The 1,048,201-nt window shown below is 36.6% G+C and overlaps 18 protein-coding genes, 3 long non-coding RNA genes and 6 pseudogenes across 61 annotated transcripts; 14 read left to right on the top strand and 13 right to left on the bottom strand.

Annotated features, from left to right (window-relative positions):
• Positions 1–34,570: 34,570 nt before the first annotated feature.
• On the bottom strand, positions 34,571–41,945 carry LOC125779330 (uncharacterized). Its single transcript, XM_049460611.1, has 5 exons — positions 39,473–41,945; positions 35,930–39,417; positions 35,661–35,869; positions 35,216–35,599; positions 34,571–35,149 (listed from the first exon to the last, which is right to left on the bottom strand). The coding sequence occupies exons 2-5, from the start codon at positions 35,964–35,966 to the stop codon at positions 34,616–34,618; spliced, it is 1,164 nt and encodes a 387-aa protein (XP_049316568.1). The 5' UTR covers positions 35,967–39,417; positions 39,473–41,945; the 3' UTR covers positions 34,571–34,615.
• Positions 41,946–120,758: 78,813 nt separating this feature from the next.
• Positions 120,759–122,992, bottom strand: LOC125779585 (uncharacterized). 2 transcript variants are annotated; one of them, XR_007423361.1, is made up of 5 exons: positions 121,705–122,992; positions 121,480–121,620; positions 121,262–121,421; positions 121,073–121,208; positions 120,759–121,007 (listed from the first exon to the last, which is right to left on the bottom strand). It is a non-coding gene; the product is annotated as an uncharacterized LOC125779585 (long non-coding RNA). The 2 variants fall into 2 exon arrangements; XR_007423360.1 differs by having other exon boundaries at positions 121,480–122,992.
• Positions 122,992–124,085, top strand: LOC125779641 (uncharacterized). The gene is made up of 2 exons (XR_007423428.1): positions 122,992–123,355; positions 123,418–124,085. It is a non-coding gene; the product is annotated as an uncharacterized LOC125779641 (long non-coding RNA).
• A 15,452-nt stretch (positions 124,086–139,537) lies between these two features.
• On the bottom strand, positions 139,538–668,922 carry LOC105226621 (plasma membrane calcium-transporting ATPase 3). 24 transcript variants are annotated; one of them, XM_049460164.1, is made up of 19 exons: positions 640,996–641,340; positions 588,718–588,887; positions 588,455–588,649; positions 588,000–588,286; positions 586,065–586,275; positions 584,456–584,494; positions 572,279–572,664; positions 571,976–572,218; positions 571,681–571,922; positions 571,172–571,616; positions 571,017–571,104; positions 570,632–570,945; positions 570,372–570,570; positions 570,098–570,309; positions 569,892–570,043; positions 567,069–567,207; positions 540,409–540,420; positions 430,266–430,334; positions 419,492–421,065 (listed from the first exon to the last, which is right to left on the bottom strand). In XM_049460164.1, the coding sequence occupies exons 2-19, from the start codon at positions 588,872–588,874 to the stop codon at positions 420,844–420,846; spliced, it is 3,612 nt and encodes a 1,203-aa protein (XP_049316121.1). In that variant the 5' UTR covers positions 588,875–588,887; positions 640,996–641,340; the 3' UTR covers positions 419,492–420,843. The 24 variants fall into 24 exon arrangements, 22 of the variants coding, with proteins under 22 accessions (XP_049316112.1, XP_049316111.1, XP_049316116.1 ...); XM_049460155.1 differs by lacking the exons at positions 419,492–421,065; positions 430,266–430,334; positions 540,409–540,420; positions 640,996–641,340 and adding exons at positions 139,538–140,781; positions 140,881–141,376; positions 668,766–668,922; XM_049460154.1 differs by lacking the exons at positions 419,492–421,065; positions 430,266–430,334; positions 540,409–540,420 and adding exons at positions 139,538–140,781; positions 140,881–141,376 and having other exon boundaries at positions 640,996–641,346.
• Positions 155,897–156,024, top strand: LOC125779827 (small nucleolar RNA U3; annotated as a pseudogene).
• Positions 275,381–275,583, bottom strand: LOC125779890 (small nucleolar RNA U3; annotated as a pseudogene).
• LOC125779237 (uncharacterized) lies at positions 290,306–291,502 on the top strand (the record flags this gene model as incomplete). The annotated part of the gene is made up of 1 exon (XM_049459875.1): positions 290,306–291,502. A coding segment is annotated over one exon (1,056 nt), but the record flags the coding sequence as incomplete, so codon positions are not given.
• Positions 342,678–342,880, top strand: LOC125779891 (small nucleolar RNA U3; annotated as a pseudogene).
• LOC125779365 (uncharacterized) lies at positions 348,609–516,730 on the top strand. Of its 2 annotated transcripts, none has more exons than XM_049460696.1 (2): positions 348,609–349,857; positions 516,602–516,730. In XM_049460696.1, the coding sequence occupies exon 1, from the start codon at positions 348,693–348,695 to the stop codon at positions 349,776–349,778; it is 1,086 nt and encodes a 361-aa protein (XP_049316653.1). In that variant the 5' UTR covers positions 348,609–348,692; the 3' UTR covers positions 349,779–349,857; positions 516,602–516,730. The 2 variants fall into 2 exon arrangements, 1 of the variants encoding a protein (XP_049316653.1); XR_007423266.1 differs by lacking the exon at positions 348,609–349,857 and adding an exon at positions 478,717–478,817 and having other exon boundaries at positions 516,602–516,727.
• On the bottom strand, positions 353,855–399,409 carry LOC125779304 (piggyBac transposable element-derived protein 3-like). 4 transcript variants are annotated; one of them, XM_049460576.1, is made up of 3 exons: positions 395,933–399,409; positions 383,715–383,922; positions 353,855–383,621 (listed from the first exon to the last, which is right to left on the bottom strand). In XM_049460576.1, exon 3 carries the CDS (start codon positions 371,645–371,647, stop codon positions 370,181–370,183), a length of 1,467 nt encoding a protein of 488 aa, XP_049316533.1. In that variant the 5' UTR covers positions 371,648–383,621; positions 383,715–383,922; positions 395,933–399,409; the 3' UTR covers positions 353,855–370,180. The 4 variants fall into 4 exon arrangements, with proteins under 4 accessions (XP_049316533.1, XP_049316535.1, XP_049316532.1 ...); XM_049460578.1 differs by having other exon boundaries at positions 353,855–383,922; positions 395,933–396,249; positions 396,496–399,409; XM_049460575.1 differs by having other exon boundaries at positions 353,855–383,922.
• A 5,945-nt stretch (positions 668,923–674,867) lies between the features above and the next one.
• Positions 674,868–676,778, bottom strand: LOC125779762 (uncharacterized). Its single transcript, XM_049461034.1, has 2 exons — positions 676,755–676,778; positions 674,868–676,267 (listed from the first exon to the last, which is right to left on the bottom strand). The coding sequence occupies exons 1-2, from the start codon at positions 676,776–676,778 to the stop codon at positions 675,332–675,334; spliced, it is 960 nt and encodes a 319-aa protein (XP_049316991.1). The 3' UTR covers positions 674,868–675,331.
• Positions 676,779–678,429: 1,651 nt separating this feature from the next.
• On the bottom strand, positions 678,430–680,158 carry LOC109579499 (uncharacterized). Its single transcript, XR_007423393.1, has 3 exons — positions 679,288–680,158; positions 679,059–679,221; positions 678,430–678,970 (listed from the first exon to the last, which is right to left on the bottom strand). It is a non-coding gene; the product is annotated as an uncharacterized LOC109579499 (long non-coding RNA).
• Positions 680,159–708,924: 28,766 nt separating this feature from the next.
• LOC125779339 (uncharacterized) lies at positions 708,925–711,604 on the top strand. Its single transcript, XM_049460632.1, has one exon. It carries the CDS (start codon positions 709,822–709,824, stop codon positions 711,010–711,012), a length of 1,191 nt encoding a protein of 396 aa, XP_049316589.1. The 5' UTR covers positions 708,925–709,821; the 3' UTR covers positions 711,013–711,604.
• A 4,318-nt stretch (positions 711,605–715,922) lies between these two features.
• Positions 715,923–1,047,609, bottom strand: LOC125779336 (uncharacterized). Its single transcript, XM_049460629.1, has 4 exons — positions 1,047,082–1,047,609; positions 1,046,653–1,047,020; positions 1,042,978–1,046,581; positions 715,923–716,811 (listed from the first exon to the last, which is right to left on the bottom strand). Exons 1-3 carry the CDS (start codon positions 1,047,510–1,047,512, stop codon positions 1,046,187–1,046,189), a joined length of 1,194 nt encoding a protein of 397 aa, XP_049316586.1. The 5' UTR covers positions 1,047,513–1,047,609; the 3' UTR covers positions 715,923–716,811; positions 1,042,978–1,046,186.
• On the top strand, positions 745,842–748,176 carry LOC125779465 (uncharacterized; annotated as a pseudogene).
• LOC125779294 (uncharacterized) lies at positions 781,463–784,583 on the bottom strand. The gene has a single exon (XM_049460559.1). The coding sequence runs from the start codon at positions 783,022–783,024 to the stop codon at positions 781,465–781,467; it is 1,560 nt and encodes a 519-aa protein (XP_049316516.1). The 5' UTR covers positions 783,025–784,583; the 3' UTR covers positions 781,463–781,464.
• Positions 827,514–829,273, top strand: LOC125779422 (putative nuclease HARBI1). The gene is made up of 3 exons (XM_049460785.1): positions 827,514–827,999; positions 828,080–828,447; positions 828,503–829,273. The coding sequence occupies exons 1-3, from the start codon at positions 827,686–827,688 to the stop codon at positions 828,661–828,663; spliced, it is 843 nt and encodes a 280-aa protein (XP_049316742.1). The 5' UTR covers positions 827,514–827,685; the 3' UTR covers positions 828,664–829,273.
• LOC125779461 (uncharacterized) lies at positions 829,312–830,791 on the bottom strand. Of its 2 annotated transcripts, XM_049460823.1 has the most exons (3): positions 830,490–830,791; positions 829,881–830,375; positions 829,312–829,816 (listed from the first exon to the last, which is right to left on the bottom strand). In XM_049460823.1, exons 2-3 carry the CDS (start codon positions 830,081–830,083, stop codon positions 829,312–829,314), a joined length of 708 nt encoding a protein of 235 aa, XP_049316780.1. In that variant the 5' UTR covers positions 830,084–830,375; positions 830,490–830,791. The 2 variants fall into 2 exon arrangements, with proteins under 2 accessions (XP_049316780.1, XP_049316779.1); XM_049460822.1 differs by having other exon boundaries at positions 829,881–830,791.
• On the top strand, positions 834,999–835,128 carry LOC125779866 (small nucleolar RNA U3; annotated as a pseudogene).
• LOC125779296 (uncharacterized) lies at positions 875,452–877,209 on the bottom strand. Its single transcript, XM_049460561.1, has one exon. It carries the CDS (start codon positions 877,042–877,044, stop codon positions 875,503–875,505), a length of 1,542 nt encoding a protein of 513 aa, XP_049316518.1. The 5' UTR covers positions 877,045–877,209; the 3' UTR covers positions 875,452–875,502.
• On the top strand, positions 888,033–889,026 carry LOC125779543 (uncharacterized; the record flags this gene model as incomplete). Its single annotated transcript, XM_049460910.1, has 1 exon — positions 888,033–889,026. A coding segment is annotated over one exon (885 nt), but the record flags the coding sequence as incomplete, so codon positions are not given.
• On the top strand, positions 929,745–929,874 carry LOC125779848 (small nucleolar RNA U3; annotated as a pseudogene).
• LOC105225322 (host cell factor) lies at positions 957,873–1,020,671 on the top strand. 12 transcript variants are annotated; one of them, XR_007423225.1, is made up of 10 exons: positions 957,873–958,023; positions 988,361–988,648; positions 988,714–988,887; positions 988,956–989,265; positions 989,323–989,534; positions 994,623–994,811; positions 994,866–995,011; positions 995,157–997,747; positions 1,019,555–1,019,686; positions 1,019,991–1,020,671. XR_007423225.1 is itself a non-coding variant. In XM_049460198.1 (9 exons), the coding sequence occupies exons 2-8, from the start codon at positions 988,489–988,491 to the stop codon at positions 997,707–997,709; spliced, it is 3,750 nt and encodes a 1,249-aa protein (XP_049316155.1). In that variant the 5' UTR covers positions 957,873–958,023; positions 988,361–988,488; the 3' UTR covers positions 997,710–997,747; positions 1,019,991–1,020,647. The 12 variants fall into 12 exon arrangements, 9 of the variants coding, with proteins under 9 accessions (XP_049316155.1, XP_049316157.1, XP_049316159.1 ...); XR_007423224.1 differs by having other exon boundaries at positions 994,866–995,017; positions 1,019,991–1,020,649; XR_007423226.1 differs by lacking the exons at positions 957,873–958,023; positions 1,019,555–1,019,686 and adding an exon at positions 958,031–958,181 and having other exon boundaries at positions 1,019,991–1,020,116; positions 1,020,206–1,020,668.
• On the bottom strand, positions 984,129–984,816 carry LOC125779515 (putative nuclease HARBI1). The gene is made up of 2 exons (XM_049460873.1): positions 984,598–984,816; positions 984,129–984,528 (listed from the first exon to the last, which is right to left on the bottom strand). Exons 1-2 carry the CDS (start codon positions 984,722–984,724, stop codon positions 984,146–984,148), a joined length of 510 nt encoding a protein of 169 aa, XP_049316830.1. The 5' UTR covers positions 984,725–984,816; the 3' UTR covers positions 984,129–984,145.
• On the top strand, positions 1,010,907–1,011,731 carry LOC125779761 (uncharacterized). Its single transcript, XM_049461032.1, has one exon. The coding sequence runs from the start codon at positions 1,010,907–1,010,909 to the stop codon at positions 1,011,729–1,011,731; it is 825 nt and encodes a 274-aa protein (XP_049316989.1).
• LOC125779498 (uncharacterized) lies at positions 1,028,186–1,030,033 on the bottom strand. The gene has a single exon (XM_049460856.1). The coding sequence runs from the start codon at positions 1,029,995–1,029,997 to the stop codon at positions 1,029,404–1,029,406; it is 594 nt and encodes a 197-aa protein (XP_049316813.1). The 5' UTR covers positions 1,029,998–1,030,033; the 3' UTR covers positions 1,028,186–1,029,403.
• On the top strand, positions 1,045,150–1,045,653 carry LOC125779534 (uncharacterized). Its single transcript, XM_049460897.1, has 2 exons — positions 1,045,150–1,045,269; positions 1,045,335–1,045,653. The coding sequence occupies exons 1-2, from the start codon at positions 1,045,199–1,045,201 to the stop codon at positions 1,045,651–1,045,653; spliced, it is 390 nt and encodes a 129-aa protein (XP_049316854.1). The 5' UTR covers positions 1,045,150–1,045,198.
• Positions 1,047,610–1,048,201: the final 592 nt, after the last annotated feature.

Raw genomic sequence — 1,048,201 nt, 5'->3', positions numbered from 1 at the left:
GAAATACAGCAAGATATAAAAACAGCATTATTTATAGAAGCAACAATTACGATTAAAAAGTAATGACGTAGTCAGAAAAATAAGGTGGAATATTAATAATATAATATAAGGCGATTATTATGAGGCATAGTAAATAAAAAATAAGCTAAAAGAATAGGACGCTCCAGTTGCGTTCATTCAAACGTCATTGAGCAATCCCCTATCCCATAAATAAATGTGCAATGTACTTGTATTATTAATCATTATATAAACAAAAAAGATGATTCATCAAAAAATTGCTATTGAAAGTCTAAGTTTTTACTACTTGTAATATTTAGTTGTCGCATTGTTTCATTTATTATTATTACTTTCATTTTTGGTTTGACAATAGTATTTTTAAACGTACTTATTTTAATCGTATTGTATACTATATACTTATTTATTGTCATTGTTTTGTATTGAATGAGAAGGTCCTTAATCATGCATCGTTTTTGAAATATATATACTATATTTGAAGAAATATTGAGCATGAAAAATAACGTTATACGAATGTATAGTAAAAATTTTTAGATTTTACTATTCCATAAGCAAATTTGTATTAAGAAATTAAGCATAAGCACAAAATTAGTGGTGAATAGATTTTAATAAACAAGATTTAAATGAAATTGAGTTAAATATAAAATAATTATATATTTGTGCATACATTTTGGAGTATTGTGTGACAGAAAAAGTGAAAAAACATTAATTACCATAAGCGCGAAACCAGCCGAAAAAAATACATAAAAAATATAACAGAAACTGAAACTGAACAATGGTATTTTAATCTATAACATTCAAAATCAGTTTTATAACAGCATTGTATAGTAGAACTTTGTGGTTTTGTTTAGAATGTTTGTGGTAAGTTTAGAATATTATTTTCATGTTAGTTATTTTGATGGATAAATGTTTTCTTCATGTGAGCCTTCTAGCCAACAAAATGTCAAGATAGGATAAGTAAATGATGTAACTTGCGGTACTAAAATTATATTCATTTTAATCGGTTGACACATTTTTAGAGAAAATGTAACATGCTTCCACTTTTGTTTATTTACATTTAATCGCTAGTTGGCTAGCCATTCTTCGACCGTCGATTTCAATACATCATTAACGGTTGGAATATCTACTGTCTATAACATATTGTATATAGAGTAGAGTTGGGCCTATCACACTCCCCTGAGGTACACCAGTCCTTATCAGGCGTTCATCTGAGATGAAATTAGCTACTATAATTGTAAATTCGCTATTTCTTAAATGATATTTTTGTACAATCCACCTTTAGTACACTTGTCTGATGGGACATTTATTATATCTTACTAGGCCAAAGTCCATGTCAACACATTATTCTCGGTTGAAATATCTGATGTATATAACACACATACTTCATCTGAGTGAAATTAATTACTTTTAGGGATGACAAAATTAATCAAAATAACAGAATTTATCGATTTTTTTCAGAAAGCGGTTTAATTGAATCAAATGTCCTGTTTTGATTAAACGAGCCATTAATCGATGAATTACTAAATTAATCTCGAAATGGTCTTCATATCACAATCAATTATTAACAAGTAAGGAAGAGCTAAGTTCGTGTTCAACCGAAAATTTTATAATATTGCAACTTGCAAGAACCAAACACGGAGAAATATCTTAAGATGTAAAACGTCAACCTCGATCATAATCTAAGCAATTTTATACATGCATATACTATATATAACTTATACAATGTGTGCTCCAAAGTAAACAGGAATCTAGCCCCCTGGGGGCCATCTATATGTCAACTGGTGCGTTAGAATCTGCTATCTTTATCGATCATCCAGTGAGAATTTCATGACATTTCATCTATTGGAAGTGAAGTTATTGTGTTTTCAGTGTCAGCATGTTTGTGTTATCGGTGCGAAAATGAGCCTCGAACAAAGAGCCAACATTAAATTTTGTTTTAAAATTGGTAAAACTTTTATCGAAACGTTTCAATTGATGAAACAAGATTATGGTGATGATTGCCTATCCCGTAGCAGAGTGTACGAGTGGAATTGAACATCTCCAAAACATCGATTTATCGCATTTTGACCGAACATTTGGGCTTATGAAAGGTGTGTACACGGTTTGTTCCGCAAAAATTGACTGACGACCAAAAATTGCTCTCATCGGTCGACATTTGTGACCGATTATTTTACCAAAAATCAAATTTTAACCATTAACCCCTTCCCGTATTCACCTGATATGGCACCGTGCGATTTCTTCCTTTTCGGAAAATGAATTGGCCCATGAAAGAAAAGCGTTATGCAGACGTAGAAACCATTCAAAAGGTTTGCACCGGCATATTAGTGGCCTAAAACAGTCGTTCGACATGCTTTTGGACCGTGGCGAAAGCTGCACTGAAGCGGAAGGAGACTATTTTGAATAAAATAAATTCTTTTTTCCGAAAAGACCATTTGTTCTGTTTTTTTTTTAAGTCCTGTTTACTTTGGAACACACCTTGTACACTGACCGACATATTCAACATAAAGTTTGTTAGAAAAACAAAAAGCATTATATGGGAGTTGGGGTTGTATCGACCCGATTTTATCTATTAACTATTATCAAGTCCCATACTAAAAAAATGTTCTCTCACATACAATCATCAATCATATGGATTAAATTCAGCCAAATATTCGGAAATCACGAATTTGCACTGTTATCAGTAAAATACGTGCTATAAATTTCATTGAGATAACTCAAATATTGGCCGATATAAGTTAACACATTAGTCTGCTAGTCTGCCCACTGTAGGGTTCTTAGGACTACTCCACACCAGCCAGTAAGCGCGGGAATAGTCCGCGTCAGCATTTTCCCATCAACTGGCAATTTCTTTGGTACAAAAACAACAGCGCTGTAGCAGCGATTCACCTGTTGTCTAAACAACAACAGCAGGTACAGTTAAGCAACAACATCAGGTACAGTAGCAGCAGTAACGCAAAATTGTGCCAAGTGTAGGGAAAGTTTCAGTTGTAATTCAGACTTTAACAACAGCACATAGTGCTGAATAAATAGTTCACATTATAAAAGTTTAACTTGGTTTTGCTAATGAACAAACCCTAAACAGCAGCACGTAGGATAGGATTAATTTATATGCAGTATAAAGTCACTAGGAAGTTTGAAAAATTTTATGTTAGGATATACCTCAGAGGTGTATTGTATAATTTGATCTGAATTTGTGTACTGGAAATGCGTCCGTACTAAATTTAGTCGAAATCAGTCGTTTCGGTCCCGAGATATATAATTTCACCAAAAAATGGACGGTGTCACTCCCATTAAGTTTTCGCACCGCTCCCATAAAACCTTATCACACCGTCTCGGTAAAGTTTAATGCCTATGACGTATTCAGCTGTTGATTTACATAATGTACTTGTATTACGCTTTTAGTAGTTTTTTACAGTACCAATGTGGGGAGTGAGCAGAGTTATTTTCCGATTTCATCTTATAATATTTGTGCTTGTCAAATTTGGTTATTGTAGCTTTAATGGTAAAAGAGATTTGTACGTTTAACTTTTTTGGACACGGACGAGAAGATAGACAGTCACCCGGGATTCAACTTTTCTTGCCATACTGATCATTTATACATATACTCGTATAACCCTTTATCTATCTCCCTTAGTTTTATAGCGCAATTATGTAAGCAGTCTCTAGTCACTATTTGAGACATTTTTAAATAAAGTCTTAATTTGTGACTAGTTACTACGAGTATTCACAACACATTCTCCAGCCTTTAGTTACAAAATATAGTCCCAAATTTGTGACCTGATAGTTAGCAGGTCACAAAACTAAAAAGAACTCTTGTTTGCCAATTGAATGAATATACTGAATAGAGATTATTGGATATTTTAATCGATTGTTATTTTCTTATATTTTGTAAGCACCTCAAACATGATAAAGTTAAAAATAAATAATTTTGACATAAATTTCGTAAATATTTTGAAACAAATTCAACATTTATGTACTTTTATTTTTATTGGAAATTATACTTTTTGACTATGTTATAGAAAATTTAATATTTGTTACCCATATATTTATTTTCATTCATGTATAAATAACGGGTGATTTTTTTGAGGTTAGGATTTTCATGCATTAGTATTTGACAGATCACGTGGGATTTCAGACATGGTGTCAAAGAGAAAGATGCTCAGTATGCTTTGACATTTCATCATGAATAGACTTACTAACGAGCAACGCTTGCAAATCATTGAATTTTATTACCAAAATCAGTGTTCGGTTTTTTTTTTTTTTTCGGACAAATTTTGTTCAGCGATGAGGCTCATTTCTGGTTGAATGGCTACGTAAATAAGCAAAATTGCCGCATTTGGGGTGAAGAGCAACCAGAAGCCGTTCAAGAACTGCCCATGCATCCCGAAAAATGCACTGTTTGGTGTGGTTTGTACGCTGGTGGAATCATTGGACCGTATTTTTTCAAAGATGCTGTTGGACGCAACGTTACGGTGAATGGCGATCGCTATCGTTCGATGCTAACAAACTTTTTGTTGCCAAAAATGGAAGAACTGAACTTGGTTGACATGTGGTTTCAACAAGATGGCGCTACATGCCACACAGCTCGCGATTCTATGGCCATTTTGAGGGAAAACTTCGGACAACAATTCATCTCAAGAAATGGACCCGTAAGTTGGCCACCAAGATCATGCGATTTAACGCCTTTAGACTATTTTTTGTGGGGCTACGTCAAGTCTAAAGTCTACAGAAATAAGCCAGCAACTATTCCAGCTTTGGAAGACAACATTTCCGAAGAAATTCGGGCTATTCCGGCCGAAATGCTCGAAAAAGTTGCCCAAAATTGGACTTTCCGAATGGACCACCTAAGACGCAGCCGCGGTCAACATTTAAATGAAATTATCTTCAAAAAGTAAATGTCATGAACCAATCTAACGTTTCAAATAAAGAACCGATGAGATTTTGCAAATTTTATGCGTTTTTTTTTTTTAAAAAGTTATCAAGCTCTTAAAAAATCACCCTTTACATCTTTAAGTAATGAAATATAAGAGCTCATTAGACCTGTTCGTTTTCAATTGAGAAATATTTGTGACTGTCACTTATTGAATTGCAAAATCGTCTCAAGCCGTAAAAATTGTCTCTAATTTAAAATCTCAATTATAGAGACTAGTGAATGGTACTTGAATTAAAAGGAGTTTTGCTGAAGCAATTTGATCGCGCTTTGGGACAAATTAACCCTTCTTTTTGGAAACGGCTTCAATTATAGTCGGCCAAAGGTTTAAAAAAATATCTTTTGCAGAACTCTAACCTCAAAAATTAGTTTTTTTTAGAAATGAAATGGAGGATGTAGACGAAACTAAAAGTGGAGGCGAAATATCAAAGGAATCTTTGGAAAATGATTTTGATTAATGGGCCCTCCATAAATCATGAGTTCATAGCAAAAGGCAAAGGCTATGATAAATTTCCTTAAAGAGAGATCACTTTCAATTTCCAAACTTTAGATTTGAAAGGAAACACTGTGAAAGCATGGGATTAATTTAATGTTTATCCTAAACTTTATCCTCCTTTCAACAAATATATGCACTTATGTCTATTTTCTAAAAATGAGGCAAAGGATTTGAAAATCCAAAACAGATCAGGAACCAAAAAGCTTTCAAAACTACTGTTTTATTTAACTTGAAGAATAATTGTTAGTGAATTATTTTATATGAAGGATGGAGTAATGTGTAGAATTTTAGGAGGAATCACAACAATAAAGTAAGTCGGACGGCGTTTCAATGTACAGCTGCAACCGAAACCATTGGTTTTCGGAAAATGCAAAATGTACGCAGCGGAGAGAAAACAGACTGCTTACCTAGCAGCGTTGCAATTGACCAACACATGTGAGGGATGTGATAGATATTTAGCTTTGAAGGGGGAAGCGAGACGCATTTGCAGACCAAAAAAGAGAGAGGCCGAAATGCGTGAGTGTAAAAACCTTAACAAGCTGACCGACGGGGTAAGGCTTTAAAATTCTACGAAAAAATGCGACGACTAACAGAAGATTTTAAGAAAGGAGCATACTCTTGTAAAACCCTCAGAGGTTATTTGGTTATCGATTCCCAGAGATTGGAATTTATGTGTGCTCTACCCAATCCACAAAAATGGAAACCCCACAATCTGCGCCACTTACCGTGTAATAAGTCTCCTGAACAACGCATATATGGTTCTATAGAGCGTACTCGTATTATGTGAAACATTAAAGTCCACCGTCAACATACTGACTGGACTTTATCAGTGTAGTTTTAGACCTGGAAAATCAACAAAGGACCAAATATTCACAACACGCACAATCTTGAAAAGGACCCGTGTGAAGAGAACCGCCATACACCACCTCTTCGTCGATTTCAAAGCTGCTTTTTACAGCACGGAAAGGAACTTTCTATATGCCGCGATGTCCGAATTTGGTATCCCCGTAAAATTAATACGGCTGTGTAAACTGACGTTGCGCAATACCAAAATCTCCGTCAGAATCGGGAAGGACCTTCGAGCCTCTCGATACCAAACGAGGTTTCAAACGACAGTATCATCTTCGAAATCCCACGCAGAATAACTCTTGGCGTAGATACCACTTATGCGATTGTTGCCCAGTTAACAACAGCGCGACAATCGTTTTTTTGACGACAATTCTAAATTCCAAGCAAAGCCAGGTCCTTCTCCATTTGGTCTTTCCAACGGAGTGAAGGTCTCCCTCTTCCTCTGCTCCCCCGCATGGTATTGCGTCGATTGTCGATGTTTATACTGGTTCCAAGGTAGACGAAATTATCTACGACTTCAAAGTTATGATTGTCAGCAGTGACGTAAGAACCTAGTCACGAGTGTGACGACTCTTTGTTTGATTGCAGAAAATATTTCATCTTTCCCTCGTTCACGGCCAGACCTATTTGCTTTGCTTCCATATCCAGTCTGGACAGTGGTGGATTTATCAGCAGGCTGAGTAGGCTGGAGCCTAGAGCGGCAGATTTTAGGGGGCGGCAAATTTGGCCCAAACATTTTATTTTGTCTTACAGAAATTAAATAAAATTGTATACCTACACAAAGAGATTTGACCCATTTATTAAATTAAATACGTATATTATATTTAACGTGTAATATGTTTCAAAATTTAAATAACTATTTACTACTAGGTATGAATGTATTTGGGTACTTAGTTGTTTTTGCATTGCTGCGCGGGAACGAATGATATGACCGTTCGCTAAGTGTGTCTGGCTGGCTGAACGAATTGACAGCACGAACCACAAGCGAGCGCACTCGGTTCGCGTCGCGATCGTGTTGCCGCGTGCGGGCGGATCTGTTTTCTGAGCTGGCAACAAAACACAATCAGGGTGCTGTCAACCAGCTGTTAGTGAAAAAGATGGGATGCCAGAAGAACAGCGTTATAATTACTTGACGAAATTAGGGTGAAATGAACTGTGCGAACATATTTTGGCAAAATAAATGTTTATGTAAATTAATTAATGATTTTGCATTGTAGAATTTATATATGTATGCATTTTCAAAGTGTTTAATTTAGTGTGTTGTATAATTTATTAAATTCCCAAGCTAATATTTTTCAGCAGTGGCATCATTGACAAATGTTATGAAAGTTTTGACAGCTCTCTCTCGAACCCAAGAGTTTCGTATCAAGTTATCTATGGCGGCATAGGCATTGAGTTCGAGAACGAGAGAGATAGATATAGAGCGGCAATACAAACGGGGATTTTCTTCAAAACAAAAGCAAAACAAAAGTGACATTGGTCGATTGCGTCCTGCAGTTTCTAATAACTTCTTACGTATTAACCGTTATTCACCGGCACATTTTTCTGTGGTTGTGTGCTTTCATTTTTCAGACTGTTTAGTGGATTGTATGAATAGATAATTTTTAAAACATCACATCACCAGTGCAGTAAGGTAAGAAATTCTAATGTATTACAATAAATCTTCAGCAACGAATCAGTAATTCAACATGATTCTGTTTTGGAAGGTTTGCATGGAAATTCACATTTTTTGTTTTATTATACTTAAATGTCGATGGTTAAGTACCAAACACTGCTATCTACGAAACAAAACGGTTTTTTTTGTAGATAGCAGTGTTTGGTACTTAACCGTCGATATACCTATTTCCTTTGCTTATAATATTAGGTAAGTAGTCGTGGTCTGAAATCCGAACAAAGGACTTTATTTACGCACAAGAAATAAAACTCCCAATGTTTTTTTTTTGTTTCAGTTCTTGAAGAAAAAATTGTTAGAATGAGTGATGGAAGAAAGCGACTTAGTGGAGCTGAGTATAAAAAAAGGCCAAAATTAAAAAAAAAGAACAAGAACGGATTATCTGTAAAACCATAAAAATTGACAGTTTTCTTACAAGTGACAGTAAAAGCAGTGTTGTTAGACCAGGAAATTCAACCACATGCATTGATACAATCCAATCTGAAAAAAATGAAACGGATTTGAGCTCTGTGGCCCAACAACAACTGTCGCCTGTTGAACAATCTGCTTTCGAAAAAACGGATAATTATGTTTTTGATAAGGAGGCGGTAGATGAATCATCAATAAGTATTACAGTTGAAGATGCGTCCCCAAATCAGACGTCAAGTGCAAGAAATGACCAAGTGCTAACAACGGTAAATGTAAACAAGGATCCAGCTTTATGGGAAATTAACGATACTTTAAGGGAGAATATCGCAAGGTCCGGCTTCGATCAAAACAAATATTGTGACTTCTCTCAAAGTGAAAAAATATATGCCGATCAACGTCGTTTCTTGCCAGTGGGTATCTTCCAAAGAAAAATGAAAAATCATGAAGTGAAAGACCGAAATTGGCTTGTTTATTCTGAAACAAAAAGATCTATATATCCCTGTTTAGCATTCGGTCCATTGGAGTATAAGACCCAGTTCGAGAACGAAGGATTTAATGACTGGAAAAACGCAGAACACCGAGTAGCTCAGCATGAAAACTCTGCACGTCATAAATCTAGTATTCTTAGTTTGAAAGCTAGGAGTGCGATTGATGGCCGACTCGACAATTTGCTACAGGTCCAAATTGATGAAGAAATTATATATTGGAGAAATGTTCTGAAGAGAGTTGTTGCGGTAGTGAAGCGACTGTGTTCAAGAGGCCTTGCTTTCAGAGGCAAAAATGAAAAGTTCGGCGATCCACATAACGGTAATTACTGTATGATTTTGGAACTGTTAGCGGAATTCGATCCTTTTTGGCCAGTCATATTGAACGATTTGGGAATCAAGGATCAGGCAGTACCAGTTATTTATCAAAGACCGTTTGCGATGAGTTTATCCTCTTGATGGGTCATAAAGTCTCAAAACAGATTGGAGACGAGATGCGAAGGGCGAAATATTTTTCTCTAATCATAGATTCAACACCAGATATAGCACACCTAGATCAACTTACTCTTGTTATTAGATACGTTTTAGAATCAGGCGAACCGTGTGAAAGATTTGTTAAGTTTTTGCCGTCGGTGGGACATAAAGCTGAAGAAATGTTTTCTGTCATTATTTCGGAGCTCGAAACACTGGGCATAAATATTGAAGACTGTCGTGGGCAGTCATATGATAATGCCGCGAACATGTCTGGCATGTACAATGGCTTCCAGGCAAAAATTCGAAATCAAGCACCTTTCGCATTTTACGTGCCTTGCTCTGCCCATTCTTTGAATTTAGTGGCAACTGCCGCTGCTGAATCGTGTATAGAAGCATGTCGCTTTTTTATGACGCTACAGGAAATTTATGTTTTTTTTGTAAGCTCGACACAACGCTGGCTTAAATTAATGAGTGAAATCGGGAAAGGCAAAACCCTGAAAAGAGTGAATCTGACACGTTGGTCAGCGAGGGAGGACGCGTGTAAAAGCTTGAGAGATTCTTGGCACGAAGTTCTTAAGACTTTGGAATCAATCAAAGACGATTGTACCGAAAAGCCTGAAACGCGACAAGAAGCGGCGGGAATACTCTTGAATTTGGAGAAACTGGAAACGGCGGTAATGGTTGTTGTGTGGAATGTTTTTTTGGAAAGAATAAACAAAGTGAATGTTCAAATTCAGGCTTCCGCCGTAGATTTGATCACCGTTGCCGATCTTTACGAATCACTTCGTAAGTTTTTCGTAGCTGAACGAGATAATTTCAAGTATTTCGAAGAAAAGGCGATGGAGATAAACGTAACGAAACAGTACACAACAGAAATCGGAAAAAGGCAACCGAAAAGAAAAAAAAGATTTGATGAAACATCAGAAGAAGTTATTAAAATGACTGCGAGTGAAAGTTTCAGAGTTAACACGTTTCTCGTCCTCGTAGATAGACTGGTGACCGAGTTAGAAAAACGGCAAAACGCCTACAACGATTTTAACGAGAAGTTTTCATTTCTAACCAAAATGAGTGAGTTGACACCCACGACCCTGACGGAAAAAACTCTTTCCTTGGAAAAAATATATCCCAATGATTTAGAAACTGATTTAGTTCAGGAATGCGTACACTTTCAATGTCACATTTCTTCTGAAAGAATTTTGATAAAACCAGATTCTGGATCATTGAAAAGTCTATCTTTGTTTCTACGAAAACAGAATTTGGAGAACATTTATCCAAACTTGGATATAGCACTTCGTATGGCTCTATGTACACCAGTGACAAATTGTTCAGGTGAGAGAAGCTTTTCTTGCTTAAAGCGAGTAAAAAACTATCTACGATCTACTTTAAGTCAAGAAAAGCTTAACGCCTTATCTCTTTTGTGCATAGAGTCAGAACTAATGAACAAGATCTCATACGACGATATAATTAATAATTTTGCGAATTTAAAATCTCGCAAAAAGTTAATGTAAAACTTAATTGATCTCATTGTCACTATTAACAGATTATTTAATAGATATTGTTCGTGTTGTTTTTATATTGTAAGTGGAATAAAAAATATTTAACAATTAAACGTTTACCGACTACACATTATTTTATATAAGCTGTGCTTTTATATAGTGTTGTAGCTCAACACTAAACACTCTTCACTAAATCGTGGGTTGTAAAAATAATCTAGAAACTGACACAACTATTCCCTAGTTCCAAAATCATCCTAATAACGAAAAAAAAACGATGTAATGAGGACGATAGAGGACAAATCATAATGTTGCAATTTCATTAACACAATAAATGTAATTAATAATGATTGTGAACTAAACTAGCGCATGAGGTCAATAGGGGCGGCAAAAATTGAATAGCCTACTGGCGGCAAATTTCTAAATCCGCCACTGAGTCTGGAGAAAGCAGAACTAGCGGCGCGGGTGTTCAGGCGAAAGATATCAATATCATCGGCTTACGCCAACAGCTGTACAATCTAATAGAAGTTCGTACCTGTTCGATTGAATTCTGCAATCGAAGTCGAATTATTTTATCCAGCTGCAGATTAACGAAGCCGCATAAGCCGAAGAGGTGATGCGTGTCGATCCTCTTTTCACGGGTATTATATAAGATTCGGTTTTCCAAGATTGGCTTGTTGACAGTCGCACAATACGCTCGACATAACCTTATATGCGATGTTGAAGAGGCTTATCCCACGGTAGTTGGCGCTAATTGTGAGCTGTTTTTTTTACATTTTTCGAAAATCAATGATTTTGGTTGCAGCTGTACGTTGAAATGTCGTACCACAGTTCACTTATACCGAGTTGTTGACGAGTGCTCTCAGAGAGCACGAGTGCAAGTCGAGTAGAAAATTGTTCGGCTATCTTTTATGATTGCAGCTTCCCGACTTCGAACATTCCTTGTGTTTGTTGACGAGCGTTTTTTGTTGCACAGAGGTCTGTGCGTGTCTTAGCACAGAATAGTGGTCCGAGTCGATGTTAGCACCCCAGAGCATATTCATGTGTAAAACACTGGAGACGTGTTCTCCGTCTATCACAACATGATCGATTTGGTTGGTGGTTTTTCAATCCGGAGACAGCCGGGTATTTCGGAATTGTACTATGCTGGAATCTGTTACTACAGATGACTATGGTTCGGGACTCGTCGAAGTCGATCAGCCTGAACTCATTTGGGTATGTTTCATCATGGAAACTGAATTGACCGACCCTTGTACAAAAAATACTTTATTTGCTCACTCTGGTGTTAAAGTCGCCAAGCACGATTTTGGCATCGTGGGGGGGCAGCTCTTTTCGGTGCGCTCCAAGCGCTCATAGAATGCATCTTTGGTCACCTCGTCGTTCTCTTCCGTGGGGGTGGGCGCAAAACAGCGATATGTTGAAGAACTTTGCTTGGATGCGGATTGTGGTTAGACGTTCATCCACTCGGCGACGCAGACTTATTGCTATTTCCTTCGTTTTTATGGCTACTGTAGTAAATGTCACAAAGACCTACTCGCCTCAGTCCTTGTTCCGTCCATAGCATTTCTTGGACGGTGGTAATGTCAGCGTTCACTTTAACGAGGACATCAACCAGCTGGGCAGCGGCACCTTCCCCATTGAGGGACCGGACATTCCAGGATCATGCTTTTAAATAGTTATCCTTAATTTTTTTGGCATGGTCGTTAAAAAAAGTGGGGTCTATCATCCGAGGCTGTTGGGAATTTTTCTTTTGAGGCGTTTTTTTATGTGGTGGGTCCTGAACCCAGCGCACAAGCCTGTGGAGCGGATGTTTCGCTTTCTAACGGATTCTCTATGGAAGATACTTGGTCTAGGACCGGAAGTCGTGAGCTGCTTGAGCTATATGTAAAATAATTGTTTCTGGCCACTCCCAAGTGAATTGCAAGCAGAGAACTTTCCTCACTTACGAGAACTTCTACACATGACTCCGTCTTCCCGGAAATGATTCGATGAAATTGTCCGATTAGTATGTAAGAAGACGAATGGGTTAAGTGTTTCCGTGGTATATCTATTATGATGATCTGCGTCTCTTGCAGGAATTGTAAAAAAATTTGAAATAAAAATGAAAATTGCATTACAAGCAAGGAAAACAGTACTACAGAAATCCTTAATAGCTGCATTAGAATTTTTAGAGTTATTTTATCATGTCCCAGTGCCTTTTTTGAACTTATTTCTTCTTTTATGGTTTTTTTAATTTCAAAACTAGAAGTCTTTATTGACAAGAGCTTTTAGGTAGATCCTCTCTCTCGGAAACTCGTAACGTCGACTCATTAAATGCTGTCATTGTCAATGATTCTGAATCATATAGCAGGACGGAAATAATGAGAGACCTATTTGGTTTGGTCTTTGTTCGTCAAGATAGAACTTTGCTACACAATTGCTGTCGGGGTATGTCGACATATGGGGCCGATTACGAATAATTAAAAGATGATTAATTTAACCCTAGAACACACACCCGGGTACAAATGTATCCACTTTCAACTTTGAAGTGTTGTAACTTTTGAACCGTTATACCTCTATACCACTAACGGATCTTCTCTTCGGATCTAGGAAGATTATTTAGTTTTGAGTTCAAATTCAAAATTTGAACCAGATCGGACCATTGGTTCAGGAGCTACAGCCTTCCAAACACATTATATACGTAAACGCACACCCGGGATACGTTTGTACCCCAATAGTAAAAATCCTCATAATAATCAAAAAAAAACATTTTTTATAGTATTTTTTTATTTGAAAAATTAAAAATATTCAATTCAGACCTTACATTATTGACTTTTATTATAAAAATTATAAAAATGCATCTTATATCTAAGGAAAATCATGGCAATTAGAGCAATTTGTTGATGTGACCGAATGTTCAAGACACATTGGCTTCTTACATTTGGCGCACAGCTTTCTGGTTTTTCTACGGCGTTTTTCCTCTTGTGCGTAACATAAATAGCAAGATCCGGACACAGGTTTTGGCGTGCGCGCTGCGGCAGATGTTGATGCTGCTGTTGACACCATTGATTCCACCGGTCGGTTGAAATATGCTTCAATAGCAATTTTAGTCGAAAAATTTCGCGTCACTTGACGATTTATGGCTCTGGCTTCAATAATGGGCATACACAATGCTTCAGCCAAGCTGCGCAGAATCTGCTTACGCATGTTGTTTGTTCTCCAAGGCAACATAGGGTTATTCAAATCGTTGACAATGTAGGTTGCAAGAGCTGTAATGTCCAACATGTTGAAGAACATCGCTAGTGGCCATCGTTTTGTTTGTCTTTGTGTTGGATATTCCGCAAACATTTGGTCCATTCGATCAACACCACCTTTGGTACGATTATAACATTCAATTATTTCAGGTTTCCCACTGTCAGCTATTTCAGCATCATTATGCATGGTCAAAAGCAAAATTACTGCTTCATTTTTTTTGGGAACATAACAGCACATTGCCACATTATTTTTGAAGACAAATGTCGTTGAACCAATTGTCCTGTTTTTGTTTGCTTCATTTCTTGAGGAATATATGATTTGTTTTTGCGCAAAGTACCAACGATCGTGAGTTTTCAGGTGAGAAGCAGTTCTGCAACTGGCAAGGTCGTAAACAAATTGTCCATTGTAATGTTTCGGCCACTTCCTTGGTATTTGGCAGACAAATCCTTCACCACTCGTTCCCCTTGGTTCGTTTCCCTACCAGTTTCTGCTTGGCCAGTATATATTTGTCCATGCAGTGGATATGCATTTGTGGCATCGCAAATCCACCAAACCTTGACACCATATTTAGCAGGTTTTGACGGTATGTATTGCGTAAACCGTGTGCGTCCACGGTAAGGAAATAATTGTTCATCAATCGTCAAGCATGAGCTGGGCTTGTAATGTGCAGCAAGATTATTGTTCATCATCGTCCACAACTCACCGATCGGTGCTGCTTTATCAGTTAGTAAGCGAGTGTTTTTATCGTCAAATCTTAGGAACCGCAATATCGAACAGAAACGGTTGACTCCCATTGTGGCGCGATATAAAGGATAGTTTTTGACGCTCCATAAATCTCGAACATGTTTGTTCTCCATTGCTATGGTTCGCACCAGTCATAATAAGTATGCCAAAAAAATGCATACAGCTCTGTTATTGACACAGGCGTCCATAACTTAGGAGTTGTGTTTGGATGCGCATTGTTGTAAGCATTATAAGTTTCTTTTGCTAACTTATTTGTGTGGCGCATAATTATATCAGCCATTTCAACGCTCATGAAACATTTGAATGTTTGGTCTATTGACAACATTTCAGTGCATCTAGCTGGCCCAGAACGTTCTCTTATAATATTTTGTCTGAGTACCTCTCGACTTACATTTGGTTCTTTCATCCACTCAGTACCATCACGTGCAACAAATTTTTCGGCACTAGCAGGTAATTCATTATTTTCTTCTACTTCTTCTTCTTCATCATCCTCATAGTCCGCATAATCAGGTAATACTTCTGCGGCACTTTGCGAAACTTCAGCATCGTCATCAGCAATTTCAATGTCATTGATTTGAATTTCTTCTTCATCTTCTGAGTCAAAGTCATAGGGAGCGTCATCGTCACAAATTTCATCAAATAAAGATTGTATATATGATTCTCGCTGTTCCTCAGTTAGCCTGCATAATAAAAGAAATTAGTATATGTTTAGATTATTGCTTATTTTACATGTTTTACCTTCTATATGCTGCACTTGATAAATACTCGTTTCTTCTTGAAGTCATTTCGTATCCAGTTATTTATAGTTTCAGTTATATTTATTTTCACTTCTTACACTTTTGCGCACCAAAACAATAATGAAAATATCAACAGGCAGCATTTATAACAGTGAAGCGCTTTACCTAGCCCGCGGGCGGCCGACTTTATTGCTCTCTCACAGATTCGCTCACACGTATTAGTCAAGCGCTCTCTATACATTGTGGAAAATTAATGTGCATTTGAAAATTACTTGATCAACGACTGTTGACTGCTACGCATGTAATTTGTATGTACGCGCTGATTAACAATTTTACTATGTTTAATATTGAGTGGGAAAACAAGTTTTTGTTTGAAAACTCTTTTCAATGTTTGGAACTATGTACTTATTGTTGCCAAGTTTCGTTTTCCACTTTGAAATTAATAAAATCAAATACTGGAAATAAAATTAGCGATCGGCACCTTGAAGACTTACTTCGTATAAAGTTTTGCGGGTCCGAACTAGATTTAGATAAGTTGGTTCAAAACCATGAAAATGTTGATTTTTAGTTTTTTGATGAAAACTTCAACATAAATTCAATATTAAAAATTTTTGGAGTTTTAATTTCTTTTTGACACGTGAATTGTCTTTATTTTTGTAATTGATAAAAAATTAATAAGGAATTTTATTAAATTCACAATTTTATAAAAGTTGTCGAATCACTTTCAAATTTTTTTATATTAATTAATATTAAAGTTTTGTATTTTTTTTTGGGTGTAGCAGCAAGCTCTCTCATACTCCAACACAAGCACACAGTTTGGTAGTGTGCGTTTGGGCATCACTGATTTATAACAACACCTCGTGTGAAAACAACCCTTGCAGCTGCATGTAAAATACAAAAACCAGTTATACCAGTGTATTTGCTACCTACGTACCCATACCTTGTGCGACCTTTTTGCACATATCTTTTGAACCAGGTAGAACATTTCAATGAAATAAAAACCAAAATGTGTATTCGTTGTTACTCTACAAGTATATTATTATAAATTATATTATTTTGTTTTGCATTTATCAGGACAACAACAAAAACAAAAATCCACTGTTGCATGTCCTGACTTTATTTGCTCATATCGCTGGAACCAGTAGGAATATTCGAATGAAACAAAAGACAAAATAATTGTTATATAATAAAATATACATTTCAAAAAACAAATCATAGAAATCGGTTGAATAAGCATTAAAAAAACCGCAAAATAAGTTCCCGGGTACAAACATACCCCGGGTGTGTGTTTACGTGGTATTTTCTGGGTGTGTGTTCTAGGGTTAAATTCAAACGTTTTAATTTACGAATTTAATACTTCATTGGGTTTATGCAACTATGAGTGTGTGTGTTTCCAATATTGATTAAGTGCGCTTAATTTCTTATTAGCTAGTGTTAAATTTCAATGTTAATATACATACATGTTCTTGTAATTATGTACAAATATTTTAATCCGTTTTGTGTGTTGGGTTTATTCCCTCGCAACTTCACTTGTTATATGTATTTGAGAAAAAGATAAAAAATGTTTTTTTTTATAGTGGGATGGCGCACTGTTGTTTTCCGTATTCACTGCCTTCCACTAGTGTGTTGGCGGGAGGAGAATACCAAAATGAGACTCCTGACTAACAGAGTCACTAAATGAAGATTGTGACAATTAGAGACATGAGACAATCGTCTGACGCAGAATACCGATATTAATATGCCTTTTGGTAAAAAGTGCGTGAAAATCGTCTTCTTTTGTTTTCGCCTGTTGCGTGAAGTTGGGGCGGTTGATGTTCCTCTGCAATACGCCTCTATTACTTTATGTAATTTGTGGGAGTAATGCAGAGGAGTATTTGTTTGGATTAAACAATTGCCTACTCAGTCCGAAGAATGACTGTCAACACTGAATTGGAAGCCAAATTTCGAGTGCAACGACTGCTCGTTTGATCACAGGAGATATTTCGCCTTGTCCTCATTCACAACCAGGTTCATACGTTTCGCTTTCTTATACATTTTGGAGAGCAGAGCTATCGGGGCGGATATTGAGGGCAATGATATTATTATCATCGGTGTATGTCAGAAGCTGTATACTCTTATAAAAGATTGAGCCTTTTCTATTTAGCTCTACAGCTCGAATTATTTTCTCCAAGATTTGATTGAAAAAGCTGCACGAAAGCCTTGTCTAAAACGGTGCTCAACGTCAGTTTACTCAGTCGTATTAGTTTTACGGGGATACCAAATTCAGACATAACGGCATAAAGGAAGCTCCTTTTCGTGCTGTCCAAATAAGCTTTAAAATTGATGAAGAGGTGGTGTGTTTGGATTCTCTTTTCAAGATTTGGCGTATGGTGAATATCTGGTCAGTTGTTGATTTTCCAAGTCTTACGCCACAATGATAAGGTTCAATCAGTTTGTTGACGGTGGGTTTTAATCTTTCACAAAATACGTTCGATAGAACCTTATTTGCGGTGTTGAGGAGGCTTATCCGACGGTAGTTGGCGCAGACTGTAAGATCTGCCTTTTTGTGGTTTGTGCGGAGCATACATAAATTCAAACATCGGGCATGCTTTTGTCAGGGCATATTCTATGGAGACTATATTCTGTAAAAATGTGTTCCGCGCGCTTCGCTCAATTTATGGTCTACATAACCGGCCTCCTGAACGTACTATTCCTAATACTATCACTCACCTTGGGACGTAATATTCATTATTGGGTAATATTCGACCGAGTACAGTATTCATTGAAGAAAATATAGTAGCCGTAGCTGAGAGTGTACATACCAGAATGCGGAGTGTTTATTAGGCGCCATTCGCAGCAACTCGGACTGACGTATCGAACGACTTGTCCCGTTTTACGTCGAGATATTAAATTATAAGCGTACAAAATACAGAGTGTGCAAGCCGTCCAACCTTCCCAAGTGACATTATTTATATATTTCCAATATATTTCCAATAAATTTGAAATTTCTGTGTTTTTTCTTAAAAAAATTAGGGTACTTCGAAATGGATCACCTTATATAACATAACTTTAAATTCCTTCTGATTCTTTCACTTTCCGGTATACAAATCAAGAAGCAATTAATAAACTCTGCACGAATATTGATTTTGAAATATGCCACCTTATGGCAAAAATTGTGGGAATCGACTGTTCAAGCCCCTACGTAACGATTATGCGGGCCCCAATATTTTAGTAAACTTTTGACAGAAAATATCTGTCAATATGTGAAATATATAATTGAAATTCAGAAAGAGTGCTTTACTAATAAAAGTATGTCTGTCTGTCAGAAATTGGTTGAATTGGGTCAGTATTTCCCGTAACCCCACTTAATATAAATTTGAGTAATAATCGATTCGTCTGGAATAGGTAAAATGTATTCTACAGTCAATCCTCAACGATACCAACAGCATATAGTGCTTTTTGAAAAGTTTGACTTTGGACATAAATTAGTAGTTTCCTAGATAGTAGGCGATCGATCAGCGTTTAAAATAAAACTCCGAAAATTGATCGAGCTAACCACGTATGACTTATGATGCAGCAAGCATCGTTATCACGATATACCGTGTAGAATACTTAAACAATGGACATTTTGCACTGTATGTATATGTGGCCGTTATATCTCAAATTGATTTTGTTGACGCCGCCCCCGCCCAATTTCTTTTGCCACGTCTGTATCGGCAGAGCAATCTTTTCTTCTTTTTCGAAGTTTTAATTCGAACGCAACTAAACACTAACTAAAAAAAGGTTGCGCGCTCTCTTCTTCTGCGACCGCTTAGCGATACAGACGTGGTAAGTGTTTGTCCAATTTGTTATTTTGAAAATATATGTATTATAGAAACTTTTTGGTTTTTTATTTAATTTCTGTGGAATAAATTTGCGCCGACCTTTTCCCCACGGCCAACCACAATTACGGAAAGAGCCACACCGTGCTCCACCACCCCAACAAGTTGATTTTTTATTTAAAGTGAAAGTGCATAATTTGCCCAATTCAGCAACACGTAAGTTACAGCCAAACATATTTTGGACTTGTGCTCTGCAAGCTATAAGGCAATAGATTCGTTAATTTGTGCATAATTTATGTACAAAACCCATTGCGCTGTGTGAAGTGGAGACCAAACTTATTTTTGGCACTCTACCCAGAAAATCAACGCACAAGACTGCAGGTAGTATTGTACTTCATTTAAGTACAACAATAAATACACTTGGAAAATGCACTGATTATTTCACTTTGCATACAAAAAAAACCACAAACTGTTTTTCGAAAAAATTTATAAATTTCTTGGACGCACAAACATCGTCTGGAGCGTCAACAATCTCTCTCGGTTTTTTCTTTTTTTCTTGTGGTTAATTTGAGTCTAGTCCAGTGGTCGGCATTTTTTAGCACAATTGTGCAAACTAACTTCACACGTACACTTACGCTCTATCGTTCAGTCGTTGTCGAGCCAGCAACGAATTAACATCACGTAAGACTATAGCGCAAAACCAAATATGCCCTGCGAGAAATATTTTATGATTCTAATGCCTTTTATGTTCCAAGTCTTTTAAAGATAATAGGGAATAAATCCTTAAAGACATTTTGTTAATTTTCATTATACTAAAAAAAAGAGTGTGCTTATGACCGCACGACTTAAGTAAAACTTCTTTCTCTCTATCTATATGTATATATATGAATGTGTGTGTGCAATATATACATGTATGCACATATACATATATTTATTTCCTACAAAAAGTTTCTATTTAAGTTCAACCACTGTATGTATGATGTTCTCTGATACATACCAGGAACTGCAAAACTCACTTTTTCCTTGAATCAGCTCATACGCAAAAGTTTCTATTTAAGACCAATCACTGTGCGTGCCGAAACTCAAAGAGTCACGCCCGGAACACATAGAGCGGGGCAGGCTGCAAGCGACATCTGTCAAATATTAAAATACACACGTTCTTATGGACACAGTTATGTAGTTGTGCAGCTGTCTAAATAACTGTGTCCTTAAGAATGTGTGTATTTCAATATCAGATTCAGATGGCGCTTGCAGTCTGTCGCGTTCTATGTGTTCAGCACACCAATCTGTCGAAGCATTGACGCGACCAGACGCGAAAGAAACTAACAAACGATCGCCGATTGTTACCGCTTCCCTTGCCGCTGTAACAGCTTCGCCTTCCAACGTGCGTAAATATGTATTCATATGTATGCACTTGCATAAGGAGCATGCTGCAAATTAACTTCCCTTGTGTGGGAAGTATTAAAAAAATATATTCCGTACCGCTACGCGCGGTAGATATTAAACACAAGTGTTGGTTTTGAGTGCGATAATATATGGTGCGCTTCGATCATCAAGATGATCTCTCAATACGCTTGCCGATTATCCACTGATCTTTATTAGTAAAAGCACTTATATTTATATTCTTATAATTCTATGCTTATTACTAAAGATGCTTTGGCATTACATTAAGTGATGAAATGCCAGAGCATTGGATTTCCAATTATTCTCATTATCAAAACAAATAATGGAATATTGGATTTTGCTTACTTATCAAAACAAGTGATATATTGATTTCTTATTAATTAAAGTATTCTGCTGACCAAGCAGTAATACTGTGAGAAGATACAATTTGTTTACATTTATCGTTAAGTATCTGTGTGGCTGTTGCCGTTAACTCCCCCCTCTCTAAGATGAATCGTCCCCGATTCAATATCATTTTTTGATATATTGTAGATTCTTTCTAAAATAGCGTTATATGATAATTCTTGGAATTTTATTTTTTTACTTTGCTTATTAGTTTTACATGATTTTTTTAACTTTAAAATCTTATAGATTATGTATATTATTATTAACAGTACAATTATTACAATCATGTACCAGAAAAGTGAATGATTTTTAAATTCTTTAATTCTTTCACTCAAAATATTTATGTTTTCAAATTCAAATTCTTTATTTTTTGTTTCTATGTATTCTATAATTTCATAATTATTAATATGATTATTTTTTAAATAATTCCAAATTTTACAATCAATATTTTCGTAAGTTATATTATCAATATTTGTATAATTTTCAAATGTTACAAGGTAAACTCCATTTATGGCAGAGTCATCTATAGTATGATTTCCAGAGACTAATATTGCTCCTTCTTTAATTATATCTATGTCTTTATGTTTTTCTTTAATTTTTTTACATTTCCCTTTTTTATTGGACAAAATATCTGATAGGCAAGTATTTTTATTATTAATTTTACAATAAGTATTTATCATTTCTCTTTTGCAATTTTTAATATTTATATATTCTTTTTTGCATTTCGCAATTTCATTATTAATTATTAATTTACCATCTTTTTGTGGAATTGCTCTTACTTCATAATATTTGCAATCATATATAATTTTTGGGTATTTAATATATATAACTATTACATCTTTATTTTGTACTATTTTAAAATTTGAAATATCTATTACATCAGTTATTGTCAATCGTCCATGTTCATTCTTAATTATACTTTTAATCTCGTCTATATTTAAAATTGTCGGGTTCAAAATTCCCATTTTTCCTATAGCTATTGTATTAATCATATTTTGTAATTCAGTTATTAGGAATTGATTTTTCCGTTTCATTAGAATTTTAATATTTGAGTTTTCATTGATATTATTAATTGTTTCAGTTAATTGATTAATAATTCCAAAAATTTTAGAATTTGTTGTGTATTGTTTATTATTATTTTCAATTAATTCGTTTAATTTATTATTTACTAACACTAGGTCGTCATGGTCTGGTGTTCCTGCTATCCACTTCCATAATGTACCTATTTCATTTATTCCTCTCCTACATCTTGTGTCTTTAATTTGTAGTTGTTCTAATAAAGTTTCTATGAGTTCTATTTCTGGATCTGTGTCTAAAGAGTTAATATATGCCTTGTCTTGTTCATTATTTTGTTCTAAATTTTTATATCTGAGTTTTTTATTATAATAATTTGTGTCTGAACTTATAAGTTCTCTAAAGTATGTTAAATTAGTGATGTGAAAAATATTTCCGTAGTCATTATACAGGGCTACATCTCCGTTTTCTAATAATACGTAATCTTCTCTCGTGTAGTCCACAATGTCTGTCATTGTATTGGTAATTAATGTTAGAATAATTAGGGGTATCATCCTCTAAAAATATATGATTAAGATTTAATATTATCTTTATGTACTATTCTATTCCTGTAGTTAATACTAACTTTATTCCCTAAGTCTTCTTTTACTACCTGTTTCTTGTATCTAGGATTTAGTTTATTTCTCTCTCCTGTAATCTTTTCATATATAACATCTCCGCATAAATATGTTTTATTAATTCTATTTTTATCGTGTCTTTCTAGCATCTTAGTTTGTGCTGATAAAAGTTTGTCTGGTAAAATATCATGAGAGACTTTATTATAAAGTACTTCAAATGGTTTCTCATTAGTTACCGAATGTATAGTTTTATTATATTGTTGGGCAGCTCTAAATATTGATTCTGAAAAGCTTATTAAATTATATTCTTGTTTAATACATCGTGAAATTTCAATTATTATTGAATGTACCCTCTCAATTTGACCATTCGTGGTACTATGATTTGGGTTACAAAAAAATATTTCTATTTGAAGTCTCTGCATCAAGGACTTAAATTGTACCGTAGTGAATCCTGGTTCATTATCAATTGTTAACTTCTTTATATTAGGGAAGCTTTGTAATATTTCTAACACTTTATCTTCTAAATTAATCTTATCTTCGATTTGCTTAATAACCAAAAATTTGGAATAGCTATCTATACACGTAATAAATTTTAAAGATTGCGCATAGAATATATCCATGTGTATCTGTACTCCTTCCTCTGTAGGTATTGGGACCACTCCAATTGGTATTTTTATAGGGTGTCTATCATATTTGTTTTTATTACATATGTCACAATTCCTTACATATTCTTTGAATTGTTTTCTCATTTCAGGCCAATAATATTTTTTGCAAATTTGATTCAAATTTTCTTGGTAACTTCTATGTGCTCGTGTATGAGTTTGTTCAATTATAATTCCTTGGTCTTCTCTGTTCGTTATGTCAATTGCAAAATTTTTATTAGTAAATGTTTCTCTTATTTTCGCTTGTATTTCGTACAGATCCTCTATTGAGCAATGTATTGCCGTAACTATATTTTGTTTGATGTATTCCTTTAATATTGTGATTAAATTATTCAATTAAATGTCTAATTTTCCCAAATTCTTGAATTTGCTCATGTATTGTAAATCTATTTTTACTTAGTAAAATTTGTTGTTTAAATTGGTTTAATGGTTTTTTTGTCTCGGGTATCTGAGTATGATCACTACTTTCAGCTGAATGTTGGATTACTGTGGTTGACGATTCGTCGGATAAATTATTAAGAAATTGTCGTGATAGAGCATCTGCTACCACATTTGTTTTACCTGGTTTATATATAATTTTTGCTCCATATTCTCCAATTAAAGCATGCCATCTTTTCATTTTGGCATTTGGATTTCTAGGTGAGACTGCAAATGTTAGTGGTTGGTGATCAGTATGAATTTCCAAATCTGAAACTCCGTATAAATAATTTCTTAGATTTTTTAATGCCCATACGATAGCGTATAGCTCCTTTTCATTAGTCGCGTAATTTCTTTCTGTTGAATTTAATGTTTTAGATATAAATGTAATAGGTCAGGTAGCCAAGGGGGCAAGGCTTAAGACTCCACCAATAGCTTCATTTGATGCGTCTGTCGTTAATATAAATGTTTCGTTAAAATTTGGTTGAATTAATTCGACTTGATCTACTAATATAGACTTCATTTTTCTTTCTTCTTGTTCCAATCTAATTTTAATTTTTTTGGACATATGTTGTGAAACTCTTCCGTTTTCACCTGATAAATGTATTGTTAATGGTTTTGCTATTTTAGCATAATTTTTAATAAACTTCCTGTAATATCCAATCATTCCTAGGAAACTTCGTAACTGTCGTAAAGTTGTTGGAACCGGAAAATTTAAAATTGTTAACTTTGTTAACTTTTTTTGGATCTGTCTTTATAACATTCTTTGCAACAATATATCCCAAAAATTCTACTTCTTCTTGGTAGAATTTAGATTTTTGTAATGAAATTTTCATATTTGCGTTTTTTAGAACTTCTATTATTATACTTAAATGTTTTTTATGTTCCTCGAAGCTTTTTGAAAATACGATTATATCGTCAATATAAACGTGACAAAATTTTCCAATAAAGTCCCTTAAAACATTATCCATCGCCCTTTGAAATATACTAGGCGCGTTTTTTAAACCAAATGGCATTCTTAAAAATTCGTATTTTCCGTTATTTACTGAAAATGCAGTTTTTTCAATATCGTGTTCTTTAATAAGGATCTGGTGAAAACCCGATTCCAGATCAATTGTGGAAAAATATTTCGAACTTCCTAAATTTGAAAGTATTATATTGCTATCCGGAATTGGATATTTATCCGATTTTGTTACTTCATTTAATTTTTTATAATCGATTACCATTCGCAATTTCGGCGTACCGTCTTCATTTACACCTTTTTTTGGTACAACCCAAATTGGTGAATTATATGCGCTCTTACTTGGCCTTATTATTTTATCTTCCATCATTTTTTTTACCTCTTCGTTTATGAAGGAATTAGCAGAAAGAGGATATGGGTATTGTTTACTCCATATAGGAGTTTCAACAATTGTCGTTATTTCCGCTTTTATATCCGTTCGAAACGGTAAATTCATATTTATTGAAGAATGTATTTTATATATTTCATTTCTAATTTCCTCTCTTAAATTTTCAATTTCATCTTCGTTTATGTCGGTATTTCCTTCGACTGGCGCTATAGAGAACTTTTCCTCTAAAATAATTTTGTTTACATAGTTTTCCTCTTCTATATTGCCGGTATTATCATCGGCTGGCGTTGTAGAACTTCTTTGTTCCACAATATATTTTTTATTTAATTTGCCGGTATTATCATCGGCTGGCGTTGTAGAACTTTTGCGCTCCACAATATATTTTTTATTTAATTTGCCGGTATTATCATCGGCTGGCGTTGTAGAACTTTTGCGTTCCACAATATATTTTTTATTTAATTTGCCGGTATTATCATCGGCTGGCGTTGTAGAACTTTTTCGTTCCACAATATTTTTTGGATAATTATTACTTCTACTCTGCTGGTATAAATCTTCAGCTGGCGTTGTAGAGCTTTCCTGCTCCACAGTATTTATTTTTTTATATTTGCCGGTATTTCCATCGGCTGGCGCTTTAGAAGTCTTTGCTTCCAAAGTATTTTCGTCCTCCTTAACAATCTTTAAATCATCCTTACTTTCTTGATGTTCATATTCGCATCCTAAGCTAAATATATCCTCCTCTTTTTCATTATTTATTATTAATTTCTTTTTTTCCAAGTTAATCACTGCATTAATGTCCTTCAAAAATTTGTATCCTATTAATAGGTCTGCTTCCAAATTTTCGATTTCGTAGAATATTTGTTTTTTACCGAATAATGTGATAATGTGATAATAGCGTATTATCGAAAATCCATTAATTGTTTTTACTCTCTTTTGTATATCCAATTTATTTTTATTTTTGTATATTCCTGATTTAATATAGCAACTAGTTGCTCCTGTATCTATTAATATTTTAAAGTTTTGACCAGTAACCCTGTCATCTAGAAATATATATGGCAGAGTTAATTTTGGCCTAAAAAATGATCCTCCTTAATATTATTAATGCGCTGTGTCTTAGTCGGTGGCTGCACATTCTGTTGTGTACTTCCATGTGGCCTTTTTTCCAAATTGTTTTGATTAAATGTTGTTGGCTTTTGCAACATACGGTTGCGTGTAGGTCGTGGTTGGTTATTCTGGTATCCCATTCTTTGGTTATAATTTCTTTGTGGTTGGACTTGTGGGAATCGTAAATTATTATTAAAATTACCATTATTGAATCTGTTGTTAGAAGTATGTTGCCTGTTATTATTGTTGGGATTTGAATAGTTTTTTCCAAATTGTAATGCGAATGCTGCTCGCATATTGTTGGATTCTAATTCTTGTGCTTTTGCTAAAGCATTTGGTAAGTCGCTTGGCGATAGTGAAAATAAAATGTTTGCTAAGTTTCCGTTTAGCCCCGTTATAAATGTGCGTAAGGCATCCCGCCTATTTTTAGCATTAAATTCTTTAGTTACGGCGCTATCTGATCCGTAAGTCATTATGGTTTTATTTATTAGCAAGGTTAATTTCTCATTAACCTTATTATAATATTCAATTATAGAGTAATTGCCTTGACGCAGAATACTCATTTCTTGCTCGATTATATGAGCTGGTCGCTTATCGGCGTAAGCGAAATCTAATCGTGCTAATATAGCATCAAAATTTAGGACTGTTCCGTGGTTGGACAAGATGTCATTAGCATCGTGAGTGATTTTATTTCTTAATATAGTTAATGCAGCAAAATACCTACGGCTGCCTCTTATGTATAAGCTCATTGCGTTGTTAGCCGATTCCCTCCAGCTAACATATTTATTTTGCTTTCCCCCAAATTCTGGTAAAGATTTTATTACTTCTAGGGATTCGTCACAGCGAATCTCTGAATTTATTTCTTCAGGTTGGTAATCTGTTATTGTTGTAGACTTCGTTAAGTCTTCTATTTGCCTGCGCATTTCAGATATTTCTAATCTGAGTGATGCGTTCGTTGCCGCAATTAGTCTTGCGACTAAAGTCTCATTTTCGCTACTTAAAGGCATTTTTGATAAATTAATTTTTCTTTAAATATGGGCAATTTTAATCCTATCGACTTCTACAAATCTTTCAAGATTTCTAACTATTTTGTCTATTTTGTTATAGTCCAAGTCAGTTGTTTTATTTTTTTTATTTTTATTTTTTGATCCTTTCTAGGAAAGGAGACTCTTTTATTCTGGAGGGTCTGTAGTTCAGAATCGCAGAATTGAGTTTTATTATAAACCGGAGGGTCCCCCTTGCTGTGGTGAATCGCGGCTTTAAAAATATTTTATTATTTGGCTGGTCGAGCCTTTATTTAAAATTTTTAAGATTTAATTTTGTACTTTTTTATTTTTGATCCTTTCTAGGAAAGGAGACTCTTTTATTCTGGAGGGTCTGAAGTTCAGAATCGCAAAATTGAGTTTTTGTTATAAACCGGAGGGTCCCCCTTGCGGTGGTGAATCGCGGTTTCAAAATATTTTATTATTTGGCTGGTCGAGCCTTCAATGATTCTTAATAGTTTAAACTTAATTGCTAAAATTGTTTGTCTTATATATTAATGTACTAATATATTTGATAAATGTGGATAATAAAATCTTACTCCTTCTTCTCCTCGTCTTTTGTGGTGTGTTGTAATTTCCTTAGTCCTTGGTTTCCCTCGATGGCTACGCCGCTGCTTGACGTGCAATGCCTAATGATGTTTTTTTGTTTTTTAAATATTTGTATTTTGTGATTTAAGTCACTCTTTACTTTTTTATTCACTGTTCATTTTTAAAAATTTATTTAAAAAAAAAAATTTTGTTCTTATTTATTCTGCGATTGTCACAACACAACAAGCAATGAAGTTTTTGCTCACTTTACTTCAAGTTTGGTTTGGCTTTTCTCCCTATTCTTGGGATACTTGTTTTTTCTTTTTAATTTTTTTTGTTTTTTTTTCTTTTACTTTTCTCCCTCTTTTTGGGATACTTGTTTTTTCTTTTTAATTTTTTTTTTAAAGCGTACTACCTCTCGCACGAGGTTTATGTACGTTTAAGGTTCCGGCACCGGTGTTCATTAAGCGCGACCGTTATGGTTCTAGGGATACATTTCTCTCCCTTTATACGACGAACACGTGCCTTAACGTTGGGCGCCAATTAACTTCCCTTGTGTGGGAAGTATTAAAAAAATATATTCCGTACCGCTACGCGCGGTAGAAATTAAACACAAGTGTTGGTTTTGAGTGCGATAATATATGGTGCGCTTCGATCATCAAGATGATCTCTCAATACGCTTGCCGATTATCCACTGATCTTTTTTAATAAAAGCACTTATATTTATATTCTTATAATTCTATGCTTATTACTAAAGATGCTTTGGCATTACATGAAATGCCAGAACATTGGATTTCCAATTATTCTCATTATCAAAACAAATAATGGAATATTGGATTTTGCTTACTTATCAAAACAAGTGATATATTGATTTCTTATTAATTAAAGTATTCTGCTGACCAAGCAGTAATACTGTGAGAAGATACAATTTGTTTACATTTATCGTTAAGTATCTGTGTGGCTGCTGCCGTTAACTTGCATGCGTTTATGTCTTCATATTCATATTCATTAGAGCTCCCACTCCCGGGCTGCCGAAATCCCGGGATCCCGGACTTAAAACTCCTCCCGGGATTTAAAATTAATTTCCCGGGATATTCGGGATTTTTGTCCTTTTTTTTAAACACTGTTAATTATTATTTTTTCATAAACAAAGTTGTATTTACAATAGATGAACATTGCCAAAAAACAATTAGTAAGAATTTAGTACTTTACAACACTGTTTGATCAAAGTTACAGCACTTTGATCAGCTGTTAATTGGCAAGCTGTAGCATGTGCCAAGCATACGATCAACCGCACTGCATTTTACAAACTTACACTCGTGCTTATTGTAGAAATTGTCAAAAAGTACAATACTAATGATGTAGAGAATCGCGATATCGATTTAAAAATAATCGAAAATGAAAAGGAAAAAACGTTGAAGGAAAGGTTGCAAGAAACTGTCAAAGAATCTCGCGTTTTAAAAAGAGATGTCTCATTATCAGTAGAGGAAGCGATACCAAAGGAAATAAATTTACTTCTTGGGGGTGGGGGGCTTGGCAGCACTTTGGAGGTTGCTTGTAATTTTTTAAAGATAATACCACCAACTAGTGTCGAATGCGAGCGTTGTTTTTCAGTGTCTGGCCGCATTTGCACTAAAATCAGATCTAGTTTAAACGATGAAACAATGGATGCGATTGTATTTTTAAGATACTATTTAAAATTAGTTCCTACAGAAATCAATCTGTGATTTTTATTATTTGTTTTTTGACAAAATAATATATATATAATACCAAATATATATTTTTTTCAATTTATAAGAAATAATAATTATTATTAAATAATAATTTTTTTATTATAAAGAACCCAAGAACATGGGCATACTTAATTGAATCTATGTAACTGATTGGAAATAAAAAATTAATTTAATTTTTTTAAATTTATAAGCAATAATTAAGAATTTTTATTTTCTCCCGTTTTCCCGGAAATCCCGGGAAATGAAATTTCGATATCCCGAAATCCCGGGAATTCGAAAACACTCCGGGAGTGGGAGCTCTAATATTCATGCATACATATATTTATGTCTCTTCATATTCTTGCGTATGTGAGACAGAGACATAATGTATTTTGTACACATTTTCGGTGTCAAAATGAAACAAAATATAAACAAGCAAAACGAAATTCTTCGTTGGGAGTCTCTTCATATTCTCTACTTCGGCATATATGCCTTGTCATCATATGCCGTAAATACATATACATATTTCTGTCTCTTCATATTCTCGGTTAGAATAAGTGAGAGAATTGTAAACAATGTTAAAATTGCGAGGCGAATTCCGACCTTACATACAATGTTAACAAATTTTATGTTCTCTTTCTATACTTTTAAGTTCTCTGGTTCTTGCAAATTTGTTTACATGCACACAAAATTACATATGTATGTACGTGAATATGCGCGACCGCTTGGTCTTTTAATATGTACATGTGAAAATGTTCAATATTCCTCTTATTCATGTGTACAGTCAATCCCGGTTAAGTAGTACTCCGCTTAAATGAAAGTCATCCCTCTTAACTGCCTATATCTTGCTGCATCTCACGGTTTGTTTTTTGAAATACATTCAAACTATTGTTTTAAGTACGTACGACACGGTTAAGTATCCGCAGTCGCTTATGTACCATATTATATTTTTATTTTTGACAAACCACAAAAATCTGTATCTTTGATTGTGCCACATAACCGGGATTGACTGTATTTTACGCGGCTTGCAAAAATCTGCGTCGATATGTATGCAAGCTCATTTATATAAGTTAACACAGTGGTTCACACCGTCAGCTAATTCCCACCGTTGGTCAATAGCTGGAAACTTTAAACCACCCAATTGCTGACACTGCATCAGCAATATCAGTTAGTGACTCCACACGCGCGTCCGTTCAATTGCTGACGCCGCAACTGTTGGCAACGTGACCAGGTACAGGCTTAGGTTTAATTTAGACTTAAGAAATAATTTGTAATTAGTTTTTAGACAGCATTTAATAAATAAAGACCGCGGACGCGAGTCCGCTAGTTTTTAAAAATTAAAACAATAAAATAAAAATTTAACTTATATACTCATACATATTTACGCAAGTTTGTTGGCGAAGCTGTTAGCGCGGCAAGGGAAGCGGTAACAATAGACAATCGTTCGCTTATTGTTTCGGCACAGCTAGGATTTTCTACCAACAACACAATGCTGTGTCGACAGATTGACTCGTTGACATGGAAGCAAAAAACGCGAGCTTCGCCATTGGTTGTCCGTCTCAACGGAGATTTCGCATGAAGCATTGAGTGTACATACATATCAGAGACCTGCATTGGGTATGATCGATCCGGTTTGATCAGCCACGCTCAAAACGGTCACAACTCAGCACAGCGGTTCGCAACAAAATTGTTCGATCGAGTTTCGTGCTCAAAACGAAGGAGTTCGATCAGTTGATTGGATTGCTCTGCTTACTGATTGAAACTGATTGGTTGGTTCCGGTATGATGATTGGAAGTGATTGTACAGAAAAAGACGATCAAGTCCAACGATGCACGAAAACTCAGACATCGATCAAGTTGCGTTTGAATTGATTGTGATTATACCAATCAGATCGATAATTGCCTTGCAAATATGTATATACATAGTTTGTATGTACATATTTGTGTGTTTTAACGGAAACAAGTTGCGATGCATAAAATTAACCAAAACATTACTGCATATATTTCTTCATTTTTAACGCTTAAAACTAAAATTCAATTAATGCTTAAAATTAATAAACAAAGGTAATGCTTAAAATATTAGGGAACAGAAATTTCAAATTTTTATCACTTCTTCATTGAGATCAACAAAAACTTAAAATTAAAAGAAGGTAATAAACTTGGTTTCTTAGTCGCTAAAGCTTTAAAAAAATGAATTTAAAAACAATAAATTATGAACTGAACATGGTCCGAGCCTATTTCTTTTTTAAGTTATAATATTTCCAGCTAAAGAAAAAGAACGCTCAGCGACTGCGCTGCTGGCAGGAACCAACCGGTATGATCAAACGGTATGATTGTGATCGATCGGAATGCAAGCAGCATTCTCGAACATTCTTTGATGCTCACACAAGGCTTTCGATCGAGAAAAATCATGCCGAAACAAGCAACAGTGATTGAAACTGATTGTTCGCTTCGAGCACGCTCGCTTACGATCATTCATTTTTGTTGAAGCAAAGTTTTCCGTCACAAAAAATCTGAGTCAATGATCGGGTATGATTGAAAAAATTGTGATCGTTGCAGCTCTCTGATACATATGTACTGCATCTAGACAAATTTACAAACATTATCCCTATGGTCTAGCATATTTGTTTACATGCACACATAATTATAAATGAGCACATGTGCGACCGCTTGGTCTTTTAACATGATATCGAAACTTTTAATAATTAAAGGAAATATATGTATGTACATATACATATTTTTGTATATAGTAAATACATATATGACCTGTCAAACCCATATAAAATGTATATTTAGGTAGTAATACTTGCAACGATTTTATGGTATACAAATACATAGGTCAAATTCAAAATAAACACTTATGTGTTTTCATAACGATTATACATATGTATGTATACTGATCTATAAATTATAAGCAGAGTCGTTTGAGCATAGTAAATAAGCGAATCTGTACGCATACATTACTTTACATTGGAATTCGCATTATTTTTCTCATTTAACAGTGAAAATGCTCAATTCTGCTAAATTCGTGGTGAAACACGCTTATAATTTGTCTGTGGTAAAACTGGACTATCTCGACCGAGTTAGCCAAAAATATTTTTACGATCTCCGCGCCGTGAACCTTCTCTATATTAAACGTTCTCTGTCTATATTATACGTTCTCTGCGTTCACCTCGCCTGATTACACTTAGGCGAATCACACTTAGGCGAATCACACTTTTCACCAGTTTACTCCCCAAGCCAAGCGCGCCTGAAGAAGTTTTACTTCAATAATTATTTAGATGAAAAAGAACGAAAATGTCTTTGTTTTATAATTTTGCTCATAAAATTTGCTTAATTTTAATTCCAATTTCTCACTGGGCTACTTTTTTTTAGAGCTCACCAACACAGTAACAGATCCTCTCATGCCGACCACTGGTCTAGTCGCTCAACTCGGCCTTTCCATATATTGCTCGAATAAAGGCAAGCAGCAATAACGCAGCAGCAGTTTGGCGAGTGCAAACAAAAAAAATATAAAATTAGAAAAGTGAAGTGAGCGACGGCAAGAAAGCCAAACAGCTAAGGCAAGCAGCAAAGTGAGAGCAGCACAGACATGGATAAATTGATACGAAACTCTTGATTCGAGAGAGCGCTGTCAAAGTCCACATTTTTTATAACATTTGCCAATGATGCCACTATGGAAGAAATGTGTTAGGGAATTTTTAGTAAATGTTTTGGGAGTTTGTAATTTCCACACCACCGCTGAGGTATACAAAAGGCGCGTTACCGAAGTTAGTTTTGGGTGCTCGGTTCCCCTATAGGCCTATATCACCTATATAGGTACAAAATAAATAAATTTTTTATCATGCAATAAATTGCATCTAAAACAATATCAAAATAGCCACAATTTATGAAAAAATATTTCTAAATTTCACTAAATAACTATATTTTTCTACTAATTAAAATTATTTACGAACCTGGATCCATCCTTCTCCTTGTTGGGGAAATTGAAAAACCGTCGCGCTCCTACGCATCCAGCCACACACTTATTTTTAGGTCTCGGCATTTTCCTATAATACGTTAGGAAAACATAGGGGATGTTCGAGTCTCAATCACTGCGGCAATATTGCAGAGCATCATATTCGACGCAAAAATGTGGCAACTTTTGCAAATCTCAAGCGTTCGAACAACTCAAATATTGACATTTCATACGCGCAAAAGTGACAAAATCGGCATCAACAAAATTCGTGATGGAGGAAATGAGGTAAGCGAAATCGCTCTTTATTTTTGTTTATAACTAATTATTATTATTAATTATGTGTACTAATGAATAATATTATATTATTTTTTATTTTAAATATCATTTCCAGCCCGAAGCTAAGTCACAATTTTACCAAGCTCCTCGTGAGATGCCGGCTCGAAATGGAGCACGAATTTTCTGCGGGGAAACGTAAAAAGTCGGTATTATGGGCAAAAGTGGTCAACAAAATGAGCTTGGTCAATATGGATGTTCCGCAATCAAAGGACCTTATGCAAAGAAAGTTTTTAAATTTATTTGCGACATACAAACGAATAAAGAAACGAAATGGGCAGACTGGGAGAGAGGCAACAACCTGGGTTCTTTGAAGAGTTCGACGAGGTGTACGGTAGGCGGCATTCCATACAACCGCCAGCCAAAAACCTTCAAGGCTCCATAGTGGATAGCGCCGAAGTATGTGAATGGAGTGGGGACGAGAAGACTGACGACTCTTACGAGGGTCAACTCGTAAACGAACGACGAAAGCGTCCAAAGACTGCCGCCAATGAAGCATTGGAATTTTTAAAGAATGAGGCTCTAAAAAGAAAAATTGAATTTTGAAAAAGAAAAAATAAACGTAATGATGAAGCTGCGGGAAACTTTAGAAAAGTTAACCGAAAAGTAAAAAAAAAAAACAATTTAATGTAAACCTGATCTCTAATTATAATTTTTTATTACTGTTGTGACCTGTACTTGAAGTAGTTGAAATGAAATAAAATATCACATGTACATATATTTATTTACTAACATTTTTATTTAAAAAATAAAAAATTTAAGAAACAAACAACATTTTTAAATTATTTCTTTTGATAATACCTTCGTTAGTATCATTTATGTTTTCATGCATTTCAGCATCGTTTTCATTAAATATTTCGAAATTTTCCAATGGATAATTGATTTCAGAATCATTAAAATTGTTCCGCATTATTAAATTATGAAAAATTACACAAGCTAATACTACTTTTGATACCTCTTCCATATTTTGAATATCATTATGATTTAAAATTTTGAACTTTCCCCTCAAAATCCCAAAAGCTTGTTCAATGAATACCCCAGTTGAACTTAAATAATAATTAAATTGTTTCTCCTCTCTCAACAGATGTCCATTATCTCTATAAGGCGCGATCAAATATTTTGAAAGAGGATAAGCTGAGTCAGCTAAAATTATAGCATCTTTTGCAAGTTGTATGTCTCCAGACGTAATTCCTTTGTATATCGGACTATTTTTCCATACGTTGGAGTCATGGCAGCTCCCTGGGTAGCCGATAAAAACATCCAAGAAACGAAATATGCTGTCGCATATGCCCTAAACATTGCAAATGTTTTATGTTTTTAAAATAGTTCTAGCTTAACCATCACCATATGTACATACCTGCATAATAATGGAATAGTTCCCCTTTCGGTCATAGTAGCTAATTGCATCCTTCTTCGGTGTGTTTATTTTAAAATGTGTCCCATCCAAACAGCCGACTACGAAAGGAAATGCATTCGGCCAGCTCGCTTGGAAACGCTCCATTATTGTTTGCTGTTGGGAAATTGATGGCCAACATATTTCATGCTTCAACTTACAAATTGCATTGATCGTTTTAAGAAAAATTTTGTGGGCACTCCCTTTTGAAACATCAAATTTATCTGATAATTCACGATAAGTGACTCTGCTGTTACTAAGCTTCCACAAGGTAATATGCAAGGCCTGATCCATTGAATATTCCCCTCGTGACGTTATCCAAAAAGGCTCCAAGGCGCTCTTTAATTCCTACGAAGTATATACATATATATGTGTTTATTTAGGAGATTATTTAAATCAGAAAACTTACCGCAAATGTTTCACGAGACATCCGAAAATGTGACAAATATATGTCCGGAGGATAAAATGAAATTGTCTTGAAGAAGTTTTGCGATTTCACTATCGTCCTCTTTTTTAAAATTTCAGGCAAAAGCCATTTCTTTTTACGCGCAAAACTTTCTTTCCTTTTTTGTTTGTATTTCAAAAGTAAAGCACTCTCACTCTCCACCATGCTATCAACTGTTAAATTTATTAAAAAACTCATTTTTGAAACTTTTTAACTCCACTTGTTCAATTTACTTGCATGCCGCGCAAAATATTTGCAAAATATATGCATAAGTATCAGCTGAGCATCTGCAAAAAAACATCAGGGTTGCAATATTGCCGCAGTTATTTGCTTGCTCGAACATCACCATAATATATTTATATACATGTATTTACAATAGCTTTAATAATACACTTACCAACTTTATTTTTAGTAAAAACACTTATACACTGTATTTTTAATAAAAAAAAACCTAAACACTATATTTTCACAACACAATTACTTATGTACTCCACAATGAAAAATAACGAACTGATTTTGTCAGTTATTTTTAACGGGATTTTGTCTGGCAGTTCATTGTTTTGCTTGTCACCTGATTCGTAGCCCATGAACTTTCAGTATTGTCATACCAAGCCGTGAGATCATGGGCTCTCTCAGAAAGCGAAGAGAGGAGTTTCGGATCAATTTATCCATGGCACAGGCAAAGCAGTATGCAGGATCCCAAATGCCGGAATTCACCATTCTCGCTGCTATTTAGCAGAAATGAGCACGTTCAAAGACAGAAATATATGTAAAACGACTGAATTCATGCGAGAATGAATAAAGAGAAATGCTTTGAAGAAAAATACATATACAAAGTCATACAGAGAATGTAAAAAAGCATTCTCTGAGTCACATATGCGTGATCTTGTATCAAATGAAAGCCATGTGAAATTACGTCATTCTGCCGTCAAAAAAATGCCCTTACCCTTGAGAGCAACGATGCAAGAGTGTGTAAAGTTCATTAACTTCATAAAATCTCGCCCACTTAACTCAAGATTGTTCTCTGTTTTGTGCAAAGAAATGAGAAGTGATCACGAACATCTTCTTTTACACTGTGAGGTGCGATGGCTGTCAAAAAGGCTTATTGAATTAAAAGAAGAAGTAAAAGTTTTTTTGGAGCAACATCAGAGAACGTATAATATAGAGAAGGTCCAATTGCGGACAAGCGTGTGAACTGTCAAGAGCTAACAAAATCCTATAAGTGGATTTCACCACTTTTGGCTGAGAAGGGGAAAGGTTAACAGTGCTGAGCGAACAGAACTGAGCATTCAATGAAAATTATGCTCAGAAATATACATTGCTATTACAGACGTATCTGTGTTGCTCTTTTGCTTATATTTTTATAGGTTTACATGCAATCATATCAATTGATATGAATATCATTTTGCGAATTTTTGTGAATTCATGCAAAATTGATAATATTGTAATGAAATTATGCTATTTCAAGGTCATATTTGTATTTAAAGGCAAAGCAGTATGCAGGATCTCAAATGCCGGAATTCACCATTCTCGCTGCTATTTAGCAGAAATGAGCACGTTCAAAGACAGAAATATATGTAAAACGACTGAATTCATGCGAGAATGAATAAAGAGAAATGCTTTGAAGAAAAATACATATACAAAGTCATACAGAGAATGTAAAAAAGCATTCTCTGAGTCACATATGCGTGATCTTGTATCAAATGAAAGCCATGTGAAATTACGTCATTCTACCGTCAAAAAAATGCCCTTACCCTTAGCAACGATGCAAGAGTGTGTAAAGTTCATTAACTTCATAAAATCTCGCCCACTTAACTCAAGATTGTTCTCTGTTTTGTGCAAAGAAATGAGAAGTGATCACGAACATCTTCTTTTACACTGTGAGGTGCGATGGCTGTCAAAAAGGCTTATTGAATTAAAAGAAGAAGTAAAAGTTTTTTTGGAGCAACATCAGAGAACGTATAATATAGAGAAGGTCCAATTGCGGACAAGCGTGTGAACTGTCAAGAGCTAACAAAATCCTATAAGTGGATTTCACCACTTTTGGCTGAGAAGGGGAAAGGTTAACAGTGCTGAGCGAACAGAACTGAGCATTCAATGAAAATTATGCTCAGAAATATACATTGCTATTACAGACGTATCTGTGTTGCTCTTTTGCTTATATTTTTATAGGTTTACATGCAATCATATCAATTGATATGAATATCATTTTGCGAATTTTTGTGAATTCATGCAAAATTGATAATATTGTAATGAAATTATGCTATTTCAAGGTCATATTTGTATTTAATGTGTGAATAACAGTTAATTTTTAAATATTTCTTATCTTTGATAATATAATATAATTTCATATTCATGTACATAGTAAAGGGTGATTTTTTAAGAGCTTGATAACTTTAAAAAAAAAAAAACGCATAAAATTTGCAAAATCTCATCGGTTCTTTATTTGAAACGTTAGATTGGTTCATGACATTTACTCTTTGAAGATATTTTCATTTAAATGTTGACCGCGGCTGCGTCTTAGGTGGTCCATTCGGAAAGTTCAATTTTGGGCAACTTTTTCGAGCATTTCGGCCGGAATAGCCCGAATTTCTTCGGAAATGTTGTCTTCCAAAGCTGGAATAGTTGCTGGCTTATTTCTGTAGACTTTAGACTTGACGTAGCCCCACAAAAAATAGTCTAAAGGCGTTAAATCGCATGATCTTGGTGGCCAACTTACGGGTCCATTTCTTGAGATGAATTGTTGTCCGAAGTTTTCCCTCAAAATGGCCATAGAATCGCGAGCTGTGTGGCATGTAGTGCCATCTTGTTGAAACCACATGTCAACCAAGTTCAGTTCTTCCATTTTTGGCAACAAAAAGTTTGTTAGCATCGAACGATAGCGATCGCCATTCACCGTAACGTTGCGTCCAACAGCATCTTTGAAAAAATACGGTCCAATGATTCCACCAGCGTACAAACCACACCAAACAGTGCATTTTTCGGGATGCATGGGCAGTTCTTGAACGGCTTCTGGTTGCTCTTCACCCCAAATGCGGCAATTTTGCTTATTTACGTAGCCATTCAACCAGAAATGAGCCTCATCGCTGAACAAAATTTGTCCGAAAAAAAAAAAAAAACCGAACACTGATTTTGGTAATAAAATTCAATGATTTGCAAGCGTTGCTCGTTAGTAAGTCTATTCATGATGAAATGTCAAAGCATACTGAGCATCTTTCTCTTTGACACCATGTCTGAAATCCCACGTGATCTGTCAAATACTAATGCATGAAAATCCAAACCTCAAAAAAATCACCCGTTATATATGCTATATATGTGATATATTATTGTATATTACAATAATAATATATGTAATCACACCTCTTATCATTTAAAACTTTCATACGCATCTATTCTGCAGATATGTATGCAAGTACAGTAATATAAAAAAGCGCGCGCTTCTCTATATTTACGTACACACATGTATGTATGTATACACAACCAACATACAAATATGTGTACACATGTAAATATGTCACCCGCAAAAAGTAGGGGTATTCTCTTGCTCTTGCAAGATTGCAGATTGCAAAAATACTACACCGAAATATACAAGGGCACGAGAGCACCCATTGCAGAATCTAGTGATATATGAGCGACTGATTCAGTCAATTTATTGTAAATGACTATTGTGCATGGCTATTGTGAATTAGAGCACCTTCTGCATGCATTTTTAACAAAAAAACTGTAACAAAACTTTATAATTTAAATAGAAATTATAAAATCTAATTAAAATTTACCTTTCTTAACAATTTAACGACGTAATATGTCTTTATGTAAAATGGCAACTACAACAGGGTTGCAATTTTATTTTTGCGTGACATTGCACGCTAATATACACGGGTTTTGGTCTGACATATTTCACAGCCCTTGCAAATATTTTTCTGCGTGTGTTTGTTGTTGTGCCGTTGTAAATTTGCAATGCTTGCACCGTGCACCGGGTTTTGCAAGAGCAAGAGAATACCCCTAGTATAAATATTGTTCTACAAAAACAAGAATCGTTCAAATATGTAGCATCATACATACTTATATGCGTACACATGTAAATATGTGCGTATGGCATTCCCTCACAAATAATGCATACACAACATACATACTTATATGCGTTCACATGTAGATATGTCACCCGCAAAAAGTACAAACATTGTTCTACAAAAACAACAATCGTCTAATATAGCATCAGCAACGTCACAAGTCAATATGGCAGCCAAATAGTCGATGCTCAAATTTGTAGAAAAACACACAACAACAATATTTTCATTCATGAACGCAAGCGCACTTTCAACAAGCAAACTCTCTTCATTGACACCATTACATCTCCCCGAGCAGGCCTTTGCCAACAAGCGTCTTTTCGCGACGATGGCAAAAGCTAAAAATCATAAATTGAACATCTTTCTGATGCTTCTTCACAGAAAGAAGCGACAAAAGTGGCAACATAGGAGTTGTCGATTTATAATATTTGTCTAAAATATTTTTCCGTGACTCGCAAAAATCTGCGTCGATATGTATGCAAGCTCATACATATGCATACATATTTACTCACATTTGATGGCAAAGCTGTTACAGCGGCAAGGGAAGCGGTAACAATCGGCGGCCATTCGTTTATTTTTTTCGGCCCAGCTTGGAGTTTCTATCATCACCCAAGTGCTGAACACAATGAGTGCGACAGACTGCAAACGACATCAGTCAAATATTAGAATACACACGTTCTTAGGGACACAGTTATTGAGGCAGCTTCACAACAAAATAACTGTGTCCATAATAACGTGTGTATTTTAATATTTGACATAACAGTCTGTCGCGCTGGACCCCTGGTCAGTGTGGAACTTGAATCCGAACTAAACCTCCTACCGTCCTGTACCGTTCCCCCCGGTACCACCGTCAAGTATTACGTCGGGAGGATGGTTGAGTGACACTCATATGTACGTAATGGTCCAAATGCAGTCAGTTGGAAGTTGCATTTACTTGGCCCCACCTCTGTTGGTCTGATAACCCCCCATGTACATTGTTACATTGTTCGTCGCCAACCCTTCCCGTCACGTCAATGTTAGTGTGTTTGGGTCGTGGTTGTTCGTTTCGTTTAGCCGCTCACTTCTCCGCTGCTGTTCGCTAGCACGTTGGGATTTCATAACCCTGGCTGCCACTTCGCAAGCAGCTTTCCACTTCTCTACTGATTCGACCATTTGGTTTACCAAGTTTTCAGGGGTTGGGTCTACACCGAAAGCATTTTTTAAGTGTTGCCTCTCATGGTTATATTTCGGGCAATAGAAAAATGTGTGTTCTACATTTTCGACGGTATCGCCTCCGCAATAACCGCATGTGTCGTTGTTTTCGTGTCCGAATCGTTTCAAATATGCTTTGAAGCAGCCATGTCCTGTGAGGATTTGAGTTAAGTGGAAATCTACCTCACCGTGTGGTCTGTTTAACCATGGTTCAACGTTGGGGATCAGTCGGTATGTCCACCTCCCATTTTCACTTTCTTGCCAGCGTTTTTGCCAGTGATTCACCGTCTCTGCCCTTGCAATTTCTTTCAGTGTATTATGCGGTAACCTGTCATTTGTAAGACATTGCATTTCTTTCGCCAAGAGGTCTAAAGGGTGTAGGCCCGAGATTATTAGGGCAGCATCTTCCGATACTGTGCGAAACGCAGAGCAAACTCTTAGCGCGCAAGTGGCATATATAGAAAAGAGGCCACGGCGATAAGATTTACTTCGAGGGCATTTCCCCATATCTGGGCGCCGTACAGTGCGACTGACTTTAATACACCAGCTAATAGTCGTCTTCTATTTTGCTTTGGCCCGCGGGTATTTAACATTAATCGGGTCAAGGCTCTGCACACTTTTGTAGCTTTTTCGCATGTGTACGCTACGTGTTCTTTAAAGGACATCCTTGCATCAAGAATGATTCCTAAGTACTTAATTGCGGGTTGAGTAGTGATGCTTACACCTTTTGTGCTGAACGTGGCAACTTCCCGAACTTTTCTGCCAGTAATGAGTACAGCCTCGGTCTTGCTCTCCGCTAGGGTCAGTCCGTTAGTTTCGAGCCAATCGCTTATTAACGTTATTATTCTGTTGGTAGTCGTAACTATATCGTGTATGTGCTTTGCTATGACCACAACCGCGATATCGTCTGCGAACCCAATGATGTGTACGTTTCCCGGTACTTTGAGTCGCAGTACTCCGTCATACATTATATTCCAGAGGAGGGGCCCGAGTACAGATCCCTGTGGCACTCCCCCGGAGATTTTGTATTTTTTGTAGCCCTGGTCTGTGTTATAGCATAGGGTCCTATCGTTGAAGTAACTGACTATCAGGTTGTAGAGATATGCCGGTACAGAGAAGTTCTTTAACGCACTTAGAATACTTGGCCATGATGCTGTATTGAAGGCATTTTTGACATCGAGGGTAGCAACCATACAATATTTGATGGTGCCACCTTTCCATCTTTTACCACTAATGGCCTTTTCCGCCAGTGTCTTCACTAGGGTCACCGCTCCGATTGTTGATCTAGCCTTCCTAAATCCAAATTGGTTTGGGGATAAACCGCCGGCGTCGTCAATGGCCTTACTTAAGCGTTGATAAATGATGCGCTCAAGAATTTTTCCCGCAGAGTCCAACATGCAGAGTGGTCGGTAGTGAGACGGGTCTGTCAGAGGTTTGTTGGGTTTTGGCAGTAATATGAGGTGTTGCCTTTTCCAGATCGTTGGGAAACAGCCATCCTGCATACATAAATTGAAAAGTGCTCTAAATGGGTCTATGTTCCTAGCAATCGCTGTTTTAAGCGCTATATTTGGGATGCCATCTGGTCCTGAGGCTTTACATGGGTCGAGCCGGTCGCATGCCTCTGTGACCTCTTCGTTCGTTACTTCTGGTATCACCTCTCTTTGTTGCACCACCACGATCTCTCGAGGTAGTTGGGGTCGGGTCGGGAAAAGAACTGAAACAATTTTGTCAAGGGTTGCAGAGGAAGTTGGCATTTGACCTCGAATGCGTAGTTTCCCCATTACGGTCTTGTAAGCGAGTCCCCAGGCATTGTTTTCAGCATCGTCACAGAGTTTGAGAAAATATTCCTGTTTACTTTTTTTGATAGTCTGTTTCAAGAGCTTTCTCTTGGCCTTGAAACTTGCTTGTAGAGAGTTGTATTCGTAGGTACCACGAGACCTTTGGTATAGGCGTCTTGCTTTTTGGCATTCTTTCCGCAGTTTAGCAATTGAGTCGTTCCACCAGTAAACGGGGGGACGATGATTGCGTCGTGGAAGCTTCGACATTGATATGTCGCATGCACTCTTAATGCGGCTCATAATCAATGAAGTCGCCTGGTTAACCGAGCGCAAGTTATCAGGTAGAGTAGCGGGTCCAAAGGCTTCTTCGAAGAGGTCTGGGTCGAATGTTTTGGGTCGCCATGAACTTCTTGTTAGGGTCCGTAAGTGGAGCCGTGTCTGTGGAGCATTTATCTCAAATATAATGGCATAGTGATCGCTGAAAGTATACTGATCGCTAATTTGCCATTGCGCTCTACGAACTAGGCTTGAGTTTACGAAAGTAAGGTCTATCACTGATTGTCGGCCGCCTTTGTTGAACGTGCATTGGTTACTTGTATTGAGTAGCTCAAGATCCAGGGAAGCAAAAGCTTCTAGTAAGGCTTTGCCCCTACTGTTAGTTCTTTTGCATCCCCATTCAATAGCCCAGGTATTAAAATCGCCAGCTATAACCAATTTAGTTCTACCTCGGGCATCGGTTACAATGCAGTCGATAATATTCTTAAATTCTTCATCATTGATGCTGGGGGGTAAATAGCAACTATAAATATGTATGTCGCTAACTTTAGCTCGAACAAAGCCGTTGAAAGAGCATGTAGACTCCAGTTGAGGGAAGCAAGGGTTACATTTCCATACAGCAGCCTTATTTTTTGAGTCACTTAACCAATTTACACTCCGCCCGGTTTTGTATGGTTCGCTGAGTAATGCTAAGTCGATCTGCTTTTCAGCGATCGTCTGTTTTAGCAGGTCCTGTGCCGCTTGACAATGGTTAAGGTTGAGTTGTAATAATCTCATGCGACTTGTTGTGCTGCCTTCTTATATACCGGACACCTGACGCTTCCAGTGAAATGTTCAGTTTCTTTGGATCCTGCCTTCAGGCAGAGTAAACATTTCGGCTTATTGGTGCAGTCTTTCGCCTGATGTTCACCTTCACCACATCTTCTGCAGGTCCTAGACCTATCCTCGTTTGTGCAGACTTTCGCTGTGTGTCCATAGTCAAGACACCTGAAGCATCGCTGCGGCTGCCTATGTTCCCGAATACGGCAGATTACCCACCCGACTTTCAGCTTTCTACTTTGTAGAAGCTTCCTAGCTGACTCAACTGGGAGTTTTATGAGCGCAGTTTGAGTGTCTCCGTAAGCCTTTCTTATGCCCTTAATTGCTGAGATCGTCAACTCCTTGTCTCCCAGCTCTCTTTGCAGAGCATAGAGAACCTCTTCTTTACTGGTAATTTCATCCAAGTCTTTACACTCAAGTAAGATCTCCTGGGTCAACAGTTTAACGTTTGCTTGGTCACCAAGGCATTTCTTCATATTTTCGTGCGAGTCTGTTGGTATCACTGTACCACTTAGTTGTAGTAGCATTTCTCCGCCTTGTGTTTTGCGTATTTTGGTTACCATGTTTCCGAATGCGTTCAGATTAGAGTCAGTCTTAATCTTGCGTAGGATTTCAGCATAGGTAAGATTCCCATTTTTAGAGATCAATATGGCCTGGGGCTTTGTCTTCGGCAATTTCGTAGACTTTTGGTTAGCTTTCCTAGCTACCATGTTCCACGGTTCCTCCATTGGTTTCAGAGAGTAGCAGTTAGCCTCTTGTGATGCTTGCGTACCCAGCTGAGTTGCTGGTAGCAACTTTGTAGTGCCTTCTACATTGTTGGTACTGACACTGTCCTTCATCACGATTGATCGTTTAAACTGACCAATCAGATTTGTTCTCGCCCGGGTTTTTGGCGAATTGAAACATGTCCGTTTCGTTTGTTGTTGAGTCTGTTCCTCTGCTATTGGTTCATCAGAGCTCTTTGCGCGGCCTCTCTTCGGCTGGGTAATCGGGAGAGATGCCGCCTCTCTAACTTCTATTGTTGCTTGTTTTTGCAGTTGCGCTATTTGATCTATTAAATTTCGCATGTGCTGGTTGACATGTCTTTGCTTCTGGCTGTGCGTGAGAGAGATTAGCTCATCTATTAGCACTCCCATAGCAGAGAGCGCGTTCTCTCCTTCGCTCATTGTTAGCTTCAAATCACTGCTATTATTTTTGTTTGATGCAGACATTTTCACTACGCTGAGGTCGTTAGTCGAAGCTAAGCCATTGTCTACAGGAGTTACCTCGCAGGCAGATGGTTTAGCAACTTTAATGCTCTGCAGTATGGGCATTATTGGCTGACGGTCCGGCGAACGGGGAGTCTTATTGCTCCGAGTGAATGGGCTAACATCCTCCTTGTTACCAGTAAAGGTATTTGTCTGTTTGGCTTTAGCTGACATTTCCTCAGCTACGCCTACAGCAATCCTTTAGTGCTGGTGATCGCGGAAATTCCTCAGGAATAAATCCCTCGGTAATTTCTTATAGTGTGGAACGTGGGTTGTGGGATGTGTTACTTTGTGGAAGGGAGAGAGAGAATATGCGCTCTTTGCGAATTCTCTTTTCTGTGTACCTTCGCACAAGAAAACAATAGTTATTTAATATATATATTTGATTACTTACTTCTTTGCACAAGAGCACCTGCTCAGTTCTGTGACTTGTCTCAGATGGTGTTGGCACTGTGTTTTTCGCGCACTTGGAAAATAATTTTGGAGTATTTTCACTAGTAGTTGATGCCATAAGCGGAGCACCAGAAAAACACGTCACTTTCACTTCACTTCACTATTGTGTACATATGTACATGCATATGTATGTGGCTCGCATTTGCTTTCGTAAACATACAAATGTGCCAAAGAAATAATATACATACATATGTATGTGTCATAGAAATTCTATTGGTACAAATATGGAAATGATAACGAAATAATGCGAATATGCATATTTCATGAAGGTCATCAATTTTCTTTGAAGAAATGAAGATCATTTTGCACATCTTCACTTTGTAATAGTCGAAATAAATATTAATTTATTTAAAAATTAAAAAATAAAAATAAAGAGAAATAAAATTAAAATAATTTTTTCTAATTTTTCCCGATTTTATTTTTTATAATATGCCAATTCAACCAAAAAGCGCATACATATGTATATTGTAAATACAATTGGCGTCATTTCCCCGTTGTAACATACATACATATATTACCTGCAATTAGAAAAAATCTAACTACTTGCATATTTTATATGTACATACTTATACCGCATATTTCATCGTTGAATTTGGCGCAATTCCTCCATGAAAACATACATACAGCAAATACTCAGCCAAAAAGATCATGCATATGTCTATTGTAAATACATTTTCATAGCTTTTACTTGATTGGCTGTCTCTTATTTGTATTTAAGCATTACTTTTCTCATTTATCACTGAAAATGCTCAATTCTGCTATTTTCGACGCTCCTGTTAAATATTGGTGAATCCGCTTATAGAAAATAGTTCCCCTGATTTTGAGGTGAAATCCACTAATGGAAAATAGTTCCCCTCAAAAAAATGAAATATCGTAAGTTTGGCAACGCCCTTCTTCTCTATATTATACGTTCTCTGGCAACATCTCCCAACACCTAGAGACGCAATATTTGAATTCAAGGACAGATTTCATGATGTCAACTGATTGGTAAAAGTGGCTTACATATCTGATATTTTTGAATTTTTAAATAATCTAAACATGGCATTGTAAGGTAACAATGCAACAATATTTAAAGTGCAAGACAAAGTGGAAGCTGCAAGCAAAAAGCTTATAGTGTGGTTACATCGCGAGGAGACAGGGAACTTTAAAGCATTTAGTAATTTATGTGAAATACAAAAAAAGTACAACATTACTGCATTGCCATAAAACATCTTAATTCAACTTAAAGAGCTGGAGAGGAATCTTCAAAAATATTTTCCTCCAATCGATGGCAACAAAGCTTGAATAAGAAACCCACTTACATTCAAGTTAGATTCAGAAACAAATTTGGCAGATTCAGATGTCGATTCGTTGATTGAACTGTCAACTGATACAGCAGTCAAGGATACATTTGACACAAGATCATTGATTGATGATTAAAAATAAGCGACAGCTCCATACTTCGCACTAAGAAGTGAGTACCAAAGATACGAAAATATTATAATTTAATATTATTAAAACATTTCTCTTACTATTATTAAACGTGTATTATTTAATCTCATGTAACCGTCTTGAATTTAATATTATTAAATGGGTCACGAAAGGACAGTGTGAAAATTACCGGGTCATGGCAAAACTAAGATTGGAAAGCACTGGTGTAGTTTTATATTTGAAAATAACCCCATGTACAAAGTGAAAGTGATTAGTTGATAAATCAAATAAGTGCTTGTGAATTTTTATTTGTTTTTGTATTTGCATTTAAATAAAGCAAGCACACATCCATTTTGTTTGTGTACATAGTCGAAGACTAGGCGTGCAAGTGCATTGGGCCGATTACCCAGCAAGCACATTCTAATTAAATTTGGAAAAAATACTTTGAGAAAATAGTTTACTAAATTTATTAACTTTTTTTTTTTTGTGCTTTCGAAAGTTCACACTTCACTAAGAAACAACGCACTACTAATTTGTAGTTTGTCCGTGATTGGTTCTATAACGTTTGAACTTTTTGCAACATATTTGCAAATACTTTTTTAGATTTTAATTTCAAAAGTTTTAAATCCGATTTTGTGCATCATTTTGCAGGTCCGGTTCAATTTTCGAACACAATGGAAGCCATCAGAGCATTTATCACAGCTGCAGACGCTCTATTGGAGTTTGAGGAGTCTTTTACTCCAACGGCAAACAACCAAGGTGCCTACTCTCTTGAAGTACAACAAACTGAACTGAAATCTCTGTGGGCAGAGGTAAAGTCAGAATACAAATTGTGTTTGCCAAAGGTGGATCCTTCCGACATAAGGTCAGTTGACGACATTAAGCTTAAATATTCAAGCTGTTACCACGCTTATGTGTGTTGTGATGCCTTGATGGGCCAACACATGCACAACCTCACGGCTTTCAACCAAAGCCCTACTTCGAATTCTAAAGTGATTCAATCTGAACGGTTACAACAAACGGTAGAACCCGTGAGTTATTCCATCAATTTACCGCCATGTGATACCGAAATATTTCATGGTGATGTTTTACAATGGCCCTCTTTTAGGGATTTATTTGCCGCCATTTATGGGAATAACCCAAGGCTATCTCCAGTGGAGAAGTTATTCCATCTGATTCAATAAACGCGAGGTGAGGCAAAAGCTATCGTTTCCAAAGCGCCACTGAGGAATGACGGATTAGCATTGGCTTGGAATAATTTGTTGTGTAGATATGGAAACAAGCGAGTGCTTATCAACACACAATTGAATTTATTGTTCAAGCTCCCGCACATTTCAACAGAATCTGAGACCGAACTCAGAAATTTACAGCGGGAGATTAGTAGCTGCATTTCAGCTTTACAAATGCATGGTATCAATGTAGATAGCTGGAACGCCATTTTTACGAATTTGTGTACTATTCGACTACCGGACTATACAAATGAATTATAATGCAAGTTTTTACTTATGGCGATGTTGCTCGCTTTATTGCTGATTACTAATTAAATTTTTACAATTTGGTTTCATTACTCTTAGCCTAAGCTCAGTCTCTTCTCTGCGTTGTTGTTATTTTACTCGTGCCCAGTCGAACTTAGGAGTTGTTGTTAGGTGGAGTAGTTTAAGGCGGCCAAACTCAACTGTTGCTATGGTCGAATCATTGATTGCTTCGCGCAATGACTCGAAATGGTGAGATGTGTTGTTGCTTTGGTAGGACGGCTGTTTTGGCGGGAACATCCGGCTGTTACTAAGAGGCCGTTTTGTTGTATTTTTGTGATGCTGGCTAATTAGTGAATGCCACGCACACAGGTCGCGCATCATTTTATAATTGTTGATTTATAATTTTTTATATTATATCATAACCCTTAGGTAAAACGAAAGATTTGACCTGGTTACTTAAGTTCGTTAACCAGTGTGGTAAACATTATATTTGCCTTGGTTACCTTAACTACTCCCCTTGTTTAGCTCGGAACGTCCACGTTTCGACAAATACTTGATTTGCTTCTCTAAAGTACGTGAGCTGGTACTCTTGAATTAGAGGAACTTTACCAACAATTGTAGTATCTTAAAACTAAGTTTACAAATTAATTTCAAATCAAATGTAATAATTCAAAATCAAAGAAAAATGTTACAGCATAAGTTATTTGTGATTCATTTTAATTAGAACCTATTTGTATTACTTGAACTTGTTTTTAGCTAAATTTCTTCGAAAAACTATCGCAAATTGCTCTTATGGATCTTTTTTCTCTCTATCATAACCGCGGTACCAAGGTCTGCTTCAATAACTTTTTCAGTAAAAATCCTGTCAAATTTGTTTCCTAATCGTTTGTTTCTTCTCAAAAAAACCTTTTCTCCAACTTTATATGTTTTGGGTATTTTTCCGCAATTAAATCTTTTCAGAGTCTTTTCTTCCTTTCCAAATATCATATAATTTCTCAGGAGGGTAGTTATGAAACACATCAATGGGCTTGGCGTTTGTGACCGAATGAATACTGTTATTATATTTGTAGGTTGCTAGTAAAACAAGATCAATAATTTCACATATTTGCTGCTGTTTTTTAATGCAACGTGTTATTTCGAGCAATGTTGAGTGAAACCTTTCGACTTGGCCATTGCTTTCGCTGTGAAGCGTAGGTATGAAGAATTGTTCAATTGAGAAGTGATCTCTTAGCAACGTTTTTATTAGGTTGGATTGAAAAGCTCCTTCGTTATCTGATACAATAATTTTCGTGTAATTAATATAAGCAAAATCTCCATAAGGGCAACCTTAATGTCGGTAGTGAATCTAGACGCAATAGCTTTAACGACAGCAAATTTCGAAAATTTGTCCACGCATGTTAAAAAGTTTGGCAAAGAAAATGTCCATATGGATAATTTCGCCTGGGAGCATTGGAATGGGCGTTTTTCCAATTCCTGGATTAGGTGGTTTACGTTGAAGCAGAATCTTCCAGATTATTAACGAACTGCCTAGAAAGAGCATCGGCTACCTTATTTTCTTTTCCAGGCTTATAGTAAAAGTTTGGGGAAAATTCCTCTACGAATGCGCGCCATCTCTTCATTTTGCTATTCGGATTTTTTTTCTGATATGGAGAAAATGATGGACGGTTGATGGTCAGTGAATATATTAATACTTCTTATTCCATATGGCGAGAAGCTCACGTTCATTCGTGGCATAATTTTGTTCTGTACTTGAAAGGGTTCTCGAAATCATAGTAATGGGGCGGCCTTTTTATGACAAAACAGCGCCTACAGCACTTGACGAAGCATCCGTCGTAAGATCGAAGGGAAGACTGTAGTTGGGATATTGCAGAAGGACATCTTCTGACGCTAAAACTCGTTTTACGTTCTCGAAGGAACGTAATGCGTCGCTATCAAGTACAATTTATTACATTATCACCGCAAAGGTATTTAGTCAATGGCTTTACCATATCGGCATAATTTTTTATGAAACGGCCGAGAAATGACCGCAACGCACGTAGCGTTGTTGGAAGTTCATAATTCAAAATGGCATTGACCTTATCTGGACTTGTTTTAATACCATCTGCTGAAACTATAAAGCCCAAAAACTCAACTTCGGCTTGGAAAAATTTCGATTTTTCTGTAGACACTCTGATTCCCGCTTTTTCTAGCTTGCTTAAGATTTTATCAATACTATTTAAGTGCAAATATTCATTCTTTAATCCAAATGGTAGCCTACTAAATTCGTATTTTCCGTTGTTAATGCTAAACGCGGTTTTTTTCCTATCTTCCTCGCACAAAACGATTTGATGGAAACCAGATTTTAAATCTATGGTGGTAAAGTACTTTGATTTTCCTAGGTTGGCTAAAATTACAGTTGAATCTGGTATTTTGTAACGCTCGGAAATGGTTTTTTCATTAATTTTTCTGTAGTCAATAACTAGGCGCAGTTTTGATTTCCACTTTCGTCTAAACCTTTCTTAGATACTACGTGAACTGGTGAATTATATGGAGAACAAGATTCTCTTATTATACCATCTCTGAGGAGAGCTTTAATTTCACTATTGATAAACGGCGCTACCGAAATCGGATACAGGTAGCTTTTGGTATAAATTGGGTCGTTTGTTTGAGTACGAATGTTTGCCTTGACTTTAGTAGTATTAAACGGCAATTTTCTATTTGAATCTGTGAAAGTTAATATGAGTTAATATGAGATGGAACAGAGTTTTCTTCAATTGTTATTAAATTTCTCTGGTTGCATGAGAGGTGTTTAAGTTTGGTTTGACCATTACGGTAAAAGAAATATTCTCTTTCCGTATCGATATTTACTTCAATTTCCTTGAGGAAGGCATATCCGATGACACCATCAAACGTACTTAGATTTGGAAGTAAGTAAAACGTCGAGGTATGGTCAAGAACGTTCAAAAGACATTTTTTATTTATTAAATTTATACCATTGATTGATCTTAATTTGAAAGGTTTGACGACATTTTTGCTACCCTGGAGAAAGGGAAGATTTTTAATATATGTAGTTCTTAGAAGTGCCTGTATCGATTAGCATGCGCAGCTCCTGACCACTCTTAGAAGTTTTAGATATAAAGGGCAGGAGCGATTTTAGTTTAACCCTCGTCGAGACCAGCGGGTCTGGCCAGGCATATTTTGTTTTTAAATGTTATTTAAATATATTTAGAGTGCAGCAAACGACTTGCGCTTCCAGGTAGCTTCCTAGAATTTTATTGTCTATAGAATTCAGAAAAAAAAATTCAAGGATATAGTATCGAAAAGGACGAAAAAAGGATATTATAATATTACACCTTAGTCGAGACCAATGGTGCTTGGCTAGACCCCATATGTTTTGTATGAAAATATATGAACTTTGGAATGTTTCTATCACTTCGCACAGTTAATTTATTTGTTTTCATATTCATTACATGTCCAAATTGGTTTGTATGTTTATCTAGGTCAAATACTTTAGCCGCTAGAGCGTTTTAAAGGTCAAGAAAAAATGTATTTTTTCTCAAAATGTTACATTTTTTGTGAACGCTATTGCGACGCCCCTGGTAGAGATAGAGGGAAGGTTGAGGGCTTCCCTGAAAGCCCCAAGGGCGAACTAACTCGCAAAATGGTTTTGATCTCCCCCGGCCCCATACCTCCCCAACTGTAGTGAAACAAAGGAGGGGACATGGTGAAAACCCATTTTCGCTTATTGCCACGCCCCCGGTGGGGCCTTGGGGGCAATTGGGCTTGGAATTATACATTTCCTGAAAGCTCTTTAAATTACCCAACCGGTGCAATTTATTTGACCAACCTAAGTCAAATACTTTAGCCGCTAGAGCGCTTTAAAAGGTTAAGAAAAAATGTATTTTTTCTCAAAATGTTACATTTTTTGTGAACGCTTTTGCTACGCCAAGCGTGAACAAAGCGGTCAATTTGATTTCAATCAAATTGAGAGGTAAGAAATTTCAAAAATCTATATATATTGTATATATATGAGCGTAAATACAACACGTATTTCCATACAAATGTATGTAAACACATAGGGGCCTAGCCAAGCACCATTGGTCTCGACTAAGTGTATCAGACCGTTGGTCTCGACGAGGGTTAAATAGTTGACTTCTTCAGTTTGTTCAATTGGAGTATCAGATTGGAAATAATTATAGGTATCCTGATTGTTTTGATAGTCTTCGTCATAATTTCTAGAATTGTAATCTTGGGGATAATCATCGTCGTATGTTTCACATTCTGGTTCATCATTGAAATTCACCTTTTGAGACATATAGTTAATTCGGTGCATTTTCTTAAACGGAGTTTTATTAGAAGCGGATTGTTCGCGTGATCGCTTAAATACTACAGGTTGATTAGGGGGAGGATATTGTTGCTGAATGTTTTTCTTAGGTTATGAAATTGATTACCGCGTTGTTCTTCCCTTTGGTTGAAGTTATATGAATTTTGAGGTGAAAAACGTTTTTGATAATATGAGGTCGTGTGGTCGATTTCCATAGGTGATGGTCTGTCATTTTGGGAATTGAGCATACCTGATTGACCCTGTCGCTGACTCGACTGAAAATGAGGCATTACTTTCATCGAGCTGCCTGCAGCGAAAGCTCGAGCGAAATCTTGTCGCAAGTGGCTGATTTGTAGCTCTTGAGCTATTGCAGTGCAGATGGGAGGTCACGTGGCCTCGCCGAAAATAATATCTCACACATTGGACGCCGAAGTCCAGAAATGAAAACCCGTGATGCATTTTCTCTTGCTCTTTCGTTCATAGCAGCAATGGTTTCGCTATTACCGCTATAACACATAATTTCTTATTTATTATAAGCGTTAATTGTTTATCGACTCTGTCATAATAGTCAGAAATAGAAAGATTTCCTTGTAGTATTCCATTGCGAAATGTGCAGCGGTCCGCCAAGCTGGATATGAAGCAGAATCTCCCTTGAATTCAGGTAGGGATTTTATTAAATCCTAACTTACGCCATTATCCAAAATAAGGGGATTGATAGATACTGGCGTGTAAGTCTGAGTAGTGGGAGGAGCTAATCGATTTAACGCTAAAGTGATGTGGGCTATCTGCTCAGCAAATGCTTGTCTAGTGCTCTCAGTAGCCACATTTACTATTTCAAGCACCTGCTCCCTACTTATACTCATATTGGTATTAAAGCAAATGGATTTTTCGTATGAAAAATATTTAATTATTAATTTCTAAACAAAATTACTTGCGAAATATTGTAGTTTTTAGTAAAAATATGTAGTTATTTTTTTTTATTTTTTTTTTCTTTGCGGTTGGAGAAAGCGGCCGTTTCAAAGAAAAAAACGATTCACTGGATTGGAAAATAAAGAAAAGACTTAAAAAAAATGACACAATTTTAACTAAAAACGGCCTTCCACCACGTGCAATTTATCATACAAAAGAGGTTATCTCAGAACAAAAATCAAATTTAATAAACAGGTTTTTCTTTTTATTATTTTATATCGAAATATTTATTTTTAAGGAGGCAATATTCTCTTTTCTCAAATTTATTTCACGTAGAATGTGGTTTTTAATAAGTGAACATTTCACTGCACAAATAATTTGACTTTACAATTTTTTCACTTTTTTATGATTTTGAATTATTACTTACAGAACAAGTTTTAATTATATCCAAAATTATTAATATTCTTCAGGATCTTCGTTTCATCAGGATGCGGGGTTCTCCTCTATTTTCTTGGATTATCCAGATGCTGGAGGTCCTTTAGAGGCCACACGTTGGGCGCAAATTAATTAGAATGCAAGTTTTTACTTATGGGATGTTGCTCGCTTTATTGCTGATTACTAATTAAATTTTTACAATTTGGTTTCATTACTCTTAGCCTAAGCTCAGTCTCTTCTCTGCGTTGTTGTTATTTTACTCGTCGCCCAGTCGAATTTAGGAGTTGTTGTTAGGTGGAGTTGTTTAAGGCGACCAAACTCAACTGTTGATATGGTCGAATCATTGATTGCTTCGCGCAATGACTCGAAATGGTGAGGTGTGTTGTTGCTTTGGTAGGACGCCTGTTTTGGCGGGAACATCCGGCTGTTACTAAGAGGCCGTTTTGTTGTATTTTTGTGATGCTGGCTAATCAGTGAATGCCACGAACACACAGCGCATCATTTTATAATTGTTGATTTATAATTTTTTATAGGATCTTAACCCTTAGGTAAAACGAAAGATTTGACCTGGTTATTTAAGTTCGTTAACCAGTGTGGTAAACATTATATTTGCCTTGATTATCTTAACTTACACTGTCGCTTTGGGAACAATTTCTGGATTCGGATTCAGAGATCCCAAAATAGGTTGAGTTAGACAAGTTTCTAACCAAACGGGTTAAAACGCTAGAGAGAGTATCAAACCTCAAAGGCGAGTTGAGTACTCAACCTAATATTAAGTCGGCTGATGGTGAAGGTCGGATACCAACCTTGCAGTCAAGGATTGGATCCAAACCCATCAATTCCCATCACACCAGGAAAACAATATTAAATGTAAACTGTGCTCATCTCGATTGAGAAAAAAAAAAGAAAATGCAGCCTAACGCACGGTTAAATGCTGTCAGAAAACTCCACGTCTGCCTAAACTCTTTATCGGACTCACATGAAGTCAAAAATTGTAAAAGTCTGTTTAATTGTAATAAATGTAAGCAGAGGCATCACTCTATGATTCACCGGAATCAGAGTGATATAGCTCAGATATCCGATAGCACAGACACTACTGAGATTTCTACTAAATCTCATGTGGCCTCTATTAAGGCCAATGTTTCAAATGTGCCTACCAGTCGAAGCATGCTCTTAGGTACAGCCATGATGACCATATGTCACAACGAGAGCACCTTCACTGTCAGAGCCCTGATTGATTCGGGATCTGAAGCAACCTTCGTAAGCAATAGTGTGCAAATCGCTTAAATCTGATAAGCAAAAAGGTCAGCACCCGAGTTTCAGGATTGAATAATACCGTGCCAGGACAAGTTCAATCGGTATGCTCGATCACAATTGGCTCGCCCAGTAACAAACGTTTAAAACTAGAGGCGGAAGCGTTGGTACTGTCAAAATTGACTGGGCTGCTTCCATCCAGATCAATAAACCCTTCAATTGTCAAAAGGTTACCCAGTATCCCCTTAGCGGATAATAATTTTTATACGAGTCAAAAGGGTGACTTGTTGATCGGAGCAGATCTTTACACGAAAATTATACTAAATGGGGTAAAATCGAAAATTTTCGGATCCCTCGCTGCACAACGTACAGTGTTCGGTTGGATTATAACAGGTTCCGTTCGCTCCGAAGAAACGAAGATAAATAGCAAAGGCAACAAACAAAATTCAACAATAACTCAACATCTCAAAATCATTTTTGTAGAGAAAATATTACTATCATTCAGAAGTGACATTCTTGACAAGGGGCAGGGGGGTCAAAAGCTTTGTGACATCACATTTCAAAATTTATGATGTACAAACGTAAAATTTATAGGTCAACAAAAAATATTAAACATTTATAAACAAAATCTTTGTTTTTTAATACTTAAGTTGTAACGAAGCTTTTTACTGCCCCTGCTTCTTACAAATATAACTTGCTGAGGTATACTCGCCGTGTCCAGGGTTTCTTACAATACATTTGTAAACATTGGAGCTCTTCTGCGAATCGTACCTTATTTTATTTTATATTATAATTTTAATCAAAGTTACAAAATTGTCTCCCGCGTTATTTACTTTATATTTTACATTAAAGAAGTAAACCAACAACTTTGAAAAAATTATATTCTTGTACAAAATTACTACACATAAATATTTTTTAATTGTGACGAACGTCATCGTTCTCCATTTCCTTTGTGTTTTATTTTACGAGTTGTGTCCAAATTTAAAAAAAGGTGCCAAATACTGAACAATGTCTTCCAAAAATTTAATATATTGAGAACGTAAACTGTTTTTTTTTTTCATTATTTAGTACTGGAATATTGCGAAAAACTGTGTCTGCAAACGACAGTATCATGTTGTAGTTGACGATTTATATCTGACTTTTTCAAAAAAAATTTTACACAGGTGCGCCATGCTGCTGCGTTCCTCTATATCAATTTAAGTTAACGCTTAGTTATGGCATTTTATATGTTTCCGTTGAATGGCGATTTGTGGGCGTGGCAGTGGTCCGATTACTCTCATATAAGATCTCGAAGCTCCTGATACTTTTTGATTTAAGGAACTCAAGTAATATCTCAATTTCTACTGAAGTGACAGCTTGTACGGACGGACGAACGAACGGAAAGACAGACAACTGGATTTCAACTTTTCTCGTCATCCTGATCATTTATACATATTACGTTTTAGTAGATACGTACAAAAGTTAGGTGAACAAAACTATAATACTCTGTAGCAACTGGCTGCTAGAGTATAACAACTCGTACCATGCCAGCCATGGCTAACCAGTTTTCTCAAATATTTCAATACAATTACACAGTTTTTCTCTATGCACTAACATCTACGCACATGTTCAAATTATTATTTTTTCTTACCAAGATGCGATGAAAAAATCATATCTTTGAATGAAAGCGAATGAGAAAACATAATTGTCAATAGTGCCAAAAGAAAATTCCAAAACGGGTAGTAAAAAAACGAACGCAAATATAAATTGTTAACTAACTGTGTTGTTTGAAATTGGCGCAGTCCAATATAATACGCGAAAATAAATACATACAGTTTAACATAATATTTGAAAACAAATGTTTGTATTACATTTTAAATGATCAGATAATATTAATCTTTTCTTTCAGATATTACTAGCTAACCCCGCAGGCATTGATCTGCGTGAAATTATGAGTTTTGAAATGAAAAGAAAGTTGACATTACGTTATGTTGAAAATCATTTATTTGCAATTTTTCTACATTTTTTTCAATGCAGCGCAGCTTGATAAACAACAATTTTTTGGTGTATGTTCTGGTGCGAAATTGTACAGAAAAGATGGTTTTCCAACTCGTGAACACGCCACGTATACCTCGCTGTGTGAAAAACAAAGCATTACCAGATTTATGCAACACACTTCTAGCGACTATCCTTGTGTCCTATTGACTGTCATCTCAAATGCAATTTTCCCTGGAAACTGAATAAGTTTGAACTGAAACGGCAAATCGTTGAAACTCAAAGGAATTATAGTATTAGAATCAAGCATTCTGCCCCTTGTATTCGGATTTCATTACACAGGTTCGGCGCATGAAGGTGGCGAAACATAATAACGGCAGATCCAACTTTGAGACGTAAATGATGCGGTGGCATACCAAGTCTCTACAAAGAATTTAGAAATTCCACTGGATAAATCACGGCGTCGTCTTCATTGTCAAGACGATCGACCGATTTGTATGAGCGCAAGTCTCCCGGAATTCAGTTTGTATGGAATCTATGTATAGTATAGTATTCCGATCTTAACAATTTTTTCGGAGATTATAGAATTTCAAATTTCGTGAAGATACCACGTCAAATGCGAAAGTTTTCCATACAAGGCCTTGATTCCGATCGTTTGGTTTGTATGGCAGGTATATGCTATAGTAAGCCGATCTGAACAATTCCATCGTATATTACATTATCATCTTAGAAAATAACCTGGGCCAGCTTTTGTGAAGATACATTGTCAAATGTGAAAGTTTTCCATACAAGAACTTGATTCCGATCGTTCAGTTTGTATGGCAGCTATATGTTATCGGCAGTTCCGACCAATGAGCTTCTTAAAGAGAAAATGACGTTTGCAAATTTTCAAAACGATATCTTAAAAACTGAGGTACTAATTCGCAATTAATAATACTATCAATAGCAATGAAACCTTAGTCATATATGTACATATATCTTATATCTATATAAATAAAAATGGATCGCCAAACTGTATGTACGCTCATAACTTTCATACGACTGAACCAAATTTGATAATTATTTTTTTAAAATGTTCGTTAAGGTTCAAGGATGGTTTCTACGGAGAGAAAAATTCAAATAATTGCCGGAAACCCCCTAAAAACAGCCTTTTCTTTTCCTCATATAAACGAATGAATATTTGTTGTTTTTGTAGCGGCAGAAATTTGTTCGTTAGTAACGCTAAGAGAACAGCTGAACCAATATTGATGAGATTTTCAGAGGTTGTTCGTTGTGGATCAAGGAAGGTTTAGAAATAAAAATATCTCATACTTTTCATGAATAGTCGGAAAATTGGATAATTCCAAAAAGTAACTTTTTTCCATACAATTTTTGTTTGTTTTGTTTTTCAATATTTTGATTTGTAAATTATTTGAATAATTCAATTTCGGTCGCTTGCTTTTTTATTACGGCTATTCAAAAGAAAAATTATTGAAAATTATTCAGTGAAAACTTTACGTGTGTTTCACACAAAGAGGTCAATTGTAGATTGAAATTTGTTACGAAGCCACCAAGAGGTCGCCCTAATATCGGTCGGTGTTCTTTTTGCCATCAAAGTATGGCAGCCCAAGGCAAGGCAGGGCAAGAATACTCCCAGGATGCGATGACATACGTGAGGTATTATGGATCGCGGTAAATCAGCAAGCGATCGTCACGATATCACAGCTCGACTTTTCAAACAACAGTTACAATGTTTGTGTACTTTACCTTGAAGCAACGTACATGTGGTGCTGTTGGATGCTAAATGTACTCTGTTGAGTGGCAAAAGAGGTTTTCCGCACGCACACATTCTTCTTTGGATGATGGTTACACCAGATCAAATTGATGAAATCATTTCTCTGGAAATTCCTGATGTAGAGAAAGTTCCAGTATTATATGAAGTGGTGGAAACCAATATGGTTCATGGACATTGCGGACACTACAATCCCTTTTCGGTTTGTATGTCTGACAATAAATGCACGAAACACTATCCAAGTGCTTTTCTTTCGGAAACACAAACTGGAAATGATGGATATCAACTCTATCGGCGTCGCTCACCAGATAACAGAACATTTAGCATTTAACTTAGAAGAGTGAATATCGAAGTTGACAACACATGTATCGTACTATATTCGCCACTATTTTCTGATTCACATTCAAAACTCATATCAATTTTGAGTATTGCTCTTTGGTAAAATCGATCAAATGCGTTTGTAAGTACGTCACCAGGGGAAGAAAAATGACGGTTGTTGGTCTTGAACGATACGGTTCATACGTGAACTGCAATAAAGCGCTTTGTGGGATATTTACTTCTGCAATTAACATGGACGAGTTTTTTTCTCAACTTTCGTCAGTGATCCGCTTACGAGAACATTGCCTTTATGGAATGCATCGTCAAAGAAATAGTTACGTAGAAAGCAAGACCAACCAGTAGATGGACATTCAGGTGTGTTTTCAACTAATGAATTTACACAACCCTCCCGAAAAACGATGATTGCTTCTACCTTCGGTTGCTATTGATTAATGTACGCGGTTCAACTTCATTTGAGTCATTGCGTACTGTGAAAGGTACGGTGTGTGAAATTACAATTGCTGGAACACGATATTCAGTGGAAACAAACGTTGAACGATGTGATAGCTACTTCGAATGCAAATGAAGATCCACACTTTTCGCGATAATCATTTGAACATATCAGCCTTCAAATCCGCGTCAATTATGAGATACGAACAAAAATGACATTGCCAAAGACATTTTACATCGTCTTCGCTAAAAATTGGAAATGGGTCAATTCCGGTTGATGCTTCCGGTGGTTCGACATCAATTCCATCTGCCGTTTATCAATTCACGAAAGATGAACTCATCACCAATGTTCGGACATTGGCCAAAAAATACCGATGTTCTTGACTTAAACTGGAAGATTCAAAGTCAAATTCCGAGAGACTTGCGCTCATACAAATCGATCGATCGTCTTGACAATGAAGACGTCGCCGTGAATTATCCAGTGGAGTTTCTAAATTCTTTGGAGAGGCTTGGTATGCCACCGCATCATTTGCGTCTCAAAGTTTGATCTGATCGTTATTATGTTTTGCTATCTGCAAGCGTCGAAACTGTGTAATGGAACCCGACTGATTGTGACGAATACAAAGGACAGAATGCTTGATTCAACGAATTTCTTTGAGTTCCAACGATTTGTGATTTCAGATCAAACATATTCAATTTCCAGAGAAAATTGCATTTGAGATGACACTCAACAGGACACAAGGATAGTCGCATAGTGTGTGTCATAAGTTTGGAAATGCTATGTTTTTCACACGGCCAGATATACGTGGCGTGCTCACGAGTTGGAAAACCATCTTTTCTGTACACCGGAACAGAAACCAAAAAATGTTGTTTATCAAGCTGCGTTACATTGAAAACATTGAAAATGAAATGATAAATTCAACTTTCTTTTCATTTCAAAACACATAATTTCACGCAGAACAACGTCTGCGGGGCCAGTTGGTTGTATATAAAAAAGAATCGCAAAATGTGAAGCTAAGCGCATAACTCAACAACGCCTGGACCAATTTGGTCAATTCCTTTTTCTAAATGTTGAGGTTCAAGGATGGTTTCTACGCCAAAATTTCGAATAATTTCCGGAAAACCCCTAAAAACAGCCCTTTTATTTTTCCCATACAAACGAACGAATGTTTGTTAGTAACGCTAAGATGCTGCCTCAATCTTGATGAAATTTCCAGAGATTGTTCGTTATGGATCGGGGAAGGTTTAAAAATAAAAATATCTTATACTTTTCATGAGGAAAAGTCGGAAAATTGGATAGTTCCAAAAAGTTACTCTTTTCCATACATTTTTTTTTTTAATTTTGGTTTGTTTTGTTTTCCAATATTTTGATTTGTAAATTATTTGAATCGTTCAATATCGGTCGCTTACTTTTTTATTCCGGCAATTCAAAAGAAAAATGATTGAAAATTATTCACTGAAAACTTTACATATGTGTGTTTCACGCAAAGTGATCAATTGTAGATATAAATTTGTTACGAAGCCACGAAGAGGTCGTATGGTAGCACTCCCAGGATGCGATGACATACGTGCGAAATTATGGATCGCGGTCAATCAGCAATCGATTGTCACGATTTCATAGCACGACATTGTTTGATGGTGCTGTTGAATGCTAGATGTACTCTGTTGAGTGGCAAAAGAGAGGTTTGCCACACGCAGATTCAGAATTATACGAAGTGATGAAAACCAATATGGTTCGTAGACCTTGCGGACCATAAATGCACGAAACACTATCCACGTACATCGGCGTCGCTCACCAGACGACAATGGCAGAACATTCAGTATTTAATTTAGAAGAATGAATATCGAAGATGACAACTCATGGATCATACTATATTCACCACTACTGTCTAATTCACATTCAAAACTCATATTAATGTTGAGCATTGCAGTTTGGTGTAATCGATAAAATACGTTTTTCCGACTGTTATGCGTCTCGTAGTTAATTTGGAGAATGGCCAAAGAGTATACATATTTAAACTCAGAGAATACAGTACAGCCAGTAAAAACACCGCCAGCAACAAAATTAACATTTACCAGTTTTTTCTCAACTTTCTTCTTCTTCTTTCTTAATTGGCGTAGACACCGCTTACGCGATTATAGCCGATTTAACAACCGCGCGCCAGTCGTTTCTTCTTTTCGCAACGTGGCGCCAATTGGATATTCCAAGCGAAGCCAGGTCCTTCTCCACTTGGTCCTTCCATCGGAGTGGAGGTCTTCCTCTTCTTCTGCTTCCCCCGGCGGGTACTGCGTCGAATACTTTCAGAGCTGGAGTGTTTTCATCCATCCGGACAACATGACCTAGCCAGCGTAGCCGCTGTCTTTTAATTCGCTGAACTATGTCAATGTCGTCGTATATCCATAACACTCCAATGAAAACTGAACTTTCTTCAGTGTTCATAAATATATGAACATGAAAGTCTTATTACATTAAGATTGAATTATATGTAAAACATTATATTTTTTATACAAATACATTAATACATAAAAATACACATGTAAGCAATAAATTAAATAAAAATATAAGTTAATCAAACACAAACGGTTGATTTAAAAAAATATATTTTCGGAAGCTATGCTCCTTTATTCCTTCAACTCCGACTAAAAACTAAACTTTACATTTTATCATTCTTAATGCTAGCCCTAAAACTGTCACTACTGATACGTGACCAAAAGTGCTGATTCTGTGGTTCCCAACGTTTTGCTAGATTTGTGTTGAGGGCCGTCCGTTCTCATAGTCTGGAGTTACACGTGCCGCAACGTCAGCGACTTTATTAATTGGATGTACGAGTATGTTGGATGCCTATGCCTTCCCAGCCAGCATTTACATATAAAAATAAGCGTTTCGTCAGCGTTCAAATGTAAGCAAAACGCTGCTGTGACCTTTACAAAAGACATCAAAACAAGGGGTTTATAATCGAAAAGGACCCAACTTTATAAGCGTTTAAAAGACAATTGCAAAACATGTTTTTTATGTAACGTAATTACACGTTTTCTAAATGCTTATAAAACACGTATTTTTAATGAAATAAGTAAGCGTTTTAAACATTTACTTTGTTTTGGATATGTTTTTTTATTGAAACATTTAAAAAATCAGTTTTAATATTAAATTTGGTTTCTTCATAGATTAATATTACATTAAAATATAAAAATAGGAACTTCGTTGTTTTTTCATTTAAAACGTCATTACTACTTAGTATTTTAGTTTACTTTTTTTGTTGTTTTAATTTTAATACGATTTTTTGCGTACTGGATATGACTTAGAGGCAAACACAAAGTCCTCTTCCTTGCCTCCATTTTCAGCGAAAGTTTCTGCAATAGAATTTTGTAACTAGAAACCTTTTAAACGTATTTCACTTACAATGAATAGCAGTGGCGACAGTGAAGGCCCTAATGCACTTCTTATCTGCAGTTCCTCACCAGGAAAACCTCTCAGCAACGTTGTCAGTCATAATCTTCTGCCACGCTTTCGTAACAAATTTTCACGAATTGGATGTTGTTGACCATCTTTTTAGATCTGCCTTCTAAAAATATAAAAAAATCGACATCAGTATACAGTCACCGGATATTTCAAATTTAAATTCTTAACAGCAAGGAAAATTTATCTATATCTTCCACAATAGTTTTCTCAAAATTGAGGAAGTCTTCAATATTAGCATACGGCTTGCTTGGTATAATAGTAGCGTTATTATGTGATACCGCTTTTTAAGATCAATGATTTCTTTGCGCATCCCCTCAACGTTTTCTGTTAGGCGCAACAATATTAGCTTATTTTTTTCCTCCACTTTTCAACAGCCTTTTGACATGCGTCGATGATTACTGATTGAATTGCTGCCGAAAAAAAGATAAGACTGTTGAGATGAGCTCCAGTCGCCCGAACTAATTTAACTAAAGGGCATCACTGATCAGTGAATACAACACTCTCCACATCAACATGTTAATTAGAAAAAAAAAGGGCATCACTGACCAGTGAATACAACACTCTCTACATCAACACGTTAATTAGAAAAACAGGGCATCATTGATCATCTCCACACCAAACTGTTTTTGTTCCATTTTTCATCTTATACCAACGAGAAGGTGACGCTGTGCCGTTTTTTGTTCTGCACAGTTCTAGAAGTCACGTTTGCCGCTACACACGCGCCGCACCGTCTATTTAAAAACATTTTTTAACTTTGCATTTTTGGCACCCTCCGGTCATTTTACATAGAGAGCATTCGTTTGGTATTTGGCTTCTACCCGTTGTATATACATTAACTTTTGTGGTAACGTTTAATCCAGGAATAAAGGGATGTTTAACTTATTCCAGTGTGAGAGCGCCTCAAAATAAGCGTTTTTTATAACATTTCCCATTGTAGCCAGATCAGAAAAAAAGATATTTTTTGGGCATTTTAAATAAAATACCCAATTCGCATTTTCCACACCACCTATGAGGTATGCAAAAGGGCGCGTTACCGAAGTCATTTTTGGGTGCTCGGTTCCCCAGTAGGCCTATATCACCCATTAAAAATTTATTTACATAAAAAAACTAAAAAAACAAAACAATAACAATTCATATATAATAGTATAAAAAAATAACAAAAACAATATCACTTCATATCACATATAATAATATAATACTTAAAACTATAAAAATAAACATACATATATACAAATGCCAATATTTAAACCCCAAATTCTAATTTGTTATTAAAAACTTTTTATTAAACGTTCTAACTTTAAAGCCTCTTAATGCGAATCTGCTTAAAAAATCTTATTTTAGTGTAAAATAATTAGCTCATTGCAACCACTAAAAAAGAAGATGAAAACTACAAATGTGAAACACACAAAATTTTATTTTTAAAATTGGGTAAAGATAAATCTCTATTTAAAAATTTCGTCACAAAATAAATTCTAATTCTAATAAATAGAGCAATAACTACCTTTGGGTCACAGTCTTTACAACACAAGAAGGGCCTAATATCTTTTAATTTAGCAAAAAGAATTTCTCCTAATCCTATTTTATGACAATTTCTGTCAAATTCCTCGACAAATTTTATTTCTAAATTATTAATAAATGCAACAAATTCTTGAGGCGGCTTCACTAAGTTGCATTTATCGATCTGGTTTTGATGTGTGAAGATGAATTCATCAGAAGGAATTTCATCTCCTAAATAAGGTAATGGCAGGAGGCATGTGTGCATTTTAAAAATTTTCAAATAAAGGTAGCCGCAAAAATAACTAAAAGCATTTTCCTTTAAAAAGTTAATTTCTAAACTACTATCTAAAGTAATGGATCTAACAATGGAGTGTTCGGGCCGTGGTAAACCCTGGAAATCCTGCCAAGAAAGGTCACTTAAAACGGAATCATTGCACACATTAAGAAGAACATTATGGCTATGTTCTGAAATAACTGTGGCTTCGGGTTCTAAAGGCAGCTCACAGTTACCTTTTGTTACGATATTTACGTAACGTAAACCCCATGATTTCCTAAATAAACTAGAGAACATGAAAGGTGTTACTCTAGTACCTCCCCTACTTCTAATCTGACCAAAAAAATGCTCTAAGCTGTCCTGACGTCTTCAGGTAAGGAAATCCTGAGTGTGACAGCAATCGCCACAATCGTCTTAAACTATTAATATTAATTAACCACCCCTTTATAAAATTGAAATTATTTGTTGTGTCGTTTCCTAACTCATCTACGACCCGAATTGTTTTCAAAACTTTTTCTGCCTCATCTAAAAACTGGTTTTGCTCTGGGGAACTTATAAAAACTTTTTTAGTGGGTACAATGGCCTCAGTGAAACTACTATTGAAGATATCGAATAATTTATTGAAAAAAGAAACGAAATCCGCGGTATTAATGAAGCTCATACTATTTGAGCTTAAGGCTCCCGAGCTGTAAAGAGAAAGCATACCTGAAGCGACCGTATTACTGAAAACTTGAGACGCGAATTTAACTTTCATTTTTTGAAAGGTATTGGGGTAAATATGAGCATCGGTTAATTTATGCGCACACCGATAACTCGACTTAGAGTCCTGTTTATAAAAATGGACTATGTCAGACCAACATACGCGACTATTTTTAAAATCTACTTTATTTTTCATATTTTGTAAGCAGTTTCGACTACATTTTAATAAATGGGGGCTATCGTAAAAAAAACATATTTCCTTACCATTAACGTTGAAAAAAGGCCGTGACATTGAAACACCTAACAAATTAGCTAAATTTTGAAAATTGGTACCCTGGTCACAAACAAAATGGCAAGGAACTAGCCCTATATTTTGAAGTTGGGTAATGGCTTCAAGAATATATTTATTGAGGACATCCCCTTTACATGAGCCTTTAATAAAAAAATAAGCTAACGGGTGGGACCAAGGTTCTCCACCTATACCTTGCACCATTATGGTCATTGCAGTTGTGGCTATTCTAGATGTGCGATTTTCATCGCCATAATCTTCAAGACCTATCACCCTATCAAATTTCCTATCATACTGCAAATGACATTTCAGTGACATTTCATCACAAGAAACTGATATGAACTTTTGTTCGAAAGAAAATCCCTTACTCCTAATTTGTAAAGACTTTATGCTGCTTTGGGTGCAACCTGGGAAACGAGGCCAATCTGCGACAAAATTATGTAACGTAATTTCCGAGGGAAAACTAAGTTGGTGCTTTAGGTAGCGGTAAGCGATTGGTGACAAAAAAAATACACCCAAAGCTAAAGTTTTAAGAAAGGTGTCATATCGCCGACCGTGACTTTGGCGATTACTATTTAAAAAACTACTCCTAATACAAGCACCTAACTGAGGAGGAACTTTGCTGCAAACTATCTCAAGAGGATCTGACTCTTCCCTAAATGAACTACTTCTTAACATTTCCCTACATCTTTCTAATTCAGTTGCCATTTGGACCAACTGAGCTTTTAAACTTCTATTCTCCTGTTCTTTTTCGTCTAATTTTATTTTTAAAATTCTATTTTCTTCTCTCAATTTTTTTTTTCTATCTGTCCCTGCTGTCAGACCCCTACCTGTTTGCGCGGCCTTTTCACTACTCTTTAGTAGTTCCTCCTCAAGAAGTGGCAGAGGCTCTAAAATATTTTCCCGGTCTTCCCTTTCTAAAAGTGGAAGCAGCTGCCTCGATGCACCGGTTGCATTTGAGGCAGTTCCTTCCATTTGGGGAAAAAAATCTTCAACGCCTATTTCAATTATATTTTCAGAATTTGGGGCGTTAAATATTGGCTCATTAATTAAATTTATGTCCGGAACGGCTCTCGGACGCAATTTTTTCGCGTTACGCATTTCATTAGAAAAATGCCGCTCGCACGCAAAAATGTGTTTAGGTGTTTTTTCGCTCAGATCTTCAAAAGCACCTAAACGTTTGAGCCAACATTTACGCCTATTAAAAGAAACAAAATAAAATACAAAAAGGTAAAAATTTAATTATAAAATATGTATAATAAAGTAATAATAATAGTGCAAAAAGTGTATATTTAATGAATATTTAAAGTACCACTTTTTTATAACTATCATAAATATTCAATTATTTACTTTAAAATAATTTATTTAATTAATTAACGGCAATGGCAATAAATTGACAGTTACGCTCTGAACAAGTAGAGCGCGACAGACTGCAAGCGACATTTGTCAAATATTAAAATACACATGTTCTTAAGGACACAGTTATTGAGGTAGCTGCACGACTACATAACTGTGTCCATAAGAACGTGTGTATTTTAATATTTGACAAATGTCGCTTGCAGTCTGTCGCGCTTTACTTGTTCAGCACATCACATTTGAAAAGACACGGGAATTTAATTTCATTATCCAAAATTACTCATTGAACAACCGAAACACTGATTTTATCGAAATTTTTTACAAACACTTTTTGCACTATTTAATGTTTTTCACTCACCGTTCGAGATCCGTTCCACTGTTTGGAAAGCTAAATGTTCTTCCTCCCTCGTTGCAGCCAACAATGCATTTTCTCCAACTGCTGGTTGTCTTCGGCATTTTATCTGTAAAATAAAATAAAAAAGTATTAAATAAATGCAAATTTATTTAATAAAAATTAAAATATACTCACATCTTTCAATCTGCGTGCTGTTTCGCCTTCGGTATTCTTCGAACTAATGGCCGTTACAAATGGAGACAAAATAATGAAAAATCTCTCCATTCGAACAATAATTTGGAGGATTTTAATCTGGTCGTCCCTCTTTTCCAATTGCTAAACGTCAAAACCACCTAAACTTTGACAGTTGCTCGAGTTTAGGTGGTTTTGACGTTTAGCAATTGCTCTCTCACTTCCAGTGAGAGAGGAGTTAAACATCTCTTTATCTCTGGTTTAATCTTTGAGTATCGCTACATGCGAAAGAAATTGGCGTAGTATCCAGTGCTATAACCTAAAAGGAAATTGGCGTAGTATCCAGTGCTGTAACCTAAAAGGAAATATATAATTCATTTTTTAACCATACTATATCATCCATAACATTCGTTTGTAAACCTATTCGAATCATTTTTCAACATATATAATTTATTGAATTCATTGGTGAATATATACAACTTCCTTGTGAAAATATACAAATTATAGTAAGAAAAATAAATACATGTGTTTATATAATATTACTCGCATAAATATGGTCCTTCGAGAGAAAAAGAACGGCACTGTGGCGGAAAATTAAATTAAAAACGGTTAAAAAGTGAATAGTGGAAATTCTTGGCGTGCGGTAAAACAAATTAAAATCAAAACGGTTCAAAAGTGAATAGTGGAAATTCTTGGCGTGCGGTAAAACAAATTAAAATCAAAACGGTTCAAAAGTGAATAGTGGAAATTCTTGGCGTGCGGTAAAACAAATTAAAATCAAAACGGTTAAAAAGTGAATAGTGGAAATTCTTGGCGTGCGGTAAAACAAATAAAAATCAAAACGGTTCAAAAGTGAATAGTGGAAATTCTTGGCGTGCGGCAAAACAAATTAAAATCAAAACGGTTAAAAACTGAATAGTGGAAATTCTTGGCGTGTGGTAAAACAAAAAAGTGAATACATGGATATACATACTTATATATATATATGAATACAGTTACGGCCAATAACACAGAAGCATCCATGTATATATGTATATACAGTGGCAAGCAAAATTACAATTTTTTCGAAAAAGTGCAGTGACAATAAATCAACAATAACATTACAAAAAAAAAATAAAAACTTTTTTAATAAACCAACATATTCACCTAACCCAACCTGCGCACACTGGTCGATTTCATAGGCCAAAAATAAAAAAAAAAGTTTGAAATTTGCCATTGTTTGTATCAACAATATTTCTTAAAATACCAATAAAACTAACTGTAAATATATTTTTTGTCTATCCCATTCGTACGCCCTACGAAAAGCGAGAGAAGTGAGACAATAGAAACACGCGAATGTGCAGTGAAAATAGCTTAAAATTTTTCTCTCATAAAAAAATGAAATTTTAGCATTAAATCGCGTTTAATCACCGTAAATTAAAATGAATATTGAAACAAAAGGTGAAGACTATATAACTAATCGAGTTTTATGTAATAATATATTGACCTATTTTTTTTAAATTATTGTTTTACCAGTGACCTGTTGAGTGGTGTACTTTTCTTTATATATTGATTTTAGCTATAGAAAAAGTAGTGATCCCCGTCTCGCCCTCAAATGAAATATGTTTGGTAATATTAGTTAATGGTTTCTAAGCTCACGTTTTTAATTTTAGCTGCTATCTTTTGCTCCTCTCTGTGTTATTCGTGTTATTCTACCAAGCATTTTTTGTGTTGTTTTGCTTATGCATACGTTCGTGTACGTACTTGCTTACGTGAGTATTTTGTTTTTGTGTTTTGTTCGTTATTTGTTTGAGCTTTAGTTTTAATAATATCATTTTGCTAATTTCATGAAACGTTTGTCTTATTCGTACATATATTCAGGCACATCATATCAATGTCAACTTTCCCGCATTTATATTTTTGAGATGTGGTGTTTAGAAAAAGGTTCATTTGCAGATAAAGCTAAAAAAGTATATGACGTGCTAAAACGAAGATTTGAATCTGATGGTTACGAATATGTTGAAAGTAGTGTTATGAAAAGACTAAATTATATATTTAAAAAATTTGGAGAAATGTGGAAAAAAAACAGAAGGCAAAATCCAAAGTTATCGAAAAAAATTCCGATTGGTTTGCACAACATGAATGTATATTATTAAGTCGACAATCATCTACATTGAGTCAAAATCGAGGACGTCCTAGATTAAGTTTGGTAGAGTGCTCAGGAAGAACCAAGCAGCGACGGATAGCAGATTTAGCAGAACTCGATGTGTCCGCTGCTGATGATTTGCGTTTGGCTTGTAGTCAACCGAATCCGTTGATAACGGGTGATTTTTTTGAGGTTAGGATTTTCATGCATTAGTATTTGACAGATCACGTGGGATTTCAGACATGGTGTCAAAGAGAAAGATGCTCAGTATGCTTTGACATTTCATCATGAATAGACTTACTAACGAGCAACGCTTGCAAATCATTGAATTTTATTACCAAAATCAGTGTTCGGTTCGAAATGTGTTTCGCGCTTTACGTCCGATTTATGGTCTACATAATCGACCAAGTGAGCAAACAATTAATGCGATTGTGACCAAGTTTCGCACTCAGTTTACTTTATTGGACATTAAACCAACCACACGAATGCGTACAGTGCGTACAGAAGAGAATATTGCGTCTGTTTCTGAGAGTGTGGCTGAAGACCGTGAAATGTCGATTCGTCGCCGTTCGCAGCAATTGGGTTTGTGTTATTCGACCACATGGAAGATTTTACGCAAAGATCTTGGTGTAAAACCGTATAAAATACAGCTCGTGCAAGAACTGAAGCCGAACGATCTGCCACAACGTCGAATTTTCAGTAAATGGGCCCTAGAAAAGTTGGCAGAAAATCCGCTTTTTTATCGACAAATTTTGTTCAGCGATGAGGCTCATTTCTGGTTGAATGGCTACGTAAATAAGCAAAATTGCCGCATTTGGGGCAACCAGAAGCCGTTCAAGAACTGCCCATGCATCCCGAAAAATGCACTGTTTGGTGTGGTTTGTACGCTGGTGGAATCATTGGACCGTATTTTTTGAAAGATGCTGTTGGACGCAACGTTACGGTGAATGGCGATCGCTATCGTTCGATGCTAACAAACTTTTTGTTGCCAAAAATGGAAGAACTGAACTTGGTTGACATGTGGTTTCAACAAGATGGCGCTACATGCCACACAGCTCGCGATTCTATGGCCATTTTGAGGGAAAACTTCGGACAACAATTCATCTCAAGAAATGGACCCGTAAGTTGGCCACCAAGATCATGCGATTTAACGCCTTTAGACTATTTTTTGTGGGGCTACGTCAAGTCTAAAGTCTACAGAAATAAGCCAGCAACTATTCCAGCTTTGGAAGACAACATTTCCGAAGAAATTCGGGCTATTCCGGCCGAAATGCTCGAAAAAGTTGCCCAAAATTGGACTTTCTGAATGGACCACCTAAGACGCAGCCGCGGTCAACATTTAAATGAAATTATCTTCAAAAAGTAAATGTCATGAACCAATCTAACGTTTCAAATAAAGAACCGATGAGATTTTGCAAATTTTATGCGTTTTTTTTTAAAAAAAAGTTATCAAGCTCTTAAAAAATCACCCTTTAGACTTGAAATAAGACAATGGCAAATAAGGGACTCAGAAGATAAAGAACGATTTCTGCGAAGGAAACAAAGTATTCAGTGCGAGTTTCGTAAAAAAATGGTTTTAATTGTCGACAAACCTAAAACAGGTGGTAGTGGATCTTCAAATGATGGGAACACGGCAAGAAGATTTTTCAATGATGCCCATATATCTGCTGATATAACTGGCATAGAAAAACACCTAATTGAAAATTGTGCAACATTACTGCAAGCTATATCGTCAGGGTATAAAATTAATGTGGAAAAATGTAGGAAATTTGCGTTAGATGCTGCAAGAGAGCAAACACCCAAGTATTCCTGGTATTATCTTCCTCCCTCAGTGCATAAAATTTTAATTCACGCTCCCGATGTTATTCAGTACGCATTACTTTCAATTGGAGAGCTCTCTGAAGAAGCTGCTGAGGCAAGGAATAAGGACGTTAAATTGTATCGACTCCATCATACACGAAAGAACTCACGGGTCGCTACAAATCAGGACTTGTTTAACCGATTACTTTTAAGCTCAGATCCTCTGATCACTGGTCAACGAAAATTACCAAGCAAAAATACATCAATTTTATTAAAAGCAGTTTTCGATTTAGTTGAATAATACGCAAAATTTTTTTTTTTATTTGTCAACTTTAACTACTTCTAATAAATTAAAATTCGTTATCATCACTATCACATTATTACAATTCTTTTGTCCTAAACTTCATTGCTTTAATAAATTAGTCAAAAGCAAAGCAAAAGATTTTGGCTCTTTTACTAATTATTTTTCAATGGGCGGGAGACGGCGTGGGTAGTGAGAGAGGGGGATCCGAAGCGGTTTATTTATATTATTATTATTATTTTTTACTGATTATAATTTAAAAAACCTAAGATATAAATTTAACTCTGATATAAACAGTGGAAGTATTTTTGGCCGCTGATTTCATACAAGACCGTCCACTGTGCTGCGGAGACACGAGGAGCTGAGCTTATCTGAAAAAGGCAAAACCTGTATGGAGACCCCTACGTCCCCCAGAACATCAATACAAGTGAGTCGTATCGATTCCCATTAGGATCTTCCGGAAAATTTCAAAACCTCGGCTTACTCCAAATATGAAAATTGTCTTGACCAATATGAAGAGACAAAAGCCATGATCTCTGATCAATTCAAATTAACGAGGTCAATCGCACCAAATCCACAACTGAGAGTAGAGCTACCACAAACACAGGCCCAAGAGGCAAGTTCAGGTATTCACCTCAAAGTGCCAGCATGTGACACAGAAATTTTTCATGGGGGTTATGAACAATGGCCGTCCTTCCGGGACATGTTCACTGCCGTTTACATAAACCACCCAAAGTTATCTAATGCACAAAAATTGTATCACCTCCGATACAAAACAAAAGGTCAAGCAGGCGTCATAGTAAAACAGTTCGCTCTTAATGATGGCTTTCGCCAATTATGATACAAGCCAAAATCCTGATACAAGAACTATGGCTAGATGGTACCGACTGGGACGAGCAAGTAAAACCACTTCGTCTAGAAAAGTGGTCCCAGTTCGCGAATAATCTGAACGACATCTCGCAGATACAAATTCCACGGTGGGTAAACTATTCTCCCGAATACAAAGTAGAACTACACGGCTTCTGTGACGCCTCTGAAAAAGCATATTGTGCCACCATATATGTGCGCACACAAAGCGATACCGCAACCACAAGCCACTTATTAGTGGCAAAAGCAAAAGTTGCGCCTCTAAAAACGGTAAGTCTACCACGACTTGAACTCTGCGGCGCCCTGCTACTAGCAAAACTAGTTTCCATGGTGCAGACCCACTTAGACATGGCAAAATACAAGCTATATCTCTGGTCTGATTCCGAAATAGTCCTAGCCTGGTTGGAAAAACCCCCACATGCGTGGAAAACATATATTTCCAACCGAACCTCGCAAATACTTGACATAGTGGGATCCGCAACATGGCGACACGTAGCCAGTGCTGACAATCCTGCCGATCTAGGTACAAGAGGGTGCAAACCCCTGCACCTGGCCACCACCACGCTCTGGTGGAATGGCCCTCGATGGCTAGTAGAATCTTCCGATTCTTGGCCACAATCGCCACTGCGCAACATAATTGCGCCCGAGAGTCGAAAAATCGACACCTACTACACAATATTGGAGGATAATGACATCCTTGAACGATTTTCATCGTTCCCCCGAGCCCTCAGAGTCGTCGCCTATATGCTCCAGTTCATAGAGCGACTTAAACATAAACTGAAAGGAGCAACTCTTCTCCAATGCGATACATTGACGCACCAAGCCTTACAAAAGGCAAAGGTCGCTCTTATCGCATCAACTCAAACGCGCTACTTCAGCCGCGACATAGCATCACTACGAGAGTCGAAGCCGATTGATAAAAAAAGCTCACTCTTAGTGCTAACGCCGTTTCTAGATACGAAAGGGCTGCTTCGGGCCAATGGTCGGCTTGCCAATTCAAGCCTAACATACAACGAGCGCCACCCCATAATAATACCTGAGAAATCTCCATTTGCCACATTATTCCTACATTAAATCCACATATTAATGCTACACGCCGAAAACCGTCTCATGCAGCATGTGGTACGACAGGAATATTACATTCCACGTTTGAAGCCCCAAATCAACAAATGCATTTTCAGGTGCAAAATCTGCACTATGCATAAACAGAAAATGCGAACACAGATTATGGCAGCACTTCCACCGGAACGCTGCAACTTTGCTCCGCCTTTTACCACTACAGGTGTAGATTTTGCTGGTCCTTTTCAGATAAAGGCTTCCATGCTAAGATCTCGTACCCTCATGAAAGGCTATGTGGCTGTTTTTGTCTGTTTCACAACAAAAGCAGTACACCTGGAGCTATGTACTAATCGGACCAGGGAGGCTTTTCTTGCCGCATTTGCTCGCTTCGTCGCAAGACGTGGTTTTCCTTCAAAAATCATGAGCGATAATGGCAAAACATTTATTGGAGCCCAAAGAGCTACCGAGAAACAGTTTGTGGAGTTCATGAAACAAGTCTCACCTGACATTGTTTAAAAATACGCCCCTCAAGGTATAAACTGGCAATTCATCCCCCCAAGCGCTCCTCATATGGGTGGTTTATGGGAATAAATCTCATTTCAAGAAGCTCGCTGGCAACCTCAAATTCAATTATGAAGAATTCACGATATTGTTAACCAGAATCGAAGCCGTTCTCAACTCATGGCCTCTCGCTGTACTCTCGCAAGACCCCTCCGACTTTGCTGCCCTTACCCCAGGGCATTTTCTTAAAGGAGCGCCCATTCTGGCCACACCTGAGCCAATGCTTGGAGATTGTGTCCTAGTTCACGACGATTGTCTCCCCACCACAGAATGGCGGCTTGGCCGCATAGAGGAACTTCACTACGGTTCCGACGGTCACATCCGGGTGGTTGATCTCCGTACGCAAAACGGAACGCTAACCCGGCCGCTTGTCAAATTATGTTTCTTACCAACTGCCGCCACTTACGAAAACGCAAATAATAACCCTTCCTAAACTGATCCGAAAAGACGGGAAAAAGAAAATAAATTAATAATATCATTAAGAACACCCGAAAAAATGATTATAATAAGCTTCAAGCCGTAAGACAAACGTAGACCTACATATATATCGCAACCCCATAGACGGACGATCATTTAGTCATGCCCCCTCACGTGGCATCCTGTTCATGCACGCTTACAGGCAATCAATCATTACGATTTTCTCTTTCCACAGATCGATATGGATACACCGGTGACCCCCACGCCAACTCTCCGTTCGGCTGTTACTGTGCTGCGCTACGGAACTGTTCCAGTAGCAGCGCCCCGAACCATCACGGCAGCAAGGGTGCCAACCGTGGCACGAAGCTCAACACGCGCATCACCGACGCCGGCGCCTCCGAAACCGCAACGCACCAGATGTCCGCTCTGTTGCCGTTCTCATAGGCTGCAGCATTGCTCTATTTTCAAGGGAATGTTACCCGTACAACGTCAGAAGGTGGCACAGGCACATGGCCATTGTTTAAACTGCTGGGCCCAGTCACACGCCACGCTTGAATGCGAATCTGATACCTTGTGCCGGTTGTGTGAAAGACCGCATCATACGTTACTCCACCGGAACGCCGGACATCCTGGCTCACCAACTGCCCTCCGCCGCCGTACGGCCACCCGACGATCGCAGCCTAACCGTGTGGCACGGCATCCAGAAGCTGGATGGTCCTGGCGCCCCCTCAATACGACCTCCACGCGCAACCAAATAAGGCCACAACCTCACCGCCCCACCGGCCTGAGCGGCGTTGTAGCTACGTTACAGGCACTACAGCGTCTACTAGGCTAGTACTCGCCTAGGGGGGCCAGGATGTTGAGATGAGCTCCAGTCGCCCGAATTAATTTAACTAAAGGGCATCACTGATCAGTGAATACAACACTCTCCACATCAACATGTTAATTTGTAAAAAAACAGGGCATCACTGACCAGTGAATACAACACTCTCCACATCAACACGTTAATTAGAAAAACAGGGCATCATTGATCATCTCCACACCAAACTGTTTTTGTTCCATTTTTCATCTTATACCAACGAGAAGGTGACGCTGTGCCGTTTTTTGTTCTGCACAGTTCTAGAAGTCACGTTTGCCGCTACACACGCGCCGCACCGTCTATTTAAAAACATTTTTTAACTTTGCATTTTTGGCACCCTCCGGTCATTTTATATAGAGAGCATTCGTTTGGTATTTGGCTTCTACCGGTTGTAACGGGTGATTTTTTTGAGGTTAGGATTTTCATGCATTAGTATTTGACAGATCACGTGGGATTTCAGACATGGTGTCAAAGAGAAAGATGCTCAGTATGCTTTGACATTTCATCATGAATAGACTTACTAACGAGCAACGCTTGCAAATCATTGAATTTTATTACCAAAATCAGTGTTCGGTTCGAAATGTGTTTCGCGCTTTACGTCCGATTTATGGTCTACATAATCGACCAAGTGAGCAAACAATTAATGCGATTGTGACCAAGTTTCGCACTCAGTTTACTTTATTGGACATTAAACCAACCACACGAATGCGTACAGTGCGTACAGAAGAGAATATTGCGTCTGTTTCTGAGAGTGTGGCTGAAGACCGTGAAATGTCGATTCGTCGCCGTTCGCAGCAATTGGGTTTGTGTTATTCGACCACATGGAAGATTTTACGCAAAGATCTTGGTGTAAAACCGTATAAAATACAGCTCGTGCAAGAACTGAAGCCGAACGATCTGCCACAACGTCGAATTTTCAGTGAATGGGCCCTAGAAAAGTTGGCAGAAAATCCGCTTTTTTATCGACAAATTTTGTTCAGCGATGAGGCTCATTTCTGGTTGAATGGCTACGTAAATAAGCAAAATTGCCGCATTTGGGGCAACCAGAAGCCGTTCAAGAACTGCCCATGCATCCCGAAAAATGCACTGTTTGGTGTGGTTTGTACGCTGGTGGAATCATTGGACCGTATTTTTTCAAAGATGCTGTTGGACGCACCGTTACGGTGAATGGCGATCGCTATCGTTCGATGCTAACAAACTTTTTGTTGCCAAAAATGGAAGAACTGAACTTGGTTGACATGTGGTTTCAACAAGATGGCGCTACATGCCACACAGCTCGCGATTCTATGGCCATTTTGAGGGAAAACTTCGGACAACAATTCATCTCAAGAAATGGACCCGTAAGTTGGCCACCAAGATCATGCGATTTAACGCCTTTAGACTATTTTTTGTGGGGCTACGTCAAGTCTAAAGTCTACAGAAATAAGCCAGCAACTATTCCAGCTTTGGAAGACAACATTTCCGAAGAAATTCGGGCTATTCCGGCCGAAATGCTCGAAAAAGTTGCCCAAAATTGGACTTTCCGAATGGACCACCTAAGACGCAACCGCGGTCAACATTTAAATGAAATTATCTTCAAAAAGTAAATGTCATGAACCAATCTAACGTTTCAAATAAAGAACCGATGAGATTTTGCAAATTTTATGCGTTTTTTTTTTTTAAAAAGTTATCAAGCTCTTAAAAAATCACCCTTTATATACATTAACTTTGGTGGTAACGTTTAATCTTTGAGTATCGCTACATGCAAAAGAAATTGGCGTAGTATCCAGTGCTATAACCTAAAAGGAAATTGGCGTAGTATCCAGTGCTGTAACCTAAAAGGAAATATATAATTCATTTTTTAACCATATATCATCCATATCATCCGTTTGTAAACCTATTCGAATCATTTTTCAACATATAACGGGTGATTTTTTTGAGGTTAGGATTTTCATGCATTAGTATTTGACAGATCACGTGGGATTTCAGACATGGTGTCAAAGAGAAAGATGCTCAGTATGCTTTGACATTTCATCATGAATAGACTTACTAACGAGCAACGCTTGCAAATCATTGAATTTTATTACCAAAATCAGTGTTCGGTTCGAAATGTGTTTTATCGACAAATTTTGTTCAGCGATGAGCCTCATTTCTGGTTGAATGGCTACGTAAATAAGCAAAATTGCCGCATTTGGGGTGAAGAGCAACCAGAAGCCGTTCAAGAACTGCCCATGCATCCCGAAAAATGCACTGTTTGGTGTGGTTTGTACGCTGGTGGAATCATTGGACCGTATTTTTTCAAAGATGCTGTTGGACGCAACGTTACGGTGAATGGCGATCGCTATCGTTCGATGCTAACAAACTTTTTGTTGCCAAAAATGGAAGAACTGAACTTGGTTGACATGTGGTTTCAACAAGATGGCGCTACATGCCACACAGCTCGCGATTCTATGGCCATTTTGAGGGAAAACTTCGGACAACAATTCATCTCAAGAAATGGACCCGTAAGTTGGCCACCAAGATCATGCGATTTAACGCCTTTAGACTATTTTTTGTGGGGCTACGTCAAGTCTAAAGTCTACAGAAATAAGCCAGCAACTATTCCAGCTTTGGAAGACAACATTTCCGAAGAAATTCGGGCTATTCCGGCCGAAATGCTCGAAAAAGTTGCCCAAAATTGGACTTTCCGAATGGACCACCTAAGACGCAGCCGCGGTCAACATTTAAATGAAATTATCTTCAAAAAGTAAATGTCATGAACCAATCTAACGTTTCAAATAAAGAACCGATGAGATTTTGCAAATTTTATGCGTTTTTTTTAAAAAAAAAGTTATCAAGCTCTTAAAAAATCACCCTTTATAATTCATTGGTGAATATATACGATTTCCTTGTGAAAATATACAAATTATAATATCATACGTTTGTAAACCTATTTAAATCAGTTTTAGACATATAGAATTTATTGGTGAATATATACGATTTCCTTGTGAAAATATACAAATTATAATATCATCCGTTTGTAAACCTATTCGAATCATTTTTCAACATATATAATTTATTGAATTCATTGGTGAATATATACAACTTCCTTGTGAAAATATACAAATTATAGTAAGAAAAATAAATACATGTGTTTATATAATATTACTCGCATAAATAAAGACGAATATGAGAAAAGTGTTGCGGTGTTATGTTAAAAGTATCCTTTAAAAATAAATATCTTACCCGACGACGTTGTTGTTGTGCTTGGCCTTGGTTGCATCACATAAATAGTTTGTGAGGATGCGATGTCATCATCAATGGGGTCGATGATGTTATTGAGACTGTTCTGCGACATGATCTGTTATGAGTGGCACAAATATTTAAGACGATCTGGTGTAGAAGCATATAACTTTTGATGTTACTTCGTCAAGCGTATGGTAATTCGGTGTTTTGTTAAAACTGAGATTTTCGGCACGGTAAATATTAAAAAGCGATGATTAAAGTGGCTTATCATATAAGTTATGTATGTCTTGTACCCTTAGCCCGTAATTTTTGTACTAAATAAAAGTTCTCAGGTGCAATAGATGATAAATAAAAGTTTTTAGTTTTAACAAGTTTGTAAGTCCCATCACTTTGTACTGTAGATTTTTTAGAAACAATATTTGTAGGATGATTTCCATGTACGCTCTGCTCAACTAGTCTGTTGTAAATTTGGGACGGAACATTATTTTTTTTCTTAACTAGTTTCTTAACTTTTCCTAATTTATTTTCAAACTTGAATGCACTGGTTGTCTCTAGTGATCCAAAGTGTATGGAATCTCTGGCCAAATGACTCAAACAGTGGCAATTATATGTTAACATTAAATCATCATATAAAACAGGGACTCTGAGTAAGAAATCCTTTATCAGCTCCTCTGCGCATTTGTTATTTTGTACACAATCTTCAGCATTGAGGAGAATTCGCATTGCAAGACTAAGTTGCAAAAAATTAATGTACCTCTATTCGCTCAATATGTCCTTTAGCACAACCTGGCCTATATACAAAAGGAACTGACGGAATTCAGTTGCTTTGAAGCGGTCTATCTCTTTTAAATCCCGTGATTTCCTACAAAAGTCTCTTGGTTTGTAACGCGCAATGGATTGAAATTCTGTGTTTAGTTTTCGTATATCATTTTGTTGCAAAGAATAATTGCGATTTTTAACTTTTATCCAGGATCCAAGCAAAGCCTTCATTACACCCAAACACACCACGTGCATGTAATCTAGAGCGGATACTTGGATCACGTCGATTGGATGTGATGGCTGACATCAGTTCTTTGCCGAAAATTTATATTTGTGCGTAAAGGATGATTTTGATAATGGAATATCATACGGTTCTCTTTCCGTTCGCCCCTCTGAATGCAGCAACTATAGCCTGCGTGTCCTTTGACTCCAAGCAAAAGTGCCCTAGCTGTGCACAAAAAAATAGCAACCACGAAAACTGAATCCGTCCCATTTACATTCACTAAAATAGGCCACACGCTCTTCAGCGAACTTTTCGAAATTGGCAATCCATCGATGTTAAAGTTCACATCTAAAATATTTGTATGCACTTTATATTCCCGCAAAAAATCTGTCAAACAGTCTCTCAAGCCATAATGCGCATATTCTCCACCTGCTAACGAGACAACTGGAGCATCAGTCGACGTACGTTTTAGCGTTCTGATATCTTTTGGTAGACCTTCAACTTTGCCGCTTAATAAGTCCAATAATTTATTAGCATGCACATTGGACACATTGCTCTCTACAAACCATGCAGCTAAACGTTTATTGAAATCAATAACGGCGCCATCGGATGAGTTCTCACTTTCATCAGAAATATAATCATCGTTTGGCAACAAGGAATCTAAATTATTCTGTGCTTCAGGCACAACCTCCTGTTCCACAAATTCACTCTGGGTACTTACAGAACTTGCAACCGCACCGTTCCATAGATGTTCAAAAAATTCTAAGCTGCTGCGCACAACACTTTTCTTCTTTTTTGCTGCAGACATTAAATAAGTAGATTATTACCTTTTTTATTAGCACAATCTTTTGAGGCGAGAACTACACGTTTTGCTTAAATTTATGAAACACTTGCATTTGCAAGCAAATTGTCAACGACGTTCGCAAAACACTTGCACTTGCAAGTAAATTGTCAGCGACGTTCGCAAAACACTTGCATTTGCAAACAAATTGTCAACGACATTCGCAAAACTCTTATTTATGCAAGCTTGCTGCAATCTTAATTTACAAAACGCTTGCCAATATATTTGCTGGGCGTGTTATGTTGCGTTAAAGAAAGTTGGTGTAATGCAGTGTTTCCCAAAGTGGGCGATAACGATCCTTGTGGGCGCTGCAGGTGTCAAAGGGGGCGGTAAGAGATCCAGAAAGAAAATGGGGTCGTTGTGTAGAGGCCTGGGGGGTTATTTGTAATTTTATTTAGCTAGAAGGCCTCTTAGACTCTCGACTCTCAACAACAACTTGTGAACATCAACTAATATGAATTAAAATATTGCTCAAACTCGGTTCTATATTTCTCCCCGCGTCGTTCATATATCTGTCCTATTTTATTGAATATATAAAAAAATGAAAATCATGTCAATCGGTCGCTCCGTTTTATAACGGGGCATCTCGACAGGATAGAATTTATAGAATACTAACTGTCAAACGTATTGCTATTGCCATTGCCAAATCTGTATGTGGGCATTTATCATAATATAATCATTTGCGCAAAGGTGTAGGGTAGGTAGGTTCGAGCAGATGTAGCGCATGCTTTGAGCTCTTGAAAAATGTATTTTATCACTTGCGAAATGACGTCGGATAGGTAGCTGATGTAGCGCACGTTTCGAGCTTTTGAACTCCTTAAATCTTTTATGTGGAAAATAAAAAAAGGATCTTTATCCTTTCTTACAAATGTATTTCTGGGGAAAATAAGATAATACGAAAAGGAGAAAGATCCTTTTTATACAAATGTATTTCTAGGAAAAATAAGAATTCATATTTTTGGACTACTATATAATAATTGTGCTTAAGCATTCCTATATATACAATGTAATATTTATTTTATATTCATTTGTGGTTTTGCACGCAATAGATGAGCATTACTTACGCCTCCTTTACACTACTCGCGAAGTTAAAAAGAAGAGAAGGCAATACTGTGCGGAATACATTAAATTCGGATTCATTGAAAATCCCACAAACCCATCCTCGCCTTTGTGTCTTCTATGTGTAAAAACATTTTCGAATGAAGCAATGAAGCCTTCAAGACTGCAAGATCATTTGAATAAAATGCATCCAGATAAGAGAGACAAGAATGTAGCATATTTTCAAGACCTAGAGAAGAAGCATAATACTCAGCCAAGTGTAGCAAAACTATTTTCGGCGGCTGCTAAGCAAGATGACGACGGACTTCGAGCTTCGTACAATATCTCTTTGTTAATTGCTCAAAAAGGGAAACCACATAACATCGGAGAAGAGTTAATATTGCCAGCAATAATTGAAGTATTAACTACTGTGCTTCATAAACCGGCCGCAGATATTTCCGAAAAATTCCTTTGAGTAATAATTCATCACCTGAGAACAAGCCAATTCTCAATTCAGCTCGATGAGTCCACTTTACCAACTAATGAAGCATTGTTCTTGTCTTACGGTTTATTAAAGATGAGAAAATATGTGAAGAATTATTAAGTATTTGCTAGAAATTTAAAGACCGATACAAAAGGCGAAACCATATTCAATATATTGGAAAAGTTTTGCGATGAGAAAGAGATTCCTTTGAAAAATATTATTTCAATTGCTACGGATGGCGCTCCGGCTATGATAGGGTGCCATAAAGGCTTCATAGCGCACTTAAAAAATAAAATTCCAGATGTCCTTGGTGTACATTGCGTTATTCATAGACAATATTTAGTTGCTAGAAACTAAATTGAAAAACTATTTCAATCACTGCAATATGTCATCAAAGCAGTCAATAAAATCCGGAACAGCTCTTTGAATGATAGATTATTTCAACAGATTTGTGTTACTAAAGACGAGGATTTCATTGTTTGTTGTTTCATACTGAAGATCGTTGGCTATCAAGAGGCAATTGTCTGACTCGATTCTACAACCTGTTTAACTCTGTTATAGAGTTCTTGGAAACTAAAGATACAGAATTTCAAGACAAGCTCATAACATCAAAGAATGATATAGCTTACATGACAGACCTGTATAAATTGTTCAACGACATGAATCTCCAACTTCAAGGCGATAAACTAAATTTAATTAAAACAAAAAACGTCGTTGCTTCTTTCGCAGCCAAACTGCTTCTACACAAAAAGAATCTGGACAGACGTGAGTTTCACAATTTTCCGAATTTGTCAGTATCATGCAGTAACGACGAATTGTTTGCCTACTGCCAACATTTGGAAAACCGCCACATTGACTTCACCGAACGATACCAGAACAATTTGAACTTGGAAATACCAGACTGGTTGTTGGATCCGTTTTCAAATGTCAACACAGCAATGTCACCTCAGCTGGAGGAAGGTTACCAAGAATTTTGGATACAAAAACCGATCTCGCAATTGTACCCTGGATTGTGGTCAATCGTTAAACGATTCTTGATAGCATTCCCATCGTCATATTTGTGTGAACGTGGATTTAGTGCTGTGACAACACTGCTTACTCTAAATAGAAATCGTTTGCATGTTACCGAACGTGGCGACTTGCGACTGTTCTTGAGTAAATTGGAACCTGATATTAACAAACTTATTAAACAGCATCAGATTCATCCTTCAAAATTCTCCGTTAATATACATATTTAGGTCACAATAATTAATTTGAAGTTATAGTGGTTTTTAAATAGGTGAAAAAAAAGGGGGCGCTAAAAAAATATTTATTCTCAAAGTGGGCGGTAGACAAAGTAAGTTTGGGAACCACTGGTGTAATGGTATGCGTGTCTTAACATTTGTTAATATGTGTCGTGCTATAAAATTATGTGAACAACCCATATTCGTTAATCCAAAAGTGGGTCTAACTTCTTATAAAACAAATTGGCTAAAATATAGAAAATACGTCAGTAGCCACATTAATATTGAGTACAAAATAAATACAGGAAGAGATATTGCCGAAAGTATAAGAGAAGTCAATGATATAATAACCAGCGCAGCTGTCTTAGCAACACCAAACAAAAATTATAAGCCGCTTGGTTTCAGAAAAATCTCTAATAGAGAAACAGAAATGCTTGTAAATGTAAAAAGGCGTGCGAGACGTGAATGGCAGATAAATCGTTCCCCTTCCACTCAGCTTCAATTAAAATCTGCTGTACGTAAATTAAAAAACGCGCTTAAACGTGAGGAAGAGTTGAACACCGAAATGTATATAAAGAAGCTGTGTCCGAATTCAAACAAGCAAAATTCCCTTTGGAAAGCCCAAAAGTCCATGAAGCCACCAACTGACTCCAACATGCCTATACGAGACTTGGGAGGAAATTGGGCTCGAAGTGACGAGGAAAAGGCTAATTGCTTTGCAAATCACCTAGAAAAGGTATTTCAACCCAATTTGCCAAAGAACAACTTTAAGCTGTCAATCTTACCCAACACAGCTAAAGAGTCGCTCGAGCCTCTTATGACTTCACCTTCTGAAATCATTGGTGTCATCAAAGAACTTAATCCCAAAAAGTCGCCGGGACATGATAAAATTTCCCCAAAAATGCTAATTGAATTACCAATTATTGCTGTAGAGGTGCTCTCTTTGCTCTTCAATGCCATTTTTAGTTTCGGATACTATCCAATTTCATGGAAAAAGTCGCAGATTATCTTGATAGATAAACCTGGGAAAGACTTAACACAGCCGTCTTCATACAGACCAATCAGTCTTCTACCCTGTCTTTCAAAAGTATTTGAAAAAGTATTACTATCAAAGATGTCTCCTTTCCTCCACGAAAATAACACAATACCATTGCATCAATTCGGATTTCGTGCGAAACATGGCACAATAGAGCAAGTAAATAGAATTACTAACGAGATAAGGAAAGCATTTGAGCACAAGGAGTACTGTTCAGCAATATTTCTAGATGTAGCTCAGGCGTTTGATAAGGTGTGGCACGAAGGCCTTTTATATAAGATTAAAAAAATTCTACCTTTGGAATTGTATAGAACCTTGGAGTCTTATTTAAAAAATAGAAAATTTATGGTAAAAGTGGGAGATTACATATCTGATGAACGTCAGATAAGGGCTGGTGTACCCCAGGGCAGTGTTTTAGGCCCAACACTATACATCACATATACAGCAGATCTTCCAACAGCTAACAATGTATTAACTTCAACTTTTGCGGACGACACAGCAATAGTGAGCCGTAACAAATGCAACATTTTAGCATCAAGAATATTAACGGAGCATTAATTAAATAAATGAGAATAACGCGTGCTATTCGCTCAGTGGTCCATTTTATTCTATTTCTTCTTTTTCAAACTACATCTAATTATACTTATGCTAGTACCGACGCGCAGGTCAGTTGTTTTTCAAATCTTATGTGTACCTATTCTACTTCTAACAAAGGAAAGGAAATATTAATGGTTTTGGGACTATTTGTATTTACTTCTAACAAAGGAATGGAAATATTAATGGTTTTGGGACCATTTGTATTTACATTCTTATTGTTCTTATTTTTACTGATAATGAAAAATATTTGTACACATGTGTGACTATCTACAACTAGTACTTATAACTATACATAAATATTTATGTTGTCTTAGCTGCACTTAGGTTGTAAACGATGTATCTGTAATATACATATGACCAAATACATGTGTACGTATAACTGTCTATAACTATCCCCTCCCTTAAACAGATGCGTCCCGAATCTGCTTTAGGTTGCTTTCGATAGTTTTTATCATCAGGTCAAAATGCTCATTTGTAAAAAGGTTACTTGGCTGCGATGGGTTGGAAAATGTGCTGATTACTGTATCTGATCTTTTACATTTTAGGTACACAATTATGGTTGTTATTAATGTACCTGTTATTGAAATGAGGACATACCAATATATATTTCGTTTTGATGCATCTTCACTAAATTTTTCTATCTTCTGTAGGTTTTGTATGTGTATTTGATGCAGGTAAGGTAGCGTTGGGATAGTGGCATGCTCGGAGATATTCAATTTGAAGCGGTTCGTTATTTCAGGTACCATATATGGACTTTTTTCGCTCACCGGGTACTTTGTATTATTTATTAAAATATCGTTGTCGTACATTATTAAGAATGTCCCCATCAATTCATTCGTTTGGTTTCCTTCCGTTAAGATTATATTCTGGTTGTTGACTAACAGAATGTTTTCGTCGATTTGGATGACCGGAGGTACATGGTATGTTGTATAGGGTGATTTTTTAAGAGCTTGATAACTTTTTTTTAAAAAAAACGCATAAAATTTGCAAAATCTCATCGGTTCTTTATTTGAAACGTTAGATTGGTTCATGACATTTACTTTTTGAAGATAATTTCATTTAAATGTTGACCGCGGCTGCGTCTTAGGTGGTCCATTCGGAAAGTCCAATTTTGGGCAACTTTTTCGAGCATTTCGGCCGGATCAGCCCGAATTTCTTCGGAAATGTTGTCTTCCAAAGCTGGAATAGTTGCTGGCTTATTTCTGTAGACTTTAGACTTGACGTAGCCCCACAAAAAATAGTCTAAAGGCGTTAAATCGCATGATCTTGGTGGCCAACTTACGGGTCCATTTCTTGAGATGAATTGTTGTCCGAAGTTTTCCCTCAAAATGGCCATAGAATCGCGAGCTGTGTGGCATGTAGCGCCATCTTGTTGAAACCACATGTCAACCAAGTTCAGTTCTTCCATTTTTGGCAACAAAAAGTTTGTTAGCATCGAACGATAGCGATCGCCATTCACCGTAACGTTGCGTCCAACAGCATCTTTGAAAAAATACGGTCCAATGATTCCACCAGCGTACAAACCACACCAAACAGTGCATTTTTCGGGATGCATGGGCAGTTCTTGAACGGCTTCTGGTTGCTCTTCACCCCAAATGCGGCAATTTTGCTTATTTACGTAGCCATTCAACCAGAAATGAGCCTCATCGCTGAACAAAACACGCGCGCGAAACACATTTCGAACCGAACACTGATTTTGGTAATAAAATTCAATGATTTGCAAGCGTTGCTCGTTAGTAAGTCTATTCATGATGAAATGTCAAAGCATACTGAGCATCTTTCTCTTTGACACCATGTCTGAAATCCCACGTGATCTGTCAAATACTAATGCATGAAAATCCTAACCTCAAAAAAATCACCCGTTAGTTGTCTTACAGGTTGCCGAAATGTTGTTTAGAATTTGGCATGCAGGAATCAAATGTAACAATTTGACAGAAAGGGATAGTTACAGTTTCCTTGCAGTTATAAAGCGGACTACGGTATTTCCCGTATTTAGCAGCATATTTATTTCTTAAATCTAATATCGTGTAATTGTATACTACCGGAAAAATTTCTATTAATGGGCAAACAGAGTACACTTTTGGTATTCTTACCAAATATTTTAATATATCATTATTAGAGTAGATCTTAACATTTCCAACAGCCATAAGGGCACTTATACCTAGTTGGTAATTTTCTTGATTTAATACTTTCTTAATTTCGTTATCTGATAAAATTACATTATTTACTATATTTAATTTAGCGAGCGTAACTGAATAGACAACATTAGTGAGAAGCGAGATTACTCTTTGATTACGAACAGCTATTATCTGAAATAAGTCAGGATACATTTTATTTTCTACTTTCTCGTAATGATTGTATTTGAGTTTATTAATTTGAGAAGTTAACTCGTTTATCTTATTTACTAAATCAGCATTTATCTCTATCTGTTAAAATCAGATATTTAGCGAATGTTGTCTTTATGTATTTCTTTTCCATCTACTAGGACAGTTGAACCTAAATCCTGTTGTACTGTTCTTTCAACATATCTATTGGTTACTTTAGTACCTCTTCGTTTGTCTATCTTAATATAAATTTTTTGACCTGGGAAGAATTTTCTATCCTTCCGATTTATATTATGAATCTCATTTTGTTGGTTCTGAACTTTTAGTAAAAGCTCTCTAATTCTCTCTTTCTCAGGTGTTGGTAAGGAAAATATAATATCTATCGGCCTTCGTTGGATCGTTGAATGGATTGAGTTGTTATATTTTGTAACTGCTACCTGCATTAACTCTTTTATGTCCGTAAGTCCATTTTCCTGTTTTACTGTTCTAGCAATTTCGCTAAGAGTAGAGTGAAATCTCTCAACTTGGCCATTTGTACTGCTATGCATTGCAGGTGCTGTGAAGTGCGTCATACCAAAATTGTCTCGAATGACTGACTTTATTGTTTGAGAGCAAAATGTTGCTTCATTATCTGTGACTAAAATTTTTGGGCTTTTGAAAAATCCTAATATCCTAATTATTGGTACTTTTAAATCTACAATTGAACGAGAATCTATGGGTTCAATGAATGCAAACTTTGAAAATTTATCCAAGCACGTCAAAAAATATTGGCCATTTGTACTATATATATCTATGTGCAGGATTTCCCCAGGGTAAGTGGGTATTGGGGTTGATTTCATAATCTGCTTTTTAGGGTGTCTAACATATTTACTTTTCGAGCAAATGCTACAATTTTTCGCAAAGTCTGTTATCTTTTTTCTCATTCTAGGAAAAAAATATTCACTAATTAATTAGAGAATATTTTCTCCAGCGGCTCGATGAGCGCGATTATGTTCTGTAGCGATTGCTTCAATTTGATCACTTTCGTTTGGTAAGTCCATAACCAAGTTTTCTGTGTGTTTGAAGCGAACCGATGGAAATAGTTCTACAATCTCATTTTGTATTTTTCCTAGCACAGTGAGTGGGCAATGAATACCATTAACAACATCTGCATTAATAGCATCTTTTAGTAAATGATATAGGGACTGAATGTCGCTAAATTGAATATCGTGACGCTTATATCCAGGAAACGGAGAAGTTACTACACGGTCAGAAGTTTGCGCTTCTGATAAAACAATTTGATTTCTAAAACTATTGATAGTTGTTGGTACGGACTGAATAAACTGGGTAAAAGAAAGCTCGCTGTTTGTGCAGCATTGTGTACTGTACTGATCGTTATTATCGCTTTGATTCATGTGTTGAATGTACTGCCGCGAAAGGGCATCTGCTACCACATTTCCAGTACCTGGTTTGTAATGGAATTTGGGCGCAAATTCTTCTACAAAACTTCTCCAACGTTTTAGTTTTGTATTGGGGTTACGGTCCGAAATGGAAAATCTTAGCGGCTGATGGTCTGTAAATATGTTAAGGTTGTTAACGCCGTACAAATAATTTCGTAAATTCTGCAACGACCAAACAATCGCAAGCATTTCTCTTTCATTAGTAGCATAGTTTTGCTCTGCAGAAGATAGTGTGCGGGATATAAAAGTTATAGGTCTTTTCTCCTGCGATAGTACAGCTCCGATTGCTACAGAAGAAGCGTCGGTGGTTAAATCAAAAGGTTTACTAAAATCTGGAAAGCGAAGAGTAACATCTTCAGATACAAGGATTTCTTTTAGTTTATTAAACGCCTTTTGAGCCTCCTTTGTCAATGTTATTTGTTTACTACTTGAATGCCTCGTGTTTATATGGCCGTTTTCTCCCCTTAATATTTCCGTTAGCGGCTTTGCAATTTTCGCATAATCTCGAATAAATCTCCTATAATATCCTGACAGTCCTAAAAAGGAGCGTAATGCCCGAAGAGTTTTGGGTTCGTCAAATTTTAGTATGGCAAGTGTTTTATCGTCAGCTGTCTTAAGGCCATTCTCGGAAACTACAAAACCAAGGAACTCTACGCTAGTTCTGAAAAATTTGCATTTTTCCAATGCTATTCTCATATTAGCATCCAGCAGTTTTTTAATGATACTCTCTATATCGTATATGTGAGTCTCAATATCGGGAGAGAAAATTATTACGTCATCAATGTAAACATGACAACGTGCCCCGATATCTTCTCTCAATATGTCGTCTATCGCTCTCTGAAAAATACTAGGAGCATTTTTCAACCCAAAAGGTAACCTGCAAAATTCATACTTGCCGTTATTCACGGAGAAGGCTGTTTTCTCTCGATCCTTTTCAGCAAGAAAAATTTGGTGAAATCCCGACTTTAGATCGATCGTTGTAAAATACTTTGATTTTCCAAGATTCGTCAGAATCACATTTGTGTCAGGAATTGGATACCGGTCAGGAATAGTTTTTTCATTTAATTTGCGAAAATCTATTACCATCCGTAGCTTTTTGCTACCTGTCTCATCAATTCCTTTTTTGTCTACAACCCATACTGGGTTGTTATATGGAGAGCGACTTTTGCGTATGATTTTGTTAGCGAGAAGTGACTCGACTTCAGAATTTACAAATTTTGTTGCAGACATTTGATAAGGATAAGATTTCGAATAAATAGGTTCGCTAGTTGTTGTTTTGATTGTCGCCACTACTTTAGTGTTATACGGTAAAGCTTCTTCTGGGTCTGCAAATACTTTTTCATATGATTTCAACATATTTTGGAACTTTAGGTTTGCCCTGGGCGGAACATTTTCGACAATAGGTTGCAATGTATTAATTTGAACTCATTCCAAAAAACTTATCTGTTCCCTGCCATTGTTATAGTTCAAATATCCTGTATCGGTATTTAAAATTCCGCCAATTTGCCTAAGGAAATCAAATCCTATAATTCCATCAAAACTTTCTAGATCCTTTAAAATATAGAATTCTGTTATTGTACCAAATACTTCTATCAAACATTTTTCGAAAATAGTTGTGGTACCATTAATGGATGATAAACTGAAAGGTTTTTCCAGTTTTTTGATTGACGTTAGAAATTCATGGTTAAATACATAATTTTTCGCAGTTCCCGTGTCAATAAGTAATTTAAGTTCTTTCCCATTACGTATTTTAATTAACACATACGGCAATTGAGAATTGTTATTTAAAAATTTAGTGCGACTATCCTTGGAAGTATTCTTCATTCCTTCACTTTCATATATTTGGTAATGATTCACATGCTGACCACAATTATTTTGTCTATTATTATTACTATTATTATTGCTCTGTCTTTGGGGGTTTCCTGATCTTGTTCTATAGTTAGAACGATTGAAATTTATTAAACACGTTTGCTGCCTATTATTATGCGTGTTGTTTAGCCGAGAAAAGCTGGGATCAACATCCATAGGCTCTGGTTGTGGTTGTGACAAGACTGTCCTTTCATGATTATGTGCCGTGCGATATTGAGGATGAGACATTCGGTAAGAACCACTGTTTCTATTTGCGAATGCGTTAGCAAATGTGTAGCGTTGTTGATTCATTTCTAGTTCTTGTGCTAAGGCTAAAGCGGTTGATAAATCTGCCGGGCGACTTGAAAACAAAATATCATTAAAGGGTCGATTTAACCCTGAAATGAAAACACGTAAGGCATCATTTCTATACTTCTCATTTAGAATTTTCAAGGCTTCTCTGTCCCCTTTATATTGCATAACTGCTTTATTTGTAAGAAGTGTCAGATGCTTCTCGACTGAATCGTAATAGTCCGTAATGGATTGTCTTCCCTGTCGTAAAGTGGAGAGTTCTTGCTCTAAAAGATATAGCGGTCTTTTGTCCGAGTATGTTTGGTCAAGCCTTGCTATTATAGCATCAAAATTCAGGGGCGTACTAAATGATGATAACATGGTATCCGCCGCTCCTGTTATTTTATTTCGTATTATAGCTATGGCTTGATAATACCTATTTGAGCCTAAGTATTTTTCATAAGGCTTCATAGCTGCTTTTGCAGACTGTCGCCATGATGGATATCGAACCGACTCACCGGAAAACTCGGGTACAGTCTTCACAACATCGAGTCCAATATCGCATTGGATATTTGTATCTATCTCTATGTCCTCGTACCTCAAAACTTTTGGTGGAGCAACATTTAAATTCAACGCGTCAACATTAGCTTGAACCTGCCTAATCTGTTCAGATACGCGCTGTTCCAGCTGATTCGCTACAGCTGTAGTGATTGGAGTAACCAAATCGGTAATGGCTTCTGCGGTTAACGACATTTTACACCTATTTTTTCGCTTGTCACAAATGTTGTTTATTTTCACAAAATTTGGCAAAATTGGATCTTATTCCTAGCGTACAATTTCAATTCTCTTAGATACTAGTTATGCTTACATTAAATACAGCTTCATGTCCCGTTGTGGAGTTGTTCACTTTTTTTCCTTCCCGATTGTCCTTGGGATTGTTGACCTATGTTTTTCCGATGCACGACTTTTCCTCTTCACTTGATTTTTTTTTTTTTGGGTGTTTTTCTGCTGTTCTATTATCCTGACATAAGGATTTTGGGAACAGACTTACAAAAACTCGTTGGGCGCCAATTAAATAAATGAGAATAACGCGTGCTATTCGCTCAGTGGTCCATTTTATTCTATTTCTTCTTTTTCAAACTACATCTAATTATACTTATGCTAGTACCGACGCGCAGGTCAGTTGTTTTTCAAATCTTATGTGTACCTATTCTACTTCTAACAAAGGAAAGGAAATATTAATGGTTTTGGGACTATTTGTATTTACTTCTAACAAAGGAATGGAAATATTAATGGTTTTGGGATCATTTGTATTTACATTCTTATTGTTCTTATTTTTACTGATAATGAAAAGTATTTGTACACATGTGTGATTATCTACAACTAGTACTTATAACTATACATAAATATTTATGTTGTCTTAGCTGCACTTAGGTTGTAAACGATGTATCTGTAATATACATATGACCAAATACATGTGTACGTATAACTGTCTATAACTCATTTAAGTTCTGTCGAAGAATGGCTAGCGAACTGGCGTATAAATGTAAATGAACAGAAGTGTAAGCACATTACATTCTCGCTGAGACCAAAGATGTGCCCGGCAGTAAAAATAAACAATATCTTAGTACCCCAAGCGAACGAGGTAACATATCTTGGTATTCACCTAGATAGAAGGCTCACGTGGAGAAAACACGTATCTAGTAGAATAACATGTATGAAGATTAGAGCTGCAAATTTAAATTGGCTTTTAAATAAAAACTCCAAACTTAGCCTAGACAACAAAGTGCTCTTATATAATGCGGTCATAAAGCCGATTTGGATGTATGGCATTCAACTGTGGGGTACGACCTGTGCAACTAATATTGGTCTAATACAAAGGTTCCAATCAAAAATGCTTAGAACTATCACGTGTTCACCATGGTACATGCGTAACGAAAATATCCATAAAGATCTTGGTATTCCTATGGTAAAAAAAGAAGTAGAAGACAGCAGAATTAAATATATATCTAAACTCTGAGATCACCCAATCCCTTTGGCTAATGCTTTGGTACATTCCTGCGATCAAACACGACTTAAAAGAAGAGATATGCCTGCGTTTAAGGAGCGACGTAACACCAAAACAGCTCAATCACTTGCTTGAGTCTATCTAGTTTTTAAATAGATTTAAGATTTCATTACTTATTGTTAGGCTTTAAGAAAAAGCAGATACAATAAATAACATAATTTTGAAGAAATAAAAAAAAAAAATTCTGAAAATATTCTTTTCACAGCTAAGAATTGAGTTAAAATTTATTTTATTGATCTTATCATTCCTCTTCACTGCTCTAATATCTACTGTTTTGCAAATTTCTTTTTCTACTGTAGGTAAACTTATAATGTAAATTATTATTTTTCCATCGGTTGCTATTTTTATTTCAAAAAAATCTAAAGCTTCGTCTAAATTTATGAATGGAATATCATCTTTTTCAAAAATTTTCTTGGCGATGCCCGCTTCTTCGCTTGACATGATGTAGGAGTTAATTATGTTGGCTTTTGCCAATGTATTGCGTACGCAAGATTTACGACCTCTTCTTTTATAATTTCTAATTTATACTTTAACTTCAAAAATGATTCCATTTCTTTGCTTTTATCACTTTCCAACTCTTTAATAATATGATTTGTTATGTTTGCTATCTCGTTTACTTTTTCTATCGTTAGCTTGTTAATTAGAACTTGATTATTATTATTTTCTAGAACGTTATTTAATTTGTTTAACACTATTTCGTGGTCTTCGTGGTCTGGACTTCCTGCAATCCATTTCCACGCCCTGCCTAGAAAATTGAATGACCTTTTTGATTTTCTTACAATTTTTAAATTATTGATATGAGCCTTAATCTGGGATATTAGTAGAGCAATGAAAGGATAGTTGGGATTTCTATGAAATGCGTCCGTTTTCGTCGTCATTTCGATATGTTCGAGGACTTCCGTATATTTGTCAATGTCGATTTCATGTATTATTCTAAACGTTCCTGTCTGCAATCTGGTCGATCCTTTTTCTATAGTCACTAATTGGGAATTCGAATAGTCTATGATTTGTACCTCCGCGAGGCATAGTGGTAAGAGAAACCTGAAAAAAAATTCCGGTTTTCATCAGTTACGTATCCTGCTTTTATGTATAATTTGCCCTTTTCCGGTAAGGACTGTACTAATTCTCCTTAACTATTTCCTTACAGTATGGTTTGCTTAACTTAGTTCCTAATCTTCTATTTTTCTTAACGTAAATTACCTGTCCTGGCAAATATCTTTTTGTTGTGTGTCTTTTTTGTTGTGATAATCGATATCCTTTCTCTGCTTTTCCGCTAATTTTTGTAAGTTATCTTGTCTTGTTTTTTCAATATCCCCGGGAGTATGTGTCATATTCCTACCAAAAAATATATCTACTGGCCTTTTCCTCGTCACCGAGTGGAAGGTATGGTTATACTCTGAAACTGCTCTTTCTAACAACTCTTCGAAATTTCTGTGGCCTCCATTATTCTTGATACATCGCATTATTTCGGTTAGGGTGGAGTAAAATCTCTCCACTTGGCCGTTCGCTTGACTTTTGTATGGGGGAGTAGTATAAACATCTATTCCTAGTTCGTCTTTTATCATAAATTTAATTGAGGTGGAATTAAACGCTGGTTCGTTATCCATTACCATTAGCTTTGATACACCGAAAAAGAATATTACGTCTCTTAAGGATCTTCTGACATCCTCTATCGCTCTGCTTTTCAATATTTTTGTTATAGCGTATTTACTAAATTTGTCCAAAGCGGTCACAACTACCTTACCTTCGGTCAAATAAATATCAACGTATACGGTGTGTCCTGGAAATGTGGGTAGCGGTGTTGGTGCTAATATTGGCTGATTAGGATGTCTTTCGTATTTATTCTCCTTACATGTTGTGCAATTGGCTATTATTCGCTTAATTTTGTTCATCATTCCAGGGAAGTAGCCTTTCTCTAGAATTTGTTTTTTGTTTTCGGTTGCATTCCTATGGGCTCTTGAATGTTCTTCTAGTATAATATTTTCCTGTTCCTGGTCGCTGCATATGGCGTCTACTAATTTCTGAGTGTATCTGCATTTATAATTGCTGAAGTTTTGAGGGTAAATATTTTGAATCAAGCCCATCGTTCTTTCGTCTGTGTGTATTCCGTTAATAACGGACGGATTTAAATATCTTCTAAACAACGCAGTAAGGTTCTGTTCATTAAAATTGGGTTCTTTAATTATATGTCGGTGCATGGTCGGAAAAGTTATTTTGAATTGGTATGAGGGTGTTTCGTCTAGTTTAAGGAATATTTGATTTTTGAAAACGTTTATGGGTACCTCTGCACAAGGTATTAAATTGTGACTTGAACTATCGTCGCTATGGATAGTGGGTGTAAGTGAGTTTACTTGGTTCGATATCCTTGATAGTGCGTCTGCCACTACGTTTGATTTTCCGGGTTGGTAAACTAATTCATGATTATATTCCTCTAATATTGATTTCCAACGTTAAATCTTACTGTTAGAATTTTTATGGCTAAGGGCATATGTAAGCGGTTGGTGATCAGTTATTATTTTTATTCTTTTCGAACCATAGAGGTAACTTCGTAATGTGTTGAGTGCCCATATTATGGACAGCATTTCTTTTTCGTTAGTAGCGTAGTGTTCCTCCGTTTTACTAAGGGTTCTTGATATGAAAGCTATCGGTCTGTTATCCTGTGATAACACACCGCCTATGGCATAGTCAGAGGCGTCGGTAGTCAGTTCGAAGTCTTTTTCAAAGTTTGGGTGCGGAAGAACAATGTCTTTTGATATTAATGTGCTTTTAATTTTATTGAATGCTCTTAACGCTTCGTCATCTAGTCTTACTTTCATTTTCCTAGATTTGTTTTTAGGGACGTTACCGGCTTCTCCTCGGAGAAGTGCTGTAAGGGGCTTGGCTAACTTAGAGTAGTCCTTAATAAATCGTCTATAATATCCCGACATTCCTAAAAATGACCTTAACTCTTTTAGGTTGCGCGGAACTGGGAATTGAGCTATTGCTTCTACATTTTTGGGGTTTGTTTTTATTCCTTCAGGGCTGACTACATATCCCAAGAAATCTACTTCCTTCTTTGCAAATTCACATTTATCTAGTTGGATTTTCATGTTGGCTCTTTCCAACGTTTCGAAAACCCTTTCTAAATTTCTTAAATGATCCTCTTCGTCTTTTCCGAATATAATAAGGTCGTCAATGTATACGTAACAGCGAGTTCCAATATGTTCACGGAGGATATCGTCTAGTGCCCTTTGGAATGTGGACAGGGCACTTTTTAAGCCCAAAGGGCAATCGGAGAAATTCGTATTTTCCGTTATTTACGGAAATTGCCGTTTTCTCTATGTCTGTTTCACGGAGGGATATTTGATGAAATCCGCTTTTTAAGTATATAACTGTAAATATTTTGTTATTTCCAAGGTTTGAAAGGACTTCACTGATCTCAGGAATAGGATATCTGTCTGAAATGGTAATTGAGTTGAGTTTCCTGTGGTCGATGACCATGCGATACTTCTTTTCGCCGGAAGCATCCATTTTTTTATCGACTATCCAAACGGGGGAGTTGTATGGGGATTTTGATTGCCTTATAATTCCATTGGCAAGGAGTTCTTCGATTTGACGTTCGATTTCTTCCTTTAAAGCCATTGGGTAAGGATATGGTTTCGAGCAGAGATCTGCAATTGGTACCAATAAAATTAGTGCACTTAAGTCATGAGCCATAAAAATTGGTGCAAATGAGTACTCATAATAATTTAAAAAATGACTAAGAATCATTCCCACCAAAAGAAAAAACACCTTAAAGTATTTCTACACATATGAGTGACAACAATTTATGACTCTCTCAATAGTAGACAAATAATTTGACTTTACTCACTTTTTTGAATGAAAGAATAAAAATAATTTGAATAATTTAAAGAATAAAAGAGTAAATTTCGTATCGTGCGCTGAGAAACTATTTCGTTATTGTCTGTTTTTGTAAGTGTTTTAGTAATAATGGTTTTTTATAAAGGTAAATATACTGATATTTATATATTATAATTTATTTCAAGTTGATCTTACACAGTGGAGTCTACCGAAGACTTAGTGGGGAAAATTGCTTCCGGTATTTATAAGCTCAGCAAAAAACGGAAGTACAGAAGTGCTATTTGGGATATGTTTGCAGAAATAGTTAAAGATGATTTTTCGAAAGTTTTGATGTTATGCAGTGGTGAAAAAATAATAGCAAACGATTCTAAGTTTGCACTTAAAGTTCTTTCCATTCCTGCTAGCAGTGCAGCATCAGAGGGAGTGTTTTCGCTTGCCGGTAATATTATTTCAGAATAGCGCCAAAGACAGTAGACAGCATTCTTTTCCCAAATTCAGTTTACAATTTTTCAAAAACTCAAAACTTATTTGCCTTTATATGTACCTTTGTATTTTTAGTCTTTTTTCAAGTGCACTAATTTTAAAATAAAGATTTATGAATTTTGTTAACTTAGGTTAGTTTTAAAACATGGATGATCTCATTTTCTTATTTTTAAATAAAAACTATTATTAAAAGAATAAAATCGAGCTATTGGTTTCTTAGTAGTAACTTTTAAAGTCATATGAAAAATCTTCATTGTTGCGTATAAAACTGCATGAAAACATTATAAATAAGTAGTGAAAAAAATTACCAACATTGAAATTATAAACGAAATAAAAAAAGCAGCAAACACAATAAATCTAAACTGAAAATACTCAAGTCACTTAAGTCATTCAAAAATACTATTGGTGTTTCTTGGTGCTTTGAATCATTTCACTTTGATGTGATCGAATTATTGAGTCATGAGAGAATGAATACAATACCGGGTCGTATGAAAAAAAACTTACTCATTATTCATACTCTCGCTATGTGTACTTTGCATAAATGTGTTTTTGTGGATATTTGCGTATGTTGAATTTTTATTTATATTCACAAAAACTATTTTTTGTGTTATTCAACCAATAACTTAAAAAATGGAATAATTGCAGATCTCTGGTTTCGAGTATACTGGGGTTTCACTAACTGTCTAAATCTCTCCCTTCACCGTTGTCGTGTAGGTGAGTTTTTCGTCCGGGTCTGCGGAAAGGTTAGGGCATTTCTCAATTATGTTATTTATTTTTCGTCGCTGTTGTTCAGAGAGATGGGGCAACTGCATTTCAGCATTATTGACTTCCTGGAACACTCGTTGTTTTAGACGAATTGCTAGATTGGGAAAAATTGTCACAATGTTTTTATCGGTGTGGATGATGGCTTGTAATTGCCTTAAAGTATCATTGCCAACTATCCCCTGGAATGATTTTAATGTAGGCAAGATGAAGAATTTTATCTTCCCTACGTGGGGTCCAAATATGTCTATAAAGGCGTAATTTCTATGGATCCAGCCACTGAATTGACTTTAAACGATTTTTCATTTGGTATAGGATTCCTGATCCTAGTAGATTGTATATAATTTTTGTTAGATCCTGTATCTATGAGAAAATCTAGAGCGTCTCCACTCCTTGTCACGAATTCGTAATAAGGTAGTGAGGACGGCGTTAGTCTAAAAAATGGATCGTATCGGGTTCGTAATAGTCTTGATCGTCCTGTTGCTGTTCGTTATTATTAATGAAATTAATATTTCTTTCCGTTAGTTGATTTGGTTCGTTTCCTTCTATGTATTCGTTAGGGTAGGTACTGCTTTCAAAAATTTGGTTGGGATCTGCTGGTATTTGGTAGTTGCTAACTGCTGGTTCGGTATCCGCATAAAAATTTCTTTGTATTTTATTCGGTGAGTGGACTTGTTGTGCAGAAAGTTGTCGCTTCTGTACATTGTAATTATTTTGGTTGGTATTGGGGTGGTTTTGGTAATTGACATTTCTGGACTGTATAGATCTATCTACATCCATTGGTATGGGCGGTTTTTGAGGTAGATTGGGTCTATTATTATTATAACAGTTTGGTTGGTTACCAAATCCTGGAGCATTCGGCCGGAACCCTTGGTTATTTTGGGGATGATTATATCTATTATAGTTATAATATCAGCCTGTTGTTGAGGACGGTAATTTTGAGGTGCGATTTGTGGGTAGTGATTCAATGGTCGATTGAAAAAGTTTGTCCCTAGCCCGGGATTCTGCCTAGATCCAGAGAAATATGTAAGCTCGGGATAAAAGGGCCTGTTGTGGTTAAATGTCATGTTCTGTCGAGGAGGTCGCGGTGGTGGATGGCTGGGTTTTTGCACGTTATGTGCATAATGCATTCTGAACGTCATATTTTCTAATTTTTGGCATAAATGCAACGCCTGCGGCAAGGATGTTGGTTCGCGTATGCTAAGGAGGCGGGGAAGGTCTCCATTAAGTCCGCGAATAAATGTATCCAGGGCTTTTTCTCGATAAGTGTGTGTGATAGTTTTGATAGATTCTTCGTTCATATCGAGACAAGCGATTTTATCTAGTATCAGGGAGAGATGCTGATAAACCTTTTGGTAAAAAGTGGGAATATCATCGTGGCGCTAAGCCCGTGTTGTCAGTTGGTACTCGAGGGTACCGATGTCTCGTTTGTCTGAGTAATGAAGCATCAGACATTTTTTAATTTGTGTCCAGTCTAGTGGAGTTCGGTAAGACTCCAGGACCGTATCGGCATCGCCGACAATCATATGCCGTATGGTATGTAGGATTCCGAAGTATCTTGTGGTGTCCTGGAAGTTTTTGTAAACTTCTAGAATTCTGTCTACGGATTTGCGCCAAGAATTGAATTCTCCAGGACGTCCGGAAAATTCCTTAGCATTTGACCATGTCCGGTATTCTGTCAATTTCATTCACGTTAGTGGTATTCACTGTCTTGTGATAGTCCCTATACTCTGAGTCTGGGTTGTTGGTCATGTGGTTCGCGACTTGTTGTGCTATCTCTCGTATAAATGCGTTATTCATAGGTACGGATTGGGAGGTAAAAGGTTCGGTATTTGTGTTTTCATTTAGTCTAATCTGGTTTAACGGTTTAAATAATTCTTCTTTCATTTTTTTTTTATATTATATTTAAATTTTTTTTTTTTTAACTTCACAATTAAGTAAAAATCGGGTTTTACAATTTCCTTAATATTAATGAATTTTCTTTTCGATAAAATTTATAACTAATGTTTTTATTTGTTAAGGCGTTCGATTTACGTTTTGATTACGTTTTTTCTTCTTCACTAGAATTTTTCCCAATAAATATTATCGTCTAGGTAGCCGTTTTCTTTAATATCAATAACTTTGTTTTCAATAAAATTTATAAACAATATTTTCTTTTCGATTTCTAAAAAAAAAAAAATTTTTTTCAATAGAATTTTACAAACAACATTCTCACTGCGGGAAGATTTCCGCTTCCTTTTGTTTTAATAACTTTGTACAATATAAATTTTTAAATAATTAGTATTTTAAAATTTGGAATTATTCCATTAATCAATATTTTACTATATTTTTATGTTGTTACAGTATATTTTTATTTCACAATGTTAAATAATTTTTTTTACGTTATTCTTTTCACAATCATTCACAATTACAAAGAGATATTAAGGATAAACTTACAATAAACTAATCATGCTCAGCGCTGGGGCTCTGAGTTGTTAAACGTTTCCAGATGATCCTTTTCCTGCTGTACTGGGGTCCTTAGACGTTATTATCGGTCAGTCCTCCTTATCGCTAAGTATCCGATCGCCTTTTTCTTATCCCGCGTAGGGTCTTACCTTTGCTGTTCAGACCTTTTTCACTTTTCACAAACTCGCGGAGCCGTACTTTTTGATTTTCGGGCTGTTATATTATTTGTTATGGCATTCGCGGAACCTTACTTCTTGGTTTTCAGGTTATTTACTTTACGACACGCTGGTCCCTGCTCGGGCGCCAGTTAATCAAACACAAACGGTTGATTTAAAAAAATATATTTTCGGGAGCTATGCTCCTTTATTCCTTCAACTCCAACTAAAAACGAAACTTTACATTTTATCATTCTTAACCGTAGATCGAGCTTTAAAAAAACTTCATATTTCTAGCTATGTAGGTATCAATTTTGATACATACTACAGTTCATAGGAAAAAAGTAGTTATTACTTTAAAGTTTTAATTCATTTACTTTTATTGATAAATTTCAGGCAAATATAATTAAAATAATTACATGATTATGTGTTATGAATGCAATCTATGCAAATATTTTTGGCATGTCTGTCGTTGCAGCACGGCTTTTTACATAAGAAGCAGAATGACGATGTCCACTTATTTTTATGTTCTCCAGAATAATAGCATTTTTGACACCTTGCGCGGTTTTTTTTCGGATACTTATCATTCTTTTGTTTTTTTGATGGGCCAACATCATTATCACTAGTGTCAGGAATATTCTGGGATGACAGTTTGGAAAGCAGCGCCAAAGATAATTCGTTCCTTGGGCCTTTTTTTCGTTTTTCCATATAGGGCTTTGCCAATGAAATTGCTAACTCATGCATTAAACATTTACGTTTTGTGTGCTTTTGAGTTTGCTTCCAATTCGGATCAATATCGTTATACAAAATATACGAATTCAAAGCAGAAATATCCATTATGTTGGAATATACCGCCATAGTCCAACGATTATTTTTACGTTTGCAAGAGTAACAACTCAACATTTTGTCAACCGTGTCCACGCCTCCCTTCGTTGAGTTATAAAAAGAGATGATTTCGGGCAACTTTTTCGACTCATTCTCAATATTAGGTGCGTGATGCAATGTGCTCATAACAACTGTACATTTGTTCTTATGACTGATATACGAAACGAGAGTGGATCAGGAGTGAAAGCAAAAGTTGATTCATATCGTGGAACTTTCTTGCAATTCAGTAGCTTTTGAGGAATAGACCTTTTATTTTTGCGCATAGTTCCAACCATTGTCATTTGCTTTTGTAATAATTTTTGGCCAAGGCTGTGAGAGGAAAAAAAGTTGTCCATATAAATATATGTTTCTGATTGGTGCGAATTTTTCATCATTTCTTTGGCCACGTCGGGTGAGCACATCATCAAAAGGAATGATTTTATGGATATATAAAAATGTTCTCTCAGACATTATTGACCGAAATATAGGGCGTCCACAGTATTCCTCAAACAAATCATGCAAAGTTTCATTTTTGGATCTGATAAATATATAGTAAGAAGCATTTAAATTTTTTTTAAAGCTCTTCTATTGCAATACTTACTTATACACACCGGCCAGTAATAATATGCCTAAGTAGGCATGAAATAATTCCTCGTCAATTTCTAGGTGGTTGGATCCATGTAAATACTTTCCGTAGTTGTTCGAATTTTCAATTATAATTTTTGATAGTGAAGATGGAAAAAGTAGCAAAAATGAATGTTATTTACCCGGCTTGATACAAATCTTGTTACACCTAAAAACCAAGTATCATAATTCTACAACAATTTGGTAAACAATTGTTACCAACCTGGGCGCAAATTGATAACAACATTTTCTCTCCCCAACCGACCAGTGGCGTAAGGCTCGCTACGCCAAGTAGTACCATCTTTTGCAATATACAATGGATCATCAACTGAACTACTGACAATAATGTCATCCGGTTTAGATAAACAGCTTTCAGACGAACTACTTTCAATTTCAGTATCAGGATCGGAAGCATCTTCATCTTCTTCACTCTCATCCAGTACCTCATTCACCATTTCTTCAAACGTCAAGAACCGTGGACGAGTCATTTTTTCGAACGCGTACAAGTATTTAACAAAATAACTTAATATTCAAAAAAGAAGCACTTCACCCACACAACACAAAAATCAAAAATAGCGTCACAAATGACGTGCACCGCAGCAAAAAACGTTTGAAATGCTATATGTATCAAATTTGATACTTAGCTCGAATTATGAAGTTTTTTAATTTCTCATGGCCTACTTGCAAAATTTTTTCAAATTATGGCTTTAAATAACGACAATGCGAAAATAAACAAAGTCACAAAGAAGGCGGTATCTAACTTTTTTCTTTCCACAAGTTACGGTACTACAAACATCGAAATGTATCATTTTTGATACAAAGGTCGATTAACGGTTAATGCTAGCCCCCGCTACGTGACCAAAAGCGCTGATTCCGTGGTTCCCACCGTTTTGCTAGATTTGTGTTGCTGGCCGTCCGTTCCCATAGTCTGGAGTTACACGTGCTGCAACGTCAGCGACTTTATTAGTTGGATGTATGTTGGATGCCTATGCCTTAACATAATGAGGTGTTATGTTGCGCTAAAGAATGTTGGTGTAATAGTATGCGTGTCTTAACATTTGTTAATATGTGTCGTGCTAACATATACAGTCCACTAAATGTCAAGTGCAACAAAATTGTAATATGAGATTTACTCACAAAAATATGAAAGTCATTGCATATAAAAGAAAACTCATAAATTAGAGTATACATAATACTAATATTACTATACAAAACATACTTACTCCAAATATTAATGCACACAAGCAACATACTAATCTAATCTAAATAGCTGTAAAATATCAATGCGTTGGTATCTGAAGAATGCAATAAAAATAAAATACATATTTACACTTGAGTATGTACACTAAGCAATACACATATACATATGTACCTAATTAAGAGATTAGAATTAAAAAATGTATTGACGAAACAAATTTAAATAAAGAATTTCAGAGTCAACCGTGAACTCTCACAGTACGGATTAAAAAGAAGTGTTTTTCTGTACAGTCAGTGATGTTTAAATGAGTTAAGCATCCACCCCCTCTACGCGGTAAAACTGGCGCATCCTAATGCTACATCGCAATTCACCACAGCTGATGACTCTATAGCACAACTCAACACATCTAGGCCAACCCACTCAACAAAAAGGATGGGCAAAGAGAAAGCAGGCTCAATTCGTTACACAGATTCGACCGTCAACATTCGTTTTTCATATATACACATTTCCGCTCGGTGAGCAGCTTTCGTCCAGTGTACCAAATTCGCTAAAACTCAACGTCTTTTCTACAACTATTGCGCACTGGAATTATTAAAACCATCACCTCCTTCGATCACTCAGCGGTCCGGTTGACATCCTCCCCGCCGCCGTATACATGTATTCGGATTTCAAATAGAACATTATATTTTTCATAAGTTCTAAAGAAACGTTAAATTATTGTACACTTTAAATACGTGAGCATTTTTATGTAATCATTGTGAAAGTGATTAGTGCTTTTATTTGCAAATTTGGCAGCAAATTAAACAGATTGCGAGAACATTGCTCTATTTAGAATGCTCTATTCAGAAATACCTTGATATTATATGTACATATTATACGTCGAAGAAATAGTTAAGCAGAAAACAAATCCAACCAGTAGATGGACATCCAGGTGTGTTATCAACTAATGCATTAGGACGAATTTGCAAAATCCACCCGTAAAATGACCATTGTTTCTACCTTCGATTAATGTTCGCGGTTCAACTTCATTTGAGTCATTGCGTACTGTGAATGGTACGGTGTGTGCAAGTTTTGGAGAAGTAAGCCAGCGAACAAAAATGACATTGCCGAAGACATTTTACATCATCTTCGCTAAAAATTGGAAATGGGTCAATTCCGGTTGATACTTCCAGTGGTTTGATCAATTCACGAAAGATGAACTCATAACAAATGTTTATCCGAAACGATTTTGTTTGGAAATGATTACTATCTCAATTAAAAAAAAAATTACATTTTATTAAGACCCCGGCTTCACATGGGTATTAAACAATAAGTTCAAAAGTTATAATTTTGTATAGTACACTCTCCCACACAAACTTTCTCGTTTTTGAGTGGGGTCGTTAAAAATTAGTTAAATGAAGGAAATTCGAACATGAAAGTATATTTTTTTTTGTATAGGTATTATTTTTTTCAATACTTGTAAAAAGGCCTTTACTATAGACATACATATTTTACTTTCTCTGCTCCTGAAAAATAATTTATTAAATCAGAGCTTCCCTGTAAACGATATTTGATGTTAATTTATTTTGTGCCAGCAATATAAATTAATTTTCAGGACCTCCGACCTGCGATAGAGCAACATACAGTTGGCCATGAGTAAAATATTCCTTTCGTAGGTCCCTATTAATTTGAAAGTTTGGCCGTGGAACTTGTTCGTAGTTAAAGCGAAAAATGTTTTACTGAAAATTGAAGTCGTTTAAATGGGATTGGCAGATTACTTGGGATCATCGGAGTTCTCGGTATCTGAGCTAGTTGACCAGCTTCTGGACCAGTGATAACGGTTGCTACAATTATATTGCCTTTCAATTCCTTAATAAGTAGCCTCGTCCAGTTGACATGCTTAAAGAACTTAAATTCTTCAAAAGCATAATTGGAATTCCAATTTTTAAAGCCAATTCATGTGGTTGCAGCTCACAATGTTTAAAAACTCCTGGAGATAATGGTTATTTGTATATTTTTATTTCTCCGGGAACTTTTTAAATAATTAGATCGTTTATTTTCTTGACACTATCATTCCTGACTGACACTACTGCCTTAGAACACAACCAATTTTTTTTCGTGTAAGTTCTCGATGTCAGGGTATCCTGCATCCATCTAAACCAGTGGTTCCTAAACTTATTTTGTCTACCGCCCACTTTGAGAATAAATATTTTTTTAGCGCCCCCATTTTTTCACCTATTTAAAACCACTATAACTTCAAATTAATTATTGTGACCTATATATGTACATATATTAACGGAGAATTCTAAACGAAACTTTTACTATAACCAGGAACTTGAAACCTGAGCGCAGTAGGTAACATACAACGGCGCTTCGGTCTTAAGTTAACTCTTACGGGCTCCACCTGCCAATAAGAATGATTATTGAAACACAACTTTATAGTATTAAAACAGAGAATCTTTTATTAAAAATAAAACTAAAATAATCGATCCATATATAAAAACTAATGTGAAGGATGAATCTGATGCTGTTTAATAAGTTTGTTAATATCAGGTTCCAATTTACTCAAGAACAGTCGCAAGTCGCCAGGTTCGGTAACAAGCAAACGATTTCTATTTGGAGTAAGCAGTGTTGTCACAGCACTAAATCCACGTTCACACAAATATGACGATGGGAATGCTATCAAGAATCGTTGAACGTTTGACCACAATCCAGGGTACAATTGCGAGATCGGTTTTTGTATCCAAAATTCTTGGTAACCATTTTTGAACTTGATTTTCATTTCCTCGTTTGTTGTCAATTCTATAAGTTCTTCTTCCAGCTGAGGTGACATTGCTGTGTTGACATTTGAAAACGGATCCAACAACCAGTCTGGTATTTCCAAGTTCAAAATGTTCTGGTATCGTTCGGTGAAGTCAATGTGGAGGTTTTCCAAATGCTGGCAGTAAGCAAACAATTCGTCGTTACTGCATGATACTGATAAATTCGGAAAATTGTGAAACTCACGTCTGCCCAGATTCTTTTTGTGTAGAAGCAGTTTGGCTGCGAAAGCAGCAACGACGTTTTTTTTGTTTTAATTAAATTTAGTTTATCGCCTTGCAGTTGGAGATTCATGTCGTTGAACAATTTATACAGGTCTGTCATGTAAGCTATATCATTCTTTGATGTTATGAGCTTGTCTTGAAATTCTGTATCTTTAGTTTCCAAGAACTCTATAACAGAGTTAAACAGGTTGTAGAATCGAGTCAGACAATTGCCTCTTGATAGCCAACGAACTTCAGTGTGAAACAACAAACGATTGAAATCCTCGTCATTTGTAACACAAAGCTGATGAAATAATCTATCATTCAAAGAGCTGTTGCGGATCTTATTGACTGCTTTGATGACATACATATTGCAGTGATTGAAATAGTTTTTCAATTTAGTTTCTAGCAACTAAATGTTGTCTATGAATAACGCAATGTACACCAAGGACATCTGGAATTTTATTTTTTAAGTGCGCTATGAAGCCTTTATGGCACCCTATCATAGCCGGAGCGCCATCCGTAGCAATTGAAATAATATTTTTCAAAGGAATCTCTTTCTCATCGCAAAACTTTTCCAATATATTGAATATGGTTTCGCCTTTTGTATCGGTCTTTAAATTTCTAGCAAATACTTAATAATTCTTCACATATTTTCTCATCTTTAATAAACCGTAAGACAAGAACAATGCTTCATTAGTTGGTAAAGTGGACTCATCGAGCTGAATTGAGAATTGGCTTGTTCTCAGGTGATGAATTATTACTCAAAGGAATTTTTCGGAAATATCTGCGGCCGGTTTATGAAGCACAGTAGTTAATACTTCAATTATTGCTGGCAATATTAACTCTTCTCCGATGTTATGTGGTTTCCCTTTTTGAGCAATTAACAAAGAGATATTGTACGAAGCTCGAAGTCCGTCGTCATCTTGCTTAGCAGCCGCCGAAAATAGTTTTGCTACACTTGGCTGAGTATTATGCTTCTTCTCTAGGTCTTGAAAATATGCTACATTCTTGTCTCTCTTATCTGGATGCATTTTATTCAAATGATCTTGCAGTCTTGAAGGCTTCATTGCTTCATTCGAAAATGTTTTTACACATAGAAGACACAAAGGCGAGGATGGGTTTGTGGGATTTTCAATGAATCCGAATTTAATGTATTCCGCACAGTATTGCCTTCTCTTCTTTTTAACTTCGCGAGTAGTGTAAAGGAGGCGTAAGTAATGCTCATCTATTGCGCGCAAAACCACAAATGAATATAAAATAAATATTACATTGTTTATACAGGAATGCTTAAGCACAATTATTATATAGTAGTCCAAAAATATGAATTCTTATTTTTCCTAGAAATATATTTGTATAAAAAGGATCTTTCTCCTTTTCTTATTTTCCCCAGAAATACATTTGTAAGAAAGGAGAAAGATCCTTTTTTTATTTTCCACATAAAAGATTTAAGGAGTTCAAAAGCTCGAAACGTGCGCTACATCAGCTACCTATCCGACGTCATTTTTCAAGAACTCAAAGCATGCGCTACATCTGCTCGAACCTACCTACCCTACACCTTTGCGCAAATGATTATATTATGATAAATGCCCACATACAGATTTGGCAATGGCAATAGCAATACGTTTGACAGTTAGTATTCTATAAATTCTATCCTGTCGAGATGCCCCGTTATAAAACGGAGCGACCGATTGACATGATTTTCATTTTTTTATATATTCAATAAAATAGGACAGATATATGAACGACGCGGAGAGAAATATAGAACCGAGTTTGTGCAATCTTTTAGTTCATATTAGTTGATGTTCACAAGTTGTTGTTGAGAGTCGGGAGCTCATGTAGTCGTTTTCTAAGAGTCCTCCTAGCTAAATAAAATTACAAACAACCTTCCAGGCCTCTACACAACCCCCCCATTTTCTTTTGGGTCTCTTACCGCCCCCCTTGACACCTGCAGCGCCCACAAGGGGGCGTTATCGCCCACTTTGGGAAACACTGATCTAAACTATGGAATATTTGGTCTAGAGACTCATCCAAAGCAATAATACAATTACTGCATAAGTTTGGATTGGGGAAAAATTCCTTCCCCAAGTTTAAGCAGTTGCTGTGAATGTGATGAAGATGAGTTCTCACATTCGTCCGTAATTTTATATTTTCAATCGAAGTCCATAAGGGCGACGATATCTGCTCACAGGAAGAGTCTGTCAAAATTCACCAGCAAATACAACAGTTACCCCGCCCATGAGAGCAAAGCAGTTTCAAAAGTCCTTTAATGTTCTGTCCACGGCTTCCATATGTATGTGCTTTATGGCTCATGGTGCATTCAATAGAGGCCCATTTTTGCGGATAGAACATATTGATTGTTGTTCAAGATTTATGGAAAACAAAAGTTTAAAATATGAATGAGCCGGTTTTCAATCTTTTAGAATAATTGCAGCAATTGCTCACGAAGCAACTGCCAACGCTATCTTTTCTGATTGTCTTTTTTAGCATGTATTATATTTGCAAGAAACGCCAATGCCCTTTCGCTTTCAAAAAAAATGTTGTTTTTGTTATTATTTACGCTATAACTCCCGCCCTTATCAGTGTGTTGCAGCTTAGCTCAATGTTAAATAACAATCTCTGTATAAATTTAACATTTTCTGTTATAAGTAAGTAATTCTTTTTTTTTTAATTTTTGCTCGTAAGCCGGTTATAAATTAATATTTCCTGAATTTTTTATTTTTTACAAACCATCCTCATTGGATTACCTTCAAAGTGGTTCAGGCCATTTTTCATTTCAAGCAAGGTTTACTCAGCTATAGCGAACAGACAAAAACCCAACTTATTTTTATATACCAGATTTCCTTCAAGTACAGTTTCTCTATTGTCAAAGTACTGTATTGTTTTAAATGCACTTTTTATTAGGATTACATCGTCATCGATATTTTCGATTATTGTTGCATTATTATATTCAGGTTTACATTGGTTGAATGGTCAAATGTTAATTTCTTTTAGAATTTTTAAATCTCTCCCTTCTGTATATTTATATATTTTATCTCCTATTGTAATTGCATATTTCTCTTCTCTTATAATTTCAAAATGTTGCCTATTAAGTAATGAGGTTATTAGTAATAGACCTGCTTAAATGATTGAATGATGATTGGAAGGATGCGTTATCTTTATACAAAATTGTTCAGTTTTATTTTTTAATTAATAGATTTGTTGAAGTTGTAATTTACTAATGTGCATATATTTGTTGATTTATAGTTTCTTCTTTTACTTACTACTTTTTAATTTAAATTTTACGCGAAAACTCATTCGTCGAAATATCTTTTTTCTAGATTGGTATGACTGTCGGTGACATCTGCGCCAAATGTCACATCAAAGTAACCATTGGTGTTGTCTTTCTGAAGTATATAAAGTGAATCGACGATTTTACGATGAGTGAAATTGTTCAACCAAGAAGTTCGATTAAATTATTGGTGCCGAAGCATTGAGAATATTGGAAAGGGCCTTCGGTGATTATTCAATCAGAACTCGCTGATGACGAACCACGTCAATAAAACAAAAGAATTGGTACTTAAGAATCGATTACTAGCAGTCAGAGATCTTACTGGCATTGTACAAATATCGGAAAGATCAGTAAAAACTTTTTTGAATAAAACTTAAGAAAAGTGAAAGTACGACTGGTTCCAAAATCACTCAATATTTCGTTAACGTTTGTAAAACAATGCTATCCGACTACCTGAACTCCAGGAAAACTGTTTTGAGTCAATTGAAGACATTATACGTGAATTGTTACGCGCATTGAAAGCTATACGTATTCCAGAAATTGACTTTAACAACTGTTTCGAGGATTGGAAAAAACGTTCGCGGAAGTGTATAGGGGCAAAGGGGGACGACACAGATTTTGGAGAATAAATTAAGAAGAATTATTTTAGAATTAGGAGTTGCATTTCATCGATATTTAATAAAAAAACCAATTTTTATAAAAAAAAATATTTTATTAAAAAGAAATAATTTACTGCTGCATTCGGTAGGATCTGCGTAGAGATCCTTAATAAAAAAGAACCTAAGCGAAATCAAAACTCACGTAGTTACTTTGAAACACGTGTTGGGCTGTACCCTTTAATATTTAAAATTTACGCAACCGTGAAAAAGGAATATACAAATATAAAAAACCTTTTTTTTGTATTATCAAACAAAAAAAATGTTTAAAAAATAAATATTATGGAAAACACATTGTATTTTAAAGTTGCTACATAAACTAACAACTAGGTATTAATAATTGTTCAAAAATCTAACCTATAAATCCAAATAAATTATTATGAACAAAGACGGCAATTATCTATAAAGCAAATAAACAGCTGGTAGCTTATAGAAAAAATATAAATTTATGATAAAACAGTTTCTAATTTTAATATATTTTAAATAAAGTTGGTATTCAAGCTAGCAAATGAGAAAAGAAAAACAGTATCGTGAAGGAAAAATTTACATACCATAGAACAGAAAGATCAAATTTAATATCGTGAAAAAAATTGAACATCGTGCAAAGCAAAAAGATGCAAACTTTAACGTCGTAACCCTAAACAACGTGGTTGTGAAGAAACAAATGAATTTACTTACATATGTATGTAAATTTACATACTATAGAACAGCGTTGTCCACGGCCTATGCGCACAATAGCGCACGGACAGTGCCAGACATCTCACACCAACATGTCGCGACAAGTGTCTGTGAAAGCACGATCGTGCATCTGTATTCAACTTCGTAGGCAAGTAAAGCAGAATTTAGCGCTCAGTTGACGCTAGAATAACCAACACAAGCATAACGTGCACACAGTCACGTTGGACAACACTGCTATAGAACAAAAAGATCAAAACCTTTACATCGCACATTCGATAACTCTAAACAACGTGGTGGTGAAAGAACGTGGAAGTGGAAAATGAAAGAAAGCGTTTAATATGCTGTTTACAATGCTTACGACACGACACGACAGTGAACTGAAAATGGCGTCGTGAAGCCTACTACATGAACGCATGTACACAAAACAACACAGCTGTCCATTTTGTATGTACACAGTGTGATAGTTAGTTGTTTTGTACTTTGTCGTTCTGCATAATTTGATAAAACTTCACAATAAATTAAATAAACATGGAAAACGAGGAATGTTTGAGGACAATTATTAATATTTTACGTATTGTCAACACAGTACATAAGGTGTTCCAGGAGGTCAATAGAAACTTCCGAAGGTGGTGGGTTCGTCCTGTCAATATTTCACGCAAAGAGGAAGGATTCTACAAAACTTGCATCAAGCAACTTCAAGAAAAGGATGAGGAGCATTTTTATAAAGCTACGAGATAGAGCGTTGCTAATTACAATTTATTGTTGTCGCTATTAAAAATTTTTTATTTACTAAAAAAAATATATTATTTGACTATTCACAGTTCTTGTATATCACATATTTAAATTAAATAGTTACTTCTAATATCACCATTATATGCATATATGTATACAAAAAAAACATGAAATTCAATTTTGCTTATTAACTACTAAAAAAAATTAACTTTCTATATAAATTGAACAAAAAATAGTTTCAGTCTATCATTATCACATTGTTAATTAATCTACCCGAAATACCCAATATAGAAATTGTTGATTTCTTCAAACACTAAAGCCGACACTTGTTCATACCAAATGAACACATCCCTGCATTGTCCTCCTAACTCGTCTCAATACGAATTAGAGGACAATGCAAAAAACACCCAACAGCGCCAACATAACAGCGAAGTATTCAACAAAACAAAAAGACACAATAAAACGAATCACCAGAGCGGACGGACATTCAGGCGCCAAAGCAGCAGCAATAACAACCACGCAGTAAAACTAGCAGCAACATCAGCAGTTACAACATAACTCAACAGCAGCAGTATTAGCAGCTACCACAACAACACCAGCAGTTAAATCATCATCAACGCGGGAATAAGTCCCCATATCAGGTTTTACATAATCTACTTATATTTATATATATAAATAACCCCTAAATTATATAAACCCACACAATTGTATTTATTAACATATATGTACATATATTACACACTCTAAAATATATATATATATATGAATTGTTGCCCGAAATCTAATAGTTTTTATTTTATTTGGCATACCGGCAAACACACGTCGATCACCCCGACATTTTGGTCCTTCGAGCCGGATTAGCGCCTCATAAAATAAACCCACCCAATTCAACATCATTTGGAATAAAAGGATTTCGGAACATCAAGATTTGTCCATATATTTTCACCAACCCAATCAACTATATTTTGGATCCTCCGGAATAATATTCACCTACCCAACAACCACCATCTTCAGGATATTCACCCACCCAATCATCCACTTTATCATCAAACACATACGTGGAAAAATTGTAAGTACCCAAACTCAAATTTATTTAAAATATTGTGATATTCATAAATTAGGTCAAATCGGAATAAAACGGCAAAGTGAAACAAGAACAAAATTCATATTCTATTCCAAAGTAAATCTTTTGCTTAACCGGTATTAAGCACAAAGTATTTGCTAACTTTGTTATTGCCATATTCCGCATTGCACCTTACCCGTTGACATACATATATACATACGCATATAATTATTGAGAGCCAAGTAGCGTTGCTTTGGCACCCACCCGTACCTACGCGTACATATGTTTTATTGCTTTACCCGCTCAACTAACAACGAGCTAACGTTGACTGCAAGTGCAGTGTGAGCAAGCAAAAAAACAGACCCGGTAGGAAAAATTTCAAAAGACCCAATAGGAAATTTTTCGTTCTTCGGAATTTCACCCATCATAATTTGCGGTTCAAAATTTACACAGCAAACAAAAAATAAAGTCGTTTCTTATTAATTTATTAAAGTTCCAACTTAAATAAAGAAATATTTTTTTCAAATTTATTATTTGTTTTATTTCAATTTAATTCGTCGTCGTAAACCCGGTTAAGTGATTTTTTAATAATAATGGAAGAGTTCGAATTTTGTATTTCCGATTTGTTCGAATACATTAAGGAACATTACGACACCCAACCCGAAGATGAGTCAATTTATACCCTGGAAATAAAAAGGGTTGAACTCAACGCGATATATGACAAGGCAAACAAATCCTACGATGCCTTTCGTAGAACCCCACAAAAACCCGGTGAAACTATTGATTTTGCAAAAATCAAAGAAAAATTTAAAAAGGGTCATCAATTATATTTAAAATGTTTAGGATCCATCAATCAAGCTATTGATGATCTCAAGACCCCAACCCCAGTAATAAAGGAACGAGTTTCAGAGGAATATACATCGCGGGACATAGGACCCTCAATACATATACCCCCTTGTGATACGGACATATTTTATGGAGATTGCGCAACCTGGCCTTCATTCCGAGATATGTTTACGGCTATATACGTAAACAATCACAAAATCAGCAACGTGGAAAAACTGTTCCATTTGATTCAAAAAACCCGAAGAGAAGTAAGAGCAATTGTTAAAAATACAACCTTAACAAATGATGGTTTTCTGATGGCATGGTATCCCAATACGAGAACAAACGAGTTCAGGTCAACGCGCAATTGATTTTATTCAACTTACCCCAAGCAACCCAAGAAAGTGGAAGCGCGATCAAACACCTTCAGAGGACCGTCAACAATTGCCTCACAAATCTACACAACCTGTACATAGACACGAGTAGCTGGGACCCCATCTTAATCTTCTTATGCGGATTGAAATTACCCAAAACCCTACTTCATCAATTCGAGGACACACTAGAAGATAACTCGGAAATACCATCCTGGAAAACTTTCGACGCGTTTCTCACTCATCGATATAAATCTTTGGAAGCTGTCGGAAATCTAACTGAACCCGTTCCAGTGACCCAATCTGACAGTGGATCCTATAGGAAAGGAAAAGACAGGAAGTTCAACACATTTCACGCTAATGTTTCCGGAACTTCGACCCTGGATTTTTCACACGCTAGTGCACACCCAGTTAGAGGCGACAACCTTTCAAAAAAGCCTCAAGACATTGAAAGTTGTAAGCTTTGTAGAACACAACATTCAATTCGAGAATGTCCAAAGTTCTTACAAATGAATGTTGAGACCCGAATAACCACAATAAAAAATAATGGTTATTGCTTTAATTGCCTTGCATTATCTCACAGTTTCAGAGATTGCAAGAGCAAATATTTTTGTGGAATATGAATATGAAACATAACACACTTCTGCATAGGGATACACCCACCCGTTCCCAATCCCCCCCGCAAGGATCAAGAGCCTCAAACCCGCCTCTTGACCCAAACACCAGTAGTACCTCCCAAACCCTTAATACCAATATAAATCCGCAAACCTACACAACCCTCTTACAGTCCACTACAAATAAAACCCAAGACCCGCAAAACTTCAGTGGGAAGCAGATTTTGTTAGGTACTGCTGTAGTCCAAGTTTTATACAAAGGGCAAACATTCACAGCTCGCGCACTAGTCGACTCCGGGTCAGAAGCCACTTTTATTTCAGAGAAATTCCAGAGAAAATTGGACATGCACACGTTCAGGAGAAATGCACAAGTGACTGGATTGAACAACACCATTTCGGCGACACCCTCCAAAATTTGTGAACTCACCCTTCGTTCACCGACAAGAAAGGAGTTCAAGATAACAACACACGCGTTTATCTTAAAATCTTTAACCGATAATTTATCCACTCACTCACTTAGTACGATCATCACTAATACAGATTTCGGTTTTAGTTTAGCTGACCCTCACTTTTATAAACCCAGACCAGTGGACATATTGATCGGAAGTGACCTGTACCCACAAATAATTCTCAGTGGTGTACGGAAAAATGTACTCGGGACCCTTCTAGCCCAAGAAACGGAATTCGGATGGATTTTATCCGGACCTACACCAGAAAAACCCTTATCACCCTCGATAATGTCATTTTTCAATAAGATGACCCCAGACAAGTTGCTCACACAATTTTGGGAAGTTGAAGAAGTTCCAAGGAAGCCTCTACCATCAACTTCAGATATAGTTTGTGAGCAAATTTATAAAAATACGATCCTCAGAAACTCTGATGGGCGCTATGTGGTAACATTACCCTTTAAAACCCCAGACAACATAGAATTGGGCAACTCAAGACACATAGCTCTAGCTCAATTTCTTAGAAAAGAAATGAAAAGTCATTGTCGAGAAAACCCGAAATAAAAGCGGAATACGACAAGGCCATCAACGAGTATTTGGAACTCGGTCATATGACCAAAGTTGAATACGACCCTGCGGATAATACGAAAACGTATTATCTGCCACATCACGCAGTCATTAAATCGGATCGCATAACGACTCAACTGCGAGTGGTATTCAACGCATCATGCCCCACCTCGAACAGGAACAGCCTCAATGATGTACTACATACTGGACCCATTCTACAAGCAGACCTCGTCATCCTAGTAGTAAAATGGCGAATGTTTCGAATCGTATTCAACGCAGATATCCAAAAAATGTATCGCCAAAAACTCGTTGAAAGCAGACACACTCCGTTTCAAAGAGTCTTATTTAGGAAATCCCCTAACGACCCTATAGAAGATTTTGAATTACAAACTGTTACGTTCGGTATTAACTGTGCTCCATTTCTAGCTATCCGTACCCTCCTCAAATTAGCGGATGATGTACAAGGAACCCACCCACTGGCAGCAGAGATACTTCGAAACGGAATGTATGTTGATGATGTACTTGCAGGAGCACATGACGTACCAACAGCGATATTGGCACGAGATGAACTCACTTCATCTTTAAAGTCCGCAGAATTCGCTCTACGCAAATGGACCTCAAATGACCCGAAAGTTTTATCTGGAATCCCACAAGAACATCTATTGGATACCAACTCACTCAGTTTACCAGAATCCAATAACACAAAAACACTAGGACTCAGATGGAATGCAAAAAAAGATGCGTTCTTTTTTCACATCAACCCTATTCAAGATAGAACCTCGTATACTAAAAGAGAAGTACTATCGATTATAGCAAAATTGTTCGACCCAGCTGGTTGGCTCAGCCCCGTTTTAGTCACCGCAAAAATAATAATGCAACAGATCTGGCTGGATAAATCCGATTGGGATGAATGTTTGAAACCCTTAACCCTCCATCGATGGAAAATATTCATAAAGGACTACGATTCCTTAAATCTCATTGAAATTCCTCGATGGACCCACTTTTCGACATCGGCGATCATCAATTTTCATGGATTCTCTGACGCGTCTGAAAAAGCTTACGAAGCAGCCCTATCTATCAGTGTTTCTACAAACGCAAATACCAGGACAACCCTTTTGGTATCCAAGACTCGGGTGGCTCCAATAAAAACCATATCATTACCAAGGCTAGAACTTTGTGGAGCTGTTCTTCTGGCGAATCTAGTGGATGCGACCCTACCCCAACTAAGTATAACCCAATACCGTACTCACCTTTGGACGGATTCCACAATTGTTTTTTCATGGCTTAGCAAACCCCCATGCACATGGACAACCTTTGTATCCCACCGAATTGCCACAATCGCAGAAAAGGTTGGAACAGAAAATTGGACTCACATCGAAATTCAAGAAAATCCGGCAGATCTAGCTACTCGCGGACGCACACCTCTGGAAATGGTTAACAATGACCTCTGGTGGCACGGACCCCAATGGTTAACACTCGACGCGAAACACTGGCCAGTTTCCAAAATATCAAGCGATACAACACTGGAACTCCGGCCAATCAGGACCTTCGTGAACACAACACAAGAAGATATCCTGGATAGATTCTCGTCCTTACCCAAAGCCATTCGAGTTGTAGCATATTTGTTTCGGTTCTGTTCGAATGCGTCAGCCAATGAATCACAACAGTCATACACAACGTTGGAAATAACTCCAAAAGAGTTCAACACTACCCGCACGAAGCTAATTATTTTATCCCAAGAGAAGTATTTCCAGGAAGAGTATGAAGCCTTAACCCAAAAAATCAGCATACCCAAAAAAAGTACAATTTTGACACTAAACCCTTTAATCGATCCCAAAGGAATAATGCGAGTTAATGGTCGGTTGAGCAATTCAGCGGCATTATCATACAACGAGCGTTATCCGATTATACTACCCTATAGCAGTCGATTAGCCAAACTACTCACCCAATTTACCCATTTTATCAGTGCAAAACTTGTGTTTTGCACAAAAAGCGTAACACTACTCAGATAATGGCAGCATTACCCGCAGAACGTACCACCTTAACCCGTCCATTCGCAGCAACAGGAATCGATTTGTCTGATCACAAAAGGTTATGTATGCGTATGTGTTTGTTTTGCAACCAAAGCAATACATCTAGAGCCAGTAAGTGATCTCACCACCAACGCATTCATGGCCGCATTCGCACGTTTCTTTTCCAGGCGCGGATGTCCCGCCGATCTCTATTCGGACAATGGTACTAATTTTGTTGGAGCGTCTAAGCTTTTAGTTAAAGATCGGCGAGAATTCAAGCAACTTTCGATTCGGGTTAAAAGGGTAGCTAGTTTTTCGAAAGTGAATTTCTGGTTCTGAGACACCTTTTTCAAGTGGCTCTTTAAACTTTTCACTCCTGCTTCCCAGAGTCCACCCATGTGTGGAGCTCCTGGAGGGTTAAAGTGCCAGTTGATGTTTTGGTGCGCTTCACTAGTTGTTAATTGAGTTTTCAATGACTTCATGAATTCACGCCGATCTTTAACTAAAAGCTTCGACGCTCCAACAAAATTAGTACCATTGTCCGAATAGAGATCGGCGGGACTGGTCCTTCGAGCAAGGCGAGAATTCATGAAGTCATTGAAAACTCAATTAACAACTAGTGAAGCGCACCAAAACATCAACTGGCACTTTAACCCTCCAGGAGCTCCACACATGGGTGGACTCTGGGAAGCAGGAGTGAAAAGTTTAAAGAGCCACTTGAAAAAGGTGTCTCAGAACCAGAAATTCACTTTCGAAGAACTAGCTACCCTTTTAACCCGAATCGAAAGTTGCTTGAATTCTCGCCCTTTAAGCCCATTAAGTGAAGACCCAACAAATTTAGAACCTTTAACTCCAGGCCATTTCTTAATAGGTACCCCTTTATTAATCCCAGCAGAACCCAACTTAGAAGATGCACATCTAAGCACCGCACAAAGATGGCAAAAACTGAAGGTACTCCATCAACACTTCTGCAAACGATGGAAAGAAGAATATTTGAAAGAACTCCACAAAAGATATAAGTGGAAATACCCTCAACGCAACATAGATGTTAACGATATGGTAGTTATACGTCAAGAAACTCTACCCCCAAATGAGTGGAGACTTGGTCGCATCGAAAAAACATATCTCGGTGCCGACAATAAAGCAAGAGTAGTTGACATACGTACCTCTCAGGGAACAATTACCCGCCCAATAACCAAAATAGTCACTTTACCAAATAATTAATCTTATTTCCTTATAGTGACATGGCCCCTCAAAGCAGTACGAAGTCAATTTGCAGCCGCCAAAGCAGCCCCACACTCACTGTGCGATCGCTCAGCGTGACCCGTAGCATCAGCCCACTCTCCGACGAAGGAACCCTGGCAAGACGCCTGCATCGCTTTAAAGCGACCCTTTCCCCCATTCGAGAGGAGCGTGGAAATACGCATCGCACGGCCCGACGTACCATCAGCCTTTCCCCTCTTCGAGAAGAACGAGGAAGTACCCATCGCACGGCCCGGCGTACTATCAGCCGTTCAACAAAACGAGCACACAAACACGTCGCCTGTGGATTGTGTAAAAAAGATCACAGACTGGTAACATGTTCAAAATTCACTCAAATGAACATCAACGAAAAGTTTGACGCAGTCAACAAACACAAATACTGCGTCAATTGCTTGGCCAGATCACATTCCACCCAAAAGTGCACAAGTAAAAAACGATGTGCCACCTGTAATGGGGAACACCATTCAACCCTACATGGGCACCCCAGGTTGTTATGCAAAGAGCCAACGAAACCATCAAAGAGCGAAGAAAGATTGCATAGACAAAAAGATCTACCCACGTTACTGGCCAAGTCGACCCTCATCCCAACAGTCATGATCAAATTAAAACACGATGGCAAATGAAAAAAAATACGAGCCATAATCAACCCGACCCGAAAGGTGACTGTAATTGCATCAGAACTGGTGCAGAGATTGCGGTTACCAAAAACGTACCTCGACTCGCATCGTATATGCAAAGTCGTCATAGGATCATTAACTGATTCCGACTGGCATGTCGAAGTTAACTGCCTATTGACGCACGATTTACCGACCCGACCCTATAACTGTGACTTAAGTGGCGAAATCATTAAGAAGTTCGACCACTTAGTCCTAGCCGACCCTACATTCTGGAAAGACGACAAAATCATGTTGGAACTGGGAGCTGACATCTACCCAAAATTGATGAAACCCGGCTTATTCAACCCCGATAACAGCACCGTGATCGCACAAAACACCGCACTCGGTTGGACTTTAACCGGTGCTTGTGCGATTTAAACCCAAAGTATACCTCCAACCCGTTTATAACAATACTCATTTGCCCAATTCAAAATAGATCTAAAAATCTTTTTATTCGCAGACACTGCAAGGCGGCCGGGATGTTCATACCAAATGAACACATCCCTGCATTGTCCTCCTAACTCGTCTAAATACGAATTAGAGGACAATGCAAAAAACACCCAACAGCGCCAACATAACAGCGAAGTATTCAACAAAACAAAAAGACACAATAAAACGAATCACCAGAGCGGACGGACATTCAGGCGCCAAAGCAGCAGCAATATCAGCAGCAATAACAACCACAGCAGTAAAACTAGCAGCAACATCAGCAGTTACAACATAACTCAACAGCAGCAGTATTGTGGTAGCTGCACAACAACACCAGCAGTTAAATCATCATCAACGCGGGAATAAGTACCCATATCAGGTTTTACATAATCTACTTATATTTATATATATAAATAACCCCTAAATTATATAAACCCACACAATTGTATTTATTAACATATATGTACATATATTACACACTCTAAAATATATATATATATCTGAATTGTTGCCCGAAATCTAATAGTTTTTATTTTATTTGGCATACCGGCAAACACACGTCGATCACCCCGACAACACTTTTGCCTCGATATGTATCACCATGTCTGGCGGAAGACCGGCTTCCGAAATTTTTGTAGCCAAGGAAGCAAAATGTGCGGTGGAATTGGTTTTACGCGATCGTGATTCGTCAATCATTGTACATATGTATGCTCGCGCCTGCCGTTTCAAAGAATTTGGCGAACGCCTCACCGTTATTTTTCTGCGAAGATGGATTGGAAAATAATGAGCAAAATTTTCAAAGCAAAACAAAGAAACAAAATATACCTTTTGTCCACGTCCATCCGAAGATGTCGGCTGCGACGTCTCCATTGTCGTCGAAGATGTTGATGCCTCCAAAGATGGATCAATAATTCTATTGTCTTGGATACTTTCGACCTCCTCGCTTATGCTGCTAATAGTACTGTAAAATACATTTAAAAAAAAAATTATTTTCGTTACGTAAGCATACCGTACCGCCTTGAATTTGGAATTTTTTCCATAAACGACATCGCCTCCAGACATCGCCATTTTCTTCGGGGAGTTTGTTGGCCACTCCCGGAAGCGATTTGCTCCATCCTTTTACATCGTTTGTAACAGTCACGGAGTCTTTTCCACCTATTTTTGCATTCTATTTCTGCAAATGAAATTAATATTAGAATATAATATATTTTATTTATATTTATTTGCCTTACCGCTCAACCTTGTGTTTGTAGAAATCTGTTTCCACGCCATATCTTTTTTTCTTAGATTCCTATAATCTCTGTGCGAGATATCATAAATCAAGGGCCAATTTCGTACTTCTTCGATTAAAATTTCGTCGTCCATATTTATATCTGAAATATTATATTTTCATTGTATACTAAACCCAATTACATACAAAAAATGTAAAAATATTACACAATTGAAATAATACTTACCGCAAGTAGACCAATTCACTCAAATATCAACATAACAATGGCCGGCATGTACACAAAACAACGCAGCTCTCCATTTTGCATGTACACAATTTCGTTGTGGCCATACTAATACCTTGCACTTCAATGAAATTTTAATATTTTGTTCAAAGTGAAATTTTTTATACAAAAAATAAGTAAATAGCTAAATTTATTTGTTTTAAATTATCAATTGTTATTACAAATGGTAAAATAGAGCTATTTTATGCTTTTATTTGTAAAATAACGTCAAGTTTGTAAGAGCTGTGAATAATTTTACATTTTACATATTAGTGACATCACCACTCTTCCTCATCTCTCTATCTTCCATTCTACTGTCAACTCTACTGTCGTCCTACTGTCATTGGCAAATATAGGAGAATATTTAAGTTAGCGAGAACGACAACTGTCGTTATAGTCGTGTCGTCGTCAAAATAACAGTGTCCATAAGAACGTGTGTATTTTAATATTTGACTGATGTCGTTTGTCGTCTGTCGTCGTATTGTATTCAGCACTTAAATCGTGAAAAAAATGTATATCGTATAAAACAAAAGAATTAAAACTTTAACATCGTAACTCTAAACCAGAGAACGTTTATCATAGAGAAGGTTCACGGCGCGGAGAACGTAAAAATATTTTTGGCTAACTTGGTTGAGATGGAAGAGTTTCACCAGAGAACGTATATTTATAGAGAAGGTTCACGATGTCAAAAATTTAGGGATATTTCAATTTTGGGATATTTACTGTTTTGGATGAGAGCATTTCACCACAGAAAATTATTAGCGCGTTTCACCACTTAACATCAGGGGCATGAAAATAGCAGAATTGAGCATTTTCAGTGTTTAATAAGAAAACTTATGCTATTTCCGATGTTAAGGAGTGTACGCTTACAGATTCGCATATTTACAATGCGCAAACGACTCTGCATACATATACATACATACATATGTATGTATATTTTCTATATATTTTATATCAAAGCAAATAAGCATGTACGTACAAATTAAACTATTTCATGATGAATTGAAATCTATATATATTTATAAAAATAAGTCCGTATATGTACGTCGCCGAACTAATCATAAACACGTCGTACGATTTCAACCAAACTTACACACTACGTAGGCAGTGGTCCATATATGGTTTATATGAAGTTTGGTTGAAATCCGATAACGCATGTGTATGTGGTGCGTAAGTGAAGTAAGTGTGTTTTTGCCGCAGGCTTTTTTTGTACCGCATACAGCATTCATTAGCATTGAATACATTTTGGTCGTTTGTGTATTGGAGACCATTGCACGGAGTGATCATCGTTTTAATTTGAATATTTTGTTAAACAAAATTAAAAAAAAAGAAAAAACAATGATTACAGAGATAAAAATCGATGTTTTGCTAAACAAGTGTTCTGATTGTTACAAGTGACATAATCACAAATTTGATATTTTGTGAAAAAAATTAAAAAATTGAGTGAATTTTTTTTGTTTAATGTCCTATCAGTGAGCTAAAAATTACTTGGATTTTTTGGCCAATTTTAAATTGAATTTTATCACATTTTCAGCAGATTTTCGTGTCTTTTCGTCACTTTTTGGTGCTTTTCGAGTGCAGACGATCTCGAACGTTTCACTTTCGCTTCCGAACGGTAAGACAAAAATTATTTCGATTTTTTGGCCAATTTTTAATTGAATTTTGACACATTTTCAGCTTTTCGAGTCCAGAATTTGCTGGATTTCATCAATTTATTACTGAAGTTCTTTATTATCTTTAGTTTAGTTTCTTCTAAAAATGCCACGAAGAGCAAGAGCTGACATTGGACGTCGGTCGCGTAGAACGCAAAAGAGATCAAACGAAAGGGAAAATCAATCGCAAGAACAGCGAGAACTAGAGATTGCAAATACAAGGGAACGTGTTGCAAGATCGGGTTCAGATCGTAGTCCGACAAGTATTAATCAAAATGTTCAAAGGCGTGCCGCACAAATCTACGTTAATGTTGTTTGTTGTTGTTGGTGCTGGATTTAGATATAATCACGCAATTAATTACAGTTTGCATAAGTTTGTGGTTATGCACATAGAATTATGATGCGACAAAATCAGGAAAATCATATTTTGAAATGTCGGAGACTCATCAATATGTCGCAGAGTGGCATTTCGGCGGAAAAAATTGGATTTTTCCACTTTCCAATTTCAAAACTTTAATGATTTTGTTTTGTAAAGAAATATTTGGATAAGAAAAATTCAACAAGGTTTTTTATAAAAAGTGAAATTTTATATAATTATAATTATATAATCTAACAGAAGTCGACGGAAAGTTATTTAATGAAATCAGATTAAAATTATTGTCCAAATAAAGAATTTTTTTGTGTGTAAGTTTACAGCTATGGCTTTTCTTTTATTTTTTAGTGAAAATATAGCACCTACTTCTTTATAAAAAAAAAGAATTATTAAAATTGGCAAAGTAAGTTAATTTTTATAATTTTTCAAAAATTATACTAAAAAATATCAACTTTTCATTTTTTGATGGAAAAAAACTTTATGTGCTTTGCCTTGCTTAGCCCTCTTACTATAAAAAAATGAAAGTTCCGAGTCTGTACTTTCAATTAAAAAAAAAACCAACCGCCAATTACCGTCCCTTTTAGTAACATCAATTTTAATTTCAAAAGTCACTTCCAATATTTCCTACAAATGGTCATTAAGACAAAAATGTAGTATACTTTCAGGCTCTCATGTAAAGGGCAAGGAAATTAATGTAAAGGGTGATTTTTTAAGAGCTTGATAACTTTAAAAAAAAAAAAAACGCATAAAATTTGCAAAATCTCATCGGTTCTTTATTTGAAACGTTAGATTGGTTCATGACATTTACTTTTTGAAGATAATTTCATTTAAATGTTGACCGCGGCTGCGTCTTAGGTGGTCCAATCGGAAAGTCCAATTTTGGGCAACTTTTTCGAGCATTTCGGCCGGAATAGCCCGAATTTCTTCGGAAATGTTGTCTTCCAAAGCTGGAATAGTTGCTGGCTTATTTCTGTAGACTTTAGACTTGACGTAGCCCCACAAAAAATAGTCTAAAGGCGTTAAATCGCATGATCTTGGTGGCCAACTTACGGGTCCATTTCTTGAGATGAATTGTTGTCCGAAGTTTTCCCTCAAAATGGCCATAGAATCGCGAGCTGTGTGGCATGTAGCGCCATCTTGTTGAAACCACATGTCAACCAAGTTCAGTTCTTCCATTTTTGGCAACAAAAAGTTTGTTAGCATCGAACGATAGCGATCGCCATTCACCGTAACGTTGCGTCCAACAGCATCTTTGAAAAAATACGGTCCAATGATTCCACCAGCGTACAAACCACACCAAACAGTGCATTTTTCGGGATGCATGGGCAGTTCTTGAACGGCTTCTGGTTGCTCTTCACCCCAAATGCGGCAATTTTGCTTATTTACGTAGCCATTCAACCAGAAATGAGCCTCATCGCTGAACAAAATTTGTCGATAAAACACATTTCGAACCGAACACTGATTTTGGTAATAAAATTCAATGATTTGCAAGCGTTGCTCGTTAGTAAGTCTATTCATGATGAAATGTCAAAGCATACTGAGCATCTTTCTCTTTGACACCATGTCTGAAATCCCACGTGATCTGTCAAATACTAATGCATGAAAATCCTAACCTCAAAAAAATCACCCGTTATTACACAAGCTCCTTTTTACAATGCTGGATGGTAAAACCGCTCAGACACATACTACTGCAGCAACAGTATGCTACATTTGTGGAGCGGAACCTACTGAAATGAACAACTTAGAATTAGTTTCCATGAAAACAATTAAACCTGAGGCATGTGAATTGGGAACTTCATCCTTACATGCTAGAAACAAGTTTATGGAATGCATTCTCCATATAGCTTATAATTTACCATTTCAGAAATGGGCTGCAACCTTCCAAAACAAAGAAATTAAAATACAAAATAAATTAAAAATACAAGCGGCCTTTAAAGATAAAATGCGGTTGCGAGTTGATTTTGTTCAAAAAGGTACAGGAACTTCTAACGACGGGAACACGTCAAGGCTTTTTTTTAATCCACAAATAGTTGCGGATATTACTGGCGTCAATGAAGACCTTATCGATCGATTCAGGATTATTCTTCAAATAATTACATGTGGCGGAAAAATTGATAGTGACAAATTTAAATTATATACGTCGGACACTGCGAAACTGTTCGTACAAAATTATAGTTGGTTTTATATGCCTGTTACTGTGCACAAAGTACTAATGCATGGTAAGGATATAATGGATGCTGCCGTATTACCAATAGGAATGCTTTCAGAGGAAGCCGAGGAAGCCAGAAACAAAGACTACAGGAAGTATCGATTGATGTTTTCGAGAAAGTGTGATCGAATTTCCACAAATACTGATGTCTTCAACAGACTTCTTATAACTTCGGATCCTTACATAAGTAGCTTAAGGCGTCATTCGAACAAAATTTCCTTAGAACTAGATCCCATTGTTAAAGATATGGTGCTTGCATAATATTACAAATAAAAACTAACACAATTTTTCGCCTGTTACATATTCAATTAAAACATTGCATATTATATTGGATTTTTATCAAGGTAAAGGTATAAATAACGTCACTTTGCGTTTAAGTTTAATTTTTTTTCATCAGGAGAACTCAATTAAGAAGTGTCCCGAATTTCAAGTCCCTAGATCCAAAAATAAAAATTTTGGCAATTGCAGTTATATGGGAGGTGGGTGTGGCAGTGGGCGGTTTTCCAAGATTTTTTCAAAATTTCTTAATTTAGTCCAGAGAAGTGTTTCTGCAAAGTTTCATTGTTGTACGACCACTCCGTCTATTTTTTTCCAAGAAATGTATGGAGCGGTGCCACTGTGTGTCGTAGACATGTATGCAAAGATAGAAACAACGGAAGTTACGATCAGAAGAGTATATACATCTCCCCGATGCAATCAATAATGATGGAAATGTTGACAATGTTGGACAAGTTGGTATTTTACCAGCAAGTTACACAGGCAGTCCAAGGCACATGCATGAATATGCACAAGATGCCATTTGCTATGTTCGTTTGTATGGTCGACCAGATTTGTTTATTACATTTACATGTAATCCACAATGGGACGAAATCAAGCAATATTTATATGAAGGGCAATCTTCTACAGACCGTCATGACATAACTGGACGAGTATTTAGACAGAAGCTGAAGTCATTGATGGATTTTATTGTTAAACATCAAGTTTTCGGCGAATTCGATGTTGGATGTATTCGGTGGAATGGCAAAAGAGAGGATTACCACATGCCCATATTTTGGTATGGTTAGTCAACAAAATAACAAGCGATCAAATAGATGACATCATCTCAGCAGAAATTCCTGATCAGGAAATCGATCCAGGTTTATTTGATGTTGTTACAAAAAGTATAATTCATAGACCATGTGGTGTTCTAAATATTAATTGGCCATGTATGAAAGGTGGGAAATGCACGAAGCGGTATCCCAGAGATTTGATTTCCGAGACAATTAATGGAAAAAATGGTTACCCATGGTATCGCCGACGCTTAACAGATGATAATGGCAAATCAATAAATCTACGAGTCAATAATCTAGATATTACAGTTCATAATAGGTGGGTTGTCCCCTTTTCGCCAATACTATCAAAAGCATTCAAAGCTCATATCAATGTAGAATATTGCAATTTTGCTAAATCGATTTAATATATCTGCAATTCGAAATGGGAAGGTATATCCGTAGCAATGAGGCAGTTTGGAGAATATTGTCGTTCCCAATTCATGATCGAAATCCGACAGTTATTCATTTGTCAGTACATTTGCAAAAGGGACAACGTGTATATTTCACAGTTGATACTGCACAGCAATTTGTAGAGCGACCACCATCAATTGTTTCGAATTGTGTCAAAATGATCAATTTGCTAAAACATTGCTTTATTCACAAGTACCAACATATTACACTTAGAATGCATCTGGAAAGAAATGGAACAGACGTAAGCAAGGAAGACCAGTTCAAGGTTATGGTGGCATTTTTGAAAGTGATGTCATTGGACGTCTTTACACAGTGCATCCCAGTCATGCTGAATGTTTTTATTTGCGTCTATTATTGATTCATGTTCGTGGTCCTACATCTTTTTTGAGTTTGAAAAGAGGTAACGGTGTCACACTTTTCGTCAAGCATGTCAGGAATTGCATTTAGTGGAAGATGATAATCACTGGGATGCGACACTTAGGGATGCATCAGCAACAGGTTCTCCTCATCAAATACGAACATTATTTGCTATTATTATTGCAACATGTTATCCATCTGATCCAATGCAATTATGGGAAAATTTTAAGGATTTTAAGACCGAAGACATTTTGCACCGAATGCGCCGAATTGCAGGAAAGAACTATTTAATTATTACACTTGAAATGTTTAATGAGGCATTGATTATCATTGAAGATATTTGTTTGGTAATTGCAAATAAAGCATTGAAACAATTGGGTTTGGCAGCTCCAAATCGACCAATGCATGATGCATTCAATCAAGAAATAAACCGTGAAAAACAATATGATTTGAATGAGTTAGCCACATTTATAAACTTGAATTTGCGTAAATTGAATCCAGAATAGAGACACGCATGTGATACCATAATGGAATCAGTACGAAACGAAACTGGAGGAACGTTTTTTTAGACGCCCCAGGAGGAACTGGCAAAACATTTCTGATTTCCTTGCTATTAGCGACTATAAGATCACAGAGTAATGTAGCATTGGCACTTGCATCATCTGGAATAGCAGCGACGTTATTAGATGGTGGTCGGACAGCCCATTCTGCACTTAAATTACCACTGGATATGAATGTAAATGAAAATCCCACCTGTAATGTTTCCAAAAATTCGGGAATGGACAAAGTCTGCAACAATGCAAATTAAATGGCCCATAAAAAATCAGTGGAAGCGTTATACAGGACATTGCAAGACTTGCGTAGTAATAATCAACAGACATTTGGTGGCGCTTTGATTCTGTTGGCTGGTGATTTTCGTCAGACATTGCCTGTGATTCCCCGTTCAACAGCAGCAGATGAATTAAAAGCATGTTTAAAGTCATCTTATTTATGGACAATTTGACTACAAATGTACGAGTACAAATTCAAAACGATCCATCGGCCGACACATTTTCAAGGCAACTGTTGGCAATAGGCAATGGTCAACTGCTGTTTATTTGCCTCTTATGATTTTTTTACATCGGCTTACTTCCTCCATGTGGTCTAAATGGAGGTATTCTTCTAAGACCCCATCATAATCTTGTTTGAGCTCACCTTTTCTAAGTAGGTTTTTTTCCATACTTAAAAACTGCTGTATTGCAGAGGTGCGAGAGTGACCTAAGGCGAGTGTATCTGGAAATTGTTGTTTTAGTGGTAGTCGTACGACATACCGACCATTATCTGATCGAGTAGTTGTGGCTTTGTAAAAGTCTTCACAATACTGATCTTCTGATCTTCTTCCATCAGATTTACCTTTTGAATTCAAAAGACTACAGTTTCCAGTACGTCTTGCATTTGCTATTACAATAAATAAAGCGCAAGGGCAATCGTTAGAATTCTGTGGAATTGATTTAGAATATCCTTGCTTTTCACACGGCCAGTTATATGTTTCGTGCTCACGTGTTGGCAAGCCTTCAGTTCTCTTTATCTACACAACAACTCATGGCAAAACCAAAAATGTTTCTACGAAAGAGCTCTAAGATAGTTTAAGTGATACATACTCTAAGATTGTAAGAAACTAGAATTAAAAGTTGAATAATAGGGAACAAAACCAACTTTATTAAAAACAAGTGTGTTTCTTTTCTTATTTTGTTTTGCCGTGCGAAGCAGGCACCGGGACCGCTAGTATACATATAATAGTCATGTTTATGTTGTTACCTAAATATTTAATTAATGTAGGTTTGATAAGATATATTCTTTGCAGGCCTTTAAAAGTTTTGATAACATACATATGTACATATTAAAAGACCAAGCGGTCGCGCATATTCACGTACATGCATATACCTTGACAAATACAAATTGTGCATATTATAATAGCTACTCGCCAAAATTTCAGAAATTTATCTTGCGCAATTATCTGTTGACAGTCGTTTTTGTGAGTCTATTTCGGTGATTTCTCCAAAATGGAAAAAATGAATATCGAGCTGTAATTAAATATAAATATAAATATATAATTTTGAAAGGCAATACGCCTTCACAAATCAAAGATGAGTTGGACTCTGTGTATGGTGACTCTGCACCATCGTTTACCACCGTAAAATTTTGGGCAGCTAAATTTAAACGTGGTCGCAGGAGCTTGGAAGATGATGAACGTCCTGGGCGTCCTAAAACTGTAACCACTAACGATAACATCGCTAAAGTTCATCAATTGGTACTAGACGACCGCCGGATTAAAGTTAGGGAAAGTTAGATTATGAAGATGTCAAAAGAAACTGTTTGTCACATATTAAACCAAGATTTGGGCATGAGAAAGCTGTCCGCGCGTTGGGTGCCGCGTTTGCTTACGCTAGACCACAAACGTGCGCGCATGAACATTTCCAGCGCTCTGTTGGCTCAGTTTAGAGGCGATAAGACCGAGTTTTGGCGCCGATTGATAACTGTAGACGAAACTTGGATTCATCATTATACGCCCGAAACAAAAAACCAATCTAAACAGTGGATTGAAAAGGGGGAACCAGCCCCAAAAAAACCTAAAGCTGTGTATTCGGCTGGGAAAGTGATGGCGAGTGTTTTTTGGGACAGCCATGGAATTTTTTTTTATCGGCTATCTTGAAAAAGGAAAAACTATAACAGGAGCATACTACGCATCATTATTGGACAAGCTAAAGGAAGAAATTTCGAAAAATCGGCCACATTTGCAAAAAAAGAAAGTCTTGTTCCACCAAGACAACGCACCATCTCACACCTCAACAGTCGCCATGGCGAAAATCCACGAATTGCGGTTCGAACTGCTTGACCATCCACCTTATTCACCGGATCTAGCACCAAGCGACTTTTTTTTGTTTCCTCAACTTAAAACTGCGCTCGGTGGCCAGAGATTTTCGTCAAATGAGGAGGCAATCTCTTTCGTGAACTCGTATTTTGCAGACAAAGACGCCAAGTACTATTTGGAAGGGTTGCAGAGATGGGAGCATCGCTGGGAGAAGTGTGTGGAGTTACAAGAAGACTATGTAAAAAAATAAAAAAAAAATTTGAAAAAGTCGCGTGCATCATGGTTAGGTCGGTTATTTATCGGACAGCCCTCGTATAGTCAATCCCGGTTATGTGCCACAATCAAAGATACAGATGTTTGTGGTTTGTAAAAATAAAAATATAATATGGTACATAAGCGACTGCGGATACTTAACCGAGTCGTACTTAAAACAATAGTTTGAATGGAGGATTTTCATTTGAGCGGAGTACTACTTAACCGGGAATCACTGTACACATAAATCAGAGCAATATTGAAAATTTATTTGCGGGGTTGGCACTTTTTCTTTCTCATACAAATATCAGAAATTGTTCAATTTATGATTTTTGGCTTTTGCCACCGTCGCGAAAAGACGCTTATTGGCAAAAGCATGCTCGGGGAGATGTATTGGTGTTTGTTTTTATTAAATGAAGCAAGTTTGCCTGTTGAAAGGGCGCTTGCGTCCATGAAAGAAAATATTGTTGTCGTGTGTTTTTCTACAAATTTGAGCATCGACTATTTGGCTGCCATACTGACTGGTGACGCTGCTGATGCTATATTAATCGATTGTTGTTTTTGTAGAACAATATTTGTACTTTTTGCGGGTGAAATATCTACATGTGAACGCATATAAGTATGTATGTATGATGCTATTTGAAACAATTCTTGTTTTTGTAAAGCAATGTTTGTAGTTTTTGTGGGTGACATATTTACATGTGTACGCATATTTGTATGTTAGTGTGTATATATGTACATTATTTGTTCGGCAATGTCGTATACATATGCATATGTATGTACATATAGAGCAGTGCGCGCACACTTTTTACTGATAAATGATAATACATATTACGATTTGAATTTGAATTCTACCTACATAAGTATGTATGTAAGTTAACACAGCACTTCAGACAATTCCCACCATCGGTCAGCAACTCAGTACGAAACTCGAAACCCAGCAATAGCTGACGTCGCATCAGCAATATTAGCGGCTTCACACGCGCATCCGATTAACTGCTGACTACAGTGCGCGAATTTTGGTTAGCCGCACTCTTGAATTATAAAGAAAATAACTGTACACGCGACAGTTTTAATATTTTTGTAAACAATAGTTGTTAGGTAATATACATATAAAGTAAGCATGCATATAAAAACAAGAGCATAACGGTACTAAAATAGCAAAACCTGAATATTGTCTGTTAATTGGTGCGAACTTTGGTTAGCCGCAGTCATATTTTTATCGTTTTTGCGGTAAGTTCTCTGTGTTTTTAATATTTGTCTGTGATGTTTTGTTAACACTTACACTTATTCTATTTGATAATATTCAGTTGACAACAGTGTGATTGAAATGGCTAGACAAAAGTTTTTAAATGATGTGGAAAAGGGACAAATTAAAATTTTGAAGGAAAATGGTCTTTCTAACGGAGCAATCAGCCGGCAAATCAAAAGATCAGAGAAAGTCGTGAGAAATTTTCTGAGATTAGGAGATAAATATGGCATATCCAATAAAAATTCAAAGAGGAATACCAAGATAACTCGCCGGCAAGTTAATATTATTAAAGAAGAAGCTACTAAAAATCGCTTGAGTGCCTCTAAAATAGTAGCAAAATTAAATCTCCCAATTGAAAAAAGAAGAGTTCAGAAGATTTTAGCTGCAGACAGATACATAAAGTGGAAAAAGCAATTAAAAAAACCACAACTTACGCAAGCCCATAAAGTAGCCAGACTTAAATTTGCGAAGGAGCATATGAGTTGGACCGATTGCTGGCACGATGTTATTTTTTCTGATGAAAAAAAGTTTAATTTAGACGGACCTGATGGGTGCCGAGCAGGGTGCCCGAGCAGGGACCGCGCGCCAAGGTAGTGAAAGCCTGAAAACTAAAAAGTAAGGGTACGCGAGTGAGTAAAAATTACAATACCGAGTAATACACAAAAGCGGCTACCGGAGCCCTAAAGGATAAAGAATAATAACGTCGAAGGACCAAAGATATCCTGATGGGAAGCTGTCTCCTTACACCGGACTGAAAGCGTTAGGATCCGATAGGAAGGAAACGCACCCTCCACCACGTGCGCAACGAGGGACCCTAGTAGAACAGCAAAGGGGACGACACCCCTTGCGCCAGGAGGATAGATATAAGTAAGCATATAGATTAAGAAATATTAAATTAATTAATTAAAAAATTAAGAAATTTATAAAGCATTTGGAAAAAGTGGAAAGAGATAATTAAAAAAACAGAGAATTATAAACTATAAACAAAATAAGAACGGCTTTTACAGCCAATAAATTATAAGAACGAAAGAGCCGAGATTCAACACCTAACGGGGGACCCTCCGGTTCTTAATAACTACAGTCCAACTCTGCGATTCAGCACCAAAGGGACTCTCCAGAGGATAAGGACATATAACTAGAAACAATAATATCCTCAAAATATCCAATAAAATTATGCCAAATTATGCAATACCCAAACATCCCATCCTGTTCCAAATTCTGGCGAAATGAATCTGGAACAATTAACCAATATTAAAAGTGGTGTGGTCAGAAACATTTTAAGACAAGAAGGACGAAACATAGTCCAAGCTGCGCTTAATCCAAACGTAAACTTTACAAACTTAACTGACGTGACTACAGACCCTACACTGACAAACAACAGCAACGACTTAGACAAAATCCCTGATGTGGTAAGATGTCTTCGTGAATACTCTGGGAATCCAGGAGAATTCAGTTCATTGAAGAAAAGCGTGGACAGAATTTTGGAAATATACGAACCTCAAAGAGGATCGCCAAAAGACTACGGTATCCTTAACGTAGTAAGAACCAAATCGTGGGCAACGCAGACATTGCCCTCGAATCATATAACACACCTTTAGAATGGAAGGCTATTTCAAAATGCCTTACTCTCCATTACGCCGATAAAAGGGACTTAGGTACCTTAGAGTACCAAATGACGTCATTAGTTCAAGGTAGCCATACTATTCAAGAATTTTACCAAAGGGTATATTCGCACCTATATCTCATTCTTAATAAACTTGGTTGCATGGAAATCGGTGCTGAATCCATGCATTTACAGACACGAACTTATCGTGACAATGCCTTTGACACTTTTATTCGAGGACTGAATGGCGATTTGCCAAGGCTCCTTAGCATGAGAGAACCCGTAGACCTCCCTCAAGCTCTTCACTTATGTCTTAAGTTAGAAAACCAGAAATTTCGTTCGCATTACGCGATCAATAATAATTCCCACGTTAGAAAAGCTTAGGACTTTCGCCCACCTCTTCCGCCTAAAAAGGCCACCAACGAATTCTACCCACAATTGGCTTACATTCCTATGCCATATTTATCTAAACCGAACTACGTGCCTTAGCAACGGCAACAACCAAATTTTAACTATAGCAATTCTCCAAACTTTCGGCCAACATATCAACATCCCGCTAGGCCACAACCCCCACGTCCTTTCGGACTTCCGCGTCCAGAGCCAATGGATGTAGACCATTCCCTACATACAAAAGCGGTTAACTATATGAATAGAAATGCACCCAATAACCAAGCTTGGAAACGACCGTCAAATTGCCATCCACAAGTGCCTTTCAAACAACAAAGGAACTTCCATATAGAAACCGGTAGAGAAGATCTATATGACCAACAAGCCACATATGACCACCATGACGAACAAATCTTGATATCGGCAAAGGAAGAATACGAAGCAATGTTAAACAACGAACAAATCGAACAACTAGTTCAAGAGAATAGCCAACCCGACTACATAGACATTAATTTTTTAGGATGAAAAGTTCTTCGTTGCCTTATATAGAATTTAGAAAATTTTTTAAAAATTATTATAGACACGGGATCAAGCAACAATTACATACAACCACAACTTGTAGCAAAATCAATTCCTAATGAAAAAGCTTTTTTTGCAACTTCCATAGCAGTAAAATTGTTCGAAATTTCCAGTTTTTGGATTGCGGCACTCGTTATCGAGTACACTCGTTCGAAATTTGACATTCTGTCATTCGATAACGAGTTATAATTCAAACGAACTTAACGAAATGTCATTCGATTGATAATTTGCAAAAAAAAATCAAATAAAATGTAAGTTAACGTTTATGTTATTGACTATTTTGTAAATAGAATCATTTTTTTAGGACAAATGTTAATAAAATCATCATGAGACAAAAAAATTTAATGCCCGAATACATGCTTCGGCATAAAGATTTGGCCAAAAATATGTTGCCGAATTGTGGTCAGGGCAAAGCTGCTGCCAATAAATTGTGGGGCTCCTTGACGGTCTTGCTTAATGCGGCCGGTCCACCAATGAAGGATGGTAAGTCTTGGCGGAAAGTTCGTAGATCTCCATGCATTTCCTCTTTTGATAAGTGTCTTAACAAATTTACTAACACAAATGTTATTTTCTATATACATACATATACACTTAGGTATTTCCTGATCAAAAGCACAACGTCAAAGAGAAGTTGTCTTTCAACAAAGCGTCGAAGCAGCGAACTGGTGGTGGTCCTTACGAAGAAAAGTACCTAACAACAGCAGAGGAGCAACTGCTTCAGGCTACCGGCATGGATAGGCCTGCAACCCGTACTTTATTATAAAGTATTTTACGTTATTTCAGGTAATTGTACTCTATACTTTATGAGAACAATAAAGTTCACAAAAATACTTTATTTCGCATGATTTGATTTCTTTGAGATTTTGAAAAGTTTAGCCGATGAATTTGTTAAACGAAATTTATAGATTGGTGATTTAGTGCTGAATCGATGTTGCCACTCGTCGGCGCCACATTACTCAAGCACTCGTTTTGTACAATTACGGGGCATCTCGACAGGATAGAATACTAGCTGCATTGCCGTGCCCATTGCCTGTGGAGACTCCACATTGCTCACAGCTTACTAGATATAGAACTGACTAGAAAAATGCAAGGGAATTTTTTTATTATTTAATGACGAATCCCTAGTGTACTTGAATAAATGGTTTGATTTTAATAACACGAACTGGTTGTTTACACTGGGTAATATAAATTTAAAGAGTAATATACAATTTGACAATATTGTAAACATAATTGAAAATTTAAATCTGCAAAAACTTAATGTGGATATGGATAATCTTTATGGAGAAATCGCTTTATTAAACCAAGTTTATAATCAATTATGTACTTCTAAAGGTTTTGCAGAGCTATCAACTGCACAAAAATGGCAGCAGGTATTTAATATGAGAGTTGATAATTTTTTAAACTTGTATAAGGTAATTTCATTTTTATTGTCTATTCCCGCCATGTCAGCATTCACAGAAAGAGTTTTTTCTGTGATGAATAGCAAATGGCGAGACGAAAGAAACAAAGCGTCTCTGAATTTGATAAAAAATGAATTACTTATTTATTTTAATTTAAATATAGAATGTAAAGATGTTGTGCAATTGTTCAGTAAAGATGCTAATTTGATACAAATTGCAAAAAGCAATAAAAAATATGTTTTTAAATATAATAATTAACGAAAAATAAATTATACTTTATTTTGATAGTATGTACTTTTTTTTCTTACCTATAATAACCAATGTACTTTAACTGCAAAAAAAAGGTGGCAACCCTAGGCATGGACGTTGCGGTAGAAGGCCTGGGAGAAGTAAGAACTTTTGGCAACTCCACCCCTGAAAAAGAGACTGTCGAAAAGCTTATGGCAGAGCTTTTATACAGTGACGAAGACGACGTTCCACCGAAACCCTTTATTAGTCACAGCGCTACGAAGAGGATCAAACAGGATGCTGCCGATGAAAAGCTGGCCCTCATTAAAGAAAACATGATCGCGTTTGAAAGCTACCAGCAGAGTATAGACGCAAAACTAGACAAGCTTATAGCTTTGAAGGAGAGGTCGATGGAAATGAAAGAGAAAGCTCGCAAAGCTTATATGGAAGTCAAAGCAATAGAGCTGCAAATTAACCGAATACAATTAGAAGCCTTAAAAGAAATAATACATACACTTGTTTTATTCAAATTGTATTTTCTAGCGCCAACATTATATGGTTTCGAATTTTGTGTCCAATTTTGGTTAAATGAGTTTCGTTTCCCATATCCACTTCTGTGTTAATAGCTTCACTTGCATAATGTCTGCGTCGTATTGCATCTTTGAAATGTATGCAAATGTTATGCAACGCTGCTCATACATTCCCGAATTGTGCCATTTTTTCAGGTTGGTAACCGCTTCTCTTGTCATTGCTGAGAATTTTCCAACGGCCCTTTAGGATACCAATGGTTCTTTCAACCACACAGCGAGCTTCAGAATGAGCCTCATTGAACCGAGCTTGAGTAGACCCTTCTTCAGGGTTCCTGAATGTTAAACACCACGGCTCCAAGGGATAACCCGAATCTCCTATTGATTTACGAAAAATGTATTTTAAATTTAGGTACATATATGCATAACAGTACAATAAAAAGTTATATTACCTAAAAGCCAAACATTTTTGAAGTTATTTTGGTTAAATTGCTCCTCCAAAAACTTTCGTTGTGCCGAATGCTTCCACACAAAGGAATCGTGTGCGGCTCCACCATACTTTGAGTCAATGGCCAAAATGCGGTAATCATGGTCACATATCTGTAATTAAATTAAAGTTTATAAGTATACGTATGTGTATGTGCATACATTTTATATGCAACCTACTATCATTGAGTTGAGGCTATGGTATCCTTTCCTGTTGAAGAACATGTGCTCATTTACTGTTGGTTTTTGCAGCCCAAACGATTTCGTGCATTCCGAAAGATTGTCGGGCACGAATTTAATAAATTGGGGGCACAACTTTGTTTCCATTTCGCTGATTACATTTTTTATTATTTTGCAAATAGTGCTTTGACATATTCCTATCAACACAACTTTGTTTCCATTTCGCTGATTACATTTTTTATTATTTTGCAAATAGTGCTTTGACATATTCCTATCAAAAAGTCATTTCCCACCAAGTGCTGGTAGCCACCACTGGCCAAAAGGGACAAAGTCGCTCCCAGTGGAATCATTGGTGCCACTGCGGTTGACAAATGTCCTTCAAATTTGAGTTCAGCCAATACGTAGTTAAATGCACTTTTAGAGAGTCTGAACCGTTTCCTGAAGCTGTAAATATAAACATGTAGGCAATTGAAATTAATTTGTACACAATTCTAATTCCTTACGCTGCCTCCGGCAATGCCAAGGGATTGCTTTTGTCTCGCATTCGGTTCCTTATGACTTGCTGCACGTTTTCTTCCTCAGATTCCGAAGACGAATATAAAAAAATTATTGGATGCATCACTTTTGAGGAAAACAATAGTATTTCACCTTTATAAAAAAATATAGCACGGCTTCAACAACTTTCTTTGTTTTGATTTCACAATTTGACACTTCGTAAATGCCATTTGTAGAGAGGCCAGGGCTGTTACAGTGAGCTAATTTAGATTCGCTTCGTATCGAATGCGGCGATCCGGCTACTCGAAACGTCACGAAATTTGTTTCGATACTATAGCTCGCTCGATCACGGATGCCGCGATTCGGGCCCAGGAAAGATTCAAATTACCCATCATACAATAATTAATCTAGCTCAAATAGATAACTCGAATTTGAAATTTTTTATCCTACCAGGACTGAAATCTTTTGATGGTATTATCGGAAACGATAGCCTCAAACGCCTCAATGCAACTATAAACATTCGCGATGACATAATTAAATTCGGTAACGGTAAAGAAATAAGAATAAAACAGAAGCTTTCTCCTACAGTAAACAGTATTGACGTAAGGACAGAACATATGACACCTTCTCAGAAATTCCTCATTCAAAAACTTGCAAACAAATATTCTCAGTTATTTTCCGATCCAAATGAAAAACTAACCTACACTACTACCGTAGTGGGCGAAATCAGGACTTCTTCAGGTACAACCGTTTACACCAGATATTATCCATACCCTATTGGCATGAGAGAAAATCCAAACCTTACTCATTCTTGTACTCCATACAACTCACCAGTTTGGGTTGTTCCAAAAAAATTAGACGCTTCCGGCGAAAAGAAATTTAGACTCTTAATTGATTACAGAAAATTAAATAATGTTACCATTTCCGACAAATACCCCATTCCCGAAATAAATGAAATTATTGCGCAATTAGGAAATAATAAATATTTTTCCGTATTGGATTTAAAAAGTGGATTCCATCAAATTCCTTTAAAAGAATCTGACATTGAAAAAACAGCCTTTTCTGTCAATAATGGCAAATATGAGTTTACACGACTCCCATTCGGGCTGAAAAACGCTCCTTCTATATTTCAAAGAGCCTTATATGATATTCTAAGAAACTATATATGTAGGTAAAATCCGCTATGTCTACATTGATGACATAATATATATATATACTAGCTGACCCCGCATACGTTGTCCTGCGTGAAATTATGTGTTTTGAAATGAAAAGAAAGTTGAATTTACGTTGTGTTAAAAATCTTTTATTTTCGATTTTTCTAAATTTTTTCAATGTAACGCAGTTTGATAAACAACATTTTTTGGTTTCTATTCCGGAGCGGAAATGTACAGAGAAGATGGTTTTCCCTGGTCTCGCCATACCTGAGGGAGACTTTACTAATTTTATTAAATGAAAAACAAAATATATATTTTCATAATAGCGTTTATTCCATAGGGTTCCATAATTTCACTTATATTTTTACAAACCACGCGCGCTCTAGAAAGCAACTAATAGCCTCTATACCCTTCACTGCTTCTCTCTATTCTAATGCTTTTTGATAAACTATATTTTTAGTTTTATGTTCTGACGCATAAATAAATAATGTTGATGGTTTTCCGACACGGGAACAGGCGACATATAATTGGCCATGTGCAAAACATGGATTTTCTAGGTTGATGCCGCATACACTTAGCGACTGCCCTTGCGATTTATTTATTGACATTGCAAATGCAAGCCGCACTGGAAACTGTAAACGTTTAAAGCTGAATGGTATGTCGTTCGGTATCATAGGGATGCGTGGGATTAAAACATCTTCGCCTTTGTACTTCACTTTCAAAATTGTGGCTTCGATGACGTTGTTCAATAATTTTTTCACCACAAGCCGGGTACCATTACACTGACGTGGCGGGTTTATGTTCCGTAACATAATAATTACTGATCCGATTTTTAATTGCAGATTATGAGGTCGTAAGCCGGGCAATTCCAGCGAATTTAAAAATTCTGTTGGATAATTGACAACTTCATCTTCATTAGTAATGGAATCAACTGATTTGTAATTCTTCAATTCGCCTGCTATTTTCTCTTGAATATGAAAACTCATTTCGTTCAACATTTTTTGCGGCCAATATAACACGTTCGCTTAACCAAATGTGATTTACGTAATTTTGAGCAATGTTTAGGAAAACCATCTCCATGAGTTCGGTCTTTGATTCATAAAAGTTACAAAAATTGGTAGGGAATGTAATGTATCCAGATCATGTATCAACACCAATAATACCATTACCAATATCGAGCAGTTGTTTGGAAAACACTTCTCCAGACTGGTGTGCAATAATGTCGTACATAGGACATAGCATCTTGAGCATATTCATGCATGTGTCGCGGGCTTCCGACGTATGTTGCTGGGAGAATAGTTGTTCTGCCAACATTCTGTGCATTTCCATCAGCATTAATGGCATCCCGAAGATGAATATATTCCTCGGAACGGAGTTTTGCCTGGTTCAACCTGATAAATGTCAATCGTTCAGTTTCAATTTTCACATACATATCCACAGCATATTGGTGAAATAGACGCCGACACTTTAAGATGTGATTGTCCTCATTTTCCCAAACCATTAGTCTGTATGAATAATAATTCATTGAACTAAATTTTTTGTTCGTTTCAGCACCTATAAACAATTTTTTTTTGTTATTAATTTGATAATATAAATTTTAAGTTAGTAAACATATATTTTAATGTGGTAAACATATATAGTTAATTAATTTACCTGTAACTGGATTTATCATCTTACTTGAAAAATGATAGCCGTCTTCACCTTGCCAAAGTAGGATAGGATATTGTAAGTCACCATATGATCGATGTGTTTCAGACACACGCTGAAATTGATCGTTCCGTCGAAGTAAAACAATGTCTCGGTTTTCTAAATTTTCTCCCACGACGACAATAGCCACTTCATCAATTGTTGGCGTATTAAAACGTCCAGCATGTTGTCCTGCAGGCGCCTTATCGGCTCTGATGACAATTTTATGATTATCTGATGGCATGCGATCTAATGCAGTTGTGAATAATGCAACTAATTCATTGTGTTGATGGAAAAATGTTTGAAGTTGTTCCACAATGGATCTTTTCACTGAGTTGTTGTGTGCGCAACGCTGATCGACTTCTCTTGCTGAATCGCCCATAAAATATATTTGCAAATATTTGTAGTCTTCATCAAGCATTGGCAATAAGGAAGCTGTTCGATGATATATTTGACCCTGAATCTGCAAGAATATAAATACATATGTATTTAGGTAATTGTATAGCAAATTGTTTGTACCACCATGTGGCTCGCAAAATACGCCCAAAATACTTTATAGATCATTTCAAATTAAAACTAAATCTCAACATTGAACAGTGGCCTTCCATGGCAGTTTTAGGTAGTAGGCTTTACCAAGTATTGGAACACTTTGTAAACACATCTACACAACACTGGCTCAACATATTTTGCACCAGCTATATGGTTGTAAAACTAAATAAAGTAGTTTGCCATTATACTTACATATATACCTTGAAAGTAGGCATAAAATTGTCTCCAATAACTTTTGTTGCGCCAAATGATGTCATTTGAAAGCAATTATTGTATTGCTGGATATGAGTCAAAAAATGATTAGAATCTGGCCCATTTCCGGAAACCAATGAATGTAGTGGCTCTGGTGGTGGTACCAATAGCGCCGCTGACGCAACACAATCCAGGGGCTCCATTTTTGAATTTCAATGCATTGCAATGTGGACATACAATATTCATTAGTCCAATAGCAACAATTTGCTCTGAACTGTAATCAGTTGCCACATTATTTTTTTTTATCTAACCCTTTCCAGTTCTACAGCGAACAACTTCTGATTTCATGAAGATTGGTTCCGTCGTTCTCGAGCGTTAGCGTTACTAACAAACAAACAATCATTTTTACTTACATATGTACATACGAGATGTATGTATGTATATACAAAATAAAATGTTTCTATGGGAAAAAGAAAAGGGCTGTTTTTAGGGGTTTTCCGGCAACTTTCGTAATTTTTTCCTACATAAGAACCTTATAATAATAACAAATACAACAAAAAAAATCAGCCATTCACGCGTGATGCCGTGACAACGAAAACGGTTTAATTTTTATATATAAGATATAATAATTCGGCGAAGATGAAGAAAGCCATCTACAAAATATTGAACAAATATTTCTCACTCTCAAAGAAGCAAGAATGAAAGTTCAACCGGACAAGTGCGAATTCTTCCGAAATGAAGTCGAGTTCCTAGGCTTTATTATTTCACCAAGTGGTGTAAAAACCAATCCTTCAAAAGTTGAAGCTATCCAAAATTTCCCACGTCCGAAAACTTTGAAAGACTTAAGATCTTTCCTTGGCCTTTCCGGCTACTACCGCCGCTTCATAAGGGATTATGCCTAATTAGCAAAGCCCCTTACTTCGCTCTTAAGAGGGGAGGATGGACGCATTTCAAAAAATGCATCCTGTAAAAAGCAGATAACTCTCAATAGTGCAGCACTAGAAGCCCTCAATAAAATAAAATCCTCACTCGTTTCAAAGGAAGTAGTTCTAGCATATCCTGACTTTAATAAAGATTTTCACCTCACCACTGATGCTTCTAATTATGCTCTCGGAGCAGTCTTAGAACAATCAGGCAAACCCATAGCATTCATATCCCGTTCACTAAGTAAAGCCGCAGAAAATTACGCCGCAAATGAAAAAGAAATGCTGGCAATAATATGGGCACTTAATAGTTTCAGAAGTTATTTGTATGGTTCACCCAAAGTAATCATTTTCACAGACCATCAACCCCTAACCTATGCATTAAGTAATAAAAATTATAAGGAAAAAATGAAAAGATGGAAATGTATCCTCGAAGAGTACAATTACGAAATAAAATACAAACCAGGAAAGACAAACGTTGTAGCCGACGCACTATCGAGACCTCCACAGACTGACGTTAGCGACGAAAATTCCGCACATCAGCTCATCCCAGCTACTGAAGCACCCATAAATGCCTTCAAAAATCAACTATTCATCTTAATCGGTGACATAGATAACTATACGTTTGAAATACCATTTCGCTGTTTCCATAGACATACAATTACAAAACGAGAATATTCGACACAGGACATTATAGACATATTTAAACAACACCTTGACCCAGCATTACTTAACGGTTTATACACTACAGAAAGCTTAATGGGAAAAATTCAGGAAATTTATCCACTTCACTTTGCAAATATCAAAATTAGATTCACACAAATCCTACAGAAATTTTACTTTCCAAGCATGCATTCTAAAATCGAAAAAACAGTTAAACAATGTTCCATATGTCGCGAGCATAAATATGATAGACATCCTCCAAAACCACGGTTACAAGAGACTCCCATTCCTCAGTTTCCAGGAGAAATCGAACACATTGATATTTACTCGACAGAAAAAAGGCTAATACTCACGGCCATTGATAAATTTTCAAAATACGCACAGGTTAAAATTATACAGTCCAAAGCAATAGAACATATAAAAAACCCAATAAGAGAATTAATGATCTCATTTGGAATACCAAAACAAGTAATAGCAGATAACGAAAAATCCCTCAATTTATCTTCACGGTGATTACATCTTCACTACCAGATGTAAAAATTTTGGACTACAGTAAAGCTCAACTCATTACAATAGACAACGGAAATGCAAAAATACAGGACGGAACACTTAGACTAATACACCTCATTGACCTAGACCGTTACGAACATTTCCTGACAGAAACTTATAATGAAATAACCACTTAAGTCCCTAAAGATAACTTCCTTTACCCTATCCTCAAACATGAAACTACCCAAACTTTTGAAATCCTCAACACCCTTAAACCGGTAGAAAACAAAAAGAAGAGGAGATCAATTGACATATTAGGAACGGCATGGAAATACATCGCCGGATCTCCTGTTCATAATAATCTTAATATTATAAATGACAATTTGAATAATCTGAACCAAAATAGTAATAATCAAATAATTATTAATAATTTATTTGAAAAACGTATAAATAATATAACAAAATTGTCAATAAAATGTTAAATACCATAAAAAAGGATGAAGACACTATAACAGAAATTATGATAAATTTACAAAACAGAATAAGATTGATCAAAGAAGAATTAATAAATATAAAATATGCCATCCAATGGGCAAAACAAAATATAATAAACTCAATACTTTTAAGCATTGATGAAGTTAAATTTTCTATTAATAAACTAAAGGAGGAACAAATGCCTTTTAAAACTGCCGAAGAGGCACTGAAATTCTCAAAGATAAATGTACTAAGCAAAGATATGACGATTTTATATATGATAAAAATTCCGTTAACTTTTTATGAAACATTTAAAAAAAATAATAATAAGACCTGTAAAGAAAGAAAACAATTATGTAATTAAAACGGACTATAAAGAAATTCTTAAAGGAAAAAATAAAATATACGGAATTAAAAATGAATGTGAAAATTTTAACAAAATAGCAATTTGTAAATAAATTAATCTAATAGATCTAAGTAAAGAAGATTGTATAAGTAGAATAGTAAATAGCTTAAATTCCACATGTACCATAACAAACGTCCCATCACGTGCCCACAATCGAAGAAACAAAAACTGGAATAATATTGCTGAATAAATTTAATGGAAAAATAGAAGCCGATGGGGAAACTAAAGAAATAATTGGAACACATGTCATAATATTTTACAACTCAACAATCAAATATTTAGCAATATCGAAGCAAAAACACTTGAAGCCATTCCCGCAATTTTGTAACCAGCCCCAATAGAAAAAGAACGTATTGAATTGCTATCATTGGGAGCTTTAAAAGAATTACACCTCACCAACATCAAGCGGATAAATTCTCTTAAGAAAGCTACACTATCTATTGGCAGCCTGACATCGGTAGCTTTAACTACCACCATAATAATTTTTATCTTGTTACGGAAAAAGAAGATTGAAATAAAATATATAGAAAAGGAGACAATAACACCTAACATGAGTCAAATAGTTACCCTTCCAGAAGAAACTCATAATATTCCAAATTATATAAAATTTAACGATCTACCTTTCTATTGATGATCGAGGACGATCATATTTAAGAGGGGAGCAGTTAACACAGCACTTAAGACAATTCAGTACGAAACTCGAAACCCAGCAATAGCTGACGTCGCATCAGCAATATTAGCGGCTTCACACGCGCATCCGATTAACTGCTGACTATAGGGAACGTGACCCGGTACAAGCGTAGGTTTAATTTAGACTTAAGGTAAAAATTGTATTCAGTCTTAAGACAACATTTTTATAATAAAGACGCGGACGCGAGTCCGCTATCCCTTTTTTAAAAATCAAAACCACAAACTAATGGTTTAATTTGTAACTATGTGCTAATATCTAGATGCATATGAAAATTTAAATGATGAAATGTGATTTACATAATATTGTAAGTGTTTTAGGGTATCTCATATACATATGTACATATGTATATACAACCATATTCATACATATTTATATGAAATTATATAATATTATCAAACATTATAAATATTTAATAAATAACTCTTATTCGCACATTAACTACAAATATAGTTTTGAAAATAGCATAATTTTATTAGAATGTTATCAGTTTTGTATGCATTCAAAAAAAAAAAAGGTGCGTGTGGAGTCCTTACGCGCGGAAGAGGTTATACTTCTTGGTGATATTCAGAAGCAAAATGCGAAACAATCATACATACATATATTATGTCGTTTGCACATTTGTCTGTATGTTTGCGAAAGCAAATGTTTTACAAAAGCATATTTCTATACTTAAACAAAATTATTAGAACCATCGTATGTTTCTTACATGCATAACCAAATCATACTTAAGTCAGTGCAACCTAAGTGTCAATAGTGGTGTTGGTGGTAAGCGCTTGGAAAGTCAAGATGCTACGAGTGCCACAGGTTCAAATCCCGACAGCATAAATTTTTAATTTTTTGCTTTTAACATCGTATACTATACAAATAAATATTTTTCTTACTAATAGAAATTAAATTTATCACAGCAATATTATGTAGTTGGGCTGAAGTAAAAACATATATAAACTTTAAATTTTCTGTTTATTAAAAAAAAAACAATATAAATTCATATACATATTACTTAAATTATTTGTTAGTTATAAGTTAAATAAGTAATATTTTCTTTTCTTCTTGTTTGCCATATCATTAATTACTTCATCTGGATCTATTTTAATATCCCAGTGCACTGCAATAACAGCAAGTGCACTCAGCCGCTCATTGCCCATCACACTGCGTGGTAAAGTTTTTATTCTTTTTAAGGTTGAAGAAGTTCTTTCAAAGGAAGCGGTCGTCACTGGAAGAGTTGCTAAAATTGTAAGCAGGTAGTGAATATTTTTAAAATACGTTGCATCGCAATGTTGCAGTAATTTCAACACTTCTATGGTTGGATCTATTGTTGATAAGCTGGCACACCACAATCGATACTCTGATTTTAATGCTGTCATTGATATTTGCTCCTCGAAGTAAATAGTTAAATTTTTTAATTCTTCGGCATTATCAATTGCAGCAAAACCTGGGAGTAGAATTTGAAATGACGAAAGTATATCCTCATTCACTAATAAACGTTCTGTCATGTTTTCAATCAGAGCATCAACGAATGGAATAAATATTGTAACTCTGAAGTGGCTTTCAGGGGTTGTGCAAGGTGGATTGGCACGAGTAGTTTGACGCGAAGTCACTCTAGGCACTACAAGATCTGTGTCAAAAAGATCTTTAAACATTTGTGATGCTGTTTGGAAAATATCGTTGAAAAAACCATCCGCTGTTTCTCTTATCTGGTGCAGAGTTCTTATTAATTCTTTGGCTCGGTTCATTGCTGATACAAAATCCATAGATTTTTCTTGGAGTTGCACAGACAGTGGCAGCGTTAAGCTGAACAATTGCTCACAGACGAATAGACTAAGCAAAAAATCGCTTTTCTCTACCGCTGCTAAGAAGGCTGATGCTTTAGACGAAACGGACCATGTCTTACTCGAAATTATTTCCAAACTTAGTACAATGAATTTGAAAAGCTCCACAAAGCTTATAATGCTTTCATGCCTTTCTATAAACCTTATTTCACAAAGGCGAACAAGTCGTCTTTTTTTGCTTTCTAGTGCGTGCTTCTGTATAACGTTCTGGAAAGTTGTGTTTGCATTTGATTGGTTTCTAAATAAATTTGCTATTTCATTGACAATACCAAGGCAGTTCCGTATTGAAGGTAATGACATAGTATTAGAAAGCGCAAGGTTCAATCGATGACTAGCACAATGAACATATCGTGCTTTTGGATACAGTTGTCTTATCCTGGTTTGCACTCCACTTAAATGCCCTGACATGTTTGCTGCTCCGTCATATCCTTGTCCAACCAACTTCGCCATATCAAGAGGGAGATCTGTACAACGCTTAAATATGACTTTTGATGAGTTTTCAGTCACCGTCTAGTGTAGTTGCTTACGACTGTTATAGGTTTGAGCTGAGTTGTGTATAAGATGAGTTTGTTTTGATAATGAGAACAATTGGAAATCCAATGCTCTGGCATTTCATCACTTAATGTAATGCCAAAGCATCTTTAGTAATAAGCATAGAATTATAAGAATATAAATATAAGTGATGTTACTAATAAAGACCAGTGGATAATCGGCAAGCGTATTGAGAGATCATCTTGATGATCGAAGCGCACCATATATTATCGCACTCAAACCAACACTTGTGTTTTATTTCTACCGCGCGTAGCGGAACGGAATACATTTTTTTAATACTTCCCACGCAAGAGAAGTTAATTGGCGCCCAACGTGGGGCACGTGTTCGTCGTATAAAGGGAGAGAAATGTATCCCTAGAACCATAACGGTCGCGATTAGTGAACACTAACCGGTAAACGTACATAAACCTCATGCGAGAGGTAGTACATATGTGAATAACGCATTAAAAATTAAAAAGAAAAAACAAGTATCCCAAGAATAGGGAGAAAAGCCAAACCAAACTTGAAGTAAAGTGAGCAAAAACTTCATTGCTTGTTGTGTTGTGACAATCGCAGAATAAATAAGAACAAAATTTTTTTTTAAATAAATTTAAAAAAAAAATGAACAGTGAATAAAAAAGTAAAGAGTGACTTAAATCACAAAATACAAATATTTAAAAAACAAAAAAACATCATTAGGCATTGCACGTCAAGCAGCGGCGTAGCCATCGAGGGAAACCAAGGACTAAGGAAATTACAACACACCACAAAAGACGAGGAGAAGAAGGAGTAAGATTTTACTATCCACATTTATCAAATATATTAGTACATTAATATATAAGACAATCAATTTTAGCAATTAAGTTTAAACTATTAAGAATCATTGAAGGCTCGACCAGCCAAGTAATAAAATATTTTGAAACCGCGATTCACCACCGCAAGGGGGACCCTCCGGTTAATAACAAAAACTCAATTCTGCGATTCTGAACTTCAGACCCTCCAGAATAGAAGAGTCTCCTTTCCTAGAAAGGATCAAAAAATAAAAATTAAAATAAAAATTTGAAAAAAAAATAAATAAAAAAACATAATGACGGATGCTCTACCAAATGACTTGAACCATAACGAAATAGACAGAATAGTTAGAAATCTTGAAGGATTTGTATTAGTCGATAGCATTAACAAAAAAGAAAGGGATGTAAATAAAGATAAAGTTAAAATTAAATGTATGGAGAAAGTTTTTAAATATATAGGAAAAGATAAGAAGGCCACACTTGAGGATTATTATAATCAGGAGACAGTTATGTCTGAGACTATAGAGATGATAGAAGTATCAAAAAAGGAATATTTGTTTTAAATGGGGAGTAATGCAAGTGCTCCAAAATACGAAAGGTTGCATTATTGCGATTATTGTAAAAGCAACCGTAAAATTAAAAATTGCCCATATTTAAAGAAAAGGAAAATTAATAAATAAAAATGGCTTTAACTAGCGAAAATGAGACCTTAGCCGCAAGACTAATTGCCGCAACGAATGCATCACTTAGATAAAAATATCTGAAATGCGCAGACAAATAGAAGACTTAACGAAGTCTACAACAACAACAGATTACAAACCTGAAGTAATAAATTCAGAGATTCGCTGTGACGAATCCCTAGAAGTAATAAAGTCTTTACCAGAATTTGGGGGAAAACAGAATAAATATGTTAGCTGGAGGGAATCGGCTAACAATGCGATAAGTTTATACGTAAGAGGCAGCCGTAGGTATTTAGCTGCATTGACAATATTAAGAAATAAAATTACTCACGATGCTAATGACATTTTGTCCAACCACGGAACGGTTTTAAATTTTGATGCTATTCTAGCACGATTAGATTTCGCTTACGCCGACAAGCGACCAGCTCATATAATTGAGCAAGAAATGAGTATTTTGCGTCAAGGCAATTACTCCATAATCGAATTTTATAATAAGGTTAATGAGAAATTAACATTGCTAATTAACAAAACGATAATGACTTACGGATCAGATAGTGCCGTAACTAAAGAATTTAATGCTAAAAATAGGCGGGATGCCTTACGCACATTTATAACGGGACTAAACGGAAACATTTTATTTTCACTATCGCCAAGCGACTTACCAAATGCTTTAGCAAAAGCACAAGAATTAGAATCCAACAATATGCGAGCAGCATTCGCATTACAATTTGGAAAAATCTATTCAAATCCCAACAATAATAACAGGCAACATACTTCTAACAACAGATTCAATAATGGTAATTTTAATAATAATTTACGGTTCCCACAAGTCCAACCACAAAGAAATTACAACCAAAGAATGGGTTATCAAAATAACCAACCACGACCTACACCAATGGATGTCGATTCAAGCATCCATACGCGCAACGGTATGTTGCAAAAGCCAACAACATTTAATCAAAACAATTTAGAAAAAAGGCCACATGGAAGTACACAACAGAATGTGCAGCCACCGACTAAGACACAGCGCATTAATAATATTAAGGAGGATCATTTTTTAGGCCAAAATTAACTCTGCCATATATATTTCTAGATGACAGGGTTACTGGTCAGAATTTTAAAATATTAATAGATACGGGAGCAACTAGTTGCTATATTAAATCAGGAATATACAAAAATAAAAATAAATTGGATATACAAAAGAGAGTAAAAACAATTAATGGATTTTCGATAATACGCTATTATCACATTATCACATTATTCGGTAAAAAACAAATATTCTACGAAATCGAAAATTTGGAAGCAGACCTATTAATAGGATACAAATTTTTGAAGGACATTTATGCAGTGATTAACTTGGAAAAAAAGAAGTTAATAATAAATAATGAAAAAGAGGAGGATATATTTAGCTTAGGATGCGAATATGAGCATCAAGAAAGTAAGGATGAGTTAAAGATTGTTAAGGAGGACGAAAATACTTTGGAAGCAAAGACTTCTAAAGCGGCAGCCGACGGAAATACCGGCAAATATAAAAAAATAAATACTGTGGAGCAGGAAAGCTCTACAACGCCAGCGGAAGATTTATACCAGCAGAGTAGAAGTAATAATTATGCAAAAAATATTGTGGAACGAAAAAGTTCTACAACGCCAGCCGATGATAATACCGGCAAATTAAATAAAAAATATATTGTGGAACAAAGAAGTTCTACAAAGCCAGCCGAAGTTCTTACCGGCAAAATAAAACAAAAAAATAATGGTGAAAAACCAAATAAAAATATGAAAATACAAAATTTAAACTACTTGGGACAAGAAAATCCTAGGACGTCAGTCGAAGATAATGCCGACAATAAAATCAAAAAATATACTCCAAAAAAGGAAGTATTAATTTTTTAAATATACATAATTTCAATATTACCACTGAAAATAAATTCAAAGAATTAACTGAGCTTCAAACACACGTAAAAGAAAAAATTTCTCAAATGTATTCAGACAATGATACAAGCTTCCCATTTCACCCTGGAGAAATAATTTATGAAAAGATTACAGGAGAGAGAAATAAACTAAGTCCTAGATACAAGAAACAGGTAGTAAAAGAAGACTTAGGGAATAAAGTTAGAATTAACTACAAGAATAGAATAGTACATAAAGATAATATTAAATCTTAATCATATATTTTTAGAGGATGATACCCCTAATTATTCTAACATTAATTACCAATACAATGACAGACATTGTGGACTACACAAGAGAAGATTACGTATTATTAGAAGACGGAGATGTAGCCCTGTATAGTGACTACGGATAATATTTTCCACATCACTAATTTAACATATTTTAGAGAACTTATAAGTTCAGACACAAATTATTATAATAAAAAATTCAGATGTACAAATTTTAAACAAAATAATGAACAAGACAAAGCATATATTAACGATTTAGAAGCAGATCCAGAAATAGAACTAATAGAAACTTTATTAGAACAACTACAAATTAAGGATACAAGATATAGGAGAAGAATAAATGAAATAGGTACACTATGGAAGTGGATAGCAGGAACACCAGACCATGACGACCTAGTGTTAGTAAATAATAAATTAAACGAATTAATTGAAAATAATAATAAACAATACACAACAAATTCTAAAATTTTTGAAATTATTAACCAATTAACAGAAACAATTAATAATATTAATGAAAAATCTGATATTAAAATTCTAACGAAACGAAAAAATCAGTTCCTAATAACCGAATTACAAAATATGATTAATACAATAGCTATAGGAAAAACGGGAATTTTAAACCCGACAATTTTAAATTTAGACGAAATTAAAAACATAATTAAAAATGAACATGGACGATTGACACTAACTGATTTAATAGATATTTCAAAGTTTAAAATTGTACAAAATAAAGATGTAATAGTTATATATATTAAGTACCCAAAAATTATATATGATTGCAAATATTATGAAGTAAGAGCAGTCACACAAGAAGATGGTAAATTAATACGAGTGCTGTCCGATAAATAACCGACCTCAACGTGAAGCTAGCGGCACATCTGAAAAAAAAGTTTCTACTTCAAATTGTGCATATTATAATAACTACTCGTCAAAATTTCAGAAATTTGTCTTGCGCAATTATCTGTTGACAGTCGTTTTTGTGAGTCTATTTCGGTGATTTCCCAAAATGGAAAAATTGAATATCGAGCTGTAATTAAATTTTTATTTTTTAAAGGCAATACGCCTTCACAAATCAAAGATGAGTTGGACTCTGTGTATGGTGACTCTGCACCATCGTTTACCACCATAAAATTTTGGGCAGCTGAATTTAAACGTGGTCGCAGGAGCTTGGAAGATGATGAACGTCCTGGGCGTCCAAAAACTGTAACCACTAACGATAACATCGCTAAAGTTCATCAAATGGTACTAGACGACCGCCGGATTAAAGTTAGGGAAATAGCTGAGATTATGAAGATGTCAAAAGAAACTGTTTGTCACATATTAAACCAAGATTTGGGCATGAGAAAGCTGTCCGCGCGTTGGGTGCCGCGTTTGCTTACGCTAGACCACAAACGTGCGCGCATGAACATTTCCAGCGCTCTGTTGGCTCAGTTTAGAGGCAATAAGACCGAGTTTTGGCGCCGATTGATAACTGTAGACGAAACTTGGATTCATCATTATACGCCCGAAACAAAAATCCAATCTAAACAGTGGATTGAAAAGGGGGAACCAGCCCCAAAAAAACCTAAAGCTGTGTATGCGGCTGGGAAAGTGATGGCGAGTGTTTTTTGGGACAGCCATGGAATTATTTTTATCGACTATCTTGAAAAAGGAAAAACTATAACAGGAGCATACTACGCATCATTATTAGACAAGCTAAAGGAAGAAATTTCGAAAAATCGGCCACATTTGCAAAAAAAGAAAGTCTTGTTCCACCAAGACAACGCACCATCTCACACCTCAACAGTCGCCATGGCGAAAATCCACGAATTGCGGTTCGAACTGCTTGACCATCCACCTTATTCACCGGATCTAGCACCAAGCGACTTTTTTTTGTTTCCTCAACTTAAAACTGCGCTCGGCGGCCAGAGATTTTCGTCAAATGAGGAGGCAATCTTTTTCGTGAACTCGTATTTTGCAGACAAAGACGCCAAGTACTATTTGGAAGGGTTGCAGAGATGGGAGCATCGCTGGGAGAAGTGTGTGGAGTTACAAGAAGACTATGTAGAAAAATAAAAAAAAAAAAAATTTGAAAAAGTCGCGTGCATCATGGTTAGGTCGGTTATTTATCGGACAGCCCTCGTAATTAATAATGAAATTGCAAAATGCAAAAAAGAATATATAAATATAAAAAATTGCAAAAGAGAAATGATAAATACTTATTATAAAATTAATAATAAGAATACTTGCCTATCAGATATTTTGTCCAATAAAAAAGGAAAATGTAAAAAAATTAAAGAAAAACATAAAGACATAGATATAATTAAAGAAGGAGCAATATTAGTCTCTGGAAATCATACTATAGATGACTCTGCCATAAATGGAGTTTACCTTGTAACATTTGAAAATTATACAAATATTGATAATATAACTTACGAAAATATTGATTGTAAAATTTGGAATTATTTAAAAAATAATCATATTAATAATTATGAAATTATAGAATATATGGAAACACAGAATAAAGAATTTAAATTTGAAAACATAAATATTTTGAGTGAACGAATTAAAGAATTTAAAAATCATTCACTTTTCTGGTACATAATTGTAATACTTGTACTATTAATAACAATATACATAATCTATAAGATTTTAAAATTAAAAAAATTATATAAAACCAATAAGCAAAGCAAAAAATTAAAGTTTCAAGAATTGTCATATAATGCTATTTTAGAGAGCATTTACAATATATCAAAAAATGATACTGAATCGGGGACGATTCATCTTAGAGAGGGGGGAGTTAACGGCAGCAGCCACACAGATACTTAATGATAAATGCAAACAATTGTATCTTCTCACAGTATTACTGCTTGGTCAGCAGAATACTTTAATTAATAAGAAATCAATACATCACTTGTTTTGATAAGTAAGCAAAATTAAATATTCCATTATTTGTTTTGATAATGAGAATAATTGGAAATCCAATGCTCTGGCATTTCATCACTTAATGTAATGCCAAAGCATCTTTAGTAATAAGCATAGAATTATAAGAATATAAATATAAGTGATGTTACTAATAAAGACCAGTGGATAATCGGCAAGCGTATTGAGAGATCATCTTGATGATCGAAGCGCACCATATATTATCGCACTCAAACCAACACTTGTGTTTTATTTCTACCGCGCGTAGCGGTACATTTTTTTAATACTTCCCACGCAAGAGAAGTTAATTTGCACACGTATCATGACCATATGACCATATGTGTTTATGTTCGCTTTCGCATTCAATAATAACATGTGCGCGCTGCTCATATGTATGTATGTATGTACGTATGACATTAGCACACAAATAACGCATACACAACATACATACTTATAAGCGTTCACATGTAGATATGTCACCAGCAAAAACTACAAACATTGTTCTACAAAAACAATAATCGTTTCAAGTAGCATCAGCAGCGTCACAAGTCAATATGGCAGCCAAATAGTTAATGCCCAAATTTGTAGAAAAACTCCTAACAACAATATTTTCATTCATGAACGCAAGCGCCCTTTCAACAGGCAAACTTGCTTCATTCATAAAAACAAACACCAATACATCTCCCCGAGCATGCTTTTGCCAATAAGCGTCTTTTCGCGACGGTGCACTATGGTCGGAAATTTCATTTCGTTGGCCAAAAAAAAGTCAAAATGTTCGCAGTCCCGAAATATGTTGTTGTTTCTGAAATCTAGTAGTCAACGCTCCAAAACAACCAAAAATGAATTTTGTTGTTGTAATATGCAATTCACCGTTATTCGGTGAGTCATCGAAGTTGAATTTGTTTGCTTCATTTGTAAAAATAATTGCGTTCGGTGTTTTATAGTGCTTACTTCAATTGCTTGTTAAAGCTGAAAACAAAGCGTGTTAAATAAAAGTTTAAATGGAACACGAAGGTGATAGTAAGTTTATTAATTTTGTTAAATATAATACTCAAAAGTTGGATACTCTAAAAAATAAAATAACTTTTTCCAAAAGTCTTTAACATTTTGGAATTTATTTTATTTTTTAAGTTTGAGTAAGCTTAACACATTTTGTTTAGGAGTGTTAAGCATAAGTTTAAAAACCGAAATTAATTTAAAGTGTTTAGTTTTTGAAAATGTTTATCTCGATTTGCGTTTTTTTGCGGTTTTTGAGTAAATTTTTGAAGTTATACTTCTTATACGACGCCGGAAAAGGTTGCGATAGATTCTGGTTGCGCAACTTTCCATATAAAAGTAACGCAAAGTTGCGCAACCTCGCTCCATCCATATGAATGTAACGCAACCTTGTCTGCGAAGATGTGCGAGCAGCAAGCGAAGCGGTGACAATCGGCGATCGTTTGTTCGTTTCTTTCGGCACAGCTCGGCCGACACTACAACACAACACAATGTTCCAGCTTATGCTGTTGTTGTTTTTGTAGAACAATGTTTCAATTTTTGGTTGGTGACATATTCACATGTGTGCGCATATGTATGTTTGTATGCTTGTGCATTATTGAAGTTATACTTCTTTTTCTTTCGTTTGTCTTTCATTTCTGCGAATTCTCAACTATTTTACGTATGTTTTGGTTGAAATACTCTGCGTTGGCCTTTCAGAATCATTTCTGTGGTTTTTGAAATTGACCCACGAGGACGAGGTATACCGTATTATCTTGGAGCGTGAGATTTAAGAAAATCGCTCGCTTACAAGGGATAAAACGACTTCTGAGTGGCGATCTTAATGAATAAATTCACAGAATCATTTCTGTGCTTTTGGAAATCTATACATAAATATTTTTTTCTTACTAATAGAAAATAAATTTATCACAGCAATATACATAAACATATACATAATATTGCTGTGATAAATTTAATTTCTATTAGTTAGCAAAAAATTAAAAATAAATTTATTAAGACTATACTTCTCAGGGCATCACAGCAATGTTATGTATATGTATATACATATTATGCATATCTACAAAGTATGTATATTTCTATACTTAAACAAAATTATTAGAACCATCGTATTTTTCTTGCATTCATAACCAAATCATACTTAAGTCAGCGCAACCTAATTGTCAATGGTGGTGTTGGTGGTAAGCGCTTGGAAGGTCAAGATGCTAACACAGTCACAATCATACTTAAGTCAGCGCAACTTAATTGTCAATGGTGGTGTTGGTGGTAAGCGCTTGGAAGGTCAAGATGCTAACACAGGTCCTAGGTTCGAATCCCGACAGAATAAATTTTTAATTTTTTGCTTTTAACATCGTATACTATAAAAATAAGTATTTTTCTTTATTTTAATTTCTATTAGTAAGAAAAATATTTATTTGTATAGTATACGATGTTAAAAGGCATACATCTTCTATCCTATCTTGTGTGTCTGTACATGCTCATATGAGTGTATGTATACGCATGTGTGCGCATTGACTTGCATGTTCATACATTCATATATACTTATATGTACATATATTTGCATACATTGCCGAAAAAATAAATCACAAGCATACAAACATACATATGCGTACACATATGAGTATGTCACCAACAAAAAATTGATCTTCACTAGTCAATCCGGCAGCCAAATTGGCGAAGAACAAAAGAGAGATGATTTCGCTGCATATTCTCTTCCGCAACGAAGAGACGGAACTACTTTCTGAGTCAAAATTCATTCATTTAGACTTTGCTTTATTCTTCATTTTATGTGCATAATAAATTTGTAAAATGTGAATTTAAGTTTTCTAGTTTTCTTTCATACAAAACGATATGCATTTCTGAATATCACTAAGAAGTATAACTTTATCCGCGCGTAGGGACTCCACGCACCTTTTTTTTTTTTCAGTCGTCATTTGTTTACAGAATTCAGCAGTTTTTGATATTTGGTTGACCAAGCAGAAGAATGGAAAAAATAAGGACGCACTAATAAATTATTTTATACAAAAATTTGGAGCCGATAACATTTCAGATGAATGCTATAAGTATTCAACAAAAAAAACACGCATGCTTAACAATAATTTGTCTGCAAAGTGGGTAAAGTGTCATAGAAGATTAGATAATTTTAAAATTAAATATTCTGGCTGGCTTTGTTCAGAAACTGTAATAAACAGGCAAATAAATTTAGAAAACACTTCCACAGAGACTCAATGCACAGTAGAACTAAGCCCAGATGAAAAAATTGTATCACTAACTGGACGCCCGCAAGTAAGAGAAGACAAGCAGCAAACCTCTCGATGTCAGAACACAACGAAACAAATCTGTTAGTTCAAGCAGCATCAATTTCGGCTCGAAAAGAAGGACAAGTAGATTTGGCAGTTGTTTTAAAAGAAACCATCGAAAGTCCATCAAGACCATCCAAGATTAGGAAGCTATATGTCGATGATGTAAAAGCACCTATTGTAATGTCTGATGAGGAAGCGTTAGCATTTCTTCTCGAAAACAATTTTTCGAAGAGCCAATACTGTTTCATCCGGACTTCTAGCAAGGAACGTAACGCTAATATTTATCCACCCTATGATAATATATTAGCAACAAAAAGTAAGTGCAGACCCGATGGTGTACTTGTAGATGACAAATGTGCAAAGGTTCCTTTACAAATGCTTTTAAACCATACGGCTAAAAGAATTATAGAGATGCAAAAGGAAGTATTTGCGACAATTACGGGTAACTTCATATCAACGGAAATGATATTTAGCTCCGGTTTTGACAGCAGCTCTGGTCAATCTCAATATAAGTAATCTTTCCTTGATCAAAGTACATCACGAAATGCTGATTCATGTCTTTTGGGCACAACAGTGATTCCCTTGAGACTCTTGAGTAGCGCGGGAGCCCCGATTTGGAATAATTGTTTTCCGCAGTCCACAAGATTTTGTCGGCCTTTAAAATTAGAATACACGAGTGAAACTAAGGAAGTGATAACAAGAGAAGCTGCTGACTTAAATAAACAAATTCAAGAGCTTGAAAACTTACGTGTTGAAATCGAAGCTGGTAAGATAATCGAAATAACGTTCAGAGTGTTTTTAACTGTTATAGATGGAAAAGTTTTGAATGTTTTAACCGATACAAAATCAAATCAAAAATGTCCAATATGCCATGGAACCCAAACTGACTTTGTTAAAGTCACAGATTATAACAGCGTAAAATTTCATCCTATCGATGGAAATCTAAAGTACGGAATTAGTCCACTGCACTCCTGGATTCGATTTTTTGAGTTCGTCCTACATTTAGGATACAAGATGGAACTAAAGAAATGGCAAATTAGATCGGAGGAAGATAAAGATGCAATTAAGATAAGAAAAAAGAATATCCGGAATGAGTTGTGGAAAGAACTAAGTCTTCATGTTGATGTTCCGAAAGCAGGTGGTTGTGGTTCCACAAAAGACGGCAACACGTCGCGAAGAGCATTTACGGAATATGATAAATTTTCGAAAATTTTAGGAGTAGACACTGAATTAATATTTCGAATGAGAATAATATTAATATGTTTATCTTGTCAATTTTCCCTAAATTTGGATAAATTTGAAGAGTATTGCTTTCAAACTGGACAATTATATCAAAGCAAGTACCCCTGGTTGCCAATGACTCCCACAGTACATAAAGTTATAGTTCATTCAAAGCAAATAATGCAGAATACACCACTTCCTGTTGGTTACTTCGGAGAGGATGCAGCTGAGTCACGAAACAAAATATATAAAAGCGACAGACTGCACCATGCACGTAAGACTAGCCGCATTGATAATCTTTTCGATGTATTTCATAGAGCTCTTGACACATCGGATCCATTAATTTCATCTCTTCGCTTAAATACACGTGTGCGCCAAAGGAAGCGTTTAACGCTGCCACTAGAAGTAAAGGAATTATTGTATTGTGAGGATATCGGTGAAACATGTGCGACTGAGAATTTAGAAAATATGGATGACGACGAGGGCGACGAGGACGATTATCCAGAAGAACTTGAACAGGAAAATACATTTTTGGATAATGAATTGTATTTAAATTAAAGAGTTTAATAAAATTTTAATATTTTCGTAAATACGTGTGTAAATTATATTTTCAATTTCCAGAAACAACATATTTACTCGTAAGTATCGTATATTTTCTCATTTAGAACTAAAAAAATAAAAACTCAGAAAGAAAAGAAACAAAAATTTTATGTAAGCATTTTTTTTATTTTAATTCTAAATGTTGATAACTAAAAAAAAAATAATTATTTTATACAAAAACACTTAAATTATACTGCAACTTCAAATTCCAGTTAAAAATTCCGTTATTTTAAGTTTTAATAGTTTTGGCCAAGAAAAGTGATGTTTCCGACCATAGTGCGGTGGCAAAAGCCAAAAATCATAAATTGAACAATTTCTGATATTTGTATGAGAAGGAAAAAGCGACAACCCCGCAAATATAAGTATAGAATAAAATTGACAGCATAATTTGTTTGTCGATTTTCAAGTCAAGAAATTATTGTTTTAAGCATGTCGCATGTAGACAAATTTACAAACATTATGCGTATTGTTCTTTTATATTTGTTTACATGCACACATAATTACATACATAAGTTAATTTCCCCTACGCGGGAAATAATAAAAAAAATGTCCGTCTTTATTCGAGTCTAAAAACGGACTGAAATAATTGCAATTATCAAACTTAAATGTAAGCTTAAACTAGCCTTAACTAATCCGGTCACCTGTCTTGCCTGGTCACCTGTCTTGCCTGGTGATCGGATTCCTAAAACTCCCTTCTTATCGCTGCCAGAACGTTGGCGCGTGTGCTGCATCAGCAGAAGCTAGGGAGCGGAAGTGAAGTCTGGGTGTTGCAAGCAAACGTCGGCGCGTGTGCTGTGTCAGCGAAAGTTTGGGGGTGGAAGTGAGGTGCCTTTGGCACTGTTAACGTATTTGGCGTTAACTCCTCCCCTCTTAAATGCGATCGTCCTCGATCGTTCAAAAATATGGTAGGTCATTGATTCCAAAATTTTTAGGTGGTAGGCCGATGGCCTCAGCAGAGTTTGTTATATGCGTAATATTTACGGTTGGAATTTCAACCTTGGGTATTTCCGCTTTCCTTTGGATTCTAGGGATGAATTTTGAAAATATGAGAAGGATTATTATGATGCTGCTTAGTGACGGCATCGAAGTTTTGCTTATAAAAGCATCTGTTTTTCAGAGCGCGATGCTTTTGGTGTTATTAATATGTAGCTCGTGTAGAGCTTCCATTGACAAAATATCAATGCGTTCGCTTTCGGATGGGGTTGGCTGTAATATAGAGGGTATAGCGATCAGTTGAGAGGCTTCCAAACTATAAAATTTTTGATTATTTATCTTAAGAGATATTTCTTCTACATTGGGTACGTGTTGGTTATTACTAATTTTGCATGAAGAATCTAGGCTTTTAATCAAATTAGGTATACATGTGCTGTTACTTATATTAATTATTTGATTTCTTCTGCATATACTGATTTGATTGGAAAATTTGCATTTTTCTTTAATTCCAAATATTTCTGTTCCATTTGTTATAATTCGATCAAAATTTAAGTTTACAATTCCATTTCAATTTTTACAATTTCGCATTCATATTTAAATATTGGAAAAAGTTTACAATTTGTTTTCGTTCTTACAAGTGATTCTTAAATTATAATATTGGCCTTGGGTAAGTTAATAACATAAGCGTATTCAGGAATTTTTTCTTTTTACAATTTCATTTTTAAATATTTTAATTTTTACTTTTTGATAAACATTTTACTTCTAATGTACGAAAATTTAAAATTTTTTAATTTATAAAGATTAATGAACTCTGTCTTAAGAGAATACATTAATAAAATATGCGTTGTTTATTTAGATGACATTCTCATATTTAGTTCCTCTCTTCAAGAACACAAGGAAAGTATAGAAAAAGTTTTTAAAAAATTAAGAGAACACTGTTTAAAAATTCAAATCGATAAATGCAATTTTTTTGCTAAGACTACTGAATATCTTGGGCACATTCTAACTACAGAAGGATTTAAACCGAATCCTAATAAAATAGAAGCAATTCAAAAATTAAAGCTTCCTGAAACAGTGAAGCAAATTAAATCTTTCTTAGGAGCAACAGGATATTATAGGAAATTCATTAAAGATTACGCTAAAATTGCTATTGGCATGACAAAATATCTTAAAAAGGGAGTTCGTATTAATATTAAAGATCAACAATTTATAGCCGCTTTTTATACACTAAAAAGACTTTTGGTTAACGATCCAATATTAAAATATCCCAATTTCGAAAAGAAATTTAAAGTTGCAACTGATGCTAGCAATTTTGCAATTGGTGCCGTATTAATGCAAGATAGCCATCCCATTTGCTATGCTAGCAGGACACTTAATGAACACGAGAAGAGATATAGCACAACAGTAAAGGAACTCTTAGCCATCGTTTGGGCAGTTAATTATTTTAGACCCTACATTTATGGTAGGCAATTCGATCTTTTAACAGATCATTTACCACTTAAGTGGTTACAAACAAAATATAAAGGAAAAGACATAAATCCTCGATTACAAAGGTGGCTTCTGAAACTTGGAGAATACGATATATGTATTCAATATATAAAAGGCAAAGAAAATACATTGGCCGACTTTCTTAGCAGATTAGATGTAGATTCTGGAGAAATCTGCCTCATAAATCAAACTTCTGAAGAAGATGATAACATGAGTACAGCAGCTACAATTCACTCTCATATAGAAGAATTAAATGACCATACAATGACTACACTTGAATCTGTCATCAATCGTTTTCAGACTCAAATTATTTTGTGTGAACATAAAGTAAGAGACACTGAAAAAATAGGTAAAAATCTTAAGATTTACATAAGCTAAGATGACATTAATAGCGAATACATGGTAGACATCTTAAGGACACATGTTAAAACTAAAAAAGCGGGAATTTTTTCAGAAATAGCTGACTCCGAATACAACAAAGTTCAACTAAAATTAATCGAAATATTTGGCAGTAGCATCAAATTCTTTAAATGTTTATTTCATGCCAAAGACTTGTCAGATGAAACAGAGGCATATCGGTACATTTCAAAGTACCACAGATATGAAACTGGGCATGCTGGCATAAATGAAAATTATAATGGTTTAAAACACCTTATATATATTAAAAAACTAAAAGAGTTAATACAAAAATATATAAACAATTGCGATATATGTAATAAAGTAAAGTATGACAGAAATCCGTTGAAACCTAAGTTTCACATAACACAAACTCCTACTGAAATTAATGATATTGTTCATGTTGATACTTTTACATTCCTAAAGCAAACTTTCATGACAACTATAGATAAATTCTCAAAATTTGCAATGGCATTGCCTTTGGAAAACAGAAATAGTTTGACTCTTGTTGAAAAACTTAGACAATATGTTTCTATTAAAGGAAAGCCAAGAAAAATTATAGCTGATAATGAATTTAATAACGTTAATGTTAAGGATTTTTTTAACATAGAAAATATAGAGGTTCATTTTACCAAGCCAAATAGTCATACAGGGAATTCGGATATAGAACGTTTTCATAATACAATTAGCGAAAAACTTAGAGTTGCTGAATTAGAATATAGGACTCTCTCAGTTCAAGAAAAAATGTTCAGATGTATCGAATTTTATAACAAATCGATTCATTCGGTAACTAAGGAAAAACCAATTTACATAGAAAATGGGAAAGTAGATAAAGAAATAATATTCAAAAAATTAAAAGAAACAAAAGAAAACAATATTAAAAAACTTAATGAAAAAAGAGAAAATGTTGTAATAAATAAAGAAGAAGCATTTGTTAAGAATTATGTGGCAGTACGTCATAAGAACGCACCACGATATAGGAAGCTTAAACTAGATAATGTACATACAACCAATATTAAAAGAGAAAATAAATTCGCAGATCAACTGGACACTAATATTTTTGATACTAATGACAATGGCTCCAACAGCAACGTCCATTTTAACCATCCAACCGATTCATGAAAACAGCGGATATGTGGAAATTAGTACATCCAAAACGGAAATTGTAGTTTCATCAGAATTTATAATACACGCCATAGACCCTTATGAAATTTTATATTTAATTAACAACATGACTATTAATACAAATCTCTTGAGGCCATTACATCGCGATTTACTTAGGAATGAACTCTTAATCTCTAAAATAAAAGTCAAAACCTTAATACCTAAATCTAGTGGGAATAGGCATAAAAGAGGATTATTTAATTTGGTTGGGACAATGAAAAAATATTTATTTGGAACAATGGATGGCATAGATAGAAAGGATATTGAAGATCACTTAAAGTTTATTGATCAAAATATGCACAATTCTATTACAACCTTAAACCAACAAGTTAAAATAAATAAATATTTTGAAAAAACATTTAAATATTTAAAAACAACAATAGAACAAGACAGGGAAAAAATACTAGATTATGAAAGAGGAAATGATAAAATTCTAAAGGATGCTGCATTAAACAACATGTTTAACGAGCAAATCTTAAGAATACATGTCCTTAAAGAAAAAATTGATCATATTCAAGATAGCATTGCAGCCGCCAAACATGGATTATTACATCCAGGAATTTTGACAAGTGAAGAAGTTGATATATACGAAATAGACCTATTTAAGACCAACATTTTAAAATGTGTGCAATTCAGTATGCAGAGAAACTGCTCCTTTTAATAGTAAAGGTACCACGAAATTTTAGCACAGTTCAATTAAAAGTTATTCAGCCCATTTCAAATGAACAAATCAGAGAAATTACTTCCGTTTTAGAAACAGTTTTTAATTACAATAATAAAACTTATACATATGAAAAAGACAAAACACTTAATGAATTAAAAACTTCAAAACATTGTATTTTTACAAAAACATGTCTATTAAGTAAGAACGAAATAACAGAAATAATTGAAATTGACGATGAAACATTAATATTAAAAAATTTTAAAAATACTAAGCTAGTACAAGATTGTGATCACAGGAAAGTAATACTGGAAGGAAATTATTTAATACACTACCAAAATTGTACACTAGAAATTAACAATCAAATTTTCTCTAATAAGGTAAAAATATTCCAACAAAGATTTTACTTTCCTGTAAATGAAGAAACTAATTTTACAAATAAAATTTCATTTGAAGAAATGAGACTGGAACATTTAAAGAACATAGAAAAAATAGAAAAACTTAAGTACCATAAGAAAATTAATTATTCAATTTCATTTGTAAATTTTATTATTACTTTACTTTTAATAAGCCTTCTCTTGTATATGTTAAGAAAACAAAAACAAATGCGAGTAGAAATTGTAAACAAACCTCAGGAGAGTTTTGTATCTAAGGGGGGAGGAGTTACATCCCATGGTAACCCAAGAACAACAGCAAACACAGATGGTGTGAAGATAGTCTGGTAGATAAGAAAATACATTTATTTAAGAAAACCAGAAGATATGTAAAATTAAGATATGAGAAGAAACACTGATCCTAAATAAATATTGAATGCAAATAAAGGATAAGCAGCACTGTGGAATTCTCCCACAGATAAGAATTTTTGTAAATTAGAAGATAAGCATTTTTGTAAAACTATAACATGATAGTAATAAAGGATAAGCAGCACTGTGGAATTTTCCCACAGATAATAATTTTTGTAAATTAGAAGATAAGCATTTTTATAAAACTATAAAAGCAAGAAAATCTTTGAAATAAAGACACACATTTTTCTGACATTCTAAAGAGCCGGTCGTATAAAATTGTTTTCATAATTCGTGTGCTGCATCAGCAAAAGCTTGGGAGCGGAAGTGAAGTCTGGGTGTTGCAAGCAAACGTCGGCGCGTGTGTTCTTCTTTACTGGCGTAGACACCGCTTACGCGATTATAGCCGAGTCAACAACAGCGCGCCAGTCGTTTCTTCTCTTCGCTACGTGGCGCCAATTGGATATTCCAAGCGAGGCCAGGTCCTTCTCCACTTGGTCCTTCCAACGGAGTGGAGGTCTTCCTCTTCCTCTGCTTCCCGCGGCGGGTACTGCGTCGAATACTTTCAGAGCTGGAGTGTTTTCATCCATCCGGACAACATGACCTAGCCAGCGTAGCCGCTGTCTTTTAATTCGCTGAACTATGTCAATGTCGTCGTATATCTCGTACAGCTCATCGTTCCATCGAATGCGATATTCGCCGTGGCCAACGCGCAAAGGACCATAAATCTTTCGCAGAACTTTTCTCTCGAAAACTCGCAACGTCGACTCATCGGTTGTTGTCATCGTCCAAGCCTCTGCACCATATAGCAGGACGGGAATTATGAGCGTCTTATAGAGTTTGTTTTTTTTTCGTCGAGAGAGGACTTTACTTTTCAATTGCCTACTCAGTCCGAAGTAGCACCTGTTGGCAAGAGTAATCCTGCGTTGGATTTCAAGGCTGACATTGTTGGTGGTGTTAACGCTGGTTCCTAAATAGACGAAATTATCTACAACTTCAAAGTTATGACTGTCAACAGTGACGTAGGTGCCAAGTCGCGAGTGCGACGACTGTTTGTTTGATGACAGGAGATATTTCGTCTTGCCCTCGTTCACTGCCAGACCCATTTGTGTTGCTTCCTTGTTCAGTCTGGAGAAAGCAGAACTAACGGCGCGGGTGTTAAGACCGATGATATCAATATCATCGGCATACGCCAGCAGCTGTACACTCTTATAAAAGATTGTACCTGCTCGATTCAGTTCTGCAGCTCGAATAATTTTCTCCAGCAGCAGATTGAAGAAGTCGCACGATAGGGAGTCACCTTGTCTGAAACCTCGTTTGGTATCGAACGGCTCGGAGAGGTCCTTCCCGATTCTGACGGAGCTTTTGGTGTTGCTCAACGTCAGCTTACATAGCCGTATTAGTTTTGCGGGGATACCAAATTCAGACATCGCGGCATAAAGGCAGCTCCTTTTCGTGCTGTCGAAAGCAGCTTTGAAATCGACGAATAGGTGGTGAGTGTCGATTCTCCTTTCACGGGTCTTTTCCAAGATTTGGCGCATGGTGAATATCTGGTCGGTTGTTGATTTACCAGGTCTGAAGCCACACTGATAAGGTCCAATCAGTTTGTTGACGGTGGGCTTTAATCTTTCACACAATACGCTCGATAGAACCTTATATGCAATGTTGAGGAGGCTAATCCCACGGTAGTTGGCGCAGATTGTGGGGTCTCCTTTTTTATGGATTGGGCAGAGCACACTTAGATTCCAATCGTTGGGCATGCTTTCGTCCGACCATATTTTACAAAGAAGCTGATGCATGCTCCTTATCAGCTCTTCGCCGCCGTGTTTGAATAGCTCGGCCGGCAATCCGTCGGCCCCTGCCGCCTTGTTGTTCTTCAGGCGGGCAATTGCTATTCGAACTTCTTCATGGCCGGGTAATGGAACGTCTGCTCCATCGTCATCGATTGGGGTATCGGGTTCGCCTTCTCCTGGTGTTATGCGTTCACTGCCATTCAGCAGGCTGGAGAAGTGTTCCCTCCATAATCTAAGTATGCTCTGGGCATCGGTAACTAGATCACCTTTGGGGGTTCTACAAGAGTATGCTCCGGTCTTGAAACCTTCTGTAAGCCGCCGCATTTTTTCATAGAATTTTCGAGCATTACCCCTGTCGGCCAGCTTATCAAGCTGTTTGTACTCACGCATTTCGGCCTCTTTCTTCTTCTGTCTGCAAATGCGTCTCGCTTCCCTCTTCAACTCTCGGTATCTATCCCATCCCGCACGTGTGTTGCGTCAGCGAAAGTTTGGGGGCGGAAGTGAGGTGCCTTTGGCACTGTTAACGTATTTGGCGTTAACTCATATACATATATGGGCAAATATGCGACCGCTTGGTCTTTTAACATGATATCGAAACGATTAATGACCAAAGCAAATATATACATATTTATGTGTATAAGTTTTCTCCCTACGCACTGGGAGGATTTAAAAAAAAAACAATGTTTGTTTTTATTGGAGACGAGCTCCGTTCTTTATTCGATGCAACGAAATACACAAAAGCTTCTTATAATAATATGTTACTTCTATTTATGCAATATTTTATAAAAAAAAATAAATAACATGTTGTTATAGTTTTGTCACCTGAGCTGCGTTGTCACTTCTTGCTGATAAGCAAAAGGTCGTCAGCGGAAGGTCTTTTCCGCAAGTGCACTAATTTTAGTGGAGTTGGCGATTTCGTAATAAAAGTATGTTTTTGTTTAGTCTGCTTGGGAACGGAATTAATTATATTAAATTTTAGAGTTTAGGGTGTTAACTCCTCCCCTTTTAAGTTCGATCGTCCTCGATCGATTAAAAATAAGGTAAGTTGTTGAGACTGATGGATGAAACTGGTGAATTTTCTGCTTCCAATATGTTTGTCGTCAAATATTTTATATTGACGGGTGCTTCTGTTGTATGTGATATTTCGTGTACAACAACATTTTTTGTGCTTTTCTTCCAAACCAAGAAGAAAATGATGATTGGTATCAAGATTATGCTGAGCCCAAGTAAAGACAATTTATTTATTATTGCATCTGTTTTTAAATAATTGACAGTTTTGGTATTGTTGATATGAAGTTCGTTTAAAGACTCCAAAGAGAGTATATTTAAACGTTTACTTTCTAATGGCGCTGGCTGCATTATTGATGGAACTACTTCTTATGTAGGCGCTTCAATATTCCGAAAATATTGGTTACCTATTTTTAGTGAAGTATTATGGAACTTAATAAGGAAGGTACCAACTATTCTGTGGTTTTCCTTTTTGTTACTAATTGTACCGTTGAAATCGTTTAAAAGTAATAAGCCTGGTTGCATCTCTTCAATCATTGGGATGTGGTGACCATTGCTTATAACGCATGATGAGTTTAAACTACTAATTAATTTAGGTATACAATTATCTTTACTTATATCTACTAATTGATTTTTTTACATATTTTGATAAAATTATATTCTTTGCATTTATTTTTAATGCCATAGATTTTTGTTTCCTTTATCAAAATTTGGTTATATTTTAAATGTACAGCTTGATTGAGCCGTTTCACGGGCCTTACAATAATATTGCTGTAAATTTCTTTTTCAGTTAAAGGAATTTTAATTATATACAATAATGTTGTTGTATTGCTTAAAATATTTATATCAGCATATTCTAATGCCTCTTCTATGGTTACAAATGGCATATTTTCTTCTTGAAGCTTCTCCATAGCGATTTTTGTTTCATTCTTATTTAATAACATAGAGTTTACTATTTTAGTTTTTGCCCATTGAATAGCATATTTAATGTTTACAATTCTTATTCTATTTCCGACACTTAATGCTAACTCGTTTTCAATATGATCATCCTTTTTAATATAATTAGATATTTCATTTGTAATATTTATTAAACTATTAAGTTGTTTATTAAATGCTTCGTTTATGAACATTTGCTTATTGTTATTACTGTTTAATTGATTTATATTTTTACTTATAATTTCAAAATCTTCCTGATCCGGATTACCGGAAATATATTTCCATGCCGTTCCGATTAAGTTAATAGCCCTTTTACTCCGGAAATTTTGTAATGGTTTAATATCTTGAAGGATATCCATAGCTTTAATTAATTCATGGGTTAAAATTGGATAAAAAATGTTCGCGTTTCTTTTTCATTTGTGGCATAGTGCTCTTCCGCTTTGCTTAATGTCCTAGATAAAAATGCTATTGGTCTATCTGAGTGAGACAATACTGCGCCTATGGCGAAGTTGGACGCATCCGTGGTCAGCTCAAATTCTTTGCTGTAATCGGGATACGTGAGGATGATATCCTCTGAGGTGAGGGAATTTTTTATTTTCCTGAAAGCTTCTATGGCTTCCCTATTCAAATTTATTTTTTTTAATTTTGTGGTTGTGGAAAGTTTGAAATGGCTTCAACTTTTTTTCTTATGCCAACCGGTGTGATTACATATCCTAAGAATTTTACTTCTTTTTTGAAAAATTTACATTTTCCTAAGTGCAAATTAATTCCCGTGACGAGGGAATTTAAAAAAAAAATATATATTTTACATCCGCGAACGCGCGGATTAAATAAAAACGCTTGTGGTTACTTTGGATTGTAAGATACAAATCAATCCTTTATTTCTAAGATACTAGTATTTATACAATTTACTTTTGTTTACTTAAGGTTAGAGCTGAAGTGTAAGCATCAGCTTCATTGAGTCCAGAACAAAGTGTTGAATTACATTTTTAGCTGTGACATCAAATTCCAACGGAATGTTAAGTGGTTTATTTATGATTGTTATTGTTATGCCTTCGTGTGAGGGCGAGCGATATGGATTTTTGGATACAGAACGGAAAAAGCGTATCGAATTCTTAAATAATCAGAAAAGTGAATTATGTTTCTAGTTTATGAGGCAGTGTAATTGCGGAGTGCAAAGATTCAATTTTTGTTTACAGTTATTCTAAGGTTTCTATGCGGAGGCTATCGTTAACTCCCCCCTTCCTAAAATGAATCGTCCCCGATTCACTATTATTTTGAGTTAATTTAGATATTTGATTTAAAAGAGCATTGTAAGTGATCTCTTGAAATTGCGCATTTTCGATTGGTTTGGGAATTGCGCGAGATTTTTTTAATTTTAGTATTAAGTAAGTTATGAAAATTATTCCCAAGATTAAAATTATATACCAAAAATATGAATTTACTATTATGTTCTTGTTCCGTTCTGCTAAAATATTTATATTGTCTAATTTTAACATTTTATTGGTTGTTTCAAAATATTCTAATATTTCAAAATTATTAATGTGGTTATTTTTAAAATAATTCCAAATTTTTACTTCAATGTTTTCATAAGATTGATTATTTATTATAGTATAATTTTCAAATGTTATTAAATATGTTCCATTTAATGTTTGGTTATCTACAATGTTTTTTCCTGAAACTAATATCGCTCCTGATTTAATTTTTTCAATTTGTAAATTTTTTTCTTTTATTTTGTTACATTTTCCTTGTTTTTTATTTAAAACTAGCTGACCCCGCAGCCGTTGTCCTGCGTGAAATTATATGGTTTGTAATGAAAAGAAAGTTAAATTTCTCATTTCATTTTAAACAACATTTTTTGGTTTCTGTTCCGGTGTACAGAAAAGATGGTTTTCCAAATCGTGAGCACGCTACGGTCGTGTGAAAAACATAGCATTTCTAAATTTATGCCTCACACTATGCGACTATATTTAGGTCCTGTTGATTGACATCTCAAATTCAATTTTCACTGGAAACGGAATACGTTTGAACTTAAAAGAGAAATCCTTAGACCTCAAAAGAATTCGTAGAATCAAGCATTCTCCTCCTTGTATTCGATAGGTGCGTCACAATCAGTCAGGTTCCATTACACACTTTCGGCGCTTGAAGATTGCGAAATATAATTTAATTTAGTACTACCACTGGATAATTCATGGCGTCGTCTTCATACGACCGATCGATTTGTATGAGCGCAAGTCTCCCGGAATTTGACTTTAAATCTTTCAGTTGAAGTCAAAAACATCGGTATTTTTGGCAGCTAACATTGCATGTGCACTTAAGGAATCGTAATTACGATAATTTGGCCAATGTCCGAACATTTGTGATGAGTTCATCTTTCGTGAATTGATAAAGGGAAGATGGAATTGATATCGAACCACCGGAAGTATCAACCGTTATTGTATCATTTCCAATTTTTAGCGAAGACGATGTAAAATGTCTTTGACAATGTCGATGTTTATATCGAAAAGTATGCGAACGTCATTTTCATTCCAGTGATTAACGTGTTCCAGCATTTGTAATTGCTGGCTTACTTCTCCAAAACTTTCACATATTCCCATATACCATTCACAGTAAACAATGACTCAAATAAAGTTGAACCGCGTACATTAATCAATAGCTACCGAAGATAGAAACAATCGTCGTTTTTCGGGTGGATTGTGTAAATTCGTCCTAATGCATTAGTTGATAAGACACCTGCATGTCAATCTACTGGTTGGCCTTGCTTTCTTCGTAACTATTCGACGATGCATTCCATGTACAATATCAAGGTATTTTCGAATAGAGCAATGTTCTCACAAACGAATCACTGACGAAAGTTGAGAAAAAACTCGACAATGTTAATTTTGTTGCTCTCGATGTTTTCCACTGGCTATACTGTATTCTCTGGGTTGAAATACACTCCTTGGCCATTCTCCAAATTAACTGCGAGACGCACAACAGTCGGAAAACGTTCATGAATTGTAAAAGTAAATATCCTACAAAGCGCTTTATTGCAGTTCACGTATCGACCGTATCGTTCAAGACCAATAATCGCCATGTTGCGTCCTTTGGCGACGTACTTACAAACGTATTTTATCGATTACACCAAACTGCAATACTAAACATTGATATGAGTTTTGAATGTGAATTAGACAACAGTGGAGAATATAGTACGATCCATGTGTTGTCAACTTCGATACTCCTGCCTCTTAATTGAATGCTAAATGTTCTGCCGTTGTCGTCTGGTGAGCGACATCGATAGAGTGGATATCCATCATTTCTAAATTGTGTTTCCGAAAGAAAAGTACGTGGATACTGTTTCGTGCATTTATTGACATGAATCTTATTGGTTTTCATCACTTCGTATAATACTGGATCTTTCTTTGCATCAGGAATTGCCGCATGATTGAATGATTTCATCAATTTGATCTGATGTAATCACCTTCCACCATCCAAAGAAGAATGTGTGCGTGCGGCAAACCTCTCTTTTGCCACTCAACAGGGTACATCTAGCATCTAACAGCACCATAGTATATGCGTTGCTTCAAGATAATGTCCATCGAAGCTGTTGCTTGAAAAGTCTTGCTGTGACATCGTGACGATCGCTTTCTGATTGATCGCGACACATAATACCGTACGAATGTCATCGCATCCTGGGAGCACTCGTTCATGTGCCTTGGGCTGCTAATGTGTTGATGCCAAAAAGAACGCCGACCGATATTAGCGCGACCTCTTCATGGCATCGTGACAAATTTCAATCTATGATTGATCACTTTATGTGAAAAACACATAACATTTTCACTGTATAATTTTAAAAAATTTTTGAAGCAAACGCCAAATTTGAAAGATTTAAATAATTGAAAACCAAAACAAAAAAATTGAATAAAAAATTTGTATGGAAAAAATTAACTTTTTGGAATTGTTCAATTTTCCGACTTTTCCTCATGAATGACATACAGGTTTTTTTATTTCTAAACCTTCCCCAATCCACGCAGAACATTCTCTGCAAATTTCATCAAGATTGGTTCAGCCGTTCCCTTAGCGTTGCTAATAAACAAACATCCATTCGTTTCTATGGGAAAAAGAAAAGGGCCGCTTTTAGGGATTTTCCGGCAATTTTTCGAGTTTTTTTCTCCGCATAAACCATCCCTGAACCTCAACGAACATTTTAAAAAAAGAATTATCAAATTTGGTTCAGTCGTATGAAAGTGATGCGCGTACATACATTTTGGCGATTCATTTTTATTTATATAGATTTCTGACAAACATGTGTTTTTCTTATTTAATTTACAATAGGTTTTTGAAATTTCTGTCTTACAATTTTGAATATTAAAAAACTTATTTTTACAATATATTATGTTCTGGTCAATAATAAGCTTACCATCTAATTGAGCTATGGCTCTTACATCGTAGTACTTACATGTTAGTTGTATTTTAGGATATTTAATATAAATTATAATTATGTCTCCTTTTTGGGCTATTTTAAATTTAGAAATGTCCATTAAATCTGTTATAGTCATAATACCGTGTTGGTAATATGTTATGTTTTTTAATTCATCATAATGTAAAATTGTTGGATTTAAAATTCCAATTTTACCAAAAGTTATTGTATTTATTAGATTTTGCAGTTCATGAATAACATATTGATTTCGTTTTCTTTTTATTTTCCTGTGGGCAGTATCGCCTTTAATATTATTTACTGTTTCAGTTAATTCTGTTATTATTTTAAAAATTTCTGAATTTGTTGTAAACTGCTTATTGTTATTTATTACCAGTTCGTCCAATTTATTATTAATTTTTACAATGTCATCATGGTCTGGTGTACCAGCTATCCATTTCCAAAGCGTTCCTAATTCATTTATACCTCTTTTTGCCGAAAATTGGTTTGTTTTAATTGTTCTATTAAAGTTTTAATTATCAAAATTTCAGATTCAGTTTCTTGTGTAATAATTCCTAGGCTGTCGTGATTTTGTTCGTTAATACTGTAAAAATTTCTATTTTCGTCTGCTATTATATTTTCAAAATAAGATAAATTAGTAATGTGGAATAGGTCCCCGTATTCTTCATAAATGAAAACATCTCCATTTTCGATAAGTACGTAGTCTTGTCGAGTATAGTCTATAACATCAGCGGCTGCTGAGCTGATTAATGCAGTCAAAATTAAAATGATCATATTGGAAACCTATAAAATTATGATTTTATATTATCTTTATGAATAATTCTATTTCTATTATTAATTATTATTTTATTCTCTAAATTTTCCTTAACTTGCTGTTTTTTATATCTAGGTTCTAATTTATTTCTCTCTCCTATTATTTTCTCGTAAATGATTTGGCCGGGATGATATTGCTTATCTGATCTATGTTTATTATGAAACGTTAACATTTTCTCCTGTGCTTGCTTTAAAGTTGTTGGCAAAGTTTCATGGTTTAATTTATGATAAAGTACTTCATTTGGTTTAAAATTTGTTACTGAATGTATTGTTGAATTGTATTTTTGTGCTGCTCTAAGTATTGTTTCTAAATTACTGACAATATTGTATTCCTCTTTAATACATCTGGCTATTTCAATTATTGTTGAATGGACTCTTTCAACTTGTCCGTTAGTTATGCTGTGACGTGGATCACAAAAATAAATTTCAATATTTAACCTTTGCATTAAGGATTTAAATGTTGGTGTGGTAAAGCTTGGTTCATTGTCTAAAGTAATTTGTTTTACATCTGTGAAGCTTTGAAGCAATTCTAAAACCTTTTCTTCAATATTTGATTTATCTTCTATATGTTTTAATACTAAAAATTTTGAATAAGCATCTATACATGTGATAAATTTAAGTTTTTGTGCGTAGAAAATGTCTAAATGAAGTTGTTCCCCTTCTTTTTCTGGGATTGGGGCTTTGCCTATTTGTATTTTCTTGGGATGACGATCATATTTATTTTTATTACATATCATACAATTTCGAACGTATTCTTTCATTCTTTTCCTCATTTCTGGCCAGTAATATAATTTTTCAATTTGTTTAATATTTTCATTATAGCTTCGATGAGCTCTATTATGGGTTTGTTCGATTAATCCGGACTGATCTTCTCTATTAATAATATCCATTGGAAAAAGTTTTGTAAATACGAATTTGTTCTGAAATGTTTGTTTGAGAGTTTCCTGAACTTCATGCAAATCTTCAACGGTGCAGTGAATCCCTGTCACTAACTTTGGCTGAATATATTCTTTCAAAATTGTTACTAAATTTTCTACTGTATCAAATTCTATTAAATGCCTTTTATTTCCAAAAGTTTCAATTAACTCATGGACAGTAAATCTGTTCTTACATAATATTATTTGTTGTTTAAATTGATTTATGGGTTTTTGTGTTTCTTGTATTTGAACGCTTTCACTACTCTGTGCTGAATGTTGAGATTCCTGACTGTGGGAATCATCGGAAATGTTATATAATTCAAGACGCGACAATGCGTCAGCTACAATATTGGATTTACCGGGTTGATATACAAATTTTGGAGAAAATTCTTCTATTAATGCGTGCCATCTTTTCATTTTTGGATTAGGATTACGGGGTGATAAAGCAAATGTTAATGGTTGGTGATCAGTGTGTATTTCCAAATTGGTTACACCATAGAGGTAATTTCGTAGATTTTTTAATGACCAAACAATGGCATAAAGCTCTTTTTCATTAGTTGCATAATTTCTTTCTGTTTTATTAAGAGTTTTTGAAATGAAGGTTATTGGTTTACCCCCTTGTGATAGTACCGCACCCATTGCAACGTTAGATGCATCGGTAGTTAATACAAATGTTTTTGAGTAGTCAGGCTGTATCAATTCCATTTCTGAAGCTAATTGTTTTTTTAGTTTATTAAATGCATTTATTCCTTCTTCATCTAGAGTTATTTCAAATTTTTTTGATTTATTTTTAGAAATCCTACCGTTTTCTCCTGATAGGTATTTTGTCAAAGGTTTGGCTATCGAAGCATAGTCTTTAACAAATTTACGATAATATCCTGCAAGTCCCAAGAATCCTCTTAATGCTCGCAAACTTTTTGGTATTGGATAGTTTAAGATTAGTTTTATTTTATTTGGGTCTGTTTTGATGACATTTTGAGCTACTATATAACCCAAAAACTCTATTTCTTCAGCGAAAAATTTTGATTTTTCTAATGAAATTTTCATATTAGCATTTCTTAGTATTTTTGTAATTGTTTCTAAATCTTTTAAGTGTTGAGTTACGTTTTTCGAAAAAATGATTATGTCATCCATATAAACGTGACAGATTTTTCCTATATGTTCTCGCAATATATCATCCATTGCTCTCTGAAAAATTCTAGGGGCATTTTTTAACCCAAAAGGCATCCTTAAAAATTCATATTTCCCATTATTAACGGACAAAGCTGTTTTCTCGATATCATTTTCTGTCATTAAAATTTGATGAAACCCTGATTCTAAATCAATGGTTGAAAAATATTTTGCTTTACCTAGATTAGACAGTATTACGTTTGTATCCGGAATCGGATAACGATCAGAAATTGTATGCTCATTTATTTTTTTGTAGTCTATTACCATTCTAAGTTTTGGTGTTCCATTGTCATTTGTACCCTTTTTTGGTACCACCCAAATTGGTGAGTTATATGGACTTTTACTAGGTCTTATTATATTATCGTTAATCATTTTATTTATTTCCTCATTTACAAACGAGTTTACAGATAGGGGATATGGATATTGTCTGCTCCATATCGGATCCTCATTTTTCATTCTTATTTCCGCTTTAACATTTGTCATGAAGGGAAAGCTTGTATTAATATTTGAATGCATTTGAGCAATTTTTTCTTTTATTTTGGCTTTAAGCTGAGTTAATCTTTCATCTTGATTTTCAATATCTAACTTTTCGGAATTCTTTTCCGAATAATAATCATTATCATTATTAATTTCTGAGCCTCTTTCACCCAGTAACGAATAGTTATCGTTTATGTTGCCGGCAAATTCATCGGCTGGCGTTGTAGAACGTTTTCGTTCCACAATATTTTCTTTATATAAATTGCCGGTATTATCATCGGCTGGCTTTGTAGAACTTTTTCGTTCCACAATATGTTTTTTATTATTTTTTTCATTTTGCTGGTATAAATCGTCAGCTGGCGTTTTAGGACCTTTTTGTCCCAAAATAAATTTTTTTAATATAATATTGCCGGTAAAATCTTCGGCTGGCGGTGTAGAACTTGCTTGTTCTACAATTTTAATATTTCTTTCATTTTTAATATCACCGATACTTTTCTCGGCTAGTTTTTTGGAAGCTTTTTGTTCCTTAGTTTTGTTTTCAAAATAAATATTCATGCTACTTTTTTTATTTTCTGAGTTATTTTTTACCCTGTAATTAATTTTCCCATTGGACACATCGATGAGTGCCTCAATATTTTTAAGGAAATTGTATCCTAAAAGGAGATCCGATTCTAATCCTTCTATTTCATAGAAGATTTCTTCGACTCCAAATAGGGTAATTAAGTGGTAAAATTTTATTATGGAATAGCCATTCACGGTTTTTATGCGCTTATAAATGGCTAATTCGTTTTTATTATTATAAACCCCAGGCTTAATGTAGCACGAGGTTGCTCCCGTATCAATTAGAGCTTTTAAAGTTTTATTTAATTTTGAGTCATGTAATTTGAGATAGGGGAGTTCGTCCCCTCTTCGCCTAAAAAATGGCTCTCGTTCATATTGTTAATTCGCTGACTTTTTTCTTGCGGGCGAAAGCTATTATTGCTTTCTCTATGCCGCTTTATCCCATGGGTTTCCTGATTTTGCCCCCTATTGGCCTGAAAGTTTGCATTGGTTTGCAAACGTTTTAAATTTTGATTATTATTGGTATTTCTTTGTTGTTGGTAAAAATTATTATTACTTTGTTGTCCCCTCATATTAAAATCTCGATTATAAAGTCTGGATACAGAAGGATCTATATCCATTGGGGTTGGTTTCGGATAATTATAATGTGTATTGGGATTGTTCCTTTGAGGAAATCTTAAGTTATTGTTTGGGTAAGTTGGCTTCATTCTATTTCTGTCAAACATAAAGTTTTGAGCAAATCGAGCTCTTTGATTATTCGATTCAAGTTCCTGTGCTTTTGCTAAAGCGTCAGGTAAATCTTGTGGGCTTAAAGAGAAAATTATGTCTCGTAATGGTGTGTTTAGTCCTGTAATGAAGATCCTTAAGGCATGTTCTCTGTTTTTGTTGTTTAATTCTTTGGTCAAGTCTGCGTTGTTTCCGTGTGTCATAATGGTTTTATTTATTAATAGCGTCAACTTTTTGTTGACGAGATTGTAGTATTCTACAACCGACATTGCACCTTGCCTTAAGATGCTTAATTCTTGTTCAATTATGTGTATTGGACGTTTGTCCGCATATGCAAAGTCTAGACGAGATAGAATTGCATCGAGATTTAGTACTGTTCCGTGATTTGTTAATGCATCATTTGCATCATGCGTTATTTTATTTCTTAGTATTGTGAGTGCGGCAAAGTACTTCCTACTGCCCCTCACGTATAGGCTCATAGCGTTAAGCGCAGCCTCTCTCCAACTAACATATGAATTAATCCTACCAGTAAATTCAGGTACGGATTTAACTACATCTAATGATTCTAGGCAAGCTATATTGTCGTCTATCGTCTGTGTTAAAAAATCAGTTGCACTAGTGGTATTGACTGTTATTTGTGAGCGTAATTGTTCTACTTCCTCACGTAATGCTATGTTGCTGTCAGCAATAAGGCGAGTTATTAAGTCTACGGTCAAAGCGTCACCGTTAGCCATTTTGTCTAATTTTCAATTTCTGGTTTTTCTTTTTAATTAATTTTTTTATTTTATCCCTTCTAGGAAGAGATGCTTTTTTATTCTGGAGGGTCTGGAGTTCAGAATCGCAGAATTAAGCTTTGTTATAAACCGGAGGGTCCCCCTTGCGGTGGTGAATCGCGGTTTCAATATATTTTTATTATATGGCTGATCGAGCCTTTAATTATTGTTTTAATTTAAAAAAATTTTGGTTGAATTAATTTTTTTATAATTCTCTGGAGGGTCCCTTGGGTGGTGAATCGCAGAGAATTTTAATTTGTTATAAGCTGGAGGGTCCCCCTTGCGGTGGTGAATCGCAGCTTTTAATTATTTAATTTATTGGTTGTACAAACCATTAGTTATAGTTTTTGTTTCTTTATTTTCTTAGTTTAGGACATTTCTTAATTTCGTGATCGCCCTTACAAAAATCGCAATATGACAATTTTTTATATTTGATACTTGGGCTATTTCCCATTTCTAATATACAAGAATATTTTAATTTTAACTTACAAATATATTCTGCTGTCTCTTTTAAAGTTTCTGCTGATGATGCTGTTGGTGTTACTGCTGTTTCCTTTATGCCTGCTGCTACTACTGTTGACACGTCCGCTGATGTTGTTACCCCTGTTGCTTGGCTGTTATTCTGTTGCACTTTTAAGTCACTCTTTGACAGTTATTTTTTGAGTGGAAGTTTTTCACTTACACTTTTTTGGTCACTGTTATTTTTCTAATAGATTATTTAAAAAAATTTCTTGTTGTTTTTTTTTTATCTTGCGATTGTCATTTCGTTAAATGTTCTTACTCAAGCAGTTATTTTTTATTGAAAGTTTTTCTTTTACACTTTTTTGGTCACTCTTATTTTTCTAATAGATTATTTTAAAAAAAATTTCTTGTTTTTATTATCTTGCGATTGTCACTTCGTTAAATGTTCTTACTTAAAAATTTTTTAGTGAAAGTTTTTTACTTTTTTGATCACTATTACTTTTTCTCTTATTTTAATAGGCACTTTTTTACTCATTGCAAGTTATTTTTAATAAGACGACTTTTTATAAATTTTTCTTCACAATTTTTAATACCACAACTTTTTATACCTTTTATTTCATAATTTTTAATACCGCAACTTTTTATACTTTTTATTTCACAATTTTTAATAACGTGATTTTTTATACTTTTAATTTCACAGTTTTTAAGAACTTGATTTTTTATACTTTTAATTTTACAATTTTTAATAACGCAATTTTTTTTTTTTTTAATTTCACAATTTTTAATAACGCGATTTTTTATACTTTTAATTTTACAATTTTTCACAGTTTTTAATAACTCGATTTTTTACATTTTCAATAAATTTAAACTTTATTAGGCACTTTTTGATTCGTGCCCCACGTTGGGCGCCAATTAATTCCCGTGACGAGGGAATTTAAAAAAAAAATATATATTTTACATCCGCGAACGCGCGGATTAAATAAAAACGCTTGTGGTTACTTTGGATTGTAAGATACAAATCAATCCTTTATTTCTAAGATACTAGTATTTATACAATTTACTTTTGTTTACTTAAGGTTAGAGCTGAAGTGTAAGCATCAGCTTCATTGAGTCCAGAACAAAGTGTTGAATTACATTTTTAGCTGTGACATCAAATTCCAACGGAATGTTAAGTGGTTTATTTATGATTGTTATTGTTATGCCTTCGTGTGAGGGCGAGCGATATGGATTTTTGGATACAGAACGGAAAAAGCGTATCGAATTCTTAAATAATCAGAAAAGTGAATTATGTTTCTAGTTTATGAGGCAGTGTAATTGCGGAGTGCAAAGATTCAATTTTTGTTTACAGTTATGCTAAGGTTTCTATGCGGAGGCTATCGTTAACTTGCACCTTTATATTAGTGTTTTCTAATGTTTCGAACACCTTATATGTATATATGTTCGTATGTCGTATTGACTGATATCAATTAAATGAATTATTTTAAATGTACCGTCTTGTATCTTTGATTGTTTGTCTTTTATAGTAATAATATGCGATGAAGTGTAGTCCAAAAGTTGTATAAATAAAAAAAAATTTAATGTCGAATGTTTTTCTTATGCACTATTCGTCCTGTTTTAGTTTTGACTGTCGTGTTAAAGTTAGTCGCTACTATTTCCTTTTTATACTTTGAAGGCACTTTATTGCCAATTCTCCTATTTAATTTTTCGTTTATTATTCTTTCCGTTATGTCTTCTCTTTCTTTCTGAATTGAATTTGGTGATGGCATTTTCTGAATTGCCTCAATTTCCGAGGGATTTGCTTCTATTCCATCTTCGCGAATTATAAAACCTATGATTTCCACTGGTTCAGGGAAAAAATTACATTTATCTAGCTGTACTTCCATGTTTACAGCTTCAAGTGTTTCAAAAATGTGTTTAATATGGCGAATGTGTTCGCTCTCGCTTTAGCTAAAGATGATTATATCATCTATGTTTATTTAGCGTATCTTACCGATATGGTCGTGTAATAATTTATTCATATTATTTTCAACGGCCCTTTGAAAAATGAACGGCGCATTTTTCAGACCAAATGGTAGTCGAATAAATTCGTACTTCCCATTGTTGATAGGAAAAGCAGTTTTTTCTATATCAGATTTTTTTTAGTGGAATCTGGTGAAAACCACTTTTAAGGTTGTCTTATTAATATCGGTATAGGCTCTTCGAAACCTAGGTCATAGCCACACTTTCTTCCTCTAACGAATCTTTGTTGTAATAGTCTTCTAACGTGGCTGTTTTATTTTTCTTAATGTAATTAAATACTGCGTTCATGCAGTTTACCTTCTTATCTTCGTCGTGGAAGCAATTTGCTACATATTCTTTTGAAATGTTTTTTTTTACTGGGATTACAAAGCCTTTTAACTACTTCGTCTATTTCGTCGTAGTCCAAATTGTCCGGTAGGGCGTCCGAGTCTGTCATTTTGTTTTGATTTAAGAATTATTTTGGTTGAAAAAAATTTTTTTTTATTTATTTATTTTTATAATTTTCTGTTATAAGAACCGGAGGGCGTATAAACTATTCGGATTTGACATTTTCCTATTTAGATATTGTTTTATTTTCCTTAGAATATAATATATTTTTTTCTTTTGTTTTATTTATGTTATTAATCTCTGGAGGGTCCCTTTTGCAGGGAAATCGCAAAGTTATTTTACTGTTATAAGAACGTTATTGGCTGTACGAGCCCTCGTTTATTTGGCTTTGTGGTTTATAATTCTCTGGAGGGTCCCCCCGAAGGTGGTGAATCGCAGAGAATTTTATTTGTTATAGGCTGGAGGGTCCCCCCAAAGGTGGTGAATCGCAGCTTTTATATTGTTATTTATTATTGGCTGTACAAGCCCGTTATTATGTGTACAAAAAAGGAACTCCTTTGGTATCCTTAAATTTCTTTTTTAAATGTTTTTCCTTTGAACTAAACTGATTGAGTTTTTCTTTTTTATGATTTCTTAACAAAAAAATTTCTATTTTAATTTACAGATTTTCACTTTTAATCTTATCACTGCTTCGTAAATACAGTTTATATACATATACTTAATTCTTAAATGTACTTAATTTACCAGAAAACCATGATGCACCGGCAAAGTCGATTTCTCCTTTTCTGTTTCCGCTTACTCTGGGTCGTCCTTCTGCACGCTATATTATGCACCTCCTCGTCCAAGTGTGGGTTGAGGATAGATGATTTCCGTTTGTCGTAGTAACCGGCTTGTCCCTTCGAAAGGATTTTATTATTCACTCGCGTGTGACTACTTATGGTCACTTACGTTCTTTTGATTTACGCGACCGGTCCCTGCTCGGGCGCCAGTTTTCTCCCTACGCACTGGCAGGATTTAAAAAAAAAACAATGTTTGTTTTTATTGGAGACGAGCTCCGTTCTTTATTCGATGCAACGAAATACACAAAAGCTTCTTATAATAATATGTTACTTCTATTTATACAATATTTTATAACTTAGTTCTATATTACATGTTGTTATAGTTTTGTCACCTGAGCTGCGTTGTCACTTCTTGCTGATAAGCAAAAGGTCGTCAGCGGAAGGTCTTTTCCGCAAGTGCACTAATTTTAGTGGAGTTGGCGATTTCGTAATAAAAGTATGTTTTTGTTTAGTCTGCTTGGGAACGGAATTAATTATATTAAATTTTAGAGTTTAGGGTGTTAACTCCTCCCCTTTTAAGTTCGATCGTCCTCGATCGATTAAAAATAAGGTAAGTTGTTGAGACTGATGGATGAAACTGGTGAATTTTCTGCTTCCAATATGTTTGTCGTCAAATATTTTATATTGACGGGTGCTTCTGTTGTATGTGATATTTCGTGTACAACAACATTTTTTGTGCTTTTCTTCCAAACCAAGAAGAAAATGATGATTGGTATCAAGATTATGCTGAGCCCAAGTAAAGACAATTTATTTATTATTGCATCTGTTTTTAAATAATTGACAGTTTTGGTATTGTTGATATGAAGTTCGTTTAAAGACTCCAAAGAGAGTATATTTAAACGTTTACTTTCTAATGGCGCTGGCTGCATTATTGATGGAACTACTTCTTATGTAGGCGCTTCAATATTCCGAAAATATTGGTTACCTATTTTTAGTGAAGTATTATGGAACTTAATAAGGAAGGTACCAACTATTCTGTGGTTTTCCTTTTTGTTACTAATTGTACCGTTGAAATCGTTTAAAAGTAATAAGCCTGGTTGCATCTCTTCAATCATTGGGATGTGGTGACCATTGCTTATAACGCATGATGAGTTTAAACTACTAATTAATTTAGGTATACAATTATCTTTACTTATATCTACTAATTGATTTTTTTACATATTTTGATAAAATTATATTCTTTGCATTTATTTTTAATGCCATAGATTTTTGTTTCCTTTATCAAAATTTGGTTATATTTTAAATGTACAGCTTGATTGAGCCGTTTCACGGGCCTTACAATAATATTGCTGTAAATTTCTTTTTCAGTTAAAGGAATTTTAATTATATAACATAAAAAATAAAACAATGCGTTTATAAATCAGCACTATGTGCTTCTCTTGAGCTTTATTATAAAACTAACTACACTTAACTTTAAAGCTTATAATCTAACCTATGCTTGAGCCGGCCTACGTGACCAAAGATGCTTGGTCAGCTAAAAGGGTTTGCGCGTGTAGCGCTCACCTGCAGCTATTTGGTTTTGGGGGAGAAGACATGGTTGCGCGTGTTTCGCTCACTTAAGAATTTAGCTGATGCGCGTTTAGCGCAGTTGCACTTTTGGTTGTAATAGGACTCCAAAGTATGCAAACGGTTTATATGTTTCTAGCATATAATGTGGGAATAAAATATTGTGTTAACTTATACAATAATGTTGTTGTATTGCTTAAAATATTTATATCAGCATATTCTAATGCCTCTTCTATGGTTACAAATGGCATATTTTCTTCTTGAAGCTTCTCCATAGCGATTTTTGTTTCATTCTTATTTAATAACATAGAGTTTACTATTTTAGTTTTTGCCCATTGAATAGCATATTTAATGTTTACAATTCTTATTCTATTTCCGACACTTAATGCTAACTCGTTTTCAATATGATCATCCTTTTTAATATAATTAGATATTTCATTTGTAATAATTATTAAACTATTAAGTTGTTTATTAAATGCTTCGTTTATGAACATTTGCTTATTGCTATTACTGTTTAATTGATTTATATTTTTACTTATAATTTCAAAATCTTCCTGATCCGGATTACCGGAAATATATTTCCATGCCGTTCCGATTAAGTTAATAGCCCTTTTACTCCGGAAATTTTGTAATGGTTTAATATCTTGAAGGATATCCATAGCTTTAATTAATTCATGGGTTAAAATTGGATAAAAAATGTTCGCGTTTCTTTTTCATTTGTGGCATAGTGCTCTTCCGCTTTGCTTAATGTCCTAGATAAAAATGCTATTGGTCTATCTGAGTGAGACAATACTGCGCCTATGGCGAGGTTGAACGCATCCGTGATCAGCTCAAATTCTTTGCTGTAATCGGGATACGTGAGGATGATATCCTCTGAGGTGAGGGAATTTTTTATTTTCCTGAAAGCTTCTATGGCTTCCCTATTCAAATTTATTTTTTTTAATTTTGTGGTTGTGGAAAGTTTGAAATGGCTTCAACTTTTTTTCTTATGCCAACCGGTGTGATTACATATCCTAAGAATTTTACTTCTTTTTTGAAAAATTTACATTTTCCTAAGTGCACCTTTATATTAGTGTTTTCTAATGTTTCGAGCACCTTATATGTATATATGTTCGTATTTCGTATTGGCTGATCTCAATTAAATGAATTATTTTAAATGTACCGTCTTGTATCTTTGATTGTTTGTCTTTTATAGTAATAATATGCGATGAAGTGTAGTCCAAAAGTTGTATTTCTGCTATGCAGGAGATTACCCAAAGGAAAATCCTAAAAAATAAAAAAAAATTTACTGTCGAATGTTTTTCTTATGCACTATTCGTCCTGTTTTAGTTTTGACTTTCGTGTTAAAGTTAGTCGCTACTATTTCCTTTTTATACTTTGAAGGCACTTTATTGCCAATTCTAATTTTTCGTTTATTATTCTTTCCGTTATGTCTTCTCTTTCTTTCTGAATTGAATTTGTATTATATCATCTATGTTTATTTAGCATATCTTACCGATATGGTCGTGTAATAATTTATTCATATTATTTTCAACGGCCCTTTGAAAAATGAACGGCGCATTTTTCAGACCAAATGGTAGTCGAATAAATTCGTACTTCCCATTGTTGATAGGAAAAGCAGTTTTTTCTATATCAGATTTTTTTTAGTGGAATCTGGTGAAAACCACTTTTAAGGTTGTCTTATTAATATCGGTATAGGCTCTTCGAAACCTGGGTCATAGCCACACTTTCTTCCTCTAACGAATCTTTGTTGTAATAGTCTTCTAACGTGGCTGTTTTATTAGATATTAGATAGATAGATTAGTTTTCAATTGAGTTTGAGCTTTAATTCGTTGTTGAACTTTTTTGCAGATTTTGGTAAGTAACAGATTTTAGTTTTGTTTGAAAGTATTTTAAAATAGAGTTTTGTATAGGAGAAATGGTGCGACCAAATCCTATTTGGAAATTTTTTGAAAGAAATGTTAGTACAGCCAAGTGCAACACCTGCCAAAAGACAATTTCATTAGGAAATTCCATAAAAAAAACAACAGACGACGGTAAATATAAAAAAACATTTGCAAATTGTTCATCAAGAGCAGTGGGTATTGTATGAAAATGAACAAACAAGTTTTAACGCTTCCAACAAGAAGCAAAAGGAAGATGAGCCAAGTTACAGCTACATTCAGGAAACCATACCAAATCTGTTGAGGAAAAAAATGAATCGTTTTACCCAGATGACCATCCTATAGCGGCGCAAATCGATAAGTCAATCATGGACATGATCATTGTCGACATGCTGCCCTATAATATAGTAGAAGGCAGCGCTTTTAGAAGGTTAAATATAGCAGATCCAAATAATGTAAGCAGATATCGTTTAAAAAGTGGAAAGTTTTTTCGTACAACATTAATGCCGCAAACATATGACAAAGTCAAAGAAAAAGTAGTTCAGCTTGTTGCATCAGCCAAATGGCTAAGCTTCACGACAGACATATGAAGTAATTCCACGAAGACGTGTTCTTTGCTAAGTTTCACAGCTCATTTTGTTCAAGGGCCATGTAGGCTAAAAGTTATTTTAGCAGCCAGCGTATTTGATAAAGATCATACAGCAGAAAATATAATAGCTGGATTAAACAATATACTCGAAGAATATAATATTACAACGAAAATCCATATTGCTGTATCTGACAATGCAGCCAACATGACAGCTGCGATGAGTTTAGGAAAAGTCAAGTGGTTAGGATGCTGCGCACATACGTTACAACTAGTGATTCAAGATAGTATTTTAAAAATGGCGAACATTAAAGAATTAAATCAGAAATGTTGTAAAATTGTGGGCCATTTCAAAAGAAGTGAACAGGCTTGTCGATATTTAAAACAGTTTCAGAACACCATTGGTTTGCCAAACCATACCTTAATCCAGGACATTGTTTGTTGGTGAAACAGCACATATATGATGTTAAATCGTCTATATGAACAGAAAGCTGCCATTAACCTATACATTGCCGAGCGAGGTTTGGTAGATTTTCTAACAGCAAACGAATGGGACACCGTTTGCAATCTAATTTCAATTCTAAAGCCTTTTCATCAGGCAACTCAAGATTTGTCCTATGACTCTACAAGTGTGTCTGTAATAATTCCGTTAATTGCAATGTTGCAAAAAAAGCTAGATCATTCTGATGATGATGAGGCAGAAATTTCAATGCTAAAAGATAAGTTAGCAGCCTCTTTACTACGACGACTTGGGTTTATTAAGACAAATCCTGAGTTGTTTGTTTCTACAGTTCTTGATCCTCGCTTTAAAACCAAATATTTCTCAATTGAAGAAATTAATAGGTGCGAGCCGATATTGAAAGAACAAGCAGGTTCAATAAATGATGGTAATCACAGCAGAACTTTTCCATCAACTTATCACGCTAAAAGTTCCCATAATAATAACCTTTGGGACTCCCACGACTACGATATGCTAACGCAAGAGGGAGAATTGGAAGAGTTCTGCTCACCTTTTAAAAAACAGTTCGATTCATACCTCACCGAACCAATTATTCCTCGCGATAGCAATATTTTCGAATATTGGCACCAAAGTTCGCATGTGTTACTTAAAGAAATTGCCCAAAAATATTTAACTGCACTTGCAACAAGCGTTGCAAGTGAACAGTTGTTTAGTGCTGCAGGACAGCTTTATAGCGATAGGCGTACCAACTTGCTTGGAGAAAACGCAAATAAACTTCTTTTTCTACATTATAACATAAAACTATTTAATTTTGATTATTAAATATCCATATACATAAGTATAGTGACTCTCACCTTTGTTCTTACATATGAACTGATTTTTTTTTTATGTTAACTTAAGTATTGTTCTAATCAATCATCATTATTTCAAAATATATGGTTACTAGATATTAAAGAATTGAAAAAACATATAAATATGTGAATCTAGTCATAGTAGTAACTATGAGTACAAATATACCCAAATTTATATTTATGTTTTACAAAATAAGAAAACTACTATGTATTAATAAGTTAATATGTTTTTGGATAAATAAAAATAAATTTGATTTTGTGATGTTATATGTTTACTAAATACATATCCTTATGAATTAATATTCAGGTATTTTTTTATGGAATTAGAATCGGCATCGGCCGATTCTCTGCTTTCTGGCCGATTAATCGGCATCGGCATCGGCTAAAAATTTGGTATCGGTCGGACACTAAACATTATGTTCTCTGTCTCACACACCCAAGAATATGAAGAGACATAAACATATGCATGCATGCTCCTTATGATCTCCCAACAACAGCATTGTGATATTTTCATGCTTCAATTTTTCAACTTGGGAATCGCAATGTATGCAAATATGTATGCTTTTGCGTTTTGCCGTCGGCAATTGAATGTAGACTTGTAAACATAATTATGATATGAGTATAATTTTGTATGAATGCATGCAAGTTAATACCACCAGTTCATATTACATGAACATATCTTATATTTGTCATTCATATGTAACATGACACTTACGACCCATATGGTCCGTCATAAGTGGATTGGATATTTAGTTTAGAACAAAATATGTAACCCATATGGTACTTTGATAATACTGTCCGCCTTAGGTGGTCCAAAAATATAACTCATAGATTGTAAGATGAATCTTACCACTTGTAACATATGTCCTACATATGTCCTATCTCAAGTGGATTGTAGATATGCTTCCTAGAATGTAAGATTAATATTTGTATCTAGGCTTAAGCAAAATATTGTATTTAAGAAAATGTAATAAAGAAAACGAGGCAGTCGACCACAGGCAGTTGCCCGTAGTTACTCAAAAATCAAACAACTTATTAATTGGCGATCCTGCCAGGAGTATCGCAAAACTCCTGTTGGACCATAATGTGAAAATAAGATTCGGCGGTAACCATTTAAGGGGACAAAAAATCCCCGTGTTACCGTTTGAAAATCAACAAGTATCAGTGAAAACTGAGAAAAGGAAAAACAAAAACGCAAACGCAAACAAGTATCGCGAACTCGCGAGAAAATAAATACAACAGCAATTAGAAACGCGCTACGCAATTAACGGCAAAGTAAAAGGGATTGAAAAAATGCTAAGTCCAAAAAAAGACACATAAGCAAAAAAAAAAAAATCTCAGCGCCACTTAGAAAAATATTGAAAAAAATTTCGAGTGTGTGTTTGTGCCACCAAAAACTGAAAGTGAAAATTTTTGAAAATTTCAAACAAATAGAAGAAAGTGCGTGGATCTATAAACTATCCACATAAAAACAAATAAATAAAAAAAATTCTGTAAATCAGAAATTTCACCAAAAAACTGATTTCATTTAAACCTCGCACATGGCCGCCAACGACGACCATAGAAGCAGCAACATAAAATTAGTTGTCAGTAAGGCTTATACATATGTATTTATTAATTAAATTAAGTATAAAAATTGTTTATTGTGAGTATTAATTTGCTTCATGAAACTCACAAATACATATAGTATATAAAAAAGGGCAAACCCAAAAAATAACGATTATAAAATAGAGGCGATAGGAATAAAGAATTTTTAAGAGATCAAGATAATTTTATAATTTTTCAAAATGGCAGTAAATAATTTTACTGTAGACGATATAGCTAGATTAATAGCTACACAAACCGCAAACTTTAGAACTGAGATAGCTCAGTTGAGTAATAGAATTAAAATTCTAACAGATGCGTCACACGTAACTGAGTATGAAACCCAAGGAATTAATGATTCCATAACATGTGACGAAAATTTAGACATAATAAAGTCTTTGCCAGAATTTTCCGGTAAATCTTATGTCAGCTGGAGAGAAGCTGCAAAGAATTCGATGAGCCTATATATTGAAGGTAGTAGAAGGTATTTTGGAGCACTAACTATTCTCCGAAATAAGATTGTAGGTAATGCTAATGATATGTTAACTAATCATGGCACAGTTTTGAATTTAGAAGCAATATTTGCAAGATTAGATTTTGCTTACGCCGACAGACGACCAATTCACGTAATTGATCAAGAAATGAGCGTTATGAGACAAGGATCGACATCCTTAATTTATTATTATAATGAAGTCAATCAGAAATTGGCATTACTAATAAATAAAACTATAATGACGCATGGTACCAGTTCAGATATTACAAAACAATTAAATATCAAGAATCGGGAAACCGCGTTAAGAACTTTTATAACTGGTTTAAATTACCCTCTAAACCAAAAATTATTTACATTAACACCTACCGATTTGCCAAATGCTCTTGCTAAAGCACAAGAACTTCATTCAAATCAAATACGATCGCAATTTGCTTTGCAATTTACTAAAAACAACCATGAAATTGGTTCACGAAACCAGCCTCAAGCTAACCGAAGATATTCAAATTTTCAGAATAACTTAAGGTACCCCCAAACAAATAATAATTCATACCAAATGTATGCCAATCACCCAGAACCTATGGAAGTGGATCAATCAATCCAATTAATAAATAAACCCAGTCATGTGCAAAGAAACCAACCACATGTTAGGAGTAACAGGTATAATTGGCAGACCAATTATCAGCCAACAAACATACCAAAAAGGTCAATTGAAAGTGCACAAATAAGCGCACAACCTCAACCAAAAATTCAACGAATTAATAATATTGGTGAGAACCATTTTTTAAGGGTAAATTCTGATTTGCCGTATGTTATTAAAACCGATACAAAAACTGGGCAAATCTTTAGAATTCTCATAGATACGGGAGCAACCAGCTCATATATACGGGCCGTAATTTATAATAATAAAAACATTTTAGTAATTAAGAAGAAGGTTAGAACCATTCATGGTTCGACCATAATAAAACATTTTCATAATATCAATCTGTTTGGTATACAGGAACGTTTCTATGAAATTAAAAATTTAGAGAGCGATCTTTTAATTGGAATTAATTTCCTAAATAAAATTGGAGCGACAATTGATAATCCGAATAGAAAATTGATTTATGGGAATAATAAAACAGAGAAAATACATTTTCTCAATGATTTAATTATACTAAACCCCTTGGGACAAAAAGGTCCTGAGGCATCCGTCAATGATAATATTAGCAAAAATGATACTAAGGATAGAAAAATTAATGAAGCAAATGCTCACAATACTTTAAAAATAAATAATGTTGGAATTTCTAACGAGGTTGCTGACGCATTATCAAGACAAGTATTAAATAATTTAACTAGTTCATGTGAGTCGAGTGACTCAAGTGATTCACTAATAGAAACCCAACATTCCGCAGAAAGTAGCGATGAGTACCAAATTCATGAAACAAAAAAACCTTTGAATCATTTTAAGCAGCAGATAGTAATCGATAATGGAGCAAAAATTACTGTCTTAGAGACTATTTCTTCTTTTAATAATAAACGTTTTTTAATTGAATATGACAGACCAGAAAATATAATTGGTATTTTAAAAGAATATATGAATCCAAAAGTAGTTACAGGAATATTTTGCACACCTGAAGTGCTATATGCAATAAAAAACATTTTGAAGGAGACATTTCCCACGATAAAATTCCTATATACTAAACTATTCCCTAATGATATATGCAATAAAGAAGATCAAGGATCGATAATCGAGCAAACACATAATAGAGCACATAGAAGTTATAGGGAAAATTTGGCACAAATTAGGCAGCAATATTATTGGCCTTTAATGATAAAACAATTTAAACAGTACGCAAAAAATTGTAGCATATGTAATAGTAATAAATATGAAAGACATCCGAAACTAATTCCAATAGGGGAAGCACCAATACCAAACAAAGAGGGAGAACAACTCAATATAGATATTTTTTTCGCACAAAAGCTTAAATTTCTTACATGTATAGATTCATATTCCAAATTTCTATTCGTAAAATATATAGAAGACAAATCAAATTTAGAAGAAAAAGTTTTGGAACTGTTACAAACATTTCCAAATGTTAAAAGTATAGTTAATGATAATGAACCAGGCTTAAGTACGATACAGTTCAAGTCTTTAATGGAAAGGATTAATGTGCAAATTTATTATTGTACACCACGCCACAGCACAAGTAATGGCCAAATAGAAAGAGTTCATTCAACACTGATTGAAATCTCCAGATGTTTAAAGCAAGAACACAACTTAATTAGTAATTCTGAATCAATTATGAGAGCAGTTCAACAGTATAATAAAACAATTCATTCTGTAACAGGTAAACAACCTTGCAACATTTTATTTAATAAAGGGCCTCATGATAATATGAAAAATGTGTTACAAAATGCTCAAGAGAAAATGCTAGAGCATCATAACAAGAAAAGGCTTCAGAAAAGTTATAAAAAAGTAGATATTATTTATGAAAAAATTTATGGGGAAAGAAATAAATTAAACCCCAAGTACAAAAAAACAAATAGTATTAGAAGATTTAGGAAATACAGTTAAAATACAAAACCGGAACAGAATAATTCATAAAGATAATATCAAATCTTAAATCTTTTACCTTCAATATACAGAAAAAGAAATGTTTAGTCTAAAAGTTGTCACATGTAAAAAGACTTCCATCAAAAATATAATTAGGAGTAAATTAAGATTTCAAAAATGTACTGTTCAAATTGATAAATTAGTTTATAGCCTCACATACTATATCTATTTGAATCGGGACGCTTCAATTTAGAGGTGGGGGAGTTCATACCACCAGTTCATATTACATGAACATATCTTATATTTGTCATTCATATGTAACATGACACTTACGACCCATATGGTCCGTCATAAGTGGATTGGATATTTAGTTTAGAACAAAATATGTAACCCATATGGTACTTTGATAACACTGTCCGCCTTAGGTGGTCCAAAAATATAACTCATAGATTGTAAGATGAATCTTACCACTTGTAACATATGTCCTACATATGTCCTATCTCAAGTGGATTGTAGATATACTTCCTAGAATGTAAGATTAATATTTGTATCTAGGCTTAAGCAAAATATTGTATTTAAGAAAATGTAATAAAGAAAACGAGGCAGTTGACCACAGGCAGTTGCCCGTAGTTACTCAAAAATCAAACATTTTATTAATTTGCATAGTAATATTTATAGTCAATTTGGACTTGCATATTTAATAATTTTCTTTGATTTTTACATAATATACTATACTAATAATATTTTTGTATTTGATATATTTCCTACTAATAGAAATTAAATTTATCACAACAATATATATGTACATGCATCATATTATCTTATGTCTCTGCACATGCTCATATCATAATCCTATTACCTGCTCATATGATTGCATGTATACGCATGTGCGCGTTTAGAAATTCAAATCATGATTTTATCACTTATCAATGTATTGTTACGAATTTACTCCTTGCTAGTTTTACTTTACTAGGTTCGTATCTCTGAATTGACAAATAAAACTAAAAGACGTTTAATTCACTTCAACAAAATCTCTTTATTTTACAACTCGTCTACACTATATCAGTTTACTCTTAGCACTGGTTGATTACGTTGGCGCTGCCACGGCTTATATAGCCACGCACTTCTCGCTGATGCCGACGTGTCCTTCTAGAATATTGCGTCTGGAAATTACCAGAACATAAGGCTATACGGCGCCAATTGCGGCTATTGCTTAGACAAGCAGACAGCCGTGGCGCCAGATGTCTACAACAAGACAAATGCTATTCCATATACCTACAGCTATTGTTCATAATAAGGGATGCATATAGCAATACAAATAAAACTTAATACTACTTTTGTAACAGTATTAAATGTGCGCACATTGGTCTGCATGTTCATACATTCATATACACTTATATGTACATATGTACATATATTTGTATACCAGGCCTGTCCAACATACGGCCCCCGGGCCACCATCCGGCCCGCATAGGCCATTCACCCGGCCAGCCATCTCTTAGAGTCTTTGGACATCCCAGTTGTATAGGTTTGCTTCTATATGTTTACATGTGTGTGTGTCAATTAAAAAACTTACTTATTGCAAGTAAAACAGTGCTCCCTGTAGTAAATAAAATAAGCAGTTGATAAGAAAGAGTACCTAAAAAGTACTGTACTTTGCAAGTGCCTACAAATTGGTTTAAATCTCATGAGTATATCAAGCAAAACGCGTACATGTACAAAAAGAAAACAAAACAAAAGAAGCGTGTCATATGGCACGAACTGATTCAAATAGCGCAACAACAAATTCATGAGAAATATTTTCGTCACAAACATCAGCACGAGCTAATGGGAAAACTTGTGTATTTGTTTTTTCGCATTCTCGCTCCAAAAAATTTTGTGAAAAAAATAGCAACAACATTCATCATTTTTTCTTACGATCCGTTAACTAGGAAGTAATAGGAAATCCTATGCAAAAAAATGATAATTTGGGAGCGATAAAAAAACAAATTGTTTTTGTTCTCGCACCACAAATTTCATTTTTGGAAAGCCTTTGCATTTGTTTTTGTACAAATTAATATACATAATATTAATTACATACAAATTAATATAATATCAATTACATACAAATTGTTTGAAAAATAAGTAATTAGTAAGTGATGGATAAAGTAGTGCAGACAGCTAATTTTATACGCGCAAGAGGGCTTAACCACAGACAGTTCCAGGCATTTCTGGCTGATGTCGGTTCAGATCACGAAGACATTGTATACTTCAGTCGCGTTCGCTGGCTCAGCAGAGCAGCTACACTAAATTCTATTCCCTGCTGGACGACTTAAAGATTTTTCTTGACAACAAAGACCAAGAAATTACTTTCCTTACTGATGAGCAGTGGTTGGCTGATCTGGCTTTCCTGGTTGATATAACTAAATATCTTTCTGATCTTAACTTGAAACTGCAAGGGAAAGACCAACTATGCACACAGTTATACGAACTCGTTCTAGCTTTCACAAAAAAGCTTTTGTTGTTGGAAAAGCAGCTGAAACAAAAGCAGTTGATTCATTGGGAGACCTTATCTACAAGAAAGCAAGCTACCTTGGATTTTGACAAGTATGTACGTGTTGATGTTACAAAGATTAAGGAACGAGTTTGACGACAGATTCGCAGACTTCAAATCACAAACTCCCTGCATGAAAGTGTTTCAAAAATTGAATTTACAGCTGGAGTTAATAGAATTGCAAAGCAGCTCTCATCTAAAAACAGCATATAATAATTGTCTTCCAAACTTAATTGAATTTTACAAAAAGTATATTACACCCAGTCAATACCAAAACCTTACTAAGCTGGCTATTCAACAAATTTCTTTATTTGGTAGTACATACAGTTTGCGAGCAGCTGTTTTCTCGCATGAAATTTAACAAATCAAAAACCAGATCATCTTTATTAGATAGCCATCTTAAAGGCATTTTGCGCTGTGCAAACAGAAAAAATGTTAGACATCTCATTAATTAGATTTTAAGAATAAGAATATCTTTATATGCTAAGGCCATAGTTACATTAATAATAATATATTAAGATTTATGTGATGTTGCTTTTTATAAATAAATAAATATACCAAAACTGAAGGTCTTTTTATTGTTTTTTTGGCCCGCTACGGTTATGAAAATGCTAAACCTGGCCCTTCACAAAATTATGTTGGACGGGCCTGTTGTATACACTTCCGAACAAATAATGCACAAGCATACAAACATACATATGCATACAAATTATTCAAATATAATGTTTAATTCAAAATTACTTTATTTACCGTCATCTCGGCTTAGTTGTCAAGTATAAAGTGAAACTTATAATTATCCCTAACTTAGCTCAAGCCACCAACCCGCATCGCGTTGTGGCTCCTCTGCTGACGTTTTGCTGACCTTGCGCCTTGTGCATGGTGTTAGTTTACTTTGATGTCTGGCCAATGTTCTCACGCAAAATGTGCTAACTTAGCTCATGTGCAGAGTGGTAGGCTCTTATTACGACGGGAATTAGGGTGTGTCGTTTCCTCGCGATAACTTTAGGGTGTGTCGTTTTCTCGCGATAACTCCTCCCCTTCTAAATGGGGAACGTCCTCAGCCCTCAAAGAAGCGGTTTTAATTGCAGTTTCAACGGACCTGGCTATGATAATCTCTCTCTTGGTCCTCCTTATCCTGGGAGGACGTAAACAGTGAATGCCATGATTAATAAGACACCAAAGGCTGAGAAACCTGTAACGTGGCCATAATGGATTGATCGCTGCAGGTGATTGATCCTTTGAACATTCTCTAGATTCACATGGTGAAGATAAGAAGCGCTTAATATTTTTGTGTGCTGCGTCAAGTTGATTGTAGAAGCCCATGGAGTTTCAGGTTTTAGAGGCAACGTAGAATTTTCGTTATAAAAAGTCGTACCATTAATCTTTACGTTGTTTTTGAAGACCACGAGGTATGTTCCGTTGACCGTAATAGGGACCTCATTATTTTCCTCGATGACAGCCAATTGGTCATTGATGACAACAAGGCGGTCACTTATCGGTGAAATTGGTGTGAGGTTGTTAAATGTTGTACTGCAATTAGCGGTGTTGCGAGTCAGTAGCTGTAGAGCGCATGATGTAGTCGGAGATGGTAAGCAAAACGTTGGTGTTGTGTCGCTGCAGTTCTTTACGGCTACGGTATGGTTATAACACTTGGCTAAGATGGATTTTTCAAGGTGCAGGATTTGGTGGCCATGAGCTACTGGTAAATTAGTAATTTTCTTACATCTAAACATAGGAATTGGATATCTTATTAAAAAGTAAATTATGTTATTATACTGTAATATCTTAATTCTAGCTACTGCCATAACATCGGCCACGGTAAGGTCAGTGAAGTGCTCGTTTCCTGTTATGAAATTTATTTCGTTACTGTCTAAGAGAATGGGACTTAAGACTTATTTTGGCGAAAGTGACAGCTGTTATAATGTTATTTAATTCCGTAATAATTGCTCTGTTTCTAGCCAGTAGTATGTCATAAAGGTGGCCAGTGTTTATTTCTCTTTCTTTTGTTAATTTCAGGATTTTATTTACTGTAATGGTAAGGTTATTGATTTCTTTCTGTACTTGAGTGTTTATGGTAAACTGTCTGTCCTGCGAGTTAATTAGCTGTTCTTCTGTGTTCATTAATCTATTGAAGTCGTCATGGTCAGGAGTTCCGGTAATGTATTTCAGGACTGTCCCTAGGGCATTCAGGCTTCTCGCCTGTCTGTGGTGAGCGTTTATCATTTGTATCAGTCGACTTATCTGGTTTATGTCCGCGTCTAGTAACTTCCTCATATGTGACTGAGGAAAGTGGTCTGTGGCATTAATTGGCTCGTCTCTCAATAATTCGTAAAGTGTCAAGTTGGTAACATGCTTGATGTGTCCTGAATTCTCCCAAATTACAAGGTCCTCACCGACCACCGGAATGTACCTTGCATTGGTATAATCCTTAACCTTCCTGTCGTTGCCGATATTGATATGGCCAAAGTTATGAAAATCCTAAATAATTGTTTATCATTAGAAACACCTAGGTTCTAGATTAAGTTTAACGAAGGTTGTCCTTATGGACCCTCCTCCCTTCTATTAAAACTGTTGTACCCAAGTCCTTTTCCACCTCTCCCTCAGTATAAAGAGTCGTAAGCTTATTGCCTAGTCTCCTGTTATTTTTAACAAGTACTTTTTCTCCCACAGGGAACTCCCTATCCTGCCTGTTCTTATTATGAGTTGTTAGTTCTCTTTCCTGTGCGTTTCTTAAGCGGCATGGTATTTGGTTGTCATCTTTAATTGAACGAAATACGATAAGGGGCTTCATCCCCGTTACTGTGTGAATGGACCTGTTATACTCAATCGTAGCTAAAAGGACAATTTCCTCAACATCATCAAGATTTTTGTCAAGTTTAAGGCATCGTGCTATTTCCATTAGTGTGTTATGGAATCGCTCCACTTGACCATTTGATGTACTATGTAGTGGTGGAGCATTCGCAATGTCGATATTGAAGTGATTCTTTAATGTAGCTTTGATGCTGTGTGAATTCAGCGACTTCTCACTGTCGCAATAAACTATTCGAGTACCGAAAAACATGTTGAGTAACTGAAGGAGCTGTGGTTTGACATCTACTATCGTTCTTGATTTCAACGACTGTACTATCGCAAATTTTGAAAACTTGTCGATGCATGTCAAGAAGAACTTGGACCCGGTAGAAAATATGTCGATGTGAAGAATTTCTCCACAATATGTTGGTAGGGGCGTTTGAGCAATAAGCTGCTTCTTTGGGTGCCGATCATACTTCGCCCGCGAGCAAGTTCGACAATTTCCCACAAATTGTTTAACTTTTTTCTCCATTTTTGGAAAGAAATAATCCTCTAGAATTTGTTTTGTGTTCTCCTGCGCTGCTCGATGCGCTCTGTTATGTTCAGCAGCGATAATTTCCTGCTGCTCATTCGGATTCGTAATGTCGTTAACGAATTTCTCCGTATGTCTGAATTTAACTGTTGGAAACATTTCGACCAGTTCGTGTTGAAACTGTGCAAGTGCATGCAGATCGCAGTGTATTGCGTTTACTGCTGTTGTGATTACGGCCTCCTGTAAAAGTTTTAATAAATCCTTTTTTTCTCGGTAAGAAATGATATGCCTTGTCTTTTTTCCAAAAATTATAAAAGTTTTTCTTTGAGGTTCTGTACCTACCTCCACAATAATCTGGTTGCGGAAGCAAATGACCGGTTTTTCCGATCTTTCAATTGTATGGGTTGATGATTCCTCGCTATGAATTGTCTCGACGCTCGTGTTATCTAAAGCATTTATATGTTGCCTGGATAGAGCGTCTGCCACCACATTTTCCTTTCCTGGTTTGTAGATTAGCTTTGCGTTGCATTCGTCTATGAAGGCTTTCCATCTTTTAATTTTCGAATTAGGATTCCTATCCGAAACCGCAAAGGTCAGCGGTTGGTGGTCAGTATTAACATTAAGTTTTGTTACGCCATATAGGTAGTTTCTAAGAGCTTTCAATGCCCATACAATAGCCCTTTCATTGGTAGCGTAATGCTCCTCGTTCCCGGACAAAGTGCGAGAAATCATGGTAATCGGTTTGCCCTCCTGAGAGAGGACAGCGCCTATAGCATGAGCCGACGCGTCAGTAATTAGGTCAAATGGTTTGTTAAAATCTGGATACGTCAAGGTTACATCCTCTGACGCTAAAATTTCTTTAATTGTTTCGAAGGTCTTTTTCTGTTCATCCGTCAAATCAATTCTGATTTTTTTTGATTGGGACGCAGTAACTCGACCGTTTTCGCCTCTCATGATGCTCGACAATTGTTTTGATATTCTAGCGAAATCCCTTATAAAACATCTATAATAACCCGCTAAACCTAGGAATGACCTGAGTCCCCTTAGAGTGGTGGGCTCAGGGAAACTTCGTATTGTGTCGACTTTGTCTGGACACGTTTTTATTCCTCCTTGTGAAACCAAGAACCCCAGGTATTCGACCTCAGTCCTAAAAAATTTGGATTTTTCAACCGGCACTCTCAAGTTGGCCCTAAATAATTCATTTAAAATTGATTCTATATCTTTCAGATGCTGCTGTTTGTTTTCCGAAAAAATAATAACATCGTCTACATAAACAAAACAGCTTTTCCCAATATGCTCTCTTAAAACGTCGTCTATGGCGCGTTGAAAGATGCTCGGCGCGTTTTTTAATCCAAAAGGTAACCGGCAAAATTCATACTTGCCATTCTTGACAGAGAAAGCTGTTTTTTCCCTATCACGCTTCAATAGTTTAATCTGAGGGAAACCAGATTTTAAGTCCAAAGTGGTGAAGTATTTACTACCACCAAAATTGGAAAGAATTCCTTTTATGTCAGGAATTGGGTATTTATCACCGATAGTTTTTTCATTGAGCTTCCGAAAATCAATAACTAATCTCCGCTTCGCCTGTCCGTTTCCGTCTACCCCCTTTTTCTTTACCACCCATATAGGGTTGTAAAACGGTGATCTTGATGGCCGGATAACTCCATTTGCTAACAAGTCCTTGATTTCTTTGTCCACGAAATCCGCTACACTCAGTGGGTACGGGTATAATCTTGAGTAAACTGGTGTTTCGTCCTCCGTGCGAATTGTTGCTATCACTTTTGTATTGTATGGTAGTGCCTCATTGGGGTCAACAAAACCCCATTCATCCTTTTGATCATCCTAGAAAAATCTTCCCTAACGTCTGTTGGTACTAGATTTGTTTGAAGCCTAAGATGGCTTACGTCATGACTGGAAATGAAGAAGATTTCCTCCTCCAGATGATTAACACGTTGGATCTTTGGTCCTGTGTAACGTCCAGAATTTGCTGAACGTTTTTGTTGATAGCCCTGTTGCGTTCTATTACTGTTTCCTTGATAGGCACCTCGGTCTCTGTCAAACGATTGGTGTTTAAATTTTGATAAGGATGGATCAACGTCCATTGGTTCCGCTCTAACTAGTCTGTCGCTGTCACGTCCGTTATTTAGCCTTTGATTTTCCGTAAAATGAGGTGCATGTCCGGGTTTGTACTGCCTATTACTATAGTAGTTTTTTTTTTTTATAGTAGGGGGAAGCATCGAAAGCCGGAGTGCTGAACTTTAATCCGCTAAACCTAACCTACTCCCACCTCAAGACTCTCCCACGGAACCACCGGTTAAGTATTACTTCGTGGGAGGGACAAGACATTTAAGTCTCCTCTATCGTGCGGACTGACGGACGCCTAAATTGTTCAAAAAGTCTCAGTTTTGTCATTATGGATGCTGACGCTTCGCTGACAGCTTTCCATTTATCGGTCGACTGACACATGAGTGTCGTTAAATTATCGACTGTAAAACTACCACCGAGTGTGGTTTTTAGTTTTTCCCTTCTATTTGAAAATCTAGGGCAATAAAATAGTACATGTTCAGAGTCTTCTATATGCTCTGTACACGTCGGACAGTTCGGACTAATGTCATTGTGGAATCTAAAAAGGTAGCTTCTGAAGCACCCGTGTCCACTAAGTATTTGGGTCAGATGAAAGTCTAGGCCCCATGTCGTCTGTCTATCCACGAATGGATGTCCGGTATAAGTCGGTGGGTCCAACGCCCTTTGGATGAGCCGCTCCTGTCACATTTTAATGCTATTGTTCCTCTCCTCTGTCTTTGCCGATACTGTTTTAGGCGCTGATAGATGATATAAACGCTCGAGTTCATCTCCCTGGATGTCAATGGGCGGCATGCTGGCTAATACTTCAGCAGCGTCGGTTGATATAGTTCGGAAAGCACTTATTACTCGAATTGCAGAAAGCCTATGCTCTGCAATTATTTGTTTATCATACGCTTTTGTATCCATTGCCTGTATCCAAACTGGTGCCGCATATAGTATTACGGAACTCATTGCTTTCGCTATTAAGAATCGCCGGCTGGAACGCACACAGCCTCTATTGGTCATCATTCTCGATAGGGCATTATAGATTTTGTTTGCCTTCGCGGAAGAATACTCCAGGTGTTCTTTAAATTTTAATTTGGAGTCCAATATTACTCCCAGATACTTCAGTTGCGGCTGCGAGGTAATCTCGCACTCTCCTATAGTGAGCTCTATTCGTTCTTCTATCTTCCTAGTACTTATGAGTAAAACTTCTGCTTTTTCCTCCGCCAGTTTCAGACTCACAGAAGAGAACCATTGGCGTAGACCATTTATGCATTCATTACATTTATTTCTCAGGTCGGCTAATTGTTTGGCTACTGCTACCACCATGAGATCATCCGCATAAGCTACTAGTTTAATATCTGTTGGTTGCTGTCTTTTTAGCACCCCATCGTACATAAGATTCCATAATAGTGGGCCTAACACTGAGCCTTGGGGTACACCACTCGAGATAGAGTAGCTCTTGGTGCCTTCGTCCGTCTCAAAAATCAGCCTCCTGTTTATGAGGTATTCAGGGGCCCGTATTTCATCCAGGGCTTTGATTATGTGTGCCCATTTTGCTGAGTTGAACGCATTCTTGACATCCAGGGTAATCAGCGCGCAGTACTTTTTTGTGCCACCTTTCCATCTTTTGCCACTTACTGCACATCTCGCAGTATCGACGACTTCTCGTAGTGTGTCAATAGTGGATCTCTTCTTTATAAAGCCATATTGTCTCTCTGATAATCCGCCGGCTTTCTGGATTGCTAACTCCATGCGGTTTCGTATTATATTTTCGTACACTTTACCCATTGTGTCGAGCACACACAGAGGTCGGTAAGATGAAGGTTCTTCAGGTGCTTTCTTTGGTTTTGGGAGCAGAACCAAACGTTGTACTTTCCAAGAGTCGGGGAATACCTCTTCCTTTAAACAAGCGTTGTACATATTAGCGAAAACTCGGGGTTTTAAGCTTATGGCTTCCTTCAGAGCTCTGTTTGGTATGCCATCCAATCCAAGCGCTTTGGTGTTTTTGATTTTCCTTGATATCGCCAATAGTTCGTCTTCCGTGACTAACGGGGGTGACTCTACAGCTTCGTTCGTCGCTTGGCATATGAAATCCGGTCGTGTTTCGGGAATAGTGTTTCGACGACCTTTCCCATAAAAGAGGCATCTTTAGGTTGCTGCTGCTTGTTTTTAAATCTCGACATGCATATTTTGTATGCAGTGCCCCAAGGGTCAAAGTTTGCTTCCTCACACAGCTTCGCAAAACATGATTTTTTGCTTCGTGTAATTGCCGACTTCAGGAGCTTCTTGTGGCTTTTAAATTCCTCCCTAAGGCGATTTTCGTTCGTTTCGCCCCAGTTACGCTGTAGACGCCGTCTAGCTGAGTGACAAAGCTTTCTCAGCATGGAAATTTCATCATTCCACCAATATACAGGCCGCCGCTTGTGGTTATGTGACGTTCTACGCATTGTTGCGTCGCATGCTGCCACCAGTTCTTTTCGAACTGCTGATACCAAGTGGGTGGCGCTGTCACCAGATGCCTTTGATGCACTCCAGACTAGGTCAAACAGGTCTGGGTCGAAATCTTGTTGTTTCCAACTTCGCTTTCGGGAGGGGTTTCTGCCAAGAAGCTCCTGCTCTCGGAAGTACGAAATTTGTGCTATAATTGCCATGTGATCACTGTTTGTGTATATGTCGGACACTGCCCACTTAATGTGCCTGCTCAGCGAATCGTTTGCAAACATAATGTGAATTATGGATCCTTTATTGCCTTTTTGGTAAGTGTTTCGAGTTCCGGTGTTCATTATTGTTAAGTGAGTTTGACTCAGATATTCATGAATTAGCCGCCCGCGGTGGTTTGTACATCTGCTGCCCCATGCAGTTGACCAAGCTTAAAATCACCCGCTATTATAATAGGTGTTTTGCCTCTGGTTTCTAAAGACAGCCTTAAGAGGAAGTCTTCGAATTCCGTGATTGATGCGCTGGGACGAGCATAGCAGCTTACAAAATAAATCCCCTGAATATTCGCCCATGTGAAAAAATTATGGGCTTCTCTGGGGCAAGTCTTAAAAGGTTACCCTTTACAGGACCATATTGCTGCCTTGCCAGATTTGTCTGCAATCCATGTGCTTTCCGGACGCTGGGAGTATTGTTCACTTAGTATGGCGACATCAATGTTCTCTTCTATGATTATCTGATCTAGCAAATCTTGTGCTGCTGCGCAATGATTTAGATTCAACTGCAGTATCTTCATTTACTTAGAGACTTCTACTATAGTAGTGTGGGCTCTTATGAGCTGAGGGTGGATCGTAAGTGTTTGTCCTATGGTTGTTCTGGCTTGAAATTATATTATTATTTTTTTTAATGTGGTTGCCCTCGACGTTCCTGGCAGCAAAATTGGCTGCGAACGCATACCGCTCATGGTTTGAGTCTACCTCCTGTGCTAAAGCAAGAGCAGACGGAAAATCAGACGGCCGTGAAGCGAAAAGAATATCGCATAAGGGCTTCCTTAAGCCGGAAATGAAAACTCTTAGGGCATCTGCCCTATATTTCTCGTTTATAATTTCTGCCACGCTACTCTCGTAAGACATTATAGTCTTATTAGCTAGTAACGTTAGCTTCTTTTCTACCTCATCGTAGAATTCCAGACAGGACCTAGAACCCTGTCTTAAGGTAGATAATTCGTGCTCCATAAGATATACGGGACATTTGTCCGCGTACGTAAAATCTAAACGTGCTATAATGGCATTAAAATTCAGCACAGTACTAAATGATGAGATGACCGCATCGGCAGCCCCTCTTATTTTGTTCCTCAAAATGGTAACTGCTTGGTAGTGTCGTTCACTGCCATCGTACCTTTTGAACAGTTCATAAGCGTTATGCGCCGCCTCGCGCCATGACACATATGTGCCTATGTGACCATAAAATTCGGGAAGTGATTTGATCGCATCAAGCGTTATGTCACATGTTACCAGTGGATTTACAGATACTTTTAGATATTTTTCTACCTTTGGCCTGCTGCCCGTCACCTGGTTTTGGATTGCTCCTAACTTCCTATCGAACTCCAACCTTTGTGCTGCCAAAGCACTTTTAACTTCCGCCTTAATTAACTCGCTTATTTGTTCTGTGTTCATATTTGCTTTCTGACTTCCTAACTTTAAATTTCTAAAAAGGTCTTCCAGACCTTCACTCATTAATTTTTGTTCTGTCACGTTCTTTTATTTTATTCACAATTATTGCTATATTTATTCCAGGAAACGAGCATCTCACTTACCCTTCCATTGGATTTGAATAGATTAAGATCTTCGTTCAGGTTCTTCCGGTTAGTTGATTGGGCCAAAGGTTGTCTTTTCTTTAAGTCCACGTTGAGTCCAAGTAGTTGATTGTTGTTGATTTTAAGTGAGCCAGCTGTCGTAGTTACACGAGTCGAGTTAAGAACTTTATATTTTTCTATTAAACTTTTCACTCGCGGGCCCCACGTTGGGCGCCAATTATTCAAATATAATGTTTAATTCAAAATTACGTTATTTGCCATCATCTCGGCTTAGTTGTCAAGTATAAAGTGAAACTTATAATTATCCCTAACTTAGCTCAAGCCACCAACCCGCATCGCGTTGTGGCTCCTCTGCTGACGTTTTGCTGACCTTGCGCCTCGTGCATGGTGTTAGTTTACTTTGATGTTTGGCCAATGTTCTCACGCAAAATGTGCCAACTTAGCTCATGTGCAGAGTGGTAGGCTCCTATTACGACGGGAATTAGGGTGTGTCATTTCCTCGCGATAACTTTAGGGTGTGTCGTTTTCTCGCGATAACTTCCACATGTGAATATGTTACCAACAAAAAATTGAAGCATTGTTCTACAAAAACAACAGTTGCTCAAATAGCAGAAGCATCACAAGTCAATATAGCAGCCGAATTGGCGAAGCCCAAATATAGTAAATTTTACAGCAAAAACGATTTCATTCATAAACGCAGGCGCATATGCGACCTCGCTTCATTCGTATAAACAGACGCCGTAACATCTCTCCGAGCATGCCTTTGCCAACAAGCGTCTTTTCGCGACGATGTCAAAACCTAAAAATCATAAATTGAACAACTTTCTGATGATTCTTCACAGAAAGAAGTGAGAAAAGTGGTAATATATGTACATAGCTCTTGTCGATTTACAATTAGGGAGTTCACAAGTCGTACTATTTGTCGTATTTGGTCTATTGCGCCATTGTAATACAACAGTTGTAAAAGTTTTGTTTTTGTTGAAAGGTATGTTTGCCTTGCTATTTGTGGATGCTATTCGATCAGCTGTTTCTATTTACATTCATATTTTGTTAATTTGTCTGCAGGCTAATAGTTAAAATAATTAAAAACAAAAATGGAATCACCCCGAGATAATGACGTAAGCATTCTTGAATTAGAAGAAATATATGTAAACATGTATTACTAAAGAACCTTTTTTTAATTTTTAGGTCAAAGCCAAGCGTATCCGTTGCAACCCAACCCGTAGATGGGCGGCAGCAGAAGAGAAGTCTCTAATTGAGTTTCTGTTGGAAAATCGGCAACTTGAGGTTTGTTTTTATTTCTTGAAATATTAAATTTAATAATATATAATTTACTATAAGCAATTCTGCATGGCAAATAATCTAACCATGGAGTGGAAGCTTGTGCGTTCTAAAGTGCGGAACATGAGAGTGAGCTACAACAAAGCGAAGACATGGGAAGGCTCGACGGGAGTAGGTAGCATGAGTGGTTAAACTATTAAAAGTGGGTATTTTAGATGTTTCAGTTGCCAATTTATTTGAATAACCTATATTTCATTTAAGGTACTCTACTAAAAATGTGCACTTATTTTTACGAGCTCGAAGACATTTCTGGGAGCAGAGTTAGTGAATGTGCCGCAATCGAAGATACGATGACCGCAGAGTATTTGGATTTTGAGGGTGCTGTAGAAACTCAGATAGCAGTACCGATGAAGAACCGGAGAGCTCCCAAGGCCCAGATTGTGTGTTACATTTAAATGGCAACGAAAGTTCTGCCGAAATTAGTTGTACGCCAAGTACGAGCCGTAAGGGCGTATACAGCAGAACGAGGGTTTCGGAAATAATGAAACTCCAAGCCGAAGTCATTAGTTTCAAGAAAGAAAAACTAGAAGCAGTAAGCACTTATGGAACTGTCCACTCTATTTACAAATTGTGTCACTGTTAGTGAGTTATCAGTAGTTGGGTCAAACTCAGGAATTGTCTCTGCAATTTCCTTTACACTGGCACTTCGGCCCACTGTTTGTATTGAACTCTGTGGTGTAGTAACTAAACGTTCTTCATTTGCATTTTCTCGCACTGTATCATTATTTCTTTGCTGCATTTGACCAGCAAAACTTTGCATGGTCGTCATCATATTTTGCATCATTTCACGCAAATCATTTACCTGGCTTTGTAAATTAGATTCTGTTTCGATTTCGATTTCATCACTACCTAAGAAATCATTTAATCGCATTATCAATTCGGCTTTTGAACCCGATGTTAGTAAATTATTATTACGTAGTTGCTCCTTCAGTTCGTCAACTTTCAAAGATGCTACTTTTATTTTCATTTTACGTTTTTTTTTATTAACAAGTATTTTTATTGGATTTTACTTTTCTTTATTTTGCTTCATTCGTCATGCAAACAAAATTTTAGACAATAACAACACATAATTGTCACTGTTTCTCTTCTTTTGTTTTTACACTTTCTGTATGTATCCGTTTCGCAATCTCTCGTCCATTCGTACGCGAGAATGTAATTCAAACACAAACCGTCACATTGTTTTTTATTTATTTCTCTCTCTCGTTTCACCGAACGCTTGTCCGTTTGTACATGCGCAAATGCAAACCTTCGCTTTTCTTACTTTTATGCCTCGCCAACTGCTCGTCCATTCATACGCGCAACAGGCAAATTACAACAACAATTATGTCTACATTTTTAAATGCAAACCGCCGATTTCGTTTCTATGCTTAGCTAATCGCTCGTCCATTCGTACGCTCGATGGGCTAATCGCAACAACAATTCTGTTTGATTTTCAAACGCAAACCGTCACCAACATGATCTTCTTGCCACACTTGGTCTGCTATGTTCAAACGCACGACCACTCGCATGTGCGACTGCTCAAACCGATCACAACAATAACACACACATGTGAGGCTAAGAGAAGCATCCCACTTCTGAACTAAAATATGCTAGATCTTTAGGGGTTGTCAGGATTCTGATTTATTATTTAAAGATTGTATCTCGTACAATATTATTTATTATTACATAGTTCAATTATGTATATTAAATATATTCGTTTTGAAAGTTAAAATAAAATGAAAACTAAATGATTATTCACGAACGATGTTGACGCGACGACCTATCTACTCCGACTACTTTTCTCGGGTTGTTGGTGCGCTCGTTCTTTTGTGTTGCAGGGATGCAATTATGCGGTTGACCTTACACACATAAATCAAAATTTCAAACATTTTACAACATTTATAAAAATCCAACAAACTCCCATATGAACTTTTAAGAAATTTTCGAGTAAGTTACAAATCCGTCAGCAAAAAATGATCTAAAATCAACGGAAATTTTAAGGTCAAGTGCCTCGGCATAATACGAGTAATCTAAAATAAAATTTGTAACTGTGTATTATATAGATATATAGATATATATATCTAACCAAACAATTTAAATGAAATAAAATTTGTCTGATTTAATGAAATTAATCATTTATTTTTGTAACATTTGAAAGCATGGCGTCATACCGAATTCTGTACAGGTAAAGTAGAGGGTAATACTAGTAGGTAAAGTAAATTTTTTTATTTCAATGAATATTTATATAAGTAAAAACGTTAAACTATAGGTTGGTTTTGAATAAAGTTCAGTAGACTATGTCTAAGGTTTGTTGATGGTAATAAATTTACACTGGGTTCCACGCTGCTTTCATGATCTTCGTTGTTGAAATTTATAAAAATGTTGTGCAAAATACAACAGACCATTATCCACTCATTACACTCTCTCTTGTTTTGGATAGTGTGCAATCTGAAGTTGAGTTCTTTTAGACTTGAAAATTTTTCTTTCAAGTCCCCAAAACAATTTTCAATACGTACGCGGTATTTGGAAAAGTATTTATTGAAATTTTCTCTTTCTTCTCTGCTATATTCTGTACTATTTTGCCGAAACGGGGTTACTAAAAATGGCTTTAATGGATATGCACTATCTCCAGCTATCCATTGCGAGGTTGACAAAAATCTATTGGGATGTTTTGAGATCAAACATCCCGAGAACATTTTCGCATCATGAACACTTCCCGGGTAACCAAGTGTAAGTTGTCTTATGCGTAGCCGATGATCACAAATAACTTGAATTTTTACAGAATATTGACGCTTACGGGAAAAAAAAATTTCGTGATTCCTCACAAGTGCCTCGGCCAACTTAATTTCAGACCCATCAATGTATCCAACACACCCAGGCATTTCCTTTTCTGTTGCTGCAATAAGCTTTAATCGTTCCCTTTCATCGGGACAGTAAAAAAACCTTTGTTTCAAGTTAATAATAGCTTTAAAAACTCGCCTGGTTACGATCTGAATGGTACCGCCATCTCCTATACCAAACAAGGATGACACTTTACGAACCGAAAGTCCTTCACCTGATGATCCTTATCGAAAAACGACGATCTTAAGTTGTGTATCGATCGAAAGTTGTGCTGCGTTATAATCATTTCGAAACACATCATCATCTTTTATTAAGTTTAGAAGGTAAGCAAATTCTGTTTGGTTTAAGTGCATCATTTGGCAAAATCTGTTTTCGTCAAAATGCTTTAATACATTCCGCTCCCAATGGTTCGACTTAGGAACTCCTAAGTGAGCACTTTGGCGATTGTTCAATAATATAAGCATATTCACTCTAAATTGTTCATCCACTTCTTCCTTCTCATCGTCATCACCTAAAAGAATTACATTTGCAGAAAATTTTTGGAGGAAATAATGGACAACTTACTTAATTCCAACATGAGTATGTCTTGTAAGTATTTTTCGCAAATTGCAGGTATTAATTTGCTCTTTTCACTTCTCCTAGGCATTTTAATTTTTATGAATTTTTTCTGTTTTGTTTGAATCAGCTGATTAATTGCAGAAATAGCGCATGCAATAGTGCATTAAATAGTACAGGGCGCTCACAAGATTCATTTTACAACTATCATAATTTAATAGGCAATAGACCAAATACGACAAATAGTACGACTTGTGAACTCCCTAAATATTTGTTAATTCTAAAATAAGTATTTTTTCGTGGCTTGCAAAAATCTGCGTCGATATGTATGCAAGCTCATACATATGCATACATATTTACGCTAGTTTGTTGGCGAAGCTGTTCCAGCAGCAAGGAAAGAGGTAACAATCGGCGATTCATTGTACTTATATTTCTTTTATGCATAACCAAACCATAACGCAATGTAGGTGTCAATGGTGGTGCTGGTGGTAAGCGCTTGAAAAGCCAAGATGAGTACACGGGTTCGAATCTCGACAGAATTTATTTTTAATTTTTGCCTTTTATTTTATGGCAAAAGCTAAAAATCATAAATTGAACATCTTCTGGTGTTTGTTCTAAGAAAGAAGTGAGAATAGTGGCAACATAGGAGTTGTCGATTTTTAATATTTGTCTAAAATATTTTTCGTGACAAAAATCTACGTCGATATGTATTCATGCTCATACGTATACATACATACATATTTACGCACGTTGGATGGCGGCTACAGGGGCAAGGGAAGCGGTGACAATCGGCGGCCATTCGTTTATTTTTTTCGGCACAGCTTGGATTTTTTACCAATGGAGATGCGTGCGGCACTTGTTATTATGAGTGTATGTATGTACATATCGCTCATTTGCTGCAAGACCGGCATAAGTCAAAAAAATCGATTCGCCAGAAAACGCGTTTAAAGTTTTCAACTTACTACAACCTTACACGGTGACTCCAACCTTACACCTCTTCTCAAGCGGAGCATATAAGAGGTATTCATATGAATTTTTCACTCAACATGAAGTATGATATAACGAACAATTCTGCAGCATTAACTCCAAAATCACGTTTTTTGAATTATGCCGGTCTTGCAGCAAATGAGCAATATGTATGTGGCTCGCATTTGCTTTCGTAAACATACAAATGCGCCAAAGAAATAGTATAAGTATGTATGTATGTATATGCCATAGAAATTCTATTGATACAAATATGGAAATGATAACGAAATAATGCGAATATGCATATTTCATGAAGGTCATCAATTTTCTTTGAAGAAATGAAGATCATTTTGCACATCTTTACTTTGTAATAGTTGAAATAAATATTAATTTATTTCAAAATTAAAAAATAAAAATAAAGAGAAATAAAATTAAAATAATTTTTCCTAATTTTTCCCGATTTTGTAAAGAAAATTAAAATTTTTACCATTTTTAGGATAAAAATGGTTCATTTGATACAAAATAATCACGCATATGTGACAATGGTTCATATAATACAATAAGTATTTTGCACTAACTCACCTTCTTTACCACCACCAGATTTTGTTTTATCAAGGAAAAAAATGAACTTGGAACTATGCATACGCGTGTATATCTTAATATATAAAAATCACGTGTCACGTTGTTTGTTTGCGATGGACTCCTAAACTACTGAACCGATTTTAATGAAATTTTTAACACTGTGTGCAGTTTGGTCCAACTTGAAAGATAGGATAGTTTATAACTCTCCTTATAGTCGCATTATTTATTTATTTCAAATTATTTGTTTATTATTAGCAAAGAGCTATCCACCAGTTGGTGGCGCTAACAGCGGTATTGAGTAAGTGCGGTATGTTACAGTAGATGGCGCTACAAACATTAAAAACATTAAATGAAAATGCGTTGTTTGAAGTTTATATTATTTGTGGTAAAGCGTGCGGAACATGAGAGTGAGCTACAACAAAGCGAAGACATGGGAAGGCTCGACGGGAGTAGGTAGCATGAGTGGTGAAACTATTAAAAGTGGGTATTTTAGATGTTTCAGTTGCCAATTTATTTGAATAACCTATATTTCATTTAAGGTACTCTACTAAAAATGTGCACTTATTTTTACGAGCTCGAAGACATTTCTGGGAGCAGAGTTAGTGAATGTGCCGCAATCGAAGATACGATGACCGCAGAGTATTTGGATTTTGAGGGTGCTGTAGAAACTCAGATAGCAGTACCGATGAAGAACCGGAGAGCTCCCAAGGCCCAGATTGTGTGTTACATTTAAATGGCAACGAAAGTTCTGCCGAAATTAGTTGTACGCCAAGTACGAGCCGTAAGGGCGTATACAGCAGAACGAGGGTTTCGGAAATAATGAAACTCCAAGCCGAAGTCATTAGTTTCAAGAAAGAAAAACTAGAAGCAGTAAGCACTTATGGAACTGTCCACTCTATTTACAAATTGTGTCACTGTTAGTGAGTTATCAGTAGTTGGGTCAAACTCAGGAATTGTCTCTGCAATTTCCTTTACACTGGCACTTCGGCCCACTGTTTGTATTGAACTCTGTGGTGTAGTAACTAAACGTTCTTCATTTGCATTTTCTCGCACTGTATCATTATTTCTTTGCTGCATTTGACCAGCAAAACTTTGCATGGTCGTCATCATATTTTGCATCATTTCACGCAAATCATTTACCTGGCTTTGTAAATTAGATTCTGTTTCGATTTCGATTTCATCACTACCTAAGAAATCATTTAATCGCATTATCAATTCGGCTTTTGAACCCGATGTTAGTAAATTATTATTACGTAGTTGCTCCTTCAGTTCGTCAACTTTCAAAGATGCTACTTTTATTTTCATTTTACGTTTTTTTTTATTAACAAGTATTCTTATTGGATTTTACTTTTCTTTATTTTGCTTCATTCGTCATGCAAACAAAATTTTAGACAATAACAACACACAATTGTCACTGTTTCTCTTCTTTTGTTTTTACACTTTCTGTATGTATCCGTTTCGCAATCTCTCGTCCATTCGTACGCGAGAATGTAATTCAAACACAAACCGTCACATTGTTTTTTATTTATTTCTCTCTCTCGTTTCACCGAACGCTTGTCCGTTTGTACATGCGCAAATGCAAACCTTCGCTTTTCTTACTTTTATGCCTCGCCAACTGCTCGTCCATTCATACGCGCAACAGGCAAATTACAACAACAATTATGTCTACATTTTTAAATGCAAACCGCCGATTTCGTTTCTATGCTTAGCTAATCGCTCGTCCATTCGTACGCTCGATGGGCTAATCGCAACAACAATTCTGTTTGATTTTCAAACGCAAACCGTCACCAACATGATCTTCTTGCCACACTTGGTCTGCTATGTTCAAACGCACGACCACTCGCATGTGCGACTGCTCAAACCGATCACAACAATAACACACACATGTGAGGCTAAGAGAAGCATCCCACTTCTGAACTAAAAGATGCTAGATCTTTAGGGGTTGTCAGGATTCTGATTTATTATTTAAAGATTGTATCTCGTACAATATTATTTATTATTACATAGTTCAATTATGTATATTAAATATATTCGTTTTGAAAGTTAAAATAAAATGAAAACTAAATGATTATTCACGAACGATGTTGACGCGACGACCTATCTACTCCGACTACTTTTCTCGGGTTGTTGGTGCGCTCGTTCTTTTGTGTTGCAGGGATGCAATTATGCGGTTGACCTTACACACATAAATCAAAATTTCAAACATTTTACAACATTTATAAAAATCCAACAAACTCCCATATGAACTTTTAAGAAATTTTCGAGTAAGTTACAAATCCGTCAGCAAAAAATGATCTAAAATCAACGGAAATTTTAAGGTCAAGTGCCTCGGCATAATACGAGTAATCTAAAATAAAATTTGTAACTGTGTATTATATAGATATATAGATATATATATCTAACCAAACAATTTAAATGAAATAAAATTTGTCTGATTTAATGAAATTAATCATTTATTTTTGTAACATTTGAAAGCATGGCGTCATACCGAATTCTGTACAGGTAAAGTAGAGGGTAATACTAGTAGGTAAAGTAAATTTTTTTATTTCAATGAATATTTATATAAGTAAAAACGTTAAACTATAGGTTGGTTTTGAATAAAGTTCAGTAGACTATGTCTAAGGTTTGTTGATGGTAATAAATTTACACTGGGTTCCACGCTGCTTTCATGATCTTCGTTGTTGAAATTTATAAAAATGTTGTGCAAAATACAACAGACCATTATCCACTCATTACACTCTCTCTTGTTTTGGATAGTGTGCAATCTGAAGTTGAGTTCTTTTAGACTTGAAAATTTTTCTTTCAAGTCCCCAAAACAATTTTCAATACGTACGCGGTATTTGGAAAAGTATTTATTGAAATTTTCTCTTTCTTCTCTGCTATATTCTGTACTATTTTGCCGAAACGGGGTTACTAAAAATGGCTTTAATGGATATGCACTATCTCCAGCTATCCATTGCGAGGTTGACAAAAATCTATTGGGATGTTTTGAGAGCAAACATCCCGAGAACATTTTCGCATCATGAACACTTCCCGGGTAACCAAGTGTAAGTTGTCTTATGCGTAGCCGATGATCACAAATAACTTGAATTTTTACAGAATATTGACGCTTACGGGAAAAAAAAATTTCGTGATTCCTCACAAGTGCCTCGGCCAACTTAATTTCAGACCCATCAATGTATCCAACACACCCAGGCATTTCCTTTTCTGTTGCTGCAATAAGCTTTAATCGTTCCCTTTCATCGGGACAGTAAAAAAACCTTTGTTTCAAGTTAATAATAGCTTTAAAAACTCGCCTGGTTACGATCTGAATGGTACCGCCATCTCCTATACCAAACAAGGATGACACTTTACGAACCGAAAGTCCTTCACCTGATGATCCTTATCGAAAAACGACGATCTTAAGTTGTGTATCGATCGAAAGTTGTGCTGCGTTATAATCATTTCGAAACACATCATCATCTTTTATTAAGTTTAGAAGGTAAGCAAATTCTGTTTGGTTTAAGTGCATCATTTGGCAAAATCTGTTTTCGTCAAAATGCTTTAATACATTCCGCTCCCAATGGTTCGACTTAGGAACTCCTAAGTGAGCACTTCGGCGATTGTTCAATAATATAAGCATATTCACTCTAAATTGTTCATCCACTTCTTCCTTCTCATCGTCATCACCTAAAAGAATTACATTTGCAGAAAATTTTTGGAGGAAATAATGGACAACTTACTTAATTCCAACATGAGTATGTCTTGTAAGTATTTTTCGCAAATTGCAGGTATTAATTTGCTCTTTTCACTTCTCCTAGGCATTTTAATTTTTATGAATTTTTTCTGTTTTGTTTGAATCAGCTGATTAATTGCAGAAATAGCGCATGCAATAGTGCATTAAATAGTACAGGGCGCTCACAAGATTCATTTTACAACTATCATAATTTAATAGGCAATAGACCAAATACGACAAATAGTACGACTTGTGAACTCCCTAAATATTTGTTAATTCTAAAATAAGTATTTTTTCGTGGCTTGCAAAAATCTGCGTCGATATGTATGCAAGCTCATACATATGCATACATATTTACGCTAGTTTGTTGGCGAAGCTGTTCCAGCAGCAAGGAAAGAGGTAACAATCGGCGATCCATTGTACTTATATTTCTTTTATGCATAACCAAACCATAACGCAATGTAGGTGTCAATGGTGGTGCTGGTGGTAAGCGCTTGAAAAGCCAAGATGAGTACACGGGTTCGAATCTCGACAGAATTTATTTTTAATTTTTGCCTTTTATTTTATGGCAAAAGCTAAAAATCATAAATTGAACATCTTCTGGTGTTTGTTCTAAGAAAGAAGTGAGAATAGTGGCAACATAGGAGTTGTCGATTTTTAATATTTGTCTAAAATATTTTTCGTGACAAAAATCTACGTCGATATGTATTCATGCTCATACGTATACATACATACATATTTACGCACGTTGGATGGCGGCTACAGGGGCAAGGGAAGCGGTGACAATCGGCGGCCATTCGTTTATTTTTTTCGGCACAGCTTGGATTTTTTACCAATGGAGATGCGTGCGGCACTTGTTATTATGAGTGTATGTATGTACATATCGCTCATTTGCTGCAAGACCGGCATAAGTCAAAAAAATCGATTCGCCAGAAAACGCGTTTAAAGTTTTCAACTTACTACAACCTTACACGGTGACTCCAACCTTACACCTCTTCTCAAGCGGAGCATATAAGAGGTATTCATATGAATTTTTCACTCAACATGAAGTATGATATAACGAACAATTCTGCAGCATTAACTCCAAAATCACGTTTTTTGAATTATGCCGGTCTTGCAGCAAATGAGCAATATGTATGTGGCTCGCATTTGCTTTCGTAAACATACAAATGCGCCAAAGAAATAGTATAAGTATGTATGTATGTATATGCCATAGAAATTCTATTGATACAAATATGGAAATGATAACGAAATAATGCGAATATGCATATTTCATGAAGGTCATCAATTTTCTTTGAAGAAATGAAGATCATTTTGCACATCTTTACTTTGTAATAGTTGAAATAAATATTAATTTATTTCAAAATTAAAAAATAAAAATAAAGAGAAATAAAATTAAAATAATGTTTCCTAATTTTTCCCGATTTTGTAAAGAAAATTAAAATTTTTACCATTTTTAGGATAAAAATGGTTCATTTGGTACAAAATAATCACGCATATGTGACAATGGTTCATATAATACAATAAGTATTTTGCACTAACTCACCTTCTTTACCACCACCAGATTTTGTTTTATCAAGGAAAAAAATGAACTTGGAACTATGCATACGCGTGTATATCTTAATATATAAAAATCACGTGTCACGTTGTTTGTTTGCGATGGACTCCTAAACTACTGAACCGATTTTAATGAAATTTTTAACACTGTGTGCAGTTTGGTCCAACTTGAAAGATAGGATAGTTTATAACTCTCCTTATAGTCGCATTATTTATTTATTTCAAATTATTTGTTTATTATTAGCAAAGAGCTATCCACCAGTTGGTGGCGCTAACAGCGGTATTGAGTAAGTGCGGTATGTTACAGTAGATGGCGCTACAAACATTAAAAACATTAAATGAAAATGCGTTGTTTGAAGTTTATATTATTTGTGGTAAAGTTATACGAGTCTATGACTTCCAAAAAAAAATAAAAATTGGGCGGGGCGAAGTTCGCCGGGTCAGCTAGTATGAATATATTTATGAATAATGGCTTCCACTTTTAAATGTATAAATGTAAAAAAACTATAGTAGGTAGTTAAATTTGTATCACTCCAAAACTGGATGAAAACGGAACTCTGCATACGCGTGTATATATGAATATATTTATGAACAATGGCTTCCACTTTATAAATGTATAAATGTAAAAAAACTATAGTAGGTAGTTAAATTTGTATCACTCCAAAACTGGATGAAAACGGCGAAACTCGGAAAAACCACTGATGCTGCTTGATGACGAAAACTCGGGAAAAAACGGTGATGTTAAACTTTTTTTATAATTTGGAAACTGGATGACAACGGCGAAGCTCGGAAAAAGCGTTGATGCCGCTCGGTGATGAAAAGCTCGGGGAAAACGGTGATTTTAAATTTCGCATAATTCGGGAACTGGATGACAACGGCTAAACTCGGAATAAGCGCTGATGCCGCTCGGTGATGACAAACTCGGGGAAAACGGTGATTTTAAATCTCGTATAATTCGGGAACTGGATGACAACGGCGAAACTCGGAATAAGCGCTGATGCCGCTCGGTGATGAAAAGCTCGGGGAAAACGGTGATTTTAAATTTCGTATAATTCGGGAACTGGATGACAACGGCTAAACTCGGAATAAGCGCTGATGCCGCTCGGTGATGAAAAAATCGGGGAAAACGGTGATTTTAAATTTCGCATAATTCGGGAACTGGATGAAAACGGCGAAACTCGGAATAAGCGCTGATGTCGCTCGATGATGAAAAACTCAGGAAAAACGGTGATTTTAAATTTTGTATAATTCGGGAACTGGATGAAAACGGCGAAACTCGGAATAAGCGCTGATGCCGCTCAATGATGAAAAACTCAGGAAAAACGGTGATTTTAAATTGTATATAACTCGGGAAAAAAAACGCTGAGGTTGCTTGGTTTGACTGCTCGTACTCGGGGCCGGTACTGCGGTGGAACATCGTACGATGGTGAGTCATACAAACCTGGCACTGATACCCGGTGGTGCATTCGCGCGTTAGGTGGGTAGGCGCCAGATAATTCAAATAATGACCGTGGACCTGGGCGACCTGCTGGCGTTGCTGAGGTGACATCCCCTTGAAGATGCCACAGTGTGGCAGCCGATGTCGTCGTCGACACAGCACGCATTGACGCTGTGGCGGCGCTGGAGCTATTGCTTGCGGCTCACTGGTCTGAGCCGATGGAGTATCTCGGGGAGGTGCGGCCGCGATGGTTGTGCGCGGCGCTGCTACTGGGGTAGCTCTAGGGCGCGGAACCGTGACGGCGGAACGCACAGTGGGCGTAGGCACAATTGGCATCTCGGCGTCCATATTAATCTGTTAAGAAAATAGTATAATTATTATATATATTGTGTATATAATCATATGGGCGTTGGTACCACGTGATGTGGCACGATTGAGTCGTCATGTGGATCGACTTTTTTTTGGTTTTGGCTTTGGTGGCTATTTATTTATAGTGGGTAAGATTATTATTATATTTTTTTGTTAATTTCTTGTTTATTGGTTGCGGTTACGTTTCGATTTTATCTGCGGTTGGCAAAAAGCATAATTTAACGAGCGGTCTACGTTAACTAGACTCCCGATTGTGTACGGAGATCGACTACGCGAATATGACCGTCGGAGCCGTGGTAGAGCTTCTATATGCGGCCAAGCCGCCATTCGGTAGGGGGGAGACAATCGTCATTGATTAAGACACAATCTCCAAGCTTAGGCGCATTTTCTGTGATTTTCCATCGGTACCTTCTGTGGAGGTCCTTTAAATAATCATCTTTCCATCGGCGACTGAAGTCGTGATGGAGAATCTTAATTCTTTCCCAACGGTTTAATAAGGAAAGCGACTCCACGCTTGGCTCAGGTGTGGCCAGAATGGGCGCTCCTTTTAGAAAATGCCCTGGCGTGAGGGCAGTAAAATCTGAGGGATCTTGCGAGAGTGAGGCCGTGAGTTAAGAACGGCTTCAATTCTAGTTAAGAGTGTCGAGAACTCTTCATAATTGAATTTATAGTTGCCAGCTAGCTTCTTAAAATGTGATTTGAAGCTTTTTACAGCTGACTCCCATAAGCCGCCCATGTGAGGGGCGCTTGGGGGGATAAACTGCCAATTGATACCTTGGGGAGCATATTTTTGTACAATGTCCGGTGAGACTTGTTTCATAAAATCCACAAATTGTTTTTCTGTGGCTCTTTGGGCTCCGATAAATGTTTTGCCATTATCGCTCATGACTTTTGATGGAAAGCCTCGTCGTCCGACAAAACGTGCAAAAGCCGCAAGAAAAGCCTCCGTCGTCAGATTCGTACATAGCTCAAGGTGTACTGCTTTTGTCGTGAAACAGACAAAAACAGCCACATAGCCTTTCATGAGGTTAGGAGACCTTAGCATGGATGCCTTTATCATAAAAGGCCCAGCAAAATTTACAGCTGTAGTGGTGAAAGGCGGAGCAAAATTGCAGCGTTCAGGTGGAAGTGCTGCCATAATCTGCGATCGCATTTTCTGCTTATGCATAGTGCAGATTTTGCACATGAAAATGCACTTCTTTATTTGGGGCTTCAGTCGGGGTATGTACAGCTCTTGGCGGACCATATGTTGCATGAGGCGATGTTTGGCATGGAGCATTAGTGTGTGGATATAACTAATAAATAAAGTGGCAAACGGACACCTCTCTGATATGATTATAGGGTGGCGTTCATTGTACGTTAGGCTTCAATTAGCAAGCCGACCATTCGCACGAAGTAAACCCTTGGTATCTAGAAATGGGTTTAGAACTAAGAGTGAGCTCTTTTTATCAATAGGCTTCGATTCTCTTAGTAATTCTATATCGCGGCTGAAGTAGTGCGTTTGGGTTGATGCGATAAGAGCGACCTTTGCTTTTTGTAAGTCTCGGTGCGTCAATTTATCGCAATGTAGATAAGTGGATCCTTTAACTTTAAGTTTGAGCCGCTCTAAAAACTTGAGCATATAGGCAACTACCCGGAGGGCTCGGGAGAACGATGAAAATCGTTCAAGGATGTCAGTGTCATCCAGTGTTGCATGATAAGTTTCGATTTTGCGAGCAAGTATGTTACGCATGGGCGATTGTGGCCAAGAATCGGGAGATTCTGTTAACCATCGGGGGCCATTCCACCAGAGGGTGGAGGTGGCGAGATGCAGAGGTTTGCATCCTCTTGTACCTAGATCAGCAGGATTGTCAGCACTGGCTACGTGACGCCAAGTGACTGATCCTACTAGGTCAAGTATTTCAGATGTTCGGTAAGAAATATAAGTTTTCCACGCATGTGGTGGTTTTTCTAACCAGGCTAGAACTATCTCGGAATCGGAGCATAAATATAATCTGTATTTCGCCATTTTTAAGTGGGTCTGCACCATTGAAGCTAGCTTTGCTAGTAGCAGAGCGCCACAGAGTTCAAGTCGTGGAAGACTTAGCGTTTTTAGAGGCGCAACTTTTGCCTTTGCCGCTAATAAGTGGCTTGTAGTTGCGACATCGGTTTGTGTACGCACATATATAGTGGCACAATATGCCTTTTCAGAGGCGTCGCAGAAGCCGTGTAGTTCCACGTTGTATTCGGGGGAATAGTTTACCCACCGTGGAATATGTATCTTTGAGATGTCGTTCAAGTTATTAGCGAACTGGGACCATCTTTCTAACCGAATAGGTTTCACTTGTTCGTCCCAGTCGGTTCCGTCTAGCCATAATTCTTGGATCAAGATTTTCGCTTGTATCATAATTGGCGAAAGCCATCCTGTGGGTTCAAAAAGTTTTGCCACCGAGGAGAGAGTTTGGCGTTTTGTAATGGCGGATAATGCGGATATGGACTCAGGCGTGTATGAAAACTGGTCCGATATCGCATTCCATTGGATGCCTAGTGTTTTTGTTGTACTATCCTTTTCAAATATAAGGAAATTAGTATCCAATAAATGGTCTTTAGGAATATTTTTTAAAATATTTGGGTGATTGGCAGTAATCTTTTTTAAAGGAAACCCTGCGGTATTGAGGAATAAATGCCCTGTGATAAGGTCTCGTATGCTTGTGGAAGACTGTGGCTTCCAGACAGGATATCGTCTACATACGTTTGCGTTTTTAAGACTTGTGTTGCCAGTGGAAATTCTGGCTTTGTGTCTTCTGCCAGTTCGTGTAGTGTACAAATGGCTAGATAAGGGGCACAGTTTACGCCAAAGGTAACTGTTTTCAATTTAAAGTCGCGCAGTGGACTATTGGCAGATTTTTGGAAAATAATCCGCTGAAAATCTTGATCATCTTTATGAACCAGTATTTGCCGATACATCTTTTCGACATCCCCATTGAATACGTATTTGTATATACGCCAGTTCAATATGAGGAGCATTAAATCTGGTTGGAGTGTGGGTCCCGTAAATAGAATATCATTTAGGGAATTACCTGAGCTCGTGGATCGTGATGCATTGAAGACCACTCGAACTGTTGTTGTTTTCTTCTCAGGCTTCACTACTGCATGATGTGGCAAGTAGAAAGAGTAATATTTGCCTCTTATGATTTTTTCACATGGGCTTATTTCCTCCATGTGATCTAAATGAAGGTATTCTTCCACGACACCATCATAAATTTGTTTAAGCTCACCTTTTCTAAGTAGGTTTTTTTCCATACTTAGAAACTGCTGAATTGCAGAGGTGCGAGAGTGACCTAAGGCGAGTGTGTCTGGAAACTGTTGTTTTATTGGTAGTCGTACGACATACCGACCATTATCTAATCGAGTAGTTGTGGCTTTGTAAAAGTCTTCACAATACTGATCTTCAGGTGTTGTAATTGGAATGAGGGGGAGTTCTTCTACCTCCCAAAATCTTCTCAATTGTGAATTGAGATACTCGTTTGAGATTTCCTCAACTTGAGTTGTCATAGCTGTGACTGGTTCCGCAACTAGTCCACTTAGGACCCATCCGAAAATGGTATTTTGCGCCAGTAGTGTTTTCGAAATTTTTTCAACACCTTCTAATATGATTTGCGGTATAAGGTCGCTGCCTATTAGGATGTCTATTTGAGCTGGCGTGTTGCAGTTGGGATCTGCCAAGGTCAGGTGTGAAATTTTATCCCAATGCTTGCTATTTATTTGATAGCTTGGAAGCATGTTTGTTAGTTGCGGTAAGACAATGGCATTTGCTTGTATGTGCTTATCCGCTTTGGGGGAAATTAGGGTAATGGGGCAGATTTTACTTGAGCTTTGTACTACTCGTCCGCCCATTCCCGTAATTTCATAGTTGGCATGTTTTGTTGGCAGTTTTAGCCTATTTTGTGCCCTATACGCTATGAATGATCGTCGCGATCCTTCGATGGAGACAACTGCTGTTGGTAGTAGTACTCTACTATGATTTTCGCTGTGTAGCGTTTGAGTTTTTAGTGCCTTTGAACAGCATGGTGTTTCTTGGCAATTTTCTTGAGGTTTTGTTTCGTTAGTTGCTGTTGCAACTAAACCCGTGGCTTTTTTTGAAAAAGCGCTGCTATGAGATGTGTTGGGAAAGTTATTGAGATGTAACATAGAGTGATGCCTTTTGTGGCAATATACGCAATTAAATTTGCTTTCGCAAGTATTAAGATTGTGTGAGTGGGACAAGCAGTTTGTACAGAGTCTTTTTGACCTGACAAAGTTGTTCCTTTCAGTGACATTCATTTTTTTAAATTTCTCGCAAGCTTTTAACTTATGCCCTCCAGAACATAGTTCGCATGACGTGAATTTATTTTGTTCAGATGTGAACGATTTTGCTTTGAAAAAGCTTCTGTTTAAACTATTGTTGCTTCCGGCTTGGGGTCTATTGAAGCTTCGATTTAAGTCTTGTTGAACGGTTTTAGTTCTGACTACTTTTTTGTCTACCCTTTCCGCAATTTCGTATTGGGTAGTTAAGAAATCTTTCATCCGCTGCCACGTTGGGCATTTTCTTCTTGATGAGAGCGATTGCTCCCACAAAAGTAATGATTTTTCTGGTAATGCGGCGGTACAAATGTTTACCAGAATAGGATCCCAATTGTGAGTGGGAATATTTTGTGTCGATAGAACCGACAAACAATTTGACACAGTGGATTCTAGTTTGATGAATTCTTCACTGGTTTCTCTTTGAATTTTAGGCAAGTTCATAAGTATCGTTACTTGCTTGTCAACTAATATTCTCTCATTTTCATATCTTTGTCTTAAAGCTTCCCAAGCTAATTTAAAATTGTCGTCATTCAATGCGAACTGCTTGACTATTATGCCTGCTTGACCTTTAGTTTTGTATCGGAGGTGATACAGTTTTTGCGCCTGTGATAATTGTGTATGGTTTATGTACACGGCTGTAAACATGTCCCGGAAGGACGGCCATTGTTCATAACCTCCATGAAATATTTCCGTATCACACGCTGGCACTTTGAGATGAATGCCTAATCTTGCCTCTTAGGCTTGCAATTGTGGTACCTCTACTCTACTGTGGGGAGTAGGTGCAATTGCCTTCATAAGCTTTAATTGTTCTGATATCATTGCTTTTGTGTCTTCATAGCGGTCTAAGCAATTTTCGTATTTGGCGTAAGCCGAGGATTTGAAATTTTCAGGTAGATCTGAATCATCAGTTTCTACTACTGCGTCGTATGCCGCTTGAAGGCGTGTCCAAAAATTGTCAAAAGATTTATTTTTAATTTCTAGTACCGATTCAGAGTTGTCCTGAATCGGTGAAGATGCAAATCGAGTGCAGTATTTAATTAAGCTGTCACTCTCGGAAATGAATTTAATATACGAAATGTCTTTCCCCCTTTTTTGCTTTGTAACACCTTGCTTTGAGCGTGTAGCTTCTGCAGCTGTACATGGACTTTTGTCATCATTAATCATTTTGGGAATTCTTAAGAATTCTGCTTTGATTCTTTTGAATCTGTCTTCATTCAGAACATTTGATTTAATAAAATATATATGTATATTTTATTATAATAGAAAAATGTGTCACCGAAAACTCTTTTTAATCAATAAGAGTTGTTAAGTTCCGCAAAATTGGATTATTACAATATGTATGCAACCGGTAGCTCTTTTCAATAAATAAGAGCTGTTACTTTCGACAAAGTATTTAATAACGCGTTTATCGTTTATATTTATCTCGTTTGTCGAGCTTCTTTTTTTCGTTTATTTATTTATTTTCGAAAAATTATTTTTATTTTATTTTATTTTTTTTTTTCGGATTTATTCGGATGCCCTTGTATCAGTGCGCACTGAAACTAGGTCAATATCCTTTGTACATACTTGTGGATTTTATGTGCATATGGTATGCGTTAAATAAAATGTGTGCAGTTATGCTTGTTCTTGTGTGACAAGAAACAAGATAAATGCTAGGAATCGCCAAAATTGGACTTTCAATATATGTATGTGTGTATGTATGTACAAAAGTATATAGCATATAAAATATTTACTGTGGTTACCCAATGTTGTTTTTGGTTCACCGCACCGTTTCTGTTTTTTTTTTTTTTTTTTGTGTTGTATCCTATGTTTATTGGTATACAAGCATTGAAATAAACGGCAATCTATATAATTCGCGTCTATGTATTCGCGGTTGTGTACTCGCGTTTAGAAATGTATATTATATGTACATATATATATATTATGTATGTATGCATATATATTATATGCGCTAAAGCGCTAATAAATATATTATTATGTATTTACACGGCTATGTTTGTATATTTTGTAAATGTATAATATGTATAAGTATAAATCAGTTTGCCTTTTGTTCTTTATATTCATCCGCTGGAGGGTGTGTATATATGTATGTATGTTTGTATTCTCTTTTAGTTATTTTCTTCTTGCTATTTTTTGCTTACTTTTTTGGAAGCAATTCCTCTCACCGCTTAATAAGCTGAAGAGGTATTGTTCGTATAGTTTGCAAGTATGCCTCTCACAGTAAATGAACTGGAGCGGTATTGCCAGAATAGATTGCAATTAAATTTTTATTGAATTTTTTGTGGATTGTGTCTATTGTATACACGAAGGTAAGCTTATAATGCAAGGAATAGTAATTCACTTAGTTAAATTTATTAAAATATATATACATATTGTTACGAATTTACTCTTTGCTAGTTTTACTTTACTAGGTTCGTATCTCTGGATTGACAAATAAAATCAACACTGTTTAATTTAATTCAACAACTCTTTATTTCACAACTCGTCTACACTATAGCAGTTTACTCTTAGCACTGATTGATTACGTTGGCGCTGCCACGGCTTATATAGCCACGCACTTCTCGCTGATGCCGACGTGTCCTTCTAGAATATCGCGTCTGGAAATTACCAGAACATACGGCTATACGGCGCCAGACGCAAGCAGACAGTCGCGGCGCCAGACTCAGCAATTGTTTAAGTCGACACGCAGACAGTGCGGCGCCAGATGTCTATTGTTTCGACAAGCAGACAGCCGCGGTGCCAGATGTCTACAACAAGACAAATGCTATTCCATATACCTACAGCTATAATAAGGGATGCATATAGCAATACAAATACAACTTAATACTACTTCTGTAACACTGCCCTCCACTAAAGCCTAATCGTCCCGATTAGGCACAAATCCTCTTGAACCAAATGGGGCGAGCCTCTCCAAATGTACTACTTTCATTTTACATCGTGCTTTTCCATTTCTTTGTATGCGGTATACCACGTCATTAAGTCGTTTCATCACCATATAGGGTTCTTCCCAGGCTGTCTGCAGTTTCGGGGACAAGCCTTTCTTTCGGAGTGGATTGTACAACAGGACCAGATCACCTTCTTCGAAACCTTTTGAATTTGCCGCTTGATCGAACCGGTCCTTCATCTTATTGCTCATCAGATGCGTATGCTGTCTTACCATTAGATGCAATTCATTCATTTCTTCCTTTAAGGCAGAACAATAATCTCCATCATTTCTTACAGCTGTAGGATTCGTTCCAAACTTAAGATCAGCAGGGAGTCGCAGATCAGATCCGAAAATAATTTTTGCTGGCGTGTAACCAGTTGTCTCGTGCTTCGCTGAACGATACGCCAGCAGGAACATCTGGATGCACTTGTCCCAATTCCGTTGATCTTTATCAACGATTTTCCGCAGATGTTCTTCGAGCGTTCGGTTGAATCTCTCCACCATTCCATCTGATTGTGGGTGTAACGCTGTTGTCCGTGTCTTGTGGATGCCCAATAATGTACAGACTTCTTGGAAAATGGAAGATTCGAAATTCCTGCCTTGATCTGTGTGTAATTCGACGGGCACTCCGAACCTTGTTATCCATTTTTCTACAAACGCTTCGGCTACTGTCTTCGCTTCTTGGTTTGGTAAGGCATATACTTCTGGCCATTTACTGAAATAGTCCATGACAACCAGTAGATATTTGTTTCCGGTCGTACTGGTTGGGAACGGACCTGCAATATCCATTTCGACTCGTTCAAATGGTGATCCCACGTTGTACTGTTGTAGCCTACCGCGACTTTTGGCTTTAGGACCTTTAGCTGCCATGCACTCTACGCAATTACTTATCCATTCTGCTATGGAATCTCGACAACCGATCCAGTAGAACCGTTGTTTAATCTTCTCTATAGTTTTTGTAATCCCAAGGTGCCCTCCACTAGGTTCATTGTGATATTCTTTCAATACTTTCGGGATCATGGACTTCGGTACTATGATCAGCAGACGAGACTGTTTGCCATCTTCGCTTTCCCAGGTACGATGAAGGTATCCATTAATGAGGTTTATGCTGTTCCATTGGGCCCAATATGCTTTTGCAGTTGGACTCTCGCTACTTATTTGTTCCTTTGGTGGTCGCACCCCATTTTCTTTGGCTATTATCAGCTTTGCAAGATCAGGGTCCTCCAGCTGATTGATTCTGATGCGGTGAGGAGTCCAATCATCTTCAGGTTCTATATTCAGTAATCGCACGTCGATTATACCTTCTTTTCCTTCTGATTTGGAGCAATGTTTACATTCCAGTGGACAAGGGCGACGTGATAATGCATCCGCATTTTTGTGGTGAATCCCCTTTCGATGTTCCGTTTCGAAGTCGTAATTCTGTAATCTTTCGATCCATCGTGCAATTTGGCCTTCCGGATTCTTAAACTGTAATAACCATTTTAATGCTGCATGATCAGTCCTCAGCAAGAACCGTTGTCCATACAAATACTTGTGGAAATGTTTTACACATTCCACCACAGCTAGTAGTTCTTTTCGCGTCACACAGTAGTTTTTCTCTGGTTTCCCGAGCACTCTGCTGTAATACCCAATTACTCTTTCTTGTCCGTCGATGAACTGAGACAGGACACCTCCAATTCCATAAGCGCTCGCATCTGTATCCAGGATGAATTTCTTTCCAGGTATTGGATAAGCTAACATCGGCGCCGTACAAAGTAGTTCTTTCAGCTGCTCAAACGCTTTTTCTTGTTCTAACTGCCATACAAACGGGCGATTCTTCTTTGTTAAATCATGTAAACTTCTAGCCACGTTCGCAAATCCAGGTACAAAACGGCGGTAATACGTGCATAAGCCAAGGAAGCTGCGGAGTTCATGTATGTTGGTGGGTCGAGGCCAATCTTTGACTGCTTTTATTTTTTCTTCCTCGGTGTGAATCCCCTCAGTTGACACTTTATGTCCGAGATATGTGACCTGCTTCTTCCATAATGAACACTTTTTGGGATTCAAGCGTAATCCGGCTGATGCTATTCGCTGAAAGACTTCTTTTTCAGATGATCATCAAAACTTTTTTCCATGATGATATTGTCATCAAGATACACCAAACATGTCTTCCAGTTGAGTCCTTTTAACACATGTTCCATCAGTCGCTCGAACGTTGCAGGCCAAATGGCATCACAGAGAATTCCCATAACCCGTCGCCCATACTGAAAGCGGTCTTTTCACGGTCACGTTCATCAATCTCGACTTGCCAATATCCACTTTGTAGATCTAATGTAGAAAACCATTTCGCTCCAGACAAGGTGTCTAAGGTATCGTCGATTCTCGGTAGAGGATAACTGTCTTTCTTTGTGACATCATTCAACTTCCTATAATCTACGCAGAAACGGGTGCTACCATCTTTCTTTTTAACTAAGACGATAGGTGAGCTCCATGGACTTATTGAAGGTTCGATTACACCGTTTTTGTGCATGTCTTCAATAATTTTGTTAGCATCTTCACGTTTTGCTAGTGGAACCCTACGCGGAGCTTGCCGGATTGGTTTAGCGTCTCCAGTATTTATGCGATGTTTGACAATGCCGGAATGGTGGCGTCTTCTCTAGTTTTCACAAGCGTTCTTCCTACCAATATGGGTGTATCTATTTTTGTTGGTTCCACAATCCACAACTCTTCAGTCCCACCTCCTCCATTCACTTTAGCCCATACAATCGCCTCAGATTTTGGTGGAATACTCTGATTATCATCAACAATCACCCTCTTACTTTCAACGTTGGTCACATATCCGGTGTTTATAGGCATCTCCATGTTCTGGCAAAACAGCATTTGCTTGTTTAAATCCAAAGTAACCCCGTGATCAATCATGAAATCTACTCCCATTATAATTTCGTCCGTGATTTCTGCTACGATGAAGGTGTGATTAACTTCCAGGGTACCAATCATCACTTCGCAAAACACTTTTCCCGCGACAGCTGCTTCCTCTCCGGTGGCCGTTCGAAGCTTGCAACCGACTAATGGTTCAACCGTTCCTCTTACCACATCCGGTCGGATAATTGAATGTGTGGCACCAGTATCCAAAGTAAGCGTTGACAGTCGTCCATTTACGATACCGTTGATAGTAAGATTGTTGTCATGGCGACCTATTTGTGATATCGAGATGGCGGGGCAAATAGTTGTGGGAACCAGCTCACGCCCCTTTGAACTGTTCCGTTTTAGTTTAACGACTTGTGAGATGTGGATGCTCCGTCCTCGTTATCTGTTGGTTGTTTCCGTTTTGATGGGTTTACTTTTATATTGCAATTTCGGGCAAAGTGACCCGCTTTTCCACAGTTGAAACATCTGCCTGTTGTATTTACTCGCGGTGCAGCAATTGTCTTAGAGTCTTCAATATTTCTTCCATCAGCGCCGGTTGTTCCATTTCAACCCTTTGTACTTTGTGTGCTGGTTTACTTAGTAGGGAAGCTGTTTCCTGTGTGAGGGCGTGTGAAACCGTTTCAGCAAACGTTCTTTTTGGCAATGCATATGTGGCGCGTTTGGTGTCCACATCACGAATTCCATTTATGAAACATTGAATTTTTACCCTCTCAATGTAATCCACAGGTGCATCTGCATTTGCCAAATGAGCCAGTCGTTCTATTTCAGTTGCAAACTCTTGCAATGACTCGTTCATCTTCTGACCCCTATTTTGCAGTTCGATCTGGTATATTTGTTTCCGGTGCTCACTGCCATATCGTCTTTCTATCGCACTCATCAATGCCTCATAGTTGTCCCGTTCACAGTATGGAATAGTCTGAAGGATTTCTGCCGCAGGTCCTTTCAATGATACAAACAAGGACGCCACTTTGTCCGCTGTATTCCAGTTATTGGCCATCGCTGTCTTTTCAAACTGAAGTTTGAAAATTTGAAATGGAATACTTCCATCGAATGTGGGTGCCTTCAATCTTTGATTATTTGTTGATGGTGCAGGGCCATGTAGTTGCAATTCTCGCACACGATTACTTAATTGCAGAACTTCTGATTTTAAATTTTCTTCGCCATTTTTTAAAGTGCTTAATTCGTCTTCAAATTTTGAAAATTTCTCTTGCACTTGTTTTTGTAGTTGTGTAGTATTTTCCGTAATCTGTTGTGTAAGGCGAGACTCTAACTGTGATGTATTTTCAGCTATTTGCGTCATTTGCTGTGCCAAACGATTTTCTGTTTGCACTACATTTTCTGTTATTTGTGATATATTTTCAGCTATTTGCTGTGCCAGACGATTTTCTGTTTGCACTGCATTTTCTGCTATTTGTGATGTATTTTCAGCTATTATTTGCTTAATAGCCACTAACAGCATGTTCGTGTCTGCACTTGATGATGTTCGTTGTTCTTCTACTTTTTCTTCTACCTTTGTAGAAGTTTCTGGCCCATTAAATTCGAACTCGTCCACATTAATTCCATCCGCTTCCATTGCTTCACGTAATCGTGCCTGCAGATCCGCCTTTTGCCCGCTTATCGGCAAATTACGCTCCTCCAGTTCTTTTTTTAATTGCTGAATTCTCAATTCTCCGAATTTAACCATCTTGAATTTGGATTATTTGACAATCCCACTTCTGACACCAATTGTTACGAATTTACTCTTTGCTAGTTTTACTTTACTAGGTTCGTATCTCTGGATTGACAAATAAAATCAACACTGTTTAATTTAATTCAACAACTCTTTATTTCACAACTCGTCTACACTATAGCAGTTTACTCTTAGCACTGATTGATTACGTTGGCGCTGCCACGGCTTATATAGCCACGCACTTCTCGCTGATGCCGACGTGTCCTTCTAGAATATCGCGTCTGGAAATTACCAGAACATACGGCTATACGGCGCCAGACGCAAGCAGACAGTCGCGGCGCCAGACTCAGCAATTGTTTAAGTCGACACGCAGACAGTGCGGCGCCAGATGTCTACAACAAGACAAATGCTATTCCATATACCTACAGCTATTGTTCATAATAAGGGATGCATATAGCAATACAAATACAACTTAATACTACTTTTGTAACAATATATATATATATATATATACTGTGGATATATATATACATATATATTATTTACCGTATTGGTTTGTATCGGTACTGAAATTTCCCGCCGATTTAGAACTTTTATTAACCGTTTTTATTAAACGGGTTTGATTTCCATCGGCTTTATCAAATTGACCGTTTGTGCAACGTTACATACATACATAGATACATATAATAAATAAATCAAAAGTGAAATGGATACACTCACTCTGATTTTCCTCAGGGACTTTGGGAATTAATTTGGGTTGCAAAGGTTGTGTGTTTCCTTTCTTCTCTCGATGGGAATTCCCTCCAACGCCGGCGTTCCGCTTGTTGTGCTGCTGTTTCTCTTTTTTTCCACTTTTGTTTTATTTGTATTTTGTTGTTATTTATTTGATTGTTATAAGTTCGCGCCCGTATTTTATTTATAGGTTTTAATGTCCGCGCCCGGATTTTATTTAGTTTTAGTTTGCACCCACTTTTAACTTTTATTATTATTATTATTTATTAATTAGGGTATCACCTTTTTGTGCACTTTTACTTTTAGTTTGTACATACTCGTATGTATTGTTACAAAAAGTAGTATTAAGTTGTATTTGTATTACTATATGCATCCCTGATTATGAACAATAGCTGTAGGTACATGGAATAGCATTTGTCTTGTTGTAGACATCTGGCGCCACACTGTCTGCTCGTCTAGTTAAACAATTGCTGAGTCTGGCGCCGCGACTGTCTGCTTGCGTCTGGCGCCGTATAGCCGTATGTTCTGGTAATTTCCAGACGCGATATTCTAGAAGGACACGTCGGCATCAGCGAGAAGTGCGTGGCTATAGCCGTATGTTCTGGTAATTTCCAGACGCGATATTCTAGAAGGACACGTCGGCATCAGCGAGAAGTGCGTGGCTATATAAGCCGTGGCAGCGCCAACGTAATCAATCAGTGCTAAGAGTAAACTGCTATAGTGTAGACGAGTTGTGATATAAAGAGTTGTTGAATTAAATTAAACAGTGTTGATTTTATTTGTCAATCCAGAGATACGAACCTAGCAAAGTAAACTAGCAAGAGTAAATTCGTAACAATTGGTGTCAGAAGTGGGATTGTCAAATAATCCAAATTCAAGATGGTTAAATTCGGAGAATTGAGAATTCAGCAATTAAAAAAAGAACTGGAGGAGCGTAATTTGCCGATAAGCGGGCAAAAGGCGGATCTGCAGGCACGATTACGTGAAGCAATGGAAGCGGATGGAATTAATGTGGACGAGTTCGAATTTAATGGGCCAGAAACTTCTACAAAGGTAGAAGAAAAAGTAGAAGAACAACGAACATCATCAAGTGCAGACACGAACATGCTGTTAGTGGCTATTAAGCAAATAATAGCTGAAAATACATCACAAATAGCAGAAAATGCAGTGCAAACAGAAAATCGTCTGGCACAGCAAATAGCTGAAAATATATCACAAATAACAGAAAATGTAGTGCAAACAGAAAATCGTTTGGCACAGCAAATGACGCAAATAGCTGAAAATACATCACAGTTAGAGTCTCGCCTTACACAACAGATTACGGAAAATACTACACAACTACAAAAACAAGTGCAAGAGAAATTTTCAAAATTTGAAGACGAATTAAGCACTTTAAAAAATGGCGAAGAAAATTTAAAATCAGAAGTTCTGCAATTAAGTAATCGTGTGCGAGAACTGCAACTACATGGCCCTGCACCATCAACAAATAATCAAAGATTGAAGGCACCCACATTCGATGGAAGTATTCCATTTCAAATTTTCAAACTTCAGTTTGAAAAGACAGCAACGGCCAATAACTGGAATGCAGCGGACAAAGTGGCGTCCTTATTTGTATCATTGAAAGGACCGGCAGCAGAAATCCTTCAGACTATTCCAGACTGTGAACGGGACAACTATGAGGCATTGATGAGTGCGATAGAAAGACGTTATGGTAGTGAGCACCGGAAACAAATATACCAGATCGAACTGCAAAATAGGGGTCAGAAGATGAACGAGTCATTGCAAGAGTTCGCAACTGAAATAAAGGGTGATTTTTTAAGAGCTTGATAACTTTAAAAAAAAAAAAACGCATAAAATTTGCAAAATCTCATCGGTTCTTTATTTGAAACGTTAGATTGGTTCATGACATTTACTTTTTGAAGATAATTTCATTTAAATGTTGACCGCGGCTGCGTCTTAGGTGGTCCATTCGGAAAGTCCAATTTTGGGCAACTTTTTCGAGCATTTCGGCCGGAATAGCCCGAATTTCTTCGGAAATGTTGTCTTCCAAAGCTGGAATAGTTGCTGGCTTATTTCTGTAGACTTTAGACTTGACGTAGCCCCACAAAAAATAGTCTAAAGGCGTTAAATCGCATGATCTTGGTGGCCAACTTACGGGTCCATTTCTTGAGATGAATTGTTGTCCGAAGTTTTCCCTCAAAATGGTCATAGAATCGCGAGCTGTGTGGCATGTAGCGCCATCTTGTTGAAACCACATGTCAACCAAGTTCAGTTCTTCCATTTTTGGCAACAAAAAGTTTGTTAGCATCGAGCGATAGCGATCGCCATTCACCGTAACGTTGCGTCCAACAGCATCTTTGAAAAAATACGGTCCAATGATTCCACCAGCGTACAAACCACACCAAACAGTGCATTTTTCGGGATGCATGGGCAGTTCTTGAACGGCTTCTGGTTGCTCTTCACCCCAAATGCGGCAATTTTGCTTATTTACGTAGCCATTCAACCAGAAATGAGCCTCATCGCTGAACAAAATTTGTCGCGAAACACATTTCGAACCGAACACTGATTTTGGTAATAAAATTCAATGATTTGCAAGCGTTGCTCGTTAGTAAGTCTATTCATGATGAAATGTCAAAGCATACTGAGCATCTTTCTCTTTGACACCATGTCTGAAATCCCACGTGATCTGTCAAATACTAATGCATGAAAATCCTAACCTCAAAAAAATCACCCGTTAGAACGACTGGCTCATTTGGCAAATGCAGATGCACCTGTGGATTACATTGAGAGGGTAAAAATTCAATGTTTCATAAATGGAATTCGTGATGTGGACACCAAACGCGCCACATATGCAATGCCAAAAAGAACGTTTGCTGAAACGGTTTCGCACGCCCTCACACAGGAAACAGCTTCCCTACTAAGTAAACCAGCACCCAAAGTACAAAGGGTTGAAATGGAACAACCGGCGCTGATGGAGGAAATATTGAAGACTCTGAAGACAATTGCTGCACCGCGAGTAAATACAACAGGCAGATGTTTCAACTGTGGAAAAGCGGGTCACTTTGCCCGAAATTGCAATATAAAAGTAAACCCATCAAAACGGAAACAACCAACAGATAACGAGGACGGAGCATCCACATCTCACAAGTCGTTAAACTAAAACGGAACAGTTCAAAGGGGCGTGAGCTGGTTCCCACAACTATTTGCCCCACCATCTCGATATCACAAATAGGTCGCCATGACAACAATCTTACTATCAACGGTATCGTAAATGGACGACTGTCAACGCTTACTTTGGATACTGGTGCCACACATTCAATTATCCGACCGGATGTGGTAAGAGGAACGGTTGAACCATTAGTCGGTTGCAAGCTTCGAACGGCCACCGGAGAGGAAGCAGCTGTCGCGGGAAAAGTGTTTTGCGAAGTGATGATCGGTACCCTGGAAGTTAATCACACCTTCATCGTAGCAGAAATCACGGATGAAATTATAATGGGAGTAGATTTCATGATTGATCACGGGGTTACTTTGGATTTAAACAAGCAAATGCTGTTTTGCCAGAACATGGAGATGCCTATAAACACCGGATATGTGACCAACGTTGAAAGTAAGAGGGTGATTGTTGATGATAATCAGAGTATTCCACCAAAATCTGAGGCGATTGTATGGGCTAAAGTGAATGGAGGAGGTGGGACTGAAGAGTTGTGGATTGTGGAACCAACAAAAATAGATACACCCATATTGGTAGGAAGAACGCTTGTGAAAACTAGAGAAGACGCCACCATTCCGGTCAGAGTAGTGAATGAATTCAACACGCCTATAAGGCTGAAGAAAGGAGCAGTAATTGGACAGTGCCAGAATATAAGTGCAATAGCACGATGCGAACGGTCAGAACAAAAGCCTACTATTGAGCCACAGCAGATAAGTCCTACATTCTTAAATAATTTACTGAACGAACTGCATGGAAATGAAAAATTAAAAGCAGAAAAACTATTAGAAAAATACGCATCCATATTTGCAAACGAAGGAAACACAGGAAGAACCGGCATTGTCAAACATCGCATAAATACTGGAGACGCTAAACCAATCCGACAAGCTCCGCGTAGGGTTCCACTAGCAAAACGTGAGGATGCTAACAAAATTATTGAAGACATGCACAAAAACGGTGTAATCGAACCTTCAATAAGTCCATGGAGCTCACCTATCGTCTTAGTTAAAAAGAAAGATGGTAGCACCCGTTTCTGCGTAGATTATAGGAAGTTGAATGATGTCACAAAGAAAGACAGTTATCCTCTACCAAGAATCGACGATACATTAGACACCTTGTCTGGAGCGAAATGGTTTTCTACATTAGATCTACAAAGTGGATATTGGCAAGTCGAGATTGATGAATGTGACCGTGAAAAGACCGCTTTCAGTATGGGCGACGGGTTATGGGAATTCTCTGTGATGCCATTTGGGTTATGTAATGCGCCTGCAACGTTCGAGCGACTGATGGAACATGTGTTAAAAGGACTCAACTGGAAGACATGTTTGGTGTACCTTGATGACATTATCATCATGGGAAAAAGTTTTGATGATCATCTGAAAAATCTAGAGGAAGTCTTTCAGCGAATAGCATCAGCCGGATTACGCTTGAATCCCAAAAAGTGTTCATTATGGAAGAAGCAGGTCACATATCTCGGACATAAAGTGTCAACTGAGGGAATTCACACCGAGGAAGGAAAAATAAAAGCAGTGAAAGATTGGCCTCGACCCACCAACATTCATGAACTCCGCAGCTTCCTCGGCTTATGCACGTATTACCGCCGTTTTGTACCTGGATTTGCGAACGTGGCTAGAAGTTTACATGATTTAACAAAGAAGAATCGCCCGTTTGTATGGCAGTTAGAACAAGAAAAAGCGTTTGAGCAGCTGAAAGAACTACTTTGTACGGCGCCGATGTTAGCTTATCCAATACCTGGAAAGAAATTCATCCTGGATACAGATGCGAGCGCTTATGGAATTGGAGGTGTCCTGTCTCAGTTCATCGACGGACAAGAAAGAGTAATTGGGTATTACAGCAGAGTGCTCGGGAAACCAGAGAAAAACTACTGTGTGACGCGAAAAGAACTACTAGCTGTGGTGGAATGTGTAAAACATTTCCACAAGTATTTGTATGGACAACGGTTCTTGCTGAGGACTGATCATGCAGCATTAAAATGGTTATTACAGTTTAAGAATCCGGAAGGCCAAATTGCACGATGGATCGAAAGATTACAGAATTACGACTTCGAAACGGAACATCGAAAGGGGATTCACCACAAAAATGCGGATGCATTATCACGTCGCCCTTGTCCACTGGAATGTAAACATTGCTCCAAATCAGAAGGAAAAGAAGGTATAATCGACGTGCGATTACTGAATATAGAACCTGAAGATGATTGGACTCCTCACCGCATCAGAATCAATCAGCTGGAGGACCCTGATCTTGCAAAGCTGATAATAGCCAAAGAAAATGGGGTGCGACCACCAAAGGAACAAATAAGTAGCGAGAGTCCAACTGCAAAAGCATATTGGGCCCAATGGAACAGCATAAACCTCATTAATGGATACCTTCATCGTACCTGGGAAAGCGAAGATGGCAAACAGTCTCGTCTGCTGATCATAGTACCGAAGTCCATGATCCCGAAAGTATTGAAAGAATATCACAATGAACCTAGTGGAGGGCACCTTGGGATTACAAAAACTATAGAGAAGATTAAACAACGGTTCTACTGGATCGGTTGTCGAGATTCCATAGCAGAATGGATAAGTAATTGCGTAGAGTGCATGGCAGCTAAAGGTCCTAAAGCCAAAAGTCGCGGTAGGCTACAACAGTACAACGTGGGATCACCATTTGAACGAGTCGCAATGGATATTGCAGGTCCGTTCCCAACCAGTACGGCCGGAAACAAATATCTACTGGTTGTCATGGACTATTTCAGTAAATGGCCAGAAGTATATGCCTTACCAAACCAGGAAGCGAAGACAGTAGCCGAAGCGTTTGTAGAAAATTGGATAACAAGGTTCGGAGTGCCCGTCGAATTACACTCAGATCAAGGCAGAAATTTCGAATCTTCCATTTTCCAAGAAGTCTGTACATTATTGGGCATCCACAAGACACGGACAACAGCGTTACACCCACAATCAGATGGGATGGTAGAGAGATTCAACCGAACGCTCGAAGAACATCTGCGGAAAATCGTTGATAAAGACCAACGGAATTGGGACAAGTGCATCCAGATGTTCCTGCTGGCGTATCGTTCAGCGAAGCACGAGACAACTGGTTACACGCCAGCAAAGATTATTTTCGGATCTGATCTGCGACTCCCTGCTGATCTTAAGTTTGGAACGAATCCTACAGCTGTAAGAAATGATGGAGATTATTGTTCTGCCTTAAAGGAAGAAATGAATGAATTGCATCTAATGGTAAGACAGCATACGCATCTGATGAGCAATAAGATGAAGGACCGGTTCGATCAAGCGGCAAATTCAAAAGGTTTTGAAGAAGGTGATCTGGTCCTGTTGTACAATCCACTTCGAAAGAAAGGCTTGTCCCCGAAATTGCAGACAGCCTGGGAAGGACCCTATATGGTGATGAAACGACTTAATGACGTGGTATACCGCATACAAAGAAATGGGAAAGCACGATGTAAAATGAAAGTAGTACATTTGGAGAGGCTTGCCCCATTTGGTTCAAGAGGATTTGTGCCTAATCGGGACGATTAGGCTTTAGTGGAGGGCAGTGTTACAAAAAGTAGTATTAAGTTGTATTTGTATTACTATATGCATCCCTGATTATGAACAATAGCTGTAGGTACATGGAATAGCATTTGTCTTGTTGTAGACATCTGGCGCCACACTGTCTGCTCGTCTAGTTAAACAATTGCTGAGTCTGGCGCCGCGACTGTCTGCTTGCGTCTGGCGCCGTATAGCCGTATGTTCTGGTAATTTCCAGACGCGATATTCTAGAAGGACACGTCGGCATCAGCGAGAAGTGCGTGGCTATAGCCGTATGTTCTGGTAATTTCCAGACGCGATATTCTAGAAGGACACGTCGGCATCAGCGAGAAGTGCGTGGCTATATAAGCCGTGGCAGCGCCAACGTAATCAATCAGTGCTAAGAGTAAACTGCTATAGTGTAGACGAGTTGTGATATAAAGAGTTGTTGAATTAAATTAAACAGTGTTGATTTTATTTGTCAATCCAGAGATACGAACCTAGCAAAGTAAACTAGCAAGAGTAAATTCGTAACAGTATGTATGTGGGATGAGAATTAAGGTCAGTGTGGCAACCACTTACCCAAATGTCAAACAGTGGCTGGCATTTGTGGATTAAGTAGAAGTTTTGGGCGGTAAGGCTAGTGTCCATCATAGCGTAAGTTAATATTGTCGTTCCATATTGTAACGCCGTCAGTAACGCATCATAAGCGCAACTTGAAGTTTTCAGTGACATTACCAAGTAATTGATATACGTGTTAGGGATGTCGGAAATGGAATAAAGTATCGATATATATTGTATCGGTCATTTTTGAATATATCAATATCGACATTGATATTTTTATTTCAAAATATCGATATATCGGTATGATATGAAAAAAAATATTTGGCCTAATCTACTTTAATCATCTTACCTTACTAGATAAATACTAACCAATTCACATAATTTTTAATAAATAAGAACAACAATTAAAACATTAGTTATTTATTAATCAAACCAATATTTATCTGATACAGGCATAAGAAAAACTCTTTGATTTACGTGCTCGGTTGTAAGCCGGCTTCTGTTATTGGGTACTGCGAGATTCACAGCAGATGCCACTCTCTCCGAGGAAACCGAGGACGCAGGCGATATCAAATACTTTAGAGCTATGTCGGAAAGGACTGGGGTAATATGACGACAATCAAACCAGAATTTTGTTGGATTCTCTTTTCTGGGTATTATAGGCTGATCTAGATATAGCTTTATTTCGTTAGGCATACCATCACTGGTTGAAGTTGAAAGTAAAGAGTTTGCTGAAGCTGCAGCAATATCTATCATAATTTTTTCATGTCCGGACCACAACGACGGCGAAGATTTTTCGGAATTTGGAATTATGGTAGTGCGAGTGGGTCTGAGTTCAGGCGAAAGTTGTCCTCTACGCCTATGTTCTAAATGTATTTCTTTTGACAGTTCGGTTATTGCAGTGGAAACAGCTAGCGCTGAACTAAAATGAATACGCTTAAAGCGTGGGTCTAAAATTGTTGCTTTGGCCAGATGTAAATGTCGCTCTAGTGGTTCTAGTTTTGCAATAACTAAATTTAGCAAACTCTTCTGAACAGCAATACCAAATTCGTTGAAAAGCTTCACTTATTCAAGGCCTCTCTGAAGTAAGTTTGCAATGGGAATCACCAAACTTGAAGTCACGTACTGATCGCCGCTAATTTCTTCAGTAGCTTGCTTAAATGGGGTAAGCAATACAGTATACTCTCGAAAAGTAAATCGATTGGTATTTTGAGTAATTTACTTTTTCGAATAATTTACTTTTCCAAATATATACATAAATTATCTGTTTTTATAATATTAAATGCATTTTTAAACTTAAAAAATTCATTCATTTATTTGCTTCAATAAAACATATGGATTTACATGAAAAACATATTTACATTTACATACATACAGCTGTGTTCACGAAAAGAGTAGTGCCGGTGGCTATTAACTATTTAACAGTCAAATCACATGATAAGAAGAATATTCGTTTAGAAAGTTATAAAAAACCTAATTTTTAATTAATGTATGATATATTTACAGTTTTATCTACCATAATTTTTTTAGTTTACATACAGTTATTAAATTAAAATAAAATTAATTAAAATAAAATTGAAAAAAAGACGATAAAACTAAGAGTATGAAAGTAACAGAAAATATTTCATATTTAATATGTTTCCTAAGGTCTAATATTTTGTTGTAAATCCATTGTTGTTTATAACAGCTAGGCATCGGCGTGACATGGAATCAATAAGGTCCTTACAACGCTTCACAGAGATTTGAGCCCATGCTTCCTTAAACACTTGCCAAAGCTCTGTGTTTTTCGATGGTTTTGCTGTTGCTACACTTCTCTTGACATCGGCTCATAAGTTTTCGATTCGGTTTAGATCCGGAGATTGTGCTGGCCATGGTATCACGTAGATGTTTTCAAATGCAAACCACTGATTAGCTAGTTTGCTCGTATGTTTAGGTTCATTATCCTGCTGAAATGTCCATTTTAACGACATTTTCCAACTAGCATACGGTAGCATTACATCTTTCAATGTATTAATGTACACTGCTTGTTCCATAATGCCACTGATCAAAGAGATTGGACCATCGCCAACATACGACAAACAAGCCCACACCATAGTCTTTAGCCCACCATATTTTACAGTCTTTGTGATGTACCTTGGGTGGTATTCTGTGTTTGGGGGACAACGAACACACTACCTGGAGCCTATACCACCAAAAAAAAAAACAATTTTTATCTCATCCGTAAATAAAATATTGTGCTACTTTTGGACGGGCCAATACATATGGTCTTTCGCAATCTTTTATTCTTGCATTAACGTGCTCCTTCGTCAAAAGGGGTACTTCTCTCGGACTCTTTGCATGTATATTAGCTTCTATTAGCCTTCGGCTAACTGTGACAGCACTGACCAATAGATTCAATTCATTTTTAATTATTTTTGACGACGCCTAAGGCTTTGCTTTGCTGTATCGCACAATTCGTCGGTCCTCCAGAAATGTAGTCTTGCGCTTACCACCACGAGTTTCCGGCTTAATAGTATGATGAATAGCATTAAATATCATCGGAGCAGTGCAACCAATCATTTTTTCCATTTATTTATATGTTTTGCCCTGATCTCTCAAGTTACCAATTAACTCTCGCTTTTTGATTGAGCAATGCTTTTTTCAACCCACTAAACCCACTAAATAAAAAACGGTTTCAATAAATTTATATCACACAATTACTATATTATTTTAATACCCCTTCTGATGTCAGTTAAAATTAAAAATAAAGATGTTTTTAATTTTTTTCAACTATTTCCGTCAAGCACTACTATTTTAATGAACAAGAGATTTTTGGTGCATATATTGAAATATATCATAAAGATAACAAATCAAAATAAAAATAACGGCATTTTGGTGTTTTTTTGTTAACAATATTCTGTTCTATGAAAGTATTGTAGAAATGTTCAATTTGCAAGATAGAACATGTCAGCAATAAGATTGGAGTGTTATGTGCTGTCGCACTACTATTTTCGTGAACACAACTGTACATATGTATGTATAAAAGAAAAAATCTTGAATATTCTTTTGTTTTTTTTCTTTTGCAATATATTTTCTGACCATTTTTGTACGACAATTCAAAAAGTCTGACACCTGATTTGCATCGTTTTCATTTTTAAACCAGTGGATCAAGTCAATTTCTATTTCATCAGCAGTTTCTTTGTTTACTAAAAAGACGCGATAAACAAGAGAGTAAGTGTTTTTGCAACATCGTAAAAAACGCTGCTTGCTTCGTTTCGAATTTTTTATCACACTCTCTGAAAAGTAAATTAAAAAATTTACTTATTCGAGGTGCATGTGTAATCTTAAAGGTGATTTACTTTTCCGCGATTATTTACTTTCTGAGAATTTACTTTTCGAGAGTATACTCTATTATCAGATCTCGTATGACACCTAACTCTGAAGAACAGTGTGCCCACAATCCTTTAGTAAAAAACGCGGGAAAAGATCTTTTCTTTTTCTCCTCTTTCGCCTGTTGAGTGAAGTTGGGACGGTTGATATTTCTCTGCATTACGCTTTTATTACTATACGTAATTTGTGGGAGTAATGCAGAGGAGTATTTGTTTGGATTAAATAGTTAGTATAAAAAAGGATTTAGAAATTGTTGATCATAAAAATATCGTTTTTATACCTTTTCAATACTTATAAAATTATATCGATACCTCGATATATCGAAATAATAAATATCGCTCAAAAATATTGTTACATTGAAAAAATTATATCGATATATCGATGTATCGATATTTTTTCGACAACCCTAATACGTGTGCAGTCAAATTATTTCATTTCCTACTTATATTAAATAAACGTTGTTGAATACCAATTGAAAGTGTCGAGTTTTCTTATTTCTACAAGTTGGGGGCTCGTCCGGGATCGCCCGTATGCGATTACCCCGGGAAAAGTGTACAGAACAGTGAGTGCCTGTGGTTGTTACTTTTGGTCGCACAAAGCGTTTTAAAAACTAAAATAAATATTTTCTCTATGAGTGAAACTTTCGGTACATACATTAAGCAAAGACAGTGAACTATTAATTTCGTTTAATCCACGTGAAAGTGCTCGGTCAAATCTATTGCTAATTAAAGTAAAAAGTGCTGCAGTAATCACAGGCTATAAGGCGGCAGAACTGCAAAGTATCTTGTTTGTCGTTCTAGTATCAGTGAGCGGAATACAGTTGAATAAGTGCCGGAATCTGTAAAAGTTCAACGAAAGTGGTGGCACATAAAGACCACCGAGGTACTGTACCTGTACCGACAGTCCACGGAGCGTTAGAGCGTTAGGCGATTCCGTTAGAACGCCAATGACTAACGGCTCGATCACAGTAATAGCAGTACGGCTACTTGGTGAAACATTTGCACCAATAAGAAGACGGCATCGGCGATAGTGTGGAATCGATACACACGAAGCAAGCGGTAGCGGTATATAAGTATATACAGCGGGGCACATAAGCACACGTATACTTTGAATAAGCAGACAGCGGCAGCGACGAGTGTGTAAGTGCGCAGCAAACACCAAGCGCATCAGCAGACACGAGAGCAGAGATATACAACGGTGGTTCAGCGGCGGCGGCGTCGGCATTCACGCCAACAGAGTTTAACGGATGTTGAATGTGACGCGGAGTAGCAGGCGTAGCAGAGAGTGAGCGGCGGGAGCAGAACAAATAAGATAAGGCTTTGAATATTGTAGTAGTTAGAAGTATAAACACTAAAGGGCTGCATGAATACGCAAAAAACAAACTTTGAGTCACTGTCCAAAAATTTCAACTTGCACTCACTCACACAACGTAAAAATGAATTCTCATGTTTGGGTAAAATAAGGACCGAGTCTCATTAGTGAGAACAACAACGAGTTCGCTCAACTCATAGCACTCTCACAAGTAACGACCCACTCTTTGTAGAATTGGTCTACCAAAGCATTTCATTCTGTTGGTGTGAATTAATTCTGTGCAAGAAGGATGTTGGATGAGTGAATGATGTTCGTGTGAATTAACAACTGTTAATTCGAGTTATTCTAGTTGCACGACTAGAAAGAAGTATGTATGTAAATACGCATAGACAATTGCATATGAATGTGGATAAAAAAATGTTTCCAATATTCAATTTTATTGCAATTTTTCATGAAGTTTATTTAGGGATTAATAGATTCAACAAAATATTATAAAAAATAAAAATATTTTAGAACTAAAACCTGTCCTTTGGAACAATTGAAAAAAAACTCTTTTTAAGTCACAAAATACATACAACATTTAGTTCCAAAGTATCACATTTTTATTAGTTACATTCGCGTTCATTTCCAGTCACAGTATACACAAAACAAATGACGAATTTAAATATTTAATAAACTGTCTCGGTTAAGCGTCTACGGCCAGTACAATGCAGGCAAACATGTTCTGGGGAAAACCCTTCCGTTTATCTTCTCTATTTGCTTGCTTAGCTGAACACTATGGGTGCACAGTGTTCTGTTAAAAGAATGAGAGAAACAATGAATTCACATAACAATAAGTGACGATCACACACTATTCCACTACTAAGCGAACGCTAACGCTTTGCATTCACTGCTGGTTGATGATATGAGTGTGAGTTGGGTTTGTTTATGAGATGAATGAGCTGAGTCTACCTGCTAGCGATAAACAGCAACTCACAATGTCTTCTCTGTATCTGCATTCACATAATTCCAACTCAGCGTCGGCGCTTAACTCGAGTTATGAGATGAATTCATAAATTCTCTGTTGCATTCATAGCGTGAATTAATTCTTGCAACCCTTTAATAAACACACATACATACATATATCGATATATTCAGAAAAGTATTTAGAAGTAGTACAACATCAAATGTATTATTTAAACGCTATTGTATTCTTTTGTATTTAACGTTTGTATGTGTGTATTGTAGTAAGACGATACAATTACGTATAGGTGTAAGAAGTAGCAGTGTTTTGAATTCCTTTCAGTTTATAAAGGGTGATTTTTTAAGAGCTTGATAACTTTTTTTTAAAAAAAAACGCATAAAATTTGCAAAATCTCATCGGTTCTTTATTTGAAACGTTAGATTGGTTCATGACATTTACTTTTTGAAGATAATTTCATTTAAATGTTGACCGCGGCTGCGTCTTAGGTGGTCCATTCGGAAAGTCCAATTTTGGGCAACTTTTTCGAGCATTTCGGCCGGAATAGCCCGAATTTCTTCGGAAATGTTGTCTTCCAAAGCTGGAATAGTTGCTGGCTTATTTCTGTAGACTTTAGACTTGACGTAGCCCCACAAAAAATAGTCTAAAGGCGTTAAATCGCATGATCTTGGTGGCCAACTTACGGGTCCATTTCTTGAGATGAATTGTTGTCCGAAGTTTTCCCTCAAAATGGCCATAGAATCGCGAGCTGTGTGGCATGTAGCGCCATCTTGTTGAAACCACATGTCAACCAAGTTCAGTTCTTCCATTTTTGGCAACAAAAAGTTTGTTAGCATCGAACGATAGCGATCGCCATTCACCGTAACGTTGCGTCCAACAGCATCTTTGAAAAAATACGGTCCAATGATTCCACCAGCGTACAAACCACACCAAACAGTGCATTTTTCGGGATGCATGGGCAGTTCTTGAACGGCTTCTGGTTGCTCTTCACCCCAAATGCGGCAATTTTGCTTATTTACGTAGCCATTCAACCAGAAATGAGCCTCATCGCTGAACAAAACACGCGCGCGAAACACATTTCGAACCGAACACTGATTTTGGTAATAAAATTCAATGATTTGCAAGCGTTGCTCGTTAGTAAGTCTATTCATGATGAAATGTCAAAGCATACTGAGCATCTTTCTCTTTGACACCATGTCTGAAATCCCACGTGATCTGTCAAATACTAATGCATGAAAATCCTAACCTCAAAAAAATCACCCGTTAATTACATACATACGTTTATAAAATTCACTTTGTAAGATGGATGCAGCCACAATAAAGGGTATGACCGTGGACATGTTGAGGGAAAAACTTAGAGAGCTAAATTTAAGTACAGCCGGTAGGAAGAAGGACTTACAGTTAAGACTGTTACAACACATGGTTTTTGGAGACGAAGTGGATGAGGGGGGAAGTGATAATGAGTCAGCAAATTCATTATACACTACCGAGGATAGGAGTGTAGTTAGGGTGCTATTTACGTTGCGCAATGTCGAAGATAGCATATCCAGTTTTTATGGAGACGGTACTTATAACGTGTACCACTGGGTTGATGAGTTCAACGAAGTTGCGGAAACAGTAGGGTGGAACGATTTACAGAAGTTCATATATGGAAAGCAGTTGCTGAGGGGAGCAGCCAAGCTATTTGTTCGAGGAACGGTAGGGATCAGGAATTGGAATAGTTTGAAAACCGCGTTGGTGGAGGAGTTCGGAGAAAAGTTGAGTGCCGCAGAGGTACATCGTATGTTGAGGAATAGGCGTAAGCAACCTAAAGAAAGTCTGCAGGAATACTTGTACTCTATCATCGAAAGTGGTAAGCCAATATCACTCGATGAAAAGAGTATAATCGAGTATTTCGTGGAGGGTATACCGGATAGTCGCGAAAATAAAAGTATGTTATATCAAACGCACAGTGTGAAGGAATTGAAGGAGCAAATCCGCGTATATGAGAGAATTAAGGGTGCATCCGTCGCGAGTCGTGGAGCTTTCTCCCAGTCGTCAAACGCAAGTGGAGGTACTGAAGATCAGGTTAAGAGGAGATGCTATCGTTGTAATCAGGAAGGTCATTTAGCTAGAGATTGCTCACGCGGGGAAGCGAACAACGTAATTTGTTTTAAATGCAAGGGAAAGGGCCATTATGCCCACAATTGCAAGGGCTCACAACCAGTTAGTGTGGCGAAAAATGGACGTATTAACACAGTAGGTGATGAAGAAGGTGATGGGAAAGGCAAGTATGTTTTCGTGAACGCGGTAATAAACAGGATCACGTTTAGCGCATTGGTAGATACGGGATGCTTCACGAGTATCTTGAGGTACGATACGTTTAGGAGGCTAGGAGGAATAAGTCTCAGAGAAGAGAAACAACGGCTTTGTGGAATAGGAAACGTGAGGTTACAACGATGGGTAACTTTATAGCAGAAATCTCCGTGGAAGGTGTGACAATGAAAGTCAAGTTCGAGGTAGTAAGAGTGCAAGATATACCCTACGAGGCAATCTTGGGAAACAATATACTTAAGAAAGTGGATTTGGTGTTTAGCAAAGGCAGAGTGGTATTTAGAAAACCCAATAGGGGTGGAGAAATGCCGGTTGACACGGGTGCCAATGAGTTGGCGGTTAAAAGTAAATGTGTTCAAAGGAGCGATGAAACTGAAATCTCAGTGAGTGAGAGGGTTTCGGCCGAGCAAGTGTGCGAAGATCAGGGAAAAGAGGTTAAAAGTGAAGTGGGCGATGGAACTGAAATCTCAGGGAATGAGAGGGTTTCTGCCGAGCAAGTGTGCGTAGATAAGGTTAGTCCGGAAGTGCCGGGAAAAGAGGTTAAAAGTGAAGTGGGCGATGGAACTGAAATCTCAGTGAGTGAGAGGGTTTCTGCCGAGCAAATGTGCAAAGATAATGTTAGTCCGGAAGTGCCGGGAAAAGAGGTTAGAGGTAAATTTGTTCAGGTGGGCTATGGAACTGAAATCTCAGCGAGTGAGAGGGTTTCGGCCGAGCAAGTGGGCGAATATATGGTTAGTTCGGAAGAGCAGCGAAAAGAGGTCGATGTAAAGGGACAGGACAGGGTACGTCGTGGCAAAGGATGCAATGATAAGAGTGAATCTAGGTTTTTGGGTGGAAAAGAGATGCAAATGGATGATGCATCGGATAAGGTAGACTTGTCACATATAGAAGATTCTGACGCAGCGTTCCTCAAAACGTTGATAAACAAATATCAGCTTCAGAAACCGATGAATGTGCCAGTTCAAATGAAATTAATTTTGATAAATGGGAGACCAAGGTATCAACGACCTCGTCGAGTGTCGTATGAAGATCAAAGATACGTAGATGATCAAGTTGGGAAAATGACTAAAGATAGGATTATTCCAAGTAGCACGACGGAGTACCATGGTGTAGTCGAGCATAGATCCGGAACGCGGATGAGATATGTAGACGCATTAAGTCGCGTACACTGTTTAACCCTCCATTACTAACCTTAGGGTCGAATCGACCCACACACGCAAACTTTTTAAATTAACAAAAAATAAAGAATATTTTTTAACGCAAGATATATGTGTAATCTAAATTTGTACATATTTAAACGTTTATAAACAATAAGAATAAGAAACATGTAAAATATTATGCATAAAAAATTGTTTTAAAAAATACCCTTTGTCGATTAGATTACATAATTGAAAAATTTTTGCATTAGTCATTCCAATTTTTCTTTTTACCATTTTACTTTTATATTTCAGGTTTCAAATGCACTTTATTTGAAGTCAATATCTTTAAAACTTATCATTTTATGCGGAATCTGGCTGGATAACTTTTTTTTCGCTTTTTTAGCTATGTTGTAATGAATACAAACTTAATTTCAATTTAAGTATATAAATTAATTTTTTAGCACATCATTTTATAAATTTAACAATAAAATACTACAATATACTAAAAGACGTATACGTTTTAGCAATTTATAAGTTTAAACGATTTTAATAGATAATACAAATGAGGGTCGATAAGACCCATGGTTAGTAACCATGCGACATGATTTGAGGTTAGTAATGCAGGGTTAATAATTGAAGACTCGTTAAAGTTTAAATTGAAGGCAGCTAAATTGCAAGACGATTGGGTTAGAGCAGTAAGGAAAGGGTTAAAGAATGGACCCTATGAGAAGTTTTACATAAGAAATGAGCTAGTATATTACGATCCCATCAAGGAGTTGTTGGTTGTACCCGCGGGCAAGGAAGAGGAGATTATAAAGTTTGCATACAGGCAAGGATATTTTGCGGTTAGGAAAACGGAAGAGATTGTAATTACGAATTTTTATATACCAGACGCAAATGAAAAGGTGGACTTAGTTATTCGAGGGCGAATAGCTTGTCAGGACGGCCGATTGTGGGATGAGAATTAAGGTCAGTGTGGCAACCACTTACCCAAATGTCAAACAGTGGATGGCATTTGTGGATTAAGTAGAAGTTGTGGGCGGTAAGACTAGTGTCCATCATAGCGTAAGTTAATATTGTCATTCCATATTGTAACGCCGTCAGTAACGCATCGTAAGCGCAACTTGAAGTTTTCAGTGACATTACCAAGTAATTGATATACGTGTGCAGTCAAATTATTTCATTTTCTACTTATATTAAATAAACGTTGTTGAATACCAATTGAAAGTGTCGAGTTTTCTTATTTCTACATGTATATACAGTCACCGAAAGAAGTATAGTGTACAAACTAAAAAAAGGAATTTAGGGATGTATACAAGCATTTTTTTGAAAATGATTGCATGTAAGCAATTGCGACCTATTTGTTCATTGTTGATCAGAACTTATTAGTGGCACCGGTACTTTTGTAGTACCGTTACTTTCTGTTTAATTTGCGCACTTGTACATTCATAGCGAAATAATTATAGCGTACAATAAGGAAAAGTATTCCGTATCTACAAGACGTTACATTTACTCTGTATTTTTAAGGATTTCTGAAGTGAGTTTGTTTTAAATAAATGATTAAAACAATATTTATCCATCCTAACGAGCTTAATTTAATAACTTATTTAGAAATGCCTCGCAGAACCCATTCATCGCTTGTTGAGCGCACCAAAATTCAAACGATGCGGAAGTGTGGAGCCACAATAAGGGATATAGCTGAAAAATTTCATCACAACAAGAAAACAATATGTTCCGTTTTAAAAAATCCCGAATTTTATAGTACAACAAAAAGAAATGGACGTCCTCCAAAGGTTGATAAACGGTTGAAACGGCAAATAAAGCATTTGGCAGTCAGTAAAAACATTTCTCCAGAAAAAATTAGGCTGCAACTAAATCTTGAAGTGTCCACCCGTCGAGTTCAGTAGATTTGAAAAGAGAATAGTAACATCCAGTATGCTAAACGAGCGCCTCAGCCTAAGTTGCTAGAGAAGAGATATTCGACGACCACTATAAACAAGGCATTCGAGAAATTTCAAGGGGGGATCTCTTATGGTATTGGGGGCTTTCGGATACAATGGTGTAACCCCAATTTGTTTTGTAACGTATAAAATGAATTCTCTGAATTTTATTGAACTGTTAGACAACGTCTTAATAGATTTTTTCGAACGATTTTGTGAGGAACCATGGATTTTTCAGCAAGATAACGCCGCGATACACATTGCGGCTGCATTAAAACGTTTCTTTATGGACAGATATATAGCATTAATGGACTGGCCCGCTATAAGTCCCGACTTACACCCCATGGAAAATCTCCTGGGGAATACTTTCGCAGCAAGTTTATTCCGGTGGTCGACAATTTGATACTGTTAGAGATCTAAGGAAGTGCATTGAAGCCGAATTGAAGAAAATACCCATTTCCACCCTTCGCTCTCTAATTGAATCCATTCCGAGGCGCATAAACACCGTTATTTTGGCTAACGGTAACCATATAAGTTATTAACACTTCGAATACGTTTGATTTAATATGAAATATTTGTTTGTACGCTATACTTTTTTCGTACCAAGTGAATTAAATTTTTGAATTATTTTATTAATAAGTAGTAATTTTTGTTTTTAAATATTGTGTAAATAATCCTCGATGTTGATTCCATTAATAAATAACATAAAAAATAATCATATGAAATTTAAAGATGAATAAAAGAGATTTTTAGCTTGTACACTATACTTATTTCGTAGACTGTATTATTTCACATTTCACTACACTTGTGCACCCTTTTTTTTTTTTTATCGGTTCACCAAAGTGCCGTTCGTTTTGCTCGAAGGACCATGTATTTTGCACTAACTCACCTTCTTTACCACCAGCAGATTTTGTTTTCACCCCTATCACGCATTTCGACTTGGATTGAAATTTTCTCCGTTTGGCGACTTTGGTATCATGAGTTCCGTTCCCGTTCAGTTCAACTTCGAAATTTACAATTCTGCCTATCATGCATTTCGATCGTAGCTCCGTTTTGCTAAGTTGCAATTTTGTTGGCGGAGAACTTTTTGTGTTTTTATTTTGCTGAGAAAATTTTATTATTTGCGTGATTTTTTTTTAATTTTCTAAAAATGTAAGTAAAACTTGTATTTAAGAGTTGTAAAACACACGATATTTCCAGTTTTAGTGATGTTTTTTGATATGCTTTCAGGTCAAAAACAACAACACCAGAGCAATATGGAAAATTGGCAGATATGATGGAGAGTAAGCTAGATATACATAGCCAACGGTTTCCACCAGCGTCCTAAGGAAGATGTGCAGGCTTTTTGGAAAGAGGTAGCATCAAATTTACTTGCCGTCGTTTCTTCCGCAAACGTATCTAGGACATGCGTCCTTATTCAGACGAAAGTTTTTCTGAATCTAAATAAGTAAACAAATTGTAAGAAAAATATCTACTTTCACGTGCAATTACTTACAGCCCGTCATTCATCTGGAAGGGATCGCACATATCTCGTAATCTCTCCTTTCAATTCTCACCCCAGCATTCTGAGATGCGCTGCTCTCCTCCTCAACCAGTAATATCGCCGCGGATAAAGATTCCATAGTTACGTTTAATAAAAATAATAACAATATAAAAATTTTACTTTTATTTATTTTCTTTGAACAGCAGTAATTTGTGTATTTTTGCTTTGTTATGTTCCAGTTTCACATATTTCAAAGCAAACAGCTGATTTCGAAAGAGTTATAGCTCTTCCTCTTCTTCTTTCAATCCAATCGTAACGCATGATACCTAATTTCGACTCCGGCGGAGCGTAGAGCGGGAACGTAATCGAAATGCATGATAGGGGTGTTTATCAAGGAAAAAAAATGAACTTGGAACTATGCATATGCGTGTATATGTATATGAATATATTTATGAATGTATAAATGTAAAAAAACTATAGTAGGTAGTTAAATTTGTATCGCTCCAAAACTGGATGAAAACGGAACTGTGCATACGCGTGTATATATGAATATATTTATGAACAATGGCTTCCACTTTATAAATGTATAAATGTAAAAAAACTATAGTAGGTAGTTAAATTTGTATCACTCCAAAACTGGATGAAAACGACGAAACTCGGAAAAACCACTGATGCTGCTTGATGACGAAAACTCGGGAAAAAACGGTGATGTTAAACTTTTTTTATAATTCGGAAACTGGATGACAACGGCGAAGCTCGGAAAAAGCGCTGATGCCGCTCGATGATGAAAACTCGGGAAAAACGGTGATTTTAAAATTCGTATAATTCGGGAACTGGATGACAACGGCTAAACTCGGAATAAGCGCTGATGCCGCTCGATGATGAAAAACTCAGGAAAAACGGTGATTATAAATTTTGTACAACTCGGGGAAAAAAACGCTGAGGTTGCTTGGTTTGACTGCTTGTACACACGCGCTCGCTGCTAAGATCCAAAGCGAAGTGAGTTGCAGTTCCTTTTTTTTCCTTTTTTATGTCTTATGTGGAATCAGCTGGGGTGATGTGTTTGGCTGGTATGTAGTGCGGAATGTGGGTTGTAAGCTCTGCTGACTTGTAAAGGGAGTATGGTGAAGGTGCGTGTCCGTGATATGAAGTTGGGTTGATGTGGTGTGATAGTGTGGTGTGTGTGTGCGTATGTACGGGGGAGGATGCTCATTTATACACAATATAAGTATGCAAATTAACTTATATGGTGCGCTTTGATCATCAAGATGATCTCTCAATACGCTTGCCGATTATACTCTGACTTTTATTAGTAAAAGCACTTATATTTATATTCTTATAATTCTATGCTTATTAGGGTGTCCCTTAAATTTCGAAGTGTTTAATTTTTTATGCATACCTTCTTAAAAGTTTTGTTTTAGCATAATACTATTTAAAAAAAATATTAGCTCGTTTTATCAACGATAACCCGTGCCGACTTGCGATTGAAACTTGTTCATAGAAGAACTGCGCAACTGAGCGCTGCAACTTGTAGCGACGGGTTGCAATTGCCATTTCGTATTTATGTTTCAGGTCATTAGAGTGCAATTGTTTAATGCATAAAGATGTCGGTTGAATTACGAAATGATAAACAAAATATTTTCCTTATCGGTTTGCCTAGCCATCAAATTAGTGGTGCAAAATAACCATCAAATCGACAAGTTCTCGCTGTATTGTTTTATAATGTTCGAGAAGTAAAATTGAAGAAAATTGTAAAAAGTGCAAATTTAGTGATTATGGAGTGTATCATATATTGGGAAAAGGCAAGAATTCCCACAAAAGCATTTCCCAACTGCGTAAAGAAACTATTAGACCTATATCATTCATGGAGAGAACTGCAAAAATATATCAAAAAATCTCAAGTTACGTTTAAAAATCGTGAAAATGATTTTAAGAATAATCTTGATAACTTATTTGATATCGCACATGCTAATGCTTTTGATATGATAAGAATAGAGGAAGACAAACTATTTCTGATGAAACAACGGGAGCCAGGTCGACCAAGATGTCTTGGTGGTGTGGACAGAAAGTTAGCGGATAAAGAAGAAAGAGCTAAACAAAGACAGATAGGAGAAGAGGAAAGAAGTGTCAGACATAGGGAGTTATTGGCAGTCCCATCAACTTCAACAGCCATTAATGTAATAAACTCAGATGATTCAGGGGAAGAAGAGATTTTGGATACACAACACGCAGTACCAGAAGAAGCTCCATGCACTAAAAAAAGAGGTCGAAAAAATATTGTAACACCTAAACTTGTTGCGACATTGGATCGATGTCAACTCAGCATAAGAGCCTCTGTTTACATTCTTCATGCAGTCGTAGAGGCACTTGGTCTAAGTAGCGATGATTTCACCATCAACAAGTCCTCAATTCAGCGAATTCGTACTCAGACTAGTAAATCCAGAGCAGAAACAATAAAACTGACTTTCAGAACAATATACCTGATGTAGTAACAGTTCTTTGGGATGGAAAACTTTTACCTGGATTGGACGTGCGAAGCTCAAAAGAAGAACGTTTACCAATTATTGCTTCATTTGATAATAGAGAACAGCTTCTCGCAGTACCAAAACTTGACAGTTCTTCCGGTAAGGATCAAGCCAATACCGTTTCAATCGCCCTCTCCGATTGGAATCTTAATGAAAAAGTACAGATAATGTGCTGCGATACAACTGCTTCTAATACCGGCCGTTTCAGTGGAGCTTGTGTTCTTCTAAAGCAGATTTTAGAGAGAGAGTTGCTGCAATTTGCTTGTCGCCATCATATTTATGGGCTGGTCCTAAAATCTGTTTTGAAATCAAACTGAAACAAGTAACTAATAGTCCTGACATTTCCTTCTTCAAAAAGTTTCGAGACAATTGGAAAAACATCGATTCTAATAATGTTGAACTCTGCCTTGATTTCATACAGAATTATACTGCTGAGACTGATATTACATCCTTGTTGATGTATCATAAGGCAGAACTAGACAAATCTTTTGTAAGAGATGACTATCGGGAATTGGTAGAGCTATGTGTAGTATTTTTGGGAGGAGATAAAGAACGTAAAATAAAAATTAGACCTCGTGGAGCTATGCACCAGGCAAGATGGATGTCAAGAGCAATATATTCATTGAAAATATGTTTACTGCAGTCTCAATTTCGTATGAACGCTAATGATAAAAAGGCTCTGCAAGATGTTTGTTTGTTTATTGTAACATTGTATGTTAAACCATGGCTTCAATGCTCGGTGGCGACTAAAGCACCAAACCAAGATTTGTGCTTTTTGAAAGCATTGAAAGCGTATGAAAAAGTTGATGCAGCTATATCTAAAGCTTCCATAAGCAAGTTTAGTCAGCATTTATGGTACCTTTGTAAAGAAACTGTTAGTTTATCACTTTTTGATAATAAAGTTGAGACTAAAAGGAAAATTATTGCCAACTTAAACAGAGAGGAAAGTCCGAATATTGGAAAGCGCTACATTCCATCAACGCTAGAAATGTTTAATACGTTGTTTGGTAAGTCTAATTTTTATAGATCTTATGTATATTATTTTTGTTATTTAAAATTTAATATATTTTTGTTTTGTTTCAGGTAAAACTCTGGATAATTTTGTTTCTATTCGGAGCATCAATTTTTTTTCAAGATTTCAAATAGATGCAAGCTTTCTCCACGTCGATGTATCTGCTTGGGAAGGCAATGCTGCCTTTCAGGATGCTTTACGAAAAGTAAGCCAGTTAAAAGTCGTAAATGACACTGCTGAAAGGGCTGTTAAATTAATGCAAGACTTTAAGGGACTAATCACAGCCGAAGAAGAGCAAAAACAATTTTTATTACGATGTGTCCAGGAACATAGGCACTTATATCCAGATTGTAAAAAAATACTCTAAAAAGAAGTTATCCTGCTTAATTTTAAGGTTCTTTTAATAAATATTTGTCTAACCTAACCACTTTTTTTATTTAATAGCGTTTTAATCAATTTTACAGTAACACAAATAATAGATAGGCTATATCTCAGAATAATGGCTATACACTAAGACAAAGAAAACTTTGGGGGGTTGGTCGGCACGAGTTGCACTCGTCGTAGAAAGATGAAAATTTATATTTGAGTATATATTTACACTTATAAAAAACAAATAGGGCATGTGTTTTGAATTTCTAAAAAAAAAAATTTTCGTCATATAAGGGACACCCTAATGCTTATTACTAAAGATGCTTTGGCATTACATTAAGTGATGAAATGCCAGAGCATTGGATTTCCAATTATTCTCATTATCAAAACAAATAATGGAATATTGAATTTTGCTTACTTATCAAAACAAGTGATGTATTGATTTCTTATTAATTAAAGTATTCTGCTGACCAAGCAGTAATACTGTGAGAAGATACAATTTGTTTACATTTATCATTAGGTCTCTGTGTGGCTGCTGCCGTTAACTCCCCCCTCTCTAAGATAAATCGTCCTCGATTCAATATCATTTTTTGATATATTGTAGATTCTTTCTAAAATAGCTTTATATGATAATTCTTGGAATTTTATTTTTTTACTTTGCTTATTAGTTTTATATGATTTTTTTAATTTTAAAATCTTATAGATTATGTATATTATTATTAATAGTACAATTATTAAATCATGTACCAGAAAACTGAATGATTTTTAAATTCTTTAATTCTTTCACTCAAAATATTTATGTTTTCAAATTCAAATTCTTTATTTTTTGCTTCCATGTATTCTATAATTTCAAAGTTATTAATATGATTATTTTTTAAATAATTCCAAATTTTACAATCAATATTTTCGTAAGTTATATTATCAATATTTGTATAATTTTCAAATGTTACGAGGTAAATTCCATTTCTTTTTTGCAGTTTTTTATATTTATATATTCTTTTTTGCATTTCGCAATTTCATTATCAATTATTAATTTGCCATCTTTTTGTGTAATTGCTCTTACTTCATAATATTTACAATCATATATAATTTTTGGGTATTTAATATATATAAATATTACATCTTTATTTTGTACTATTTTAAAATTTGAAATATCTATTAAATCAGTTATTGTCAATCGTCCATGTTCATTTTTAATTACACTTTTAATCTCGTCTAAATTTAAAATTGTCGGGTTTAAAATTCCCATTTTTCCTATAGCTATTGTATTAATCATATTTTGTAATTCAGTTATTTGGAATTGATTTTTCCGTTTCGTTTGAATTTTAATATTTGAGTTTTCATTAATATTATTAATTGGTTAATAACACTAGTTTACAGTACATTTGTTGCCAAAGAAATTTTAGCTGTTGCTGACTACATATAATATGCTATTTCCAAAAATACAATTTAAATGTTTTTATCAGCTCTAGTTTCAGAGTTTCAGATATGTAGGTATTACCCAGAAATAAACATGTTTTTATTAAGAAAAATAATTAATCATTATGTTCTAAAAAACTTCGTTTTAAAGCTCTTCTCCGATGTGTAGATGATGTGGGAAATGACGTATTAGAGACCAACAATAGTCAGACATCATATTTGTATCCCAGAAACCCTGATAGCGGTCTTCCATGACGCGTAAGTCTTGATGCATACGCTCTCCCTGCTTTTCGCTCATATCTCCTAAATTTTCCGGAAACCTCTCTAGGTGACTATGGAGGAAGCGAAGTTTTATACTCACATTGCATCCCATATTTTTTAATTGTAGCAGAAGGTCTTCTACAAGTTCAATATAATTTTCGGATTTTTTATTTCCGAGAAAATTCTGCATCACAGGCACGAATGCTGTCCAAGCCTTTAGTTCTGACTCAGTCATAGAATTTCTAATTCTTTCGTAAGTTGTCTAATTTGGGGGCCATCAAAAATTCCGGCTTTAATCTTTTCCATAGTGAGCTGAGGAAATTTTTGGCAAATGTAAGAAAAGCAGTTCCCATCTTTATCTAGTGATTTTACAAACTGTTTCATGATGCCCAGTTTTATATGCAATGGTGGAAGGATAATTTTGTTACGAGCTACTAATGAGTTGTGGACTATATTGTGCTTTCCAGGCTCCATTTTTTCTCTCAAGGGCCAGTTTTTTCTGACCCAATGCTCTTATTTAGCTCTACTGTCCCAAAGATATATATAGTAAAACAGGGAAACTTGGTATAACCACTTTGTTGATCGAGAAGAATGTTGACCATTTTTAAATCGACACAAATTTGCCACTCATGGTCATTGTATTTTATTTTGTTTAAGACTAGCGAACTGTTACAATATTCCTCCTTTAACTTTGTACTGTGGGCAATAGGTACCCCAGCGTATTTATTTCCATTATGTAATAGAATACATTTAAGGCTGCGTTTTGAGCTGTCAATGCATAAACGCCAGTCGTTTGGTTCGTATCGCTTCAAGCTCATTTTTATCAATCACTTTTTGATATCTGAACAAAAGGTAATGCCGCTTTCTTCGGAAAAATAACGCCGTAATTCTGCATCTCTTTCACGATAAAAACTTATTTTAGTATCCGAGGATAGCAAGTTTTTTTGGTTTAGTCTTGATGCTAACAATTCTGAAGCTTGTTTAGAAAGATTTAAATCTCTAACAAGATCATTCAACTCATTTTGGGAAAAGCGTTTTGGCTCATTAGACATACCTTCAAAATCAGCATCATTTTGTGGTGAGCTTGGTCCATTAGAGCAATGGTTCAGATATATTTTTGGCTCTGAAGAGTTAGGTGAACGCTCCACTGGACGTTGAACATAACTAGTACTTGGGTACTGCCATTTAGCTCAATTTTTAGTGTTTAAACCGTTTATGTTCATACTACAAAAATAACAGTCCACGAGATGATTTCGTTGTTCTCGCCAAATAGTCGGTGTTCCAAATTTAAAGGCACTTCTTTTACCACTTTTCCATAATCTTAAATATTCCATACAAGATTTACAAACACAACTGGGAGCCCAAGAATTCTTATTTTTATCCAAGATCACTCCAAAATACTCAAAATAGGTATTTTTCACGAACTCTGATATAACTTGTCTACAACTTTTTAAACACATATTCCCCGCATATGTAGCAAAAATGATCTGGTTTATTTAAACAACGTCTTCTTGAACTACTCAGAAACTAATCTTAACACAGTAAAACACGCCTGTTTTCGATTAATATATGCTTAAACGATAAAAATCAAAGACAATCGCAGAATTCGCAGCAACAGACAAAAAGTTCAATACTGTAAACTAGTGTAATTCCAAAAATTTTAGAATTTGTTGTGTATTGTTTATTATTATTGTCAATTAATTCGTTTAATTTATTATTTACTAACACTAGGTCTTCATGGTCTGGTGTTCCTGCTATCCACTTCCATAATGTACCTATTTCATTTATTCCTCTCCTATATCTTGTATCTTTAATTTGTAGTTGTTCTAATAAAGTTTCTATGAGTTCTATTTCTGGATCTGTGTCTAAATCATTAATATATGCCTTGTCTTGTTCATTATTTTGTTCAAAATTTTTATATCTGAGTTTTTTATTATAATAATTTGTGTCTGAACTTATAAGTTCTCTAAAGTATGTTAAATTAGTGATGTGAAAAATATTTCCGTAGTCATTATACAGGGCTACATCTCCGTCTTCTAATAATACGTAATCTTCTCTTGTGTAGTCCACAATGTCTGTCATTGTATTGGTAATTAATATTAGAATAATTAGGGGTATCATCCTCTAAAAATATTTAATTAAGATTTAATATTATCTTTATGTACTATTCTATTCCTGTAGTTAATTCTAACTTTATTCCCTAAGTCTTCTTTTACTACCTGTTTCTTGTATCTAGGATTTAGTTTATTTCTCTCTCCTGTAATCTTTTCATATATAACATCTCCGCATAAATATGTTTTATTAATTCTATTTTTATTGTGTCTTTCTAGCATTTTAGTTTGTGCCGATAAAAGTTTGTCTGGTAAAATATCATGAGAGACTTTATTATAAAGTACTTCAAATGGTTTCTCATTAGTTACCGAATGTATAGTTTTATTATATTGTGGGGCAGCTCTAAATATTGATTCTGAAAAGCTTATTAAATTATATTCTTGTTTAATACATCGCGAAATTTCAATTATTGTTGAATGTACTCTCTCGATTTGACCATTCGTGGTACTATGATTTGGGTTACAAAAAAACATTTCTATTTGAAGTCTCTGCATCAAGGACTTAAATTGTACGGTAGTGAATCCTGGTTCATTATCAATTGTTAACTTCTTTATAAAGGGTGATTTTTTAAGAGCTTGATAACTTTTTTTTTAAAAAAAACGCATAAAATTTGCAAAATCTCATCGGTTCTTTATTTGAAACGTTAGATTGGTTCATGACATTTACTTTTTGAAGATAATTTCATTTAAATGTTGACCGCGGCTGCGTCTTAGGTGGTCCATTCGGAAAGTCCAATTTTGGGCAACTTTTTCGAGCATTTCGGCCGGAATAGCCCGAATTTCTTCGGAAATGTTGTCTTCCAAAGCTGGAATAGTTGCTGGCTTATTTCTGTAGACTTTAGACTTGACGTAGCCCCACAAAAAATAGTCTAAAGGCGTTAAATCGCATGATCTTGGTGGCCAACTTACGGGTCCATTTCTTGAGATGAATTGTTGTCCGAAGTTTTCCCTCAAAATGGCCATAGAATCGCGAGCTGTGTGGCATGTAGCGCCATCTTGTTGAAACCACATGTCAACCAAGTTCAGTTCTTCCATTTTTGGCAACAAAAAGTTTGTTAGCATCGAACGATAGCGATCGCCATTCACCGTAACGTTGCGTCCAACAGCATCTTTGAAAAAATACGGTCCAATGATTCCACCAGCGTACAAACCACACCAAACAGTGCATTTTTCGGGATGCATGGGCAGTTCTTGAACGGCTTCTGGTTGCTCTTCACCCCAAATGCGGCAATTTTGCTTATTTACGTAGCCATTCAACCAGAAATGAGCCTCATCGCTGAACAAAATTTGTCGATAAAAAAGCGGATTTTCTGCCAACTTTTCTAGGGCCCATTCACTGAAAATTCGACGTTGTGGCAGATCGTTCGGCTTCAGTTCTTGCACGAGCTGTATTTTATACGGTTTTACACCAAGATCTTTGCGTAAAATCTTCCATGTGGTCGAATAACACAAACCCAATTGCTGCGAACGGCGACGAATCGACATTTCACGGTCTTCAGCCACACTCTCAGAAACAGACGCAATATTCTCTTCTGTACGCACTGTACGCATTCGTGTGGTTGGTTTAATGTCCAATAAAGTAAACTGAGTGCGAAACTTGGTCACAATCGCATTAATTGTTTTCTCACTTGGTCGATTATGTAGACCATAAATCGGACGTAAAGCGCGAAACACATTTCGAACCGAACACTGATTTTGGTAATAAAATTCAATGATTTGCAAGCGTTGCTCGTTAGTAAGTCTATTCATGATGAAATGTCAAAGCATACTGAGCATCTTTCTCTTTGACACCATGTCTGAAATCCCACGTGATCTGTCAAATACTAATGCATGAAAATCCTAACCTCAAAAAAATCACCCGTTATTAGGGAAGCTTTGTAATATTTCTAACACTTTATCTTTTAAATTAATCTTATCTTCGATTTGCTTAATAACCAAAAATTTGGAATAGCTATCTATACACGTAATGAATTTTAAAGATTGCGCATAGAATATATCCATGTGTATCTGTACTCCTTCCTCTGTAGGTATTGGGACCTCTCCAATAGGTATTTTTATAGGATGTCTATCATATTTGTTTTTATTACATATGTCGCAATCCTTACATATTCTTTGAATTGTTTTCTCATTTCAGGCCAATAATATTTTTTGCAAATTTGATCCAAATTTTCTTGGTAACTTCTATGTGATCGTGTATGCGCTTGTTCAATTATAATTCCTCGGTCTTCTCTGTTTGTTATGTCAATTGAAAAATTTTTCGTATATATGAATTTATTAGTAAATGTTTCTCTTATTTTCGCTTGTATTTCGTACAGATCCTCTATTGAGCAATGTATTGCCGTAACTATATTTGGTTTGATGTATTCCTTTAATATTGTGATTAAATTATCAACAGTATCATATTCAATTAAATGTCTAATTTTTCCAAATTCTTGAATTTGCTCATGTATTGTAAATCTATTTCTACTTAGTAAAATTTGTTGTTTAAATTGGTTTAATGGTTTTTTTGTCTCGAGTATCTGAGTATGATCACTACTTTCAGCTGAATGTTGAGTTACTGTGGTTAACGATTCGTCGGATAAATTGTTAAGAAATTGTCGTGATAGAGCATCTGCTACCACATTTGTTTTACCTGGTTTATATATAATTTTTGCTCCATATTCTCCAATTAAAGCATGCCATCTTTTCATTTTGGCATTTGGATTTCGAGATGAGACTGCAAATGTTAGTGGTTGGTGATCGGTATGAATTTCTAAATCTGAAACTCCGTATAAATAATTTCTTAGATTTTTTAATGCCCATACGATTGCGTATAGTTCTTTTTCATTAGTCGCGTAATTTTTTTCTGTTGAATTTAATGTTTTAGATATAAATGTAATAGGTTTGCCCCCTTGGCTTAAGACTCCACCAATAGCTTCATTTGAAGCGTCTGTCGTTAATATAAATGTTTCGTTAAAATTTGGTTGAATTAATTCGACGTGATCTACTAATATAGACTTCAATTTCTCAATTGCCAAAAGTCCTTCTTGTTCCAATCTAATTTTAATTTTTTTAGACATATGTTGTGAAACTCTTCCGTTTTCACCTGATAAATGTATTGTTAATGGTTTTGCTATTTTAGCATAATTTTTAATAAACTTCCTGTAATATCCAATCATTCCTAGGAAACTACGTAACTGTCGTAGAATTGTCGAAACTGGAAAATTTAAAATTGTTTCAACTTTTTTTGGATCTGTCTTTATAATATTATTTGCAACAATATATCCCAAAAATTCTACTTCTTCTTGGTAAAATTTAGATTTTTGTAATGAAATTTTCATATTTGCGTTTTTTAGTACTTCTATTATTATACTTAAATGTTTTTTATGTTCCTCGAAGCTTTTTGAAAATACGATTATATCGTTAATATAAACGTGACAAAATTTTCCAATAAAGTCCCTTAAAACATTGTCCATCGCCCTTTGAAATATACTAGGCGCGTTTTTTAAACCAAATGGCATTCTTAAAAATTCGTATTTTCCGTTATTTACTGAAAATGCAGTTTTTTCAATATCGTGTTCTTTAATAAGGATCTGGTGAAAACCTGATTCCAGATCTATTGTGGAAAAATATTTTGAACTTCCTAAATTTGAAAGTATTATATTGCTATCCGTAATTGGATATTTATCTGATTTTGTTACTTCATTAAATTTTTTGTAATCGATTACCATTCGCAATTTCGGCGAACCGTCTTCATTTACACCTTTTTTTGGTACAACCCAAATTGGCTAATTATATGCGCTCTTACTTGGCCTTATTATTTTATCTTCCATCATTTACCTCTTCGTTTATGAAGGAATTAGCAGAAAGAGGATATGGGTATTGTTTACTCCATATAGGAGTTTCAACAATTGTCGTTATTTCCGTTTTTATATCCGTTCGAAACGGTAATTTCATATTTATTGCAGAATGTATTTGATATAGTTCATTTCTAATTTCCTCTCTTAAATTTTCATTTTCATCTTCGTTTATGTCGGTATTTCCTTCGACTGGCACTTTAGAGAACTTTTCCTCTAAAGTAATTTTGTTTACGTAGTTTTCCTCTTCTATATTGCCGGTATTATCATCAGCTGGCGTTGTAGAACTTCTTTGTCCACAATATATTTTTTATTTAATTTGCCGGTATTATCATCGGCTGGCGTTGTAGAACTTCTTTGTTCCACAATATATTTTTTATTTAATTTTCCGGTATTATCATCGGCTGGCGTTGTAGAACTTCTTTGTTCCACAATATATTTTTTATTTAATTTGCCGGTATTTCCATCGGCTGGCGCTTTAGAAGTCTTTGCTTCCAAAGTAATTTCGTCCTCTTTAACGATCTTTAAATTATCCTGACTTTTCTGATGCTCATATTCGCATCCTAAGCTAAATATATCCTCCTCTTTTTCGTTATTTATTATTAATTTCTTTTTTCCAAGTTAATCACCGCATTAATGTCGTTCAAAAATTTGTATTCTATTAATAGGTCTGCTTCAAAATTTTCGATTTCGTAGAATATTTGTTTTTTACCGAATAATGTAATAATGTGATAGTAGCGTATTATCGAAAATCCATTAATTGTTTTTACTCTCTTTTGTATGTCCAATTTATTTTTATTTTTGTATATTCCCGATTTAATATAGCAACTAGTTGCTCCCGTATCTATTAATATTTTAAAGTTTTGACCATTAACCCTGTCATTTAGAAATATATATGGCAAAGTTAATTTTGGCCTAAAAAATGATCCTCCTTAATATTATTAATGCGCTGTGTCTTAGTCGGTGGCTGCACATTCTGTTGTGTACTTCCATGTGGCCTTTTTTCTAAATTGTTTTGGTTAAATGTTGTTGGCTTTTGCAACATACGGTTGCGTGTATGGATGCTTGAGTCGACATCCATTGGTGTAGGTCGTGGTTGGTTATTCTGGTATCCCATTCTTTGGTTATAATTCCTTTGTGGCTGGACTTGTGGGAACCGTAAATTATTATTGAAATTACCGTTATTGAATCTGTTGTTATTAAAAGTATGTTGCCTGTTACTGTTGTTAGGATTTGAATAGTTTTGATTTTTTCCAAATTGTAATGCGAAGGACGCTCGCATATTGTTAGATTCTAATTCTTGTGCTTTTACTAAAGCATTTGGTAAATCGCTTGGCGATAGTGAAAATAAAATGTTTGCTAAGTTTCCGTTTAGTCCCGTTATGAATGTGCGTAAGGCATCCCGCCTATTTTTAGCATTAAATTCTTTAGTTACGGCACTATCTGATCCGTAAGTCATTATGGTTTTGTTTATTAGCAAGGTTAATTTCTCATTAACCTTATTATAATATTCAATTATGGAGTAATTGCCTTGACGCAGGATACTCATTTCTTGCTCAATTATATGAGCTGGTCGCTTATCGACGTAAGCGAAATCTAATCGTGCTAAAATAGCATCAAAATTTAAAACTGTTCCGTGATTGGACAAAATGTCATTAGCAGTGCGTAACTAGGGTGGTGCAGGTGGTGCCCCCGCACCAGGGCGCAGCCCTGGGGGGGCGCAATCACAAGGAAATATTTCTTTTATTTTGCAACACAAACTCAACATAATTTAATATCGATATCACCGAACACCGAACACTACATAAAATATTAAAATCGCACATCCCTAATTTTATAGGCGTTTTCCAGTGACAAAATACTCTGTTAATGTGTCACTTGACAAAAATATACTTCACTTTGAAAACAAACAACAATCGGTTCGCTTTTCGCAACAAAAGTTAAAGTACAAATTTATTATAAATTTTTTTAACGCATTTAATCGCTGGTATAGCCACAACAGAGCTCAATGGGAGGTATTGTCTGATTAGCTTTAAAATATCAAGTTAAAATCCTTTTTTATTTGGGGAATCAGAATCAGAGGGGTTAGTGTTTGGAAGTTAAATTTGTTAAATTTAGTTGAAAATTACAAAATACCAGCTCTGTATAAGTTGGTAAGTACTACATCATTGTTTCTTATTTTTAATAGAAATAAGTATTATTAAATTAATGAAACTTATCTAAATTCGCATTAAAAAAGGCGAATTTTTACATTGTTCGCGTTTAGTTAACCGATTTCACAGATTTATTAAGAAAAGTTTATCGTTAAGTTACTGTTATTTGCGTGGAACTTCAATACAACTTTTATTATTTGACGGTAAAATTTTTGTTGAAATAGATATTTTATCGAAGTCAGAATATCCCTAATTTATTTTAATTTCGAATATAAGGTAGTTAGTTTATTTTTATGCGGTGCAAAGTAGGTAAAAAAATGCGTTCTTGCTTTATTATAAATAAATACGAAGACGTTTTTTTACGTTTTTCCACGAGCAGAATAAAAAAAAATGTCACTCTTTTTGGCCGCACTCGCGGTGCTATAATATACAATACCAATCTTCAAATCTAAGTTCACCATCAGAAATGCAGGGATTTTCTTGTTTTGTTTTAGATTTAAGAACCAAGGTTTTGTCAAAAATGGCATCAAAAAGACCATCTGGCGCGGAGTTTCGGAAACGAAAAAGAATAAAAGAAGCCAATAGTAAAAAAATGACCGACACATTACTTAAATGGACTAAAACTAGTGACCATCTGACATCTAATAGCGAAGAGAAAACAGATACTGACTATACAAATATTCCATCTACGTCGCAGGAAGTATCGGAAGCATTTAATCTATGTCTGGATGATAACCGAAATAATCCGATTGTTCAGGATGACGACAATGAAGCCTCAAATACTTCCCATGGAAATGATGAGCCCGATGTTCAAGATGCTATGGATCTAGATACCGTAGTTGCCAGTACAGCCGTCACCCTCGATAGAAATGATCCTGTTACTTGGTACCCAATCACTGATCAAAGTCGTTGTTTTTTGGTCGAACAGGGCCCTGATCAGGGTAAACATTTTGATTTTTCTTCTACGGATATGACCGATATGACCTCCAATGATACTGCCAAAAGGACGTTTTCTCGAGACTGGTTTAAAAGAAAATTATCCAATGGACTATATACGGAGAGGACCTGGATAATTTATAGTGGCAAAAGGCAAGCGGTATTTAGTTTTCCGTGCATTCTTTTTAATGAAAATCTTTCAACAAATCCAAATACACCGCCTATAGCTAATCCAGAAAAAGGATTTACCAACTGGCGTCATTTAAGTCCTAAAATTCCAGATCACGAACATTCATCGCGCCATTTACAAAATGTGATACGGTGGCAAACATTAGAAAAGAGCATTAACTAAATCTCCTTTTTCCATAGATAATGCACTCCAAACAGCTATACAACGGGAAAAAATGAAGTGGAGACATATTTTAAATATACATACTAGTATTGTTCTTTTTTGCGCTGAAAACAATTTAGCATTGAGGGGACACAATGAAAAATTGGAAGAGTCCGGTTCAGGAGTTTTTTTAAGTGCTCTTAATATGATTTCCAAATACGATCCAGAGTTAAAATATCACATAGAAACACACAAAAAGGGACAGTTATCATATATTTCTCCGCTGATACAGAATGAAATTATTAGTTTAATGAGTGGTGCTGTTAAAAAACATATTATTGCGGAAGTAAAAGCAGCCAAATATTATTCAATTCTTTTTGACTGCACTCCGGACCTTGCACATAACGAGCAGATGTCTCAAATTATAAGATATGTAAAAATTACTAAAGGAGTAGTTACTATTGAAGAACGATTTATTGAATTTATACATTCATACCAGAAAACCGGCGAGGGTTTATCAAAAGATATTCTGGACAAGATAGAAGCGGATGAATTAGATATATCCAATATTCGAAGACAAGGCTATGATAACGGTAGCAATATGAGCGGGAAATACAACGGCGTATAAGCAAAAATTAAAGAAGTTAATAAATATGCTCGATTTGTGCCATGTGCAGCACATAGTCTACACTTGGGAGGAGTACATGCTGCCAGCGTTACACCGGACATAATAACTTTGGGACCGTTCAGAAAATATTTACTTTATTTTCTGGGCCAACAATACGTTGGAATATTTCATTGGAGAAGATTCAAATAACTTTAAAATGTCATGCGGATACTAGGTGGTTTTCCAAAGCCAATGCGGTAAATGCTTTCTATCACCAGCTTAAAGGAGTAATGCGTGCTCTTCATACATTGACGTCTAACAATTTTAACGCTGGTGCACAAAGTTTGATCAACGGCATTGATTTCAAACTTCTTTGTTTCTTGCAAAATTGGTCCAGAATTTTAACTGCTATAGATCGAATAAATAAAACCCTCCAAAGCAAGGATATTACACTGGATACTGCTTCAAAAATAATTGAAGGTTTAACAAAACAGGTCCAAGAAATACGAAATGAATCTTTTGAAAAATATTTCAATGATGCCCCAGATCTTGCACAAGAAATAGATATTGACGACCACTTTCCGGAAAAAAGAAAAAGATCTGGATGAGAGCACTGAAAGAGCTTTCAGTAAGCTAAAACTGATAAAAACATATTTAAGATCGTCAATGGGCCAACAAAGGCTCAGTGGGTTAGGAATTTTATCAATTGAAAATTCTATTGCGAAACAATTGAATTTCGATTTACTCATTGATGAGTTTGCATCTCGCAAATCTCGCAAAATTATTTTATAAATTAGTTTTAGTTCGTAGGTAGCTTAAGTGTTCACTGGCTTGATTCCTTATTTTTAGAGTTCCTATTTCACCAAAAATGTAGTGTATAAGATGTTACTTTATAGATCTATAGGTATTGTTAAAATTCATTATCAGCACCAGGCGCAACGTAGGCTAGTTATGCCACTGGTCATTAGCAGGGTTGGGCATTTTTGCACTACCACTAATTTGCACTACCACTAAATATTTAGTGATAGTGAAAAACAAATTGCACTACCACTAAACCTTTAGTGATAGTGAAAAACAAATTGCACTACCACTAAACCTTTAGTGATAGTGAAAAACAAATTGCACTACCACGTAATATTTAGTGATAGTGAAAAACAAATTGCAATACCACTAAACCTTTAGTGATAGTGAAAAACAAATTGCACTATCACTAAACCTTTACTTTACAGCCATCCATAAGTGCTAGTACATCATTTCTCGAATTCGATGACGAGTCCACAGGTATTCGATTTAAAGAAACCAACCTGCGAAATTTTTGTAAATAACTTCCTTTTTCAGATGAAAATCAATGTATACAAGGCGGAGCTGTAGCAACCGAAGTAACTTTGTACTTGAATGACGCTGATAGAAGCATTGATGCTTTGCACCGCTTTCTTATTATAAAAAAAAAAATTTTTAAATACAACACACCTCTTCCTTCCTCTGCGCCAGTGGAAAGACTTTTTTCCTTTGCTGGAATTGTCAATCGATCCACAAGGCAAAATCTCACCGACCGTAATTTTCAAATGTTGGTATTAAAAAAAGCACATAAAAAATGAATTATGTTTTCCTAATTTTGGTGCGGCATAATTAGAAGTCTCTACTCAAATATATGGTTTATTTTGAATACATTGTCTCATACTGCTTCAGCTTATACATATATGTACATACATAATCTTATTTTTATTCTTCAAGAAACAGTGTTATGTTACTGAAAAATGTTTATTATCACTAAGGGTTTTCACTATCACTAAAGATTTTCACTATCACTAAATATTTAGTGGTAGTGCAATTTGTTTTTCACTATCACTAAAGGTTTAGTGGTAGTGCATTTTTTTTTCACTATCACTAAAGGTTTAGTGATAGTGCAATTTGTTTTTCACTATCACTAAAGGTTTAGTGGTAGTGCATTTTTTTTTCAATATCACTAAATTTTCAGTGATAGTGAATTTTGCTGTTTAACTACCACTGAAGAAGTAGTGCTAGTGAAACCTTATTGCATTTATTTTTTAGTGCACTATGCCCAACCCTGGTCATTAGCATCGTGAGTAATTTTATTTCTAGTCAGTCTATGCAGCAAAATACCTACGGCTGCCTCTTACGTATAAACTCATTGCATTGTTAGCCGGTTCCCTCCAGCTAACATATTTGTTCTGTTTTCCCCCAAATTCTGGTAAAGACTTTACTACTTCCAGGGATTCGTCACAGCGAATCTCTGAATTTATTACTTCAGGTTTGTAATCGGTTATTGTTGTAGACTTCGTTAAGTCTTCTATTTGCCTGCGCATTTCAGATATTTCTAATCTAAGTGATACGTTCGTTGCGGCAATTAGTCTTGCGACTAAGGTCTCATTTTCGCTACTTAAAGCCATTTTTTGATTAATTAATTTTTTCCTTTCTTTTCCTTTAAATATGGACAATTTTCAAATTTATGGTTGCCTTTACAGTAATCGCAATAATGCAACCTTTCGTATTTTGGAGCACTTATATTACATCCCATTTAAAACAAATCTTCCTTTTTTGATACTTGTATCATCTCTATAGTCTCAGACATAATTGTCTCCTGATTATAATAATCCTCAAGTGTGCCCTTTTTCTCTTTTTCTATATATCGAAAAACTTTCTCCATACATTTAATTTTAAGTTTATCTTTATTTACATCCCTTTCTTTTTTCTTAATCCTATTGACTTCTACGAATCCTTCAAGATTTCTAACTATTTTGTCGATTTCGTTATAGTCCAAGTCAGTTGGTAAAGCATTTGTCATTTTGTTGTTTTTTATATTATACTTTTTATTTTTGATCCCTTCTAGGAAAGGATACTCTTCTTTTCTGGAGGGTCTGAAGTTCAGAATCGCAGAATTGAGGTTTTATTATAAACCGGAGGGTCCCCCTTGCGGTGGTGAATCGCGGTTTTTAAAATATTTTATTATTTGGCTGGTCGAGCCTTCATTTAAAATTTTTAAGATTTAATTTTGTACTTTTTATTTTTGATCCTTTCTAGGAAAGGAGACTCTTTTATTCTGGAGGGTCTGAAGTTCAGAATCGCAGAATTGAGTTTTTGTTATAAACCGGAGGGTCCCCCTTGCGGTGGTGAATCGCGGTTTTAAAAATATTTTATTATTTGGCTGGTCGAGCCTTCAATTATTCTTAATGGTTTAAACTTAATTGCTTAAATTTATTGGCTTAAATATATATGTACATATATGTATATTTAATATGATTGGGTTTATTTCTCATTTAATTAATAAATATGGTCTTACTTACAACTAATTTTATGTTGTTGCTGCTAATGCTGCTGTTGCGCTGTTGCGGTTATTGTTGCCTTTTGACTATTGAATTTTGTGTTGTTGTTGTTTTAAAAAATTTGCTAATCTCTTTAATTAATTCTGCTGATAAAGCTGCTGCGCTCACACCTTCGTATCACAAATTGTTGTAAATTTCTTTACTTTTACTTCGCAATTTACTTATATGTGAGTATGTTTGTTTGCGTTTCTGCTTGCTCTTCTGCTTCTTCTTCTTCTGGTATTTTTTTGCAATTAACCGCCGCTTATGGTTTTATTAAATTGTCCATTAGTTATTGAGTAATATCACTTAAGCGTGTTGTTGTTTTTATTTTCATTTTTCTCCCTATTTTTGGGATATTTGTTTGTTTTTTAAAAAAAATTTAAAGTGTACTACCTCTCGCACGAGGTTTATTGTACGTTTTTCAGTTCCGGCACCGGTGTTCATTAATCGCGACTGTTGCGAACACGTGCCCTTAACGTTGGGCGCCAATTAACTTCTCTTGCGTGGGAAGTATTAAAAAAATGTATTCCGTTCCGCTACGCGCGGTAGAAATAAAACGCAAGTGTTGGTTTGAGTGCGATAATAAGTATATGGTGCGCTTTGATCATCAAGATGATCTCTCAATACGCTTGCCGATTATACACTGACTTTTATTAGTAAAAGCACTTATATTTATATTCTTATAATTCTATGCTTATTACTAAAGATGCTTTGGCATTACATTAAGTGATGAAATGCCAGAGCATTGGATTTCCAATTATTCTCATTATCAAAACAAATAATGGAATATTGAATTTTGCTTACTTATCAAAACAAGTGATGTATTGATTTCTTATTAATTAAAGTATTCTGCTGACCAAGCAGTAATACTGTGAGAAGATACAATTTATTTACATTTATCATTAGGTCTCTGTGTGGCTGCTGCCGTTAACTTGCATATGTGACACAGAGAATGCTTTGTTACATTCTCTGTGTGACTTTGTATATTTTTTCTCAAAACAGTTCTCTTTATATATTCTCGCATGTATTTAGTCATTTTACATATATTTCTGCCAGAGAACCGGCTCATTTCTGTTAAATAGCAGCGAGAATGGTGAATTCCCTATCGCAATCTTATAAGTTCTGTTAGCCGTCATACATCATACAGAATTCAATTTGCACCTTCTCTATGTTTTACGTTCTCTGGTATAGATGCCATTATGCACAGTCACCCGTAATGTCGGAAGAAACTACAACATTCTATCTGCATTGTGTTATAAGAACACTAAGAGGAGTTGCAGTAGATATGGTAAGGCGAGAACAATCACAGGATTGGACGACGTTAAGGCAGAGAACATAAAAGTATAGAGAAGGTGCAAATCGAAATCTGTATGATGGTTCGATTGCGCGGCTAACAGAGCTGATAGAATCATAGTAGGGAATTCACCATATTCACTACTATTTAGCAGAATTGAGCCCGTTCTCTGACATCTATGGATCTTTTGGCATCTATGTTGTCACGGGCAACCAAGGCCGAAGCGTACAACAAGTGTCACAGCGTTTGCTGGTAGAAAATCGGAGTTGTGCCGAAAAAATAAAATAATGGCCGCCGATTGTCACCCCTTGCCGCTGTAGCAGCTTCGCCTACAAACATGCGTAAATATGTATGTATACGTATGATCGTGAATACATATCGACGCAGATTTTTGCGAGAAGCATCAGAAAGTTGTTCAATTTATGATTTTTAGCTTTTGCCATCGTCTCGAAAAGACGACTTGTTGGCAAAGGCATGGTCGGGGAGATGTTACAGCACCTGTTTTTATGAATGAAGCGAGATCGCTTGTGCAATTTGCGCCTGCCTTTATGAATGAAAATTGTAAAGATCAATTTTTTGTGGTGACATATTCATATGTGTACGCATATGTATGTTTGTATGCCTGTGCAGGTCAATGCGATACGATGGTTCAAATAATTTTGTTTAAGTACATATAGAAATATGCTTTTGTAGAGCATTTGCTTTCGCAAACATACAGACAAATGTGCAAACGACTTAATATATGTATGTAGGCCGGTCAAATCTCTATACAAAAATCGCCTGAAATGTGTGAGAAAATAAAATGGACAACTAGGGCAAATAATTTTTAAAAAATTTATTGATAATTAAATATAAATGAAAATACATGTAAATTTACTTAAATTTATTTAAATTTATTAAAAAACTTATTTAAATTTATTAAGAAACTTATTTAAATTTATTGAAAACTGCAAGGAAAAATAAAAAGAAAATTCAGTTTATTAGAAAAATACATATATAAGGTTATTAAGAAAATATAATTTTAGTAAAACACGACTTTCAGAATTCGTCTACCTTCAACCAAAAATTCTCACGCAACCTAATCAATAAAGATTAGGTATTTTTCACCAGCTTTTTTCAAAGCTTGGCTCGTGTACTACGTAACTACTACTAAAACTAACTACAAACTAACAATAACTAATACTAAAACTACTACTACAAACTATTTACAACTTAATTCTACCCTGAAAGAAAAAAAAGAACATTATTAGTTTTTGAAGAAGCTGAAATGAGAGAAAAAAGAAGGAAAAAAGGTGTGTGGAGTCCCTACGCGCGGAAGAAGTTATACTTCTTAGTGATATTGAGAAGCAAAATGCGAAACAATCATACATACATATATTATGTCGTTTGCACATTTGTCTGTATGTTTGCAAAAGCAAATGCTCTACAAAAGCATATTTCTATACTTAACCAAAATTATTAGAACCATGTTTCTTACATGCATAACCAAACCATATTTAAGTCAGCGCAAGCTAAGTGTCAATGGTGGTGTTGGTGGTAAGCGCTGGCAAAGTCAAGATGCTAACACAAGTTCCAATCTCGTCAGAATACATTTTTAGTTTTTTGCTTTTAACATCGTATACTATACAAATAAATATTACTAATAGAAATTAAATTTATCACAGCACTATACATAATAATAATATACATATATATAATATTGCTGTGATAAATTTAATTTCTATTAGTAAGAAAAATATTTATTTGTATAGTATACGATGTTAAAAGGCATACATCTTCTATCCTATCTTGTGTATCTGCACATGCTCATATGAGTGTATTAGGCCGGGTCGATTTGTGGGGAGGCAAAAAAATCGCCCATTGCTCCATGAAAATCATATTCTAGGGATCAAAATAAGAAACTTTGCCGAAGGAACCATACCTCTGAAACGAATTCTGAAGTCCCCCAATTTGGGTCGAACTTTTGGGTAGGGGCAAATTTTGAAATAGAATTGAAATTACCATTTCATTCTTATTACCTCTGAAAGTGAGGAGAACTAAAGCAATAACTACTATGGTATTGCAAAAAAAATATTAAGTGAAGTGACCATTCCAAATTAAAAAGTTTACAATGAATCCACCATCCTCTACACCGCAAGATGAAGCAATTACATCAACAACTATCGAAAACCCAATGAGTCATATACCCAAGCATGATGTTACTGTTTTTGGTCTGTCTACTGATTTGACTGATCTTAATTTACCAACCCATCTGGATATCTTGAGATATTATTTTTACATAAGCGAACGTGCTAAAACAGAACAAAGAAAGTTTTCCCATAAATCATTCACTTTTCAAGTACAAGATAAGTTGATTGGAATTTGGGAAAAACTTGGTATGGAAATAATGCTGAAAAAAGTGTATGTAATAAATTGAATAAATTGCTTGACAAGTATTAAGAGCAAATCAAGAGAAGAAACAACACCCAACAATTTACAGAGTATGTAAAATCTCTGGAAACAATTTTTTACATTGGAACATGTAAATGCGATTTGAAGGCAGCTCCATGTGCATGCGGCTGGGTTCCCGAACGCCTCAAAGAGTTCATGCACGATCAACATAATCAGAGAAGACTAACAATGAATGCATTTATGATGGAAACTGAAGAGCAAGGAGCAACGTCTATGTCATCAATGCCAACATACCAATATCCCGATGATTCAACATACGCACCGCCACCGGTTCAAGAAGATATGGATAGAAGCACAAGTTCACAATACACAGAGAGATACGATTGTTTTAACTTTGCCTTGGTATCAGAATTGGGAACCGCTCTTTTGCAAGATTTTAAAATTAAAGATAAGCATGGGAAACCTCTCATCATGGATAAATCGAAAGTTCGCAGAGAAAAAGAGAAATGCAGACAAGAAGTGCTTCGCAAACGGTTAGATGATACCAATTTGTTAGCGTTTTCATTCGATGGCAGAAAAGATGATACTTTAACGATAGATAAAATTGATGAGAAGTATCATACTAGGATGGTAAAAGAACCTCATCTTGTTATTTTGAGAGAACCCAATTATGAATTGATTGGTTACGTAAGACTGGAACATGAAACCACTGAATACATAACAACCAAATGAAATGGTTTTTTCAACGATAAAAATATATCACTGGATACATTAATTGGAATATGCACTGACGGTGAGCCAACAAACACTGGGACACACGGTGGAATTATACGACGATTCGAATTGCTGTTAAAAAGAAACTTCCGTTTCGGCATTTGTTTGAAGCTTTGGATAAATCAACCAGCACTGGACCAAGATCGGCAACCGGAAAACTGAGCCGTCAAATCAAAACTTGTGAAACTCTTCCGGTAAGTTATTGCTATCACTCATTTATTATAATTGTCAACCATTTTTAATTATTTTATTATTATATATTTTTAAGTGGTGGATGGCTTCCAGAAAATTGAGTTGCAAAATATGCCCCCTGCTCCAGAAAAAAAAGATTCGATACGACATGGCCCATGCAATTTCTAGCGGCGTGGTTCCGGTGGATCTGGTTAACATCAAACCAGGGAAAATTGTACATTCTCGGTGGCTCACCAAGGCCGCTAGATTATTGCGATTATATGTGACAACGGAAAATCCAGATGCAAATTTAAGAATTATGGTTGAATTTACGAGTATAATTAAATGTTATGTGCCAATGTACTTCAATATCAAGTATTACAGCTCTGTCGTGTACGGCAGTGCATTATTTTTCAAGTTCATTGGTTGGTCACGATTTCTAGAACCTCGTTTACGCAAAATTGTCAATCAAGTAACTAAAGATAATTCGTATTATGCGCATTCGGAAAATACGAGTATCTTGTTATCAATGTTGTTTGATGATAGGAAAGAAAAGCGCGACTGTGCCATCAAGAAAATTCTACGCTATCGAACCGATGTTGACGAGCCAATGGCACTTAGAGTTTAAAAAAAACCAGATATAAACTTTAATTGCACAAGTTATACGGAAATGATCAATTTGAATGATATAAATATCGTATTTGAACCACCATTCACGCGAAGCATTCCGTACGATACATTGAAAGAATATTTAAATCAAGATGATCCACCGTTTAATGATCCAAAAATTCCTTCACACATACAAGGAACGGAACAACATGTTCAATTGCTAGCTAGCGTTTCCAAACGGGCACAAACGTTATGGCAACGACATTAGAGAGCCGTGCGAAATTGCCCAGAATTGAAAGTAAAAAAGACTTCAAACAATAATTTTTTTAGTTTCTTTTCTATAACTCACTTAAATTAATTTTTTCATTTACATATGTTCTGACTAAATAAATTTCTTAAGAGAAAAAATAGATATTAATATAAATAAATAAATAAAAATAAAGAAAAAACATAGCCATTTAGCTGATTTTTTCATGTAAAGGCCAAAAATGGTGATTTTTTGAAATGATTGTATGGGGAACCCCCCCAGAGGAGTTCCAGGGGGTGTGCCACTGGCAAGGGTGGATCGGCCGTTCAAAGTTAGTGGGGGTCGGTCATATATTTGGACTCGATTGAAGCACTCTAAATGGGTCAAAGTGGGATTTTTCAAAATTTGCCCCTACCCAAAAGTTCGACCCAAATTTGGGGGACATCAAAATTCGTTTTAGAGGTATGGTTCCTTCGGCAAAGTTTCTTATTTCTAGAATACGATTTTCACAGAGCAATGAGCGATTTTTAAATCGACCCGCCCTAGAGTGTATGTATGTATACGCATGTCCGCGTTCAGAAATTGAAATCATATTTTCATCACTTTTCAATGTACTTATTACATATGCGCGCATTGTCTTGCATGTTCATACATTCAAATATACTTATATGTACATATATTTGCATACATTGCCAAACAAATAATGCACAAGCATACAAACAGACATATGGGTACACATATGAATATGTCACCAACAAAAAATTTATCTTCACAAGTCAATATGGCAGCCAAATTGGCGAAGAACAAGTGTAGTACATTTTACAACAAAAACGATTTCATTCATGAACGCAGGCGCAAATTCTAAAAATGGCAAAAGCTAAAAATCATAAATTGCACAACTTTCTGGTGCTTTTCGCAAAAATCTGCGTCGATATGTATTTACGATCATACGTATACATACATACATATTTACGTATGTTTGTAGGCGAAGCTGCTACAGCGGCAAGGGGTGACAATCGGAGGCCTTTACTTTACTTATGCCATAGGAATTCTATTGCTACGAATATGGAAATGACAACGAAATAATGCAAATATGCATATTTCTAAAGGTCATTAATTTTTTTTAAGAAATGAAGGGAATAAATGATCCTGAGAAGTATAGTCTTACTTTTCAACGGCCAACGCAGAGTATTTCAACCAAAAGGAATTTATTCATTAAAATCACCACTCAGAAGACGTTTTATCCCTTGTAAGCGAACGATTTTCGAAGAAACTTCATTTCTTATACGCCTCAAGACAAAATTAGAAATGAAGTTCTTAAACCTCACGCTGTCAGATAAAACGATATACCTCGTCATCGCGGGTCGATTTCCAAAAAATGTAAATGAAGACTAACTACAGAAATGATCCTGTAAAGTATAGACTTAATTTTTCAACGGCCAACGCAGAGTATTTCAACCATAAGATACGCAAAATAGTTGAGAGGTCGCAGAAATGAAAGACAAACGAAAGAAAAAGAAGTATAACTTCAATAATGCACAAGCATACAAATATACATATGCGCACACATGTGAATATGTCACCAACCAAAAATTGAAACATTGTTCTACAAAAACAACAACAGCATAAGCATGGCAACATTGTGTTGTTGGTAGAAAAGCCGAGTTGTGCCGAAAGAAACGATCGCCGATTGTCACCGCTTCCGTTGCTACTCGAACATCTTCGCAGACAAGGTTGCGTTAGATTCATATTGAGCAAGGTTGCGCAACCTGAATATATCGCAACCTTTTCCGAACTCGTATAAGAAGTATAACTTCAAAAATGTGTTTTAGTTATTTGAATAATATACACTATGCATTGTATGTATTTCTTTTACCTTTTATCCAACGGAAGTTACTAGAAAAATCCAATATGGCCTGCAATCTAAGTTACCAGTTTCTTTAATTTTTTGTTTCTTCCAACTCTTCCTGCTGGTGTGCCAGCCATTTTACATTCTTAAACAGTAAAACTGTTATCAAAAAATCCAAAAATTGGTGCCTATGTTCGAGGCAATCTCCTGCCTCGCTATACCACTCTGGGTATTTCTGTTTTGTAATTGCAGTTATCTGGGCTAAAATCGTAGATTTTATACCCACTCTGCAAGAATTTGCTATAAAGAGTTCTTTATAACAGCTCATTTGGAGGCGGCTTATTTCGAAAACTCTATCGTCGGGATTAACCAGTCTTAGGTCATTGTCTCGTTTGTAATTTTTTGACCCTATAAGGCCTTCCGATGAGTCTTGTAAAGAGATATCCCTCTTTCGCATTAATAGTGCACATTTCTCGCACTTTAATCGACAAAAAACCTTCTGGTATATCGTATATCCAGTATAATAGCGACGAACCTGTTTTTCTGCTACTTTTTCGGTCTTAGCAAATTGCTCATCTGGAATACATATTTGTTCCACGGCAAGTTGCTCAGACGGTTTTAAATTTTCTTTCAGGTCGTCTTTCTGGCCAATATTCCAATCAAGGTTGATGTCGTCGTCTTTTTCGCAATTGCTGCCTGTTTGCGAGAAGTTGCGTCGCAATACTCGCATATGCATAGACAAAAGCCTTGCAACAATATATTGCATTTCGTGTGCGGATGGATGATTATTCGCTCCCAAATTTGCGCGAATTCTATAAAGTGCATCCTGGTTCATTCTCCCTAAGAGTATAAATGATATATTCGAATATTCATCGAATATATCGCCGCTCAATGCAATCATTGCATTTATTGTAAATACAAAAGAATCCAGGCTGTTAGGCTTTTTATATTTTTTAAGTATTGAATGTGCTCTGTTTATTTTATCCATACAATTTCTTTGCGGATTTGGATTGTAAAGCGTCTTACAATCCAATTCGTCGAACAGGTCATTCATCCTTTTGACCAGGAGCTGGGTTGCTTTGGCGCATTTTTTCAAATGCTCATCGGAGCCCAATAAATTTTGCTTTGCTGCCATGTCTACTGCCGCGGCGACCGAATTGCTGAATATTTGTGTAGCTCTAGACACCGACATCTTTTCCAAATTTGAGGGGTACACATGCGAATACGTTAATTTAGGGCACATTTTAAAATTAACGTTCGCTTGGTCGATGGCAAATATTTTTGGGACTACTTTGAACGACGCTAGTCCATCTTGCGTCTCGGTGTCGTACTTCATGATCATGTTGCGCATGCATTTTATTAAGTGGCAATAGTCGAACATAAAATAAATTTTGTTTTGGTTATGGTAAAAATAAGGTTTTTCTGGCGATGTGTCCAATACTAGCCTCAATTTGGCATTGTGGGGACCCTGATCGCATATAATTGTTTTAATTCTAAGTCCGATTTCTTCGGAGGTGTTTAAATTGCTGTGGAGCAAATTTAGCAATTTTACACTGCTTACGCCATCTTTTGCCACATATTAGGAAATCACATATTTCCATTTCGCGACTAGGCCTTTCAATATGAAAAAACAGCACTTATTGTCGATCACGCTTTCCCTGTGACCTTCTCCATTATCGACGAAGCCATCGATCACATCTCGTACTTTGTTGTACATCAGATCTTTTCTGATTGAGACTTCGTCGAAAATTAGTTGGCATATGCGTTCTTCTGGTTAAAAGTCTTGAACAATTTTCTTTAAATTGTTCAAGACTTTTTTTTCAACAACAATTTTCTTTAAATTGTTCAAGACTTTTTCGTCGATACCGGGGCAGACATACCGAATTGGACGCCAACGCAAAAGTGTTTTTTTGTGGGGCAATGCGAACCCCAAGTCGTCGCGCATAAAATTATAGGCCCTAGTCGACATATAATTTATGTTCAACGCCATTGCCTTCTCCTTTTCGTTGTAGGAGTTTTTCGTCTTCACACTTCCGCACTTTTTTAAATCAATTTATAAAAATTATGACTTCACCGCACAAAACACAACTTATTCGCGCAAAATTTCCAACTTTATGAAAAATGGCTTTATGAAAAATGACGCAAAGGCATACATTGCACATACATACAAGCGATTTCTTGGTTGAAAGCAAAAATTGAAGCATGAGAAATGCCGACGGCAAAACGAAATTCTTGATATTCGCACATTGCGTATGAAAGGAAATGCCTCGTTGACATGAATCATGAATATGTATGTATATCATCATAATTTTTGGGTAAATCTTTTATTTACTTAAAATGACTTATTGTAAAACAAGATCAAATTAACATAAAATAATTTGAAAAATAATAAAAGTTCTAATTACATATTTCCATACAAAATGGAACATACATACATACATATTTCCTATAGAATATCAAAGAAAATATTTTTGTTCAATATTCTCTGTTTGGGAGTATCATGCATACATATCATAATGGGCATGCATACATATATGTATTTATGTCTCTTCATATTCTTAGATATGTGAGACCAAAGAAAATAAAGCATTTCTGCTGTTTCTCTGGGAGAGAAAAAAAACGTCTTTATGTTCTCTGTGTGAGATTTGTGTTTTGCACACATTTTTCCCTGTCAGAAATGGAATAAAATATAAACAAGCAAAACGAAAATCGTCATGGGCATGTTAATATATGTATCTCTCTTTGGCATATATGCCATGTCATCATATGCCGAAAATACATATATTTCTTTCTCTTCATATTCTTTGTTGAATATGTGGAGACCTGTTAAAAATGTTAACATTTTACAGCGTGAATTCTGTGCTTGTGAGGTGATTTCCCTACTATAAATCTAACGAATATTCGCTGTCGAACCTGCACCTTCTCTATACTTTTATGTTCTCTGATTAAGGCAGTCACTCATTGACGATTTTGGGGAACACATTACAGTTACAACATTCATTTTAGAATTAAGTAATATCAGATTTAACAATAATGTAAAATTACTATGTGAAGAAATTAATACACAAGTTTTTAGAGTAAAAGATGTTATAAAATTAAAAAATGAAAGCAGTTGCACTAAGATATTTTTGTATATCGAATTAGATCAAATAACTTTGAAAACACTAAAGAGAGAATTTCCAAATTATTTAACTGCGTTTATAAATGTAAATCTTGCTGTTTATGAAGATAATAAATAAATTATCTAAACTGAAAACAATTCAAAATACTAACCTAAATGCAATATTACCTAATTATATGAATAACAATAAACGTAGTGTAGAATATTTTGCAACTAATACGAATCATTTTCCATTTTATCATAATCAAAGGGATTATCTAAAAAATGTATTCCTAAAAATTAGCCATTTTTCAATCATGCCATGCAATGAATATAGCAATCGACAACCTAATTTACAATACAATAATTTCCCAAAAATTAAACATTTCCCCTTCAATTCTACAAACATTTATACCAATACAATACAATACAAAATTCATGGCTCAAACCAGTTCCGAATAAGACATTTCGGTTATCCTGAACCAATGGAAAAAGATGCAACAAATTTTCACTTAACAGCCTTGGAAGACTCCCCACAATTAAATTAAGTTTTTAGTTGACACAGGTTTATCAGTTAGTTTAATAAAATTAACTCATAAAATAAAAGATAGAATCAAAACTGTTCACGAAGATCCAATCTATGTAAAATCTATAACTATCCCGAAATTCATAAACTGGAAATAAACATGCTAATAAAAGGAATACTCGGAAATAAAATAATATCGCACAGTGATTCCCCATATTCAGCACCAATTTTGGTGGTACCAAAAAAGTCAGATGCTTTAGGTAAGGAGAAATTAAGAATTGTTGGATTTTCGTAAACTTAGTACTATTGGTAATACATATCCTATCCCAAACACAGATGAAGTTCTTGAAAAACTAGGTAGTGTATGTATTTTTCAACAATAGATTTAGTGCAAGGCTTCCATAAGATAGAAATGGATCCAGCAGATAGGAAAAACATTTTTCAGAAATAACAAAACCCTTGACTAACAAGAAATTCGTGGAAGCTATAGACACTATAAAAATTTTAATTACAAACGATCCGATTCTGGCATACCCAAATTATGAAAAGATATTTACACTGACGACTGATGCGTCAAATGTAGCATTAGGGGCAGTTAAGTCAACATGGACATGCCATTTGTTTTGCTTGTCGCATACTTAATGACATGAATACACTATTCGACTACTGAGAAAGAACTTTTAGCCATGGTCTGGGCTACAAAGTACTTTAGACCTTATTTATATGGCAGGAAATTTATAATAAACAGTGACCATGGACCATTATACTGACTTCATATTTTAAGGGGACCGAACTAAAAATTACAAAGATGAAAAACTCGACTTAATGAATTCGACTTTGATGTAAAGTACATATCAGGTAAAGAAAATCGTGTGGCCGACGCTCTTTCTCGTATTAAAATCGGAGTGTGCCTCTTTAGTGAAGAATCTGAGCCTAATATAGACACTATTCATTCCGGTTTTTTCAAATAACTTAAGGGGTTATACACCTTCTTTGCCGAAGAAAAAAAGGAAAGTTTGGATTCTTTTTAGGTATGTAGCAATTATTTCATTACACGAATGTTTTTATTTTTTGATAGTACACTTTATTAGCAGTGTTTGTGCGAAATTTCGTGGAAAAATATTAAATAGTTTTTAAGGGGTGGCTGTTTCCCTTAGAGGCCTTTTTTTGGCAGAGCCTTGCGGTGACAATTCCCCAGGTCGAACAAGTCAACTGAAACAATAAAAGTAAACAAATTTAATTAGGTTAGTGTAATTCCTTGTGTTTTAACGATCGCGTGTTTTTTTTTGTGCACACGGGAACGTTTTATGCAAAAAATGAATTTCTTGGTCACTAGAAATTTCACTAAAAAATTCATTTCGCGAAAAAAAGTTTGTGCGTAAAAAGTCGATCGTTCAAGCACAGAAAAATTTAATTACGAACAATTTAAAAAAAAAATTGAAGAAAACCGGTTCAGTAGTTTTCCGCCAATCCATGTCATCGCAAAGTCATTTTTCAAAAAACACCATTTCGAGATATTCGCGTTTAAAGTTTCAAGTTCAGTTTATGCGAAGATAAAAGCGCGCGGTTAGAAGTGCTGTAACTTTTTTTCTACTGCTCGAATCTCTATGAAAATTTGAGAAAATATTCTCAAGGAGTTGTTCTTTTTTGTATGGAGGATCCATAAAAACCTTACAATTTTACCAAGATCAGGATTTAAACAATATACATAAATATCAAACAGTGGTATAATTTATTAAATGTAACGGTAGAAGTAACTACTGGCAAAACTGATATGATTGACATTGAAAGGTTACACAAAAGTTTAAATGAAAAACTTAGAATAATTAACACATCAGGTGATATAAAGCTAAAATATTTAGAAATTGAACAAACACTTTTCACATATAATCATGTTAGTCTGGTAACTTATGCCTATTTTCATGAATTCTTTGGAGGGTGGTTTTGAATAGGGGAACAAAAATGAATTATCTTGAATATTTAGAGTGTTTTTATTTACATATTGAAAATATAAACAAAATTTATTTGAAAAAATTTAATACTTTATTACTATTATTATTGTCACTCGAAGTTGGAATCTCAAAAAAAAAATGGACGTGGATGGCCCGGGTGATTTTGGCTCTTGATGTTATCTGAAATCAAATATTCTTGTTTATTCTTAATCTATAAACATGTCATTCTGGTCGGAACTACTGAAGTTATATTTCAAGGGTAAATAACAAAATGGTGGACTTTGAAAAAAAGTCCTTTTATTTTAGCAAACAAAGGGTTGTAAAATAAAAAGTTAGGAGTGGAAAAAAATTCTCGTTAGTTCCGACGAAAACTCTAACTGTGTAGAATAGCCTATTAAAATTTGAAAGCAATCGGTTCAGTAGAAAAAAAGTTAGGACCCGGGCAAACCAGAAAAACAGACAGGTGTAAAAAATATGGCGCATCCTGGTGACATTGGTCCTGACTCTCCTGGTGGTCTGAAAAAAAATAAAAAAAAAACCTTAATCAGTAAGGATGCTGATATAGTCCCAACCTCCTCCGGGAACACAAAAAAAAAAATTTTGAAAAATGGCGACTGCCTGAAAATAAAAATCATTTTTTATTCTTTTTTTTGAAATTCCTGAATTTTTTTAAATTACTAAAAATAAAGAATTAAGGATTATATAAAGATAAAGGATTATATAAAGAAGGTTCACACAAAATTTCAAGTAAATCGGTTGTATAGAACTTGAGATAATGTCGGTACCGTGTGGAAAAAAGTAGTTTCGAGAAAAACGCGTTTAAAAAAGTGAGTCTAGCTACCTACCGGGCTAGGTACTGCGTCACTAAAGTAACCGTAGCTCTTAAAAATAATTTTAATTTTTAAAAATCCTTTAGAGGATATGTTCTTAAGGGTCTAAACTTCAAATAATGAAAAAAAATCGAATTTTTCAAAATTCTAGAGTAGAATACCTGTTCATAAAGATATGAACATGAAAGTTTTGTAACCTTAAGATAGAATTATATATACAAAATTATATTTTTGACACAACTACATTAATACATAAAAATATACATGTAAACAATAAATTAAATAAAAAGTATATACAGTCCACTAAATGTCAAGTGCAATGATAAGCAACAAAATTGTAATATGAGACTTGCTCATAAAAATGTGAAAATCATTGCACATAAAAGAAAACTTATAAATTAGAGTATGCATAATACTAATATTAAAATACAAAATATACATACTCGAAATATTAATGCACACAAGCAACAGATAAGAAAGTATCAAGCGTGTGTACGTATGTGTATAAGTGCGTTAGATGCACTAATCTAAAAAACTATAAAATATCAATGCGTTGGTATCTGAAAAATGCAATAAAAATATAATACATATTTACACATGTGTATGCACACTAAGCATACACACATATACATACATACATAGTTAAGAAATTAGAATTAAGAAATGTATTGAGGGAAGAAATTTTAATAAAGAAAATCAGAGTCAAAAGTGAACTCTCACAGTACAGACTTAAGCAAAGACTGTTTTTTCTGTACATTTGGTCCTTCGATCCTCTTTTTTCAAAAAGAATCGAGCAAGTGCAAGTACTAGAAGCCTCTTAAAAGAAAAAGAGCATTACTTAGCCAAGTAAAAATAAATGTAAGCCGGAATAGCAAAGACTACCCGCATTTATAAAAATTACTTTTAGTAAAAGTTAAAAAAAATTTTTTAAAGCGTCCTTGTGGCTATAACAACAAGAACAGTGCAAAAAAAAATATATATATATATATATACAAAACCATCTATAAAGAAGCAAATATGAAGAATTTGCTAACACGACAGAAGGAGTTGGGAGATCTAGCTGCGTTGGAGGAGCAGAAAATCCTGAGCGGAAAAATAAGAAAGGCTTCATGTCTGGAATATATGGATCATATTCAGACTGTTATGAAAGAGTTTACTGCAAATCATAACAAAATAATGGCTAAGAAGAGACAAGAAGCATAGGAATACATTGCGAAGAACTACTTCGAGCATGTAATGCAAACAATGGAGAATTCTATTCAGAATTTAAGAATTCAAAGTACTGCCGAAGGTGTTTCAGCAGTGAGCAGCATGTGGCAAATAGAATCTACGCCACAAACTATTCAGATCGCACCACCTGAAGCCGCGTCTGGCGTTGAAAGAAAATATCAACGTCGAGCAAAAATGCTCAAAAGCACGATGGATGAAATACGAAGAAATGCATTGGATTCTCTCGAGCAAATGAGAGAATTCAAAACCAAGCTTCAAATACAATTTGAAAATGTTGAAGAATCATATTTTGAAACTCAAAATATCAAATTAGTTGAAACAACTGAAGAATTTATTGAGGAACAAATAGATGTATTTCGTCAAGAATACAAAATCATCATCGAAAGGATAACGGAGAAATTAAATAATTATAATTCACCACAAACAATGTATTCCAATATAAAACTGCAGGAAATTAAAATTCCGATGTTTTACGGTGAAATGAAACAATGGTCGTCATTCCACGATCATTTTAAAAGTTTGGTGCATGATTCGAAGCACTTTACAGAAGTGGAAAAGATGTTCCGATTGAAGACATCATTAGGTGGAGAAACTGGTAGATTAATTCAACATCTACCAGTAACAGCAACAAATTATGAAGCTGCTTGGCAAATTCTCAAGGAAAGGTATGAGAATAGAAGGCTACAATTTACAGCACAAGTAGACAGACTACTTGATCAACCGACAGCAAATGGAGAAAGTGCACAAAGCATGAAGCAGCTGTTAGATACCACCAAAGAATGAATTTATGCTTTAAAAGGGCTAAATCTAAATTTAAATGACGAACAAGCCATCATAGCTCGGATAGTGGTTCGAAAACTAGACAAAGAAAGTCTACGTTTATACGAGCAAAACGTAAAAAAAAGTAGGGATATACAAAGCCTAGATGACGTCTTCAGTTTTCTGGAACAGCAATATCAAGCTCTAGAAGCAATACGCGACAGAAAACCAACTAAATGGAACAATCAAAAGCAGCCACAGCGAACACCTACATTTTATACAGCGGCACAAAATAATTGTGTATACTGCAAGGTTCCTGGGTATCAAATTGGTGAATGCAGAAAGTTTCAGACATTGACTACGATGAATCGAAGAAGATTCATAACAAACAACAAGTTATGCTACATTTGCCTTGATCACGTATATGAAGGAAAATGTAATAATAAAAAGAAGTGCAATAAGTGTGAAAGAAATCATCATAATTTATTGCACTTCAATGAATTCCAAAAAGGAAAAGCAGGAAGTGAAGAAAATGTCACAAAAACATCTTCCACAATGATGACGAAACATTCGGAAATGGCGATACTCCTAGCAACAGCACAGATAAGGGTGAAGGCAGCAAATGGAGAGTATGTGACATTGCGAGCTCTAATCGATCAAGGATCCCAAAAAACTACTATTTCCTAAGAAGCATCTCAAATACTTCATTTACCAAGAAGAAGAGAAGTAACTGAACTACAAGGTTTAGGAAATACCACAGTGGGAGTGTCCAAATTTAAAATCAACATTAAAATCAAGCCGAGATTCCTAAGCAACGAGGCGTACAATGTCGAAGCACTAATTTTGCCGAAATTAGCGAGTGCTCAACCAGACAAAACGTTTAAATGGGATGTAGAACAATTGAAAAACTACACTTTAGCTGATCCCAATTTCAATAAATCAGATCGAATCGATATTGTCATTGGAAGTGACATATATGCCGACATACTAGAAGAAGGTATATTTAAAAAGGATCGAATACTAGGTCAAGCTACGAAATTGGGCTGGATATTGTCGGGAGTTTTTCAACAACCGACAAAAACAATACAATTTTAGCAGCGGTTACTACAACATTGGAGAAGTTTTGGGAAATAGAAGGCACTACAACTCCAGCAGATACAGCAGATGATGATGAATGCCTAAGAACTTTTGAAAAAACAACAGTAAGAAATGGAAATAATCGATTTGTCGTCAATCTACCTTTTAAACAAGAAAAAGAATTGGGCGATTCTCGCAAACAAGCTATGGCGAGGTTTCTTAATCTTGAGAAAAGGTTCGCTACAAATAACGAGTTAAAACAACAATATGTGCAATTTATGAAAGAATATTCAGAAATGGGCCACATGGAAAAAGCAAGTGAAAATAAATGCGGAAAATACTATTTGCCACATCAAGCAGTGATTCGAGAAGACAGTAGAACGACTAAACTACGAGTAGTTTTCGATGCGTCTGCAAAAACTACAAATGGAAGTAGTTTAAATGACATCCTCTTCATAGGACCGAGACTTCAAAGAGATATATTTGACATTATAATCAAATGGAGACTTTGGCAATATGTATTAACTAGTGATATTGAAAACATGTTTCGACAAATTAAAATAACAGATAGTGATCAAGATTACCAACGTATATTGTGGAGAGAAACAAAAGGAGAGCCGATAGAAGAATACAAACTACAAACAGTTACATATGGGACAGCATCAGCTCCTTTTTTGGCAACGAGAACTTTACAAGAAATTGCCAAACTATGCGAGCCCCACAACTCTTTGCTTTCAAACATCATTAAAAACGACTTCTACATGGACGATTTAATGACAGGAGCAGATTCAATAGATGAATGTAAGGCCATTCAGTATGAAATATCGAAACAACTACAAAAATATGGATTTCACTTAAGGAAGTGGATGTCAAACAACAGTAAAATCATGGCAACAATTCCGGTAAATAACGCGAATGAAGTAATAAAAATAGCAGAAGACGAAACAATAAAGACATTGGGTATTCAATGGGATCCTACCAAAGACATGTTTGGATTTAATACGAATCTTTCAACGCAAAAGCTGGTTACAAAAAGACAAGCAAGACAAGACAAGACCAACAACCGTTATAGCAAAGTTATTTATACAGAAACTTTGGTTGATGAAACTCAACTGGGACGAGTTACTTGACGAGAATTTAACAAAAGAATGGCAAGAGTTTATGCAGCATATACCAGAGATAAAACGAATAAAAATTCCTAGATGGTTTGAAATTAAAAACAACTTTAAATTTGAACTACATGGATTCGCAGATGCTTCAGAGAAAGCTTATGCAGCAGTTGTATATGCTAAAGTTGGATCAGTTATAACAATTGTTGCTGGTAAAACTAAAGTGAATCCAATTAAAAATAAGAAAACGTTACCAAAACTGGAACTATGCGCGGCTCACCTACTTGCTAAATTGCTGCAAAGGATAAAAACAGTCATCAACAGAGAAATGAAAATATTTGCTTGGAGCGATTCAACTATAACGTTAGCATGGATAAATAATTGCCAATGTAAAGACAGATTTATTAGAACACGAATAGAACAAATCAAATTACTTGTTTCCAATGCGAAATGGCAACACGTTGGAACAAAGGACAATCCAGCTGATGTAGCAACCAGAGGGGTACTGGCGAACAAACTAATAGAACACGATCTATGGTGGAAGGGACCAAAATGGTTGCGAGAAGAGGAACATCATTGGCCAATAAAGAAGATTATTCAAATCGATGCAACGTATGTGACAACCTCAGAGGAATTACATTTCTTGGATAAGGTAATACTTAAATATTCTAGTTTAAGCAAATTAATAAGGGTAGTAGCTTATATTTTGCGATTTGTAAAAAGAATAAGAGGGAAAAAATGCCCTGAATACTTAGTTAAATCTGAAATGAAGGAAGCTGAAGAAATGTTAATAAGATATCAGCAAAAATTACAATTTAGAGAGGAAATTCAGAGTTTAGAAATAAAAAAAGAAATTAATCATAAAAGTAGCATTGCAAGCTTAAATCCAATTTTGGATAATAAGGGAATCCTTCGTGTAGGAGGTAGATTGGGTAATTCAAATCTTCAATTTAATCAAAAGCACCCAATAATATTAAATAAGTCACATTTTTCATCATTGATAATTGAAAATATTCATAAAATAACTTTACATGGAGGAAACAAGTTAATGGAATCAATGATTAGAAGGAATTACTGGATTGTTGGATTGAAGAATTCTATAAAAAAGACAATTCGAACTTGTAGTAGATGCGTACGTTACCGCAAAGAAGTAGCAAAACAATTAATGGGAAATCTTCCAGAATTCCGAGTATCTATGTCAATTCCATTTACACACGTTGGTATAGACTATGCAGGACCGATTCATATGAAATGTTCAAAAGAACGAGGACAAAAAACATTTGAAGGATATATAGCTGTATTTGTTTGTATGGCAACAAAAGCTATTCATTTAGAAGCAGTAAGTGATTTAACAACCGAAGCGTTCCTAGCTGCTTTGAAAAGATTTTTTGCTAGAAGAGGTAAAAGTCAACATATATATGCGGACAATGGAACAAATTTTGTCGGAGCTTGTAGAAGATTAGACCGAGATTTTAAAATGGCAATCAAAAATAATTCAGCCGTAGCTCCCATATTAGAAGCAGCTCCTCACTTCGGAGGAATTTGGGAGGCAGGAGTGAAGTCGGTGAAATATCATTTAAAAAGAGTGATAGGCGAAACTAAATTGACATTTGAAGAAATGATTACTTTACTATCACAGATTGAAGCAGTACTGAATTCACGACCTTTATGTGCGATAGATAGTGAAAGCGATATAGACGTTTTAACGCCTGGCCATTTTTTAATAGGATGTCCAATAATAAATTGTCCTGAAGCAATTAATGATAACCAAATAGGTTCATTAGATAGATGGAAATTAATACAAAAACTTAAAAAAGACTTTTGGAAACGATGGGAAAGCGAATATGTTGTAATATTGCAACAACGCATGAAGTGGAAAACCAAACAAGCTAATCTCGTACAAGGACAAATAGTTATTATTAAAGATGAAGAAACTCATCCAGCCAAATGGCCATTAGGAAAAATTATTGAAACTTATCCGGGAAAGGATGGAAATATAAGAGTTGTAACTCTAAAATTACAAAATGGCATACTTAAACGGGCCGTTCACAAATTATGCCCACTGGAGGTAACAAACAGCAGTAGAGCAGAGGAAGCAAATCATGTGACAAGTTTGCTGACTTCGAGAATAACAAAAAATACTGCAACCTCAGAACGACCGAGTAAAACAATGCAAAATATTGACCTATTACGAAGATGCCTGCATAATGATTACTGCAACTTTAAATGACAAATATAATAGTCTTAAAGCAAATAATGAATTGTTTATAAAAAAACAAAATAGAAAAAAGCGAGCACCATTCGAATTCGTTGGTTCAATTTAGCATATATTATTCGGAAATATGGATGCTGATGACCGAGAAATTATGGAATCAAATATTAGAAATATTTTCGACAACCAAAAAGATATAGCAAAATTGTTTAAAAGGCAGACATCGGTAGTTGATTCTACCATAAATATATTAAAAAAGACAACAGATGAAGTTAACCGTAATTTTGAGAAAATGAATCAACAACTTAATAAATTTTATAACGAACTAATAAAAGATCAAAATGCTGAACGAATTACCTTGATGTTTCAAATATTAACCATTTCAATAGGAATAGTTATGGACGAATGTGAAGAAATCCAAACTTCAATAATTAATCTTCTAATTGACATAAATCATGGTCGCATAAATCCAAAACTATTAAAGCCTTCGCAACTTAATAAAGAAATTGAATTTATTAGAAACAAACTACCACACAAATTAATACTACCTGGAAGAAAATCGGGTAATGAATTACAAGAAATTTATAAATCGATGACTGCTAAAGGTTTAATTGTTGATTCACGGCTAGTCATAAACCTAGAAATTCCCTTAATATCGTATGAACCGTCAAACGTATATAAATTAAATCCACTTCCAATAAATTACAAAGGGAATATGATTATTCCAGAAATAAAGGCAGAATATTTAATATACAAGTTTGATTTGAATCAATATTCACTTATAAACCAAGTAGATCTAGATAAATGTTCTACTAACTCAGAGAATCATTACCAATGTCCTGGAAATTTAGCTTGGAAATCAGCGACGGATAATTCATGTGAAGTAGCAGCTTTAAAACAATTAGAAAATGAAGCATGTGATTTCAAACCTTCTACAAATGAAAACGTTTGGATAAAATTATCTTCTCAAAATCGGTGGCTTTACAAATTATTTAGCAAAGCAATGATATATCTAGAATGTGATAATAATCAACAAATGCATATGGAAATCCCTAGTCAAAGCATTATGACAATAAGAGAAGGATGCACAGTCCGGCATGAAGGAGTAACTGTAACAGCATCTCATCACGTACAATCTGAAATTAAAAAAGAATTGCTATCCTCTTCTTGGGTTAAAGATATTGAAGATATTCCAGAACTACAAATAAAACCTTTTGATTCAACATTAATAAACAATACCAAAGATATCGTACATCTTAAACAACAAATAGAACTCCTCAAAACAGAAAATATAAAATTAAAAAGTATAAATTTTCATCACGTAAGTGGTCACGTTTCGCTAACATTAGTTTTGACAATAGCATTAATCATTACTATTTTATATATAAGATCCAAATGTGTAACAAGAACTGTGACTGTTCCATTTGAACCTCCAGTTAGACATAATTAAAAAATATTAATAATAAAACATAATATACAACTGGCTAAATGAGCATCTGACCCCCCTCTTAATATAATAAAGCTACACCCACACGTACACACCATACTCAACACGGTTACACCATCCACATCATTCACACATCATACTCCACACATCTACACCAATATTCATCCCACACACACCAACTCATCATCATCTACACCACACCTTTCACACCACACTCGAGGACACCAAACACAATTAACAAAAGGGACTGGCGGACGGCGCCAGCCTCTCTTTCGATTACGATCCGCGCGCATATCCACATCGTTTTGCCAGTTCGTCGCTTCAACCTTTTCGGAATCTTCCTATTCGTCATTTATTCAACGGATAGTAACAATTTGTATGTTTTTGGTGTTGGCGTCAACATTAGTTTCGAGTCAGTCGCAATGTGGCGTCTGTATGGATAATTTCGCACTATGCGTAAATGAGACCAGCTACCAACTATGCTATGAAGCGACAACATTGGCAACGGCTGATCAAGAAATCTACTCTTGCCCAGACAATAAATATTGCACGGATTCGGAAAATATATGTGAGGCGTACCCTGATGGTGTCAATATTAAAGCGGTTTGTGCAGGTCAGGAAGATTCTACAGCATGTAGCAGCACATGTTCTGGCAAGACAAATGGACAGCTTATTTGTTTAAGTTCAACGCAATTCGGTATATGTAGAGGTTCAACAACGTTGGTACCTACCAGTCCCCTCTCTTGTCCGACAGATCAAGTATGTAGTGAGGAATTGGTTTCTGAATTAAGCTTGAAGAAAGTATGTGCGCCGCAAAGTGTGCTGGATTACTTTGAATTGAAATCCACATGTTCAAAAGAAAATGCGGTAACTCAAGCCACCACTACAGCATCAACAGTATCAACAACACCAGTGAATACAGTGGGTTTATGCGAAAGCTCGGGCAAAACCGGATCTTACTTCCAAATAGAAAATCCAGACAATTGCCAATCATATGTATATTGTCAACGTGATGGCACCTCCTACATATCAATGGTTCTGCAGTGTAAGGCCGGTCTGTTCTACAGCGTTGCGCAGAATAAATGCATTACTGGTGTACAGTGCCCACAATGATTTATCGAAGAGATGATTATAAAGTGAACAAGCTTGAAGAATACTAATTTGATTTTTTTGAACACATTAGATAAATTTTTTAGTAAATACACTTTTAATAAATAGCTTGTACACTCATGCATACCTATGTATATACATACATACTTATATACAAATAAAGCTAAATAGAAAAAAAAAAAAAAAAAAAAACATAAAATTGCGAAAGAACAACGGTGGTGGCGTTGAAAAAACAACAGTTTAAACTAGTGGAAAAAAAAAAAAAAAAAAAAAAACCCGGAGTTTAAAACTGTTACAACAAAAAGTAAAAACCCGTTCAAAAACAAAAAAAACAGAATTGTGGAAGAACAACGGTGGTGGCGGTGAAAAAACAACAGTTTAAACCAGTGGAAACAAAAAAGAAAAAAAAAAAACAACCCGAAGTTTAAAACAGTTAAAACAAAAGGTGAAAATCCGTTGGAAAAAAAAAAAAAAACCAATAAAGGCGGATCACAGTGTTAAAAGTGCAGTGTCATACACATACAATATACATACATACATACATGTTTGTGTAAAATTGGTGCAAAAAAAAAAATTAAAAAAAAAGAAAAAAAAATACATGTGGATGAATACATAACAAAAAAAAAAAGAGTGAACAAACGTGCGGTGACAAAAAGAACCAAACAAAAAAAAAATACGGTAGTTTATTCTCATACCATATCCATATGTATGCACATATATGTATTTACATAAGTGAAAAATGGTAAAGCACAAATAAATTACAAAAGGAAAAAGTGCTAAACCATCAGTGAGGTGAAAAGGAAAACAAATAATAATCGTGGTGTGAAAAGAAGTGAAGTAGTGGGTCAAATAACGCACAAACACAACAAAAAAAAGGCAAAAAAGATAGTCACCAAGGAATCACCACAGCAAGCAGCAGCGCAAGGATTGGAGAAAGAAGCACAGGCACAAGCAAAGGCAAAGGCGAAGGCACAGACACAGGCACATAAACACAGACACATACACTCATATTATCCCCAAAAGCCCCTGGCGGAAATCAAAGTGAGTTGTATCGTTCCTTTCAATTTATATATCACTTTCATATACGTATGTATGGTAGAATCTAAACTTAAATTTACGGTTCAGACCAAATTTCAGGTCGAAAAATAATTGAAAACCGTTACCAAACTGTTTTCGGAGTTCGGTTTATTTTCCGGTAAAAACCAAAAACCGCTAACAAAACAGTTTGGTACTGTATATAACATATTAAATGATTACCGTTGTGTTATAACACAAAATTACCCCGAGAAAATACATATTAAAATTCAAGTATTTATGTACATACCTTTGAAATTTCCAGCAAGACCCCTTATACTTAACCAAGTAGTTATAAGCAGAATTGCTAAAAGTAAGCTACGGTAATCAAAAAGAAAAAAAAAATAACAGCAAACAAAAGCGTAGTGAGAATTCAAGTTTATACCATACATACATATGTACATATATTCCACGTATATTTGTAAAAACAATAAAGAGCATAACTGGCTCAGTTACTGCTAAAATTATATGCATATTTCAAAATATATACATTTACATACTTACATATATTCTAAAGTCAGAATATCATTATATTTTCTTTTCGCGGCCTCTTCTCACTGCGTACATATATACATACGTATGTATATGCGTCGCAGTTATACAGTTACATACTTATATACTTGTTAACAAGCTAATTTGCGAAAATTATCTACGGGCACTTGGTTCTCTATTCGTGATTTATTCGTACCGCGAACACATATACATACATACAGTTATGGACAATAAAATAGAATCAAAGGTGTTGCTTTGAAACAATATCATAATTTTTTTGAAATTTTTCATCTATGTAGTAACTTTTCTGCATAATAACAAAGGCAATAATATGTACTTTTAAAAAAGAGAAAAAGATAGGATTGCCGAGTTTTACAGTTAACTGTAATTTAAAAACTGTAAATAGCGTGCCTCGTGCTTAGTGACAAAATAATAGAATCAAAAGCGAAATTGTATCATAAATGAAAAATGTTGAATTTAAAAAGCGTAAAAAGTAGTTATATTAACTTAATTAGATCTGTGGAATGAATAATTGTATCAATTATGAATTTATTTAAAAAAATTGGTCGAGCAAAACATTGTTTAGAGGGGGAAAGATTGTGCGTCCAAAATTTGTAAGGAATGGGTCACGCGTAACGGCAAATTGCAAATATATGAAATATGTCTCAAATATTTGTGTTTGATGCCTTAAAATGTCTGAAAAAATCGCCCGATCACAAAAAAATGACTGCGCAAGTCGTTCGAAATATTGCATGATTGCCGATGCGCGTACCGTTAAAGGCCTCTGCAGCCATTCAATAAGAATTATTTGCAAAAGTTTCTTCGAGACTTGTGGAGAAAAATTGCTTTGGCACATGGTCCCGAAAGGTGCCAATGCTGAGAAAATGGCATAGATACAATCGTACTCAGTTTGCAAAACGACACAATAATTAGGGCGGAGCTGAAAATTAAGAAAAAATGGTTCGCCATTTTATGGTCTGAATGCAAAATTAATATGATAGGAAATGATAGTTATGCATGAGTCCGACGTCCAAAAAACAAAGAAATATGCGTCCGCTACATGACTAGGTCTTTCAAACACCGTGGGGGCAATATAATGGATTAGTATTGGCTCTCATATTGTGTTCCGGGACCTATATTTTGGATACAAGAAAACATAGACCGCCATATATACGTTAAGGTTTTAGATAAGCTTATATTCTCAAATGCTGACTGGAATTGGCTTTGCATTTTGGCAATTCCAACAAGAGACCGAATCGAAACATATTTCGGGTCTTGCAAAAAAGTGGTTTTCAGATCATGGTGCTAGCGTTATGGCTTGGCCAGAGTAATCAGCAGATCTGAATCTCATCGAAAACTTACGGAAAATTGTTAAGGAAAATATTGCACCCCTTAAACCGAAAATTACCCAGAATTCTGAGAGAAGGTACAAAGGTCTGGTATTCTGTTCCACAGAACACTTTCGGTAGCCTAATTAGGTCTATGCTTAGAAGATGTGCATCGGTATTAGACGATTAAGAATACACTACAATATACTACCAATTTTTCTATTAGTTCCCTTAAAAAAATATTTTTTTTTATTGAAAAAGTTTTTGATTCTATTTTTTTGTCCATCGAATTTTTGAAATATATTGTTTACCTTTGTTTTTGTAATATTTATGAATTCTTTTGTTCCAATATTTTTACTGCTACGAATAGCACTTGATATGAAGTACATAATAAAAATATAACTTAGTTGAATTTAAATCAAATTCATACTTTTTTTGAGAACGGAAAATTAGTACCACGGATGATTCTATTTTATTGTCCATAACTGTATATATGCATATATTATATATATACATAAAAACGAGTGAGCTTGAGAGAATTACCTGCGGTCGTTTAATTCCCTTTTCGTGGTTTCTTCGTACGAACATATATACATATTTACATACATGCGTATATATATATGCACATACGGGCGCATATAAATATCATATATACTGAAAAGTATACCCGATCGACATCGGGTACAGATTATATAACAAATAGACTGTTTTCTCATAACAACTTTCTCTTCATAACTAAATATTTGTACAAAAGTGTATTGTCTCATATGTAGATACGCTCATTGCTTCGAAGTCCACATTGGCATATATTCCGCGATACCCCTTGGTTTTCGTCTAACAAAACCAAGCAGGATTGCGTATAAAACATATTCAAAGTCCACATTGGCATATTCCCGCAATACCCCTTGATTTTTGAGCAACAAAAACAAGCAGGATTGCATAAAAAACCAAAAGCGTAATACATATGTATGTACATACATGCATATGTACAAAGTGCAGTGATCTCTAAAACGAGCGCTCATTAGCACATAACAAATAAAATATCCACCTATAGGTATACCCTATAGGACATTTGGACTTAAACGATATATGAAACAAATATATATAGAAAAATAATACATATAAAATATTTCCGGTCATTAAAAAAAAAAATAAAAATAAAATAAAATATAAAAAAAAAAAAATTAAAAATAATAATAATTAAATCCAATTTAAGCGATCAATTATTTACTTAATTTTAAAACTCTTATTAACGTACAAGAGTTCGCGATCGCGCATATTATCAAATACGTAAAGCGCTTTCTTATATTTCAATTTCGTTCAAAACTCTTATTTAGCTAAAAGAGTTCTCGTCTGATTATATAAATAAATACATATACATATATACGAAAATATTTTTAAAATCTCGGTTTATCAAAAAGCCATTGGTTTTATTTATTTGTCTGAAACTCTTACATACAAAAGAGTCTTTTATTCAACATCTTAAATACGAAACTTTTTCTAATCAGCTACAAGTCTAGTTTTCAGTAAGACGTTTTAATTCATTCTATACATCTTTAAATGAGTTCAGACTCAAAGGAATCTAAAACAACACAGTCACTAAAAGTTCCAAAAATGGTTTTAGATGAAAAGAGCCCATGTACACCTGCTGAAGCTACACGCTCAAAGCAAGGTGCTACAAAAGTAAAGAGGGGTAAAGATATTTCTTATACAAAATTCATTGCTGAGAGTGACAGTTTAGTACGATACTGCACTCGATTTTCATCTTCACCGATTCAAGACAATTCTGAATCGGTCTTAGAAATCAAAAAAGATAATTTAGACAATTTTTGGACGCGTCTCCAAGCGGCATATGACGCAATCGTAGAATCTGACGAATCAGATCTACCTGAAAATTTCAAATCTTCAGCATACTCCAAATATGAAAACGACGAAAGCGATGATCTCAGATCAGCTAAAATTAATTAATGCAATTGCACCTACTCCACTTCCGCGAGTAGAGATGCCACAAGTACAAAGTCAAGAGGCGAATTCAGGTATCCACTTGAAGGTGCCCGCATGTGACACAGAAATTTTTCATGGGGGTTATGAACAATGGCCGTCCTTCCGGGACATGTTCACAGCCGTTTACATAAACCACCCAAAATTATCTAATGCACAAAAATTGTATCACCTCCGATACAAAACCAAAGGTCAGGCAGGCGTAATAGTGAAACAGTTCGCTCTCAATGACGAAAATTTTAATTTAGCTTGGGAAGCTCTAAAAGCACGTTATGAAAACGAGAGAATATTGGTCGATAAGCAGATAACAATTCTAATGAACTTGCCAAAAATTCAAAAGGAAACCAGTGAAGAATTTATCAAACTTCAATCAACTGTTTCCAATTGTTTGTCGATTTTATCGACCCAAAACATTCCCACAGACAGCTGGGACCCTATACTGGTGAATATATGCACAGCAGCATTACCAGAAAAGTCTTTACTATTGTGGGAGCAATCGCTCTCATCACGTAAAAAGTGCCCAACGTGGCAACAAATGAGAGATTTTCTCACTACCCAGTACGAAATAGCAGAAAGGGTAGACAAAAAAATAAATACAAGTAAACCAAAAGGTATGCAGCAAGACTTCAATAGAAGCTTCCACAAGCCCCAAGCCAATAGCCACAATAATTCAAATAGAAACCTTTTTAAAAATCAATCGTTCTCTTCCGAACAATATAAACAAACGTCATGCGAACTGTGCAGAGGAGGTCACAAATTAAAATTATGCGAAAAGTTCAAAAAAATGAATGTTTGCGATCGAAACAATTTCGTAAGATCGAAAAAATTATGTACCAACTGTATGTCACATGCGCATACGCTTAAAGATTGCGAAAGCAAATTTAATTGCGTTTATTGCCATAAAAGACATCATTCTATGTTACATATAACCAATTTTTCCAGCTCATCCCCAAACAATGCAAACGTTAAACGAGCAACAGGATTAGTTGCCACAACTAATTCTGAAAACTGCCAAGAAGCACCATGCTGCTCAAAGGCGTTAAAACCCAATCGCTACATAGCGAAAATCACAGTAGGGTACTTTTACCCACAGCAGTTGTCCCCATCGAGCACCGAGGAGAACTGTTTAAACTCAGAGCCTTAATAGACCAAGGATCACAACGATCCTTTATAGCGTCTAGGGCACAAAACAGGCTACAGTTACCAACAAAACTGGCCAACTTTGAAATCACGGGAATGGGCGGAAGAGTTGTTCAAAACTCAAATAAAATCTGCCCCATTACCCTCTTTTCCCCCAAAGCGGATAAGCGCATACAAGCAGAAGCTATTGTCTTACCGCAATTAACCTATATGTTACCCAGCTATCACATAATTAGCAAGCATTGGCAAAAGGTTTCACACCTAAAGCTAGCAGACCCAAACTGCAACACCCCCGCTCAAATAGATCTACTATTAGGCAGCGATCTCATACCACAAATTATTCTCGAAGGTATTGAGAAAATTAACAAAACACAAAACGCAAAATACCATTTTCGGATGGGTCCTAAGCGGACTAGTTGCGGAACCAGTTAAAACATTGACAACTCAAGTTGAGGAAGTCTCAAATGAGTACCTCAATTCACAATTGAGAAAATTTTGGGAACTAGAGGAACTCCCCCCCATATCAGTCACAACCCCGGAAGATCAGTATTGTGAGGATTTTTACAAAGCCACAACCAGAGAACGTACAGAGAAGGTTCACGATAACGAAAATTTAGGGATATTTCAATTTTGGGATATTTACTGTTTTGGATGAGCGTGTTTCACCACAGAAAATTATTAGCGTGTTTCACCACTTAACATCAGGGGCATGAAAATAGCAGAATTGAGCATTTTCAGTGTTAAGTGAGAACAATAATGATAAATCCAATGTTAAGGAATGTACGCTTACAGATTCCCTGTTTTACTATGCGCAAACGATGCTGCATGTAATTTATATATGTACATACATGCATACATATATATGTATGTATATTTTCTATATATTTTATATCAAAGCACGCAAGCATGTTTATACGTACATACAAATTGAACTATTTCATGATGAATTCCTTAAAATCTTTGGAAATATATAATAAAGTCATACATGCATTATTATCTAAGTATGTATGTATGTAAATCTTTAATTAATGTACATAGGATATAGATATATATGTATGTACATACATATTTATTTACAGGTCAGGTCTTTAAAAGTTTTGATAACATGTTAAAAGACCAAGCGGTCGCACATATTCACGTACATATGTAATTATGTGTGTATGTAAACAAAAAGAAACATACGCATAATGTTTGTAAATTTGTCTACCCACAACTTTGTATGTAAATGTGTACAATTATTGCTTCATGCGAAATCTTCGTTTCACGGGCAACCAATGGCTGAAGCTTAAGTTTTTTCAAAGAGTCAATGTGTCGAAACTCAAAAAGTCACGCCCGGAACACATTGAGCGGGGCAGGCTGCAAGCGACATCTGTCAAATATTAAAATATACACGTTCATATGGACACAGTTATGTAGTTGTGCAGCTGTCTAAATAGCTGTGTCCTTAAGAATGTGTGTATTTCAATATCAGATTCAGATGGCGCTTGCAATCTGTCGCGTTCTATGTGTTCAGCACATCAATCAGTCGAAGCACTGACGCGACGAGACGCAAAAGAAACTAACAAACGATCGCCGATTGTTACCGCTTCCCTTGCCGCTGTAACAGCTTTGCCAACAAACTAGCGTAAATATGTATGCATATGTATGAGCTTGCATACATATCGACGCAGATTTTTGCGAGTCACGGACAAATATTTTAGACAAATATTATAAATCGACAACTCCTATGTTGCCACTTTTGTCGTTTCTTTCTGTGAAGAAGCATCAGAAAGATGTTCAATTTATGATTTTTAGCTTTTGCCATCGTCGCGAAAAGACGCTTGTAGGCAAAGGCCTGCTCGGGGAGATGTAATGGTGTCTACTTTTATGAATGAAGCGAGGTCGCTTGTGGCATATGCCCCTGCGTTTATGAACGAAATCGTTTTTGTTGTAAAATTTGCTACATTTGGGCTTCACCAATTCGGCTGTGATATTGACTTGTGACGTTGCCGATGCTATATTAGACGATTGTTGTTTTTGTAGAACAATATTTGTACTTTTTGCGGGTGACATATCTACATGTGAACGCATATAAGTATGTATATTGTGTATGCATTATTTGTGAGGGAATGCCATACGCACATATTTACATGTGTACGCATATAAGTATGTATGATGCTATTTGAAACAATTCTTGTTTTTGTAAAGCAATGTTTGTAGTTTTTGTGGGTGACATATTTACATGTGTACGCATATTTGTATGTTGGTGTGTATATACATTATTTGTTCGGCAATGTCGTACACATATGCATATGTATGTACATATAGAGCAGTGCGCGCACACTTTTTACTGATAAATGATAATATTACGATTTGAATTTGAATTCTACCTACATAAGTATGTATCTAACAATGTGCTAATATCTAGATGCATATGAAAATTTAAATGATGAAATGTGATTTACATATACAGTATACTCTCGAAAAGTAAATCGATTGGTATTTTGGGTAATTTACTTTTTCGAATAATTTACTTTTCCAAATATATACATAAATTATCTGTTTTTATAATATTAAATGCATTTTTAAACTTAAAAAATTCATTCATTTATTTGCTTTAATAAAACATATGGATTTACATGAAAAACATATTTACATTTACATACATACATACAGCTATGGACATATAAATGGCACAAAATTATATTTCAACTAAATGTTAAAAATTGTCCATTAAAAATTCCTCGAAATGTCAAATTTTTTGCATCCAACTTTGTCCCGTAATAGCTCTCATATCTGCAGCGGCGAAATATTCCGTTATGTTTTGCTAATTATTTACCGTTATCAATTTTGTGTAAACAACACTAATATTGAATGGACACGTAAATGGCACAAACTAATTTGCATACACAGTTCCCGCGTAAACTTCGATAGAAGCGTATGATATTTACCATAGTTGGATAGTTTTTTATCAGAAGTATTTTGAGTAAATAAGTTATAGAAAATGGGATCAGGAAAGCATACCACAATAGAAGAAAAACGAATCATATGGAAAATGCATGAAGGAGGACAGAAAGTGGCCGAAATTGCTAAAAATTTAAATATTTCTCGGAAAAAAGTATACAATGCAATTAATTCATGTATGAAGAACACTGATTTATTGATAAAATCACAAATTCGAAAACCAAGGCCTCGAAAAACAGATGCGCGTACGGATGCTGCTATTGTAAGAATGTCCAAAAATGACCCATTCAAGTCATCACGACAGATAGCAGCCGATATCAACCAATCATTGGATACAGAAATATCCTGTAGGCTTGTCAGGAGACGACTGAATGAAGCAAACTTGTTTGGGCGCATTTCTAGGAAGAAGCCGCTCCTGTCAAAAAAAACATTTCTAAACGATTGGCCTTCGCCAGAGCCCATCAAGAAAAAGCAATCCATTTTTAGAAAAACATATTGTGGAGTGACGAAACGAAGATCAACAGGATAGGGCCAGATGGAAGAGGCTTTGTTCATCGTCCTAAAAGCCAAGAATTTAATCCAAGGTTCACACAGAAGACAATCAAACACGGGGGCGGAAACATTATGGTTTAGGGTGCATTTTCCTGGCATGGCATAGGGCCACTCGTACGAATAAACGGCAAGATGGATAAGTTTCAATACTTAGACATCTTGAGACATCATATGGAACCATATGCCTTCGATAACATGCCAATTAATTGGAAATTTATGCAAGACAATGACCCCAAACACTCCTCCAAACTAGTTAGGAATTGGTTAAGTGCGGAGAAAATCAATGTCTTAGATTGGCCAGCGCAGAGCCCCGACTTAAATCCCATTGAAAACTTATGGAATGAAGTCAAGATTAGAGTCGCGAAGAAAAATTATAAAAATCTGGACGATCTTTGGGCTGCCGTTCAGGAAGCTTGGCATGCCATACCAAAGACCAAGTGTGAAAAACTGGTTGAGAGTATGAGTCGCAGGTGTGAAGCAGTCATTAAAAACAAAGGCTACAGCACAAAATATTAGCTACTAAATTGTTTGTACAAAAAAAAACCAGATAAAAACATGTTTTTAACTCGATTTTTCCCCTCTTTTGCAGATTGTGCCATTTATGCGTCCATCTAATTTCACCACTTTTTCTACCTTTTCATAATTTTTGTTGTGTTATTAATGAATTCGAAATTGAGTTTGTGCTATATTTTAGATGTAAGGAATAAACTTTCCGAAAACCGCAAAAACTTGGTTGTTTGAAAAAATATTAAAGATACTTTAGCATATGAAAGTATACTTAAATGAATGTGCCATTTATATGTCCATAGCTGTATGTATGTATAAAAGAAAAAATCTTGAATATTCTTTTGTTTTTTTTCTTTTGCAATATATTTTCTGACCATTTTTGTACGACAATTCAAAAAGTCTGACATCTGATTTGCATCGTTTTCATTTTTAAACCAGTGGATCAAGTCAATTTCTATTTCATCAGCAGTTTCTTTGTTTACTAAAAAGACGCGATAAACAAGAGAGTAAGTGTTTTTGCAACATCGTAAAAAAACGCTGCTTGCTTCGTTTCGAATTTTTTATCACACTCTCTGAAAAGTAAATTAAAAAATTTACTTTTTCGAGGTGCATGTGTAATCTTAAAGGTGATTTACTTTTCCGCGATTATTTACTTTCTGAGAATTTACTTTTCGAGAGTATACTGTAATATTGTTGTAATATATAATATTGAGTGTTTTAGGGTATCTCATATACATATGTACATATGTATATACAACCATATTCATACATATTTATATGAAATTATATAATATTATCAAACATTATAAATATTTAATAAATAACTCTTACTCGCACATTAACTATAAATATAGTTTTGAAAATTGCATAATTTTATTAAAATGTTATCAGTTTTGCATGCATTCAGAAAAATATGCAAAATGATAATCATATCAATTAATATGATTGCATGTAAACGTATATAATTATATCCAAAAGAATAACATACGTCTGTAATAAGAATGTATATTTCTGAGCATAATTTTCATTGAATGCTCAGCTCTGTTCACGCGCCACTGTTAAAGTTTCTCCTTCTTGGCTAGCTGTGGTGAAACACGCTCATCGCATTTTGTTAGATTTTGACAGTTCACACGCTTGTCCGTTGTTGGACCTTCTCTGTAAATATACGTTCTCTGCCACAACTACTAGATCAGAAAATGGGCGGTACGTCGTACGACTACCACTTAAGCAACAATTTCCTAACACACTCGCCTTAGGTCACTCTCGCACCTCTGCAATCCAGCAATTTCTAAGTATGGAAAGAAACCTACTTAAAAAAGGCGAACTCAAATCTGAATACGATGGTGTGTTAGAAGAATACCTCCAGTTAGATCACATGGAGGAAGTAAACCCAGGGGAAAATCGTCAACGGCAAATACTACTCCTTTTACCTGCCACATCACGCAGTAGTAAAGCCAGACAAAAAAACAACAAAGGTAAGAGTTGTTTTTAATGCCTCGAAAACCACCAGTTCAGGGAATTCCCTAAATGATATCCTATTTACGGGACCCACACTCCAACCAGATTTAATGCTTCTGATATTAAATTGGCGTATATTCAAATACGTATTCAATGGGGACGTTGAGCAAATGTATCGGCAAATAGGCGTACATAAAGACGACCAAGATTTTCAACGTATCATGTTCCGATGATCCCCCACCAGTCCTTTACGCGACTTCAAATTAAAAACAGTTACATTTGGCGTTAACTGTGCACCATATTTAGCCATTCGTACTCTCCACGAATTGGCAGACAACACAAAGTCAGAATTTCCCCTGGCAACTGAAGTGTTGAAAACTCAAACGTATGTAGACGATATTTTGTCTGGAAGTCATACTCTTCCAAAAGCATACGAAGCCTTATCACAGGTAATTAAAGCCCTCAAATCCGCAGGGTTTCCATTGAAAAAGATTACGGCAAATCACCCGAATATACTCAAAAATATTCCAAACGAAAATTTGTTGGACACTAATTTCCTTATATTCGAAAAGGAAAGTACAACAAAAACACTAGGCATCCAATGGAATGCGATATCGGACCAGTTCTCATACACGACAGAGTCCATATCCGCATTATCAGCCATCACAAAAAGACAGATTCTATCCTCGGTGGCAAAACTTTTCGACCCTGCAGGATGGCTTTCGCCAATTATGATCCAAGCGAAAGGCTTAATACAGGAATTATGGCTAGATGGAACCGACTGGGACGAACAAGTGAAACCTCTTCGCTTAGAAAAATGGTCCCAGTTCGCAAAAAATCTGAATGACATTTCTCAGATACAAATTCCACGATGGGTAAATTACTCCCCCGAACACAAAGTCGAATTACATGGCTTTTGTGACGCCTCAGAAAAGGCATACTGCGCTACTATCTATGTGCGCACGCAAAGTGATACCACGACCACAAGCCACTTATTAGTAGCAAAAGCAAAGGTGGCCCCTTTAAAAACTGTAAGTCTCCCACGACTTGAGTTATGTGGCGCACTACTACTTTCAAAATTAGTAGCCATGGTGCAAATGCATTTAAATATGACAAAATGCAAACTATATATGTGGTCCGATTCAGAAATTGTACTAGCCTGGTTGGAAAAACCACCACATGCATGGAAGACGTATATTTCTAACCGAACGTCTCAAATTCTTGACCTCGTGGGATCAGCCACTTGGCGTCACGTAGCCAGTGCTGACAATCCTGCCGATCTAGGTACAAGAGGGTGCAAGCCACTGCACCTTGCCACTACCACCCTCTGGTGGAATGGCCCCGGATGGTTGATAGAATCTCCTGATTCTTGGCCACAATCCCCCATGCGCAACATTATCGCCCCAGAGGGTCGAAAAATCGCCACCTTTCACACATTATTGGATGATGCCGACATCCTTGAACGATTTTCGTCGTTTCCAAAAGCGCTCAGAGTAGTCGCTTATATGTTCAAATTCATAGAACAACTCAAAAGCAAAGTTAAGGGATCACATAATTTCCCATGCAACACAGTGACGCACCTAGAGTTACAAAAGGCAAAGGTCGCACTAATAACATATACACAAGCGCGCTATTTCAGCCGCGACATATCACTACTAAGAGAATCGAAGCCGATTGATAAAAAGAGCTCACTCTTAGTCCTCAACCCATTTCTGGACACGAAAGGTCTGCTTCGTGCCAATGGTCGGCTTGCTAATTCGAGCCTAACATATAACGAACGCCATCCCATAATAATCCCAGAGAGGTCATCATTTGCCACACTGTTCCTCCACTACATCCACATCTTAATGCTACACGCCGAACATCGTCTCATGCAACAGATGGTAGCCAGGAGTATTATATCCCCCGTCTTAAGCCGCAAATCAAGAAGTGCATCTTCACATGCAAGATTTGCACTATGCACAAACAGAAGATGCGAACGCAGATTATGGCAGCACTTCCACCGGAACGCTGCAATTTCGCTCTGCCTTTCACCACAACAGGTGTTGATTTTGCTGGGCCTTTCCAAGTAAAGGCGTCCATGTTAAGGTCTCCCACTCTCATGAAAGGCTATGTGGCTGTCTTTGTATGTTTCACGACAAAGGCAGTACATCTTGAGCTATGTAGTAATCTGACGACGGATGCTTTTCTCGCGGCATTTGCTCGCTTCGTCGCTCGACGTGGCTACCCATCAAAGATCATGAGCGACAATGGCAAAACGTTCATTGGAGCTCAACGAGCCACCGAAAAGCAATTTGTGGATTTCCTAAAACAAGTGTCACCCGACATCGTACAAAAGTACGCCCCTCAAGGTATCAACTGGCAATTTATACCCGAGCGCTCCTCATATGGGCGGTTTATGGGAATCAGCTGTAAAAAGCTTCAAAACCCATTTCAAACGGGTAGCTGGAAATTATAAATTCAATTACGAAGAGTTCACGACGCTATTAAATCGAATTGAAGCCGTTCCAGCATTGAAAAGCTACATTACGGCTCCGACGGTCACATACGAATCGTTGATCTCCGTACGCAAAACGGAACGCTGACCAGACCGCTCGTGAAGCTATGCTTTTTGCCAACTTCCGATGATCGCGAATCTGAAAAACCGCAAAAACAAACCGATATTATCGTTTCACAATAAGCTAATCAAATGAAAACGAGAAATACGCCAATACCAACCGTTAAAAAATACAAACCGAAAATCGAAATAACCAAACCGATACTGTCGCGATATAATAAAATCACTAAATTTTACGCTAAAACGAGAAATACGCCCGTAATAAACCGCTAAAAAGTAATAAACTGTCAGAACCAACAAAGAATCTTAGCCAAAAAATTGTCGATCAATATGACGACACGTTCATGCCCCATATCGTGGCAACTTCACCATGTTTGCTTATCTGATAGAAATTTATAATCAATAATCTTCTCTATACAGATTACCATGGATATAGATACGCCAGCCGCAAATACGTCAACCGCTCGCGCGGCTACGAATGTGCCACGCAACGGGCCTACCCCAGCGCCCCGGACGATAGCTGCGACAGCATCGGCCGCTGCACCAGCCACCGCACCAGCAACAACGCCGGCACCTGTACCGGCAACCGCGCCTGCAGCGGTCCTACCCTCCGCACCTCGTGGTGGCACGCGACCACTACCAATCCCATCACAGACTACGGAGCCCCGTCGGATAAGGTGTCCCATCTGTCGACGCCCTCATCGTCTCCACCATTGTGGAATATTTAGGGGTATGCGGCCTTTGCAACGGCAGCAAGTTGCTCAGGCCCACGGGCATTGCATCAACTGCCTGTCGCACACTCATGCAACTACCGAGTGTGAGTCACGTGGGTTGTGCCAAATGTGCCACCGGCCGCACCACACGCTGCTACACCGCAGCTCGTCACGCGAGGTGAATCGGCCACCCATCCATCGCGGCCGCACACCCCGATTCCAACCCTCAGCTCGTGCCGCACCCCAGCGGAGCGGAACATCACTGCGGCGTCGACAGCCTGGGTCACCATCTCGTCGTTCTACGGGGCTGAGCAGCGTTGTGGCAACGCTGCAACAGCTGCAACGCCTTTTAGGCTAAACAGTCGTTTAGGGGGGCCGGGATGGCTAAATGAGCATCTGACCCCCCTCTTAATATAATAAAGCTACACCCACACGTACACACCATACTCAACACGGTTACACCATCCACATCATCCACACATCATACTCCACACCATAGATGGGCACTTTGCAGTACCAGTAAAAATGCATTAAAATTTTTTTTTTACTGATAATGAAATTAAATTTTCATTACCAGTACAGTTTTACTGATTACTGAAAAAATTAGCAGTAAAAATATTTTTTTACTGGTTACTGCAAATAATTTTCAGTAAAAAAATTTTTTTACTGGTTACTGAAAGAAATTGCAGTAAAAATACTGATAATATCATTTGAGTTGTATAACCACAACAAGTTGTTTAAATAAACATCAGGCTATTAAAAACGTTTTCCTAAAATATAATACTCCACTACCGTCATCTGCACCTGTAGAACGGTTGTTTTCTTTCGCTGGTATTGTTAACCGGTCTAGACGGCAAAAACTCAGCGATGCAAATTTCGAAATGCTTGTTTTAAGAAAAGCTAATGGCGGATAACAAGTTGAAATAAATGTTTCAATGAAAACAAAAATATTCGAATTTTCTTTAATTATTCATTGACCTAGTGGTTGGCTTTTGATTTTTAACTACCAGTAACTATTTTCAGTAAACAGTAAATATTTTGCTGGTTTTGCAAATCAAATGATATTATCAGTATTTTTTCTGCAATTCCTTTCAGTAAGCTCTAAAAAAATATTTTTACTACAAATTTTTCCAGTAACCAGTAAAAAATTATTTTTACTGCAAATTGTTTTCAGTAACCAGTAAACAAATATTTTTACTGCTAATTTTTTCAGTAATCAGTAAAACTGTACTGGTAATGAAAATTTAATTTCATTATCAGTAAAGTGTTACTGTTTACTGCTGTACGTAATGCAGTAAATATATAATGCAGTGTGCCCATCTATGCTCCACACATCTACACCAATATTCAATTCACACACACCAACTCATCATCATCTACACCACACCTTTCACACCACACACGAGGACACCAAACACAATTAACAAAAGGGACTGGCGGACGGCGCCAGCCTCTCTTTCGATTACGATCCGCGCGCATATCCACATCGTTTTGCCAGTTCGTCGCTTCAACCTTTTCGGAATCTTCCTATTCGTCATTTATTCAACGGGGGAGTTTGCGGATTTGATACCCATTATTATATGGTTGATACCGCAGGTTTCTAACAACTAAAGTTAAGATACAACTTTGGCCCCTGGCAGAATGTTCATAAAGATATGAACATGAAAGTTTTTTAACCTTAAGATAGAATTATATATACAAAATTATATTTTTGACACAACTACATTAATACATAAAAATATACATGTAAACAATAAATTAAATAAAAAGTATATACAGTCCACTAAATGTCAAGTGCAATGAAAAGCAACAAAATTGTAATATGAGACTTGCTCATAAAAATGTGAAAATCATTGCACATAAAAGAAAACTCATAAATTAGAGTATACATAATACTAATATTAAAATACAAAATATACATACTCGAAATATTAATGCACACAAGCAACAGATAAGAAAGTATCAAGCGTGTGTACGTATGTGTATAAGTGCGTTAGATGCACTAATCTAAAAAACTATAAAATATCAATGCGTTGGTATCTGAAAAATGCAATAAAAATATAATACATATTTACACATGTGTATGCACACTAAGCATACACACATATACATATATACATAGTTAAGAAATTAGAATTAAGAAATGTATTGAGGGAAGAAATTTTAATAAAGAAAATCAGAGTCAAAAGTGAACTCTCACAGTACAGACTTAAGCAAAGACTGTTTTTTCTGTACAATACCCCTTTAACCCATTAAGGACAGAACGCTTACGTAAAATATTGAAATTTGTAGGACATACTAATTTTGAGCTGCTAAATTTAAATCCGAAAAGAAAAAATCTAAATGTCCACAGGGGGCGTGCCAGGAGCCTGTGACGTATACGTCACGTTGGTCCTCATACTTTTTTATTTTTTCACTTAAATAAAAAAGGAACATTCATATTTCGAGACAAAGTAAGGAAGAGTAAGAAAAGATTAGTTAACATTTATAAAATGATAGCGTTTGAAGCATTTAGTACACAGGCCCACATTACATTTTCCACACATCGTTATGCACACTGTATTGGAATTATGACCTTGGCAACGTCGACGTTTATTACCAGGAACTACCTCCACAAAGTGATCGATGCCATCGTATCTTTTGTTCGCACATTCAGCTTCACTTTTCACTAACGCCAAGACTACCACAAAAGTGTCTGGCAATTGCTCGATGAAAATCAACTTGGGTCATGCCTGAACCGCTTTTCCGATGCAGAATCCAATCATTTTGAATTGAAACGTCTATAAGCCACGTAAATATAGACCACCACCATTTTTCCCCCCTAGCGGAGATTCTGTAAGCATTTACGTCCTGATCCATTCGATCTGTACCTCCCATTGAAGCACTGTACATGGCTACCGCATATGGCCGGGGGACGTCGATATTTCGGCGTTGTTCTCGTGAATATCGACAGATCTTGGACACAGAATTTTTTCCGTAAATTGTTGAAGCTACAGTAACAACAGAGTTGTCAGTCCATTTGGTTATGTATATTTCTGCACCTTCCAGTTTTATGCTCTCTATGTGTCCACGTTGTTTCTTTTTTAGAGCCTTTTTATTAGGCAAAGGGCAAGACCTAGGAATCATAATTTCTCGCATTGTTCCAGTGCCATCGTAGCCCCGCTCTTTCAAACCGAGCAAGACACAAACTGAAGTAAATAAATTATCAAAGTCTATGTAATAGGGTAATTGCCTTTTTTCGTCATTTAAATCATCAAGCATGGAAAACATGGCGCAGGGTTCTTTCGGTACATTTTTGGATATTCTTCTGGTATACATGGATTAATGCCTTGGTACATCTCAAAAATTACAAGATATCCTTGGGGCGTATTGACACACCACATCTTGTATACAAAACGCAACGGGTTTCCTCTAATAAACTGCTTACAACGGTCTCGCCCGTAATACTCTACCATAGCCTCATCGTAAGATAGATCTTGTTCAGGATGAAAATTTGGACGGATTTTCCAAATTTTGTCCCTCCGATCTTCCAAGCTGTTATCTTTGAAGTGCATATAACGAAAAAGGATTTCGAACCTATTGCGTCGCATGCTTTCGCTAACCAGTAAGCATTGGATTCATCACATAACATCTGTAGGACCTCATCATCAATAAACTTTTCAAATTGCTGATGTGGAAAAAGCCCGCTACAATCTGTGTAATTTGCCGCAGGGAAAAAAGGTTTTGATTTACCAGCGATGCTTTCAACCCAAGTTAACTGTGTGCCCACAATTTTTTGTATTTTCGCTCGAGGACCGTTTCGTTTCGAAGTATTGTGTCTCTTTCTGTTTCTACTACGTACTGAAATTTTTTTAGGAGTTTTGTTAGACGTACGCATGGTTGATTCTTCCTCCAGAATTTCTGGTGGTCGTTGAATTGAGGAAGATGGAGATTCTGGCAATAAATTTGTTCCAATGTTTTGAAACGAATTTTGAAGAACATCTTTAATTAAATTGGCAATATCGTCTTCCGTTTTGTTCAGTGCATCGTCTACAGTTATGTCATCGTCTTGGTAGTACACACTAATTCACATGGCGCTTGCAACTGCTTCTTGCTTAAATTTTCGATGGTGCCGCCGCAGTATTCTTCACCTGAATCTTCATCGGACACCTGACCTTCATCGGGCGGCTCTATGTACATTTTATCAATATCTTCATCGTCACTTTGTAAACTCTCTAGGTAATCTAGCATTTCGCACTTGTCAAGTTAAAGTGTAACATCTCAAAATTTGAACATTTTCAGTAGAGACGAAAAACTGTTTCCGTAAATATTAATAATATATTACAAAGAAAAAACAATGTAATTGCACGAAAATTTCATTAAAAATAATATAACCGTTGTTTCATTTTTATTTGTTTAGTATTTGCACGAAAATAACGAATTTTTGAGTTATTTCTCTTTTCCTGAAATTTTTTTATATACTTACATAGTGGTACAATGTACAAGTGGCACAGTACAAAATGTTACACTTTATGTGATACACTAACGAACCAATTTAATAAAACACTTGGAGACAACTAAAAATGTAACTCTTTAGTTGAGTCGAAAGAAGTCATTCTGAAAACAAAGAAAGAGTCATAACGGTTTTTTTAACGAAAGACTAGACCAGTGTTTTTCAATCTGTGGGTCGCGACCCCTAAGGGGGTCGTGAAGCCTTACTCGGGGGGTCGCCAGCTGAAAGAAAAAGTCGAGGTTCTTACACAACAAAAACATAATTTTAATGAGAAAGATGTGCTTGTTTATTTTTCATTAGTGGTGTTATTTTTGAAACATTAATAATTAAATCATTTTGTAATTGCAGTCTATTTCTCTTTTTAGTTTTAATGTCTACCAAATGTCAGTTCACACAAGTATGAAGTGGCGAATGACACTAACATTTTAAGAGCTTCCCTTGCCAGCTCTGGATATTCGTGTTTTCTTTTCATCCAAAATACGTCGACATTTTTCGAATAAAATTCCATTTTAAGCATACCATCAGTAGCTAATTCTAGAAGACATTCCTTCATTTTTGTGTTGACATCAGCCAGATCTATTTTGTCCGAAAAAGGGTGTTCAAATATCATTGAACATGCTTACTTATCAGCAAAGCCGAAATTGTACTAAATAGAAATATCTATTTATATATTAATATACATACATACATATGTATAGATATAATGCATTTACATGCAATGCACATCTACGAGTAATAATAATAAAAATGCATGGGACAAAAATCATAAATATACAGCAGAGATAACATTAAACACACACACGCACACTTACAATAAATTATACTTGAAATCAACCCCATGTCAAGCAGCAATAATAATATGCTGAATGGGTTAATACAGAAATATCAAGGAAGAGACTGGCTAAAATCCGAAGTTAGTCTTATTAAAACTGAAGATGACAGAGAACATCACATTGTTAAGTTTAAAACCCAAAATATAAGAAAATATAAAAACCGATTTAAAAGAAAAAAAAACTAAGTCTATGAATTAAATGCTTGTACTCTATCATTGTTATATTATATATTATAATATTATATGATAGGATATCATATATCATAACCTTTCACTTAGTCATTATTACTTATTCATTGTAACATTCTAACTTATGTCAACGCTTTTAAGCTTTTAAGCATTCTATTTTAGCATTAAGCGGCCACGTTCAGCGGTGCCGTTTGATCTTAGCGTTATTCTAAAAATTATTAGGAGTTGTCACCTCGCCTAGTAATCACGAGGTGACAACTTTTACTCTTTTAAGTCATTTGTGCATTTCATCATTATTTAATAAAAAAAGAACAATTTTTATAAAAAAAATAATGAAACTATTTTATTAAAAAATAAATAATTTTACTCATATATCGATATATCGATATATACCGTTGTTTTTGAACACACCATGTGGAACCGGTAAGGCATTTATAATATCACAACAGAAAATCGCATTGGCAAATGCATCGCCGTAGTCGCGGGTTGAGACCTAGTCTTTAATAAATAAATAGTGGGCCCAAATCGATTGCGAAATTTTCTATCAAAAAAAGGTCAGAAGTTTTTTCAATCCCAAATGGGAATCACGATTTGGAATCCGAAAATCATAATCAAAAATTAATAAGATATTAGTAAATTCAAAAGTTGGAGTAACAAATAAAACATAATTTTTCAAATCAAAAGCTGAAATTGAAATTTCTAACTGAAGAACTTTAATTAAGAATATTGAAAGGTAAATAAGACAAAGAGCGCAAAACTGTCTCGATATCTTATTAAAACAGCTAGCTAAACTAAAAAATAACCAATGTGGTAAAATGTATTAGTTCTCATTTTTCTAACCAGCATTTAGTTTTAAGCTTTTTATTTCTTATTTATTTCGATTTACCTTTATTTTATATTAATATTTCACAAAAGCAATGGTTTCCTTTTCAAAAAAAAGAGCGAAAACTAGGCCTATTCTAATATTAAAAACATATTTTGTAATTATAAATTATAAACTGGGTATTAACATTTTTATCATATTTTATATTGACATTTAATTAAATTTTACAAAAAGTAACCAAAATGGTGAAAAATTGGTTACACAAGGGCGAAATAATTTCAAATTCAAAAACACAATTTAAATTTATTTTATTTTTTTTCTATCAGGTATTCAGAATTAAATTTTTTTTTTTTAATTTTCAATACTGTAATTAAATTTCGAAATTATTTTAATTTAAATTATCAATAACAATACGTAAAATTGGATCCTTTGGACGTAGAAATCGAAGTGTAAGAATGAGTACCTGATGGCGTTAATTTTAATGTATATCCGACATCATTTACATGTATTACTTTTTTTTCTACTTATACCTATACTACTACTTACGGCTCATATCTAAAAAAAGGTTACACTAAATAGTTATGAGTAGTTTACTATTAATTTATTTTACTCAAAATTGAGTACTGTGGGTTTGACATGCATTAATTACTTAGTTATGGTGGCTTATGTATAGTATGGTTGTAAAAATAAAATGCACAAGAGCAAAATAATAATTTAAAAAATATTTTTTGAATTTGCTTTATGTGAATTAATATTACAGAATGCACAACTACTCATACACGGAGAATCGTGAAATGTTCGAAAGAACAAGAAGAAGACAGTACCAAGCGTTGGTAGTAAGTATAATTAGTTTTACAATTCTAAAGGGTGATTTTTTAAGAGCTTGATAACTTTTTTTTAAAAAAAAACGCATAAAATTTGCAAAATCTCATCGGTTCTTTATTTGAAACGTTAGATTGGTTCATGACATTTACTTTTTGAAGATAATTTCATTTAAATGTTGACCGCGGCTGCGTCTTAGGTGGTCCATTCGGAAAGTCCAATTTTGGGCAACTTTTTCGAGCATTTCGGCCGGAATAGCCCGAATTTCTTCGGAAATGTTGTCTTCCAAAGCTGGAATAGTTGCTGGCTTATTTCTGTAGACTTTAGACTTGACGTAGCCCCACAAAAAATAGTCTAAAGGCGTTAAATCGCATGATCTTGGTGGCCAACTTACGGGTCCATTTCTTGAGATGAATTGTTGTCCGAAGTTTTCCCTCAAAATGGCCATAGAATCGCGAGCTGTGTGGCATGTAGCGCCATCTTGTTGAAACCACATGTCAACCAAGTTCAGTTCTTCCATTTTTGGCAACAAAAAGTTTGTTAGCATCGAACGATAGCGATCGCCATTCACCGTAACGTTGCGTCCAACAGCATCTTTGAAAAAATACGGTCCAATGATTCCACCAGCGTACAAACCACACCAAACAGTGCATTTTTCGGGATGCATGGGCAGTTCTTGAACGGCTTCTGGTTGCTCTTCACCCCAAATGCGGCAATTTTGCTTATTTACGTAGCCATTCAACCAGAAATGAGCCTCATCGCTGAACAAAATTTGTCGATAAACACATTTCGAACCGAACACTGATTTTGGTAATAAAATTCAATGATTTGCAAGCGTTGCTCGTTAGTAAGTCTATTCATGATGAAATGTCAAAGCATACTGAGCATCTTTCTCTTTGACACCATGTCTGAAATCCCACGTGATCTGTCAAATACTAATGCATGAAAATCCTAACCTCAAAAAAATCACCCGTTATATTTAAATATACATATGTATGTGCAAAAGACCATTCAAAAGCTAATAATAAAAGAAAAGTCCTCAATACTTATATGGTATTTTCAGTTTCGTTGAAATAAATACATTTTTTTAGATCACATACAAAAACATTAATATCAACAAGTAAGGAAAGGCTAAGTTCAGGTGCAACCGAACATTTTATACTCTTCCAACTTGCAATAATCAAAGCCAGGGAAATACTTTAAGATGTAAAACGTCAATCAGAGTATCGGTATACGTATCTAAGAAATTTTATAAATACATTTACCTTATATAACTCATACACTGGTCGACACATTCGGCATAAGATTTGTTAGAAAAACGAAAGTACATCACACACAAATACGAATCATATGAAGCAAAGTCTGCCGGATATTCGAAAAATCTGGTAATGGTTATAAGGGGACTGGGTCAAGTTTTCGTTCAAATTTACGTAATTCAGGCACAAAGATAAACTGTCATGATTAAAACGTGCTCTCCCATTTTCATTAAGATAACTCAAATACTGGCTGATATATCCATCATAAAGTCACCTGGAAGTTCGAAAGTCTTTATATTAGGTATATGATGGCTCAGGGAAGTATTGGCCCAATTCGACCAATTTTGAACATATTGACCTACCAGTATCAGAGAAAGATTATCCCTGAATTTCAATTATACAGTCTGTCAAGTAAGAGCGTGGTCGTGTTAATTTATAAAAAAAAATTATTTTATGAAACTTTCATTGTACACATTACAAACAATGATGCAATTTAGTCAATAATATGTCCAGTCACCACCGGTTCGTTAATTGCCTGGCATCTCCGAGGCATGGTTTCTACTAATTTGACGGCGTATTCTAGTGACAAGGATCTCCATATCCGGCGAATTTCGTAAGACAACTGCTTCAAAGTGTATGTGCGTCTTCCACGAAGCTTCTGTTCAAAATATGCTCACACATTTTCAATAGGGTTTGCATCGAGCGACTGCGACGACCAATCCAATGTAACGATGCCAGATTGAGTTTTCCTCTGAGTACAGAGCTTGCTGCTGAATCATCGTTTGGCATATGGCAAGAATGATATCTCTATCATTCTTGGGCATATGGCAGTAAAGCCTTTTTCTAGATTTTTATCATTTTCTCGGCATTTAGGTTGTCAGTAAAGAGGTACAAAGTGCCGAATCCCTGCTTTTAGAAGCAGACCCAAAGATGCATCTTTATTCCATGTTTTATGGTCCAATCGATGACGATGGAGCAGACGTTCCACTGCCCGACCATGAAGAAGTTCGAATAGCAATTACCCGCCTGAAGAACAACAAAGCGGAAGGGTCCGATGGATTGCCGGCCGAGCTATTCAAACATGGCGGCGAAGAACTGATAAGGAGCATGCATGAGCTTCTTTGTAAAATTTGATCAGATGAAAGCATGCTTAACGATTGGAATTTAAATGTACTCTGCCCAATCCACACAAAAAGACACTCCACAATCTGCGCCAACTACCGTGGGATAAATCTCCTAAATATCGCGTATAAGCTTATTGTGTGAAAGATTAAAGCCCACCGGCAACAAACTGATTGGACCTGAAGAAGAAGTTCGAATAACAATTACCCGCATGCATCAACTTCTTTGTAAGATTTGGCCAAACGAAAGCATGCCAAACGATTGGAATTTAAGTGTGCTCTGCCCAATCCACCAAAAAATATACTCCACAATCTGCGCCAACTACCGTGGGATAAGTCTTCTAAATATCGCGTATAAGGTTCTTTAGAGCGTATTGTGTGAAAGATTAAAGCCCACCGTCAATAAACTGATTGGACCTTATCAGTGCGGCTTTAGACCTGGCAAATCAAAAACCGACCACATATTCGCCATGCGCCAAATTTTGGAAAAGACCCGTAAAGGAGAATCGACACATACCACCTCTTCGTCGATTTCAAAGCTGCTTTTGACAGTACGTCGACCGCACGAAAAAGAGCTGCCTATGCCGCGATGTCTGAATTTGGTATCCCCGCAAAACTAATACGTCTGTGTACACTGACGTTGAACAACAACAAAATCTCCGTCAGGATCGGGAAGGACCTCTCCGAGCCATTCAATACCAAACGAGGTTTCAGACAAGGTCACTCGCTATCGTGCGACTTCTTCATTCTGCTGCTGTAGAAAATAATTCGAGCTGCAGAACAAACTCGAGAAAGTACAATCTTTTATAAGAGTGTACAGCTGCTGGCGTATACCGATGATATTGGTCTCAACACCCGCGTCGTTAGTTCTGCTTTCTCCATACTGGACAAGGGAGCAAAGAAAATGGGTCTGGCAGTGAACGAGGGCAGGACGAAATATCTCCTGTCATCAAACAAAGAGTCGTCGCACTCGCGACTTGGCTCTCATGTCACTATTGACAGTTGTAACTTTGAAATTGTAGATAATTTCGTCTATTTAGAAAACAGTATATACGCCAATAACAATGTCAGCCTCGAAATCCAACACAGGATAACTCGAAAACCGAAACCGAACTCTAAAAGTCACTCATTATTTCCGTCCTGCTATATGGTGCAGAGGCTAAGAGAGAAAGGTTCTACGAAATATTTATGGTCCTTTGCGCGTTGGCCACGGCGAATATCGCATTCGATGGAACGAAGAGCTGTATGTGATATACGACGACATTGACATAGTTCAGCGAATTAAAAGACAGCGGCTACGCTGGCTAGGTCATGTTGTCCGTTGTCTACGCCAGTAAGGAAGAAGATTGCTAAATAAAGAAAGGGAAATTATAGCGGAAAAGAGAACTTTTAGCGATTTCCTCTTATTTGCTTATTATCGTATGGCAGCGCTCCATTTTTTCAATTGTTAGCACATAACTGATGCTCACTACTAGTGTAAAAAGTAGTAAAATAGAGATTTATTACTTATAAAACCTGCAACAAGTGTAAATTGTGAATTTGTTTAAATGTTTATAGTTTATTTTAATTAATTTGAAGTGAAAAATGTGCGTGTGTTAAATTTAGTGAAAAAGCTTGTTGAAATATTCGAATTTTGGGAATTTTTGAACTTTAAATTCGAGTACCTCCTAAACTAAATATTTGCGGTACCTATATTTTTTAATCAGCAGGACTTTCTCTTTCCAACGGTACCTTCAGATCGCGCCGCCAAAGAAATCGGAATTGTGCCTCTAACTTTACTATTTGAAATTATTTTCTCTTATTATTTCTCATTTGTTAACCCACTAATCATGTTATCAGTTATTACATTCATAAATTCCCATAAATGTACATATATATTTTTTATTTTTGTAGTTCTGTAGTTTGACAATTACAAACCATATGGTATCGTACAGAGGTTGCAACTAGGTTTCAGAAATGCCGCTTATTTACGTGTTGCAGGTTTTCAACTTAAAAATTAATTGCTGTAATGATTCGAGTTTCGTTCACATGACTGTCGGGTCCAGTGACGGAGTGAACCTGGATTTTTATGCGGCCAAGGACTGTGAACTCGGCACCATTTCTCGAAATTACTTCAGGACAACAACTATTAAAGTTTCCGCAAATATATAATAGAAGATCGGATGGTTTAGAAGATGATTCCCATAAAGGAATTTGCGGTGGCACAGGGCACAAAACGTAGTTTAAAGTAAGAAAAGAAGAAACTTTATTCTTACGATTTGTGCTGATAATACTCCAAAAAAATCAAAACATTTATAATAAGGTTACAAATAATAAAAACCAATCTATTGTATTTAACAGCAATAATTAAAGAACTCACATTTCATAGGGCCTCCTTTACGATGGTACGATCACGAACGACATGCATCTTTCAATCGTTTTTTTTATTACCTTTTTTGAGATTTTCTATTGTCACTATTGACAATTATGTATGTTTTCTCCTTCGCACTCATTCAAATAAATCAAGAAATGAAACAAACTTTTTTCATCGCATTTTGGTAAACAAAAAATAAACTGAAAATGTGCGTTGGTAAGTGTATAGAGAAAAAATGTGTAGTTGTATTAGAATATTTGTCACAAACGGGTAGCCGTGGTTGGCAGGGTTGCAGATGCGTTATGTAATTGTAGATAGTATAATTATGTATGTATGTAAATCTTCTTGCAGGTGCAGTATGCAAATTCGGTTATGAAATCCATAAACATAAAATAAAACATAATACAAATTTGGCCATTGAAACATATGTAAGTTACATAATGTAACTGGTGTTGCAGCAGTCAAAAATTGGCAATTAACTTTTGTACGCCACCACCATTGTCGCATATGTATGTATGTTAATAATTCATTTAATTGCATGATTTAAAACCCTGCCTATGTACATATGAGGGCTGCTATATATATTTCTTGCTTAATAATGAAAATAGGAATATTTATCAACGAAAATGTTTTTTTTTTTTTCGTTGGATTTGGTGGGTCTTGGAAGACCCACACGGCCGATTTCTGTTTTGTTTCGAGCTCATACGCATAAATCCATGATTCATCACCTGTAACGATCTTATAAACGTCTTTTGAAGCACCGCGATCGTATTTTTTCAGCATTTCTTTACACCAATCCACACGAGCCTTTTCTGAGCGATTGTCAGATTGTGCGGGATCCAACGAGAACAAACCTTTTTTACGGCCAGGTATTCATGCAATATCAAATGTATGCTGGTGGGAGAAATGCATAGGCATGCCTCTATCTGAAAGTATGTTACATGACGGTCTTGCATTATCAGTTCACGTACGGCATCGATGTTTTCTGGCACAACGGCCGTTTTTGGACGACCTTCACGGAATTCGTCTTTGAGCGAGCGTCGGCCACGATTGAATTCATTGTACCAGTTTTTCACAGTGCTATAGGATGGTTCATCATAGCCATACAAAGATTTTAGTTCATCGATGCACTCTTGTCGTGATAATCCACGTCGAAAGTTGTGATAAATGATCGCACGAAAATGTTCACGAGTTAATTCCATTTTTTGGCCGAGATGTATTTTTTAATTCCCTGTAAATAAAACAATTCACGATTAAATGACAAAACGTTCTGAGTGATGTTATGCTAAAAAATGTCAAACTTTCCAATGGAAATGTCAGATTGCACCTGGCAACACTTAGTGTTGCCTAGTCCAGAAATATATATAGCAGGCTATGTATATAAATTTTTTTTTGTGGGTGAGAGGGTGGAAAATTCCTTCCGCATCATCGGTGCTATCGTCACAGCAGCGGTATGTGCCGCTTGCAGGTCACTAAAAACCCCCCCCTCTAAAGAACCGTCGCCCACCCTGGGACCGCATTTGCATTACTTCCGGATGGCGTTCCAATTTTCTTATTGAGAGGTTTACATCTGCGCACCTGCGTCCAGGTCCCGCTTTTTGCTGCGAAGCAAGATTGCTGCGAATTTCTTGATAGTCTTCCAGTTTGCTTCACTCTCTAACATGACGCTGTCTAAATTGTCCGCGTTTACTGGGTCAACCAGGTTTTCTACGGCGGTGCGTTCTCATGGCCAACGCACACATTCAAAGAATGTATGTTCAGCGTCGTCTTCTGTCCCGTCGTTGTATAGACATGACGTTTCGTCGACTTTTCCCTTTCTGTGGAGGTACTTTGACCGGATAATAGCTGGAATGTGTAAAAATCGACTTCTCCGAATTTATTGCTTGTCCATAAGTCTAGATTTTTTTATTAGCCTGGCCGTCCGTCTGCCCCGACTTTCATTTTCCCACCTTTGTTGCCATGTTGTTATTGTATCTTTCCTTATTTGTTGTATTGCGCTCTTGTTGTTATCGGATGATTTTTTTAGCTCCCACCGCTTTTTCCTTTCATATGCTCGAAAGTCAATTGGGACATTACCGCTTATAACTAATATTCCATCGCCTCATACTGTTCGGTAGGATAATACAACTGCGGTGTGGTGCCCTCTGACTACTACCTTACGCGTGTTTTCCTTTTTAAGCGCGTCTGCCCAGATTCTCTTTTCTTGCCTGGGGCCTTCTATGTTGGCCATTAATCTGCTCAGTTGAGAGGTGTCCTTCGCTGCTTTCCCCGCAGCGTGCTGGATTTGTACCCAGAAAGTTAGTTTGGGGTCCAGTCTTCCGCCTAGGTAGTTTACTGCTTTCTGTGTCCTAAAAATATCCGTAGTTGTGTGCAGGGTTATTTCGAGCATATGTATATATTGGCTTTCATAGAATTTAAAGGATTATCGAATGTGCAAAAAGGCAGGCCCAAAAATAATAGAAACCGTTGCGTTGTAAGAGCCGTCTTACCTTTGATCATTGAAATAAGTAATAAAAATGAGTAGAAAAAAATTACCAATTTGAACCATGCATTGATCGAAAAACGACCATAATGGGCCAGAAAGCACGGCTAAGCGTCCCTTCCGATCACCAATTCCGATTCATCGAAGGGACACGCATTGTCTGAGCAGCACTTCGATTTCTACGCAGAAGTCGAAAATTAGATGTTTCTACAAGTATTGGCAAAATGTGTAAAAAGAATAGTCCAAACTTTGTATACATATTTTTTTACTTTACTATTCAAAATTAGTATTTCATTGCTACAGATAAAACGCTCATTTCATACCGGTACATCTGGTATATGCATACTTATGTATTAATGCATATACTTGTACATACATATATATATGTAAGTTAAGGTATCATCTGTGGATGACTGACTCATTTTCGTATGCTGGGTTATGTTGGAAATCGATTATTTTGACTCATCTATTTTGTTCTTCATTTTCTTATTCCTAAAATAATGTAAGAATTTTGATGCTTTGCTATCAAACGCAGCAATCCTGCATCAGCCACAAAGTAAATAGTGATGATGACGTTCACATTCCTGGAATTCCAGCACATTAAATGCATAACGGTACTAATAATGTGGAAAAATACTGACGCTAGTTGACAGCGTCAGAAGGTTATGAGTAAATGCAAAATCATTGAATCAATCATAGGTAGAGATGTCGGAAATGGAATAAAGTATCGATATATATTGTATCGGTCATTTTTGAATATATCAATATCGACATTGATATTTTTATTTAAAAATATCGATATATTGGTATGATATGAAAAAAAATATTTGGCCTAATCTACTTTAATCATCTTACCTTATTATACTATGTTCGGACCGACATTGAAAACATTTTGAAAACACATTTGTATCTTGTGGAATGTAAGTCGTTCGGACCGACAATTTATGTTTTCGCTGAGTTTTCACTGACAACTATCAATACGGGTATTCTCTTGCTCTTGCAAGATTGCACGATGACACAAAATGCAAAAATCCTATACCAAAATATGCAAGGCCAAAAGAGCACCCATTGCAGAATCTAGTGATATATGACGGTACGAAAATAAACATGGGTTTTTGTCTGACATATTTTACGGCTATTGCAAACAAATTTTTGCGTGTGTTTGTTGTGCCGTTGCACCAAGAAGAAAATTCTGCAATTGATGCACCATGCAATGGTTTTTCAAGAACAAGAGAATCCCCTTAACAGTGAGCAGCTGTATTTTTATATGGAATGTAAACAAATATATAGTAGCAATTTAGGGGCAGCAAAATATGTCTTCCAAAAAAATCGATTAAACTAGAGCAGGCACCGATTATAGTGAGTGGAATGTAAGTTTTCAAGTAGTTTTCAGCGAAAACTGTGTTTTCGTTTGACAGATTTTACATGGACGAAAACACAAGTTTTCATGCGAAAACCACTTTTTCCCCCGAAAACATGTTTTCAATGTCGGTCCGAACATAGCATTAGATAAATACTAACCAATAGACATTTTATTTATTAATCAAACCAATATTTATCTGATACAGACATAAGAAAAACTCTCTGATTTACGTGCTCGGCTGTAAACCGACTTCTGTTATTGGGTACTGCGAGATTCACAACAGATGCCACTCTCTCCGAGGAAACCGAGGACGCAGGCGATATCAAATACTTTAGAGCTATGTCGGAAAGGACTGGGGTAAAATGACGACAATCAAACCAGAATTTTGTTGGATTCTCTTTTCTGGGTATTATAGACTGTTCTAGATATTGCTTTAGTTCGCTAGGCATACCATCACTGGTTGAAGTTGAAAGTAAAGAGTTTGCTGAAGCTGCAGAAATATCTATCATAATTTTTTCATGTCCGGAACACAACGACGGCGAAGATTTTTCGGAATTTGGAATTATGGTAGTGCGAGTGGGTCTTAGTTCAGGCGAAAGTTGTCCTCTACGCCTATGTTCTAAACGTATTTCTTTTGACAGTTCGGTTATTTATTTTATACGCCTATGTTCTAAACGTATTTCTTTTGACAGTTCGGTTATTGCAGTGGAAACAGCTAGCGCTGAACTAAAATGAATACGCTTAAAGCGTGGGTCTAAAATTGTTGGTTTGGCCAGATGTAAATGTCGCTCTAGTGGTTCTAGTTTTGCAATAACTAAATTTAGCAATCTTCTGAACAGCAATACCAAATTCGGTGAAAGGCTTTACTTGTTCAAGGTCTCTCTGAAGTAAGTTTGCAATGGGAATCACCAAACTTGAAGTCACGTACTGATCGCCGCTAATTTCTTCAGTAGCTTGCTTAAATGCGGTAAGCAATATTACCAGATCTCGTATGACACCTAACTCTGAAGAACAGTGTGCCCACAATCCTTTTGTAAAAAACGCGGGAAAAAATGTTTTCTTTTTCTCCTCTTTCGCCTGTTGAGTGAATTTGGGATGGTTGATATTCCTCTGCATTACGCTTATATTACCTTACGTAATTTGTGGGAGTAATGCAGAGGAGTATTTGTTTGGATTAAACAGTTAGTATAAAAAAGGATTTAGAAATTTTTGATCATAAAAATATCGTTTTTATACCATTTCAATACTTATAATATTATATCGATACCTCGATATATCGAAACAATAAATATCGCTCAAAAATATTGTTACATTGAAAAAATTATATCGATATTTTTTCGACAAGCCTAGCAAGAGGAATTGAATCCTATAAACTTAAAAGTTATATTCAGTTGTATTCATCTAGATTCAGTTGTACTCATACATCTTTATAAACATTAATTAGACAATAAAATCTGAGTGAAACCACAAAAATATAATTGGCGCCCAACTCGCAGCAAATAAAAAAAACCAAAGGATAATAGTATCCTGAGAAGTTGCTCTACCGAAAAGGACCATAGAATCCTGAGGCTGTATTACATAAAATCCTGATTAACTGTACTACCCGGAGGATCATATAACCTTTATAAGCTGGCCAACTCAATGCAGAAAATTATCTAATATAGGATAATGAAAAACTGTAAGTGATTTTTTAAAATACGTTTAAAGTGGACTTAAGTAAAATATGAAATTATAATTGATAATTAAACTGTGAAAAAGTTTGAAAATATTTCGAAAAAACACGTGTTCATAGCTTAACACATTGTCGGAATTTAAAGTTAAAATTTTGCTACATTTTCTGTAAAAATTAGTGACAGAAAATATTTACTCTTTTTGGCTTATACTCGTACTCGTAAATAAATTTTAAAAGTTTTCTAAAGTGCGGGATATTGAAACAAAATAAATTATCGTGTTTCTTCTATACATTTGTATGAATATTTTTTTTTTCTTTCTGACATTCCAAGTAGAAGTTTCTAAGCTTGCTTTAAGGAAAATTATCTTTATGTTCTTTTCTCGCCGACAAAAAATTTGTGAATTATAATTTTCCATTAAGATCTTTTTTATAATAAGAAGTACCAATATCCTTTTCAAGTAAATTCAGTCTTACCAAAGAAAATTGGTAAAATGAGTGTCAATGAAGAGTTCTGCAAATTGTTAACGAAACCAATGAGCGCACTAAATTAGAATTTGCAAAACAGTTGCGTCAGTTAAATTTAGCAGTTTACAATTAACATCCACCGAGCGTAGAACCATACCTTCCGGTAGCTATAAATCCAATAATTCAAGATAATGCAAGTTTAGATTTGATTAAATCTTTACCTAAATTCAAAGGTGATTCCGCTTCTTACCCAGGTTGGCGAAGTGCTGCGCAATTCGCTATGAATTACTACAAAGAGGGCTCAGGGAGGTATTATATTGCTATGGGAACATTTAGAAATAAAATTATCGAATCTGCTAACTCCACTCTTGCATCGTTTAATACTGTTCTTAATTTTAAAGCAATAATTGCTAGGCTTGACCAGACTTATTCAGATAAAAGACCGTTATATGTATTAGAGAATGAGTTAAGCGTTTTAAGTCAGGATAATTTGTCTCTCACTGCTTACTACAATAGAATAGACAAAACGTTATATTTGATTATTAATAAGCAGATTATGACCTACAGCGGTAACAACGAGCTCCTAGCTGCTTTCAACGAACGGGCTAGAGAGAATGCTTTACGTGTCTTTATATCTGGCCTTCAAAGACCGTTATGTGATGTCTTATTTTCCCCTAGACCAAAGGACCTTCCATCAGCATTGGCAGTTGCGCAAGAGCTTCAAACTAGTCATATGCGTTATGAATTCGCAGAAGCATTTGCATTAGGTAACTTAAATAAGCATTACCGATCAAGGCCATTTTTACACCAACGTCAGTCGACAGAGGCGAAAAACCAGAATTTAGATAAACCTATCCCAATGGAAATTGATAATGGTTCAAGCTTTTACATACAACGTAATAATTCGCGAAGTTCCTTTTTCCGCAAAAGTTGTTTACCCCTAAATATAATTTATATAGGTATTCTGCTTGAGACGATTGTCGCATGTCTCTAATTGTGACTATAGTAATTTAGTGACTCTGCTAGACAGGAGTCTCATTTTGATATTCTGGCAGATACAGTGTAGTAGTATACTGTATCTGCTAGAATACCAAAATGAGACTCCTGACTAACAGGGTCACTAAATTAAGATTGTGACAATTAGAGACATGAGACAATCGTCTCAAGCAGAATACCGATATTAGAATCACAGAATCCAAATCCTGCTCCGCCAGTGGCATTTAAACGTAGTAATAATCGATTACTATCTGATCATTCGCTGTTTCATAAGATAAGCGGCCTTTACACGGTCCCACATGCTCGCGAACATGGCTTGATATACAAGTTTGACGTTTTCGTTCACACGGTCATGCATGTGTGTGAACTTCATTTTCGTTCAGCTTTTAACGAGTAAACATGGCACGCGCATTAGTGGCAGCTCTTCTGATTGAAGAAATTTTAGAAATGGAGCAAGAGGAAGAAATTGCAAAAAGTGGCAAGAAAAAACGAGTTTGGGTGCAAGATTGGCGTAAGAAAAGACCAACACGCTCGCATACAAATTTGTTAAAAGAACTGGAAATATCTTGCCCAAAGTATTACAAATGAATGAAATGAAATGAATTAATTTTACATTTTAAATTGTCCAAGCTAGCGTTACCATCAATTTCTTTTAATTTTGGTAGAAGCACTTCATAATCTGCATTCTTTTTGTTTTCGTAGCACTCGCCTTTTATTTCCCACAGTTCTGGAAAACTTCGGTAGTGTTCAAAGAACTTTCCAAAATTGCTCGTTCATGCGCGACACCATTTCTGCACACTGTCTTTTTCCCGACTGAAAAAACACACTGCGTGCATCATGCAGCCCTTCACACGATCACACTTGTGTGACACACCAGCAGAAAAATTAAACAAGTTTAAAAACTTTGAACATGCGTGACAAGCATGTTTTTTTCCCCTTTACACGGTACAACTTGGTGTGATGTCGCACATGTTGTCGCACATATGTGACCGTGTAAAGGCCGCTATACAGAAAGTTAATTTTATGCCAGAAGAAGCGTCATCTTCGAATGATTATGAACACCAATGCATTGATGATAATTGTAATCAAAATGAAGAAGCTCACTATAATTATACGTATGATGAAGTTAATGTCGCGATTTCGGAATGTGAAGATAAAATCAATTATTTAACCCTAGACAGCTAACCTTCAGTAGCCCCCTATAAATCCTAACCATTCGTCGATTCGACGAGCATTGTTAGAGTGTCTTTATTTCATGCATTTAAACAATCTTTATTTATTTTAATTGCAAAAAAAAGTATTTCAGGAACTATTGTACAAAATAAAACATTCATTTTATATTCTATTTCAAATTGTATTTGTTGAACACATCTTTAATTAAGGCACTAGTTTTAATAAGATCCGAGAAGACAACATATTTATAAAAAAAACTTAAAATAGAGAAACACATAACAGCCATTTCTTCTTTGGCGTACTTTAATAAAAACACTATAAATATTTTGAATAAGATATAAAAACTATTTTTTTAAAGAGCATTTTATGCAAAAATCAACTTTATGCTCACCACAAATTGCAGTGTTACATTTTGCGCATACCGACTTTGTCATGCGCCTTTTTTATAGGAACATAGACCGCAAGTTTTCCTTTTATTACTAGTTGGTGCCTCTGCTGATTGAAGGTCATTGGTGGCTGATAGTTGGCTTTGACCTTGATTTTCATCATTATTGGGAAATAATATCTCTGTTATTTTGTTTTTGGTGTGGGTCGGCATGGTACGAATTTCCTGTCGGATTTTCAGCCAAGGTTCTACAACTTGCGAATACAGCTTCTTCATAAAATCACGCCTAGGCAGTATTTTTCACCCTGTACCGAGACATTGTGGCAATAAAGTATGTAGCTGTTGATGCATGCTATATTCATCATTCCATAGAAAACGCACATTGGCCATCGATTGGTTTTTCTGCTGCATGACATTACAGAGCACATTTGATCAAATGTGTCAACGCCACCTTTTGTAGAATTGTAGAACTCTATCATGCGTGGTTTTTTATTATCTGGATTAACTGAGGCTTCCTCATCACAAGAGGAAAGCATGTAAACCATTTTTGATGGTTTAGGTTTGAAGGAAAGAAACACTTCTTGAGAGAACTTGCACAGAAAAGGTCCATGATAGCGTCAATTATGAACCCCCAAGAACGCTGCGTACCTTGCGTTCATTTCTCGGGTTGTCCGGATATTATCGACGTTTTGTGAAATATTATGCCTCTATCGTAAAACCTTTAACTCTGTATCTTCGCGGTGAAAACGGACAGGTTGGTGCAAAAACTTCGAAACAGGTCAAAATCAATCTCGACGACGAAGCATTACGTGCATTCGAAAAAATTAATCATATTTTAGCTTCTGAAGACGTTTTACTTCAATATCCCGACTATAACCAACCATTTGAGCTTACAACCGATGCTTCGTCGAAGGCACTGGGTGCAGTTTTGTCACAAAAAGCGCGTCCAATAACTATGATTTCGCGAACACTTTCGAAGCGTGAAGAAAACTACGCTGTAAATGAACGTGAATTACTTGCTATAGTGTGGCCGTTGAAAACACTTCGTCATTATTTATATGGAATACAGGATATCAAAATTTTTACTGACCATCAACCATTAATATTTGCGATGTCAGAAAAAAACCCAAACAACAAAATGAAAAGGTGGCGCGCATTTATTGAGGAATTTTCACCTAAGTTTTATTATAAGCCCGGAAGAGAAAATAAAGTAGCGGGTGCTCTATCAAGACAGTTTTCTCACAATTTTAATGAGATCACCTCATCCGAAACTATGCATAGTGCGATATCATCAAGTAAAGACAGTTAGAAACTCCGTAAACCAATTTAGAAATCAGCTATTGTTAGCTAAATCAGGCTTATGCAGTAGAAATATAAAAATTCTTTTCCAAAAAATTATTAGACATTATCACATACAATTCAGTTGAAAATCTCATTAAGTGTCTAAAATTTGCTATTAACCCTGACGTTACCAATGGAATACACTGTACTCTTTCCACATTGGGTGAAATTCAAAACTCTATAGTATCGGCATTTCCTGGCGTTAAGTTTATTCATACTGAGCTCTTCGTCATTGACTTAATCAATAAGGATAACCAACTGGAAGCAATTACAACCGAGGACAATCGGGCCCATCGAGGGTTACATGAAAACTTTCAGCAAATTTCGCGAGAGTACTATTTTCAAAATATGAAAAAAAATACTTAAAACAATAATTACAAACTGCAAAATAAGTTTACAAAATAAGTACCAACGTAAAACCACCAGACGCATTGATAGGTCAAAGCCCAATGCCTAATAAACCAGGAGAAATCCTTCACATTGGTGTATTTATAATTTCCAAACATTTATTCCTGACCTGTGTAGACAAATTAACTAAATTTGCTATCGTGAAACCTATTGTGTCCAGAACCATGATCGATATCAGATATGCACTTTTAGAAATCTTTTTGGTATTCCAAAATACTAAAACTATCGTTTCCAACAATGAAAAATCCCTGAAATTAAACGCTATTACAACACTGCTTAGAGACAATTTTTCTATTAGTCAGTTTTTTATACCAACTCTCCACAGTACAAGCAATGGTCAGGTGGAAAGGTTTCATTCCACACTACTTGAAATTATCCGATGTATTAAGCAGCAGCAGCAAATTGATGACATGATCGAATTAGTATTATTAGCAACGCATAAGTACAATTTCATTATTCATTCCGTGATTAATGCTAAGCCAATTGATGCGTTTCACGGGAACTCAGAAGAAGGTTTAGTAAGTCTTAAGAAATCTTTGGTTGCAGCTCAGGAAGATTCTTTAAAAAGGTGTAACCAAAATAAAAATATGAAAACATATCATCCCGGTGAAAATGTCTTCTTAAGGTGCAACAAGAGACTTGGCAACAATATGTATAAAGTTTTTTTACAGAAAATTATCGAGAAAGATATTGGTACAACAGTTTTAATACAATAGATGGCAAAAGAATACATAAGAGCAATCTTAGATAAAACATATTATTTAGTGAAAAGCAGACACGAATAACACGTTGACAAACCGAACTTAAAAAAGTAAACAAAACCAACCACTTTTTTCATGTTTTGAAAGATCATATTTTTTTCTCTTTTGCTTTAAAAATTGTTAATTTAATAACTTTAGGTTCTAAGAAGGAGAGTGTCTATTTAAGTTTAAATACCTACTGTATAGCTTTATAAGATATATTGTAATTAATTTAAGATAAGTAATTGCTTCCGCAAATTGAATGTTTGTGACTGCGTAAAGATTCGCTAATCAACAGGCACATACCAACATCGAAAACAGCCTGGTTCAGATAGACTTTACTTCGATCCGAGGACGTTCGAGGACGAGGTATCATCTTTGGATGATTGATTTTGCTACTCATTTTCGTATGCTGGGTTATGTTGGAAATCGCTTTTGATTCATTTATTTTGTTCTTCATTTTCATATTCCTGGAATAATGTAAGAATTTTGATGCTTTGCTATCAAACGCAGCAATCCTGCATCAACCACAAAGTAAATAGTGATGATGACGTTCACATTCCTGGAATTCCAGCACATTAAATGCATAACGGTACTAATAATGTGGAAAAATACTGACGCTAGTTGACAGCGTCAGAAGGTTATGAGTAAATGCAAAATCATTGGATCGATCATTATAAAAGTGGTCATCAGCAAGAGGAGTTGAATCCTCATAAACTTAAAAGTTATATTCAGTTGTACTCAGTTGTATTCATCTAGATTCAGTTGTATTCATATGTACATCTTTATAAACATTAATTAAACAATAAAATCTGAGTGAAACCACAAAAATATAATTCATACACATGGAATGTCACTGTTAAGTACAGAGACATCACATAAGCATACAAGCAACAAAACTATAAACTAAATGTGTAAAACCTTTAAGTTGACATATAGTTAGAACGAAAGAATTAGAAGCATAACACTTTTCAAAACTTTAACAAAAACTACGGACAAATTAAAACAAAGCTTAACTTGGAAATACATAGAAAAGTGAAACGGTACTTTCCTTCATTTAATACCACAAAGCCATAAATGAAGGAAATTACCGTTTCACTCTTCTATGTATTTCCAAGATAAGTAATGCTAACAAATACTACATATTTACATATAACTTTTGTAAACTTTTACGCGATCGGAAAAACCTTTATAATATTGTATAAAAAGGAGATAAAGGAAAAACTGCCGGCGTACAATCGGGGACTTTCAGTTAGATTACTGGCAATAGATATTTGGGGTACTCACAACGTGTCTTAAAGCATCGTAAAATCATAAAACCATAAGTTTTTATGCTAGTGTAAAAAATTTGTTGTTGGATTGCCTACTAAAATAAGTTTACGCAAACACAACTCTGAATGCTATGTATTCGGTTCGTCATAACTGATCAGCTGATTTCTGTTTACATCAATTTGCTTTTGTGTAGTGGTTACATTTGTGTTTAAATTTAAATTTCTTTTAAATTTCTTTTGGCGAGGGTTTTCGGAATAATGGAGCAATATAATGTTATACAGGTAATATAAAAATGCATAATAAATACAATTTAACTAATTAAATGCGCTTTTAGACAAAAGCAAAGCAGGTGCGTTCCAACCCAACCAGAAAGTGGCTGTTTGAAGAAGAAAAAGCGTTGAGTGAATTTTTGACACAAAACAGGGATTTTGTAAATCTATTAATTAAAATACAGCTTAGAAGTAATCTATTATAATTTTAATTATAGAAGCCAACGTCTCAAATGTATTATAGACGATTTTCAAAGGAGAGCAACATTGCGGTGGACTGGAAGCTGACACGCTCGAAGGTTCGTTATATGCGTACAACATATAGGGTGATTTTTTAAGAGCTTGATAACTTTTTTTAAAAAAAAAACGCATAAAATTTGCAAAATCTCATCGGTTCTTTATTTGAGACGTTAGATTGGTTCATGACATTTACTTTTTGAAGATAATTTCATTTAAATGTTGACCGCGGCTGCGTCTTAGGTGGTCCATTCGGAAAGTCCAATTTTGGGCAACTTTTTCGAGCATTTCGGCCGGAATAGCCCGAATTTCTTCGGAAATGTTGTCTTCCAAAGCTGGAATAGTTGCTGGCTTATTTCTGTAGACTTTAGACTTGACGTAGCCCCACAAAAAATAGTCTAAAGGCGTTAAATCGCATGATCTTGGTGGCCAACTTACGGGTCCATTTCTTGAGATGAATTGTTGTCCGAAGTTTTCCCTCAAAATGGCCATAGAATCGCGAGCTGTGTGACATGTAGCGCCATCTTGTTGAAACCACATGTCAACCAAGTTCAGTTCTTCCATTTTTGGCAACAAAAAGTTTGTTAGCATCGAACGATAGCGATCGCCATTCACCGTAACGTTGCGTCCAACAGCATCTTTGAAAAAATACGGTCCAATGATTCCACCAGCGTACAAACCACACCAAACAGTGCATTTTTCGGGATGCATGGGCAGTTCTTGAACGGCTTCTGGTTGCTCTTCACCCCAAATGCGGCAATTTTGCTTATTTACGTAGCCATTCAACCAGAAATGAGCCTCATCGCTGAACAAAACACGCGCGCGAAACACATTTCGAACCGAACACTGATTTTGGTAATAAAATTCAATGATTTGCAAGCGTTGCTCGTTAGTAAGTCTATTCATGATGAAATGTCAAAGCATACTGAGCATCTTTCTCTTTGACACCATGTCTGAAATCCCACGTGATCTGTCAAATACTAATGCATGAAAATCCTAACCTCAAAAAAATCACCCGTTATAACAAAGCAAATGCATGCGAAGGTTCGACTGGTGCAGGGAGTATGGAAGGCAAAACTATGAAGGGTAAGATTTTGTTTTGTAAATAAAACAAAATTTTCACGTTTCTGCGTGCGTATAGAAGTGAAGCAAATAGTATTGAGGACAATTGCGAATTTGTGTAAATGGTTCAAACCATAAAATGAAGCGGAACGACTAGTAAGTAAATCGCATCAAAACTTGAGAATTTAAATGTTATTCATTCTTCTAGTGGTACTTAGAATAACTAGACATTTTTATTTCAGCCACTTTACTTAAAATGTGTACGTTTTTAATGAAATGGAAGAAATTTTCGGCAGTAGAGTGGTTGAGTCAGCAGTAATGAACGAAAGTTTGGAAAACAACGAAAACTGTTCGGTAGTCTGAAACGATACAGCTGAAAAAGCAGAAAATGGAGCAAGAAATGAGTTTTAAGGAGAAAGAGTTGGAATTAAGAGAAAGAAGTGGAGTTAAGATAAAAGCAAGAAGGAGAAAAAAAGATTGGCAATGGAAGAATTGAAACACAAATACAAATAAGTGGAAGAATTGGAAGAAGTGGTGCAAGAGAATTTTAAATTACCTGAAATGAATTAATGTACCTGAAGTTTATTTTTAATAATTACTTTTTATGTTAATTTTTAAATTAAAAAAAAACACATTTTTATATGAATACTAATACTAATGAATAGTAAATATACGTTTAAATAATGATGTATTTTAAGTTAATCTATGATTTTGTATGAAGTTAAGAAGGCTAGATCTTGTGTTACTTCCTGGTGGTAAGCTATATTGAGGTGGGTTAATTTCAACGCTTTCTTCTTTTTCAGTTTGGAAATTGATTAGCATGTTATGAAGAATGCAGCATACCATGATCCACTTATTGCATTCTTTTTTATTTTGCTCATTTATCATTCTAAACTTCAATTCCTTCAAGCTACCGAATTTTTCTTTTAAAATGCCAAAACAATTCTCAATTCGCGCACGATATTTTGAAAAGTACTTATTGAAACTTTCTCTTTCTTCCGTAGTGTAGTCCGTACTATTTTGCCTGAACGGTGTCAATAAAAATTCCTTGAGTGGATAGGCGCAATTTGCATTCTCCGCTACAAAAAAAGATTTAATGGTATACATACTTACATATTTGGAGGAATACTGGGTATCTACTAGAAAATTTTCGGTCGTGGCCCTTGCTATTGAGAATCATGTAACTTCATGCAAAATACATGCACTTTCTTATTATTCCCTTTTTGTAAAACATTTACAATGTTTTTTTATTTTTTGAAGAAATTTCATGGTTTCACATGAAAAAATTACATCTACGATAAGCGAAAATTTTCGCACTAGGGAAATTTTTCACATGTGAGCATATTTCTCATATGATCACCATATGAAAAACACAAATTTGTTAATTTTTCCACCAAGTTTACAATCAGGGCTGTTGTTGAATCCAAGACAGAATTGCGTCGCTGTCAGAATTGCAAACCAATTCTGATTTTCAAAGATGTCACAAAATCTGTTTGGATTGTCGTCTTTTCGAACATACGCAAAACCAATATTCGAATCAACTGTTTTCTAATGTGACAGAACTTGCAAATGAATACATACATATGTATGTAAGCACTCTTACTAAAGTTTTTAATGAGTTCCGAATTATAGAAAGATTTTAAGAGATAACATTTATCGAATGAATAAAAACGCATTTGGGTGTTAAATTACGTTTTGTAAATCTAATATCTTTACATATCCGGATTTTTTTTTTCCAAAAACTCAATAATGAAGACATTTCGTGTTTTATACTTATGTTTTCCACCATAGAAATAAAGATACATTAATTCGTAAGAATAAAATATTTTGATTTCTTAACTTACATTTCAAATCTGTGAGCGACTATCTGCTTGCTTTGTTTCTGATAGCAAAACCGATAAAATTGGTTTCCGTGACACCCAAAACCGATACAAATTCTGTTTCGAACATCAAACCAATAATATCTGAATTTTTTATCGATTATTCCGACAACTATCAGATTCCACAACACCCCTGAATAAAGCTGATTGACATAGGAGGTTAGAGGTAATCAGAATAATAAAAAATTAATTTTTTGCAAATACGTTTTACTCAAAACTTTATTTTTTTTTTTGAACTCGTGACCACGGTAGTTCGTATACGACTAGGTAGATTTCAATGAAACTTCTCAAAATGGGAAAAATTATCAAAGGATTAATTTCTTTGTTATTTTAGATTTTTGATAAACAATTCAATGTGGTTTTCTTTGAAAAAAAAAATATTTACTGAGGCCGCCATTTTATTAATAAAAAAGGTGGAATTAGGCACTAGGTAATCTATTACGTAAACCGTTTTTTTCGATAAATTTTATTTAAAATTATCAATTTTTTTTCAAATTTCTGTTAAGTTAAGACGATTTAATGATGCTATATTTTTACTGTGGACAGCGAAGGCTGACAAACCACATATGTACCTACCTAAAGCAAGAAAGGAGGATGGTGTCATGTGTAGAAGTTCACGCAAGTGAGGAAAGTTCTCTGATCGCCATTCACTTGGGAGTGGCCAGAAACGATTCTTTTACATATGACTCAAGCAGCTCACGACTTCCGGTCTTTGACCAAGTATCCTCTGGGTAGCCTAAGAACATCCGTTTGAAGGCGAGCTAACGTGAGAAGGCGAAACATCCCCTGCATAGGGTTGTGCGCTGGGTTTGGGACCCGCCACGTAAAAAAACACCCCCAATGAAAAAGCAAACACAGCCTCGGATGAGAGACCCCCCTTTTGATGACGACCATGGCAAACGAAATAAGGACTATGATTTGAGGGCATGCACCTGGAATGTCCGGTCCCTTAATTGGGAAGGTGCCGCTGCCCAGCTGGTAGATGTCCTCGTAAAGATAAAGGCTGACATCACCGCCGTCCAAGAAATGCGATGGACGGGACAAGGACAGATACGAGTAGGTCCTTGTGACATTTACTACAGTGGCCATATAAAGGAGCGCAAGTTTGGTGTTGGATTCGTGGTGAGAGAGAGACTCCGTCGCCGAGTACTATCATTCACTCCGGAGAATGAACGTCTAGCCACAATCCGCATCAAAGCGAGGTTCTTCAACATATCGCTGATTTGCGCCCACGCCCCGACGGAAGAGAAGGACGATGTGACCAAAGATGCTTTTTATGAGTGCTTGGAGCGCACTTATGAGAGATGCCCCCGCCACGATGTCAAAATCGTGCTTGGCGACTTCAACGCCAGGATGGGCTAAGAAGGTATCTTTGGCACTACGGTCGGTAAATTCAGCCTCCACGAGGAAACATCCCCAAATGGGTTGAGGCTGATCGACTTCGCCGGGGCCCGAAATATGGTTATCTGTAGTACTAGATTCCAGCATAAGAAGATACATCAAGCTACCTGGCTGTCTCCGGATCGAAAAACCACCAACCAGATCGATCATGTTGTGATAGACGGAAGACACGTCTCCAGTGTTTTAGATGTGCGTGCGCTCCGAGGTCTTAACATCGACTCGGACCACTATCTTGTTGCAGCCAAGATTCGCACCCGCCTCTGTGCAGCAAAAAACGCACGCCAACAAACACAAGGAAGGTTCGACGTCGAGAAGCTGCAATCACAACAGACAGCCGAACGATTTTCTACTCGGCTTGCACTCCTGCTCTCTGAGAGCACTCGTCAACAACTCGGTATAAGGGAACTGTGGGACGGCATTTCAAACTCCTTACGTACAGCTGCAACCGAAACCATTGGTTTTCGGAAAGTGCAAAAGAACAGTTGGTACGATGAGAAGTGCCGTGTCGCAGCGGAGAGAAAGCAGGCTGCCTACCTCGCAACGTTACGATCGACCACAACACGTGCGGGATGGGATAGATACCGAGAGTTGAAGAGGGAAGCGAGACGCATTTGCAGACAGAAGAAGAAAGAGGCCGAAATGCGTGAGTACGAGCAGCTTGATAAGCTGGCCGACAGGGGTAATGCTCGAAAATTCTACGAAAAAATGCGGCGACTTACAGAAGGTTTCAAGACCGGAGCATACTCCTGTAGAACCCCCAAAGGTGATCTAGCCACCGATGCCCAGAGCATACTTAGATTATGGAGGGAACAATTCTCCAGCCTGCTGAATGGCAGTGAACACATAGCACCAGGAGAAGGCGAACCCGATACCCCAATCGATGACGATGGAGCAGACGTTCCATTGCCCGACCATGACGAAGTTCGAATAGCAGTTGCCCGCCTGAAGAACAACAAAGCGGCAGGGGCAGACGGATTGCCGGCCGAGCTATTCAAACACGGCGGCGAAGAACTGATAAGGAGCATGCATCAGCTTCTTTGCAAAATATGGTCGGATGAGAGCATGCCCAACGATCGGAATTTAAGTGTGCTATGCCCAATCCATAAAAAAGGAGACCCCACAATCTGCGCCAACTACCGTGGGATTAGCCTCCTCAACATCGCGTACAAGGTTCTATCGAGCGTATTGTGTGAAAGATTAAAGCCCACCGTCAACAAACTGATTGGACCTTATCAGTGTGGCTTCAGACCTGGAAAATCAACAACCGACCAGATATTCACCATGCGCCAAATCTTGGAAAAGACCCGTGAAAGGAGAATCGACACTCACCACCTATTCGTCGATTTCAAAGCTGCTTTCGATAGCACGAAAAGGAGCTGCCTTTATGCCGCAATGTCTGAATTTGGTATCCCCGCAAAACTAATACGGCTGTGTAAACTGACGTTGAGCGGGACCAAAAGCTCCGTCAGGATCGGGAAGGACCTCTCCGAGCCGTTCGATACCAAACGAGGTTTCAGACAAGGCGACTCCCTATCGTGCGACTTTTTCAATCTGCTGCTGGAGAAAATTATTAGAGCTGCAGAACTGAACCGAGCAGGTACAATCTTTTATAAGAGTGTACAGCTGCTGGCGTATGCCGATGATATTGATATCATCGGTCTCAACACCCGCGCCGTTAGTTCTGCTTTCTCCAGACTGAACAAGGAAGCAACGCAAATGGGTCTGGCAGTGAACGAGGGCAAGACGAAATATCTCCTGTCATCAAACAAACAGTCGTCGCACTCGCGACTTGGCACTCACGTCACTGTTGACAGTCATAACTTTGAAGTTGTAGATAATTTCGTCTATTTAGGAACCAGCATTAACACCACCAACAATGTCAGCCTAGAAATCCAACGCAGGATTACTCTTGCCAACAGGTGCTACTTCGGACTGAGTAGGCAATTGAAAAGTAAAGTCCTCTCTCGACGAACAAAAACCAAACTCTATAAGTCGCTCATAATTCCCGTCCTGCTATATGGTGCAGAGGCTTGGACGATGACAACAACCGATGAGTCGACGTTGCGAGTTTTCGAGAGAAAAGTTCTGCGGAAGATTTATGGTCCTTTGCGCGTTGGCCACGGCGAATACCGCATCCGATGGAACGATGAGCTGTACGAGATATACGACGACATCGACATAGTTCAGCGAATTAAAAGACAGCGGCTACGCTGGCTAGGTCATGTTGTCCGGATGGATGAAAACACTCCAGCTCTGAAAGTATTCGACGCAGTACCCGCCGCGGGAAGCAGAGGAAGAGGAAGACCTCCACTCCGGTGGAAGGACCAAGTGGAGAAGGACCTGGCCTCGCTTGGAATATCCAATTGGCGCCACGTAGCGAAGAGAAAAAACGATTGGCGCGCTGTTGTTGACTCGGCTATAATCGCGTAAGCGGTGTCTACGCCAGTAAAGAAGAAGAAGAAAGCAAGAAAGCGTATGAGCATAGACTCCCCAAAAGTAACTAAACAACAACAACTCAAACCGGTTTTCTATGCTAGATTTGGACATGCAAAGTAATAAACACAATTCTAAGGAAAAACAGGACTCAATGTTAACTGCTGTAGTTTCTCACAAACCACCACCAATTTTTATACCTCAAGTGAGTGATATAAATAAAATGTTGAAAAGCTTTTCAACTGTTATTGGTAAAGAAAATTTCACCTACAAGTCAGGCAGGGACGGACAAGCAGGTGTGATGACTTCAAACAGTGATTGCTACAGAAAACTTGTTAGCTATTTAGATACCAATAATAATTGGTTGTCAAAAAAGTCTTGCGGTATTTTTATTGATCTTTTTTTTATTGAAATTGAAATGAATTTTTGATGACTCATTCCCAGCTCTTGACCGATGCTACGGCTGCTACTATGCCGGTCTCTTTTGACCAATTCAGCGATTTTATCGCAATTTTCGACGACAGGCCTTCCGGAGCGTGGCGCATCTTCGACCACCTCTACACCAGAACGAAAACGTTGAAACCATCGTTGTGCGGTGGAAATGGAAACTGTATCGGGTCCATAAACTGCACAAATTTTATTGGCGGCTTGAGATGCATTTTTTCCTTTATCGTAGTAGTACTTTAAAATATGCCGTATTTTCTCTTTATTTAGCTCCATGTTTGCGACGCTATAACTCACGAACGACATAAAAGAAACGACAATCAATCAAACACGTGTTAGCGCGTGAAATGAGCTTTCCAAAAAGGTATAGCATGACCCGATGCGACGAATAAAACTAGAACTACGCGCTTTCAGCGCCAACTAGCGAAAATACCGCAAGACTTTTTTAACAACCTTATATTAGGTATAGTATAGCCTGACCCGATGCGACGAATAATATAATATTACTTTTCATACATATCAATTGAAAGAAGATAATCCATATCGAATAGTTATAAAAAATGTTCACTTTTCAACTCCTATCGATGATATCAAGCATGACTTAGCAAAAAACGGGCATATTGTACGAAATATTGTGAATGCAAAAGCAATTGCCAATGTCAATGTTCTTTGTTGATCTTGAGCCTTGAGTAAACAATAAAAAAGTATTTGGCGTAAATCGCTTATGCAATGCCGTAATAAAGATTGAGCCACGTAGAAAATGTAACGATTTAGTACAATGCCACCGCTGTCAAAAATTCGGCCATACCAAGCAATATTGCAAAAAGCCTTTCGATGAGTAAAGTGTGCACTCGTCCTTCTCTCATCTCTTTGTTCAAAAGATAAAGAAACTCCACCGAAATGCTTTAATTGCCTTCAAAATCATACCGCTAATTACAAAGGTTGTAGAATTTATCAGGAGTTAGTGTCAAAAAAAGACTCGCTTAATAACGGGTGATTTTTTTGAGGTTAGGATTTTCATGCATTAGTATTTGACAGATCACGTGGGATTTCAGACATGGTGTCAAAGAGAAAGATGCTCAGTATGCTTTGACATTTCATCATGAATAGACTTACTAACGAGCAACGCTTGCATATCATTGAATTTTATTACCAAAATCAGTGTTCGGTTCGAAATGTGTTTCGCGCTTTAATTTTGTTCAGCGATGAGGCTCATTTCTGGTTGAATGGCTACGTAAATAAGCAAAATTGCCGCATTTGGGGTGAAGAGCAACCAGAAGCCGTTCAAGAACTGCCCATGCATCCCGAAAAATGCACTGTTTGGTGTGGTTTGTACGCTGGTGGAATCATTGGACCGTATTTTTTCAAAGATGCTGTTGGACGCAACGTTACGGTGAATGGCGATCGCTATCGTTCGATGCTAACAAACTTTTTGTTGCCAAAAATGGAAGAACTGAACTTGGTTGACATGTGGTTTCAACAAGATGGCGCTACATGCCACACAGCTCGCGATTCTATGGCCATTTTGAGGGAAAACTTCGGACAACAATTCATCTCAAGAAATGGACCCGTAAGTTGGCCACCAAGATCATGCGATTTAACGCCTTTAGACTATTTTTTGTGGGGCTACGTCAAGTCTAAAGTCTACAGAAATAAGCCAGCAACTATTCCAGCTTTGGAAGACAACATTTCCGAAGAAATTCGGGCTATTCCGGCCGAAATGCTCGAAAAAGTTGCCCAAAATTGGACTTTCCGAATGGACCACCTAAGACGCAGCCGCGGTCAACATTTAAATGAAATTATCTTCAAAAAGTAAATGTCATGAACCAATCTAACGTTTCAAATAAAGAACCGATGAGATTTTGCAAATTTTATGCGTTTTTTTTTAAAAAAAAGTTATCAAGCTCTTAAAAAATCACCCTATAATACTCGTAAGACAAGGCCTTCCTTGGTCAAACTACAAATGCCGAACAACAAGTTCACCATAAAAATGTTAGCTATGCTGATGTAACAAGAGGACAACTTAGTTCTACTACAACCACAGTTCGCAATGAAAAAATTGACAAACTCGAAAAATTGATTGCCAAACAAATTGAGCTAACCACAACACTAATAAATATGATGTCTTCTCTCTTAACTAAGGTATGCAATTAAGTCTAAAAATAGCGATTTGGAATTCCAATGGACTAAGCAGCCATAGACGGGAAGTTGAATATTTTATAAAAACTAACAGTATGGATATATTACTGGTTTCAGAATCCCACTTTACCGCTAACTCCTATTTTAAAATTAATGGATTCGATCTCATTACTTCAAACCACCCGACGGTAAAGCACACGGTGGTTCTGCAATTCTTATAAAATCATTACTAATACACATTGTTTTAGAGCCAGTTTCTGTGCCATCAATTCAAGCAGCTTCTTTGAAAATCTAGACCGGTAGTAGAGCGATTGTTATAACTTCTTTATATCTCCCACCTTAATTCAATCTGATTTAATACTGTGCCAACCATGTGCCATATTCAGATGAAGTAGCGCAGATGGTACAAAATAAAAGACGACTTCGAAGAATCTGGCAGAATAGCAGAAGCCCGGTTGACAAAACCAGGCTAAAAAAATCAATTAAAGAATTAAAATCCAAGTTGGCAGAGCTGAAAGAAGAATCTATTGCAGAATATTCTGAATAAAAACGACGAATACAATCTGTGGAAAGCTACTAAATACCTGAAACGTCCTCCGAAGCGACAGGTACCAATAAAAGATGACAACAACTATTGGTGTAGATCTGACAAAAGAAAAGCCGACGCCTTTGGCAACCACCTTGCGAATACTTTCAAGCCTTTTGCTCTCAATACTGACCATCAGCGAAAAAATGTTCAGACTTTTCTTGAGAATCCATGTCAAATGGATAAACCAATACATTACGTAAAACTGACTGAAGTACAATCAGAAGTGTCACAGTTGAAAATTTCTTGATCGCCTGGTCCAGATAATATTGATGCATGGACAATCAAACAATTATCAAGGGAATGCCTGCTACTCTTAGTTTTAATCTTTAATTGTGGTTATAGGCTAAGTCACTTTCCTACGCAATGGAAATGTGCCAAAATTATAATGATTCCGAAGCCAAACAAGCCCAAGAACGAAATAACCTCTTATAGACCAATAAGTTTGCTGACAATATTCTCTAAAATATTGGCAAAAATATTTCTTCGTCGATTGTTGCCTGTTTTGGATTCCTTATCCCTTATCCCAGACCATCAATTTGGATTCAGGCAACTACAACAGTGCCACAGAATCGTCAAAAGCATACTAAAATGTCTCGAAGAGAAACAGCATTGTTCGGCAGTTCGGCATGAGGGGTTGTTATATAAAATAAAAATGAAACTACCAGCTCCATTCTACCTATTTCTTCGGTCATACCTAGATTGCAGACACCTTAAGGGTTCCGCAATCAGTTTTGTATTCGAAATCTACCTAAACTGAATACTAGTGTGATTAAGTTTTGGTTTGCCCACGACATTTGAAAAAAAAAACTAGCCACAGGAACTTCGTTTTTTCTTCAATCAACATTTGCTTTAAGGACATAGAAACTTGTAGTTACTTCAGAGGCACATACATATGTATGTGGTAATAGAGTAATAGTAGAGTTATAATAGATGTAAGAACATTGGAAGTAGTAGGTCAAGATAATTGTAGCCTAAAGGGGCTATACCAGTGTGACGCATGAAAAATTAGGCGATTTCGTGAATTTTTTGAAGAGAAAGTACGCGATTGAATATTTCGAACTTCTATGTACGTAATAAGGTTTACTTTTAGCTATATTTAAAGATTTTTTTTTTACAAAAATGTTGAAAAATAACGGAGTTATGGGCTGTCTTCGAAAATACCAAAGAACAAAAAAATGCCGCAACTGCTGACATGATTCCGGCCAAAAAATTCAAAAAGTTTATTAAACTCAAAAACATTTCCTATACAATGGCTTACGATCTTTGAAAAATTAACAAAATGGCGTAATTTTGAAAAAAAAAAATGGTTTTTTAGGTAAAAAAATGGTCGTTTTTTTTAATGCCAAAATGACAATTTTCAACCAATCAAAAATATCGTAGGTCATTGTATAGTAACTCTATTCAGCAATACTCAGTTTTAATTTGAAGTCGATCGGTTAATTTTTAGTTACATTATGATGTCAGTAATTTGAAAAATGTCGTTTCAAGAATAACGCGTTTAAAGTTTCACTTACATATATGTATGTGTGTATGTATATGTTTGCACCTCCGAGTTATACTTCTTATATGAGTTCGGAAAAGGTTGCGATAGATTCAGGTTGCGCAACCTTGCTCAATATGAATCTAACGCAACCTTGTCTACGAAAATGTTCGAGCAGCAAGCGAAGCGGTGACAGCTCGGCTTTTCTACCAACTACACAATGTTGCCATGCTTATGCTGTTGTTGTTTTTGTAGAACAACGTTTCAATTTTTGGTTGGTGACATATTCGCATGTGTGCGCATATGTATATTTGTATGCTTGTGCATTATTGAAGTTATACTTCTTTTTCTTTCGTTTGTCTTTCATTTCTGCGACCTCTCAACTATTTTGCGTATCTTATGGTTGAAATACTCTGCGTTGGCCGTTGAAAAATTAAGTCTATACTTTACAGGATCATTTCTGTAGTTAGTCTTCATTTACATTTTTTGGAAATCGACCCGCGATGACGAGGTATATCGTTTTATCTGACAGCGTGAGGTTTAAGAAGTTCATTTCTAATTTTGTCTTGTGGCATATTAGAAATGATGTTTCTTCGAAAATCGTTCGCTTACAAGGGATAAAACGACTTCTAAGTGGTGATTTTAATGAATAAATTCCTTTTGGTTGAAATGCTCTGCGTTGGCCGTTGAAAAGTTAAGACTATACTTCTCAGGATCATTTATTCCCTTCATTTCTTCAAAGAAATTAATGACCTTTAGAAATATACATATTTGCATTATTTCGTTGTCATTTCCATATTCGTAGCAATAGAATTTCTATGGCATAAGAAAAGTAATGGCCGCCGATTGTCACCCCTTGCCGCTGTAACAGCTTCGCCTACAAAAATGCGTAAATATGTATACGTATGATCGTGAATACAGATCGACGCAGATTTTTGCGAGAAGCATCAGAAAGTTGTGCAATTTATGCATAATATACATATACATAATATTGCTGTGATAAATTTAATTTCTATTAGTAAGAAAAATATTTATTTGTATAAGTTAACTCGAAACGCAAACCACCAAAATACCAAGTCAGCATTGTCTGCCTAACATCCGTTTCAGGCAATGCTGAACATTAACACCACCCCAATCCATGACCAACGGCCCGAGTTATGATCCAACGACAAGCAACAACAAACGATACTCACAAGCTACCGTAGCCGTGGGATACGCTGGCGCAGCACAAATATAGCGCAAACAAGCAACGACTCACACTACACGCAAGTCGGCGTAATCATGGGATTCGCTGACACTGCACCTGACAAAACATAGCAACGACAGCGACGACGGCAGCGGCAGTGAGGACGGCTTAGGCTTATATCGGTATTCTGCTTGAGACGATTGTCTCATGTCTCTAATTGTGACTATAGTAATTTAATGACTCTATTAGTTAGGAGTCTCATTTTGGTATTCTGGCAGATACAGTATACTACTATACAATATACTACTACACTGTATCTGCCAGAATACCAAAATGAGACTCCTGACTAACAGAGTCACTAAATTACTATAGTCACAATTAGAGACATGAGACAATCGTCTCAAGCAGAATACCGATATTAGACTTAAGAGTAAGAATGTTTTAGAGTTTAGTTCTGATCGAGCCTGAATAAAGCACACTAGTGCCTAAAAATAATTGGCGCCCAACCGGGTAAAGAAGATACGAGGGAATCTCCAGAAAGTAAAAATCACCAAGGTATTTTGCGGTGGAGTGTCTTTAATGACTTCAAAGGACCCAAGGACTCACAGAGGATCGCTAAAATCTTTAAAAACGTATCCTACAAGGACTCCAAGGATCCGAGGATTCATCAGAAAGCAGTTTATAATAAAAAACATGTTTCGAGTATTGTAAGTAGAGTGCTTATTTTGAATTAAAACTAAGTTTACAAAATAGACGGAAAGGAATTTATTTTAGAAATATAAGGAGCTAATCATAAGACTTTGTGAAACAAATTTTCAAGAGTTTAATAAAAAAGAAACAGTGTAGTATTTTCTCAAAAACATTGTGTTTAGAAACAGAGACAATAATTCGGAGAAAAAGATGCAATAGCAACAAAAAAATCCGCATTTTGCAAATAAACAGCACAGAACAAATGATACTAGGACTAACAAGCAAGAACAAGTGACCCCCATGGACGTTGACCCATCGGTTTCAAGACTAAGACAAAATGTAAATTGGCGTAGGGAACCATCACAGAGAGCCAACCAATACCAACAACAGAATCAAAATAATAGTAGACAGGGTTATAGTTCAAATCAACAGCAGGGAAAACGACAGGCAGATTCAGATAGGGTTACTGGACCAAAGATGCAACGCATTAATACCTTAAATCAAGAAAAGGTTAGTGAGGCAACTTATAATCAGGAAGCCGAAGATGAAGCTGAAGATCTCGAGGAGGAGCAATTGAATTTTTTAGGGGGAAGTCCCTACTCCCGTGGATTAGGCGAGGAGTAGGTTATCGAGGAAAAAAAATTAAATTATTAGTGGACACAGGAGCTTCGAAAAATTACATAAAACCAATACCTGAGCTAAAAAAAATATAATTCCAGCGTCCACACCATTTATAGTAAAGTCTTTGCACGGCAATAGTCCTGTAACACAAAAGTGTATAATTAAGATGTTTGGCGTAACTGCAGATTTCTTTATACTACCAAATATAACAACATTCGACGGAATAATTGGGCTCGATTTGCTCAATCAGGTAAATGCCCAAATAGACCTCAGTATTTGTACAATAAAGCACGATTCTGAAACTGAGAAGCTCTAGTTCCATGAATGTAAAAATGTAAACTTCATCGACATAAAAAGTGAAGAAATTCCATCTTCAGTTCGTGAGCAATTTTGTGAAATTATCAAAAGTAGAAATAAGGCTTTTGCTGACCCTAACGAGTCACTACCCTTCAACACTAATATAATTGGTACAATCAGAACAAAAACCGATGAACCGGTGTACTCGAGACTTTACCCATATCCTATGGGTGTAGCCGACTTTGTAAACAAAGAAGTGGCTGAACTTCTCGTCACCAATTTGGGTCGTTGATAAGAAGGGAGTAGATCAAACGAGAAATAAGAAGAAACGTCTTGTGATTGATTTCAGGAAACTGAATGAGGTCACAGTCGAAGATAAATACCCTATGCCAAACGCAATGGTAATCTTGTCAAACTTAAGAGGTGCACAATATTTTACCACCCTCGACCTTAAATCTGGGTTTCACCAGCAATTCAATTAGCAGAAAGAGACAGGGAGAAAACCGCTTTCTCCGTTAACAACGGTAAATATGAATTCTGTCGTAAGAGGTGCACAATATTTTACCACCCTCGACCTTAAATCTGGGTTTCACCAGCAATTCAATTAGCAGAAAGAGACAGGGAGAAAACCGCTTTCTCCGTTAACAACGGTAAATATGAATTCTGTCGCAAGAGGTGCACAATATTTTACCACCCTCGACCTTAAATCTGGGTTTCACCAGCAATTCAATTAGCAGAAAGAGACAGGGAGAAAACCGCTTTCTCCGTTAACAACGGTAAATATGAATTCTGTCGTTTACCTTTTGGGCTAAGAAACGCCCCAAGCATCTTCCAGAGAGCAATCGACGATGTCCTCAGGGAGCAAATTGGCAAAACCTGCCACGTTTACGTTGACGACGTAATTGTCTATTCAAAAACGGCAGAAGACCATTTGAAAGATATCGAATGGGTGTTGCGGAGTATCTATGAGGCAAATATGAGAATATCCGCCGAAAAATTGAAATTCTTCAAGACCAAGGTAAAATAACTAGGATTTGTTGTCACAAGGGGAGGTGTGAAAACAAGCCACGATAAAGTCAATGGAATTAAATGTTATGAGCAGCCAACCACTCTTCGAGGACTACGTTCCTTTCTTGGATTGGCTAGCTACTATCGATGTTTCATTAAAGATTTTGCCAGCCTTGCAAAACCTCTGACTGATATGCTAAAGGGAGAAAATGGCAAAATAAGTGCCACACAGTCCAAAAAAAGTAAAATTCAACTAGCACCAGAAGGTATAGATGCATTTAATAAACTTAGAGAAATTCTGGCATCAGAAGGTGTCACGTTAGCATATCCCGACTTCACTAAACCATTTGACTTAACAACCGATGCATCCTCAAGGGGTTTGGGGGCCGTCCTTTCACTAGAGAAAAAACCCATTACCATGATCTCAAGAACACTTAGAGATAGAGAAGAGCATTTGGCAACAAATGAAAGAGAACTCGTGGCGATCGTATGGGCTCTTAACACTTTGAGGAACTACCTGTACGGTGTTAACCAGTTGAATATCTACACTGACCACCAGCCTCTGACGTTTGCAGTTTCTGATAAAAACCCGAACGCAAAAATCAAACGATGGAAGTCTCTAATAGAAAGCTTCAACGCAAAAATTTTCTATAAACTATATTCTATGAAAGGAAAACCATGTCGCTGACCCGTTGTCCAGACAGCACATGAATATGATAGGAATTGAAATGAAGGCAAGCTCCGACTGCGCCACCATGCACTGTGAGGAGTCACTGACCTACACTATAGACACGGTGGATAAGCCCGTAAACAGACATGTAATTTCATTTTGCGACGTAGAGTCATTACTAAAAACGCTGCAAGAAGTCATTCATGATGGCGTAGTTAACGCAATACATTGCAGCCTACCAGTGTTGGCAAAAATTCAACACCGACTGGTAGAACTTCACCCCAACGTAAGATTCCGTCATACCGAAAAGATGGTTACGGACATCTTCAGCGAAAGTGATCAACAAGAAATTATATTTGCTGAACACAACAGAGCTCATAGGGCAGCGCAAGAAAATGTAAAGCAGATCTTGGCTGACTATTTTTTCCCGAAGATGCATAAAAGGGCAAGGGAAGTAGTAGCGAATTGCCGAATATGTTCAAAGTCTAAATACATTAGACATCCAAAGAAGCATGTTATTGCGGCAACATCGGTTCCATGTAATCCTGGTGAAATATTACACGTTGATATTTTCTCCACAGACCAGAAATATTTTCTAACTTGCGTCCATAAGTTTTCTAAATTTGCTATAGTGCAGAAAATCGCATCTAGAATCATCATAGACGTAAAACCACCTATACTACAGGTAATAAACATTTTTCCAAACGTTAAAACTATATACTGTGACAACGAAAAGTCACTTAACTCAAATGCTATAAAATCAACTTTGCTAAATTACAACAATGTGAAAATCGCCAACGCCCCTCCACTGCATAGCACCTCAAACGGGCAAGTGGAGCGTTTTCACAGTACCTTAACTGAAATAGCTAGGTGTCTAAAACTAGAAAGAAATCTCGATGACACTGTTGACTTGATTTTGCTCGCCACCATAGAATAGAATAAGACAATTCATTCAATAACCCATGAAAAACCAATAGACATCCTTCATCCCAGCTCAGCTAACATTACGGAACTAGTGCGAAATCGTATCGAAAAAGCACAGGCCAGTGATCGCGAATACCATAATAAGGGTCGTCAGAATGTGACGTATAACGTTGGCGACAAGGTCCTAGTGAAAGTTAATCGAAGGCTAGGCAATAAACTCTCAACACTATTTACAGAAAAAGTAGTCGAACAGGACCTAGGCACCACCGTTCTTATAAAGGGGAGGAGGGTCCACAAAGACAACCTTCGTACACCTTAGTTAATCACTTTATTACTTTAAGTCTTGTATTTTAAATTACAAGATAATATCGACATTCCTATTGACGACCACTTTAACACAAAAGCTAACTGACTACACCAACTCCAACTACATCCCAATTTTGGACGGAAACGCAATAGTATGGGAACATTACGGTTATTTGACGAACTTTACCAACTTGACACTATATGCAACATTGAACGACGAGACGGCAGAATTTACGGACCTTTTCCCATTGACACACATTAAGAAAATAGTAGAAGCAGACATAAAATACATCGTGACTTTATTTCGAACCGTTGACATTCACCATCGACAGGCACGAAGCTTAAACTTTGTACGTACTGCACTAAAAGTCGTCGCCGGAACCCCTGACTTTGACGATTTCCAAAGACTACAACTAAGACAGGATATGCTCATTGACTCTAATAACAGACAGCAAAAAATCTTGGAAATCACGCAAACAATAAACACAATTATAAACTCAACAAGAAAGGAAGCAATAGACACAGGTGATCTTTACGAAACAATACTTGCAAGAAATAGAGTAATAATCCTCGAACTGCAATCAATCACAATCTCAATAGCCCTAGCTAAGTTGAACCTAGTGAACCCAATAATAACGGGTGATTTTTTTGAGGTTAGGATTTTCATGCATTAGTATTTGACAGATCACGTGGGATTTCAGACATGGTGTCAAAGAGAAAGATGCTCAGTATGCTTTGACATTTCATCATGAATAGACTTACTAACGAGCAACGCTTGCAAATCATTGATTTTTATTACCAAAATCAGTGTTCGGTTCGAAATGTGTTTCGCGCTTTACGTCCGATTTATGGTCTACATAATCGACCAAGTGAGCAAACAATTAATGCGATTGTGACCAAGTTTCGCACTCAGTTTACTTTATTGGACATTAAACCAACCACACGAATGCGTACAGTGCGTACAGAAGAGAATATTGCGTCTGTTTCTGAGAGTGTGGCTGAAGACCGTGAAATGTCGATTCGTCGCCGTTCGCAGCAATTGGGTTTGTGTTATTCGACCACATGGAAGATTTTACGCAAAGATCTTGGTGTAAAACCGTATAAAATACAGCTCGTGCAAGAACTGAAGCCGAACGATCTGCCACAACGTCGAATTTTCAGTGAATGGGCCCTAGAAAAGTTGGCAGAAAATCCGCTTTTTTATCGACAAATTTTGTTCAGCGATGAGGCTCATTTCTGGTTGAATGGCTACGTAAATAAGCAAAATTGCCGCATTTGGGGTGAAGAGCAACCAGAAGCCGTTCAAGAACTGCCCATGCATCCCGAAAAATGCACTGTTTGGTGTGGTTTGTACGCTGGTGGAATCATTGGACCGTATTTTTTCAAAGATGCTGTTGGACGCAACGTTACGGTGAATGGCGATCGCTATCGTTCGATGCTAACAAACTTTTTGTTGCCAAAAATGGAAGAACTGAACTTGGTTGACATGTGGTTTCAACAAGATGGCGCTACATGCCACACAGCTCGCGATTCTATGGCCATTTTGAGGGAAAACTTCGGACAACAATTCATCTCAAGAAATGGACCCGTAAGTTGGCCACCAAGATCATGCGATTTAACGCCTTTAGACTATTTTTTGTGGGGCTACGTCAAGTCTAAAGTCTACAGAAATAAGCCAGCAACTATTCCAGCTTTGGAAGACAACATTTCCGAAGAAATTCGGGCTATTCCGGCCGAAATGCTCGAAAAAGTTGCCCAAAATTGGACTTTCCGAATGGACCACCTAAGACGCAGCCGCGGTCAACATTTAAATGAAATTATCTTCAAAAAGTAAATGTCATGAACCAATCTAACGTTTCAAATAAAGAACCGATGAGATTTTGCAAATTTTATGCGTTTTTTTTTTAAAAAAAGTTATCAAGCTCTTAAAAAATCACCCTTTATTAGATAATAGTGATATCAATAATATTACCAATGAGCACTCGACTAACATAACTATAATAGAAATAATAGGAATGTCTAGCATTAAGGCTTTACAAAATAATAATAATTTGTACTTTGTAGTTAAGTATCCAATCCCTCAAATTGTTTGTAAAAAATATAGTTTATTCGCCGTGCCTCACGAAGGACGAGTCCTACCAATCATGATAAGGGCATCAAAGCAATCGATGACGGCATTGTCATTATCAACAATGCCACAGCAACGATAGAGGTTGAAAAAGGAGATAGCAAAACCGTCAGCGGTACTTACCTTTTGACTTTCGATCACAAGTACCACAATCGAAATCATACTCCCACTCATACTCCTGGCACTCCAACGGCTCAAAGAGTCAATCTTTTAGGACATATAGAGACATTGAGTTTGAACTATCTTCATGAAATGAATGCGGAAAATATAAACCATATTGGCGCTCTTCGAGGAGAAGTCAACTCAACAACATTGCTTTTTATAGTAACGATAACATCAATCTTTATCCTAGTAATCTTGCGACTTGCTCTAAGCAAATATAAAAAACACACCGCGAAAAAGGCAATGAATGTCTTAGTAAAAGAGGTCACCGAGAGAATCGTTCCCACTTAGGAAGGGAGGAGTTAACTCGAAACGCAAACCACCAAATAACCCTAACATCCGTTTCAGGCAATGCTGAACATTAACACCACCCCAATCCATGATCAACGGCCCGAGTTATGATCCAACGACAAGCAATAACAAACGATACTCACAAGCTACCGTAGCCGTGGGATACGCTGGCGCAGCACAAATATAGCGCAAACAAGCAACGACTCACACTACACGCAAGTCGGCGTAATCGTGGGATTCGCTGACACTGCATCTGACAAAACATAGCAACGACAGCGACGACGGCAGCGGCAGTGAGGACGACTTAGGCTTAGACTTAAGAGTAAGAATGTTTTAGAGTTTAGTTCTGATCGAGCCCACTAGTGCCTAAAAATAATTTATAGTATACGATAGTAAAAATTAAAAATTTATTCTGTCAAGATTCGGACCTGTATTAGCATCTTAACTTTCCAAGCTTACCACCAACACCACCATTGACGCTTAAGTTGCGCTGACTTAAGTATGGTTTGGTTATGCATGTAAGAAACATACGATTGTTCCAATAAGTTTGTTTAAGTATAGAAATATGCTTTTGTAGAACATTTGCTCTCGCAAACATACAGACAAATGTGCAAACGACATAATATATGTATGTATGATGGTTTCGCATTTTGCTTCTGAATATCACTAAGAAGTATAACTTCTTCAGCGCGTAGGGACTCCACGCACCTTTTTTTTTAAGTGTTACACTGATATAGCCCCTTAAGTAGAGTAGCAAGAAGTTGTCGTACATATATTATACATAAATTAAGCAACGTTTGTAGATTCCTCGAAACAATATTTATAACGTAAAAATGTCGGTTTTAGTAGTAACTGATAAAAATCATATTTAATGTGTCAAACTCTCAATAAAGTGCTGTGACTTGAAAACGTTTTCCTAGTTTACTTGTCGTAGAAGATGTTAACTAAGTTAATCTGCAAACATAATATATAATAACAAGTCCGTTCTTTTCGAATGTAACTTTATTAATTGATTACAATTTCCAATCCTTACAGCTAGGAAGCTAACATAATGTATGTGAGCTTAATACTAGTGTTTATTGTTGTTGTTATTATTATTTAAGGAAAGAGAGAACGTAGTTTAAGAAAGATCAATTAGCAAGTATGAAAATTATGAAATGAGAAAAAGAGATATGAGAGGATAAGTAAAACAGGTAAAGAAAGAATGAAGAGAGAAGTGTATGTTGTTGGTAGTGGGAGTATTGGTATATGACTCCTCCCCCCTTAAGACATTTGCGACCTCGTAAATTAAAATTACATTTTTACTTAATAAATACAATAAATATTATTAAATTAGTAATTACTTATTTTTGAAACTCATATCGTCTTCTTAATTGTGTCTTATAATATTTTGTTTTGCGATTGTTTGAAATGTCGGTAACATAATTTCCATTTCTATTATATTCAACCAGTTTTTTGTATTTAGGTTTATTTTTAGGAATTTGTCTTTAAGCACAATATTATCTACCAATTCCTTTGGTTCATGATCTCTTTTTTTATTCAATTTCCCAATCCTTTCAACTTTCTGTTTTTCGTACAATTTACTTAGCTCTTCAATGGACTCTTTATCAAAATTTTTTATTATAAAATCAATGGGTTTCAGTATTGTTGTTGTATGAATTGTATTATTATAGCAGTTGAAAATTTTAAAAAGTTTTTCTTCCAAAGTTAAATCTCTATTTTCTTTGTCGGCCTCCATTAACCTTAGATGCTCATTTAAAGTTTCCAGTTTTTAAATACGCTGTAGTAGTATGCATTTGGATATCTTGTTCCTTTAAAAACAAACGTACTGTACTGTGTAGAATGCACCTATCGTTGTCAAACACAATTTTATTCATTTTACCTAAATATTGAATCCGCTCTTTTATAACTGCTAAAATTGCTATCCAATTTCTATCATTAATTTTATGAAAAGTGGCATACTTAGAGAATTTGTCAATAGTTGTAAGGTACATTATATTTCTGCTGGGAAACCAAATGTCTATATGTACTATGTCATTAAAATGAGTGGGCGTTTCTGTAACTTGATATGGCATTTTAACTGGTTTTCTATCAAATTTAGCTACTTGGCAAATTGATCAATTATTTATTGCGTGAGTTATTAGTTTATATAATTTAGGATAAAAGTATTTATTTTTCAATTCAAGGAAAACTTCTTGTATACCCCTATGATTATTACGGAGATGCTCATTTTCTATGATTGTTAATATTTCATTCTTATCGGTAATTTCATTTAATTGAATATTTGATTTATATAGTTTAAGGTTGCTATTTTCAAAGAAATTTACATACAAATATTGGAATTTTACAAAAAGTTCATTATTTTCACAAAAAATACATATAACGCCCTTGTTTATGAGACATTTCTGTAAAATACTTTTTAGGTCAGAATGTTGAGTCACTATTATGTGAGTTTATTAACGATTTTTAAATATATTTTTTCCTCTTGGCCATATTTCAAGTAGATTTGGTTCTTATAGCAATTGATACTCCTTTCCGTTATAAATATATATGTATTTTAAATTATCTTCTAACGCGTTGCATCTAATGACGTAGGACTATGGTATGCTACTTTTTTACTTTCAATTTTACTATTTCCAAAATTATTGTATATATCTCTATCTAAGAAATTTGATTGAATTTATTTGAAACAAGTATCTGCTTAAAGTATCAGCAACAGTATTATCCTTTCCTTTAATAAAGGGTGATTTTTTAAGAGCTTGATAACTTTTTTTTAAAAAAAAAACGCATAAAATTTGCAAAATCTCATCGGTTCTTTATTTGAAACGTTAGATTGGTTCATGACATTTACTTTTTGAAGATAATTTCATTTAAATGTTGACCGCGGCTGCGTCTTAGGTGGTCCATTCGGAAAGTCCAATTTTGGGCAACTTTTTCGAGCATTTCGGCCGGAATAGCCCGAATTTCTTCGGAAATGTTGTCTTCCAAAGCTGGAATAGTTGCTGGCTTATTTCTGTAGACTTTAGACTTGACGTAGCCCCACAAAAAATAGTCTAAAGGCGTTAAATCGCATGATCTTGGTGGCCAACTTACGGGTCCATTTCTTGAGATGAATTGTTGTCCGAAGTTTTCCCTCAAAATGGCCATAGAATCGCGAGCTGTGTGGCATGTAGCGCCATCTTGTTGAAACCACATGTCAACCAAGTTCAGTTCTTCCATTTTTGGCAACAAAAAGTTTGTTAGCATCGAACGATAGCGATCGCCATTCACCGTAACGTTGCGTCCAACAGCATCTTTGAAAAAATACGGTCCAATGATTCCACCAGCGTACAAACCACACCAAACAGTGCATTTTTCGGGATGCATGGGCAGTTCTTGAACGGCTTCTGGTTGCTCTTCACCCCAAATGCGGCAATTTTGCTTATTTACGTAGCCATTCAACCAGAAATGAGCCTCATCGCTGAACAAAACACGCGCGCGAAACACATTTCGAACCGAACACTGATTTTGGTAAAAAAATTCAATGATTTGCAAGCGTTGCTCGTTAGTAAGTCTATTCATGATGAAATGTCAAAGCATACTGAGCATCTTTCTCTTTGACACCATGTCTGAAATCCCACGTGATCTGTCAAATACTAATGCATGAAAATCCTAACCTCAAAAAAATCACCCGTTATATGTACGTAATTTCAAAATCATATTAATTTAGTAGAATTTTCCACATTTGCAGCTTCATATTAGGTTCTTTAATATTATGCAACCAAGTTAAAGGCTTATGATCAGTTTGTATTATGAACTTTCGACATATAAATAAGTTCGGAAATGTTTCACAGACCATACCATGGCTAAGGCTTCTTTCTCAATAGTAGAGTAACGAATTTCGTGATCCGACAGGGTACGAGAAGTGTAGCATATTGGGTAACTATTCAAAACAGAGCCAACAGCGAATTGCGAAGCATCGGTGGTGAGTATGAATTTTTTACTAAAATCTGGCGGTTGCAAGACAGGTTCACTGGTTATAAGTTTTTTCAAGTTATTAAAAGAGTTTAAAAAATCAATATTTTGAAAATCTAAAATAGCATTTTTCTTTAAAAGTCTCACCATAGGATAAGCTACTTTTGCGTAGTCTCGTATGAATTTACGATAATATCCTGTCATGCCTAGGAATTGTTTTATTTCTTTAATACTAGTTGGCGGTTTCATATTTTCGATAGATTTTATCTTTGAGGGATCCGGCTTTATGCCTTCTCTGGACACGACATGTCCCAAAAATTTTGTTGATAATTCAGCGAATTGACATTTGTTAAATTGAATTTTTAAATTAGAAGCACGTAAAGTATTGAAAACCTTTTTAATGGAAAGAATGTGTTCTTCAAAGCTTGTAGAAAATATTAAAATGTCATCTAAATATACGACACAAATCTTGTTTATATGTTCTCTTAAAACATAGTTAATGAGCCTCTGAAATGTTGCAGGTGCTGTTTTGAGACCAAACGGCATTCTTGTGAATTCATAATGACCATCTGCCGTTGAAAAAGCTGTTTTGGCTCTATCATTAGGGTGTACCTCAATCTGGTGAAATCCCTTCGCCAGATCGATGGTGCTAAAATAACAACATTTTCCAATTTGTCAAATATGTCCTGCATATTTGGAATTGGGAACTTATCATCGATTGTTTGCTCATTAAGTTTTCGATAATCAATAACTACACGCCATTGTGGTTTTCCGTTTTTATCAGCCTTTTTGGGTACAACCCATAATGGCGAATTGTAGGAATGATTATTTCCTGGGCTAACATATCTTTTATCTGCCTATCTACTTCTGCGCGATGTACTACTGGATATCTATAAAGTCTACTGTAAATTGGAGTATCGCTTTTCGTTATTATTCTATGTTTAACATCCGTGGTAAAAGGCAAATTTTCGCAACAAAGTACCTGTAAGCTTTGATTTCTTATATTTTTCAATTCAAGGAAAACTTCTTGTATACCCCTATGATTATTATGGAGATGCTCATTTTCTATGATTGTTAATATTTCATTCTTATCGGTAATTTCATTTAATTTAATATTTGATTTATATAGTTTAAGGTTGCTATTTTCAAAGAAATTTACATACAAATATTGGAATTTTACAAAAAGTTCATTATTTTCACAAAAAATACATATAACGCCCTTGTTTATGAGACTTTCTGTAAAATACTTTTTAGATCAGAATGTTGAGTCACTATTATGTGAGTTTATTAACGATTTTTAAATATATTTTTTCCTCTTGGCCATATTTCAAGTAGATTTGGTTCTTATAGCAATTGATACTCCTTTCCGTTATAAATATATATGTATTTTAAATTATCTTCTAACGCGCTGTGTACAGTTGCATCTAATGACGTAGGACTATGGTATGCTACTTTTTTACTTTCAATTTTACTACTTCCAAAATTATTGTATATATCTCTATCTAAGAAATTTGATTGAATTTATTTGAAACAAAGTATCTGCTTAAAGTATCAGCAACAGTATTATCCTTTCCTTTAATATATGTACGTAATTTCAAAATCATATTAATTTAGTAGAATTTTCCACCTTTGTAGCTTCATATTAGGTTCTTTAATATTATGCAACCAAGTTAAAGGCTTATGATCTGTTTGTATTATGAACTTTCGACCATATAAATAAGTTCGGAAATGTTTCACAGACCATACCATGGCTAAGGCTTCTTTCTCAATAGTAGAGTAACGAATTTCGTGATCCGACAGGGTACGAGAAGCGTAGCATATTGGGTGACTATTTTGACTCAAAACAGAGCCAACAGCGAATTGCGAAGCATCGGTGGTGAGTATGAATTTTTTACTAAAATGTGGCGGTTGCAAGGCAGGTTCACTGGTTATAAGTTTTTTCAAGTTATTAAAAGAGTTTAAAAAATCAATATTTTGAAAATCTAAAATAGCATTTTTCTTTAAGAGTCTCACCATAGGATAAGCTACTTTTGCGTAGTCCCGTATGAATTTACGATAATATCCTGTCATGCCTAGGAATTGTTTTATTTCTTTAATTCTAGTTGGCGGTTTCATATTTGGATGGATTTTATCTTTGAGGGATCCGACTTTATGTCTCTCTGGACACGACATATCCCAAAAATTTTGTTGATATTTCAGCGAATTGGCATTTGTTAAATTAAATTTTTAAATTAGAAGCACGTAAAGTATTGAAAACTTTTGATTTGTCGATCGTGGCCGACGCTCGCTCAAAGACGAATTTCGTGAAGGTCGTCCAAAAACAGCCGTTGTGCCAGAAAACATCGATGCCGTACGTGAACTGATAATGCAAGACCGTCATGTAACATACCTTCAGATAGAGGCATGCCTATGCATTTCTCCCACCAGCATACATTCGATATTGCATGAACACCTGGCCGTGAAAATGGTTTGTTCTCGTTGGATCCAGCACAATTTGACAATCGCTCAAAAAAGGCTTGTGTGGATTGGTGTAAAGAAATGCTGAAAAAATACGATCGCGGTGCTTCAAAAGACGTTTATAAGATCGTTACAGGTGACGAATCATGGATCTATGCGTATGAGCCCGAAACAAAACAGCAATCGAACGTGTGGGTCTTCCAAGACGAGCCAAATCCAACGAAAAAAAAAGAAATCATTTTCGTTGATAAATATGCCTATTTTCATTATTAGGCCAGAAATATATATATATTGGCAACATGGTTTTGTACCCGTGGTTTTCCGATTTTGACCAAACTTTAGAATATCATAATATAGACCAATCGAAGAATATCTGTTAACTTTGTAGTGAAGTTGCTCCATTGTTTTTTGGCGCGCACTTCAAACTGAGATCAAACAAAAAAAATAGTTTTTCTTTTATTTTTTAACGACCTCAAAATTGAGTGAAAAAAATGTTTACGTTATCCAATTTTATGTAAATAAATCTCAGCTTTCTAATAAAAATATTTTCAAAATCCAAAAAAATTTTCAAAATCCAAAAAAACATTATTTTTCCAAAAATCCGCTTTTTTGTGCTTTTCCATCAACTTTTTTTCAAAATTGACTTTTCCATTCGATCTCTCGTTAAATTTTACATAAGAATCAGTGTTCAAAACTATGGGACTCTGATCCCATGAACAGCAAAATAAAATGCAAAGTTGTCGATATACAGCGCATATTTTTATGAATGAAGACAGTGATTTCTTCTTAATTCAAGTCTAAGAATACAATTTACATACATACAAAATTACATATTATACAAAATTTACCTCCTTCACACAACCTTCAACAGACTGCACTGTACAGCGACAACTTTAAAATTTTTTTTTGCCGTTCATGAGATCAGAGTTCCATATTTTTGAACACTGATTCTTATGTAAAATTTAACGAGGAATCGAATGGAAAAGTCAATTTTGAAAAAAATTTAGGGGAAAAGCACAAAAAACCGGGTTTTTGGAAAAAAATGTGTTTTTTTGGATTTTGAAAATATTTTTTTAGAGAGCTGAGATTTATTTACATAGAATTGGATAACTTAAAAATTTTTTCACTCAATTTTGAGGTCGTTAAAATATAAAAGAAAAAGTAAATTTTTTGTTTGATCTCAATTTGAAGTGCGCGCCAAAAAACAATGGAGTAACTTTGACCACTAAAAAGTTAACAGATATTCTTTTATTGGTCTATATTATGATATTCTAAAGTTTGGTCAAAATCGGAGAACCACGGGTACAAAACCATGTCGCCAATTAATGGAATGGCCCATCTACATATATATTGTTATATACGTATGTATGTCAATATAGTGAAAAAGGAGAGCCAAAAACTGAAAGTGTACACTTTGTTTTTTATTTGAATTTTCGTTTGTTTGCACCTCTTTCAATAATGCGCACTCGTTACCTGGTGCGTCGGCTGTTTGCCGGCGCTCATTTCCCTTTTGGACAGAATGCAGCGGCAGCCCATTCCCACGACGGCAGCGGCGTTGATGGCAGCAGCTGTTTGATGGTAGCAGCGACGATGGCAGCAGCGGTTAGATGGAAATGTTGAAACGTTACGTACGTTATCTGTTCCTCTATTGCGGCACTTCACACAGCAATTTTTACTCAACAGATACTTATGTAGCGGCACTAAAGATTTTAGCGTTTTTTTTGTTTTTGTTTTTTAGAATAGCGTTGAAACGGCACTTTTAATTTTAATAGTTATTATTTTTGTCACGGTATTTTCAAGCGAAACTGTTTCAAACGCTTTGGTGGATTTTTTTTTGTAATCACTGTACCAACCATTTTCCAGTTTTCTTACACTTATAGCAGAAACAGTGGAGAACGTAGAATCGTGGCCCGTGTTAGCTGACATGACCTACGTTATGGGCGCGCAATGAAAGTGAACAGTGAAAAACACTACTCCCTTCTCTCTTTGACGTAGGATGGCGTGAGAATTCGCGGAATTTGGATTTTTGCCGCAGAAACGTGTCAGCTGATTGCTCTCTCACAACGCAGAGTTGCCAATATCGATATGCTATAGTAATTATCAACTTTTAAAATTCAATCTGTTCAATATGTTAGAAATTTTCTTAAAATAACTCAAAATCAGAGTCGAATGCTATTATTTATAAAAATATAAACTATCTTTAATAGTTTGTTTTCAGTTTTGATATTGTTACAAAAGTAGTATTAAGTTGTATTTGTATTGCTATATGCATCCCTTATTATAGCTGTAGGTATATGGAATAGCATTTGTCTTGTTGTAGACATCTGGCACCGCGGCTGTCTGCTTGTCGAAACAATAGACATCTGGCGCCGCACTGTCTGCTTGTCTACTTAAACAATGGCTGAGTCTGGCGCCGCGGCTGTCTGCTTGCGTCTGGCGCCGTATAGCATTATGTTGTGGTAATTTCCAGACGCAATATTCTAGAAGGACACGTCGGCATCAGCGAGAAGTGCGTGGCTATATAAGCCGTGGCAGCGCCAACGTAATCATTCAGTGCTAAGAGTAAACTGCTATAGTGTAGACGAGTTGTGAAATAAAGAGTTGTTGAATTAAATTAAACAGTGTTGATTTTATTTGTCAATCCAGAGATACGAACCTAGCAAAGTAAACTAGCAAGCAGTAAAAATCGTAACAATTGGTGTCAGAAGTGGGATTGTCAAATAATCCAAATTCAAGATGGTTAAATTCGGAGAATTGAGAATTCAGCAATTAAAAAAGGAACTGGAGGAGCGTAATTTGCCGATAAGCGGGCAAAAGGCGGATCTGCAGGCACGATTACGTGAAGCAATGGAAGCGGATGGAATTAATGTGGACGAGTTCGAATTTGATGGGCCAGAAACTTCTACAAAGGTAGGAGAAAAAGTAGAAGAACAACGAACAGCATCAAGTGTAGACACGAACACGTTGTTAAAGGCTATTAAGCAAATAAAGCTGAAAATACATCACAGTTAAAGTCTTGCCTTACACAACAAATGACTGAAAATAATACGCAGTTAGAAAAACGTTTGGTACAACAGATTACAGAAAATAATACACAAGTGCAACAGAAATTTTCAAAATTTGAAGACGAATTAAGCACTTTAAAAAATGACGAAGAAAATTTAAAATCAGAAGTTCTTCAATTAAGTAATCGTGTGCGAGAACTGCAACTACATGGCCCTGCACCATCAACAAATAATCAAAGATTGAAGGCACCCACATTCGATGGAAGTATTCCATTTCAAATTTTCAAACTTCAGTTTGAAAAGACAGCAATGGCCAATAACTGGAACGCAGCGGACAAAGTGGCGTCCTTGTTTGTATCATTGAAAGGACCTGCAGCGGAAATCCTTCTGACTATTCCAGACTGTGAACGGGATAACTATGAGGCATTGATGAGTGCGATAGTAAGACGATATGGTAGTGAGCACCGGAAACAAATATACCAGATCGAACTGCAAAATAGGGGTCAGAAGATGAACGAGTCATTGCAAGAGTTCGCAACTGAAATAGAACGACTGACTCATTTGGCAAATGCAGATGCACCTGTGGATTACATTGAGAGGGTAAAAATTCAATGTTTCATAAATGGAATTCGTGATGTGGACACCAAACGCGCCACATATGCATTGCCAAAAAGAACGTTTGCTGAAACGGTTTCGCACGCCTTCACACAGGAAACAGCTTCGCTACTAAGTAAACCAGCACACAAAGTACAAAGGGTTGAAATGGAACATCCGGCGCTGATGAAAGAAATATTGAAGACTCTGAAGACAATTGCTGCACAGCGAGTAAATACAACAGGCAGATGTTTCAACTGTAGAAAAGCGGGTCACTTTGCCCGAAATTGCAAGATAAAAGTAAACCCATCAAAATGGAAACAACCAACAGAACACCGAAAGAGGATTCACCACAAAAATGCGGATGCATTATCACGTCGCCCTTGTCCACTGGAATGTAAACATTGCTCCAAATCAGAAGGAAAAGAAGGTATAATCACGTGCGATTACTGAATATAGAACCTGAAGATGATTGGACTCCTCACCGCATCAGAATCAATCAGCTAGAGGACCCTGATCTTGCAAAGCTGATAATAGCCAAAGAAAATGGGGTACGACCACCAAAGGAACAAATAAGTAACAAGAGTCCAACGGCAAAAGCATATTGGGCCCAATGGAACAGCATAAACCTCGTTAATGGATACCTTCATCGTACCTGGGAAAGCGAAGATGGCAAACAGTCTCGTCTGCTGATCATAGTACCGAAGTCCATGATCCCGAAAGTATTGAAAGAATATCACAATGGACCTAGTGGAGGGCACCTTGGAATTACAAAAACTATAGAGAAGATTAAACAACGGTTCTACTGGATCGGTTGTCGAGATTCCATAGCAGAATGGATAAGTAATTGCGTAGAGTGCATGGCAGCTAAAGGTCCTAAAGCCAAAAGTCGCGGTAGGCTACAACAGTACAACGTGGGATCACCATTTGAACGAGTCGAAATGGATATTGCAGGTCCGTTCCCAACCAGTACGACCGGAAACAAATATCTACTGGTTGTCATGGACTATTTCAGTAAATGGCCAGAAGTATATGCCTTACCAAACCAAGAAGCGAAGACAGTAGCCGAAGCGTTTGTAGAAAAATGGATAACAAGGTTCGGAGTGCCCGTCGAATTACACACAGATCAAGGCAGGAATTTCGAATCTTCCATTTTCCAAGAAGTCTGTACATTATTGGGCATCCACAAGACACGGACAACAGCGTTACACCCACAATCAGATGGAATGGTGGAGAGATTCAACCGAACGCTCGAAGAACATCTGCGGAAAATCGTTGATAAAGATCAACGGAATTGGGACAAGTGCATCCAGATGTTCCTGCTGGCGTATCGTTCAGCGAAGCACGAGACAACTGGTTACACGCCAGCAAAAATTATTTTCGGATCTGATCTGCGACTCCCTGCTGATCTTAAGTTTGGAACGAATCCTACAGCTGTAAGAAATGATGGAGATTATTGTTCTGCCTTAAAGGAAGAAATGAATGAATTGCATCTAATGGTAAGACAGCATACGCATCTGATGAGCAATAAGATGAAGGACCGGTTCGATCAAGCGGCAAATTCAAAAGGTTTCGAAGAAGGTGATCTGGTCCTGTTGTACAATCCACTCCGAAAGAAAGGCTTGTCCCCGAAACTGCAGACAGCCTGGGAAGAACCCTATATGGTGATGAAACGACTTAATGACGTGGTATACCGCATACAAAGAAATGGAAAAGCACGATGTAAAATGAAAGTAGTACATTTGGAGAGGCTCGCCCCATTTGGTTCAAGAGGATTTGTGCCTAATCGGGACGATTAGGCTTTAGTGGAGGGCAGTGTTACAGAAGTAGTATTAAGTTGTATTTGTATTGCTATATGCATCCCTTATTATAGCTGTAGGTATATGGAATAGCATTTGTCTTGTTGTAGACATCTGGCACCGCGGCTGTCTGCTTGTCGAAACAATAGACATCTGGCGCCGCACTGTCTGCTTGTCTACTTAAACAATGGCTGAGTCTGGCGCCGCGGCTGCCTGCTTGCGTCTGGCGCCGTATAGCATTATGTTGTGGTAATTTCCAGACGCAATATTCTAGAAGGACACGTCGGCATCAGCGAGAAGTGCGTGGCTATATAAGCCGTGGCAGCGCCAACGTAATCATTCAGTGCTAAGAGTAAACTGCTATAGTGTAGACGAGTTTTGAAATAAAGAGTTGTTGAATTAAATTAAACAGTGTTGATTTTATTTGTCAATCCAGAGATACGAACCTAGCAAAGTAAACTAGCAAGCAGTAAATTCGTAACAATATTTTATATTGTAAAAAATTGTAATTGAAAACATAGATGTGCTCAAAACTAACAGTTAAGCACTTTCTTTACTTTTGGACGCACTTCTACATATGTATGTTCTAATATGGTGAGTAAGCGGGAAAGTAATCATTAGTACATACATATGTATTTATATGAATTTCCTTGTTTCGTTTTTTCTCCGTAACTTCTTTTTAGAAATTTGGTAAATTTGGTAGCACAGGTATGTAAACTATTTTTTTTTTGTTTTTAGCACACACTCTATATCACGTATGTAGTCATGTATATAAACTTGTATGTATATTTTATTTATTGTGGGTAATTTTCCCTTTTTTTTATAATTTCTTTTGTTTTGTTTTTATCGTTTTTTGCTGTACATATCACTTCACTCTCTCGAATGTAGATGTAAAATATGTATGTATTTACATTTTTCTTTCGTGTATATAGGGATCACTCCACTTTTAAAGTAACACGTTCACTTTAACGTAAGTATACAGCAGTGTTGTCCAAAATGACTGTGTGCACGTTATGCTTGTGTTGGTTATTCTAGCGTCAACTGATCGCAAAATTCTTCTTTGCTTGCCTACGAAGTTGAATACAGTAGCACAATCGTGCTTTCACAAACACTTGTCGCGACATGTTGGTGTGAGGTGTCTGGCACTGTCCGTGCGCTATTGTGCGCATAGGCCGTGGACAACGCTGGTATACAGTAAGTATCACTTTTTTTTGTACAAGTAGATGCATTGCTTATTTCTTTTTTATTTTAGGTGTTTAACTATACAACGTAAGGGTTATATTTATTTTATATATTTTTTCACTAATTTCACTTAGCTGAGCCGAAAACCGAGATCCGAAAGGAATTAAGACAGGTAATTGGTTCGAAAGAATTATTAATCCTTTATTAATTGTTTTATACTTTTTAAGTGTATTTCATTTTTAAATTTTTTTTAATTACGCACTTGTCCCTGCTCGGGCGCCATGAAAAGTTTCAAGCGTTTTTGAAACACGAAAAATAGTTAAGGATGCGCAATTTTAAATCACTCCAATTACCTGTCGCGAAAATACTTATAAATTGTTCCGGTGACGAAAAAACGTGCGTTCGATTCAACGGTTCACAAAGAAGAGAGTTCTTTATTTCTTATTCTAATTGCTAAGTCTAAATCTTAAAATTAACGGCTTAAACTAGTGGTAATATAAATATGTATTAAAAAGGGGTAAGTATAATCATTTTCAACTTTCGTTAAATATTGCAACAGATTATGGTAAGTATTAAAGTAAGTACTACATTGGTATTATGAAGGCATTATTAAGGTAAGTATTTTATAATAGATTTTCTTAATTTAATTTTTAACAATTCAATATTTTACAATTTATTTCATTATTTTTATTTTATTATTCATTTAATATTTTTGTTTTAGATATAGATACATATGTCGCTTGACGCAACAAGTGTTGTTTACACAATTTTCAGTAATACTCCACGTTTGCTATTTCCTTTTGTTAGCATAATTTTTTTTATTTCTGCTTGAATAGTCTTCATTTCCTGGTATGACATGTCCCTGTCGTTACCGTTGTATGATTATTTTCTAAATTAATTTCAATTTTGTTTTTAATTTGTTTAAATTCTTTCAGGTATTTTATATGTATTAAATTTAAATTTTCGTTTACCTTGAGTTTTGTAAGCTTTTTTAAACTTTGAGTCTATTAAATGATTTTCTTTTTCTTTAAAGCTGTCTTTTTCCATGTATTTTGGTTGTTCTCTCCTATTATTTGGTTGTTTATATATTTATTCTGAAAATCTTGTATGTTTACTCTACTTTCTCTTTTAATGATAGTTTATTATATTTTCTTTCTGCTTTTGTAACTTTTCCGCGAGTTTGATTGGTATTATTATCAACGGTTATTGCTTTAAATACTTTTTCCTCCAAATTGTCTTTAGTTTTTGCGTCAGCAATAAAAAGTCTTAAGTGTTCATTCAAAGTAGAGTGCAGTAGAGTGGTCGCTAGTTGTAGGTTTAATTTATTATGCTTTAAGCTGGTACGATGAGGATTGCCGTGTCGCAGTGGAGAGAAAACAGACTGCCTACCTCGCAACGTTACAATCGACCACAACACGTGCGAGATGGGAAAGATAACAGACAAAAAAAAGCTGGACAAGCTGGGATACAAGGGTATTCTACGAAAGAATGCGGCGTTAGCAGAAAGTTTCAAGACCGGATTATACTCTTGTAGAACCCCAGAGGTGATCTAGTGACTGATGCCCAGAGCATACCAAAATTATGAAGGGAACACTTCTCTAGCCTGCGGTATGGCAGTGAAAGCATAACACCAGACTATGGCGAATCCGATTCCCTAATCGATTACGATGGAGCAGACGTTCCATTGCCCGACCATAAAGAAGTTCGAGTAATAACTTCGAATTCCCGAAGATTGGAATTTAAGGGAGACCCCACATTCTGCGCCAACTACCGTAGGATAAGCTCCTCAACAGCGCATATAAGGTTCTAGCGAGCATATTGTGTGAAAGTTTAAAGCCCAACGTCAACAAACTTATTGGACCTAATCAGTGTGGCTTTAGGCCTAAAAAATCAACAACTGACCAGATACTCGACATGCGCCAATCTTGGATAAGACCCGTGAAAAGAGGATCGACACCACACCACTTTTTCGTCGATTTTAAATCAATATTTGACAGCACGAAAAGAAGCTGACCTTTTGCCCCTATGTCTGAATTTGGTATCTCCACAAAACGAGTACGGCTGTGTAAATTGACGTTGAGCAATACCAAAAGCTCTGGAAGGACCTCTCCGCGACGTTCGATACCAAACAAGATTTTAAACAATTGCGACTTCTTCAATCTACTCTTAGAAGAAATAATTCGAGGTGCAGAACTAAATAGAGAAGGTACTCATCTAAGGTATTTATCTAATTTCGAGTAAATACTCATTTGAATAACAAATACTGGATTTTACGTAAAGTAACAGAAATTAGAATATTTTCAAATTTACTTTGAACATAAGTAACAAAAATTCTTTATAAGAACCGCTAATCAGCATGCTTATGTGAATTCAATGTAATGAGTGGGAGAGACGGCAACAACAACCTGAGTCAAGTGCATAAAAAGAATTTGGTTCATCTTAAATATTTGTTCCCAGCGATTAGTAAATGATGGGAAGACCGAAAAATTTGGAAACATTTTCATAGAAGCGATAGTAGCAATGAAGCTTCATGCTCACATTGCGAACAGCGGTACAAATTTGCAAATGTAAATAAAATGGCAAAACATTTAATAACGTGCATCAAGTGTCCATTATTAATAAAACAACGAGTTCAAGACATGCTTGCTTCCAATGTGGCAAAAACCAAGATACAGACAGAAAGTGATTCTCCGCCTTCATCTGATTTACATAAGCATCTTCCTTCAAATTTAGCACAATACAACTTAGCTAAGGCTATATTTGTAACCGGCGCTCCTTTGGCAATGGTGGAGCACCCATTGTGGAAGGACATTTTTAAGGACCTTTTCCACATTTCAAGACTCCAACTAGAAAAGCGATTTCCAGCATACTATATATCTAGATAACCACTCTGCAACTAAAAGCAGCAAATTTTTTACATATTCATTGTGACGGATGGAGTAACATTCGTAATGAAGGTGTTGTAAACTTTCTCATATCAAAGCCAGAAACTCTATTTGTGAAAAGTCTGTCAACACTGTACACTCAGTACTTATCACAGGAAATTATTAAAATCATGAAGGAGTACGGTGAACAAATATGTTTTGTGTTAATTGGTGACAATGCTGCAAATATACCAAAGGCGTTCAAAATAGTAAAAGAAGCCTACCCGAATGTTGTACCGATGGGTTGTGTAGCGCATAGCCTTCATTTAGTTTGTCAGAATTTTTTAAAATGCGATACCTTACAGAAGAATTACTCAAATGTTGTCAATATAATCAAAACAATTAAAAACAACCAAGTTCTAACAGCAACTTTAGCTAAAATTGTGAAAGAAAAAGGAATCGGTGAACAATTAAAACTGCCAGCCAAAACAAGGTGGGGAAGTTTCTTCTATTCAATGCAGAGTGTAATAAAAACTAAAGCATCCCTTCAGACCTTAGCAGTTCATGAAGAAATTAATTAATATACAAGCCGATGTAAAATCACAGTTACTTAGCGAAATATTTTGGGAGCAATTAAATTTAAGCTCAAACATATTTTAAATTAAACAATTAGAGTTTGCTTCAACTATGATACTGAATGATGCCGAAAAAACTGAGCTATCAACCATATTCAACACACGATTTAAAAAAACCGTAAAACCGATACATTTAGCTGCGAATTTGCTAGATCCTAAGGCACAGTGAATGTAGAATGTACACAAGACGATATACCTTTAACTTCAGCCGGGATCACGCACTCTACTCGATATGAATTAAATTTAAAAAAATTTAATTTGTTATTAAAAAATATAATAATAATTCAAAATAAAAAATTGAATTCCTTTTATTCATTTAAATTTTTCTTTGTTCTGATTTATACCCACATTTTGGGTAAATACCCAAGGGCTTGGGTAAATACCTTGGTATTTACATTTAAATACCCAATTTACCTTTTGGGTATTTACCCTTGCACCATCACTGACACTGAAGCACTGTTGCAAACTCTGCTATAACCGCTTAGGCGGTGTCTACGCCGTAATATATTATTTTCTTTCTTATTGATGTGTTGTTATCTTGGCGCTCCTTGAATTATAAGTTGATTTATGTATATTTTGATTGCGTTTTCCGTTATTTTTATGAGGTATGTACTAACCGGTGCTGAAGTGTGTAACTTATATATCAGGTGTTAAATAAGTTTTTCCGTTTGGTAAGAAAAACACAACTTTATGATTAAAAATACACTTTATTATTCAGTATAATCTCCCTGAACATTAATACACTTGCTCCAACTATCATCCAATCTGTAGATCCAATCCCTGAAGTGAGAATCCGGAAGTTCTGCCAAATACGTTTCAACAGCCGTTATGGCCTCTTCATTTGATGAAAAAGGCTTACATCGCATTAATTTTTGGAGTTCTGTAAACAAGTGGAAGTCGCTGAGGGCCAGATCTGGTGAATACGGTGGATACTACAACAATTCGACCATTATTTCATGGATTTTAGCCATTTTCAAAATGCTCTTGTGACACAGTGCATTGTCCTGATGAGAAAGGATTTTTTTGTTCTCCAAACCGGGTCTTTTTTACGATTTTTGTCCTTCAACCAAAAGGTTGCTATAATATTTCGAATTAATGGTTTTACCAGTTTGCAAGCAATCCACAAACAAAATTCTGCTAGCTTCGAAGCCGAACAACCAGGTTCACACCACTCTTTAACCTCTTGTCTTGATTCAGGATCATGGCGATAGACCAATGTCTCATACATAGTGATGAATCGATGCACAAAATCCAATTTATCCTTTTTAAAACTCCCCAAATGTTGCTGAGAAAGTCGCATTTGAATGGTTTTTTTATATTCTTTTTTTATAGTAGAAGGAAGCATCGAAAGTCGGAGTGCGGGGCTTTAATCTGCTAACTTATTACCTTAGCAACATCGTTGGCTGGAACGCACACAGCCTTTATTTGCCATCATTCTAGATAACGCATTATTGATTTTATTTGCTTTACCTGTCCCATTTTCCAAGTGTTCTTTGAGTTTGAGTCTACTACTACTCCAAGATACTTCAACTGCAGCTGTGAAGTAATCTCACATTCTCCTATGGTCAGCGATATTTTTTCTTCAATTTTCCTGGAGCTTATGAGTAACACTTATGTTTTCTGCTCAGCCAGCTCTAGACTCATGGTAGCAAACCATCGGCGCAAGCCATTAATACTGTCATTACATTTGATCCGAAGGTCATCCAGATGTTTAGCTACTGCTACCACTATGATATTTATCAGTAATTTATTTATGTAAACAATGAATGAAATAGTTCTCAGCTTATATTATAAGTCTTTATTTTCCCCCCACCAGTGGTAAGGATTTAAATAATCATATTTAAGTTCAAAGTTTGATCTTACAAATCAAACAAAGAGTCAAACGTGAACTCTCACAGTAAGGTGTTTTTCTGTACATTTTGGCCCTTCGATCCTCTTTTTGAAAAAGAATCGAGCAAGTGAAAGTACTAGAAGCTTTTTAAAAGAAAAAGAGCATTACTTAGCCAAATAAAATTAAATGTGCGCCGTAATAGCAAAGGCTATATACAATATATAAAAATAACTTTTCGTAAAAGTTAAAAAAAAAGTTTAAGAGCGTCCTTGTGGCTATAACAACAAGAACAGTGCAAAAAACAAAATATATATATCTACAAAAACCAACTATAAAGAAGCAAATATGAAGAATTTGCTAACACGACAGAAGGAGTTGGGAGATCTAGCTGCGTTGGAGGAGCAGAAAATTCTGAGCGGAAAGATAAGAAAGGCTTTATGTCTGGAATATATGGATCATATTCAGACTGTTATGAAAGAGTTTACTGCAAATCATAACAAAATAATGGCTAAGAAGAGACAAGAAGCATAGGAATACATTGCGAAGAATTACTACGAGCATGTAATGCAAACAATGGAGAATTCTATTCAGAATCTAAGAATTCAAAGTACTGCCGAAAGTCTGTCAGCAGTGAGCAGCAAGGGGCAAATAGAATCTATGCCACAAACTATTCAGGTCGAACTACCTGCTTCTGGCGTTGAAAGAAAATATCAACGTCGAGCAAAAAAGCTCAAAAACACACTTAATGAAATTCAAGATAATGAATTGAATTCTCTCGAGCCAATAAGAGAATTCAAAATCAAGCAATTCTCAAGGAAAGATATGAGAATAGAAGGCTACAATTCACAGCACAAATAGACAGACTACTTGATCAACCGGCAGCAAATGGAGAAAGTGCAGCAAGCATGAAGCAGCTGTTAGATACCACCAAAGAATGCATTAAAGGGACTAAATCTAAATTAAAATGATGAACAAGCCATCATAGCTCGGATAGTGGTTCGAAAACTAGACAAAGAAAGTCTACGTTTATACGAGCAAAACATAAAAAAGTATGGATATACAAAGCCTGGATGACGTCTTCAGTTTTCTGGAGCAGCAATACCAAGCTCTAGCCCTTTCAGAACTGAGAAATTAAAGTTTACAGATTTTTACGCCGCTTCGCACAGTTGCTAATATGACCATCATGAATGCAATAAAAATAAGAAAAAAAAAATTATCCGAAGAAGAATTCCTAGAAAAAGGACTCGCCCAATTGTATATTACCGGTCTTAAGGCCATATTATTGAAAGAAAAAAAGACGATTCAAAAATCTTATTTCAAGAAAAAAAATGATTTTATATTGATGGAATGTATTTAAAAATAATATTCATATACATTGATTTGAAGCGATCATTTTTTGTGTGGTACTCCTGAAAACAGTTTTTATTTTTGGTTAGGCAGAGAAATATATCGCATTTGGAGCATTTTATTCTAGTTCTGCTTGTACATTCTTTCACGCGCCACATCCATGGTGTTGTCATATCCATTGCCTCTGGCCAGTGATCATACCGATCAGTACGCACACCAACGGGAGGATCCAGGGGTCTGTTTCTTTTTGCAGCTGGCTCTGCTGTTGATGTGCAATACGGAACAGGTGGATTAATTGGCCTTTCAGTGAATTTGGCCACTACTTCGCCGAGCTCAGATTTAAACTTAAATAGGTCTTTAGTATTCTTTTTTCGAATGCCCGCCTTTAGAGCATCGGCTCTGTACTCTCTCCATGCATTGCATACTACCATGCCAATCAAATGAAAAGTTGTTTTTACAGTCCAATTCTTCGTTTTTATAAAAATTCTGTAGTATTCCATTGACTGATCGGCTGCGTCGAATCCGCCCATTTTAGTGTTGTAACGCTTCACGATTTGAGGGCATGGCACATTAATGTGCTTGCGTTCCTTTTTGTACCACCTTTGTACCACTCCAACTGGGTCTTTTCCACATTCTGTGGATACTAGCGTAACGCACTTGCTATCACGCCTTTTAACTGCAACTACACTACCCTGAACAAACTGGCTTATGTCTCCTCTATTCATATTTCGGTGTAACGGGAAACCCATCCTCTGCACAGGCAATCGATTTAAAGCTATGGTCCCAGTAGACTTGTAGCCGAGTTCCAGGAGCTTTTCTAAAAGCGGAATCGTGGTAAAGTACCGATCAAAATAGAGAAAACTCCCTTTCGGCAAATGTTTTGTCAATCTGATGACAATAGACGGTCCAACTCCCAAGCCAGTGTCAGAAAAAGTTCCTGCTCCTTGGAATATTTCGAAATCGACGACGAGCCCGCTGGAAGTCGCAACAACAAGGTTCTTAAGACCTACAGGTCTCGGTTTATTTTTAACGTATTGCCGCATGGACGCCCTTCCTGTAAATGGGATCATTTGCTCATCAATCGAGTATTCCGTAATTTCTGTTGCTAGTGCTTGGCATCGAGATCTAACGCAGTCTATAACTGGCTGAATCTTAAACAGTTTGTTTGTCGGAGGCTGTAGAATATCAACAAAATGGAGGCTGTTCCTTAATGTAAAGAATTTATCTCTGGTCATCGCATTTTTTATTTGTGCTAATCCGAAGCCCTCCGACCAATACATCCGGACTTTGGGGTAAGCTAGGCAACCCATTATGATATGGAGTCCATAAAGATTTTTAATATCGGCAGCAGAAGCATTGAGGACACATCCATGCTGAGATAAGTGATACTTATTCGTGAAAAACGCGGCGTTTTGTAAATGATCTTCAGGAAAATATTTCTGAAAATACTCCATAAAATATTTTCTTGATGACTTGTTTGTTGCGGGAGCTTCGAGTCAACAAAACCGACGCTCTTCCAAACTTCATCCCGAGCGGATACGCTTACATTTACATGACTTACAGTTGGGTCTTGATTAGCTGGAAGTAAAATTTCATCTTCCGAAGAAGTTTCATTACAATCCGACTCGGATGAACCGCCCATTTGCCTATTTGGTGGTTCCCAGGGCGCATCATCATTTGAGTCATCAGAACTAAAGTCAGCATCGGAATTTTCCAATATTTGGAGAACTTGAAGCACGTCCTCATCAAGATTCAAATTGAAATGACCTGGAATGTCACAATTGTGCGGGTAAATGAAAATGCGAGGTCAAAGCCTGAAGCGCACAATTGTGTGGTCCTTTTTTAAACTTGAACAAAACACTTAATTTAATTATAATTTTTTCACAATAAGACAATATATAGTTTATTTAATATTTTTCAAAACACAGTTCTGCAAAACATCACGAAACTAAAACACTGCACAAAATTTATTTCAATTTACCTTTTTCCATTCTTTACAACACTGCTGAACACTTCAAAACTTTGCAAATTGTGACAAAAATATACAAAAATTCAAAGCAACCGTTGAAAAGTACCGTTAGAAATAAATGGAACAATCTTTGCTTTCGGGTCTTGACACGTAGTATAGCGAAAAAAAAAATTTTAATATATTTTTAGTCTTACCCGCACAATTGTGTACTGAAGGTCTGAAAGGGCTAGAAGCAATACGAGACAGAAAACCAGCTAAATGGAATAATCAAAAGAAGCCACAGAGAACACCTACATTTTATACAGCGGCACAAAAAAATTGTGTATACTGCAAGGTTCCTGGGCATCAAATTGGTGAATGCAGAAAGTTTCAGATATTGGATACCATGAATCGAAGAAAATTCATAACAAACAACAAGCTATGCTACATTTGCCTTGATCACGTATATGAAGGCAAATGTAATAATAAGAAGAAGTGCAATAAGTGTGAATGAAATCATCATAATTTATTGCACTTCAATGAATTCCAAAAAGGAAAAGGAGGAAGTGAAGAAAATATCACAAAAACATCTTCCACAATGATGACGAAACATTCGGAAACGGCGATACTCCTAGCAACAGCACAGATAAGGGTGAAGGCAGCAAATGGAGAGTATGTGACATTGCGAGCTCTAATCGATCAAGGATCCCAAAAGACTACTATTTCCTAAGAAGCAGCTCAAATACTTCATTTACCAAGAAGAAAAGAAGTAACTGAACTACAAGGTTTCAGAAATACCACAGTGGGAGTGTCCAAATTTAAAATCAAGCCGAGATGCCTAAGCAACGAGGCGTACAATGTCGAAGCAATAAATTTGCCGAAATTAGCGAATGCTCAATTGAAAAACTACACTTTAGCTGATCCCAATTTCAATAAATCGGATCGAATCGATGTTGTCATTGGAAGTGACATATATGCCGACATACTAGAAGAAGGCATATTTTAAAAGGATCGAATACTAGGTCAAGCCACGAAATTGGGCTGGATATTGTCGGGAGTTTTACAACAACCGAGAAAAAACAATACAATTTCAGCAGCGGTTACCACAACATTGAAGAAGTTTTGGGAAATAGAAGATACCACAACTCCAGCAGATACAGCAGATGATAATGAATGCCTAACAAATTTAAAAAAAACAACAGTGAGAGATGAAAATAATCGATTTGTCGCCAATCTACCTTTTAAATAAGAAAAAGAATTGGGCGATTCTCGCAAATAACCTATGGCGAGGTTTCTTAATCTTCAGAAAAGGTTCGCTACAAATGACGAGTTAAAACAACAATATGTGCAATTTATGAAAGAATATTCAGAAATGGACTACATGGAAAAAACAAGTGAAAATAGATACGGAAAATACTATTTGCCACATCAATCAGTGATTCTAGAAGACTGTAAGGCCATTAAGTATGAAATATCGAAACAACTATAAAAATATGGATTTTACTTAAGGAAGTGGATGTCAAACAACAGTGAAATCATACCAACTATTCCAGTAAATGAAGTAATAAAAATAGCAGAGGACGAAACAATAAAGACATTGGATATTCAATGGGATCCTACCAAAGGCACGTTTGGATTTAATACGAATCTTTCAACGCAAACGCTACTTACAAAAAGACAAGCTTTGTCTGATTTAGCGCGAATTTTCGATCCAATGGGATGGCTTTCACTAATAACCGTTATAGCAAAGTTATTTATACAGAAACTTTGGTTGATGAAACTCAACTGGGACGAATTACTTGACGAGAATTAAACAAAATAATGGCAAGAGTTTATGCAGCATATACCAGAGATAAAACAAATAAAAATTCCTAGATGATTTGAATCTTAAAACAACTTTAAATTTGAACTACATGGATTCGCAGATGCTTCAGAGGAAGTTTATGCAGCAGTTGTATATGCTAAAGTTGGATCAGTTATAACAATTGTTGCTGGTAAAACTAAAGTGAATCCAATTAAAAAAAGAAAACGTTGCCAAAACTGGAACTATGCGCGGCTCACCTACTTGCTAAATTGCTGCAATGGATAAAAACAGTCATCAACAGAGAAATGAAAATATTTGCTTGGAGCGATTCAACTATAACGTTAGCATGGATAAATAATTGCCAAAATAAAGACAGATTTATTAGAACACGAGTAGAAGAAATCAATTTACTTGCTTCCAATGCGAAATGGCAACACGTTGGAACAAAGGACAATCCAGCTGATGTAGCATCCAGAGAGGTACCGGCGAATAAACTAATAGAACACGATCTATGGTGGAAGGGTCCAAAATGGTTGCGAGAAGAGGAACATCATTGGCCAATGAATATTATTCAAATGGATGCAACGTATGTGACAACCTCAAAGGAATTACATTTCTTGGATAAGGTAATACTAAAATATTCTCGTTTAAGCAAACTAATAAGGGTAGTAGCTTATATTTTGCGATAAGAGGGAAAAAATGCCCTGAATGCTTAGTAAACTCAGAAATGAAAGAAGCTTTAGAGATGTTAATAAGATATCAGCAAAAATTACAATTTAGGGAGGAAATTCAGAGTTTAGAAATCAAAAAAGAAATTAATCATAAAAGTAGCATTGCAAGTTTAAATCCAATTTTGGATAATAAGGGAATCCTTCGGGTAGGAGGTAGATTGGGTAATGCAAATTTTCAATTTAATCAAAAGCACCCAATAATATTAAATAGGTCACATTTGTCACCATTAAAAATTGAAAATATTCATAAAATAACTTTGTTAATGGAATCAATGATTAGAAGGAATTACTGGATTGTTGGATTAAAGAATTCCATAAAAAGACAATTCGATCTTGTAGTCGATGCGTACGTTACCGCAAAGAAGTAACAAAACAATTAATGGGAAATCTTCCAGAATTCCGAGTATCTATAGATGGTATAGACTATGCAGGACCGATTCATATGAAATGTTCAAAAGAAAGAGGACAAAAAACATTTAAGGAATATATAGCTGTATTTGTTTGTATGGCAACAAAAGCTATTCATTTAGAAGCAGTAAGTGATTTAACAACCGAAGCGTTCCTAGCTGCTTTGAAAAGATTTTTTGCTAGAAGAGGTAAAAGTCAACATATATACTCGGACAATCGAACAAATTTTGTCGGAGCTTGTAGAAGATTAGACCGAGATTTTAAAATAGCAATCAAAAACAATTCAACCGTAGGTCCCATATTAGAAGCAGATAAAATTCAATGGCATTTCGGGCCCCCGGCAGGTCCTCACTTCGGAGGAATTTGGGAGGCAGGAGTGAAGTCGGTGAAATATCATTTAAAAAGAGTGATAGGCGAAACTAAATTGACATTTGAAGAAATGATTACTTTGCTATCACAGATTGAAGCAGTACTGAATTCATGACCTCTATGTGCGATAGATGGTGAAAGCGATATACATATGTAGACGTTTTAACGCCTGGTCATTTTTTAATAGGATGTCCAATAATAGATTGTCCTGAAGCAATTAACGATAAACAAATAGGTTCATTAGATAGATGGAAATTAATACAAAAACTTAAAAAAGACTTTTGGAAACGATGGGAAAGCGAATATGTTGTAATGTTGCAACAACGCATGAAGTGGAAAACCAAACAAGCTAATCTCGTACAAGGACAAATAGTTATTATTAAAGATGAAGAAACTCATCTAGCCAAATGGCCATTAGGAAAAATTATTGAAACTCATCCGGGAAAGGATGGAAATATAAGAGTTGTACTTCTAAAATTACAAAATGGCATACTTAAACGGCCCGTTCACAAATTATGCCCACTGGAGGTAATAAATAGCAGTAGAATGGAGAAAGCAAATCATGTTACAAGTTTCCTGACTTCGAGAATAACAAAAAATACTGCAACCTCAGAACGACCGAGTAAAACAAGGAAATTGGTGATGTGGTTCTTAACGATACTCATGATAGCAACACAAACTAAGTCATTATACATTAATGATACAACTAAACCAGGAGCTTCAGTGACTAAACTCAAAAATAATACAGCAATATATTTGGAACCGTTTGGTAAAATGGACATAATAAATTCAAAATGGAATTTAATTGTCTATTACGAATTAGGTACTTATTATGATCGGATGCATAAAGTACAAGAATTCATTAGCAGACTTGAACATCAATGCAAAATATTGACCTATTACGAAGATGCCTGCATAATGATTACTGCAACTTTAAAAGACAAATATAATAGTCTTAAAACAAATAATGAATTGTTTATGAAAGAACAAAATAGAAAAAAGCGAGCACCATTCGAATTCGTTGGTTCAATTTACCATATATTATTCGGAATTATGGATGCTGATGACCGAGAAAATATGGAATCAAATATTAGAAATATTTTCGACAACCAAAAAGATATAGCAAAGTTTAAAAGGCAGACATCGGTATTTGATTCTACCATAAATATATTAAAAGAGACAACCGATGAAGTTAACCGTAATTTTGAGAAAATGAATCAACAACTTAATAAATTTTATAACGAAACATTAAAAGAACAGAATGCTGAGCGAATGACCTTGATGCTTCAAATATTAACCATTTCAATAGGAATAGTTATATAGTTCTAATTAACATAACTCATGGTCACATAAATCCAAAACTATTAAAGCCTTCGCAACTTAATAAAGAAATTGAATTTATTAGAAACAAACTACCACACAAATTAATACTACCTGGAAGAAAATCGGGTAATGAATTACAAGAAATTTATAAATCGATGACTGCTAAAGGTTTAATTGTTGATTCACGACTAGTCATAAATATAGAAATTCCCTTAATATTGTATGAACCGTCAAACGTATATAAATTAAATCCACATACAATAAAATACAAAGGGAATATGATTATTCCAGAAATAAATTCAGAATATTTAATATACAAGTTTAATTTGAATCAATATTCACTTATAAACCAAGTAGATCTATATAAATGTTCTACTAACTCAAAGAATCATCACCAATGTCCTGAAAATTTAGTTTGGAAATCAGCGACGGATAATTCATGTGAAGTAGCAGCTTTAAAACAATTAGAAAATGAAGCATGTGATTTCAAACCTTCTACAAATGAAAACGTTTGGATAAAATTTTCTTCCCAAAATCGGTGGCTTTACAAATTATTTAGCAAAGCAATGATATATCTAGAATTTGATAATAACACAGTACAACAGCTAATCTGGGGGGTGAGAAATTCCAAGTCAGGGTGATGGTACTAGGTCAGTATAGTAAAACCCTCAAAGGGCTTGGCGTTCGTATGTGTCAGTTTTTTTTACGACCTTTTAAATTTTTTCCTTATCTTGATGTTTTTTCGCAAACCACTTGACCCATTTTGATGAAACAAATTTAGAAAAATTAAGAATTACAATTTCTATTTGTTTTTATTCAAAAAAGTGTTATTTATCGCCTTTTTTATAATTATTTTTTTAGGCAATATTTATTAAAATAAATAGAAATAAATAAAATAAAAATAAAAAATTATAAAAATGTTTACTTTATTTTTTTAGTAGTTTATGGCCAGAAGTGTGGAGTTATTGATGAAAATTTATAAAAAAAGGCGATAAATGACACTTTTTTGAATAAAAACAAATAAAAGCAAATAGAAATTGAGGGTTTTATTATACTGACCTAGTACCATCACCCTGACTTGGAATTTCTCACCACCCAGACAATAATCCCAAAAATGTTCCACAGTGCAATTAACAATTGCATATGGAAATCCCTAGTCAAGGCATTATGACAATAAAAGAAGGATGCACAGCACGACATGAAGGAGTAACTTTAACAGCGTCTCATCACGTACGATCTGAAATTAATAAAGAATTGCTATCCTCTTCTTGTGATAACGATATTGAAGATATTCCAGAATTACAAAAAAACCTTTTGATTCAACATTAATAAACAATACCAAAGATATCGTACATCTTAAACAACAAATAGAACTCTTCAAAACAGAAAATATAAAATTAAAAGGTATACATTTTCAACACGTAAGTGGTCACGTTTCGCTAACATTAGTTTTGATAATATCATTAATCATTACTATTTTATATATAAGATCCAAATGTGTGACAAGAACTGTGACTGTTCCATTTGAACTTCCAGTTAGAAATAATTAAAAAATATTAATAATAAAACATACTTGTAATATACGAGTAAAGTTAGGATACAACTAAAAGCCCCTGGCAGAATGTTCATAAATACATGAACATGACAATTTATTTCTTAAGATAGAATATACATATAGCAAATTATATTTGTGACACAAGTACATTAATACAAAAATACACATGTAAACAATGAATGAAATAGTTCGCAGCTTAAATAAGTCTTTATTTTCCCCCCACCAGTGGTAAGGATTTAAAGAATCATATTTAAGTTTAAAGTTTGATCTTACAACTCAAACAGAGAGTCAAACGTGAGTACGGTGTTTTTCTGTGCAAAACATTATCAATAACTTCTCTTAGTGCGTCAATAGTGGACCACTTTTTTATAAAGCCACATTGTGTCTCTGATAATCCGCCGGTTTTTGGATTGCTAATTCCAACCGGTCTCTCACAATGCTTTCGTACACTTTCCCAATCGTGTCGACCATGAAAAGAGGTCGATGTGATGAAGGTTCTTCTGGTGAATTTTTTGGCTTTGGGAGTAGAACCAGAGGCTGTATCTTCCATGGATCGGGGAACACCTCTAATATACACGCATTGTACATATAAATTGGGTCTAAGAGTTATGGCTTCTTTAAGGACTCTATTTGGAATACCATCTATTCCAGGCGCCTTGGAGCTTTTAATTTTTTTCACAATAGCCGTAGCTTCATTTAATATAGGAAATGGAGGCATGTGTCGGGAATAACCTTCGATAACATTTTTCAAAAATGATGCACTTTAGGTTCGCTTCTTCACAGAACTTTTCAAAACAGGATCTCTTACTACAGATAACGGAGGAGCTTCAGGAGCTTTTGTTGACATTTAAATGCTTCTCTTAGGCTGATTTCATTATCGTTACGCTGTAGGCGGCGTCCAGCTGAGTGACAGAGCTTCCTCAGCTTGGCAGTTTCGTCGTTCTACCAGTATACTGGCTTTCGATTTTTATTGTATCTCGTCCTTCGCATAGTTGCGTCGCATGCTGCAACTGGTTCCTTTCGCACAGCGGATACTAAGTGAGCGGCATCTTCGCCTGATGCCAGACGCTCTCAAAAACGTCAGTATCAAATTCCAACTTCGTTTTCGGGAAGTATTTCTCCGACAGAGTTCCGATTCCTGGGAGAACAACTCTTCAGCAATTGTAACCATATTGTCGCTATTTGTGTACATATCTCACACCTTCCACTTAGTATGCCTGTTAAGCGCGTCGTTAGCAAACATTAGGTCTATTGTTGATCCTTTATTTCTCTTTTGAAAGGTATTTTGTATGCCACTGTTTAAAATCGTTAGGTTTGTTTGACTCGAAAATTCTAAATGAGGCGACCACGATGGTTTGTAATTCTGCTACCCCAAGCAGTAGACCATGCGTTAAAATAGCATAGCAACTTACAAAATATATTCCTTGTATATTCGCCCATGTAAAGCCGTTATGGGTTTCTTTGGAACGAGATGTGAAAGCTTGTTCTTTACACGCCCAAATTTCTGCTTTGCCACTTATATCTTTACTCCAAGTGCTTTCCGAACGTTGAAAATATTGTTAGCTTAATATGACGACATCTATGTTTTCTTCTAGCACTTAGAAGGTTTTGTGCTGCAACGCAATGGTTGATATTTAGTTGCAATATCTTCCTTTTTTCGTTGACTTCAACATATCTGCTCATACTGCCTAATAGGATGTGTAGAGCCTCTACTAAATCTCTCTCAGTCAATCGACGATCTTCCAAAACCATATCCTGTATTTTGGCTATGATTTCTGGTGTTGATATGCTTTTTGGACGTCTTTCACGTGGATCGTCTTCAAGACTTGTACGATCACGTTTAAATTCAGCTATCCATCTTCCTACTGTTCTAATTGTAGGTGAACATTCATTATATACTTTTAATATTAGTTCGAGAATTTCCTCTGGTGCTACAGCATAAAAAAATAAGAATTTTTCACTGCACGATATAAAATTTTTTCCATTACTGTGATACGGCGACACTAAATGACTTGTAAACAAAATATGAATTGACATATTGAAATGAATCTTCACATATGTACGTTCATATGAAGAGTGTACCAACAAAACAAACAAATTTTAGGCTAGTAGCAACGCCCTCTCTTATCGAACTACAAAACTTATTGAACAACCTGGTATGTCATCACCATCTTATTATTAATTTCATAATTTCTGCTTTGACCATCTGAAATTACATTTTCTTTTCCTTTTGTAGTTAATATCGAAATCGAACTCACTCAACTTTATTTTCCATATTTGGTTTAAAGTGCGTGATCCGTTTTAATAGTGAAGTGCCGGCCAAATAAGCATTATCGGCAATACTTCGTCGCCCAAAATATTGGAAGTAACTCTTTTTCTATTGTACTATAACTTTTGTCATGCCCGTTTGGTGATCTGCTTTCATAGCAGATAACTTTATCAGTTTTTAATAATGTTATGACTAAAGTAAAGTTTCTGGCATTTGTCACTAGTGTGAAACCTTTATTAAAAACTGGGTGAATTAAAATTGGGTCTGATTTATTAGCTCTTTTAATTTATTAAATGCCTTTATTTAATCTATATCATTTTGATTTATTTTCCTATCTTTCTTAAAGCACTTGATAATATGATACACAACTTTCAAGTAGTCCTTGGTAAACCTTCCATAATATGCTGTAATTCCTAAAAATTCTTTTATCTCTTTAACACTTCTTGGAAGTATTTAGAGTTTTTTCAATTGCTTACACTTTTTGTGGGTTTGGTTTAATACCATCTTTTGTAATCATGTGACCTAGGAATTTTGTCTCTTGCCTCCAGAAATCATTTTTATTTACATATTTGTATCTTTAAGTTTTTTCTCTTTTAATTTGATTAAATTTTTCAATGATTCAGGAGGCTCCTTAACGCTTATATATTATTTTAGTATTTTATTCAACAGCCTCTGGATCGTTGCCGGTGCATTTCGCAACCCAAAGGGCATTTTTAGTGTTCAAATGAGTTAAGCCTCCACCCATTCTACCTAGGAAATTCTGTCGCACCCTAACAGAGCTCAGAACACCACAGCCGATGCCACCGCAGTACAACACCAACACAATTCACCACACCTGTACACTAACCTACTCAACAGAAAGGATGGACAACGGGATAGCAGACACAATTCGCACATCAAAAGTAGCTTATAAATTCGATTAAAAACGTTCGTCGTCATCCCCACCACATCTTAACTTGAACTGGATTACGATCCTGTACGTCACTTCATTTAATCGCCGTTGATCTTACGTACCACCGAGTACGCGAGTGCAATTATATTATAATTTTGAATATTTCATTGTTAAACACGAATTATTGAAAACTGTGGCTAACAGTGGCTATACATTTATTTCCTTAGAATTCATAATGTCCGTTTGCAGTGAAGAACACTGTTTTATGTACATATGTCGAGTACGTTCTATTTCCGGTAAATGTACTTCTGAGTATCGGTAAATTTTCGGTTTGGTTTTCGGTTATTATTCTGTTTTTTTTGAACTTGTAAATGTTAAATTATCATCTTTGTTAAAAAATACGCTTTTATGTCTTTTTGGTATATTTATAAGTCTATTTTTGTCTACACCCTTAAGATGATTGGTGTGAACGAATTCTGTGACACATTTATCTTTTACTATATGTAATTATTGATGATTTCCACCATACTTCCTTTATAGCGTCTTTTATAATTAGAAATATTATTCATATTTTGCTTGGGTCTGGAAGATGTTTTATTGCTAGCGTTATCGCTTAAATTAGTCCTTCGATAGATATTCAATTCAATCACAAACTTGTTATTAATTAAGTGTTTTTTTTTATTATTTCCATCAAAAATTGTTATTGTCAATTTGCCTAATAAAATCGAATTCTGCAATTCCATTAATCCAGTTTTAAACGAGTAGAAAATATTGTATGGTAGATGCCTCCATTTTGAGGGAACTTTGTGTCAATTGAAATTACAAAAAACAAAGAACAAAAATATTCGTATTTATTCTGTTTCAATTTTGTTTTGTCTAAGAACTTCCTATTATATTCCTATATTTTGAGGAGTGACGGCTACTGTGGTAGTAAAGCCACCGACCTAACAGCTTTGAAAGCACTAATTTAGTAGATACACAGTAACAGTTCCAGTTAAGCTGTGGAGTCACTGTTTTAGTGAAACATTATTATTTATTTTCGACTTTGAAATACCTGTGCGTATGTAACGAATTTTTGTTTACAGTAAGTACATATATCCCAAAGGTCCTCTTTGGAGTTAAGATCAGAACTCAAAGCTGTCCAATCCAATAATTGGATATTCCGGGACTGAAAAAATGCTTTTTCAGTGCGAGACACATAAATGGGGGTGTTGTCTTACTGAAATATCCAACTGTCGTCATAAAAATTGTCAGCAAAAGGAATGAGCTCACAATCCAGTAAATCAATGTACATATAGTTCAGAATTCAATTTAAACACGGTAAAAAACACAAATGAGATTTGCCTTTAGAGCTAAAGGCAGCCCATCCCATTGAAGATCCCCCACCATAGTTTCCCTTATCGCGCCAATATTTGTGATGACCATCCAAATTAAACGTTTTTTCGTCACTTAAAATTCCGTTTTCAACCTCCTCTTTCTAAAACCGATATTTGTCGCAAAATAACATACGAACATCTTTATATCGCTTTTTCATTCGCGGCTAAGCTAGTTTTAATTCAAAGGCCCATTTCATGTTTCATAATTTGCTGAACACTCTGTCTTGCAACTCATGCCTACGCTAATTGCTAAGTGATGAATGCGTCTTTTGGTACGCTTATCAACTGCTAGTAATTGACCAGTTCGCTTTATAACACCATAGTGATGAGAACACAATGAGAATTTTTCAAATAACTTGAAACTGTATTACGATGTCGGTTCACTGACGCAGCAATTCGTCCAATGCTGATGCCGGCTCCGTGCATTCCAATTATCCTACCTCGCTCTTCATCCGATAGTTCTGTACCACGTGGCATTTTAACTATATAACTTTATAAATTATGCTTCTATGCACTAAACTTAATACCCATAACTTACTTTTTTTCCAATTTTTCACTTTAGTTAAAAACAAACTTTATGTGTTCTCTGTTCAGCTGCCATAGCACAAATAGATGAGTTTGCACATATAATTCTTTTCTATGAACAATACAAAACGCAATGACATTTTCAATTAACGGTAATACAAATGAACCGAATAAAAGAATAAAAAACCGTATATACAAACACATTATGTGAACCATGAATACTGCATACTGGAAAAAAATGTACCGTTATTAATTCACGAGATACATTAAAAAAATATTTGCACATACAAGTATACATAATTCTTTTACGAAGGTACTTACTTGGTTCTTTTGTTGTTGTCATTATTGCTGCTACTGTAGCTATTGTTGCTGGTGCTACAATATATGGTTATATTTTTTAATTTTCCGAATTTTTATTCCATTAGAATTTATTTCCTTTTACTTCACAGCTTCCTTTTCCACATCAATGTCGCGTAATTTTTATATATGCAGTTTTTCCTTTGCTACACTTTAGTTTTATTCCACTGGTCTGCAACGAAAAACTCCTTTACAAAAATAGGGAACGACTGAACCAATCTTGATGAAATTTTCAGAGAATGTTCTGTGTGGATCGGGGAAGACTTAGAAATAAAAAAACCTGTATGTTTTTCGTGAGGAAAAGTCGGAAAATTGGACAATTCCAAAAAGTTAATTTTTTTCATACAAATTTTTTTTTTCAATTTTTTTTGTTTTGTTTTTCAATTATTTGAATCGATAAAATTTGTCGTTTGCTTCAAAAATTTTTGAAAATTATTCAGTGAAAACGTTATGTGTGTTGCACACAATGTTATCAATTACAGATCGAAATTTGTTACGATGCCACGAAGAGGTCGCGCTAATATCAGTCGGCGTTCTTTTTGGCATCAACATACATTAGCAGCCCAAGGCACATGACCGAGTACTCCCAGGATGCGATGACATACGTGCGGTATTATGGATCGCGGTCAATCAGCAAGCGATCGTCACGATGTCACAGCACGACTTTTCAAGCAACAGCTTCGATGGACTTTATCTTGAAGCAACGTACATACATATACATATATGGTGCTGTTAGATGCTAGATGTACTCTATTGAGTGGCAAAAGAGAGGTTTGCCCCACGCACACATTCTTCTTTGGATTGTGGATGGTGGTTACACCAGATCAAATTGATGAAATCATTCAGTCATGCGGATATTCCTGATGCAGAGAAAGATCCAGTATTATACGAAGTGATGAAAACCAATATGGTTCATAGACATTGCGGACACCACAATCCAACTTCGGTCTTCGTGTCTGACAATAAATGCTCGAAACAGTATCCACGTTTATTTCGGAAACACAAAATAAAAATGATGGATATCCACTCTATCGGCGTCGCTCACCAGACGACAATGGCAGAACATTCAGTATTCAATTTAGAAGAGTGAATATCAAAGTTGAAAACAAATTTATCGTACTATTTTCACCATCATTGTTTAATTCACTTTCAAAACTCATATCAATGTTGAGTATTACAGTTTGGTGTAATCGATAAAATACGGTTGTAAGTACGTCACCAAAGGAAGCAACATGGCGGTACTGGTCTTGAACGATACGGTCGATACGTGAACTGCACTAAAGCGCTTTGTAAGATATTTAGTTTTGCAATTCATGAACGTTTTCCGACTGTTGTGCGTCTCGCAGTTAATTTGGAGAATGGCCAAAGAGTGTATTTCAACCCAGGTAATGCAGTACAGCCAGTGGAAACACCGCCAGCAACAAAATTGTTCAACTTTCGTCAATGATCTGTTTGCGAGGATATTCGGAAATACCTTGATATTATACATAGAATGCATCGTCAAAGAAATGTTTACACAGAAAATAAGGCAAAGCAGCAGATGGACATACAGGTGTGTTATCAACTAATGCATTAAGATGAATTTACACAATCCACCCGAAAAACGACGTTTGTTTCTACCTTCGGTTGCTATTGATAAATGTACGCGGTTCAACTTCATATGAGTCATTGCGTACTGTGAATGATACGGTGTGTGCAACTTTTTGAGAAGCAAGCCAGCAATTAGAATTGCTGGAAAATGATAATCACTGGAATGAAAATGACGTTCGCACACTTTTCACGATAATCATTTCGACATATCAGCCTCCAAATCCGCGTCTATTATGGGATACGAACAAAAATGACATTGCCGAAGACATTTTACATCTAAAAATTGAATGTGGATAAATTCCGGTTGATACTTCCGTTGGTTTGATATCAATTCCATCTGCCGTTTATCGATTCATGAAAGATGAACTCATCACGAATTGTTTAGACTTAAACTGGAAGATTCAAAGTCAAATTCCGGGAGAATTGCGCTCATAAAAATCGATCGATCGTCTTGACAATGAAGACGACGCCGTGAATTATCCAGTGGAGTTTCTAAATTCTTTGTAGGGGCTTTGTATGCCACCGCATCATTTGCGTCTCAAAGTTGGATCTGTCGTTATTATGCTTCGCAATCTATAAGCGCCGAAGCTGTGTAATGGAACCCGACTGATTGTGACGCAGCTATCGAATACAAGGGGGCAGAATGCTTGATTCTACGAATTTGTTTGAGTACTCACTATTTGCCATTTCAGTTCAAACGGATTCCTTTTCCAGTCATCAGGACACACGGATAGTCGCTAGAAGTGTGTGGCATACATTTTGAGCTGCTATGTTTTTTACACGGCCAAAAATACGTGGCGTGATCACGAGTTGGAAAACTATCTTCTCTGTACATTTACGCACCGGAACAGAAACCAAAAAATGTTGTTTATCAAGCTGCGTTACATTGAAAATAAAAGAAATGATAAATTTAATTTTCTTTTCATTTCAAAACACATATGTAATTTCACGCAGGAAAACGGCTGCGTGGTCAGCTAGTACATATATAAAAATGAATCGCAAAATGTGTTGCTAAGCGTATAACTCAACAACTCCTGCACCAATTTGGTCGATTCATTTTTCTAAATGTTCGTTGAGGTTCAAGGATGGTTTTTACGGCAAGAAAACGTCGAATTATTGCCGGAAACCCTCTAAAAACAGCCCTTTTCTTTTTCCCATACAAACGAAGTAACGCTAAGAGAACGGCTGCACCAATCTTGATGAAATTTTCATAGGTTGTTCTCTGTGGATCGGGGAAGGTTTGGAAATAAAAAAACGTATGCTTTTCGTGAGAAAAAATTGGAAAATTGGACAATTCCAAAAAGAAAATTTTTTTTTCAATTTTTGTTTGATTTTTTTTTCAATATTTTGATTTGTAAATTATTTGAATCGTTCAATTTCGGTAGTTTGCTTTTTTATTCCGACTCTTCAAAAGAAAAATGCTTGAAAATTATTCTGTGAAAACTTTATGTGTGTTTCACACAAAGTGATCAATTGCAGATTGAAATTTGTTACGAAGCCACGAAGAAGTAGCCGTAATATCGGTCGGCGTTTTGTCATCAACGTATGGCGGCTTAAGGCAAGAAGTACCCCCAGGATGTGATGACATACGTGCGGAATTATGAATCGCAGTCAATCAGCAAGCGATCGTCACGATGTCACAGCCTGACTTTTCAAACAACAGTTACAATGTTTCATGGACTTTGCCTGGGAGTAATGTAGGTATATGTGGTGCTGTTATATGCTGGATGTACTCTGTTGAGTGGCAAAAGAGAGGTTTGTCTCACGTACACATTCTTCTTTGGTTGGTGGATGGTTGTAACACCAGATCAAATTGATGAACTAATTTCTGCGGAAATTCCCGATGCAGAAAAAGATCCAGTGATGAAAACCGATATGGTTCATGGACCTTGCGGACTCCACAATCCCAATTCGGTTTGTATGTCTGATAATAAATGCACGAAACGCTATCCACGTGCTATTCTTTCGGAAACACAATAGGGGTATTCTCTTGCTCTTGCAAAACCCGGTGCACGGTGCAAGAATTGCAGATTTACAACGGCATAACAACAAACACACGCAGAAAAATATTTGCAAGGGCTGTAAAATATGTCAGACCAAAACCCATGTATATTTGCGAGCAATGTCATGCAAAAATAAAATTGCAACCCTGTTGTAGTTGCCATTTTACATAAAGACATATTACGTCGTTAAATTGTTGAGAAAGGTAAATTTTAATTAGATTTTATAATTTCTATTTAAATTATAAGGCTTTGTTACAGTTTTTTTTGTTAAAAATGTATGCAGAAGGTGCGCCAATTCACAATAGCCATGCACAATAGTCATTTACAATAAATTGACTGAATCAGTCGCTCATATGTCACTAGATTCTGCAATGGGTGCTCTCGTGCCCTTGTATATTTCGATGTAATATTTTTGCAATCTGCAATCTTGCAAGAGCAAGAGAATACCCCTAATCTTGAAATGATGGACATCCATTGTATCGGCGTCCCTCACCAGAGGACAATGGGAGAATATTTAGGATTCAATTTAGAAGAATGAATATCGAAGTTGACAACACATGGATCGTACCATATTCGCTACCGTTATCTAAAAGCAACATGGCGGTTATTGGTCTTGAACGATACGATCGATACGTGAACTGTAATAAAGCGCTTTGTAGGATATTTACTTTTGCAATTCATGAACGTTTTCCGATTGTTGTGCGTCTCGCAGTTAATTTTGAGAATGACCAAAGACTTTATTTCAACCCAGAGAATGCAGTACAGCCAGTGGAAACACCGCCAGCAACAAAATTAACATTTACGAGTTTTTTCTCAACTTTCGTCAGTGAACCGTTTGCGAGAACTTGCTCTATTCGGAAGTGCCTTGAGATTATACATAGAATGCATCGTCGAAGAAATATTTACGCAGAAAGCAAGGCCAACCAGTAGATGGATATACAGGTGTGTTATCAATTAATGCATTAAGACGAATTTACACAATCCACCCCAAAAATGACGATTGCTTCTACCTTCGATTGCTATTGATTAATGTACGCGGTTCAAATTCATTTGAGCCATTGCATACTGTTAATGGTACGGTGTGTGCATCCTTTTTGAGAATCATGGCAGCAATTACAATTGCTGGAACATGATAATCACTGGAATCAAACGATGGAAGATGCGATTGCTACTTCGAATGCCACTGAAGTTCGCACACTTTTCGCGATGATCAGCCTTCAAATACGCGCCAATTATGGGATACGCCCAAAAATTACATTGCCGAAGACATTTTACATCGTATACGCTAGGAAAATGGGTCAATACCGGTTGATACTTCCGGTGGTTTGATATCAATTCCATATGCCGTTTGTCAATTCACGAAAGATGGACTCACCACGAATGTTTATACGAACATTGGCCAAAATATCGTAACTACGAATTCTTCATCATTCATAATGATTTTTTTTTTAATGAGTTACAAAATTCATAAGAAATAAAAAATTTTCCCAAAAGTAATCAAACTTTAACTGTTAACATCTTTTAAATGATTGGGTTTACGAAAAAATCATAGGTGACCCTTTTAGTAGGGCATTCAATTTCCTACAAAACCTAAGGAACAAGATATTTTTTCAAGTAGTTGGAAGCGAGATATAAAGTTTTCTATCTGATAATAAGAAAAAATAAAAAACTGTAGGAAGGAGGACCTTCCCGTTACAATTAAGAACTTTGAATTGCTTGGAGAGGCTTTCTTAAAAGTGTCTAGGAACCTATTTTTCCGAGTACCAAACGAAAAAATAATATTTTTTTTTAATCACCCTAATACAGGGTAGGCCATTTAAAGTTGACCCATTTGTTTCTAAAAAAAAAGAACAAAAGAAAACAATGTTTTTTGTTCATTTCAAAAATAATTTGGTCCAAGGGGATTTGTTTCAGCTAATACTTAAAAATTAGATCGCGTAAATGGGCACCTTTAGCTTTGACAGCTAAATGCACTCTTTTTTCGACATTTTCCATGACTTTGGCCAATGTTTCGGATGATATGGCGGCTGTTTCACGTCGAATGTTGGCTTTCAGTTGAGCTAAGGTCTTTGGCTTATTAGCGTATACCTTGGATTTCAAATAACCCCACAAATAAAAGTCTGGTGGCGTCAAATCTGGTGATCTCGGTGGCCAGTCAACATCACCATTTTTCGATATCAATCGCCCGGGGAAAAATGGTCGCAATAAATTGATTGTTGGTCGAGCTGTATGGCATGTAGCCCCGTCCTGTTGAAACCAGAAGTTATCCATGTCATTTTCGCGAATAATGGGTATCACAAAATCCGTTATCATGGCTCGATAACGCTCACCATTGACTGTTGTCGTGGCTCCATCATCGTTTTCGAAAAAATACGGTCCGATGATCATATTCGCGCAAACACCGCACCAAACTGTTACTTTTTGGTCGTAAAGAGGCTGTTCTTCAATTAATTGAGGATTTTCGGTGGCATAAAATCGGCAATTTTGCTTGTTTACGCCTCCATTCAACGAGAAATGTGCCTCGTCTGACATGATGAGTTTTCGCCAAAAGTCAAGTTCGTTTTCAGCCATTTCGATGGCCCATTTGCCAAAATTAAGGCGTCGCGGATAATCAGCTGGGTTTAGTTTTTGTGCCATTTGAATTTTATATGGAAACATCTTCAAATCTTTATGAATTATGCGTCGGAGAGTGGTGCGAGAGATGTCTAATTCCTGAGAGCGGCGATAACTCGATGTCGATGGAGTCTCCTCAATACTGGCTCGTACAGCTTCGATATTTTCATCAGAACGTCTTGTGCGTTGTCTGGATGCATGACTGGCATTACTGAGATTACCGGTGTTCACAAATTTTGCGTATAAAGACTTAATTGTGTTCTTAACTGGAGCACTTTTCACTTTATTTTTTTTGCGAAACGCACGTTGAGTTAACACAATTGAAAAGTTATTTTGAATATAAAGCTGAACAATTTCAGCGCGTTCTTTTGGAGTGTACTGTTCCATGGTATAAATTGTCTTCGAATGACGCTTCTAACGCGGTATGACATTAGCCGATTTGTCAGCGCTGTTAAAAGTTACAGCGTTGCCAGATGGGTCAACTTTAATGTATATATCTTTAAGAATTAATAAATACGCTGTATCTTAAAAAGATATTGTATGTCTGAATCGACCAGGAAAAGATGTTTCAGTCCGAACCTTGTTTCTTTCATTATTTTGCAGTAAAATAATTTGATTCTTGAAAGAACTAAAAGGTTGTTTAACTCTTTTTATAATTTCGTTTGGTGAACTTTGCTGTGAATGACCTGACCAATCTGTAGTATTATTGATTTGTTGAAGCGAAAGAGCATCGGCTACAATATTCTGGTTACCAGGTTTGCCAGCTTTATAACTTAAATTAGATTTTTAGCGTTTTAGTTTTGTATTGGGATTTTTTCAGAAATAGAAAAAATTAAAGATTGGTGATCAGTGTGGATTGTTAGGTCTGCTACGTCGTATAAACAATTTCTCAATTTTTGTAATAACCATACAATAGTTAGTAGGTTAGGTGCTATAATTTTGTTCTGGTTCATTTTAGATTTTGGGCCAGCCCTGCACCAATAGCAAAGTTTATTGCATCTGTTGTCAAATGGACAGTTTGGAAAAATTTGATTGAAATAGTCCGACTTGTACTTGTACTGGAACTTGCAATGCATTTTTTGTTGTTTCGAAAGCTTCTACTGCTGCTGTGTCTAAATGCACAAGTGTCTTATCACTTTGGTTCTTTGATATTAATCCTAATTCTCTTGTCAAATGAACGGTTAGTGGTTTCGTAATTTTAACAGTATTTTACAAATTTTCTGTACGAATAATTGCAAGCTCTAGAAAATATCGTAAATCTTTTAGCCTTAAAGGCTGTGGGTAGTTTTTAATGGCTTTAATTTTCTTAGGATCAACTGTTATCCTACTATGTTTTACAATGTGCCCAAGGTATTCAACTGAATCCTGGAGAAAATGTGACTTTTCATTAGGAATTTTCATGTTAGCATTGGGCAATGCGTTGATTATAGTCCGAAGGTATTCCATATGTCTTTCGGGTGTGAAGGATTATATTAAAACATCGTCAACATAAACATAGGCAAATTTGCCAATGTATTATCTAACTGGGTATCTCGACAGGATAAAATTTATGTTATACCAACTGTATTGGCGTGCCTATTGCCTGTGGAAACTCCCTATGGGTTATGGAAAACAATTTATGGAATACTAACTTTTCTCGTGTACAACTGTGCTTTCGTGCTCTTAGGAATTTGTTTAATTTATATAATATTTAAAACTTTGTGCAAATTAACGGAATTGAGTGATCCGTTAAGATAAGTATCACTGTTATATTGTTCTATTAAAGCAATTGAAATTTACTTTAATTGTAAAAGGCAATTTTTATCTCGAGACTTGCTGCGGATATCGGACTGAAATTTGTTACGAAGCCACGAAGAGGTCCCGCTAATATCGGCCGGTGTTCTGTTTGCCTTCAACGCCAAGGCACATGAACGAGTACTCCCAGGATGCGATGACATACGTGTAGAAAAGGATAAAGCGCATTGTGGGGTATTTACTTTTGCAATTCATGAACGTTTTTCGACTGTTGTGTGTCTCGCAGTTCATTTGAAGAATGGCTAAAGACTGTTTTTCAAGCCAGAGAATACAGTACAGCCAGCGGAAACACTTCCAACAACATTGACATTTTCCTCAAAAATAATACAATTGCTAAGTATTTGGAATAGAAGAAAAGAACTGCAACCAAATACGCAGTAAAATAGATTATAAATGATTCAGTAATCAGTCGTTGAGTATGTATTATACTACGTGCATCCCAAAAAGACTGATGTCACAACCTTTCCAGCCGCCTTTTTTGTTTTTCTACGCCTAAGAACCGGTTCATCATGTGCAGTCCACTAGAATGACTGTCGATTGGACTCCAGTGGGAAATGATGGAGCTATATTTCTATCACCGACACAAAAATTCGGCTTTATTGCGATTAGAGAGTACTTAAACACTTATCAGAATTAGTTGTTTTTGTTGGATTATGAACTTGCGAGCACCTACTTTGCAAATTCAACAGTATTTTCCCTACATTTTTTTGCTATTATTGTCCCTAGACATCGGTAAGGAATGTGTTGAAGAGTGCTGGTTATCATAAACGAATCGCACGTCGTAAGCCATACATAAGTAAGGTTAATGAAAAGAAGAAGTCGGCGTTTGCTAAACAATACTTAAACAAACCGTATGGGTTCTGGGAAAACATTGTGTTCATCGACGAATCAAAATTTAATATACATATTTGTTTCGAATAGATCACGAAAAGTGTGGAGAAAAATCAATGAAAAGCCGCAAGGAAAAAATGTATTGCCAATGCTAGAGCACTGCGGGGGTAATGTTATGGTTTGCGGGTGTATGGTTACATCTAGAGTTGGATATTTGGACTTTATTAGTGAAAACATTCATAAGCATATGTATCTGAACATTTTAAGAAACAAATTTAAATTTTAAGTGTGCTTAAATCGGCTGTTAATAGCGGCAAAATCAATTTCCAACAAGATACCGCCCCAAAACAACCATTTAGCTTTAAAGAGAATCTTTAAATTCTCACCGCTGCACAGTGTGTCGTTTAATACAAGCTAGGGGGACAAAAATATTTTAGTTTGAAATTTAATTGTTTTGGTCGTGTTGATTAATGATTTTAAGTTTCATTGAAAAATTAATATATTTTTTTTAGATTTACGAATAGAAAACAAAAAATTGTGTAAAAAATATATTTAATTATTAGGTCTACAACTTTGCTTCCGCCGTTTTTTTTTGTAAATTTAAGGCTTTACTGTATAATCACGGTCCAAAAGTTGTTTCCCTAATTCCCTAAAAAATCAATGCTTAATTAACACACGAAATGCTTTATGATCCATTTTTTTGTAAACTAACACAAGTTGCTTTACAAAAATTCTATATTTTTTTAATACCTAATAGAAATCATATAGATGGTAGTAGTATTATCTATGTATGTGTCAGCCTCAGTAAAGCGTGGACGGGTCCTCAGCCGCACTTTTCTTGGAAATGAAAAAGAAAAGCAAAATTTCCCGCACATGTCGAGAATTCGGCTCAAAAACTCACATTTTCAGTTGAGAATAAGTTTGGGATGCAAACAGATCTCTACAAATATTTTGTTGGGTTAATGTTGACACAAATGTCCAAAATCGATATAAAACGATTTAATCGACCAGTGCTTGACCCTAGAGACATCTATTGGAAAACGGCGGAAGCAAAGTCTACACCTATTATTTTTTTTTTTAATTTCAGAACATACAATAGCATTTACTTTAATGTATAAAATACGTACTAATACATAAGTCCATTATATTTCAACTAATGAAAAACGCGATGATTAGTAAGGGATTTTTTACCAACAGACCTAATAATAACAATAACATAAAAAAAATAACACACAACAACAAAATGTTTAATACTACTATATCATTACTCAATGAATCATCAATGTTAGATTCATCTGAATCAGATACTAGATAATCTTTATCGTCATGGTCATATTGCTCATTTGCTGCAAGACCGGCATAATTCAAAAAACGTGATTTTGGAGTTAATGCTGCAGAATTGTTCCTTATATCATACTTCATGTTGAGTGAAAAATTCATATGAATACCTCTTATATGCTCCGCTTGAGAAGAGGTGTAAGGTTGGAGTCACCGTGTAAGGTTGTAGTAAGTTGAAAACTTTAAACGCGTTTTCTGGCGAATCGATTTTTTTGACTTATGCCTGTCTTGCAGCAAATGAGCGATATGTTACCTCACGTGGTACTTTTGATGGTATTGAAGGCGGGATAATGAAATTTAGAACTTCCTCCGAGAATTTATCTGTTCTCTTTCTAGGAACTTCTCTGAGTGAGTTGATTACCGGATCGGATGTTATTAAAAGCATATGTAGTAAGTCTATATTCCGGGCAATACGTGACTGCTTTCTGGTGTGGTGTTCGCGAAATCTACAGCAGTCTTTAGTTGAGATTAAGTTGAGATATTTCTTCCAAAACCTTGTTAGTTTCTGATGTAGTAAAATCAGTTGTTTCCTTTGAAAATATAAGCTTTATTGGGAGACAATAGAGTGTGGACGAAGGCCGCGGATTTTGCTATAAAATATTTTGGCTGGCATCGTCACTCAATCTCAATGGAACAATAGCAAAAACAAACAGATACTAATCAGCAGCATCGCAGTTCTCAAATTTCTGTTTATATGTAAGCGCTATGGCCGGAGCTTCCGTCACATCCCCATTTGCTGATTAGTGTGAATGACGACTTAGAAGATATATTTTCTTTGCGCTTCAATTAAACGTTTAGCGGTTTTATCCAAAATTTAATTTCGGCGCGCGTTACTGTAACCACATCATAAGCTAATGCCTCTTCACTTGTCAATTGCCTGCCTTCGCATGTAGTATTACCAGACTTCTTTTTTTCTGTACATTTCAAACTTTCTTTAATCGAAGTAGCTAAGTTTCTATTACCCTCCAAGCGATTTGCTACTTCAGCGGCTACGGTCAACTCGATGGCACTTCGCGATTCTAACGGGTGATTTTTTTGAGGTTAGGATTTTCATGCATTAGTATTTGACAGATCACGTGGGATTTCAGACATGGTGTCAAAGAGAAAGATGCTCAGTATGCTTTGACATTTCATCATGAATAGACTTACTAACGAGCAACGCTTGCAAATCATTGAATTTTATTACCAAAATCAGTGTTCGGTTCGAAATGTGTTTCGCGCTTTTTTATCGACAAATTTTGTTCAGCGATGAGGCTCATTTCTGGTTGAATGGCTACGTAAATAAGCAAAATTGCCGCATTTGGGGTGAAGAGCAACCAGAAGCCGTTCAAGAACTGCCCATGCATCCCGAAAAATGCACTGTTTGGTGTGGTTTGTACGCTGGTGGAATCATTGGACCGTATTTTTTCAAAGATGCTGTTGGACGCAACGTTACGGTGAATGGCGATCGCTATCGTTCGATGCTAACAAACTTTTTGTTGCCAAAAATGGAAGAACTGAACTTGGTTGACATGTGGTTTCAACAAGATGGCGCTACATGCCACACAGCTCGCGATTCTATGGCCATTTTGAGGGAAAACTTCGGACAACAATTCATCTCAAGAAATGGACCCGTAAGTTGGCCACCAAGATCATGCGATTTAACGCCTTTAGACTATTTTTTGTGGGGCTACGTCAAGTCTAAAGTCTACAGAAATAAGCCAGCAACTATTCCAGCTTTGGAAGACAACATTTCCGAAGAAATTTGGGCTATTCCGGCCGAAATGCTCGAAAAAGTTGCCCAAAATTGGACTTTCCGAATGGACCACCTAAGACGCAGCCGCGGTCAACATTTAAATGAAATTATCTTCAAAAAGTAAATGTCATGAACCAATCTAACGTTTCAAATAAAGAACCGATGAGATTTTGCAAATTTTATGCGTTTTTTTTTTTTTAAAAGTTATCAAGCTCTTAAAAAATCACCCTTTAGTAAGTCTTCGACCCTTCGTTTTCAAATTTTTTTTTTTGGTCTACCTTGAGGTCGATTGCTTCCAGTTGATGAGGTAGGACAGGATGTTCCATTTGTAGGTGAAATTGTAAATCTGCTCCTTCTAACCAACTGCGATTTTTGTTTAAAAAACGTTCAATCATCATATTTGCTTTAGTCCATTTTTTCGAAAATTTTGACGAAACACTCGAAATTTTTAACTTTATCTCAGTCTGTGTATCAGGCGTTACATCTGTAGCACTAAATTTTGTCAAAACATAATTAACTAACCGGGAATTTCGTTCTATTTTACATTTTCGCCATTCTTCAAATAACTCCTTTTTTGAAATAGAGCAAACTCGATCTGGAAAAAAATAATTAAAAATTATGGGGGAAAGATGTGGTACTCCACATGCATAGCTTAAGGTTGCCGTTATACAATATTCAAACATTAGCTTGGATATACATATGTGGATAAAAAAGTTGCATACGTTAAAAACTTGAAAATAAAAAAAAAAAAAAACATTTTTATATGAGTTTTCAAAACCCCGTACAACGTATTAGCTAAACGCAAACCAAGTATTAAATTGCATAAGATATATATACATACCTTCTAAATTAAATTCCATTTCATCAACAGTCGTGTTTTCCCCTCCGAACCTTGTTAAATCACTATTTATAATGTATTTTTTATTTAAATTGAAAACATAAAAATGATAACACCGTATCACTTCGATTAAAATTGTTGTAGTTAACCGTATTAGAATATTTTGCGCAATTCTTACTTAAAATTGTGACATATCAAGGGTTGTTATAATCAAAGTATTGTCAATTATTTAATTGTTTACATTGACTTTTGTCCGCCAGGCGAATCACTGCGCGCTGGTGGGGAAAAATAAATATGTACCTTTCTTGAGCTGAACCTTGAGCCTTATATACTTACGTATCTAATTAAATATATGTACATATATGTACATATATATGTTTGTATGTATTGCAGCATATTGTTTGTGTTGCATAATGTGGAGTTGTTTTCAAATGTACAATTCAATAAAAGTGTGTGTGTTCAATGTTATCTGATCTGTAAATTTATGACTTTTGCTTACCCATTCATTTTTATTATTATTGCATGTAAATGCATGTGTATGTTTATGTACATCCTAATAAACCTTTCCATAAGCGAACGGCAATAGAGTTATAGAATAAGCTTATTGTAATGATTTTTCGAAAACATTTAATAAGCATATTTATGAAAGGTTTATTTAATTATAAAATAATAATACTTTTATAAACGTGCTTGAAAAATGATTCACAAAGTAACAACATAACAAACATGATTGTAATTGACTTAGGCCTCGCTATAGTTTTGTAGCTCTGTTGTGTACATGAAACTTACAAAAAACTTACGCTCGAGTTAATACATGACTTACACTGAACCCAACTGATAATAGCTACCATACATATACATATGTACATCTACCTAGCAATAAGCTGACATCACTTACTATAAGATAACACTATCCAAATAACTAAACTAATTGTCTTCCACATCAGTACTTTTCCACTTCAGTACTTTTCCACAATAGAATAGAAACCACAAAACTACAACTGATAAATATATTACTTTGAAGCTAAGTTCTTGTATAAATACAACCACTGATAAATATATTACTTTGAAGCTAAGTTTTTTGTATAAATACAAGCACCCGCTTGTATACAACATCTTTTCTGTTCATAAAATTCACACTGTTTAAGTGATTAAATAAAGATTGCTATACGGAGCTAAAAATATATTTCTTAGAAAATAATAAAGTGTAAACTTTAATAGGCGCCCGAGCAGGGACACACTAATAAAAAGGAATCAGAATCAATTCCTTAACAAGTGAAGGATATAAAAACATATCCTTGGAAAGTGTCCCAAAACTAAAAAGGACCTGTCAACAAAAAAGGATTCGATACAAAAATCCTTCAAGGACAAGAAATAAGGTTGAATCCAGTAACTAAAATTCAAGCAAATTTTCAAAACGGTTCAAAACTTAAAAACAAAACAAGAAAAAACAAAATAAAATGGCACAACAAGCAGCAGAGATCCAAGCACTCCAAGCGATGGTACTTGATTTGCAGAGGAAATTCGCCGAAGCTCAAATAGGTAATACACCAATAATAGAAGCCCAGGATGAAATCTGTACATACACTGATCCCAAAGAAGTCGACTTAGAACTCTTCAAATCAGCAATAACAGTGTTTAGTGGAGATTATCACGAATACAGAAATTGGAGAAAACTAGCAATAACGCTAATGAATTATGTGAAAATATTTTGTGGACAAAACATTTACACTGAAGCCCTGATCCTTCTCAGAGGAAAGATCACAGGACGAGCTGCACAAATCCTCATCAGCAACAACACAAAGCTAAACCTCGATGAAATCATAGACCGCCTAGACGACTCTTATGCAGATCAACGCCCACTCTATGTACTCGAGGAAGATATGATGAGAATACGACAAGGAGAAAAACCTCTGCACATATACTATGATCACCTGAACCAAGCACTCAACGGAGTATTATCCAAGATAGAAATGTCACACAAAAATGAATTTGTGATAGAAGCTCTATCAAAAGAAGTGCAACTAAAAGCGATACGTACATTTATTGCAGGGTTAAAAAGTACAGCAACAAAAAACGCACTGTACTCCAGAAATTGCTCAAACCTGATGGAAGGCATGAATGGCAACATGACACTCATTATCACCAACTGGAACACATACCCAGAACATACCAGAAGAGTCAGCAACAATGGCAGAGACCACAAATATACCCCCCTCTTCATCCAACTTTCGTGCAACAAACACAGCCAGTGGTACCAATGGATGTAGATCCTTCTTCAACAAGATTCAGAAGACAACCATATAATCCACAACCACCACAATTTCAGCAGACAAGCAGACAAACACCGAATCCCTTCAAAACAGTAATGCAACGAGTAGGAGAACAATTCAAGAGAAGCAGAGACGAATCATCAAATATAAATCAACGCAAAGCGCAGCCAAATGAAAGATGCACAAACTAATGAAGATAACATATCACTCTACAATGAAGCAGCTAGCGTAAGTTATAAAAATACTAACCAACAAAAACATTTTTTTATAAGGTATCACGGTCTTCCGACGTTAAGACGCACTGCACCTAATGGAAGATTCGTGCATATACTGATAGATTCAAGTGCAACTAGTAGCTATGTGAGTAAAAATTACCCATTTGCAGAAAGAATAAAATTAAATAAACCTATTAAGTTTAACACACAGTTCAACAGTTACTCACAAGAGAGCAGAAGAACTAAAAGAATTTGATTTAATATTAGGAAAAGATTCCTTAAGAAAAATGAAAGCAAAAATAGATTTATTCGAATATTCTATAACATTTAAAAAAATATCTGAACAAGTAAAGGAACAAATTAATTATACTATAGGAGACAAAACTTATGAAAAAGAAATAAAAGAATTAATGAATAACAATAATAACAATGAACTGTTACCTTTTACAACCACAATACAAGCAGAGATCAGGACTGAAACCAGAGAACCTGTTTGGGTACGACAATACCCCTATCCATATGCGGATCAGGACTTTGTCGAAAAGGAAATACAGAAGCTATTAAAAAATAACATAATACAAAAAAGTAAAAGCCCATATAACTCACCAATATGGACAGTCTCAAAAAAAGGATTAGATGAAGAAGGTAAACAGAAAAAAAGAATGGTTATAGACTTCCAAAAATTAAATAAACAAACGATAGCAGATAGATACCCTATTCCAGATATAACTTTGACTCTCCAGAATTTAGGGAAAGCCAGATACTTTACAACAATTGACTTAGAATCAGGATTCCACCAAATTATGATAAAACCAGAAGACAGAGAAAAAACCGCATTTTCAGTCAATGGAGCCAAATATGAATTCTTTCGCCTACCGTTCGGCCTAAAGAATGCTCCAGCCACATTTCAAAGATGTGCCGACGACATACTGAGACCCTTTATTGGAAAATGTGCATATGTATATATCGACGATGTATTAATTTACTCTACTGACCCAAAGCAACATATTAAAGACATCACTAATATTATACATACCCTACATGCAGCTAATATGAAAATCTCAGAGGAAAAATCTAATTTTTTTGAAACAAAAACAGAATTCTTAGGACATATCATAGACAATGGAAGAATTACAGTAGATCCAGGGAAAATCGAAGCTATAGATAGGTATAAAATTCCTGAAACGCTAAAGGAATTACGATCATTTTTAGGACTAGCCTCCTATTATAGGAAATTCGTGAAGAACTTCGCACATATATGCAAGCCATTAACAATTTACCTAAGAGGAGAAAACGGAAATATTTCAAAAAATAAAAGTAAAAACGTAAAGTTACAATTAGATAAAGAAGCACTAAATGCTATAAATGAAATAAAAAATAAATTAAAAGAAAAAGTTGAACTATATCAACCAGATTTTAATAAAGGGTTTGACTTAACCACAGATGCTAGTAACTACGCAATAGGAGCAGTACTAAGCCAAGGAAGAAATCCTATATCATTCATATCAAGAACATTGACGAAAACGGAACAAAATTATTCTACAAATGAAAAGGAAATGTTAGCCATAATTTGGGCATTACAGAAATTTAGAAATTATTTATACGGAATAGCAGACCTAACTATATACACAGACCATCTTCTTCTTCTTCTTAATTGGCGTAGACACCGCTTACGCGATTATAGCCGAGTTAACAACCGCGCGCCAGTCGTTTCTTCTTTTCGCTACGTGGCGCCAATTGGATATTCCACGCGAAGCCAGGTCCTTCTCCACTTGGTCCTTCCAACGGAGTGGAGGTCTTCCTCTTCCTCTGCTTCCTCCGGCGGGTACTGCGTCGAATACTTTCAGAGCTGAAGTGTTTTCATCCATCCGGACAACATGACCTAGCCAGCGTAGCCGCTGTCTTTTAATTCGCTGAACTATGTCAATGTCGTCGTATATCTCGTACAGCTCGTCGTTCCATCGAATGGGATATTCGCCGTGGCCAACGCGCAAAGGACCATAAATTTTTCGCAGAATTTTTCTCTCGAAAACTCGCAACGTCGACTCATCCGCTGTTGTCATCGTCCAAGCCTCTGCACCATATAGCAGGACGGGAATTATGAGAGACTTATAGAGTTTGGTTTTTGTCTGTCGAGAGAGGACTTTGCTTCTCAATTGCCTACTCAGTCCGAAGTAGCACCTGTTGGCAAGAGTTATCCTGCGTTGGATTTCTAGGCTGACATTGTTGGTGGTGTTTACGCTGGTTCCAAGATAGACGAAATTATCTACAACTTCAAAGTTATGACTGTCAACAGTGACGTGAGTGCCAAGTCGCGAGTGCGACGACTGTTTGTTTGATGACAGGAGATATTTCGTCTTGCCCTCGTTCACTGCCAGACCCATTCGTTTTGCTTCCTTGTCCAGCCTGGAGAAAGCAGAACTAACGGCGCGGGTGTTGAGACCGATGATATCAATATCATCGGCATACGCCAGCAGCTGTACACTCTTATAAAAGATTGTACCTGCTCGATTCAGTTCCGCAGCTCTAATATTTTTCTCCAGCAGCAGATTGAAAAAGTCGCACGATAGGGAGTCGCCTTGTCTGAAACCTCGTTTGGTATCGAACGGCTCGGAGAGGTTCTTCCCGATCCTGACGGAGCTTTTGGTGCCGCTCAATGTCAGTTTACACAGCCGTATCAGTTTTGCGGGGATACCAAATTCAGACATCGCGGCATAAAAGCAGATCCTTTTGGTGCTGTCGAAAGCAGCTTTGAAATCGACGAAGAGGTGGTGTGTGTCGATTCTCCTTTCACGGGTCTTTTCCAAGATTTGGCGCATGGTGAATATCTGGTCACTTGTTGATTTACCAGGTCTAAAGCCACACTGATAAGGTCCAATCAGTTCGTTGACGGTGGGCTTTAATCTTTCACACAGTACGCTCGATAGAACCTTATATGCGATGTTGAGGAGGCTAATCCCACGGTAGTTGGCGCAGATTGTGGGGTCTCCTTTTTTATGGATTGGGCATAGCACACTTAAGTATTTTACAAAGAAGCTGATGCATGCTCCTTATCAGTTCTTCGCCGCCGTGTTTGAATAGCTCGGCCGGCAGTCCATCGGCCCCTGCCGCTTTGTTGTTCTTCAGGCGGGTGATTGCTATTCGAACTTCTTCATGGTCGGGTAATGGAACGTCTGCTCCATCGTCATCGATTGGGGAATCGGGTTCGCCTTCTCCCGGTGTTGTGCTTTCACTGCCATTCAGCAGGCTGGAGAAGTGTTCCCTCCATAATTTAAGTATGCTCTGGGCATCGGTAACTAGATCACCTTTGGGGGTTCTACAAGAGTATGCTCCGGTCTTGAAACCTTCTGTAAGCCGCCGCATCTTTTCGTAGAATTTTCGAGCATTACCCCTGTCAGCCAGCTTATCGAGCTGTTCGTACTCACGCATTTCGGCCTCTTTCTTCTTCTGTCTGCAAATGCGTCTCGCTTCCCTCTTCAACTCTCGGTATCTATCCCATCCCGCACGTGTTGTGGTCGATCGTAACGTTGCGAGGTAGGCAGCCTGTTTTTTCTCCGCTGCGACACGGCACTCCTCGTCGTACCAGCTGTTCTTTTGCACTTTCCGAAAACCAATGGTTTCGGTTGCAGCTGTACGTAAGGAGTTTGAAATGCCGTCCCACAGTTTCCTTATACCGAATTGTTGATGAGTGCTCTCAGAGAGCAGGAGTGCAAGCCGAGTAGAAAAACGTTCGGCTGTCTGTTGTGATTGCAGATTCTCGACGTCGAACCTTCCTTGTGTTTGTTGGCGTGCGTTTTTTGCTGCACAGAGGCGGGTGCGAATTTTGGCTGCAACAATATTGTGGTCCGAGTCGATGTTAGGACCTCGGAGCGCACGCGCATCTAAAACACTGGAGACGTGTCTTCCGTCTATCACAACATGATCGATCTGGTTGGTGGTTTTTCGATCCGGAGACAGCCAGGTAGCTTGATGTATCTTCTTATGCTGGAATCTAGTACTACAGATAACCATATTTCGGGCCCCGGCGAAGTCGGTCAGCCTCAACCCATTTGGGGATGTTTCGTCGTGGAGGCTGAATTTACCGACCGTAGTGCCAAAGATACCTTCTTTGCCCACCCTGGCGTTAAAGTCGCCAAGCACGATTTTTACATCGTGGCGGGGGCATCTCTCATAAGTGCACTCCAAGCACTCATAAAAGGCATCTTTGGTCACATCGTCCTTCTCTTCCGTCGGGGCGTGGGCGCAAATCAGCGATATGTTGAAGAACCTCGCTTTGATGCGGATTGTGGCTAGACGTTCATTCACCGGAGTGAATGATAGTACTCGGCGACGGAGTCTCTCTCCCACCACGAATCCAACACCAAACTTGCGCTCCTTTATATGGCCACTGTAGTAAATGTCACAAGGACCTACTTGTCTCTGTCCTTGTCCCGTCCATCGCATTTCTTGGACGGCGGTGATGTCAGCCTTTATTTTCACGAGGACATAAACCAGCTGGGCAGCGGCACCTTCCCAATTAAGGGACCGGACATTCCAGGTGCATGCCCTCAAATCGTAGTCCTTATTTCGTTTGCCATGGTCGTCATCAAAAGGAGGGTCACTCATCCGAGGCTTGTTGTTCCTTTTCATTGGGGGTGTTTTTTTTACGTGGCGGGTCCCAAACCCAGCGCACAACCCTATGCAGGGGATGTTTCGCCTTCTCACGATAGCTCGCCTTCAAACGGATGTTCTTAGGCTACCCAGAGGATACTTGGTCAAAGACCGGAAGTCGTGAGCTGCTTGAGTCATATGCAAAAGAATCGTTTCTGGCCACTCCCAAGTGAATAGCGATCAGAGAACTTTCCTCACTTGCGTGAACTTCTACACATGACTCCATCCACAGACCATCAGTCTTTAATATTTTCCATATCAGAAAAAAACCCGAATACTAAATTAAAGAGATGGAAAAATTTGATAGAGGAATACGGTGCCAAGCTAAAATACAAACCAGGGCATGAAAATATTGTAGCAGACGCTTTATCACGACAAATAAACATAATGTCAGATATGTCAATGCACTCAGCTGAATCATCCGCACCAAGAAACATGAAAATGATAGCAAAACCATTAAATTCATTTCAAACCCAAATTATTTTAACACCGTCACAAACAAACGAAAAAACAGCAACAACTATATTTCCGCGACACGAACGATTCGAAATAAAATATAACACTGAAGAATATATGATTCAAACATTAAAACAAATAATGAAACCTAAAATAACGGGTGATTTTTTTGAGGTTAGGATTTTCATGCATTAGTATTTGACAGATCACGTGGGATTTCAGACATGGTGTCAAAGAGAAAGATGCTCAGTATGCTTTGACATTTCATCATGAACAGACTTACTAACGAGCAACGCTTGCAAATCATTGAATTTTATTACCAAAATCAGTGTTCGGTTCGAAATGTGTTTATCGACAAATTTTGTTCAGCGATGAGGCTCATTTCTGGTTGAATGGCTACGTAAATAAGCAAAATTGCCGCATTTGGGGTGAAGAGCAACCAGAAGCCGTTCAAGAACTGCCCATGCATCCCGAAAAATGCACTGTTTGGTGTGGTTTGTACGCTGGTGGAATCATTGGACCGTATTTTTTCAAAGATGCTGTTGGACGCAACGTTACGGTGAATGGCGATCGCTATCGTTCGATGCTAACAAACTTTTTGTTGCCAAAAATGGAAGAACTGAACTTGGTTGACATGTGGTTTCAACAAGATGGCGCTACATGCCACACAGCTCGCGATTCTATGGCCATTTTGAGGGAAAACTTCGGACAACAATTCATCTCAAGAAATGGACCCGTAAGTTGGTCACCAAGATCATGCGATTTAACGCCTTTAGACTATTTTTTGTGGGGCTACGTCAAGTCTAAAGTCTACAGAAATAAGCCAGCAACTATTCCAGCTTTGGAAGACAACATTTCCGAAGAAATTCGGGCTATTCCGGCCGAAATGCTCGAAAAAGTTGCCCAAAATTGGACTTTCCGAATGGACCACCTAAGACGCAGCCGCGGTCAACATTTAAATGAAATTATCTTCAAAAAGTAAATGTCATGAACCAATCTAACGTTTCAAATAAAGAACCGATGAGATTTTGCAAATTTTATGCGTTTGTTTTTTTAAAAAAGTTATCAAGCTCTTAAAAAATCACCCTTTAGTAACAGCATTCCACACTGACTTAGAGACGTGGCATAAACACAAAGAAAAGGGAGCAAACATATTTTCAACCTACTACAAAGTATTTACACAAAATAAACTACACGATATAATAGAACAAAAAGATAGGGAAAATATATTAGACTTTACACACAAGAGAGCACACAGAAACGCTCTAAACAACTATAAAGAAATATTAGAAACTTGTTATTGGCCAACACTAAAACGAGACACAAAAAGATAGTGAAAAATTGTGTCAACTGCACGAAGAATAAATATGAAAGGAAACCAATTAAACAATTATTAGGAAAAAGCCCAGTACCAAATACTCCAGGCACATCAGTACAAATGGACATATTTTATATAAATGGCAAAAGTTATCTCTCTTCTATAGATAGATTTACTAAATACGCATATTTTCGTAAATTAGGAAGTAAACTACATTTTCATGAAATAATAGAAGAAGTGTTATCACAAATTTTTCCGAACTGTACCGAACTCATGACCGATAATGAAAGCATATTCGTAGGCATAGGAACAACCGCATTATTAAATAAATTACAAATTAAACACGAAAAGACAGCAAATAATCATTCAACTTCCAACGCACAAGTAGAAAGGTTACATTCAACGATATTAGAAATCGCGAGGACTTTAGCTAACGACAGAACTACAACTACGGAAGAAGAAATATTCTCAGCAGTCAAGGAATATAACAGGACTATTCATTCGGTGATAAAGGAAAAACCAGTAGACTTATTTTTTAATCAACGAAAAAGTGAAAAATAATATAGAAAAAAACCAAGAACGTATGTTAGAATACCATAATAAAAAAAGAAGTCAAAAAGATTTTAAACCAGGACAAATAATTTATGAGAAAAGTAGTAGAAGAGAAAAATATAACAAAAGATATATTAAACACATAGTAAAAGAAAACAAAGAAAATACGGTGTTTACAAAGAAAAATAAATTAATGCACAAGGATAACATACGAAATATACTGCCCGATAATAATATTAATAATTCTAGTGAACAAATCACTACAATACCAAATAACTAATGTGGAAAATAAAAAGTTTATATTAATCGAGACATATCCGTCATACATTTATAATGAATCAGATTACTTATACCACATGATAAACTTAACAAAAATTTTCGAACATTATGACACACTCTCAACATCAGCTAAAAACTCTCCGGAATTACATAGGGACACAGCCTTAGTCAACAGAATAGAAGTGTTAAAAAATCAATTAATAATTAGAAGAAAGAAAAGGAGCATAAATTTCTTAGGATCAGTACTTAGCTTTATAACAGGCGTACCAGATCATGACGATATGATAAAAATAAAACAACAAATTAATGATATAGTAGAAAATAATAATAAACAGAGGTTAATCAACACTCACTTCGAAAAACTGTTGGAATCCTTTAATTATAAAACAATTCATCAACAAGTAATGCAACAAGAAATACTCAAAGAACTTGAAGACTTAACTTTAAAATCAATTTCGCTAAAAATAAAAACTTTTACTCTGCATCGTTAAACACGGAAGATATAGAAAAAATTATTAAATTAGAGAATTCAGACATTCCTGTAATAAATATAATGGAATATTCAGACATACACACTTGTAGAATCAATAACACATTTATTATTATATATACATAAATATCCTACAATTAAACAAAAATGTGAAACATATGATATTACCCCAATAGCATATCGACATGGAAAGTTACATTTAGACAATAAAGTATCTAAATGTAAAAACAAAATAAAAAGAATTAACAAATGTAAAAATATTTTATCAAAATTTATATGTCTTATATGTGTATGTTATTAAACCTCAAAGACAATGCAATGTAAAAGAAGAATCAAATGAAGAAATAATTGAAATCAATGAAGGAAATATTTTAATAAATGGTAAAAATAAAATAAATAATAAAACCATCACAGGAACATACCTAGTGCAGTTTAAAGAAAATATTAAAATAAATAATATAACGTTTCACAATCAAAACGAGGAAATTAAAAAATATATCCTGTCACGGGAAGAAAATAATATTAAATCCTAGATATATTAGAATCAAACTCAAAATATAAATTTAATAACATTGAAAAACTACATAAATTTATTATACCATACGAAGAACACCCAATACAAAACATATTTGTAACCCTAATAATTATATGTATACTAGCTGCAACAATATACTTAAGTTTTAAATTGTAACGGGTGATTTTTTTGAGGTTAGGATTTTCATGCATTAGTATTTGACAGATCACGTGGGATTTCAGACATGGTGTCAAAGAGAAAGATGCTCAGTATGCTTTGACATTTCATCATGAATAGACTTACTAACGAGCAACGCTTGCAAATCATTGAATTTTATTACCAAAATCAGTGTTCGGTTTTTTTTTTTCGGACAAATTTTGTTCAGCGATGAGGCTCATTTCTGGTTGAATGGCTACGTAAATAAGCAAAATTGCCGCATTTGGGGTGAAGAGCAACCAGAAGCCGTTCAAGAACTGCCCATGCATCCCGAAAAATGCACTGTTTGGTGTGGTTTGTACGCTGGTGGAATCATTGGACCGTATTTTTTCAAAGATGCTGTTGGACGCAACGTTACGGTGAATGGCGATCGCTATCGTTCGATGCTAACAAACTTTTTGTTGCCAAAAATGGAAGAACTGAACTTGGTTGACATGTGGTTTCAACAAGATGGCGCTACATGCCACACAGCTCGCGATTCTATGGCCATTTTGAGGGAAAACTTCGGACAACAATTCATCTCAAGAAATGGACCCGTAAGTTGGCCACCAAGATCATGCGATTTAACGCCTTTAGACTATTTTTTGTGGGGCTACGTCAAGTCTAAAGTCTACAGAAATAAGCCAGCAACTATTCCAGCTTTGGAAGACAACATTTCCGAAGAAATTCGGGCTATTCCGGCCGAAATGCTCGAAAAAGTTGCCCAAAATTGGACTTTCCGAATGGACCACCTAAGACGCAGCCGCGGTCAACATTTAAATGAAATTATCTTCAAAAAGTAAATGTCATGAACCAATCTAACGTTTCAAATAAAGAACCGATGAGATTTTGCAAATTTTATGCGTTTTTTTTAAAAAAAAGTTATCAAGCTCTTAAAAAATCACCCTTTATTATGCCATATTGAAATGTAAAACTCTAAAACTTAAAGAAAATCAACAAAAAAGATATGAACAAATACTGAAGGCTCAAGGATTGGAACATCTCATAAAGAAAGATGCAATCACCAGCGTATAAAAAGATCAGGAGATCTTTTAAATAAAGGAGGGGGGAGTTAATACATGACTTACACTGAACCCAACTGATAATAGCTACCACACATATACATATGTACATCTACCTAGCAATAAGCTGACATCACTTACTGTAAGATAACACTATCCAAATAACAAAACTAATTGTCATCCACATCAGTACTTTTCCACTTCAATACTTTTCCACAATAGAATAGAAACCACAAAACTACAACTGATAAATATATTACTTTGAAGCTAAGTTCTTGTATAAATACAACCACTGATAAATATATTACTTTGAAGCTAAGTTTTTTGTATAAATACAAGCACCCGCTTGTATACAACATCTTTTCTGTTCATAAAATTCACACTGTTTAAGTGATGAAATAAAGATTGCTCTACGGAGCTAAAAATATATTTTTTAGAAAATAATAAAGTGTAAACTTTAATTCTCGCTAGAGTTTTGCAACAACACTTGCAACAGACTTAAGCTCAATACAGTTTCCAAAGCTTACTGTTTCGTTTACCGTTATTCTGTCGCGCCGCTGTTAGCGTTTTCACATTTTTCATTGTCATTGTAAAATTTTATACGAAGTGAATAAGGTGAGAGTGAACATAATATCTTAAAATAATTTAAAATGCCATCTAAAATAAAACAGTGTGTTCGTAATGAGTCTAGTGAAGTTGTTAGTTTGTTATTAAGTGCAAAAAAGAAAAAAAAAAAGAATAATGAAGATGAGGATATTGCAACCAGCTCCAGTCAAAATGATTTTAGTGAAGCAAATATTATTCGTGATGAAATCAATGAAACAGAAAATGAAATTTACAGTTCTGAGGAAAATGATAATGCTGAGCTCTTAATTAATAACGCGGATATAAAAAGAGATCTTGCTATTTGGTCAGTTAAGCATACTATATCAAATAGTGCAATCAATGAGTTACTGATTGTTGGAGAAAATTATTGGTCGATGAACTGGCGGAAAAACTGTGCTGGAAAGGGACGGAGCAAAAAAAAGTGTACGCAGCCTAAGTACATCGAAATCAATTAGAAGTAAATACTTAAATGTTTTTTTGAAATGTATATATTAATTTATTTTTCACAATTTTTTCAGATGCTGCAATTTCTATTGGAATCGGAGAGGATGAATTCATCCGGAACACAAAGTCTTTCTGCCAATTTGCCAAAAACCGCCAAGAAATCAAAGAAAAATATAAATAAAAAAAATTAGCTCAACTGTAATCTCAAATGAAATGAAATATATGAGAAATAACAATACAACAATTTAAAAACGCTTACTATTTTAAAATTTTCACAAGCTTATAAAAATTTTGCTAAACTAAGCTTATTGTAAGCATGTTTAGAAAACTATTCTTTCAGTAAGTTTGTTCTATAATTAGATTTCTAAGCTTGTTGTATACTTCGACTACTAAGCTTATAGCGAGGGATCGTTTTTCTTTATTCTATAATTATTAAAAAGCCTTTCACAACAGTAGTCACTACAGTTTCCTAAGCATAAGGCTTAGGGCAGCAAGCTTGTTACAAGTTATTTCCAAAGCGTTTTGGTACGTTGGGATACTACATATATGTACATATATATGTTCAATATACATATTTAAAAATAGATATTTATGTTTAATATTATTTCGACTTTGCTGATACTAAATAAGAAAGCATGTTCTATGATATTTGAACATATTGCCGAAGGAAAGAAATGATTATTTAAAAATAGCATATTGTGTATTTTTAGGAACGTAAGTACTTATTACATACATATTACTTATCTTATCTTATTTCGATTTTGAACGTTCTCCCGGGCGGCAAAAGTGACTGCGGGCAAGATGACAACAGCTTTCGATCCTTTAATGGTCGTCAACTAAGTGACGTTCACGATGACTATGCGTCTCTCTGTGTTGTATCACTGATAGTTTGCTCATAACTACTTCTTCAAATTCGTTACAAAGGTATCCTGTCGACTTTTTCTCTTTTTCATCGGACGACAGTGCGCCTTTGATGTTACGCTTCTTTATATGCTTCTTAATATTCTCGTCTTCACTGCTTTCGTCTTTATTTAACTTAGTTGATTGTTGTACATGTTTTGTCGGCGGACATGCCATCCTTTTCTTCGTCTTAGCTTTTGAGTGCAGTTCTGGATCTTTTGCTATCATACGACCATGCACATCATCATTTGGCTTATCATCAGGTAGATCAGAGTCCAGTGTTGAATTATCAGTATTTTCACGTTGTGTTTTTAACTCCAAAGTAATCGATATAAAATCCTTTGAGACAATGGGCTCGGTCGGATATATTTTCTCAACTTGTGTATTGATGACTTTGGTAGAGGTAATTTGATTTTCCTTGATGGTACAGACGGGATATTGTTTTTCTTCAACTTGGTTCTGAATTTTAGTAGCTTCGCGAGCTACACTTTTTGGCTTTTTTCCATAGTCTACAAAATCTTTTCTTTTTTTTCCTTGCTCTTTTTCTGCATTGGTGTTGGTTTGTACAAAACCTGAACTACGTTTTTCTTCTCATGTGCTTCAGCATCATCTTCTGAAATATGGTCGACTACTTCAGTTTGATCCTTATCTTCAAATGCTATAACTTGGACTAATTTTCCCAAATTTCTCCAAAATGTTTGTCTGCCGGAAAAGATAAATGCGAAGGTAATAATTTAGTAGATTTTTTCTCAATTATTAAAGGTTCATGAAATTCTTCAAGGGATTCTTCTTCAACTTCATTTTCTTCTTCTTCCTCTATACTTCTGTTGTAAAGGGAATTATTTCAATCTCAAACTGTTGTAATCGTTAGTATGCGTATATTCCTGCTTAGAATTATTATTTATATATTGTTAATACTAGGGAATATACACCCGTTTTCACATGTGTGTGCGTGTTCAATGTTATCTGATCTTTAAATTTATGACTTGTGTTTACCCATGCATTTTTATTATTATTTCATGTAAATGCATGTGTCTGTATATGTACATACGATATGTATATATGTGCAATATATTTGAAAATAGATAATAGTATTTCGATACTAAATAAGTAAACATGTTTAATGATATTTGAACAACCTCTATCGGCCAGTTTGTCAAGCTCTTCATACTCACGCATTTCGGCCGCTCTCTTTTTCTGTCTGCAAATGCGTCTCGCTTCCCTCTTCAACTCACGGTATATCCCATCCCGCACGTGTTGTGGTCGATTGTAACGGTGCGAGGTAGGCAGTCTGCTTTTTCTCCGCTGCGACGCGGCACTCCTCGTCGTACAAGATGTTCTTTTGCATTTTCCGAAAATCAATAGCTTCGGTTGCAGCTGTACTTAAGGAGCTTGAAATGCCGCCACACAGTTCCCTTATACCGAGTTGTTGACGAGTGCTCTCAGAGAGCAGGAGTGCAAGCTGAGTAGAAAATCGTTCGGCTGTCTGTTGAGATAGCAGCTTCTCGACGGCGTTGTGTTTGTTGACGTACATATTTTTCTGCACAGAGGCGGGTACGAATCTTGGCTGCAACAAGATAGTCGATCGACGAAGAGTCGATGTTAGGACCTCGGAGCGTACGTACATCTAAAACACTGGAGACGTGTCTTCCATGTATCACAACCTGATCGATCTGGCTGGTGGTGTTTCGATCCGAAGACAGCCAGGTAGGTGAATTTTACTATGCTGGAATCAATTACTACAGATAACCATATTTCGGGCCCCGGCGAAGTCGATCAGCCTCAACCCATTTGGAGATATTTTCTCGTGAAGGCTAAATTTACCGACTGTTGTGCCAAAGATATTTTTCTTGCCCACCCTGATTTTAAAGTCCGAAAAACCCGATTTTGACATCATGGACAACTCTCGTAAGAGCGCTCCAAGCGCTCATAAGGTCACATCGTCCTTCTCTTCCGTCGGGCCGTGGGCACAAATCAGCGATATGTTGAAGAACTTTGCTTTGATGCGGATTGTACTTAGACGTTCATCCACTGGAGTCTCTCTCCCACCACGAATCCCACACCAAATTTGCGCTCAACAAAAGGGGGTTTCTTTTCAGAGGCTTTTTGTTCCTTTTCATCGGATACCTTTTTACGTGGCGGGTCCCAAACCCAGCGCACAACACTGTGGAGGGGTTGTTTTGCCTTTTTACTTAAGCTCGCTTTCAAACGGATGTTTTTAGGCTACCCAGAGGATGCTTGGTCTAGGACCGGAAGTCGTGGGCTGCTTGAGCCATATGCAAACGAATCTTGCGTAAACTTCTTCACATGACTCCATCCGTCGACTAAGTATTCGCTTAATTGTCATTGATCTTTGAGTATGAAGATGAAAGACAAGCATTTTGAGACTACAGAGGGGATCCAAGCAGCATGCTACTCGGCTCTCAGCGTTATTCTGGAGAGTGCCTTCCGGGACTGCTTCAATGCTTGGAAATCGCTCTGCATCGACGCAGAAGGAGCCCATTTGAAAGTTTTTAAAAAATGTAACGATTGGTTCAATGATTTTTTTAAATCGACTCAGTCCTGTTACTTTCCGGACAAACCCTGTATACTGAGTTTTCCACTGAAAGTCTAATCATTAATCCCTTACAAAATTTAATGCAGTAAAACTGCATCGTATTGCATTTATTCCCTCTTGGACTAAAAGAATAAATTTTAGACTTAAAACGCGTTTTTCTCAAAATGGTGTTGATGACCAACATTACTCTAAAACGGCTAAGCCGATTAGTCTTAAATTTTAACACGAGTTTCTTAAATATATTTCTTAGTACTTAATCAAAGATTTTTTACATCAAAAATTATTTTTATAAACAATTTCAGTCCAAAATTTTGTCAACAAGCGATTTTTTTTAGAGAAACCGCCATTTTCTCGAAAAAATTTACTTTGCTTATTCCTTCTTTTAATTACTAGATTGAGCATAACTTTAACGAACTCTGTTTGTTTTTTTAATTTTAGAGGATCCAGCTGTAGTTCCTTTCCAAATAAATATTTTTACTAATACTAAATATTAAAATACAGTTAAAAGATACCGTAATATTTGTAGAAAAAAAATTCTGGAAAATTCATCTTTTTCGGCTTTCTAACTGTATTTAACACTTTAAGTACAACGAAAATGAAATCGATCCACACCTTGACCAACAACAGCATTTTATGCGCTTTCAAACATCTAGAAACATTTCACACGCCCTTCATACAACATACAAATTCAAAGTTATGTCACTAGTAACCCGAAATTAGCCATAACTTAATTATTAAAATATACATTTATGTATACAGTAAGCCGCAAAACTGAGGACACATCAATATATTTTTAAGTTTTTTTTAAGAAAATTTCATTTGCCACAAAAAACCATTCGAAATCGTAAGAATAAAATGTAGTAATACAATCTAACTAAAAACTAAGGAACTTTGTTTCATTATTTGGGAAATTTATAAATAATATTAGTGTAACTCCATATATTTGCACCGCAAAAGTAAGGGCACACCTATAAAAATAATAGACATTTATTAAAAAAAAATCAAAATTATTTAAAAACTTAACAACTTTAATATTTGGTAGGGTATCCTTTATCGTTTAAGACAGCTTTTAACCGATTAGCCATTGAATCTACCAATGTTTTTGTGGTTTCGGCGGTTATTTTGTTCCACTCCTCCATAAGAACCTGCTTCAGTTGTGGCTTGCTTCGAATTTCGTGTTTTCGCACATTTCTTTCTAAAATTTCCCATATGTGCTCTATGGGAATGAGGTCTGGGCTTTGTGGAGGGGTTTTCAGCATATGCGGGTGTTATAGAGAAGCCACATTTTCACATTGTGGGCTGTGTGCTTCGGATCATTATCTTGTTGGAAGTAGTAGTCGTCAGCTAAACCCAATTTTGAAGCACTTTCCTGTAGATAGTGTTTTAATATTTCCAAATAAACGTACTGGTTCATTGTTTTTTCAATAAATACGAGATCACCCACTCCAGACGACCCCACACCATGACACTCCCACCTCCATGTTTAACGGTCTTCATTGTATTTTTTGGATTCAAAGCTTCTCCTTCTCTACGCCACACGTTTAAACGACCATCGGATCCAAATATGTTATATTTGGATTCGTCAGAGAATATAACCTTGTTCCAGAACTCTTGTGGCTTATTTATATGGGTTTTTGCAAACTCTATGCGCTTTGCTCTGTTTACCTTGTTTATAAGTGGTTTATTTCTTGGGACACAAGACTTCAGTCCCTGTTCAGCTAAGCATCTTCTAACAGTATCGGGCGAAACTTTAACGTTTTGGTATTTCTCTAGCTCTGCTACAATTTGTGGGGTGAATGGATTTTTTTCAATGGTACGCTTTATAAGTCGCTTATCTTTCTCGCTAAATTTGGGTGGCCGGCCACTTACAGGTATATTTTCGATCCGGTTCTCCTTTTTTTGCGCTGGATGACTTTTCTAACCGTAAAGCGACTATGAGACTTAGCTGCTTACGCGACATACTTTCAATTTTTTTCGAAAATATTTAGGTTACAACACAAAAATTTCAATAAATTTATATTTACGCGTGTTAACTGCGATGGTCCTTTCACACTCCAACTAAACTTTGTTTCTTTGGTGTGTTCGATGAACCGTTATTCAAAGAAAACAACAAGTGTGCCCTTAGTTTTGCGTTGCCATATAATTGGTTATTTTGAGTACACATAGATATTTTTAGGAATTTATTTAAAAGTCCACATTTTTTTACATAGGTATTAAGAACAACATTGAAATGAATAGTAAACATTACTATTGTGATTACATTGTAGAGAAAACTACTATAAAATTAGTAAAATATGAAAATACCCCTAGTGTGTCCTTAGATTTGCGGCTTACTGTATATTCATTCAATTGGACAAAGAAGGTATATTTGACACAACGGTCGGTAAATTCAGCCTCCATGATGAAATATCCCCAAATGGATTGAGGCTGATCGATTTCGGGGGACCCGAAATATAGTACTTATAACACTTCTCCACTTCTCCAGTTTTTTAAATGGCAGTAAAGAATATCGCCAGTAGAAGGCTTATCCGATTCCCAAATCGATGACGATGGAGCAGACGTTCCTTTGCCCGACCATGAAGAAGTTCGAACAACAATTACCCGCCTGAAGAACAAAAAAGTGGTGGGCGCCAATGGACTTCCGGCCGAAATGTGCGGCCGGTTCTATCGATCGTATAAAACCCCACCTCAACAAACTGATTAGACCTATCAGTGTGGCTTTAGGTCTGAAAAATCAGCAACTGACCTGATATTCACAATACGTAAAATCCTGGAAAAGACCCGTGAAAAGAAGTTCGACACGAACCACCTCTTCGTCTATTTGAAATCTTCTTTTGACACCATGAAAAGGAGCTGCCTCTATGCCGCGATGTCTGAATTTAGTATCCCCGCAAAATTAATACGGCTGTGTAAATTAAGCAATTCCAAATGCTCCGACAGAATCGGGATGCACCTCTCTGAACTGTTCGAGACGAAACGAGGTTTCAGACAAGGCGGTTCTTTATCGTGCGACTTCTTCAATCTGCTACTGTAGAAAATAATCCGAACTGCAGAACTAAATAGTGAAGGTACCATCTTCGATAAATGTGTTCAGCTGCTGGCGTACACCGATGACATCGATATCAACAACCGCCCGTTAGTTCGGTTTTCTCTATAATGGATAAAGAAGGGAATCAAATGGGTCTGGTTGTACGAGAGCATCAAACAAGCAGTCGTCGTACTCGCGACGTGACTCCTACTTCACTGTTGACAGTCATAACTTGCTCTTGCAAACAAGTGCCTCTTCGGTCTAAGTAGGCAATTGAGAAGTAAGTCCTCTCTCGACGAACAAACATCAAACTCTCTAAGTCGTTCATTATTCCTGTTCTGCAATATGGTGCGGAGGCATGGACGATGACAACATTTGATAAGTCGACGTTACGAGTTTTCGAGAAAAAGGTTTTGCGGAAGATTTATGGTCCTTTGCGCATTGACAACCGCGAGTATCGTATTCGATGGAACGATGAGCTGTACGAGTTATACGACGACATTGACATAGTTCAGTGAATTAAAAGACAGCAGGTATCCAGGCTAGGTCATGTCGTCCGTATGGCTGAAAATTCGAAAGATTTCTTTTATCACTACATAGTATAAAATAAAGTCGTTTTTTCTGTTTCTATGAGCTTATTTATGTTTAGATCTTTAAAACTACGCACCGGTTTTTTAATAGATAGAATGATTGAAGAGGAAGGTTTATATGTGCCTCAAACCACGTCAGGTGGTCCACGAAAATTTCGTAAAATAACCGATTTCGAAAATTAACAGTCATTAGTAATGATACATACCTTGTGATATAAATACTTCGTCAAAATTCTTTTTTTGTTAGAGGTATTTGAAGTTGAAATTTAAAGCACGATAAAAATGTGAAATTATTTTCTCATAAACTACTTGAGATGAATCCATGAAATTTTGTAAGTCAAAGAAAAATGTTCGTGCTACATTATATACATAAAGCATTGTTCACTTAAAATCTGTACGCACTCTAGGGACCGCTGCTCCGTTATTTTAAAAATTCTCTGAGTAAAATCAGTTGATCTGAGTACATAGTTAAAATACAGTTATGTATAGGAATTTTCAATGCCCTTGCTTATCAGTTGGCTTTTAAATGTGAAATGGAGTACGCTAATCGAAAATTAATAGTGAACGAATTTATAGCAAATCCGACATGGTCAGGTTCAAAAATTGGAAAAAAATTAAAATTGTCCAAAACAACAGTTTGTAGTGTAATTAAACGGTACAAAAATACTTTGAGCATAGAAAGAGCTAAAAAAATGTGTGTAAAAAGAGGAGCACGGGATTTGGAATTAGTAAGGAAGTTACTAACCTCAATTAAAAAAAATCCCGGGCTATCTGACAGTGATCGCGCCCAAAAATTCGGGACAAGTATAAGTACCGCCCGGCGAATACGTTTAAATGCTGGGCTAAATACATACCGTGAAATAAGTACCCAAACAGATCTGACAAACAGAATATTTTGGCAAAAAAACGCGTACGACTTCTGTACAATCAGATTTTGACGAAGTTCAAAGGCTGTCTTGTTATGGATGACGAAACTTATGTCAAACTCGATTGCAATCAATTTCCTGGACAAAAGTTTTATGTTGCAAACAAGCGTGGGAATGTGGAAGCAAAATATAAATATAAAAAAATTGATAAATACGGTCAAAAAGTTATGATTTGGCAAGCAATATGCTCCTGTGGCCTTAAAAGTCGTACTTTCGTAACGTCGACCACAATGACATCGGATATTTATATAAAAAAGTGTCTTGAGAAAAGATTACTGCCGTTTATTCGACATCACAGAACTTCTGTAAAATTTTGGCCAGATTTGGCGAGCATACATTATTCTTCCACTGCCATGAAGTGGTATCAAAATAACAAGGTGCAAGTATTACCAAAAATCTTTAATCCGCCTAATTGTCCACAGCTTCGCCCAATAAAAAAATATTGGGCGATAGTAAAAAACAATTTGAGGAGAAGTGGTCGGGTAATAAAAAAATATGACTCAATGTTGCCTTTATGGAATAAACATGCAGCTAAAGTAACAAGAAAAACTGTTCGAAAGTTAATGTCCTCTATTAAAAAACATGCTCGCAACTTCCTACATAACAAAGTTGAATAATTATATCTTGTATTAAAATTAAAAGCTTAATAAATTCTCTTCTTTAACGTATTAAAATTTTTAGTTTCCGTTGTTTATCTTTTTAGTTATAATAATATTTTTGCGTACAGATTTTAAGTGAACAATGCTTTATGTATATATGTATTTTTTCACGATCCATTTGTTTAAATAATAATATTTTACATAATTTTTTATTAAACAATTGAACATTTTCACGATTTCTTCACGCTAAAAAAAATTTAAAACTACATATGGGACACAACGCGGAAAATATTCGATAATTTTATTAGATTATTAACTTGCGAGGCACCCACTTTGCACAGAGCTTTCGCCTCTTTAGGGCGTCATTGTCCTCTGTGCTCATTTCGCCTCTTTCCAACTTAGTACATAAATCCTTTTTCAACGGTGGATTTCCCTGGTTGAGAGCCCAAATTCAATAGTATTTTCCCCCCAAAAAGCAATGCCTAACCGAAAATAGCATTGATAGTTGCATCGCTAAGACATTGCGGCTATTTTGCTAGATGGTGAGCAAACGACGCACAGATGTTAAAATAAACAAAACGCAATATCTATCATAAAAAATAGCGAAATTGCAGTGTTGATAAAAAGTTCAATTATAATTTGAGATGAAACATTGCACGGAACAATGCAAGATTTAAACGGCAACGATAAAGTTTTCGGGGGTGCTGCCGACAGCCCGGTTATTCTTTGATGACATTAACTAATATTTTAAGCAATCGTTTGTATGATATTGAGTCACTCCAATTGATCATAAATATGTGCAAACATTTGCAAACTGATCTTCCCTCAGAAGTACATAATACAATTTCTAGATTTTGGGAATGGTAGAATAAAACTGCAACCAAATACGCAGTGTAATATACTGCCTTAAAATTTCTGTATTCCTATTCACGAAAAAAATAAATCAAGTGAGAGTATATTCCTGAAAGTAAAAAATTAATTGTTTGGATCATAACTGGCGCAGTAATCGGGCGCGCACAAAAATGTATAAGTTCACGAAATTAATTTTCTGTCCCATCAGTTATTGCCAGGCTATCAGATGTATATATTTTAAATCATTCGCTACTATTGTTAATGAAAATGAATACGTAAATTAGCTATGTACATAAATAAACCCGGAATTACACCACGTAATCTTCGATTGAAAATTGTTTAACTACTATTATTCTGCGTATTTTTAATACACCACTATTATGAAACGATACATGCTTGGTAATCAAAAGAATCAGGAAATATTATTGTAGCAACCATTTTGACTGAAAAATTAAATGAAGAAATGGTCCTCTTGCCTCTTGCTAAACAAACTTGAACATAAAATTAATGAAGTAAAAAATCTAATCAATAAATTAATATCAATCAAATAAATACAATTTTATTGTACGAGTATTGAATAATTTTTAATAAATGTACACCTTAGCCATAGCAAAATGTGAACAGTATCTCTAGATTTATAATACTCGTAAAGATAAATTCTTAGTCATAACATCAAATTATTTCACGTTATTTCTTCTTAAAAACCAAACTATGAAAAAACTCTTTATATATGTTTTCGAAGTTGAATTACTTTGAGTTCCATGACAGCATTTTTCAACTTACAAGCCAACTAACTTTATTCGTTTGTGAGGTACTGAAAATGAGAACAAACTTTTCCATGCACTGTTCATTTTTTTATTTTTCATAAAATAACGTTTAGACTTAGGAGTAAATTATTGTTTAGTGGCAGCTGAACGAAATTCTATGTAAAATTGTTATGTACTAACAAGTGAGTCCAAAATTAAATAATAATGCATAATAAATATACACAATACGTATACATTTTACTATAATTCGTAAGTTTATTAAGAGTTTTTGCATATTTGCAATATGTTTCAAAATTATGTATAGAAAGGACTACCGATTTCGAAATTATAAGTTATTTATTCTCGATATCATTACAAAAAAGCTGCAAAGAATAACTTAAATGCTTCAATTTTGGTTAAGTCATCGAATAAGGATAGTACAAAGATTTTAATTTTTTTTTTACATTACTATGCGCACTAAGTTCTTCATATTATGTCATGGCTGTTACAGTTATTATTTAATTATTATAGTTCTTATATTATGTTCTGGTTAAAATTTGTGTATTTATTTATGATTGTTTAAGTTTAATTTATTTAAACTAAGTATTTTATTACATTTTATGCAATTTATATAATTTGTAATATATTTATTATATGTATATGTGTCATTTATATCATATATTGGTATAACTCATATTATCGAGTTTAGCATGATTAATTTGTCATGCCTTTATTTTGTTTAATTATCATTTTAATTAGTTAATTTTACTTTATTACATTACATCATTTTTTGCTTGATTGTTAAGGTCAAATATTCGTGAATGAAGTTTCAAATGAGAATTTAAATACAATTTTCTTAACATTTAGCTGATATATTCATAATGGCCACTTACACTCTTTTTATATATTTTTGTCTTTGAAACAAATTTTCCGACCACAAACTAAAATTTTGCTAACTCAATTGAATTTATGCTCTGCTTATATATATATGTATGTATATTACTTTATAATTTATATTCCACTTGCCATGCTGTTCGGTATTATTATTAGGTCTTTGCTCCTTTTGCTGTTGTTGTTTGTGTGATTTCTGCTTTTTTCATTTACACCGTAATCAGTATGAGTTTTGGCTTGTTGCTCGCTTAAACTGCTGTCTCTGTGTGGCTGTGCGATGATAGTCGCTCTACATCGATTTCTGGTATAGTCAATTCATCAGGTATATTATCGGCATATTCGATGGATGAAGTCTCTGATAGGCGTTTGCTCAAAGAAGACTGTTTGCGTAACACTTCAGCTAAGGAAGTGTTGGTGTGTTCACCATAACGGCCATCAAGTCCTTGACGAAATGCATTGACCACGCGAATCTATTTTTTCCAGATATATATAGAAAATGAAAGTACAAAAACAGAAATTTCGAAAGATGGAGAAAAATAATAGGAAGTAGGATTGGTGGTGATGTTTACAGTCGGCCGTATTGTTGATTGGTTGCATAAGGTGATGAACCGTTGGTAAATAGCGTCAAATGTATTGGAACGAAGACACATATCACTCGCACCGTGCATTGGAGTGAGCATATGTATGGACGTGGTTGTGAATGGGAGCATGATCGCGGATGTAACACAATCATATTTGTCCCAACATTGAAATTGTTGGTATATTCAAAAGCGAGTGGGGAGAGAAAAAGATAAGATACAAGTAGAAATTGTATGTGTTGAATAGTAATAAATATTTATTGTTGTTAGAAGTAGCTACTCAGAATATTGTATAAAAACAAAAGAAAGAAATGCAAAAAAAAACCCAAATAATTACACATTCAAAGCGTGACGAAAGCGGTTAATAATGCAAAAAAATACTTAAGAGATATGTTGTAAAATTTATTTATATACTTTGTTTAACATTTTAATAATAATCAATCAAAAAATATACAAATAAAAAAAGAAGAGAATGCAAACCTTTTTTATTATTCGTACCATCAGTATATAAAAGGCGTATTAGTAATTAATTATACTATCGCAACATGTTGCACAAAGTATAATCGCTGTGTACAGCTAAATGTGTTTATAACACATAAAACTAATCGATACAAATGTAGGACATATACATACATACATATGTTTTGTAAAGATTACAGACTAAAGTTGTCAGGCAGTTTGTACGTACAAGTGATATGTTATGTAAAAATTAAGAAGCGATGAATCGGTCAATGTATACTTTGCCACCCTTGGGAAGTAGGTATTTCAAATGGGCGAAATTCCACCAATTCTCTGCACATAAAATGCCGTAATACAAGTATGGAGGCCATAGCTGATTTGCAACTTTTTAAGCAGTGGGAATGGTCCCGCCTCTTATATCAGCTCATATACAATAAAAATTGTAGAAATCAGATGATAAAGACGAAAATCTGACATATGCCGGTTATACATACATATATATATATTTATACATAAAAAACAAATAATACTGCAATAACTCACTATTAAAAACGTCAGAAACCTTTAATTTTCTCGCCTTGAAATGGATGTAAAACTTAGAAATGCAGCTACACCTATTTCTCATATATCACAATTTAAATTTCACCTTATTATTTCACTTTAGAGCACAGAAAGACTGTACACCGTATATGAAATCTGTCAGCGAGTTACCCCAGCTTCCATATAATAATTGTCGTTAATCTCGCAGACTTTGTATCGAATATGTCGGGCAATGTATGAGTTCCGACAAATTTGATATGAAACTTCATCTCGAATATATAGTACTTGAGAAATATGCTATCAGTCCAGATCTTCCTTAGCCCCAACACAATATAGTGATTTGCGACCTTCCTCTCACTTTCCGTTTATATTGGTTAAAATCTGTGATATTTGAATGAATTTAAGTGGATATGTTTTCTTAAAACTAATATGGTGTAGACATTGGTCTACACTTAATATAATGATTTCCGTTTCACTGGTAGATTTTTTTTCTCATATACCCAAAATACAAAACTTAGCTCTTTGGCTGAGCTAATATCATATAAGCATGTATGTATGATATCTTATATAAGCTAAGTAGGTTGATTTTAATGTAAATATTTCAGATAAGAATCAAAGAGTAATTAAACTAAGCGATAATACGATCTATACGCCTAACCTAACCCAAATATTATAACTCACGGTTTTGAATGAATGAATGTTGAATTATTACGAAAATTTTTATACTAATGCAACCAGTTGCTACAGAGTATAATAGTTTTGTTCACCTAACGGTTGTACGAATCGAGATAGATATAGGATATAAATGATCCGGATGACGAGAAAAGTTGAAATCTGGGTGACTGTCTGTCTGTCCGTCCGTTCGTGCAACCTGTAACTTGAGTAAAAATTGAGATACCTCGAGGAAACAGGGTACATGGATTCATTACACAAAATAAGTTTCAAGCTCGTAGATGGGCGTCATCAAACCACTGCCACGCCCAGAAATCGCCATTAACCAAAAACAAATAAAGTGCCATGGCTAAGCACTTAATTAAGATATAAAATTGTAATTTGGATCGCAGTAGCAAGGGGCACATGTCTGTAAAAAGTTTTGAAAAAGTGGACGTAACCACGCCCTCTAATATGTTTAATCTACGAAACTCCTAAACCAGTAAAGCTAAAACAACCAAATTTTTCTGAGTATAAATCTTATAAAAACAGTGTGAAAATGGATGAAATCGGAGGATAACTCCGCTCACTCACCATATAACGGTACTGTTCAAAACTACTAAAAGCGCAATAAATCCATAACTAATTACGCCAGAGATATTAAATTTTACCTCCGAAATGGTATGAGAAGACTTTATGAGAACTGGTGTGAAAATTGAACAATGGGCGACGCACTGCCCACTTTTTTGTGAAATCCCATATCTCAAGACCAACCGATTTCGACTAAATTTACTATGTATACAACAACAACGCCTACTTCTTATATAACAGAATTTAAAATTCCATTTGAATCTTTAACTTCCCAATACACAAATTAAGAAGTCATTAATATAACGGAACAAAATTTTACAATAGTAATTGCCTTAAAGTAGGGCACCTTTTGACCAAAAATTGTCTAAAACTAACTAAAACTGTTCCAGACCATAGGTACCAAATATGTGGACCCCAGTTTCTATAGATGACTTTTGACCGAAATTATCGGTCAATGTGTGAGATATACAGTCTGTCAAGTAAGAGCGTGGTCGACTTTACCGACAGTTAATGAAAGATTTCGCTCTAATTCAGGTTAAAGGTTCAGTTGTCGTTGATCTTTTGAAAGAGAATCAAGTTAAACGCCATGAGGGCTAAGTACGAGTCACGCAACGAAGCTATGTTCCTTTACATCCACCCGAAAGGTCCCAAAATGTCGCAATCAGCGGCTGCTAAATGTATGAGAAAGTCGAAGACATTTGTACAGAAGTGGATACAGCGATATATAGTGGCTAAAAATGTCGATGATTTACCAGAACGTGGTTCGATAGGAAAAGTGAACAAAAAATATGAAAAAAGAATAGTAAATCTGTTTTCGCGGAATCCTGCCTTGCCGCAGGGTTAAGGCAAGGACAAGCAAAATTAATGGCAAAAGGTTTAAGTATATCCTACGAAACTATCCGAACGCTTCTTCATACTCATGATCTGAAATGGCGCAACACAATGAAGAAGCCTCTGTTAACTGACAAACTTGTGACAAAGCGACTCGCTTGGGCGCATGAATGTCATGAAAATGTCATTTTTGATGATGAATGTTCTATGTGGGCACGTTCTGATATCACGCGAGCCTGGTCAACTTCCACCAATAGGATTGTTCAGCGGACCGTAAAACATGGAATAAAGGTGCATCTTTGGGTCTGCTTCTCAAAGCAGGGATTCGGCACTTTGTACCTATTTACTGACAACCTAACTTAATCACCGCAGCCAGCTCTGTACTCAGTGGAAAACTCAATCTGGCATCGTTACATTGGATTGGTCGTCGCAGTCGCGCGATGCAAACCCTATTGAAAATGTGTGAGCACATTTTAAACAGAAGTTTCGTGGAAGACGCACATACACTTTGAAGCAGTTGTCTTATGAAATTCGTCGGATCTGGAGACCCTTGTCACTAGAATACGCCGTCAAATTAGTAGAAAGCATGCCTCGGAGATGCCAGGCAATTATCGAAGTCGGTGGTGACTGGGCATATTATTGACCAAATTGCATCATTGTTTGTAATGTGTACAATGTACATATATACAATATAAATATGAAACTTCCATAATATTTTTTTTTTATAAATTAACTCGACCACGCTCTTACTTGACAGACTGTATAATTGAATTTCCCAAAGCCTCATATACCTAATACAAAGATTTTCGAACTTCTAGGTGACTTTTTGCTGGATATATCAACGAATATTTAAGTTATCTCCATGAAATTGGGAGAGCAGTGTATCTGTATGCCAAAAATGGATAAATTTGGGCGAAAACTTCACCTAGCTTCCTTATAACCATAACCAGAATTTTCGAACATCTGGCTGATTTTGTTCCATATGAGTGGTGATTGTAGGGGAGTTACTTTATAATAATAGTTAATGGATAGTATCGGGTCGATACTAACCCAACTCCTATACACTATATATAATGACTTCCATTTTTCTAACAAATCGTATGCCGAAATGTCGGCCAGTGTATGAGTTATATAGAGTATATGTATATTTAAAACTTCCTATATTCCGATCCTCTGGTTGACGTTTTACATCTAAAAGTATTTCCCTAGCTTTAATTCTTGCAACTTGCAAGAGTATTAAATACACCCAATTTCGATTCTTGGAAATCCTAAAATGATCAGTTAACAGTTACAATAAAAACAATAACGGTGATAAGTTGTCAAGCACATTCAACAATTATTTCAAAGTTCAAACAGTAAACGGTTAACAAAAACAAATTTAAGATGGACACATGCGTCATTCTCAGCGAACATATACATACATATGTACAGTATGTACATCACATTTTTTCGTGCACATGGCATTAGCCGTTGGAGCCGTTCTAAATACTTTCACATAATGCAATATGTACATACATATATACATATGTACATGGAAATCAAAAATATTATAAAATCAATATTATGTACATATACAGGCAAAGCATAAGCAAATTGTGTATGTGCAGGTATGTATGTATATCTGTCATCAAATATATATATATAACAACACCTACCAAAGTATAGATATACACACATACTATATTTAAACTTAAGTACAACCACTCACACACGCGATATAAAAATATTTCTTAAATGTTCAGCCGGCCGCATGCATGTGCTCTATATTATTATTTTGGACACGTTTCGACAATTATAGGCACTGTGCTTCGATCTCATTTCGTAAATTTTCGGTATAATATCTGGAAAACCGCTCGGTAGATTATTTTAACCGCCATTTTTTTATAAACAATTGCTTCTTGGGTTTTCCCGAAAAGCTGGAAAATTTATTCCTAAGGCCGCCATTTTGTTAATTTATAAAAATCATTCACCGGATTATCTAATTTATTATTATCTAGGAGGATAGCCGAAAGATTTTCTAGGATAATAATAAAGATACACATGGAGGATGGAGTCATGTGTAGAAGTTCACGCAAGTGAGGAAAGTTCTCTGATCGCCATTCACTTGGGAGTGGCCAGAAACGATTCTTTTACATATGACTCAAGCAGCTCACGACTTCCGGTCTTTGACCAAGTATCCTCCGGGTAGCCTAAGAACATCCGTTTGAAGGCGATGTAAAAAACACCCCCAATGAAAAACAACAAAACAGCCTCGGATGAGAGACCCCCCTTTTGATGACGACCATGGCAAACGAAATAAGGACTATGATTTGAGGGCATGCACCTGGAATGTCCGGTCCCTTAATTGGGAAGGTGCCGCTGCCCAGCTGATAGATGTCCTCGTAAAGATGGACGGGACAAGGACAGAAACGAGTAGGTCCTTGTGACATTTACTACAGTGGCCATATAAAGGAGCGCAAGTTTGGTGTTGGATTCGTGGTGGGAGAGAGACTCCGTCGCCGAGTACTATCATTCACTCCGGAGAATGAACGTCTAGCCACAATCCGCATCAAAGCGAGGTTCTTCAACATATCGACGATGTGACCAAAGATGCTTTTTATGAGTGCTTGGAGCGCACATCGTGCTTGGCGACTTCAACGCCAGGGTGGGCAAAGAAGGTATCTTTGGCACTACGGTCGGTAAATTCAGCCTCCACGAGGAAACATCCCCAAATGGGTTGAGGCTGATCGACTTCAACATCAAGCTACCTGGCTGTCTCCGGATCGAAAAACCATCAACCAGATCGATCATGTTGTGATAGACGGAAGACACGTCTCCAGTGTTTTAGATGTGCGTGCGCTCCGGCCATGAAGAAGTTCGAATAGCAGTTGCTCGCCTGAAGAACAACAAAGCGGCAGGGGCCGACGGATTGCCGGCCGAGCTATTCAAACACGGCGGCGAAGAACTGATAAGGAGCATGCATCAGCTTCTTTGCAAAATATGGTCGGATGAAAGCATGCCCAACGATTGGAATTTAAGTGTGCTATGCCCAATCCATAAAAAAGGAGACCCCACAATCTGCGCCAACTACCGTGGGATTAGCCTCCTTAATATCGCGTATAAGGTTCTATCGAGCGTATTGTGTGAAAGATTAAAGCCCACCGTCAATAAACTGATTGGACCTTATCAGTGTGGCGTTAGACCTGGTAAATCAACAACTGACCAGATATTCACCATGCGCCAAATCTTGGAAAAGACCCGTGAAAGGAGAATCGACACACATCACCTATTCGTCGATTTCAAAGCTGCTTTCGACAGCACCAAAAGGAGCTGCCTTTATGCCGCGATGTCTGAATTTGGTATCCCCGCAAAACTAATACGGCTGTGTAAACTGACGTTAAGCAACACGAAAAGCTCCGTCAGGATCGGGAAGGACCTCTCTGAGCCGTTCGATACCAAACGAGGTTTCAGACAAGGCGACTCCCTATCGTGCGACTTTTTCAATTTGCTGCTGGAGAAAATTATTAGAGCTGCAGAACTGAATCGAGCAGGTACAATCTTTCATAAGAGTGTACAGCTGCTGGCGTATGCCGATGCTATTGATATCATCGGTCTCAACACCCGCGCCGTTAGTTCTGCTTTCTCCAGACTGAACAAGGAAGCAACGCAAATGGGTCTGGCAGTGAACGAGGGCAAGACGAAATATCTCCTGTCATCAAACAAACAGTCGTCGCACTTGCGACTTGGCTCTCACGTCACTGTTGACAGTCATAACTTTGAAGTTGTAGATAATTTCGTCTATCTTGGAACCAGCGTAAACACCACCAACAATGTCGATGAGCTGTACGAGATATACGACGACATTGACATAGTTCAGCGAATTAAAAGACAGCGGCTCCGCTGGCTAGGTCATGTTGTCCGGATGGATGAAAACACTCCAGCTCTGAAAGTATTCGACGCAGTACCCGCCGCGGGAAGCAGAGGAAGAGGAAGACCTCCACTACGGTGGAAGGACCAAGTGGAGAAGGACCTGGCCTCGCTTGGAATATCAAATTGGCGCCACGTAGCGCTGTTGTTGACTCGGCTATAATCGCGTAAGCGGTGTCTACGCCAGTAAAGAAGAAGAATTCGGACAATTTTGTCCGATTGCAAAAATAATCTAAAATTGCAATTTTTCATGACTCTGACTACACCTAACTTGACCCGAGGATATTAACAGTTAGGCAACAATATACCACAATTATCATTATGCATGGCAACCGGCCACTGACCACTGAAACAGTTGGAACTATATAGCGGTATTTTGTAAAATGACAAAACTAATTCGAATAAGTACAAGACTCCCTTGATATATTTTAAAAGTCGAACTATTTTATTTATAAGTGCAATCAAACGGCTATCATTAGCATTTTCCGTATCACTTACTTGAGCATTTGCCATTTGAAATGTGCCGAAATTATTTAAGAGTATCAGTTTTATTGCAAAAGAGAGATGTAAATTTGATGATAAAATAATATGTAATAGCTTATAGAAAAAGAAAACAGTTACAGATTACCTGTGCTCCTGACCTTATTTACTATTACTATCGTTAAACATATCGGTAATACTATGCTAGAAACCAAGTGCAAATTAATATAATAGTGTATGTGTTATTTAATTTTCTGTATGTTTTATGTACACATACTCGTACAAACGTAATGCGTAAGTATAAAGACATTCTAGCTATAGTAGACAAAATAGAAAGATATGTAAGTATATACATACAATAAAACAATGGACCTTACACGTATACATATAGATATGTACAGTTCATATGTACAATAAAAAAAATTAAAATCAACATAAAAGTGTTGTACAGTAAGGAATTGTTATTTATATCAATATAATGGTTAGATCTACGAGTCTGAAATAAAAATGGTAGCCCTAAAGTGATAAACAATATTAAAAATATTTATTGTGTTTAATAGCAAATTAGAAAAACTCTAATAAATGCATGCCGTTGGGAACTCTCAGTGCAAGTGCATTAATCTTACACAGCCTTGTTCTTAACTAACTGAAGCTGTGTTCTACAAAAGGCCACAAGCCAACGCGAGTGTTCCTCACACAGAAAACCATTTGAGAACAAACTGTTTCCCTTTTGAATCGTGACTGTTTTCAGTTTTGTGCATTTAATTGCACAAACTTCTATTTCATACACAAATTTGTATTCCTCAGTGGAAAACCAAAGAAAATAAATATGAGAAAATCATTGCAAATTAAAATTACAAATTTAAGTGAAACAGCTAATTAGCACGACATGTGGGTTTTATGTTTGTCAATCTCTATTTCGCATAGAAATTTGAAAAGAGTATGAACTTGTGTATTGACACTGTAATACTGTATAAATCAGCGGCACGAGGAATTATGACCAATTCACATAGAACTTTGCTTGACAATTCACACTTTAAGCTTAGGATCCAGCTCTCAAGAAATGTAAAAACTTCATATAAAAAAACGCTTAAGAAATGGTCAAGAAAATTAAAAATAGAATAGAAGAAAATATGTATGTATATATGATATTTCCAACGGTAGGCCAGAATGAACACTTTGCTTTCTGTGCTACTTGTTAAAAACTGCGACTGTTGCTTGGCAAAGCGTAAAAAGATCAAATGTCTGAAGCAAAGCAGCGCAAATGTTATATATGAATCAGCCTTTTTACTACAACTAAAAGGAATAAACACAAGAACATAGAATAATTAATTGGAATTCGGATGTTTTTAATTGATTTCGTTATTATGGTAATTTTTTAGGCTTTGCTACTTTAAATTTGACATTCATATGTATCACTCATTTAGCATTATAGAAAGCTGCGTTTAATCGAACGAACAAAAAACGAGCTGTCTGCACCTTTTCATGATGAAACATAGTGTTAAGATAAAAAACTATTTTAACAAAACTTTAGGATAAAAGTAGTAAATTTCCAAACTCAAAAAGGTTAAACTGAGTTGCAACACAAACAGAAGTAAATTTAGTTACAGCAGAAGATAAAGAGGAAAGCTTACAGCTTGATCAGTGTTGCTCTTGCTGTAGGGTACCGGAATCAAGCGCTCTTGCAATTCACCGCCTATAACCTTTAAAAGGAAAAGTAAAAAAGAAAAATATTTGGAGAAAAATGTACATTGAGACAGTTGAATTGTTGGTGTTGTGATAGTAAAAAGCTTTGTTCAGGTATTAGTTTTATTATTTACTCTCATATTAGTTGTTTGTTTAAGCTTCATTGGTTTAGTTGTTATATTAATTCTTAATAGTGAAAAAATGTTGATTACCCACAGCCCGTCGCTGCTTTGTGCTCCATTATTTTTACATATAATTTATGCATTTTATTTGTTTACAAACCGCTGTTACAATATAAAATATGTGAATGATTGGTAAATAACAACACAATTGACAAAAAATTAAATGCTTACTTATACAAATACATACATATGTGTGTTCGGATCATATGCATGTATCTATGTGTCTAGGTGATTGAAGGAGATTTTCATAGATAGAATAAATGGAATTGAGAAAAATAACAAAGCAGAAAATTTCGTTGGTTGTTTTGTTAATATAATTAATATTTCATCATATTTTTTAACTGTTTCTTTGATGCCCCGTAGCTCATCGTGTGTTGCTGTATGAATTCTGGTGAGTTGACGATTTGCCAGAGGATAGTGTTTTCGGAAAGATAACCGATTAAACTATACAAATGCAAGTATGTTTGTTTTTGGGCTGCATATTATTACCTATACCTCCCACGACATTTGTAAATGTTAATGTAAATATGTACATACATACGTATATAAGAGTTTAAAGGGGGTCATCCCGTGAGACTGGCGTTTCTTAGGATTTTTTTTTTTGGAATGTTTTATGGTAAAATGAGAAAAATACAGAGCTTCCTAATTTTTACTATATATTAATTAAGACCTTAGCTGTAATCACGATTTTTTTTTAATTAAAAATATTTTGTTGTTTGCGAGATTCACCGCTTCAATGGCACCCATGAATAAAAGAGGTAAGCTCCAGCAGACTGGCTTACCTAAAATCGAAAAGACAAATTGCATATTTATCTTGTAGGTACCACTGTATGAAAAAAAAAACATCTGGAGTGAATCTAACATTAAAATTTTAAAACAATCGATCAAACCGTTTTAGGAAATCATAGACGCTAGTTTAAAACATGTAGTTTCGAGAAAAACACGTTTGAACACGTGTGTAGGCGACGCGCTCTAAAGTGCTTACTTTTTCACTCCTATAACTTTCCAAAAACATTTAATTTCGGAAAATTACGTAACCGGCACATTCTATAAATGCTCTAGATTGGACTCATGCAAAACTAAAAAATCGACTTTTAGAAATCCCCACACGGGTTGACCCCTTTAACTCATCCAATTGGTTACAAACGTGGGTTCTATATTTTTTGATTTTGAAGATTTCTACTTTTAAGTACAAACCCTTGTTATTTCCACATGTTCCTTATTTACTAAAATATAGTATAATAATTTATATAATATAATAATATACTACTGTGCCCAAAAAAAATAAGGTGATATTTGAATTTAAACGGCGCGCGTCGGAGGATTTGGAGAATTATTTTTTTTTTTAGGTTGGTAGTAGTCAGTCACATTTATGACAAATTTCATGTCAAAATATTCATTAGTGTTTGAGATACGTGTCGTTTTGTAAGCTGCTAAAAGTGAGTTTTTCGTTTTTTGCAATTTCGAAATTTGTTGAGCAAAGAATTTGCATTAAATTTTGTTTACGGAATCAATTTTCTGCTGCGGATACGTTGAGGATGGTGCAGAAAGCCTTTGATGATGAGGCTATGTCTAAAAAAATGTTTACAAGTGGTATGGTGAGTTCCAAGCCGGCCGTGAACGTGTCGAAGACGAAGAGCGTCCAGGGCGACCATCAACCTCAACCGCCGAAGCCCACGTTCAACAAATTAAAGATTTGGTGTTGAAAAACCGTCGATTAACAATTACAGACCTTGCTGATGAAGTTGGCATATCGAAAGGCTCAGCCAATACTATTTTGAAGGATGTTTTAGGCCTCAAGCGCGTCAAATCTCGACTGGTACCGAAAACATTGATTTTTTTGGAAAAAAGGCGTCGCGTTGAAGTGTATAAAACAATGCTTCCCGATTACCAGGGTGTCATGAAATGCATTAAAACTGGCGATGAGACTTGGATCTATGCTTATGATCAATCGAGCGAATATCGTGCCAAAAGTGAGCCGAGACCAAAAAAATCGCGCCAAAGTCGCTCAAAAATCAAGGTCATGTTGACTGTTTTCTTCGATTATCGTGTCGTCTTCGATTAACTCATACAATTGGTTACAAAACGTTGGTCCCCCATTGTTAGATTGTGAATATTTCTACTGTTAAGAACAAACTCTTGCTATTTCCACTGAAATATGATATGTAAATCATAAAATTTATGCAGCGAAAGGGAACATGTTCTTAAACTAGAATAAAACAATTACTATAATATAATATATAACGAATCCAAATTTCTAATTACTATCTGTATTTTAGTATTAGAACAAAAGCACCTGTTTTGAATTTCAAAGGTGATACCCTGCTAATTACGACTGATCAACCTTTCGATAGTATTTTTGTAGTACGATTTGTTCTTTGCTTCAGTTTCGGCAGTCACCTGAGAACACGAAAAAGTTGCTGGGGACTAGGTCTAGAAAATACTGTGGATGCGGAAGCAATTCGAAACCCAATTCATAGATTTCTGTTAGCAATTTTCAGTGACTGTCACAAGTGCATTGGTAAAAAAAGTTTTCTTTTTCTTCAAATGTCGCCGTTTTTCGGCGATTTCGTCCTTCAATCGGCCAATAACGCTTTTTTTTTCAAGGTAGTAAATAAAAATACTTGTCAGCCGACTGTTTGCTTGAACATCTCCAAACAATCCGATTCATCAACTCATCGTTGTTTTTAGTCAAAAGTGAGCTCGCGTGACTTAATTTTTACGTAAAGGAAAAATTACACAAAAGATATATTTTTGAGCTGCACTGAGATGTGCCCTCTTTATTAATACTCTTAAGACTGACTTGTTACAACAATCTTACTGCCATTTATACTAAAGAAAATAGTTATTTATTACTAGCACATAGTTTGCTTACATATACAGACATATGTATATACTTAAAATATTGTTTGCTTAGGTTTATTTACATATAGTTGTATAACTTGCTTGTTCTACGATGAGGTTGTTTTGATGTTTGGGAGATATTTTGGTGTTATAATTAATACCAGGGATAATGGGATGTCCAACTTAATCCAGTGTGAGAGTGCCTCAAAATAAGCGTTTTTTATAACATTTTTTATTATGGCCAGATCGCACAGAATAAGAATTTTTGGGCATTTTAAATTAAAATACCCAACATTTATTAGGATTCATTATATATTATATATTGGGCTTTTAATATATGGCGAAACTACTTAATTCCTTTTTTATGATTTTATGGTATATTAAAACAACTGACTTTCGATCATTCAATACTTAATAAGGGGCCATCCATAAAATACGTCACACGAATTTAGGGACTTTTTAACCAATTTTATGGATTTATCAAAAAATAAAAAAAAGGTTATTCTTTGATAGAATCAACATCTAGTTAAATGTTAAAGTACAGACACAACGACACAACGAATGGCTAGTCAAGCAATAATAGATACTTAATTATGCTAATTAAAATACTTAATCATTTATTACTGGTAAATCAGGTACTTCATTTCTTCTGAAGTTGGATGTCAGGAACATCTTTCGTATCAATATCGTCTTCTTCCATCTATCTCGGGCACGTCTAGCCGCAATTCTTTGAGGACAAATTTTCGCAATAGGTAACAGCTCTTGTTTTTTATGTGACTGTTTGTGTTGATTGGTGGCTTTATATGAAGAAAAATATAGGCCACATATGCTACACGATCTTTTAAATAAGTATGACTCGACACTAAGGCAATATCTATGATATGGAACTTGTTTCAGATGGGATGATGCTTGAAGATTTAATAATATCTGTAGTAATAATGGAGCAAACTTAGCGTCGTTGTCATCACTCCCTGTGACTCCATAACCTTCTGATGTCTGTTTAATTAACACAGGTGGTGGTAAAAATCCTTCTTTTAATAATTTCCACAGACTAGAACGTCTTACACCGAAACATGTAATAGTTTCACATTTAACTATTTGTTAAAAATACGTACATGATTAGCGTATCAAGTAGCATTATTTTTCAACATCATAGCCTGTTCAATATCCAGTCCAGTAACAGTTGGTGCAACACATTCAGCAACGACTGGAAAATTATCAATGACTAACTTGCTCCAAATGTCAGCCAACACATTTCCCCCACTTTCGAAGTTTCGTTTTTCTAGATCTAAGTTAGCAGTTCGATTATTTGAATCAAGATGTGACCCAAAATCATCATGATTTAATAGTACACCAGTAAGTTCGCGACTGAGAGGTGCCATGCGTCGTTCAACTCTGTTAAATGCACTCCTTCCTGGGACATTTGTAGCTATATAAATTGCATCCAAATGAAAATCTTTAAAATGTTGTAAAGCTGAAACTATAACGCGGGAGACAATTTTATAAGTTTGATTAAAACTATAATATAAAATAAAGTGCGATTCGCAGAAGAGCCCCAATGTTAATACCAAAGCTTCGTTACAACTTAAATATTAAAAAACAAAGATTGTGTTTATAAATGTTTAATATTTTTTGTTTACCTATAAATTTCACGTTTGTACATCACAAATTTTGAAATGTGATGTCACAAAGCTTTTGACCCCCCCTGCCCCTTGTCACACAATGTCACTTCTGAATGATACCCTCCCCCCCCTTCAAGGTGTGACGTAATTTATGGATGGCCCCTAAGGTGAATTAAGCCTGTTAGTCCTCAATTAATAAATGTTTTTAATTATTTGTAATAGAAAATTAATTCTATTATGCATCAAATTACAAAACGTTTCATGAAACATATTTAAATTTCGCATTTTCTTTGAGTTTTATTGTTTTAAATTTTTATTAGCGATCTTGAACGGCGGCAACAAATTCCTCCGTTCACGTATATTTTTGATATAATTTCAACCTGGCCGTTCCAGTCATTCCAATTGCAAAACATCAAAACCTACCCAATCCAGTCAACTGTCAAAGTTCGGTAGGTGCGCGGCTCGAACATTTCCAGTGACAGGAGAGTTGGGGATCTCTTTATCTCTGATTAATACGTTCTTTAACTCGCGGCACAAACTTTGCACATATCTTTCTCGCGCCCAAATCTTCGTGGTATTTCACCATGTCTAAACTTAGCATACCAATCTTTGATGGTTGATTTTCCTGCACCAGTGTCCGGAAACTCGTCAGCCAAGTTTTTGCTTCAAATGTATTTTTCCCTTCAAAACGCAACATTTTATCCACACGCAATATTTTATCAACACGCGTAGTTTCTTTTTATTCATATTTTTCACAATAACAAAAATTGCTTCAAACAAAATTACATAGTTCACAAAATAATGATTCGCTGTTAAATTTACACACTGAGAGCTGTCAAATTTATACACACGGCTTTTGAAGGTTAGGGCTAACTAAAAATCATACGAATATAATTCTTCTAGCACCATCTACGAGTATGTTTAAGGCCGGGGACTTTTCAAATGACCTGTTAACACACCACTCTTATGTCGGTATTCTGCGTGAGACGATTGTCTCATGTCTCTAATAGTGACTATAGTAATTTAGTGATTCTGTTAGTCAGGAGTCTCATTTTGGTATTCTGGCAGTTACAGTATAGTAGTATACTGTAAAGTAGTATACTCTATTTGCCAGAATACCAAAATGAGACTTCTGACTAACAGAATCACTAAATTACTATAGTCACTATTAGAGACATGAGACAATCGTCTCACGCAGAATACCGACATTAGACGCATATACTATATGTATCTAATAGCGGGATTCTGTAACCAGTCTCTAGTCTCTATTTGAGACATTTTGAGGCAAAGTCTCAATTTGAGACTAGTTACTATTCACTAAACAGTCTCTAGCGTTAGTCTCAAAATATTGAGACCTGGTAGTTAGACGGTCACAAAATTGAATCTGCCATTTTGAATATACTGAACAGAGATCATCATAGATATTAATCGATTGTCGTATTTTTATATTTTGTAAGCAACTCAAACACGAAAAAGTTAAAAATAAATACATTTTACATAAATTTCGTAAATATTATGAAACAAAGTCAACATATATTTTCATTTTTATTGATAATTATGTTTTTTGACGATGTTATAGAAAATTTAATATTTGTTATCGACATATTTATTTCCATTCAAGTGTAAAAACGTCTCTGAATGATGAAATGTAATAGATTTTGTGACTGGCACTTACAGAATAGCAAAATCGTCTCAAGTCTCAAAAATTGTCTCTAACTCAAAATCTCAAATTTAGAGACTTGAGACTGTCTCACGTTACAGAATCCCACGGTAAGTATATTTATGTACACATTTGAAGTTCTTCAAGCATTGATATCAATGTAATATAAGTTTATGTGCACAAAAAAATATAATATATGTATATAGGGCATATACATAAGTATATAGGTTTTGTGTACAAAGAAACGTTGCAAGCGCTAGACTCTATTTCGAAAGCCAGAATCTTTTACAACTGCTTGTAATATCGGTTATGCCTTATGTTCACAAATATTTTATAACATGGATGTTTGTATGTTATCATCTTCTGTAGCAATAGTCATTTGAATTATTATGAACATAGACTCGAACCTTACGCATGATTATGCATTTACTATATAATCATTATCCCACAATCTGTTCTTCGTAATGCTTTCTCATGGACATCAAATTTTTTGGTGATTCAGGGGACTGCATTCGTCGTATTTGTAGTATATACAGATACTGTGCTTCATTTTCAGCCGATATTTTTTTCTCTGCGCTATCTGAAAATTTAATATTTTATTAAAAAAAAAATAAAAATCGAATTGAAAAATTTCTATGTTGTTATATAGTTCTTCGATCCGAATAATTACAGCGTTACGTTGAACCATCCAGCTGTGGAGAACTCAACATATTCATTGAAAATCCACAATAAAAAGACCACAAGGCAAACTTCAATCCCATAGCTTTTCAAAATACCGAAACACATAAAATAGTGGTAGTGCAGAGAATCTAAATGTTTAAAAGCAAAGTAGAAATAAAAAACATTTGAGAACTGTTCAGCTATTATTCTAGACGTAACTCAGACGTTTGATAAGATATGGCATGAAGGCGTTTTATATAAGATTAAAAATATTCTACTTTTACAATTGTATAAAACATTGGAGACTTATTTAAAAAATATACAATTTATGGTTAAAGTAGGTGATTTCATATCTAATGAACGACAGATAAGGGCTGGTGTACCACAAGGCAGTAGTAGCAGGCCCAACTATATACACCATATACATACATATATTACAGATTTTCCAACAGCTAATAATTTAATGACTTTAACTTTTGCGGATGTGTGAATGAAAAAAAATGTAAGCATCTTACATTTTCGCCAAGACCGAAAATGTGCCCGGCAGTAAAAATTACCAATATTTTAGTACCCTAAGGGAACGAAGTAACGTACCTTGATATTCACCTAGATAGAAGGCTCACGTGGAGAAAACATGTCTGTAGTAAAATAACTTGCATGAAGATAAAGCTGCAAATTTAATTGGCTTTTAAATAAAAGCTCTAAGTTTAGCCTAGACAAAAAAGTGCTTTTTTACAATACGGTCATAAAACCCAATTAGCTGTATGGCATTCAACTGTGGAGATTACGATCTATGCAATTAATATTGATGTAATACAAAGGTTCCAATCAAAAATGCTTAGAACAATCACGTTCTCGTTCATTGTACATGCGCTATGAAAATATCCATAAAGATCTCGGTATTTCTATGGTAAAGAAAGAAATAGCAAACAGCAGAATGAAATATAGTATATTTCTAAAATCCGAGATCACCCAAACTCATTGGCTAATACTTTAGTTCATTTCTGCGATCAAACACGCCTAAAAAGAAGAGATATGATAGATATACTAAATAGCAACGTATCACCAAAATAGCCAATTACTTGCTTGAGCTTGTTAAGTTTTTAAATAAATTTAAGGTTTTATATCTAATTTTTTGGCTTTAAAAAAAAGCAGATCCAATAAATAAAGCAATATTAAAAAAAAACTTTCAACTAGTCAAATTTATACACTGAATTTATAGTATTTACGGTATACTATATGTGCAAATATGTTTCCAAATTATTACTTGTCCGTTTCCTTTGACATACTGACGAAATCATATTACTCTCATCGTGAATTTCAAGAATATGTTTTTATATAGTCTAAGATCCGGCTTAAGAACAACACCCCTCATTCTTTTCCGTGATAAAATATTTTTTTTTATAATAAAACTTATTGATTAATCAAATGAGAAATGATTGACAGTCTATATCTTAGCAAGACTATTTTTAATTAAAAATTAATTAATTTAATTTTTCTTCTTGGTTACCCTCACTCTTTTCCTTTATAAATTTAGTCTCAATCAAAGAAAAAAAGTATATAGAAAATGCCATACAATGTTTGACTACCTTTTTTTAGGCAAGAATACGTGTCAACCAGGTGTAAACAGGTAAGCGGATGGAGTGATTTACCCTCATTCTTTTTCTTTAAAAATTAAATATGTAAATATTCTGAATTTTATTACGAATCCAACGATATATGATTGACTTTCCAAATCTTGGCAAAGCTAATGATTGACACGATCTAAAGTTTCAATAATTTCATGTAAAAATAAAGTGTGACTGCAAGCGCTATATCTTTTTATATGTACGGCAGAGAAGGATGTACGAGTACAATAACAGCTGCGCATAAGACTCTTGCCAGAAAGAGAAAGGTGTGAGTTCAGTTCTGTGTGTATAAGACAAAGATAAATATATTCCCCCACTTAAAATTATTTTGGAGTCTTACCACGTTATATGTAGCATTATTAGCTTTAAAAAGTTGTAATATATTGTAATATGTTTTAAAAGTTATTGCAATTAAAGAACATAATTTGTTTAACGTGTATTAACAAGTTTTAAGTTGTTAAATTACTTTTTAAATTTTCTTACATCATACTTATTAAACCAATTAAATAATTGAAAATAGAAATATTAAATTTAAAAAAATAAAATATATTATTAGATTCAATATTAAAGAAATAAAAACGTAAATAATTTAAGTAGTTAATTGTTGAAAAAATATTTTTTATTATAAAACGTTATAAAAGTATTTTTTATCCTTAAATTATGATTAATTACTATAATATAAAAAATTATTCATTATCTGATTCATCAGAACTTGCAATATTGAAATCGAATTCAGAGTTATCGTCGTCATTTTCTTCAATTGTAGCCTGCAAAATGTCATCAACTGCAAGGGTGTCGGATCTCCAAGGAACTCTATTGGTTTTAATAATTTCTCATCTATGTACCATCCACAATTTTCGGGTTGCAGCTGAGCACAGTACGGATCAGTAGCATTAAGCCACATGGCATTCACGTATATTGTTCGTAGAATTTTTTGTTTCAACGATTTCCAGCAAGGTGGAATTGTTTTCTCAAAAATTGTTCGTTACTTTTATTGGCTGAATAATTTTTTTGAAAAATGCGATATCTTGCATCATTAACACTTGTGCAATTTTTTATGCCGTACATAACAGCAGTAAATTCTTGGACCACGTCAATTTTTTCGTCTTTCATGAGGCAAACACTTTCTGATAAGTTTCATTTTTTGAAAAAAATTTATAAGGCCTGACTTTTCCTTTATTGTAAAAAGCTGCAGTATAGTCACAGCCTGTAAAAGCGTGGTACGTCGGTAAACTTTGGCATGATGAAACCCCTAACTTTGTTGCTAATTCAGTACAATTTACGCAGCTAATATCTTTATTGTTTTTAGTTTTACTTGCTGAGCCCGCTAACCAAATTTCTGCTTCTGGAACTTTATGCATGTTGCCCAGCAGAATTATCAATAGATCAGTATCAGAGGCCTTCACTAAGATTTTTGACGTTGGTAAAACTTTACTGATATGATACATAATTCGCGTATCCGCTTCTCGTGATAACACTCATAATTAATTTCTTCAATTTTAGCAACACGATTTGCTATCGATTGGTACGAGTAGCATTGTGTCTCAACAGTTAAAAATTTTTTTTTGTTTGTATTACCGTTACCAAATGATCATTTTCCCAATAATTTGCTAAAAAATTTACCAAAGCGTTTTTGAAGTGATAATTTTTAAGACTTCCAAGAAAATCAGTAGGCCTAGATTGTTGAGGTCCTGTGATTGCATATGGAACTTCAAACGCTTGTCGGTTTTGCCGCTCTGAATCTTTGATCGAAGGAGTTAAATACTGATCAAAAATTATGTGTATCTCCTTAGCAGCACTTGAACACAGTTTTATGAGGACAGACTCAGCAACTTTGTCAAAAGTTTGTGGCATCGAAGATCCAATAAGATGTAGGAAGTAAAAACCGTCAACAACTTCAACGTCAATTTGTGTCGGTTGAACAATTTGAACTTCAGATTTTAATATTTTAGCCAATGCAGATTTGTCCGTTTTCAACATTTCACCGGTACAAGAGAAAAGTGCAGGAGGAATTGGAGCTAGTGGAAATGTTATTCTATATTTACTTTTTTTTCCAGACTAATAGCTAGTAACCGACCGAATATATCACGTTCCATTTTCAATATAGCTTGTTTACTTGTACTTTTCAAAATGTTTGTTGCTCCCTGGGAAGCAAAGTTAAGAATTTTGTTCCGTGATATCGGCTTTTCAAATCTTCCGATGGTTGACTGGCATTCAGAAATAAAATTTGATTTTTGTTTACTTCCTTCTGATTTAACATTGAGCAGAAAATTTGTAATATCCGGAGAAGCTGATTTACCAGTAGAAATGTTGAATAGAACTTCTTTATTAATATTACTATCATATGGATTGATGAGATTTTTTATCGCTGTAATAATGCTGTGCAGATTCTTTTGATCCTTCTTTATTCTACTTTTTTGTAAAGAATATGATGTATCATCTTTCTGCGTTAAACCAACATTTTCTTTAACGGCACTCAATATTTTTGTCCTCATGCTGTGATTAAGAGCTGTTATTGTACAATTTACATCCTTCTCTGCCGTACATATAAAAAGATATAGCGCTTGCTGTCACACTTTATTTTTACATGAAATTATTGAAACTTTAGATCGTGTCAATCATTAGCTTTGCCAAGATTTGGAAAGTCAATCATATATCGTTGGATTCGTAATAAAATTCAGAATATTTACATATTTAATTTTTAAAGAAAAAGAATGAGGGTAAATCACTCCATCCGCTTACCTGTTTACACCTGGTTGACACGTATTCTTGCCTAAAAAAAGGTAGTCAAACATTGTATGGCATTTTCTATATACTTTTTTTCTTTGATTGAGACTAAATTTATAAAGGAAAAGAGTGAGGGTAACCAAGAAGAAAAATTAAATTAATTAATTTTTAATTAAAAATAGTCTTGCTAAGATATAAACTGTCAATCATTTCTCATTTGATTAATCAATAAGTTTTATTATAAAAAAAAAAATTTTATCACGGAAAAGAATGAGGGGTGTTGTTCTTAAGCCGGATCCTCTACTAATAGAAGAGCGTTCTACCGAAGGAAGTGACCAAGTACAAATGATTGAACGGGTTTTTATACTCTTCATCTGATATATTAAAAATTTCAATACCACCCTTCATGACAACATATTAGAAGAGATTAACTCAAAAAAATCTTCAAATCTACATAGGAAGCCAACCAATATATTCACAACACCTCTGCATCCTAAACTGTATTATAAGTTTCCTGCTACAAAAGAAAACTCATAAACAAAATGTCAAGCCAGTGGATAAGAGAAAGTAGTTTAGCCTATCTGGGCTTTTCAAAAAGTCGAGACGGGAATTTTGCAAACCATGCCGATTATTTCTTAATGAAGGCCTCGGAAAAGTATCATAATCCAGGAAAACTGGTCTGCGTTGGTTTCTAAGATTGGAAGAAAGCCATAGAATCTTTTGGAAATCTTCGAAATAAGGATTATCATAAAGATTACTTTGTGGAAGCGACTTCATTCTTTCAAGTGTTAAGTGGGAAACACAGAAATATCTCATCCCAATTAAATGCTCGACTTGTTAAAGAAAAAGACGAAAACCGGACTGTACTTCAATCAATTATTAAGAGGATCCTTTTTTGCACAGAGCAGGAAATAAATAATTTTAGGAGGTGATTAGTATAGCAGCATATTCCCTTTGATACGGTATAAAAGAAAAGTTGAAACATTTCTGGGCCTTTTGCTTTTCAGAATGGAATCTGGTGACAAAGTTTTCAAAAATTGCTATATATTTGAGTCCGAAAATAAAAACATGTTCTGATATGGTCACTGATAAAATGTCTGATAGAGTCAATAACTCTGACTGCTTCTGTCACCTCTGCGATGAAACCATGGACTGAGCAACTTTCACTATGTTTACGTTACTTCGACTTTTCTAAGAATATTTCTCTGCTGAAAGAAGATTTCGTTGCATTCGTTCAAATCGATTATCAGTATTCTTAAAATCTCATCAACAAGAAACGATGTCAATGTGTCGGGCAATGGTTCGATGGAGTCGCAAACATGGTAGATTGTTGGAGAGGAGTGTAGACTAACTTTACTTTACTCTAAAAGTCATCGATTGAATCTGGCTTTGTCGAATCCAATGTTTATCCCTGTAATCTTGTAATGCGAAAGTAAAAAAGAAACTTTGTTAAATTAGGTTTATGTATATGTATTTCAATAAACCCAATAACCACATTTTTGGAACATTTCGAATGCATGCCTTCATGAAATCGCTGAAATGACATGGACTTCGTGCTGCGAATCAGAAATGTGATTTCATAGATTATCTCTTCTCTTGTCGTTGTTACTTCAAAAGAAGCCATTAGATTTTGTAAGTTCTATTACCTTCACAAAAGAGTGAGAATATTATCACTTCAGCAAATGCGAGAAACTACAGCTGATTTTTTGAAGAAGATTTTCGATCTGCATTGCAGTATGTCGAAGGACTTCTCCACACTGAACTTCGAGGTCCAAAAATTGTTTCACGACAGAAAACCCGTGCTAATCCGGAAACTTCATCAAGTGAAGCTTACTTTTGAATAGCAATATTCATTCCATGCATCAAAGATTAAGTACAGAATTTAACATAATGATTTCTTGTAAATGGATCTTTACTACCAAACTTTCAACTCGTTTTTTAGGATTTGCTGAAATAAGTAAATTGTAAGAGTTGGACAAGTTGGTACCACACATCGAAGATAAGATGCCACCGTCGCACAGTGATCGATTTGAAGTATTTAGGCGGCCAAAAGTCAAAATCTTAATTACGTAGGAGGCACAAAATATTGACGTCTACGTATAGTAAACACTTCCGCGAATTACCCCCCACCATTTTTTTCAACAACCATACGTCACCGCTTCCGAGCAGTTAGACGCAATTTGATCGTTGAGTTGATACGTAGTTCTATTTGGGTGCCCAAATTATATCAAATTTCGCAATACGCATGTATGTTTATTTTAAGTTGTGTAGTGAAGTGAAAGTGAAAGTGATTCCCATAGCTAAGGTAAGTTTCTATTAAATAAAGAATAGTTTTAACTTTTATTTTTAACTTTCGTTATATTTTTCGGTAGTTGAACATACCCTCTTTTTCACATAAAAAAATGTAATTTTTTTAATTTCAAAAGCAATTTTGTTATGGATCAGGGTTCGTCCGGATCATATTTTTTTGTTTATTGAATACGTTACACATTCAGCTTTTCTATAAAAAAAAACAACAGCCGCAGAATCCCGCAGAATCCTTAAAGACAGCAGTTCAAAGTATTTTGTTAAAAAAATTTAAAAACCCATTTTTTTTAATTTTATGTTTTTTTCAGTTATGAGATACCTAGTTCGTCGGGGGTGAAAATAGTGACCCATAAATGTATGTTTGAGCAAATGCAACTACAAAATTTGCTAAGTATGGATGAGAAATTGGAGTTTTTAGAAAACCACTTGCTATTGTCTTGCGGAGACACTGTGGAAAGAAATAAGAGCCTTAAGCATAAATTTTCCTACATCAAACATGAATTTAAACAGAGATGGCTTAAAGCTCATAAAGTTGAAGAAGTTTTTATGAAAAACAACCAAAAGTGGCTGGAAGGCACTTTTGAAACACCAGTGCATTCGCTTAATCAACCAGGTCGTCCGAGCAAATCATTTTCGGATTCGAGTGAACGAAGCAAGAGAAGAAAAACTGAGGGAGTTCGATCAAATGTTGATGATGAAATGGTTATACATGCCGCACAAGTCATATTGCAAACGAAGGGAAAAAGAAATGCCTCAAAAGTGCTCAAAGATATACAAAATTCACCAACAGAAGCTAGTAAATATAGAAAAGCCTATTCCAAGGCCAATGAAACAACTGCTCCTTTGATCCCGTTCCAAGCACTCAAAATGTTCGTAGAAGCTGACCTAACAAGACGACAATATGAAATAATAAGGGCAACTAACCCAAAGCATTACCCTTGTTACGACCTTTTGTTGAAAGCAAATCAAGAATGCTACCCACCAAAGATGGCATTGCAAGTAACGGCTACCTGCGCAGAAATTAGTTTACAATGCTTAATGGATCAAACTATTCAACGATTATCAATCTACCTAGAAGAAGTGTTATCAACCCTTAACGAAATTGAAAGAAAATCATTAATGGTCATTTATAAACGGGGGTGTGACGGGTCACAACAAGCACGGTACAAACAAAAATTCTCGGAAGACGCCGAATCCGATGCTAGTATATTTTTGAGTTCTTTTGTCCCACTTCGAATTATTTGTGATAAAGGAAACAATAAAGTGTTTTGGCAAAACCCAACACCATCATCACCACGATTTTGCCGCCCCATCAGATTTCGGTTTGTGAAAGAAACTACAGATGTAGCATTTTTTCCAGTGAAGTTATAGAACTATTGGAACCTGCCGAGCCCCACAGACAATCAAGTATTGAGCACGAAGAAGACGAGATAGAAACATCTTTTAATAAGACAATTTAATGCAATTTTATTTATTTATAATTTATGAGAATTTTTTTTTTTTTTTATTAAAGCTTACATAATAAACAAATTATTATACAAACTAAAGTACGCAGCGAATTACCCCCCATTTTTCTGTACTTCGCGTGATTTTCGAGTCGGTCAATTTTTTTTTATGTAAGTTGCTAGTACATTTCACGTCAAAATATTCATTAGTAATTGAGATACACGTTGTTTTGTTGAGTTTAATAATAGTAAAAAGAATTATTCGATTATTACTACGAGTATGTCTGAATTTATTGAACAAAGAAGTGCGATAATGCACCATCTCATACTGCATTGGTTATTCGTGATCATTTCGCCATATCTTCAACTACCGCATTCACCTGATTTACCTTTGTGTAACTTCTGGCTATTCAGCAAACTCACATGACCACTCCGAGGACACCGATTGACTCAATTAAGGATATAAAAGCTGAATCGAAAAGGCTCTGATGGCCATCACGACGGAAAATTTTTCAAAGTGCTATGATGACTGGCGTAAGTGTATTGCAGCGTAAGTGTATTGCAGCGGGAGGGGATTACTTTGAAGGATATGAAATGGACAAAATTCACCTTTCAATTTGATCACAGTAGTAAAAAAAAAATAATTCAAATTTCTGTAAATATATTTGTTATTAAATATCATTATCAATTAGGTTGTAAAGAGACAATGATTCGATTTCCTATATTTACGTCGAGTTTATTAAAATGAGAGAGAAAAATTATGATTTACCTGTATGTAAAAAAATTTCAGATTTGAGATGCATATCAATCTTACTAAAGCCTACCTGTTAAAAATTACCACAAAATTGGATTTTCGTCTCTTCGAACATAAGCAAAACCAATATTTGAATCAACTTTTTACTAATGTGACAAAACTTGCAAATGAATGGAAGTAACCCTCTTAAAGTTTTTAATGAGTTCTAAATTAAAAAAAGATTTAAATAAACACGCATCTGGGTGTCAAATTACGTTTATTACGTTTTGTAAATCTAATATCTTCAAATATCCGGATTCTTTTTTTTCAAAAACTCAATAATTAAATCATTTCGTGTTTTATACTTATGTATGTTTTCCCCTATAGAAATAAAATTAATTAATTTGAAATAATAAAATAACTTCATTTCTTAACCTATATTTCAAATCTGTGAGTGACTATCTTCTGCTTTGTTTCTGATAGCAAAATCGATAAAATGGTTTCCGTGACGCCCAAAACCGATACAAATTCTGTTTCGAATATCAAACCAATAATATCTGAATTCATGACACCTACTACTTTTTTTGATCGGTTTCAATTCTGATTCTGACAACTATCTGATTCCACAACACACCTGAATAACTACTTTGATCACATTAATTAAGGCCCCTATTACGATTTCCAGCCCAACTGCATTTTGGTTGAAGTTTTGTAAAACTTTAACTTTTTTGGTATTTCGGTTTTTCCCACTGTGCCAGTGGGGTTGACTAGAGTATTAAAAACTTTCAACTGCTAATAAGCAGTGGTAGTTACACATAAATTAATTTATTAAGAAAAATGTTAATAGAAAATGGGTAAAAAAACTACTTTATTTATTTGAAACTATAATTCAATCGGTTATTACCCAAAAAGGTGGTAAATTTGTTGAGCACGTGGAGTAAAATCCCGAAACTGGACGAAACAAACTACATTTTGGAAGCATTAAAATTAAATTAAGGGACATTTAAAACGGAAATAACTTACGAATTTGCAAAAAACAAAGCATTGGACTGACAATTATAACGAACAAATAATGAATGTAGAATGCATCTAAAGATGCACATGTTACATTACCATTTGGATAAATTTAAAGATCATACGGGGACTTTTTCGAACAAAAACATACAATGGAATTTGGGAATCGTTATCAAAACCAATATACTGATAGTATGATTAGGACTATATTTAGGGGTTAATAAGAGAAAATTCTTAGGAACATAGCAGAAAAAGTAAACTTGTTCTTTTTTAAACATTTGGAGTCAATTTTAAAGTGTTTATTGTAAAAATCAATCCTAAATGATGATATATTTTAATAAATTAGTTACATACACATACGTATATTTTGAGTATTTATTGAGTTGAATTTTTCCATTTTTTATACATAAAATGAGAAGCGGAACTGTTTATACTCTTGCAACCTGTTGCTACAGAGTATAATAGTTTTGTTCACATAACAATTGTACGTATCGCCTAAAACTAACCTAGATAGATATACATACATACATACATATATATGTATAAATGATAAGGAAGACGAGAACAGTTGAAATTCGGGTGACTGTGGGTCCGTTGTAACTTAAGTTAAAATTAAGATATCTTGATGAAACTTGGTATGTGGGTTCCTTAGTAATTTTTCGAGTTTGCAAACGGGCGTAATTGGTCATCTGCTACGTCCACAAAACGCCATCAACCGAAATATTATAAAGTTCCATAACTAAGCACTACAATAAGATATAAAGCTCTAATTCGGCACAGCCAATTGCAGCAGCAAGGGGCTGGATGATAAGGTTATATGGGAGCCGGGGTACAAATTGCCTACTTCCCATATAAAACAGTTTTAAATTTCATTTGATTCTTTCACTTTCCCGAGTACAAATCAATATGAAACTAATATTATACAAGGTCTGTCGCAAAAGAAACAGAACTTTTTAAATATTAGGCTGTCAAAAAAGTCTTGCGGTATTTTTATCGAATTTTTTTATTGAAATTGAAATAAATTTTTGATGACTCATGTCCAGCTCTTGACCGATGCTACCGCTGCTACTATGCCGGTCTCTTACGACCAATTCAGCGATTTTATCGCAATTTTCGATCACAGGCCTTCCAGAGCGTGGCGCATCTTCGACCACCTCTACACCAGAACGAAAACGTTGAAACCATCGTTGTGCGGTGGAAATGAAATCTGTATCGGGTCCATAAACTGCACAAATTTTATTGGCGGCTTGAGATGCATTTTTGCCTTTATCGTAGTAGTACTGTAAAATATGCCGTATTTTCTCTTTATTTTGCTCCATGTTTGCGACGCTATAACTCGCGAACGACTTAAAAGAAACGACAATCAATCAACACGTGTTAGCGCGTGAAATGAGCTTTCCGAAAAGGTATAGCATGACCCGATGCGACGAATAAAACTAGAACTACGCGCCTTCAGCACCAACTAGCGAAAATACCGCAAAACTTTTTTAACAACCTAATATAACTGTTTCTGGTGGCGCCACCTATTGGTGGGTATATGAAATAAAAAGTTTGATTTCTTGTTGACATTTCATAAAAACTTTAAGACAATTGGAGAACTACAATCGATGTTATCGATCAAAAAGTGACAGCAGCTTTTGGTCATCGGTCGTAAGATGCATTTTAAACAAAGAGCAAATATTAAATTTTGTTTTAAACTTAGGAAAACGTTTACTAAAACATTTCAAATGATGAAAAAAGTTTATGGTAATCAGTGCCTATCCCGTAGTAATGTGCATGAGTGGTTTTAGCGATTCCAAGAAGGTCGTGAGGACCTCTGTGACGATCAGAAGTCGGGCCGGCCAAAATCAGTGATTACCCAAAACAATATTGAAAAAGTGCAGGAATTTATTAAGAATGAGCGGAAATCTTCTTTGCGTTACATGGAAATGGAGTTAAATATCACCACAGACTCCATTCATCGCACTTTTATAGATAAATTGGGTCTACGGAAGGTGTGCTCGACCACAATACCGTGAGACAGGGTCCTGGCGCCTGCTGCACGATAATGCGCCGTGTCATCGGCTGACGCTTGTCACTGATTTTTTGACAAAAAACTCCATATTAAGCATTAATCACTCACCCTACTCACCTGATCTGGCATCCTGTGATTTTTACCTATTTGGAAAACTTCATTTGCCATGAGAGGACACTGGTTTCAGGACATTTCAGCTATCCAAAAGGCGATGACCGATATTCTCAAGAGCGTTCCTTAAACACTCATTTGAAATGCTAATTGACCGGGCAAAACGCTGTATCGAAGCACAAGGAAACTACTTTGAATAAAAAAATATAACTTTTGAAAAATATGAATTTGTTGTTGTTTTTTTAACAGTCCTGTTTCTTTTGCGACGAACATTGTATAACGCCATACAAATTTGCACTTATAGTAAGTATACTTAGCTTTAAGTATACCACTTTATGACCAAAAATTTCCCAAATCCAACCAAAACTGTTCAAGTCCGTCGGTACCAATTATGTGGACCCCAGTATCTACAGTTGACTTTTGACGGAAAATATCGGTTAATGTCTGAACTGATATTCAGAATCGTTTCTTGGCAATAGTATCTTTGTGTATTAAAAATGGGTAGAATCGGGTAAATATTATACTTCCCTGAGCCCCCATATACCTAACATAAACATTTCCAGATGACTTTGTGCTGCATATATAGGTCAATATTTCAGTTATCTCAATGGAAATCACAGAACTTGTTTTACTCATGATAGTACAGGGTGGCTCAAAGCTAATCCTCGTATCAGAAGATGCTACAAATTTTGCAATTGACCTCTAATGTCAGTTCTGTTTTGACATTTGTGTAGTAAGCACATGCGAAATACACGTAAATAAACAACGGTATGCTACACTGCTCCAGAACGCGGGTTATTGGTGATCATTTATTTGACCAATAATTGGTCGGTGACTTTATCACAATGTGAATTTCGTCGCAGATTTCCTGGCCATTCGACGCCTACTGGTGAAACACTGCGACGTTTAGCCGCTTGCCTCGAAGAGACTGGCACAACACGAGATGCTGCTAGGCGTGGCAGACCCCTGGAGTAGACGTTCTGCAGGGAAATTTGTTACAAGATTTGAAATCAATGTATGGTGTGCTGTTTTTGCTGGAGGAGTCATCGGACCTTTCTTCTTCGAAGACGTCGCGGGCCAAACGGTTACTTTATTTTTTCAAAAATTTCGAATTTTTAAGACCAATTAACTGTTGATTTTTTCCCAAAAGTTTAGAAAAAAATGTCTAAGGCCGCCATTTTGTTAATTTTTGAAAACAAAAAAAATCCTTCGATCAGGCCCGAGTTTATCTATTTATAAAACTAATTTTTTTTGTCCGATTGATTTTAGATGAATCTCCAGGGACTTATGGTTGTCACCGCATGTATCTTTTTTTGGAACAGAGTCAACACAAACAACTTTTACTTTGGAAATTATTATTTTTTTTTTGAATTTTTCGTGACTTCAAGTCAACACATTCTTTTATAATGCCATATTACTACTTTTGTAAAATAACGAAATTCTCATTTTTTCGTGCCTCTGACTACCCCTAACCCCTTAAAGCGTTATATCGAGAATAAGCACTAATTATTTCACTGTATCGACAGGTTGAAGACGTGAACCTCCGAAAGAGGGAAGAAGCACGTTTGGAATCTTATACCTCCTTGTAAATAAAACTGTTTTACTTTTACTTGGGTTGAAAAGTGAGCCGCTTCCATTCGCCCAGTTGAATACTACGTTGAAAATGAATAATTTCAATATAATTTAATCTTTCAGATTTAAAGAATGTTTAAATCTTAAAAAATATGCATACATCATACGTATTGTTGCCTTTCCAGCGATACAAATTAGGGTTAACTTTCTAGGGTAAAATTAACCAGTCCGAGTCGAAATGATGATAACTGTAGGTATCTTCTCCAGAAAACTAAATCCTATTCAATATTGCAGATGCATCCAAAATCAAAAACCTCGTGGGATTGAACGTCAGAAAACCTATTTCATAGCGGACGCACCAAAAAATAAACGACGTTATGGTACAGCTGGACAAATGTACTCAACAGTTTGTACGATGCAAAAATCGTATCTGCAAACATGGTAATCAACATCATTTGATCATGGAAAGCGCCATTAGAAGTGTTTGGATTTATATCCTTTCTAAGAAAACAGCAGAGAAAAAGAAATGCCTAACTCGAAATGGAAGAGAAGTTCACCTACCCGACATTGACAGTTGAATGGATAGGCTAATAGCAGAACCAGTGAAAAACGTAGAATCGTAGCCCGTGTCAGCTGACACGACCTATCTTATGGGCGCGCAATGTAACTGAACAGTGAAAACCGCTACTCCCTTCTCTCTTTGACGTGGGATGACGCCAGAATTCACGACATTTGCGTTTTTGCCGCAGAAACGTGGCAGCTGATTGCTCTCTCACAACGCAGGGTTGCCAATATCTATATACTGCAGTAATTATCAACTTTTATAAGTCAATATCGTCACCTGAAATGCAAAATAACGTATCATCAAAAAATTCGAAATTGAGTGTCTTATTGATTACGCTTCACCACTTCAAATTACAAAGATAATATTACATATGTTCAACATTTAAAGGTTCTGCACTCAGATATAAACCAGTTTTAACCAATATTAATATTTTGTTTCACTCATGTTCCATTTTATTCCGTGTTTCATTCATGCCACTGTAAATTTCTGAAAATGTTGTTACGTTAATTTGCATTTCAGGTGACGATATGTTCAATATGTTTGAAATTTTCTTAAAATAACCCAAAATCAGAGTCTAACGCTATTATTTATAAATATATAAACTATTTTTAATAGTTTTTTTTCAGTTTTGATATTTTATATTGTTAAAAATTGTAAATAGATGTGTACAAAACTATATATGCGTATTGAGCAATGGCAATATTGTTCAAATGAAAACAAACAAAGATGGCTGATTTCTGCGTTTTCCTACGTTGCCCACTGTTCACACATTTACTCGATGAGGAAGGAAAAGGAAGGAAGGCAGTAGCGTTTTTGACTGGTTCTGCTATAAGCTTTGACATTTCACAATTGAAACAGCTGGAACGGCTCTATGAAAAATAAATGTGAACGGAGAGATTTGTTGCCGCCGTTCATGATCACTGATAAAAATGTACAACCGCAACTTAGTATTAATTTTCAATTGAATTGATGAAAAAGCATTTATTAAAAGAGATCTAGCAAGTTTAAATCACTTTTTTAAGAAAATAAAGGTGAAAAGTCAGTTGTTTTAATATACCATACAATAGAAAAGTGTTTAAATAGTTTCTTCATATAATCATGACCAACCTAACCTTTATAATAACTTTTAGTTACGTTATAAATGTTGGCTTTTAATTTAAATCCCCGAAACCTAGTAGGGGTATTCTCTTGCTCTTGCAAGATTGCAGATTGCAAAAATACTACACCAAAATATAAAAGGGCACGAGAGCACCCATTGCAGAATCTAGTGATATATGAGCGACTGATTCAGTCAATTTATTGTAAATGACTATTGTGCATGGCTATTGTGAATTGGCGCACCTTCTGCATGCATTTTTAACAAAAAAACTGTAACAAAACTTTATAATTTAAATAGAAATTATAAAATCTAATTAAAATTTACCTTTCTCAACAGTTTAACGACGTAATATGTCTTTATGTAAAATGGCAACTACAACAGGGTTGCAATTTTATTTTTGCGTGACATTGCACGCTAATATACATGGGTTTTGGTCTGACATATTTCACAGCCCTTGCAAACATTTTTCTGCGTGTGTTTGTTGTTGTGCCGTTGTAAATCTGCAATGCTTGCACCGTGCACCGAGTTTTGCAAGAGCAAGAGAATACCCCTAGTATTTTGTTTGATCTGACTACAATGCAAAATTTTATAAAAAAAAGGTTAACTTTGTGACGTTCTGAATTGCACCTTCAATTTCATTTGAACCGAAAGTTCACATTTTACGTTTCCCCAAAATTTCTTTTTTTTAGTTACGATTACAATTTTATCAAATGTGGTAGAAAATTTATCATACCAGCTTAACATTGCATTAAATAGTATATTCATAATAATATTATTGCAAAAATGTAATGTTTTATTTTTAGTCAATCGCACCTACCTTATTCAAGATTGTATTTGTCCTTTAAAATACAGTTGCATATATGTATGTAACTAAGTAATGTCCACATGTTAGGAAGCAGACCAAGAAGGTTATTATGAAAAAATGCAACGGAAAATAACAGTACATTTAATTTTACGAGACTATTAAGAACATTTACCGCGTACAAACCTGAGTAAATTACAAACTGTTGGCAAAATGTTATTATTGGCTTAAGTAGACGAATATTCGTCACAACGAACATGTTACAATAAGTTAATATACCAACATAGCCGTATGTTTAATACATTAAATTCTAACTAAATGACCAATTTTTAGGGAACTGATATGATAGTTTTGTTTTAATAATTCTTTTTGTTATTTGTTTGTTTAGGGACTGACCTTTCGGTAACTTTTAACAGTTTATATGCTGCCTCTTTCAAAAAATACATACGATATAGCGTACCCAAACACAACCATAACAATTTTTAAATCGCATATTGTAAGATTAGTAGCCATCTGCCAGTAAAATTCTGGTTAACTTAACCAAGACTCTTTCTTTCGAAGAAAGAACTTTTTTTTACCCGAACTTAACTGACAGATGGCTGCTAACCAGACATTGAGAAAATTGCCCTTCAAGTATCAATGTTAATACAAGCGGCTTAAGTAAAAATTAAAAAACACAAACAAAAAGCAAAACAAACGGATAGTTCGTAAACGCAATAATTTTGTGCAACCCTGCTGCATTCTTGCCGGCTGTGGTTGCTACTGCACAATCATTGCGATTGTACTGCCTTGCCATTGCGATTGTGCTGCGAAGAATTTTTTCGCATTTACGAACGCCAGAGAAATGGAATTTTTAATTAACGTAATTATTGATAACCAGGAAACTCAGAGTGAGAATATTTTATTGAATTACAATAAAAAAAGGATTAAACAAGTAAAGAGAAGAAATCTTATACTAAAAAGTGATTTAAAAAATTCGTGGGATCTAAATGTAAATAAGGCCTATTATTATTATATAATCATATTAATAATTAAAGACATATGTAGAATTAGAAATCATTTTACTCAGTCTTCCATTTCGCCTTTGGTTCTACGCAGTTTCAAAAAAAGTACTGCAATGGCTGCGACAATTTGCCGAAGTGCTGCTAACTGCATGCATTAAAAAACTTTTGACGAAGAGCAGTATTGCCGCAGGTTTTTTTGACGAACGCGTTGCCCCTGCAAATATGCAGTGCAACCAAGTTACTGCGTTTACGAACTAACCCAAATATACATATGTGCATCTATGTACATACGTTTATGTGTGTTTTATGAATTGTTGAAAAATATATGAATGAAATAAATTTATTAATTTTATAAGTGCATTAGATATTGTATCAATATTAGATATATAGGGTGATTTTTTAAGAGCTTGATAACTTTTAAAAAAAAAAAACGCATAAAATTTGCAAAATCTTATCGGTTCTTTATTTGAAACGTTAGATTGGTTCATGACATTTACTTTTTGAAGATAATTTCATTTAAATGTTGACCGCGGCTGCGTCTTAGGTGGTCCATTCGGAAAGTCCAATTTTGGGCAACTTTTTCGAGCATTTCGGCCGGAATAGCCCGAATTTCTTCGGAAATGTTGTCTTCCAAAGCTGGAATAGTTGCTGGCTTATTTCTGTAGACTTTAGACTTGACGTAGCCCCACAAGAAATAGTCTAAAGGCGTTAAATCGCATGATCTTGGTGGCCAACTTACGGGTCCATTTCTTGAGATGAATTGTTGTCCGAAGTTTTCCCTCAAAATGGCCATAGAATCGCGAGCTGTGTGGCATGTAGCGCCATCTTGTTGAAACCACATGTCAACCAAGTTCAGTTCTTCCATTTTTGGCAACAAAAAGTTTGTTAGCATCGAACGATAGCGATCGCCATTCACCGTAACGTTGCGTCCAACAGCATCTTTGAAAAAATACGGTCCAATGATTCCACCAGCGTACAAACCACACCAAACAGTGCATTTTTCGGGATGCATGGGCAGTTCTTGAACGGCTTCTGGTTGCTCTTCACCCCAAATGCGGCAATTTTGCTTATTTACGTAGCCATTCAACCAGAAATGAGCCTCATCGCTGAACAAAATTTGTCGATAAACACATTTCGAACCGAACACTGATTTTGGTAATAAAATTCAATGATTTGCAAGCGTTGCTCGTTAGTAAGTCTATTCATGATGAAATGTCAAAGCATACTGAGCATCTTTCTCTTTGACACCATGTCTGAAATCCCACGTGATCTGTCAAATACTAATGCATGAAAATCCTAACCTCAAAAAAATCACCCGTTACATAAAATATTACATTTTATTTACTCGTCTACCAGGGTAAAAAGAAGAGGTTGCACCGCAAGTGCCGCGCATTTCTTGATTCAATACTCACCAACACATGGTGAATCAAAGACAGCTATTATAAAAAATCAGCACTAAATAACTTAATACGTTTGAACAAATATTTACAAAATATGTATACATAATCCTAAAGTAAATATCTTTGATATTTCTTTTCTTTTCCATATCCAAATGTACGTCTCTTGTTTTAAACATAAACACAAGTATATAATTCCTAATTCTTGATTGTTAATATGGAATTGTTAAAACTTCAGTCGAAAACGTCATCGATATCTGTAATTTATGTAATCTAGGAGTATTGTAGGAAAGGCAATACCCTCTTCATGTGTACATATGTATTTGTATATGCACCCACCATTATCTGCGATGTTACTACCCAAGGATATCTACAAACTGAAAATTAATTAAGATCGTATAAATTATCGACCAATCATTAACACTATAAAATTTTTGTCATGTATTCAATAATGTAAAAAAATATTTACGGTGAACTTTGTGGTCAAATAAAAATTGAAAAAATAAAGAATTTTTAGTCGCATAAGTTTTATTTAGACATACGGTAACTTTATCATAATAAAATTGTACACACGTGGCCACGCATACTTTACCACTCAAAATTTTCAAGTTTTGTGCATATCTGACATCACTTTATAGCGGTACTTTTTGCGGTATAGAAATTTTTTATTTAGAAATAAGATCTCAAAAATATTAAAAATTAAAAACAAAACATATTCAGTTATAGACAAATTTATTTGAAAGTTAGTGAGCTCGAAATGTAAGAAACTGACATGCGATGAAAAAATTATATTTTTTATTTTTTTAATTTAATTTATTTACCCTGTATTTGAAATTAATGTTTTATTTTCTTTTTTTTTTAATTGAAACACGAAGTTTAGTCGCGGTATTACTTTAAAAACAATCAAATCTGCCGGTTTTGTATTAACAAGAAACCCTAGCTTGTGTTTTTCTCATTCATCGTAATAAACTAAAAAATTTAAGAAAGTACGGTGGTAAGGTTTGCGTGCTCACGAGTGTACGTAATCGGCTATTGGTGTTGTGTAGAATACTGAAATCAGTGTTTGAAAGGTTATGCCACTCCCGTAGCATAGAAATTTTGAGAGATCTCGCATATGTAGCTATAGCACGTAAAAATTTTAATTAGCTCCGCTCTTATACCGCTTCCAATTTTTTGCTACACCAGAGCACATCACTTCATTTTTGGCTATTGCTACAGCTTTTTTGCCTAACAAAACTCCGAGCAAAGTAGAGCACATACATACTTTAACATTGTTCTGATATGGCTCTGCTACGGTTCCCGTCAAAGTGAGAGCGATAGCTATAGCATAGCAATAATTCTAGAAATTTTGCTGCTATGGAGTAGTAAATGACAACCCTGACTGAAATACATTCCTATCTCGTAAATATAGATTGAGAGGAACGCTGGTTTTTTCTCTCACTCTACAACAGTACACAAAACCGGGAGTGACAAAAAAAAAACACTCGCTACATAAAAAGCAGCTTTCTTCGGTAATGGCAAACTTGCGCAGTTTACACTTCTGATTTTATGCTGGCTGATGCCCTTGCATGAAACTGCACATTTGAAAAGTTGCATTTGCAAACATAAAAATATGCAATCAGCGGTGTTGTGGAATCTGATAGTTGTCAGAATCAGAATTGAAACCGGTCAAAAAAAGTAGTAGGTGTCATAAATTCAGATATTCAGCCCTATCACGCAATCCATCGTAGAGTGTTTTTTCGGGAAAGTTACGAAACTGCTATCATGCAATTCGAACAGTTCCGAAAGTAAGTTCGAAATTCGTAGAGTTGCATTCACTGAATTCACTCGGAACGGAAAAGTTTTAAGTTTAGCGCAATTTTTGTACGACAGGTTTGTGCTAACGGAGAAATAAATTTCCATATGTGGGAGTCGTGATTGCTGCCAGGAAACTGAGCATTCACATAACGTATTTTCATTTTATTGTCACACATCTGCAAAACATTGATTAAGATGTTTGAAATGCGAATTTGTCACCAAACTTACAATCATGGCATTGATGCTAAAGTATCCTTTGCGGTTATAATAGAGAAACTTATCTTTAGTTGGAGCAACGATATTAATATGTGTCCCGTCTACACACAAAATCGCGCCTGGAAATCCGTATTTTTGAAAAAAAAACTTTTTCGCTTCACTTTTTTCAACGTTACTTAACTGGAGGTTTATCCACTGAGGGCACAAATGGGACTGAAGCAATTCCAATACTTCTTTTAAGATGCAACAAAATGTTGACTGAGCCATTGGAATGTCGAAGTCTTTACCCACTCCATGCTGATAGCCTTCTTCAGCTAAAAACCGTAAAACCGAAGACAATCGATGAAGTAAAGATATAGATGACGATCTTGAAGAAGTTGCATTCCTCTCTAGAACATCGAGGACATACGTAAAGACCGCCTTATTTAAGCGATAGTTTTTAATAAACCTGTTTTAGAAAAATAATTTTAATAAAATTTAACAATGAATTTTTGTGAATTTTTGAACTGTACATTGTTTCGTCCACATCGAAAGGGTTGCTCTTGTCCCTCAGTGATTTTCGGTGAATTTTTAGATCACGCCGACTTCTCTCACGTTCTTCCTCAAGCAACATAAATAAAAACGTTAGCGAATACATATTTTCTTCGTAAAATCAATTTGAATACAAACGATTTCACTTTTATTAATCAAAATTTTAATTTTTTCTTCTATACAGCTGATTTCGAAATGCCAAAATTCAAAACTAAGTCTGGCAACAAAAGTTTCGAATTCACATGAATTCAATGATAGCAAATTATGCGTATTCGTAGCGGACATTCGTATTCGTAGCTTCGCTACGATGGATTGCGTGATAGGGCTGATTATTGGTTTGATATTCGAAACAGAATTTGTATCGGTTTTGGGTGTCACGGCAACCAATTTTATCAGTTTTGCTTTCAGAAACAAAACAAGAAGATAGTCCCTTACAGATTTAAAATGTAAGTTAAGAAATCAAGTTATTTTATTATTACGAAATAATTTATCTTTATTTATATAGGTGAAAACATAAGTATAAAACACGAAATGTCTTAATTATTGAGGTTTTGAAAAAAAATCCGGATATGTAAAGATATTAGATTTACAAAACGTTATTTAATACCCAAATGCGTCTTATTCATTCAATAAATGTTATATCTTAAAATCTTTCTTTAATTTGGAACTAATTAAAAACTTGAATAGTATTGCTTCCAAATGTATTCATTTGCAATTTTTTGTCACATTAGTAAACAGCTGATTCGAATATTGGGTTTGCCTATGTTCGAAAAGACGAAAATCCAAATAGATTCTGTGACACGATTGAAAATCAGAATTGGTTTGCAATTCTGTCTTGGATTCCACAACACTCCTGAATATCTTATTAATATTAAACTCACTGACGAGTTATGTAAGTAGCGAATATGATCGATTTCTATTAGAAAGGTACAAAACGAGAATGAATCTAAATAACAAAAATGTATTAATTGTGAATAGCTTTAAAGTCAAACGTATTATTCACAAAGTGATAGCTTTAGTGCTCTTGACGCAAACTCTTTCTACTATATCTCATAAAATTTAAAACAATCCACAAATATAATAAAACAGTAAATATCTATCATCTTTAGCTTTCACATTTGGTTATGGTGTAATTTTTTTGTAATTATTTTTCAAATGTAGCAAGTAAGCAACAGCTACAGAAGTGATGTTGCTTTTTAGAACTGGTTGCATCATGTATTCTGCGCAGTTTGCATTACCGAAAATACTTGCTTTGGATACTATAACAAGATTTATCTTTGTCATAGGATTTGGCTTCGCCACTTTAAAACGTAGAAAAAAAAAACCTCTTGTATTGCGCAGATTTTGTACATAATCTTTAAAATGGCGAATATAGAAGGGAACGATTTCGATACTGATTTGTGTATTTCAAAAATCGGTGACGATTCTAAAATAAAATCTGATGAAATATTTCCTTTTGAAAAGGCGATACAAAGGTCAAGCGTGTTTTCGTATCTTAAGAAGTCGTTTTCAGTGTAAAATCGATAACGGCCAATTCATAAAGAAAATAAAAAAATAATAATAAAATAAAATTAGTTTCTTGCTAAAATCATTGGCATACATATGTGTATGTGCTAAAAATATCTAAGTGTGAAGTCTGATTGTTCTAAACATTAGCAATGACATATCGCTCATTTGCTGCAAGACCGGCATAAGTCAAAAAAATCGATTCTTCAGAAAACGCGTTTAAAGTTTTCAACTGACTATAACCTTACACGGTGACTCCAAACTTACACCTCTTCTCAAGCGGAGCATATAAGAGGTATTCATATGAATTTTTCACTCCACATGAAGTATGATATAACGAACAATTCTGCAGCATTAACTCAAAAATCACGTTTTTTGATTTATGCAAGACCGGCAATGAGCGATATGAGCAAGGCTGATTTCGAAAACGTAATTTGCAATGCATACGATCAAAGAATAATATTTATAAAATATTTCTGTCATTGCAGCTTGTTTTGAAAAGCACTAACCCATTCGCTGAAGCATAGTAAATGAAGAAGTCACGCACCACCAAGAAAGTTGATGCTTTTTGATATTACATATGAAACAATAGTGGACTTTGACAAAAAATGTACTTATAATCCCTTTTCTATATATTTGAATGATGTTTCACCTTTTAGTGAAAATTAAACTGTTGTTTATAATTAAACTCTTGGCTGTCGAAAAAAGCTTATTGCGAAAGTAATAGTTAAAGAAATTTTATTATAAAAGGTAAATACGCTGTTATTATTCAAAATATAATTTAATATACAAGTTGTGTAATATATTTTTAAACTCATTAAGTACATTAGTAAAATAGATCTCTGCTTAAATATACTTTGTAATTCCTGTGTATAAACGCTAAACTTGAAGACAGCTTTAAATTGACGTAACGCTCTCCTAGTATAATTTTTCACGAAATAAATAAATCTAATGCCTTTCACAACTAAATAAGCCCCTGCGATTTTTAAATAATTTCCTGAAATACGGACCCTCGTAATTTACACGAACGAAATTCCGCGCTTTTGAATGAAACCGCTAAAAGCCCGGGAAATTCCTTCACGGGGTGGCAAACATTTTCCGAAATATTGTAATCAATATTGCGAAAGAATTAAACATCCATTATTCGATGAAATACTAAATAAATTTTAATCAAATCTTATTGACTTATACTGAAGACTTGGTTTTATTGCTTTATTTTCGCGTCAGCTAAAATTATATTTAAAAAATCTTCAAATGAAAAATGTGTGATATGTGATGTTAACTCGATCGAAAAGGAAAACGTCAACCAGAATTTATTGCCATTCTTCGGTTATTATAATATCACACATGTTGACCAACCTGAACGGTGTCAATACAGGTTTGTATTGACTTTGGCATAGCGTAATGACGTAGCTACAACTTCGGGCGCCCGGGGCCAAGGATGTTCTGCCACCCCCCTTTATCTACCTACCTACATACAAGTTTCATGAGGTGGTTCGAACATAAGTGAATTTTTACAAAATATCTTCAATATTAAGTATATTAAATTTTGGAACTAGAAGCCCCGCAAATACCCACTATACCTGTATCAGTTGCAACTTGTGAAAGATCTTTTAGCAAACTTAAATTGATCAAATCTTACTTGAGATCGACCATGAGTCAGAGTCCAATCTTGCGATTCTCTCAATAGAATTTGAAACAATTCGATTTTAAATTACAATGATATGTTATGTGATTTTGCAGCGATTAAAGCTAGGAAAGTGCATCTTTAAGTTCTATCACTATTTTTAAGAAAGATATAAGACAAATTCAAAGACTGAAGAGTATTCGAGTAGAACAACTCTTTATCTTTTATAATAAATTTTGTAAAATAATTTGTTGAAGTATTTTTCTAAATATTAAAAAACAGCGTTTTGCCGCCCCAAGGCGTTGCGCCCGGGGCGACCTCCATATTAGTTATATTGGAGGTGGATCGTCAATTGTATGCATTTTAGGTACAAAGATACACTTTTATGATTAAATATTTTCTCATTTCTATTGAGAGAACTTACATATTGGTCAAAATATGCCGTATAAAGTCATCCGGAAGTTCGAAAATCTTTATATTAGGTATATGGAGCTAAGAAAAGTATTGAACCGTTTTTTTACAGACAGACCTATTATCATCAGAAAAGGATTCTCTCTCAATATTTTCGTCAAAAGTCAACATAGGTACTGGGATCCACATATTCGGTACCTAGGGCTTGAACAGTATTGATCATAGGGTTGCATACTTAAAAGGTACTATTCGTGCAAAGTTTATCCCGATACATTATTTGCTTCTCTACTTGTATACTGGATAGTGAAGGAATCAAATGGAATTTAAAATTGTGTTATATGGGCAGTACGCGTGGTTGTAGTCGGATTTAATCCGTCTTCGCAATGTAACAAAGAAATGGCAGAACAATGGGTCAAGCAAGTCCCGAAACATGTTATTTCTCCTAAATGTAGGCGGTGCCACGCCCTTCTTCCAATTTTGACACCGGCTCCAATAAAGCGCTCTAACCCGTATATTTCCATTCGAAAATGTATATAATTAAAAACTGTGAAAAGTAAAAAAAAGGGTTTTGATACGAAAAAAAACGTTAACAGAGTTGATGAAAACAAAATTAGATTACCAAAAACAACAACAAAAAGATTGTTAAAAATTCTTGGGCTCCGCTTCGCACTATAAGGCGTTTATCTCAAAACTCTATTTTTATAAGCCGGTGGATACGATTTCTGAGGCAATTTTATTTAAATTTTGCACATTGAAATAACATTATCTTGTTATTACATGATGAAAATTTGACCAAAAATTAGTTCCTTCGTTCAAAGTCTGTCAAAAATAAAATTATCCAAATATCCTCTGAAACCCTTATGACCGCTTTCAATCAAAAACACTAAAATTTAATATTTTAAATGTTTCACTTTTCAAAACATTAAATAGATTTCTTAGAAAAATTTATAATGTACAAAAAACCGCGAACTTTTTACCCAAATGGTTCAAGTTATACGAAACTTTGAATGCTCCCCCACATGTTTTAAAACTGAGCTAAAAATTCTGACTAGAGATATTTTTTCTATACCTGTGTTAGAAATATTATTTCTCTCTATATGCTAAGTATATATGATCGCCATATACATATGTTTGTTGATACATATATACCTATTAGTTATAATATTTAATAGTAATATATATATGTTTTAGGCTATAACATAGACATAGTCGTTATAAATTACAAATTACATGTTTTTAGAGCAAAACTACATATTAGAAAGCTTGAGCTTTTTTATTTGCTTCAATTAAAAAAATGCGGTTACTTAAAAAGTAAACAAACAAACAATAATTTTGATATTTATGTATTTTTATATTTAACTCTTGAACAACTATTGGTTATTTATGACTGATTCTGTTTATTTTTGGAAACATTTCACTGTAGGAGTGTAAACGTAATACTGCAAGCATAAAGGGCATATTTTAAGTAAATTAATTTATGGGTAATTGTTCCTAAAATACAATATGAAAGCATTGTCTATTTGTTTGGTGTCAGCAAATATCAAAAATAATACAGCTGGTATACAAAAGAATAAGCAAAAAAAATCCTAGAAGAGACGTCAAGCATTGAGTACTAAATGAAGAAAAATGGTAATGTGTACATATCTATAGACTTTTTTCAACTACATATGTGGAACTTATAAATAAAATTAAGCGAAGGAAGGAAAGCTTTATTGTTGATAAAAGTCAAAAGCATATACGAAAAGGGCATCCAAATGGTAAATATAAAATTTTTCATCAGTTTGCTCTACATATCTTTATATCTATGTGCTATCATTGATTTGTCCAAAATACATGATATACACCGATTGAAAACCTGACTGTCAATCACAAAGTGCGACCAAAGTGCCGTATACAACATACATATGTACAAAAATAAGTATATATGTATGTATGTAGTGATAAGTACATATGTATGTACGTCTGATTGGGTGTTAAAATAACCCGATTAAAGTTATGCCTGTACGAAGTCCGTTTGCTGAGCTTTACATGATATTCGTATCTACATATGCATATATGGAATGTCATTATTTCCGTATGTGTCGTTCTCGTGCATTTATTTGTGTTGATGTGGTGAGTACTTGCTACTGTTATGTATGTTTGTATGTCTGCCTGTGTTTTTTTTGCGTTAATTCATTTATTTTTATTATTGTTGTGTTTTGTTTAATATTAGTCTGTTATTTTAAATTCGTGTCTCTGTTTGCAGCTGCTTTTGGTGTTGGTGTATTTGGTGAGCCATGTCGGAAAAGCCGTTGGACGAGCGTTGTGCCGAGCGACCGTTGCTTGCGCCACCAAGCGTCCCATGACCTAAAAAATTTAAACGCTGCTGCTGTTGCGGCTCTTCGTCGATGTAGGTTATATCAGATATTAAGACGGCTGCCGTCGTCGGTCCATCGATACCGGTGTCAGGCTGATTGTTAATTTTTGCTAGTGCCGGCTGCTGTTGTGCGCTGTTTTTGTGTTGCTGTGGAGCGTAATTAGGATTAAGCAGGTTAGAATTGTAAAGCGGGTATCCAGGTATAGTGCTTCGAGGACTGCGCAAGCTATGTAGACTGTGCATCGAACGGCGTTCGTTCAAGTCTTCCAATGTTGAACGGAATGCACGAATAACGCGCAACTGAAACAAATAAAATTAGACAACAAAGAAACAAGCGAACGAACGAACGAACGAACACACACCGAAAAAAAGAAGAAAAGAACAAATACGGAAACGAAAAATAAAACGAAAAAGAGAATACACATAACAAATTAATTAATCATTTGGTATACATTGGTAAGCAAAGTAAAATATGCAAAAGCAAAACCATCAAAACGTAAGTATTTCAAAACAGCATTAAAAATTAAACTTGATAAAACATAATTATATATTTATGAACTACATATATGTTAAGTATACATTATGAATGTACGTACATATGTATGTATGTAGCTATATGTACATGTATATATGTATAATTGCGTAAATTTAAAGTCCTATATAATTTATGCATATTTTTACATACATACATACATATGCACTTATAAAACATATCGCTTTCATACACATACACATATCAATGCGTAATAAAATTAAATTCATAATTTATGGATGTACAATCGTTTTTATAACCATATCGTTTTATACGTATGTTTATGTACATTTGATTTGATTTTTTAGAAAAGCAATTTCGGCAAAATAATTAGTAAATTAAAAGTTATTTAAAAAAATTATGCAATCAATTAGAGTATAGGAGTATAAATTTCTAGTCAATAAATTACAACTAAAATGAAATGAAAGTAAACATATGTATGTAGAAATAATTTAATAAATAAATTAACAACTTTTCATAATTATACGACAAAGTCTAAAAAGTTATTCAAAACTAAGTTCGAATGCGCTTCAACTTTTCAAATTTCAATTAAATGGCAGGTAACTTCTATATTTTTCCGTTGTTCCCGAATTAGTACATATAGTATATATATTTATTCGCAACACCGTCACCCATCTTGAGACCCAGAATTCATTATTATAGACCACGTCCAGCACGCAGTTAAGAAAATATAAAAGCCGTACCTGAGAGTGTTAACGAAGACTGTGGAGAGTCGATTCGGCGCCGTTCACAGCAACTCGGGCTGAACGACTTGGCGCATTTACTTTGATATCTTAAGGGGCTATACCAAATTAGGCGATTTTCGTGATTTTTTTTAAGAGAAAGTGAGCGATTGAATATTTTGAACTTCTTTGAACGTAATAAAGTATATTTTCAGCTATACTATAAGATTTTTTTTTTTACAAAAATGGTGAAAAATAACGGAGTTATGGGCTTTCTTCGGAGGGGCAAAAAAAAAGTGCCCCAACTGCTGGCATGATTCCGGCCGAATGAGTAGCTGAAACAAAAAAATTTGAAAAGTTTATTAAACTTAAAGATATTTCCTATACATAGACCTACAATCTTTGAAAAATTTCGAAAATTAACAAATTTTTGAAAAAAAAAAATCGTTTTTTAGGTAAAAAAAATGGTCGTTTTTTAATGCCAACTTGATAATTTTCAACCAATCAAAAATATCGTAGGCTATTGTATAGTACGAGGTGTGTTCAAAAAGTATCACGAATTTTGTGTTTTTTCAAAAATTATTTATTTATTCATGAATATCTATTTTGTCCCTTTCAAAGTAATCCCCATAAGATATTATACACTTGTGCCAACGGTTTTTACAATCTTCGAAGCACTTCAAAAAATCATTTTTTTTATCTTCTTCAGCTCCTCCTTCGATGCCGTCTTTATCTCGTCAAGAGAAGCGTAACGTCGTTCTTTTAACGGCCTCTTCAGTTTAGGGAACAAGAAAAAGTCACAGGGGGTCAGATCTGGGAAATACGGTGGCTGCGGCATCATTAGTGTGTTGTTTTTGGTCAAAAAGTCGCGCACAAGCAACGATGTGTGTGAGCAGGGGCGTTATCGTGGTGCAAAAGCCAATATTTGTTCTTCCACAAATCCGGGTGTTTCTGGCGGATTTCTTCGCGCAAATTGCGCATAACCTGCAGGTAATATTCCTTATTGACCGTTCTTCCCTGTGGCAAGAACTCATGACGCACCGCGCCCCTGCAATCGAAGAAAACTGTCAGTTACGATTCGCGATACTTTTTGAACACACCTCGTAAATATATTCAAAAATACTCAGTTTTGATTTGAAGTCGATCGGTCAATTTCTCGTTGAGTTATGATGTCAGCAATTTTGAAATATGTCGTTTCGAGAAAAACGCGTTTAAAGTTTCACTTATATATGTACATAAGTTTGCACCTCCGAGCGGTCGCTGTTTAGAACGCTGCCATCCAAAAACTATTCAAGAGACGACCTTCCCGATTTCACAGGATATTTGTGGAAATATAAGCTATCGAAAAAGCAAATAAAAAGATTTTTTTTTTTGAAATTGTCACACTGGTATAGTCCCTTAAATGCCACCTGATCTTCCAATGCTTCGCTCTATGGGCTCTTAAAGAGTTCCAAGAAGATCCAACGTTTGCGAGACAAATTGTGTTCACAAATGAGGCCCATTTCTGGCTCAATGGATATGTGAAGGAACAAAATTGCCGCATATGGACGAAAAGCAACCTGAAGAGATTCAAGGACTGCCATTTTATCCAGAAAAAAACAACGGTTTAGTGTGGTTTGTGGGCCGGTAGAATCGGTTCATATTTCTTCAAACATTATGCCGGTGAGAACGTAACCGTCAATGGCGACCGTTACGCGCCATGATAACCGACAATTTGATTCCTGAAATTGAATCTCGTGATCTCGGCGACGTTTAGGTTTAACGGCGCCACTTCTCACACATCGCATCAATCAATAAATTTATGGAGATAACACTTGGATGAACAGAGAAGTACACATTTTGGCCCGGACGATTGGCCACCAAGATCGTGTAATATCACACCTTCAGACTTTTTCTGTAGTGATATCTAAAGTGTACGCGGACAATCCAGCTTAGATAGAAGCCTTGGAACAGAACATCACGCGAGTCATATGTCAGTTACCAGTCGAAATGCTCAAACGACTCATCGAAAATTGAAATGAACGCATGGCCAGTATTTGGAGATTACTTTCAAAAAATAAATGTCAAAGAATCTTCTTTGTAATGATAATAAACATTCTTCATTAAAATCGACGTTTTTGTGTTTCTATCATTAACACGTTCTACCCGGCGCATTGGTTTATATACATTGTGTGCATAAGATTGTCATGGTGTTCGTATAACGGCATTTTTCTAATTGCTTTGTTTTAGAAATAACTATAAATAATAAATTTTCTTTATGTTGAAAACACCTACAACAAATATAAATTTATAATTCCCCAATCTATTTTATTTCCAAGGTCCACGCCGCCAGATAAATGAATTTGCCTCTGAACCACCGGTGGTCCACGCCGCCAGATAAGCGCAGTACCTGTGGAACCTCGAAATGGATCACCCGTTATATGGGGTCTTCGACGTTTCTTTCTGAATGTTACAAACTTCATGGCGAACTTAATACACCCTAATTATGCTTTAATAAAAAAATCAAAATTTTAATTTGAAATACTGGGCAGAAAAATAAAAGATAATTTTAACCACAGCTTATTATTAAAAACCTTAAAAAATTAAATTAATCAGTTATTTCGCGCGTGTGTGCCTTTTATTCTATCATTTTGGTTATTTTTTAAAGGGAAAATTTATTTTTATTATATGTATATTGTCATGCTTTAGCGATTTTTGCCTTATTTACAATTAATTAATGTTATTTTAATTCGAAATATATAAAACTTTTCTTTTTATGGCTTTTCTTTAAATACATACATATGTCGATATGAAAATTAATTATTATTATTTAAATTACAATTTTTGTTAACGCTTTTTATTCTGATTTATGGAATAAAATTAATGTACCAATTTTTAATTCCGATTTTCAGTATAGAGAATTAAAAATTCTCAACCTACATCTACATCTATCTTTACAATTTTTAATTATTTTCTCTTATTATTTCTCATTTTTAAACCCACTAACCATGTTATCAGTTATTACATATTCATGAATTTCCACAAATTTCCAAAAAAAAAAATATTTTTTTTTTATTTTTTTAGTTCAATTTGACAGTTACAACCCATATGGTTTCGTACAGAGGTTGCAACTAGGTTTCAGAGATGCCGCTTATTTACGTGTTGCAGGTTTTCAACTAAAAAATTGCTATAATGATTAAGTTCCGTTCACATGATTGTCGGGACCGTTGACGGAACGGACCTGGATTCTTATCCGGCCAAGGACTGTGAACTCAGCACCATTTCCCGAAATTACTTCAAAACAACAACTATTAAAATTTCCGCAAAAATATAATAGAAGATCGGATGGTTTAGAAGACGTTTCCCGTAAAGGAATTTGCGGTGGCACAGGGCACAAAACGTAGTTTAATGTAAGAAAAGAATAAACTTTAATCTTACGTTTTGTGCTGATAATACTCCAAAAAAAAAAATAAAAATATTTATAATAAGATTACAAATAATAAAAATCAAAAATATATTAAATATAATAGCAATAATTAAACAACTCACACAATTCACACATCGGGTGTGTACTACACTTATCTCTATATAACTACAAGCAAAGAGATAGAAAGAACAGATTGTGTATGTAGTATGTGTATGTTTCTTGCAGATGCGGTATGTAATTTGCAGTATGCAAATTCGGTTATGGAATCAATATTTGTAAATAAAAAAATAAAACATAATACAAATTGGGCCGATGAAAGATATGTAACTGGAGTTGCAGTAGTCAAAAATGGGCATTTAACTATTGTACGCCACCAACATTGTCGCATATGTATTCGTATGTATGCAGCATACATATCTACATCCTAATTCATTTATTTGCATGATTTAAACCCCTGCATTTGTATACATACATATATTGGCTTTAACAGAATTTAAGGGATAACCGAATATTCAAAAGAATGTTAGAATTCGTAACACAAGGCAGGCTCAAAAATAAAAATAACAGAAAGCGTTGCGTTATAACAGCAGTTTTACATTTGACCATTTGAAATAAATAATAAAAAATTAATACGAAAAATAGTGTGGCGGTAGGCAATCAATCCAGTTGAAAATAAGATACATACATAAGTATATGCACAAAAGCTACAAACACTAAAGAAAAAAGATATCACAGTATAACTACTATATTCATACAGAAGTATTCCGTATAAGCAAACTGTGCAGTCAAAACAAAAATAACACCATAGACTTTATACATACATACATACATATCGCTCATTTGCTGCAAGACCGGCATAGATCAAAAAACGTGATTTTTGAGTTAATGCTGCAGAATTGTTCGTTATATCATACTTCATGTTGAGTGAAAAATTCATATGAATACCTCTTATATGCTCCGCTTGAGAAAAGGTGTAAGGTTGGAGTCACCGTGTAAGGTTGTAGTAAGTTGAAAACTTTAAACGCGTTTTCTGGCGAATCGATTTTTTTGACTATTGACTTGCAGAAAATGAGCGATATATACATATTTCACATAGTCTCATAAAGTTATAACGATCCGAAAACATAGCGTTCAGAGATGTATTTTCGTAAGCTTATTTTAGTATGCAATCCAACAACAAATTTTTTAAACTACAGTAGAGTCCCGATTATCCGAACATCGATTATCCGGACTCATTCGTCTCGGCTCTAATTGTCAATCGGATCCCATTCAGTTGTTACAACTGAAACGCATCAGGGGCTTGGCGGCAATGAAACGATGGGATTCTTTACGTCAAAGACCAATAACAAGTTATTTCCAACAAAATTTTAAATTACATAGGGATTATTTAATACATTATTTATTGTTATATCGTCACCTGAAATGCAAAATAACGTATCATCAAAAAATTCAAAACTGAGTGTCTTTTTGATTACGCTTCACTACTTCAAATTACGTACATAATATTACATATGTTCAACATTTGCAGGTTCTGCACTCAGATATAAACCAGTTTTAACCATTATAAAAATTTTTTTTCACTCATGTTCCATTTTATTTCGTGTTTCATTCATGCCACTGTAAATTTCCGAAAATGTTGTAACGTTATTTTGCATTTCAGGTGACGATATGTAGTTCGGTTTTTATATATCGTACATATTATCTAAACTACACTTGTAAAACTTACTGCATAATAAAACTTTATTATATGTAATTTAAATATTGTTTGATTTGCTTTGAAATCGATTATTCGGATTTTCGATTATACGGAATACCCCTGGTTTTATTTGATCCGGATAATCGGGATTCTACTGTAGTATAAGAATTTATGATTTTATGATTTTACGATGCTTTATGACACGTTGCGAGTACCCCAATACATAGTAAATGTGCAGTGTCTTAAAATCGCTGTATTCGCGTTCGCTAAAAGAAATATCAAAAAAGCACGAGAAAGTATAACTAGCAAGAAACTTCCAAATTCAAAGCTGATGTTTTGAGGAAAAAGGGAAATTACGTAGAAAGTGAAGAAAATATGACGTGTGAATTATTTTAACTACTTTTTGCTTAACTCTTGCGTATTTATTATTATCGGTCTGTAAGTCTCTGAAGCTAGAGCTCCTTATATTCTGTATAATGATAATTGTATTATTATTTTACATATAATAAATTAAATTAAATATACTATCATAACACATATTGTTTTTGAAATTATAAAATTATTATTTCTATTTACAATTCAATTGCAACCAGCTGTTTTAGCAGTAATTTAAAAAAGGTTTATACTGACGCACCAACGTTTATTTTTAATAAATTGTTATATTCATAATCATGCTTGTTCTTATTGTCCAAATTGCTTTTCTTATCAAATTTCGAATCTTGTCCGAAAAATATTTGCGAAAAAATTACTGTACATTCGAAGATTCCAGAAATACATATCTATGGCAACACGTGCGTTTTCGGTTGGTCATTGAAATAGACGCACTTTACCCTTCTTTGTCATGCGTAAACAAGTTGCAGTGTTTCTATTGAGAAAGTACTAAAGATAAACAAATCAATTGTTTTCGAGCAATTTTAAAGAAAGTAATAATGGGAAAATCTATTATTCTGAGCTTAGTGGAACGTGAAAAAGTAGACTTTTTCACTCCCAAGGACTATCCAATCGAAACATCGCCAAACAGATAAAACGCAGCTCCAGAACCGTTGATAGATATTTAGAGGTATATGGAAAAAACTTTAAAGGAAAAAAGAAAGCCCGATCTGAACAATCAGTACGCAAAATTGTTATAATTGCTTCAACTTCGACTAAGTCTGCAGCTAAGATTAACGAATTAGCCGGAGTGAAAGCAAGTCTTTCAACAGTTCAGCGTACAATCAGAAATGCATAACACCTAAAGCGTTTAAAAATCAAGAAAAATTTTAATGGCCCTGATGGCTTTCAATACTATTATCACAATTTGCGGAAAGATGAGTTATATTTAAGCCGCCACAGCCGAGAAGGTTAAGTCATGGTGTAGGGTGCCATCACGTTTCATGAAACAATTGACTTGGTTTTTATCGATCAGAAGATGAACGGCGCTCGCTTCAATACATTGTTCGAGTCCGTATTTCCACAATTAAGATATCTCTTTGGACCAATTCCTTGAATTTTTCAACAAGACAATGCGTCCATTCATAACGCCCAAGTTGTAAAGTCGTTTATTTCGTGTCCAAACATTAATGTCATAACCTGGCCACCATATTTGTTTGGGGCTGGCTAACACGGAAGGTATACGAAGGAGGAAAGCAATATGAAGATAAGGAAGAAGATAAGCTTCATCGATTCTCTGTACCATTCCATGAAGGAGCGAATATGCATATGAAGTTATTACTAACAAAGGAGGAAGTACTCATTACAGAAATGATTTGTTTTTATTTCTAATAAATCAAATAGTAATACAAACTAAAAATTTAAGTTAAAAAAAAATATTTTCTTATAAAAATTTAAAAGCTTATGTGCGTCTATTCTAATGACCAAGAAAAAGGCACCTTTTTTTGAGTAGCTTTAAGAAAATGTTTGAAACCCACACAATTTTGTTAAGTTTGAATAATCATTTGAATATTATATTTAAATTATCATTAATTTATCCATGTTTATGCATATCAACTTTTTTTCTATCATCATTAAAATAATAAATATTTAAACAATTTTAATTCAAGTAAACGTGCGTCTAACCTATTGACCAGTAGTGTATATATTATATATTTATATATGTTAACATGATATGACATTTGTCAAACATATTCAATAACCTTACAGTCATTGAACAAACAACATCATATTTTATAAAGCATTAATTTTTTGTTTCCATCTGAACAAAAGTGCTGCAGAGTCGCATTGAATGTTTGATCACCCTACATGGTCTATCAGAAGCGACATGCAAAGACAATTCAAAAATAATGATTTTGTTGTGAAGACCAGAAAAACAGTTTTGCATCAAATTGTCACTGCCGATGAAAAATGGATTTATTTTAAGAATCCTAAACGGAAAAAATTGCTTTATGTTTGGTGGGATCAGAAGAGTGCGGTATATCATGACCTTCTAAAACCTGGTAAAACTGTTGATACTAATCGCTACAGGCAACAAATGATTATCGATGGGACATGCATTGGCTGAGCAGCACTTCAATTTCTACGCAGAAGTCGAAAATTGGATGTTTGACTGATTTGCTTCAAAATACGAATATTTCTATTGGCAAAATGTGTAAAAAGCAATAGTCAAAACTTTGAATACATTTTTTTTGCTTTACAATTCAAAATTAGTATTTCATTGCTACAATAAAATAAAATATATTTCATGTATACATACATACATATATATATATATGTATATATATATACCCATAGAATGTCACTGTTAAGTACAGAGACATAACATAAGCATACAGGCAACAAACCTATAAACTAAATGTGTAAAACTTTTTAGCTGAAGTATAGTTAGAACGAAAGAATTAGGAGCATAACACTTTTCAAAACTTTATGGTAATATATTAATTATTATTTTTACTTTTATTTTTACTTAATTTCACAAAAAAACTACGGGCAAATTAAAACAAAACTTGACTTGGAAATACATAGAAAAGTGAAACGGTACTTACCTTCATTTATGGCTTTGTGGTATTGTAATGTTATCTAGTTAATACCACATACTTATTTACATATGAAAATTTTGTAAATTTTTACGCGATCGGAAAAATTTTTATAATAATATTGTATAAAAAGGAGATAAAGGAAAAACTGCCGGCGTACAATCGGAGACTTTCTGCTTTGTTTCAGTTAGCTTACTCGCACTAGATATTCTACTTTGTTCTAATTATTATATAACAGCGATGTGTTATTGGTGCCGCTGACGTTCATATTGGTAAAGAAAAATTGCTGCACAAGATAAGCATATTTCAAAATGCGCTTACACTAGTCTCCATAATGTCGGTATTCTGCGTGAGACGATTGTCTCATGTCTCTAATAGTGACTATAGTAATTTAGTGATTCTGTTAGTCAGAAGTCTCATTTTGGTATTCTGGCAGTTACAGTATAGTAGTATACTGTAAAGTAGTATACTCTATTTGCCAGAATACCAAAATGAGACTCCTGACTAGCAGAATCACTAAATTACTATAGTCACTATTAGAGACATTAGACAATCGTCTCACGCAGAATACCGATATAAGTCTATGCTCCACTGCAAAATAAATGTTTACTGTAATCATAGGTATTATTATTTAAATAACTTTATATACTAATTTTCTCAATAACCGAAAATGCTAACGGTACAAATCATATCACATCACATTGCCGCATCAGAGAAATATTGGTTGTCAAATACTCCCTTCCGCCTTTTTGTCTTTTGAATTTCGCGGCTATGTATAAAGCGCTACAGAGCTCGTATCTGGCAATACTATACATCTTTGAAAGGTGTTGACATAAACAGTTATAGACGTGTAAACATGGAGTTCACTAACGCCGAAATTTGCGCTATTTTAAAGTTTTCCTTCGCTAAAGGCAAATCCGCTAGAGAAACGTTCGGTGAGATTAATGGTGTTTTGGGGGCTGGTACTCTATCCCTTCGAACTGCGGAGGAATGGTTTCGACGATTCAAAGCGGGTAAAAACGACACCATGGATAAGCCAGCCGGCGGAAGACCTGTGACGACGAATACCGATCAAATCATGGAAAATATCGAGTTAGACCGGATGGTAGTAGGTCAACAAAAAATTTTAAACCATCCGCAGAATGTTGGAAACACAAAAAAGTTTGATGTTTAGGTGCCGCATGATTTGGCGCAAGAAAACCTTCTGGACCGATTCAACGCCTGCGATATGCTGTTGAAACGGAACGAACTCGACCCATTTTTGAAGCGGATGGTGACTGGTGACGAAAAATAGATCACATACGATAATATCAAGCAAACATGGTCGTGGTCGAAGGCCGGTGAATCGTCCCAAACAGTGGCCAAGCCGGGATTGACGACCAGGAAGGTTTTGCTGTATGTTTGGTGGGATTGGAAGGGAATCATCCACTATGAGCTGCTCCCATATGGCCTGACGCATAATTCTACCATCTACTGCGAACAACTGGACCGCTTGAAGCAGGCGATCGACCAGAAGCGTCCAGAATTGAACAACAGGAAGGGTGTAGTGTTCCACCAGGACATCGCCAGACAACGCACTTCGTTGATGACTCGTCAAAAGCTACGGAAGCTCGGATGGGAGGTTTTATCGCATCCACCATATAGCTCGGCCATAGCGCCAAACGATTACCACCTGTTCTTGTCCACTGCGAACGGCCTTGCAGGTGTAAAGTTGAACTCAAAAGAGGCTTGTGAAAAATGGCTGTCCGAGTTCTTCGCAAATAAAGAGGGGGCTTCTACGAGGAGTTATCATGAAGTTGTCGTCTAGGTGAAAATTGATTATCGAACGAAACGGCACATATTTGAACTAAATCCGATCACTGTAACACCTTTTATAAAGCATTGAATAAAGAGCAAAAAGCGGAAGATAGATATTTGATGTAGATCTCGTTTCAATTCTAGTTATTGTATCGTACATCGGACGAATTTAAATAAAAAATCGTTTTTATAGTAAAAGTAATCTTTGTATTTGTATTTAATTGGTTCTTGGCGCGGTAACATATTTCCCGTTATGTATGGCATCGTCTGTTTGTGTGGTATGATTTTTACGGTTAGCATTTTAGCTATTGAGAAAATATAAACATTTTCAGTTATTTAAACAATAATTCCTATGAGTTAAAAGTAAACATTTATTTCACAGAGGAGCGTTAACTTATGGTATAATAAATTATTGTGGCATGCCAGTGAACATACATACATACATATATTTGAGCGGAAGAAGTAGTTAGTAGGATCTATAACTAATAGGACAAGAACAATTTGAGACAACGTTGAGCAAATACAATCAATAATCAACACGGCAGCACATAAGAGTGCAAAAATTCAAAGAACAATGCCAAAGAGAAAAAAAATCATTGTAAATCAATAAGAGACTTTTCGAATAATGTCCGCTTTTTATCATTCAAATACCAGTTAATATTTATTAAAATCTGCATATGAAAGAAACAATAAACTCTAGTTATTAAATCCATTCTGACAGTTAGAGTTCATTCAAAAAGAATTTATACTTTTCGCCTTAGGGAATAGCCGATCGGATGCTAGGTTAAGTCTTCCTCCATACACTCGTTGTTTAAATCTATCTGCACCTACTAGTCGTAGGGAAATGCTTGGCATAACATTCTTAGTGAAAATCTTGAATGGAACAGTTTGCATTTTTTTTATTTTGTCTGATGTTAAATTTAATAACTACACCGGCTCGCATTTCGAGGACTAAACTGTCTTACTGTAGACCAAATTTTGCACTAAACGAACATTTCCGGTGCATATGTACGTCACGACATTAATTGCCCTTCCTACACATTTGATTTACCTCATTTATTATTCATAATTATATAGACCACTTATATCGCTTTCTCTTAATAAAGAATATCGTAAAAATTTATTTTAACGTAATTTTATGTTTGAGCGGTTTAAATTTTATGATTATCATTTTGTTCTAGTCTCTAGTTCAATAACATAGCTTATGACAAGCCAACATAATTATGTTGGCAAGTCTTCCATACAAAATAAGCTAATAGCTTAATTTGATGGTCGTTAAAACTTATTGAAAATACTAAGGAACACGTATGTACATATGTATATTATCAGATTACTTTACTAATAAAAAAATTAGTAGACCGTACATACATATGTATATGAATGGATGGGTGAAGTTTGAGCGTAACACAATTCAAGTCCGAATTCAAAAGGATTTGGAAAGAACGTTCCAAATTTCAAATAACAGACAGGAAAATGAAGAAATAATAACAAACATGTTAAGAATTCGACAAAAATTCATAATTGTATAGCATACATAGCTATTTAAATCATAGGTTTACCTTTTGTAAGTCTTCGATTATAAAGCGTTTTTCATAGTTTTCATCGTACAGCTATATTCTTATCATACTTACATCTAATACAATCATACCTAATTCGGCCACTCTATGAATAAAATTTAACAAATTGGGTTTGATAGCATCCCCATAATAATATCTACCTCAGACGATTTATACTTTGGAAACGAAAAGCAGTCAGCAATATTTAGCCTTATTGTAAACTTAGGTGTAAATAATACAGTCCCGTGTATTTATTTTCACGCGAACGAAAAATTCCTATCAAAAATTTTGTTTTACTGAAAACTTATGTTCGAATTTTGAATATGCTATTGTGAACTTCCGCAAAATGTCACAAGTTTTTATTTTGATTTAGTGGCATAGAAAAAACTTTGCAAATATAAAAAGCCAATTACGCGACTTTTTTAGTTTTAAAGTATGTTTTTATTTTTAATTATATACATACATTAAGGTGGGCCAAAAATTAGTTTATATTTTATTTTTCGTAGTTACCATGAAAATCTCATTCAACATGACTAAAAACAAGTCCTGGTAAAATCTGAGCTCTTTGTATTAATATTAAGAGGTGCCTCATCGACATTTTCGATTTCCCATATAAATTACATTGAAAAAAAATCATTTTTTTTTGTGGTGGTTATTGTGCGGAGATTTTAATGTGCACGCGATGGCGGCCAGTAGGGATGGTAAACTCGATTCCGATACTACTCGAGAATCGAGTTTTCTCGTAAAATAATCGATTTTTCGAATGTCAAGAACCGGTTCTTAATCCACTACGACTACTGAAAATCGATTTTTAAAAATCGATTATTTAACGAGAAAACTCGATTCTCGAGTAGTATCGGAATCGAGTTTACCATCCCTACTGGCCGCCATCGCGTGCACATTAAAATCTCCGCACAATAACCACCACAAAAAAAAAAATCATTTTTTTTCCATGTAATTTATATGGGAAATCGAAAATGTCGATAAGGCACCTCTTAATATTAATATAAAGAGCTCAGATTTTACCAGGACTTGTTTTTAGTCATGTTGAATGAGATTTTCATGGTAACTACGAAAAATAAAATATAAACTAATTTTTGGCCCACCTTAACATAACGGGTGATTTTTTTGAGGTTAGGATTTTCATGCATTAGTATTTGACAGATCACGTGGGATTTCAGACATGGTGTCAAAGAGAAAGATGCTCAGTATGCTTTGACATTTCATCATGAATAGACTTACTAACGAGCAACGCTTGCAAATCATTGAATTTTATTACCAAAATCAGTGTTCGGTTCGAAATGTGTTTCGCGCTTTACGTCCGATTTATGGTCTACATATCATTTCTCATTTCTGGTTGAATGGCTACGTAAATAAGCAAAATTGCCGCATTTGGGGTGAAGAGCAACCAGAAGCCGTTCAAGAACTGCCCATGCATCCCGAAAAATGCACTGTTTGGTGTGGTTTGTACGCTGGTGGAATCATTGGACCGTATTTTTTCAAAGATGCTGTTGGACGCAACGTTACGGTGAATGGCGATCGCTATCGTTCGATGCTAACAAACTTTTTGTTGCCAAAAATGGAAGAACTGAACTTGGTTGACATGTGGTTTCAACAAGATGGCGCTACATGCCACACAGCTCGCGATTCTATGGCCATTTTGAGGGAAAACTTCGGACAACAATTCATCTCAAGAAATGGACCCGTAAGTTGGCCACCAAGATCATGCGATTTAACGCCTTTAGACTATTTTTTGTGGGGCTACGTCAAGTCTAAAGTCTACAGAAATAAGCCAGCAACTATTCGAGCTTTGGAAGACAACATTTCCGAAGAAATTCGGCCTATTCCGGCCGAAATGCTCGAAAAAGTTGCCCAAAATTGGACTTTCCGAATGGACCACCTAAGACGCAGCCGCGGTCAACATTTAAATGAAATTATCTTCAAAAAGTAAATGTCATGAACCAATCTAACGTTTCAAATAAAGAACCGATGAGATTTTGCAAATTTTATGCGTTTTTTTTTTTAAAAAAAGTTATCAAGCTCTTAAAAAATCACCCTTTACATACATATAGTATTTCTTTGATCTAATCCAGCGTTGTCCACGGCCTATGCGCACAATAGCGCACGGACAGTGCCAGACACCTCACACCAACATGTCGCGACAAGTGTCTGTGAAAGCACGATTGTGCTTCTGTATTCAACTTCGTAGGCAAACAAAGCAGAATTTTGCGATCAGTTGACGCTAGAATAACCAACACAAGCATAACGTGCACACAGTCACGTTGGACAACACTGATCTAATCAGAACTGTTTAATATTAGCTGCGTAAATTATGCACATAACAATTTTCAGTGCTGACGCAATTTGCATTCTCCGCTACAGAAAAAAGATATATGTATGTACATACTTACATATTTAGAGGAATACTGGGTATCTACTAGAAAATTTTCGATCGCGGCTCTTGCTATTGGAGAATCATGTAACTTCATGCAAAATACATGCACTTTCTTATTATTCCCCTTTTGTAAAACATTTCCAAAATTTTTTTTTTGAAAAAATTTCATGGTTTCACATGAAAAATCTACATCTACGACAAGCGAAAATTTTCGCATTAGAGAGATTTTTCTCATGTCACCATATTTCTCATATGATCACCATATGAAAAACACAAATTTGTTGATTTTTCCACTACGTTTACAATCAGGGCTGTTGTCGAATCCAAGACAGAATTGCTTAGCTGTTATAACGTAAATATGTCGGTTTTAGTAGTAACTGATAAAAATCATATTTAATGTGTCAAACTTTCAATAAAGTGCTGTGACTCGAAAACGTTTTCCTAGTTTGCTTGTCGTAGAAGGTGTTAAGGTAGTTAATCTGCAAACATAATATATGGATCCTATAAAAATTACAATTGCATTTAATAATTGACATTTCGAATACACCAACAGCGACTTTATTTAATTTTTTAATACATATTTTATATTCCTAAATCATACCTGTCTTTGGCTTTTCTATACAGCGGCACAGTAGAGGAAAGAGTTCCCGCCATTTAAAAAATTTTCATAAAAAAATAGTTTCTAATATCGTCTTTTTTATTTGTAGCTGTGTTATGAGTAGTAGATAAGAGACTGCTATAAAAAATGAAGTCGAAATATCTAGTAAATTATGTTATTTTTCCTGTACGTCTTGTCGACTAGAACGAGAATCCAATTTTGGAATTTGCCAAACACCCCCAAAATCATTAAGTCGAAACTTAAAAATCGATTTTACGTATTTTTCGCACTATAACCCGATTTTTAATTTAATAATAGTTTAAGAAGAAACTCAGACCTTTCGAATTTGTATATAGTAGATGTCTTAAAAAATCTTCAGAAATTTATTTGCTTTTGCACAACAAACTTAAATTTTATTACCCTTTTTTTTCCTTTTTTTGACTTTCTCGATATGTTCAAACATTATTTTATAAGAAAACTAAATGAGTTCTGATTTGATTCAAAAAGTTTAACACCAAGTTTAACGAATGTTTCTTTTCAAAAATCGGTAAACAAATTACTATGTTATTCAACTTTTTATAAAAACGAAATTTTTGCAAAAATTCGCAACAAGCTTGATTTGCCAATATGTATATATTCTTTTTTGACGATTTTATAATCCTTATACTTGTAAGTGCATGTGTTGTTTATCTTTTGTTGTATTTGCTGTTAAATTTGATAAAACTTGTTTTAAAGTAAAACTAAAATGTGCTACAAACTGGTGATGAGCGATATTTCACTACCGGTGATTTTTTCACTGCGTTTGAAAAATCGCAACTGCGATCACTTCTTATAAATAGCAGTTCGCTTCTATGAACTGCGATTGCGATCGCAGTTCGAAACTGTGATCGCAGTTCGAACCTGTGAATAGCGATCGCAGTTCGAACCAGTGAATTGCGATCGCAGTTCGAAACTGTGATCGCAGTTCGAACCTGTGAATTACGATCACAATAGCAAATAGCAGAAAAGTAACAACTTTCTTCAGGGTATTGTATATATCGTATATGCTATTTTTCGTCATAGCGGTTTGAAATTTTGAGTGTAACGATCTTATAATTTTTAATAATGGCAGGAAATGTATCAAGGAAAAGAAGTGAAGTGTGATGTTTGAAGTGGTAGATGAAATATAATCAAAATGGAATATTTTAATAAAATTTTTAATTTTACTTATTGTTAAAACCAAATTTGAAAGCTTTTTGCGATGAAAACAAGAATTGTAACTAATTAATTTCAGAAAAAATGATGGAATAAAAAAAATTACGGGTTTTTAATATTTTCCCAAAGATTGGGAAATTCGCGTTAATTATTTGGTATTGAAAATATTAAAAGCTGGTATTCTAAACAAACAAATTATCAACCACACTAATGGTAATTCCTTCTAAGAAATGTGTGAAACCATCATATCAATATACAAATGAACTATGCAATACGCTCTAAGTGTCAGGTAGCCGAACCGCTCCAACATTTGCGAAAATGTAGTGAAAAGAAAGGCGGAAAAACTTGACTCGAGTTACAGGAGCCAAAAGAGAATTTGCCGCTAATAACGACAAAATGTTTCCGTCGTTCCCACGACAGTCGGGTCTACGTAAGTGGAACAGACCCGGACTTTTATTCGGCCAAACAGTGTCAAATTGGCAGAATCTGCCGCTACAACAACAACAACGACTTTTGAACGTCGACTTAGTTGCGATCGCAATAGCAATATAAAATCACAGTGATTTAAAAATAGCAATCACTGAAATCACAGATATCGAAAAATCACAATATCGCTCATCTCTACTACAAACGAATTACATTTTTTATAAATTTTTGGCTTATTTACGGATTCAAGCCACGGCGTGATTTTAAAAATAATATTAGTGTTGTAAAAATATATATGTATCACGATTCTTGAAAGGTTTTATAGTGCGAGGCACTGGTACTGGAACGTTCAACAATCAATTACGTTGCTCTTTTCTGTGCCTACGACATTATCAGGCATATCGTAAACAAGATGAATGCTATTTTTGCCAAACAAACATTTCAGATCACAATTTTAAATCGCTCAAAAACGTTAAGTATACGAATGTGGTTACGGTTCCAAGACCAAGATACTTAAATGTCGAAGTGCCACAAAAAATGAGTCCGCTGATGCAAATTTAAGTAGAGAAAGAATTGCTTCCTTATAAATCAAAATCAAAAGAAAAGCACTTGGTATAAATGCTGATTTCGCGGAGAATCTGAAGTTCTCGGTTCACTACTAAAGCAAAAAATTTAGGGGAAAATATTTTACAATAATATCGGTTAGAAAAAGCTACCGCCCTTTGTTACTTGGAGAAAGTTTTAAAACTGATTTTCAACTTTAAATCATAATTATAATGCAGATGAGTGGCGACTTTTCATTGACGGATCGTGTAAAAGTTGTATTCTCTAAAAAAGTAAATAAATTCGTTTTCCTTTAATAAAGTCTGTATGTAATGTCACCCTTTAGCTTAAAATCTGTGTTATTACAGAAAATAACAGAAACGACGACGGTTGTAAACGAATTTTTAAGAATGTATGCTGAAATTTCGATAAAAATGCATTCGCATTTGTACTTCTTCGCACAAACTCTGGAACAGTTCAGTGATAAACATGGCGAATACTTCCACCAAGAAATTGTTGCGATCGAAAAACATTTTGGACGATTTTATTTAATAATATTTATTGGTAAATTAAGTTCGTTAGAAATTTTTGCAAAAAATTCGTTTTTTACCGGTTTAAAAAAAAGCATTCGTTAAACTCGGTATTAAACGTACTCTTTGAATCAAATAAGAACTCATTTAGTTTTAATATAAAATAATATGTGAAAATAACTACAGAGTCAAAAAAAAATTAGAAAATGGGTAACACAAATTAAGTTTGTTGGGCATAAACAAATAAATCATCGAAAGGTCTTAGTTGTTCTTTCTTTAACCGTTCTTAAATTAAAAATCGACTAACATATGGGCTGATAATGCGCAAAGTACGAAAAATCGGGTTTTTAAGCTTAAGTCGAGATTTCGGGAGTAGTTGGGAAATTCCAATATTGGATTCTCGTTCTACTCGACAAGACCTACAAAAAAAATAACGCCACTTCGCAGTTATTTGGGAGTGTCACACAGTGTAATGCATTCAGATAAATTACATTAATTGCACGTTTTCCAAAACATTTGTCTCAAATCATTCCTTACAGAGCGGTATGTGAAAACAAGAAAAACGATAACATTGGTGGCCCTAAAACGTTTTCATATAAGAATTAAATTTTGATTGCTCAGCATGGATGGGTGAGATATGCTATAGTGGTCCGATCTTAATAATTTCTTCAAAGATTGTTCCGTTATTTTGGACCAAATTAAATTTCGTGAAGATCTGTATAGAGAAGTTTTCAATGCAGGAACTTTATTCAGTTTGTAAGGGAGCTATACGCTACAGTTATATACATACTTATATATATTTTACAGTATATATATTTTAAGTTCCTTTCTGGACGCTAGTCTTGCAAATTTTACATACATTTCGTAAATATTATGAAACAAAGTCAACATATATTTTTATTTTTATTGATAATTATGTTTTTTGACTATGTTATAGAAAATTTAATATTTGTTATCGACATATTTACTTTCATTCAAGTGTAAAAAAATCTCTGAATAATGAACTGTAATAGATTTTGTGACTGCAAAATCGTCTCATGTCTCAAAAATTGTCTCTAACTTTAAATATCAAATTAACAGTATTTACAGTACAGAATCGCACGGTAAGACTGTTCTATTCAATGTTAAGTGAATTCGTCTTTGCGTCACATATCGGACACCCGGCCGATATATTCAATTTTTTGCTGTTACGCGTTTGCTACTGTTACTTGGCTACTTGAATGCTTACATACATATATCAACCTGACGATGTCTGTAAAACAGACTTTACATTATTGTGCACAACAAAGGACGTGAAATCCCAACTTATATTGTATAAAGTTTTAGTGTCTGGCCTATGAATTTTTTATGTGAAAACTAAACATTTTTTTCTAATATTTCTATATAAAAATTTTATATAACAGGTGTGTTAAAAAATAGCGGGAATCTCAATATTAATATTTCGCGGTTTTGGAAAAGAAAATTCACTGCATGTATTGTCTGTAACAACCGCTAAGGTTAGTCGTGTTTTTATGAGCTTGGCGATTTTCGTTTGTTAAACGAAATGAATTGGGCCTAGAACTCTTGGCCAAAAACAATACCGTAACAGTACCATCCTTTATTAGACTTTATCGAATTTGCAAAAAAAACATAAAAGGGCCGTCGTGTTACAAACTTAAACAATAAAGAAGAACTAAGTTCAGGTGTAACCGAACATTTGCTACTCTTGCAACTTGCCATGATTAAAGATAGGGAAATATCTTCGAGTTTTTAAGGTTTCTAAGTTATATGAGATCTAGGGCACCGATATACGTGGTATATGTTAAAGTCAATTGGAAGTTCGAAAATCTTTCTATTAGGTATCTACTATAAGCAAAAAATAGTAAGACTTTTTAATTTATATTTCGCGCGAAAAAGCACTCGCCAGAATATTTTATTGGGTTGTCAAAAAAAGTCTTGCGGTATTTTTATTGAATTTTTTTTTTATTGAAATTGAAATGAATTTTTGATGACTCATGTCCAGCTCTTGACCGATGCTACGGCTGCTACTATGCCGGTCTCTTTCGACCAATTCAGCGATTTTATCGCAATTTTCGACGACAAGCCTTCCGGAGCGTGGCGCATCTTCGACCACCTCTACACCAGAACGAAAACGTTGAAACCATCGTTGTGCGGTGGAAATGGAAACTGCATCGGGTCCTTAAACTGCACAAATTTTATTGGCGGCTTTAGATGCATTTTTGCCTTTTTCGTAGTAGTACTGTAAAATATGCCGTATTTTCTCTTTATTTTGCTCCATGTTTGCGACGACAATCAATCAAACACGTGTTAGCGCGTGAAATGAGCTTTCCAAAAAGGTATAGCATGACCCGATGCGACGAATAAAACTAGAACTACGCGCTCTCAGCCGCAATACTTTTTTGACAACCCAATATTTCTGGGTTGATATAGCTATTAGTGACATACATATATGTATGTCAAATTTCACATCAAAACATTAGTGTTTAGAATACGCTTATCTTTCTGAAGTACATAAAGTGCATGCGCCGATTTTTACGTTTGTGAAATTGTTCAACAAAGAAGTACCATTAAATTTTGTGTGCGGAATCATATTTATTGTGCCGAAAAGTCCAGAATGTTTGAAAGGCTTTCGGTGATAAGTATTTGTCGCGAGCAAGTGTGTTTGATTGGTACAAATTATTCAAATAGGTTCGAGTACGACGAACCACGTCCAGGACGGCAATCAACATCAACTATTGATCAACAAGTCAATAAAATAAAGGAATTGGTGCTTGAAAATCGACAATTAACAGTCAGAGATCTTAGTGGCATTGCTGGAATATCGGAAAATTGAAAGATCCTTTGGCCTAATAAAAGTAAAAGCACAATTGGTTCCAAAATAACTCAAGCTTTGTGTATAAAAGAGGCCGGAACTATTGGCCGACAACTCTTGGTTTTTGCAAGACGATAATGCACCGTCACATTATGCACTGATTCTTCGTGAATTTTTCGACAAATTTTCAACCAATATCGTGCTTTATTCGCCTGATTTAGCACCATGCGATTTCTGGCTTTTTAGCAACCTCAAACGACCGTTCCGGAAAACTGATTTGAGTAAATGGAAGACATCAAAACGTGAATTACTACGCGAGTTAAAGGCTATTCCGAAAATAGACATTAACAACTGCACCAACAACAAAACGTTGGGACAAGTGTATTGGGGCCAAATGAAAAGTCATATATTTTGAGGAATACATTAAGAAAATTATGAACAAAGTTTTACAATTTTTGCTCAAGAAGGGGCTAAAGATATTATTCCGATTCAACGCATTTGACATACAGGGATACTATTATTAGAAAATAATTATTTTTGGATATTCTTCGGTCATAAGGTGTCCTATTTTAAGTGCACTAGTTTGGTCAAGTTGAGTAGACGTGTCTTTGTAGTGCTCGTCACGAAAATGGAAAAATTAAATCAAGGCAACGCGTCGCGATAAAATTTTGCGCCAGATTGGGCGAAACAGCTTCGAAAACGTACACTAAAATTGTAAGAATGTATGGTGATAGTGCTCTTAGTCCGGAAACCAAACGCCAAAGCTCACAATGGTTGTCTCTGCGCGCCCCCCGCCCGAAAAAAGCTCGCATGAGCAAGTCGAAGGTGAAAACGATGATTATTGCTTTTTTTGATAACCGTGGACTCGTCCACAAAGAATTCGTTCCTCCAGGGAAAACTGTGAATCAAATCTACTATTGCCAAATACTCGAAAGATTGCGAAAACGAGTCAACAGGGTGCGCCCTGACATCGCTCGTACCTGGATCCTTCATCACGACAACGCGCCGTGCCACACCGCCCTCAGCGTGTCCCATGATCGCCGTGTTGCAACATCCGCCTTATTTGCCCGACATGTCACCCTGTGACTTTTTTTGTTTCTTAAAACAAAATCGGTGGTCAAAGGAACCCATTTTGAGTCGATTACGGATATCCAGGCGGCCGTGACGAGGGTACTCGCGGACATCCCAGTCGAAGAGTTCCAGAAATGTTACGAAGCATGGAAAACTCGCTGGAATCGTTGTATAGCTGCCCAAGGGGACTACTTTGAAGGGGATGCCAGAGTTGTAGAATAATTTTCAAATATACGGTTTTTATGGAATCAGTCTCATTACTTACTTGTCATACCTCGTATACCGAAGGACAGACAGACTATCACTGGTTTCGTTTAAACCGTTTTTGTATGAAAATATAATAAATATTTTCTGAAGATTCTGTTCCAACTAACAACACAATTATTTATAATTTTTCTGTTATTATTAATGAAAAATATAAATAATTGTATTTTTTAATTATGAATAATCAACAATTGCTATATCAAACTAGTTGCATATCTTTACATGTTCTTCAAAGAAAAAATATAGTTCACTTTTAATAGACACATTCGTGTATACTATCTTGCCTGCTGCGCAGTCAGAAAGAAACAGGCACTGTCTTCGTTTCGACGATATAATAATTGATCCAAAACTGTGTGAAACACACGTATACTCAAAAATCACTCGGAGAGCGCTCGCGTGCTTTGGGCTGTAGAAAACTAATTTATATATACATATGTATATAACCCTATATAACGGGTGATTTTTTTGAGGTTAGGATTTTCATGCATTAGTATTTGACAGATCACGTGGGATTTCAGACATGGTGTCAAAGAGAAAGATGCTCAGTATGCTTTGACATTTCATCATGAATAGACTTACTAACGAGCAACGCTTGCAAATCATTGAATTTTATTACCAAAGTCAGTGTTCGGTTCGAAATGTGTTTCGCGCGCGTGTTTTGTTCAGCGATGAGGCTCATTTCTGGTTGAATGGCTACGTAAATAAGCAAAATTGCCGCATTTGGGGTGAAGAGCAACCAGAAGCCGTTCAAGAACTGCCCATGCATCCCGAAAAATGCACTGTTTGGTGTGGTTTGTACGCTGGTGGAATCATTGGACCGTATTTTTTCAAAGATGCTGTTGGACGCAACGTTACGGTGAATGGCGATCGCTATCGTTCGATGCTAACAAACTTTTTGTTGCCAAAAATGGAAGAACTGAACTTGGTTGACATGTGGTTTCAACAAGATGGCGCTACATGCCACACAGCTCGCGATTCTATGGCCATTTTGAGGGAAAACTTCGGACAACAATTCATCTCAAGAAATGGACCCGTAAGTTGGCCACCAAGATCATGCGATTTAACGCCTTTAGACTATTTTTTGTGGGGCTACGTCAAGTCTAAAGTCTACAGAAATAAGCCAGCAACTATTCCAGCTTTGGAAGACAACATTTCCGAAGAAATTCGGGCTATTCCGGCCGAAATGCTCGAAAAAGTTGCCCAAAATTGGACTTTCCGAATGGACCACCTAAGACGCAGCCGCGGTCAACATTTAAATGAAATTATCTTTAAAAAGTAAATGTCATGAACCAATCTAACGTTTCAAATAAAGAACCGATGAGATTTTGCAAATTTTATGCGTTTTTTTTTAAAAAAAAGTTATCAAGCTCTTAAAAAATCACCCTATATAACTCAATTACTCGACAAACAACCGTTAAAACTATTCTACTCTGTAGCAACATCATGCAAGTGTATAAAAATCGCTGAAAGAGTAAAAAGCTATCCCGAAAATCGAGCTCGAGAAGTGTTTCGACGATTAGAAGAAGCGCTGGCATAAGTGCATAATTTCGAATGGGGACTATTTTGAGGGCGATAATGTTAATAAAATTTAATGAATCTTTTTTTTTTTCAAAAAAGTAAAATTCCCGTTATTTTTTGAACACACCTCGTATTATTAATTTGTCCCATTAGAGCTGAGTATACTAAGCACTAAAACATTCTCTCCCGCACTAAAACAGAATTGATAGTATTATTCAGCTGATCGATTAGTGAGCTGGGTAATCTTGGCTTAGCCATCAGTAACTTAGTACCTGGTCGTAATACCAAAAACTTATATTTTATATATGTATGCACACACATAGTAGATATGTTACACTTTACTGCTTTTATGAACTCATTTATTTTTTTCTGATGTTCTCGTTAATTAAAATTGCTACATTACCAATTACTGTATGTTTCTTTACACTAGTTTTTTTGGAAATATGCTTGATTTCAATTCATTCTTCTACAAAAACATTGTACAGTTAGGATTATATCGTCCCCTCAATATAACAATAGCGTATAATTTTTTTTGGGTTTTGAGAAAATCGAGTTTAAAGTTTTTGTCAAATCAGATGTCTATACACTTATTGAAGGAAATTTTTGAACATGAAATTATACACCATTTTTTCTAATGACATTTTGACCCACTTTGTGGAAGTAGAATTTGACGAAATTTTGACCAGACATAGAATCAATGATGGAGATTCTAAATATGCAATAAAAAAATAATGGCGTATCAGCACATACGCTATTGTTATATTGAGGGGACGATATGTAAGGTATGATATTCTTTTGCTGTTGAAGTCCTCGAATTAAGTGCACATTTCGGGCGGGTATGAGTGGAGTTTTACAGTTAGAAGACGATTAAGAACTCATCCATTCTTGTTGTCTGTGTACGTTCCAATTCTTTTTAGCTTATGTGTACATAACACTTTATATGGGGTTAATAATTATTTAATTGATTTATTTCTTATTATCATTAATGATATTTATTGCAGTTTAAGCCTAATTTTGTTTATACCGTTGATCTCTAAATTATTTCATTTAACGTATGTTGTAAGGTATTTTATTTAGTATTGTGTTTGTTTTTGATGAGCATTTCCACGTTTTCGAATAAGTATTTTTGTTTTAGTACAGACTATTGTTGTAGTGTTAAGTGTACATTTCTTTGAACTTCTTGTTACTTTTATGCATCAATGGTTTATTTAGTCAAACTTTTGTTCTCCATTATATACTTTTTTCTAGCAATTACAAAATCTCCTATACTGTATATTTAATATAAATACAGCTTTCTGTATGTTATTTCTATATTGCCTGTATATATAAATGTATATATGGTACATTCAATAAATATATATATATGTATATATAAATATAGTTGTTGATATATATTCCTTCATTAAATATTTATTTCACTCTAACATATTTATGGTATAATGAACAGGTAAACGTTAAGTTGCCATTTTCTACAATGCATTTGTCAATTACACTTCAGTCTCTCGAATTGGTTCCGGCGGCTTAAAATTCAAAAATTAATAAACATTCAATAAATAGATTGAAAAAGAAAATATAACACATAATTATTCAATTCGTATAAAAATAAAAGCTGACAAAATTAAAACGTTACGTTGGGGTCTGATGTGCGCGTACGCATGACTAAATAAGTGCTGGAATATACTAGGTTTTAGATAAGATTTTCTTCCACGCATGACAGTCCTCAAGCAATGAGTAATACTACATAAACATAAGTCCTAGAAACAGCCAATACTATTATGTAGAAGGATTTATAATGTAAAATATCAATATTTTGTAAGCAATATCATAGAGTAAATGGTATCAATGAAACTATAAACATGAAAAAATTATGTGCCTAATATTAAAACCTTCCCAATTCACTTTAAATACAGTTCATAGGTATGTATATACTATACTGCTGCACAAGAGCACTTGATATCACCGAAGTAACGAGCGACCTACTGCATTAACATTTTTTGATAACATTTACAGAAATTTACGTTAAATGGAGAGCTTGAATAGCAACAAAGCAAATAATACATTGTCTGTTTTGATGCAGGAAAGCCAATGCAATGCAAAACATCGCAATGAATTCATCATCAAACAAACGTTAGAAAATTGTTTTGATTACAATTTTTATAATCGCTTAAAAACATAATCAAAATAGTAAATTGTAATAATAGTACATTTAAAATACTCTTACTTATTTAAAATTTCTTGAACAGAGGAACTGAATGATGTAACTTATATTATTTGGTATTTTGTTGAAAGTTATTATTAATTCACTCACTTTAAGTTTATAAAAAATATGTAAAATAGTTCTTACTATGTAAATTTTTATAAAATAGCCATCACAAACTTGAATATAAAAAAACACTACCTAGTATATAATAAACAGTACGCACAAATATATATGATAGGAATAATAATTTGACTTGATTTTCTATGCCTTTATTGTTTTTGATACAACAATGCTTGAAATGGAAAATCGAAAAAAAACACGTCTAACCAGGTCAAAAATCAAGGTTATGTTGAGAGTTTTCTTCGATTATCGAGGTGAGGTGCACTAAGAATTCCTTCTGACCGGCCAAACTGTCAAGAAGGAATACTATTTATGTAAGCTATTTGTAAAAAGAGGCCAGACAACTCTTGGTTTGTGCACCACAATAATGCACTGTCACTGTTTCTTCGTGAGTTTGTCGCCAAATTTTCACTAATATATTTTCAACTATCGATTCGCCTGATGTATGTAGCTTCGTGTGGCTTCTGGCTATCTAGTGAGTCAAATGGCCTCTGCGGAGGAAATCGTTTTACTGGAAAACGTTGACTTTAAGGAGGACGACATATCGCTCATTTGCTGCAAGACCGGCATAAGTCAAAAAAATCGATTTTCCAGAAAACGCGCTTAAAGATTTCAACTGACTACAACCTTACACGGTGACTCCAACCTTACACCTCTTCTCAAGCGGAGCATATAAAAGGTATTCATATGAATTTTTCACTCAACATGAAGTATGATATAACGAACAATTCTGCAGCATTAACTCAAAAATCACGTTTTTTGATCTATGCCGGTCTTGCAGCAAATGAGCGATATGTACATTGTGAAGAATAATTTATTCTTTTAGTATTTTAAGATTACGAACAAAGTCTAACCATTTTTTGCTCATAGGTATGTATATATGTATGTATTATAGAATTCTAATTATAATAATTATTAGACAGTTGGCAACCACCTATTCGAATATCGAATAGTGCAGGGGTGGGCATATTAGCCCTCAGTGGCATTTTGCCCGTGCGCATTTTGTGGGCTGGGTGAGGGGATAATCGCGGGCAAACATGAAGAGGGAAGTGAGAGCAACGTATTTTACCACTCCATATTTATAAATGAGAGCAACGTATTTTCCCACACCATGTTAACATATGAGAGCGCGCGCATATATGGGAAGTTGCACTGTGGGTAATAACTGTAAAATTGCCTAACAATTTTAAGTTTCTTTGTAACTACTATAAATTTATAAAATGTAAGACAAGTAAAAAAAGTATAATAAATATTTAATTTTAGTATGCATTTTTTTAATGTCTTTACATCAGCATTTAATTTTGTTTATTTGAAATAATAAATTATATGTTTGGTTTAATTTCATTTGCTATAGCTACACGCATTATTGTACCAAAATTTTAATCAGATAACCTACTTCTTATTTTAGATACAATTTTCGAAGCAACAAGTTTCAAACCAGGTTATTTCTTAAAACTTCCTTATAAAAAGTAATTTCAATAATAACTTCAATTTATGAACCACTGTTTCTTCGAACACATATGACCAAATGAATCTTATGAGAGCGGCATGTAAATAATTACCCAACAACCCTTCAACCACCAACCAATCGTAAAATTTCCAACGACTTGGGGTTTTCCGCAGGGTTGCCAGGCTCGATATACTGTAGTAATTATAAAAATTGTCTTCAATATATTTGAAATTTTCTTAAAATAACTCAAATTCAGAATCGAATGCTATTATTTACAAAAACTACATATGCGTATTGAGTAATGGCAACATTGTTCGAATTCCGCTCGTAGCGAAGTGAGAAGATGTTTCTTCCATTACCGTTTGTATTTTATTTGTGTGCTTAGTGCAGTGATGCCCAGACGCACACTACCAAACTGTGTGCTTGTGTTGGAGTATGAGAGAGCTTGCTGCTACACCCAAAAAAAATACAAAACTTTAGTATTAATTAATATAAAAAAAATTTGAAAGTGATTCGACAACTTTTACAAAATTCTGAAATTAATGAAATTCCTTATTAATTTTTTATCAATTACAAAAATAAAGACAATTCACCTGTCAAAAAGAAATTAAAATTCAAAAAATTTTAAATATTGAATTTATGTTGAAGTTTTCACCTAAACGGCTGTATGAAAAAACGAAAAATCAATATTTTCATGGTTTTGAACCAAAATTGTTAATCAGCGCGCACATACAAATTACATGCGTAGCAGTCAACAGTCGTTGTAAACATTAGAGATGGGCGATATTGCGATTTTTAAATCACTGTGATTTCAGTGATTGCTATTTTTAAATCACTGTGATTTTATATTGCTATTGAGATCGCAACTAAGTCGACGTTAAAACGGAGACCTTTTGTTGTTGTTGTTGTTGTAGCGGCAGATTCTGCCGATTTGACAGTGTTTGGCCGAATACAAGTCCGGGTCCCGTCCAGTTACGTACACCCGACTGTCGTGGGAACGACTGACCCTTTTGTCGTTATTGGCGGTAAATTCTCTTTTGGTTCCTGTAACTCGAGTCAAGTTTTTACGCCTTTCTTTTCACTACATTTTCGCAAATGTTGGAGCGGTTCGGCTAACTGAAACTTAGAGCTTATTGCATAGCATAATATTTTCAAAGAAACTCCATAATCCATCAGAATGTTTTGAATACCCGCTAATAATATTTTCAAGACCAAATTAATAACGGGAGCTTCTTAATCTTTGGGAAAATATTAAAAACCCGTAATTTTTTTATTCCATATTTTTTCTGAAATTAATTAGTTACAATTCTTGTTTTCAACACAAAAAGCTTTCAAATTTAGTTTTAACAATAAGTAAAATTAAAAATTTTATTAAAACAAATTAAAATATTCCATTTTGATTATATTTCATCTACCACTTCAAACACACACACATCATCATTCTTTTCCTTGATACATTTCCTGCCATTATTAAAAATTATAAGAACGTTACACTCAAAACTTCAAACCGCTATGACGCAAAATAGCATATACGATATATACAATACCCTGAAGAAAGTTGTTACTTTTCTGCTATTTGCTATTGTGATCGTAATTCACAGGTTCGAACTGCTATCGTAAATCACAGGTTCGAACTGCGATCACAGTTTCGAACTGCGATCGCAATCACTGGTTCGAACTGCGATCGCAATCGCAGTTCATGGAAGCGAACTGCTATTTATAAAAAGTGATCGCAGTTGCGATTTGCGATTTTTCAATCACAGTGAAAAAATCACCGGTAGTGAAATATCGCTCATCACTAGTAAACATGCGGTTTACTCGTGTATGGGCTTGTTCGCGTACCGATCCATGTTCACGAAAATGTTTGATTTTTTACGATCGGTGCGCGAACGTGTTTATCGTGTATGGCGTTGTGAGCGCACAAAATCTCAGTTCTCTCATGTCGTCGAGCAGTGAAGATCGCGGACAATTGCAAGTGTTAAGGGGAGAGGCTGCTTTAGAAGCTTTAAAAAATCATTTTTTTTGAGGATTTTTTTGGAAGGGAAAGAAATAATTGATTCAAGCGAAATTTCTAGGCTTTATAGTCATATATTTGAACATCTTTCACAAATTTTTTGAATAAGAAATCTTTGATATTCTGCCTTTAGGAAGCAATTACCCGATGCATCTCGCATATGCATTTATCAGGAACAAAAAAATTCATGTTTTTTAATAACTTATCTTCTAGTTAAACTAAGAGAATTCCAAAAAAAATTTACTTTATTTTGTTTAAAAATATGTTCAAACTTGACTTTTCCTAGTTTTTTTAGTTTAAATAGAAGATAATTTTATACCAAAGATAATAAACTTTGCCCAATTCCAACTTTGCCCGCCAATTAAAATAATCGTAAAAATAAAAAACCGAGAAATCGCGCTTTCCGCTTTTTGCCCAAGCGCTCGTATACTTGTATGTATCTGTCTGACGCTCGGACACTATTTCCCTTCTAGCTTCGACAATATTCCAATCTATAACTTTGTTTGTTGTTAGATAATTTTTAAGGAGATTTAAGCGATCGTTTGAAGCTTCTAAAGCAGGCTCTCCCCTTAATAAAGATTTCGTATCTGAATTTATTGATCTTATAAAAAATTAATTGGCAATTTGGCAAACGAAAAGTGATAAATATAAAAATAAAATTGAGAAAAATAAAAGTTGGAATAACTTATTAACGAAATACAAAGAAATAGATAAAAGTGCTACATTAGAAATAAATTTGAAGAAATGTTCCGCTTGCCTGTCGCACATGTTAACTGTGTGAAGAACGAACGCAAAATGGATTTGTGTGTCGTGTATGGGCAAACGAATTCACACAGATCGAACGCACAAGTGTGCCCGTGTATGCCCTTTTTACTTTAAGCCACTTTCAATCAATAATGCCATACCGCGCAAATATATATTTATTTGATGATTTCTTATATTTTTGAAAATATGTGTTATGTGTTACCTTTCTATAGCGAATATTATTATTTTAATACATTTCCAGAGGCAACTTAGATTTTTAAAATTTAACAAAACAATTATAGAAAAAAACCTAAATTCTTTGAATATTTTGATAAAACAACCAAATTGAAAATATCACAAATCATATATTTATATAAGCATTTTCATTAAATGGAACTGCAATATGTTTAAAGACAATATATATAATTGTCATAAGTATCTTTTCTTTTTTATACATATGTATGTGCAGATATGCATATGTACGTATAAAAGCCCACAACTTCAGAAAAGTTTTCCCAATTGTAACTAAAATGAATTTTTACAATTGGCATCACCACCATTAACTGATCTATCACATGTACAGTGGTGTGAACTAAATAGGAACAACCATAAGGTGTTGTGAAGTTTTAAAATATGCTGTTTTCTTATTAAATAAAATTGTTTTTAGATATAAGTTTAACTTATATATTTTTTTCCCTAACAGTGATTAGAATTTCCAGCATGCAAAGGTAAATTAATAAGATATTAATGCGAATTTCTAAACCCTGCAAATTATGTTTACCTCTTTTTGTTCACACAACTGTACAATTCCGATATGAAGTAAACTTCCGCTCTTTAATTTGTGTACAATGTCAGTATTGCCGCAACCATTCTGCCAGGGATAATGGGATGCCCAACTTATTCCAGTGTGAGAGCGCCTCAAAATAAGCGTTTTTTATAACATTTTCCATTATGGTCAGATCGAACAAAATAAGAATTTTTGGGCATTTTAAATTAAAATACCCAACATTATTTACGATTGCAAATTATTATATATTGGACTTTTAATATATGGCGAAACTACTTAATTCCTTTTTTATGATTTTATGGTATTTTAAAACAACTGACTTTCGATCTTCCAATACTTAATAAGGTGAATTAAGTCTGTTAGTTCTCAATTAATAAATGTTTTTAACGATTTGTAATAGAAAATTAATTCTATTATGCATCAAATTACAAAACGTTTCATGAAATATATTTAAATTTCGCATTTTCTTTGATTTTCATTGTTTTAAATTTTTATTTAGCAATTGTTCTCTCACTTCCAGTGAGAAAGGAGTTGGACATCTCATTATCTCTGCATTCTGCGATGAACATTAAGTTGCGGAGGAATGTAATTGATTTTTTTCGCAACTTCTTATGCCCTTCCCTCCGTACACTGATATTCCCCTCATCTATCCCCAGTGCGCACTTTGCTAACTTTTGGGGCAAAAATGTGCACATCCCTGGAATAGTGGATTACAAGAATTTTGTGGGTGGTAATAAATACATCGCGTCTACCACAGCGTAAGAATTAAGAATATTCCTGATTGTGACGCCGTGCGTGGCAGCAAACACTCGTGTCAATATAATGTTTAAGTGATATTTGTATTAAATATTTTCAAAGGGTAAGTATATGAAATACTCAAAAAAAGTAGAGTTTTAATTTTAAACACGAAATTCTACAAATGGGGCCTCGTCCTGGATCCCCCAAGAGCGATTCCCCTAGGAAAAATTCATAAGTGAACGTATTTTAGGACTAAAAAAAACTATTCGCATACTAGCGGTATGGCCTAAAACGGAGCTCTTCGGTAACAATTTAAAGTGATTGTGTAGTAAAAACTAACGGGCATACTGGTGATCTGGACCAAGACCAAATATTTCAATAAAATAAAATAAAAAGTTAATATAGCAGCTGAGGTAGAGCAGCGTAGAAGAACAATAAAAATTAGTTTTTTTTAATACTTATAAATACATAGTCGTAGTCGCATGTACATATAGATTGTCAAAAAAGTCTTGCGGTTCAGCGATTTTATCGTAATTTTCGACGACAGGCCTTCCGGAGCGTGGCGCATCTTCGACCACCTCTACACCAGAACGAAAACGTTGAAACCATCGTTGTGCGGTGGAAATGGAAACTGTATCGGGTCCATAAACTGCACAAATTTTATTGGCGGCTTTAGATGCATTTTTGCCTTTATCGTAGCAGTACTGTAAAATATGCCGTATTTTCTCTTTATTTTGCTCCATGTTTGCGACGCTATAACTCGCGAACGACTTAAAAGAAACGACAATCAAGCAACACGTGTTAGCGCGTGAAATGAGCTTTCCAAAAAGGTATAGCATGACCCGATGCGACGAATAAAACTAGAACCACGCGCTTTCAGCGCCAACTAGCGAAAATACCGCAACACTTTTTTGACAACCCAATATATACGTATGTATATGCATATACACTATCATATTTACTTATAAAAATTTGTATCGCAATAACTGTAGCATTCGCATTTTAAATATGTCGGAGCGGTAGTACTTGTATTTTGTAAGGCAGTGTACACATACAGTGGCGGACAAAAGTCTACATACACCCCCTATTTTCTTTGATATGAGAGTACAAATAGTTTTTAAAAAATGTATTTATACAGTTTTATTCCAATATTTATTATAATAACAATGAACTAAAAAAAATCATTATTTAACATAAAACAACAAATTTATGGAAGAAAAACTCAAAAATTGCTTTGACAAAAATCTACATATAGTTCGAATCTCATACTTTGTACATTGTTATACAGTAAAGAGTATCCATCCAATAATAATAAAAAAAACTCTAAACTATAACGGATTCCAGAGTAGAACACCACGGAAGGAACCTCTTATTTCTGAAAGAACCGGAAACTTCGTTTAAAGTTCGCCAAAAAACACAAAGAAAAGGAAATGGGTTTTTGGAAAAAAGTTTTATTTACAGATGATTCTAAATTCACTCTTTTTGGAAGTGATGAAAGGGCACAAGTTTGGAGGAAAACTAACGCTACGCTTGAACCAAAGAACGTAGTCCCAATTGTGAAGCTCGGTGGCGGCAGCGTAATGGTTTGGGGAGCTGTTGCGGAGGTAAAATAAAAGTGTAAAATGATACAAAAAAAAATGAAATCATCTACGAACAAAATTCTCGACATCAGAAGTGGGATCGGTTAAGCCTACAATTCAAGATTCGTGCCAAATCCTCGCAGCGATAGAAGAACAGTACCCGAATCTAATGGACGTAATCAAGTCCACGCAGATACCAAGATCGTTACTTTGCTAAAGTTCAATTTCTATAATGACGGAGCGGATGGCTCTGCATGGTGTATAGCGGTGGACCTGATTTTTGATGAAAATACCCTAGAAGCCGACACAATTGTGCGTTGAACAAGGCGCTTGACGGCAGCGCATTACATTGGTTATCGCAATTATGATTCGCAATCTTAACCAAGTGAAAAACTAAAACCTTGAAGGAAATCGCAGTGTCGGTAGCGTTGGCACACATGGCGTTAACCGACAATTTATTATGCTGGGTATGTACCTCCAATGTAACAAGCCGCAATGAGCTACAACTGGCCTACGCTTTTAAGAAGCGGATAACCGGCCCAGGCGGAGGAGGTTCAAGTTCCAAGTTAAATGTCACTATTGAGAAAGGATTGACCATAAATTTGTCGAATGCCATAGTTGACTGGAAAGGAAACAGACAGCAAAAGGAAACAATCACAAAGGGAGCAGCAATTCTGGAGTGAAATATCGGTCGAATATACAATGTTTAAGTGCAACGAAATGGGACATTACTCATGTTATGAAATCCGAAAGTAAGAGTTGTAAGTTGTTGAGAGTTGAGTTGCGTGCGCACTGGTGTTAGTGAAAATTATGATTGGTTGGTAATTTCGAAATTGATTTATCTGAATCCGAACGTTGATTCGAATCGGAATACTAATCAATTATAGTAATGAATGTAATGTGCAATGAAAGGTAGGTGAAAGATTGTAACAAATAAAAATTAAATGTATGGAAAATGAGAAGCGACCAAAATTATTAGGAACTCATTATACAGTGTGCATGTGTATGTGCGCTAGTGTGAGCTTATTGATCAGCTCGCTTTCGCATAGATTGCGATGCACGATAGTTGATCAAAGCATAACGAAAAGTTATGAATGACAGACGTAGATTTTTAACAAGAAATCCGTGGTTTACAGAATGTATGAAAAAAATAGTTGAAAAACGGATAGAATTGACTGAGGTTACCGATAATTGGCTAGTATCTGAATAACGGTAGTCAAGTTATCAGCTAAACTAAGAACTTAGATAAAACCTATAAATTGAGAAAATGATTTTAATATTGAAAAATACAAAGAAACGGTAAAAACAAATGTTTTCCTTTCCTTTACCCGATTCTAAAGGTGGTATTCCGTGGAACACAGTGCATATAGACAATAATGAGTGAAAAAAATTACTTAAAGGAGTACGTAATTGTACTGGCAGATTCATTTACAAAATTTGTTTATTTTCATCACACTTTATACATTTACGCTGAAAGTTATATCAAAGCCGTCGTTTGTTTCTTTGGTATACCTACACAAATTATAAAGTATCAGGGCTGTAAGTTTGGAAGTTCAGGATTCCATGAATGTTGTCCTTCGCAAAAAAATGAGGTACAGTTAATTGCTACAAATGAGAACAGTATAAAAGGGCAGGTGGAACATATACTCATGTTAACTGCCGTCGAAACCAGTCAAAGGTCGTGGCCAGATGCCTTAATAGTACAGTTGGCAATGAATTGTACGGCCAATCGAGTCACCAAGATCAGGTTATTGAAAATGCAAATCTGCAAAAAGTTAGACCTTATGCTGCTAAAGAAGATAAAAAAAGATTACCAACCAAAACTTATAAGTTAAGAGAGAGATATTATATGTATGTATGTTTTAAAATCATTAACAAGCAAAAACCATATACACTAGTTAGAAAAAGTTTGCATACACAGTCAGCTATGACTTTGTAAGGTCCATTTTTCCTATTAACATTAATATTATTATATTTCTTTATTTAGAATCTTAAACGTAATATTCAAGAGCTTAATTTAATTATTTTTTGTTTAAGGGGCACACCTAGTGTGACAGCGTAAAAAGAAGGCATTTTTTGAGATCAAAAAAAAAACTAGTCAATCAATCGTTTTAAAATTTTGAGGGTATATTTATACATGTTTTAAGAGTACACAAAAAGAAAGAAAATATTAAATATTTTTGAAATGACAAGCGATCTCCGGCGGCCCAAAAAAAAAAGGTTTTCCACTGCTGCCATGATTGCAGCCCTCTCTGTTGATGAAACCTAAAAAAAAAAAAATTCTCGTTAAACTAAAACATATTGTCTGTACGATGACCCTCGGGCTAATAAAAAAATCAAAAACTGACAAAATGGCGGCATGTTGAATAAAAAGTTAAATTTCACTCAAAATTATGGTCGTTTTTGGCCTGCCAAAATTCGACTTTTGATTAGATCAAAAAAACTGGAGGGTCATCGTATGGAGAACTATATAGAGAAGATGCAAAAAGAAATTGATAGCGATCGGATCATTTGTTTTCGAGTAATCACTCCAGCAAATTCGAAAAATGCTGTTTCGAGAAAAACGCATTAAAAAAATGTCCCGTATCCAATGCAACTATCTAACTGCCGAGCGGCTACTCTTTAAAATGGCTGTAACTCAAAAACTGTTTCAGATATCGATTTGAAATTTTAGTACGTTATTTTTAAAGGTATAACCTATCGAAATATGAAAAAATCGATTTTTTTTAAATTTCGCACTAGGTGTGCCCCTTAAAAATCATGTGGCTACATCGATGCTATCGATTAATTTTTGAAAATAGGGCCATCACTGGCGCAAAAAAGTTTGCGTTCAAAATTTTAAAAGGGAATTCCCACATTACAAATTCAAACGAAACGGTGAAAAAAGTATTTATTTAAGCGTTATTAATATTCTTGCGATAATTTTTTATTTTTTAACTCGACAAATTGCAGCCATTTATTCAATGTGTCGAGTTTTTATCAAAATTATCGTACGAATATTAATAACGTAAGCGGAAAACAATTAGTTTTGGTGAAAGGGAAATAATCGTTAAATTATGGAAAGGCAAAACTTTGCGAGAAATCGGTACAACTGTAGGTAGAACTCACTCTTCTATTCAAAGAGTGATTTGTAATTATAAATCAAGAGGTTCCACAGTTGCTAAGCATCGTTCTGGACGTCCTTCTAAGCTCAGTTGCCGAGAAGAGCGGTACATTATTAAAGATGTACAACAAAATCCTCAACTTAAGGCTTCCTAAATAGCGAAAAAAGTCAAAGAAAGGTTTAATAAATCTATCTGCAGCGATACTGTATGTATAATTCCCCCAAAAATAAACGGATATCGTAGTCGAGTTGCACGAAAGAAACCTTACATATCGCTTGTAAATAGACAAAAGCGAAGTGCACAAAAACTTGGTCTCGAAAATGTGTTTCACTTTCAACAGGATAATGATCCGAAACACACAGCAGACATAATCAAACTATGGCTGTTATACTCGTATAATGCTCCGAAGCAATTGCATACACCTCCACAAACTCCAGATCTCAATCCTATTGAGCATTTGTGGGACTCATTGGAACGCAGGATTCAGGAATACAGTATTTCATCAAAACCCGACTTGAAAAAGATCATTCTCGAAGAATGGAATAAAATTTCTTCAAAAGAGACGGCAAAATTGGTAAAATCAATGCCTAAGCGGTTAGCAGAAGTATTAAAACATAAAGGATACCCCACAAGTTATTAACCATTAATGGACTTGTTATGTCGGGGATCAATAAGTAGGTGTAAAAGGAAAAACACAAGTTGATAAAGATAATTAATTTTGCATGAATTGGAAAGTAAGGTTAAAAGAAAATGTAATGAAAAGAATTTATGAAATGTTATCAAGAAACCAATTTCCACATTTATCTGATGCTTACTTTTTTCTATTGCTAGATTTTGTCTAAAAACCTCAAACTTTATGTGAAGAAAAGTTAATGAAATGTTTAAAAATAATAGAAAAGTAACAACTGATGTGTTAGAATATTGTGGTCTAAAGTAAACACATTGCGACGCATTGGTGGCATATGTTACGGTACTTTGGATTGTAAATGCGCAAATAAGCAAAGCAGCAGGTTTGTGAAACGGTTACTGAGTGAGGTCTGGTCGTATTTTGCGAATAAAGAGAAGAGAAGCAGGAACTGTTCGGTACCTTTAGAGCAATAATTAACCGGTATGTCTCCGCAGAATCAGTTCGAAAAGTGATATCGATAGGATCAGAACTTGCTGTGCTATATTAATAAAAATATAAAGTGAAGTTATTGTACAAAGGCAAGATAAAAGTGTGAAGTGATACAAAAAAATGGAATAATTTTCGAACAAAAACACTGACAAATATTACTTCTACACTAACATCAAATTGTATTTATCTCCCATGTACAACACAATATTGAATGTATAGATGTAACCAGTAGGAATGTTTTTTGTTAACGTAAATTCGAATATACCAGTTTTATCAAATATACGATATATGTACATATATAAAAGTATTGAATTTTGAAATTTTGTAAGATAGACGCCGATACTGTAAAGGGTATGACCGTGGACATGTTCAGGGAAAAATTGAGAGAGCTTAAGTGTAGTTAGGAAGAAGAAAGACTTACAGATGAGGTTGTTGCAACATACATACATATGGTTTTCGACGATGAAAGCGATGACGAAGGAAGTGGAAAAGAATTAGCAAGTTCGCGAGACACTACCGAAGACAGAAGTTTTAATAGGGTGTTATTTACGTTGCGCGATGTAGAAGAAAGTATATCCAGTTTTTATGGAGACGGTACTTATGTCTAAAACGGTAGGGTGGAACGATTTCCAGATGTTCATATGTATATAGAAAACAGTTGTTGAAAGGAGCAGCCAAGCTATTTTTTCGAAGAGCTTTAGGAATCAGAAATTCCTATAGTTTAAAGATAACCTTGAAGAGTTCGGAAAGAAGTTGAGTGCCGCAGAGGTACACCGAACGTTGAGGAATAGACGAATGAAAGTTTGAGGAATATTTATACTCCAACATCGAATTAAGTTAGCCAATATCACTCGATGAAAACAGCATAATGGAATATTATCGTGGAGGGTATATCGGATAGTTGAGAGAACAAAATTGTGTTGTATCCGACGGGAAGTTTGAAGGAATTGAATGATCAAATCCGGGTATATGAAAGAATTAAAGGTACAGAGTGGTAAATCCGTCATCAAGTACAAGTAAAGGTACCGAAGATAAGGTTAAAAAAGGTGCTACCGTTGTAATAAGGAAGGTCACGCATGCAAAGTCTCACAGTAGGTGATCGAAATGGTATAAGAAAAAGTGAGTATATTTTCGTAAACGCGGTGATTAACGTGATCAAGTTGTAGTAGTTGATACGTATTGAGGTACGATACGTTTATGAAGCTAGGAGAAATTAGTGTAAATTAAAAAACGATAAAAAATAAGTGTTGAAAGCCTCAAAGTTCAAAGTAAGGAAAAAAAGGAAATGCTCCAAATTAATAGATCTTACATGTCCCAAAAAGAGCGATTTTGATGACAATTTTCGGATATTCTGTATTAATTCATATATTTTAAAATATTATATTTTAAGTGCCTTTATTATACCAAACCCCGTGAATAAATTATCATTTACGTATTAATTCACAAAGTTTTAAAACCTTCCCTTGAGTACACTACGTACATACTTATGTGTTCAACAATTGATCTCGCTTGAGAATGTTTTTCATTAACCCCTTGACGTATCAATTAGCGCAACGAAATTCGCTTCCAACTGTTCGAACACAACTTGCACTAAACAAACCAGTTTTGATGCTTACGAGCTGACGCATGCTTGTTTTACAAATTTACAAAAAAAAAAATACTATGATTTAATTTTAATACGTAACAAAAAATATGGCTAATTACACAGTGGTTTTATGTTTACATTATTAGCTGAAAATAATGGGAAAATTTCAATTCTCTTTTCATTAAATGTACACTTTTACGCCCCACGAGCCAGACTTGTGATAATCATGTTAGGCACAAAAATTGTACCACGAGTCAAACTCATGCAAATACTTACGTCAAGGGGTTAAAGAGTTTCTTTTAATATAAGTAAATAAAAATGAACTATTCAGAAATTGGTATAAATAAATAATAAACAAACCTAAGAGGCATGTTTCTCTGACTTTAATTTGCGTCTCTCAAGTGACACTTTCCACACATATGAATTATAAGATGCACCTCCAAACGAGCATTACCTGCTCTTACAACCATTTTATGGTCACATATCTGCAACAGTCTCTTCATTTGGTCTTACTCACACAATTGCTTTAGTATTTCTTATTGAAATACAAATGTTCATTATGATGGGTGCATAATTTGAAAATGCATCCCATCAATTGCTTCAATTGTTGCAGGAAAGCCAAACTTTTGAAAAAGTATTTCTTAACATCACCTTCGTCTTGCGCAGCCATTTGAAAGGCTATGTGATACGTGCACAGAGTTTTTTCAATGGCTCTGCATATTTCATTTAGGCAAGTCAACATAAAGACAAACATATACATATGTACATACATATAATGATCACTGCTAAATTGGTGTTGATAACCAAGGCAATTTTCTGCAGATTTATTGTGTGTTTCCGGGTAATAAGCATAGATAAAAATACTACGTTTCATGACATCATGGTAGTCAAAAAGCGGCGTTTCACAGTTGTGAACGCAACAACGATGCCAGAAAGCCAAAGAAGGACTGTTAATCATCGATTTTTCAGCACTAATTCCTTTATTATATTGACGTGAATAATTTGTACTAATTTGAACTAATTAAAAACACTTGCTCGAGACAAGTGATGAAAGGAAGGCCCTTTCCAACATTTTGAACGTGTTAGCACCAGAAATTTCATTCCGGACACAAAACTTCTTTATTGAATAGTTTCGCTCATCGTAAAAATCGCCGAATATTTCGACAAATGAGTTTTCCAGCGAAATTTAATTACAAAAGTCTGACTTTTTTTGCTAATAGTAGTCTTAAAATAAAGATTGGAAATATACGTAAGATTTACTAAAAAATCTGATCACACAAATTACCCACCCACAGCTCTACAAAAACGAAAATAAAATTTTGTTCGTCTTAATATCTTAGCAAATTTTGATGTTTTAAGTTCTATATTACGACCTCATCCATGAAAAAATTGTGTAGTCGTAAAAGTCTTTATTTTATAGTATTTTATTTATATAATATTTATATCGGTATTCTGCTTGAGACGATTGTCTCATGTCTCTAATTGTCACAATAGTAATTTAGTGATTCTGTTAGTCAGGAGTCACATTTTGGTATTCTGGCAGATACTGTATAGTAGTATACTGTATCTGCCAGAATACAGTAAAGTAGTATACTGTATAGTAGTATAAATTGCGAAATCGAGGCTGATTTTGCAAAAAATGCCGCCGTTAGAACCTTCTCCAGGACTAAAGGAATACCGTGCAAATTTTCACGTCTTTCCGTGCTGTGGTTCGGGAGTAATGCTCAGACATACAAGGAAAGGCGTTTCATTTTTATATATAAGATAAAATTTTCACTACATTAAATAGTTTATTATATAAATAATATAATATAATAATATATACCACAGCAACGCGTGGCCGGATCTTCTAGTATACAAGGTGCGTTCCAAAGTAAACAGGACTTTTCGAATCTAGTGGCGCAGGTGCGTTAGAATCTGCTAGCTTTATCGATTGTCCAGTGAGAATTTCTTTACATTTCATTAATTGGAAGTGAAGTTATTGCGTTTTAACTATCAGTATGTTTGTGTTATCGGTGCGAAAATGAGTTTTAAACAAAGAGCCAACATTGAATTTTGTTTTAGAATTGGTAAAACTTTTACCGAAGCGTGAAATAAGTTTATGGTGATGATTGCCTATCCCGTAGCTAATGCACAAGTGGTTTCAGCATTTTCAAAGTGGTCGTGAGGACATAAGTGACGATCAACATGTGGGCCATCAAAATCCGTGACCACCAGAGATTCCATTGAAACTGTGCGTGAATTTATCAAAACTCAGCCGAAATCATCATTGAAATTCATGGAAATGGAATTTAAAATTTCGATTATTGCATTTTGACCAAACATTTGGGCTTACGAAAGGTATGTGTACGATTTGTACCGCACAAATTGATTGACGACCAAGAATTGCTCAGAATCTAACATTCGAAGGACGATTATTTGACCAAAAATCACATTTTACCGTATTCACCTGATATGGCACCGTGCGACTTCTTCCTTTTCGGAAAAATTCATTTGCTCATGAAAGGAAAGCGTTATGCAGACGTAGAGGCCATTCAAAAGGCCTACTGGCGGCCATACCGAGCTAAAACACTCGTTCGACATGTTTTTGGACCGAGCAAAAAGCTGTATTGAAACAGAAGGAGGCTATTGCCGAAATAACCATATGTTCTGTTTTTTTTTTTTACTTTGAAACGTACCTTGTCTAAATATAATCTATAGGGGTATTCAGACCAGCTTTGTTAATTCGTTAGTCGTTACTCGGTAGTTTTTACGTGGGTTTTGTTTTTGTAAAATTAACAGATTATCGTTTTACCGAGTAACGAAGTACCAGACTGGCAAGCGTTATAGTTTTTTCGTTATTTGGTAACATCACAGCTGTTTTGTTTGCGTTGTTGCCTCAAAAGTTAACTTAATTCATTGCGAAAAAATACATTTGCTATCTACTACAAATTAGTTTCTGATAAATTTTTCAAAAGTATTTAATATAAATGAATCAGCTGTTTTGAAACGAAATTTACACCCACTACTGATATACAAAGTATGTTCACAGTTAAGTGTTTGAAAAGTATCAACTAACGAACTACCAGATTAACAAGTTCGGTCTGAATACCCCTTATATAAAGTGTAATGTCCCTGGCGTATTTCGTAATTGATATCTCGCGCTTTTAGGAGTTTTTAACAATACAATTATATGGAGGGTGAGCGGGACTAACATCTGTTTTCATCCGCACAGTCGGTAGGAGTTCTCATAATATTTCCCCTAGGCAAAGTTGTTCTAGCTTAAATGGTTTAGAAGGTATGTACGATGTGACGAAGTTATTAGAGAACGGAGCCAAGCTTACTTAAAAAAATATTAAAATATTTTTCCCGCTGGTGCCGCTTGCTACTGCGATTCTCTGTGGGAAATCACTGTTATAATTATCTTATATCTTAATTTAGTGCTTAGATACAATATAACACTTTATAGGTTTTCGGCTAATAGTGTTTTGTGGACCTGGCCATGGTTCGATTATGCTCATCTACTAACTCGTAATTTTTTGTACTAAGAAACTCGCATACCAAGTTTCATAAAGATATCTCAATTTTTACTCAGGTTACAACTCACTTACACCCGGATCTCAGCTTTCCTCGTCATCCTGATCATTTATGTATGTATAACCCTATATCTATCTCGCTTTGTTTCAGATGATACGTATAGTACAACCGTTAGGCAAGCAAAACTATTATACTCTGTATCCACAGGTTGCAATAGTGTATAAATGAAAACAAAAAAGCATTCGAGCATAGGGAGTACTGTTCAGAAATATTACTCAGGCACAAGACGGCTGAACAAAAGTGTAACCATGTTAACATAGTATGTTGCATGCGTTTGCATAGAGAAAACATATGTGTATCAAGCAACATAACTAGCTTGAAAATAAGAGCAGGAAATTTAAACTGGCCTTTAAATAAAAAACTCAAAATACAGCCTTAGCAACGAGTTCAGCTTTACTATACAGAGCGGTTATATGTAAAGTCAATTTAGATATATGGTATTCAACTGTAGGGTAGGACCTGTGCAATTAACGTTGACATAATTAAAAGTTATTAATACTTTTTTAATGTCTATCTAATCTAGTCGAGTCCAATTTTTTTAATGATGCTAATTTTTTACATCTAACGTCATAAATGGGAAATATGGTAAATCGTCACGTCGACATAATAGACATACATATATGTTAATTTACATATTAATCAATTCGACGAAAGCTTTAAGGAATTAATTACTCGTTTTTACTGTGAACATTATTGTCCTAACGGTGTTTAGATATTGTATTTTTTAATTTCTTAGGAAAAAAAACTGAAATTACTAAACCAAACTTTATAGTTGAGAGCGGTTTTTATTGTTTTTGCTGCTTGCTTTTGAAAGTCGGCCCATGCGCTTTAAGCAATAATTTCAGTGGCCACAAAATACTTCGAATATCTTCTGAATTTACTTTAGATTCTTATTGATATAAGTAAGACATTGCAGCAACATGTTTTGAAAGTAACTGCATGACAAACTGCAGCTTTGTTATTCAGTTATACAGAGCCAAAAGTAGTGCATTTTCGTTTTCTAATCCTTTTGAATCTTTAAACGTTATGCTATTAACAGTAGATCTGAGAATGCTCATTAAGTCCGGAACAGCTTCAGAAGTTTCAGAACGTTTAGAAGGTCGGATATACTTTATCCAGGGGCCCTGACACTAAATTGCCGAACCTTAATAGCGTATCTAGAGTCCTTGTAGAGGGTGTAGAAAGGTAGCGAAATTTACCCCAAATTTCCAATGCCAGGATGATGCGAACCAGTTTTTAAGAGATATGGTTTTTGTACGAAATATTTTGGCTTTCTACGTATATTATATATTTTAGACCTAATGTGTTATCTTCTTGTTACTAAAGTAAGAAACCCGCTTACAAGAAAAGCCCGTTTATAAAAAACAATTTTGAAACACCTTGGACCACTTAAGTATTCTCATCTAAATAAGACCGCTTAAAAGAAAAACCGCTTACAAGAAATTTTTTCCTCTCACGAAATTTATCTGCCCATACAAAAAAAAACTCTTAAAAAAAAATAATTTTCAAAACTTTGTGCTGGCAATGTTATATCTTAAATGTATTAAAATTTGTATCTGGCAACGCTAAAATTTGCTTCACAGCTGTTTTTAAAAAAAAAAATAATCGAAAAAGCAAGAAATAAAAATGGAAAAAATTAAAAGAAACTCTTTGCCAATTAAAACAAAAATCAAAATTGCGGAAGAAGCAAAAAGCGGCAAAGCCTGAAGCGAAATCTCCAAAAAATATAATATTGCAAGCAGCACGATTTCGAAAATTTTGAAACAATCGAAAGAACTCAGTGAAAAGAGCTATACCTGCCGCAACTTAGAGCAAAAGAGGACGTGCACATCAAAATATGAAGCGCTAAACAAATCAATGTTCATTTGGTTCAGGCAAATCATGGAGGCAAACGCTCATGTAACCGGCCCATTGATCTTTGAAAAAGCGCAGCAAATTGCAATCAAATTAGGCATCCTTGATTTTAAGTCTAGCCCAGGCTGGCTGCAAAGACTGAAGAAAAACGAAAATGTGCGTTTCAAAAAACATCACGGCGAAGCTGCTTCCGCGAATAATCAATCGGCTTTAAACTTCAAGCAAAATGTTCTTCCAGTGTTACTACAGAAGTATTCATTAGAAGATATTTCTAACGCCGACGAGACAGTTCTATTTTATAAAGCTTTTCCGACTGGTTCATATGTTGCGGGAAGCCAAGCCGTAAGTGGACTTAACGGGGCATCTCGACAGGATAGAATATATAGAATACTAGCTGTCAAACGAATTGCTATTACCATTGCCAAATCTGTATGTGGGCATTTGCTATCATGATAGAATCATTAGCGCAAAGGCGTAGGGTAGGTAGGTTCGAGCTGATGTAGCGCATGCTTTGAGCTCTTGAAAACTTTATTTTATCATTTGCGAAATGCCATCGGAAATAAAACTTTCGTCGGTATACATGTACAGAAATACATATACGTAAATGAGAGATAGGTAGCTTTAATCTTTTATGTGGAAAATAAAAAAAGGAATAAGATCCTTTTGTTTACAAATGTATTTCTGGGAAAAAGAAAATAATAACAAAGGATAAAGATCCTTTTTTACAAATGTATTTCTAAGAAAAATAAGATAATAAGCAAAGGAGAAAGATCCTTTTTTTACAAATGTACTTCTGGGAAAAATAAGAATTCATATTTTTGGACTATTATATAATAATTGCGGCATAAATTTTATATACCAACTGAAATAATAAATTTAAAATACGCAATAATATTTTGATTTATGCTTGTATAAGTTTATTAAATTTAAGACTTCGCTCATTCCCAACCCAATTTGCATAATTTTTCTGTAAATTAACAATATTAAACTAAATATTAATTTTTTGAAAAAATGTTATTTTGAACATGTACTTTATTTTTATAATATAACACAACCGTCTTAATACTCGCTCTTCTAAATTTCATATTGCCAAATTGAAAATGCCGTCGGCATATGTGCAAATGAGATATGTTGCCTCTTCAAAATTTTCATAGAAATGAAAACTGCGCTGTCAAACTGCTGAAGTGACAGCTTTTAGCTTACTATACATGGCAAACTAGATAGTATTCTATATCTAGTAAGCTATGAGCAACGTGGAGTCTCCACAGGCTATGTGCACGGCAATGCAGCTAGTATTCTATAAATTCTATCGTGTCGAGATGCCCCGTAAGACATCAAAAGAGAGAATCTTTCTAACCAATGCGACTGGTACAGACAAATATGCGTATGCCATCGGAAAATATAAAAACCCAAGGTGTTTTCAAGGAAAGATCATTCCTATCCCATATAAATTTAACAGAAAAGCGTTGATGACTAGTTGCATCAGGAGAGAAATTATAAAAGAGTTTGATGATAAACTGGCAGCAAAAAATAAAAAGGTTCTACTCCTTATTGATAACGCTTCATGCCACAATTTGGATTTTACACCAAAAAGCATTGAAATTGTATTTTTACCACCGTGTACTACAGGTATAATTCAACCTTTGACCAAGCTTTGCTATACCACCATTTGCCACTTTTAAGTTTCATGTCTTTTTATTTGTTATAGGTATTATTCAGTCTTTCAAATCACATTATAGAAAGTGTCTAGTTCGCGAACAAATACTAGCAGTAGAAGGTGGATTTATAGCTAATTTTGTAAAAAGCGTTAATATTTGGAGAGTCTTGTACATTGTCAAGCGCACTAGGTGGCTCGTGACTTCTCAAACAATAAGAAATTGTTTTAAAAAAGCCAGAATTTACGAAGGAATCCCTGTAATGGACTCAAATGATGATACTACTTCAGAGAATATTTATTGTGAAACCGAAAGCTGTGACTCAAATGATGATTTTTGCGAGATTCAAGACAATAACTCTTGTTTCTAAAATTTAGCTGATTTGGAAAGGGAGAACTGTTTTGGGGCTGTAAACGAAAATGATATAATAGACGAAATACTAGGAGAATGGAGATATTATTATAGGAGACTCTGCAGAAAGCGCAGTGCCACCTAGCAGAGAGGAAGCGCTACAAGCCTTGTTTGTATTGAAGCAATATTTAAATGATGATGATAACTTAGTAAATATTGAGAAAATTATCTTTAATGAACGTGACAAATCTCTTGTTCCAAAAAAAAAATAAATGACTTCTTTTCAAAGTCAAAAAAATGATAAATTTATATGTACATAAACAAAACATGCAATATTTATTATAAAAAGCAACTGTCGCAAAGTGCAAACTTTTTAAGTTCCTATACATGCAATATGAATTTAAAGTTTTGTTAATTTTCGTTGATGTTGATTGTTTTTTATTTTTAATAAAAATATTGAATGAAATAAATGAAATCAAATAAAAGATTTGTTTTCGTGCAACATAACGCGATGTACGGTTATAAGAAGTTTGTGCATGAAATTTGTAAGATATAAGAAAAATGTTAGTGGCATTTTCAAAGTTTCTTATATGCGGACGATACTGTATTTTGAATTTTATTAACATGTTGTCTTTAATCCATATTATAGATATGCTATTATAGTCGTAAAGGAATCCATTCACTTTTAGAGAAAATGTGCAAATTAAAAAATAGTGACTAACAATTCATTGCTGAGAGAAAAAAACATCACATACCATCATGGTAGAAGTGTTTTTGATATATAAAAATATATATCCTAAATAATTTTTATAAGAATGTAAAAATTTGAAAAAAAAACAAAGTAAAGAAATTGAAAGACCAGAGCTGATCTATTTGAAATACACAAGTAAGGATTTGTAGCGAATTAATGGTTATATCTAAAGTTTAACTTTCATTATTAAGTACTTTCTTTGAGTTTATATTTTATAAAAATATATATAGTTTATGAATTTCTAGTTGTAGGATTATAAATATTTTCGTATTGTTATCGATGGGATTATCATTCTTAGTGTCAACAAATCACACGTACACCTAACGCATTTATTCTATGTAAACTGTAAATACGGCTATCACAAAAAAAAACTTGAATAAAATGATGTATAAATATGTTTTTGGCAATCAAGTATTGAAAGTATAAGTGCTTTTGTATGCAAATCTATAAATTATTTACGCAACACATTAAGGGGTTAGGGGCACGAAAAAATGAGAATTTTCAGTATTTTTTTTTTTTGCTATTAAATCGTGTTATTTTACAAAAGTAGTAATATGGCATTTTTAGAGAATGTATTGACATGAAGTCACGAAAATTTCAAAAAAAAAAAATTAATTTCCAAACTTATAGTTGTTTGTGTTGACCCTGTTCTAAAAAAGGTAGTTGCGGTGACAACCATAAGTCCTTGGAGATTCATCTAAAATCAATCGGACAAAAAATATTAGTTTTATAAATAAGGTGATGGAAGGACTTTGTTTTTTTTTTCAAAAATTAACAAAATCAAGAGTAAATTGGTCTTAAAAAATCGAAATTTTTGGAAAAACAAAAATCCTTCGATCAGGCCCGAATTTATTATGTATTTTAAAAACTGTATAAATTTCATTTAAATCTACTGAGCGGTTTTCGAGTTACAGTTGTCACCGATTCAAAAAACATAGTTTTGAGAAAAACGAGTTTAAAGTTTCACTCTAGCGCTGTGAAGTGCCCGAGCTCTCTTTGTTATCTGTCGAATAATTCAAAAACTAATTATCGGATCAACCCCTTAAATGAAGCTAACAAAAAGACAAGACATCATGGAAGCCGTATTGATAATAGAAAATATTATATGTGCATACATAAAACTCAAAACTGTTTTTAAGATTTAAATAGTAAGAGAACATTATTTAGAAACAATCTTAGTAAAAAATATGTGGCTACCAATCGCGTTTTCAAAAACCTGACTGTAGCAATAATCATTTGCAAGGGAACTTTCTACATTTCAGCAAAATTAGAACTAGAAATTTGTTTGAGTTCAAGACAAGTTAGGAAAGCTAACTCAAAATACTACTTATATAATTACAAAATTAAACATACTATAACTATTTTTCAGTTTTACTATCGCTTCTTCTAATATGAAACTATTCAAAATCGAACATGTTCGTTGCTGCCAAAGCACGGACAACAATATTATATATAAATCTTTTATATATTTCAATGTTAAATAAGATAAGAAATAATCTAGCTATTGTAATCATACAGTCCACTACTAATAGATATCTATGTTCAAATATATTGAACATACGTAAATAAACACATAAAATATATGCATTGATATGCAGCATACAAACATATACATATGAGGCACGTATGCATTAATAAGTGATACGCATGCACTCAAGAAATACATGCTAAACATATTTACTTAGGTTTGGGCAATTGATTACAAATCAGTGGTCGGCATGAGAGGATCTGTCACTGTGTTGGTGAGCACGAAAAAATAGTAGCCCAGTGAGAAATTGGAATTAAATTAAGCAATTTTTATTATTAATTAATAGTATAATGAAAATTAACAAATTGTCTTTTGAGGATATATTCCCTATTATCTTTAAAAGACTTGGAACATAAAGGCATTGCGTGGCATCAAAGGCATTTAGAATCATAAAATATTTCTCGCAGGGCATATTTCGTTTTGCGCTATGGTCTTGCGTGATGTTAATTCGTTGATGGCTCGACAACGACTGAACGATAGAGCGTAAGCGTACGTGTGAAGTTAGTTTGCAAAATTTTGCTATGAAATGCCGACCACTGTTACAAATGCACATGTGCACTTGAAAACAACCCAAACCAAGCAATATAAATTATACTTGTATAACAGCACACACATACACACATGTATTGTATTGTATAGTTGAAAACAACCCCATGTGGTGTGCTGTAAATATATATGTATATATTTAATTAGATAAGTTAGACTTCTAAAATAGTATATAAGGTTTACAAATTTAATAATAAAATTAGAATGAAATATTCTCAGCTCGACTAAAGACTTTTTTGAAATCCCCCCACCAGCGGTAAGGTAGACAAAAATCTTTGTTGAGTTTAACAAATTTGATCTTACAAATCAAACAGTTTGATATATAATTCAAACAGAAACATTGTAAACTCAATTTAAAATTATTTTTCGCCCCAAACCAAACATTCCATATTTGTATTACTCAGTTCGGTTTCTGCATTGCTAGATTTCAAAAAAACAATCGTTCGTATAAATTCTCTCATTATGAGACAACTGGAATATTACAATAACAGCGAATTTTGTATTTCTTTAAAAAGTTTTTACTTATGCACTAATACCTATTTTGTCACCTTCAAAGTAATCACCCCCAGATATATCGCACTTCTGCCAGCGTTTTGGTTTTCCAATCTTCAATGTACTTAAAAAATATTTTTTCGTGATCTTGTTTAGCTCCTCCTTCGATGCAGTTTTATTCTCTTAATAAAGCTATGATCATTGGCCACTTTAGTTTTGGGTACAAAAAATCACAGCGTTAGGTGTGCCAAATATTTTTGTCGACCCTTTGAGAACATTTTATACCACCGAAAAGCGTTTTTTTATCCAAGGTAGCTTCACCATACGCCACAGTCAACATTCGGAATCCGTCCGCGCACTTAATTTTGTTTTTCTCTCAAAATTTTATACAGATCTTTAAACAATTTTTTGGAATTCGAATTCGAAGGCGAATCAAAGCGCGTTCAATCAAAACCGTTGACGAAAAACAAAGCCAACGAAAATTCAAAATTCACAATACTTTTTAAATACTTTTAGATTAAAAAATCGGTGTAAGTTAATATACTATATTATAGAGAGTTGAATGTGGAGTTATAACAAAAATAAAAATAATATGAAATACTTTTCGCATATAGACACCTAAAACCCAAAACAACGTACCACCAAAAACTCGAGATTTTTTTATTTAATAAAAAAATAAATATAAAAAAAATAACTTTCTGCTATGTGTATAAATGATTCAATCTGAGTAATTTTTATCTGATATCATTTTTCCTTCTCATGTTAAATAAATATATAAATAGATTGTTATGTTAAGTCATTCGATAATTAGCAAAGGATTCTCGTGCGTTTTTTTCTCAAAACTATGTTTTTCGAACTGGTTACTAGCAGAAAGCCGCTCAGTAGATTTCAATGAAACGTATGCTTTTTTTAATAAACAATTTTTTTTTCAAACTTCCCTGAAGCCGAGTCAAAACCTTATTTAAAATTGTTTTTTTTTTTTTTAAGAGGCTATACCAGTGTGACCCATTAAAAATTAGGCGATTTTAATGAATTTTTTAAAAGAAAGTACTCTATAGAATGTTTCGAAGTTCTTTAGACATAATAATGTATACTTTCAGTTATACTTTAAATATTTTTTCCATAAATTAACGAAGTTATATGCTGCCTTCAGAAGTGCCATTTCCTATCTAATGACCTACGATTTTGGGAAAACATCAAAAATTAACAAAATGATGTAGTTTTTTTTAAGTAAAAAAAGATCGTTTATTTTAAACAATCAAAAAGATTGTAGATCATTGTATAGTAAATATATTCAGGAATACTCAATTTTGTAAAACATATTTTCAAGAAAAACGCGTTTAAATTTTCAACTATCCTACTTATAACGGGTGATTTTTTTGAGGTTAGGATTTTCATGCATTAGTATTTGACAGATCACGTGGGATTTCAGACATGGTGTCAAAGAGAAAGATGCTCAGTATGCTTTGACATTTCATCATGAATAGACTTACTAACGAGCAACGCTTGCAAATCATTGAATTTTATTACCAAAATCAGTGTTCGGTTCGAAATGTGTTTATCGACAAATTTTGTTCAGCGATGAGGCTCATTTCTGGTTGAATGGCTACGTAAATAAGCAAAATTGCCGCATTTGGGGTGAAGAGCAACCAGAAGCCGTTCAAGAACTGCCCATGCATCCCGAAAAATGCACTGTTTGGTGTGGTTTGTACGCTGGTGGAATCATTGGACCGTATTTTTTCAAAGATGCTGTTGGACGCAACGTTACGGTGAATGGCGATCGCTATCGTTCGATGCTAACAAACTTTTTGTTGCCAAAAATGGAAGAACTGAACTTGGTTGACATGTGGTTTCAACAAGATGGCGCTACATGCCACACAGCTCGCGATTCTATGGCCATTTTGAGGGAAAACTTCGGACAACAATTCATCTCAAGAAATGGACCCGTAAGTTGGCCACCAAGATCATGCGATTTAACGCCTTTAGACTATTTTTTGTGGGGCTACGTCAAGTCTAAAGTCTACAGAAATAAGCCAGCAACTATTCCAGCTTTGGAAGACAACATTTCCGAAGAAATTCGGGCTATTCCGGCCGAAATGCTCGAAAAAGTTGCCCAAAATTGGACTTTCCGAATGGACCACCTAAGACGCAGCCGCGGTCAACATTTAAATGAAATTATCTTCAAAAAGTAAATGTCATGAACCAATCTAACGTTTCAAATAAAGAACCGATGAGATTTTGCAAATTTTATGCGTTTTTTTTTTAAAAAAAGTTATCAAGCTCTTAAAAAATCACCCTTTACATACGAGCGGTCGCTCTTTAGAACGCTGCCATTCAAAAATTATTCAAGATACGACCTTGCCGATTATCGAAAAAGAAAAAAACAAATCGATTTTTTGAAATTATGGCACTGGTATAGCCTTTTAATGCCTCTGATTACACCTAACCGCTAATGAAAGAGATGTTCCGTTACATTGCATTTTAGGTGACAATATACTTACATACGCTGTCGTAAACATGCATGATATATACAGTTACTCACAAAAATGAGTATACACAGTAATTCGTAAAATAAATACACAAATTATGGAAAATTTAGTGGATGTATTTGAATTTTTTTGATGCACATTTGGAAATTAAAATCTTAATAACTATAATTCTACATAAAATAACTTTAATATTAACCAAAATTAACCAAATTCTTAAACAAAAAACTAATTGTACTGATAAAATTGGGTCACAAAATTAAGTATACATCTGCATTTTATATGTTACATCTCTGGATATCTTTTTACAGTTATGTGATCATGCGGACATTTAAATACGTTTTAAAGTTTTTGTCGTGTATTATCGTTAGATACGCAATTTATTGTATTTTGTGCATTATTTTCGCCATGGCTGGTACTAGAAAGGAGACAACTATGGAAATAAGGGAATTTGTGATTAAATTGTGCTGTGAAGGTAAATCGTACAGACAAATTGGTGAAATTATTGGTAGACCTCTTTGCACAGTCCAAAAAATTATAAATAAATGGAGATATGAAGGAACATTGCGAAATTCCGGTGGGAGAGGTAGAAAAAAAATTTTGACTGAGGTTGATGAGCGTAATATTTTACGTAAAGTGGAATAAACCCAAAGATAAGTGTTCCTAAATTAACGGTTGAAGTGTCAAAAATAATACGTAAATAAACAAATATCAACTGAAACAGTTCGTCGTGTTCTTCGCAAAAAGAATTTGCATGGTCGGATAGCACGTAAAAAGCCATTTATCTCGGGTGTAAATAAGAAAAAACGGCTTGAATTCGCGGAAGCTCACGTTGATAAGCCTTTAAGTTTCTGGGAAAGTGTAATGTTCACTGACGAAACAAAGATTACCATTTAGGGATCTGATGGACGACAAATTGTGTGGAGAAAGCCAAACACGGAGCTAAAAAGTAAAAATTTAGTTGGGACAGTGAAACATGGCGGTGGTTCAGTTAAGCTGTGGGGGTCTATGGGAGCTAGTGGAGTGGCCACCATTCAATTTATTGAATGCAACATGACCAAGGAGATTTATTTGAATACACTGAAGTCAAATTTACGTTCAAGCATGGAGAAAATAAAGCTTCCGTCAGTGTTTTGGTTCCAGCAAGACAACGATCCAAAGCACACAGCGATGTTAGTTAAAGAATGGTTGCTTTATAATGCTCCAAAACAGCTTAAAACTCCCCCACAATCACCTGATATGAACCCCACAGAACACTTATGGGGAGAACTAAAATCTGAGCTGAAAAAATCCAGTCCCCGTACCAAAGAACTAAAAAAGGAGATTATCAGGATATGGGGCGAAATATCACCTAATTTTACAAAAAACTGGTAGAATCGATGCCTAGACGGATACAAGCTGTAATAGATGCAGCAGGTGGACCCACAGCCTATTAAATTAAAGAAAAACAAAAGTTAGTTGGATAAAATTGTTATTTTCCATGGAGTGTATACTCAATTTTGTGACCCGAATTTGTCAATAATTATAGTTTTTTGTTTAAGTTTTTGCTTAATGTTAAATAAATGAATTAATTTATGTTCAAATATAGTCGACAAGAGTTCAATCTTTATATGTGCATCAAAAAAATTCAAATATATTCACTAAATTTTCCATAGTTTGTGTATTTATTTTACGAACTTCTGTGTATACTCATTTTTGTGAGTAACTGTACGTGGGTGATCCAAAAATTATTATTTAGTCCCTGTTTTCAGCCAAATAGGTCTAACGTTTCCAAAGATTTTAGAGAAACGGAAATATATACACCTTCTCTTCTCCTTTGTTGACGATCGTCAAAAATTTGTTTAACGAGGTTCAACGTACTCGTACGTTGGCTTTCAATAGTCCATGTCCAGGTGTCTCTAAAACTACAACCACAGTGCATAGCGTGAATTGTGTGTACTTCATCCGGCGAAGGCGAAGACTGTCCTACTTGGAGATAGGGCTTTTCTATGTCGAATTAATGGATCGTTTTCCTTTTTCCATTAATATTTTTAAATATTTTTCGGAACGTCCACGTAAATTGTCAACATAAAAATTTTCAGCCCTACCGAAATTAGGACAAGATTGTTCCATAAATAATACGCACTAACTACTAACATTCTAAATAATTATACTGTTACTTGTTTCAACTGAAAACTGTTGGGAATAATTGTATTTTTTCCCGAAAAGTTCAAAGTTGTCTGAATACTAAAATCCAATTGTGCACGTTCAGTACATATATACACAATAGGGGTATTCTCTTGCTCTTGCAAGGGCACGAGAGTAAAATTGTAGAATCTAGTGATATATGAACGGCTGATTCGGTCAATGTATTGTAAATGACTATTGTGAATTGGCGCACCTTTTGCATTCATTCTTAACAATTTAAATAGAAATTATAAAATCTATTTAAAATTTACCTTCCTCAACAATTTCACGCCAAAATAAGTCTTTAAGTGAAATGACAGCTAGCACAGGGTTGCAATTATATTTTCACGTGTCATTGCACGAAAATAAACACGGGTTTTGGTCTGACATATTTTACAGCCATTGCACACAATTTTCTGCGTATGTTTGTTGTTATGCCCTTGCAACAAGTGGAAGGGTTTTGCAAGATCAAGAGAATCCCTCTAATATAACAATAAACGGAACGGAACAAAGTTAGAAATTCTCTATAAAATGTGCTAAGTATATTAAGTTAAATAGAGACAACTGACATTGTTAAGTAAAGTACAAATTGTAACCGACCCATAATGCATTAGGCTTTCATTATTTCCCCCAAGTTGCTTTTTTTGTAAACGCGTAAAAAAGAATCCAACAATAAACAAGTCCTTTATCTTCAGTGTAAATCGCGGTTGAAGTTAAGCATCAAATGTACTGTATTGATACGAGGTGTGTTCAAAAAGTATCGCGAATTTTGAATTTTCGCGGGTTACGTATATTCGAATTTCGAATTTTTTGTGGCGTTATGTTGGTACTCATGTCTCTCACTTATGCCGACAAGCTTGGCCATTTTGAATGTTCATTTAATTGTTGACAGCTACTTTTCTTGCATGTGTTTTGGATCGTCTTCGATTTTTACCTATTCAAAAAACTGGATCAAAGAACCTGTATCAAATTTTGTGTGAAAAACGAAATTAAGTGCGCGGATGCATTCCGAATGTTGACTGTGGCATACGGAGAAGCTACCTTGGACCGTTGCTGAGGACCTATACATATCGATTGGCTCGTGCCATTCAATTTTTATCAATGATTTGGGCATGAGACGGGTCGCCGCGAAATTTGTACCCAAATTGCTCAATTGCGACCAAAAACAGCATCGCATGAATATTGCTAATGAGATGTTAAATTCTGTCCGCAATGACCCAAATTTGCTCCAGAGGATCATAACTGGTGACGAATCGTGGGTTTATGGTTATTACGTGGAAACCAAAGCTCAATCATCTCAATGTAAGCTGCCGCACGAACCAAGACCGAAAAAAGCGCGCCAAATTCGGTTGAATGTGAAAGTTTTGCTGATAGTTTTCTTCGATTACAGGGGCGTGGTGCATCATGAGTTCTTGCCACAGGGAAGAACGGTCAATAAGGATATTACCTGCAAGTTATGCGCAATTTGCGCGAAGCAATCCGCCAGAAACGGCCGGATTTCTGGAAGAACAAAAATTGGCTTTTGCACCACGATAACGCCCCTGCTCACACATCGTTGCTTGTGCGCGACTTTCTGGCCAAAAACAACACACTTATGATGCCGCAGCCACCGTATTCCCCAGATCTGGCCCCCTGTGACTTTTTCTTGTTCCCTAGAGGCCCATGAAAGGACAACGTTACGCTTCTCTTGACGAGATAAAGACGGAATCGAAGGAGGAGCTGAAGAAGATAAAAAAGAAAATGATTTTTTGAAGTGCTTCGAAGATTGGAAAAACCGTTGGCACAAGTGTATAATATCTCATGGGGATTACTTTGAAGGGGACAAAATAGATATTCATGAATAAATAAATAATTTTTGAAAAAAACACAAAATTCGTGATACTTTTTGAACACACCTCGTATATAAACCATGATACACCAGGTCGTATGACCAATGTAAAATGTATAAACCATTTGTATGAATGTTCAGGGTCATTTGATGAATAACTTTAAATACTAATTTTGTATTTTTTTTTAATGTCAGACAGAAAAACTCGTATCTCGCTTCCAACTACTTAAAAAATATTTCGCTTGATAAATTTTGTAGGAAATTGAATGCTCTACAAAATAGTCTTTCTCGACATTTTCGCAAACATAAGTGTTTCGTCTAGACAAATACTCCTCTGCATTACTCCCACAAATTACATAAAGTAATAGTGGCGTAATGCAGAGGAATATCAACCGCCACAACTTCACGCAACAGGCAAAAAAGGAGAAACAAAGATAATATTTTTCCCGCGTTTTTTTTGCAACGAAAAGGCATATTTTCCCGCCAACGCAGCAATCAAACAGAAGTGAGCACAACAAGTGAGAGATATAATAACAAGTGAGCACAGTAACAACGTTTTTAAACAAGGTGATAAAACAAATACTAGTGCACATTACATTAAAAGATGTCAACATTATCTCAAAATTCTAAATAAAACAAGACAGACACAACACAGGAATCCACACAAAATCAATCGGCAATTACCCACACCGAAGGAATAGACCCAGCACACAAAACGGATTAGTATATTTGAATTCGTAACAATATGTATGTAGATTTTAATTTGTTTAAATATAGGTTGTAAGTTTATTTTAAATATAGCTTTTACGTTTATACAAAAGTAACTTTAAGTTTATTGAAAACGTAATTTAATTAAAAGTTCAAAAAGTAATTTCACCGCTCGATTCGTCACGCTTGCCGTCTCGTCTAATACTCGTCGTAAATTCAGTGAGATGATGCAACAGTTCGCTGAGTCAGCTCGCTGAAGATGGAGTTGCCATCCCACATGTATGTATATTAACATTGAATTCTAACACTATATATACGCAATTAAGAACAATTAACCAATATTGGAAACAAACACACACCCATATATTTATATATACACATTTAAACTCGAAATTTATAACGTTAAAACTAAACGAATTACTTTTTCATCAAACGAAATCGGCTCCTTACGTCGACATACCTCGACATTTTTGGTCCTTTCGAGCCGCGATAATTAAAAGAAAAAGTCTTTCTGGGAATTTTACCAACAACATCATTGTTGAAAGTTTAGAACTCAACCTGAAGGTTTTAAACAGTGCACCCAACAAACAAAAACCCTGTACGCTAAATCAACAAATACCCCAACAAGTAATTAAAAACAAAAACAAACCGAAATTAACAAAAACCGGAAAAAAGCTGTAAGTGCGACCCATATATTTCCAATATAATAATACCAATAAGTGCAAATCATATTTGTTAAAAAAACACCCATTTGTCAAATAGTGTCCTTAAGCCGACTTAAGCATAATTTATTTGCCGCTGTTGGGTGGACAAAAATTTGATTTGCACTATAAGTACCTATATTTACCCAAGAGAAGAAGTGCAATAATAAAATATATGCATATATTTTACCCTCGGCTATTACATTCTTCTCGTTTAACTACAATTATGTATACACCCAACTCTTTTTTTACAGGGATTTGAAGTTACACGGTTAAGAAAATAATTTTTTTTGTAAAAAATTTGTAATCTACTACCGTTTCAAAATCATTGTCTTGTAATTATATTTGTCTTTACCACATTTATTCCATAACTCTTTCCTACGACGAATAATTATGTAGCAATGTAAATATTTTTTTCTTATTTATATTCTAACTTTTCAGTTTTTAGTACTGGATTAACATTTTTCTTTTGTTTTTTTGCTTAATCTACCAATTTTTCACCTGTATGAATTGTGTATTTTAAGTTTTAATGTTCAATAAAATGCCATATGAACATTAGGGTGTGTCATTCTGAGGCAACCTTTTTTTTCAACTGAAAAACAAGCTCAAAACTTTCGAAAATGTGTAAAAAAAAGTCACTCAAAAGATGAGCTCTTAATATTAATATTAAGAGGTGCCTCTTCCAAATTTTCTGTTTTCCATATAAATAACATGGAAAAAAAATCATTTTTTTTTGTGGTGGTTATCAGGTTCTCTGTCCCCATACAAAAATTAATTTTTAACGTTACACGTTCGTGTATCATAGCTGATACAAATTTTTTTTTACCGTTATATCGCTGTCAAGATGTGTGGGATAGTTCAAAAATACATCGATAACCTCTAAAAATGCCTACAGCAATATAATTTCAAAAATAAGTGTTGCACGTGTACCGTCTAGATTTTTAAATAAATTGGAGTGTGGACTCGAAGTGCGTTCTTATTTATTTAGTTGGGCAAACCATATAAAATTTTGTAAGAAATAAGTCATAAATAGTTAAAGTGTGGAGCTTGACAAGTGCGTTCTTATTTATTTAGTCGAATAAGTAGTGTGTGAAATAAGATGGCTTCTCGAGCTAAGTATACAGATGAAGAGATACAGCAATTCTTACAAGGAAGTGAAGATGATAGTGTTTTCAGTAATGGAATTGAAGACATTTATGAACCTGAAGAGGATGACGATAGCGAAACTGATGAGGAGGACCAAGATCAAACTCTAGAGGACGTTGAAATGGAAACGCTTAAAAATGAACATAGTCAACAAGATATAGAAACATTCCATGGCGATAATCAAAATACAGGAATGGAAAAATGGGTATCGGATATTCTTCCAATTGGTAGAGAAGTATTTACAGGCAATTCCGGAGTACAAAATATACAGGCTATTTCAAATGAAGAGAGCGCTGTCACTATTGCAAAGATAGTTGAGTACTACATAAGTGATGACCTTATTGACACAATGGTAGAAAAAACCAATGCATATGCTGAATATTTAAAGATAATACGTAGAAAAAATTTTTCGAGAATTTTACGTTGGTATGAAGTGAGCAAGGAAGAAATGAAAATTTTTTTTGCCATCATACTGTACATGGGAATAGATAAAAACCCCACTATAGAACATTATTGGAAAAAGGACCCCCTATATTTTGCTCCTTTCATTCATAAGATCGGTATTTCGTATAACCGCTTCAGTAGTATACTGCGTTGCTGGCATTTTGCGGACGTTCAACCCGATAGCGATGATATTTTATACCGAATTAAACCTGTTATAACACATATCGTTTCGTGAGCTGTATGTGCCTGGTGATACAATAGTAGTAGATGAATCGCAAATCAACCATCAAGGTCGTTTGGCCATAAAAACATATAATCCCTCAAAAGCCCATAAATATGGAATAAAAATTTATAAAATGTGTTCTACTAATTCATACACATGGTCTTATATTGTACACGCGGTATCTGGAACTGCTATAGAGGGGCTTGATAAACCTGGAACTGTTGTGGTGCAGCTATGCTACCCACTTTTAAATGAGGGCAGACTGATTGTGGCAGATAACTACTACCGGAATAGGTCTTGCAAAATATCTCAAAGATAGAAAAAAGATCTATGTGGGACTTTGCGCAAAAATAAAAGAGGTTTTCCTGAAGCAGTCACCAAGCAAAAGCTTAAACGTGGAGATGTTGTGGCAAGGCAAATGGATAGCTTTGCAACTGTTTTGAAGTGGCATGATAAGCGCGATGTATTGATGATATCAACGTGCCATTGCGATGGAATGACTAATACTTCTTCATGGAGAGGAAATTCGTTAAAACCCAATGTGGTTATTGATTATAATAACGCTAAAAAAGGGATTGACGTCGCAGATCAGATGAGTAGCTATTACTCACCACTTAGGAAAAGTCTAACATAGTATAAGAAAATTGCAATAGATTTGCTTTTTCAAGCATCACTCGTTAACTCCAGAATTATTTTCAATGAGGTAACTGGTTCAAACGTTACTATTTTGGAAATACAAGAGGCTATGATTCGTCACTGTCACTCGAATGCGGAAGAGGTTACTGTTTACCATGCTACAATGAGCATCACTCTAAACATGAGAGAAAAACCAGTAAATGACTTTGTTAATTTTTTTGCTTCAATTTCAATTTTTTAATTTATTTGTGTCCTTCATTTCCACTATTTTCACTATCATAATAAGCATAAACATGAATTCATAAAAAAATAAAAATAAATAAAAATCTAAAAAAAAATCACTGTGTTTTTTTCTTTTTTTACAAACAACACATTATACTCAGTACGTCCACGCAATAAAATTTCAATTTCTTCGTCTGCGTCTTTAAATAAACTTATTTCAAATCAACCAAAAATTTGTTCATATATGATACATGGACGCTGTACACATGGTACAAGAAAATAATTTTGTATCACATGTGATACATTGGACAGGGAACCTGTTATTGTGCGGAGGTTATTATATGTGCACGCGATGGCTGCCAGTGGAGATGGTAAACCCGATTCCCATTCTACTCGAAAATCGAGTTTTCTCGTAAAATAATCGATTTTTTGTAATCGATCTGCAGAAGTCGAAGTCGATTAAGAATCGATTCTTGACATTCGAAAAATCGATTATTTTACGAGAAAACTCGATTCTCGAGTAGAATGGGAATCGAGTTTACCATCCCCACTGGCAGCCATCGCGTGCACATATAATAACCTCCGCACAATAGCCACCACAAAAAAAAAATATTTTTTTTCCATGTTATTTATATGGAAAACAGAAAATTTGAATGAGGCACCTCTTAATATTAATATTAAGAGCTCATCTTTTGAGTGACGTTGTTTTTCACATTTTCGAAAGTTTTGAGCCTGTTTTTGAGTTGAAAAAAAAGGTTGCCTCAGAATGACACACCCTAATGAACATACAATTGGTACGCATATAATTTAGTTCTTTATTTAATCTTACACGGTTTTCAGATTACATGGAACGTATCCGCCCTTTTTCTATAGGAAACGCCTCTTTCTTTACACTGTTTTTTTTTACACGGATTTTGAGGAACGTATCTACCGTGTAAAAAAAAGAGTTGGGTGTATATGTAAATATACACCCGCAATTACATATCTACATACGAATAGCGCATTCATTGTTAGCGAACAGCACGTCAAAAGACAAATACCCACTAGGAAATTAAAAAGGTGACTTGGTAGAAAAAACTGCAAAACACTGCAAAAATTTTATTTATCGATTTATTTCTACGATTCATCGAAATTTAATAATTTTATACAAATATTAACCATCGAGATAAGAACAAGAAAATTAGTTTGAAATTTTAAAAATAAATAAATCACTAAAGTTTTTAAAGTTTGTTTTCTTACATTTTTGTGACTCTACGCGACTTATTTTTCTCTTCCAATCCAAATGTTAAATATATCTTACCCAAGAATGGAAATGGAAGATTTCAAAATTACAACAACAGATTTAAATGAATTCGTGGAAGACCATTTTCAGACCCAAAGTGAAGATGAATCGGTCTATACCCCAGAAATTAAAAGGGTCGAACTAAATTCGCACTATGAAAAAGCAAAGCGCTCATACGATGAAAGTCATGAAACCATTGATTTCTTTAAAGTGAAAGAAAAATACTGAAAAAATTATCAAATGTACCTCTCTTGCTTAGCTTCCATCAACGAAGATGTAGATACGCGTAAAAAAGAGGTGTCAACCCAACCCATTAAGGAAAGGACTTCAGAAGGCACAATGATGGATTTCGCTACTGCAGTTAACCTTCCACCATGCGACACCGACATCTTTTACGGAGATTACACAACTTGGCCCACCTTTCGGGATATGTTTACATCCCTGCATATCCGTTAACCCAAGGATAAGTAGGGTTGAAAAACTATTTCACCTTACTCAGAAGACCCGAGGAGAAGCAAGAGAGATTATTCAGAACGCACCCTTAACAAATGTTGGTTTCATACTTGCCTGGAAAAATTTAGTCGACCAATACGAAAATAAGAGCTTGCATGTAAACACAATTAAAGACCCTTTTTAACATACCCCAAGTAACTCAAGAAATAGGTTGTGCTAAAAAAAGCTTAGAATGTTCGGTTAATAACGTTTTAACCATTGAGATTGACACAAACAGCTGGGATATATCTTTGTAGTTCAAAACTACCTTAACAAACTCTTGAAACGTTTGTATATACCCTAGCAGATAATTCAGATATACCGACGTGGTCCTATTTCGACAGTTTTTTCACCCAAAATACAAAACTCTCGAATCTGTTGGAAATTTCAAAGCTTCAGTAGCAAAATTACTCCCATTCCACACCGGTACAGTTAAAAGAACAGATGAAAAGAAATATAACACTTTTCATGCAAACGTGGCTGAAACGCAAATTGCTAGACCCTCTAATACTCAAAGGAATAGCAATTTCAACTTTAACTTTATTTCAACATCATACAGAAACAGAAAGCTCTGCAAAAAGCGCACCCTATTCGAGAATGGTCCAAATTCCTCGCAATGAATGTAGAGAACACGTATCCCCACAATCAAAAAATATGGTTATTGCTATAACTGCTTGGCTATATCACATAGTTACAAGAACTGTGGGAGTAAATTCTCGTGTCGTGTCACAAAAAACACAATAGTCTAATACACAGAGAATCCAGCTTTCGACCTGAATCCATTCTGGAAATACCAAACGTCACTAGTTTGAACCCTCAAAACGCTTCAAGTACCGCATTACCCACCCAAAGCATAAATACAAATCGGCAAGCCTACACTACAACTATAAAGTCCACTAAATCATCAACCCAAGACCACCCAACCCTAGTAGGAGGCAGATATTACTCGGTACTGCAATGGTTCAAGTAAAACATAATGGCCAGCGATATTCCGCGAGAACTCTTATTGATACAGGATCGGAAGCCACATTTATATCTCGAAGACTTCAAAGAAGTTTGGTTATATCCAACCTCTCTGTATCAGCCTAAGTGACCAGACTAAACAATGCAGTTTCAGCAACACCAACGAATATTTGTGAAATCACGCTTTGCTCACCCTTAAACACAAATTATAAACTATCAGCATAGGCATTTATACTAAATAGCCTAACTGATAATTTACCCTCATACCCCAAAGATCCAAAGCAGTGTCTTAAAAATCTTGGATTCACTTTAGCAGACACCCAATTTCACAAACCCAGACCCGTGGATATACTAATCGGGAGTGATATATATCCAAGTATTTTACTCAATGAAGTAAAGAGAAACATACTAGGTTCACTCTTAGCTCAAGAGACAGAATTCGGATGGATATTGTCCGGACCCATAACCCAACCATCCCAATATTCCGCCATAGTATTATTTCACAATAAAGTGAACCCTGAAAATCCACTCACACGTTTTCGGGAGGTGGAGGAAATCCCAAAGGAATGCGTAGTTTCCAAATCGGACCAAATTTGTGAGGAAATTTTCCAAAAAACTAAGCGTCGTAATTCAGATGGCGCTATATAGTAACCCTACCCTTCAAGTAACCCTACCCTTCAAAGAACCCGTTGACCCAATTCCTCAGAAATGAACGAGGTTTGCTTAAAAACCCGAATTGAAAGCAGAATATGACAAAGCAATTATGGAATATTTGGAACTCGGAAAAATGAATATGACCCTTCTGTTAAAGCGACCCAATATTACTTACCACACCACGCAGTCATTAAACCCGACCGTATAACCACGAAATTGCGTGTGGTATTTAATGCATCTTGCCCAACGTCAAATCACAAAAGCTTGAACGATGTCTAACATATCGGGCCTACTTTACAGAAAGACCTTGTTATTCTGATCACAAATTGGCGATTATTCCAATTCGTTTTTAAGGCGGATATTCAAAAAATGTACCTAATCATACTCGGTTCCAAAGGATAATAATTAGGAAGTCCCTGGAAGACCCAATAGAAGACTTTGAATTGCAAAGAGTCACGTTCGGCATAAACTGTGCGCCGTATCTAGCGATCCGTACTCTCATGAAGCTAGCCGATGATGTAGAAGAAACCCACCAATTAGCAGCCAAAATACTTCGCCAGGAAATGTATGTAGACGATGTCTTAGCTGGAACTCATTACCACGGCAAAGTCAGCACGAGATGAACTCATTTCTGCTCTGAAGTTCCCAGGATTCGCGCTGCGAAAATTGACCTCCAATGACCCACACATTCTTAAAGGGCTTCCACAGGATCATCTTTTAGAAACGGTATCACTCAACCTTTCAAACCCGAGGACACCAAAACCCTGGGCATTCGATGGAACTCCAAAAAGGATTAATTTTTCTTCCTCGTCAACCCAATGGAGAAAAAACCCGCACACACCAAACGTGAAGTTTTATCAGCCATAGCAAAATTGTTCGACCCAGCCGGTTGGCTTAGCCCAATAATAATCACGGCAAAAGTAATAACGCAACAAATATGGCTAGATAAGTCTGACTGGGATGACAGCCTAAAGCCCCTCACCCTTCATCGATGGAACAGTTTCGTAAGCATAAATAAAATTGAAATACCCAGATGGACCCTTTTTAACCCAACAGCCACCATCGAATTCCATGGGTTCTCTGCTTCAGAAAAAGCATATGCCGCAAGACTTTACAGAAGGGTTTTAGTTGGACAAAAAATATGGACAACTCTCTTAGTGTCAAACACAAGAGTTGCTCCCATTAAAACCGTATCCCTATCCAGATTGGAACTCTGCGGTTCTACTAGCTAACCTTGTTAACTCTACCCTATCCCAACTACACCTAACCCAAAATAAAAATATTTTTTGGACCGACTCAACCATAGTTCTCGCTTGGTTAAACAAACCACCATGTTTATGGACCACTTTCGTTTCTCATCGAGTCGCTGCAATCACCGAGAAAGTGATTCAGGTTTTGCGCAAATGCCTCACCAAGGAGACGAGAAACTGATTACTCAAAGCACGAAATAACCCCGGAAGAGTTCAAAACAACCCGAATGAAGTTAATTATGCACACTCAAAAAACACTTTTCAGAGAAGAATATGATGCAATGATCCGTAAAACCCAAATACCCAAGAAAAGTTCATTATTGACTTTAAATCCGTTCATTGACCCTAAAGGAGTTACGCGAAGTGACGGAATTAACCAATTCCCCAGCACTATCATATAATGAGCATCACCCTATCCTATTACCCTATAATAGTCGTATGACAAAATTACTAACTCAATTTACCCATTTAGCAACGTTACACGGCGGAAATCAGTTAGTTCTTCGACTCCTAAGGACAGAATTCTGGATACCCATAGCAAAGACGCTGATTAAAACAATAATTCATCAATGCAAAACGTGCATCATACACAACAAGGCTCAACAAACCCAAATAATGGCAGCTCTTCCAAATGAACGAACCATCCTAACCCGGCCGTTTGCTGCTACTGGTATCGACTTTGCTGAACCCTATGACATCAAAAACTACACGGGGAGAGCATGTCTAATCATCAAAGGATATATATGTGTGTTTGTATGCTTCGCAACTAAAGCAATACATCTCGAACCCGTTAGCGATCTCACTACGCAAGCCTTCCTAGCAGCATTCTCCCGTTTCTTGTCGAGGCGTGGATGTCCCACCAATCTTTATTCCGACAACGGAACAAACTTTATAGGAGCTTCACAGTTGCTAATTAAAGATTGGCATGAATTCTTACAGACACTTCGAACTCAAATTACATCTCTCCATAGCCATCAAAATATCTCATGGCACTTCAACCCACCAGGAGCTCCACATATGGGTGGATTATGGGAAGCAGGCGTAAAAAGTCTAAAAACCCACCTAAAAGAGATCGCAAAATTACAAAAATTCACGTTTGAAGAATTTGCTACCCTATCGACCCGCATTGAAAGTTGTTTAAACTCTCGACCCATAAGCCCCATTAGCGATGACCCATCAAACTTGGAACCTCTAACTCCAGGACACGTCCTTATAGGTACCCTATTGCTAACCCCGGCCGAACCCAATTTAGAGGATGCAAACTTAAGCATCGTTAACAGATGGCAGAAACTAAAAATACTCTACCAGCACATTTGCAAGATATGGAAGGAAGAGTACCTCAAGGAACTACACAAACGATATAAATGGAAATATCCACAACGTAATATTGAAGTTAACGACTTTGTCGTTATTAGAAACGACAATATTTCACCCAACAAGTGGAAGCTCGGTCGAATCCAAAAGGTCTTCCCCGGCATAGACAATAAAACGAGTGGTTCAAATCCGAACTGCTCAAGGCACAGTAACCCGGCCCATCACAAAAATTGTGATATTAAGTACAGAATAACTTAAAAGCTTTTTCTTCTTTTTTAGTGAAATGGCGCCAACAATCACCAACTCACCCAAACCTCGTCGTTTGAGCTCAACAATTACCATCCGGTCCCGTAGCGCAACCCGTAGCATTACACCAATATCGGAAGAATGATGTCACGATGCATTCGGCGTTTCAAGTCGACCCTTCCCAGTATTCGTGAGAAAAAGAAATGTAATGATCACACAACCCGAAAAACGATCTCACATCATAGAAAAAAATACGTCACATCGTTATGTCGCTTGCGGAATATGCAAAAACACACCATCGTCTAGTGACTTGCGCTACGTACTCATCATACAATATAAACAAAAAGTATGAAGCAGTACCAAAGCACCATTGTTGCGTTAATTGCTTAGCCAGGTCGCACAAGACAGAAAGATGTACTAGCAAAAATCGATGTTTCATTTGTCATGGGAAACATTATTCGTTCCTACACGGACATCCGAGGCTATACCCGGCCAACGATGTAAATATTGTTGAGAAACATCCACTTGCGATAGAGACCCGACTACCATCCTTACTGGCTAAGCAGACCCTAGTACCCACACTGAAGATCCGTTTAACCCTCATCGAGACCAACGGGTCTGGCCAGGCATATTTTGTTTTTAAATGTTATTTAAATATATTTAGAGTGTAGCAAACGACTTGCGCTTCCAGGTAGCTTCCTAGAATTTTATTGTCTATAGAATTCAGAAAAGAAATTCAAGGATATCGTATCGAAAAGGACGAAAAAAGGATATTATAATATTACACCTTAGTCGAGACCAATGGTGCTTGGCTAGACCCCATATATGTATTTTGTATGAAAATATATGGACTATGTTTCTATCACTTCGCACGGTTGATTTATCTGTTTTCATGTTCGTTACATGTCCAAATTGGTTTGTATGTTTATCTACATAGCACTCATATAAACATACTCACATGCATAAATATGTTCATTCGGGACTCTATAGCGAGCTCTTTGCGCTCGAATTGTTCGTGCGAAAGAAGAGATAGAGAGGGAAACAGTCAAAAGAAGAGTGTGTTTACAAACAAAACCAGGATTTTGTGTGTTTATTTTTGCTACAGTATTCTTCTTTTCTCTCTCTAATGAATTCGTTTTCTGTATTCTTTTGTATTATGCAAGTCAGTTGATGACAAATAGTTGAACGCACAACATATTACTGTGAAAATACGCATATTTCGCGCCAGTTCTCATCTTGTTTTTTATTATTCTGTTCGCTTTGGTTATAATAATGAGTGATGAAGTGGAATATGTGTATAATACACGATTACGTTCTAGAAATATCAGTGCAGATTTTTATTATCGCTTAACATCAGCATTGGTAAATGACATTCAAAATGAAAATAATGATGTTGTGCGTGAAGAAGTGGATCCATTCGAAAGCGATGACGATGATAGAGATATCGATTATGTGCCATTTGAATATTCATCCGATATTGAAAGTGAAATCGAAATCGAGCCGAATGAAATATTAGATAGCGACGAAGACGAAGTAATCGATCGTGTAGAAGAAGAAGAGCGTGAAACTCCAGCTGCTACTGAAACTTCTTACTACGGTAAAGATGGGACAGAATGGAAAAAAGAGCCTAATGAAGCAATTTGTACTCGTGCACACAATATTATGCGCTTTAGGCCTGGACCGAAGCAACAAAACTCTGTTCCCATTGAGGTATTCAAACAGTTTTTTACTACCAATATTTCATTCATTATCATCAGTCAAACAAATCGTTATGGAAGAGACCAATTTGCAAAATGGAATGCAGAAAATCTAACCTCAAAACCTAAAGTTTGGGTGGATTTCACTAGCAACGAACTCGATGCATTTATTGGCATTCTTATTGCTTCTGGTGTAACGCACAATAATATGCATATATTTTGTGGCAAACAGATGCTCTTCCCATCTTTCGAGCGGCGATGCCACTCAAACGATTCAAGTTATTGACGCGATATACCCGTTTCGATGATGGCCGCTCACGTTCATTCCGACTACAATCTGATAAGCCTGCCGCAATTCGCGATATATAGAATTTTTTAAATGAAAACCTCGCCAGAAACTATGAGCCGCATGAAAATGTAACGATTGATGAGCAATTGTTTCCGTATCGTGGCAAGACAAAGTTTACGCAATTCATACCACCAAAACCAGTCAAATACGGTGTGAAAATCTGGTGGGCATGTGACTCACAAACAAAATACCCATTGCAAGGTATATTGTACACGGGAAAAAAGGATGGCGGAGAGCGTGAAGTGAACCAAGGAAAAAATGTATTGCTCAAACTTGTGAAACGGTACGAAAACACCGACAGAACAATAGTAGCTGACAACTTTTTCACAACACTGACAGGAGTCAAACGATTGGCTACCATTGGACTCGCTTTCGTTGGTACTTTTCGCGCCAATAAGAAATGTTAACCCGAAGAATTGAAAAAAAATCGGGCTCGCCCGTTGCTTTCTACTCTTTTCGGGTTTCACGATAATCTCGTGTCGATTTGTAGCTATGTTCCGAAAAAGAACAAGGCAGTCAATTTGATTTCAACCCTACACTACACAAAGGATTGTGAAGGTGAAGCCAAAAAACCGGAAGCAATTTTATTTTATAATTCAACAAAGGCCGGCGTTGACTGCATGGTTACCCATTACACTACAAAACAACCAACGAAACGATGGACATTTGCCTTTTTTGCAACTTGTTGGATGTGATGGGATTGGCTGCTTTCGTAGTTTGCAAAGAAATCGACCATCTAGATAAAAACGGATGCACGACACACTTCTCTTTACAATTTATCGAGAACATTGGCAACGCCCAATATTGAAAATCGTATGAACAATCCCAATGTCATCAAGCATCTATCTTGTCGTTTGGCTTCTGAATCCTTTTTCGATCGTTCACACAACATCCCATCACGATTAGTAGCTTCAACATCAAAAGGTGCTGACACACTCAAAGGAAGGAGAGATTGCAGACTTTGTTTGCAAGAAATCGATAAATTGCGTCGTAAAACTCGAGTTTTCAGTTCTAAATGTTCAAATCCAGTTTATCAACAGCATTCGAAAATTGATTACATATGTTTTTTTTTGTATTCCTCAGGACCCATCATCATACAATCAACTGAAAAATCGCTCAAAAATTATTCATATGCTCCTAAATAAATCAAAAAATGAACGAAAAGGAATGCGTTGTATTTCATTTTAAAAACCGCATACGAGTTTCATTTTTCTTTTTCAGGTAGTTCAGAGTATGCCCAAACCAAATCGATAGGTAAGAAATTTCAAAAATGTATATATATTGTACAGATATGTATGAGCGTAAATACAACACGTATTTCCATAAAAATGTATGTAAACACATAGAGGCCTAGCCAAGCACCATTGGTCTCGACTAAGTGTATCAGACCGTTGGTCTCGACCAGGGTTAAGATGCGATGGTGAATGGCATAAAGTTCGAGCCATTTTAAACACTACCCTTAAAATTACAAATATAGCGGCAGAACTCGTCAAAAAAATCAAACTGCCAATTACAGACCTCAATACTTATCGTATTTGTAGCATAAAAATTAGCTGAAATAATGATACAAAGTTTTGTTTGGAATGTAACGCAGTTATAACACACAAGTTACCCAAAAAACCATATGAGCAAGACTTAACCCATTCCTTACCACTGTCCTATTTCTAGGACACTATAGTAAATTTTTTTTTCAAAACTGACCTTTTATTATATTTATTTCTGTAGAAATTTAGATTCATGTACTATTTTCCTATTATAATATTATTTTCTGGCTATTAAAAGTGTTTACATTATTTTAATATGAGTTTTTAAAACTGGTCAATTTTGTAATTTAGGTCACTACATGACCTTGGCGTTGCCAAGGACTAGGTTGTTAAAAAAACTTCTTACTTTTTGTGTCAAATGCGATAAAACACTTTGCTGTGATTGTTTTATATCTTATCATACAAAATAAGCTTAAATACGATGATAATTTTAATAAAGTTGATTTTCTTATAAGCGTTACCTTTAATTTTTTCTGAGCATATCGAGCCATAACCGCCGAAAAAATGTATCCCACAAACTCGAAATTTTACAGGGGAAGGTTTTTTTACATTAAATCAGTTTGAATAAAGCCATTATTTTAAAATTTATAATGTAAATATTTTTTTGTGTAATACATTTAATTTTAATAATTTTAAATAGATATTTGCATCATAACGGTTGTTTTTGTGGGATACATTTTTTTTGCTTTCCTTCTGGCAACCTATTATTAAAAAAGTGTGTGGGTTTAAGGAAGTGACTTCCCGTTTTTTTTATTTAATTTTTTTACTTAGTCCTTAAAATTAAATTACATTTGATTTAAAAAAAAATAAATGCATACATTTCTTAGTATATTCGATAAAACAAAAATAAAGTAATGTAAATCATATATTTAAATTTTTCTGTTATAATGTTATTCATATTAAAATCTTGTAAAGTTGAATAACGATAGATAAAAATATATAAAGAACGCTAAATACTATCTTTCTGGTCGGTTTCAGGTAGCAAATCTTTAACAGATCCATCCCATTTTAAATTTAAATACTCGTGTTGGAATTTTACGGGTATAGTTTTTCTATCGCAAAGCGTTTTCAAATCCTTATATTTAGCAGAAGAAATGTGTTATATATGATCATATAATTGAGTAGGTCCCTCACAAACTATTTGGGAGTTTCGTCTGGATCGTGTAATTGAATCTAGATCATAATTTAAGAGTAATATTTGAAATTTTTTTTTCCAATGTATCAGAGCATAATTTTGTAAATTGAATTTTCACTGAATTTGGAAGTAACGCCTGTGAAAATGTCTTCCAGTCTTTAAAATCACTATTAGTTAATTCAATACAATTATATTTTCTTGGCTTAGTTCTTGCATTTGATATTATGGTGTACCACTCACTTGAAGCCCAAATAGTCGTATTCCGAATAAACGATTCAATTGTACTATGTATCGAATCAACAGGCATCATGGTGTGTCCAGGCAACAAGTATGTGATTTTTATATTAGTCACAAAATTAGAATTTTCAACAAAATAGGTTAATGTCGCAAGCATAGCTCTGTTTTTGTTCTGTCCTGCGCAGCTATCACAATAAAGATGGACTATCGACTGGGTTTTTCTTTCATCGACTAATTTAAGGTATTGGAAAACAGTTGTGCAAATTTCATTACACCCTCGTTTACCATCCTTTTCTCCCCATAAAAAACAAAATCCATCTCTTGTACCACTCTCATAAAAACTTTCATTGTAGAATGAATATTTTCTAGAATAGAACAAAGTAACACTTTTTCCATAGGGAGTATTTAAGACCTTTTGCAAGTCGAAACTTGTACATAAATAAGCCGGATTCTCTTTGCATAGCTTTTGGTCCTCCAAAAATATTTTCTTACATTTCTCTTTGTCCTTTAGATGAATTTGATACTCTTCTGATGAATGCAATTGCTTTTTGGATTCTGTGTCTAAATTATTGTAATTCTCGCATAAGATACATTTATCTTTTTTAGGTAAATGAAAGCCTAAATTGAAACTGTTTTTAAAAATATTACGGAATACTCTTAACGATAACTGACTGTTTACTTTATTAATAGTTTTCAAATGTTCTACATAATGCTGATATACAGTTTTTATGTTTCAAAATTCTTGAGGTAGATATAATTTTGTACTTTTATTCCTGCAATAATGTGAAGGAACCGCTGGTAATTCTTCTGTAAAGGATTTTACTAGCGATATGCTTGCTTCCTCAGATTTGTTGTGTGCAGTTGGCTTTTTCATATTTTCAAGGCAAGTTTTATACGAACTTCTATTTTTTATTACGGATATTAAAATCGTTTGTGAAATGTTCAACGTTTTCAATAAAAATTTTTGACAAACTTTAAAACTGCTTTTATTGATATTGATAAAATAATTAAAGCTGCACTTTTTTCTGTCACTTTCTCTATATCGCCTTTTAATATCGACTTGTTTAACACAAGAAGACAGCCAATCTTTCTGTCTAATTTTGTTGCCGATTCTCCAAAAATGTTCATTTATTCTTACTCTTTCATCTTCAGAAATTTTATTATGACACGAATTTGGACATTTTTTCTTTAACCACGGGTTGGGCAAAACATTCGTATTTTTTTCTTAACTTTTTGCAGCCTTTTAGGTATTCTCTTTTGCTTTCTGTAGCCCCTTTTCCCAACACACGTTTCCTCCTCGACTTCTTTTAAACTTTCCAATTTAAATCAACGAAAGATTCATCTGAATCGCTATACGGTACCAGGGAGAGCTGTAAAAATATCCAATAATTAAAAACAAAAATATATTTTGCAAAAAAAACAAATTCATACCTTCGGCATATTGTTCTAAAGCTTTATCTTTAATTAAAGTCTCAAAAAATTGTGTTTTTCCCCATTGTGTTTCATTTATTTTAAAAGAGAATTTAATTGTATCCCACACAAGCGTTCAAAGAAAATGTAAACAAGTCACCATATGCATTTACATTAAAATTGTTTTTGTTATAAAATCATAACGGTTTAATCTACAGCCATGAAATTTTGACAGATGATGCAAATGATGTTGAACTATAGATTTCGATAACAAACCAAAAATCGATTATGGTGTGGGATACATTATTTTGGCGGTAATGGCTCGTTATATCCCCAGTGTCCTATTTATATGACGGGCTGATTCATCAATCAAGGTATTTTTTTTATTCATATTCTTCTTTCTTAACGTATTAAGAGCCCAAGTTACAAATTTCATCAAAAAATTCCAGTGATTTCGATGCTTGGGAAGTAATGGGTTTAGTGACGATGCGCAAATGCGCTTTGAACACTTAATCCTCGCTGACCCTCAATTCCATAGCAACAAGGAGCTAACGTTGGAGATTGGAGCGGATATCTACCCACAAATTATCAGAAGTGAACTCTTCAAACCAGACAATGGTACAGTGGTAGCGCAGAATACAGCATTTGGCTGGACCCTTACTGACATCATTTAACCCTAAGTATACTATACTTCTGATAATTACTCTAATTAGTTTCAAAATTTTCAATCAATATGTTACCCTATTAATACTAAAATTATTTCACAGATTCTGCAAGGTGGTCGGGATGTTTAATCCAAACAAATACTCCTCTGCATTACTCCCACAAATTACATAAAGTAATAGTGGCATAATGCAGAGGAATATCAACCGCCACAACTTCACGCAACAGGCGAAAAAGGAGAAAGAAAGAGAGTATCTTTCCCGCGTTTTTTGCAACGAAAAGGCATATTATCCGGCCAACACAGCAATCAAACAGAAGTGAACACAACAAGTGAGACATATAACAAGTGAACACAGTAAAAACGTTTTTAAACAAGGTGATAAAACAAATACTAGTGCACATTACACTAAAAGAGGTCAACATTATCTCAAAATTCTAAACAAAACAAGACGGGCACAACACAGGAATCCACACAAAATTAATCAGCAATTGCCCACAGAGAAGGAATAGACCCAGCACACAAAACGGTTTAGTTATATTTGAATTCGTAACAATATGTATGTACATTAACATTGAATTCTAACACTATATATACGTAATTAAGAACAATTAACCAATATTGGAAACAAACACACACCCATATATTTATATATACACAATTAAACTCGAAATTTATAACGGTAAAACTAAACGAATTACTTTTTCATCAAACGCAATCGGCCCCTTGCGTCGACATACCCCGACAATAAGCTTTAAGAGATATTAATGTTTTAAGTTTGATTTTTTTAAGTCAAACTTTTTTCTTATGAAAATTACAACTTTATGAAAAAAACATCACTTTAATTTGCAAATGTTTATGAGATATCCATCGTCAAAAGTCAATGAAAAAAATAAGATATAACTAAATATTATTATACAATATTTAAAAAAACACAGATAAAATTGATTCAATTTCATACAAAATATATGAAACGAGACATTTTTCCAAATAGTTGGAAGCGAGATTCTGATTAAAAAAAAAATGTATGCAAAAAATTATTGATATCTTTTTCGTGAAGCGGAAAATTTCCCTTTTTCACAGCTGTAATTCAAAATATCAAAAAATTCGCCATACATACATTGGAAAAAGAATATACTTAGCCATACATAGATTAAATTGAAAATTAAGTGCTTGTTTACGTGTGATCCTTATTTTTACCTGATACTTCAGATGGTGTTTACACAAAAAAAAACCACAAAACAATCAATTTTGGAAATAACGGCCACCGTAATGTACACAATCCCCATTTTCACCTGATTTGTGCATACAGAGAGGGGTGTAGGGGAGTGACAGACATACTTAGTGCTAAATGGCAAATATTCGTCGCACATCACACATTAATATCGGTATTCTGCTTGAGACGATTGTCTCATGTCTCTAATTGTCACAATAGTAATTTAGTGACTCTGTTAGTCAGGAGTCTCATTTTGGTATTCTGGCACATACAGTACTACTCTATACAGTATACTACAGAGACTCCTGACTAACAGAGTCATTAAATGAAGATTGTGACAATTAGAGACATGAGACAATCGTCTCAAGCAGAATACCGATATAAAAATTGTTTGATTACAAATTTCTCAATTATTTACTTTTGACAATTATTATAAAAAAAGTAATAATGGGCAACAGTTTTACAATAAATACTCAAACTTAAATATTAAAAAAGGGAGCAAAGGTGAAGCACACTACAGCTTAGCACACAAGACGCTGATAGCATGCATAGTAGCAACGGCAAGACGAGCAAAGTCAAAGAAATAAATCCGTTTTCTAATAAATTTTCTTCTAACCGCGCCTACAAATTAAAATAACTTAATTACGATTTGTTTATCTACTACAATATAATATTTACGCGGTGTATGATTTTAAGTGTGGAATTGAAAATTTTAATTTTTTCCATTTTTTTGGCCTTGGCGTGGTTTTGCATCTACTTTCATTTACTTTCGGCTTAAAATACCTTTTATGTAGGAATGTATGCATATATTATATACTTTTTTATGTAATTGATTACACTAGTTCATCTTGCTCGTTTGTAATGTTTTCGTTAGTGTTGGCATTAATATCATTGTGTCAGTTTTATTAATTATTGTATGTTTAATTTTTTATTTGTCTGCAAGTTAACGCCTTTTGGGAAAACTAACTTAAAAGGGCAAAAAAAAAATTAGACAATTGAACATAATTAGATGACAATTAAAGTCAAAAACAATCGACTAATGTCATAAACAAATAAACACATTTCTTACCGGTACTGAAATCTGTTGAGAGGGATGGAGATAATAATTTTTAAATTGGTTTTTATTGGGGTTATAATTGTTATTGTCAATATTTTGTTATTGCAAGTTATTAATATATAATTTATTTATTAATATTACAGCAATTAATTTTATTTAAATATATTATTTATTTTGGAATCGTTGTATTTTTAATGAAAATTTTCCGTCATTTTTGTTTTTGTTCGTATTTTTTTTATCATATTTTATGTCGATTTAAAAGTTTTTGAATGATTTTCAATTTTTGTATACAATTATGTATAGTATTTTATATTTTCAATGTTTTGATCAAATCAACCATTCAATCAATCAGTCGGGTGTGGTTTTAAAGCATTTAAAAAATGAGAAATGAAAGTTTTGTATTAGCGCCACTTAGCAAACATATATCGTAAATATTATAAGTATATAGTCTTCGTATATATAATAAAAATTTTTTTAATGATATATATATATATAATGTTTCAATTGTTTAATGATATTTTCTACTTTTTTTGATGTGTTTTGCGTTTACATCTGTTTATCTCAATAATGATAGTTTCAAAATTACATTGTATTTACCAGGCTATGCCATATATCAATTGAATTATAGGGCATAAACAGGTTGAACTTATAGTGATACATTTATTAATGTCTTAAACGTAAAAAAAGAGGCGTGGGAGTTATGGGAAAAGTGAACATATCCTAACATTTGAATACACAAATCAAGTTCTATAGAATTAAAAAAGTGTTGATGATAAGACAAAATTAGGATATGCGAGTATATAGCTAAAATCATTTAGTATAAAGGACACGAACCGAACGGAAAGAATGTAGGCACCTTGATAGCAGGTAATGAACTTCACAATATTAATAGACGAAAGTATTTATGTTCTCACATGAATCAAAATTTTATCTACTTGTGTGAAAGAAATTAGATATTCTGCCGAAAATTTTGACTGTCTCAGACACAAATATCAAACTATTAGGGGTGCCCAAAAAATTGAACTCCGGATCCACGTGACAAAAACGTAGTTCTCATAATAAATAACAAAGAAAATAGATTTCGACTCAAAACCATATTTATACTGAACTAACAACAAAACACTGACTTAGCTGTAGCTAAAGTAGGCCATACACAGTCGCATTTGTTCGACGATCATGTTCGTTTCAACGAAATTTTCATCGTTGGCGGTAGTGTTCGTTTTTTAAGGTAAAAAAAACTTTTTTTGCGAATTTATTTCTTATATATGGTATGAGTAATTTAATTCGGACGTTTTGAACTTTTATTGATCACACTATTGATCACACTTTTGACAATATATGGTAATTTTTAATTAGTCAAATTATAATCAAATCTTCCCCTATCGTTCTCTGACAATTTTTGTTTTTTCATTTAAAAATTTTTGGCGGCAATTTAAAGTGAATACTGCTATTTTTCACTAAAAAGTTCCGCCATTTTGTGGGTGGAAAACACCCTTAATGTAAAAAAAAAACTAAACGATGGGAGAGGTATTTTATATCCCACAAAAGTGTACAAAGTTTGAAATGAATCGGTAAAGTAGTTTTGAAATGACAGTGAACACGGACTTTATAAAAGTAGTTTGGAAAACACTACCGTATATCGTCAAAAGGTTGCTCAATAATGTACAAAAGGTCCGAATAGAATTACTCGATCCATATTTATGGAAGAAATTCGCAAAAACAAGTTTTTTTTACCTTTAAAACCTTACCACCCTTAAGTGAAGGCGAGTTAATAGGCGTGTTTTATTTGACCATCCCACAGTCAGCTGATATTCAATTTGTTTCAAAATGTTTCAAAAAAAGGTTAGTTTGAATTTTTAAATTTGTAGATGGGATATTCAATTACTATACAAATATATTTATTTTATTGATTTGATGATATTAATACAAAAAAATTATAACAAATGTTCATATTTGTATTAATTTTGACTTAAATAAAACACAAAATTTCGTAATTTTAGTTTGTTTACATTTTCAGCTGTCAAAATGAACGTTATCGTTATTGCCCACTACTTTTTATTTGCAATAATCATAGCTATTGTGAATGAAAAAAAGCGATGAACTGGCAATGGCTCTAGTTCAATATACAAGCTATAATATGTTGGCTACAGTCTGTCAATTAAGAGCGTGGTCGACTTTACCGACAGTTTCACTCTAATTCCTTCGCGAGCCAATAGAAGCTTTGTCCTTGATGCATTGTCATCAAAGGTTCAGTTGTCGTTGATATTTTGAAAGAGAATCAAGTTAAACGCCATGAGTGCTAAGTACGCGTCGCGCTAAAAGGTCCGAAAGGTCCCAAAATGTCGCAATCAGCAGTTGCTAAATATATGAGAAAGTCGAAGGCATTTGAACAGAAGTGGATACCTCGATATATAGTGGCTAAAAACGTCGATGATGTACCAGAACGTGGTTCGATAAGAAAAGTGAACAAAAAAGATGAAAAAATAGTAGTGCATCTGTTTTCGCGGAATCCTGCTTTAACACTGCGACAAGGACAAGCAAAATTAATGGCACAGGATTGATATATATCCTACGAAACTATCCGAACCTTTCCTCATACTCATGATTTGAATTGGCGCAACACAATGAAGAACCCTCTGTTGACTGAAAATCTTGTGACAAAGCGACTCGCAGTTAGTAGAAAGCATGCCTCGGAGTTGCCAGGCAATTCCACGCCGGTGGTGACTGGAAACATTATTGACCTAATTGCATCATTGTTTGTAATGTGTACAATGTATATATAAATAACGAAATTTTCATTAAATAATTGTTTTTATAAATGAACGCGACACCTAATATCAAGCAGGAGTAAATGAATGACGATTATCTCGTTAGTTTCGAGTGAGAAACCGCAATACTGACGGCGCTAGCGCAATTCAACTTGTTTGCTGTTTTGAGAATTGTTTTTAAAAATACTGTGTTTGTTTTATGTAAGATGCAAGTCAAAAGGAACCACACGATTTTGTTAGGAACCAAAGGAAACCAAGTGCGCTATGTCGTTAGACCTTACTGTGAGCGTCAAAAATAAGTAAACTATCAATATTAAGGTGTTTGTTACAACACAGTCTTTAATATAACAATAATACTCGTAAGTTTTGTTATAGAATTCAAGGCTTACATTGTAAAAGTTTACCAAAGTACAAGGTGCGTTCCAAAGTAAACAGGACTTTTTGAATCTGGTGGCGCCATCTATATGTCGACAGGTGCGTTAGAATCTGATATCTTTATCGACTGTCCAAGTGAGAATTTCATGACATTTCATTGATTGGAAGTGAAGTTATTGCGTTTTAAGTGTATTAAGCGAAAATGAGCTTCAAACAAAGGGTCAACATTAAATTTTGTTTTAAAATTGGTAAAACTTTTACCTAAGCGTTTCAACTGATGAAACAAGTTTATGGTGATGATTGCCTATCCCGTAGCTAGTGCACGAGTGATTTCTGCATTTTCATAGTGGTCGTGAGGACATAAATGACGAGCAACATGTGGGCCAATCAAAATCCGTGATCACCGGAAATTCCATCGAAACTGTGCGTGAATTCATCAAAAACTAGCAGAAATTGTCATTGAAATTCATGGAAATGGAATTTAACATTTCAAATAAAATCGATTATTGCATTTTGGCCAAACATTTGGGCTTACGAAAGGTGTGTGCAGAGTTTGTTCCGCACAAATTGACTGACGGCCAAAAATTGCTCAGAATCCAACATTCGAAGGACCGGTTGTGACCGAATATTTGACCAAAAATTATATTTTAACCATTAACCACTCCCTATATACCTGATATGATATGATATGACCGTCCGACTTCTTCCTTTTCGGAAAAATGCATTTGCTCATGAAAGGAAAGCGTTATGCAGACGTAGAGGCCATACAAAAGGCTTGCACCGGTATACTGGCGGCCATACCGGCTAACGAGCTAAAACACTCGTTCGACACGTCTGATTATACCCTGCTTACGATTTGCATCTTCACTCAGTAGAATTAAAGTTAAAACAATTCAACTACAGATCAACTCAACTCATTTTTGGTATTACGAACTACAACTAATTTCAATCGAAGTTTCGATGATGTTACCAACCTAAAAAGTGAATATTCGATTAACTAAATTCACTGTTTGCTCACGATAGCATAAATAAATACAACACACTCGCTTTGATTTATATTTAATACAATGACGGATGTGTTAGGGCCACAACTAATGTGCTGCGCATATCTAAAAGCCTTACTGACCACTAAAAATTATTGGAAGTTCTTAACACCGAGTAAGCCACAATTTTATTTACAATTAATGAATTCTAAATAATTTTTTGTACTGATACGTAGTTATTTTTGTTAAATAAGGAAGCATATTATTTTTTACTAAATGAGATAAAGGAACATTTCCACAAACGTATGCGATGAACGGCCATATATCTGTATTTTAATTATGTGAACTCTCTGTATCGTTGCCGAAGGTCGTTTGTTCGCAATATTTCTCATAGAACATTTCATTTTGACTGCTCCTAAATTGTGGCTTATTTCGTCCACTTTGGGGAATTTTCTCCACGGCCATTCAATTTTTCAACTCGTTTTTTTCTATGTATTTGCACAAAATGGTTTAAAATTATATATTACTAATTTATTTATTCGTTTTTAATTTTTTCTTTAAGTTGTTCTCAAATAAACTGCACTACTGTTCAACAACTACAATTGTTAGGTAGCAGAAGTTCGTTGATATTTTGATCAACCGCATTGGCTGTGCTGAAACCCGTAATACCACAAAAAGTTTAAAGTTCGACAATCTCTCAAGCGATATTTTTTTATGGATAGAGTTGATATCGGCAATACCGAATTTTAAAGCTCCAACTAAAATGCAATTGAGTTGAAAATCATAATAGGGGCTGGCTTTAGGGCGATGTAACGGATTTTTAGTATGAATAAAAAAAACCCGACTGCAATTTTTAAACGAGGATTATCTATACAGCAGCTATTGCGATCGCTACTTTTTTTATTTACATAAGAACTGTATATTCTAGCTTATATCCATGTGTGCACTCTTTTTGTCTGAAGGAAAGACGAGTGCCTCATTTAGTCATTGGCGTGCCGTTGTGAGAACGTACATAGTTGTTTTTGTTCTCATTTGAGCAATGTTGTTGTTTCAGTATAAATGCAAACTCCCCACCGCTTCTACCATCCGTAACATGGATCTTTGCGCATTTGGATGTTTCCCGTAGAAACGAGTGTGCTCTCCTAAACGAAAGGTTGATAGTCCTTAATATTATAAAATTATAGCAGAATACAATTACTTATAAATAGGTAGACTATTTTTAATAATTGGATTTCAGTTTTGACCTTCTACACTATGAAAAATTATAGATAAAAAGCTAGGTGTGTGCAAAACTATGTAAACTAATTGAACAATGTCAACGTGCCGCTTCGTGCACCGGTGCACACTTTGTGTTCTTGTTCGTAACAGTTTATTTTGTAATTCTTTCTACGCTTGGGATTGCGCTCGGTTTTAAATAAATATTTACAACATACTCGAAAATTTTAATTTCTTTACTCTATTATAAAGGTCCGTTTCCAGCTCTCAAGTAAATGCTAAAGAAAAAAATTCCTTATTTCTTGAGCTGTAGTCAAGTAGTAATTTTGACAACAGATTACGCATTGTGAATGATCCACATTAGGCAAGAGAGAGGATAAACAAAGAAAATAAACTTGGTGCAAGAATAATAGAGAAAGAGATTACGCAATGCGCATGAGATTTTTCCATTTCCCTAAAGTTAAAACAGAACTTAAACAATGGATTCATTTTTGTCGTAGTACGGACAAAATTAATGTTAAAAATACATGAATTTGTGAAGTGCACTTCGCGCCAGAAGCCTTCGAAAGAAACTTGCAGTTTGAAATGGGTAATTATAGCATTTTGACAATAATTTTACTTTTATAACCAAACACAGGTTTAAGTTCGCGGAATCCAACTAAGTTGCTACCTAGCGATTTTCCCACGTTAACCACTGCTCCTGAAGAGGCTAATGAACGGCAGAAAAGGATGGACTGTCGTTCCAAAAAAGAAATGTTAAACAACAATGTTGAAGAATACCGCCCTTGTTGAATTAATTCAAGAAGACGAGGTTGGAGAGGCAATTTGGAAACAAAAATGTTAGTCTTAATTGATATTGATGAAGTATCTTTTTCTTACATAAGTATGTGTATTTCTTATTATTTTTAGACAAAGGCTGGATAATGTTGTTAGAACTTTGAAAAAGTGCAAAAACGAGCAGTTAGCAGAAATTAAACGCCTTAAAACCGCGGAATTCCACAGAAATAATTTGGAGTAAAAACTTAGCTGCATTTTCACCAACGGCCAGGTAAGTTACAAATTCTAAAAAGTATGTTGCAAAAGATATTAAAGTTCATTACACATACATAGATTGAAAAATTAAGGGATGGAAACAAACGCCGGAATTGGAAAGAAGAAGACATAGCTAAGTCGATCACGCTATATTCAACGAGCCCGAAAGCCTACAAACTTTTAAGGGAAACAACTTTCCTCTACCAGGTGTGCGCACTCTGCAATGGTGGTCAAATAAAATTGACGTAATTCCAGGGGTCATAGAGCCGATTGTAGCTCGAAAGTAAAAGAATTGTTTTCCAGAGCTAGAATGTATTTTAGGATTCGTTCCTTAAATAAAAACTTGATATATGTATAGCAAAAAAAGAAAATTAAATAAGACAATAAATTGATACTTGGTTACAAAATATTCAATCTTTTTATTTACATAAATGTATAGGGTTGAAACAAACACAGCAAAAAGACAAAATTAAATAATACAATGAAAATTCAATTAAATGAATATGCAGGTAAATGTTCACTATAAAATATTCACTTATATTGAGTTAACTTTTGATGATATTTATGTTTTTGTATGCCTGCAATACAAAATTGCTTCTTATTGCAAAGAAAAACAAACAACTGAAAATCAGCTGATTGTACGTTGGTCAACCGTGACGTAGATGCGCAGAACGAAGAAAATTTGAACTCGTCATTGCGCAATCTTTGTTTCTATCATTCTTGAACTTGGTGTGTAATATGTATATACGTATGTGTGTGGTAACATAAATATTTTCATTGCGATTTAAGGAATGTGGTTGACGATTGGTAAATTTTTTACAACATTTCAAAGTGAACTATACTTCAAAATAATGATTTTAACTAATTTAGGATGAATTTAACGATTACTTTAAATTTCCTTTAAGAAACAACTGTTGATTTCATGTTTCTTCGCAAAACCAGCGTTGCGTATGCATTTTGCATTTATATAAGCATAGCTAAAAGTCTTTACTTGCAGGAATTCAATATCAATTGTGTCGTTCTTTGAAATTTCGTTTAGCACTGATTTCGTCAGTTGCTTTCAGCAAGTTTATTTTAATTAATTTTAATTATTATTCAAAATTCCCTGATCTCCATTGCTGCCAACATAACTTTTGAACACGTTTGTATCAAAACCATCTTTGCCGATAACATACATACGTTTATACTTATGTATGACAACAAAATAGACGATTTGGTATGCACTTTCATATCATGCGGGAATTACATTATTTCTTTGTAGAAATTTTACATGAAAACGCAATGTTATTTTGTTGTTTTCTTAATATATTTTTCACAATACCAGTAACTTTATAAATAATTATGTTGTAAACTCTCCATACACATATACTCTCAAAACCTAAATTGTTTAAAAATGATTGTTTGCGGACCACGGATTTAAAACAATCGTTGAACGGAATTAAAAGAAAACCAAGAATGATAGGATACAAGATTACTGCAACCGTGTAATTGTGACTTTTATCTGACAGAATTTTCATTTTCCTACCCTTTGGCTTATATCCATAGTAGAGAAAGCTTGTAGAAAAATTACCAATCAAAGGCATTGTGGCCTTGCTGTTGTAGTAACTGCGCTGCAAGGCAACTATCAGTTAAATACGCAAAAGCGCTACCAGAGATTTCTGTTTATATGTTGTAAGTTTCTATGATACTTTTATGGCCAATTTACATTTAATTTTTCTTTCAATCAAAATGTTGTGTTTGCCAAGCTATTCCCGCCAATTTTATTATAAAAAAAACTAAAAGCAAAACATTTATTGTGCCATACCCTTTGTTTTCTGTGCTCCCAGTAGAAAAATCTAACCGAGCATAAAATAGCTCTGTTTTATCATTTGTAATATCAATTTTTTACCTATTTACTAATTTTTTGCATAAAAAATTTCACTTTAAACAAAATATTAAAATTTCATTGAAGTTAAAGTTATTAATATGGCAACAACGAAATTGTGTACATGATATGTCGCTGCCGTCTTACAAATGTTCAAGTAGCAGTCTTTACGACGCCATTTGCAGTTCACTGTCGCGCAGTCAATATTAGCTTCCACGATAATTCTTTAAATATATTGGAGTTTCGGTAATCGTTAAACTCAGCAATAAGTGGGTTTTCAATTCCATTGATAAAATCACCGGTTTTGAAATAATATCGGTCATGAGTAAAGGGTATCCAAATAAAACTTATCACTTGCAGCAAGTAGCAATTTTCAAGTGTAAACGATGGAAATGGGTTCATAAATTTTCTATCTACTTTATATCGAATATTAGGATCTACGACTGGCCTTACAATTCAGTGTATTTTGATGCCAAGAATTTATACAATACGTCAAACTTTTCCTATCTTTCATATACCAACTTTATTTTCGATATATCGGTTGACTATACCGTATATATCGGTAAAGTGTAAAATGTAAAAACATTATATTTCTTTTGGTTTGCCCATGTCAATTAGTGAGAAGATAAATAAATGTAAGCGAGCGAGAACACTTCACTTTTCATGTGTCACGTGCCATTACAAGCGTAATGTTCGTCTGTACTCGCATTAGCTTAACCTTAACGGGGGAGGCTGCTTAAAAAATCGATTTTTTTTGCTTAAATCTATTTAAAAATTATCTAAGAATATATCCCCAAATTTATCGATTGGTATTCGAAATATTGTCGACGCTAGAAGGGAAATAATGACCGAGCGTCTAGCAGATATACATACGTATAAGCGCTTCGGCAGAAAGCGAAAACTTTCTTTCGATTTCTCGGTTTTTATTTTTTACGTCGTACGAAATTGAAGTTTATTATCTTTGTCATTAAATTATCTTCTATTTAAACTAAAAAAAAAAATAAGTCAAGTTTGAACATACTTATAAAAAACATAAAGTAAAATTTTTTTCGTCAAAAACATTTTTTTTTTCATTTTTTTAAATATTTTAGAATTTTACATTTTTTTGGAATGTTCTTGGTTTAAGTAGAAGACACGTTATTAACAAATATGAATCTTTTTGAATTTTTTGTTTCCAATAGAAATTGCGACCTGCATCCTGCCCGTCGTCTGACGAATGCACATTCGAGATGCATCGGGCAATTGCTTGCCAAAGCCAGAAACTCAATGATTTTGTATCCAAAAAATTTTCGGATGATGTTTAAATATATAACTATAAACTCTAGAAATTTCACTTTAACTTTCATTTTAAAAAATTATTTCTTTCCCTCCGAAAAAATTCTCAAAAAATCGATTTTTTGAAGCCTCTAAAACAGGCTCTCCCCTTAATCTCTTTTATGCTGCAGGTTTAATTCTTTCTACATGGGGTTAGTTCGTAAACGCAGTAACTTGGTTGCACTGCATATTTGCAGGGGCAACGCGTTCGTTAAAAAAACCTGCGACAATACTGCTCTTCGTCAAAAGTTTTTTAATGCATGCAGTTTGCAGCACTTCGGCAAATTGTCGCAGCCATTGCAGTAATTTTTTTGAAACTGCGTAGAACCAAAGGCGAAATGGAAGAGTGAGTAAAATGATTTCTAATTCTACATATGTCTTTAATTATTAATATGATTATATAATAATAATAGGCCTTATTTACATTTAGATCCCACGAATTTTTTAAATCACTTTTTAGTAAAAGATTTCTTCACTTTACTTGTTTAATCCTTTTTTATTGTAATTCAATAAAATATTCTCACTCTGAGTTTCCCGGTTATCAATAATTACGTTAATTAAAAATTCCATTTCTCTGGCGTTCGTAAATGCGAAAAAATTCTTCGCAGCACAATTGCAACGTCAAGGCAGTAGAATCGCAATGATTGTGCAGTAGCAACCACAGCCGGCAAGAATGCAGCAGGGTTGCACAAAATTACTGCGTTTACGAACTAACCCATGATTTCTTTCGAAAAACATGTCGCCCAAGTAGTTTTCGTCATTTTCTTATACATATAATGACATCGATCTATAGATGAGTTTTGATTACTTTAACCATTTCATATCGTAAAAAACATGCATTCAAAAAACATACTTGTGTACTATGTATCCAGTTGTTCAGGAAGATCAGAAACTTATTTAAATATAATATGTAAGTAATGTGTCGATATCATGCTAAACCGCTACTTTTAAAATTAGAAGAAGGAAATTGTCCAATTCGTATAATATTTTCATATTTAGTTTCTAATTACTACAGATATTCGTTGTAGACTTATTGGTGTGCACAGAGAAGAAGAGACAAAGGAATGAAGAGCATAAGAGAAAGAGAGAAGAATAGTGGAGTCTTGAGCGTAAAAAGAGTAAAGATACAAAAAAAAAAAAAATTTTACTAATTTTAATGATTTTTATTGGCTTGCATATTATACACACGAAAAAGGGGAATAATTCAATGTCAAAGCCCACCTTTTCTCACATAACAAGTATGCAAAATAAGGGGAGTACGAAAATTTGAAAACTGTGAAACAAATATATAAATGCGAAAGATTTTTAAAGCACCGTCATACAGTGAAAATTTTTTTATCATAATGTTTATTAAAAGAAAGGAAGAAGTATTTCGAAAATTAAGCAACGTTAAATTGAAAATATAGCAGATAAAAAATTTTGAATTTAAAAATTAAAATTTTACTTTTTCCGCGGATTCAAAAGCAAGTGAAGATAATATATTTAATCTTCAATCTATATTCCTTTATAGTGTGGTATTCATTATAGTATATGCCGCGCAATCGGTGAGTTTCAGCTTTATGAATTTTATGAAGTAAATGTAACAAAATTTTAAGAACCTGATCAAATTTTCTCACGAAGCAAAAAAAAATATCCACCTCCACATACAAATGTATGTAAAAATATATGTCTATGTATTATCTATATCTATATCTTTACAAAGCTGTCTTGTATTCAGCTTAACGTCCCCAATCATTCGACTTACTAGAATGGTGAAGCATAAAACAATCAAGTAAAAGATAATTTTCACACTGGCAGAAACGGAAATTTTAAGTATAGACCCAAAATTTATGATGAAATTTTTAATCTAAACAGCAGTATTCGGAGCAGCGAGAACTGGTTTCGAAACAATTACTAAGCAAGTAAGGAAGGGCTAAGTTCGGGTGCAACCAAAAATTTTACACTCTTGCAACTTGCTGGAATCAAAGTCAGGGAAATACCTTACGATGTAAGACGTCAACCAGAGAATCGGAATCTAAGCAATTTTATATATACATATATACACCATACAAAAGTATAACTTATGCACTGACCTACATATATATTCGGCACAAGATTTGTTGGAAAAACCAAAATCATTATAAATAGTCATTATACAAAATCAGCCGGATGTTTGAAAATTCTGGTAATGGTTATATGGCGGCTAGGTCAAGTTTTCGCCCAATTGTATCCATTTTAGGTACAATGATATACTGTTATGAGTAAAATACGTTGTGAAATTTTCATTGAGATAACTCAAATATTGGCCGATATATCCAGCACAAAGTCACCAGTAAGTTCGAAGCTCTTTATATTAGATGTAAGGGGCTCAGGGGAGTATTGATCCGATTCCACCCATTTCGAAAACACAGAATTTCTGCTGCAGGAAAAGGATTATGTGCATACTCACATACTCTCGGGAAGTAAGGCAGGTCGCCTCCAAGCTGGTGCATCCTGGGTAACGCTAAATGACCTGCGGCTTTCACGGCCTAACAACTCCCTGGACGACTTTGGCTTTGGACTGATTTTGAGAAACTTTTTATTGGATTTGGTAGAACCCTGGGCTGGTGGTGGCGGCATTCTGACACCAGAGTACGACGAGGTGACACTCATCAGAAATGGCTGACACGCTAATGTCGCAACTGCCCCCGTCCCGTTAAAACTCTGCCAGGCCTCAGAGTACTCAGTAGGTGTCTCCTCAGGTAGCAGACTGGGGGTAACCGGCGCTAAACCGCCGGTAACATACGCGACGGAATCGCCAGCACTAGCAGGGGAACCTCAGCTAGAGTTATGAAGGGATCCACAGGGGGTAAAAGCAAAGCAGCTTTAGCTAAAAAGCTAAAATCAGACCGTCGATTGGCGCCCAAAATCGTGGAACACTACGGTGACAAGCATGTTGGTCAGGTTCCGATATACGTGAGTGCCGGTTGGCACCAGTGGCTGCACAAGCTAACAATTTGTGCTGACGAGAGACCGGCCATCTTATACAAGAAGGCAGTCTCTTAGGTGGGGGAGGTTTGGAAGGGAGCCAGACTGGAGACCGTGGCCAAAGAGGATCTTCCTCTTCGTGCGGCCTTTGTCGGCATCCTGGATGAGCGACACTTGACATTGGTCATTAACTCGTTCAAACCATTAAAGTCCCCGGGACCAGACGGCATCATACCAGCGCAGCTACAACAGGCTGTTAAGGTGTCATGCAGCTGGTTGGCACCTATCTATGCGAACTGCATCAGATTAGGTTACATCCCGAGGGCCTGGAGACGGGTCAAGGTTACGTTCATCCCGAAGGCTGGCAGGGGCTCCTCCTTCTTGTTAAAGACTCTGGAGAGGCTGATGGACTGGTATGTAAGGAAGAGCATTCCGAGAGACTATTTGTCAAGAGCACAACGTGCTTATCGCAAAGGCAGGTCAGTGGACACTGCCTTGCATACTATCGTGTCATGGCTCGAAGAAGCCATTGAAGCCAAGGACTTCGCTGTTGGGACCTTCCTTGATATCGAGGAAGCTTTCAACAATGTTCTGCCTGAGGGAGTAGTAACTGCTTTTGACGGTCTTGGGGTTGAATCGAACCTCAAGTACCTCATTCTCAGTCTTCTGTGCGACAGAAAGATCGAAACGGAAAGGAGCAGCGCGCGTGCGAGGCGTAGTGTGAGTAGGGGAACACCACAAGGTGGGGTTCTCTCTCCTCTTCTATAGATCCTAGTCGTTGACGAATTGCTCAAAAAAGTAGAGGATCGCGGCTGTCGGGTGATTGCCTACGCAGACGATGTAGCACTTATGGTCAAAGGAAAGCTCCTTAGCGCCGTGTACGAGTTGACGCAGGGATATCTCAGCGTTGTAACAAATCTAAACAAACCAGAAATGGTTTATTCAGCCGAAAATATAAAATCCCGGTGGCAGCGTTGCCGCAGATGGGAGGTATTCGCTTGCAACCGGCGGATACAGTGAAATATTTAGGGCTCATCCTGGATAAGAAGCTTTCATGGAAGCCGAATATCGAGGAGAGAGCAAAAAAGGCATCTATACTGCTGCAGAGGAGCTATTGGCAAAAGATGGGCTCTCTCACCGAAAGTGGGCCTCTGGCTCTATGACACCATAGTAAAGCCCATCTTGTTCTATGGTGTCTTCGTGTGGTGGAGGGCTTTAGGGAAGACCACACTGGCCAAGAAACTCGAAAGCGTTCAACGGGCTGCGCTAATTAGCATATGTGGTGCATTAAGATTTACCCCAACCATGGCACTTAATGCAATTTTGAATATAACGCCGGTGGACATTGCCGGTAGGTGCATAGCCGCGAAGGTGGCTATCAGACTCAGAGAATCTGGTTTCTTAAAGGAAATTGCATCTGGTCATTTGGATATCCTTACAAACTTTGACTGCATACCGGATCATCTGGAAAGGAGTCGCCATACCGAACTCTGGCGGCTCTTTCTCTGCCCATATACCGACGAGGGAGATGTTGGTGGGAAGAAGCCATTGGAGGAAGGTCACAGCAAGCTTCTTCACGCATGGGTGAAAGCTTGAGGGGAAGGTTGGTGGAGGGGTCTACTGTCGGGAGCTCTCCATCAACTCCTGTTTTAGACTTCCCGACTACTGTAGTGTATTCCAGGCTGAGGTTGCAGCCATCAAGGTAGCAGCTGATTTGCTGCTACGGAGTGCATCCACCTTCAGAGAAGTGACTATTCACTCAGATAGTAGAGCGGCTATATTAGCCTTGAACTCATTCGCAGTGCGTTCGGGGTTGGTCGAAGAATATCTAACGTCGCTATCTCTAGCAGCTAGAGTTTTTGTGATTAGACTGGTGTGGGTGCCGGGCCATAGCGGAATTGCAGGCAATAGCAAAGCTGATGAGTTAGCAAGGAAAGATACCCTAGAATCATTATCGGTGGGATGGGAACGGATCGGTGCTCCTGTTTCTTCTTGTGGTCTACTACTTACTAGATAGCTGGGCCACGCCGATGCTCGTCCAACGCTGGGCCAGCACCGGCACTTGTGCGGTTGCAAAAGCCTTCTGGCCCAGGATAGATCGCAGGAGATCTAATGATCTCTTAGCCCTCAGTAAGGCTAACCTCTCATTGTTAGTGGGTCTTTCAACAGGCCACTGTCCTATTGGCTTACATACGGTAAGAATGGGTATCTTACCGGATGCCGACTGCAGAAGCTGTTTGGAAGAAGATGCGGTAGAAACAAGTCAGCACTTCCTGCTTGACTGTCCCGCTTTTGGGAGGTCAAGACTCAGACACTTGGGGACGCATACCTTTGGACACCCCACCGAACTGGCGGGTGTTGAAGTTAAGCGTCTGTGTAACTCTGTATTGGCTACAAAGCGTTTCGCCAATCTTTAAGTCCGAACACGGGAGTTCCTTTTCATTGGCATCACAAAGGACTAACTGTTAGTCTACGTGGGATCTTTGATCAGCCATCTTACCTAACCTAACCAAACCACATACTCTCACACACTAACCGATATTTTCCATCAATGGTCAACTATAGGTACTTCTTCTTCTTTTTCTTTACTGGCGTAGACACCGCTTACGCGATTATGCCGAGTTAACAACAGCGCGCCAGTCGTTTTTTCTTTTCACTACGTGGCGGAGTGGAAATCTTCTTCTTTATCTACTTCACCTGGCGGGTACTGCGTCGAATACTTTCAGAGCTGGAGTGTTTTAGTCCATTCGGACAACATGACCTAGCCTAGCCTTAGGAGGATGGAGTCATGTGTAGAAGTTCACACAAGTGAAGAAAGTTCTCTGATCGTCAGTCACTTGAGAGTGGCCAGAAACGATTCTTTTACATATGGCTCAAGCAGCTCACGACCTCCGATCTTTGAGCAAGTGTCCTCTGGGTAGCCTAAGAACATACGTTTGAAGGCGAACTAAAGGAGAAGGCGAAACATCCCCAACATAGGGTTGTGCGCAGGGTTTGGGACCCGCCACGTAAAAAAAACACCCCCAATGAAAACTAACAAACCAGGATCGGATGAGAGACCCCCCCTTTTGATGACGACCGTAGCAAACAACTATAGGTACTGGGGGCCACATATTCGGCACCTAGGGTCTTGAACAATTTTGGTTGGATTTGAACAAATTTTTGTCACAATTATATTAATTGCTTCTTGATTTGTGTACTGGAAACTGAACGAATCAAGTGGAATTTAAAATTGTGCTATATGGGAAGTAGACGTGGTTGTTGTCCGATTTCACTAATTTTCAAGAGCGACATAGGAATATGAAAGAAATGCGACGTTCCCAATATGGGACTTCACCAAAAAGTGGGCAGTGCCACGCCCATCGTCCAATTTTTAGCCCGGGCCCTATAAAGCCTTTTCATACTATCCCGTCAGAAAACATTACTTTTCTGGCGCATTTAGTTATTGATTTATCGAGCTTTTAGTAGTTTTGAACCGTTAACCGTACCGTTATATGGAGAGTGAGCGGGATTTTCATCCGATTTCGTCCATTTTCACACTATCGGCAGCACTTCTTGTAATTTTCTGGGCGAATGTGGTTGTTGCAGCTTTAAAGGTTTAGGAGATATGCACATTTAACATATTAGAATGCGGGGTCACGCTCACTTTTTCAAAATTTTGTATCCACAGGTGCCCTTTATTACTGCGATTCCCGGTACAAAATTACAGTTTTATATTTTAATTTAGTCCTTAGTTATGACACTTTATAGGTTTTCGGTTAATGACGATTTGTGGGCGTGGCAGTGGTCCGATTACGCCCATCTACGAACTCGTTACTTTTTTGGTTCTAATGAACCTATGTACCAAGTTTCTTCAAGTTATATCAATTTTTACTCCAGTTAATGCTTGAATGGACGGAGGGACGGACGCACAGACAGTCAACCGGATTACAATCGTTAGGTGAACGTTATAACACTTTGTACCAACTTGTTGCAAGAGTATAAAAATAGCCTGTCAAGTTAAGGGCATCATTTAACAACTAATGAAATCTAATTGCTTTAGTAAGGAGTGAAGGGTAGTCAGAATTTTCTAAAACTCCATTTGCAACCAAGTCAAGTGGTCCAGGGAAATTTCGCAAAATCACCGATTTTGAAAATTAGCAGTTCATTAGGAGGGGGACCCGTTATATGAATGTTTCGTCAAAACTTTTTTTGTTAAAGGTGGAAATTTAGAGCACGATAAAATTATTTTCTCATAATCTATGAAATTTTGTGAAGTCAAGAAAACTGTTCGTGCTATATTATAGATATTTTTTTACGATCCGTTTGTTTAAATAATAATATTTTACATAATTTTTTGTTAAAAATTGAACTTTGTCATGTGTTCTTCACAATGAACTGCTATATTATAACATATTATAACTTGAAAATATTTTGTGAAAATTTGAAGATAATTCGATAAATACTTTTTGAGCTATTAGGACGTTATTTATTACTTTACGTAAAGTGAGTGTAAAACTTTCTAAGCAGTTTTCGTAAAATTATGTTTTTTTAACCTCCATTGCGGTTCGAAAACTGATAAGTAGATTTCAAAAAAATTTATCCAGCTTTTAGAAAATATGAACAGCTAGTGTTTTAATGCATTTTAGTAACTTTTGCCAAAAGTGAGTAACAGCTCAAAGGAATCGCCGGAGACCCTATAAAATTTATATATAAATGATTAGCATGATGAGCTGTATATATCGTAAACGAACTAGTCCCCCAGGTGTCAAGATATCCATCTGAAATTTTGCTACCCATTAGTCGGAACGGCTGATATCGGACCATTATAGCATAGAGCTGGCATAAAATCTGAATAATAGGAATCAAGTGCTTGTATGGAACTTTTTTTTGCATTGGCATGCAATATCCGAAAAAATTGCTCAATACGGATAACTGTGGCATATACATAGCTGCCATACAAATTGAGCGATCGAAATCAAGTTCTTGTAAAGAACCTTTTATTCTTGAGAAGGGCATTATAGCTTCGGTGCAACCAAAGTTAACGTTGGGTGCGTTCAAGCTGCGTAAGCTGTACAGCAAACTGTGTTTCATATCATATTTGCTGATACTGTGGTGATGTGGAGACAAAAAATTTAGTGTTGCCAATATTTTGCATTAATTGCGCCAACAAATGACGGTAGAACGTGATGCTATTGCAAGTGTTGCCAAAAATTAGCGCAGACCGTGACACTTTGTAAAATTTGCAACACTGTTGTCGTTATTGTCATCTCGAACGCACTCATTTTCTCTTGGCTATTTATTTCCGTTTTTTGTAAACAACTTTTAATTGCTGAGTTTTTTCCAAAAATCTGGAAAGTTTTTCCTGAGGCCTCCAATTTGTTAATTAAGATAGCTTTAATCAGCCACTGGATCTATTAATAAAACAATTTTTTTTTTTTATCCGATTTATTTTAGATGAATGTCCAAGGATTAGTGATGATCACTGCAAAGAGCTTCGATTGAAACTGGATCAACACGAACAACCATAATTTTTAATATTACTAATATTTTTTTCCAATTTCTGTTAAATAAGGTTAATAATTCTGTGTTTTCTATTATAAAATAAAATAATTTCCAAAAAAAAAATTTAAAATTATCATTTTTTCATACCTCTAACTACACTTAACCCCATATACAATATTTATGTTATTTTCTCAGTTACAGTAATACAATAAATATAGTAAGTAGGTCATTAAGCGACAAATACATACAATACAATTAAGTTATTTTTCCAACAATACTTGTACCTTATTCTTAGCCGCTGGTAACTTAACTGAATGATGATTAACTTACAGAACCATTTTAACCTAGTTGTGGTGAGCTTACCTACAGATCGTTCGATTATTGTGAATACGTGGGGAAAACAGTTCATAAAACTTGCATTTTGAACACGTAAAACTGTGTATACAGTATGAGTCATGTAAGTGCATGTTAAGACGAGGAATCCTATTTTGTAGAAGAGGGGCTCGTCGTAAGTCCGAGGGATGGTGCCGCTCGGGTGGTACGCTTTGTGTTTTTGTTCGTAACAGCTCGCTACTACGCAATTCGGCATTATTTTATTGTTGCAACAGCGATCAATTTCAAAGGAATATTTACATTAGGGGTATTCTCTTCCAGAAAAATATTTGCAATGGCTGTAAAATATATCAGACCAAAGCCCATGTTTATTTTCGTGCAACGACACGTTAAAATATACATATACATAAAAACATATTACGCCGTTAAATTGTTGAGGAAGGTAAATTTTAAATAGATTTTACAACTTCTATTAAAGTTAAAAAGATTTGTTGCAAATTTTTGTTAAAAATGAATGCAAAAGGTATGCCAATTTACAATAGTCATGTACATTGGGTGTTCTCGTGCCCCTGCATATTTCGGTAAAGGATTTTTTCATTTTGTGTCACCGTGCAATCTTGCAAGAGCAAGAGAATCCCCCTATTATGTTCATAAATTGAAACGTCATTACCCCTTTTTTGTATGTGATATGCATATACACACCAGAGACCTGCATTGAGTATGATCGATCCGGTTTGATCAGCCTCGCTCAAAACGGTCACAACTCAGCACAGCGGTTCGCAACAAAATTGTTCGATCGAGTTTCGTGCTCAAAACGAAGGAGTTCGATCAATTGATTTGATTGCTCTGCTTACTGATTGAAACTGATTGTTTGGTTGCGGTATGATGATTGGAAATTATTGTACAGAAAAACACGATCAAGTCCAATGATGCACGAAAACTCATACATCGATCAAGTGTGCGTTTGAAGTGATTGTGATTGAACCAATCAGATCGAGAATTGCCCTGCAAATATGTATGTGCATAATTTGTATGTACATATTTGTGTGTTTTAACGGCAACAAGTTGCGATGCATAAAATCCAAAACATTACTGCATATATTTCTTCATTTTTAACGCTTAAAACTAAAATTCAATTAATGCTTAAAATTAATAAACAAAGGTAATACTTAAAGTATTAGGGAACACAAATTTCAAATTTTTATCACTTTTTCATTGAGATCAACAAAAACTTAAAATTAAAAGAAGGTAATAAACTTGGTTTCTTAATCGCTAAAACTTTTAAAAAATTAATTTAAAAACAATAAATTATTAACTGAACATGGTCCGAGCCTATTTCTTTTTTCATTTATAGTATTTCCAGCTAAGGAAAAAGAACGCTCAGCGGCTGGCAGAAACCACCCGGTATGACCAAACGATATGATTGTGATCGAGCTGAATGCAAGCAGCATTCTCGAACATTCTTTGCTGCTCACACAAGGCGTTCGATCGAGAAAAATCATTACGAAACAAGCAACAGTGATTGAAACTGATTGTTCGCTTTGAGCACGCTCGCTTACGATCATTCATTTTTGTTGAAGCAGTTTTCCGTCACAAAAAATCTGAGTCAATGATCGGGTATGATTGAAAAAATTGTGATCGTTGCAGCTCTCTGATACATACATATGAATGCAAATAAGCATAATACGGTTACAACGATTATGAGCGACAAAATATTCACCGTCTTAACCTCATCTATGCAGCTGCTTTTCTTTTTTATAGATTTTACAGCTGATTCCTTATTCTAGTTAGAAAACGGTCATTAATCATTTCCACTTGTGTTTGTTTCAAGATTTATCATAATGCCGGTACACACACAGACTCTTTTGTCACCCCACGAAGCTACCGTGTCGTCTGTGCTCGGGCGACATGCTTCGTGTTATTATTCGTAACGGGGCATTTCGACAAGCAAAAGTTGATGGTACGCTAACTAAGTATATTGTTGTACGTGTTGCCTGTGTAGACTCCATATGAAATTCATAAAGCCTGTTCAAATATTCAAGCGCTTCTATAGGTCGAACTTGCCTGCTCAACCCCATTTCGCAAATGATTATGTTATGATAACAAATGCCCACATATAGATTTGGCAACAGCAATGACAATAGATTTGACAGTTAGTATGCCATAAGAATCCGTTGCTACGAAATTTGACATTACTTTTAATTTTGAAATTCTTTCCGTGGTTGCACCTGCACTTGGTTTCGGAAATTTAATTTTTTGTAATTTTTTCTTTGCAATATGCAAATATATGCTTAAGAAAAGCTAGAATAAAAATATAGATTTGCTGATCAAATACATACATACATATATATCTCTGCACTATTATGTATTGTGCTTTTATTGCTAGACTAACATGCTCCTGTCCAGCAAATCACCCGAGTGGGAGAAAGATTATACATATTACTAATTATGGGGTCTCCATACGTATTATAGCATTATTTTTATATTTTTATACTCTTGCAACCAGTTGCTACAGAGTATTATAGTTTTGTTCATCTAACGGTTGTACACATCACCTACGACTAAGCGAGATAGATATCGGGTTATATATATAGAAATGATTCGTCCGTCCATGTAATTTGAGTAAAAGTTGAGATATCTTGATGAAACATGGTATGTGGCTTTCTTAGTACACAAAAAAAATTTGAGTTCGTAGATGGACGTAATCGGACCACTGCCACGCCCACAAATCGGCATTAACCGAAAACCATAAGTGCCATAAGTAAACACCAAATTAAGATATAAAACTCTAATTTAGAACAGAGGATCGCAGTAGCGAGGGGCACTTGCGAGCAATTTTTTTTGAAGAAGTGGGTGTGGCTCCGCCTTCTACCAAGTTTAATGTACATACAGTATCGGACAAAACATTTGCAACTAGAGTGAAGTTCCAGTTTTTTTTTGTCTTACAATACCACTTTTCCTTCGAACTCCTTTTTCTTTCTTGTTTTTAAATTTGCAGCATTGAAGTTACATATTTTGCTATGTTTATTTTTTTATTTTGCCGGTTATATTTGAAAACAATTTCAAATGTACGCTAATCCGCCGCGACAAAACAATTGCAACTCTATTTTGTTCGTTTCTTTTCTCCTTTGTTCGTTTCTTTTTCTAACGGTATTGAGTTTGAATTAATTAGAACATTTACTGAGCAAATTTCTGCTCTTAATTTTTGCGAAAACACGTTTTTATTTTCAATTTTTTTACAAAAAAACTGATGACTCTAAATAACTTCGGTGAAGCACTCTGAGCTTGTGTTATTGATTATTATAAAAAAGGAATTTCTCAAAAAGGAATTTCTATAAAGTACAGAATTCACAAGTCATCAATCTCATGAATAATTTCGAACTTTATTAGGAACTAAACCGTCGAAGTAGTGCATCGTGGACGCCGATCAAGAAAAACTGACAGCTCAATTGTAAGAGAGGTAAAAAAATATCAATTTTAAAGCGCTCCGCAACTAGTAAAGAAGCTTGGGTTACCAATCTACTCAAGCATGGTCACTCATCGCCTAAATAACGCTGATTTACACAGTTACCGACCAGCGAAGAAACGGTTGGTAAACGTAACCAACTAAAACGATTGTGTTCACTAAAAATCATCTATAATAGCCAATAAGCAAGTGGAAAACTGTTCTTTTTAGTGATGAGTCGATTTTAATTTCTTAGGAAGTGATGGCGTGAGATTCGTTTGACGCCTACGAAACAAACGTCTTAAAAATTTCTATTGTCTAAAAACAGTCAATCATAGTTTCTATGTTATGGTCTGGGGATGCTTTTCTGCTTCTGGTTTGGGGCCGCTTCATCGTATTAATGGTAGTATGGATCGGTACGTTTACAGAGATATTATGGAATCCGTAATGATGCCACATGCTGAATCGGAAATGCCACTTAAGTGGGTCTTCCACCAGGACAAGAACCCGTGGCATAAGGCATAGGTGCTAAAATCGTGGTTACAGAGGAATAAAGTGCATGTAATAGAGTGGCCTCCACAGTCCCCAGGCCTTAATGTTTATGGGAAATTGTAAAAAAAAAAAGAATTGATCGCAGTAATGTGCCAAATACTAATCAGTTGTTTCAATAGGCCCTGGAGGCATGGAGAAATATACCCCAAACCATAGTGGATAACCTTATAGCTTCAATGCCACTGCGATGCAAAACAGTTATTGAGAGTAATGAGTTTGCTAAAAAATACTAAGTTTTTCTTTTATTTTATTAAAAATAGAGCACCGTTTTCTTTGAGTTGCAATTGTTTTGTCTTATTGAATATAGATGTTATATCGTTTTTTTATATACATTAAACAAATAAACTGAAAAATATTAATAAATTTGCTTTGTTTACCTTATTTGCTGAGTACAAATCTTATAAGAACTTCTACAGACAGTGTGAAAATCAGAGGATAACCCCGCTCACTCCCCGTATAACGGTACTAAAAGCGCGATAAATGAATAACTAAATACGCCAGAGACACTAAATTTTACCACCGCGACCTGAGAGACCTTTATGGGAGCTGATGTGAAAATTTTGACGATGGGCGCCACTTTTTGGTGAAACCCCATATCTCGGGACCCGACCAACCGATTTCGAAATTTGGTATGCGGCATTCTAGTTACATTTTTATTTCACAGTGTGAAACTGAACGAGATCGGACAGCAACCACGCCTACTACCCATATAGCAGAATTTTAAATTCCACTTGATTTGTTCAGTTTCCAGTACAGAAAGCAAAAAGCAATTAATATAACGGGTTAAAAATTATGACTGAAAATTGTTTACACCCAATAAAAACTGTTTAAGCCCTTAGGTATCGAATATTTATACCCCGATACCTATAGTTGACTTTTGATCGAAAATGTCAGGCAATGTCTGATATATTTAACTGAAATTAAGGGATAATCCTTCTCTTATAATGGTATGTCTGTATGTCAGAAATTGAATCGGACAAATGATTCCTCTAGCCCCCATATACTTAATATAAAGATAAGATTAAGATTGTTATCTCAATTAAAATAGATAATGCCTAAAATAGATAATGTTGGGCGAAAACTTGACCTATCCCTTATATAACTAAAATAAGGTTTTTCGAACATCCGGCTGAGTTTAGTCTATATGACTGGTTTTACATCTTAAAGTATATCTCGAGCTTTGATTCTTGCAAGTTCGATTGACCCGAACTTAGCTAAAAACTTAGCGTAAAACGTTCAAATTGAAGTTCCAATAAAAAGTTCCCTAAACTCTAATAACAGTTCATAATATGAACATTTTACATAATTTGCCATATGCATTTGAAAAAATATTAGATGGAGGGAACGTATACATTATTTTATTGTTTATCCGTTTCAAATTTAATTTTATATTTGTATTTGTGTTTTTGTATATTTTGTATATTTGAAAATAGTTTATTTAACGAAAATATAGAAACAAAATACTTTATATTTGCTTAATATTACACTGCATGTTTAATCAAGAAGAAAATTATGGTGTTAATCTTTACAAAAATCGCGGATAAACAAAACACATATGGAGTAATAGTAAATACAATCACAACGTTTTTGGAATAAAGCAGTATACGTGAAAAATAATGAATAAATCTTTATGAGATAATTTTTGAAGAAGTAGAAACAGGAAGTAAAAGTAACATCTTCTGTTTTTGTTTAAATTGACGTGCACAAGAAAGTATTGAAAAACATAATGCACCTCTAAAAATTCAATAATTTATCCCACATCTCGTTACTTTCCCATTGTCGACGGAATTTTGAACGGACAATTTAAAATATACAAGACATGAACGTTATTGAACAAACTTAAAAAAAGATAGAAAAATATACAGTTTTATTGTAATCAGCGGCAGTTAATTTTTTGGATTACAGTTAACTTGGGGACAATTAATGATTTATGAATCAACACCTAATTATAACCATTTAAGAAAGAACCCATTCGATATGCTCGTAAAGTGCTTTGACGTCCTATTCAATACAAAATTTGAACTGTTTAATATAATATCATTGTCAATAATGTATTGTGGATGTAGTTTTACCAACTGAGTGCGGAAAATACGAATGATCTTTATCATCCTACTACTCCATATGTTTGAATAAGTTAAAAAATTCAATGAAGCTGGGTTTGAAACATTTTATTCCCCATTAAACTCAATTTTCTCACACAGATCATATTATAAAGTGTTGTTGAGATCAAAGTACTCAATGGCTAAAAGCAAAACTCACTACAAATATTTACATTTACATCATATTTAGTCTTCAACGACCGTTCACGAGGCATCCAAAATATTTTTTAAAAGTGTCCCTCTGCGCTTGTCGATGAGACTACTGTAAATTTTTTTCTACATGTCGAGAAAACACGTACATATGCTTTCAACTTCAACATAACTGCCACGCCTGCTTTTTCAATGCATATTACTACTTTCAGAATAAATATTGTTAAAATAATATTTTTGAAACATTATTATCCGCTGGTTAAACTTATGAAAATTACTAGAGTAAATACATTAAAATAATCAACTTATAAGAGAAATAATTATTTTAAATATATTATTTAAAATACGTTATTGAAGAACCATTACAAAAGTCAAATAAAAAATATGTTAAGCAATAGTACCCCAAACCCGGAAGGTGAAAATAATACTGAAAGAAAGTCTTGTCGTACATGCCAAAAATAGCTAAATATTGTAATATGTTGCTAAAGATGTATTTACGTACAAATGTAAATTTGGAAAATATCTCTGAAAATGTTTAAATAAATATTTCCGGTATAAATTTTTGTTTTTTTTTTTAACTAAAGTAAACCTATGTGTCTTATGTGCAGTCAGAACGAAAAAGTAAGAATTGAATTTGCCTTTCGTTTCTATTCCGTACCAAAAAATATGACGTACGAGTATATGCAACTACAAAAAAAACCTTCTGGATATGGGGTATTTGTCAGAGTTCGGAAATACTCACTAATGTAAGTTGTGCTCATTTACCACTTATGAGCATTATTCTAAAAAACTTCTATGGTGTTAGGGATAGTCAGAATTTTCGCTTTCATTTTCATAAAGCATAATAGTTTAGAAATAGGCTCTGAAAATTTTAAGTAAATCGAGTGAAGCAGCTGCAAGCAACGTACGAAGCGAAGCATAAAACTTTTAATACGTTTTTCTCAAAACTATATTTTTTTAACTGGTAACCACTGTAGCTTGGAAACCGCAAAGAAGATTTCAGTGAAATGTAGGTTTTGAAAACATGAAATATTGTGCCTGAAGTATCTTTTTAATTCCGATTTTTTATATACAATTAACCGTTAGGTTTTTCTCGAAAACTTTATGTTGAGACAACTATTGATAATTAATTAAACAAAATTAGATCAGGCAATTTTTATATGTGATTGATTTTAAATGAATATCCAAAGATCAGTGATTGTCCCCGCACGGAGCAATTGGAACTGGATCAACACAAACAAACAATATTTATAAAACTCTTTTAATTTTTAAATTTCTATCAAGTCAAATCGGAATTTTATTTAATGACGCTATGTTTTTACTATGGTGAAATAAAATTATTTATATTTATATTTATTTTTTATTTTATTTATATTTATTTAATTTGAAGATTTTGTTTTTTTTTTTTTGCTATATTTTAACGCAAATCATTGAATCTCTGCATTGGGGAGTTACACGCTTGCATTAGCAAATATGGTTATTTATTGCATCTGTGCATTTTTACTTGTATGCATTCTTCCTCGAAAATATTGTTGCGAATAAAAGCAACAACTAAGTGTACTTGACAGATATGTAAGAAATTTTCGAACTCTGACCTTTTAATTTCGAAACAAAAGTTATGAGATAGATTAAATAAGGTTTAAGTAAATACAAGGATATTAGAAAAGTTTTTATCTTACAATTGCGAACGATATGACTTGGAGTGTGGTATTTTTCATTATGCTATTATATTTATAAATGTGTATATAACATATATGTTTACGTAATTTTGCATAAATATGTATAGATTGTTAGAAATGTATCTATATTCATGTGATTGTATATATGGAATGTACAACTGAACTTACAGAATGAAAGTAACTGGATTACAAGAATTTTAAATATGAGTACAGTCAATATTAAAATAATAATATTTACTAAATATGAGCTCTATATAATATTTGTATTTCTGTATTTATAAATAAATGAAATAAAATAGATTTGGATATGAAATCATACTTAAAAATCGACTAAACTCTATGTCTATAGTAATTAAAAATATATTTGTTACGTAACTAATAAATATTTGTATAGATTTTTCTATATTTCAGAAGTTAGAAACAAACCACTTACTTGAGTTTGTAAACGCGTCAGTCCTCGAATCCATAGTATTTGACCAGCACGGGGTTTCTTATCTGAGTCAATGGAATCAAAGCGCTCTTCTCCCAAATGCATAGCATCAGTATATTCTTCAGGATGTCCACGACCCCATCTGTAAATAAATACACGAAATTGACACACAAAATGAATATACGAACATATTTTCAATACATACATACATACATATTATACAAGATTTTATTCAAATATATACAAAAATTTATGAATAGGATGCATTAAGTGTGTACAAAGTGAACGAAACTATTTAACATTGAAACTATACATTTAAACAAACTTCACTTTGTCTACACATTATACTAATGTACATAGAATCTATACACAAGCGAATTCTTCGTTAATATTAAACTGATATTAGACACAAGTATATAAAATAATATATTATATTTTGATACTATCTGCGGCGAAATTAATATATCAAAGCTTATACAGTTGTGGTCAACACTATTTTAGTGGCTAAACTTCTCCTATAACGAATACCAAATATATACAGATTTAAAAATAAATCTTACCAATACAATTTGTTTACATATTTGCTATAATCGAGTTTATTTATCAGAACTTATATTGTAATCAATATTAAATAAATATAATACAAATGATTAAAATTAAATTAGTATACAAAATCTGGATATATAAAAACACACAAGATATAATAATTTTGCATAACATTAAATAAGAAATGATGATAGCAGCACAATTAACATATTTGCACGAAGAAATTCATATTGGAACTACAAAACCGTTTTCAGAACAAACATTTTTCTGATCCAAAACATATTCGTTGATTTGAAGACATACTGACTCGACAAATTTTAATATAAAAAAAAATAAGTAAACGAGCCCGTAAGTAACCGGATTTTAGTACAAAAGAAATATCAAGTAATATTATACAACTTTAATTGATTTCAATATTAATATTATTAAATGTTAATACAAATATACAAAAATGTAAGTGAAATACGTTGCTTTCTTTGTACTTGTTATGCTATTTCAATCACATTAAGTATATACTTATGTATATTAATAGAAAAGGTACGCACATTCAGTATAATGCCCATATAAATTAATTAAAACAAAAGATTAATATTTACGTAAAATGGTATTTACAGTTTATTGCTTTTAGTGATAACTTGTTTAAAGAAATTGTATAATTTTTTTAATTATTTATGCAAATTTTATTTTATTTTTCTTATAAAGGTTTAACATCATGAGTCTAATTATTACATATATAATAAACAGATAATTAAAGTAAATAACAAAAGGATTTTTATTATGCACTTTCGTTACACATATGAACAAAAGTTATATCGAATATTGCTAAGTGTATTAAGTAAATAAACTGATTTTATAAGTATATGAAATATATAAGGAATATTAAACATTTGGTTTCAGTTTCATTAAGTCTGTATCTAAAGCAAGGACGTCCATATTTGTTAAATCAAGTGTGCACCTTAAGTCCAATCATATTGCGACGACATGGTTGGTTGTTCCATGTAAATTATAGGACTTAAAGTCGGTTCTTAAGGCCCGGTTCTTTATTTACCTTTACGATGCTAAAACTAACTAAAACTAATATTCAAATTCAAGTATATTATTATCATAGACACTTTTATACGAAATTTAATACAATGACATACGTCAAAGTAGCTATTATGAAACCATCAACAGTTTGACTGTTCTACACTGCAACCTTTTAACATAACTTATGTTTCAAAATGCGTGATACAATAAATATATCAATATACCAAAGCGTTAACGATGTGCAAAGCGTGATCATTTTAGCAAATAAAAATTTAATTCATAACCCGAAACCGTTTAGTAATATAATTTTATTTTACTATGTAGTCCCACCATTCCACCTATGCACAAATATATGTATGTGAACAAAATAATAGATATGAGTTTAGTTGGTACCGTTTTTTAGTCAAATTTTGTTGCAACTAATTTTTATACCGTTATATTCTTACGATGAAGGCGAATAGGTAGAGTGCTTTATTAAATTGGGTTGGCCATTATAATAGGTGTGGGTAATATTAAAAAAAGTGGTTATTTCAAAGTATTTTTCATATCAATTTAAGTATTGGAGTATTTACAATTTTATATTCCTTTGAAAACTGAAAAAAAAAAGAAATTATTTAGAGTGGGTCTTAAAATACACAGTGTCGTTTGGTAAAAACAACCCTTCGTGATGAAGGAAAAACGGTCAAATACATTGCAAATACGTCAGGACGGCCGAAAACTTCGTAACTAAGTCTCTAAACAAAAAAATAAAAATTTAATTGGAACTCGTGGTCGTTCAAGAAAAACAGGCCTTGGCAGCCTTTTCATTTCAAAATAAGGAGCAATTGTGGCGGAAAGCAAAGAAACTTCGAGATGATACCAAATTGGAAACATTATTTAGACCACTGCTATTTCTTGTTGTTAAAAAATTCAGTTTTAATACTCGGAATGAAAAATTTACGACATATTTCGGTTTAATAAAGTAAAGCAAAGATATAACTAAACAAAATAGTTTTTATTGCAAATCTATCAAAGTTATTAAAGTTAAACAGCTACCTATTACTTTATTCATAAGTATGTGTATATTTCTTGCATATGAGCGACTATGCAAGTACGTCAATGTAATTCTCTCATAGTATAACTAAATACTAAATTTCTAAAGATTAACTACAGTTTATTTTCTATCATCTTTTTTATGTGTGTTGTGTATAGATAAAGATACAATTATGTGAAAGACTGGAAGCGTTTATTATTCAATCGAAAATATTTACTCACGATAAAATTTTAGGCAATTTTCTTGTAGGCACTGAAGTGATTAATTGACCCCATACTAACGTACCAATACCAAAAAATATGCACCATAACCACTGATCAAGAGATAGTGCCTTAGTGGAGAATGCCATTTTACCATATTGTATAATAACAACCTAGAAAAATTCAAATTGCTTATACGCTTTTACAAATCGGAATAAAATGCATACCTGAGAAATCATTGTGAAAATCCATATTGTATAAAATATCGGATTAGTGAATAAACCTTCTACTACATTTCTCTGTCCATGTATTTTTCTTGCATTTATCTCATTGAACAAAGTCATCATTACGAATGTATTAAAAATTATAGTAAAATGTTGTGTAGGTCCAGCACCAAGGTCTTGCCCACGCCCGGATTCAATATCAAGTATCCAATCTCCTAAATTTCAAACAATGTATATTTAAATAAAGTACAGATACTAATTGAACAAATATTCTTACCCACAAACAATAGCCCGAATATAATAAATAGCTGATACAAAGCTTGTCCCAAAATATTCTTCATCATTGTGCGTGATATCAAAGGTTTAGTACGACCATACGGTTTACGTAAAAGCAAATCTGGTGTTGGAAGTTCAGTTGCTAAGGCCAAGGATGCAAGAGTATCCATAATAAGATTTACCCACAGCATTTGAACAGCCTGTTGATTTACGCAATAATATGATATGAACTATAAGCATTTACTTTCGATTAACATATACCTTTAGTGGTGAATCTTGGACTGCACATGCGCCAATAAATGCAACAATCACGGCAACGACATTCACTGTCAATTGAAATTGCAAAAATTTAGCGATTGAATCGTACACATTCCGCCCCCACATTACTGCCTTCACAATACTGCTGAAATTATCATCTGTTAATATAATATCAGAAGCTTCCTTTGCCACATCTGTGCCAGCAATCCCCATTGCAAAGCCTACGTCAGCTTTCTTCAACGCCGGACCATCATTAGTTCCATCACCAGTCACAGCGACGACTTCACGGTTTTCGCTTACTTTGCTGTCAATAATACCTGTTCACACAAAGTTATTTTATTTTTAAGGATATGATAGTAAATTAATCGACAAAGGAAACCATACACACCTTTAACAAGGGTGTATTTGTCTGTTGGTGATGAACGCGCTAACACTCGAAGCTTGGGCCACACTTTATCAAGTAAATGTTGCTGAACCTGTAAAAAAAATTGCAACACAATTTCTCTTTTTCTATGACCTATTAAGCTAATGCGATTCACTCACGTCTCCATTACTGTCCCTAATTCGACGGTTGAATTCTTTGCCTTCTAAAATGAGGAAATCGTCGTTTGGTCGCAATATACCACATTTAGAAGCGATTGATCGTGCAGTGTTTATGTTATCACCGGTAACCATACGGACAGTTATGCCAGCTCTCTGACACTTACGTATAGCATCAGGAACTTCGGGACGGACGGGATCTTCAATTCCTACAACACATAAGCATGTCAAATTAGTCATAATATTCTCTTCGTCATCCCAGTTTGGTTCGCCATCAATATGAACTTCGTTTATAGCTGCTTTGCCAGGTACAAAATCACGATAAGCAACGGAAATTGTACGAAGGCCATCACAAGCCATCGGCTCAATGACTTCTCGTATGAGTCGCTCTTGCATATCGCGAGTGAATTTTTCCAAAACTCCGTCGTGGCCATAAATAAAAGAACACCTAAAATATAAGAAAATTTATACTCAGGTTTTTCCAAAAATCAATCTTTCAATAATATTCATACTTTTTAAGCATTATTTCAGAAGCTCCTTTTGAAAATAGACGATATCCACCATTTGGACGAGGAATGACTGTGCCCATACTTTTGCGAACGGAATTAAATGTGTATACTCGTGTAAACTTATCTTCAGTAATTTCGTCACGAATCGACTGATATTTAACTCCTAAACCTTGAACGAATCCTAACAAAGCGCACTCAGTTTTATTGCCTACCTGTATTGGTAGATCTCCAGGATTTTGGCCAGGCTGTTAGGGAATGAAGTGTTATACGGTGTAAACTCTTTTTTGTCTACTCTTACCATGATATTCGATGTGTAAGCTGAGTTCACTGAAATACCCATTGTTATCAAATTGCCTACATGTTGCGGTATATCGTTCAAAGTGGGAAGAACTTTACACAATTTTTCACATATATAAGATTGAACGACAGTCATTCGATTTGTTGTAAGAGTACCAGTCTTGTCCGAGCAAATGGCAGTGGCGTTACCCATGGTTTCACAAGCATCTAAATGTCTCACTAAGTTGTTGTCTTTCATCATTTTCTACAAAGTTTTTAAAAGGCAATCACAGTCTCTCATCAAAGATGGTTAATATATACTAACCTTCACGGAATATGCTAACGACAGTGTAACAGCTAATGGCAACCCTTCTGGAACTGCTACTACTAATACGGTGACGCCAATAATCAAGTGTTTAACCAAATTGTTTGCATACGTATTTTTCCACTGTTTTTCTTCAATAACAAAAGTCTTTATGCAGAACTGGATAACTAGTATAATAACAGTTAATACAGCTATTGTAGAACCGGCATAACCAATTTGTATAGCCAACTTTGTCAATTTCGCTTGCAGAACAGACTTTTCCTTTTTATGACTTGCTTCAGCTGGGGATGAAGCTTGTTGAATGTGATTACCATCGGATTCAGATTTTAAACCATCTGTTGGTGGTGGGGACATGTTTTTCATGGGCGCCCGGCCATCATCAACACCTAGATACAGACGTTCTCAGTAATCAATATGTCACATTAATATATTTAAGATATTACATTGACAATAATGAAAAATTGAAAACCCAGAACAAAGACACACTACACTATGTTGTATTAATGATACAATTAATAAACCAATACGTAATTATCAATACATAGTATAAAACAAAGTTGATTTTTCTGTCACTATGTCCTTTGCATGATTAAATCTTTAAAACTACGCAACGGACTTTGATACGGGTTTTCTTAATAGGTAGAGTGATTGAAGAGGAAGGTTTATATGTGTAATAACATCCATTAAATAGTGGAGAAATACTGTTATTTTTGAGGTTTCTAATGTGATGTCGTAAATTAAATTTTTTCTGATTACATTTCAAACGCAGGCTGAACCTTACGAGATTTATTCAAACAATGTACTATGTATTGTACACATTGAAAGGGTCAACAGAAAACTCCGTGAAGTTATATACCTATCTCTTATGGATATCCCACAATAACATTTTTTGTCATTCACTTTTTACGACAAGTAATGGCCAATTTTCATTGCGATTTTAACCAATACAGTATTAATACTTATTCAATTAAATTCTATTAATACATTGTTGATTTAATATAAATCTGTATGGCCCTTTACTGCATATGATTTAAATTAATATTTTTGAATATATTACAGATTTAAAAATTACGAGACGTAGTGTTTGGGCGGTACAGCCGGTACAGTCGGAAGCCGGGGTTTCCCCTATAACACTTTGAATTTAGCAGCGAGCGGACGCGTTTATTATCGGAGCTCTCTAACGATGAAAATTTATACGGAAACGAAGAAGTATATGCGTACAATTTCAAACTGACCCTTCCTCAAAAATAATACAATTGCTAAATATTTGGAATAGTAGAATAAAACTGCACCCAAATACGCATTGCAATGGATTACAACTGGCTCAGTAATCAGTCGATGAATGCCAGCCGACGTTTTCGTCTTTCCACGCTTGAGAACCGGTATCAACAGTATTTCCCCCTAAAAAACAATGCTTTATTAACACACGAAAAAGCATTCGATCCATTTTTTGTAAACTAACTCGAGTTGCTTCACAAAAATGTTATATGTATATATTTTATAGTAATAGTTATAATCAAACTAATAGTCCTGTATAAACATTTTCTGTAATTAATTAGCTAGCACGCATGATTTAGTTTTCATGTTCATATTTCATATGTATGCCACATATGTACGAATTTTGCTATTAAGATTATATTGCTGCAAGTGATGAATACTATGATTGAATTAAGATTACACATTTTTCAATGCCCGGAAGTACTGCAAACATATAATCGATGACGCAACAAGATTTACACAGTTGCATGTAATTATGTACGTATGAGAGAACTGCAACGTGTAATAAATTTTTGATCATAATCTAGTATTGATCCGCTACTCTGTCTGATTCTGTCAGTTCGATTCATGTACACGAATCGACACGTTTGTCTTCAAATCAGTTGACCATGGTCGGTACACGAATTGATCAACAATGTTGTCTATGATGAACTGAATTGGTTTGATTGTGTTTTTGACACGACTGTATGTTCAGACATAATCATAGTCGTTGCACTCTCTGGTATGGTAAAAAAGACCTTTCGAACATTACGTAGAAGGAAAACACACTGGAAAAATCTTAATTACATAACGGGACATCTCGACAAACTAAAGTGTATGGCATGGATACTAACTGTCAAATCTATTGCCATTATCATAACATAATCATTTGCGAAAAGGCGTCGGGTAGGTATGTTCGAGCTGATGTAGGCGCATGTTTTGAAGTCTTCAACTGTTTAAATTTTTATATGGATGAAAAAAATTTATGTTATTTATAAAAATAGGAGAAATATATTTTTTTCTATAAATATATTTCTTGAAAACAAAAGATTTCATATTTTCAGACTATAATAAATTTTGTAGTATAAATTTTATACACCAATTAAAATAACATATATTAAATAGCAATGATTGAATTGATTTATGCATGTATAAGTTTTATTATAAGTATTAAGACTTCGCTCAATCGCCAACCATTTTGTAAATTTTTCTGCAAATTAACAATACAAGGTGCGTTCCAAAGTCAACAGGACTTTTTGAATCTAACGCCCCTGGTGACGCCATCTATATTTCGTCTGCTAGAATCTGCTATCTATATCGATTGTCCAGTGAGAATTTCATGACATTTGATTGATTGGAAGTGACGTTATTGCGTTTTAAGTGTCAGTATGTTTGTGTTATCGGTGCGAAAAAGAGCTTCGAACAAAGAGCCTACATTAGATTTTGTTTTAAAACTGGTAAAACTTTTACCGAAACGTTTCAATGGATGAAACAAGCTTATGACGACGATTACCTATCCCGTAACAGAGTGCAAGAGTGCTTTCAACGGTTTCAAACATAAATGACGATCAACATGTGGGCCAATCAAAATCCGTGATCACCGGAAATTCCATCGAATGAAAATGATGATTTCGGCTGATTTTTGATAAATTCAATCATCCTTGAAATTCTTGGAAATGGATTTACACATCTCCAAAACATCCGATTTATGGCATTTTCCCGAACATTTGGGCTTACGAAAGGTGTGTGCACGATTTGTTCCGCACAAATTAACTGACGACCAAAAATGGCTCAGAATCCAACATTCAATTCGACGCTTGTGACCGATTATTTGACAAAAATCACATTTTAACCATTAACCACTCCACTTATTCACCTGATATGGTACCGTGGGACTTCTTCCTTTTCGGAAAAATACCTTTGCCCATGCAAGGAAAGTGTTATGCAGACGTAGAGGCCATTCAAAAGGCTTGCACCGGCATACTGGCGGTCATACCAGCCAACGAGCTAAAACACTCGTTCGACATGCTTTTGGACCGTGCAAAAAGCTGTATTGAAGAAGAAGGAGACTAGTTTGAATAAAATAAATTGATTTTGCTAAAAAAAAAACATTTTTTTTTTTTTTTTTTTTAAGTCCTGTTTACTTTGGACTCACCTTGTGTTAAACTAAATATTAATTTGTTGGAAAAATGTATTAAATTATTTTGAAAATGTACTTAATTTTTATAATTTAACACAACCGTATTAATATTCGCTCCACTAAATTTAATATTAGACGTATTTTATTTGACCAGCAAATGAAGCTATTAGCTTATTTTGTATGGAAAACTTAGCCAACATAATTTTGTTGACTTGTCATAAGCTATCAAACCTTATATATTGAACTAGAGACATTGCCAGTTCATCGATTTTTTTTATTCACAATAGCTATGTTTTTTTCCAAAAAACAGTAGTTGGCAATAACGATAAGTTCGTTTTGAAGCTTAGGATCCAGCTCACAAGAAATGTGGAAACTTCATGTAAAAAACGCTTAAGAAATGATCAAGGAAATTTTCTGCGGTAAATTTTCTTGTGCTAGTATGCAGCTCTGAAGAAATCTAGTACTAATTTTTAATTCATTTTGTCAATAAAATGCGAATATGGCAATGCTTGTTTTGCGAAGAAATCGACAATTGTTTTTTGAAGGAGCTTCAAAGTAATCGTTAAATTCATCCTAAATTAGTTAAAAACATTATTATGAAATATAGTTCATTTTGAAATGTTGTATAAAACTTGCCAATCATCAACAACATTCCTTAAGAGGGGGGTAAGGTTTGAGAACTTTTTTCCATTTCCTTTATTTTTTTCTGAACCATCAACATCTCAAGAATATTGTGTTAATGTTTTAGGTCATTCGGAGAAAAACTAACGAAGTTACAGCAGGTTGAATAACGGTACCTCTAACTTAGGTTTGCGCGCCTTCCAGCTACCTGCGCTGAGTGTACAAAACTTTGAATCGATTTTCCCAAATATGTCATTTTTAAAGTCGGTGACCAGTTTACAGAAAAAACTACTGCATCGATCGTTTTGAAATTTTGTTCAAATATTCTACATATATACAGCTCTCGAATGACGTCGAGTTTTTCCAAAAATTTACTAACAATTTTACAATATCAAATAGGTCGATTTTTTCGTCTAAAATTGTCATTTTGATTGAAAATGGTACCAAAAATCTTAAAATAAAAAAAAAACTCGACGTCAATTTAAAAATAAACTAATAAACTAAAGAAAGTATTTTGAAATTTTGTTCAAATATTCTACATATATACAGCTCTCGAATGACGTCGAGTTTTTCCAAAAATTTACTAACAATTTTACAATATCAAATAGGTCGATTTTTTCGTCTAAAATTGTCATTTTGACTTGAAAATGGTACCAAAAATCTTAAAATAAAAAAAAAAAACTCGACGTCAATTTAAAAATAAACTAATAAACTAAAGAAAGTATTTTGATTTTTGGGTTTCAGATAATCCAGTGATGATGTAGGCTGGTCACCGCACAAAAACTTCTTTTCGAGGTGCCTGCAGAGATGGACGATAAAGTCCTCGCTATTTTTCGATAAAACTTTTTTTAAGTATCCTTCAAATATTGTACTTTCATATAATAATAAGTAAAATAAAAGCAATAACTTTTTCTAAAAAAATTCATGAAAAAAGGTCTTTTTTCGACGAAACAAATATAGTTCGCTGAACTATGCCAATGTCGTCGTATCTCTCATACAGTTCATCGTTCCATCGAATGCGATTTTCGCTGTGGTCAACGCGCAAAGGACCATAAATCTTTCGCAGAATTTTTTTCTCGAAAACTCGCAACGTCGACTCATCGGTTGTTCTCATCGTCCAAGCCTCTGCACCATATAGCAGTTTGGTTTTTGTTCGTCGAGAGAGGACTTTAATTCTCAATTGCCTACTTAGTCCGAAGTAACACCTGTTGGGAAGAGTTATCCTGCGTTGGATTTCCAGGCTGACATTGTTGGTGGTGTTAATGCTGGTTCCAAGATAAACGAAATATCTAAAACTTCAAAGTTATGACTGTCAACAGTGACGTGGGAGCCAAGTCGCGAGTGCGACGACAGTTTGTTTGATGACAGGGGATATTTTGTCTTGCCCCCGTTCACTGCCAAACCCATTTGCTTTGCTTCCTTGTCCAGTCTGGAGATAGCAGAACTAACGGCGCAGGTGTTGAGGCCGATGATATCAATATCAAGCTAAGACCGTTTTATTTGTTCATAATTTAGCTATTACCTTGTGATAGTCAAATAAAACACGCCTATTGCCGATATGAAACGACATGTGTAAATGCGATGTGTTGCATCTTCGAAATTTTCATAGATATGAAAACTGATCTGTCAAGCTGCTGAAATGACAGTTCATTGCTTTCAATATATGGAATACTAATTAGTGGTAAGCAATATGGAGTCTCCAAAGGCAATACGCACAGCAATACAGTTAGTATACAACAAATTTTTTCGTGTCGAGATGCTCGTTATAACGTAAAAGAGAAATGATTTAATTTGAGGTTTGAACTCTTTGCTTCAAAAAACTCTCGTTTATATTAGACTTTTGGTTCATACAAATCGCCGCAGCTATGAAGAATACAACAACGATATTCTCAAGTATACTCATTTAACGCGTTAGGGTGCCTGCAGGTTGGACGATCAAAGCCGAGCCGAGCGTGTGTGCATACAGTTTCATACGAAATCACACAGGCAGCGCAGAGTAAAAGCTGACCGACGCCAAGCGCAAAGCTGATCAATGTAAGAAAATAATTTCGAAGGGTTTTTCTACGTTGACCGGCGCCGAAAAACACATATTTATTATAAATGTAAGGACCCGGCGAACTCTGTTTTGCCTTAAAGGAAACAAATAAGCAGATTTTGGATTTTTTTAAGACCTTTTTCGGGAAATACAAATTAAATATTTTAATGATTCTTTGTTGTTCATGTATTCTAGTGCAGAAGTCGTACTCTTCAGTTAAATACCTGTGTATAACGCGATATTTTCTGTTTAAGGGGCTATACCAGTTTGACACTTTCAAAAAAAAAAATTTTATTTACATTTGCCATACAATGGACTACGATCTTTTCGATTGGTTGAAAATTGTCAATTTGACATTAAAAAAACGACCATTTTTTTTGTAAAAAAACTAATTTTTTTTTTTCAAAATTACGCCATTTTCTTAATTTTTGTTATTTGTCAAAGATCGTAGTTCATTGTATAGAAAATATATTTAAGTTTAATAAACATTTTGAATTTTTTGTTTCAGCCACTCATTCGACCGGAATCATGCCAGCAGTTGAGGCACTTTTTTTTTGGCCTCTCAAAAGACAGTCCATAACTCCGTTATTTTTCAATATTTTTGTAAAAAAAATCTTAAAATATAGCTGAAAATATAATTTATTACATTCAAAGAAGTTCGAAATGTTCAATTGCGTAGTTTCTCTTAAAAAAAATCACGAAAATCGGCTAATATTTTATGCGCCACACTGATATAGCCCCTTAAATATCAGGTGCAGATGACCATTGAACATGCCACATATGTACAATTGACCAAGCAAAAAACAGCTTTTTTCGAATTTGCTGAAGTGATTACTCGGAGACAAATGATCCGATCGCTATCAAATTTTTTTGCATCTTCTCTATATAGTACTCCATACGATGACCCTCCAGTTTATTGATTTAATCAAAAATCGAATTTTACCAGGCCAAAAACGACCATAATTTTGGGTGAAGTTTCACTTTTTTTCAACATGCCGCCATTTTGTCAATTTTTGATTTATTAGCCCGTACAATCATGGTAGACAATATGTTTTAGTTTAACGAGAATTTTTTTTTAGGTTTCATCAACAGTGAAGACTGCAATCATGGTAGCAGTGGAGGACCTTTTTTTTGGCGCTGCCGGAGATCGCTTGACATTTCAAAAATATTTAATATTTTCTTTCTTTTTTGTGTACTCTTAAAACATGTATCAATATACCCTCAAAATTTTAAAACGATTGATTTGTTTTTTTTTAATCCCAAAAAATGCCCTTTTTTTACGCTGTCACACTAGGTGTGCCCCTTAAGGAAAACATGACTGATGATCCGTATGTCGAAATACCCCAAAAACTCCATGCTGCCGTATGCCTGTGAAGAAATTCCGCTTGCTCCAGCAGGATAACGATCCCAAGCACACAAGTGAAGTTGCTAAAAGGTGGTTTGAGGAAACGAATGGCAAGGTAATGGAATGGCCGCCAGTCAACTGACATCAACCCCATAAAAAAAATTTGGACTGATGCCAAGGAGACAGTAGCCCGAGGTAATTCGACGTCGATCACGTAACTATAGGAGGCTGTGAAGAGAGCATGGGAGTCTATTTTCATCGAATGATGCCAATAACTCGTTGACTCAATGCCACGACGCTGTGCTGCAATACCAAAAATTAAGGGGTTACATGGGTTTCACAGTTTCAAAAAATCGAAATTTTTTTGTCTTATTAAATTCTATAGCATTTCTAGAATATTGTCCTAAATGTTAAAGTTGATTTGAGCAATAGTTTCGGAGATACAACCCTGAGAACTTTTGCGCTCGAGGGAAGCTAGGCTAAGTGCGCCGTCTTTAAACGCGTTTTTCAAAGTCGGTTGTCAAGATTTCTCGCGAACTACTCAACCGATCTTGATGAAATTTTACACAGGTCTTCGAGATATCATTTACAAGGTCTTGACGGAAGGACTTTTTTTTAATTACAACTATTTAAAAAAAAAAAACAAATGTAGAGAAATTTTCATCGAAATTTGCATTTTTTAATAAAAACGTCTGCCAAAAATCCAATTTTCATTTTTTTTCCTTCGTCCAATACCTAGTGTACTGTCTTTACTAAAACACGTATTTTTTATTTTTATTTCTGATGATCCTGAAAGAAGTTCTGCTGACAACGCAGATGCACTTTTTTCCCGAGGGACTGCCGGAAATGGCGTCGTAATGACTGCCATTATGATATTGTTTTTTTTTTTTTTTGAAAATTTTACAAAATGTTTATTAAATATGAGTTTTAAAAAAAAAACAAATTCATTAAAATATTTCATCTTTTATTGTAAAAAAATTATTGAAAAAAGCCCGTTTTTTGCCCGAGGAAACCCATGTAACCCCCTAAATACTACTTTCATTAAAAGACAATATCCAATTATAGAAAAAGTAAAAAAAAAAATCGAAATTTCGGGCTTAGATTATTACACTACTAAGTTTTCGACCGCCGAAATTCCTCAGAATTTTTTTTCCATATATTTATAATTCAATGAAATTAGTTAATCAATGAGGTTTTTTTCTTGATTTATTTTACTTAGTGTTAGGGGTTTTATGGCAAAAAATATTTTTTTTTTTATAAAAACGATATCTTACAGTTCCTCTTCTACGTTTGCGCACTACTAAGAATTTGACCGCAACTGTATGTTAAAAAATGTTTTCAACAGCAGCCACATACAGCCATGGACACATAAATAGCACACTTGGCAATGGAATAAGAAAACATTTATTTATTCCTTAGGTTTATCACTTACGGATTTAAAGAGAAATGCGTTTTATTTTAAAAATTATTCACTTTAATATAACTATAACACTGAAACAATAAATATTTTATTATCGCCAAAAAAAAACGAAAACATCAATATCCTATATGACAGCTTGGACACATAAATAGCACAATCTGAAAAGGGGTTAAAAAAAAGGTACAAAAATGTATAAAAATTATTAAAAAATTGCAAAAGATTGTTCATTTCGTTAGTATTTTGTACTATATCCATCATTTTTAAGCATCCGCTCACATCTTTTCTGCATGCTGTCCACCAGTTCCTGATATCGTTCCTTTGGGATTGAATACCAAGGCTCCTCAATTCCAGCCCATAAAATATGAAAATTTTTGAATTTTTTGCTTGATGTTTTGAACTTTATATCAATTCATAAATTTTCTATTGGTTTCAGGTTTGGGTTTTGCGCAGGCCACTCATAGATTTTAAATTTTTTATTGCCGAGAACATACTTTACTACCTTTGCGGTGTGTTTTGGATCATTGTCTTGCATAAATGTCCAGTTTATGGGCATGGATTGAAATACATTTTATTTTTCAGTATATCTAAATACTAAAACTGGTCCATTTTACCATTTATTCGAACAATTGGCACGATGCCATGCCATGAAAACACGCTCCAGACCATGATACATCCACCGCCGTGCTTAATGGTTTTTTTGGTATACCTAGGTTTAAGGGATTGACCTTGTGGACGACGTAAAAATGATTTTCCAACTGGAACCTTCCTATTTATCTTGGTTTTGTCATTCAAAAACACATTCTTCCAAAATTGTGCTGGTTTGTCTCCGCGGGCCTTTCCAAATGCCAGTCGAATTTTGATGTGGCGTTTTGACAGGAGTGGTTTCTTGCTGGTAATTTGTCCAAAAAGTTGAGTTAAGTTGAGTCGTCTTCCTACAAGCTTTCTGGACACGTCCACACCATATTCGTCATTAATTTCGATCATAATTTCTCTGGTTGACTTAAAAGGATCCGCTTTGCTCTTCCGTACTATGTATTTGTCAACACTAATATCGGATTTACGTGGTCCTGGTGTTCTTGGTATCTTTTTATTGACACAAGGTGGGTCTGTTTTGTTGCATAAAGAGCATTTTATAACATTTTTGGAGAGCAATATATTATTTTAGCAATTTTGACAGGATCTTTTCCTTTTTTGCTCATATTGGATATAAGGACTCCCTTTTCCGGCGTGGAATGTTTTTTTCCTTCTCATTTTAACGAAATATCGATGAAATAATTATATATTCGCAGAATTAAATTAAAAATATGCGAGAACCGCACACAAAATTAAAAAAAAAGTACGAACTTAAAAATGTGCTATTTATGTGTCCACCTCAAATCAACACTATACGCAATAAAATTGTCGCGTACAAAATTTAATAGAAAATAAACAGTATTTTTATGCAGGGAAATGAGCCTCATAACAGTGACAAGGAGATACATACCAAATTTTTATTGTTCAGCTACTTTAGGATTAAAAAAAATTAGAATTGATATGGGATTCAGATGTGTGCTATTTATGTGTCCATGGCTGTATATGTATGTATGTACCGTTCATGTGAAACAAACTGTCAATCAGAGTGCAAAACTAATTTTTCACCTAAAACCAGAGTGCTTGAATACGAAGGCTGGCGTTTTGTACTTTTTCGCACTGCCATCTAAAATGCCTGGATCTTCATCAAGAAGCCTGACTTATAAATATTTATTTTCCACCCATGCACGAAAATTTTTGAATACTGCTTAGTTAAAAAATCCCCAATATTCACCAGTTCACTTCTTCTGACTGAGACACTGTACAAATTAAAATAATAATAATAATAGGAGCATCAATACTGATAGTAATGTGGCATATTTATTAAGGGGTTAGGGGTAGTTAGAATTTTCAAGAAATTAATTGTTTGCATTTTCGTTAAGTGTAATATCTTAAAAATATTCTCCGAAAATTTCACGTTGATCCGATAATTAGTTTTTAAGTTATTCGAGAAATAACAAAGAGAGTTCGGGCACTTCAAAGCGCTAGTATGAAACTTTAAACGCACTTTTCTCAAAACTATGTTTTTTGAATCGATGACAACTATAACTCGAAACCCGTTCAATAGATTTTAATGAAATTTGTACAGCTTTTAGAATACATAATAAACTCGGGCCTGAACGAAGAATTTTTATTGTTTCGAAAATTTCGATTTTTTTAGACCAATTAATTGTTGATTTTTTCGCAAAAATTTAGAAAAAAAAATTTCTGAGGGCGCCATTTTGTATAATTTTGAAAAAGGAAAAAATATAATCTTTCGATCAGGTCCGGGATTATCTATTTATAAAACTAATTTTTTTTTGTCCGACTGTTTTTAGATGAATCTCCAAGGACTTATGCTTGTCACCACAAGTACCTTTTTTTGGAACTGGGCCAACACAAATAACTACAGCTTTGGAAATAATTTTTTTTTTTTTCGTGACTTCAAGTCAACACATCTTATAATAATGCCACATTACTACTTTTGTAAAATAACATGATTTAGTGGCAAAAAGAAATACTGAAAACTCTAATTTTTTCCTGCTTCTGACTACCCCTAACTCCTTAACGCTTGACGCGCATACCTGTTACGAACCTTAAAATCGCTTAGAGAATTTATAATTATACGCATATGTTATTAAAATAATTGAAAACTAACATTAAGCACTTGAAATATTTACGGCTGTGTAAAAATTATGAGTTTTAGAACACAATACATAAGTGCAACAAATATTAAATAATGTGCAATAATAAAATTAATAAAAAAAACTTCAAACCAATGGCGAACGCAGAGGTAGTCAGTTAATTCAAAGGTATATTATTACATGCTGAAAACAGCAAATATTCTCGTTTGTATACAGTAAATTACAACAGTAGTATTAGTTGAAGCAGCAATTAAAAATTGTACCACCTTATTAAAAAGAAAACATTTGAGCGCCATCAAATTTTTAAAATAATTACATTTTCAGTTCTAATTTTCTGCAAATACCTATGAAAAAATTGTTTGGAGCCTTACAACATCAATGTTTTATTTCTTTTCAAGTAACCAAGTTCGCGTTCGTCAATGATAGAAGAAGCAAGTGCATAGATTTTTTTGAAGTTATATGTAATGATATTGGTTAGAACAAATTGAACCAAGTATATATACACAAATATAGACTTGTTTACATAAGAACTTTAAACAATAAGTGCAATTGCTCTAAATAACCCTACATATAGTTGTATTTCATGTTACAGGTTCAAATGAGTTTTATAACAGAAAAATTAATTGCTGTTTTAGTAGTGTGTGAATAATTGTCATCATAGTTCACCTGTTAAGCTCTTGCTTTGCTTTTTCGCCTTTTTAGCTTCTGCTTAATAGAACATTAAACGGCAATCCGATTTTTAAGCAATTTTGGTAATTTGCAATTTCATCCAATTTCATGTTCAATATGGTGATAGTAAAAGCAGTTTAGTAAAGTATTTTCACATTGCATGGCGTATTGTTTGTCCAGTTTATGGTACACATAAATATTTTAATTCATCCCAATTTATTGACATTATTTCGAGTTTAAGAATTGTCATTATTTTATTATTTATCGGTTCATTGTAGTGGCAGATGAGTAGATCAATGAGCAATCATTCAAATCACACCATGCAACAAATATGAGCAGAAAATGTAAAAAAATACAAAAAAAAACATTAAAGTAGTAAAAAGAGAAGAGCTGAGAGGACTATAATGAAAGGATTATCTCATCAAAAATTTATACCGTTTAAGTAAACATACACTTGGAAATATAGTACCACTATCACTTTGCTCCGTCATACAAATATCGCAACATAAATTGTCATATTGGGTTGTGCGGTATTTTCGCTAGTTGGCGCTGAAAGCGCGTAGTTCTAGTTTTATTTGTCGCATCGGGTCATGCTATACCTTTTTGGAAAGCTCATTTCACGCGCTAACACGTGTTTGATTGATTGTCGTTTCTTCCAAGTCGTTCGTGAGTTATAGCGTCATAAACATGTAGCAAAATAAAGAGAAAATACGCAAATAAAGGCAAAAATGCATCTCAAGCCGCCAATAAAATTTGTGCAGTTTATGGACCCGATACAGTTTCCATTTCCACCGCACAACGATGGTTTCAACGTTTTCGTTCTGGTGTAGAGGTGGTCGAAGATGCGCCACGCTCCGGAATGCCTGTCGTCGAAAATTGCGATAAAATCGCTGAATTGGTCGAAAGAGACCGGCATAGTAATCATCAAACCGTTATAAACCATTTGAAAAAGCATGGAGTCACTAAAAAGCTCCATGTATGGGTGCCACACGAATTGATTCAATAAAAATACCGCAAGACTTTTTTGGCAACCTAATATTATCAACACATTCATCTATTCAAAAAAAAAACCGATACTCGTAAAATATTTTAAGTAACAATTTGGGAAATTTTAGTAAGACGCCATTTCTAAATATTACCAGAATGTTTGTTTTTGTTAGTTGTTTTAAAAACGCCTCATACTTCGGGTAAATACATAAGACATATTCAATACTTTATATGCTAAATGTGTGCTTTATAAATAACTGCAAAAATCCTTACATATTCTTATACATACTGTATAAGCATATCACGTATTTTGAAAGCTTTACTAATTCTAGATATTAAAATGTTACAGATCTGAAGAGATCAGATCAAGAGTATCATGAAACCTGTAATTTGTATAAAAATATATTATAAGAACAGAAATGTCTCGATTTTCGAAAGGCACATGAAATGTGTAATAGTCACCTCAAAATACATATACATGTCTTCTGCAAAGTGGATATAAAAATGTAAAATATATAGTACAATTACAAAGTCAATGGGACAGGAAGAAAACTACATATATAATCGGAATTTTTATGCAGTATAGAATATAATTTTTAATTTTTTCAAAAATACTGACCTTTTTTCCGCTTTTTCAGCTCAGCTTCTTGTTCATCAACGGCAGCACCCAATAGCGTGAATATTATACCTGCTTGAGAATTTACACCCACAGCAGTTACCACCATTTTCCCGCTACCTTCCATAACGTGTGTACCCGAAAGAACCATGGGATCTACGTCTACACCTTTCTTAACGTGATCTGATTCACCCGTTAAAGAAGATTCATCGACCTAAAATATTTAGCGAGACAAAATATTGATATATGTACAGTGGTGGTCATATACTTAGCACACTCGTACTTTTAAGGAAAAATGTTCCATAAAATTCATGTCTTTACCAAAAACTGAAATATTTTCACATATATTCATATTTCACAGATAGATTAACTTAAATAATAACATAAAGGACGATGTAATCAAAACCTACAAAAAAAAAGTAAGAATAAATGATTACTACGTTGGACACATACTTAGCACATTTCAGGTTTACCTACAAAAACTTTGGCAATCCGTTCCGAACCAAATTTTACTTCAATATTTCGTTGGAAAACCTTTATTTTTGATCACTTCAGAACATCTTTTAGGCAAACTCTCCACCAAACGTCTACCTTGTTCCACAGGTATGTTCAACCATGCACTTTTGATGTTCTGCTACAATTCTTCTAAATTTTTGGGTTTTTTGCCCTCAATCCTTCTCCCAACTTCACTCCAAAAATTCTCGATTGGATTGAGATCAGGTGACTGAGCTGGCCACTGCAGAATGGGAACGCATTGCTCCTCCAAGAAATTTTTCACCAAACGCGAAGTATGTTTGGGGTCATTATCATGCATGTAGTGTCATCTTAGAGGCATATGGTCGTCGACAAATGGAATCATGTGTTCTGTTAATATGTTATTGTAAACAAATTGATCCATTTTTGACGTTATCCTAACGATAGGTCCAACACCGTGCCAAGAAAAGGCCGCCGACACCATAATATTTCCTCCTCCATGTTTCACTGTTTTTTGTGTATACCCAGAATTGTGCTGCTGGTTACTGGGGCGCCAGACGTAACGTTTACCGTCAGATCTAAATCTACAAAACTTAGATTCATCACTCCAGAGAAAGTTCTTCCAAAAAGAAAGCGGTTTGTTGATGTGGGCTCGTGCGAATGAAAGGTGCGCCTCCAAGTTCTTCTTAGAAACGAACGGTTTCTTCTGTGAAATGCATCCACGCAGTCCGCCTTCATTCAAACGACGTCTGATCGTTTTAGATGAAACCTCTATTCCGTATACTGCATAATCTTCGGTTTTCATTTGTTTAGAGCTCTTGAATGGGTCGTTTTTTGAAATCCAACGAATTAGATTGTCTTCTTTGGAGGTGGTTTTGCGAGGCCTAGGAGCTCGCACTGCGGATTTAACTGTCCCAAAAAATGTCAAAATGTTTAATTGCGTTATAAATGAGCTTCCTTGAACACCCAAGCATTTTTGCAATCTGGGTTACCTACTGTCCTTCACTTCTTAACTTCACAATTATAGCCCGCTTTTCTTCCGAGCAACACAAACCTCTAGCCATATCTAATCAGTAAATTTAAATTTAAATTTAATTCAAAACCGCAGTTTTTATATTAAATAATCTCTCACCAACAAAATTTTTTGTATTCGAAAAAAAATTTTTCTTAAAACTTTAAAAAACTTCGACAGTCTAAGAAGTGTGCTAAATATGTGTCCACTCACAAAAGCTGCTGATAGTTAAATAATCCTTCTATTTACGACAGTAGCAAAAACAAAGCGACGAAACTTTGGGATATCTTAGCTTGGCACCTTGATCATGTCTAGACAAAGTGACGCCTTTGAATTTTGTAACATTACGAAGAAAACATCGTTTGCATTTAGGTAGAGTGATGTGTGCTAAGTATATGACCACCACTGTATATGTGTTAAAAATATGAACAGCAATTTAATCAAAATCTTACCTTTAAATCGTTACTTTGTATAAGTATACCGTCGGCTGGCAACAAGTCGCCGTACTTTATCTGCGCAATATCGCCGACAACGATATCACCAACAGATATTTGGCACACCTCTCCTCCGCGGATTACCGAAAATTTATGCTCACCTTCAATACGATTTTGCAGTCCCCGAAATTGACGCTCTTTCGAATAATCATTGAACGCTGTCACAAATACTACAACAATGACCGATATCAATATTGCTAGACCTTCAATCCAACCGTGATGATCCTCCTCTTCTTGTAGTACGGCTAAAACATGAAAACAATTACAAATTCGGACAACGCTTGTAATCCTAATATAAAGCACATATAATTGTTGGTGAATTTAACAAAGAATACTATGAATTCAAGTGTGAAAATCTTCTAAAGTAAAATTAATAAAAATGTTAATATTATATGTATATTCTAAAGACTCACGTGCATCCTCATCGGCGGGTTTGTAAAAGGATAATCCAAGTGAAACTAAAGCAGCTACTTCTAAAATAATAAGTGTCACGTCCTGTAGCGCTTCCCAAACTAATGTTAAAAAAGTTTTTGGTGGTTTCGGTGGGATAACATTTGAACCAAACGTTTCGCGCCTATGTTCAATATCAGACCTTGATCCTCTCAAGCCTTGGTAAAAATTATATGCAAGATGTTACGCATTTCATACAAAGTAAAAAGGATTAAGGTAAACTCACCATCGTTTGTGGATGTATATAATTTGTCACACAATTTATTGATACCGCCTACTTCGCTAAGTTTTACTACGCCTTCCCTGCCACGATGCTCCATAAGCTCCCGTAACTGTTTAAGAGATATCCCATATTGCGTCGGTCGTCCATCTATTGTGGCCATTTGTCAAAAAAATCTAAGAAAAAAATAAAACGTGTTTGTTAGTCTTCGAAATAAAAAAAAATATTTTATTAAATAAAAGAGTTTCTTTAATCTAACGTTCAAATTCCAATAATTTCAAATCTGAATATAAAGTTAAAATGTAGATGAATTTTAATGTTGGAAAAATTCGTATTTCAAATATTTTTATTCTTAGTAGCTGAACATAATATCTCACATTTCATTATACGTGTTTTCAGGAAATGTTAACACCAGGTAACTACTGAAATCATAATTGGGGGTGTCATGGAATAGTTGTCGGAATGAGAATTGAAACTGATCAAACAAAGTAGTGTCATGAATTCAGATATTATTGGTTTGATATTCGAAACAGAATTTGTATCGGTTTTGGGAGTCACGGAAACCAATTTTATTGGTTTGGCTATCAGAAAGAAAGCAAGAAGATAGTCGCTCAATTTGAAATGTAAGTTAAGAAATCCAGTTATTTTATTATTACAAATTAATATATCTTTATTCCTATAGGGGGAAAGATAAGTATAAAACCCGAAATGTCTTAATTATTGAGTTTTTGAAAAAAAAAAATCCGAAAAAAAGATATTAGTTTTGCAAAATGTAATAAACGTAATTCAACACCCAAATGCGTCTTTAATCATTTGTCACATTAGTAAACAGCCGATTCGAATATTAGTTTTGCGTATGTTCGGAAAGACGAAAATCCAAACAGATTCTGTGACACCATTGAAAATCAGAATTGGTTTGCGATTCTGATAGCTAAGCAATTCTTTCTTGGATTCCACAACACCCCTGAATATGGTTCCTCAAATTAATAGCATTTTGTATAGTTACAACTTTTCAAATCTTTAATGCCAGTTACGAGTACACTATTCACCAGAAAATATCATCTGCCCACGTAACCGTAACCGACTCAGATTTTTAACCGTAGCGGCAGCTTTCTTCTAAACTTTTTGACAACGTCTGCAACATCTCACATAAATTAGAAGTATACATCGTCACCTAAAATGTAAAATAACGTAGCAATATTTTCGGAAATTTACAGGGGAAAGAACGAAACACGTCATAAAATGGAACAAGAGTTAAACAAAATTTTAGATATTGGTAAAAACTGGGTTATACCCGATAGCAGAAACTTAAAATGTTGTAGGTATGTACTTATGTATACCTATGTAATTTGAAGTAGTGGGTCGAAATCAATGAAACAGTCAATTTCGAATTTTTTGATCATACGTTATTTGGCATTTTAGGTGACAATATGTTTGACAATATCAAGCAACCAAAATTATGCAATGTTACCTAACTTTCCATTAATCTATATACATACATATGTACAGTTGCCCACAAAATAATAGGAGTGCCAATCTGAAAAATGTGTTTGGTTGCATAACATTTTTAAATCACATGTAAATGACACGAAACAATAACGGGATACTAGCATTAAAATACAAAACAAATTTTTATTGTGACGATTGCTATTCTAGTTCTGCTTTGCTAGTTCTCGGAGACACTTATTATTGCTTTCCACAAAAAAATAGGAGTGTTAGATATTTCGTTTTCAAAATAGTCCTTAACATAAAAAATTTTCACAAAACTAGAAAAGTAGATATAGTTCCATAATCTAGCAGCAATTTTAATTAGTTATTATTTTATTTAATCATTGTGTTTTTCTCCCGTGGGTAAAGGAAATCATTATACAGAGGAAAAGCGGAGAACGATAAAAAAAAATTGAGAAAACTAGGAAAAACTTATAAAGAGATCCAAAAAATCGTAAAATGCTCTCCTCAAATGATAGAAAATGCCTTTAATTATAGAAACAAAAATGAAACTCGTAGACAAAAGCGCAAAACATGCACTTCAGACGATCGCAATATAGTACGCTACTGCAAAATTAATCATTTTGCTTCAGCCAGGAGCATCCATGACGAACTAAATTTGTCAGTTAATACTGAAACTGTTCGTAGGCGTTTGGAGCAGAACAAATTATTTGCCAGAAGTCCACGAAAAAGACCCCCATTAAAAAAGAAACACAAGGAAGCCCGCATATAATTTGCAAAAGAGCATGGCTCCTGACCCGCGTCTAAATGGCGAAACATATTGTGGTCAGACGGATCCAAAGTTGAGTTATTTGGTAGTACAGGCTCTAGGAACTTTGTCCGACGTCCCCCTAACTCAGAATATAATCCCCGGTTTACCACAAAAACCGTTATACATAACGATGCCAAATCATGGTACGTGGTCGTTTTTCCCATTGTGGTGTTGGTCCAATTCACTTAATTGAAGCCATCAATGACCAAAGGGTATATGTCAAAATATTATATGAGGTAAAGTTAACACATGCCTCATGGTATATGCCATTGATATGGGTATATCAACGGGATAATGACTCTAAATAGCAAGTGCGCAAAAAAATGGTTTAGGGCCAACGGAGTTGAGGTTATGTGGTGATCTGCTTAGTCTCCTGACCTCAACCCCATTGAAAACCTGTGGACATATATCAAGAAGAAAATAGCTGAAGAGAAACCAATCAATTCGAGAGATTTATGGCAAGTAGTGGAAGAGACTTCCAAAGGAATACCAATAAAGCGTTGCCAGGATATCATGGACTCCATGCCTCGGAGATGTGATGCTGTGTTAAAAAAATCGAGGTTATTCAACGGAAAATTAATTATTTTAATATTTTGTGAAACTTTGGAAGCATTTTATATTAAAAATATAGAACGGTCACGTATTTCATAAAATACTCCTATTTTTTTGTGGAACTAGTTTTTTAGTTTACTTGATATAAGCTGCGATATAAAATTTTGCTTATACTTAATTGAAATAAATGAAATCTGGAAATATTAATAGATCTTTAACAAATTACATTGTGCAAAAATTTTGAAAAAACAAACATTTTTGTTAATGAAAAATAACAATTCGTTTTTCTCATGTGGCCACTCCTAATTTTTTGTGGACAACTGTATGTATAAGTATTTTTTATATAAGCCGAGTTAGTTACACTATTTGTAACTCAAGAACAGCTGAACCAATTTGGCTGAAAATTAGTGTGAAGGTAGCTTAGAACCAGGGGACGGACATAGGATACATTTTATTTCATTAAGCATGTGTACAAAATTCATGTAAGAATCATTTAAAAATTTTATTACTTCGAAAAAACAAAAAAATAGGTAAAATAAATAACAACACAGAGCTAATGCCGGTGAACACTAATTTTCGTATGCATGCATACTTTGTATATGGGTTATCCCGATTGTTGCTCCTAAACAAGGCGGTTTTTGGGACGAACCCGTCAGATATTTTTAATATCACAACAAAAAATGGCATTGACATTTTCGTCGTCAAGCCATTGCGGCTACTTTGCTAAGGCGAAGGACGCAAATGCACTCGTAACTAAACGCGACATCTGACATAAAAGCATAGCGGCATAACTGCAATGTTGATACAAATTTCTATTATAATTTAAGATATACAGAGAAACATAGCAGTGCAATATTAAACAGATACGAAGAAATATATGCGTACAATCAGAAACTGATCCTTCCTCAAAAATAATACAATTGCCAAATATTGGGAGTGGTAGAATAGAACTGCAGCCAAACACGCACTGCAATGGATCGTAACTGGCTCAATAATCGGTCGATGAATATTATACCACGTGCATCCCAAAAGACTAATACAATAACCTTGTCAACCGACTTTTTCTTCTTTCCATGCTTGAGGACAGGCTCCTAATGTGCAGTTCACTAGGCTGGCTGTCAATTGGACTCCAGTGTGAAATGATAGCTGATTATAAATCATATAGGTGGAATTAGTCGTACCTTCTAACCACAGTAAAGCATGGACAGGTCCTCTAATTAAATTAATAGAAGAGAAAACCGAAAGCGAAGCATTAGAAACAGTCAGAATTTTCAAAAATTCTGTTTTTTTATTTGCTCAAAGTATAAGGGTAATATAATATGTAGCTTAGAAATTCTCTCTCATTATTTGAAGTAAATTCGACAAATACTTTTCCGAGTTATTCGATAATTAGCAAAGGGTTCTCGGGCGCTCTGGAACGTTCGAGAGTAGGCAGCCGATCTTTTCGTCTTTTCACGCTTGGGAACCGGTTCATTATGCCATGTTTCTACTATCACACACCGACACAAAAATTCAGTTTTACTACGATTAAAGAGCAGTCAAACACTTCTCAGAATCCGTAATTTGTTGTTTTTGTTAGATTATGAACTTGCGAGGCACCCACTTTGCACATAACTTTCGGGTCTTTGGGGCGCATTGTCTCGGTGCTCATATCGCTTTTTTCCAACTTAGCAAAACTCTTTTCAATCGTTGATTTCCTTGGTGCAAAGCCCAAATTCAACAGTATTTTCCCCCCAAAAAGCAATGCTTTATTAACACACGAAAAAGCATTTGATCAATTTTTTTGTAAACTAACTCAAGTTGCTCCACAAAAATCTCATTAACTAATACTTATAATCTAATAGAAATCACAAAGAGTAGTAGTAGTAGTATTATCCAAGTGTCAGCCACAGTAAAGCATGGACGGGCCGTCTAGTATACTTACATATTAAAAACAACAAATAAAGAAAGCACGTATAAAAAAATATACTTACATACATCTACTTCTATATGTCTAGCGCGGCAATATTATTTGATATTATGTAAATTTAAATGTTTGAATGGACGCAGCTAAAATAAACCGTCTGGGTTTCTAATGATAAACATAGTGCGTATGAGTATTTTGTTTTACTTTTCGATTTACAGATGTTAATATTCACGGTACACAAGCAAGCGTAAAAAATCGTATCTAAAACAAGTAAGGAAGGGCTAAGTTCGGGTGTCACCGAACATTTTATACTCTCGCATGATAAAGTGATAATCGCGATTTCATTATCCGTCATTTACATATTTTTTTATTTTGCTGTAAAATTAGAAATTATTAGATTAGTAGTTCCTGAAATATGGTTTTTGATCCATACGTGGGCGACGCCACGCCCATTTTCAATTTAAAAAAAAAGCCTGACTGCAGCTTCCTTGTGCCATTTCTTCCGTAAAATTTAGTGTTTCTGACGTTTTTTGTTAGTCGGTTAACGCACTTTAAGTGATTTTCAACATAACCTTTGTATGGGAGGTGGGCATGGTTATTATCCGATTTCTTCCATTTTTGAACTGTATATGGAAATGCCTGAAGGAAACGACTCTATAGAGTTAGGTTGACATAGCTATAGTAGTTTCCGAGATATGTACAAAAAACGTTATAGGGGGACGGGCCACGCCCACTTTTCCCAAAAAATTACGTCCAAATATGCCCCTCCCTAATGCGATCCTTTGTGCCAAATTTCACTTTAATATCTTTATTTATGGCTTAGTTATGACACTTTATAGGTTTTCGGTTTTCGCCATTTTGTGGGCGTGGCAGAGGGCCGATTTTGCCCATCTTAACCTTCTTATGGAGCCAAGAAATACGTGTACCAAGTTTCATCACGATATCTCAATTTTTACTCAAGTTACAGCTTGCACGGACGGACGGACAGACATCCGGATTTCAACTCTACTCGTCACCCTGATCACTTTGGTATATATAACCCTACTCTTTTAGTTTTAGGACTTACAAACAAGCGTTATGTGAACAAAACTATAATACTCTCCTTAGCAACTTTGTTGCGAGAGTATAAAAACACCAGACGAAAAGTAAAACAAAATACTAAACGCACTGTGTTTATCATTAAAAAACAAGAGTTTATATATAGACAATCTGTAAAAATAAACATAGTATTTTTACATATTTCACAATTTTTCGCAAAATTGTTTAATCATATAATTGTTTAATCGAAATATGTGTGTCTGGGTTTCTAATGATAAACACAGTGCGTATGAGTATTTTGTTTTACTTTTCGATTTACACAAACAAGCGTAAGAAATCGTATCTAAAAAAAAAACACCAGACGAAAAATAAAACAAAATACTCATACGCACTGTGTTTATCATTAGAAAACAAGAGTTTATATATAGACAATCTGTAAAAATATGCATAGTATTTTTTACATATTTCAGAATTTTTCACAAAATTGTTCAATCGAAGTATGTGCGAAATTTCGAGTCCGAATTCACTTAGCTATTTTTGTCAGTAGATATACGATTTATATTCGAAGTCTTCTTTTTGAAGTTTTCACATTACTCCACTTTCTTCTGGTTAATGCTTTTCTCAAAGTGCTTCAAACGATCTGAGTTAAGTGATAACATAATTATATTTACATGTATTGGTTGGTTCACTAAGTAATTTCGTTTGCTGACAACGGCTGACCTTATTGATTTTTTGCAGCCAATTTCACACTTTACCGCTTTACCATTATGTTTTTAAACAGCTGATATAGTAGGAATTGCATGTGAAAAATTTTCTTAAATATTTTGGAATAGTTCTTGTTTGCTGCCCTATCGAAAAAGGGCAATCGAAAACAGCATTTTCGGCATATCTTCTGTTTAACTATCAAAAGGATAAAAATGCAATTCAAGCAAGGCGAATGTTGTGGGATGTGTACGATAAATGTGTTGGCCAAATGCCAATGCCAAAATTGGTTTGCAAAATTTCGTTCCGGTTATTTAGATCACAAATAAATGGTCATATGGTGGCATACTTCAAAGGCATTTTTCGTTTCAGCCCGTTTCATTAATTTCTTCTTGATTTGTTCACAAGAAAGTGAAAGAATAAAATGGATTTTAAAATTGTATTAAATGGGAAATAGACGTGGTTGTATAGTTCGATTTCACTTATTTTCACACTGAATATAAGTAAAATGTCACATACCGAATTTGGTAGAAACCGGTCGGATATCGAGATATGTGTTTTCACCTAAAAGTGGGCGGTGTCACGCCCATTGTCGAATTTTCACAACGACTCCCATAAAGCCGTCTCATATCATCTCGAAAAAAATTTAATGTCTGGCGTATTTAGTTATTGATTTATCGCACTTTTAGTTGTTTTTAACAGTACCGTTATATGGGGGGTGGACAGGATTAACCCGATTTCATCCATTTCTACATCGTCGGTAGGAATTCTCATAATATTTGCGATATGCGAATTTAGCTGTTGTACCGTAAGTGGTTTGAGAGATATGTACATTAAACTTATTAGAGGGCGATGTCACGCCCACGGACTAATGGACGGAGAGACAACTAACCAAGCATTTTCGCGAATAATTTTTGTGGAATAGTGCTTAAATTGGCTCTTAATAACAGCAAAATAAATTTTCAACAGAATAACGACCCAATATGCTATATCGTATTTTGTACGTGAAAGGTATACAGTTGAAAATAACTTCATATGCCCCGCAATTACCTAGACATTAATCCTATTTAAAATATCTTGAACTTTTAGAAATTCGTATTCGAAAATATCGAATTTCATCAAAAGAGTGCCTAGCCCTTACAGGCTAAATGGATATATCGAGAAAACCAACGTCAAGACTTGTTCGAGATGATTTCCACATCTACATCATACCTCTGAAGGACAAAATGTACGTAAAGACTTCCAAAGACGCAAAAAAGGTTATTCCAAGCGTTCAACGTGGTCTCCATTCTGCTGGTGTAATGATTTGGTGGGGAGTCTCCTCTAAAGATGTTTTATTTCTTCACTTCTGTGAAAACGGGTGTATACAAATTTTTTCTAGCCCCATATATGTACCCATCAATAATTTCTAACTTACCTGTACCTTGGCTTTTTACCGTATATATAGATACATATGCCAGATATCTTAAACAAATTATGTTAATGTATAGTATAATCTTGGATATACATACCTTTGGAGAAATAGATCTACGATTAATTACTTCATATCTTTACTGATATAATAAAAATAATGATTTTCATTACTTATCATAACATTATACTGAATATATCGGTAAATTAATTATGTGTCATCTTAATAAAATTACGTGGAAATATGTTCTCGATCTCAGTTAAGTTTAATGACGAAGGTAGCCCTGACATTCTTCAAGCCTCATTATATCCAATTTAATGACTGTCCATAGACTTAACACCGTTTAATAAGATTCAATAATTTAAAGAAATGTAGTAGACATACTATTGAAACTAACATGATTTAGCACTGAATATAAACAAAATAGGTTCGACCTTTGGCTGGGCCCATATTCTTAACACGTTCAGGACGGCGTGACCCACCGGTGGGTCATGCACTTATGTTTCATCTGGCGGCGTGACCCACCGGTTATACCATTTACGGTTTTGCGCAACGAATTGTAATATGATGCCAATTGATCGGAAATATCAACTCCATTTTTTGCGTTATTGTAGTCAAAAATTGCATCGGAGTTGCGCCTACCATTTATTCCTTCAATAATGGAACAAGTGTGACCATTGCATGTCGTTAGCATGCAAACTAGCCTTTTGTCTGTCCATTTTAGAACTCCTTTAGAGTTTTCAAAAGATACAACGTCATCACGTCCTGTGACAGAAATATCTGATAAATTGAAAATGGATTATCACAATCAATATTTTCTGCCAAAAACTCTTCTTCCTTCGTAAACTGATTTAAGCTGTTGCTTCTTCCTGTTACTTCCTGCCATTCTGTGTCATCATCATTATTTTCCGAATCAGTTTCTACAAAATCTTGCGTCGTAATATCTTCTGAAGAAGATGAAAGTACCCTCAGCCTTGATCCTTTTCTGCGAAACACAACTAAGGATTCACTTGATGAAGAATCCATTTTCTTGGGGTAAAAATTCTAGTTACCGAAAAATTATACAGGCTAGGTGTTTCAAATCTACTTACCAATAAAATCAAAAGAATAGAAAATAACTATAACAAGCGGATTGCACGAGTTATGGTTATAGGTGGAGCTGGGCTGCGGTAATTGTAGTCTGCTTGAACACTCAAAGGAAAGTGAAGTATGTTTTATTCTTTTGCATGGCACGAAGCCACTATTTAGAGTACAGAATATTTTGAGTAACAAGTATTCTTAGAAATAACGGTTAACCTATCAGTCGACGCAGCCGGTCGTGTGCTGAAAACAGAGCCTTTTGCATGGCATGGCGCCACTACTTCGTACAAAATATTTAGAGTAGTGGCAGTATTTTGCTGGATGTGCATTAGAAGTCGAAGTAGAATCTTCACTCTTCGCGGTTTAGTGAGCAGTCGTCTGGTTGCCGTGGTGGCTTGGCGGGAGGAGAGGCTGGGTCGATGGTAACTCACGTTCGAACAGTTATGCAAGAACAAAGAAAGAATATCGCTTGCAACCTGCTCTAACGCTACAATAGATTTGTTATCTAGCATTCTGTGCTTTTTTTGCTGTTAATTTTCAAAGCACAGCTCCTTGAAAGCTCAGATGGTAATTTTGTTGCTATATTGTGAGCATTATTTACTGTATTTGCAACGAGAACAACTTAGCTTGCTTCTTTCAATGCTTTTAATCTGCCATGATCTCGCGTTGCTCATTATTTTGTTTTGGCTTAGCTATTTATTGTGCTACGAGCCGCCAGATGGAACGTACTAGTAAAACCTGCGCCGTCCTCAACGTGTTAATATAATGATTTCGGTCCATCGGGAAGACTGTTCTCTGATATGAAAGATATTTTATCAAATCCACTATCTCCGTGCTTCTTCTATACCTTACCTGTACTATTTTTTTATTACCTTACCTGTTTTATTTTATGTAAGTTTAAAGTGTAAGTGTACTTTCTTCTATGACACAGAAACTGATTGACTTTCCGTGTCAGAATTACTACTTGACTACAAAAAAAGTTGTTTTTGCATTGGATTGGTGCCATTACGACAGCCCACAAGATCATATATGAAACATTACCAGTTAGCCAAATCAACGGCAATGTCGACTTTCCTTGTCGTGAAGGTAATGCTCTGTATTTGGTGATATCAAAAAAGCGTACTGTGTCTTGAACTTTTAAAACTTAGTGAAACCATTAAGAGAAACAACTCATCAAACTGGTGCAAAATGCCCTGAATTTGCGACTAAACATGATAAAATAATTGTTTTGATTACTCGAAAATGCAGATGTTTCATTCGATGTGTAAGAGCTTGCATTGGCGTGGTAAAGCAAATAGTTGTGTATCACTCAGAATTTACTATTATGAGTTGTTCTAGTGGTATGCTTGCGACAGGGCATGTTTAAAAAACGGGCAATCAATCTCACGATGGGTCACATGACGAACTTGCAATATTAGTTTGCGCAGAGCATCAACAGTTTCTGGAACAACAGCTGATTTTGCATGATTTTCACCAAATTCGTTTTGGAGATATTTACAACTTCGATTGAATTAACCATATAATCGACAAACACCGGTCATTGATAAATCTTCATTGTCATAAATTTAATTAAGTTCAAAAGTTAAACGTTGAATAAAGAGAAGTCGTTTGGTTTCGTCCACGTAACACACAAAATGCTAATAGATCTAAAAAGCGATATTTCTTAATGTGGGTGGCTCAAGTATTTCATAAAATATGTCATGATTAGGACCAATACTATACAGGGTTTGCCCGGAAAGTAATCGAAACCAATCGATACAATTATTTCAAAACTTTCAAAACAGGCGTCTTTTGCGTCGATACAACGCTGCCCCGCGATTTCCAAGCATTGAAGGCGCCACTGAAGGCATTCTCCGGAATAGCCTTGAGAGCCAAGGTGCATGCTGCTTGTGGTCTAAAAATGTTTGTCTTTCATCGACTTTTTCAGGCAAACAAACAAAAAAAAGTCCGACCACATCTGGGCTGTAGGGCGGCTGCGGAAGCGTTGGAATGCCGGCCTTGGTTAGATTGTCACAATAAAGGCGGTGTGAGCCGGGGCGTTGTTGTGGTAGAACTTCCATCAGCTGCGATGTCTTGTCGGACTCGATTGACCATTATTTTGAGTCTCGTGAGGACTTCCACGTAAAACTTGACGTTGATTGTTTGTGCAGGAGGAATATATTTATGGTGGACAAAGACTTTGAAGACAAAAAAAACATCGTTTTCACTTTGAATTTGCTCATTCTTCCTTTTTTTGGGCAAGGAAACTCCGGCGTGTGCCACTGGGAAGATTGCCTCTTTGCCTCTCTAAAGCATCACCTGGGTAAGCCTGCTTGATCAAATCAAACGTGTCTGTGGCAGATTTGACGAGTTTCACACAGAAATTAATCGCGTACCTCTGCTCTAACAAACACCGCATTTTCGGCTTACACCACTCACAGAAACACGTCGCGCGAAAATGTTTGTCCTGACTCTCCAGGTGCTTGGAGACAACTGACCAGCCGCTCGCTCATTAGCTAGGCTAGCCCTCTACCCAATCCAGTCGGTGCGCGCACTCTCCGATGTACGATCTCGGCGGAAGAAAATCAGTCCTATTACTTTACGAACAAACTTGTCTTATTTATCGCCTTAATTCTAACAAGTGCAGACGTACTAACCTCAACATAGTGGTTTACCTGGAACTGACACATTTCTGCAAAACTACAGCACCTAACACTTAAAGCGTAAATTAGTTATTGGATAAAAACTCAAACCGATGCTTAAACGATAAATCCATTGTACACAATAAAGCCAAGGTGCCTGCGCAACTAGTACTCAATGCCACGGGACCAAACAAGTGCAACGAGAATATACATAGAGATCTTGAAATATCAATGGTAAACACAGAAGTAACAAATACCTTCTTCTTCTTTACTGGCGTTAACACCGCTTACGCGATTATAGCCGAGTCAACAACAGCGCGCCAGTCGTTTTTTCTTTTCGCTACGTGGCGCCAATTGGATATTCCAAGCGAAGCCAGGTCCTTCTCCACTTGGTCCTTTAACGGAATGGAGGTCTTCTTCTTCCTCTGCTTCCCGCGGCGGGTACTGCGTCGAATACTTTCAGAGCTGGAGTGTTTTCATCCATCCGGACAACATGAGCGTAGCCGCTGTCTTTTAATTCGCTGAACTATGTCAATGTCGTCGTATATCTCGTACAGCTCATCGTTCCATCGAATGCGATATTCGCCGTGGCCAACGCGCAAAGGACTATAAATCTTTCGCAGAACTTTTCTCTCGAAAACTCGCAACGTCGACTCATCCGTTGTTGTCATCGTCCAAGTCTCTGCACCATATAGCAGGACGGGAATTATGAGCGACTTATAGAGTTTGGTTTTTGTTTGTCGAGAGAAGACTTTGCTTCTCAATTGCCCACTCAGTCCAAAGTAGCACCTGTTGGTAAGAGTTATCCTGCGTTAGATTTCTAGGCTGACATTGTTGGTGGTGTTAATGCTGGTTCCTAAATAGACGAAATTATATACAACTTCAAAGTTATGACTGTCAACAGTGACGTGAGAGCCAAGTCGCGAGTGCGACGACTGTTTGTTTGATGACAGGGGATATTTCGTCATCAACGTCATCGGCATACGCCAGCAGCTGTACACTCTTATAAAAGATTGTATCTGCTCGATTAAGTTCTGCAGCTCGAATAATTTTCTCCAGCAGCAGATTGAAGAAGTCGCACGATAGGGAGTCCCCTTGTCAGAACCTCGTTTGGTATCGAACGGCTCGGAGAGGTCCTTCCCGATCCTGACGGAGCTTTTGGTGCTGCTCAACGTGAGTTTACACAGCCGTATTAGTTTTGCGGGGATACCAAATTCAGACATCGCGGCATAAAGGCAGCTCCTTTTCGTGCTGTCGAAGGCAGCTTTGAAATCGACGAAGAGGTGGTGTGTGTCGATTCTACTTTCACGGGTCTTTTTTAATATTTGGCGCATGGTGAATAGCTGGTCGGTTGTTGATTTACCAGGTCTAAAGCCACACTGATAAGGTCCAATCAGTTTGTTGACGGTGGGCTTTAATCTTTCATACAATACGCTCGACAGAACCTTATATGCGATGTTGAGGAGGGTAATCCCACGGTAGTTGGCGCAGATTGTGATTTGTGTGATTAAGCCAACTCCAACAAAAATATGTCAGATAAAAGAATTAGATGCTTTGTTTAAAAAACTTGTCTTATTTACTTCAGTATTTTATTGGGGACTGCGTTTGCAAGCTTTTTTCCTTTTAAGCAGTGTTTTTGGTCCGGGGTAATTTTGCTCTATTCGTTTTTTAGAATTTGCCATCGTGTAAATAGTGTTTTTCGCCGCAACTGCTCTTTAAATAAATCCCCATAGATTCTCTAAGAGGCTTAGTTCAAGGGTTAAGGGTTGCAATGTGATTCATTACAAGCCAGTCCTTAACCTGTGCTTTTGGTCGATACTCTGCTGAAAAATCCAAGGTTTTTCGTTGAAATGTTCTGCTAAAATATTTCTGTAAATACTGCGAGCCATTTGGCCCTACTCCGAATGAAGTGCAGCATCCCCATAACATGGACTGATGATGCACCATGTCTCACACTTTTTTTGATATCGTTGGTTTAATTCTTGTAGTGGTGGTCCCCTCATTAAACTTGGATTCATCACTTCAAACCAATAGATCCTAGAAACTTTAATCCGTTTGCTGGTGGTCTCCCGGAAACGCTGCTCTTCGCTTGATGGTCAACTTTGATTCATTCAGTTTGTATCTGCAATTCTATTGTTAATTTGCTATTTGTCTATCGTCGTTAATGGTTCATTTTCTGTTTTCAAAGAGCAGATTTTTATTGATCTTATATTTCCTAAAATAATGCAAAGCATTCTTAACTCTTCCTCTAGAAAAAGTCAAATGTAAATTCCGTTAATTTCGAAATATTTTTGTACCTTTGGCCTTGCAACTCGTGATGTAAACTCATTCCGTGTAAGAATTTGTTTTACAGTGTCATGGGAAATAGTGACACCACACTAATTCCGGAAATCAGTAGGGCTCTGGTCGAAATTCGCGGGTCATTGCGTATTTTTCTTATAATTTTTCGCTCTTCTCTGACAGATATTTTACGCGGCCGGCCACTCGAATTCTTTGCTTCCAACCTGCCTTCCTTGTTTGCACGTACATTATTGATAACTGTTCTACACTTTTACGAATCTGGTGATTATAATATCCAATTGAGCCACATCAAACGAGATTCTTTTGCCAGACACTTAAATTTTTGAACACAAAACCGACCGTAGCACTATTTTTTCACTAAATTCAAACGGTAAAATGCTGGTTGAAGTGAAATACAGTACAAGTCAAAACACTTTCTTGACACGTTGAATTTTACAGTTTTTTTATATTTTTTTATGGTTTTAATACATTTCTCTTGCCTATTTTTACCAATTTCATTTCACTTATCGTTTTAAGATATCTAAATAATTATAATCAACTTACTAAAATGTGTTATCGAAATATAACTTACTTTTATATAAGTACTTATGTATTAAGAAATCATAAAAAGATACATTTTTCTCTCGTTAAAACACCTTCTTGACATGGAATACAGTACACTACTGTGATAAAATTGAAAGATGAATTTTGTCCATTTCATCTCCTTCAAAGTAAACCTGCAGCTGCAATACACTTATGCCAACGAATTTTCCAGTAATCGTAGCACTTGCAAAAGTCTAAGTTAAAAATTCACCTTTCAATTTGATCATTAGCTACTTCGACACAGATAACTAAACCTTTTCCATACCGTTATACAAATGCAAAGTTACTTCGATGTCTTTATATTCTGAAACGTAACTTTGCCAAGCAGTGAGCACAAGTATTCAGTATATTCAAATGAAAATTTTTATTTCAACATCATTAAAATTCGATTTTGTATTTTTTGAATTAAAAAAACTCGCAACCTAACTTCTAAAGGTAATAGTCATTCTGCATGCCAAGAAATCATCGGTATAACTGTCAGACCAACGCTATCATAGTCTATCAATAGTCTACTCGAACGTCAGCATCATAGCATGCGTCATAACTAATAGACTAGTCAGTGAACAACGCAGAATCGTGGGTCGAGTCAGCTGGCACGACCTATCTTATGGGCGCGCAATGTAACTGAACAGTGAAAAACGCTACTCCCTTCTCTCTGACGTGACGATTACGTGAGAATTTTGGATTTTTGCCGTCGCAAACGTCGCAGCGTCGAAATTCGAGAACAAATACTTAAAAAAGTTACGTTTGAATTCATTTGGTAAAACTATTAGGCGATCAAAATCAATAGTGTAAACAATATATTGCATTCCTAGTCTCAATCACCAGCAAGCAAACCGGAATCTGATCGCCCATCTATCAATTTGCCGAAGAGAAAGTTTAAAAAGCCTAAAATTACAGGCGTATAAATAGGAAATACTTTGGAAAATGAGAAAAATCGCTTTTTATACCTGCGTACTCGGAAAAAACCTATTTGCACGTAAAATTATCAAAAACAAAACACTCCGAGTGTACTTCGTAGACAGGTACACCGATGAATCAAGAGAACTCTGCGCGAATCAATTTTTTAGTGATGAAAACAAGTTAAACTTATTCAGCGTGATGGCAAACAAAACATTTTGCACGAAACGAATGAAAGGCTTTTAGCGAAAAAACCGGAAGTGGTTCAGACGATGCATAGGGCTGCATGTTGGCGAATGGAGTCGGGAAAATGGACTTTGTGGAAAGAAATATAGACCACAGCGTTCATTTAGACGTTCCGACAAACAATTACTAAGGTTCTATAAGAGAGTTAGGTCTTGGTGAAGCCTAACATTTCCAACAAGATAATGATCAGAAGCACACATCCCATATTGTTAAGGAGCGTTTACACTATAATGTACAGAAACAACTCCATTCGCCACCTCAATGACTGGAACTTAAACCAACAGAACATTTGTGGGATGAATCCGGCATACATAATACAAACATACGGGAATACGGTTGGAGACAATAGTGCAGATAAAGGAGACCCAAATAAGTAGTAACAAATTAATATCTTTATATATATAAACCTTCTGACCGTGTGTTTGCATTTGAACTGCTCCTAAACGGATGGACCGATTTTGATGAAATTTTGTGTGTATGTTCAAGGAGATTCGAGAATTTGGTCCACTGAAAAATGTTTTTTTAAATTAATTTTTCATTTGTAATTAATTGCTAATTTTAAATGTTTGACCGATGGATGGCGCTACCATCACAGTATTCAATATTCAAACCTTAAATTGGCGTAAACGTGCATTAAAGAAAACGATGCCAAAGTAAAAGGCGACATCTGTGGATAAAGTTTTTATATTGTGGACAGAGTTGTTCGTTCTTAAGTAATAAATTGGGTCATTCAATACATCTATGGGTAGCTATAATATTTTTTTCATACCTGTTAACTATTGGAGGGGGTATCTTGACAGGCAATTTACAATTGCAAAAGGTGTGGCATAAAAAATAGTAGCATAACTGAAGTGTTGATAAAAAGGTCTATTAAATTTTGAGATATAAAGAAATCTTTTCGAAGCATTGCACAGAGCAATGCAATATTTAAACGGGAACGATGAATACATATATGTATGCGTACAATTTCAAACTAATCCTTCCTGAAAAATATTAAAATTGCTAAATAGTAGGAATGGTAGAGTAGAATTGCAATCAAACACACAATGCAATGAATTAAAACTGGCTCATTTATTATTCGATGAATAATATACCACGGGCATTCCAAAAGAGTGATGCCATAACCTTGCCAGCCGATTTTTTTGTCTTTTCACGCTTGAGAACCGTTTCTTAATATGCAGTCCACTAGGCTGACAATCGATTGGACTCGATTGATTTCACTGATGCACAGCCCAAATTCAATAGTATTTTTACCCCAAAAACCAATTCTTACTTAACGGGCGGGTCCTCTAGATATTTTATAAAAATTCAATGCAAAATTGTTGGCTTTTATTTACTTCAAGTGCCTTCAGACAGCCACAATAAATTGGCTAAACAAATATGTAATGTGCATGCGGCGTTCTTGAACATCTATTTAATATGCTTTTGGAAGGATAAACATTGGCTACTGAGGCTTAAGTTGTGACTTAAGGCCAGAGGACTGACATGTGTGACTATTATTAGAATTAAGTAAAACCACATAAGTAGCAGGGAAAAACTGACTTTCAGAATTTCACTACCAATTGTAGCTAAACAATTTAGAAAGCTTGAAAATTTTACAAAAATGCAAATATATCAATCTTCATTTACTTTTACGAAACATACGCTCTCAAACCCCCCTCCAGATTCTTTCAGTATGCAGTACACCCCCCAAAATTGTTCTCCACATTTTTCCAATGACTCATTCGACTCGCTCAAACAATAGCGAAATTCCAACGACTCAATTTGGCAGCGGTCCCCGCTATTACTGTGCAAAAACAATGCACACATACATAAACACAGCAACAATAGCGGCAACAATGCGCACCAACACACGTCTGAAAGTATGCAAATGAAAAACGCACTTGATAAATTCAAAAGCCGTTTCGGAGCAATTTATCCAGAGCAACCAAGCTTTAAACAAATGAATTCGCCCACATATATTTGCTATTTTTGCACAGAGCAACGGCCGTCAAAAAGCCGTCAGGCACTAGAGGCCATGCACAATGGATATTTCATTATACAAAACATTTGCGAAAACATATTTCAAGCATTAGGTAATTTTCAGCAAATTTTTCATTCATAACAATTGATTAGGAGGAAAGTAGCGCACACACTTACAACAATGCTTACACCTACAACAATGACTTGAGCGCACCACTGACCGAAGACCGTTCGCTGAGTGCTGGTCAACCATCAACAATTCGGGTGCAGCGGAAGGAAGCATGTTCCATTTGCACTTGCCAAACCCTCTTTAGCTGTCAGTCCGCAGTCACAAGGCTACAAGCAGTGGTGATCAAAAACAACTATCGAGCAACGACATAAATCTCAAGGGTAAAATGGATTTCGATGCTTCGCTGTGGCTGAAGCAATGAACCGATGCGCTGCAAGGGCCAACCGAAGCGAGTCACTCGGCTAAGCAGTTGCTGATCCAGTCACTCAATCAGTTGGCCCCGCCAGCTGCTGGGACAGCATTCCAATATAATATACCACGGGCATCCCAAAAGACTGATGCCATAACCTTGCCAGCCGATTTTTTTTGTCTTTCCACGCTTGAAAACCGTTTCTTAATAAACAGTCCACCAGGCTGACAATCGATTGGACTCGATTGATTTCACTGATGCCCAGCCCAAATTCAATAGTATTTTTACCCCAAAAACCAATTCTTTCTTAACGCACGAAATGCTTTTTGATTCATTTTTGTTGCTTCATCAAAAATGCGATTATTCCTTAACTAAACTTATAATCTAACTAATAGAAATCATATAGATGGTATTAGTAGTACTATCTATGTATCAGCCACAGTAAAATGTAAGCGGGTCCCCTTTTTTTATGTGTCATATACCTGTAGTTGTAGGAATATTTCCGATTTCTTGCTGAATCGGGAACTCCAAAATGTTTACGGAGGTGCTACCTTACGTGAAACAACATCCCGTGATTGCTTTCGCCACCTGCCGAGCCATTTCAAAGCGACTACATGTACTGGTAATGTTTGACAAACAAGGAACTCGAACTTGAGTTCCTACCCCACCCGCCATATTTTGGATACTGGCACCGTCCGACTATAATTTGTTACGTTCGATAGCACATTATCTGTTCCACTCACTAGACGACATGAAAAATGGCTTCATTCTTGGATAACAACACACGATGAACAGTTTTACCGTAATGGTATTCGAGCTTTGCAGAAGATCGGATAAAGCTGTGACTAGCGAGAATAACTCATTTGTAACCATTTCCTTACAATAAAATTGCATTTTCATATAAAAAACAGCCTGAACTTAGTTGCGTACCTAACAATAGTTGTAGAATGCATTCTTGTTTAGTACTTATAATTTTCTGCGGTATGAAATTGATATTTTACGTTTTAAAAAATTGTGAAGCATTTCATTTTACATTTATATAATCAAATAAAGATTTGTGTTTTTATATATTTGTCTAGTATATTTACTTATTTTAAATAAACTTCATTATTGGAAAACAAGGAAATGTTTTGTGCGTGCTTTTATCCATTGCATAAACCAGGGATAATGGGATGCCCAACTTATTCCAGTGTGAGAGTGCCTCAAAATAAGCGTTTTTCATAACATTTTCCATTATGGCCAGATCGAACAAAATAAGAATTATTGGCCATTTTAAATTAAAATACCCAATATTTTTTAGGATTCATTATATATTATATATTGGACTTTTAACCCTTTCAGTGGATTTGTCGAATATATTCGACATTGGATGAGCGCGCTTTTTCATGTCAAAAAAGTAACTGTACTCATAAGTTCTTGTTGTTAAATTAGTTAGTCAGGCAGAGAGCATTTTAATGAACATAAGCTACATTCAGTTTTCTAAATTTTAGTTACTTAGTTAATTTTATCTTTTTGCTGGGTTATCAACAAGATTGTCCGATCGGCTATATTTCAACATAAATTTAGGTATTTAGAATTTATCAGAAGTGTTCGACAAAATTATATGTTAATCAGTAGTGTTTAAATAATCGTTCTTATCAAAAAAACAAAGAAAAAGTAATTAGCGTATACCTATAATTCCCAATATATTGTTGTCGAATATAATTGACACTGACCCGCAAAGTAAGTTTTTTTTCCGATTAGAAAAAAAATGTATATAAAAGTTTATAATAAATTTTCAGAAAATATGGCATATAAAGCTTTAAATGATGATGAGATATTTGAAATTCTTGCAAATTGTTCTGATATTGAAGATGGAAATGAGTGCCAGTGTGAAGATATGGTGGAATATGATGTCGAAAAGGTGGATGGAAATACTTTTGAAGTGATAGAACGGGAAATTATTCTAGATGGCGGTGAAGCCTTAGATGAAGTGTTAGATTTGGAATTGCCGCTTATCACTGAGGCCGAAATATCTGGAATGGGTATATCAGTTGATAATGAGTAGCCAAGGCAAGCATACAAACTCCATTGACCTTCACAGCAAAGAAAGCTATTTCTTGGAGAAAAAATCGAATAGAACATTCTTCGACAGCAATTCAGTTTGAACGTACACAAGATGCTGCAGATATTGAAATTGGTACACCATATTCATATTTTAAAAAATATCTTACTGATGATTTCTTCATTGGAACTGCGTATCATACCAATTTATATGCTCAACAGAAAGGTCAATTAAATTTCACGGAGTGCTCAGTCAATGAAGTTCGAATTGTTTTTGCACATCATATAATGATGGAGGTTTTAAAATTTCCGAGAGTTGAAATGTTTTACGATCCTTCGCTTGGAATATCATTTTTCAGAGAGAATATGACCAGAAAACGTTTTTTTTTCTATTAGAAATAATTTACATTTGGTTGATGTTATGGACAAAAAAGGGCAGAATAGAGATCGACTTTTTAAAGTTCAACCAATAATAAACACAGTGAGAAATCGTCTTTGGAGCCTACCAATGGAGGAAAATCTCTGTATTGATGAACAAATCATTCCATTTAAAGGGAAGTTTGTAGCAAAACAATACATAAAAGGAAAGCCCACCCCATGGGGAATCAAAGTTTTTTTTTATGCGGTAAAAGTGGAATTCCGTATGATTTTCTTATTTATCAAGGATCGACAACTCCATTAGATAAAAAAATAGTGAAGGATGTTTCGGTTCTGCTGTTGTTCTTCATCTATGTCAACGGATTCCAAGTATGGCCAATGGTCACAATCTATTTTTCGACAACTACTTTCCTTCTTACCAGCTTTTCGAAATATTGAAGCAACGCAAAATTAATGCCGCCGGAACCATTCGTGTTAATAGATTCGCTAATCCTAAACTTCCTAGTGAGAAAGAAATGAAATCAAGAGGGCGAGGGTTTTCTGCTGAATGCATTGACGCAAATGGTGTTGTACTTATCACTCGTTGGTATGACAATAAAGTCATCAACCTGGGGTCGAATTTTGTTGGAATTGGAGTTAAAGATAAGGCTAAACGGTGGGAAAAAGATTCTAATGAATTTATATGCATTGACAGACCACAATTTGTACGTATGTATAACGAGAGCGTGGGCGGAGTGGATTTACTGGATCAAATGATTCAATATTACCGCATTGACATTCGTTCTGTTAAGTGGACACTTCGCGTGATAATGGACTTTGTGGATTTGTCTTTGACAGCGGCATGGTTGGAATATAGACGCGACTGTACATTGAAGAATATTCCAAAGAAAAATGTAAAGGACTCCATGAGTTTTAGGATCGCTGTAGCAACAACATTGCTTTCTGCAGAACAGGAAAATACACAAGGGGATATAGCACGTAAACGGGGAAGACCGTCGAAGACAAAGTCAAGGGGCAGCAGCCAAATAGCTTTGCGTTCTGAAAGTAACACAGAAAGCGACAATGATTCTATGTCGCCTAATCCGCCTAAGCATAAAAGAAATGTCCAAACACAACCACCGCCAGAAGATCGTTTGGATCAAATAAGGCATTTACCGGAATTTTTAAATGTTAAAAGCGCAGGACGTTGCAAAGCCAACAATTGTGGTAAAAGTTCCTTTATAATATGTAAAAAATGTAACGTTTATCTCTGTGTAAAACGAGAAGCCAATTGTTTCTTGGAATACCACAAAACCCAATAAGTACAATTATAAAATCAATTAATTTTCAATAAATATGCCATATAATTTGAGAGAGAATTGCATTTTTCATATAACAAATTTTGGTATCTTCCAGTGTCAATGTCGAATATAATCGACATGCCCTAACTGTAAATTGCGATATCACAGGTAAAAATAAATATTTTTTTCGAACTTAGGAGCATTATATTACCTTAAAAATAAAGTTTTAGATTTTTTTTCCACCACAAATTATTTTTTCCACTGAAAGGGTTAATATATGGCGAAACTACTTAATTCCTTTTTTATGATTTTATGATATATTAAAACCACTGACTTTCGATCTTTCAATACTTAATAAGGTGAATTAAGCCTGTTAGTTCTCAATTAATAAATGTTTTTAATCAATTGTAATAGAAAATTAATTCTATTATGCATCAAATTAAAAAATGTTTGATGAAATATATTTAAATTTCGCATTTATTTCTTTTGATTTTCATTGTTTTAAATTTTTATTAGCGATCTTGAACGGCGGCAACAAATTCCTCCGTTCACATATATTTTTGGTATAATTTCAATCTGGCCGTTCCAGTCATTCCAATTGCAAAACGTCAACACCTACCCAATCCAGTCAACTGTCAAAGTTCGGTAGGTGAGCGGCTCTCACATTTCCAGTGACAGGAGAGTTGGGGATCTCTTTATCTCTGGTATAAACCTACAAATAACCAATCCTTCATTTTTCACTAACAAATACGCAAAAATCTACTACAAATTAGGCACTTGGTACGGGTTGCCCCTAAATATTCTACTACAAATTAGGCACTTGGTTCGGGTTGCCCACAAATATTCTGCGACTAATTAGTCACTTGGTACGGGTTGCCCCCAATTATTCTACTACTAAAACGTTCAAATGCCTCAAATCTGCTACAGTGTGTTGCCGTGTTAGGGTTTAAAATTTAACAATATTTTTATAAAATATTAAAATATTTTTCGATTATTTAAATTCCTAAATATTAAATTTAATCAGTTTTGTCCAAAATATTAATTATTGTATCAATATATTATTAAAAGTTTCCAATTTTATAAAAAAATATTTATATATTTAAATAATTACAAGTTGATTGTTATGACTTGTATTGTTAATGTTTACAATGGAGTTGTACCCGATTTTTTTATATTTATTTTGGTTTTTGTTTAAATAGTTTGCAGTTGATTGTTTTGACATAGATTGTCAATGTTATATTTTTAATGTAATTAATATTCATGAATTGTACCTGACTTTATATATTTATTTTTGTCTAGTCATATTTTTTATAATAAGTAGATTGATTTAAAACTGTATATATAAAAAGGGTGAAAATAGGCCTCCTGGGGAACCGAACACCCAAAAATGATGGGTAGCGCGCCTACATTGCAACTTCAGAGGTGGTGAGGAAGAGCAATAAATATCCAATAAACTTTTGTTTCAAAAATATTCTTGAAAGTTTTCATTAATGTTTTCCGTTACAAATGCTTTTTCACAAAAAAGTTGATCTACTACATTTCTTTTAATTACATCTCTGTGCCTAAAAAAGGCAGATTTCGATCAGGTGATCACAGCTGTGAAAAATTCTTGGAAAACAGCTGATTCTTTTGTTACTTGTAGGTTTATACAATGCTTTTATCTGCGTGACTGTATATAAGTACGTACATATGTATGTATATCTGATGGCAATAATCTTGCCTTGGCAAAAATACATTTGTAGTTATACATGAGTATATACACAAACGACAACTTTTTATAACTTTATAAAAAAAATTAAAAAAGCTATGGAATATAAAATTTATTATAGCAGAAACAGTCAAAAACGCTACTCCCTTCCTTACTTTTCCTTCCTTATCGGCAAAATGTGTGCACAGTTGAGCACGTAGAAATCAGCCATCTTTGCTTTGTTTTCATTTGAGCAATCTTACCATTGCTCAATACGCATATATAGTTTTCTACACATCTATGTTTTCAGTTACAATTTTTTATAATATAAAACATCAAAACTGAAAACAAACTATTAAAAATAGTTTATATTTTTATAAATAATAGCATTCGACTCTGATTTTGAGTTATTTTAAGAAAATTTCAAACATATTGAACAGATTGAATTATAAAAGTTGATAATTACTACAGTATCTCGATATTGGCAACCCTGCGTTGTGAGAGAGCTATGTACGTTTCTACGGCAAAAACCCAAATGCCGTGAATTCTCGCGGCATCTACGTCAAAGAGAGAAGGGAGTAGCGTTTTTCACTGTTTCTGCTATTATGTGATGAAAAGATAGTCAATGTTTATATATCAGACTAATAATCCATGTCATATTCATGCGATGTTATTAAAAAAAATACTTAGTCACAATTTACACACCTTGTTCTTCAGTCACAAATCGTACTATTTGCTCTTCTAAATATTTACATATTTTAACCAAAGCCGATAACTGAAGGTACATACATATTTAAATTTGGAACTTAAAAAAAGATCGAACTCTTTTTAAACCAGTGGTCGGCATGAGAGGATCTGTCACTGTATTGGTGAGCACGAAAAAAAGTAGCCCAGTAAGAAATTGGAATTAAAATTAAGCATCTAATCTAAATAATTAATAGTATAATGAAAATTAACAAAATGCCTTTTAAGGATATATTCTCTATTATCTTTAAAAGACTTGGAACATAAAAGGCATTGCATGGCACCAACGGCATTTAGAACCATAAAATATTTCTCGCAGGGCATATTTGGTTTTGCGCTATAGTACGTGATGTTAATTCGTTGCTGGCTCGACAACGACCGAATACAATGCTGGCGACAGACGACAAACGACATCTGTCAAATATTAAAATACACACGTTCTTATGGACACTGTTATTTCGACAGCTGCACGACTACACGACTGCAGGCCGACGGTTGTCGTTCTCGCTAACTTCAATGTTCTCCTATATTTGCCAACGACAGTAGAATGGAAGATGGAGAGATGAGGAAGAGTGGTGATGCCACTAATATGTAAAATTATTCACAGCTCTAACAAACTTGACGTTATTTTACAAATAAGAGCATAAAATAGCTCTATTATACCATTTGTAATAACAATTGATAATTTAAAACAAATAAATTTACCTATTTAATTATTTTTTGCATAAAAAATTTCACTTTGAACAAAATATTAAAATTTCATTGAAGTGCAAGGTATTAGTATGGCCACAACGAAATTGTGTACATGCAAAATGGACAACTGCGTTGTCTTGTGTACATGCGTTCATGTAGTAGGATGTACAACGCTGTTTTCAGTTCACTGTCGTGCTGCCATGTCGTGCCGCGAGCATTGTATTCAGCATATGATTTAAGTGTATATACAATATATTACTCAGCAAGGGGTTGAATGATTCAACTACAGTATGACTGTAGTTGTGATTTCCGAATCATTGGCGCCGTTCGGTTGAAAAAAGGGAAACGTTAATTTCTTACTGGTTATAGAGCGCATACACGGGCACACATGTGCGTTCGTTTTTGAAACGCGATTTCTCGGTTTTTTATTTTTACGATTATTCTTAATTGGCGGGCAAAGTTGAAATTGGGGCAAAATTATCTTTGGCATAAAATTATCTTTTATTTAAACTAAAAAAATAAGAAAAGTCAAGTTTGAACATATTTTTAAACAAAATAAAGTAAAATTTTTTGGTCAAAAACCAAAAAAATTTGTAAAATTTTACTTTTTTTTTGGAATTTTCTTTGTTTAACTAGAAGATAAGTTATTAAATAACATGAAACTCTTTAAATTTTATGCTTGATGCATCGGGTAATTGCTTCCCAAAGGCAGAATACCAAAGATCTCGTATTCAAGAAATTTGTGAAAGATGTTCAAATATATAACTATAAAGGCTAGAAATTTCGCTTGAATCAATTATTTCTTTGCATCCTAAAAAAATCCTCAAAAAAATCGATTTTTTGAAGCCTCTAAAGCAGGCTCTCCCCTTAACACTTGCAATTGTCCGCGATCTTCACTGCTCGGAGATACGAGAGAAATGAGATTTTGTGCGCTCACAACGCCATACACGACACACATGTTCGCGCACCCATCGTAAAAAATCAAACATTTTCGCGAACATGCATCGGTACGGGCACAAGCCCATACACAAGTAAACTGCAAGCGAACACATACCGATCGAGCGCACTTGTGTGTCGTGTATTCCCACTTTTAGTAAAAGTATACCTACTACATCTGAATCTCATTGACAAACAAAAATACAATAACTAAATACTTACAAATGTATATGCATGTACAAATGTATATGCATGTATATTATGGTGATGGTGGTAACCAGAAAACGCCAATTTTGTCTAAATTTCAGTTACATTCGCTTTGCTAGATTTACAAATTTCTAGACAATCATACCTTTCCAATAATTTTTTAAATTTTCAAATTTATTTAACAAACTAATGGCTGATGGGTTGTTGTTAACGAGGCATCTCGACAGGATAAAATTTATGCCATACTAACTGTATTGCCGTGCCTATTCCTTGTGGAGACTCCATATTGCTTATTGTTTACAATATATGGAATACTAATTATATACTATATATGGAATACTATTAATACGGTTGTGTTATATTATAAAAAATAAAGTACATTTTCAAAATAACATTTTTCCCAAAAATATTTAGTTTAATATTGTTAATTTACAGAAAAATTATGTAAATTGGGTTGGGAATGTGCGAAGTCTTAAATTTACATTTATTATTTAAATTGGTATATATTATAAAATTTATGCCACAGTTATTATATAGTAGTCCAAAAATATGAATTCTTATTTTTCCCAGAAATACATTTGTAAAAAAAAGGATCTTTATCCTTTTTTTATTTTCTAAATAAAAGATTTAAGGAGTTCAAGAGCTCGGAACGTGCGCTACATCAGCTACCTACCCGATAAAAATAAATTTTTCAAGATAAAATAAATGTTTCAAGGGCTCAAAACAAGCGTTGCATCAGCTCGAACCTACCTACCTTACACCTTTGCGCAAATGGCAATACGTTCGAAAGTTAGTATAACATATAATGGTATCCTGTCGAGATGCCCCGTAAAGTTAATACACGTTTGGCATACAAATGGGTAGTAGTCACGAACTCAATCAGCACAGCTGTGAAGGTTGATGGAGCTAGAATGTTTACACTCTTGTATATAAATACTATATACAGATAAGTTCATATTAATAGCAATATGAGTTGAGATATATCTTAATGCAAAAAAAAATAATCTTTTGGCAAGAGGAATTTCACCTAAAATTCTCCTATTTACGAGGACATTTTACATTGATCGATTGAGTTTTTCATAAAAATTACAGAGCTGTCTTTAACTATACGTTGTATAAACATTAGTATATAATTTTCGGTTGAAAAATATCATTACTGTAAGAAATCCGCATCAAAATTAGGTAAGGCAAAATATTAAAAAATAATGGGCCATTCCAATACTTACGCCGAAAGATCTATTAATTTAATAAACATAAAAATTTTACTTTCATCTTACTTCTGAACCGGTTTAAGTAAAATTTAGCATAAAGTTCCGGATTGATCAAATTAGAACATAGGATAGTTTATAATACAAATCTGTTAGGAAGTCAAAACAATGTACTATGTAAATATAAAATATATTTCTAAACATAACCATGTGTTCCAATTAAAAAAAAAAATATTACTATTACTATAAATTATAGTAGAATTAAAATTTTACTCCAACAATTTGCAGCTAAGAATTTAAAAGAATTATGTATTCTATTGACATTTTATATTTTCCTTAGCAAATTTGCAAATATTTTCTCAAGTACAATCACTGAGATTATTAGATTACGTACATACAGGGATTGTCCGAAAAGTAATAGGACTGATTTTCTTTCACCATCACTGTACTTCGGAGCGCGCACCGACTGGATGCGGTAGAGGGCGTTCCTAGCTAACGAACGAGCGTCTGGTCAGTTGTCTCCGAGCACCTGGGGAGTCAGAACAAACATTTTCACGCGAGGAAAATTCTGTGTGAAACTCGGTAAATCTGCCACAGAGACGTTTGCTATGATCAAGTAGGCTTACCCAGATATTGCTTTAGCAAGAAGTGGTGTATTTCGGTGGCACCAGGCCTTTTTGGAGGGCCAAGGATGGGATAGAACCGAGAGTTGAAGATGGAAGCGAAACGTATTTGCAGCAAAAAAAGAGAGAGGCCGAAATGTGTGAGTACAAAGGCTTCTCAAGCTGGCCGACAAGGGTAATACACGAAAATTCTACGAAAAGATGCGGCGATTAACAGAAGATCTGGTCTTGAAGAGTATAATATTTTTAAACTCCCAGAGGTGTTCCGGTGACTGATGACCAGAACATACTGAAATTATGGAAGGAACACTTCTCCTGGCTGCTGAATGGCAGTGAAAACATAACGCCAGGAGATGGTGAACTCGATTCCCCAATCGATGACGAGGAGCAGATGTTCTATTGCCCGACCATGAAGAAGACCGATGAATTGCTGGCCGAGCTATTCAAATTCCCGTCAGCATTGGGAAGCAACTCTACGAAGCGTTGTATACCAATTGAGGTTTCGAACAAGGATCGTGTCACTTATTCAATCTATTGCTGGGTAAAAAAAATAATACGAGCTTCAGAACTAAATAAGAGTGTACAGCTGCGGGCTGCTGGTCTCAACAAGTTCTTTTTCTCCAGACTAAAAAAGGAAGCGAAGCGTGTGGGTCTGGTTGTGAACAAACAAACAGTCGTCGCACTCGCGACTAGGCTCCCACGTTACTGTTGGCAGTCATACTTCGAAGTCGTAGATAATTTTGTCTATCTTGGCAGTAGCATTAACACCAAGGACAACGTCAGCGTAGAGATCCAACCAGAATAACTGTTGCCAACAAGTGCTACTTTGGACCGAGTAGACAATTGAGAAGTAGTCCTCTCCCGATGAACAAGGACCAAACTCTACAAGTCACTCATCATCCTCGTCTTGCATATAGTGCAGAGGCATGCAGGATGACATCTGATGAGAGAAAGGTTCTATGGAACATTTGTGCTCCTTTGTGAATTGGCAACGGCAAATACCGTAGTCGATGGAAGGGTGAGCGGCTACACTGGCAAGGTCTGTCGGTCGAATGAATGAAAACACTCCCGCTCTGAAAGCATTCGACGCAGTATCCGCCGAGGTAAGAATGACCTGGGTCCAATTTGTCGATTCCAAGAAGTTTTCAAGAATTGGGGCTGTCTCGAACCACGACCTGGCGGATTTTGAGAAAAGATTTGGGATTGCACCCGTATAAAATTGTTTTCATTCAAATACTGAGTAAACGTCGTTAATGTGCTGATTTTGTCTTAGAACTACTTGAAAACGATAACGATGATTTTTTAGGAACATTATCGTCTTCAATGAATAAACAAAACTGCGGTTTCTTTTGCGAAAAAAACCCACAAATTATACATGAACAACCATTACATTCACCTAAATTGAAAGTTTGGTGTGGTTTTCGGTCTGGTGGAATCATCGGTCGGTGCTTCTTTCGAAAACAAGCTGGTGACACCGTTACTGTCATTGCGATAACAACCTTTTATGGCCGCAATTGGAAGATGATCTTGACAACATCTGTTTTGAACTAAGCGAAGCTACGTGCTACATAGCACATGCAACAACCGAATTATTGCGAGAAAAGGAGATTCGATAATTTCAAGACATTGTGAAGTTGCATGGCACTGCTTGTTATGCAGTGGACGATGGATGGCCAATATATAATTACTTTAGCAGCCAGTCCTACGATACCGGTATTGACCCAAACTTTATCCAGCCAAGGGCAGTAATTTCAAGGATCTAACCCTGTTGGGATCGGTAAATAATAAGTTAATAATATCATCACTTGTAGTGCAACACCTAACAGTAGGGTTGAATTCAAGAAGGGCCGAAGGAATTTTTCCAGAACATAATACATGCAGTGGTTGGAACTATCTTAGGAACTGTTCAGGCCTTAAGATACAAAAGGAGTTGTCTACACCTTATGTGGCTGCCAATGCAATACTGCGATAGCAATGCAAAATACACCTATTTCGCGCAATGCGCCTTACTGTACGAGTCCCAGAGAAACTACGCCAACTGTTTCGAAATAAAATTCGACGATCGTGCCTCCTCGGAGCCGTAAAAGTGCGGGAGCAACTTTAGCATTTTATACTGCACCTATCAGTTGACAAGTTAAAAGATGTGTTACCCAATGGTTGCGCAAAATTCCAACAGACTGCGCACCACTTGCTTGCACCGATGGGGAGGTTCAAAGCGATATCAACAAAGCAAAGGCATCGAAATTCATTGGCCCAGACGGAATAAATATGCTGATGTTAAAACACCTAGACTAAGCTATCTCATCATGGGCCTCATTTTTAAAACTGGTCTACCTACTGGAGTTTTATCGCCCAAAAGAGAGTTCTCTTTTCTCCAGTAGTTTCTTCGGCTTTGATACACACGACCTTCACACGTCATCTGAGCCTATCCGAACAGGGAATTTTACTTCGTACGCTGATGATTGCACGATAATAACATCGGACAATGGAATCGATGAGGGCACAATAGACCCTAGGTCGCGGTACAGAACCTCAAATTTATTCTATAGAATCGATGACATGTGCTCAAACGTAAACAGCTATCTCTTCGATCTTTCTCGCTTTCTAGATGCACGAAACCTAACACTCTCCCCCACTAAATCTATAGCGACCATATTCACGAACTGGACGGAGTAAAATCTTGCCCGTAATACTCTAGTCGATGGCGTTAAGATTCCGACTGTCATCAACCCTAAGATTGTAGGCGTGACTTTCGACAGCCTGTGCTCTTTCACGCCTCACACGACCGTGATTATTTCTACAGTAAGGCCGCAACAAAATTCTCAAGTCGCTAGCCGGCAGCACATGGGGAAAAGAGAAAGAAGCATTGTTGGCAACATCCAAAGCAATCGGCTGGCTGGTTCTTAACAACACCACACCATTTAGCCGTCTGGAACAGCAGACAAGGAAGCTACAAACATGTCAGAACACTGCACTCCGGACTACGACAGGATGCCTCTTGATATCTCCCATTGAACACCTGCATAGTGAGGCCTGTATGCTCCCAGTTAAGGAGCATAATGAACCTTTTCCTAAGTAGTTCCTGCTTTCGCAGAAATCGTCCCTGAAGTCTGGTCATCAAAAATTCATTTCAATTTCAAGAAAAAAAAAAAAAAAAATCAATAAAAATACTGCAAGATTTTTTTGACAACCCAATATATTTAATGTTAAATATACATATTTTGAAATGAAAAGAAAAAGGACACATTAAAATAATTTTTAATACGTCTTACATAAGGCAATTTTGGTTTTAATATAGAAATTTTAACTGTGTTGTCACGAAGGATTTACAAAAAAAAATTAACCCAAAACCCCCTTTATAAGCACTGCAATTTTAGTGAACATAACTGTAAACAAAGCATTACATCATTCAAAGATATTATTTCAAAATAATAACGGTAATAACATTTTAAATAGAATTAGATAGTTCTAACATTTTTTTCGCTTTTAGGATAATAATATTTTATTTTATTACTTATATATTATTTTGTTATAACTGCGCATGTGCCTGCCACAGCCAACTGTCTGAAACTCGCGACCTTTTAGAGGCGAGAACGTTAATAGCTGTGTTCATCTTCTGGTTGGCCTAGTTGCATGTAAGGGTAGTATATTTTACCTACGTATGTATATTGACGGTTAAATATTATGTATTGAAAAATGTTATATCAATTTATGTTTTAAACATTCAATAGTACCTTGCACATTAAACAAGTCAATTTTATGTTTGAAATAAGTTCGAAAACCTCTAACCAAAACCTATAACCGACATTTAATTATAAAACTAACTTTAGGGTGTAACAAGAAAAAACATTAACTTCGGCTGCACCGAAGCTAATATACCCTACAAGGTGCATTTCTTTTAGTAACTATGTCTTCAGTTTATAGGAAGCTATATGCTATAGTAATCCGATCTGAACAATTTTTTCGGAGATTATATTATTACCTTAAGCAGTAATCCATGCCAAACTTCGTGAAGATACCACGTCAAATGCGAAAGTTTTCCATACAAGCCCTTGATTCCGATCGTTCGGTTTGTATAACAGCTATATGCTATAGTAAGCCGACCTGAACAATTTTTTCGAAGATTACATTGTTGCCTTAGAAAACAATCTATGCCAAATTTCGTGAATATATGTTGTCAAATGCAAAAGTTTGCCATATTAGAACTGTTTTCCGGCCGTTCAATTTGTCTGGCCGCTATATGCTATAGTTAACCGATCTGAACAATTTCTTCGGAGATTACATTGCTGTCTTAGAAAATAACCTGTGCAAACTTTTGTGAAGATGCATTGTCAATTGTGAAAATTTTCCATATAAGAACTTGATTCCGATCGTTCAGTTTGTGTGGCAGCTATATGTTATAGTAGTCCGATACCGGCAGTTCCGACAAATGAAAGTTTCAAAACGATATCTTAAAAACTGAGGGACTAGTACGTATATATACAGACGGACGGATAGACGGACATGATCATTTGCATATATATATACTTTATAGGACCTCCGACGCTTCCTTCTGGGTGTTACAAACTTCGTGACAAACTTTATATACCCTGTTCAGGGTATAAAAACATTGCAAAATAATGTTTATATATAATTTAAATTTTTTTCATAATAAGCAACAAGCATTTTCAAACGATTACCTTACGAAAAGGAAAATATAAATAATAAAACATATAACAGGAGTAGTTGTCAATATCGTTAGGACCTTCTCCAGGATTAAAGGAATACTCGTGCATAATTTCACGTCTTTGTGTGCTGTGGTTCGGTCGTTATGCGGGGACAAACAAAAATACTGTTTTATTTTTATATATAAGATTTGACACATAAATCTTTACGACCATTCGATAGCTACTTCGCATGCCACTGAAGTTCGAACACTTTTCGCGATAGTCAGTTCGACATATCAGCCTTCAAATCCGCGTCAATTTTGGAGTACGAACAAAATTACATTGCCAAAGACATTTTACATCGTATTCGATAAGAATTGGAAATTGGCAAATTTTGGTTCCAGTGGTTTGATATCAATTCCACCTGCCTTTTGTCAATTCACTTCAACGAAATATGAACTCATCACGAATGTTTACGCCAAATTTGCCAAATTATCGTAACTATGATTGCATGAGTGCGTGCCAGTTATACGTGGCGTGTTCTCGAGTTGGAAAACCATCTTCTCTGTACATTTACGCTCCGGAATAGAAACCAAAAAATGTTATCAAACTGCGTTAAATTGAAAAAAATTTAGAAAAATCGAAAATAAAAGATTTTTAACACAACGTAAATTCAACCTTCTTTTCATTTTAAAACACAATTTCACAACGGACAACGTATGCGGGGTCAGCTAGTTGCATATATAAAAATAAGTTGGGTTTTTGTATGTTCGCAATAGCTGACTAAACCGTTGCATGAAATGAAAAGTGGTCTGAACCACTTTGAAGGGAATCCAATGAGGATGGTTTAAAAAAAAAAAAAACAATTCAGTCGAGCGTAAATTCAAAAAAACGTCTTCACTTAGTTATAACAGAGAACTTTAAATTTAGACATAGAATGTTATTTAACATTTAGCTAAGCTGCAACACACTGATAAGGGCGAGTAAATTCTAAAAAGTTCGAGCAAAATGTACAATACCAAGTGAAACATGTCTCTCTGTGTTTACATTTTTTGGCATCCAGTTCGTACAGATTTGGCACTTCATATGGATTTCCCGTTACATTCGCGATAAACGCGCGGATAATGAGACAAATATCAATATGACGCGCACTGGAAATACGAATTAGATGTGGCGATTCACAAAAATAAAGCTCAACATAACTCTAAAATGTAGTAAAATGAGGTGGAGGCTGCTGTGAAGCAAAGCCTTTTGTTACAAAATTGTACAAACTGAAAAATGGGTTAGAGAAATAATTTGCACGAGTCAACATATAGTTTTGAAGTTAAGAATTTATTAGAAATAAACAAAATAATTAAAAATTGGTGTATACTTGCAACGCAGCATCGTTACCAGGCAAAAACCCCTTGTTCAGAATAATAATTAAAACTTCGCATCTTTTTATTATAAAAAGTATGTGTACTGAAATATTATATCAGGTTGTAATTAGTGCAAATTTAATGTGTATATGAAATAATAATTCTAAAAATTTTCTATGCAATGTTCACAAGTGTTGATTAAATCGCCCTAATAGCCTTTTCGCACAGGAGTTATTTGATCAATTAGCGGTTTTCCTTTAATCGAGTATCCGGCTGTGCGGAAGGCAAAAACTGGTTTGCCAATTATAATCTTAATATAGTAACTATATTTGGCTATGCGAAAAGACATTACTGCTTCATATAATTGTTTTTGATTTATAATAATCAAGCGTGACTTCGTGAACGAGCTATTTCAGCTGCAAAAAATATCGATATTCACCCTTTCAAATACAACGGTCATTGCCCGGCAATGAGAAATTGTCCAATCGAACGACATTGTCCAACCCATTTTTGACAGAGAAGGACTATCCCTTAATTTTAGTTATATATATCACACATTGAGTAACATTTTCGATCAAAAGTCAACTATAGGTTATGGGGTCTAAATATTCGGTAGCTAAGGGCTTGAACAGTTTTTATTGGATTTAATGCTTTTTGATTTGTATACTGGAAACTGAACGAATCAAGTGGAATTTAAAATTGCTGTCCATTTTCACAATGTGACTTAAGAATATAAGAATGACACGTACTAAATTTTGTCGAAATCGGCCCGAGATGTGAGATTTCACCAAAAAGTGGGCAGAGCCCCGCCCATCGTCCAATTTTTACACCGGTTCTCATAAAGCTCTCTTCTACCATCTTGGTGGTAAAATTTAATATCTCTAATATAATATCGTATTTAGCTATTGATTTATAGCGCTTTTAACAGTTTTTAACAGTACCGTTATATAGGGAATAAGCAGGGTTATTCTCCGATTCTATCCCTTTTCACACCGTCGGTAGAAATTCTTATAAGATCAGCAGCAAATGACTTTAGTAGTCAGCAAATTTGGTTGTTGTAGCTTAAGTGGTTTAAGAGATCTGAACATTAAATTTTTTAGAGGGCAGGGCCACGCCCATTTAAAAAAAATAGGTGCCCCTTGCTACTGCGATCCTCCGTATCAAATTACAGTTTTATATCTTAATTTAGTGCTTAGTTATGGTACTTTATATGTATTCGGTTAATGGCGATTTGTGGGCTACAAACTCGAAATTTTTTTTGTACTAAGGAATTCACAGAGCATGTTTCATCGAGATATCTCAATTGTTTACTCAAGTTACAGTTCACACGACCGGACGGACAGACAGACAGTCACCCGAATTTCAACTTCTCTCGTCACCCTGACCATTTATATATATATATAACCTTATATCTATCTCGATTAGTTTTAGGTGACACGTACAACCGTTAGGTGAACAAAACTATAACTTCTACTCTGTAGCAACTGGTTGTAAGAGTATAAATATTGAAGTTATTTTACAATAAAGAATAAGGAAATTATTTTATTATTTGTGATTAGATACTTTGTTTAATATCCTAATAGCTTAAAATACGCAACGTGTGCCGCCACGATGTCAAAATCGTGCTTAACGACTTTAACGCCAGGGTAGGCAAAGAAGTCGGTAAATTCAGCCTCCACGAGGAAACATCCCCAAATCGGTTGAAGCTGATCGACTTCGCTGGGGCCCGAAATATGGTTATCTGTAGTACTAGATTCCAGCACAAGAAAATACATCAAGCTACCTGGCTGTCTCCGGATCGAAAAACCACCAACCAGATTGATCATATTCTGATAGACGGAAAACACGTCTCCAGTGTTCTAGACGTGCATACGCTCTGAGGTCCTGACATCGACTCGGACCACTATCTTGTTGCAGCCAAGATTCCCACTCGCCTCTGTGCAGCAAAAAAAAACTCACGTCAACAAATACAGGAAATGTTTGACGTCGAGAAACTGCAACAACAGACAACCCAACTATTTTCTACTCGGCTTGCACTCCTGGTGAGAGCACTCGTCAACAACTCGGTATAAGGGAACTGTGGCGGAACAGATTGACGATTCGACATTCTGCAAAATGAATGACGAAGCTCCCACCAGAGTTATGGGCACCTGTAATAGCTCGCCTGATATTACCATTGCTAGCGGTGGTCTGATAAATAGCATAACCTGGCGACCTATACTAACTCTCGCATCAGACCATCTGCCCATAATTATCTCGATCGAGAAGCCTCCTGATTTTGTTTCTGTGGACAACCGTACGTTCATTAACTTTAACAAAGCTAATTGGATCGGCTTCACAGAATTTACTGAGAGCACCTTCGACGCTCTACATATTCCTACGGACGTATGCGTTGGCGAACGTCAATTCCGCAAGGTGATCGCAGCAGCTACCGCTCGTTTCATCCCGGCTGGAAGAATAGCGGAAATCCGCCCCAATTTCCCAGCCGAAACAGCCGTTTTAGCTAATGAGCGCGACACCTTACGCCATGCCGGCCCCGGGATCCTCGAATAAGGGATCTCAATCAGGAGATTCGGCGTATGGTAAACCAGCATAAGCGGACGATATGGATAGAGTACCTGAAGTCCTGCAACCTCTCCACCGGTGTGAGTAAGTTTTGGGCTACTGTCAAAGCTTTGTCTAACCCGAAGAGACATGACGACCGAGTTGAAGTTCAATTCAATGGTCATGCCTCTTCGGACCCGAAGATGTGCGCGAGCTACTTAGCCGGCAGTTTACACTGCACCCTTCGGTACACAAAGCTAAACGATGTGTTAACCGACGGCTGCGCAAAATGCCAAACGTAGGCGCGCCACTTTCACCGATGAGGAGGTTCAGGGTGTCATCAACAAGGCAAAATCTTCCAAATCCATTGGCCCTGATGGAATCAACATGCTAATGTTAAAGCATCTAGGCTCGCCAGGAGTAACATATCTCACCAAGGTCCTCAACTTGTCAGTGACCACTCTTCAAATACCCGATGTGTGGAAAGTCGGAAGAGTGGTCCCACTACTGAAACCTGGGAAACCCGCCAACAAAGGGGAATCTTATCGTCCGATAACTCTCCTCCCCCCAGTAGTGAAGACACTTGAGGCCTTGTTACTCCCGACCTTCACTCACCACCTGACCCTAGGCTGCTATCATTATGGATTCCGAAAAGTGCACAGCACCACCACAGCACTTAGCGTCATAAGCGCCTAGATAGCTCGTGGCCTCAACTAGAAACCACCCTGCGAAAGAACGATCCTCGAAGCGTTGGACCTGTCAAAAGCACGCACACGGTAAATCACACAACGTTACTGCAGGACATTGAAAAAACCACGCTCCCTCCAGGGATAAATAGGTGGACCATAAACTATCTGAACGGTCGTCAGTCATCCGTACTATTTCGAGGCGAAACATCTAAACCGAGAAGAATTAAACAGGGGGTTCCGCAGGGTGGTGTCCTCTCCCCGTTACTGTTTAACTTTTATATCTTGAAACTTCCTCAACCACCAGGGGGGGTTTCCATAACCTCGTACGCTGATGACTGTACTATATTGATGTCGGGCAATGGAATCGATGGCATGTGTTCGAAGGTAAACAGCTACTTCACCGACCTTTCTCGTTTCCTCACTGCACGGAACTTAACACTCTCCCCCACCAAATCCACAGTGACCATATTTACGAACTGGACGAAGGAGTATAGACTTGAACTTAATATTGCAGTCGACGGCGTCAAAATTCCGACTGTCCTCTAACCCTAAGATTTTAGGTGTAACCCTCGATAGTCTATGCTCCTTCTCTCCCCATACGACCGCGATTATCGCCAAGGTACAGAGCCGCAACAAAATCCTCAAGTCGCTAGCCGGCAGCACATGGGGAGAAGACAAAGAAACGTTGCTGGCAACATACAAGGCAATCGTCGGCCGGCCGCAGCACCCATATGGTCGCCTGGATGCAGTGGTACGCAGATGAGGAAAGTCCAGACTGCCAGATCACTGTACTCCGCACCACGACGGGATGCCTCTTGATGACTCCCATCGCACAATAAACTCCTCTCCAAGCAATTCCTGCTGGAATGTTTTCGTAGAAATCACCCTTGCAGCCACCTGCTTGGCCGGAACCGCCTCCTGGGAGCATCAAGAGGTCTTTGAACTACGTCGACGGCATCGAACAGTACGCCGACCGGACTTCGGACGCAACTGACTTCCGAACGGTAATGACCGCCATTCACAGCGGAGCCATGAACACCTTCACCGACTCCGTTCCAGTGAATGGCGGTCTCGGAGTCAAATCACCAGCCACCGCAGACGAAGAGCTCGAGCCGCGAGAAACGCGAGTGACCCTAACGCAGCTTCGACTGGATATTGTAGCAGGTTAAACTCCTACTTATCCAGAATAAACCCCAACATATCTAATATTTGTCCTGCATGTAATGAGTCAGACCACGTCGAAACAGCACGTTTCCTGGGCCTCCCGCTAGATAATGTCGACGACAACTTGGATAACTCTTACGATCCTAACGGGGATTGATAACCGTTAAAACAACAAAAACAGGTGATCTAGTAACCGATGCCCAGAGCATACTAAAATTATGGAGGGAACACTTCTCCAGCCTGCTGAATGGTAGTGAATGCATAACGCCATAAGGCGAACCCGATTCCCCAATCGATGACGATGGAGCAGAAGTGCCATTGCCCGACCATGAAGAAGTTCGAATAACAATCACCCGTCTGAAGAACAACAAAGCGGCGGGGGCTGATGGATTGCCGGCCGAGCCATTCAAACACGGCAACTTCTTTGGAAAATATGGTCGGATGAAAGCATGCCTAACGATTGAAATTTAAGTGTGCTCTGCCCAATCCACAAAGAGGGAGGCCCCACAATCTGCGCCAACTACCGTGGGATTAGCCTCCTTAATATCGCGTATAAGGTTCTATCGAGCGTATCGAGTGTGAAAGATTAAAGCCCACCGTCAACAAACTGATTGGACCTTATCAGTGTGGCTTTAGACCTGGTAAATCAACAACTGACCAGATATTCACCATGCGCCAAATCTTGGAAAAGACCCGTGAAAGGAGAATCGACACTCACCACCTATTCGTCGATTTCAAAGCTGCTTTCGACAGCACGAAATGGAACTGCCTTCATGCTGCGACGTCTGAATTTGGTATCCCCGCAAAACTAATACGGTTGTGTAAACTGACGTTGAGCAACACTAAAATCTCCATCAGGATGGGGAAGGACCTCTCCGAGCCGTTCGATACTAAACGAGGTTTCAGACAAGGGGACTCCTTATCATGCGACTTCTTCAATCTGCTACTATAGAAAATAATTCGAGCTGCAGAACTAAATAGGGAAAGTACAATCTTCTATAAGAGTGTACAGCTGCCCGGGTATGCTGATGATATTGGATATATTGATATTGATATGATAGTTCTGCAAATGGGTCTGGTGATGAACAAACAAACAAACAAACTGTCGTCGCACTAGCGATTAGGCTCCCACATTACTGTTGACAGTCATACTTCAAAGTCGTAGATAATTTCGTCCATCGTGGAAGCAGCAATAACACCAACAACAACGTCAGCTTCGAAATCCAACGCAGGATATCTCTTGCCAACAGGTGCTACTTTGGACTGAGTAGGCAATTGAAAAGTAAAGTCCTCTCTCGACGAACGAAAACAAAACTCTATAAGTCACTCATTACTCCCGTCATGCTATATGGTGCAGAGACATGGACGATGGCAACAACTGATGAGTCGACTTTGCGAATTTTCGAGATAAATTCTGCGAAAGATTTATGTTCCTTTGCGCGTTGACCACAGCGAAAATCGCATTCGATGGAACGATGAACTGTATGAGAGATACGACGACATTGACATAGTTCAGCGAATTGAAACAAGCGGCTCCGCTAGCTAGGTCATGTTGTCCGAATGGACGAAAACACTCCAGCTCTGAAAGTATTCGACCTCCACTCCGTTGGAAGAACCAAGTGGAGAAGGACCTAGCTTCGCTTGGAAAATCCAATTGGCGCCAGAAACGACTGGCGCGCGGTTGTTAACTCGGCTATAATCGCGTAAGCGGTGTCTACGCCAATTAAGAAGAAGAAGAATTAGGTTTATGCCTATAAGATGTGCAACTGTATTAGACGATAAAGAATGCACTACAATGTGCTCAGAGGTTTTTCTATTAATTCCTTAAGGAAAATATTTTTTAATGTAAAAAATTTTGATTAAATTTTTTTGTCTTCCGAATTTTTTAAATATATTTGTTTGCCTTTGTTTTTGTAATATTTATATGACTTTTTTTTTCCAATATTTTTTCTGCTACCAATAACACTTGATATGGGTAAATTTTAGAAAAACATCCCCCGATTTCGGGGTTAAAGTGGGTATGTACGGATAGAGGAGGTCCTCTCCTGAGTCTCCGCATGGCCACCTCTTTGCTTGCCCCGCCAACCCCACTCATAACTAACACCCTTCTAAACCCTGTCGAAACAGCACGCGGAGGAAGCCTCCGACTAAGATGACGTCGACGGCAACTTAGATAATCCTTATCATCCTAACAGAGATTAGATATCCGTTAGAGCAACAACAGAGGAGGTCCTTCAGGACAAGAAAATATATACAGTGACTCACATTGAAAGTCGGGCAAGCGCAAAACAAAATTTCTACTTATAATAAAACTGTAATAAAAAGAGATATTCAACTCAACCTTTTTTTATTTTATTAAATAAAGTCTTACTGTTAAAAAACAACAAAATTATATATTCAAAGTAACATAAAACTTAACGCATTTAACAAAAACTGTGCTAAGGCCATATTTTGGCCTCGTTTGGGCAAGACGTAAAATACATAGACAATAGACAATAGAATTACTTGAGGTATGCACTGCGACCTTGGGTCTATTGTGCCCTCTCCTAGCTCACAAAGACTCACCAAGCCCCAACAAATCGATAAATTCCAGTATTTTGCTGGGAGCTAGTGAGTCGATGTGATCCCTATCCGGAAATGGGTTTCCAAGGGCCTTAGACCTGCGTCTACAGACTGCGATGCAATCGATCAGCAGGTGCTCCGGGGTTTCAGGCTCTCTGTCGCAGAACCGGCAATTGGAGCAAGAGGCAAGTCCCAAGTTGAACAAGTGCCTTTTCAACTTGCAGTGGCCGGTGTAAAATGCGACCAAGAGCCTGAGTTTGATCCTAGGGAGGTTTATTATGGATTTGAACCTTTTGAGGTTGTACCCCCCCATCAGCAACTTGGCATGCCGCATGCCCTGCGCCCGTTGCCAATGACCTTCTCTGCCCTCTCTTTCCTCCTTACGGAGCAGTTCCTTTATCGTGTGGGGGCCCACCCCGGTGAATGGTTCGGGCCCTACCATACTTGTGGATGCTGCAGAGCGGGCAAGCTCGTCAGCCAGTTCGTTTCCGGCTATGCCTCTATGACCCGGTACCCAAACTAGGTGCACCTGATTCAATTCCGCTAGGCTGTTTAGCCGTTCCCTGCACTCCTTCACTAGCAGCGATTTGATATCGTAGCCCGAGATTGCTTTTAGTGCCGCTTGGCTATCGCTGAGTATGGTTATTCTCTCATTACGATAGCCGCGGTGGAGGTTTATCTCTATACACCGACTTATGGCTAGGACTTCGGCCTGGAAGATACTGGGGAATCGACCCATCGGTATGGATAACCTTGCGCGTGGGCCCGCGATCCCTGCACCAATACCTTCCGACGTCTTCGAGCCGTCGGTGTACCACTTCAGTGTACTGTCCCTCAGCAACAGCTCAAGAGTGGAGTCATTCCACTCGCTCTTGCTACCAAGGGTAACCTTGAATTTCCTCGTGAAGTTAATTATCTTAGTAGTCCCGTCCTTCGGGAAGAGGGCAATTGGATTATTGGCACCTATCACCTCCATCCTCTGGGACGAGATTATTTTCCCTTTGCCGCATCCCTCTGACGTTATTTGCAGAAGTGAATGCTTGGCTACTTGGCCGATCACAATGTGGAGCGGTGTGAGATCCATCAGGACCTCCAGCGCCGCTGTTGGGCAGGACCGCATCGCGCCCGTCATGCAAACGCATGCTAGCCGTTGAAGCCTCGATAGTCTCACCACCACCGAGGCCTGTGCCGCAACAGAGGCCCAGGACACCGCTCCATATGTCACTATCGGTCGCACAATCATGGTGTACAACCACCTGACAATCCTTGGCTTGCAACCCCAGGATTTGCCTGCCAGTCGATTGCACACCATTAGAGCCTTCGTCGCCTTGACCATGGTTGGTCCACATGCTGCTTCCACCGCAAAGTGGAATCCAGAGTGAGACCGAGATATTTAACATTGTTGGTCATCTCAATCACTCTGCCCCCAAGTGTGAGGTTCCTAAGCCCGGGTAAGGATCTACGCCTCGTGAACGGGACGATGGTTGTTTTCGAGGGGTTGATGCTCAGATCAACTCCCCTGCACCACTCCTTAGCCAGATTTAGCCCTCGTTGCACCAGGTCACAGAGAGTGTCCTCGAATTTGCCTTTCGCTATGATTACTATATCGTCCGCATATCCTTGGCAGCGAAAGCCGTTGACGGTTAGCAATGCTAACAGGTCGTCCACGACAAGGCTCCATAGCAGGGGCGATAGTACACCACCCTGCGGACATCCCCTTGTTGTGCCTAGGCGAATCTTAGTACCCCCTGCAGTAGTCTCAGCAATCCTAGTGCGGAGTACCGCCTCTATCCATCTACGCACCGGTGCTTCCACATTCCTACCTTCCAGTGCCATTGCTACACTTCTATGAGAAGTGTTGTCAAAAGCTCCTTCAATATCCAAGAAGGCGCATAGCATGATTTCCCCTTTCTCCAGCGAACTCTCTATCTCGGAGGTCAACTGGTACAGAGCTGTATTAGTTGATCTGCCAGCTCTGTATGCATGCTGAGCTGCATGCAGGGGTGCGTCCCTCAGCGCGTTAGACCTTAAATGATAATCTATTATCTTCTCCATAGTTTTCAGTAGGAAGGAGGTCAGGCTGATCGGCCTGAAAGATTTGGCCAGCGAGTAATCCTTCCTTCCCACTTTCGGTATGAAATAATACATAAGTATTTAAAAGTTTACATACAAAAAAATAATTTTTAGTATTTTGTGGCTCCATCCTTTTGATTTTCTACTGCTTGCAGTCTTCTCGGCATTGATTCAACCACATTTTTGCACACATTCGGACTCAGCTTGTTCCACTCCTCTTATAAAGCATTTTTCAACTGCTCCTTCGATGCGCACATCCTGTTCTGCATCCTGCGTCCTAATTCGTCCCACAAATGTTCAATTGCATTGAGGTTCGGGCTTTGTGCTGGAGTTTTGATTACTTTTGGGCAGTTATATAACAACCAACTTCTTACATCATGAATGAATAAAAAATGCAGCAATTGTGGAGGAAATCACACTGCTAACTACAGGGGTTGTCCTGTATATAAAGATTTGAAATCAAAGTTGTCACAGGGCATTCAAGCACGTCGTAACCAAATGTTACAAACACCCCGTAATGAAATTATAGCAACCTCAGAGAAAAGTTCAAATCCTATTACTTCTATCAATAATAATATGCAAGGAAGCTATGCAAAGGTAGTGAAAGGCAACACTGTGCAAATGCAACTGCCGCAAAATCCTCCAAATGGAGGTATTGAAACTATGATTATAAATCTTACACAGTGTATGACACAATTTATGTCTACCATGCAAAACATGATCCAAGATTTAATAAAATCACAAAATCAAATGCTGCAAAATTTATTAAGTAAAAAATGAGCTTACTAAATATCTGTATATGGAATGCCAACTTTGTTAACCAACATAAATTAGAGATTATCAGATTTCTGTCTGAAAAGAATATTGATGTAATGCTTATATCAGAAACTCATTTAACAAATAAAAATAATTTCAATATTCCTGGATTTAGAGTCTATGTCACAAATCATCCAGATGGAAAAGCGCATGGTGGCACGGCAGTGTTGATTAGAAATCGTTTAAACCACTATGCCCTAGAATCGCATGCTACTCCACAGTTACAAGCTACAACAATTTTACTCAAAAATCGGGGTTGTGACTTAAACCTTACTGCTATATACTGTCCACCTCGTTTTAAAATTACAGAAATCGAATTTAAAGACTTTTTTGGAACACTAGGTCAAAAATTTCTAGCAGGTGGAGATTATAACGCAAAACACACGTACTGGGGCTCGCGTCTTATTAATCCGAAAGGACGACAGTTGTACTACACTATTATGAATAAGCATAATAAGCTGGATATAATATCTCCTGGTAAGCCGACATACTGGCCCAGTGATAGAAGAAAAATACCAGACTTAATAGATTTTGCTGTAGTCAAAAATATAGATAGAACGCTTATGACAGCTGATACATGTACAGACTTATCATCTGATCATTCTCCTGTACTAATAAAGTTATACGAACAGCCCATGATATTTGAGCCGAAAGTTTCTCTAACATCACATAAAACTAACTGGTTGAAATATAGAAAGTATATCAGCACCCACATCAATATTGATTGCAAAATATAGGGTGATTTTTTAAGAGCTTGATAACTTTTTTTTAAAAAAAAACGCATAAAATTTGCAAAATCTCATCGGTTCTTTATTTGAAACGTTAGATTGGTTCATGACATTTACTTTTTGAAGATAATTTCATTTAAATGTTGACCGCGGCTGCGTCTTAGGTGGTCCATTCGGAAAGTCCAATTTTGGGCAACTTTTTCGAGCATTTCGGCCGGAATAGCCCGAATTTCTTCGGAAATGTTGTCTTCCAAAGCTGGAATAGTTGCTGGCTTATTTCTGTAGACTTTAGACTTGACGTAGCCCCACAAAAAATAGTCTAAAGGCGTTAAATCGCATGATCTTGGTGGCCAACTTACGGGTCCATTTCTTGAGATGAATTGTTGTCCGAAGTTTTCCCTCAAAATGGCCATAGAATCGCGAGCTGTGTGGCATGTAGCGCCATCTTGTTGAAACCACATGTCAACCAAGTTCAGTTCTTCCATTTTTGGCAACAAAAAGTTTGTTAGCATCGAACGATAGCGATCGCCATTCACCGTAACGTTGCGTCCAACAGCATCTTTGAAAAAATACGGTCCAATGATTCCACCAGCGTACAAACCACACCAAACAGTGCATTTTTCGGGATGCATGGGCAGTTCTTGAACGGCTTCTGGTTGCTCTTCACCCCAAATGCGGCAATTTTGCTTATTTACGTAGCCATTCAACCAGAAATGAGCCTCATCGCTGAACAAAACACGCGCGCGAAACACATTTCGAACCGAACACTGATTTTGGTAATAAAATTCAATGATTTGCAAGCGTTGCTCGTTAGTAAGTCTATTCATGATGAAATGTCAAAGCATACTGAGCATCTTTCTCTTTGACACCATGTCTGAAATCCCACGTGATCTGTCAAATACTAATGCATGAAAATCCTAACCTCAAAAAAATCACCCGTTAAATACAGGAAGAGACATTGATGAAAATATAAGAAAAATTAATGACGTAATAACTAATGCAGCTGTATTGGCAACACCAAAAAGAAATAACAAACCAGTTGGTTTTAGAAAGATCACCAATAATGAAATAGAGAAACTTGTAAATGAGAAAAGGCGAGCTAGGCGGGAATGGCAGTTAAATCGATCCCCTTCAACTCTGCTTCAACTGAAATCTGCTTAAATGCGATGAGGAACACAACACTGAAAATTATACAAAGAAACTGTGTCCGAATTCTCGCAAGCAAAACTCTCTTTGGAAAGCACAAAAGTCTTTCAAGCCACCAGTAGATTCCAACATGCCTCTAAGACAGTTGAATGGTAATTGGGCACGTAGTGATGAGGATAAGGCAAATTGCTTTGCAAATCACCTAGAAAAGGTATTTCAACCCAATTGCCCAAAGAAAAACTTTGAGTTGCCAACCTTGCCCAATACCGAAAAAGAGTCGCATGTGTCTATTAGGACTTCTACTTCTGAAGCTACTAGAATAATAAAAGAGCTTAACCCCAAAAAATCACCGGGACATGATAATATTACCCCTAAAATGCTAGTTGAGTTACCAAATATTGCCGTAAAGGTGCTCTCTTTGCTCTTCAATGCAATTCTTAATCTCGGACACTATCCAAATTCGTGGAAAAAGTCGCAGGTCATCTTGATAGACAAACCTGGGAAAGACTTAACACAGCCGTCTTCATACAGACCAATCAGTCTTCTATCCTGTCTTTCTAAGATATTTGAAAAATTAAAAATTGTTACTATCAAAGATGACTCCTTTCCTCCACGAAAATAATATAATACCAACGCACCAATTTGGGTTTCGTGAAAAACATAGCACGATTGAGCAAGTAAATAGAATTACTAACGAAATAAGAAAAGCATTTGAGCACAGAGAGTACTGTTCAGCTATATTTCTAGACGTGGCTCAGGCGTTTGATAAGGTATGGCATGAGGGCCTTTGATACAAGATTAAAAATATTCTACCTTCAAAATTATATAAAACATTGGAATCGTATTTAAAAAATAGAAAATTTATGGTAAAAGTGGGAGATTTCATATCTGATGAAAGACAGATAAGGGCTGGTGTACCCCAGGGCAGTGTTCTAGGCCCAACACTATACATCATATATACAGCAGATCTTCCAACAGCTAACAATGTATTAACTTCTACTTTTGCGGATGACACAGCTATAGTGAGCCGTAACAAATGCCACATAATAGCATCAAGAATATTAGCCGAGCACTTAAAGTTTGTCGAAGAATGGCTAGCTAACTGGCGTATAAAGGTAAATGAACAAAAGTGTAAGCATGTTACATTTTCGCTTAGACCAAAAATGTGTCCGGCAATAAAAATTAACAATATTTTAGTACCCCAAGCGAATGAAGTAACCTATCTTGGTATTCACCTAGATAGAAGACTTACGTGGAAAAATAACTTGCATGAAGATAAGAGCTGCAAATTTAAATTGGCTATTAAATAAAAACTCCAAACTTAGCCTAGACAACAAAGTGCTTTTATATAATGCGGTCATAAAGCCGATTTGGATGTATGGCATTCAACTGTGGGGTACGACCTGTGCAACTAATATAGACATAATACAAAGGTTCCAATCAAAAATGCTTAGATCAATCACGTGTTCACCATGGTACATGCGTAATGAGAATATCCATAAAGACCTTGGTATTTCTATGGTAAGGAAAGAAGTAGAAGACAGCAGAATTAAATATATATGTAAACTCCGTGATCACCCAAACCCTTTGGCTAATGCTTTGGTACATTCCTGCAATCAAACACGCCTTAAAAGAAGAGATATGCCCGCGTACTGAGGAGCAATGTATCACCAAAACAGCTCAATCATTTGCTTGAGCGTGTATAGTTTTAAATAGGTTTAAGATTTTATTACTTATTGTTAGGCTTTCAAAACAAAAAGCAGATTCAATAAATAAAAAGATATTGCAACAAAAAAAAAAAGCGCCTAATGTTTTGAGTCGTTGTCTTGATAAAACTGAAAGTTGCTTTCAATACCAAGTTTTTGCACGCTTTCTTTCAAATTAGTCTTCAAAATCGCCAAATATACATATTTGTTCATTATGCCATCTATAAAATGTAAATTTCCAACTCCTGAAGCTGCCATACACCCCCAGACCATTACTGAGCCACCACCGTGCTTTACTGTTTTCCTTAAATTTTTAGCATCAAGTTCTTGATTTACTTTACGCCACACTTTACCTCTTCCATCACATCCGAATAAATTAAACGTACTCTCGTCTGTAAATAATACCTAAAAATCGACCTTAGAATTATAGAAACGTTATTATTGTCAATATTTACAGTTTTCCAATATGAGAAATCTTTATCCATAAATTTTCGAGCGAATTCAAGTCGATCATGTTGATTTTTTTTGCTAATTAGGGGCTTTTTTCTTGCTACTCGACCATGTAACTCATTTTTTCGTAATAATCTTCTTATAGTTTCTGGGTTAACCTTAGTACCAGAAGATTCTTCGACCATTGCAGCTAGTTTGGGTGCAGAAGTAAAAGGCCTTTGTTTGTTTCTCTTAAAATAAAGTTCTCATCTCTGGTTGATAATTTCTTAGGTTTGGACTCGCGCTGCTTATTTGAAACCAATCCATTTCGATTATATCTAGTAATAATATCGTGAACTGTGGACTTGCTTTTCTTCACAAAATTTGCTATTTCACGCTCCGTTTTTCCTTGTAAATGGTGATATATGACTAAATTGCGCTCAACCAAAGTAGACTGTTTAATTTTTCGCGAAATTTAAAAAAAAATACTCACTTAAACTTCACTGAATGGCTTACGATATTCAAATGACAAATCTTCAGGCTTATAGTGAAATTTCGAGTCGATATAACGGAACATTTACATTTCTAGAAATACAGTTTGCCCGACTTTCAATGTGAGGCCAAAATATGGCCTTAGCACAGTTTTTGTTAAATGCGTTAAATTTTATGTTACTTTGAATATATAATTTTGTTGTTTTTTAACAGTAAGACTTTATTTAATAAAATAAAAAAAGATTGAGTTGAATATCTCTTTTTATTACAGTTTTATTATAAGTAGAAATTTTGTTTTGCGCCTGCCCGACTTTCAATGTGAGTCACTGTATATAGTTGCCGCTGACCTATGATCTTTGAGATATTTGCATTTAATTTTCAAAAATTCAGCTAATTAAAACAGTGCCAAAATAACTTTTATTGAATATTTAACTTTTGTTCACACATGCACTCAAACTAATAATGACAAGAACTGGTTTCGCGTTGAACTGTTTTTTGTGTTGGATGGAAAGATGGAAAACAACAAAAAATCAACAGCAACAACAAACAACCCAACAAGGCAATAACCTAGGACAACGGTCACGGACAACGGAATGGAAAATGCAATCAGCGCAGCTGCAGCTCTAAAAGGTTGAAGGGCAGTAGGACGAAGATAGCCGGAGGCCAAACCTCCGCACCGGGTGGAGGAGGGGTGGCGCAGATATGCCGATGCTGTAAAAGGCAGCATCGCCCCTCATCGAACCAATATTATAATGGCCGTGAACATGAGTCCCCAGGTGAACCTGCACCACGCGGCGGCAGCTTCGGCTGTCATAACGAGCAGGTTCACTTCGGGTCTACAAAGGGAGGTTAAAGACCTCTAGAAGGTAATCTGGGATCTCTCTAGCGAGTGACCTAGAACTTGTGTAGTAGTTAGGAATAATAATGACTTTTCCGCATTTCAGAGTTCCTGACCAAGGATCTGGTGGCGGTGCAAACCAGTGACTTTGAAGGCACAGGCTTCGTCCTGGGATCACCCTATTTTCCAGGGGAGGCATCCACAGCACCCCCAGAGGCTTCGTCCTGGCATCACCCTATTTTCCAGAGGAGGCATCCACAGCACCCCCAGAGGGGAGGAATTTAGGGCCAACCTCATAATACGGAGATTAAGTCTGCAGAGCAGGCAAGCTATAGGAGATTCTGTGAAAATGTCACCTCCACTCCAGAAGCAGCTCGGCTGCATAAGGCACTGGCCATAGGCAAGATTGACACAGTACTAGCAATCAAACGAAGCGACGGGACATTTACGACCAGCGCAGAAGATAGAGCTACGGAACTTCTGCGGGCGCACTTCCCGGAAACAATTCGGGAAAACAAGTGTGTACCCATGATCGAACACAGGCCATCTCGCTCGGAATGGATGATCGCTAAGCAATTATATACTGCGGATTCGATAAAGTGGGCAATGGCCTTGTTTGAGAAATTCAAGTCTCCGGAAGTGGATGACATCTTTCCAGCGCTTTTACAACAGGGGGAGCAGGTTCTGCTGCCATACCTTGTTCGACTGTTGAGGGAGGGCCTCGCAATGGCGTACATCCCCGAATTATGGAGGACCGCTAAGGTGATCTTCATACCCAAAGTAGGAAGGAAAGACCATTTTCTGGCTAAATCTTTCAGGCCAATTAGTCTAACTTCCTTCTTACTTAAAAGAATGGAAAAGATTACAAATCATGGTCAAATAAGGTCGAAGGCGCTGAAGAGTGCACCCTTGCATGCTGCTCAGCATGCATACAGAGCGGGCAGATCGACCAACACTGCTCTGTACCAGTTAACCTCTGAGGGGAAGTGATGCTATGCGCCTTCAGGGATATCGAAGCTGCCTTTGACAACACGTCTCACAAGAGTGCACACAGGGCACTGGAGAAAAGGAATGTGGCAGCACCGGTGTGTAGATGGATAGAGGCCGTTCTACGTTACCAGAATTGCTAAAACCACAGTAGGAGATACAAGGATTCGTCTTGGCACAATAAGAGGCTGCCCATAGGGGGTGTACTATCACCGCCGCTATGGAGTTTTGTCGTGAACGACCTATTAGGACTGCTAAGCGACAATTGGATCCGCTGCCAGGGATATGCAGACGAGATTTTGATTATAGCCAGAGGCAAATTTGAGGACACTCTTTGCGACCTAATACAAAAAGGTTTAAACCTGGCAAAGGGGTGGTGTAGTCGGGTTGAATTGAGTATCAACTCCTCTGAGACAACCGTAGTCCTGTTCACGAGACGTAGGTCCCTAGCCGGTCTCAGGAACCTTATACTTGGGGGTAGAGAGACAGAGATGACCAACAAGGTCAAATATCTTGGTCTCACGCTGGATTCTACTTTGCGGTGGAAGCAGCATGTTGACCTGACCTTGGTCACAGCGACAAAAGCATTAATGGTGTGCAATGGGCTGTCGGGAAAATCCTGGAGCTGCAAGCAAGCAAGCTCCAAGGCCTCGCAAAACCACCTCTAAAGAAGACAATCTAATTCTTTGGATTTCAAAAAACGACCCATTCAATAGCTCTAAACAAATTAAAACCGAAGTTTATGTAGTATACGGAATGGAGGTTTCATCTAAAACGATCAGACGTCGTTTGAATGAAGGCGGACTACGTGGATGCATTTCACAGAAGAAACCGTTTGTTTCTAAGAAGAACTTGGAGGCGCACCTTTCATTCGCACGAGCCCACATCAACAAACCACTTTCTTTTTGGAAGAACGTTCTCTGGAGTGATGAATCTAAGTTTTGTAGATTTGGATCTGATTGTACGCGACGGCGGCCAGTAGGGATGGTAAACTCGATTCCGATTCTACTCGAGAATCGAGTTTTCTCGTTAAATAATCGTTTTTGTTGCACTGCTTGCAAAAAATTTAACCAATTTAACACACACACACATCCTTTGAAATATATTTAATTGAATTAATGATAAATTATGAATTTTAAGTTGTAATTTTATGTACAATTTAATAAATAAAACAGCTTTCAATTACGTGTTATACTGTTCCTTGAAATGTAAGCAAAATTACTGAATATGAACGGTCAAACGACTAAGAAAAAAAAGGAAGACAGTAATAACCCAACGAATCAAAATGGTAGGTCTTATATACTGCGGCGCTTGTTTCAATGTAATATATTATACTGAAAGTATAATGAAAATTTGGAATAAAAAATCGCGCGATGAAAACCCAATTTTATTATTTAGGGGGTCTTGTATAAATGGTTGGTTGGGTTATCTTGGTTCTTCAACTGGAGGGTAAGGGTGCTATTATTCAAAAGCTCCATTCATTACCTTTCAAATGAGGGGGGTAGCAAGCCGCCAGCCCCCTCCCCCTTTGCGCAAAACCTCTTCAAAATGGGATACTAAACTAAACATTCCCCGATGCTTTTGTAAATACCAGCCCAATTTTACGATAAAAATAATATACATTTACATATTATATTATATAAAAAAGCTGTTTAAATTTTTTTTTTTTTTCGAAAAAGTTTTCTCCAAAAATTAATAGACAATGTTACACAATGAGGGTTCACTTATTTAAATATGAGGCAAATATTTTTGTCAATGAACATAAAAAGTGAAAGTGTGACATTACCCAATATTTATATCATATATGTATGTATATAAAGAACATTTCAGACGAAACAAGCCGTACAATATTCGCAAAACTAGTATCAAAATTTTTTAATAGTATTCAACACAAAATTACCAATATGAGATATATTGATGCCTAAATAAAGTTCAGAGAAAATATAATTATTGCCTCCGAAATTTATTATTATTTCTTCGATATCAATTATATGATACCTAAGATATGACGATATTTGTATACGAAAATCCATTTTACTTAATTTAATCATTTACTAGCATATGCTTTGTCCCTATAATTTGATGACTTATAAAACTTTTTTAAGGAAATAAAAACGACTAAACTTTATGTATAATTTTAACTACATATAAACTTCGACCGTACCCACACCACTCGAATAGCATGCAATTTATATATGTGTATATTTTTTCTCAGTTGGGCACAATATTTCTAATTGCTTTTTCAGTTTTATTTTCAGCATCAAATAAATTTTTCCCCGATAATAATTTAATTTAAAAAATAAGTAACAAATAGCATGTTATATTACCACTATTGCTGCAGCAAGGATTTACAAAAACAATAAATAAAGTAAATCAATCCGTAAAATAAATTATGTTAATCGTGCCGTAAGCAACGTACAATTACGACGAACAAGGCGAATAAGAGAATAAACGAACGAATGAGACAGCACATCTACCGCGAAAAGACAACACCCGGACAACGTGCACTAAGAAATGTGGGGTTTGCACTGTGTATCTTCAAATAACACTTATATACTTTATGTCTCGGAATTATGCCACCGGTTTTTGTTTTGTTTCAATACAGCTAGTAATGGCGTAATTTTATAATATTTGTGAGCCCACACAAAATTTCCAACCAATAATGCTCCAACGAATATACTAACACTTCAAAAAATTTTGTTGAACTGAATTGAAAAATTCGACCTTTATTGCTTCATAAGACAATGGAGAGAAAGAACATACTACATATGAGTTCAGACGTTAAAACGTTTGTTGCTGATTACTGGCAACTTCTCTTTAGCATTTTATGACAACTTTCCGGATTCCATTTTATATCATATTTCCCAAAGTGTATTCAACAAAGTGAACTAATTATTTGACTTACGCTTATTTGACAATAAAATAGTAAACAATTCATGTATTTGTTTATATTAACCCGTGTGTTTTTTTTGGCACAATTCCGATTACTTTGGCGCCGCGATCTGAAGGTACCGTTGGAAAGAGGAAGTCCTCCTGATTAAAAAATATATAGGGTTATAGGGTCCGCAAACGCTTAGTTTACGAGATATTCGACCTTAAAGTCCGAAAAATCGCAAAATTGGACCATTTCAAGACGCTATTTCACCACATTAAACGCACTTTTTTCACATTTTTGACTTCAAATTAATTAATTTACACTATTAACTTTTAAATAAAACCACATTTTACACATTTAACAGGTTTTTTACCTAAAAAATCTTTATTTTAAAAATTACATTTTACACTTGTTTGAACCTCATTTGTTTACCAAAAATTACGACGAAATGGAGCGCTGCCATGTGATGATAAGGCAATTCGCTGAAATTCCGCTTTTTTTCGCAAAAATTCCTCTATTCATGCATATGGATATTTTCTTGTATAAATTTATTAAGCAAATAATATTATGTTCAGAGCGAAAAATTCAAAGATTAGATTACATTTAATCATTTCATAACCCAACAGTGTTCTCACTGCCGTTAGAAAGATCAAAAAACAGCTGTTATTGTCATTCATGAAGTCACATCGCTTAATATTTATCAAAAGAAAACATTGTCATATAGTATTTTGTAATAAAAGCCGTCTTTTTCAAATATTTTCCATATAATAAAAATAGTGGATGCATTTTTTCATTTGTTAAGTTGATTTTCAGGTGAAATTAGATTCATTGCTTGAAAAAAATTTGTTTGTTTACATTTTTTCCCCTTTGTAGTGTCTAAATCAGCTGTGATAATGTAAGAGATTTCCAATGTTGACAAATAGATGGCGCAAAATAAGAGTCGCACAGAGAGATTTTGCGTGGATCAGTTTCAAATCATTTCAATGAAGAGATTTGGAACTGTCATTTTTGTATGGCGAAATCTTGATAATTTTTTAAGATTAGTGGGATAATCTATTCAAAAGCCGAAATCGTATGATTAAGTGTCGGTCTGAACATAGTATAAGCAATATTATATACGGTAAATGTTCAGCAGAGCGGCTTTTCCGAAAACGTGCACCAATTTTCACGGGAATTGTCTTAAATAATTCGTTTTTAATTCCGATTCACGAATATGTATGGCGCGTTATTTAATTTTATGTTATTAATTGGAAAAATAAAAAGAAATTAAAATATCGATATTCTCAATATTCGAGTCAGGAAGAAAATTTGTTAAAATGAGAAATACATATTTATTATAAAAATAATAATAATTGGAAAAATAAAAAGAAATAAAAATATCGATATTCGCAATATACGAGTCGAGCGCTCGAAAAATAATATCCCTGGTCGGTCCAAAACCCCGGTGTTCAAAATTCTTCTGTGTCCAAATTCTTCTTCTTTCTGCAATAATAATGAATTATAAATTTTCCTAGTATGTATTTCTCAGTTTTGCCAATTCACGATCAGACTCGTATATTGCGAATATCGATATAAAAACGCTGTGAAACGCTAAAAAATTCTTCACTTTTGGTTTTTAAGGTGTGGCAACGCTGGTTTTCCTCGTAAATATAAACACTCTAAACTTTTCAGCCATAAATTTTATATGTGATTTTAAATTACTAAATTTGGCTGAAAAATTAAGAAATGAAAGTGAAAATCGAACTGATTTCAATGTTAAGAGTGTATATTTAATTATAGTGAAAGAAAAACGTGAAAAATTCTGTGAAACATGGAGAAATAACATGTGTTCTTAGTGCGATTTTTTGATTTTTTAAACGTGAATATTTTTAAAAATATTAGCTATTTTCGCATGATTTTTGGATATTCCACCTCTATAGAAGCCCCCCTATCCGTACATACCCCATTTATACGGAAATTCGGTTTTTTTACCCCGCCGCCAAAGTAATCGGAATCGTGCCTTTTTTTTTATCTTGAACAATATGAAGCCACTTGCTTTACATACATATATATGATAAATATAAACGTAATAGAAGTAGAGACAACCAATTTATTTGTTCTCAACGTTATAATGAATTCATATTTATTTTACAAACAATTACATACGTGTATAAATGCAACATTATTCACAAATTTTATTGTAACTATATATATACGTCGTAACCAGTACCCCGCCAAACTATTAGAAACTGTACATGTTTATGCGACTCTTTAAATTATAATAGTTATTATAAGCTCAGTTGGAGCACAAAATATTGGTAAGTTGCTTTCATGAGTTGTTTTGCATAGGCAACAAGTATTCGGCATTTTATTCAGTTATTTAAAAAAATATTGTTTTTCGTTTTGAAATTTGCTTACTTTTGAATTTCCGAATTTGAATTTTTGAATAAATGTAAGGGTTAAGTTAATGACAACATTCATGTCAAATAAGCGTAAAGAAAAATTAAATGTCATATACTTAGTTCACTTTGTTGACTACACTTTGATATTTCCTAATTCTTGTATGCTTCATATACGCGATTGACAGAAATATTCTTCATGAGCTAATTTTAACGCATTCACACAAACTTCTACACGACTTCTATTATCTTATAAATACCTACATATATCTGCATAATACTGTTACAAAAGTAGTATTAAGTTATATTTGTATTACTATATGCATCCCTGATTATGAACAATAGCTGTAGGTATATGGAATAGCATTTGTCTTGTTGTAGACATCTGGCGCCACGGCTGTCTGCTCGTCGAAACAATAGACATCTGGCGCCGCACTGTCTGCTTGTCTAGGTAAACAATTGCTGAGTCTGGCGCCGCGACTGTCTGCTTGCGTCTGGCGCCGTATAGCCGTATAGCCGTATGTTCTGGTAATTTCCGGACGCGATATTCTAGAAGGACACGTCGGCATCAGCGAGAAGTGCGTGGCTATATAAGCCGTGGCAGCGCCAACGTAATCATTCAGTGCTAAGAGTAAACTGCTATAGTGTAGACGAGTTGTGAAATAAAGAGTTGTTGAATTAAATTAAACAGTGTTGATTCTATTTGTCAATCCAGAGATACGAACCTAACAAAGTGAACTAGCAAGCAGTAAATTCGTAACAATTGGTGTCAGAAGTGGGATTGTCAAATAATCCAAATTCAAGATGGTTAAATTCGGAGAATTGAGAATTCAGCAATTAAAAAAAGAACTGGAGGAGCGTAATTTGCCGATAAGCGGGCAAAAGGCGGATCTGCAGGCACGATTACGTGAAGCAATGGAAGCGGATGGAATTAATGTGGACGAGTTCGAATTTGTTGGGCCAGAAACTTCTACAAAGGTAGAAGAAAAAGTAGAAGAACAACGAACATCATCGAGTGTGGACATGAACATGCTGTTAGTGGCTATACAGAAAATAGCTGAAAATACAGAAAATGCAGTGCAAACAGGAAATCGTCTGGCACAGCAAATAGCTGAAAATGCAGAAAAGGCAGTGCAAACAGAAAATCGTCTGGCACAGCAAATAGCCGAGAATGTAGTGCAAACAGAAAATCGTCTGGCACAGCAAATAACGCAAATAGTTGAAAATACATCACAGTTAGAGTCTCGCCTTACACAACAAATGACTGAAAATAATACGCAGTTAGAAAAGCGTTTGGTACAACAGATTACAGAAAATAATACACAAGTGCAAGAGAAATTTTCAAAATTTGAAGACGAATTAAGCACAATAAAAAATGACGAAGAAAATTTAAGATCAGAATTTCTTCAACTGAGTAATCGTATGCGAGAACTGCAACTGCATGGCCCTGCACCATCAACAAATAATCCAAGACTGAAGGCACCCACATTCGATGGAAGTATTCCAATTCAAATTTTCAAACTTCAGTTTGAAAAGACAGCAGTGGCCAATAACTGGAATGCAGTGGACAAAGTGGCGTCCTTGTTTGTATCATTGAAAGGACCTGCGGCAGAAATCCTTCAGACTATTCCAGACTGTGAACGGGACAACTATGAGGCATTGATGAGTGCGATAGAAAGACGATATGGTAGTGAGCACCGAAAACAAATATACCAGATCGAACTGCAAAATAGGGGTCAGAAGATGAACGAGTCATTGCAAGAGTTCGCAACTGAAATAGAACGACTGGCTCATTTGGCAAATGCAGATGCACCTGTGGATTACATTGAGAGGGTAAAAATTCAATGTTTCATAAATGGAATTCGTGATGTGGACACCAAACGCGCCACATATGCCTTGCCAAAAAGAACGTTTGCTGAAACGGTTTCGCACGCCCTCACACAGGAAACAGCTTCCCTACTAAGTAAACCAGCGCACAAAGTACAAAGGGTTGAAATGGAACAACCGGCGCTGATGGAAGAAATGTTGAAGACTCTGAAGGCAATTGCTGCACCGCGAGTAAATACAACAGGCAGATGTTTCAACTGTGGAAAAGCGGGTCACTTTGCCCGAAATTGCAATATAAAAGTAAACCCATCAAAACGGAAACAACCAACAGATAACGAGGACGGAGCATCCACATCTCACAAGTCGTTAAACTAAAACGGAACAGTTCAAAGGGGCGTGAGCTGGTTCCCACAACTATTTGCCCCGCCATCTCGATATCACAAATAGGTCGCCATGACAACAATCTTACTATCAGCGGCATCGTAAATGGACGACTGTCAACGCTTACTTTGGATACTGGTGCCACACATTCAATTATCCGACCGGATGTGGTAAGAGGAACGGTTGAACCATTAGTCGGTTGCAAGCTTCGAACGGCCACCGGGGAGGAAGCAGCTGTCGCGGGAAAAATGTTTTGCAAAGTGATGATTGGTACCCTGGAAGTTAATCACACCTTCATCGTAGCAGAAATCACGGATGAAATTATAATGGGAGTAGATTTCATGATTGATCACGGGGTTACTTTGGATTTAAACAAGCAAATGCTGTTTTGCCAGAACATGGAGATGCCTATAAACACCGGATATGTGACCAACGTTGAAAGTAAGAGGGTGATTGTTGATGATAATCAGAGTATTCCACCAAAATCTGAGGCGATTGTATGGGCCAAAGTGAATGGAGGAGGTGGGACTGAAGAGTTGTGGATAGTGGAACCAACAAAAATAGATACACCCATATTGGTAGGAAGAACGCTTGTGAAAACTAGAGAAGACGCCACCATTCCGGTCAGAGTAGTGAATGAATTCAACACGCCTATAAGTCTGAAGAAAGGAGCAGTAATTGGACAGTGCCAGAATATAAGTGCAATAGCACGATGCGAAAGGTCACAACAGAAACCTACTATTGAGCCACAGCAGATAAGTCCTACACTCCTAAATAATTTGCTGAACGAACTGCATGGAAATGAAAAATTAAAAGCAGAAAAACTATTAAAAAAATACGCATACATATTTGCAAACGAAGGAAACACAGGAAGAACCGGCATTGTCAAACATCGCATGAATACTGGGGACGCTAAACCAATCCGACAAGCTCCGCGTAGGGTTCCACTAGCAAAACGTGAGGATGCTAACAAAATTATTGAAGACATGCACAAAAACGGTGTAATCGAACCTTCAATAAGTCCATGGAGCTCACCTATCGTCTTAGTTAAAAAGAAAGATGGTAGCACCCGTTTCTGCGTAGATTATAGGAAGTTGAATGATGTCACAAAGAAAGACAGTTATCCTCTACCAAGAATCGACGATACATTAGACACCTTGTCTGGAGCGAAATGGTTTTCTACATTAGATCTACAAAGTGGATATTGGCAAGTCGAGATTGATGAATGTGACCGTGAAAAGACCGCTTTTAGTATGGGCGACGGGTTATGGGAATTCTCTGTGATGCCATTTGGGTTATGTAATGCGCCTGCAACGCAGCGACGCAGCGAACTACTTTGAGCGACTGATGGAACATGTGTTAAAAGGACTCAACTGGAAGACATGTTTGGTGTATCTTGATGACATTATCATTATGGGAAAAAGTTTCGATGATCATCTGAAAAATCTAGAGGAAGTCTTTCAGCGAATAGCATCAGCCGGATTACGCTTGAATCCCAAAAAGTGTTCATTATGGAAGAAGCAGGTCACATATCTCGGACATAAAGTGTCAACTGAGGGGATTCACACCGAGGAAGGAAAAATAAAAGCAGTCAAAGATTGGCCTCGACCCACCAACATACATGAACTCCGCAGCTTCCTTGGCTTATGCACGTATTACCGCCGTTTTGTACCTGGATTTGCGAACGTGGCTAGAAGTTTACATGATTTAACAAAGAAGAATCGCCCGTTCGTATGGCAGTTGGAACAAGAAAAAGCGTTTGAGCAGCTTAAAGAACTACTTTGTACGGCGCCGATGTTAGCTTATCCAATACCTGGAAAGAAATTCATCCTGGATACAGATGCGAGCGCTTATGGAATTGGAGGTGTCCTGTCTCAGCTCATCGACGGACAAGAAAGAGTAATTGGGTATTACAGCAGAGTGCTCGGGAAACCAGAGAAAAACTACTGTGTGACGCGAAAAGAACTACTAGCTGTGGTGGAATGTGTAAAACATTTCCACAAGTATTTGTATGGACAACGATTCTTGCTGAGGACTGATCATGCAGCATTAAAATGGTTATTACAGTTTAGGAATCCGGAAGGCCAAATTGCACGATGGATCGAAAGATTACAGAATTACGACTTCGAAACGGAACATCGAAAGGGGATTCACCACAAAAATGCGGATGCATTATCACGTCGCCCTTGTCCACTGGAATGTAAACATTGCTCCAAATCAGAAGGAAAAGAAGGTATAATCGACGTGCGATTACTGAATATAGAACCTGAAGATGATTGGACTCCTCACCGCATCAGAATCAATCAGCTGGAGGACCCTGATCTTGCAAAGCTGATAATAGCCAAAGAAAATGGGGTACGACCACCAAAGGAACAAATAAGTAGCGAGAGTCCAACGGCAAAAGCATATTGGGCCCAATGGAACAGCATAAACCTCGTTAATGGATACCTTCATCGTACCTGGGAAAGCGAAGATGGCAAACAGTCTCGTCTGCTGATCATAGTACCGAAGTCCATGATCCCGAAAGTATTGAAAGAATATCACAATGGACCTAGTGGAGGGCACCTTGGGATTACAAAAACTATAGAGAAGATTAAACAACGGTTCTACTGGATCGGTTGTCGAGATTACATAGCAGAATGGATAAGTAATTGCGTAGAGTGCATGGCAGCTAAAGGTCCTAAAACCAAAAGTCGCGGTAGGCTACAACAGTACAACGTGGGATCACCATTTGAACGAGTCGCAATGGATGTTGCAGGTCCGTTTCCAACCAGTACGGCCGGAAACAAATATCTACTGGTTGTCATGGACTATTTCAGTAAATGGCCAGAAGTATATGCCTTACCAAACCAAGAAGCGAAGACAGTAGCCGAAGCGTTTGTAGAAAATTGGATAACAAGGTTCGGAGTGCCCGTCGAATTACACTCAGATCAAGGCAGGAATTTCGAATCTTCCATTTTCCAAGAAGTCTGTACATTATTGGGCATCCACAAGACACGGACAACAGCGTTACATCCACAATCAGATGGAATGGTGGAGAGATTCAACCGAACGCTCGAAGAACATCTGCGGAAAATCGTTGATAAAGATCAACGGAATTGGGACAAGTGCATCCAGATGTTCCTGCTGGCGTATCGTTCAGCGAAGCACGAGACAACTGGTTACACGCCAGCAAAGATTATTTTCGGATCTGATCTGCGACTCCCTGCTGATCTTAAGTTTGGAACGAACCCTACAGCTGTAAGAAATGATGGAGATTATTGTTCTGCCTTAAAGGAAGAAATGAATGAATTGCATCTAATGGTAAGACAGCATACGCATCTGATGAGCAATAAGATGAAGGACCGGTTCGATCAAGCGGAAAATTCAAAAGGTTTTGAAGAAGGTGATCTGGTCCTGTTGTACAATCCACTTCGAAAGAAAGGCTTGTCCCCGAAACTGCAGACAGCCTGGGAAGGACCCTATATGGTGATGAAACGACTTAATGACGTGGTATACCGCATACAAAGAAATGGAAAAGCACGATGTAAAATGAAAGTAGTACATTTGGAGAGGCTCGCCCCATTTGGTTCAAGAGGATTTGTGCCTAATCGGGACGATTAGGCTTTAGTGGAGGGCAGTGTTACAAAAGTAGTATTAAGTTATATTTGTATTACTATATGCATCCCTGATTATGAACAATAGCTGTAGGTATATGGAATAGCATTTGTCTTGTTGTAGACATCTGGCGCCACGGCTGTCTGCTCGTCGAAACAATAGACATCTGGCGCCGCACTGTCTGCTTGTCTAGGTAAACAATTGCTGAGTCTGGCGCCGCGACTGTCTGCTTGCGTCTGGCGCCGTATAGCCGTATGTTCTGGTAATTTCCAGACGCGATATTCTAGAAGGACACGTCGGCATCAGCGAGAAGTGCGTGGCTATATAAGCCGTGGCAGCGCCAACGTAATCATTCAGTGCTAAGAGTAAACTGCTATAGTGTAGACGAGTTGTGAAATAAAGAGTTGTTGAATTAAATTAAACAGTGTTGATTCTATTTGTCAATCCAGAGATACGAACCTAACAAAGTGAACTAGCAAGCAGTAAACTCGTAACAATACATACTAAAATAAATTGAAAAATTCAAATTTCCGAACATATGTACGCAATCCGAACACGTTTGCAAGCTGAAAAGTATTGCAGAGAGAAAGGGCATGCCGACTTATTGGCATAATAAATAAAAGCGTTGACCGACGCTTTAACACGAAAGCTGCGTTTTTACCTCAAAATGTGACTAGAAACTGCTCAAAGAAATGCACTAAATGTCTCAATTTGTGACACTAACCTTTAGTTACAAAATATTGTCTAAAATTTGTGACCTGATGGTTAGCAGGTCACATAACTGAAAGGAACTTTTGTTTGCCATTTTGAATATTCTGAAAAGTGATCATCATATATACATAAAGGGTGATTTTTTAAGAGCTTGATAACTTTTTTTAAAAAAAAAACGCATAAAATTTGCAAAATCTCATCGGTTCTTTATTTGAAACGTTAGATTGGTTCATGACATTTACTTTTTGAAGATAATTTCATTTAAATGTTGACCGCGGCTGCGTCTTAGGTGGTCCATTCGGAAAGTCCAATTTTGGGCAACTTTTTCGAGCATTTCGGCCGGAATAGCCCGAATTTCTTCGGAAATGTTGTCTTCCAAAGCTGGAATAGTTGCTGGCTTATTTCTGTAGACTTTCGACTTGACGTAGCCCCACAAAAAATAGTCTAAAGGCGTTAAATCGCATGATCTTGGTGGCCAACTTACGGGTCCATTTCTTGAGATGAATTGTTGTCCGAAGTTTTCCCTCAAAATGGCCATAGAATCGCGAGCTGTGTGGCATGTAGCGCCATCTTGTTGAAACCACATGTCAACCAAGTTCAGTTCTTCCATTTTTGGCAACAAAAAGTTTGTTAGCATCGAACGATAGCGATCGCCATTCACCGTAACGTTGCGTCCAACAGCATCTTTGAAAAAATACGGTCCAATGATTCCACCAGCGTACAAACCACACCAAACAGTGCATTTTTCGGGATGCATGGGCAGTTCTTGAACGGCTTCTGGTTGCTCTTCACCCCAAATGCGGCAATTTTGCTTATTTACGTAGCCATTCAACCAGAAATGAGCCTCATCGCTGAACAAAATTTGTCGATAAAAAATTTTCGAACCGAACACTGATTTTGGTAATAAAATTCAATGATTTGCAAGCGATGCTCGTTAGTAAGTCTATTCATGATGAAATGTCAAAGCATACTGAGCATCTTTCTCTTTGACACCATGTCTGAAATCCCACGTGATCTGTCAAATACTAATGCATGAAAATCCTAACCTCAAAAAAATCACCCGTTACATATTAATCGATTGTTGTTTTTGTATATTGTGTAAGCAATTCAAACATGAAAAAGTTAATAATAAATAAATTTCACTTAAATTTCGTAAATATTTCGTAAAGTCAACAGATATTATTTATTTTTATTCAGAATTATACTTTTCGGCTATGTTACAGAAATTTTAACATATGTTATAGACATATTTAAACACGAAAATCTGATCTGTAGAATCTCCTCTATCCGACCATCCCCATTTTATTCCCGAAATCGTGGGACGGTATACTAAAGCCGACCCCATATTTATTTTCATTCAAGTGTAAATACATCTCTAAACAATAAAATGTTAGATCTGATTAGACCTGTTCGTTTTCAATTTAGAGATTCTCTTGACTGTCTTAAGTCACAAAAATTGCCCCTAATGGAAACTCGCAATTTTAAAGACATGTGACTGTATCACAGTACAGAATCGCACCTCAAAGGTGGGATAAAGGGGTGCCCAGCTTGATTACTTTTATGATATGATGAAACTATGAAAAAAGATTAATTTTATGACTTGATCGCATATTAAAACGACTGACTTTTGAACTTTCCATAATTAATAAGCCCATTCCCTCAAAGATACACTTTCATGATAAAAATACGCTCTCCCAATTTCATTGAGATAATTCAAATATTGGCTGATGTATCCAGCATAAAATCACCTGGAAGTTGGAAAATCTTTTTATTAGGTATATGGGGACTCAGAGAAGTTTTGACCCGACTCGATAAATTTTAAACATGCAGACATACCATTATCCGAGAAAGATTATCCTGATTTGATTTGATTGACCGATATTTTCAATCAAAAGTAAACTATAGATACTGGTCCACATATCCACATATTCGTTACGTAGGGTCTTAAACAGTTTATTTGGACAATTTTTGGTCAAAAGGTGCAATACTTTAAGGGAATTATTACTGCAAATCTTTATTCGCTAATAAAAAATGTAAAACAATGAAAACTAAAGAAAATGCAAAATCTAGATATATTTCACGAAATCTTTTGCAATGTGATGCATAGTAATATTAATTTTAAATTACCAATGATTAAAAATATTTATTAATTGAGAACTAGCAGGCTTGATGCACCTTATTAACTTTTGAAAGTTCAAAAGTCAGTGGTTTTCATATACCATAAAATCATAAAAAAATTAAATAGTTTCGCTGTATATTAGAAGTCCAATAGAAAACAATTTTTAATTGTAATAAATGTTGGGTATTTTAACTTAAATGCCCAAAAATCATTATTTTTCCCGATCTGGCTCTTATGGAAAATGATATGAAAAACGTTCGTTTTGATGTGCTGAACACATACATATATCGCGACAGACATTTGTCAAATATTAAAATACACACACTCTTAAAGACACAGTTATTTAGACAGCTGCACAACTACACGACTGCAGGCTCTCAGTTATCGCTCTCGCTACCTTGAAAATATTTTTAAATTTGCCGACGAAAGTAGAGTTGACAGTAAAGAAGAGTGATGCCACTAATATGTTAAGTGTAAAAGTAATCAAAGCTCTAACAAACCTGACGTTATTTCACAAAGAGAAGCTTAAAATAACTGTCGTGCTATCATGTCGTGGCGCTTTCTATGTGTTCAGAGCGTGATGCGCTCTGACACTGGTATGTCTGTTATTACACGAAGCAACTTTTGTTGCGGCAACTCTTGGTTTATAGGCGAGGGGGCGACGAGGAGAGGAGAATCGCGCCGAGTTTCCAATGTTCAGGAACTCGCTTTGTATTCTTATTCGTAACAGTTCGCTGCGACGTTTTTCGGCATTCGTGTTTTCTCTTTCGTAGTACATAGTTGCATTTGCGTATATTTTTTTGAAATTAATAATTTGAATATATTTAAAAAATTTAATTTCATCTTTTGGTAAGTAATTTACAAATATGTATACAGATATACATAATATTATATAAATATTTTAGAAAATGGAGTATGACGAAAAAATCGAATTAATTAAAGATATTGTGAAATGTATGGAGAAAGCCATACAAATTGATTCAGACGATAGTGAAAATGGTGATATACGTGAAAGTCTGTCATATAATCTTTGTTTTAATTTAGAATTATAAATAAAATGTATTTCTTAATTGACAGAACTTATTAATATACATATGTGATAGATTGGCCCAAATACCTATAAGGAAAAAGAAATGACAATAAAGTGAAAGAGAATGAAAAAAACTCGAACAGAGTTGCGCAACACAAGTTGCTCGTGTGAAGGTAATGGGGACAGCAAAAGAGAATCGCCCGAGAATTAGCAACAAAAGTTGCTTCGTGTAATAATAGACTATAAGTTGGGCATCGCTTTATCGCTGCTCTTGGCTCAATAAACTACAAGTTATGCACAAGCAGCCTTTGTTGTGTGATGTCCTGAACACAATGACCGCGACAGACTGTAGGAGCATGACAGTGAACTGAAAATGGCGTTGTGAATCCTTCTACATGAACATTTGTGAGAAGGCAGCAACATAACAATGGCCGGCATGTACACAAGACAACACAGCTCTTCTCTTGCATGTATACAATTTCGTTGTGGCCATACTAATACCTTTCACTTCTTTGAAATTTTAATATTTTGTTCAAAGTGAAATTTTTAAGGAAAAAACAGGGTAAATATTTTTGTTTTAAAGTAGCAATTGTTATTACAAATGATATAATAAAGCTTTAATAGAGCTATTTTATGCTTTTATTTGTAAAATAACGTAAAGTTTGTTAGAGCAGTGAATAATTTTACATTTTACATATTAGTGGCATCACCACTTCACCTCATCTCTATACCTTCCACTCTACTGTCGTCCTACTGTCGTTGGCAAATATAAGAATATTTTGAAGTTAGCGAGAACAACAACTGTCGGCCTGCAGTCGTGTAGTCGTGCAGATGTCAAAATAACTGTGTATATAAGAACGTGTGTATATTAATATTTGACAGATGTCGTTTGCAGTCTGTCGCGGTCATTGTGTTCAGCACATGAAAGGGACCATATCGTCACACATGTGCGTTCGATCTGTATGAAATCGTTTCACCATACACGACATACAAATCCATTTTGTGTTCGTTCTTCACGGCAGAGGAGGAGTAAGGACACTATCAGCTGATGTTATGTAAACAAAGGCACAGCTGAGTGGTGCCACTGTAGAAACGTCAAGGGGAGTCCGGAGTAGAGTTTCTATTGGAATCCAAGATGGCCGACTTTTAACCAAGATGACCAACTTTTAACCGGAAAATGGTTGCATTGTGTTATTTTCTTAAAATTTATGGAAAAGTTGTCCCAAAAATATTGGTTATATATAAAACTTTAATATATTTTCAAAAGAAAATTGTTTTATTTTAATATATGTGTGGTAAGTCAAAAAATGTTCACCACAGAAAAATGTTACGAACAAATAAGCAACCATGCCGAATTGTGGGGTCTAGATTATGCTTATTCACAGCCATATTTACATTTTTGCCATCGTAACGAAGGTTTTTGCAAGACAATTTGTTTTAGTTTATTTCATGGTTAAATCCTTTACGATGGTTTATTTAGTTATTTGAATCGGGAAGAAGTGTTCGCACATTTCCCTTGGTACTAAATATAAACTAGAGATGAGCGATATTGCGATTTTTAAATCACTGTGATTTCAGTGATTGCTATTTTTAAATCACTGTGATTTTATATTGCTATTGCGATCGCAACTAAGTCGACGTTAAAACGGAGACCTTTTGTTGTTGTTGTTGTAGCGGCAGATTCTGCCGATTTGACACTGTTTGGCCGAATACAAGTCCGGGTCCCGTCCAGTTACGTACACCCGACTGTCGTGGGAACGACTGAACCTTTTGTCGTTATTGGCGGTAAATTCTCTTTTGGTTCCTGTAACTCGAGAAACTTAGAGCTTATTGCATAGTTCATTTATATGTTGGTTATGATCCGCTTTTAATATTTTCAAAGAAAAACTGTAAACTCCATAATCCATCAGAATGTTTTGAATACCCGCTAATAATATTTTCAAGACCAAATTAATAACGGGAGTTTCCTAATCATTGGGAAAATATTAAAAACCCGTAATTTTTTTATTCCATATTTTTTCTGAAATTAATTAGTTACAATTCTTGTTTTCAACACAAAAAGCTTTCAAATTTGGTTTTTACAATAAGTAAAATTAAAAATTTTGTTAAAACAAATGAAAATATTCCATTTTGATTATATTTCATCTACCACTTCAAATATCACACTTCACTTCTTTTCCTTGATACATTTCCTGCCATTATAAAAAATTATAAGAACGTTACACTCAAAACTTCAAACCGCTATGACGCAAAATAGCATATACGATATACATATACAATACCCTGAAGAAAGTTGTTACTTTTCTGCTATTTGCTATTGTGATCGTAATTCACAGGTTCGAACTGCTATCGTAAATCACTGGTTCGAACTGCGATCACAGTTTCGAACTGCGATCGCAATCGCAGTTCATAAAAGCGAACTGCTATTTATAAAAAGTGATCGCAGTTGCGATTTGCGATTTTTCAATCACAGTGAAAAAATCACCGGTAGTGAAATATCGCTCATCACTACTATAAACAACAGAGCGGATGGGATTTTATTCCAATAAAAGTACGAAATAACCAAACATGGCCTCATTAATATTGCTGCGTAATGGGTCAGGTGCGGTTCCAATTTTATGATTTAAGAGATGAAAAAGCGATACGCAATGCTGTGAAGTACTCAGATGTAGTTATGAAATTAGTTGGTCGTGAATTCGAGACAAAATTTTAAATTCAATGACGTGCTCGTGGAAGATGCACGTCGCATTGCTAGGTAAGCTATAATTAAACTTTATTTCAGAAGATTTACCATGTACTTTTTAATTTTTTTTTAGAATCAGAAAAGGTGCTGGTGTAGAACGCTGGTCCCAAACCAATGAGCTTTGTGCTTGAGGGTGGAAGCAACTTTTTGAAGAGCAAATACTACGGTGAGCACATTCGGATGCTGCACAAGCTATTGTCAAATGCGCTAAGGATCCCGATACTGCTGGTCAGGTTTATCAAGCTGTTGGGTAGGTTTTGAGCAAAATCGAATTTACATAATGCTAAACACTCAACACCCACCTTGCAGATCAAAGCGTTACCAGTTGAGCGAATTAATTAACTGGTTCCATCGTGTTATGCGCAAAGATAAAAAATGGTGGGTATACCGTCGTTAAGACATGCCTTGCGATCCTACATTCCTATTTAAAGCCAAGTTCACTGAGCTTAGCTGTCCTTGAACGTATCGATCGCGAATGTATTATCGATGTCGTTCCCTCCGACATACCGTAGTTGAAGAATTTTGGTGTACAATTGACCTCCATGGAAGAACAAGTACCATGGGAATTGTGACCATATCGCGCTATATTATGATGCCGAATTGGGAGAGTTGGGGGAACCAGCTCCGCCAAAACCGATAGAACATCGGGAAGAACTACACAAATAATAAAGAACACTCATCAAATGAAAGTTGGCAGTTGGTGACCAAACAGCGATTTGAAAAAGAAACATTTGCATCTACGCCAATTACATCTAGTCTTTACATCTAGTGAATTATGGTCGATTATGAATGGTGTGGAAGTTGATATTTAAACTTAAAAAAACAAATAAATGTAATTTGGCTAATAATGAACCGCTATTAAAAATTAAGGAATTTGAGTTGTATTTTTAATTGGGTCAAACAAGTTATTATCGAGTTGAATAATTTCAAACGGAATATATTTCGAACAATCATTTATTTTTTTAAATACTATGTCAGTATTGCTACTGAGCATGGCAAAATACTGTTGCGTAAGCTAATATAAACTACTTTTTACTACTATATAGATATTGCAAATTCAAAAAATTATTTCTTTAAGAATCCTTTTTATTTAAAAACTTAGCTTAGAGCTAAAAAATAATATGGTAAATCTGTTAGGATAATCAAACACTCCATTTGGGAACGAGTAGGATTCCTGATCGCCGGCAAATAGCTAAATTCTGACATATAAAACGTGTGTGCAGTTTGTGATTACAAAAATTTATACTTAAAATTCAGAAAACATGGCTATTATAATTATCTCTTGATTTATCTTACAGTAAAAAATTGTGTGTTTACTGTTCAGACGAATTATTATTTATATCAAGAAGATATAAATAAATCTTTTGATAACAGCATTAAACTTCATTTTATAACAAAAATTGAAAATAGTATTTATACATGTACAAATATAGTACTATAAATTTATAATTTAATATTATAGCATTTTCGCTTTCTGCAACCCGTTTCGACCTCTCGCCACCCTTATTCACCAGAGGTGGTCATGATATTTTTATTGTGAACCTTCACTTGGGGGGTAGCTTAAGGACTGTGAATGGCTCTTTTACTATGGGGAATGGGACTTTCCCTACTCCTCTATACCATGCGTCAGAGATAAAGAGATGTCCAACTCTTCTCCCACTGGAAGCGAGAGAACAATTGCTAAACGTCAAAACCACCTAAACTTTGACAGTTGACTGGATTGAGGAGGTTTTGACGTTTAGCAATTGGAAACGAGCGATGGCCAGATTGAAATCTTACCAAAAAAATATGAAAACGGAGGGATTTGTTGCATCGTTCAAGACCACTTATAAAAAATGTTAAACAATGAAAATTAAATAAATTTATGAAATTTAAGGGTATTTGACGAAACGTTTTGTAATTTGATGCATCATAGTATTATTTTCAATGGAAATTTATTAAAAACATTTATTGATTAAGAGCTAAAAAGCTTAAATCCTTTTATTGGGTATTGAAAGTTCAAAAGTCAATTGTTTTAATATACTTTAAAAAGATTTAAATAGTTTCTCTATATAATAAATAACCACTATAAAGTAATTTTTATTCGTACTAAATGTTGGGTGTTAGAAAAAAAACTTAACGTCGAATGGAATTGGGGCAAAGTTTATTATCTTTGGCATAAAATTGTCTTTTATTTAAACTAAAAAAAAACTAAAGAAAAGTTTAAACATATTTTTAAACAACATAAAATATGTATTTTTGTTCAAAAATCACTTTTTTGAATTTTTAAAAAAATTTGTGAAATTTTACACTATTTTTTGGAATTTTCTTAGTTTAGCTAAAACATGAATTATTAAAAAGTCAGAATCTCTCTGAATTTGATGTTTCCGATAGAAATTGCGACCTGCATCCTGCCCGCCGTCCGTAAAATGCACATGCGAGATGCAACGGGCAATTGCTTCCCAAAGGCAGAATATCAAAGATTTCGTATCAAAAAAATTTGTGAAAGATGTTCAAAAATATAACTATAAAGCTTAGAAATTTCGCTTGAATCAATAATTTCTTTCCCTCCCAAAAAAGCCCTCAAAATAATGGATTTTTTGAAGCCTCTAAAGCAGGCTTCCCCTTGACACTTGCGATTGTTCGTCCGCGGTCTTCACTGTTCGGCGACACGAGTGAAAACAGATTTTGTGTGCACACAGCGCCATGCACGACACACATGTGTGCACACCGATCGTAAAAAATCAAACATTTTCTAAAGATGGCAAATATTTCAGTACCTGTGATTTTGTCATTGCTTCTTAACCCTAACTTGGACACCAACTTTTTACTACGATTTCGGGCACTATTTACATTTGTAAATATGTACATTTTTATATGTTATTTTAGAGAGAAGTTGATATTCCGTAAAAATCTAATAATTAGAGAGAGAAAGAGAGTAACTTTTAAGAATAATATTTGTCTTGCTGGACACATGCTATTTTATTCAAAACAAAAGTGTCTCTTTTAGAGTAAATTTTGTGTGTTTTTTGCGTTCTATATTTGGAATAACGGTAATAGTTTTTTTTTGCAAATATATATGTACTACTGAATTCGGTTGTTAAACTTTTCAAGCGTGTCATTTTGAAATTGTGTATGCATTGAGCAACAGGTGTTTAGTGAAAATGGCAACTAACAATAATAGTAAATTTAAAGTGTTGAGTGCTTCATCAGTGTCCCGGTAAGTATTTTATGATATAACTAAATGCTAGTATCTACGTATGTTTAAAATATCCCAGGCTTCCATATGATATGCAAACAAAGTATTTTGAAAATCTGGTTAATGAAATGGAGTCCGAGGATGAGGAAATGATAACGAACAATGCTCTGGGTGCTGTACCTGATGAAGATGATGTGCAATTAGAAGTTAACGAATTAAATGACAATGCTTCTGATACAGAAATGGTGGCACATCCAGTAGATCTGGGTCACGGAGGTGACTCGGAAAATGATTTGGAGTCTGATGATGAAATGGAAGCAGCAGATATGCCGAGCATTGATGAAGAAAGCTATTTTCTTTGTAAAGACGGGACCAAATGGAAAAGAAGCCCGCCTGGATTTTCAGCGCTTTCGGCAACAAAACATATTCCGTGAAAGTCGTTTTATAGGTCCCAATCCAAACACTAAAAATATGAGCATATTTGACACATTTCACGCTATAATGCATCCGACAATACAGACAATTTTTTGCCGAAATACGAACAAAAGAGGCAAGGCTGAGAACGAAAAACTAGAAGCGAGTGAAAGCGCTAGCAGTGCAAGGTAAGTTAACATTATAATTATTATGGCCTTTCTATCCGCATGCAGAAATATGTTTGACATCATCTTTAGAAAATATATTTGGGAAGATGTTTCAGAAGAGGAGCTTAACACATTCTATGGTATACTAATAGCTATTGGTAGTCATAATGCCAGCAATGAGAAACTTGAAGCACTTTGACAAAAAAATGCATTTCCTTTGTATCGGGCAGCTATGTCAGCGAAACGTTTCAAACTAATTTTAAGATTTATTCGTTTTGATCAACAAAATACTAGAGAGCAGCGATCTTTAACAGACAAAGCTGCACCAATTTCCGAAATTTTCGAAATGCTTAACGCCAATTTGCGCCAAAACTATAGACCACGCGAAAATATAACTGTAGATGAACAGCTCTTTCCTTTTAGAGGCCGAACCAAGTTCACGCAGTATATTCCACCCAAGCCAGCCAAATACGGCATAAAGCTAAGGTGGGTATGTGATGCGAAATCATACTACCCTCTGACTGGTCAAATTTATACTGGTAAATCGGGCAGTGACAGAGAAAAAAACCAAGGAGAAAGAGTGGTTGGTTGAACAGTACAAAAATACTGGAAGAAATGTCACATGCGACAACTTCTTTACAAGTCTTCCACTTGCAGATGCACTTGCAAGCTGGAAATTGTCTTTGGTTGGAACCATGAAAAAAAAAACAAAGCATGCTTGCCCTCGGAGTTCAAGCCCTCCCCGCAAAGGTTGGAACATTCGAGCATATTTGGATATGGAGAAAACAAGACAATTTGCTCCTATGTTCCCAAAAAGAACAAAGCCGTTGTTTTACTTTCAACAATGCCATGTGACGACACCATCTCGGGTATAAAGCAAAAACCCAATGTTATTTTATTTTACAACGAGACGAAAGGAGGTGTTGACGTAATGGATCATATGCTACGGCAGTATTCCACAAAACGCAAAACACATCGTTGGCCACTTGCTCTATTTTATAATATTCTGGACATTTTAGCACTTGCGACCTTTATAATATATACAGAAAATTTTCCATCACAATTTGTATCCCGAAATGGTAATTATTTTTCATAATATTTGTAGTAAATAGGAACGTTTTATATTTGTACTATTCATCAAAACAGGTGGACGTCGTTTGTTTTTGCAGCAATTAGCAGAACAACTTTGTATGCCAACAATTTTGAAAAGATCCCAGATTCCTCGTGTCATTTCATATTTTCCAACAAAGAGTGCAATTGAGTGCATTGTTGGTGTACCTATTCATGCATTGCATAGCGAAAGGAATTATGATTGTATCCCAGACGAAGATGATCGTGGGCATTCGAAAATAAAAGGTGCTTGCTATATGTGCTATCAAGAAGAAGGCAAAAGGAAGCGTTCAACATGCAAAGTTTGTGGCCAGTGCAAAAAACCGGTTTGCATCTAACACAGCAAAGTGCAAACAAAATACAATCTATGTATAAAAAATTAAATTTGCAATTTCTTATGCATTCCTTATTTTTCTTATTTATAAGCACATAATTTAATAAATAAATAAATTGTATTGTTTTAAAAACGCAAAAACAAAAAATAAAAAAATACATATGTAAATAGTGCCCGATTATGAAGAAAAAATGGGAAAATTGAAAAAAGTTACGGTAAATTAACTTTATTTTTTTCTGTTCACACGAAAAACATCAAAAAATAGTCACTGAGTCCGAATCGTAATTCTATAGGACCGATAATGTGAAAATAACAGCTATTTTAAAAATCGAATATTTACATATGTAAATAGTGACCAAGTTAGGGTTAAATATCACTGGGCACAGCTGTGACAAGTTTCCTAAAGTAGAAATGACATGGGAAACTTCAACAAAGTAGCAGTCACAGTATCACATGAAAAATTGCGACTGTTGCAAAATAGCATTCACAGTGTAACATAAAAAATTGCGGATATGATGAATTCATATTCATTAAAACTATGAATTCTCTTCAATTTTAGATAAGTAAAAATTGGTTGACATATCAAATAAGTTAATTTACATAGCTTTAAACGGGTAATACTTATGTACAAATTAAATTGATTACAGAAACCTCAATGCGGTACTAAAGCCAATTATAAAACTTTTAATCTTAAAATTGCTTAAATTTTATTTACATATATATTGGTACTGTAAATATAAGTAACGAAATATTTTTAAAAGTGTTCGTTTACTTTAAATAGTTTCTATTGAGTATCCTTATATTAAAAAAAACCTTCAGAGATTATATTTATTGCGACTTAAGAAGTGTGCTTCTTAAAAAATAACGGATCGTTTACATTAATTTTTGTACGAAACGGTTATAAATCATTTTGCTTATACTTAATAAAAATTTAAGATGTCTGTATCAAAAAGAACCAAAACGAGTTATGTGTGGCAATTTTTTAAAGAAGTAGATGCTGTTTTCGCAAAATGTGATATTTGTAAATCCAAAATATCATATAAAACGTTAACATAAAATTAAAAAAAACATATGGAACGGAGGCATCCTACTGTTCATTTGGATATGCTAATATAATTTTGAAGTTATATCAAATTGGTATTGTGAAAATGTTTTTGCAGTCGGAAATTACGTAAGCGCCGCAAATTGCGCCTGTTACTTTTAAAGAGGATATTCCATCAACTTCGACTGCATTACCAAATCCTTTTACACAAACTAAGCTTTTAAATACACAAACTAAGCTTTTAAATGTCGCGCGGCTCAAATCAAAAAGTGAAATTACAAGCAATTTATTACAGCTCTTTACGGTGGATTTGGAACCTCTCTCCTTAGTTGAGGACAAAGGTTTTCGAGAATTTGTAACAGCACTAAATCCATTTTATGACATTCCTAGCAGACATGTGATTTCAAAATCAACGATTCCTGCGTTGTATGAGGAATGTAAACATAAGGTGCGAGAAATAATTAGAAGTGGGGAAAAGTTTTGCATCACCTCTGATTGTTGGACAACGCGCAACACGTCTAGTTTCATTGCTATAACGGCACATTATGTCTCCTAACGACTAACGTCAGTACTTTTATCGACATCCCAGCTGAAAACTTAGGTGAGGCGATACATCAAATCGTAAGTGATTGGAAAATTAACGACAAAATATTGCTAGCTGTTTCGGATAATACTTGTAACATAAAATGTGCCATAATTAATAAGTTAGGTTGGAAGCATTTTGGATGCATGGCTCACACAACAAAAGAAGAATTGCGCATTCCTGAAGTAGAACAAGTAACTGATAAAGTTAAATTAATAGTTACTCACTTCAAGAAAAGTACTTCAACGAACGAAGCGTTTGAAAATTACCAGCGCAACAGCGGTAAAGAACCTCTAAAATTAATTCAACAAGTTGGAACTCCACAATGCAATGTTGAAGCGTTTTTAGGAGTTGGAGGAAGCGATGAAATGTACTTTGGTAATTATGAACAAAAATTTACCTATATTAACCAGCGACGAGTGGGCGACTGTTGCTGCTTTGTGCAAAATTTGCAAACCATTTAGAGATGCTACAGTAAGCATTAGTGGTGAAACATATTGTACAGGTTCGCTGGTAATACCAATCACAAATGGTCTATTAGATGTGTATAAACACCTGCGAACTGAAATACACCATACAAAAAGTGATTGAAATTTTTTTAAATGGAATTAGGGAACGTTTTAGCAGTTTAAACACAGCAATACAATTACGGTAGCTACTTTTTTCGACCCCAGATTCAAATTAGTGGCATTGACTGATGAATCGGCAGCACGTTACACAAAAAAACTTATAAAATGTTATCTAATAGAAATGCAAACGGAAGAAATAGAATTTCAGACTGAAAGAACAGAAGAAAATGTAGAAAAATCAGTATCAATATGGAGTTCTTTCGATAAATACGCTAATGAACATAAACCACATAGTAGCGTAGAAGCAAAAGCCGTTATTGAAATTCATAATTTGTAAGATAGGCTGGTTTCCGTAGTTCCGTCCCATTTCATTGGTGACTTGAAAATAAATACAGACACCCTAAGATGGCAGAATTAGCAAAAAAGTATTTATGTTCCGTTCCTTGCGAGAGAATTTTTTCCAAAGTGGGGCAAATTGTAAGTGGTCGTCGGTCAAGATTAAGCGAAAGGAATACTGAAATATTGTTGTTTTTGAATACAAATGGAAAATATTTATAAACATAATATCTTCTTCTTTTCCATTTAATGTAAATATTTTTATCACTATTTATTTTTATCTTTTATGTATATATTTTGTATTTGGTGATTTTCTAACAATTAATTTCTGTTAATTTCTGTTTATTATAATAAATATGTACATTGTATTTAAATGAAAAAAGGAAATAATTTTGTTCTACTTTATTGGCCTTTGTCTGCTACAATTTTTATTACAGTCACAGTCACAGTTTAAAATCACTGCTACTACATAGTCACAGTCACAAGTGGCAGTGTTCCTTAAAAGTCACAACATCGCCCATTACTAACATTTTCGCGAACATGGATCGGTATGCGCACAAGCCCATACTGAGCCGCAATCGCACACATACCGATCGAACGCACATGTGCACGACACATGCATGGTAGAGATGAGCGATATTGCGATTTTTAAATCACTGTGATTTCAGTTATTGCTATTTTTCAATCACTGTGATTTTATATTGCTATTGCGATCGCAACTAAGTCGACGTTCAAACGTCGTTGTTGTTGTTGTAGCGGCAGATTCTGCCAATTTGACACTGTTTGGCCGAATAAAAGTCCGGGTCTGTTCCACTTACGTACACCCGACTGTCGTGGGAACGACTGAACCTTTTGTCGTTATTGGCGGTAAATTCTCTTTTGGTTCCTGTAACTCGAGAAACTTAGAGCTTATTGCATAGTTCATTTATATGTTGGTTATGATCGGTTTCAATATTTTCAAAGAAAAACTGTAAACTCCATAATCCATCAGAATGTTTTGAATACCCGCTAATAATATTTTCAAGACCAAATTAATAACGCGAGTTTCCTAATCATTGGGAAAATATTAAAAACCCGTAATTTTTTTATTCCATCATTTTTTCTGAAATTAATTAGTTACAATTCTTGTTTTAATCACAAAAAGCTTTCAAATTTGGTTTTTACAATAAGTAAAATTAAAAATTTTGTTAAAACAAATGAAAATATTCCATTTTGATTATATTTCATCTACCACTTCAAATATCACACTTCACTTCTTTTCCTTGATACATTTCCTGCCATTATAAAAAATTATAAGAACGTTACACTCAAAACTTCAAACGGCTATGACGAAAAATAGCATATACGATATATACAATACCCTGAAGAAAGTTGTTACTTTTCTGCTATTTGCTATTGTGATCGTAATTCACAGGTTCGAACTGCTATCGTAAATCACAGGTTTGAACTGCGATCACAGTTTCGAACTGCGATCACAATTCACTGGTTCGAGCAGCGATCACAGTTTCGAACTGCGATCGCAATCGCAGTTCATAGAAGCGAACTGCTATTTATAAAAAGTGATCGCAGTTGCGATTTGCGATTTTTCAATCACAGTGAAAAAATCACCGGTAGTGAAATATCGCTCATCACTAATGCATGGCCACTTTTTACCAGCACAATTTCATGAGAGTGGCCGCTCCGTACAAAATTCGTTATTGTTTAACAGGACTTTACACGATCAAGATTTTGCCTTGCAGTAGCAATACACTCCCATTGTTCTTCTACGACACTTTCACTTTTCGAACTTCACTGCTATAATTTGCTCAGAAAACGGCGGTGTAAAATTGACGTCGTAATTTGCCGGATGCTATCTTGAAAAGTACGGCCTTCATAAGCAGTACCGTTTTTCTGTAATGTATGTTGAACTTTATTTATAAATTCAAATTTTCATATCATTTTTGTCATCTTATTATTATTAATTTGCTTGACGAAATCAATTAATAATTCGTCGACCTCTATATTACAGAAATTCATTGTTTTCCCTGTATAAAAGTCGTATTTACTTTACAATATTTAATATGTCTTTCAAATGTTCACAGCTACGAACGATGCATCGTCAATAAATATATTAATTTGGCCGCTTTTTGACGTTACCGCTTTTGAGCAAACCATAGCTTAATGTTATCCTGATATCAATTTTTCCATTCAACTCGTGTGGAAGTTAAAAGGGTTGATCACATAGATTTGCAAACAAATGTCACGCAGTTGTCGGGAATATTCATGGTTTGATATCAGATAATTAGCATTACGGTCAAAATATGCAAACATTTTTCATTATCAAGTTGCTTGTAGTTTACATCCCGGCAGTAAAATTAAATCAATTTGACAGGTAGCTTGTGCGCACAAGCAAGTTTTTGATCGTATAACTGTAAAAATTTGTTTTGATCTCTTCTACATACACCATCATGTAAAATGTTATTTCATATCTTCATAAAACTCGAAATTGAGTATATGAACAAACTTGAAAGCATTTGCTATCAGGTAACTAAAACATCTCAATGTGAGTAGTTTCTATTTTACATCGTGATGCCCTACTTTTGCTAAGTAATGAAAAGTGATGTTACGATATTTGGTAATTTTTGAGAGAGAAACCTGTACATGTTGTTTAATCAGAATTTTTAAAAAATCGATTTTTTGCATTTTCTTAAAGTATAATTTATATAGAATATAGAAATTGAGTTATTTGGTGATTAGGTTTCTCGGGCGCTTTGGAACGTTAATTTAAAACTTAATTTTTCTCAAAACTGTGTTTGGTAGGCCTCAATAAAATGTATACAGCTTTTTGAAAATATGAAATTCTAGGTGCTGAACGAAGAATTCTTTGGATTTTTCGAAAATCTGTAAAACATGAGCTTTGCCATTTTGTTAAAAAGAAAAATGCGTCGATTAGGCCGCTATTAACTGTTAATAAAACTATTTGTTTATCCGATTGACGTTTTATTAATCTCCTAAGTTTAGTGATGGTCAACACACTTACTTTATTACTTTTTAAACTATTAACTTTTTTTCAAATCTAAGGCAAGTCAAGTCGAAACCTTGTTTAATGCTGCTATGATTTTCTTTTTCTTAAATAAAATAATTTACTGGCAACTGATTATTTAAAATTTTTTGAGAGATAAGCCTTTAAGGCTTTCAGTTCTTTTGAGATACTGACAGAACTTATTAATTGTTGTTCCTACATAAATGTGGTGAAAGCTGTCTTCATTTACGTATGTATATACAATATATCAGATATTATTATATTAGATATTGTTACGTACGAAGTACATATAACGTTTGTCCATTATTGACGTCAATACTGATATCTTGAACGATACGTCATTACGTAAATATGTATGTATTTATAATTTAGTATATTTGTTAGTGGGTTGACAACGGTTTATTGTTTTATAAAAAAATTAAGTAGAAGTGCATTTACTTTTTTGGATTAAAAAAAAAAAAACTAACTAACTAATCTACCAGTAAAAAATTACAGAATTTTTTCAGTTGATTAATTCATGAAATGACGTTCAAGGACTTCCATGACAGTATACACAAATAGTAGTTTTAAGCAGATATATGTATGTATATAAGATATATATGAAGGAACACAATGGGAAATACGTTTATATGTACAAAAGTACGTAACCATAAATATGTTATCAAGTATGTACATGTGTATTAGAGTGTGCGTATTTCTACCGAAGCGGAAACATTTGAATTTTCTTAAAGAACAAATATATATATATATTTAATTCATACAAAGTAACCAAATAATCGAAAACACCCAAATCCGTACAGGCATTTTTCAAGATTACCAAGGTTAGGTTAGGCTAGATAGCTGATCCCCCAGCATTGTTTTCTGGTGGTGTGTCTACTTAGTCATTTGGGAAGCCAAATGAAAAACTCCTGCAGGTGGATATCGGTCATTGGCAAATCGCCCTAAACCTAACACAAATCTGCAAATGCTTTGTTTTTATTTCTGGTATTTCACCTGGATTTTCTAATCCAAATTGTCTTAGTCTTTCCATATCATATTTTTTCATGCAGCTGAAACAACTGGCATGTGGTAAAAGGTTCAGTCTAACCGCATGAATCCCGTTCTGTCATCGCCCAGTTAGAACTCTTACAATTTTACCTTTAACAATGATTGGTATATAAATTTGGTCGTGAATTTAAGAATCGGCCTTAAATTAAACTTTAAAATACTGCTTCGGAAAGCAAAAGTCAAAAACTTCGTTAGATTACCAGCCTTTATATAGTGAGCTGTTATTACGGATTATATATTTGGCATACTTCGGAGTAGCCTGTTTTTAGTATGTCGAAACGCCAAAACAATACGAAAGGATGGAGTTATAAATTTAAATCGACACAACAATAATTTTTTCAACTAAATTTATATAATTTCGGTTATTTCTAGCTGAAACAGTTTAAAGTATATTTAAACAGTTTCTCTTTAGCTAATGATAATTTCTTACATCCATTTTAAGAGCGGTAATTAATTATTGATCAACAACTCATTTTATATATTTATAGTACGATCTAAGAACTTAATATTAACCACATATCTTTTATTAACATAACGAAAATATTGCTACAAGTGGTTGCATACGTATAAGTGTATGTACCTGTGTTTTACAGTAAATAATTTAAATTTCGATTAAAAGTGCATTAACACTTACGTGAGCTAACTATAGACGATACGATATCAAAATTTGCGCGATACTTAATTAAAGTCGTTTGGTTTGTTTTTGCTATAAATATACGTTTAGCAGCGTTAAAAATGATCACGTAACGATTTCATTGCATTCGCCTTTGCACTAAAAGAAATTTGATTATAGTCGCTTGTATAAATACTAAATTTGAGGTGCTCTGATTTTAAATTATTTAAATCTTTGCTTTTGATTGCGAGTTTTGCGGCGTTTGTATTTTTACCTGTCCACTAAACACGATATAAATTATCTCCATTATCTCGTCATTTTATCAGTTTATTTGATCATTTACGCTACCACTGCAATGTTGTCTTCGATGATATAAGTATGTATACAGTAAGTTACCATAATTTATTTTATCATATCAGAGGGCACATTGGTTCAATTCATTTGTCAAGTGTTCTTAATATTATCTTTAAAGCATTCGTATTTTAAGTGAGAATAAAATAAGCTTCCCAAATTATGCGAACCGTTATGTTATTTTATTAAATAATTTTTTTTTTTTAAAGCCTGGCGTTTTTCGTTTGCCCCAAGCAATAAACAAATACCAAGAAAAAATATTAACTTCGATTGCACAGTAGCTGTAACACCCATCACAAATGAAAAAGTTTTCCATACAAGGACTTCATTTTGATCGTTCGGTTTGTATGGCAGCTATGTATGTACATACTTATATGCAATAGTGGTCTAATATTGACGTTTCTGACAAATGAGCAGCTTCAGGACTCCAGCTAGGACATTATAGAAACCAACAAGTAACAAATCCTATCATTTTCACCCATACATACGCAGGTGAAATCTTACAGAATGACAGAAATAGATTAAGAATGCCAAAGAATGAGGGAGACACAGCGCCAAAGACCAGGTATTTCAATAGGGTTTCGCAAATATTCTACAACTAAAACGGCCAAAAGCCTTAAAAAAGGCTGAGAGTTTGTTGGCGTGTTATGCTAGAGAATTTATTACTCTAAGTACGTTTTTGTTAAATTTTCAAATATATTTCGATTACTAAAATTCATAAAGAATAAATTTACCTAGTTTTGATTAAAATTTTATTTATTGTATCAAAATATTGGTAAATCTTATCTATTGTATTAAAAATATTTGAAGAATATATCTATTTTTGTTTAAATTATTACAAATAGTTTTGTTTAATATTATATTGTGGGTGAAAATAGGCCTCCTGTTGAACTGAACACCTAAAAAGGATCAGTAACGCGCCTATATTGCAACCTCTTTACTATTTTTAAGTCCTTTTATTTAAATCTCTGTGCCGAAAAATCAACTATTTCGATTAGGTGATCTCAGCTGTTGACGATCTTATGATTCTTTTGTTACTTGTATGTATCTACAATGAACTACGGTTATGAAAACGTCGTGGAAAATATAATATTGTTCTATACTATACCCTGTTCAGGGTATAATAATAACAACAAGTTTACGCAGATACGAGATTTATATGCATATTCATACATATACTACATATATGAACAGTTTACAAGAATGTATGTATATGTGTATAGATTATTTTTTTCTGGTATACTCCTGGATAAAAAACGCTGAGTATGTAACGGGTGGGCCATCTAACGATTTAAATTTGAATTATCTATATTTCGACATTGGAAACGTCAAATACCATTCGGAAAGTGACAGATATTCAGTAACTTCTAAAATTTACGAAATAGGTCGCTATTCACTAGAAGAAAAGTGGGAAATATTGAAAACTTTTTTCCAAAGTGGTGAGTCTTCAACCCAAACTGTGAGAAATTTGGCAAAAAAAATGGACAGACAAAAAAGGCCATCAGCTCAATTTGTGCAACAATTTGTCAAGCGTGTGCGTGAAATTGGCTCGTTGGTGGATAAATCAATACGTCAACGTTCATTTCGCGGACAACTTTGCGACGAATTTTGAAAAAAGACCTCTCTATGAAGCCATATAAAGTTCAATTGGTGCAACAGCTGAAGCCACTTGACCACCCGAGCCGTCTACAGTTCGCAGATTGGGCAGAAGATCGTTTGACTGAGGATGGTCAATTTTACCTAAAAATCATCTTTTCGGACGAGGCTAATTTCCACCTCGATGGTTACGTTAACAAGCAGAATTGTCGCATTTGGGGCACAGAAAAGCCGCACGTAATCGTCGAGAAGCCAATGCACCCAGCACGAATCACTGATTTTGGTCTGGTGGAATCATGTGCCTTACAGCAAACGCTGCACTCAATCTTTTACGCCCTATCTTCGAAAATCGCATAATCAGCAAAAGAGGGGATGTGAATTGGCCTCCCAGAAGCTGCGATTTAACTCCGTTGGACTATTTTCTGTGGGGAGCTGTTAAAGATAAATGTTACGCCAACCATTCAGAAACAATTCAAGTTCTAAAGTACGAGATTCAAGCTCTGTAGCTGCCATAAGGCCTGAAACCATCGAGAAAGTACTCCAAAATTGGGTGGATCGGATAAGCTACTGTAAACTCAGCCGTGGTGGTCATTTGTTCGAAATTGTTTTCCAAAAATAAATTTCATGAAACAGCTTTTTAAATAAATGTTAGACCTTTGAAAAATATCAAGCCGTTTTTTTTTATTGACTTTTTAAATTTAAAATTGTATATGGCCCACCCTGTATAATATGTATGTATATAATTCCTGGAGAAGTACTTTTTTGGGTCACCTAAAGTTGATTTCTATAATAATAATACCCAACGGTTAACCTTCTCCCGCCCAACCGACACGAGGGGCGCACTCCACGACAAGCGGGATTAGCCGAGTCATAAAAGGCAAGAGAATTTTAAGCGTTGCGATTCTAAGCTGCTCAGCTACAGAAACAAAAATTTCAACAGCCAAAATTAAGAATTAGATTAAAGTTTATTATTTTTAAATGTTACTTGTTAAGAGTAGATAAAATAATTTTTTTAATGTTTTACAAGAAATATTATACCAAGCATCTCCCTACGACTAGCAAGTGTTAGGAGATTTATAAGTTTTAAACGGGCAAATGATTTAAGGCAAAAAGTAAAAATTGTTTTTGAACGGACTCTAACTTATCCGAATGGACTTGGTAACTAGGGTTCCGAACCACAGAAGCATACTCTAATATAGGCCTCACTTGAGATGTAAAAAGTATTTTTGTGATAAGCGGATCTCTAAATTCTTTAGATCAACGTTTAACAAAACTAAGAGCGCCTTTAGCATTAAAAACCGTGGAAGATTGTTGAGTTTGAGATCCATAGTTACTCCCAGGTCAACGAAACTGCATACTTGCTCCAACCTAAAGTTTTGTACTGCGTATGAAGTAGGGTCTACAGCTCTACGTGAAAAGCACATCGTTTCACATTTCTTTGGTTCAATGTTTAGGATGCCAAGTCTTTTCACTTTTATTTCTCAAACTGTACTCCTCTAGTAGCTTTTTCACCGAAGACGGATACATATACTCATGCTATGTATTTACTTATATGTATATCTTTGAAATGGACACATGAACTTGTGAAACATGAATATATGTGTCAACACAATGACAACCAAGAATGTGTTTAAATGAATACAAATGAAACGAAAACGAATCTTAAGTTAACGGGATATATCTACATTAACCCTTCAATGGTTTACTCTTTTATATCTAAATTAACCCGTCAATGGTTTACTCCTTTATATATAAGTATAATTAGAATAACTTAAAGTTAGGATGTATTATCACACACATAGTACTTATTACTACAATTCGGCCGTCCTGACCATGAGATCTCCTGATCTCAAGCGCATTTATGTCTTAGTGTATAAGCCAAACCAAGGTCGTATATTTCCAAGAGCCCAAACTCCCATATAAGGAATTCTGGACTGTTGAAAACCTTCAACATCCTCCAATACATATCTGTCGTTACGTAAAATTTTTGAAATTTTATACGGCCCCTTAAATTTTGGCAATAACTTTCTAGACACTCCCGCCGTTGAGTCAAAATTTTTTATCATAACGTAATCACCTGGATTGTACTTGTGCGCTGTCCGTCGTTTTTTATTTACATAGTCCTCGTTATAGGACTGCAACCGCTTTTCGTTTTCTTTGGCTTGTGACCGTATTTCGTCAAATACAATTTTCCTTATCATTTATTAAATTTTCTCTTAGCAGATCTACACCCTTTCCTCGTTGCTTACTACCAAACAGCATTACACTAGGGTATTCTTTAATTGTTATATGAATGCTATTATTTAGCGCATATTCAACAGTTTCAATCACATTACCTCAATAAATTTCTTTTTCTGTGTCACACAGCTTGGCTATCATCGGACCTAGGCTCCGGTTCACTCTTTCTACCTGTCCATTAGCCTGTGGAGAACCAGTAGCTATATTTATATGTTGCACGTTTTCCTCTTCTAAAAAGTTTGTAAACTCGTTTGACGTGAAACAACTACCCCTGTCAGAAATTACTACTTTTAGTTTACTACGCTCGAAAGTAATCTTTGAGTGAAGTAATCACTTCCTTTGCATTAGTTGTTTTTGCAGTATATAAGCGAGTAAATTTTGTACAGGCGTCTATTACTACAAAAATGTGCTTCTTTAGCCTCGAACTATCTACAGGACCGTAATGATCTACATGTATAATTTCAAACGGATTCTCATTTTTGGAAATATTATGCAAGAAATTTTGTATGTGGCTATCTGCTTTTTCTCTCATCTTAGCAAACCAATAATGTTTTGAAATAAGATCCACTGTTTTATGAACACCTATGTGACCCATTTCATCGTGATACTTAAATAGTACATGCCTTTCCATTGCTTCAGGAACACAAAAAAGGATCCTTCCATTATTTACTTTTCGATATATAACCCCATTCCTCATATCGTATAAATTATGTTCACATTTTTGCAAAATGCCTCGCAGTTCCTTTAATTTCTCATCTTTTGCCTGACATATGATTAAATTTTCTTCAAAAGTGTTGGACTCCACCAGTAAAATATCATTACTGCGACTTAAAGCGTCAACATGTTGCATGCGTGTACCTGATCTGTGCTCTAAACTGTAATCATAGTTTTGAACCTCTAGTGCCCACCTCGCTATTCTAGGATTCAATTCTTTTTTATTTAGTGTCATAGTTAATGAATTGCAATCAGTAATTATTTTAAATTTTAACCCTTGAAGTTAAACCCTAAATCGTTTGAGTGTATAGATTATGGATAACGTTTCTAGTTCAAAGCTATGATATTTCGCTTCCATCTCACTTGTTCTTTTAGAAAAATAAAATATGGGATGCATTTTCCCGTCTACTTTCTTTTGCACCAGAATTGAACCAAACCCTACTGCTCTTGCATCACAATGTAGTTCTATTTCATCCAAGGGATCATAAATCGCTAATATCGGTGCTTCCAATAACTTTTGTTTGAGCTCTTCAAAACTTTGTAGCTCTTTAGCTCCAAACTGAAATTTGTTGTCCTTACGAGTTAAATCATACAACGGCTTAGCAATAATCGAAAAATTCTTTACAAATCGTCTGAAATAGGAACACAAACTTTGTACAGAATGAACTTTAGTTGGAATTGGAAAATTTTTAATCGCCTCTAAACCCTTTTCATCCGCTTTAACCCCTAGCTGTGAAATGGTGTACCCTAAATATTTTACTTCTTGCAGCAAAAATTCACACTTATCAATTCGTAACTCCAACTTGTTCTCGACCAACCTTTTGAAAACTTCTACTAATATTCCTAAATGTTCCTCCGCAGTTTCTGTAGCTATCATTATGTCATCTAAATATATTATCACTTTATTTTCTTTCACCATATCTAGAAAAAACGTTGAAATGTGGATGGTGCATTTTTTTACCCAAATGGCATTCGCAAAAATTCGAATTGCCCTAAAGGTGTTATGAACGAAGTATATTTAATTGAATTTTCTTCCATAAATACATGGAAAAATCCGTTCTTTAGATCGAGTTTTGTGAACAACTTTTTATTTGCTACTCTATCTAACAGGTCATCTATCAAGGGAATAGGGTAATTGTCCTTTGCTGTGACCTTATTAAGTGACCGATAGTCAACACACATTCTAATGTCGCCTGTCTTTTTACGCACTAGTACAATTGATGACACATATTCTGACTCACTCGGCCTAATTATTTTCTTTTCCAAAAACTCATCCAACAATTTTTGTAATTCATTTTTTTCAGAATAGGACAAACGTCTTGGAGGACAGTTGAAAGGTTTTACATTGTCAACGACCAACTTCATCTCACTTTTAATTTTAGGTTCAGCCGCGCGCTTTGGTTTTATATAATATTTACTTAAAATTTCATTAAATTTTTCGATATCGTTATAGTTTAATTCTTCATTAACAACGTTAGCCATCAATAAAAGTTGTTTCTCAAAATTTTCTTCTTTGCAATTTTTAGTCACTTGACTTGAATCTTTAATTACCATTTTACAGTTTTCTTTCACATTGCCTTTGTCGTTTACATATATATTCTTTAAATATATATCTTCGTTATCGTGACTATCTTTTTTACATTTATACTTTAGTTCGGATTTAATGTCGTGCCGACTTTTCGTCATACCTACATCACAACAATTTTTTTTTCAGCTCTGAATAACTTAAAATTACAAATTCTCAAAAAATCTGTTCCCAATACAGCCTCATAATACATAGTGCAGCCATCAACTACTACAAAATTTAATTCAAATAATTTATTATTTATTCTAATACAACACAAAAACTTTCCATAAGTTACAATTCTCGTATTATTTAAACCAAAATAAAAAGTATTCACATTTGATAAAAACTCCAATTTCAAATTTTCTGCAACGCAAGATTTTTTTATAAAGCTGTTTTTACCTGAGCCAAACACTTGATTCATTTGACTGATGAGCTCATCTACTTGTTGAGTTGCGAAATCGGGGTTGACATATAACCATTGTTGTGCTTTGCCTTTCAGTTTGTTAAGGAAAATAATGCGCGACTCGCCTTCATTTATAGTGTAGGCACTGGCGACGCTTTTGAACTGTGCCGCCCACAAATTGAAATTAACGCCACCTTCATACTCGGGTATCAGATTTTTTATCAGGTCAAGTGAAATTGTTGCTCGATTCAATTGCGGGTGGCTCAATGTTTCACCACCAAGCATCATTCGCTGTAGCATTGCACTCTCCCGCTTCAGCAAATCTTTTTCACGTTTCAATAAATTTGTCTCTCGCTTCAATAATTCAACCTCTGTCGGACCTGCGTCTGCTACGATTTTCACTGGCTGCTCTTCGACTTGTTGTATGGTGCTACCATTTTCTACCTGCGCAGCAGCAACGTCGTCCGTATCTGGTACAGTCTGTTGATCTTCAAATATTGGGAGCAAAATTTCGTCAACTTCTGCACCACTTGGACACTCGCCACGTTCACTTGCAGGAACCTCTGTCAACCGCAATACTAAAGTACTTTTATTACCACTCGATGGTAATTCGGAGCCAAGCACGCAATTACATTCATTTTCTCTGCTTACATGCTATGTATTTACTTATATATCTTTGAAATAGACACATGAACTTGTGAAACATGAATATATGTGTCAACACAATGACAACCAAGAATGTGTTTAAATGAATACAAATGAACTTTAAAAGAGAATCAACAATAACTGAAAACGAATCTTAAGTTAACGGGATATATCTACATTAACCCTTCAATGGTTTACTCTTTTATATTTAAATTAACCCGTCAATGGCTTACTCCTTTATATATACATAAGTATAATTAGAATAACTTAAAGTTAGGATGTATTATCATACACATAGTACTTATTACTACAAATGGCATGTCACACCAAGAAACTAGGTTGATTAAGTCTGTTTGCAACTGATATCTTTCGCTGTTTGAAGTATATGTTTTAAAAAGTTTTACTTCGTCAGCATATAATAAAACTTTTTAAAACTTAACAACATGTGATATGTCATTAATAAATAACAAGAACAGAATTGGACCAAGATGCCTACCTTGAGGAACACCTCAAAGAACATTGATTATGTCAGAAAAAGTATCGTTAAATATGACTTGTTGAATTCTATTACTAAGATAGGAAGCAACCCATTTTAGGAATATTGGTTGAAAACCAATAAGATCAAGTTTATTCAAAAGAATTGAATGGTTTACTTTATCAAAAGCTTTACTAAAATCTGTGTATATAACATCAGTATTTTTATTCTCCCTAAAGCCGGATTCATCGTTCTTGTCCGGACAACTTATTATTTTCTCTCTAAAATATTTTGTCGGAGAGCGTGCTGAAGTACGGTTCATCGTTCGTTCGGCACATTTTATTTTGACTGCAGTAAACAGCTGATAATCCGTCATTTGACAGGTGAAAATTTTTTACGAAACAAATAAAAATTCCTTTAAGTGGACAAATTGTATTTATCAATGGAGAGATGTCAGCTAATTAAACTCTTCTGCATAGAAATGCAAAAGCTGTGCTTGCTAATTTGGTGGAAAAGGTTACAAAATCGAAAAGGAAGGGGAGGAAGCTGCGGTGTGCGCAAAATGCTTTTGAAGCGGCCGAAAGAGGGGCATTTTACCCTACTTATTCCAAAAATTCGATTGAATGATGTGGAAACGTTCATATATTTCCACCGCATGGACCCCAACAGTTTCGATGAACTTCTTCACATATTGGGCCCCTGTATGAGGAACACACCGAATAAAAGTGAGGAAGAAATAACACAAGCAGAAAGATTAGCTTTAACGCTCAGGTAAACATACATATATATTTCCAAATGCATATGTACATACATACATAAATGATTATTTCTTAGATATCTAGCAAGCGGCGATAGCTTGAAATCGATCGGATTTTATGGTTTCCGAATCGGTTTTTTTTTTTGAAGTGGTGGTTTCCCAATTGCCTAGGAGCAATAGACGTATAATATTAACTTCGCTTAAATCTGTCTATAAACACATAAATATACCCTAGATTATCTTTTTACATGCCTACCTGTTAGCATACTTACCCACCTATGTACATATATACATATTTACTTTACTCACTATTCATCGTTTCTCATTTTTTCTTAAAACTTTACCATTTACATCAATTCAAGAAATCCGATATTAACGCTTACCAATTTTTAGGCGTTTCCGAACCACAATTCGCTGACATACAACTATAAACATACGCATAGTATAATTTTAATGGCAGTGGCTGATGCCAATTACAAATTTATTATGGTGGACATAGGAGCATTGGGACATAACAGCGACGGCGGTGTATTTAAAAGTTGTAGGTTTGGGTACAAAATTTTGCATCATCCAGCAGATTTAAAAATTGGGGAGGGAAAACTGCTTTCCAACTCAAATGAAGTTGCTCCATTTGTTTTTCTAGCGGATGAGGCTTTTCCTTTGCGGAGAAACATTATGCGTCCATATCCAGGTCGGAATATCATGAATTTACCACAAGAAGAAGTTATTTTCAACAAGCATCTGTCTAGAGCGCGAAGAGTTGTTGAAAACGCATTTGGTATTATGGCCAGTCGCTTTCGGATATTCCGGAAACCAATTATAGCAAGCAAGCAAATCGCAAGAAATATTGTGAAGGCCACCGTTTGCCTGCATAATTGGCTTCGTGAAAAATCAGCACCGGATGATGTATGTGTACACCTACAAAACATACAACGCGAACAGAAACCCATTTTGCAAAGTTTTGTGCAACCAGTGATGTCTTCTCACAGTAACCATGCATCTCAAGATGCTATTGTAGTAAGGAGAATGTATACAAATTATTTCAAAAACTTGCCAGAAAATATATGAAATTGCATTTGAATAAACACTTCCAAACTAAGTTAACTGTCTTTATTTTGGTGATTAGCAAATAAAATACAAATACATATACAAAAATTACAAATACATTTTTTGAGCTTGAAATATTTTTTGCATTATTTCAGATTTGAGCTCAGATTTGACATTCTCTGGTAATTTTTCCATTTCTGATTGAAAATATAAATAGAAAGGATCCTGTGGCGCACTTAAAATACCTGATGCTAAGGTAATCAGTTTTTGCAAGGCTGTTTGCATTTCGGTGTCAAAAGTTCCATGTTTTGGCTTCTTGTGTTTAAATGTTGGGGTAGATGAAGATTCATCCATGGAGGAGCTTATGACTTCAGGATCTCCGGCCATTTCGTCAAAAAGTTCTTGCATGCCAGTGTAGTTTGTAGTTGTTGGTCTGTAAATATATTCATGAAATTTAATACCTGCGCGTTTCTTACACAATTTACTTTGGACTTGGCCATGAAACTAACAACAAAACTTACTTCTCATCTTCTACATATTTCCGTAAAAATTCCATTTCTGATAACAAAAAAGTATCCATCTGCTTTTGTACTCGTCTCGCGCTTCCACTTGGGGCGTTACTGCTGGCAAGCTCGTTTTTAAATTTATTTCGGGTGCGTTTCCACAGCACTTGCACTTCATCCTCTACATAATAAAATTAATCAACACATACTTATTAAAGAACTATTTAGTAAATATAGTGCATCTTACTTGGCAATTCAAGTGCGTCCGCGATTTCACCCCAAGCTATTTGCTTAAGCTTATTATTTAGTACTCTTTTTGTACTTTTCCTTTCGCATTTCTGAAAAAAGCTTTTTGAGCAACGCAAAATCTGAAAACGATTGACTTTAATTAAATGCTTAATAAATTGTAATTACTTTGTCCAGCCGGCGAAGACATTGCGACCTTTTGATGAAAGATGACAACAGCTGACAATGGTTTACATGGTTGCCTACATGTAAATTTGTAGTTTTTATTCCAAATCGTACATCCAATTTGGCTGAAAATTACAAAAACATGAGTAATGGCAGTCCTGATCATCAAGTTGTCCGGACAGAAAATCAAAATCAAATTGATTCGAACAAAGAGAGTTCAGCACATTTTGGTTACGCTCTCACTGAGACAAAGTGGGAAAAGAACGTGTAAAATTTCCAACAAAAGTTGTCTGGACAAGAACGATGAATCCGGCTTAAAGCTCGTTGATACATGTGATACAATTTCAAGCAAATTAGTTCCTTTTACGAAAACCGTGCCGAGAACAAGAAATTAGTGGAGAGATCGGGAAGGTTATGTTGTCTGTTATAATTGCTTCGAAAAGTTTAGGTATTGCTGACATCTTTGCTATTTCTCTATAGTTTTCAATGGATGACCTAAATTCACTCTTATATAAAGGAATTATAAATGACTTTTTTCATATGGATGGAAATAAGCCTTGCATAAGATAGGGTTACCAGATGTACTGATTTTATCAGTACGCGTACTGATTTTTACACCCCCGTTCTGATATACTGATTTTTCAATGAAATGTACTGATTTTCGGCGCAAACGCCTTTTTTTCGCAAATTTATCCAATTGTATTTGATACACACACGCGCACATTCGATAAACGCACCGAATGATTTTTAAATCGGATGAAAAGAGACAAAATATATCGATCGTTATCGAGACTTTCGATACTGTTATTCACAGCCACCACCATTGTCAACAACGTTTATAATTCTTTCAAATCAATCGTGTTTTCGTTTAATTTTCATACTTGTCGAACGAAAACGGATGTGAATATAATCATATTGCAAGCTCCAGTTTTCAAACTTTTGGAATTCGTCGACATTCCCAATTTATCGGTAAGTGTACAGACCAAGACTTGTGAGGTTATAAATATAGTATTTATGATGTGAAATGAAATTATTTCGAAAATTAAACTCATTTTACAGATAATATTTGGAGTACTTGCAGTTATCAATGGCAACTCAAGCAAAAAGGAAAAGAAAAGGCAATTATGCCCTTACGTCCGCTTTGCAAAAACAATTCCCTTGTTTTGTATAGGGCAAAACCGAGCAAGAAGTAAGTGCTCATGGCGGTGGGAGCCCTTTCTAATTTCTTCTCTAAGATCAATAATACTTGTTTTTCATGCCGTATACAGTATGACATGAAAAAAAGTATTGTATAATGTGTCTAAAAACTTTATTAGATTTTTTTCTCGCTTGTATTGTAGTTGATTGAATGATTTTCTGTCTCCTCAATCTTTTTTCTATGAACCGTAATAATTTGAAATTTAAATGATGCATTATGCATGATAAATGAAATTTGCCAGCTGATAGTTGGAATGTTTAAATGTTTTAGGAGTTTATGATTTAAGAAAACACGTCAACTCAGAGAAACACAAAAAAAAAACGTGAGAACCTCTTCAACATCACAATCCTTGGATACTTTTATGGCCACAAAATCATCTCCAACGACACTTAAAGTCTGGGCTGCAGAAGGAACTCTGGCATTCCACACTGTAAAACACCACTCAAGTTATAATGTAATGGATTGTAATGCTCCTCTTCTTCGTACGTTATTCGTAGATTCTGAAATAGCCAAACAATTGTCTTGTGCGAGAACAAAAACTGTGGCTATTATTAATGGTGTTTTGGCTCCACGTGCGATATACGATGTACAAATAGCTTCAGAAGGAATTCAGTTCATAAGTTTGGGCACAGATGCTTCTAATCATGGTCATCATAAGCTTTTCCCTATTGTTACTCAATAACTTGATTTTGGTGTTCAAGTGAAATTGCTAGATTTACAAGAAACAAATACCGTGAAGGCTGAAACGATTACAAATTTGATTGAAAGCGTTCTCGAGACACAAAATTTGACTGAAAAATTTACAGCTTTTGTAGCAGATAACGCTCCAATAACTTTTGGTGGCTTGAATCGCAAGGGGTCTAGTAATGTGTTGGCCCTACTCAAAGAAAAAGTAAATTCTCGTGTCATTGGTGTTGGATGCCCTGCTCATATTCTTCATAATTGCGCCCAGCATGGATTAGATCAATTCGGAAAATATGATATTGATGCCCTCGTTTTTAAACTGTTCAAGCATTTCTCGGTATACACTGTCAAAACAGCTGAATTGAAAGAATTCTGTGAGTTCGTTGATGTTCAATATAAACATTTACTTTCACACAGCAAGACTCGATGGCTTAGTTTGTTTCCTGCAGTGGAACAAATTCTCAAACTGTTCCCTGCATTAAAAGCTTACTTTTTATCAATCGAAAAACCTCCAAAATTTATGGAAGGAGAGGATCAAGCACAAGTTTTTGCCTCTTACTCTACTTTCAAATCTTGACACTTTGAAATCAAAAGGAAAAGAAAAGGAATGCCTTGATTTCCATGAAAGAACCGTTAGTGTTTATCAGGAAGCTCCTGAATACTTGTTGAAATGGACTCCATCTTTGTCCGAATTATATTATATAAATACATAAACGCAGCACTGGCTACGAGGCCTTCAGCCGCCTTGTAATTATAACTAGGTAAAAAGTTGTGTTTGCTAAGGGTTAGTAAAGATGTAAGTTGCTTAAATATGTTTTAACAAATCGTTGGTTTTTAAGAATCTATATACAATCATAACGTTTTTTTCTGAAGGTTCACTTAGTAGTTTTATGAGATCAATGTTGCCAGAGTTGTGGGCTGTTGAGTGAAGCATCGGACAGAGTGAGAGTAAGTGTTTGATAGAAGCGGTGTCATCGCAAAGGGGGCAAATGGATGGGCTTTTACCCGATAGTAAGTGGGCGTGTGTTATGATAGTGTGTCCAATCCTTAATCGTGTATATGTCTTCATTGCGCTAGTTGGAACTGTTGACGAGTAGATTATTCGATTTCTGGCTGGGTTTATGTCCGCGTAGTGATGTTTAAATGTTTTCCATTCGCTTGCGTTTTTTTGATGCCTTTTGTGCTTAATAAGGTTAGAAATGTCTTGCTTGGATGAGGCATATTATGTTAATGCAGGAGTCCTGGCTACATTTTTCGCAGCGAGGTCTGCAAAGTGGTTGCCTGAAATACCAGCATGGCCAGGGATCCACATTACTTGGATTTTCTGAGGGGCACCAATGACCGCGTCCCTGATAACTTCTATTATGGGATTGCGATGGGATGGAGATGTTATTGCAGACATACACAATTTGCTGTCTGTACAGATGAGGAACTTTCCTTTAGTCTTTTTTGCGTGATTAACTGCATGAAGGATAGCAGATCCTTCAGCGGTAAATACAGAGCTCGTTGGGGGGAGAAGCCAATTGCAAATAATTTCTCCTGTGGCAGTGACAACTGCTAACGAAGTGGAATCAATGGACTTGGAGCCATCCGTAAACAATAACTTCCAGCCATTATTTGTATAATTAGATTCCAGTTAAGCAAAGGTTTGTTGAAAGACTTCGTTTGGTGTGTTTTGCTTGGACAAAAACATAACCTTATTCTGTAGGATTTTATCATTGATCAGCCAGGGAGGATGTCGTGTGGTGAATTTGCATGTTGCGTTACGTAAAATATTATTTTCTGCAGCGAAACTTAAGCATCTCGAAATTGCCGATTGTATTCTTGGAATTTTTCTTTTTTTCCTGGCATGGGTGATAGTTGTATTTAGTAATGGGTTGGTGTTCTCAGCCGTTTTCGCAAGAATTTGGAGCGAAGAATCTATAATTTTATTTTGAATAGTTGGTAAACCAGATTCAGCCATTATCGTTTTTATTGGCGAGGTTGGAAAGGCCCGGAGACTTCGCCGTATTGCGCAATGGTATGGTGCATTTAAAAGGTTGATACTGCTTTTAGAGCAATTGCCATAGATGGGGAGCCCATTATCTATTTTTGAAGTTAGCAAAGCTCTGACAACATTGACTAGTGTGTTCGGATGAATAAATGAATTCTTAGACGAGAGATATTTAACAATATTTAATCGTGTCATTAACGAGTTTCTGACATATTTACAGTGAGTATTAAAGTTATACTTAGAGTCAAAAATTAATCCTAGTATTTTCAGCTGTGTTTTACATTCGATGTTAGTTTGGTTGTGGGTAAGTGAAATACCGTTGCAATTTTGCTTCCTACATACATGAAGGATATGTGTTTTGTCTAAAGAAAGTGAAGCACCAGACTCCAGTGACCAAGTCTCAATTCTGGCGAGTATATTAGTAAAGAGGGATTGAGCTAAATTAACGTCAGAGACTTTTGTGTAGATTAGAACATCGTCAGCATAGATCTGGTGCTCAACTCCTATGTAATTTTTTATCATCCTACTAATATCATCGAAAGCAATGATAAAAAGGAAGGCTGAAAGAGGTGAGCCTTGCGGCGTACCATTAGAAAGCGGGAGTGTTGAAGAAAGAAAACCATTTACGTTGACTTTGAGTTTTCTGTTTGTGAGAAAATTAGTAATAAAACGTATCATATTCTGGCCTATTTTCCATTTTCTAAGTTGTCGAATAATAATATGGGCTCCAATTTTGTCGAAAGCTCTGTGAAAGTCCAGAGATAGTACGGACACATGGTTTTTGCTGGACAAAGCGTTAGTAATGAAGTAGTCTAGTTGGATTAAAGCATCTAACGTGCCTTGACCTTTTTTGTAGGCGACTTGATTCGGTGATATGAACTTGTTTCGCTGAGCATACCACATCAAGCGGTTTGCCACGATCTTTTCCAAAATTTTGCCCACACATGGAAGGAGGGAAATCGGCCTATAGTTAGCAAGTTCATCGGAGGATTTGTGTGGTTTAAGTATTGGTATAACACAGGACGTTTTCCAAAATTGGGGGTAGACACCAGTATTGAAAATTTTGTTATAAAGCTTTACCAATCGAAGCTTGAGACTTTTCGGCATATGTCTGATAATTGGATAAGAAATTTTATCTTGCCCCAGGGTCTTACCCTTAACGGTAGATGCAACGAACTCGAATTCAGACAGTGAAATGCTGGTTTCTATTTGTCTAGCAGAAAAAGAAAGAGGGGAGACAGAGTAGGAAGTGTCGGACAGTGTGGTGGTTTTAGAGGTTTGAAACTGTGTGCTGAATGAAATATCTGAGCTTGTTACAGAATAGTAGTTAGCAAATAACTCGGAAATTTCGGATGGATTGGTTACCAAACCTGTTGGCCCCTTTACGTATTGAATGGTTAGATTTCTAGGCACTCCAGAAAGTTTTTTTAAAGCGTTCCATATTAACTTAGGACTAGACGAAGGATTTATTTTGCTTGTGAAATCCTGAAAACATTTACGCTTGACCTGTTTCGCGGAACGACGGAAAAGAGCATTGGCTTTCCTGAAAGATATTAAGTTGACTAGTGATCGAGCCCTTTTGTATTCATACCAAGCTGTCTGTTTTTTTGCCCGCAATTCAGCGATTTCTTTATTCCACCAAGGAACACTCTTTGAACTTGCTGTTGGCTTTGTATGAGGAATGCTGACATTCGCTGCTGAACGAATAATTTTTGTTAAACTCACACTTTCTTGGTTAGGGTTGTCAGATATTCGGGTATTATTGCCTATTATCTCGCAATGTGTCTGAAACTTCTCCCAATCAGCGTAATCAGTTTTGAATACCTTATTTATTTTGTGGTTTTTAGTTGTTGAACTTAGTTGCAATTTTAGTACAATGGGGAAGTGATCCATGCAGGTGATCGAGTATACTCCATTCGCATTCTGTGGCAAGTGTGTCGGTGCACATTGTAAGATCTACATGGGAAAAAGGGGAGCGAGTGGAAAAGTGTGTCGCGGATCCGTTATTCAAACATATTAAGTTAGAGGAAAGTAAAGCATCTTCAATGCATTTGCCCCTCTTGTTGGCTATTGGAGAGCCCCATAGTGGACTCCATGCATTAAAATCACCAGCGAAAATTAAAGGAGTAGAAGCTTGGTTGATTAATTGCAGGATGTCTGTACTGGTAAATTGTTCGTCTGGTGCAATATAGGTGCAGATAATGGTGATTTTTTTAACTAAGATAATATCGATCGACATAGCCAGCAAGTTGGATTGAAGGGCATTAATTTTGTGTGGAATATCTCTTCTTATGAGAATCGCAATGCCTCTTTTACTTGTGCTAATATGTGGAAGATTGTGAAACATGCCAATGTACTGCTTAGGAGTAAAAGCCGACAAGTTGAAAGAGATGTGAGTTTCATTTAAGAGTATAATAGCTGGGGTATGATCTTGTATTAATAATTGAAGCTCATTGTAATTATTAGTGTAGCCGTTTAAATTCAATTGCAATATTGGAATCATAAGATCTATGTAGGAAAAAAAGGAAAAAGGGAAACAGAAGAGAGCTAGAATTTCAACTCGTATGAGCAGTCAGTTGAAGCTGAGTGTTACCAATTGAGTACTAGTTCAAAAGAGAGTAAAAGCTAAGCGTATTTATTCAGAGTCAATTTCTATTTGTTCAGTATGATCAGTAGAGTATTGATTATTGTTGGAAATGCTTGTTGTTGGAAAGAGATTTTCGTGATTAGGTGGATTAGATTGCACAGTAGTGTTGGTAGTAGTATTTTTGAAGTCAGTATATTTATTATTTATTAATTAGCGAGTTTAAGGAGTTGTTTAAGTTAGAAATGAGAGAGGCTGTTGTTGGACTGAAAAGTTTGGGATTTAAGAAAGAGTCTTGTTGGGTACAGTTGTCGCTGATATTTTCAGCTGAATGTGAGACGTTGTTGTAGTCTGAACTGATCGATGTAGGCTTGTTGATGGAAATATGCTTATTGTTGGCGTTTGGTGAGTGATTTTTGCTAGTTAAAGAATTTATTGATGAGTTGGGTGCAGAGGTGACCTCTGCGTTTTGTTTTGATGTACTAGGCAAGTCATTGTTTGTTCTATGAGTATTTTTAGATTTTGTGGAATTGTTGATGGCTGAAATTTTTGTTGGTGTGGTGGTTACAGTGGATACCTCTTTTGTAGGTTGAAGCACATGTGCAAAGCTAGTAGTGAGGGAAGGGAGGGAAGTATTCTCTCTATACTTTTTGAGGGCTTCGTGCATACTGCACTTTTCTAGTGTCTTTATTTTTTAAATTTCTTTGGTTTGCATATTCTTTGGACACGTATAGTCAGAAGAGCGATGCTCGCCAGCACAATTCGCACACATAACTCGGATGCAGTCATTATCGTGTGGAGAAGGAAAATTGCAAATTTCGCATGTTGGGGAACCTTTGCAATGTTTTTGCGTATGACCCAATTTCTGACATGACCTGCAGTGCATTGGATTAGGTACGTACGGTCGCACAGAGGTCATCCTCCATGCGATGTTTATTTTGTTTGGAAGGGAATAACTGTTGAATGATATTAGCATAACACCAGTAGGCTTTATAACACCTTCAACTTCGCGAGTGAACTTATAAACCGCGGAAACTTCGTAAGAACTCAGTCCTTCTATTATTTCGCTTTCAGGCACATCGTTTAAAAACGGTGCATAAATGGTGCCTTTGTTACAATTAAGATGTTGATGATAGCTAGCGCTAACAGCGCCAATGTTGAAAAGACATTTCGTTTTTATAAACTTTTCTGCTACTTGCTTATTTTTCACTAGCAGTAATAGGCTGCCGTCGCGTAATTCACTAATTTTGTTTATATCTTTGCTCACGGTAAGTAAGGCATTGTAAACACGAAAACAAGAAACCTTCGAAAGGGGTGTAGTATTTTCATCGGATTTAATCACTATATACTTTGGGTCATCACTTTTTATTGGCGGTAAGTCAGGAAAAGCATCTTGCAGTTTTTGATACGATTTTTTACGTTTTGGTTGGGGACCTTAGGCCAGCGCAGCAAACCTGTTGTCCCCGAACTGGAAGCCCACCGGGGGCATAGTGGAAAAATTATAATACACTTATATAAGTATTGGATTATATTTCTCACTTAAAATAAGTATTAATCGCGTTACTTAAGTAAGCAGACCGGGGTGCAAAAAAAAAACACCAAAGAAGAGCTATATGAATAGCTGTAAACTCAGAGAAAGACGCTAACTCAACTGCTCAGTACGAGGTTTAGTCGGTGACTGAACTGTTGTCCGAATTAAAAGTTTTCCAATGGTTGAAATTTGATCGCACATCACAAGAAGTTCGATATGAAGAAGTTGTGCAAACAATGCAGTTTCTTGAGTCAAAAAATGTTCATCCATGAAGAGAAGATAACTGAACTGTTCCATAAGTATATAATGAAAACTGAAAATTTTGATATGCTAAAAGCAATCGGCAGTGCCAAAAAATATGACCAAAAAAATGTAAATTGTACGATGCTGGAAGATAATTAAATTCTTCCTATTTGAGACGCTGGAATTTGTGATCTATCTGTACTCTGCTCCTTTTCTTTTTACTTTTGTTTTGCTTTTTTGATGGAGACGTACTGATTTTTCGCTGGACCGATCTGGTAACCCTAGCATAAGAGATGAATTATTTAGTTAGTTTTGTTAGGGGTTGGTATATATATTTTCCATATTTCTTAAGAAAGCAAGAGGGAATCATATCTGGGACATAATTATAACGGGTGATTTTTTTGAGGTTAGGATTTTCATGCATTAGTATTTGACAGATCACGTGGGATTTCAGACATGGTGTCAAAGAGAAAGATGCTCAGTATGCTTTGACATTTCATCATGAATAGACTTACTAACGAGCAACGCTTGCAAATCATTGAATTTTATTACCAAAATCAGTGTTCGGTTCGAAAATTTTTTATCGACAAATTTTGTTCAGCGATGAGGCTCATTTCTGGTTGAATGGCTACGTAAATAAGCAAAATTGCCGCATTTGGGGTGAAGAGCAACCAGAAGCCGTTCAAGAACTGCCCATGCATCCCGAAAAATGCACTGTTTGGTGTGGTTTGTACGCTGGTGGAATCATTGGACCGTATTTTTTCAAAGATGCTGTTGGACGCAACGTTACGGTGAATGGCGATCGCTATCGTTCGATGCTAACAAACTTTTTGTTGCCAAAAATGGAAGAACTGAACTTGGTTGACATGTGGTTTCAACAAGATGGCGCTACATGCCACACAGCTCGCGATTCTATGGCCATTTTGAGGGAAAACTTCGGACAACAATTCATCTCAAGAAATGGACCCGTAAGTTGGCCACCAAGATCATGCGATTTAACGCCTTTAGACTATTTTTTGTGGGGCTACGTCAAGTCGAAAGTCTACAGAAATAAGCCAGCAACTATTCCAGCTTTGGAAGACAACATTTCCGAAGAAATTCGGGCTATTCCGGCCGAAATGCTCGAAAAAGTTGCCCAAAATTGGACTTTCCGAATGGACCACCTAAGACGCAGCCGCGGTCAACATTTAAATGAAATTATCTTCAAAAAGTAAATGTCATGAACCAATCTAACGTTTCAAATAAAGAACCGATGAGATTTTGCAAATTTTATGCGTTTTTTTTTTTTAAAAAGTTATCAAGCTCTTAAAAAATCACCCTTTATGATTGTTCTAACGTATTTAACTGATATAAGACGCTTGCTTCGGAAATGGTAGGTGCATTAATGACAGAAATGGGACATAACTTGTGCTGATGCGGAACATTTTTGGGAGATTTTGGAGAGTAATTGGACCAAAAGAATTCAGCGAACATATTCGAAATGGTGTGATTGTTACTAGACATACTAGACTTATATTTCATAGCGGATGGAAAATTAGAAATTCTGCGTTTGGAGCTGACGAAACGATAGAACAATTTTGGAGATTTTCTATTTTTTAATTTACATAATTCTTTCGAAAACCATAAATTAGAACTCGTTTTTTGAGTAACAACACACTTCGGAACATATTTTTCAAATAAATTAAAAACAGTTTCATTAAAGTGGGAAGCACTAAATTAAATATTGCCACTGTATTCTGGCCAAGTTACTTTAGAACGTTTTACAAACTTATTTTATTTATTGGATCTGCTTTTTCTTAAAGCCTAACAATAAGTTATAAAATCTTAAATCTATTTAAAAACTAGACAGTCTCAAGCAAGTGATTGAGATTGAGCTGTTTTGGTGATATGTCGCTTTTTAATACGCAGGCATATCTCTTCTTTTAAGTCGTGTTTGATCGCAAGAATGTACCAAAGCATTAGCCAAAGGGTTTGGGTGATCTCGGAGTTTAAATACATATATATATATTTAATTCTGCTGTCTTCTACTTCTTTCTTTACCATAGGGATACCAAGGTCTTATGGATATTTTCGTTACGCATGTACCATGGTGAACACGTCATTGTTCTAAGCATTTTTAATTGAAATCTTTGTATTATATCAATATTAGTTGAACAGGTCATACCCCACAGTTGAATGCATATATCCAAATCGGCTTTATGATCGCATTATATAAAAGCACTTTGTTGTCTAGGTCAAGTTTGGAGTTTTTATTTAAAAGCCAATTTAAATTTGCAGCTCTAATCTTCATACATGTTATTTTACTAGAGATGTGATTTCTCCACGTGAGCCTTCTATCTAGGTGAATACCAAGATATGTTACTTGGGGTACTAAAATATTGTTTATTTTTACTGCCGGGCACATCTTTGGTCGTAGCGAAAATGTAATATGCTTACACTTCTGTTCATTCACATTTATACGCCAGTTCGCTAGCCATTCTTCGACAGAACTTAAATGCTCCGCTAATATTCTTGATGCTAAAATGTGGCATTTGTTACGGCTCACTATAGCTGTGTCGTCCGCAAAAGTTGAAGCTATTACATTATTAGCTGTTGGAAGATCTGCTGTATATATGATGTATAGTGTTGGGCCTAAAACACTGCCCTGGGGTACACCAGCCCTTATCTGTCGCAAAGTTGAACCGAAAACAAAGGTCTTGAGTATTGTTATGAGCAAAGTTGGTTATGATTTTGATGTTAATTTCCAAAGCAGGATGACACGAGTCCTCTGGCCGAACCAAAGGATCACATCGGGCAACAGAGAACATTGAAGCGTTATCAACGTAAACCAAATCTAAGAACTTCCCACATTTCCTCCGACATTTCATCAAAGAACTCGTTAAAACATAAGCGAGTACTAATAGGAATAGTATAATCATCAATAGATTTCCATGATACACACGGTAAATTGAAATCTCTCAAAGTAATCATGGAATCAGTATTATTAGCCATTGAGAAAACATTATTTATTAAGGATGCATGCTGCATATATACAGATATGTCGGAGTGAGGTGGTGTATAAGATAAAGTTAAGTATATATGGCCACTATTAGCACAAATACGAATGCACTTAAATTCTATGAAGTCTGCATGCAGAACATCGACTTCTTCAGATGGAATGGAAGAATGAACAGCAAACAAGACACCACCTCCTTTTCTGTTCTACTTTTAACTATATTAATTTCGTATTTAGATACGAGTATTCTTATTATAACTTGTATTACATTTACTCCAGGAGTGTATCTGTATATAGGTATTTCAGTAAGTGGTTGATATTTCATAACTGTGAAAGCTAACTGTACAGAAAAACACTTCTTTTTAATTTTTTTTATTGCATTCTTCAGATACCAACGCATTGATATTTTACAGCTATTTAGATTAGTGCATCTAAGGCACTTATACACATACATACGTTTGATACTTTCTTATCTGTTGCTTGTGTGCATTAATATAATATTTGGAGTATGTACATATGTTGGCTATGTAAACTGACGTTGAGCAGCACCAAAAGCTTCGTTAGGATCGGGAAGGACCTCTCCGAGCCGTTCGATACCAAACGAGGTTTCAGACAAGGCGACTCCCTATTAGCGACTTCTTCAATCTGCTGCTGGAGAAAATTATTCGAGCTGCAGAACTTAATCGAGCAGATACAATCTTTTACAAGAGTGTACAGCTGCTGGCGTACCGCGTACCCGCCTCGTTAGTTCTGCTTTCTCCAGACTGAACAAGGAAGCAACGCAAGTGGGTCTGGCAGTGAACGAGGGCAAGACGAAATATCTTCTGTCATCAAACAAACAGTCGTCGCACTCGCGACTTGGCTCCCACGTCACTGTTGACAGTCATAACTTTGAAGTTTTAGATAATTTCGTCTATCTTGGAACCAGCATTAACACCACCAACAATGTCAGCCTGGAAATCCAACCCAGGATTACTCTTGCCAACAGGTGCTACTTCGGACTGAGTAGGCAATTGAAAAGTAAAGTCCTCTCTCGACGAACAAAAGCCAAACTGCTATATGGTGCAGAGGCTTGGACGATGAGAACAACCGATGAGTCGACGTTGCGAGTTTTCGAGAGAAAAATTCTGCGAAAGATTTATGGTCCTTTGCGCGTTGGCCACGGCGAATATCGCATTCGATGGAACGATGAGCTGTACGAGATATACGACGACATTGACATAGTTCAGCGAATTAAAAGACAGCGGCTACGCTGGCTAGGTCATGTTGTCCGGATGGATGAAAATACTCCAGCTCTGAAAGTATTCGACGCAGTACCCGCCGGGGGAAGCAGAGGAAGAGGAAGACCTCCACTCCGTTGGAAGGACCAAGTGGAGAAGGAACGACTGGCGCGCTGTTGTTGACTCGGCTATAATCGCGTAAGCGGTGTCTACGCCAGTAAAGAAGAAGAAGATGTACAAATGTTTTGTATAGTAATATTAGTATTATGTATACTCTAATTTATGAGTTTTCTTTTATATGCAATGATTTTCACATTTTTATGAGTAAGTCTCATATTACAATTTTGTTGCTTACCATTGCTCTTGACATTTTGTGGACTGTATATACTTTTTATTTAATTTATTGCTTACGTGTGTATTTTTATGTATTAATGTATTTGTGTAAAAAATATAATGTTCTACATATAATTCAATCTTAATGTAATAAGACAAGATATATTGGGATGTCAAAAATGTCTTGCGGTACTTTTATTGAATCAATTCGTGTGGCACCCATACATCGAGCTTCTTAGTGAATCCAAACTTCTTCAAATTGTTTATAACAGTTTGATGACTACTATGCCGGTCTCTTTCGACCAATTCAGCGAATTTATCGTAATTTTCGATGACAGGCCTTCCGGAGCGTGGCGCATCTTCGACCACCTCTATACCAGAACGAAAACGTCGAAACCATCGTTGTGCGGTGGAAATGGAAACTGTATCGGGTCCATAAACTGCACCAATTTTATTGGCGGCTTGAGATGCATTTTTGCCTTTATCGTAGTAGTACTGTAAAATATGCCGTATTTTCTCTTTATTTTGCTCCATGTTTGCGACGCTATAACTCACGAACTACTTGAAAGAAACGACAATCAGTCAAACACGTGTTAGCACGTGAAATGAGCTTTCCAAAAAGGTATAGCATGACACGATGCGACGAATAAAACTAGAACTACGCGCTTTCAGCGCCAACTAGCGAAAATACCGCAAGACTTTATTGACAACCGAATATTTATGAACATTCTGCCAGGGGCTAAAGTTGTATGTTAACTTTAATTGTATATTATTGTTACAAAAGTAGTATTAAGTTGTATTTGTATTGCTATATGCATCCCTTATTATGAACAATAGCTGTAGGTATATGGAATAGCATTTGTTTTGTTGTAGACATCTGGCGCCGCGGCTGTCTGCTTGTCGAAACAATAGACATCTGGCGCCGCACTGTCTGCTTGTCTACTTAAACAATTGCTAAGTCTGGCGCCGCGGCTGTCTGCTTGCGTCTGGCGCCGTATAGCATTATGTTCTGGTAATTTCCAGACGCAATATTCTAGAGACACGTCGGCATCAGCGAGAAGTGCGTGGCTATATAAGCCGTGGCAGCGCCAACATAATCAATCAGTGCTAAGAGTAAACTGTTATAGTGTAGACGAGTTGTAGAATAAAGAGTTGTTGAATTGAATTAAACAATTTTTGGTTTTATTCGTCAATCCAGAGATACGAACCTAGCAAAGTAAACTAGCAAGCAGTAAAATCGTAACAATTGGTGTCAGAAGTGAGATTGTCAAACAATCCAAATTCAAGATGGTTAAATTCGGAGAATTGAGAATTCAGCAATTAAAAAAGGAACTGGAGGAGCGTAATTTGCCGATAAGCGTGCAAAAGGCGGATCTGCAGGCACGACTACGTGAAGCAATGGAAGCGGATGGAATTAATGTGGACGAGTTCGAATTTGATGGGCCAGGAACTTCTACAAAGGTAGAAGAAAAAGTAGAAGAACAACGAACATCATCAAGTGTAGACACGAACATGCTGTTAGTGGCTATTAAGCAAATAGCAGAAAATGCAGTGCAAACAGAAAATCGTCTGGCACAGCAAATAGCTGAAAATACATCACAGTTAAAGTCCTGCCTTACACAACAAATGACTGAAAATAATACGCAGTTAGAAAAGCGTTTGGTTCAACAGATTACGGAAAATACTACACAACTACAAAAACAAGTGCAAGAGAAATTTTCAAAATTTGAAGACGAATTAAGCACTTTAAAAAATGACAAAGAAAATTTAAAATCAGAAGTTCTTCAATTAAGTAACAGTGTGCGAGAACTGCAACTACATGGCCCTGCACCATCAACAAATAATCAAAGATTGAAGGCACCCACATTCGATGGAAGTATTCCATTTCAAATTTTCAAACTTCAGTTTGAAAAGAGAGCAATGGCCAATAACTGGAATGCAGCGGACAAAGTGTCGTCCTTGTTTGTATCATTGAAAGGACCTGCGGCAGAAATCCTTCAGACTATTCCAGACTGTGAACGGGACAACTATGAGGCATTGATGAGTGCGATAGAAAGACGATATGGTAGTGAGCACCGGAAACAAATATACCAGATTGAACTGCAAAATAGGGGTCAGAAGATGAACGAGTCATTGCAAGAGTTCGCAACTGAAATAGAACGACTGGCTCATTTGGCAAATGCGGATGCACCTGCGTATTACATTGAGAGGGTAAAAATTCAATGCTTCATAAATGGAATTCGTGATGTGGACACCAAACGCGCCACATATGCATTGCCAAAAAGAACGTTTGCTGAAACGGTTTCGCACGCCCTCACAGGAAACAGCTTCGCTACTAAGTAAACCAGCACACAAAGTACAAAGGGTTGAAATGGAACAACCGGCGCTGATGGAAGAAATATTGAAGACTCTGAAGACAATTGCTGCACCGCGAGTAAATACAACAGGAAGATGTTTCAACTGTGGAAAAGCGGGTCACTTTGCCCGAAATTGCAATATAAAAGTAAACCCATCAAAACGGAAACAACCAACAGATAACGAGGACGGAGCATCCACATCTCACAGGTCGTTAAACTAAAACGGAACAGTTCAAAGGGGCGTGAGCTGGTTCCCACAACTATTTGCCCCGCCATCTCGATATCACAAATAGGTCGCCATGACAACAATCTTACTATCAGCGGCATCGTAAATGGACGACTGTCAACGCTTACTTTGGATACTGGTGCCACACATTCAATTATCCGACCGGATGTGGTAAGAGGAACGGTTGAACCATTAGTCGGTTGCAAGCTTCGAACGGCCACCGGGGAGGAAGCAGCTGTCGCGGGAAAAGTGTTTTGCGAAGTGATGATTGGTACCCTAGAAGTTAATCACACCTTCATCGTAGCAGAAATCACGGATGAAATTATAATGGGAGTAGATTTCATGATTGATCACGGGGTTACTTTGGATTTAAACAAGCAAATGCTGTTTTGCCAGAACATGGAGATGCCTATAAACACCGGATATGTGACCAACGTTGAAAGTAAGAGGGTGATTGTTGATGATAATCAGAGTATTCCACCAAAATCTGAGGCGATTGTATGGGCTAAAGTGAATGGAGGAGGTGGGACTGAAGAGTTGTGGATTGTGGAACCAACAAAAATAGATACACCCATATTGGTAGGAAGAACGCTTGTGAAAACTAGAGAAGACGCCACCATTCCGGTCAGAGTAGTGAATGAATTCAACACGCCTATAAGTCTGAAGAAAGGAGCAGTAATTGGACAGTGCCAGAATATAAGTGCAATAGCACGATGCGAACGGTCACAACAGAAGCCTATTATTGAGCCACAGCAGATAAGTCCTACACTCCTAAATAATTTGCTGAACGAACTGCATGGAAATGAAAAATTAAAAGCAGAAAAACTATTAGAAAAATACGCATCCATATTTGCAAACGAAGGAAACACAGGAAGAACCGGCATTGTCAAACATCGCATAAATACTGGAGACGCTAAACCAATCCGACAAGCTCCGCGTAGGGTTCCACTAGCAAAACGTGAGGATGCTAACAAAATTATTGAAGACATGCACAAAAACGGTGTAATCGAACCTTCAATAAGTCCATGGAGCTCATCCATCGTCTTAGTTAAAAAGAAAGATGGTAGCACCCGTTTCTGCGTAGATTATAGGAAGTTGAATGATGTCACAAAGAAAGACAGTTATCCTCTACCAAGAATCGACGATACATTAGACACCTTGTCGGGAGCGAAATGGTTTTCTACATTAGATCTACAAAGTGGATATTGGCAAGTCGAGATTGATGAATGTGACCGTGAAAAGACCGCTTTCAGTATCGGCGACGGGTTATGGGAATTCTCTGTGATGCCATTTGGGTTATGTAATGCGCCTGCAACGTTCGAGCGACTGATGGAACATGTGTTAAAAGGACTCAACTGGAAGACATGTTTGGTGTATCTTGATGATATTATCATCATGGGAAAAAGTTTTGATGATCATCTGAAAAATCTAGAGGAAGTCTTTCAGCAAATAGCATCAGCCGGATTACGCTTGAATCCCAAAAAGTGTTCATTATGGAAGAAGGAGGTCACATATCTCGGACATAAAGTGTCAACTGAGGGGATTCACACCGAGGAAGGAAAAATAAAAGCAGTCAAAGATTGGCCTCGACCCATCAACATATATGAACTCCGCAGCTTCCTTGGCTTATGCACGTATTACCGCCGTTTTGTACCTGGATTTGCGAACGTGGCTAGAAGTTTACATGATTTAACAAAGAAGAATCGCCCGTTTGTATGGCAGTTGGAACAAGAAAAAGCGTTTGAGCAGCTGAAAGAACTACTTTGTACGGCGCCGATGTTAGCTTATCCAATACCTGGAAAGAAATTCATCCTGGATACAGATGCGAGCGCTTATGGAATTGGAGGTGTCCTGTCTCAGTTCATCGACGGACAAGAAAGAGTAATTGGGTATTACAGCAGAGTGCTCGGGAAACCAGAGAAAAACTACTGTGTGACGCGAAAAGAACTACTAGCTGTGGTGGAATGTGTAAAACATTTCCACAAGTATTTGTATGGACAACGGTTCTTGCTGAGGACTGATCATGCAGAATTAAAATGGTTATTACAGTTTAAGAAGCCGGAAGGCCAAATTGCACGATGGATCGAAAGATTACAGAATTACGACTTCGAAACGGAACATCGAAAGGGGATTCACCACAAAATGCGGATGCATTATCACGTCGCCCTTGTCTACTGGAATGTAAACATTGCTCCAAATCAGAAGGAAAAGAAGGTATAATCGACGTGCGATTACTGAATATAGAACCTGAAGATGATTGGACTCCTCACCGCATCAGAATCAATCAGCTGGAGGACCCTGATCTTGCAAAGCTGATAATAGCCAAAGAAAATGGGGTACGACCACCAAAAGAACAAATAAGTAGCGAGAGTCCAACTGCAAAAGCATATTGGGCCCAATGGAACAGCATAAACCTTGTTAATGGATACCTTCATCGTACCTGGGAAAGCGAAGATGGCAAACAGTCTCGTCTGCTGATCATAGTACCGAAGTCCATGATCCCCAAAGTATTGAAAGAATATCACAATGGACCTAGTGGAGGGCACCTTGGAATTACAAAAAATATAGAGAAGATTAAACAACGGTTCTACAGGATCGGTTGTCGAGATTCCATAGCAGAATGGATAAGTAATTGCGTAGAGTACATGGCAGCTAAAGGTCCTAAAGCCAAAAGTCGCGGTAGGTTGCAACAGTACAACGTGGGATCACCATTTGAACGAGTCGCAATGGATGTTGCAGGTCCGTTCCCAACCAGTACGGCCGGAAACAAATATCTACTGGTTGTCATGGACTATTTCAGTAAATGGCCAGAAGTATATGCCTTACCAAACCAAGAAGCGAAGACAGTAGCCGAAGCGTTTGTAGAAAATTGGATAACAAGGTTCGGAGTGCCCGTCGAATTACACTTAGATCAAGGCAGGAATTTCGAATCTTCCATTTTCCAAGAAGTCTGTACATTATTGGGCATCCACAAGACACGGACAACAGCGTTACATCCACAATCAGATGGAATGGTGGAGAGATTCAACCGAACGCTCGAAGAACATCTGCGGAAAATCGTTGATAAAGATCAACGGAATTGGGACAAGTGCATCCAGATGTTCCTGCTGGCGTATCGTTCAGCGAAGCACGAGACAACTGGTTACACGCCAGCAAAGATTATTTTTGGATCTGTTCTGCGACTCCCTGCTGATCTTAAGTTTGGAACGAATCCTACAGCTGTAAGAAATGATGGAGATTATTGTTCTGCCTTAGGGGCCATCCATAAATTACGTCACACGAATTTAAGGAATTTTTAACCCCTCCACACCTCCTTGTCACAAGTTGTCACAGTTTGAACTATCCCCCCCCTTTCGTGACGTCACACATTTTTCAAATTTATGGATTTATTAAAAAAAAGGGTTATTCTATTTATTCTTATATTTATTGAATAATCTTTAATAAAATCAACATTTAGTTAAATATTAAAGTACAGACACAACGAATGACTAGTCAAGAAATAATAGATACTTAAATATGCTAATTAAGAATACAAAACTTAATCATCTTGTGCCCACGGACTTTTGATCCACTCCTTTATATCATTTACTACTGGTAAATCAGGCACTTCATTTTCGTTCTGAATTTGGATGTCAGAGACATCTTTCGTATCAAAATCGTCTTCTTCCATTCATAAAGCATCGTCATCATTCATTAAACAGAAAATCTCTCGGACACGTCCAGTCGCAGTTCTTTGAGGACGAATTTTCGCGATAGGTAACAGCTCTTGTTTTTTATGTGATTGTTTGTGTTGATTGGCGGCTTAATATGAAGAAAAATATAGGCCACATATGCTACACGATCTTTTGAACAAGTGTGACTCGACACTCGGGCAATAACTATCATATGGAACATGTTTCAGATGGAATGATGCTTGGAGATTTAATAATATCTGTAGTAATAATGGAGCAAACTTAGCATCGTTGTCATCACTCCCTGTGACCCCATAACCTTCTGATGTCTGATTAATTAACACAGGTGGTGGTAAATATCCTTCTTTTAATAAATTCCAAAGACTACAACGTCTTACACCGCAACATGCAATAGTTTCACATTTAACTATTTGTAAAAAATATTGTGACTCACGTATGTGATCAGCATACCAAGTAGCATTATTTTTCAACATCATAGCCTGTCCAATATCCAGTCTAGTAACAGTGGGTGCAACACATTCAGCAGCGACTGGAAAATTATCAATGACTAACTTGCTCCAAATGTCAGCCAACACATTGCCCGCACTTTCGAAGTTTCGTTTTTCTAGATCTAAGTCAGTAGTTCGATTACTTGAATCATTGATCAAATCATGATGATTAAATCATGATGATTTTGGGTCACATCTTAAGTTCGCGACTGAGAGGTGCAATGCATCGTTCAACTCTGTTAAATGCACTCCTTCCTGGGGCATTTGTAGCTATATACTCGTAAATTGCATCTAAATGAAAATATTTAAAATGTTGTAAAGCTGAAACAATAACGCGGGAACAATTTTGTAACTTTGATTAAAATTAGAATATAAAATAAAGAATATAAAAAATATAAAAAAATGTTTACAAATTTATTGTAACGAACCCTGGACACGGCGAGTATACCTCAGCAAGTTATACTTGTAAGAAGCAGGCGCAGTAAAAAGCTTGGTTACAACTTAAGTATTAAAAACATAGTTTGTGTTTATAAATGCTTAATATTTTTTGTTTACCTATAAATTTCACGTTTGTACATCACAAATTTTGAAATGTGATGTCACAAAGCATTTGACCCTCCCTGCCCCTTGTCACACAATGTCACTTCTGAATGATACCCTCCCCCCCCTTCAAGGTGTGACGTAATTTATGAATGGCCCCTTAAAGGAAGAAATGAATGAATTGCATCTAATGGTAAGACAGCATACGCATCTGATGAGCAATAAGATGAAGAACCGGTTCGATCAAGCGGCAAATTCAAAAGGTATTGAAGAAGGTGATCTGGTCCTGTTGTACAATCCACTTCGAAAGAAAGGCTTGTCCCCGAAACTGCAGACAGCCTGGGAAGGACCCTATATGGTGATGAAACGACTAAATGACGTGGTATACCGCATACAAGGAAATGGAAAAGCACGATGTAAAATGAAAGTAGTACATTTGGAGAGGCTCGCCCCATTTGGTTCAAGAGGATTTGTGCCTAATCGGGACGATTAGGCTTAAGTGGAGGGCAGTGTTACAAAAGTAGTATTAAGTCGTATTTGTATTGCTATATGCATCCCTTATTATGAACAATAGCTGTAGGTATATGGAATAGCATTTTTTTTGTTGTAGACATCTGGCGCCGCGGCTGTCTGCTTGTCTACTTAAAAAATTGCTGAGTCTGGCGCCGCGGCTGTCTGCTTGCGTCTGGCGCCGTATAGCATTATGTTCTGGTAATTTCCAGACGCAATATTTTAGAAGGACACGTCGGCATCAGCGAGAAGTGCGTGGCTATATAAGCCGTGGCAGCGCCAACATAATCAATCAGTGCTAAGAGTAAACTGTTATAGTGTAGACGAGTTGTAAAATAAAGAGTTGTTGAATTGAATTAAACAGTTTTTGGTTTTATTCGTCAATCCAGAGATACGAACCTAGCAAAGTAAACTAGCAAGCAGTAAAATCGTAACCTTATGTTTTATTATTAATATTTTTTAATTATTTCTAACTAGAACTTCAAATGGAACAGTCACAGTTCTTGTTACACATTTGGATCTTATATATAAAATAGATAAAATAAAATATCAAAACTAATGTTAGCGAAACGTGACCACTTACGTGATGAAAATGTATAAGTTAACTCAAATAGCTCATCCACAGACGGAGAACTCACGCGTGGCTTGAGTTAACAAAATTCTTATCCCACGCTAGCCACTGCGTTGGTCGCTCGATATTATTAATAGTACAACAGAAGATATTGAGAAGATAAGGAAATTCGTTATCCCACGTCAGCCACTGCATTGGTCGCCTGATGCTATTAATAGTGAAACAATACAAAGCCACGTAGCTAATAGTAAACATAGGCTCTAGATATACTTTTCTTTAGATTTAAGTTTTAGTTATAAATTGTAGCTCATAAGGTGCAGCAGTAGCTCACCAAATTATTATAAAATAAATAATTAAAAAAATAATAAATGTTTAACTTATTTAACTGGCGCCCAACAACAAGGAGGAACCCAACAAAAGGACTGGAACCCAACAAAAACAAACGGAATGGAATATAATTATTATAAATAAATAAAGAAGCATGTAAGTAGAGTGCTTATTAAACAAAGAAACAAATAGAATCTGTGCGAAAGGTTAATTAATTTTCATTAAATATTGTAATATTTTTACGAGTGATAGTGAAGTAGAGTAATCAGACCATATAAAATGTCGCTTCGAGAATCAGAAATAGAAACGCTTATTGAGTTTGCGGTTAACTCTGCACTTTCAAATCAAGCTCAAATTTTTGAACAAAGGGTAAAAACTTTAGAAAATAAATTTGCATCATTAACAGTACCTGAAGTAGAAGTATTTAGAGATGCTGAAATAGTACCAGGAATATGTTGCGATGAATCATTAGACATGGTAAAATCACTACATGATTTCGAAGGGAAACACGAGACATATGTCTCATGGCGTAAGGCTGCTCATGCGGCTTATAAACTATTTGAGAGTTATGTAGGAAGTTCTAAACACTACCAGGCAATAGGCATTATTAGAAATAAAATAAGGGGCTCCGCTGATAGGGTGCTGTCCTCATACGATACACCACTGAATTTTAAAGCTATTATCAACAGGCTAGACTTTACCTACGCTGACAAACGACCTATTTACCTTATTGAACAAGAGTTATCGACTCTACGTCAAGGAAACTTGTCAATAATGCAGTACTATGAGGAAATCGAGCGTAAGTTAACGCTCCTCATTAATAAAACTATAATGACACACGACAGCCCCTTAGCTTCCTCCCTTAACGACAAATACAGAACAGATGCACTGAGAGTATTTATTTCAGGCACGAAAAACCCTTAAGTGACATTCTTTTTGCAGCACGTCCAAATGACCTGCCATCAGCATTAGCCTTAGCTCAAGAAGTTGAGTCTAATCATGAACGTTTCCAATTCGCAAACAATTTTGCTAAAAGCTTAGAAGAAAGAGCTCATAGAAATGAATATCAGCATCAAAAAAGCTTAGATCCAAACAATGAAAACGTACAACTGGCTAAAAATCCATTTTTTGGCAGACAAAAAACACAAAATAGAAGACCATTTTCAAAACAGGATACACCCCAACCGATGGATATTGACAATTCATCTCGATTTAGGCGATCTATCCAACAACCAAATAGAAGTTTCTCTCATTATGTACCACCCCCTAATCAGATCATTAAAAGATCATATAATGGCACTGCACGGTATACGGGACCAAAGCAACAAAGGATAAATCATCTTTTACAAAATAAAACCACACTTGCTCAAGACGAATCTGATTATCAAATTACAGCCGAATTAAAGGCAAATGATATTACAGATAAAACTAATCAATATAATGAAGTAAATTTTTTTAGAAATTCCTCCCTGTTACCGTTTGTAGAGCGAACGATAGCAGGTAGAACCATAAAGCTTCTTATTGACACAGGAGCTTCAAAAAATTATATTAAACCTTTAACTGAACTAAATAACGTCACTGCAGTAAACGAATCTTTCTTAGTTAATCACTTCATGGCTTCAATTCCGTTAAAAAAAAATGTCCTATGCATATTTTCAACACCATAACTACATACATTCTTTATACTCCCAAATCTGTCAACATTCGACGGAATAATAGGATTAGACCTGCTTAATGAAGTAGGTGCTACATTGGATTTCAAACATAAAGTATTAAAAACAGCATCCGGTTCAGAAATAATTCAGTTTTTAAAATCTTCTGACGTTAATTTTAGAGAGGTCGAAAGCATAGAAGTTCCCAAACAAATTCAGCCAAAATTCAGAGAAATGATAACAAAAAGACAAGGAGTATTTGCTGACCCTAATGAGGCACTGCCTTACAATACCAATATTGTTGCCACCATCCCTTACCCAATGGGAGTCTCTGACTTTGTGAATAGCGAAGTTAGTAACCTGTTGAGAAATAATATAATAAGGCCATCTAGAGCATCACCCTACAATAACCCAGTATGGGTAGTAGATAAAAAAGGATCAGACGAACAAGGAAACAAAAAAAAAACGGCTAGTTATAGACTTTAGGAAGCTAAATTCCAAAACAATTGACGATAAATATCCCATACCAAATATAAGTGCAATTCTGTCGAATCTCGGAAAAGCCAAATATTTTACCACGCTAGTCTTAAAATCTGGATTTCACCAGATATTACTTTCTGAAAAGGACAGAGAAAAAACCGCTTTTTCTGTAGCAAATGGGAAATACGAATTTTGCAGACTTCCTTTTGGTTTGAAAAATGCTCCCAGCATTTTTCAAAGAGCTATAGACGATGTACTTAGGGAGCGAATAGGAAAATTATGCTACGTTTATGTAGATGATGTTATAATTTTTTCAGAGAATATGGAAGACCATGTAAGACATATAGCATGGGTATTAGATAAACTCTATACAGCCAATATATGAGGGTTTCACGAGAAAAGTCGCATTTTTTCAAAGAAAAAGTCGAGTATCTTGGGTTCGTAGTCTCACGAGGAGGCATTACAACAAACCCAAGTAAAATAGAAGCTATTAGCCGATTTGAACAACCAACCACATTGTTTCAAGTTCGGTCATTTTTGGGTATGGCAAGCTGGATGCTTTATCAAAGACTTTGCATCTATAGCCAAACCATTAACAGAAATTCTGGAGGGTGATAACGGTAAAGTGAGTGCCGGTCAATCAAAAAAGATACCAGTAAGCCTCAATGAAAAACAACGACTAGCTTTTGACAAACTAAAAAATATTCTAATTTCGGAAGACGTCATGCTACTCTATCCTGACTACCAAAAACCATTTGACTTAACAACAGATGCCTCATCTCTTGGCTTAGGAGCAGTTTTATCCCAAGCTGGGAAACCAATTACTATGATTTCTAGAACCCTTAGGGATAACGAACAAAATTTCGCAACAAATGAACGTGAGCTACTTGCTATAGTGTGGGCATTAAAAACCTTAAGAAACTATCTGTATGGCGTAAAAAATCTAAACATTTATACCGACCATCAGCCGCTTACGTTCGCAGTTTCGGATAAAAATCCAAACGCGAAAATAAAAAGATGGAAAGCCTTTATTGATGAACATAATGCACAAATCTATTATAAGCCAGGAAAAGAAAATTTTGTTGCTGATGCTTTATCAAGGCAAAATTTACATGCTTTAGAAGAAGATGTACCATCTGATATGGCCACTGTATATAGCGAATTGTCGTTGACATATGTCATTGACTCCACTGACAAACCAGTAAATTGCTTCCGGAGTCAAATAATCATTGAAGAAACCTCAGTCTCCTCAACACAAACTATAATTATGTTTGGCCAAAAAACAAGACAATAGTTTTAACGTTCAAATTATAAACTCTCCACCACTCCATAGTACATCAAATGGACAGGTAGAGAGATTTCATAGTACCCTCGCGGAAATTGCTAGGTGCTTGAAACTTGAAAAACACATTAATGACACAGTTGAATTAATACTTCAAGCAACAATTGAATACAATAAGTCTGTACACTCTATAATAAATAAGAGACCAATCGACGTAATACACTCCCACCCACCAGATCTCGAAGCAGATATAACAGAAAAAATAAAAAAGAGTCAAGAAATACAACTACGGACACATAATGAGACAAGACGTAACAGAACTTTTCAGGTAGGGGATAAAGTACTTATGAAAATAAATAAGAGGCTAGGAAACAAACTTACGCCTCTGTATGAAGAAGCTACAATAGAAGCCGACTTGGGAACAGCGGTTCTAATTAAAGGGAGAGAGGTCCATAAGGACAATTTAAGATAAGTCTAAATCCCACTTTCTATTCTAAACTATATTTTTCTATTTAGGCTATCGACCGTGCTGTTTTTCGTGACTGTAGCAACTGCAAAACTATCTGATTATACACACTCGGACTACATCCCACTAATCGATGGAAATGTAGTTATCTGGCAGCATTTTAAATATCTCAGACACTCATCTAATTTAACCATGTATTCAGAAATAGCTGGCGAAACAAGATTACTGATGAAACACTTTCCACAGTCGCATATGAAAAAAAATTTAGAATCTGATATAGGTCATATAGAAAGACTTTTAGAAACAGTTAACATTCACCATAGGCAAGCAAGGAGTATTAATATTCTAGGAACTGCTTTGAAAGTGGTTGCTGGAACGAACTCCCGACTTTGATGATTTTGAAAAACTAAAATTCAATCAACAAAAGCGAATTGAGTCAATAGATAGACAAGCAATAATAAATACTCGGATACAGGAACGAATTAACAAATTAACAGAAACCGTTAATACTATCGTTAATTATACAAAAGATAAAGAAATCGACACTGGTCACCTCTATGAAATATTACTCGCAAGGGATAGAACCTTAATCTCAGAACTTGAAACACTATTGTTGTCAATTACACTCGCAAAGATTCGCGTTATTAACCCTCTTATTCTCGATTCTAAAGATATAGAAAACATGTTAAATGAGCACTCTACAGGTATGACAATAATAGATTTAATGGAAGTAGCATATGTCAATGTAATACTAGATCATAATTTCCTACATTTCATAATTAAATATCCTGAACCTAGCTTAGTTTGTAAAAAGATAACTCTTTTTCCTGTTGAACACAACGGCACAATTCTACATTTCGCTAAAGGCAACAACGTTGCAGATTGCGGCGATAAGATCCTGCCAATTGGAAACTGCACCAATACATTAACTAAGACTTTCTGCAAGAAATTACCTTTCACCACTTGCGCTCAACAACTACACTCCGGTGGCACGGCACATTGAAATACTCGTCCCAGCCACCTAAAACCATTGGAAGTAATAGACGACGGTATCATCATTTTAAATGATGTAACTGCTGTTATAAAAATGGACAACAGTTCCGAAAAACCATCTATGGTACATTTCTGGTGACATTCGATAAAGAAGTCGAAATAAATGGGTCTCTATTCTCGAACATGAAGAATATTGTTAGACGACATCCCAGCTCAGCGACATCGGCGTTCTTGAATATCACTGGACCCCAAGAAATTCTAAGTCTATCATACCTACAAAGGCTTAACATCAAGAATCTACAATACATTGGAGAAATAGATAAAAAACTGACAACAAGGCCCGCAACGTTTAGCGTGGCTGTCCTCCTCATCATAGCTATTGTATTTTCTATCTTGAAGGTGCTCCAAAAATTAAAAGAAAAGCGACGCGCATCTTCCCTAAAGATTGTTATTGACAGCCTGAGGAAGCCCGAGGACGGCCTACAACTAGAAGGGGAGGAGTTAACTCAAATAGCTCATCCACAGACGGAGAACTCACGCGTGGCTTGAGTTAACAAAATTCTTATCCCACGCTAGCCACTGCGTTGGTCGCTCGATATTATTAATAGTACAACAGAAGATATTGAGAAGATAAGGAAATTCGTTATCTCACGTCAGCCACTGCATTGGTCGCCTGATGCTATTAATAGTGAAACAATACAAAGCCACGTAGCTAATAGTAAACATAGTCTCTAGATATACTTTTCTTTAGATTTAAGTTTTAGTTATAAATTGTAGCTCATAAGGTGCAGCAGTAGCTCACCAAATTATTATAAAATAAATAATTGAAAAAAAAATAAATGTTTAACTTATTTAACTTATACCTTTTAATTTTATATTTTCTCTTTGAGGAGTTCTATTTGTTGTTTAAGATGTACGATATCTTTCGTATTGTTTATTAATGTTGAAACAAAAGGTTTTTGTTTGTAATTCTGGAATATATTCAATATATTTAACCCAAGAAGAGGATAGCAATTTTTTATTAATTTCAGATTGTACGTGATGAGACGCTGTTAAAGTTACTCCTTCATGTCGGCCTGTGCATCATTCTCTTATTGTCATAATGCCTTGACTAGGGATTTCCATATGCAATTGTTGATTATTATCAAATTCTAGATATATCATTTCTTTGCTAAATCATTTGTAAAGCCACCGATTTTGAGAAGATAATTTTATCCAAACGTTTTCATTTGTAGAAGGTTTGAAATCACATGCTTCATTTTCTAATTGTTTTAAAGCTGCTACTTCACATGAATTATCCGTCGCTGATTTCCAAGCTAAATTTCCAGGACATTGGTGATGATTCTTTGAGTTAGTAGAACATTTTTATAGATCTACTTGGTTTATAAGTGAATATTGATTCAAATTAAATTTGTATATTAAATATTCTGAATTTATTTCTGGAATAATCATATTCTATTTGTATTTTCTTGTATGTGGATTTAATTTATATACGTTTGACGGTTCATACGATATTAAGGGAATTTCTATGTTTATGACTAGTCGTGAATCAACAATTAAACCTTTAGCAGTCATCGATTTATAAATTTCTTTTAATTCATTACCCGATTGTCTTCCAGGTAGTATTAATTTGTGTGGTAGTTTGTTTCTAATAAATTCAATTTCTTTATTAAGTTGCGAAGGCTTTAATAGTTTTGGATTTATGTGACCATGATTTATGTCAATTAGAAGATTAATTATCGAAGTCGTTCACATTCGTCCATAACTATTCCTATTGAAATGGTTAATATTTGAAACATCAAGGTCATTCGCTCAGCATTTTGTTCTTTTATTGTTTCGTTATAAAATTTATTAAGTTGTTGATTCATTTTCTCAAAATTACGGTTAACTTCATCGGTTGTCTCTTTTAATATATTTATGGTAGAATCAACTACCGATGTCTGCCTTTTAAACAATTTTGCTATATCTTTTTGGTTGTCGAAAATATTTCTAATATTTGATTCCATATTTTCTCGGTCATCAGCATCCATAATTCCGAATAATATATGGTAAATTGAACCAACGAATTCAAATGGTGCTCGCTTTTTTCTATTTTGTTCTTTTATAAACAATTCATTATTTGTTTTAAGACTATTATATTCGTCCTTTAAAGTTGCAGTAATCATTATGCAGGCATCTTCGTAATAGGTCAATATTTTGCATTGATGTTCCAGTCTGTTAATTATTTCCATTTTACTAATCCATTTTACTAATCGGTTCCAAACATATTGCTGTATTATTTTTCAGTTTAGTCACTGAAGCGCCTGGTTTAGCTGTATCATTAATGTATAATGACTTAGTTTGTGTTGCTAGCATGAGTATCGTTAAGAACCACATCATCAGTTTCCATGTTTTAATCGGTCGTTCTGAGGTTGCACTATGTTTTGTTATTCTCGAAGACAGGAAACTTGTAACATGATTTGCTTCCTCCGTTCTACTGCTGTTTGTTACCTCCAGTGGGCATAATTTGTGAACGCGCCGTTTAAGTATGCCATTTTTTAATTTTAGAGTTACAACTCTTATATTTCCATCCTTTCCCGGATAAGTTTCAATAACTTTTCCTAATGACCATTTGGCTGGATGAGATTAGCTTGTTTGGTTTTCCACTTCATGCGTTGTTCCACCATTACAACATATTCGCTTTCCCATCGTTTCCAAAAGTCTTTTTTAAGTGTTGGATTAATTTCCATCTATCTAATGAACCTATTTGGTTATCATTAATTGCTTCAGGACAATTGTGAGAACTAAATATCTTATAGAATTTAGTCCACACAAAGGCCCACCCTATTGTTCACAAGCATATACATATACGCAGCGGTAAAACCACGCCACGAAGATGGAGAAACCAGACATGCAGATAAAAGGACAACAAGAATGCATACGCAGCGGTAAAAACACGCCACGCAAACCAGACAAGCAGACGAAACAACAGCAAGCATGCATAAGCAGCGGTAAAATCACGCCACCGCCAGCAACACACGCCATCCCAGCAACACACGCCATCCCAACGCAACATGTGGCGAATGTGCTAGCACGCAACACTGGCTTGGTGGGTAGTTAGATGGCGGATGATCAGTGAGTCAGCACGGGACTGTGACAGCGTACACACGTTTTGGCATCAGACTACGCAGCGAGTTTATCCTCTGGCTAGTCTTGGTACCCTGACTTGTGAACGCCGTATGTTAAGGGTGAGCTCGGTAGTGAGTTTATCCTCTGACCGACTCAACCGTTAACATCGCGGTCGCTAAGACAGTCTTCCGTGATCCGGGATCTTTAAAAGTGACAGTCGTCTAGTTAGTGAAGCCTACGCGAGCGTCGGCAGAAGTAGCTGAGCGTAGTCGGCGTAGCACGCGAGGGTGAACGCGTATAGCAGGGCAGCGATAGGGAAGCCCACACGAGCGTCGGCAGAAGCAGCAGCGCGTGATTGAAGCGGTACGGAGCAACAAGTCGTCTAGTTAGTGAAGCCTACGCGAGCGTCGGCAGAAGTAGCCGAGCGTAGTCGGCGTAGCACGCGAGGGTGAACGCGTATAGCAGGGCAGCGATAGGGAAGCCCACACGAGCGTCGGCAGAAGCAGCAGCGCGTGATTGAAGCGGTACGGAGCAGCAAGTCGTCTAGCACCCAGGAGCGCGGCAGAGCGGGGAAACGGTATTGCCCTAACGGAGCACATCGAACCGTTACCCTAACAGCGCCGTCCTCGGGCGACGACTGTACAACGCAGGAGACGTTTTGTGACTTGAATTAATATATTATATTAGATATTAATATAAGTTGAAATAAATAAAGAACGATTCGCAGAAGAGCCCCAACACTTACAAATTTATTGTAATGAACCCTGGACACGGCGAGTATACCTCAGAAATTATGCTTGTAAGAAGCAGGGGCAGCAAAAAGCTTCGTTACAATTGGCGCCCGAGCAGGGACCCTGCGGATCGTATATTATCAGGAAAACGACATTTAGTACGGAGATGGCAGACCTCATGTGGTTAGACAACGTGTCCAAGGAGCAACTAATCTCCTTCACACAGAGTCTGGGAGTTGACCACATAGGCACCACGCGGGAGATTCGTAAGCGCATAACTACATTGGCAGCCAAGGCGCACGGAGACCCGGAAGTAGAAGAACAATTTTTAAAAATGGAAGCTGCATACAAAGCAGGTGAGATCGCTTCACGAGACGAAGGCGATCAGAAGACAACCTTCGCAGCAGATCAAGACAGAGGGACCGCGAGCACTTTCGCGGAATCATCACGGCTACAGCCGCCACAAATCAACAGGTTACTTCAACAGAACCACATTGTTACATTCGCACCCATCATCGACCAGGTGAGGAAGTGGTCCGTGAAATACGACGGCGGGCGAGACCCATTAGCGTTTGTCGAGAGATTAGAAGAGCTCTCCGAAGTGTACATGGTGAATGTGGACATTCTTCCAAGAACCATGCCCGAATTATTGTGCGGTACCGCTCTCCATTGGTATCGCAACAATAACGATCATTGGGAGAGTTGGACAACCTTCAAAAAGGACTTTCTGCGCTTCTTCCTACCAGCACGTTACTTCGAACGCCTCGAAGGTAACATACGGCAGCGAAGACAAAACGTTCGAGAAAAATACAAGGACTACGTTCTAGCTATGCAGAGCTTAATGCGACACGTTGGGTATAATCCGGAAGAGCGACTGGAAAGAATTTTTCGGAATAGTCACACAGATTATTTGCTCTACATTCAGCGGCGAGATTTCGAGACGCTGGCCGAACTCATCACACTGGCAGAAGAGTACGAAGGGATATATGAAGGACAACGACGAGAAGTAGAGCCATCTCGACGCGAGATGACGAGACACATTATAGGTGACCACGAGGCGAGACATGCAAGTAGGCCGTTACCACGTGCACCACAACACCACGGGACGGTAGATGCGCATCGTCAGCAACCATCTACGAGTGGAGCCGTTAGGCCGGGTAATATCTGCTTCAGATGTGGTCAGGAAGGTCACCATGCCAGGAGATGCCGTAATCCCAAGAAATTATGTTGCAGGGAGTGTGGCCCAGCGGATGTGCTAACGAAAGAATGTTGTCATCGACAACGGGGAAACGACGAAGGGTTTCGCCAAAGACAAGGCGTGGTGGACCCACGGAAATCAGCGCCAAACCACCAATAATTATGCATCAGGAACGCGGCCGGCTATACGCCTTAATCACGCTGGGCGGAGAACCGGCGGAAGCCGTCATCGACACCGGCGCTTCGAAAAGTTTCATATCACCACGAATTGCAGAACATATGGACGCAACCGGGAACAGTAAGAAGGTGACCGTAGCTATCGAGATAAAAATGGCCGATGGCACCACCAGCAAGATTTTTGACGCCATGGAGACCACCATTCAACTCGGACAGACATCGCTAAAGGCAGTGTTACACGTGATGCCCGGAGCGATTGATGACGTCATACTTGGATTGGATAAACTGGGGAACATGGGAGCTATAGTATCCTGCGGAGGTCACCAGGTAGTGCTGAAAGCGTCAGATGCGCAGCAATCAACGGCAGCCCGCACCGTGTCATCTAAAGCCGTAAGCAACGTAACCCTTACTACGCCAGACACACGCCTGCTAAAGCGCAGGATGAAGAAGAAAAACAGACGAAAACTTAAGTGCAGGAGGGACTTCATCGGCCGTCAACCAGAGAAACGAAGCGGCCCGTATACGTGATTTTTTAGACGAAGAACTTCGAAAATTTGAAAGCATGAGTGGAGTGACGACCGTGGCGGAACATAAAATCACTATGACCGACAGCCGACCAATCAAGCAACGATATTTTCCGCGGAATCCAGCGATGCAGGCCATCATCAACGCCGAGATCGACGAGCTGCTGGCGAAGAAATGTATTGAGCCGTCTCACAGCCCACACAGCGCGCCGATTGTGTTGGCACGGAAGAAGAACGGTAAGTGGCGTTTATGCGTGGATTATCGGCAACTCAACGCCCGATCTGTACCCGACGCATATCCCTTACTTAGAATACAACATATACTTGACAAGTTACGAAGAGCAAGGTACATTAGTAGTCTGGATCTCAAGAACGGCTACTGGCAGATACCTTTGGAGCAAGGCAGCCGCCCGTATACCGCCTTTACCGTACCTGGGCGTGGCCTATTTCAATGGCGCGTGATGCCATTCGGCTTACATTCGGCACCAGCGACGTTCCAGAGAGTACTCGACCAGGTCATAGGCCCGGAGATGGAACCACACGTCTTCGCCTACCTGTACGATATAATCGTCATAGGCTCTACATTCGAGGAACACATACGGAATTTGCGAAAGGTACTGCAGAGACTACAGCCGAACAACCTTCGAATTAACCCTGAAAAGTGCGAGTTTTTTAAGAAGGAACTCCGATACTTAGGACAAAGGCATCCACACCGACCCCGAGAAAGTTGCAGCAATCCAGGAGCTGAAGCCCCCAACTAACGTGAAAGAAGTCCGTCAGTATCCTGGGATAGCCTCTTGGTATCGCCGCTTTGTGCCAGATTTCGCGACCATGAGCCAGCCGCTCACAGCTCTCTTGAAGAAAGGGAAACACTGGAAATGGGGACCTGAGCAACAATCAGCATTTGAAAGCATCAAGCAAAAGTTAATGGAGGCTCCCGTCCTGGCATGTCCGGATTTCAGCCAGGCATTCACTTTGCAGACGGACGCCAGCAATATCGGCCTTGGAGCCGTACTGACGCAGAATCTGGAAGGAGGAGAACGCGTAATTGCCTACGCCAGCCGAAAATTAAATGAGGCAGAGAAAAACTATTCAGCTACCGAAAAGGAGTGCCTCGCCATAGTCTGGGGAATTCGGAAAATGAGACCCTACCTAGAAGGATATCGATTTAAGGTGATAACCGATCACATGTCACTGGAGTGGCTGAATTCCATAGAGAGCCCTTCCGGTCGTATAGCACGATGGGCTTTAGAGTTACAGCAGCATACTTTCGACATCGAATATCGTAAAGGGAAACTCAACCAAGTAGCAGACGCACTGTCCCGACAGCCGCTAGAGACCATAAGGCAAGCGACGACGAGGGCTCCACAATGCAAATGGTGGCGAAAGCGAGTAGAAGAAGTTCGCGCAAACCCAGAGAAGTACGCAGATTACATGGAGAAGGATGGCCAACTTTATCGCCACATTCCGTGTAGATCTCAGGATGAAGAGGCTATACCCTGGAAGCTATGTGTGCCTAAGCCCCTCCGCATAAGAGTGCTGCAAGAGAACCACGATATTCCTAGCGCCGGACACATGGGCACACGCCGGACAGTAGCCCGAGTCGCCAACCGATACTACTGGCCAGGAATGTTCCGCGACGTTAGTCGGTACGTACGCCAGTGTGAGTCCTGCCAGAAATACAAGGAAGGACAGCAGAGACCAGCAGGGAGATGCTCTCACAGGTGGCACAGGAACCGTTTGCACAGTTTGCACCGACTTCATCGGACCCTTACCGCGATCAACCCATGGCAACACAACGCTACTGGTGTTTTTCGGCCGCTTCAGCAAATGGGTTGAATTGGTCCCCATGAGGCGCGCTACAGCTGAAGGACTTCGTCGCGCATTTAGAGAGAGAATCCTCGCGAGATTTGGTGTTCCGAAGATCCTTATTTCGGACAATGGTGTTCAATTCACGAGTACATTATGGCAACACTATCTAAAGGAATCAGAGGTACGCCACGGAAAGAGTAAACCGCACGATCAAGCGAATTATTGCACAACTCAGCAAATCACGACACCAGCAATGGGACGATTTTCTCCCAGAGATTGAGCTGGCAGTAAATTCCAGCATCTCGGCCTCCACAGGGTATAGCCCGGAATTTCTCGTACAAGGACGAGAACCGCGACTCCCAAGGGCCCTTTTCGACAAAGTTAATATCGGCACAGGTATGATACCCCCGACGGCTGAAGAAAAGTACGACAGGATGCAGGAAGCCTTCAGAATCGTTCGACAAAACATAGAGAGAGCATCCATGGACCAAGCCTGCCACTATAATTTGAGGCGTAGAAAATGGACCCCCGCGATCGGAGAGCTAGTTCTGGCGAAAGAACATCATCTCTCTAAAGCCGCAGAAGGTTTCGCCGCAAAGTTAGCCCGATGGTCCTTATAAAATTCTAAGATACATTTCACCAGTGATCGTACATGTCCAGAAGATCGACGGTGGCAAGGAGAAAACAGTGAACATCAGCGAATTGAAGCTGTACAACAGCTTCGCGGCAGCGTAAAATGAAAAAAAATTTAAATAAACAAATTTGAAAATTTCAAATCTAAAAATTACAAATTTAAAAATTACAAATTTAAAAATTACAAATTTAAAAATTGCAAATTTAAAAATTACAAACTTAAAAATTACAAATTTAAAAAAAAAAGAAAATAAATATAAATCCTTACTCAAACGAGCATGCCTACCGACCAAAACGAGTACCAAACGAGTAGATCAAAATCATTCGACCGTGAGCCGTCAGTGAGATTAGACATCCGGAGAATACACACAAGATGAACGACAAAGATAAATGGACGCAGAGCGTAAAGCGATTCCGCGAGCGGATGGCGGAGGAGCAAAGGAAGCTCCCCAGGACACAGCCACTGGAGGCAACGGGCACTTCAGACACTAGAAGTGCCAGATCAGCACGCGCAGATGCTCTGCAAGCAGCGACGCAACATCTGGCGCGACGCACAGGGGTAGCAACAGCTAGCCACAGATCCAACGCTTGCGCGGCCAACGTACCCGACGCCGCCACATCGCACCAGGTCAACGCCGCCACCACTGTGCACACCACCGACCGTAACGCCAGGGCAGTTTCCGCAAAGACTCGTAAGGCGCAAACTGCCATGAGGCGCTCTATCGCAGCGCACGTAAGCACGACGCGCCGAGCTTCTTGGGCTGCAGCGTCGCAGAGAACCAACCTGGCCGCGGTGCCATGCACCATCGGCAGGATCAGTAGCAGCGAAACGTCTACCTCTGACGATTCCACCGTCCCATGGAGATCGCCGGTGATCGAACTTTCGTCCGAAAATGAAGATACGCTACCGGAGAACATGAAGGCGGAACTTACCTTCCCAGCGGGGCCAAATGGAGTCTGCCTATACCAAGCAGACTAACAATCTCTGGAGGACGGATGTTGGCTTACAGACACGGTCATTGATGCGTACGTGAAGCACTTGGAAGCTGAATTCGGTCCGAAAGGTACAGTTCTTAGCCCATTCGTGGTCTGGCAGCTGAACCAGCCAGGAAGAGGCGATGAAAACTTCCGCCGCATTCACCGCTGGATTCGCAACATTGACATATTTGGACAGAGGGTAGTACTAGCGCCAAACAGCACCGAGCACCACTGGTACCTCCTCGCCCTATCCAACCGCGAGCTCACGCACCACGTCACGGACACAGTCTGCTACCACCAACACCAGATATGGACAGCAGATTCCTGGATGAGGGGTAAGGTCACCCACGCAACCACGGCCTGGCGCGAATTCCTCCAGTGGGAATACAAGGAAAGAGGCGGAGAAGGAGAATTTGAGTATCGGGAGCTGCTGATAGACGTACCCCAGCAAGAAATCACGAATGACTGCGGTATATACGTGCTGGAGACAATAGAACGGGTCATGCGACACGTCGGACGAAACAAAGGGGCGCTCGGATGTATCTCCGAACCCTTCACGGCGAAGCTGGCAGCTGAAAAGCGAGCCCAAGTATTGGCCACCTTCAGACGACACACCCGCGCCCATCGTCGAAATACCAGCACCATCATCTGCGGAAGTAGAGCTGCCACCCGAAGGTATAAAAATCCCTATCGGCGAAGCAAACGGAACAGCATTGGAGGCTTTCCCGGAAATTGCGGATAGAATCCGCAGAGGCCTCAAGGACCTCTCAGACGGCATGGGGAAGCACCGGCTAAAATTTAATACAGCCAAGCTCAAAGTGTTCATGTACCGGTGGGGCGTCCACATCACAGCAAAAGCCACAACAACAACCACGGCAACTAAAGGACCCTAAGGAGACAATTTTTTCCAACTTTTCTAACTAAATTTAAGTTATATTAATAAATAAAATAACCGACCTCAACGTGAAGCTAGCGGCACATCTGAAAAAAAAAGTTTCTACTTCAAATTGTGCATATTATAATAGCTACTCGCCAAAATTTCAGAAATTTATCTTGCGCAATTATCTGTTGACGTGTGAGTCTATTTCGGTGATTTCCCCAAATTGAATATCGAGCTGTAATTAAATTTTTATTTTTGAAAGGCAATACGCCTTCACAAATCAAAGATGAGTTGGACTCTGTGTATGGTGACTCTGCACCATCGTTTACCACCGTAAAATTTTGGGCAGCTAAATTTAAACGTGGTCGCAGGAGCTTGGAAGATGATGAACGTCCTGGGCGTCCTAAAACTGTAACCACTAACGATAACGACGACCGCCGGATTAAAGTTAGGGAAAGTTAGATTATGAAGATGTCAAAAGAAACTGTTTGTCACATATTAAACCATGATTTGGGCATGAGAAAGCTGTCCGCGCGTTGGGTGCCGCGTTTGCTTACGCTAGACCACAAACGTGCGCGCATGAACATTTCCAGCGCTCTGTTGGCTCAGTTTAGAGGCGATAAGACCGACTTTTGGCGCCGAGTGATAACTGTAGACGAAACTTGGATTCATCATTATACGCCCGAAACAAAAAACAATCTAAACAGTGGATTGAAAAGGGGGAACCAGCCCCAAAAAAACCTAAAGCTGTGTATTCGGCTGGGAAAGTGATGGCGAGTGTTTTTTGGGACAGCCATGGAATTATTTTTATCGACTATCTTGAAAAAGAAAAAACTATAACAGGAGCATACTACGCATCATTATTGGACAAGCTAAAGGAAGAAATTTCGAAAAATCGGCCACATTTGCAAAAAAAGAAAGTCTTGTTCCACCAAGACAACGCACCATCTCACACCTCAACAGTCGCCATGGCGAAAATCCACGAATTGCGGTTCGAACTGCTTGACCATCCACCTTATTCACCGGATCCAAGCGACTTTTTTTGTTTCCTCAACTTAAAACTGCGCTCGGCGGCCAGAGATTTTCGTCAAATGAGGAGGCATTATCTTTCGTGAACTCGTATTTTGCAGACAAAGACACCAAGTACTATTTGGAAGGGTTGCAGAGATGGGAGCATCGCTGGGAGAAGTATGTGGAGTTACAAGGAGACTATGTAGAAAAATAAAAAAAAAAAAATTTTGAAAAAGTCGCGCGCATCATGGTTAGGTCGGTTATTTATCGGACAGCCCTCGTATATGTATATATAAAAACAAAAAAAAAAAAAAAAAATTATAATTGAATGATGAATTTATATGGAAAAAATAAGAGAAACAAATTTTTGGAAAAAAAAATATTGAACAAAAAAAAAAAACACAACTTTCATAAGGGTATATAAAGTGAAAAATATATAAGATATAAGATATAAAATATAAAATATACATATACTTTTAGGTGTAAATCTTAGAGTTTTTCTTGAAACCAAATGACGATTGTAACTACATATGTATATATACTTTTAGGCGTAAATCTTAGATTTTTTTTTCTCCTATATCAAATCACCATTGTAAGTTAGCAATACTATTTTTTTTTTAAACTTTTTTTAAGAAACCATTGTAAATTAACAATAGAATTTATTGAATTTTGCATGGAATGCAAAACCCTCCGAAGTGGGGGGGGAGTGTGAGAACTAAATATCTTATAGAATTTAGTCCACACAAAGGCCCACCCTATTGTTCACAGGCATATATACGCAGCGGTAAACCACGCCACGAAGATGGAGAATCCAGACACGCAGATAAAAGGACAACAAGAATGTATACGCAGCGGTAAAAACACGCCACGCAAACCAGACAAGCAGACGAAACAACAGCAAGCATGCATAAGCAGCGGTAAAATCACGCCACCGCCAGCAACACACGCCATCCCAACGCAACATGTGGCGAATGTGCTAGCACGCAACACTGGCTTGGTAGTTAGATGGCGGATGATCAGTGAGTCAGCACGGGACTGTGACAGCGTACACACGTTTTGGCATCAGACTACGCAGCGAGTTTATCCTCTGGCTAGTCTTGGTACCCTGACTTGTGAACGCCGTATGTTAAGGGTGAGCTCGGTAGTGAGTTTATCCTCTGACCGACTCAACCGTTAACATCGCGGTCGCTAAGACAGTGATCCGGGATCTTTAAAAGTGACAGTCGTCTAGTTAGTGAAGCCTACGCGAGCGTCGGCAGAAGTAGCTGAGCGTAGTCGGCGTAGCACGCGAGGGTGAACGCGTATAGCAGGGCAGCGATAGGGAAGCCCACACGAGCGTCGGCAGAAGCAGCAGCGCGTGATTGAAGCGGTACGGAGCAGCAAGTCGTCTAGCACCCAGGAGCGCGGCAGAGCGGGGAAACGGTATTGCCCTAACGGAGCACATCGAACCGTTACCCTAACAGCGCCGTCCTCGGGCGACGACTGTACCCGCAGGAGACGTTTTGTGACTTGAATTAATATATTATATTAGATATTAATATAAGTTGAAATAAATAAAGAACGATTAGCAGAAGAGCCCCAACACTTACAAATTTATTGTAACGAACCCTGGACACGGCGAGTATACCTCAGCAATTATACTTGTAAGAAGCAGGGGCAGCAAAAAGCTTCGTTACACAATATATTATTGGACATCCTATTAAAAAATGGCCGGGCGTTAAAACGTCTATATCGCTTTCACTATCTATCGCACATAAATGATATTTCACCGACTTCACTCCTGCCTGCCCGAAATGCCATTGAATTTTATATGCTTATAACATATAATTATTTTTGATTGCCATTTTAAAATCTCGGTCTAATATTCTACAAGCTCCGACAAAATTTGTTCCATTGTCCAAATATATATGTTCACTTTAACTCTTTTGGCAAAAAATCTTTTCAAAGCAGCTAGGAACGCTTCGGTTGTTATATCACTTACTGCTTCTAAATGAATAGCTTTTGTTGCCTTACAAACAAATACAGCTATGTGTTCTTTAAATATTTTTTGTCCTTTTCTTTTTGAACATTTTATATTCTTTGCGGTAACGAACGCATTGACTACAAGATCGAATTTTTTTTTTATGGAATTCTTTAATCCAACAATCCAGTAATTCCTTCTAATCATTGATTCCATTAACTTGTTTCCTCCATGCAAAGTTATTTTATGAATATTTTCAATTATTAATGATGACAAATGTGATCTATTTAATATCATTGGGTGGTTTTGATTAAATTGAAAATTTGCTCTACCCAATCTACCTCCTACCCGAAGGATTCCCTTATTATCCAAAATTGGATTTAAGCTTGCAATGCTGCAATTGCTCTGAATTTCCTCTCTAAAGCTTAGTACGCAGCTCTCAAGAAACGTAAAAACTTCATATAAAAAACGCTTAAGAAACGGTCCAGAAACGTTCCTGCGATAAACTTACTTGTGCTAGTACGCAGCTCTCAAGAAATCTAGTACTAATTTTTAATACTTTTTTTCAATAAAATGTGAATATGGCAAACCTGGTTTTGCGAAGAAACATCAAATCAACAATTGTTTCTTGAAGGAAATTCGAAGTAATCGTCAAATTCATCCTAAATTAGTTGAAATCATTATTATAAAGTATATTCCATTTTGAAATGTTGTATAAAACCAACCAATCATCAACAACATTCCTTAAATCTCAATGAAAATATTTGTGTTACCATACACATACATACATACATACATACATACATACGCACAAAGTTTGTTTACTTTGTTTATTCTCTCTTGCTCTTCTAATGTGGATCATTCACAATGCGTAACCAGCTGTCAAAATTACTTTAGAAATAATGTATTTTTGTTCTTGAGCAATTACTTGAGAGCTGCGTACCAACCTTAAATTGTAATTTTTGTGGATATCTTATTAACATCTCTTCAGCTTCTTTCATTTCTAAGTTTTCTAAGTATTCAGGGCATTTTTTCCCCTTATTATTTTTATAAATCGCAAAATATAAGCTACTACCCTTATTAATTTGCTTGCCAAGAAATGTAATTCCTTTGAGATTGTCACATACGTTGCATCGATTTGAATAATCTTCATTGGCCAATGATGTTCCTCTTCTCGCAACCATTTTGGGCTCTTCCACCATAGATCGTGTTCTATTAGTTTATTCGCCAGTACCCCTCTGGATGCTACATCAGCTGGATTGTCCTTTGTTCCAACGTATTGCCATTACTTTGACAATTATTTATCCATGCTAACGTTGTAGTTGAATCGCTCCAAGCAAATATTTTCATTTCTCTGTTGATGACTGTTTTTATCCTTTGCAGCAATTTAGCAAGTAGGTGAGCCGCGCATAGTTCCAGTTTTGGTAACGTTTTATTTTTCTAATTGGATTTACTTTAGTTTTACCAGCAACAATTGTTATAACTGATCCAACTTTAGCATATACAACTGCTGCATAAACTTCCTCTGAAGCATCTGCGAATCCATGTAGTTCAAATTTAAAGTTGTTTTTAATTTCAAACCATCTAGGAATTTTTATTCGTTTTATCTCTGGTATATTCTGCATAAACTCTTGCCATTATTTTGTTAAAATCTCGTCAAGTAATTCGTCCCAGTTGAGTTTCATCAACCAAAGTTTCTGTATAAATAGCTTTGCTATAACGGTTATTGGTGAAAGCCATCCCATTGCGACGAAAATTCGCGCCAAATTAGACAAAGCTTGTCTTTTTGTAAGTTATTTACTGGAATAGTTGCTATGATTTCACTGTTGTTTGACATCCACTTCCTTAAGTGAAATCCATATTTTTGTAGTTGTTTCGATATTTCATACTGCCTTTACATTCATCTATTGAATCTGCTCCTGTCATTAAATCGTCCATGTAGAAGTCGTTTTTAATGATGTTTGAAAGCAAATAGTTGTGGGGTTCGCATAATTTGGCAATTTCTTGTAAAGTTCTCGTTGCCAAGAAAGGAGCTGATGCTGTCCCATATGTAACTGTTTATAGTTTGTATTCTTCTATCGGCTCTCTTTTTGTTGCTCTCCACAATATAAGTTGGTAATCTTGATCACTATCTGTTATTTTAATTTGGCAATATCACTTGTTAATACATATTGCCAAAGTCTCCATTTGATTAAAATGTCAAATATATCTTTTTGAAGTCTCGGTCGTATGAAGAGGATGTCATTTAAACTACTTCCATTTGTAGTTTTTGCAGACGCATCGAAAACTACTTGTAGTTTAGTCGTTCTACTGTCTTCTCGAATCACTGCTTGATGTGGCAAATAGTATTTTCCTCATCTATTTTCACTTGCTTTTTCCATGTGGCCCATTTCTGAATATTCTTTCATAAATTGCACATATTGTTGTTTTAACTCGTCATTTGTAGCGAACCTTCTCTCAAGATTAAGCTATGGCGAAGTTAGCTTGTTTGCGAGAATCGCCCAATTCTTTTTCTTGTTTAAAAGGTAGATTGACGACAAATCGATTATTTTCATCTCTCACTGTTGTTTTTTTTTATCTGTTAGAGTTGTGGTGTCTACTTTTTCCCAAAACTTCTCCAATATTGTGGTAACCGCTGCTAAAATTGTGTTGTTTTCTCGGTTGTTGTAAAACTCCCGACAATATCCAGCCCAATTTCGTGGCTTGACCTAGTATTCGATCTTTTTTAAATATGTCTTCTACATCCCATTTAAACGGTTTGTCTGGTTGAGCACTCGCTAATTTCGGCAAAATTAGTTATTCGACATTGTACGCCTCGTTGCTTAGGAATCTCGGCTTGATTTTAATGTTGATTTTAAATTTGGACACTCCCACTGTGGTATTTCCTAAACCTTGAAGTTCAGTTACTTCTCTTCTTCTTGGTAAACAGAGTATTTGAGCTGCTTCTTCGGAAATAGTAGTGTTTTGGGATCCTTGATCGATTAGAGCTCGCAATGTTACATACTCTCCATTTGCTGCCTTCACCCTTATCTGTGCTGTTGCTAGGAGTATCGCCGTTTCCGAATGTTTCGTCATCATTGTGGAAGATGTTTTTGTGATATTTTCTTCACTTCCTCCTTTTCCTTTTTGGAATTCATTGAAGTACAATAAATTATGATGATTTCTTTCACACTTATTGCACTTCTTATTATTACATTTGCCTTCATATACGTGATCAAGGCAAATGTAGCATAGCTTGTTGTTTGTTATGCATTTTCTTCGATTCATCGTATCCAATATCTGAAACTTTCTGCATTCACCAATTTGATGGCCATGAACCTTGCAGTATACACAATTTTTTTGTGCCGCTTTATAAAATGTGTTCGCTGTGGCTGCTTTTGATTATTCCATTTAGCTGCTCCAGAAAACTAAAGACGTCATCCAGGCTTTGTATATCCATACTTTTTTATGTTTTGCTCGTATAAACGTAGACTTTCTTTGTCTAGTTTTCGAACCACAATCCGAGCTATGATGGCTTGTTCATCATTTAAATTTAGATTTAGTCTCTTTAATGCATAAATGCATTCTTTGGTGGTATCTGACAGCTGCTTCATGCTTGCTGCACTTTCTCCATTTGCCGCCAGTTTATCAAGTAGTCTGTCTACTTGTGCTGCGAATTGTAGCCTTCTATTCTCATATCTTTCCTTGAGAATTTGCCAAGCAGCTTTATAATTTGTTTCTATTATTGGTAGATGTTGAATTAATCTACCAGCTTCTCCACCTAATGATGTCTTCAATCGAAACATCTTTTCCACTTCAGTAAAGTGCTTCGAATCATGCACCTAACTTTTAAAAAGATCGTGGAATGACGACCATTGTTTCATTTCTCCATAAAACATCGGAATTTTAATTTCCTGCAGTTTAATATTCGAACCCATTGTTTGTGTTGTATTATAATTTTTAAATTTCTCCGCTATTCTTGCGGTGATAATTTTATAATATTTCCGAAACTCATCTATTTGTTCCTCGATAGAGTCTTCAGTTGTTTCTACTAATTTGATATTTTGAGTTTCAAAATATGCTTCTTCAACATTCTCAAATTGTATTTTAAGCTTGATTTTGAATTCTCTCATTTTCTCGAGAGAATTCAACTAATTTTCTTAAATTTCATTAAGTGTGTTTTTGAGCTTTTTTGCTCGACGTTGATATTTTCTTTCAACGCCAGAAACAGATTCCGGTGGTTCTACCTGAATAGTTTGTGGCATAGATTTTATTTGCCCTTTGCTGCTCACTGCTGACAGACTTTCGGCAGTACTTTGAATTCTTAAATTCTGAATAGAATTCTCCATTGTTTGCATTGCATGCTCGTAGTAATTCTTCGCAATGTATTCCACTGCTTCTTGACTCTTCTTAGCCATTATTTTGTTATGATTTGCAGTAAACTCTTTCGTAACAGCCTGAGTATGATCCATATATTCAAGCCATGAAGCCTTTCTTATCTTTCCGCTCAGAATTTTCTGCTTCTCCATCGCAGCTAGATCGCCCAACTCTCTCTGTTTTTATCTTATATATAAAAATGAAACCGTTTTCGTTGTCGCGGCATTACGCGAGTTATGTGTACACTATCATCCCAACCAGACACCACACAACAAAATATTGTAAATTGGACAAAATAAAAGATTAAAGAAAAACAAGTAAACATTACAAAAAATATAAGATAACAAGTAGAGATAAAGAACATAATGCAAATGCATACAAACATGTTTTGGTCCTTATGTTTGACTATAATGATAACCCAAACATTATCGGGTAAACCCCACAGTCATGTTTGTTTGCATTCAATAGAAAATAAGATTACATTTTACAAATATTGTATTCATAATGCAAATGCATACAAACATGTTTTGGTCCTTATGTTTGACTGTAATGATAACCCAAACATTATCGGGTAAACCCCACAGTCATGTTTGTTTGCACTCAATAGAAAATAAGATTACATTTTACAAATATTGTATTTCATAAGAAAATAAACAAAACAAAGAAATAGATTAAGAAAATTGTAATCACTTTAGTAGTTATATAAGCAGAACATAACTTGAAACATCAGAGAATAAAATATAATGTCATAGAAATAACATCATTGGCATTTTTATTCCTCCGCTCGAACAAACCTAAAACTGGCGCAGTCGGTAAAAACAAACTGTAAAGTTGAGCGATACTAAAAACTGAAGTTTTTAAGTTTCGTAAGCTTTAGCAACGGGAAGCAAATCTTAAGATTAGCTCCCATTTTAAAAAGATCTCTTATATATACAAATATATAAGTCGGTCGGCACAGATAGCCAAGTTAAGAAATTTAAGTTTCTACACAAGTTATCTGGAACGTCGGAGAGCGACTCCGAGGACTACAATTTGTGAAGGCGAAGAATAGCTTCATTCCGCCCATCAACATTACCAGGAAGAGTGGGATTAAAGATTAATGCCCCACACACAGAAGACGCAGAAAGAGCGAAGTGCACCATACAAAGCAACAACAACAAGTTCAGTTGTAATAAAAGAGGATACATCAGCAATGAATCCAGGCGAGCAGCAACCACTTCAGATGACAGGATCGCAAATTTTGAAGGAAGCTTCAAGAATCATGGACTTTGACAGCAGAGATTTATCATCATTCATCAGGGAAGTTGACATGATCCTTCCTTTATTCAACCCCAACCCATCAATGTTGGAATTTGTAACGCAGCGACACGTCAAAACAAAAATTAAAGGAGAAGCAGCAAGTGTCATCCGGCCTTTGGGACCTACACCAACATGGCAGCAAATGAGAGAAGAACTCATAAAGAATTTTGGAGTAAAGGAGTCGTACCACACCCTTTACAATCAGGCGATTGTACTACGAAACTATAACGTAAGTCAATATTTCCAAAATTTAAAAGATATTTTAGATAAACTAAATTTAAAACATGAATTCGATAGGATAAAGCCTATAGAATTTTCCCCAATTAACAACGAAAGTTTAATTCTAAAAACATTTTTAAATGGGATACACCCCAACTTAAGCAGTGTAGTGATTAGTAGAAATATAAGCACCATTAGAGAGGCTTTTAGCGTTCTTCAAGAGACAGGTTTGCTAATACAATTTGATAAAAGACAAAACAATTATAAAAGAAATAATTATAGAAATTTTTCAAATAGAAATTCTTTGTCTCACAATTTTGGCAATTTCAATAATAACCAGTATATGCAAAATTCCAATAATTTTCAATTTGGACAAAATCAGCCGAGGGAATTTCGTAACAATTCTAACCAAAATGACAATTATCAACAATTTAGCTTTGGACAAAGTAGGCAAAATAATTCACAACAATCTAGAAGATATAATTCAGTCCAAAGGAGACAAAACCCCCCCGAACCGATGGAAATAGATCACGTTCAAGAACAAGCAAATTTTCGGTTGCCAGCCCAAAACAATCGTTACCGATAATAGAAGTGACCATAAAAAATTCCAAAATTAAATGTCTTATTGACACAGGGTCTACAACATCATTATTGAAATATAATGTGTTAAAAGATTATGAATGCATTGAGCTTGATAAACCAATACACTTTAGCACCATTAAGGAAAATTTTTCCCTAAATAAAGAGTTAGTCACCCCAACCCCAAACGAATTCAATGAAAAAAGTTATATACATTGGAAACTAACCAACATAAAAAATAAAAACTTTGATGCAATAATAGGACAAAATATTTTAAAACCTATTAAAGCAATAATTAACTTAGAAAAGGAGTATGTAGAAATAAACGGCAATAAAATTAAATTTATAAACTCATGCCCTTACAATTACGAAGATATTAATATACTTACAGAATGTAAAGAGAATTTGCTAGATATTTTATCAAATAGTGACATGAATGAAGAAGAAAAGCAAAAATTAGAATACATTCTAAAAGCAAATAGCGATTTATTTTTCCAAGAAGGTAAAAACCTTTCTCATACTCATGAAATTCAGCATGAAATAGTTACAAAAACAAGTAGACCAACTTATAATAAAATTTATAGATATCCCCAAATTCATGAAGAAGAAATTATTAGACAGATGAACGAGATGTTGCGCCAAGGTATAATTAAAGAAAGTAATTGCCCGTACAACTCGCCTCTTTGGATTGTACCGAAAAAGCAAGACAATTCAATGAAGAAAAAATGGAGAATAGTTATTGACTACAGGAAGCTAAACGAAGTCACTATAGATGACAAATTTCCAATACCCCATATAGAAACAATACTCAGCAAACTTGGAAGAGCTCAGTATTTTACAACATTAGATCTTGCAAAAGGCTTTCATCAAGTATTAATAAAAGAAGAAGATAGACCAAAAACAGCTTTCTCTACACCCCAAGGACACTTTGAATTTATAAGAATGCCTTTCGGACTAAAGAATGCACCAGCAACTTTCCAACGTTTAATGAATTCAGTTCTTAGGGAATATATCAACAAGATATGTGTAGTTTATTTAGACGACATCTTAATTTTTAGTTCAAGTATTGAAGAACATACCCAAAATATCACCAAAATATTTTCAGCATTAAGAAAACATAATTTAAAGATTCAGGTAGATAAATGCAAATTTTTCGCGAAAACAACTGAATTTCTAGGTCACACTTTAACAACAGAAGGGATACAACCAAATTTAAGCAAAATCGAAAACATACAAAAACTAAAGTTGCCTACTACATCAAAGCAAATTAAATCATTCCTAGGTATAACAGGTTATTATAGAAAATTTGTAAGAGATTACGCTAAAGTAGCACATGGTTTAACAAAATATTTAAAAAAGGATATTAAAATAAACACTCGCGATCCTCAGTACATATCATCCTTTGAAAAACTTAAAAATCTATTAGTAAGCCCACCAATATTGAAATATCCAGACTTTAACAAAAAATTTGGCATTTCAACTGATGCAAGTGACTTTGCAATTGGCGCAGTATTAACCCAGGACAGTCATCCTATAAGCTATGCTAGTCGAACACTTAACAAACACGAAAGAAGTTATTCCACTACAGAAAAAGAACTACTAGCTATTGTCTGGGCAGTGACATATTATAGACCATACATTTATGGCAGAGCATTCGATCTCTTAACCGATCACCAACCACTTAAGTGGCTCCAAATAAAAAACAAGGGAAAAGACATTAACCCAAGATTGCAAAGATGGTTAATTAAACTAGGTGAATACAATATTAATATAAATTACGTGAAAGGAAAGGAAAATAACGTAGCCGATTTTCTAAGTAGAATAGATAGTAACACAGGCGAGATTCATTCATTGGAAGAAGACAACATAAGCACAAATGCTACAATCCACTCTCAAGAGGAGGAACTAAATGATCATTTTCCAATTTTACACACTATTGTAAATCGCTTCAATACACAAATCATTTTAACAAACAAGAAAATTATGGAATCTGAAGAACTAGGCAACACGAAGAAAATTTTTATTAGCGCAGAAGATATAAAAAATAATAATTTCATAGATCTTTGTCGTAAGCACATAAATAGTGGAAAAGTAGGTATTTTTTCTTATTTAACCGATAATCAGTACAATATAGTTCAGCAAAAGCTTATTCAAATATTTAATAGACATGTAAAGTTTTTTAGATGTGAATTCCATGCTAAAGATATGAAAAATGAAGAACAAGTTTATAAACAAATTGCTCAATATCATAAAAATGAAACAGGCCATGCAGGTATTAACGAAAATTATGAAAAATTGAAAAAACTAATATACTGGAAAAATTTGAAAGTTTTGATTCAAAAATATATAAATAATTGCGACGTTTGCAATAGAGCAAAATATGATAGAAAACCTTTAAAACCAAAATTTCAATTAACGAAAACACCATCAGATATAAATGAAATAGTTCACGCGGATATGTACATAAATAAAAAATGTTACTTCCTTACTTTTATAGACAAATTTGCGAAATTTGCTATGGCATTTCAGCTAGAAGATAGAAACAGTATAACTATTATAGAAAAGCTTAGATTATTCTTTTCTATCAAAGGTAGACCCAGAATGTTAATATTAGATAATGAATTCAACTCAATTAACATAAAAGATTTTTTTAGGAAAGAAGAAATAGAAGTTCATTTTACAAAACAGTCATACTGGGAATTCAGATATCGAAAGATTTCATAATACTCTATCCGAAAGAATTAGAGTCCTAGAAATTGAAAAACCAAGCCTTTCGACAGCGGAAAAAGTATTTCAAAGCATAGAATGGTATAACAAATCTTATCATTCTACAATTAAAGCCACACCTCTTGAGGTTATAAATGGAAAAACTGATAAGAATTTGATTAAAGACACTATTCAGAAGACTAAAGAAAAATGCATAGGAAAACTAAATAGAAATAGAGAAGAGTCTAATAACACTCAAAAAGAAGGTTACGTAAAAAATTATAAAGCAGTTCGGCACAAATACGAACCATGGTCAAATACATCTTCAAAATAACATTGATGATAGCAATTGTAATAATTAGCAATGCAGCCAAACTGGAAGTACATGAAATACATACCGACAATGGATACGCAGAAATCATCACCAACACTAAACAGATTGTTACATCATCTGACCTCGTAATTCACATAATTGACCCTCGCGAAATTCTTTACATACTAAATAATATAACAAAAATCTCGCAAACATATTCACATTTACATTACTACACCCTATCTAATGAAATTGAAATCTTGAGAGGTAAAATCAAAACATTAATCCCAAGAAAAGAAGTTAGTAGAAAAAAGAGAGGGTTAATTAACGGTATAGGTTCTGTACATAAATTTCTATTTGGAACGATGGATGATGGAGATAGAATAGATATTGAAAATCACCTTAAGAAAGTAGATGAAAATTTACATAATTCAATTACAGCTCTCGACCACCAAATAAAAATTAATAATTTCTTTTCGAACACGTTTACAAAATTAAAACAAATTATTGAAGACGAAAGAAATAATTCTTTAGTGTATCAAGAGAGAACAGACAAAATATTGATTCTTCATGAACAAACAATAAAGATAAACATTCTCAAAGACGCAGTAAACCAGATTCAGGAAAACATTATTTCAGCAAAAAATGGTATTTTTCACCCAAGCATTTTAACAAATGAAGAAATTTATAATTACAACATAGACCTCAACAAACTTCAATATATAAAATTATGCGCCTTGGAATATAAAGAAAATTTGTTAATGTTCGTAGTCAAAATCCCAAAAGAATTTCAATCGGTACAATTAAAAACTATTATTCCTATACCAAACACAGCAGGTAAAGAAATAACAGCAGAAATCGAAAATGTTTTTGAATACAAAAATGTCACTTATAAATTCGAAGAAGCTAAAACACTCAATGAACTACAAATTTCTAAACATTGCATCTACTTATTAAATTGTGAACTTATCAAAAATAGCATTACAGAAATTTTACAAATTGATGAAGAAACTATTTTAATAAAAAATGCAAATGGCATAGAACTAAACCAGAACTGCGACAACAGAAAAATTAAGTTGAAAAACACTACATTGATTCATTATAATAACTGCACTATTAATACCCTATACCAAACATTCTCAAATACTAAAATTTCATACAATCAGAGATTCTATTATCCAAACTATGATACTCACAATTTCACTAACAAAATTACAATTAACGACCTTGTATTTAAAAACGAAGAAAATTTAAAAGAAATTAATGAATTAAAATATCACAAAAATATCTCTCATATTGGAATATCAATTTTAAGTATTATTGTGATTATAATAATAATTTTAATATCTTGTAAAATTAAAAAAATGAAAAACAATACTATTCAAACTCAGGAGAGTTTTCCATTAAGGGAGGGAGGAGTTATGTGTACACTATCATCCCAACCAGACACCACACAACAAAATATTGTAAATTGGACAAAATAAAAGATTAAAGAAAAACAAGTAAACATTACAAAAAATATAAGATAACAAGTAGAGATAAAGAACATAATGCAAATGCATACAAACATGTTTTGGTCCTTATGTTTGACTATAATGATAACCCAAACATTATCGGGTAAACCCCACAGTCATGTTTGTTTGCATTCAATAGAAAATAAGATTACATTTTACAAATATTGTATTCATAATGCAAATGCATACAAACATGTTTTGGTCCTTATGTTTGACTGTAATGATAACCCAAACATTATCGGGTAAACCCCACAGTCATGTTTGTTTGCACTCAATAGAAAATAAGATTACATTTTACAAATATTGTATTTCATAAGAAAATAAACAAAACAAAGAAATAGATTAAGAAAATTGTAATCACTTTAGTAGTTATATAAGCAGAACATAACTTGAAACATCAGAGAATAAAATATAATGTCATAGAAATAACATCATTGGCATTTTTATTCCTCCGCTCGAACAAACCTAAAACTCGCGTGAATGGCTGAACCGATTTGGCTGATCTTTTTTTGTTGTATTTGTTATTATTAGGAGATGGTTCTTATGTAAGAAAAAATTACGAAAGTTGCCGGAAAACCCCTAAAAACAGCCCTTTTTTTCCATACAAACGTTTTATTTTGTATATACATACATACATACATATGTACATATGTAAGTAAAAATTATTGTTTGTTTGTTAGTAACGCTAACGCTCGAGAACAGCGGAACCAATCTTCATGAAATCAGAAGTTGTTCGCTGTGGATCTGGAAAGGGTTAGATATAAAAAAAACCATATACTTTTCCTAAGGAATAGTCCAAAAATTGGAAATTTCCAAAAAGTGACTTTTCATACAATTCTTTTTTGTTTTTTTTTTTCAATATTTTGATTTGTAAATTATCGTTCAATTTCGGTCGCTTGCTTTTTTATTCCAGCTATTTAAAAGAAAAATTATTGAAAATTATTCAGTGAAAACTTTATGTGTGTTTCAAACGAAGTGATCAATTACAGATTGAAATTTGTTACGAAGCAACGAAGACATCGTGCTAATATCGGTTGGCGTTCTTTTTGGCATCAACATACATTAGCAGCCCAAGGCACATGACCGAGTACTCCCAGGATGCGATGACATATGTGTGGAATTATGGATCGCTGTCAATCAGCAAACGATCATCACGATGATACAGCAAAACTTTTGAAACAACAGCTACGATGTTTGATGGACTTTATCTTGAAGCAACGTATGTATATACAAGTATGGTGCAGTCAGATGCTGGATGTACTCTGTTGAGTTGCAAAAAAGAGGTTTGCCGCACGCACACATCCTTCTTTGGATGGTAGATGGTGGTTACACCAGATCAAATTGATGAAATCATTTCTGCGGAAATTCCTAATGCAGAGAAAGATCCAGTATTATACGAAGTGATGAAAACCAATATGGTTCACGGACACCACAATCCCACTTCGGTTTGTATGTCTAACAATAAACGCACGAAACACTATCCACTTGCTTTTCTTTCGGAAACGCAAACTGGAAATGAAGGATATCCACTCTATCGTCGTAGCTCATCAGACGACAATGACAGGACATTTACCATTCAACTTAGAGTAGTGAATATCGAAGTCGACAACATATGGATCGTACCATATTCGCCACTATTGTCTAATTCACATTCAAAACTCATGCCAATGTTTGATATTGTAGTTTGGTGAAATCGACTTTTCCGACTGTTGTGCGTTTCGCAGTTCATTTGGAGAATGGCTAAAGAGTGTTTTTCAACCCAGAGAATACAGTACAGCCAGCGGAATCACTTCCAACAACAAAATTTACATTAACGAGTTTTTTCTCAACTTGCGTCAGTGATTCAGAGTTTGTGAGAACATTGCTCTATTTGGAAATGCCCTGATATTATGTATGGAATGCATCGCCGAAGAGATAGGTACGCAGAAAGCAAGGCCAACCAATAGATTGATATCCAGGTGTGTTCTCAACTAATTCCTTAGGACGAATTTACATAATCCACCCGAAAAACTGCGATTGTTTCTACCTTCGGTTGCTATTGATAAATGTACGCGGTTCAACTTCATATGAGTCTTTGCGTACTGTGAATGATACGGTGTGTGCAACTTTTTGAGAAGTAATTGCTGGAATTACAATTGCTGGAAAATGGAATGAAAATGACGTTCGCACACTTTTCACGATAATCATTTCGACATATCAGCCTCCAAATCCGCGTCTATTATGGGATACGAACAAAAATGACATTGCCGAAGACATTTTACATCTAAAAATTGAATGTGGATAAATTCCGGTTGATACTTCCGTTGGTTTGATATCAATTCCATCTGCCGTTTATCGATTCACGAAAGATGAACTCATCACGAATTGTTTAGACTTAAACTGGAAGATTCAAAGTCAAATTCCGGGAGAATTGCGCTCATACAAATCTATCGATCGTCTTGACAATGAAGACGACGCTGTGAATTATCCAGTGGAGTTTCTAAATTCTTTGGAGTATGCCACCGCATCATTTGTGTCTCAAAGTTGGATCTGTCGTTATGATGCTTCGTAATCTACAAGCGCCGAAACTGTGTAATGGAACCCGACTGACTGTGACGTAGCTATCGAATACAAGGGGGCAGAATGCTTGATTCTACGAATTTGTTTGAGTTCTCACGATTTGCCATTTCAGTTCAAACGGATTCCGTTTCCAGTAAAAATAGCATTTGAGATAACAATCATCATTACACAAGGATAGTCGCTAGAAGTGTATGGCATAAATTTTGAGCTGCTATGTTTTTGACACGGCCAAAAATACGTGGCGTGCTCACGAGTTGGAAAACTATCTTCTTTGTACATTTACGCACCGGAACAGAAACCAAAAATTGTTCTTTATCAAGCTGCGTTACATTGAAAATAAAAGAAATGATAAATTTAATTTTCTTTTCATTTCAAAACACATATGTAATTTCACGCAGGAAAACGGCTGCGGGGTCAGCTAGTATACTATATATAGCCTTTGCTATTCCGGCTTGCATTTATTTTTATTTGACTAAGTAATGCTCTTTTTTTTAAGAGGCTTCTAGTACTTGCACTTGCTCGATTCTTTTTCAAAAAGAGGATCGAAGGACCACAATCACAGGAAACACTTCTTTTAATCCGTACTGTGAGAGTTTAAGTTTGACTCTGAAATTCTTTATTGAAATTTGTTTCGTCACTACATTTCTTAATTCTAATCTCTTAATTAGGTACATATGTATGTATATGTGTTTAAAAGAAGACGGCCTTCTTTACGAAATACTATATGACAATGTTTTCTTTTAATAAATATTTAGCGATGTGAATGTGAAAAACAGCTGCTTAATCATATGTCGAACACCAGAGGGCTGATTAGTGAAGAGATGGAATGTAATCTAACCACTTCAAATTTTTGGTGGGAACATAGTATAACTTTTGAACACATACTGTGAGCGTCAAAAATAAGTAAACAGCAATACTATTGTGGGAACAGACAATAAGTATCACATCTGACAGCACCGTTTTTCAGGTAATATATTTCTTCTTTCTCTGGATATTCTTTCTGGAAATTTACAGTTTCAACTGAGTTCTAAGTTTTTATAGCAGAAACAGTGGAGAATGTAGAATCGTGGCCCGTGTCAGCTGATACGGCGCGCAATGTAAGTAAACAGTGAAAAACGCTTCTCTCTTTGACGTAGGATGACGGGAAAATTCACGACATTTGGATTTTTGCCGTGGAAACATGTCAGCTGATTGCTCTCTCACAATGCAGGGTTGCCAATATCGATATACTGTAGTAATTATCAACTTTTATAATTCAATCTGTTCAATATGTTTGAAATTTTCTTAAAATAAGTCAAAATCAGAGTCGAATGCTATTATTTATAAATATATAAACTATTTTTAATAGTTTGTTTTCAGTCTTTATATTTTATATTGTAAAAAATTGTAATTGAAAACATAGATGTGCTCAAAACTATATATGCGTATTGGGCAATGGCAACATTGTTCAAATGAAAACAAACAAAGATGGCTAATTTCTGCGTTTTTCCCACGGGATGAACTGTTCACACATTTTGCTCGATAAGGAAGGAAAAGGAAGGAAGGAAGGGGGTAGCGTTTTTGACTGGTTCTGGTTATTTAAGAAGCGTCACTTCTTGTACAGACGCCAACAAGTGAACAACTGTTTTGCAATATCTTTAATAAATAATCTTTAAAATATTAAATGTGATGTTTTCTTACCGTCACATAATTGGTGGCCCCTACAGTTTAACAACATACGCAAGCAGATCAACAACACTACATCACCTTGCCGCCCAGTTGCGCTTACGAGGCCGCGCAACTGCAACTGGCGCCTTTACGCCCACGGCCTCAGCAGCGGACAAGAAATCCAATGGGCGTCCAGCACCGATCTCATGAGCTTTTCGCCAGCCATCAGCGTTGGTACCACCACCTACTACATTAGTGCCAGCGATTTGTATCAGCCCAATTTGACAGCCACCACCACCGGTATGTCGCTGCATTTGGCTGGTACAGCGCAACAACATGGCCACAACCATCAACAAAAAAAACACCAAAACCAGCACATACAAATGCAACTGCAATCGCAGGTGCAACAGCAACAACAACCTGTTCATGTCTATCACGCGACTTACACCAACAATAGCGCAGTAACAGCAACAACGGACGCTACAACTGCAGTTGCCACTTCAACACCAGCTATATTAAACTTAAATCTTAATCACTATCTATTCAACAAGACCTGTCGCTGGAGCAGCGCACATAAGTACAGCATCGCTTATCTACCAGCAGCAACAGCAAGCACAATCACCATGCCGTAAACTTTGTAGCAGCAGCAATCATCATCATCATTTTGCTAGCAACAGTTCCTCCATATCCTGGTGTACGAACTACCCAACTTCTAACCTCATCATCAATCAATACCACAACCTCCGACTACATATCAATTGTCGCAGGCACTACAATACGTCTTCATTCAACACGCACAACCACAAATGACGCTACAACCACTGCAGCACATGTCAACGGTACATATGATCGACATCAATTTGAGTCCACAATGTATCGCTTCTTCTGCAGTGAATTCGGCTCAACGCACCTTGCATCAGTCGTCGCCTCCACGCCACATGCAACACTATCAGGTGCACAACGCCACACTCAGCCGTCACGCAGATTGCCAACCGGCCGCCGCGTTACGCTTCAACACCCAATGACCGCACATCGAATACGACATTCCTCGTCGACAATGGCACGGATATTTCGACAACTCCGCTTTCTCGTAAACTCAATATACATAGTAACTTTATTTCGACTGCAAGTTGCAAACGGGAGCAAAGTCGCAATCTACGGAGATAAGGCGCTTACTCTCAACTTAGGACTATGGCGTCAGACCCGTTGGATGTTTGGTATAGCTAACGTACCGTATCCAATCGGTCGCTTTGTAGACCCTAACTCAGTCTGGCACGTGTAGGCTCCTATGCACCTATTACAGCGGTCATAAGCCTAACCGAGAACTTCATAACCACTTAACCATACCAATTGCCCAGTGCCGCACAGCCGTACTCTCACTGAGCAAATGAATTCGCCCCATTGAACAACCAGTTAACCATACCAATTGGCCAGTGACAACAGTACGCCGCACAGCCGTACTCTCACCGAGCAAATTAATTCGCCACATACATCAACCAGCCTAACTGCACCAAGCACCCGCGCTAGGATCTGGTAGTGGAACTCAACCTTAAAAAAGTCCAGCAAGAATTTATTTGAGGGGGAGTACTGTGGGCACACAGATTTTAAGTATCACATCTGGCAGCACCGTTTGTCAGTTATTATATTCTTTCTCTCTCTGGATATTCTTTCGGGAAATTTACAGTTTCAACTGAATTCCAAGTTTTTAGTTTTAAGAATCGTCACTTCTCAACAATTTTGAAATATCTTTAATAAATAATCTTTTAAATATTAAAAGTGGTGTTTAATTACCGCCACACTATCAATATACGTATTAAAGTGTTTGTTACAACCACCGTAAAGGAGGAGTAGAGAAAGTATCAGCTGATGTTGTGTAATCAAAGGCACAGCTGAGAGGTGCCCAACGTCAAGTGCTGAACACATAGAGCGCAACACGACATAGCAGCACGACAGTGAACTGTAAATGGCGTTGAGAATCCTCCTACATGAACATTTGTAAGAAGGCAGCAACATAACAATAGTCGGTTGTGCACAAGACAACACAGCTGTCCATTTTGCATGAACACAATTTCGTTCTGGTTATACTAATACTTTTCACTTCAATGAAATTTTAATATTTTGTTCAAAGTGAAATTTTGTATGCAAAAAATAAGTAAATAGGTAAATTTATTTGTTTTAATTATCAATTGTTATTACAAATGATATAACGGAGATATCTTATGCTTTTATTTGTAAAGTAACGTCAGGTTTGCTAGAGCTTTGAATAATTTTGCATTTTACATATTAGTGGGATCACTCCCCTCTACTGTCAACTCTACTGTTGTCCTACTGTCCTCGGCAAATTTAAGAATATAATGAAGTTAGCGAGAGCGGCAACTGACGGCCTCAGTCGTGTAGCCGTGCAGCAGTTATTTACCATAAGAACGTGTGTATTTTAATATTTGACAGATGTCGCTTGCAGTCCGTCGCGCTCTATGTGTTCAGCACCTCGAGGGGAGTCTGGGGTTGAGTTTCTATTGGAATCCAAGATGGCCGACTTTTAACCGGAAAATGGTTGCATTGTGGTATTTTCTTAAAACTTATGGAAAAGTTGTCCAAAAAATATTGGATATATATAAAACTTTAATATATTTTCAAAAGAAAATCGTATTATTTTACTATATATTCTTAAAGAAGAGAACAATACGAGCAAATACACGAAAAATTAAGTTTTATATTTATGCCTCTTTTTAACTGTGGTATGTTAATGAATGTTCACCAGAGAAGAATGTTAGGTGCATATAAGCAACCATGCCAAATAGTGGGGTCCAGAAAATGCTTATTCACGGCCAAATTTATATTTTTGCAAGAAAATTTGTTTGTTTTTATTTAATTATTTTAATCTGCAAGCTGCATAAATTACCTAAACGTATGGGATACACTTAAAATACCGAAGCTCAAGATGCCGACCCATTAAAATCCCGACAATATTCAAATATCTTGCCAGTATTGTTATTGAGCATGGCGAAATAATGTTGCGTAAGCTAATTTAAACTACTTTTTATGAAACAAATATATTATTTGTATTCATACTATAAAGATATTTCAAATTCAAAAAAATAATTTCTTTAAGAAGCCTATTAATGTAAAAACTTAGCTTAGAACTAAAAACTAACATGGTAATTGTTATGTAAAGAGTTGTTAATAAAATATGGATATACTATATTTTCATTGCTAAATGCTGAAAGACTGACTAAATCGGTTAGAGCAGGGATGGGCACATTTTTAGCCCGCAAAGTTAGCTAAGTGCGCACGGGGGCTAGATGAGGGGAATATCAGTTTACGGAGAGAAGGGCATAACAAGTTGAGAAAAGTTGCGAAAAAAAATCAATTACATTCCTCCGTAACTTGATGTTCATCGCAGAGTGGTTGCGGCAATGGATTAAAAGTTCGCCATATAAAAGTCCAATATATAATAATTTGCAATCGTAAATAATGTTGAGTATTTTAATTTAAAATGGCCAAAAATTCTTATTTTGTTCGATCTGACCATAATGGATAATGTTATAAAAAACGCTTATTTTGAGGCGCTCTCACACTGGAATAAGTTGGGCATCCCATTATCCCTGGCAGAATGGTTGCGGCAATACTGACATTGTACACAAATTAAAGAGCGGAAGTTTACTTCATATCGGAATTGTACAGTTGTGTGAACAAAAAGAGGTAAACATAATTTGCAGGGTTTAGAGTTTCGCATTAAAATTTGTTTTTATTTACCTTTGCATGGTGAGAAATTGTAATCACTGTTAGGAAAAAATATATAAGTTATACTTGTATCTAAAAACAATTTTATTTAATAAGAAAAAAACATATTTTAAAACTTCACAACACCTTATGGTTGTTCCTATTTTGTTCACACCACTGTACATGTGATAGATCAGTCAATGGTGGTGATGTCAGTTGTAAAAATTCATTTTAGTTACAATTGGGAAAACTTTTATCAAGTTGTGGGCTTTTATACGTACATATGCATATCTGCATATATGTTTAAAAAAAGATACTTATGACCATTATATATATTGTGTTTAAACATATTGCAGTTCCATTTAATGAAAATGCTTATATAAATATATGATTTGTGATATTTTCAGTTTGGTTGTTTTATCAAAATATTCAAAGAATTGAGGTTTTTTTCTATAATTGTTTTGTTAAATTTTAAAAATCTAAGTTGCCTCTGGAAATGTATTAAAATAATAATATGCGCTATAGAAAGGGAACACATATTTTCAAAAATATAAGAAATCATCAAATAAAAATATATTTGCGCGGTATGGCATTATTAATTGAGAGTGGCTAAGCACACAAATAGAATACAAACGCTAATGGCAGAAACATCTTCTCATTTCGCTACCTGCGGCAAGCGTTTTGTTCTCGTTTTCATTCGAATGATTTTGCCATTATTCAATACGCATATGTAGTTTTGTACACATCTAAGTTTTCAATTATAATTTTTCATAATATATAATATCAAAACTGAAATCAAACTATTAAAATTAGTTTATATATTTGCAAATAACAGCATTCGATTCTGAATTTGAGTTATTTTAAGAAAATTTCAAATATGTTGAAGACAATTTTTATAATTACTACACTATATATCGAGCCTGGCAACCCTGCGGAAAACCTAATCTCGTTGGAAATTCTATGATTGGCGGGTGGTAGGGTAATTATTTACATTGCGCTCTCATAAGATTCATTTGGTCATATGTGTTTGAAGAAACAGTGGTTCATAAATTGAAGTTATTACTGAAAATACTTTTTATAAAGAAGTTTAAAGAAATAACCTGGTTTGAAACTTTTTGCTTCGAAAATTATATCTAAAATAAGAAGTAGGTTATCTGATTTAAATTTTGGTACAATAATGCGTGTAGCTATGGCAAATGAGATTAAACCAAACACATAATTTATTATTTCAAATAAACAAAATTAAATGCTGATATAAAGACATATTAAAAAAAAATGATTACTAAAATCAAATATTTATTATACTTTTTGTTATTTGTCTTACATTTTATAAATTTATAGTAGTTACAAAGAAATTTAAAATTGTTAAACAATTTTATAATTATTACCCACAGTGCAACTTCCCATGTATGCGTGCGCTCTCATTTGTGAACATGGTGTGAGAAAATACGATGTAGTGGTAAAATACGTTGGAGGATGGAGTCATGTGTAGAAGTTCACGCAAGTGAGGAAAGTTCTCTGATCGCCATTCACTTGGGAGTGGCCAGAAACGATTCTTTTACATATGACTCAAGCAGCTCACGACTTTTGGTCTTTGACCAAGTATCCTCTGGGTAGCCTAAGAACATCCGTTTGAAGGCGAGCTAAAGTGAGAAGGCGAAATATCCCCTACATAGGGTTGTGCGCTGGGTTTGGGACCCGCCACGTAAAAAAACAACCCCAGCGAATAGCAGCAACCAGCCTCGGATGAGAAACCCCCCTTTTGATGACGACCATGGAAAACGAAATAAGGACTACGAATTGAGGGCATGCACCTGGAATGTCCGGTCCCTTAATTGGGAAGGTGCCGCTGCCCAGCTGGTTGATGTCCTCGTGAAAATAAAGGCTGACATCACCGTCGTCCAAGAAATGCGATGGACGGGACAAGGACAAAGACGAGTAGGTCCTTGTGGCGTTTACTACAGTTGCCATATAAAGGAGCGCAAGTTTGGTGTGGGATTCGTGGTGGGAGAGAGGCTCCGTCGCCGAGTACTATCATTCACTCCGGTGAATGAATGTCTAGCCACAATCCGCATCGAAGCGAGGTTCTTCAACATATCGCTGATTTGCGCCCACGCCCCGACGGAAGAGAAGGACGATGTGACCAAAAATGACTTTTATGAGCGCTTGGAGCTCGCTTATGAGAGCTGCTCCCGCCACGATGTCAAAATCGTGCTTGGCGACTTCAACGCCAGGGTGGGCAAAGAAGGTATCTTTGGCACTACGGTCGGTAAATTCAGCCTCCACGAGGAAACATCCCCAAATGGGTTGAGGCTGATCGACTTCGCCGGGGCCCGAAATATGGTTATCTGTAGTACTAGATTCCAGCATAAGAAGATTCATCAAGCTACCTGGCTGTCTCCGGATCGAAAAACCACCAACCAGATGGATCATGTTGTGATAGACGGAAGACACGTCTCCAGTGTTTTAGATGTGCGTGCGCTGCGAGGTCCTAACATCGACTCGGACCACTACCTTGTTGCAGCTAAGATTCGCACCCGCCTCTGTGCAGCAAAAAACGCACGCCAACAAACACAAGGAAGGTTCGACGTCGAGAAGCTGCAATCACAACAGACAGCCGAACGATTTTCTACTCGGCTTGCACTCCTGCTCTCTGAGAGCACTCGTCAACAACTCGGTATAAGGGAACTGTGGGACGGCATTTCAAACTCCTTACGTACAGCTGCAACCGAAACCATTGGTTTTCGAAAAGTGCAAAAGAACAGCTGGTACGACGAGGAGTGCCGTGTCGCAGCGGAGAGAAAACAGGCTGCCTACCTCGCAACGTTACGATCGACCACAACACGTGCGGGATGGGATAGATACCGAGAGTTGAAGAGGGAAGCGAGACGCATTTGTAGACAAAAAAAGAAAGAGGCCAAAATGCGTGAGTACGAAGAGCTTGATAAGCTGGCCGACAGGGGTAATGCTCGAAAATTCTACGAAAAGATGCGGCGGCTTACAGAAGGTTTCAAGACCGGAGCATACTCATGTAGAACCCCCCAAGGTGATCTAGTCACCGATGCCCACAGCATACTTAAATTATGGAGGGAACACTTCTCCAGCCTGCTGAATGGCAGTGAACACACAACGTCAGGAGAAGACGAACCCGATTCCCCAATCGATGACGATGGAGAAGACGTTCCATTGCCCGACCAAGAAGAAGTTCGAATAGCAATTACCCGCCTGAAGAACAACAAAGCGGCGGGGGCGGATGGATTGCCAGCCGAGCTATTCAAACACGGCGGCGAAGAACTGATAAGGAGCATGCATCAGCTTCTTTGTAAAATATGGTCGGACGAAAGCATGCCCAACGATTGGAATTTAAGTGTGCTATGCCCAATCCATAAAAAAGGAGACCCCACAATCTGCGCCAACTACCGTGGGATTAGCCTCCTTAATATCGCGTATAAGGTTCTATCGAGCGTATCGAGTGTGAAAGATTAAAGCCCACCGTCAACAAACTGATTGGACCTTATCAGTGTGGCTTTAGACCTGGTAAATCAACAACTGACCAGATATTCACCATGCGCCAAATCTTGGAAAAAAACTGTGAAAGGAAAATCGACACACATCACCTATTCGTCGATTTCAAAGCTGCTTTCGACAGTACGAAAAGGGGCTGCCTTTATGCCGCAATGTCTGAATTTGGTATCCCAGCAAAACTAATACGGCTGTGTAAACTGACGTTGAGCAACACGAAAAGCTCCGTCAGGATCGGGAAGGACCTCTCCGAGCCGTTCGATACCAAGCGAGGTTTCAGACAAGGCGACTCCCTATCGTGCGATTTCTTCAATCTGCTGCTGGAGAAAATAGTTCGAGCTGCAGAACTTAATCGAGCAGGTACAATCTTTTATAAGAGTGTACAGCTGCTGGCGTATGCCGATGATATTGATATCATCGGTGTCAACACCCGCGCCGTTAGTTCTGCTTTCTCCAGACTGAATAAGGAAGCAAAACAAATGGGTCTGGCAGTGAACGAGGGCAAGACGAAATATCTCCTGTCATCAAACAAACAGTCGTCGCACTCGCGACTTGGCACTCACGTCACTGTTGACAGTCATAACTTTGAAGTTGTAGATAATTTCGTTTATCTTGGAACCAGCGTAAACACCACCAACAATGTCAGCTTAGAAATCCAACGCAGGATAACTCTTGCCAACAGGTGCTACTTCGGACTGAGTAGGCAATTGAGAAGCAAAGTCCTCTCTTGACGAACAAAAACCAAACTCTATAAGTCACTCATAATACCCGTCCTGCTATATGGTGCAGAGGCTTGGACGATGACAACATCTGTTGAGTCGACGTTGCGAGTTTTCGAGAGAAAAGTTCTGCGAAAGATTTATGGTCCTTTGCGCATTGGCCACGGCGAATATCGCATTCGATGGAACGATGAGCTGTACGAGATATACGACGACATTGACTTAGTTCAGCGAATTAAAAGACAGCGGCTACGCTGGCTAGGTCATGTTGTCCGAATGGACGAAAACACTCCAGCTCTGAAAGTATTCGACGGTGTACCCGCCGGGGGAAGCAGAGGAAGAGGAAGACCTCCAGTCCGTTGGAAGGACCAAGTGGAGAAGGACCTGGCTTCGCTTGGAATATCCAATTGGCGCCACGTAGCGAAGAGAAGAAACGACTGGCGCGCTGTTGTTGACTCGGCTATAATCGCGTAAGCGGTGTCTACGCCAGTAAAGAAGAAGAAGAAAATACGTTGCGCTCACTTCCCTCTTCATGTTTGCCCGCGATGATCCCCTCACCTAGCCCTCAAAATGTGCACTCGTGCCCGCACGGGCAAAATGCCACTGAGGGCTAATATGCCCATCCCTGGGTTGGAGCAAACAAAATCATACTCACATTCCTACACAAACACTCCATTTGGGAACGAGTTGGATTCCTGGTCGCCGGCGTATAGCTAAATTCTAACGTATAGAAAGTTTATGTAGTTTGTGATTAAACAAATTTATACTTAAAATATAGGAACATGAGTATTATAATTATCTCTTGATTTATCTTACAATGAAAAATTTTGTTTTAATGTTCAAATGAATTATTATGGTATGTAATACCAAATTCTTCCACAAAAGTTATTTATTTTGGTCCACTCATTATTAAACATAATTTCCAATTTGTCCATGAATAAGTTAACTAAAATGTTTAAAAATATATAGCATATTTATTTATATCAAGATGATATAATTAAAATTTTGATGTGAAACATCTATAGGCGCGGGTAAACATGATTTTCGCCGTGGCGATACAAGCCGTGGTTACGATCACCACGCTATATCATTAGGCGTGTTTTATTTTACCTGCAAATTAAGCTAATATGTAGATTATTTTGTATGGAAGACTTATAGCGGGATTCTGTCACCAGTCTCTAGTCTCTATTTGAGAGATTTTGAGGTAAAGTCTCAATTTGAGACTAGTTACTATTCACTAAACAGTCTCTAGCGTTAGTCTCAAAATATTGCCTTAAATTTGAGACCTGGTAGTTAGCAGGTCACAAAACCAAAAAGAACTCTTGTCTGCCATTTTGAATATACTGAATAGAGATCATCATAGATATTAATCGATTGCCGTTTTTTTTATATTTTGCAAGAAACTCAAACACGAAAAGGTTAAAAATAAATCAATTTTACATAAATTTCGTAAGTATTATGAAACAAAGTCAACATATATTTTTATTTTTATTGATAATAATGTTTTTTGACTATGTTATAGAAAGTTTAATATTTGTTATCGACATATTTATTAACATTCAAGTGTAAAAACATCTCTGAATAATGAAATGTAGTAGATTTTGAGACTGTCACTTACAGAATAGCAAAATCATCTCAAGTCTCAAAAATTGTCTCTAACTCAAAATCTCAAATTTAGAGACTTGAGACTGTCTCACGTTATAGAATCGCACGGCTAGCCAACATAATTACGTTAGCTTGTCATAAGCTTTCATAGCTTATATATTGGACTAAAGGCATTGCCAATTAACCTCTATCGGCGTCACTCACCCGCTGACAATGGCACAACATTCATCACTCAATTGAAAGGAAAGAATTTCGTGGTTGATAACACATGAATCATTCCATATTCGCCAATTTTGTCTAAGGCATATAAATTTTGAGTATTGCAGTTCAATAAAATCAATTAAGTATGTTTGCAAATATGTCACCAAAGGAAGCGATATGGCGGTTATTGGCGTTGAACGAGATGAAATTAGCAAATTTCAAAGGGGCAGATATGTGAACTGCAATGAAGCAATCTGGAGAATATTTTCATTTGCAATTCATGAACGCCATCCTACTGTTGTGCATCTGTCAGCTCATTTGGAGAATGGCCAGGGAGTTTATTTAAACGCAGAGAACATAGTACAGCGAACGGAAATACCACCAGCAACCACTTTAACAAGTTTCTTTGCAACTTGCGCCAGTGATCCGTTCGCGAGAACATTGCTTTACTCGGAGATGCCTCGGTATTATACATGGAATGCATCGTCTTTCCCCCGGCGCAACATAACCCTGGCGGTTCATTTTTAAATTTGACTGCATTGCAATATTGACAAACTACTGACATCTGACCGATTTGAACAGATGCGATATATTGAATGTTTGGATCATATCGAAAACCTGCCCGTTCAATGTTTACAAAAGAAAGATTTTTAAAAATTTTGTTAAAGTATGCACAATAAAATTAGGAAAAATCGTTCATATTCTATTAAAACCAATACCGGTGTAATTTTTGAAATGAAAAAAAAAATCTATTTTGGGCAGAACGAAGTTTGCCGGGTCAGCTAGTATAATATATACAACAAAAACAAAATACCCGGTAAATCAACGTCATAGCTTATTTCGTGGGCTTAACGAAACTTAAAAATACATGAATGTTTCTTAGAATTAAATGAAGTTTTTTGTAAATTAATATTTAGTAGGGTAACCTTATTGCTTTAAAAGCTTACCCGGGATTGCATTCCACCACTAACGCTGATTTAACAACAAATATTAAATTTTCTATAACATAGTCAAAAAACATGATTATCAATAAAAATAAAAATATATGTTGACTTTGTTTCATAATACTTACGAAATTTATGTAAAATTGATTTATTTTTAACCTTTTCGTGTTTGAGTTGCTTACAAAATATAAAGAAACGACAATCGATTAATATCTATGATGATCTCTATTCGGTATATTCAAAATGGCAGACAAGAGCTCTTTTTAATACGATTTTATTAGCTTCACTTGTATGTATGTATGTATGTATGTATGTTTGTAACTTTTTTAAGTGGTACTGAAACGTAGAATATTTGAGCGACACTGTAGGAAGGCGTATGTATGTATGTATGTATGTATGTATGTTTGTAACTTTTTTATGTGGTACTGAATCGTAGAATATTTGAGAGACACTGTAGGAAGGCGACAGTAAGTTTAAGCAGTACATATATAAGATAACCGCGCACCAGAAGAAATAATATCAAATTAATAATGCAAAACATGTGACTTTTAGGTAATAAAAAAATTAATACTTATAATAAAATTTTTGTAGTAAAAAAAAAAATTCAGATACTAGTTTTCAAAATGCCTCCGAGAAGCAACTGTAGTAGAAAACTCCTTTTTTTAACTTTGGCTGCCACGTCGATGTGAGCTTTTTAAAAATTGTCACCGAATCTAATGGCGGAGAATACGATTTAAGTTATATTCGTTTGTATTTCACAATATTGGCAAATCTCATAGAAGAAAAACTAAAAAATTAAAAATAAATATAGTTTAAAAAAACTAAAAAACACGCTTTTAAAGCATATCAAACTAAAAAGTGAAAAATAATTCTTTGTATAAACTAACAATAATAATGAAGGAAAAATTCCTGCATTATTGTGAGAAAAGCGTGGGGTGCTTTGTGACATATTTTTCATATATCGAGCATTCCACGCTATTTTCACAATAATGCAGGAATTTTTCCTTCATTATTATTGTTAGTTTAAACAAAAAATTATTTTTCACTTTTTAGTTTGATATGCTTTAAAAGCGTGTTTTTTAGTTTTTTTAAACTATATTTATTAGTTTTGTGACCTGCTAACTACCAGGTCTCAATATTTTGAGACTAACGCTAGAGACTGTTTAGTGAATAGTAACTAGTCTCAAATTGAGACTTTGCCTCAAAATGTCTCAAATAGAGACTGGTTACAGAATCCCGCTATAAAATGCTTTTTTCATTCACAATAGCTATGATTTTTCCCAAAAAAGTAGTTGGCAATAGCGAGTACCTTCATTTTGACAGATAAAAATGTAAACAAATGAAAAATATATAAATGAAAAGTATAGAAGTGCACGAAATGGAAAATTTTATAAAAGATGGCGGTAAGTAGGGATTTTAAATGAAAATTAAGACAAAATTAAATTTGTGTTTTCCAGTTGCTTGGTACTATGTAGACAAATTCAAATGATGAAGAAGATAAGGAAATATTGAACATCCTGGCTGGTTTAGCTGCTGAATCAAGTTCATCATCGGGGGATTCAGAACAAGAGCAGATAGAGCATCCAAAATGCTCTAATTTTGTGGACACCATTGATAATTTTGAAGATGAGGATTTCAAATCTCACTTTCGTTTGAGTCGCACCACTTTAGATTACTTAATAGGTATGCTTTGTTTTTGTTATGAGACTTTTCTGTATGAGTATTTTTTGCAGGAAGAGTCCGGAAAAACCAATATTCCTGCTAAAATAACGATGTACATGTATGTATGGTATTTAAGTAATACAATTACCTACAGACAACTAGCCGTATTGTTTGGTGTAACGAAGTCCACAGCATGGACGATTATTCGTCGGGTTGTCACGTGGGTTATCTCAGTAGGCCATGAGTTTGTTTAGTGGCCAACTGGAGATGCGTTGGAAGAAACAACTCGCAAGTTTTTACAAAGGAAACAAATACCAGGTGTTATTTGTGCTATTGACTGTACCCACTTAACAATTAATGCACCAATAAAAGACAAACAAGTATATTTTGATCGTAAACGTAATTATAGTGTTGTTCTACAGGTCATTGTTAAAAATTTATTGATATTTATTGTGAAGAACCCGGATCATATCATGAGTCTAGAGTGCTAAAACGGTCAGCATTTTATAGAAAAGTAGAAAGTAATATAGAAAGTTTATTTCCAAATTCTACTTTTATTCTCGGGGACTCGGCTTACCCTTGCAGAAATTACCTCATTCCGGTGTTTAAAGATTATGGCTCGTTAACACCTAATGAAATCAGCTTTAACAAAACACATTCTTCAGCAAGAATAGTTTTTGAAAATGCGGGTTGGGTTTACTATCGCGTTGGTTAATTTTGGCTCACTGTACCTAAACGAGAGAACCAAATTGAAAATTTTAAACACACATGTATGCTTAAAACTTTATTTTAAACATATTTTATAAAAATCTGTTGTGCATTGTACCAAACCAATTATGGATACATTTTCACGCACATATATTACTTATGAATTATAAAAACCACTAGTAATGTTTTTAATTACTTTTGATCGTTAATTTCTTTGTAAATCTTTAAATAAAATACACCTTTTTCTGCATTGAGTTCAATAATGCGAAAAACTAAAATGACTGCCTAATTTGAACTGTCAAATTGCCGAGAAAGCACGAACAAAAGGGAATAAATTAAACCCAGTTAGCAATAAATGTATGAAGTGAACGCGAAAAGGTGTTCAATGCTAAAATACTGTGGATGGCGTAGCCGGTGTTAGACCGGCCAGGGTTACTTTTTTAAAGCGCGGCCGAAGGCCGCCAATGCAAAAAGGAGTTCTATGCGAAAAAAAATTGATACACCCCGGTGTTGGACCGACCAGGGTTATTTTATTTAAAGCGCGGCCGAAGGCCGCCCACGCAAAAAGGAGTTCTATGCGAAAAAAAATTGATACACCCCGGTGTTGGACCGACCAGGGTTATTTTATTTGAAGCGCGGCCGAAGGCCGCCAACGCAGAAAGGAGTACTACACGAAAGTACTTCGGTCACCCCGGATCCCTTTGTATCATTAATAGATGCAATTAAATATGTATATACATTGCACTGAAACATTTTGGTTTTCTTAATTTTGATTTCTTGTCCATACAAAAATGTTGGCTGGGTTGCATTGGTTTCAGTTTGTATGGAAGAACTAGCTGACCCAGCAAACTTCGTTCTGCCCAAAATATATTTTTTCCATTTCAAAAATTACACCGGTATTGGTTTTAATAGAATATGAACGATTTTTCCTAATTTCATTGTGTATACTTTAAATACCGCCTTTTTTGTCCTTGACAAATTCCCAATATTGAAAAATAGTGAAGAAAAAATTATTGCTGAGTTTTTTGAACTGTTTTTGATAAAAAATTTAAATAAAAAATCATGATATACAGGCAAGTTCTGCAATTTACTTCCGAGTGAAGTTTTGTGGAAAATACCTTCTGTACCTAATTTGACAAAATTTGTACAAATTTTACTCGGAAGTGAATTGCCAGAACCTGCCTGATAAACATTAAAAATGCTTTAATGCTTTTTGAATTTAATTGCTTGAAAAATGCTACTCATATTTAGTTTAGGGCTGCACGGTACAAGATATTTTTGGTTTTCTGTTCCGCGGCGTAAATAAACAGTGAGGAAGGTTTTCCAACACGGGAACACGCCACATAGAGCTGGCCATGTGAAAAGCAAGACATTTCTAAATTTATGCCGCATACTTCCAGCGACTGCCCTTGTGACTTGTTTATTGTCATCGCAAATGCAAGTTTCACTGGGAACTGAAAACGTCTGAATTGGAATGGCAAATCTGTTGAAGTTAATGGAATTCGGGGAAGTAAGCATTCCTCTCCCTTGAACGGGCCTTTCAAAATGCTTGCCACTATTAAATTGTTCATTAGCTTGGTCACAATCAGCCGAGTACCATTGCACAGTTTGGGAGCATGAAGATTCCGTAGCATAATAACTACAGACCCAACTTTGAGACGCAATATATGAGGCGGTATTCCAGCCGGCATCAAAGAGTTTAAGAACTCCACTGGGTATTTACTACCTCGTCTTCAATTTCAACGCGATCGATTGATTTATATGACCGCAGATCTCCCGGAATTTGATTTTGAATCGTCCAATTCAAGTCGTTGACATCCATATTTTTTGCTGCTTAAATTGCGCGCGTGCTTAACCAATCGTAGTTACCATAATTTTGAGCAATATTTGGATATACACTACTGATTAGTTCATATTGATTAGATGTGAATTGGCAAATCGTAGTTGGAATCGATATTAATCCACTGCAAGGATCTATCGGAACTTGTCCATTTCCGATTCGCGGCAGCTCTTTTGAAAAAACCTCCGCAGTTCTATCGTTTTGCAGCAAAACTCGCATATTCATGGTCAATGAAATGGTTTTAACAAACCTCCATAAATGCAATGACTTCAGACATGCGTTTAGCTCATCCGCCGCTGTTGATTTTGGAATCACGGGAAGTGTTTGTCTAAAGTCGCCCGACAGCAATATCATCACTCCTCCAAAGCAACGATTATTGTTGCGCAAATCTCTCAGTGTTCGGTCAAATGCTTCTAATGATCGTTTGCGGGCCATTGTGCATTCATCCCATATGATTAACTTACATTTTTTTAAAACTTGTGCCATTGCTGATTGCTTTGAAATATTGCAAACAGGACTTTCGTGTATTTGCAAGTTTAATAGAAGCTTTAATGCTGAATGTGCCGTTCTTCCAACTTCTAACAGTGTTGCAGCAATCCCGGTAGATGCAAGAGCTAATGCGATACCACCTTGACCTCGTATTGCTGCTAGTATTAAAGAAAATATGAACGTTTTGCCAGTCCCGCCGGGTGCATCGAGGAAAAATATGCCACCGTTTCCACTATCTACAGCATTTATTAGCTGATTGTACGCACTGCTTTGCTGTTCATTCAACAGTGGAACATTTGTTTGTACTTGTTGTTGCAAGTGAGTTATATCGTAAGCACGCTCGCGTTCCAACTCGCGACTCCCTAAATCCCTTATTTGACGACTTGGTGCCGGCATATGAACTTCAATCAATAGTTTTCCACTCATAAATAAACATAAATCTTCAATAAGAACTAATGCTTCATTGTAGATGTCAGCGTTCATTTGTAAGTCGACATTTCTCGTCGCTAATCGCAGGCGATGCAAAATATCTTCTGCCATGTCATCTTTGTACGTATCCCATAATAGACGCGGGTTTGAAGGCTGACATGTCGAAATTATAATAGCGAAAAGTGTACGAACTGCAGTGGCTGGTGAAGAAGCTATTGCATCCGCTAACGTTTAATTCAAGTGACTGTCGTGTTCAAGCAATTGCAATTGTTGACATGCTTCTCGAAATGTTGCGCAAATGGTACCATCTACAGTCCTCAATGATTCAAATGAAGTTGAACCGCTTACATTAATCAAAAGCAAACGTAGGTAAAAGCAATCATCGTTCTTTAGATGGATTGTGTAAATTCTTCCCAATGCATCAGTTGGAAAAACACCTGGATAACCATCTACCGGATGGCCGTTCTTCCTGCGCAACCATTTCTTCCATGTATAATACCGAGGCATCTCCGAGTAAAGCAATGTTCTCTCGAACGGATCACAGGCGCAAGTTGCAAAGAAACTTGTTAAAGTGGTATCTGGTGGTATTTCCGTTCGCTGTACTATGTTCTCTGCGTTGAAATAAACTCGCTGGTCATTCTCCAAATGAGCTGCCAGATGCACAACAGTAAGATGGCGTTCATGAATTGCAAATGAAAATATTCTCCAGATTGCTTCATTGCAGTTCACATATCTGCCCCTTTGAAATTTGCTAATTTCATCTCGTTCAACGCCAATAACCGCCATATCGCTTCCTTTGGTGACATATTTGCAAACATACTTAATTGATTTTATTGAACTGCAATACTCAAAATTTATATGCCTTAGACAAAATTGGCGAATATGGAACGATTCATGTGTTATCAACCACGAAATTCTTTCCTTTCAATTGAGTGATGAATGTTGTGCCATTGTCAGCGGGTGAGTGACGCCGATAGAGAGGGTATCCGTCGTTTCCAGTTTGAGTTTCCGAAATAAAAGCATGGGGATAGCGTTTTTTGCATTTACTGTCCGACATACAAACCGAAGATGGATCGTGTTCTCCGCATGGCCCATGAACCATATTGGCCATCACCACTTCGTGCAACTCTGGATCTATTTCAACACCAGGAATTTCGGCGGAAATGATGTCATCAATTTGGTCAGGTGTAATTTTCTCCACCATCAAAATTTATGTGTCTAGAACTGCCAATGTATGTCGATGGCAAAATATAGAGTCGACCAATATTTGTAATATCCGCATCACCATTCATTGCATCTCTTAAGTGAATATACTCTTCAGATCGTAACTTCGACTGATTGTATCGCATGTAATTAAGTCGTTCTGTCTCAACTTTACCGTACATGTCAACTGCATACTGTTGAAATAACCGTCCATATCTCAGTAAATGGTCGTCATAGTTTTAGCGAATCATCATTCGATATGCGTAAAACTTCATTGAGCTGACTTTTTTATTTGTCCGATACCTAAAAGCTTAAATTACCTATATGAAGTAGCAAACAAAATTTTATTTTTACTAACCATTCCCCGGATTTATCATCGTATATCCTAAGTGATATGCGTCTTCTCCACGGTAGAACATGAGCGGATATTGCATTGCGTAGTAAGACCGATGTGTCTCACTTATCCGTTTTAGTGCGTTTTGATTTCTACGTTTGATAACAATATCACGCGACTGCAAATTTTCTCCAACAACAACAACTGATATTTCGCTAACTGTGGGTGCATTGTATAATTATACTATGATCATCTGTTGGCATACGTTCTAACGAAATCGTAAACAGTTTAATGAGGCCATTGTGTTCGTGTAACATTTGCTGCAATTTTTCGATTATTTCTCTTTTCGTTATATTGAAGATAGCACAACGCCGATTTACTTTATCATGTGAATCTCCCAGAAAGTAAATTTGGAGATATTTGTGTTCTTGATCTGGATGCGGCAACAGCGATCCAGCGAGATGAAAAATTTGCCCATGAACCTGTATAATTGGAGGAAAGCTCTGTAGTTTCTGTCGAATATTGGTTGGTAAAAATACCTTAAACGTTGGATTGTAGTTTTGTTCATTTACAATTTCACCGCCAAATGACGTCATTTGAAAACAATCGTTGTATCGAGACAATCGAGTGAGGAGATTCACCGTAACAATGGCTGTGGTGGTGGAAGCAATTCTGGCAACTTAACCTTTCCCCCGGCGCAACATAACCCTGGCGGTTCATTTTTAAATTTGACTACATTGCAATATTGACAAACTACTGACATCTGACCGATTTGAACAGATGCGCTATATTGAATGTTTGGATCATATCGAAAACCTGCCCGTTCAAAGTTCACAAAAGAAAGATGTTGCCGCTGTTGTCGTCGTGATCTTACTTCATCACTTTGGCGAGCACGAACTTCCCTCCTTCTCGATCGTTGTTGCTGATTGTGAACTTCCTTCTTCTCAATCGTTCTTGCTGATTGTATATTTGGTTGACATCTTCTAACTGGTGCGTGCTATTCTCCAGCAGTCTATTTCGTGGTGATACCCCCTCAATAACACTTTCCCTTTGACGTGCTCTGCTATTTCGTGTTCTCCTTGCGGCCTGGGAACTCCGAGAAGTGTTACCACACGTACTGATTCTTGGCATCGTAACAAATATCTAATTGGAAATGATCATTCATTTGCAAAAAGTTCATATAAGGTTTTACGCACCAATAACTTACCTTTGAAAACTCCAAAAATGAATGAATTAAACTAAGGAAGCAGATCAATTGAATGATAAATTCCAATGTACATAAATCGGTATTCGCCAACACGCTAAATCACTTTCACTAAATAACTCACTTTTAAAAAAAAAATATATCAATATATCAGTAAAGCAAGGCGCATTTATATTGCCCTCTAAATTTTGCGTGTTCGATTTCAAAGCAAAATTGACGTTTAATTTAATTTGTGTTTATTTCATAAAACTGCCATTTCCATAAACCAAAAATAGCACGTAACACAACCAAAATTACCATATAACCGCTGCAGCAAGAACAACCAAAATGTCGTGCTAGGTGGAAAATGAGATAAATATATGGTGGATTAACAACCAAAATAATTAAAGATTGTAAGGGAGGTACCACGTCTCCTTTTTCGATAACGCCAAGCTTTATAGGTGAGAGGGGTGTTGTTATCCTGGAGCTCTGTACCAATTTTCTTGTTCCTACCTTAAATACTTTTGAAGATCTTCGACTTGAAAAATTCAATTTGTATGGGAGGTGCCACGCCCCCTTAATATTTTGTTCTGAATTTAAGACATGACCTGCGCGTGGTAATAACAAACAAATCCCTCGAAGGAAGTATTTCATTTAGTTCAGCCGTTTTCGAGTTTTAGCGTTACAACTATACACCATTTCATTTTTATATATATAGATGAGCAAAAACACTGATTTTTGGTCATTTTCAAAGGGCTCCCTACAGGTCTTTAGGGGCTCTAGGGGGTCGAGGGGGGACTTATTAAAAAGTTCGATCCTTCCTCTTTCAAATAAGGGGGCGTGAAGGGGGATAGCCCCTCCCTGTTTCCCGAAAATGCATTTGGAACACTGAAAGGACGCCGGAATCAGTTGCTTACAATTTTAACACGAAGAACTGAATTTATTTAATTTTTTTTAATTTTAAAATGCACTTTTAGAGCAACATTTTCCATTTTAAATCCCAAATAATAAAATTATTTATAATTTTACGACATATTTTTTTTATATAAACACGTACGTAACGTATGCATTTGTTCAAGGTTTGTATGTAAAAAATGTTAATTTTATGATAAGCTTGATTATATATTTCCGTTAAATAAAACAATATATATTCGTTATGAAATCAAGTGGCTTTTCTATTTTTTATTCATAACAGACTGCTGTAAAATTTTAAATTTTTCTGTTTCTATTTTCGGTTTTTTTTTGTTCAATTTCCATCTGCATATCTCGTTTTTCGGCCAAATCCTGCATTTGTTTTTGTATGTTCGTGTAAAACTTCGCCTTTTCTTCAGCACTTTTTCTTTTTAGTTCGATTTTTTGATCAAAATATTGTTCTCTAGATCTTTTATAATAACGACGATTTGGAACAGGAATTGCTGCGTTCGGCTCTTGTGGATACACTGCACAACTCCTTTCCTGTTTAAAAACATAAAAAAGCGAATGCAATATAAGCAATACGGTACTGTGCACGGAGAAGTGCCAGTCTGCTTCTCATTGTCTTTCGCTGTTTTTTACGCCTTCAAAAGCGTTCGCATTTTTGCTACGAGGGCAGCCGCATTAATTGTTGTATCCTGTTGAAACAAATTTAATAAATATTTACAAAATAATTTTAAAATATTCTTACTATAAATCCTTGATATCCTCCAAGACGTTTTCATAAGCGAACTTTTTCTTCCGCGTATGCAGGAACTCATCCTTCCTCTCATTGTTACACTTCAAAATAAATAATTATTTAGTTTGTGAAAAGTTTGTTTACAAATTTAAAAATTCAAATTTACCTCTTCTCCATGTCAAACATTTTGTCGCAATAAATTGAATATCAGCTGATTGTTATTGCCCGCATGCCATATTTAAGCGAAAATGTGAAATAAGCTAAATGCGTTTTATTTGTCCATGATTTATAGCCGAAACAGTCAAATACGCTACTCCCTTCCTTCCTTTTCCTTCCTTAGCGAGCAAAATGTGTTAAAAGTTGAGCCCGTGGCAAAAACGCAGAAATCAGCCATCCTTTGTTTGTTTTCATTTGAACAATGTTGTCATTGCACAATACGAATATATAGTTTTGTACACATCTATGTTTTCAATTACAATTTTTTATAATATAAAATATCAAAACTGAAAACAAACTATTAAAAATAGTTTATATATTTATAAATAACTAGCTGACCCTGCAGCCGTTTTCCTGCGTGAAATTACATATGTGTTTTGAAATGAAAAGAAAATTAAATTTATCATTTCCTTTATTTTCAATGTAACGCAGCTTGATAAACAACATTTTTTGGTTTCTGTTCCGGTGCGTAAATGTTCAAAGAAGATAGTTTTCCTACTCGTGAACACGCCACGTATTTTCGGCCATGTAAAAACCATAGCAGCTCAAAAAGTATGCCATACACTTCTAGCGACTATCCTTTGTCCCGATGATTGTCATCTCAAATGCTATTTTTACTGGAAACGGAATCCGTTTGAACTGAAATGGCAAATCGTGAGAACTCAAACAAATTCGTAGAATCAAGCATTCTGCCCCCTTGTATTCGATAGTTGCGTCACAGTCAGTCGGGTTCCATTACACAGTTTCGGCGCTTGTAGATTGCGAAGCATCATAACGACAGATCCAACTTTGAGACGCAAATGATGCGGTGGCATACAAAGCCCTTCCAAAGAATTTAGAAACTCCACTGGATAATTCACGGCGTCGTCTTCATTGTCAAGACGATCGATCGATTTGTATGAGCGCAATTCTCCCGAAATTTGACTTTGAATCTTCCAGTTTAAGTCTAAACAATTCGTGATGAGTTCACCTTTCGTGAATCGATAAACGGCAGATGGAATTGATATCAAACCAACAGAAGTATCAACCGGAATTTATCCACATTCAATTTTTAGATGTAAAATGTCTTCGGCAATGTCATGTTTGTTCGTATCCCATAATAGACGCGGATTTGGAGGCAGATATGTCGAAATGATTACCGTGAAAAGTGTGCGAACGCCATTTTCATTCCATTTTCCAGCAATTGTAATTCCAGCAATTACTTCTCAAAAAGTTGCACACACCGTATCATTCACAGTACACAATGACTCATATGAAGTTGAACCGCGTACATTTATTAATAGCAATCGAAGGTATTAGCAATCGCAGTTTTTCGGGTGGATTATGTAAATTCGTCCTAAGGAATTAGTTGAGAACACACCTGGATATCAATCTATTGGTTGGCCTTGCTTTCTGCGTACCTATCTCTTCGGCGATGCATTCCATGCATAATATCAGGGCATTTCCAAATAGAGCAATGTTCTCACAAACGAATCAGTGACGTAAGTTGAGAAAAAACTCGTCAATGTAAATTTTGTTGTTGGAAGTGTTTCCGCTGGCTGTACTGTATTCTCTGGGTTGAAAAACACTCTTTAGCCATTCTCCAAATGAACTGCGAAACGCACAACAGTCGGAAAAGTCGATTTCACCAAACTACAATATCAAACATTGACATGAGTTTTGAATGTGAATTACACAATAGTGGCGAATATGGTACGATCCATATGTTGTCGACTTCGATATTCACTACTCTAAGTTGAATGGTAAATGTCCTGCCATTGTCGTGTGATGAGCTACGACGATAGAGTGGATATCCTTCATTTCCAGTTTGCGTTTCCGAAAGAAAAGCACGTGGACAGTGTTGCGTGCATTTATTGCAAGTGGGATTGTGGTGTCCGCGAGGTCCATGTACCATATAGGTTTTCATCACTTCGTAATAATGGATCTTTCTCTGCATGAGGAATTTCCGGAGAAATGATTTCATCAATTTGATCTGGTGTTACCACCATCCACCATTCAAAGAAGAATGTGTGCGTGCGGCAAACCTCTTTTTTGCAACTCAACAGAGTACATCCAGCATCTGACTGCACCATACTTGTATATACATACGTTGCTTCAAGATAAAGTCCATCAAACATCGTAGCTGTTGTTTCAAAAGTTTTGCTGTATCATCGTGATGATCGTTTGCTGATTGACAGCGATCCATAATTCCACACATATGTCATCGCATCCTGGGAGTACTCGGTCATGTGCCTTGGGCTGCTAATGTATGTTGATGCCAAAAAGAACGCCAACCGATATTAGCACGATGTCTTCGTTGCTTCGTAACAAATTTCAATCTGTAATTGATCACTTCGTTTGAAACACACATAAAGTTTTCACTGAATAATTTTCAATAATTTTTCTTTTAAATAGCCGGAATAAATTCAAATAATTTACAAATCAAATTGAAAAACAAAACAAAAAAGAATTGTATGAAAAGTCACTTTTTGGAAATTTCCAATTTTTCGAATTTCCTTATGAAAAGTATATGGTTTTTTATATCTAACCCTTTCCAGATCCACAGCGAACAACTTCTGATTTCATGAAGATTGGTTCCGCCGTTCTTGGCGTTAGCGTTACTAACAAACAAACAATCATTTTTACTTACATATGTACATATGTATGTATGTATGTACATTAAGGTGGGCCAAAAATTAGTTTATATTTTATTTTTCGTAGTTACCATGAAAACTCATTCAACATGACTAAAAACAAGTCCTGGTAAAATCTGAGCTCTTTATATTAATATTAAGAGGTGCCTCATCGACATTTTCGATTTCCCATATAAATTACATGGAAAAAAAATCATTTTTTTTTTGTGGTGGTTATTGTGCGGAGATTTTAATGTGCACGCGATGGCGGCCAGTAGGGATGGTAAACTCGATTCCGATACTACTCGAGAATAGAGTTTTCTCGTAAAATAATCGATTTTTCGAATGTCAAGAACCAGTTCTTAATCCACTACGACTACTGAAAATCGATTTTTAAAAAACGATTATTTAACGAGAAAACTCGATTCTCGAGTAGTATCGGAATCGAGTTTACCATCCCTACTGGCCGCCATCGCGTGCACATTAAAATCTCCGCACAATAACCACCACAAAAAAAAATGATTTTTTTTCCATGTAATTTATAGGGGAAATCGAAAATGTCGATGAGGCACCTCTTAATATTGATATAAAGAGCTCAGATTTTACCAGGACTTGTTTTTAGTCATGTTGAATGAGATTTTCATGGTAACTACGAAAAATAAAATATAAACTAATTTTTGGCCTACCTTAATGTACATATATACAAAATATAACGTTTGTATGGGAAAAAGAAAAGGGCTGTTTTTAGGGGTTTTCTGGCAACTTTCGTAATTTTTTTTACATAAGAACCTTCTCCTAATAATAACAAATACAACAAAAAAAATCTGCCAAATCGGTTCAGCCATTCACGCGTGATGCCGTGACAACGAAAACGGTTTCATTTTTATATGTAAGATAGCATTCGGCTATGATTTTGAGTTATTTTAAGAAAATTTCAAACGTATTGAAGACAACTTTTATAATTACTACAGTATATCGATATTGGCAACCCTGCGTTGTGGGAGAGCTATCAGCTGACACGTTTCTACGGCAAAAATCCAAATGCCGTGGATTCCCACGGCATCCTACGGCAAAGAGAGAAGGGAGTAGCGTTTTTCGCTGTTCACTTACATTGCGCGCCATAAGATAAGTCGTGTCAGCTGACACGGGCCACGATTCTACGTTTTTCACTGTTCCTGCTATTACAGCGGCAAGGGAAGCAATGGCAATTGGCGGTCGTTCGTTTGTGTTTTCGGCACAGCTCGAATTTTCTACCAATAACACAATGTTGTGACGCTTTGTCGTCGCGTTAGTTCTTCCGACACATTGACCGCAGTATATACTGAGACATTGACACTTAGACAAAACGTGAGCTTCAGCCATTGTTTGCCCATGACAACGGAGATTTCGCATGAAGCAATAAGTGTATACATTTACATACAAAGTTGTGTGAAAACAAATTTAAAAATATTATACGTATGATCTGTCATATTTGCTTACATGCACACATAATTACATAGATATGTATGTACGTGAATATGTGCGACCGCTTGGTCTTTTAATATGTCATCAAATATATGTATGTACTGCCCAGCAAATAAATGCATACATATGTAAATATATAACTTATTAAACCTACATTAATTAAATATTTAGGTAATAAAGCATGCATGACTTCAATATATATTTCCAAAGATGTTACGGAATTCGTCATGAAATAGTGCATGCTTGTGTGCTTTGATTTAAATGTATAGAAAATATACATACATACTCGTATGTACATATGTATAGTATATAAATTATATGCAGAGTCGTTTGCGCATTGTAAATATGCAAATCTGTAAGCGTACATTCCTTAACATCGGAAATGGCATAACTTTTCTCATTTAAAGGTGGGTTTCCAGCTCTCAAGAAAAGCAAAAACTTCATAGAAAAAAACCCTTGAGAAATGATCTAGAAGTTTTTTGGTGTTAAATTTTCTTGTGGCAACATCCAGCTCTCAAGAAAATCAGTAAGTACATATATTTAGAACTTTTATTTTATAAATTGTGGATATGCAACACTGGTTTTGCGAAGAAACATAACAGTCTCTATATATTTCTGACGCAAATTGAGTGGAAAGAAGAAGTAAGTTTGTGATTTCATTTGAATTTTTTATTTTTATATTTTAATTTTATATTTTAATTCTTGGAAATGGAAGATTTAATACCTGTAGCAAAGCGACAAAGAGAATTAAAAACTTCACAGCAGGTGAAAAACCACAACTAATTAAAGAAGTGGAAGAGTGGCCCGAATATGGGCCATAACAAACATTATGCATTCGAATGAAAATGCTATGGAGCAGGCCTGGGTCCACAAAAGCAATTCGGTTGACAAAACTGGTAAGTATATATAAATTAAAGTTTTATTATATGAATCTCTTAACTTGATTTTTTTTTACCACAAGTAGTCGGACGTTCAGCGGAAATCAAAATGACGAGGCATGGGATCGATTCAACAACATTTTAAAGAAATGTTTCACATCTGCCAGCTGTCAACTAACAGATCACTTTTTTTGATAGCAGCATTAAACTTCATTCCTTAAGCTTAGTATCCAGCTCTCAAGAAATGTAAAAACTGCTTATTAAAAAACGCTTAAGAAACGGTCAAGAAACTTTCTTGCGATAAATTTACTTGTGCTAGTATGCAGCTCTAAAGTAATCTAGTACTAATTTGTAATACTTTTTTCAATAAAATGCGAATATGGCAAACCTGGTTTTGCCAAGAAACATCAAATCAACAATTGTTTCATGAAGGAAATTCAAAGTAATCGTTAAATTCGTCATAAATTAGTTAAAATCATCATTATGAAGTATGTTTCATTTTGAAATCTATATCTATACTAGCTGACCCCGCAGCCGTTGTCCTGCGTGAAATTATGTAGTTTGAAATGAAAAAAAGTTAAATTTATCATTTCATTTTTTTTTTTCAATGTAACGCAGCTTTATAAACAACATTTTTCAGTTTCTGTTCCGGTGTACAGAAAAGATGGTTTTCCAACTCGTGAGCACGCTACGGCCATGTGAAAAACATAGCATTTCCAAAATTATGCCTCACACTATGCGACTATCTTTAGGTCCTGTTGACTGTCATCTCAAATTCAATTTTCACTGGAAACGGAATACGTTTGAACTGAAATGGCAAATCGTTAGAACTCAAAGGAATTCATAGGATCAAGCATTCTGTCCCTTTGTACTCTATAGGTGCGTTACAATCAGTCGAGTTCCATTACACAGTTTCGGCGCATGAAGAATGGGAAACATAATAACGATAGATCCTACTTTGAGACGCAAATGATGCGGTGGCATACCAAGCCTGTCCAAAGAATTTAGGAATACCACTGGATAATTCACGGCGCCGTCTTCATAGTCAAGACGATCGATCGATTTGTATGAGCGCAAGTCTCTCGGAACTTGACTTTGAATCTTACAGTTGAAGTCAACAACATCGGTATTTTTGGCAGCTAATATTGTGAGTGCACTTAAGGAATAGTAATTATGATAATTTGGCCAATGTCCGAACATTTGTGATGAGTTCATCCTTCGTAAATTGATAAAGGGAAGATGGAATTGATATCGAACCACCGGAAGTATCAACCGAAATTGAACCATTTCCAATTTTTAGCGAAGACGATGTAAAATGTCTTTGACAATGTCGAGGTTTATATCGAAAAGTATGCGAACTTCATTTTCATTCCAGTGATTAGCGTGTTCCAGCATTTGTAATTGCTGGCTTACTTCTCCAAAACTTGCACATATTCCCATATACCATTCACAGTAAGCAATGACTCAAATAAAGTTGAACCGCGTATATTATGTAATCAATAGCAACCGAAAGTAGAAACAATCGTTGTTTTTCGGGTGGATTGTGTAAATTTGTCTTAAGGAATTAGTTGATAAGACACCTGGATGTCAATCTACTGGTTGACCTTGCTTTCTGCGTAAATATTCGACGATGAATTCCATGTACAATATCAAGGTATTTTCGAATAGAGCAATGTTCTCACAAACACATCACTGACGAAAGTTAAGAAAAAACTCGTCAATGTTAATTTTGTTGCTGGCGATGTTTCCACTGGCTATACTGTATTCTCTGGGATGAAATACACTCTTTGGCCATTCTCCAAATTAACTGCGAGACGCACAACAGTCGGAAAACGTTCATGAATTGCAAAACTCAATATCCTACAAAGCGCTTTATTGCAGTTCACGTATCGACCGTATCGTTCAAGACCAATAATCGCCATGTTTCTTCCTTTGGTGACGTACTTACAAACGTATTTTATCGATTACACCAAACTGCAATTTTGAATGTGAATTAAACAGTGGCGAATATGGTACGAATATGTCAACTTCGATACTCACGCCTCTAAATTGAATGCTAAATGTTCTGAAATTGTCGTCTGGTGAGCAACGCCGATAGAGTGGATATTCATCATTTCTACTTTGTGTTTCCGAAAGAAAAGTACGTGGAAGAATGTGTGCGTGCGGCAAACCACTCTTTTGCCACTCAACAGAGTACATCTAGGATCTAACAGCACCATATATGCGTTGCTTCAAGATAATGTCCATTAGAGTGGGTCGATTCCGGATTTTTTTCGATTCGGGAATTCTAATAGTGCGGAAAAGTTGCCTTAGTACTTCCTGATTCCAATGCAACTTTTTGTTTTGAGATCGGATTGCATCTTCAACCCGAACCTCGGCCTTGAAATTTCGGAAATTCGCCTAAAATCGTGAAATTGTCTACCTAGCACCTGAAATACGCATCTCATGGCAAAATGTATAAAACAAAAGTTATTTGTCACGTCATTTGCTACCGAAATGGTATATGTGATCATGGCCGTAGGACGAACCGTTCCCGAGATACGAGCGAAAAGGCGGCGCGCCACAGCGCAAGGTCAAAATTGTTGCAGCTCTCAGCTAACCTGTATTGGTCACCCAGAACCCACCGTGTGGAGGTAGCTGCTCTTCGGGTTCCTCCCAAGCCCAACCCAACCAACCAACCATATGTCAGGCTTGTTTTAGTCTGAATCTGTGTCAAATTTATTGATAAAATCAGATTTTGTACTAAACTTTGGCACTTGTTGCCTAGTTTTCAGTGTAGAGCGTATAAAAAGATCACGAGATTGGGGCCAATAACTTTAGAAGATGCCTCTGTCACCAGTTTGACGATTCTCTCGACTGCCACGGTGTGAGAGGGGAATTCACTAAATTTCCATACCTCTGCAGTGTCTCCCGAAAGCCCTTTTATGAGTTCTTCGTTAGAAACTGAACAAAGAACTGGTGGAACAGTCAAGGTAATAGTCTTCCAGTTAATCATATCGTAATAAGTATTAGCTTTGAAATTCAGCTTTGGCACTTTATTACATCTAACTCTTCCATTTATGGTGTCAGACTCTGCTTCTCTGGCTGCCAGAAGACGGTCAAGGGCCAACTTTCTTACTTCTATCCGTTCGTTAGTCATCATACTAAGGAGAATGTTTTCTGGAAGAGCAAAGAAAGCATTCTGTTGAATGGATGAATCGACAACCTTGTGCAGTTTAGCGGGTAAGTATCTCGACCTTTGAATTGCAGCATAGAGATGGCGCGAGCCATCTTTGATTGAACTGTTGAATCTTATTGAGAACCACAAAGGTGAGTAAACTGTAAGTATGTACTTGACCAAAATCTTTATTTCCTATGTTGGTTTGTCAGTAGAAATGTATAATCTCAGAATTCTATTTGCACAGGTGAGCCAGCGAGATTTGCACATGTTACCTGGATGCATCGACGCTAAATCTGAGGAACATTGACCGGAAATAACAGCTTCTGATATTTTATAGAGATAAGCTTGGTCTGTGCTAAGTTGGGTCGGATTAATAACCTCAGAAAGTAATTGGCAGGATGGAAAACTTTCAAATTTGACAAGAGGCAACTTCTCACAATAAGAGATCAGTTTACCTATGTCGCCAGAGAATGTATTTGGACTCTTTGAGACACCATCTATGTGTTCGAAAAGAGCACGGAATGGAAGTTCGTTGAAATGTAGAAGACAAACAACCCACTGTAATGGCCTACCTATTCTTTCTTCTAGTTTCCGAATGATTCCACCTTTCCAACCTGTGTTCGTGTTGGTGCCATCAGCACCGACAACTTCTAGATGTTCCACATCAACTGAATTGTCTTGTAAATGTTGCCATATAGCTTGCGTCTCATCCTCAGCTGACCCGGAGAAGGAGAGGTGACGTGGCCAAAGTAATGACAACCAGGTTCCGCTATAAGAGAAATATGTTCCTCTTTGACAGTGTCGCGGTAGTACTTTTCACCTTCGCTGACTTGTGTAAGTGTATTGTCTTTGCGGCCGTCAAAATACAGCCCATATACGGAGTCAATACTTTCGGTGTTCTGGAGCTTAACACCAACACTTTTTTTTGCCCGACTAATCTTGCATTTGTCAGTGACAAAGCTAGCCTGATCCTCTGTTATCAAACCTGCTTTTTTGGCATCCAGAAAAGCCGATGAAACAATCAAGGCCGCTGCTCTATCACTTACTCCAAATCTTTGGGCAGCTAAAGCAGTGTGTTGTAATACTAGTGTGTTTTGTTTGGTTTTAGAGGATGGAAGAGAAAATTCATCATCACCATCGTTTTTCGAAGAATCAATGTGCGACGCGCCTACATTTTTGTCGTCTGTATGAGAGTCTGGCTGATCTGAATGGTCACGTGTTCTAGCTGATACTTTTCTGGTAAGTGTTGATGTTGAATAACGTTTTGAAAGCTTTTCTTTACGTTCATTTTTCTTTGTAATCTTTTTTGTTTCAGGTAGATCAACACTTCCAATGCGACCAATTCTTGTGGTTCTCTGGTCCAAGAGAAATAGTTGTTCATTGATAGGAACTTTCCTTTCCTTTGGACAAGTGCAAGAAGAAAAATAAATGCATTTACAAGCAGCGATGTCAAATAATTTTCCGGCAGAAGAGACAAAGTCGTCTCTTTTAGAGCTCAAACCTATTGGGTTCCTTAAAAACATTTTTTTAAGAGTCAGAAATTTCTTATGGTATGTGGTGAGCATTTGTACAACTCTGGTGTGTGAAACTATCGGAATAGATGACTTTTTGAAAGTATTTTCAACCTTTTTTGCAACTATTTCTGTAACCTCTTTACTCCTAGGTTCATAGTTGTCGCCTCGGAGTCGCCCTATACCAAATCTTTCAAACTGATAACACAAAAGAACATCCTGGTAAGTAGGTAACTGGGACTCAGAGAGATTGTACGGATATATGCCAAACACAGGACATTTCTGTCTAAATTTAAATTTAGATACAGACATTTTGAGTTCTGTGTTTTGTTGAGAGAATATAAGTGATAGCACTCGGCGAAATCGACGACAAGAGTGAAGGAACTCGATGAAAAAATATTTATGTGGAGACCAGTCCGAACGTGTCGTATGGCGCAGGGAAATGAATGTAAGTGATAGAACTCGGCGAAATCACCGACAAGAGTGAAGGAACTCGATGAAAAAATATTTGTATGGAGACCTATTCGAACGTGTCCTTTGGCGTAGGTGAATGAATGTGAGTGATAACACTCGGCGAAATCAACGTCAAGAAGTGTGGCCGCAAGCCGATTTTCACCTTGCGCTGTGGCGCGACGCCTTTTCGCTCGTATCTCGGGAACGGTTCGTCCTACGGCCATAATTACATATACCATTTCGGTAGCAAATGACGTGACAAATAACTTTTGTTTTATACATTTTGCCATGAGATGCGTATTTCAGGTGCTAGGTAGACAATTTCACGATTTTAGGCGAATTTCCAAAATGTCAAGGCCGAGGTTCGGGTTGAAGATGCAATCCGATCTCAAAACAAAAAGTTGCATTGGAATCAGGAAGTACTAAGGCAACTTTTCCGCACTATTAGAAATACCGAATCGAAAAAATTCCGGAATCGACCCACCTTATTGGACAGTAATTCTCTGCGGCTAAATATAAAACTAAAAATACTCAATTTAAAAAAAGAAGTACAAAAATTTTTAAAAAGCAATCTGCACCCAGTCTCCAATACAAAATTTAAAACAGAAGTAAGAACAAATTAATATTAAGAGGCAAAAAAAAAAACAAGGGTTTAAAAAAATTTCGAAAAATTAAAAAAAATAATACAGTTTTGCCAGCCTATCCAACAGATGAGTAACACAAAAAATTTTAGTTCTAAAATTGGGCGTAATAAGATCTCTATAAAAAATCTTGACGAGGAAGATTGTCGTCCTGACAAAAAGAGTTAAAACAACATGCTTCATTCTATCGAATAAAATTTGGCCTACTCCTATTCTGTGACAGGTAGATTCAAATCCTCTATTAAAAATATCTTCTAACTCCTTAATATAGTCTAAAAATCCCTGGGGTGGTTTAATTAAATTGCACCTGTCAATTAGCCTGTGCTGAATAAATAAAAATCAGTTGAAACCTCTTCTTCTCCTAAATAAGGTAAGGGTTGGGTACAAGTGTTTTAAATAAAGATAATCGCAAAAGTAAACATATGCATTTGCTTTAAGAAAATCTACTTCTACATCCTCTAAATCTGCCTGATGGTCTAACCTTAGCCTATTAAATTCGTGTACTAGTCGAGGAAAGCCTTGAAATTCTTGCCAAGATAAATCTTGGACTAAATTATCATTGCATACACTTTGGAGAATTTGGCTTGATAAGTCTGGAGAAAAAATATCTTTCTGAGCTACTGGTTCGCAGTTTCCATTTATAACTATCCTTGCATATCGCAATCCCCATGACTTCCTAAACAAATTACAGAACATGTAAGGTGTTATTCTTACACTTCTGCCACCTCCTCTTCTAATCTGTCAAAAATAATGCTCTAAACCAGTGGATCCCAAACTTATTTTGTCTACCGCCCACTTTGAGAATAAATATTTTTTTAGCGCCCCCAAGTTTTCACCTATTTAAAAACCACTATAACTTCAAATTAATTATTGTGACCTATATATGTACATATATTAACGGAGAATTCTAAACGAAACTTTTACTATAACTAGCAACTTGAAACCTGAGCTCAGTAGCTAACACACAACAGCGCTTAGGTCTCAAGTTAACTCTTACGGACTCCACCTGCAAATAAGAATGGTTATTGAAACACAACTTTATAGTATCAAAACAGAGAATCTTTTAAAATCTTTTAAAAAATAAAACTAAAATAATCGATCCATATATAAATACTAATGTGAAGGATGAATCTGATGCTGTTTAATAAGTTTGTTAATATCAGGTTCCAATTTACTCAAGAACAGTCGCAAGTCGCCACGTTCGGTAACAAGCAAACGATTTATATTTTTAGTAAGCAGTGTTGTCACAGCACTAAATCCACGTTCACACAAATATGACGATGGGGGTGCTATCAAGAATCGTTGAACGATTGACCACAATGCAGGGTAGAATTGCGAGATCGGTTTTTGTAGCCAAAATTCTTGGTAACCATTTTTGAACTTGATTTTTATTTCCTCGTTTGTTGTCAATTCTATAAGTTCTTCTTCCAGCTGAGGTGACATTGCTGTGTTGACATTCTAAATCGGATCCAACACCCAGTCTGGTATTTCCAAGATCAAAATGTCCTGGTATCGTTCGGTGAAGTCAATGTGGAGGTTTTCCAAATGTTGGCAGTAGGCAAACAATTCATCGTTACTGCATGATACTGATAAATTCGGAAAATTGTGAACCTCACGTCTGCCCAGATTCTTTTTGCGTAGAAGCAGTTTGGCTGCGAAAGCAGCAACGACGTTTTTTGTTTTAATTAAATTTAGTTTATCGCCTTGCAGTTGGAGATTCATGTCATTGAACAATTTGTACAGGTCTGTCATGTAAGCTATATCATTCTTTGATGTTATGAGCTCTCTTACCACCCCCATTGACACGAGCAGCGCCACCAAGGGGGCGTTATCGCCCACTTTGGGAAACACTGCTCTAAACTATCCTGACAAAGCCGTCTCGTCTGTTGGTGAGTGAAGCCTGCGTGTGACAAAAAGCGCTACAAACGTACCAAACTAGAAATGTTTGTTTTCCAACCATTTATATAATTAAAATTATTTGTTATGTCAGACCCTGCTTCATCTTTTACCCTAATTTTCTTCAAGAGGTCGGCAGCCTCACGAAGAAATTGTGTTTGCTCTGGGGTGCCCGAAAAAACTTGCTTACACGGTAAAATTGCATAAAAATTCCGACTGTTAAATAGGTAAATAACTTATTTATAAACAAAATATATTCCGCGGTATTGCAAAAAGTAGGAGATGGGGAAGTCAAACGCCCTGCGCTATAAACTGCGAGCATACCGGAAGGGATAGTGTCGCTGAAAACTTGCGTAGCTAGTTTAACACTCATTTTCTGAAAATTGTTGGGAAAAAGGTGCGCATCGGTAAGCTTGGGTGCACAGTGGACAGGATTTTGGGAATCTTTATTGTAGAAATGTACAATATCGGACCAGCTAACTATGCGCGATTTAAAACTAACTCTATTTTTAAAGTTTTCTAAACAATTTCTAATATTCTTTATAAGATGGGGACAATCACTGAAAAAATATACTTCCTTGCCATTAACCTGAAAATAGGGACGCGCTTCAGAAACTCCTAACACTCGAGCTAAATTGAGAAAATTCGACCGCTGATAACAAACAAAATGGCAAGGTATGAGACCTATATTCTGCAATTGGGTAATGGCCTGAAAAATATATTTTTTGCAACATCACCTTTACAGGAGCCATGGACAATAAAATAAGCTAGAGATGGGTCCAAGAGTCGCCACCGATACCTTGGACCAAAAGAGTCATTGCACTGGTACCTATTCAACAAGTTCGATTTACATCGCCATAATCTTGTAATCCTACAATTTTATCATACTTTGGCAAGTATTGCATATGACTCTTCAGAGCCATTTCATCACATAAAATGGACACATATTTTTGTTGAGTTGTAAAGCCCCGGGTTCTCAACTCTAAACACTTGAGAATACTGTTATTACATCCTGGGTCACGGGGCCATTCTGAAACGAACTCATCAAGTGTTCTCTCTTCGGGAAATCTAAGGAGAGACTTTAGGTGTCTATAAGCTAAGGGAGACAAAAAGTACACTCCTAAAGCTAAGGTTTTGAAATAGCTGTCGTATCTACGACCTTTAGGGTGCCTATTATTATTTTTTAAACTATTTTCTACTATGGCTGCAATCTGTGAGGGAAGCTGGCTACATAAATGTATAGTAGGATTGAACCCCTCTTCCGTGTCTTTTAATTGTTTTTTTTTTTTTAATTTCCATATTTCAGCGAAAGGTCTGACAACTGGTACTGCAAATAACTAATCTTTCTATCTTTTTCTTCTAATCTAGCCTTCAACTTCCTATTCTCCTCAACCAGTTTGTGCTCATTATTAGTTACCGTTACTATCAGACTCAAATTTGTTTGACTCCCCCTGTCTACAAAGCTTTCATCTTGAAATGATGTTATTAAACTAATGTCTTGATCCGCATGATCAAAGACACTATCCCTCATTTCTATTTGAGCCTCTTCTGCCACAGATGCGAGCAAATTTAGATTGCTCGTATCGGGACACTGAAGCGCGTTTTCTTCCATCAATTGTGGGGAAAAATCGTCTGCTCCCATTTCTATCGGTTAATTGAGAGCCAAAATTTGGTTACACTGGGTGCAGGTACATATGGTAAATTAATGTTAAGAACTGCAAAGGTCATCAACTTTTTCTCCATCCTCATTTCTTTGGAGAAATGGCGCTCACAGGTGTACAAAAATTTAGGCCTGTTTTGCCCCACACCAAAAAGATTCAGCCAAATTTTAAATCTAATAACAAAATAAATAACCCATAACCTTAAAGCCATAATTAAAATATTTGAATATTTATTGCTGCATGTTTCAACCAACAAACACGATTTACAACAACCAACATTTAACACCCTAAAACCACTTATATTAAATACATAAAAAGATAAATAAATCAATGAGGATTGCACCGCGACCTAGGGTCTATTGTGCCATCTACCTACTCACAGCGTCTCAACCAGCCCCAGCAAATCGATGAATTCCAGATTACTACTACGTGCTAGTGAGGCGATGTGATCCCTATTTAGAAACATGGATCCAAGGGCCTTAGTCCTGCGCCTACAGATTGCTGTGCAATCCATTAGCAGGTGTTCCGGAGTTTCGGGTTCCAAGTCGCAGAACCGGCAATTTGCACAAGAAGCTAGGCCCATGTTGAATAAATGCTTCTTGAGTTTGCAATGTCCGGTGTAGAAGGTGACCAGTAGCCTGACTTTATCTCTTGGAAGATTGATTATAAACTTAAATCTTTTGAGATTATAACCATCCATTAGCAACTTTGCATGCCGCAAGCCTGGAAGGTGTTGCCAGTGTCTCTCCCTACCCACTGCTTCATCCTTGCGGAACTGTTGCTTTATGGTGTGGGGACCTACCGCTATAAAAGGTTCTGGTCCTACCATGCTGGCGGATGCTGCGGAGCGGGCAAGCTCATCGGCCAGTTCATTTCCGGCGATGCCTTTGTGCCCAGGCACCCAAATAAGGTGCACTTGGTTGCACTCTGCCAGATTATTCAGCCGGTCTATACACTCCTGCACCAAAAGCGATTTTACCTCGTACGACGTGATCGCCTTGAGTGCCGCTTGGCTATCGCTTAGTACAGCTATATGTTCGTTGCGATAGCCGCGTTGGAGGTTTAACTCAACGCACCGATTTATGGCAAATACCTCCGCTTGGAATATGCTCGGAAACTTACCCATAGGTATGGAGAGTTTTGTGCGTGGTCCCACGGCCCCTGCGCCAATTCCCTCCCACGTTTTCGAGCCGTCGGTGTACCACCTGATCGAGCTATCCCTAAGTAATAGCTCGTGAACGGAGTCGCTCCACTCGGCCTTGCTGCCGAGAGTGATCTTGAACTTCTTAGTGAAGTTCACCTTTTTGCTAATGCTGTCCCTTGGAAGTAGAGCCAGTGGTATGATACCACTTAGCTCTTCCATGCGTCGGGATGAGATAACTTTACCTTTGCCAGTCCCCTCTGCTGTCATTTGAAGCAGAGTGTGCTTGGCGACTTGACCGATTACTAAGTGAAGCGGTGTGAGCTCCAGAAGGGCTTCAAGTACAGCTGTCGGACAGGTGCGCATGGCTCTTGTCATACAGACGCATGCGAGTCTTTGCAGTTTCGATAGTTTGAGAGCTACCGTCGTCTGATCTGCCTTCGGTGCCGAAACCACCGCTCCGTAGGTGATAATTTGTCGCACTATCATAGTGTACAACCATCTGATAATCCTAGGGTTACACCCCCAGGATCTACCAGCCAGCCGGTTGCACACCATCAGTGCCTTTGTAGCTTTGACTATGGTCAGGTCAATGTGCTGCTTCCATTTTAACGTGGAATCCAGCGTTAGACCTAGATATTTGACCATGTTAGTCATCTGTATTTCTCTGCCTCCGAGTGTAAAGTTCCTCAGGCCAGGCAGAGATCTGCGCCTCATGAATGGGACGGTGGTCGTCTTCAAGGGGTTGATGTTTAGTCCCACGTTGTTGCACCAACCCTTTGTTAGCATAGTCCCCTTTGTACGATGTCGCAGAGAGTACTCACGAATTTGCCTCTGGCTATGATGACAGTATCATCCGCATAACCTTGACAGCGGCTTCCATTGTTTGTTAGCAGCTCAAGTAGTTCGTCTACAACTAGGCTCCACAGAAGGGGGGATAGCACTCCTCCCTGTGGGCAGCCCTTTGTAGTACCGAGACGGATTGTGGTGCCTCCTGCTGTGGTTTCAGCTATTTTGGTGCGCAGTACTACCTCTATCCACCTGCGCACTGTAGGTGCCACACTTCTTTTCTCCAGTGCCCTTGCCACGCTCCCGTGGGATGTGTTGTCAAAGGCACCTTCGATGTCTAAGAAGGCACATAACGTCACTTCCCCCTTATCCAGCGAGCTCTGTATCTTCGGGGTTAGCTGGTACAGGGCAGTGTTCGTCGATCTGCCTGCCCTGTACGCATGTTGGTTTACATGCAGGGGAGCAGTTACGAGAGCCTTCGATCTTATTTCCTGGTCTAAGATCTTTTCCATACTTTTTAATAGGAATGAGGTTAGACTGATCGGTCTAAAAGATTTAGCCAGCGAATAGTCTTTCCTTCAAACTTTCGTTATAAAGATCACCTTCGTTGTCCTCCAGGGTTCAGGGATGTACGCCAGCGCTAGGCTATCTCTCATCAACTGAACAAGGTGTGGCAGCAGGATCTGCTCACCTTGTTGCAGGAGCGCCGGAAAGATGCCGTCCGCGACCGGAGACTTAAATTTGGCGAACGAGGCCATGGCCCACCTGACTGAGTCCGCAGTAAACAATTTCCTTGCAAGCACCCAGTCCAGGCGAGACGGCTTGTGCTCTACGACAGGTGGGCACCGGTCCACCTCAACAGTCTCCGGAAAATGCGCACGTAGGAGTACCGTAGTCCTCTCCTCCGCACTTGTCGTATAAGTGCCATCCCCTCTTTGAATCGCTAGTTCAGTGTTCGTCTTACCTTTGGCCAGCGCTTTGTGCAGTCTAGCTGCTTCTGGCGCTGAGGAGGCGTTCTCACAGAAACTTCTGAAATTCTCTTGTTTTGCAGACCTAATCTCCTTATTATAGGCAGTTAGGCTGCTTTTGTACTCCTCCCAGTTCCCAGTGCGTTTGGATTTATTGAAAAGCTTACGCACTTTAGATCGGAGATCTGAGAGTTTTTTGGACCACCACGGGCAGTTGCGCCCCTTGGTGGTAGTCTTTAGGGGGCAGCTGCAGTGGTACGCGTTTGTGATGGCCTGATTGCGCTCTAATCCCAGGGCCGATGTTCCTCTGTCCGACTTCCTGTCCCCTAACATGTTTCGTTCTAACTCATCCCGATAAACAGCCCAATTAGTGTTCTTGGGAATACGTTTGGGGGGAGTTGTCATGACCTCCACCCCTAGCATGAACCTCAAAATCCTGTGGTCCGACAGTGAGGGTTCCGACGACACCCTCCACTGCGAAACCACCCCCGACATGAGCTCGTTGCTCAGGGTAATGTCCAACACTTCTCTTCTATTACTTGTGACAAATGTGGGTTCGCACCCCACATTTTCAATACTTAAATTATTACTAATGATAAATTCTAGGAGAGAGTCACCTCGTGTATTACAGTCAGTACTTCCCCATTCTGTGTGGTGCGCATTCGCGTCACACCCCAGGACCAGGGGTAACTTGTTCCTCCTGCAATAGTCCACCAGGCCCTGCACCGCTTCAGGGGGCGCATAGAAGTGTCTCCTGGCAGATAGGCCGTTGCCAAAATGAAGTCCGCTCCCTCCTCATCTCTGACCTGCACCGCAACTAGGTCCCGCGTTAGGAATTCTGAAATACATAATACGTCAATATTCCTTCTAATTACAATACAGGCTCGGGGTCTGTCACTGGAAAGATCCCAGATTACCTTGTTGTGGTCCACATTGAGGCCTCTGACTTCTCCTCTGTGGACCTATGGCTCCTGTATCAACAGGATACCCGGGTTATCCGCCGAGAACCTGCTCGTGATTACAGCGGATGCTGTCACCGCGTGATGCTGGTTCACCTGGGCTACTCCCATGCCTGCGATCACTATAAGATCGGTTCGATGAGGAACTGGTCCTCATCTGCCCCATCCCCATCATTACTGCTGGGACTTCCGCTGTGTTTATCGCTGTTACATTCTGCTCAGCTGACATGATGCTGGGACGAGAAGTCTCCTCGTCCACCTGGATCTTCTCGATTTCCTGTCCGGTTGTCTTCGGTTTGTAGGGCCTCAAGACTACCGTGCTAAAACGGTAGCTCAGACGGAAGCCCTCCTTCCGGATGAATTTGTAGGACTTGTCATCTACGCACAAGTTCAACCTCCATCCGGAGCCCCCCATTTTGCTATCGACTACTCGCCAGGCAGAGGTATTGATCCCTCTGGTTTGGTTCCTGAGGAGTCCCAAAACAAATTCGAAGGGTTTCCCCTCGCATCTAGGGAGGAGTACCATCATGCAGTGCATGATCGGGATGTCCTCCCCACTTCTGACGCATAGAGTAGAGCCTTTCCAGCCAGTCAGCTTGGGAGCAACCTCTCGCAGCCAGCTGAGCTATCCTCATTCTTGCAGTCGAGCTGCATAAACCCGCCCTTGAAGTACACCCCAAGGAAGCCCACAGGGTCCTTACAGCCCCTGTACACCTCTTCCATGAAGAGATCTTGTAGAGCGGTGAGCTCCGCCGCTTCCAGAGTCTCCGCGGGGTAGTTCAGAGCCAGCACAGCCAACCGTATGCTCCTTAAGGCATCCGCATATCTGCGCTGTCCCCCAGCTGCCCGCGGTGGATTCGATGCGGAGGGCTGGCCACCAGCTACCTGGGCGAAGCTTCCTCATTGTCTTTTGGAATTCGGTGGCTCCTGTGGCGTGATTTGGCTGCTCTTGCGTTTGGCTGCCGGGGTAGCTGTATTAACGCTACCAGCCCTGGCGGTTGGATTTGCATTAGCACGACCGCCGTCCCGACTCCCGCTGATCCTCTTAACGTTGGATGCGGTGTTTGCGCCTTTACGCACCTTCAAGGCAGGGGAGGCACTACTGCCACTGACCCTGTTTTTTGCTAGCTTTTCGGCTTAATTGGCGTAGACACCGCTTACGCGATTATAGCTTTTCGGCTACCTCCGGAGTTTTTCCCTCCTGGAGGTGCCTAAGGTACCATTTTAGGCTGGCACCACTCATTTCCCTCCTACGGGAGTCATCATTCCCAACCGGACTACTTAATGGTGGTAGAGGGGGCAGTCTTCCCCTGCGCCTCCTCTTCCTCTTGCGCGTGCCTTCTGCTGCGCAAGATCGCTGCGACTCCTCTTGGCTGGTCCTGTTTTGAGGAGTTGCAGAGTGGTCCGCTGCAATGTTAGCGGGTGCAGTGGATGCCACCTGCTGAGTGCCGCTGCATGAGGGTATGTCGTCATCATCGTCTCTCGCATGCTCCTCAAACAGCGCACGCTCATCAGGTGATAGGATGTCCAGGAAGCTGAACTTACGTTTAACTTCTGAGCCTCCCTTACCTGCAGCAGTACCGCTGTTGTTGTCGTTGTCCATTGACGTCTGCGTTTGTCGTTGCCTTGTCGTGGTTGCAGTTGTGTTAGTGGTTGTTGTTGTTGATTCGTTCATCTTGGTCTTGCGACCCTTGGCTCAACGAGGTGAGCTGTCGGGTCTATGTGTTTTTAAGGGAACTCAAAGGTCCGCCGCGCCAGAGCCCCATGCCGCGGTAAGGCCACCGTTACTTCCCAATTCGGCCCGGTGTTGGGAAGGCTCCGTTAAAATACAGCCGGATTTTCCTCCTGGCTGCAAACCATCCAATGGGCACGGGAGTCGCATAACACCCTGGGTTAGGAGGTGGTAGATCTTGGTTGCCGCACGCACGCGGCACCCGACATCCTGCCTGGGCAGTCCCAACTGACACCACCCACACCGGTTGAGGGGTGCCGAGTATGCCTTGTGACTTAAGCCCCTGTCGTCATCACCACCCACCTTAGACAATAACGATTGTGCCTCCCGAAGTTGTCTGAATTCATCTAAGACTTTGGCAATTTAGCATATTCCAATGGGTTTTCAAACTCTTTGAAGCAACGGGGGATGAGGGTTTACCAATGATTTCAACTTATGCGAACCATCTGCGCTCGCACACAACATAAATGCGATTCTATCTTTAGCTATTTTTCGGCCAGGGGGCGTCTTTTCGTAAATTTAATCTAATTTATTTTACAAACTATAAACAACTCACAAGTTCAAACGCCCATACAAACAATGTATATACCTCGCGACGTCGACAATAATTTTTTACATATAAATTCGGGAAATACATAGCAATTGTTTTTTTTGCCAAATAAACGGTTGGGTTTGAAAAAAAGGGATAAGTTCAAATAAATTAAGCAAAAGTTACCTTTTTAGAGCGGTACGAGGCCGCTCAAAATCGGTCAACTTAGCCGAAGGTTTAACTTTCTCGCGAGTTAATTTTTGCGCGATTCTACTGTATACCATAGAAATTCAGCTTTGGCTGATGGGTCAAGTTTCACCTATGACTATGGTTGCCGTAATGGATTCATTCTTCATCACCAGTCACAAACATCCAAAACTGAGTTATTTCTATTGCGTTCAAACAGCATTTAAACGTTTTTATATGGCTGCTTGAGTTACTCCCAAAGATTGTGTGAGGGTTTCTTATGTAATATAAATAGTTAGATGCTTTTTATGGGATACTGAGTAATTTATAACTAATGGTAAATAGTTATGTATGTATATTCAAATATATTGAACATGACTATATATGTACATACATTTGCAACACGAATATGTTTATGTGAGACACGCATGCAGTACGCATGCACTCAACGATTGAAATATTTCTCAGCTCAATAAGGTCTTTACTTTCCCTCCACCAGCGGTAAGAATTTAAAGATTTTTTTTTACTTTAATCGTTTCATCTTACAAATAAAACAAATACTGATTGGATCCGGCTTGAGACTTTTCTCCGAAATTTGAAAATATCTAAAATGAATAGAAAGAATAGAAAGAATTAAATTATTATTTATTTTTGTATTTAATAGTGATGGGAGATGTTGTGACTTTTAAGGAACACTGCCACTTGTGACTGACTGTAATAAGAATTGTAAAAGACAAAGGCCAATAAAGTAGAACAAAATTATTTCCCTTTTTCATTTAAGTACAATGTACATATTTATTATAATAAGCAGAAATTAACATAGTAAATTCATTTTTAGAAAATCACCATATACAAAATATATACATAAAAGATAAAAATAAATAGTGATAAAAATATTTACATTAAATGGAAAAGAAGAAGTTATTATGTTAACAAATATTTTCCATTTGTATTCAAAAACAACAATATTTCAGTATTCCTTTCGCTTAATCTTGACCGACGACCACTTATAATTTGCCCTACTATGGAAAAAATTCTCTCGCAAGGAACGGAACATAAATACTTTTTTGCTAATTCTACCATCATAGGGTGTCTGTATTTAATTTCAAGCCACCAATGAAATGGACGCAACTACGGGAAACCAGCCTATCTTACGCTAAATTTCAATAATGGCTTTTGCTTCTACGCTACTATGTGGTTTATGTTCATTAGCGTATTTATCGAAAGAACTCCATATTGATACTGATTTTTCTACATTTTCTTCTGTTCTTTCAGTCTGAAATTCTATTTCTTCCCTTTGCATTTCTATTAGATAACGTTTTAAAATTTTTTTTTTGTGTTATGTGCACCCAATACATCACTCAATGCCACTAATTTGAATCTGGGGTCGAAAAAGTAGCTACCGTAATTGTATTGCTGTATTGTAAACTGCTAAAACGTTCCCTATTTCCATTTAAAAAAATTTCAATCACGTTTTGTATGGTGTATGAAAATATTTCAGTTCGCAGGTGTCTATACACATCTAATAGACCATTTGCGATTGGTATTACCAGCGAACCTATGCAATACGAGTATGTTTCACCACTAATGCTTACTGTAGCATCTCTAAATGGTTTGCAAATTTTACACAAAGCAGCAACAGTCGCCCACTCATCGCTGGTTAATTTAGGTAAATTATTGTTCATAATTGCCAAAGTACATTTCACCGCTTCCTCCAACTCTTAAGGCCGGGTCCCACTATCGGCGCAAGGTACCAATTTTCGACGTATTTCATGTACCGATAATGTGACCGCATTAAATATTATGAAATGCGACAATCATGGCCGATATTGGGCCTACAATGCACAACCAAAATCGACCCAGTTGCGCCGATAATGTGAACGCTATAATGTTTGATAAAGAGCAATAAAAATTGAAAAATGCGCAGATTTTTATCGGGCACTTGAGCACCGATCGAATACGCCAATCACCGCCAATATCTCTCTTTTTCAGCAAATTTTTAAGTATTAATTTGAAAATCTTTATCAATAATTTTTAAATTTTAAAGTTGAAAAAAATCCGCATTAATCGTCATGATTTTTGAATTGATTCTCGATTCCAACCGAAAAAACAAAATAAACAAAAAGATCGAGTCGAAGGTCTTTGATTAATCGATCTTCGACATCTCTACTGGTTGCAAACATATGTAAATAAAACATATATTCGGTAAGTTGCATACAATAAAATTTGTAACAGTTTTCGCGCAGAGAAAGAAAAAATCGTGACCGATATTATTAACGCATTTATTCAGACTGCCGTTTTACAATAATCGTATGATCTAATGTACTGTTTTATATTATGTACATAGACAAGTTATGTACGTATGTATAGTATAAGAGTACAGGATTGGTTTGGAGAGTTGTATTCAGAATTCAACAAACGCCTCTTCAAGCCAAGCCAAAATATTAAAAATTCAAAATTATATATTAATGTTCATCAATTCGCAATTATAAACATGGTTCTGCTTTCCCAACGATTTAGTGAGTATATATGCTGCATTCTCATTTGTTGGAATGTACTTTACATCTATTTGCCCAACATCTGTAGTGATACCGAATGTCGATGTGCTTGCTTCGCTTCTGCACCATCGGGTTTTTCACCATAAACTGCGCACTTTGGTTGTCGCATAAAACCGTAGTAGGACCTTTTGTATAGTCCATGTAACCCAACTCACAAAGCATACCACGTAGAAAAACTGTCTCTTTTGCACCTTGACACAATGCGATGTACTCTGCTTCCATTGCGCTTAACGCAACCACAGACTGCTTTCTTGATTCCCAAGCTATAGCTCCACCAGCCATCGTAACGAAATAACCTGTGTACGATTTTCTGTCTATACGATCGCTACCCCAGTCTGCGTCTGTGAAACATACAAAATTTTTAAAATTAGCAGAAAATTTAAGTTTACCATTTGGAGCTTTCTTCAGATATCGAAGCACGTATTTAACAGCTTGCATATGCTCTTTATGCGGATGCGAGTTATACTGAGATAACTTTGATACCACATGCGCAATATCCGGGCGAGAGATTATAGCCAGGTACATAAGCCCACCAATTAAGCTTTGGTACGCTTTTGTCTCCAAATTCCCGCAATGTTTTTCACACCTCTTAAGTATCGTTCCTGGAGCCCATGGAGTTGCCGCTGGTTTGCAATCTGTCATGCCCCACTGCCGTATAAGTTCCGTAGCATATCGTGTTTGATGTATCGTTATATCACCACGATCACCATCGCGCTCTACTTCCATACCCAAATAAAAAGATATTGGACCGCGATCGACCGCCTCAATATTCTGATTTAAAACATCTATTATGTTCTGCATTTCTTCTTTGTTTGAGCAAGCCAAAATCATATCGTCTACGTATAGACCGATGATGCTCACCTTGGTGTTACAACGTCGTATATATACCGATGGGTCTGATTTGCACCTTTTAAAACCTGATTCTAGTAGTATTTGCGTTACTTTTTTGTTCCACTCACGACCAGCTTGCTCCAGACCGTACAAAGCCTTTTTAAGCTTATTCTTTTTATGTGATTCAAAAGACTTTTCAAAAAAAATTACATCACGCGCGATTGTGATTTGATTTGTCTGTAAATTAATAAGTCGGTATCCTTTCGTAGCTGCTTGATAACCTACGAATTTAAGCTTTACCCCTTTAGGCAAAAACTTACTACCGCGTGGTTTCGGACCCTTCTGTAGAACCACGGCATCGCAACCAAACGTACGTAAATGTGAAACTGCCGGCTTTCGGTCGTGCCATTTCTCGTACGGTGTAACCGCACCTAAAACTTTTGTTGGACACCTATTTCGAATATACACTGCCGTGTTGACGGCTTCCGCCCATAACGATTGGGGCAAATTTGACGAATTTAATAAACAACGCGACATTTCAACTAATGTTCTGTAATAACTCACCCGCCTATTTACTTATAGAATCATCCAATATCAAATCCGGTCCCTTTGCAATTCTGTTTGTCTAGAAAATATTATAGTTTGTTCCGCTCACTCGACTGCTGGTCTTCACAACTGCACGATCCTTATTCAATTAATTCAATCAACTCGTTATTCCGCAACCTCACGTTCCCCACACTCTCACAACATTAGTGCGGGTCTCTACACCCCTTCCTTATTTTCGTCTTTCTTTAATCTTTGCTAAGCCTCTTGGTCTGCCGCCGGCGCTTCCGTTGATGAAGTGGCATCAGCTAAAATTTGTTGTGATGGTTGACCGCACTGCATGGATTGTCCTGAAGTCGTAGAATTACTTTCGTTGTCTGAGATTGTTTCGGATACTGGTAGCCTTTTTATGTGACTAATATTTCTTCTTAACGTTTTCTTCCCAGCTGTTACTATCACCTCATTGCCACTCCTTTCCTTTACTGTGTACTCCGTCGGATCGAAGTTTGGAGTAAGTTTGTGCGCGAATACCACGTTCTTTAATAAAACCTTATCCCCTACCTCAATGTTGCTTTCTTTCGCCCTTCGTCTCGTGTCCGCCTTCTCTTTCCCTTTCCATTTGTTAATAATGTCATAATCTCGGGCAGCCGAGTCTAACATGTCGTCTGTTAGATCTTGAATACCTGGGATTTTATCTCGAATGACACGATTGAACATGAGCTCTGAGGGTGAGGATCCTGTTGTACCGTGGGGCGTGACATTGTACATCAATGTAAATTCCTCGATCTCCCTCTTGTAGTCTCGTTTGTTGTTGTGTGCGATTATTAGCCTCTTCACTAACGACCTGTTCATATTTTCAACTTCCCCATTCGCCTGCGGCCAATATGGGGAAGTCGTAAATAAAATGATGTTGTGATTTTTACAAAAACTTTTAAATTCAGCGCTGATGAATTGTCTGCCATTATCCGCCCTTATCGAGTTAGGTATGCCCAACCTACTAAACACCTCTTGCATGACGGAGATAATGGCTTCAGACGTAATTTTTTTTAAGAATTTTACCTCTTGGTAGCGGGAATAGTAGTCAATAAGAACAAGTACGTAGTCGTTGTTAAGAAGAGGACCCAATAAATCGGTAGCAACACACTGCCAGGGACCATTCGGGAACGCATGTCTTTTCATTGGTGGTGGTTTACTAGGTTGGGACACTAGTAAGCAATCGACACATTTTTTTACAAAATTTTCTGCCTCCCTGTCTATCAACGGCCACCACACCTTTGATCGTAGCCTACGTTTCATCGCTGACTCTCCCGGGTGTCCCTCGTGCGCTAGTCTCAAAATTGTCTCCCTCAATGTCTTGGGTATTACAATACGAGATCCTCTAAGCAAAATGTCACCAACAGCTGATAGCTCGTACCGAAACGGGTAATAGATGTTTGTGTTATTGGCTGCCCATAGATCATTTTTAACGCATGTTATAGTGTCTACTAACTCTTTGTCCTTTGCGCTCTCTGCAGCGATTTCGCTTATTCCCATCGCTGAGGGTGTCGCATTCTCAACAATATGGAAGATTGAGTGGTTGTATCCGTCATCAAATGAACTTGTCCGTTGGATTTTAGATAGTCTAGACACTGAGTCGGCTATGTTTTCTTTACCAGCACGGTATACAACTTTGAACTTGTAGGGCTGCAACCTGAGAAGCCATCTCTCTATCCTCGCCGGAGGTTTTGACGTGGGCTTGAAAATTGTCTCAAGTGGTTTATGGTCAGTGACTAATTCAAATTGCAGCCCCATTAAGTAGTAGTGGTATCTTTCAACCGCCCAAACTAGTGCAAGGCTCTCCTTCTCGGTCTGAGAGTATTTCTTTTCCGTATCTGATAGACTTTTGCTCGCGAACGATATGATATGTGGCTCATCCTGATCGTCAAACTGTAGAAGTACCGCCCCTAGCGCTACTGGGCTTGCATCTGCTATCAGACGAGTTCTTCTCTTCACGTTAAAATATGTTAGGTTCGGTACGTTTGATAGGCCCTCCTTCAATTTGTCAAAAGATTCTTGTTGGCTTTTATCCCAGATAAACTTTTGGTTTAATTTTAATAATTTTCTCAACGGTTCTGTTGTATCAGCAAGGTCCGGGAGGAATTTTCCCACGTATGTCACGAGACCCAAGAAGCTCCTTACCTCTTCCTTCGACTGTGGTGGGCGGAAGTCCCTAATCGTTCCAATCTTATCCGGGTCAGGTGTTATGCCCTCCTCCGATAACAGGTGTCCCAAGAATTTTAGCTTTCGTGCCTTCCAAACGCACTTCTTCTCGTTCATCATTAAATTGTTATCTTTAAACACGTCTACTACTCTTTTTACCGCTTCGTCAAAATCGAAATCGAAAATCTCTGGGGCTGAATTTATCCCAAACATCAACCTCTTATACCTAAATAAACCCTTATGCGTAATGAAGGTGGTAATATCGCGACTGACTTCATCCAGTTCTAGCTGGTGATATGCCCACTTCAAGTCGATCCTAGAAAGGACTTGGCGCCTCTTAGCTTCGCCATGAACATCTCAAACGTTGGTAGCGGATGATTCTCACGCAATACTGCATGGTTCGCTCGCCGCATATCTATACATAACCTCATCTCTCCCCCTTCCTTATACACAATGACTATTGGAGATATCCATGAAGAGGGCCCTGACACCGGCTCGATAATGTCGAGAGCAATCATTTGCTTAATCTTTTCCTCTACCTGCTCTTCCAAGGCTATCGGTATGCGACGCATCGGCTGTTGTACGGGTTTTACGGTTGGGTCGATTGATAATTTGATTTTAACTCCTAGCATTTTTGGGAAAGGTTGTGCAATTTCTATGCTATTTACCCCTAGGCCTACTTTTAAAACTCCCAGCTGCATAGCTGTGTTGCGCCCCAATAAGGACTGACACCCATTCTTTATTACGTAGAAAGTAGCGATTTTCTCCAATTTGTTCTCTACCGATATAGGTGCTTCGAAAACTTGAAGTACGTCCAGAACTTTATTTGACGCATACGCCTTAAATTGAGTTGTGTGGTCTTCCCGCTCATTGAATATCACAGCCTTGTTCTTACGCAGTATTCCCCAGTCACTTTCGCTTACTAAGTTGAGACGCGTGCCTGAATCAATTACCATTGATATCGGGCAACCACCAATACCACATACCAGCTTCTCGTCTATCCCGGTGTCATTTGATATCTTGAAACAATTTACCTCTTCTTCTTCGTTCGTTCCTACGTTTCGCACTTTGTATGATTCTGTGCGCTTTCTCTTGGGCGAATTTCGATTGTAGCCGCTCTTTCGTTTCTTTGACCTACATTTTCTAGCAAAATGTCCAATCAAGCCGCATTTGTTGCATTGCGCAGACCTTGCCGGACATTTTGGGTCGTTACCAAAATGTCCCTTCTGGCCACATCTACCACACTCATCGTTGTTTTGCCTTGCCCCGCATAACTTTGTAGTAATTCGATTAACAGACTCGTCGGCCGACTTCGTAAACATGGACCCCGATTGTTTGGATATCTGTTCATAGATTTGACAGGTTTCTACTATCTCTTTTAAACTCTGTTCTTTCTCTAAGAGCTTTTTCTTCAAGTCGACTGGAGCCCACGAGTCTATTATCTTATCTTTGATGCAAATCTCATTTATTTCTGCGGCCGTTTTGCCGAATTCGCACTTCGACACTTGATGCCGGAGCCGTAGCAAATATTTGTTGAAGTTTTCCCCCTCAACAGGGGATAGATTTCGGAAAAGATGTCTTTCAAAAGTAGAATTACGCTTTGGCGAGAAGTATTCATCGAGTTTGGCTACCAACACTTCGAAAGAGTTCAATTCTTCATTTCCCTCGACTAAGGCACCCGGAATGTTAAAGGCTACTTCCTGCAGTTGGGGCCCCCCCAGGTGCAGTAATTTATTTTTCTTCTTCGCTACATCACTTATATCTTCGGCTTGAAGATATAAGGAGAAGGATCGAAACCACCTTTCCCACTCTGACCGAACAAGGGCCTTATCGATATTATCGCACAAAAATGGACGAATCTCCATTCCTAATTTATCACTTTTGTCGAATTTTCCCCCTACCTTTCCAAATCGCCTGGTGGCATTGACAAAATTGAATTTGTCACTTTCTATTCTGAAATCAAATTTTAATATACATTTATAATAGCGCCTTTATAGTGGCTTGGCAAAATCTTAATTCTGACTTACATGCGCAATTAAATGCAATTCCTCTATAACTTTTCACGCCTTTTTGGCTTTTCACACGCCTTTTCGGCTTTTCACGCGCCTTTTCGGCTTTATATATATATACATATATACTAGCTGACCCCGCAGCCGTTGTCCTGCGTGAGATTATATATTTTGAAATGAAAAGAAAGTTAAATTTATCATTTAATTTTTTTTTCAATGTAACGCAGCTTTATAAACAACGTTCCACGTTCCAACGTCCAACTCGTGATCACGCCACGGCCGTGTGAAAAACATAGCATTTCCTTATTTATGCCGGAATATGTTTGAACTGAAATGGAAAATCGTAATTTGGCCAATGCCCGAACATTTGTGATGAGTTCTTCTTTCGTGAATTGATAAAGGGAAGATGGAATTGATATCGAACCACCGGAAGTATCAACCGAAATTGTACCATTTCCAATTTTTAGCGAAAAAGATGTAAAATGTCTTTGGCAATGTCGATGTTTATATCGAAAAGTATGCGAACTTCATTTTCATTCCAGTGATTAACGTGTTCTAGCAAATGTAATTGCTGGCTTATTTCTCCCAAACTTGCACACATCGAACCATTCACAGTAAGCAATGACTCAAATATAGTTGAACCGCGTACATTAATCAATAGCAACCGAAGGTAGAAACAATCGTCGTTTTTCGGGTGCACTGTGTAAAATCGTCCTAAGTCAGTAGATACCTTGATGTCAATTTACTGGTTGGCCTTGCTTTCTGCGTAACTATTTCTTCGACGATGCATTCCATGTATAATATCAATGTATTTCCGAATAGAGCAATGTTCTCACAAACGGATCACTGACGAAAGTTGAGAAAAAACTCGTCAATGTTAACTTTGTTGCTGGCGATGTTTCCACTGTCTATATTGTATTCTCTGGGATGAAATACACTCTTTTCCCATTCTCCAAATTAACTGCGAGACGCACAACAGTCAGAAAACGTTCATGAATTGCAAAAGTAAATATCCTACAAAGCGCTTTATTGCAGTTCACGTATCGACCGTATCGTTCAAGACCAATAATCGCCATGTTGCTTCCTTTGGTGATGTACTTACAAACGTATTTTATCGATTACACCAAACTGCAATACTCAACATTGACATGCGCTTTGAATATGAATTAGATAATAATCGTGAATATAGTACGGTCCATGTGTTGTCAACTTCGATATTCACTCTTCTAAGTTGAACGCTGAATGTTCTGTTATCTGGTGAGCGACGCCGATAGAGTTGATATCCATCATTTCCAGTTTGTGTTTCCGAAAGAAAAGCACGTGGATACTGTTTCGTGCATTTATTGTCAGACCTACAAACCGAAAAGGGATTGTAGTGTCCGCAAGGTCCATGAACCATATTGGTTTCCACCACTTCATATAATACTGGATCTTTCTCTACATCAGGAATTTCCGCATGATTGAGTGATTTCATCAATTTGATCTGGTGTAACCATCATCCACCATCCAAAGAAGAATGTGTGCGTGCCGAAAACCTCTATTTTGCCACTCAACAGAGTACATCTAGCATCCAACAGCACCACATATAAGTACGTTGCTTCAAGGTAAAGTCAATCAAACATCGCAACTGTTGTTTGAAAAGTCGTGCTGTGATGATCGCTTGCTGATTGACCGCGATCCATAATTCCGCACGTATGTCATCGCATCCTGGGAGTACTTCTTGCCTTTCCTTGCCTTGGGCTGCCATACGTTGATGGCAAAACGAACGCCGACCGATATTAGGGCTACCTCTTCGTGGCTTCGTAACAAATTTCAATCTGCAATTGACCTCTTTGTGTAAAACACACGTAAAGTTTTCTCTGACTAATTTTCAATAATTTTTCTTTTGAATAGCCGTAATAAGCAAGCGACCGAAATTAAACTATTCAAATAATTTACAAATCAAAATATTGAAAAACAAAACAAACAAAAATTTAAAAAAAAATTGTATGCAAAAAAGTTACTATTTGGAATTATCCAATTTTATAGACTTTTCATTGTTTTTAATATGTATTCTGCTATTCGGGGTGGAGACAAATCCAACGAATCAATAACCATGAAAATTGGTTCAGCAGATCTCGAGTTATACTTAAGTGTTCGAACAAACCTCTTTGTTTTATATACATACATATCAGAGTCCTGCACGAGTAATTAAAAAAGTAACATGTTAGCAAGCGGCGATGCCGATGCGGCGAGTACACGCTACGTAACGGTACTTTGGCATCGTGGGCATCGGCATCGAGGGTATCGGCATCGCGGGCATCGCGGGCATCGCCGATTACTAACATGTTACCAGTGGTCGGCATTTCTTAGAACAATTGTGGAAACTAACTTCACACGTACGCTTACGCTCTATCACAGAGCCGCTCAAAATTTTTCATGCCTATACTCGGAGTATAGGCAAGCAAATGCAGTCGAAGCATGTACGCTATGACGCAAATTCTGCCAGCGTCAAAAATACACTCGAAATACAGAAATTCAGTTTCCAATAAGCATATAGAGGACTTAATGAGAATCAAAACTTACGATCTTGAAGTCGATATGGAAAAAATCATGGAAAGTTAAAAAAATTAACTTAAAATTATTGTTGTTCTTAATTGCTTTTTTAATCAAAAACCATAATTTTTTATTTTTTTCTAAATTTTTAATAACAAAATAACCAAATAGCACGATTTCACTCAGTGTACTAAGCAAGCGCGCGCACACAATCATACGCTAGCAGATATCAAATGTGTGATTGTATGCGTTGGTAAATAAATTGCGCATTATTTTGAGCGGCTCTGCTCTATCGTTCAGTCGTTGTCGAGCCAGCAACGAATTAACATCATGTAAGACTATAGCGTTTCATTTGCCATTGACGATACCAGATAGTAATCGTACGATGCCACGATGCCGCGATGCCGATGCGCAATGTTACCTTCGCATCGTGGTAACCGTCAGAAGTGTTACTTAGTAACGTAATCGTACGATGCCTACCTTAATCGTGCAGGCCTCTGATACATATACATATACTCTTATGTACATATATAGATGTGAGGTTTTTTTTTATTGTTTTTATTAACGTTTTTTTTTTAAGAAATGAAATATTCAAATATTCCTACAAACACGAATTTTGAACAAATGCTTATGATTTGAAATATAAATTTTGTATTTATGAATTGTATTAAATTTTGACATAAAGAGATAAACGGTATCCTATGTCCTTACCCTGGTTTTAAGCTACCTCTCCACCAATTTTCAGCTAAATCGGTTCAGCCGATCTTGAGTTATAAATGGTGTAACTAACATTAACTTTTTTTTATATATATAGATAGTTTTAATATTGATTTTTCTTACAAATATCAAATTGTCATCCATACATCATTACATAGCTGACATTTGCGTTTTGTTATTCCAAGTCTGATTCTTTTTTGTTATTGTTATACCACGTTTTATAGTGACTGACGTTTCATGTCAAGTCACAGAGGAACGCTGTCGATGTAAGGTTGTTTTTATTGTTTTTTTTTTTTTTTTGAAGAAATGAAATATTGAAATGATTCCTACAAACATGAATTTTGAACAAATGCTTATGATTTGAAATATAATTTTTGTATTTATGAGTTGTATTAAATTTTGACATAAAGAGATAAAAAGTATCCTATGTCCGTCTCCTGGCTCTAAGCTACCTCCCTACCAATTTTCAGCCAAATCTGTTCTGCCGTTCTTGAGTTATAAGTGATGTAACTAACACGACTTTCTTTTATATATATAGATATATATACTGTATCACACAATCCAACGTTTCACCCACTAGTTGAATCTGAAACGAAACACGCACTCTTTATTTGCTCAGAACGAGTAGATTTCAAACTCGCCAAATTACATTGACGAGTATTGAAACCGAATGGCGGCCATTTTGCAATTCTAACATGTGGTATACAGAAATTTTCCACATTATTAATCACTCTTTTCCCAGCCAATTTATCCCATTCTCGTCGCCACTGTAATAACTCACCTGCCTATTTACTTATAGAATCATCCAATATCAAATCCGGTCCATTTGCAATTCTGTTTGTCTAGAAAATATTATAGTTTGTTCCGCTCACTCGACTGCTGGTCTTCACAACTGCACGATCCTTATTCAATTAATTCAATCAACTCGTTATTCCGCAACCTCACGTTCCCCACACTCTCACAACATTAGTGCGGGTCTCTACATGTTCTATTGGCTCTTTCGGCCACACCATTTTGTTGAGGGCTGTATGGTACAGTAGTTTGATGCCGAATGCCATTTTCATTTAAAAATGTCTTAAATTGGGAATTAATAAATTCCTTTCCATTATCACTACGTAATGTTTTAATTTTGCGGCCTGTCTGCTTCTCCGCGGTCGCAGCAAAAAGTTTAAACATGTCGAATGCATCCGATTTTCTTTTTAAAAAATAAACCACCATATGCCTCGAATAATCGTTTATAAATGAAATAAAATACGATGCACCGCCAACCGAACTCACACCCATTGGCCCGCATAAATCTGTATGTACTAAGTCTAAAACATTTTTCGAATAAATATTGCTTTAGTTGGCATAGGGAACACTGTGAATTTTACACACCGCACAAGTCAAGCAGTCAAGGATTTTCGGAATTTTAATGTTTAAACCATTCACCATATTCATTTTTGATAATTTGTTTAAATCGTTTATGTTAAGATGACCGAACCGCCTGTGCCAATTACTTGCGCATTCACTAATCGCATTAACACTATCCGCGTTTCTTTTTATGTTAGCAACATACATGCCATTTTCTAATTTAGCAGTTAAAATTGTCTTTCCCATTTTATTTTGTATCAAAGCACTATTTTCTTCAAATTTAATTACGTTTCCACTTTCAGCGGCTTTACCGATTGAAAAGAAATTGGAATGTAGATTTGGAACGTACCATACGTCTATTAAATGTATTGTTGTGTATTTTATCCTCAAAACAACTGTTCCTTTCCCTTGTGCATAAATATAGTCACCTGATGCTAAAATAATTTTATGTTTATCACGAACAAGAGAACTAAAAAATTTTGCATTATTGCACATATGAGACGTTGCGCCGCTGTCGATAATCCAAATGCCGTTTAAATTTCTCTCCTTCTCAAATAGTGACCAAGCTTTGTCATCTACTAGCGCGTTGTTACCTGCGACAAAGCACTGAGAGCGTATATGACCTCTACGTCCACACTTATAACACCGTATGCTGTTGTTGTTATTACTGGAAATTCGACTTTCGTTAGCTCTTCCTTTTTCCTTTATTTTCGTTCTATTATCACTATAGCTGTTAGCACTTTTGCTGCTACCGACACTGAACTCGCTGCCCATACCTCTGCCACTGCTACTGCTGATGTTGACTCTGCTGCTTGTGCCTTCGCTGCTGCTGTTGACGCTTCTTTTATTTACGGTGTGTCGCCTTATATCATTTGCTAAGAAAACTGTTTCTCCGCTATTGCACTTTTCACCGTGCCTTTGCTCCTCTTCCAAAATCTTAGCAATGAGATTGTCCAATTTTGGCAATACGTCCCTACTTTCCATTGCCACCACAAAATTCTCCAATTCGTCGGGTAATGAACAAAGTAATAGAATGGACAAGAAATCATCTTCCATCTCTAAACTTACTTCTTTCAAGTCATCTACGATGCAGCGAAATTCCTTTAGTTGAACCGAAAATTTCTCGCTGGTTTTGAATTGGAACCGAATTAATTTTTTAAATAAATTTACTTTTCTGCATGCTGTGTCTGCCTTGTAGATAGCGCTCAACGTATCCCAAGCACTTTTAGCTGTGATGCAGTTTTTATATGGATGAGTTCGCTTGGCTTTACGCTCAACGTTATGGTCGCAAGTGCCTTCCTGTCGCACAGAAGCCAGGCCGCCTTTTCTGATTCCGCTTCTGGACACTTTTCCGCGACAGCATTCCACAAATCCAGAGTGATGAGAAGGCTTTTCATTTGGATGCTCCAAGTGGCATAATTGTCGCTACTCAATTTTTTGACGCTAGCTATAGCATTAGCCATTTTACCGCGTTTATTGCCTTTTACGCCGGATGAGCAAATTAACCGAATTATCATAACTTAAATATTCTTACGAACCGAAAACTTGAAACCCATATCTATCTGGGCCCATAACCTTTGTAACAGTTTTCGCGCAGATAAAGAACAAATCGTGACCGATATTATGAACGCATTTATTCAGACTGCCGTTTTACAATAATCGTATGATCTAATGTACTGTTTTATATTATGTACATAGACAAGTTATGTACATATGTATAGTATAAGAGTACAGGATTGGTTTGCAGAGTTGTATTCAGAATTCAACAAAATTAAAATGCATTATTATATGAAGTAATTAATTAATAATTTTTAGAAATGAATTCAGACGACGAAGTTTTTGAAGGTGTTATGGACAATGTGCTTGACGAAACCATTTCTTCCACACCCAGCAAAACAAAAAGACGAAAAAACTACAAATAGTGTCATCATGGACAAATGAAAGCACAACGAATTTTATACAGGCCATTGAAATGCACAATTGTATTTGGGAATATTCCTGTCCAGAATATAAAGATCGCGCCAAAAGAGATAAAGCTTGGAATAACATCGCGGAGAAATTTCCAACCCAAGAAGTTGACGGATGCAAAGCAAAATGGGCGAATATAAAAACGGCATTTTCAAATGTAAAGAAAAAAATGACAACTAAATCAGGCCAAGCGGCCGGTAAAGCTTTGCCACATTGGCCGTTTTGGTCAGCTATGCAATTCTACTGTTTGCATGATCGCTGCAAGAGTAGTTCGTCCGTCTCAACACTGGATGTGGATGCAGATGTAACGCCACCACCAACAGCTGCCCGAAGTGACAGAAAATCCAAACCTTCTGCATCTGATGAATCAGTGACAACAGATGCAATGGAGAGCGCAATACAATTTTTAAATAAAGAAGAAGACCACTGGCATGGAGTGGGCATGTATCTTGCACTGCAAATGCGTGAACTATCAAAAAGAAATAAAAGAGCAGCAAATAAACTTCACGCGGAATTAATTCAAGTAGCTATGAATGCTGTATTGCAACAAGATGAGGAAAATTTATCATAATATGTTGATTTATAAATACAAATAAATACAATTTATTTAAAGATTATGAAAAGTGCATATATTCTGTTAAGTGTCTGCTTTGTTATATAAATTTATACTGCCATGGCAATTCGCCTTCTGGTGACATGAAATAGTTTTCAAATTCTTCACGGATAGTTTTTGCTTCGTTGCTTATGTAGGAAATTGATATATCCTCTGTGGCGCTTTCAAAGGTAGGTATGGAAATATTAACGCGTGCACCTTCAATAATATTTCCATCCTCAGTGCAGCTATCTACCAATCCAGTAGCATAACTTATATTTTTTGTCATTAAAAAATTGTGTAATGCGCAACATGCTAACGTCACTCTCGTTGTTTTATTTGGATTCAGCTTTATTGGTCGTGAAAAGATTTCGAAGCGCTTCATCATGATTCCAAATGCGTTCTCGACTATTCTCCTAGCCCTTGATAACCTATAGTTAAAAATACGTTTGCTACCAGATAAAATGCGACCAGGATACGTCTTTATCAAATAATTTTGCATTTTAAATGCATCGTCTGTCACTAAAACAAAAGGTACATTCATTTCACGACCTAATAAATGACGAGGAGGTGGTAAATTTAGAGAATCCGTATCGAGGGCATACTGCAGAGAACATTTACTGAAAACACCACCATCTGAAATACGCCCGTTGCAGCCGACGTCAATATACAAATATTTATAACTGGCATCAACAACTGCCATAAGCGCTATGCTGTGAGTTCCTTTGTAGTTGTAAAACGTACTTCCTGATTTTGCTGGTGCGATCATGACCACATGCTAAATAAGGGGAATTATGAAAAATATACATACATATGGATTTGGTAAAGCATGTGTTCCTACCTTCAGGTAAGTATTTCGAAGTTGACTGTAAATCACATCACAAACATCAGGAACAAATTTTGAGATAGTGTTTGGGGCAATAAGGAAAAAAGCTGAAAGACTTTTGTAGCTATCGCCCGTGGCCAAAAAGCGGAGAGTGCAGGCCAAACGATGACTTGCTGGAATAGCTTCACGAAAACATGTATCTCTTTTTTTAATCAGTGGGGAAATTAGCTGCAGTAACTCATTAAAATTGTTTTCGTTCATTCGCACGTAATTTTTAAAAAGAAACTTTTGATTATCAACTTCTCGAAATTCACGTTGTTTAAATGAGTTAAGCATCCACCCTCTCTACTCGGAAAAACTGGCGCACTCTAATAAGACAGATTGATTTACCACAGCATATACGCAACCAAACTCACCACACCTGTACCCCAACCCAACCAACAAAAAGAAAGGACAACGGGAAAACTAACACTTTTCGACAGCTCATTTCGCACATTATAATTGGTATACATATTCGCTATCAACGTTCGTCAGCTACCTTCGTTCCTTTTAAAAAAAAGTTGTGATCATACGCGGCGCTACGTAAATCGCTCTTGCGATCCTTCATCGGTCCAGTGTGCTGCTTGCATCCACCCCGCTCCGGGCACCTACATACAATCATCGCACAACACAATTCGCACGTCAACTTTCGATCATCACCACATTCGCATAAACGCTGCACCGAGTCGATATCTGCGCAAAACATAACTTTGCATCAGCCGTGATCCTTCCTATTTTCAACATCACTTCGCTCGCATCGATCCCGCACTTGTTTCTATTTAATTAAGTTTGGCATTTATTGTAAACGGAATTTGTGTTAAAAATAAATTATAACGTATTTCCGATCAGCTGAAAGAATGCGTCTTATTTCGTAACATTAATCGCGAGTTTAAGTAATTCATAAAAACTTAAATACTGAGGTGGGTGCTTCCCAATTAGTTGGGCACCCAAATATTCATGGTCCTTCGAGCCTTACAGAAAGGCACTATTGGTTTACACAAAACTTCATAAAAAAAAAAATAAACATTTTGACATACATACATATATGGTGCGGTGAAAGAAATTAAACATTCAGATACATAAATATAAGGGAGAAAAGTTCAGTGTCACGCAAATATACATATACAACTTAAAAAGAGGTGACAAAAAGTGATTAATGTGAAAACACAAATAAATAAAAAACATAAAGTGCAGTGACCCAAACAGCCCATATACAAGTACATACATTCGCACATACGTAAAAAAGTGCACTGACACAAAGTGTAGAAGCTAACAAAACATAATAAGCAATTTCAATAAACAAAAAACAATAAAAATCACAAAAGACAAAGACAATCGGGCGCAAAAACTTATAGCAAAACATAAATAAAAACAAAGTAAAACATATAAATCGGGCGCCAAATCTAAAAATGCCTAAACATTAAAACAACGAAAAAACACAAAAACGGATCAAACGGGCGCGAATAATTAAAACAAATATACAAACAAACAACAGCACAGGGAGGTAGCCAGCTGGAATACAGCACGGAGAACAAAACACAGAAAGCAGGCAACACATACACCCTACAAATACTTATACCATACAGAGTACCAAGTTATTTAATTGATACATATATGCTTAAAGCTTATAAACATTTTACCAAACACGGTAAAAGCCGAAATATTGTTTAAAAGAATATATGTAATATATCGGAATATGCAATTTAAAAATATTGCAGCTTACTTTTGCTTACTTAAACATGCCAGATTTCCAAAAATTAAGAAAAATTCAAATATTTACTTGCTACAAAGTTCCGGCAGTACCCTTTATGCTTGATAAAGTAATAAGCAGGACTGCAGTGCATATTTACTTACGTACGAAAATACATAAGAGCACAAAAGAAAATACAGTAGAAACTCGTTTATCCGGCCCTCAGTTATACGGATTCGCGATTATCCGGACTACCAATCGCGACCAATTTATATGTACCTACGTAGAAATTATAGAATAATGAACGTGTCGGAACTTGCATATTCCGCTCGCGCAGTGTGGGGTCGCTGCCGCTGCCCCGCGCGTTTCATTATTGTTTTAGTTCATTTGCAATTGTGACTCCGCTCTGACGTGCGTGTCACGTCTACGTATTTAAACCTGCCAAAGCGTAAGAGACAATTTAACGACGCTATATGACTTTATGTAAAAAGTCAGATAAAACAGGGTTGCAATTCTATTTTTCCATGACATTGCACGCAAATATACATGGTTTTTGGTCTGACATATTTTACAGCCCTTGCAAATAATTTTCTGCGTGTGTTTGTTGTTGTGCCGGTGCACCGAGAGGAAATATATGCAATTCTTGCACCGTGCAAGGGGTTTGCAAGAGCGAGAGAATACCGCTAGAGTGATACTGTGAGTCTACTACAACTGAAACGAATTCGTGATATAGCAGCAATGAAGAGAAAAAGTTGCTTACGTCAAATGACAATTACCAAATATTTTAAACCAAATTAAACTTATTACCTACCTACTTACTTTATGATTACCAAATGCAAATTACCAAATACATATTGTAGACAAATTATTCGTACATACGTACGTAAATATTTTATTGTATTTCATGATTAATGCTGCAGTTTAGTATTACGTATGTAGTGTAATCTAAGAAAATATGTACATACATACATACATAAGTAAGTGTTCATTTCTTAATACATTGATTTTCGTTGCAGGATATGAATATCTATTTGTTTTTCTTCATACATTCGATTATCCGGATTTTCGATTATCCGAATGCCTATCGACAACAATTAGTCCGGTTAATCGAGTTTCTACTGTAACTTTTTTCAATTTCGTTTCGCGCACTCCTTCTATTGAAAAATATAAAAACGTACCTTGTGCTTACGGCATTTCTTTATATACCTTACACTGGGTACCAAATTATTAAAACTATAAATTAAAATTCAAAAAAAAAAAGGTAATCGTAACTTTCCGTAAACATTTAAACGGAATGGTTACAAATTACAAATATCACAAAGTAAGTTTATTAGAAGGAATACAAAAAAATAATTTTCACTAAAAATACATAAGTTTGTGGACACAACGATACAAAAAGCGCGGGTATACAAAAAATTATTAACTTGAACAATATACGTTCAAACACACAAATATGTATGTACATTTAAACATACACAAATATTAAAAGCCCACATTGGCAATTATCCGGCAATACCTCTTGTTCTTTGACAAACCAAAACAAGCAGGATTGTTCACAAAAAGCGAATTGATCTCTCTCACGAGCTCTCAATTGCTTACGAACAAACCACAAGCAATTCGTGCATACTTATGTACAAAGCATATTGATCTCTTCGACGAGCTCTCAATTGCACAAAAACAAGTACATACAAGCCAAGTATTAGCATGTGCTCATATACCTATACATAGGCATAGAAAAATACTCAAAATTAATATTGCGGTTTGAAAGCAACGCATATAAAATAAAAATTAAATAAAAAAAAAGAAAATAACCCGTTTTTTTACAAAAAAAAAACATATATATACTTAAAAAAGAATTCAGTTCACACTGAGAAACCTTTAATTCATTTTAAAAAAATATTTATATATTCAACCAAAATAATGAACATTAACAAAAATCAATGTACACTTGGAGCTACACGCTCAAAACAGGTTGCTAGATTTATTTCAGAAAGTGACAGTTTAACAAGATACTGCACTAGATTTGCCTCTTCGCCGATTCACGAAAACTCGGAATCGTTATTAGAAATAAAAAGCCAAAATCTCAAAAATTTTTGGACTCGCCTCCAAGCGGCTCATGACGCCATAGTAGATTCTGACAATTCAGATCTACCACAAAATTTTAAATCATCGGCTTACGATATTTTTGAAAACTGCTTAGACCAATATGAAGAAACAAAAGCTATGATCTCCGATCAATTAAAGCTAATTAAAGCAACTGCACCTACTCCCCACAGTAGAGTAGAGCTGCCACAAATAGACAGTCAAGAGGCAAGTTTCGGCATCCACCTCGAGCTGCCGCCATGTGACACAGAAACCTTCTATGGAGGTTATGAAGAATGGCCGTCCTTCCGGGACATGTTTACAGCCGTTTACATCAACCATCCACAACTATCAAAAGCACAAAAATTGTATCACCTCAGATACAAAACCAAAGGTCAAGCAGGCATAATAGTAAAACAGTTCGCTCTTAATGACGATAATTTCAATTTGGCTTGGGAAGCTCTAAAAGCAAGATACGAAAATGAAGGAATACTGGTTGATAAACAAGTAACGACACTAATGAACTTGCCAAAAATTAAGAAAGAAACAAGTGTAGAATTCATCAAACTAGAATCCACTGTTTCAAATTGTTTGTCGGTTCTATCGACACTAAATATTCCCTGGGACCCCATTCTGGTAAACATTTGCACCGCCGCATTGCCAGAAAAGTCGTTACTTCTATGGGTGCAATCGCTCTCATCACGAAAAAAGTGCCCAACGTGGCAACAAATGAAAGATTTTCTCACCACCCAATATGAAATTGCGGAAAGGTTAGAAGAAAAAATAATCAAAACTAAAAACAAGCACGACCAAAATGGAAGCTTAAATAGACCCCAAGTAAGCAACAAAAACCATTTAAACAAAAGCTTTTACAAAACGCACTCGTTCATATCCGAACAGAAAACACACACGTCATGCGAACTATGCACAAGAGTGCATAAGCTTAAAACTTGCGAGAAGTTTAAGAAATTAAATATTAACGAAAGGAACAACTTTGTCAGAACAAGAAGACTCTGTACAAACTGCTTGTCCTATACACACAATCTTAAAAATTGCAAAAGCAAATGTAATTGCTTATATTGTCACAAAAGACACAATTCAATGCTTCATTACGGCAGATATCCCATCTCACCCCAAAGAAGCGCTTATTCACAAAGAATCACGGGTATAATTGCAAAAGCAAATCCCGAAAACCAAAATTCGAAAAATTGCCAAGAGACACCATGTTGCTCAAAGGCACAAAAAGTTCAAACGCTGCACAGCGAAGCACAAAGTGGACTAGTTACAGAACCAGTTTCCACCAGACCAACTCAGGTTGAGAACAAAAACTTTAATTCACAATTAAGTAAATCGCAAAAGTTAAAGAAACTTCCATTAGCAAACAAAACCATAACAGGTCAGTATTGGGAGCACTTCTCTAAAGCCACAACTACTCGATCAAATAATGGCCGGTACGTCGTACGACTACCGCTAGAGCCACAATTTTCCAATACTCCACAAATTGGTATAAAAAACAAAGTCAGAGTTACCTCTGACAGTCCCTAAATTAAAAACACATAAAAATTTTCGGCCCCGCAGAATGGCTTTCGCCAATGATGAAAAAAAAAAGGAAATCCTAGAGCGGTGGCGGGCTACTAAACGCCAAATTAGTGCATAAGCACTTAAACATAAAACATAACAAAAGTGTCTCAAAAAGTAAAAACACCGACACTAACAAAAGCAGATATCGCTCTTATCATGCCTACATAAGCGCTCCTCATAAGGGTAGTTGGTGAGAATCTGTTGTAAAGCATGAAAATCCCACTTTAAAAAATTATAATTCTAATAAAGCCGTTCGCAATTACCGGCCATTCTCTCGGAAGATCTATCTATGGGCACAGCTCTAACTCCAGGGCTAGGGAGTACCCATTCTGGCCATATCTGAGCCAGGCGTGGAGTTACTATCCTTCATAAGCCAAGAATAAATCAAGTGCAAACAATTGTCGATAATACAGAAAAGGCAAATACTAAGCAACCGGTATAGCAAAACGATAAAATATTAAATTGTAAATAACCGCTAGTAAAATAAATAAATACCAAATATTATGTTTAAAACCAAAAGCAATTTCAGGATTTATGGCATGTCTTCTGCGCCCTAGCCAACTCTTTCAGCAGTTCGCCGAAATACATGCAACAGCATATACATACGCAATAACGGGTTATAACTAAAAATCTGCACTAATTTCAAGGGCCTGCAGTTTTGATATTTTTAGTTTTCAAATGCTAATATTACACAATTGGGGAACTGATTGCATCATCTTTTTGACTTGTAATTTGTAACAGCTTACAAATTCAATTAGTGCTTAAAATGGCTTCTAAGCAGCAACACCTCCGCGACCGCGTTGTACAGTTTTATAAAAAACATGAAACCGCCGGAAAAAAGTTTACGTGTGCGCATTTTATGGCGGAAGGCGTCTCCAGAAGGACGATATACTCAATATTAAGTACTCTGAAAATAGAAAGGCAACCGGGTTCAGAAAGAAAGCCGACTATTATGACGCCCCAAAACGTTCGGAAGCTGAAGACATTGTTCAACAATAAGGATTGCATAAGTCAAACCGAATTCGCACGAAAATTCGAATGCTCACAGTCATATATGTATCTGCAAAACGTTAAATAGACTTCACATTAAAGCCAGAAAAAAGCAGCGTTGTCCAGGGTACACCGAAGAGCAGATAAGTCAAGTTAAATCACATTGTCGGTGGATGTGCAAGAATTTTAGTGGAAAATCATTCATTTTGGATGATGAGAGCTACTTTTCACTCAGCGGGCTACAAATGCCGGGCAACGATGTTTATTACACAGACGATATGTCTATAACGCCTCCCGAGATAAAGTACAAATTCAAAAAAAATTTTGAGTCCAAAGTTATGCTCTACATAGCAGTTTCTCCTAAGGGTATTTCTGAGCCATTCTTTAAGCCAAATGGACTGGCAATAAACCATGAGACGTACATTAATCAATGTTTGGACAAAATTTTGGTTCCTTTCATTAATAAACACCATAAAAACGATGAAATCGTATTCTGGCCGGACAAAGCCTCTTCTCATTATGCAAATGCGAAATTGGAGTTCTTGGTCAACAAAAACATCTACTTTGTGCCTAAAGAAAAGAATCCGACAAACTTACCACAATGCCGACCGATTGAGGATTTTTTTTAGAGAAATCAAAGCCTTAGTGTATAAAAATGGTTGGAAGGCTCAAAATTTGAAGCAGCTGACACGTCGCATCTGGAAGTGCCTTAAGGAAGTTGATACCAACGGTGTACAACGTGCTTGCTCATGTATCCTGACTAAACTGAGACGGGTTGCTGACAATGGACCGTATTTTGAAGTTCATTAATTTTTTCGTTTTTAAAATAATATAATTATACTACATAGAATAGCTTACCTTTTTGTCAATAGTATATTTTAAGTTACGTTGAAATAAAATTAGTGCAGATTTTTAGTTATAACCCGTTACTAGGCAAAATATTCGCCTAGGGGGCCCAGGATGTTTAAATGAGTTAAGCATCCACCCTCTCTACTCGGAAAAACTGGCGCACTCTAATAAGACAGATTGATATACCACAGCATATACGCAACCAAACTCACCACACCTGTACCCCAACCCAACCAACAAAAGGAAAGGACAACGGGAAAACTAACACTTTTCGACAGCTTATTTCGCACATTATAATTGGTATACATATTCGCTATCAACGTTCGTCAGCTACCTTCGTTCCTTTTAAAAAAAGTTTTTTTGTAATCATACGCGGCGCTACGTAAATCGCTCTTGCGATCCTTCATCGGTCCAGTGTGCTGCTTGCATCCACCCCGCTCCGGGCACCTACATACAATCATCGCACAACACAATTCGCACGTCAACTTTCGATCATCACCACATTCGCATAAACGCTGCACCGAGTCGATATCTGCGCAAAACATAACTTTGCATCAGCCGTGATCCTTCCTATTTTCAACATCACTTCGTTCGCATCGATCCCGCACTTGTTTCTATTTAATTAAGTTTGCAATTATTGTAAACAGAATTTGTGTTAAAAATAAATTATAACGTATTTCCGATCAGCTGAAAGAATGCGTCTTATTTCGTAACATTAATCGCGAGTTTAAGTAATTCATAAAAACTTAAATACAGAGGTGGGTGCTTCCCAATTAGTTGGGCACCCAAATATTCACACGTAAAGTCGTTTCATATGCACCATTAGTATTTTTTCTTTCCAGCCAATTTCTCACCCAGATACTACGTTGTTTAGGATTTGTTTTACGTTTCTGATTTTTTTTTTCAGCTTTAATGTTGCAATGGTAAGCAGAGCAACTGCAACTTTTTTCTTCTTCAAATAATCCATGTTTTAAAATAAATAAAAACTTTTACTGCAAACAGCTGATTGAGCACAACAGTGTGACCACGTTGCGCCGATTATCGTAGCAGAATATTTAACGCCGATATGCGCCGATAAAAAATGACACAATATGCGCCGATAATGTGACTGCTAAAAATTGACTCATTTTTTTTTTGGCACTTTGCGCCGATGTAGACCAATAAAAATCGGTACAAATTGTGCTACTTGCGCCGATAGTGGGACCCGGGCTTTAGTTTTAGATGTTCTTTACCGCTGTTGCGCTGGTAATTTTCAAACGCTTCATTCGTTGAAGTACTTTTCTTGAAGCGAGTAACTATTAATTTAACTTTATCAGTTACTTGTTCTACAATTAAATGAATTGTGTGAACCATGCATCCAAAATGCTTCCAACCTAACTTATTAATTATGGCACTTTTTATGTTACTAGTATTAACCGAAACAGCTAGCAATATTTTGTCGTTAATTTTCCAATCACTTATGATTTGTTGTATCGCCTCACCTAAGTTTTAGCTGGGATGTCGATAAAAGTACTGACGTTAGTCGTTAGGAGACATAATGTGCCGTTATAGCAATGAAACTAGACGTGTTGCGCGTTGTCCAACAATCAGTGGTGATGCAAAACTTTCCCCACTTCAAATTATTTCTCGCACCTTATGTTTACATTCCTCATACAATGCAGGAATCCTTGATTTTGAAATCACATGTCAGCTAGGAATGTCATGAGATGGATTTAGGGCTGTTACAAATTCTCGAAAACCTTTGTCCTCAACTAAGGAGAAAGGTTGCAAATCCACCGTAAAGAGCTGGAATAAATTGCTTGTAATTTCACTTTTTGATTTTAGCCGCGCGACGTATAAAAGCTTAGTTTGTGTTAAAGGATTTGGTAATGCAGTCGAAGTTGATGGAATATCCTCTTCAAAAATAACAGGCGCATTTTGCGGCGCTTACGTAATTTCCGACTGCAAAAACATTTTTACAATATCAATTTGGTATAACTTCAAAATTATATTAGCATATCTAATTGCACAGTAGGATACCTCCGTTCCATATGTTTTTTTTAATTTTATGTTAACGTTTTATATGATATTTTGGATTTACAAATATCACATTTTGCGAAAACAGCATCCACTTCTTTAAAAAATTGCCACACATAACTCGTTTTGGTTCTTTTTGATACAGATATCTTAAATTTTTATTAAGTATAAGCAAAATGATTTGTAACCGTTTCGTTCAAAAATTAATGTAAACGATCCGTTATTTTTTAAGAAGCACACTTCTTAAGTCGCAAGAAATATAATCTCTGAAGGTTTTTTTAATATAAGGATACTCAATAGAAACTATTTAAAGTAAACGAACACTTTTAAAAATATTTCGTTACTTATACCAATATATATGTAAATAAAATTTAAGCAATTTTAAGATTAAAAGTTTTATAATTGGATTTAATACCGCATTGAGGTTTCTGTAATCAATTTAATTTGTACATAAGTAATACCCGTTTCTTCTTCTTTACTGGCGTAGACACCGCTTACGCGATTATAGCCGAGTCAACAACAGCGCGCCAGTCGTTTCTTCTCTTCGGTACGTGGCGCCAATTGGATATTCTGGTTCTTCCAACGGAGTAGAGGTCTTCCTCTTCCTCCGCTTCCTCTGGCGAGTACTGCGTCGAATACTTCCAGAGCTGGAGTGCTTTCGTCAATGTCGTCGTATATTTCATACAGCTCATCGTTCCATCGAATGCGTTATTCGCGCAAAGGACCATAAATATTTCGCAGAACTTGTCTTTCGAAAACTCGCAACGTCGACTCATCAGTTGTTGTCATCGTCCAAGCCTCTGCACCATATAGCCGGACGGGAATTTGGCTTTTGTTCGTCGAGAGAGGACTTTACTTTTCAATTGCCTACTCAGTCCGAAGTAGCACCTGTTGGCAAGAGTTATCCTGCGTTGGATTTCCAGGCTGACATTGTTGGTGGTGTTAATGCTGGTTCCTAAATAGACGAAATTATCTACAACTTCAAACTGTCAACAGTGACGTGGGAGCCAAGTCGCGAGTGTGACGACTGTTTGTTTGATGACATTAGATATTTCGTCTTGCCCTCGTTCACTGCCAGGCCCATTTGCGTTGCTTCCTTGTTCAGTCTGGAGAAAGCAGAACTAACGGCGCGGGTGTTGAGACCGATGATATCAATATCATCGGCATACGCCAGCAGCTGTACACTCTTATAAAAGATTGTACCTGCTCGATTCAGTTCTGCAGCTCTAATAATTTTCTCCAGCAGCAGATTGAAAAAGTCGCACGATAGGGAGTCGCCTTGTCTGAAACCTCGTTTGGTATCGAACGGCTCGGAGAGGTCCTTCCCGATCCTGACGGAGCTTTTCGTGTTGCTCAACGTCAGTTTACACAGCCGTATTAGTTTTGCGGGGATACCAAATTCAGACATCGCGGCATAAAGGCAGCTCCTTTTCGTGCTGTCGAAAGCAGCTTTGAAATCGACGAATAGGTGGTGAGTGTCGATTCTCCTTTCACGAATCTTTTCCAAGATTTGGCGCATGGAGAATGATGAAGCCACACTGATAAGGTCCAATCAGTTTGTTGACGGTGGGCTTTAATCTTTCACACAATACGCTCTATAGAACCTTGTACGCGATGTTGAGGAGGCTTATCCCACGGTAGTTGGCGCAGATTGTGGGGTCTCCTTTTTTATGGATTGGGCATAGCACACTTAAATTCCAATCGTTGGGCATGCTTTCATCCGACCATATTTTACAAAGAAGCTGATGCATGCACCTTATCAGTTCTTCGCCGCCGTGTTTGAATAGCTCGACCGGCAATCCATCGACCCCTGCCGCTTTGTTGTTTTTCAGGCGGGCAATTGCTATTCGAACTTCTTCATTGTCGGGCAATGGAACGTCTGCTCCATCGTCATCGATTGGGGTATCGGGTTCGCCTTCTCCTGGTGTTGTGCGTTCACTGCCATTCAGCAGGCTGGAGAAGTGTTCCCTCCATAAATTAAGTTTGCTCTGGGCATTGGTGGCTAGATCACCTTGGGGGGTTCTACAAGAGTATGCTCCGGTCTTGAAACCTTCTGTAAGCCGCCGCATCTTTTCGTAGAATTTTCGAGCATTACCCCTGTCGGCCAGCTTATCAAGCTCTTCGTACTCACGCATTTCGGCCTCTTTCTTTTTCTGTCTACAAATGCGTCTCGCTTCCCTCTTCAACTCTCGGTATCTATCCCATCCCGCACGTGTTGTGGTCGATCGTAACGTTGCGAGGTAGGCAGCCTGTTTTCTCTCCGCTGCGACACGGCACTCCTCGTCGTACCAGCCTTTTGCACTTTCCGAAAACCAATGGTTTCGGTTGCAGCTGTACGTAAGGAGTTTGAAAGGCCGTCTCACAGTTCCCTTATATCGAGTTGTTGACGAGTGCTCTCAGAGAGCAGGAGTGCAAGCCGAGTAGAAAATCGTTCGGCTGTCTGTTGTGATTGCAGCTTCTCGACGTCGAACCTTCCTTGTGTTTGTTGGCGTGCATTTTTTGCTGCACAGAGGCGGGTGCGAATTTTGGCTGCAACAATATGGTGGTCCGAGTCGATGTTAGGACCTCGGAGCCTACGCACATCTAAAACACTGGAGACGTGTCTTCCGTCTATCACAACATGATCGATCTGGTTCGTGGTTTTTCGATCTGGAGACAGCCAGGTAGCTTGACGTATCTTCTTATGCTGGAATCTAGTACTACAGATAACCATATTTCGGGCCCCGGCGAAGTCGATCAGCCTCAACCCATTTGGGGATGTTTCCTCGTGGAGGCTGAATTTACCGACCGTAGTGCCAAAGATACCTTCTTTGCCCACCCTGGCGTTGAAGTCGCCAAGCACGATTTTGACATCGTGGCGGGGGCATCTCTCATAAGTGCGCTCTAAACACTCATAAAAGGCATCTTTGGTCACATCGTCCTTCTCTTCCGTCGGAGCGGGGGCGCAAATCAGCGATATGTTGAAGAACCTCGCTTTGATGCGGATTGCGGCTAGACGTTCATTCTCCGGAGTGAATGATAGTACTCGGCGACGGAGTCTCTCTCCCACCACGAATCCAACACCAAACTTGCGCTCCTTTATATGGCCACTGTAGTAAATGTCATAAGGACCTACTCGTCTCTGTCTTTGTCCCGCCCATCGCATTTCTTGGACGGCGGTGATGTCAGCCTTTATTTTCACGAGGACATCAACCAGCTGAGCAGCGGCACCTTCCCAATTAAGGGACCGGACATTCCAAGTGCATGCCCTCAATTCGTAGTCCTTATTTCGTTTGCCATTTTCGTCATCAAAAGGGGGGTCTCTCATCCGAGGCTGTGTTTGCTTTTTCATTGGGGGTGTTTTTTTTACGTGGCGGGTTCCAAGCCCAGCGCACAACCCTAAGTAGGGGATATTTCGCGTTCTCACTTTAGCTCGCCTTCAAACGGATGTTCTTAGGCTACCCAGAGGATACTTGGTCAAAGACCGGAAGTCGTGAGCTGCTTGAGTCATATGTAAAAGAATCGTTTCTGGCCACTCCCAAGTGAATGGCGATCAGAGAACTTTCCTCACTTGCGTGAACTTCTACATATGACTCCATCCTCCCGTTTAAAGCTATGTAAATTAACTTATTTTACATGTCAACCAATTTTTACTTATCTAAACTTGAAGAGAATTCATAGCTTTAATGAATACGAATTCATCACAGCCGCAATTTTTTATGTTGCACTGTGAATGTTATTTTGCAATAGTCGCAATTTTTCATGTTTCACTCTGAATGCTATTTTGTCACAGTAGTTAAGGCACATGTAACTTACAACACATCACTATCACATGCCAACAACCGACCACACCCAAAGGGTCAATGTCCAAAGTACGTGATAACACTAAACTACACCATTATCGAGAACGACAAATTATATGTATTGTAGATTACCCATTAGTATAAATAGAAGCATAACCATACACGCTTCGCCTTTTGTATTTTGAATATTACTGAATAAAGAACGTTCTGCTGTCAATGCAGAACTAGAATATTTTTTTGACTAAAATAACCCAAGTGTTATTAATTCAGTCGCAATTTTCTATGTTCCACTGTGAATGCTACTTTGTCACTGTCGCAATTTTTCATGTGATACTTTGTTGAAGTTTCCCATGTCACAGCTAATTTAGGAAACTTGTCACAGCTGTGACCAGTGATTTTTAAGTAGCAGTGACAAAATCACAGGTACTGAAATATTTGCCATCTCTAGTATTTGATCGTTTGGCACACAACTGGTGTGTATATAATTGATATGCAATATATTTTGTTAAAATATTAATTTTTGTTTTAGGTTTTTGCTGATCAAAAATACCAAGCAAAGAAAAAGCTTTCCTTCAATAAGACATCGAAGCAACGAACTGGTGGAGTGCCCTATAAGGGAAAACCTATCACTGCGATTGACGAACTGTTAATCGAAGCAGCTGGATTTGAAGCTTGTGTAGAGGGCATAACAAATGTTTTTGCATTTGGATATAACCCAACTACGCAAGCTTCTACGTTTATCGGTGGCAGTGATAGCAGTGACAAGGAGGCAAACTCTTTCTCCAGCTCCTTAACTGGCCCAACAACATCAACACAGGCGCTACTCGCTACAACGTCAACAGAGAGAACTCCACGCACACAGAGGAGGAAAAGTAAGAGTGATGAAAAGTTGGAGTTAGTCCAACAAAATATGAAGTCACTGTCAGATTTTCAAAAATGGTTAGATGAAAAGCTTGAGAGGTTGGTAACTGCACAAGAGAAAAGGCTGGCACTACAGGAACGATTGGTTGCTATTAAGGAGGAAAAGCACCGCATCCAACAATCCACGCGGGAAATCGACCACGAAATAAAAAGATTGGAGCTCGAGACTTGAGAAGAAAATTAATTATAAAACCTTGTACCCCAATGTATAATAAAAGAGTGAATTTATATGAACAAAATTTTTGTATTTCAGTTAAGATGAAAAAAATATATTTACAAGGTATTGAGACATAGACATTTTCAACTCAAATTTAATAATTTGTTGTTTGATCAGAATCGCAATTTTGAGGATCATAATTTATTTTAAATTTTATGCAGATATTATGTAATGCTGCACAAACGTTAGCAAATCTTGCCACTTTTGTGGGATGGTACCTTCCTCTCGTGCCATATCCTAAAAGTCTCCAGCGTCCTTTAAAATATAAATAAAATCAATGTGGTAAAAAGAAAAAAAGGAAATATACCACATACCTCATACAAATAATTATATGCATAACTAGGTTTTTTGTATTTTCGCCATATATGAAAAACTATCCCGTTTCTGAAATTGAGCAATTCTTTGGTGATATGTTGTTGTTGTGAATTGACCAAAATCTTTGCTTTCTCCTCTCATTCGTTGTACCGTTGCTTTCAAAATGTGCGTGAGCTTTCGGTGCTGCGTAGTAAATAATTAAATGTCCACATCAGTGCGAAATGATCGCAATTGCTGATAATAGCGTTTTCGGAAGTTAAGTTGCAAAAATTAGTTTGAGATATTTATTGTAAATATGTAATTGTTCAAAATAGTGAAATTAATTTAAATATTTCGACATTGGTTAGTTAATATGCCACATAAAATCAGTTTCACAGACCATGAACAAGGTATCATAAAAGGAATGCATGATAGCGGTGCGAATATTACTAATATCGCAAAAAAGTAAACCGATACCAGAACTACATCTCTAATTACCTAAAAAATTTAAGTAAGTATGGTACAAGTCGACGAAGTGAGCGGAAAAGCAACATTGATTTGCGTTGCAAACGGCAAGTACAAGGACTTACTGTGGTTGATTTAATGAGTAGCGAATAAATGTAAGGTCGTATGGGTCTCGAAATAACTGACATTCGAATAGTGCAAAGAATCCATAAAAATCCGTTACTGAAACATACCTCTATGGTACCTAAACCCAAGCCTTCGCAGCTACACTTGAAGGCTCGCACGGAGTTTGCAAATAAGTACCGTTTTTGATGCTAAGAATGGCATAACGTAAATTTTAGTTATTAAAAGAAGTTCAATCTAAATGGCCCTGATACTTGCAAAAGATATTGGAGAGATATGCGCTAGGATCGGCGATACTATTTTAAGCAAGGGTTTGGCGGTTGCAGTGGCTGGTATGGGCTGCATTCTGCCATTCAGGGGAAAGCCATATATGTCCTACATCTCTACCCTAATGAATACTCAAATATATGTGGGTCTCCTGGAGAGTGAGTTAATAGAATTTGGTGGCAATTTATATGGCGACGACAGGACTTTTCAGTAAGACAATGCTTCAATACACACAGTTTAGGTCACCAAATCCTTCTTTACAGGGCGAAAAATACCCGTATTGGACTGGTCCGCCTTAAGTCTGGGCTTAAATCCGATTGAGATACCGATTGAGATACTCTGGGGTATCGTCTCTGGTCTCTGACAAAGTGTTCAAGAACGGTATACAGTTTGAGACAGCAAGGACCTTAGAAAGGCAATAGACCAAGAATGGGTCACTATTGACCCAGCCCACCTTAAATTCTTGGTGAATTATTTAATTTTATATAATTGATCGTGTTAAATTTTTTTCGACTATTTTTTCGAAAAGTTCATTCAAAAACAAAAATCTAAAAAAAAAATGGTCCCCAAAAGTCAATTTCTACAAAAGTTATGGGTATTGGAATATAAAATCGCAATTTTTTTAGCAAAAAATAGCAAAATTCATAACTTTTTTGAAGTTGGACAAAAAATTAAAAAAAAATTCTCAAAAATGTTTTTCAAAGGGTAGAAAAGGATGGATAAGTTTCAGCAAAATCTAGAGGGGTCGGGTTCAAAAGTGGTCGATTTGGTATGGAATACCCCATATATATACATATATATTAGCTTCGGTGCAGCCGAAGTTAACGTTTTTTCTTGCTTACGGTTGTAGCCGTTAAGAACTGTTTGAACATACTGCCCACATTGAAGTGTTTACATTTCAAAATAATTCAAATATTTATAAATCTTGGGCGTTTTATCAACATTTTTCTTTACAAGATTGGCGATTTGAACTCGTAATAATTTTCTTATACAAGCTATGTTTTTTTTATTGCACTATATTTTAAATTTTTAATATAATGTTAATTTATATTAATAACTAATTTCTAAAGATATATCCTGCTACCGGATATGCTATACATTCCGTGCTGCATTACAGATGCGTCGTAGGATTATTGTTACGATTACGCCACCAGCAATGAACAGTATTAGGTGTGTGGTATTCATGCCGTAGTGCACCATATGATACCACTCTAAATCCAATGGAAGTCCCCAAATGGTAGTTGCTTGCGGGATGTCAGGTATTTTGAATGCCTGTTTAGATCCTTTTAATTTAAAATGTTTGAGGGGAGGAAGGTGTTTTGTAAGGTTAGTTTCTGGTATTTCGAATTCAATTACGGAACTTTTTAGATCGTATGCCCAAAGAATTATACTCTCCGTCCTTAAAACTCAATCGATGTCTAATAGTATTATGCCTTATCCGTCTAAGATGGTAGTTTAGTTACGACCATTGCAAGTAGTTTTGGCCTCTATCTTTGATGACATTAAAAATATCCATGTATTAGGTGAGGAGAGCTGTAACCAAAATTCTTGCGTTGGCATAATATTGACTTCACAGCTGAGTGTTATTATTTATTGCCTGTTTTATTTGTTAGAAATGGCATCTTACAAGTTTGCATATGTCCTACGTTGAAGACAAGGCTTGTGTCATTCTCACCAAACGTTAACATCTGTACACCATTTCATCAGTGATTCTATAAAAAAAACACATTAAATTCATTGAAAAAATGTGACGATTTGTCTCCTTAATGCTGACGAAATACCCGTCATGTAATGTGGGGTGTGGGTATATTGAGTACATTTGGAGTGCTTGGGTAACTAAAGGTAATTTTATATTAAACGATATAAAATCTTTAGTAACTTTGGCTGTTTCAATGAATAACTCGCGTTTCAATTGCTCATCAAGAATTAAACTCATTGAATAAATTGAGTCGTCATCATTGAATAAATCATTTCGTTCTCCTTAGCCTTCTCTATTTTTTCAATAAGAACTTCTGCATGCTTCTCATCCATCAGCCCAAACAAGGAGTAGTATAGTATAATGCCCCTATAAAGGGTAACACTGACCTAGTCTTCCGTTGCATCCACCTCCCCGTGAACGTGATGATGTCGTAAAGCTGTTCAATATCTTAGTATTTGATATGCAGCCATTGAATCATTGTGTCCACATTATTCTATTCAAATATCGTCGAGTCTTTCAAATATTTTAGTTAATTTGAAATTTGCTGTCACTCAACACAGTATTGAAATAAGTAAATCGATGTGGACAATTAAGTCCCACGCTGTCCTAGTCAACCCAACAGAGCCTCTGTTTTGAGAAAATACTCTAAAACTATTTTTGAAATACTATATTCTATATCTAAACATTTACGACATGATAAAACTAAAAGTAAGCTTTACAAAATAAGTATAAGGTTTTTGTTTTATTTTTTGTTTAGTTTGAGTCGACCGCATCTCTCTTTATTATTTACGTATTTTTTCTTCAGTAGAAAAAGAATAAACATCGCTCTTTACAATGTGCCATTGCTTATCCTTACGTCTACATTTCCTACATTTGCCATCTTGGCTTAAGATGACGTTTTCAATTCGTTTCTCTCTTCCACTGCAATGGGGTAATATTTTTTTCTTTAAAAAGTACCAATGTACTAGGGTTCGAATTGTCACGTAAAAGTGTGTATTTTGTATTATGACATACGTGATCGTAAGGTTTCTATCGTAATCTGGCATGATGACATGCGTGAATGAGGATATAAAAGTATCCGTTCGTTCGAACCGTCATTCGAACGCAAATTACCAATCGTAACAGTCGAATTTATTCAAAAACTTAAGTATATTGTAAATAATTTATTATTTTAGAATATTTTTAGTAATAAATCCACTTTAGGACAAATTTTAATATTGAACCCTACCCAAAAGGAAGTAATGGCGGAGTACATGGCAAGTCATCCATGCTTGGCAGCTGGATTTGAAGCTTGCGTAGAGGGCATAATAAATGTTTTTGCATTTGGATATAACCCAACTACTCAAGCTTCTACGTTTATCGGTGGCAGTGATAGCAGTGATACAACCCTTTCCCCAGCTCCTTAACTGGCCCAACAACATCAACACAGACGCTAATCGCTACAACGTCAACAGAGAGAATGAAAAGTTGGAGTTAGTCCAACAAAATATGAAGTCATTGTCAGATTTTCAAAAATGGTTAGATGAAAAGCTTGAGAGATTGGTAACTGCACAAGAGAAAAGGCTGGCACTACAGGAACGATTGGTTGCTATTAAGGAGGAAAAACACAGCATTCAACAATCCACGCGGGAAATCGACCACGAAATAAAAAGATTGGAGCTCGAGACTTGAGAAGGAAATTAATTATAAAACCTTGTACCCGAATGTATAATAAAAGAATGAATTTATATGAACAAAATTTTTGTATTTCAGTTAAGATGAAAAAAAATATTTACAAGGTATTAAGACATAGACATTTTCAACTTAAATTTAATAATTTGTTGTTTGATCAGAATCGCAATTTTGAGGATCATAATTTATTTTAAATTTTATGCAGATATTATGTAATGCTGCACAAACGTTAGCAAATCTTGCCACTTTTGTGGGATGGTACCTTCCTCTCTTGCCATATCCTAAAATTAAATTAATGTGGTAAAAAGAACAAAAAGAAACCACATAGTATGCTCGTTTAATGTGGGTTTTTGCAAGCCGATGTGGGTATCATAAACGCACCCAATAACTAAAAATTCTTTATATTTAGTAATATTACTATTTTAGTAAAGTGTATATTTACCCCCAGGAATTTTATATTGCTGCTCAAACCGCTCTTTGCACGTAAGGGAATCCGCTGGTGTAAACCGTATAAACTGTTGGCACAACTTCGTTTACATTTCTTTAAGCACATGGGATGTCAGCTTCGAAACAGTGCTTTGACAAATCCCAATCAAATTGTCACTGCCTACACTATGCTGGTATCCATCGCTAGCCAAATGTTAGAGCGTGGTTGCGAATTGTAGCACTGGAGGCACTGCTCTGACGTCAAATTGTGTTAAACATATATTATTTTGGACATATTAAAAAGCCTCTTTAGTTAGACAAAGTCGTTTTAAAAATCTGCAAAGAAAATTTCGTTAATGAGGTTTCATGATTTATTTTTTATATACCTACGCTGTATTCGACAGTGCCAAAGGATTGCTACGATCTATTAGCTGCCTCCGCACTATATTTGCATCCCCACCACTCTCACTAGAGCTCAAATAAAAAAGCAAAGTCGGATCCATTTTGATATTTATCCATTTGATATTTAAACTAACAAATTTATTGAATATTTTGCAACAGCTTCGACAGTTCTACATCTATTGTGACCTAAAAATAGGATCCAAAGCAATGTGGAATTTAAAAACTATTGTAAACATGTTATCGTACGATTCTTTCGTGTGTTTGCCGATCCGTGCACGAATGCACCGATTCGACCCAGTTTTAATCATTTCGAATTGATCTTGCCATCGTTTTTGTGTTTTATAACGAAGGTGCTTCTCGTAATTTGTTTCTTTTTTATTTTTATCAACACATCTTTTTTCTAGGGATCTTATTTTCCAAAACGTTTTTAGTTGATTATCTCGTTTCTCATCTAAATATGTCACAATACCACAATGCGCTAAATTGGAGCTGATGTTAGTTGATCCGTATATCAACCACTCAAACACAGCTGTTCTGGAGTTTGCAATTATTATTTTCAATAACTAACTAACTTTTTATTTGTAAATTTTTAATTATGAAGGTTCCAGACAACTGAAAAATTCATCGAGGTTGAAGGCAGATTTGCCATACAACTTACAGCCGATCCTGTTAATTTAGTTCTTACAATTTACATACAAGTGCACACGTATGTGTCTAAAACATTTTCAGAGACTAAGAGGTGCCGAAACAATTCTCTAAAAGTTTGCCAATGAGCGTATTCTCCTGCAAAAATAGGAATGTAAACTTGAGGCAACGTAAAATTGGGGGCATTTTTTTTGCTACTAGATTTTAAGTTGAGTTTGTAAAATATATTTCTTAAATCATAAAGTTTAAAAGTTAACTCTCCATCTTCGTGCTGGCTAATAAATTCAAGCACAGTATCACAAGTTTTTTCTATTAGTCTCTCTATGCTATCTAGAGAACATATTTCGTTTATTTCGCAGTCTTCAATAATTTTTTCTAGTTCTGTTAATAAGAATTGAAGCCTGCGAACTAATAATTCCATTATCCTGGTAGCTCTATTTCCTTTAATTATACGTGTACACCTATCGTCCCCTCAACACTATTTTTAAAATAGTTTTTTTATTTTTGGGGTCTTTGGACAATTCTAGTTGTTTCGTTGAAACTCTGATAATTTTTTGTCCAAACTATCTTGGAATTTTTCTAGATTTATTAATTCTTCATTAGATCCACACTCATGGATTTAAAATGAAGTTTTGGAAGTACTTCTGCTAATTTTATTTGGTTCTCCATTTATTCTCCCAGAAACGAAATAAACAATTGTATATAAAATAATAAAATATTTAAGTAAAAATGAAAAATATTCTTACCTGTGTGGATATGAATTTGGGTTTTACAATTTTTTTGTATTGCAATTTATTATATAATTTTTTTTACACACTTTTTTTTTATTTTCACTTCACTCGCGTGTTTTGAAAAAGTCGGTTTTACCAATTTGTTGAATAACGACGCGAAGGTTCCGGCTATAAGATATAATAGTACTCACCTCTGCTTGCCCAGCCATGCGGAGTGCATACACATATCTTAATATTAGTTTGTCAAAAAAGTCTTGCGGTATTTTTATTGAATTTTTTTTTATTGAAATTGAAATGAATTTTTGATGACTCATGCCCAGCTCTTGATCGATGCTTCGGCTGCTACTATGCCGGTCTCTTTCGACCAATTCAGCGATTTTATCTCAATTTTCGACGACAGGCCTTCCGGAGCGTGGCGCATCTTCGACCACCTCCAGAACGAAAACGTTAAAACCATTGTTGTGCGGTGGAAATGGAAACTGTATCGGGTCCATTAACTGCACAAATTTTATTGGTGGCTTGAGATGCATTTTTGCCTTTATCGTAGTAGTACTGTAAAATGTGCCGTATTTTCTCTTTATTTTGCTCCATGTCTGCGACGCTATAACTCACGAACGACTTAAAAGAAACGACAATCAATCAAACACGTGTTAGTGAAATGGGCTTTCCAAAAAGGTATAACATGACCCAATGCGACGAATAAAACTAGAACTACGCGCTTTCAGCGCCAACTAGCCAAAATACCGCCCAATACCAAAATATACCCAATATTAACCTACCGACATTATGTACACATATCTTAATTATAAGTGTTCTCAGCGGTGTAACACAACTATTTCTTATCTGTTATTACCGTGCGATTCTGTAACGTGAGACAGTCTCAAGTCTCTAAATTTGAGATTTTGAGTTAGAGACAATTTTTGAGACTTGAGACGATTTTGCTATTCTGTAAGTGACAGTCACTAAAAATTTGCCAGTCTCTCAACTGAAAACATACAGGTCTGAACATCTGTCACATTTCATTATTTAGAGATGTATGTAAAACCTGAATGAAAAAAGACTGTCGATAACAAATACTAAATTATCTTTAATGCAGTAAAAAAGGTTAATTACCAATTAAAATAAAAATAAAATGTTGTATTTGAAATATTATAGAGCTAAAATTTATGTGAAATTGATTTTTTTTTTACTTTTACCTGATTGAGTTTTGTATAAAACATAGACACCAACAATCGATTATTATCTGTGATGATCTCTATAAGTGAATTATCAATACATTCAAAATGGAAAACAGAGGTAAGTAAACGTTAAATTAAGATTTTCTGTTATATTCTTTTACTTTTATATAATTAACTGTTGCATTTCCAGAATCCTTGCGTACAACAAAGGAGCAAATTGAATGCTACTTAGCATTTCTGGAGCTTCACTCTCAAATGAAGCTCCATAAGAATGATCCTACGCGGCCCAAAAGGTTAGAAGAGCTGTGGATCGAGCTTGCCCAACAGCTAAACGCTCTAAAGGGTCCATCAATTGGAGTGGAGGTATGATTAAATAAAATATTTGCGTATAATATGTTTATAAATATATTTATATAAAATGGAATGATATTTTCTTTTTTCGTTTAGAACGACATTATAATAAATATGGATCCGCAGAGTCCGTTAGTAAGTGAAATGCCATCTACATCACGTTCTCGAAGGCAGACTTCGCAAGAAATGTTTGGTGATATGATGGCTGCAATGCAGAGGAGGAGTGAAGAAGAGCAAAATTCAGAGAAACATCGCAACAATGCTTCGAAAAAGTTGCGGACTCTTTAAATAATATGGCAAGTGCTATTGTAAAGCTATCAGAAGCTGTTCTAAAAAAAATTAAAAAAAAAATTGTGTTTAAATTAAGAAAATATTTTTAAGTTCCTATTAATGTATATAATGTACATACATATAAAAGAAGACTGAATAAGTTAAATTTTTTTATGTTCCTATTAATGATTATTATGTACATACATATAAAAGACAATAAATGAATTTATTAATTTTTTGTGAAAATATAATTGAAAGATTTATTTGTAAAGATATTTATTTACAAAGATTGTGTGAGAGAATTTAAGCAGTTACGTCGTGCATTTATTCCTGCATTGTAATACTGATTTGTTTGAGCTGGAGAATTATCATTGAAGGAAGAGTCTTCAAAGTTTTCAATGTCGATTTCATCGAAATGACAAATACCATGTTTTTGCAAAATGTTGTGGAAAATTGAGTAAGTATAAACTAAGAACGCGGCGTTTGAAGGTGTATACCTCAGTGCTCGCTCTTTAGATAGGCAACGGAAACGAGAATTTAAAACACCACAGGTTCTTTCAATTATGTTCCTGGCCTTTATACGGATTCTGTTATAAAGAATTTCATTTGGTGCAGATGGGTTTGATATAGGAGTCAAAAGCCATGGCTCTAGTGGATATCCTGAGTCACCTAGAAGCCATTTAAAGGAACCAGAAACATGTTCCCTTAATAATTTTATTCTGGCCGGCGATGTTCTCCAAATTCCGGAGTCATGGCATGAGCCAGGAAAACGAATGGCGAAAAATAAGTTTGTCGTTACAAATCTAAAATTCATATATACATACATATATTAATTACATTAAATTAATATTTTAACCTACCGCTTCTACGTTAATTCTGTAGTAAACCTTTCGGTTCATGTATTCATGTGGAATAACATTAGACGACGAAGATGGTCCAATTATAGCAACATGGGTGCAGTCAATAGCACCAATCAATCCTTTTATTCCAAACTTATTATGGAAACTAGAAATATTTTTATGATTTAATATACTTGTTTTAATTTAACTCATATATATATACTTTACCCCATTTTAATTGTGTTGTAGTGCTCTGTTGCATTTGGGAAGCTTATTTCCACATTTTTGTGTTTCAACACAAGTTTGCATATATGCCTTATACTTCGAGATATGCTAGTTTGGCTCATGGCAGATAAATGGCTATTTCCAATGCAGTATTGGTATGAGCCATTTAAAAAAAATTTAGCACTGAAACGAACTAGAAATAGTACACCAATGTTTAGTGAAAAATTTTAATTTAAAAGCATGAACACTCACCCGAATCTCAAAAGGAATAGCAGACTTTCGGAAGCGATTATCGTGAGGTTTCAAACCCTGCATAAGGTCCCAACACAATGATTTCGGAAAACGAAAATATTTTCTAAATATTCCTTCCTCCAATAAAAATGGATCCTTACTATTCCTTAAGTGCGCCAAATTCCTCCTGTTTACAATTCTAGTTGAAAGAAATTAATAATATTTTTATATTCATTGCTATTAAACAATACTTACCTTTCTTCATTTTCATAAGTTTGTAAAATTAACATAAAAGCTGAAACTTCTTCGTCCATTGCTTGTTTTCTATTTTCTTGATAAGTTTGTGACCTGCTTATTACCAGCTGACAAAATTTGAGACTATAGACTGAGACAGTATTGTGAATAGTAACTAGTCTCAAATTGAGACTTTACCTCAAAATGTCTCAAATAGAGACTAGAGACTGGTTACAGAATCCCGCTATTAGTTTAGGATCATTTGCGATCCTTTGCATAGACAGTACACTATTTTTTGCATGATAAAAATTGGTATTTGATAATGCACATACATATTTGTAATAAGATGTTTGTTTATGTACACATTTACAATAATATCTTTTACAGTTGTAGCCGTTAAGAACTGTTTAGAAATCTGAACAGCGGGAGAACACTAATCTAACACAAGAAATAGCGGAATAACTACAGTGTTGATAAAAAGGTATATTATAATTTCAGATATACAAAAATATTTTGGAAGCATTACAATATTTGAACGGAAGGATCACCTCAAAAATAGTTCAATTGTTACATATTGGAAATAGTAACGATTTAGGCAGTACAATGGATCCTAACTGACTCAGTAATGAATATTATTCCACGTGTATCCCAAATGACTGATGCCATAACTTTTCTAGCCGACTTTTTCGTCTTTTCACGCTTGAAGACTGGTTCATAATGTGCAGTCCACTAGACTGACTGTCGATTGGACTCTAGTGTGAAATGATGGAGCCATTTTTTATTGTCACGCACTGACGCAAAAATTTGGATTTAATACGATTGAAGAGCACTCAAACACTCCTCAGAATCAGCAAATCGTTATTTTTGTTGGATTATGATCTTGCGCCTTTCTTTCACCTCTTTAGGGAGTATTCGGTGCTCATTTCGCCTCTTTCCAACTTAGCAAACCTCTTTTCAACGGTTGATTTTCTGCACCAGGGAAATCCTAGCCTAAATTCAACAGTATTTTCCCCCAAAAATCAATGTTTTATTAATATACGAAATGTTTTATGATCCATTTTTTTTGTAAACTAACACAAGTTGCTTCACAAAGATGTTATTTCTCATTAACTAATAGTTATAATTTAATTAATAGAAATCATAAAGACGGTAGCAATAGTATTACCTATGTAAGGTAATGCGAAATATTACATCCTATCTGAGTGACATCACCGGCACATCAAAAGCAACACTCGATTTTCCACCGCCAAAGTGAACGCAGCCTCCCGTGCTAATATTATCTCATTTTTTCAAATAAACTTTGTGAACTACAATTTAATTATTCATTTTATATATAAATAAAACGAGCATCCTGTGAACAATGAGAAAGTGTCCGATTACCTTAAAATTTTCCTTTTCAAATCAGAAGTAGGATTACTTCACGCGTACAAACGTCAAATGTGTACTAATACGTTTACCTGTACACAATTTTGAAAACGGTTTTGCGATGATTTAATGATCAAATATGTGTGGAAATTAATAAACGAAAAATGTGCTAAACGTTAATCTGTACATTTTCAAACGACATTATTTCTACCATACTTGCATAACGAAAAGAACATACGGTTCTTAGTGAAACGCATTTACGTACATACGAGTGAAATACTGCAAAACGTTAACCTGCAGATTTCATAAACCTAAAGTGTATTATAAAAAAACGAAAATTTTTAAGATATAACTTAACCTGCAATTTAAACGTGTAAAAAAGTGAGCATCAGCTCGATCATTCGATATAACGGCTAACGGTGCATCATCTTGAACATTCGATTAAACGGCGCGTGTGTACATATATGCAAAAACGAAGTACATAATATACATACGAAGTACATAAAATTTTGAGTTATAAAAATGAGAGCTATTGCATCATTGAGTGTAGTGCAACTAAAACGGCAGTTGTCAGAACGAAATTGCTCAACGTTAGGTACGAAGGCAACACTCATAAGTCGTTTGAGTGAAACGATCGAAGTCGAAGAGGACGAAAACGAACAAGTTACGGGTGATGATAGTGAACAGTGTGATGACGGAACACAAAAATCGTTACAAAGACAAATGGACGAAATGCGCGGAATTCTAGAAAATATGTTGTCATATATGCAAAATAATTCCCAACCTCGAAGTGTGCCAATTGAAAACACAAGCAACAGTGAAAATAGAAACGTAAATAACATTTCCCCTTTTGAAAATTCGAATGCAACTGTAACGCGAAACAATTATTCGGTGCGTGAAATAGCAGAAACAATACCAGACTTTGATCCAACAAATGACAGTTCGTTGTCATCAGAACATTTCGTTGAACGTGTAAATAGTGTTATCCGTGCGTATGAATGGGACAAAAAGTGTCTATTGCTTGCCGTGTATAGTAAAATGAAAGGAGCAGCAAGATTGTGGCTCGATGCGACTGAAAGACTACATTCAAATTGGAACGATTTCACGAAAGACTTAAAAAATGAATTTGGTAATTATCCCGATAAAGCAGAAATACATTTTGAAATGCAAAGTGCCGTACGTAGACAAAATGAAAAAGTAGACGACTACTGTTTTCGTGTTTGAGCGCTTGGGCGACGATTTAAATTGAGTGAAACAGCGATAGTTAAATACGCGAGAGAAGGACTACGAAATCGTGAACTACAAGTGGCAATAGCGGCTCAACGAATAATTACAATGAAAGAACTAAGAGAAACCTTAAACGAATATAAAAGAAACGTGCCAATAAATTCACACCGAAGTGAAACAAAAGTCGAAATAAAGGAATATGAAAGTAAGAATGTAAACAAAAATGAAAATTCTAATAAGAAGTTTGAAGCAAAAAGTGTAAAGTGTTATAATTGCGATGAATTCGGACACATATCGAAAAATTGTCAAAAACCTCAACGTAACCAAAGATGTGAATGTGTAATAAAGTGCATTCAAGGTATGATTCTCAGTGTAAATCCGAAGCTAAAATGCGAAATACATTTTGTGTAAACGATGAACTCTTTAAAGTTGACGCATTATTAAACGGTCAGAAATTAAAAGCATTTATTGATACGGGAGCTCAGTGTAGCATGATTCGGAAATCGTTATGTGAGAAACTTAATTGCAAATACATAAAGTGTGATATACAAATCAAAGGATTTTGTGGTGGTAGTCAATATGCAAAAAAATCAGTGAAAACAATTTTAACAATCGATGGCATTACTATACCAGTTACCTTGTAAAGGGTGATTTTTTAAGAGCTTGATAACTTTTTTAAAAAAAAAAACGCATAAAATTTGCAAAATCTCATCGGTTCTTTATTTGAAACGTTAGATTGGTTCATGACATTTACTTTTTGAAGATAATTTCATTTAAATGTTGACCGCGGCTGCGTCTTAGGTGGTCCATTCGGAAAGTCCAATTTTGGGCAACTTTTTCGAGCATTTCGGCCGGAATAGCCCGAATTTCTTCGGAAATGTTGTCTTCCAAAGCTGGAATAGTTGCTGGCTTATTTCTGTAGACTTTAGACTTGACGTAGCCCCACAAAAAATAGTCTAAAGGCGTTAAATCGCATGATCTTGGTGGCCAACTTACGGGTCCATTTCTTGAGATGAATTGTTGTCCGAAGTTTTCCCTCAAAATGGCCATAGAATCGCGAGCTGTGTGGCATGTAGCGCCATCTTGTTGAAACCACATGTCAACCAAGTTCAGTTCTTCCATTTTTGGCAACAAAAAGTTTGTTAGCATCGAACGATAGCGATCGCCATTCACCGTAACGTTGCGTCCAACAGCATCTTTGAAAAAATACGGTCCAATGATTCCACCAGCGTACAAACCACACCAAACAGTGCATTTTTCGGGATGCATGGGCAGTTCTTGAACGGCTTCTGGTTGCTCTTCACCCCAAATGCGGCAATTTTGCTTATTTACGTAGCCATTCAACCAGAAATGAGCCTCATCGCTGAACAAAATTTGTCGATAAAAAAGCGGATTTTCTGCCAACTTTTCTAGGGCCCATTCACTGAAAATTCGACGTTGTGGCAGATCGTTCGGCTTCAGTTCTTGCACGAGCTGTATTTTATACGGTTTTACACCAAGATCTTTGCGTAAAATCTTCCATGTGGTCGAATAACACAAACCCAATTGCTGCGAACGGCGACGAATCGACATTTCACGGTCTTCAGCCACACTCTCAGAAACAGACGCAATATTCTCTTCTGTACGCACTGTACGCATTCGTGTGGTTGGTTTAATGTCCAATAAAGTAAACTGAGTGCGAAACTTGGTCACAATCGCATTAATTGTTTGCTCACTTGGTCGATTATGTAGACCATAAATCGGACGTAAAGCGCGAAACACATTTCGAACCGAACACTGATTTTGGTAATAAAATTCAATGATTTGCAAGCGTTGCTCGTTAGTAAGTCTATTCATGATGAAATGTCAAAGCATACTGAGCATCTTTCTCTTTGACACCATGTCTGAAATCCCACGTGATCTGTCAAATACTAATGCATGAAAATCCTAACCTCAAAAAAATCACCCGTTATTTGGTGGACGATCAATTACTCGTATTACCTAGTGACATTTTATAAGGGCAAGAAAACTTTATAAATAATATGCGGTTAAATATTCAAAACGGAAAAATAAAAATAGAACGCGAACGCGAACACGAACATGATACTAAAGTAGAAGAAATAAAACGTTACTTTAATGAAAATGAAATTATTTGTGAAATAAACGATAAATGTGTAAAAACAACGTTAATGAAAATTATAAACGATAATAGAAATGTTTTTTGCAAACAACTTAAATGAACTCGAAAAAACTAGTTTGGTAAAAATGAAAATTGAATTAAATTCAAATGAAATTGTGTCTCAATCTCCATATCGTGTACCAGAATCAAAAAAAAAACAAATTGTCTCTGAAATGATAAACGATTTATTAAAAAACGACATAATACAACGTTCAGAATCACAATATGCAAGTCCAGTTGTGATTGTAAAAAAGAAAAACGGTAACGATCGATTGTGTATTGATTATCGACGTTTAAACAAATTAATTATCAAAGAAATATTTCCACTTTCTAATATTGAAGAGTGTCTTCAGGAAGCAGCACGCTATAAATACTTCACAACGCTTGATTTGAATAGTGGGTACTCTCAAATTGAAATGGAACCAAAAAGCCGTAAGTATACATCTTTTGTTACTATCGACGGTTTATACGAATTTAAAAGAATGCCATTTGGACTGAAGAACGCTCCAATAGTATTTCAACGTTTAATGTCTAAAATCCAAGAAAAAGCAACGGAAGATAATATGATTCATTATATGGACGACATACTTATCTGCAGTAATACCTACGAAGAAATGTTTCGAAAACTTACGACAGTCTTAAAAGTTTTAAAAGAAGCTAATTTGACATTGAATATTTCAAAATGTGAGTTTTTGAAAACGACAATAAATTTCCTTGGACATCAAATATCACCGAATGGATTAACTCCAGGCCAAGCTAAAGCGAACGCAATACAGAATTATGAATGACCAACAAATGCTACAGAAGTTAGAAGATTTCTAGGGTTGAGATGATATTTTCGAAAATTCATTCCAGGTTACGCAATAATATCCGAATCTATTCGAAAACTGTTACGTAAAAATAAAATCTTTAATTGGAATTACGACCAAGACAAAGCCTTTAACGAATTAAAGCAAAAACTGACGTCAAAACCTCTACTAGTTGCATATCGAGTAGATGGAAATCACGAAATTCATACAGACGCTAGTTCAGCTGGTTTAGCGGGTGTATTGTTACAGAACGAATGCGATGGATTAAAACCAGTCACGTATTATAGTAGATCGACGAGCGACACTGAAAGAAGTTTCCACAGTTACGAACTTGAAACTTTAGTTGTAGTTGAAACCCTAGAACGATTCCGATACTACATCGACGGTAAAACAGTAAAAATTGTAACCGATTGTAGCGCTGTTAAAACTGCTATGAGTAAGAGAGAGCTTATTCCACGAATTGCTCGATGGTGGTTAAGGATACAAGAATTTGATATCGATATTGTACATCGTCAGGGTAAACGCATGGAACATGTCGATGCATTAAGTCGCTGTCCAAACGAAAGTGCTAAAGAAACAGATGTAGCAACTCTACGAGTAGATAAGGTATCGATTACATCAGACGATTGGTTGTTTAGTATGGAGTTACAAGACGACAATATAAAACAGATCGTCGAAAAGATTAAAAACAAAGATACACAAATTTTGAAAGAATTTTGTATTGAGAAAGATAGACTATTTAGAATTGAAAAAGAAAAGAAATTATGGGTTGTTCCGAAAGCCTTAAGACATAAAATGTTAGAAGAATGTCACGATAAAAATGGTCACTTGGGTTTCGAAAAAACCATTGACAAAATGAAAACGTACATATGGTTTCCACGAATGCGTAACTTCGTTAAATCATATTTAAAAGCATGTGTTGAATGCGCATATAACAAACGTCAAGGTGGTAAAATTGAAGGACAGTACCATTTCGATAACATCGTACCAATACCATTTAAAACCGTTCATATGAATGGATTTAGGACCATTTATCAAGAGCTCGAAAAGAAACGAACACATATTAGTCATAGTTGACGCTTTTACGAGGTATACGATCATTAAAGCAGTAAAGAGTACAGCAACGAAGCACGTATTAGAAACGTTACGAGAAGTTACCAGTTATTTTGGAGTTCCTGAAAGAATTATCACTGATAGGGGTACAGCGCTACAGTGCTAACAACGATATAAAACATATACTAAATTCAGTACGAACACCGAGGGCGAATGGTCATGCCGAACGAGTTAATCGTACACTTTTGTCAATGTTACTCCCAACGACAAACATAGACAAAAAGTGGGACGAGAATTTATTCAACATCCAGTGGTCAATGAACACGATGAAAAACAAAACTACGGGTAAAAGTCCACATGAACTTTTATTTAGTTTTTCTCCAAGAGAAATCCTCCAAAATAAAGTTTTGTTAGCATTACACGACAATAATCTAACAAGCGAAGAAGATTTACAAAAACTACGAGAAGCAACTTGTGAAGCAGTAAACCAGAAACGACAACAAGCTAAGAAGCGATACGATGATCATCATTCAAAACCAACAGAATTTCACGTTAATGACTTAGTGCTAGTCGAAAATGAACCTTCTAGTACTGGGACGTCGAGAAAGCTGGAGCCACGTTACAAAGGCCCCTTTATAATTAAGCAAGTGCTTGGTAAAGATCGTTATTTACTTGAAGACTTGCCAGGAGCAGACCGAACGTCACGTCACTATACTTCAATCTACGCATCCGATAAGATGAAGTCATAGTGTCAACTTCCTCCCAATTTTGAAGACAACAGCGATGAAGCCGATGATGAAAGCGACGAGCATAGCGAGGGCGCTATACATTGCCAGGATAGCCGACTGTAAGGTAACCCTATGCGAAATATTACTTCCTATCTGAGTGGCATCACCGGCACATCAAAAGCAACACTCGATTTTCAACCGCCAAAGTGAACGCAGCCTCCCGTGCTAATATTATCTCATTTTTTCAAATAAACTTTGTGAACTACAATTTAGTTATTCATTTTATGTATAAAAATGAATCGCAAAATGTGTTGGTAAGCGCATAACTCCAAAACGCCTGGATCAATTTTGCCAATTCTTTTTTTAAAATGTTTGTTGAGGCTCAAGGATGGTTTCTACGGCAAGAAAAATTCGAATAATTGCAGGAAAACCTCTAAAAACCACTCTTCTCTTTTTCTCATACAAACGAATGAATTTTTGTTTGTTAGTAACGCTAAGGGAACGACTGAGCCAATCTTTATGAAATTTTCAGAGAATGTTCTGTGTGAATCGGGGAAGGTTTAGAAATAAAAAAAACTGTATCCCTTTCGTGAGGAAAAGTCGGAAAATTGGATTATTCCAAAAAGTTAATTTTTTCAATACAATATTTTTTGTTTTGTTTTTCAATTATTTGAATCGTTCAAATTTGTCGTTTGCTTCAAAAATTTTTAAAAACTATTCAGTGAAAACGTTATGTGTGTTGCACACAAATTGATCAATTACAGATTGAAATTTGTTACGATGCCACGAAGAGTTCGCGCTAATATCGGTCGGCGTTCTTTTTGGCATCAACATACAAGGCACATGACCGAGTACTCCCAGGATGCGATGACATACGTGCGGTAGTACGGATCGCGGTCAATCAGCAAGCGATCGTCACGATGTCACAGCACGACTTTTCAAGCAACAGCTTCGATGGACTTTATCTTGAAGCAACGTATATATGGTGCTGTTAGATGCTAGATATACTCTGTTGAGTGGCAAAAGAGAGGTTTGCCGCATGCACACGCTCTTCTTTGGACGGTGGATGGTGGTTACATCAGATCAAATTGATGAAACCATTCAATCATGCGGAAATTCCTGATGCAAAGAAAGATCCAGTATTATACGAAGTGATGAAAAGCAATAAGGTTCAAGAACCTTGCGGACACCACAATCCCACTTCGGTTTGTATGTCTGACAATAAATGCATGAAACACTATCCACGTTTCTTTCGGAAACGCAAACTAGAAATGATGGATATCCACTCTATCGGCGTCGCCCAACAAACGACAATGGCAGGACATTCAGCATTCAATTTAGAAGTGTGAATGTCGAAGTTGACAACACATGAATCGTACTATATTCACCATTATTATCTAATTCACATTAAAAAGTCATATAAATTTTGAGTATTGCAGTTTGGTGAAATCGATAAAATACGTTTGTAAGTACGTCACCAAAGGAAGTAACATGGCAATTATTGGTCTTGAACGATATGGTTGATACGTGAACTGCACTAAAGCGCTTTGTAGGACACATACTTTTGCAATTCTTGAACGTTTTCCGTCTGTTGTGGGTCTCGCAGTTAATTTGGAGAAGGCCAAAGTATATACTTCATCCCAGAGAATACAGTACAGCCAGTGGAAACAGTGCCAGCAACAAAATTAACATTTACGAGTTTTTGCTCAACTTTCGTCAGAGATCCGTTTGCCACAACATTGCTCTTTTCGGTAATACCTTGATAATATACCTGGAATCCATCGTCGAAGAAATAGTTGCGCAGAAAACAAGGCCAACCAGTAGATGGACATCCAGGTGTGTTATCAACTAATACATTAGGACGAACTAACACAATCCACCCGAAAAATGACTATGGTTTCTACCTTCGGTTGCTATTGATAAATGTACGCGGCTCAACTTCATTTGAGTCATTGTGTACTGTGAATGATACGGCGTGTGCAAAGTTTTGAGAAGCAAGCCAGCAATTAAAATTGCTGGAAAATGATAATCACTGGAATACAAATGAAGTTCGCACACTTTTCGCGATAATCCTTTCGACATATCAGCCTTCAAATCCGCATATATTATGGGATACGAACAAAAATGACATTGCCGAAGACATCTTGCATCATCGTCGCTAAAAATTGGAAATGGATCAGTTTCGGTTGATACTTCCGGTGGTTTGATATCAATTCCATCTGCCGTTTATCGATTCGCGAAAAATGAACTAATCACGAATGATTATCCGAACATTGGCCAAATTATCATAACTACGATCCCTTGAGTGCACGCGCAATAATAGCTCCCAAAAATACCTATGTTGATGACTTAAACTGGAAGATTCAAAGTCGAATTCCGGGAGACATGCTCATACAAATCGATCGATCGTCTAGACAATGAAGACGACGCCGTGAATTATCCAGTGAAATTTCTAAATTCTTTGGAGAGGCTTGGTATGCCACTGCATCATTTGCGTCTCAAAGTTGGATCTGTCGTTATGATGTTTCGCAATCTACAAGCGCCGAATGTAATGGACCCCGACTGATTGTGACGCACCTATCGAATACAAGGAGGAGTCTACGAATTTCCTTGAGTTCTATCGATTTGCTATTTCAGTTCAAACGGATTCCGTTTCCAGTAAGAATTGCATTTGAGATGACAATCATCAGGACACAAGGATAGTCGCTAGAAATGTGTGGCATAAATTTGGAAATGCTATGTTTTTCACACGGCCAACAATACGTGGCGTGCTCACAAGATGGAAAACTATCTTCTCTGTATATTTACGCACCGGAACAGAAACCAAGAAGTGTTGTTTATCAAGCTACGTTACAGTGAAACAAAAAGAAATGATAAATTTAACTTTCCTTTCATTTCAAAGCACATAATTTGACGCAGGGCAACGGCTGCGGGGTCAAAAAATTTTGAAAATTATTCAGTGAAAATGTTATGTGTGTTGCATACAAAGTGATCAATTACAGATTGAAATTTGTAATATCGGTCGGTGTTCTTTCTGGCAGCCCAAGGCACTTGACCGAGTACTCCCATACTCCCGATGACATATGTACGTGCGGTATTATGGATCGCGGTCAATCAGCAAGCGATCGTCACGATGTCACAGCAAGACTTTTCAATCAACAGCTTCGATGGACTTTATCTTGAAGCAACGTATATATGGGGCTGTTAGATGCTAGATGTACCCTGTTGAGTGGCAAGAGAGAGGTTCGATTTGGAGAATGGCCAAAGAGTGTATTTCAACCCAGGGAATACAGGTCAGCCAGTGGAAACACCGCCAGCAACAAAATTAACATTTATGAGTTTTTGCTCAACTTTCGTCAGTCATCCGTTTGCGAGGACATTCGGAAATACCTTGATATTATACATGGAATGCATCGTTTAGGAAATAGTTACGCAGAAAGCAAGGCCAACCAGTAGGTGGACATCCGGTGTGTTATAAACTAATGCATTAGGACAAATTTACACAATCCACCCGAAAAACGACGATTGTTTCTACCTTCGGTTGCTATTGATAAATGTACGCGGTTCAACTTCATTTGAGTCATTGCGTACTGTGAATGGTACGGTGTGTGAAACTTTTTGAGAAGCATGCCAGCATGGAACATGATAACCGCTGGAATCAAACGATGGGCGACGCGATAGCTACTTCCCATGCCACTAAAGTTCCCACACTTTTCGCGATGATCGATTCAACATATCAGCCTTCAAAACTGCGTCAATTATGGGATACGAACAAAAATTACGTTGCCGAAAACATTTTACATCGTATTCGCTAAGAATTGGAAATGGATCAATTCCGGTTAATACTTCCGGTGGTTTGATATCAATTCCATCTGCCGTTTATCGATTCATAAAAGATGAGCTCATCACAAATTTTTATCCGATCGATCCAGTAGAATTTCTAAATACTTTGTAGAGGTTTGGTATGCCACCGCATCATTTGCGTCTCAAAGTTAGATCTGTCGTTATTATGTTTCGCAATCTACAAGTGCCGAAACTGTGTAATGGAACCCTACTGATTGTGATGCACCAGACAGAATGCTTGATTCTACGAATTCGTTTGAGTTTTATCTATTTGCCATTTCAGTTCAAACGGATTCCGTTTCCAGTAAAAATTGCATTTGAGACGACAATCATCAGGAAATGTATGGTATAAATTTGGAGCCGCTATGTTTTTTACACGGCCAAAAATACGTGGCGGTGTTGAGTACGAGTTGGAAAACTATCTTCTCTGTACATTTACGCACCGGAACAGAATCCAAAAATGTTTTTTATCAAGCTGCGTTACATTGAAAAAAAGAGAAATGATAAATTTAACTTTATTTTCATTTCAAAACACATATGTAATTTTACGCAGGAAAACGGCTGCGGGGTCAGCTAGTTTTATTTATAAATAAATCGAGCATCCTGTGAACAATGAGAAAGTGTCCGATTATCTTAAAATTTACCTTTTCTCCTATGTGTCAGCTACAGTAAAGCATGGACGGGTCCTCTAGTACAGTGCTTCCCGAACTTAATTTTGCCATGACCCGGTAATTTTCACACTGTCCTTTCGTGACCCACTTAATAATATTAAACTCAAGACGGTTACATGAGATAAAATAATATACGTTTAATAACAGTAAGAGAAATGTTTTATTAATATTAAATTATAATATTTTGGTATCTGTGGTGCTCACTTTTTAGTGCGAAGTATGTAGCTGTTGCTTATTTGTAATTATAGAGTTCAAGTTTGCTGAAACTGCTGAAAGTTTTATAGTAGAAACACTCAAAAGCGCTTCCTTCCTTCCTTCCTTTTCCTTCCTTATCGGCAAAATGAGTGCACAGTGGAGAACGTGTCAAGAACGTAGAAATCAGCTGTTCTCTTTTGTTTACATTTCATTTGTTTGACATTTCATACAATTCAACAAAAATTGTGTAAGCAGCAACATGGAAGTGGAGAATATTGATCAAATGCTTTTAGAATTGTACGAATTGTACTCTTTATATAATTTATATAAACAGTATAAAAACAAAAAACGAACGAGAAGGTACAAGATTCGCCCAATCAATCAAAACTGGGGCGTTAGCGGTTACCAGATAAAAACTTTTCTGGTAATGAAAAACAGGGAACCAGAACAACTTTTTTTGCATACAAGGATGCCGCCGGACGTTTATAATTTGCTTCTGAATTTGATATCGAAATCCTTGAAGAAGCCAAGGCAGCGGATTGGACCCGAAGAAAGGCTCTCGTTGGTATTACTGTAAGTTGATTTGTTGTGTTTTGCGAATTAATATACGTATGCATATATACATGCATATGTACTTCTCTTACAATTGTTAGCTATTTGTCACAAGGCGTGTCGGTGCAGAGCATTGCATGGAGCTATAAGTTAGGAAAGTCAACAGTACGCGAAATCATATTAGAGACGTGTGAAGTAATCTGGCAGCTACTTTCTCCAATTTATGTAAGCGAGCCAACAGAGTCTCAATACAAGGACATTGCAAAAGATTTTTATAATATGTGGAACATTCCGAATTGTGTCGGTGCAATTGATGGTAAGCACGTTGCAATTAAGTGCCCGGCCAATTCCAATTCGATGTTTTACAATTATAAAAAATTCTTTAGCATCGTTTTGATGGCTGTATGTGATGCGAAATATACGTTCACAGCAGTTAGTATTGGCAGCTATGGAAGTCAAAGTGACGGAGGTACCGAGGTTGATTAACATTATGATATAATGCATTTCTGTTATTATTTATGCAGGAATCTTTCGACTTACTCCATTTGGCCATGCATTAATACAAAACACTCTGCCTTTGCCACCACCTGTGCCACTGTCTGACGTGTCACCGGAACCTTTTCCTTACTTTTTTGTTGGAGATGCCGCATTCCCATTACGCGCCCATTTCCTGGAGCTAATCTAACACACACGAAACGTATTTTCAATTATCGATTGTCACGCGCTCGTAGAGTCATAGAAAATTCCTTTGGTATATTGACTGCTCGGTGGAGAATTTTGAAAACAACGATTGAATGTAATCCAGAAAATTGTGAAAAAATTGTGTTGGCTTGCATAGCCTTACACAATTTTATAATGTTGAATGATCACAATCGCTGGTATTGTCCGGAGAACTATGTAGATCGAGTTGAAGGACATAACGTTGTTCATGCCGGTGAGTGGCGCCGCGAAAATGAAAACAATTCTTTACGACCAATGCGAACTTCAGTGCGTAGAGGTCCTTCAAGTGTGTTTAATTTACGCGAAAGACTTGCTAACTATTTTATAAATGAAGGATCTGTACCATTCCAGAACAATATAGACTCTATCACAGGAGGACCATATGCTCCTGGAGAACCTTATTAAAAATAATCACCTTTTTTTAAATGTATGAGATTATTTATTTCATTTCATTCATTTTTTTAATTAATAACAATTCATTTCATTTTTTTCATTTTTTCATTAATAACAATGTTTAAACTTATTTACTAATGGACTAATGGATAACGAAAATAGACACATAAATAAATATAAAATTATAATTTAAAAATAAATATATCTTTCTTTCTCATGTTTACTCATTCTGCACATCAAACACAGCCTGTAATGCCTTTTCCATAGCTCTCGTTTGCTTTGCCTCGTCCATTTTGTTTAAAATAGAAGCCATTAATGAGGTGAATGATTTTACAGCTGGATTTGTACTCTGTTGTTGTTGAGTCTGCTGGGTAGGTTGAATAGATTCGATTTTATGTTTGAAAACCTCGATGGCTTCAATCATCTTCTGGTCAATCTCGCTAGAAGTTGGCCCAGATGACCCTCGCTTTCTACCCCTGTTGTTTGCAACTTGCGTATAGCAGGATGGTGAGGGAACCGAGGTTGATGCCGAAGGACTCGGGGATGGTAGACTTTGCGCCACGGGGAAAGGAGGCGATGGCGACGGCGGTGATATTCCTATTGGCGACAAGGGCCATAATGGTGGTGATTCCTCCTGCGCATCTCCTTGTACCAATGTTTCGTCTGTTGATTGACCCGTAGCAGTAGCAATATTGTTTACACAAATATTGTGTGAAAATCTAATCCTGTAAATTTAAGATTTTGTTTCAAATACAAGTATGTATATTCATTTAATAAACTAAAACTTACGGTCTCGGCAAAATATGTGGTTTGAGGAATTTCATTGAGTCTAATAGATGCCACTGTCTTTGAAATTCAGTCCCGCTGCCTGAGGGGGCGTTAGCCTTCCGCGCTTCCCTCCCGTACCGGTCCCTAAGTGTCAGCCATCTACGGCGACACATTTCTCCTATAAAAATATAATTATTTATTATTAACAACATAAACAATAACATAACAAAGCAACTTACCACTTGCGTTCAATTCCTTGTAAAATTTATTGCTCTTATCGTACAACTCACTTTTACTTTCCACTAAACTAATAAGTTTTTCGTCATCCATTTTTTTTATTTATGTATAAGCACAAATTAAAAATCCAGCAAACTCTTTGATTTGACGTTTGTTTTAATGGCGCTTGTTTACATTTGAACTATGTTGCCATTGCCCAATACGCATATATAGTTTTAAGCACATCTTTGTTTTCAATAACAATTTTTTACAATATAAAGTATCAAAACTGAAAACAAACTATTAAAAATAGTTTATATATTTATAAATAATAGCATTCGACTCTGATTTTGAGTTATTTTAAGAAAATTTCAAACATATTGAACAGATTGAATTATAAAAGTTGATAATTACTGCAGTATATCGATATTGGCAACCTTGCGTTGTGAGAGAGCAATCAGCTGAGACGTTTACGACGGCAAAAATCCAAATGTCGCAGATTCTCACGTCAACGTCACGTCAGAGTAGCGTTTTTCACTGTTCAGTTACATTGCGCGCCCATAAGATAGGTCGTCCCAGCTGACACGACCCACGATTCTGCGTTGTTCACTAACCAGCCTATTATTCTGAGTTCGGGTTCCACTTCCAGTCTGTTTCGATATTTATTTTTAAGGCAAACTAGTGCAGAAAACCCAGCTTCACATTTGTAAGTGGTCACAAAAGGCATTAAAAAAATCATTGCTTGATGAGCTAGTACTCGTATTGTGTATTCTTGACGACAAGATAACGAAAAATTCGGCTTTTACACGAAGCAACTTTTGTTGCGGCAACTCTTGGTTAATAGGCGATGGGGCGACGAGGAGAGGAGAATCGCGCCGAGTTTCCAGTGTTCAGCAACTCGCTTTGTGTTCTTATTCGTAACCGTTCGCTGCGACGTTTTTCGGCATTCGTGTTCTTTCTTTCGTAGTACATAGTTGCATTTGCGTATATTTTTTTGAAATTAATATCTATATATATAAAAGAAAGTGATGTTAGTTACTACGCTTATAACTGGAGAACGCCTGGACCGATTTCGGTGGTTAGCACCAATTCGGACAGGTCTCCGCCCAAACAAGGAGAATACTTAAGAAAATTCTGGAAAATTTTCCGAAAAAAAAAAAATATGAAGAAAATAATTCTATATCTATATAAATAAAAATGAATCGCCCAAATGTATGTACGCTCATAACTTTCATACGACTAAACCAAATTAGATAACTCTTTTTTTAAAATGTTCGTTGAGGTTCAGGGATGGTTTCTGCGAAAAAAAAAATCGAATAATTGCCGGAAAACCCCGAAAACCAGCCCTTTTCTTTTTCCCATACAAACGAATGAATGTTTGTTTATTAGTAACGCAGAGAGAACGACTGAACCAATCTTGATGAAATTTTCAGAGAATGATCTGTGTGAATTGGGGAAGGTTTAGAAATAAACAAAACCTGTATGCTTTTCGTGAGGAAAAGTCGGAAATTTGGACAACTCCAAAAAGTTAATTTTTCCCATACAAATTTTTTTGAAATCATTCAATCATGCGGAAATTCCTGATTCAAAGAAAAATCCAGTATTATAGGAAGTGATGAAAACCAATAAGGTTCATGGACCTTGCGGACACCACAATCCCAATTCGTTTTGTATGTCTGACAATAAATGCGCGAAACAGTATTCACGTGCTTTTCTTTCGGAAACACAAACTAAAAATAATGGATATCGACTCTAATCGCATCGCTCACCAGACAACAATGGAATTTAGAAGAGTGAATATCGAAGTTGACAACACATGGATCGTACTATATTCGCCACTGTTGTCTAATTCACATTCAAAATTCATGTCAGTGTTTAGTATTGCAGTTTGGTGTAATCGATAAAATACGTTTGTAAGTACGTCACCAAAGGAAGCAACATGGCGGTTATTGGTCTTGAAAGATACGGTCGATACATGAGTTTTAGTGCAGCGCTTTGTAGGATATTTACTTTTGCAATTCATGAACGTTTTCCGACTGTTGTGCGTCTCGAAGTTAATTTGGAGAATGGCCAGTGAGTGTATTTCAACCCAAGGAATACAGTACAACCGGTAGAAACAACGCCAGCAACAAAATTAACATTTACGAGTTTTTTCTCAACTTTCGTTAGTGATCCGTTTGCTCTATTCGGAAATACCTTGATATTATACATGGAATGCATCTTCGAAGAAATAGTTGCGCAGAAAGCAAGGCCAACCAATAGATGGACATCCAGGTGTGTTATCATCTAATGCATTAGGACGAATTTACACAATCCCCCCGAAAACGATGATTGTTTCTACCCTGGGTTGCCATTGATAAATGTACGCGGTTCAATTTTATTTGAGTCATTGCTTACTGTGAATGGTTCGATGTGTGCAAGTTTAGGAGAAGTAAGCCAGCAATTACAATTGCTGGAACACGTTAATCACTAGAATGAAAATGAAGTTCGCATAATTTTCGATATAAACATCGACATTGCCAAAGACATTTTACATCGTCTTCGCTAAAAATTGGAAATGGTACAATTTCGGTTGATACTTCCGGTGGTTCGGTATCAATTCCATCTTCCCTTTATCAATTGACGAAAGATGAACTCATCACAAATGTTCGGACATTGGCTAAATTATCGTAACTACGATTCCTTAAGTGCAAGCGCAATGTTAGCTGCCAAAAATACCGATGTGGTTGACTTAAATTGGAAGGTTCAAAGTCAAATTCTGGGAGACTTGCGCTCATACAAATCGATCGATCGTCTTGACAATGAAGACGACGCCGTGAAATATCCAGTGGTATTTCTAAATTCTTTGGACAGGCTTGGTATGCCACCGCATTATTTGCGTCTCAAAGTAGGATCTGTCGTCATTATGTTTCGCAATCTTCATGCGCCGAAAGTGTGTAATGGAACCCGACTGATTGTGACGCACCTATCAAATACAAGGGCGAATAAAGAGTGCTTGATTATACGAATTCCTTTGAGGTCTAACGATTTCTCATTTTAGTTCAAACGTATTCCGTTTCCAGTGAAAATTTTCATTTGAGATGTCAATCAACAGGACCTAAAGATAGTCGCATAGTGTGAGGCATGAATTTGGAAATGCTATGTTTTTCACACGGCCGTGGCGTGCCATAAGTTGGAAAACCATCTTTTCTGTACACCGGAATAGAAACCAAAATATGTTGTTAATAAAGCTGTGTTACATTGAAAACAAACCCAAAAAATAAAATTAAATGATAAATTTAACTTTCTTTTCATTTCAGAATACATAATTTCACGCAGGACAACGGCTGCGGGGTCAGCTAGGTGATATATGTGAAAGTCTGTCATATAATCTTTGTTTTAATTTTGAATTATAAATAAAATGTATTTGTTAATTGACAGCACTGATTAATATATGTGATAGAGTAGCCCAAAAACCTATAAGGAAAAAGAAACGACAATGGGTTAAAGTAAAGAGTAGACAATGGGTTAAAGTAATGAGAAAAAAACTCGAACAGAGTTGCGCAACACAAGTTGCTCGTGTGAAGGTAATGGGCGACAGCAAAAGAGAATCGCCCGAGAATGAGCAACAAAAGTTGCTTCATATAATAGCGCTCAAACCAATTGGTACGAATGTGTGAAGGTCATTAATTTTTTTTTTGAAGAAATGAAACGAATGACGTGTTTATATGGGCACATTTCAGTTTATTTGGCACATCTTCATTTTGTAATATTCGAAATAAATATAACTTTTTTGAAATAATTAAAAACTTAAAAAATATAATTAAATTATTTTTTACCTAATTTTTCACGATTTTGTAAAAATATTAAAATTTTTACAATTTTTCTGAAAAAATGGTTCATATGATATAAGGTCACGCATATGTGACTCAGAGAATGCTTTTTTACATTCTCTGTGTGACTTTGTATATTTTTCTTCAAAGCATATCTCTTTATTCGTTCTCGCATGAATTCAGTCGTTTTACATATATTTCTGCCTTTGAACGTGCTCATTTCTGCTAAATAGCACCGAGAATGGTGAATTCCGTACTACAATTTTATAAGGTCTGTTAGCCGTCCAATCGAACATCATACAGAATTCAATTTGCACCTTTTCTATATCTTTAAGTTCTCTGATGCCTTTTTCGGATTTAGCTCTTTTATGATTCTAGTAACTTCAGAAGTAGAAGTTATGATAGACACAAGCGACTCGTTAGCGGTATTGGACAGGTTGGCAACTTAACTTACTTATTGGGTTGAAATACCTTTTATAGGTGATTTGCAAAGCAAATTGTCTTATCCTGATCACTAAGTGCCCAATTATCATTCAACTGTATTAGAGGCATATTGGAACCTACTGGTGGCTTGAAAGACTTTTGGGCTTTCTAAAGGGAGTTTTGCTTGCTAGAATGTGGGCACAGTTTCTTTATATAATTTTCAGTGTTATATTCATCCTCGCGTTTAAGCGCTTTTTGAAGTTATACTTCTTATACGACGCCGGAAAAGGTTGCGATAGATTCTGGTTGCGCAACCTTCCATATAACAAAGTAACGCAAAGTTGCGCAACCTCGCTCCATCCATATGAATGTAACGCAACCTTGCCTGCGAAGATGTGCGAGCAGCAAGCGAAGCGGTGACAATCGGCGATCGTTTGTTCGTTTCTTTCGGCACAGCTCGGCCGACACAACAACACAACACAATGTTCCATGCTTATGCTGTTGTTGTTTTTGTAGAACAGTGTTTCAATTTTTGGTTGGTGACATATTCACATGTGTGCGCATATGTATGTTTGTATGCTTGTGCATTATTGAAGTTATACTTCTTTTTCTTTCGTTTGTCTTTCATTTCTGCGAATTCTCAACTATTTTACGTATGTTTTGGTTGAAATACTCTGCGTTGGCCTTTCAGAATCACACAGAATCATTTCTGTGGTTTTTGAAACTGACCCACGAGGACGAGGTATATGGTTTTATCTGGGAGCGTGAGATTTAAGAAAATCACTCGGTTACAAGGGATAAAATGACTTCTGAGTGGCGATTTTAATGAATAAATTCACAGAATCATTTCTGCGCTTTTGGAAATCTATACCAATAAATATTTTTTTCTTACTAATAGAAAATAAATTTATCACAGCAATATACATAAACATATACATAATATTGCTGGATAAATTTAATTTCTATTAGTAAGCAAAAAATTAAAAATAAATTTATTAAGACTATACTTCTCAGGGCATCATAACAATGTTATGTATATGTATATACATATTATGCATATGTATTGCTGTGATAAATTTATTGCGAAAGCAAATGTTCTACAAAGTATGTATATTTCTATACTTAAACAAAATTATTAGAACCATCGTATGTTTCTTGCATTCATAACCAAATCATACTTAAGTCAGCGCAACCTAATTGTCAATGGTGGTGTTGGTGGTAAGCGCTTGGAAGGTCAAGATGCTAACACAGGTCCCAGGTTCGAATCCCGACAGAATAAATTTTTAATTTTTTGCTTTTAACATCGTATACTATAAAAATAAATATTTTTCTTTATTTTAATTTCTATTAGTAAGAAAAATATTTATTTGTATAGTATACGATGTTAAAATGCATACATCTTCTATCCTATCTTGTGTATCTGCACATGCTCATATGAGTGTATGTATACGCATGTGCGCGCATTGACTTGCATGTTCATACATTCATATATACTTATATGTACATATATTTGCATACATTGCCGAACAAATAAATCACAAGCATACAAACATACATATGCGTACACATATGAATATGTCACCAACAAAAAATTGATCTTCACAAGTCAATCCGGCAGCCAAATTGGCAGAGAACAAAAGAGAGATGATTACGCTGCATATTCTCTTCCGCAACGAAGAGACGGAACTACTTTCTGAGTCAAAATTCATTCATTTAGACTTTGCTTTATTCTTCATTTTATGTGCATAATAAATTTATAAAATGTGAATTTAAGTTTTCTAGTTTTCTTTCATACAAAATGATATGCATTTCTGAATATCACTAAGAAGTATAACTTCATCCGCGCGTAGGGACTCCACGCACCTTTTTTTTACTTTCGTTCAGTAGATTTCAGTTGAAGCAGAGTTGAAGGGGAGCGATTTAACTGCCATTCGCGTCTAGCTCGTCTTTTCTCATTTACAAGTTTCACAATTTCATTATTGGTGATCTTTCTAAAACCTACTGGTTTATTGTTTTTTTTTTTGTGTTGCCAATACAGCTGCATTAGTTATTACATCACAAAATTCTCTTATATTTTCATCAATGCCTCTTCCTGTATTTATTTTGCAATCAATATTGATGTGGCTGCTTCTATACTTCAACCAGTTAGTTTTGTGTGATGTCAAATATTATGGGCTGTTCGTATAACTTTACTAGTGCAGGAGAATGATCAGATGATAAGTCTGTACATGTATCAGCTGTCATAAGTGATCTATCTATATTTTTATCTATTAAGTCTGGTATTTTTTGCTATCACTGGGCCAGTATGTCGGCTTACCAGGAGATATTATATCCAGCTTATTATGCGTATTCATAATAGTGTAGTACAGCTGTCGTCCTTTCGTATGAATAAGACGTGAGCTCCAGTACGTGTGTTTTGATTTGTTATCTCCCCCTGCTAAAAATCTTTGACCTAGTGTTCCAAAAAGTTTTTAAATTCGCTATCTGTAATTTTAAAACGAGGTGGACAGTATATACCCGTAAGGTTGAAGTCACAACCCCGAATTTTTACTGATATTGTTGTAGCCTGTAACTGTGGTGTAGAATAAGATTCTAGAGCATAGTGGGTTAAACGATTTCTAATCAACACTGCCGTGCCACCATGCGCTTTTCCATCCGGATGATTTGTAACATAGAGTCTAAATACCGGTATATTGATATTAGTTTTATTTGTTAAATGAGTTTCTGTATATAAACATTACGTCTATATTTTTTCAGACATAAATGTAATAATCTCTAATTTATGTTGGTTAATATCGTTAGCATTCTTTATACAGATATTTAGTAAGCTCATTTTTTACTTGATATCTTGATTTTACTCAAGTTACAGATTGAGTGGACAGACAGACAGTCACCTGAATTTCAACATGTCTCATCGTTCTGATCATTTATATACAGTCACACAGATAGTAATACGTACTCCTCCTAAAAAGTATATTTGTGCATTTCTAATCGAAAATTACTTTAATAAAAAGTATATTTGTACATTTTTAATCGAAAATTACTTTACAATTAGAAGTTTAATGACACATATATTTAAACAAACAACAATACGATACATATGTCCCGTTAACTCTGCATCTAAACATTGTATATTTCGACACAGATATTATAATTATACGTACATAGGACGTTACAGACACTAGACAGCGGTATTTCTGAAGCTTTGCAAGCCTTACTGCAAAAAATTTGGATGACGGTGCTTTAAGTGTCATTTTTACACAGTGGCAAAGCTACAACTTCGGGCGCTCGGGGACAAGGATATTCTGCTGCCCCCCTTTATCTACCTACCTACAAGTTTCATGAGGTTTTAGGAACTAGAAGCCACGCAAATTCTGAAGTTCCAAAATTCTCCCAATACGGCTTTTGAGGAAATTGATAGTTAATTTACAAGACATCTTATTAAAAGCCATAGAAAAAACCCGTTTTCGCCCTATATCTTGTACACTTTTGACACAATTTGCAGGAATTGGAGTTTTTAAATACCATTTTTGAAAATTTGGAGAAATAAAATTATTTGTTACATTCAAAGCATAGGGTAACTGTGACACGACGCGACGACAGAGTAAAAATAAAGATACTGTTGCGATCAAAGCTAGAAAAGTGCATCTTTAAGTTCTATCAATATTTTTAAGAAAGATATAAGCCAAAAAATATAAGACAAATTCAAAGGCTGCAGAGATTTAGAGTCAAAATTAATATTTTTCATTATTATTAGATTAGAGATTAGAGTGTAGATTATTACATTGTGAGTGTACAACTCTTTATATTTTATAATAAATTTGGTAAGAAAATTTGTTGAAGTATTTTTGCGAATATTAAAAAACAGCGAAGATCGTTTTGCCGCCCCAAGACGTTGCGCCCGGGGCGACGGCCCCCTTCGCCCCCCCTAGCTACGCCACTGTTTCTATATGAATGAGTAAACTGTACGGTCATTTGAAAAGTAAAATATATTTTTTAAAAGTGAAATTTAAAAAAGCAACTAGACTTCGCACTACAGTAAGTCGACAAATCAACAAAACTCTGGAAAGATGTATTGTTTGGCGACGAAAGTAAGTTTAACTTATTCGGTTGTGATGGCAAACAAACAATATAGCGGAAAGCAAATGGAGTGCTTCTACCGAAAAACTATATTCCAACTGTAAAGCACGGCAGTGGTTCAGTCATGGTTTGGGACTGTATGGTCCCGGCGTATGGAGTTTATAAACTACATTTTGTTGAAACAAATGTAGGCCGCTTTGTCTATTTGGACATTATAAGCATTTCGAATGAATCCACATGCAAGTTGAATCTTAGTACCGCCTGGAATTTTCAAAAATAACGTTGAACTAAGGCAAAGTACGATGAGCACTCCGAAGCAAATACTTTTACATACTACATATATACCGATTCTATCAGATGCTGGAAAAGTCCATATTGATATCTTTTCAACTGACTGAAAGTCTTTTTTACTTGCATTGACAAATTCTCAAAATTCGTCGTAATATAGCCACTGGCATGTCGCACAATAACGGATGCAAAACTGCCCATTATTCAACTGTTGAATTTATGCAACAACAATCGGATCCATACATTATGTCACAAACCAGATACTCATCGACATAATACACGAAATAGGGGAAAAGGTTTTCGTACAAAATAACAGAAGATTGGGAAATAAGTTTACACCCCTTTGCACAGAAGAAAAAAAGCAAGCACTCCTGGGAACGTCTGTTCTTATTAGAGGGATAACCTCAAATAGTTGTTGCTTCCACTCCAGCTTCTTCTTCTTCTTCTTTACTGGCGTAGACACCGCTTACGCGATTATAGCCGAGTCAACAACAGCGCGCCAGTCGTTTCTTCTCTTCGCTACGTGGCGCCAATTGGATATTCCAAGCGAGGCCAGGTCCTTCTCCACTTGGTCCACGTCGTCGAATGCGATATTCGCCGTGGCCAACGCGCAAAGGACCATAAATCTTTCGCAGAACTTTTCTCTCGAAAACTCGCAACGTCGACTCATCGGTTGTTGTCATCGTCCAAGCCTCTGCACCATATAGCAGGACGGGAATTATGAGCGTCTTATAGAGTTTGGCTTTTGTTCGTCGAGAGAGGACTTTACTTTTCAATTGCCTACTCAGTCCGAAGTAGCACCTGTTGGCAAGAGTAATCCTGCGTTGGATTTCCAGGCTGACATTGTTTGTGGTGTTAACGCTGGTTCCTAAGTAGACGAAATTATCTACAACTTCAAAGTTATGACTGTCAACAGTGACGTGAGTGCCAAGTCGCGAGTGCGACGACTGTTTGTTTGATGACAGGAGATATTTCGTCTTGCCCTCGTTCACTGCCAGACCCATTTGCGTTGCTTCCTTGTTCAGTCTGGAGAAAGCAGAACTAACGGCGCGGGTGTTGAGACCGATGATATCAATATCATCGGCATACGCCAGCAGCTGTACACTCTTATAAAAGATTGTACCTGCTCGATTCAGTTCTGCAGCTCTAATAATTTTCTCCAGCAGCAGATTGAAAAAGTCGCACGATAGGGAGTCGCCTTGTCTGAAACCTCGTTTGGTATCGAACGGCTCGGAGAGGTCCTTCCCGATCCTGACGGAGCTTTTCGTGTTGGTCAGCGTCAGTTTACACAGCCGTATTAATTTTGCGGGGATACCAAATTCAGACATCGCGGCATAAAGGCAGCTCCTTTTCGTGCTGTCGAAAGCAGCTTTGAAATCGACGAATAGGTGGTGAGTGTCGATTCTCCTTTCACGGGTCTTTTCCAAGATTTGGCGCATGGTGAATATCTGGTCGGTTGTTGATTTACCAGGTCTGAAGCCACACTGATAAGGTCCAATCAGTTTGTTGACGGTGGGCTTTAATCTTTCACACAATACGTTCGATAGAACCGTATATGCAATATTGAGGAGGCTAATCCCACGGTAGTTGGCGCAGATTGTGGGGTCTCCTTTTTTATGGATTGGGCAGAGCACACTTAGATTCCAATCGTTGGGCATGCTTTCGTCCGACCATATTTTACAAAGAAGCTGATGCATGCTCCTTATCGGCTTTTCGCCGCCGTGTTTGAATAGCTCGGCCGGCAATCCGTCGGCCCCTGCCGCTTTGTTGTTCTTCAGGCGGGCAATTGCTATTCGAACTTCTTCATGGCCGGGTAATGGAACGTCTGCTCCATCGTCATCGATTGGGGAATCGGGTTCGCCTTCTCCTGGTGTTATGCGTTCACTGCCATTCAGCAGGCTGGAGAAGTGTTCCCTCCATAATTTAAGTATGCTCTGGGCATCGGTAACTAGATCACCTTTGGGGGTTCTACAAGAGTATGCTCCGGTCTTGAAACCTTCAGTAAGCCGCCGCATTTTTTCGTAGAATTTTCGAGCATTACCCCTGTCGGCCAGCTTATCAAGCTGTTTGTACTCACGCATTTCGGCCTCTTTCTTCTTCTGTCTGCAAATGCGTCTTGCTTCCCTCTTAAACTCTCGGTATCTATCCCATCCCGCACGTGTTGTGGTCGATCGTAACGTTGCGAGGTAGGCAGCCTGTTTTCTCTCCGCTGCGACACGGCACTCCTCGTCGTACCAGCTGTTCTTTTGCACTTTCCGAAGACCAATGGTTTCGGTTGCAGCTGTACGCAAGGAGTTTGAAATGCCGTCCCACAGTTCCCTTATACCGAGTTGTTGACGAGTGCTCTCAGAGAGCAGGAGTGCAAGCCGAGTAGAAAATCTTTCGGCTGTCTGTTGTGATTGCAGCTTCTCGACGTCGAACCTTCCTTGTGTTTGTTAGCGTGCGTTTTTTGCTGCACAGAGGCGGGTGCGAATTTTGGCTGCAACAATATAGTGGTCCGAGTCGATGTTAGGACCTCGGAGCGCACGCACATCTAAAACACTGGAGACGTGTCTTCCGTCTATCACAACATGATCGATCTGGTTGGTGGTTTTTCGATCCGGAGACAGCCAGGTAGCTTGATGTATCTTCTTATGCTGGAATCTAGTACTACAGATAACCATATTTCGGGCCCCGGCGAAGTCGATCAGCCTCAACCCATTTGGGGATGTTTCCTCGTGGAGGCTGAATTTACCGACCGTAGTGCCAAAGATACCTTCTTTGCCCACCCTGGCGTTGAAGTCGCCAAGCACGATTTTAACATCGTGGCGGGGGCATCTCTCATAAGTGCGCTCCAAGCACTCATAAAAAGCATCTTTGGTCACATCGTCCTTCTCTTCCGTCGGGGCGTGGGCGCAAATCAGCGATATGTTGAAGAACCTCGCTTTGATGCGGAGACGTTCATTCACCGGAGTGAATGATAGTACTCGGCGACGGAGTCTCTCTCCCACCACGAATCCCACACCAAACTTGCGCTCCTTTATATGGCCACTGTAGTAAATGTCACAAGGACCTACTCGTCTCTGTCCTTGTCCCGTCCATCGCATTTCTTGGACGGCTATGACGTCAGCCTTTATCTTTACGAGGACATCTACCAGCTGGGCAGCGGCACCGTCCCAATTAAGGGACCGGACATTCCAGGTGCATGCCCTCAAATCATAGTCCTTATTTCGTTTGCCATGGTCGTCATCAAAAGGGGGGTCTCTCATCCGAGGCTGTGCTTGCTTTTTCATTGGTTGTGTTTTTTTACGTGGCGGGTCCCAAACCCAGCGCACAACCCTAAGTAGGGGATATTTCGCCTTCTCACTTTAGCTCGCCTTCAAACGGATGTTCTTAGGCTACCCAGAGGATACTTGGCGATCAGAGAACTTTCCTCACTTGCGTGAACTTCTACACATGACTCCATCCTCCAGCTATATTCCGGTAATTGACGGAAAGGTACTAGTAAGGGAACAACGTGATTAATTAAGACACGCAAGCAAATTTAACAGACTTTGCTAACATAGCTGATGAAACAGCAATTGTTGCAGATGAAATTAACCAAATTATGCCCTCAGTCGCACATGCTAGACTGCTAGACTTGAAACATACTTGTGTTAGAAATAAATTGTCCGTAGTGAAAGTGCATCACAAAAGAGCAAGAAGTTAACATTTCGAGGGCCTTGTCAAATTTAATTGATGCAAACAATATGCAAGTAGTTTTTAGTTCACAGACACAGACACAAATTAATAAACTCACCGACACGGTAAACGCATTAATTAAAGCTAAAAAAATTAATTGGTTGGCACACCGTATTTGTAAGAAAGCAAGAAATAGAATACTAATAAATCAAATATCGTACTTGATATTCAAAATTGCACTAGCTAAGGCGGATATAATAAATATCAATATTTTTGACCACGACGATTTGAAATCAATTAAAAATTAACACCCTCTCGAAATTCCCATAGTTAACCTAACCGAAGCATTTAAAATTAAGATCCTCCAGTCCGAGAATATTGTCCTTATATTAATTGCGTATCCTAGAGTCAAGCTTATCTGCAAGAAAATCCACACTACAGCAAGATGATACCATAGCCAAATGCAATGACCGGATGTACTAGCGGTCAAATAATGCGTAACGATGACCTATGCCGCCGTCTGTAAGCTGGCAGCGAGCTAAGGAACGTATTCCTTAAGATATAAACAGAATGTATCAAAATATCATTAAACAATATGCAACAAAACAATCTTGAGTTGGAACAAAAGAAATGTACTAACACTACAACAAGCAACCTTAAACAAACAAACATCAAAACAAACTTGAGTTTAAATATTATACCATAACAACCTTATCTTAGAACATAGCATATACTTGTTTATCTAAGCAAACAATATATGTATATAGTCACATATTGACATACATACACCCAATAAATAATAAAACATTATCCACTTCAAGAAAGATTTCGAGACCTGAATTCTTTCTTGAAATAAAAGAAGCTTGCCTACACATTTTCTGCTGATAAAACAAATTCTTCTGGCATGCATGCAGATGTGTGTATGTACTCGTATATAAGTAAATATAAATACATGTATAAGTGCCTGCGCACATTTCAAATTCGAATATAAGCAACAAATTGAAATAAAGAAAAATTCTGTCGAAGATTAGACTTAAGCAAAGAAGCTCAGTGTTTTCATTTTTAACTGTAGAGTTGACATAAAGAGCCAAGAAGAAATTGAGCTCTTGAAGTTATTCATTTGTCAGTACATTTGGAAAATGGACAACGTGTATATTTCACAATTGATATTGATCAACTACAGTATTATCGTTTTTCGAATTGTGTCAAAATGATCAATTTGCTAAAACATTGCTTTATTCACAAGTACCAACATATTACACTTGGAATGCATCTGGAAAGAAATGGAACAGACGTAAGCAAGGAAGACCAGTACAAGGTTATGCTGGCATTTTTGAAAGTGATGCCATTGGACGTCTCTACACAGTGCATCCCAGTCATGCTGAATGTTTTAATCTGCGTCTATTATTGATTCATGTTCGTGGGCCTACTCCTTTTTTGAGTTTGAAAGTGTCACACTTTTCGTCAAGAATGTCAGGAATTGCATTTACTGGAAGATGATAATCACTGGGATGCGACACTTAGGGATGTATCAGCAACAGGTTCTCCTCATCAAATACGAACATTATTTGCTATTATTATTGCAACATGTTTTCCATCTGATCCATTCCAATTATGGGAAAATTTTAGGGATTTTATGACCAAAGACATTTTGCATCGAATGCGCCGAATTGCAGGAAATAACGATTTAATGATTACCACTTGAAATGTTTAATGAGGCATTGATTATCATTGAAGATATTTGTTTGGTAATCTATATATATAAAAGAAAGTTGTTGTTAGTTACACCATTTATAACTCAATAACGGCTCAACCGATTTGTCTGAAAATTGGTGGAGAGGTAGCTTAGAACCAGAGTAAGGACATAGGATACCTTTTATCTCTTTATGTCAAAGTTTAATACAACTCATAAATACAAAAATTATATTTCAAATCATAAGCATTTGTTCAAAATTCATGTTTGTAGGAATCATTTGAATATATTCGTACAATTTTAAACAGATTCTTCCTCAAAAAATTGCTAAGTATTTGGAATAGTAGAAAAGAAGTGCAACCAAATATGCAGTGAAATAGATTATAACTGGCTCGGTAATCAATCATTGAGTATGTATTATACCACCTTCATCCAAAAGACTGATGTAATAACCTTTCTAGCCGCCCTTTTCGTCTTTCCACGCCTGAGAACCGGTTCATCATATGCAGTCCACTAGAATTACTCTCGATTGGACTCCAGTGGGAAATGTGCGAGCAATGTTTCTATCAAACAAAAATTCGGCTTGCGAGGTACCTACTTTGCACAGAGCTTTCGCCTCTTTAAGCTTAGCAAATATATTTTCATCGGTGGATTTCCCTGAGCTCAAATTCAACAGTATTTTCCTCCAAAAAGCAATGATTTATTAACACACGAAATGCTCTATGATCCATTTTTTTGTAAACTGACAGAGGTAGCTTCATATATTTCATTTTGTAAACTGACAGAAGTTGCTTCATATATTTCATTAACTAATAATTATAATCCAACTAATAGAAATAATATAGATGGTAGTAGTAGTATTATCTATGTATCAGCCACAGTGAAGCGTGAACGGGTCCTCTAGTTGCAAATAAAGCATTGATACAATTGGGTTTGCCATCTCCAAATCGACCAATACATGATGCATTCAATCAAGAAATAAATCAAAGAAAAACAATATGATTTGATTAAGTTGACCACATTTATAAACTTGAATTTTGCTTAAATTGAATCCAGAACAGAGACACTCATATGATACCACAATGGAATCAGTACGAAACGAAACTGGAGAATGTTTTTTTAGACGCTTCAGGAAGAACTGGCAAAACATTTCTGATTTCCTTGCTATTAGCGATTATAAGATCACAGAGTAATATAGCATTGACACTTGCATCGTCTGGAATAGCACCGACGTTATTAGATGGTGGTCGGACAGCCCATTCTGCACTTAAATTACCACTGAATATGAATGTAAATGAAAATCCCACCTGTAATGTTTCCAAAAATTCGGGAATGGGCAAAGTCTTGCAACAATGCAAATTAATAGTGTGGGATGAATGTAGAATGGCCCATAAGAAATCAGTGGAAGCGTTAGACAGGACATTGCGAGACTTGCGTAGTAATGATCAACAGATATTTGGTGGCGCTTTGATTCTGTTGGCTGGTGATTTTCGTCAGACATTGCCTGTGATTCCCCGTTCAACGCCAGCAGATGAATTAAAAGCATGTTTAAAGTCATCTTATTTATGGAGACATGTACAAATACTCAATTTGACTACAAATGTGCGAGTACATTTCAAAGCAACTGTTGGCAATAGGCAATGGTCAACTTGCTGTTGCTTGCTTTTCACACTGCCAGTTATATGTTTCGTGCTCATGTGTTGGCAAGCCTTCAATTCTCTTTATCGACACAACAACTCATGGCAAAATGTCTACGAAAGAGCTCTAAGATAGTTTAAGTGATACATAGTCTAAGATTGTAAGAAACTTGAATTAAAAGTTGAATAATAGGGAACAAATCCAACTTTATTAAAAACAAGTGTGTTTCTTTTCTTATTTTGTTTTGCCGTGCGAAGCAGGCTCCGGGCCCGCTAGTAAGTAAATAAAGAGTGATTTTTACTGAAAAACATTCGTACAACGGTAGCGGTTATTTGAGTTTGGATGCGACCTATAAAGCAACAGCAGCAGCAACAAAAGCAACAGCAGAACAAAAAAGAGTAAGAAAAATACATATGTATATATAAAAATATATTGAAATTTTTTATAGTAAATAGTTGCGAAATCGAAGTCAAATAATAACAGTGACTCCAAAACTGTAATGATAAAATTGCTAATGTGTCTCGACTAGATTTCTTCTCAAACTATACAAGTAATAAAAATACATAGTAGGAACTTATTACATAAAACTAAGTTGAATCAAAATATATACGAACATTTTTTTATATAATTTTTACTCGAAATAAAATTTTCTCAAAATGGAAGCATCCACCATACCATTTTTTCAACTCACTTTGAACTGTATTAATGGAACTGCAGAATTTGATGGACGAGATCCAAACCAACTAACAGACTTAATTAGGCAAATTGAAGACATATTACCCACCACACTAAATTTTGATGTAGGTAATCAAAAAATTTTATTCAATTTTCTGAAAGGAAGATGCGTAGGAAAAACTAGGGAAATAATTCACAGATATGGACAAGTTAGTGATTGGGAAACATTGAAACAAATACTTCTGAGCAATTTCGGGGAAAAGGGAAGTTCAGCGGAACTTATGGATGAGTTGAAAACCATCAGTCTCGACTCAACAATAGAAAATTATTATTTTAAAATAAATAAAATGAGGAATAAACTACATAATAGAATATTAGCGTATAATGATCTAAATTTCTCAACGAATGAAGTTAATAGGATAGCACTAAAATCATTTAAGGAACATCTCCCAGAACCCACTAAAACTATGATTATAGCAAGAGACCCGGATAGTCTAGAAAAGGCATACAAAATAATATTAGAAGCTAGACATCAAGGCTTTACAGCGCTAGGGCAACTAAGGAAAGATCCTAACCCAAATAGCCATCGTAGAACTAATTTTAGCGATAACGTTAACAATAGAACATTTTCCAAACCCAACCAAAATATAAATAATATCCCCACTTATAATAGTAGTTATAATAGACATAACAATTATATGCCACAAAACAGGTATAACGGTGGCTATGTCCCAAGGAATGTAGGTAATAATTATAACAGTGGCAACGGATCAAGCCAAACTAGAATGACAACAAACACAAATTATAACCAACAGGAAAATTTCAAGCCACAGAGAAACTTTAATCAACAAAGAGACGGGAATCAAACGCGGAATTGCAACCAATCAGGAAATTATAATCGGTCCACAATATCAAATCGCAATAAACCAGAACCTATGGATATTGGCAATGCAAATACAAATTTTCAGTGGGATCCACAAAACAATTACCCTATACATATAATAATAGATACACACATAAGAAAGTTATATTTCATCATTGACACTGGAGCAGAGTTCAGTTTGATCAACGAAAATGTTTGTAACCCGAAATGGAAGAGGGATGTAGATGTGCAAGTCACAGCAATGGGAAGAAAAACGGAAGTTCAGAAACTTTGCAGATTCCCAATGTTTAAAGAATTTAATGAAAAAGAAATCATATGTGAATTCCTGGAATGTAATTTTTACACGAACTTTGACGGACTCATTGGTAACAATATCCTAACGAAGATAAATGCGATAATAGACTACCCAAACAGAATTATAAAAACAAATAAAACAATACTGACTTTTTATCTAACAAAAGAAGAAGAAATATACAACGAAATGAGCTATAAAGAAAATGAGGTGGAAATCTTCTGTAATGACATAAATAAGATTCGTTGACACCAATCACCTTAACGGTATAGACAAAAATAAACTTATAATTAGTATATTTAAAACGATATAAAAGCGTATTTTACAACGAAGATGATAATTTAACATTTACAAGTTCAACAAAACATAGAATAATAACCAAAAATTATATTCCGGTTTACTCTAAAATCTACCGATACCCAGAACCGGAAATAGAAAAACAAATAGACCAAATGTTAACCCAAGGTATAATTAGAGCATCCTCTAGTTCTTACCATAGCCCTATTTGGCTGGTACCAAAGAAGCTCGACACAACCAATGAACAAAAATGGCGTCTTGTGATCGACTACAGGAAGTTGAACAGCGTAACTACGGAAGACAGATTTCCAATTCCAAATATAAACGATATATTTGACAAATTGTGAAGATGCCAATATTTTTCCACTCTCGACTTAGACAAAGGTTTTCATCAAATTGAAATGGACGAACGCGACATACATAAAACAGCTTTCTCCACTGCAAATGGACATTATGAATTTCTAAGAATGCCCTTCGGATTGCGAAATGCACCGGCAACGTTCCAAAGGCTAATAACCGATATATTAAAAGAATATATCAGCAAAATTTTCATTGTGTACATGGACGATATTCTAGTATTTTCTACAAGCGTAGAAGAGCACCTAGAATCATTGAGCAAAATTTTAATGAGCATAAAAGAAAAAAAATCTAAAGATCCAATTAAATAAATGCGATTTCTTAAGACAAGAAACAAAATTCCTAGGTCACTTGATTACAAAAGATGTATTAAACCAAACCCTCAAAAAGTGGAAGCAATAGAAAAGATTCTACTTCCAAAAAGCGTTAAGGAAATAAAAGCATTTTTAGGCATTACGGGATACTATAGGAGATTTATTAAAGATTACTCTAAAATAGCATACCATTCAATAAAATATTTAAAAAAGGGCTCAAAAATAAACATTAATGACCAAGATTACAAAGATTCTTTCTTTAAATTAAAAATGTTGATAAAAAATTACCCCATTTTAATCCACCCAGATTTCACAAAAACTTTTAGTCTTGTGACAGATGCGAGAAAAATTATAGCACTATAGAGAGAGGGCCACTAAATATTTTCGCCCATACCTTTTTGGTCGCAGATTCACCATTAAAGCAGACCATTGTCCATTGGTTTGGTTGAATATAATAAAGGAATTTGATTTCGATATTTTATAGATTAAAGGTAAAGAAAATGTAATTGCAGATGACCTAAGCAGACTAAATTATGAAAATAATAACATGGTAGAATTGATTTTAAATGAAATATTCAATGATGACGACATAGATACTGTTCATAGTGCAGAAACGGATAGTACATACTTCATAAAAATAACAGAAAATGCAATCAATATATATAAAAATCAGCTTATAATTCAAAGAGCGCAAAGGCAATTAATAACAAAGAAAATAATACATCAAAGGAAAATAAGAAACATAATAAATGTAACACTTGAAAGCGACATTTTAAAAATAATGCAAGAGAACCTACCGAAAAAAGGATTAATAGTAATTTACTGCCCAGATGACAAATTATTTCTACAAATTCAAGAGTTATATATAAAATTTTTCGCAAATAATGCAAATCTAAAAATAATGAGATCAAACATAATTTTAAAAGATGTAACAGACAAAGGAGAACTCTTTACATTGATAGAAGAGAAACATCTGGAAAATAATCACAGGGGAATAAATGAAATATTTGAGGAATTAAAAAAAACACACTACTACCCCAAATTACAAAAAGAAATACAGAAATACATAAATAATTGTGAAATATGCAATAAGGCGAAGTTCGACAGAAACCCTATCAAACATAGTTTAAATATTACGGAAACTCCAAAAAAACATAATGGAATTGTTCATTTTGACATTTGGTACCCACAAAGAGGCATAATGTACCCTACAAGCATCGACAAATTAACAAAATATGCAACAGCCAAATCATAAAAGGACAGAACTTGGATATCAATTGTAAATGCCATAAAGGAAAGAACTCAATATTTAGGCAAACCGGAAGCTTTAGTAACAGACAATGAATTAGATACAGTACCAATAAAACAATTCTTAAAAGATAATAAAATAAACCTACACCCAACGACCACTTATAATAAAACAGGAAATGCAGATGTTGAAAGATTACACTTAACTTTGAATGAACACTTAAAGAGAAAGTATTCAAGGCAATAACTGCTTATAATAATACCATACATTCTACGACACAAAAAAGGCCAATAGATTCCATAAATAACTTACTTTCCGAACAAGAACTAAACAAACTCGCGGAAAAATTACAAAAGCAAAAAGAAAATATAATAAATAATATCAATAAAAAAGAAAACAAGGTAAACAAAGAAGATTTTCAGAAAAATATATAAAAAATCATAGAGTTAACAAAACATAACCAAGATACAACGGAGTAGACAACTTTAAAGAAGAGAAAAATCATTTAATATCTAAAGATTCAAAGTTTAAAAAAGCATATAAGATTCAAGTTTAACGAAAATTAAAATTTCAGGATTAATATGGCAAAAATTACAATACTTTTAGCGATAATAACGGCAATCAATGGACTTCTACAAATAAACAAGCTTGAAAACCAATCGGGATACGCTAAAATAAGAATCAGAGAGATAGAGATAGTGAATCAAACAGCAACGGTAATCCATATTATATGGACCCCAAGGAATTTAAGCAGATTATAAATAAAATTGAAAATAACTTAGAAAATAATTTCAACCAATGTAACAGGAATGACAGGGAAATATTATACGAAGAAATAAAATCTATTAAAGCAAAAATAAACACATTAATGCCCATAGGAAATAACAGAAAACGCAAAGGACTATTTAATATTGTTGGAACTACATACAAATGGCTCTTCGGAACCATGGACAATGAAGATAGGGAAAACATACTACAATATTTAGAAATAATAGAGAAAAACAATCATAAGATAATAGGAGCGGTAAATCAACAAATATATATAAATGATAACTTCAATAAATCCATTAATACATTAGAACACGATAGGACAGAAATACTAAAAACCTTTAAAAAATAAATAAATCAAACGAAAAAATTATAAAACACATGCTTTATTCTGATCAGATGCTTAAACTTAAACACTTAGAAAGTAAAATTGAACAAATTCAAGAAAACATAGCTTCAGCAAAGAATAATATACTACACCCTAGTATATTATCAACAGAAGAAATTGCAAGATTCAATATTGACATTTTTAAATTAAAACACGTAGGGACAGGACTCCTTTCATACAATATAAAGACGACGCATTACTTTTAGCTATAAAAATACCAATTACACACGTTAAAGCAGATCAAATACTAATAACGCCATTACCTAATAGGCAACATTTTTAAATAATAGGAGAACAGAAATATGCAATTACAATAGGAAACAAAATATATAAATATACAAAAGGAGCACATTTCAAAAACTTAAAAGAAATTAACGTTTGTCCGTTTAACCAATGTAACTACGAATATAACAATGACACAATGATCGCAGATATCGAAGACGATACTATCCTGATTAAAAATGCATATAAAATAAAAATGAAACAAGAGTGTGACAATAGAGAAATTTTTTTTTTTTTTTTTTTTAGGCCGTAAGGAGGGTTTAAAATGCCTTCGCACCGTATAGGGGTCGTCATCCTATGTGAGTGGTGTACCCACTAAAACACTCCCCCCTTCTATCATGGATTTTTCCCTACCCCGGGACCGCTTTCGCATTACTTCAGGGCAAGGTTTCCAAGATGGACCCATTACAGGTCAGTTTCTACTCTCCCTGCGTCCAGGGATGCCTACGGTTTTCTAGCCAGCATCAAGCTATTGGCTCATCTTCTATTCGGAGTCCTCATCCATGTCTCTTTTTCTAGTGCGCAAAACATGTTCCACGTACCCGGCAATTGTTTCCCAGTTTTCCTTGCTTGCTATCATTTTTCCTGAAATATTTTCCGTACTTAGTTCTCCGAGCTTGTTTTCTACAGTTCTTCGGGCTTCTTTCCATCGGTGGCACTTGAAAAAGGTATGGTGTGCATCATCTAGCGGTTCGTCTCCATAAATACATGCTGGACTTTCTGTTTTTCCCATGTTGTACAGGTATTTTCGGAAATACCCGTGACCAGACAGCATCTGTGTTATGTAGTAGTTTACCTCGCCGTGTTTTCTACTGTGCCACGTCTCTATTTCCTTAATCAGTTTGGCCGTCCATCTTCCTTTGCTCTCTTTTGTCCACCGATCTTGCCAGAGTTCAAAAGTTTGCTTCCTCGCCTGTTGTCTTGTGGCCATGTGTATTTCTATCCCGTCTTTCTTCCATAGCCAGAGTTGTCTTCTCCCCTTTGCGAGAAGGTCTATTGGGATGACGCCGCTTATCACTAGCACTGCGGGTTCGGATACAGTACGGTACGCCGAGGCGACTCTTAGGGCTGCTGTCCTCTGCACTTTAGCTAGCACTTTCCTTCTATGTTCTACCTTTAATGTGTCGGCCCATATTTCGCTCCCGTATAATAGTACTGACTGTGTTGTGTCCATTAGCAATTTCCTTCTGCTTGCAAGTGGGCCTCCGGTGTTTGCCATGAGTCTTGATAGCGCCATTGTTATATTGGCTGACTTTTTCGCTGCGTGTTGGATTTGAGCCCAGTACGTCAATTTGTTGTCCATTCTTATTCCTAGATATTTTAAGGTTTTTGTCGTTTGGATAGTTTCTGAATGCACTTGCATGTTTACCTCCAGCGGGATGTGTTTCCTAGTAAGCAGGATCAGTTCTGTTTTTTCTGCAGCTAGGCTGAGGCCGTGTGAGCCCAACCATGCCTGTGCTCGCAGCATAACTTGTGTTAGTCTGCACCTGGCCATGTCTGTATTACGCGCGGTTATGACGGCGGCGATGTCGTCTGCATAGCCTACGAGGTAGCAATCGTCAGGCATTTCAACGTTTAAAATTCCATCGTAGCTGGCGTTCCATAAATCTGGTCCAAGTATAGATCCCTGCGCTGCTCCAGAGGTTATTTCCTTACTTCGTAGGCCGTCACTCGTGTCGTACAGTAGTTTCCTGTCTTTAAGATAGCTTCGTATCATTTTCATCAAGTAAAGGGGCGTTTTGAAGCGGCTTTCTAGCGCGTCGATCATATTTGCCCATTTTGCGCTATTGAATGCATTCCTTATGTCAATTGTTGCGAGGAGGACTATCGGTCTCGAGAAGTTATTTTTTCGATGAGCTTCCTCCACGCTACGCACGACGTCTTCCACAGCTCCGATGGTGGACCTGCCTGGTCTGAATCCGTGTTGTCGCTCTGATAGGCCTCCAGCGTCGTTTATGGCGGATATGATGCGGGGTTTCAGCAGTCTTTCTAGCAACTTTCCTGCTGTATCTAGCATGCATAGGGGTCGGTATGCTGATGGTGTTCCTGGGTCTCCTTTGCCTTTGCTTATTAGGGTCAGGTGCTGCCTCTTCCATATTTCTGGGAAAATTCCCTCCTTTAGACATGCATTATACATGGATAGCAGTAAGTGCGGGCGTTCCGTAGCGATTAGCTTTAGCACTTCCACCGGTATCCCATCAGGCCCAGGGGCTTTTCTGGTCTTTAGAGTGTTTGCTGCAGTGTTCAATTCCTCCAATGTGAAAGGCGGACATGAGCTCTCTTGTGTGTGTTCTGGTGGGTCTCTTCCCAGATCATGGGTTGGGAACAGGGTGTTTACGATGTTCTCCATAGCTGCGGCGTTTAACTCAGGGGTGGCCTGTTTTGCTCCGAGTTTTTTCATCACAATCTTGTATCCGAGACCCCACGGATTTTTGTTTATATCGTTACGTAGCTCCTCCCATTTATCTTTCTTTGCCTTTGCTTTTGCGTCTTTCAGCTCAGTTTTTGCAGCTTTATATTCCATATGCTCCTCCATTCCGTTTCTTCCTCTTCTTCTGGCTCTTGTATATCGTCGTCTATTGCGCAGGCAGATTTGTCTAAGGTTTCGGATTTCGTCCGTCCACCAGTAAACTGCTTTCTTTGGATGCCCCCCTTTTATTTTGGGCATTGCTACTTTACATGCCTCGGTAATGGTGCTCAGGGTTGCTTGAACGATCAGCCTAGCTGTGCTATTTACGTGGACAATAGAGAAATTATACTCGAAAGAAATGCATTAATAAATTTTTGTAATTGTAAAGTTGAGATAAAAAAAAAATCATTTCAAAATCAAAAAGTTATTGTAGAAGAAAGATATATTTTCCCTAAAAAAGAAACTGATGTATTACAGTTTGAAAAAGTAATACATTTCTCAGAGATAATAATAAATCAAGAAAAAAATATTTACAAATTGGAAGAATTAAAAATACACAAAAATGTAAACTATGGCATAAGCATACTAAAAATATTATTATTAGCAATAGGAATATTGGTAGAATGTATAATATAAATTAAACGATTTAAATTTAAGGTCTTTATTTATTACAGCTCACTGGCTGTTCGTTTGACGTGAGTCCTAAAACTAACTTTACAATGATTTCTTAGCCTACAACTAACCATCGGCGTCGCGCTGCGCTGCTACCGTTCTGCCACCGCTTTGCCTGTGCGAATTCTATTCTGCTGACATAGCGATTCGATGGAACATTTACAGTCTGCGCATTCTATTCTGCTGACATAGCGATTCGATGGCCATTTACAGTCGTTCACCGCGTGAACGCAGTTATGCTGACACAGCGGTTCACATGGAATATTTGGCAGTCGACTGCGTAAACATAATTATGTTGCCTCAGCGGCACGTGTAAGGTATCGGATTACATTAGTGTGAGCGACCTGAGTGAAGGTTGCGTCGACGGATGTGTCGTCGACTAAATGGTCATCGTGAGAGTTAATTCACGATAACTCCTCCCCTTCTAGGTGGGGAACGTCCCCGGTCCTCGTAGCTGCGTTTTTGATAGCCACTTCTACTGCTTTGGTTATGGAAATTCTCCTCTTGGACATGGCCATACGCCGTAGTACGAAGGCGACCAGTCCCGCAACGAGGAGGACACCAATAGCTGTCACACTTACTATATGACCTTGCTCAACACTTCGTTGCAGATGTTCTATATGTTGAAGATTCGGTTGGCTTACATGGTGGAGGTAAGGCGCACTCAATATCTCGGTGTGTTGAGTTAAGTTGATTGTGGAGGCCCATGGCGTTTCAGGCTTAAGAGTCGCCGTGGCGTTTTCATTGTAAAATATCGTGTCATCAATCTTTATACGATCCTTGAAGACAACTAGGTAGGTACCGTTTACTGTGATCGGAGCCTCGTTGTTTTCTTCTATGGTAACCAGCTGATCGTTAACGATTACCAAACCATCACTTATTGGTGCGATCGGTGGGAGGTTATTAAATGTTGTGCTGCAGTTGGCGGTGCTGCGTGTCATAAGTTGTAAAGCGCATGACGTCACTGATGATGCTAGGCAGAACGATGGTGTAGTATCGCTGGCTAAGGTAGATTCTTGTAGGTGCAGGATTTGATGGCCGTGAGCTACTGGTAAAATAGTTATTTTCTTACATCTAAACTTAGGGATAGGGTATCTTATTAAAAAATATATTACATTATTATATTGTAAAATCTTAATCCTAGCTACAGCTATAACATCGGCTACAGTCAGGTTTGTGAAGTGCTCATTTCCTATTATGGAATTTACTTCATTCCTGTCCACAAGGATTGGGTTCAAAGTACCAAATTTTGCGAAAGTAATGGATGTAATTAAGTTCTCTAGTTCAGTTATTATTGCTCTATTTCTGGCCATAAGTACGTCATAAAGATGACCTGTGTCTATTTCTCTTTGCTTTGTTGCTTTCAAGATTTTATTTACTGTAACTGTTAGGCTGTTTATTTACTTTTGTATTTCGGTGTTAATGGTAAACTGTCGGTCCTCTGAGTCAATCAGTTGTTCCGCTGTGTTCGTTAGTCTGTCGAAGTCATCATGATCAGGAGTCCCAGTAATGTACTTCAGTATTGTTTCTAGTGCGTTTAAACTTCTCGTCTGCCTGTGATGAGTATTTACCGTCTGTATCAGTCTACTTATCTGGTTTATGTCCGCTTCCAACAACTTTTTCATATGTGTTTGAGGAAAGTGTTCTGTAGCGTTAATTGTCTCGTCTCTTAGAAATTCGTATAGTGTCAGGTTAGTAACGTGTTTGATGTGTCCGAAATTCTCCCAGATTACAAGTTTCCCTTCAACAACCGGAATGTACTTTGCCTTGGAGTAGTCTATTCTCCGTCCCGTCGATGCCGATACAAATATAGCTATAACCAATTCTAAAGTAATCCTAAAAGCATATGAATTTTTAAATCTAATAAATGATCCTGAAAGAATATTAAAATTTTTCGTCTATCTAATTTCAGCAAAGGTTGTCCTTATGGACCCTCCTCCCTCTTATAAGCACCGTTGTGCCGTTAAAAGAGTCAACGTTTTCTCCGTCCCGTCGATGCCGATACTAATATGGCTATAACCAATTCTAAAGTAATCCTAAAAGCATATGAATTTTTAAATCTATTAAATTATCCTGAAAGAATATTAAAATTTTTTGTCTATCTAATTTCAGCAAAGGTTGTCCTTATGGACCCTCCTCCGAACGAAAAATGTTAATGGGTTTCTCCCCAGTCACCGTATGTTATTATATTTTATTGTGGCTAGAAGGACTATTTCCTTCGATATCGTCCAGTATTTGATCAAGTTTAAGGCATTGCGATATTTCCATCAGTGTGCTGTGGAATCGCTCTACCTGGCCGTTTGATGTATTGTGTAAGGGTGGGGCATTTGCGATGTCGATGTCGAAATAATTTTTTAGAATGGCCTTGATGCTGTGCGAATTTAGTGACTTTTCGTTGTCACAATAAATGGTTTTCGTACTTGAAAACATGTTTAGTAACTGTAAAAGCTGTGGCTTTACATCCACTATCGTTCTAGACCTAAGTGACTGCACTATCGCAAACTTTGAAAATTTGTCGATGCAAGTCAGAAAGTACTTTAATCCGGTGGAAAATATATCAATGTGGAGGTTTTCTCCACAATATTTTGGTATGGGTGTCCGAGCAATAAGTTGCTTTGCTTGAGAGCACACACGGCAGTTCGCAGCAAACTGCTTAGCCTTCTTTTCCATTTTTGGAAAAAAATAGTCTTCTAGTATCAGCTTTGTATTCTCTTGTGCCGCTCGATGCGCTCGATTATGCTCGGCTGCAATGATTTCTTGTTGTTCGTTTATATCTGTAATATCATTGACGAACTTCTCTGTATGTCTAAATTTTACGGTTGGAAACAGTTCAACTAATTTGTGCTGAACCTGTGCTAAAGTATGCAGATTGCTGTAAATTGCGTTAACCACGCCAACTTTCACAGCCTCCTGTAGGAGTTTCACCAAATCGTCCGTTGTTTGATATGAAATGAGGTGTCGTGTTTTTTTTTCCAAAAATTATGAAAGTTCTTCTCTGCGGCTCTACACCCTCTTCTATAAGGATCTGGTTGCGGAAGCAATTTAACGGCTTAACGGTTTTTTCGATTGTATTGGTTGACGACTCTTCACTGTGAATTGTTTCAACACTTGCACTATCTAGGGCGTTTTTGTGCTGCCTAGATAGTGTGTCTGCAACCACATTTTCTTTACCCGGTTTGTAGATGAGCTTCGCGTTGCACTCATCAATGAAAGCTTTCCATCTCTTAATTTTTGAGTTCGGATTTCTGTCGGAAACCGCAAAGGTTAGCGGCTGGTGGTCTGGAACTCCGTAAAGGTAGTTTCTGAGCGTTTTTAATGCCCATACAATGGCTAGTAATTCCCGTTCATTGGTCGCGTAATGTTCCTCGCTACTGGACAAGGTGCGAGAAATCATGGTAATAAGTTGGCCCTCCTGCGAAAGGACGGCACCTATGGCGTGTGAGGATGCATCCGTAGTCAAATCGAATGGTTTACTAAAATCCGGATAAGTTAATGTTACGTCCTCAGATGCTAAAATTTCCTTTAATATATTGAAAGCCTTTTCCTGTTTGTCAGTTAAATCTATTTTGATTTTTTTTGATTGTGACACAGTAACTCGACCGTATTCGCCCCTCATAATATTCGACAGGGGTTTTGCTATCTTGGCGAAATCTCTTATAAAACAGCGGTAATACCCTGCCAAGCCCAAAAATGATCTCAGCCCTCTTAAAGTGGTGGGCTGAGGGAAATTTCGAATTGTGTCGACCTTGTCAGGACACGTTTTAATTCCTCCTTGCGAAACCAAAAATCCTAAGTATTCAACTTCGCTTTTAAAATATTTGGACTTTTCTGCCGAAACTCTCATATTGGCTTCGAATAAACTTCTTAATATTGCTTCAACATCTTTCAAGTGTTGTTGTTCATCCTTCGAGAATATAATGACATCGTCCACGTACACGAAACAGGTTTTTCCGATGTGTTCCCTCAACACGTCGTCTATAGCCCTCTGAAAAATACCGGGAGCATTCTTCAGGCCGAAAGGCAGCCTGCAGAATTCATACTTTCCGTTCTTCACGGAGAAGGCAGTCTTCTCTCTATCGCGCTCCGATAGTTTAATCTGGTGGAAACCTGACTTCAGATCTAGAGTGGTAAAAAATTTGCTCCCGGACAATATTCCTGTAATATCGGGGATCGGGTACTTGTCACTGATAGTTTTCTCGTTCAGCTTACGAAAATCTATAACTAATCGTTTTTTCTCGAAGCCGTTTTCATCAAGTCCTTTCTTCGTCACCACCCATATAGGGTTGTTATATGGGGACCTAGAAGGTCGAATGATGCCATTCACCAAAAGGTCTTGAATTTCGTTATTTACGAAATCAGAAACGCCCAGTGGATATGGGTATAACCTTGAGTATACCGGTTCCTCGTTTTCTGTGCGAATCGTTGTAACTACATTAGTATTGTATGGAAGTGCCTCATTGGGATCTGCAAGTACCCCATTTACACCGCCAATTACTTTGACGAACGCCTTTTCTAAATGCTTAGGAATTGACTTGACCTGTAGTTGTAAATGACTTATGTCCTGGCTATGAATAAAATAACCTCCTTGCCAAAGTCATGTTTAATCGTGTTTGTCTTTAAGTTTATATTCGCGTGTACCCTGTTCAATAAATCCAGACCAATCACACCATCGAACGATTTCAGATTGGGTAATATAAAAAATTCTGTTACTACTCCGCAAATTTTAACTTGGCATTTTTGATTGATAGGGGTAACTCCGTGAATTGATTTGACTGAAAATGGATTCTGGACCGATTGTATTCCTTTTAACTCCGGTAGGGGTTTGATATAACTCTTTGATGCCCCAGTATCGACAAGGAGTTTGAAATCCAGGGAAGGAGGGACTTTGCGCTAAAAAATTGAGCTCATCATTTTTAATGTTATCGGCAGCTTATTCTGCTTCTTTATCGTATGTTGCTTCGTTAAGTAAATCAACTTCGTCTTTTAGATGATTTACTCGTTGTAACTTAGAATTCGCTGTACGTTTCTGCAAATTTCCCTGCGACCTGCTATTTGGATTCTGGGTAGGACTATTAGATAGGCGTTTATATTGGGATATGGAAGGATCTACTTCCATAGGCTCGACGCGCTTTTGACCCGAATAGTTATTATTGGTATAAGATTTCAAGTTACTAACCGAATTCTGTGTGTGACTGGCCTGCCTGGTTTGCTTAGCGACTGAATAATGTGGATTTATATGACCCGCACTGGACTCAGAGTTTATAGTCTTTTGATTACTGGAGTTCTGAGTAGTGCCAGTTTTTTTGTTGTACGAACCTTCATGTGATCTATTCGAAAAATTCGTCGCAAAAGCGTAGCTTTCGTTATTAGCGTCTACCTCCTGTGCCAAGGTCAGGGCAGATGGAAGATCTGATGGTCTCGACGCGAACAGGATATCGCATAGAGGCTTCCTTAAACCTGATATGAATACCCTGAGCGCATCGGCTCTATACTTTTCATTTATGGTGTCCGCCACACCGCATTCGTAGGACATAATAGTTTTGTTTGCTAACAGAGTTAGCTTCTTTTCTACCTCATCGTAGAATTCTAAGCACGTCATTGAACCTTGCCTCAGTGTGGATAACTCTTGCTCGATGAGATATATGAGTGGCTTGTCTGCGTAGGTAAAGTCGAGGCGGGAGATTATTGCATTAAAATTCAGTACCGTGTTGAAGGACGAAAGTACTGCGTCGGCTGCACCTCGTACCTTATTTTTAAGAATAGTAACCGCTTGGTAGTGACGTTCGCTGTCATCATATCTTTTAAATAACTCGTATGCATTGTGTGCAGCTTCACGCCAGGACACATAGGTGCCCGGGTGACCCAAAAAATCTGGAAGAGATTTTATTGCATCAAGTGTAATTTCACAAGATATCGCAGGTACGATGGCCACCTTTGTGAATTTTTCAATTTTTGGTTTCGTCAAAGCAACCTGGTTCTGAATTGCAACTATTTTTTTTATCGAATTCTAGTTTTTGGGCAGCTAATGCCCTGCCCACCTCTGCTCTAACCAACTCACCTACTTGTTCAGCGTTCATGATTTGTTCTTCTGTATTCTCCAAATTAAGTTTTCTGAACAAGTCCTCTAACTCCCTATTCATCTACTTTTCGTAAAAATTTGTAATTCAATTTTACTTTATTTTATTAAAAGTTGTTCATTCATTCACAATTCGCAAAAGTTGTATTCTCACCTCCCTATTTCACTTTTTTTTTAAATTAGAACGAGATAAGCACTTCACTCACCTTTCCATCCTTAAAATATCCTTATAATATTGCGGGATTCCAGCTGTTTCACGTTCTAGTCTATCAGGTAGTGGTGCCGAAGAATTCCCAGAATTATCGCTGATGATTTCGCTCCATCCGCTGCCCAAGGGTAATTCCGGTTAGATAACGCTGCCCAAGGAAAATTCGTTCCTTGGTGACTTAAATCCTCCTCGTTAAGTCTGGAGTGTCCTTAACTGCGTTGCACTACTGTTTGTTTGTAAACTTTCGACTTAATTTTCGCGAGCACCACGTTAGGCGCCAATTAAACGATTTTAAATTTAAGGTCTTTATCGACTACGTAAACATAATTATGTTGCCTCAGCGGCTCATGTAAGGTATCGGATTACATTAGTGTGAGCGACCTGAGTGAAGGTTGCGTCGACGGATGTGTCGTCGACTAAATGGTCATCGTGAGAGTTAATCACGATAACTTATATAAGAGAAATAAAAATAGGAATTTAAATGTAGAGCTACAAACTCAATCTCTTTTAAATGAGGAAAACACAAGAAAAATAATTGGTCCAATGTCAAGCTCAAAACTATAACTATTCTTTTACATTCATAAGTAAGTTTCACAATCACTAGTAATAATAAGAAAACTTGGCAGCATTCAATATTAGATATTCAATGGAGACCATTGAACCTAGGGGTGGAGGATTCACATATTGACATACATACACCCAATAAATAATAAAACATTATCCACTTCAAGAAAGATTTCGAAACCTGAACTCTTTCTTGAAATAAGAGAAGCTTGCCTACACATTTTCTGCTGATAAAACAAATTCTTCTGGCATGCATGCATATGTACATATGTAAGTAATTATAAACCAGTGGCGCTCATTTAATAACAACGCAATAAAAATCCAAACACGCGTGTTTGACTGATAATTCTGCTACTGCGAAAAATATCACACGCGCATGAAAGCGGCTGAACACGTACGCTAGGTCAACACAAAGAATCGGCATTTAGTTTCTGTTGAGCAAGCAACATCGCATCGCGCATTTTTTTAAATACACTGACAGAAACACCTCGAATTTTTAAAATGTTTTCAAGCGAATGGCAAGAAAATTATTTTTTTTATTGAAATTGATGAAGGGGAAGCGCATGTAGTAGTATTGAGGCGTGCCCCCACTGATATAAACACATGTATAATAGCACAGCCAGTGAAAAACGTAAAATCGTGGCCCGAGTCAGCTGGCACGATCTATCTTATGGGCGCGTAATGTAACTGAACAGTGAAAAACGCTACTCCATTCTCTCTTTGACGTGGGATGACGTGAGAATTCACGACATTTGGATTTTTGCCGCAGCAAACGTGGCAGCTGATTGCTCTCTCGCAACGCAGGGTTGCCAATATTGATATACTGCAGTAATTATCAACTTTTATAATTCAATCTGTTTGAAATTTTCTTAAAATAACTCAAAATCAGAGTCGAATGCTATTATTTATAAATACATAAACTATTTTTAATAGTTTGTTTTCAGTTTTGATATTTTATATTGTAAAAAATTGTAATTGAAAACAAAGATGTGCTCAAAACTATATATGCGTATTGAGCAATGGCAACATTGTTCAAATGAAAACAAAGCAAAGATGGCTGATTTCTGCGTTTTTACCACGATTTTCACTGTTCACACATTTTGCTGATGAGGAAGGAAAAGGAAAGCAGTAGCGTTTTTCAGTGGCTGTGCAATAAGTGCATGTGCGCACTTCAAATTAGAATATAAGCAATAAATTGAAATAAAGAAAAATTCAGGGTTTTCGTTTTTAACTGTATAGTTGACATAAAGAGCCAAGAAGAAGTTGAGCTCTTTATGACACCAAAACTATGTATATGTAAACAAACCTAAACAAATAATATAATACACATCTGTATCTAACGGGGCATCTCAACAGGATATAATTTATAGAATACTAGCGGCATTGCCGTGCCCATTGCTTGTGGCGACTCCACATTGCTTATTGCTTACTAGATATAGAATACTACATAGTTTGCCATATATAGTTAGCTAGAAGCTGTCACTTCAGCAGTTTAACAGCGCAATTTTCATTTCTATGAAAATTTCGAAGAGGCAACATATCCCATTTCCACATATGCCGACGGCATTTTCATTTCGGTAATATGAAAATTAGAAGAGCGAATTAAGACTGTTGTGTTATATTATAAAAATAAAGTACATTTTCAAAATAACATTTTTTCAAAAAACTAATATTTAGTTTAAAATTGTTAATTTATAGAAATATTTTGCAAATTGGGTTGGGAAGTCTTAAATTTAATAAACTTATACAAATAAGTATATAATATAAATCAAAATATCATTTCTCATTTTAAAGTTATTATTTTAATTGGTATATAAAAGTTATGCCAAAATTATTATATAGTAGTCCAAAAATATTAATTTTTTTTTCCAGAAATACATTTGTATAAATAGGATATTTATCCTTTTTTATGTTCCACACAAAAGAATTAAGGAGTTCAAGAGCTCAAAACGTGCCCTACATCAACTACCTACCCGACGGCATTTCGCAAATGATAAAATAAATTTTTCAAGAGCTCAAAGCATACCCTACATCATCTCGAACCTATCTACCCTACGCCTTTGCGAAAATGATTATATCATGATAGCAAATGCCCACATACAGATTTGGCAATGACAATAGCAATACGCTTGACAGTTAGTATTCTAAAAATTCTATCCTGTCGAGATGCCCCGTAAAGAAACTAGTATTAAGTAAACATACATTAAGAGTACACCTATCGGTGCAGATCAAAAATATATTATTTTGACTCATTTTCATTTCATGTAAAATTAACTAGCGGAAGACATCTGCGCACAAGCATTGCATTTCGGTGACACAGCCCGTCACCTTCCTCTCTTTTGCCGGAATCAACGGCACAAAATATGTAAATGGACACATGTGGAACGGTCACCTCTACTCAGCATTATCAGCCAGGAATCAATGCTAAGCATACCCCAACTCCAGATGATCAACAACCACAATCTGGGGGTCATTCAAAATTTCAAGGACGAGCTGGAGGCCGCCAGATCACATAAGATTTGGTTTGAATTTTGTTTACATTACAACATTCAGCTGACACATGAGTTCGTTGCCCAGTCCCTGAGGCCAGCAGCGGTAACCCGAATCTTGCCTATGTGACAAGCGACTGTGTTGGCGTATGCTAATTCGGCTTGCCGGTTATAGCAGCTGACACTTATGCGACCAGTTTTTAGGTTCAACTCCAATTCAATGACACTTTCACTTTAGTTTGTTTGAGGTTATATCTAGTCAGCATTTCAGAATATTAGAAATGTTTAACAGATTGTAAAAATTTTCCGAATCTTCTTTCTAAAGCATCGAACATTTAACTAAAGGGTAAAGAATAGTTTAATAATAATTTGTATATAATTTTTAAAATATTCTCTTCTTATGAATTCGAAACCACATGCTTGCAACTAAACCAAGAATGAAAATATGATTTTGAGGCTACTATCCCTACAAGCCACTTATCGATTAAATCACCAATTACCTATTAGTGATATCAGAGATTTCTGTCAAAGTTTCTAAAAACTCATAGATTCCAATTGGCAATTCTAACCGAAACTTTGTGTACGTGTAATCTTTCATCCCTTTCTTACACATTGGGCTTATGACTTGCATAGTATGTTAGTTTCTATGTTAATTCCTACCACACGATATCATCATGTAGCTTTATTAAGTAAAATTTTGCAATTTTATTAAAATTTAAAGTAATTATGGTTAAGACATTAACCACCGATAGTTAAAATGAACTATCGTTAGTGACCCGACTGTTTTGATGGTCTTGCAGTGCCGGATTAGCCACGTAGCAAGAGTAGCAAATGCTACGGGTCCCGCGAATCGGGGGGCCCCGCGCTCTAACTGACCGTAATTAAAAAAATATATATGGAGCATGAAATATCCTTGCATACTTTAAACGCGAAGCGCTTAGGCTATGCTTCACTTCCACCTAAAAATCTAAAACTCGATTTCGTCACGTTAAGTCGTAAAAATAAGTAGGCATTTTACAAACTTCATAACTTTAATGTTCTAACGTTTAATTATAAATATTATAATCGATATATTAATAGTATCTATACTAGGTATATTTCTCCCCTTCAAGTGTCCAGATTATTATTTTTTTTATTAATATCCAGTAATTTTTATATCAAAATAATGTTTAATTTCTGCCGAATACCGCTATTGTAATTTTTTTATTAATTAAATAAATATTTTCATAAAATAAAATAAAAAAAAAATCATTATCGAATATCACTAGATTTTTTATACTTCATAGCCGTCAAAAGAAAATAAGTATAATTATTAAATTTTTATAATATTTTTATTGAAAATAATTGTTTAGCGATATTCCTGTGACCTTCCATATTATAAAAAAAAACATTATTTTATATTGGGTTGTCAAAAAAGTCTTGCGGTATTTTTATTGATTTTTTTTTATTGAAATTGAAATGAATTTTTGATGACTTATGCCCAGCTCTTGACCTATGCTACGACTGCTACTATGCCGGTCTCTTTCGACCAATTCAGCGATTTTATCGCAATTTTCGACGGCAGGCCTTACGGAGCGTGGCGCATCTTCGACCACCTCTACACCAGAACGAAAACGTTGAAACCATCGTTGTGCGGTGGAAATGGAAACTGTATCGGGTCCATAAACTGCACAAATTTTATTGGTGGCTTGAGATGCATTTTTGCCTTTATCGTAGTAGTACTGTAAAATGTGCCGTATTTTCTCTTTATTTTGCTCCATGTTTGACACGCTATAACTCACGAACGACTTAAAAGAAACGACAATCAACACGACAATCAAACACGTGTTAGCGCGTGAAATGAGCTTTCCAAAAAGGTATAGCATTACCCGATGCGACGAATAAAACTAGAACTACGCGTTTTCAGCGCCAACTAGCGGAATGAACGCAAGACTTTTTTGGCAACCCAATATCGTAAAACACAGTAATTAAAATGTTCTATCTAGTTATTTCTTTTTCCAAGCAGACGCTGACCTCTTAACAGGGAAATTTTTTTTAGTTCAGCCCAGCATTAAGAGCAAGGTATTTCAGAGTCTCAAGTAAAAAGACGGGTAATTTGAAAATGAACTATTCATATTATAAACGAAAAGTTATTCATTTAAAAAATACATATTTTATGTGTTCGTCGACATGTAATTTCGTTGAATATTTTTTCAATATACTCGTAATAAGTGCTTAAGGTATGCACATTTGGATATTTTGGATTTTAAACTATTTTTAAATTACCATAGGTAGGTATAGGAAGAATACCAGCAACAGACATTAAGATGAATCAAGCGAAATTCAAAGTACTACAATTTCAGCGGCTCTACTACACTCGACGACTTTGTTGAAAATCAAAAACCTGTAAAACGTTTCGAATTTGTGGTGTTTATTGTCATTATTGATAACGTACTGTCTGCTTTAACATAAAATATCATAAAATTACTAGTGGTTTTGAAGTATTTCTATAGCCACAATCTCTTACAACAGAAGAGATTCTGGAAAAATCATCTAGTATGGTCAGTGCTTACGAAGATGATTTGGAGAACACCCTAGGCGGCGAATTAGTGCAGTTCGCAGAGCTGCTGAAAACAGATGTGGCTACTGTTATAGACAGCAAGAAACAGGAGCCTCGGGAATAGCAATATTATAAACTTTTATTAAATAATTCTTTAGAATCGTGTTTTTCAAACTTAAAAATGGGTTTGCGAATTTGCTTATCTCTTATGATCACTTACTGCAATGGCGAACGTTCTTTTTCAACATTAAAACGTATTAAAAATGAATAGGAACACGATGGGTAAAGAACGTCTTAAGGGGCACACCTAGTGTGAAATTTTCAAAAAATCAATTTTAATATTTCGATAGGTTATACCTTTAAAAATAACATACTAAAATTTCAAATCGATATCTGAAACAGTGTTTGAGTTACAGCCATTTAAAAGAGTAGCCGCTCGGCAGTTAGATAGTTGCATTGGAACTTTAAACGCGTTTTTCTCGAAACAGCATTTTTCCATTTTTCGAATTTGCTGCAATGATTACTCAAAAACAAATGATCCGATCACTATCGAATTTTTTTAACATGTTCCATATGTAGTTCTCCGTACAATGACTTATCGATTTTTGATCTGTAAAACGTTTCGAATTTGTGGTGTTTATTGTCATTATTGATAACGTACTGTCTGCTTTAACATAAAATATCATAAAATTACTAGTGGTTTTGAAGTATTTCTATAGCCAAAATCTCTTACAACAGAAGAGATTCTGGAAAAATCATCTAGTATGGTCAGTGCTTACGAAGATGATTTGGAGAACACCCTAGGCGGCGAATTAGTGCAGTTCGCAGAGCTGCTGAAAACAGATGTGGCTACTGTTATAGACAGCAAGAAACAGGAGCCTCGGGAATAGCAATATTATAAACTTTTATTAAATAATTCTTTAGAATCGTGTTTTTCAAACTTAAAAATGGGTTTGCGAATTTACTTATCTCTTATGATCACTTACTGCAATGGCGAACGTTCTTTTTCAACATTAAAACGTATTAAAAATGAATAGGAACACGATGGGTAAAGAACGTCTTAAGGGGCACACCTAGTGTGAAATTTTCAAAAAATCAATTTTAATATTTCGATAGATTATACCTTTAAAAATAACATACTAAAATTTCAAATCGATATCTGAAACAGTGTTTGAGTTACAGCCATTTAAAAGAGTAGCCGCTCGGCAGTTAGATAGTTGCATTGGAACTTTAAACGCGTTTTTCTCGAAACAGCATTTTTCCATTTTTCGAATTTGCTGCAATGATTACTCAAAAACAAATGATCCGATCACTATCGAATTTTTTTAACATGTTCCATATATAGTTCTCCGTACAATGACTTATCGATTTTTGATCTGATCAAAAAATCGAATTTTGGCAGGCCAAAAACGACCAAAATTTTGGGTAAAATTCGACTATTTATTTTAAAACGCCGCCATATTGTCAATTTTTGTTTTTTTTTTTTCTTTTTTTATCGTAGGTCATTGTACAGACAATATTATCTAGTTTTTTTAGATTTCATCCACGGAGAAGGCCGGAATCACTGCAGCAGTGAAGGACCTTTTTTCGCGCCGTTGGAGATCGACTATAACTCAAAAAATATTTAATTTTTTTCTTCAAAAACTTCACTGTATATTCTTGAAACATGTATAAATATATTCTTAAAATTTTGAAATAATTTATAAAGTATTTTCTTTAATAAAAATTCCCAAAAACCACCTTTTACTAGGTGTGCCCTATAATCATCTCACTTTGGCCAATATAGAGCATGACTTGCTTAAAGAAGTCTATATTGAAAATATTATCCCTACATTTGCCCATAATAAATCCAGAAAATTTTTTTGAACAATTTTGTTTTATTTAAGACCCTAAACTTGAGAACCTATAGCAAACCAAGAGCCCCTTGACAGAATTTGCTTCAAGCCTCGCGCTAGTTTAATCCGGCACTGTGGTCTTGTCTGCAATCAGAAGTCGACCTGAGCACATTCAATGTACATAATTGCGAGTATCGACATGCTAAATTAATCATTAATAGTATAAAACAGTCGTTTTCTCTGTCCCTATATTCCTATGTATGCTTAAATCTTTAAAACTACGCAACGGATTTTGATGCGGTTTTGTTTTAATAGATAGAGTGATTGGAGAAGAAGGTTAATACGAGTATGTATAATAACATCCATTAAATATTGGAGAATTACTGATATTTTTGAGGTTTCTAATTCAATGTAAATACAGTAGAATCGCGAAAAAGTAAACCAAAATGTCCCAAGGGTGTTTTACTGTTTACTGAATTATAAACTTTTCCAAAGGGTTTTCGAATTTGAAAAAAAACACGTAAATAAACATAAATTTGGTGATATAATACGTTTAAATTATTTGCATAACTCAATACTCATAACAAAACATACAAACTTATGTGCATCATTATGGTTTTCATACCACTTTATCAAGGCATTGATGCAATCAACTGCTTCCGAAAAACTCACTTTCGTCGTTGCATATCTTCCTCGATAACTGGTTCTTCAACTTCTTTGTCAAATACTTCGTAATCTTCATCTTCTTCCGTATTTTGGCCGTGTCTTCACTGCTGTCGTCAACACACACACCTTGCACAATAACGATTGTACCTTTCGAAGTGTATCATCGTGAGAGCTATTTGATCAAATCAATGCAAGCAGTGGAATTTCGTCTTCGTCTTCGCTGTCGTATTGATCATCGCCCCACTGTTTTATATTTCTCCAAGCTTTTAAAGGGTGATTTTTTAAGAGCTTGATAACTTTTTTAAAAAAAAAAACGCATAAAATTTGCAAAATCTCATCGGTTCTTTATTTGAAACGTTAGATTGGTTCATGACATTTACTTTTTGAAGATAATTTCATTTAAATGTTGACCGCGGCTGCGTCTTAGGTGGTCCATTCGGAAAGTCCAATTTTGGGCAACTTTTTCGAGCATTTCGGCCGGAATAGCCCGAATTTCTTCGGAAATGTTGTCTTCCAAAGCTGGAATAGTTGCTGGCTTATTTCTGTAGACTTTAGACTTGACGTAGCCCCACAAAAAATAGTCTAAAGGCGTTAAATCGCATGATCTTGGTGGCCAACTTACGGGTCCATTTCTTGAGATGAATTGTTGTCCGAAGTTTTCCCTCAAAATGGCCATAGAATCGCGAGCTGTGTGGCATGTAGCGCCATCTTGTTGAAACCACATGTCAACCAAGTTCAGTTCTTCCATTTTTGGCAACAAAAAGTTTGTTAGCATCGAACGATAGCGATCGCCATTCACCGTAACGTTGCGTCCAACAGCATCTTTGAAAAAATACGGTCCAATGATTCCACCAGCGTACAAACCACACCAAACAGTGCATTTTTCGGGATGCATGGGCAGTTCTTGAACGGCTTCTGGTTGCTCTTCACCCCAAATGCGGCAATTTTGCTTATTTACGTAGCCATTCAACCAGAAATGAGCCTCATCGCTGAACAAAACACGCGCGCGAAACACATTTCGAACCGAACACTGATTTTGGTAATAAAATTCAATGATTTGCAAGCGTTGCTCGTTAGTAAGTCTATTCATGATGAAATGTCAAAGCATACTGAGCATCTTTCTCTTTGACACCATGTCTGAAATCCCACGTGATCTGTCAAATACTAATGCATGAAAATCCTAACCTCAAAAAAATCACCCGTTATAAGCACAGCTTTTAGTAATTCATCACATTCTGATTTAAACAGCAAGATGGCATCACGAATTGAATGTCCTTTCAAAATATTATCAACCGGAATGTTTTCTTGTGCCACAATGTTCCATAACAGTTTAGCCCGGCATCCTAACTTGAGCAGTCTAATGGGATTTTGATCCATGGGCTGCAAAATAGCTGTCACGTTAGGTGGTAAAAGCTTTGCCGCAATCTTTCCATCATCTGACTGTAACTTGTCAATTGGCTTATGTGCAGTTTTCATTTAGAGGTGGTAAATTATTTTCAGCAGAAAATTTGCGAACCTGAAAAATATTTTGACACACTTAAAAATTTAAAATGATAAAAAAACAAAAATTTACCTGCTTAATAAACGAATAATGGAACCAACGGAAAATTGCTCTGAATTCATCCAAGACTTTTGTGAGTGATAATAGCATATTCCAATGGGCTTCCAAATGCCTTGAAGCAACGGGGGTACTTAGCCGAAGGTTTAACATTCTCGCGAGTTAACTTTTGCGCGATTCTACTGTAATTACATTTTTTCCTCTCACATTGAAAACGCAGGCTAAACCCTATGAGATTTATCAAAATGATGTACTTTTTACGACAAATAACAGCGATTTTAATCAATACAGCATTAATCCTTATTCAATTAATTACCTTAAATATATTTCTGATTTAATATTATACATTACATATATACATTACATATAATAACGTCCACTAGAATGACTGTCGATTGGACTCCAGTGTGAAATGATGAAACCATGTTTCTATTGTCATACACCGAAGCATAAATTCAGTGTTATTACGATAAAAAAGTACTCAAACACTATTCAAAATCAGCATTCGTTGGTTTTGTTAGATTATGAACTTGCGAGGCACCCACTTTGCACATAGCTTTCGTGTTTTTAAGGCGTCATTGTCCTCGGTGCTCATTTCGCTTTTTTCCAATGTAGCAAACCTCTTTTCAATACCAGATTTCCCTGTTGCAGAGCCCAAATTCAACAGTATTTTTCCCCAAAAAGCAATGTTTTATTAACACACGAAATAGTTTTTGATCTTTGTAGACTAACACAAGTTACTTCACGAAAATTGCTATATCTCATTAACTCAGGTGGGGTTGACTAGAAATCATATAGTTGGAAATATGGATTAATGGTACCAGAGAATATGAAGTAATATAGAATGCGCATCTCGTACAACGTACACGTTGTATGGCGGGTCATACTGGTACAACCCGCTAGTTTGCTGTTAAGTTCACAGAAAATTTGCTCATTTCGCTGTTAACTTTACAGAAAATTCAATGCACAGAAGCCATAACTGTAGCCGAATGACTCCTCGTTTTCTTGCTTCGTTTCTCACAATTTTGGCAGTCAAATAAAATAAAAATGAAAAAAGCATAGAGCGATGCCGCGAAGTCGAGGACGGCATTGATTTTGTAGCTAGAAAAACAAACGACAATATGTGTGATATGTTACCCTTGTATGTGTGCATGATTTGGTTCTTCGTTCCTTAGCAAAAAATTCAAATTTTCTTGCTACTTCATATTTTTAAATCACTTAAATCGTACTGAATGTAGAGTTTTCACATTTTTACACGTAAAACAAAAAAAAAATCATAAAAATGATGGATATGAGGGAATATACTCTTCGTAAGTTTACAGGAGAAGCAAAAAACCGTTTAAACAGAAAACCACTTGAGATATTGAAACAAAATTTTCAAATCTGAATTAATTCTGAAAGTTATAAGTATATTTTAGAAAAAAAATGAAGAAAAAATTAATCAAAGTTTATAGTAGATGTCTTACGTTATTTTGATTTTTCATTCTTCTTCTTTACTGGCGTAGACACCGCTTACGCGATCATAGCCGAGTCAACAACAGCGCGCCAATCGTTTCTTCTCTTCGCTACGTGGCGCCAATTGGATATTCCAAGCGAGGCCAGGTCCTTCTCCACTTGGTCCTTCCACCGGAGTGGAGGTCTTCCTCTTCCTCTGCTCCCGCGGCGGGTACTGCGTCGAATACTTTCAGAGCTGGAGTGTTTTCATCCATCCGGACAACATGACCTAGCCAGCGTAGCCGCTGTCTTTTAATTCGCTGAACTATGTCGATGTCGTCGTATATCTTGTACAGCTCATCGTTCCATCGGATGCGGTATTCGCCGTGGCCAACGGGCAAAGGACCATAAATCTTTCGCAGAACTTTTCTCTCGAAAACTCGCAACGTCGACTCATCGGTTGTTGTCATCGTCCAAGCCTCTGCACCATATAGCAGGACGGGAATTATGAGCGACTTATAGAGTTTGGTTTTTGTTCGTCGAGAGAGGACTTTACTTTTCAATTGCCTACTCAGTCCGAAGTAGCACCTGTTGGCAAGAGTAATCCTGCGTTGGATTTCTAGGCTGACATTGTTGGTGGTGTTAATGCTGGTTCCTAAATAGACGAAATTATCTATAACTTCAAAGCTATGACTGTCAACAGTGACGTGAGTGCCAAGTCGCGAGTGCGACGACTGTTTGTTTGATGACAGGAGATATTTCGTCTTGCCCTCGTTCACTGCCAGACCCATTTGCGTTGCTTCCTTGTTCAGTCTGGAGAAAGCAGAACTAACGGCGCGGGTGTTGAGACCGATGATATCAATATCATCGGCAAACGCCAGCAGCTGTACACTCTTATAAAAGATTGTTCCTGCTCGATTCAGTTCTGCAGCTCGAATAATTTTCTCCAACAGCAGATTGAAGAAGTCGCACGATAGGGAGTCGCCTTGTCTGAAACCTCGTTTGGTATCGAACGGCTTGGAGAGGTCCTTCCCGATCCTGACGGAGCTTTTCGTGTAGCTCAACGTCAGTTTACACAGCCGTATTAGTTTTGCGGGGATACCAAATTCAGACATCGCGGCATAAAGGCAGCTCCTTTTCGTGCTGTCGAAAGCAGCTTTGAAATCGACAAATAGGTGATGAGTGTCGATTCTCCTTTCACGGGTCTTTTCCAAGATTTGGCGCTTGGTGAATATCTGGTCGGTTGTTGATTTACCAGGTCTGAAGCCACACTGATAAGGTCCAATCAGTTTGTTGACGGTGGGCTTCAATCTTTCACACAATACGCTCGATAGAACCTTGTACGCGATGTTGAGGAGGCTAATCCCACGGTAGTTGGCGCAGATTGTGGGGTCTCCTTTTTTATGGATTGGGCATAGCACACTTAAATTCCAATCGTTGGGCATGCTCTCATCCGACCATATTTTGCAAAGAAGCTGATGCATGCTCCTTATCAGTTCTTCGCCGCCGTGTTTGAATAGCTCGGCCGGCAATCCGTCGGCCCCTGCCGCTTTGTTGTTCTTCAGGCAGGCAACTGCTATTCGAACTTCGTCATGGCCGGGCAATGGAATGCCTGCTCCATCGTCATCGATTGGGGAATCGGGTTTGCCTTCTCCTGGTGTTATGTGTTCACTGCCATTCAGCAGGCTGGAGAAGTGTTCCCTCCATAATCTAAGTATGCTCTGGGCATCGGTGGCTAGATCACCTTTAGGGGTTCTACAGGAGTATGCTCCGGTCTTGAAACCTTCTGTAAGTCGCCGCATTTTTTCGTAGAATTTTCGAGCATTACCCCTGTCGGCCAGCTTATCAAACTGTTCGTACTCACGCATTTCGGCCTCTTTCTTCTTCTGTCTACAAATGCGTCTCGCTTCCCTCTTCAACTCTCGGTATCTATCCCATCCCGCACGTGTTGTAGTCGATCGTAACGTTGCGAGGTAGGCAGCCTGTTTTCTCTCCGCTGCGACACGGCACTTCTCGTCGTACCAGCTGTTCTTTTGCACTTTCCGAAAACCAATTCGTTCGGCTGTCTGTTGTGATTGCAGCTTCTCGACGTCGAACCTTCCTTGTGTTTGTTGGCGTGCGTTTTTTGCTGCACAGAGGCGGGTGCGAATCTTGGCTGCAACAAGATAGTGGTCCGAGTCGATGTTAGGACCTCGGAGCGCACGCACATCTAAAACACTGGAGACGTGTCTTCCGTCTATGACAACATGATCGATCTGGTTGGTGGTTTTTCGATCCGGAGACAGCCAGGTAGCTTGACGTATCTTCTAATGCTGGAATCTAGTACTACAGATAACCATATTTCGGGCCCCGGCGAAGTCGATCAGCCTCAACCCATTTGGGGATGTTTCCTCGTGGAGGCTGAATTTACCGACCGTAGTGCCAAAGATACCTTCTTTGCCCACCCTGGCGTTGAAGTCGCCAAGCACGATTTTGACATCGTGGCGGGGGCATCTCTCATAAGTGCGCTCCAAGCACTCATAAAGAGCATCTTTGGTCACATCGTCCTTCTCTTCCGTCGGGGCGTGGGCGCAAATCAGCGATATGTTGAAGAACCTCGCTTTGATGCGGATTGTGGCTAGACGTTCATTCTCCGGAGTGAATGATAGTACTCGGCGACGGAGTCTCTCTCCCATCACGAATCCAACACGCTCCTTTATATGGCCACTGTAGTAAATGTCACAAGGACCTACTCGTCTCTGTCCTTGTCCCGTCCATCGCATTTCTTGGACGGCGGTGATGTCAGCCTTTATCTTTACGAGGACATCTACCAGCTGGGCAGCGGCACCTTCCCAATTAAGGGACCGGACATTCCAGGTGCATGCCCTCAAATCATAGTCCTTATTTCGTTTGCCATCGTCATTCGTCATCAAAAGGGGGGTCTCTCATCCGAGGCTGTGTTTGCTTTTTCATTGGGGTTGTTTTTTTACGTGGCGGGTCCCAAACCCAGCGCACAACCCTAAGTAGGGGATATTTCGCCTTCTCACTTTAGCTCGCCTTCAAACGGATGTTCTTAGGCTACCCAGAGGATAGCTTGGGACTTGGTCAAAGACCGGAAGTCGTGAGCTGCTTGAGTCATATGTAAAATAATCGTTTCTGGCCACTCCCAAGTGAATGACGATCAGAGAACTTTCCTCACTTGCGTGAACTTCTAATTGATTTTTCATTTCTGAAACAAAATAACGTATGGTCAATCTAAATTTATATAAAAATAAAAATTTTAATATTAATACTTTTTTAATTTTAAATAAAAACAGTTGCAAGTTCTTCGTATTTCATGTTATTTTTATTATTAACAAAAAAAATTTTAATATTTCAACCTAAAAAATGAGGATAGTGTTTAATTATTGTTTAATAATTAACTAATTATTCAAAAGATATATTATCATAAAAGTAATAACAGTCTGCTCAAACTCAATTTCGAATTTTTTGATGATACGTTATTTTGCATTTCAGGTGACGATATGTATGTGATATTATTTATATGTCTGCTGTAAAATTAAATTTATACATAAATATGTATTAATAGTTATAATCATAACTTTTTAGTCATTGCGACAAAAACTAAAACAAACATATAGTTTATTATACATTTTATATAAATTAATTAATTGTTTCAATTTTAAATAAAAAATAAAATATTAACATCTATTGACCAGCAATAATTTTTAATTTTCTTTGTTTAGAACTTCCTTTTTGCAGGGTTTTCTTAAAAGTATTAATAACATAAATTCTAAAATTTCTAGTCTATGGTTACAGCACTCCCCACTGAATTTTTGCATGCTTCTAACATGAAAGCCTTTATGCCTAATTTCTCAGGCTCTAATTTAAAAATTTGTTAAAAAATTATGACATGTTTTACACTAGCACTCATAAGGGGTTCCGATGGAGCAACGAGATTACCGAAATCTGTAAGTGATTGATAGTTTTTGTGAAAAATGAACAGTTCACTAGGAGCAGTTAAAACTTCATCTTTTTTCCTTAATTCCTCGCAACATTTTTCACATTTTAACCTTGGAATGATTTTGTATGCCACATATCCAACAAAATATCTAATTGATACCAGCTCTAAACTAATATCTGACTGGTTACAAAATGAGTCTTCCAAAAAGTAATTCTCATGCCATTGGTCGTTAAGATCGAAATCATATAGCAGGCTGTTATCTTCTTCCTCATTTACAAGCAACTCCGGTTCATTGTTAGAAACGCTGGTAATTACCTGATCCATTGAATCCTGCGTCTCTTCACAGTTGCTTAATGAACTATTTTTTATAATTTTGAAAGCCAATAACCTGGCTAAAATATTATTCAGCTCAGCTACAGAGGGGTTGGTATTATTACCGCCTTTTTGTCTTAATACAGCAAATATATTTTCTAATTTGTCTTGGTTTAAAGATTTTGTCATAATGAAAAATGTGTCTGAATTATCATTTAATACTTCTTCGACGATTAGAAGAGCAGATTTTAATGATAATTTCATTCCATCTAAAAAATATACTCTTTTTTTTTCGTCGACAAATTCAACTCCCTCTAAGTAGCATAAGAATAATTGAATAAATTTATGTGGTTCTTTGTTGAGTTGAATAGCAGACCGATAACAATTATCTGAGTATAATGATCCACTATTCATGCAGTCAAAAATTTTGTCAATTTTTGAAATAAATTCAGCCGTTGATAAAGCTACCGCTTGTGGACTTTGCTTGAAACCCGATGCATCGCAAATAGTTTTAATAGCAGCTTCTACTGTTTTGCTAAACACTTGCGTTGCAAATTTAACTCGCATTTTTTGAAATGAGTTTGGAAATATGTGTTGTCTAGTCAATTTTGGGCACATCTTGGTATTGCAGTTTTCCTCTCGTTCCCAAAACTCTTGTATGACTTTAAAACTTACAATGCCATCGGGCGTTTTTAGGTCACACTTCAGCAATCCATTCCGTAACGACTTAATCAAATGTAGGAAATCAAACATACAGTAAATTTTTTTCCCTTCAAAATTAAAATAAGGCTTTTCTGTACTAACCCCAAAATTAGAAAAGCATTTTCGATTAGACGATCCCTGATCGCAAACAAGTACATTTATATTTATGCCAAAGCTACTTATCATTCTCAGAATTTCTTTAATAATTCCACATAAAACATTTGAGGTTAATCCGTTCTCAGAAACAAAATAATTTAAAATTGAGCTCCAATTAGAGAACATTGATTTCAGCATAAAAACGCATACCTGCTTACCAATTTTATTTGTTCTCTCGAAGCCTGTACATTCAAATCCGTCAATCAAATCCAGTTTTGAATTATATCTTAATTCCTTTCGAATTGCCATTTCGTCCATCAAAAGTACCAAGTGATTTTCATTTTTTTCTTTTAATTCTAAACACATACTCTTGATGGAATCGAAGGCGACATTTTTGATACCAGGTTGAAGGAATTTTATTGGAGCCCACCGATTTAAAGTGCTTATGTGTGGCAAATTTAAATTTAATTTATTCCTTAGAAAGGAAGTTGACTGTGAAATATAAAATATATTTTGTGCCAAATATTTCACATCATCAGAATATTCCTTTGGCCTCGTGCTTACCAGCAGCTTGCAAAATGTTTTGGACTTAGAACTTATATTTTTTAAAGAGTCAATTGAGTTTTGCAACATCCTTAAATTTGTCTTTCTAGATTTCAAAACAGGGAGTTCCTTATTTCTCAGCTTTGCTTTGATTTTTCTAAATTTATTTAATAAATCGCTGTATTTTTTCTATAAAAATTAGATATTCTTGTATTTTTTTCACAGTTATTGCACATAACATCATCCCAGTGGGGTCGCTTCGAGGGAATATCTGGTTCCACAAGGTCTTCATCAGAAAATAAATGATCTTCATCCAAATTTAATGTTGGAATTGCATAATTTTTTCCCGATGAACGTGCTACTGAAGTGATTATGACAAATAAATATAAAGTGTTTTGTCATAATCTGCATTTGCAACATTGCATTTTTCCCGCCAAATTTGACCAAAAATAAGATCGGCAGCGGGAAATTTAAACAATTTTAAATTGGGGCAGTATCTTTTTGATTTTTGCCAACTGCGCACACAACATTTAATTCCCGACCTTGCACTATTTTTATTTGTCCTTGTAGTATTTTGAATTGCGGCCATACCGTTGCAATTTCAATGTAAATACAAAGACAATTAAAAATTTGGAGTATGTATACAAATAAGTTTATTTGGAACAAGCCACGTAAAAATATTTGTAAAAAATTTAAATTGGGATCAACCACGTCAAAATATAGATATGTATGTATACAAACAAAAATCAAAATTTGTTTCAAGCGCAAGGGAGCATACATCCATTCACGTAGAAGATCAATCGCATATTAACATATGCACACATGCTCTAACCCAGCGTTGTCCACGGCCTATGCGCACAATAGCGCACGGACAGTGCAAGACACCTCACACCAACATGTCGCGACAATTGTCTGTGAAAGCACGATTGTGCTACTGTATTCAACTTCGTAGGCAAGCAAAGAAGAATTTTGCGATCAGTTGACGCTAGAATAACCAACACAAGCATAACGTGCACACAGTCACGTTGGACAACACTGGTCGCGCCTATTCGTAAATTCTTGTTGCCTATTCGTAATAGTATGTCGTGTTTTTTGTTGTTGGCTTTTTGAAAGAAGCAACGGTTTGTATTTGCGATCAAGTCTGTTTTTGTATTTACGAGCAAAAACAAAAATGCAGAAGCAATGACGCTTTGCAGTGTATATTTCAAAAGAATTGAATTGACTTTTGTTTTTGAATATGCTCTGGTTAGAGAGCCAAACAGAATACTTACAGAATCAATAAGAATTAAATGGACTTAAAAAATTTAAAGTGGAAAATAACAAGAATTAAAAAAAATTAAATTGTTAACCAGCAATCAACCTCAGCAATTTAAAGACATAATGCAGCGGCAAGGATTAATGTAAGTCAGTGTTCAATAAAATGATTTTCTACTAAATAAATTTAATAAGAAAAAATTATTAAAAATAAAATTTTTATATAATAAGGCTTATTTAAGTTCGTAAACAAGTGATAAACTTTAGAAGAAATAATATTAATAAATTATAAAGAAAAGGTTCATATTTTTCATCTTTCAAACGTAAAAGAAAGGTAGTGAATCAAAAATGAGTCAGGAAGAACAAATAGCATCGACATTGTCACTAACGTTTCCCCTCCTAACATCCCTTCCACTTTCACCCCTAATCAAAAAAAAGAACTCGTATCGTTAATATCGGAAACAGTTTCGCATTCTACACTCTCAAACCGAAGAAGAAGTTGAACATCCTGTAGATTTTAGCGTTAACGTAGTCGCATCCGAAAGAGTTCCGGATGTGGTAAAATTTTTAAGATAATTTTCGGGTAAAAACGGAGAATTCAGTTCATGGCGGAAATCGGTAGATAGAATATTATTAATGTACGGACAGAATAAGAACACCCCAAAATATTTTGCTATCCTGCATACAATAAAACACAAGATAGTTGGCGAAGCTGACATGGCCCTTGAGTCTTACCGCACCCCATTAAATTGGGGTAAGATAAAAAAATGTGCCTACATTACTCAGACAAGAGAGACGTTAGCACGTTGGAATATCAAATGACAACACTTGGTCAACGGGGTTGCACTGTTGAAGAATTTTACCAGCAAGTTTATCAATATCTCTCGCTAATCCGGAATTAGGTAATTTAAAATTTCACATTTTGCCCAAGTTAAAAACCTTTGATGCCATAATAGGTAACGATACAATGAAAAGTTTAAACGCAGTAATTTTTACTAAGGAGAACTATTTTACATTACTCAATAAATACGAATACCCCATGCACCAGCTAGCAATTAATTCTATTGCGCACACTACATTAAGGCTAAATCATTTGGGTCCCGAAGATAACGAAAATTAAAACAACTCTTTAACTCACGAACTTTACATCCAAAATTATGACTAAAAGCGATAAGCCAATATATTCCAAAACTTACCGTATCCAATGCCTTTAAAAAAAGAAATAGACAAACAAATTGAGGAATTACTTAAAGATGGCATTATTCGACCATACAATTCTCCGGTATGGATCGTACCGAAGAAAGAAGACGACTCAGGATTAAAAAAATTTCGTATGGTAATCGACTATCGTAAATTGAACGAGGATACCATAGCAGATAAATATTCCATTCCAGATATTATCACTATTCTAACTAATCTAGGATCAAATAAATATTTTTCTACAACTGACCTTAAGTACGCACAAATTGCAAAACCCTAGACTGAAATACTGAGAGGAGAACTGGGAAGAGTTTCCAAAAATCAGTCTAAAAAGACTCTTAAATTTAACTGCCCAACAAGGTGAAGCTTTTAAAGACCTGAAAAATTGCTTGACATCAGACGATGTTATACTTTACTATTCAGATTTCGAAAAAGCTTTTGAGCTTACCACGGATGCTTCAAATTACGCTCTAGGAGCGGTTTCTATCAAGACGGTAGGCCAATATCCTTTCTGTCAAGAACTCTAAGCAGAGCAGAGGAAACTTTTACCGCCAATGAATAATTGTTGGCAATAATTTGGGCTCTACAGTCCCTGAAATGCTTCCTATACGGATCAAAAAAGGTTAAGATTTACACTGATCATCAACCATTGACCTTTGCTCTCAGCAACAAAAATACAAATGCAAAAATGAAAAGATGGAAGGCACAATTGGAAGAATATAATCACGAAATCATTTATAAACCAGGCAGCACAAACATCGTCGCCGACCTACTCTCACGACCACCAATCGCTAATTTAAAATCAATGACTGTCCACAGTAGTGACAGCTATTCCGAAAATTTAATTTCTTCAGTAGAAATTAACGTCTCCAAAAACAAAATTTTCATATCAGAAAATTCATACAAATTCGAAATAGTTTTCCCTACGTACTATAGCCACCTAATAACTGAAACAACCTACAATGAAGAATCGTTAAGATCGCTTTTAAATAAATATCTTAATCCATCGGTAATCAATGGTATAAAAACAACAGAGCCCATTGTGCTAAAAATCCAATCAATCTACCCTCTACATTTCGCAAATTATAAAATTCGTTTCACACAAATCGAAGATATTACTAATACCGAGGCCCAAGATAAAATAGTAATCGAGGAACATAATCGTGCTCACAGAAATGAAAAAGAAAATAAGCGGCAGATTTTGGAAAAATATTATTTCCCCACTATAGACGGGAAAAGTATAAACAGTATGAAAAAATCCTTAAAAGAAATAACACAGTACAACAGCTAATCTGGGGGGTGAGAAATTCCAAGTCAGGGTGATGGTACTAGGTCAGTATAGTAAAACCCTCAAAGGGTTTGGCGTTCGTATGTGTCAGTTTTTTTTATGACCTTTTACATTTTTTCCTTATCTTGATGTTTTTTCGCTTAATTGTAACATTTTGGGAAAAACGTAGTTTAACATAACTCGCGAACCACTTGTCCGATTTTGATGAAACAAATTTAGAAAAATTAAATTAAAAAAAAACCACGTTTTTGCCAAAATGTTACTACTAAGCGAAAAAACATCAAGATAAGGAAAAAATTTAAAAGGTCATAAAAAAAACTGACACATACGAACGCCAAACCTTGGAGGGTCTTACTATACTGACCTAGTACCATCACCCTGACTTAGAATTTCTCACCCCCCAGACAATAATCCCAAAAATGTTCCACAGTGTAATATGATAGTTCGGGTGGTGGAGCACGGTGTGGCTCGTTCCGTAGTTGTGGTTGGCTGTGGGGAAACGTACGTCGCAAATGATTCCACAAAAGATAATTAATAAAAAACAAAAGGTTTCTTATCTATATATACTATATATAAATGAAACCCGTTTTCCGTTGTCACAGCATCACGCGTGAATGGCTGGACCGATTTCACTAATTCTTTTTTTGTTGTATTTGTTATTATTAGGAGAAGATTCTTATGTAAAAAAAAATTATGAAAGTGTCCGGAAAACGCCTAAAAACAGTCCTTTTCTTTTTCCCATACAAACGTTTTATTTTGTATATATGTACATACATATGTAAGTAAAAATGAATGTTTGTTTGTTAGTAACGCTAAGGCTCGAGAACGGCGAAACCAATCTTAATGGAATTTACAGAAGTTGTTCGCTGTGGATCTGGAAAGGTTCAGAAATAAAAAAAAAAAACTTTTCATAAGAAAAAGTCGAAAAATTGGAAATTTCCAAAAATTTACTTTTTTCATACAATTCTTTTTTCTTTTGTTTTTCAATATTTTGAATTGTAAATTATTTGAATCGTTCAATTTCGGTCGCTTGCTCTTTTATTCCGGCTATTTAAAAAAAAAATTTGAAAATTATTCAGTGAAAACTTTATGTGTGTTTCAAACGAAGTGATAAATTACAGATTGAAATTTGTTACGAAGCCACGAAGAGGTCCCGCTAATATCGGTCTGTGTTCTTTTTGCCATCCACGCTAAGGCACATGAACGAGTACTCCCAGGATGCGATGACATACGTGTGGAATTATGGATCGGGGTCAATCAGCAAGCGATTGTCACGTTGTCACAGCACGACTTTTCAAACAACAGTTACGATGCTCTTCTTTGGATGGTGGATAGTGGTTCCACCAGATCAAATTGATGAAATCATTTCTGCGGAAATTTCTCATGCAGAGAAAGATCCATTATTCTACGAAGTGATGAAAACCAATATGGTGCATGGACCTTGCGGACACCACAATCCCACTTGCAATAAATGCACGAAACACTATCCACGTGCTTTTCTTTCGGAAACGCAAACTGGAAATGATGGATATCCACTCTATCGTCGTAGCTCACCAGACGACAATGGTAGGACATTTGCCATTCAACTTAGAGTACTGAATATCGAAGTTGACAACATATGGATCGTACTATATTCTCCACTGTTGTCTAATTCACATTCAAAAGTCATATAAATTTTGAGTATTGCAGTTTGGTGAAATCGGTAAAATACGTTTGTAAGTACGTCACCAAAGGAAGTAACATGGCAATTATTGGTCTTGAACGATATGGTCGATACGTGAACTGAACTAAAGCGCTTTGTAGGACACATACTTTTGCAATTCTTGAACGTTTTCCGTCTGTTGTGCGTCTCGCAGTTAATTTGGAGAAGGTCAAAGTATATACTTCAACCCAGAGAATACAGTACAGCCAGTGGAAACAGTGCCAGCAACAAAATTAACATTTACGAGTTTTTGCTCAACTTTCGTCAGATATCCGTTTGCCAGAACATTGCTCTATTCGGAAATACCTTGATAATATACCTGGAATCCATCGTCGAAGAAATAGTTGCGCAGAAAACAAGGCCAACCAGTAGATGGACATCCAGGTGTGTTATCAACTAATACATTAGGACGAACTAACACAATCCACCCCAAAAATGACTATGGTTTCTACCTTCGGTTGCTATTGATAAATGTACGCGGTTCAACTTCATTTGAGTCATTGTGTACTGTGAATGATACGGCGTGTGCAAAGTTTTGAGAAGCAAGACAGCAATTAAAATTGCTGGAAAATGATAATCACTGGAATACAAGTGAAGTTCGCACACTTTTCGCGATAATCCTTTCGACATATCAGCCTTCAAATCCGCATATATTATGGGATACGAACAAAAATGATATTGCCGAAGACATTTTACATCATCTTCGCTAAAAATTGGAAATGGATCAGTTTCGGTTGATACTTCCGGTGGTTTGATATCAATTCCATCTGCCGTTTATCGATTCGCGAACGATGAACTAATCACGAATGGTTATCCGAACATTGGCCAAATTATCGTACCCTTGAGTGCACGCGCAATAATAGCTCCCAAAAATACCTATGTTGATGACTTAAACTGGAAGATTCAAAGTCGAATTCCGGGAGACATGCGCTCATACAAATCGATCGATCGTCTAGACAATGAAGACGACGCCGTGAATTATCCAGTGAAATTTCTAAATTCTTTGGAGAGGCTTGGTATGCCACTGCATCATTTGCGTCTCAAAGTTGGATCTGTCGTTATGATGTTTCGCAATCTACAAGCGCCGAATGTAATGGACCCCGACTGATTGTGACGCACCTATCGAATACAAGGAGGAGTCTACGAATTTCCTTGAGTTCTATCGATTTGCTATTTCAGTTCAAACGGATTCCGTTTCCAGTAAGAATTGCATTTGAGATGACAATCATCAGGACACAAGGATAGTCGCTAGAAATGTGTGGCATAAATTTGGAAATGCTATGTTTTTCACACGGCCAAAAATACGTGGCGTGCTCACGAGTTGGAAAACTATCTTCTCTGTATATTTACGCACCGGAACAGAAACCAAGAAGTGTTGTTTATCAAGCTACGTTACAGTGAAACAAAAAGAAATGATAAATTTAACTTTCTTTTCATTTCAAAGCACATAATTTGACGCAGGGCAACGGCTGCGGGGTCAAAAATTTTTGAAAATTATTCAGTGAAAATGTTATGTGTGTTGCACACAAAGTGATCAATTACAGATTGAAATTTGTAATATCGGTCGGTGTTCTTTTTGGCAGCCCAAGGCACTTGACCGAGTACTCCCATACTCCCGATGACATATGTACGTGCGGTATTATGGATCGCGGTCAATCAGCAAGCGATCGTCACGATGTCACAGCAAGACTTTTCAATCAACAGCTTCGATGGACTTTATCTTGAAGCAACGTATATATGGGGCTGTTAGATGCTAGATGTACCCTGTTGAGTGGCAAGAGAGAGGTTCGATTTGGAGAATGGCCAAAGAGTGTATTTCAACCCAGGGAATACAGGTCAGCCAGTGGAAACACCGCCAGCAACAAAATTAACATTTATGAGTTTTTGCTCAACTTTCGTCAGTCATCCGTTTGCGAGGACATTCGGAAATACCTTGATATTATACATGGAATGCATCGTTTAGGAAATAGTTACGCAGAAAGCAAGGCCAACCAGTAGGTGGACATCCGGTGTGTTATAAACTAATGCATTAGGACAAATTTACACAATACACCCGAAAAACGACGATTGTTTCTACCTTCGGTTGCTATTGATAAATGTACGCGGTTCAACTTCATTTGAGTCATTGCGTACTGTGAATGGTACGGTGTGTGAAACTTTTTGAGAAGCATGCCAGCATTTACAATTGCTGGAACATGATAACCGCTGGAATCAAACGATGGGCGACGCGATAGCTACTTCCCATGCCACTAAAGTTCCCACACTTTTCGCGATGATCGATTCAACATATCAGCCTTCAAAACTGCGTCAATTATGGGATACGAACAAAAATTACGTTGCCGAAAACATTTTACATCGTATTCGCTAAGAATTGGAAATGGATCAATTTCGGTTGATACTTCCGGTGGTTTGATATCAATTCCATCTGCCGTTTATCGATTCGCTAAAGATGAACTAATCACGAATGGTTATCCGAACATTGGCCAAATTATCGTAACTACGATCCCTTGAGTGCACGCGCAATGTTAGCTGCCAAAAATACCGATGTTGTTGACTTAAACTGGAAAATTCAAAGTCAAATTCTGGGAATGCGCTCATATAAATCGATCGATCGTCTTGACAATGAAGACGACGCCGTGAATTATCCAGTGGTATTTCTAAATTCTTTGCTTGGTATGCCACCGCATCATTTGCGTCTCAAAGTAGGATCCGTCGTTATTATGTTTTGCAATCTTCATGCGTCGAAAACAAGGGGGAGAATGCTTGATTCTACGAATTCCTTTGAGTTCTAACGATTTTCCATTTCAGTTCAAACGTATTCCGGCATAAATAAGGAAGTGCTATGTTTTTCACACGGCCGTGGCGTGCTCACGAGTTGGAAAACCATCTTTTCTGTACACCGGAACAGAAACCAAAAAACGTTGTTTATAAAGCTGCGTTACATTGAAAAAAAAAATGAAATGATAAATTTAATTTTTTTTCATTTCAAAATACATAATTTTACGCAGGACAACGGCTGTGGGGTCAGCTAGTGTTGTATAAAACTTACCAGTCATCAACAATATTTCTAAATCGCAAGGAAAATTTTTATGTTATTACACACATACATACATACATACATACATACATATTACGCACAAAGTTTATTTTCTTTGTTTATTCTCTCTTGCTCTTCTAATGTGGATCGTTCACAATGCGTAACCAGCTGTCAAAGCTACTTGAAGAAATAATGTATTTTTTTTTCTTGAGCAATTACTTGAGAGCTGGATACCAACCTTTAGGCAAAATTTAAAATACGAGGTTTGACAATTAAGTAGTGAGACTGATTTTATTGCCTCGCTTGTGGTAAACCTGTGATCTTGAAATTCACTTTCTCTTTTTCCGGCATCCTTCCCCTCTCCATTGATATAGTATATGTACCATCGCTCTAGCTTGTTTAGTTCGCCTGCTGCGTCAAGTTGAGTAGACGTGTGTTTGTAGTCCTCCTCACGAAAATGGAAAAACGAAATCAAGAGCAACGCGTCGCGATAAAATTTTGCGCCAGATTTTGCGAAACACCTTCGGAAACGTACGCTAGAATTGTAAGAGTGTATGGTGATAGTGCTAGTAGTCGTGCCCAGGTGTTTCGATGGCACAAAGAGTTTAAGAAGGGGCGTGAACGCGTGGAAAACGAGGCGCGGAGTGGGAGACCAAACGAGGTGCGGACTGACGCGAGTGCGCAGCGTGTTCGCGCATTAATCCGTGAAGATCGGCGTCCACAAAGAATTCGTTCCACAGGGGAAATCTGTGAATCAATTCTACTATTGCCAATTTCTCAAAAGATTGCGAAAACGAGTCAACAGGATGCGCCCAGACATCGCTCGTAACTGGATCCTTCATCACGACAACGCGCCGTGCCACACCGCCCTCAGCGTGTCCCAGTATTTGGCCATCCAGGCGGCCGTGACGAGGGTACTCGCGGACATCCCAGTCGAAGCCTTCCGGAAATGTTACAAAGCATGGAAAACTCGCTGGAATCGCTGTATAGCCGCCTTAGTCCCCTTGGGCCCCTTGAAGGGGATGGCAGAGTTATAGAATAATTTTCAAATATACGGTTTTTATGGAATCAGTCTCATTACTTAATTGTCATACCTCGTAGTATTGATAAATGTATAAATATAGTAATTGGTGGGTAAGTTAAAGACCATTGTACCATGATTACAACGCAGTCTTTAATACAACAATAAGAGGTTTTGGTAAGAATTCAATTATAAGCGTTTAACTTAGTATAAATAATAAACAAAAACTAAACACATGCAAAAATAATTTAGTTAAACTAAAAATACTCTGGTTTTTTCGCGTTAAAAAAAATAAACAGTGGCAACAACCGATGTTTGTCTCTAATACTTATTTCTGGGAAGCACCAAATTTCTTTTGTAAACCGTTACTATTCAAGAGAGTGAGTGATTATATCATTATTGTTTTATCTGAAGTTAACTCGCTAAAATATCAAATTTTGCAATGGGTAAGCGAACAACTACTATTATTGCATTTGACGAAATAAGTCAAATTAAGTACAAAGTAAGTTACGGGATTTATGCTGATGACGTTTTAATATATACTAAAGAGGACAGCCTTGAAACGGTTCAGGCGATTTTTTGTAAAGTCCTTAATGACATTACTGTCTGGTCGGCTCAGTCAGGAGCGATTATATCATATGAGAAGTGCAATACCTTGCATATCTGTCGGAAAAAATGCTGCCCAAATATAAAACTATGTCATAACAATGTGTATGTAAGCGATGTCAGCAGTTTGAAAATATTAGGCGTTTTGTTTGATTGTAAATACACTTTTAGGTTTCACTGTAATTATATTAGAAATAAACTTATCAAACGCCTCAATATTATAAAATATATTTCGTCTAAAAAATCATTTGTTCATACTACTACACTTTGTAATATTGTTAAAGCATTATTTTTAACTGTAATTGACTACGCGCTGCCAATCTATGGAACCTGTGCCAAAAGCAACTTAAATCTTCTCTGTGCTCCATATTACGCAGCGGTGCGGAAAAGCTTACGGGCCTTCACCACCACCCCCGTCGACAACATGCTAACTGAATCTGGACTCCCTAGCATAAATGAGAGAATCGAATACATGACTGCAAGCCTTATATACAAAATTTTATGCTGCAGTAACAGCCACCTCTTTGACGAAATACTTAAAGCTTCCAATCGAAAGTATCTTCCAAAGCGGCTCTCAGCGATACACCGTGTACTGATCACTGCCAAGAAATTAAATGTATCAGTTAAACCAACTCGGAAAGTGTACCCAAACTACCCGCCTTGGCTGCTGTCAGACTTATCACTTGAAACCCGTTTATAAACATTTCAGAAGCAAAACACCTGTCCACAACTTTACGCGCAAAAATTTCTGGAATATAAAGCTGAGCTAAGTCAAAAAGCATTCAACTTTATTTTTATCGATGGTTCGAAAACCAAATTTTCAACCTCATTTGCAGTAGTCTCCGAAAACCTTGATGTTTTAAGAAAAGGTATCCTGCCTAATCATTGCTCCATCTACACCAGTGAAATCTTTGCTATATATCAAGCCGCCTTAATTGCATCGAAAACCAAGGGCAATTTCTGCATTTGTACTGACAGTCGGTCTGCCATTGATGCCCTCTGGAAATTCAAAAAGGACAGCGTTCTAGTAACCCACACCAGGGATTTGCTAATTAAACACAAAAACAAAATTAAATTGATAAGGATTCCTGGCCATTGTGGCATCCAAGGCAATGAACTAGCTGACTCTGTTGCGAGGAGTCTTCATAATAACCCAGTTATCTGTTTTGACACTTTTAAAAAGGCCGATTTGTCGAGACATGTACGGCAGTATATTAACAATAAATCCTTACTAAAGTGGAAAGAATATGTTCACCATTATGCAGATATTAATCCAACAAAAATTAGGCCTACTTTTCCTTCCGATGCTAAACAGTCAGACATTCTCGTTTTCACAAGACTTCGTTTGGGCCACACGCAGATCACTCACGGACATCTTCTTAGTCATGGAGTATCATTATGCAACGTTTGCGGGGCAATGAGCACATCTGTGAAGCATATCTTGGACATCTGCCCTCGTTTTTCTATTCAAAGGCAACGGATTTTTGGCTTGACTGTTCCATCACAACTTCTTTCCGACACTGCAGCACTTAACATAAGCAAGATATCTAGTTTTATAGCCTCATGCAACCTATCTCATTTAATTTAGTTAACCTTAACTGTATAATATTTGTAATCCATAAACGAAATGTAAATTAGTATTTCTTTTGTAAAACCAGCTGATGACCTCGAGCTAGTGCTGTTTTTTTTTTCTCTTGTTTCCTGTATATTTATTGTGCATGAAATAAATAAATATCTATCTATCTCATATCAATGTTTAGTATTACAGTTTGGTGTAATTTATAAAATACGTTTGTAAGTACGTCACCAAAGGACCCAATATGGCGGTTATTGATCTTGAACGATACGGTCGATACGTGAACTGCAATAAAGCGCTTTGAAGGGTATTTACTTTTGCAATTCATGAACGTTTTTCGACTGTTGTGTGTCCCGCAGTTCATTTGGAGAATGGCTAAAAAGTGTTTTTCAACCCAGAGAATACAGCACAGCCATCGGAAACGCTTCCAACAACATTGACATTGACATTGACGAGTTTTTTCTCAACTTGCGTTAGTGATTCGTTTGCGAGAACATTGCTCTATTCGGAAATGCCTTGATATTATACGTGGAATGCATCTTCGAAGAAATAGTTACGCAGAAAGCAAGGCCTACCAGTAGATTGACATCCAGGTGTGTTCTCAACTAATTCCTTAGGACGAATTTACATAATCCACCCGAAAAACAACGTTTGCTAATACCTTCTATTGCTATTAATAAATGTACGTGGTTCAATTTCATTTGAGTCATTGCGCACTGTGAATGGTAGTGTGTGTAACTTTTTGAGAAGCATGCAAGCAATTACAATTGCTGGAATATGATAATAAATGTAATCAATCGATGGACGATTCGATAGCTAGGGGAAACTGGGGTACCTTTGACACCTTTTTTTTGAAATAAAATTTCTCGAAATGTGTTTGAATTATCATAAAATAAGTTGTTACCTGCTTTAAAGCAATTATTCAGCTTTATAATATTGCCGGAGTTTTTTTTTTCAGCGACTCCCTTTTACACTTTAATTTACAGTTTAAAAAAAGAAACCATTTTGTCAAATGTGCCCCTGTCACGGGGTACATTAATATCGATATCATATATACTGATTTGTTTTCCAGGATTTGTGGTTAAAAAATCGTTAAAGGCTTTGCGGCAAAATTGCTTAAAGGGTCCCAAAACTGATACATCCAATGGTTGTAGTTGATGGGATGTATGTGGAGGAAAAGAAAGTAATACAATTCCAGCCTCGGCACAATAGTTAATGCTTTCCAAACTGCAATGTGACGCATGATTATCAAGCAGAATTAGAATTGGGTTTTCAACTGAACAGTTCGTAAAGTTTTTAATGTGTTTCAGCACATTTGCAAACGAGTTCGGAAATCATCCATCCGGATTTTGTATTCAATATCAACGAACCGGGCATGCATTCACTTCCGAATCTTTCACTGAAACGTACACGAGGAAATATATAAGCCGGATGCAAACGATTTCCGCAAGCGTTAACTATGCCAACGATTGTAACCAAGCTGCCGCGCTCAGCGGAAGATGCTTGAGAAACAGAACGTTGTCCTTTTGCAGTCATTAACGTGTATTTCCAACAAGGCTAAAAATACGACTAAATGTATAAGCCTATCTTACCTTAATAGGCTCCATCACGGTAGTTCAACCAGTTTCGTCCAAATTATAGATATCTTTTGGCTGAAATGAGTACTTTTCAAACAACGTAGCAAGGTTTTTGAAAAAACTTTCCACTGTTGATTTAGTAAAACCGCGTAATCTTGCCAAACTGATCTTTTCAGGTTTACGAAGAGATATAGAATCATTTCTTTTAAGAAATCCTTAAAGCCAATCGTCTCCAGCTTCTTTGGATTTTTCCCAGGCAGTTGGAGTAACCAAATTTTTAGCTTAAGCGTAATCATATGCAAACTTTTTTAAAGTTAAAACCACATTTCTTGACGTAATCACAAATATCGGTATCAGAGCTGCTATCATTGCCAGAATCTGAAAGATTGCCTGAAGGTGCCTTATGTTTTAAACGCATGATTAGAGTTGTTCTATTTATTCCGTATTTGATGGCAGCTGTAGTTTGCGTTTCAGTCCCATTTCTGATATCCGTTATTGCCTTTCTAATATTATCTTCATTTATGGCACACCGATTAGTCTTTTTTTTGTAATTGCGTACCATTTTCCTGCTGAATATCAACACTAAATTGCATAAAGTGCATTCATTACATAGTCAAAACAGAGACGGGGTACATTTGACTTTTGTCATTCAACTTTCTTTTCATTTCAAAACACATAATTTCACGCAGGACAACGTATGCGGGGTCAGCTAGTAATATATATACTTTATTATAAAAATTTGGAAAGTCACTTTCTACGTCTGGATCGGCGAGCTGTCGCAAAAGAAGACTTTTGACTAGTTAAAGTTTAGTTGCGTTCGAATTAAAACTTCGAAGAAGAGATTGCTCTGCCGATACAGACGTGGCAAATCAAATTGGGCGAGGGCGGCGTCAACATAATATTTTACTTTGGAGTTCCGAAGGCTATAGTTTTCGATAACGAAAAGACATTTAATTTTCAACCAATAAAATTCATGTTTAGTCTCCGACTGTTACTCATCGCGAGTGGACGTGTTTTCTGACTATTCTCTCTCTGGTGCTCATCAATTTTCTGCTTCCCACTAAGCATTATTCTTGTGCGCGTAATTTCAAAGTTGTAACAACACACGTGTTAACGTCAATACAAGTGTCTGTGCTTTAATTATTTCCAATGGCCCCCGGGACACCAAATTTGGGGGACAATAGGTTCGCTTTGTTAGCCGAATGTCCCCTAACCAAACGTAAAAAAACAGTATATAAACCCCTAATTTTTCCCGAACTACCTAGAACTAAACAGAACAACCCAAAATTCCTTACTATTTCAGCAAGTGATTCAGCGAAACCAATATCGAAATACTCGTGTTTTGCAGTGCATAAAGCATTGGAAGCTATAAGCAAAGAAATAATTTCCATTTCTGAGCTACGGGATGGTAATTTGTTGTTGTTAGTACAAAATTCAACAATAGCACAAAAGTTTTTAAATACAAAGCGATTGAATGGAATCTGTGAAGTGATAGTAAGCTATCAAGACAACTGTAACTTTTCCAAAGGTACAATATTTGCACCATGTCTCAATAATGTCCCTGAAGATGAAATCATTGAAAACATGAAAGAGCAAGGTGTAGTAGGAGTGTATAAATTCAAAAAAAAGGTGGACAATACCTTAGTTCACACAGGAGTTACCCTTCTTAATTTCGATTTATATGAATTACCTAGTAAAGTTGAGGTTTCGTGGCGCTCATCCCGTGTAAGACCATATTTTCCAAATCCAATGAGATGTAAATCATGTCAACTCTTAGGGCATACCATTAAAAGGTGTAACAACAAACCTGCATGTGAAATCTGTAATTTCCCTCCTCACGGCTCAGTACAATGTTTGCGCACCTTATGCGCTAATTGCGCTGGTGAGCACCCATCATACTCAAATACTTGTCCAAAGTACATCCAAACAAAAGAAATTCTAAAAATTAAAACTGAGAACAAATGTACGATGCGTGAGGCTATAAAGTACATAAAGCACAAGTGCCCAGCCTTCCAAACACTTCTTTTGCAGAAAAAGTAAAACAAAACGAATCAACAATATACAGCAACTCAAAACTTCCTACAGCTCATTCCATTCATATACCTTCCGAATCAAATAAAACTTCTTCCGAAGTCTCTCACACCGACACTGTAAAGAGCAATAACACTGCTCAAACATATCTTACTTCAAACGCCAACAACGACTTAAACACTCCATCAACCTCTTCTTACGCTCTAAAACTAAATTATGCTCCAGAAAAAAGTAACACAATAAATCCAGTAAACTCTCAATCTCTCCCATCTGCTTCTACCAATTCTTCCTCCCACAGCACTCCTAACAGCTTTTCTATTAAATCCACACCTCAAACAACTAACTCCGCTTATTCATTTATCAGCGAACTACAATCTCACCACACTTCGAATGCTTTTATCAACAACTCACAAACCAACCCATCAATTACTCAACAGTACAGTCACCCAGACCATGATCAGACTATGCCAACTTTCGAGGATGAAGAAATTTAACACATTTTTCTTTGTTCTATTTGCTCTATGTTCAATATACTTCAATGGAACATAAAGGGCTTCTTCAACAACTACACTGAACTTGAAATTCTCATTAAAGAAATCTCCCCACACTTCATTGCCTTACAAGAAACTCATCTTGCTGTAAATAAAGACGCTTTGGTACCAAACAGGTATGCTAGCTACTTCTTAAATTTACCTCAGAATTTAAAAAACAAACAAGGTATCGCGGTTTTAGTAAGAAAAGACATTCCACATAAATGTCTCGAAATCCATTCAAATATAGCTGCTTTAGCCATTCAGATATCCATAGAATTTAAATTTACGACTATTTGCTTGTATATTCCCCCACAACAAAATTTCACGCTTGCCGAACTTCGGCAAATTCTCTCCTCAGTACCCAAGCCCGTAATTCTGGTTGGAGATATGAATTCGTGGTCCCCATTATGGGGATTAATTCTGGAAAACTTAGTTCTTACAGAGAATCTTACCGTATTGAACGATGGTGCCCCGACTCATTTTTCAACTCATAATTCTTTTACGCACGTCGACCTATCTATTTGTTCTACCAATATAGCTCCAAAAGTGAATAGCCGAACTCTTGATAGTTTATGTGGTAGTGACCACTACCCAATAGTAACTGAAATTGCAACGTCATCCTTTGCCAAGGCCTTTCCTGAACCAAAGTTCCTGATAGGAAAAGCAGACTGGTCAAAATACGCGCAAAAGGCAATTCTGTTCTGCGCTCAAATCCCGGTATCCCAAAATGTCAATAAAGAGGCGGCTAATATCACCAAAATATTAAGGTCAACTCACGTTTCAATCCCGCAAATTGTTTTTAAACCTCATAAAAAAGTAGTTCCATACTGGTCAAAGGAGTTAGAGAGCTTAAGAAATTTAAAACAGCACAACTGGAGAAAATACAAGCGTTTCAGAACAGAAGCCAACCTGATTTTATACAAGAAAGCAAATGCTATTTTTCTTAAAAAAACTAAAGAAGCAAAACGAATGTGCTTCGAAAAACTTACCACAGAAATAAATCCCAGTTCTAATCCTAAAAAGATTTGGTCGGACATTAAAATGCTAACTGGCTCACCTTCCCAAGTCAATATAAATTTTGTTAATAGTCCAACTGGCCCAATATTCGAACCCAAGGCGATAGCTGAACAGTTTGCCTCCACTTGGTCTACGTATTCTAGCGACGCGAACTTTAGTTCCGCTTTTATAGATAAAAAATATGATACTCTGAACCGCAGCTACAATCAGTTCAACTCATCAGCTAAAATAATAGAATCAGAGATCACTTATCTAGAATTCGAAAGCACAATATCTTCTCTGTCAGGGAAAATCCCTGGCGCAGATAGAATTTCATACGATATGATAAAAAACTTGCCTCTGCCGCTTAAATCACGATTAATCAATCTGTACAATCAAATATTAACGAGCGGAGTTTATCCACAAAACTGGAAAATCGCTACAATTGTTCCCATACCTAAGTCTACTAACCCGTCCTCTGAAGTTCTAAATTATAGACCTATTTCACTTATATGTTGCATGAGTAAGTTAATAGAAAAAATCGTTTCAAAACGAATTATGTGGTATACTTCCAAACACAGTTTAATTAGCCCACATCAGTTCGCTTTCAAAGAGGGGCAAGGAACCTCCGACGCGCTCCTTCTTTTCGAAAATTTTGTCACATATGGGTTGTCTTCCCGCAATCATATTTCTACGCTTAGTCTAGATTTCGAAAAGGCTTTTGATCGTGTCGGAGCTCACATAGTTCTACGACAATTAGAAATATGGAAATTTGGTAATAAAATATACCATTTTATCAAGTCTTTTCTCACTAATCGTAAATTCAAAGTAAAAATAAATAATGTTTTTTCCAGTTTACATAACCAACAAAATGGAATCCCACAAGGATCCCCCCCTTTCCGTAATGCTCTTTGCTATCGCCTTTAATAAATTAAGTCACATAATTAGCAGACATAAGAACATTTCCCATATTATTTATGCAGATGACGTTTTACTCTATTCTAAAATGAGTAATCTGCACACTGTTGAAAATAAATTTTTAAAAATACTAACCGATATCTCTAAGTGGTCAAATTTTTCTGGAGCGACTCTGTCGCTTAACAAGTGCAAATGTTTTCATATTTCCCGCAAACATAAATGTACGGATATAAACTTTGTTCATAATAATATTAATATATCAAATGTTTCTAGCTTATGTTTCCTTGGAATTACTTTCGACAAACGTTTAACTTTTAAAGAGCACTGTCTTAGGTTCAAAAAAGAAGCCTAGCTGTCAGGTTAAATATTATTAAATATCTATCTTCTAAGCACTGCCTTATCCATCCAAACACCTTAATTAATGTTACTAATGCTATAATATTGTCGAAGATTGACTATGGCTTACCAATATACGGAAATTGTGCAAAGAGTAATATAAAACTGATCTCTTCGACATATCATGCAGCCGTTCGAAGGAGTATACGTGCCTTTCCAACATCCCCGATTCAATGCATCTTAGCCGAAGCTGGAATGCCTACCCTACAAGAAAGAATTGAATATACTACTATGAGGGTTATCCCAAAGATCTTTCTCTGCAGAAATAGTATTATGTATGACACTATCACATCGATATGGGCCGCTAATATAACTCCAAAACGCACGCCAACATTGCAAAGAGTGCTGGAATACGCTAAAATTTTAGGAATAGACTCGAAACCATCTTTTCTGCCTCCCATCAGTTCACTACCTTGGGACTTAAGCTACTCATCTTTCCTTCTCGGTTTAACAAATCACGCCAAGTCAACCACAAGCCCAATAGTATTCCAGCGCCTTTTTGAAGAATACAGATCTCCTTTTCGGCACGAATGGAAAATGTACTTCACCGATGGGTCAAAGTCGAAGGACCACACGTCATTCGCTGTGGTCCAAGCTGATGGGAAAACAGTAATACATAGCAGGGCACCTACCAAATTATGGATCAGTGTACACGGCAGAGGCGGTTGCAATATACCACGCAATACTAGCAGCCTCAGAATCTAACGAGAAGACGATAATCTGCACAGACAGTATGTCAAATATTGCTAGTATCATGAATATTACTAACAAGGCACCCCTAATTTCTGAAATACGCACCAAACTTATACAAAAAGGCAAAGAAATCAAAATTATGTGGATTCCTGGTCACGCTGGAATTATTGGCAATGAATTAGCGGATCTGAAAGCAAAATCAGCTGCAATGGAGCCATTATTTCTTCTTCTTTACTGGCGTAGACACCGCTTACGCGATTATAGCCGAGTCAACAACAGCGCGCCAGTCGTTTCTTCTCTTCGCTACGTGGCGCCAATTGGATATTCCAAGCGAAGCCAGGTCCTTCTTCACTTGGTCCTTCCAACGGAGTGGAGGTCTTCCTCTTCCTCTGCTTCCCCCGGCGGGTACAGCGTCGAATACTTTCAGAGCTGGAGTGTTTTCGTCCATTCGGACAACATGACCTAGCCAGCGTAGCCGCTGTCTTTTAATTCGCTGAACTATGTCAATGTCGCCGTATATCTCGTACAGCTCATCGTTCCATCGAATGCGATATTCGCCGTGGCCAACGCGCAAAGGACCATAAATCTTTCGCAGAACTTTTCTCTCGAAAACTCGCAACGTCGACTCATCAGATGTTGTCATCGTCCAAGCCTCTGCACCATATAACAGGACGGGTATTATGAGTGACTTATAGAGTTTGGTTTTTGTTCGTCGAGAGAGGACTTTGCTTCTCAATTGCCTACTTAGTCCGAAGTAGCACCTGTTGGCAAGAGTTATCCTGCGTTGGATTTCAAAGCTGACATTGTTGGTGGTGTTTACGCTGGTTCCAAGATAGACGAAATTATCTACAACTTCAAAGTTATGACTGTCAACAGTGACGTGAGTGCCAAGTCGCGAGTGTGACGACTGTTTGTTTGATGACAGGAGATATTGCGTCTTGCCCTCGTTCACTGCCAGACCCATTTGCGTTGCTTCCTTGTTCAGTCTGGAGAAAGCAGAACTAACGGCGCGGGTGTTGAGACCGATGATATCAATATCATCGGCATACGCCAGCAGCTGTACACTCTTATAAAAGATTGTACCTGCTCGATTAAGTTCTGCAGCTCGAACTATTTTCTCCAGCAGCAGATTGAAGAAATCGCACGATAGGGAGTCGCCTTGTCTGAAACCTCGTTTGGTATCGAACGGCTCGGAGAGGTCCTTCCCGATCCTGACGGAGCTTTTGGTCCCGCTCAATGTCAGTTTACACAGCCGTATTAGTTTTGCGGGGATACCAAATTCAGACATTGCGGCATAAAGGCAGCTCCTTTTCGTACTGTCGAAAGCAGCTTTAAAATCGACGAAGAGGTGGTGAGTGTCGATTCTCCTTTCACGGGTCTTTTCCAAGATTTGGCGCATGGTGAATATCTGGTCGGTTGTAGATTTACCAGGTCTGAAGCCACACTGATAAGGTCCAATCAGTTTGTTGACGGTGGGCTTTAATCTTTCACACAATACGCTCGATAGAACCTTGTACGCGATATTAAGGAGGCTAATCCCACGGTAGTTGGCGCAGATTGTGGGGTCTCCTTTTTTATGGATTGGGCATAGCACACTTAAATTCCAATCGTTGGGCATGCTTTCGTCCGACCATATTTTACAAAGAAGCTGATGCATGCTCCTTATCAGTTCTTCGCCGCCGTGTTTGAATAGCTCGGCTGGCAATCCATCCGCCCCCGCCGCTTTGTTGTTCTTCAGGCGGGTAATTGCTATTCGAACTTCTTCTTGGTCGGGCAATGGAACGTCTTTTCCATCGTCATCGATTGGGGAATCGGGTTCGTCTTCTCCTGGCGTTGTGTGTTCACTGCCATTCAGCAGGCTGGAGAAGTGTTCCCTCCATAATTTAAGTATGCTCTGGGCATCGGTGACTAGATCACCTTGGGGGGTTCTACATGAGTATGCTCCGGTCTTGAAACCTTCTGTAAGCCGCCGCATCTTTTGGTAGAATTTTCGAGCATTACCCCTGTCGGACAGCTTATCAAGCTCTTCGTACTCACGCATATCGGCCTCTTTCTTTTTCTGTCTACAAATGCGTCTCGCTTCCCTCTTCAACTCTCGGTATCTACCCCATCCCGCACGTGTTGTGGTCGATCGTAACGTTGCGAGGTAGGCAGCCTGTTTTCTCTCCGCTGCGACACGGCACTCCTCGTCGTACCAGCTGTTCCTTTGCACCTTCCGAAAACCAATGGTTTCGGTTGCAGCTGTACGTAAGGAGTTTGAAATGCCGTCCCACAGTTCCCTTATACCGAGTTGTTGACGAGTGCTCTCAGAGAGCAGGAGTGCAAGCCGAGTAGAAAATCGCTCGGCTGTCTGTTGTGATTGCAGCTTCTCGACGTCGAACCTTCCTTGTGTTTGTTGGCGTGCGTTTTTTGCTGCACAGAGGCGGGTGCGAATCTTAGCTGCAACAAGATAGTGGTCCGAGTCGATGTTAGGACCTCGGAGCGCACGCACATCTAAAACACTGGAGACGTGTCTTCCGTCTATCACAACATGATCGATCTGGTTGGTAGTTTTTCGATCCGGAGACAGCCAGGTAGCTTGATGAATCTTCTTATGCTGGAATCTAGTACTACAGATAACCATATTTCGGGCCCCGGCGAAGTCGATCAGCCTCAACCCATTTGGGGATGTTTCCTCGTGGAGTCTGAATTTACCGACCGTAGTGCCAAAGATACCTTCTTTGCCCACCCTGGCGTTGAAGTCGCCAAGCACGATTTTGACATCGTGGCGGGGGCAGCTCTCATAAGCGAGCTCCAAGCGCTCATAAAAGTCATCTTTGGTCACATCGTCCTTCTCTTCCGTCGGGGCGTGGGCGCAAATCAGCGATATGTTGAAGAACCTCGCTTTGATGCGGATTGTGGCTAGACGTTCATTCACCGGAGTGAATGATAGTACTCGGCGACGGAGTCTCTCTCCCACCACGAATCCAACACCAAACTTGCGCTCCTTTATATGGCCACTGTAGTAAATGCCACAAGGACCTACTCGTCTTTGTCCTTGTCCCGTCCATCGCATTTCTTGGACGGCGGTGATGTCAGCCTTTATTTTCACGAGGACATCAACCAGCTGGGCAGCGGCACCTTCCCAATTAAGGGACCGGACATTCCAGGTGCATGCCCTCAATTCGTAGTCCTTATTTCGTTTTCCATGGTCGTCATCAAAAGGGGGGTCTCTCATCCGAGGCTGGTTGTTGCTATTCGCTGGGGTTGTTTTTTTTACGTGGCGGGTCCCAAACCCAGCGCACAACCCTATGTAGGGGATATTTCGCCTTCTCACGTTAGCTCGCCTTCAAACGGATGTTCTTAGGCTACCCAGAGGATACTTGGTCAAAGACCGGAAGTCGTGAGCTGCTTGAGTCATATGTAAAAGAATCGTTTCTGGCCACTCCCAAGTGAATGGCGATCAGAGAACTTTCCTCACTTGCGTGAACTTCTACATATGACTCCATCCTCCATTATTTACTTTCAATTATATGGTAAGGAAGGATATCTTCCTACTCGTCAATAACTTCCTTAAAGAACAGAAAATAAATTCTTGGAACAGTGTGCAAAACCATTACTCGAACTCCAATACAACTGGCATGCAGCCGCATATTCCGTCCACTTGCCGAACAAACGACATTATTGCTTTTACTCGACTTCGGATTGGGCATACTATAGCCACGCACTCGTACCTGCTAAACGGTTCAAATAGGCCACGCTGCGAATTCTGCACTTATCCATCGCTTACAGTTAAACATCTTCTCTATGAATGCACTAAGTTCAGTGCAACTAGAAACGTACTATTTGATGACCAACCCGTTTCAAATACGCTCAAGGTTTTTGCTGAGGAAACCATCCACAAAGTAGCCGAATTCTTGTCCAAAACTGGCCTTAGAAAGTTAATCTAATTCTCTAATTGTAAGTTATCTTAGATCCAATTAACTTACTTTACTATTTAACATCAATTATTTTAATAATTGTACTGACAGTAATATTGATCTCATATTTACCTTTTACTGGCTAATATATTAATATTCTAAGACAATATAGTTTTATTAGAGCAGTAAGCCGTAAGCCCTGGCAGCTAGTGCTTCTTACTCTGTAAGATAATAATTGTATTATTATTTTTCTTTTAATAAATAAAATAAATAAATAAAATTCATGTTAGAAAATGAATTCAATATAAAAATATTCACTGCACCACCCCATAAAAGCGAGGTGAATGGACAAATAGAACGGTTCCATTCAACAATATCAGAAATTATGAGATGCTTAAAACAGGAACACCCTGATAAAAATTTCGACGAATTAATGGAATGATCTGTAAACGAATACAACCATTCTGTGCATTCTGTTACAGAAAAATCGTTACCATCGAAAATAGCATCGGGAAAGTGCAGTCTGGAACTTACAGGATCCTTCACTTCATCAACCTTACCAAGTACTCCATAATTCTAGAAGACATAAATACCCAATTCACAAAAAATATCCCACCTTCTCATCCCTTGCACTCATTCATTGCAGAAGAAATTAAAATAACTAATATTACTATCAACAATATAACACCAAAATATAGAGTAAAGAAGTCATTAAATTTTATAGGATCAGCATGGAAATGTATTGCGGGAAATCGCGACCATGATGACTTTGCAGCGATCAATAGTTAATTTGAAGAAATCATAGAAAACAATAATCAACAGCTAGTAATTAATAGAAACGTTTTTGAAAGAATTAAAAATATTACCCAAGTAAGCAACAGCATTAAAAAACACTGCAAAATATGTAGCAATGAATTTCGAACCTCACTAATACTTCAGTATAAATTTAAAATTCATATAATAAAAGAAGAAATTGAAAAAATTAACAGATCAATACATCTTACCAAAGCAAACATAATAAACAGTTTCATAATATCGAATGAAGAGACAAGATAAATGACATATTTATTGCAGAAAACATTCCGTTTGATTCTTTAGACGAATCATTAAACTTTGCAAATATTCAAATCGTTATGAAAAAAAATTTACTAATTTATGTAATAAAAGTACCAAAAACAAGAAATGAAATCTGTAATTGCATTTTAATAAAACCAATAAGCAAAAAAAACTTTAAAATTTGAAAACGTTCTGAAATGTAATGAAAATTACTATGGAGTAGAAAATGATTGTAAATAAGTAAATAATGTAAAAATATGCAAACAAGACCAAATTGAAGATTTACAAAACAAAAATTGTATTAAAAATTTGATAGGAAACAAACCTTATGATTGTATTATTACAAATACTGAGCATGTAAGAAACATTGAAGAACTAAAAGCAGGATTAATTTTACTAAATAACTTTCAAGGAATTTTAACTATAAGTAATAATGTACCGAGACATTTAAATGGATCATTTTTAGTAAAATTTTTAATGAAACAATAAAAATTAACAATTTAAACTTTACTGCTTTAGAAGCTCACAGTCTAAGGCCATTGCCCGCATTAATCCATAATTCAAATTCTCGATCCGAGTACAAAAACTTACTATCTCTAAAGTTTATGAGAGAGCTTAATATTAAAAATAGTTAGCTCTAGTCAAGTCTTGTATACTAACTTATTTCAGAATTTTGGTCTTTGTTTTAATCATAATTATAGCTCTTAAAATTCGGACACGAAAAATGACCAAAATCACTATTCAAAACGTGGAGGCGATTCATACGACGACAAGGAAAGTTGCAAGACATAACAGTCTTAACGACATACCATACTTTTAAAGACCAATCGGGCACGATTGGAATTTCGGAGGGAGGAGTTAACACAACATAAATTCGCTGACAACAATGTCTGCATAATTAGGAGTCAACTTACAATTGCCAAAAGCTTAATGGAATGCGCTACATGCCCATCCGCTGTCCCAATTATTAGGCAGTTGAGCGAAGCACGCACCAACCTAATTTTGATGACTAGGCACTTATAGGGCTCGAGCTTGGCTTAATAATAAGTAACAATAGAATTAAATACTCAGTTTGAAATAAAGCTCAAATGAAGCTCAAAGGAAGCACATAGTGCTGTAAATAAAAACGTATTGTTTTATTTTATGTTGTATATACATGTAAATAAAAAAAAACTAAATAAAAGGAATTAAAACAAGAATTTCAATTGTTTTCTTTATAAAGAAAGAGGTAAACGATAAGATAGACATGGTAACTAATGTATAGTATAACCAAACAAATAATCCAAAGCAAGAGGTGCGCCATGTATAGATGTTCACGTAAGTGAGAAAAATGTTTTCCGATTGCTATTCACTTGAGAGTGTACAGAAACGATTCTCTTACATATGGTTCAATCAGCTCACAACTTCCGGTCTTTGGCCAAGTATCCTCTGGGTAGCCAGAGAGCCGTTTATAGGCGAGATAAAGTGAGAAGGAAGAACACTATCAATGAAAAATTACCAACAGCTTCGGATTAGAGACCTCCCTTTTGATGATAACCCCTGCAAACGTGTTAAGGATTACGATTTGAGGATTTGCACCTGAATTGTCCGGTCCCTTAAATGGAAAGGTGCCGTTGCTCAGCTGGTTGATGTCCTCGTTAGAGTGAAGGCTGACATCACTGGTTGGTCCTTGTGGCATTTACTACAGTGGTCATAAAGGAGCCCAAATTTGGTGTGGGATTCTTGGTGGGAGAGAGACTCCGTCGCAAATCGAAGTCCTTCAACATATCGCTGATTAGTGCCCATGCCCCGACGGAAGAGAAAGACAATGTGACCAAGATGCCTTTTTTGAGCGCTTGGAGCGCCCCTATGAGAGCTGCCCCACCACGATGTCAAAATCGTGCTTGGCGGCTATAACTCCAGGGTGGGCAAAGAAGGTATCTTTGGCACTACGGCCATTAAATTCAGCTTCCACGATGAAACATCCCCAAATGGGTTGACGCTGATCGACTTCGGCGAGGTCCGAAATGTGGTTATCTGTAGTACTAAATTCCAGCATAAGAAAATTCATCAAGCTACTGGGCTATCTCCGGATGGAAAAGTCACCAACCAGATCGATCAAGTTGTGATAGATGGAAGATACGTCTCCAGTGTTTTAGACATACGTACGCTCCGAAATCCTAATATCGACACGGACCACTATCGTGTTGCAGCCAAGATACGCACTCGCCTCAGAGCAGGAAAAAATGCACGACAAAAAACACAAAGAAGGTTCGACGTCGAAAAGTTGTAATCACAACAGACAGCCGAACGCTTTTCTACTCGGCTTGTATTCTTGCTCTCTGAGAGCACTCATCAGGAACTCGGTATCAGGGAACTGTGGGGCGGCTTTTCAAGCTCTTTACGTACAGCTGCAAACGAAACCATTGGTTTTCTGACAAAGCAAAATAATAGATGATTCGACGATGAGTGCCGTGTCGCAGCGGAGAGAAAACCGACTGCCTACTTCGCAACGTTACAACGACCACAACATGTGCGGGATGGGGTAGATACCGATAGTTGAAGAGCGAATCGAGACGCATTTGTAGAAAAAAATTAGAGAAGTCGAAATGCGTGAGTATGAAGAGTTTGACAAGCTGCCCCACAGGAGTAATACTCTTGTAGAACCCCTTGAGGTGATCTAGTAATCGATGCCCAGAGCATATTAAAATTATGGAGGGAACACTTTTCCAGGAGATGCCGAACCCTATTCCTTAATCGATGACGATGTAGAGCTATTCAAAGAAGGTGGCGAAGAACTGATAAGGAGCATGCATCAGCTTCTTTGTAGAATATGGTCGCACGAAAGCATACCCAACGATTGAAGTTTAAAATCGACAAAAATTATATTTCATTGTCTGCTTGTGGATCTGTAGATAGAATGGAATAATATAAAAATTGCGATTGAAAATCAGAGAATGATGGTATAGGGTGCAAACTTAGAATGATGTTTATTTTTCAATGCATAAAAAAAAAATAAATATATATATATAAATAAATAAACAAAAAATTTTGTAGAAAAAAAAAAATAATATGGTGGGCTATCGTCAACACTTTAACGATTTTCGGACCTACCTACCTGATAAATACCACACATTTTATCAAAATCGGTTCAGCCGTTTCGGAGGAGTTTGGCAACATATACCGTGACGCGAGAAATTTTTTTATTTACTGATGACATTTCTGTCTGGGGTAAGCTCCTTAACTACCGAACCGGTGTGCTTCTACATTAGCACACTGTGTCAAGCTTGATGCAACTTAAAAGTTAGGTAAATTCATTAACAAACTAGTAAGAAAGGGCTAAGTTCGGGTACAATCGAACATTGTAAACTCTTGCAACTTAGGAGAGATGCATATTAAACATATTAGGGGGCGGGACCACGCTTACTTTTAAGCTTTTGCATAGATTTTATCGCGGGCTTCTGAGCGCGACGACCGAATCCAGAAATTCCGTAACGGAAATATACCTAATGCTAAAATGTTGCACACAGGTGGCGCTGTGTGGCGTGTAAAACAAATTGCAGTGACGAAAAATGCTGCATACCACAAAGGCGCTACGGTAAAGGAAGTGTGCGCATACAGGATGACTCATTAGGAAAAATTTCCATCGTCGCGGAAAGACGCTTGTAGGCAAAGGCATGCTCGGGGAGATGTTTCGGCGTCTGTTAAGCTATTGCATAGCTTCTATCGCGGGCCTTGAGCGAGGAGACCGAATCCAGAAATTCCGTAACGAAAAAAACCTCACGCTCCACGACACATGCATACGAACAGCAAATATTTCATTAACATCGGATAGAAAATGTTTAGCCAAACGCAAACATTTTCCATTAACTTCAGCTCTTGCTCTAACTATACATAAGTAATTCGCAAGGTGGAACCTTTGACGAAATAGTATATGAGTATAGTAAAGCACATTCTCAGGAACTCGTTTATGTTGCGCTCTCTCGGGTGACTAATATTGAAAAATTGTATATCACGACAAAATGAAACGAGAATTCTACATTCAAGTTTTATCATAATCGAAAGCAAGCTGCATCGACTGCATTTTCGTTGCAAGAATTCAAAAGACTGTCTTTATGCAAGGCATACACACATCAATTAGTTGGTTGATTGGGCTAGAAATTGCCCTTGTCGCTACACACGACACAACTTTTAATACAATTTTGAGGCCAACTTCATTTTGAATATTCACTTCGTTGCTTAAACATGAGCTCGGAAGTTGTTGCTTTACTTATTACATATGACGCGCTCTCTTCGACAGCCGAAATAAAATGGCGAAATCGTTTGAAATCGCACAACCAACCCAAACACTATCCAACTAACACACCAACTTCACAAAATATCAAAGAAATTTGATTTTCATCCAACCAGTTGATTCAACTCATACAACTGCCCCATATACGTAGCAATCAGTTGTTCAATTCGTTGAAGTTAATACAATAATTGGTGCATGTATGCCTTGCATTAAATAGTGTTCAGACGATAGCTCAAAGTGTATTAGAATTCATTAGTAATAGAAATGGCATTTCAATAATGACTTTCAACTGCCAAAGTCTAAATAGTCATAAATACGATTTACAAGATTCAGTTACGAGAAAAACAAATGTGTTACTTCTTACAGAAATTTGCATGACGCATGATAATCCGATTGAAATACCTAATTTTAAGTGTATTGTTCAGTTCAAACGAGATACTGTTTCAAAAGGTGGGGTAGCTATTTACCAAAATGAAAATGATATTACTAATATTATGACTCCGAATATTGAAATAAATATTGCACACGTTAGCGATGTTAATGTTAGGCGCTCAGTTGTTGGAGATATTTGTGCGTGCTTATGCAAACTTAGAAATGGCCTACAAATAGTTATGGTAGCAATTTACATTTCTCCGAATCCAAAATTGGACGAGGTAGAGCATTTTATTCATCGCACTTTACTGAAGTACACAGAAGAAGGGTCGAAAATACTTGGTACAAATGGTAATAAATTTCCACTTATCTTGACTGGCGATTTCAATATTAACTTCGCTGATAAAAAATCAGAGCGGTTGACAACTTTTCTATCAAAAGAATTTAATTTGAAAATGAATAATGATCCACAAGAGTCCACAACAAAATATGGGTATTTTATAGGTATTTAGAGGATATTAAGTCGCAAACTTATGTTTCTTATTTCAGTTATCATAAACCTATAGTTTCAATGATAAATATTCCTGAATAACCAACAGCTACTGTAAGATAATAAAACCCACATGTATTGTAAAATAATAAAAATATTTTAAACAATATTAACGTTTTATTTATTTAATGATTCGTACAACAGTTATGTGAACCAGAGAACATAAAACATAGAGAAGGTGCAAATTGAATTCTGTATGATGTTCGATTAGACGGCTAACAGAACTTAAAAGATTGTGACACGGAATTTCACCATTCTGGCTGCTATTAGGCAGAAATGAGCATGTTCTCTAGTAGAAATATATGTAAAATGACTGAATTCATGCGAGAATGAATAAAAAGAAATGCTTTGAAGAAAAATATACAAATTCACACAAAGAATGTAAAGAAGCATTCTTTGAGTCACATATGTACATATGTGGGATCTTAACTTATGGTAATCAGTGTAAAAGACTCAAATCAAACACATGTGCCACATGACAATTCTCATTTCTGTATTCTAACGGTCGTTTGTTGGTGCGCTTTATTCCATCTATTCGCCAGATGGTCAGAATAGTTCGATGCGAATATGAGAGAAAGACGTTGCGTGAGATTAAAGGTTTGAAAGAAAGATACGCACTACGACTGTTGTGCGTGTATGCTTGAGCCACTGCGAAAGACAAAGACACAAGTATATTCGTGCAACATTTTCTGGATGGCATTCTCGGTATGCTAAAAATGTTGGCGGCATTCTCAAGTTGACAGTGGCGTGAGCAAGTATATTCGCCGTATACAATCGGTGCATAATATGGAAGTACCTAACGATAACCCAACATCAGAAGTGGGATTAGTGCCAACTCCTGCATTTTCTGAAAATCAGTGGCGTACCATTATGGAACTGCAAAATCGAAATTTTGTCGAGATGTGCAAAGCGATGCAAGCGTCAGTGCGTTCACAAAATCAAGTGGTTTTGCCAAAATTTAACCCAGATGTAACTGGAGCTGATGCGACTCAATGGTGTGCAACGGCAAGCATTATTATGGACGAACAGCAGATTGATGGCAGCGCACTTATCATGATGCTGAGTAGTTGCATGCAGGGCAGTGCTTCAGCGTGGATTGCACAGATCTGCTATCCCGGCATTAATTGGGAGCAGTTTAAGGAGTTATTTATACAGCGTTTCGAAATTAAGGAAACGCCGGCAGCTATGTTCCTGAATCTGCTGAACAGCCGTCCAGCCCACAATGAGCGCCCTGCAGTGTACGCCAGCCGTATGGTGACGTCATTGACCACAAAATGGCGCAATATGAACGCCGAGGAAATAGCTGTATCCACGGTACTTGCGCATATGGCCGATTTTGACAACCGTTTGCAGCGTATGGTGTTTTCGTCACATGTACAAACTAGAAGTCAACTCCAGATGGAACTAAAAGCATTTACATTTGACGAAGAGCGGAGCGCTGGGAGCACTGATAGTAATAGCGGCGACTACAAGCGAACCAAAATTGTGTGCAACTTAATCAAGAAACCAGGACATAAAATGGCGGAATGTAAATCACAGCGGTCTGGATTGGAGAATAAACAGCATCGCGATTTGCAGAATGTGACCTGTTACCGGTGTGGACAACTTGGGCATCTTGCGAATCGGTGTACGAGCAATGCAGCTAAATCTGGAGCAGTTACTGAGAAGAAATGTCATCAATGTTTTGTGGCTGAGCCAAAAGGAGTTTTGACACACCAGGATGAGATCTTTCCTATTTATTTTGACTCTGGAGCAGAATGCTCGCTTATTCGTAGTAGTGTTGTCGATAAATTTGATGGCAAACTTATTAATAATATTGTTATAATACGAGGTATTGGCGACGCTGGCATTTCCAGTAAGCTACAAAAATTATCTAGATGTATTATTAATGGAAATATGGTAGAAATACTGTTTCATGTCATAGCAAAAGGTGGATTCTTAAAAACTACTGTACAATACTTGGGGTATGAGGTTCGAGCTGGAGAGTTAAGGCCTAATCCGCGAAAGATTCTTGCGTTGAATTCCTTGCCACCAGCGCAAACAGTTCGTAGCGTAAGACAGTTTATAGGATTGGCGTCTTATTTTCGAAAATTCGTGCCTCGGTTCTCACAGATTATGAAACCAATATATTCCTTAACTTCGAGTAAAAGTGTGTTTAATTGGAATAACGAGTTGGAAGATATTAGAAAAAATATTATTGCTATCCTTATAAATGAGCCTGTACTTGTCATTTTTGATCCACAACATCCAATAGAGTTACACACAGATGCAAGCTCTTACGGTTATGGTGCAATGTTAATGCATCGAATCAATGGTAGTCCTCATGTAATAGAGTATTTTAGTAAAACTACTACCCCTGCACAGTCTAGATACCATTCATACGAATTAGAAACCTTGGCCGTGGTAGAATCCGTTAAACAGTTCCGTCATTATTTAATTGGTCGTACGTTTGTAGTGTATACTGATTGTAATTCTCTTAAATCATCGCGGACAAAGATTGATCTAACACCAAGAGTGCATCGTTGGTGGGCGTATTTGCAGTCGTTTGATTTCAAAATCGAATATAGGGAAGGTAAGCGCATGGCGCATGTGGATTTTTTATCGAGAAATCACATTCAGGAAGCCACCAAAGTTGAAAAGTCTTTAGTTCCTGAAAAGCTTGTAAACTTGGCAGAAATCTCAAGTGACTGGCTTGCTGCTGAACAGCGCCAGGATTCTGAAATTACTGATATCATTATCAAACTTAACTCTAAAGAATTGACAGATGATGTTGCATAGACTTATGAGTTAGGGAAAGGTGTCTTGTTTCGTAAAGTTCAGAGAAATGGAAGAACCCGTTGTTTGCCAGTAGCATCGTGCATTTCGATGGTCAGTAATAAATCAAGTGCACGAGTCCATTATGCATTTGGGATGGAAAAAGACTCTTGACAAGACTTACCAATATTATTGGTTTGCTAAGGTGAATAAATATGTTGGGAAGTTTGTCGATAGCTGCATTACATGTAAAACCGTGAAGAGTTCATCTGGAAAGATACAAGCCGAGTTACATTCAATTCCAAAAGTGAATGTGCCATGGCACACGGTGCATATCGACATTACTGGAAAATTAAGTGGGAAAAATGATCTTAAGGAATACGTGATAGTACAAATTGATGCCTTAACAAAATTTGTTTATTTGTTCCATACCTTAAGATTCAGGCAATGAAATCATCTATTTCTTTGTTCGGAATACCACAGCGTATAATAGCTGTTTAGGGTAGATGTTTTACTAGTGGGAAATTTTCAGAATTTTGTACATCACAAAAGATTAAGCTTCATCTTATAGCTACAGGAGGAAGCCGTGCAAACGGTCAAGTTGAACGTGTGATGAGTACACTTAAGAATCTACTGTCAGCGGTCGAATCGAGTCACCGATCTTGGCAGGATGCTTTAGGTGAGGTACAACTTGCTTTGAATTGCACAATTAGTAATACAACCAAGGCAAGTCCCCTAGAGTTGCTTATCGGCAAGGAGGCTCGTCGTGGGATTGATTCCACCGTACGATACAGAGATGGAGGTAGATAAAATTAATGCTAGAGATAGGGCAATTGAAAATATGAACAATCAAGCTAGCTACGACAAAATAAGGTTCGATAAAAATAAAGCAGCAGTTGAACGACATAAAATTGGAAATTTTGTTTTACTGAAAAATGAAGAACGGCATCAAACTAAATTGGATGCAAAGTTTAAAGGACCATTTTTGGTTAGTGAAGTTCTAGAAGGAGATAGATATATCTTGAAGTCATTGCATAATAAGAGAACTTATAAATATTGTCATGAAGATTTAAGAAAGATGCCAGAAGGTTATGTTCCAAGTGAATTCGAGTGCCCGCCTGAGACTTGTTGAAATGGTTATAATATATCCGTGCGAGAGGATATGGTATGCGAAAACAAAATGTCCATATAGAGTATGGAATGGTTGAAATGAAGTTGCAATAGACTTCGATAAGAAAATGTTTGTGAATGGCGGATGTGTTTAAGAATTCAAATAGAAATAACCTGGCGGATGCAAAGTTTATGCATGGTTGATATATGACAATATTTGACTGAAATGTATGAGTTAGAGCTATGATTTTGAGATTTGAGATATCTGCGTCATTGAGCAAGCACAAGTGAAAGACGAAAGTTGGAACATGGCGTGTGGCGCTATTGACGGGACTATGCTCTTAATCAAAAGGAAATCATAGTGGCAATAACTAGAGTCGAATTCTGAATTGCTGAAAAGCAAATGGAGTGAATTAAATGTTAAAATGAATTTGATTATGTAATGACAATAAGAATTGGAATTTGTTTACAATGTTGTGTAAAATGTAAAATAATAAAAGATTAGTAAATAAGAGAAAATGTTAAGCGTAAGGTAATATATTGGATGAACATGTAAATCATATTTGAAATTGATGAGTAAAATAAAACACAAGCTATAATCACAGATTTATAAGTCATATTTGTAATATTACGATTACAGTACACGAGGACGTGTAATTGTCAGAATGGCCGTGTCGGATCTTAACTTATGGTAATCAGTGTAAAAGACTCAAATCAAACACATGTGCCACATGACAATTCTCATTTCTGTATTCTAACGGTCGTTTGTTGGTACGCTTTATTCCATCTATTCGCCAGATGGTCAGAATAGTTCGATGCGAATATGAGAGAAAGACGTTGCGTGAGATTAAAGGTTTGAAAGAAAGATACGCACTACGACTGTTGTGCGTGTATGCTTGAGCCACTGCGAAAGACAAAGACACAAGTATGTTCGTGCAACATTTTCTGGATGGCATTCTCGGTATGCTAAAAATGTTGGCGGCATTCTCAAGTTGACAGTGGCGTGAGCAAGTATATTCGCCGTATACAATCAGTGCAAAATATGGAAGTACCTAACGATAACCCAACATATGCGTGATTATCTTGTATCATATGAACCATTTTCTTTCAGAAAAATGATAAAAATATTAATTTTTTACAAAATCGTGATAAATTAGGTAAAAAATAATTTAATAATATTTTTTAATTTTTAAATTATTTCAAAAAAATGATATTAATTTCGACTATTACAAAGTGAAGATGTGTCAAATGAACTTGATTTCTTCAAAGAAAATTGATGACCTTCATGAAATATGCATATTCGCATTATTTCGTTATCATTTCCATATTTGTACCAATAGAATTTCTATGGCATATACATTAGGGTGTGCCATTCTGAGGCAACCTTTTTTTTCAACTGAAAAACAGGCTCAAAAGATGAGCTCCTAATATTAATATTAAGAGGTGCCTATTTCAAATTTTCTGTTTTCCATATGCAAATTACATAGAAAAAAAATCATTTTTTTTTTGTGGTGGTTATTGTGCGGAGGTTTTATATGTGCCCCGATGGCTGCTAGTAGGGATGGTAAGCTCGATCCCGATTCTACTCGAGAATCGAGTTTTCTCGTAAAATAATCTCTGGGTGCCAGGTCACGTTGGCATTCTTGGGAACTAATATGCTGACAACGCGCCAAGATTCTTAAGATTCTTCGGATCTGCCCCCACTTTTCTTAACGAGGTGTAAGACCAAAATGGCCTCAGAAAAATGTTAAGCAGATACATTTATGAAAAGAAAGTTGCAGACTGGAAGAAATATAAACACAAATACGCAATCCTAAACTAATTACGCGAAAAGGTACGCTACCCTAACAACATCTCCAGACAGCAAGACACAATTTTTACTCGATTAAGGATCGGACACACGCAAATCACTCATCTACATCTTCTTGGCGGCAATCCGATACCAACATGCCCATTCTGCCCCAACCCATTATCCATGGAACATATCTTCAATATCTGTCCAGCACCAGAGAGTATTAGGAAAAAACACTTTACTTCTAGTGAATACCAATTAAATACAAAATCGTTCGCAAATATTGTTAATATACATATGTACATATGCAATTTTCTAAAAGAATGTAATTTTTATAATAAAATATAAACTTTGTAACTTTATACTAGTTATTATCCAGGCGATGGCCACAGTAGCTTGTACTTCTTTCTTACCATTGGGTTTAATATTTTGTATATTTTTCCTAATAAAATAATAATAATACACACATATATACTTGCATGTGTATGTAAACAAAACTGTTCCCTGCCGGTAGCTGTGTGATGTTATATTTTTTTGAAGAAATAAAATAGTCAAATGGTTCTTCCATGGATACTAAACACATGCTTATAATTTGAAATATATTTTTTTGTTTATGAATTATTTTGGCTTTTAACGTATAACGATATATAGTAGCCTATGCCCGTCCCGAGGTTCCAAGTTACCTCATCACCAATTTTCAGCCGTTCTTGAGTTATAATCTATATACATATATAAAAATGAAATGGTGTATAGTTGTAACGCTAAAACTCAAAACGGCTGAACCAAATGAAATACTTCCTTTGGGGGATTTGTTTGTTATTACCACGCGCAGGTCATGTCTTAAAATCAGAATAAAATAATAAGGGGGCGTGGCACCTCCCATACAAATTGAATTTTTCAAGTCGAATATCTTCAAAAGTGTTTAAGGTAGGAACATGAAAATTGGTACAGAGCTACAGGATAACAACACCACTCTCACCTATAAAGCTTGGCGTTATCGAAAAAGGGGACGTGGTACCTCCCTTACAATCTTTAATTATTTTGGTTGTTAATCCACCATATATTTATCTCATTTTCCACCTAGCACGACATTTTGGTTGTTCTTGCTGCAGCGGTTATATGGTAATTTTGGTTGTGTTACGTGCTATTTTTGGTTTATGGAAATGGCAGTTTTATGAAACAAACACAAATTAAATTAAACGTCAATTTTGCTTTGAAATCGAACACGCAAAATTTAGAGGGCAATATAAATGCGCCTTGCTTTACTGATATATTGATATATATTTTTTTAAAAAGTGAGTTATTTAGTGAAAGTGATTTAGCGTGTTGGCGAATACCGATTTATGTACATTGGAATTTATCATTCAATTGATCTGCTTCCTTAGTTTAATTCATTCATTTTTGGAGTTTTCAAAGGTAAGTTATTGGTCCGTAAAACCTTATATGAACTTTATGCAAATGATTGATCATTTCCAATTAGATATTTGTTACGATGTCAAGAATCAGTACGTATGGTAACACTTCTCGGAGTTCCCAGGCCGCAAGGAGAACACGAAATAGCAGAGCACGTCAAAGGGAAAGTGTTATTGAGAGGGTATCACCACGAAATAGACTGCTGGAGAGTAGCACGCACCAGTTAGAAGATGTCAACCAAACATACAATCAGCAAGAACGATTGAGAAGAAGGGAAGTTCACAATTAGCAACAACGATCGAGAAGAAGGGAAGTTCGTGCTCGCCAAAGTGATGAAGTAAGATTACAACATGCGATTATTCGACGACAACAGCGGCAACATCTTTCTTTTGTGAACTTTGAACGGGCAGGTTTTCGATATGATCCAAACATTCAATATAGCGCATTTGTTCAAATCGGTCAGATGTCAGAATTTAAAACTGAACCGTTGCCAAAATTGCTTCCACCACCACAGCCATTGTTCCAGCTGCTTTACGGTGAATCTCCTCACTCGAGCCATTTCTTAAAGCACACTAAAATGTACAACGATTGTTTTCAAATGACGTCGTTTGGCGGTGAAATTGTAAATGAACAAAACTACAATCCAACGTTTAAAGTATTTTTGCCAAACAATATTCGACAGAAACTACAGAGCTTTCCTCCAATTATACACGTTCATGGGCAAATTTTTCATCTCGCTGGATCGCTGTTGCCGCATCCAGATCAAGAACACAAATATCTCCAAATTTACTTTCTGGGAGATTAACATGATGAAGTAAATCGGCGTTGTGCTATCTTCAATACAACGAAAAGAGAAATAATCGAACAATTGCAGCAAATGTTACACGAACACAATGGCCTCATTAAACTGTTTACGATTTCGTTGGAACGTATGCCAACAGATGATCATAGTATAATCATACAAGCGGACAAAAGACCAACAGGGACACATGAAAGACAATATAATGCACCTACAGTTAGCGAAATATCAGTTGTTGTTGTTGGAGAAAATTTGCAGTCGCGTGATATTGTTATCAAACGTAGAAATCTAAACGCACTAAAACGGATAAGTGAGACACATCGGTCTTACGACGCAATGCAATATCCGCTCATGTTCTGCCGTAGAGAAGACGGATATCACTTAGGATATAAGATGATAAATCCGGTGAATGGTTAGTAAAAAAAAATTTTTGTTTGCTACTTCATATAGGTAATTTAAGCTTTTAGGTGTCGAGACAAATAAAAAAGTCAGTTCAATGAAGTTTTACGCATATCGAATGATGATTCGCCAAAACTATGACAACCATTTACTGAGATATGGACGGTTATTTCAACAGTATGCAGTTGACATGTATGTTAAAGTTGAGACAGAACGACTTAATTACATGCAATACAATCAGTCGAAGTTGCGATCTGAAGAGCATATTCACTTAAGAGATGCCATGAATGGTGATGCGGATATTACAGATATTGGTCGACTCTATATTTTGCCATCGACATACATTGGCAGTCTTAGACACATGCATGAGTACTCCCAGGATGCGATGACTTACGTGCGCAATTATGGACGGCCGGATTTTTTTGTTATATTTACTTGCAATCCAAAATGGCCAGACATTACGAATCTATTGCATCCCGGTCAATCACCAAGCGATCGCCACGATGTTACAGCACGCGTGTTTAAACAAAAACTCAGATGTTTGATGGACTTTATTACGTAACAACGTGTATATGGCACTGTTCGATGCTGAATGTACTCATTGGAGTGGCAGAAGAGAGGTTTGCCCCACGCACACATTCTTCTTTGGATGGTGGAGAAAATTACACCTGACCAAATTGATGACATCATTTCCGCCGAAATTCCTGATGTTGAAATAGATCCAGAGTTGCACGAAGTGGTGATGGCCAATATGGTTCATGGGCCATGCGGAGAACACATATAAATGTTGAGTATTTCAGTTCAATAAAATCAATTAAGTATGTTTGCAAATATGCCAACAAAGGAAGCGATATGGCGGTTAGTGGCGTTGAACGAGATGAAATTAGCAAATTTCAAATGGGCAGATATGTGAACTGCAATGAAGCAATCTGGAGAATATTTTCATTTGCAATTCATGAACGCCATCCTACTGTTGTGCATCTGTCAGCTCATTTGGAGAATGGCCAGGGAGTTTATTTAAACGCAGAGAACATAGTACAGCGAACGGAAATACCACCAGCAACCACTTTAACAAGTTTCTTTGCAACTTGCGCCAGTGATCCGTTCGCGAGAACATTGCTTTACTCGGAGATGCCTCGGTATTATACATGGAATGCATCGTCTTTCCCCCGGCGCAACATAACCCTGGCGGTTCATTTTTAAATTTGACTGCATTGCAATATTGAGAAACTACTGACATCTGACCGATTTGAACAGATGCGATATATTGAATGTTTGGATCATATCGAAAACCTGCCCGTTCAATGTTCACAAAAGAAAGATTTGTAAAAATTTTGTTAAAGTATACACAATGAAATTAGGAAAAATCGTTCATATTCTATTAAAACCAATACCGGTGTAATTTTTGAAATGAAAAAAAAATCTATTTTGGGCAGAACGAAGTTTGCCGGGTCAGCTAGTTATATACATAAATTGCGAAATAGAGGGCGATTTTGCAAAAAAAAAAAGTCGCCGTTTGGACCTTCTTCAAGACTAAAGGAATAACCGTACAAATTTACACGTCTTTATTTTATTTTTATATATAAGATAATATAATTATATACTATATATTACTTGCTAATAAGCAGTTTTTGTTTTAAGCCCAATTAAGGATTTGTTGTATAGAAGAGGTAAGTAACGCTGCTGCAACTTTGATTCACAGGGATCAAATTCCCTTGGTATATTTAGAAAAAAGAAAGGATTTAACACTTAGATTGCTAATGGTATATACGCTTCGAGGAACGCTTTACAAATGTTCCTTCTAAAGTGAGCATCTAGGAGTAGCTTTAACGACTCCTCGTTGCTCAAAGTCAAAACATCCTCTTCACAGGGATGTGCGCTGGATTTGGGACCCGCATTTACTGCAGTGGCCTTATAGAGGAGCGCGGATTCGTGGTGGTAATTTAACTCGGTCCCCGAGTACTGTCACAATCCACATAAAAGCGAAGTTCTTCAACATATAGCTGATTTTCGCTCACGCCCCGATGGAAGAGAAGGTTGACAAGACCAAAGATGCCTTCTATGAGCGCTTGAAGCGCACCTATGAGAGCTGCACCCGCCACGATGTCAAAATCGTGCTTGGCGACTTTAACGCCAGGGTGGGCAAGAAAAGCAATTACAACAGACAGCCGAACGATTTCCTACTCGACTTGAATTCCTGCTCTCTAAGAGCACTCGTCACCAACTCACTATAAGGAAACTGTGGGACGGTATTTCAATCTCATTACGTACAGCTGCAAACGGAACCACTGTTTTTCGGAAAATGCAAAAGAACAGCTAGTACGACGAGTAGTGCCGTGTCGCAGCGGAGAGAATGCAGAGATAAATACAGAGAGTTGAAGAGGGAAGGGAGACGCACTTTTTGACCAAAAAAGACAGAAGCCGAAATGCCTGAGTATAAAGACAAGCTGCCCGACAGGGGTAATGCTCGAAAATTCTACGAAAAGATGCGGCGACTAACAGAAGGTTTCAATACCGGAGCAAACTCTTGTGAAACCCCAAAGGTAATCTAGTGACTGATACCCAGAGCATATTAAAATAATGGAGGGAACACTTCTCCACCCTGCTGAATAGCAGTGAAAATATAGCGCCAGGGGAAAGCGAACCCGATTCCCCAATCGATGATGATGGAGCAGATGTTCCATTGTCCGACAACGAAGAATAGTTCGAATAGCAATTACTCGCCTAAAAACAACAAAGGGACTGAGGCCAATGGAATGCGGGCCGAGCTATAAGAAGCATGCTTCAGCTTCTTTGTAGAACATGGTCGGACGGAAACATAGTTGACAACTAAGTGCGCTGTGCTCAATCCACAAAAAAGGGGAAATAATTCAAGCTGCAGAACAAAACAGAGAAGGTACCATCTTCTGGACGAGTGTACAGCTGCTGGCGTATTCCGATGATATTGATATCACCTGCGCCGTTCGGTCTGCTTTCTCCAGAATGGATAAGGCAGCGAGACGAGTCTGGTAGTAAACGAGGGCAAGTCGAAATATCTCCTGTCATCGAACAAACAGTCGTCGCACTCCCAGCAAATCTCCCACGTCACTGCTGACATTCATAACTTCGAAGCCGTAGATAATATCGTCTATCTTGGAAGCAGTATCAACACCAACAATAAGGTCAGCCTCGAAATCCAACGCAGAATAACTCTTGTTAAAAAGTGCTACTTCGCATTGAGTAAAGTGAAAAGTAAAGTCCTCTCTCGACGAACAAAACCAAACTCTATAAGTCACTCATTATTTCCGTCCTGCTATATGGACGATGAGTCGACGTTACAAGTTTTCGAGAGAAAAGTTCTGCGAAAAGTTCATGTCGTCCGAATGGACCAAAACACTCCTGTTAGAAAAGTGCACTCACCTTGTATATAATATTTTTTTTCACTTTATCAAATACTCAAAAACGCACTCAAATATCGCAAAAAAACGGTTGGTCTCGCTTTTATTCGCACAAGGCTTTATGGCCGTATATAAGCACTGTGCCTTAGAAAGAAAATTAATTTAATCTTGATTACAATTCACTATATAATAACGCGCATGATTTCGCAAAAGTTATGGCGGCGGATAGAGGTAACCGATCGCTGCTAATGTCGTAGAACGAACTGACCTGAATCTGGTAATCGGTCCTTCTTTATCCCATCCTATTCAGCATATGTGTGTAAGTATGGGTTTGGTGTGTGTCGTTCTCGTGTAGAATGTTGGTTATAAGTGTGATGTGGTGTGGTGAAGATTGCGTGTTAGTGATGTAAGTTTGAATCGATGAGGTGTGGTGTGGTGAAAGTTGCGTGTTAGTGATGCAAGTGTGAATCGATGTGGTGTGTGTGTTGAGGTCGGGGGAGGATGCTCATTTGTACATCCTGGCCCCCCTAGGCGAGTATCTAGCCTAGTAGCCTCTGAAGCCGTTGTAACGTGGCTACCACGTTGCTGAGGCCTGTGGAACGGCGCGATTGCGGCATTGGCTGGCGCCTCCGGTTCGGTGGAGGATTGCGGTGACGCCAGGACCGTGAGTCCTCCGTAGGGTATGCTGGCCTGCGTGGTTGCGATCGCTTGGGTCTTCTGATGGCATTACGGCTGCGAGGAGCATCATGACGTCCGCCATCGAGTACGCCAGTGCGGTGTAGTAGAGTATGGTGGTGACGCATACATACTTGACACTGGTAGCCCGTTGTGCACTCTTCAGGCAATGTCCATGTGCCTGAGCGACCTGCTGGCGTTGCTGAGGAGTCATCCTGACGACGGCGACATAGGGCGCATTCGAGTTGAGGTGGTTCCGGAGCCGTTGATCGCGTGTCGTTTTGTGGAGCCGTTGAAACTGCTCGGGGAGCTGCGGGGGCTATGGTGGTTCGCGGCGCTGCGACCGGTGTAGTCTTCGAGCGCGGAACAGTAACTGCCGAACGTATTGTGGGCGTGGGCGCAGTTGGCATCTCAGCATCCATTGTTATCTGTTAAAAGATTTTATTTTAATTAATATATACATACATATATATATTCATATAGGCATTGGTGCCACGAAATGTGGCACGAGTGAGTCGTCATGTGGATCGACTCCCTTCTCTTGGTTTTTGTTGCTAGTTATTGACATTGGAGCATTTTATCATTATTCATTTTCCGTTTCTTTGTTTATTAAATACGGTTACGTTATTTTCCGTTTACTTTTCGGTTTTATCGGCGGTTGGCAAAAAGCATAGCTTGACGAGCGGCCTGGTTAGTGTTCCCGTTTGAGTGCGGAGATCGACTACGCGAATATGACCGTCGGAGCCGTAGAAGAGCTTCTCTATGCGGCCAAGCCGCCATTCGGTGAGGGGAGATAATCGTCATTGATCAAGACACAATCTCCAAGCTTAGGCGCATTTTCTGTTGTTTTCCATCGGTACCTTCTGTGGAGGTCCTTTAAATAATCATCTTTCCATCGGCGACTGAACTCATGATGGAGAATTTTAATTCGTTCCCATCTGTTTAATAAGGAGAGCGTCTCCACGCCTGGCTCAGGTGTGGCCAGGATGGGCGCTCCTTTAAGAAAGTGGCCGGGAGTTAGTGCCGTGAACTCTGAGGGATCTTGCGAGAGAGCTGCGAGAGGCCGTGAGTTGAGAACGGCTTCAATTCTAGTTAACAAGGTCGTGAATTCTTCATAATTGAATTTATAGTTGCCCGCTAGCTTCTTAAAATGTGATTTGAAGCTTTTTACAGCTGACTCCCATAAGCCACCCATGTGAGGGGCGCTTGGGGGGATAAACTGCCAATTGATACCTTGGGGAGCGTATTTTTGGACAATGTCCGGTGAAACTTGTTTTGTGAAGTCCACAAACTGTTTTTCGGTAGCTCTTTACCTCCGATAAAAGTTTTACCATTATCGTTCATGTTTTTGATGGAACGCCTCGTCGTCCGACGAAACGAGCAAAAGCCGCCAGAAAAGTCTCCGTCGTCAGATTCGTACATAGCTCAAGGTGTACTGCTTTTGTCGTGAAACAAACAAAAACAGCCACATAGCCTTTCATGAGGGTAGGAGACCTTAGCATGGATGCCTTTATCATAAAAGGCCCAGCAAAATCTACACCTGTAGTGGTGAAAGGCAGAGCAAAATTGCAGCGTTCAGATGGAAGTGCTGCCATAATCTGCGATCGCATTTTCTGCTTATGCATAGTGCAGATTTTGCACATGAAAATGCACTTCTTTATTTGGGGCTTCAGTCGGGGTATGTACAGCTCTTGGCGGGCCATATGTTGCATTAGGCGATGTACGGCGTGGAGCATTAGTATGTGGATATATCTAATAAATAAAGTGGCAAACGGACACCTCTCTGGTATGATTATAGGGTGGCGTTCATTGTACGTTAGGCTTGAATTAGCAAGCCGACCATTCGCACGAAGTAAACCCTTCGTATCTAGAAATGGGTTTAGAACTAAGAGTGAGCTCTTTTTATCAATAGGCTTTGATTTTCTTAGTAATTCTATGTCGCGGCTGAAATAGCGCGTTTGGGTTGATGCGATAAGAGCGACCTTTGCCTTTTGTCTGTCTTGGTGCGTCAATTTATCGCAATGGAAATAAGTTGCTCCTTTAACTTAAAGTTTCTTCTTCTTCTTTACTGGCGCAGACACCGCTTACGCGATTATAGCCGAGTCAACAACAGCGCGCCAGTCGTTTCTTCTGTTCGCTACGTGGCGCCAATTGGATATTCCAAGCGAAGCCAGGTCCTTCTCCACTTGGTCCTTCCAACGGAGTGGAGGTCTTCCTCTTCCTCTGCTTCCCCCGGCGGGTACAGCGTCGAATACTTTCAGAGCTGGAGTGTTTTCGTCCATTCGGACAACATGACCTAGCCAGCGTAGCCGCTGTCTTTTAATTCGCTGAACTATGTCAATGTCGCCGTATATCTCGTACAGCTCATCGTTCCATCGAATGCGATATTCGCCGTGGCCAACGCGCAAAGGACCATAAATCTTTCGCAGAACTTTTCTCTCGAAAACTCGCAACGTCGACTCATCAGATGTTGTCATCGCCCAAGCCTCTGCACCATATAACAGGACGGGTATTATGAGTGACTTATAGAGTGGTTTTTGTTCGTCGAGAGAGGACTTTGCTTCTCAATTGCCTACTTAGTCCGAAGTAGCACCTGTTGGCAAGAGTTATCCTGCGTTGGATTTCAAAGCTGACATTGTTGGTGGTGTTTACGCTGGTTCCAAGATAGACGAAATTATCTACAACTTCAAAGTTATGACTGTCAACAGTGACGTGAGTGCCAAGTCGCGAGTGCGACGACTGTTTGTTTGATGACAGGAGATATTTCGTCTTGCCCTCGTTCACTGCCAGACCCATTTGCGTTGCTTCCTTGTTCAGTCTGGAGAAAGCAGAACTAACGGCGCGGGTGTTGAGACCGATGATATCAATATCATCGGCATACGCCAGCAGCTGTACACTCTTATAAAAGATTGTACCTGCTCGATTAAGTTCCGCAGCTCGAACTATTTTCTCCAGCAGCAGATTGAAGAAATCGCACGATAGGGAGTCGCCTTGTCTGAAACCTCGTTTGGTATCGAACGGCTCGGAGAGGTCCTTCCCGATCCTGACGGAGCTTTTGGTCCCGCTCAATGTCAGTTTACACAGCCGTATTAGTTTTGCGGGGATACCAAATTCAGACATTGCGGCATAAAGGCAGCTCCTTTTCGTACTGTCGAAAGCAGCTTTAAAATCGACGAAGAGGTGATGTGTGTCGATTCTCCTTACACGGGTCTTTTCCAAGATTTGGCGCATGGTGAATATCTGGTCGGTTGTTGATTTACCAGGTCTGAAGCCACACTGATAAGGTCCAATCAGTTTGTTGACGGTGGGCTTTAATCTTTCACACAATATGCTCGATAGAACCTTATACGCGATATTAAGGAGGCTAATCCCACGGTAGTTGGCGCAGATTGTGGGGTCTCCTTTTTTATGGATTGGGCATAGAACACTTAAATTCCAATCGTTGGGCATGCTTTCGTCCGACCATATTTTACTAAGAAGCTGATGCATGCTCCTTATCAGTTCTTCGCCGCCGTGTTTGAATAGCTCGGCTGGCAATCCATCCGCCCCCGCCGCTTTGTTGTTCTTCAGGTGGGTAATTGCTATTCGAACTTCTTCTTGGTCGGGCAATGGAACGCCTTTTCCATCGTCATCGATTGGGGAATCGGGTTCGTCTTCTCCTGGCGTTGTGTGTTCACTGCCATTCAGCAGGCTGGAGAAGTGTTCCCTCCATAATTTAAGTATGCTCTGGGCATCGGTGACTAAATCACCTTGGGGGGTTCTACATGAGTATGCTCCGGTCTTGAAACCTTCTGTAAGCCGCCGCATCTTTTGGTAGAATTTTCGAGCATTACCCCTGTCGGCCAGCTTATCAAGCTCTTCGTACTCACGCATTTCGGCCTCTTTCTTTTTCTGTCTACAAATGCGTCTCGCTTCCCTCTTCAACTCTCGGTATCTATCCCATCCCGCACGTGTTGTGGTCGATCGTAACGTTGCGAGGTAGGCAGCCTGTTTTCTCTCCGCTGCGACACGGCACTCCTCGTCGTACCAGCTGTTCCTTTGCACCTTCCGAAAACCAATGGTTTCGGTTGCAGCTGTACGTAAGGAGTTTGAAATGCCGTCCCACAGTTCCCTTATACCGAGTTGTTGACGAGTGCTCTCAGAGAGCAGGAGTGCAAGCCGAGTAGAAAATCGCTCGGCTGTCTGTTGTGATTGCAGCTTCTCGACGTCGAACCTTCCTTGTGTTTGTTGGCGTGCGTTTTTTGCTGCACAGAGGCGGGTGCGAATCTAAGCTGCAACAAGATAGTGGTCCGAGTCGATGTTAGGACCTCGGAGCGCACGCACATCTAAAACACTGGAGACGTGTCTTCCGTCTATCACAACATGATCGATCTGGTTGGTAGTTTTTCGATCCGGAGACAGCCAGGTAGCTTGGTGAATCTTCTTATGCTGGAATCTAGTACTACAGATAACCATATTTCGGGCCCCGGCGAAGTCGATCAGCCTCAACCCATTTGGGGATGTTTCCTCGTGGAGGCTGAATTTACCGACCGTAGTGCCAAAGATACCTTCTTTGCCCACCCTGGCGTTGAAGTCGCCAAGCACGATTTTGACATCGTGGCGGGGGCAGCTCATAAGCGAACTCCAGGCGCTCATAAAAGTCATCTTTGGTCACATCGTCCTTCTCTTCCGTCGGGGCGTGGGCGCAAATCAGCGATATGTTGAAGAACCTCGCTTTGATGCGGATTGTGGCTAGACGTTCATTCACCGGAGTGAATGATAGTACTCGGCGACGGAGTCTCTCTCCCACCAAGAATCCAACACCAAACTTGCGCTCCTTTATATGGCCACTGTAGTAAATGCCACAAGGACCTACTCGTCTTTGTCCTTGTCCCGTCCATCGCATTTCTTGGACGGCGGTGATGTCAGCCTTTATTTTCACGAGGACATCAACCAGCTGGGCAGCGGCACCTTCCCAATTAAGGGACCGGACATTCCAGGTGCATGCCCTCAATTCGTAGTCCTTATTTCGTTTTCCATGGTCGTCATCAAAAGGGGGGTCTCTCATCCGAGGCTGGTTGTTGCTATTCGCTGGCGTTGTTTTTTACGTGGCGGGTCCCAAACCCAGCGCACAACCCTATGTAGGGGATATTTCGCCTTCTCACGTTAGCTCGCCTTCAAACGGATGTTCTTAGGCTACCCAGAGGATACTTGGTCAAAGACCGGAAGTCGTGAGCTGCTTGAGTCATATGAAAAAGAATCGTTTCTGGCCACTCCCAAGTGAATGGCGATCAGAGAACTTTCCTCACTTGCGTGAACTTCTACATATGACTCCATCCTCCTAAAGTTTAAGCCGCTCTAAAAACTTTAGCATATAGGCAACTACCCGGAGGGCTCGGGGGAACGATGAAAATCGTTCGAGGATGTCGGTATCATCCAGTGTTGCATGATAAGTGTCGATTTTACGACTTTCTGGGGCAAGTATGTTGCGCATGGGCGATTGTGGCCAAAAATTGGGAGATTCTGTTAACCATCGGGGGTCATTCCACCAGAGGGTGGAGGTGGCGAGATGCAGAGGTTTGCATCCTCTTGTACCTAAATCAGCAGGATTGTCAGCACTGGCTACGTGACGCCAAGTGGCTGATCCTACTAGGTCAAGTATTTCATATGTTCGGTTAGAAATATAAGTTTTCCACGCATGTGGTGGTTTTTCCAACCAGGCTAGAACTATCTCGGAATCGTACCATAAATATAATCTGTATTTCGCCATATTTAAGTGTGTTTGCACCATTTAAGCTAGCTTTGCTAGTAGCAGAGCGCCACAGAGTTCAAGTCGTGGGAGACTTAGCGTTTTTAGAGGCGCAACTTTTGCTTTTGCCGCTAATACGTGGCTTGTAGTTCGGACATCGCTTTGTGTACGCACATATATAGTGGCACAATATGCCTTTTCAGAGGCGTCGCAGAAGCCGTGTAGTTCCACTTTGTATTCGGGCGAATAGTTTACCCACCGTGGAATTTGTATCTTCGAGATGTCGTTCAAATTATTAGCCAACTGGGACCATTTTTCTAACCGAAGAGGTTTCACTTGTTCGTCCCAGTCGGTTCCGTCTAGCCATAATTCTTGGGTCAGGATTTTCGCTTGTATCATAATTGGCGAAAGCCATCCTGCGGGGTCAAAAAGTTTTGCCACCGAGGAGAGAATTTGGCGTTTTGTGTATGAAAACTGGTCCGATATCGCATTCCATTGGATGCCTAGTGTTTTTGTTGTACTTTCCTTTTCAAATATAAGGAAATTAGTATCCAACAAATGGTCTTTAGGAATATTTTTTAAAATATTTGGGTGATTGGCTGTAATATTTTTTCAAGGAAACCCTGCGGTATTGAGGGCATTTATTACATGTGATAAGGCCTCGTATGCTTGTGGAAGACTGTGGCTTCCAGACAGGATATCGTCTACATACGTTTGCGTTTTTAAGACTTGTGTGGCCAGTGGAAATTCTGGCTTTGTGTCTTCTGCCAGTTCGTGTAGTGTACGAATGGCTAGATATGGGGCACAGTTTACGCCAAAGGTAACTGTTTTCAATTTAAAGTCGCGTATTGGACTATTGGCAGATTTTCGGAAAATAATCCGCTGAAAATCTTGATCATTTTTATGAACCAGTATTTGTCGGTACATCTTTTCGACATCCCCATTGAATACGTATTTGTATATACGCCAGTTCAATATGAGGAGCATTAAATCTGGTTGGAGTGTGGGTCCCGTAAATAGAATATCATTTAGGGAATTACCCGAGCTCGTGGATCGTGATGCATTGAAGACAACTCGAACTTTTGTTGTTTTCTTCTCAGGCTTTACTACTGCATGATGTGGCAAGTAGAAAGAGTAATATTTGCCTCTTATGATTTTTTCACATGGGCTTACTTCCTCCATGTCATCTAAATGAAGGCATTCTTCCACGACACCATCATAAACTTGCTCAAGCTCACCTTTTCTAAGTAGGTTTTTCTCCATACTTAGAAACTGCTGTATTGCAGAGGTGCGAGAGTGACCTAAGGCGAGTGTGTCTGGAAATTGTTGTTTTATTGGTAGTCGTACGACATACCGACCATTATCTGATCGAGTAGTTGTGGCTTTGTAAAAGTCTGCACAATACTGATCTTCAGGTGTTGTAATTGGAATGGGGAGGAGTTCTTCTAACTCCCAAAATATTCTCAATTGTGAATTGAGGTACCCGTTTGAGATTTCCTTAACTTGAGTTGTCATGGCTGTGACTGGTTCCGCAACTAGTTCACTTAGGACCCATCCGAAAGTGGTATTTTGCGCCAGTAGTGTTTTCGAAATTTTTTCAACACCTTCTAATATGATTTGCGGTATAAGGTCGCTGCCTATTAGGATGTCTATCTGAGCTGGCGTGTTGCAGTTGGAATCTACCAGTGTTAGGTGTGAAATTTTATCCCAATGCTTGCTATTTATTTGATAGCTTGGAAGCATGTTTGTTAGTTGCGGTAAGACAATAGCATTTGCTTGAATGCGCTTATCCGCTTGGGGGAAATTAGGGTAATGGGGCAGATTTTACTTGAGTTTTGTACTACTCGTCCGCCCATTCCCGTAATTTCATAGTTGGCATGTTTTGTCGGCAGTTTTAGCCTATTTTGTGCCCTAGACGCCATGAATGATCGTTGCGATCCTTGGTCTATTAGGGCTCTTAGTTTGAACAGTTCTCCTCGATGTTCGATGGAGACAACCGCTATGGGTAGTAGTACTCTACTATGAGTTTCGCTGTGTAGCGTTTGAGTTTTTAATGCCTTTGAACAACATGGTGTCTCTTGGCAATTTTCTTTTGTTTCGGGAGTTGCTGTTGCAACTAAACCCGTGGTTTTTTTTTAAAAAGCCCTGCTGTGAGATGTATTGGGAAAGTTATTGAGACGTAACATAGAATGATGCCCTTTCTGGCAGTATACGCAATTAAATTTGCTTTCGCAAGTATTAAGATTGTGTGAGTGGGGCAAGCAGTTTGTACAGAGTCTTTTTGACCTGACAAAGTTGTTCCTTTCATTGACATTTAATTTTTTAAATTTCTCGCAAGCTTTTAACTTATGCCCTCCAGAAATTTATTTTGTTCAGATGTGAACGATTGTGCTTTGAAAAAGCTTCTGTTTAAATGATTGTTGCTTCCGACTTGGGGTTTATTGAAGCTTCGATTTAGATCTTTTTGAACGTTTTTAGTTCTGACTACTTTTTTGTCTACCCTTTCCGCAATTTCGTACTGGGTAGTTAAGAAATCTTTCATCTGCTGCCACGTTGGGCATTTTCTTCTTGATGAGAGCGATTGCTCCCACAAAAGTAATGATTTTTCTGGTAGTGCGGCGGTACAAATGTTTACCAGAATAGGATCCCAATTGTGAGTGGGAATATTTTGTGTCGATAGAACCGACAAACAATTTGACACAGTGGATTCTAGTTTCATGAATTCTTCACTGGTTTCTCTTTGAGTTTTAGGCAAGTTCATAAGTATCGTTACTTGCTTGTCAACTAATATTCTCTCATTTTCATATCTTTGTCTTAAAGCTTCCCAAGCTAAATTAAAATTGTCGTCATTCAATGCGAACTGCTTGACCTTTAGTTTTGTATCGGAGGTGATACAGTTTTTGCGCTTGTGATAATTTTCGATGGTTTATGTACACGGCTGTAAACATGTCCCGGAAGGACGGCAATTGTTCATAACCTCCATGAAATATTTCCGTATCACACGCTGGCACTTTGAGATGAATGCCTGAACTTGCCTCTTGGGCTTGCAATTGTGGTAACTCTACTCTACTGTGGGGAGTAGGTGAAATTGACTTTATAAGCTTTAATTGATCTGATATCATTGCTTTTGTATCTTCATAGCGGTCTAAGCAGTTTTCGTATTTGGCATAAGCCGAGGATTTAAAATTTTCAGGTAGATCTGAATCATCAGTTTCTACTATTGCGTCGTATGCAGCTTGGAGGCGTGTCCAAAAATTGTCAATAGATTTGTTTTTTATTTCTAGTACCGATTCAGAGTTGTCCTGAATTGGTGAAGATGCAAATCGAGTGCAGTATTTAATCAAGCTGTCACTCTTCGAAATGAATTTAATATAAGAAATGTCCCTCCCCCTTTTTTGCTTTGTAGCACCTTGCTTAGAGCGTGTAGCTTCAGCAGGTGTACATGGGCTTTTATCGTCATTAATCATTTTCGGAATTCTTAAGAACTCTACTTTAGATTCTTTTGAATCTGTGCTCATTCAGAAAAATTTGAGTTAATAAAATATAAGTATATTTTATTATAATAGAAAAATTTGTTCCCGAAAACTCTTTTTAGTAAATAAGAGTTTTTTATTTCCGAAAAATTGGATTATTAAAATATGTATAACCGAAAGCTCTTTTCAATAAATAAGAATTTAGGCATGCGTTATCGCTTTATCGCTCGCGTATTTACATGCTTTTTTTTTTATCGGAAAAATATTTTTTATGGTTTTATCCGTGTGGATGTTATGTGCATATAATATGCGTTAAATGAAATATGTGCACTTATGCTTGTTTTTGTTTGACAAGGAACAAGAAAATGCTCGGAAATCGCCAAATTGGACTTTTTATATTTGAATGTATGTACAAAGGTACTTAGTTTGCAATTTTTAATTTTTTCAACCAATGTTGATTTTTCGCACAGTTTATTTAATTTCTTGTATCCTATGTTTATAGGTATACAACATTCGAAAGTTTTCGGCAATATACTTGTATAATATTTCGCGTCTATGTATTCGCGGTAAGAAATATGCGCTAAAAGCGCTATATATATGTATGTATTTATAAAATTTTGGTTATATATGTATGTATATTTCGTTTGCGAATATGTATATATGTATGTTTGTATTTGTTCTTTTTATGTTTTATTCTTATTTCTGCCTTTGCTTACTTCTTTAGAAGCGATCCCTCTCACAGTTACTAAGCCGAAGCGGTATTACCAGAATAATTAGCAAGTAAATACTTGAATAAATATATTTTATATTTTTTATTGTTTTATGGATTGTGTGTATTGTATACACGAAGGAAGTTTTAAGAGCAAATAATAATTAATTTGGTTATACATATATATGTATATTGAGGATACATATATATATATACTATGTAACGTTTTGCTCTGCGATTATATCGGTAACTGAATTTACCGCCGAGCTTTCACTAACCGTTTTTATTAAACGGATTTAGAAGCTATCGGTTTTATGCTGTTGACCGTTGGCGCAACTATACATACATATATACATACTTATATTATATACAATTATATAAATCAAATGTGGAATGGATACACTCACTTTGATTTCCCTCAAGGGTTATGGGGAGATGTATTTATACATAAGTATGCCAGAATCGGCAGAATCGGGTGAGTGTGTGTTTTCTGTTGTCCTACTGTTGCTGAGTCGATAGCCGCTCCTGTTCCGCTGTGTTGGTGTCTCTTTTAGTTTTAGTTTTATTATATATTAATTTAAAATGACTTTTAAGTTTCGCGCCCGTTTTTATTTTGTTAGTAGAAAATTTTTAGTTAATTAATTTTTAATTCTTGTGTTGTTTTTGACGTTGGGGGTTTTATATTAGTTTTCACTGTTTCGTTTTTTCCTTTTTTCTTTTGTTTTTGCACTTGTACTCGTATATGCTTCACTGCACTTTTATTTGGTTCTTTGGTGGGTGACTACACTTTCAATTTCACTTTTTTTGTGTTGTTGTATCACACTGTTTCTTTATACGTATGTTTTGTACATATGTGCATATATATAACTATTTTCTATATTTTAATATATATACATTTTTTTTGAAGTTATACTTCTTATACGACGCCGGAAAAGGTTGCGATAGATTCTGGTTGCGCAACCTTCCATATAAAAGTAACGCAAAGTTGCGCAACCTCGCTCCATCCATATGAATGTAACGCAAACTTGTCTGCGAAGATGTGCGAGCAGCAAGCGAAGCGGTGACAATCGGCGATCGTTTGTTCGTTTCTTTCGGCACAGCTCGGCCGACACAACAACACAACACAATGTTGTTGTTTTTGTAGAACAATGTTTCAATTTTTGGTTGGTGACATATTCACATGTGTGCGCATATGTATGTTTGTATGCTTGTGCATTATTGAAGTTATACTTCTTTTTCTTTCGTTTGTCTTTCATTTCTGCGAATTCTCAACTATTTTACGTATGTTTTGGTTGAAATACTCTGCGTTGGCCTTTCAGAATCACACAGAATCATTTCTGTGGTTTTTGAAACTGACCCACGAGGACGAGGTATATGGTTTTATCTGGGAGCGTGAGATTTAAGAAAATCGCTCGCTTACAAGGGATAAAATGACTTCTGAGTGGCGATTTTAATGAATAAATTCACAGAATCATTTCTGTGCTTTTTGAAATCTATACTAATAAATATTTTTTTCTTACTAATAGAAAATAAATTTATCACAGCAATATACATAAACATACATAATATTGCTGTGATAAATTTAATTTCTATTAGTAAGCAAAAAATTAAAAATAAATTTATTAAGACTATACTTCTCAGGGCATCACAGCAATGTTATGTATATGTATATACATATTATGCATATGTATTGCTGTGATAAATTTATTGCGAAAGCAAATGTTCTACAAAGTAGGTATATTCTATACTTAAACAAAATTATTAGAACCATCGTATGTTTCTTGCATTCATAACCACATCATACTTAAGTCAGTGCAACCTAATTGTCAATGGTGGTGTTGGTGGTAAGCGCTTGGAAAGTCAAGATGCTAACACAGGTCCCAGGTTCGATTCCCGACAGAATAAATTTTTAATTTTTTGCTTTTAACATCGTATACTATAAAAATAAGTATTTTTCTTTATTTTAATTTCTATTAGTAAGAAAAATATGTACATATATTTGCATACATTGCCGAAAAAATAAATCACAAGCATACAAACATACATATGCGTACACATATGAATATGTCACCAACAAAAAATTGATCTTCACAAGTCAATCCGGCAGCCAAATTGGCGAAGAACAAAAGAGAGATGATTACGCTGCATATTCTCTTCCGCAACGAAGAGACGGAACTACTTTCCGAGTCAAAATTCCTTCATTTAGAGATTGCTTTATTCTTCATTTTATGTGCATAATAAATTTATAAAATGTGAATTTAAGTTTTCTAGTTTTCTTTCATACAAAATGATATGCATTTCTGAAAATCACTAAGAAGTATAACTTCATCCGCGCGTAGGGACTCCACGCACTTTTTTTTTTTAATTTTTTGTTTTTTGTCACTGCACTTCACTTTTTAATTGCTTGTACGAGTATTTACCAATGTGCCTTTCTGTATGGCTCGAAGGACCATGTTAGAAAAGTGCACTCACCTTGTATATAATATTTTTTTTCACTTTACCAAATACTCAAAAAAGCACTCAAATATCAAAAAAAACGGTTGGTCTCGCTTTTATTCGCACAAGGCTTTATGGCCGTATATAAGCACTGTGCCTTAGAAAGAAAATTAATATAATCTTGATTACAATTCACTATATAATAACGCGGTTGATATCGCAAAAGGAATGGCGGCGGATAGAGGTGACCGATCCCTGCTAATGTCGTAGAACGAACTGACCTGAATCTGGTAATCGGTCCTTCTTTATACCCGTTGGTGCTGAATATCCTATTCAGCATATGTGTGTAAGTATGGGTGTTGGTGTGTGTCGTTCTCGTGTAGAATGTGGGTTATAAGTGTGGTGTGGTGTGGTGAAGATTGCGTGTTAGTGATGTAAGTTTAAATCGATGAGGTGTGGTGTGGTGAAGGTTGCGTGTGTTTGTGATGCAAGTGTGAATCGATGTGGTGTGTGTGTTGAGGTCGGGGGAGGATGCTCATTTGTACAACTCCAGCTCTGAAAGTATTCGACGCAGTACCCGCCGGGAGAAGCAAAGGAAGTCTTTTTATCTGTTGGAAAGAGCAGAAGGACCTGGCTTCGCTTTGAATCTCCAATTGGCGGCACTTTCGAAAAGAAACGACTATAGCGCTGTTGTTAGCTCGGCTATAACTGCATTAGCGGAACCTACGCCAATGAAGAAGAAGGCACCGTTCTATACTTTCACAGAAATACTTCCTTGAAACTCTCTTAGTCTTCTTTTTTTCTGATATATAGCAAATCATATAAAGCACCCACATGCTACTAGAACAGCATAGCCTCGAGTTTGCATCCGAGCCAATTCTTTTGTTAGTTCCCCTCTGTCTCGTCTCTTTCAGGGCCCTCCTTAGCAACTGCACAATCTGCTTACAACTCAAGTTATCAGAAAAGAAAAAGAAAGATAGTCGTATCCCCAGCAATATTAACACATGAATCGAGAAAGGAAGCTATTACAAATCTTCTTGTTCTTAATTAGCGTAGACACCGTTTACGAGTTACGTCGCCGTCGTTCCAAGCCAAATCGCTGCCGACGACGCCGTCACCTAACTTCCACATTGACTGGTCAGCATAAAAGTAACCAAAGCGTAAAATGCAACCAAAGCATATTTAAACACAAGTAACACAATACCTACCTAATTTCACATTTTTGCATATCTCTTTCCTACGGTAGTCATGTTACGAAAATTGCAATAATGCTCTACATTATGAAATGCCAACTAAACAAATTTTGTAAATGAAGAATTAGACTAAGAAATTTCAGTTTTATTCAATAAAAGTTTAGAAATAATTTGGACACTGAAGTGTACGGTTGTTTTAATCACATTTCTCATTACTTGCGCAGTCGGACGGCGTACAACTCCAAAGAATTGTACGGAACCACAGTTCTAACGCTTATCGAAAAATAATCTAAAGAATATTAAGTGAGAAAAATTAATAAATAAACACAAACTCTTTTACAAATCAATTTAAGATATTAAGTGAAAAAATAAATAAATAAAAACAAACTCTTTTATAAATCAATTTAAGATATTAAGTGAAAACAATAAATAAAAACAATCTCTTTTACAAATCAATTTAAGATATTAACTGAAAAAAATAAATATATAAAAACAAACTCTTTTACAAATCAATTTAAGACATTAAGTGAAAAAAAAAAACAAAAAAAAAACTCAGTAGCAAATCAGTTTAAAATATTCGAAAAAATTAACAACCTAGAACAACAACTCCCGGTCACGGAGCTAATCAAAGAAGCGGCGAGAATCCGCCCATACTTCGGAAATGGGGAGAATGACTTAGCATCATTCCTACGGGAGGTTGGCTTGGTACTTCCTCTATTCATCGAGAACACAGTAATACAGAAATACATCCTGGAGAGGCACGTCAAAACAAAAATACAGGGGGATGCACTCCGGGTTATCCAGACCCTGAGCGAGGAGGCAAAGGGGAATGAAATTAAACTGGAACTGATCAAGAACTTTGGAGTTCGAGAAACGTATAATCAACTCCTTCATCGAGCAATATCGATAACGTAAGTCAATATAATTACAAATTAAGAAACATACTAGATAAAATGAACGCTAAGTATAACGAAGATTCGGAGAAACCATTAGAGTTCTCCATAAACATTAATGAGTCTCTTATTTTAAAAACACTTTTGAGCAACATTTCGCCACACTTATCTTCAATAGTGTATGGGAGAAATATAAATTCGCTTAGATTAGCTTACTACACTCTAGAAGAAACAGGCTTAATAAACTGTAACAACAACGGTACAAGGCATTATTTTTACAATAATAATTATAATAAGAATAATAATAACAATAATAATACTAATGACATAAGAGACAATCTCAACACCAATAGAAAGCCCAATAATAATAGATACACCAATACGTCGAGGAGCAGAAATTTTGCTAATCGCCTTGAATCAGGCGTAACTAGACAAAACGATAGGCAATGGTTCAACTCCAATAATAGCATTAGGCAAAACAGAAACTCAGGACAAAACCGACAACACCAGCCGGAACGCTACAGTAAAAATCAAGTACAACCTATGGAAGTTGATCATTTCCAAGAATCAAATTTTCCATTGCAGTGTCACAATCAGAATTACCGATAGTCGAACTAACCATTGGTTACAACAAAATAAAATGCCTAGTAGATATCGGATCTACCACCTCGTTGATTGATGGACAACATTTTCTCTCATTATAAACGTAGAAAATTAAATAAACTTCTTCTTCTTCTTTACTGGCGTAGACACCGCTTATGCGATTATAGCCGAGTCAACAACAGCGTGCCAGTCGTTTCTTCTCTTCGCTACGTGGCGCCAATTGGATTGGAATCAGAACTAACGACGCGGGTGTTGAGGCTGATGATATCAATATCATCGGCATACGCCAGCAGCTGTACACTCTTATAAAAGATTGTACCTGCTCGATTAAGTTCTGCAGCTCGAATAATTTTCTCCAGCAGCAGATTGAAGAAGTCGCACGATAGGAGTCGCCTTGTCTGAAATCTCGTTTGGTATCGAACGGCTCAGAGAGGTCCTTTCCGATCCTGGCGGAGCTTTTGGTGTTGCTCAACGTCAGTTTACACAGCCGTATTAGTTTTGCGGGGATACCAAATTAAGACATCGCGGCATAGAGACAGCTCCTTTTCGTGCTGTCGAAAGCAGTTCATTGGACGAGAGCTCTCTAGTGCAGAAATGCACGCTGAGCCGAAGACTTCGACCCACCCGTCTACCACATCGGCGGTGCCCAATGTGTTCACCCCGGTGCACGTGGAAGAATTTGTCGAAACCTCCTTCGGTAGCCTTCCTAGTCCGTGTTCCTAGGATTTCTGAATGATTTCCTAGGCGGACCTTCTCCGATTAAACTAAAACCGTTATACCTGTGTTCAGAAAATGAGTGATCATCGAGGACCCTCCAGTTTGAGATCAGCGAGGCAACCACATGAGAGGCAGGGTGAGGTCGAGAACCTCCTCCCTGCATGCGGTCACAAAAGTTGGAGAATTTCCCCTATTACAAATGCGAAGATCTTCGCTTACAATAAAATCAAAAAGCGACTCACCTCTAGTGTTGGTATCCGAGCTCCTCCAGGGCCCTATTCCACAAAACAACTTATCAACTTTTCACTTTGCACTTGTCAATTGTTATTGTACTGCAAAGTGAAAAGCGTTTCTGTTCCACAATATTCTTTGCGAATCTCACTTTGCATTGAGCATATTTTGGCAAAGATTTTACGCTCTTTCCGCTCAGTGCAAAGTCTTTGCGCTTTATTGGCAAAGTCTTTGCACTCTCTTGCAAAGTGAGTGTGCAAAGGGTTCCACAAAGCGTTTTATCAACTTTGCATTTCTGTCTCATCACTTTTCACTTTGCATTTAGGCTGTTCACGGTAAGGTGGTTATCGGGTTATGTGGTTATTAAATTAAGAATAACCTCTATGCTTCGTGAGCACCCTATGTTGTATGGTTATTTGCTTATTTTTACACAAACAGCTGTTCATTGTTTTTCACTTTAGTGAAGGTATGTGCTTATTAAATAATCCGAATTTTAAGGGTTCAAAAATTCTTTGTATAAAATTTACAGATATCTTGCATAATTTGCTGATTGTAAACAAAAAACAGCTGTTAATAGCAGATTTTCCAATAAGAAAATCTAAATGGAAATGCCATTCGCTTAGTTTTATTTATTTTTTGTGCTGCCATTTAGTAAAATTTCAACGACTTTCTAACACTGGAAATAAGCAAACAACCACATAATCTATAAACAAGGGTTTTGTCATACCGCATTTTGTTGTTGTTTACTTAATCACATAACCCGATAACCACCTTATCGTGAACAGCCTAATTATTGCTTTATATGTGTTGTTAAAATGAGCCGCAAAATACAAATTGAAAAAAAAACTTGCTGTTTTAAATGTAATTAAAGAAAAAAAAGCATTTTATTTGCTAGTTTTAAAAACAACAGAGTAAGTATTTTTTAAATAAATAATTGTAAATTTCAAGCATATTTAAGTATATATTTCTTTGTGAAGGTTAGCAAATTAGATAAACAGGCAGCATGGGAGGATGTGTTAAAAAAAGCCCAATCCCTACAACTGGCGTCAGCACAAAAAACATGGACCTATGCAAGGGACAGTTTGTTTGGGCTCTGGAAGAGCCGGACAATGGTAAGTACAACAATTTATTGCCTACACATATCAAATAACTATATTTGCATCATTTGTTGTTGTTGGAATTATTATATTGTGCATTGCTAATAACTAACAAGCATGTTGTTGACAACAACAAAACAAAACGTCATCATAGACATTGTTGTTGTGAGTTAACAGTGCACTCAATCAACAACTCTTGGTGATAACAACCGGTTTAACCAAAATATTACTAATTGCTATGTGTACTAGAGTGGGTCAATTTTTTTTTCGACGAAGCGGTTATCAAAATCGCAAGCTACGATGAGTTCTAAGAAAATTTGCCCAAGAAACCATGGCTTTAAAATTAAAATCGAGCTTCCGGTTTTTAACGAGAAACTTTTTGTATTTTTGTAAATTTAATTTTCTTAATTTGCAGAGTAAAAGGGATAACGCCCGAAATACTGGATCCGGAGGTGGGAAGGAAAAAGTAATGGATGAAGCTGACTTGGCCATCCTCGATATTCTGGAATCAGACTCAGCTGTGGTAGATGGTTTGAATTTGCCAGAAAGTTATGGCAACTCAGAAAATCTACCGTCAGCTGAGAATGATTCCAGAATATCTATTTCAGAAGAAACTATTGCCAATCCACCTCTAAACCCAAGAAAGAGGAAGCGCTCTACCAAGTTTCCAAGTGAAACTTTGGATAGAAAGAAAAAATGCCGGCTGGAGCTCCTTGAGGTTGAGGTTTACTACCGGAAACTTCAATGCCTAAAACTGGAGAGGGAGCTCCTACTTCCACCCTCTGCTATCACACTGGGAATTGCAACGGCAGAAACAGAAAATATATCGCGTGTGTTATTTGAGGAGGTTTGATTACCAAAGGCCAATTTTTCATTTGTGTATATTTAATTTCTAAACATTTTATTTTGAAATAATTTGTGATAAAAACAAAAAAACTCTGAAATTAATAAAATTATGTATAAATACAAAAATACTTCCTTTATTATTTATTCTCTGAGACCTTAATCTTAAACCCAATAAGATACAACGCTTTTGCAGTGGAAAAAAAGTCATGACCAAAACACCACTTTTATTTTAAAACAATACTATAATAGTTGGCATTAGGTAAAGTATTGTAGCAGGGAAGTAACCCTTTCCATTCCACTCTCTTGATCTATATTATTAAGGGCATAATTTTCTTCTTCAGCATTTTCATCCAATTCCTCGCTTTCATTGTCAGTGTCTTCAGTGGGCTGCATATTTTCACTACTTCTTCCGATGCTACAGGCAATATTGTGTAAGATGGCACAAACTATGACTGTCTTTCCTGCAAACTCAGGCCTCAGTCGCAAATAATTTAGACACGGGAATCTTTCTTTAAGAATGCCAAAACTATTTTCAATTATGCGGCGTGTTTTTTTGTGGCAACGATTGAAAACTTCTTCAGCAGGATTATTGGGATTTCGGCGTAATGGTGGGATCAACCAGTTTTTCAATCCATAACCACTATCACCCAAAACAACAGCATCCGGAAATGGTCTCCATCCATTGTCAAATTTTTGACTTACAGCCGAATTCCGTAGGACCCTTGAGTCATGAACGCTGCCCGGCCAACTTGCATTTACACTGTAAAATGTGTAGTCTGGCCCACATATCATCATCACATTCAATGAGTGGTTTCCATGCCGGTCAACATATCCTTCCTCGTGTAATGGAGGCGCATCAATTTTAATGATTGTGCCATCAACGCAACCACACACAGAAGGGAATCCACCCATCAGAAAAAACTTTTCAGCAATACCACTGACATCATCGGGCCATCGCACTGTTTTTTGAAATAAAACGTCTATTATAATGTCGACAACTCTATGGATGGTTCTGCAAACTGTGGATTTTGCAACACCATGCAAGGCTGCAACTCCATGGTACTGGCAACCATTTCCGAGCCAATGCAGGCACAGTAGCAGTTGATTTTCAGCCGACAAAGCATGACTGCGCTGTGTATTGTGCTCTAATTTTTGTCCAACATTATTTAAAAGAAAATCCACCTGGATTCGATTTAAACGGAAGCACTCTTTAAAATTGAAATTTTGTAGTCCCGAAAAATTAATTCGGTCTCTATAATTTCTAGCTTTAACCGCGTCTTCACTATTGTCGAACAAAAACTCACGTCTTAACATTTTGAAAGCTTGACTAGTTATGATAATATGAATTTGCAAAGCGATCATTTACCTAGCAAATTTTTGACAAACTTATCAAATTTTGCTTTGCAAAAATAGAGTTTACAGTTTTTGTGGAACGGAACAGCATAATTATATGCAAAGTCTTTGCGAATTACACTTTTCAATATAAGCTTTGCACTTTGCAAAAGAGAACGTACGTGGAACAGAAATTGCAAAGAGAACATAAAAATTGCAAAGACTTTGCAAATTACACTTATCAATTTCAACTTATCACTTATCAAATTTCATAGTTCTGTGGAACAGAAAGCTTTGCAAATTGACGAAAAATTTGCAAAGTACAAAGTGAAAAGTTGATAAGTTGTTTTGTGGAATAGGGCCCAGATCGAGTGTCGCGAGTTGTCGTCCGAGCCGATGATAACGTCGGCTCCATTCCGAGACGCTTCCGCCAAGGTCCTCCTTAGCAATACGGGAGGCGGTTCCACCGCATCATCATGCGGCATATATGCAGAGATAATCCAGACATTTCAGCATTGCTAAAATTAGGTAAAAGAAATACCGTTAATTCATTTCTGACCAGCATACAGGCTCTGTTTCTACCTGCATCGTTGGTCGCCAGTAGCTTATGGCTCTTCGTCCTCAAGCCAGAGATCCCGCTACTAGTCAGCCACGGTTCCTGGATCAGGACGACATCGGCTTCGTCTTGCTCCAGACTAAGCAGTAGATTGGCGGAGGCCGCCTTTGAGTGTTGGAGGTTAATATGGAGGAATTTCATCCCTCAGACTCTCCTCTAGGAGCGCCAGTTCAGCGCTCTTGTCGTGATCGACCCTCACCTCCGCAAACAGTTGTTCGAGGCTGAAGAGGGAATCGCCAATCGACGAACCGCCTCCAGAACTCGCCACGTCCGAGAGGTTTGGGTCATTTTCCATGGTCGCTTGCCCATCGCTAACGCCGTCTGCTCTCTCCCCTGCATCTGCAGCTTGGCTGCCCTGGTATTCGTTGGGAGTACCTTTAGCACCACCATTTCGAAACCATAGCTGATGGCTCCCTTGGTTTTGCTGAGAGGACCGATGGACTCCTCGTTAAGCATTATCAATGCCTGCCGATATGGTTCATCGGTTCTCTCCAGCCTTATAACCCTCCAGTCGTGCGTAGGAAGTGAGGGGTTGCAGTACTTGAGGATTTCCTCACTCTCATTTGCGGTGGATCAGCTGACAGCCAGACGCGAGCCATAAGGCGAAGAGGAAGGTCCGCTTTGTCCACGGCCTCCAGTCTGGCTCCCTTCTAAACCTCCCCCACCTGAGATACTGCCTCCTTATATAAGATGGCCGATCTTTCATCGGCACACCTTGTGAGCTTGTGCAGCCCATGGTGCCAACCGGCACTTACACATTTTGGGGGTGGCCCCGGGTTTCCCTTAACCACCTTGAGAAAGACTGAAGAGATAGCCGCCGCTACTCTCTTCCACTCTTCGTGGGAGATGGCACCGTCCTCCCTGCTACGGTCAAGTACACCAAGTATTCTGGCGCCAGAGCTTTTAGCGATTTCGCTAAAAGTTGGCGCAGCCCCCGTTCGCGGTTGCTTACCAAGGGAGGTTTCTCCCTCATGTTCTTAGCCCATTCGAGCGTGTTTGCATGCTGCTCAGACGCCTGACCAGCATGCTTGCCACCGTAGCGTTCTACAATTTTTGCCACCAGTCGACGGTCCGACTTCAGCTTCCTGGCTAAAGCTCCCCTTATAGTGCCCCCTGTGGATCCCTTTATAATTCTAGCAGAAGTTCCTCTGCTAGTGCTAGCGATTCCGCCATGCACGAAGGCTCCACCATTCACTACCTCTTTTGCCGGCGGTTTGCGCCGGTTCCCCCCATTCTTCCGCCTGATGAAGAGACTACTACCGAGGTCTTTGTCCTATCGCTGCAGCTACTCAGCGACGGTTTCGTCGCCACAGGAGCAGCAGCCGCGCCTGGAACGAATCCGGGTGTCGATTTCGACATCCCTTCATCTCCCTTCCTCGTCTTTCCGTCAAAGTTTTTTGTGTTTGTTGGTGACTTGTCCATGCTAAAAGGGTCCCAACTCTGAGCCGCTATACGTTTCCCGGAAGGTAGTAGCCTTTTCTGGTCCCAAGGTTATCTCAGTAACGAGGCCAAGGCGAGGGTTGACGTACGCCCTTATGAGGCAATACGTTCAGAGCCGACCAGCTTAAAGAAGGAGTACTCTCAACTTACACCTACCACGCCAACTTAACGACGACGGGGGGGAACGTACTCTGAGGCCTGCCAGGGTTTTAACGGGACGGAGGCAGTTGCAACATTAGCCCAGCAGCCATTTCTGATCGGTGTCACCACCACCAGCCCAGGGTTCTACAGGATCCAAATAAGTTTACCTACTCTAAAAAGAAACCAGTTCAGTGCCGTCGTCAGGGAGTTGTCAGGCCGTGTCGGCCGCAGGCCATTTAGCGTTACCCAGGATGCACCAGCGTGGAGGCGACCTGCATTACACCCCCTTAGGGAATATATGTATAAATAAAGTCTGTGTTGTCTATCTAGACGACATATTAATATTTAGTACAAATATCGATGAGTACACAGAAATTTTTTTACAAATTAGCAGAATACAATTTAAAAATTCAGATAGATAAGTGCAAATTCTTCGCAAAGTCAACAGAATATTTAGGCCATATACTAACCACAGAAGGAATCAAACCAAAAATGAACAAAATAAAAAACATACAGGAACTGAAGTTACCGCAAACGGTTAAACAAATAAAATCGTTTGTGGGCATGACCGGCTATTACAAAAAATTTATAAGGGATTACGCCAAAGTGGCTCAAGGCTTAACAAAATATTTGAAAAAAAGCTAAAATTAACATTCGTGACCCCCAACATACAAACTCGTTCGAGAAATTGAAAGCACTTTTGACGAACACATCGGTACTCAAGTATCCGGATTTCTCCGTAAGAACAGGTGCAAGTGATTTTGCAGTTGAAGCTATTTTAACACAAGAAGGACACCCCATAAGCTATGCAAGCAGATCACTAAACGACCACGAAAGCAAATACTCAGCGACGGAAAAAGAGCTGCTAGCCATAGTCTGGGCAGTCAACTATTTCAGACCGTATATCTACGGGAGACAATTCGACCTCATGACAAACCATCAACCGTTTAAGTGGCTATGTTGTAAAAATAAAGCAAAAGATATAAATCCTAGATTACAGAGATGGCTCCTCAAATTAGGAGAATACGACATTAACATAAGTTATGTCAAGGGAAAGGACAACACTGCCGCTGACTTAATTGACTTAATTAATATCCTACATGAAAATGAGAATATGAGTACAATGGCAAAAATCCACTCTCAAGAAGAGGAATTGCATGACCATTTTGGTATTTTGGAAACAGCCGTTAACAGATTTTCAACACAGATAATCCTTACTCATTCAAAAAAACATAAAATTTTTATTAGCGAAGAAGATATAAATACAGATTACATGCCCGACATATTCAGGCGATTCTTAAGAAACGGCAAAGTAGGAGTATATTCGAAACTACCGGACCACGAATACAATAAAGTTCAGCAGAAATTAATTGACTTGTTTAACAGAACAATAAAATTTTATAAATGTACGCACCATGCAAAAGACATGCAGAATGAAGATGAAGCTTATAGATACATAGCGAAATATCATAAAAACGAAACTGGACATGGAGAAATTAACGGAAATTATGAAGGACTGAAAACCTTAATTTACTACAAGGATCTAAAGCTTAGTATCCAGCCCTCAAGAAACGTAAAAACTTCATATAAAAAAACGCTTAAGAAACGGTCAAGAAACTTTCCTGCGATAAATTTACTTGTGCCAGTATGCAGCTCTAAAGAAATCTAGTACTAATTTTTAATACTTTTTTTTCAATAAAATGTGAATATGGCAAACTTGGTTTTGCGAAGCAACATCAAATCAACAATTGTTTCTTGAAGTAAATTCGAAGTAATCGTCAAATTCATTCTAAATTAGTTGAAATCAGTATTATGAAGTATATTCCATTTTGAAATGTTGTATAAAACCTACCAATCATCAACAACATTCCTTAAATCTCAATGAAAATATTTATGTTACCATACACATATGTACATACATACATTCATATTACACACAAAGTTTATTTTCTTTGTTTATTCTCTCGCGCTATTCTAATGTGGATCATTCACAATGTGTAACCAGCTGCAAAATTACTTGGAGAAATTATGTATTTTTTTTCTTGAGCAATTACTTGAGAGCTGGATACCAACCTTAAAGAAGTTAATACAAAAATATATAAATAACTGCGAAATATGCAATACGGCGAAATACGACCGAAAACCTATTAAGAAAAAATACAAGCTAACCGAAACACCGATGGATATTAACCAAATAATACATATGGATGTTTACACCAACAAAAAACATAAAGGGTATTCAGACCGAAACCTGTTAATTTGGTAATTCGTTAGTTGATACTTCGTTAAAAGGCTTAACCGTGAACAAACTTTTTGCTCTACCTTGGTAGTATAGTAAATTTTATTCCGAAGCAGCTGATTCAATTTTATTAAAGAGTAAAAATGCCTCAACAAAGTGCAAAATCAAAAATTGTCAGTCATTTAATTGAAAATTATGTGGAGCAGATCAAATTTATTACTGGTAAGTACTTTAAATTGATGTACAGAGGAACAGGAGAACAGCTGATGTGATATTACCGAGTAACGAAACGATTTTCAAGCTTGCCAGGTGGATAGTTCGTTACTCGGTAAAATGGTAGTCTGTTAATTTTACAAAAACAAAATACATGTAAAAAACTACCGAATAACGACTAACGAATTAACAAGGCTGGTCTGAATACCCCTATAGTTTTATCACTTTATTGATAAATTTTCAAAATATGCAATGGCACTAGCCTTAGAAGATAGAAACAGCCTCACAATCGTAGAAAAAATTAGACTTTATCTCTCTCTTAGAGGTAAGCCAACAAAAATTATAACAGACAACGAATTTAACTCAGTAAACATAAAAGAACTCTTAAGACAGGAATCCATTGACGTTCATTTTACAAAAAGCCAACTTTATGAATATGTGATGGTTAATTCTGAGAACCTAAAATTAGTTGGTGAAATTTTAGTTTGAATGAAAAAACGAAAATTCCTGTGTAAAATGTATGGGAACCTAAAAAAAAAGTTGGCCCCTTAGAGTTAAGCTTCAGCGCCTGGTTTGAGGGAGGACTTTTTGTTTGTCAATCACTAACATTTGAGGGGGTAAGAATGAAAAACAAATTCAAAAAATTTGTTTGAAGCACCCTAATATGTATATACGGCTCGACATTAACTTTAATTTTATTCACCATTGTATCAATATTTGTATTAAAGAGCAAAAATAACATGTTAAAATAACCAACATGATCACCCAGGAGAGTGCTCAATCAAGGGGAGGAGGAGTCGTCGCCGTCGTTGCAAGCCAAATCGCTGCCGACGTCGCCGTCACCCAACTTCCACATTGACTGATCAGCATAAAATGCAACCAAAGCATATTTAAACACAAGTAGCACAATACCTACCTAATTTCTCATTACTATAACCGAGTTAATAGCAGCGCGCCAGTAGTTTCTTCTTTTCGTTACGTGGCTCCAATTGGATATTCCAAGCATAGCCAGATCCTTTTTCACCTGGTTTTTCCAACGGAGGGGAGGTCTTCCTCTCTCTACAGCGTCGAATACTTTCAGAGCTGGAGTGTTTTCGTCCATTCGGACAACATGACCTAGCCAGCGTAGCCGCTGTCTTTTAATTCGCTGAACTATGTCCATGTCGTCGTATATCTCGTACAGCTCATCGTTCCATCGAATGCAATATTCGCCGTGGCCAACTCGCAAAGGACCATAAATATTTCGCAGAATTTTTCTCTCGAAAACTCGCAACGTCGACTCAGCAGTTGTTGTCATCGTCCAGGTCTCTGCACCATATAGCAGGACGGGAATTATGAGTGACTTATAGAGTTTGGTTTTTGTTTGTCGAGAGAGGACTTTACTTCTTAATTGCCTACTCAGTCCGAAGTGGCACCTGTTGGCAAGAGTTATGCTGCGTTGGATTTATAGGCTGACATTGTTGGTGGTGTTTACACTGGTTCCAAGATAGACGAAATTATCTACGACTTCAAAGTTATGACTGTCAACAGTAACGTGAGAGCCAAGTCGCGAGTGCGACGACTGTTTGTTTGAGGAAATATTTTTCTTCTTGCCCTCGTTCACTGCCAGACCAGTTTGCTAACGGCGCGGGTGTTGAGGCTGATGATATCAATATAAATGGCATACGCCAGCAGCTGTACACTCTTATAAAAGATTGTACCTGCTCGCTTAAGTTCTGCAGCTCGACCTATTTTCTCCAGCAGCAGATTGAAGAAGTCGCACGATAGGGAGTCGCCATGTCTGAAACCTCGTTCGGTATCGAACGGCTCGGAGAGGTCCTTCCCGATCCTGACGGAGTTTTTGGTGTTGCTCAACGTCAGTTTACACAGCCGTATTAGTTTTGCGGGTATACCAAATTCAGACATCGCGGCGTAAAGGCAGCTCCTTTTCGTGCTGTCGAAAGCAGCTTTGAAATCGACGAATAGGTGCTGAGTGTCGATTCTCCTTTCACGGGACTTTTCCAAGATTTGGCGCATGGTGAATATCTGGTCGGTTGTTGATTTGCCAGGTCTAAAGCCACATTGATAAGGTCCAATCAGTTTGTTGACGGTGGGCTTTAATCTTTCACACAATACGCTCGATGGAACCTTATATGCGGTGTTAAGGAGGCTAATCCCACGGTAGTTGGCGCAGATAGTGGGGTCTCCTTTTTTATGGATTGGGCATAGCACACTTAAATTTCAATCGTTGGGCATGCTTTTGTCCGACCAGAAGCTGATGCATGCTCCTTATCAGTTCTTCGCCGCCGTGTTTGAATAGCTCGGCCGGCAATCCATCGGCCCCGCCGCTTTGTTGTTCTTCAGGCGGGTAATTGCTATTCGAACTTCTTCATGGTCGGGCAATGGAACGGCTACTCCATCGTCGTCAAATATTGGGGAATCGGGTTCGCCTTCTCCTGGCGTTGTACGTTCACTGCCATTCAGCAGGCTGGAGAAGTGATCCCTCCATAAATTAAGTATGCTCTGGGCATCGGTGACCAGATCACCTTTGGGGGTTCTACAAGAGTATACTCCGGTCTTGAAACCTTCTGTAAGTCGCCGCATCTTTTCGTAGGATTTTCGAGCATTACCCCTGTCGGCTTATCAAGCTCTTCGTACTCACGCATTTCGGCCTCTTTCTTTTTCTGTCTACAAATGCGTCTCGCTTCCTTCTTCAACTGTCGGTACCTATCCCATCCCGCACGTGTTGTGGTCTATCGTAACGCTGCGAGGTAGGCAGCCTGCTTTCTCTCCGCTGCGACACGGCACTCCTCGTCGTACCAGCTGTTCTTTTGCACTTTCCGAAAACCAATGGTTTCGGTCCACAACACTGGCGACGTGTCTTCCGTCTATCACAACATGATCGATCTGGTTGGGGGTTTATCGATCCGGAGACTGCCAGGTAGCTTGATGAATCGTCTTATGCTGGAATCTAGTACTACAGATAACCATATTTCGGGCCCGGCGAAGTCGATCAGCCTCAACCCATTTGGGGATGTTTCCTCGTGGAGGCTGAATTTACCGACCGTAGTGCCAAAGATACCTTCTTTGCTCACCCTGTCGTTGAAGTCGCCAAGCACGATTTTGACATCGTTGCGGGAGCATCTCTCGTACATAAGTGCGCTCCAAGCACTCATAAAAGGCATCTTTGGTCATATCGTCCTTCTCTTCCGTCGGGACGTGGGCGCAAATCAGCGATATGTTGAAGAACCTCGCTTTGATGCGAATTGTGGCTAGACGTTCATTCATACGTAATCGCAGGTGACGAGTAGTGAATATTTAGGTATGACTCCGAGACAAAAAGGCAATCCTCCGAGCATTTTGAGATGACAGTGAGGATGCAAGCAGCATGTACTTCGGCTCCCAAGGCTATTCCGGAGAATGCCTTCCGTGACGCCTTAAATGCATGCGAATCGCGCTGGCAGCGCTGCAACGGCGCTTAAGAAGCCTAATTTGAAAGTTTTTAAAGAATTGTAACGATTGGTTCAAAATATTTTTTTAAATCGACTCTGCCCTATTACTTTCCGGACAAACCCTGTAAATTGAATATTATGAAAACCAAGTTTTACTAGGCTACTTGCATTCGGTACACACACATACATAATAATATGTCACTACATACATATGTTTACATTAACATCTCTTAATCATCAAAAATTATTAGTTTTACTTCATTTCATCATCTTAACTTTAGTTTGGAATATTTCCGATGGGTAAATTTTGCAATGGTATCCTTAGATTTCAGGGTTAAATGGGTATGTACGGATAAAGGATGTTCTCCAGATTAAGAAAATGTATACATACAGTTGCTGCTCACTTATAGTTTTTGAGATATTTGCATTTAAAATTCAAAAATTCAACTATTTAAAATGCAAAGTTCTCCTATTTATAATGAACTAGCGTACCCACCCCGCTTCGCCGGGCTAGGTTTTGCTTTATTTTACAAACGATTTCTCGTCTTACCTCAGTACTGATTTCTCAACGCCGATCAGTTTCTGCAGCTTCATTACCGGTGAAATAAATTTGAAAAACTTGGGATCTTCATCTTGGACTGAGAGCAATGATCCAATTCTGTAAAAGTGGGCATGTGCATTGTTCACTATGTTGATTGTTCCAGAAGACGTCATTTGGAAGCATGAATTATACTTTCGGTTGTTTTGAAAAAAAAAAAAAAAATGTTTTGAAGTTGAAGTGCGCTTAGAAATATAACTAAGAAGTGGCTCAGGTGGCTTCATCAATGGTGACAAAACAACTTTACCGATCGAACAGCACATTCCAGGGGATTCTTTAGCGAACTTCAAAGCACCATAATGTGTACAAACTTTGTTCATTGCACCGATCACCACGTCCTTGTAATTTTTCTTATCATCCTCCTTATTGTAGTTGAACGCCGCAAGATTTAAATCTATTTTTTTCGTAATCGAGCTATTCGGTTACGATTGGCATCAAATCTTTGCGTACGTTTTTGCATTGTCTCGGCAGCTCGCGATGAAGATTTTTTTTCACTATCTCGTTGAAGCCTTGATTCATGCTCTTCTTTAGTTTCTATATTTCTTCTTGTAGATATTCTGTTACGATTTTTCTCAAGGCGTAACTCACGTTCATCAGCTGTTCTCTGTGCTCTTTTCTCCTTAACATTCTTTGATTTTAAGGTTCTTTTAGCAATACTTGCTTTCTTGGGTGCCATTTTTTATTTATTGCAATGATTCTGTGAAAAATACAATTTTCCGTTGTAACAATCAATTGAAAACGCATCAGTAAACTGATACATTCACGGTGCTACAACTTTGGAATTCCTAAAAACCTTAAATATTTACTTTACTATACTCCATTGTACTTAAATATGTTTCACATTGACATATACAGGGGCTTACAGCTTATTAAATGTGAAATATTTGCCATATCTTATTTATTTTAAAAAATCTTAAATGTACATTCAAAGCAAAGCTATTTTACATTACGAATACATATAAAAAAATTCAAAATAATTACCTCTTAAATCTATATATATAAAAATGAAATGGTGTATAGTTGTAACGCTAAAACCTCGAAAACGGCTGAACTAAATGAAATACTTCCTTTGGGGGATTTGTTTGCTATTACTACGCGCAGGTCATGTCTTAAAATCAGAATAAAATATTAAGGGGGCGTGGCACCTCCCATACAAATTGAATTTTCCATGTCGAATATCTTCAAAAGTGTTTAAGGTAGGAACATGAAAATTGGTACAGAGCTACAGGATAACAACACCACTCTCACCTATAAAACCGGGAGCTATCGAATAAGGGGGCGTGGTACCTCCCATACAAACTAAATATTTTAAGCAGAATATCTGTGAAAGGGTTCAAGGTAGGGACCTGAAAATTGGTATAGACCTATATGGTATCAAAACCCTTCTTACACATAAAAGAAGGGATAATCGGAAAAGAGGGCGTGGCACCTCCCATACAAACTGAACTTTTCAAAGTGAATATCTTCAAAAGTGTTTAAGGTGGAACATAAAAATTGGTATAGAGCTATAGGAAACAACACCATTCTCACCCATAAAGCTTGGCGTTATCGAAAAAGGGGACGTGGTACCTCCCTTACAATCTTTAATTATTTTGGTTGTTAATCCACCATATATTTATCTCATTTTCCACCACGACATTTTGGTTGTTCTTGCTGCAGCGGTTATATGGTAATTTTGGTTGTGTTACGTGCTATTTTTGGTTTATGGAAATGACAGTTTTATGAAACAAACACAAATTAAATTAAACGTCAATTTTGCTTTGCAATCGAACACGCAAAATTTAGAGGGCAATAAAAATGCGCCTTGCTTTACTGATATATTGATATATTTTTTTTAAAAAGTGAGTTATTTAGTGAAAGTGATTTAGCGTGTTGGCGAATACCGATTTATGTACATTGGAATTTATCATTCAATTGATCTGCTTCCTTAGTTTAATTCATTCATTTTTGGAGTTTTCAAAGGTAAGTTATTGGTCCGTAAAACCTTATATGAACTTTATGCAAATGATTGATCATTTCCAATTAGATATTTGTTACGATGTCAAGAATCAGTACGTATGGTAACACTTCTCGGAGTTCCCAGGCCGCAAGGAGAACACGAAATAGCAGAGCACGTCAAAGGGAAAGTGTTATTGAGAGGGTATCACCACGAAATAGACTGCTGGAGAGTAGCACGCACCAGTTAGAAGATGTCAACCAAACATACAATCAGCAAGAACGATTGAGAAGAAGGGAAGTTCACAATCAGCAACAACGATCGAGAAGAAAGGAGGTTCGTGCTCGCCAAAGTGATGAAGTAAGATCACAACATGCGATTATTCGACGACAACAGCGGCAACATCTTTCTTTTGTGAACTTTGAACGGGCAGGTTTTCGATATGATCCAAACATTCAATATAGCGCATCTGTTCAAATCGGTCAGAAGTCAGTAGTTTGTCAATATTGCAATGCAGTCAAATTTAAAAATGAACCGTTGCCAGAATTGCTTCCACCACCACAGCCATTGTTCCAGCTGCTTTACGGTGAATCTCCTCACTCGAGCCATTTCTTAAAGCAAATTGTAAATGAACAAAACTACAATCCAACGTTTAAGGTATTTTTGCCAAACAATATTCGACAGAAACTACAGAGCTTTCCTCCAATTATACACGTTCATGGGCAAATTTTTCATCTCGCTGGATCGCTGTTGCCGCATCCAGATCAAGAACACAAATATCTCCAAATTTACTTTCTGGGAGATTCACATGATGAAGTAAATCGGCGTTGTGCTATCTTCAATACAACGAAAAGAGAAATAATCGAACAATTGCAGCAAATGTTACACGAACACAATGGCCTCATTAAACTGTTTACGATTTCGTTGGAACATATGCCAACAGATGATCATAGTATAATCATACAAGCGAACAAAAGACCAACAGGGTCACATGAAAGACAATATAATGCACCTACAGTTAGCGAAATATCAGTTGTTGTTGTTGGAGAAAATTTGCAGTCGCGTGATATTGTTATCAAACGTAGAAATCAAAACGCACTAAAACGGATAAGTGAGACACATCGGTCTTACGACGCAATGCAATATCCGCTCATGTTCTGCCGTAGAGAAGACGGATATCACTTAGGATATAAGATGATAAATCCGGTGAATGGTTAGTAAAAAAAAAATTTTTTTTGCTACTTCATATAGGTAATTTAAGCTTTTAGGTGTCGAGACAAATAAAAAAGTCAGTTCAATGAAGTTTTACGCATATCGAATGATGATTCGCCAAAACTATGACAACCATTTACTGAGATATGGACGGTTATTTCAACAGTATGCAGTTGACATGTATGTTAAAGTTGAGACAGAACGACTTAATTACATGCAATACAATCAGTCGAAGTTGCGATCTGAAGAGTATATTCACTTAAGAGATGCCATGAATGGTGATGCGGATATTACAGATATTGGTCGACTCTATATTTTGCCATCGACATACATTGGCAGTCCTAGACACATGCATGAGTACTCCCAGGATGCGATGACTTACGTGCGCAATTATGGACGGCCGGATTTGTTTGTTACATTAACTTGCAATCCAAAATGGCCAGACATTACGAATCTATTGCATCCCGGTCAATCACCAAGCGATCGCCACGATGTTACAGCACGCGTGTTTAAACAAAAACTCAGATGTTTGATGGACTTTACTATGAAACAACGTGTATATGGCACTGTTCGATGCTGAATGTACTCATTGGAGTGGCAGAAGAGAGGTTTGCCCCACGCACACATTCTTCTTAGGATGGTGGAGAAAATTACACCTGACCAAATTGAAATAGATCCAGAGTTGCACGAAGTGGTGATGGCCAATATGGTTCATGGGCCATGCGGAGAACACGATCCATCTTCGGTTTGTATGTCGGACAGTAAATGCAAAAAACGCTGTCCCCGTGCTTTTATTTCGGAAACTCAAACTGGAAACGACGGATACCGTCTCTATCGGCGTCGCTCACCCGCTGACAATGGCAGAACATTCATCACTCAATTGAAAGGAAAGAATTTCGTGGTTGATAACACATGGATCGTTCCATATTCGCCAATTTTGTCTAAGGCATTCAAAACACATATAAATGTTGAGTATTGCAGTTCAATAAAATCAATTAAGTATGTTTGCAAATATGTCACCAAAGGAAGCGATATGGCGGTTATTGGCGTTGAACGAGATGAAATTAGCAAATTTCAAATGGGCAGATATGTGAACTGCAATGAAGCAATCTGGAGAATATTTTCATTTGCAATTCATGAACGCCATCCTACTGTTGTGCATCTGTCAGCTCATTTGGAGAATGGCCAGCGAGTTTATTTCGACGCAGAGAACATAGTACACAACCACTTTAACAAGTTTCTTTGCAACTTGCGCCAGTGATCCGTTCGCGAGAACATTGCTTTACTCGGAGATGCCTCGGTATTATACATGGAATGCATCGTCTTTCCCCCGGCGCAACATAACCCTGGCGGTTCATTTTTAAATTTGACTGCATTGCAATATTGACAAACTACTGACATCTGACCGATTTGAACAGATGCGATATATTGAATGTTTGGATCATATCGAAAACCTGCCCGTTCAATGTTTACAAAAGAAAGATTTTTAAAAATTTTGTTAAAGTATGCACAATAAAATTAGGAAAAATCGTTCATATTCTATTAAAACCAATACCGGTGTAATTTTTGAAATGAAAAAAAAAATCTATTTTGGGCAGAACGAAGTTTGCCGGGTCAGCTAGTATAATATATACAACAAAAACAAAATACCCGGTAAATCAACGTCATAGCTTATTTCGTGTGCTTAACGAAACTTAAAAATACATGAATGTTTCTTAGAATTAAATGAAGTTTTTTGTAAATTAATATTTAGTAGGGTAACCTTATTGCTTTAAAACCTATCTTACCCGGGATTGCATTCCACCACTAACGCTGATTTAACAACAAATATTAAATTTTCTATAACATAGTCAAAAAACATAATTATCAATAAAAACAAAAATATATGTTGATTTTGTTTCATAATATTTACGAAATTTATGTAAAATTGATTTATTTTTAACGTGTTTTCGTGTTTGAGTTGCTTACAAATATAAAAAAAACGACAATCGATTAATATCTATGATGATCTCTATTCAGTATATTCAAAATGGCAGACAAGAGCTCTTTTTAGTTTTGTAACCTACTAACTACCAAGTCTCAAATTTGACTCAATATTTTGAGACTAACGCTAGAGACTGTTTAGTGAATAGTAACTAGTCACAAATTGAGATTTTACCTCAAAATGACTCAAATAGAGACTAGAGACTGGTTACAGAATCCCGCTATTAGATATATAGATTTCTCATATTTATAATGACTTCAACTCTCTAATTTTTAACTCTTATATTGACTTGCGCTTCACTTAAACGTTTCTTCCCATTTATTTAATATTAAATAGTGCAAAAATAATTTGTATTTAATATTTAACCTTTGTTTAAATCTTTTTGTTCACACAATAACGAAAAGGTTGCATTCTATTATTTTACAAAAGAACCAACAATAATAATAAATAGGATGGAGTCATGTGTTGAAGTTCACGCAAGTGAGGAACTCTGATCGCCATTCACTTGGGAGTGGCCAGAAACGATTCTTTTACATATGACTCAAGCAGCTCACGACTTCCGGTCTTTAACCAAGTATCCTCTGGGTAGCCTAAGAACATCCGTTTGAAGGCGAGCTAAGGTGAGAAGGCGAAACATCCCCTGCATAGGGTTGTGCGCTGGGTTTGGGACCCGCCACGTAAAAAACACCCCCCATGAAAAACAACAAACAGCCTCGGATGAGAGACCCCCCTTTTGATCCCGACCATGGCAAATGAAAGAAGGACTATGATTTGAGGGCATGCACCTGGAATGTCCGGTCCCTTAATTGGGAAGGTGCCGCTGCCCAGCTGGTTGATGTCGTAAAGATAAAGGCTGACGTCACCGCCGTCCAAGAAATGCGATGGACGGGACAAGGACAGAAACGAGTAGGTCCTTGTGACATTTACTACAGTGGCCATATAAAGGAGCGCAAGTTTGGTGTTGGATTCGTGGTGGGAGAGAGACTCCGTCGCCGAGTACTATCATTCACTCCGGAGAATGAACGTCTAGCCACAATCCGCATCAAAGCGAGGTTCTTCAACATATCGCTGATTTGCGCCCACGTCCCGACGGAAGAGAAGGACGATGTGACCAAAGATGCTTTTTATGAGTGCTTGGAGCGCACTTATGAGAGATGCCCCCGCCACGATGTTCAAATCGTGCTTGGCGACTTCAACGCCAGGGTGGGCAAAGAAGGTATCTTTGGCACTACGGTCGGTAAATTCAGCCTCCACGAGGAAACATCTCCAAATGGGTTGAGGCTGATCGACTTCGCCGGGGCCCGAAATATGGTTATCTGTAGTACTAGATTCCAGTATAAGAAGATACATCAAGCTACCTGGCTGTCTCCGGATCGAAAAACCACCAACCGGATCGATCACACGTCTCCAGTGTTTTAGATGTGCGTGCGCTCCGAGGTCCTAACATCGACTCGGACCACTATATTGTTGCAGCCAAAATTCGCACCTGCCTCTGTGCAGCAAAAAACGCACGCCAACAAACACAAGGAAGGTTCGACGTCGAGAAGCTGCAATCACAACAGACAGCCGAAAGATTTTCTAGTCGGCTTGCACTCCTGCTCTCTGAGAGCACTCGTCAACAACTCGGTATAAGGGAACTGTGGGACGGCATTTCAAACTCCTTATGTACAGCTGCAACCGAAACCATTGGTTTTCGGAAAGTGCAAAAAAACAGCTGGTACGACGAGGAGTGCCGTGTCGCAGCGGAGAGAAAACAGGCTGCCTACCTCGCAACGTTACGATCGACCACAACACGTGCGGGATAGGATAGATACCGAGAGTTGAAGAGGGAAGCGAGACGCATTTGCAGACAGAAGAAGGAAGAGGCCGAAATGCGTGAGTACGAACAGCTTGATAAGCTGGCCGGCTGGGGTAATGCTCGAAAATTCTACGAAAAAATGCGGCGGCTTACAGAAGGTTTCAAAACCGGAGCATACTCCTGTAGAACCCCCAAAGGTGATCTAGCCACCGATGCCCAGAGCATACTTAGATTATGAAGGGAACACTTCTCCAGCCTGCTGAATGGCAATGAACACATAACACCAGGAGAAGGCAAACCCGATTCCCCAATCGATGACAATGGAGCAGACGTTCCATTACCCGGCCATGAAGAATTTCGAATAGCAGTTGCTCGCCTGAAGAACAACAAAGCGGCAGGTACCGATGGATTGCCGGCCGAGCTATTCAAGCACGGCGGCGAAGAACTGATAAGGAGCATGCATCAGCTTCTTTGTAAAATATGGTCGGACGAAAGCATGCCCAATGATTGGAATCTAAGTGTGCTCTGCCCGATCCATAAAAAAGGAGACCCCACAATCTGCGGCAACTACCGTGGGATTAGCCTCCTCAACATCGCATATAAGGTTCTATCGAGCGTATTGTGTGAAAGATTAAAGCCCACCGTCAACAAACTGATTGGACCTTATCAGTGTGGCTTCAGACCTGGTAAATCAACAACCGACCAGATATTCACCATGCGCCAAATCTTGGAAAAGACAGACTTGAAAGGAGAATCGACACTCATCACCTATTCGTCGATTTTAAAGCTGCTTTCGACAGCACGAAAAGGAGCTGCCTTTACGCCGCGATGTTTGAATTTGGTATCCCCGCAAAACTAATACGGCTGTGTAAACTGATGTTGAGCAACACGAAAAGCTCCGTCAGGATCGGGAAGGACATCTCCGAGCCGTTCGATATCAAACGAGGTTTCAGACAAGGCGAATCTGCAGAGCTGAATCGAGCAGGTACAATCTTTCATAAGAGTGTACAGCTGCTGGCGTATGCCGATGACGTTGATGACGAAATATCTCCTGTCATCAAACAAACAGTCGTCGCACTCGCGACTTGGCTCTCACGTCACTGTTGACAGTCATAACTTTGAAGTTGTATATAATTTCATCTATTTAGGAACCAGCATTAACACCACCAACAATGTCAGCCTGGAAATCCAACGCAGGATTACTCTTGCCAACAGGTGCCACTTCGGACTGAGTAGGCAATTGAAAAGTAAAGTCCTCTCTCGACGAACAAAAACCAAACTCTATAAGTCGCTCATAATTCCCGTCCTGCTATATGGTGCAGAGGCTTGGACGATGACAACAACCGATGAGTCGACGTTGCGAGTTTTCGAGAGAAAAGTTCTGCGAAAGATTTATGGTCCTTTGCGAGTTGGCCACGGCGAATATCGCATTCGATGGAACGATGAGCTGTACGAGATATACGACGACATTGACGTAGTTCAGCGAATTAAAAGACAGCGGCTACGCTGGCTAGGTCATGTTGTACGGATGGATGAAAACACCCCAGCTCTGAAAGTATTCGACGCAGTACCCGCCGCGGGAAGCAGAGGAAGAGGAAGACCTCCACTCCGGTGGAAGGACCAAGTGGAGAAGGACCTGGCCTCGCTTGGAATATCCAATTGGCGCCACGTAGCGAAGAGAAGAAACGACTGGCGCCCTGTTGTTGACTCGGCTATAATCGCGTAAGCGGTGTCTACGCCAGTAAAGAAGAAGAATAATAAAAATCACTTTATTAATTTTCCGCTTAGAATTTTTGCAATGGCGGCTTTCGACCGCATTTTAAAAAAATAACCTTGGTTGGAACAACACCTTACCGTCCCCAGTACTTTCGCGTTGATTTCCTTTTTGCGTTGGCGGCCTTCGGCAGCGCTTCATAAAATGACCCTGGTCGGACCAACAACTACACGCCTTCAGTTCTTTCGTGTTGAATTATTACTTATATTTATTCGATTACTAAATATAGTACACTAATTTTTTGTTTGTTTGCAACCAATTTCTTATTGTATGAATAAATGGATTTCAACTAAAGTTAAATATGGAATTAAAGTTATTTTTACACAATTTAATGCTAAACAAACGTCTAGAACGGAATTAGTGAAGGGTCAGCGGATATAATAGTTAAAAATATTGGTGTTAAATGCATCATAAATCGGAGAAACACGCATTTTAAAAAGTTGAATTTTTAAATTTGGAAGCAAATATCTCAAAAACCAATAGTCAATGACAACTATATACAGTGGCGGACAAAAGTCTACATACACCCCCTGTTTTCTTCGATGTGAGAGTACAAAAAGTTTTTAGAAAAATGTATTTATACAGTTTTATTCTAATATTTATTATAATAGCAATTAACTAAAAAAATCCATTATTTAACATAAAACAACAAATTTATGGAAGAAAAACTCAAAAATTGCTTTGACAAAAGTCTACATACAGTTCAAATCTCATACTTTGTACATTGTTATATTAACAGTAAGGTAACGTTAGCCTTTTTCTTTTATTTCAATATGTTTATTGTTAATATTTATTGAATTTAGTTGTGGTTTAAACACTTCAATAGCTATAATGGCTCCGTGAAATGAAATATCAATTGATGTAAGAAATTTGGTGATAAAAGAAAGAAAAGAAAAAAAATCATATGGTGAAATTTCTAAAATTTTAAACTTGAGTCGAGCAACAGTACAGACAATTCTAAAAAACTTTAAAAATAATGGTTCCAACGAAAATAAACCGCGCAGTGGACCCCCAAAAAAACAATCTCGTAGATACGTCAGCCTGATTCTCAACGAAGTAGATCAAAATCCAAAAGTAAATGCTCCAAATATAGCCGAACGCATAGCGAGTACGTCACAAATGAGTATCCAACCAAGAACAATAAAAAAAAACTCTAAACGATAACGGATTCCACAGTAGAACACCACGGAAGAAACCTTTTATTTCTGAAAAAATCGGAAAATTCGTTTAAAGTTCGCCAAAAAACACAAAGAAAAGGAAATGGATTTTTGGAAAAAAGTTTCATTTACAGATGATTCTAAATTCGTTCTTTTTGGTAGTGATGAAAGTGCTAAAATTTGATGGAAAACTAACGCCACGCTTGAACCGAAGAACGTAGTATCAATTGTGAAGCTCAGTTGCGGCAGCGTAATGGTTTGGGGAGTTGTTGCGGCCTCTGGAGTTAGAAATTCGGACTTTATTGAAGGTGAAATGGACGGTTATAAGTATAAGTCTCTGTTGGAACATAATTTGAAGCCTTTGGTGGATAATTTAGGGCTCGGTTCCGGTTGGATATTTCAACAAGATAACGATCCGATGCATGCGGCGCAAATTGTCAAGGATTGGTTGCTTTATTATACTTCAAGTCAATTAAATACACCACCTCAAAGTCCAAATATGAATATTATTGAACATGTCTGGGAGGATTTTGGAGCGTAGAATTAGAAAGAACCAAATTTCTAGCTCTGCTCTACTCTAAGAGCGCATATTGGGACCTTGGAACAGTATTACATCTGCAGCGTTGACAAATTTTCCAGAATCAATGCCACGGCGTCTTCAAGCAGTTACAGATGCCAATGGGGACCCAACTAAATACTAAAACGTCTTAATAACTAGCATTTTGTAAAGTTTTTCGCACTGAACTAAGATATTTTTGTACTGTATGTAGACTTTTGTCAACACAATATTTGAGTTTTTATTCCATAAATTTGTAGTTTTATATTAATTAACGGATTTTTTAAGTTTATTGTTATTAGAAAGAAGATTAGAATAAAACTGTATCAACACATTTTTCTAAAAAGTTTTTGTACTCTCACATCGAAGAAAACAGGGGGTGTATGTAGACTTTTGTCCGCCACTGTATATATTTTCTTGACCTGGAGAACCTTATTAATCCGTACATAACCATTCGAACCCTGAAATCGAGGAATGCTATTCGAAATCCCAAAAGTTCCGATAAAAGGCAAGGGGAGGATGGAGGATGGGGTCATGTGTAGAAGTTCACGCAAGTGAGGAAATTTCTCTGATCTGACTTCCGGTCTTTGGCCAAGTATCCTCTGGGTAGCCTAAGAACATCCGTTTTAAGGCGAGCTGAAGTGAGGAGGAATCCCCTACATAGGGTTGTGCGCAAGGTTTGAGAACCAACACGTAAAAAAAACACCCAATGAAAACTTCGGCTATAATCGCGTAAGCGGTGTCTACGCCAATTAAGAAGAAGAAGGGGAGTGAAGAACTTTCTGTTTTAAAAACTTAATTCCTGTACTAAATCAAAAAAATAATAACTTAAATTATAGGCTTCTTAATTGCTTATCTGAATTCAAATTTACAAGATGTCATTTCTGAAATATGTCACATTTTGACTTCCAACTATCAGATTTTTAATTTTTCTACCCTTTGGCACACAGCCTAAGTTATGAAATACTCCCTATAACTTGGTTACCTTTCGTCAGTGTTCAATTCTTACATTAAAAAAGTTGGTAACACTTCACCTATAGAGCACGCCAATTTACTCGTTACTCGTTGACAGTAGCTGCCATCTTTGTTCTTCCCTTTTTTTTTTTATAGAAGCTTACTTAATTTACAGCGATTAGTATATGTGTATGAAAGGTAATTGTTATAAAATTTGTGTAAACTAAATGAAGGCAACATTTTGTTAATTTAAAAGATATTAGTGGTGTCAAACTATAGTGCGGATTGATTAAATATTTGTATTGTATACTATTTGAGACAAACGAATTTATTCTGAATCGAAAGGATTTGTGTGGGTATAAATATGTTTTATAGTATTGCAACTAGCTGCGATACAGATACATCAATTTGATTTTCAGAAATTGTTTTATTTGTATTCGTACACTTTCGTAAAGGGCCATATGTATTCTTATAAACTGTGTACATATAAAGGAAACTATATGCATGGATGTGGATATTCGTGCGTAAATAAATTTGTTAATTGACAAATAATGACAACAGTAATTGTGTGAACATTTCGATAACCATTTTAGTAGAGGTATAATATATCATTTATTGTAACTGATTCGGGGTTAAAATTGATATGCGAGCATCCAAGAAGTTCTCCAGTTTTAGGAATTTTGTAAATTTTAGAATAACTCCCCACGAATTCGGTGTTAGAAACATTTGAAGCACGATTCCGATTTCTTTTGTGGTGGGGGAATGACAACGAATTCCGGTATAAATGGGGTATGTGTTGCTAACCGAGCTTCTCCGGAGAAAGAACATTTAAAAATAATGTTACTTATAAGGCTTAGTATTTTCTATTAAAATATTCGTGTTTAAAAATTCCAAAATTTGTTTTCACTTCGTATATTCAAATATACACTTTCAACATTCAAATAAGTTCACATTTCTCTTGTGATTTATTTCTTAGCTAAGTTTTTTAAAAGGTTACAGCGTTTATAATTATAAAGAAAACGAACGTTGCCACATCTTAGAAATCAAATATGAGGAATATTTGAACGATAGCATTTTGTTTTTATACTTGTTTTCTTCATTAACTATAAAAAATTGGCAATATTACGATTCTTTCGGCGCCGTGATTTGGTGATACGGATGGATAGATGAGGTCTTCACGATTAAAAAAATGTACACACAAATGCCCTTCTCGGCAATATTACGATTCTTCAGGCACCGTGATTTGATGGTACGGATGGATAGAGGAGGTCCTCAGGATTAACAAAATGTACACACAAATGCCCTTCTCAGACTTATAGTTTTCGACATATTTGTATTTAAAAATTTGTAAAAGTAATTCTTGTTATTTCACAATGTTTAACCCAATTTTCACAAACTTTTTCTTTCATATTATGCACTTTTACTTCACTACAATATTTGTACATATTTATTTTATATTTATTTCTTAGGTATTTGCTTAAAATAAGCATTTTATTTTTTACACAAATTTCACTACACTTCGAAAACTATAACTTTGCGGCGGCAAAAATTTATGTATTTTCTTAATCTGGAGTATCAGTCCTATCCAACCATACCACTTTTAACCCTGAAATCGTGAGATGGTATACTAAAGTTTCCCCCGTGTTTTCCCATTTATAATGAATTTTATGGTTATATTTTTAACTGTTTATTACAACTTTTTTACTTTATGAATAAACGGATTTTAACTAAAGTTTGATATGGAATTAAAGTTATTTTTGCACTATTTAATATAAAATAAATGAATAGAAATGAATTAGTGTAGTGTTAGTGGATATAAAAGTATAAAATATAAGTGTAAAATGCATTATAAATCGGAGAAACACGCTTTTTAAATAGTTGATTTTTTTGAACCTTAAATGCAAATATCTCAAAAACCATAAGTCAGCGGCAACTATATATTAATATTGTTACGAATTTACTCTTGCTAGTTTACTTTGTTAGGTTCGTATCTCTGGATTGACAAATAAAATCAACACTGTTTAATTTAATTCAACAACTCTTTATTTCACAACTCGTCTACACTATAGCAGTTTACTCTTAGCACTGACTGATTCGTTGGCGCTGCCACGGCTTATATAGCCACGCACTTCTCGCTGATGCCGACGTGTCCTTCTAGAATATCGCGTCTGGAAATTACCAGAACATACGGCTATACGGCGCCAGACGCAAGCAGACAGTCGCGGCGCCAGACTCAGATATTGTTTACCTAGACAAGCAGACAGTGCGGCGCCAGATGTCTATTGTTTCGACGAGCAGACAGCCGTGGCGCCAGATGTCTACAACAAGACAAATGCTATTCCATATACCTACAGCTATTGTTCATAATCAGGGATGCATATAGTAATACAAATATAACTTAATACTACTTTTGTAACACTGCCCTCCACTAAAGCCTAATCGTCCCGATTAGGCACAAATCCTCTTGAACCAAATGGGGCGAGCCTCTCCAAATGTACTACTTTCATTTTACATCGTGCTTTTCCATTTCTTTGTATGCGGTACACCACGTCATTAAGTCGTTTCATCACCATATAGGGTCCTTCCCAGGCTGTCTGCAGTTTCGGGGACAAGCCTTTCTTTCGAAGTGGATTGTACAACAGGACCAGATCACCTTCTTCAAAACCTTTTGAATTTGCCGCTTGATCGAACCGGTCCTTCATCTTATTGCTCATCAGATGCGTATGCTGTCTTACCATTAGATGCAATTCATTCATTTCTTCCTTTAAGGCAGAACAATAATCTCCATCATTTCTTACAGCTGTAGGATTCGTTCCAAACTTAAGATCAGCAGGGAGTCGCAGATCAGATCCGAAAATAATCTTTGCTGGCGTGTAACCAGTTGTCTCGTGCTTCGCTGAACGATACGCCAGCAGGAACATCTGGATGCACTTGTCCCAATTCCGTTGATCTTTATCAACGATTTTCCGCAGATGTTCTTCAAGCGTTCGGTTGAATCTCTCTACCATCCCATCTGATTGTGGGTGTAACGCTGTTGTCCGTGTCTTGTGGATGCCCAATAATGTACAGACTTCTTGGAAAATGGAAGATTCGAAATTCCTGCCTTGATCTGAGTGTAATTCGACGGGCACTCCGAACCTTGTTATCCAATTTTCTACGAACGCTTCGGCTATTGTCTTCGCTTCTTGGTTTGGTAAGGCATATACTTCTGGCCATTTACTGAAATAGTCCATGACAACCAGTAGATATTTGTTTCCGGCCGTACTGGTTGGAAACGGACCTGCAATATCCATTGCGACTCGTTCAAATGGTGATCCCACGTTGTACTGTTGTAGCCTACCGCGACTTTTGGCTTTAGGACCTTTAGCTGCCATGCACTCTACGCAATTACTTATCCATTCTGCTATGGAATCTCGACAACCGATCCAGTAGAACCGCTGTTTAATCTTCTCTATAGTTTTTGTAATTCCAAGGTGCCCTCCACTAGGTCCATTGTGATATTCTTTCAACACTTTCGGGATCATGGACTTCGGTACTATGGTCAACAGACGAGACTGTTTGCCATCTTCACTTTCCCAGGTACGATGAAGGTATCCATTAACGAGGTTTATGCTGTTCCATTGGGCCCAATATGCTTTTGCAGTTGGACTCTCGCTACTTATTTGTTCCTTTGGTGGTCGTACCCCATTTTCTTTGGCTATTATCAGCTTTGCAAGATCAGGGTCCTCCAGCTGATTGATTCTGATGCGGTGAGGAGTCCAATCATCTTCAGGTTCTATATTCAGTAATCGCACGTCGATTATACCTTCTTTTCCCTCTGATTTGGAGCAATGTTTACATTCCAGTGGACAAGGGCGACGTGATAATGCATCCGCATTTTTGTGGTGAATCCCCTTTCGATGTTCCGTTTCGAAGTCATAATTCTGTAATCTTTCGATCCATCGTGCAATTTGGCCTTCCGGATTCTTAAACTGTAATAACCATTTTAATGCTGCATGATCAGTCCTCAGCAAGAATCGTTGTCCATACAAATACTTGTGGAAATGTTTTACACATTCCACCACAGCTAGTAGTTCTTTTCGCGTCACACAGTAGTTTTTCTCTGGTTTCCCGAGCACTCTGCTGTAATACCCAATTACTCTTTCTTGCCCGTCGATGAGCTGAGACAGGACACCTCCAATTCCATAAGCGCTCGCATCTGTATCCAGGATGAATTTCTTTCCAGGTATTGGATAAGCTAACATCGGCGCCGTACAAAGTAGTTCTTTAAGCTGCTCAAACGCTTTTTCTTGTTCCAACTGCCATACAAACGGGCGATTCTTCTTTGTTAAATCATGTAAACTTCTAGCCACGTTCGCAAATCCAGGTACAAAACGGCGGTAATACGTGCATAAGCCGAGGAAGCTGCGGAGTTCATGTATGTTGGTGGGTTGAGGCCAATCTTTAACTGCTTTTATTTTTCCCTCCTTCGGTGTGAATTCCCTCAGTTGACACTTTATGTCCGAGATATGTGACCTGCTTCTTCCATAATGAACACTTTTTGGGATTCAAGCGTAATCCGGCTGATGCTATTCGCTGAAAGACTTCCTCTAGATTTCTCAGATGATCATCAAAACTTTTTCCCATGATGATAATGTCATCAAGATACACCAAACATGTCTTCCAGTTGAGTCCTTTTAACACATGTTCCATCAGTCGCTCGAACGTTGCAGGCGCATTACATAACCCAAATGGCATCACAGAGAATTCCCATAACCCGTCGCCCATACTGAAAGCGGTCTTTTCACGGTCACATTCATCAATCTCGACTTGCCAATATCCACTTTGTAGATCTAATGTAGAAAACCATTTCGCTCCAGACAAGGTGTCTAATGTATCGTCGATTCTTGGTAGAGGATAACTGTCTTTCTTTGTGACATCATTCAACTTCCTATAATCTACGCAGAAACGGGTGCTACCATCTTTCTTTTTAACTAAGACGATAGGTGAGCTCCATGGACTTATTGAAGGTTCGATTACACCGTTTTTGTGCATGTCTTCAATAATTTTGTTAGCATCCTCTCGTTTTGCTAGTGGAACCCTACGCGGAGCTTGTCGGATTGGTTTAGCGTCTCCGGTATTTATGCGATGTTTGACAATGCCGGTTCTTCCTGTGTTTCCTTCGTTTGCAAATATGGATGCGTATTTTTCTAATAGTTTTTCTGCTTTTAATTTTTCATTTCCATGCAGTTCGTTCAGCAAATTATTTAGGAGTGTAGGACTTATCTGCTGTGGCTCAATAGTAGGTTTCTGTTGTGACCGTTCGCATCGTGCTATTGCACTTATATTCTGGCACTGTCCAATTACGGCTCCTTTCTTCAGACTTATAGGCGTGTTGAATTCATTCACTACTCTGACCGGAATGATGGCGTCTTCACTAGTTTTCACAAGCGTTCTTCCTACCAATATGGGTGTATCTATTTTTGTTGGTTCCACAATCCACAACTCTTCAGTCCCACCTCCTCCATTCACTTTAGCCCATACAATCGCCTCAGATTTTGGTGGAATACTCTGATTATCATCAACAATCACCCTCTTACTTTCAACGTTGGTCACATATCCGGTGTTTATAGGCATCTCCATGTTCTGGCAAAACAGCATTTGCTTGTTTAAATCCAAAGTAACCCCGTGATCAATCATGAAATCTACTCCCATTATAATTTCATCCGTGATTTCTGCTACGATGAAGATGTGATTAACTTCCAGGGTACCAATCATCACTTTGCAAAACACTTTTCCCGCGACAGCTGCTTCCTCCCCGGTGGCCGTTCGAAGCTTGCAACCGACTAATGGTTCAACCGTTCCTCTTACCACATCCGGTCGGATAATTGAATGTGTGGCACCAGTATCCAAAGTAAGCGTTGACAGTCGTCCATTTACGATGCCGTTGATAGTAAGATTGTTGTCATGGCGACCTATTTGTGATATCGAGATGGCGGGGCAAATAGTTGTGGGAACCAGCTCACGCCCCTTTGAACTGTTCCGTTTTAGTTTAACGACTTGTGAGATGTGGATGCTCCGTCCTCGTTATCTGTTGGTTGTTTCCGTTTTGATGGGTTTACTTTTATATTGCAATTTCGGGCAAAGTGACCCGCTTTTCCACAGTTGAAACATCTTCCTGTTGTATTTACTCGCGGTGCAGCAATTGTCTTCAGAGTCTTCAATATTTCTTCCATCAGCGCCGGTTGTTCCATTTCAACCCTTTGTACTTTGTGTGCTGGTTTACTTAGTAGGGAAGCTGTTTCCTGTGTGAGGGCGTGCGAAACCGTTTCAGCAAACGTTCTTTTTGGCAATGCATATGTGGCGCGTTTGGTGTCCACATCACGAATTCCATTTATGAAACATTGAATTTTTACCCTCTCAATGTAATCAACAGGTGCATCTGCATTTGCCAAATGAGCCAGTCGTTCGATTTCAGTTGCGAACTCTTGCAATGACTCGTTCATCTTCTGACCCCTATTTTGCAGTTCGATCTGGTATATTTGTTTCCGGTGCTCACTACCATATCGTCTTTCTATCGCACTCATCAATGCCTCATAGTTGTCCCGTTCACAGTCTGGAATAGTCTGAAGGATTTCTGCCGCAGGTCCTTTCAATGATACAAACAAGGACGCCACTTTGTCCGCTGCATTCCAGTTATTGGCCATTGCTGTCTTTTCAAACTGAAGTTTGAAAATTTGAAATGGAATACTTCCATCGAATGTGGGTGCCTTCAATCTTTGATTATTTGTTGATGGTGCAGGGCCATGTAGTTGCAGTTCTCGCATACGATTACTCAGTTGAAGAAATTCTGATTTTAAATTTTCTTCTTCATTTTTTAAAGTGCTTAATTCCTCTTCAAATTTTGAAAATTTCTCTTGCACTTGTTTTTGTACTTGTGTAGTATTTTCTGTAATCTGTTGTACCAAACGCTTTTCTAACTGCGTATTATTTTCAGTCATTTGTTGTGTAAGGCAAGACTTTAACTGCGATGTATTTTCAGCTATTTGCTGTGCCAGACGATTTTCTGTTTGCACTGCATTCTCTGTTATTTGTGATATATTTTCAGCTATTATTTGCTTAAAAGCCACTAACAGCATGTTCGTGTCTGCACTTGATGATGTTCGTTGTTCTTCTACTTTTTCTTCTACCTTTGTAGAAGTTTCTGGCCCAACAAATTCGAACTCGTCCACATTAATTCCATCCGCTTCCATTGCTTCACGTAATCGTGCCTGCAGATCCGCCTTTTGTCCGCTTATCGGCAAATTACGCTCCTCCAGTTCCTTTTTTAATTGCTGAATTCTCAATTCTCTGAATTTAACCATCTTGAATTTGGATTATTTGACAATCCCACTTCTGACACCAATTGTTACGAATTTACTCTTGCTAGTTTACTTTGTTAGGTTCGTATCTCTGGATTGACAAATAAAATCAACACTGTTTAATTTAATTCAACAACTCTTTATTTCACAACTCGTCTACACTATAGCAGTTTACTCTTAGCACTGACTGATTCGTTGGCGCTGCCACGGCTTATATAGCCACGCACTTCTCGCTGATGCCGACGTGTCCTTCTAGAATATCGCGTCTGGAAATTACCAGAACATACGGCTATACGGCGCCAGACGCAAGCAGACAGTCGCGGCGCCAGACTCAGATATTGTTTACCTAGACAAGCAGACAGTGCGGCGCCAGATGTCTATTGTTTCGACGAGCAGACAGCCGTGGCGCCAGATGTCTACAACAAGACAAATGCTATTCCATATACCTACAGCTATTGTTCATAATCAGGGATGCATATAGTAATACAAATATAACTTAATACTACTTTTGTAACAATATATATTTTCTTGATCTGGAGAACCTCCTCTATCCGTACGTACCCATTTTAACTTCGATGAGGCTATTCTAAATCCCAGCCAAAAGTAAAATTATAAAATTTATTATAAATCGGAGAAATACGCATTTTAATAGTTGAATGTTTGAACTTTAAATGAAAATATCTCACACACCGTAAGTCAGCAGGAACTATTTATGTATATACTATATATATTCTTGATCTGGAGGCTGTAATTGTGTATATTCTCAAGCATCACCTCTATCCAACCATACAACTTTTAACCCTGGGACCGTGGATGGTATACTGAAGCCGGCCCGAGTAGAGTTCTTGCTCTTCCTCTGCTTGCAACGGCGGGTATCCCATCGAACACTTTCAAAACTGAAGTGTTCTCTTCCATCCAAACAACATGACCTAGCCAGCGCAGCCGCTGAACTATGTCAATGTGGCCTACCGTACTCGCCGTTACCAATGATGATGAAGCACACTCGTGCGAGCTCCAACCAGCAGCTCTTGGTCCCTCGCACAGTCTGTTCCGTGTGTCAGACCGTTATGCGTCGGAACGTACCATCAGTCAGGTGCTATTCCTGCACTGGCTGGTGTCACTTCCCGGCGTGTTCCGGCCTGCGCACCACACGTGAGTGGAGTGAAACCTATGTTGCCCTATGCTTTAGGAGTCTGCTCCCGCAACTCACAACAGTGGCGTCACCTACCAACACCCCTGCGGGTGCTGCAGCTGCAACAACCACCACCAACACGTCACTCCCTCACCCCCAGGATCACCCACGGACACCCGCGACAAACCCAGCTACTTCAATTTAACTGCAACGGACCCCAGAGCAACACCCGCGCCGTTAGTTCTGCTTTCTCCAGGCTGGACAAGGAAGCAAAAGAAATGGGTCTGGTAGTGAACGAGGGCAAGACGAAACATCTCCTGTCATCAAACAAACAGTCGTCGCACTCGCGACTTGCCACTCACGTCACTGTTGATAGTCATAACTTTGAAGTTGTAGATAATTTCGTCTATCTTCGAACCAGCGTAAACACCACCAACAATGTCAGCCTAGAAATCCAACGCAGGATAACTCTTGCCAACAGGTGTTACTTCGGACTAAGTAGGCAATTGAGAAGCAAAGTCCTCTCTCGACAAACAAAAACCAAACTCTATAAGTCACTCATAATTCCCGTCCTGCTATATGGTGCAGAGGCTTGGACGATGTCAACAACGGATGAGTCGACGTTGCGAGTTTTCGAGAGAAAAGTTCTGCGAAAGATTTATGGTCCTTTGCGCGTTGGCCACGGCGAATATCGCATTCGATGGAACGATGAGCTGTACGAGATATACGACGACATTGACATAGTTCAGCGAATTAAAAGACAGCGGCTACGCTGGCTAGGTCATGTTGTCCGGATGGACGAAAACACTCTAGCTCTGAAAGTATTCGACGCAGTACCCGCCGCGGGAAGCAGAGGAAGAGGAAGACCTCCACTCCGGTGGAAGGACCAAGTGGAGAAGGACCTGGCCTCGCTTGGATATTCCAATTGGCGCCACATTGCGAAAAGAAGAAACGACTGGCGTGCGGTTGTTAACTCGGCTGTAATCTCGAAAGCGGTGTCTACGCCAATTAAGAAGAAGAAGAGGACTCCAGAGCAAGATCGGGGAGATAGTTGCACTAATGAATCGGGAACGTGTATCGATAGCTGCGGTCCAAGAAACCAAGCTAAACAGCCGCTCAGATCTTCTGAGTTGTGCAGGTTTCAACGTTATACCTAAAAATCGCGAGCGAGATAGTGGTGGTGGCCTAGCATTCATATTGCACAACACCATGCGGTATCGTCTAATCGATGAAGATATCGACCCCAGGCATACTACCCTAGAATGTCAGGTTATAGCTATCCGGTCAGGCGATGTCAAGCTCGAAATATTTAATATATACATCCCGCTAGTTACATGTTGCCCTACAGGATATCATCCGAATATAGGTGCGCTACTTCGTGGTATTAGGGGACTTTAACGCGAACTACGATCTTTGGCATTCCTGCCTGTCAAACGACCGTAGGGGGATGGAGTTGGCGGGACAGATTGACGATTCGACATTCTGCACAATGAATGACGAAGCTCCCACCAGAGTTATGGGCACCTGTAATAGCTCGCCTGATATTACCATTGCTAGCGGTGGTCTGATAAATAGCATAACCTGGCGACCTATACTAACTCTCGCATCAGACCATCTGCCCATAATTATCTCGATCGAGAAACCTCCTGATTTCGTTTCTGTGGACAACCGTACCTTCATTAACTTTAACAAAGCTAATTGGGTCGGCTTCACAGAATTTACTGAGAGGACCTTCGACGGTCTACACCTTACGCCATGCCGATCCCGGGATCCCCGAATAAGGGATCTTAATTTGGAGACCGTATGGTAAACCAGCATAAACGGATGAAATGGATAGAGTACCTGAAGTCCTGCAACCTCTCCACCGGTGTGAGTAAGCTTTGGGCTACTGTCAAAGCTTTGTCTAACCCGAAGAGACATGACGACCGAGTTAAAGTTCAATTCAATGGTCCTGCCTCTTCGGACCCGAAAGTGTGCGCGAGCTACTTTAGCCGGCAGTTTACACTGCACCCTTCGGTACACAAAGCTAAACGATGTGTTAACCGAGGGCTGCGCAAAATGCCAAACGAAGGCGCGCCACTTTCACCGATGAGGAGGTTCAGGGTGTCATCAACAAGGCAAAATCTTCCAAATCCATTGGCCCTGATGGAATCAATATGCTAATGTTAAAGCATCTACGCTCGACGCGAGTAAGATATCTCACCAAGTTCCTCAACCTGTCGCTCACCACTCTTCATATACCCGATGTGTGGAAAGTCGGAAGAGTGGTCCCACTACTCAAACCTAGGAAACCCGCCAACAAAGGGGAATCTTATCGTCCGATAACTCTCCTCTCCCCAGTAGTGAAGACATTTGAGGCCTTGTTACTCCCGACCTACACTCACCACCTGACCCTAGGCTGCCACCAGCATGGATTCCGAAAAGTGCACAGCACCACCACAGCACTTAGCGTCACAAGCGCCCAGACAGCTCGTGGCCTCAACTAGAAACCACCCTGCGAAAGAACGATCCTCGTAGCGTTTGACCTGTCAAAAGCTTTTGACACGGTCAATCACACAACGCTACTGCAGGACATTGAAAAAACCACGCTCTCTGCAGGGGTAAAGAGGTGGACCATAGACTATCTGAACGGTCGTCAGTCATCCGTACTATTTCGAGGTGAAACATCTAAACTGAGAAGAATTAAACGGGGTTCCGCAGGGTGGTGTCCTCTTCCCGTTACTGTTCAACTTTTATATTTTAAAACTTCCTCAACCACCAGAGGGGGTTTCCATAACCTCGTACGCTGATGACTGTACGATATTGATGTCGGACAATGGAATCAATGGCATGTGTTCGAAGGTAAACAGCTACCTCTCCGACCTTTCTCGTTTCCTCACTGCACGGAACTTAACACTCTCCCCCACCAAAACCACAGCGACCATATTTACGAACTGGACGAAGGAGTATAGACTTGAACTTAATATTGCAGTCGACGGCGTCAAAATTCCGACTGTCAATAACCCTAAGATTTTAGGCGTAACCTTCGATAGTCTATGCTCCTTCTCTCCCCATACGACCGCGATTATCGCCAAGGTACAGAGAAGCAACAAAATCCTCAAGTCGCTAGCCGGCAGCTCATGGGGAAAAGACAAAGAAACGTTCTTGGCAACATACAACGCAATCGGCCGGCCGGTCCTCAACTACGCAGCACCTATATGGTCGCCTGGATGCAGTGGCACGCAGATGAGGAAACTACAGACTTGTCAGAATACGGCACTCCGGACCACGACGGGATGCCTTTTGATGTCTTCCATTGAACACCTACACAGTGAGACGCACATGCTCCCAGTTAGGGAGCATAATGAACTCCTCTCCAGACAGTTCCTGCTGGGATGTTTTCGCAGAAATCACCCCTGCAGCCACCTGCTTGGAGCGGAGCCGCCTCCTAGGAGCATCAAAAGGTCTTTCCTGGACTACGTTGACGACATCGAACAGTACGCCGACCAGACTTCGGACGCAACTGACTTTCAACAGGTACTGACAGCCATTCACAGTGGAGCCATCAACACCTTCACCGACTCCCTACCCGTGAATGGCGTTCTTGGAGTCAAACCACCACCTATAGCAGACGAAGAGCTCCAGCCGCCGCGAGAGACGCGAGTGACTCTTGCGCAACTTCGTTCTGGATACTGTAGCAGGTTAAACTCATACTTATCCAGAAAAGACCCTGACCTAATGTAGGTCCTGCATGCAATGAGTCTCCGCATGACACTGACCACCTCTTTGCATGTCCTACGAACCCCACACATCTAACACCCTCCTCCCTCTGGTCCGACCCCCTCGAATCAGCACGTTTCCTGGTTCTACCGTTAGATGACGTCGACGACAACACAAATGATCCTTACCACCCTAACGGGGATTAGTATCGCGTTAAAACAACAACAACATGAGGAAGCACTTGTACAGTTTGGTTTTTGTCGTCGAGAGAGGACTTTACTTTTCAATTGCCTATTCTGTCCAAAGTAGCACTTGTCGGCACGCTTAAATCTGCGTTGGATTTGAAGGCTGACATTGTTGTTGATGTTGATGCTTGTTCCAAGACAGACGAATATTTTTACGACTTCGAATTTATGACTATCAACATTGACATGCGTGCCAAGTCACTAATGCGATTACTGTTTTTTGATTGATTTTTTGTCCTCGTTCACAACCAGACCCCTTTGCCTTGTTTCCTTATCCAGTCGGGAGAAAGCAATACTAACGGTACTTATCTAAGATTATACTTTCTCTATTTTGCTTTGCAACTAAACAACCGTACAAGATTCGAGCTGATACCAAGTGCAGACATATTCCAAAGATTTGGCGCTTGATGAAAATCTGGTCGATAGTAGATTTTCCAGGTCTAAAGCCACACTGATATGGTGCAATCAGTTTGTGCGGTGTTAGGGAGGTTTATCCCACGATTATAAGGTTCCGAGTTTTATGGATTGGGCAGAGCACACTTAAGTTCCAATCGTCGAGTATGCTTTCATCGGACCTTATCTTGCAAAGAAGCTGATGCATGCACCTTCTCAGTTCTTCGAAGTCGTATTCGAATAGCTCGACCGGTAATCCATCGGCCCCTGCCGCTTTGTTGTTCTTCAGACGGGTAACTGCTATTCGCACCTCACCATAGTCGGACAATGGAACATCTATTCCATCGTCAATCGATTGGGAAAAAGGGTTTGAACTCTCCAGATGATACACTTTCACTGTCGTTCAGCAGGCTGGAGAAGAATTCCCTCTGTAATTTCAGTATGCTCTGAACATCAGCCACTAGATCACCACTTTAGGTTCTATAAGAATGCTCGTAGAATTTTCGGGCAAACCCTCTGTCGTCCAGCTTTAAAAAATTTTTCATACTCACGCATTTCGGCCTCTTTTTTTTCTGTATATGCGCCTAGCTTCCCTCTTCAACTCTCGGTATCTGTCCAACCCCACTCGAGTTGTGGTCGATCGCGAGGTAAACTGTCTGCTCTCTCTCCACTGCAACACGACAGTCCTCATTGCACCAGCTTGCGACTTTTCCGAAAACCAATGGTTTCGCTTGAAGCTGTACTAAGGGGCCTGAAATGCCGTACCACAGTTCCCTTATACCGAGTTTCTAATGAGCGCGCTCAGAGAGTAGAGAACCGTTTCGATGTCGGTTGTGATAGTAGCTTCTCAGTTGACGGATGTGCTCTGATGTACATAAGCGGGCGAGTATTTTCGCTTCAACAAGATCGTTGCCCGAGTCGTTGTTAGCTCCACGGAGCGTATGCACGTCAAGGATACTGCCGACATCGCCCATCTAACACAAAATGATCAATCTGGTTTCAAACTTTTCGATCTGGAGACAGCCAATTACACACTACACAACCATATTTCGGGTCCCTGCTAAGGCGATCAACCCCAACCTATTTGGAGAGGTTTCGCCATAGAAGGTGAATTTTCCGACTGTTATACCAAAGATGCCTTGTTTGTCTACCCTGGCGGATGCGGATTGTGACTAGACCCTCATCCACCGGAGTAGAAGCCAGTACTCGACGAATAAGTCTTTCTCCCACCCCGAATCTCACTTCAAATTTGCGCTCCTTTATAAGGCCGCTGTTAAATGTCACAAATGCCTACTCGTCTCCGTCCCTGTCTTCCCCATCGTTTTTTTATATCATAAAGTTTTCTACACATTTATATAGCAAGACGCTTGTTCCAATATGTTGGAGTGGCTCTGCTGATACGTCCTCTCTTTTTGGCGGGGCCCCAGGTTATACACGGGTTTGACTACCGCATCATCACAAGAGTTGCTCACGTTTCCGGGTACGCGGCCAGGACGCAAGAGTACGAGTTGAGTCGACTGGTGCGTTAGAATCTGCTATCTTTATCGATTTTCCAGTGAGAATTTCATGACATTTCATTGATTGGAAGTGAAGTTATTGCGATTAAGTGTCAGTATGTCTGTGTTATCTGTGCGAAAATGAGCTTCGAACAACGAGCTAACATTAAATTTTGTTTTAAAATTGGTGAAACTTTTACCGAACGGCTTCAATTGATGAAACAAGTTTATGGCTATGGTTGCCTATCCCGTAGCAGAGTGCACGAGTGGTTTCAACGTTTTCAAAGTGGTCGTGAGGACATAACTGATGACCAACATGTGGGCCAATCAAAATCTGTGATCACCGGAAATTCTACCGAAACTGTACGTGAATTAATCAAAAGTCAGCCGAAATCATCATTTAAATTCATGGAAATGGAATTGAACATCTCCAAAACATCGATTTATCGCATTTTGACCGAACATGTGAGCTTACGAAAGGTGTATGTACGGTTCGTTCCGCACAAATTAACTGCCGACCAAAAATTGCTCAGAATCCAATATTCGAAGGTCGATTATTTGACCAAAAATCACATTTTAACCATTAACCCTCCCCGTATTCACCTGTTATGTATACGTAGAGGCCATTCAAAAGGCTTGCTCCGACATAGTGGCGGTCATACCGGCCAACGAGCTAAAACACTCGTTCGACATGCTTTTGGACCGTGCAAAAGCTGTATTGAAGCAGAAGGAGACTACTTTGAATAAAATAAATTGATTTTGCCGAAAAAATCATTTGTTTTTTTAAAGTCCTGTTTACTTTAGAACGCCCTTTGTATATAAAAAAATCAAAAAGGATTTAAGAAATGAAAAATCACATTTATGTAGAGTAGTTTTCTTCAAAGCTATGGGTTTAGCAATTTAAAATCTGTTTCTATCATTGAGTTATAAAATTTATAAGAAAAGGAAATTGTGCCTTGAATGAATGAAACTTCAACCGTTAATATCTTTTTAATAGTTAAGTTTACGAAAAAATCATAAGAGACCATTTTGTAGAAATAGTTGTCAAGTAAAGAAGAATTTTTTATCTGTTAGTCAGAAATAAATAAATCAAGGTGGACTTTTCCTTTCAAATTAAGAGCTCATACTTCGATAGGCTTTCTGAGAGCTGTCTATTAACCAAGTAAATTAAGCCCGCTAATGCAAATTAGCGCTGCCGTCTGTCAGGGCTATAAGCCTTTGTTGTACAGTCTTCAGACCTTTATAAGTACTTTACGGTTAGTTAATTGGTCAACATCAATATTCAAATCATATTTTATATGTTTTGACTAAATATTTTTTTGGCAAACAAATATCTGGGAAACCCATTTTACTGCTTGCTCAACCAGTGTTTTGGAAGCATTCAGTAAATTCGCTACTTTTCTGTACAAATTTCATTGTTTCACTAAATATTTAATAAGCTCTCGAGTTTTCGGATCGCAGTGCTTATCCTTCCCCATATCCAAACAAAAAAAGAAAAACCACGTTTTAGTAAAACTGTTTTCGTTATTATTGTTTTTAAATAGCACGATATTCTTTTTAAATCGCACAACTGCTTGCGGACTTTGTTTAGAACAAAACTGTTTTTTTACGGAATGAGTACAAAAACTTTGAATTTGTCTCATTGAATCTGTTTTTATTAACAAGGACTGATAGAAAATGCCATGAACTGGCGGAAATTTTCATGACTTGCTAGAATTTTACTCTTGTTTAGTTTTTATGCTTCCCTGTCCTTATTATTTTTCACATAACTGAATATAGGATGGTGTCATGTGTAAAAGTTCACGCAAGTGAGGAAAGTTCTCTGATTGCTATTCACTTGGGAGTGGCCAGAAACGGTTCTTTTACATATGGCTCAAGCAGCTCACGACTTCCGGTCTCTGACCTCGTAAAAAACACTACAATGAATAAGCGTAAAAAATCTCGGATGAGAGACGCCCCTCTTGATGACGACCATAGCAAACGCACTAAGGATAAAGTTTTAAGGACATCTACCTGAAATGTCCGGTCCCTTAATTGGGAAGATGCTGCTGCCCAGTTGGTTGATGTCCTCGTTAGAGTGAAGGCTGACATCACCGCCGTCCAAGAAATGCGATGTACGGGACAAGGGCTGAGACGAGTAAGACCTTGTCGTCATATACTACAGTGGCCATATAAAGGACCGGATATTCGGAATGTTTGATATCGAGAAGTTGCATTAACAACGGACAGATGAACGATTTTCTACTCGGCTTGCACGGCTGCCCTCTGAGAGTACTCATCAACAACTCGGTGTAGAGGAACTGTGGGACGGCCTTTCAAGCTTCTTATGTTCAGCTGTAAACGAAACCATTGGCTTTCGGACAATGCAAAAGAACAGCTGGTACGATCAGGAGTGCCGCGTCTCAGCGGAGAGAAACCAGACTGAGAGCTGAAGACGGAAGCGGGAAGCATTTGTAGACAAAAAAAGAAAAGAAAGAGGCCGAAATTATAGAGGGAACACTTCCCCACCCCTCTGAATGGCAGTGAAAGTATAACGTCAGGAGAAGACGAATCTGATTCAACAATCGATGACAATAGAGCAGACATTTCATTTCCCGACCATGAAAAAGTTCGAATTAGCTGCCTGAAGAACAACAAATCGGCGGCGGCCGATGGATTACCGTCCGAGCTATTCAAACACGGCAGCGGAGAAGAAAACACATCGCCAATAAACTAATTGAACCTTATCAGTGTGGCGTTAGCCATGGTGTAGGAGTGTGGTGGTGGAGTAGGTGCAATCTTCTATAAGAGTGTACAGCTGCTGCCGTATGCCACTGATATTGATATCATTGGTGTTAAGACCCGCGTCGTTAGTTCTGCTTTCTCTCAATAAGGAAGCGAAGCAAATGAGCCTGACGAGAGCAAGACGAAACATCTTCTGTCATCAAACAAACAGTCGTCGAACTCGCACTGGGCATCCACGTCACTGTTGACAGTCATAACTTCAAAGTTTTAGATAAGTTCGTCTATCTTGGAACCAGCATTAACAGGAACAACAATATGAGCCACGAAATCCAACGTAGAATAACTCTTGCCAACAGGTGTTACTTCGGACTGAGCACACAATTGAAAAGAAAAGTCCTCTCTCGACGAACAAAAACCAAACTTTACAAGTCACTCATTATTCCCGTCCTGCTATATTGTGTAGAGGCTTGGACGATGACAACAACTGATGAGTCGACGTTGCGAGCTTTCAAGAGAAAAGTTTGCGAAAGATTTATGGTTCTTTGCGCGAATAACGCATTCGATGCGTTATGAAATATACGACGACATTGACGAAAACACTCCAGCTCTGGAAGTATTCGACGCAGTACTCGCCAGAGGAAGCGGAGGAAGAGAAAGACCTCTACTCCGTTGGAAGAACCAGGTGGAGAAGGACCTGGCTTCGCTTGGAATTTCCAATTGGCGCCACGTTGCGAAAAGAAGAAACGACTGGAGCCCTGTTGCTAACTCGACTATAATCGCGTAAGCGGTGTCTATGTCAGTAAATATATACTCGAGTATACCAGTCTAGACTTCTTTCTGCCCCGAATATTATTCTTCTAATAATTTCCGATCTTCCGTTAAGGTTGGTCAAAATATGTGATATTTTAAGGGGGTATTCTACTCTAGAATTTTGAAAAATTCGATTTTTTTCATATATTTAAAGTTTAGACCCTTAAGAACATATCCTCCAAAAAGCGTAAAAAATGATTTTTATTTTCAGGCAGTCGCCATTTTCAAAAAAAAAAATGTTTCGTGTTCCCTGAGGTAGGGACTACAACAGCATACTTACTGATTAAGAATTTCTTGTGATTTTTTTTTTCAGACCACCAGGAGAGTCAGGATCAATGTCACCAGGATGCTCCATTTTTTTACACCTATCCCCCCCTCTAATTGTTTTAATTTTTAATATTTTTTTTGAAGATTTTTTTTCTGTATTCTTAAGATATCAGTAAAAACACCATAAAAAAATGGATAGTAAAAATATGTTTGATTTTTTTTTTTTTTTTTAATAAAATTCAAAAAACTGCCCAAATTTTGATTTCTTGAGTAGAATACCCCCTTAAGGAAAATAATTGGAAAAGTTTTCTAAAAAATGCGTGGTTTTGCGCTCAACATGAAAATAATGGGTATAGACATTGGTGTAAACCTCATCCTAATATAATGATTTAGCGTTTACCACATCAACTCAATATATTAAATTTAGCCTCTTTGCTTGAGTTTACCTATGCCACATACCATGACGGGAGATAAAATTAAGGTTTTGCCAACACCCGAAGGCATTTTCCAGCTTTTATCTGTGCAAGTTGTGAGAGTATAAAATGTTTGGTTACAGCCGGAACGAGTCCTTAACTTATTTTGAGAAAACTTTGAAATGAAAATGAGTATAGTCGTATAAAGGAGATTCTCCATATCGCGGAAAACTCGAAAGTTTTCGAGATATTTATACTTAAAATTTACGTATTTTTTCAATTACAAGTTAGTTTTACACTTATATTTGAGCTTTTATGTTCACTTAGGCTTCACTAGTTCGATTGTACACATCAACATTTTTAATGACATCGTAAACCACTTAGAGAATAGTACATACATAAATATGCATGTTGTAACAACGTCTTCACAGTCTCTGCAACGTTTATCGTTGCAAATATATATGTTTCTTGTTGTAGTGAATAGCAGTGCAGGAGTAGAGTAGAATAGGCATCTCACGTCCTATACCGAATCATATGGTAATGTTTTGTCCAACATTCATCAAACGTAATTGCAAAATCGATATCTAAAACCGAGATACTACACTTAAGAAAACACAGACTTGATCGTTCCTGTTAAATTTTGCATTGTTCAGTGCAGTGCTTCAGGAATATTGGCAGCTATTTTGCACTCATTTCAAATCATGATTCAACCTTTTTTTTTGCCGCAACCACCGTATTCGCCTGATTTACTTTCGTGTAACTTCTGGCTATTCAGCAAATTCACATGACCACTCCAAAGACACCGTTTTGACTCAATTGAGGATATAAAAGTTGAATCGACAAAGGCTCTGATGGTCATCACGACGGAGAATTTTTCAAAGTGCTATGATAACTGGAAAATTAGTGGGCATAAGTGTATTGCAGCGGGAAGGGATTACTTTGAAGGAGATGGAATGGACAAAATTCACCTTTCAATTTGATCTTAGTAGTGTATTCATAGTTAAGAAATTAAATATTTTTGGAGTGTCCCATTTATAGTGTGAGTCAGATATATAAAGGTCATGCCACGCATCGCTGGTGCTATGGTATACTCTTAATAATATAATCAACTTCCTCATATAGCCCCAGCATATTGATAAAGTCCAAGATCCTGTTGGGTGCTATTGAGGAGATGCGAGCCCTATTCGGAAATATTTTTTCATTATTATTCATTGCAAATTTAAGCCTGCTTTAAACCAGGCCACCGGCCCGTACGTGATTATCGGTCGCACAATCATGGTGTACGACCACCTAACAATGCTTGGCCTGCAGCCCCAGGAGCTGATTGCACACCATTAGTGCTTTTGTCGCCTTGACCAAGATCAGGTCAACATGGTGCGTGCGACCAAGATATTTGACCACGTTGGTCATCTCTATCTCTCTGCCCGCAAGTGGGAAGATCCCGAGACCGGGTAGGGACCTACGTCTCGTGAACAGGACGATGGTCGCCTTGGAGGGGTTGATCAACTCAGCCCCACTACACCACCTTTTTGCCAGGTTTAAAGCTGTTGTTGTTAACGGTTAGCTAATCCCCGTTAGGGTGGTAAGGATCATTTGTGTTGTCGTCGACGTCATCTAACGGTAGAACCAGGAAACGTGCTGTTTCGACGGGGTCGGACCAGAGGGAGGAGGGTGTTAGATGTGTGGGGTACGTAGGGCATGCAAAGAGGTGGTCAGTGTCATGCGAAGACTCGTTGCATGCAGGACATACATTAGGTCAGGGTCTTTTCTGGATAAGTATGAGTTTAACCTGCTACAGTATCAAGAACGAAGTTGCGCAAGAGTCACTCGCGTCTCTCGCGGCAGCTGGAGCTCTTCGTCTGCTATAGGTGGTGGTTTGACTCCAAGAACGCCATTCACGGGTAGGGAGTCGGTGAAGGTGTTGATGGCTCCACTGTGAATGGCTGTCAGTACCTGTCGAAAGTCAGTTGCGTCCGAAGTCTGGTCGGCGTACTGTTCGATGTCGTCAACGTAGTCCAGGAAAGACCTTTTGATGCTCCTAGGAGGCGGGTCCGCACCAAGCAGGGGATGCGAAAACATCCCAACAGGAACTGCTTAGAGAGGAGTTCATTATGCTCCTTAACTGGGAGCATAAGCGTCTCACTATGTAGATGTTCGATGGGAGACATCAGAAGGCATCCCGTCGTGGTCCGGAGTGCAGTATTTTGACAGGTCTATAATTTCTTCATCTCCGTGTCACTGCATCCAGGCGACCATATGGGTGCTGCATAATTGAGGGCCGGCCGGCCGATTGCTTTGTATGTTGCCAACAACGTTTCTTTGTCTTTCCCCATGTGCTGCCGGCTAGCGACTTGAGGATTTCGTTGTGGCTCTGTACCTTGGCGATAATCGTGGTCGTATGGGGAGAGAAGCAGCATAGACTATCGAGGGTTACGCCTAAAATCTTAGGGTTATTGACAGGAATTTTGACGCCATCGACTGCAATATTAAGTTCAAGTCTATACTCCTTCGTCCAGTTCGTAAATATGGTCGCTGTGGATTTGGTGGGTGAAAGTTTGAGGTTTCGTGCAGTGAGGAAACAAGAAAGGTCGGAGAGGTAGCTGTTTACTTTCGAACACATGCCATCGATTCCATTACCCGACCTTAATATCGTGCAGTAATCTGCGTACGAGGTTATGGAAACCCCCTCTGATGGTTGAGGAAGTTTCGAGATATAGAAGTTAAACAGTAACGGGGAGAGGACACCATCCTGCGGAACCCCCTGTTTAATTCTTCTCAGTTTAGATGTTTCACCTCGAAATAGTACGGATGACTGACGACCGTTCAGATAGTTTATTGTCCACCTCTTTACCCCTGCAGAGAGCGTGGTTTTTTCAATGTCCTGCAGTAGCGTTGTGTGATTGACCGTGTCAAAAGCTTTTGACAGGTCAAACGCTACGAGGATCGTTCTTTCGCAGGGTGGTTTCTAGTTGAGGCCACGAGCTGTCTGGGCGCTTGTGACGCTAAGTGCTGTGGTGGTGCTGTGCACTTTTCGGAATCCATGCTGGTGGCAGCCTAGGGTCAGGTGGTGAGTGTAGGTCGGGAGTAACAAGGCCTCAAGTGTCTTCACTACTGGGGAGAGGAGAGTTATCGGACGATAAGATTCCCCTTTGTTGGCGGGTTTCCTAGGTTTGAGTAGTGGGACCACTCTTCCGACTTTCCACACATCGGGTATTTGAAGAGTGGTGAGCGACAGGTTGAGGACCTTGGTGAGATATTTTACTCCCGTCGAGCCGAAATGCTTTAACATTAGCATGTTGATTCCATCAGGGCCAATGGTTTTGGAAGATTTTGCCTTGCACTTGCCGCACTTCTTCGGGTCCGAAGAGGCAGGACCATTGAATTGAACTTCAACTCGGTCGTCATGTCTCTTCGGATTAGACAAAGCTTTGACAGTAGCCCAAAGCTTACTCACACCGGTGGAAAGTTTGTAGGACTTCAGGTGCTCTATCCATTTCGTCCGCTTATGTAGATTTACCATACGCCGAATCTTCAAATTGAGATCCCTTATTCGGGAATCCCCGAGATCGGCATGGCGTAAGGTGTCGCGCTCGTTAGCTAGAACAGCTGCTTCGGCTGGGAAATTGGGGCGGATTTCCACTATTCTTCCAGCCGGGATGAAGCGAGCGTTAGCTGCTGCGATCACCTTGCGGAATTTACGCTCGCCAACGCATCCGTCCGTAGGAATGGGTAGAGCGTTGAAGGTGCTCTCGGTAAATTCTGTGAAGCTGACCCAATTAGCTTTTTTAAAGTTAATGAAGGTACGGTTGTGCACAGAAACGAAATCAGGAGGCTTCTCGATGGAGATAATTATGGGCAGATGGTCTGATGCGAGAGTTAGCATAGGTCGCCAAGTTATGCTATTTATCAGACCACCACTAGCAATGGTAATATCAGGCGAGCTATTACAGGTGCCCATAATTCTGGTGGGAGCTTCGTCATTCATTGTGCAGAATGTCGAGTCGTCAATCTGTTCCGCCAGCTCCAGCCGGCTACGATCATTTGACAGGCAGGAATGCCAAGGATCGTGGTAGGCGTTAAAGTCGCCTAGTACCATACGGTTTTCCGATGTATATAATGGGTCTAATTATTGAATCCGTTTCGATCGAAAAACTTGACAATTCGATCGAAAAGTATTACGTTGCAATCATTGAAACCGTATCGAAAATGAAGTTTTCGATGCAGTTGAACTTACTTGCCGACTCGATAAAATACATTCCGTGGCTAATAGATGGCGCTAATTTCGAAATCATTGAAACCGCAAAATCGAAAATATTTGTCGAAATCTATCCGTTGATGAGTGAACTGCGTAAATTGACAAAAATGGAGCATTTGTAAGTATATATGTAAAAAAATAGCTGAGGATGCATTAAATTATGTTTAAAATTTGTGATTTAGAGACAAGAAACAAAAACACACCAACAAAAATCAATTTGAAGTGCTAGTGGATATCATGAAGTTGCATCCACACATAGCTAAAGGATTTTCTCAAAGAGCACCCGCGGAAATAACTGCTTTTTGGGAAGACACTTCAGAAAAGTTAATCGCTATGGGCCCTCCAGTCAAGGACAAGACTGGATGGAAAAAGGTATAAAAAACAGCACGCGTTTATATTATCGGTTAATATTGGTTCATTTATAGGTTTGGACTGATTTTAAATTTGCAGTTAAAAGAAAAATGATTAAAAATACAAAGCAAATTTCTGCAACAGGGGGTGGGCCCTTCAACCAAATAAATTTAAGTTCCCTCGAAGAGGAGGTCAGCGCTATACTTTCCCTTAATAAATCAGTAGAGGGATTGAAAGGTATAAAAAGTTTTGGAACATCAACAAACATTTCAGATGACATCCCTAGTACGAGTAAGAAGAGACCAATTGACGACATTTCTTCCCAGCCCCAAATGCAAAATGAAATATCATTTCTATCGTCTGACCAGCAAATGGAAGCAAATGGAGATACTGACCACCTGACCCACTGTACACCGCACAAGAAACAGAAAATAAATAAAATGAGTCTTCTTGAGGAGCAAATAAATATCCAAAAAAGATGGAGGACAATGTTTCAAAAGTTCTAAACACGCTTATGAAGCAACAGAGGGAACATGCACAAGCACAATCTGAAACAAACAGATTGATAGAATAGAATAGAATTACTTGAGGTATGCACTGCGACCTTGGGTCTATTGTGCCCTCTCCTAGCTCACAGAGACTCACCAAGCCCCAACAAATCGATAAATTCCAGTATTTTGCTGGGAGCTAGTAAGTCGATGTGATCCCTATCCGGAAATGGGTTTCCAAGGGTCTTAGACCTGCGTCTACAGACTGCGATGCAATCGATCAGCAGGTGCTCCGGGGTTTCAGGCTCTCTGTCGCAGAACCGGCAATTGGAGCAAGAGGCAAGTCCCAAGTTGAACAAGTGCCTTTTCAACTTGCAGTGGCCGGTGTAAAATGCGACCAAGAGCCTGAGTTTGATCCTAGGGAGGTTTATTATGGATTTGAACCTTTTGAGGTTGTACCCCCCTATCAGCAACTTGGCATGCCGCATGCCCTGCGCCCGTTGCCAATGACCTTCTCTGCCCTCTCTTTCCTCCTTACGGAGCAGTTCCTTTATCGTGTGGGGGCCCACCCCGGTGAATGGTTCGGGCCCTACCATACTTGTGGATGCTGCAGAGCGGGCAAGCTCGTCAGCCAGTTCGTTTCCGGCTATGCCTCTATGACCAGGTACCCAAACTAGGTGCACCTGATTCAATTCCGCTAGGCTGTTTAGCCGTTCCCTGCACTCCTTCACTAGCAGCGATTTGATCTCGTAGCCCGAGATTGCTTTTAGTGCCGCTTGGCTATCGCTGAGTATGGTTATTCTCTCATTACGATAGCCGCGGTGGAGGTTTATCTCTATACACCGACTTATGGCTAGGACTTCGGCCTGGAAGATACTGGGGAATCGACCCATCGGTATGGATAACCTTGCGCGTGGGCCCGCGATCCCTGCACCAATACCTTCCGACGTCTTCGAGCCGTCGGTGTACCACTTCAGTGTACTGTCCCTCAGCAACAGCTCAAGAGTGGAGTCATTCCACTCGCTCTTGCTACCAAAGGTAACCTTGAATTTCCTAGTGAAGTTAATTATCTTAGTAGTCCCGTCCTTCGGGAAGAGGGCAATTGGATTAATGGCACCTATCACCTCCATCCTCTGGGACGAGATTATTTTCCCTTTGTCGCATCCCTCTGACGTTATTTGCAGAAGTGAATGCTTGGCTACTTGGCCGATCACAATGTGAAGCGGTGTGAGATCCATCAGGACCTCCAGCGCCGCTGTTGGGCAGGACCGCATCGCGCCCGTCATGCAAACGCATGCTAGCCGTTGAAGCCTCGATAGTCTCACCACCACTGAGGCCTGTGCCGCAACAGAGGCCCAGGACACCGCTCCATATGTCACTATCGGTCGCACAATCATGGTGTACAACCACCTGACAATCCTTGGCTTGCAACCCCAGGATTTGCCTGCCAGTCGATTGCACACCATTAGAGCCTTCGTCGGCTTGACCATGGTTTGGTCCACATGCTGCTTCCACCGCAAAGTGGAATCCAGAGTGAGACCGAGATATTTAACATTGTTGGTCATCTCAGTCACTCTGCCCCCAAGTGTGAGGTTCCTAAGCCCGGGTAAGGATCTACGCCTCGTGAACGGGACGATGGTTGTTTTCGAGGGGTTGATGCTCAGATCAACTCCCCTGCACCACTCCTTAGCCAGATTTAGCCCTCGTTGCACCAGGTCACAGAGAGTGTCCTCGAATTTGCCTTTCGCTATGATTACTATATCGTCCGCATATCCTTGGCAGCGAATGCCGTTGACGGTTAGCAATGCTAACAGGTCGTCCACGACAAGGCTCCATAGCAGGGGCGATAGTACACCACCCTGCGGACATCCCCTTGTTGTGCCTAGGCGAATCTTAGTACCCCCTGCAGTAGTCTCAGCAATCCTAGTGCGGAGTACCGCCTCTATCCATCTACGCACCGGTGCTTCCACATTCCTACCTTCCAGTGCCATTGCTACACTTCTATGAGAAGTGTTGTCAAAAGCTCCTTCAATATCCAAGAAGGCGCATAGCATGATTTCCCCTTTCTCCAGCGAACTCTCTATCTCGGAGGTCAACTGGTACAGAGCTGTATTAGTTGATCTGCCAGCTCTGTATGCATGCTGAGCTGCATGCAGGGGTGCGTCCCTCAGCGCGTTAGACCTTAAATGATAATCTATTATCTTCTCCATAGTTTTCAGTAGGAAGGAGGTTAGGCTGATCGGCCTGAAAGATTTGGCCAGCGAGTAATCCTTCCTTCCCACTTTCGGTATGAAGATAACCTCAGCTGTTCTCCATGATTCGGGGATGTAGGCCAGCGCCAGGCTCTCCCTCAGCAGCCTTATCAGGTGTGGCATTAGAATCTGCTCACCCTGCTGTAGAAGCGCTGGGAAGATACCATCCACTCCCGGAGACTTGAACCTCTCGAACGAGGCTATTGCCCACCTGATCGAGTCCGCAGTAAACAGTTGTTTGGCGACAGATTGATAAGAAAACTATGAAATTGAAAAAGATAAATTGAAGGAAATGAAGCGACATAATGCTGTAATGGAAAAAAAGGAATTGTAGAACTTGAACTACACCATTTAAATAATCTATAAGTTTTTATTTTTAATTTCTAATAATTCGTTTAATGAATTTTTATGTTTATTTAAATAATTTTAATATGAATATGTACTATGAACTTATATTAAAAAATATCTAAAAAACTATCTCTAATTCTATTTGCTTCATCGGTAGGCGTATCATCTATATCATTCTCATCTTCGTTGGAATATGCATTTTCAGTTGTGTCCAGGTTTAACTCATTTATGTTTTCATTTGAATTAAAATGCAAACGAATATTATGCAATGCGCAGCATAAATTGACAATACGCGCTGCTTTATATGGTGCGTAATGTAGTCCTCGTTCACTACAAAGACAACGAAATACCGATTTTAATAAACTTATTTTTTTCTCAATAACAATTCGGCCTTTAGCATGATATGTGTTGAATCTCCTTTTTCGGACGCATGTTATTGGTTCCCTAAACGGAGTTATGAGCCACGGTTGAAGAGGGTAGCCTTTGTCACCTTTACAAAATATATATTTGATTAGTACATTCGTATAAATTGATAGTATTTTTAGCAAATTATTCTTACCTAGTATTAAATTTGCATGTCCTCTCCGATAATTTGATGCGCTAATGATTTTCAAATCACTCATATCCCATATGTGAGAATCATGACTACTGCCGGGATATTTAGCACAAACGTATCGAATTTGCATCTTATGGTCACACGCCTACATATGAAAAACATATATATGTATATATAGAATACTGAATAATAAGTTAATTTTGAAAAAGCCTAACCAGCATAACATTCAGACTTGAGAATCCTTTGCGGTTAAAATACAGATGTTTATCTCTTGACGGTGCCATTATCTTTACGTGAGTTCCATCAACTGCCATTGCTACACCAGGAATTTTTGATTTGCCAAAAAAATATGTTTTTGCTTCCAATTCCTCGCTGGCGGTCATGTCAATGGAGACCCACCTTGAACATAGCCTGTACTCAAGAATGTTGAGTACTTCATCTAATACAACACAAAATGTCGATTGGGCCATATTTATATTGAAGTCCTTTCCAATACAATGTTGATAACTACCCGTGGCTAAGAAACGTAGACATGCAGCAAGTTTTATTTTTGGAGAAAGAGAACCTTGTCTTTTGTCATTTCCAAGTTCATTTTCGCATTCCCCCAAAATGTATATAAATGCCCTTTTGTTGATCCGAAAATTTTTGATGAAACTGCGTATGTACATACATTCAAACATATATAAATAAAATTTTGTTTTTTAGCTTAAATAGTTCAACTCACTTATAGTCATCCATTTCCAGCACGTCTTTTGAAATATTCCTCAAATTTCTGCGCTCACGACGAATGTTTACACTATTTTCATCATCACTACCACTTAAATATAATGCTGATGTCTTCTTCGATTAGACGATACTGCTCGGTGTTGTGCAATATGAAAGTTAGGCCACCATCACAATCTCGCTCGCAATTTTTACGTATAACGTTGAAACCTGCACAACTCAGAAGATCCGAGCGGCTGTTTAACTTGGTTTCTTGGACCGCAGCTATCGATACACGTTCCCGATTCATAAGTGCAACTATCTTCTCGATCTTACTCTGGAGTCCGTTGCAGTTGAATTGAAGAAGTCTGGTTTGTCGCAAGTCAGAGTGGGAGCTATGTTGCCTGTTTGAGCTCCTGACCGTAGAGGTCCTCAGTTGGTCACTCTGGTTGAGTAGCGGCGCGGCGTGCGAACTATGTGCAGATTGCACTGCCGTAGAGGCTTGTATCGCAGTATTGCGCAGGCAACATGGGGCCACGTAACGCGTGGTCCACTCCCTGTGGGTCTTAAGGCCTGAACAGGTCTTAAGATGGCTCCATCGATTGCATGTGTTACACCTGACCGACGTGGAGTTTGGATGGAGCCTTTTTGCGCAGACGCAGCAGAAAAATTCCTCCGGGCCCGGGTTGGACTCAATGCCAGCACGAGTCAGGAGGATACGGAGCAACCCTGCTGCAAGGCGTTGCTCCAATGACGACAGACACAAATTAGTACTTACCGATCCAAACGGGGTTAGATCGCCGAAAAAACAGCCGTTGGTTGGATAAAATCCGAGTCAATTCCGGTGCGTAGAACCGGCTGTCGTGGGAATTGCTATGATTTCTAAATCGTGATGGCGACCTAAATGCCAGGGTGGGCAAAGAAGGTATCGTTGGCACAATTGTTAGTAAATTCAACCTCCATGATGAAACATACCCTATTGGGTTGAGGCTGATCGACTTCGCTGGAGTCAGCAATAGTGTTACCTGTAGGACTAGGACGATCATGTAGTTATAGACGGAAGACACGTTCCAATGTTTTAGACGTGCTATATTGTAGTGGGCATACAATGTATTTTTTCGCAATGAATCAAGTTAGCTTTTAAATCAACAACGCAAACTAAACGGCGGAGTGATGTTACCAAGTAACAAAAAAGCTATCATGCTTGCCAGTCTGGTACTTCGTTTCTCGGTAAAACAGTAATCTGTTAATTTTAGAAAAACAAAACGTAAAAAACTACCGAGTAACCACTAACGAACTAACAAAGTGGGTTAATTTACAATATCATATGACGATTTCAGGGTTAGAATGGTTATGCGAGAGTTAAAGAGGTTCTCCTAATTTATAATATGGGTAAATTTTAGAATTGGATTTAACAAAGCAATAGAATAGAAGGTTCTTCAAATTAAGTAAATGTTTATAGCAACGGATTTCTATATTGTAATTCAATCTCGATCACTTGATTGTTAAATAAAACCTATATTCTTTCTAATTCCAAAAACTTAACGATTACTCAATAACCGAGCTTATACGAGTATATCAATTGCTATATACACGACAGTTGTCTAACTAGAACTGTGTCTGCTGCACACTCTGGCAGCCCCTTTATAAAAGGTGATTTATTTCGAGGTTCCCTACTTTTTTTTAAGAAAAAACATTCAGAAACTTAAAATTTAATGGGAATGTTTATTGTCATTCGAAAAAACATTCTTTGGCATTTAATTTTTGAAGATTATCTCATTTAAATGTAGCTTGTGGCTAAGTCTCATATGGTCCATCCGTTGAGTCCAAGTTTTGATGACCCGCTAGAACATTTCGACTGGTAACTAGCGAATGACAAGCGTGGTGTTTTACTCCAAGGCTTGAATTGACGAGTGTTTCTCCAGATAGACTTTAGACTTTCATATCCCCGCAGGAAAAAGTCTAACGGTGTGATATCATACTATATTGATGGCCAATCGACCGGCCCACAACGTGAAGCTATCTGCTCCCAATAAATATACTGATTGATGCGATGTGTGGGAAGTGGCGTTGTCTTATTGAAACCAAATGTCTCCAAGAACGCATGCACAATTTCAAGTATCAAATAGTCGGTTATCATTTCGCGGTAACAGTCCCTATTGGCGCTTACGCTATCACCGGCATCATTTGTGAAGAAATATGCACTGATTGATTCCACCGGCCACACCAAAACGTGGATTTTTCCGGAGTAAATGACAGCTATTGAGTCCTTTCAGTTTGCTCCGCGTCCCGAATGCACAATTTTGCTTGTTTACATACCCAATGGGCTTCATCGCTGAATAAAATTTGAATTTTCGTAACAAAGTTGTTCAGGCGTAAGTCTTTCCATTATGAAATGCTAACAATACTGAACAAAAATAACATGACAGTTTGCCCTGAGTCACGCGTGAATTGTAAAAAAAAGCTATGGAAAAAAGTACCTCTACTTGGATCACCGGTAGTAAATCATTAACAAAACTTCGGCACTCGAACATTCTGAAAACTGCGGATTTCACTGCCTAGTTAATTGTGGCAATTTATCGTTGACTTTATTTTGTTCTAAAGTTCATAAATTCCACTATTTGAAGTGCAATGACAAGCAGCATAACTCCAAATTACTTTACAGATGTTTTCTGTCGCTACAACAACCACAGAAGTTTTTAATTGAGTGGGTCTAATGAGACATGCAAAGAGATTATTATTGCTTTAGTAACCAGAACGAAGTTGCGTGTGGTTAAACGGCAGGCGGATTTTATCGAGATGATGTGTGGCGCCGGATCTGATCAGACTGGTAGTCATCGTGTCTAGTTTAAGCAACCCTGCTCCAAGGATGGCTAACTTCACTTACTAGTTATCGATACAATCTGTGTGAGATAGCCCTTGGCCAAACAAAATTTCCGGTAACGTGGAACCGGCTGCTGTAGGAATTAAAATGTTTTTTTTTCTTTCGCTTGCAAGAAATAAGTGCACGCTTTTTATAGATTTAAAATTTTAACTTAAGTAATATTCTACTATCAATTTTCAGATAAAAACGAAATATTGTATTATTTAACAAATGAATCAGTCATAAATATATTATATTCTTCACTTGCAACATGTTTTAAAGAAGCAGCTTTTAGAATATAAAAATAATATAACTATCAACCCTACAATATGGAGTCCTCAGACTTTATAAGCACCAGCGATATGTCTACTACCAATACAACCGAAAATGAAACAATGCAAGATATGCCTGTAGTTCGAGGTCATACGAACATAAACGGTTCAACTTTGGGTAATATGGAAATCCAAATGGACAATTATGATGAAGACTGTAAGTTTGGTTTGAAAGCAAAAAGTAAAATTAAATTACACTTCTGGAGAAAATTTGTATTTCAGGTACGAATGTTAATAATAATGCTAATACGTTTTGTTGGAAACGGCTAAGTAATCCTTCTGGACCTCAGCCACGTCCAAGACATGGACATCGAGCCATCAACATAAAAGAATTAATGGTCGTGTTTGGTGGAGGAAATGAAGGCATTGTAGACGAACTTCATGTTTATAATTCTGGTTTGTGTATATTTTGATAAGGTAATTTTTCTTTATACCTAAACTATTTTATTAACCCCGTGTTTTAGTTACCAATCAATGGTTTGTACCAGCAATGCGTGGTGAAGTTCCACCAGGTTGTGCCGCATATGGTTTTGTTGTTGTCGGTACTCGTATGTTTGTTTTTGGTGGCATGATTGAATATGGAAAATATTCTAATGAACTTTATGAGTTGCAAGCAACAAAATGGGAATGGCGTAAAATGCAGCCTGAATTGCCGGATAACATGCCAGCTCCGTGTCCACGTCTAGGCCATAGTTTCACCATAGTAGGGGATCGTATATTTCTTTTTGGTGGCTTAGCTAACGAATCTGATGATCCCAAAAACAACATACCTAAGTAAGTCATTGTAAATAAATTATTTTGGCTTTAGTAATCTGTTATTTTATTATTTAGGTATCTAAACGACTTATACATTTTGGAAACACGTGGAGTACACAGTCATAACGGCAAATGGATTATGCCAAAAACATATGGAGAAAGCCCACCTCCACGGGAGTCTCATACTGGCGTAGCATTTACAAGCAAAAAATCCAATAAACTACATTTATTGATTTATGGTGGAATGAGTGGTTGTCGCCTAGGTGATTTGTGGCTCTTGGAAGTTGGTATGTGTAATTGTTAATTTGCTGCTAATATATAGTGGCGGACAGATGTCTACATTCACCCCTACTTTCATTGATTTGATAATACAAAAAGTTTTTAGAAACATATATTTATACAGTTTTATTCTAATATTTATCCTTATAACAATGAACTAAAAAATCCATTATTTAATATAAAACCACAAATTTATGGAAGAAAAACTCATAAATTGCGTTGATAAAAGTCTACATACAGTACTAAGCTCATACTTTGTGCATTTGTTGTGATAACGGTAAAGTACCGTTAGCCCTTTTCTTTAATATCTTTATATTTGCTGTTTGTCATTTATTGGATTTAGTTGTGGTTTGAACACTTAAATAGCTATAATGGCTCCATCAAAAGAAATATTAATTTATGTAAGACATTTGGTGATAAAACAAAGAAAATAAAAAAATCAGATCGTGAAATTTCTATAATTTTAAACTTGAATCGAGCAACAGTACACACAATTCTAAAAAACTACGAATTAGTGGTAGTGAAGGGGTCAATTGTTCCAAATCGAAAATAAACCGCGCAGTGGCCGCCTGAAAAAAAATATTAGCCTTATTCTAAAAAAAAGTAGACAAAAATCCAAAGTTAAATGATTCAAAATTAGCCCAACACATAGGAAGTAGGGCACAAAAGAGTATCCATTCAAGAACAATTCAAAGAAGTCTAAGCGATAACCGATTCCACAGTAGAACACCACGGAAGAAACCTCTTAATTCTGAAAACAGGAAACTTCATTCAGAATTCGCGAAAAAACACAAAGAAAAGGATATGTATTTTTGGAAAAAGGTTTTATTTACATACTAGCTTACCCCGCAGCCGTTGTACTGCGTAAAATTACTTATGTGTTTTGAAATGAAAAGAAAGTTAAATTTATCATTTAATTTTTTTTTCAATGTTACGCAGCTGGATAAACAAAATTTTTTGGTTTTTGTTCCGGTTTTCAGAATAGATAGTGCCACACACTATGCGACTATCCTTGTGTCCTGTTGATTGTCATCTCAAATGCAATTTTCACTGGAAACGGAATACCTTTAAACTGAAATGGAAAATCGTTAGAACTCAAAAGAATTAAGCATTCTGCACCTTATAGATGATAGGTGCGTCACAATCAGTTTGCGAAACATCACAACGACAGATCCAACTTTGAGATGCAAATGATGCGGTGGCATACCAAGCCTCTCCAAAGAATTTAGAAATTCCACTGGATAATTCACGGTGTCATCTTCATTGTCAAGATGATCGATCGATTTGTATGACCGCAAATCTCCCGGAATTTGACTTTGAATCTTCCAGTTTACGTCAACAACATCAGCATTTGTGGCAGCTAACATTGCGCGTGTACTCAAGGAATTAAGATAATTTGGCCAATGTTCGTATAAACATTCGTGATGAGTCCATCTTTCGTGAATTGATAAACGGCATATGGAATCGATATCGGGAAGGATTTAGTAAACCGTCCCAGGATATCAAGGGTAAAAAGTATATGGTCGGATAGAGGAGATTATCCTGATCAAGGATATATAGCCGCAGGAAGCTTATAGTTTCCGAGTTATTCGCATTTAAAGTTTAAAATTTGCAATATTTTATTTACATATTTTCGATATATAAAATTAATTTTGCACTTATATTTTTCAATTTTATAAACACTAACACATCACTCATTCATTGCACACATTTATTTTACACACTATAGTGCAAAAATTGCTTTTAGTATATATTTCAATTATTGTTGAATTATTATTATTTTAGAATAACAAATGAATTACAAACTGTCAAATAATCAGTGTTACCTTATCGACATCATTTGTAAAAATAAATTTGTAAATTTGTCAAATCAGTGTTGCCATACTAACCTAACCTAACTAACATACCCTCTATGACATTGATACTTCTTCGCGTAGAACTCCTTTTTGGGTAGGCGGCCTTCGGCCGCGCTCTAAAAAAAATAACCCTAGTCGGTCCAACACCGGGATGTATCAGATTTTTTTCGCGTAGAACTTCTTTTTGCGTCGGCGGTCTTCGGCACTTCGGCAATTTTTAATATATTTTTTATTGTTTATCAACGATTATGTTCCCTGTATCTAGGGTATAATATTTCCTTATATTTTTTTTGTTTTAGTTTGTAAAATATTTTAGTATGGTAACACTGATTATTTGACAGTTTGTGATTCATTTGTTATTCTAAAATAATAATAATTCAACAATAATTGAAATATATTTTAAAAGCAATTTATGCACTATAGTATATAAAATAAATGTGTGCAAATGAATAAGTGATGTGTTAGTGTATATAAAATTGAAAAATATAAGTGCTAAATTAATTTTATATATCGAAAATATGTAAATAAAATATTGCCAATTTTCAACTTTAAACGCGAATAACTCGGAAACTATAAGCTTCCTGCGGCTATAACCATATATATTCGTGATCAGGAAAATCTCCTCTATCCGACCATACCCTTTTTATTCCCGAAATCCTGGGACGGTATACTAAAGCCGACTCTTGATATCAAACCACTGTCAACCGGTATTGACCCATTTCCAATTCTTTGCGTATACGATGTGAAATGTCTTCGGCAGTGTTTTTTGGTCGTATCCCATAATTGACGCGGGTTTGAAGGCTAATCATCGCGAAAAGTGTGCGAACTTCAGTGGCATTTGAAGTAGCTGCTATCGCATCGTCCATCGTTTGATTCCAGGGATTACCATGTTCCAGCAATTGTAATTGCTGGTATGATTCTCAAAAAGTTGCACACACCGTACCATTCACAGTATGCAAAGACTCAAATGAATTTGAACCGCGTACAATAGAAACCGAAGGTAGAAGCAATCGTCCTAATTCATTAGTTGAGAACACTCCTGAATGTCAATCTACTGGTTGGCCTTGCTTTCTGTGTAAGTATTTCTTCGACAATGCATTCTATGTATAATATTAAGGCATTTCCGAATAGAGCAGGTTCTCGCAAACGGTTTACTGACGAATGTATTCTATGGGTTGAAATAGACTCTTTGGTCATTCTCCAAATGAACTGCGAGACGCATAACATTCGGAAAACGTTCATGAATTGCAAAAGTAAATATCCTACAAAGGGCTTTATTGCAGTTCAGGTATCGACCGTATCGTTCAAGACCAATAACCGAGATGTTGCTTCCTTTGGTGACGTAATTACAAACGTATATTATCAATTGCACCAAACTGCAATAATCCACATTGGTATGAGTTTTGATTGTGACTTAGAAAATAATGGAGAATATAGTAAGATCCGTGTGCTGTCAACTTCGATGTGTTGTTAACTTCGATATTCACATCTCTAAATTGAATGCTGAATGTTCTGCCATTGTCGTCTGGTGACCGACGCCGATACAGTGGATATCCATCATTTCAAGTTTGTGTTTCCGAAAGAAAAGCACGTGGATAGTGTTTGGTGCATTTATTGTCAGACATACAAACCGACTTGGGATTGTGGTGTCCGCAAGGTCCATGAACCATATTGATTTTATCAATTTGATCTGGAGTAACCACCACCCATAAAGGAATGTGTGCATGCGACAAACCTCTCCTTACTCAATAGAGTACATCTAGCATCTAACAGCATCACATATACGTTGCTTCAGGGTAAAGTCCATCAAACATCGCTTGCTGATTGACCGCGATCTAATCAAAATATTGAAAAACAAAAATTGAAAAAAAAAATTTGTATGGAAAAAAGTTACTTTTTGGAATTATCCAATTTTCCGAATAGTATAAGGCTTTTTATTTCTGAACTTTCCCCGATCCACTACGCACGACCTCTGAAAATTTCATCAAAATTGGTTCAGTCGTTCCCTTAGCGTTACTAATAAACATTCATTCGTTTGTATGGAAAAAATAAAAGGGCTCTTTTTAGGGGGTTTCCGGAAATTATTCGAATTTTTCTTGCCGTAAAATCCATCCCATTGAGCCTCAACAAACAGTTAAAAGAAAATAATTGGAAAAATTGGCCCAGGCGTTGTTGAGTTATGCGTTTGAAGCTAACGCTGCGCTTGAACCGAAAAACGTAGTATCTGTAAACATGGTGTCGGCAGCGTAATGGTTTGGGTTGGGCTGTTGCGACCTCTGAAATTATAAATGGCCCGTTATAAGTATAGGTCTCTGTTGGAACATAATTTGAAACCTTCGGAGGATAATTTGCGACTCGGTTCCGGTTGGACCTTTCAACAAGATAACGATCCGAATCATACGGGCACATTTTTAAGGACTGGTTGCTTTATTATGCTCCAAGAGAATTAAACACACCAATCTGGACTTTGAATATTATTGAACATGTGTGGGAAATTTTGAAGCAAAGAATTAGAAAGCATCATATTTCTAGCTATGCTATACTCAAAGATCGCATATTAGAAGCTTGGCAGCATTACATCTGCAGAGTTGACAAATTTTGCAGAATCAATGCCACGACGTCTTCAGGCAGCTATAACTGCAATGGGGGGACCCAATTAAATACTAAAACATACTAATAACTAGCATTTTGTAAAGTTCTCGCACAGAACAAATATGTTTTTTTTTTTACTGTGTTTGAACATTTGTCAACACAATTTGCGAGTTTTTCTTCCATAAATTTGTTATTTTATATTAAGTAACCGACTTTTAAGTTTATTGTTAAAAAAAGATTAGAATAAAACTGTATCAACACCACTTTTCTAAAATGTTTTTCAAAGAAAATAGTTGTATGTAGACTTTTGTCCGCTACTGTTTTTAATGACCTCTTTTTTGAAATCAATACTCTAGAATTATAAATAAATTTTTTTAAAGAGTTTATTTTTTTTGCTAAACTAAAATTATATATGTAGTTTTAATTTAGCTCCTTTAAAACACAGATATCTAATTAAAAAAACACGTCTTAATATTAATAGTGGACAAGTTCAATTTTACAATTAGCAAGCCAGAAGTTCATTTCTCAAATATTTAAACATTACAATTCGCATTGTCAGTATTCTGTTTACAATTTCTAAAAAAAATATAAGTCATGGACCAATCATATAAGTATTTTGTTTGATATTATTGTCTTTTTAATTTTTAGATTCTATGACATGGTCAAAGCCCCGAACACGTGGTCCCGCACCGTTACCCAGATCCTTACATAGCGCTACAATGATTTGCAATAAAATGTATGTTTTTGGGGGATGGGTACCTTTACTTATAAATGATTCTAAATCAACAACCGAAAGAGAATGGAAATGCACAAATACTCTCGCAGTTCTCGATTTAGGTATATTAGTTTACAATTACATATAATCAGGTTTTCAAGCAATATCTGCTACAGATTCAATGACTTGGGAAAATGTAACTGTCGACTCGGTTGATGAAGATGTACCACGAGCTAGGGCTGGCCACTGTGCAGTAGGTATTCAAAGCCGTCTGTATGTGTGGTCTGGTCGTGATGGGTATCGTAAAGCATGGAACAACCAGGTTAGGGTGAGCTGAATATTAGATAACCTGTTGTTCATATAAAAACATTGTAAAATTAGTACTCAAATTATTACATTCAGCTTGCATGAGCTAACTCGTAATGATTCAATACATGACGTGTAGATTTTGTTTAATTTACTTTTAGGTTTGCTGTAAAGATCTATGGTATCTTGAGGTCACTAAACCACTTTATGCCGTTAAAGTTGGTTTGGTGCGTGCTTCCACCCATGCATTGGAACTATGTTGGACCACTACTACTTTTGCTACAGCGTATGAGTTACAAACACAAAAAATCGAACCTGTAACTATGGCTGCTAAAGTGCTAACACCTTCATATGCCCCTAGTGCCTGCGCTACAACAGTACCCAGCAGTCAAAATCCCGTTAATGGAATGACAACGTCTATACAACCCTCACCAACAACGTCAGCGAACAAGCATCAGAAGATCCATAATACAGCCCTATCTACTGTTACTTTGCAACAATCTACTGTCAAAGTATCTAGCAATGCTCTCATACAGCAGCAGACGCAGCCACAAACGCAACAGCAGCAGCAACAACCTCATATGCAGGGTTCAACTATTTACATAGCACAACAAGTTCAGCAATCTCAACAAATCAGTCAAATCAATGCAAAAATTTTGGCTTCGTCTCCGAGCATTGCAGAGAATACTATGCCGACGCCACGCATAATAAATGCGGCAGCACCGGCAATTGTAAATTCCAACACCACCCCTGTTAGTGGTAGTGGAGGGGTCATATCAGCAACTTTAGTAAATGTGTCCCAACAACAACCTAGTGTATCAATGATCAATAATAACATAACTACCATATTGCAAAAATACCGACCGAATACGGTTGTATCTCGAACTGCTGCTATAACTTCACCAATTGCCACAGGATCGGCTGCAATATCGTGTACACAGGTGAATGCTGGTACTAATAGTTTACGTGTTGTAAATGCTGCGTCTACTCCTGTAACAACAACAGCTCCGACGAATACTGTTCGCATTGTGTCAGGAAATGCTGGTCAGACTTTACGTTTAGCTACTACACAAGCTACAGGAAATACAACTACCATATTGAAAACCGCTCAAAATACGAGCGCTAACATGACTGGACAGGTACAAAACACTGCTATTGCTAATTCAGGAACGTCCATAGGTACTGCTACCACAATTGGTGGCAAACAATATATATTGCAAAAGCCTTTAACATTGGGAACAAATGTACAGTTTCAGTTAGTAAAAACTAGCACAGGCGGAGTAGCTGTGCAAACCCTTCCGAAAATTAATTTGAAAAATACTAATACCGCAGGCGCAATAACTGTAGGTACGCAACAGGCAACAACAGGACAAATAGTCACAGCTTCACAAACAGTAGTTAGCAATGTTGTTTCACAAACACAGCAACAGTTTATTGCTACTGTTGGCGCTGGTACCAATGCAAATTGCATAACATCTATAGCAACTAATGTGTCTACCGGACAGCAAAAACCAATGGTATCTGGTAATCTTGTTAAATTGGTTTCCCCACACACCGTTAGTGGTGGTAAATTAATTATGAAAAATTCGAATATACTACAAGTGGGGAAGGTATCTTCCAATGTTGCCGGCAAACCAGCATTTGTTTTCACTAACAAACAGGGACATCAGTTGACCAATCAACAGATCATAATTGTTACTACTGGTTCGGCTTTACGAACCATATCGACATCAAATGTGGTGTCTCAAGCAGGTGCATGCAACATTGTTTCAATAGTAGGTTCTACATCGACAACAGCTACAGCTGTAGCGACTAGAAATGTGGTAGCTACTCAGAGTGGTGTTAAAATGATACGTGGAGTTACAAGCGCAACAGGACGCCCAATTACTCTAACATTGCCTTCAGCGACAACACAATTGTCTCAGCAACATCTTACAGGTCAACAACATCAGCAAAAAATCAATGTGCAGGCTGCAAATATACATCAAAAAACAATAACATTGGGAGGTAAAGCAGTAACAGTTCAAATGGCTGCAAATCCCAATATAACTGGGCTAACCAAAACTGTTACGATCGTTGGCTCGAGCTCAGGGCATACTCAACCTCAGACCATTGTTACAAGCGGTATAGCTGGCAACACAGGCAGCAAATTAGTCGTGTTACCCGCTAATACCACTATAGCTAATAAAGGATTCGTTAATATTTTAAATACAACTGGCATAAATAATAGCGGAGGAAATACTTTGCAACGTTCGATTGCATTAGCATCTAAAAATATAGTGGGGACAACAAATTCACAAGTCGGTTTTGCGACACAGATCAATAGCAATGGGTCAAATGAACCGACAGTTGCCATAACGGCACTGACAGATTCTAATTATACTGAGGGTGATACTATGGACGATATAATTGAACAATTAGATGGTGCAACAGACGTATTTGGAAAAACCATTGACACTAACTCCGAAGATATTGATTGCGAAGCAGAAACTCTTGAGTTGAATTATAACCAAAACCAAGTAATAGAAATGTATGAAGATTTTGAAGGAGTCGGCATTACCTATTTAAATGAAACAAGAGATTCTACAAATATTCGTACAAGCACGAGAAGGAAACCTGAGTTTGCAATTGAATGCATGCGAGTCCCCAATGCGGTAGTCATCAACTCAGAATCCCCACATACAAACAATATATACACAAAAATATTTAAGTAAATAAAGGAATCACTTCGGAAAGACCACTTGCATTACAGGTTTGTAAAAATGTGTTTTTGTAAGGTTTAAAAGAAAATTGTTTATCTGTAATGCCACGTTCATGTGTAAAGCTTGTATTTTCTTGATTGTAAATTCCAAAAAACGGTAGCATCTCCTTTTTTAAAACGTTTTTAATTTGCCATTTAGCACTATTTCCTCGTAATTTTACTTAGTTCCAAATATACTTATAGGGCTGTTATAGATCTACTTCTATCAGTATATTTGGAAATAAAAAAACACATAGCCAATAATATCTTAATCGTTTTTTTAAATAGTAGAATGAATGAAAATGGAAATAGCTAAAGAACTATAAAGTTTTCATAAGTTTAAAGACTTATGTATTGATGCAAAAACGACTAATTTAAAGATTTTATTTTATTAGTAAATTATTTTATTTAGTAAAAGTAAAAGCATAGCATCATTAAATAGGGGTTTGACTTGACTTGACAGACATTTGTAAAAAAAAACTTAAAAGTAATTGCTGCTTATGTTTATCCAGTTCCAACCGAACATCATTGCGGGGATCATCACCATTCCTTGGAGATTACTTTATTATTTTAGAATTAAAATGTCATTTGGGAATAACTTTTACTGTAAACTTAACAAATCGACAAATACCCCGGCCGTATTCTTTTTACTCATACTTTTACTTAACTTCTCGTAATTTTCCGCTTAAAAGATTAAGTTATTGTAATAATAAATGAAATATTAAATCGATGCAACTAGTCTTGACTCTTCAATTTTAGCTTTAAATAAATCCATTTAATTTTAGAGACTTCAATATTGGTTACTTACAAGTTGTCCTTGTTGTAGCGACAGAGAAAGTCCCAGAAATAATTTGGAGGAAAACTGCCGAGTAGCCAGTCCTTGGCCAGATAAAAATCTGTTTCCGTTCCAATTTCGTAGACCAGATTGTCGTGCACTGCGGTAGCGCGGTTCCAGGCAGTTCAGGAAACTGTACATATTCCCTTCCATACCATGGTATTTTAATTATATCAAAAAGTTCAAATCGCTAAAGCATCTTTAGAATTATCTGCTCTTTATATTGTGTCTCGGTATTATCAATAACAACACAACCCGTATTTGAAATATTATTGTGCTCAAATAATCAGATAGCAAAGCAAGTGCAATAACCAAGAAAAAGAAAATTTTTTTTCGCGTAATAAAACGTTGCAGTAACCCTTTATTTTTGTTTTCTTTAAATAGCTATTATTAATTTTAAGTTTTAAAAATACAACGAAAACTAAATTCGTGTTTTCATTTGTCATTTGAATTCACAATAGAACTAATCTATTATATGAAAAACAAACCTGAGGACAGCTGCTATACCACTTCAATGGTACAGGCATACTCTCTTACACAAATTCAACTCGATATCTTTTGCTTGCTTTTACATTTACTTTTTTTATGACATAAGCAAGCAGAGAAATGGCAAATCGAAGACAGCTATTATTTATCGTCTCAATAAATGAACATGAGCGAGAATATTATGATTACCGCATATCCTGGAAAACTTCAGCTTCGTAGAACGGAAAAATATTAATTCCGTGTTAATATAATTTTGGCAAAAACTTTTCGAATAAAATCCAAATTTGATATTAGATAGGTGAATAGTAAAGACTGAGGATTTGCACAATTCCAGAAGCCCATGTTGGACAAGTGCTTCTTGAGCCTACAATATTTCCTTAAACCTTGCGAGGTTGTGCCTTCCTAGAAGCAGCTTGTCATGGCGCATTCCTGCTGCCTGCTGCCAATGCTGTTCTCTTCCCACTCTCTCCCCCGTGCGGAGCAGCTCCTCACTACAATACATGGTTCTGGCCCCATCATCCTGGACGCTGCCACAGGGCGGGCAAGTTCGTCGGCCAGCTCATTGCCATCTACCTCTTTTATGCCCCTGCATCTATAGTAGGTGAACCCACTAAAAGCAATTTAACCTCATACGCTGAGCTCACCTTTAATGCCGCTTGACTGTCGTTAAGTATGGCGATACGTAAGTTGCGGTAGTTGTGGTGAAGATCAAGTTCTGCACACTGAATTATAGCCAAGACTTCTGCTCGAAAGACGCTCGGAAAACATCCCAATGGTATGTATAGTTTGGTATGCGGTCCCGCAATATCTGTTCCAATGCCTTCCGGTGTTTTCGAGTCGTCAGTGTACCACTGGATAGTGCTGCCTCTCAACAGCTTTGCTGCCGAGAGTAATTCTCTTTGTAACGTCTCATTTGTTGAGACTTTTTTTTTTCAAAATTATTTTATTTATTGGATCTGCTTTTTCTTAAAGCCCAACAATAAGTTATAAAATCTTAAATCTAATTAAAAACTAGACAGGCTCAAGTAAGTGATTGAGCTGTTTTGGTGATACGTCGCTCTTTAATACGCAGGCATATCTCTTCTTTTAAGTCGTGTTTGATTTGTTGAGACGACATTATTTTCCCTTTGCCGAAACACCCTGCTGCCATTACCAGCATGGTATGTTTCTCTACTTTTTTAATCACCACATGTAGCGGTGTGAGCTTCAGCATGACTCCAAGTGCTCCAGTAGGGCAAGTGCGCATTGCCCTTGAAGTGCAGACACAGGCAAGCCTTTACAGCTTCTATAGTTGAAGGCCCACCAATGTCTCCGTTATCTTAGGTGCCCAAGCAACCTCTCCATAATTTATAATAGGACTTACGATAATGGTATACAGGCATCTTATGATACCTGGCTTGCAGCCCCAAGAAGACCCTGCTAGGCGTCTGCATATCATGAGTGCTTTAGTGGCTGTAGACAACGTTAGATCCACATACTTACTCCAGCGTAATGTTGAGTCTAACGTGAGGCCACGAAGTTTGACCACTTAAGACTCGTCTAACTTCCTATCATCAAGTCGCCTCAAGCCCCGAAGAGATCTTCGCTTAGTAAAAGGGATCAAGGTTGTTTTTGTCGGGTTGATATTTAGCCCTACCATGTTGCACCATCCCTTTGCTAGACTTAAGGCATTTTGAACTAGGTTGCAAAGAGTGCTCTTAAATTTGCTTCGCGTCATTGTGATAATGCCCCATTACTAGTTAACACCTTAAGGAGCTCATCTACTACTAGACTCCATAGTAGGGAGGAAAGTACTCCACCCCGTGGGCAGCCCCTCGTAGAGCCAGGACGAATCTTTCTCTGCCCCTCAGTTTTTTCAGCTCAGTAAAGTCTCTATCCATTTGCATACTAGAGCCGTCACGTTCCTTTTCTCCGAGGCCTTGATCACACTTGCGTAAGAAGCACCTTCGATGTCAAGAAAGGCGCATATCGTAACCTCACCATTATGCAACGAATCCTGAAGTTCAGCCGTGAGTTGGTACAGAGCAGTGTTATTGGATCTGCCTGCCCTGTACCCGGGTGCGGTTTTCAGCGTCTCCGATCATATATTGTATAATTGTCCACAAACTTTTCCATGCCCTTCAGTATAAAGTATGTGAGGCTAATTGGGTGGATTGATTTGACCAACGAGTAGTAACTCAAACCTACCTTGGGAATGAAGATTACTTTCGCTATTCTCCTTGGTTCTGGTATATACGATATCGCCAGGCTATCCCTCATCATCCCTACTAAATCTGGCATAACTTGTTGCATAAGATTAGGAAAGATACCATCCGCCCCTGGTGACGTATAGTTCAAGCAAGAGGCCACTGCCCATTTGATTGAATATGCAGTGAATATATTTTTTGCAGTCATCCAATCCAGGCTTTCTGGCCTACGTTCTTTTCACTAGACAAGAACTTCTGCAGTCTGGCTGCCTCAGTGGTCGAGGGGCCATAGTCACAGAATATCCTAAAACTGTTTGTCTTTGCTGACCTAATCTCCTTGTTGTAGGTTGTTTGGTGTTGCCTATATTCCTCTCAGTTGCCCGTGCGACTTGACTTTATTCAAAAGCCTGCGCACTCCCAGTTCGTACTTCTAGGGATACGAATCGGAGGTCGGTCCTGGAATTTCACCCTGGTTATCCGAGTCGAACCTCCTCGCGATGATAGCCGAGGCTGCCGTTGCATGGGGCAGGTGCACCTGGGCAACTTCTATGCAGGCGCTAAAGGTCACGGAATTGTCTCGATCAGAGACAGGTCCTCGTCCCCATAGTCCTCACTAAGATGTACTTCTAATCCGTCCAGGAGGTCCTGAATTGAGGGTATCACCCCTTCCTGCTCGTTGGGAGACTCGTTTCGTTCTCCTTCAATGACAGCGGCAGTCGCAACCTGCTGAACTAAGTTGATGCCGGACTGATTCGTTTCTTCGGAGGCAGTTTGGGGTGGAGCGTTGTTCTCAGATCGCCTGTAGCTGGTTAACCTTTACCCTCTTGGAATTCGGCGGTTCCTGAGGCCTTATCTGTCCGCTCTTCGCCTTCGCGGTCCGCCTGTGGCTACTTACCGCCCTGGAGGTGCCTCAAGTACCACTTGAGAGTGGCTGACTGATGCCCGCTCTACGTGGGTCGTTATGACCACCTAGGCGTCCTATTACTGCAGCGGGAGCCATTTTTCCTCCCCTTTTCTTCCTCTTTTTGCGATTTTGCCTTTTTTGAATTCACCCTACTCTGTGCAGTTGATCTTCCTCGAGGGGGTTGGTACATCCGTGCACGGATCCGCAAACATACGAAAGAAAATTCCGTGATACGTCAGTCGTATATGGTGATTGGCATCACCACGTACGATAGCAAACCGATCGTTATTTGTTTTTAATTCAATAGTTGTTTAAATCCACAGCTGTCAAAATTGTTGCAAATTTTTAATAAACTAACAAAAGCCAATTAAATATCAAATCGGATCCAATTTTTTTTTTTGAGCTCTAGTGAAAGTGATGGGGATGAAAAAATAGTGCGGAGGAAGCTAAGAGATCGTAGCAATAGCGTAGGTATAAAAAAAAAAAAACAAATTATGAAACCTCATTAACAAAACTTTCTTTGTAGATGTGTCGTTGAACGAAGCATTAAAATCTTAAAAAGGCGGTGGATAATTTTAGGGTATGGCAAAAGAGGAAGGTATCACCTTACAAAAGTGGCAAGATTTGCTAACGTTTGTACGGCATAATATAACATCTGCATAAAATTTAAGGGCTCGTCTCAGTGTGAATTTTCGACAAATCGGCATTTTTTGTTGCATTATTGGCTGCACCGAAGCTAATATACCCTTCACAGGTGAATTCCTTTTAGTAACTACGTGTTCAGTTTATATGGAAGCTATATGCTATAGTAATCCGATCTGAACAATTTCTTCGAAGATTACATTGTTGACTTAGAAAATAATCTATACCGAATTTCGTGAATATATCTTGTCAAATGCAAAAGTTTTCCATACAAGAACTCTTTTCCGATCGTTCAGCTTATATGACACCTATATGCTATAGTAAGCCGATCTGAGCAATTTCTTCGGATTATACATTTTTGCCCTAGAAAATAACATGTGCCAATTTTTTTAAGATACGATGTCAAATGTGAAAGCTTTCCATACAAGAACTTCATTCCGATCATTCAGTTTGCATCGCAGCTATATGTTATAGTGGTCCGATATCGGCAGTTCCGACAAATGAGCAGCTTCTTGAAGATAAAATGACGTTTGCAAAATTTCAAAACGATATCTTAAAAACTGAGGGACTAGTTCGTATATATACAGACAGACAGACAGACGGGCATGGCAAAATCGACTCAGCTCAACATATTGATCATTTATATAGTATATACTCTATAGGGTCTCCGACGCTTCCTTGTGGGTGTTACAAACTTCGTGACAAACTTAATATACCCTGTTCAGGGTATAAAAACAAAAAAAAGTCTCCCTAGCTTGAAAGCCACTTTCCTACAGATTAACCCTCTACCGCATACAACGCCATATTTGCACTAGCAAAGTGATGTAGCAGAACAAATTTGTAACGGTAGTTTTCTTTGGACAATTCTTTGTTGATATTTCAGATACTGTTTGATTTTGATAGGTTTTGCTTGTTGTTTTCGTTTATTTTGTGAAGGTGTCTCACATGAGTAACGCTAAGTGTATTTCGCGGTGTTTTGGACAAAATTTTCATCATAAAAATTAGGACTTTTCTCGGAGAAATATATTATTCGAAGAAAAAACATAGTAGGGGTATTCTCTTGCTCTTGCAAGATTGTAGATTGCAAAAATACTACACCGAAATATACAAGGGTACGAGAGCACCCATTGCAGAATCTAGTGATATACGAGCGACTGATTCAGTCAATTTATTGTAAATGACTATTGTGAATTGGCGCACCTTCTGCATACATTTTTAACAAAAAAAACTGTAACAAAACTTTATAATTTAAATAGAAATAATAAAATCTAATTAAAATTTACCTTTCTCAACAATTTAACGGCGTAATATGTCTTTATGTAAAATGGCAACTACAACAGGGTTGCAATTATATTTTTGCGTGACATTGCACGCTAATATACATGGGTTTTGGTCTGACATATTTTACAGCCCTTGCAAATATTTTTCTGCGTGTGTTTGTTGTTGTGCCGTTGTAAATCTGCAATTCTTGCACCGTGCACCGGGTTTTGCAAGAGCAAGAGAATACCCCTAGTGTTCACACAATAAAATACAAACCGATTGCAAGGTAAGTACTATAGGCACGCTTTTGTGCAAAATTGGACAAAGCCATATATGACCTTTCATGCAGTACATACTATTTTTGCAAAAACTGACGAAGCCATATGTGGCCTTTCATGCAGTACATACTATTTTGCCTTTCATGCATTTTAGTAAAATTTTTTCAGAAATGGATGCAAGATCTTTTTATGGAAATTTAAGATATGTAAATGTAGTCGATAATGGGCATCAAAGCGACGATGATTATATATCAGAATCAGATGAAGAAGTTGTTGGAGCACAAGTTTCTGACCAGGAAGATGTATATATATCGGAGACGGATGAAAGCAGTTCCGAAGACGTATATGACGAGCCTAGTAGCTCAAACGCAAAACGCGCTAAAAAATCGAAACCACCAAACTGGAAAGAAAATAACTTGCCCCCGTATTCACGTGAAAACTTTCCATTTCAAGGAGACATGGAGCTTCCAAGTTTTATCGATGAATTAGAGACGCCAGCGGAGTTCTTTCAATTTTTATTTGACGAAGATTTGGTAAACTTTATAGTTGAACAATCGAACATACTTGCGCTGCAAAAATCCCGAAAACGAGGGTGTCCAATTGCATCGGTATCAAACTTTTCATCTCCGACAACAAGCAGAGAAGGCACCAAAAAGAGTAAGTGTCACGACTTTCCTTTGAATTCTATACGTACCGACTGTATTGGACACTTTCCGAAATGGATGAAAAATAGACAACTTTGTTAAAATGACTGCTCATTCCGTTCGTATACTTTTTGTGAGAAATGTAATCTATTCTTGTGTTACAATGACAAACGAAACTGTTTCACACGCTTCCACACTGAGTAAAAGTAATACACTCCAAGCAACTTTGTATGCATAAAGAGCCATATATGGCGGCTTTTATTTTCTGGTAAAATATGCATTGTAAAATATTTTTTTCTACAAGTATATGTATGTAAAAGGATTCAAGATAAACGTTTATTAGTGGAGTTTTATTATTATTTTTTTTTTCATAAAGAAGATGGCCATGCGGTAGAGCAGTGTTTCCCAAAGTGGGCGATAACGCCCCTTTGTGGGCGCTGCAGGTGTCAAGAGGGGCGGTAAGAGACCCAGAAAGAAAATGGGGGCGTTGTGTAGAGGCCTGGGGGGTTATTTGTAATTTTATTTAGCTAGGAGGCTTCTTAGACAACGACTACATGAGCTCTCGACTCTCAACAACAACTTGTGAACATCAACTAATATGAATTAAAATATTGCTCAAACTCGGTTCTATATTTCTCTCCGCGTAGTTCATATATCTGTCCTATTTTATTGAATATAGAAAAAATGAAAATCATGTCAATCGGTCGCTCCGTTTCATAACGGGGCATCTCGACAGGACAAAATTTATAGAATACTAACTGTCAAACGTATTGCTATTGCCATTGCCAAATAAAAGGATAAAGATCCTTTTTTTACAAATGTATTTCTCGGAAAAATAAGAATTCATATTTTTGGACTACTATATAATAATTGTGCTTAAGCATTCCTATATAAACAATGTAATATTTATTTTATATTCATTTTTGGTTTTGCGCGCAATAGATGAGCATTACTTACACCTCCTTTACACTACTCGCGAAGTTAAACGTATTTCTCAAAGCAAAACAATGTCGGAAGTAAAAAAGAAGAGATGGCAATACTGTGCGGAATACATTAAATGCGGATTCATTGAAAATCCCACAAACCCATACTCGCCTTTGTGTCTTCTATGTCTAAAAACAATTTCGAATGAAGCAATGAAGTCTTCAAGACTGCAAGATCATTTGAATAAAATGCATCCAGATAAGAGAGACAAGAATGTAGCATATTCTCAAGACCAAGAGAAGAAGCATAATACTCAGCCAAGTGTAGCAAAACTATTTTCAGCGGCTGCTAAGCAAGATGACGACGGAGCACAGTGGGCGATTGGGCCTCGCTAGCGGAATTTAATTCAAATTTGAAAAAGCGTTAATTTTTTTTCACAAATCGATAACAGATGCTTTGATTAGATTTTTGACGGTTTTTTATAAGCTCTACGATCAGCTGATCATCAGCTGTGAGCTGTCAAACACAAAATATGTTTTAGCAAGTGCTTTACAATATTTTTTCTTTGTTGTGCGCATTGATTTCGAGCTCCTTGGAAATTTACAATTTTTACTTGTTTTATTAAAAGTGTGGCTTTTTATTAACTTCAAGGTATGTATTACATAAAAAATCAGTGTTTGTGACCGGTCTGTAAATGTGTTGTTCATAAAACGTAGTGGTAATTAAGTGTATTAACAACTAACCAGCACTAGCGTGCACCTGTCGTTCGTGGAGTAGAAGTTACAACATTCGCACGGATTAGGTCTAACTCTTTTTTTAGCTGGAAGCATGAGTCATTGTGCGTCCAAAATGTGTAATATGAACTGCTATTACCTGCTAACCTTTAAATCATGGCACTTTTTAGGGATAATGTCGGTAGCAAAACGGGTACTTTTTTTAGTATGGCATGAAGAAGCGATCCCAACCAAGAAGTTTCTCACCATGGAAAACTTTGTATTTGGTACTGTTCTCAAAAACCTTAAATATACTCAGGAGGAGCAGTACGAGATTGGCAAAAAGCTGCGAAATTTTACTAGTAAGCTTGTAGAAAAGTGGAAAAACTGTAGAAGAAATAAGGTTTTTTTTGAAAACAAAAACCAGGAATGGTTAGATTCGCCGTTAGTATTGATTGAAAGATCATCTTCCGAAATTATTGGACGTCCACAAAAAGATATTTCGGAGTGTTGCAAAAAAACGCAAGTTAAGAAATTGTCAGGCCTTACTGAAGATGTGCCATCAGAAGCATTGTTGGTAGCTGCAAGCTGCAGCTTGTATAAAGGTGGAAAACGTAGTGCTTCACAGGTGGTGTCAATGCTAAACGTCGACGAAGAGTTTAGCGGCAAGATTTTGAAAACTATGAGTACCCCTCAGCGTCTACCGACAAAACTTTCTGATGAAAAAGCACTGGCGCTATTTGTAGATGTTGGACATACCAAGTACACATGGAATTTGTGAAAGAGAGCCACTAAAGGGCAAAACGCCGATATATATCCATGCTACGACAAACTGCGTTGTGCGAAAAAAAAATGCTATCCTAGTGTCATCACGGTCACTGATCATTTCGCTGAAGTACCATTAAAAAGCTTAGTAGACCATACGATTGCTAGGATTATTGAAGCACACCCAAAAAGTTTTCAAAACCATATTGAAAATAACAATAACACCCAATTAACTGCTACCTACAAATGGGGTTGTGATGACAGCAGCGGTCATTCTACTTACAGGCAAAAATTTAATGACTTCGATGGAGAGATGATAGATCAATATTTATTTTCAATTTGTATGGTACCATTGATAGTGCAGAAAGGATCGACAGTTTTATGGAAAAACAATCGGCCTTCTTCTACCCAATATTGTCGACCAATTAAATTACTTTGCGAGAAAGAATCGGCAGACTTGTCTCGCAAAGAAATTCAAAACATTAAGAGCCAAATATTAAATATTTTTCCAACATTTGTGAGTACCTGAAGAATTGATCACCAATTTCATATGACCATGCTTGATGGCAAAACGTTCAGTGTCATATCGGAATCAGCTTCGCAAACGTGCGGAATCTGTAGCGCGACTCCCAAAAATATGAACGATCTAAATTTGGTGAAAAGCTTTCCTATTAATGCAAACCTAATTGAATATGGCTTATCAAGTCTCCACGCATGGATTAGGTTTTTCGAGTGTGTTTTGCACATTGCATATAGAATACCAATACAAAAGTGGCAAGCTCATGGTGCTGACAAGGATGTCGTTGAACAAAATAAAAGAAGTATTCAGCAGAAGCTAAGGGAAGAAATGCATTTGTTGGTGGATATACCAATAGCTGGTACTGGCAGCACGTACAACGGAAACACTGCAAGGAGGTTTTTCCAACAACCAAATTTGGCTGCTCGTATAACAGGAGTAAGCTATGATTTAATATATCGATATAGCGTAATCTTACGAGCATTGGCTTGTGGATATGACATAAATTCGGACGCATTCGGATCTTACGCATTGGAAACTGCCGAAATTTTTGTTAAAGCGTACTCCTGGTTTTACATGCCATCGTCTGTTCACAGAATTTTAATTCATGGAGCAGATATAATAAACCATTTTTCCCTTCCGCCCAGGAACAAGGACTATCGAAACATGCGCGTGAGCAATACAAGAAAAAATTTCAGGAAAAATACAATGGAAGATATCATAAATGCTTTATTAGTTTCGTCTGACCCTTTGATATCTTCATTGTCAAATGGGTCTTCAATTTCGACTGCAAAAAATATTATTATGGACGATGATGTTAAGAGCTTTTAATGAAGCATCTAGATATGCCTGATTCTGATTCCGAAGATAATTTTGATTTATAAAATTTGTTTATTGAAGGTAAAAAAAATTTTGAAATTAAAAAAAAATAAAAAAAATTAAAAAAAAAAATTTAAACAAAATTTTTTTTCTTAAAAAATTCTATGACTTTTTTCTGAGCTTTGAAAAAAAACCGTCTGAAGATATCTTTTTTCGTTTAGAAGTTATTAATTAAATGCCGCTAACGAGGCCCAATCGCCCACTGTGCGGAGCTTCGTACAATATCTCATTGTTAATTGCACAAAAAGGCAAACCACATAACATCGGAGAAGAGTTAATACATACTGCCAGCAACAAATGAAGTATTAACTACTTCATAAACCGGCCGCAGATACTATCCGAAAAAATTCTTTGAGTAATAATTATGTGCAAAGACGAATTGATGAAATGGCTGAAAACATTGAAGAATCATTGTGCGAATCATCATGCCAATTCTCAATTCAGTTCGATGAGTCCACTTTATCAACTAATGAAGCATTGTTGTTGTCTTACGTGAGGTTTATTAAAGATGAGAAAATATGTGAAGAACTATTATTTGCTAGAAATTTAGAGACCGATACAAAAGGCGAAACCATATTCAATATATTGGAAAAGTTTTGCGATGAGAAAGAGATTCCTTTGAAAAATATTATTTCAATTGTTACGGATGGCGCTCCGGCTATGATAGCGTGCCATAAAGGCTTAATAGCGCACTTAAAAAATAAAATTCCAGTGTCCTTGCTGTACATTGCGTTATTCATAGACAACATTTAGTTGCTAGAAACTTAAGTGAAATACTATTTCAATCACTGCAATATGTCATCAAAGCAGTCAATAAAATCCGGAACAGCTCTTTGAATGATAGATTATTTCAACAGATTTGTGTTACTAAAGACGAGGATTTCATTGTTTGTTGTTTCATACTGAAGATCGTTGGCTATCAAGAGGCAATTGTCTGACTCGAATCTACAACCTGTTTGACTCTGTTATAGAGTTCTTGGAAACTAAAGATACAGAATTTCAAGACAAGCTCATAACATCAAAGAATGATATAGCTTACATGACAGACCTGAATAAATTGTTCAACGACATGAATCTCCAACTGCAAGGCGATAAACTAAATTTAATTAAAACAAAGAACGTCGTTGCTGCTTTCGCAGCCAAACTGCTTCTACACAAAAAGAATCTGGGCAGACGTGAGTTTCACAATTTTCCGAATTTATCAGTATAATGCAGTAGCGACGAATTGTTTGCCTACTGCCAACATTTGGAAAACCTCCACATTGACTTCACCGAACGATACCAGGACATTTTGAACTTGGAAATACCAGACTAGGTGTTGGATCCGTTTTCAAATGTCAACACAGCAATGTCAGCTGGAAGAAGAACTTATAGAATTGACAACAAACGAGGAAATAAAAATCAAGTTCAAAAATGGTTACCAAGAATTTCGGCTACAAAAACCGATCTCGCAATTGTACCCTGGATTGTGGTCAATCGTTCAACGATTCTTCATAGCATTCCCATCGTCATATTTGTGTGAACGTGGATTTAGTGCTGTGACAACACTGCTTACTAAAAATAGAAATCGTTTGCTTGTTACCGAACGTGGCGACTTGCGACTGTTCTTGAGTAAATTGGAACCTGATATTAACAAACTTATTAAACAGCATCAGAATCATCCTTCATATTAGTTTTTATATATGGCTCGATTATTTTAGTTTAATTTTTAATAGAAGATTCTCTGTTTTAATACTACAAAGTTGTGTTTCAATAATCATTCTTATTGGCAGGTGGAGCCCGTAAGAGTTAACTTGAGACCTAAGCGCCGTTGTATGTTACCTACTGCGCTCAGGTTTCAAGTTGCTAGTTATAGTAAAAGTTTCGTTTAGAATTCTCCGTTAATATACATGTGGCAGCACCGCCACTCGTTTCGGAGTTTATTATAATTGCATTAAGCATGGTAACTCTACCTACTAATTTGACATTTCGCTATGTATGATTTTTCTTTTCCTTTTATGTCAATCCTTTATGTCAAATAAAATTTGAAGATCGTTCTCTTTCTTCTTGGAAACTCGTCGGATAAGGACGTACCACACAAGCGCTCTACATTGGTGACCCCGCACATTTTTAATTACTAATTTTCTTCATTTTTTATTATGAGTCTCGACGAAAGTCAATTGGTTTCTGAAGGAGGGAACATCTTAGAAAATGCTACAACACAGCATTTTGTACCACGACTAACGTTGCCACAGATGCGAGAGGATAATATTGAGGCATATTTTTATTCTTTAAACTTTTGGTTCGATGCAGCGGGCATCGTGGCTGACATAACAAAGTTTAATATCGTTTTGGCAAGCATTCCTCCTTCAAAGTTAATGGAACTGCGCACCATAGTTGATGCTGCTCCGCGTACGAATAAATACGGCTACATTCGGACAAAACTGTTGGAAAATTTTACGGAAAGCCAGCAGCGACGCCTGCAGCGTGTACTTCGCGAGATGCCCCTGGGCGAACGGCGCCCAAGCGATCTTTACAATGAGATGAAGCGCGCCGCGGGAACCACGTTAAGCGAGAGCATTCTTCACGACTTATGGATCACTCGGTTACCTACATATACGCAAGAGGCAATCATTGCTACAAATGTGCCAATCGTCGAGAAGTTGAAAATCGCCGATTCCATTACGGAGTCCATTAAATTCCGCCAAGGAGACTGCAGCGAATTGTGCACCGTCCAACAATCTACCGACCAAGATTTGAGAGCCGAAATAGCAGCGCTCAAACAACGACTCGACCAAGTCCTAAGCGACCACGGACATCGATTTCGGCCTAGATCTAGATCCAGGACCCCGGCAGGTACCCGTAACTCACACAGCAGCTCCAACGAAATGTGCTGGTTTCACGCGAAATTTGGTCGTAACGCCCGTAAATGCAGACAGCCGTGCAAAATGGCTCATCCGCAGCCACCAACCGACTCAAATTAGGCCTGCTCAGCCAACTATTTTTCAGAATCAGGCAAACGTTCTGAAAAACTTACGAACAGACCCCTTCACATATTTGACACTACTGCAAAAATGAGTTTCCTTATCGACTCCGGCGCAGAGGTGTCGACTATACCGAAGTGTTCAAGTTTGGCTGAAGCATCTAAATCGGATACCAAATTGTTTGCTGCTAACGGTTCACCAATTCAAGTGTTTGGTGAAGTTCTACTTAAATTAAATCTCAACTTACGTAGAGAGTTTGTGTGGAAGTTTATAATTGCCGACGTTTCTCAGGCGATTATCGGCGCAGACTTCTTATCATTTTTCGATCTACTGCCAGATCTCAATCGACATCGACTACTTGACCGCCGCACCGCGTTAAAAACAATGTGTTCGATAAAGTCCATTAATACACCGAATATTTCAACCATCAATGTAATTATGCCATTTTCGGATATTTTGTTAAAATTTCCGGAAATAACTCATCAACCTCCTCTAGAAGTTTCAACAAAATCTACAGTTATCCACCGGATCGTAACGTCCGGACAACCGGTATTTAGCAGACCAAGGCGGTTATCACCTGAGAAGCTTGCTGCAACACGTGCTGAATTCGAGCTCTTAATGAAACTTGGGATATGTCGGCCATCTAGTAGCGACTGGGCGAGCCCCCTGCATATGGTGCGTAAAGCAGATGGTTCTTGGAGACCGTGTGGTGATTACCGGGCCTTGAATGCTGTCATTGTACCGGACAGGTACCCAATTCCGTTTCTCCACGACTTCACGCACATATTATCAGGCAAAACTATTTTTTCAAAAATCGACCTACGGAAAGCATATCACCAAATCCGTATACATGAGGAAGATGTATGCAAAACGGCCATTACAACTCCTTTCGGACTGTACGAGTTCACTCACATGACCTTTGGATTACGCAATGCCGCACAGACATTCCAAAGGGTCATCAATGAAGTCCTTCGCGGAGTAGATAATACTTTCGTCTACCTGGATGACATCTGCATAGCTTCTACCTCGACTGAGGAGCACCGTAAAGACCTTCAAAAAGTATTTCAACGATTGCGAGATCACAATTTGACCATAAACATCGCAAAGTCGATACTCGGAGTACCGAAACTCGAATTCCTTGGGCATCTTATCACCCAAGACGGCATACAACCATTACCAAATCGTGTCAAGACTATCACAGATCTTAAACTTCCAACTACTGCGAAAGATCTAAAACGTTTCCTCGCCATGGTTAATTTTTATAGACCTTTTTTTGAAAAATCCTCTTCAACATCAAGCACCATTATTCAACATGACTCCGGGTAACAAGCGCAATGATCACTCACCTCTCGTATGGACCAAAGAAAACATAAAACATTACGAAGCCTGTAAGGAAGACCTAGCTAAATGTACGCTGCTAGCACATCCCACTCCCAACGCACAGCTTTCATTGTGGATTGACGCATCCGACTATGCAGCCGGTGCAGCGCTACACCAAGTAGTTAACAACACGCTCCAGCCACTGGGTTTCTTCCAGCGAAAATTTACAAAAGCAGAACAGCGATACAGTACTTACGACAGGGAGCTCACAGCTATGTATCTCGCTATCCGACATTTTCGTTTTATGCTTGAAGGACGAGAATGCCATGTCTACACGGACCACAAACCTCTCACATTCGCATTTCATCAAAGACTAGAAAAAGCTTCGGACCGTCAAGCGCGACAACTAGACTTTATCGCTCAAATTACCACAGACATTCGTCACGTGTCTGGTCAGCAAAATGTTGTCGCCGATATGATGTCTCGCATCGAAGCAATAACCTCGGAAACAACTCTTCAATCAATCAACTACGACGACTTACCCACCGATCAAGCGACAGACGAAGAGCTCCAATCCTATCTCAATGGGCAAGTGAAGCATTCATTGAAACTAATTTCATATGCTCTTCCTTCCAGCACAAAAAAGGTGTACTGTGATATTTCGACCGATCGTATCCGACCGTTCATCACCAAACGATTCCGCCAAGCAGTACTTCGGACAATCCACAACATTTCGCACCCCGGTACACGTACAACATCAAAGATGATGAGCGAACGTTTCACCTGGCCCGGAATCCATCGCGACAGTCGGAATTTTGCAAAACATTGCCAACAATGTCAACGTAATAAGATCACCAGACACAACGTCACTCCTCTGCAACGCCGAACATGCGTTAGCGAACGCTTCGCCCATTTACACATTGACATCGTGGGACCATTCCCGCTGTCCGAGGGTAATCGCTACTGTTTAACTATAATTGAGCGTTTCACCCGGTGGCCAGATGCTTTCCCGATTCCAGACAGCACTGCACCAACAGTAGCTAAAGCATTAATCAGCGGCTGGATATCGGGTTTTTGGAATCCCCATCGACATAACGTCAGACCTAGGACGCCAATTTGAATGTACACTTTTTCAACATTTACTCCAATGTATTGGTGTCAAACACCTACGAACTACGCCTTACCATCCACAAACCAAGGGGATCGTCGAACGTTGGCACCGAACTCTCAAGTCAGCCATACTTTGTCACGACAAGGAACATTGGACAAATTTTCTACCGATAATTCTTTTGGGACTTCGCTGCTCATTCAAACCGGATATTGGAGCATCACCGGCCGAGTTAGTTTTTGGGACGACGCTACGCTTGCCATCCGAATTCTTCATCGACTGTCCTGTACCAGATAATGAAACTGAAGTTGTTGCTCAGTTGCGACATATGATGCGCGACCTACGTCCGGTCAACACCTCTTGGCATACCACTCAGAAGTCTTTTGTGCACACAGATTTAAAAACGTGCGACCAGATTTTCATCCGCGATTTGTCGGTACGACCATCATTATCAGCTCCTTACAAAGGGCCTTACAAGGTTATTCATCGCTATCAAAAATACTTCACCGTCGACATTAACGATAGAGCAGTCAACATTTCTATCGACCGTTTGAAACCTGCTTACAAAGCCGCAGATCCCAACTAGGAGGGGAGTACTGTGGCAGCACCGCCACTCGTTTCGGAGTTTATTATAATTGCATTAAGCATGGTAACTCTACCTGCTAATTTGACATTTCGCTATGTATGATTTTTCTTTTCCTTTTATGTCAATCCTTTATGTCAAATAAAATTTGAAGATCGTTCTCTTTCTTCTTGGAAACTCGTCGGATAAGGACGTACCACACAAGCGCTCTACATACATATATAGGTCACAATAATTAATTTGAAGCTATAGTGGTTTTTAAATAGGTGAAAATATGGGGGCGCTAAAAAAATATTTATTCTCAAAGTGGGCGGTAGACAAAATAAGTTTGGGAACCACTGCGGTAGAGGGTTAATAATCTTTTTAAAAATTTTTAGTTTTAGATCAAAAATGCGGCCGCAATCTTGGACATCGTACAAAATTTATTTTTTTACGTCTAATTTCAATTTTTTTTTAACTATTATACATTCAATAAATAAACGTAACATTATATTCGTCATGAATGTATTTATTTATATAAAAACTGGACCGATTAAGTAGTTTCAACATTAAAAAATCGCGATAATCAGTGAGTCACACTGAGACGATCCCTTATAATAAGTTATAACCCTCAAAATTGCGATTCGGATCACACACAAATCGATACCGAGTTAGCGAAACTCCTAATCGCAAGCGGAGAAAAAAATACACAAAATAAAGTATTCTTCATTAAATTTGAAAATGTCTTTAGCCTTGTAAATATTTTTTTCTTAATGTAAACTTTAATAAAAAAATTTGTTCATATAAATTAATTTTTTTATGGCGTATTCCATTTATTGGTATCTTGCTTTTGTTCTTCATTATTAAAAATTATAAAAAAAATTTACTCACATTTTCATAAATTTGCCTATTACAATTGGCATTTTTCATTCGAATGACATTTTTATCGAACGGATACGTTTATATATACAGTGGTGGCCTTATCCGAGAAAAAATCAAATCACTGAATACTTGTTTTAAAGACGTGCACTGTAAATTATAAGCACCGTTATTCGTAGTGCAGACTATGAACGTTATTGTTAAATAAACACGTGACTATTTGTTGATTGGTTATTGAAAAAATTAAAATTATTTCCCGATTTGAGTTTCTTGGCTGGCCACGTAATTAGAAACTCGCAGTTCTTTCTTTTGATTCTGGTAATTTTTTTTGAACTTAGCGATAAAGTGAGTATACATTAATTAAAACCCGTTCAGTTAAAAACGTTTTAATTATTAGAATGGGCAAAAAAAGTCATGTACTCCCAAACGGAGATAGTAATTGTAAGGAGATATTGTCAATGTCAGCTATCGCTCAAAGGTTTGCTTGCTCCAAAAACATGGTATTTGGAGCTATTCATTTGTATAAAAAAAACAAAGAAATTTTAAACCCCTACCAGCAAGACCACACCTTGAAAAACCACTCCAGCAGAAGACCGGATAATTTGTAGGTTGAGCAAAACAACCCTTTCATGACATCGCGTGAAATAAAGGCTGAAGTTGGAAAAGAAATGAATGCAGAAATCTCTGCTCGGACTATAAGAAGACGTTTACAGGAGTCGGGACTTTGTGGGTACATTGGGCAAACAAATTCGCTTGCATCAAAAAAATATTAAGACGCGGTTGCGTTTGCAAAGGAAATGCTGAAGAAAAATCTGACGGAAAATCGTATGTAAGATGTCCTCACAACATGGCGCTGAACCCCAGGTACACTGTGAAAACAGTAAAACACGGTGGCGGATCTTTTATGGTTTAGGAAGCCTTTTCCTCTCTTGGTGTTGGCTCAATTGTGCCTGTTCAAGGGATAATGAAGTAACATCAATATAAAAAACATGTAATGGAACCATATTCCTTTGAGAATATGCCAGTACAATACATTTTCCAGCACGATAATGACCCAAAACACACTTCAACGTTAGTGAAAACTGCCTTTCGGATAAAAGTATTGCTGTTTTGGATTGGCCTCCGTAAAGTCCTGATCTCAACCCAATTGAATACTTATGGACAATTGTGAAACGAGATCTTAAGGACGAAAAATGGCGAAAAATTGAGGAGTTCATTCAAATGGTTCAACGAAGTTGGAACAGCATAGCAATGCAAACATGCCAACAATTAATCCAATTTTCAATTTTATATAAATATTTTTAAGTTGTTACTGTCGTTTTTAATTATATGACCAAACTGAATTTGATGTTCTTTGTGTTTACTTCATATTCTTAAAAATAGAACTAATGTTGTTTTTTTATGTAAAACTAAAATAAAATGTGTAACTTTGTTGATTCCAATTTATAATTTTAATATGGCAATCTAAATTATTAACATAAATTAAGAAAATTATGCAGCAAAGTCGTTTCTAATTATAAGATCACCACTGTATATATAGAAGCGTATGTCATAATAGTTACTTTCCAGGAGGCCCGGTGTTGGGAAGCCTCCGAAGGCTTGAGGAAGATCAGAGTTATTGTTGTTGTAGCGACAATTCTGGCGAGTTGGCAGTCCTTGGACCGTCGAAAATCCGGGTCCGTTCCGGTTATGTTGGCCCGACTGTCATGAAATAATATATAATCTAGCTGATATTCGCAAAGGCGGACTTCAGTTCATTAGTTTTGAATTGCGTTTCTCTCTATTCAACTCAGTCGAGTGGTAAACTGTAATAGGGATATAACTACGATGTACTTAATCAAAATTAATGAAAATAAAAATACATACCTAATTCCTTGCTTTGACTCACCCCCAATGTGGAAGTATGTTTGGAACTTTCAGAAAGTGTTTTTTTTTCTTCAATTTTGGACTTGACTTGAATTGTGGCGACTCATTTGGCTGCGCCGTTAATTCGCTTGTTATATTATTACAACCCCAGCAAACATTCCCTTAAAAGTTTTAAGAAACATTAAATTATTTAATCTTATATAGATAGGTATTTTTCCGTATATACAGATCCAACTACCGTAGTAAAGAAACGAATCGTTCAGATCCGTGAACTAACAGGGTTTATCCGGAAAAAGATAGAACAGCCGATTAAAAAAAAAGTGTATTGAACCAAGCGTTAAAATTCTATAAAAACTTTCAAAATAGTCTCCTTCTGTGTCGAAGCAGCGCTGCCAGCGCGATTTCCAAGCATTGAAGGCGTTTGGATAGCCTTGAGAGCCGAGGTGCATGCTGCTTGGATCCTCTCTGCTGGCGTGTGTTATTCGGAATATTGGCTCTTTGTCGCGGGATCATACTCCAAAGATCTATGACTCATCACCTGTGATTACGTTATTCAAAAATTGGGGGTCGCTTTAACAAATGTTCAAATTTTCCTCGCACGCTTCCATTCGCCGCAATTTCGGGTCGTCAGTGGAACCATATTCGTGCACACTTTGAGCATGTTCAAGTGCTCCGTCACTATGTCATGAACCACAGATTTTGATGAATTTAACATCTGGACAATTAAACGAATATTAGTCGACGGTCTGAGTTCAAAACTTTGAGCACACGACTCACATTGTCGGTGTTTGTCGAAGCCGCAGGTCTCCCAGCACGGTCTTCATCAGCGACCTCTTACCGACCCTTCAAAAAGGCCTGGTGCCACCGAAATACACCCCTTGCCAAAGCAACATCTGAACAAGCCTGCTTGATCATATCAAAAGTCTCTGTCGCAGATTTACCGAGTTTCACACAGAATTTAATCGCGAACCTCTGCTCTAACAAACGCTGCATTTTCGACGTGCACCACTCGCAGAAACACGTCGCGCGAAAATGTTTGTCCTGACACTCCAGGTGGTCGGAGACATCCTACCAGCCGCTCGTTTGCTAGCTAGGAACGCCCTTTACCGAATATAGTCGGCGCGTGCACGATCCAAAGTACAGTCACGGCGGAAGAAAATCAGCCCTATTACTTTCCGGACAAACCCTGTAAGTCACCCCAAAGTATTTTCATAAAAATCACAATTCTATTGGGGCTTTCTCGAAGTATACAACTGAAAACATACATAAGTATATTCTTGTGGAAAAAAACTAATTCAATCAAATTGTTCCTTCAGGACATGGGAGATAAATGAATTGGTTTTGTTTACGGTATAAATATGCACCATGACTTAAGCTAGTCTCAAAACAAATAGTCCGATGTGCACCAAAACAGATGAAGACCATGTCAAAGTTATAAAAGATGGATCAAATACGACATTATAGTAACTAATTACTATTGCTGGACCAATCAACATTACTGCCGTAGTCACGCATATCTTTCATTTCAAAAAAGCTTTTTCTATTGGTTTTACGTACTTCAGAAATCATTACATTCTTATGTAACGTCGAGTTTTCGTAAAGTTATAACCTCTTCACTGCTGAGAAAATTCTGTGGTTAATCGGGACTCCTATAGTAAGTACCAGTACCCATATAGCATATAGCAGATTGGAAGTTACTTTAGTAATTAATTAAATGAAATCATTTTAATTGCAGAAGAAGAAGAAGCATATCTTAACATTCCAAACATACCCATCAAACATTAACCTCCTGCAGTCGTACCCCATCATACATACATATGTATATAAAATCTATTTTGTTTTCCGAGACCTAATGTGAGAAGTCGACTGTAACTTTCGATCGGCTTCAATGTTACCGACATCGACCCGCATTTTTTCCGCCCTAGGGATGTTTTCGGCGGTCTAAATCTGTTAATACCAGTAAGTTATGTTTGACATCTTTGGAGCGCCATCCCTTAGACAATTTGTTAGGGTTAAGGAACATAACGAACTTCCCTGCAGACAATTTTTACTAAGGTTTTGCAGAAATCATTCTTCATCTCATTTCAGACATGAGCAAAACGCCATTCACAGTAGACCTGTTAACACTTTCACTGCCTCCCTTCCAGTAAATGGAGTCTTTGGAGTTAAACCACCACGCATTGCAAAAGAGGAGTACTTCTTTTTTGGATACTGTAGCAGGTAAAGCTCTTATTTATCCACAATAGACCCCGAAAATCTAAACCTATGAGTGCCCGAATGACTCTTTGCAAGCCCTATGAAATGAATTCAAATAAAACCCTTTACCGTAAGGTCCGACGTAAAAAGAACAGGTTAGATGCTTTTGATGACAATTAATTCGCGTCTTGTCACTCAGAGCCGCTAGAACAACTAAAAGAAGTCGACAACAAAATTTAAACTCCTGAACTTGTTTGTAGATTTAAACTTAATTTAATAATATATCTTGTGCAAAATACTAAGGCATTTCTTCTTTTGTTTTTTGCAGATAACATTGAACTTAATTTTATACTAACATGAACATGCGTCATCATACCCAGCTGTATATAGCTTAACACAGCTATTAATGCAATATAAACATGTCTGGGTCAACTTACCGTGCGTAAATAGATATGTATGTAGCTTACGGATAACGTACTTGTTACAAATGCACACTTTAACACACAATTTATAAAAATGCTTTTACTTACTATTCATTTTCAGATTATACTCTTTGATTCATAATAACAGTTTATTTGCAATTACAATTTTAATCTTTAATTGGAATTAAACTCCAACAATTACCTTTACAACTGTATTTAATAAAAAAGATGCAAGACTTCTATAATATGTTTATTTATATTTAATTTGAAGGAAAATTACAAAATTACCATAAAGCTTCATTCCTGGTTTAAAGATATTCAGCAATAAGTCGAAAGTTTTATTTTTAGTTAAGAACTTGAAATTTAACATATAAAATCATACATATATAATAACAAAGGGAAAAAATGTTGAACTCGAAAGCGTTTGGAGTTATTGATAACTATTTTATGTTGTAAAGCAATTATTTTTTACATTGTATTGAAAGTGTGTTTATTAAAAAAATTAGTTCCCTAAATATAAAAACTTACACATTTATGGATATATTTACTATTGTACATTTATACAAAATAAACGGAGTAATATTTCCATTACGGAAAAAGCTTATTTTAATATATTAACTAGAACACAGTAAAATAATACATTCCCCAGCAACCAGCACTTGAAATTAATCTACACTAATATTATAAAGGGGAAAGATTTGTACCTATTTTTGTATGTTTGTAATGAATAGGCTCAAAAAGTACTGGGCCGATTTAAAAAATCCTTTCACCAATAGAGTGCTACATTCTTCCAATTTGACATTTCATTTTGAAAAAAATTAGGGATCCTTTGTAAAATTTGAACAATGTAACCGAAGGTGTAGAAAAATGAGTCTTAAAATGTCTTTGGTCGAATGCGCTGCCAAAACTACTAGCGATAGAACAAAATAATGTACAACAATATTGAAGAACATCATAATTTTTAAAGAATATTATTATTATTATTTAATCTATTTTTTTAATAATTTATTATTTACTTATATGTAAAACGACCGAATTCATTATTTATTACTGTTATTTTAATTTTTTGATTATTATTATTTTTATTTTTCAATTTTTCAAAAGTGCCCGCCACGTAAACCATCAAAGATATTGAACATAAATAGACTTACATACAAATATAACCGTGGGATTTTTTTTAACACAAATAAAAATATTTGTGAAAAAAAGTGTCTTTTATCCAAATTTCCAAAAATAAATAATTGTCTACCCCGTGCGATGCCGGGACGGGCTGCTAGTGTATTATAAAATGCATATTAAAAGTTAACTTCGGCAGACACCATATGAATTTTGTGGAAAGTTTTCGAACGAAATTTTTTTGCAATCAAATTCTTACATAAAGGGGGGGAGGGGCGCGGATAAGGTCAAATCATACGAAAAAAGCCATGTTTTTGTGATTTTTTCCTGACGACACAGTTAAAATTTATTTATCCAACCAATGGTACATTGAAGTATGACATTCGAAAAATGTCTTATCAATTTTTTACAAAGAAATATTAAAAAATACGACAGGGGCAGCAATTGTTCGGACGGGTCTCGAAAAAAAATTGAATTGCGGTGCCCCTCATAACTCGTTGCTGGATTATCCGAAATCAAAAAATGAAAGCTCATTCGTTAGATAATAGTTTTCCCAGGTAACGCTGTAAGGGTTTTTTGAAATTCCAATTTTTGAATTTTTTCGAAGACTTTGAAGTGAAAAACACAATTTTTTGGGAAAAATCGGCTAATTTGTTATTGCGAAAAATTATGAACAAAAAACTGGATTTACGTTACCTCGTAAAATATGTACAGAAATAGTGTTTAAAATTTCAAAAGGATCGGTGCAGTAGTTTTGAAGTTATGAGGGGCACCGACTTTGAAAACGTGAGTTGTGGGAAAAACACGTTTAAAGTTTCACAGACGCTCACAATCGATACGATTACAAGTGTATATCTGCTTTAATTACTCTCAAATTTTCGCAGAATAATCGTAAGATATTGTACATTAATCTATATATATAAAAATAAGTCCGTATATGTACGTCGCCGAACTAATCATAAACACGTCGTACGATTTCAACCAAACTTACACACTACGTAGGCAGTGGTCCATATATGGTTTATATGAAGTTTGGTTGAAATCCAAAAACGCATGTGTGTGCGGTACGTATGTGAAGTGAGTGTGTTTTTGCCGCAGGCTTTTTTTTGTACCGCATACAGCATTCATTAATATTGAATACAGTTTGGTCGTTTGTGTATTGGAGACCATTGCACGGAGTGATCATCGTTTTAATTTGAATATTTTGTTAAACAAAATTAAAAAAAAAACAATGATTACAGAGATAAAAATCGATTGTTTTGCTAAACAAGTGTTCTGATTGTTACAAGTGACATAATCACAAATTTGATATTTTGTAAAAAAAAATAAAAAAATTGAGTGAATTTTTTTTTTTTAATGTCCGATCAGTGAGCTAAAAATTACTTGGATTTTTTGGGCAATTTTTAATTGAATTTTGTCACGTTTTCAGCAGATTTTCGTGTCTTTTCGTCAGTTTTTGGTGCTTTTCGAGTGCAGACGATCTCGAACGTTTCATTTTCGCTTCCGAACGGTAAGACAAAAATTATTTCGATTTTTTGGCCAATTTTTAATTGAATTTTGACACATTTTCAGCTTTTTGAGTCCAGAATTTGCTGGATTTCATCAATTTATTACTGAAGTTCTTTATTATCTTTAGTTTAGTTTCTTCTAAAAATGCCACGAAGAGCAAGAGCTGACATTGGACGTCGGTCGCGCAAAATAGATCAAACGAAAGGGAAAATCAATTTCAAGAACAGCGAGAACTAGAGATTGCAAATACAAGGGAACGTGTTGCAAGATCGGGTTCAGATCGTAGATCGACAAGTATCAATCAAAATGTTCAAAGGCGTGCCGCACAAATCTACGTTAATGTTGTTTGTTGTTGTTGGTGCTGGATTTAGATATAATCACGCAATTGATTACAGTTTGCATAAGTTTGTGGTTATGCACATAGAATTATGATGCGACAAAATCAGGAAAATCATATTTTCAAATGTCGGAGACTCTTTCATCAATATGTCGTAGACATGTATGCAAAGATAGAAACAACGGAAGTTGCGATCAGAAGAGTATATACATCTCCCCGATGCAATCAATAATGATGGAAATGTTGACAATGTTGGACAAGTTGTTATTTTACAAGCAAGTTACACAGGCAGTCTAAGGCACATGCATGAATATGCACAAGATGCCATTTGCTATGTTCGTTTGTATGGTCGACCAGATTTGTTTATTACATTTACATGTAATCAACAATGGGACGAAATCAAGCAATATTTATATGAAGGGCAATCTTCTACAGACCGTCATGACATAACTGGACGAGTATTTAGACAGAAGGTGAAGTCATTGATGGATTTTATTGTTAAACATCAAGTTTTCGGCGAATTCGATGTTGGATGTATTCGGTGGAATGGCAAAAGAGAGGATTACCACATGCCCATATTTTGGTATGGTTAGTCAACAAAATAACAAGCGATCAAATAGATGACATCATCTCAGCAGAAATTCCTGATCAGGAAATCGATCCAGGTTTATTTGATGTTGTTACAAAAAGTATAATTCATAGACCATGTGGTGTTCTAAATATTAATTGGCCATGTATGAAAGGTGGGAAATGCACGAAGCGGTATCCCAGAGATTGGATTTCTGAGACAATTAATGGAAAAAATGGTTACCCATGGTATCGCCGACGCTCAACAGATGATAATGGCAAACCAATAAATCTACGAGTCAATAATCTAGATATTACAGTTCATAATAGGTGGGTTGTCCCCTTTTCGCCAATACTATCAAAAGCATTCAAAGCTCATATCAATGTAGAGTATTCTGCGCAAATCTGCTAAATCGATTTAATATATCTGCAAGTATGTATGTAAATAAAGGCAGCGACATGGCTGTGTTTGGTGTTGCAGAGAACCGAAATGATGAAATAACACAATACGAAATGGGAAGGTATACCCGTAGCAATGAGGCAGTTTGGAGAATATTATCGTTCCCAATTCATGATCGAAATCCGACAGTTATTCATTTGTCAGTACATTTGCAAAAGGGACAACGTGTATATTTCACAGTTGATACTGCACAGCAATTTGTAGAGCGACCACCATTAATTGTTTCGAATTGTGTCAAAATGATCAATTTGCTAAAACATTGCTTTATTCACAAGTACCAACATATTACACTTAGAATGCATCTGGAAAGAAATGGAACAGACGTAAGCAAGGAAGACCAGTTCAAGGTTATGGTGGCATTTTTGAAAGTGATGTCATTGGACGTCTTTACACAGTGCATCCCAGTCATGCTGAATGTTTTTATTTGCGTCTATTATTGATTCATGTTCGTGGGCCTACATCTTTTTTGAGTTTGAAAAGAGGTAACGGTGTCACACTTTTCGTCAAGCATGTCAGGAATTGCTTTTACTGGAAGATGATAATCACTGGGATGCGACACTTAGGGATGCAACAGCAACAGGTTCTCCTCATCAAATACGAACATTATTTGCTATTATTATTGCAACATGTTTTCCATCTGATCCATTGCAATTATGGGAAAATTTTAGGGATTTTATGACCGAAGACATTTTGCATCGAATGCGCCGAATTGCAGGAAAGAACTATTTAATTATTACACTTGAAATAATTAATGAGGCATTGATTATCATTGAAGATATTTGTTTGGTAATTGCAAATAAAGCATTGACACAATTGGGTTTGGCAGCTCTAAATCGACCAATGCATGATGTATTCAATCAAGAAATAAACCGTGAAAAACAATATGATTTGAATGAGTTGACCACATTTATAAACTTGAATTTGCGTAAATTGAATCCCGAACAGAGACACGCTTGTGATACCATAATGGAATCAGTACAAAACGAAACTGGAGGAATGTTTTTTTTAGACGCTCCAGGAGGAACTGGCAAAACATTTCTGATTTCCTTGCTATTAGCGATTATATGATCACAGAGTAATATAGCATTGTCACTTGCATCGTCTGGAATAGCACCGACGTTATTAGATGGTGGTCGGACAGCCCATTCTGCACTTAAATTACCACTGAATATGAATGTAAATGAAAATCCCACCTGTAATGTTTCCAAAAATTCGGGAATGGACAAAGTCTGCAACAATGCAAATTAAAAGTGTGGAATGAATGTACAATGGCCCATAAGAAATCAGTGGAAGCGTTATACAGGACATTGCAAGACTTGCGTAGTAATGATCAACAGATATTTGTGGCGCTTTGATTCTGTTGGCTGGTGATTTTCGTCAGACATTGCCTGTGATTCCCCGTTCAACACCAGCAGATGAATTAAAAGCATGTTTAAAGTCATCTTATTTTTGGGACATGTAAAAATACTCAATTTGATCCAACGGCCGACACATTTTCAAGGCAACTGTTGGCAATAGGCAATGGTCAACTTGCTGTTGATCGTGAAACTGGCTTAATCACTTTACCAGATAACTTTTGTAATATTGCACCAACAAAAGAAGAATTGCTGTCAAGTGGTTTTCCAAATATTGCAGAAAATTATCGCAATCATAATTGGTTAGCTGAAAGAGCTATACTGGCCGCTAAAAATAAAGACGTTGGTCAAATGAATGCAGACATTTTAACCCATGTTCCTGGCGTGGTTGTAACATATCAATTAGTTGGCACGGTTACGAATCAAGACGACGCTGTTAATTATCCGACAGAATTTTTGAATTCATGGGATTTACCCGGATTTCCACCTCATCGTTTACAATTGAAAGTGGGTGCTCCCATTATTATGCTTCGAAATATAAATCAACCACGATTATGCAACGGGACAAGATTAGCGGTTAAAAAGGTTATGAACAATTGGATCGAAGCAACAATTTTAAAGGGGAAGTTTAAAGGTGAAGATGTATTGATTCCACGCATTCCAATGATTCCATCAGATTTACCTTTTGAATTCAAAAGACTACAGTTTCCAGTACGTCTTGCATTTGCTATTACAATAAATAAGGTGCAAGGGCAATTGTTGGAATTCTGTGGAATTGATTTAGAATATCCTTGCTTTTCACACGGCCAGTTATATGTTTCGTGCTCACGTGTTGGCAAGCCTTCAGTTCTCTTTATCTACACAACAACTCATGGCAAAACCAAAAATGTTTCTACGAAAGAGCTCTAAGATAGTTTAAGTGATAGATACTCTAAGATTGTAAGAAACTAGAATTAAAAGTTGAATAATAGGGAACAAAACCAACTTTATTAAAAACAAGTGTGTTTCTTTTCTTATTTTGTTTTGCCGTGCGAAGCAGGCACCGGGCCCGCTAGTATAAAATAAAAAAAAAATGCCAAAAAAAACAAATACCTTACTCTCCCCTTAAGGGGTTAGGGGTAGTCAGAGGCACGAAAAAATGAGAGTCTTCAGTATTTTTTTTTTGCTACTAAATCATGTTATTTTACAAAAGTAGTAATATGGCATTATTATAGGATGTGTTGACTTGAAGTCATGAAAATTTAAAAAACAAATTTAATTTCCAAAGTTATAGTTGTTTGTGTTGACCCTGTTCCAAAAAAAGGTACTTGCGGTGACAAGCATAAGTCCTTGGAGATTCATCTAAAAACAATCGGACAAAAAAAAATAGTTTTATAAATAGATAATCCCGGACCTGATCGAAGGATTTAATTTTTTTTTTTCAAATTTAACAAAAAAAAAAATCAACAGTTAATTAGTTCTAACTACCCCTAACCCCTTAAGAGGCCTTATCAGGTTGCCAACTCCACCGCATTTTTTAATTCAAATCAACTCAATATCAATCTGACGAAAAGATTCCGTTGACTGATTGGCTTTTTGATAGAACAATAGTGAAGTTTATTTCCGAAAAATATTAATCTATATATATTTATCTATATATAATTTTCGTATGTATGCATGCTCCTGAACAAGGCGGTTTCTTTTGTTTAGGACAAATCCGTCAAATATTTTTATATCACAGTAAAAAATGGCATTCACATTTTCGTCGTCAAGGCATTGCGGCTGCTAGATTATGGGCAAAGGACTCAACATCTGACATCTCACATAATAAAGCTGTATAACTGCAGTGTTGATAAAAAGATCTATTATAAATAGAGATTTACATAAATATTTTCGAAGCAGTGCAATATTTAAAAGAGAACGATGCGCGTACAATTTCAAATTGTTCCTTCCTCAAATATTATACAATTGCTAAATAGAAGTGCAACCAAAACCAAGCAGTCCAATGGATCATAACTAGCTCAGTAATAAGTTTATGAATATTAGTTATACATATACGTGCATCCCAAAAGACTCCTCAGAATCATCAATTCGTTGTTTCTGTTGGATTATGAACTTGCGCGGCACCTACCTTGTACAGAGCTTTCGCCTATTTAGGGCGTTTCCTGGCTTTATTGTCTTCAGTGCTCATCTTGCCTCTTCCCAATTCAGCAAATCTCTTTTGAAAGGTAACACAATTTGGGGATGTTCGAGTCTCAATCGCTGTGGTAGTATAGCAAGGCATCACATTCGACGGAAAAATATTGCAATATAAGTAACAGCTGAGTATCTGTAGAAAAAGAACACTGTCGCAATATTGCTGCAGTCATTTGCTTGCCCGAACATCCCCTTTACTTCACCCAAAATGCTATATTTCTCTAACTAATAGTTCCTCAGTTGCCAAATTTGTATACGTATCTTTTAAAGGTGGGGGCTGACTAGAAATTATATACATAGATGGTATTACTAATATCATCTATGTATATAATTTAAATATAGCATTTTGGGTGAAGTAAAGGGGATGTTCGGGCAAGCAAATGACTGCAGCAATATTGCGACAGTGTTCTTTTTCTACAGATACTCAGCTGTTACTTATATTGCAATATTTTTCCGTCGAATGTGATGCCTTGCTATACTACCACAGCGATTGAGACTCGAACATCCCCAAATTGTGTTACCTTTCAAAAGAGATTTGCTGAATTGGGAAGAGGCAAGATGAGCACTGAAGACAATAAAGCCAGGAAACGCTTTGCGGTGATATTACTAATATCATCTATGTATCAGCCACAGCAAAGCGTGAACGGATCCTCTAGTAGCAAATAAAAGAATTATTTATATTAAACTATCTGACCCCGCAGCCGTTGCCCTTCGTGAAATTATGTAGTTTGAAATGAAAAGAAAGTTAAATTTATCATTTAAATTTTTTTTTTCAATGTAACGCAGCTGGAGGATGGAGTCATGTGTAGAAGTTCACGCAAGTGAGGAAAGTTCTCTGATCGCCATTCACTTGGGAGTCGCCAGAAACGATTCTTTTACATATGACTCAAGCAGCTCACGACTTCCGGTCCTTGACTGACGTAGACACCGCTTACGCGATTATAGCCGAGTCAACAACAGCGCGCCAGTCGTTTCTTCTCTTCGCTACATGGCGCCAATTGGATATTCCAAGCGAAGCCAGATCCTTCTCCACTTGATCCTTCCAACGGAGTGGAGGTCTTCCTCTTCCTCTGCTTCCCGCGGCAGGTACTGCGTCGAATACTTTCAGAGTTGGAGTGTTTTCATCCATCCGGACAACATGACCTAGCCAGCATAGCCGCTGTCTTTTAATTCGCTGTGTTCACGTATGCCACTAGTATACTTACGTGTTGCAGTATAATTCTGAGGTGGGAAATAAAACACACTGATTTCCACACACTTTATAAAAGATTTATTAGGTAAAGTTACACAATATAAATATGTATAAATATATGTATATTTTGTTTGGGTTTTTCGCGAAACCCACGGTGGTACACTGTTGGCGAACTTGCTGTGTCACGTCACTCCCGTCACTTGGCGGTTTATTAAAACGGAGATTGCGGTGATTTTTGCGGTAGCACAAGTGAAAAAATGCAAAAAGAATGCTGATACAACTTAAATTCGCGGACGACTCTCTTTCTTCATGGATGAAACGGTAAGAAGACAATCCCGGTCGGGTCAATCCCTTTTGATGGTTTGGGCGGTGAATATTGGCTAACATTACGAGTCGTCTCGTTGATGATCGTATGGTTGTTGTGTTGCAGTGTTGTAGTAATGATCGGTGTTTGATGCGTGTGTGTGTATTGGGGTATGCTGTGAGCTGTTGTGTGATGAGGTGTTGTGACGTGATATGATGTGATGTGTGGTGATGTGTGGTGATGTGATGTGGGATGCTGCAGAACGCTCATAGCTCATGTGAACATCCCGGCCCCCCTAGGCGAATTAATCGGCTAGGAGCCGTTGCAGCTGTTGTAGTGTACTGAGTACAGCGCTCAACCCTGTTGAGCGTCGTTGGTGCTGACTATGAGCGTGGCGTGGCGGAGATGGCCGTGTACGCGTTGTGGTTGATTGGCTGCTTCGTCGACGCCGAATAGCATCACTGCGTGGTCTGGTACGTGTGTTGGTGCTACTTTCCGACGGATTGGCTCGGCGCGAAAAACGATGGAATAGAGTGTGATGGGGCCTCTGGCAATATTGACAGGCGCCGTCGGCCCAGCACTCTATGGTGCCGTGGTCATCTGCCAGGCAGGTCATGCAATGCCCATGGGCTCTTGCAACCTGTTTTCGTTGAGCGGGCTTCATGCTCTTAAAAATGGAGCATCGTTTCAGGGCGTGTGGGCGATGGCACGGGCTGCAACATGGAGGCCCCTGTGGCTCCAATAGCTGCTCTTCTCTCATCTCCCTGACTGCTTCGGCGGATGGCGGTGGTCGCATAACCCTGGTCCTTGGAGCGGCAACGGGTGCAGCCGACGCTTTGGGTATAGCGATTTCGGACCTTACGGTGTTGGAGGCGGTTTGGGTCTCCTCTACGTCCATTTCTATGGGAATATAAAATTGTAATTAAATTGATTTTGTTTATAATATTAGAATGTAGTTGTTGCAGCTACATATCTATACATATGTATATGTATAATAAGTTGGTCTTCAACGCGCGTGTTTGAATTTATTTTTTGTTTGTGTACGGATTATAACGCGTGTTAATTTCGAATTAGCGGAATTGATTTATTATTTTTCGATTAATTTTGCGAGTTATTTTGCGGTTTAGTTTGAAGGTGTTCTTCGCTGTTTGGAAGAAAACACAGTTTGGTGACTGGTAGAGTTAATATGCCGGTTTGTGTTCGCACATCGACTACTCTTATGTGACCATCTGATCCTCGATGAACCTTTTCAATGCGGCCTAGTCGCCATTCTGTTGGAGGAAGGCATTCGTCCTGTATGATTACGCATTCTCCTGCCTTGGCTTCCTTCTGGGCCGTTTTCCAGCGATATCTCTTATGGAGATCTTTGAGATAGTCTTCCTTCCATCTGTGGCTGAATTCGTGATGGAGAATCTTGATTCTTACCCATCGATTTATTAAACTGAGTGAGTCTCCTTCTGTCTCAGGTATGGCGAGAAGAGGAGCTCCTCTGAGGAAGTGACCTGGTGTAAGAGCTGTGAAATCGGAGGGATCTTGCGAGAGGGGTGATATGGGTCTTGAATTTAATACGGCTTCAATACGAGTGAGTAGTGTAGTAAACTCCTCATAATTGAATTTATGATTACCAGCCGTTTTCTTTAAATGGGACTTAAAGCTTTTTACTGCTGATTCCCAAAGTCCGCCCATGTGTGGAGAACATGGAGGTATAAATTGCCAATCGATCCCTTGGGGTGCATATTTATTAACTATTTCAGGGGAGACTTCTTTCATGAAGTTTATAAACTCCTTCTCGGTTGCTCTTTGGGCTCCGACAAAGTTTTTCCCATTATCGCTCATTATTTTTGAAGGAAATCCGCGTCGTCCGACAAAGCGTGCAAATGCTGCAAGAAAAGCCGCAGTAGTCAGATCTGAACAAAGCTCAAGGTGTACTGCCTTTGTCGTAAAACATACAAAGACAGCCACATACCCTTTTCTAAATGAAGAAACCTTAACATGGAGGCCTTTATCTGGAAAGGTCCAGCAAAATCAACCCCAGTGATGGTAAAGGGTAGAGCATAGTTGCAGCGTTCAGGTGGTAAAGCTGCCATGATCTGCGTACGCATTTTGTGTTTATACATGGTACATGGTTTACACATGAAAATCGTCCTTTTGATTTGTGGCTTTAGTCGCGGTATATAAAATTCTTGACGGACCATTTGTTGCATTAAGCGATGCTCACCATGCAGTGTAAGATGGTGCAGATATGCTAGAAATAGGTAAGTAAAACGGGATTTCTCTGGAATAATGATGGGATGTCGTTCGTTATAACTAAGGCTGGAGTTCGCCAATCTTCCATTTGCCCTTATTAATCCCTTAGAATCCAAGAATGGATTTAATACGAGAAGTGAGCTTCCCTTTTCGAGAGGTCGCTTTTCGAGCAACTTTGATGTCTCTTTGCTGAAATAGCGAGTTTTTGTATATAATATTAGACTGACCTTGGCATGTTGCAAGTCGGAATGCGTTAGTTGTACGCAAGGATCATTTGGTGCTCCTTTCATTTTTAGTTTAAGTCTTTGAATGAATTTGTGCATGTAAGCGACTACTCTTAGTGCTCTAGCAAATGACGAAAATCGATGGAGAATATCATCCTCTTTTGGAGTGATATGAAAATTTTCAATTTTCCGACTTTCCGGCGGTATTATATTACGGGCGGGAGACTTTGGCCAGAATTCTTGTGATTCTGTTAGCCATGTTGGACCATTCCACCAGAGTGTTATCTGCACTTGCAACATGTTGCCATTTTGCTGGGCCAACTAAGTCTAGAATTTGGGATATTCGGTTAGATACATAGGTCTTCCAGCAATAGGGTGGTTTTTCTAACCATGCTAAAACTATCTCTGAATCTGACCAAAGATACATTTTATGATCGTTTAATTTGTGAAGGGTTTGGACTATGGAAATTAATTTTGCTAACAGAAGAGCACCATTCAGTTCAAGCCGTGGCAGACTGAGTGTCTTCAAAGGTGCAACTTTGGCTTTGGCTACCAAGAGGTGTGAAGATATTTTGTTATCGTACTGAGTGCGTACGTACACTGTTGCGCAATACGCCTTTTCAGAGGCATCACAGAAACCGTGTAATTCTGCGTTAATGTTAGGGGTGAAATTTACCCATCGAGGAATTCGAATTTCAGATATAGTATGTAAATTGTTAGCAAATTGAACCCATTTCGCTAAACGTAAAGGCTTTACCTGTTCATCCCATTCAGTGCCATCTTGCCACAATTCTTGAATGAGGATTTTTGCTTGAATCATTATTGGCAAAGCCATCCTGCGGGGTCGAAAAGTTTTGCCACCGAGGAAAGTATTTGGCGTTTTGTAATGGCGGACATTGCAGATATTGAGTCAATTGTATATGAGAATTGATCTGTTATCGCATTCCATTGAATTCCTAGAGTTTTAAAGGGTGATTTTTTAAGAGCTTGATAACTTTTTTTTAAAAAAAAACGCATAAAATTTGCAAAATCTCATCGGTTCTTTATTTGAAACGTTAGATTGGTTCATGACATTTACTTTTTGAAGATAATTTCATTTAAATGTTGACCGCGGCTGCGTCTTAGGTGGTCCATTCGGAAAGTCCAATTTTGGGCAACTTTTTCGAGCATTTCGGCCGGAATAGCCCGAATTTCTTCGGAAATGTTGTCTTCCAAAGCTGGAATAGTTGCTGGCTTATTTCTGTAGACTTTAGACTTGACGTAGCCCCACAAAAAATAGTCTAAAGGCGTTAAATCGCATGATCTTGGTGGCCAACTTACGGGTCCATTTCTTGAGATGAATTGTTGTCCGAAGTTTTCCCTCAAAATGGCCATAGAATCGCGAGCTGTGTGGCATGTAGCGCCATCTTGTTGAAACCACATGTCAACCAAGTTCAGTTCTTCCATTTTTGGCAACAAAAAGTTTGTTAGCATCGAACGATAGCGATCGCCATTCACCGTAACGTTGCGTCCAACAGCATCTATGAAAAAATACGGTCCAATGATTCCACCAGCGTACAAACCACTCCAAACAGTGCATTTTTCGGGATGCATGGGCAGTTCTTGAACGGCTTCTGGTTGCTCTTCACCCCAAATGCGGCAATTTTGCTTATTTACGTAGCCATTCAACCAGAAATGAGCCTCATCGCTGAACAAAATTTGTCGATAAACACATTTCGAACCGAACACTGATTTTGGTAATAAAATTCAATGATTTGCAAGCGTTGCTCGTTAGTAAGTCTATTCATGTTGAAATGTCAAAGCATACTGAGCATCTTTCTCTTTGACACCATGTCTGAAATCCCACGTGATCTGTCAAATACTAATGCATGAAAATCCTAACCTCAAAAAAATCACCCGTTAGTTGTACTAGCCTTTTTAAATTTAAGGAAGTCTGTATCTAATAAGTCTTCTTTTTTAATGTCTTTTATTATATCAGGGTGATTTGAAGTAATTTTCTTTAAGGGGAATCCAGCTGAATTTAGTGCTTTGATCACTTGAGATAGTGATTCGCACGCTAAGGACAGACTGTGGCTACCTGACAGTATGTCGTCCACGTATGTTTGTGTTTGCAACACAGAAGATGCTAAAGGCAAATTTGTTGCATTTGTTTTTGCCACTTCATTTAGTGTCCTGATCGCCAAATAGGGTGCGCAATTGATGCCAAAAGTGACGGTTTTAAGTTTATAGTCGCTGATTGGACTATTACTTGATTTGCGGAAGACTATACGCTGGAAATCTTGGTCATCTTCATGTATTAGAATTTGTCTGTACATTTTCTCTACAGCCCCATTGAAAACGTATTTAAACATGCGCCAATTTAGAATTAGCAACATGAGATCAGGTTGTAATGTTGGCCCCGTGTATAGTACATCATTGAGTGATTTGCCTGAGCTCGTACACTTTGAGGCATTGAAAACCACTCGTACTTTTGTTGTAATTTTATCAGGTCTTATTACCCCATGATGTGGCAGATAAAAAGATAAATATCTACCTTTAGATACTTTTTCATATGGTACAGCTTCTTCCATATGATTGAGGCCAAGATATTCGTCCATCACATTATCGTATGCCGATTTAAGCTCACTTTTCTTTATCAGGCTTTTTTCCAGGCTTAGAAATTGCTGGACTGCTGATATTCTAGAGTGGCCTAGAGCTATGGTTTCAGGGAAAGTTGGTTTGAAAGGTAATCGCACAACATAACGACCATGTTCGTTTCTTGTTGTTGTGGATTTGTAATAGGCTTCGCATGTCTGGTCTTCTTCTGAAAGCTGGGTGATTTGGGGTAATTCTTCTATTTCCCAAAATTTTTTAAGTTGATTATTTAAAAATTCGTTTGAAATGTTTTCCACATGTGTGGTGAAAGAATTGATTTTTTCAGGGACTTGGCCACTTATAATCCACCCAAAGATTGTATTTTGGGCTAACAATTTATTGGAGATTTTCTCAATACCTTCAAGAATTATTTGAGGTATTATCACTGCCTAATAATATGTCGATTTGTGATGGGGTATGACAATTGGGATCTGCTAATTTAAGATGTGAGCATTTTTCCCAGTGTATTTTATTTACTTTATAGCTTGGAAGCAAATTGGTAAGTTGCGGTAGAACGATGGCTTGCGCATCTATTCTAATATCCGCATTTGGAGATACTATCGTAATTGGGCATATTTTGTTCGAATTTTGGATAATTCTTCCGCCCATTCCCGAGATTTGGAAATTTGAATGTTTTATTGGCAATTTGAGCCGATTTTGAGCTTTTGATGATATAAAGGATCTTTGAGATCCTTGATCTATTAGTGCTCTTAGTTTGAATAAATCACCCTTATGTGCTATGGTGATGACCGCAGTGGGTAAAAGAATTTTGCTTTCATTTTCTGAATGAAGCGCTTGAATCTTTGCTGCTTTAGAGCAACATGGTTGTTCTTCCCTTTTTTCGGGATTTGAGATTTCAGGATTATCACCTTTGGTTGTAGTGACTAACCCGGTGGTTTTATGAAATTGATTTTGCTTCATATTTTGAAAATTTGTAATATGAAGCAATGAGTGATGTCTTCGTTGACAGTACACACAATTAAATTTGATTTCACAGTCTTTTGTCGTATGAGCATTCGACAGACAGTTGATGCAAAGTTTATGTTGTCTGACAAGATTGTTTCTGTCAGATACGGATAATTTTTTAAATCTCTCGCAAGATCTTATGTTATGACCTCCTTTAAAAATTTCACATACTGGTTGCCATTTATTAGTTTGGTTTGACACGAAAGTGTGACTTTTATTAACGTGTCTATTGTATTGCATATTGTTGCTGGCTTGAGGTTTGAACAAGTTTTTACTTGAGTCATTTTGATGACTTTTTAGATTTATATTTTTGTTGTCAATTCGCTCTCTCGTATTGAGCAGTGAGGAATGCTTTCATTTGCTCCCATGTGGGCATTTTTTTCTTTCCACAAGTGATTGTTCCCATCGTAGTAACGCAGGGAGTGTTTCTGCACAAATAGTTACTATGATGGGGTCCCACGATTCTGTGGAGATATTTTGTGTTTTTAACACTGATATGCAATTAGTCACTGTCGAGTATAAATTTTGAAATTCCTGGCTCGTTTCTTTTTGAATTTTTGGTAGATGTAATAATGTTTTTATTGGGTTTTCTATCATAACCCTTCCATTTTCGTATCTTTCGACTAGTGCTTCCCAAGCCAGCTTAAAATTTTCGTCATTTAAAGCGAATCGCTTGACGATACTGCCTGCTTCCCCTTTTGTTTTGTACCTTAGATGGTATAACTTTTGTGCTTGTGAGAGTTTAGGATGGTTTATATAAACGGCAGTGAACATGTCCCGGAAGGACGGCCACTGGTCATAACATCCATTGAAAACTTCAGTATCACAAGCTGGTACCTTTAGATACATGCCTTTATCTAGGTCTTCTTTTGGTGTTGTAACTACTCTGGGAGGGGGAGTAGTGGCTCTACTTGGCCTTACTAAACTTATTTGTTCATTTATCATTCCCTTTGTTAACTCATACTAATCGCGGCAGTTATCACATTTGGCTGTCGCCGAAGCTTTTGCGTTTTCTGGGAGTTCTGCGTCGTCAGTATCTAGTACTGTATCGTACGCTGCCAGAAGGCGAGCCCAGAGATTGTTCACACTTTCTAGTTTTATATTTAAAACTGATTTTGTGATGTCAGTAATAGGGGAAGCTTGGAATCTTGTACAATATCTTATAAAACTGTCACTTTCAGTGATGAATCTAGATATTGTCTGATCTTTTGATCTTTTTTGTTTTATAATCTGCTTTGAGCGTGTAGCTTCTGCAGGTGTGCCTTGTGGCTTATCTTCATCAGCCATTTTAGGAATTTCTAATGATAGTGGTGTTTTTGGCTTTGTCAAATAAATAATTGTTTCAAAATTAATATTGATACAGAAATGTAGTCAAATAGAAAAAGTATAAATTAAAAATTTTGTTAATAGAAGATTTATTTTTGAAAATATATATATATTTTGTAAAATATATTATGTTATCAAATTTTCGTTTCGCTACCGCAAAGATTTTATTCTTTTTTTTTTTGAAAAAGTTCGATTTTTTTTTTTTTTTTTTAATGTGACTAAAAATTTTTTTTAAAGTGTATCAAAGTATCTTCAGTTCACTCGCGCTTATTTTGTATAATTGTATCTGCACGAATAAAGAACGCGAAAGAAAAATAAAATACGTAAAATTGTTTGTATGTATCTATGTTTTATTACCATATGTTTGCATATGCATATGCTTGTAGTTATCAATTCGCTAAATATGTATGTATATATGTATGTTATAAAAGTGTAACATATAACACTTCGCTAATCGCACATAAATGTATAAACGCGCGGAAAAAATAGAAATATATAATATGTATATGTTTATACATATATTTATGTAATGATCTATGTATGTATATGTGTTGAATAGTAGTTCAAATGTGAACTATTATTATAAAATAGAAAAAGAAAATTGAAATAAATAATATATGTATGTTTATATATTTATAATTATGTATATTATGTATATATGTAGTTGCAGATGTTTACCGGCGCATAGGTACATATGTACATAAATGTAATGCCTTTTTTTCTCTATTATTTCTTTATCCTTTTTTTTTTTTTATTACCTACCTATGCTTGAATGCTCTAAGCGATTTTTACATCCAAGCAGGTAGTTTGGTATTATTTGGTATTATTATGTGTTCTAGCTTTATGCTAAATTATGTTATGTATGTATGTACCATATGATTGTGTATGCATATATGTATGTAAATATGTTTGACAAACTTTGTTGTATTATTGCCGCGCCCGTTTTGATGTTAGTAGGTTTTTTTTTTCACTTTATGTTTCAATTTCTTTTATGTATCGTTGCACGTCACTTTCTATATTTAAATTTCTTTTATGTACTTACCTTAGTAAAGAAATTATATGTGCACGACTTCAAAACCGTTAAATTTGTAAATAAAGACCTCAACGTGAAGCTAGCGGCACATCTGAAAAAAAAGTTTCTACTTCAAATTGTGCATATTATAATAGCTACTCGCCAAAATTTCAGAAATTTATCTTGCGCAATTATCTGTTGACAGTCGTTTTTGTGAGTCTATTTCGGTGATTTCCCCAAAATGGAAAAAATTGAATATCGAGCTGTAATTAAATTTTTATTTTTGAAAGCAATACGCCTTCACAAATCAAAGATGAGTTGGACTCTGTGTATGGTGACTCTGCACCATCGTTTACCACCGTAAAATTTTGGGCAACTGAATTTAAACGTGGTCGCAGGAGTTTGGAAGATGATGAAAGTTAGGGAAATAGCTGAGATTATGAAGATGTCAAAAGAAACTGTTTGTCACATATTAAACCAAGATTTGGGCATGAGAAAGCTGTCCGCGCGTTGGGTGCCGCGTTTGCTTACGCTAGACCACAAACGTGCGCGCATGAACATTTCCAGCGCTCTGTTGGCTCAGTTTAGAGGCAATAAGACCGAGTTTTGGCGCCGATTGATAACTGTAGACGAAACTTGGATTCATCATTATACGCCCGAAACAAAAATCCAATCTAAACAGTGAATTGCAATAGGGGAACCAACCCCAAAAAAATCTAAAGCTGTGTATTCGGCTGGGAAAGTGATGGCGAGTGTTTTTGGGACAGCCATGGAATTATTTTTATCGACTATCTTGAAAAAGGAAAAACTATAATTGGAGCATACTACGCATCATTATGGGACAAGCTAAAGGAAGAAATTTCGAAAAATCGGTCACATCTATATATATAAAAGAAAGTCGTGTTAGTTACATCACTTATAACTCAAGAACGGCAGAACAGATTTGGCTGAAAATTGGTAGGGAGGTAGCTTAGAGCCAGGAGACGGACATACACTAGTCGGCATAATTATTTTGACGAAACTCTTTTTGACTATTGAACTTAGCGTTACTTGAAATCGTCAAATAACGGTGCAAAAATGAGACGCAAAACAAATAATCTATTTTCAGCTATGTGCATGCCAAATTTTATTTCGTTTACCTTTTGCGTTCTCTTTCTGCTGATAAGAATGCATGCAGACATCGGCTTTTTGCGTGGCACAAGTATTTTGACAGCATCTTTATGGAAATATTTTCACACTTTTAAGCACGCGAGAATTAAAGAACTTCTGTGTTTAAGTTTGAGCAATATTAAACGTTGTTATTAAAATAGAAAGTTATTGAAAATGATTAAAAATTATTAAATAACATGGGTAAAACGGCTGAGCTAAGTTTGGTTACCAGATCCTCAATGGTAGCAAAGTTTAACGCTGGAATAGCAGTCAAAGACATTGCCAATGAGTTTAAGGTGTCCTGTCAAACTGTGCACTACCAATTTAAAAAGTTTAAAAAGCATAATGACATGCGTAATTTAAGAAGATCAGGTGCTAAGCACAAAACAGATCTTAGTGAAGACCAAGTCCTTGTACGGGAATTAAAAAAAAAATGTTTTTCTAAAGCCCCAATCCGCAGCAGATCAATTTAATTCGACAGCTAAAACACCAATTAGCGAGCGCACAGTCCGTCGACGATTAAAAGAATGTGATTTTAAGACTTATAAAGTCAAGGAAGTGCCATATATAACAAAAGAAAACAAGCTCAAAAGACTGACTTTCGCAAAGGAATATGCCCATAAGCCAAAGGAGTTCTGGAGGAGCGTTCTATGGACAGATGAAAGCTCCTTTGAGTATAATTCATCAAAAAATAAATTTTTTGTAAGATTACCAATAGAACAAAGGCAGAAAAGGCGGCCCGTTTGCCAAAAAGTAAGCCATGGTGGAGACTCTGTGATGTTCTGGGGATGTGTAGCGTATAATGCACTGGGTGACTTCGTTCCTGTCACTGGCTCGATGAACCAAGGCCTATATTTACTGGTTCTAGAAGAGAATGCATTTACTTCTGGAGACAGGCTTATTGGTCAATCCTTCATTCTGCCACAGGATAACGCCCCATGCCACAAAGCCAAGATGATTACAATATTTTTGAAGGATGTTGGTGTTACCACTTTGGACTGGCCACCTCAAAGTCCAGATTGAAATATAATTGAAAACGTCTGGTCTCTTATTGAAATGTAAAGGAACAGTATCGTTGAATAAAACCAGAGAGGAGATAATTTCTGAGGTCAGTTCCCTTTGAGGACAGATATCTCCAGAGATCATCCAAAATTTAATTGATTCAGTACCGGGACGCCTGGAAAAAGTTATTGAAACTAAAGGAAATTATATATTTTACTAAATTTCTTTTTTTGCCTTTATGTTTTTTAAGTTTAAACTTTGTTATTCACATAAAAAGGTACTTGTCAAAATACTTATGCCACAACATGAAAATTACTTTAGCTTATATTTTTTGAAGTTCATATGGCAAAGTGTTGAATGCATTATTTTTAAGTTTGTATTAGCACTATGGCATACAGAAAAAAAAAATCATTGAGTTATATTAAACCATTGCAAAGTCACATAAAAACTTAAACCATTTGTTTTTCGTCAAAATAATTATGCCGACTAGTGTAGGATACTTTTTATCTCTTTATGTCAAAATTTAATACAACTCATAAATACAAAAATTATATTTCAAATCATAAGCATTTGTTCAAAATTCATGTTTGTAGGAATCATTTCAATATTTCATTTCTTCAAAAAAAAAAAACAATAAAAACAACCTTACATCTTCGTCTATATAAATATGTATGTATGTAAAAATGAATCGCCAAAATGTATGTACGCTCATAACTTTAATACGACTGAACGAAATTTGATAATTCTTTTTTTAAAATATTCGTTTAGGTTCAGGGATTATTCGAATAATTGCCGGAAAACCCCTAAAAACAGTCCTTTTCTTTTTCTCATACAAACGAATGAATGTTTGTTCGTTAGTAACGCTAAGAGAACGGCTGAACCAATATTGATGAAATTTTAAGAGGTTGTTCGTTGTGGATTAAGGAAGGTTTAGAAATAAAAACATCTTATACTTTTCATGAAAAGTCGGCAAATTGGATAATTCCAAAAAGTAACTTTTTTCCAAAAACATTTTTTTTCAATTTCTGTTTTGTTTTTCAATATTTTGATTTGGAAATTATTTGAATAGTTCAGTCTCGATCGCTTGCTTTTTTATTCCGGCTATTCAAGAGAAAAATTATTACTATTACGATTTACGATGCTTTACGACAGGTTGTGAATTGAACAATTGAAAATTATTCAGTGAAAACTTTACGTGTGAAAGATCCAGTATTATATGAAGTGGTGGAAAGCAATATGGTTCATGGACCTTGCGGACACTACAATCCCTTTTCGGTTTATATGTCTAACAATAAATGCACGAAACACTATCCGCTTGCTTTTCTTTCGGAATCGCAAACTGGAAATGATGGATATCCACTCCATCGTCGTAGCTCATCAGACGACCATACAACTTAGAGTAGTGAATATCGAAGTTGACAACATATGGATCGTACTATATTCTCCACTGTTGTCTAATTCACATTCTAAACTCATATCAATGTTTAGTATTGCAGTTTGGTGTAATCTATAAAATACGTTTGTAAGTACGTCACCAAGGGAAGCAACGTGGCGCTTAATGGTCTTAAACGATACGGTCCATACGTGAACTGCAATAAAGCGCTTTGTAGGATATTTACTTTTGCAATTCATGAACGGTTTCCGATTGTTGTGTGTCTCGCAGTTAAAATGGAGATTGGCCAAAGAGTTTATTTCAGCCCAGAGAATACATTACAGCCGGTGGTAACACCGCCAACAACAAAACTAACATTGACGAGTTTTTTTCTCAACTTTCGTCAGTGATCCGCTTACGAGAACATTGCTCTATTTGAAAATACCTTGCATTCATGGAATGCATCGTCGAAGAAATAGTTACGCTGAAAGCAAGACCGAACAGTAGATGGACATTCAGGTGTGTTCTCAACTAATGCATTAGGATGAATTTACACAACCCACCCCAAAAACGATGATTGCTTCTACCTTCGGTTGCTACTGATTAATGTACGCGGCGTATTGCGTACTGTGAATGGTATGGTGTGTGCAATTACAATTGCTGGAACACGATAATCAGTGGAAACAAATGTTGGACGATGCGATAGCTACTTCGAATGCCACTGAAGTTTTTGAGATGGCACTCAACAGGACACAAGGATAGTCGCATAGTGTGTGCAATAAGTTTGGAAATTCTATGTTTTTCACACGGCCAGATATACGTGGCGTGCACACGAGTTGGAAAGCAATCTTTTCTGTACACCGGAACAGAAACCAAAAAATTTTGCTTATCAAGCTGCGTTACATTGAAAAAAAAAAATGAAATGATAAATTCAACTTTCTTTTCATTTCAAAACACATAATTTCACGCAGGACAACGGCTGCGGGGCCAGCTAGTGTATATATAAAAGAAAGTTGATGTTAGTTACACCATTTATAACTCAAGAACTGCTGAACCGATTTGGCTGAAAATTGGTGGAGAGGTAGCTTAGAACCAGGGTAAGGACATAGGATACCTTTTATCTCTTTAATTCAAAATTTAATACAACTCATAAATACAAAATTTATATTTTAAATCATAAGCATTTTTTCAAAATTTATCTTCGTAGGAATCATTTGAATATATACGTTCAATTTTAAACAGAGTCTTCTCAAAAATAATACAATTGCTAAATATTGGGAATAGAAGAAAAGAACTGCAACCAAATACGCAGTGAAATAGATTATAACTGGCTCAGTAATTAGTCGTTGAGTATGTATTATACCACGTGCACCACGAAAGACTGATGTCATAACCTTTCCCGTCGCCTTTTTCGTTTTTCCACGCCTGAGAACCGGTTCATTAGGTTCATCATGTGCAGTCCACTACAATGACTGTCAATTGGACTCCAGTGGGAAATGATGGAGCTGTGTTTCTATCACTGACGAAAAATTTCGGCTTTATTCCGTTTAGAGAGCACTAATACACTTGTCAGAATCACTTATTCGTTGTTTTTGTTGGATTATGAACTTGCGAGAAACCTAATTTGCTCATTTCGCCTGTTTTCAGCTTAGCAAATATCTTTTCAACGGTGGATTTCCCTAAGCCCAAATTCAACAGTGTTTTCCCCAAAAAGCCGAATGATTTATTAACACACAAAATGCTTTCTGATCCATTTTTTGTAAACTAACACAAGTTGCTTCACAAAATATTATATCCCATTAACTAATAGTTATAATCCAAATAATAGAAATCATATAGATGGTAGTAGTATTATCTATGTATCAGCCACAGTGAAGCGTGGACGGGTCCTCTAGTTTGCAAAAAAAGAAAGTCTTGTTCCACCAAGACAACACACCATCTCACACCTCAACAGTCGCCATGGCGAAAACCCACGAATTGCGGTTCGAACTGCTTGACCATCCACCTTATTCACCGGATCTAGCACCAAGCGACTTTTTTTTGTTTCCTCAACTTAAAACTTCGCTCGGCGGCCAGAGATTTTCGTCAAATGAGGAGGCAATCTCTTTCCTGAACTCGTATTTTGCAGACAAAGACGCCAAGTACTATTTGGAAGGGTTGCAGAGATGGGAGCATCGCTGGGAGAAGTGTGTGGAGTTACATGGAGACTATGTAGAAAAATAAAAAAAAAAAAAATTTGAAAAAGTCGCGTGCATCATGGTTAGGTCGGTTATTTATCGGACAGCCCTCGTATTTATTTTCTTAGTTACATCATACAACAAAAATTAATTAAAATTCCTTTGGTGCATATAACAAAATTAAGAATTAAACATATGCTTTATAGAAAATATTTATATGTGCATGTTAAAAAATAAGGTGTTTTCTTCAAATATTTTGATAAATTAAGTTTGTTAGTAATTAATATGTTTTCCTTTATTAATTTTGACTTGGTTAAGTCGAGATGGCATCGATTCAACCAAAGATTTTAGCGTTGACATGCCGATTGAAGCCCATTCTCTCTGTATTGCAAGTTTGAGTTCTTTTGCGGTAGTAAACTGGCGTCCATTTTTGAAAACTCTAGCAGATAATATTCCCCATAGATCCTCGATAGGGTTTAAGTCTGGACTTTTTGCTGGCCACTCCAAAAGCGGAATCTTTCTTGACTCGAAAAAACTTTTAGTAAGGGTTGCATTGTGGATCGGGGCATTGTCTTGCTGGAAAGTCCAATCGTCTTCGTAAAATTGGCCTGCAAATTCAATCAATTCACTATCGAGCAAGTCTAAATACATTTGTGCATTCATTTTGGTTGATATGTAGCATATGGGAGTTTTTCCTTCATAACAAAAAGCAGCCCACACCATTATAGAACCTCCGCCGTGTACTCGTCGGAGACAGGTGCGTCGAGGGTTTTGTGTATGATGCCAATATTTTTTATAACCATCAGGTCCATCGAGATTAAACTTTTTTTCGTCGCTGAACACAACGCTTCGCCATTCTTCATCCCAAAATTGGTATTTATCTGCAAATGCTAAACGTGCGCTTATATGCCTAGGCAAAAGGTCTGGTTGTGGTACCATAGAAAGGTGTTTTATGCTAGCATTTTGATGAATAATTTGACAAATTCTCATTCTTGTTACATCTAAATCCAAATGACGTTTTATTTCTGAACAACTCATTTGATCAACGAGAGCAAGCCGTTGTATTGACGTTTGCATCGAACATCTATTTTGGTTTTTCTACCACTACGCTGATTAGTGGCATACTTTGAAGGGTTTTTTAAGAAATTACTAATCGTATTTCTATGACGGTTTAACACTGTGCAAATTTCTTTAATTTCCATACCACTTTCACGCAAACCTAGTGCTCGTCCCTGCTCAAACCCTGAAAGACTTCTTCCCCGCGGCATATTTGACTACAAATCCGAAATTATTTACTAGAATCTTTTTTTTAATTATTTCAAAATTCAAATTATTTACTTACTTTTAGATTCAAAGATATTTATTATATTAACTAAATTCCAAACGCGTCTCTAAAAAAGAACAACTGACTAAAGGGCTAACTATAATGTGAATAAGCTAGCTTAAGCCAGCGTAAGCAACTGTCCGAATACACACAAATTGTATGTTGCAACTATAATGTGCATAACATCAAGTTTCGTTAAGTTTTGTCAAACGTCATTTGCTTAAGCAAAATGCGAAACTGATCGCATGTTCCGTACGGAATCAGCTGTTTTCTATTTTTGTCAATAGATACATCGTTTTGAAGAAGAAGAAGAAGAAGAAGAGTGTTTTGTCAACAGATAAAATCATTTTAAATTTAAATATGGAGGACGACGAATGCTTTATCCAAGCTTTAATAGAAAGTGTAGAAAAAAAGAAATGTTTGTACGATAAAAGGGATCCATTTTATTTTAATCGTATAAATAAAGATAAAGCATGGCAGGCAATTGCAGAACAATGCGGCAAAAGTGGTATGTATTAACACTGTTATAGGAACATATATTTTTGTATTATATATTTTATATGTTTGTTTCAATTAAAAGATCTAGAATGCAAACATAGATGGAAGCTACTCCGGGAGCGATTCTGCAAGGAAATAAAAAGGCTAGAAGCTCCATCAGGTAGCGGAATGTGCTACTTGGAGGAATGGCGTTTTTTGAAACCCATGATGTTTTTAAAAGACTCCGTCACACCGCGTCGGTATGTACTTTGTATATAACTTTTGTTTGTTTGTTTTATTTGTATATAACTTTTTCATTGTACAGCACCCGTGATAATGCAGAAGCAAATGCAGAATCTGTCTTGGATTCGTCAACAACGGATAGTTTGACTGAAAGTCCATCGCCACCTCAGAAGAAGAAGAAAAGTAGTGAATTAGAAAGTCTCTACCAGAAGCTTGGCGCAACTATAAATAATTTAGAAAAGCAGATGGCGGCGCCGGCTGAAATCTGTGATACTGACGAGGCTTTTATGACGACGGTTTTGTGTCTAATGAAGGACCTGCCAGTGTCGGTCAAAGATGAATTCCAGGAGAAAATGATCTTGGAATTATATCGCTTACGTCGCGAAAATAGACAATCTTAGATTAGATAAATGAGGATTGCACCGCGACCTAAGGTCTATTGTGCCCTCTCCTGACTCACAGCGTCTCAACTAGTCCCAGCAAATTGATGAATTCCTATATAGTGATGAGTGATATTGAGGAAACAAGAATTCAAGATAATTTATTTATTTTTTAAAAAGCATGGAGCACTGATTTTTTTTTAGTATACTTTATATTTTTTATAGCAAATATATGTACATATTTATTATAAAAAGATGCATAAAATGCATGTACCTGAACTCTTTTGAGTAATTTAATAAAAAGAATTGAATGAATTTAATTAAACCACATTTAGTTTTATTAAAAAAGAAATAAACAAGTTCGAAATGATGTTAGATATATGATTTTAGAAAATGTTTTAAAAATTGTTAAAAAAACTGCATAAGTTATTTCTTATTTCCAAAGAACTTCTTCCACCGTAATGATGCAAATTAGAAGATTGCGTAATCGATGGGATATTACTTTCAACTTCTCTACGCCATATACCGTCATGAAAATCACCATTAGAGTCCTCTCAATCAGCATAGTTGCTTGCAATATACGAAGATTCATTAACGTTATTAAGCATAATAAAATTATGTAAGGCAACGCACGCCAAAACAATTTTTTCTGCATTTTCCGGAAATAAATGTAATGTTGTTAGTAAAACTCGCCAACGCGCTACTAGTATTCCAAAAGAGTTTTCTATTGTGCGACGAGCTCTTGATAACCTTTTATTAAACACCTCTTTTTCATTTGGTAGCATTCCCCCAGGGTATGGGCGCATTAAATTTATCCCTAAAGGAAAGGCAGCATCACCAACGTTGAAGTGTGGAGTTTTTTGTTGCGTATTTGGTAAGTTTTTCGCTGGAGGGATGGGAAGTTTCTGATTTAGCAACCTCTTTCCAAATCGACTCACTTGAAAAATACCTTTACATGTAAAGAGAAACAATAATATTAATTAAAAAAAAAAACAAATGCACAAATATAAAAGTCCTCACCACCATCACTCTGACTTCCATATGCGCCAATATCTATATAGGTAAACCGATATCGTGCATCACATACTGCTAACAACACAATAGAAAAAAATTTTTTGTAGCAGAAAAATTGACTACCGCTTTTAAGTGGGCATCGAATAGCGATATGCTTCCCATCAATAGCTCCAACACAGTTGGGCATATTCCACAGTTCCCAGAAGTCTTGAGAAATTTGCTTGAAATCTTCTTCATTAGGCTCAGATACATACACAGCGCCTAACTTTGTCCAAAGGACTTCAGCTGTCTCCAGAATAATGCGCCTAACCGTTTCCTTCCCCAGTTGAAATGACCATGCTAACGATTGAAACGAAGTTCCTTGTGATAAATATCTTTAAGAAAAAGAAAAAAGAATAAGACATAATAAAAATATATTAAAATGAACAAACTTACTGTAATGTCAAAGCTAATCGACATTCCGGTTGCACAGGCTCCCTCAACGAATTCTTTTTTAAAAAGGGCTCAACAAGAGTAAGCAAAAGTCCATATACTTGTGGCGTCATTCGCGTGTATATAAAGAAATCATTGTGGTCAATCCTCTTTATTTGCAGGAATCGTACAAAAAAACCTTCCTTCTTCCTTTTTCTGTTTATTTCCCTGACTGAACACGACCGAACTCTTTTTTTTGTAATTTCACTAATTTCTGTCAATATTTTTATTCCTTCTAAAACAGAAGAAAGCATTTTAATTGTTTTTAAATATTTTAATTTTCTGTTCATTTTTTCAAAATGCAAACTAAACAAAACCAAAACACAAGTTGTTTTTTGACACTTTCTTCTTATGCATGTAAGCACATTATAGTCATTCAAAAGTCTACTCTCCATTCGTTATGCATTTGACAGGCTTTTCGTTCATTTTTTGACAGTAACATACGGCAGCTTATGCATGTTGTAGTTAGGCCTTAATGCTCTCGCGCACATATAAATAACGGGTGATTTTTTTGAGGTTAGGATTTTCATGCATTAGTATTTGACAGATCACGTGGGATTTCAGACATGGTGTCAAAGAGAAAGATGCTCAGTATGCTTTGACATTTCATCATGAATAGACTTACTAACGAGCAACGCTTGCAAATCATTGAATTTTATTACCAAAATCAGTGTTCGGTTTTTTTTTTTTTTTTCGGACAAATTTTGTTCAGCGATGAGGCTCATTTCTGGTTGAATGGCTACGTAAATAAGCAAAATTGCCGCATTTGGGGTGAAGAGCAACCAGAAGCCGTTCAAGAACTGCCCATGCATCCCGAAAAATGCACTGTTTGGTGTGGTTTGTACGCTGGTGGAATCATTGGACCGTATTTTTTCAAAGATGCTGTTGGACGCAACGTTACGGTGAATGGCGATCGCTATCGTTCGATGCTAACAAACTTTTTGTTGCCAAAAATGGAAGAACTGAACTTGGTTGACATGTGGTTTCAACAAGATGGCGCTACATGCCACACAGCTCGCGATTCTATGGCCATTTTGAGGGAAAACTTCGGACAACAATTCATCTCAAGAAATGGACCCGTAAG

The sequence above is a fragment of the Bactrocera dorsalis genome, chromosome 6, assembly GCF_023373825.1.
Source record: "Bactrocera dorsalis isolate Fly_Bdor chromosome 6, ASM2337382v1, whole genome shotgun sequence".
Classification (NCBI taxonomy): domain Eukaryota; kingdom Metazoa; phylum Arthropoda; class Insecta; order Diptera; family Tephritidae; genus Bactrocera; species Bactrocera dorsalis.
Note: the sequence above shows the minus strand (reverse complement) of the source record. Positions and strands in the feature narration are given on the sequence as shown.

What these genes read in the sequence shown, in the direction of transcription:
- LOC125779365 (XM_049460696.1), top strand. Translation starts at nt 348,693, where the DNA reads ATGAATAGACTTACTAACGAGCAACGCTTGCAAATCATTGATTTTTAT.
- LOC125779294 (XM_049460559.1), bottom strand. Translation starts at nt 783,024, where the DNA reads ATGGAGATTCGTCCATTTTTGTGCGATAATATCGATAAGGCCCTTGTT.
- LOC125779336 (XM_049460629.1), bottom strand. Translation starts at nt 1,047,512, where the DNA reads ATGGAGAGTAGACTTTTGAATGACTATAATGTGCTTACATGCATAAGA. An exon ending in CGATTAGCTTTGACATTACA is followed by an intron (nt 1,047,021 to 1,047,081) that starts GTAAGTTTGTTC and finishes TTTTTCTTAAAG; the next exon opens with ATATTTATCACAAGGAACTT. An exon ending in TGGAAGTCAGAGTGATGGTG is followed by an intron (nt 1,046,582 to 1,046,652) that starts GTGAGGACTTTT and finishes TTACATGTAAAG; the next exon opens with GTATTTTTCAAGTGAGTCGA.
- LOC125779296 (XM_049460561.1), bottom strand. Translation starts at nt 877,044, where the DNA reads ATGTGTTTAGAATTAAAAGAAAAAAATGAAAATCACTTGGTACTTTTG.
- LOC125779498 (XM_049460856.1), bottom strand. Translation starts at nt 1,029,997, where the DNA reads ATGGACGTAGAGGAGACCCAAACCGCCTCCAACACCGTAAGGTCCGAA.
- LOC125779330 (XM_049460611.1), bottom strand. Translation starts at nt 35,966, where the DNA reads ATGCATATATTTTGCAAATATTTTGCGCGGCATGCAA. An exon ending in TGTCTCGTGAAACATTTGCG is followed by an intron (nt 35,600 to 35,660) that starts GTAAGTTTTCTG and finishes TATACTTCGTAG; the next exon opens with GAATTAAAGAGCGCCTTGGA. An exon ending in ACTATTCCATTATTATGCAG is followed by an intron (nt 35,150 to 35,215) that starts GTATGTACATAT and finishes TGCAATGTTTAG; the next exon opens with GGCATATGCGACAGCATATT.
- LOC105225322 (XM_049460198.1), top strand. Translation starts at nt 988,489, where the DNA reads ATGGAGTCCTCAGACTTTATAAGCACCAGCGATATGTCTACTACCAAT. An exon ending in GGACAATTATGATGAAGACT is followed by an intron (nt 988,649 to 988,713) that starts GTAAGTTTGGTT and finishes TTTGTATTTCAG; the next exon opens with GTACGAATGTTAATAATAAT. An exon ending in CCCAAAAACAACATACCTAA is followed by an intron (nt 989,266 to 989,322) that starts GTAAGTCATTGT and finishes TTTATTATTTAG; the next exon opens with GTATCTAAACGACTTATACA.
- LOC125779461 (XM_049460822.1), bottom strand. Translation starts at nt 830,083, where the DNA reads ATGTTATTGTTTATGTTGTTAATAATAAATAATTATATTTTTATAGGA. An exon ending in CCACATATTTTGCCGAGACC is followed by an intron (nt 829,817 to 829,880) that starts GTAAGTTTTAGT and finishes TTAAATTTACAG; the next exon opens with GATTAGATTTTCACACAATA.
- LOC125779422 (XM_049460785.1), top strand. Translation starts at nt 827,686, where the DNA reads ATGGAAGTGGAGAATATTGATCAAATGCTTTTAGAATTGTACGAATTG. An exon ending in AGGCTCTCGTTGGTATTACT is followed by an intron (nt 828,000 to 828,079) that starts GTAAGTTGATTT and finishes TACAATTGTTAG; the next exon opens with CTATTTGTCACAAGGCGTGT. An exon ending in TGGAAGTCAAAGTGACGGAG is followed by an intron (nt 828,448 to 828,502) that starts GTACCGAGGTTG and finishes TTATTTATGCAG; the next exon opens with GAATCTTTCGACTTACTCCA.
- LOC125779304 (XM_049460575.1), bottom strand. Translation starts at nt 371,647, where the DNA reads ATGGAGTATTTTCAGAAATATTTTCCTGAAGATCATTTACAAAACGCC.
- LOC125779515 (XM_049460873.1), bottom strand. Translation starts at nt 984,724, where the DNA reads ATGCAAATTCGATACGTTTGTGCTAAATATCCCGGCAGTAGTCATGAT. An exon ending in ACATGCAAATTTAATACTAG is followed by an intron (nt 984,529 to 984,597) that starts GTAAGAATAATT and finishes TATTTTGTAAAG; the next exon opens with GTGACAAAGGCTACCCTCTT.
- LOC125779339 (XM_049460632.1), top strand. Translation starts at nt 709,822, where the DNA reads ATGGCAGACCTCATGTGGTTAGACAACGTGTCCAAGGAGCAACTAATC.
- LOC125779761 (XM_049461032.1), top strand. Translation starts at nt 1,010,907, where the DNA reads ATGAGTCTCGACGAAAGTCAATTGGTTTCTGAAGGAGGGAACATCTTA.
- LOC125779762 (XM_049461034.1), bottom strand. Translation starts at nt 676,778, where the DNA reads ATGTTCTTTGAGGTGTTCCTCAAG. An exon ending in TCTTTGAGGTGTTCCTCAAG is followed by an intron (nt 676,268 to 676,754) that starts GTAGGCATCTTG and finishes GTAAATACATAG; the next exon opens with CATGTAAGCAGAGAAAATGA.
- LOC125779534 (XM_049460897.1), top strand. Translation starts at nt 1,045,199, where the DNA reads ATGTGCTACTTGGAGGAATGGCGTTTTTTGAAACCCATGATGTTTTTA. An exon ending in GACTCCGTCACACCGCGTCG is followed by an intron (nt 1,045,270 to 1,045,334) that starts GTATGTACTTTG and finishes TTCATTGTACAG; the next exon opens with CACCCGTGATAATGCAGAAG.
- LOC105226621 (XM_049460155.1), bottom strand. Translation starts at nt 588,874, where the DNA reads ATGGCCACAATAGATGGACGACCGACGCAATATGGGATATCTCTTAAA. An exon ending in CTTACACATCGAATATCATG is followed by an intron (nt 571,923 to 571,975) that starts GTAAGAGTAGAC and finishes ATTCCCTAACAG; the next exon opens with CCTGGCCAAAATCCTGGAGA. An exon ending in GATGATAAATCCAGTTACAG is followed by an intron (nt 140,782 to 140,880) that starts GTAAATTAATTA and finishes AATTGTTTATAG; the next exon opens with GTGCTGAAACGAACAAAAAA.